At 42.6% G+C, this 1,153,433-nt stretch overlaps 2 protein-coding genes and 3 non-coding genes across 9 annotated transcripts; 3 read left to right on the top strand and 2 right to left on the bottom strand.

Annotated features, from left to right (window-relative positions):
- Nucleotides 1–182,745: 182,745 nt before the first annotated feature.
- On the top strand, nucleotides 182,746–182,817 carry Trnap-ugg (transfer RNA proline (anticodon UGG)). The gene has a single exon. It is a non-coding gene; the product is annotated as a tRNA-Pro (tRNA).
- A 197,703-nt stretch (nucleotides 182,818–380,520) lies between these two features.
- Trnae-uuc (transfer RNA glutamic acid (anticodon UUC)) lies at nucleotides 380,521–380,592 on the top strand. Its single transcript has one exon. It is a non-coding gene; the product is annotated as a tRNA-Glu (tRNA).
- Nucleotides 380,593–571,265: 190,673 nt separating this feature from the next.
- LOC126365766 (UDP-N-acetylglucosamine--peptide N-acetylglucosaminyltransferase 110 kDa subunit) lies at nucleotides 571,266–1,143,941 on the bottom strand. Of its 5 annotated transcripts, none has more exons than XM_050008284.1 (18): nucleotides 1,143,789–1,143,941; nucleotides 754,970–755,155; nucleotides 723,475–723,625; nucleotides 695,007–695,250; nucleotides 663,489–663,557; nucleotides 659,421–659,617; nucleotides 600,634–600,723; nucleotides 600,451–600,556; nucleotides 594,566–594,807; nucleotides 594,317–594,470; nucleotides 593,723–594,004; nucleotides 593,372–593,611; nucleotides 587,466–587,786; nucleotides 587,058–587,243; nucleotides 586,730–586,957; nucleotides 584,252–584,504; nucleotides 573,967–574,090; nucleotides 571,266–572,381 (listed from the first exon to the last, which is right to left on the bottom strand). In XM_050008284.1, exons 1-18 carry the CDS (start codon nucleotides 1,143,877–1,143,879, stop codon nucleotides 572,225–572,227), a joined length of 3,321 nt encoding a protein of 1,106 aa, XP_049864241.1. In that variant the 5' UTR covers nucleotides 1,143,880–1,143,941; the 3' UTR covers nucleotides 571,266–572,224. The 5 variants fall into 5 exon arrangements, with proteins under 5 accessions (XP_049864241.1, XP_049864250.1, XP_049864270.1 ...); XM_050008293.1 differs by lacking the exon at nucleotides 1,143,789–1,143,941 and adding an exon at nucleotides 844,309–844,597; XM_050008313.1 differs by lacking the exons at nucleotides 754,970–755,155; nucleotides 1,143,789–1,143,941 and adding exons at nucleotides 724,087–724,201; nucleotides 724,305–724,679.
- Nucleotides 799,520–799,594, bottom strand: Trnat-cgu (transfer RNA threonine (anticodon CGU)). Its single transcript has one exon. It is a non-coding gene; the product is annotated as a tRNA-Thr (tRNA).
- LOC126365778 (uncharacterized) lies at nucleotides 1,083,230–1,097,444 on the top strand. Its single transcript, XM_050008340.1, has 3 exons — nucleotides 1,083,230–1,083,312; nucleotides 1,091,822–1,091,983; nucleotides 1,095,312–1,097,444. Exons 1-3 carry the CDS (start codon nucleotides 1,083,247–1,083,249, stop codon nucleotides 1,095,618–1,095,620), a joined length of 537 nt encoding a protein of 178 aa, XP_049864297.1. The 5' UTR covers nucleotides 1,083,230–1,083,246; the 3' UTR covers nucleotides 1,095,621–1,097,444.
- Nucleotides 1,143,942–1,153,433: the final 9,492 nt, after the last annotated feature.

The raw sequence follows: 1,153,433 nt of genomic DNA, 5'->3' as shown, positions 1-1,153,433 counted from the left end.
TCCAACAATGAAGACAGTGAGAAACTGTGGCAAGAAAAGCATGCTCTAAAAATTATAGTGATTCAAGTGGGGGCATTTAGGCTGCTGCAGTTTTGAGGATGTTCTCCAGATCTAAGGACCAGTATGGTGTTCGATATTCTAAATACCTTGGTGATGGGGACTCATCTTCTTTCAAAGCTGTAACAGATAAAACTCCGTACAATACAACAGTAGAAAAGTTGGTATGTGCTGGCCACATCCAAAAGAGGCTTGGTGGTAGACTTCGTCGCTTGCTGAAAGAGAAGAAAGGTGACGTAATTAAGGATGGAAAACCACTAGGAAGAACAAGTAGACTTACTCGTAAAGAAACTGATTCTCATCAGTTATTTTGTGGGAGAGATATCAGGAAAAAAAACCACATAATTTAGAGGCAATGAGGCGTGCTATGTGGGCAGTCTTTTTCCACAAACTATCCATTGTTCAACAGAAATGAGACATATTCACATAAACACTCATTACCAGAACCCGTTAAGAATGCATTTAAGCCAACATTCAGGTTTCTTGCAAATCCTTATTTGAGGAAATGTCTCCACGAAAAGACACAACATGCAAACGAAAGCCTCAGTAACTTAATTTGTATTAGATGCCCAAAAAGGATATTCTGTGGAATTGAAGTACTCAAAATAGGTGTCTATGATGCAGTTTTATGTTAGAATAACAGAAGATCTAGGTGTGTTTACAATAAAAGCGTTTTACACCATCGACAAGAGCGAGATCAAGAAAGCTAACAGGTCAGTTTCTTACCTGCAAATAAAGGCCAGGCAGATTCGAACAGGAGAGAAGAGAAACTTGGAGGATGAGGAGTATAAGTATGGAGGATTTTAAAACTGAGGTAAGCTTATTACATGTAGAAGTATTAGAAGAAAATCTTTTAACCTCATTTTCTCTGCTTTACATTTTTTCGTTATTAGAAGCCTTTACTCAAAAAGTGTATGCAATTTAAAGGAGATCTTCGCAACGTGCTGCTGTCTCCCTTGAACTAAAAAATGCGGGATCCAGCATTTACATTGTAATTTTTAGATGGTTGTATGTAGAAAACAAAATTAATTTTGGATGTGCAAAATTAAAAATTCTGTTAGTGATACAATTTGTACAATAAATTAATAAAATAATGGTTCAAATGGCTCTGAGCACTATGGGACTTAACTTCTGAGGTCATCAGTCCCCTATAATTTAGAACTACCTAAACCTAACTAACCTAAGGACATCACACACATCCATGCCCGAGGCAGGATTGGAACCTGCGACCGTAGCGGTAGCGCGGTTCCAGACTGTAGCGCCTAGAACCGCTCGGCCACCCAGGCCGGCTTAAATTAATAATTGTAGCAAAGTGATGTTCTAACCTTTTCAGCTACAATAAAATATACAGATTAATTGCATGATTGGAATTTGAGTTATGGCTTTTTATAAAAAAGAGACAATAAAAAATTAAAAATCCAAATCTCTGGCAAAATATTAATCCTACATATTTTATTATATTTTTCCGTTAAAAACAGCTCATTTTTACAAATGCAAACTTTTAGATTTTTACATTAATAAATATGGCTGTAATGATTTTGTTAAATAAATGTTTACATTTTACGTTAGCGCTGTAAATCACTGCAAATCCGAAATGCTGATACATTAACAACCGGTGGAGCCGCCACAACGTTGGCGGGTATGCATTGTGTTGTATGAATTCCGGACGCCATTTTGTGGAAGTTCAATGCGTGTTGTACTTGGTCAATCAAATCAGACTTGTCGTCCGATAATGTCCCATATGTGCTCGCTTACAGACAGATACGATGGTCGAGCAGGCCAAGGCAACATGTCAAAACTCTCTACGGTACGTCAGATTACAACAGCGGTTCGTCGAGGAGCGTTATGCTGTTGGAAAACAGCTTCTGGAATACTGTTCATGAATGGCGGCTCAGCAGGTTGAATCACCACATTGACGTACAAATTTTGCGTGGGATGACTCAGAGAGTGGTCCTGCTGTCACACGAAATCGGACCCCAGAACATAACTCCAAGAGGTAGGTCCAGTGTCTGTAGCGCACAGACAGGTTGGTCTCCATCTAACGAGCACATAACCATCATTGCCACCGAGGCAGAACTAGCTTTCATCAGAAAACACTACACGCCTCCATCCTGGCCTCCAATGAGCTCTCGCTTGGCACCACTGAAGTCGCAAATGGCGGTGGCTTGCGCGCTACACAGGGTCTGGGTTGGAACTGACCTTACCTTCAAGTAACCTATGAAACTGTTCTTTGTGTCACTATGGTGCCAATACTGCTCAAATTGCTGTTCAGATGCAGTACGATGCGCCAGAGCCATACGCCGAACACGATTATCTTTCCTCTTGGTAGTGCCACGTGGCCGCCTGGAACTCCATATTCTTGCTACCGTACATTATCATGACCACCGCTATCAGCAATCACATACAGTGGCTAAGTTCTTGTCAAGATTTTTTGGAGTATCGCAGAAGCAACATCTAGCTTCTCGTAGCCCTATGGCACGAACTCGTTCAAACTCAGTTAGGTGTTGATAATGGCGTCTTTGTCGCCTTAAAGTCATTCTTGACTAACATCAATACACCACGTCCAATCTCATAGGTATCTTATGCTCGCGGCGTTACAGCGTGCATTTGACGCAGACTAGATTTGCATCCTTATAGCTGTGCCACTAACGCCACTCTTACGCGACTGGCGCCAAATTGGAATATACATCATATTTCAGATGTATAAACAGTCGTACCAACTTTTCCACATCAAATGAACTCGCAGTTGCGAATAAGGACTACTATCAGCTATAGAATGGAATGACGGCAGTGAAAATTGGTAGCCGACCGCGACTCGAATCGGGATAGCCAAATAGTAAAGCGACCGCTCGCGATAAGCGAGAAATCCGGGTGGTAGTCGTTATTTGCAATTGCGGCTTCATTTGATGTGTCTTGTAACGGCTGTGGTCGCATCGTAATAATAACAACATAGACACTGCAAATGACGTATGTACCAACTTTCGTTCATATCCAAGAACTCTTTCTTGATGCTACGATTTTTTTCTTTCATGTATGATATAATCAACGCATTGAGAGGTCTAATGTTTCGTCAGAAGTTTAAGACGGTAAGACTGGTATTACAGTTACAAATGATTTACACATAATTTCAAACCCTTACGAAATTTGTTTCTGCTAACGCCTCGCCACCCCCTGTACCCCATGTGACGCTGCATGCATAGGTCCGTTATATTCCACAATGAAGAGACAAAGAAACTGGCACACCTACCGTATTATATCGCGTAGGGCCCCCGCGAGCACACAGAAGTGGCGTAACACGATGTGGCGTGGACTCTACTAATGTCTGAAGTAGCGCTGGAGGGAACTGACACCATAAATACTGCACGGCTGTCCATAGTAGTACGGCAGGGTGGAGACCTCTTCTGAACAACACATTGCAAGGCATCCCAGATATGCTCACTAATGTTCATTTCTGGGGAGTTTGGTGGCCAGCGGAAGTGTTTAAACTCAGAAGAGTGTTCCTGGAGCCACTCTAGCGATTCTGAACTCTTGGGGTGTCGCCTTGTACTGCTGGAATTACGTAAGTCCGTCGAAATGCACAATGGACATGAATGGATGCAGGTGATCAGACAGTACTTGTGAGCTGTCAAAATCGCATCTAGACGCATCAGGGGTCCCATATAACTCCAACTGCGCACTCCCCACACCATTACAGAGCCTCCACGAGCTTGAACAGTCCCCTGCTGACATGCAGGGTCCATGGGTTCACGAGGTTGTCCCCATACCCGTGCACGTCCATCCGCTCGATGCAATTTGAGACGAGACTCTTCCGACCAGGCAACAAGTTTCCGGTCATCAGTGTCGGTGTTAACGGGCCCAGGTGAGGCGCGAAGCTTTGAGTCGTGCAGTCATCAAGGTTACACGAGTGGGTCTTCGCCTCCGTAGCACATATTGATAATGCTTCGTTGAATGGTTCGCACGCTAACGCTGGTAGATGGCCTACACGGGAATTAACAGACTATGAACGCGGAATGGTAGTTGCAGCCAGACGCAGGCGGCATTACATTCAGAAAATCGTTAGGGAATTGGATATTCTGAGATCCACAGTGTCAAGAGTGTCCCAAGAATATCTCTCCCCACCGACAACACAGTGGCCGACGACCTCACTTAAAGAACGAGAGCAGCGGCGATTCCGTATAGTTGTCAGTGCTAACACACGAGCAACATTGCGTGAAATAAAAGGAGAAATCAGTGTGGAACGTACGGCGATCGTATAATTTAGGATAGTGTGAAGAAATTTGGCAATGGGTTATGGCAGTAGACGACCGACACGGGTGCGTTTGCTCACAGCACGACCTCGCCTGCAGCGGCTCTCCTGGGCTCGTGATCGTATCGGTTGGACCTAGACGACTGGAAAAACGTGGCCTGGTCAGATGAGACTCGGTTTCAGTTGGTAAGAGCTGACAGTAAGGTTCGAGTGTGACGAAGACCCCAGGAAGCCATGGGCTTGACAACTCAAGTTGTCAACAAGGCACTGTGCAAGCTCGTCATCGCTCAATTATGGTGTGGCCTAGTCCAACTGAACCGATCGTTGACTGGAACCATTTACAGTTTTTCATGGACTTCATGTCCCCAAACAACAATGGAACTTTTATGGATGACAATGCACCATATCATAACATTCTGGACAATTCAAGCGAATGATTTGGCTAATCAGATGGCCTGACATGAACCCCATCTAACATTTGTGGGACGTAATCGGAAGGTCAGTTCGTGTATAAAATCCTGCACCGCTAACACTTGCGCAGTTGTGGACGGTTATAGAGATGTAAATGTAGAGACAGCATGGCTCAGTATTTCTGCAGGGGACTTCCAACGACTTGAGTCTATACCACATCGAGGTGCTGCACTCCGCCGTGCAAAAGGAGGTCTGACACGATATTAGGGGGTTTCCCACGTATTTTGTCACCTAAGTGTAGAATTCAAAGATTCTGGATGCAGCTGAAAAGAGAAATGGACATAGGTTCCTAATGATCCCATACAACACAAGGTCAAGCTTAACGATCGCAGAACGAAATTAACAATAGTTAAATTTTATTACTTTTAACGATTCAGTGACTGTCTCTATGTTTACACAATGCTTATGTTCATGGTGACAGAGTTATCTAGGTGGTCTCAAGACGCTACCAGCAATGGCAGTGTCCAAATGATAGTGCAGCGTTCTGGAATGTCTGACTTCTTGGTGAAGCTGGAGGCGCCAGCACTGGCAATGAAGTCAGTACTTCTACTTCCCAAGTCTCTTTCCGCAGTTCATTATTCTATGATCAAGTTATTACTACAAAGGCAGTTTAATATAATGAAGGCTTAAATTAACTGTCTTCGTGCAATCGCTATTTGAATGCGGGGATGTATCTTTCCTTCCTACTAACACATGATCACAGGGTTGGGGCTTCAGGAAAATACCGAGCTTTTACCTTCTCTTCCTCCAAACCATACGATTTCAGGGATGAGGTCACACGGCCTTGTAAGCAAACACTTGTTGCGAAAGTGATACGTCCGCAGGGAAAAGCGCGCTCGGTTGCTGCTTGAGAACAATGGTATCCATAGAGTGTAAACTCACCGCAGTCACCGGGCTTTGTTTGAAATTATTGCACAACTACGTGAAACTGTGAGCTACATTACCAGTAGCTACACACTGCATACAGTTACATCACTCGGGGACCAAATAGAGTAATGGCTCAGATTGTTCCTGTCACCTGCTACTGGTGGACGGTGCACTGACGACCACGTGTATACAGGTATACAGAACGAAGGCTATAATTGTCATCAGAATGGCTTTGAGCATTTTTTCCATTCGCAATCACATATTAAACGCACTGACGTGTACTTTGCTGAAATTGTTGTCTTGTGCTGTCTGTCGTACAAAATATTTTACAGACGGCGACAGCCACTAAATAAACTATAGACTACACGAAGAATATAATAATTCCAATTCCAAAGAAAGCAGGTGCTGACAGACGTGAAAATTACCAGACTATCAGTTTAATAAGCCACAGCTGCAAAATACTAACACGAATTCTTTACAGACGAATGGAAAAACTAGTAGAAGCCGACCTCGGGGAAGATCAGTTTGGATTCCGTAGAAATACTAGAACACGTGAGGCAATACTGACCTTACGACTTATCTTAGAAAAAAGATTAAGGAAAGGCAAACCTACGTTTCTAGCATTTGTAGACTTAGAGAAAGCTTTTGACAATGTTGACTGGAATACTCTCTTTCAGATTCTAAGGGTGGCAGGGGTAAAATACAGGGAGCGAAAGGCTATTTACAATTTGTACAGAAACCAGATGGCAGTTATAAGGGTCGAGGGACATGAGAGGGAAGCAGTGGTTGGGAAGGGAGTAAGACAGGGTTGTAGCCTGTCTTCGATGTTATTCAATCTGTATATTGAGCAAGCAGTAAAGGACACAAAAGAAAAATTCGGAGTAGGTATTAAAATCCATGGAGAAGAAATAAAAACTTTGAGGTTCGCCGATGACATTGCAATTCTGTCAGAGACAGCAAAGGACTTGGAAGAGCAGTTGAATGGAATAGACAGTGTCTTGAGGGGAGTATATAAAGAGGAACATCAACAAAAGCAAAACGAAGATAATGGAATGTAGTGGAATTAAGTCGGGTGATGCTGAGGGAATTAAATTAGGAAATGAGACACTTAAAGTAGTGAAGGAGTTTTGCTATTTGCGGAGCAAAATAACTGATGATGGTCGAAGTAGAGAGAATATTAAATGTAGACTGGTAATGGCAAGGGAAGCGTTTCTGAAGAAGAGAAATTTGTTAACATCGAGTGTAGATTTAAGTGTCAGGAAGTCTTTTCTGAAAGTATTGGTATGGAGTGTAGCCATGTATGGAAGTGAAACATGGACGATACATAGTTTGCACAAGAAGAGAATAGAAGCTTTCGAAATGTGGTGCTACAGAAGAATGCTGAAGATTAGATGGGTAGATCACATAACTAATGAGGAAGTACTGAATAGGAGTAAAACTGAAGTGATATCAGGTGTTCCCCAGGGAAGCGTCCTGGTACCTCTGCTGTTCCTGATCTATATAAATGACCTGGGTGACAATCTGAGCAGTTCTCTTAGGTTGTTCGCAGATGATGCTGTAATTTACCGTCTAGTAAGGTCATCCGAAGACCAGTATCAGTTGCAAAGCGATTTAGAAAAGATTGCTGTTTGGTGTGGCAGGTGGCAGTTGACGCTAAATAACGAAAAGTGTGAGGTGATCCACATGAGTTCCAAAAGAAATCCGTTGGAATTCGATTACTCGATAAATAGTACAATTCTCAAGGCTGTTAATTCATCTAAGTACCTGGGTGTTAAAATTACGAACAACTTCAGTTGGAAAGACCACATAGATAATATTGTGGGGAAGGCGAGCCAAAGGTTGCGTTTCATTGGCAGGACACTTAGAAGATGCAACAAGTCCACTAAAGAGACAGCTTACACTACACTCGTTCGTCCTCTGTTAGAATATTGCTGCGCGGTGTGGGATCCTTACCAGGTGGGATTGACGGAGGACATCGAAAGGGTGCAAAAAAGGGCAGCTCGTTTTGTATTATCACGTAATAGGGGAGAGAGTGTGGCAGACTCGATACGCGAATTGCGATGGAAGTCATTACAGCAAAGACGTTTTTCGTCGCGGCGAGATCTTTTTACGAAATTTCAGTCACCAACTTTCTCTTCCGAATGCGAAAATATTATGTTGAGCCCAACCTACATAGGTAGGAATGATCATCAAAATAAAATACGATAAATCAGAGCTCGAACAGAAAGGTTTAGGTGTTCGTTTTTCCCGCGCGCTGTTAGGGAGTGGAATGGTAGAGAGATACTATGATTGTAGTTCGATGAACCCTCTGCCAAGCACTTAAATGTGAATTGGAGAGTAGTCATGTAGATGTATATGTAGATTGGGGAGAAGAGAAGTTTGTGGCACAACTTGACCAGAAGAAGGGATGGGTTGGTAGGACATGTTCTGAGGCATCAAGGGATCACCAATTTAGTATTGGAGGGCAGCGTGGAGGGTAAAAATCGTAAAGGGACACCAAGAGATGAATACACTAAGCAGATACAGAAGGATGTAGGTTGCAGTAGGTACTGGGAGATGAAGAAGCTTGCACAGGATAGAGTAGCATGGAGAGCTGAATGAAACCTGTCTCAGGACTGAAGACCACAACAACAACAACAACGTCGGGTTGCGTTCCTCAAAAACCTGTAGCCGTCGTTGACATAGTGAATACGTTCATCAGAGAGCACCATAGATTTGCCCAAGTCTTTCATTCACTCACTCATCGTGTTCAGTAGATCTCCAGAAGGAGAAGAACCTTCTGGAATGTAGAACGAGCCAACGAATACATTAATAAAATACAAATAAATAATAGAAGCTATAGCGTCCCCAGTGCTATATTACGAAAAGACTTAAAAAACAGTATTTATAAAGAAGACACTTAAAAATTGAATAATATATTTTTATCATGCAGCCGTAAAATAATAATTTCTCTATGTAAGTTTCGATTGCAAAGAAATAATTTATGACAAAATGATCCAAACAGGTGACAAGATACGCTCTTTTGTCAATTTTTAGTCGTCTTCACTTCTTCTCTTGTCTTGATTGTGTATAGACGGACATCTTGCGAGTGCTGCCAAATGTAAGCATATTTGTGTGAGTTAAGCAAATTGTAATATATTCGTTTACTATTATTGCGCACTTTAATTTGTAAGAGGTGATCCCGATTTCATGTCCGCCTTCCTTGAATTAACCTGCATTCAAGTAATTTACAGTTCAACAGTCTTTGTGGCCGATGCATCCAACGACGCCATTACGTGGCGATATTAACTTATGAAAAATTAGCGGAAGCGAACTACTCGCCCGCTGTTAACATAATATTAATTTTTCTCCACAGCCGCACGAAGTTGCAGAAATACCTAGCTTTAAGATTCCTATTTTCAGTACCATAGCCGAGAGGCAGAGCCAGGACTCCGACTACGTGGCAATGGTTAACGGAGGTAAGAGAAAAAGTACTCTCGCGCGTGTGTGGGCCGCCATTGTATTTAATAACTAAAGATCTTTTGCTTTAAAGTGAGCTGACTAGCCGAGGAAATTAATATGAAAAGTTTATTACGTTGTTCAGCTTATATACTCATGTTTTAAGATTCAGCGAGTCTATCATTCATTAACGTAACAAATAATTTGAGATTAATATTGTTAAAAAGGAGAACTTCAGGAAAGCATTTAATCGTAAATAAAAATGAAATGAAATATCATTTTTATTAAGGCCCACCACGTAAGTCGGTAACAATCAAAAAATAATAATAACAATAATAATATATTAAATTACGACGGCCGACGGACGCGAGAAAGCTCAATCTGTATACTGAGTGAGCAGCATTCTGCTTGTTGCTATTCACGCTTCTTGTTGTTCTTGTTGTTGCTGTGATCTTCAGTCTGAATGCAGCTCTCCACGCTAGTCCAGTATGTTCGAGTCTCTACATCTCTGCACAACTACTGCAATATAAGTCCATTTCAGCCTAATTATTGCACTCAGGCCTTGGTCTCCCTCTACAATTTTTAGCGCCCCACACTTCCGTCCAGTTCAAACTGACTATTGTTTATGTCTCAGGACGTGGCCAATCAGCTGCTCACTTTTCTCAGTCAAGTAGTGTCATAAATTTCATTTTATTACGTTCAATTGCCTCATCATTAGTCACTGAATCTACCCACCAACGTTTAACATTCTGTTTTAGTAACACTTTTATAAAGCTTCTACTCTCTTCTTGTCTGAAGCGATTATCATCCACGTTTCACTCCCGTACAATGTTGCGCATCATACATATACCCTGAGAAACTTACTAACATTGAAATTTATATTCAATTCTAACATATTCTCGTTTATCAGAAAAGCTTTTCGTCCTATTAACAGCCTGCATTTTTATACCCTCTCCACTGCAGCCATCATCACTTAATTTGCCTTCTGCATTTCTATATCCTCTGTACTTCAGCTGTCGTCAGTGATTTTGCTGTCACGACTGCCTTCAGGGTCTCTTCAGGGTCTCATTTCCTAAACTACTTCTATTTTAATTCCACTAAGTCAGATTACATTGGTTTCCTTTTGTTGGCCTGCTTTTTATAGCTTCTTTTCCATTCTACTGAACTGTTGCCCTAACTCTTCTGCCGTCTGTGACAGAATTACAATGTCATCAGCAGAATTCAAAGTTTCTATTTCTTCTGTCTGTAGTTTAATTCCTTTCCAAATTTCTCCCCAGTTTCATTTACTGCCTGCTCAATTACAGGTTGAATAACACTGGGGATAGGCTACAATCCTGTCTTACTCCCTTCTCAATCATCTGTATTTTATCCCTACTAACCTCAGAATTTCAGATATTGTATTCCAGTCAATCTTGCAAAAAGCTTTCTCTGATTCTCAAAGACAGATAGGTATGTTTCCTTTTCTTCAGTCTATCTTCTTATATGAGTCATGAGGTTAGTATGGCCCTGCGTGATCCTAAATTTCTCCAGAAATGAAATAGATCTTCTCCGAGGTCGACTTCTACCACTTTTTCCATTCTTATTGATGGTTCGGTAATGTTCACACATGTCCGCACCTACCTTTTTTGGAACTGAAATCGTTACACTCAATGTTGTACTAGCTAAATTTCGCTACATAATTTAGAAATCAAACAGCTACTTGTAAATAAGCTATCGTTTCCTCATTTACATTAAGTAACTGTCGTTTATATCACATTGGTAGTTTAATATTTCCTTGATTATGTTAGTATTTTTCACAGAAAACAGTAACCCATATTTATAAATACGAAGTTCTGTTTACAGTACATTACTACTCTGCAGTCTTACGGTGGACAATCGGTGACAAATAAAGACAAATAACTACACGTTGGTCTACAAGCACTGATGTCACCAGATAGCTACCACAACAAGCTACCAGCAACATTCTGCCAAACTAATAATGACTATATCTTAACAAATTGGTATATGAGGTCTTACACACAACGAATAAGGCCTTGTTAAATGGAAATTACAAGGGAGTGTCCATATAGAGCATTAAAATGCAGCTACCACATCTCACATAGATATTATTAATGAAGGATCTCACCTAACTACAAAAGGAAATCAGAATCACTAGAACAATTTGATTTATGACCATAAGGCATAAAACAAATTATTCACCCACTGAATCAAACATGTAAACATACAATAAATAGACAAAAGGTTGTAATTATGAACTATATAAGCCTTTGTGCAGGTTGGTGGTGGCATGAAGCATGTTATGAAATTATATCCGGATACGACCAATGACTGCGTAAATTGTTAGTGATTTAAAGAAAGAGCCCTAGAAAAGCAAGTAAGAACACTAACAGGTCCGACAAAGCACATGATGAATGAGTTAGCTCGTTGTGAATGATAAAATTGCGCATTTATACCCTTATACAAATTCACTGCTTTTGACAATGCTGAATGCAAACTGTCTTTGAAATTTTGAAGATAGCAGGGATAAAATATAGGGAGTGAAAGGCTGTTTACAACTTGTACAGAAAGCATACGGCAGTCGAGGGGCATTGAAAGGAAGCAGTGATTGAGTGAGACACAGTTGCAGCTTATCCCTGAAGTTATTTCAGTCTGTGATTTCAGCAAGCATTAAAGGAAACCAAAGAAAAATTTTGAGAGAAAATTCAGGGAGAACAAATAAATACTTTGAGATCTGACTTAATTCTGTCAGAGACATCAAAGGAAATCTAAGAGCAGTTGAATGGAACGGACAGTGTCCCGAAAGGAGGATATACGCAACGTGAACATCGATAAAAGAAATACAAGGATAATGGAATGTACTCGAATTCAATCAGGTGATGCTGAGGGAATCGGATTAAGAAACGAGACATTTACAATAGTAGGTGATTTTTTCCATTTGGGCAGCAAAAATAACAGATGATAGCTGAAGTAGAGAGGACATAAAATGTACATTGACAATGGCCAGGAAAACCTTTCTGAAGGAGAAAAATTTGTCCAAATCGAATGTTGATTTAAGTGTTGGAAGTCTTTTTTGGAAGCATTTGTATGGAGTGCAGCCACCTATGGCAGTGAAACTTGGATGATAAATAATTTAGACAAGAAGAGAATAGAAGATTTTGGAATATGATGCTACAGAAGAATGCTGAAGATTAAATGGGTAAATCACACAACTAATGAAGGGATACTGAACAGAGTTGAGGAGGAAAGAACTCTGTGGACAACCTGACTGTAAGAAGGGATGAATTGGTAGTATTGAGGGAAGTGTGGGGAGTAAAAATCGTAGAGGGAGACCAAGAGATGAATTCCTCATGAATAAGCAGATTAAGAAGAATGTAGGTTTCAGTTGTTATTCGGAGATAAAAAGCCTTGAACAGGACAGAGGAGCATGGAGAGCTGCATCACATCAGTCTTCGAACTGAAGATCACAACAACAAGATAAACTAGTTAATTTCGCGTTCCTCTCGGTTTGGTTGTTGTATCGCCGGCTCATGTTTACCTCTCTTAAGGGTGCGAGTGTGGAACAAGGCTTCACGCTCTGAAACTTGGCCGGTTAGGGGCTTTTGCCCTTGCAGAAATCTCGCAGGCCAATTGCAGCAGACTATGCGAGTTTCGACCAAAATAATTTTATAAACAAGTTTAACAAACTCCTTCTCTCGTGGGTTTTGCCACGGTTAGAGAGTAATGGCATGCGCGGGAAGGAACACAGAAAATCTGTCCCACTTCATGACAAGTTCCCAACCCCAGCCAATCAAGATCCAGGCATGTAGACACGCACTGGGAACCATGCGTTCTACTAAAATAATTATTGTGGCCCAATCACACTCTCACTCGGATTCGAGCAGACATTCCTGAGTGGTGTGGTCCTGACAAACGGCCAATCCCACGGTCTCAAGCTCTAAGCTCTTCACTTGGCTTGCAGGATCCTTCTAGCATCTCATACAATGTAGTTTCTATGGAACACAACCCGCCCATCTACGCACATGTTGTGGGGAGACAGAACTCTACTACTTCCCCGTTCTATACCTGCTCGGAGGCAGCTGTCAGTGCCGAAACAGTTTATAACACTCCAGTTTTTCCAACTTAAATAAGGTACACATGCTATGCTGGGGTGTGATCGGTACGGCTGGCAACGAAGAACTCACATTTATTGTTTCAAGATGATCAGTTTCAATCGTCTCGTGGCGCCATCATCTGGTCTTATGGAACTTGTTACAAAATGCTCCATTACATGAAGTCAAAGCATAAAAGGCACTCCCCACCTATACTTATCTCGATAAAAAGCCAGTGGTTAAAACGCACACAGTTGATGAAATTCTGGTATCATCCACGAATAACAGCGGTGAGAGTCATGTTTGCCGCCAATACATTTAATCAGCCTCCTAGCGTAGAGTTTAATAAATTGAAGAGCTCACCCCACAGCACACACGCATACCTTGTGTACGATCAATAAACAACCACAACAAATCATACGTCAGACATAGGCTTCCAAGCAAGAATGTTCTTTGCTACTGAACACACCCAGTGGACGACTTGTATCAACCACAAAACAACCAGGGTGCAACCGTCAGCTACTAAAGCACTCAGTTAATGCTCCTATTGACATACAGAAGCCCTTTCTCCGCCTCCATTCGGTGGGGAAAAGACTCCAACCGCTCCACTAGACTGGTGTATCCACAGACTGACCACACCCAAAGCTGACCTTAGTCAGGCCGGCTGACCGAATAGCTGCGCACCAGCTTCTCGAGACACTCGCTTCTGGCTCTGCCTAGAACTCATTCGTTCGTGTCCGTGTAGCAGCTGTCTCGGCTCCTCCAGACGCTGCCCACGCGCCTGCCGGTGTGGCCGAGCGGTTCTAGGCGCTTCAGTCTGGAAACGGGCAACCGCTACGATCGCAGGTTCGAATTCTGCCTCGGGCATGGATGTGTGTGATGTCCTTATGTTAGTTAGGTTTAAGTAGTTCTAAGTTCTGGGGGACTGATGACCTCAGATGTTAAGTCCCATAGTGCTCAAAGCCATTTGAACTATAATACTGTGTAGGAAATCTTTTCTCATTCAAAACAGCTTCCAGTTGTCTCGGAATGGATAAATACGGGTCCTGTGTGGTTTTCAGGGGCGTCTTACGCCGTTCTTCCTGTAACACAGTGGCATGTTCAGGTAACGATGATGGAAGCGGATAGCAATCAGCACAATTCTCTCCAAAGTAGACTGGCAAAGGCTCAATAATATTGAGATTTAGCGTCTGTGGTGGCCAGTGGAGATACGACAATTCATCCTAGAGCTTACAAAACCAATACTGGCAGGTGCGTGTTGTGAGAATAGGGGCCCTGTCGTCTTGGAACATACCATCACCATTTAGGATCAAATATTGTGCCAATGGATGGAGCTGATCGCCCGAAATGATCACATAATCCTTGGCAGTAATGCAGCCTTGCAGATTGACTATAAAGCCCATGGATTACCACGCTATGGCTGCCCAATTCATCATCGAACTCTTGGGTCTACACTCGGCCAGAACTAGAAAGTATTGTGCAACAAGACTCAGCCGGGCAAATTACTTTCTTCCGTTACTTCATAGTCCAGATATTATGCCTTCGGTACCACATTTTCCTCTAAAGGACAATTGCATCACTGATGTATGGCTTTCGAATTCCAGCTCGCTCTGCAATACCCAGCTTCTGGGGCTTCCCTCTTGTCATTTTGGTGCTGACAGGGTTCGCGAGGGCGACATTCAATTCTGCAGTGACTTTTTCAGCTGTCGTCCTCTTATATTTCGTCACAGTCATTTGCAGTCATCGCCTACCACGATCACTCAAAGCACTTTCGTTCGCGATGTGACACAGCCGATGATTTTTTTTCCTCTTTCCCTGTACGTGTTATAAAACTTCGGTACGATACATCTTGAAACACCGAACACTTCAGCTCCCTTGGTTACATAAGCACACACCATATGAGCACCAACAATGCTGCCTATGTTCGGGTTCACTTGGCACCGACATAATGCTCTCACAACTATACGGAACACAGTCCTGAACACAACTGATACTTGCAACGTATTGAGAACATTAAAGACCGATGTGGCCGAGCGGTTCTAGGCGCTTCAGTCTGGAACCGCACGACCACTACGGTTGCAGGTTCGAATCCTGCCTCGGGCATGGATGTGTGTGATGTCCTTAGGTTAGTTAGGTTTAAGTACTTCTAAATTCTAGGGGACTGATGACTACAGATGTTAAGTCCATAGTGCTCAGAGCCATTTGAACCATTTTTTATTCAGGTCATTTCGCAAGTGCCGTTCTTGGTCAAATACAACAGCACAACCTAGAGACGTGGTGGTATTTATGTTCAGGCATGCACTTGTCACGGTGTATCGTATTTTCGTCCGACCCCAGTACCCCCCACAGGTTCTATATCGGCGACAACTGCTTGGCTTGGCGGAATGCTGCTGGTGTTCCCTAAAGAGGAGATTATATCTAACTGTCGTATCTACTAGTTTTAGTAATTGCTGTAGACTTAAATATCATGTCCAGTAAGCTAGCTGCAATGTAATTGATGACAACTTTGTTTGCTGATTCACAAGCTGAGTACCACGTATTATTTCAGTCTTATGCAGTCGATCTGCTCCTCCCTCCTCTCTCTGCCCACCTCTTCCACCCCCACACTCTGTCCATCCCCCCCCCCCCCCTGCTCCTCTCTCTGTGAATGTGCTTCTCCACACTCTCTCTGTCCATCTGTTCGTATCCCCCCCTCTTGACCATTCACTCCTTCTCCCTCTCCTCATTCCCTATCAATGTTTTCTCACCCATTTAACCCCCATCTCCCGCTCCCTCTCCCTTCTTCCACCTTTATCTATCCATTTCCCTATCCTCTCACCTCCCTTTCTCTGTGCATCTTCTCTCCTCCCTCAGTCCAGCTCCTCCTCCCAGATGTCTGGTTCGTGGGGCGCTCAACTGCGCGGTCATCAGTGCCAGTACAAAGTCCCAGTTTTTACACAGTCAATTTTTTTCCATAGTCCAATCGGCTCACTGTCAGGAATGATGATGATGATGATGATAATGAAATGATAAGGACCCTACAAACACTCAGTCCACAGACAGAGAAAATCCCCAACCCAGCTTTGAATCGAACCCAGGATCTTGTAATCCAGAGGCAGTCCTCCACCCTCCTCTCCCTGCCCATGTCCTCTTTTCTTTCTCTGTCCATCTCCCGCTGTTTCTCCTCTCTGTCCAACTCCTCCTCTTCTCTTTCTGTCCGTTTTCCTCACCCCCCTTTTTCTTTCTATGACCTCCTCCCCCTCTGTATCTCCACCACCTCCTTTCTGCTCTCTATCTGTCCATCTCCTATTCCCTCTTCTCTCTCCACATTATCACCTCCACTCCAATAGGAGGTTGCTCGTTCTTAGCCCCACTATATTTCTTTGCAGACAGTAAATTATACCTGTTCCATGCTTGGTTGAAATGGATCCAGCGGTTTAGGAGGAGCTTTGCTCATGTACGCACATGTCACATATATTTAACACATTTCAGCAATTTTTGTTCTCGTGTTTCACCCGTATCTCTAGCTTTCGCCCTGCAATTTCATTTTCAGGCATCTCACTGTTTATGACACCATACAATTAAAACGTCATGTACGATGCGTCAGATTTCACACATCTCAGTGTTTATGACGTCATATCTCCTGAACTATTTGTCGTAAAATGATATAATTTTGTAAATACATTCAGCGGAGTATGTGAATACTCTCAAATGTTTTGAGATTAGAGTTAGTAAAAAAGAAGTAATAAATTAAAACATCATTCATGATGCGGCAGTTTCCCACGCATCTCAGCGTTTGTGATGTTGTATCTGGTCAAACGTGTCTCGTATAGTGTTATAATTATGTAGAAATATCCAGTGGTATATGTGACTCTTGTCTGCGGAAAGTGTTGCGATTAGACGTAGTAACAAAGAAGTAAAAAATTAAAATGTCATGTATGACGCGGCAGTTTCTCACATATCTGAGTGTTTATAACGTTATACCTCCTGAATTATGTGCTGTAGAATGATGTATTTTTGCAGGTGGATTCAGTAATATATATGTGAATACTGCCTGCAAAAAGTGTTGGCAATAGAGTTAGTAGTAAGGAAACAATAAATTAAAATGTGACATCCAGTTCAAACACAAATATAAATCGTCATTGACATCTAGTATAAAGATATATAATCATGAATAATTTTCAGTCTCCAAGTCGGATACTTCCAGATCGTTAGCCTACGCTGACACTTCAGACCTCTACCCTACATCAATGCTAACTTCTCACATTTAACATCCATCACTGGTGGCTGTTCACTTCTGCCCAACAGTACTTTCATCACTGATGGCGACTAACTTCCAACTGCCCAACACTACTACTGGCGATTAACTTCCGAACAACGAGTCCAACCAGCCACAGAGTCTCTTACAAAGAAAGCGCAGTCAGAGATCCAATGCAAAGTGTTAACAGAGCAGTCAACACAGAAGCAGCCAACTTACACAGTTAGTTGGAAGTCACTAAGTGATCTCACTCTCAGATATTGGATGGCTACAGTTTGGCTATTCGCGCGTCATGAGCTACGCCTCTTTTTCGCACCCACCCCGCCCCACCCCTTTGAGAGGCAGATGTTTCTCACCCACACGCTAGTTCTTTCCAGACAGTACGTCACAGGTGTACCAAGTTTGGTTGAAACTGATTCACTGTTTTAGGAGGAGATGTGGAACATAAATACATAGAAACGTATATGCATACATTTTTATAACAGCTATACAGGGTGTCACAAAAAGGTATTGCCAAACTTTCAACAAACATTCCTCACACACAAAGAAAGAAAATATGTTATGTCGACATGTGTCCGGAAACGCTTACTTTCCATGTTAGAGCTCATTTAATCACTTCTCTTCAAATCACATTAATCATGGAATGGAAACACACAGCAACAGAACTTACCATGGAATCCCTGATGCGTTGATGCAGCCCTGGAGAATGGCATATTGTATCACAGCCGTCCGCAATAAGAGCACGAAGAGTCTCTACATTTGGTACCGGGGTCGTAGACGAGAGCTTTCAAATGCCTCCATAAATGAAAGTCAAGAGGGTTGAGGTTAGGAGAGCGTGGAGGCCATGGAATTGGTCCGCCTCTATCAATCCATCGGTCACCGAATCTGTTGTTGAGAAGCGTTCGAACACTTCGACTGAAATGTGCAGGAGCTCCATCGTGCATGAACCACATGTTGTGTCGTACTTGTAAAGGTACATGTTCTAGCAGCACAGGTAGAGTATCCCGTATAAAATCATGATAACGTGCTCCATTGAGCGTAGGTGGAAGAACATGGGGACCAATCAAGACATCACCAACATTGCCTGCCCAAACGTTCACAGAAAATCTGTGTTGATGACGTGATTGCACAACTGCGTTCGGATTCTCGTCAGCCCACACATGTTGATTGTGAAAATTTACAATTTGATCACGTTGGAATGAAGCCTCATCCGTAAAGAGAACATTTGCACTGAAATGAGGATTGACACATTGTTGGATGAACCATTCGCGAAAGTGTACCCGTGGAGGCCAATCAGCTGTTGATAGTGCCTGCACACGCTGTACATGGTACGGAAACAACTGGTTCTCCCGTAGCACTCTCCATACAGTGACGTGGTCAACGTTACCTTGTACAGCAGCAACTTCTCTGACGCTGACATTATGGTTATCGTCAACTGCACCAAGAATTGCCTCGTCCATTGCAGGTGTCCTCGTCGTTCTAGGTCTTCCCCAGTCGCGAGTCATAGGCTGGAATGTTCCGTGCTCCCTAAGACGCCGATCAATTGCTTCGAACGTCTTCCCGTCGGGACACCTTCGTTCTGGAAATCTGTCTCGATACAAACGTACCGCGCCACGGCTATTGCCCCGTTCTAATCCATACATCAAATGGGCATCTGCCAACTCCGCATTTGTAAACATTGCACTGACTGCAAAACCACGTTCGTGATGAACACTAACCTGTTGATGGTACGTACTGATGTGCTTGATGCTAGTACTGTAGAGCAATGAGTCGCATGTCAACACAAGCACCGAAGTCAACATTACCTTCCTTCAATTGGGCCAACTGGTAGTGAATCGAGGAAGTTCAGTATGTACTGACGAAACTAAAATGAGATCTAACATGGAAATTAAGCGCTTCCGGACACATGTCCACATAACATCTTTTCTTTATTTGTGTGTGAGGAATGTTTCCTTAAAGTTTGGCCGTACCTTTTTGTAACACCCTGTAGATTATAGAAAAAGATCCAACCCGGCGGATCGTTGTGTAGATAAATTTTAATGGTACCCAGAGTCAAATAAATCTTTGAATTGCAGGCTACAGTGGTTATTAGTTTTATTAATAGTGCTTCTAGAGAGTGAACGTAATGGAGAAATGAGTTTTCTAATTTCTGAAATGAGAGGGATAAAGTTAAACCCTATCCTTTTTTATAATTCCCTTACATAATAGCCACAACTAAAAATGTTGCCAAACCTTTACAGCTGTAGCTCGTGGCTCCATAATTCTCACGATACTAAAGCAGTTAATTATACTACCCCATATTGGAACATGATACTAATACATACGATTGTTTGGAATCACAACTCAAAACACCGAGTTTTGCTAAAGAAATAAGCTTACTTATTAACATTGTCCAGTTGACATAAAGTTAGTCACCAAACACAAAAATCGATGGCTCGTGTTTTGCACTGATAAACTGTTTCTTGCTAGCAAACCCTTCCAAAAGAATTCCCGCGAATGAGCTCGCAGCTGCCTGTCCTCATAAGAACAATTTCGTTTCGATGCTAGTGCAAGCTTCTTGATCTCCCAGTACCTACTGCAACCTACATCCTTCTGAATCTGCTTAGTGTATTCATCTCTTGGTCTCCCTCTACAATTATTCATTATTGTGGTTTGATTTTCCGCAAGATATATCTTCGATAAACCGAGCGAACGCCATACAGCAACAATAGCAGTGTGACCATTACAGACGTAAGCATACGACACGAAGGATACTGAAGTATGTAATCCACCATAGTCAACAGATTTTACCCTATAAAGAAAGAAAGGTTCGTACGTAAGAAAGAAGGTGACCTTTTCGTTTTTGCTGTGTTGGCACGTTGGCTACTATAGTGTGTTTAGCAAACGCCATTTTTTATTTGTGATTCTAGTATTATTCCTGTGGTGACACACTGATTGTTGCATATATAAAGTTTAGGAAATGGTACGTCAAACGAAAAAAGTCTACGATTTGTGACATTTTGCTCGCTTTTCATATTAAATGAAGGAGGGAGTTGGCGGTGGATGTAGCTCCAAACATTCGTGCCGTTTCAAATACGATCCTTTTTATGCGACTCATTCCCCATAATCCATGCGCAAGGTTCAGAAGTCAGGAAAAAATAAGGTTTGAAGTCCCATTGACAATGACGTCACTAGAGATGGACCAGGAGTGATGGGGACGGGAATTGGTCGTATCCTTGCGAAGGAACCATTCCTGTATTTGCCTTAAGCAGTTAGAGAAATTCCGATAAATCTAATGATGATGATGAGAAGGTCATTTGATCCAACTTTTCCTTGAACAAGGATGGAGAGGAATTGCATGTTGCTATTCAAAGCAACAAAAATCAGTTGATGGCCAGATACGTGTATCTGAGTGAACGTTATCACCCGCCCCAGCTATTACACCTATCGAATATATTTACTAATGATGGGGTACATTGCCTTTATTTCAACTGCATTAAAGAAAATTATTGGTTGAACATTAATTTGAATAAAATCTCAAGCAGATGCTTGCTTAAGTACACAACCATTATATTAGGCATCACGTGGCACAAGGAAGGTGTCGTGAACTACGAACACCTTCTACAGGTATGTCCACGGCAGTTAGCATTTGTTGTCAACTAGTGAGACACCTTGTGGCCGCAGTATTCGAGGAAAGACCTAGAATACTGCAGCAAGTGTTGTTACAACAGAGTAACATCCGCCTGTTCTCCGGCGATTTCACACAAGAAGCTCTGCAGCATCTCGTTTAGGAAGCCATCCCTCAACTGCTCTCATTATACTGATTCTGCACCGTCAGATTTTTATCTCTTACTCTTTTTTATCCAACAGCCTTCAAGAAAATGCGTTTCAAACTTGATTTGGCGACATCTTTAACCATAATGTGTGAAACCCAAAACTTATCTGAGCATTGTTAGGCTGTTTTAGATGAAGCGGGACAATATTTTGTTGATGATCAATTTCTCTCTCCTTTTTACCTATTTTCTTCAATAAACTAACGAAAAAATGGTATAAAGTACCAACACAAATGGATTTAACTTATGATGATAACATTTCAGTAAAAACTATTTTTATAAAATAAAGTATCCACTAGGCAAGAGTGCTCAAATGGTCCCGAATCAGTAAGGTGTTATGCACTTTTGGCTTCGAAATGGGATGTGTCACATGCAGTCCGCAGTCATATTCAAGAAGAAATATGGAACTATAATGAAAGCATGGAAATGCTACTCTGGGCGTAGACGCATAATGAAACCCAATTACCAAATTATTTAGTACCACAATTTCGTTAGTAAATTTGTGAGTTCATAAATGACTAAAACGTGTTTTGTCAGAAGCGTAAAAATGTAGGCAACAAATGAGGAAATCTGCAAGTTTTTCACGTTAGGATCTACAGGGTACTGAATCAAGCTAGCGAGAGATTATGAGGAAGAAGTTTTAAGATTTCCTTACTGGCTGTCGGTCTGGCACATTGTAGTTCAGTCAGTGAAAAGGTAAAAAAATATCCGTAGACTATTTCTGAAATGTAAAATTCACATCTAGGCTAGACTACAAATCCATTGACAGAATCCGACGCCTTTTCGTATAGAGTGCCATCATTTCACGCCTTCAGCAAAAACCATGCCTTTTGATATTGATGTCACACCTGGAAAAAGGATTTTGTTATTCTGTTACGCATGTTTAACGCTTTTGAGTCAGCTGTCACAACGGAAAAGCGGAACATGAGTACTCTCCTCTTATAATGTCACAACAAATTCCGCATCGGCATGGTATGATTGTTGTTGAAACTGACGTAGTATAATTACCTATGAACATTAATTTACTTGACGATGGATGCAAAAGCCTAGACACTTCACAATAGCTGTTTTAATTCTCAGATAACAAAGAGACTAGTCTTAGCATGTCCATGTGGGGAGTGGCCTCGACGATACTGTAAGCTTCCTTCTGCATTAACTTCACTACGTTACTGTGAACAAGCTTCAGTAAAACCGTGAATTTCTAAAAGCTGAGGTAAGGGCCTTACATTGAGCATTTTGATATGAAGAGCTTGTGTCTGCGAGGCTACCAAAAAGAGATATGGTCATAAAGCTTAAGGTGACGCTGATGTGTCTCCTGTCGTCCAAAAAGTAGCTCTTTCGTCGCTGTATGCTATAATAACACATCCGTATGTTGACAATGAGAAGTTCAACTGTCATGAAATACTGTAGAGTCAATTTTATTAAATATTTCTTGTAAGAACCGTCAATAACGAACTAAGCGCTGAGCGCATGGACAAAGATCACGATGTTAGCGCAACTGACAGAGAAACATTATCAACTACGACAAAGAAGCTATCTGTAATGTGGAGTATTCTGAGACGTTATTCAGACGAGGAGAAGAGGTGTAACGGAGGTTATAATTTTTGTCCTCGGGTGATGGCAAGATTAGGCGTTGAGGAGTAAGCGGAATTTTTCCTGATGTTGAAGAGTGATGTTTTTTAAAGACATACGTTTGCTTAAGCGCTAACGCGAAAAAAGTCAACTCAGTTGTAACTAAATATTATTAAAGGCTCCAAGAAGATTAAATAAATAAAAATTTGTGAGAAGATGAGCTATTTTTCATTCGCAACGAACTTCATTGAAATGTGTAATTGTTCACAAGTACGCGCATTGATGAATGAGTGCCGGTTCGAGCCAGCACACGGTCCAGTTCCATTGGAATTGGTCTCCTTTTGTCGGAACTGTTTTAATTTTATGAGTAACTTGTCCCCCATCTGACGCCAGCATTCAAGAATCATCGGAGTGTACCAATGCACGTTCCGCGTACTCACGTCTGTCTGTAGCAAACGAACGGAGTCTCGCACCATCAGCATCGTGAAGCAGAAGAGAGCTGCAACTTTCCTGCACAATTGCCTTTTACATTACGACGACTGTGAAAATTCAAGTAATGTAGAAATACTTTTAGAACTTGCTATTTGAACTCTGTCCTCCTAATGGATATTTTGGCATCGAAGAGGCTACACAGACTTTTTAGTATTAGATATTCCATACAACAGAAATATTTAAAACTATATTAATTTACGAGTAATAAGTAAATATACAACCATTAAAATGCGCCGCTGTACGTGCGTGTTAAAAATGTTCCATGCTTCTCTAGAAAATAATGCTAGGTGTGCCTCGACCATAGTATTCTGGATTTTCCCCATCCCACAGTTGATATTTTGCACCGTGGGGGGAATAGTGACAATGGTTCCTGCAACAATGGACATGCGTATTTACCGACTAGGTGATGTTAACGCGTGATGGAATTCGGAATAAGATGGGCAGTTCCTTAGCGATTCGGTGTTAACAGCTGCTCTTTAAGCACTTGCCACTCACTGCTGACAGAAGCGTTCATTACACGTACTGCAAGTGTGGTGTAGGCTTTGATATGTTCCAGCACTTCGTCTTCGACGGCTTGTGTTAGGGCTAGATGTGTGTTTTCGTGGTATCAACGAACCATTTTCCCGCTCGCAACAAATGGGGGAAGTAAACACCCGTTGTAGTGGATGATGCCCGGCACTCGATACTTTTCCACACATAAGACTGGCGCCTGTCAGCAATGTGACTCTGAACTGGTACTGGGTCATAGTACCCTGTCGGTGAAAAAGATGAACTGCATCGCCCCTTTTGTCACACTATCGTCGTGCAATGCTGTACGAACGGCTGCGACATTTGGACGATAATACATCTTGTGCCGCTTGCAAGACTTTGCCTGAAATTGCCTTTTCTGGCTCGGAGACAACATGTTCTCTGAATGACATTTTCACAGTGCAGCGAAGTGTGCGCTGATGTGAAACTTCCTGGCAGATTAAAACTGTGTGTCGGACCGAGACTCGAACTCGGGACCTATGCCTTTCACGGGCAAGTGCTGTACCATATGAGCAACCCATGTTCGACTCACGACCCGTCCTCACAGCTTTACTTCCGCCGGTATCTCGTCTCCTACCTTCCAAACTTCACAGAAGCTGTTATAACACTATCGTCCGCTACTGTTATACTATAACCTTAAAGCTGTCGGCAGTTCGTATAATGATATTATTTTTAATCAAGCAATTATAGTATAAAGAAGCAGAGCAGTGTTACCCTCTGAAAGGAATTTTGTTATATTGACCGTGTTGTACCTAACGGAGGTGGCTTATCGGAAGTCAGAGTCAAAATTACGTAAATATTTAAACAGTAACGAACAATATTTTACCTATCTACACCGTTCAAAGAATAAAGAAAACGATCGCTAGCCTAATTAGGCAAGAGAATGATTGACATTCTAGTTCAACAAAATAAGTATGAGTAACTTTAACGAACAAACACAACCTATACTTTGCCACACAAGAGCGCTATGAACTCTGGCACCTGCATATGTTCACGTTAAAGAAAGTGCTACCAGTTATAAGAGAAAAATGGCTATTTGCATAATGGTAAGAGAAAATGACATATACTTTTGCCTTCAAGGCTTGGTCAAACTGAATGGTCTCAATAATATTACTATCATCATTCACTGTAGGATCATAACACAGGCATAGGTTCAATATTACTTTTCAAACGTTTTCCTATCTGACAAAAAATTATAAATGTAGTTCACTGCAAAATTATGAACTGGTCATAGGTTAAGTCTCTCTCAGCTAAATACTTTTCTATATAGAATGAAAGTTAAATGTATTTCACTAACAAACAATTTCTCACTGAGTTTGGAATAAAAGAAGTTACTGTTTTCATAGATAGTGGTCTTTCTATTAATTGTTATTTATCGTGAGCTTAAAGGATAAACGGTGGATCCTGTTACATTATTAATATGCACTTTTAATACACAAGAGGAACCCAATATTGCACAGAATTTCACTTGAATAGCAAGAGTAATTAAAACTTTCTATAATTGAGTAACTTAGTGCATTTGAACTACTTTCGATGGAGGGAGGCCCTTAATCTTGACCACTGTAGAAGATCAAACTAAACACACTTTCAATACACTAAAGAAACAAACCATTAACAAACATGAACATGTAACTTTCAGCAGTAATAGTTCTAAACTTTTACCGCAGTAGAACACAACTTGATGTGGTTATAAGACAATAGCTCACCTTTGGGTGATTTTCAACAGACTGCACTGTGACCATTTAATTTGCAAAACTCTGTGAGCCACAGTTTTGAGAACATACACTTTAGAAGTCGGCAACAAATTATTAATAAGCAGTTTTAATAGAAAAAATATTTTCAGCAAGCATCATTTACTATATTACTCAGTTCAGCTAAAACACTGAGCTTTAACGTTCTTTCAATAAGGACACTCGGTAATCACTTTAGTATGGGAAGGGCCCTAAGTGGTTGTGTGACTAGGGATTAAAAAATCAAGGTAGGTATAAGAGTTAGAGTATAAGATACCTTATATTTGCACACACTAAAACATCCAATGAGCTGCTCCTTCACCACACATTTCTACTATTCCTTGGTTCCTTTTCAGTGAATGCGCAACGTGGTGGTGATTGCATGTTGGTAGGTGGATTCGCACGTAGAATTGCTGGACTCCGTCAATTCTTGGTGGCGATGATAGATATAAATTCTAGAATAGTTCCAGCTCTTTATCCATCTATCTGAGACATTGGAAAGCGGTACGGAAAGCTTCTCTCGGCACCAGCACAACATACATATTTTACATGAGTAGTTGATGGTTTGGTAGCTCGTCCCCGACTGACTCTTTGTTCCACCTTTCTATCCATGCCAACCACAATTTGGGCGCGGTGCATGCTTCCGTTCCCGAGGGGAACCACAACACCTTTTATATACAAAATAACTAAGAACCCTAAGTGATGGTCAGCAGTTTACATAACAGCAACCAAACACATTAAATAAAACAGAACATTTGCACATATTGACATTTCTAAAAAACATTATTTAAACAAAATTATTCAACCTCAAAGGTAACCAAAGAGATTATATGAAAAATATAAAACATCATTTGCTCATATTGTGCATATTACTTCATTATAGTATCCAATTAATCGTACAATAATTACTGAAGTTCAGCGATGGGATGTTGAACAAAATAGAAAGCTAAATGAACCAACAAAAGGTATTCAGTGTCTAAGCTATGGTGTTACACTCTCCTGCGAAACTTGCAGAACTAGCATTCCTGGAAGAAAGGATATTACGGAGCCATGGCTTAGCCACAGCCTGGGGTATGTTTCCAGAATGAAGTTTTCACTCGACAGCTGAGTGAACACTGATATGAAACTTCCTGGCTGCTACAAAGTTTAACATGTTCTCTACATGCAAATAGTCAGTGCAGCGGCCTCTCTTATCACTGTACATTTTCAAGCTTCTACTAGAAAAATCAGTACCAGCGCCTTGTTGAATCTCCTTCTTTGAGTTGTGATGTGATATGGTTCTTTAGTCACACGTAAGAGTTAGAAACCAAGTGATAAATATCTTTATGGAAAGAAGTATCAGAAAAGATTAAAACTGTGTGCCGAACCGAAACTCGAACTCGGAACATTCGCCTTTCACGGGAAAGTGCTCTACCAACTGAGCTACCCAAGCACGACTCACGCCCCGTCGTCACAGCTTTACTTCTGCCAGTACCACGTCTCCTGCCTTCCAAACTTTACAAAAGGTCTCCTACGAAACTTGCACAACTAGCACTCCTGAAAGAAAGGATATTGCGGAGACATGGCTTAGCCACAGCGTGGGGAATGTTTCTAGAATGAGATTTTCACTCTGGAGCGGGGTGTGCGCTGATATGAAACTTCCTGGCAGATTAAAACTGTGTGCCAGACCAAGACTCGAACTCGGGACCTTTGCCTTTGGCGGGAAAGTGCTCTACCAACTGGGCTGTGAGGAGAAGGCGTGAGTCGTGCTTGGGTAGCCCAGTTGGTAGCGCAATTGCCCGCGAAAGGCAAATGTCCCGAGTTCGAGTCTCGATCCGGCACACAGTTTTAATCTGCCAGGAAATTTCATATCAGAGCACACTCCGCTGCAGAGTGAAAATCTCATTCTGGAAGTATCAGAAAAGTCATGATACAATGAGTATATCACATGGGGTTTAGAATGATTTCCGTCACGTTAGTCTCGCTTCGAGAATGCTAGAGTGATTCACACCATTGTGATTACCGTCGGCTGACCTTACCGAAATGCGAATTGCCGTATTGCGTATGAAAATTTATTCCTAGCGCACTGGCTTCCGCGCACTCATCACTGAAGCGCTTGCGGACTCTGGGGATTCAGTGGAGGGAGCAGGCGCCAGGATGCAACAGTTGCGTGTTGGGACCGCGTCATCGCTTTGGAGAAAGCCGCGAGTAAGCACTTCTGCGAAGGAAACATTCGCCAGGTGTAGAACTGAAGATGTAACGTCATCGCCGGAAGTCTGGCCGGCACATTTGCTGCGCGCAGCACACGTCACTTCCGGCCGACGGCAGCGGCGCCAGATGAAACTCGCGATTCTCGCGCCAGCAACGTGCGTGGTGCGTGGGCAGATCCGCCCACGCCGCCACTACACTGTCTGGGCCTTCCCTACCCGGCGCTGGGCACTCTGCCAGCGCCACTAAAAGCGCGGGAATCCACCTCGTCAGGCGGCGCTGCAGCAAAATGCTGGATCTGGGACGACATTGGCGTGACTTCTAATCACAAACCAACGAAAGAAGGAGGGTTAACATTAACTTCTCGTTGATGACGAGGTTATTAGATACGACTCGACAAGTACGAGGAAGAAAAACTGGCCATTTTCGTTGGTTCTCTGCGTTGTTTCTGCTCGCGTAACAACTAATATATGAGATAAAATACGTTGCTATGAAAAGAGCCCTGAAATACCTTTTAGGGATGCTGTGCTGTGACTTTCTTTGGATCATAAATTTTCAACAAAACGAAATATATTATGTTCTTATTATTCTGGATCTGGAACATTGTTTCGTTACTGTAACTCGCTATAAAGTTCAACATATCATCCTTACTTTACAGTTATTGAAAAGGTTACTGAAAATTATTTCGTTATCAATACTGATGTTACAGTACGCAATGTTTGTTCAACATCAAAATTTTGCAGTGGATTTTTGTTAGCAGTAAAACACCAATAAGTACCACGACTAACACGCGAACATGAGACTATTATCAGAGAAAAAGATGTTTCTTCTATAATGTTTGCCAGACCGGAACTACGCACAGCAAGATTTCTTTTATGTTATGAAGGTAAATTATCTTTTTGCACTGTTAATAATGTATCATCCGCAGACCGCGTCCATCTGTAAAACACATAATAAAATCTGCTGCTCTGCCCTACAATTCCGAAAGCTGAAAGAAATAATTTTAGTTCGCCATTACCTGTTCGCTTCTTTGCGGTATGATTGGTTTCATTTAATGGAGCTTGAATGCGCCGCGGCAGCGGCTCGTTCGTTCATAGCGCAGCTCTGCACCACGAATAATATTTAAATATCTGAAAATGTCTTAAAATGATGGGATAAAATACTAGGCAAGCTTATTACAAATCATAATGCAAGTTTTCACTAAGTAACTATTCAAAACATTTAGACAGATTAAATTATTACACACCTTTACAAATCAGTACCTAATGGCGTCCATCTTCTCACTCTTGACAAAATAATACTACGCCAAGCATACAATATTACGTCACAGGCTCTTCCTACTCACGTAACTCCAAGAAGATGACAGAGAAATTAATGCTCGGTCACTACTATTTATACCAGTTGTGACATATTCTCATCTTTGATTGATATTTAATAAGTATCGTCTGTGGCGGTTTCAGTACTCGCCGACACAGATATTATCTTTAAAAAGATCATTACATAATTCTATACAAGAACAAACCATGACACATAATGATTTCTCTTTATTACATAAAGTTCACACAATCGTTGTCCACGCAATTACAATCATCCAGTTCAGTTCTTCTTTTCTCCTTTTTTACCACATATAATATATGTTTTGCTAGGAGACGTTACACCATGTTGCTTCTAAAGTGACGACCCCAGTATTCGCCACAATCGCATTGAAACTAAATGTAATGAATATATTGTGAAAACCGAAAATTTTTATGTGATCAGGACTCTGGTCCAGATTTGTTGCTTTTCGTGTGCCGTTACCGTAAGCATTGCGCTATGTCAGAAGTACTCCAGAATTGACTCAAGCTTTCGTTATCAGAAGCTTCCACCTACGATTTCTGAACACTGTCAGTAGTTCTTTTCACATAGAGTATGCGGGTATAATTCGAGTGTAATCATTTTCCTGTGTAGAATATTTTCATTTTGAATCATTGTTTAGCTATTAGCTGACTTCGCCCCGTTGAGCATTTTTAAGGCACCTGGGAAGAAAAACAATACCAAAAGTTACAGCAACTCAGGAAGAAACAGGAAATAAAATAAAAATACATGTATACAAAGAAAATTAAACATCTCTGTTACCTGCATCATGGTAAAAAGTTGCAGTTTGCAGAAAGTGTCTTACATTCCTTACATCTCTGGAGGAAGCAACGTCTGATGGCATCCTTAGAAACAATTTCTTATAACCGTAGCAGTTACAGCCACAACTGTCTTGGAGGTTCTAACAATACCACCACTTGCAAAGTAGGTTAGAAATCAGATTAATAATGTTGCTCACGCAGCATATGTTCGCTTTATTGGGCAACAACAAAGTTATTGACTGTGGATGGTATCATAAGAATGGGAATAATGCAGTCACTGTGAAAAAGTCATTAATTTTGGCACTTACCTTGAATGGATTCCCACGTTGATTTCGTCGAAGTTGTTATGGCTCATCTTGTTGATTCTAGGGTGATTCCACTTTGACTGCTAGTAGGTCCAGATCTGTATTTTAGCAATATCTGAAGACTTAACAAATGCATTTTTCAGGAAATTCTTAATTATCAAACAATCCCAGATCAGAACAATGGTATGGCAGAAATAATTTTTGACTTGGTGTTCACGATCCACATTTTTATTAAACTTCTTGTAAATTCACATATACTTCTTCTTAATTGTCACATCATCAAGAAAACAGTTTTTTTATCAATCGTCATATATTTAATTTCCACTTTAACCAAACACAAGACTTGAATGTTTTTTTTTACAAAGCGAAATAACAACTTAACTTCTGAAAAGTGAAACAAAGACTGCACTGTGCGCATTCGCGCCAAAACGGTTAAAGTCAAAGATTATGACAGTCGCACAGAAATGAATACACACAAGATCCATATCACTGTAATATATCGATACATCGGAGTACCTATACATTAATAAAACCAAATGTGAATATTGTCACAAAAATATGTCTGTTACACTACAGAAAAGTAGTACGATATTAGTGGTATTGAGAACTGGGGTTGGGGTGCCGTAATGGTCAAGTAAAGAAACAACCATTACCAGGTGAAGTCCGTTTATAAAAAGAGAAAAATGCCACACTTTCGCGGTTCTCGTCACTCTGCAACGTACGACGCATTAAAACGCGTTAGTGTAACATTCAAAATGAAACTACACATAGCGTGATAAACATCATAAAGAAAAAAATGTTATTTAATTGTACGAGAGTTTGTCTTAATGCTTTGACCCGTGAATATATCAAAAGATTTAAGAGCACTGTGATGAAACATGTGGATGGATGAGAACGAAATAATTAAAACACTCTGTTTCCTTTGTTCTAAAGTAATAGGAGGAAATATCCTTGACAATGAGAAGTGAGTGAATCGTAGAAGTGTGCGCAGATAGCCACTGGATAAGCTGACAGCTTGCGAAAACCGCGAGACCATGTTTCGCACAAATTTTCAGTCGTCATTGCATATTCATTACATTGCAACTCCAGACTTTTCTGAACGGTTTGCGCTGACCTTGTGTCAAGTCATTGCATCTTCGCTGATGCCATCCCTATCGATCCATTCACTCATTTCAGGAATTAAAATTCGTTTAAAAACTAAATATGGATGACTGGACGAGGGCTTTGACAGCGCTGAACCTGAAAGTGAGTCCACTGCCTAAACCACGGTGTTACCTCTGTCGGCCCAGCCACACAACAGACCTCCAATAAACAACGCCTGTTGATAGCTTTTATTAGACAAAACCTCATCATCTTTCGTCCCGTAAAAATCGAGTTAGACGGTCATCGTTCATATCTCTTCAACTAAAATGACTTAAGTTCTTAACATCATCGGAATTTTTTTTTCGCCTCACACCCGCTCTCAAACAGATCTGAAACTTATTTCCCAAGAGTAATAACTGCTACTCAACCGTGTTTTGGATTTTCACACATGTTGTGCAACGATTGCCTACTCGGGCTTACCTGGAGCACTAGCCCTGCCTACCACGCCATGAAGCCTCATAATACGTCGCGACTTCGTGTGTGCATCGGGAACGAAGTTATCGACTAATTACTATCAGTGTTAAAGAGACTCTCCTAGATTTTAGCTTATGGTATGATATAAATGAGAAGGGAAAAAGACACAAATCTTTCCACTATTATTTTACCAATAATAGGATACACATCAAATCTCATTCACAGTAACAGTTCCTTTACTTCAGTTCCCCCACGATCCTAACGAGGTTGGTATACTGACGCTATACCAATGATGTGCTGAATTTATATTCACGTGGGCAAAAGGGTGTACCTTTCTCACCTCCAGACTTCATTCTGCTTCTTGCGTATAATACCACGCATAAATAAATGCCAAAACAAATTCCTTAAAGATCAAACAGGTGCTCCCAACCTAATACCTGCGACTGCTCAAGGTTCTTGGCGTAGATATTTACTGAACCCAATAAAAAATCAATACAGTCAACATAAATGAAATGTTTACAAATCACGCAGCAGTAGATTCTGGTATATCACTGTTGTTTCACTTCGACATTGTCCCAGTTTTTCATTTGATGCACAAGTGTTATTCACTTCTGTGTTTGTGTAAGCAGAGAAGAGAAGGAGAAGGAAGAGGAAACGGTGGATTCATTCAAGAAAATTAGATGCAATGGATGAAAGTAGACAATAGAGAATGGTCACTCTATAGAAGCTAAATAACGAGCTAAGAAAGTTAACTAGTCAGATTAGAGAGGCACAGATACAATGTCACAGCATGCACATGAAGAACTACAACAATAAGATAAATCGGAGGTAACGTACAATACACTAAAGTAGCTAACACGCGAAGTTCCAATAAGAGCCAGCAAATATGGTACATCATCATCATCATCAGTTATCTGCTATATTAGCAGGTCCTTTACCTCTCCATTTTCTGCGATCCATTGCTTCCTTCTTAAGGCTGCTGTATGTTGTACCGTCCATCATGTCATCCAGTATCTGGAATCTCTTCCTTCCTCGCTTCATTTTCCCTTCGACATAACCTCCTAAAACTGTTTTTATCAGTCCGTGATTGTTCCTTAATATATGCCCAATCCAATTTCTTTTTCTTCTCTTTATTACATCTAGTAACTGTCTTTTTTCTCCCACTCTTCTCAGTACCTCTTCATTTTTTACTCTGTCCATCCTCCGCCATGTCCAGATCTCAAAAGCCTCCAGCCTGTCTCTGTCTTTTTTCCTCATAGCCCACGTTTCAGCGCCATATAAAAGAACACTCCATACAAGACATTTTATGAGTCTCTTTCTGAGTTCTCTGTCCCGACCGCTGCAGAAAATTCCTTTTCTTATAAAACGCATCTTAGGCCATTGCTACCCTTTTTTTAATTTCTGTGGTGCACTTCCAGTCGGTGTCTATCCTGCTTCCAAGATACTTAAAATTTTGCACCTCTTCTAGTATTTCTCCATTCAGCATAATTTTTATTTCCTTATTTCCTGCTAGTGCCAATACTTTTGCTTTATTTGTGTAGTGCGAATACTTGTGTTTTATTTGTGTTAGTTTTCATTCCATATTTTTTCTGTAAGTTGCAATGGTGTCCACCAAATTCTGTAATTCTTTTTCCCCTGTGGCTAAAAGGACCATGTCACCAGCAAACCTCAAACACCCTACTCTTCTTCCTCCAATTTCTACTCCTTTGTCATCTAATGAGCATTGGTCAATCATATTTTCCAAGTAGAGGTTGAAAAGAGTAGGTGATAGACAGCATCATTATCTTACTCCTTTTCCTAGCCTGATCCAGGTTTTACTTTCTCCTCTCACTTTAACTGAAACTTTTTGATTAAGATATAATGAGTTTATAAGTCTTCTGGTTTTCCAGTCCACTCTCTTTTCCCTCATTATAGTCGCCAGCTTGTCCCAAACCACATAGTCAAATGCCTTTTCTAGATCGATGAAGCTCATATATACGTTCTTCCTTTTTCAATAAACTTTCTCCCAAGATTCGTAGGAGCCCTACTGCATCTCTGGAGCCCGTATTCCGTCTAAAGCCAAACTGTTCCTCGCCAAGATTCTCTTCCATTACTTTTTCAAGTCTTTTATTAATTATTCTTAACATCACTTTGGCTGCATGTGAAATAAGGTTGATTGTCCTGAGCTCGCAGCATTTCTTGGTTCCTTGTTTTTCGGTAATGGAAGCAGTACTGTTGTCAGAAAGTCCTCAGGCCATTCACCACTGTCATATATTTTAATACATAACCTCAATATTTCTCTTATTCCATCTTGGTTCAAAAATTTTAGTATTTCTCCCGGTATTGTATCTGTATCTATCGCTTTGCCATTTTTCACTGCAGCTATGTCAGACTTTACTTCTTCCATTATGATGGTTGGTCCTTTCTCGTGCATAAAATGGAGACTACATTATGCAGGGAAGATAATCTGCAGTTGTGTTCCGTTGCCTTCCGCAGTTCTGGAGGTCGCCCCTAACATAGGATACAGACACCTTTTGCAGCCGCCCGCTCCGGGTCAGACGCTGCATGAGAAGCACAGGTTGGAAAATGAAAGACCCCTAGCCCTCGAAACCTAATAGCGTCAGGGTCAGAAGAACAAGAGCTGGCCGAGGGTGGCCGGGTAAAATATGACGCACTAAATGAAAATGGAAAGATGACAGGATGTGTTGAAGATAACAACCATGACGTGCACGGACATCCCTAGCACGCCTCTCGTTAAACCCAAATTCGCAATTTAACCACACACTACTAATGTAGTGCACATTGCCCATTATCCTCATTAATCGCGGCATTTCGCCGATTCCCATGAGACTTCGAGCCTAGTGTGTATATGCACTGAAGAGATCAGCCGGCCGGTGTGGCCGTGCGGTTCTAGGAGCTTCAGTCTGGAACCGCGCGACCGCTACAGTCGTAGGTTCGAATCCTGCCTCGGGCATGGATGTATGTGATGTCGTTAGGTTAGTTAGGTTTAAGTAGTTCTAAGTACTAGGGGACTGATGACCTCAGATGATTAGTCCCATAGTGCTCAGAGCCATTTGAACCAATTTAGTATTGTTTGCCAATTGATCATGGAATAATACTGGGTAGTTCTGAAATGTGGTTGTGCATAAAAACGCTAAAAGTGAACTGTACTGACAGAGTAATAAATGAGCATGTAGTAGTAAAACTAGTAAGAACTGTAGAAGTTGCAGTAGCACTAGTAATAGCTTTACTCATCCGTGGAACACTTTTGCAAGAATGAAGCCCATGTCTTGATATCACACTTTAAGAACCAAACAAATATATATACAGAAGTATTTACATATTTACAGATCTAGTTCGTCAGGAATGAGAGAGATATCCGACCATGGCATATACACTGAAGCGCCAAAAACGCTGATATAGTGAAGCGTATTCAAACACAGAGATAAGTAAACAGACAGAAAACGGTGATGGAGTCGGCGACGCCTAAATAATACAACAAGTGTCTGGCTGCGGAAGGAGGTTCGCGACGGCGAGAGGAAGCTGTCAGCAGAGTTGGAGGCAGCCATACACCACACAACGCGCGAAGGGAAGAAGACCCAAAATCACAAATCACACCGCTAGCATGCCTGCATGCTAGCAGCCAGGATTAACCAACGAACACGTCAGGACTGATCCCAAAGTCAGGAAACAGCTTAACCCTTCCGGCAAGGAATAGGAGGGAAGGCTATCACAAGCTACACCCCCCCCCCCCCCTCGGGCCAAGGACAAGGCCCATCACTAAAGCGTCAGCGTCACTGGCGCAGTTATTAGATCTTTTACTGTTGCTACAATGGCAGATTACCAAGATTTAAGTGAATTTGAACGTGGTGTTATAGTTGCCATCTAAACATTCATGGTGGTGTCTGATTGTTCTATATCGTGTCTCCCTACCACTTTCGCGCAACGACGCTCTGAGCGTGTTTTTTAGGGAATTAACTAGTTTGAACCTGGGACCTGTTGCTGGTAAGGAGACGCCAGACCACACATGACATGTAGAATTCAGAAGAGTTCAGTGAGACTAGCGATGATATAACCAAATACTTAATGATCTCAGCGTCAGCTGCACTGCACTCCCCGTAAGAGAATCTTAGTACTAACTAAATTTAGTGGGAGGGTTCAAGGCTTTCCTATTTTTAGTTAGCTGGTAAAATAACGTCGAAAAAGCAGTTAAGTTTACCATTGGAAATTTTATTCTACTCACAAGACATTGTTTATAAATTGCACTATTGATAAAAGGAGATCTTTTAATACAGGATGGTAAAAACCAACTGCGTCCAACAAAAATGTGAACGAATATTCCCTGAATGGGTTTCCAAGTTCTACAATAGATCGAAGGATGACCTATGCCATATCACATCTATAATCTAGGTTTAATTTAAGTTTCACAAAAGAGAAAACTATCAAAATGGTCTACAGTGACCCTCAATTATCTTTAATTACTTATCTAACTTGTCGTAAATTACAGTGGCTGATGTGGCTTCTCAATAACTATATAAAAGAAAAATCATCGCGTTTCAGATCTGTTCTTCAAGTGGCAAATGTGAACACCATGAGTTTTAATTAACGATCGACACTAGTATTACGCAAAAAGGGGGTGTAACAAATGAGACTTCTGCAGTTCTGAATGAAGCTTTATGCGCTCAAAAATGCGGCATCGCGTGCGTTCATTACCTTGTCGGTGTTTAGGCAGCGTCAGGGCGACAGCGGCCGGCCCAGCAGCCATCCAGCTCGCCGTCTCGGAACTAACTCTCCTAACTTCTCCTTACTACAAATTACCGAAGTAGATTTAAAAAAGCTATCTGGCAGTGTTTTCATCTGACCAATCAGGGTCTCAATGTTAACCTTAAGCTCCGCCTACAAAAATTCTGTCTATCCAATGAGAAACGTTATACTTTTCGTGGTGGGGCAATGTTTTTAAAGTTTGCAACGTAAGAGAGACGCTAAAAAGTCTCACGCTAAAACCTGCAGCTAGTGTGGTCCTTTTAGCGTTATCGTAAGATCTATACTGTTCTTCTGGAGGGTTCTATCTTTTAACATGGGCTGGGGGTGGTCCTTGACGTACCTGAGACGTGAAAAAGTCTCCCGCTAAAACTTACTGGTGGTAATGGCCCTTTTTGTGTTATCGTAAGATCTATACTGTTTTTCTGGAGGGCTCTAGCTTTTAACATGGGGTGGGGGTGGTCCTTGACGTAACAGGGACGCAAAAAAGTCTCACGCTAAAACGTGCGGGTGGTAGACTTAGAGGAAGGCTGGCGACGTGGGTGTCCAGTCCGACTCTTATCGTAGGGCCTTCTAGCTTAACACGGTTCTGCTCTCTCATGGTGTCAGTGCCCTCCAGCACTACTTCAGACATTAGCTGGGTCCATGCCAAGTCGTACTGCGGCATTTCCGCGTGCTCGCTTCGGCCCTACATGATATTATGCTCTACACGATATTGGCTATTCAGTGTATTAGGAGCTATCCTGGCATTTTCCTGAAGTAACTTAGGTAAACCACGGGAAACCTAGACTAGGGTGGAGCATGCAGATGGAAATCTAGGCTGTTTAAAACAGCGCAGTCTCATTCAGTTTACTACTAGTACACACTGCTATTTTGCAAAGAAGTTGTTTAACAAGACAACAAGCTCGTATTACACTGTTCATTTATTTCTCAGTACCAATGAACACTCACACTATACACACATCATTTGATATTGTATCACTACACGCACTACAAGCTAACGTCATTACTATGAGAACCACGTTTGGTTTCCATTTTGTATACTGAAAGTTGTCATTTGCTTGCCTAGTAGAGGAAAGGAAACTAGTGAAAACTATAAGAATGTGCAAAACATGCTTGATAGGTCATACAGTAGGCATATATTGCGAACGAGGTGCCTGCAGTGAATAGTCATCGAAGAAAATAGTGCAGAGAATAGAGGGAAAGGGAAGAAGAAGACGTGCAATACTGGATGAAATTAAAGATGGGCATAGTAACAACAGATTCTGGAGCATGCGCGGGTGGAGGAAACTGGACAGTGTCCTGTCGTAAGACACGTATGCTAAAGAAAGAAAAAGTCTAAACGAGTGATTTCTTTTACTATAAAGAAAACGCACCAACCAATCACAGTTTGTCTTTTCCGTTTAATTTGTCTGAATAGTGTCATTGTCGTTTTCGAACTATACGAGTTCACTTCACTTTACTTCTCGTCATCCTCAAGAAACATCACTGCTCAATTTCTTTACATGCCATTCTGCGATATAAACACACTCACAGCAATTCAATTCTAACCAACATAGAAACGTGTTTGACTCTTACGTGTTTTTTACTGAATTGCTGCAGACGAATGTTGGCACCGTTGTTGATTCCAACCCTTTGTAGGTTTTAAGAATTTATTCGTTCCTATTAAACGCGCATTCAAGGAACTGGGGAAGGAAGCACAGCACCGTTGCAATAGTCACCTGGAGAGGGCTCTAAACGGGGTGTGCTGGATACCGGCCCTAAAGCCTGAGTCACTGGGACCGTGAGGCACATTTCCTGCGAGGGAAAGCTGGACTCACGTCCACTCATATTTCCAGGAGCACGCCACACCATGCGGACGCTTTCCATCCAGTAATGAGACAAAGTCGAGATTACCAGAAACGGTGAGAAAAGCTAAGGAAGAAAGTATGTTGAAATCAGAAATAACAAAAGAAGAAATAATTTATGCAACGCGTTCAAAGTAAACTACTTTATTTCGGTTTATTGCTTGACATGAAAATTTTCTGAATTCGTATTTCAGCAAGTTACGTATTGAAAAACGTATAGTATACTACACATTAATGAGGATTAATGAAGAAATGTGTGTCGAAAGAAAGTGCTTCAATAATTGTTATTAACGTATTACATCCCTCTTTCGATACATAACTCGCTGAAAGAAGAATTTATAAAAATTGTATCGTAAATAGAATAAAATAACAATGGAGTCATAGAATAAATTGATTTTTTCAGCATTTCATACCTCTGACTACATGGACAGAGGGAGAAATAAAGAAAAGAGTATAATTTTACTTAAGTGCTTTTGGAAAACTAAAAAGCGTCTTCAAATGTAAACTTACAATGTGCTTGAAAACTGAAGTTTACTACAGACAGTGTTGATTACAAATTTTCACTTACAGACATGAGAAAAGTGCGCGTAATGCAAAAATCATTCAAAAACAGAGTGTTTCTCAGCGAGCAAGGCAAGACGTACAGTGACAGTTGCTGAAACAATTTAAAAAAAAGGTAAACGAACGGATGTATCAGGGAACAGACAGGAATGTGGAATGGAGACGTGGTTACAACTTTAATGAGACCGTTTCGAGGTGGGTGGGAAATGTAGCCAGACGATATGACTTTAAATGGACCAGATAGTTTCTTTGTTGGATTCCGTCTAAGAAACAAAGACAGCTAGCTGACGGAAGGCGTGTATATGGCATTAGAAGACATTGTGGAAAAGTCTACAGGTGGACTTTCTCCCGCAGTGGATATCAGATTTATAAGGGTGATGACGATGATGATGATCATGACAATTAACAAGGCAATGTGATACATGTACAGTATGAACATCATAGCTAATGATCTGAGCTGTTTATAAATAGAAGTCCATCTTATATTAAGAGTATTTTAATATCAATTAGTAATGATTTCCAATGATCCGCTGCTTATTACCACAAAAAAACGTATATTGTGAACAAACAACATTGCTAGCTGAACAAATGGCACCGAGAGTTTGTGCGATCATAAAAACAGCTGAAACATAGAAGCGTACTATTATTCTCGGGTACATGTCAATGAAGAGAATGTCTCCTGTTGGGAAATAGTCTGAAACGAGTTTCTTGATGCTGGAAAAGTACACTGTCTGTCGAAGATCATCTGCCTTCTGAACATGTTGCTCCAGATCTGGCGTAAGAAAACATTGATAATGTGAGAAAATGTTGCAGGCTTCTCGAATATGACACGTATGGAGATTCCAAATTGTATTACTACTGCGAATCAAACTGCTTTAACTGTCAGGTCTCGGTACGCGACGTGATCTGTTGAATGCCACACGAGAAGCCAGACGAATGGACTGGTTTCAGTTCGAGTTAGGATACACTGTCTGATAAAAAACGTCCGGACACCCCTAAGTAAAGCGGAATTAACCACTAGATGTCACTAGAGGCGGACCAGCCAATGTAAAAGAAGGTGACGAGCATTGCATTGCCAGTAGGGAAGCAGTAACAGCTAAATGGGTCACCCAGGTGACCTCAGCGACTTGAAGCGTCGACTAGTCATTGCATATCACAGAAACATAAGAATCGTGCAATAATTACTGCCAGACATTTTTTTCTCAGCCAGTTATGGTTGAAAAAGTGCGGAAATTGTTGCGGGGCATCGCGAGATACTCCAGCTTCAGCTCCTATAGTTTTACGAAGTTCCGATAGATGGCAGCGCTATAACTACTTTTAAAAATTGCGTCTGTAACGAAGGTGCGTTCCAAGCAGAGAGCTGTCATTGAGCTTCTGTTGGTGGAAAACCAGAACATCTCTGGTATTCATAGGCGCTTGCAGAATGTCTACGGAAACGTGGCAGCGAACAAAAGCACAGTGAGTCGTTGGGCTTGGCCTGTATCACCATCGCAGCAAGGTCATGCGAACTTGTCCGATCTCTCCCGTGACGGTCGACCGCACACAGTTGTCACATCTGCAGTATTGGAACGTGCGGACACTCTTATTCGAGGTGTTGCAGACGAACTTCTCCATGACAACGCAAGGTCACTCACGATTCTGTGCACCCAAGAGGAGATCACAAAACATATTGATCTGTTGTTCCACATCCACTCCACAGCCCAGATCTCGCTCCTTCCGGTTTCCATCTGTTTCGCCCAGTGGAGGATGTACTTCGCAGGAAACAGTACTTGGATGATTGGGATTTTATTGATACATCGAGACAAAACCTCCGACGTGGGCCATTATTGAGGTACCATGCGGGAATACAGGTAATCCCAGTAAGGTTGTGTTATACCGGCGTACCGAATGTAGATTTTGTTGCAAAAGAGTGGGGAACAACATTGAGTACTGGAACCCTGAAAAATAATTTGCTTTCAGAAAAAAATATGTAGCATTACTTATTGAACGCTCCTCGTAAATCCAACAGACACATTTATATCCTTCTAAAGCTGCTCAAGCCGACTGTTTGTGACGTGATTGGAAGTGGAAATGCGAAGGAACAACCACAGCTACACAAAGACCAGCCAAGTGCGACTGACTGGGACCGTGGAGCATTGCAGAGGGTTTCGTAAAACATCGCATGAAATCAGCCGAAGGAATCACTCGTGAGTTCCAAATTGCTGCCAGCAGTCAGGCTAACACAATGCTTGTGCGTTAGCAATTAAAAAGAATGGGCGCTTTCCCCAGTATTGCAGTTTGCTGTTGACGCAGTAGCCAGTAAAAAGCTAGATGGCTTCAAGATGTCAGAGATGGACTATCTCACGCCCCGGCACCCACCATCTGGCCGCCATCAAATGTACTGATATGGAGCTTCCTGCCCACACTGCACTCGCTCGTTCTCCTGCCACGTTTCACCAAGGGCTCTGACAACATCTCAGTCAAGTATTACACTGAGCTGTTACCATTCACTATTGTAACAGGGCCACTCCTTTTCCAACAGCAGACAGCTCTGACTCCATGAGTGTATAACGTCTCATTGAGAATCAAAGACCACCATGTGAGACTTACACAAATGACTATTTGCTTCCTTCAGTATCTGATCAAAAGTACCCAGACAGCTATTAGTGCACAGTAATAAGAGATGTGTCCGCCCTTCGGCTTTACGACGGCTTGAACTCTGCTGGACACACTGCCAACGAAGAGTCAGTGTCCATGGAGGAATGGCCATTCTTCCTCAAGAGCCGAAACCAGAGGAGGTGGTGATTCTGTACGTTCTAACTCATGCCAAAGGTTCTCTACTTGGTTCAGTTTGGCATCTGGGCAGACCAGTGCATTGCAGGAATGTTATTGTACACAAACCATCGGCTCACAGATGATGCTTTATCACAGGATGCGTTGTCCTGCTGATACAAACAATTACAGAAATGTTTCTCTACTGTACGCCGTACACACTTCCGTAAAATGTGTACACGTTCTCTCTCCATTCCACCCCCTAACACCCAGCTTTTCAAGTGAAAACTTTCAGCCTGTCGTACTTCTGTGATCTTTTGTTCCCATTCCACCTTTCTCCAAGAGGTTAAATTTAAAACAATAGAATGGAAGATAGACCGTACATTTATCCACAGTGCTCCTGTTTCCCCTACAAGTTTTATGTAGCATTACGGACATGTGACACTGTTCAGGGTGTCTCCAGACACGTCTTCGCGAAGTGGGACTGATCACTGAAGAGAATTTTACTCCAGTCAATGAGATTTCAGACCAATGACGTGTCTGGAGACGCCCTGGACAGTTGTGGGGATACCAACCTGAATGTCGGCCGCCATGCGGCTATACAACCAGGCGTTATGGTGTAGGGTGTCATTTCTTTTCATAGCCAGGCGTCTTTGTTTGTCATCCGCGGCACTTTTAAAGCTCAGCGGTAAGTCGACGACACTCTACGCCTCATTTTGTTGTCCTTCATGGGAAGTCATACTGGAGTTACATTTCAGCAAGATAATGAGCGCACACAGACGGCGAGAGTTTCTACTGTATATCACATCTACCGATTTCCTTCCCATCCGGATAATTCCTCAGTCGAAGGCCTTTTCTTTTGTCTTGGTGTGTAGTTGCGCGATGAAATTCGTAGTACATAAGTCACCACAGTCTGAGAAGAATAGCGATGTGCATTCATACAACAACAGAAGAAAGTAATGACGTTTATTGCCCATTATTAAAGCTGTCAGTAGCTCTAAGACGAGGTCAATATGCATCAACAAAAATGAATCATCACTTGTTAAATAACCTAAAGCATGTAACAGGTATAAAGCAAGTTTTAAATCTACACTTAAATCATTTACTGGACAACTTCTATTCCATAGATGAATTTCACCCTAAAGACTGAAAAATACTAATGTTAAATTTACGACAGTGTGCAACAGAAGAACTGAGAGTCAGTATGTAGCCATTAACTCAAGCAAATCGTGTATACAGATTACGTAAACTTACGCATTCCACAGCATTTAGATAAAAAAGATAGTTGAAATGATCTGTGGAACATGAAATTAACTACCATAGGACACAGTTAAATAGCTCGAACATGCAAGATTAACAAGACTTTTACCCGCTGCTGGCTTTGAGAAAGCGTGATGTGAAGACCAGTATCCCACTAAATAAACCCACCGGAACGGCAGTCGCCACCGGTCGAATGGACAGCAGCAGGCAGCGACGTACAGGAGGTACGCAGCACGTGTCCAACAAATCATCGACTTTATATACTAATAATCAGACACATGTACACGTACATTAGGTTTTCAAACTCTTAGCAGGTCACTTAGTCTGAGGACTAAATTAAAAATACGTCTGTCTTCAAGACTTTTAGGAGGTTTCTGGACGTTTTCATCGATTATGATGTAAACGCCGTAATATGAAACCCCATATGGCATCGTTGGCTAGGACACCACACCCGGATAAGTTCGACCGCCAAGTGCAAGTCTTGTTTCAGTCGACGCCACATTGGCCGACTTGCGCACCGGTGATGAAGATGAAACGATGATGAGGGAAACACAACGCCTAGCTCCCAAGTGGAGAAAATCTCCAACCCCGCCGGGAATCAAAACCGGGCCTACTTGCATGGGAGGCGAGCACGTTACCGCCCAGCTAAGCAGGCGGACGAAACGGAAGAAGATCTTCTACTGTGGAACACGTGATATTTACCAATGAACAGAGTTTCTTTTATGTCTTAACAATTTTCCCTACCTTGAAATTGGAAATATGTGTTCGTTGCCAACTGCTTCTATTTCAAAAGGTTTGTAGCTTGTAACTGGTTTTTGATAATACTTCTTAATTTGATTTCACTTTCTGATTACTGGTGTGTAGTAGGTGAAGCACACATGCCGCGCGGCGTAGCCGGGCGGACTAGGGCGTCTCGTCGCGCGTCGCGCGTCGCGCGGCTTCCCCCGTCAGAGGTTCGAGTCCTCCCTTGGGCATGAGAGTCTGTGTTGTTCTTAGCGTAAGTTAGTTTAAGTTAGATTAAGCAGTGGTTAAGCTTAGGGACCAATGACCTCCGCAGTTTGGTCCCATAAAGTCTTACCAGACATTTCCAAAACTGAAGCACACAGATTATTGAATAGAGTACTGAAAAGATTTTCTGGGCTGCAACACTTTTAAATGTAAATAGAATATTTACTATTAGGCTCATAAGCATGTTGCACCTGGGAGTAGTTTGTCACATTTCGAAAATTTTTATTTTAGCGGAGTATTTTTTGTAATTTCACAAAAATACTGTAGCACTTGTAAACTGAATGCTATCATATCAAAGTGGCATAGGTAAATATATACTGATGGAAAAAAAATTGCAGCATCAAGAATGATTTATGCGACGTAAACGAAAGTTGGTAGGCATGTTTCTATACCTGAAAAATGATGTCTGTCCAAACATCCCTCCAGTAGCATCAAAGTGGCGCTAGTGGCGCCAGTATAGCGGTGCGAATCAGTTTTGCTTTAAGTATACGCTGAAACGATTGTGGGCGTTAGTTGTTTTTCAGATTGGACATGGTGAGTCGATGGTAGTCAAGAATGGCTTTAAAGAGACAAAGACACCATTATCAATACCTCACTGAGTTTGAACGAGGTCGCGTAATAGGGCTACAAGAAGGTGAATGTTGCTTCGGTGATACTGCAAAAAGACTTCACAGGAATTAGGCACTGTACATCATTGCCAGGAGCGGTGGTCACGAGAACGCACAGTCGCAAGGACACTGGGCCCCGGGCGGTTACGTGGCACTACCGAGAGTGAACATCATCGTGTTCGATGTAATGGCTCTGGTGCATCGTACTGCAGCTGCGGCAGCAATATGAACGGCAGTCGGCACCACAGTACTTCAAGGCCAGCTCCGACCCAGATCCACGTAACGTCTATTCCACTCACTCCAAACCACCGCCATTTGCGATTTCCGTAGAGTCAAGAGAGAGCTCATTGGAGGGCAGGATGGAAGTCTGTTGTGTTTTATGACGAAAGCTGGTTCTGCCTCGGTGCCAGTGATGACCACGTGTTGGTTAGTAGGAGACCAGTTGAAGGTCTGCGACCAACCTGTCTGCTTGCTGGACACACTGGACATACACCTGGAGTTATTGTCTGGGGTGCGATTTACTATGACAGCAGGAGTACTTTCGTGGTTATCCCATGCACCCTGACTGCAACTCTATACGTCAGCCTGGTGATTCGGCCTATTATGCTGCCATTCATGAACAGCATTTCCAGGGGGTGTTTTCCAACAGGTTAACGCTAGATACTAAAATGCAGACTTTCACGGCCGGAAATATCATGTCCATTATAATTATCCGGGCTGTTATGCCGTGGTTGGTTGATGAATTCTGTGTCAATTCCAAACGTTTCGTCTCCAACTGCGGGGGACGTCTTCAAGGGGGTCCGTAGCTCGATGGAAGGTCCAACACACCCACTGGCTCGCACGTTCCTCCAATGTTAATCACTTAAATGTGTTGCCTAGACAAATGTATTCCCGGAATTTCATTACTCTACATTAATTATTTTTTGGTGTTACGATTTTTTTCCGCCATCTTTTTTTAACACATATTAAAGGTGTAAGTAGGGTGTTTAGGTTTTTATGTTGGTAACGCAACGTAGCGCTCTGTATGAAAATCACTGGCTGTGCTGTGTGCAGTCTGTGGCTGGTTTGCATTGTTGGAATGCTTGCTATTGTAGCGTTGCGCCGTTGGAGGTGAGCCGCCAGCAGTGATGGAAATGGGGAGAGAGATGGTAGCGGACGATCTGGACGTGTGTCCGTCAGAAAAAGGAAATTTGTAAGACTGGATGTCATGAACTGATATAAATATTATGACTTTTGAACACTGTTAAGGTAACTACATTGTTTGTTCTCTATCAAAATCTTACATTTGCTAACTAAGCCTATCAGTAGTTAGTGACTTCAGTAGTTAGAATCTTTTATTTAGCTGGCAGTATTGGTGCTCGCTATATTTCAGTAGTTCGAGTAATGAAGATTTTTGTGAGGTAAGTGATTCATGAAAGGTACAGGTTATTGTTAGTCAGGGCCATTCTTTTGTAGGGATTATTGAAAGTCAGATTGCGTTGCGCTAAAAAAATATTGTGTATTAGTTTACTGTTCATCAGAATAAGTAAAGAGAGAAATGACTAAGTACATGCAGTTTTGCTCAGCTGTTTGAAAATCAAATAGCGTAAAGGTTTTCCAGCACTGTCATTTATAAATCTTTCCAAGGGGATGTTTCACAGAGATTGCTAGAAGCAAAAGTCTATGAAGTGTTCTATGGCCCTGTAAAAAAAATGCTGTGCAGAATCCTAGAATCTACAAAAGCTTCAGCCGATGACAGATACTAAATGTGCAATAGAGATTTTTAGGATAGATAACAAACATGCGATGGACAGAAGTTTCGCAAGGAACAAAGATATACTCGTGTCAGATATGTAATTTATTGGCACTGAATGAACATAACGAAACACCAAAAATTTTTGCTTCCGAATTATCGAAACAGACGTTGTAGGACGGATAACAGAAGATAGGATATTGCAGGGCCTGTGTTGTTCAGAAGTAAGATGCAATGTTCCGTTCAGGAAAAGCGGTGAATACAGCCGTTACAAGAAAAGTATTCGCAGCTGCGAACATGGACGATCTTCAGCCATATAAGGGTGTTGTTGTTGTTGTTGTTGTGGTCTTCAGTCCTGAGACAGGTTTCATTCAGCTCTCCATGCTACTCTATCCCGTGCAAGCTTCTTCATCTCCCAGTACCTACTGCAGCCTACATCCTTCTGAATCTGCTTAGTGTATTCATCTCTTGGTCTCCCTCTACGATTTTTACCCTTCACGCTGCCCTCCAGTACTAAATTGGTGATCCCTTGATGCCTCAGAACATGTCCTACCAACCCATCCCTTCTTCTAGTCAAGTTGTGCCACAAACTCCTCTTCTCCCCAATTCCATCAGTACCTCCTCATTAGTTATGTGATCTACCCATCTAATCTTCAGCATTCTTCTGTAGCACCACATTTCGAAAGCTTCTATTCTCTTTTTGTCCAAAGTATTTATTGTCCATGTTTCACTTCCATACATGGTTACACTCCATACAAATACTTTCAGAAACGACTTCCTGACACTTAAATCAATACCTGATGTTAACAAATTTCTCTTCTTCAGAAACGCTTTCCTTGCCAATGCTAGTCTACATTTTATGTCCTCTCTACTTCGACCATCATCAGTTATTTTGCTCCCCAAATAGCAAAACTCCTCAACTACTTTAAGTGTCTCATTTCCTAATCGAATTCCCTCAGCATCACCAGAGTTAAATCGACTACATTCCATTATCCTCGTTTTGATTTTGTTGATGTTCATCTTATATCCTCCTTTCAAGACACTGTCCATTCCGTTCAACAGCCCTTCCAAGTCCTTTGCTGTCTCTGACAGAATTACAATGTCATCGGCGAACCGCAAATTTTTATTTCTTCTCCATGGATTTAAAATCCTACTCCGAACTTTTCTTTTGTTTCTTTTACTGCTTGCTCAATATACGCATTGAATACCATCGGAGAGAGGCTAGACCCCTGTCTCACTCCCTTCCCAACCACTGCTTCCCTTACATGTCCCTCGACTCTTGGAACTGCCATCTGGTTTCTGTGCAAATTGTAAATAGCCTTTCGCTCCGTGTATTTTACCCCTGCCACCTTCAGAATTTGAAAGAGAGTATTCCAGTCAACATTGTCGAAAGCTTTCTCTAAGTCTAAAAATGCTAGAAACGTAGGTTTGCCTTTCCTTAATCTTTCTTCTAAGATAAGCCGTAGGGTCAGTATTGCCTTACGTGTTCCAACATTTCTATGGAATCCAAACCGATCTTCCCCGAGGTCGGCTTCTACCAGTTTTTCCGTTCGCCTGTAAAGAATTCGCGTTAGTATTTTGCAGCTGTGACTTATTAAACTGATAGTTCGGTAACTTTCACATCTGTAAACACGTGCTTTCTTTGGGACTGGAATTATTATATTCTTGAATGGAATGATGACAATTAGGGTATGTGCCGGCCCGGGACGCGAAACCGTATTTCCCGCTTACCGCGAAATGACAGGCACAAATCGTCATTTTCGTCAGTCCATTACGCAACTGATGGTTGTCCTTATTCGCAATTACGAATATATTTAGTGGGTAGCAGACGAGTTTCTTTTTTTTAATTCACATCTTCCACTGGCACTGATTAATGACACCTATGCGTCCGTTAGTAAACATAGTTTACGAAATGTGCTATTAAAATGCAGTTTCGATGCGGAAGTCACGGCAGGCGCCTGAGAAAAATCTCGCTGCAGTAATTAATCATAATTCCGTACGCGGCGGGTGAGATGAGAATAGCAGCCGGTGTTTATTAATAAACCGGTGGGCATGGCAGTCGATCCGCACATTAAGATCGCGTAGATAGCGGGGCAAAAAAGAGAAAAACAGAACGCCTCGCCCGGAAAGTCGCCGAAACGAGGCCACACAGCGGAGAACGGCAGCACACGGCTGGCGCTCCGTACTGCACGGCGGCCAGAGGTGGCCGGTAATTAACGGCTCGGCGAAACACTGGCGTTTCCTGGAACGCGGCGAGCGGTCTTTTTGCGCCGCTGGCCGCTGAGCGGTCGATATGGTGTGCGGGGCGGCCGTGCGTCGCGGCCGCCATATACGGCGCGGGCGCTGCCGCGCGGCGTTCTGTACGTGTGCCAGGGGTCCCAGCGGACAGCGGCACGCCCTGCGTCTAACAGCAGCCACGGACACGTCTTCTACTGACCGACTTACTGCGCTCCTAGTCCAGTCGTTTGGTAGTTTTACGCGGAAAGTTAGACGGGAGTTTTGAATATTTTTTTTTTTACTTTTATAGATTTTCGTGTGCCCTTTTCGAATTTTTACTTTACCACCTCGTATCTTCACCGCTCGCGCATCTTTGCCGCTCGCGCCGCCATATTGGAAAAATGGCATCCCACAACCAGATTTTTGACAATATCTGCCTTACGACAAATTTTACGATGAAAATAGTTATTTAATAAATTAGACTAGAGAAAATTTTCTGCAATGTCGAAAACTTTTTTTTTTCTTTTTTGTAAGCTCAGTAGTTTTCGTGTACTGGCGCCGCAAAATCTATTCCAACACGCGTTTTGGCCACAAAACTCTTTTTCACATCACGAGTGAGGTAAAGCAAGTGGCGCCTTTTTTTCAATAAGCCTAATGGCATTTAATGTATTACGAAATGTTGAGTATTCTTCTTCGCTTCCTTTTTTTCTTTTTTTTTTGCTTCTTTTCTTTCGTTGTTTGTTTTCTTTTTTTTGTGGTATCATCAGGAGGCCTAATCGACTGTTACGACATTTGGCGCAATCGCCTTCGCTTCCGTTTTGGCCAAAAAATTCATTAGCGTGCCCCACTGAGAACATTTTCGGTCTTGTTATGCTTCCCTTTAGCAGACTCGTCATTGCTTTTGTTTCTGTTAAATATTCACCGTCCATTATAGCGTCCTGGATTCTGTCAGTCAAATATTTGCTGACCCAGTCTGCGAATAGGATGCTTTTTCAGAAATGTACGGAACCGGAATCTAACTGTTCGGTTTGGAAGATATCATGTGTGCAGCGTTTCATAAGAGCGGAACTTTCTGAATCCCTACTGATTTCGCGGCTGAATGTTTTTACCCTCCATGGAGAAGTATGGAATATCAGTGTTTAAGGTCCGGTCGACATCGCTGAATAACAAATGTGCAAAAACGTATTAATTTTCATTACCACAAAAAATACTTTTTCGCAACCGCAGAGGATAAATGTTCAGTATTGGTAAATCAAGTTCCTGTACGTTTTGTAGCTCCGTGTTTGTCCTATTCCATCCTGCACACATAATTACTGCTGCTTGTAGATGGCGCTAGATCGAAGATTGTGTCTTGACTGTATGGCCACAAGCGAAAGATGCTGTATATGAGCTACACAAGACAGATGGTTGGCTGCATGCTGTATTCGGTGGTGTGCTCGGCATCTCGATGTACAGTCGGTGTGAGAATTTGCGTGAGCCCTCGCCTCACAGTTATGCTGAACTGCAACGCTTCACTGACTGTTAACACAGCAAGGAGACGCGCTACCAACATATTGTCTACAAGTGTACAGTCGAAAACCTATCTGAACATAATCATAGAATTACAGCTTATGATGATAACGTTAAAAGAGTGTTTTAAATAAAACAAGATTCCCAAACTGTCACGAATTAGCAGGACAATACGCACTTTCGGCTTCAAAACGGTCTCTCTCTACGCTCAGTCCACAGTCAGTCACAATGTAGTAAAGTTACGTGGCTACCACAGAAATATGCAAACGTAGCAGTAGGGGTGGGCACACAACAAAATCCAGTTAACAGGTCACTCAACGCAACAATTACGTCGCTAAGCCCCTATACAACAATCCGTTTTTGTCCCAATGATGGCCAAGATACAGAATTCGAAAAATTAATGACGAAGTAAACTGCAGCTTCTGTTGGAACGAGCTTCGTGTAATCAAAATCATAAATTTGCTAGCCTGAGTCATCCCTTAAGTGAGAATAATTCAGAATATTTAATCTAAACGACAATAAAATATCGGATGAATTTACTAGGATAACTCTGAACCAAACTAGAAAGTAAATCGACGGTCACATAGCTGTCAAACGGTTTTACGATATTACTGCTCAGCTAACGTGAATCTTGAGCTAGCTGGAAGCAGGGAAGATTGCCTTTCGGAGACGCGGTGCCATCGCATTTACTGAGAGCAGCACAAGCCAATGAGTTTTATTAGCATTTCTGCAACTATGATTTAGGTTTAAGGTGCAATTACGAATAATGTACAGATCCAGCGAATGCAACTCAAACACTTTAAATAAAGAGCAACGAGAATTATTTCACGGTTCTCCTCTTTTGGAGGTGTCTTGGATATTTTTATTTTTCTGCCTTAAGCAAACATAAAAATAAAAAACACATTCACTAGAAGCGATTTGCAGGTGCTATTAACGTATGCCGGCCGAAGTGGCCGAGCGGTTCTAGGCGCTACAGTCTGGAACCGCGCGACTGCTACGGTCGCAGGCTCGAGTCCTACCTCGGGCATGGATGTGTGTGACGTCCTTAGGTTAGTTAGGTTTAAGTAGTTCGAAGTTCTAGGGGACTGCCGACCTCAGAAGTTAAGTCCCATAGTCATTTTTTATTAACGTATACCTGGAGACAGTTTTCCTTGTGAATTTTTGCTTTGGCCCCACCTCTAATGCATAATAAAACAAACGGAAAACCTATCTGGCACTGACTGTGGATGTTCGCGTTTTGTAATCAAATTTCATGTGCTGCGATTAACATATACTCGTAGTTTCAAATCACAAAAGTGAACCGCGCAAGGGAAATTTTTGCAGTGATCGAAAAACGGGATTCAAAAGCTGCGAAGATAATGAAACAAGTGAATCACTGCTGTGAAAGTTGGATTCCATATTCTGGTAACATGGAATGAGGAGCAGCCGTGATGATATTGTGAAACAAGGAACGAAAAATGCCGACAGTTATGTCTCAAACACATCATTCTTAAGCAAAACTGCCATTCATTCGAAAAGACAAAAGAAACGTCTGACAGTAACAATTAGAACGTAACAGCTGATGATGATTCCTCAATAACAACGAAATCGCCTGATGAATTACCTTTTCAATTTTCAGACAGATCAAGACAGAAAGTAACCAAAGTAACGAGAAGACGTTACCCTAGGTGAGTGAGAGACGGAAGTTCTATGCAGTACCTAACAGTTGCCAATTTTTCACTTATAGTTTATTTCTCAGTTGTTTCACACTAACGAACAACCCCCAGGCTATCCCATCATTCATATGTGAACTATCAAGAAGTAATTGTTAAAACAAGACAGCTATTTTACATACTACGGAACTTGTGGCCGGATCTGACTCAGTGGACAACGCTAATTGTAACTTCATTTCATCTTGGAAACTGTTGGAAAATTTTAATAACGCTTTCGAGAGACTCCTGCTCACATCAACGAGTCTCCTGAGGCAATTGCTCATCGGCTTTTGCTTACTTAACGGTTGAAGACCACATAAATAGCGTAAAACCAGAAGGACACATATGCATGGAGGCTAGACACCTCACTCTTTATATCACTAGGGAATAACCTATAAAAGTTAAGCATTGGTAAGGCAACGAAACTACATGAAATGATGTTGATGAAATAAATTAAACATTTCGAGATGAAACCTAAGTCATTCTTTCCGTAAGTGTTTCCTTTTTGAAATCACGCTTCACAGCTAAGAAACGGCAAATACTTGTAGCTGAAGATCTCTTCGAGCCGATTTCAATACTCCGGTAGCTCGAGGTCACAGTTTCCCACGCTATACAGTCGTTATACAAGTCCCGCTGCGATGCAATTCCCAACTAGCACCATACAGTTTCATCGAAAACCTCAGCAGAATTATAGTTTCAGGAAGGAAATCAGAAACAGATAATAAAAAAGTCCACGAATTGCAGGAAATGAAACGTGGCAGCTTCGATGGAATCAATAATGTTTAATCTTAATAAGCATAATTACGTCACAGCTGCCACACTGGATTACAGGGTGAGGTGAAGATCGGCATAAAGGGTCCATAGGGATTGAAACGTCCCCTTAGAAAAATTATACAATACTGTGCTTAAACTGACACACAATATTTTTAGCGCAACGCAATCTGAATCCCTGCAGAAAATGGCCCTGACTAACATTAACCTATACGTTTCACAAATCGCTTACCTCACAAAAATCTTCGTTACTCAAGCTACTGCAATACAGCGAGCGCCACTACTGCCATCTAAATAAAAGATTCAAACTATGGAAGGCATAGTTAGCGAATGAAAGATTTTAATAGAGAACAAACAATGTATTTACCTCAATAGTCATAATATATATAGCAGTTCATGACATCCAGTCTTACAAATTTCAAAACTCCGCCATCTCTCTCCCCACGTCCACCGCTGCTGGCGGCTCACCTCCAACTGCCCAACGCTACGCGCTGTTAGCATCCAGCTGCCGCTGTCCAACACTGCAATGGCGAGTATTACAACAATGCCAACCAGCCACAGACTGCACACGGCACAGCCAGTGGTTTTCATACAGAGCGCTACGTGACGGCGTCGCTACCAATAAAAAAACCTCAGCAGCCTACTTCCAGGACTAGCCGAGCTATGTTTCAGGTGCAGAAATACTGATAAAACTTCGTGTTCCATCTGCCGGAGTGGATTTACACCAGCAGTATCCTGAACGTATATGTTAAAAGGAGGAGCTGGAGTAACTCGCTCTTTGACACAATCGAGACACCGTTTGGTGAATGAAGGGCGAAAATAAATGGATAGTTGTTCAAGTGTGTTTGTATTCCTAAGGGACCAAACTGCTAAGCTCATCGGTCCCTAGACTAACTTAAGCTAAGAACAACGCACACACCCATGCCCGAGTGAGGACTGGAACCTCCGACGGGAGGGCCGTGCAATCAGTGACATGGCGCCTCTAACCGCTCTGCCACTCCGCGCGGCGACAGTTATTTTGTCTTAGGTGTAACACTCGATAGTTTCCAAGAAAGTGACAGTCAAAGTTTTGACGCTACTTCTTAACATTCATGGTGGTGTCTGTTTGTTCTATATCGTGTCTCCCTACCACTTTCGCGCAACGACACTCTGAGCGTGTTTTTTAGGGAATTGACTAGTTTGAACCTGGGACCTGTTGCTGGTAAAGAGACGCCGGACCACATATGGCATGTAGAATTCAGAAGAGTTTAGTGAGATTAGCGATGATATAACCAAATACTAAATGATCTCAGCGTCAGCTCCACTGTACTCCCTGTAAAAGAATCTTAATACTAACTAAATTTAGTGGAAGGGGTTCAAGGCTTTAATATTTTTAGTTAGCTGGTAACGTCGAAAAAGCAGTTAAGTTTACCATTGGAAATTTTATTCTACTCACAAACCATTGTTTATAAATTTGCACTATTGATAAAAGGAAGTGTTTTAATACAGGATGGTAAAAACCAACAGCGTCCAACCAAAATGTGAACGAATATTCCTTGAATGGGTTTCCAAGTTCTACAATCGATCGAAGATTGACCTATGCCATATCACATCTATAATCTAGGTTTAAATTAAGTTTTACAAAAGAGAAAACTATCAAAATGGTCTACAGTGAGCCTCAATTATCTTTAATAACTTATCTAACTTGTCGTAAATTACAGTGGCTGATGTGACTTCTCAGTAACTATATAAAAGAAAAATCATGGCGTTTCAGATCTGTTCTTCAAGTGGCAAATGTGAACACCATGAGTCTTAATTAACGATCGACACTAGTATTACGCAAAAAGGGGGTGTAACAAATGAGACTTCTGCAGTTCTGAATGCAGCTTTATGCGCTCAAAAATGTGGCATCGCGTGCGTTCATTACCTTGTCGGTGTTTAGACAGCGTCAGGGCAGCGGCGGGCAGCACAGCTCCGCTCACGTCGCCATCTCGTAAGCAACTCTCCTAACTTCTCCTTACTACCATTTACCGAAGTTGGTTTAAAAAAAAACTGTCTGGCTGTGTTTTCATCTGACCAATCAGGGTCTCAATGTTAACCTTAAGCTCCGCCTACAAAGATTCTGTCTATCCAATGAGAAACCTTATACTTTCCATGGTGGGGCAATGTTTTTAAAGTTTGCAACGTAACAGAGACGCTAAAAAGTCTCACGCTAAAACCTGCAGGTGGTGTGGTACTTTTAGAGTTATCATAAGATTTATACTGTTCTTCTGGAGGGCTGTATCTTTTAACATGGGCTGGGGGGTGGTCCTAGACGTACCTGAGACGCGAAAAAGTCTCACACAAAAACGTGCGGGTGGTGAGCCCTAGTGGTTAGCTGGCGACGTGGGTGTCCAGTCCGTCCCTTATCGTAGGGCCTTCTAGCTTAACACGGTTCTGCTCTCGGCTTCTGTTCTCGTTTCTCCCCTTCGAACTGCGTCGGTCTTACGGTGGGAAGGTACGACATGCATTTACGCATTCTTGTGTCAGTCTGTGGTATTCCATTTGCTCACCCGTTACTCGTATTACTTTGATTAATTTAATGTCACGATTTATTCGGAGCTATATGACATACTACTGGATTTGCTTATCATGTCAGGGTTTTCATGGAAGGTATTGGATTTGCCTGACACCTTACATACTGTATCATTTCGTACACATGGTGTTAAAGCAAGCGAGTTGGCAACATAGTGGCTAACAGCACAGGTTAGAATTTTTGTGCTCCTATTTTTGTGACATCAAGAAATACAATGAAATTATGTACAAAATAAATTTTAAAATTAGATTTTATCATCGTAAATGTTGTATAGCCTAAAGCATCTCACAGGAATTAAAAAATTAAAACACATAACTTCTGTTACATCAATTTTTCCTCTTTATTTTTTATTTTAACTTTTATACCATTGCACTCCCAAGGTTCACATCTATCATAAAAACATTCAAAGCATAAAAAAATCGAAGCATAATCAGCAGTGTGCAAAGGCACATTAACAGTCACATTCTTTAATGTGATTATGATTTGGAAAAAGCCGTTAACGTTCTAAATACCTCGTGATCTGCCGATAATTCCACGGCAAATATCAAAATATTTTCTCGACACCTGGAGTCTGCAGTTGTTTACGGATCCAGATGTATTATATTTTGGTAGTGTCATCGCTTCTACTTCTAGTCTGCTGCGCCATGAGAATTCTGCTTTGGCCAAAGGTAATACTTCAACTGTCAGTAAACGATACGTCATTGGATTGACAGAACAACACACACTTTGGCGGTCTTACTTTTAATGAACTGTCGATATTCCGATTTCATCGACAAACAGGCCTTTATATAAGAAGGGATAAGCTTTGCCCATCCCAAGAGTTCAGTGCACAGAAATGCATTTATGTAAGGTCACTAAACTTTCTCCAAAAATTGGTGATAGGTATCTTAAATGTGCTTTTCATGTTTTGTAGTTGTCGTGTACACTTTATAATGCCGTTTCATTGGCTGGTTTACATCTTCTTGGACTCGTGAACCAGATATATCACATCTTCTTGGACTCGTGAACCAGATATACCTGTACCACTGAATGATTGGAGACCAAAAAAACTGTTAATAACAGTTTCGGAAAGTGTACATTGATACTAGGCTGTAGATAAGTGCACAAGCTCACAAGTACAAGTCAGCTATCACGATGAAGGATCAACTGACAAGCAGAGGATCAATACGGGATAAATATAAATGATTTATTTGTGCTTAGTCGAACGTTTTATTGGGATCAGATATAGTGTACATGTGCTTACTGCAAAAGCACTGTGGCAGTGGACAATGGTTGCAACATCCTCTTTGCTATGCTATCAGAAAGCTATGAATTCACACTCTCAAACACCTGCTGCGATTCATTCAAAAGGAAGCACACAATTCGGTAAAGCTCGGCCAATCCCTAGGGGCTCCATATGTCGGTCTTCAGAAACTAAAATACTATCGAAATTGATCAGCACATCCTGCACCCCTTTTGACAACTATGATGTAACTAAGCTTTGCAGGGTAAGAATAAGTAATATTGATTCCCTGGAAATTGGCATGTTTCATTTCCTGCAGTTTGTGGATTTTTTATTATCTCTTTTTGAATTTCTTCCTGAAACTGTAAACTTGCTGAACGTTTCGGTGAAACTGTAGGATGTTAGTTGGGGACTGCATGGCAGCGGGAATGGCATGACGACAGTATCGTATGGCAAACATTGCCCGCTGTGACCTCGAGTTACCAAAATGTTTAAAACTATTCGAAGAGATCTTCAGCTACAAAGATTTAGCGATTGTTAACTGCGTAGATGCGGAAATACTTACGGAAGAAATGATTTAGATTTCATCTCGAAATGTTTAATTTATTTCATAAATCTCAGTTCGTCTAAATACGTCGCCTTAACAATGCTTGACGTTTTCAGGTTATTCCATACTGATAGAAAGAGTAAGGCGTCTAGTCTCCACGCATATGTGTTCTTCTGGTTTCATCCCCTTTATGTGATCCACAGCTTTTAGTTGAGCAAGAGCTGATCAGCAATTGTCTCACGAGACAAGTCGATGTGCGCAGCGAGTATCCTGAAAGCGTTATTATAATTTTGCAACAGTCCACAAGATGAAATGAAGTTACAATTAGCGTTGTCCACCGAGTCATATCCAGCCACCAGTGCAATAATATGTAAAATTTCAGCCTGTTTTAACAACTACAAGTCAATAATTCGCGTAGGAATGTTGTGATATCCTAGAGGGTTCGGTAGTGTGAAACAACAGAGAAATAAAAATGTACCAACTGTTAGATTCTTTGGTTCCTCTCTGTCTTAAACTGTCTGAAAACTGAAAAGCTCATTCTTCAGGCGATTTCGTTGATACGCTCAGACGTGTCGTTGGTTTTGTCAAAATCAATGACAGTTTTGCTTAAGAATGACATATCCCACACAACTACCGTCGGCAATATTTGTTCCCTTTTCACATTCTCACCACAACTGCTTCTCATTACATGTTACCCGAATATGGAACCCAACTTGCACTACAATGACTCACTAGTTTAATTATCCTCGAGGCTTTTTCGGTCATTGCGAAAAATCCCCCCTTGCACGGTTCACTTTTGTGATCTGAAACGCTTTGCAGAAACACTGAGCCATGCCGCAGAGGCAGCGAAGGTATTGCCAGTGCAGAATTATGTACACGAACTGACCTCTCGATTACGTCCCTTAAATTATCGATGGGATTCATGCCGGGCGATCTGGATGGCGAAACCATTCGCTCGAATTGTCTAAATTATTCTTCAAACCAATCGCGAACAATTCTGACGCAAACTCCGCTGCTCTCGATTGTTAAGTAATGACCGTAGACAACTGCGTTGTTCGCAGCGAGAGGTAATGCCTGCAATTTGCCATTCTCGGCACACGCTTCACACTGTGGATCTCGGAATAGTTTGTTCCCTGTCGATTTCCGAAATGGAATGTCCAATGCTGACAAACAAAAATTACGCGAAGCGAAATGTAGTGTGAGAAGGGCTATGCGAGTGGCGTTCAATGAATTCGAAAATAAAGTTCTATGTACTGGCTTGGCAGAAAATCCTAAGAAATTTTGGTCTTATGTCAAAGCGGTAGGTGGATCAAAACAAAATGTCCAGACACTCTGTGACCAAAATGGTATTGACACAGAGGATGACAGACTAAAGGCCGAAATACTAAATGTCTTTTTCCAAAGCTGTTTCACAGAGGAACACCACACTGTAGTTCCTTCTCTAGACTGCCGCACAGATGACAAAATGGTAGATATCTAAATAGACGACAGAGGGATAAAGAAACAATTAAAATCGCTCAAAAGAGGAAAGGTCGCTGGATCTGATGGGATATCAGTTCGAATTTACACAGAGTACGCGAAGGAACTTGCCCCCCTCCTTGCAGCGGTGTACCTTACGTTTCTAGAAGAACGTGGCGTTCAAAAGGATTGGAAAAGGGCACAGGTCATACCCGTTTTCAAGAAGGGACGTCGAACAGATGTGCAGAACTATAGATCTATGTCTCTAACGTCGATCAGTTATAGAATTTTGGTACACGTATTATGTTCGAGTATAATGAATATTCTAAAGATTAGAAATCTACTACGTAGGAATCAGCATGTGTTTCGAAAAAGACGATCGTGTGAAACCCAGCTCGCGCTAATAACCTTGTGGATAACATCGGAAGTTCACTGAGCTTTTTGCGGATGATGCTGTGGTATATCGAGAGGTTGTAACAATGGAAAATTGTACTGAAATGCAGGAGGATCTGCAGCGAATCGACGCATGGTGCACGGAATGGCAGTTGCATCTCAATGTAGACAAGTGTAATGTGCTGCGAATACGTAGTAAGAAAGATCCCTTATCATTTAGCTACAATATAGCAGGTCAGCAACTGGAAGCAGTTAATTCCATAAATTATCTGCGAGTACGCATTAGGAGTGATTTAAAATGGGATGATCATATAAAGTTGATCGTCGGTAGAGCAGGTGCCAGACTGAAATTCATTGGAAGAATCCTAAGGAAATGCAATCCGAAAACAAAAGAAGTAGGTTACAGTACACTTGTTCGCCCACTGCTTGAATACCGCTCACCAGTATGGGATCCGTACCTGATACGGTTGATAGAAGAGTTAGAGAAGATCCAACGGAGAGCAGCGCGCTTCGTTACAGGATCATTTAGTAATCGCGAAAGCGTTACGGAGATGATAGATAAACTCCAATGGAAGACTCTGCAAGAGAGACGCTCAGTAGCTCGGTACTGGCTTTTGTTGAAGTTTCGAGAACATGCCTTCACCTAGGACTCAAGCAGTATATTACTTCATCGCACGTATATCTCGCGAAAATCAGAGAGATTAGAGCCCACACAGAGGCATACCGACAATCTTTCTTTCCACAAACAATACGAGACTGGAATAGAAGGGTGAACCGATAGAGGTACTCAAGGTACCCTCCGCCACACAGCGTCCGGTGGCTTTCGGAGTATGGATGTAAATGTAGATGTAGATGCTTCTAGCTCCAGCTACCATTCCGCGTTCAAAGTACTGCTTGTCTGTTAGCTTTGACAACTCTACGTAAATGTCGCTGCTCTCGGTCGTTAAAAGAAATCCGTCGGCCACTGCGTTGTCCATGGTGGGAGGTAATGCCTGAAATTTAGTATTCTCGGCAGACTCTTGGCACTATGGATATCGGAATACTGAATTCCCTAACGAGCTCCGAAATGGAATGTGCCATGCGTCTAGCTCCAACTACCATTCCACTTTCAAAGTCTGTTAATCTCGTCGTGCGGCCATGATCAGGTCGTAAGCCGTTTCACACGAATAACCTGAGAGCAAATGACAGCTCCATCAAGGCACTGACCTTTTTATACATTGTGTAAGCGATAATACTACCGCCGTCTGTATAAGTGTATACCGCTGTCCCACTACTTTTGTCACCTCACTATGTCTGACCTCAATAAAACATTCGACTAAACACGAATCAATCATTTATATACACTCGCATTCATCCTCTACTTGTCAGTTGGATCCTTCATCGTGATAGCTGACTTGTACTTGTGAGCTGGTGCACTTACACTCCCGGAAATTGAAATAAGAACACCGTGAATTCACTGTCCCAGGAAGGGGAAACTTTATTGACGCATTCCTGAGGTCAGATACATCACATGATCACACTGACAGAACCACAGGCACATAGACACTGGCAACAGAGCATGCACAATGTCGGCACTAGTACAGTGTATATCCACCTTTCGCAGCAATGCAGGCTGCTATTCTCGCATGGAGACGATCGTAGAGATGCTGGATGTAGTCCTGTGGAACGGCTTGCCATGCCATTTCCACCTGGCGCCTCAGTTGGACCAGCGTTCGTGCTGGACGTGCAGACCGCGTGAGACGACGCTTCATCCAGTCCCAAACATGCTCAATGGGGGACAGATCCGGAGATCTTGCTGGCCAGGGTAGTTGACTTACACCTTCTAGAGCACGTTGGGTGGCACGGGATACATGCGGACGTGCAAGTTCCCTTGCCGGTCTAGGAATGGTAGAACGATGGGTTCGATGACGGTTTGGATGTACCGTGCACTATTCAGTGTTCCCTCGACGATCACCAGAGGTGTACGGCCAGTGTAGGAGATCGCTCCCCACACCATGATGCCGGGTGTTGGCCCTGTGTGCCTCGGTCGTATGCAGTCCTGATTGTGGCGCTCACCTGCACGGCGCCAAACACGCATACGACCATCATTGGCACCAAGGCAGAAGCGACTCTCATCGCTGAAGACGACACGTCTCCATTCGTCCCTCCATTCACGCCTGAGCGGAAGACGGCCTAACGGTGTGCGGGACCGTAGTCCAGCTTCATGGAGACGGTTGCGAATGGTCCTCGCCGATACCCCAGGAGCAACCGTGTCCCTAATTTGCTGGGAAGTGGCGGTGCGGTCCCCTACGGCACTGCGTAGGATCCTACGGTCTTGGCGTGCATCCGTACGTCGCTGCGGTCCGTTCCCAGGTCGACGGGCACATGCACCTTCAGCCGACCACTGGCGACAACATCGATGTACTGTGGAGACCTCACGCCCCACGTGTTGAGCAATTCGGCGGTACGTCCACCCGGCCTCCCGCATGCCCACTATACGCCCTCGCTCAAAGTCCGTCAACGGCACATACGGTTCACGTCCACGCTGTCGCGGCATGCTACCAGTGTTAAAGACTGCGATGGAGCTTCGTATGCCACGGCAAACTGGCTGACACTGACGGCGGCGGTGCACAAATGCTGCGGAGCTAGCGCCTTTCGACGGCCAACACCGCGGTTCCTGGTGTGTCCGCTGTGCCGTGCGTGTGATCATTGCTTGTACAGCCCTCTCGCAGTGTCCGGAGCGAGTATGGTGGGTCTGACACACCGGTGTCAATGTGGTTTTTTTTCTATTTCCAGGAGTGTATATACAGCCCAGTATCAATGTACACTTTTCGAAACTGTTACTAACAGTTTCTTTTCGTCTCGAAACATTCAGTGGTATATCTGGTTCACGAGTCCAAGAAGAAGTAAACCAGCCAATGGAATGGCATTATAAAGTGTACACGACAGCTACAAAACATGGAAAGCTCACTAATGATACCTAACATCAATTTTTGGACATAGTTTTGTGGCCTTACATAAATGCATTTCTGAGCCTTATGGACTCGTGGGATGGGCAAAGCTTATCCCTTCTTATATGAAATCGGAATATCGACATGTTCATTAAAATGAATTCCGCTAAAGTGTGTGTCGTTCTATCAACCCTGTGACGTATACATTTACTGACACTTCAAGTATTACCTTTGCCCACTGCAAAAGTGCGCTGTTCTCGTGGCGCAGCAAACTATAAAATCAGAAGTAGAAGCGATGAGACTACTAAAATATACATCTGGATCAGTAATCAGCTGCAGGCTCCAGGTGTCAAGAAAATACTTTGATATTTGCCATGGCATTATCGGTCAGATCGCGAGGTATTTAGAACGTTAACGGCTTTTTCCTAATCATAACAGCATTTAAGAATGTGACTGGTAATGTGCCTTATAACACTGCTGTTGATGCTTCGATTTTTTTATGCTGCAAAAGACCAATGATGTTGACGCCCCAAATATTGTCTACCATGCAACCAGAATGCTGGTAGCCAATAGCAACAGGAGGGCGGAACTGGAGGTATCCATTGGTGAGCACAGCAAGAGGATACGGAGCGTAGTTGAAATGCTTAGACGGCGAGTAACTCGCGACGATGCTGCTGTGCTGGTGGAATTCATATAAAGGAGAACAATGGCAACGATAAACGAATATTGCATTATATGTACGAGAACAGTTACCGAAACTGACTTTTCATCGGAATTTCGTAGATGGAGAAAGAAGTAGCATATGAAATAATAGCGTTTCTGCAAGATGAGTCAGTGAATGTGTTGTGTCACACCACTCGACTGTGCAGGCCATGTACATCAGGAATACAACGGTGACGACACGTCCGTAACAAGTGAAAGTGAAATTGAAACATATGTCGTGCCATGCAGTTCATCATCCTTGTCGGGGAGGGAGGTACAAGTCCCGTCTCCAGTGAAACGCAGTAAAGAACAGTCGTCCAAGGAGCGGTTACTGAATGTACTTACGTACATGGAAGGTCATCCGCATAAAAAAAGAAACTATTATGAACAAATTTCGAATCATTCAGCTGCAACACGAACCGTGTAGTGCATGAGAAAAACTATGGATATTCGAGGGAGAGAAAGGCGCATTTGTTAGAAACACTGGTATTTGCACATTTCAAGGATGCTCGATACAATTTACAGGATGTGTCTGACAGTGCCCTACTAGGTTCGGCACATCAAATTGCGCGCGACGTCGATTACAGTGGTTTCAAGGGAAACAGTGGATATTTGCATAACTTCAGACGGTGTTGCAGAACTGGAAGACGTAAGATAACGGAATTCGAAACAAAGCGTCAACTTGATGATGCACAGCAAACTGTGGAAACGGTCAGAAAATTTGTAGATGAGATAAACCTACCCCATCGTTCAGTAAGGAATTTGTTTTCAACTATGACTAATCGAGATTTGAAGAGGAAAAGAACACGAAACGAACCCTGGAAATTAGAGGTACCAGAGATTTGCATCATGATCAACTAACTTCGAAGCATTCGTATACAATCATGCCGATTGTTAATCTGGATGGTAAATTGTATGGAAAGTTATTCATTGCTCTGCGAGAAGCTGGAGGTGCTCTGATTCCTATGATTCTTTCTCGTGTGTGATCTTGCAAGGGCAGAAGGGAATATTTACGTCAGAGCAAGCGGGAGTGAGGAAATGGGTCTAAGAGAACTACAACTGTGATACGAGCACTGCTTTTGGCCAATAGCTAAACTTAGAACTACTTAAACCTAACTAACCCAAGGACATCACATACATCCATGTACGAGGCAGGATTCGAACCTGCAATGTCAGCAGCAGCGCTGTTCCGGACTGAAGCGCCTAGAACCGCTCAGCCACAGCGGCCGGCACATTTGCTTGATTCCTAGTCTGTATATAAGAGTCATACTCCTTTAGAGTAAACTATCCCGTCTGAAAAGTGTGTGACATCGCAATTCAAATCATCCGGAACTACTGGACAAATTCAGCCTCTGAATATTTTTTCCATGGGTATAAAATGTATAATCATAATATCTGCAGTTACTTGTTAAAGGACAGCCAGTTTCACTGTAAGGCCCTAGATATACTGTTTCGCATTCGGTTGCAAGCCATCACATTCCATCAGTTATCACCACCCAGGAACTCCAATATGTTGCTATACGCGTTCTTTAACAGTGAATACCTAGCTGAACATTGTGCACTGTTGTAACTGACAAGGTGTTCGCCTTCGATCCTGATGGTGCGAACCTTTAATAGTGATCACTGCGACGCGCCATTTTTCATTTGGTGTTCACGGTGCAAGTTAATGGTTAGTTTTGAACATTTCTTGAATCTCGACAGTGTCCACTTTGTGAAGTGTAACGCATGCATACCTAGACAGTAATTTTCTGTCGACCTCCTGATACATATGGTGAGTCATTAGGAGCTAATATTTTTCCTGTCATAGTGGCGGAGTGGCCGCGGAGTAGCCGCGCGGTTTAAGGCGCCATGTCACGGGTAGCGCGGCCCCTCCTGCCGGAGGTTCGAGTCCTCCGTCGGGCACGGGTGTGTTTGTGTTGTTCTTAGCATAAGTTAGTTTAAGTAATGTGTAAGTCTAGGAACCGGTGACCTTAGCAGTTTGGTCCCTTAGGAATTCACACACGTTTGAACATTTTTTGAACATAGTTGTGAACACAACACTTTCAAATGACTTACTAAACATTGAACTTGCAACCTAACACTCAAGGTGTTCCTTGTCCGTGTATTTTCAGTAGTGATTTCTAATAATTTGTGGCAAAGGTATGTGTCATTTTAGGATGGTTAAAATAACAAGTTTTGGCACAAAGCTGGGCTGTGTTGTGGAAATGCAATCCGCCGGTCGACACGAGGTCGTTAGAGACGGAATACGAGCTCGGATTGTTTTGAGGAAGAGGAATAAAATCGGTCGTGCCCTCCAAAGAAACCATCTCACTATTCGCCTGGATCGGTTTAAGAAAATCACGGAAAATCTTAATGTCGTTGGGCGGTTCGGATTTGAACCGTTGTCCTAGCGAACGTGAGACCACTGTACACCAGAGAACCCCCTCGCTCGCTTTTCCCTTCAGGAGCTTCACAATGTTCGATCTTAAGACAAGCTCATTTTGTGACTATTTTCTACAAACATTTCGTCTCAATATGATTACCGAGTTCAAAGACAGAGCGGCAGAATCAACCAAAAGCTGTTACTGAAATAACATTGTTACGAGGTTAATGGGACAGAAACTAGCAAATAAACTACGCGGTTGGTGCGTTAGCTGTCGTAATAAACATGGTGTCCTTTTCACTTAATGGGAAATAAGACACATATAAATTTCCGTGGGACAGCGCCAGTAAGGTAGCCGTGCAGCGGACGGAGCTCCTCGGCGTTTGGTTATGACGCAGGCGTGTCGCCTTAACGGGAGAGCCGCGGTGATTAGTGACTACCCCTAAGCACCCTCATTAGCTGCACCGGGTGCGAAATCGGGTTAACAGCGCCACATGTCTCCACCACTGGCCACTCAGCTCCGCTAAGGTAAACAGCCGGGTTCTACCGCACAGATGCCCTTTTTCGCCAGAACAACTACGGTGCATCTGTGACTCGTTGTGCTGCCCAGGACGCCATGATGCACTGGCTTTCCATAGATGAATCAATAATAATTGATAATAATAATAATAATAATAATAATAATGAATCAGTAATAATTGTTGAAATTGTGGTGATATTCAATCCAAAGGCCGATTTGATGCAATTCGAATACTGCATCGGGCGTGGATGTGGTAATGTCCTTAGGTTAGTTAGGTTTAAATAGTTCTAAGTCTAGGGGACTGATTACCTCAGATGTTAAGTACCATAGTGTTTAGAGCCATTTGAACCATTTTGTAATTTTATTACAGATCTGAAGATGGTAACTTAGTTTTACCGAAACCGGATATCTACAAAAAAGTTTTTTAGATCGATCTCGGCTAAAATGTTTTTTCTTCTCCTAACTAAGCATTTGCCTGTACACATCTCCGCAGCCGTCAGTCACCCGTGTCATTTGTGGCTTGTGGTGCACCAAAGCTGCCTCGGCACCGGTTCTAGATCGTTCCATTTTGCCATGTACGGTGTACTTACCCTAAGCAGCCCGCGGACAATGTACAAACTTCGCCGATTCAGAAATGTTTCTTACTTTGGCCCGAAAGCTAATGATCATGCTCTTTTGGACGTCAGATAAATCACTCTGTTTCCGCATTACGACAGCGACTACACTGTATCCCTGAGTCCCCCCGACATACCCTCCTCTGCCAGAGCTGCCACCAGCCGTCTGTAAGTGGTTATTCCACGTCGACGTCGAACATGTGCGGTGGCCACATTAATGAGAGTGGAGCGTGTATGTCTACATCTTCTACAATACGAGTCCCTCAGTATCGATGTCGTCTATTATTGGCGCGACGATTCCCTACTTGTGCGACTTCTTATGTCTGTAATAACACATTATAAACTGCCTTTAGTATTTATATTCCCCGGTCAACAATTTTGGAAGACGACTATTTTAGCCTGAACACCGTTCACGCAGCATATTCGTGCGCACTATGACAGTCAATTGTCTGTTTCAAAGCTCGGCAGTCACCTGTGTGTCTCTTAGCGCGGTGCACCTCTAGGTGGAAACTGTAAGGTACATCTTGACGAGGCTAGAGAGCTTTGAATGACTCCGGCCAACCAGAATGCTTGGCATCATGTTTTGGTCTGGCAAGCCTCGAAGCCACAGCGCCGACCGGGGTGTCCGAGCGGTTCTAGGCGCTACAGTCTGGAACTGCGCGATCGCTACGGTCGCAGGTTCGAATCCTGCCTCGGGCATGGATGTGTGTGATGTCCTTAGGTTAATTAGGTTTAAGTAGTTCTAAGTTCTAGGGGACTGGTGACCTCAGAAGTTAAGTTCCATAGTCCTCAGAGCCCATTGAACCATTTTTGAAGCCACAGCACAGACGGACTTCCTGTCCTGACCCTGCTGCTGTGCCTACTGCCCTTGCCGAAGATACTCGTATGAACGCTTTGCCTTGGGATCTAAAAATGGGCGCATTCAGCCGGTTTCGTTCTGAATGACGGTGCGATTGTTGCTGGCTTCGCAAATCTCCGCTGCATTTAGATGACTGCAAATCACGTGGCCTTTCTGATCATGGATACTGAAGGTAAATATTGCAAGGTGCCGGGGCTAGCAGTGTATTTAAGACTAAATTCTTCTAGAATCTTCATATGTAAATGATGCTCTAAGCCCCCCCCCCCCCCCCTTTACCAATTCCGACTTTTGCTGTTGCACATGGATTAAGAAGAAACGCAAACTGACTGTAATCCACCCTGCAAGTGGAGTAGAAAAGAGTTTGGTACCTGCAATAATTTAATTTGATAGAAATTAATCTGATAAAGGAAAGTTTCATTAACGTAGTGAGAAATGAAAGGGTTGCTCTACCGATCTACAGAATGAAAATTCTGTCCAAAATAACAATTTGATTTATTATGACTAAACTCAAAATAATAAACAAAACACATGAAACATTTACAGTACATCAAATTGGATACTCAAATAAATGCTGTGAAGGTGAAGTTGTCCATAAACTAGCTTGTAATATTTATAACTAAGTGGTATGTGGAGCCGGTTCCATGCAACTCAAATCTTAAGAGAAACATCCAGCCAACCCAACATTAATTGCTGCTACAGTAGTGAGAACTCAGACAATGATCACCCAAGACAGAACCACGTTAGAAAAGACGGGAACAGGCGCGCTCTGCTAAGCTCTGATTGTCACATAGCTAAATTCCCTAATCTGCCGGTGCTGCGGGCATACATTACCAAGCTGTCTTCTTAACTGCGAGGACACGATCTGGCGTACCGGAGACGATGGCTGGTTGCTTCGACGTCCTGTTGTGGTGATGATAATGTAGCGAGTATAGCCCGAAACAAATTATCCCGGACTGGTTGTTCCAGACTAAACACTTCCTAGTAATACAAATGCGCCTCTGAATGAGACGTAAAAGACTCGCCACACAATCTCTGACGGTACAGTGATTGATTTTAACAAGCGAAGTCACACAGTAACTCCGATACAGTCAACTTTAGCCAAAAGTGCTCAAGACGGACAACACAGACCGCTTGTACGCAAAACGCTCAATTGCCAACCGTACTCGAAAAGTTACGTTGAAGTCGAAACTTCAGCAACTTCGTCAAAAAGTTACAATTAAATGAAAGTTTATTAGACAGCCAACGAAAAGCAGGTTGTCCAGAGCAGCGAGAGCTGTCTTGTAAGCTACTCCGACCGAAAGGCGAGAGCCGACTCTATCAAGAGCATCCGTACAAGCTAAACACAGACCATTGCCGCCTCCACGACAGTGGCCGTGGTTAAACGTGCCAATCAGCAACTCGAAAACCGGCGGAAAAGTCCACTATATTGCCGAAGCACTACTATTCCACCAATGGAGATACTTGGCGCCAGTTTCTGCGCCGATTTTGCTACGTCACGGAGCTATCCCCTCAGCAAGCCAATCAGAGTTGTGATTTTGCAGAAAACGCGAGAATTTGCCTGCCAAGACTGCCTGGGAACACAGGTCATTCCCACCCCTCGCTGGTAGCCCGTCAGAAAGGGTTTTTACTAAGTTTCTGCGAAGTAACAGAATCTCTAACCCCAGCCGCTACTTGAGGCCCCTGTGGGCGTGTTGCCCCGCTCTTATGACAATGTTGGCGCCTGGACAGCATCCACTCGGCTCCCTCACACCCGTCGGCATAACCCTTTCAAGATCAGCAGAGCCTGGCTGTCACCATACCACCCGTGTGACGAGAGACATTGCGTGGTTAGTCCATGTGTGAAGGAATAGCAACTTTTCACTGCATGCAGTTAGAGAGGAAAACATTCGTATCTTCTGAGTTCTCAATACTAGTCTTGTAATGACAATACTCGGCTATACTTCCAAAATCAAACTACTCAGAGTAATATATAAATATGACAGGGGGCAAGTCACTGTGTGCATCGTAAAGGCATGCCACCTCTCAATATCAGTCTGGACATGTATGTGCAAAGTAAGTGGACTACGGATGGAAAAGATTTATTTGAAGCATTTTAAGCTATGTTTTGAAGGACGGACTTTGAGAAAACAAGTAAAGAAAAAAATATAAATAACACAGATGTGGATATGGAGAGGAGCCAGGGAAACATCCTGCACTCTAGCAAATCTAATGAACAAATACAAAAAATGTTTACATAAAAAGCACTGGTTAATATCAAATCTAAATAATTTGGACAACTAATTCGACATAACAGCTTCATAAAAAAACATCTTAAAGGAAAATGCACAGAAAACAACTAAGTTTCAGGTTCAGAATAATATTACAAACGCTTATCAGTGGAATGAGCTGCAGCATCAAATGGTGAAAATCGCGAAGGACAGAAAAAGATGGTTACGTCAACAAAGCATTTAGTATTCGATAGCGGTGATGAAATCCACTTTGTGGTCAGACAGAGCCTCAGCTGGAGCAGCGCTCCAGCCCTGTGCGCACTGTGTGTGGCAGTCCAGTGTCTGTCACCGCTTTGCAGGCCAGGTTTTTCTCGTACCATCCTAGGTTCACAATTTGTGGCCGCTGATGGGTTACGTAAGATCCATTTATGTAGAGCCCGTGTCTTTGACACGCGCCTCACCCTCGTAAACTGTAACTTTATGACCAATAGATCGCGTCAAAACAGACGTCTGAAAGCTGATACGGGGAAAGAAACAGCAAGTTTCGTAAGACAATCGCAGTCCCAATGCTTGTTTACGAAAGTGATGGTTCAAATGGTTCTAAGCACTATGGGACTTCACATCTGAGGTCATCAGTCCCCTAGACTTAGAACTACTTAAACCGAACGACATTGCACACATTCATGCCCGGGGCAGATTCGAACCTGCGACCCTAGCATCAGCGCGCTTACAGACGGAAGTGCCTAGAACCGTTGGGTCAAAACGACCGGCTTTCGGAAGTGAATCGTGGGTTATAAATGGCCTCCAAGAAAATAGTATGCACGCGAAGAGATGAGACTTCGAAGAGCAGTAAAGGTATGCGCAAGATCTGACAGATTTCAAAATTCGGAAGTTAAGGAAGAACTGAATACACAGGTTGTTTATAAATTAGTTACACAAAAGTAAACTTTGGCTGTGAAAAAGATAAATAACTTACAGAAAAGTTTGATACAGCAACGAATGCAGTATATCTTCAACGTTTATTTGCAAATGTTCAATGAGGCTATCCTTTGTAATACGACAACTGTTCCATCTGTAATCAGTATCCTGCCAAATCCTACGACGCAAGCCTTAATGTACAGTGGCAGCCGCTGCTGTTATCTTTTGTCGCGACTCCTCGACGTTTCCCGGAATCGGAGGAACAAACACTCTCTCTTTAACGCAACCCATTACACAGAAATTATATCAGGTGAGCGTGGTGGCCACAACATTGTCCAATTCCAGACTGCTTGTCCACCCTGAACCGACGTCCTAAGTGATACACAGCCAATTTCGGAGAAATAAATTTCACTCTGAGGTGATGCCTTCTGATATTTAGTCCTGAATTGTCTCTGAGCTGTAGCACCGAATCTGGATTCGTGAAACCATGCGCACGCTCTGCACCTTTATACCACCCGATGACGACTGTTGGTATAACTCATTTGCCACGCGGATTGGCCGTGCGGTCTTGGGCGCCATGTCACGGACTGCGCGGCCCCTCGTTCCGGACGGTCGAGTCCTCTCTGGGGCGTGGGTGTGTGTGTTGTTCTTATGTTAGTTGAAGTAGTGTGTAAGTCTAGGGACCGATCACCTCAGCAGTTTGGTCCCTTAGGAATTCACAAACACAATAACTCATTCACGCATGCCACATAGAGGGAACGTCGGTTGTGCTGAGAAATTAACGTTGCGCTATTTCCGATTTAATCAGTGTTGACGTTAGCCAATCAGATCGCTGCGCAACTTCAAGAACTTCCACGAGGTAAACTGCTGCAATACACAGATATATGTCGGTCCGTGATCACCACTTGTTCACATACTCATTACCAGTTGAAATTCGCCTCTTTCGGAAGTGATAAATTTAAGCTAGGTGAGAAAATACCAATAAATTCGAAAACGGCGCAACTTATCGAATGTTTTTCTTAACAATGATTGTTCATCACAATCCACCCCGAAACACCCTTACAAACCTTTCAGACTTTCTCCGACCCCCTTATATTTGATATCCTCAATAAAATATGAGGGCTCTTCGGAAAGTAGGGTCCAATCGGTCGCGAAATGAAAACCACAGTGAAAATCAAATTTTGTTTATTCGCAACTGTTAGCCACACCTTCCAGCTACCTCTCTAAATAGTCGCCGCCCCGACTTGGATATTTGTCGTGGAATGTACAAAGTTTCCCGTACCTCGTCACAGAAAGCAGCCGCCTTGCTTTCCGCGAATTCTCTACGCTGGTCTGCCTTTCGTTGTTTGTGCCAAAATGTTGTCACCGTAGCCAGCGGTTCATGTGAGCAGAGATGAACAACCGAGGGAGCCAATTAAGGACTGTATTGTTGGTGATAAAACACTTCCCATCGGAAACGCTGCAGGAGCGTCTACATTGCCCCTACAGAATGGGGCTGAAAATTGTCTTGAAGACAGAAACGCATGACATCTATGTTATGTGGGCTGCATAGCTTCAGGCGAAATGTCTCACCAGATCCATATACACTCCTGGAAATGGAAAAAAGAACACATTGACACCGGTGTGTCAGACCCACCATACTTGCTCCGGACACTGCGAGAGGGCTGTACAAGCAATGATCACACGCACGGCACAGCGGACACACCAGGAACCGCGGTGTTGGCCGTCGAATGGCGCTAGCTGCGCAGCATTTGTGCACCGCCGCCGTCAGTGTCAGCCAGTTTGCCGTGGCATACGGAGCTCCATCGCAGTCTTTAACACTGGTAGCATGCCGCGACAGCGTGGACGTGAACCGTATGTGCAGTTGACGGACTTTGAGCGAGGGCATATAGTGGGCATGCGGGAGGCCGGGTGGACATACCGCCGAATTGCTCAACACGTGGGGCGTGAGGTCTCCACAGTACATCGATGTTGTCGCCAGTGGTCGGCGGAAGGTGCACGTGCCCGTCGACCTGGGACCGGACCGCAGCGACGCACATATACACGCCAAGACCGTAGGATCCTACGCAGTGCCAGAGGGGACCGCACCGCCACTTCCCAGCAAATTAGGGACACTGTTGCTCCTGGGGTATCGGCGAGGACCATTCGCAAGCGTCTCCATGAAGCTGGGCTACGGTCCCGCACACCGTTAGGCCGTCTTCCGCTCACGCCCCAACATCGTGCAACCCGCCTCCAGTGGTGTCGCGACAGGCGTGAATGGAGGGACGAATGGAGACGTGTCGTCTTCAGCGATGAGAGTCGCTTCTGCCTTGGTGCCAATGATGGTCGTATGCGTGTTTGGCGCCATGCAGGTGAGCGCCACAATCAGGACTGCATACGACCGAGGCACACAGGGTCAACACCCGGCATCATGGTGTGGGGAGCGATCTCCTACACTGGCCGTACGCCTCTGGTGATCGTCGAGGGGACACTGAATAGTGCACGGTACATCCAAACCGTCGTCGAACCCATCGTTCTACCATTCCTAGACCGGCAAGGGAACTTGCTGTTCCAACAGGACAATGCACGTCCGCATGTATCCCGTGCCACCCAACGTGCTCTAGAAGGTGTAAGTCAACTACCCTGGCCAGCAAGATCTCCGGATCTGTCCCCCATTAAGCATGTTTGGGACTGGATGAAGCGTCGTCTCACGCGGTCTGCACGTCCAGCACGAACGCTGGTCCAAGTGAGGCGCCAGGTGGAAATGGCATGGCAAGCCGTTCCACAGGACTACATCCAGCATCTCTACGATCGTCTCCATGGGAGAATAGCAGCCTGCACTGCTGCGAAAGGGGGATATACACTGTACTAGTGCCGACATTGTGCATGCTCTGTTGCCTGTGTCTATGTGCCTGTGGTTCTGTCAGTGTGATCATGTGATGTATCTGACCCCAGGAATGTGTCAATAAAGTTTCCCCTTCCTGGGACAATGAATTCTCGGTGTTCTTATTTCAATTTCCAGGAGTGTACTTGGCGAGAGTCACTGTTGTTTAAGGGGTTTCTACGAGGTCACTTTGCACTCTGAACTGAGAAAAGCGACGTGAAGCAATCGACAGGCTCACAAAAGACACTGCCCAGCACATCTGTGCAATGTTCCTTTTGGATTTTCACAGCGGTTTCCATTTCTCGCCTAATCTGACCTTACTTTACGCATGCGCCTCATACAAGAAAGTGGGAGAAACTGGAACACACATCTCAAATGAATGAGTGTAGAAGGGTTGCGTATATAAATAAAAAGATTTAACTGAGGTACGAGAAGGAGTCCAGGAAGACCGAGAAGGCTACGAGTACCGTAACAGACAAAACAAAAACGGTCACCTCTTGCTGCGATAGCTGTTACGTGGTTCTGATCGTTTACACGTCACATCCGTGATGAATATCGATGTGGACGTATCCCACGTAGTGTTGCACCCGCACCAACTGCGACGTCTCGTTAACGTTTTCGTGGGCGTCACGTTAGCAACAAATGTGAAGGAGCAGGGAGCTCGGCTGGAAAGCAGCGGCCCTCACCCGCCGGCGCGGCGGTTCGTATGGGAGCGGCGGATGCAGGAAGAGCGTGCGTGATGCGCGGAGCGCGCTGCGTGGGCGGAAGTGGGCGTTCCAGGGCACGCACGCTGCGCCGGGACGCTGCAGCCTGCAGCAGCGCAGCACAGCTCGCTGGCTCCTCACAAAGCGTCTGCCACACTCAGCAGATCTTCAAAGCACGGTAGGACTGGCGACGTTACACACGACAAAAACGCCTCTTTTATTTGCTCACGTGGCATAAAAATCTACATCTGGCTCCTTACTATGCAAAGCACTCAATCGCATGGTGCAGAGTACTACCCTATGGATCACATAATATGGTTTCTTCTCTTTTCACATGCATAGGCGAAATACCCTCAGACTTCAAGAAAAATATAATAATTCCAATCCCAAAGAAAGCAGGCGTTCACAATCTGAAAATTACCGAACTATCAGTTTAATAAGTCAGAGCTGGGAAATATTAATGCGAATTCTTTACAGACGAATGGAAAAACTGGTAGAAGCCGACCTCGGGGAAGATCGGTTTGGATTCCGTAGAAATATTCGAACACGTGAGGCAATACTGACCTAACGACATATCTTAGAAGAAAGATTAAGGAAAGGCAAACCTACGTTTATAGCATTTGTAGACTTAGAAAAAGCTTTAGGCAATGTTGACTGGAATACCTCTTTCAAATTCTAAAGATCTCAGGGGTAAAATACCGGGAGCGAAAGGCTATTTACAATTTGTACAGAAACCACATGGCAGTTACAAGAGTCGAGGGACATGAAAGGGTAGCAATGGTTGGGAAGGGAGTGAGACAGGGTTGTAGCCTGTCCCCGATATTATTCAATCCGTATATTGAGCAAGCAGTAAAGGAAACAAAAGAAAAATTCGGAGTAGGTATTAAAATCCATGGAGAAGAAATACATTCGTCGTAAGCGGTCTGCAGTGTATAAAACGATCGAGAACATCGAGTTTGCTACTACATCTGGTGATAAGAAGAACCGCATACCAATTAAATCTGTTGCCGCTACTGCTCTTGTGGATGGACCTTGTGTATTTGTTGGATGTAGAGTTAATTTTAGCGTTGATATTAACGACACTTTCGGTCATGGTAATGGTTGGCTTACAGTAGCTATTGTACGAGGTGGGTCTGGTACTCCATCTGTACCAGGACTAGAACGTTTTGTCGACAGAGACATAATTGCCTATCGTACGTATCATATGGCTGAACTTGCTAATAAAGACTTTGGTAAATCCCCATATATGTCGCCCTCTGCACTTGTGTTGTATACTCGTGTTGTATACGCCGATGACATTATAATTCTGTCAGAGACAGCAAAGGACTTGGAAGGGCTGTTGAACGGAATGGACAGTGTCTTGAAAGGAGGATATAAGATGAATATCAACAAAAGCAAAACGAGGATCATGGAATGTAGTCGAATTAAGTCGGGTGATGATGAGGGAATTAGATTAGGAAATGAGACACTTAAAGTAGTAAAGGAGTTTTGCTATTTGGGGAGCAAAATTACTGATGATGGTCGAAGTAGAGAGGATATAGCATGTAGACGGTCAATGGCAAGGAAAGCGTTTCTGAATAAGAGAAATTTGTTAACATCGAGTAAACATTTAAGTGTCAGGAAGTCGTTTCTGAACGTATTTGTATGGAGTGTCGCCATATATGGAAGTGAAACTTGCACGATAAGTAGTTTAGACAAGAAGAGAGTAGAAGCTATCGAAATGTGGTGCTACAGAAGAATGCTGAAGATTAGACGGGTAGATCACGTAACTAATGAGGAGGTATTGAATAGAATTGGGGAGAAGAGGAGTTTGTGGTACAACTTGTTTAGAAGAAGGGATCGGTTGGCAGGACATGTTCTGAGGCATCAAGGGATCACTAATTTAGTATTGGAGGGCAGCGTGGAGGGTAAAAATCATAGAGGCAGACCAAGAAATGAACACACTAAGCAGACTCAGAAGGATGTAGTTTGCAGTAGGTACTGGAAGATGAAGAAGCTTGCACAGGATAGAGTAGCATGGAGAGATGCATCAAACCAGTCTCAGGACTGAAGACCACAACAACAACAACATGATACGCCAGAAGATTGATTGTTTACAGAACGCTATTCGGCGTGAATTATTCTTTCCTTCACGGTCCCTACGAAGCTGGTACACTCTGAGGTGACCAATGTCATGGGCTACCTCTTAATATTGTGTCGGACCTTCTTTTTCCCGGCCTAGTATAGCAGCTCGACGTAGAATGGACTAAGCAAGTCGTTGAGGTTCCCTGCAGAAATAGTGAGTCATACTGCCTCTATAGCCGTCCATAACTGTGAAAGTGTTGCCGGTGCATGATTTCGTGCACGAGCGAATCTCTCGATTATGCTCCACGAATGATCGATGGGATTCATGGTGGCGATCTGGGTGGCCAAATCACTCGCTCGAATTGTCCACAATGTTTTCGAAATCAGTCGCGAACAACTGTGGCTCGGTGACATGACATCGTTGTTTGGGAATTTGAAGCCCATGAATCTGACCAGACTAAAATTTTTCAGTCGTCTAGGTGCCAACAGATATAATCTGGAGCCCATGAGAGGCGCTGCACCCGATGTCGCGCTCTTAGCAGAGGCACTCGCGTCGGTCATTTGCTGCGAAAGCCCATTAACGCCAAATTCCGCCGAACTGTCGTAGCAGATACTTTCGTCGTACGTCCAGCATTGATTTCTGCGGTTATTTGACAGAGTGGTGCGTAAATACCGTTGCTCTCTGTCGTTAAGTGAAAGGTGTCGGCCACTGCGTTGTCCTTGGTGGGAGGTAATATCTGAAATTTAGTATTCTCTGCAGAATCTTGCCAGTATGGATTTCGGAATATTGAACGAGCTACGAAATGGAATGTCCCATGCGTCTAACTCCAACTACCATTCCGCTATCAAAGTTTCTTATTTCCCGTCGTACGTCCATAATGACGTCGGAAGCCCATTCACAAGAATCATCTGAGTATAAATGACAGCTAGGCCTATGCTTTGCCCTTTCATACTTGTTTATGCGGTACCACCGCCATTTGTATACCTGCATATCGCTAACCCATGACTTTTTGTCGCCTTATTGTATACGGTGTTCTATACGGTCCAGTCACATTAATGTGACTACCGGTTGTGTTCGACATCAATATGCAATAACCACTCATAGACGAAAAAATGGCTCTAAGTACTATGGAACTTGCCATCTGAGGTCATCAGTCCCCCTAGAATGTAGAACTACTTAAAGCTAACTAACCTAAGGTCATCACACACGTCCATGCCCGAGGCAGGATTCCAACCTGCGAGCATAGCAGCAGCGCGGTTCCGGACTGAAATGCCTAGAACCGCTCAGTTATAACGGCCGGCACACTCATAGACGACAGATGACAGCACTAGCAGTGGCGGATACATAAAGCGTTTCGGAGGGACTCGGAAAAACAAAGCATTCGTTGTAATGCAACGGAGCGGTTTCAAAAAAAAAAAAAAAAAAAAAAAAAAAAACTGTCAAATGGCTCTGAGTACTATGGGACTTAACATCTGAGGTTATCAGTTCCCTAGACCTTAGAACTACTTAAACCTAACTAACCTAAGGACGTCACACACATCCATGCCCGAGGCAGGATTCGAACCTGCGACCGTAGCAGCAGCGCGGCTCCAGACTGAAGCGCCTAGAACCGCTCATCCACAGCGGCCGGCACTGAGCGGTTTTCCTAACGTCCAAAATAGCATGATCATTGGCTTTCGGGCGGAGGATGGAAGCATTTCAGAAACGGCTAAGTCCGTAAACAGTTCGCGTGCCGCCGTGGATAAACTATACCGTGCATGACACTATCCAAAACAGGCTCCGAGGGAAATACAGCGCAGCACGGGCCGTCGATGACAGGGATGTACGACGGCTGTTGAGATGCGACAGGGCGAATATACGTGCAACTGTTAGGCAACTGGCGGCCCAAATAAATCAAGGGCTACCAACAGTGTCGCTCAATGACCGTTCACCGAACATTGCTTCGTATGGGACTACGCAGCACGCGCAGGGATCGTGCACTTATGCGTGAAGAAGGCTAGAATCTGCACGCCAGTGCCACAACTGAACGTCCACTGAGTGGCGACCGGTGGCCTTTTCAGATGTATCATGTTTTATGTTACATCGGTGCGAAAAGAAACACGGTGTAACAATCGTCGAAAGGTTCCATGACGGAGGAGGGAGCGTCTTTGTGGCATTCCTTGGATGATCTCGTCATTCTGGAAGGATCAATGGATCAACGCAAGTATCCACCTATCCTCGGGAACCACACTCACCCGTACATGCAGTTTGTTTCTCGATAATACTATGGCATCTACCAGCAGGACAATGCAAAATGTCACACAGCTCATAGTGTACGTGAATATCTTGGAGAGCACCAGGATGCGTTTACCGTATTCTCCTGGCCACCAAACTGCCACGGTTTAAACCCAATCGAGGACCTGTGGGCCGGCCTCTGTGATCGAGCGGTTCTAGGCGCTTCAGTCTGGAACCACGCGACCTCTGCGGTCGCAGGTTCGAATCCTGCCTTGGGCATGGATGTGTGTGATGTCCTTAGGTTAATTAGGTTTAAGTAGTTCTAAGTCTAGGGGACTGATGACCTCAGATGTTAAGTCCCATAGTGCTCAGAGCCATGTGAACCATCTGAGGATCTGTGGGACCATCTCGAGCGGGCTATTTGCGCAACCTAGCGCAGCTGGTTCCGGCACTGGACTCGGCGTGGCTCCACATACCTGTCGGTGTCTCCCAAAACTTCACAGGCTCTCTTCCTGAAAGCCTCGCATCCACCAAATGTGGCTATTCAGGCTTTTGAAACATTGTCAAATTAATATGACTGAACAATGTAGTATAATCGTAGACCCTTCATTTTATTCTTATTCTTAAAACTATTGAAGTAGGTTTTCGGGCGATAGTTGGCGTCTGTTATCAAGAGGGCGCCAATTCAGGCTTTTCTGTCACTCAAATAAACATGTGACCATTCTTTCAGACCTTCTTCGATAAGCACAGTATTCCATGTTACTCCTATTTGGTATGAGCCCCACATAGTTCAGCAGTGTTCTGGGATGGCTCCCAAGAGAGTTGTGAAAACAGGCTCCTTTCCAGACTGACTTACTTTTCCCGGCATCCCACCCACGAATCAAAGTCTGCCATCTGCGTTACCTACGACCGGGACTATGCTATTGTTTTTTCCACACCATACAACAACAAACTGTTGCACACAGGAATTCGTATGAGATGACTGATTAATACTGTGACTCACTGATATTTTAGTCATACACTATGTGAACAAAAGTATCTGTACACCCCTAAAAACGTATGTTTTTCATATTAGGTGCATTGTGCTGCCACCTTCTGCCAGGTACTCCATATCAGTGATCTCAGTAGTCATTAGACATCGTGAGAGATCAGAACAAGGCGCTCCGCCGAACTCACTGTCAGGTGATGGGGTGTCACTTGTGTCAATACGTCTGTATGCGATATTTCCACATTCCTAAACATCCCTAGGTCCACTGTTTCCGATGTGACAGTGAAGTGGAAACGTGAAGGGACACATACAGCACCAAAGCGCACAGGCCGACCTCGTCTGTTGGCTGACAGAGATCGCCAACAGTTGAATAGGATCTTAATGTGTAATAGGCAAACATCTATCCAGACCATCACACAGGAATCCCAAACATCATCTGGATCCACTGTAAGACTATGACAGTTAGGCGGGAGGTAAGAAAACTTGGATTTCATGGTTGACCGGTTGCTCGTAAGCCACACGTCACGCCAGTAAATGAAAACCACGCCTCGCTTGGTGTACGCAGCGTAAACATTGGACGATTGAACTGTGGGAAAACATTGTGTGGAGTGACGAATCACGGAAGACAATGTGGCGATCTGATGTCAGGGTGTGGGTATGGTGAATGCCCGGTGAACGTCATCTGCCAGCATGTGTAGTGCCAACAGTAAAATTCGGGGGCGGTGGTGTTACGGTGTGGTCGCGTTTTTCATGGAGGGCGCTTACACCCCTTATTGTTTTGCGTGGCGCTATCACAGCACTGGCCTATATTGATGTTTTAAGCACCTTCTTGCTTTCCACTGCTGAAGACCAATTCGGGGATGACGACTGCATCTTTCAACACGATCTAGCACCTGTTCATAATACACGGCCTGTGGCCGAGTGGTTACACGACAATAACATGCCTGTAGTGGACTGGCGTGCACAGAATCTTGACCTGAATCATACAGAACACCTCTGGGATGTTTTGCAACGCCGACAACGTGCCAGGCCTCACTGACCTACATCGATACCTCTCCTCAGTGCAGCACTCCGTGAAGAATGGGCTGCCATTCCCCAAGAAACCTTCCAGCACTTGATACAACTTATACCTTCGAGAGTGGACGCTGTCATCAAGGCTAACAGTGGGCCACCACCATACTGAATTCCAGAATTTATAGCCAGGTGTCCAGATACTTTTGATCACATAGTGTAGGATACTACTTTTCTGCTTTTAATGAAGTTCACGGTGTCTCAACTGTTATAGCGAATTGTCTATCTTCGCACTCCTTTGAAACCTTTTCAGGACATGACATGATATTTCTGCAGTTTTCTTAGGTAGTAGTTCATTACAGATAACTGCATTTTCTGCAAGAAATCCAGAGATTAAAAAGGTCAGAGAAATCGTCAAACAAACTTCAGCCAGAAGCCAGCACGCAATATGTTAACAAGCAACCATGGACACCTCAACAGTTATGTGCTATCGCTCTACAGCATCTGAAACAAAACCAGAAATGTGTAATGAATCGTTACTACATGAATGATGAACGATTCGCGCAACACATTAAAAGTAATGAAAAGATTACATCTTGTTATTATCTCATATCTAAAATTCCTGTCACTTTTTTTTTTAAACTACGCAATACTAAAAGCTGAAAATAATGACACCGGCGCTAGATAAAGTCACGTGAATAATTTTGGCATGAAATATTGCAACAACCAATCCGAAATTAGCATGAGTATTCTAAGGCGGCTTGGTCTCCTGATCTTCATATTCCGACCTCACCATCGTATTCTGCATATCAAGACGTTTCATTTGAGCCCAAACTCGATAGGGTAGAGTCAATTTTACATATTTCCATTTAATCGATATTCAGTCTAATAAATAAATCGCAAGTGCGCACTGAGATTAAAAAGTCGAGGGTGGTATACATGAACATTCAAGACACGATGGCCACAGGAGTTTTTGTTCAGCAGAGGCAACCAGCCCGCTGGAAAGTCCATAGGACGGTGAGTTAGCATGCAGCTGCGCCGGGCGGCCGACCACCCAGGGACCAAAACAGTTTTTTGCCAAAAAAAAATGGATAATGGCCTGCGTGTTTACCTTCAAAGCAAAACCCGCTGTATTGTTTGGGAGAGCCCCATCATACGCATTTTTGAGGGACCTAGTGCGCAGTTTCAGATTTCTCACAGGTGGACAGTAAACGCCTAATGCAGATGCTATATGTTTCCGGATTGGTCGGCTTAAACTGAGAGCCATTCTTCCACTTGTAAGAGTAACGCTGACTGGCGGACTATTTTTACGCAATGAGCAGGAGGGGCGAGGGAAAGATTGCGGATGATATACCCTATCGCTTTTTGCATGGAGAGGGATCTTTCCAGTGACACTCTTGAAGCAGGAACAAGTAGCGGGAGCGAGTGGGCTCGTGGGTGTACGCAGAGACCGAGGACCAAAGTTTCTATTTAATATTGCACTGAGAGAGCACCTCTGACGCTAGCGAATCAGAGTGATACTCTATATTGAGTCGCTCGTGATTAAGCGTTTGTTCACTGTGTTGGCTGCTACACGTAATGTGCGGTGTGAACACAGACAGAGTATTGGTGAGTGCCTGCAAGTGAACACTGAGTGACATCGTGGTGGACTGGTTATCTGACCGGTGTACCATGCCAATAGTTAGACTAGGGGCAGATAGGAGTCGTTGACTTCATCAAGGTGTAGTGAGAGTTCGATTGGCGGAGGTCAATTCAGATAGAAAGAGATAGTTTTGTTATTTTTCAGCGACGAACGACGCAGGCAGCAGTCGTCGCAGCTCACGGTATTGTGCACTACAGCATAGGCGAGCCCCATCTTTCCTCCATTAGAAATAACATACTTCATTCACGTCACTCCATTACATTTCTCATTCGACAGCCTCGGCCGTACGTAGAAAAATTCAGTCTGGTAATTATTCAAGTTGTGTAGGCGCGACTCTCAGCCATTCCGCTGAGTAAATAACATTCTTAAAGAAAAGGGATAAAAGAGCTTCCCCGGACATTGTATATAAATTTCATTAACAGGATTCCTAACCATAAGAGGTAACCTCTTATTCCAATAAGAACACAGAAATATGTCTATTAGTTTATAAATAAAAGTTTCACTTGATTTTCTCAGATTTTGCAATAAATAATATTTCCGTTCATTTATTGTTTTTCTTACACTAACTAGCAACACTCCAGTCCCCAAGTATCCCACTAGTTACGTAAGAAAATAGAATGATTTTGTGTCTTTTCCTTACAGCAGATGACTCCAGAAGATATTTATTGCTCAAAGTTTTTCAGGCATTTATTTTTGGTATGTTAGGAATATATGTCTGACTTTTGTAGTAGTGTGGGGTGTAAATTGCTTCTTGCAGGAGCCAAAGAGTACTTGTCAGATCAATCCGTTGAGCAAACTCAGCAACACAGCCCCCACATACTGACATGATTGGCTGAAATACGCAGAAGAGGTGAGAAACAATGCATGCCCAACGAAATCTATCAACTCTTCAATTCTGTTCGAAAGTTGACAAACTTCAGGTTTTTTTGGCCGAAAATACATTTTCTACTAGATAGTATAGTAGTTTATGAAGAAAACGCTGTAAAAAATTTGCGGCTGGTTAGAAATAGGGGTCCTTTCTGACAATTATTTTTGTAGCAGTTTTGGGATTAGTTAATTTTCTGCGTGATCATCGATAAAGCTTTAAATGCCCGATCAAACAGTATATCATTTTGTACAGGGCTGGGCGTATTTATGGTTTGGTACAGGCACTGTTTAGCACGTCCAAAGATTGTAATACTGTATTTAAAATGAAATGCACGTCTACGAAACACTGTTTCATGTTTAAACTCGTAAGCCCCTGGTGGTGAAACATTTTTGCAAACGCTTCTCATAAATACAGTGAAAATGTATTTTTATTATCATACGTATCACTTTAAACCGTCTCGGCACGTGCGATTTGCATAAAACCGGATATTACCTGCATTTGATGTGTACCTTTAGGCCACTATATCGTGACAACGGTAAAGCTTTCACAAAACAACAGGACAAGCATTAATTAGATGTATTTTTGTACCTTCTTACGTAACTTGAACCAATTCGCACAAGTTTAAAACACAGAAGTGGCGCGCGTAAAAATCTCACAAATACGTGTTTTTTTGCGTAAAATAAGAAAGAAGCTAGATTTGAGAAAGCAAGGTTCCAAATTTATCGTAAGAACGATCTTTTTGTTCATTTGATTCACTTCAAACCGTTTCCTAGCACTCAGTTCACGTAGGAACGAATTTTACATGCTACATATAAAAATGGTTCAAATGGCTCTGAGTACTATAGGACTTAACTGCTGTGGTCATCAGTCCCCTAGAATTTAGAACTACTAAAAGCTAACTAACTTAAGGACATCACACACATCCATGCCCGAGGTAGGATTCGAACCTACGACCGAAGCGGTCACGTGGTTCCAGACTGTAGCGCCTAGAACCGCTCGGCCACTCCGGCCGGCTGCTACATATAGCTCGACTTTAAACCACCTAATGTGTCAATGCATAAAGGTTGTTGGATTTACCTACCTCCGTGCAATGTATGAACCGATTCGTACAGATGGAAAGTATAGAGGCTGTGGGTTTTGGAAACCTCCCAGAAAAATGTGTATTCTGCACGTAAAATCCAAACAAAATAAGATAATTTCAAGAGGTTAAAACTTATCTTACACCAAGGTCTGACGCACCGATGGACCAAATTTGAACGGTCAGTTTTGCTCCAGTCCGAAGTTATTTAAGGCTGACTATTTTTGCACATAAAATCCAAACGGTAAACACGCAAAAAGCACCATTAACTCAGCATAAATTGCAGCCCAAAGAAGGTGTTCTGCGAAAGGAGTTGATCGATTCTCTCAATTCGCCTGGCACCAGCACCTGTTCATCGATCAAATCTTGCTTAATATACTGTAACGCAACTACTGTAAGAGAAATGTTCATGTGGCTATACAAATTGCCGCTGCACAGGTAACCCAAAACCTATTTACACCATGTTCCTAGATCAATATAAAAAGAGCATCGAGACACCCAATACGTCATTCTGCTGCGGCCTTTTCAGGCATACAGTATTTGCTACAGCGCTGCAGCGATTTGCAGGAACTCCCCGGGCTAAACGGATTCAGGATTCCAGTGCTACAGCGAACGACAGCTGCAGGGTGCAAGGGCAGAATCACAGAGGTAATGAAGTTGGTGCGGCGGATACATACACCAGTCTGCTAAATTTAAGGACGAAAGTAACTTACACGTGATACGTAGCTGCCAAGTAATATTTCTCCATGAAATTTGGACCATACATACACTACTGGCCATTAAAATTGCTATACCACGAAGATGACGTGCTACAGACGCGACATTTATCCGACAGGAAGAAGATGCTGTGATATGCGAATGATTAGCTTTTCAGAGCATTCACACAAGGTTGGCGCCGGTGGCGACACCTACAACGTGCGGAGTTGCCTGGTGAAATGTTGTTGTGATGCCTCGTGTAAGGAGGAGAAATGCCTACCATCACGTTTCCGACTTTGATAAAGGTCGGATTGTAGCCTATCATTATTGCGGTTTATCGTATCGCGACATTGCTGCTCGCGTTGGTCGAGATCGAATGACTGTTAGCAGAATATGGAATCGGTGGGTTGAGGAGGGTAATACCGAACGCCGTGCTGGATCCCAACGGCCTCGTATCACTGGCAGTCGAGATGACAGACATCTTATCCGCATGGCTGTAACGGATCGTGCAGCCACGTCTCGATACCTGAGTCAACAGATGGGGACGTTTGCAAGACAACAACCATATGCACGAACAGTAGGACGACGTTTGCAGCAGCATGGACTATCAGCTCGGAGACCACGGCTGCGGTTACCCGTGACCCTGCATCACAGGAACGCCTGTGATGGTGTACTCAACGACGAACCTGGGTGTACAAATGGTAAAAAGTCATTTTTTCGGATGAATCCAGGTTCTGTTTACAGCATCATGATGGTCGCATCCATGTTTGGCGACATCGCGGTGAACGTGCATTGGAAGCGTGTAATCGTCATCGCCATACTGGCATATCACCTGGCGTGATGGTATGGAGTGCCATTGGTTACACGTCTCGGTCACCTCTTGTTCGCATTGACGGCACTTTGAACAGTGGATGCTACATTTCAGATGTGTTACGACACGTGGCTCTATCCTTTATTCGATCCCTGCGAAACTCTACATTTCAGCACGATAATGCACGACCGCCTGTTGCAGGTCCTGTACGGGCCTTTCTGGATGCAGAAAATGTTCGACTGCTGCCCTGGCCAGCACATTCTCAGAAATTGAAAACGTCTGGTCAACGGTGGCGGAGCAACTGGCACGTCATAATACGTCAGTCACTACTCTTGATGAACTGTGGTATCGTGTTGAAGCTGCATGGGCAGCTGTACCTGTACACGCCATCCAAGCTCAGTTTGACTCAATGCCCAGGCGTATCAAGGCCGACATTATGGCCAGAGGTGGTTGTTCTGAGTACTGATTTCTCAGGATCAACCCACCGAAATTGCGTGAAACTGTAATCACATGTCAGTTCTAGTATAATATATTTGTCCAATGAATACTCGTTTATCATCTGCATTTCTTCTTAGTGTTGCAATTTTAATGGCCAGTAGTGTAGGAAGATTTGCTACACAGTGGGGCAGAAGGCGACTGAAAAAATATACGCAATGTGACGAACAGAATTGACATTTTTTCTTTCAGAGACAGTAATTACACTGAAGTCACCGCGATTTATGATGGTCCCCTAAGTTACAGAATGAGGGTCATGGTTCTTAATTGGGTGGCTTATCAACGCTGACGGCAGCGCACGCCCTGCAACGTGCTCCCTAGCTGGCTGCTGTGGCCGAGCTGCTCTAGGCGCTTCAGTCGAATGCTGCCTCGGGCATGTATGTGTATGACGTCGTTAGGTTAGTTAGGTTTAAGTATTTCTAAGTCTAGGGGACTGCTGACCTCAGATGTTAAGTCCCATAGTCCCTAGTGGCATTTGAACCATTTGAGGTCTTGTAATACGGCGTCCCATTCCTCCACCAGCGCGACTGCTGGATGTTCGTTGGTGCATGTGGACATGTTGCAATACCTCTCTCCAACGCGTACCGCCGCAGGTTCAAGATGGGAATCAAGTCAGGGGAACGGGGAATACAATGCATTTGCCGAAGACCATGAAGTCTGGACCGAATGCACTCCTAAAAAAGACGCAAATGGTGAAGTAGCACAATGTCATAATAACGTTGACCAGTGGGTGTACAGTGTTCAAAGATTTGGAGTCGAGCAATATTATGCCTCCGCACACCATAACACTTAGGTCACCAAGACGATAATGTTCGACAATGTTCCTGGTTGCGTTACGTGGTCACAGCTCTTGCCACATGAGGGTATGTCCATAATGTCTACCGAGACTGAATCTGGCCTCATCCGAGATCACACGACCTCACTCCGAGATGGGCGAGTCCCTGTGCACGATCGCAAAATGTGCCACCAATCTGCAGGGGGTAACGGAAACCGCCGTACTGGTCGTCAGGCAAAGAGACAACCCCCCATGCAGTCGCTGTGCCACTGTGAACGCGAGCCTGCGTGCTTTGGAGCTCTGTTAAGTGTGGTTGCAGTTGCACAGGCTGTTTGACGTTGGTGACTTGTTGCCTTGTGCACAACGTTGCGGTCATGTGCTGCTGCAGTGGAGACCGTGGCCGATCACTTCCTCGCCTCCTGGCTGCAGTGCCTGTGGTTTGGAGCACTCCCCATGCACTTGAATCAATGCTGTTGGTAATAACAAACTTCTGGGCTACAATCGTCACACTTCGCCTTTTTTCCAGTTTTCCGGTGCTTCCCCCACGAGGGAGGTCATCCAAGTGTTGTCTCAGTACCATGTTGTAATGAAGAACACCACCGTAGTGCACAGTAACTGCTCGTTGATTGACACACAGTCTTCACCCGTTCCTTCAGCTGCCTCGTGTTGCGGGTCCAGTTTGGCGCTATAGCCGCGCTGACTGTATGACGTCCACCTTTCTGTAAATGACTGGGAGATTTCTGGCAACATGCACCCGTACGTTAATTCGTTCCTGCCTAGTAGTTAGCAAGTTATGTTCCTTTATTTATCTCGTCCTTAAGTTTACAGGCAATGTGATATCTCCACCCGCCAGCTCGGCTCCAACCTGCCACCAGTGGTGGGGGCTGAACCTTCGACAATGCCAGCCACTCGTGCTGGTGAACCGTCAGAAAAATCGTCAAACGTCGGCAAAAGAACCCGAGACAAGCAAACAGGCAGTTTGTCACTATTAACACTGGCCATTAATACACGACACGAACAGGGGGGATTCAAGTACAATTCCCTGGAGTACGACTGAATTTGTAGAATGAAGGCTTTCACGACCGGGTGACATGGCTGTTGATATACTTTCCGGGATGTGAGGTCGTGGGCCAAGAACTTTTCTGCTCCTTACGTTTCGTCCAGGACTGCGCTGGACTTCCTCAGAGGCGCTGTCCTGGACGAAACGTAAGGAGCAGAAAAGTTCTTGGCCCACGACCTCACATCCCCCTCGGCAAGACTCATCGGAGCAGCGCCTCTGAGGAAGTCCAGCGTAGTCCTGGACGAAACGTAAGGAGCAGAAAAGTTCTTGGCCCACGACCTCACATCCCGGAAAGTATATCAACAGCCACGACTGAATTTACTCTTACATCCGTCTATTGTCCTGCGTTACGGTCGTGGTCTTTGCGGCAAGACAGCAGTTAATTTGAGTTGGTCCAAGAGAAGTTCACTAGTCTTCCATATTTTTGTTGTTAGATTGTCTTCGTCCAAGCACTGGTTGTCCTCATGATACCGTCTTCGCACCACCAACGTGCTGGAAGCAATTGGAAACCAACAATTTGTCAGGATTCCCAGGTTACTTAGGCTACTTTTTACAAAGAGTGTGTCGGATGGCCCTTAACGTTTCTCCTTCTGATTCATTATAAAACTCTTACTATACACAACGACAACAAGTTTGTACACATCATTTGATTCAAATAGAAAGGAAGCTGCCATCATTGGATAAGAACCAGGCGTGCGTGCGAGGCTCAGGGAACTTAAGGGAACACAGTCACTGCCAAAGCCTGTTGGGTAAAAGTAGAGAAGCAGTAGGATAGTACGACTCTAACAGCTCTATTACTTTCATCAAAGGACACGCTTAGGCATGATAAGAATAAGGTGGGAGAGATTATGTTGCCAACCGAGTCTTATAGTCACTTCGCCCTGAATACGTGAATAGTGCAGGACAGAAACTCCCTAGTAATGATTCGCTGTACCGTACACTGTACACTCGCTTCTGATCTGCACATGTAGCTACATTTTTAGGAATTTCGTCCAATGTTTCGTTATAATGAAGGTCTTCATCATTACGACAGGAAAAATTTGATAATTTTGCTTTAATTCGAGAACTACAGGAGTAATATGATGCCTGTTACAAAACACATTCGTTTTTTAAATTTTCCTCGTTTGATGATACTGATCTTCTGAAGATGAAGTTATGAGCCATGACACACTTCACTGCTCTCGTCAAACTATTAACATAGGCGCGTGTGGTTAAACATATCTACGGCGTAATGGCGTTCTGCTTTGTATTATTTACTGCCATTCCGCTACTTCGCAAATTACTTTCGTTGTCGGTGTTTTGTTTCAACCGTTCCTTTTATTCCCATACACGAAAGGCGTTTTCTCCTCGACGTAGGTGAGGCATTTTTCGAGTGACGCACTGAATGGTAATAAAAGCTCGTGTATAAAAAAAAAAGAACACGAGAACAGATTAGAAGTTCCATCTGGATAAATCACAAAGAAATGGAAATGCGTCACGCATCATCTGGTTGGGCTGTTCCGCATCTATTCCCCGAAAGTAAGCAGAAGGTATTTCCGGCAGTAGAAATAGCTGCTGCCATTTCCGTAAACCGGAGCTGTCGTCCGTGGGAGGCAGTGTGTGTCAGGCACGCACCGGGTGGGTCGCGTGGAGGCGTTAGTCGGCACAATACTATTGTACCTGGCGGCGAGGGCGCTTCGCTCTGCATATCACTAAGTGAGGGCGCAATCGGGGCTGGTAGTTCACAAAAATCTCGTTATACGCGATAGTTACCTTCCGCGGAATCGGAGCGCTTACCGAATTCCCGTAAATCGAGAGTAATTCTGTATGTAAAATATGGAGCTAAGTTCTCGTTTACTCACACAGTAAGTTTAAAATATTAAGGTTTCTTAGTATTTTTGACTAATATAACTACTATTACTTTAGTGAAACGCATTTGAATGCGAAATTTATAAGAACAAAAAATTTACACTGAAACGCAAAATAATTCACTGAAGTTATTATTCCATCTGCAACGAACTCCCAGACTGCTCTTGTCACAACCCTTTAGTGCCCGAGGACTCTGAGAGTGGTAGGTAATTAGGAGTTTTAATTTGGAGTCCGCTGCAGCATTTCCTCCGAACAGAAGGGTGCTTTGGTCCTTGTCAGCCTTAATCAAAGTGCTGTTTTTGCTTCAACTGAAATGAACATGCCACTAAGCAATCGCTTCCAAAATAAGCTCGTTTCACAACGGTTGAAAACTTGCTTCGCAGCTTAGCCTCTTTCTGTCACAGTTCCTTTATAGCTCCTTTTAAATTCCTCGGCTCCGACTTCGTCTGCCTTAGCTGCCTCTCCTGTCATTTTAATGTTGTGAAAGCTAAAATGATTCTAGGCGCTTCAGTTTGGAACCGCGCGACTGCTACGGTCGCTGGTTCGAATCCTGCCTGGGGCGTGGATGTGTGTGATGTCCTTAGGTTGGTTAGGTTTAAGTAGTTCTAAGTTCTAGGGGACTGATGACCTCAGATGTTAAGTCCCATAGTGCTCAGAGCCATTTGAACCATTTCAACCAAAATGATGTTTGAAGCCGGCCGAGAAAGGTGCTGGATCGTCCTTTTCTTTCGTTAAAACTGCAGACAATCTCTTGGAATTAGCCTGAATAGCAGCTCCAGAGAGAGGAGTTTGTTGTTGGTTATGGTGTTCAGTTCAGTGGCCTAGGGTTTCTTGCCATTGTTCGTATCGCTTCACTCTAGTCATATTTAACTTAGTTGAAGAGTGAACGGTTTTACGAAACGTCTACTTGTATATGCACAACTGACTTGTCGCGAACAGTTCTCACACTGGATTCACTAAGTCCCAAAGCGTGATGAATTTCAACAATACGCTCACCTTTCTCATAGAGATCGTAAGTTCTCTCTCTTCTAGTCAAGCTGAACCACAAATTCTTCATCTCCCCAATTCTAATCAGTACCTCCTCATTAGTTACGTGATTTGCCCATCCAGTCTTCAGCATTCTTTTGTAGCACCAGATTTCGAAACCTTCTATTCTCTTCTTGTCTAAACCATTTATCAGTTCTACTGACCTGAATTGACGATTCACGTATCTACAGACACGACAAAACATGGGCGTTGAGATGCACTAAGGTAGAATTGCTTCCGCGCGCTGTTGACTGATGATGGCAACGGTGGACTTAAAACTAAAATCGCGTATATGCGAAAACGCAGATAACGAATCCGCTTATAACTGCGTCCTCCTGTATATGCACAACTGACTTCAAAATGTTAATAGTGACGATGGTCGAAGCAGGGACGACACAAAATGTAGACTGCCTATGGCAAGAAAAGCGTTTCTGAAGAAGACAAATTTGTTAACATCGAGTACAGATTTAGGTGTCAGGGAGTCTTTCCTGCAAGTATTTGTATGGACAGTCAAAAGCGAGACAGTATGACACATAGCTGAAGCATCTACAGACACAAATCCAGTGCACTGCCCGCTATAGTGCTCGTCCCTTCTACCTTTAACTACCGGCAAGTTATCTCAGGGGACACGGATAACCGTGCCGGCATGACACAGGGTATACACTATGCATCACAATGGTCCTTGAAGTGTGACTGCACCAAAGTGCAGACAAGAGAACTCCACACAGCTCCGTCTCAACGTGGTGCTGCATGGTCAACAGTGCCAGTGACCTCAATTGCGTAGCACAGTTTTGCTGCGCGGTGGTGGACAAGAGCAATGGCTAAAAGGTCTGTGTGGAGCACTACGGCCTGCACAAAGTAATAAGATGACACGCCCTAGCAGTCATGAAAAAATCTAGCTTGTGCACTTATGTGAAACTTGCCCGTCATTTAAAACTACACTCCTGGAAATTGAAATAAGAACACCGTGAATTCATTGTCCCAGGAAGGGGAAACTTTATTGACACATTCCTGGGATCAGATACATCACATGATCACACTGACAGAACCACTGGCACATAGACACAGGCAACAGAGCATGTACAATGTCGGCACTAGTACAGTGTATATCCACCTTTCGCAGCAATGCAGGCTGCTATTCTCGCATGGAGACGATCGTAGAGATGCTGGATGTAGTCCTGTGGAACGGCTTGCCATGCCATTTCCACCTGGCGCCTCACTTGGACCAGCGTTCGTGCTGGACGTGCAGACCGCGTGAGACGACGCTTCATCCAGTCCCAAACATGCTCAATGGGGGATAGATCCGGAGATCTTGCTGGCCAGGGTAGTTGACTTACACCTTCTAGAGCACGTTGGGTGGCACGGGATACATGCGGATGTGCATTGTCCTGTTGGAACAGCAAGTTCCCTTGCCGGTCTAGGAATGGTAGAACGATGGGTTCGATGACGGCTTGGATGTACCATGCACTATTCAGTGTCACCTCGACGATCACCAGAGGTGTACGGCCAGTGTAGGAGATTGCTCCCCACACCATGATGCCGGGTGTTGGCCCTGTGTGCCTCGGTCGTATGCAGTCCTGATTGTGGCGCTCACCTGCACGGCGCCAAACACGCATACGACCATCATTGGCACCAAGGCAGAAGCGACTCTCATCGCTGAAGACGACACGTCTCCATTCGTCCCTCCATTCACACCTGTCGCAACACCACTGGAGGCGAGCTGCACGATGTTGGGGCGTGAGCGGAAGACGGCCTAACGGTGTGCGGGACCGTAGCCCAGCTTCATGGAGACGGTTGCGAATGGACCTCGCCGATACCCCAGGAGCAACAGTGTCCCTAATTTGCTGGGAAGTGGCGGTACGGTCCCCTACGGCACTGCGTAGGATCCTACGGTCTTGGCGTGCATCCGTGCGTCGCTGCGGTCCGGTCCCAGGTCGACGGGCACGTGCACCTTCCGCCTACCACTGGCGACAACATCGATGTACTGTGGAGACCTCACGCCCCACGTGTTGAGCAATTCGGCGGTACGTCCACCCGGCCTCCCGCATGCCCACTATACGCCCTCGCTCAAAGTCCGTCAACTGCACATACGGTTCACGTCCATGCTGTCGCGGCATGCTACCAGTGTTAAAGACTGCGATGGAGCTCCGTATGCCACGGCAAACTGGGTGACACTGACGGCGGCGGTGCACAAATGCTGCGGAGCTAGCGCCATTCGACGGCCAACACCGCGGTTCCTGGTGTGTCCGCCGTGCCGTGCGTGTGATCATTGCTTGTACAGCCCTCTCGCAGTTTCCGGAGCAAGTATGGTGGGTCTGACACACCGGTGTCAATGTGTTCTTTTTTCCATTTCCAGGAGTGTATAAGTCGGTCGAAACTCGAATCAGTAGCCTTGCAGTTCGAAGGCAATGCTGTTACCGACTGCACTATCTAGGCACAACTCTCGACCCGCCTTCACAGATCTATCTCCGCCAGTTCCTCTCTCCTACCATTCAAACTTTTCAGACAGTAGACGGCCATCGCGAGCCACATAGAGTGTGGATATCAAAATTAAAGCAAAGCTGCATACGCAGTAGTTAGTGAGCGCTACGTCTGTAGGTAAAGTGAGCCGAAATCGGTGTTGTTGTTGTTGTCTTCAGTCCAGAGACTGGTTTGATGCAATCTCCATGCTACTCTATCCTGTGCAAGCTTCTTTATCTCCTAGCACCTACTGCAACCTACATTCTTTTAACTCTGCTTAGTGATTTTCATCTTTTGGTCTCCCTCTACGATTTTTACCCTTCACGCTGCCCTCCAATACTAAATTGGTGATCCCTTGATGCCTCAGAACACGTCCTACCAACAGATTCCTTCTTGTTGTCAAGTTGTGCCACAAGCTCATCTTCTCCCCAATCCTATTCAATACTTCCTCATTAGTTATGTGATCTACCCATCTAATCTTCAGCATTCTTGTGTAGCACCACATTTAGCAAGCTTCTATTCTCTTCTTGTCCAAACTATTTATTGTCCATGTTTCACTTCCATACATGGCTACACTCCATACAAATACTTTCAGAAACGACTTCCTGACACTTAAATCTATTCTTGATATTAACAAATTTCTCTTCTTCAGAAACGCTTTCCTTGCCATTGCCAGTCTACATTTTATATCCTGTCTACTTGACCATTATCAGTTATTTTTCTCCCCAAATAGCAAAACTCCTTTACTACTTTAAGTATCTCATTTCCTAATCTAATTCCCTCATCATCACTCGACTTAATTCGTTTACATTCCATTACCCTCGTTTTGCTTTTGTTGATGTTCATCTGATATCCTCCTTTCAAGACACTATCCATTCCGTTCAACTGCTCTTCTAAGTCATTTGTCGTCTCTGACAGAATTACAGTGTCATCAGCGAACTTCAAAGTTTTTATTTCTTCTCCATGGATTTTAATACCTACTCCGAATTTTTCTTTTGTTTCCTTGACTGCTTGCTATACAGATTGAATAACATTAGGGAGCGGCTACAACCCTGTCTCACTCCCTTCCCAACCACTGCTTGCCTTTCATGCCCCTCGTCTCTTATAATTGCAATCTGGTTTCTGTACCAATTGTAAATAGCCTTACGCTCCCTGTATTTTACCCCTGCCACCTTCAGAATTTGAAAGAGAGTATTCCAGTCAACATTGTCAAAAGCTTTCTCTAAATCTACAAATGCTAGAAACGTAGGTTTGCCTTTCCTTAATGTAGCTTCTAAGTCATAGGGTCAGTATTGCCTCATGTGTTCCAATATTTCTGCGGAATCCAAACTGATCTTCCCCGAGATCGGCTTCTACCAGTTTTTCCATTCGTCTGTAAAGAATTCACCTTAGTATTTTGCATCTGTGACTCATTAAACTGATTGTTCAGTAATTTTCAATCTACAGCATTGTAATTATGTTATTCGCACATGTAGTGCTGCATGTGAGCATCCCAACCAAATAGATTCAATCCCTGAAAATTGAATTCTATAAATAAACAGCATATCCTTTGCCATGTAATTGAATTGACTGTCATGAGATTCTTCTCCAGCACAGACTGAGTCCTTTTCCCTCCCAGAATCCCCCCAAATCTACTAATTTGATGTCAAAGATATACTTTTATCAGCAAGAGGAGTTGCAGAGAGGTGGTTGAAGTAGACAGGGGATAGTGAGGGTTGGGGGTTTCTCAGGAGGAGGGAGTATCCCCAGTGGGCCATAAATCAACCCTCAGGGAGTCATAAACCACTTTGCTCTACAATAGGTTCAACTCATAAATCAGTCAAGTTTACCCCTGAATGTATGCAACCCAAACTAACAAAATGCAGCAGATCTTGCTTTGTCCCCCTACTGACATCTCCACAGCTGTCATTCACCCAAGTCATCTGTGGCTTGTGGTGGACCACAGTTTCCTCGTTACCAGTTTTGGATAGTGCTATTTGGCTACACACGAGATGCTTTAATCACAGCAGTGTGCAAATAGTTTACAGACTTAGCCATTTCGAAAATGCTTCCACCCTTGGTCCAAAAGCCAGTGACCATACCCTTTTGGACGTCAGATAGATTGTTCCATTTCTGCATTACTACAAAGAATACATTGTTTTTCTGCGTCTTCCCAAAATGCGTTATATACCCTCCACTGCTAGTATTGCCACCTGTTGCCTGTGAGTGAGTACTGCATGATGACGTTGAACATAGGCTGTGGTTACAGTGATGTGACTGGAACTTGTATAAGGGGCAATCAAATGAAAACTAGACAGATGGAAAAGACGTAGCTGAACTGTTTATTATCTCAAACATAATCGCCATAACTGGTAATACACGTATCCCACAGTAAGACCAGACGGTCAATGTCTTCATGTAAAAACGTTTGCAGTTGCTTACGGAATCATGATTATACCCAGGTGTGCTCCTCTTAGTCCGTAGCAAATAGATCCCACGAATGTCTTTTTTTTTTCAGGGATCCAAATATACAGAAATTGCCTAGGGAGAAATGGGGACTGTATGGAGAATGACTAAGGGCTTCCCAGTGAAACTTCTGGGTGGGCTCACGTGCTCCCGACATTTTTTGACTTCGCTACAGAAGTTTCATTGGGAACACCGCCACACCCTCTCCATATAGCCCCGATTTCTCCCCACGCAATTTCCACACTTCTGGAGACCTGAGCAAAGACAATGTGGCCACCGATTTGTTTCGGATGAAGAGGTGTATGCCTGGATACAATCACGGTTGCGTAGCCAACCGAATGATTCTTTCATCAAGGCACTGACCGTCTTTTCACACAACCATATAAATATATCAAAAGTTACAACGTTTATTTTTGAAATAATAGACGAGTTACTTACTTTTATTTCATATGTCTTGTTTTCATTTCACTGCTTTTCGACCTCGTAAAGCACGCACCCATTGTGTGGTACATTGACCAATTTTCGTTCTTAATTGCAGCTTGGCTTCATTATTTTTAATTTCATTGAACATGTTAGGCACTGTCTTCTGGTGTTAAGATTTTCCACAAGATATCTGTTACATACACGCCATTTTCTTCTTAATTTTTGATTCTTAGCGAGGAAATCTTAGTACTGTATGTATCTCAAATAAAAGTAAGCTTGAGTGTAAGCAGTAGGTGATGCGATTATGCGTGTTACCTCATGTTGTGTAATCAATTCTTGGTGAATCATGCTTAGTTTTTGTGTTATTTGTTTTGTCTGTGTTTTGTCGTCATGGTAGATAATAATGGTCATCTGTTTGGTTGGTGCATAAGTTCTTAGCGTTTTTGTTTTGTATGGTCGTCTTCCGGATGCCATGGGTTTACTTACCAATATTCGTTTTTTTTATTTGCACTTCATTGTTGTTATTTGTGTTTAGATACCGTCATTTTTTCATTTGGCGGAAGCGAATGGACCTGCGGAAACTAGAAAATGGGCTGCCGAGCGGAGAAATCGGAGCATTTCCGACACATTATTCTGTTTGAGTTCAGTAGACGGGGTGACGGCAACGGAAGCAACCAGAAACATTTGAGCCGTGTCTGTGCATAACGCCACTGGACATGGCACGGCAAGAAATGGTTTTCTCGTATTGAGGAGGACTGTTTTAACATTAGAGATTCTCTACATGACAAGCAGTAAAGGAAACAAAAGAAAAATCGGAGTAGGTATTAAAATCCATGGAGAAGAAATAAAAACCTTGAGGTTCGCTATTTTATTTTTAGTTTTATCTACCTGTTTTGATGTGCTGTGTCCAACCTTGAAATTTGAACATTTACAACTCTCGCAAAGATCGGCTGTGAATTGATCCTTGTTTAACGGATCTTGGCTGCACTCGTCAACATTTCTTTTGGGAACGGACGCTGATAAACTCGTTGTTGTGCGCCCTAATACACTGATGATGATCATCATCATCATCATTGAGGTTCGCCGATGACATTGTAATTCTATCAGAAACAGCAAAGGACTTGGAAGAGCAGTTGAACGGAATGGACAGTGTCTTGAAAGGAGGATATAAGATGAACATCAACAAAAGCAAAACGAGGGTAATGGAATGTAGTCGAATTAAGTTGGGAGATGCTGAGGGAATTAGATTTGCTAATTGGGGAGTAAAATAACTGATGGTGGTCGAAGTAGAGAGGATATAAAATGTAGACTGGCAATGACAAGGAAAGCGTTACTGAAGAAGAGAAATTTGTTAACATCGAGTATTGGTTTAAGTGTCAGGAAGTCGTTTCTGAAAGTATTTGTATGGAGTGTAGCCATGTATGGAAGTGAAAGATGGACGATAACTAGTTTGGACAATAAGAGAATAGAAGATTTCGAAATGTGGTGCTGCAGAAGAATGGTGAAGGATAGATGGATAGATCACATAACTAATGAGGAGGTTTGCGACATTTGCAAACAATGGGGAACGTCCAAAAATCGGGTGTATGGGCACGGTATGCTTTCAAAGCCAGAATCACAAAAATCAGCTTCATCAACTGGCTCGTGAACAGCGCTGACCATTCCTATCTTGCATCGTTACGTGTGACGAATTGAGTCTTTATACTAACGTAAGGAAAAGAAAAGAATGGTTGAACCCAAACAAAGCAGCCACTCTCCGTACAAAGACGTGCGCGCATCCACAAAAGGTGATTTTATGCAGCCGGTGGAACAACGTTAGTGTGGTGTAGTACGAATTGCTTCACTGATGTCTAGCCATCACTGCTGACATTTGTTGTCAACAACTAAGAAGTCTTGCAGACGCAGTACAGGAACAGCTACGGGAAGACTGGGTGAAGTGGTGCTAATCCACGATATCGCCTGCCCACATTCTGCTAGACTGACAAAAAATACTGTACAGAAGCTGGATTGGTAATCCGCACCCATCTTTTTCTCTGTGTCGTGTGTCCTCTGGTTTTCACCTTTCCCGCTCTCTACTGAATAACTTACAATGAACGTCCTTTCTGGATGAAAATGTGCTCCGAAGATGGCTCAATGAGTTCTTTGCATCAAAACCACATGATTTCTACAGTCGCGGAATAGAAAAGTTACCCCAGCGTTGGCAGACTGTTGTAAACAGTGAAGTATAATATGCTATTGTTGGCTAGTCTCTGTAAACTTATGGAAAAGCGCCACCAACGTATGTACCAACCTAATATTTATCTTCTTTAACATTTTTCCGAACTAGCCTGAAAATAAAGTCGTCTCTAACTCACTGATTGGTATGTCCACTGTTGTCCCTGAAAGTGAGATGCTCATTGCTATATAGTCTACTGAAAATACCGAGCGAGGTGGCGCAGTGGCTAGCACACTGGACTCGCATTCGAGAGGACGACGGTTCAATCCCGCGTCTGGCCATCCTGATTTAGGTTTCCCGTGATTTCCCTAAATCACTTCAGCCAAATGCCGGGATGGTTCCTTTGAAAGGGGACGGCCGATTTCCTTCCCCATCCTTCCCTAATCCGAGCTTGTGGTCCGTCTCTACTGACATCGTTGTCGACGGGACGTCAAACAGTAATCTCCTCCTCCTCCTCTACTTAAAATAACATTTACTACTGAGCATAAATAGTTGCACAGTAAAGTACATGTAAAACCATTCGTAATTTCGACCATTTTTTATGAAGGCAACTTTTAAAATGTTCAAATGTGTGTGATATCTTATGGGACTTAACTGCTAAGGTCATCAGTCCCTAAGCTCACACACTACTTAACCTAAATTATCCTAAGGACAAACATACACACTCATGCCTGAGGGAGGACTCGAACCTCCGCCGAGACCAGCCGCACAGTCCATGACTGCAGCACCCCCAGACCGCTCGGCTCCTCTTTAGGTTTGAATGAGTAGAACACATTTTCTTTTCCTGTCACGTACGTTACATCTGAGCCACTCCTTCCAGAAGCAGTATTACTCCAAAAGACGCTGAAAAGCTCTAACTTCTTCTCCCTTATGTCTTCTGCACTTTCAAAGCGTGAAGCCCAGAGCAGACTTCTGAGGGGAAGGGTCGCAGCGCGAGAGCGTCAGGCGAAGAAAGGGATCTAGGACCAGTCATCAGGCATACACGTCACAATTTATGAACCTCCACAAAATTAATCATCATAGATTACAAAAAAATGGTTTTTATATTTTGGACTTTCAGACGCTGATAGAAAACTTTTAATTACTTCCCGCGGAACAAGATGATGTAGTTTCCATGATTCAGGATTTCTTTTCGGCACCTAAGGAATTCAGATTAAAGGTCTCGATTATGAATCATTTCTCTCATGACAGATCAGTTTGCACTGCGAATGATTCCATTCGCATGAACTATAAGAAATATGAAATGCTAACAAATGATATTTTTCTACCTAACTGCAGTTAAGTATGTTTTGGAACATTCACTATTAGTAAGTTTGTTGCTTCAACTTTTTCATTGTTTTTCTCCTGTTTACTAGTCATCCTGTTCCTAATAAAATGTTACAAATATTAACTAAGGCAGTCGTCTCGATGTTCCAAGGCTGGCGGTGCCTTTATACCTGCTCACTGGTGGCAGAAAGCCAGCTACGCAGCCTCTGTTAGACAGAGAGCGGTGTGGGGGTCGTACTGAATTAATAAGGCTTGCGGGAAGACATTTCGAGTGAATGTACAACAAGCAGAACAAGCAGTAGGTTTCTGTCTACAGAGAGCCACATATTAATGAACAAGAAACATCTAATCATCACGAAAACAGCATTTCATTGAGATGATAACATTACTTATTCGTGGCTGCGACCGGCGTTTGTTATCAAATTGAGATAAGTAAGCCTGAAGCACACTACGCCGTCTATTTGTACCGTCCGAACAAATTAACTGCACGCACCTGACAAAAAGGCTACATCGTTATAATTTCCCGCGGGGATAAACGGATGGAAACCTACTACTCGCAGCAAGTGTGTCGAAAAAATTATTCTTTATTAAAAATGAGCATCTAGGCTGATTAAGAAGAAACACGATTCGATCCAAGGCTAATACCATGCAGAAATCATTTCTCTGATCAGGCTCACCAAATGTGTCACAAAGAGCCTATAGCCTATTGTGATACCTATGACAGGAGAAGTCAATTATTATCCTGAAAAACTTGTTTCTACAGTCCCATTTCTACATCAGTTGCACAAACAGATACGTTTCCTGGACGCTGATAACCAACAGGAATGAACGAGCACGACCAAAATGGATTCTCAGAAGTGTAGGATGGACTTAACTACAAAATGTGTTTCTACTATTCACTCCATCATTTTTTCAGCGAAAGGTCCCGCTTTCAGATCGAGTTTGTCAGAAGCTGCTTTTTGCCTCAGACTGTATACATGCTACCGTTAAATAGGACGGTGAAAGGCTATGAGGAATGTCAACGGAAAGTCATTAGAGTCCGAACTAAAGTTCTGAATGAGAGAAGGAACTATGCGAGATTACTTGTTATGTGATCTACGAAACTACCGAAAACCAATACGTGGATGCTTGAGCGGCATTTAAACCCTATTCATGCCGGAGAGTCAAATTTGTCAACCACACGTGTAATCTCACGTGGTAGGACATGACGATGTGGGAAGCAGTTTAATGTTATTCTCCAAGAGTGAAATACAGTCAAAAATTATGAGGACCAGACTGCTGACCAAGTTCATTGATAAGTCTACATAAATAGAGAAATTAGAAGAAGTCCTTTCCCCAGATGACAGTGATTCAGACCACATTGTTAATTCTGTTCCTTGTAGAATAGCGTACCATCAGCTTAACTTCAAGGGAAATCTGCATCCTTGTCAATCAGAACACGTAAATGTTGAAAATGGTGGAGTATTTTCGATCTGTTTTAGAACAAGAATGTTTTTGAAGATTCTGTTACCAATTGTCAGTGTCAGAATTGACTGTTGTATCACACGGCGAATCGAGCCGCAGCTACAGCCAAGTACCGAATCTGCGACATTAGCAACTGGCGACAGTCTTTGATCTGCCAACGCAGTATCGAGCAGCAGCGAGACGATTAAACGGAATTCTTCCATAGGACCCAGTGGTCATCCATTTTTACTTCTTATGAACAAGGTCATTATAGTGGCACACCAGACCAACCTTCCGATCAGCCGTCATCATCACTCGAACCACTACCCTATATATCACTCACACATTAATTTACGTTCCCGGTCTATCATTTGGAATGTCGGGCGATGGGTAAAAACTATTAATATTAATATGCCGTCTTACTCCCGCGAGCCAGGCAACTAATGTAGTGGTTCGCCAGAAAGCGAAGAAAAACATACTGACCTTAGTATCCAGTCTGCACGGCCACATTCCGGTCCAGCCCACTGAAAGAAAATTTTCTATCCTCCGATTTCTTTCCGGGATCAGGACGATGATTTTAAATAAAAGTATAAAGTTCCAGTCAACATTTATATTACGTAAAATTTCTCACATACAACACTTGGAAATTCAGTATTGTGAATTGAAGCAAGTCTTTGTATTCTAATACCATATTTAGCAGTTCAGAGGCGACCTCTACGGTACGTTTCTATCAGATTGTCTTTCTCCCTGACTAAAATTACTCAAATGAAAGTTCGCAATAAATGTTCAAAATTAATGCTCGCCATATTGGTGGGAATAAAGTCACCACTTGCCACGCGAAATTGTGATTCGCACGGACGGCACGCTAATAGTTACTTTGGCGAATTCTAAGCGATCCAGGACGGTGTACAGTCCTCGCGAGTTCACTATTCGTTTTTACCGCAGTATACGCGCTTTGACACAGTTCGGCTCTGACGTCATCCGAGGTAGAGCGCGATCCGATGTTTGACAGACGTGGATCTTACAGTGGCTGAGTGCGCGAAATGAACCTTACTATTGTACAAGCCTGAAAAAAGTAGTCTCTCAGTGATTGATATGTCCACTATTGTCCCTGAAAGTCAGCTGCTCATTACTAGATAGTCTACTGAAAGTAACATTTAGTACTCAACATAAATAATTGCACTGTAACGTACGTGTGAAACCATTCGTAATTTCGACCATTTCTATGAAGGCAAGTTTTAAAAAGAATATCTTCTCTTTAGGTTTGAGTTAGTGGAACACATTTTCATTTCGGGGTACGTACGTTACCTCTGGGCCACTCCTTCCAGAGGCAGTATTACTCCGACAGAGAGCAACATTGCCAAATAAAGGGTGAAACTGAAATGGTGCACAATGTTAATGAGAATAATTTCCGACAGGTATATGTGATGGTACATCACCAATAAGCCATTGCAATATGATGGAATGACTATGGGCCACTGCTACATTAATCGTGTTGGTGTAGGTGTTTCTCTTATTGAGAAACTATTTGTACATACTGATTAGTATGCCGTACCGGAAATCGAATAGAAGGACCCGTTTGCCTCCACACTAGTCAGGCAGACCGTCGCTCACACACCGACTAAAAATTGCCACCGACTTCTCTCCGTTTACAAGAACGTGCATATTTGGCCAAGTTTACAGGGCTTTCAGACCTAGTTACACTTCAGAAGCTGTAATTATTGCAAACTCCCCACCATGTCTATTCTGCTGGTACTGCTCTCACAGCAGTATACAGGAGCTCCTGTGGAAACGGCAAGGTGTGGAAAGAAACGGTGGCATTTTAAACAGTTGAAATAGTCCTCGAAAGTTGTTCATACACTAACAGGAAACGGTGCTGGCCACAAAAATCTGGAAATACGTCTTATAACTTCCATGTTGAAGAAAGACAATGGGGAATCTGATTACCAGAATTTACTGATGTCAAATTTAAATTTCTTCAACTTCAGTCCCCTAATAACGATGCAGGTATCTGTCTAAACCCGCTAAGACATCAACTACTAGACCAATGTGTAAACTTCCAAACTTGTCGGAACCCTAGGACATAGTTACCAACTATAATGACACTGATCTGGATCGACGAAAGTATTACCTATTACTAAAAGAGAAGCGTTAATAAGTGATAAAAAGCAGTGGATAGCAGAGTCTCAACCAAAAATAATTTCCCTCTTTATGCTAATATGAATATATGTTGGGTATGAAAACATGGCAACTGCACCAGATAGTAGTACCTTTTTGGCTGCCGTGCATGGATTATAGTAAGTTAAGATTACAGCAGCATTTTTTTGGTAAATTACATGCCATCATACAGCATAGACATATCCAGTAATGAGCAGACTTACATTTTTGAATCCATGTAGTAATGTATTTGCACAGTAATGTAAATTTTGAATATGTATTGTAGCATTAATGTTTTGTCATTATGTTAGCCATTATTCTACATTGTGTTACGGAACACCTAGTTTCGGTTCAAATGGCTCTGAGCACTATGGGACTTAACATCTGAGGTCATCAGAACCCTAGAACTTAGAAATACTTAAACCTAACTAACCTAAGGACATCACACACATCCATGCTCGAGGCAGGATTCGAACCTGCGACCGTAGCGGTCGCGCGGTTCCACACTGAAGCGCCTAGAACCGCTCGGCAACAACGGCCGGCACACCTAGTTTTAAAACCGATAAATGCACTTTATGTTATACTAGTAACTTTAATTTCAGTTAAGTGATTCAGAAAACATTTCTATGATTCGGTCTTTCAGTTAATCTGACTGGAAGTCGCCCCAAATAATCGGAATTAGTGAGGTCTCGCTGTAAGTACTCGCATTTACTTTTCTCCACGAAGTTGTGTCGCATGAGTTTGACTACAGGTGCATTACGCAGTTAAGCTTGAATCCCCATTGCAAATAGTCCGCCAAAGGGTAAAATTATTCCGTTTTCGTTCTCATACATAACAAGGCTCTTACTGTACGATATATTGTTGACAGTACCTGACACAGAATGAGATTTTCACTCTGCAGCGGAGTGTGCACTGATATGAAACTTCCTGGAATATTAAAACTGTGTGCCCGACCGGGACTCGAACTCGGGACCTTTGCCTTTCGCGGGCAAGTGCCCTACCATCTGAGCTACCCAAGCACGACTCACGGCCGGTACCCACAGCTTTACTTCTGCCAGCATCTCGTCTCCTTCCCTCCAAACTTTACAGAAGCTCTCCTGCGAAACTTGGAGAACTAGCACTCCTGAAAGAAAGGATACTGCGGAGACAAAGGTCCCGAGTTCTAGTCTTGGTCAGGCACACAGTTTTAATCTGCCAGGAAGTTTCATATCAGCGCACACTCCGCTGCAGAGTGAAAATTTCATTCTGTGAAACATCCCCCAGGCTGTGGCTAAGCCATGTCTCCGCAGTATCCTTTCTTTCAGGAGTGCTAGTTCTGCTAGTTTCGCAGGAGAGCTTCTGTAAAGTGTGGAAAGTAGGAGACGAGATACTGACAGAAATAAAGCTGTGGGTACCGGCCGTGAGTCGTGCTTCGGTAGCTCAGATGGTAGAGCACTTGCCCGCGAAAGGCAAAGGTCCCGAGTTCGAGTCTCGGTCAGGCACACAGTTTTAATCTGCCAGGAAGTTTCAGTACCTGACACATTCATCATATGTCGCTCTACATTCACGGGTTCGGAGCAGGAAAAAAAACAGTCTACACGCTTTCGCACTTGTCCTATTTTCTCTAGTCTCATCATTTGCTCGATATTTATGAAAAGAAAGTGATACTACGTTCATAGCTAAACAGCGTGGTTCGGCACTCGTTTTCGAACGTGAGTGACGCAGATATTGGTTGTTGGCTAGGAAAGGCAAGCGTTTTGCGTGTAATGGGTGAAAAGTCTTCGAAAAGATACGTAGACTCGAAACATTCATGTGTGGAGTATCTACGGATAAAATTCAAGAGTGTTGCTCTACCTTGAGCAAGGTATTGAGTGAAGTGCGGAAGACTTGTCAGGATTCAGTAGTGGTGTCGAAAGGTTTCTACTGAGGCAAAGAGAAGCTCTCCCCTGGAGTTTCCGTATAAAAGAACTCAGAGCCTTTCATAAACTATTGTAGTTATTCTTGCAGTGTCAGAATACAATAAGAATAATAATTCGAGTTTTCAGAGATATCCCCGACACGTTGATCAGAAACGACTGACTGTCCTCAAGCTGCCAAAAACGATGTCGGTGCCTACGACGCTAGTGGCATCCGTGGGACTATAAATAACTCGGTGGATTTCTCTGTAATCTCTCAGCCTGGATAGCCCGTATCATACACCACTAGGATTGTTGCCGCTGCCATAATTAGAGTTTTCGTTGCGCGTTCTGATCTCTGAACCTTCTTTGATGGAAGTCCTAATAGGTTGATACAAGGAACAATATTTTATTTCATCAAATATTGCTTTATATTTATTCGGGAGGATGATCTCAGTAGCAGCTAATTTGTCAAAAATACTATTTTTAATTTGCTGTTGCTGTTATGCTTAAATTTCAGAAACTGTACGGAATGACTGACCAACAAAGCTGCCTCTTCACCTTCCCCACACCTGAGGACAAACAAAGCATCTCTTTGTTTTCTCGGTCGGTCGAAAACTAGGTCTTTTGGTATGTTCTGGATGGAGGGCAAACAAGCGATCTACTGAGCAGGAAGTCAAGTACGAGGGGGCTTAACTACTGCAGTAGAATGGGGAGGATGACGGAATACAGTGATCCAATTATGCAGTGAGCAAGTGGGTGTCGAGTAGTGTGTTCTTCTTTTACACTAAGCTTGGTAATGCTCCTTTGGGCTCGTCTCTCGTTTAATACACTCCTGGAAATTGAAATAAGAACACCGTGAATTCATTGTCCCAGGAAGGGGAAACATTATTGACACATTCCTGGGGTCAGATACATCACATGATCACACTGACAGAACCACAGGCACATAGACACAGGCAACAGAGCATGCACAATGTCGGCACTAGTACAGTGTATATCCACCTTTCGCAGCAATGCAGGCTGCTATTCTCCCATGGAGACGATCGTAGAGATGCTGGATGTAGTCCTGTGGAACGGCTTGCCATGCCATTTCCACCTGGCGCCTCACTTGGACCAGCGTTCGTGCTGGACGTGCAGACCGCGTGAGACGACGCTTCATCCAGTCCCAAACATGCTCAATGGGGGACACATCCGGAGATCTTGCTGGTCAGGGTAGTTAACTTACACCTTCTAGAGCACGTTGGGTGGCACGGGATACATGCGGACGTGCATTGTCCTGTTGGAACAGCAAGTTCCCTTGCCGGTCTAGGAATGGTAGAACGATGGGTTCGATGACGGTTTGGATGTACCGTGCACTATTCAGTCTCCCCTCGACGATCACCAGAGGTGTACGGCCATTGTAGGAGATCGCTCCCAACACCATGATGCCGGGTATTGGCCCTGTGTGCCTCGGTCGTATGCAGTCCTGATTGTGGCGCTCACCTGCACGGCGCCAAACACGCATACGACCATCATTGGCACCAAGGCAGAAGCGACTCTCATCGCTGAAGACGACACGTCTCCATTCGTCCCTCCATTCACGCCTGTCGCGACACCACTGGAGGCGGGCTGCACGATGTTGGGGCGTGAGCGGAAGACGGCCTAACGGTGTGCGGAACCGTAGCCCAGCTTCATGGAGACGGTTGCGAATGGTCCTCGCCGATACCCCAGGAGCAACAGTATCCCTAATTTGCTGGGAAGTGGCGGTGCTGTCCCCTACGGCACTGCGTAGGATCCTACGGTCTTGGCGTGCATCCGTTCGTCGCTGCGGTCCGGTCCCAGGTCGACGGGCACGTGCACCTACCGCCGACCACTGGCGACAACATCGATGTACTGTGGAGACCTCACGCCCAACGTGTTGAGCAATTCGGCGGTACGTCCACCCGGCCTCCCGCATGCCCACTATACGCCCTCGCTCAAAGTCCGTCAACTGCACATACGGTTCACGTCCACGCTGTCGCGGCATGCTACCAGTGTTAAAGACTGCGATGGAGCTCCGTATGCCACGGCAAACTGGCTGACACTGACGGCGGCGGTGCACAAATGCTGCGCAGCTAGCGCCATTCGACGGCCAACACCGCGGTTCCTGGTGTGTCCGCTGTGCCGTGCGTGTGATCATTGCTTGTACAGCCCTCTCGCAGTGTCCGGAGCAAGTGTGGTGGGTCTGACACACCGGTGTGAATGTGTTCTTTTTTCCATTTCCAGGAGGATAATTACTCGCATGCAGTGCTGAGTAACGTTTGTGATTTGATGACGAGCGAGAAAACAGAGGGCGAAATCTGTTGGCTGCACATACGCTACTACTCCCGAGTAGCACGGAGCAGTCCACGTAGATACCTTAATGGCTCCACACACGACTTGTAATTAACCCTTTATTTGTCAGACACAAAAAAATTGCGTAGAGAAATTGCGTAGTTACTTGAAGTAGATGTATATGGTTCTGTTAAGAATTTCACATACATTGTTTCAAGATGCAGTACGTTATCTGTAAGTTTATTGCCCACTAAATACGCATGGTTTCTACAATAAGAGTACTTCAAAGCTGTACCTAAGACTGATAAAATGGCTGCATTTGGCACTATTGCCTGTGAAATGTCTTAAAAATAAGTCCTTTTTGCTACAAAGCACAGAAAAATTTCACTTTTTCTTCATTTTACTGTCTACTGTCCCTGAGGGCAAAGTGTTGATCTTCACATATTGCTCACTGCCGCAGGAGCTCCTGTGTACTTCTTCTAGTCTTGCTATCCATCCAATACTCAAAGCAAGGTTTCGTCTTCCCAGAAAAGGTAAGTGCATTTGCAATGTCCCAGGCACGAATTCGTTATCACATTTGTATAATAACTCACTTCAGGACTTCATCCTAGCGTTTATAAGCAGTTTCGTTGCACGATAAAAGCATCGTCACAAAATCGAATCAAATTCCTACACCGGTAACTGATACAAACATAACCTTGCAAGATGTCTGCTGAAGAAGGACGCTATTCAGAAACTTTTCACCAGTGTCAACAGAATATCGCTGCATAGAGAACTTAAAAATGTGATTCTTGAAGTTTTCCCGGCAAACTGAATGTTCGATGAGGTTTCGGGATTGCAGCCGGATCGCGTTGACTTCTTGCCATGATATTTCGGCTGGCAATCGTCCAGCCATCTTCAGGTGAGTGTCCATCACTGGCGACTGCAAGTTCCCGGCTCTGGCTTTATAGGAAACATTGGCGCGGAAACGCATGCGCATTGGCGAAGGTCACAGGAGCGCCCTCAAGCGAATCCGCGCCCTCTGGAAAAACGAGTACTGTTCTGTATGAGGCGCTCAGGCGCATGCGTAAAAGTGAAAACCAAATGTCCGTCCTCTGTCGGAATGCGCGCTCGCGTCGCTAAAAACAAAAAGTCAGATGTCACCAGACGTGTCATTATGAATAAACTGTCTTCTCTCAGAAGAAATTAGAGAGATCATCGTGTCCCAAGCCTTGTCCAGTTGAAAACCGCTGTCACGGTTTATAAAATTTTGTGCTATGCGTATTTCCGCAGATTCTTTAAACATTGAATCCCAAAAAGTTCTCGCTGGGGCCAAGATTTTCGTGGCCGAAAAATCCATAGCATGTCCTGTTGTAATACAATACTCAGCCATGGCCGACTTACTGGGCTGCGAAAGTCGAGTGTAGCGCTCATGTTCAACGCACATTTCATGTACTGTGCTTGTTGTCTGAACGATGTAAGGTTCGCCACACTAGCAAGGAATTTTGTAGGTCCTTGCCTTCGGCAGACCCAGATCGTCTTTTACAGAATCGAGAAGGACACTAATTTTCACCGGTGGCGTAAGGACGAAACTTGGAACATGTGGAATTTCGTAAATAAAATTAGGTACATTGTTTATTTTACATTTAATGATTTACACAGTCTGGGATGACATCATCGCAAGAAAAGGGGAAGCAGTAATTTTCTTGGCATCTTACATACGCTATAAACGCAGCCTTTTTGCAATTACATAATTGTTTGAAAGTTTCTATATAAAAACAAATCTGGTTTACATTCACAAAAGGTGCCTGCCTGATCCCACAGTTTGGCAGCGAACTACTCAAATCGTAGCATGTCGCTAAATATCGGCAGCGATAGCTGCTTATGTACAATGGATTGTATTTTACTCAAGTCTTCTCCAAGATCAAAATAAAACTAACTGAATGCATAGCCCTGATTACAAACCATTCTTGAAATGTTACCTGCAGAGCACTGGTAGACGCTGTGAATATAATCTTCTATTGTAAATTTATTTACAATCCAGAATTTTCCTTTGTCTTCCCCTGTCATGCCTTTGCGAAAAGAAAAAATTAATAATCACAACGTATTGAGCAGTATTTCGGTTTGTATGCAGTGTAAGTAGCGTAAAAACTGGAAATAGAAAAAGATCCACAATTAGACTAAATCCCACGACCCTTCGATTAGCGTTCTGTAATTTCTCCGCTGCGCCAACCATTAGCTGGGAATTCTACCAATATAAATAAATCATGTCTCACCCGATCAGCACCGAAAACGCTGAAGGCTTGGTCAACTGGAGTTCACACTTCTCTCATTTTCATTTCTGGCCAAGTCCGGCATACACCGTAAATTTGGACGAAATCGACGAAGACAGGCAGCTGTAGTCCCTTGTCAATCGTGCTGAAAACAGAGAAATGGTGCTTCAAAAGGAGATCAAAGGGATGTAGTGCGTTTCCTGGCAGCAGAAGGAGTGCGGGGAACGGAAGTTCATCAGAGAATGGCACAAGGCCCACTTTGGCATCACCTAGAATTGCTCGAGTTTTTCGATCACTTTCTCCATTTGTTTATTCAACGGACTGCTGCGAAGAAATGTGTTAGATGGTAACTGGCAATGATTTTTTACTAACGATTAAGGACGCCCAAGACTCTTTTTGAAAGCCACCCCAGACAATTAGCGAAACGAATAAAATCATTCACACTTAATCGTGGCGGCTTATTTCACACTAGTAATTGACAAATTATCAGAAAGTTATAAAGTATTGTTATAAAAAACTCAAGTACTTCTATGTATACCAGTTCTCTGTGGACAACACAACATGTGCGCCCAGTGTATTATGACCGCCAAATACGGTGTGTTTTGTTTTTCGTCCCCTTAGAAAAGTCTTCTGCGCTTTCTTATTTAGGCAATGAGAAATGAGAAAAAACTGCGTTTTCTCGTCAAGTAATGCAGTGTGTCTGTTTGTATGATCTCAAATTACTTTTGTCCATTAATGAGAGACAAAGAAAAACGTGTCTCACCATGATGCAAGCGCGTGACTGAGTCATTTTTCTTTTTTCACAAACCACTGCCCACAATACCGCATCTTCGGAATTCCACACACTGACAGAGATATTGGATTCACTGATTTAAGAGGTCACAAGCATCGTGGAACTTAATACCGAACTTAGCCAGGTGACAGAGAATGTAGGAGTCTTGTACAAAGACTTTGATGCAGAGGATAAGGTATTTGTTTTAGAAGGAGCAGGAAACGTCCTGGCTAACAACTTACAATATAGTATTAAACGTGACCTGGAGTAAATACGAGCAGCAACAGTGCACACTCATGCTGGGTTTCCAGAGATTTTGCAGCGCGATTACCAGCCCTGAGATAATGGTGCTGTTATCCGTGTTAACAAAGAGCTAAACAGATTGCTTTTTACTGAAACAAAGTCTCATATCTGTGCTGTGCCTGCTGCCGCAATTGGGAAATGGCTGTACGCAAATCATGGTCTGCACCTAAATAGGAAGACGAAGGAAAGATGATCTTAGCATCTTGTATGAAGTATAAGGGGGCCCACAAGTACGCAAGACAAAATTCCTATAGCTACTGGAGTCAAAGGGGCAAGTTTTTTTTAGCTTGGAGTGGGGTTAAGACAGACAGCGTTGAAAGAAATTAGAGCAGAACAGGGACATGATATGTTTAACAATTTCCAGAAACATAAAATTAATTCGTTTCATAGGAACATTAGAGGGTTGAAAAATAAGATAGATGATCTTATTGTATGCCTAAAAGATATGCAAAATTCTGAAGTGATAGATGTTCTGTGCCTTTCTATACACCACTAAACAAAGGGATCGAGAAGTTAAATGTCATGGACTGTAGACTATCATCATTTTCGTATAGAGCAAATATGAAAAAAGGAGGAGTTGCAACATATGTTAATGTTGGATACAAAGTCAAAAATGTTGAAACAAATAGATCAGAAACTAGAAGCATGTGCTTGTGATTTGTTACTGCTGCATACTTCTCTGATAATTGTACAATTTACAGGTCCCCTTTAGGAAACTTTCAGCTATTTATGAGCAATTTGTATACATAATTGGGCTGTAGCCAAACAGGAACTGTCAACAGCTCAGCTTGTGGAGATGACAATGTCTCTTTCTTAAAAGATACAGATAGGGAAAATGAGCTAGAATCATTATTTGGGTGTTCAATCTAATTTCAGTAATCGATTTCCCAACTCGTTTGCAGCAAAATAGTAGATCACTGATTGATAACATTTTTGTAGACAGTGCTGAGGCTGAAATAATTATTGTGTACTCTGTTGTTAATAGATTACCTGATAATTATGCACATTGCCTTTCGCGGGCAAGTGCTCTACCATTTTTTTTTTTTTTGTAATCTCATTTTGTTCGTTATTGTTCGTCTCAATTGTTCGTGGCGGACGTCACCTGACGCCCATTGAAGTTCGTTACTGATCCATTCACTCAGTTTTTTTTATTACAGAGGGCAGCTAACCCTTTCACCGAACACGCTGAGCTACCGTGCCGGCATACCATCTGAGCTACCCAAGCACGACTCACGCCCAGTCCTCACAGCTTTACTTCTGCCAGTACCTCGTCTCCGACCTTCCAGACTTTACAGAAGCTCTCCTGCGAACCTTGCAGAACTAGCACTCCTGAAAGAAAGGATCCTGCGGATACATGGCTAAGCCACAGCCTAGGGGATGTTTCCAGAATGAGATTTTCACTCTGCAGCGGAGTGTGCGCTGATTTGAAACTTCCTGGCAGATTTTTTAATGGAGATGGTGTTATCCTAACGCATTACGTTCCTCCACGGCAGACCGTCAGTGCACAGTATTATTGTTCGTTTTTGGAGCATCACCTGCGACAAGTTTTGCGAAAGAAGCGGCGACACTTTCTGGGCAACCCACCCACCATTTTGCACGACAATGCGCTGGAGCGTACAGCGGAAGCTGTGGCTGCTCTTTACGGTCGATGGGACTGGGAAGTACAATACCATCCACCATCCTCCCCGGACTTAAGTCCTTGTGACTTTGATTTGACTCCGAAGATGAAGAAACCACTTCGTGGTATTCGCTTCAGAACTGTTCCAGAGATTCGACGGGCAGTAGACTGCTCCATTCGCACCATCAACAGAGCAGGCTTCCATATCGCTGGCACGGGTTGTACACAACGCTAGTGACTTCTCTGAAGGACAGTAACAGGTGCAAACATGTAACTCTTTTGTATCGGTTGTGAATAAATAGTTGCCACTATTTAAGTTCCAACCCTCGTATATGAATAGGTCAGAAAAGACAGATGCAAATGAATCACCTACCGAAGTGCATTCAGGTGGTAGTCTGATGGGACGCATAACACTAGTTTAGTAATTAACTAGAGAAGCATTCGACGAACACTGCAACTGCTCATTTGTTCGCTACAGAATCCTGAATAATTTAATGAAGAAATACATAGCAGAATTACCTATAGATCCTCTACAATAGTGTATCTTACCCTTTTCAATTTTATTAATAATTTCCAGCATTGTGGAAAGTGAAATCCGAGGACTACATGAACAGTATATTTTTTGCGTACATAATATGTAAGAGATTCACCAAATCGTTAGAGGATTTCTTGTTCATCCTTAACAAATTCCAGTAGTCTGACTTTGCTGTAAGTTCTCTTAGCATGTGCTGAACGCACACCCATCAGCGCTTCCGTTTGTTTTTCTTTTTGCAGCACGTCGCGATTGCAGTCGCAACACGCAAGAGTCCCACGTCATCAAGCGCCGACATGTTTGTTATGAAGGCAGAGTCCCAACTGATGCCTCCCAGGGATGAATACTGCGCAGAAATATTGTGTCGTTCTTGGCCTCGCACCGGCGCACTTCCGCGCAATACATTGACGCAATATTATTCCCTGATAAATAATGACGACATGAGGCTCCGTAAGCCTCATTGCATTCTGAGCTGGCGCTTCAGTACAATGGTGACTGTTTAATCTCCCTCCCACTATATTTCACTGGCTTTTAACTGAAACAGTTCTCTCTGTGAGGATGAGAATTTTTAAGGGAAGGTTACCAGAGAGAACACAAAACGTACGAAATCTGATCATGTTGCCTAAAACGAAAACGTTTCTGTTTATACTATAGCCGACATTTTCGCCAAGAAAGAATTCAGCCCCGGTGGAGGTTCGAGTCCTCCTTCGGGCATCGGTGTGTCTGTTGTCCTTAGTGTAAGTTAGATTCAATAGTGTGTAAGCCTAGGGACCGATGACCTCAGCTGTTTGGGCCCGTAGAAACTTACAACAAATTTCCAAAATTTCCGAAGAACTCAACAACAGTGTCGATATAAAAATTTATATTTCGTTTATTTTTCAGTCTCAGTAGCACTATTTTTTACGTCGTGACTAGTTTCAAGCTTCCTGGATAATCGTCATCTCTATGCAGCTGCGTCAGCAGCCCGTCGTGTGTGTATAGCAACCACACATCAGAGTCAGTATTCCAATGCGTAGTTCCGATACAGGCACGATGGGTTGCCGACGCAACTACACAGATCTCAAGATGATCCAAGGAGCTCGAAATAGTATACAACTGCAACTGAAAAATAAATGATTCATAAAAAATTATAAATGTCTCTTCATTTTCATGTAAAGACATTAACAATTCATAACATTTACTTCGTTTGTTCAGTTCGTAAGCAATGCACTTCCTAACAATGGCTGGACACAGGACACAAAGGAATGCCAGTTGGCATTGATTTAAATCAGTGGGGAAAGCTGAAAATTTGTGCCGGACTGACACAACGGCCATCATAACTGCACAGACGCATCCCATCAGACTCAGATTTTCAACTTATACGCACACTCGCGGTCTAGGGGTAGTGTCTTAAATTTTGGTTAACAATCTACTTTGGCGGCCGAAGACTTCCGGCATAAGAAGTCACCCTCATTCTGCCAACGGCCTTCACAAAGAGGGTGGAGGAGTGGACAGAGAATCAGGGCACTCTCTTGCCCTTGGGGTGGGAAACTGTCCCTAAGGCGGAAGAATCAGGAGCGATCAATGGCATGAGGATGCAGTCGGCAATAGAAAACACTGCATTAACGACACATAACGTGTGTCCACAGGACATGTGGCCTGTAGTTGAAAATGTAATGATCTCTCCATTGGAAAAAGATTTCGGAATAGTCCACAGTCCGGATCTTCAGGAGGGGACTGCCAAGGGGGAGGTGACCATGAGAATGAATGAATAACCCAACGAGTCGGGTCGTGGAATGTCAGACGCTTGAACGTGATGTAAGTAGGCTGTTTAAGTTTTTTATTGGTAACGCCGCCGCCACGTAGCGCTCTGTATGAAAATCACTGGCTGTGCCGTGTGCAGTCTGTGGCTGGTTTGCATTGTTGTCTGCCATTGTAGTGTTGGGCAGCGGCAGCTGGATGCTAACAGCGCGTAGCGTTGCGCAGTTGGTGGTGAGCCGCCAGCAGTGGTGGACGTGGGGAGGGAGACGGCGGAGTTTTGTAATCTGTAAGACTGGATGTCATGAACTGCTATATATATTATGACTATTAAGGTAAATACATTGTTTGTTCTGTATTAAAATCTTTCATTTGCTAACTATGCCTATCAGTAGTTAGTGCCTTCAGTAGTTTGAATCTTTTATTTAGCTGGCAGTAGTGGCGTTCGCTGTATTGCAGTAGTTCGAGTAACGAAGATTTTTAGTGAGGTAAGTGATTTGTGAAAGGTGTAGGTTAATGTTAGTCAGGGCCATTCTTTTGTAGGGATTATTGAAACTCAGATTGCGTTGCGCTAAAAATATTGTGTGCCAGTTTAAGCACAGTCGTGTATAATTTTTCTAAGGGGACGTTACAGTGATAGGAAAGCTAGAAAATCTGAAATGGGAAGTACTGAGGCTGAGTCTAGTCGTAGTAGGGATCAATGAAATGAAATGAAAAGAGGACAAGGATTTCTTGTCAGATAAGTATAGAGTATATCAACAGTAGCAAAAAATGGTATAACTGTAGTAGGATTCGTTAGGAATAGGAAGGCAGGGCAGGCGTGAGTTACTGTGAACAGTTCGGTGATAGGGTTGTCCTCATCAGAATCGACGGAAGACCACCACCGGTAACGATGGTACAGGTATACATGCCGACATCGCAAGCTGCAACTGAAGAGGTAGAGAAAGTATATGAGGATACTGAAAGGGTAATACAGTACGTAATCTAATTGTCGTGGGGGACTGGAACGCAGCTGTAGGTGAAGGGTTAGAGGAAACGGTTGCAGGAGAATATGGCCTTGGCCAAGGAATGACGGAGGAGAAAGACCAGTTGAGTTCTGTAATAAATATCAGCTAGTAATAGCGAATACTTTGTTCAAGAATCACAAAAGGAGGAGCTTTTTCAGTCTTGATTGGCGGGAAGGTGTACCTCTGCACAGTCAACTTTCATGTGTCCTTATTACCACACTGGTAAATAAACGGCAGAACAAGATCTTTAGAGGGGCATACTCCTAAATAAATGGCAGAACAAGATCTTTAACGGGGAATGGTTTAGGTGGACTCGATACATTGTTTGCTTTAGGTATTATCTGCCTCAATACAGAATTCCAGTGCATGATATATAACATTAACTGGGTCCTCAAAGGAGAAAAAATATGTTTCCCTCAGCTTTAACAGTTCACTTATATCATCTGTGTTGGGATCTACACGAGGGAGGTCGGCATCCTTTTTAGTGGAATATCCTACAATATGTTATGTACAGCTGTCAGTTTGCTTTTCTTAGTAGAGTATTGCTGATTGATAAAGCATTCTACTGCAGCAGAGCAATGGAATCAGATGCATAACATAGTTTTCCATAGAGAGATACTCCGAAATACACCTGTCAGTCCTCTTTTTTTGTAGAATATCTCTGAGTGGTAGCGTCTACCACCGTTACCAAAAATGTTACATTAAAATAATACGGTTTTCTACTGCGTGTGCCCTTGCTGCAGATTTTGGAATGCAGTTTGCGTGTGAAGAATATCTAGTGGTACAGCATGCAACCAGATACGCAGCATAGATTTTCACATAGTTTACATACAAACAACTACAAACATTGCTCATAACCTTTCTTCGGTCACGATTGTCTGGACTTTCATGTGTTCTCATTACTGCAGAACAACATTAATATATATATTTTGCACCATGCTAATTGTTGAACAGTAAACTGTGGTACATGGACAACCTCTTACTGGCCGTTCGCCCGCTCGCCAAAGTCACTCATTTCAGAGCGATGTTCTCTGAGGTAGTTTGAACTACCACAGTGATATGATATGGCTGCTAATCGCCGTACCGCATCTCCGGTAGTCTCTGATGAACTGTCAATGTGTATTTCTGTGCAGAATATCCATTGTGTCTGAAGCATCATGTAAATTAATACCAAAAAAATGGCTAAAATTAAGATAAATTACTTAAAATTAGGTAAATGTCAAACAGTAGTGTTAATTGTTAATCTATGTCATGGCGATGAATGTAGACAAAATGTGTGCATTCATTACAGTCCAGCTAGATGGGGGATGGTAATCTATTTTTGGTATGAATTAACTTGAATCTATTACCATCAGCTGTGGTAATGTAATGGAGGTGACGTATTTTTTGCTTTATAACCTAGCACTGTACTAGCTAAGCTATAATTTTCGCACATCTTATAACTCTTATGGATGTGTTTTATTTGTTCACAGCAGCTTAAGGGGAAAGAGACCACAATGTGGTTATCAGCATCAAGGTTCGTTTTTCACTTGTCAACCATATTTTTTCGTGTTTTTTCAACATTTGCCATATTTTTGTATATTCTTACATATTTTAACGTATTCATTGTGTAACTGTACCCGAATGTTCGTGCTCTTATTGCTTACTGTACCAAGTTTCTTTGGCATCCAACAGTGGTTTGGATTCCCCTACCAGCCCAAAGATAATCTACAAAAGTGTCTGCAAGATCACTTGTTCCGCTTCTTTTTCCACATTTCATCAGAGAATAAAACTTCTATCTACACAGAATGCTAACTGCCAGAACCAACCCTTATATACGCTAAAACACATAGAGTATGATGGAGGTGGAGTAATGACTTTAATATCTTAAATACAGCTTTATGCCTACTAATTCTTAGAAAATATCACAACATAACCACCTGCCAGGGATGACTAACATTTGCGTTTTCTCGTATGTTTGTAACACAGAATATTAACCAACAACAGCTGGCAAAGCATTTTTCATAATCTAAAACTACAAGAGGTATGTAACAAGTGGATATGATGTTCGGAATACTCATCAACTGCAGCTATCATGCTTATGTGGATATATGTACGTAACAAAGGGAAATAATAATGTTCAAGACGTCGACATTTTCATATTGCAAGCATACACAGCTTTATTTCACTGTTCTTGTGTACGCATATGTCAGTTTCTTGCAGGGCCTCCCACTGTTCAGGATAGGTCCGGAATAGGGTTCGTAAGTGAATCCACCCACCTTATGTCAGTGGTAGGGCACTATTGTTTTACAAGTATTTTCCATAGATCATGCGGCAAAATTCCTTCCAGTGTGTCCTTTGCGCGCGCTGTCACACGAACCATATTTAATTTTGTATACTCCACGTGCTTTTTATTTTTATTTATCTGTCAGTGCCTTCGGTTCACATTTAAAAAATGAAGGCCATCTTCTGTCTTATATTAATGACAACATCCAATATTGCGCTCTGCGCCTAAAGAGAGGATTTCGACATTCTTCAGGAGCTTGAAATTTATATTTTTGTTTCTAGTAATCCTTCAAGAGTGGCTAATGAACGAAGTCGGTCAGGTCGCCAATAGTTTTTTATGTCTTTGATGGCCTGTTCCTCACACAGAAAATTTCTAGGTTGCACTACATATCATGTTTACTATTTTTCTTGCATAGGTTCATTCCTCAATATGTGGTGCTTCTGCCTCTTTCAGTCTTGCCCCTCTTTTACATTCGGTTTTCCATCTTTGTCGTCCCTCCTCTTGCTCTTTTTTCTAAAAAAAAAAAAATTTCACCCATCCCCATCCCCCTCCTCCTTATCTTTACTTCTAACTGAGATACCTAGCATTCATAAATAATATATGTATGACTATGTAAACATAATCTAGATTACCTTTTCTATCATCATTTTGTTAATGTCTACGCGGTTTTCATTGTTATAGACTCATCAGCACTTCGTCAACATTTTCCCTTCACTCAGATTTTGGCAAAAACAAAAAAAAAAATGCAAATGGTTTCTCTTTTTAAGTCTCGAAATGTAGTTACATATGTGTTGTTGTGGTCTTCAGTCCTGAGACTGGTTTGATGCAGTTCTCCATGCTACTCTATCCTGTGCAAGGTTCTTCATCTCCCAGTACCTACTGCAACCTACATCCTTCTGAATCTGCTTATTGTATTCATCTCTTGGTCTCCCTCTTCGATTTTTACCCTCCACGCTGCCCTCCAATACTAAATTGGTGATCCCTCGATGTCTCAGAACATGTCCTACCAACCGATCCCTTATTCTAGTCAAGTTGTGCCACAAGCTCATCTTCTCCCCAATTCTATTCAATACCTCCTCATAAGTTACGTGATCTACCCATCTAATCTTCAGCATTCTCTGTAGCACCACATTTCGAAAGCTTCTATTCTGTTCTTGTCTAAACTATTTATTGTCCACGTTTCACTTCCATACATGGCTACACGCCATAAAAATACTTTCATAAACGGCTTCCTGACACTTAAATTTATACTCGATGTAAACAAATTTCTCTTCTTCAGAAACGCTTTCCTTACCATTGCCAGTCTTCATTTTATATCCTCTCTAGTTCGACCATCATCAGTTACTTTGCTCCCAAAATAGCAAAACTCCTTTACTACTTTGAGTATCTCATTTTCTAACCTAATTCCCTCAGCGCCACCCGACTTAATTCGACTACATTCCATTATCCTCGTTTTGCTTTTGCGGATGTTCAGCTTATACCTTCCTTTCAAGACACTGTCCGTTCCGTTCAACTGCTCTTAAGTCCTTTGCTATCTCTGACACATTTAAAATGTCAACGGCAGACCACAAGGTTTTTATTTCTTCTCCCTGTATTTTAATTCCTACTCCGAATTTTTCTTTTGTTTCCTTTACTTCTTGCTCAATATACAGACTGAATAACATCGGGGATAGGCTACAACTCAGTCTCACTCTCTTCTCAAACACTACTACCCTTTCGTTCTCCTCAACTCTTATAACTGCCATCTGGTTTCTGTGCAAATTGTAAATAGCCTTCCGCTCCCCTGCCACCTTCAGAATCTGAAAGAGATTATTCCAATCAGCATTGTCAAAAGGTTTCTCTATGTCTACAAATGCTGAAAATGTAGGTCTGCCTTTCCTTAACCTATCTTCTACGAGAAGTCGTAAGGTCAGTACCGTCTCGCGTGTTCCACCATTGTCTGCGGAATCCAATCTCAATATTTCCATTCGTCTGTAAGGAATTCGTGTTAGTATTTTACAACCGTGACTTATTAAACTAGTAGTTCGATAATTTTTATACACCTGTCAGCAACTGCTTTCTTTGGAATTGGTATTATTATATTTTTCTGGAAGTCTGGAGGTATTTTTCCAGTGTCAAACATCTTGCTCAACAGTTGGAAGAGTTTTGTCATGGCTGGGTTTTCCAAGGCTATCAGTAGTTCTAACGGAATGTTGTCTACTCCCGCGGCCTTGTTTCGACTTAGGTCTTCCAGTGCTCTGACAAATTCTTCACTCAGTATGTCTCATCTCATCTTCATCTACGTCCTCTTCCATTTCCATAATATTGTTCTCAAGTACACCCTCTCGTATAGACCCTCTATATACTACTTCCACCTTTCTGGTTTCCCTTCTTTGCTTAAGACTGGTCTTTAGCTGAGCTCTTGATATTCATATAAGTGGTTCTCTTTACTCCAAAGCTCCCTTTAACTTTCCTGTAGGTGGCATCCATTTTACCCCTGGTGATATATGCTTCTAAGCCTTACATTTGTTCTCTAGCCATTCCTGCTTAGCCATTTTGCAGTTCCTATCGATCTCATTTAGTCGTTTGTATTCCCTTTCAGAAGCTTCATTTACTGCATTTTTATATTTCCTCCTTTCATCAATTAAATTCAATATCTCTTCTGCTACCCAAGAATTTCTACTAGCCCTCGTCTTTTTACCTACTTGATCGTCTGCTGCTCTCACTATTTCATCTCTTCTTCTTCTGTATTACTTTTCCCCGTTCATGTCAATCGTTCCCTAATGCTCCGTCTGAGACTCTCTACAACCTCTGGTTTCTTCAGTTTATACTGGTCCCATCTTCTCAAATTTCTACCTTTTTGCTGTTTCTTCAGTTTTATTCTACAGCTCATAACCAATAAAATGTAGTTGGAGTCTATATTTGTCCCTGGAAATGTTTTACAATTTAAAATGTGGCTCCGAAGTCTCTGTCTTACCATTATATAATCTGTTGAAACCTTCCGGTGTCTCTAGGCCTTTTCCATGTGTACAGCCTTCTTTTATGATTCTTAAACTAAGTGTTAGCTATTATTAAGTTATGCCATGTCTAAAATTGTACAATGTGGCTTCCTCTTTCATTTCTTACTCCATTCATATGAATCTTTTTCCTTGTCTTCCTTATCTTACTAACGATTTTCAGTCCCACATGGCTATTAAATTTTCGTCTCCCTTAACTTTTATCGCATCACGCATTTCTTCAGTCTCTTCATCACCTGCTAACCCATATAACCTTCTACTACTGTGGCAGGCGTAGGCTTCGTGTCTCTCTTGGCTACAATAATGCGTTCACTGTGATGTTCATAGTAGCTTATCCGAGTTCCTATTTTTTTTACTCATTGTTAAACCTACTCCTGCATTACCCACATTTGATTTTGTATTTATAGCCCTGTATTCACCTCACCAGAAGTTCAGTTCCTCCTCAAACCGAGCCGGCCGTTGTGGCCGAGCGGTTCTAAGTGCTATAATATGGAACCGCGCGACAGCTACGGTCGCAGGTTCGAATCCTGCCTCGAACATGTATGTGTGTGATGTTCTTAGGTTAGTTAAGTTTAAGTAGTTCTAAGTTCTAGGGGACTGGTGACCTCAGAAGTTAAGTCCCATAGTGCTCAGAGCCATTTTGAACCTCCTGTCACCGAACTTCACTAATTCCCTCTATATCTAACTTTAAACTACCCATTTCCCTTTTTAAATTTTCTCACCTACCTGAACGATTAACGGGTCTGACATTCCACACTCCGATCCGTAGCGTGCCAGTTTTATTTCCCTGATACCGATGCCCAGCTGAGTAGTCCCCGCCCAGAGATGGGGGACTATTTCACCTCCAAAATGTTTTAGTCAAGAGGACGCTATCACTGTTTAATCATACAGTAAACCTGCATGCCCTCGGAAAAATTACAGCTGTAGTTTCCCCTTGCTTTGAGCCGTTGAAAATAAAATCTGAAAACTGTGTCAATTGTACTTAGTGTGTTTCTTAATAAAAAGTTGATTTGATTTATGTTTTAGACAATGCCCAAACGTAAAAGAGGAGGTGACCTTGCCAGTTCTGAAGCAAAACGGTGATAAGAAACAGAAGAAACGAAAAAGGCGAAGAGCGCGAAGGACGTGTAAGTTCCCAACGAACCACCATGAGAAGGAGCACCATGAGAAGCAGAGAAACCGAAGAACAACGAAATGAACAGACTGGAGAATCAATAAAAGATTGTGAACTAAAGCCAGCCATGCAAGTATTAACCTACGAGAAGAGCGGACAACCTAACAGATGAAGCATTCCACAACGACCCGACGAAATAACATAACAAACGCAAACACGTCGTAACCGAAAAAATGGATAACATCTGCCAGTTTTACAACGCAAAAAAATCAGTAGAGGAACACCAGGATTCTGTTGCATGAATGGAAAAATGCGATCACCACCACTGGCAGCACCTCTTCAGGAATTTTTAGTTACATGGTCAGGGAAACTCAAGAACTGAAACACCTTCTGCAATATATAAAAGCGTACAATGCCTGCTTCCAAATGACTTCTTTCGGTGTCATGTCCATCAACACTAACAGGCATCAAATTCTAAACATTCATGGTGGTGTCTGTTTGTACTATATCGTGTCTCCCTACCACTTTCGCGCAACGACGCTCTGAGCGTGTTTTTTAGGGAATTAACTAGTTTGAACCTGGGTCCTGTTGCTAGTAACGAGACGCCAGACCTAACATGACATGTAGAATTCAGAAGAGTTCAGTGAGACTAGCGATGATATAACCAAATACTTAATGATCTCAGCGTCAGCTCCACTGCACTCCCTGTAAAAGAATCTTAATACTAACTAAATTTAGTGGAAAGGGTTCAAGGCTTTCCTATTTTTAGTTAGCTGGTAAAATAACGACGAAAAATCAGTTAAGTTTACCATTGGAAATTTTATTCTACTCACAAAACAATGATTATAAATTGCACTATTGATAAAAGGAAATGTTTTAATACAGGATGGTAAAAACCAACTGCGTTCAACAAAAATGTGAACGAATATTCCCTAAATGGGTTTCCAAGTTCTACAATCGATCGAAGGATGACCTATGCCATATCACATCTATAATCTAGGTTTAATTTAAGTTTCACAAAAGAGAAAACTATCAAAATGGAATACAGTGACCCTCAATAATCTTTAATAACGTATCTAACTTGTCGTAAATTACAGTGGCTGATGTGGCTTCTCAACAACTATATAAAAGAAAAATCATCGCGTGTCAGATCTATTCTTCAAGTGGCAAATGTGAACACCATGAGTTTTAATTAACGATCGACACTAGTATTACGCAAAAAGGGGGTATAACAGATGAGACTTCTGCAGTTCTGAGTGAAGCCTTATGCGCTCAAAAATGCGGCATCGCGTGCGTTCATTACCTTGTCGGTGTTTAAGCAGCGTCAGGGCGGCAGCGGCCGGCGCAGCAGCCATCGAGCTCGCCGTCTCGGAACCAACTCTACTCTAACTTCTCCTTACTACAATTTACCGAAGTTAGTTAAAAAAAACTATCTGGCTATGTTTTCATCTGACCAATCAGGGTCTCAATGTTAATCTTAAGCTCCGCCTACATAAATTCTGTCAATCCAATGAGAAACGTTATACTTCTCGCGGTGGGGCAATGTTTTTAAAGTTTGCAACGTAACAGAGACGCTAAAAAGTCTCACGCTAAAACCTGCAGCTGGTGTGGTCCTTTTAGCATTATCGTGAGATCTATACTGCTCTTCTGGAGGGCTCTATCTTTTAACATGGGCTGGGGGGTGGTCCTTGACATACCTGAGACGCAAAAAAGTCTCAAGCTAAAACTTGCGGGTGGTAGTGGCCCTTTTTGTGTTATCGTAAGATCTATACTGCTTTTCTGGAGGGCTCTAGCTTTTAACATGGTTCTGCTCTCGGCTTCTGTCCTCGTTTCTCCCCTCGGAACTGCGTCTGCCTCACGGTGGGAAGGTACGACATGCATTTAGGCATTCTTGTGTTAGTCTGTGGTATTCCATTTGCTCACTCGTTACTTATATTACTTTGGTTAATTTAATGTCACGATTTATTCGGAGCTATGTGACATACTACTAGATTTGCTTATCATGTCAGGGTTTTCATGTAAGGTGTTGGATTTGCCTGACACCTTACAAAATCTATTTTGTTTTTTCCCATCCAAGGACAAATCTATCACAATTTGGGATCCACTGAACGAAGACCATAAATTTCTGCAAGTATTTTTCATTGAAAATGAAAAAACGGAAATTTATCAATGCACAAATATCTGTGGACAGACAAGTAGTAATCCAAGACGTACAGATGATCTTACACAAATACTATCAATTGATTCACATAGTCAAAGTACCACTAGAACGAATGATTTCTGAGTACTATAAATTTATAATTCAGGCCGACGAAAGACCACCTGGAGAACACGAGCGTCGATTTCGTGCAGCTCCGGTAGACGATGTCGCTATCGTAACTGCGGATAATGAAAAAACAAGCCTTGATATAGCTGCACAAGGAGGAAGAGAAGGACTACAACGCACTGTCTTCTAATATCCATTATTATTTCTGCACAGATATGCCGGATATCATTGTAATGTGAAACAAACCCAAACTGAAATCGGATTAGAAACAATCAAAACAAGGCACTTGTAAGGGGTTCTATGCTTATCACTTTATGATCATAGACAATGAAAAATACAGTCACATCCTCAACACTCGCCGTTTATGCCAACAATTCCTGGCAGATATGTATGCATGCCTGAAGCGGAGCGGATGTCTTACGTAAGACTGAATCAGAAGAAACTACGGACGGAAGAACACATCCACCTTCGACACTCAGATATAAACGATGGAAACATTGGACAACAGTAATCTTATCCTCATCATACATGTGAAGTCCGAGACACATACACGAATACGCTCAACGTGCCGTTACCTGCATAAGAAAATATGGATGACCAGACCTCTACGTAACATTCACACGCCACTCTCGTGGCCAGAAATCAAAGAACCACTAAGATACGTTCAAGCTCGGATGCATAGACATGAAATAATAGCCCGAGTTTTCCGACAAAAGCAAATGAGGTTTATTGAAGCCATCACAAAACAACAAATCTTTGGAATCGTTAGAAGCTGGATGCACACAACTGAATGACAGAAATGAACACTGCCTCACTCACAGTCTCATATGTCTACACGACAGAATTCATCCCATGGATATCGACAAAATCATCCAAGCTAAGTTTCCTAATCCACAAGAAGATCTGGAACTATAAGACACAGTAGTGAAAAACATCGATTCACGGATCATGCAGGCCATTCATTAAATGCAAATTCGCCTTGTACGAGTGATGGAAAATGTACCAAAAAAGACCCAAAACCATACCTGGATGATACACAAACCGGAGTTGCTGACTATCCCATACAGAGAAGACGATCATCCAAAAACGGTGGCTTCACAGCAAAAATACGGATACGAGGCGGCGACGTACTGTAAACAGATAAATCAGTAGGTAGTAGGTAGTACACTACTTTCCAAAATGTTCCAAGCGCACATACACGTAGAACACAGCAATTCAGAGAAATCCATCAAATATATCTGTAAGTATGTAAACAAGGGCAGTGACATGGCAGTATTTCAAATAGCCAAAGACAGCGAGCAGCAAAACAGAAACTACGAGATCCTCATGTACCAAAAGGGAAGATACATTAACAGCAAAGAAACAGCGTGGCGGATTTTTGGTTTTCCCATACACGAACACAAACCAGCTGTGCAACATCTAGCAGTACATTTGAAGATTGTACAGATAGTTTAGTTCACAAAAGTCACCATCAGAAAAATTGAAAGCTAACCATCTCAAAATACAACACTAACAGCTGTTCATCAACTCTGCCAAATGGAGCCTTCCTTGAAAAATTACTATATGCCCACAGCACTACGTGGAACACAATAAGAAAAATATTTCAACGATGAAAATAAGGAATTCCAGTAGAATATCATCCATGAATCATGAAAACTGGCGACTGGGCTGAGTATTGGTCGCCTTAAGCGAAACGGCATTCCCCCGTTTTAGAAGAGCAATGCTGATTGGAAGATGATATTCCTGACGCCTTGAGCTGAAGGAGTATTGGAAGAGACCGAAAGATATACCCCTTCAAGTCTGTCGTTGAGAGGGGCCGTTCCGTTGTCGCTCTTGGAGCGAGATCACGTAACGAGAGCGTGTGCACTCGTACGTGTACTCAAAGAGCGAGGAACAAGTCTATCCTCAGTACTTCACTGGGAGAGCACCTCTGTCGAGAGCAAATCGGAGTGCGACTCTATATTGAGTCCTTGCGATTAAGCATTGTTCACTGTGTTGGCTGCCACACTTATTGTGCAGTGTGAACGGACAAGAGTTATAGTTATACGCCTGCGAGCGAATTTTTGAATGGCATTGCAGTGGACTGATTATCTGACCAGTGTACCACGCCAACAGTTAGACTAGGGGCGAATAGAAGTCCTTGACTTCATCAAGGCGTAGGGAGAGTTTGATTGGCGGCGCAGACAGCAGTCATCGCAGCTTACGGTATTGTGCGCTACAGCTCTTGCGGGCCCCGTATTTCCTCCACAACAGTAAACTTCACTGCATTCACACGCGACAGCCTCGACCGTACCTAGCAACATTCTAACGGATAATTATTCAAGTTGAGTAGGCGCGGCTCTCAGCCATTCTGCCAAGTCAATAACAATCTTAAACTTTGCATAGAAATTTCATTAGCGAATCCTATCCTTAAGAGGTAACTTCACATTCCGAAAAGAACCCGGAAATAACTAGTTCAGTTCATAACTAAAAGTTCCATTGTGATTTCTCAGAATTTTTGCAAAGTAAATAATAATTCTCGATAGTTCCATGTTTTTCTTACACTAACTAGCACAACCCCAGTACTCAAGTATCCCACTAGTTACGTAAGAAATTTTGTGAATTTTCTGTCATTTCCTTACAGCGGACGACTCCAGAAGATATTTATTGCTGAAAGTTTTTCAGGCATTTCTCTTTAGAACGTTAGGAGCGTCTGTCTGACTTCTGTAGTAGTGTGGGGGTGGAAATTGCGTCTTGCAGGAGCCACAGGGTAAAGGATACATATCAGATTAATCCGTTGCGCAGAATGACAGAATAAGAACCCACACGATCACACCAAATATTTGTATCTCCGGATCTTGCTACACAGCCGGCCGCAGTGGCCGAGCGGGTTCTAGGGGCTTCAGTCTGGAACCGCGCGACCGCTGCGGTCGCAGGTTCGAATCCTGCCTTAGGCATGGATGTGTGTGATGTCCTTAGGATAGTTAGGTTTAAGTACATCGAAGTTATAGGGGAATGATGACCTCCGATGTTAAGTCCCATAGTGCTCAGAGCCATTTGAACCATTTGAATTTTGTTGCTACACGAAATACGGGACCAACAAGTTTCACAGGTCTCAAGACCATTGACGTTTACCTGTGGCAGACGTACAGAAAAGCATGCCAACGCTAAGGACTACAGAAAAACGACAACCACTGGGAATTTGCACTTCAAGAAGCCTCACTCACGCCCTCAGCTGAACAAATGAAAGGCTTCTTCGCCAAAATTCTAACAACATGTAACCCATCGAATCCAAAACAGCTACGGGGCTTCTTCAAAGAAAGTACGAGTGCTGACATATTGCACCAAGTCCGACAAGCTCATCCTGAACTGATATTCGAATTTAACAGCGACATCTGCAATGAAACACTCATTCACCTACCAGATAAATGTTTAGCAATAAACAACCAGATCGTAGAACAACTTGGGATGCGAGTACCACGAAAAGACGCTATCAATGTGCTAAACTTTCAATTTACAAAGAAAAAAGGCACAACATCAACGAACTACTTAAGTACTTCTATACATTGCTCACAACCGACCACTCCTCAACGATAATGAAAGGGAATTTACAACATTATTGTGGACCGGATCGAGAACAACACAGGCGAAATTATATACTTGGACGCGCCAGGCGGCACAGGAAAAACGTTTCTAATAGATCTACTGTTGGCGGAAACACACCGCAGTTGCACTGGCATCATCCGACACTGCAACGACACTTATGGAAGGACGATCTGCCCATTCCGCCCTACAACTACCGTTGAATATAGCTGAAGAACAATTCCTGCAATGTAAAATCACAAGAGCGTCTGGAAGGGGTAACATCTAACGCAAGCTAAAATTATCTTCTGAGACGAATGCACAATTGTACATAAATATTCACTCAAAGCCATGAACAGAATTTCACCAGACATGGGAGTAAACTCTGAAGTGTTGGGAGGAGCTCTGCTCATACTCTCAGGAGATTTTCGACAAACACTTTCAGTTTCCCCAAGTCAGCACCAGCAGCCGAGATCAATGCATGCTAAAAAAAAAATCACAACTTAGACCACACTTACAAATACTACGACTAACAAAAAATATGAGAGTTAACTATCGAAAGACGAAACAACAGCTCATTTTTCTCAACAACTTTTACATGCAGGCGAAGACACACATCCTACTGACCAGACTACCGGCATCATTAAACTCAACAGTGATTTCTGCAACGTAGCCATTGCTGAAAACAAACTCATTGACCAAATTTATCCAAACATTCATCACAACAACACCAGTCACAACTGGCTATTTGAATGGACGATTTTTTCAGCTAAAGTAATATTGTCGACGATATCAACTTTAATATTCAAAATAAAGAGAATATACAAATAGATCGACACGATGGCAATCGTTGGCAAGTGTGAACTTCCCTACAGAATTTCTAAGCTCGTTGCAATTAACAGGAATGCCATTACACTAACTTCGACTTAAAACTGGATCTACGATCGTGCTACTCAGAAATCTCAACTCATCAAAACTATGTAATGAAACAAGGATGATCGTCAAATTGCTATCAAATAACATCGTCGAATCGGAACTTATGACTGGAAGGTACAAAGAACACACACTATTTATTCCCAAAATACCTCTGATCTGTCGGCCGCTGTGACCGAGCGGTTCTAGGCGCTTCAGTCCGGAACCGCACTGTTGCTATGGTCACAGGTTCGAATCCTGCCTCGAGCATGGATGTGTGTGTTGTCCTTAGGTTAGTTAGGTTTAAGTAGTTTTAAGTATAGGGGACTGATGATCTCAGATGTTAAGTGCCTTAGTGCTTAGAGCGATTTGAACCACTTTTTCTGAAACACTGATCTCTATTGAAACAGCCATTCCAGTTTAACAGACAGCAATTTCCAATCAATTTAACCTACAGTTTTACAATTAACAAAGCGCAGGGACAAACTTCACAATATAGCGGCATCAACATCAAAGACTCCTGCTTCTCTCGTAGCTTGCCCTCAAGTAGGAAATTCGAAAAATTCGTCATAAACACCCCGGATAATAAAATGAAAAATGTTGTTTATAAACAAGTATTGTAAATAGTTGGAATGTGTTTTGAGTAACGTTTGTTTACCTCTTGTAGTTTAAAGTTTATCCTTTTATTCCAATTGCTACACAATCTCATATCAGCTCCAGGAGTGTAGCTGAGTACCCAAACTAGTAATAAAATAAGAGAAATCAGAGCTCGCACAGAAAGATATAAGCGTACGTTCTTCCCGCGAGTTGTTCCGGAGTGGGACGGCAGAGAAGTCTCTTGGAGGTGGTTCAGGCACTTAATTATGAATTGCAGAGTAATCATGTAGAGAGTGTAACGTCCCACCTATTAGTGAGTAGTCCATTAACCATGGACCTTGCCGTTGGTGGGGAGGCTTGCGTGCCTCAGCGATACAGATAGCCGTACCGTAGGTGCAACCACAACGGAGGGTATCTGTTGAGAGGCCAGACAAACGTGTGGTTCCTGAAGAGGGACAGCAGCCTTTTCAGTAGTTGCAGGGGCAACAGTCTGGATGTTTGACTGATCTGGCCTTGTAACAATAATCAAAACGGCCTTGCTGTGCTGGTACTGCGAACGGCTGAAAGCAAGGGGAAACTACAGCCGTAATTTTTCCCGAGGGCATGCAGCTTTACTATATGATTAAATGATGGTGGCATCCTCTTGGGTAAAATATTCCGGAGGTAAAATAGTCCCCCATTCGGATCTCCGGGCGGGGACTACTCAGGAGGATGTCGTTATCAGGAGAAAGAAAACTGGCGTTCTACGGATCGGAGCGTGGAATGTCAGATCACTTAATCGGGCAGGTAGGTTAGAAAATTTAAAAAGGGAAATGGATAAATTAAGGTTAGATATCGTGGGAATCAGTGAAGTTCGGTGGCAGGAGGAACAAGACTTCTGGCCAGGTGACTAAAGGGTTATAAACACAAAATCAAATCGGGGTAATGCTGGAGTAGGTGTAATAATGAATAGAAAAATAGGAATGCGGGTAAGCTACTACAAACAGCATAGTGAACGCATTATTGTGGCCAAGATAGATACGAAGCCCACACCTACTACAGTAGTACAAGTTTATATGCCAACTAGCTCTGCAGATGACGAAGAAATTGAAGAAATGTGTGATGAAATAAAAGAAATTATTCAGATAGTAAAGGGTGATGATAATTTAATAGTCATGGGTGACTGGAATTCGATAGTAGGAAAAGGCAGAGAAGGAAACGTAGTAGGTGAATATGGATTGGGGAAAATAAATGAAAGAGGAAGCCGCCTAGTAGAATTTTGCACTGAACACAACTTAATCATAGCTAACACTTGCTTCAAGAACCATAAAAGAAGGCAGTAAACATGGATGAAGCCTGGAGATACTGACAGGTTTCAGATAGATTGTATAATGGTTAGACAGAGATTTAGGAACCAGGTTTTAAATTGTAAGACATTTCCAGGGGGACTCTGACCACAATCTATTGGTTATGATCTGTAGATTAAAACTCAAGAAACTGCAAAAAGGTGGGAATTTAAGGAGATGGGCAGCAGAGGATCTAGTAGGTAAAAAGACGAGGGCTAGTAGAAATTCTTGGGTAACAGAAGAAATATTGAATTTAATTGATGAAAGGAGAAAATATAAAAGTGCAGTAAATGAAGCAGGCAAAAAGGAATACAAACGTCTCAAAAACGAGATCGACAGGAAGTGCAAAATGGCTAAGCAGGGATGGCTACAGGACAAATGTAAGGATGTGGAGGCTTATCGCACTAGGGGTAAGATAGATACTGCCTACAGGAAATTAAAGAGACCTTTGGAGATAAGAGAACCACTTGTATGAACATCAAGAGCTCAGATGGAAACCCAGTTCTAAGTAAAGAAGGGAAAGCAGTAATGTGGAAGGAGTATATAGAGGGTCTATACAAGGGCAATGTACTTGAGGACAAATTATGGAAATGGAAGAGGACGTAGGTGAAGATGAAATGGGAGATATGATACTGCGTGAAGAGTTTGACAGAGCACTGAAAGACCTGAGTCGAAACAAGGCCCCGGGAGTAGACAACATTTCATTGGAACTACTGACAGCCTTGGGAGAGCCAATCCTGACAAAACTCTACCATCTGGTGAGCAAGATGTATGAGACAGACGAAATTCCCTGACTTCAAGAAGAATATAATAATTCCAATCCCAAAGAAAACAGGTGTTGACAGATGTGAGAATTACCGAACTATCAGTTTAATAAGTCACAGCTGCAAAATACCAACACAAATTCTTTACAGACGAATGGAAAAACTAGTAGAAGCCGACCTCGGGGAAGATCAGTTTGGATTCCGTAGAAATGTTGGAACACGTGAGACAATACTAACCCTACGACTTATCTTAGAAGCTAGATTAAGGAAGGGCAAACCTACGTTTCTAGCATTTGTAGACTTAGATAAAGCTTTTGAAAACGATGACTGGTATGCTCTCTTTCAAATTCTAAAGGTGGCAGGGGTAAAATACAGAGAGCGAAAGGCTATTTACAATTTGTACAGAAATCAGATGGCAGTTCCAAGAGTCGAGGGACATGAAAGGGAAGCAGTGGTTGGGAAGGGAGTGAGACAGGGTTCTAGCCTCTCTCCGATGGTATTCAATCTGTATATTGAGCAAGCAGTTTAGGAAACAAAAGAAAAATTCGGAGTAGGTATTAAAATCCATGGAGAAGAAATAAAAACTTTGAGGTTTGCCGATGACATCGTAATTCTGTCAGAGACAGCAAAGGGTTTGCAAGAGTAGTTGAACGGAATGGACAGTGTCTTGAAATGAGGGTATAAGATGAACATCAACAAAAGCAAAACGAGGATAATGGAATGTAGTCGAGGTAACTCAGGTGATGCTGAGGGAATTAGATTAGGAAATGAGACACTTAAAGTAGTAAAGGAGTTTTGCTATTTGGGAGGCAAAGTAACTGATGATGGTCGAAGTAGAGAGGATATAAAATGTAGACTGGCAATGGCAAGGAAAGCGTTTCTGAAGAAGAAAAATTTGTTAACATCGAGCATAGATTTAGTGTCAGGAAGTCGTTTCTGAAAGTATTTGTATGGAGTGTAACCATTTATGGAAGTGAAACATGGACGATAAATAGTTTGGACAAGAAGAGTATAGAAGCTTTCGAAATGTAGTGATACAGAAGAATGCTGAAGATTAGATGGGTGGATCACATAACTAATGAGGAAGTATTGAATAGGATTGGGGAGAAGAGAAGTTTGTGGCACAACTTGACCAGAAGAAGGGATCGGTTGGTAGGACATGTTCTGAGGCATCAAGGGATCACCAATTTTGCATTGGAGGGCAGCGTGGAGGGTAAAAATCGTAGAGGAAGACCAAGAGATGAATACACTAAGCAGATTCAGAAGGATTTAGGTTGCAGTAGGTACTGGGAGATGAAGAAGCTTGCACAGGATAGAGTAGCGTGGAGAGCTGCATCAAACCAGTCTCAGGACTGAAGACCACAACAACAACAACCTGTGACTATCTTGCCTTCGACGACTGCATACATGATCTAGAATATGCTTGTTCAATACATAGAGGTTACCATAACGGATTTCACTACAATGATGTAGGCCACAACTGAAGTAAAGTAAGTACGATGATTTATTCACTTCAAAATCTGTATTTTATGAACTCATGATCAATCTTCGGTGTAATAAGCCTCTTTGTTACTGCTACATCTAACCGATGGTAGCACATACTACACTGGCGATATTAAATATTTCAGATACAGTAATTTGATAGAAATGCATGTGTGAGGTCCATTGCATTGTTCAACACTAATACTCAACAAAATACAAGTATAAAGTCACATATCATTCTGCCTTTTGCGATGTTAAATCAAACTGTTTAACACTCCGAAATAATCCGTCAGTGCACTGTGCTAATATGCTGTTTCAGACAACTGTAAATCCAAACCCGAATCATGCACCAAGAACTCATCTCAGCTGTATGCACAGATCTGTCCTCCAGTGTGTCCAACACTCATCTGTCCTAACAATACTCGAAGACGAGTATTTACAGTCTTCCTACAATGTACTACTGGTTATAATAATGCATTATCAAACACTTTATAATATTCTGTACTTTGCTAGAACAAATTTAAGACATTTTCAAAACACATAAAATCACATTAATATTAAAATTGCAGAAATTTGCACTCTAACAATGCAAAACGGTCAGTTACCTATATTTTGTTAATTAGGCTCGAGATTTAATTCCTACAATCGTACAGATATATTATTCTTTTATCTATACATTTTCCATAAATTAATTTCCTAAATCTGATTTTGATTGTTTATGGCACAAAGAGTATTGTAACTACTATTGTTTGGTATTGCTATTATTCTTCTAAAAGCTTTTTACCTATTTTCAATAAGTAATTGAAGAATATTGATCTTGTAATACATAATGCAATGGGTGGTAACCAAAAGCCTGGAATGTTACAAGAGGACGTAGGTCCTGTGTGTTTCTTTGTCGGAAGTTTTTCTTAATACTTTTTTCACCACAGGAAAATGTCTGGAAGACTCCACAGGGTAGGTTCAGCGACTAAGCGCAAATAATTTTCTTTGTTCACTCACACGGGCTCATTTTGGGCGCAGTGGATGCGTGTTGTGTCTTACATTTTTCTGTTGAGTATAAGGCAGTGTAATAGATTTGTGTGCAGTGTGATGTCATGTTTGTACTGTACAGTGATGAGAGAACGGAGAAGGTAAGGCCCGGCACATAGCCTTCTTCACCCTAGGAGCGCCAAGAGAACCGTTCAGGTGAAGGTCCTCATCAGACGGACAGATCACCATCGACAATGTCTCATGCCCTCACAACGTTTCACACAATGAACTTGCTGCCGTTCCTGGAAAAGAACTTGAAGCCCAGACCTTCGCTTTTAGCTGGTTAAACTCTGCTACTCAGTGGAGTCTTCAGTGATCGAAATTTTCCAGAGGGGGCCCGAAAATACCTGCCATGTTACCAGTCTGTTATACTGGCTACGCTACTTTTTAGATGGATTTTGTGTTCCCTCTGTCGTGTGAATACTGTGTTTTCACTTCGAATAAACAACTCATAGGTATATAATATGTTATTTAAACTCAATGAGAAACGGAAGGGAAGGAGCTATTGATGTCAGCTTCATCGGGAATTTATATGGAATCAGGAGCGACGGCTGAAAATGTGTGCCGGACGGGATTCGAAGCTGCGATTGCCTGCTTTCTAGGCAGTTGCGTTGATCATTGCGCCATCCGGACACAGTGTTTATCGCACTTGCGTCTTTTGGCTGACCCTCATTCCCACCTAACGCCACCTATCTGCAGTCCCTCCATGCTCGCTATTTTCAGGTTCCCACAGAAGGTCGAACATAGTTGTGCATCCGCACTGAAGGTGGTGGATCCATTGTCCATCGAGGGAAATCAGATATACGCTGAAGCGCTAAGAAACTGGTATAGGCGGCGCACGAGCGATGGGACACAGCGTCTCCGAGGTAGCGACGAAGTGGGGATTTTCCCGTCCGACTATTTCACGAGTGCGCAGTGAATATCAGGAACCCGGTAAAACATCAAATCTCCGACATCGCTGCGGCCGGAAAAAGATCCTAAAACAACGGGACCAGCGACGACTGAAGAGAATCGTTCAACGTGACAAATGTGCAACCCTTTAGCAAATAGCTGCAGATTTCAATGCCAGGCCATCAACAGGTGTCAGCGCGCGAACCATTCAATGACATATCATCGATATGGGCTTTCGGAGCCAAAGGCCCACTCCTCTACCCTTGATGACTGCACAACACAAGGCTTTACGTCTCGCCTGGATCCGTCATCACCAACTTTGGACTGTTCATGACTGGGAACATGTTAACTGGTCGGACGAGTCTCGTTTCAAATTGTATCGAGCGGATAGACGTGTATGGGTATGGAGACAATCTCATGAATCCATAGAACCTGCTTGTCAGCAGTGCAGGCACTGTAATTAAGGGGCGTGTGCTGTTGGAGTGGTATTGGACCGCTGATACATGTAGGTACGACTCTGACAGGTGACATGTACGTAAGTACCCTGTCTGATCACCTGCATCTATTCATGTCAATTTTGCATTCCGAAGGATTTGGGCAATACTAGGATGACAATGAGACACCCCACACGTCCAGAATTTCTACAGAGAGGTTCCAGGAACTCTCTTCTGAGATTAAACACTTCCACTGACCACCAAACTCCCCAGAGATGAACATTGTTGAACATATCTGGCATGCCTTGCAACGTGCTGCTCAGGAGAGATCTCCTACCCCTAGTACTCTATCGAATTTATGGACAGCTCTGCTGGATTCGTGGTGCTAATTCTCTCCAGCACTATTTCAGACATTAGTCGATCCATGTTGGAGGGATCAGATAGTGGTACCAAAAGCACCGAAAGTACACACCATTAGATAGGTTGCGGAGTATGATGTAGGTGTAGATGTAGGTGTCACATCGTGTTGCGGTACTTCTGCATGCTCGCGGGGCCCTGCACGATATTAGACAGCTGTATTATTTTCTTTGGCTCTTTAGTCTATGAATGTGTAATATGTGTACTTTTCACATAAACAAGGAACGTTGTGCGCAAACAAATGGTTCTTGTGCCCTACCTCACTTCCACATCAATCAGAGCCAACCTTTTCCTCACAAATCCAAATTACAAGGTTTTTCTAAGCTGTTCGTACAGTGAGACTGAACGAGGGGGAGCAATTATTAAAGTACACGACCACATTCGGAGGGAATGAGGTTCAGAAGCCCTTCTGATCATTTCGTACAAGGTTTACTGCAGTGTGTGAATACAAACAACACGACTGCATCACGAAGCAACTTTAATTGTTATTCTGGTTTACTGTGCAAGTGTATGTGTTCGCAGGCCGCTACTGGTAGCGCCAGCATGAGCTATAAATAGGCTGCAACGATATCTTCAGCTCAAGCTGCGAGGAGCCTCCGGTAGGTGTGTGTGGGTGTGGGTGTGTGGTGGCACTTCATGTAATATTCGGCGTACTTGCACCTGACACACAAATAATATGTGTACCCACTATGAAACGTCCCCTTAGAAAAATTTTACACGACTGTGCTTAAACTGACACACAATAGTTTTTAGCGCAACGCAATCTGACTTTCAAAAATCCCTACGAAAGAATGGCCCTGGCTAACATTAACCTATACGTTTCACAAATCACTTACCTCACAAAAATCTTCGTTACTCAAGCTACTGCAATACAGCGAGCACCACTACTGCCAGCTAAATAAAATATTCAAACTACTGAAGGCACTAACTACTGACAGGCATAGTTAGCAAATGAAAGATTTTAATACAGAACAGACAATGTATTTACCTTAATAGTTATAATATATAAATCAGTTCGTGACACCAATTCTTACAAATTTCAAAACTCCGCCATCTCTCTCCCCACGTCCACCACTGCTGGCGGCTCACCTCCAACTGCGCAACGCTACGCGCTGTTAGCATCCAGCTGCCGCTGCCCAACACTACAATGGCAGACAACAATGCAAACCAGCCACAGACTGCACACAGCACAGCCAGTGATTTTCTTACAGAGCGCTACGTGGCGTTACCAATAAGAAAACGTAAACAGCCTACTTACACCACAAATAAGAAAGAGCGCAGCTATGTACTTGTTGAAGACGAATGACAACCTCCAATTTTACAATCTCACAGGAATGCAGGCCTCAGACTGAATAAGGGAAACAAACTTGATCTTCTTGTCAGGAATGCTAAGATGGCCCAGATAATGGAGCGTAAAACTACGACATCTTCCCAAACATCAAGCAAAGACTCAGATTTCAACACCTGGACCCCTGGAGATGGGTGAGCCACTTTCTGGCGGAATCTGTCTATTTGCCACCTACTTGCACATTATAAGAAGGAAACAAACAAACGAATGTGACCGCAGAGAAAAAGGCGCTCAGAGTACTCTATCCGCGAATGCGCTCTGTGCGCAGGCATGGCTAGTGGCAGCAACTGGGTCACGTCAGTGCGGAATACGAAATGTGAATTGGATCCTTGGGTCAACCTGGCAGATCCGCGACAACACTGCCGGCGCAGTGTCTAAAAGAGCGTGGGAACCACATCGTTACCGTGAACCAACACACTCCCCGTCTGCGACTGGAACAACTGCGACGCTGAAGTACAGGTATGGGCAACCAGGGAATCGGAGAGTCTGGGCTGAAGCGGGTCGGGATGCAGCAAAACTCAACACTGAGCATGGCAACGCGCCCTAGAACCAGACGATTTCCCTCTGCATCCAGAGAATAGGAGAAAAGTGTGCAGACAAACGCTACATTCTAAACTGAAATGGACGAAGTTACCAGATTTCTTCACGACGTCCTTGGTAACGCCCACGAAGCAAGCAGAGGACCTACAGACTGAGGTGCGGTGGACTGACTTACCAATTTTATTCCTTTTTTGCTCCTTGTTGTAGCCAATACGGTATCGTTTCAAATAGTGTCACGTCGGTTGAGCGAAAGAGCAGCAGTAATTCACTCTGGCTATTACTACACATCTAACAGATTGACTAATGGAGTATCACTCGCCACTCCTAACGGACAAACTGTACGTACTGCGCTAATGTAACACACAGCGTATCTTACTCCGATGAGGAATAACATGCTGTTTCACTACTATATGAGTGACTGATACAGACGACTGTAACCAAATCGGATAGTTGATTACAAATGTAGTCATTACCACTCACGTTTACACTGAAACTAGAAAAGACCAAACTTTTCCGGAGATGAGCTTCTATACAATATTATGTCTGTTCTCTGTCCACTTACAAGCCTTACGATTATGTTGTATTTATAACGAATTCTACATTACACGGCCTTGATTTCTGTATTCATTTCGCAATACATAGTTGAAAAGTTTGAAATTTTTTTTACTTGTTACTTAAGGTTTCAAACAACGTTTAAACTGAGTTTGTTCTTGTATGTTATTGCATAGTGGTTACTAACACCTAACACCGAAATTCAGTACCCTTTGGTCGCCGCATCTAGAAAGTTAAAATAACAAATACGAGGAAAGCCTGAAAAATAATGCTTCTAGAGCGTAACCCAATTGACATTGAGCAACGCGCCATGTGGCATATGGAAGGTAACTTCCCCCTCTATACATCTGCGCAATTTGAATACGTAGTGTTAATAAAGTGCATTTCGAATAGCCTAAGTATGGAGACGTGTTCTAGTGCTGCGTCACGCAAGTTAAACAGCGTGCAAGTATAGAATTTTTAACTGCTGAAAAAAATGGCTCCTAATGAGTTTCATCGTCGTTTATAGGCTGTTTATGGTGACTGTAAATAGACGGGTAGTAAAATTTCGTTTTTGCGAGCCTGTAAAAGCCATAACCGTTGATGAAAAACACAGCGGACGTCCGATCACTGCCACAGACGATAAACATCGCAAACTCGTCGACAATTTGATCCAAAATGATTAGCGATTCATTCAAAGCCAAATTGTAAAACATATTAGAATATCGAAAGAACGTGTCTGCTTCATTACTGAACAATTGGATTACCGTAAAATCTGTGCATGATGGTTACCACGCCGTCCCACTAACGAAAACAAACAGCGTCCATTGGAATGCTGCGAGCAATTCTTGCAGTGCTACCGTGACGAGGAAGACAACTTTCTTTTGATTATTGTGACGCGGGACGAGTCGTGAGCCATCATTATGACCCATAAGAGAAAGGGCGGAGCGCAGAACATCGACATCTCTCTTCTCTTCAGGCAAAGAAGTTCAGAACACTACCATCCGCAAAATAGTTCTTTTCGCTGACTTTTGGAATGCTCACCGAGCTTATGTGAGCGATTATCCGGTACGATGAACAATGGTAAATTCTTCTCAGTATGCACACAATCTGAAATATATCCGACGTCAAGTTTGTTGTGTTGGAGGAGGTCGGACAGCAATAATCATGCAACATGAGAGCGTTAGTCCACATACCTCGCAACAGAAGAAGTTCTGCGAAACCTCAAGTTTGAACTGTTTCGACACCCTCTGTAATAAAAAAACTGAGTAGAGAAATCAACCATCAAATTGCACGGATATCTTGTGACGTCCGCCCAGACCAAACGCAACTAACAATACCGAGGAAACAAAGCCCCGGCACGGTAGCTCAGTGTGTTCGGTCAGAGAGCTCGTTGGCCTCTGTAATAAAAAACTGAATGAAAGGATCAACAGCGAACTTGAACGGATATCATGTGACGTCCACAACGACCAAACACAACGATCAACAACGAACAAAAAGAAAAAAAAATAGGTCAGCATAACGGACTGCCATCTTAAGGAGACCGGTTTCGATTCCCGGCTGGGTCGGTGATTTTCTCCGCTCCGGGACCGGGTGTAGTGTTGTCTTCATCATCATTTCACATTTCATCCCCATCCGGCGCGCAGGTCGCCCAATGTGGCGTCGAATGTAGTAAGACCTGCACCAAGGCGGCCGGACCTGCCCTGTAAGGGACCTCCCGGCCAATGACGCCAAACGTTCATTTCATTTCACTTTAAGATTTTTATTTTTTCCTCTACTCAAGAGAGACCTTAAGTGTACTCATTACAGCTCGGCAGCTGTCAAGAGAAGTCGGAACAGCGTTTCACTGACAGCATGAAACTTGTAACCCGTTGGGAGAAATACTTTGGTCTTCAGAGTGACTGCGTTGAAAAATAAACAAGTGATTTTGAAACTTAAGAAATCTAAAGTACTTTTCGCTCTATCTACCTAATTGTTTTTGTTCGTGTTCTACAAGCATGTGTGCATTACTTTTCAGCCTACCCTATCTAACTGTATTCCAGAATTCGAAAGTAATACGTTTCAAAAGTCTCTCAACGATAATACCAGAACTGCTGAAGCATGCACATGCAGCATATGCCTGAGTCTGCTTGCCGAGAGCTCCAGAGTGGATACATGACAACATTTTTCAGTATCATTCCTCAAAAGTAGGAACCTTTAGAGATGTTGCGACGCAGAATCATAAAGCGTAGGAAATTAGAAACTTATTACAACCCGTTCACATTGCCGCAGGCAATATCAAGGTAAGCCAGAAACTGAAACTGAAGCACAAAGCAGTACGTTGCAGGCAGATGAGGCCAGTGAGAAAAACAGATTCAGCAGTAAGAAGTCTGCTACAGAAAATCAAGGAGAGGGCGACATGCTTATTTGTTAGCTCGTAAGACATGGTGCAAGAAGTTTTATATTTTACACAGGAACACAAAGTAAGGACCTGATACGGCAGTTAACAGCCTGTTAAGTGAATACAGCAGCATAAGGAGGATACATGCGGTCTTAACAAACCGAGGTTCACATCACAGGGTCAGTCTAGCTCCCTTTAAATACTACCGTTTCCATCTATCGTCAGTTGATCATTGGGCATTCACAGTAATAGCACTTGATTCTGTGATTATGATACTGCACTGAACCTATGTTCTAGATGCTCATTCTATGGTTCAAATGGCTCCAAACATTATGGGACTTAACATCTGAGGTCAACAGTCCCCTAGACTTAGAACTACTTAAACCTAACTAACCTAAGAACATCACACACATCCATGCCCGAGGCAGGATTCGAACCTCCGACCGTAGCAGCAGCGGGGTTCCAGACTGAAGCACCTAGAACCGCTCGACTACAGCGGCCGGCAGCACATTCTATGAATTAGCCGAAGATATAGTGGAGATGATGGTCTTCACCTTACGAACTTCACACTGCTCGCCGCCTAACATCTACTGATGGAGAAATTGACTGTCTTCCGAGAACACCACATCGCAGAGCGCTGCCAGTATGGAACTTCAACGTGGAAGCCAACAGTGGTGCTTCTTGGGGTCCACGTTCCTGGTCAATATCCAGGCATCCCCAGGTGCTGAAGCCTACCATGACGTTAGGGGAGGAGGTAATCAGCCGGCACCTGATTGAATGATGACGGCTCATCAAGAGTCATCGTAGAAATCAGAGTAAAACCGGGGACATTAAAAAAACCAGCACAAGGCCAAAATTTAGTGCCGGCCACGGCTTCAGTCTAAACAGGTGTCAGCTAGACTCCAACACACATCTGAATGAAGCATCAGCCGATGCTGCTACAGGGGAGCAACGAATTGTAAACACAGTGAGTAAATGAACGAACTTTAATAATGCTGTACTAACGCCGAAGACGCTTCACAGGATCCCAGCAGCCATCCTGATCTCAAACAGGCGTTTCTGCTCTCGGGCGCCTTGCAGAGGTAAAACGCAAATGTTGAAGCTCAAACTCTTGATGAACATGTATTGCACTGGCATGAATATCTTAGGCGCACTTACTTATATTATGGTTGTTGTTTTTCACTAAATTCAATGGAAAAGCACAAACGTTTTCTGTGACAGGCAGAACAGCCAGCAGAGTGGATTATACATCACAAAGTTCTAGTGGTGCCATGAAGGGAAGCACGGACTAAGGCAGCGATCTTGAGAGACATCCCATTCCTCCAGCGTTCTGGAGAGGCACAGCTGTGTTGCTTCTTGGGTCATGGTGTAGGGAGCGATGAGTTATTACTTCAGATCTTGGCTGGTAGTGATTGAAGGAATTCTAATGGCACAACAATACGTCACAGTCATCCTACATCCTCATGGGCTACCTTTCATGTGAGAGTATTCTGGTGCATATTTCAACAGGACAATGCTCGTCCACACTTGGCACATTTCTCTATGAACTATCTGTGTGGTGTTGAAGTACTCCAATGCTAAGCAAGATCCCCAGGTCTTACCCTAACAGAACATGGGACCAGCTCGAATGTTAACTTCGTCCTATTGCCAGGATCCCGGATATCAAGGATCTTTTACAATAGTTGGGGGCAGCTTGGCTCAAGAGAGATTGCAATGGCTTTATGACCCTCTTCTGACCTGAAATAATGCATGCATCCATGGCAGACGGGTGGCACTTCATGCTGATAAGCGGGCTCATACTGCCAGGTTCTTTGTCAGACTGACTCAATATTGTAATAATTGACAAAACATCACATACCCTCACAGCTTGCGAAGTTTCTCTTCGTACCCTCCTCCCTTTTTTTTTTTTTTTTTTTATCAGGCAGTGTATTTCCCGACCGTACCCGTGTGCTCGTTCTCTTCACTACAGTGTATGCCGAGGTTTCCGGTATCCAGGGACAGCGGTTTTTGTCCAGGCTGGAGATGATGGATCTGGGCCTACTACACTGTTCATAGGCGAGCGATTATCCCGTGACAGCCTCTGCTTTCTGGCATCTGTTGGAAATAAACTTCAGGAAGTTCCGGAAGGAAGTAACTGTTTGCTAGAGAGCACTGGAGCAGTATGTGGCCCATGGAAACGTCTGAACCCTGCTCCTGAGGCTCATTGCCTGAAAGGGATAAATGTTAAAAATGATTTAGGAGCTACTTTGAGTTCGTAGGATGGGGTATCAGCCAATAGACATCGAGGCTGTTAAAATCAAGCCCTGGGCTTTGAGAGGCAGAAGTGGCATTCAGAGTACGAGGCTGAGAGAGAATCAGCCTCAGTAATCAACAAAGTTGATTTAGCAGCACAGAAAGCTTTGAAAGAGCTCGCAAGTGAGTGCTGTGGTTTTCTGACAGTGCGCGTTTTGTCTAGGCAGAAGTCTTACATCACATCATGGAGCCAGTAGCTAGCTGGGAGGTGCTGTAGAGAAAAGTGACAAACTTGGTCATGTTCAATCGACGCAAATAAATTCAGTTTGTTTCTGTTTTGTGGGTCTTTCGAACGCCTGACTTCCAACGGCAGTTCTGTTTTGATATTGTGGAGATTACTGTCGAAAGTTAATAGGAGACAGCTGGGGGCAGTGTGTGAACTGTTAGCTGTTGCATTTTCCATTCTAGTGATGTTATCTCAGAATATTTATCCAAAAAGTAGCAACTGGTTGACAAACATTTGGAAACACCAAAAACACAAAGCATTACCATACCTAATAACGTGTAGGAAACCAGTTGGCATTCAGAACAGCTACCAGCCGTCTCGGAATGCATAAATGCAAAGGAATCTTGCATCACTCTTTCTACGAAATAGAGGTAAGTTCATGTAAGGCTGATGGAAGTGGATAGCCATCAAGCGGCCTTACCTGCAAAGCAGACCACAAAGGCTCAATAATACTAAGATCTGGTGACTATGGTGGTCAGGGGAGATGCCGCCATTCATCGACGTCCTCACAAGACCAGCCCTGGACGGCGGGAGCTGTGAGCACCGCGGTCCTGTCATCGCGGAACGCAGCGTCGCCATTGTGGAAGAGACACTGTGCCATGGGATGGATCTGATCAGCCAAAATGGTCACATACTGCTGGACAGTAATGCGACCAGACAGAGTAACCACGGGGATCACGGAAAACCACGATATTACAGCCCAAATCATCACCAGACTCCCACCGTGTTTCACTCTTGGGATGTAAACGTGGCCGGAAATTGGAAAGCGTGTCCAAATGAACTCATCCGATCAAATGATTTTCTTTCCGTGCTCCATAATCTATGTTTTATGGATCTGGCCTCACGTTTTCGCGTTAAGGGCAGTTGCATCACTAGATGGAATTCCAGCTAGCTCGGCAATTCCCTGCTTCTGGAGCTCCCTTCCTGTTGGTTTTGTTGTTGACAGGGTTCACAAGTGCGACATTGAGTTCTGCAATGACTTTTGCAGCTGGCGACCTCTTATTTTTCGTCTCTTCGATGATCGTCTGTAACGATCACTGAACACACTCTTTCGTCCGCGTTGTGACGTAGCGGATAATGTTTCTGCGCTTCCCTGTATACGGTATATCTCTACGACGTGGTGCCTCTTGAAACGAAATACCAAACACTTCGGCTACCTTGGTTATGGAAGCATCCGCCATACGAGTACCAACCATTTGCCCACGTTTGAATAACGCACCGGAAACTGCACAGAACACCATTCTGACCACGACTGACGCTTGCAACGTATTGAGAAGATTGCACGGGTGTCGTTCGTCGTCAACACAACACTGCAACTTGCAGGCTTGGCTACCATGTGCATTTTTGTTCAAGCATGCATTTTTAGCGGGCTTTCCACATTTTTGTCCAAACCCTGAACTTGAAAACATGTAACACTTTCATGGAAATCTACGCACTGTGTGTTTTTATACGTAAAATGCAGACTTAAATCGTACAAATTTCATAAATTGTAGCCCCATACGTAAAAAAATTTTCGTAATTTCTGGCACATGAGAATCCTTAATTCAGTAATCCTTACCTCACGATATTTTGACTGTGAAAGTGCGCTTCAGTCACTTTAATCGAAGCTGAAAAAGTGAAAATGTATCGAAGATTTTTGAAATATGTAGCTATTCGGAATTTTATTTGCGTATGACTACTATTTCACTAAGCATGCTTCATATTTAAGTAAAAAGCATATAAATTAGCGAAAACACGATGTCGTGGCTCAGTGCAAATTTACAGGGTGTTCTCAATGTTTCGGACACAGTTCTTTTTATGGTCGGTCAGTTACTTCATCTCTTAGTAAAAGTGTTTGGTAAAATGTTTGGACAACAAAACTGTATGCAAATTATAAAAGGATGCCTATTTTTACAGTGAAACCAAGAAAAAAGATTGCTGCATCTTCTGTGGGTTGCTACCTTCGCAAATATGCTTCCTGATATGCCTGTAGTCAAAATAAAATTTTCCCTTCCTTCAAAATTTTCTGCAGTATTAACTAGAGAAACATTTCATATGCCACTACGCCGTCTGCTGGATATGTCAATCCCCTCATTCCTTTACCATTATCAAATTGTCACCTTGCTTTGATATGTTGCGAGGTGCCGGGGCTAGCAGTGTATTTAACACTAAATTCTTCTAGAATCTTCATATGGAAATGATGCTCTAAGCCCCCCCCCCTTTTCTAACTCCGACTTTTGCTGTTGTACATGGATTAAGAAGAAACGAAAACTAACTGTAATCGACCCTGCAAGTGGAGTAGATAAAAGTCTGGCACCTGCAATAATTTAATTTGATAGAAATTAATTAGATAAAGGAAAGTTTCATTAACGTAGTGAGAAATGAAAGGGTTGCTCTACTGATTAACAGAATGAAAGTTCTGTCCAAAATAACAATTTGATTTTTTATGACTAAACTCAAAATAGTGAACAAAACACATGAAACATTTACAATACATCAAAATTGGATACTCAAATAAATGCTGTGAAGGTGACGTTGTCCATAAACTAGATTGTGACATGTATGACCAAGTGGTATGTGGAGCCAATTCCCTGCAACTCAAATCTTAAGAGAAACACCCAGCCAACCCAACATTAATTGCTGCTACAGTAGTGAGAACTCAGGCAATGAATATCCAAGACAGAACCACGTAAGAAAAGACGGGAACAGGCACGCTCTGCTGAGCTCTGATTATCACAGAGCAAATTCCCTAATCTGCCGGTGCTGCGGACATATATTACCAAGCTGTCTTCTTAACTGCAAGGACACGATCTGGCGTACCGGAAGCGATGGCTGGTTGCTTCGACGTCCTGTCGTGGTGATGATAATGTCGCGAGTATAGCCCAAAACAAATTGTCTTGGTCTGGTTGTTCCAGACTAAAGACTTCCTATCAATACAAATGCGCCTCTGAGGGAGACGAAGAGGCTAGCCACACAATCACTGACGGTACAGTGATTGATTTTAACAAGCGAAGCCACACAGTAACTCCGATACAGTCAACTTCAGCCAAAACTGCTCAAGACAGACAACATAGGTCGCCTGTACGCAGAACGCTGAATTGCCAACTGTACACGGAAAGTTACGTTGAAGTCGAAACTTCAGCAACTCTGTCAAACAGTTACAAATAAATAAAAGTATATTAGACAGCCGACTCCCCAAGAGCACCCGTACAAATAGAATACAGAACATTCCCGCCCCCACGACAGTGGCCGTGGCTAAACATTCCAATCAGCAACTCGAAAACCGGCAGAAAATTCCACTCTATTGCCGAAGCACTACCATTCCACCATTGGAGATTCTTGGCGCCAATTTCTGCGCCGACTTTGCTACGTCACGGAGCTATGCCCTGAGCAAGCCAATCACAGTTACGATTTTGCAGAAAACGCGGTAATTTTCCGCCATGACTGCCTGAGAACACAGGTCATTCCCACGCCTCGCTGGTAGCCCGCCAGAAAGTGTTTTCACTACGTTTCTGCGAAGTAACGGAATCTCTAGCCCAGCCGCTCCTTCAGGCCCCTGTGGCGTGTCGCTCTCACTCTTAAGACAATGTCGGCGTCTGGAAAGCATCCACTCGACTCCCTCACACCCGTCGGCTTAACCCTTTCAAGTTCAGCAGAACCCGCCTGTCACCGGACCACCCGGGTGATGAGAGACGCTGCGTGGGAAGTCCACGTGTGAAGGAATAGCAACGTTTCACCGCATGCAATTAGAGAGGAAACTCGAATTACTCAGAGTAAGATAGAAATATGAGAGGGGGCTCATGCCACCTCTCAATATCTGTAGCGAGGAATTCCTTTCAACATTCTGATTTTTTTTAATAACTTGGTATGAGCAGTAGCCTGTTATGTATTGCAAAAACGCCCAAGTATTTTCATCTGTTCCATCAATACTATATAGTTTTCTTCTACTGCATTTAAGAGTTCCGGTAGTGCTGTCACTTTTAAGCCCTGAATTACAGAAGGAGTAGCAAAAACATCAGTATTCTTAATAATAATATCACCAACTACTTTTGACTGCAGCGCAAAGGAAAACATAATCTGTGCCCTTAGTTTTTGTTCAGTTTCAAAAACCTGTCTTAGAGAAATGTGGCAACTACACCCACTTAGTTGACAGTATTTGCCGAACCTAAGTACTATAAAGTTTGTCTCTACTTTTCCAAAGAGCGTATATGATCTGTTTTTCTCAGCAACCAGTACCTTCTGAGGTCAATCAAAGCAGCAATAGTGTGATTCGCAGCTGAATAGGTTTCTCCAGTAAGTTTCCTTACATCACTCAGGTTATGACACGAACATTATCTTGACACGAGGCTCTGTATAAAACGTGTTGTATATCATGAGAATTTCGCCCCCCCCCCCCCCTCCCCCATCAACCATGGACTTTCTCGCTGGTGGAGAGACGTGCGTTCCTCAGCGATACAGATAGCAGTACCGTAGGTGCAACCACAACGGAGGGGTATCTGTTGAGAGACCAGACAAACGTGTGGTTCTTGAAGAGGGGCAGCAGCCATTTCAGTAGTTGCCGGGGCAACAGTCTAGACCAGGGCTTCCCAACGTGTGGTCCGCGGACCCCTTAGGGGTCAGCCGGCTCTTTCTTGGGGGTCCGCGGCCACCCTTCATCAAATCGTGTAAAATGATGAGTAAAATTATTGAATAAAAATATGAAAATCAAATTCATTACTATTTTATTTCGCGTGAAAAACATGTGTACTTTTATTTCAGGTCGTATTCCCATGCAGCCTTTGTGGTTCCTAAGTGAGAACGCATACACAGTTTAGTGCCGGAGAACGCGGCTTCTCTGATCGACTGCTTTGCAACAATACAGGGGTCGTTTGTTATCCTGCTCACGGCGGTAGATGTGCTGAAACCTTTTACGCATGCGCGGAGCGAGCTTTGTCGACCAATCACAGTGCTCGCTGGCACGTATGCGGCCCCAGGCATCATTAAATGTTAAACTTGCTTTGTCAGAGCACTACCTACTTCATCAGTTGATTTTTTACCTTCAAGTAGTTTTCATTCATCTCTAAACCAAAGACTATTGATAATTCGGGGGGGGGAGGGGAGGGGAGAGGGGAGGGGGTCAGGGGAGGGGGGGAGAGGAGAGGAGGGAGGGATGGAGGGGGGAGTCATTGGGAACATGGAACTTGCATTAAGAAGCTATCAATTCCCATGGGTTTCACTCTGAAATTTAAAGTTACTGCGCTCTTGACTGACTAGGGATCCACCACGGATTTTCAACTGAAGAAGGTGTCCATGAGCTGAAAAGGTTGGGAAGCCCTGGTCTACATGATTGACTCATCTGGCCTTGTAACACTAACCAAAACGGTCTTGCTGTGCCAGTACTGCGAACGGCTGAAAGCAATCGGAAACTACAGCCGTAATATTTCCCGAGGGCATGTAGCTTTACTGTATGGTTAAATGATGATGGCATCCTCTTGGGTAAAATATTCCGGAGGTAAAATAATCACTCATTCAGATCTCCGGGTGGGGACTACTCAGGAGGACGTTGTTATCAGGAGAAAGAAACCTGGTGTTTACGGATCGGAGTATGGAATGTCAGATCCCTTGAACGGGCAGGTAGGTTAGAAAATTTAAAAGGGAAATGAATAGGTTAAAGTTAGATATAGTGGGAATTAGTGAAGTTCGGTGGCAGAAGGAAGAAGACTTCTGGTCAGGTGAATACAGGGTTATAAATACAAAATCAAATTGGGGTAATGCAGGAGTAGGTTTAATAATGAATAGATAAAATAGGAATGCGCGTAAGCAACTACAAACAGCATAGTGAACGCATTATTATGGCCAAGACAGATATGAAGCCCACGCCTACCACAGTAGTACAAGTTGATATGCCAACTACCTCCACAGATGACGAAGAGATTGATGAAATGTATGATGAGATAAAAGAAATTATTCAGATAGTGAAGGGAGACGAAAATTAAATAGTCATAGGTGACTGGAACTCGATAGTAGGAAAAGAAAGAGAAGCAAACGTAGTAGGTGAATAAGGAATGGGAGTAAGGAATGAAAGAGGAAGCCGCGTGGTAGAATTTTGCACAAAGCATAACGAAATCATAGATAACACTTCGTTCAAGAATCATAAAAGAAGGTTATACACATGGAAGAATCCTGGAGATAGTAGAAGGTATCAGATAGATTATATAATGGTAAGACAGAGATTCAGGAACCGGGTTTAAAATTGTAAGACATTTCCAGGAGCAGATGTGGTCTATGACCACAATCTATTGGTTATGAACTGTAGATTAAAACTGAAGAAACTGCAAAAAGGTGGGAATTTGAGGAGATGGGACCTGGTTAAACTGAAAAAATCAGAGGTTGTAGAGAGCTTCAGGGAGAGCATTAAGGAACGGTTGACAATAATGGGGGAAAGAAATGCAGTAGAAGAAGAATTGGTAGCTTTCACAGATGAAATATTGAAGGTGGCAGAGGATCAAGTAGGCAAAAAGACGAGGGTTAAGAGAAATCATTTGGTAGCAGAAGAGATATTAAATTTAACTGATGAAAGGAGAAAATATAAAAATGCATTAAATCAAGCAGGGAAAAAGAAATACAAACGTCTCAAAAATGAGATCGACACGAAGTGCAAAATGGCTAAGCAGGGATGCCTAGAGTACTAATGTAAGGATGTAGAGGCGCATATCACTAGGAGTAAGATAGATACTGCCTACAGGAAAATTAAAGAGACCTTTGGAGAAAAGAGAACCGCTTGTATGAATATCAAGAGCTCAGATGGAACAACAGTTCTAAGCAAAGAAGGGAAAGCAGAAAGGTGGAAGGAGTATATAGAGGGTCTAAACAAGGGCGATGTTCTTGAGGTCAATATTATAGAAATGGGAGAGGAGGTAAATAAAGATGAAAAGGGAGATACGATACTGCGTGCAGAGTTTGACAGAGCACTGAAAGACCTAAGTCGAAACAAGATCCCCGGAGTATACAACATTCCATTAGAACTACTGACGGCCTAGGGAGAGCCAGTCCTGACAAAACTCTACCATCTGGTGAGCAAGATGTACGAGACAAGCGAAATACCCTCAGACTTCAAGAAGCATATAATAATTCCTATCCCAAAGAAAGCAGGTGTTGACAGATGCTAAATTACCGAACTATCAGTTTTCTTTACAGACAAATGGAAAATCTGGTAGAAGCCGACCTTGGGGAAGATCATTTTGGATTCCGCATAAATGTTGGAACACGTGAAGCAATACTGACCCTACGACTTATCTTAGCAAACAGATTAAAGAAAGGCAAACCTACGTTTCTAGCATTTGTAGACTTAGAGATTGCTTTTGACAATGTTGACTGGAATACTCTCTTTCAAATTCTGAAGGTGGCAGGGGTAAAATACAGGGAGCAAAAGGTTATTTACAATTTGTACAAAAACCAGAAGGCAGTTATAAGAGTCGAGGGGTATGAAAGGGAAGCAGTGGTTGGTAAGGGAGTGAGGCAGGGTTGTAGCCTACCCCCGATGTCATTCAATCTGTATATTGAGCAAGCAATTAAGGAAACAAAAGAAAAATTCGGAGTAGGTATTAAAATCCATGGAGAAGAAATAAAAACTTCGAGGTTCGCCGATGACATTGTAATTCTCTCAGAGACAGAAAAGAACTTGGAAGAGCAGTTGAATGGAATGGACAGTGTCTTGAAAGTAGGGTATAAGAAGAACATCAACAGAAGCAAAACGAGCATAATGGAATGTAGTCGAATTAAGTCGGGTGATGCTGAGGGAGTTATATTAGGAAATGAGACACTTAAAGTAGTAAATGAGTTTTGCTATTTGGGGAGCAAAATAACTTATGATGGTCGAAGTGGAGAGGATATAAAATGTAGACTGGCAATGGCAAGAAAAGCGTTTCTGAAAAAGAAAAATTTGTTAACATCGAGTATAGATTTAAATGTCAGGAAGTCATTTCTGAAAGTATTTGTATGGAGTGTAGCCATGTATGGAACTGAAACGTGGACGATAAATAGCTTAGACAAGAAGAGAAAAGAAGCTTTCGAAATGTGGTGCTACAGAAGAATGCTGAAGATTAGATGGGTAAATCACATAACTAACGAGGAGGTATTGAATAGAATTGCGGAGAAGAGGAGCTTGTGGCACAACTTGACTAGAAGAAGGGATCTGTTGGTAGGACATGTTCTGAGACATCGTGGGATCACAAATTTAGTATTGGAGGGCAGGGTAAAGGGTACAAATCATAGAGGGAGACAAAGAGATGAATACACTAAACAGATTCAGAAGGATGTAGTTTGCAGTAGGTACTGGGAGATGAAGAAGTTGCACAGGACAGAGTAGCGTAGAGAGCTGCATCAAACCAGTCTCTGGAGTGAAGACCACAGCAACAACAACATCATGAGAATTTATAGTTATAGGTTGCTGGCAAATTCATTTATTTATTCGTTCATCGAGGAGTCATTTCACAATAAGACTGATCATTATAGTAAAATGAAAATAAATAGCCTCAAAATACGTATATAGAGTATGAAAGTATGTATGTGAGGGTATGACATTCGATCGGTCGTGGCATTTCTGAAGGAACCATCCAGGCATTTGCGTGAAACGATTTAGGAAACCTAGATCAGGGTGTCTGGAACAAGCAGACTTCATTCTCCCGAGTATGAAGTCAGTGCCTTAACAACTGCACTGCCTGATTCCTTTGGCTCCTATTGTACAGTTCTCTTCGTACGCTTGTGCGATTCTTTGATGGATTCCTTCCGCTGTCAGGAAACGCACTTCATACTTTTGCTTTTCTTTTTAATCCCTCATTTCTCCACTTTCAACTCGACTGGGTGCACTGGATGATCGGCGCAAACACGTGCTCGCTCTGTCGTCACGTGAAAGCGAACAGACGTCCCTCTAGCGGAAAGTCTGGGGCTCGGTGGTCATGCAAGGACCACACCTTTTTCCGTAGGCAACCTCATTTCGATCCCTTCAGCGGTTTTCATTTTAAAGTCTGTGGCTCATTTCTTTTTGAATGGCCCTAATATTTTTAAAAAAATCACAATTTCATAAATTTGCAGGTTCACAGTTACATATGTAACAGAATGTATAAAAGAAAAATGCAGGTTTTAATTGAATGAGTACCTCTTACTTTTGTTTGAAGCTGCTTTCCTTATTCCACAATAAGTGATAGGGTGGCGAACGCTTGTTGGAAATCAGGACCTAGACGCACTGTGTGCGAGTTACAGCCTATGGAAATACCACACTACAAAGTGTCTGGGCAAATCCCCTTGTATAACGTGCACCTAATAACAGCAAATTAAGCCCAGAATTTATTAAAATTTAACTACGTTCTCGGGTTCGTAGGACGATAGTGGCTGTTGTTGTTCTATAGTCGTTATTGTCAAAAGTTGACAAAACCACCTAATAAAAGTCTTCCGTGGAATAAACGTTTGTCATTTTCACGGAAAGAAAAAGGCTTTCAGTGCCCTATTAAAAATATCCCAGACCAGTTCTGCGTTCACACAAGCAGGAACTCGTCCCATCAATTCACCTAAACACTTCTCTAACTAGTCCAGCCAAATGACGGAGGAAAGTTTTGTAGAAGTCTTTTCGATAAGCTTTCTATATGTTTTTGACGCTGCTAATCCGAATTTTCAAAGTCCCACCAAAGTTATGCCCAGAAATGGGTCAAAAAGAAAAAAAAATGAAGAAGTGGAAGTTTTTTGGGGGATTTTCTCTTATAACTAGGAAACAACGCAATTTTCGACGAAGCTGCCTAGCTATGAAATAAATAATAAAAAATAAGGATAAAGTTTCCCGCAAAACGGATCTCAGTGAATTTGTTCGTCAGACCAACCGTATGGCGTGTAACGCGTGTTGAAGTTAGCGCTGTGAGATGCGCCTTCTTAGAACCTTTCCCCACTCTTTCTGCAGCTTTTCATTGTTTGCTTTTTTTTTATTTTACTTCGATTAGACATAGAGATTACTCCTATTATGGGCCGTGGTTGACTTCTCGTCTGCCTCTACGTTAAACATCCGAAGACAAATAGACCGATGGACCCGTAAGTAAAGCACATTAATACGGTCACTATAAGCATATCACTACAAATACAAACTGTATCGTGAGATATACTGACGGAAAAAATTGCAACGCCAAGAAGGAGTTGAGTGACATAAACGAAAGCTGGTAGGTGTGTCCCTTCATATTTCGCTCCAGTCGCGTAAGAGTGGAGCCAGTAACGCCACAATGACGACGCAAATCACGTTTGCTTTAAATACATACTGTCAGTGTCATGAGCGTTAGTTACCTTTGAGACTGGACGTGGAGAGCTGATGTTAGTAAACATACCTTTAAGGCCAATAAGACGCCATCATCGACACCTCACTGTGTTTGAACGAGGTCGTTCAATAGTGCTAAGAGAATCTGGACGTTCCTTCTGTCATATTGCAGAAAGACTTGGCAGAAATTTGAGCGACGGTCGCGAGAATCTACGGTCGCAAGAAGACTGGGATCCGGACGGCCACGTGACTCTAGCCAGAGGGAAGACTTTCCTAATCGGCGTCAGACTCTGTTAAATACCGGTTACTTCAAGGACAGCTCCGAATCAGACGCCCTGTACGTGCATTCCACCGACCCCAAGCCACTGCCACTTACGACTTCAGTGGCGTCAAGCGAGAGCTCACTGCAGAACAGGGTGGAGGTCCGTTGTGTTTTCTGACGAAAGCTCCTTCTGCCTCTTCGGTACCAGTGATGGCCGTGTATTGGTTAGGAGTAGGACAGTTGAGGGTCTGCAACCAATGCCTGCCTGCTAAACACACCTGGAACTACGGTCTGGTGTACGATTTTGTATTACTGCAAGAGCACTCTCGGGGTTATCCCGTGAACTCTGAATGCAAATTTATACGTCAATCTGCTGATTCGACCTGTTGTGCTGCCATTCATGAACAGCATTCCGAGGGATGTTTTTCCAACAGGTTAACGCTCGCCCACATACCACTGATGTACCCTAACGTGCTGTAGAGAGTGTCAACATGTTACTTTGGTCTGTTCGACCACCAGATCTGTCTCCAGTCGAACACACATGTGACATCAACGGACAACTCCAGCGTCATCCACAAACAGCATTAAGCATCTCTCTACTGCCCGAGTAAGTGCAACAGGCATGGAAATCTACCTCACAAACGGACATCCGGCACCTGCACAACACAAGGAATGCACGTTTGCATGCTTTCATTCACTATTCCGGTAAAATGTAAATGTCGTGTAAATAGGGCCTCCCGTCGGGTAGAAACGTTCGCCGGGTGCCAGTCTTTCGATTTGACGCCACTTCCGCGACTTGCGCGTCGATGAGGATGAAATGATGATGATAAGGACAACACAACACCCAGTCCCTGAGCGGAGAAAATCTCCGACCAAGCCGGGAATCGAACCCGGGCCCTCATGATTGACATTCTGTAGCGCTGAACACTTTCTTTTTTTTGCATTTTGTTCGTTGTTGAGCGTTGTGTATGGTCGTTGCGGACGGCACATGATATCCGTTAAAGCTCGTTTGTTGATTCTTCCACTCAGTTTTTTGTTACAAGGGCCAAACAGCTACCTGATCGAACACTCTGAGCTATCGTGCCGGCTGACCACTCAGCTACCGGGGGCGGACAACATTCTGGTGATTACAGCCGTTATTAGTGGACCAACATCTCACATTTGCAGTGGCTGATCTTGCGCATACATTAACTTGAGATCCTGCAATGATAATCACTTTCATACGTTCTGTTGTGGTCTTCAGTCCTGAGACTAGTTTGATGCAGCTCTCCATGCTACTCTATCCTGTGCAAGCTTCTTCATCTCCCAGTACCTACTGCAGCCTACATACTTCTGAATCTGCATAGTCTAGTCATCTCTTGGTCTCCCTCTACGATTTTTACCCTCCACGCTGCCCTCCAATACTAAATTTGTGATCCCACGATGTCTCAGAACATGTCCTACCAACCGATCCCTTCTTGTAGTCAAGTTGTGGCACAAGCTCCTCTTGTCCCCAATTCTATTCAATACCTCCTCATTAGTTATGTGATCTACCCATCTAATCTTCAGTATTCTTCTGTAGCACCACATTTCGAAAGCTTCTTTTCTCTTCTAGTCTAAGCTATTAATCGTCCACGTTTCACTTCCATACATGGCTACACTCCATACAAATACTTTCAGAAATGACTTCCTAACACTTAAATCTATACTCGATGTTAACAAATTTCTCTTCTTCAGAAACGCTTTCCTTGCCATTGCCAGTCTACATTTTATGTCCTCTCTACTTCGACCATCATCAGTTATTTTTCTCCCCAAATAGCAAAACTCATTTACTACTTTAAGTGTCTCATTTCCTAATATAACTCCCTCAGCATCACCCGCCTTAATTCGAATACATTCCATTATGCTCGTTTTGCTTTTGTTGATGCTCTTCTTATACCCTCCTTCCAAGACACTGTCCATTCCATTCAACTGCTCTTCCAAGTCCTTTGCTGTCTCTGAGAGAATTACAATGTCATCGGCGAACCTCAAAGTTTTTATTTCTTCTCCATGGATTTTAATACCTACTCCGAATTTTTTTTTTGGTTTCATTTATTGCTTGCTCAATATACAGATTGAATGACATCGGGGGTAGGCTACAACCCTGCCTCACTCCCTTCCCAACCACTGCTTTTCTGTCATACCCCTCGACTCTTATAACTGCCTTCTGGTTTTTGTACAAATTGTAAATAACCTTTCGCTCCCTGTATTTCACCCCTGCCACCTTCAAAATTTGAAAGTGAGTGTTCCAATCAACATTTTCAAAAGCTTTCTCTAAGTCTACAAATGCTAGTAATGTAGGTTTGCCTTTCCTTAATCTATTTGCTAAGATAAGCGGTAGGGTCAGTATTGCCTCACGTGTTCCAACATTTATGTGAATCCAAACTGATCTTTCCCGAGGTCGGCTTCTACTAGTTTTTCCATTGGTCTGTAAAGAATTCGCGTTAGTATTTCGCAGCTGTGACTTATTAAACTGATAGATAATTTTCACTTCTGTCAACACCTGCTTTCTTTGGGATTGGGATTATTATATTCTTCTTGAAGTCTCAGGGTATTTCGCCTGTCTCATACATCTTGCTCACCAGATGTTAGAGTTTTGTCAGGACTGGCTCACCCAAGGCTGTCAGTAGTTCTAATGGAATGTTGTCTACTCCGGGGGCCTTGTTTAAAATGTGCTCCAGAAATTTCGTTATTCTAGATTATTTATTTGTTGGTGCAGCTATTTTTTTTCCATCAGTGTATATCAAAAGCTATCGATCACCTCCTTCACTAAAGTAGCATTGTCTACCCCACGTACTCTACAAGACGTGTGAACTGCTGGAGAAGATTCAGTGGGTACTTTCTCGGGCAGACGCATGAGGGTACTGCGACCTCCGCACTGGTTCTGCGGGATGTCTGGGCGTATCTGGTGCCGAGGGCGGTGCGGCGTGGTATGCGTATGAGGAGATCCACGCGCGGCGCTGACGGCCGGCCACCAGCAGCGGTCAGCAGAGGGCAGCACCAGGGAGGGCCATGCCCTGTGCGCGTGGCGCGCCGCCTCCGAGGTCAGCCCTCCTCACCTCACCTCAGCTCACTGACCACCTCACGCACCGCAGTCGACGGACAGTCCCATTCTCGCTGTCAACTCACCACGTCAAAGGATTGGCCAATTTATCCGTTAAAGACGGAAGGTCCGGTCTTTGACACCACTCCTAAGGCTTGCGTGCGAATGCAACGGTTTATTTATTCAAACGGTTTCGCCGTTGGTCACGCGAGATTCCGCCACCACCACAGGAAAATCTGAGGTAGTCTTCGAGTCGTAGTAACTCGTTCTTCGATCGCCGACTAGCGAGTCTCGGTAATTCTTGAGTAGACGTGTCCATTGAAAGAAGCTAACGTAAACAATTTTAATAGCTGCCGCCTTCCATTTTTCGGCTGTTTCCTTTTCGTGAATAATTTGACGTGTAAAAATGCATAGTCATTGTCGTTAGGAAGCTGATGTAGATTGGACGTAGTTGATCTAAAGCGGCTGACTCAGCCTTCTTGAGCAGTTTGCTATATCGAGATTTTGTAGGAACGTTCGAATCAGACGTCGTTACATATATGTGTCTAAACTAAATAAAACGCGGAAAGAATTGATGAGAAAAGCAGATACTTACCATGTTTGTATTGTGCACTAGTGAATACGGTGACACTTCGTAATTGCTATGTATGTATGGGAACTGGACAAACATCCTAAGCTCCTTCTCTCTCCTCCTCCGTCCCCCGTCTCCCCAAGTTTAAAATAAATGGGTAAATCAGTTGTGATCACAGGTATACGGAGTATCTGTGAGGATAGAACCTTCAACGACTGTATTTTACATAGCTTTAATTTTCGAACAGGGTGGATTACAAAGTTACCAACGATTCAGATTCCACAGTGGTATTCTAATCATAAGCCGATAAGCCATAAATATAGCTTTCCTATTTTCTGCATAACTGATAGCGAGGAAGAAAACAACACTTGTTGCGTATACAATTTTTGTTCGTACATACACATATAAGGAGACAGAATAGTATGTGAGAATCAGTTTGTCTCTTCCTAATGTAAATGAAACTGACTGCGAGAAAGAAATTGAAGCCGCACATTTTCACCACACTGCACATCTTTTTCTTCCTCACAGTCTGATTTAACAGAAAACCTATATGTTTTCGTTTAATATACATATATACACTCCTGGAAATGGAAAAAAGAACACATTGACACCGGTGTGTCAGACCTACCATACTTGCTCCGGACACTGCGAGAGGGCTGTACAAGCAATGATCACACGCACGGCACAGCGGACACACCAGGAACCGCGGTGTTGGCCGTCGAATGGCGCTAGCTGCGCAGCATTTGTGCACCGCCGCCGTCAGTGTCAGCCAGTTTGCCGTGGCATACGGAGCTCCATCGCAGTCTTTAACACTGGTAGCATGCCGCGACAGCGTGGACGTGAACCGTATGTGCAGTTGACGGACTTTGAGCGAGGGCGTATAGTGGGCATGCGGGAGGCCGCGTGGACGTACCGCCGAATTGCTCAACACGTGGGGCGTGAGGTCTCCACAGTACATCGATGTTGTCACCAGTGGTCGGTGGAAGGTGCACGTGCCCGTCGACCTGGGACCGGACCGCAGCGACGCACGGATGCACGCCAAGACCGTAGGATCCTACGCAGTGCCGTAGGGGACCGCATACCCACTTCCCAGCAAATTAGGGACACTGTTGCCTCTGGGGTATCGGCGAGGACCATTCGCAACCGTCTCCATGAAGCTGGGCTACGGTCCCGCACACCGTTAGGCCGTCTTCCGCTCACGCCCCAACATCGTGCAGCCCGCCTCCAGTGGTGTCGCGACAGGCGTGAATGGAGGGACGAATGGAGACGTGTCGTCTTCAGCGATGAGAGTCGCTTCTGCCTTGGTGACAATGATGGTCGTATGCGTGTTTGGCGCCGTGCAGGTGAGCGCCACAATCAACACTGCATACGACCGAGGCACACAGGGCCAACACCCGGCATCATGGTGTGGGGAGCGATCTCCTACACTGGTCGTACACCTCTGGTGATCGTCGACGGGACACTGAATAGTACACGGTACATCCAAACCGTCATCGAACCCATCGTTCTACCATTCCTAGACCGGCAAAGGAACTTGCTGTTCCAACAGGACAATGCACGTCCGCATGTATCCCGTGCCACCCAACGTGCTCTACAAGGTGTAAGTCAACTACCCTGGCCAGCAAGATCTCCGGATCTGTCCCCCATTGAGCATGTTTGGGACTGGACGAAGCGTCGTCTCACGCGGTCTGCACGTCCAGCACGAACGCTGGTCCAACTGAGACGCCAGGTGGAAATGGCATGGCAAGCCGTTCCACAGGACTACATCCAGCATCTCTACGATCGTCTCCATGGGAGAATAGCAGCCTTCATTGCTGCGAAAGGTGGATATACACTGTACTAGTGCCGACATTGTGCATGCTCTGTTGCCTGTGTCTATGTGCCTGTGGTTCTGTCAGTGTGATCATGTGATGTATCTGACCCCAGGAATGTGTCAATAAGGTTTCCCCTTCCTGGGGCAATGAATTCACGGTGTTCTTATTTCAATTTCCAGGAGTGTATATATTAAAAATATATCTCCTATGTCAGGCTGAACGTTCATTCGAGAATCATTTAAAAATTTGAAGTACGAGTGCATTGGTGACCTACTTTTGGAGACTTTTAGTAACATCATTCCCCTTTATACATCGCATGTATATTTGTGTATTATATGGATTAAAAAAATCGTGTAGCCTTTGTCCGAACGAATCATCATCAGAGAATCGTGTAAAAATCTGAAACAAAATGCTCAATAACTTTTCGAGATTTTCTGTAATAAGGTTAAACATCGACTTGTCTTTGTGTAGTTGTATATTTGTATACACCAGACACACTGAAAAATTTACAGCTTGTGTCTGTACGAAGATTTATTATACTACCGTGATAAAATTTGAAGTACATCGGTAAATACGTTTTCGAGATTTTTGGTAACAACGTGAACATCGACCTCCTTTGGTAGCACTAAAGATTTTTAATATATATTTATGTATCACATATATTTAAATATTTGTAGCTTATTTTCGTCCGAGTGTTCACTAGTGGTTCAAATGGCTCTCACAGCACTATGGGACTTAACATCCGTGGTCATCAGTCCCTTATAACTTAGAACTACTTAAACCTAACCAACCTAAGGACATCACACACATCCATGCCCGAGGCAGGATTCGAACCTGCGACCGCAGCGGCCGCGCGGCTCCGGACTGAGCGCCTAGAACCGCTAGACCACCGCGGCCGGCGTGTTCACTAGTGTATTGTGTAAAAATCTGAAGTAAATTGGTCGAGAGCTTTCCGAGATTTTTGTTAAAAACGTTGCACCCTTTATATTGTATATATGTACTTATACGAGGGTGGTTTCAAAAGTTTTCGAAAAGGAATAAAAGGAAGTACTCACATCACTGAAAGTTTTTTCATTTTTCAATGTAGTCTGCTTGTAGATTAATGAACTGGTCCAACGATGTTCCAGTGCCTTGATGCCATCTCGAAAATGAGTTTCCTCTCGGCCTGCAAAATGGTTGTCAAGTCTGGCTATTAATTCCTCGTTTGAAGTGAATCTTTGTCCACCTAGAAAAATTTTCAATTTTTTGGAAGAGACGGAGCCATATCAGGTGAATAAGACGGCTGTTGAAACTAATCATACCTTAGTTCGTGTAATTTTGCCATGGCGACGGGGCATGTATGCGGGCACGCATTCCCTTGATAGAAGATGACTTTCTTCCTTGCTAAACCTGGCATTTTCCCGCATATCTTTCGTTGTAATTTGTCCAGGAGGTCAGCAGAGTATTCTCCAGTAATTGTTTGCCCAGTCGGGAGATAATATACAAACAGAATTCCGTTCGCATCCCAGGTCACTGATGTCACGACCTTTCCCGCCGAAGAAACTGTCTTTGCTTTCTTTGGTGGCGGAGAATCAGCATGTTTCCACTGCTCTGACTGTTGTTTTGTCTCTGGGGTATAGTAGTGCACCAAGCTTTCATCTGTGGTCACAAACTGGCGCAAAAACGTGTTCGTTTCTTCTCAAACGGGCCAAACATTGTGCAGATATGTCAATTCTCATGCGTTTTTGATCCAGCGTCAAGTGTCGCGTCACCCATCTTGCAGATAAGTTTTTCATTTTCAATTCTTCAGTTAAAATGTGATATGCCCTTTCAGATGACATCTTGCAAACGTGAGCAATGTCACGCATTTCCAATCGGCGATCCTCTTTGACCATTTTCTGCACTTTTGCAATGATTTCTGGAGTAATGACACATATTCACCGACTACTGCGCGGATCATCTGTCCTCTTGGTAACAGTTGAATATGAAGGAGCAGATTCCCCGGCGTATTCTGGAAATCGGCATGAATGTCCTTTGCTTTCATACCTTCTTTTACGAACTGCTTAATCAGTGCTCGAATCTCGATTTTTTTCCATCTTTGCAAATCACTACACGAGAACAGCGGGCCCACGTCAAAGCCACAGCTCTCTTCCAAGAGCACTGACGTGGAACGTGTTTACAGGCAAAAGACAAGTGAATACCAGGTGAACAACTCGTTGCGCTAGCGCTGACCTCTCGTGGTGATTCCGAGAACTTTTCAAACCACCCTCGTACACCATACACGTTAAAAGATATCTAGCGTGTATTCTTCCGAACTTTAATTAGAGTATCGTGGAAAAATTCGAAGTAAATCCGTCAAATACTATCCGAGATTTTCAGTAACAACGTTAATCAACGACTTGTCTTCACGTACTAGTGCAGAGTGAATATTTAATACTCATGCTTTTTCTTCCATGTGGAGATTTAGTTATGGTTATATTATATGAAAATTGTTTGCCAAATTGAGGGTTGACAACTTCGCACGACACTCTTCGAAATCAATTTTCAACGAATATAAAATTGCGGCTGACAACGTTAAAAATTATTTTCTCTTTTAACCGACAATTCGACAAGTAGAATGTGTAGATGAGAGTACTGCACATCGCACGACACATCAGCAACCGCACGTAACGTAAAACGAAAATCTGAAAACCTAATACACGGTCTCTCAGGAGTCAGGATCAGGTATATCTTGTAGTTAAAGTGAAATGTAATAATTTTCTGTACAACTGTATCTTATTGAAACTGCAAATGTTGGTATTTTTCTTTGAACAAAATAATAATACGGGAAAAATTTGAAGAACTTCCCTCGGTGGAGCAGCAACCAAAGTCAGAAACAATATACCTGTATATCTTTCTTATTCCTTGCACTATCCTGCTTACAACCAATTTCTTTTGCAGTAACGTTCAAAATTCAGGTTTTAGTTGTAGCAAAAATATTCATTGTACATTAAATCAAACAATGGAAAATCCAGGATGGAATGTAATAATATTAGAGAAGGAAAGTTGCTACTCACCATATAGGGGAGATGCTGAGACGCGATAGGCACAACAAAAAGATACACACAATTATAGCTTTCGGCCATTAAGGCCTTCGTCAGCAATAGACAACATAAACACACGCACACACACACTCACGCAAACGCAACTTGCACACACGTCTGCAGTCTGAGACAACAAAACCAACTGAAGCCGAAAGCTATAATTGTGTGAATCTTTTTGTTCTGCCTATCGCGACTCAGCATCTCCGCTATACTGTGAGTCTAATATTGTTTCACTGTAGATTAATCATTGTTATAGTGATAGATTCTTGTGATCTTAAAGTGGATAAAACTGTGTGCAACGTAGCAAAAATGGAGATTCGCTCTTAGATTGTCTTATTATTATTATTATTAATTACTAAAGATTAGGCAGATTGGAACTCTATAGTTCCGTGTTAGAAGTTACGAAAGCGAAACTCTAAAACACAGAGGCGTTGACCTTTAAATGAACTGTCCGTCAAAGGGAACTAAATACAAAATGAAGAGAAGATGATGCACGAGAAGAGCTGTTTTGGGAGGAGGGGGCAAGGACTTAACGAATTACTTTGCAGCGCAGTTGGGTGGTATGAGAATGGAAGGTAGGGCAGTGCGAAAAATATGACCCAAGGGCGAAGTACATTTGTCATCACTGGGTCGAATCCTTGAGGACAGTTTCACTGTATCTTCAGAAGTAATACAGGAATACTCAACAGGGGATCCTTTGCGCGTCAGTTAAGCGTTTATCTTTGTCGTCTGAGAAACAGGTAAGTGCATGTTCGATGTAGTGTTGTGAATGCACCATTACGGATAATTATAGAAACTGTAGGAAGATAGAGTGAGAATCGCGGTGCTGGAATCTTGTCAGCTTGTGTCCTGCAGTACCAATCATCCCTAAGACACTCTAAAATTTAACAGTTTCCATCATGAAACGTCGAGCCTGTGATTTTAACGTGAACTATACGAAAAAACCGCACCAGTCACATTGCTGTTATTGTTTTTGTTTAGTGTTCCATAAATGATTTAAACAAGTCTGGCATGTTTCCAGATGGGTGAACTTAAACAATAATTGTATTTCCGTCCTTTGTATGTCATACGTCACTTTCAGTGTCTTTTTTCCTGACATTAAAAAGGAGAAAAATATAGTTCTGCTCTTTGGCAGCAAGTAGTAGGAATATGAACGATGGTGTGTAAACTTCGACTCATAACAGTAAAAAAGTGAAACTCAGATGCCATACGCTTAAGCACAAAAGCTGTCACCTGTGGATGGGAGAGCAGAACGTCTCAAGCTTGAATACTTAAGAGAGAGTCCAATAGACTTGAGCTTCTTTAGAAGGGGGTTCTGAAAAGTTATGCCTCCGAATATTTTATGTGAAAATTCTTAAAGCTTTTTAAATACGATAAATTTGAATAACATTCCACATCTCTGTTCTTCATGCCTACATATTAATTTCTCAACATAGTCACCCCAGCGACGAACATGTTTCTCCCAACGAGAGACCATTTTGCCAGCCGCTGTGGCCGAGCGGTTCTAGGCGCTTCAGTCCGGAACCGCGTTGCTGCTAGGGTCGTAGGTTCGAATACTGCCTCGGCCATGGATGTGTGTGATGTCTTTAGGTTAGTTAGGTTTAAGAAGTTCTATGTCTAGGGGACTGATGATCTCAGATGTTAAGTCCTATAGTGCTTAGAGCCATTTGAAAGACCATTTTGTTGATACCGTCGATGTAGAATGTTTCACTTTGTTGACAGAGACACATCAAAAATGGCTCGGAGCACTGTGGGACTTAACTGCTGTGGTCATCAGTCCCCTAGAACTTAGAACTACTTAAACCTAACTAACCTAGGGACATCACACACATCGATGCCCGTGGCAGGATTCAAACCTGCGACCGTAGCAGTCGCGCGGTTCCAGACTGAAGCACCTAGAACCGCTCGGCCACTCTAGCCGGCAGAGCCACATCCTCACTTCTTCTCGCAGCGCTTCATCACTACCAAATTGAAGCCTTCGAAGGTGTTCTGTAAGTTCTGGAAACAGATGCAAGTCGGATGGGACCAAGACGTTACTGTACGGAGGATGATCAGCGACGATGAACCCAAGGAGTCGGGTTGTTGTAGATGTCGCAGCGCCCCTGCGTGGTCTGGCATTGCCATGCTTAAGTAAAGGGTGCCCCATGTGGGGACGAATTCTTCGAATTCGAATCTCGATTAGAGCACACTGTCTCTCAAGTACCGACATAGTTACGTTACACACTACGATGTTACGCGCTACAATTCGGGGCTCTCTATCGGCAGAAGGCTGTAAATGCGTATACATAAAGAATAAAGATGTAGAACGCTTATTACGTTTGTTTTGTAGAAAGAACATTATTAATTATCACATAAAAAATTCGGAGACATTACTTTGCAACACATCATCGTAGCAGCATGACATAGAAAGACGAAACGACCTGTGATCAGCCAGTTCGAGAATAATCTCGTCATAACTTAACGATACGCAAAAGTTTGAATTGTCATGAAGAGGAAAGTATGTAAATCAAAATTATTCTGCGTGGAACACAATGACTAAGTTAACATAGCCTTGTGGTTCTCAATCTCTGTGGGGTTTAACGAAACTTTGTGAGGGGAAAAAACAACATACTTTCAATGAAGATTTAGTAAGCACTCTCATTTACTTCCTTAGAAAATAATCACTCTTACTGTGGTGTCACCGCCAGATACCACACTTGCTAGGTGGTAGCCTTTTAATCGGCCGCGGTACACTAGTATACGTCGCCACTATCAGTGATTGCAGACCGAGCGCCGCCACACAGCAGATGTAGAGAGACTTCCTAGCACTCGTTCCATTTGTACAGCCGACTTTGCTAGCGATTGTTCACTGACTTCTACGCTCTCATTTGCCGAGACGATAGTTAGCATAGCCTTCAGCTACGTTATTCGCTACGACCTAGCAACGCGCCAGTATCCGTACTATTGATATTGTGAATCATGTACCATAAAGAGCGACGTTCTCCATTAATGGATTAAAGTTAAGTATTCCACCAGCTACGTCCGTTTTTCTCAATTCTAATTCCCTTGTCATGTTCCAGACCTCACGCCAGCCTGCGTGAGCTGAGACGCGTGCATTTTGGCCTCCTTTACTACACGGTTGGCTCTCCTGCCAACCACAACATTGGCGACGAGAGTATAAGTGTTCTTATCTAAATTGCCCTGATTTACTTGTGTAATGGCTTCGCCACAATCTCCAGATGTACTGTCCGAATTTTATCGCTTATAGAATCAGCAGACGCAGGCCTTACTGGATGCCCTTGGACAGCTCGTCCAGGGTCAACGTGCGATGCAAAACGATGCGGCAGCAGACGCTTCACCGCTAACGCAGCCACAACACGCTGTTGCACCAACTTCTCGACCTTTTGATGCTGCACTGGAAAGCTGGACGGAGTGGTCACGCCAATTTGGATTCCATCTCGCCTCCTACAGAGTTCAAGGAAACGAGCGGCAGCCATTTTTGTTGTCTTCGTTCGGCGTACAAACGTACCGTGTGATAGTCAAATTATTTCCCCGACGCGACGTAGCAACTCTGTCCTACGAAGAAATTTTGTCTGCATTAGATGCATATTTCAAAGAATCAGTCAATGTAGTTGCCAAACGGTATACCTTCTTTCGTACAAAACGTACGGCAGGTCAGACTAATCGGGAGTGGGTTGCAACCTTGCAAGGCCTTACTAGGGATTGTGCTTTTGAGTGTCAATGTGGACCCCCTTATTCAGATATTATGGTACGTGATTCAATTGCACAGATCGTTTCTGATGTTCGTATAAGGGAACAGATTTTGAAACTAGTAAATACCTCCCTTCAACAAGTGATGGACATATTGGATCGACAGGACACACTTGACTTGGCTCAGGAATCATTTGAAACCTCGCCAGCAGTGTGTCAGGTTAACCGGCCCGCAGGGCGAGCTGCACGGAACAGTAAACAGTCCTCGCGCCTGGCCGCGCTGCCGCCGCTGCGAGGCTCTCAGCCACGTGTGCCGCGCCGGCAAGCAAATGCAGTGATCAAATCATGCCCGCGGTGTGCTACTACACATTCGCGTGAGAATTGCCCGTCACGCCAACCTATTTGCTTTTACTGTAGTAAAAAAGGACATGTTCAGAGTGTTTCCCAGAAAAAGCTCAGATTGGAAGCTCAAAACCGTTCCAGGCCCTTTGCTTCGCGCCATAATCGGAATCGAACCAATGATACTGAGGCTCGCAAAACTTCGCCCATGGAAATTCATGTAGTTCATTCCACTCCGCCCAGTGCCACTCTCTCTAACAGTGACTGAGTTCGTCCCAAAAATAGTGTGCGTCGACGTCACCGGAACTCCCGTCAAGTTGCAAGTGATTATGTACCAGTGTCAGTTCGCGTTGCAAGAGACAGTCGCTCTTGTCGTCAGCAGGACAATAAACTTTTTGTAGACTTGGACATTAACGGCAAAGTGATACCATTCCAGCTCGATACAGGAGCTGCAGTTTCACTGATCAATCAAGACACTTACAAACTGCTGGGCACACCTCCGCAAATGTTATGTTAAATAGCTATTCAGGTCAAGAGATCCCTGTGTTAGGACAGTGCAGCCTTCTTGCAACATACAAAGGACAAACAAAACTAGTGTCATTTTACGTCCTTCGTTCTTCTTCTGCAGTGAACTTGTTTGGTTTCGATTTATTTCAGTTGTTTAACTTGTCTATAGTAAATCAGGTCCTATCAGTGAACCAGACTATGCCTTCAGACAGTGTTTCTCGTCTATGTGAAGAATGTGCAGACATTTTTGCACCGGGCCTCGGTTGCGCTAAGAACTATAAAGCACATTTGGAACTGAAAGTAAACACGCAACAGAAAGTTTTCGGAGCGCGCAATGTTCCCCACGCATTGCGTGATAAGGTCGCAACAGCATTACACGATTTGGAATCACAAGGTGTAATTGAACGTGTGCAGGCTTCTCTCTGGGCGTCACCCTTAGTAATTTTGCCAAAACCTTCCGGAAAATTGAGACTTCGTGTGGACTTCAAGGCAACAGTGAATCCACAACTAGTGATTGCAACTTTTCCTTTACCCCGCCCGGAAGATCTTTTTGACAAACGGTGCCCGGGTAAATATTTTTCGAAGTTGGACTTAGCAGATGCGTACTTGCAAATACCGGTGGTCGAAGAATCCCAGCGCGTTTTGGTGGTTAACACGCATCTTGGGTTGTATCGATTCAAACGACTGCCATTCGGGTGTGCATCCGTCCCGGCATTGTTTCAGCAATATCTACAAACTGTTTGTGCGTCGGTCCATACTGCAGCAAATTACCTGGACGATATTGTGATCTCTGGAAAGACGGACGAAGAACATTTGGCCAATCCCAGAACATTATTTCACGTCTTGCGACAAAATGGTCTTCGCTTGCGGAAGGACAAATGTGTTTTTTGCTCGGGACTTGTCATACTTGGGACATGTACTTAATGCCCAAGGCAAACATCCCAGTCCAACGCACCTTCGTGCCATACAAGACTTGCCTTCGACGCGGAATTTGAAGCAACTACAGAGTGTGCTGGGAAAAATTACGTATTACAATCAATATGTGCCGCATGCCTCTTCCATTTCAGCTCCGCTTCATCGCTTACGCCATAAGGGTGTTCCGTTCGTCTGGACGACGGAATGCGAACGCGCCTTTCGCCAGTTGAAATCGTCGTTGCTTTCCAATACTTGCCTTACGCCGTTCGATCCCCAGAAGCCCCTCTTGTTGATGGTGGATGCATCGGATTTCGGGATCGGTGCTGTGCTTGCGCACAAAGATGGATCGCACGATCGCCCTATTGCCTTTGCGTCCAAATTACTCTTGTCTGCGCAAAGAAATTATTCACAGATCGAGAAAGAAGGAATTGGCTCTCGTATTTGGTGTTACGAAGTTTTATGATTTCTTGTATGGTCGTCACTTTACCATAATCAGACCACAAACCTTTGACATCGATTTTCATCCGACCAAGCCTGTACCTCCACGTACAGCGCAGAAATTCATTCGCTGGTCTATTTTCCTCTCGCAGTACCGCTACGATATCTTGTATCGGTCCACTGCTAAGCACGGAAACGCCGATGCGTTGTCCCGCTTGCCTGTTGCTGAGGATAGGGCATTCGATTCCTCCGAACTTGCTTGCACGTTAATTGATGCGGAAACCGATGACCTGGTCGAATCGTTTCCGATTGATTTTCGTCGTGTAGCTACAGCCACAGCTGCCGACCCTGTCCTTGCTCCCGTTCTGCGTTTTGTTGCTACGCAATGGCCCTCGTCAAAGTCACGGATCGGGGAGCCGTTGGTTCACCGATTTTTTGCTCACAAAGAGAGACTTTTTGAACGACGTGGTGGTTTTTCTGTTGCGTTCTGATAATGATCAGTCCAGGGTCGTGGTACCACGTTCGTTACAGTTATCTTACAGCTTCTCCACAAAGGACATTGGGGTATAGTGAGAACGAAACAACTTGAACGTCAGCACTGTACTTGGTTCGGAATCGATGCCGCGATTACGAATATGTGCTGTTTTTGCATGGTGTGTGCCGAAGAACAATCAGCACCACCGCGGAAATTCTTTCCATGGCCAAAAGCCACTTCCCCTTGGCAACGCTTACACACAGATTTTGCTGGTCCATTCTGGAATGCTCGATGGTTGGTTGTGGTAGATTCATTCAGTAATTTTCCTTTTGTTGTCCGGATGTCTTCCACGACGTCATCTGCCACCATCCAAGCGTTATCCGCTATCTTTTCATGAAGGTCTTCCACAGACTATTGTTTCCGACAATGGCCCACAATTCATGTTCACAGAATTTGTCACTCTGCAAAGCCAATGGTATTAAACATCTGACGTCCGCGCCGTTTTAGCCACAGTCAAACGGTGCCGCTGAACGATTGGTCAGGACTTTCAAGTCACAGATGTTGAACATGAAAGAGTCGCGTTCTCGGGAGGACGCGTTAATGCTCTTTTTGTCCTCGTATCGCTCTCAGCCCCGAGATGGTCGCTCGCCAGCTGAGTTGCTCCACGGTCGCCCTCATCGAACCTTGATGTCTTTGCTCCATCCGCCGCATCAGGTTCCTTTGCAGCGGCAGACACCTGCTTTTGCTCCCGGCGACATTGCCTACTATCGCCACTATCGAGGTTCACGGCGTTGGCTCGAAGGGCGCATTCTTCGCTGCCTCGACAGCGCTATGTTTCTAGTTTTGGGGGCCTCTGGTGAGGTACGTTGGCATCTCAATCAGCTGCGCCTCTGTCGTCGCACGGGATCTCCCGCTCGCCGTCTGCTTTCAGCGACCGTGCCGTCCGGTCAGCGCCCCGGGGACACATCTACTGGCTCGCCTCAGCCCCAGGTGTTACCGACGCTGCCTTCCATTTTGCCCCATGGCGACGCGCCGCCGCCGCCTGTGGTGGACGCGTCGCTGCAACCGCCGGGAGCCTCCCTGGGTCACGCGCCGCCGATCGCTTCGCGTGACCAGTTGTCCTCCGACATGGAACTCTTGCCCGCTCCGGACCATATGTCGTATTCGTCCGTCGGGTGCCCCGACCCGATGGAGGTCGACCCTTCGGCCCCTCCTGTCTCTCTACGGGCGCATACACTGCATGTTGGCGTGCACCCTGGAGCAGGTTTTCAGGCGTTTCCTGGCTCCCCGCGGTCCGAATGGCAGAGTGCGGGTAGCACAGCTTTTCTTGTTGTTAGGCTCCCCACCTCGTCGCATACGTCAACATGAGGTCCTCCCCACGGTGGGCGGAAGCCTTATGCCACAACCTTACGCCGATTTGCGGAGGAGGAATGTGGTGTCACCGCCAGACACCACACTTGCTAGGTGGTAGCCTTTTAATCGGCCGCGGTCCGGTAGTATACGTCGGACTCGCGTGTCGCCACTATCAGTGATTGCAGACCGAGCGCCGCCACACGGCAGGTCTAGAGAGACTTCCTAGCACTCGTTCCAGTTGTACAGCCGACTTTGCTAGCGATGGTTCACTGACTTCTACGCTCTCATTTGCCGAGACGATAGTTAGCATAGCCTTCAGCTACATTATTTGCTACGACCTAGCAACGCGCCAGTATCCGTACTATTGATATTGTGAATCATGTACCATAAAGAGTGACGTTCTCCATTAATGGATTAAAGTTAAGTATTCCACCAGCTACGTCCGTTTTTCTCAATTCTAATTCCCTTGTCATGTTCCAGACCTCACGCCAGCCTGCGTGAGCTGAGGCGCGTGCATTTCGGCCTCCTTTACTACACGGTTGGCTCTCCTGCCAACCACAACACTTACAGCACAGAGTAACATACAGTAAATCATCATCATTAGCTATTTGACAAGCTCTGTTGGACAAAAAGCCGCCTCCGGATATTTCCATGCGTTGTGACCTTCAGCAATAAAAATTCCTGTACCTCCTGCGTATTTCCTGATTTTATTTACCTACCTTCAGTTAGTCTTCTCACCCTTTTCTTGTTTCTTGGAATCCAGAAAATAATTTCCTTTGGTCACCTACCATCCAACTTCCTGGCTATTGTTCAGCCCACCTCTATTACTTCCTTCATTACTATCATAGTTAAAGTGTGTCCCATAAACAATTTGCGTTCCTCTCCCCAGTAATTTGCAACATGTATCTCTCCGTCGGTCAGTGAACCACATTCAAATTTTACATGCTCTTCGTGAGTAGAAACTTCACGAGTAAGATCTGGTCATGCGACCTATTTGTAGCCTTTCAGTTTCACACAAAATAAAAGCTTCACTTCACTTTGAAAACTTATGTAGTTTACTAAGAATATTATAGGCCATTTTATTTTTTTTATGTTCATCCAATAATGGTAGTTACCGCAGGTCATTGCTAATAAATTCTGTTAGTAATTCGTTTCCTGATTTGAAAAACTGCCAAAACTGGGTTTCAAGACCAGTTTCTGTGAATGAAGGAATTATTTTTATGCATTGAAATTAAAGTGGAAGTCTGTTTCCTTGGACCCCCCACCCCGGAAAAGCATCACACGATAAGTAAATTTCCATGAAACAGAACGAATTAATTTAGTGAAAAAGACCTCTTAAGAATATCGTTTCCATTCGCCACAACTCACTGGTAGATGATCGACTGTGATGGCAATGGGAACAAAAGTGAACATGGAACATGACTTTCGACGTGCATTCGAGGACATTAAACCAAAATACAAAAAAAGATTTTTAGAAATAACCAAGGCCTAAAACCTCATTGATTCATTATTTCTTCGTGTAGTGAACGAGTGAGTTTGTTGTTTCAACGTCAACTACTGTAAACGATTTATCACTTTAAATATAGTAATGTTAACTTTTTGCAAACTAATGTTTAGTTCTCTCAAACTTTGTTCAAGGTATTGGATGACATCGGATATCCTTCAGGGTTACTGTTATCAAAAACTCTGGGAACCACAGCCTTAGCCGAAAGTGAAACGATACCGTTCCTAGCCATCATTCTGCAACTGTACGCTGATTATTAATTTGAAAGGTTCCTCATTACACACTGCTCACAAGTATTGAATGTGTACAATGAAGTTGCGTCAGCGCACCTTAGAATGGAATTCTGAACAGGTAGGGAGTCACAGTACAGCACTCTGGGAACAAGTGTTCCACAGCCAACAGAACTGAGCTTCCTTGCTCCTGGACTCAAATACGGGGTGGGCTACACTACATTTTGCATGATATGGGAAGACTTTAGCAGAAGGACTCCTTTGTAAACTACGTTTTAGAATCAGTCACTAGCTCAGTGGAGCGCACTGCCGGTAACAGTTTCTTGGGGACTGTGTGAAGCATCACCTTTACGGCAAATTTGGGGACAAGATTGCTCCATTGGTATTTATTTGAATTTTCTTCATCTCTCACTGTAAATTGAGGCATATAAACCAAACCATGGTGCTTACCATCTTCTTTAATGTCAGTTTATACGTTATTTCCGTACAATACACAGTTGACTTGACATGAATATATTTTCAGTTGGACGAAATGTTTTAGTTTGTGAGGAACAGGTGCTGTAGTGACTACCATATCAGCTGGTGGTTGCTTAACAGGAGACGATGCCTCTGGATGCCAGTCTGTGGGATTACCTCTATAAATGTGCGTGTACTCCATTTGGAAGAGTCAGCTTTCCATAGTGCGCCAATGACAGTAAATTTTGACCTTGACTGTTGTAACTTACATTATCATCAATTTGGTAAACAATAAATTGAATGTAGAATACAAAGATGACATATTCATTCTAATCTCTCTCATATTTATAGTCATAAAAGTCATTAGATGTTAATTGTGAACTACCTCTTAGCTTCGGAAATTCCAGCTTCATGTATTTTACTCGATCCTTTGGGGGCGTCCAAGGAATAAAGTTAAAACACTAACGGGATACGACACAAGGTTAAAAAGTCCAATCTTACCCCATTATGCATAACAGATTAGACTAGCGACTGCTGAGATGTGGAGAAAATAGCCTAGTTATCTTCTGGCTTAGAAAGTGGAATAAATCAGTGTGGCAGGCAATTTAATGGGCGTGAAAGGTAATGTTAATATCGTCAGATCCCTTACTTGCCGTATAAGTAGCAGTCACGCTAAAGATAGAATGGAAATCATAGGAAGCTTCGTCGTATTATCAGAATGTTGTGTGCTTCCACACAGTGTTCTTGTTGCACAAATTTACCGAGATTTCAAGGTTCTACAGAGAGTTCATCTGAAAATGTCACCACGGATATCAGTTATTACAGTTAACAACAATTGAATGACAAGGACTGCCATTTGTTAAGTCAGACTGTAGAAATGAATAGACTGGCTACAGTGCAGCAAGTTACAGACAACTTTCTTGCTGCGAAAATCTCCAACAAAATATGAGAATCCTTAAGATTTAGGGCCATCTTCTATAATGAAGTAAATGAGCTACCACCCCATTTAAGTAAATTGCTAATCTAAGGTTAGAGAACAGAGAGGTGCACTTATCCTACCGGATGAGTGGTGTTAAATGTTGGGACTGTACGAGTGATGCATCAGAACTACGGGTACGGCTCAGGTCGATGGTGATATTCTCTTTAAAGTCTCATTAAATGGAGCGATAGGCGATCTAAATCGATTGATGCCCCGGAAATTAACGGGCACACGATAGCCGAAAGAGTCAGCAAAAGCTGCAGGTATCACGCTGCTAGTGAGTCTATACTAACGTGTGTGCCCTCGTGTACAGGGACTTACGTTCAGCCACAGCGATTGGTGGTGCTCAGACTGTCTTTTGTGTGTTACCTTCCTGAGCAGCGTGATTTAGGGGACACTCATATAGCAAGCGTGACCTCATACAGAAAAAAATATCTGGAGAAGAGCGCGGATGGGTAACCAGATGCCGAGGGTTGAACTCGAAATCCGGCCGAAAGAAACAGTTGGCCAGCAGCGTACCTCCACGATAGAAGCCAAAGACTAGGCACAACGTAGGTGCAATTGTAAGGACGAAGAAGGAGATTATCACGTAATGTAGGCACGATTACAATCAAGAAGAATGGGATTAGGACTTAACGTGCTGTCCTCGACCAGATCATTTGTAGTGGAGAACAGACTGGAATTGAGGAAGGATAGGGAACTGACTGTACCTTCTCGGCATTTAGACATCCGTAAAGCAAATTCTGAATAGATTTTAAAGGCTGTCCTCCAGGATAGACATTGAGGCGACTGTACACACAAGGTGTAAACAGCCAGTGCGTTGGTGGAGCCGTCACTCGTATTCAGGTGGCTCATGTGAAAAGGTTTCCGACGTCATTATGGCCGCAAAGTGGGAATTAACAAACTTTGAAAGCGGAATGGTAGTTGGAGCTAGACGCATGGAACATTCCACTTCGGAAACCGTTTGGGAATTTAATGTTCCGAGATCCACAGTGTCAACAGTATGCCAAGAATACCAAATTTCAGGCATTACCGTCACCACGGACATAGCAGTGACCGCGGACGTGGACGTGGCAGTGACCGCGGACGTGGACGTGGCAGTGACCGCGGACGTGGACGTGGCAGTGACCGCGGACGTGGACGTGGCAGTGGACCGCGGACGTGGACGTGGCAGTGGACTGCGGATGTGGACGTGGCAGTGACCGCGGACGTGGACGTGGCAGTGGACTGCGGACGTGGACGTGGCAGTGGACCGCAGACGTGGACGTGGCAGTGGACCGCGGACGTGGACGTGGCAGTGGACTGCGGACGTGGACATGGCAGTGGACTGCGGACGTGGACGTGGCAGTGACCGCGGACGTGGACGTGGCAGTGGACCGCGGACGTGGACGTGGCAGTGGACCGCGGACGTGGACGTGGCAGTGGACCGCGGACGTGGACGTGGCAGTGGACCGCGGACGTGGATATGGCAGTGGACCGCGGACGTGGGCGTGGCAGTGGACCGCGGACGTGGACGTGGCAGTGGACCGCGGACATGGACGTGGCAGTGGACTGCGGACGTGGACGTGGCAGTGGACCGCGGACGTGGACGTGGCAGTGGACCGCGGACGTGGACGTGGCAGTGACCGCGGACGTGGACGTGGCAGTGGACCGCGGACGTGGACGTGGCAGTGGACCGCTGACGTGGATGTGGCAGTGGACCGCGGACGTGGACGTGGCAGTGGACCGCGGACGTGGACGTGGCAGTGGACCGCGGACGTGGACGTGGCAGTGGACCGCGGACGTGGATGTGGCAGTGGACTGCGGACGTGGACGTGGCAGTGACCGCGGACGTGGACGTGGCAGTGGACTGCGGACGTGGACGTGGCAGTGGACCGCGGACGTGGACGTGGCAGTGGACCGCGGACGTGGACGTGGCAGTGGACTGCGGACGTGGACGTGGCAGTGGACTGCGGACGTGGACGTGGCAGTGGACCGCGGACGTGGACGTGGCAGTGACCGCGGACGTGGACGTGGCAGTGACCGCGGACGTGGACGTGGCAGTGGACCGCGGACGTGGACGTGGCAGTGGACCGCGGACGTGGACGTGGCAGTGGACTGCGGACGTGGATGTGGCAGTGGACCGCGGACGTGGACGAGGCAGTGGACCGCGGACGTGGACGTGGCAGTGGACTGCGGACGTGGACGTGGCAGTGACCGCGGACGTGGACGTGGCAGTGGACCGCGGACGTGGACGTGGCAGTGGACCGCGGACGTGGATGTGGCAGTGGACCGCGGACGTGGACGTGGCAGTGGACCGCAGACGTGGACGTGGCAGTGGACCGCGGACGTGGACGTGGCAGTGGACCGCGGACGTGGACGTGGCAGTGGACTGCGGACGTGGACGTGGCAGTGACCGCGGACGTGGACGTGGCAGTGGACCGCGGACGTGGACGTGGCAGTGGACCGCGGACGTGGATGTGGCAGTGGACCGCGGACGTGGACGTGGCAGTGGACCGCGGACGTGGACGTGGCAGTGGACCGCGGACGTGGACGTGGCAGTGGACCGCGGACGTGGCAGTGGACCGCGGACGTGGACGTGGCAGTGGACTGCGGACGTGGACGTGGCAGTGACCGCGGACGTGGACGTGGCAGTGACCGCGGACGTGGACGTGGCAGTGGACCGCGGACGTGGACGTGGCAGTGACCGCGGACGTGGACGTGGCAGTGGACCGCGGACGTGGACGTGGCAGTGGACCGCGGACGTGGATGTGGCAGTGGACCGCGGACGTGGACGTGGCAGTGGACCGCAGACGTGGACGTGGCAGTGGACCGCGGACGTGGATGTGGCAGTGGACCGCGGACGTGGACGTGGCAGTGGACTGCGGACGTGGACGTGGCAGTGACCGCGGACGTGGACGTGGCAGTGGACCGCGGACGTGGACGTGGCAGTGGACCGCGGACGTGGATGTGGCAGTGGACCGCGGACGTGGACGTGGCAGTGGACCGCGGACGTGGACGTGGCAGTGGACCGCGGACGTGGACGTGGCAGTGGACCGCGGACGTGGCAGTGGACCGCGGACGTGGACGTGGCAGTGGACTGCGGACGTGGACGTGGCAGTGACCGCGGACGTGGACGTGGCAGTGACCGCGGACGTGGACGTGGCAGTGGACCGCGGACGTGGACGTGGCAGTGGACCGCGGACGTGGACGTGGCAGTGGACCGCGGACGTTGATGTGGCAGTGGACCGCGAACGTGGACGTGGCAGTGGACCGCGGACGTGGACGTGGCAGTGGACTGCGGACGTGGACGTGGCAGTGGACTGCGGACGTGGACGTGGCAGTGGACCGCGGACGTGGACGTGGCAGTGGACCGCGGACGTGGACGTGGCAGTGGACTGCGGACATGGACGTGGCAGTGACCGCGGACATGGACGTGGCAGTGGACTGCGGACGTGGACGTGGCAGTGGACCGCGGACGTGGACGTGGCAGTGGACCGCGGACGTGGACGTGGCAGTGGACCGCGGACGTGGATGTGGCAGTGGACCGCGGACGTGGACGTGGCAGTGGACCGCGGACCTTCACATAAAGACCGAGAGCAGCAGCGTGTAAGAGAGTTGGCAGTGTTATGACACAAGATACATTGCTTGAAATAACTGCAGAAATCAATATGGGACGTACGACGAACTGCGTCCGAACAGGGCTTCAAGGCTCAACGGTACTGACCAACCGCCGTGTCATCCTCAGCCCATAGGCATCACTGGGTGATGATTTGAAGATGCTCTGCCGGTCGTTGTCAGTTCTTCACCGAAGCCGCTACTTCCAATTGGCCTCACAAAGGCTGAGTGCATCCTGCTTAACAGGGCTTGGCAGACCAGACGGTCACCCATCCAAATGCTAGCGAAGCCCGACAGCGCTTAACTTCGGTGATCTGACGGGGACCGGTGTTACCACTGCGGCAAAGCCTTTAGTTGTCCGTTAGGACAACGCAGCGAAATTTTGAGTTAATAGGCTATGACAGCAGACGACCGAGGCGAGTGCGTTTGCTAACAACACATCGTCTGCAGCACCTCTCATGGGCTCGTGACGACATCGGTATTACGTGACTTTTGTCACCTCCGTGTTTGTCCGCTGTCTTAGCACGGTGCCACCAACGTTGGTGGCTATAGTTGCAGTGGACCTGGGGATCTTCAGTAGAACTTCGAAGCAACAAATGGGAAATTTTCAGACATTTGATAAGTCTGCGGAGCGGGAATGGGAACGAGATGACGACGTGGACTCTGAGTGGATAGCGACACGAGAGATCTGGAACAGTCGGCCAAGCAGACTGGAAAGAGTTTAGTTATAGGTTTCGGAGGGCCCTCATAGGAACGTTGAAAAGGGTTTGATTGCACAATTTTCTAATGGGAAATAAGTCTCAGAAATAGAGAATCTGCTGTATTTGGTACCAATCTGGAAATTTTCGAGCACCAAAGGAAATGTGTTTTCAGTACAGTGGTAGCAAAGATAAATGTGGGGTTAGTTCTGAGAAACAGCGATACGAAACAGGAGTGCGGGTGGGGGGGGGGGGGAGGGGGAGAGGGGGGAGTGTCGTCATAAATGAACGTAGAAAGGAGATATTTTCATGCGTTATTTTTTGCAGTTAATTTATCCTTTTGTGTCTACATGTCTAGTTTATTGATAAACTGGTAGCTTCAAGTGCTTTAAGTAGCAGTCTTGGAATGGATCCTTAGCAATCTTCTAGTGAAGAAAACCAGAGGGCCACTCACATTAATCAGCGTGATATAGTACCATATGTCACTAATTAATTGAGTGGTAAGACTATTGTGTATATCATTCATTTTTACTTAGTGTTGCAACCTGTAATGTAGCGCACTGGGGCTTGCAATCATCACTGAAGCGTTGTCGCCCGATCTGGTCTTCTTTGCTCGGTTGATGATCAGTCGGTTGCAGTCAGTGTGTATCGATACAGTGCCCAATCGAAATCTAAAACACATCATGAAAATATCGTAATCCCTCTGCTAATATTATAATTTTTATTTATGTGTGCATTAAGCACTGTGAAGAATCGTGTGAAAGTACACTGACGGAACAAATCACAACACAAAAAAATTAATGTAGACTAATGAAATTTCGGGAATACATTTGTCTCGGCAATATATTTAATTAACATTGCATGACCAATGGGTAATGTAAGCAAGAGATAAGCCAAACTACCTGGCAGATTAAAACTGTGTGCCGGGCCGAGGAAGTTTCACATCAGAACACACTCCGCTGCAGGGTGAAAATCTCATACGAGATAAGCCATTGCAAATGTGAAATGGTGGTACAGTAATAACCGGTATAACCACAGGTATGTTAAATGCAAGCACATAATAGTGCTTGCATTGTGTTCTATAGGTGTCAGATGTCAGTTTCCAGGGATGGAGTTCTATACCTGATGCATATAGTCTGTCAGTACAGGGACGGTTAATGCTGTTTGCGGATGATGCTGGAGATGTCATCCGATGATGTCTCCCATGTACTCTTTTGGAGACAGATTTAGTGATCGAGGAGGACAAGGCATCATGTAGACACTCGGTAGAGCATGTTGGGTTACAACGGCGGTATGTGAGCGAACGTTAACCTGTTGGAAAACACGCCTTGTAAAGCTGTTGATAAATGGCAACTCAGCATGTCGTATCGCCAGATTAATGTAGAAATTTTCAGTCAAGGTGCATGGGATAATGAAGCGGACACCTACACAAGAATGTATGTAATATCATAGCACTCTGCAGCTGATCATTCCATTATTACATATATGACCAGTGGCAAATAAAGTTAATGTAAGACAGACTGAACTAGCATAGGTGTATACTAGGAGTCGAGTCACAACTCACATATCGATATGGTGCCGCAAAGCCAAAGACTTTCACAACATCGATTACTTTGAAACCATTGTGTTAGTACCACCTCAGCCCATAGAGGGCATACTGAGTATACATCGCCTGTACAGTTATTTTGAAGCTTTTAATTGATATTTTATACAATATTTAAGTAGTTCCATGGCTGTAAAAAGATATTTTATACATTACTATTTTTATGTTAGTATTGTACTTTTTTAACGTTTTGACGATTATATGAACCCGTTTTACACTGATTGGTTTACGTGAGGTAGAGAAGAGGTTGGCGGAGCATCTTCGTATTTAGGCGTATGCCCGTCACTTGCTGGCACCAGTTGACATCACAGCATCTGAGAAGAGTGCTCCACCTACCATCTTTGGAGGATGCCGTGGGTATAACAAGTCTTATTGTATTTTATCCTTATAAGCATTTTGTCATATTTTATTCTTAATCGTTTAAGATTTCTATTACTTTCTAAATTAAATTATAGGTCTGATGATGGTCATGTTATATGACCGAAACCGGTCACCTATGTTCCTGTAGCAGACTAAATTTTGAATTTTTTTTTAATTTCAGGTGTACAAACACGGCTACCAACTTTCTTTTATGTCGCATAACTCTTTCTGGGTATTTTTTTTCGTCAGTGTAGTTTATAGACCGATGTTGGATTTAGTAATAACTGAAAAGTGCTGTCGCCTGAAGTGATCATGTGAATGTATCATCAATCGTTATGAGCACGTAAGTAACGATATTATTGTAACACTTCAGTAATATTGCCTGACCGAATTGTACCTCTGTCATAGAAACTAGTTAAGTGACAGTACACCTGCATTATTATTTATAATCTATAATTCAGTACTGCGTCACAAAATTATTCAGAGCTGACATGTTCAAAAATAACCATTGACAACACTCGTCAAACACGTGTAATTAACTGTTTAATTGAAATATAATCATTTTTAGATGCGCTGCACAGTTGGTTAATTTCAATGGAATATTGTCAGAAGATGAAGAGTTGTAATAAATGTAAACTAAAAAAGTCACATAATTAAATTTTCCTTTACACAGACGTAAATGTTTAGTTTCCTTACACACTGGCATTCTTACGGCACAGTACAATAGCGCGCCGCTAAAGGTGCCAAAACAAAATGGCTCAGGCCCTTGGTAAATCGGAGTATCATGCGATAATTCGTTTTCTGAATTTGGAAGGGGACAAAGCTGCAGCAGTTCCTGCCGAATCCGTGGAAGTGCACAGCAACACCACACCATTATATCGCACAGTAGTTAGGAAGTGCAGGCCGTTCCAGGATGGTCAAACTACTGTGAATGGCGATGAATGAAGTGGCAGGCCATCTCGCTGTGTAGGCCCTGGTACTCGAAGACTGATTACAACAATTGTGGCAACAGTGGGAAACGTAAAATTCAGTGACAATCACTTTTCAACATGTTGCACGCTATTTTGAACATAATAAAGTTCGCCGCCTGGAGCGTTCTCACCGATATCAATACCTGTAGTTCACACATTTCCGTTATGCTCACGTAAAGTTCACTGCCTATACACTATGTTGTAAAATAGTAGCTGATCTGATACAATGACTGACGTCAAGACAGGTGTGCAAAACTTTCACAGGATGCGGCGCTGCCAAGTAACGTAGTTCGATGGAACTTGGGCCATGCATACTGGTACAGTATAGTAAAGTAAAGTAGAGAAGGTAACTGAAACAAATACGCAGTGAGACAAACAAAATGATCCTTTTCTTCAAAGACAGTAATTACACTGCAGTCACCGTGATTTATGTTGATCCCCTGGACATTTCAAAAGGCGGGGCCACCACGGACGGAAGTGCGTCCTGTGCTCCCTTGCTGGCCACAAAGTTTGTAACGAGTTCTCGTGGTAGGGCGTTGCTCTTCAGCAGTGCAGCTGTCAGATGCTGGATTCGCCAAATGTCTTCTCGTTCGAACCGCTCGTCTGAATGAGCTGTTCGATGCGACCGCGCACTCTCGTCCATAAAAGTGAACACCGAATGTACCCCTGAAAAGATGAACATGGGGAAGAAATAAGTGTCAGACTAACAATGCTTCGCCTACCCATATATGGTGAGAAGTGGGTACACGGAATGCATCCAGGAACGGTGTACATCATTACCTTTTTAATATTAAATGAAAAGCGCTAGTTTGCATTTGTTCTATAGAATATAGAATTACTTTTACTGTGTTAACCAATTTTCGGCTTACAAGGCCATCTTCAGACATTTACTGTTTATTGTCAGTAAAGAAGTTAAGTTTGTAAACGACGTTACACATCTGGACTGAAGCAGAAACGTACGGTAAATAACATCTTTAACAATGTCGTGGTAATGCAATCTAAAAAGCAAAAAGATGAACAATAAATAAATATAAATAGAGTAAACAGAAAAAACTTTAACACACAACTGGAGTACCAAGCCTACATTACGATTTATGTTAAGAAACAAAACCAATAAATGAAACAAAATTTGTATCTGACAAGGCTACTTCAGGAGGTATGAAACATAGAAAGTGATACACAAATCAATTACAAGAATGAACTACCAACGTAACTGCAAAATATGAGGAACTTCAGTAACCTCAACGATATAAATGAATAAATGCAGGAAAATGGAGGAGTGTGAGGGAACATAGCATTTACTGTATCTTTGAGAGCGCGGTGATACTGCATTTCAAAAATTAAAAAAAAGTTGAACAATATACAAATATAAACTGAGCAAATAGGAAAAGTGTTAATGTTTCTCCTATGTACATTTTTTCACAGTTACAGCATTTTAACTTATAAACACCTGAACGTGCAAATTGACAGGATTGTTCCATGTTATGTCAAACTTGTGATCGCAATGTATCCTGTGTTCTGAAGCCTATTTTTAGATGGCTTTTCTGGAGCGCAAGTCTGATGTTATCTGGACCTTCTAGCAGTCAGTGGGCCGGCCGGAGTGGCCGTGCGGTTCTAGGCGCTACAGTCTCGATCCGAGCGACCGCTACGGTCGCAGGTTCGAATCCTGTCTCGGGCACGGATGTGAGTTCCTTAGGTTAGTTATGTTTCAGTAGTTCTAAGTTCTAGGGGACTGATGACCTCAGAAGTTAAGTCGCATAGTGCTCAGAGCCATTTGAACCATTTTAAAAGAAAAAAGTCAAAGTGGAATCACCCTAGAATCAACAAGATGGGCCATAACAACTTCGACGAAATCTACGTGGGAATCCATTCAAGATAAGTGCCAAAATTAATGACCTTCTTTACTGTGACTTCATTATTTCCATTCTGACGATACCATCCACAGTCAATAACTTTGTTTTTGCCCGATAAAGCGAACATATGTTGCGTGAGCAACATGATTAATCTGATTTCTAACCTACTTTGCAAGTGGTGGTATTGTTAGAAGACCTACACGACCATGAATATCGCGGAATGGAAAACCGCTGTCTCCAGAGATCATGATCCTGCCGTTGTCAGTAACGCGTCTTCTTTACACAAGGCTTAACACGATCTTCTCATAAACAATATCCACATGCTATTTCTGTATGAGAAGCACCCTGCGTAATCTTTCCTTACATTCAGAATGTACGCGTGGTGTTCCATAAATAATGCAATGCATTTCTTTTCGCGGATAAATTTCGATTGAAAAATGTTGACTTTGTTGCGGGACATCGTGGAATATTTCAGCTTCAGGCTTTACAGTTTCACGAAGTTCCGTTAGGTGACGGCGGTGCTATACGTAACCTTCAAAATGACGTCTGTAACACAGGTGCGTTCCAAGCAGACAGCTATCATTGTGTTCCGTTTGGTGGAAAACCAGAGCATCGCAGATATTCACAGGCTCTTGCAGAATGTTTACGGAGTCCTGGCAGTGAACAAAACTGACAGGTCGTCATCATAGCAACAAGATCGCGAAAAAACTTCGCGGAAGCAGTACATGGATGATGGGGAGGCGAATCAAGGAAGATGTGGACTCCGGCGCCGACCTGTGGAGTGACACCACGTAAGCATACATTCACTCCCAGTAAAATGGTGTAAGGCCGTCGTATTCAATAGAGATAACGTTCAAAAATAGGGTTTTGTAGCCAAAAGAGTGGGGAATAATATAGTGTATTGGAATCCTGGAAATGTGCTTTAGGAAAAAGAGCGTTGCATCACTTATTGAACGTCCTCGTAGATGTCGCTATTCCTACCTACTACGGATGGTTGTTATGAAATGTTAATCATATGCATGTAGCAAGTTTCATACCTATTTGAAGTTCGTTGCTTTCCTATCACACCTTCTTGAGCTATACTGGAACGGTTTTTAAATGCAGTTGCGTGAGCAGGAGTAAATAATGTTTTCATTTACGTTTTCATTTACGTTTTCATTTATGTTTTCATTTATGTTAACACTAGTCACGCGTACATATCTGTAAACTGAGTCGTTCCACTCAATTTCGATAGAAAGAATCTTTCAAATGAGCTATGGAACATGTGACTAACGAATTAAACAACTAACTACACAATTAAACAAAAATGGCTCTGAGCACTATGGGACTTAACAGCTGTGGTCATCAGTCCCCTAGAACTTAGAACTACTTAAACCTAACTAACCTAAGGACATCACACACATCCATGCCCGAGGCAGGATTCGAACCTGCGACCGTAACAGTCACGCGGTTCCGGACTGAGCGCCTTACCGCGAGACCACCGCGGCCGGCCACAATTAAACGATCACTTTTTTGGGAACCCTGTAATTGTCACCCACTGGGGTACAGAAGCTTGAAATTTAGCTCAAAAGTACATACAACCTTCCTCTGTAACAGTGCAAAAGCGTGGGGCCCTGCGACGTCTCGGTCGGACTCTGCGACACTTCAGACAGGAAGGTATCAACGCACACGAAAGAACGACCACAGCTCAGGTCAAGTCAGCTATAAGGTGAATTAATGATCTCAGTAGGTGGCGGGGTGCACACGTGCTTCCTTGTGCGGCCTGTTGGTCTAGGGGTATGATGCCTGCTTTGGGTGCAGGAGGTTCCGGGTTCAAATCCCGGAGAGGCCGTACTTTTCACTTAGGCGACAACCAGGCACTACGATAAACTTGAGTCTCTGAAAGTAAGCCATGCAACAGGACCAACTGCATGTCGGGCCACCGGCCCATGAGACTGGCAAGTGCGTCTTGTGGAAAGCAATCTACGTGGCAGGATTAAGCCGTCTTCGGTTACTCATATCTATACGTAAAGACTGGCACGTACAACGATTCTATTAGTTTCCCAGGAACTAGTACATCGCATGTACGTTTGTTAAATGCATGCGCATGCAGCACCCAAAACGGAGAGATCACACACGTTGTCCCATGTGTGAATAAAGTGGCAAAGGATCCCCCTAAGACCCCCAGTTCGGCAATATCCTCAGTGCCAAGTGCCCGCCTTTGATGAGCACTTGAAAATTGTTCCTGTACACAAAGAAGCTGTGATGGAGTCGTAGGCGCTTACAGACAGGCAACCCATTGACACCCCTAAGAGTCGGTATGCCTGCTACCAGGCGCTAGAGCAGCGGCATAGCCTTCCTGTAGGCGCCTAAGACTCCGTCACGGATTGTCTCTGCACCTGCACATTTGCAAAGGCTCAACAAAAGTAGGTGCGTGGCACGGAAAGTGTTACCGAACTAGGCTAGCTTATAGGGGCCTTTGCCGTTTCATTCATGCTGCACCGACCTGTGATCACGTCATAGGACGGCACGAAAGAGGAGGGCTGAATAAGCGTAAGTACGGTTTGCTGCTTCGGCCGTCCATACGAAAATAGCGTGATTTCAACGCCAAACGTCGCGGTTATGCCCTCCATCGCAGAGGCGCCAAGAGAAGGGATGAAATGTGGGTACGAGGGCGTGCGATGACCTTCCAATTGAGTGACACAACCACGGTGGCGTTGGGCACAATTGTAGTGAAATTTGGTGCGAATGTGACTTCTCTAACCCACCTTACATTCAACATGAACGTCAGATATTTGACGTTTCTTTTTTTCGTGTGTTGACACCTTGCTGTTTGAAGAGCCGCCGAGCCAGAATGGACGTTGCAGGACGCCACGCTTTTGCACCATTACACGGTAAGGCTGTAGGCATCTCTGAGCCAAATTCTGCGTCACACTAGGAGACAATTACGGGATTTCGAAAAAGTGATTCTTTGTGTTGCACAGTGTACTTTCTCTTATGATGACGTCTCTCCGTTAAGGAACATCTACTAGATTCCGTTAGCCTCAAGTCTTTCGTTCAGTCTCATACTTTGCGATATCCCGCAAGAACATACGTTATTTGCTAATCGACGCTGCTTAACTGTATCTAAAGCTTCCCACAGGAGAAAAACATGACATTCTTGTGGGTTCCGATTTCTACAATCTCCAGAATCTGGTGACTGGGTTTCGTAGATTCGATGCTTGTGGAATCTGTGCTGACTGCAGTAGAGAATTTTTTCTCTACCCAAAGTGTCACCATACGCGAGCACCAAATTTATTCCATAATTCTGTAACTCTGCGGTAGGTCCGCAGTTCTGTGACCTGTCTGACTGGAACAATCACAGTCCACTCAAGCGAAGGCTCCATCATTGCCGGCTATTGCTAGAGGAGTGGAACTGTCTCCGAAGGCATTCTTTTCCCTTGTTAAAGATTACAACGCTATACTGGTGGTGCGGTCGGAAGAACGCTCACTAGAAGAAAAAAAGTATGGTCTCATGTGTAGTATTTTCATAACATTTCCGACGACGGTATCACTCAACAGATGAAGTATGCCGAGAGAATATTTCTCTCCAAACTGAATGGCTTATGGATGAAACTTTTACTTGCAGCTTACTGGGTGCGGAATTACAACTTCTTGGAGCATGAAAGTGTTCTGCAGACTGACTCGAGCCGAGTACTTTACCATTTGATGGCAACTCTCTAGAATCTGCGAAATGCGTCCCTCCTTGTTGACAGACTCAGTGCTCCGGTTTCAAATACCTGTGTATTACTTACCCAAACACGGGGATCACATGCAGTTTCATCAAATCGCTTTAGGCTAAAGCCATTTTTAAAAAATCAGCACATTCCTTATTCCTTCCTCCTTCAGATAAGTGCTCGTCTTTATTGACTTAAACGTCGACATGACGTTAGAACGTAACCTCCATACCTTCCCTCTACCAGTACATCACTATACCATGGTTCCAGCCGTTGGATATGAATGGGTAAGATCTCCATGGAATCCAGTTGTTGGCATTCGTCATTTCGTGCGAGCCAATCAGTCCTTCTGGAACGACCCGTGCGTACTCCTGTCATTCTGTCGTAATCAGTCTGTCTGGGCACCACTTGTTCTCGAAGTTATACAACTACAGTCAAAAATGTTCAAATGTGTGTGAAATCTTATGGGACTTAACTGCTAAGGTCATCAGTCTCTAAGATTACACACTACTTAACCTAAATTATCCTAAGCACAAGCGCACACACATGCCCGAGGGAGGATTCGAACCTCCGCCGGGGCCAGCCGCACAGTCCATGACTGCAGCGCCTTAGACGGCTTTTTTCTCTTTAATCTCATTTTGTTTGCTTTCGTTCGTTCCATCTGCTTGGGGCGGACGTCGTAAGACATCCGTTTTAAGTTCGTTGTTGACCGATTAACTCAGTTTTTTTTTATTACAGAGGGCTGCTAACCCTCTGACTGAACACGCTGAGCTACCGTGCCGGCTGACCTCTCGGCTAATCCCGCGCGGCAACTACAGACAACGGACTGTGCGATCTGTCGATGTGATGCTCCCGTGTCCTTCTTGCTAATGACTGGACCTTTCTCAACCTCCGAAATATTGTGATGAGCTACCTGTGAATGTCCTCAGGGGATGCTGTATTGCGATCTCATCGTGAAAAGTTCCCATACTGGCGGCCGCACACAGCTATAGCGCCAGCAATATAGGAAAGTGCGGACACTCTGATTCGAGATTGTCGACGTGTAACAAACAAACACCTCGCTACTCAAATTCTCCTTCGCCATAATAAACGCAAGGCGTGACACAAGTCTGCGCACCTGGGAGTCACTCACAAAACGTCATTGAGCTGTTCTTCCTGAAAGACTCTACAGCCCGGATCTCGCACCTTCCGACTTCCATCTGTGTGGCCCAATGAAGGATGCACTCCGCAGGAAGCAGTACGAACATGATGGGGAGGTTATTGATGCAGCGAGACGCTGGCTGGACCAGTACAGTGGTACCAAGCTGGCATACAGGCCAACCCAGTAAGGTGGCCTGAGGCCGTCTCACTGAACAATGTGCTGAAAAACAGGATTTTGTAGCCAAAAGAGTGGGCGATAATGTGTATTGGAATCTGAATAATAGCAACCTGCTTCCAGAAAAAAATATATTGCATTTACACACTGAAGGCCCCTCGTAATTGATTATGGAATGAGACAATTACTCCACATGGCAAATAGTCATTTAATGTTGTTTTCTGGATGTACAGTATCGAGACAGTTTAGTTAATAGTGACCTAAGTGCAACACAGTATCAAGCGATGGATCATTACAGGATCGTTAATATCACTCGAACAACTCTCGCGTGTGTGGACCTTGGCAATGGCGGGAGAGACAAAGGAAATGTAAAGGCATTCGACTCCAATAGCTGACACTCTAATCTCGTATAGTCAGATAATACCAGAAACAAATCTACAGATCTTCATATTATGACTAACAGACGGTTAATCGTACATTAAAAGGAAACGTTTGTAAGAGCTGCTCGTGTGGAATAAGAACCAAGCTTCGCGAAACTAATCTGCAATCCATTTATTAAGTAAAAATGATTTATTGGTATCACCCAAATGAAGAGTTCGCCTATTAGAGCGAGCAAAGCCTAATTAAGCCTGTCAGACAACCGGCAGAGCAAAGCTTACCACCAAGTAGTCGGGGTCGCCTCTGACGTCAGCGTGGCAGCCCATCTCGACCCGCCATATTCTAAGTCCAGTTATGGTCATGAGAAGGCGCCTCACACCAAAGTCTTTTGCCTGCGGTTCTCGAGCCCGATTTCGAACTCTTTCCTCTTCCGAAACTAAAATCCAAATACGTTTTTCCGTGTACTATTTAACTTCTACTTTGGCTCTGCCTAAGAAATGGATTTGTTCATTCGCTGGTCAATGGCGTAGAAAGAATTATTGCTGCACCAATTGAATAACTGAGAGTTTGCCGTTTATCTTCCCACCACGTCAATATTTAGTGTCCGTCCGATAGTGGAGACAAGCAGAAATCTTGACCTTACGTCCTAGAAAACTCAGATGGAAAATTACCAGGTAAGACCTGAGAGAGGAACACAATAATGAATCAAAGAGGTTGTTTATGACACACAAAGTCGGGAGCCAAGTTGGTGTAGGAATTCGATCTTGTCTTACAAAATCCCTGGTGTCGGAATTACACAGAGTGTCTCTCCTTCCATTATCTGAGTCGAGACCCATCTGCATCCAAATGTACAACTCGTGGCTGTTGTCACCGATGGCGTCCCATGGACCGCCCCAGAGAGCACTGCTCACAGAGCGTTCAGTAGGGTCGGAGACGTGATACCTTGGCTGACGCGTCATCAACCATTCGCAAGACCTCGTCCAGCCGCAGCCAGATTCAGAGCCGAGGCTAGGAGCCGATATTCATGGAGTTTACAAACTGAAAATCGAATTACGAAAATTAACAAGGACTGCTGATACTCCGTGTAGATAGGAACTCAATCTATATTTACGAAAGGCATTCAAGAAGTAATGAAACACTTTTTTTTTGGTTATTCAGGATTAAAGTACACCACAGTATTCTCCACTCTTATGGCTACAAAATCCCATTTCTCAACATTACCTCCGTTCAGTGCAACAGCCTAAGCTACGTTACTGGGAGAGCCTGTATGCTTGCGTGGTACCACTCTATTGGTAGACGTCGGAGCCGATGTCTTGCTGCATCAATAACCTCCCCATCACCCACGTACTGCACACTTCATTAGGCCAGACAGATGCAAGTCGGAAGGTGCGAGAACCCGGGTGCACAGTGTATGGGGAGTGGAGACCTGTGTGAGGCCTTGCCTTATAATGAAGAAGTAGTTCGTTTGAATTTTTGTAACGACGAACACGCTGGTTTCTTCAGTTTTCTGAGGGCAGCACTACTGACAAATGACGGAAGTTGTGAGGGTGGGTCTGAGCCCTGACTCAATAGTTCAGTTGGTAAGAACATTACCAATGGAAAGTAAGAATCTGTGTCCGAGTACGCGTCCGACACAGTCTTAACCTGCCGGGAGGTTTCATATTATTCACTGTCCGGGATAAGTAACTAGCTGGGCAACACGGTCTAACCAGCTTGCAAAGACGTAAGTGAAACACTGAGATTCTTCGGTCACTCGGTCCATCTTCTGTACGTTGCAGAGGCGACCGTGAGCTGGTAACGCGGTTTAGCGTGCCGGCCCGGCTTTGAAGTTGGAGCACGCCAGCTATCGCGGGAATGTAGATGTGCGCGCCGGGTACCGGCCTTGGTAGCGGCTGTTTGCGTCTCTAATCTACAGTCGCAGTCTACGAGAAGGCCGGCGGGCCTTGTCCTCAATAACTGCTGTAATCTTACTCGAGCATGTCAACACGACCATCAGCTTGCTGCCAGCAAACCACTGCGTAGAATTAAAGATTCTGCGTTTGTTACTGTTGGAATGAAAGCTATTCCTTACACCTGTTTGACAGTCCCGGGATTTCGACCATTCCTCATGCGGAGAGGGCGGGTGGGGTTTAAGGTTTCGTCGACAATGGAGTGATTACCTCAGTGACTTGGTTCGATAAGAATGGAGTAGAATTTCAGCTGTGATCCAATTGAAAGAAGCATTCTCAACTCGCCGCATGTGGTTTAAAAAAATTAAGGAAAACTCAACTAACGATAACGAGACGAAATTTTGAGTGCCGAATGCGAGCACCGTGGCCTTACCACAGCGTCTCATAATTCCTATAATTCCGTTTAACGAGCTAGACTATGAGAAATAGAACCAGAAGGTTGCTTAAACAAGAATGTTATCATCAACAACGTAAAAAATGCTTATCTGATTTTTCAGACAAATATTTGATAGAGAGATGGTCTGACGCTTATTTTTGGAACTAAATCAGATTACTACTAGAGTGATTCCATAAGTCATTGCAAATATAGTATATCCTGTGAACCTGTGCCATCACTGCATCCGTAGTAATACATTTGAAATCTCGCGGCAAACATTATCGAAATCAACCGACAGATACAGAGCTCATGCGAGGATAGTTCGGTACAACCGTCTGAAACTTTTAGTGAGAGGTTGGCCATACTACAAAATGGATCTTCCCCCAACCACCGGAGTCACCGTCCATGCGAATTCGATCGCATTCCACAACTGACGAAACCATTGAGTCGGACGCGCTTTGCAAAAGGAGCGAATGTCCTCACGGTATTTCGCCGACGAGTGGAACACATTCACGGCAATGTCAATGGCGATCAACGTCTTTTCCATCGCTGCAACGCTGCGGAATATGTTGAAGCACAGTAGCTGAATCTGATTCATTGTTGTTCCATAATTAGTGGTGCACAATAAATTGTGTTCCAATGCGTGTGTTTGGTTTCGACCTTTACGGGCCCAGAAGACGCATAAGCCTTTGTGTTGGGCAGTTACCAAGGGTACACGAGTGGGAACGTGGCTCCGACAGATCATATCGATGACGTTTCATTGAATGGTTCGCACGCTGAAATTTGTTGATGGCCCAGCAGTGTAATCTGTAGCCGCGCGGAGTGCCCGAGTGGTTTGAGGCGCCATGTCACGGATTGCGCGGCCCCTCCCGCCGGAGATTCAAGTCCTCCCTCGGGCATGGGTGTGTGGGGGTGGTTTTAGCATAAGTTAGTTTAAGTTAGTTTAAGTTTGTTTAAGTAGTGTGTAAGTATAGGGCCGCTAGGAATTCACACACATTTGAACATTTGAACATTTGAAATCTGTTAGCAATTTGTGGAAGGGTTACACTTCTATCACATTGAACGATTCTCTTCACTCGTCTTTGGTCCCGTTCATACAGGATGTTTTCCCGGCCGCAGTGATGTCGGAGATTTGATGTTTTACCGGATTACTGATGTTCACGGTACACTCGTGAAATGGTCGTACGGGAAAATCCCCACTTCATCGCTACCTCGGAGATGCTGTGTCCCATTGCTCGAGGGCCGAACACAACACCGTGTTCCAACGCACTTAAATTTTGATAACCTGCCATTGTAGCAGCAGTAACCGACCTAACAGCACAGCCAGATACAGGCGTTGCCGACCGCACGGCCGTATTCTGCCTGTTTACATGTCTCTGTACTTGAATACGCATGCCTATACCAGTTTCTTAAGCACTTCAGTGTAAAAGGAACGACTGTGGTGTGCCCAGTGCTGTAACCTGGCGTACGCCTCTAATAGTATCAAGACTGCAGCCGACTGGTCTCCAACAGCCAAGTCACGCGATGAACAACGTTGTCTCGTGTCCTCACTTCACGTAAATTAATCCAGATCATTGACGCGCACTTTGACGATTGGTGACGATGGATATGTCTTCAGTAAGCGCGATTCGAACTGGCTAGATTGCGACGTGCCGCTGTTGCAAAAGAACGTGTTGGCGACATCAGCAGTGTAGACTGATAATTTGCACTGACTGTGTTGGAGTTGGATGCTGTGAGCATCTACCACAGGGGGAGCCCTCATCTGCAGTCGCCAGTTCCTCTTCTTTTAATAGGCCTTGCACCGGCCTGTCTGCCCGAGCAAATTGAGTGTTTGTTGCACGGATCGTGGTGCGTACAGGAACAACTTGGGGAGCGCTATGTCTAGGACAACTTCCATTCTTATTCTTCTCCAAAGATAAAAACTTGGAGTAAATTTAAACTATAAGCTTTAGTTTGGCTCCAGCTGTAAGTTGCTGGTTCTTGTGGTTGCCGGTAGGGGTCTTCCTGGTGCAGATGGAGCAGTGGTGTCCAACCCGCGGCCCGCGGGTCGCATTCGGCCTAAAGTAAGTATTAGTGTAGCCCAAGTAGTGAGCATCTACCACGCGATCGGTAAAGAAAATCCTTAAAATTCCTTTTGCGTAAAGCTGTGATAAATCGAATATTTTCAGTTTGAGACTCCCGCCACACAACGATATTCTCTCATTGGTTCATAGTGTTTATTTATATTTTTTCTCTCTCTGCGTTCAGTGTTAACGTTAAGTATGTTATGTGCGGCCCAAAAATACTCGTCTTCGATATTGTAGTGCCTCTGTTATTCTGATTACGATGCAGCGTTCCTTAGGGCATCCATGGTTCAAATGGCTCTGAGCACTATGGGACTCAACTACTGTGGTTCTTAGTACCCTAGAACTTAGAACTACTTAAACCTAACTAACCTAAGGACATCACACACATCCATGCCCGAGGCAGGATTCGAACCTGCGAGCGTAGCAGTCGCACGGTTCCAGTCTGCGCGCCTAGAACCGCGAGACCACCGCGGCCGGCAGGGCATCCATGCATGCACTGTCAAGTACGACGTCTAACTTGTACGGGAATATACATAATGAACGTACGAGCACAGGCCGTACACGCATGGTTGATGTGATATGGAAGTCTGGGTTTGGCCGTGAGTAGTGTTCGGATAGCCAAATGGTAAGGCGACCGCTCGCAATAAACGGGAAATTAGGGTTCGAATCCCGGTCCAGCACAAATTTTCATTGTCGTCAATCCATTCTACAGCCGAGGGTTGTCCTTTTCTAAATTGCAAGTCATTTGATGTGTTGATGCTCGTCTTCTTCCAGTATGGCCCAGGTAAGCAAAAATGTTGGAAACCCCTGAAGTCGTTCAAGACCCAATGTCTGTCCAGTTGAAATGGCGAGAAAACAGCAACAAAAAATGTTTTGCGTTGTGCGTTTCAGCGGGTGGAATTCACTTACAGCCGTGCGACGTGATTTTTCACCGGCATCTCCTACAGCTGAAAACATTCGACGATGGCACCAGCAGTCTCAAGACACTGTGTGGCCGATATAGCTGAGCAGTGGTAATACAGTAACGACCAACGTAGAGGTGCTCGTTCATAATTCTGGTGAGTGTAAGAAGTTATATCACCATAATTTCATGGGCGAAAGAAGCAGGAACATTGGCACACCATCTGAGTGTTAAGAAGGGTTATGGATTACATTCCAAATGTCTTAGACACTTCTCTTTTAGGCAGATATGTCCGTGGCCTGGGTTCTCGATGGTCCAGAGGAGCAGGCTGCGCTGCAGCACTCTACTTTCGTTTCACTCAGTTTGCTTTCATTCTATATTCACCGACAACAGAACAAACGCAACATAACACTCTTCTCTCTTACCCTCAAAATACATTATTACCCATTAACTACTTCAGCATTAAGACAGATGGGGCTAATGATACCACAAGACTGTATTTTAAAAACTTTTGTCAGATGATTTGTCAAAAGTAGGTATTCTAAGATCAATTTGTAGCTTTGACTCTGAAAATTACCTTCATTTTACTGTCCCACGTCAGGATTTTACACAATGTAAGATCTCATATTTTAAGGATTTATGTGCTGTGTAACACAATTATTAAAATAAAATATCAATCCATATGTATTTAATTATCGTTTTAGGCATATACTAAAAATACCACAAGTAGTTTTTAGAAACGTTATGAATACTCTTTGCGTTTAACATTCCAACTTTGGTATTTGTATTTCTTTCATTGAAGCTGCATCTCTACTGACGCTCTTCAACATCCAACAGTTGTTCACTATCATATTCTCATTACAATCTCCTTGGTATTTATTCTCTACCACCTGAAAGTCCTGATGGAAGCGCTCCTTGCTCTTGACTATAATGTCCCAGATTTTCTGGGAAGTAATCAACATGTGGGTGTAGAAATTGGAACTTCACACTCGTGCTAAAACCCAGTTCCTCAAAATTTTCCAACATGATGACAATCTGGGTGCCTTTTTATTCCCTTGCAAGTTTTCAATCATTTACATGAAGGTAGTCCATGCATTTTTTTCTTCCAACAATTATTGTATTCTCAAATTTGTGATCATTCCTCAATTTGTGAATTTGAGGACCAACAAGAATTTCGTCTCAGCTTTTCTTGATTGACGAAGAGAAATTTCATAGAAAGGTACATAAAGCGGGATTTATCTCCCAGGAGAGACTTTAAAAACTGCTTCATCAGTCCCAGTTTGATTTGCAGTGGTGGAAACAGCTTTTTTTCAGTTCATGTAGAGTTTCATGTCCCCCAGCACCAAATGTCTTTGCCAAATATTTGTACCCTACGATTTTGCTTTGCTCAGTTACCCAACCTGCATAAAAAGCAGGGCGTTTTCGTCCAATCAATTTGCTTCTCTAATAAAATTCCCGTGATTAAAATGAAAAGAAAATTTATTCTACTTCGAAGAAACAGTAGCTGACAGAAAAAACTAAGAACAGTTTTAATATCAGCATAAAAGTTATTTGAGAACACATATTTATTTTCAAATGCAGACTAGTAAATCCTTATGCATCAAGACAGGTCAGCCAAGAAACTGGGTTGTGACTATGCTGCTTTCCATTCCAGGCACTTTTATCCTATCATCTAGAGGGTAATGCAGAGTTATGGCAAACATCCAACGACGTGTGTTTTGCAAACTTTAAAGACGATGATTTACACAGTTTATAGAGAGTGCTTAACAGTACCTTTGACTCCGAAGCAAATAATGGAAAAACTGTACGAATTTGTGTTTTAATGAAGTAACTGTGAGGTGGTCAAAGTGAAACTGACGTGGAAATTGCGCATCAAACGTCAATCTCAATATTTTGCAACTGCTATGAAAACATCTGATCAAGACTTTCTTGTGCATAACGATGCATGATCTGTTAGCCCAGGTGCCCAGTTTGGCTTAATCAGAGGTCATCCGAAACAATGAGAATCTGAGACTCCAAATAACTGATACTATTTCATTAAAAAAACTACCGAAGAAACTGAATACCCACGGGTTGGTATGGGAGCCCTAGCTCACGCAAAAGAAACGGTTTGTAAGGATACAATGCAGGTCCATTCTGACAAAGCGTAGACACGACGATCATTTTATTTCCAGTTTCTTAACTAATCGGCGTTGCGATTTTGTAAGATCTTTTTGTTACTCAGATTTTCTTATATCTGACCAAAATTTTATGGTGTTCGGATTTGTTTAGGATAATTTTCTAATTATATCTTTGGTGCATGTATTTCATTGTCACCAAACGCTGTAAACGTTTTTTTGGCGAATGCTATTTTAGCCACAATGAACATTATCAAACACGTGTGGCATTCATAGTATATAACGAAAACAAATGCTATAGTAATAGATTGTGTTCATTGATATACCTCTTTCCTACGGGTTTCTACGAGTAGTTGTGTAAATCTCGTTTATCTTTGGTACTAACAGCAAAGTACAAGTTCGTTTCCTGTAATACTTCATACTTCCTTCGGCAGTTGTGACGTTCCCTTCTTATTTTCGCGAACAGCTTTCCACAAATCTGTCTCTATCGTCTGTCTAAAACTCCTCGTTATCTTAACGAGTCTCTAAATGTCAATTAATTTCATAATCTCCTGCTCATCGTTGCTTGTTGGGTAGTAAATTGGCGTACGCAGATATTTATACTGGGGGAGGGAGCAAGACTCCAAAATTGACATTTTTTTTATCAGTAAATTGCCCGTTTCGAGACGTGTCACGCCACAAGACTACAGTTTAATAGATAATGCTAAAATAGACTGAACAAGAGGTTTAACGGAAGCACGGGAAATCACTTCTAGATGTATATGAGGATGCTATAATGAATATAAACTCTTTATTCCAGATACAGGTCAGGGGCACGTGCTACTTCTTGCCTCCCAACCCCCAATGCGGACGCCTACAGATCCTACGCAATGTCTAAATCTTCCCTCTTCTTCTTCCTTTCCTCCTTGCTTATAATCACACAATGGTTCAAATGGCTCTGAGCACTATGTGACTTAACTTCTGAGGTCATCAGCCGCCTAGAACTTAGAACTAATTAAACCCAACTAACCTAAGGACATCACACACATCCATGCCCAAGGCAGGATTCGAACCTGCGACCGTAGTGATCGCTCGGCTCCAGACTGTAGCACCTAGAACCGCACGGCCACTCCGGCCGGCAATCACACAATGGTGTTCCAGCTGCTTTATTTCTCTTTCGGTCTCTACCCCTGTTTCACGTACAAGATGCGATCTTTTTCAAACCTTTTACGGAGCATTACTCTTTGGGTGAGTGTTTTGTGTCAGATTACAAATCTAAAAATCTAGACTTCAATCATTAGTCGCTCCTAGGAATATTTTTCTCATTTACCAAATTTCTGGCCTTTGGCAATGATTTGTTACTGTGTACCGTGGTTCGTAGTGCATGTTAAACTGTAGTTCCCCTATAACTGGCTGGGTGAAACAGGCCGTAGGAAATCAGAGGACTAGCGCTTCCAACAGGACACCGACTAGTAAAGAATTAACTTTACCTTGGGAGTGATAATAAGGCTGCAGTGATTGGTGGACGGGCGTCCCTCGTTTTGCAGGTTTACTTCGCAACCAGGCCTTCCGAGTCTTCACGAATCCATCGCAGTCACAGCGGCCGCTGCTATCTCGCCAGCCGCGGCGGGCGAGCTGTGGAAATTTCCGGCCACCGCAGCGGCGAATGGGAAACGCCAGCCAGCGTTCGGCGTGGCCGCCATCTGCAGCGGCGACCTCGGCTCACCTCGCTTCAGCTCGGACGCTCGTTTCCCCGTGGGGCCGCCCCATTACGGCACTGCACACAGGAAGTACGAGCGTCATTCTGAACGTAAAGAACGTTTGTTATTTTTTATTGGAGGCTGGCTGTACCCGGCCCCACTTCGCTCTGGCTCTGTCTGCTTAAATGTAAAAGACAGATACGACAAAGTACACGTTTCTGATATACAGGGTGGTCCATTGATCGTGACCGGGCCAAATATCTCACGAAATAAGGGTCAAACGAAAAACTACAAGGAACGAAACTTGTCTAGGTTGAAGGGGGAAACCGATGGCGCTATGGTTGGCCCGCTAGATAGACATGCCATAGGTCAAACGGATATCAACTGCGTTTTTTTTAAATACGCCATTTTGTATTACATATTCGTGTAGTACGTAAAGAAATATGAATGTTTTAGTTGGACCACTTTTTTCGCTTTGTGATAGACGGCGCTGTAATAGTCACAAGCATATTTTATTTCGGTTGTTCCAATGTGATACATGTACCTTTGTGAACTTATCATCTCTGAGAACGCATGCTGTTACAGCATGTTTACATTAATGCAATAAATGTTCAAAATGATGTCCGTCAACTTGTAGGAATCAGCATGGGTTTCGAAAAAGACGGTCGTGTGAAACCCAGCTCGCGCTATTTGTCCACGAGACTCAGAGGGCCTTTGACACGGGTTCACAGGTAGATGCCGTGTTTCTTGACTTCCGCAAGGCGTTTGACACAGTTCCCCACAGTCGTTTAATGAACAAAGTAAGAGCATACGGACTATCAGATCAATTGTGTGATTGGATTGAGGAGTTCCTAGATAACAGAACGCAGCATGTCATTCTCAATGGAGAGAAGTCTTCCGAAGTAAGAGTGACTTCAGGTGTGCCGCAGGGGAGTGTCATAGGACCGTTGCTATTCACAATATACATAAATGACCTGGTGGATGACATCGGAAGTTCACTGAGGCTTTTTGCAGATGATGCTGTGGTGTATCGAGAGGTTGCAACAATGGAAAATTGTACTGAAATACAGGAGGATCTGCAGCGAATTGAAGCATGGTGCACGGAATGGCAATTGAATCTCAATGTAGACAAGTGTAATGTGATGCGAATACATAGAAAGATAGCTCCCTTATCATTTAGCTACAAAATAGCAGGTCAGGAACTGGAAACAGTTAATTCCATAAATTATCTGGGAGTACGCATTACGAGTGATTTAAAATGGAATGATCATATAAAGTTGATCGTCGGTAAAGCAGATGCCAGACTGAGATTCATTGGAAGAATCCTAAGTAAATGCAATCCGACAACAAAGGAAGTAGGTTACAGTACGCTTGTTCGCCCACTGCTTGAATACTGCTCAGCAGTGTGGGATCCGCACCAGATAGGGTTGATAGAAGAGATAGAGAAGATCCAACGGAGAGCAGCGTGCTTCGTTACAGGATCATTTAGTAATCGCGAAAGCGTTACGGAGATGATAGATAAACTCCAGTGGAAGACTCTGCAGGAGAGACGCTCAGTAGCTCGGTACGGGCTTTTGTTAAAGTTTCGAGAACATACCTTCACCGAAGAGTCAAGCAGTATATTGCTCCCTCCTACGTATATCTCGCGAAGAGACCATGAGGATAAAATAAGAGAGATCAGAGCACACACAGAAGCATACCCACAATCCTTCTTTCCACGTACAATACGAGACTGGAACAGAAGGGAGAACCGATAGAGGTACTCAGGGTACCCTCCGCCACACACCGTCAGGTGGCTTGCGGAGTATGGATGTAGATGTAGAATGCATTTGACAATACGTGTAACGACATTCCTCTCAACAGCGAGTAGTTCGCCTTCCGTAATGTTTGCACATGCATTGACAATGCGCTGACGCATCTTGTCAGGCGTTGTTGGTGGCTCACAATAGCAAATATCCTTCAACTTTCCCCATAAAAAGAAATGCGGGGACGTCAGATCCGGTGAACGTGCGGGTCATGGTATGGTGCTTCGACGACCAATCCACCTGTCATGAAATATGCTATTCAATACCGCTTCAACTGCACGCGAGCTATGTGCCGGACATCCACATGTTGGAAGTACATCGCCATTTTGTCATGCAGTGAAACATCTTGTAGTAACATCGGTAGAACATTACGTAGGAAATCAGCATACATTGCACCATTTAGATTCCCATCGATAAAATGGGGGCCAATCATCCTTCCTCCCACAATGCCGCACGATACATTAACCCGCCAAGGTCACTGATGTTCTACTTGTCGCAGCCATCGTGGATTTTCCGTTGCCCAATGGTGCATATTATGCTGGTTTACGTTATCGCTGTTGGTGAATGACGAGTCGTCGTTAAATAGAACGCGGCAAAAAGTCTGTCATCGTCCCGTAATTTCTCTTGTGCCCAGTGGCAGATCTGTACACAACGTTCAAAGTAGTCGCCAGGCAATTCCTGGTACATAGAAATATGGTACGGGTGCAATCCATGTTGATGTAGCATTCTAACACCGACGTGTTTGAGATTACCGATTCTCGCGCAATTTGTCTGCTATTGATGTGCGGATTAGCCGTGACAGCAGCTAAAACACCTACTTGAGTATCATCATTTGTTGTAGGTCGTAATTGATGTTTCACATGTGGCTGAACACTTCCTGTTTCCTTAAATAACGTAACTATCCGGCGAACGGTCCGGACACTTGGATGATGTCGACCAGGACACGGAGCAGCATACATAGCACGCGCCCATTGGGCATTTTGATCACAATAGCCATACATCAACACGATGTCGACCTTTTCCGCAATTGGTAAACGGTCCATTTTAACACGGGTAATGTATCACGAAGCAAATACCGTCCGCACTGGTGGAATGTTACGTGATAACATATACTTATACGTTTGTGACTATTACAGCGCCATCTATCAGAAAGCGAAGAAAGTAGTCCAACTAAAACATTCATATTTCTTTACCTAATACGCGAATATGTAATAAAAATGGGGATTCCTATTTTTTAAAATGCACTTGATATCCGTTTGACCTATGACAGCGCCATCTAGCGGGCCAACCGTAGCGCCATCTGGTTTTCCCCTTCAAGGTAGACGAGTTTCGTTCGTTCTTTGTAGTTTTTCTGAGATATTTGGCCCGGTCACTATCAATGGACCACCCTGTATATGGGAATTGGATATATGTCCTAATGTCCTCCTCACCCCCTGACTCTATCCATCCCCCCCCCCCCCCCCCCTCTTTGTCCATATCCTTCTCCTTCTGCCTCTCTTTGTCCATCACATCCTCCTGCTCTCTCCGTCCATCTTCACGTTTTTTATGTCCATTTCCTCACATCCCTATGTCCGTCTCTTCTTGCCCTCCTCTCTCTTGCCTTGAGCCTTGTTTATTGTTATTGCATGTTCAGAATCAACCAGTAAGCCATAAATGCAGCTTTCCTGTTCGATAACAACGTTTCGTTATTTTATATATTAAAATGTATATGTGTCTAAACGTTTATTTCAGTAGCGTGTAAAAACTGAAGCAAGTCGGAAACGTACATTTTGAGAGTTTTGGTAGCAATGTTTTCCTTTTATATATTACATATGTATCTTTATGTATTATGATAGATGTGATAGACAGACATTCAGCGATCACAATCCATGCAGACCACGCGCTGCTTCCACAAACTGCCTCCATTCTTTCCTGTTTTGTGCCCGGTTTCTCCAGGTGTTTTCACATCCCAGGGCTGCTAGGTCCTTCGCCAGGTCATCCATCCAGCGCTGCCTTGGTCGTCCAATGGAGCGTTTGGTGTTTGGTTTCTCCGCTAGTGCGATGTATTATACGTATTAAAAATATACGTATATTAAGGAATTAGGTACCTAAAAGAACGCTCATATTAGTATTCAACATTGTGTCAAAATTTCGAAGCACCTTCTCGAGATTCACGATTTTGAACAAACGAGCAATTACATTTTTGTCTATATAGATAATGAAAGAAAACTTCTTTCACAACGTATTTTGATATCTTAGACGTTCAAATTTAAATATTTTCTGTAGCGCTTCACAAGCTTTCCTACGGCTTCTGCTTATCCAGTAGTCTCCAAGTTGTTGAACCAGTTACCAGCGTCCTTTTTCAGTTCGTTCGTTGTTATATACGTAGTGCTTTCCTCTCGAAAAATCCTTCATTTAGGAAAAAAGGATTGTAACCACTCGGAGTCTGGGCAATAAAGACGATGCTCAAAAATTTCCCCTCATACTGGCTAAGCATATCTCTCGTCGGCGCAACAGAATTCGGATGAGGGTTACCATGAGAAGTATAATACCTCTGGGTACCAACCCACATCGTTTGTTTTGCACTGTGCAGCCTTGTCGGCGATGGATATGATAGTATGCCGCTGCATTTATGTTTCAGTACGTTGCACCTTCGACCCCAAAGCACTATGTTCATAACCTAATTTGTGACCAGAATTTTATATATACAGCTGCAGAATCCGCCGTTGCACAGGATGTTTTAGTATCTGCCACACAAAGTGATTGGCTCTTTGCCATGTTGATACTCATAGCAAATGGAGGCCGCATGGGAAATTGAAATTGCTTTAAATCGAAGGGCATATTTGAATCCCTGGGTGCCAACGGAATACGACGAATGAATACGTCTTCATCTACATGAAAAGGTAATTAATTGCGCCAACGGCGGTTACATTTTGCGATAAGTGTCTCATAGTGTTTTTGGAAAATTAGTCTTCTATTGTTTAGACTCAGTTTTCACTGTTTCATGTAGGGCTATGTTTGAGCACGACTTCAACTGTTCGAACAATTTACGTCAGAGTTCGGGAAACCTCGGGTTCTGTTAGACCTTTTGATCGGCTTGCGATCTAGTGACTTTTGCTGCTACTGTATCCACGACCTGTGATAGCGTTTGTTTGGCACTGTAGATTTTAATAACAAAAATAACTTTGACACACGGACTAAAATATCTTCTAGGGTATATGTCACATGTAACAACGGCAGCTAATCAATAAACAAGAGTTTTCAATCAAGTTGTCAAACTCTCGAGCTTTCGCTATCTAGTGACGTCAGAAGTTGTTATATCCAAGACGGGTATTGCCACTGTAATTTATTCTAGCATTAGGAATTACAGTCAGTTTACCACGAGTTATGTCGTTTATTAGACATCTAATTTTTCATTTATTTTCTTCATTATTTCATCTTAATGTAGAAATTTGAAATAAATCGGCCACGAGCTATGAAGTAAATCGTTCAAGTACTTTTCGAGATGTTTGGTAACAATATTTCTCCTTAGTGTCTTTATATATGTATATTAAATATTGTGTATATTAGAAAAATATGTAACCTATGTCCGCCCAAACGTTAATTAGGATATCGTGTAGAAATTTGAAGCAAATCGGCCAAGAACTTTTAGAGATTTTGGCAACAACCTGTCCCCATGTACGTTTAAAGTCAGATTACGAAATCTTATGTAGACAGTCATTTTCCTCTTATCTTGAAGGTATATATATTTGAGATGGTGGGAGGTTTTTGGGGATAGCGAATGATGCTATTCTACTGACTGGCGCTTTGTTTCTGGACTTTTATGCGAAACGTAGGTCTCGCCACCAGTGATAAACTGGCTCAAAAACTCCTCGCTAGCCTCGTCGTATCGACTGAGAAAAGCCAGTGCAGCGCCATTCCATGTTTTTTCTGTGTTCATTGGACGAGGAACACCTGCTACACACCTTTCTATAGCCCAAATTGAATTAGCAATTTAATAAAGAACTGATCGTGAAGTTTCAGAAAGGCACAAACTCAGTCTGTCCCCTATAGTGAAACATCTGCACTGTTTAAGTTATTTCTTAACGCTTGATTTGAGTTCATCAGTAGCAAATGGAGACTGGCCAGATCGTGCTGCATCAGGACCGCAGAATACCAATTAATATCAAGCAACGTTTCCAAACTGAATCTTCAACCAGCGAATAACAATAGACTTCAGTTACCCTTGCGTAAATTTCGATATGGGTGGACTTTTTGTATTCCAATCGTATAAATTAATAGTCTTAAGTCTAAGCACATAGTTACAAGAGCCATTAAACATTGTTACGTCTGAAATCATAAAGGAAAATAATCCACATGCAGCTTAAAATCTAGGTGTTAAACACACAATGACAGTCCAGGTGAGGCAGCTCAAATTTTGGAGCTTCATAGGAAATAAGCGGACAGGTGACAGTTCCTGTTTTGTATACCCCAATGTCTTATTACGTTTTTATTAAAATATTGTAACTTGTCTTCTAACATGAATCACATGACGACGAGCTATATTACTCGATGCATCGTAGCCGATCTGCAACCTAGGACTTGAGTTATATTTTGATTGTACCATACATAAGCATAAGGCTACTTATGATTGTAATTCATATCTAATGGTTCCAGTGTGTCACGTACGTTATTATTTTTATTACTTGTTGGGTTTCGTATTAGTGACCACATATAATGCTTGTTATACATGGCACTTTGACCTCCGGTTACAACAATATGTAACTTCAGCTGTTCGCTTCTTTTATAGAGAGTTGTAAATTTTGTAACCACACGACGTTCTACTTTTGGTAAGATCATAGCTATATACCACTTACCAGATATACCTTTCAATGTCTTCATTTTTGTCACGATTCGTTATATTTTTTAGCATGTATATGACAACAAGAGCAATTCAACTCAGAAGATTATAATGATGTGTAATCCGTGGTAGCTGATACACACTGAATTAAGTGGTTGTTTTTAGTGGTATGAATACTATAATGGAAATTTAAATATTAAATGAATTTTGCTATTGTTCACTTCTTTTATGCAAGTTTCTGTATTTAGATTCGAGGAAACTATTTGCTAATAAAGAAATTTTTGCTATCTTGACTAAAATTCTTATCCACACATTTCAACATAACAGATTGCCTGTCTCCCTATTTGAGAAGGTCATATAACAGTGTAAATAGAAAAAATATGGTATGTAGCATTTCATTCGCATCAGCACTGTGCCGGACTTTAACTCTGGCGATTTCCACCAGCCAGGTTTTGTGTTGTCATGTGTACTGTATAACAAGGTTCAAAAGGAAATAGAGAGGCGGATTAATCATGAACATTTAATAGGACAAAGAACGTATAGAGCACTGCAAGGCGAAAGAGTAACAGCACTAAGAAGCGCGAATGACTTTCTTGTGCGCTACTGGTGTCAATTAAGGCTTCGAAAAACTATTAAACATCAAGGACCTATTTTTAAATCGTATTCTGGGTTAAGAAAACGTCAGTATACTGAGAAACTGCAGAACGAGAAGAGAAACACAAAAATAATGTACTAGAAGTGAAAGGTGTACGTCAGCGACGAAAAGCAAATTCATACCATACAAATATTATCAAAGTGTATCGACAAAAATGAGCAATAATGAAGATCTACTTCGAAATAAAAATATCCGCAGCAAATGAAGAAAAAGTTTGCGTAAATATATTCTGGCAACAACCCTGGAGCCATTTGATGCAGGTTTCAAGAAAAGCATTAACAATTAAGTGTACTGATGACGCACGGAGTCTAGAGGCATCAGAAGAAATAGGAAACGAAAAAAGTCAATGGATTGCGAGAAAAACATATACGACTCCAACGATGGGAAATATGGAAAGTTATAACGGACTTGTTAATTTGCAGTTCGCAGCGTTATGGCAAAAAAATTATCAGGGCACACAGCAGACTACAATACGAACCACACATTGTTCATAACCTTGGCTGCAGCAGTACACAGAGTAGATGAGACTGACGAAGGGTACAGCTAAACGAACGAAAGAGGCGTCAGACTAGTCCAACGTTGTTGACCAAATGGAAGTTATACTAAGCAGATGAAAGTTACATCAGAATGCCACTGGTCCGCCAAATATACACGGTCCAGCCGCTTTAATGTGACCACCGCCTAAGTTCGACGTCAATGTGCAAAAAACACTCACAGATGGCCGATGGCAGCACTAGCAGTGGAGGGTACATATAGTTCGTCGGGGGGGGGGGGGGGGGGGGGGACGCGGAAAACAGTGGAAGAGAGCGTGCTTTAGGGCCGAGGGTGGAAGCATTTCCAAAACGACAAAGTTTGTGAACTGTTCTGTTCGCGTGCCGCCATGGTTAAAGTGCATTGCAAAATGGCGCTATCCAAAACTGGCGCTGAGGCAACTGCAGTGCCATAGATGACAAAGGTGAAAGACGGCTGCAGAAATCTGCATGGGCGAAGAGATGTAGAGCAACTGACGGCCCAGATGAACTACAGGGACACCAACAGAGTCTCCTCAACTATTGTTCATTGAATGTTGCTGGGGACTGGGCTCTGAGCACTATGAGACTTAACATCTGTGGTCATCAGTCCCCTAGAACTTAGAAATACGTAAACCTAACTAACCTAAGGACACCACACAACACCCAGTCATCACGAGGCAGAGAAAATCCCTGACCCCGCTGGGAATCGAACCCAAGAACCCGGGCGCGGGAAGCGAGAACGCTACCGCACGACCACGAGCTGCGGACATTGAATGTTGGTGCGTATGGACCTTCACAGCAGGCACCTGGTTCCTGTACCCATGCTCACTGCCGTTCATCAGCAACGAAGCCTGGATTTGTACTCTAGCTCCATAACTGGGCGCCCACTGAATGGCGACAAGTGATCTTTTCAGATGAATCACATTTTATACTCCAATGGACATAAAGTAGAAAGTCGACAACAATCATCAAAAGGTTCAAGCTAGGAGGAGGGAGCGTTATGGTCTTGGGACTGTTTCCGTGGCACTCACTTGGTGAGCTCGTCATTCTGGAAGGCTCACAAGTCGACACAAGTATGCTTCCGTCCTTGGGGGACCACGTCCATCCCTGTACGCTTTTTATTTTTCTTTGGCACGAACGCATCTACCAGCAGGACAATGCAACTTGTCACACAGCTCGCAGCGCACCTGCGTAACGAAGAGCACTAGCATGAGTTTTCCTTACTCCCATGGCTACCACATTCCCTGGATTGAAACCCAATCCAGATCTGTCGGACCACCTCCATCGGACTGTTCGCGCCATATAACCTCAACCGAGAAACCTAACGCAGCTGGCGATGGCACTGTAGTCAGTATGGGCCACATCCCTCTCGGTACCCTTCAGACCCTCAACCTCTCTCTTCCTGCACGTTCCACAGAGATCCAGACTGCAAAAGATGGTTGTTCAGGCTTCTGATACGTGGTCACATTAATATGTCTGTACAGTGTACATGTTCTGTGCCATAGAGCCTTAGACATCAGACGCCGACGGTATTACGCACAACTCTAAGTAGTTTGGTTTGTTGTGAGCTTTGCTCCTGTGGAACGAGCGCTGCACGAGATCCGACAAGGAAGGCCTCGGTGAGAGATCGCAAGTTCAGTCTTTAGTAAGGCTCATTTGAAAGCACTCATCATGTGCATCAGGAGGGCGAAAGGAAATTGGCGTCAGAGAGGTGTTTATGGGATGTATATACTCCATTGTCGGTCCCGATAGCTGAGTGGTCAGCGTGACTGATTGCCGTCCTACGGGCCCGGTTCGATTCCCGGCTGGGTAGGGAATTTTCTCCGTTCAGGGACTGGGTGTTGTGTTGTCTTCATCATCATTTCATCCCCATCCGGCGCGCAGGTCGCCCAATGTGGCGTCGAATGTAAAAAGACCTGCAGCAAGACGGCCGGACCTGCCCCGTACGGGGCCTCCCGGTTAATGACGCCAAACGCTCATTTCCATATATTTAATTTCACAAAATGGACATCGTCAACATACGAGAAACGTTCAAAAGAAACCATTAAGTTGAACAATTAAAAACGGCGTGCCACAGAGATCACAAAGGTGCGCACCATCAAGATCGAAGGTGAATTCCTTGGAGTTATAAACCGCGCAGGATGTTCAGCTAGGTATCCACTCTTAAAGAATGCTTATAGAATCATATTGGTGTAATGGGGTAATGAGAACTGATGGAATGTGATGGCTTGCAGTCGAATGCGAAACAGTCTGTCGTGGAGCTTATCAAGAAACTGGCTACCCTGTAAGGCACAGCTGCAGAATGTGCGACAATATATTTTATAAGCACAGAAAAAAAACTTCCAGAGGTTTAATTTGTCCGGTGGTTTCAGGCGGTATGAATTGAAATGTCACACACTTGGAGGGATAGCTTGCCCTAAAGCAGTATGATTTTTATAAGCAGATCAGGAATCAACAAAAAAATGTTATTTTGACCAGTTATTGGTCAAAAGCAGAGCACATATCCCATATCATAGTTGTAGTTCACTTATGCCTATTTCCCACTCTTGCCTGCTGTGACTCAAACATTCCCTACTGCCCTTACGAGAACACGCACACGAGCAAGAATCGTACAGGACGGAGCACACATAATCACAGCACAATAGATAACTTTCCAGCAAGTTTATCATCCAGGTTAAGTCAGTATAACTGAATAGGAATGCATAAGGCACTGATGTTAGTTGATCTTGATACAACTCTCTTGGTACCTATACTTTCCATGGTTTATTTCATACTCTTTTCCTCTTCAAATTCCGATTTGTCGGAACTGGGAACAAAATCCTTACTGAAAGATCGGATAAGTTTGTCGATCTCATCTACAAATTTTCGGGCCGATTTCGCAGTTTACTGTGCATCGTCAAGTTGAGACTTTGTTCGAAATTTCATTATTTTAGTCTTCCAATTCTGTAACACTGTTTGAATCTATGCAACCGTCCACTGCTTCTCTTGAAATCACTCTAAACTATGTCGCACGCAATCTGATGTGCTTATCGTACTAGGTCATTGTCAACCACATCCTGTAAATCGTATCGAGCATCCTTGAAAAGCTTCAACACCAGTTTCTGTAACAAGTGCGCCTTCTTCTCCCTTGAACATCCTGTAAATCGTATCGAGCATCCTTGAAAAGCTTCAACACCAGTTTCTGTAACAAGTGCGCCTTCTTCTCCCTTGAATATCCGTAGTGTGTGTGTGTGTGTGTGTGTGTGTGTGTGTGTGTGTGTGTGTGAGTGTGTGCGTGTGTGTGTTGTCCTTAGCGTAAGTTAGTTCAAGTTAGATTAAGGAGTGCATAAGCTTAGGGACCGATTACCTCAGCAGTTTGGTCCCATAAACCCTACCACAAATTTCCAATTGTTTATCGTTGCCATTGCTCTGTTTTGTATCAACACCATTACCTGTATTTGGAGTTCCTTGTCGACTGAGCAGTTCAGCTACGCCCCATAGCCTCATGCAGTGCTCACCATTGGATACCTCCAAGCCCGCCCCTGTTCCCATTAGCAGCCAATATTGGGGGAAGAAAACCAATGTGCACTCCGTGTGCATACCGGGGGAGTCATTCCAGACGTGGAAAGGGTACTACCGGATGCCATGAAGGGTACGGGGTGCACCCATCTGCAGGTGGTCGCTCATGTCGGCACCAATGATGCGTGTCGCTATGGATCGGAGGAAATCCTCTCTGGTTTCCGGCGGCTATCTGATTTGGTGAAGACTGCCAGTCTCGCTAGCGGAATGAAAGCAGAGCTCACCATCTACAGCATCGTCGACAGGACTGACTGCGGACCTTTGGTACAGAGCCGAGTGCAGGGTCTGAATCAGGGGCTGAGACGGTTCTGCGACCGTATGGGCTGCAGATTCCTCGACTTGCGCCGTAGGGTGGTGGGGTTTCGGGTTCCGCTGGATAGGTCAGGAGTCCACTACACGCCACAAGCGTGTACACGGGTAGCAGAGGCTGTGTGGCGTGGGCTGGGAGGTTTTTTAGGTTAGATGGCGTTGGGCAAGTACAGAAAGGGCAACAGCCTCAACGGGTGCGGGGCAAAGTCAGGACATGCGGGGACCAAGCAGCAATCGGTATTGTAATTGTAAACTGTCGAAGCTGCGTTGGTAAAGTACCGGAACTTCAAGCGCTGATAGAAACCAACGAAGCTAAAATCGTTATAGGTACAGAAAGCTGGCTGAAGCCAGAGATTAGGTGGAGATTTCAATTCACCAGATATAGACTGGGACACTCAGATGTTTAGGACGGGTGGTACGGACAGAGCATCAAGTCACATTATACTGAGTGCACTATCCGAAAATTACCTCGAGCAATGAAACAGACAACCGACTCGTGGAGATAACATCTTGGATCAACTTATAACAAACAGACCCGAGCCTTTCGACTGTGTATGTGCAGAACAGGGAATCAGTGATCATAAGGCCGTTGCAGCATCCCTGAATATGGAAGTTAATAGGAATATAAAAAAAAGGGAGGAAGGTTTATCTGTTTAGCAAGAGTAATAGAAGGCAGATTTCAGACTACCTAACAGATCAAAACGAAAATTTTTGTTCCGACACTGACAATGTTGAGTATTTATGGAAAAAGTTCAAGGCCATCGTAAAATGCGTTTTAGGCAGGTACGTGCCGAGTAAAACTGTGAGGGACGGGAAAAACCCACCGTGGTACAACAACAAAATTAGGAAACTACTGCGAAAGCAAAGAGAACTTCACTCCAAGTTTAAACGCAGCCAAAACCTCTCAGACAAACAGAAGCTAAACGGGGTCAAAGTTAGCGTAAGGAGGGCTATGCGTGAAGCGTTCAGTGGATTCGAAAGTAAAATTCTATGTACCGACTTGACAGAAAATCCTAGGAAGTTCTGGTCTTACGTTAAATCAGCAAGTGGCTCGAAATAGCATATCCAGACACTCCGGGATGATGATGGCATTGAAACAGAGGATGACACACGTAAAGCTGAAATACTAAACACCTTTTTCCAAAGCTGTTTCACAGAGGAAGACCGCACTGCAGTTCCTTCGATCTGTTGTAGAATTTTAGAACATGTTTTTTGCTCGAGTATCATGTCGTTTTTGGAAACCCAGAATCTACTCTGTAGGAATCAACATGGATTCCGGAAACAGCGATCGTGTGAGACCCAACTCGCTTTATTTGTTCATGAGGCCCAGAAAATATTAGATACAGGCTCCCAGGTAGATGCTTTTTTTTTTTGACTTCCAGAAGGCGTTCGATACAGTTCCGCACTGTCGCCTGATGAACAAAGTAAGAGCCTACGGAATATCAGACCAGCTATGTGGCTGGATTGAAGAGTTTTTAGCAAACAGCACACAGCAAGTTGTTATCAATGGAGAGACGTCTACAGACGTTGAAGTAGCCTCTGGCGTGCCACAGGGGAGTGTTATGGGACCATTGGTTTTTACAATATATATAAATGACCTAGTAGATGCTGTCGGAAGTTCCATGCGGCTTTTCGCGGATAATGCTGTAGTATACAGAGAAGTTGCAGCATTAGAAAATTGTAGCGAAATGCAGGAAGATCTGCAGCGGATAGACACTTGGTGCAGGGAGTGGCAACTGACCCTTAACATAGACAAATGTAGTGTATTGTGAATACATAGAAAGAAGCATCCTTTATTGTATGATTATATGACAGCGGAAAAAACACTGGTAGCAGTTACTTCTGTAAAATATCTGGAAGTATGCGTGCGGAACGATTTGAAGTGGAATGATCATATAAAATTAATTGTTGGTAAGGCGGGTACCAGGTTCAGATTCATTGGGAGAGTCCTTAGAAAATGAAGTCCATCAACAAAGGAGGTGGCTTACAAAACACTCGTTCGACCTATACTTGAGTATTGCTCATCAGTGTGGGATCCGTACCAGATCGGGTTGAAGGAGGAGATAGAGAAGATCCAAAGAAGAGCGGCGCGTTTCGTCACAGGGTTATTTGGTAACCATGATAGCGTTACGGAGATGTTTAAGAAACTCAAGTGGCAGACTCTGCAAGAGAGGCGCTCTGCATCGCGATGTAGCTTGCTCGCCAGGTTTCGAGAGGGTGCTTTTCTGGATGAGGTATCGAATATATTGCTTCCCCCTACTTATACCTCCCGAGGAGATCACGAATGTAAAATAAGAGAGATTAGAGCGCGCACGGAGGCTTTCAGACAGTCGTTCTTCCCGCGAACCATACGCGACTGGAACAGGAAAGGGAGGTAATGACAGTGGCACGTAAAGTGCCCTCCGCCACACACCGTGGGGTGGCTTGCGGAGTATAAATGTAGATGTAGATGTAGAAATGTAGAATGCAGTTCGTAAACAATCTAGCCACAGCAACTAATTGAAATGATCTCACCCAATTCCGTCATCAATGTAGAATGTCTAAATCATTTCAGATCCTCACCAGACAAAGCCAGTCTTCCTCCCGAACTCAGAAACAGAACTTAACTTGACGAGATGATACACCACATTAGCGATAGCTTTTTCAGACAAGGAAGAACTCACGGGTTCAAATCCACGAAGACTTATCATTCATTAATAGACAAACCGATGTGCGAAAAATGCAAAAGTGTCTATATGGGCATTCGAAGGCGTTGCTTAAACAGCTTATTTCGATCAATCAGACCTGAATAAAGCAGAGTTAGAGAAGTATTGGAAAGATAAGTGTCATGATCTGTTAAAAGCAAAACATAATGGGTGAAAATGAAATCGGCGAATGAACAGGAAACTTTCAAATGTAATGTATTTCTTTAAACGAAATTGTAGTTTAAACCTGAAAACAAAATGTAATACATTCTTATTAAGAAATCTTATAATACATATGTGTCTGTATGGTCAATATAGCCAAGGTCAAAACAAAATTGACCGATAACACAAGAAACCATTACTAGAGAGTCTAATAACGTGCGGCTGACAGATATCCACTAGTGTGAAAACTTTGTTGGCAACAAATCACGCGGTGAAATCCAAACATACAGGGGGCTTGAGTTGCCCCTACCGCTGTCGCTTTATGCAACCCGCAATGTTATAGCTGGCTTTCGTATATGATGCGCGAGATTTTCATATGACCTCACTCGCTAAGCGCAAACTATTAATGTTACAGAAATAAAAGAATAGGACCCTTTTGTACGAAATTTGACGTAGGTAAATTTTGTTTGAGTATAGGTTTCCGCTGCAGGCCCTAGTTTCCAAGTTCTTCAAGGAAAACTTACAAAAGTGACCCCACTCCCACACTCAGCCCCCAGCGGTCAGGATTTCTTGTATTTGTTCATGGCACTCCCTCCAAGCACTGTAAAAAAGATCGATTATTACGACACCAGCTGAGACCAGCATTTAAGAAATGTAAAACAGACATCATTGAAAATTTTGTGAATTTTAACAGCATAAAATAAACAATTACATCGTTGTATTCGTAAGGCCTTATGACTCTCCCTGTGAGGGTTAAGTTTGGATCGAAGTGTCAACGTAATTACTTTTAGCGCAACGTTTTTAAAATTCGTTTTTGTTCATTACCATAATAGGCACGTTTAAATTAATAATGTTAACGAAGAAGCCGACTATGCTGGTGGCGTAACAGCACAATCAATAGAGACACAAAGAAGTCGAATATCGGGAACAGTTCGCATAGTCGGAAATTTTTGCACAGTGGTTGGAGGGAGTGCCACGAACAACATACTAGGAATCCTGACTGGTGGAGGTTGCAGTGGAAGTGCGTTTGAATGTCACTTTTGTACGTTTTCCTTGAATAATTCGAAAACCGTGGCCTTCATCGAAAACGTATCCCAGTATAAAATTTAAGTACATTAATTTTCCTACGAAAAGGTCCTGCTCATTTCTTTCTGTGGCTCATAACGAGCAAGAGAATATGAAAATCTGTCATGTGGTTTATGAAGTCGAGCTATAACTATGCAGGCTGCATAAAACAATAGCAGTAGGGGCAGCTGAATGACCCTGTAAATCGAATTTCTCACATGCGTGTGTGTTTGTATTGTTCTGTGCATATGTATGTGTGTGTTTTACTAACTATTTTATGTCTTCATGCAACGGAAGCTGGCTGAGTGAATGGCGTCTGGAGGCCCAAACCAGGCAATAACGAATTCATCACCTTTTTCAGCTGCACAAGCTCATGTACGCGAGGATTTCATCCATATATACGTGCGTAGTTGCAGTTCTAGTTGGAAGTACATGCAGATTAGTGCATCCACCTGAAGGCGAACGACCTAGCATGCAGACGCTGTTTCCTCTAAAAGGAATTGCCATCACACATCTTTGATGGACGATAACGTCCCAGTGCTTCTCACCAAATAGCACTGCGGCTGCTGTTTCTCTGCAAGCTGGCGGGAACCTGTAATCTTACCCTCCAACACATCAGTAGTAAACTTTTCTTAGTGTCTTCATTAGTTCGAAAAGCTTCGAGAGGCGTAGGATGTACAAAAGAAAAACACTTTACTTATCTTCATTTTGTCTTGTTGTTGGCTCCAGTTTTTCGTCTACAGGTACATTCTTGCTGCTGAAATTTTTATTTAACGTCGTGGGTTCCTGATGATTGAATAACCGATGAAGATCTATCTGCTGCTATGATTTTCTTTTATTTTATCCCTTTCCTCTATGTCACATTGACTTCTCAGTTTCCGTTTTCATACAATTATCAGTTACATTGTTGTAGACAAAATTTAAAAAAAAAACACGTGCGTTTCCATCAGAGGCATGGCCACTACTACTACATTCTGCGATACTCATAATATTCCAAAGAGTTTACAAAGCAACAGAGTTTACATACTTTCTTCACAAAAGAAGAGTCTTTACTAAGCCACATCATCATTTAATAAATGAATCCAGAAATAAAATTAATAATTAGCGTTGATTGTGCAATTAATAACATGAATTTTAAGAATGCCTGGATTTCTAATTTCAATTATTTCTAAAACAAGAATGATTTTAACAGTTAGTAAATATCGATTATAACAAATTAACTTCTTTTTACACATTTTAGCCTGCAAGATAATACATCGTATACTAAATCAAATGAAATTCTTTCAGTGAAGCAGTCGAGAATGTTCACATTTACAAGAATGGACAGTATACATGGTATCGATTATTTCTGTATAAAAAAGGCTATTTTAGAAAAGGGTGTCCCATTACAAGCCGTACGACGCCGCAACAGGGCAGACCCGCTGCCTGCAGCGAGCGGTGCGCTACGGGCGTGGGCGAGCTTCATGCATGACGAGGAACGCGGTCGGACCTCTTTCAGTTCCTTTTCTTGCTGTGTAATCTCTGCGGCGCAGTGCACAGGTCGCAGCTTTCGCCACGCCGGTCGCTTCGGAGGTGGACTGCTGGACCCCACGGCTCACTGAACTCCGCGGGAATGGTCGCCAGGAAATCCCAGCAGATGGCTTCCTTCTGCTTCCAGAGTTTCACCGGAAACCCGGAACCTCACATAAACGGCTATCCTCGTTTCCGCCATTGCGATCCTTGCAATGGAATATTCCTTGATACATCGTTGATAAGCATAAAACAGATTTTTGGCTAGTCACAAAGTTCTTCAGCTCAACAATTAATTGTTGTCCATGTTACATGGCAGAACCGAATCGTTCATCAAAGAACGTTGTAACTAAAGAAACGACTGCTTTATGCTTACCTACTTGGGCTTTGTTTATGCAGGCAGTATACCGGCTCTTTCTCCTAAGAGTCTCCAGGGGAAGTTTCCCTGGTATCTCGTCAAATATTTCTTCTTCTTCTTGCGTTACGGCCTCTGTAGGACCACGGGTAGCCCCTTCGTGGACTGCATTTTCCTCTTCTTCTCCCAGCACCTCTTCATTCTTTCTATTCTTCTCTCCCGCTCTTCTTCCGTGATCTTCAGTATCCTTTTCTCCAGTCAGCTCCACTGGCGACTCTCTAATCTTTTCCTGTATCCTACTCTGTCGTTGACCTCCGGCATATTGGTTGGTGTATATTTGTTCCTCCAATTTTCCTTTCCTTCGACCTTGATCCCCAATTCCAACCAGTTCTTCCGAAATTCAATAACCCACTTGGTTCTTATCTTTCCCCTTGTCCTCCCTGCTGTTTCCCACACGTTGTGTAGCTGAGTCAGTCCAGACAAATACTGCTAGTTACGTCTTTCATTTGACGCGCATTGTTAACAGAAGGTGACTGTTTGTTTCCGCTTACAAACAAAATTATTATTACAGAGCAATTTTACCTGCCCACTCCATAGAGGGCTCCAAAATTAGTCGAGTCCGATATTCGTTTTATCAACATGTATTGGCAGGGACAGTAACACACGAAGACGAAGTACATAAAGAAATCCAGCAGTGACTCGGAAGCGCTGCACGCTTGGCTATAGCTGTCAGCGTCGGCCAGTACTCTGCTAGAGTACTGGTTACTCGCCGAGTTTTATTGTGCTCGTCAATACATATTGATAGAACAAATATCGCACTAGACTAATGTCGCTATCGAATTAGCAAATGAAATTCCGCTTTAAAACTGATTTTCTTTGGAACGGCAAATAAACCGACACTTTTCGTCAACACTTGGCGTGATGAGCACTAATTGCTTTGGTTGACTCCAGCTACACAATCTGAAAACGAAACTGCAAAAATCTGCTGAAATACCAGAGAAAATGTGCTTGGCGGCTCTTAGAAGAGACACTCTTTACGCGAGGTAAAACGCCATGCTGAATATGTTGTCCTTGCAAAAAACGCACTAATTTAATTTTCCTTGACTAGACTGTCGAACGCGAAGTTGGATCATCAGATGAAATTTATAGGTACTAATACTCAGTTGCTTTGAACAAGCCTCTGTGCTCTGTTGTAGTGGGCCAAGATTCATGAAATCCTCTGATTCCACCTTGCAGGGAAGGAATGTTTTGTCCTTGGCGTTGGCAGCAATCGAGCCCAATCATTTGGGTAATATACATGAAATTATTTTTTGTTCCTCTCTGTAAGCGCAAAATCTCTACAATATGATAAGAAACTATGCCCTATGTAGCACATCCGATAAAAGAGAGCGGAAGAGATAGATACTTCAATGTTTTTATCTTTTTTGAGAACTGAGGCTGAAGTAGCATTATTTTGAGTCTTGATTGTTTGAAAGTCGAGATGTGTCTCATTGACCACCCCAGGAATTAAATGTGAAAATTGTAACTGAACCTAGTAATAACGATTTATTACCATTTCTACTGCGAACAGTCTGTTATAATTAATTTTGTTACTTGCTTTGCTGGTTGTGAGGTTCCGTTGGCAAGCAGACAAGTTTGGTGACAGCGGACCATGTTTATATTAAATTCAACTCAATAAATAATTTTGCATTCCATTGAATAACATTGATCGGACTTCGCATAGTAAATTTAACTGCAAAAGTTCGAATTTCCTGTGGTATGCAGATCTCCACGTACCGGTGCGTAAATAGACACGTCACCAAACTGATCTCCTTCCAACTTCAATGACACTGAAATACAGAAACTTCTTGTATCATTAGTGACCGGCCGCTGTGACGGAGCGGTTCTAGGCACTTCAATCTGGAACTGCGCTGCTGCTACGGTCGCAGGTTCGAATCCCGCCTCGGGCATGGAAGTGTGTGATGTCCTTAGGTTCCTTAGGTTTGAGTAGTTCAAATTCTAGAGGACAGATGACTCAGATATTAAGTCCCATAGTGCTTAGAGCCAATTTTTATCATTAGTGATAAATGACTACAACAGTGTTCCTTAAATGAAACATTTACAAAAGTAAAGATTACCATTATTATTACCCAACTTCTTAAGCGCAATTACAAGGAGGCTTATATTCTAACCTACTGCCAGAGAGAAAGCAAACTAGAAATGACAAAGGATAGAAGGCGAATCATATTTACAAAAGAGTGTCGTAATTCGCCAGTTTAGACAGAGTTACAGCACTGTATTAGAACTCTGGAAATATTTAATACACGTAACCTGTGGCTACGTGTATCACTAGGATGTTTTTCTTTTCATTGTAAGGAGCACGTTGCAACGTTGTGTTCGTACAGTTCACCCCTTGATCGTAGCAATAAAGAATTTTGTGCTTCGACGATGGCACCAAAAATAACAGAAGCGGAAATAATTTAACATCAAATGAAGGACGTCAGGTAAAACGAAATTACAACTCTTTCGAACAACCCATGAGCCTAGTCAATCCCCACGACTAACTGCACAACAAGCATCGACCCTCAGTATTTCTATTGTTAGACATCGTAAAAGACTTGGATTTTAAATGTTATTTCACATTCCTGTTCAAATTCCACAAATTATCTGGATCCGCTAAACGTCTTTTTTGACATTGCACCAAACTATGAACAAAGCTCACACCAGCATTTTCTAATGTTTGGTTCTATCATCTCTTACAGTGACATGCTGTGGGGAATATTTCAGATTTTGAGAAGCGGGAAAGGGCGTCTGGTTCACATCTGGTCTCAGTAAGAAACTGTTGATCTTCTCGTCGTTTGCGAAGGTAGTCTCTTGCATGGACATTCTCGTTGAAGATTATCATGCAGGAATTGAATGTATGTCGGATAAAATATTGTAGCGGCATACTGACATTTAGTCTGATCACCTGTTCTGAGGTATGAGAAGATACAAAACGTAACGTAATCCTGGATTCGGTTTCTTAGTTGTACCACCCAGAAGCTGTTGACTCTGTGACAAACTTCAATAACCCGTAGAGTTTGAGGAAATATTTTTGAGCGAACAGCACCGATTACTGGCATGGTATCGACACAGCATCATCAAGTTATCTATCTCACACTCTAGATACCTCATTCGCTTGTCAGACCTAGCAAGAAACAAACAAAAGTCGCTGTCAACTTTGACAACCATGATCGAATTGTCTGAAACAGTTCTAACCCAACGTCTGCAACAGACGCGCTAAAACGCGAGAAGGCGTAGTGCCATTTCACGTGCTCAGCGCTAATAGAGCTGGAATAACGTACGTAACAGAATGCTAGACGATGAACGACTGCAGTGGAGCCTGAGACTCATCATAGGATGGATTGATGGAGATGGAGAAGAGCATCGGTACTGAGGACGCCAACCGACGTATGAGGTCAAACGAAGTAGCTGGAGTTGCTCTGACGTGTTAAATAAATAAAACGTCGTGTGGCTCACAGCCTCGTACACGCCTTTCTGTATGACGCCACTTCGCCGGCTTGTGAGTCAAATTAGCTGCTTATTTCATCAGGCAGCTTCTCATCTGACCTTACGATGGTGAGTAGACACTGTTTCAATCATTTCCACGAAAGAAAGCGGTAGTAATCATACCTTTCTTTTTAAACGTCCTCATTCTTTTACTTATACCTGTACTTCTTTGTCCAGTTTTGCCTTCCTCGGCTATGGCTATTTGACCATCACTCATGTACGGATCTTTTTATTGTTTTTTAATTATTTTTCCTCCCTTACAGAGGTATTTGGCTACGGTCCTTGAATGGTGTGGCTCGTTTACAGCCTCACTGACACTTCACATCAGGCAGTCTGTTCTCAGAACATACTGAATACATAAATCAAGAGTTAAATGAATAAAAAAAATTAGTTTTCTCTTCCTTCGTATATCAAACCTTTCCTTTCCTTAATGCACATCTGTTTTGGAATGAAATGAAACTTAAAACTTCCTATTTAAAAGTTACGGCCTCCTGCAATCTCAGCACGAGACATCAGTTTTAGGGTATTACCGTGAGAACTAAAAATACTGACAAGTGCCTCCACATTGAAGAAAGAAGAGAGTGCAGAAACCAATTTCAGAGTTCCAAACTGAATGAAAAGTTTCAGCTTTTGCCGAGTTTCTCATCTTTTCATGGCAGAGTCACGGTAAATCCATGGCGCTGACGAATGGCAAAACCTTGCATACGTGGAACAGGGGACCTGGCGCTCTGTGTGAGAGAAAGTTCTCAAGGCACGCTTGGCCCTTGTTATTCTCTCCGCCTGTTCCGCACCGCCCCTCCAACCGGCCGCCGAAGTCTTACATTCAACCCAAGCGGTAATGAGAACGAAGTCTTCGAGAAAGTCGCGACATTTCGAATTACATCGACTTAAAATGCGAGAACTTTGATTCTGACAATTGAAAGGCAGTCACTGACGAACGTCTTAAGCATAATGGACAACTTTCTCTCATTGCATGATCTTGCTCCTATTTCAGTGCAGTCGAACTGTATTTCCTATGTGGTCATATTTATTTGTGTTTTATATTTTAAATGAATGTAAGATTCTTCATCCTGACCATGCCAAAGTAAGTCAGTGCTTCATACCCTTTGGACTCATCTGCATAGGATATTCAGTATGAGAAAGATAAAAAATATGAGGAGGTGAAGGGAATCGCCGCTGATGAAAGATGTATTCTTTTCTAAGTATAATCAGATGAAAAGTTGGTCAGACGTTTGTTCCGTTTCTTTGAATCTGTTATGCTACAACGTTTTCGATGTGGGAATTTTGTTCAATAACAAGGTTTATCAGTTCCATAATGTCGTGTATATTTTATGCAGCTAAACGCGAAATTCCTTATGCCTCTATTCTGAAAGTAAAAAAGTACATTTTTCACAGAAAAGACGTTCATATGTTTCATATTTATATATTGCATAAGTTTGGCATGCATACACTTGGTTGCCACAGGAAAACACAAAATTGTAAACTTCTGGGGGAAAACAGATGAGAAAATGGAAAACGCGGAATGAAAAATATGAGGAGAGATTCTTAAGTGAAATTACGTGATGTAATGTTTAAGGCACTGAACGAATACTCGGGCGAAGCGGAATTCTAACGCCTGCCTCGTTGTCGAGATTTCTGTTTTCTGCAAATGGTTCAAATGGCTCTGAGCATTATGGGACTCAACTGCTGTGGTCATTAGTCCCCTATAACTTAGAATTACTTAAACCTAACTAACCTAAGGACACCACACACATCCATGACCGAGGCAGGATTTGAACCTGCGACCGAAGCAGTCGCACGGTTCCGGACTGCGCGCCTAGAACCTGTTTTCTGCAGTCTCGTAAAAATCACTGCATGCACATGAGGGGATAGTTTGTTCAAAACGGACACGACCAATTCCTCCTAGTAAAAGTCACTTTGTATGTTGAACCTAATGACTTCCGTGTAGACGTGTCGTTAAATGAGACGCTGCCATTTGGCCCTCAAAGAAGAAACGTATTACAAGAGTACCAACATCCAGCGGGAACTCTACTTGTTAAATACACTGGATCGCCAAAGAAACTGGTATAGGCATGCGTATTCAAGTACAGAGATACGTGAACAGGCAGAATACGGCCCCGCGGTCGGCAACGCCTGTGTAAGACAAGTGTCTGGCGCAGTTGTTAGATTGGTTTCTGCTGCTACAATGGCAGGTTATCAACATTTAAGTGAGTTTATACGTGGTGGTATAGTCGGCGCACGAGCGATGGGACACAGCATCTTCCAGATAGCGATGAGCTGGCCGGAGTGGCCGAGCGGTTCTAGGCACTACAGTCTGAAGCCGCGCGATCGCTACGGTCGCAGGTTCGAAACCCGCCTCGGGCAGGGATGTGTGTGATGTCGTTAGGTTAGTTAGGTTTAAGTAGTCATAAGTTCAAGGGAATTGATGACCTCAGATGTTGAGCCCCATAGTGCTCAGAGCCATTTGAAGCATTTTTTGTAAACGATTTTTTGGCGAAGGCAAAATGGTTCAAATGGCTCTGAGAACTATGGGACTCAACTGCTGAGGTCGTCAGTCGCCTAGAACTTAAAACTACTTAAATCTAACTAATCTAAGGACATCACACACATCCATGCCCGAGGCAGGATTCGAACCTGCGGTGGCGCGGTTTCAGACTGAAGCGCCTAGACCCGCTCGGCCACCCCGGCCGGCCGTTGCTTGGTGGGTACTAAATTGGCGTCCGCAGATATTTATACAGGGGGAGGGGGCAGCAGGTAAGTTCCATAGCGCTCAGAGCCATTTGACCCATTTGATAGCGATGAACTGGGGATTTTCCCGTACGAACATTTCACGAGTGTACCGCGAATATCAGGAATACAGCAAACATCAAATCTCTGACATCGCTGAGGCTGGATAAAGATTGCCCGCATCTCGTGGTCGTGCAGTAGCGTTCTCGCTTCCCACGCCCGGGTTCCCGGGTTCGATTCCCGGTGGGGTCAGGGATTTTCTCTGCCTCGTGATGGCTGGGTGTTGTGTGATGTCCTTAGATTAGTTAGGTTTAAGTAGTTCTAAGTTCTAGAGGACTGATGACCATAGATGTTAAGTCCCATAGTGCTCACAGCCATTTGAACCAGGATAAAGATTCAGCAAAAACGGTACCAACGACGACTAAAGAGAATCGTTTAACGTGACAGAAGTGCAGCCCTTCCGCAAACTGCTGCAGATTTCAATGCTGGGCCATCAACAAGTGTCAGCGTGCGAACCATTCAACGAAACATCATCGATATGGGATTTGTACCCTTAATAACTGCACGACACAAAGCTTTACGCCCTGACTGGGACCGTCAATACATTGGACTGTTGATGACTGGAAACATGTTGCCTGGTCGGACGAATCTCGTTTCAAATTGTATCGAGCGGATGGAAATGAACAGGTATGGAGACAACCTCATGAATATATGGACCCTGCATGTCAGCAGCGAATTGTTCAGGCTGGTGGAGTCATCTAGTACGACTCTGACAGGTGACACATACTTAAGCAGCCTGTCTGATCACCTGCATCCATTCATGTCTAGTGGGCTTTTCGACCGACTTTGGCAATTCCAGTAGGATAATGTGACACCCCACACGTCCAGAATTGCTACAGAGCGGCTCCAGAAAAAAATTCCTGTGTTTAAAAACTTCCGCTGACCGCCAAACTCCAAAGACATGAAAATTATTGATCATATCTGGGATGCCTTGCAACTTGCTGTTCAGAAGAGATCTCCACCGACTCGTACTCTAACGAATTTATGGACAGCCCTGCAGGATTCATGGTGTCAGGTCCTTTCAGCAGTACTTCATACATTGGTCGAGTCCATGCCACGTCGTGTTGCGTCACTTCTGCGTGTTCGCGGATGTCCTATTCGATACTAGGCAGGTTCACCAGTTTCTTTGGCTCTTCAGTACAGATCTTTTACAAGTCTTCAGTATTCAGCCTTTTCTCTATTAATCTATTAATTATCTGTTTGTGGCTATTTAATTTCTTCCTCAAATATTACGGTAAGGAATGGCGGTGTCAAACGAACGACGAAGGTAGATCAAAGATTAGGATAGTTAACACTAAGGAAACAGCATGATATGGGCTGATTGGAGGTATGGATGGCGATACAATGCCTCAGACAGTGTGAGTATGGTCACCTCCTGAAATGAGGAAAAGAAGCTGACACGGGAAGGACTTTAATGTAGGAACTACAGAGGCCATGCAAAAAAGCATGATATATCCAGTTCCACTGAGACTATAAAGGCTGTTTAAGTTTTTATGTTGGTAACACCACGTAGCGCTTTGTATGAAAATCACTGACTGTGTTGTGTGCAGTCTGTGGATGGTTGGCATTGTTAGAATATTCACTATTGTGGTGTTGGGCAGTTGGATGGGAACAGCGCGTAGAGGTGAGCCGCCAGCAGTGGTGGATGTGGGGACAGAGGTGACAGAGTTTTGAGCGGACGATCTGGACGCGTGTCCGTCAGAAAAAGGAAATTTGTTTAACTGGATTTGACAAAATTTAAGGTAAATATATTGTTTGTTCTCTATCAATATCTTTCATTTGCTAACTATGCCTATCAGTAGTCAGTGCCTTCAGCAGTTAGAATCTTTTATTTAACTGCCAGTATTGGCGCTCGCTCTATTGCAGTAGTTCGAGTAACGAAGTTTTTTGTGAGTGATTCATGAAAGTTATAGGTTATTGTTAGTCAGGGCCATTCTTTTGTAGGGATTATTGAAAGTCAGATTGCGTTCAGCTAAAAATATTGTGTGTCAGTTTAGTGATGATCAGAATAAGTAAAGAGAAAACTGTTTGAGTACGTGGAGTTTTACTCAGCTATTTCTGTATCAAATAACGTAAGAGTTTTTCTAGCACTCTCATTCATAATTTTCTAAGGGGACGTTTCAAGATGTCCAATAGAGACAATGTAACAAGTTTATTTCTTGAGCACAACTTTAAGAAAGTCTTCAGTGCATTATGGCAGTAAAGCTCCTTTAAGTCCGAAATTAAACGAAATTCTTCCACAAGTGAATAACAAACAATAGTTCTCCAAGGGCAACGAAATTAAAGTTCCTGAATCAAAAAGTAATTAAGTTCTTCGAGACGTGAAAATAGTCAATTGACAACTGAGAACAGAACACACTATAAAGGTGAGCAAACTCGAGAAGGATGAATGAAGTTAAAAGTACAACATAAAACAAGTTCCTTAATTCTTGGGTTGAAAATGAACGAAGTCTGCAGTTTAGCTTAACAGACGCATGCAAACGCTTTCAAAATACCTTACAGTTGTATTTTACAGAAGTTCCGATGATCAAACCGTACAGAAAATTACTAAATCCAACAAGGATCTAAGCACAAAATGAAGTCTTGGCGCAATCTCGGCGGTGAAATCGCAAGTTTAGCTAGCACGTCACTGATAACGCTTAGAGTTCAGACGGAAGAGGCGGCGTACTGTTCTGGAAGATAGTGGAGTCCACAGCGAGGCAACGCTTTAGTCTTCTTGTCGGTTGCTAACTGCGATGGACCTGGCGTGATAAGCCTAAATAACTGCCTCATCGTAGGATATAAGCGGGCCAGTTTTTGGCACATGATGGTGCAGATGCAGGAAGAGGTTCGGTGCATCAACGACGTCTTGCACACTGCCTTGTGGCCTGTCCACGCCACCTGCTGGTCTGAGAGAAGAGTCCTGGAACTCTCAAGAGACCACTTGAATGCGAGGTCGCTAGTGATGTTTACGGCATCGAAGTCCCACATATGGTCTACCATGGTCTACATCTACATTTATATTCCGCAAACCACCCAACGGTGTGTGGCGGAGGGCACTTTACGTGCCACTGTCATTACCTCCCTTTCCTGTTCCAGTCGCGTATGGCTCGCGGGAAGAACGATTGTCTGAAAGCCTCCGTGCGCGCTCTAATCTCTCTAATTTTACATTCGTGATCTCCTCGGGAGGTATAAGTAGGAGGAAGCAATACATTCGATACCTCATCCAGAAACGCACCCTCTCGAAACCTGGCGAGCAAGCTACACAGCGATGAAGAGCGCCTCTCTTGCAGAGTGTGCCACATCTCCGTAACGCTATCACGGTTACCAAATAACCCTGTGACGAAACGCGCCGCTCTTCTTTGGATCTTCTCTGTCTCCTCCGTCAACCCGATCTGGTACGGATCCCACACTAATGAGCAATACTCAAGTATAGGTCGAACGAGTGTTTTGTAAGCCACCTCCATTGTTGACGAAACTACATTTTCTAAGGACTCTCCCAATGAATCTCAACCTGGTACCCGCCTTACCAACAATTAATTTTATATGATCATTCCACTTCAAATCATTCCGCACGCATTCTCCCAGATATTTTACAGAAGTAACTACAACCAGTGTTTGTGTCGCTGTCTCTCCATTGATAACAACATGCTGTGTGCTGTTTACTAAAAACTATTCAATCCAGCCACACAGCTGGTCTGACATTCCGCAGGCTCTTACTTTGTTCATCAGGTGACAGTGCAGAACTGTATCGAACGCCTTCCGGAAGTCAAGAAAAATAGCATCTACCTGGGAGCCTGTATCTAATAATTTCTGGGTCTCATGAACAAATAAAGCGAGTTGGGTCTCACACGATCGCTGTTTCCGGAATCCCTGTTGATTCCTACAGAGGAGATTCTGGGTTTCCAAAAACGACATGATAATCGTGCAAAAAACATGTTCTAAAATTCTACAACAGATCGACGTCAGAGATATAGGTCTATAGTTTTGCGCATCTGCTCGACGACCCTTCTTCAAGACTGGGACTACCTGTGCTCTTTTCCTATCATTTGGAACCTTCCCTTCCTCTAGAGACTTGCGGTACACGGCTGTTAGAAGGGGGGCAAGTTCTTTCGCGTACTCTGTGTAGAATCGAATTGGTATCCCGTCAGGTCCAGTGGACTTTCCTCTGTTTAGTGATTCCAGTTGCTTTTCTATTCCTTTGACACTTATTTCGATGTCAGCCATTTTTTTCGTTTGTGCGAGGATTTAGAGAAGGAACTGCAGTGCGGTCTTCATCTGTGAAACAGCTTTGGAAAAAGGTGTTTAGTATTTCAGCATTACGCGTGTCATCCTCTGTTTCAATGCCATCATCATCCCGGAGCGTCTGGATATGCTGTTTCGAGCCACTTACTGATTTAACGTAAGACCAGAACTTCCTAGGATTTTCTGTCAAGTCGGTACAGAGAATTTTACTTTCGAATTCACTGAACGCTTCACGCATTGCCCTCCTTCCGCTAACTTTGACCTTGTTTAGCTTCTGTTTGTCTGAGAGGTTTTGGCTGCGTTTAAACTTGGAGTGAAGCTCTCTTTGCTTTCGCAGTAGTTTCCTAACTTTGTTGTTGTACCACGGTGGGTTTTTCCCGTCCCTCACAGTTTTACTCGGCACGTACCTGTCTAAAACGCATTTTACAGTGGCCTTGAACTTTTTCATAAATACTCACATTGTCAGTGCCGGAACAGAAATTTTCGTTTTGATCTGTTAGGTAGTCTGAAATTTGCCTTCTATTACTCTTGCTAAACAGATAAACATTCCTCCCTTTTTTTTATATTCCTATTAACTTCCATATTCAGGGATGCTGCAACGGCCTTATGATCACTGATTCCCTGTTCTGCACATACACAGTCGAAAAGATCGGGTCTGTTTGTTAGCAGTAGGTCCAAGATGTTATCTCCACGAGTCGGTTCTCTGTTTAATTGTTCGGGGTAATTTTCGGATAGTGCACTCAGTATAATGTCAGTCTATGCTCTGTCGCTACCACCTGTCCTAAACATCTGAGTGTCCCAGTCTATATCTGGTAAATTGAAATCTCCACCTAAGACTATAACATGCTGAGAAAATTTATGTGAAATGTATTCCAAATTTTCTCTCAGTTGTTCTGCCACTAATGCTGCTGAGTCGGGACGTCGGTAAAAGGAGCCAATTATTAATATAGCTCGGTTGTTGAGTGTAAGCTCCACCCATAATACACTCCTGGAAATTGAAATAAGAACACCGTGAATTCATTGTCCCAGGAAGGGGAAACTTTATTGACACATTCCTGGGGTCAGATACATCACATGATCACACTGACAGAACCACAGGCACACAGACACAGGCAACAGAGCATGCACAATGTCGGCACTAGTACAGTGTATATCCACCTTTCACAGCAATGCAGGCTGCTATTCTCCCATGGAGACGATCGTAGAGATGCTGGATGTAGTCCTGTGGAACGGCTTGCCATGCCATTTCCACCTGGCGCCTCAGTTGGACCAGCGTTCGTGCTGGACGTGCAGACCGCGTGAGACGACGCTTCATCCAGTCCCAAACATGTTCAATGGGGGACAGATCCGGAGATCTTGCTGGCCAGGGTAGTTGACTTACACCTTCTAGAGCACGTTGGGTGGCACGGGATACATGCGGACGTGCATTGTCCTGTTGGAACAGCAAGTTCCCTTGTCGGTCTAGGAATGGTAGAACGATGGGTTCGATGACGGTTTGCATGTACCGTGCACTATTCAGTGTCCCCTCGACGATCACCAGAGGTGTACGGCCAGTATAGGAGATCGCTCCCCACACCATGATGCCGGGTGTTGGCCCTGTGTGCCTCCGTAGTATGCAGTCCTGATTGTGGCGCTCACCTGCACGGCGCCAAACACGCATACGACCATCATTGGTACCAAGGCAGAAGCGACTCTCATCGCTGAAGACGACACGTCTCCATTCATCCCTCCATTCACGCCTGTCGCGACACCACTGGAGGCGGGCTGCACGATGTTAGGGCGTGAGAGGAAGACGGCCTAACGGTGTGCGGGACCGTAGCCCAGCTTCATGGAGACGGTTGCGAATGGTCCTCGCCGATACCCCAGGAGCAACAGTGTCCCTAATTTGCTGGGAAGTGGCGGTGCGGTCCCCTACGGCACTGCGTAGGATCCTACGGTCTTGGCGTGCATCCGTGCGTCGCTGCAGTCCGGTCCCAGGTCGACGGGCACGTGCACCTTCCGCCGACCACTGGCGACAACATCGATGTACTGTGGAGACCTCACGCCCCACGTGTTGAGCAATTCGGCGGTACGTCCACCCGGCCTCCCGCATGCCCACTATCCGCTCTCGCTCAAAATCCGTCAACTGCACATACGGTTCATGTCCACGATGTCGCGGCATGCTACCAGTGTTAAAGACTGCGATGGAGCTCCGTATGCCACGGCAAACTTCTGACACTGACGGCGTCGGTGCACAAATGCTGCGCAGCTAGCGCCATTCGACGGCCAACACCGCGGTTCCTGGTGTGTCCGCTGTGCCGTGTGTGTGATCATTGCTTGTACAGCCCTCTCTCAGTGTCCGGAGCAAGTATGGTGGGTCTGACACACCGGTGTCAATGTGTTCTTTTTTCCATTTCCAGGAGTGTATTTCACAGGAACTATTCACTTCTACTTCACTACAGGATGAACTACTACTAACAGCGACGAACACTCCACCACCAGTTGCATGCAATCTATCCTTTCTAAACACCGTATGTACCTTTGTAAAAATTTCGGCAGAATTTTTCTCTGGCTTCAGCCAGCTTTCTGTACCTATAACGATTTTATCTTCGGTGCTTTCTATCAGCGCTTGAAGTTCCGGTACTTTACCAACGCAGCTTCGACAGTTTACAATTACAATACCGATTGCTGCTTGGTCCCCCATGTCCTGACTTTGCCCCGTACCCGTTGAGGCTGTTGCCCTTTCTGTACTTACCCAAGGCCATCATCACTCGTTATTACAACGCTTTCAGTGTTGTGACAGTATTCTTCAGCATGATGAAATGGAACCTAATGGCTGTCTTAATTTTGGTTAAATTATAGTCATGAATGTTATTTTTTAATCTGTCATGTTGTAGATTCTCAGTTATCCTCTTCAACTGTATTATAAAAGAGTTGTTGTCTTATTTTAAAGTTGTGTACTGAGAACTTATAGTCTATCAATTGTTCGTTGAGAAATTCATGCCTGATAGTATTGATTTGGGGATACATGTGGGAACTTTCTTTGATAATTAGCCTCTAAAACAAGTCATTTATTTTTGCACGTGATACAGTGCCATGCTGCTACACAGCCATATTGCTTTCACTTGAGTCTAATCACAGTCCGTGCACATTCTGATGCATCAGAGACAACTCACCGAATTAAGTTAGAAATTTCAGAACATTAGGAATAAGTATTCTCTCTTAGCAGGAATTTACGTTTCTGATACAGAAAGGTAGGTCGATAACTACTGTTATACGATCACTCCTTTTTAAATTTGTTGCGGAGTGATTTGGAATTTTACCGACACTTTAGGGAGAAATCGTATTGATAATTTATGAGTGGATGGTTTCTCTCAAGCATGTAATCATTCATTCTAGGCGTGAAAGGTTTCATGTGCAATGCTGGACGCTATAAGCAAAAAGCACACACTTCATTGGTCAGTTTCTTAATGTAAAAGTCGCGTGACTAGGACCTCCCGTAGGGTAGACCTTTCGCCGGGTGCAAGTCTTTTGATGTGACGCCACTTCGGCGACTTGCGCGTCAATGGGGATGAAATGGTGATGATAAGGACAACACAACACCCAGTCCCTGGACGGAGAAAATCTCCGATCCAGCCGGGAATCGATCCCGGGCCCTTAGGATTGAGATTCTGTCGCGCTGACCACTCAGCTACCGGGGGCGGACAGTTTCTTAGTGAAATTCATCTGTGCATAACTTAAAGTGTGTATGTGACTATTCTGTTAAACATTATTAACCGGACGGTGCACTCAGCATTTTTTGTTTTGTCGTTTGAGTATTCCCCACACAACCATCTAATGAAGTAAATCATGTTCGTTCAATTGACATACAGCGAGATTCATGTACATCTACATCTACATCCATACTCCGCAAGCCACCTGACGGTGTATGGCGGAGGGTACCCTGAGTACCTCTATCGGTTCTCCCTTCTATTCCAGTCTCGTGTTGTACGTGGAAAGAAGGATTGTGGGTATGCTTCTGTGTGGGCTCTAATCTCTCTGATTTTATCCTCATGGTCTCTTCGCGAGATATACGTAGGAGGGAGCAATATACTGCTTGACTCTTCGGTGAAGGTATGTTCTCGAAACTTTAACAAAAGCCCGTACCGAGCTACTGAGCGTGTCTCCTGCAGAGTCTTCCACTGGAGGAACAGAAAGTTGGCTGAAACCAGACGTAAACAGTAATGAAATCCTAAACTCGGATTGGAATGTATACCGCAGAGATAGGCTGGACAGTGAAGGGGGAGGCGTGTTTATAGCGATAAGAAGTGCAATAGTATCGAAGGAAATTGACGGAGATTCGAATTGTGAAATGATTTGGGTGAAGGTCACGGTTAAAGCAGGCTCAGACATGGTAATTGGATGTCTCTATAGGCCCCCGGGCGCAGCAGCTGTTGTGGCTCAGCACCTGAAGAATAATTTGGAAAATATTTCGAGTAGATTTCCCCACCATGTTATAGTTCTGGGTGGAGATTTTAATTTGCCGGATATAGACTGGGAGACTCAAACGTTCATAACGGGTGGCAGGGACAAAGAATCCAGTGAAATATTTTCAAGTGCTTTATCTGAAAACTACCTTGAGCAGTTAAACAGAAAACCGACTCGTGGCGAAAACATATTAGACCTTCTGGTGACAAACAGACCCGAACTATTTGAATCAGTTAATGCAGAACAGGGAATCAGCGATCATAAAGCGGTTACTGCATCGATGACGGGGTTAGAGCACTTTCACAGAGAGACATTTGCATAGAGTGACACTTACACGGAGTCTGGGCCTCTAACCGGCTTTTCACAGGTACAGGCACACTAAGAAGTCTAGCAGGCGAGCACAGTTGCTCGCGCAAGCAGACTCGCTCACACCACAGCAGTGAGCAATCGTGTATGGCTTCAGGTTGGTTCATTAACGCGTTTCGTGAGAAATTTATTTTTAAGACTGTTGTTTTTATGAGAGCTGAAATGAAATTCAACATCGCTTTTAATGTTTTGATGACGCAGAGAATGGGAGGCAACCAAGTAAGAAACGTAGTATTTCTTTCGATTTTTGCACGATTATGATAACTGCCGTTTCACGACGAAATTTAAGTTGACAGATCCCTCTGCTTGTCACGAGAAAATTTATCTGAGCAAATGAGACAATCGGCATCTTCATTACTGGGTACACTGTTGTCCAGAACACTACTGAGGGCGGACGAATCATCTCTCACAACAAAAACATCTTTCTCAGAATCATATGATTCTTGTTTCCTAGGCTTTGGTGGCCTCTGCACTTTTTTCTCCGGTTTATTTATTGCTGTCTTCGATTATTCAAGAGATCTTTTCTTCTCCTGGTGCCTGATGTGTTCTTTATTTATGGAACGGGCGAGATTTGACAAGGTGTAAGTTCAGATGTGGCAAAGGAAGGTCCCATCTCTACTTCGACAGTAACCTTTCCATCTTTAGAAGTCACACCTCCTTCAGATTGTCATTGCCTGGATCCTCAATCATTCCGTCATTGCTGGCAATGAAATCAGCAACGGTGAAAATACGAGGGTTTAACTGGTATATTCCTGTCACCCTAATTCGATTTACTGCTGTCTCCCTCGTCTATCATTTGAAATAGGCCTTCTCAAACATTTACGATGTCCGCGTTTGTAAATGGATGTGTATTTTCCCTCATCCATACTGGAACTGGCTCAGGGTAATAGGCTTTCCAAGGACTCGTTGAAAGTTCTATCTAGCGGCTGTATTTTGTGGGAGGCATGAGGCTACAGGCACCAGATGGTCACATGGTTTTTGCGTGCGAGATTTATAACATTCATTTCTTGAGCAGCTATAACGCCCCTCCAGAATAAGAAGCACCGGTGAGTCTGCTGTTGGCTTCACCTTTCTCTGGAAATGTTGAAACCAGTCAGTGAGGAGCTGGCTTTGAAACCATAAAGAGGGATGGCACTTAGGAATGGACCCAGGTCCATTCCTGAATGCTGACGTCTTTACGAGTGAGTGTCATCATGGGCGGGACAAAATTTCATGTAACATTGATGCAGGTGATAACGGCCACAAGTGATCCACGCTCCGCAGAAGAGATGGCTGCTACTTTTCGCTTTCCCTTTCTCGCAATCACGAGGGGAACTTCGCTCTGCACAATGCTTAGACCAGATTCGACGACGTTATATCTTTTTCTCCATTTCCTGTGTCAGCTGAAATGAAAATATTGCCGTATTTTCTCTTGTGAAACCTAGAGACCTACTGAATGAGGTTGCTGTGGCTTTTCGAATCGAAATATCGTTTACATGCGAATATTTTAGGCTAAGTTTCAGTGTGACCGTTATTGATTCGAACGAAACAACGAGTTTACTGTTACCAGTCACCGTTTTTTATATCCACAACGCGATTCAAAGGTTAGAGGTTTAACCTTTGAAACGTGTTGTAGATATAAATTAACAGAAACATCCTTTTTATGCAGCTTCAATAAAATAGGTAACCACCCTCTTCCAGCCAGTGCATACAAAATGGCAACTTTAAATCCCATCTGCTGGAGATCCTTTCTCTGCATCATCACACTATAATCGATCAGCTGCTGTTCTTGTTCTGGAATCAGAACACTTTTTAGCCCAAGGTTGATCTCCATGGCTATATCAGCTTGCAAATCTGATTTTACAAGCCTAATTAGAGTGGCCCTGGGAACCTGCAACGTCTTTGCTGCCTTCAAGGTGCCCATCTATCTTTCTCTAACATTTTTAATTGCAATTGAATAGCACACTCATCCCATTTCACTCGAACTCGTGAAGTTATTTCCGAAGCAACATCTATAAATAAAGCAGGTTGCGATAGTATAGTACAGATATGTAATAATACGGCACAAATACGGAATATTAGTATTCCATATTAGTGACACAGCGCTCTTGAAATTCAAAAATGCAAATGAAATCGAAAATTAAATTTAAATACACAACAAACACGCCATTCTACAGCTTAGCTAAACGTCTGTATAGAAAATATATTAACAACAGTTTACGTATTGTAACAAGAATGACACTGAAAACAATCAACCCGCTGAATTCTTTACAGACGAATGGAAAAACTAGTAGAAGTTTGGATTCCGTAGAAATACTGGAACACGTGAGGCAATACTGACCTTACGACTTATATTAGAAGAAAGATTAAGGAAAGGCAAACCTTCGTTTCTAGCATTTGTAGACTTAGAGAAAGGTTTGACAATGTTGACTGGAATACTCTCTTTCAAATTCTAAAAGTGGCAGGGGTAAAATACAGAGAGCGAAAGGCTATTTGCAATTTGTACAGAAACCAGATGGCAGTTATAAGAGTCGAGGGACATGAAAGGGAAGCAGTGGTTGGGAAGGGAGTGAGACAGGGTTGCAGCCTCTCCCGGATGTTATTCAATCTGTATATTGAGCAAGCAGTAGAGGAAACAAAAGAAAAATTCGAAGTAGGTATTAAAATCCGTGGAGAAGAAATAAAAACTTTGAGGTTCGCCGATGACATTGTAATTCTGTCAGAGACAGCAAAGGACTTGGAAGAACAATTGAAAGGAATGGACAGTGTCTTGAAAGGAGGATATAAAATGAACATCAACAAAAGCAAAACGAGAATAATGGAATGTAGTCGAATTAAGTCGAGTGATGCTGAGGGGATTACGTTAGGAAATGAGACACTTAAAGTAGTAAAGGAGTTTTGCTATTTGGGGAGCAAAATAACTGATAATGGTCGAAGTAGAGAGGATATAAAATGTAGACTGGCAATGGCAAGCAAAGAATTTCTGAAGAAGAGAAATTTGTTAACATCAAGTATAGATTTAAGTGTCAGGAAGTCATTTCTGAAAGTATTTGTATGGAGTGTAGCCATGTATGGAAGTGAAACATGGACGATTAATAGTTTGGACAAGAAGAGAATACAAGCTTTCGAAATGTGGTGCTACAGAAGAATACTGAAGATAAGGTGGATAGATCACGTAACTAATGAGGAGGTATTGAATAGGATTGGGGAGAAGAAAAGTTTGTGGCACAACTTGACCAGAAGAAGGGATCGATTGGTAGGACATGTTCTGAGGCATCATGGGATCACCAATTTAGTATTGGAGGGCAGCGTGGAGGGTAAAAATCGTAGAGGGAGACCTAGAAATGAATACACTAAGCAGATTCAGAAGGATGTAGGTTGCAGTAGGTACTGGGAGATGAAGAAGCTTGCACAGGATAGAGTAGCATGGAGAGCTGCATCAAACCAGTCGCAGGACTGAAGACAACAACAACAACAACAACAACAACAACAACAACAACAGATTCACTCACTGTCAATTGCTGCAGAGTGCAATATGAAGGCATCCCGAAGCAGTCTACAGCTGCCGAATAAAGCTTTTAAGCAGCTCATCAGAGAACAGCACTTGCAAGGCGAGAAACCATAGCATTTCATATTAATACGCCTATTTCATATTTGTACCTCTTCCTCCACTTTAAAAATCAAGTAGAACAAAGAAAATCCTGTTAAATTTTGTCTACCTCTAAAACTGTTTTCCTCTATTCGCTTACACTGTCGTAAATACCTATTTACTGCAACTCTAATGATTGAATGGCTACCTCCCCTGCCGGCGAGAAGGGCAATAAGCTCGTCACCAGCGCCATGCTGGAGGTCTTTGGCAACGTAGTGAGTTGGGCAGAGGCTTTAATTGCTCGAGAGACATCTTGTGTGTGGAGTGAAAGTGAACTTCATCCTGCCCCAGCGGTCGCAGGCCTAATGAAAAGAGCAGAAAGCGCCTTGGCAGCGTTCCTAACCGTTCCACTTGTTGCTCGCGCCGGCCTTTAAGCGCTACATGGGCTGTAAACTTGAGCCTGGATTAGGATATCTCCTCTCGTGGCGCAGTAATTACAGCATCTGCAGCAGGAAACTATCCTGCCAGCGTGTAGCTTTATCTCTGGAAATTACTGGTCCGTTCCAGCAACCGCGAGGCAAAAGCACATCGCTATACGTTTTAACAAACGTCGTATTCACTTTCTTGCAGCACTGTCCTGTGTCAATTTGAGTGCAGGGAGGTGTTATCCAAAATTTTGTGTACTTCCGGTAGCAGACAAGTCGAAACGTTACTTGGCTATTTACGAGCAATGCGTGTGTTAGATGTGTTAGCAAAATATATAAAACAAATTTAAAGTCTAAAAGACAAAGTACACCAGACAGAGTCACCCATTTAAAATCCGAAAGACTTTCTCCGCTTCTTTTTCTATTTTTCGTACACTGGCTTCCATAAATTAAATAAGAGTAACATTTTATCGAAAAGTCTAAGTTTGTACCAAATACGATAAAAACTGAGCACGTTACATTGCATAAAAAACATCAGAAAACAATTTAAAACAGCGATACCCAACTTAATTTTCCTATTTTCGCAGCAAATTAATTGATGACCGAAATAGGGAAGATATAAAATGTTGAGTGGCAATTACAAGAAAAACATTTATGAAAAAGGAGAATTTGCTAACATGTAATACGGTTCAAAATGGCTCTGAGCACTATGGGAATTAACATCTCAGGTCATCAGTCCCCTACACGTAGAACTACTTAAACCTAAAGACGTCAAACACATCCATGCCCGAGGTAAGATTCGAACCTGCGACCGTAGAAGCAGCGCGGTAACGGACTGAAGCGACTAGAACTGCTCGGCCACACAGGCCGGCTAACATGTAATATGAATTTAAGTGTTGGAAAATCTTTTCTGAAGGTAACCTGGACTGTAACCTTGCGTGGAACTGAAACGTGAACGACAGGAAATTCAGATGAGAAGAGAATAAAAGCTTTCCAAATGTGGTGCAACAGAAAAATGCTGAAAGACTGGTAGATCGAATAGCAGGGAAGGTATCGGTTGATAGGACACATCCTGAGACATCAAGAAATACCCAGTTCCGTAATGTAAGGGAGTGTGGGCGGGGATAAAATTTGCAGAGCCGCTTCAAATGGGTGCAGATTGCAGTAATCACGTGGAGATGAAGAGGCTTGCACAGAGTAGACTAGCATGCAGAGCTGCGCCAAACCAGTCTTCGGACTGAAGACCACCACCACAACAACAAAAACAACAAACATCAGGCGCCTGTCTCAAAAAGAAATTAAAACAAAAGTAATTCGAATTAGAATTACGAAAGTGATCCAGTTGTCCTGCAGTTCTCAGTTATGTTATTCTCCAACCTCACCACTTTCTGGAAGATGTGAGTATTATGTTTTCAAAAATGGTTCAAATGGCTCTGAGCACTATGGGACTTAACATCTATGGTCATCAGCCCCCTAGAACTTAGAACTACTTAAACCTAACTAACCTAAGGACAACACACAACACCCAGCCATCACGAGGCAGAGAAAATCTATAACCCCGCCGGGAATCGAACACGGGCGCGGGAAGCGAGAACGCTACCGCACGACCACGAGATGCGGGCAGCTAGCAAATGCCCACTTCTTTATACGAAAGCACGGAGTTCAGTTTCTAGCTAACACGTGGCTCTTAAATTTATTCCAACACGTGTGTCGTAAGATCAGTGGAAAGAAAAACCCCTGCTACATCGACGGTTGACTCAGCGGCCAACGCTGCACAGCAGCTGCTGGAGAGTGCTCATCTACCTGAGTACTCTGTTCGCGGGCGACGATTAGCGAGTACCTCTCCCATGGGCGGCCGCAACTGTGTTCGGGAGGTGGGACAAACTGGACTTAGTAGCCCCTAAGGACAATTTATTTTGTTTACGAATATAGAAACGACCTATAACGGCCGGGTCCGAATTTATATGGCCTAAAAAACCAAGAAAATTATCACTAAAGTAACGTGAAAAATATCGATAAAATGACGCAAAAAGAGATAAAACATAGCACACAGATATGAAATGAACTACACTACTGGCCATTGAAATTGCTACACCATGAAGATGACGTGCTACAGATGCTAAATTCAACCGTCAGGAAGAAGATGCTGTGATATGCAAATGATTAGCTTTTCAGAGCAGTCACACAAGGTCGGTGTCGGTGGCGACACCTACAACGTGCTGACATGAGGAAAGTTTCCAACCGATTTCTCATACACAAACAGCAGTTGACCAGCGTTGCCTGGTGAAACGTTGTTGTGATGCCTCGTGTAAGGGGGAGAAATGCGTACCATCACGTTTCCGACTTTGATACAGGTTGGATTATAGCCTATCGCGATTGCGGTTTATCGTAACGCGACATTGCTGCTCGTGTTGGTCGAGATCCAATGACTGTTGGCAGAATATGGAATCGGTGGGTTCAGGAGGGTAATACGGAATGCTGTGCTGGATCCCAACGGCCTCGTATCACTGGCAGTCGAGATGACAGGCATCTTATCCGAATGGCTGTAACGGATCGTGCAGCCACGTCTCGATACCTGAGTCAACAGATGGGGACGTTTGCAAGACAACAACCATCTGCACGAACAGTTCGACGACGTTTGCAGCAGCATGGACTATCAGCTCGGAGACCATGGCTGCGATTACCCTTGACGCTGCATCGCAGACAGGAGCGCCTGCGATGGTGTATTCAACGACGAACCTGGGTGCACGAATGGCAAAACGTCAGTTTTTCGGATGAATCCAGGTTCTGTATACAACATCATGATGGTCGCATCCGTGTTTGGCGACATGGCGGTGAACGCACATTGGAAGCGTGTATTCGTCAGCGCCATACTGGCTTATCACCCGGCGTGATGAAATGGGGTGCCATTGGTTACACCTCTCGGTCAAACAGAGGAAGTTACATTTCAGATGTATTACGGCCCGTGGCTCCACCCTTCATTCGATCCCCGCAAAACCCTACATTTCAGCGGGATAACGCACGACCGTTTGTTGCAGGTGCTGTACCGGCCTTTCTGGATACAGAAAATGTTCGACTGCTTCCCTGGCCAACACATTCTCCAGATCTCTCAGCAAATTGAAAACGTCTGGTCAATGGTGGCAGAGCAACTGGCTCACCACAATACGCCAGTCACTACTCTTGATGAACTGTGGTATCGTGTTGAAGCTGCATGGGCAGCTGTACCAGTACACGCCGTCCAAGCTCTGTTTGACTCAATGCCCAGGCCTATCAAGGCGTAATTACGGCCAGAGGTGGTTGTACTGGGTACTGATTTCTCAGGATCTATGCACCCAAATTGCGTGAAAATGTAATCACATGTCATCTCTAGTATAATATATTTGTCCAATGAATACCTGTTTGTCATCTGCATTTCTTCTTGGTGTAGCAATTTTAATGGCCAGTAGTGTAGAATAATGAATGTTGGAACTGAAATTACAAAAATAATAATTTAAAATCTCAATTTTTTTATTTATAAATCTTCTTCCTTGAAGACGTGCGAAATTTGTTATAAAACCGTTGCAGTAACTGTTAAGGTATATGACAGAGAGCATGCACAGGTCCTTAAAAGCGAGGTAACGTCTGTTGTCAGATAACAAGTGCTTGGAGTTAGAAAACTCACCAATATCTGAAAAATTAATTAGCAGCCCGTACTTTGATATTTTCCCTTAGTTTTTAAAACGAGCATTATAAAATCGAGACATGAATATCGATATTACGCAGTTGTACATTACGTTTGGTAAAATGTCGATACAAATATTGACTTTTTTGTTTCGAGCCTCTTATTTGGTGCAAGTTAACGACACTAAGGGACGCAGCAATGACATCATGCAAATGATCATCAGTTTATATACTTTCAAGATTTACCAAGACATTCTTGAGCAACAGTGTTGCGTTTTTCCCAGAGATGAGCTATGTGCATTACTAGCTCCTCCCAACATCTAAAGATTAATTTCATAAATGGACGTTAAACAAAAACATTTTTTTAAATAAATTAAGTAAAATCTTAAAAATGACATCGTCCTTGAAAAGTAAGAACATTAGATTACATATATTAAGAAAAGTGTTTAGCCAGAATATTCGTGGGTTTAATGCTTGTGAACAATGCTTATCCCATAAGGAAAGGACGATTACATGCCAACAAATTACTGGCATTACTAATAATGAAATGAAACTGCCGATTGACTGAGAATGAGTGACGGAACTACCGCGTGTATACACGGCCCCATTGAGAGGATATAAATGGCGAGAGTCCCGTCAGGGACAGACCAAAGAAGGGAAGCGAAACCAAAATATCAATATTTGTATCAACATTGTACCAAACATAACATTCATTTGCGTTTTTTTTCTTTTTTTGGACTTGTATTTGAAACCAGGGAACGAGTCACCCTTCCGGACACCACATCACTAGGTGCACATATATTGATAAACATCAAATGGCTGTTGGTATAACAAAACTGTTGCATGACAAAACACGATCCACAAAAGCTTACAGTTTTCAAATTTAATAAATTGACGACTATCAGGCCCTAATTGAAACTAGCATATTCTGTTGCAGTTACTTTCATTTGCTGAAGATGAAGGGGTTGCAAGCCACTGTCTCACTTTAACAACACTGTCGGTCAGTTTAATATCCCTATTTCAGGTCATGATCCCCACGTTCCCTAGTATTATACGAGGGCTATGCCGAAAGATTTTAGCAGAATGAAAAAAATTATTTGGAAAAAACGTTTACAACTTTTTAAAATTCTCTCCATTAGCATATATACATTTTTCCATTCTCTCAAACCACTTAGAAAATGTGTCAGTCCAAGATTCTTTTGGGATGTCACTTAGTGCACTCTCGCACCCTACAATGGCCTCCTCATCTGATGAAATCACTGCCCTCGAATGTTTTCCTTAGTCTTAGGGAACAGAAAGAAGTCACAGGAGGCCGGGTCAGGTGAATAGGGGGGAAGGGTTAACACTCGCACTTTTTCCTTCTCCAGAAAGTCCATCGTTCTGGCAGCCCTGTGCGCAGATGCATTGTCGTGATGCAGCAGAAGGTGCCCACTCTTGTACTTTGGATGCTGTGACTTCCATGTGGCGCTGACTTTTGGATAACAATCGTTCACGCACCATTCAGCATTGACTGTACGACGTGTGTCCAAGGTCACAGAGGTGAGATGACCGATCTTTGTGAAAAAAGTTGCGACCATCTTTTTTCCAGAGCTCCGACTTCGTCGAACTTTTGTGGGTGGTTCCTCCCCTGGAAAGCATCACACAGAACACTGTCTCTTCGTTTCAGGGTCATAATGGTAGACCCACGTTTCATCGCCTGTGACGATATTGTAGGAGTCTTGGGACTTCCCTCCATTGAATTTTTCGAGCATGAAACGACATCAGTTCTCTCTCGCCTCCTTTTGGCTTTCTGTCAGGGAATGTGGCACCCAACGGGCACATCTCTTAGAAAGGCCTAAGTGACTATGAACGATGGTCTGTGCTGCTGTTGATCCAATATTTAGGGTCCCTTCAATGTCGTAAAATGTATGATGTGGATCTTCTTTGATCATTTTCCTCACAGCATCAATGTTTTCAGAAGTCACAGCTGTTGCTGGGCGACCGGGACGAGGTTCATCTTCAGTTGACTGCCGACCCCTCGAAAACTCGCGAAACCAGTTTCCAACTGTGGCCCTAGAAGAGGAAGCTTCGCCAAAAACACGAAGCAAAGAAGAATGGTGTTCTTTGGCACTTAAACCCTTTTTATAATCGTAAAAAATCATGGCGCGAAAGTCGCGGCGCGACAGCTCCATCCTGCACCGTCTCCGACTCAGCACTGCCTGTGCTTTCTTACCGCGCTGTGGGGGGATCACCGCTAGCCAGGGGCTGCGTGCGCACGTTCCAAGGTCGAAAAACATCTTTCTTTCGAATGAAAACAACCCCATTGTCCTCCACCTTATGGTTTACGGCCTGCTAAAAACTTTCAGCATAGCTCTCGTATTTTGAATGTGTGGTTTATGACTTTTTTCCATGAGGAAATTGTGGGCAGAACGTTCATATAATTGCATATGTAGCCTCTAGAGAACTTGTACCCGAAGGGCCGTGGTGGAGGTGACGGAGAACAGGGAGAAAGATGGATTTCAGACCATAAATGTTTTGTCCAGTTGCATGGCTACGCGAGTGATTTACGCTAGCAGCGCTCTGTGGATTTTACCTGCAGACGGAGTGCGAGCGGTGGCACTCCTCTGAGCAGCAGCGCTGGCTCGTAAAACGTGTTACCTGTCCCAGGCGACGGACCCTCATGAAGGTGGCCAGTTGGCAGAAGGTGGGTGGAGGAAGCCATTTAAGAGAGACTGCTGTAATCTGAGCTTTCGTGCAAACTGCGGGGCGGTCATAAAATTACAAGCATTCACGATGTGAACAGAGCGGCTGGTGCACATGTTTAGTGGAGGCAAGAATGTAACTCCCCTGATGCCAGGAAACTGCCAGGTTCTTTTAACGAGTGGCAAATACATATATTTTATGGATACGACTGTCTGGGAGGGTTAACAGCCTTCCTTCAGAACTTGGAAATGGTCAGTCTGGAAAGATTACATCTCTCCGTAAATGACGGACTGTGGTCCCATCTGAGTAGGCTGCCTGTCGTTTGACAATTTCAGCATGGACCGTTATACCTGTGAGTCAAACCGGTTCGGAGAGACCAGTGAAGGTGCACCGCACACTACAATCTGCCGGAATTTCAGGGCTCTGATAGTTCTGCTTTCTAATAATCAGAACTCCCGTCTGTGTAGTCTGCAAGTTTTGGTGGATGTGTCAAAACATTGCAGCTGCCGCAGTGCGCTGCACATCGCCAACAGCGTGTTGTTTTCTGCTGACGCCTAAATTGGGGTGAAAGAGTAAAGTATTGCTGCACCAGTATTGCTGGCCCAGTTCTAGTCGAATGGAATCATCTATGACCGAGTGCACCACAAAGTATGGTACACGGAGAACAGGGAGCTGTGAATATCATTGAACTGGGCCACACAGTGGTTCAAAAAATTGCTCTGAGCACTATGGGACTTAACTTCTGAGGTCATCAGTCCCCTAGAACTTAGAACCACTTAAACCTAACTAACCTAAGGACATCACACACATCCATGCCCGAGGTAGGATTCGAACCTGCGACAGTAGCGGTCGCGCCGTTCCAGACCGTAGCGCCTAGAACCGCTCGGCCACTCCAGCCGGCGGTTACACAGTGGGTTCATGTAAACAAAGTCAGATTGCTTTGTAAGAGCAATAAATTGAGGGGAGGATTTTGTATAGTTTCCACCCCCAATAAATGCTTTGCCAATCAAACACCATCCCTTTTGTGATTTAAGTTTGTCATTTTTTTGTGAAATTTATCAGCTCCATTGTAGTTATAAAAGGGTGAATAAAACTTGTCATTAATTCTGTAAACTTTCTCATTCATACTCCTCCAACCACTCACTGTTTTTATTTTATTGTGATGACACATGGATACACCAGCAATTCAAAATTTACTTGTATTAAATTGGTTAATTTGATGATGAGTTTGAGTTTATAACAGTCTCATGTATTTCACTCTTTCCTAACAAACAAGCCTTTAGTCCTGTCACAGGAAAGATACATATATAGCTAACGTGCAGTGAAACACGCTAATGTTAGCCTCTAAGAGGATTTCGAAGTTTGACCGCGCGTGTGTCTAACGGACAAGGGAATCGGACTATAATTTCGAATTTGGTGAAATTAACAGAAAAACCTAGCGGACTTTAACCTTGAGAGTTAATGAAAGTAGTAAAATCATATATGTATGAAAAAAATGAACGGTCGCCAGCCCAATTAGGCACATTAATTTGGAAATATGTATTTGAGAAAATTGAATATTGGTTATTGAAGTTTCCCTTTGAATAGCAAACAGCATACAAACTGACACAGTTCTCTCTGTACTGTGTGTAGCAGCAGTTACCAATAACACGCACACCAGTAAATTATGGGGAGTAGATTTGCACCCAGCTCATACTAATGGCAGCCACACTCAAGAGTATTACTTAATCAAATATTGAAATGTCACTGTGTGAAGTGCACAACTAAATTTGGACATGAGGCGCTACTATCCGGACTGACACGAAAAACACAAATAAAGATTAATAACATCATAAATACACTGTTTAAGCTTCTCGACATGTAGCAGTTTTCCTTAGTTATAGTTGAATTTTTTCTTAATAGATTAAGGACTTGATGGGGACCCATAAACTAGTATAGTTTCACTAGTTTAAACTCTTTGATTATTACAATAGTAAAGACTAACTCTAAAAGCTAATGATTCACTTCACTTGAAGTAGTTCGTAAATTATGTTGCAAGACACTAAAATACAACACTGCGCTTAATTAACTTAAAAAAGGTATCATTCATGATAGAAACCAAAACCACACTATTTTTGAAACTGAGCACGGCTTCACTTCTAACATTACTATCATACTTCTGTTTATTAACGAGTTGTGTGTATATGCTTTTAATCAGCTGTGAAGAGGGTATCCTAGACAATAATATTTACACAATCTTGCACTGTAGTCCTACAAAACTATACTTTGTAATAAACTAACGATACTTTAGCAAAAGCATATCCAACTTCACTTTTATGGTTTTAACTTTAACTTTAACTTTAACTAATAATCAGAACTACTCCTTTTACTTTAGACAAAAAATCACTTTTAAACAATTGAATGCAAGAATTGTTCATTTAAATCAGGATACTAGGTCTTAGTTTCACTTAGGTGAGGACTCTGCGTAGGTTCATGATCATCATTGAAAATATGGTTCCGGACACAAATTCAGGTTTTATATGATTTTTATTGAAACAACACACAAATTAACTAGTCCATGCCCATATACATTACTTAACTGAATGTATGAAGTTTGTGAAGCAGTGGTGAAGATTGGTGGCACGTGACATTGCGGCTAACGTTACTCACGGCTCTTGATGTGAGAACGTTCTGTAAAATCTCTTCTTGGCGTCGGATTTTCAACATATTAGATCCATTCCATTATGCTGTGAATACCAAAAATACCAAATAATAGCCAGATCCACATCCGAGGCAAATCCCTTATAATGCAGCTTCCAGTTGCCTTTCTTAGCACCGTCGAAGTGTACCATGTTAAGGCTAGCCACATACTGCGTGTCGTTCACACAGAACAGCCGAGCCGTTCGACCGCCAAACCCACCTTCTACATCGCGCCATGCCACTTCCATTGCGTAGGGACTTCCCTATAGCTTTTACATGTTACAAATACAATTGCCCTAAGCATGAATCAGCTTTTAACAAACATTTTCTTGTTATGAACATACTCAAATTATAATAATTTATCATTTCAACATATTTTTTTCCTTTCTTCATATATACATTACAAAACTATAATTTTCTTGCCATAGATCAAGGAGTTCAAACAACACAGAATACCCACTTCATAAATCGCAGATACACAGTTACATAATATAAACCTACTTCTAATCGATATAAGTGTCACAAGTTCTATAAGTGACCGCAGATATAGGCAACGAAAGTGGCATGAGTAAATTCACTTATTCTATACATAAATACTCATCATTTGAAGACTGTTGAGAAGATAATATCTTTCTTTCTTTTAAAGATAGTGACATTTAGCATAACTCAGGGCTGTATTTATCGTTAAAACAAGCGACCCCTTGCGGAGAGGTGTTTATTTATACTGTGTGGCTGCTGATTGGTTAGTACCTCTGGCAGAGATAGGCAACATTATTCTACAGGTCGTGCATGGGAGGAAAGAATATGTAGTTTTCACATAAATCGATTTGGAACTCGATGCTGAAGCTTGTGGCAGTGGTCCAAAACCCAAAATATGGGGACCCTCGCAAAGAGGTGTTCATTTATACTGTGTAGTCGCTGATTGATTAGTTATTGTGGTAGAGATAGGCTACATTATCCTACAGATCACGCGTGAAAGGGAAGACAAAGAAAGTTTCCACGAAAATCGATTTGAAACTCGATGTTGAAGCTTGCATTAGTGGTTCTAAACGCAAAATATGGGAAATTTTAGCCATACGAAACTTTTAATGACAGGAAAACAATTAATTGAGATTAGGGCTTACCACGGGACAAAATAACGTGAGAGTCGGGACAAATTACGTAAACGTCGGAAAAATGTAAAATCCGGTAATGTAAAAACAGGTTTCATTATAATTACATTGTTAGCTTAATTACGTGTTCAACAATGACGGGTTATTCAAAGTATCCTGTAAAGACTAGTAGGAGAAAATGATGAGCTGATAACAATATTGTTAAAATTGCTAAATCACATGTAATCCCTCACTGACTTGAAAACCAACGTACGCCCCTGTCCGATAACACTCCACGAAAAAACTGGGCTCATTTCCCGACACACGTAACCCCTGAATAAGAAGGAAAAAAAACTCAGAAAAATGTCTGTTACCTGCTGCTCAAGAGGAAAAGCGCGGTGTTGTTCTGCATCTAGAAGGTTGTTTTGTGATCTACCATACCCAGTAGTCATACTACCTCATACGTTAATGAATCATAGTAGATGATAAGTGTTAAATCTGAGTCCACAGTGTACTTAAATACTATCTCATTAGGTTAATCGGTTCAAAGAGATAAATATTCTTCTTTTTGTATATTTCGTTCCACTGCCTGCCCTCCCCCCATGAACCATGGACCTTGCCGTTGGTGGGGAGGCTTGCGTGCCTCAGCGATACAGATAGCCGTACCGTAGGTGCAACCACAACGGAGAGGTATCTGGTGAGAGGCCAGACAAACGTGTGATTCCTGAAGAGGGGCAGCAGCCTTTTCAGTAGTTGCAAGAGCAACAGTCTGGATGATTGACTGATCTGGCCTTGTAACAATAACCAAAACGGCCTTGCTGTGCTGGTACTGCGAACGGCTGAAAGCAACGGGAAACTACGGGCGTAATTTTTCCCGAGGGCATGCAGCTTTACTGTATGGTTAAATGATGATGGCGTCCTTTTGGGTAAAATAATACGGAGGTAAAATAGTCCCCCATTCGGATCTCCGGGCGGGGACTACTCAAGAGGATGTCGTTATCAGGAGGAAGAAAACTGGCGTTCTACGGATCGGAGCGTGGAATGTCAGATCACTTAATCTGGCAGGTAGGGTAGAAAATTTAAAAAGGAAAATCGATAGGTTAAAGTTAGATATAGTAGGAATTAGTGAAGTTCAGTAGCAGGAGGAACAAGACTTCTGGTCAGGTGACTACAGGGCTATAAACACAAAATCAAATAGGGGTAATGCAGGAATAGGTTTAATAATGAATAGGAAAATAGGAATGCGGGTAAGCTACTACAAACAGCATAATGAACGCATTATTGTGGCCAAGATAGATACGAAGCCCACACCTACTACAATAGTACAAATTTATATGACAACTAGCTCAGCAGATGACGAAGAAATTGAAGAAATGTATGATGAAATAAAAGAAATTATTCAGATTGTGAAGGCTGACGAAAATTTAATAGTCATGGGTGACTGGAATTCGGCAGTAGGAAAAGGGAGAGAAGGAAACGTAGTAGGGGATATGGATTGGGGCTAAGAAATGAAAGAGGAAGCCGCCTGGTAGAATTTTGCACAGAGCACAACTTAATCATAGCTAACACTTGGTATAAGAATCATGAAAGAAGGTGGTATACATGGAAGAACCCTGGAGATACTAAAAGGTATCAGATAGATTATTTAATGGTAAGACATTGGTTTAGGAACCAGGTTTTAAATTGTAAGACATTTCCAGGGGCACATGTGGACTCTGACCACAATCTATTGGTTATGACCTGTAGATTAAAACTGAAGAAACTGCAAAAAGGTGGGAACTTAAGGAGATGGGACCTGCATAAACTGAAAGAACCAGAGTTTGTCCAGAGTTTCAGGGACAGCATAAGGGAACAATTGACAGGAATGGGAGAAAGAAATACAGTAGATGAAGAATGGGTAGCTTTGAGGGGTGAAGTAGTGAAGGCAGCAGAGGATCAAGCAGGTAAAAAGACAAGGGCTAGTAAAAATCCTTGGGTAACAGAAGAAATATTGAATTTAATTGATGAAAGGAGAAAATATAAAAATGCAGTAAATGAAGCAGGCAGAAAGGAATACAAACGTCTCAAAAATTAGATCGACAGGAAGTGCAAAATGGCTAAACAGGGATGGCTAGAGAACAAATGTAAGGATGTAGAGGCTTATCTCACTAGGGGTAAGATAGATACAGCCTACAGGAAAATTCGAGAGACCTTTGGAGATAAGAGAACCACTTGTATGAACATCAAGAGCTCAGATGGAAACGCATTTCTAAGCAAAGAAGGGAAAACAAAAAGGTGGAAGGAGTATATAGAGGGTCTATACAAGGGCGATGTACTTGAGGACAATATTATGGAAGTGGAAGAGGAGGTAGATGAAGATGAAATGGGAGATACGATACTGCGTGAAGAGTTTGACAGAGCGTTTGACAGAGCACTGAAAGACCTGAGTCGAAACAAGGCCCCCGGAGTAGACAACATTCCATTGGAACTACTGACGGCCTTGGGAGAGCCAGTCCTGACAAAAAGCTACCATCTGGTGAGCAAGATGTATGAAACAGGCAAAATACCCTCAGACTTCAAGAAGAATATAATAATTCCAATCCCAAAGAAAGCAGGTGATGATAGATGTGAAAATTACCGAACAATCAGTTTAATAAGCCACAGCTGCAAAATACTTACACGAATTCCTTACAGACGAATGGAAAAACTCGTAGAAGCTGACCTCGGAGAAGATCAGTTTGGATTCCGTAGAAATACTGGAACACGTGAGGCAATACTGACCTTATGACTTATCTTAGAAGAAATATTAAGGAAATGTAAACCTACATTTCTAGCATTTGTAAACTTAGAGAAAGGTTTTGACAATGTTGACTGGAATTCGCTCTTTCAAATTCTGAAGGTGGCAGGGGTAAAATACAGGGAGAGAAAGGCTATTTACAATTTGTACAGAAACCAGATGGCAGTTATAAGAGTCGAGGGACGTGAAAGGGAAGCAGTTGTTGAGAGGGGAGTAAGAGAGGGTTGTAGCGTATCCCCGATGTTATTCAATCTGTATATTGAGCAAGCATTAAAGGAAACAAAAGAAAAATTCGGAGTAGGTATTAAAATCCATGGAGAAGAAATAAAAACTTGGAGTTTCGCCGATGACATTGTAATACAGTCAGAGACAGCAAAGGACTTGGAAGAACAGTTGAATGGAATGGATAGCGTCTTGAAAGGAGAATATAAGATGAACATCAACAAAAGCAAAACGAGGATAATGGAATGTAGGCGAATTAAGTCGGGCGATGCTGAGGGAATTAGATTAGGAAATGAGACACTTAAAGTAGTAAAGGAGTTTTGCTATTTGGGGAGTAAAATAACTGATGATGGTCGAAGTAGAGACGATATAAAATGTAGACTGGCAACGGCAAGGAAAGCGTTTCTGAAGAAGAGAAATTTGTTAATATCGAGTATAGATTTAAGTGTCACGAAGTCATTTCTGAACGTATTTGTATGTAGTGTAGCCATGTATGGAAGTGAAACATGGACGATAAATAGTTTGGACAAGAAGAGAATAAAAGCTTTCGAAATGTGGTGCTACAGAAGAATGCTGAAGATTAGATGGATAGATCACATAACTAATGGGGAGGTATTGAATAGAATTATTCACAGAGTATAACTTCATCACAGCTTACACTTGGTTCAAGAACCATTAAAAAGGTTGTATACATGGAAGAACCCTGGAGATACTAAAAGGTATCAGATACATTATATAATGGTAAGACAGAGATTTAGGAACCAGGTTTTAAATTGTAAGACCTTTCCAGGGGCAGATGTGGACTCTAACCACAATCTATTGGTTATGACCTGTAGATTAAAACTGAATAAACTGCAAAAAGGTGGGAAATTAAGGAGATGGGACCTGGATAAACTAACAGAACCAGAGGCTGTAGAGATATTCAGTCAGAGTATTAGGGAACGATTGACAAGAATGGGGCAAAGAAATAAAGTAGAGGAAGAATGGGTAGCTTTGAGAGATGAAATAGTGAAGGCAGCAGAGGATGAAGTAGGAAAAAAGACAAGAGGTGATGGAAATTCTTGGGTAACAGAAGATATAGTGAATTTAATTGATGAAAGGAGAAAATATAAAAATGCAGTAAATGAAGCTGGCAGGGATGGCTAGAGGACAAATGTAAGGATGTAGAGGAATATATCACTAGGGGTAGATAGATACTGCCTACAGGAAACTTAAAGAGACCTTTGGAGAAAAGAGACCCACTTGTATGAATATCAAAGAGCTCAGATGGAAACCCAGTTCTAAGCAAAGAAGGAAAAACAAAAAGGTGGGCTTCGTACCTATCTTGGCCACAATGGACTCGTATATAATCTATATTTGTAGCCTGTTTTTAAGTTGTCTACATTGCTCTATTCGTTTGAAGTTCTGATTTGTTATCTATTCTACTGGTGTCCATATGAATTATACGAGTTCATTTTCACTTTTGTTAGATTCCCCATATATGCTCAAACTGATAAGAAATACTTTAGGGGATAAAAAGGATTAACCTGATTGTGATGGCAGTACCCTATCATGGGGCTTTATTGAGGCACTGCACAGACTTCAAGAAAATGAGGGTATCCATCTAGCTAATAAGTTATGTACAAGTCACATCGACTGTTAAAAATAAAATTATGGTAGCACTTGCAACTTAGCTCTTTAGTGACTCACTAGCTGATATTTTAGAGGAAGCATCTTCCCTAGGCAGGGTGCTGTGCTACTGTAAAGTTCTTCTGAGCAATGAATCGGCTATTTGACATTATGAATTCAAGGAGCATGGCACAGTCTGGTTGGAAGAAACTAGTCAGTGTTTCTAATTATGGTGAGATTCACCATTTCCTCACAGAAGCAAGGAAATACGTACTCACACTAAAACTAAAAGGCAGCAACGAACTGGTCTTCAGCCGAACAGGAAAACTGCGTTCGTTGGCTTTTTAGCATGCATATCAAGTTTATCGCATCCATCTGAGCTGTTTGTACAGAGCTATGTGTGTACGTCTCTGCTTAATTGTTTGCCCTCTTTACCAATGTTCACAGGACCATTTAGAAATAATATTTGGAATGATAAGGTCTCGTAGAAGTTGGAACAACAACCCCACTGCAAAGGAATTTGTAGGGGCATATAAGAAGATACTGGTGAAACATGGAACGAGAGAAACTGGAAAAGGCAACATTGCCCCTGAGCTTGTACCAACTCTAACAGTACCGAGTACTTACACACCTATACAGTGTATAAATCTGACAGCAGCCAAGAAGTGTCTGCTTTCAGATGGGACTGACAGAGCTGCTAGCCATGGTCATGACTACATCCTGTCAAGTGATTGCCTATCAGATGCCTCGAGCTGCATTTCTGTGTATATAGTGAGGTTTGGTGTGAGGTATTTAGAGAGCAAAATTCATTGTCGAATTTGTGTCACTGTGTTGAGGCGTGAGGTAACCACCCAACTTTCTCTCTGATACACGGAAAGAGTCGTGCTGGTCTTATTACACCTGCAGATAATGTAGCAGAAGTCTGCATATCTGCAGAAAATGTGTTCTGTCACTAAAATAATGGTGCTAGTCATTTATGTCCTGAGAACTTCATTGACTTGATGATTAGTGCAGTTCTGAACAAGTTCATCAACAAACCCTTATTTCAGAATCTGAGTGCACACATGAGGGATCAGTTGCTCCTCAGCAATCACTTTGTTTTACTGCTAAAAGCAATTTCAGTACGGTATTTACATACCCGAGTAGTCCATGTAGCAAAAATGACTTTACCCACAAGAACCAAATTAGGTGTAAATACACTAAACTAATAATTTTCGAAGGTCAGTAAATGCAAGTACTGTTTTACTTTGAACCTCTGTAAATTTTGGATCTGTTTAAAATAAAATGGCGTGTGGTTTTACAACATAATGCCAGTGTGAGGCATTCCTCCATTACAAATATTTGTATTTACTTTAATGCAATGTAGTCTGTCTAGGTTCAGAAGTGTGGAAATCAAAAATATGCTTCAAGATATTTTGTCGTTCTAAGGCGCTTCCATTTTGTGAACCTCAGTGCTTCATAGGCATATGAACAAGGAAGGATCAGTATATTGAGACTTTTAAATACTGGTCTGCAGGAGTCTCTGATTTAGCCAGTTTTATTATTGTAACATAGTTGTAAATTGTTGTAGTTGCGCTGGAAAAGTCCCTGAGCTTCAAGCGCTAATAGAAAGCACAGAAGCTGATATCGTTATAGGTACAGAAAGCTGGCTAAAGCCTGAAATAAGTTCTGCAGAAATTTTTACGAAGTCTCAGACGGTGTTCAGGAAAGATAGATTAGGCAGAATTGGTGGTGGAGTGTTTGTGTCTGTCAGTAGTGGTTTATCTTGTAGTGAAGTCGAAGTAGATACTCTGTGCGAATTGGTGTGGGTGGAGGTTATACTTAACAGCCGAATTAAGTTAATAATTGGCTCCTTCTACCGACCCCCAGACTCCGATGATACAGTTGCGGAACAGTTCAGAGAAAGTTTGAGTCTCGTAACAAATAAATACCCCACTCATACGGTTATAGTTGGTGGGGACTTCAACCTACCCTCGGTATGTTGGCAAAAATACTTGTTCAGAACCGGTGTTAGGCAGAAAACGTCTTCCGAGATTGTCCTAAATGCATTCTCCGAAAATTATTTCGAGCAGTTAGTCCACGAACCCACGCGAATTGTAAATGGTTGCGAAAACACACTTGACCTCTTGGCCACAAACAATCCAGAGCTGATAGAGAGCATCATGACTGATACAGGGATTAGTGATCACAAGGTCATTGTAGCTAGGCTCAATACCATTTCTTCCAAATCCATCAGAAATAAACGCAAAATAATTTTATTTAAAAAAGCGGAGAAAGTGCCACTAGAAGCCTTCCTAAAAGACAATTTCCATTCCTTCCGAACTGACTATGCGAATGTAGACGAGATGTGGCTCAAATTCAAAGATATAGTAGCAACAGCAATTGAGAGATTCATACCTCATAAATTGGTAAGAGATGGAACGGATCCCCCGTGGTACACAAAAAAGGTCCGAACGCTGTTGCAGAGGCAACGGAAAAAGCATGCGAAGTTCAGAAGAACGCGAAATCCCGAAGATGGGCTAAAATTTACAGACGCGCGAAATTTGGCACGTACTTCGATGCGAGATGCCTTTAATAGGTTCCACAACGAAACATTGTCTCGAAATTTGGTAGAAAATCCGAAGAAATTCTGGTCGTATGTAAAGTACACAAGCGGCAAGACGCAGTCAATACCTTCGCTGCGCAGTGCCGATGGTACTGTTATCGACGACTGTGCCTCTAAAGCGGAGTTATTGAACGCAGTTTTCCGAAATTCCTTCACCAGGGAAGACGAATGGAATATGCCAGAATTTGAAACACGAACATCTGCTAGCATGAGTATCTTAGAAGTAGATACCTTAGGGGTTGCGAAGCAACTCAAATCGCTTGATACGGGCAAGTCTTCAGGTCCAGATTGTATACCGATTAGGTTCCTTTCAGATTACGCTGATACTATAGCTCCCTACTTAGCACTCATATACAACCGCTCGCTCACCGATAGATCTGTACCTACAGATTGGAAAATTGCGCAGGTCGCACCAGTGTTCAAGAAGGGTAGTAGGAGTAATCCATTTAACTACAGACCTATATCATTGACGTCGGTTTGCAGTAGGGTTTTGGAGCATATACTGTATTCAAACATTATGAATCACCTCGAAGGGAACGATCTATTGACACGTAATCAGCATGGCTTCAGAAAACATCGCTCTTGTGCAACGCAGCTAGCTCTTTATTCGCACGAAGTAATGGCCGCTATCGACAGGGGATCTCAAGTTGATTCCGTATTTCTAGATTTCTGGAAAGCTTTTGACACCGTTCCTCACAAGCGACTTCTAATCAAGCTGCGGAGCTATGGGGTATCGTCTCAGTTGTGCGACTGGATTCGTGATTTCCTGTCAGGAAGGTCGCAGTTCGTAGTAATAGACGGCAAATCATCGAGTAAAACTGAAGTGATATCAGGTGTTCCCCAGGGAAGCGTCCTGGGACCTCTACTGTTCCTGATCTATATAAATGACCTGGGTGACAACCTGAGCAGTTCTCTTAGACTGTTCGCAGATGATGCTGTAATTTACCGTCTAGTAAGGTCATCCGAAGACCAGTATCAGCTGCAAAGCGATTTAGAAAAGATTGCTGTATGGTGTGTCAGGTGGCAGTTGACGCTAAATAACGAAAAGTGTGAGATGATCCACATGAGTTCCAAAAGAAATCCGTTGGAATTCGATTACTCGATAAATAGTACAATTCTCAAGGCTGTCAATTCAACTAAGTACCTGGGTGTTAAAATTACGAACAACTTCAGTTGGAAGGACAACATAGATAATATTGTCGGGAAGGCGAGCCAAAGGTTGCGTTTCATTGGCAGGACACTTAGAAGATGCAACAAGTCCACTAAAGAGACAGCTTACACTAGACTCGTTCGTCCTCTGTTAGAATATTGCTGCGCGGTGTGGGATCCTTACCAGGTGGGATTGACGGAGGACATCGAAAGGGTGCAAAAAAGGGCAGCTCGTTTTGTATTATCGCGTTATAGGGGAGAGAGTGTGGCAGATATGATACGCGAGTTGGGATGGAAGTCATTACAGCATAGACGTTTTTCGTCGCGGCGAGACCTTTTTACGAAATTTCAGTCACCAACTTTCTCTTCCGAATGCGAAAATATTTTGTTGAGCCCAACCTACATAGGTAGGAATGATCATCAAAATAAAATAAGAGAAATCAGAGCTCGAACAGAAAGGTTTAGGTGTTCGTTTTTCCCGCTCGCTGTTCGGGAGTGGAATAGTAGAGAGATAGTATGATTGTGGTTCGATGAACCCTCTGCCAAGCACTTAAATGTGAATTGCAGAGTAGTCATGTAGATGTAGATTTCCTGTAGTCTAAATATTTTTCTCCTACTTATCTTTGTATTTTATTTGAGTTACCTATCGACAGTCATGGATGTAAGAATGAATTCACCTGTTTCGTACACCTTTTATACCATAATTATTTAGCTTCTGCAACAGAATCTCATTATCAATTACATCAAAGGCTTAACTAAGATCAAGCAATATGCCAGAAACATGTTTCTCACTATATACTGCAGTTTCTATGTCAACTAGAAAGGCCAAAATAGCAGTCTGGATTGACTTGCCAGTTCTGAATCCATGTAGTAAATTACTTTAATTTATTTATTTAGGGAAGCTGTTCGTCTCCTAAGAAACAGTTCCTCAACAGTTTTGCCATAGCCTGACAAAAGTGATTTAGGCCTATAGTTTACAGCCTTGCATTTGTCTCCTTTTTTTGTTCAGTAGTGGTGTGGTGGTAACTTTTGCATTTTCAGGTTTTTTTGTGAACGTATCACTTATGAACGATGAATTGTAAATGTCTGTTAATGGTTCTACAATAAATACTACACTTACAATAAAACAGTGTTGTTGCATGAAGGTTTGAATCCGATTGTTGTCCACCGCTATCTGGTTGTGTATTGTTATGTATGGTAATCAGGCACTGTGTTGTATTTGAAAAATAACTGTTAAATTTACTAGCCACTACCGTTGGTGTTAGTTATTTTACTACTATTTTCATGAAGTAGTTGTGGTCTATTGAAATTGTACTTGTTCTTTTTTATGATATTCCAGGTTGCTGAAGTCTTGTTCGTGGACTTTATTTGTTGAGATGTCCCGTTTTCATTGGTTTTTTATAGTACTTGTCTAAGAATTCCTTTACATATTCACTGTCTTTAAAATAGTTTTTATTTTGGTGACACAGTGATGTCTTCAGGCAGACTTGGCACCTATCTGGCACAACTGCTAATTTTAATTAATAAAAACAGCCTATTGCATACTTGCCCCTTCCCCTTTTTGTTTAAGTGAAAATCGTGATGTGAATTTATCACGAGACAGTCTTCCCATTTCAGATCTACCGATATTCCGTTTTCGTGTACGATTTTGAACATTTCATTGATTGTACTGAACACGATTAGCGATGCTGGTTTTCTTGCTCATACATTATATTTGAAATCTTTTAGGAAATGGGTGCAATATAACATTTATCTGAGGGTTAGAAAAGTTCGTAAGACATTATCAACTTTTTTAAAGAATGCTGTTGTGTGAGTCTTCAGTATCGTTTGACACAGCCATTAATACAACAGTGTCACTTACAATGAAGTCTTCAATTTATCATTTCCGATACAATACTTTGCGAAAAAGAGCGTAATAAAGGCTTAATAAAACTTTTAATTTAATAACCTGATTAGCATTTTTTTCTCCAGGATGTTTCTGTGGTGATTGTCATTCACTCTTTAAAACTTTTGGTTTCCGTACTATATTTCTTGACGTGTAACATTCTTCCAAAGTGCTTTATGTGCTTTATCTTTCAGAAGATTCCCGGTATCTCTAACCACGATTTTGTTTCCGATGGTTCGCATGTAAACACTGTCTTCAGTTACACTTAAGTATTGCACTGCTATTTCGCTAGCTGGCCTGACAACAGTTTCATTACCTGCAAGTAAGCTTACTTTTTCTGAAGCATATTTTCTATATGGTGTTGGCACTGGAGTCACACAAGTTCGTCTTCAGTTGCGATTATATTTGTTCAGCATTTACTGTGGCCTACAGCACATTTCACTGGTTACATATTACTTAGTTTTTGCTGTAAGTCACTCTCGCTAGCAATTCGTTTCTATCCCTTTGCAACACCTCAGTTATTTTGTCTTTCAGTGCGAAGTCTGTTAAGAGATTTTGTTCCCCTTGCGGCACCAGAACACAGTTATTAGTTTTAAAATGCTTAGTCATATCTTTAGCCTACAGTTATGTACTTCGACAACACACGAATAGCACATACTGCCTTTACCACCATTCTTTAGAGAAATTGGAAATTTTGGTGATTAATATGAACTGTAAATACATTAGGATTTTATTCTGCATCATTGTGGAATTTGCATATAGTAGAGGTCAGTTCTGGTGATGAATATGAACTGTAAATACATTAGGATTTTATTCTGCATCATTGTGGAATTTGCATATTGTAGAGGTCAGTTTGTCTCATAGTATTTATTTATTTCGTTATCTTCGTAGCTCTTATACTGTTTTCTTTACTTCCTGTGTAATGACTTGTATGTATAATTCTAACAGGTTCGCATTTATTTTGTGAGAACATCTTGCTATTACAATTCCGTGGTGAATTTGAAATAGCCTAAAAAGCTGATAGTTGGCCCTAATTTAAATGTTGTTTGAATATAGCTTGCAATTATGCTAAAAATTTTATCTCTGCAGCTGCAAAAATTTTGTCATGGAATGTAAAATACAGATATGGTGACAAAGTACTAGATATTTTTGTCTTTGTAAATAAAGTATTCATCTAAGGGCACACTTCAGCAATTATGTTTACGGTATTCATAGATGATGATATGAGTGCCTATGAATACTAAGCAAATATTTTGATATGTGCGTTCCTAACAATGCAAAACTAAAGTTGTGGTGTGTAAAGTGACCTATTTCAGTTAACTGCATTAGTACATCCAATTTAATCTGTATATATATAATAGGTGAACTACATGCAGTAGTGAGTGTAAAGTTCACTTAAAATTGTAACTGAAATTCTTATTCTGATTATGCAAAAACGGAAGAAAAATGGCGTATACATTAATAGCGTAAGGGTGGAAAAATCAGCAAAAGCAAAGAAAAGGATTCAATTGACACTGCCTTAAAATTTACTTTAGAGGGAAAGCTTCTTGGTATGGAAGCTAAACCAATAATTTTCATACAATTTCGCCTTTTTCCTCCCAGAAACACCAACTGAAGTGCCGAAATTCTTAATAATCTGACAGTGAAACGATTAAAAAGGTCTTGTTTTGTGCATGGTTCGAGCTACTACTGTGGGCATTGCTTTCTTACTTAAACCAGGAACAAAATTTGCCGTGATGCACCCCATGCTCGGCGAATGAGAACTGGCGTTAAATTTTTTTTTTTTTCAGCTGTCTGATGTGAGTATTCACACGCGAAAACACATACTCAGAACTGTTAATTCAAATGCTTTTTCTTCTGGAACGTGTATCAATAATTTTAATACAATACTGCCCTCTTCCTTGTAAAAACCGACACCCCAGTGGCGAAAATGTTAATATAAGTAGTATGTCTGGTTGTGAGTCGATTAGAAAAGTCTTGTTTTGTACGATCGTCCGTTTTGCCACGATGTACAGCAGGCTTGACGAGTGAGAGTTGGCGTTAAAAAAATTAATTTTCCACTATCTGATTATGAGTGCACATTCACGAAAGTATACTGTTTCAAAGCACATACACAGAACTGTCTGTCAGTTCAATGCATTTAACGATATGAGGGTAAATTTAACACATAGCTTAAATAGAGAAACAGACTTCTAAGACTCCCCAAGCTGGCGGACTGCTACGCTCACTGGCTTGAACTGACGTGTGTTGGGCATAGATAACGCCCCCTGTATTCTAACCTCCTTTCACAGAACTGCGGGTTTGATTGTGCCTCACCTGCTGACTGGTTAAGTTTCGTCACTGTAATTCCCACCGGAATGACTCAGCTAGCAGTCTGTGCGGTACTTTCTCTCAGCCGGAACCCGTTAAGAGACAGCTCAGGAGAGTTGCTGTTGTCATCAGAGTTGCGTCCTTCTTAAGACACCTTGACACGCTCAGTATTTACTGCGCAATAATATTGAGTCCATATACTGCGAATATACAACGTCAAGAAAGACACAACGTTATTGCGCAATTTTTATGCCTGTGACGCATCAGTTGGAACTCTGCCTTCGTTGCGAATGTTAGCGCTCGATAATGTAGAACTTGCATGTACTGCGATTGCAATCGCTAATTGCTGCGGAAAAAAAGCAGGAAGAACCGGCGGTAGATTAAAAGTAGTTTGGAAGGCGTTCTATACACGACCATACTAACATGCCAATAAAACTTGCAACAGAGCCAGATGACTATCAGAATTTTTAATAACGAACGAAGAATCTTTCAGCGAACTGGTGGAGCTCGTTACACCTTGTGTACACTTGTGTATACTCGTCGGATTTCACTGTCAACAATGCTGGAAGCGACCTGTAAACCTGAAAAGTAAGACTTTTTTAGAAGATCGTTAGGCAGTGCATTCATATATTTCTGCAATAAATATTTCAGGCTTCTGAAACTAACAAATAGGCAGTTGCATTGTTATTTTTCCGCACTTAAACATTGTTGGGGAATGTTTCTACAGCAATTACTGAATAAATTTTAAAAATATACTCGAACTACTCGCCTGTATACACTTCAACAGATGATTTCTTTTCATTTGTCTGTCTTTCCTTAGGCGTTCATATTCATAGGCGTCAGTGTATTCGTTGTTTACACGTCCACAAACCCGAAGACTCGACATGAACTGCTGTATATTGCGCAATATCGCCCTTAAACGATACAATATATTTCGCAATATCGCCCTTAAACGGTACAAAATATTGCGCAATATACTAAGCGAAAGTCAATATTTTTAAAGTTCTGCAGTCTCTTACAGTATATTGTGAAAACCGTCAACACGGCTCTAAGACAGCCAATATTATTTCGCAATACTGAGCATTCTACACACAAAAAAATTGAGCGCGTGAGGTCCCCGTTAGAAACTCCGTTCTCTTTGCTGCATTGATCCTACTTAAACATGTAAACACATGCACAGTTGATATTGGTTAATACCCTTCTTATCTTGAAACATTATCTTTGCCCACAATCCATACACTGCGAAATCTTCTAGAACGATGTAAACCACTTGCCATATGAAGCGAAATCCAAAAGTTAATACAATAACAAAAATTATTACATCTTACCTCAGCATTTCTGAAAGAGCACAAAAATCCATCTTGTTGTTGTTGTTGTTGTGGTCTTCAGTCCTAAGACTGGTTTGAAGCAGCTCTCCATGCTACTCTATCCTGTGCAAGCTTCTTCATCACCCAGTACCTACTGCAACCTACATCCTTCTTAATCTGCTTAGTGTATTCATCTCTTGGTCTCCCTCTACGATTTTTACCCTCCACGCTGCCCTCCAATACTAAATTGGTGATCCCTTGATGCCTCAAAACATGTACTACCCATCGACCCCTTCTTCTGGTCAAGTTGTGCCACAAACTTCTCTTCTCCCCAATCCTATTCAATACTTCCTCATTAGTTATGCGATCTACCCATCTAATCTTCAGCATTCTTCTGTAGCACCACATTTCGAAAGCTTCTATTCTCTTCTTGTCCAAACTATTTATCGTCCATGTTTCACTTCCATACATGGCTACACTCCATACAAATACTTTCAGAAATGACTTCCTGACACTAAAATCTATACTCGATCTTAACAAATTTCTTTTCTTCAGAAACGCTTTCCTTGCCATTGCCAGTCTACATTTTATATCGTCTCTACTTCGACCATCATCAGTTATTTTGCTCCCCAAATAGCAAAACTCATTTACTACTTTAAGTGTCTCATTTCCTAATCTAATTCCATTAGCAGCACCCGACTTAATTCGACTACATTCCAATATCCTCGTTTTGCTTTTGTTGATGTTCATCTTATATTCTCCTTTCAAGACACTATCCATTCCATTCAACTGCTCTTCCAAGTCCTTTGCTGTCTCTGACAGAATTACGATGTCATCGGTGAACCTCAAAGATTTTATTTCTTCTCCACGGATTTTAATACCTACCCCGAATTTTTCTTTTGTTTCCTTTACTGCTTGCATCGGGGATAGGATACAACCCTGTCTCACTCCCTTCCCAACCACTACTTCCCTTTCATGTCCCTCGACTCTTATAACTGCCATCTGGTTTCTGTACAAATTGTAAACAGCCTTTCCCTCCCTGTATTTTACCCCTGCCACCTTTAGAATTTGAAAGAGAGTATTCCAGTCAACATTGTCGAATGCTTTCTCTAAGTCTACGAATGCTAGAAACATAGGTTTGCCTTTCCTTAATCTTTCTTCCACGATAAGTCGTAAGGTCAGTATTGCCTCACGTGTTCCAACATTTCTATGGAATCCAAACTGATCTTCCCCGAGGTCGGCTTCTACTAGTTTTTCCATTCGTCTGTAAAGAGTTCGTGTTAGTATTTTGCACCTGTGGCTTATTAAACTGATTGTTCGGTAATTTTCACATCTGTCAACGCCTGCTTTCTTTGGGATTGGAATTATTTTATTCTTCTTGAAGTCTGCGGGTATTTTGCCTGTTTCATACATCTTGTTCACTAGATGGTAGAGTATTGTCAGGACTGGCTCTCCCAAGGCCGTCAGTAGTTCCAATGGTATGTTGTCTGCTCCTGGGGTTCTTGTTTCGGCTCAGGTCTTTCAGTGCTCTGTCAAACTATTCACGCAGTATCGTATCTCCCATTTCATCTTCATCCACATCCTCTTCCATTTCCGTAATATTGTCCTCAAGTACATCGCCCTTGTATAGACCCTCTATATACTCCTTCCACCTCTTTGCTTTCCCTTCTTTGCTTAGAAATGCGTTTCCATCTGAGCTCTTGATATTCATACAAGTGGTTCTCTTTTCTCCAAAGGTCTCTCTAATTTTCTTGTAGGCAGTATCTATCTTATCCCTAGTGAGATAAGCCTCTACATCCTTACATTTGTTCTCTAGCCATCCCTGCTAAGCCATTTTGCACTTTCTGTCTATCTCATTTTTGAGACGTCTGTATTCCTTTTCGCCTGCTTCATTTACTGCATTTTTATATTTTCTCCTTTCATCAAATAATTTAAATATTTCTTCTGTTACCCAAGGATTTCTACTAGCCCTCGTCTTTTTACCTACTTGATCCCCTGCTGCCTTCATTACTTCATCCCTCAAAGCTACCCATTCTTCTTCTACTGTATTTCTTTCCCCTATTCCTGTCAATTGTTCCCTTATGCTCTCCCTGAAACTGTACAACCTCTGGTTCTTTCAGTTTATCCAGCTCATATCTCCTTAAGTTCCCTCCTTTTTGCAGTTTCTTCTGTTTTAATCTACAGGTCATAACCAATAGATTGTGGTCAGAGTCCACATGTGCCCCTGGAAATGTCTTACAATTCATAACCTGGTTCCTAAATCTCTGTCTTACCATTTTATAATCTATCTGATACCTTTTAGTATCTCCAGGGTTCTTCCATGTATACAACCTTCCTTCATGATTCTTAAACCAAGTATTAGCTATGATTAAGTTCTGCTCTGTGCAATATTCTACCAGGCGGGTTCATCTTTCATTTCTTATTCCCAATTCATATTCACCTACTACGTTTCCTTCTCTCCCTTTTCCTACTGCCGAATTCCAGTCACCCATGACTATTAAATTTTCATCTCCCTTCACTACCAGAATAATTTCTTTTATCTCATCATACATTTCATGAATTTCTTCTTCATCTGCAGAGCTAGTTGGCATATAAACTTGTACTACTGTAGTAGGTGTGGGCTTCGTATCTATCTTGGCCACAATAATGCGTTCAATATGCTGTTTGTAGTAGCTTACCCGCATTCCTATTTTCCTGTTCATTATTAAACCTATTCCTGGATTACCCCTTTTTGGCTTTGTGTTTATAGCCCTGTAGTCACCTGACCAGAAGTCTTGTTCCTCCTGCCACCGAACTTCACTAATTCCCACTATATCTAACTTTAACCTATCGATTTCCCTTTTTAAATTTTCTAACTTACCTGCCCGATTAAGGGAACTGACATTCCACGCTCCGATCCGTAGAATGCCAGTTTTCTTTCTGTTGATAACGACACCCTCTTGAGTAGTCCCCGCTCGGAGTTCCGAATGGGGGACTATTTTACCCCCGGAATATTTTACCCAAGAGGACGCAATCATTTAATCATACAGTAAAGCTGCATGCCCTCGGGAAAAATTACGGCCTTAGTTTCCCCTTGCTTTCAGCCGTTCGCAGTACCAGCACAGCAAGGCCGTTTTGGTCATTTTACAAGGCCAGATCAGTCAATCATCCAGACTGTTGCCCTTGCAACTACTGAAAAGGCTGCTGCCCCTCTTCAGGAATCACACGTTTGTCTGGCCTCTCAACAGATACCCCTCCGTTGTGGTTGCACCTACGGTACGGCTATCTGTATCGCTGAGGCACGTAAGCCTCCCCACCAACGGCAAGGTCCATGGTTCATGGGAAAAAAAATCCATAGGTATCGAAAATTTATACACACGTACTGTGACGTGACCTTTTTGTCAAAACTATCACCTACCATTGTCAGAATCCATTAAATTAACCTTAGATTACTAAACCTTCGTAAAATTTACGATTGCAGAAGGGCATAAATCAGGGAATATTGTACTTAATTTGATATACAGGGTGATCCATTGATAGTGACAGGGCCAAATATCTCACGAAATAAGCATCAAACCAAAAAACTTCAACCTGGTATTATTAAAAGAAAGCCGTTTCTCATTGTGACGGAATCGTCTCGCCAAATTTCAATCACCAACTTTCTCCTGCGAATGCGAAAATATTTTGTTGACACCTACCTACATAGGGAGAAACGAACACCACGATAAGATAAGGGAATCAGAGCTCGTACAGAAAGATATAGGTGTTCATTCTTTCCGGGGGCTATACGAGATTGGAATAATAGAGAATTGTGAAGGTGGTTCGATGAACCCTGTGCCAGGCACTTAAACGTGATTTGCAGAGTATCCATGTAGATGTAGATGAAGAACGAAACTCGTCTAGAAGGTGGAAACCAGATGGCGCTATGGTTGGCCCGCTAGATGGCGCTGCCATAGCTCAAACAGATATCAACTGCGTTTTTTTAAATAGGAACCCTCATTTTTTTACATATTCGCGTAGTACATAAAGAAATATGAATGTTTTAGTTGGACCACTTTTTTCGCTTTGTGTCAGATGGCGCTGTAACAGTCACAAACGTATAAGTACGTGGTACCACGTAACATTCCGCCAGTGTGGACGGTATTTGCATCATGATACATTACCCGTGTTAAAATGGACGGTTTACCAAAGGTCGATATCGTGTTGATGTATGACTATTGTGATCAAAATTCCCAACGGGCGTGTGCTATGTATACTGCTCGGTATCCTGGACGACATCATCCAAGTTGGGGGTTGGGTTGTTTGGGGAAGACCAGACAGCTAGGTCATCGGTCTCATCGGATTAGGGAAGGTCGGGGAAGGAAGTCGGCCGTGCCCTTTCAAAGGAACCATCCCGGCATTTGCCTAGAGCGATTTAGGGAAATTACGGAAAACCTAAATCAGGATGGCCGGACGCGGAATTGAACCGTCGTCCTCCCGAATGCGAGTCCAGTGTGCTAGCCACTGCGCCATCTCGCTCGGTATCATCATCCAAGTTTCCAGACCGTTCACCGGATAGTTACGTTATTTAAGGAAACAGGAAGTGTTCAGCCACATCTGAAACATCAGCCACGACCTGCAACAAATGACGATGCCCAAGAAGGTGTCTTAGCTGCTGTCGCGGCTAATCTGCACATCAGTAGCAGAAAAATTGCGCGAGAATCGAGAATTTCAAAAACGTCGGTGTTGAGAATGCTACATCAATATCGATTGCACCCGTACCATATTTCTATGCACCAGGAATTGCATGGCGACGACTTAGAACTTCGTGTACAGTTCTGCCACTGGGCACAAGAGAAATTACGGGACGATGACAGATTTTCTTTTTTCTACGCGTTCTACACTCCTGGAAATGGAAAAAAGAACACATTGACACCGGTGTGTCAGACCCACCATACTTGCTCCGAACACTGCGAGAGGGCTGTACAAGCAATGATCACACGCACGGCACAGCGGACACACCAGGAACCGCGGTGTTGGCCGTCGAATGGCGCTAGCTGCGCAGCATTTGTGCACCGCCGCCGTCAGTGTCAGCCAGTTTGCCGTGGCATACGGAGCTCCATCGCAGTCTTTAACACTGGTAGCATGCCGCGACAGCGTGGACGTGAACCGTGTGTGCAGTTGACGGACTTTGAGCGAGGGCATGCGGGAGGCCGGGTGGACGTACCGCCGAATTGCTCAACACGTGGGGCGTGAGGTCTCCACAGTACATCGATGTCGTCGCCAGTGGTCGGCGGAAGGTGCACATGCCCGTCGACCTGGGACCGGACCGCAGCGACGTACGGATGCACGCCAAGACAGTAGGATCCTACGCAGTGCCGTAGGGGACCGCACCGCCACTTCCCAGCAAATTAGGGACACTGTTGCTCCTGGGGTATCGGCGAGGACCATTCGCAACCGTCGCCATGAAGCTGGGCTACGGTCCCGCACAACGTTAGGCCGTCTTCCGCTCACGCCCCAACATCGTGCAGCCCGCCTCCAGTGATGTCGCGACAGGCGTGAATGGAGGGACGAATGGAGACGTGTCGTCTTCAGCGATGAGAGTCGCTTCTGCCTTGCTGCCAATGATGGTCGTATGCGTGTTTGACGCCGTGCAGGTGAGCGCCACAATCAGGACTGCATACTACCGAGGCACACAGGGCCAACACACGGCATCATGGTGTGGGGGGCGATCTCCTACACTGGCCGTACACCTCTGGTGATCGTCATCGAACCCATCGTTCTACCATTCCTAGACCGGCAAGGGAACTTGCTGTTCCAACAGGACAATGCACATCCACATGTATCCTGTGCCACCCAACGTGCTCTAGAAGGTGTAAGTCAACTACCTTGGCCAACAAGATCTCCGGATCTGTCCCCCATTGAGCATGTTTGGGACTGGATGAAGCGTCGTCTCACGCGGTCTGCACATCCAGAACGAACGCTGGTCCAACTGAGGCGCCAGGTGGAAATGGCATGGCAAGCCGTTCCACAGGACTACGTCCAGCATCTCTACGATTGTCTCCATGGGAGAATAGCAGCCTGCATTGCTGCGAAAGGTGGATATACACTGTACTAGTGCCGACATTGTGCATGCTCTGTTGCCTGTGTCTATGTGCCTGTGGTTCTGTCAGTGTGATCATGTGATGTATCTGACCCCAGGAATGTGTGAACAAAGTTTCCCCTTCCTGGGACAATGAATTCACGGTGTTCTTATTTCAATTTCCAGGAGTGTATTTAGCGACGAGGCCTCATTCACCAAGAGAGGTAACTTAACCGGCATAATATGCACTATTGGGCAACGGAAGATCCACGATGGCTGCGACAAGTGGAACATCGGCGACCTTGGAGGGTTAATGTATGGTGCGGCATTATGGGAGGAACGATAATTGGCCCTCATTTTGTCGATGGGAATCTAAATGGCGCAATGTATTCTAATTTCCTACGTAATGTTCTACCGATGTTACTACAAGATGTTTCACTGCATGACAGAATGGCGATGTACTTCCAACATGATGGATGTCCGGCACATAGCACGCGTGTGGTTGAAGCGGTATTGAATAGCATATTTCATGACAGATTGATGGTCGTCGAAGTACCGGATCTAACGGGCCCGGATTTCTTTTTGTGGGGAAAGTTGAAGGATATTTGCTGTAGTGATCCACCGACAATGCCTGACAACATGCGTCAGCGCATTGTCAATGCGTGTGCGAACATTACGGAAGGCAAACTACTCGCTGTTGAGAGGAATGTCGTTAGACGTACTGCCAAATGCATTGAGGTTGACGGACATAATTTTGAGCATTTATTGCATTACTGTGGTATTTACAGGTAATCGCGCTGTAACAGCGTGCGTTCTCCGGTACATGTATCACATTGGAACAACCGAAATAAAATGTTCAAACGTACCTACGTTCTGTATTTTAATTTAAAAAAACCTACGTGTTACCGACATTTCGTCTAAAATTGTGAGCCATATGTTTGTGACTATTACAGCGCCATCTATCACAAAGAGAAAAAAGTGGTACAACTAAGACATTCATATTTTTACGTACTACACGAATATGTAATAAAAATGGGGGTTCCTATTTTTTTTAAACGCAGTTGATATCCGTTTGACCTATGGCCGCGCTATGTAGCGGGCCATCCATAGCGTCATCTGGTTTCCTTCTTCAAGCTAAACCACTTTCGCTCTTTGCAGTTTTTTCGTTTGACGCTTATTTCGTGGGATATTTGACCCGGTCACGATGAGTGGACCACCCTGTATAAGGTACCATTTGGTATTTAATAACTGTAATTAATTAATGCATAACCTATAAATTATAACTTCCTTTGAATTAATTCGGAATAGTACAGTTTACGATGGTTTAGCAGCAATGTAATACTTTCCCCACTTCAGTATTTTAGAGTTAGTAAACTCAACTAATCTAAATTACTTTCCACCTAGAAATTAGAGAACGCTTTAGTTAAAGTTGTGTCAGTGACTGCAATATCTAACTACCAAACTTGTAAATAATTTCTTATTCTGGACGATTGTTTAAATGCGTAGTTGGAAACCATATTAACGTCATATTGAGGAGGCCAACTGAACGGAGCACAGCGGGTCAGGGTCCTCTTCAGAGGTCTGAGACTGCCACTGCGGTAGGTAGAAGGAAAACCCAAGTGGAAGTTGGGACCAGTTTACAGCGTGTGGGCCAGATGCACCGTCCGTTTCTGCACCATAAATGACAGAATGCGATTGTGAATTTTTTTTAACATGGGGAGTCCGCCGTTGCCAACGAAACGCATCACGATCTGACAATAACAGAATAACAGGGGATGAAGACAGAGAGTGAAGTATCAGAACACCCTGCACCCTTCAGGAAGCCGGTATTCTGGGAACCGCTAAGCCCACGATGGTGCAAAGATAATATCTCTAAAGTGGAGTGAGTGAAGGAGCCATCCGACTACTTTAGTTTCTCATAACATATGCCACCCAGAAAGATCCAGATCCTAACTGACATAAAAAATTACAGTTAAAGTTACCAAATAGCCTTATATAGTATATCTTGCATAAATATTCCCCGAAATCTTGGAAGTGAGAACTTTTTGATGAGTATAACCAGATATTTGTAAGTGGTCTGTTGGGCAGTGTAGATAGAACCTGTCCTTACATCTTCTGCAGTTTTCCACGTACTGGACTAGCACATGCAAAATGCGATTCCATCTTATATTAACACTGTAATACTCTGGGAGAGGTTGGAACACCATCAAATAAACTGGAAAAATCATAATAAATTTTTAGGCCCTGTTCCTCCGCTTTCACTGATATACATATGTTACAATTGTAAGGTTTGGTGTTCAGAACAACAACTGTGTAAGCTGTAAATAACTTTGATTTAAAGTTGCAACCTTATCACAGAAATACACACATTTACAATGTGACAGTTGTCAAACGAACGCATCTCGTCCTCAGAAAGTGAAATAATCCTAAGCCCCAGAATGGTAAATTTGAATTAGAAGTTTCTTTACAAAGTTATTCTTACGACTATGTCATGATGTTGGCCAGTACTACGATAAATCATCCGATTCCGGTTCAGACTTTGGGATCACAATCAAGTCTACGGAAGATGGTTAGTTTTGTGACAAGTTGACCAAAAGAATACTCAAGGTCGTTCGAGTCTGCAGTGGACGCCAACTGGCGAACCAACAAGTTTACGCCTCTGCACGTGGTATTTACCTTAATTGCAATGAGCTGTCGTCTATATGGCTGTTCTCGTCCTCTGAAATTCCTATAAAAACTAATTAAGTCTTTGCTGATTTTTTCAGAATAAACACTTCCTATGTTTCTTGTTAGGCAATGAAACGTGTACTCATCCCTAGTCTTGGAATATGGCGATATTCATGCGCATGGCTGGAGCAGCAAGCATATTAAAAGTGCCCTCTCAGTCCTCGCAGGGACAATTAAGAAACTGGCTGGTTCCTTTCTCGATAGTGTGAGCTCAACGACGCTTCAGCTAATATCTAGCTGAATGTCAGCCGCAGTGATCGCAGTGTTAACTCAAATTTCTCCTCTGCGTCGTACACAGCATTATGCACCCCATTCTGCACTTGACGCCAGCTCAGAGAAGAGTCCACCAAAATTTGCTTTCGTCTTTCTCGTAGCCGAACTTTCTCCCCACTTGGGTTCTTTCGTTCTTCACTGAAATGCTTGGGTTAACAGGATAGAGGGGATTAGGTCGTGGAAAGTGGCCAAAATAAGTTGCTGTTAGTTGCACTCAACATACAAACTTTATTCACCAACACACAATATCACAACAAGGATGCAAAATACTCAAAACTATAATCGACCTCCTTTGATTAACTTTAGATCAGCTGAAGGCCACACTCAAAATCCAAAACGCAAGGCCTAAGCAAGAAGTTGAAATACAAAGTTCTTCTGGAGGTTTCACCCAAGAATATTTTCTAAATCTTCAATCTAAACAGGCTGAAGGCCTTAGCAATTTAATTTTAATGGAACTTGGCTGGAGGCAACATATTAAGCAATAAGAAGTGTTTCAATCAAAAGGCTGTATCTTAAAACATTTCAAAAAACATTCGGCTGAAGGCCCCTATAAAGAACAACAATCTCATGCCTTAAGGGCAAGACAAGAATATTAATTTAAGAGATATTGATACTCAGCTGAAGGCCACACATCAACCAAATAACTAAAAGCCAAACAGGGAAATTACTATGTAACACACAAGGAACGGCGCTCACAAGTTTGCAAGGGTTGGCATGGGATTGTAACACTAATGCCCATTTGGGTGAGACAGAGAGCCTGTCCAAGAACTTCTTAATCTGAAGGTAACCCAACCGACAGATAGCCGACCAACCAATCGACAAAAATCAGTTCCACTCCACGCAACCAGCAAAACGACCACGTGATTTCAGTACAACGACACACAGAATATTGGCGCCCACAACGACCAACAACGCTTCAGCTGTCGAACCACATGCCGTGCTAGACAGAAACAACACGACGAGGAAAATATACTGCCGAAAATTACGTCGACGACCAGGGCAGGTAACCGGAACGTCAATGGCCACAAGGCAGAAGGTACCGCTAGTCAACTTCAATAACAGGGACTAAATTAAGTTAAACTCCACAGGAAAGTGACTGTAATCTTGGCTGACTTGAATACACACATGTTGTTGCTCGCGAGAATGTCCCAAAAGCGACAACCAGGATCAAATGAAGAAATGTAAACAGTTGAGTCTCGACAGTAGGTTAACTAAGGACTCAAATTTCATGTCCAAGATCGATGGGCGACGAACTTCGTGGCACTTGCAAGCAGCACCTCACACTCCAACCGCGTGTCCACACTGCCAGCGGCCCCAGCCAGAGTCCACACGACTAAGACTTCCTTGCTGCTCCACGCCAACCGATCGACTGACCAGGCCCAGAAACGGTGAAAGGACCAAATATACATCGGCCGATGAGGTGACCAACTGAACGACCAATCAACGGTCGTCCTACTCCAATCCCCCTCCATCGGACAGTTCATGTGCGACGCCAGCGGTCGGCGAGCACTGGCTGTCTTGCCTCACCAGCGCTCCTTCCCCAACTTAACTGCTGCTGCATCCTGACTGCACTGCTGGTCTGTCTCCAACTGACTGGCAGACACACGACGACCCGGAAATACTATCGGTCGCTCCATAGGTGGTCCAACAGTCCACTTATTGATACGCACTGCTGCTGCCGCTCACGGGCAAGTAAGGCAGGAAGTTAGTAACACCAGTAAATGGAATAAGAAAACGAGGTGACAGTACCGTAATAGAAGATGACAAACAATAAATGGCATGAACACGGACCGTGCACGGCTCATCCACTTTTTTCGCCCAGTAGGGGCATTCCTCTTATTTTGTGGAAACTCTCTCTGCCAATCGCAAGAGCCCTACCATTGAACTGCATTGAAATCTCGACGCTTCAGTGTTTCCTAGTTCGTGTCCGCCAAGCGGACGTCTCGTGCCCGCTCACATTTGTACCATTCGCTGTTCACCTGATCAACTGCGTCGCTGGTTTCGTTCATATCCATTTGGAATACTGAAACGCAGTTTTCTAAAGCTCCTTTCTGTCCTACCTCTTTTGTCCCATTACTTGCTCTGCAGTATACATCACCAGTCCAGTCGCTGACTCCCGCTGCAGGACACCCCCATAGGAGCTTCTCGTGGTGTCTCCCGCGGTGTGGCCTCTGCATCTGCCCACGCTGGCTTCTGCACAAAACGTTTCCTCTCGCTGCTTGTTTCACTTTCTGCTCATTGGCACGCATTATATAGGAGCGGTGTGTTAATACCGTCGACTGAGTGTCGTTCCTTATGTATTACATAATTATAGGCAAATCTGCTCATTATCACTGAAGTAAGTTAGGTGTCATATTCATCTTTTCATTACGAAGTACGAAACTCTCATATAAGGTGCGAAATTGACCTTCATTTATTCTGCCATCTTACATATCCTTCTCCTTCTGTGTTCAATTTTGTGATGGGTCAATCAGTTGTTGAGAAATTGATTGGAGTCAGTGCAAAATTGTTTGCAGTTGCTGACTGTAGCAATTGACATATTTACTGACCAACTTTCTATTTTAATATTTTGTATACCTTAAACAGTGGTTTGATCTAGTCTCCTTATTATTCTATTATACATTGTACTTGATTTTATGTTTATGGACTTGAACTCTTAAGTAATGTTCCTTTTTCTTTCAAAACTTAACATTCTTTTTAATTTTCTGATTTTTGTACAGTTGTGTTTAATAAGCTAAGATCCTTTTCTTTCAGTATAGTTGTCTAAATTTTACTTTTAATCTGAATGCCTGCAATTTGAGCTTATCTATAAATTTGTATCATCCCTAAAAATTTTAACTTTGAGACTGACCTGTTTTTTGATTACTAGTTTAGGTTAAATGATGATGTATATGTATTGAAGTTGAGGAAACCTTCGTTTAACATTATCCTCTTCTTTTCCAATATCTCCAGCTTTCAATGCAATCATAATCTAAGAAAGTTTCATTTCTTATAATAAAGCTTCATGATTTATTTTAAAATCAACCAAATAATTCCCATGACTTTACAGGCATAATCCTAGTCATGAACATGTTTACATTCCCCAAAAATCTTACATCTTTCCAAAAGTTTTCAGGTTTGACTTTTACAAACATATTAAATTTCTAATCCTACTAATTACTTTACAAAATTTAAACAGACATCATGGAATACCTAAACCCATTCATATTTATCTATCCTGTATTTCTGAAAAACGTGTCACACATTAGAATCGTAACCTCTTCAAAAATGTTAACGTTAGGTTTTCTTAATTTAAACATGTCGAAAAATATGAACTACAAGGAAATATTATCGTTGTGTCAAATATTTTAAACGCATAACCAATAAGGATCTGTTGCTAACACATAAAAAATTTCAAATGCAAATATTTTTAAGCACAATCGCAAAAATTTTCTTATTTCCGTTTGTTCGGATACTAGTCTGTCACAGACAGTTCTTTCTCCTACATCTTTAACATGGTTCATGGAAATCGTCAGTTTGTTTTTCATGTGTTTCGACGTGCCTCAGTCGAACATGGGATGACGATCGGCCGTGGGTCTCGCCGCGTCTGCGCTGAGCATGGAATGACGGTCGGCAGAGAGAAAGGTTGCTGAAGATCTGAGTGTGTCGTGAATGTGTGGTTGACTTTGTTCCACTTCCCATGTGTCTATGACGACGATGTATTGGAGATCTATTCTTGGCAGCATAAACGTATCTTCTTCATTTGACGAATCATTATTTCGCTTCATCAATGGTCTATTCGTCTCCAGGTTTTCATATGAGTAGTTATCTCCCATCTCTCGGTATGATATCTGAAGGTGTTGCAATTTGCCATAAGGAATTTTGGATATTTGTACTACCAGAACAGTTAAATGCAATAATGGTCTTGTATGGGAAGGGATTCGTTAAGGTTTCTTGATCTCTTCTGGTCCAGGATCCTCTTTCTTCCAAATCTTCTGCGTTGCATCTTCTGTTCTTGGTGCATCTTGCTGTCTTCTCATTTGTGTCTTCGTTCTTCTCGGGACTGGGAATTGGGACTGAAGACCTGCTGAACCTCGTCATTGTTTAATCCGTTCTTATGGCGTCTTCTTTGAAACTGTTGTGTATTCTTTTATTGTATTCGATTCTTCATCTAGATAGATTGGACAGCCTTCCATCGTTTTCTTGCTTCGTCTCATGAGTATTCAGGGGTTGTTTCGCAGTTGTTGAATTCCGTATGGTCTGACAACAGTTTCAGCGATTTTGCACGTTGAGTTACAGAAATACGTCTCTTCTTCTTCTGAAACCTCCTCTTTGAAATATTTGTGAATGATTGTGCCGATAAACCCCTTACGTTATTTGATTTTCAAACAGCTGAGCAGCACTGAACGTACTCAGACATTTCTCTCTTTACTTATTCTGATCAACACTAAACTGACACACAATATTTTTAGCGCAACGCAATCTGACTATCAACAAACACTACAAAAGAATGGCCCTGATTAACAGTAACCTATAACTTTCATGAATCACTTACGTCACAAAAATCTTACTCGAACTACTGCAATACAGCGAGCGCCACTACTGCCATCTAAATAAGAGATTCTAACTACTGAAGGCACTAACTACTGATAGGCATACTTAGCAAATGAAAGATTAAAGATTTTGATAGGGAACAAACAATGCATTAACCTTAATAGCGTTCAAAAGTCATTTTATATATCAGTTCATGACATCCAGTCTTATAAATTTACTGTCTCTGATGGACACACGTCCAGATGGTCTGCCCTTAAAAATCTGCCATCTCTCTCCCCACATCCACCACACCTGGCGGCTCACCTCCAACTGCGCAACGCTACGCGCTGTTCACATCCAACTGCTCAACACTACAATGGCGAATATTTCAACAATGCCAACCAGCCACAGACTGCACACAGCACAGTCAGTGATTTTCATACAGAGCGCTACGTGGCGTTACCAACATAAAAACCTAAACAGCCTACTTACGCTTCCTGTGGTGAGTTTAAACACCTGCTCTTCCTCGCTGTAATATGTCCGCCTCCATTCCGGTTTGGTGGACATCCATCATCTCTCCATATGCTTCTTTGAACAGTTTGTGATAGAAGTGCCAAGTGTCTAACACTTTCGCAAAACCATTGTTATAACGCTTGTATGTGGCTTTAGTATGAATAAAGCTCACCTCAGGGTACATGTTGATTGTATCCAAGATATGTTGTTGTTCTCCAACCTTTTCCCCCAGAGGTGTTATCCTCTTGGACCGTTGCTTCCACCAAGGCCTCTTCTTTCATCATCTCGTGATGTGACATACCAGGCACTTACACTCAGTGTCCCTTCCTCTCATGTCAACCGCTCTCACCTCAGTCGATCTTGCTGTATTGATGGTGCACCTTGTCTGCTGACTTCCTATCTGGTATAATGTTTCTCCCTGATTTGTTTATCTTAGTCCTCTTACATGCTCACCTATTCTCTATTTCAAATGATATAATTATCTATTTTATTCTAACCCTTACTCCCTTATATCACGTTACAACTTCACAAACATAAAACTTTTCTTACTTAACTTTACACCAGTTATCATTTACTCTATAAAATATGGTTCTTATCACTGTTTTATTTATTCATCTTTCCCCCTCATTCTACTTGATTTCTTAATCTACAGGTCATGGTTTCCTCATCTTCATCACGATGAATAGTAAGAGTGAAATTGATGGTGATGACAGTTAGTAAGTTAGTGAATTCTTTCCTTTACCTCATTTTAGTTTTCTAACTACTCCCACGTCTTTTTTTCTGCAGTCTCTTCTTTTTGGAATTAGCTGTAACATAACTACAGAATACAATAAACCTCTTCTCTTTTCTTTTTCCTTTCCAAAAATTTTCTCTGTTGTCTTATTGTATTGTTTTAAAGCTTAAATTTTTTTCTCTCTTATACTTATACCTTTCTCCTTTTTCTCGATAGTAAACTTTTATGTTTCTTCCTGTCCTCATCATACTCTTCCTTTTTGAAATCTTTTCTGGGTTAATCTTACTTCCTACTGTTTACCTCCTTCTACAAAATAACGTGTTTCTTGCTTAGCTCAATAATTCAATTCTCTTTCCTAATTGTTATCTCCTAACGACTTCTTATATTTATTTCCATCATATCTTTATTTCAATATCACTTTGTGGTACCTTCCACACATCATATATGCTTCCCATATTCCCCCAGAATATTTCCTCAATTATTTGTTCACCGTCGTAGACGGAACAAATAGAAATGACTATCTGCTTCTTACCTAATTCTTTATTTCATTTCTACTTATTTACTTCCTCTCGTCCACAAAAATAAACTTCCTTCTCCTTTACACTACGTACTTAAGACAGAATCAACTACTGTTTCGTCAAACTATCCACATGCTGATTTCTGTCTTCCTCCTTGCTTTCTAATCCTTCCCCAGAACACATTTCGTTTGTAGAACACTTACTTTAGTTGTAACTATCCTGTCTTTTCTTCATTATGTAAGGTGTCAGGTAAATCCAACACCTTCCATGAAAACCCTGACGTAATAAGCAAATCTACTAGTATGTCACATAGCTCCCAATAAATCGTGACATTAAATTAACCAAAGTAATACAAGTAACGAGTGAGCAAATGGAATGCCACAGACTACACAAGAATGCCTAAATGCATGTCGTACCTTCCCACCGTGAGGCAGACGAAGTTCCGAGGGGAAAAACGAGGACAGAAGCCGAGAGCAGAACCGTGTGAAGCTAGAAGGCCCTACGATAAGGGACGGACTGGACACCCACGTCGCCAGCCTTCCTCTAAGTGTACCACCTGCACGTTTTAGCGTGAGACTTTTTCGCGTCCCTGTTACGTCAAGGACCATCCCCCCCAGCCCATGTTAAAAGGTAGAGCCCTCCAGAAAAACAGTATAGATCTTACGATAACACAAAACGGGCCACTACCACCCGCAAGTTTTAGCGTGAGATTTTTCGCGTCTCAGGTACGTCAAGGACCACCCCCCAGCCCATGTTAAAAGATAGAGCCCTCCAGAAGAACAGTATAGACCTTGTGATAACGCTAAGAGGACCACACTAGCTGCAGGTTTTATCGTGAGACTATTTAGCGTCTGTTATGTTGCAAACTTTAAAAACATTGCCCCACCACGAAAAGTATAACGTTTCTCATTGGATGGACAGAATCTTTGTAGGTGGATCTTAAGGTTAACATTGAGACCCCGATTGGTCAGATGAAAACACAGCCAGATAGCTTTTTTTAAACCAACTTCGGTAAATTGTAGTAAGGAGAAGTTAAGAGAGTTAGTTCCGAGACGGAGAGCTGGATGGCTGGTGCGCCGGCCGCTGTCGCCCTGACGCTGCCTAAACACCGACATGGTAATGAACGCACGCGATGCCGCATTTTTGAGCGCATAAGGCTTCACTCAGAACTGCAGAAGACTCATCTGTTACACCCCTTTTTTTGCGTAATACTAGTGTCGATTGTTAATTAAAACTCATGGTGTTCACATTTGCCACTTGAAGAACAGATCTGAAAAGCGATGATTTTTCTTTTATATAGTTATTGAGAAGCCACATCAGCCACTGTAATTTACGACAAGTTAGATAAGTAATTAAAGATAATTGAGGGTCACTGTAGATCATTTTGGTAGTTTTCTCTTTTGTGAAATTTAAATTAAACCTAGATGTTATATGGCATAGGTCATCCTTCGATCGATTGTAGAACTTGGAAACCCATTCAGGGAATATTCGTTCACATTTCTGTTGAACGCAGTTGGTTTTTACCGTCCTGTATTAAAACATTTCCTTTTATCAATAGTGCAATTTATAAATGATGTTTTGTGAGTAGAATAAAATTTCCAATGGTAAACTTAACTGCTTTTTCGACGTTATTTTACCAGCTAACTAAAAATAGGAAAGCGTTGAACCCTTTCCACTAAATTTAGTTAGTATTAAGATTCTTTTACAGGGAGTGCAATGGAGCTGACGCTGAGATCATTAAGTATTTGGTTATATCATCGCTAGTCTCACTGAACTCTTCTGTATTCTACATGTCATGTGTGGTCTGGCGTCTCCTTACCAGCAACAGGTCCCAGGTTAAAACTAGTTAATTCCCTAAAAAACACGCTCAGAGCGTCGTTGCGCGAAAGTGGTAGGGAGACACGATATAGAACAATCAGACACCACCATGAATGTTTAGAAAATGGCGACCCTGCCAGGATGGTAAAATACCACAATTGAAGGTCGACCACATGCCTAAGAAGGTCAGAAAAATATCTAGATTAAAAAATTTTGCAAAAAAAAATTTTTATTCTGAACGTATACATAGTCGAAAACAGTAGGTGCAGCGATAGATACTAAGGAAGTATTGAAGAAAGACATTCTAGCAGAGACAATAGCATAATTAAGTTATGAATTAATTAAGTTCTGAATTAAGTAATGAATTTTTAGAATTAAGTTTTCTCCTCAATGCAAGCGCACAGGTGCGGATACATCGTTGACAAGTTGGTTCTGACCCAACAAGTAAGTGAATGGATTGTCAGTCTTGGTAGTGTCAAATCGTGTGAACAAAAAGTTTATGAAACGCTTGAGATCGTATGAGCGCATGTTTACGCGAAGTAGGGCACTTGAATTGCTTTTAAAACAGAGAATAAGGGATTCGGAAAGATTAGCAATGGCAAATCGAGACCTTGACCGAATTGAGGTAGAGACCCAGCATGAAAATGGACAGCGAATAGAGGACAGTACAACAAACGATGCAGTATCGCGAGAAATAGGACACATAACGCACCACAAGAGGATAATGTACGCCAAGGCACAGAAAACCTAGGTCAGCATACAACAGAGGAGCAGCAAAGTAGAGAGACAGTCGATGACGATTTTAACTTGCGTCTTGAATACGTAGAACCCATAGTACAAGTAATCAGAGCTCCCTCACCACAGAGTACAAGGAATGTGAGCAGGAACGTGTCACAGCACAGTTCATTGGAGTCGGTTGCGAACCAACACTTGGGCGAAAACAATGAGCGTAGACGTCGGAACAAAACGCAATAGGACCCACCAATCTGGAAGAATTATTACAACAAATTACGGAAATCATGACAAAGCAAAATAAAGACATAGCGAACCAAATTCAAATTCAGAATGCAGAAACCACGAGACAAATGCGTGAGATTAAAGAACAAAACAAAATAATTCAGTTACACCTAAGTCATATTGAAGACGAGGCAAAATAATCTCGAGAAGTGATAGAAAACTTAATAACAGGTTACAATCAATTGAGAACAGATATTGACAAGGTGCAAGTGGACGTACAAACATTGCGTAATGACACTCAGCACAAGATCAAAACATTACGTAACAACATCCACGGAGAAGTCAAGAAACTAGAGAAACAGATAAACGTAATTACTAGACAAGCAGCAGGTACAGCGCGTGAAAGTGTTGAAAACAGAGTGTTACACAAACGTATCACAAAAGCAGCGCTGAAAAGATATGAAAACCGCATAGTCAAAATAGAAGCGCAATCGAAGCGACAATTTCAGAAATTGCGAACAGAGTTGTTGCAAACCATTGAAGAGTGTAGTGGACAAGATCGAACAAGCACAGAGTCTGCAACCACATCCGTATCTGTAACAGCACCGGAAAAACAGGCCATTAACGAAGATATTACGCATTTGCGATTCCAATCACAGGCGGAAAGTAACATACGTGACAATGGAAAGCCAGATCGCGAAGAGTACAGTGCAATGCATTCAGCTATACGTTTACAACCGATGGAAGAAAATTATTGCGTACCACTCCAACGATACTACGCAAGGGTAGGCGAGAGTTACAGTGGACAATATCCAATGGATCTACCACAACCGGAAAGAACGACGGGAGAAATGATCAGAAACAAAAGTGGTGAAGAATCGCGAATTTCATATGGAACTATGACGAAGTACGACAACGATCATTTCCTCACAGTCAGAAAATTTCAACATTTTCGAGAAGGAAACTCATTACATCCACGAACTTTTATTGATCAATTCCGAGTAGGATTACCAGAACACTGGACGCTAGCACAAATTAGACTTCATATGTGCACACATGTCAGGAACAGTCGCAGAAACCATGCAGAATGTTGCAGCGACATGCCGATCGTACGAAGATTTCAGAGAGAAGTTTCTCTCACGATACTGATCCAGCGAAGCACAGAACAGAGTGAAGTACGAATTATTACAGAACCCATATTTTGAAAATTCAGGAGAGAAGAGTCCCGTGAAATTTTTCGAAGTAATGGCAAACAAAAATCAATGTTTAGATGTACCATACAGTGACGGAGAGTTGATTAAATTATGCGCCATGAAGCTACCATTGAAATACCAGCAATCATTAGTAGGTCGCGGAGGCAATGACGTCGAAGCGTTTAAGGGTATTCTAAGGGAACTAGAGTTCATATTTTCGGAAGATGACGCAAGAAAAAGACGAAGCGCACGTGAAAACGAAAGCAAAAAGCAGTGGAATCCACAAGACACAGTACGAAGAAACAATAATTACGAACCACCTGATAACTTCGCACCAAGAAACGACAATAGATTTCAACAAAGAACCGGTTATGGATTTAGAAGAGAATATGGCAATAACTATAATTCACCCAGGAACGGCAACAACTATTACAGAGGGAATAACGACAACTGGAACGGGTACTGGAGAACCAATAGACCGACAAATTATCAACAAAGAAACCAGTATCAAAAAGCTGAACAAGAAAAGCGTATGCAGATAGAAGACGTGGAGGTAAGACCACCAAACCCCAATAAAAGTTCGAGTTGACAGCTAAGCGCCCATGCCAAAGAGAATGACGCACCGACCCAGGACAATTGCAGCACCTTGAACAGAGAAGTAAAAATCTTATCACGAGGAGAGAAGAAGGAAGAAACAAATCCGCAGGGACCAGATGAAAACGAAGACAAGAAAATAACAATATCGTGTTGGGACGAAATTAATTGGGAGAATATTGACGAGGAAGACGATTTACCAGAGGCATGCACAACGAATGTCGGAGGAAAGGTCGAAGTGATGAGTATTGCAGAGCTATTTGAGATGGAAACCAGGGAAAGCGAATTCAATGAGGATAATGCGCAGTCGACAGAAGTTGAAAATAAGTTACGAGTGGGCACACAACCCAACGTATATAATGAAGGAAGCTATGAAGCGATAATTAGAGCATTTAGATGCGATTATGTGGAAGTAGCGACGAAGAAGGAAAAGATAGACGAGGATGAGGAAAAAGTAGAGGATGTAGAAGAAAGCGTAAATGAAGGAAGAAATAGAGAAGAGGAAATAAAAGAGATAGAAGTAGCAGTCGAAGCTTATCCTACAGAAAGTTCGAATTCACAAGAGAAATTCCTAAAAAAAACTCATGTATGATTCAGTGGCAGATTCGTTAATGCAAGAAGAAGAAGAAGAACAGAACCAACCCTTTCAAATTCAACCAATTGTGAAGGCCATGGTAAAGAATATCCCAGTCAATGTTGTAATTGATAGCGGAAGTGAACTGACTGCGATCTCAGAAAATTTATTCATGCAGTGTAACGCCAATGAGGAATTGCCGGTTCTGATTAAAGTAAGAGGTCCTATTAGAAACAATGCTGCGGAAGTTACAAGACAAACAAGGTTAACTCTTTCGTGCCAAGGTGAAAAGTTCGAAGCCAACTTCGTGATTATACCTAAACTAACTGTAGATTTGATTATAGGTGCAGATTTTTTAAATGAGAGACGACTCATAATAGATTTGGGGAAAGGTAGCGTAACATTCGGGAATGTCACACTTCTCTTTGAGCAAATGCTAAAATTAGAAGAAATACCAGTTATAAACAAACAATTAAGAATGATGCGAGATAAAGAGGATGAAGAATTAGAATGGTATGCATAAAAGAAGGAATCGCCTCAACTCATGTTAGAAGTCCATAAAGATATCGACGAAAAACTGCAAGAAGTTCAAGGTATTTCAGAACACAGTAAAAGAGAATTAGAGGCAATTTTACGAGATAAAGTAGAGGTATTTTTACCTAAGACTGGCAGTATTAAACACTTTCAGCACAAGTTTGAAGATTAATTTTATTACTGGTAAATAATCAGCACAATATTTCAAGATTATGTTGCAGATAAGATCGTCAGGAGAAAGAAGAATGTAGAGAGAGGAAGGTGGGAAAAAGAAAGTAGTTTCAATAATAACACCAATAGTACCAGAGATTAAGGTGAAGGGATAAAGCGTAGATAATCTAACAGCATGAAATACTAAAATGCTATACATCACAACACTACACAAAAATTAAAAAAAACGAATTTGAGGATTCTTGAGTAGACGATAAGACTCCAAATATCATAAAATTGTAACATGGAAAGGGCGGCGAAATTTGTAAAGCTTTTTAAGAAGGCGTAAAACAAGTAGATACTAAACATATGTTACATGATTATAAGTAAAACTTTTTGTAAGAACCATTGTAAAAACTCCAACAAAGACCAGCTGCAATGATCCACAAGTTGTAACGCAAGCTGTATCAAGAAAGAAAAGGATGTAATTAGCAAGACACGATTCCTACATAGCAGGAGCGTTGAGAGAAGGGAAAGGACAGCGAAACCAACAGAAGGTCCTTGTAGCGAAAGTGGGCAATAAATGTGCCCGCCAGGTGGAACCCTGCTGGGATGGACAGTGACAGAGCCCTGCAGAGACGCGCTGAACGTCAGAAGGGGCTGGTTGCACGGACAGACAAGCACACACCGGATTTTCACCGCTCGTAAACCCCCGAGCGCCCCGACTCAGCGGAGCAAGCATAAAACGGCCCACGAGAAGACCGCTTGGGCAAGCCACCGCTGGCAAAAAATATGTGTAAAAGTCACACTACTGCTATTAAACAGCACGCTGATACACGAAACTGAAGAAAACTTCCACAAAGTAAAAATGACACGCCCAAACAATTTATCAAACTGTTACTAAGAGGAGAACTTCAAAGCGACTACTTATCAATAAATATTTCCAAAACCTGGCCAGAGAAGAACCAAGAAGCAAGTAAGAAGCAGAGAAAAAGCAGGAAGAACAGAAGTTGAAGATTCGCAAGATTGAGACCAAGAAAGAAGATGGGTGAAGAATAGACGACATACCTTCCCAAAATCCCTATCCTACTGTAAACTAGTTGTCTGCAAAGTATTACTACGAAAAACGACCGCTTTCAGCGACACGTAACGATGACTTTCACGTATACAAAGCCAGAATACCACGAGATTCTGCACTCACAGCTACATTCTATTATGGGACCTCCACAACAGCAACACACACTTGCAAAGCCAACAAGGAACGACGAACGAAGCTGAACATCAAATACTTGCCCACATCCATCTCGCTCAAGTATATCACCTACGTGCAAAAACATTTGCGAACCTCATGCTTAAACATTCATAGGATTCTGTGAATGTGTGAAATCAAATTATGTGATGTAGGAATTGTGCAAAAGAAACGTGTGAAAAACTAAATAAGTTAAGCACACCAGACAGCTAATAAGCTACAAAATTACAGTCATTGACTATGGACTTAAGTAAAAAAATAGACTATCGATAAAAACAAGTCATTAGTTCTGAAATGGACAGTATATAAAGAAACAATATGCCACTTATTTTCTCCTCATGAAAATAAAAGAATAACTATATTTCACTTATTTTCTCCTTATAAAAACAAAGAATAAAAAATTATCTTGTTGGATGTTTTCCCTTTCTTTAACATTTGTACCATTTAATGGGATAATACCTCAATACGTGTGTACGTATATTTCTTTGTCAAAGCAATTTTTTTACCATTTGTAAAATTTGCTAGGATAATATCTCAATACTTGTGTATGTATATTTCTTTGTCAAAGCAATTCTTGGAAATAATTCTTATTTGTTAGTGTAACAATGTGGAAATGAGTGTCTAGAAACAAAAACATTTTACTTGTACATGATATTTAGGAAATGTGTTAGGAATAGATTTTACTTAATTAATATATTTATATAAACAATATTTCTAAGAAAATCGATATGAAAGACTCCTCACATTCGAAAACAAACTTCTTAAAAAACAAACTTCACACTTAAAGAAAGAAAGAAAATAATTAAAAATTAATAATAGCATAAAAATATTCTTCTCTTGTCATTTTTAATTATAATGTGGAAGAATATAAAAATATAAATTAGTAATACAAACTAGCTTAGAACAGAATAACATGCTGAACCGTACTCAACAAAATGTAGATAAATTAGAAAATTTTTGACTGACTTAGACAACGATTCAGTCATTGCATAAATTCAGTGCAAAAATTAAGTTCAAAGGGTGGTGATATGTAAGGTCTCAGGTAAATCCAACACCTTCCATGAAAACCCTGACATAATAAGCAAATCTACTAGTATGTCACATAGCTCCCAATGAATGATGACATTAAATTAACCAAAGTAATACAAGTAATGAGTGAGCAAATGGAATGCCACAGACTAACACAAGAATGCCTAAATGCATGTCGTACCTTACCACCGTGAGGCAGCCGCAGTTCCTAGGGGAGAAACGAGGACAGAAGCCGAGAGCAGAACCATGTTAAGCTAGAAGGCCCTACGATAAGGGACGGAGTGGACACCCACGTCGCCAGCCTTCCTCTAAGTCTACCATCCACAAGTTTTAGCGTGAGACTTTTTCGCGTCCCTGTTACGTCAAGGACCACCCTCCCAGCCCATGTTAAAAGCTAGAGCCCTCCAGAAAAACAGTATAGATCTTACGATAACACAAAAAGGGCCACTACCACCCGCAAGTTTTAGCGTGAGACTTTTTCGCGTCTCAGGTACGTCAAGGACCACCCCCAGCCCAAAGATAGAGCCCTTTTTGCGTAATACTAGTGTCGATCGTTAATTAAAACTCATGGTGTTCACATTTGCCACTTGAAGAACAGATCTGAAACGCGATGATTTTTCTTTTATATAGTTATTGAGAAACCACATCAGCCACTGTAATTTACGACAAGTTAGATAAGTAATTAAAGATAATTGAGGGTCACTGTAGACCATTTTGATAGTTTTCTCTTTTGTGAAACTTAAATTTAACCTAGATTGTAGTTGTGATATGGCATAGGTCATCCTTCGATCGATTGTAGAACTTGGAAACCCATTCAGGGAATATTCGGCACATTTTCTGTTGAACGCAGTTGGTTTTTACCATCCTGTATTAAAACATTTCCTTTTATCAATAGTGCAATTTATAAACGATGTTTTGTGAGTAGAATAAAATTTCCAATGGTAAACTTAACTCCTTTTTCGACGTTATTTTACCAGCTAACTAAAAATAGGAAAGCCTTGAACCCTTTCCACTAAATTTAGTTGGTATTAAGATTCTTTTACAGGAAGTGCAATGGAGTTGACGCTGAGATCATTAAGTATTTGGTTATATCATCGCTAGTCTCACTGAACTCTTCTGAATTCTACATGTCATGTGTGGTCTGGCGTCTCCTTACCAGCAACAGGTCCCAGGTTCAAACTAGTTAATTCCCTAAAAAACACTATCAGAGCGTCGTTGCGCGAAAGTGGTAGGGAGACACGATATAGAACAATCAGACACCACCATGAATGTTTAGAACTATCCTGTCTTTTCTTCATAATATTCTTTTACCCTCCTACGCAATTTGTTTTATTTATCTAACTGAGATAAGTACAAGTTAAAAGTTTTATTTGTGTGCATTTTGTTATGTTTCTTTAATTTCTGGACATTTAATACAACTACATTCTCGTGTGGAGTTCCCTTTTTTTTCTTTTGTTTACCCTTTATACAATTTCAAATAACTCACATGGTGCAAACCCAATGATTTTCCTAGTTTTGGATTAATCAGCTCGATTGCATTATCATGGACTACTTTACTCACTTTCATGGGGCCTTTGCATATAGAAAAGAACTTGTGGCTTTGGTGTTATTTCCTGCTAGACATATGGCGGACTTTTTACTAGTACCTTTTGTCCTAGTGAAAATACTCGTTAGTTTGCCCTTCTGTCCTTTCGGTTCTTTCTCTTTAACGCCGCATTCTTCAAATTGCTCAGTGCTAATTTTATTATATGCTGATGTTGTACTCTGAGTACTGGTGGGAATACGCTTCTAACATGGGTATCACTATTGGTGTTATCAATGGTACCCTATCCTCTTGGCATACTATTTCTCTCTCTGTTTCGCATAAATGAGCTGCATCTTTTACAATTTGGTCACTATCAGTTTTTGTACTACTGTCTATATTCACCGTTAATAACTCCTGTCCCTCATCATCGGTCGATTCCCAGTCAATTGAATCCCAGCATGCTGGTCTTTGTATCCGATTACTCGCTAAACCTACTTCAGAAACTTGCTGATCAAAACTAAGTCTATTTAAATGTTTCATTATATAATTAACGTCATTTCGCTATTGAATCACTTGTGAATGGTCTTCGTACCGTTCATTTCGTCAATTCTCTCTTTTACCTGGGCTTGGTGGCCTCAACTCGATTTCCTGTACCGTTTCATTTCGCGTGTTTTGTCCAGCTAAAGCTTGATTTTCCCAACCTTTCTGCGAGCTGGCCATTCCATTTCCACATGAGTAACTTAGATTTTGTTGTTGAAAACCTCTAGACCTTCCTGCCTCGTTTGCACGGTGAGTATATCTCGGATCATAGTTACCGTAGTTTCTAGGACCTAATCCACTATTGTAGTTCGGCGGCCCACCAAAACCATAATTATTATTCGCCCTCAGTGAGTTTCCAAAACCATAGTTATTGTTGTTATCCCATGGGCGTTTCCAAATCGATTACCTCTTCCTACGTTATTATTGCCATTGTAACTATTATTAAAGCCTATTCGGTTGCTGTTATTCCCGCTACCATTGTTTTTCTCTCCCTATACGTTGTTTCTTCTCGTCATCTTCAATGAAGATAAATTCAATTCTCTTAACATCCTTTTAAATCCTTGTATATTATCTCCTGCTCTACCAACCAACAAATGCTGGTAACGTACCGGTAACTTCATTGTACATATGCGTATCAGTTCCCCATCACTGTATGGATTATTTAAACATTGATTCTTTTTTGTCATTTCTGCAAAAAATCTAACTGGTTTCTTTTCTCCTGAATGTTCGAATAACTCTTTCTGTAACAATTCATACTTTATTCTATTTTGGATTTCCGTGGACCAGTATCGCTCCAAGAATGCGAATTCAAATTGCTCATGCGACTGACAGTTTGCAGCCACTCTTTGCATGGTTTCCGCTATTGCGCCGCCCATATGCCCACAAATGAATTCAAGTTTATGTCTAAGTGGCCAATACTCTGGTAAACCGATAAGAAATTAATTTCTAAGCGTGCGTGGGTGTAAGCCGTTCCCGCATTCTTTGTAATGTTGGAATTTTCTGACTGTCAAAAAGTGATCATTGTTAAATTTTCTATTCCACCATACAGCGTTTGTGTTTCCTCAACATGATCCGTTCCCTTCAACTGTGTGATGTTTTCTTGTATTCGTTCTACCATATTTGGGTCCTGAGATAACAGATTTACGTCCCATCTAGCATCGTATCTACGCAGTGTTGTGCAGTTATCTAAACCGCGCCGTTCCTCGTGCATCGGACTTAAAGATTCGGTTAAATTTCCCGTTACTGGTTAGTGTTTCGTCTTCCTATTTGATTCATATTGACGTGCGGTCTATAACCTGTTGTACTATCACTTGGAAATTGAGAAATTGGTACATGTGTAGTCGTACTTGCTGTTCTAGCGTCACTCGCATACTTTCTGAGGGTCGGCTGCCGCTCTGTTGGAATGCGCGCGTTTACCGTTTCTCGCTCCATTGCCTCTTGTGACCGCACATTACCTGCTTCGTTCACCTGTGTTAACCGTTCTCTTCACATTTACTTGTTTTGTTTCGGTAATTATTGACGCAAACTCTCGTGGATATACGACTGGAATCGGATGCATTTTTTGTGTTTCCGCTACTGCTACGGAAGACTGCACAACTGACTTGTTTACTTCTGGGTTTCTGTCCATCAGTAAGACGGATGATACTACCGATACCGTTGCTTCACTACTGCTTTCAGTACGGCTCTCGATACACTGTTTCAGTTCTGTGCGAAGATGTTCACACTGTTTCTTCTCGAATATTTTTAATGCTGTCCGCGTGACACGTTTTCTGACGTTGAGCTCTTCCACGATTTGTGGCGCCTTACCAGACGCCTTACGTGCTAAATTATCAACTCTTTGATTAACATGAGGCACTGCATCCTGCACCTGGTCAACGTCACAACGCATATTTTTCTGATCAGCCATTAACAACTGGGTAAGCTCGTACGAGTCTTTCGCCTCTCTCCGGATTTTAGTAAACTTGTCATTAACTTCCGTTCGTAGTTTTGCTGATCCTCTCGGACTTTTCCGAATCGAGCACAGGTTTTAATTTTGAGACTATTTAAGCCAGCCTTTGTCTCTGTTTTCAGATCTGCTAACCCTGCATTTGTTTCAAGTTTTAAGTCTGCTAACCCTGCATTTGTCTGCAGTTGCTTCAATATTGCAAACACACTATCTGACTCTTCGCCATCGTCACCTGTCACTATTTGATGTAAATTTTGCCTTTCGCGTCGTTCACGCGACGTCTCACCGGCTCCCTTCATAGTATGGATGCACTTACACATATTCTTTCTGTTGGAAACTGTCCCATAAGGTTTAGAATCACAATATTTGGTTCAACGTACTGAAGTTTTTCGTCCTCTGATTCCACTTCCGACCCACTAGCTTGGTTATTTGTTTTTGTGAATTCTCAGACTGTTACCAATCGCGAAACTGCCGCCATTCCCTCTGCACTAACACTACGCTGTACATCAAACTCTGTCCTGTCAAGATCTTCAGTTTTGCCTATCTGCGATAATCTCCGTTCTTCCGCCTTCTCCGATCGTCTAACAAACCTCAGTCTTTCTCGAAATGCGCGAGCCTGAGCTCTCGTCAGCATCAAGTTATATGATCTTACACGTGTCCAAACAACCACAGAAAGTTTCTTAGACTATGGACACATCATAAGCAACGCCGCTCACTGTTAGTAGAATTTCATCCCACTCAACAACGCCGTGAAAAACTTCGCGCGGGCCAACAAGGTCGTGCACAAGCGACTTTTACACAAACATAAACATGGTATTATTTATTAATACAACTTTTCTAAACTTTGCATCACACATTTACTGTATTCTGACCACTATATATACACATACATTGGGTAACTTGGTCACAAAAACAACACAACAAAATTTTTATTTTCAATTCAAAAATTTTAATTTCCATTCATAATTTGACTAATTGCCATCCAGGCAGACCAATTGCCAGCCTGGCAGGCTCGCCATTCTGTAAGGTTTGGTGGTCAGAACAACAACTGTGTAAGCTGTAAATAACTTTGGTTTAATGTTGCAATTTTATCACGGAAATACACGCATTTACACTGTTACGACAGTTGTCAAACGAAGGCACCTCGTCCTCAGAAAGTGAAATAATCCTAAACCCCACAATGGTAAATTTTAAGAAGAAGTTTCTTTACAAAATTATTCTTACGACTATGTCATGATGTTGACCAATACTACGATAAACCATCCAATTCCAGTTCAAAGTTCGGTACTATTTAGGATCACATCAAATCTACGGAGGATGGTTAGTTTTGTGACAATTTGAGCAAAAGATTACCCAAAGTCGCTCGATTTTGCAATGGACGCAAGCTGGTGAACCAACACGTTTACGCCTCTGCACTTGCTATTTACCTTAGCTGCGATGAGATGTCGTCTACATGGCTGCTCTCATCCTCTGAAATTCCTATAAAAACTAATTGAGCCTTTGCTGATTTTTTCAGCACAAACTCTCCCTATGTTCCTCGTTATGCAAGAAAACATGTACTCATCCCTACTCTTCGAATATGGCGATATGCACGCGCATGGCAGGAGCAGCGTGCATATTAAAATGCCCTCTCAGTCCTCGCAAGTGCAATTAACAAAATGGCTGGTTCGTTTCTCCTCAGTTCGATGCACGGAGCTCAACGATGGTACAGCTACTATATAGCTGACTGTCAGCCACAGTGAACGCACTGTTCACTCAAATTTCTCCTCTGTGTCGTACAGAGCATTATGTCTCCTGTTCTACACTTGACGCCAGTTCAAAGAAGAGTCCACGAAAATTTCGCTCTCATCTTTCTCGTTGCCGAACATTCTCCCAACCTGTGTTCTTTCGTTCTCCACGTCACAGTTTTTTCGACCAATAGGAGCGTTCCTTTTATTCTGTGGAAACTCTCTCTGCCAATCGCAAGGGCCCTCCCATTGAACTGCATCTAAATCTCGACTCTTTACTCTTTCCTAGTTCGTTTCCGCCAATCAGACATCTCGTGCCCGCTCACGTGTGTACTATTCGCTGTTCACATGATCAATTGCATCACTAGTTTTGTTCGTATCCATTTGGAACTCCGAAACGCAGTTTTCTAAAGATTCTTTGTGTCCTACTTCTGGTGGCCCATTACTTGCTCTCAGGTATGCGTCACCTGTCCAGTCGCTGCCTCCCACCGCCGGACACACCCCCTCATTTTCATGGTGCCTCTCATGGTGCAGCCTCTGGATCTGCCCTCACCGGTTCCATACAAAATGTTTCCTCTCGCTGCTTGTTTCACCTTTTGCTCATTGACATTCATTATATAGGATCAGTGTGTTAATACTGTCGATTGAGTGTCATCCGTTTTGCATTACATTGTAAGGTGTCAGGCAAATCCAACACCTTCCATGAATACCCTGACATAATAAGCAAATCTAGTAGTATGTCACATAGCTCCGAACAAATCGTGACATTAAATTAACCAAAGTAATACGAGTAACGAGTGAGCAAATGGAATACCACAGACTAACACAAGAATGCCTAAATGCATGACGTACCTTCCCAGCATGAGGCAGACGCAGTTCCGAGGGGAGAAACGAGGACAGAAGCCGAGAGCAGAACCGTGTTAAGCTAGAAGGCCCTAAGATAACGGACGGACTGGTCACCTACGTCGCTAGCCTACCTCTAAGACTACCACCCGCACCTTTTAGCGTGAGACTTTTTCGCGTCTCAGGAACGTCAAGAACCACCCCCCAGCCCATGTTAAAAGCTAGAGCCCTCCAGAAAAACAGCTTAGATCCTACGATAACACAAAAGGTTTTAGCGTGAGCCTTTTCGCGTGTCTGTTACATTAGGATCACTCCCCAGCCCATGTTAAAAGATAGAGCCCTCCAGAAGAACAGTATAGATCTTACGATAACGCTAAAAGGACCACACCAGCTGCAGGTTTTTGCGTGAGACTTTTTAGCGTCTCTGTTACATTGCAGACTTTAAAAACATTGCCCCACCACGAAAAGTATAACGTTTCTCATTGGATAGACAGAATTTTTGTAGGCGGAGCTTAAGGTTAACATTGAGACCCTGATTGGTCAGATGAAAACACAGCCAGATAGCTTTTTAAATCTACTTCGGTAAATTGTAGTAAGGAGAAGTTAGAGGAGAGTTAGTTCCGAGACGGCGAGCTGGATGGCTGGTGCACCGGCCGCTGTCGCCCTGACGCTGCCTAAACACCGACAAGGTAATGAACGCACGCGATGCCGCATTTTTGAGCGCATAAGGCTTCACTCAGAACTGCAGAAGACTCATCTGTTACACCCCTTTTTTTGCGTAATACTAGTGTCGATCGTTAATTAAAACTCATGGTGTTCACATTTGCCACTTGAAGAACAGATCTGAAACGCGATGATTTTTCTTTTATATAGTTATTGAGAAGCCACATCAGCCACTGTAATTTACGACAAGTTAGATAAGTAATTAAAGATAATTGAGGGTCACTGTAGACCATTTTGATAGTTTTCTCTTTTGTGAAACTTAAATTAAACCTAGATTATAGATGTGATATGGCATAGGTCATCCTTCGATCGATTGTAGAACTTGGAAACCCATTCAGGGAATATTCGTTCACATTTTTGTTGAACGCAGTTGGTTTTTACCATCCTTTTATCAATAGTGCAATTTATAAACGATGTTTTGTGAGCAGAATAAAATTTCCAATGGTAAACTTAACTGCTTTTTCGACGTTATTTTACCAGCTAACTAAAAATAGGAAAGCCTTGAACCCTTTCCACTAAATTTAGTTAGTATTAAGATTCTTTTACAGGGAGTGCAATGGAGCTGACGCTGAGATCATTAAGTATTTGGTTATATCATCGCTAGTCTCACTGAACTCTTCTGAATTCTACATGTCATGTGTGGTCTGGCATCTCCTTACCAGCAACAGGTCCCAGGTTCAAACTAGTTAATTCCCTAAAAAACACGCTCAGACCGTCGTTGCGCGAAAGTGGTAGGGAGACACGATATAGAACAAACAGACACCACTATGAATGTTTAGAAAATGGCGACCCTGCCAGGATGGTAAAATTCCATGATTGAAGGTCGACCACATACCTAACTAGGTCAGAAAAATATCCTGCTAAAAAATTTTAGTAGTAAAAAAAATCCTAAAGTTATAAATAGTCGAAAACAGTAACTGCAGCAATAGAAAGTAGTAAAGTATTCAACAAATAGTGAAACATTGTAGCAGTTTCAATAGCATAATTAAATTATGAATTTTGAAAATTGTTAGAATTAAGTTTTCCCTCCAATGCAAGCGCACAGGTGGCGGATACATCGTTGACAAGTTGGTTCTGACCCAACAAGTAAGTGAATGGATTGTCAGTCTTGGTAGTGTCAAGTCGTGTGAACAAAAAGTTTATGAAACGCGTGAGATCGTATGAGCGCATGTTGACGCGAAGTAGTGCGCGTGAAGTGCCTTTAAAACAGAAAATAAGGGATTCAGAAAGATTAGCAATGGCAGATCGAGACCTTGACCGAATTGAGGTAGAGACCAAGCATGAAAATGGACAGAGAATAGAGGACAGTACAACAGACGATGCAGTATCGCGAGAAATAGGACACATAACGCACCACAACGAGGATAATGTACGCCAAGGCACAGAAAACCTAGGTCAGCATACGACAGAGGAGCAGGAAAGTAGAGATACAGTCGATGAGGATTTTAACTTGCGTCTTGAATACGTAGAACCCATAGTACAAGTAATCAGAGCTCCCTCATCACAGAGTACAAGGAATGTGAGCAGGAACGTGTCACAGCACAGTTCATTGGAGTCGGTTGCGAACCAACACTTGGGCGAAAACACAGAGCGTAGGACGTCGGAACAAAACGCAATAGGACCCACCAATGTGGCAGAATTATTACAACAAATTACGGAAATCATGACAAGGCAAAATAAAGACATAGCGAACCAAATTCAAATTCAGAATGCAGAAACCACGAGCCAAATGCGTGAGATTAAAGAACAAAACAAAAAAATTCAGTTACACCTTAGTCACATTGAAGACGAGGCAAAAGAAACTCGTGAAGTGATAGGAAACTTAATAACAGGTTACAACCAATTGAAAACAGACATTGACAAGGTACAAGTGGACGTACAAACATTGCGTAATGACATTCAGGACGAGATCAAAACATTACGTAACAACACCCAGGGAGAAGTCAAGAAACTAAAGAAACAGATAAACGAAATTACTAGACAAGCAGCAGGTACAGCGCGTGAAATTGTTGAAAACAGTGTGTTACACAAACGTATCACAAAAGCAGCGCTGAAAAGATATGATAACCGCATAGTCAAAATAAAAGCGCAAACGAAGCGACAATTTCAGAAATTGCGAACAGAGTTGTTGCAAACCATTGGAGAGCGTAGTGAACAGGATCGAACAAGCACAGAGTCTGCAATAACAGCACCGGAGAAACAAGAAATGAACAAAGATATTACGAATTTGCGATTCCAATCACAGGCGGAAAGTAACATACGTGGAATCAGACAGCCTGCACCGCGGGTACGCGAAGATTACAGTGGACAATATCCAGTGGATCTACCACAACAGGAAAGAACGACGAGAGAAATGATCAGAAACAAAAGTATATACTGACCACAAAGCATTAGAATTTCTGTTATCCGCCAAACTAACTCATGGGAGGTTAGCCAGATGGATGTTAATACTACAAGAATTTGACTTCACTATTACACACATACCAGGACCAGCGAATGTATTAGCAGATGCTTTATCACGATGTCCACAGGGTGCATCCAATAACATAGGTTTGGAAACAGCAGAAGACCAGTTTACAATGTACTATATGAAACAAGTACCTTTCGAAAACTACATTACGACACCATTGAAAAACATAGGCAAAGAACAGGACAAGGATCCCGAAATACTAGGAATCAAACACAAGTGGAGAAGTAAGGATTTTCCAGACATTCGACAGCACTATCTCCTAAAAAACAATGTTTTATTTTTTAGACGAAATGTTGCAACGAATGAATGGTTAATTTATATCCCAGATGAACTAATTAATAGGTACATATGGTATACACATTTAAGTAATGGCCACTTTGGACCAAAGAAATGCTTTTTAAAAATAAAACAAACAAGCCATTTTCCTAATATGGAAAGACGAATTAGAACAGTATTAGTCAAATACAAAAAAATGTATGAGGGCTAAACACGTCACTTTCCAAACAAAACCACCTGTTTCCAATAATCCCTAAAAGATTAAAACAAATAGCTGCAACAGATTTGATGGGACCCCTCACACGCACAAAAAATGGATATATTTTCATATTTATCATTTTGGAACTTACTTCTAAATATGTTACCTTGACACCATCAAAACGAGCAACAGGACTTGCTATAAGTAAAGCATTTAGACAAGCTTTTCTCAGACAAGTAGGTCGAGTGGAACGAATAATTTCTGATAATGGCCCACAATACAAATCAGTGCAATGGCAGAACACGTTAAAACAACACAAAATAAAACCCGTCTACATATCTAAGTACAAACCTAGTGTAAATCCAGCAGAACGATCTATGATAGGCACTTTATGTCGATTATATGCAGACAAAAGACACAACACTTGGGATATATACCTTAAAGATTTTCAAGAAGTAATAAATGAAATGCCACATAGCACTACACTACTACCTCCAGTTACTGTACTTAAAAATATTGAACCCCCAAACATATCCAGAGAAAATGTTAGATTTCCTATTGTACCACGCAGACAGCACCAACAAATCATAGCAACAGCACTCTCCAACATCAGAAAGGCAGCCATTAAAAGAAAAGAAAGAGGAGATAGAACAGCACTTAAAAGAACATTCTCAGTAGGCCAGAAAGTATTTGTAAAAACACACCATCTCTCCAGCAAACAGAAACACAAAATACATAAGTTTTACGCTGCATACAAAGGACATGTTATAATTAGCCGAATTGCTCATGATAATGCTGTGGAACTAATGAACCCAAAAACAGGCAAAAGCTTAGGACTTCACCATGTGAGCCATATCAAAAAGTTTGAAGATTAATTTTATTACTGGTAAATAATCAGCACAATATTTCAAGATTATGTTGCAGATAAGATGGTCAGGAGAAAGAAGAATGAAGAGAGAGGAAGGTGGGAAAAAGAAAGTAGTTTCAATAATACCACCAATAGTACCATAGCTTACGGTGAAGGGATAAAGTGTAGATAGTCTAACAGCATGAAATACTAAAATGCCATACACCACGACACTACACAAAAATAAAAAACGAATTTGAGGATTCTTGAGTAGACGTTAAGACTCAAAATATCTTAGAATTGTAACATGGAAAGGACGCCGAAATTTGTAAAGCTTTTTAAGAAGGCTCAAAACAATGTACCTACTAAACATATGTTAGATGATTATAAGTAAAACTTTTTGTAAGAACTGTTGTAAAAACTCCAACAAAGACCAGATGCAACGACCCACAAGTTGCAACGCGAGATGTATCAAGAAAGAAATGGACGTAATTAGCGAGACACGATTCCTACACACCAGGAGCGTCGAGAGATGGGAAGGGACAGCGAAACTAACAGAAAGCCCTTGTAGCGAAAGTGGGCAATAAATTTGCCGGCTAGGAGGAACCCTGCTGGGATGGAACACCGAGCTGCACAGTGACAGACCCCTGCAGAGACGCGACGAAACGCCGAACGTCAGTATGGACAGACAAGAAGACACCCCACTTTCGCCACTCGTAAACCCCCGAGGGCCCCCCACTCAGCGGAGCGAGCAAAAAACGGCCGGACGAGAAGACCGCTTGGGCAAGCCACCGCTGGCAAAAAATATGCGTAAAAGTCACACTACTGCTATTAAACAGCACGCTGATGCACGAAACTGAAGAAGAACTTCCACAAAGTAAAAATGACATGCCTAAACAATTAATCAAACTGTTACTAGGAGGAGAACTTCAAAGCGACTAGTTATCAATAAATATTTCCATATCCTGCCCAGAGAAGAAGCAAGAAGCAAATAAGAAGCAGAGAAAAAGCAGGAAGAACAGAAGTTGAAGACTCGCAAGATTGAGACCAAGAAAGAAGATGGGTGAAGAATAGACGACATACCTTCCCAAATCCCTATCCTATTGTAAACTAGTCGTCTGCAAAGTATTACAACGAAAAAGACCGCTTTCAGCGACACATAACGATGACTTTCACGCATACAAAGCCAGTAAACCACGAGATTCTGCACTCACAGCTCCATTCCATTATGGGACCTCCACAACAGCAACACACAATTGCAAAGACAACAAGGAACGACGAACGAAGCTGTACATTAAATACTTGCCCACATGCATCTCGCTGAAGTCCATCAGCTTCGTGCAAAAACATTCGCCAACCCCATGCTTATCATAGGATTGTGTGAACGTGTGAAATCAAATTATGTGATATAGGAATTGTGCAAAAGAAACTTGTGAAAAACTAAATAAGTTAAGCACACCAGACAGCTAATAAACTAAAAAAAATAACAGTGATTGACTATGGACATACGTAAAAAATGGACTATCGATAAAAATAAGTCATTAATTCTGAAATGGACAGTATACAAAGAAACTATATACCACTTATTTTCTCCTCGTGAAAATAAAAGAATAACTATATTTTACTTATTTTCTCCTTATAAAAACAGAGAATAAAAAATTATCTTGTTGGATGTTTTCCCTTTTTTTAACATTTGTACCATTTAGTAAGATAATATCTCAATACTAGTGTACGTATATTTATTTCTCAAAGCAATTCTTGAAAATAATTCTTGTTTGTTAGTGTAACAATGTTGAAATGCATGTCTAGAAACAAAAACATTTTACTTGTACATGATATTTAGAAAATGTGTTAGGAATAGATTTTACTTAATTACTACATTTATAAAAACAATATTTATAAGAAAATCGATGTGAAAGACTCCACACTTTCGATAACAAACTTCTTAAAAAAGAAACTTCACACTTAAATAAAGAAAGAAAATAATTAAAAATTAATAATAGTAAAAAAATATTCTTCTCTTGTTATTCTTAATTATAATGTTGAAGAATATAAAAATATAAATTAGTAATACAAACTAGCATAGAACAGAATAACGTGGCCGAACAGTAGGCAACAAAATTTAGACACTGGAATAACTTTTGACTGACTTAGACAACGATTCAGTCATTGCATAAATTCAGTGCAAAAATTAAGTTCAAAGGGTGGTGATATGTGAGCTGTCAGGCAAATCCAACACCTTCCATGAATACCCTGACATAATAAGCAAATCTAGTAGTATGTCACATAGCTCCCAATAAATCGTGACATTAAATTAACCAAAGTAATACAAGTAACGAGTGAGCAAATGGAATGCCACAGACTACACAAGAATGCCTGAATGCATGTCGTACCTTCCCACCATGATGCAGACGAAGTTCCGAGAGGAGAAACGAGGACAGAAGCCGAGAGCAGAACCGTGTTAAGCTAGAAGGCCCTACGATAAGGGACAGACTGGACACCCACGTGGCCAGCCTTCCTCTAAGTCTACCACCTGCGCGTTTTAGCGTGAGACTTTTTCGCGTCAGGTACGTCAAGGACCACCCCCCAGCCCATGTTAAAATATAGAGCCCTCCAGAAGAACATTATAGATCTTGCGATAACGCTAAAAGGACCACACTAGCTGCAGGTTTTAGCGTGTGACTTTTTAGCGTCTGTTACGTTGCAAACTTTAAAAACATTGCCCCACCACGAAAAGTATAACGTTTCTCATTGGATAGACAGAATTTTTGTAGGCGGAGCTTAAGGTTAACATTGAGACCCCGATTGGTCAGATGTAAACACAGCCAGATAGGTTTTTTTAAACCAACTTCGGTAAATTGTAGTAAGGAGAAGTTAGAGGAGAGTTAGTTCCGAGACGGCGAGCTGGATGGCTGGTGCGCCGGCCGCTGTCGCCCTGACGCTGCCTAAACACCGACAAGGTAATGAACGCACGCGATGCCGCATTTTTGAGCGGATAAGGCTTCACTCAGAACTGCAGAAGACTCATCTGTTACACCCCTTTTTTTGCGTAATACTAGTGTCGATCGTTAATTAAAACTCATGGTGTTCACATTTGCCACTTGAAGAACAGATCTGAAACACGATGATTTTTCTTTTATATAGTTATTGAGAAGCCACATCAGCCACTGTAATTTACGACAAATTAGATAAGTAATTATAGATAATTGAGGGTCACTGTAGACCATTTTGATAGTTTTCACTTTTGTGAAACTTAAATTAAACCTAGATTATAGATGTGATATGGCATAGGTCATCCTTCGATCGATTGTAGAACTTGGAAACCCATTCAGGGAATATTCGTTCACATTTTTGTTGAACGCAGTTGGTTTTTGCCATCCTTTTATCAATAGTGCAATTTATAAACGATGTTTTGTGAGTAGAATAAAATTTCCAATGGTAAACTTAACTGCTTTTTCGACGTTATTTTACCAGCTAACTAAAAATAGGAAAGCCTTGAACCATTTCCACTTAATTTAGTTAGTAAAGATTCTTTTACAGGGAGTGCAGTGGAGCTGACGCTGAGATCATTTAGTATTTGGTTATATCATCGCTAGTCTCACTGAACTCTTCTCAATTCTACATGTCATGTGTGGTCTGGCATCTCCTTACCATCAACAGGTCCCAGGTTCAAACTAGTTAATTCCCTAAAAAACACGCTCAGACCGTCGTTGCGGGAAAGTGGTAGGGAGACATGATATAGAACAAACAGACACCACCATGAATGTTTAGAACAAGCATTACATACTTATAGGCAAATCTGCTCTTTGCCGTCGAAGTAAGTTAGGTGTCATATTCACTTTCCTGTTACGATGTATAAGGTGCGAAATTGACCTTCATATAATCTGCCACCTTATACAGTTATGCAGAGCTACAAGTGTGATCATCAGAACACATGTAGCTTACATGACAAAAAATGCCTCCCCATTACTCACATATACAATATCACTGTGGCACTGTCTGACGCTCAAATTGTGGTATCAACCACGAATTTCTGCTCTAAGCCACGTGGAACTTAGCAACAGATCAACAGGATAGTTCTGAATCTGTTGACAGTAAGTTATACGCTGTTCTCCAACACAAAAAATAATCTAAACCCACAATCGCGACCAGAAGGCCGTCAATGATGATCTACTGGTAACACGAACATAAACAACAGCTGTGGCGGAGCGTTAGAAGTTCTTTTGGATACAGTGCAATGCTCTCCATGATATCTGGGCAGTGTCTGTTTAATACTGTTTTTATACATAACTTTTTAGAGTTTTCATCGGTTTCATGTATTCTGTGATTTAAAACCTACGTTCAGTGAATATCGGTGGTATATTTACAAGCTGGTGTTAAGATCTACCTGCCGTCTAATCATTACATTTTGCACTGAATTTATTACAGTGCTTTACATAATGTCCTGATAGTGTCAGCTGAATATGGTTGTTAGAAAATATCGTTTTTTTTTTTCATTCGCTACATATCATCTGCAATCTACATTCAACGAACATCTGTCGTGTTAGTCTACACATGCCTGACGCCTAAGTTAGCTGTTCTATTCGCCGTGAAATAAGATTTTACTAATTATCACTTTATTATAGTTAAAATGTGTTGTAGTGCTTTTTAGTTAACTGTAAGAGTGGCATCAAGTGTGACAAAATTGGATATTGTCGTAGGTTAATTGGTATGTGAGAATCAGGATTATGGGTTGGTGTTTGACAAAGGAGAACACATCGGGGAAGCCAAAAAGGTGCCATATGAGGCTCCTGCATGGAGTTGTAGATTACTTAGGCAAGACAAGAAAATCATCGAACAGGGAAGAAATATTTGTGACCCCTAGAGAGAATTAGAAATGGAATATTTTGAACTAGGTAGGTTGAAGGGGTAAACAGAGAGTGGGAACTGGGAGAAGGAGGCAAGTAACACAGGTGGGCAAATGGAAAAAACCTCAGAAAGCACATTTCAGAATCCAGTTATCAATGAGTTTGACTTGTTACCTAAAGTAGGAAAAGAGAGTCAATGAGTTTAAAAAGACTTGTACTGCATTCTTGGTTAAACTTATTGCCTGTGTATACAACATAAACAGTTTTTATCTGCTTACTACGTGTATTCTATTTACCCAGTTATAGCTGAGATGTTTAATGAAATCACCAATAGCATCTTCTTCATCATTCAACTTGGAGATTCGTTCGAGAGGTTAAGTAACAGGTCCAAGTGCTTCTCCGAGAGACTGAATTCTTGTGAGGTGCCCTAACATAAGGAATTAGAGTTTCTCTCTGATAGCCTCACACACTTCGATGACTTTGTTTTCTCGGCATGTTGTTATGCACAAAGCAGACTTTGAGACAGTGTTCAAGTTATACACACTCCCATTTGCTTTCTTCTGAATACTGTCAACTGATAAATCACAGATTAGCCTCAAAATGGCTTGATAATGAGTATCTGCTTCTCTGAGACCTTTAGTGACTTGTTTCAATTCTTGTAGTATGATGTTTGATACTATCGCTGGGAATCTGAATTTTCATTCATGTATTGTGGTGTTGATTCCTACATGTGCTTAATAAATCTTTTCTAGATTCATATTATGTTCTCTGAGGGGGATAATATTGTAAGCATTATCCTTACCAGCTGCTCTAAAATCCTAGATCGTGTTTGACCCTTATTTCCCATGAAGCAGAAGAATTTCTGTATTTCATTTTCCACTACAAAGTCATCATATGTAAACACAGTATTTGAGTTTACTCCTGCAGATGAGATGATACTGCTGCTTTCACTGCAAGTCTTGCATGTTATACGATCAGTGTCTGACAGTATCTCCTGCAATAGCTGAAATTTGGACTGAAATAACGATTTTTCAAAATAAATATACTTCTTTAACGTGAATCCCATCTGAACTCATTAGTAAGGACGTGAGGATATAAGTATTGCTAAAATACAGTTGACCTTCAATTATCGATCATGCAATGAAGCGCCAAAGAAACTAGTATAGGCATGCGAGTTCAAATATACAGATATGTGAACAGGTAGGATACGGCATTGCAGTCAGGAATTCCTACATAAGTCAGTGGAACACCCCAGACGTCCAGAAATGTTACAGAGTGGCTCCTGGAACACCGTTCCGAATTTAAACTCTTCCGCTGGCCACAAGACTCCCCTAACGTGAAGACATGAACATTATTGAGTACATCTGGGACACCTTGCAACGTGCTGTTCAGGACAGATCTCCACGCCCTCGTACTGTTACGGGTTTATGGACAGCCCTGCGGGATTCACGGTGTCAGTTCCCTACAGCACTACTTCAGCCGTTAGTCGAGTCCATGCCACGTCGTGTCGCGGCACTTACTGCATGCTCGGGATGGGCTAAACGATATTAAGCAGGTGTACCGGGTTCATTGGCTCTTCAGTGTATATAGTCGGACATGAGTAAACCATTCCTCTTATTTTATTTCCCGCTAGTATTATTAGAGGAATTTGTTACTAATAGTCTTTGTGAAGAGGATATTTCATCCAAATGCTTATGGTGATAACTACAAACTACATAAACCTACATGGAGTTTCAAAGTGAGATAAAAAGCATGTACATCTGCCACACAGTTCATTTGCTTCACAAACTCTTACATGTGGTTGGATATATGCACATTCTCAACTACAAATGCAGGCATATACCTACATCTAATATGCTGGAGTCCTACGTATTACTGCATATTGCTGTGCAACACCTGTCAAAATAATGAGCTACAGTGAGCTAGTTCAGTGAGATGTGGAGTTTGCCAGATAGTTATATTAAATTGGTCCATAAATTTTTGCAAATCCTGTAAACATATGGCTGCCAACTTAACCTGTGATTGAGTGCGTTTTGTATGGTATAAGTAATATACATTAAATACTTAAGCCTGCTCCTCACATAAATGGTCTCCAACTCATTACAAAGTTTAACTGTTTGTGGGAAATCGGTATGATCACTTATAACACGGAAGAAGTTTTATTATTTTGAGCAAAGATGCCCACGATTCCCGTTGAGGAATCTCATAACTGAGACCACCTTGTGAGACACAATACCATTTTATCGCCAAAACCCTTTAGATTTTCAGTTTACTTAGACTTGAATTTAAAGCGAATAAGGTAGTGATTACTGACATGTGCTCGTATTTTGTGAAGGTATCTTCATGGGTGGATACTCTATCATATCATTTGGAAATTTTAAAAAAAATTAGTTAAACCATCCATGTGTAAGTAGGCTGTTTAGGTTTTTTTATTGGTAACGCCACGTAGCACTCTGTATGAAAATCGCTGACTGTGCTGTGTGCAGTCTGAGGCTGGTCGGCATTGTTGCAATATTCGCCATTGTAGTGTTGGGCAGTTGGCTGTTGACAGCGCATATCGCTGTGGAGTTGGAGGTGAGCCGCCAGCAGTGGTGGATGTGGGGAGAGAGATGACGGAATTTTGAGAGCGGACGATCTGGACGTGTGTCCATCAGAAAGAGTAAATTGGTAATATTGGATATCATGGATTGATATATATATTATGACTTTTGACCACTATTAAGGTAAATACATTGTTTGTTCTCTATCAAAATCTTTCATTTGCTAACTATGCCTATCAGTAGTTAGTGCCTTCAGTAGTTTGAAACATTAATTTAGCTGGCAGTAGTGGCGCTCGCTGTATTGCAGTAGTTTGAGTAACGAAGATTTTTGTGAGGTAAGTGATTCATGAAAGGTATATGTTATTGTGAGTCAGGGCCATTCTTTTGTAAGGATTATTGAAAGTCAGATTGCGTTGCGCTAAAAGTACTGTGTGTCAGTTTAAGCACAGTCATGTATAATTCTTCTAAGGGGACGTTTCACATGCACAGACACATGTGCAGACATACACACATACGCACAATACACACATTGAAAATTCTTACATGATGATGGAGACTGACACTCCATCATTGTGGTGATAGTAACTCTTCAATTGATAATTTTTTGCTTAAATCATTCTTTATTGCCGGGTATACATATATTTTTCATGTTGCAGTTTGGGTAAATGCACAAGATAAGTGTGCAGTCATTGCAGCACTCTAATTGGGGTTCTGTTGTTTGAGTCTTTGAGTCTACAGTTTGAATATATTAATACTACAACTACTAATATTACTACTACTCTATCATCTGCACCAGAATGACCACACATCTTTATGAAATCTTATTGGAGTGTTAAAGTGGGTGATGATCTAACAGGAACGCAATTACTGTATGGTTATCAGGCTTCAAGTTTTTTTATTAGCTCATAATAGTTTTGAAGCAATATATTCTTTCATTACAACGTCTACAGGATTTGTCACTCCAGTATCTGAAAGAATGTAGCCTTTAAAGCATAGAGATACGTTTATTATTTGGAAAGTTAGGCGAATTGTCTTCAGTCGCCTCGTATCAAATTTATACGTTGTATGTGTGTGTGTGTGTGTGTGTGTGTGTGTGTGTGTGTGTGTGTGTGCGTGCGTGTGTGTGTGTGTGTGTATAGAAAAATCCTGGTGCTAGAAATAGCGTTACTTAGAAATACCACACACCGCTCTTCTGATAAGTGCTTTCCTGTGTTGTACTGTTAATAGCATGAACTGAAAACAGTAGAGAAAGTAGGTTCGGAAATAGCGTATCCTAAGCGCATTCTTGTGTCAGAGTGTTTACAAATGTCATGCAGTTTAAGCAACACCATCACGCGAGTTGTCACGTTCCAGGTGACCTAAGAGACGTCACAACTGAGCTAGCATCAGCTGGTGTGGCCTAGCACTTAACAGCAACAGTTTAATCCAGCATGATGTCACTTGCTGCAGACAGTGGCACGATGACACCACGTATGCAGTCCTTGTGGCTTCTGAAATCAGCTCAGTGCAGAGGAGGCCAACTTTCTAGCCTATCCTACCTAAGTAGTGATGGCAACTGTTTAAACAGCGTGGATGGACTGGCAACTGCTGAGGGAGAAATCTTCTTCTTCTATATATATAAAAGAAAGTCGTGTTAGTTGCACTATTTGTAACTCAAGAACGGCTGGACCGATTTGGCTGAAAATTGGTGGAGAGGTAGCCTTTGAACCAGGAGACGGACATAGTATACTTTTTATCCCGTTCGACAGCTATAAAACGTGGTATAACAAAAACGCATCTGGCATGGAATAACAAAACGCAAATGACAGCTAAACGTCTATGCTTAAGTATCAGTATACATAATTAATTAAAAATTTAACGTAATGTGAGGAAGCTTCACCTGACAACAAATACGAGAGTTGCAGTGCTTGATGATTCATCTGCTGAAGATTTCTCTGAGCAATTGCCGACTATCGGTAATGGTCGAGTACCTGTCGAAGAATCGAGCGGATTGATTTCATTTCCTCATAGTTTCTGTAACTTTGTCTCATCGAAAGGCGAACTTATCAACAAAGTATTCCCAAACATCATTGCTAACTACAAAAGTAATGAATGGTTGATTGAGCAAGCAATTTTAGAGGCTAAGAATTAAGATGTAGTTTGACCTAGACTACATAATTCAGAATGAGATCATTGGTAAAATGCATTCATTCAAATCTATTGCCTGTCTAACAAATGAAGATGAAGCCACCAACTATCCAGTTGAATTTTTAAACTCCTTGGATGCGCCTGGCTTACCACCGCACAACTTACGCCTAAAAGTTGGCTCCATAGTAATCATGCTTCAAGACATAAACCAACCAAAACTGTGCAGCGGTACGCGTTTGGTGGTAAGTAAATTGATGAACAATGTTATTTACTCAAAGGAAAATTCGGAGGTGAGGAAGTTCTCATTCAGAGAATCCCGATGATCCCAACCGATATGCCGTTTGAGTTTAAAAGACTTCAATTTCCGATCCGTCTTGCATTCGCCATGACCATTAACAAATCAGAAGGCCAATCCTTGAAAGTTTGTGGTTTAAATCTGGAATATCCATGTTTTTCACAAGGTCAGTTATATGTGACATGTTCATGGGTCGGAAGACGATCTGCGTTGTTTGCTCTTGCGTCTGATAATAAAACAAAAAAATGTCGTGTATCACAAGGTACTTAATTGAATAGTGGAAGCTATGCACCAAAAAAAACATAAAGAATAAAGAATCATTAAAATAGTTAATTTTTTATTTGTATTTCCTAATAAAAAATTTAACTTAAGATCAAAAATCTGATTATTTATTGGTTTAATGAGGAACAGAGTACGCCAGGTCAGCTAGTTGTTTAAACATTAAAAATGAGCATAGCACAAGTGGACTGCAGGAATTTTTAAACTGGGATTTTTTAATTTGCCCACCAGTTTGAATTTCCCGCCGCGTTAGATTAGGACAGTTAGCCTAGTTCCACGACTGTCTTTTTTTTAATGCCCCGCAATTTTAAAGATAGGGCAGTTGGACTATGTCTACTGTCTTGGATTGTAGGGTCACAGGGACGGCGAAGTAGTAGTGCTGAAATCAATGATACGTGACCTAATCAGGTGATATCAGAAATTTGACACAATACAGCCTGGGAGAACCATTTCCCTACTACTGACACACCTAGCCGCATTCTTTTAGGTTAACTGAACATTCGATAAGCGCGTAGAAGCTCACGTTTGACACAGGAAGCTTGGCTCTTTACTGTTCCCAGCTTTAATTTTCTCTCTCCCCCTTATGACCATTTTAGTATCTGCAGTGATTCGGTTTACCCACCCAACCCGAGCACTGGTATGGATGATAGATCACAGACACCGGGGTTTCATACTGTGACTGCACCTTGCTCCCAATGAGTAGCCGCCACAGCAGCAGGCATGCCACACGGGGCCATCCGCTGGCGTAAATGTGCCTGTAAATACTACAGTCCCATACTTCGGCAGTAGCGTAACTGCCTTTGCCTGTCTTAACCGTTTAGGTTCGGATTGCTCGTGGGACTGTTTGTACACACTTACGACGATTTCGCTACGCTCTGGACTTTGCTTTTGGGCACAGGTTCACTTCGTGCACTCCATCGTCACCGACATCAGGAACTGTCTACTCATTTCGCTTCTGTTTGCGCTACTCCCAGTGCGAGTGATCATAAATTATGTTCTACCTACACAGAATTGGACAGAAAGGTGCCGACGAGGACTTCCTCCGCCGACAACTACACTAATGTCCAAAATTAAAATAACAATCGGAAATTTTGGAAGGTTACTTTTATTTTGCCACAAAGCAGGTGATAGTAAAGTAGAAACGACGTAAAGAAAACAGACCGTAAACGACTACAAAGTGCATAACGGTAGATATAAATGTTCTTCGTTTTCTCCAACTGAACGGATTTGCACACACATTCCAACAACTGACTGCCGTCTTCGTTATGGGGTGTGATCACCTCTGGCAGCAATACAGGCCTGACAACGACGGAGCACGCTGCGAATGATGTCATCAATCTCATGTTGACGCAATAAGTCTTGGGGAGTGGTTGCTGGATGCTCACGTGACGATACTATCCCGTTGGATGAGTGAGTGCCCTGACGTCATCGCTGGCGTGTTGTGCGTCAACCGGAATGCCGTCTTCCGCGCAGAACACGATCGTACGGAGATCTGTTGACAGTTTATACCCTGAATAAGACACAGGAAGGGAGAATAGCGATTTGTTGCTTTAATTTTGGATACCAGTTTGTTTCAGTGAAGCAAAGGCGCTGGATTTCTAAAGCTGTGGCAGCAACAGTTGCAGCTGCAACAGCAATTAAAACAGCAGCAATAACAAGAAGAACAGTCGGATTTACAGAAGCAGCAATGGCAGCAGAAAAAACAGCAGTGGGAAATTTCAACAGCGACAGTAGAAACTGATGCTACAATTACTGTAAGACCAACAATAGTCTGCAGCTGCAGCTTCATTGCCTCCCCTTCTACCATTCGCTTGCTTCGACGAAGCAAACATTGGTTGGGAGGTCTATTTGAGTAGTTTTTTTTCTTCACGACAAGGCAAGCCAAATAACTGACCCAGGACGTCAGGGTGCACTCCAGTAATAAACTATTCGAAGTGGTGCAAAAGCTATGCCCGTTCTCGGCTCCCATTACTTTGAGTTTATAGTGATTGTGGTTTTCTGACCGGCTATTACGGTCACCAAGCCTACGTAGTTGCAACTGGGCTCAAATTAAACGTGTGTCAAGCAACGTAAGCGACATTATGCAGTACGGGCTGTTTACTTGCAAGGCTTGGCACCCAAGTGTGATTTTTTTCCCGTAAACAGTGTGGCGCATTGTACGTGGTATCATTAATCTATGTTGTTATTACATGTCTCACTTCTGAATAGATCAATTACTGTGAAGGCTTTAGAATCCTCTGATCCAAACCTGAATGATGTGATAAAGCTCATGAAGCAACAGCACCAGATCAATCTAAGTTTTATCATGCTTCTAATGTTCATTTCCTTTAGTACTAGTCGCTGTTTTTTTTATAATCAACTGATGACAACCAGTCAACGTCATCATACGATTTAACAAGCACCCCTTTGTCTGTTACCCCAGTGACATGGTATTTAGTAGTTAGTGCAGTAGCAGCAATCCACAGCGCTCATCGTTAGTAGACGTACATAATTAGAAATGTTATTGTTCGCCGGTGTTGTGTCTCAAAGCGAGCCGAAGCCCGTACAACGGTTTCCTCCCCATTATTGCTGGAGAGCGCCAGAAAAGTTAAGTTCGACCTATCAGATTATGTTCATATTGTACCAATGGCATCAACGGCGCCGCTCCATTTTCCCTGATGTCACACGCTCTGCATGCCACAAACTGGGCCATCTGGCAAGGGTTTGCCTCGGCTGGCAGGCTACAACAACAGACGTCTGTGTTCTACATCTACATGGATACTCTGCAAATCACATTTAAGTGCCTGGAAGAGGGTTCATCGAACCACCTTCACAATTCTCTAATTATACCAATCTCGTATAGCGAGCGGAAAGAATGAACACCTATATCATTCCGTACGAGCTCGATTTCCCTTTTTTTATCGTGGTGATCGTTCCTCCCTATGTAGGTCGGTGTCAGCAAAATATATTCTCATTCGAAGGAGAAAGTTGGTGATAGGAATTTCGAGAGAAGTTTCCGTAGCAACGAAAAACGCCGTTCTTTTAATGATGTCCAACCCAAATCCTGTATCATTTCTGTGACACTCTCTCCCATATTTCACGATAATACAAAACGTATTGCCTTTCTTTGAACTTTTTCGATGCACTCCATCAGTCCTATCTGGTAAGGATCCCACACCGCGCAGCAGTATTCTGAAAGGGGACGGGAAAACGTAGTGTAGGCATTCTCCCTAGTAGGTCTGTTACATTTACGAAGTGTTCTTCCAATAAAACGCAGCCTTTGGCTTGCTTTCCCCACAACATTTTCTATGTGTTCTGTCCAATTTAAATTCTTCGTAACTGTAATACCTAGGTATTTAGTTGAATTTACGGCTTTTAGGTTAGACTGATTTATCGTGTAACCGAAGTTTAACGAGTTTCTTTTAGCACACTTTCCATTATTTGTGGTCAACTGCCACTTTTCGCACCATGACGATATTTCTTCTAAATCGTTTTGCAGTTCCTTTTGATCTTCTGACGACTTTATTAGTCAATAAAAGACAGCGTCATCAGCAAACAACCGAAGACGGCTGCTCAGATTGTCTCCCAAATCGTTTATATAGATAAGGAACAGCAAAGGCCTATAACACTACCTTGGGGAACGCCTGAAATCACTTCTGTTTTACTAGATGCCTTTCCGTCAATTACTACGAACTGTGACCTCTCTGACAGGAAATAGCAAATCCATTCACATAACTGAGACGATATTCCATGAGCATGCACTTTCGCTAAGAGCCGCTTGTGTGGTACAGTGTCAAAAACCTTCCGGAAATCGAGGAATACGGAATCGATCTGAAATCCCTTGTGAATAGCGCTCAGCACTTCATGTGAATAAAGAGCTAGTTGTGTTTCATTACTCCGAGGATATTTACTTCTAATTTACACATGTCGACAGCTGTTCTCGATTCGAATTCTGGAATATTTACTTCGTCTTCTTTAGTGAAGGCATTTCGGAAGGCTGTGTTTAGTAACTCTGTTTTGGCAGCACTGTCTTCGGTAGTATCTCCATTGCTATCGTGCAGAGAAGGCATTGATTGTTTCTTGACGCTAACATACTTCACATACGACCATAATCTCTTTGGATTTTCTGCCAGGTTTAAAAACAAAGTTTCGTTGTGGAAACTGTTGTAGGCGTCTCGCATTGAACTCCGCCCTAAATTTCGAGCTTCTGTAAAGGATCGCTAATCTTGGGGATTTTGCGTCGGTTTAAATTTGGCATGTTTGTTTCATTGTTTCTGCGAGAGTGTTCTTACCCGTTTTGTGTAGCAAGGAGGATCAGCTCCGTCGTTTGTGAATTTATTTGGTATAAAACTCTGAATTGCTGCCGATACTACTTCTTCGAATTTAAACCACATCTGGTCTGCACTTATATTATTAATTAGGAATGAGTGGAGATTGTCTCCCAGGTGGCGTCAAGTGAATTTTTATCTGCTTTTTTGAATAGGTATTTTTCGCTTATTTTTCGAGGATTTGGGGATTACAATAATCAATCTCACTACGACAACCCTGTGTTCACTAATCCCTATATCGGTTTCGATGCTCGTTATTAACTCAGGATTATTTGTTGCTAAGAGGTCAAGTGTGTTTTCACAACCGTTTACTATTCGCGTGGGCTCATGAACGTTTAGCACAATTGCGGATGATATTTTATGCGTACCTCCGGAATTAAAAATGTATTTTCACCACATATCGAGGGTAAATTAAAGTCCCCACCAACTATTATCGTACGAGTCGGGTACGTGTTTGAAATCAAAATCAAGTTTTCTTTGAACCTTTCAGCAACTGTACCATCTGAACTGAGAGGTCGGTAAAAGGATCCAATAATTATTTTATTCCGGTTGCTAACAATGACCTCTGCCTATCCTAACTCACAGGAACTATCTACTTCAATCCCGCGACAAGTTAAACTACTTCTGACAGCAACAAACACGCCACCACCAACCGTGTTTAGCCTGTCTTTTCGGAACACCGTTAAGTTCTTCGCAAAAATTTCGGCTGAGCTTATATCAGGTTTTAGCCAGCTTTCAGTGCCTAAAACGATTTTAGCATCAGTGCTCTCTATTAGCGCTTGGAGCTCTGGCACTTTCCCAACACAGCTACGACAATTTATAACTGTTATACCAATGGTTCCTGTATCTACGTTCTTCCTGTATTCAACCTGCACCCTTTGTGACTGAAGCCCTTCTTGTGTTTTCCCGAGACCCCCTGACCGAAAAAAACCGCCCAGTCCACGCCACACAGCCCCTGCTACCCGTATAGCCGCCTCCTACGTATTTTGGACACCTGACGTATTCAGCGGAACCCGAAACCTATCTACTCTTTGGCGCAAGTCGAGGAATCTGCAGCCTCTGATTCAGACCCTCCACTCGGCTCTGCATCAGGGGTCCGCAATCGGTCCTGTCGACTATCCCGCAAATGGTCACCTCTGCTTTCATCTTGCAAGCAAGACTGGCAGCCTTTACCACTTCTGTTAGCCGCTCGAAACCAGAGAGAATCTCTTCTGATCCAGAGTGAGACACATCATTGGTACCGACGTGGGCAACCACCTGCAGTTCGCTGCACCCTGTGCTCCTCATGGTACCCGGGAGTATACCCTCCTTGTCAGCCACGTCCCTAAGGATCCCCATAACGCGATTGCCCGGATCTTGCAGGCTGAGTGGTTTCCTCTGAAACCGAACAGGTGACAGCTTGTGGCTCAGCGACAGTGTCAGCCACAGATAGCACCTGGAACCTGTTCGTCAGACAAACTGGGGAGGCCTTACGTGCGGCCGCGTGGGAAGTTTTTCGCCGCCTGCTTCGCCCCGGAGCGACCTCCCACTCGACTACAGGTGAGGATTCGGCCTCAGTGCGAGCAGTAACTGGGTTTGCCAGCGGTGAGGAGCGATCGGAGGATTCAGACGTGCTGGACGTCCTTTGGATCTCCACGGCCGGCCCACAACAGTGGCGCCCATCCACTGCAGACTCAAACTGTGTAACCGAAGCCATCATAGCCTGAAGCTGAGAGCGAAGTGTCGCCAACTCGGGTCGCATCCGCACACAACAATCGCAGTCCCTGTCCATAGTAAAGACCGTGGAAATCTAAACTGCCGGCCGTAGTGGTCTCGCGGTTCTAGGCGCGCAGTCCGGAACCGTGCGACTGCTACGGTCGCAGGTTCGAATCCTGCCTCGGGCATGGATGTGTGTGATGTCCTTAGGTTAGTTAGGTTTAAGTAGTTCTAAGTTCTAGGGGACTGATAACCACAGCAGTTGAGTCCCATAGTGCTCAGAGCCATTTGAACCATTTTGAACCAAATCTAAACTATGCAGATAAACGAACTATCGGCACGTGCTGCGCAACTCTACTGTAGACCATGGCGAAAACGGGCAAACTGTGTCTAGTAATATGCAGATATTCAAAAACCTAACTACCGATGCACTCAAGTGAAACTAAATAATTTGCCCCTGATTAGGAACTTTTAATATGTCACAAAATCGGTTCGCTTTCTGACGGAAACGAAAACGCGAGATCTGTGGCTTTTAGATATTAAATTTACACGAAGAAACTCGAGAAACTAAACTATTAAAGCACACATGATACAATAAAATTCCCTCCTGGTTAGGAACTCGTAAATTACACAAAAGCAGTTACTTACCTGTTGCTCCGTCTATCCGGGTCGGCTACTACCGCCTGCACGCTATCTTGCCGGTGACCAAGTAGCAGCAGTAAACAAGATACGGAATTTAAAGGAATACTGGCAGATCTCCAGCTCGACACTGGCATGACCGTGTCCCTGATTGCTCTGCTCACGTAGCGGAGCATCAGGCCTCCACAGCCATGGTACCCACAGTGGAGCTTGGTGATGTACAATGGCCAGTGAGTCCTGTTGTAGGGCCACATTTCAGTCCAAGCTAAGTACAACAATACAGCTGGACAACTAACAGTGCTAGCAGAAAACTCTTGGAAAGCTAACTTTTTTGGCTTAGATGCTCTTGCGCTTTTTCCTCTTCAGATTCAGTACCAACTGAAACCAGTTTCAACTGCGAGACCATTCACAGTATTTGATACAATATGTGCGCAGTATTAGGGGCTGTTTGAACCTATATTAGATTATACAAGAGTTTTCCAAGTCTACATCTTCTTAAAAGCAATCAACGGAGCCTAAGTTTTGTAAAGAACGTCCAGCATCTTTTGCTACGCACGACCAAGTTAAAGTGAAACTATATAGTTTGCAAAGTGTAAGAGTAGCATGCCCAGTATCGTCTAGCCAGCGGGCAACGTCCTTAGTCGTAGTTAAGAAGCTAAATGGGGTCCCTTAGAATTTGTGGTGATTTTAAGTCCACCATTAAGGTTCAAGCAAATGTCCGTCTATATACATTTCGTAGGATGAATGAGGTGGTAAAATTGGCTGGGGCCATTATATTTCAAAGATAGTTCTCGCTGACGTCTCCTTGCAGTTGTCTGTAGATGATATGGTGAAACAGTTTTGGTGACTAATATGCCATTCGGCGTATATCATTATAACAGGTTGCCATTTTTGGTCGCAAGTACACCCATGATAGTTCATAAATACCTCCAGCATGTCATCTAAGGTATCCCCAACTGTTCTAATTATTTAGACGTCTTGATAATTACAAGGACCACATGGAAGTGGCACCTCCGCGATCTACAGATGTTGTCTGAATGACTCCAAACCTGTGGTCGCAGCGATAAATCTAGTTTGAGCCAAGCAAAGAGAACATGTTGATATCGCCAGACCATTCCACAGACTAATGTGGTTGCTAGCTGCCGACTTTCTCTCTGATTTTCTCTGTAACAAATGATTACCACTGCCACAGCAGCTAACACCCATGCTCCCGCCATCATATTTGCAACAGAACATAGGGGAGACCTTCCACTCTGGTTACTGAGAATGGCCCTCAGTTCACAGCATTTTTGTAAATGTAACAGCACTGAGCATGTCACCACAGCCCCTTTCCTCTCCGCATCAAATTCGGAGGCCAAGTAGATGGTCAGGACCTCCAAAACACAGATGTACGACATAACAATGACAGTCGACTCTGGGGAAGCACCACCTCGCCACTTACCGGCCACCTCCGTAAATGGACATAGCCCAGTCGAATTTTTACACCAGGTGCAGACCACATACTCTTTTCGATCTGCTGTGTCCGATCTGTGGGCCCACCACCCATGCATCTAGCCATATAACCATGCACAGCCGGAATCCTAGGTCGACCCAAGTCGGTTTTGTTGGCAATAGGGGGTGGCAAACGTTTAAGGTTACAGTTTGCTTCAAGTATGTAGTCAGGCATCGAAATGAGCTCCAGGCACCAGGAGATGTACCGTCCCCTCCTTCCCTTCAGCCGCCCACGGGGCATGACCCACGCAAACATGCAAGGTGCAGGTCTGCTTGCCACCACTACAACCTCTTCCCTTGTGTTAGGCGTCAATAGGGGCTGGCGATGATCAGTGATGGGAGCTGACGGATATGGAACCCCCTAGGGCACTTCTGGCTTCCCCAACACTGGAAGTGCCCCCACCCCAGAATAGACGGAGATTGAGCGTTTTGGACTGAGTTCCTCATCACGACCATGGCTGGCACTCACTACCCTGAAGCCGCGACCAAGTTGAGCCTCAGAGCCCACTGATCCACTGGGACTCCCACGGGCGAAGTCTGCATCCGCCTTGGTCCACCTCTTTGAGGCACTATCGTGCAAGCCCCTGGTGGATATTTCGGCACCTCTCTCTCCACTTCATCCCTTCGTCGACAAAGTTGGCACAGGCTGACCATTTCTGGCCCTACGTGCCAATTAAAGGGGGAGAGGGGTTAAGTATCTGACGTAGTGCATGTTGATATCGCCGGACCATTCCACAGAACGAGTTTCGATATGGAGGATAGATCGGAGGTACTGAAGCTCCATACTCGTGCCCTCGCTTTCTCCCACAGGGGCACCGCCGCAGTCTCTGGCATCTCACTTCGGGCCGTCCACTGACGCGCGAGTACCTGTAAATACCTCGGTCTGTTGCTTTTCCGTCAGTTTTCGGCGTTCTATTAAGCGTAATCTTGCTTGCTTTACGTTTTCCAATTCAGATTGCTCACTGGTTTGTTTGTGCACTCTAGCAACGACTTCGGCACGCTCTAGACGTCGTTTTTGGCTATCCGTTCACTTCGTGAATTCTGTCGTCATCGACCTCAGGAACCGCCTTTTCCTCCCAACGATCTCTGCGTTACCGTCAATGCAATAACCATGAACACTATGTTTTACCTATGCAGAACAGGACAGGAAAGCCAAATCAAACATGTTAGTGAAAACATAACATTACATCTCTCAGATACTAATCGTAGTCGTCCATATGAAACACTAGCATTTTTCCGTTCCCGTCTGTTATTACGGCAATCTGAACTACAAAAAGCCATAAGGCTTCAATGGATACTTCGTTGCCAGCGATGCCAGTTGCATCTGAGTTTTGTGACAAGGGGATAAAATTATTTGAACATTATGTCGGGATGCAATGAAACATTTTCAGATAAGTTTGCCTATTCCGCGAGATGCTGCTCGAAGACACATTCTCGTAACTTCGTCGCCGTCTTGCGTTGCGGAGAAGTCTAATCGCGTTCTGTTATGCTCCATCAACAGGAAATGTATCTCGTAATAACAGACTTTGAGAAGGGACGAGTACCGAAGGTCTGACGCCGAGCAGTTAGTTACAGCCTGGTGAATGCGTCACGCGTGTTTCTTTGCTCATACTTACTTTTTTCCTCTGTCTGAACTTGTTTGACACAGTAATAACGATCTGCAAGACTTTATCCCGATATTTATATGTAAATTACGCAAAACCTGTTTCCACTATGTTGGTTAATCATGTACGTCAACAGTTCTAAGCACTATGTAGACGAAAGTCTTAAAGAGATAAAACGAGTGAATGCTACTTTACTGCACAAGCATAGTACACAAGACACTAATTAAAACACAAGAACGGTCACATATAGAACACATGCTTTCTAAGAAATTGGAGTCCATACATCTTTACAGCAGCAGTAGCCAGAATTTTCCTTAGAATGAAATGTCTCGCCCTAGCCCGGTGAACTGGATGGAATGAGCAAACAGCCTACCAAACCCTCTATCTATCAAAAGTGCACTGACAAGTTGTTCATACTGAATAATACCGAATAATGCTAGGCCGCTCAAGTAAAACAAAAAGGAACGCCACATCATCTGGTTGGGAAGAAATTACAATGGGAGTCCCATAGCGCTTTTGCTGTATGTTAATGTATTAATTTTTATTTGAATCAGGAGGCAGAATGAGTCCTATCTGCAGATGACACAAGCATTGTTGTGAAGCCGAGCAAAGAAGCGTCAACATAGAAAATAGTAAATGACTAGTTTTGCACAACTGAGCTAACTTAGACTTCGAAAACTCCTAGCTAATCCACTTTTGAACTGTCAAAGAGATCCTACCTCCTATTAACCTAGAATACCCACAAAAAATAATAAACTTGGTAGAAATTTCTTAGGTGTACATACTGATGAGACCTGTAAGCGGAAGAACCATATAGCAGACCTAAGAACTTTAGGTGAGCTAATATTGTCATAAGGATAATAGCCGATTTCGGGAAATGTAACATGTCTGCAAATTTTCATTCACACTTTGGAGTAACTCTTCACACGTGTGAAAAGTATTCATTGTACACAAGAAAGTAATTAGAATTACGTGTGGGGTTCATACATCTACATCTCGCAGGCATCTCTGTAAGCACATGGGAATATTAAACAAGTCACACAATACATTCATGCACTTCCGAACTTTTTTTTTATGAGCAGACCAGAGACTAACAGAGATATTCCCAAGAACAAGAGTAGAAGTTAAAATTACCAGCATTATCCTTTAATGGATCTAACTTTGACAATGAAAGGGTTGAAATATGTAGCTATAAAACTCTTTGACAATCTATCCACAGAAGTATCTATCCACAGTCTGGCAGATAGCATAGGGTCTGAATGTTTTCAAATATGTATTCAAGATGTTTCTTAACAACTCATTGCTATTCTTGAATAGAAATATTAGACATTTTCAAAGAAAACTGTAAATGAGCAACATGTAGCCATATGAATATTTTATTCATTTCAATATTTTTTTTTATAAGTGCATGTTGAAACGTCCCCTTTGGAAAATTATAAATTACTGTGCTGGTAAACTTCTGACGTTATTTGATTTTCAAACAGCTGAGCAAAACTGAACGAACTCAGACTTTTCTCTCTTTACTTATTCTGATCGTCACTAAACTAAAACACAAAATTTTAAGCGCAACGCAATCTGACTTTCAATAATCCCTACAAAATAATGGCCCTGTCTAACAGTAACCTATACCTTCATGAATCACTTACCTCACAAAAATCTTCGTTACTCGAACTACTGCAATACAGCGAGCGCCAATACTGCCAGCTAAATAGAAGATTCTAACTACTGATAGGCATAGTTAGCAAATGAAAGATTTTGATAGAGAACAAACAATGTATTTACCTTAACAGTGTTCAAAAGTCATCAGTTCATGACATCCAATCTTACAAATTTTGTTTTTCTGACGGAGACATGTCCAGATCGTCCGCTCTCAAAACTCTGCCACCTCTCTCCTACATCCACCACTGCTGGCGGCTCACCTCCAACTGCGCAACGTTACGCGCTGTTCACACCCAACACTACAATAGCAAATATTCCAACAATGCAAACCAGCCACAGACTGCACACAGCTCAGTCAGTGATTTTCAAGCACAGCGTTACGTGGCGTTACCAACATAAAAACCTAAACAGCCTACTTACAATGTATATTTTTATGTTTGTTGTGTTGAAACATTTAATATCATAACTTTTATCGTGAATATGATTTATGGGGACAAGTAACTAATTAGCTATTGTGGCGTGATCGGGCATAACGGTTACCAGAGCCACATGTCGAATACCTTGCAAAGCGGCGGCAGGTGACACCTGACGCGCCAGTTGGTTCCATCTGGCCAGCGCGCAAGATCGAAGACGGAGTGAGCCATAAATGCAGGTGCTTCGCTTACTGTGCGGCAGAGTTATTTAAGAAAAACTATGACAATGGTTAAGTCTAGTATTACAGAATAGGGAAACGTATGGTGGAACAAATCTTTTCAGCAAACTGGCTACAGACGATACAGGACGCACAGAAAATTTGTATCGAATGTCATTCGAGTGATTTCAGAATCTGTTTATTGTGATGCGAATTTTTCGAGGATACACGTAGCAGGAATGCTACATTTTGCGAACAGAGATTTCCAGTACCTCCGCACTTATTTGGCAAAAGGAGATTTATTTGAGAGCTTGACTTATTTCTATTCTAAACACCCAACAAAGTGTGTCAGTGATGGTCAGTTCTTGAACGGCTCTCACAGGTATACTCATATCCTTTGTAAAGGTATATTCTTTATCGTCTCATATACAACCATCCTTTAAAAGGAATTGTAATTACTTGTTTAGCTGTTGCCTGTAGAAGCTCACTTGTCTAAAGGATAAAAAAAAATTAAAGGGATAATTTTGTCTTCAGACAGACAGCGAGTTTTCACTTCAGGATAGTTATTTACAAATAGGTATTTATTAAGACTGAAAATAGGTTCCTAGGATTCAGTAAGTAGGTTTCTGTGATTTCTGCGTCCTCCTTCTGGCTGCCTACCGATTGAGATTTTGCGCCGCATCTGTTAAACTTCATGAAGAGACATGTATGTAATCCTGTCGTCTTATTTGTATGTGGCCGATGTTTGTTGCCCCACTTGATATAATTTCACTCACTATAACAATATATGACGCACAAGAGCTTTGTAAGCAATTCTCTCACAGAAAAAAAATTGCATTTTCCCAGTATCATACCAACACATCGAAAGCTGCTGTTTATCTTATTAATATCGCATAGGAATCACGAACGTAAGGTGACATATTAGAGCATAAGGGGTCAGACAATCGTTTTACCCTCACTTAAGACGCTATTGTCATGAAACAGAGAGTGGTTCATCTTAGTACGGCGTACCCTCCGCCATGCGCTGTACAGTGACACGAGGACTCTGTACATGGATTGTGTACGTGGAAGTAAACGCAACCAGCTATAAATGTTTAGTAAAAATATCACCATTTGATGATGAGCTTACTGAAGTATGTTAGAATCATGTCTTTGATGTGGTGACAAACATTTAAAAAACAGTGACTGTTTTTGATGCTTTATTCAGTTCAGTTATTCTGGTTTTTAAATGATTTTTTATCTCTCCTATTCCCGTTCTGTCTCTACCCAGCATTTCAAATTTATGATTATTGGTACCGGTATCTGTGTGTGTGTGTGTGTGTGTGTGTGAGAGAGAGAGAGAGAGAGAGAGAGAGAGAGAGAAATTAAATATTCAGCTGGTCTAACTCACCAGACATCAGAGGATATATGAATTTCATTACGTTTATAAACATGTTTTAGAGAATTCCGTCAGCCACGTGCTTAAATTATTTAATTCTCCAGCATTTTCGAAGTAAACTTTATCATCAGGCAACAAGTGGCAGTAGGAAAAAACTTAACATGAATTCGCACAGAAGTTTTGAAGTAGCAGGTTGTAGCAGGTTTCTGGCTTGGCATATGTTGTGACATGCCTGCAAAAAAACAGAGAAGAACGTTTACTGGTTCTTTGTTAAAAAAACAAGTAAGTAATCACTCAGTCTGTTTATCTTCTTGTGGTGCATCTACATTTTTACGATGCTGTGACAAGCTGCTTTGTCTTGTAATTTGTTATATCAAATATTTTATATTCTCTCGTGTCGTAATGCATTTCACGTACTAAATCAAAAATGCTTCGGCCAAATGTGCAGAAGATATTTCGAAGTTACAGGCAGCACAAGCATCGACATATCGATAGTGAAGTCAAAAAAATGGTTCAAATGGCTCTGAGCACTATGGGACTTAACATCTATGGTCATCAGTCCCCTAGAACTTAGAACTACTTAAACCTAACTAACCTAAGGACATCACACAACACCCAGCCATCACGAGGCAGAGAAAATCTCTGACCCCGCCGGGAATCGAACCCGGGAACCCGGGCGTGGGAAGCGAGAACGCTACCGCACGGATAGTGAAGCCGAACCATGTTTTGTTACGACTGCCATCTCGTTTCTACTTCACAGTGAAGTTTACTATAATAAACGCGTTGGAAGGTACAGAGGTAAAACATATAGGGACTTCCCGTAATATGTTCTCGATTTGCTGCCAGGCCACCTGGAGCGCTACAAGTTTATCAATCCGCTTTCTTATTGCTCGATTTTTAGTCTTCCATGTTTTCGTTTCGTAAGTTGGTTTCATCACACGGTGCTTCTGATGTATAGTTCGTATTCTGATTGTGTTCTGCTCGCATCCGTGATACTGGGTGGTATAAATTACTCCCATGGTACTTTTTTTTGTTTCGTATAAAACAGAAGCTGCTTTCGTTGCATTGTGTTTGTGCACTTCCGCGTATTTGTTACTGCTCACGAATCTGTGTGTGAACTGCTCGATTTAAATGCGTTGTAAGTTCAAATATTGTTTTTATTCCACTTTTATTTTTGTTTGCCTCCGTTTTCCATACGTTCTCCCATTTAATGGAGACATGTATTTTGGTAGATTTTGACAGCATTGATATTCAACTTTATTACAGCTTGTCACGGAATGAGTATGTAATTCTGGTTTGAATGGCGTTGTTCCTTGCCATTGAGTGTCATGCTTTTCATAGTGGCTTGGTGAGTATGAATGTAGATGAGTATACTTTGTAGTCTTGCTCACTAGCCCATTCTTCCTTGCAAATGCTAAAAATGCAACAGTAGTTACGTAAAGTTTCCACACTTTATTAGCAGGTACAACAAACAGTACATTGTAGCAGAAGTCAACGAAAATTTCGGTGGCCTCCATTAAATTCGAGAGTGCGAGAAACAGACGGCAACAAAAAATAACGTCGCATTTAAATCGAGCAGTTCACACACAGTTATGCAGCAGTAACAAATAGTCGTGAGAGCACTGGATACCATGTGACAAAACCAGTTTCTGTTGCATATGAAACAAAAACAAAAATAGAATCATTTGTACCATCTAACATTACGGATGAGAGCAAAAACTAAGCAGACTGTACAATGCGCTTTAAAGAATTCAATAGACACAAGGAGGTTGTAATCGGAAACATAACTTCCACTTGATAACAGCGTTTCTGAAGAAGAGAGATTTGTTAACACCGGGTATAGATTTAAGTGTCAGGAAGTCATTTCTGAAAGTATTTGTATGGAGTGTAGCCATGTATGAAAGTGAAACATGGACGATAAATAGTTTGGACAATAAGAGAATAGAAGCTTTCCGAAATGTGGTGCTACAGAAGAATGCTGAAGATTAGATGGGTAGATCACATAACTAATGAGGAAGTATTGAATAGGATTGGGGAGAAGAGATGTTTGTGGCACAACTTGACCAGAAGAAGGGATCGGTTGGTAGGACATGTTCTGAGGCATCAAGCGATCACCAATTTAGTATTGGAGAGCAGCGTGGAGGGTAAAAATCGTAGAGGGAGACCAAGAGATAACTACACTAAGCAGATTCAGAAGAATGTAGGTTGCAGTGGGTACTGGGAGATGAAGAGGCTTGCACAGGATAGAGTAGCTTGGAGAGCTGCATCAAACCAGTCTCAGGACTGAAGACCACAACAACAACAGCCACAGGCGGTCGAAACTGCAATACTGAATTTTACAAGAAAATGCACTCTTATGATCAGACTACCAGACCTACTCACAAAGTATACATGATAAATATTAATTGCCGGCCGCGGTGGTCTCGCGGTTCTAGGCGCGCAGTCCAGAACCGCGCGACTGCTACGGTCGCAGGTTCGAATCCTGCCTCGGGCATAGATGTGTGTGATGTCCTTAGGTTAGTTAGGTTTAACTAGTTCTAAGTTCTAGGGGACTGATGACCTAAGATGTTAAGCCCCCGCCGGCCGCGGTGGTCTCGCGGTTAAGGCGCTCAGTCCGGAACCGCGCGACTGCTACGGTCGCAGGTTCGAATCCTGCCTTGGGCATGGATGTGTGTGATGTCCTTAGGTTAGTTAGGTTTAAGTAGTTCTAAGTTCTAGGGGACTGATGACCAAAGATGTTAAGTCCCATAGTGCTCAGAGCCATTTTGTTAAGTCCCATAGTGCTCAGAGTCATTTGAACCATAAATATTAATCTCCTATAATCCGTTCATCATAAGAATAAACCAGATGTAAACAAACACTAACGCGATGATTGGTCAGAAGCAGAAGCACACGTACACTGGTGTTGTTACGATTTTGGAAGTAGGCCCTACTTATGTACTAGATATCTTATTACTAAGTTATGTTAAATGAAACTTTAAGATATTCCAATGTATTAACATCCATCAACGCTTTTGTTAATCACGCTTTAGCCACGTAGTTTTTATTTCAAAAATCGTGTACAGCCACAGCCTCTGCAGCATTGTACTTTGATTGTCGCGCTGTTAATGCGCAGTATGAAAATAGTTGAGACTGCTTTCTGTTCCGTAGTGAAACACGCGCGTGGAATGTGGTTAAAAAGTGCCGAGAATGTTTTTCATAAATTTACAAGGATAATCATTGTTTTGAAGTTTTTCCAGCGTTGTATATAATGTTATTGTTAACCGAAGTCACGTTGAACGTTTAGAGCAGTATGTTGCGCAATGGACTGAGAAACAGCGGTGGTGTCCCATGCGTTGGTTCGAATGTCCCCAGTATTTTCACAATTTTTTTCTCGTTCAATTTGAAATACCCGCAATTATAAAACTCATCAATATTTTTTATGAATAATGCACGTCTTCTTGTTGCTGATTACATGTTGAACGCGAAATTCTTGTTTCCATTTCAAATACAAATTCTTAATTATCGGTGTTTTATGAAAGACTGTTCAATCTTTAACTATACAGTGAAATCCTTCAATACTCTCTTACGTTACACACAGCTTATGAGGAAAATCAGCCTGTGGTTAAGTCAGGAATTTTCATCATTCTTGTTTTTAATTACAGTAGTACGCTAGCTATAACGATTGCTGCGGTTTTCGTCTAGTCGTCCAAGGAGCGTACTGTGGGAGATTTGCAGTGTAATATTTCATTGTGCTTAAATATTAAATGACATTCGAAGCTGTATTGCTCCTCTGCTCGTCTCGTTTTACGTGTGAACTGCAGCTGGCCACATCACTGCAAGCTAGCTGTACCGGCCAGTGCTGTCAAAGTTAAATGCACCGGTAAAGCTGTTGTCCCGTATTGTCGCGAAGTCGCTGTGCGCGTAATGCTAAGTCGACGTGGCGTAATGCACAGCACAAAACTTATCCTTATTATGGTACTTACAGTACTCGAGACAGCTTGGCTGCAGTCCCACGTGAAACGAAAATCCAATGAGGTTCCAGCAAACGCGTAAGAATACATAGTGCAATGTTTACATCAGGTTTATTCTTACATTGAACGGATTACAGTAGTCATATTTTGCAAAGCAAGAACATAGATTATCGCGCCATATTTTCCCGAATCGGAATTTCTCTGCTAGGCCTCTCTGAGTACTGTCGGTCTCTGTTTTCCGTATCGTGACTTAGGTCCTGCACTGCTGATATTTTGTTCTGTGTTGTAAGAGTTCTTAATAGGTTTGTAAAGAGAGGACAAAAGATCCAGATAGGCATAACAATGGAGCAAAGTGAATACGTCACGAGAAGACAGCCATTTTAGATGGAAAGAGTGAGTGGCTAGTTCGTGTTAGCAGCAGCAGGTCTGTAATGTGGGTCATACTTCTCTTTTTCCACGGCAGGCCACAACACATACCATGACAGAAACCAACTACTTCAGGATCTATTTGTATTCAAGTAAAATATTTTTGTATTGGCTCTGAGCACTATGGGACTTAACATCTTAGGTCATCAGTCCCCTAGAACTTAGAACTACTTAAACCTAACTAACCTAAGAACATCACACACATCCATGCCCCAGGCAGGATTCGAACCTGCGACCGTAGCAGTCCTGCGGTTCCGGACTGCAGCGCCTAGAACCGCAAGACCACCGCGGCCGGCTATTTTTGTATTGCTTTATTTTGCCCGATGGAGGAGTTACACCTCGAAACATGTTACAGTATTAAATAATTTAAGCAAGTTAACAAAGAATGGTGACAGATAGTGGTCTCTGAAAAGCTTGTTTATAAAATTTAACAAAGAGCCACGTTCGAATATCAGCCGGTACGGCTTTAAACAGAAATATGTGCCAGGAAAATTTACGCTGATAATCCAAGACATTACAGCCATCCGACTAACTGCGTGTTGGTGAACATTTTAAATATGAAACAGCTGCAGCTTGTGTGCGACAGTTGCTTTCCATAGGGGCTAACTCGCAGCGCTCAACCCGTAAAAATGTCCTCAGTCCAGTCTCAGACCTTGCTAGCTATCTTGTAAGAACTTAATTCGAGACATCGGTATGGCAAACTTTTCGAAAGGCTGCAACTTGTCACCTTTTGCCGAATATCATGTGCGAAGACCACGAGTTTGTTTCGCATGAGCAGTGCTTTCAGAGTATATGCTCATTCTCAAAGAGGAAGTCACACTTAACCAATGTGCATTGCAAAACTTAAATGAAACAAACATCAGTTCAGTTGAGAGAATAACAGTATTGGCATTTATCGTTGAAGACATTCTTTCGTGCGCTTTCGACGTCAGCTCCATTTTTACTTTTTTACTAAGTAACACAAAGCAACTTGCTCTTCTTTGTTTGTTTCTTCGATTTTTGCAGCCCCCATTCATTTTCTCCCCATGCGTCTCTTCTGTCCATGTTAGTCTTCATTTCTTCTTTTTTCTTGCTTGAAAGACTTGTAAATTACAGTCTCTTTCCATTATGTCAGATTCTTTGATATAATTTCTAATAACTGTTTCATTATTTCTTTAATTCATGCTATTGTTGACTTCTTTTTCCGGAAATGCGGGAGTATTTATTTTATTAGCCAGTTCTCATTTATTTGGTATAGGTGTCTAAAGAAGACTAATTTTCGCTTTCCCATTTCTTGTAATATGCCCTGTATGCTCTTGTTGATCTGCTCATTATTTCTCATTTTCCGGCTATCTGTAATTTGTATTGCAGCCTTTACTTTTCGAATACGACGTATTTTAAGTACCTCTATTTCGTCCAGTTCGTTGTTAAGCAGCGTATACATTTTAACACACCACGGCTTCGCCGAGGCCCATAAACTACTGCAGTGTCGATTGAGCCAAGGCCAAGCACATACACGGGTTCTGTGGAGCGCGCCACAGCACACGACACTACAGGTCTTTCATATGGGCTGCGGCTACCACTCCAACGCGATAAGAGCCATTGCTTTATACCAGTTTAATACTTCGAAGCTACGCATTTAAACATATGCTCTCGATAGTCCAAAGTGACGATAAGGACTTCAAGGACTTTCATTGACACACTGATTTTCCGCCTGGTTGCGGACGTATCCGAGCGTTCGTGATGTCGAGCAGGCAACTAGTGAGCTGCTCAGGTTCGTTGCGGGGCCCGTATTTCCCGTGGTTCACTGATGCGCAAAATGATGTGACAGGGGAGGAAATGGCGCTATAGAGCAAAAGAGTGTATTCACAATGCAGTAACACTTATCCAGTATGCCAACACTGCAGAATACACCAGCCAGTACTTACGAAAGCCAAAGTTGTGACACCGTACAGCTCAGCAGGGCTTCTGAAGGAGGTGAGCAGACAGGAAAACTGGCGCAAAAGAAGGTATCATTGGTCAATGGTGACTCACTGCCGCTCCGTCCTGTTACGATTTCCATGCTAGGAGTGCTGCATTTGGAGAAACGCTAGTCAGCCCGACTCACGTATAGATTACCCAAATCACACCCTAATTTTCAGCGTGCTGAAAATGAGTACACAGTATGCCCAGCAATGGAGTCAGCGTCAGCCGATAGAGCTCGCAGATCAAGATGAAACAGCCAGCATTTACTAGAGGCTCCCGCCTGAGCTACATCTGTGTGCAGCCACAGTAGCGTCTTTGCACCATTGGGCGAGCCTTTGGGTGACTTGGGTGACGACCACCTCCCTGGTGAACTTCAGGTTCGTGCCTAGGCCAGCTAGCTGCCAGCTACACCTTCGCTGTCTACCGGGCAGCGCGGGCCTACATATTTCGTAGTTCCTGTCCAATGTCCAGAGCGGGCGCAGATCATCGTCTTCAGTCGCGCCGGAAGCCGGCAGGAAGTTCCGCCGGATCCGGTATGTTGTGTGCTGCGGCTACGGGAGCGGCCAAGCAGCCAGCGGTGCCTTCCGTCGCCCATCACCGAAGACGTACTGCTTTAACTGAGCTCTCTACGGCTGCGGTGTCACCAGCACGTCCCGCCAGCAGCTTTCGCCACCTTCCTGGTGAGCAACCGCCGGCCACGACACGCTCCAGCGACCTCGGTCAACACCATCAAAGAGGCCACTGACTTCCACTCAGCTAAGAGTACGCCTCCGTAACCTTCATGAATAAAATACTTCCTTAATCAGGGATGTTTTACTGACGGTCCGCCGTTCCACTTCAGACGTCACCACTACAGCAGCCCAAGTCCCATCGCGGGAACTGTCCTTAATCCTGACTTACCAGCTGCCCAAATACCCGACACCGTAGGGGCCACATCTCACCTCTACATACCACTGCGATACTTTTGTATTTCTAGAGCTGCATTTCCCGTAGTAGATCTTTTTAGTTCAACCATATGCTCTTTACATTTTACTATCTCTTACAAATACTGTAATTTTTTTCTGGTCCGCTCTGCTGTATTCTTTCCAAGTTATTTTCGTTTTCCTACCTCGTTATATTTTACCTGTTTGTGCTTCTACGTATTCTGCATTTTTTCCATATTTGCCATGAATATTGAATTTTCAACTGAAATTCTGAGCGCAGTCCTGCTGGTTATTCGGCCCTCTGTAACACCTGCAGCAACGTAAGCAGCGCGCGGGGTTAAATGTGTCACTAGCGCCAGCGCGCGACGTCCACTGGGGCAGCGCGCCGCCTGCTCTCCCCCCCCCCTCCCCCGCCCCTATCTCCCTCCCCCACTCAACCCTTGCATTGATCACGGCCGGGGGAGGCGCGGCGGTCGATGTGCCAAGAGCTCGCTGCTCTGCGCCAGAATAGCGCCGCATGCTTTGTCTGCGGCTGTGGCTGTGGCGGCGGCACACGCCCTGGTATCGGGAAAGCGTGCACTTGCACGTTCGCCTGCCAACCAGCCCGCAAGGTCGTCTGCTCACACACCACGCGGAAAGCGAAAATCCGTCGCGCGTGCAGCGTTCGGAATACACGAAGCTGCGCACCGCACTTCACCCACGCCGCAAGAGTTCACCTAGCATAAGCACCCCTTTATCTGACTTATCGAATGTGATATGATTCATTTGATCCACTTCATTAGCAGCTTTTTCACGTTTGAGTCTTTTACTTTCAAAACAAGACACGCCACGATTTGTATATTACTCAGGAATAAGAAAAATCTGTATCCCAAATTGTGAAAAGACAGGGGTCTGAAAATGTGGAAAACATTCCTTTACGTAAAGCAGTATATATCTTTGGAAGTTATACATCCACAGGACCAACACAGCGTTTGCTGCCACAGACAATAATAGTGATTCATCTGGTTTTGAAAACTGATGGTAGTTTGATCACACTTAACAACAGAATGCAGAAAGTTGTGCTGAATAATTCAAACAATGATGGAAGGGTGGGAAATTCTAGAGGCTAGGGAGAAATCACAAAGGGAGCTCCACAGGGTTCAATTTTGGGTCTACTCCTACTCCTTATATATGTGAATGATCTTTCGCTTAGCATTCAACAGTCAGAATTGGTATTTTTCTCACACGATAGTAGAGTTATAATAAATGCCATTAGAAAACAGCCGAAGAGATTGTCAATGATGTTTTCCAAGGAATTATTAAATGGTTATCTGAAAACAGACGCCGATCGGTGTGGCCGAATAGTTCTAGGCGCTTCAGTCTGGAACTGCGCGACGCTACGGTCGCAGGTTCGAAGCCTGCCTTGGGCATGGATGTGTGTGATGTCCTTAGGTTAGTTAGGTTTAAGTAGTTCCAAGTTCTAGGGTACTGATGACCTCTGCTGTTAAGTCACATAGTGCTCACAGACATTTGAAACATTTTTTTTTTTAACAGATTCTCCCTAAATTTTGAGATAACCCACTACATTCAGTTCTGTACAAGAAATACTGTCATACCAACAAATTCGTCTAGATCGCGAACAGAATGCACCAAATTTTTGGGTGTGCGTACTGATGAAAAATTGAACTGGAAGAAGCATTTTACTGAGTTTCGGGAACAGTTAAGTTCGGCTACTTTTGCTGTTCGTGTAATTGCCGGTCTCGGAAACAAACGAATCATCCTCCTGGCATGTATTGCATATTGCGTATTTCCACTCAATAATCTCTCATGGAATAATTTTCTGTAGTTACTCGTCACATAGGAAGAAAACATTCATTGCACAAAAGCCGCAGTCATTCAAGAAGTTAGTCATTTTAACAGCACTTGCACAATACATATATTTTCTAATGGTATTCGTGATGAATAACTCCTCAGAGTTTGAGAAGAACAGTGATGTCTATCTGTATAACACTAGAGGAAAAAAATGAATTCCATTGCTCCTAGTTAATGCTGCTAGTGGTTCAGAAAGGAGTTCAATATGCAGCAACTAAAAATTCTTGAACATTTGCTGAATAGCATAAATGTCTGACAGGAAGCAAAGCAAGTTTTAAATCTAACTTAAAATCATCTCTTCTGGACTGCTTCTTCTGTTTCATATACGAATTTATATTTAAAAAGTGGTAGCCTGTAAAAAGAAAAGGTTTTTACGTTAGTCGTATGAGTAGGACTACAAAACAACGTGTTCATTAATGTTAGCGATAATCGTGTATACATAGCCTGTGTATAAAACGATTAGCACTAACATTAATGAACAAATTTCAATGGAAGACTCGTTCAAATGATATATGAAATGTGTAACTGACTGACTGCCTGATTTTGGAAACGATAAACATATGTAACAGAAAAATAAGTTTATTTCTGCAGCAAAAATCTTCGCCCCTGTTTAGGACGTGGTTCTTCTGGTTTCCTCTGAACAAACATCTTTTACAAGAATTCATTTTAAAGTGTCATTCTGCAAGAAACAGAAGGACATGATTATGATAGATTCTCTGCGCTCACAGCAAGAGCTCTGCACAGATGCGGATTTTCGCCAATAGCCGCACAAATGCAAGCCTGCTCCGATGATGATATCAGCGATAATAATTATATTGTGATTAAAATTTAAAGGATAGTGTAAATCTTACAATTCTCGTGTAATTTTGCATAATGATTACGATTGTGGGTCATCTTAATTTCACTGCTTGTTGACTGAACCATTACACTGCTGGCGTGCAGTCGCAAAAACTCCTTTCCTTCAAATCATATTCGCGCCGTATGCCCTTCGGCCAACCTTCCGAGTAAACTGACAATCATAAGGTGGAGCATTTGCATCCGTTATTTTAAACGAACGACTGTAGTGTTTAAAATAACCTTTGTCAAGAGCTACAGCTTCAGTTTATCAGTTCAGTCGGAAAATGGCCAAAAGGTGTAGGGCCCTAATATCATTCCAAGAAATAGCGTTTCTCCAGTTGCATGGCCGAAATGTAATGCATCATGGGTACTAAGGAAGATCGGGAATAGAATACAACGATGTGAGACAGGATAAATCGCTACTCGCCACACAGAGGAAGCGTTAAATGGCAGTCAGGCACATTCGAAGAATGCTTGGTATTTATTATCGAACAGTGACCATGTGTGTGTGAGTTACGCACGCGTCTGTTTAATCTAGTACATCTGACGAAGGACTTAGTACGATACTTGATAATAGCGGCTCAAAGCACCATGTATTTATTGTTGAAACCATTACTGTGACCCATTTGGAACATAATGCCTCTTCATTAGTTTGAATGCGCAGGAACACAAAGGCGGTACATGCGTTGTTGACATCTGCAAAGGCTAAATATAGCGGCACGGCGATCTGTCTAGGTTTCTACACTACTGCCCATTAAAACTGCTACACCAAGAAGAAATGCAGATGATAAGCAGGTATTCTTTGGACAAATATATTATACTAGAACTGACATGTGATTACATTTTCAGGCACTTTGAGTGCATAGATCTTGAGAAATCAGTACCCAGAATAACCACTTCTGGCCGTAATAACGGCCTTGGTACGCCTGGGCATTGAGTCAAACAGAGCTTGGACGGCGTGTACAGGTACAGCTGCCCATGCAGCTTCAACACGATACCACAGTTCATCAAGAGTAGTCCCTGGCGTATTGGGACGAGCCAGTTGCTCGGCCACCATTGACCAGAAGTTTTCAGTTGGTGAGAGATCTGGGGAATGTGCTGGCCAGGAGAGCAGTAAAACATTTTCTGTATCCAAAAAGGCCCGCAACATGCGGTCGTGCATTATCCTGCTGAAATGTAGGGTTTCGCAGGGATCGAATCAAGGATAGAGCCACGGGTCATAACACATCTGAAATGTAACGTCCACTGTTCAAAGTACCGTCAGTGCGAACAAGAGGTGACCGAGATGTGTAACCAATGGCACCCCATACCATCACGCATGGTGATACGCCAGTATGGTTATGTCGAATACACGCTTCACCGCGATGTCGCCGAACACGGATGCGACCATCATGATGCTGTAAACAGTACCTGGATTCATGAGAAAAAAATGACGTTTTGCTATTCGTGCACCCAGGTTCGTCGTTGAGTACACCATCGGAGGCGCTCCTGTCTGTGATGCAGCGTCAAGGGTAACCGCAAGGTTGGTCTCCTAGCTGATAGTCCGTGCTGCTGCAAACGTCGTCGAACTGTTCGTGCAGATGATTGTCTTGCAAACGTCCCCATCTGTTGACTCAGGGATAGAGACGTGGTTGCACGATCCGTTACAGCCACGCAGATAACGTACCTGTCATCTCGACTGCTAGTGATACGAGGCTGTTGGGATCCAGCACGGCGTTCCGCGTTACCCTCCTGAACCCACCGATTCCATATTCTGCTAACAGTCCTTGGATCTCGACCAGCGCGAGCTGCAATGTCGCGATACGATAAACCGCAATCGCGATAGGCTACAATCCTACCTTTATCAAAGTCGGAAACGCGATGGTACGAATTTCTCTTCCTTACACGAGGCATCACAACGTTTCACCAGGCAACGCCGGTCAACTACTGTTTGTGTAAGAGAAATCGGTTGGAAACTTTCCTCGTGTCAGCACGTTGTAGGTGTCGCCACCGGCGCCAACCTTGTGTGAATGCTCTGAAAAGCTAATCATTTGCATATCACAGCATCTTCTTCCTGTCGGTTAAATTTCGCGTCTGCAGCACGTCATCTTCGTGGTGTAGCAATTATAATGGCCAGTAGTGTACCTCCTCCTTCCGTCATACCAGGAGTTGCCTTATATCTTAAGTCATTCCTGTTTCTTTTACATTAACAGAGATGGCATATATGTACAGAAAACTATCACAAAGCTTTCTGAAAACTGTTCTAGGACATCCAGTGATTTCAACCTTCGCTTAATGGTCCGACTCCTGTTTACGTACCACTTGCAACATACATTGGTTGGACAAAAATATGGAAACAACGCGAGAAATACATGCTTGACCATACGAGTAAATGCTGATGCTATCCAAGCTTGCGGGTTGTGCTGCTGTATTTGACCACCAACAACACCTGTGCATCGCACTCGGTACGTTTCAAGTGTCAATCGTAGTAAAAGCAGTGTTCTGTACAGCTGTGAATGCATTACGTCGGAGCTGAGTGACTTCAAACGTGGGTAAATTGTTGGTGCTCGTATGGTGGCTGCTTCCGTAACCAAGTTAGCCGAAGTGATTGGTGTTTCAAGAGGAACAGTATCACAGATGTATACGGCATACAGGGAAAGCGGAAAAATATCATCGCCTAAGTGACAACGCGGATGAGTGTGTCGAGTGGTCGAGATAGGCGCTCATTGAGGAAGATTGTGACAAAAAATAAAGAGAACGACAACTGATTAAGTCACTGCAGAACTCAACGTCGCACTCGGAAACCGTGTCAGCACCACAACAGCCTGTACAGAGTTCCACCAGCGGTGAATTGAAGGACGAGCAGGAACACCAAAATACCTCATCAGTGATGCAAACGATGTAACAGGAAAACATGGTGCCGAAGCCATAAAACCTGGACTGCGGGGCAATGAAAGAAAGACATTTGGTCGTATGAGTCTTGTTTCAGACTATTCTCAACTTCTGGCCGAGTTCTCACCGCAAGATCGAAAAATGGCGTGGATTCGGTGATGATTCTGGCAGCCATATCGTGGAATTCCATGGGCCTCATAGTTGCTCTGCGAGATTGCATTACTGACAAGGACAAGGATTATGTGACCATTTTGGGTAATCAGGTCCATTCCAAGCTACACTGTGTGTTCCCCAGTGGTGATGTGTCCCATACGACAGGCGCTCCACCCACACAGCTCGCAGTGTCCAGGAGTTGTTTTTGCGAGCACGAAGATGATTGGCGCATCTCCGTGGCCACCTCAGTAACGCTATTTCAGTATCATTGAGACTTCGGACAGAAGAGTGCGTGATCACTATTTAACTACATCTTCAGTTCCCGAACTTGCAATTATTTTTAGGAACAATGGTGTAAAATTCCCTTGAGCACCATAAACGACCTGTATTTATCCGTTCCGAGGCGACTGAGAGCTGTTTTGTATGCCAACGGGTTTCCTACAATGTATTAGGCATGGTAATGTTTTGCGTTTTCAGTGTTTCATATTTTTGTCCCCACGCACCCCCCCCCCCCCCCCCCACCCCCACCCCGTAAGTAATTTTAGTATAAAATTAGTGATAGCATAACCGTTTCCCTAAAAAATATTACAAACTCAATGCAGCACGTATTATATAGAGATGTGTAGTACATTCATGTGGTTTAGCATTATGGTGGATTGGTGAACATTTTGTAAACGAGCTATACGGCCAAGCTTCAGCTGTGTGCAAGATGTGACAAAAAACTTGTAACGCGACCTCATCTGACTTTCCACTGTTGAGAAAATATTATGTAGCAAATTTTAAGAAAATATTAGTGGCCACTTGTATAAAATTGTAGCCCGCATCTCGTGCTCGCTTCCCACGCCCGGGTTCCCGGGTTCGATTCCCAGCGGGGTCAGGGATTTTCTCTGCCTCGTGATGGCTGGGTGTTGTGTGATGTCCTTAGGTTAGTTAGGTTTAAGTAGTTCTAAGTTCTAGGGGACTGATGACCATCGATGTGCTCAGAGCCATTTGAACCAATTTTTTTTTTTTTTTTTTTTTTTTTTTGAAAATTTTACCGTCTGCTGAAATACACTGAAGACCAAAATTAAAGCAACGAAAGGAAATTTTGCAAGGTTGCGTTTATTTTGCCACAAAACAGTATAAAGCAGAAATAATGTAATGAATACAGAATGCAAACAACTGCACTTACGAAGGTAGTAATCGTAGCTGCGAACAACATCCAGACGATAGCTAAAATACTCAACACATTGTATCAGTCCCCTAGAACTTAGAACTACTACACCTAACTAACCTAACGACACCACACACATCCAGGCCTGAGTGGCCGTTCGGTTCTAGGCGCTACAGTCTGGAACCGGGCGACAGCTAAGGTCGCAGGTTCGAGTCTTGCCTCGGGCATGGATGTGTGTGATGTCCTTAGGTTAGTTAGGTTCAATTAGTTCTAAGTTCTAGGCGACTGATGACCTCAGAAGTTAAGTCGCATAGTGCTCAGGGCCATTTGAACCATTTTGAACACCCATGCCTGAGGCAGGATTCGAACCTGCGACCGTAGCGGTCGCGCGGTTCCAGACTGAAGCTCCTAGAGCCGCTCGGCATGTTATACTATGCCAGTCCCCTTTCGTTCGGGCTTGTGTCACAGTTCTTTCAAGACTACGCTACTGATTATACAATAGTCTTGAACGAACTGTGACAGAAGCTCTGACAACAGGAGACTGATATACTAGAACATGCATTGGTACTATGAAATGGTGTATTAATAATGGCTAGGCACAAGCCGAAATCTAGATTTGTCGAATAAAATCTGAAAGAAAAGGGCGACTGATTGTTGTGCTCTACCATTTGTAAGTCGTATCACAATCGCTGAGTGCACCCACATTCCTAATATGTTAACCTGACACTTAAAATGGTTTACAATATTTTCAGGTCCGCAGATGCAAAGTAACTAAAGTGTTGCTTTGTGATAAGTTTGTGAATCTTGTGATGTGCCACAGCTTGATTGTTTGCATTTTTCAATTAGCAACTGAGGCTAAAATTTATTTAGATAGTGGCGTAAGACATATTTCTGAGAATAATTGATGTACAGAAAGTTTTAAAGTTTTGTAATTAAGTTTTGCAATTAGTCTTCAGACTGAAGACCACAACATGAACATGACATATGGACTCCCATCGAGACTATTAGGTACAACATTCTTCTGTGTCTGAGAGTGGTTGGTTAATCGATATCTCCCAGAGAAGAACCGAATCATGTTTCTTAGAAAACTATTTTTAGCACTTTTTTTAAAGAAGATAATGTATTTATATTTTTCTAGCATCTGAATGTGTTATGGTGCATATATGACTCTTTATTTAATCATTTCTCCTGATTGCGGAAGCAGTGTGGGTGCTAATGACCCAGATTTGCTCCCTGAACTCGGAGCCATCCTGTAATTTACACAATACGTGAACGCTGCACGGAAAGAACAGCTATTAAGCAAGAGCGTCACCAGTGATCCATAGGGTGCGCTCACACCCCATCGGTTAGAATTTTTTGTATGTTGTTCATGGCACTTGGTCCTACGACTGTACAAAAATTTGTGACTGCACGAATTTTTCCCCTAATTTTCCTTCGATGGTCGACTCGTGTTTCTCAACCTTTTTTTCCTTTGGGAAACACCAACGTACGTTTTAAACTTTCACGATATCCCTACATGTGTTTTTTTTCTAGATCGAAAAAATCAAACACATGAAGTACATACAATAATTTTTTTATTATTATGCTTATAATCACTTTTAATGATGAGCCGTTCCTTGCAATTTTGGCTAATCGAAGAAACGATTTGGCAATAAAATTTTCGTGTTCTAGAGATGTTATCTGCGGAAGATTAGAAGATACCAAAAATCTCGCGACACGATAGCGGATATACCAATGCGTCGCAAAAGGCGGCTGTAATGTGAGGCGTACATTGCGGCGCAGCGTGTACTACGCCAAACCGAGTGTTTCTAGGATCTGGCGGTAGATAGCAGCATGGTACGGCGCTCTAGCAGGAGCGCTGATGTTGGTCTTCTACTTGCTAATACTAATGGTTGCAGCCACTGTTGAGGTCCACCTTCTATTGTGTTTACTTTGTTCCGATGCTTGTAAGTTGCTGTTTTGGCTTACTTTCGGAGACGCATTGTACGGAAACAGGTAGGAAATAAAAACGTTTCATATGCCAGCAAATATATAGCTAAGGTAACGCATTAAAATTTTGTAATAAATGTTTCCGTTGTCTTGAGACGTTCCCACATTTTCATGTATAACCCCGGCCTGGTAGTGCAGCCGATACGTGGCTCTAATGGTCTGAACTATAAAAATACGTTAATATTATTTCATTTCCGGACGATGATCAGATTTTATAAGTCAGAAGAGAAGTAGGTGGGGTACGGTCTCAAAAGACAATAACTTTATGCCTTTCATGGCGTTTTAGAGCACAAAATTTTAGTTAGGGCCGGCCGCGGTGGTCTCGCGGTTCTAGGCGCGCAGTCCGGAACCGTGCGACTACTACGGTCGCAGGTTCGAATCCTGCCTCGGGCATGGATGTGTGCGATGTCCTTAGGTTAGTTAGGTTTAAGTAGTTCTAAGTTCTAGGGGACTAATGACCACAGCAGTTGAGTCCCATAGTGCTCAGAGCCTTTTTTAGTTAGGATTTCTGCAGAACAGTATAACGTGCTTAGGGTTACTTTACGGAGGGAATTCATGCTCAAGTGTACATCAGACATACTTCAAATAAACTTCTTGACAAAGACATGAAAACGGAGTGGATTTGTGAAAGAGCTGATGCCGTATCAAAGAAATACTTACGTTCTTCTATGACCTTGCGGAAAGCACCAAGTTCGAATTAGGGTAAGATGATACCTCAACTAATTTTACTAACCATTTCTGAAAAGCGACCTGGAGTTAAGGTAACGAAAACTCCAATGTACCAGTCTAATGCGTCCTATACACTTCAGTAGGCCCTCAGGATGCTGTTTCGTAATAATGATACTGAATATACCATTGTCATGCGACAGTACCTGTCACTATCTGTCTTCGTAATCCAGATGTCAGTGTGTCTGGGATACGGTAAATCCCTGTTCTGCCCCTGCAATAGCGTGTGTGTGTGTGTGTGTGTGTGTGTGTGTGTGTGTGTGTGTGTGTGTTTAACGAGCCCGTAGTTACAAAAACTAGAACAATATCCTAGTATGTTAGCAAAAGTTCAGATAGTCCTGTAAAAAAGTTAGTCTCACAAATACAAACTTGGGTTTTATCGTAACAGCATAGCTAAACTATTATTAAACGGTAAAGATAAAACGAAACTTTCGGCACAGAGTGGCGAGTACAGGAGTAAAATCAGTTGTAAGCATTGTGGAAAGTATATGTTGGTCAGTCAGGCAGAGCTTTCGGTAGTTGGACTACCAGAACATGAGAGAAACTTGAGACATGGAAAGACAGATTCAATTTTTGTAGAACACCGTTTAACAGAAAATCACCCACATAGCGTATTTTGTCACGTATTACATACTGTTATGCAGAACTGTACCGAGGTGACGGTGCTCCCCTGGAAGAACTGCCGAAGCTGCCCCCACCCCTCCGCCCCCAGAACGTTTCTGCAGTTTTTTTCCTATAGCGATTTATTACATTTTCATAATTTTGTAACCAAGTTTAACATACTGACTGCCACGCGAGTTCAATATAGCTCACGAGAAGTAAATACAACTCACGGACATTTTTCCATTTAAAGCTCCGTGGTGCAATTGTAACTCACAGGAGCGTGCTGTGACTCGGTGTTATAGTAGGTTATGGCCCCAGTAACAAATCATGTTCGTGGCCTACGGTTTTCAAGAGCTCAAGAGTAGTTATTGACATTTCAATGCGTGAGTTATATATAACTCACATGGCTCAGTCGTATTGGACTTTTCTTTTTTTTATTACTTACATATTACTTACACAGCAGATTGCAAGTCACAGTTTTATTTACATTCTTCGACTCTTAATTGCAACAACAATGAAACTGAAAAATCTGGGTCATTGTTTCTGTAACTCCTTAATGCACTGTGCTTTATGAAAAAACACACTACGCAAAAATGAGTCACAAGTCTTACATTTCCATGCAGTTTTTTTGCATTTCTTGACAGCTTGCTCTCGTCCAAATTCATTCTTCATTTTTTTGTAGCACACTGTGCACCTACGTCTGTCTGCTCCCATGTACAAATTAGTTCGTTGAGTCACATATTCTAAAATTTCATCAGTTACAAAATATTTGAAGAAATCATATGGTGTCTTTCTTTTGAGAGTTAGTCCAACAGAGCATTTACGCCAGAACTAGAATGAATAAATGTAAAGTTTTTCATATTTTTATACGTAACTGGCCCCCAGACAATCTCATTAGAATTTGTTCTAAGTGTGTCACCTTCATATTCAGAACTTTCTGATATTACACTTAATTTCAGTTGAACCTGAATCAATTGCAGTAGTTATGGCACTAACACGGTTAGAGGTCCTGCATTTTACAGCTGTGAAGTCTGGTTCTTTGACTGAATGTGGACAAAAAACTTCTTCCTACCTTCACTGATGTGACTTCATCATCAGAACTTCCGTTTCGCTTCTGGTCTCCTTTGCTAAAAATTCGTCTGAGCTATCACCAAATAAAGACATAGAATCTTCATCACTTCATGTCCATAACTTCATCTAAAAGCTGCTGTACATGCCTTTGTTCATCTTCATAACTTCTACGAGCCATTTTCTTCTACCACATCATCACTATGTTACGGAGCAAACAACGCTGAATACACTATAGCAACAATGCAGGTAAGCAATAATGGAACTATACACAAATAATTCTGTAGAATAAAAAACTGACAGTAGTACAAACCTAAAATTATTAGTGACTTAGAAAATGACACACCTTTACTCTGGGGCCATGTGAATCATATGTAGCGCACACAAAAAAGTTTAAAAAAGGTCCAAAAATGCCATATTCTCACTTTATTTGCACTTAACAAGTTTACGTGGAGCAAACTAAAGGTGGATATTGGAAAAAAGTAAATGGCCCAAAGGGGTCGGTTACCCAATTATACCGTGGCAGTCAATGTGTTAATCAGATGAATCATTACTGAAAAAATATTACTTAAATGAACAACACTGCCTGAAAAAAAGGGAAGATATCGTTTGGATGTCAGTAAAAATTCGTACATCTACACGCCATCGGCGGCTATGTAAATGATTAGAGTTGTAGTTCCCTGTGACAGGTAGAACCTCCACTGAAGAGCATTAGTATTGTTTGTGTTTAGTTCAAAATGGTTCAGGATTCGAACCTGCGACCGTAGCGGTCGCTCGGCTCCAGACTGTAGCGCCTAGAACCGCATGGCCACTCCGGCCCGCGTTTGTGTTTAGTGATGTTATCAGACCTGAAAGGCTACGCAGGGGGTCTCACCTAAGAGTCGTCAGACGCTTTTTCTTTTTTTTATGGTACATATCAGCAATTTCGCTTTTGCAATGTGTAGCTGGAGTCAATCCAAACAAACTCATCATGTCTTCCATGTGACGCCCGTTGTCCACAGAAAGCGTCTGTTTCTCTTTACAAACAAAATGATTTTTTAATGCAGAATTTTACGTGCCTATTCGAGAAAGCGGTCCCAGATCGGTATAGAGCGATATTTATTGTATAGGTACGCATTGACACGGAGAGTAAAACACGATGAATAATCAGCACTGTAGCAGCGATTGAGCATAATTTCTGCTTAGCAGTAGCAGTCAGCGCGGGCCAGGGAATGGACACCTTGAACTCCGCATTAAAAATCTTTTTGTTTGTAACGGGAAACACACCGACGCTTTCGATTGACACTGAGCGGCACATGAAAAACGTGATAAGTAATGTTTCTTTGGGCTGTCTCCTGTTGCATATTGCTAAAGAGGAACTGCAGGTATCTCTCGGAACACCAGAGAAAAAGCGGCTGACGAATCTTTGGAGAGAGACGCGGTATAAGGGGAGCGAACAGCGTCAGTGTGAAGAACACGGAACTGCTATTTGCCCGGCTGGACGAATCGTGCAATATCCAGCTTTGCACGGCATTCGGATGCGACAGGGGGATGATGTTGGACAGCTGGGAAGACGTACTTGTCGTCAAGGTTTCGGTCTACCACGACTGACCACCACATGAGTTTCAAAAATGGTTCAAATGGCTCTGAGCACTATGGGACTTAACTGCTGAGGTCATCAGTCCACTAGAACATAGAACTGCTTAAACCTAACTAACCTAAGGACATCACACACATACATGCCCGAGGCAGGATTCGAACCTGTGACCGTAGCGGTCGCGCGGCTCCAGACTGTAGCGCCTAGAACCGCTCGGCCACTCCGGCCGGCCGGCATGGATGTGTGTGATGTCGTTAGGTTAATTAGGTGTAGTAGTTCTAAGTTCTAGGGGACTGATACAATGTGTTGGGTATTTTAGCTATCGTCTAGATGCTGTTCGCAGCTACGATTACTACCTTTGTAAGTGCAGTTGTTTGCATTCTGTATTCATTACATTATTTCTGCTTTATACTGTTTATACTGTTTTGTGGAAAACTAACGCAACCTTGCAAAATTTCTTTTTGTTGCTTTAATTTTGGTCTTCAGTGTATATTAGTAGACGTATTATGCACGGAGCACATCGTACCCGTTCACATTTGCCACCCAGAACTGCAACATTGTGTGATGCAACATTCGTCGGAGACTAGAAGCAGACGGACTAGGGAATTACCATCGCATGCGTGGCGATTAGAGTGGAGACGTGAGCTCGAAGTGTGGACTGTTAATGAATGGCGTCGTACTGTGTTCAGCGATGAATTGCAGTTCTGGACTATCCCGGATGTTTTGGCGAGACTTAGTTGTGTAACTCCTGGCGTCAGGGTGTGGGCAGCAATCGTCTGTGACTTCAGGTCACGGTTAGTAGTGACAGAGGGAACTCTGACAGCACAACGGGCGTCACGGACAATCTGCGTCGTCATGCGTTGCCTCTCCTGCGGCAGCATACGGCGCCACTTTTCAACAAAACAATGCTCGTCCACGTAAGGTACGTGTGTTTATGAACAGCCTGCGTGAGGTTGAAGTAGCCCATCCCCGTGCCAGTATCAAAGATAACAAGAATATGTTAAAAGTTGTAGGCCAACTTGCCTCAGGCGATGATACAATGGTTTTATGACTCCGTTCCCAACCGAATCAGTACACGTTCCCAGGTAAGAGAAGTGCATACCGATAATGGCTCATACTGTCATTATTTGTAAATTTGACCCGTGTTTGTAGTCACTATCATCATATACCCTCTCAAACTGCTAAGTTTTATTTCGTTTCCTCCTCTCATTCAGTGTGCTTCACTTTCTTTTGCCAGGCAGTGTACATTGATGAAAAATGTTGTATAAAATAAATAAAATGTATCACTGTAGCAAGTGAATCACAAATTTCCAGCGGCGTGGTCTTAGGCGCCTCGCCACGAGTCCTCCCTCGGGCGCGTGTGTGTGTGTGTGTGTGTGTGTGTGTGTGTGTGTGTGTGTGTGTGTGTGTTGCCCTTAGTGTAAGTTAGTTTAAGTTAGATCAAGTAGTGTATAAGCCTAGGGATCTCAGCAGTTTGGTCCCATGGGAACTTACCACCAATTTCCAAATAACTTGTGAATGCAGCTGGGTGACGTCGACGACCGCCGACATTTCGACAGGTGCACACCCTGTCACCTTAAAGGCAAAACTGGAGAAGTGCTTTGCATGTGAATTTAAGATCTCGGTTTGTAAAGCAGTACAGATCATTACAAAAAGATCACACACACACACACACACACACACACACACACACACACACACACACACACACATACAGTTATCGATAGTATACATTACAGAACAACAGCTGATGTAGCATGAATTTTGTCACTCTGTTTTCTGACGAGAGGGAGGGAGGGAGAGAGAGAGAGAGACAGAGAGAGAGAGAGAGAGAGAGAGTGTGTTCCGGAATTGCTCTGCAAAGCAAGGTTTTAAATTCGCTAGCACAGCGCTTAGTTGCCGAAGTTCTGCTCTGAAAATGACACGGGTGCACAGCCGTTAAAATATTGGCGTTTGTCGACGACGTAACCCGGTGACACTGAACAATTATACCCCGGGAAAAACTCTCGTCTCGCACATTGCAAAACTGTAATAACTTTCTAAAAGAAGTGAAAGTAAAAGAACATCTAGGTCTTATTGTTTATAGCAAATACTGTACACTGGATTTTCGATGCTTTAGTGTATGTCAGTGTCATTTGTGCTAGAATAACAGTAATATACCAAACACATAAGTAAAGGGTCCTTTACATGCTCAGATATTTGCACTGACTTATCTGTGCAGACAGTGTTTGCACAGCAAATCGATGCGCGTGAATGACTCACCGACTGAAATATTTGTCGGTGTTGCCATCTGTGTTGGGCGCTTAAATTGACCCAGACGAGATGTGCAGACAGTGCTTTGGTTCTTCATATGTGGTGGCTGATACAGCTCAACGATGAAGGTGATATCACAGCTGAAAATTTCGGATCAACAAAGCTTACGCCAATTGTCAACTACTTCAATTTTGTCATGTTTTCGCAAGCACCTATCGCTTTTCTCATTACATTGTCATTTCTCTTCACATACAGTGTCACATACTGCAACAGCACAAGCATGTCTCTTCGTCCTAGGTAATTGAACCAGCATTCGCTTTCATTTGTCTCCTTCAAAGGATTAACATACGAAGGCGTAACACGGTTTAGAATTCACTCTTTTGTCCATCTCCTTTTTATAACTTTCAAAATAATGATACTAGACAACAGAATTATCTTAAAAGTTCTAACTTGTGTGTCTTCGCTTGATCGAGGTTTCACAAAATAATTTTGAAGTTTTACTACGTCTCGTTGCACTAAATTTATTAATGTGTTTCTTTGATTTGACTTGATCGACTGTGTCAGAACGCCAACCAAGACTGATACTAATAAAACAGTTACATACCGAACACTCTGCTTTTCACGGCATTGCGTTCTGCAACTCAGTGGCAATACCACGACTAATACGAGAAGCAACATGTTCTGACATAATATCAACTGATGGACTTTTCTGACAATGGCAGTGGTAATGGCGCGACAATCGGACAGTTTTCGTCACTCAAGTTGCAACGCCTGGAACCGTTACGAAATACAACTACTCTCCAGCCACAGTGACGCTGAAAATAAATTGTTTCAGTGTATCAATACTGATACGTTACTACTCTAGGACTATGGAGTTTAGAGAAATACTGCTGAAATGTATTGGTTTATCGTGTCGGATTCCCTTTCATGGCGCAAAATTATTAAAAATTACAGATTTTCATAAAATATATTTAAAAACTGAATTCCGGTACTTTTGAGCGTACACAATCAAATTTTTGGGCCACAATTTGTTATGATGAAAAACCGGAGGAGGGAGGTGAAGATAAGTGTCTAACATTCAGTCGACAACGAGATCATTAGAGGCGGAACACAAGCTCGCATTACGGAAGGATGGGGAAGGAAATCGGCCGTGCCGTTTCAAAGGAACCATCCCGCTATGTGCCTGGAGCGATTCAGAGAAATCACGGAAAACCTAAATAAGGATGGCCGGACACTGATTCGACTAGTCTTCATCCTCAATGCGAGCCCCGCAAGAGGCACAAGACTTCTAGTGAGGTGAATACAGCGTTATGAATAAAAAGTCAAATAGGGATATTGCAGGAGCGCGCGTAAGCTACTAGGAACTGCATAATCAACGTATTACTGAATCCAAGGCAGACACGAAGCCCACACCTCAGATGACGAAGGGATTGAAGAAATCTAGAAGAGATAAAAGAAATTATTCAGATAGTGAAGGGGGACGAAAATTAAGTCATGGGGGGACTGAAATTTGATAGTAGGAAAAGGAAGAGAAGGAAAAGTAGTAGATGAATATGGAATGTGGGTAAGGAATGAAACAGGAAGCCGCCTGGTAGAATTCTGTACAGAGCATAACTTAATCATAGCTAACACTTGGTTCAAGAATCATGAAAGAAGGTTGTATATATGGAAGAAGCCTGGAGATACTGGAAGATCTCAGATTATATAATGGTAAGACAGAAATTTTGGAACCAGGTTTTAAATTGTAAGACATTTCCGGGAGCAGATGTGGACTCTGACCACAATCTATTGGTTATGAACTGAAGATCAAAACTAAAGACACGGCAAAAAGGCGGCAATTTAGAGAGACAGGACCTGGATAAACTGAAAGAACCAGAGGTTGCAGAGAGTTCGAGGGAGCATTATGGAACGATTGACAAGAACGGGGGAAATAAATACTGTAGAAGAAGAATAAGTAGCATTGAGAACTGAAATAGTGAAGGCGGAAGAGGATGGAGTAGGTAAAAAAGACGAGAGCTAGTAGAAATCCATGGATAGCACAAGAGATATTGAATTTAATTGATGAAAGGAGAAAATATAAAATGCAGTAAATGAAACAGGCGAAAAGGAATACAAACGTCTCAAAAATGAGATCGACAGTAAGTGCAAAATGGCTTAGCAGGGATGGCTAGAGGGCAAGTGTAAGGATGTAGAGGCATATATTGCTAGGGGTAAGATAGATACTGCCTACTGGAAAATTAAAGAGACCTTTGGAGAAAAGAGAACAACTTGTATTAATATCAAGAGCTCAAATAAAAAACCGTTCTAAGCAAAGAAGGGAAGGCAGAAAGATGGAAGGAGTGTCTAGAAGGTCTTTACAAGGGGAATGTACATGAGGACAATATTATGGAGATGAAAGAGGACGTAGATGAAGATGAAATAGGAGATACGATACTGCGTGAAGAGTTTGACACAACACTGAAAGACCATAGTCGGAACAAGGCCCTCAAAGTAGACAACATTCCATTAACTACTGATAGCTTTGGGAGAGACGGCCATGACAAAACTCTAGCATCTGGTGAGCAAGATGTATGAGACAGACGAAATACCCTCAGACTTCAAGAAGAATATAATAATTCAAATCCCAAAGAAAGCAGGTGTTGAAGGTGTGAAAATTACGGAACTATCAGTATAATAAGTCACATCTGCAAAATACTAACTCGAATTCTTTACAGACAAATGGAAAAACTGGTAAAGCCGACCTCGTGGAAGATCAGTTTGGATTCCGTACAACTGTTGGAATACGTGAGACAACTCTGACCATACGACTTCTGTTAGAAGATATGGTTCAAATGGCTCTGAGCACTATGGGACTTAACATCTATGGTCATCAGTCCCCTAGAACTTAGAACTACTTAAACCTAACTAAGCTAAGGACAACACACACAGCCATGCCCGAGGCAGGATTCGAACCTGCGACCGTAGCTGTCACGCGGTTCCGGACTGAGCGCCTTAACCGCGAGACCACCGCGGCCGGCTGTGTTAGAAGATAGATTAAGGAAAGTCAAACCTACGTTTATAGCATTTGTAGACTTGGAGAAAGCTTTCGACAATGTTGACTGGAACACTCTCAAATTCTGAAGGTGGTAGGGGTAAAATACAGAAAACGAAACGCTATTTTCAATTTGTACAGAAACCAGATGACAGTAGTAAGAGTCGAGGGGCATGAAAGAGAAGCAGTGGTTGGGAAAGGAGTGAGGATTGTAGCCAATCCCCGATGTTATTCAATCTGTATGTTGAGTAAGTAGTAATGGAAACAAAAGAAAAATTTGGAATAGGAATTAAAATCCATGGAGAAGAAATAAAAGTTTGAGGTTTGCAGATGACATTGTAATTGTCAGAGACAGCAAAGGATCTGGAAGAGCAGATGAACGGAATGAACAGTGTACTGAAAGGAGGATAAAGATGAACATCAACAAAAGCAAAACGAGGACAATGGAATGTAGTCGAATTAAATCAGATGATGCTGAGGGAATCAGGTTAGGAAATGAGACACTTAAAGAAGTAAATGCGTTTAGCTACTGGGGGAGAAAAATAACTGATGATGGTCGAAGTAGAGAGAATATAAAATGTAGACTGGCAATGGCAAAGAAAGCATTTCTGAAGAAGAGAAATTTGTTAACAGTGAGTATAGATTTAAGTGTCAGGAAATCTTTTCTGAAAGTATTTGTGTGGAGTGTTGCCACGTATGGAAGTGAAACATGGACGATAAATAGTTTGGACAAGAAGAGAATAGAAGCTTTCGAAATGTGGTCCTACAGAAGAACACTGAAGATTAGATGGATAGCTCACGTAACGGATGAGGAGGTAGTGAATAGAAGTGGGGAGAAGAGGAATTTGTGGCACAACTTGATTAGAAGAAAGGATCGGTTGGTAGGACATGTCCTGAGGCATCAAGGAATCACTAATTTAGTCCTGGAGGGCAGCGTGGACGGTGAAAATCGTTGAGGGAGACCAAGAGATGAATACACTAAGGAGATTCAAGAGGATGTAGGTTGCAGTAAGTACTGCATGAAAGGTAGATGAACAATCTTGCAGAGGATAGAATACCATGGAGAGCTGCATCAAACCGGTCTCTGAACTGAAGACTACAAGAACAACAACAACAGTATCCCGATACATGAAGTTGAAAACCTACTTAAAATATATCCTTTCTTTGACAATGAATAACTGAAACAAGACCTTAAGTTTATTTATAGTAGTGAAGATAAATGTCTAAGCCTCAGGACGTCCTTAATTCCATTATGAACAATGGATTAAAAACGTTTTCTCTGATTGTGTGAAATTACTGTCGGGTCTTGCAATTCCAGCAACCATCTCGCCTTACGAAGGAAGCATGAGTTCGTTCAGAACGCGTTAAAACCTACTCTCTGAACACAATGACAAATGACAGACTGCAAGACTTGGCGATTCTGATCTGAACAGATACACAAAAGATGGACAAGACCCATCTTGGAACAAAGGCAGTACTGTTTCTGTCCCCGACCTGCTTGCTTACTGCTACGCTTTCTACGGCCATCCCCAGACTCACAAGAATATTGGGAACCAGACACATGTTTATCAGTAGAACTACAATTAAGTATTAGGATTGCTGCCTTAGTCTGGCACCGAGCAATGTACTGGATATGTCTCCTCTTTATGACCGTGATTCTGGAACGAATCTCAGTATCTATAGCGCACATAATGGAGTGCATCGCATGAATCTTGGTTCACTCAGAGGAATGTGTCGAAACAGAATGGTCACGTCTCATCACGGATGAGATGGATGACATCTGATGACAGAGAGGTTTGCTCTTAACGATCACAAGTAGACAGTGCTCTAAGTCAAATACAGAACATGTGGATGTATGCGAGTCGAACACAGGCTATGTCACGTGATTGATACATCCTGACAAAACAGTGTAAAAAACAGTCATATCACCTGCTCCAACATCTCCCTCCATCCCTAGAATGCATCATCAGTCTGCCATTAAATCGGATCGCGTTACAGCTCCATCTCAATCGATCACCCTGTGCATTCTCTGTTATCCTTTAATGCAGATGCATGTAAGTTTAGAGGCAGATGAGTCAACTCGCGTGTATCACTAGTACCTCAATAGACATACAGTAGAATGCTGCCTCGATGGAAAAAAACGAGTTTGCTTGGTTTCCTTCGCTCCCATGTTGACGTTTCCTCTTTTTTTTTTTTTTTTTTTTTTTTTTTTTTAAGCCAGCAGCTGCATCCATCAGCTTGCTGGAAAACACAGGATGTTTTCGGAAAGGGACCTCTACTTGTTTCGCAGCATTCTTTTTTTTCCGCCGTAGCTCTGTACTAGGAAAAACATCGAGATATATTTCGAAGGTTGTAGCTGGCACTGGACGTGTTAGGGTAACCATCTGTCTCAGAATGAACAAAGCTATGTCGCCAGACCAGAAAAATAGTGAATTTGCGCTAGGTGTTGGCAGCATTTACAAGCAGTTTTAGAACACATGATCGCATAGGTAGAAGTGGCATAAAAATTCGTTAGAATTGCGAAAAATGATGGAAAATACGTATAAATTTAAGAAGTAATCGTGTGTGTTCTGGTTGGTAGAGAACAATTCTTGTACATGGGAACAAGCATGCGACAGCGATAGGAATCAGAGAAAACGTCGACATGGAAGCGAAGAGGGCCAGGGAAATCGTCACTCCCTTTTTTTCCGTCGAGGCAACATTCTACTTTGTCTATTCAGGTAACAGTGAGTTAACTACTGTATTTGACGCTTTTCATGAAAACAGAGAACCATCTGTCTCTAAACAGATGTATCTGTATTAAAGGATAAGGGAGTTGACGGGGTGATCGACTGCGATGGAGCTGTAACGAGGTACGATTTAATGGCAGACTGATGATGCATTCTAGAGAGAGAGGGAGTTGTTGGCAGAGGTCATTTGACCTTTTTTACGCTGTTCTGCCAGGATTCATCAGTCGCATGACATAGACTGCGTTCGACTCTTACACAACGACGTGTTCTGTATTTGGCTTGGAGCACTGTCTGCTTGCTATCGTTAACAGTAAACCTCTCCGTCATCAGAGGACATCCGTGTGATGAAACATGACCATCCTGTTTCGACAAATTGGTCTAAACGAATGAAGATTTATGCAATGTACTCCATTCCATTGTCGCATCTTGGGCATAAAATCAATGCTTCAGTTTCACAACTAATATGATTCTAAGTTAGCGATAGGTGTTCGTAAGACACTGCAATCCCCATGTACACATCTGCCTGACGGATGTCGTGTTTACAGAGTTAGTGGCGGCATGACGTCTAATTTCACATGTCGGACATTGCTTCTGTGTGTTCATCTGTTTCGTTGTATGAGGTATTCTCCCTTACTAACGATCATTTTATATAGGACTGATGCGAGCGTAGCATAGTTTCTGAACCGTGATCGGATGTGAACAGTGGACGCTACACACGTGTGGAAAGCTACATTGTCCACGTATTACACGAAATCAATACTTTAAGGAAGTAGTTTTTTCATTCTACAGTTTCTTAACATAGTTTATCGTAGAGAAACCTGCTGGAAGGATGTATGTCATCCGCTGGTAATATATTTCTCTCATTGGAATGTTAACAGCGCTGCATTCCACACGACTAATAGGTCAGAAACTGAAGCGATCTAACATTATAGTCTGTTTTAAGTGCAGAACCGTGTAGCCTTAGGAGTGCGTGTGTTTATGTTCCCTCTTACCGATACCTTCCTGGTACTGATCCCAGACACTAGAACAATACTTTAAAATTGATAGCATAGTTTATTTACGTAAAATGCTTCGAATTCCATTCATCTCGAGCTCTATCATGCATAAAAATCAGCTTTCTTATTCTTCTTAACCGTCTGCTATTATATCACAGCACTTTCAAATCTGTTACTATACATCGACAAGGAGGTTAACCTCCTCAACATGGGTGCATCTGGAGAAATCTTGTGCACTTGGATGGGCGAGAATTGGCAAGTTCCGGTCATTCACGAGACGTGGAATGTAACGGTCTACTGCCTGTCGGCTGCAGATTAAATCTGTAACGATGCTACAGGGCGGGTTGGTTAAGGACAGTGCGAGGGTGTCTTTCAGTCTCTAATTATATCCTGAGACTGCGAGAACGCTCCGTGACTCCGATCCGCAAACAGACAGATCGTATATTAAGCACTAGGTGTATGTAGACCGCTGTCTGGTATATTCTGTTGACGTATATGTTCGAGAATTGACAATGAACGGATGTACTGCACAGTCATTTACCTACATTCGCAATGATAATCGCGAAGTAGAGAAGGGACGTTTTAGCTATGATACTGAAATTGGGAAACATGCTGTCGCATAATGAGATTGTCACTCTGCAGCCGAGTGTGCGCTGATATGAAACTTCCTGGCATATTAAAACTGTGTGCCGGACTGAGACTCGAACTCGGGACCTTTGCCTTTCGCGGGCAAGTGCTCTACCAAGTGAGCAACCCAAGCACGACTCACGCCCCGTCCTCACAGCTTTACTTCTGCCAGTACCTCGTCTCCTACCTTCCAAACTTTACAGAAGCTCTCCTGCGAACATTGCAGAACTAGCACTCCTAAAAGAAAGTATATTGCGGAGACATGGCTTAGCCACAGCCTGGTTGATGTTTCCAGAATGAGATTTTCACTCTGCAGTGGAGAGCACTTGCCCGCGAAAGGCAAAGGTCCCGAGTTCGAGTCTCGGTCCGGCACGCAGTTTTAATTTGCCAGGAAATTTCATATCATGCTGTCGCATCATTGGTCGTTTTTGAAATTGTTAGCTCTATCAACCGTGACGCTTATTATTACTATACATCGACGGTGTCCTTTCCATCCCATCCGTAGCTGGCTGCTGGTGGCCGAGCGGTTCTAGACGCTTTAGTCTGGAAACGCGCGACCGCTACGGTCGCAGGTTCGAATCCTGCCTCGGACATGGCTGTGTGTGATGTCCTTAGGTTAGTTAGGTTTAAGTTGTTCTAAGTTCTAGGGCACTGATGACCTTAGAAGTTAAGTCCCATAGTGCTCAGAGCTATTTGAACCATTTTTGAACCATCCCATCCGTCCACTGGAAAGCTATTGGTTACCACATAAGGATAGACTGACATCGTTTGTTTGACATGGAGAAAGAGTTTTGGTGGAGGGGCAACACCTTCTGGGGATGGGTAACACCAAAACAGTGATCGCGTACGTGACTGCAGTATGATGAATCAATGGAACGCAGAGCCATCAGCTATTCTGTCACTGTGACAGATGAGTTTAAATGAAGAGGTCGCGAAACATCTTCGGACAGCAGTTTGGAAATGCTCCACAACTCCGCCAAACTTTTCCAGTTTCCTTATTTTGTAACTGTCTTTCATTTCAAATTATCCAGTGTGTGTGGTGTTTACACTTGCAGCAGTAACAACATGACTTATACCGTGCGACGTCTAATTTTATGTAAGAAGCAATGGACCAGAACGCAAGTTAATGCCAGTTTAGAACCTGACACAGACCAAGAAATCATCGTGGAAAGCGTGTTACAGCAGAAAAAAACAATGTTTCAAACAATGACACAGGGTCACAGGTATACAGTCTAGTTTGTGAGATACGGTCATCCTTCTACAGTACAGGCGATTCACCTTCACACTGGTCCATGCATTGGATCAATAGCTGTATATTAAATAGGATCGTCACATGTGCTCGATGTCCGCACAGAGACGGTATTTATTTTCGATGTATGGGAGAAGAAAGATCCGGTAAAAATCTTATCGTGTTCTCTATCAGATGAAGTTAGTGGAGCTTTTATAGTTCGTAATTTTTCTCTGTTGGATGGTACAAAATAACGGAGGTAGCATATTGGGGAGATAGACGTGAATGGGTCCTGAGGGACGTGGACCTACTTCGGACAGCAGTACTTATATGTAGTTTGGGGACGCATCTCAATGCAGTAGCAAAATCCTCGTCCTTCTACCAGTTCCCGTACTGTCTACAAGACTACTTTGTGTTACAGGAGCGGGCTCCGTTTGGCGCTGACCTTACACATCATGCAAAGTTGGCAGAGCTACGACAATATGTTCCCGTTTCCACCGAATGGTCAAAACACAGTCCTGTTGCACTAACTCAGTGTAGCCTGTTTCTACACGGGTTGCAGAAGATGGTAGTTAAAGCTTTCTCCAGCTTCTACTCAGTCCCGACTTGCATTGGAATGATCACATGTGAAAAGCTACAGGAGTAGTAGCGCAGAGTCTGAGGGGCAGTTGCAAGATTCATAGGGACTAACTAAAACGACGTTGGAATTTTACTAAAGCAGATAGGTTCAAGAAAGGTGACTGGTCTCGGGATGTGAGACTGCCAGAAATATGAATCATTAGTGGCTGTAATCCTTACGGGTCTTCTCAATAGGATCCAACGCAGGTATGTGGTTGAATGGAGAGACTTGATTTCAAATCCCAGACAGTATTTCTAGTGGATAGCTTAACACTAGAGATCTGAAAGGCTATTGTACATTTCTTATGACCTCAGTCAACACACCATCTACTGTTTGTGATCCTTCTCAATGAACCATCGCCTATAACCCAGTCTATATAGCACTGAACCTCTGCCGTGGCATCGAGGCACAATGTGTTACTAATACTGGACAAATAGCTAGTGGCGGCGGCATGAGGGAGTTGCAAAAATAATATCGATTTCATACCACGCTCCTTAGCCGAATCACTTTCTAAATTCGGTAATTTTATTATGAGGCTGCACCGTCGGCGACGTATAACCGCACTGTTGCTCTGATACTATACACTTTGGCGATCACCATCTGTATTCAGTGTCGCGGTACTTGTCTGGAAACACCACTTCATTCAGAGGTAATGCCATACCTCGATTTATAAAGACATTATAGCTTTTAACATATATACTTGTATGTACCTGACCGCTTGTGACAGTAACACACAGTAGTTGTTGCGATCGGTTTTTTTTTAAAAATCTGTTGGGTTTTTAAGACGATACGCCCCTCTAAGACACATTGGTACCACTCGCAAGGAAAACTGAAGAGACATGTCCACCCATCGTTAATTATCGGTCAGTAGTATTTCGTATCGCCTACAATCAGTTACTGACGAAGTATTGTACTTAGTAGTAGGGGATGCGTGATAGGTTCGCCTTGAGGATCAAACTTATAAAGTATGTGTTTGTGTTCCGACATGTGCAAAGGAAATTACTATATCCAGTTGTAAGGAAGGTATGAATTTGACGTGGAATACTATGATAGCAAAGGGAAGAGTATGTCAAGTCATAAGAATGGTACAGATATTTCTATTTCCAGAGCCACAGCCGTCAGCATGGTGTATTTCCGATACTTCGCTCATTGTCGAATGTCGTTCAACTGAGTCTGTAATCGTAACATTTAATTGTAAGTATAGCGATAAGATATATATGTTCCCGATTTCCTACGACGATTCTGTCTAGGGGTGCGTGTGGCGGGAATGATTCACGTTTGCTGTTAACAGCAGGAGCTGTCCGAATGGAAAGAAAGGTCTGTTGGGATGCAGGAATGTAGCCGACATCGATTGTGGGGTGTGTTGAGTGCATCTAGCAGGTGAAAACGGATGGAGGGCACGTCTGCTGGTTCTCTAGACATGAGAAACACCTTAGTTGACTTCGTAAATTATATGGATGATTTGAAATCTGTTATATCACAGGTATCGGTATTCGCGAGTGGAAATATCAGTCTCCTCTATTTTTTTCTAGTTTTCACTTAAATGTCTTCGCACACGGTATGAGTTTCTAGTTAATGTTTTACAGCACGCTCCATCTCCCTGAAGTTGCAAGTATTTTGAGGAAGAATTTCCAGTCTATATCTTCGGAATCATGTTGTGCAAGCTTAGGTAGGATACTGCTATATGCTCGATAACGAGAATTGTCGCGTAAATGGTATAATATTCGGGCGAACCATGTGAAACTACATGTGTACTTGTAATCTCAGAGTCTTGTGGTGTGTGTAGAAAGCAAGCATGCAAATAGATTGGGGCCAGAAGCAGTGACGTCTTTGTGCCGAGGGGAACCAACCCAGTCTTCGCGGTATACGCGAGTGTGTTTGGTGGTCGCTACCGTGTGTCCTATCATGAGGGAGGTATAGATTCAGCACATCGATAGCCATAAGGGGAATGAAAGATTTTTTTTATGTGGAAAATTATGTGCGCTCTACATATTGAGTTTCATTCCAGAACAATGGTCTTAAAGAGTAGATCTATCCAGTACATTGTTCGGTGTCAGACTAAGGCAGCAATCCTAATAAATTAATTGTAGTTACACTGACAGGTTTCAGATAGATCATGTAATGGTAAGGCAGAGATTTTGGAACCAGGTTTTAAATTGTAAGACATTTCCAGGGGAAGATGTGGATTCTGACCACAATCTGTTGGTTATGAACTGTAGATTAAAACTGAAGAAACTGCAAAAAGGTGGGAATTTAAGGAGATGGGACCTGCATAAACTGAAAGAACCAGAGTTTGTCCAGAGTTTCAGGGACAGCATAAGGGAACAATTGACAGGAATGGGAGAAAGAAATACAGTAGATGAAGAATGGGTAGCTTTGAGGGGTGAAGTAGTGAAGGCAGCAGAGGATCAAGTAGTTAAAAAGACGAGGGCTAGTAGAAATCCTTGGGTGACAGAAGAAATACTGAATTTAATTGATGAAAAGAGAAAATATAAAACTGCAGTAAATGAAGCGGCAAAAAGGAATACAAACGTCTCAAAAATGAGATCGACAGGAAGTGCAAAATGGCTAAGCAGGGATGGCTAGAGGAGAAATGTAAGGATGTAGAGGCTTATCTCACTAGGGGTAAGATAGATAACGCCTACAGGAAAATTAAAGAGATCTTTGGAGAAAAGAGAACCACTTGTATGAATATCATGAGCTCAGATGGAAACCCAGTTCTAAGCAAAGAAGGGAAAGCAGAAAGGTGGAAGGAGTATATAGAGGGTCTATACAAGGGTGATGTACTTGAGGAGGATGTAGATGAAGATGAAATGGGAGATACGATACTGCGTGAAGAGTTTGACAGAGCACTGAAAGACCTGAGTTGAAACAAGGTCCCGGAGTAGACAACATTCCATTAGAACTACTGACGGCGTTGGGAGAGCCAGTCCTGAGAAAACTCTACCATCTGGTGACCAAGATGTATGAGACAGGCGAAATACCCTCAGACTTCAAGCAGAATATAATAATACAAATCCCAAAGAAAGCAGGTGTTGACAGATGTGAAAATTACCGAACAATCAGTTTAATAAGCCACAGCTGCAAAATACTAACACAAGTTCTTTACATACGAATGGGAAAACTGGTAGAAGCCGACCTCGGAGAGGATCAGTTTGGATTCCGTAGAAATATTGGAACACGTGAGGCAATACTGACCCTACGACTTATCTTAGAAGCTAGATTAAGGAAAGGAAAACCTACTTTTCCAGCATTTGTAGACTTAGAGAAAGCTTTTGACAATGTTGACTGGAACTCGCTCTTTCAAATTCTGAAAGTGGCAGGGGTAAAATACAGAGAGCGAAAGGCTATTTACAATTTGTACAGAAACCAGATGGCAGTTCAAAGAGTCGAGGGACATGGAAGGGAAGCAGTGGTTGGGAAGGGAGTGAGACAGGGTTGTAGTCTCTCCCCGATGTTATTCAATCTGTATATTGAGCAAGCAGTGAAGGAAGCAAAAGAAAAATTCGGAGTAGGTATTAAAATCCATGGAGAAGAAATAAAAACTTTGAGGTTCGCCTATGACATTGTAATTCTGTCAGAGACAGCAAAGGACTTGGAAGAGCAGTTGAATGGAGTGTATAGTGTCTTGAAAGGAGGGTATAAGATGAACATCAACAAAAGCAAAACGAGGACAATGGAATGTAGTCGAATTAAGTCGGGTGATGTGAGGGAATTAGATTAGGAAATGAGACACTTAAAGTAGTAAAGGAGTTTTGCTATTATGGAACAAAGTAACTGATGATGGTCGAAGTAGAAAGGATATAAAATGTAGACTGGCAATGGCAAGGAAAGCGTTTCTGAAGAAGAGAAATTTGTTAACATCGAGTATAGATTTACGTGTCAGGAAGCCATTTCTGAAACATGGACGATAAATAGTTTGGACAAGAAGAGAATATAAGCTTTCGAAATGTGGTACTACAAAAGAATGCTGAAGATTAGATGGGTAGATCACATAACTAATGAGGAAGTATTGAATAGGATTGGGGAGAAGAGAAGCTTGTGTCACAACTTGACAAGAAGAAGGGATCGGTTGGTAGGACGTGTTTTGGGGCATCAAGGGATCACCAATTTAATATTGGAGGGCAGCGTGAGGATAAAAATCGTAGAGGGAGACCAAGAAATGAATACACTAAGCAGATTCAGAAGGATGTAGGTTGCAGTAGGTACTGGGATATGAAGAAGCTTGCACAGGATAGAGTAGCATGGAGAGCTGCATCAAAGCAGTCTCAGGACTGAAGACCACAACAACAGCAGTTACACTAATAATGTATGTCTGGTTCCCAGTGTTCTTGTAAGTCTGGAGATGGCCATAGAAAGCATAACAGTAAACAAACAGGTTGTTCCAAGATGGATCTTGCCCATCCTTTGTACATCAGTTCGGAGAGACCGAGAAAGCTCATGGCTTATGACAGTTTGGGTTGTGGCTCTTCCTGGGTGGATGAATAGTGAACTAATACCCAGTTTGTGTTGATTCGCCCTCAGGACCACGTGCGTCGCATGTATACTCTGCGGAAATTTGAGAAGACTCAATACAACGAGTGATTGCGTTGGGATTAGTGATAGCGTTCTCCTGGGATGTGGGGTCGTCCACAGTTGGCTGGCTTCTTTCTCTGGTTGACACGCTCTTGTGCAGTTGCAGTCATGGGCCGCATTTACAGTGGTAGTTTCCTCCATCGGCGCTGCACAGTGCACGGTGAATATGTGTGATGTATTTGACAATCTGTTAATCAGTTTTACACGGTTTAACTGTCAGTGCTATATGGCAATCTGTACAAAATAATTTTGCCGCCGTGGACAGTGCTCCCACACAGGCAGCAGCAACAGTTGGCTCTTAGTGAATTTACCCGCCAATCAGAATGCTCTATTCATTCGCAAGAGATGCTTTGTGTTGGGACCTAGGAGCTTCTACATAATGGTGAGATTTTGTTTTTGTAATGTGTGTTGAAAGCAAGACATCACAATTTCCAGGAATGGTAGCACGTGATGGACGGGGTGCCTCGTTAGGACCATCAGGGAGAGTGCAATCGGTGTTATTCTGGGCTATTTTCTTGCGCCACACGAACATTTCACAGCGATGTGTCAGCCACGCTGGGTGGGATGGGGGGTGGGGGTTAAACATATGCATGGCCAGATGCAGCTCGCACCTCTCATTAGGATCGCTAGGAACAGTGCACCCTGTGCTATTCTGGGAAGCATTGGAATGGGTTTCTGTAGCGCGACCTGTGACATCAGTATCCATAGGTAGAGAGGTATCACGCGAGCAATGGTAAACACGTGCACCGGCCCAGAGGCGTGTTGCATATGGGAGCGACGTGAACGCGCCGCCCAGCATGCGCATCCATGGCTCTTATTTACATAGATATGTGACGTCAGTGTAACACTCGAAGAACTCTAACTGTACTCCCGGAAGTAGACGCGACTTTCACCTGCTGGCTGCGAAGCGCCTGTGCAGTGTTTGTGGCGTCAGCGGCGTCGACATGTGTGCGTGCTGGAACAGTTCGCTGATATGTCGCAGTTGATTGGCTTGTTGGTTTAAAAGGGGGAAAGGGACCAAACTGCAAGGTTATCGGTCCATTGTTCTCAGTAGAACAATTACCCAAGGGAAAGAAGAAAACAAAGAAGTCTGTGATTGTATGTGGTACAATATGAAAGATGATATTGGATTTAATTCTAGCCATTAAAGAGAACAATTTTGAAGAATTATATAGTTCTACAGGCTGTAAATTAGGAAAGTTACAGAACTATAGAGGGTGAAGTGAAATTCGTATTCTCGGGCTTCACAGCGCAACTCCTCACATGCCAGTATTAAAAAACAGGAGAAATGAAGAACCACAAGAACGACAGGAAGACAACAAAAACTACAGTGGGCAAAGCAGGACAAGAAACCCACACAGAGCGCAAGGAACAGGGAGAAGAGATTAGAAACAAGAAAGCAGATTACTATGGCTGGCTGTCCATGACAATAAAAAAGGAGTAGCCAGACCCTCTGGAACACATTAGAACCTCCACCCCTAAAAGCCCTAGGGTGGAGGACAGAGGGAAAAACGACATACGCTAAAACTCAGATCAAATTATAAAATCAACCCTCACGAATAAAACGTAAAACTGAAGCTGCTGTTGAGGGATTGTCGCCCAACACCGAAGTTAGGGTCCTGGGAAAGTTAAAAGTCCACCGCACAGCGGCTAAAAGTGGGCAGTCCAGCAAGAGGTAGACGACTGTCACTTGGGAGCCAGAGCGACTCTGAGGTGGGTCCTCGTGACGGAGGAGGTAACCATGTGTGAGCCATGCATGGCCAATGTGGAGGCAACAAAGAACAACTGATTCCCTGCGAGAAGCCTGCAGGGAAAACTTCCACACATTCGCAGTCTCCTTAATGACACACAGTTTGTTGTGCATACTGTTATGCCACTCCCAAAGCTGGAGAATCCTGCGACGAAAGACAGAGTGCAGGTTAGTTTCAGAGATGACCATCACCAGGAGCGGTTTCTGCGTAGCCTGTTTGGCCACCCTCTGAGCAAGCTCGTTGCCCAGGATTCCAATGTGTCCTGAGGTCCACACAAACACCACTCAACGACTGGACCATTCCAACCAAAGATGTACTCTTGGATGTTCGCTACCGAAGGATGGCGAGGGTAGCACTGGTCGATAGCTTGTAATCTGCTCAGGCAGTCGGAACAGAGCAGAAACGACTCACCAGAACAGGAACGGATGTACTGAAGTGCACAAGATATGGCCACAAGCTCTGCAGTGAACACACTGCAGCAAGCAGGCAAGGAATGCTGTTCTATATGGCCTCTTTAGATATAGGCGAAGCCAACATTACCATCGAGCTGTTGGTGTAAACCACTTCAGAGCCCTGGAACATGACAAGAATCGAGAGGAAGTGTCAGCAGAGAACGACAGAGTCCTTAGGGCATGCAAAAGCTCCAGATCAAGCTGCGGCCGAGGTGTACACCATGGAGGTGTATCTCGAGTATAGGTGGTAAAGGGAAGGACTCCAGTTCAGAGAGAAGGAATTGCACACGAACTATCGTAAGCCCTGACCATGGCGCCACAGGTGGGAAAAGGAGAACTATGAATGTGTGCAACATAACTGGAAAGCAGTTGTGCACATCAGATGTGCAATGGAGGAACTCCGGCCTCCACCAGGACACTAGTCACTTGACTCGTCCTAAAAGCTCCCGTCACTAGGCGAACGCCACAGTGTGCACTGGGTCGAGTACACTCAATTCTGAGGGCGCCGCCGAACTGTAAACCAGACTCCCATAGAGAAGGCAGGATTGAACAAGGGCTGTGTAGAGCTGCAGCAGCGTAGAGCGATCTGCACCCCAACTGGTGTTGGGCAGACAGTGGAGAGCATTGAGGAACTGCCAGCACTCCTGCTTAAGCTGACAAAGGTGAGGTAGCTGAGCCAATCGGGTGTCGAAAACCAGTCCTAAGAATCGATATTTCTCCACTACAGTGAGTGGATCGTCATTAAGATAAAGTAAAGGTTCCAGATGAACAGTAAGATGTTGACAGAAGTGCATGACACGGCTTCGAGGCTCAAAACTGTCGTCCTTTTACTCATCAGAATCCGACTTTGGACTAAGATTCATGAGTTCAGCCATACCTTCACAAGAAAAGACTGCGCAAGGGATCAACAAGGAAACACTGCGTGACAATGGATAAACTGCCTCTCAACATGCGCACACATCGTGTCGCGAAGTATTTCTTCATTCGTCAGCTGCGTCCCAATATGTGGCTGGCCTTAAGGCGTGTGTGTCACAAGCTGCAGCTACCGAGCACCGCGTGTGTGACGACAGGAGACGCGTCCGTTGGCGTGTGCGAACCGGTTGCGCAAAAAATGCACCGCGGCTTGTGTGGAAACGGCGCCGCAGCCTCGACTCGACTCGCGTCTAATAAGCGGCAGCTGCCCCGGAATGGCCAGCCTCGGCACGGAACAGCCGCCGCACACGTGTTCCCAACGTGCCGGCGCTGCAGCTCACACTCTGGGAAGCGTTCCTTCCCACAGCGCAGTAGCTGTCCCCATTGTGAAGAGCTGCTTCTTCAGCTTTCTTTCACGAACCACCTGCACTGGAAACTGCTTACATATCGGGAGTCCCTGAGAGATACCATTAGTACAGATCAAAAGGCGTTATGCGCTCCGTGTGTGAAGTTCGTGGGCATTTACAATCAGGTCGATAATAAACTTGGGTGCCACCACCTGGTACATTCCAGATGGTACCCTGGTCCTTGATGAACACTCGACATCGAGGACGACTTACTGATTCTATTACTTAAGAAGTCTTTGAGCCACGTCTGCCTGCTTAGCTGGGTGATAACTTGCTCGCCTCCGATGCAGCGGGCCCGGGTTCGACTCCCGGCCGCGTTGGAGATTTTCTCCGCTCGGAAACTGGGTATTGTGTTGTCCTCATCATCATTTCATCCTCATCACCGGCGCGCAAGTCGCACGATGTGGCGTCGACTGAAATAAGACTTGCACTTGGCGACCGAACTTCCCCTCCTAAGGGCCTCCCGGTTAAGGATGCCATTGACAGTTTTGACTGCAATACTCTCTTTCAAATTCTGAAGGTGTCAGGGGTAAAATACAGGGAGCTAAAAGCTATTTACAGTTTGTACAGAAACCAGATGGCAGTAATGAGAGTCAAGGGACATCAAAGGGAAACAGTGGTTGGGAAGGGCGTGAGACAGGGTTGTAGCCTCTAACCGATGTTGTTCAATCTGTATATTGAGCAAGCACTAAAGGAAACAAAAGAAAAATTCGGAGTAGGTATTAAAATCCATGGAGAAGAAATAAAAATGTTGAGGTTCGCCGATGACATTGTAATTCTGTCAGAGACAGCAAAGGACTTGGAAGAGCAGCTGAACGGAATGGACAGTGTCTTGAAAGGAGCATATAAGATGAACATCAACAAAACCAAAACGAGGATAATGGTATGTAGTCGAATTAAGTCGGGCGATGGTGAGGGAATTAGATTAGGGAATGAGACACTTAAAGTAGTAAAGGAGTTTTGCTATTTGGGGAGCAAAATAACTGATGATGGTCGAAGTAGAGAGGATATAAAATGTAGACTGGCAATGGTAAGGAAAGCGTTTCTGAAGAAGAGAAATTTGTTAACATCGAGTATAGATTTAATTGTCAGGAAGTCGTTTCTGAAAGTATTTGTATGGAGTGTAGGCACGTATAGAAGTGAAACATCGACGATAAATAGTTTGGACAAGAAGAGAATAGAAGCTTTCGAAATGTGGTCCTACAGAAGAATACTGAAGATTAGATGGTCAGATCACATAACTAATGAGGAAGTATTGGGTTGGGGAGAAGAGGAGCTTGTGGCACAACTTGACTAGAAGAAGGGATCGGTTGGTAGGACATGTTCTGAGGCATCAAGGGATCACCAGTTTAGTATTGGAGGGCAGCGTGGAGGGTAAAAAAACGTAGAGGGAGATCAAGAGATGACTACACTAAGCAGATTCAGAAGGATGTAGGTTGCAGTAGGTACTGGGAGATGAAGAAGCTTGCACAGGATAGAGTAGCATGGAGAGCTGCATCAAAGCAGTCTCAGGACTGAAGACCACAACAACAACATCATTTCACTTCATTTTCTTTGAGCCACGAACATATTTGTGAGCCTGTTCCAAATGCTTCGTTAACAGTCTTCAGTGGGGCACCGTGTCGAGTGGTCGCAGTATCTCATGTGAGAAAAGAACAAGTTAAGTCTCGCAAGAATGATGCTTTCTAAATCCGTGCTGGTCCGTGGACATAAGCTTCTCAGTCTCAATGGAATTTATTATACTCGAACTCAGAATTCCGCAGCAATATGAAGTTTGGGATATTGGTCTGTAATTTCATGCATACGACAGGAACGATCATTTGAAACAAGACATGTTAACAGAGGCCCTAAAATGCAAACCTTAAGAGCTATGAGCACTTCTGAAGCTCCGATACTGTTAAACAAATCTCTTCTACTTCAAGCTCTTAGGTTTCTATTAGAGGACCAAAACAACAAAAGTAGTCCAGTAATCATGGGCTCTAAAGTGCATACCTTAAGAGGTATGAGCACTTGTTCATCCGAACTACTGTAGGACGCATCTGTTTTGGTCAACAAGTGGTCACAACTTTTAAGATATGGATTTCAGAACCCATGTATACTACACAATTTATTCGTTTTTGTCTACGTTACTTCCTCCCAAATACGGAAAACAAAGAGCTTGCAGCAGAAGAGATTTGTTTCACGGCTGAAGATGTGCTCAGGCCTTTTAAGGTATGCAGACGTTTGGGTTTTCTGATAAAACCCTATACTAAACCTCTGAGAGACATAGAGGGTCTATACATGCTGCCCCACGGAATGATAAGTATTCAAAGGGATGGCAGGAATTATCATTCAAAGTAAAAAATTCTAGTGAATAAGAACTCTTATCTGCCGGGGACGTTTCCTTAGATCTTACACTGATACTTCTGCGTTTTCCACGCAATCGTTTTCTGTAGTGGATGGAGAGTCGCCTGATAAAAAAAAGAAAATTGTGTGCACTCCACACACAGCTACTTGGATACGTGCCTCTGATGAGTAGTGCACACCCGACTTTTTTGGGAGCCCTTCAAGTCTCGACCATATGACGCAACTCTAGGAAGTCACAGCTTAGCTTGTTACAGGACCATCGAAGTTTTTGGTTCAATCCTTGCAGTAGCCTCAGAACCAGGGAGAAATGATCTGTTCTGGGGCAGTGCTGCAGATTGTGAGCTTCTTTACAACTCAGTGAGCAAGGCTGGTATTCACAACCGTCTCTGCTACTCGCTGGAATGATCCAAGTATTATGACATCGGAGCCCAGACAATGGGCATCGTTTGTTCCAACGTACTGCACAATCTGTTGTTGGTTGCACCCTGTTCCCTCACTGGCTACAGGAATAGCCTCTCCAACATGCTAAATGAGACCCCCAGGCATACACACTGATCCTACATGGTGTACCCTTCCCACCTCTTGCTGCCATTTCCCTAAGGGATGCCATTATTCACAACACGTTTGAACTGCCAACAATTAATAGACCCTACCCATTTTTGTTTGCCTCTTGTTGATACAGGACAAAGCAGGTTTCCCCAAAACAGATAAGTGAATCTCACTGGCTCAGCTTCAGTGAAAGACACCACCTCGAACTTGTTTGTTGGAGATATCGGTATAACACTCTAAGTCCTCTGTGGTCTGTGTATACCCTGCACCAGGCGCATAGACCCAGCATTGACTTGCCGCTCACAGTCAAGATTACAGCTAACGATGGGGCTTAAATTTCCTGCCGGGGAAAGGAGGGGACAGTTCTTGAGGTATCTTTGGTGTATCTGGTACACAATTCCTGGTAGCCATCCGAACCCACTCATTCGCAGCAGCTTCCATTTGTTTGATAGTACTGAGGATGATTTCTAGCTGCTTACAAGTAGCGGCTAACTCATTCCCTAGCTAAGAACTAACCATAGCGGGGCTGCATTATACTTGGTGCAATATTTTACAGAACAGTAAAGAATTAATGCATGCAGCGCTGATTTTCTGGAAAATAGTTAAGTGGAGCTCTGAGTGACATGTTGCCAGTATCTAACGCTTGCAAACTATTGTTGTAAAAAAATGTTAACATACTTATATGGCATACCTTGAAGTAGGCAAATAATTCAGATTTGCTATCAACATATAGTGAAGATGTTGTGTCGCATACAGGCACAATGAAAAGATTCCAGAATGAGATTTTCATTCTGCGGCGGAGTGTGTGCTGATAGGAAACTTCCTGGAAGATTAAAACTGTGTACCGCACTGAGACTCGAACTCGGGACCTTTGCCTTTCGAGGGCAGGTGCTCTACCATCTGAGCTACCCAAGCACGACTCACGCACCGTCCTCACAGCTTCACTTCTGCCAGTGCCCCGTCTCCTACCTTCCAGACTTCTCAGAATCTCTCCTGCGAAACTTGCAGAACAAGCACTTGCCCGCGAAATCGAAGGTTCCAAGTTCGAGTCTCGGTACGGCACACAGTTTTAATCTGCCAGGAAGTTTCATATCAGCGCACACTCCGCTGCAGAGTGAAAAATCTCATTCTGGAAATATCCCCCAGGTTGTGGTTAAGCCATGTCTCGGCAATATCTTTTCTTTCAGGAGTGCTAGTTCTGCAAGTTTCGCAGGAGAACTTCTGTGAAGTCTGGAAGGTAGGAGACGAGGAACTGGCAGAATTGAAGCTGTGAGGACGGGGCGTGAGTCGTGCCAGGGTAGCTCAGATGGTAGAGAACTCGCCCGAGTTCGAGTCTCGGTCCGGCACACAGTTTTAATGTGCCGGGAAGTTACAATAAAAAGACTGCTAAAAAGTAAGCTTTCGGCCAAAAGACCTTCTGAATTAAGCAAAACATAAACACAAAAACACACACACACACACACACACACACACACACACACACACACACACAAAACTCATGGCAGCACTCTTCAGGTGCAGTGGGACTCTTAATCGGATTAAAATAAGTTTCATTTGTGAAAACCCGCTGTCACATTCACTGGCGGGTACTTGTGTGCAGTGAATTGTATTTATCAGTAGCAGTATAGAAGCTTGTTATTTCTTTTCGTCTAGGAACTCCTGAAACTCTGTGATCACTTTTCTTTCAGAAAATCTGAATCTTTGATTTTTTTATTTCTTTCTCACCCAAACTTACTGCTGGACTGTCAGGCCAGTCCGAAGGATGCAGTACTTTAGTGATTGGAGAAATATCTTCGTGACCTAAACTTCTATCTTCCATTCCCTTCAACAGCCTTTCATAAAATGACGTTGAGTCAATGGAACTAGGCCTAGCTGTACATCTTTCATTTGATCTCTGAAGATAAATGCCCTTGAAATGTAATTGTTCCTTTGCTTTGAGTGCATCATTATAATATGAATCTCTGTTTACCTTTTTCTCTGACTTAAGTTCTTACTTTTTTGGTAGCAGTATGAATAGTGACACCATAAACTAACAGTTCTAAGCCAAGGTCAACACTTCTGTAGCACATCGCACATTAAACCCTGATCCAAATTATAGTCATTATTGATGATTGTCATACATTTTCCTATACATGTTGTCTACCGTTAAACCGCTCTTGCCGCTAGTAAAATGTGAGACAGGCGCCTCATAACTTCTCCAGGCTGCTGAAACACTTCTGAAGCTAGAGGCAAGCCACCGAGTATCCAAACTCCGACAATTTTAAGAATTTGAGATTCAAATTTTCTCGATGGCTCTTAGTTCTGTTGCATTTTTGGGCATCTAATAGTGGAGACCGTACCAGTTTATCCAGGAAAGATTAAAAATGATTGATTTCTTAAGGAAAACCTTTTCATGTGAGATCACCAACCGATAGCGCTAGTTACTGGCTAGTTAATGGCTTAAAAATTTTTAGAAAGCTAGTTTCAGCAACTGCACCCTTCTTTTTCATCAACATTACTGTAGCGCCACGAGTGGCAACAGAAATTAGATTTTCACTCAGGAACTCTGCTTGACAACTTCGCGTCTTTAAATTATTCATTAAGCACCCGTGGTCTAGGAGTAGCTGGCATAGTAGCTCAGCGTGTTCGGTCAGAGAGCTCGTTGGCTTCTGTAATAAAAAAAACTGAGTGAAAAGATCAACAACGAACATGAACGGATGTCATGTGACATCCGCAACGACCAAACACAACGATCAACAACGAACAAAATGCAAAAGAAAAAAAAGGCGTAGCGTCTTTGATTAGTAATCAAAACGTCATCGGTCCCGGGTTCCAAACACGCCATTACTTAAATTTTGATAAATAATCAGCATTGCCGGCCGAAGACTTCCGGAATAAGAAGTTACGGTTATTCTACTAACGGCCTTGTGGAAGAGAGCGGAGGAGCGGACCTAGGTTCTGCTCACTCTGTTGTCCTTGGGGTGGGAAACTGCCCTTAAGGCGGAAGAATCGGCAATGATCGACGGCATGAGGATGCGGAAGGCAGTGGAAGCCACTGCATTAAAGACACACGAAGTGTATCCACAAGACAGGTAGCCTGTAATTGAAAACGTGTCATGATGATCTCTCCATTTGCAAAAAGATTCCATAATAGTTCTCCATGCGGATCTCCGGAAAAGACTGCCAAGGGGCAGGTGACGATGAGAAAAGGGTCGAATAACCAACGAAAGGATAACGTTCTAAGTTTTGGGACGTCAAATGTCAGAAGCTTGAACGTGTTAGGGGAGCTAGAAAATCTGAAAAGGGAAATGCAAAGGCTCAGTCTAGATGTATTATAGGGGTAATCATCATCATCATTTAAGACTGATTATACCTTTCAGCGTTCAGTCTGGAGCATAGCCCCCCTGATAAAATTCCTCCACGATCCCCTATTCAGTGCTAACATTGGTGCCTCTTCTGATGTTAAACCTATTACTTCAAAATCATTCTTAACCGAATCCAGGTACCTTCTCCTTGGTCTGCCCCGACTCCTCCTACCCTCTACTGCTGAATCCATGAGTCTCTTCGGTAACCTTGCTTCTCCCATGCGTGTAACATGACCCCACCATCTAAGCCTGTTCATCCTGACTGCTACATCTATAGAGTTCATTCCCAGTTTTTCTTTGATTTCCTCATTGTGGACACCCTCCCTCCATTGTTCCCATCTACTAGTACCTGCAATCATCCTAGCTACTTTCATATCCGTAACCTCAACCTTGTTGATAAGGTAACCTGAATCCACCCAGCTTTCGCTCCCATACAACAAAGTTGGTCGAAAGACTAAACGGTGCACAGATAACTTAGTCTTGGTTCTGATTTCCTTCTTGCAGGAGAGAGTAGATCGTCGCTCAGCGCTCACTGCATTAGATTTACTACACCTCGCTTCCAATTATTTCACTATGTTGCCATCCTGTGAGAATATGCATCCTAAGTACTTGAAACCGTCCACCTGTTCTAACTTTGTTCCTCCTATTTGGCACTCAATCCGTTTATATTTCCTTCCCACTGACTTACTTTCGTTTTGGAGTTGCTAATCTTCATACCATAGTCCTTACATTTCTGATCTAGCTCTGAAATATTACTTTGCAAACTTTCAATCGAATCTGCCATGACAACTAAGTCATCCACATATGCAAGACTGCTTATTTTGTGTTCACATATGTTAATCTCACCCAGCCAGTCTATTGTTTTCAACATACGATCCATAAATAATATGAACAACAGTGGAGACAGGTTGCAGCCTTGTCTTACCCCTGAAACTACTCTGAACCATGAACTCAATTTACCGTCAACTCTAACTGCTGCCTGACTATCTATGTAAAGACCTTTAATTGCTTGCAAAAGTTTGCCTCCTATTCCATAATCTCGTAGAACAGACAATAACTTCCTCCTACGGACCCGATCATATGCCTTTTCTAGATCTATAAAGCATAGATACAATTCCCTGTTCCACTCATAACACTTCTCCATTATTTGCCGTAAGCTAAAGGTCTGGTCCTGACAACCCACACTGATTTTCATCCAATTGGTCCCCAACTAATACTCGCACTTTCCTTTCAACAATACCTGAGAAGATTTTATCCACAACGCTGATTAAAGAGATACCTCTGTAGCTGTTACAATCTTTTCTGTTTCCATGTTTAAAGATTGGTGTGATTACTGCTCTTGTCCAGTCTGATGGAACCTGTCCTGACTTCCAGGCCATTTCAGTTATCCTGTGTAGCCATTTAAGACCTGACATTCCACTGTGTTTGATGAGTTCCGACTTAATTTCATACACCCTAGCTGCTTTATTGCACTGCAATCTATTGACCATTTTCTCCACTTCCTCAAATGTGATCATATTTCCATCATCATTCCTATCCATTTCTACCTCGAAGTCTGAAACATTACTGATCGTATTTTCACCTACATTGAGCAACTCTTCAAAATATTCCCTCCATCTGCCCAAGGTATCCACAGGATTCACCAGCAGTTTTCCTGACCTGTCCAAAATACTTGTCATTTCCTTCTTACCTCCCTTTCGAAGACTGCTAATTACACTCCAGAATGGTTTTCCAGCAACTTGACGCAAAGTCCCCAACCTGTTTCCAAAGTCTTCCGAAGGTTTCTTCTTGGATGCTGCTATTATATGTTTGGCTTTGTTTCTCTCTTCAACATAACTTTCTCTGTCTACTTGAGTTTTAGTATGTAGCCATTTTTGATACGCCTTCTTTTTCCTGTTACAGGCTGTTTTGACTGTGTCATTTCACCAAGCTGTTTGCTTCATCCTACTTTTACACACGACTGTTCCAAGACATTCTTTAGCCACTTCTAGTACTGTGTCCCTGTACCTTGTCCATTCCTTTTCCAATGACTGTAATTGACTACATTCAACTAACTGGTTATGTAATTGTGCCTGATTTCCTTATACTGAAGTTTCTCCACTCTTATCCTCCTACATAGGGACCTGACCTCCTGCACTTTCGGCCTCACAATCCCAATTTCACTGCAGATTAAATAATGATCAGTGTCATCAAAGAATCCTCTGAATACACGTGTGTCCATCAGAGCCTTCCTGAATTCCTGATCTGTTATTATGTAGTCAATGACAGATCTGGTTCCCCTGCCTTCCCAAGTATACCGGTGAATGTTCTTATGTTTAAAAAAGGAGTTTGTGGTTACTAAGCCCATACTGGCACAGAAATCCAAGAGTTGTTTCCCGTTCCTGTTGGCCTCCATATCCTCTCCAAATATACCCATAACCTTTTCATACCCTTCTGTTCGATTTCCAATCCTGACATTAAAATCACCCATGAGCAGAAAACTATCTTTGTCCTTTACTCTAACAACTACATCACTGAGTGCCTCATAAAAACTATCCATCTTATCTTGATCTGTCCCTTCACAATGCGAATATACCGACACAATCCTAATTTTCTTGCTAGACACTGTCAAATCTATCCACATCAGTCGTTCGTTTACATACCTTATTGCAACTACGCTGGGTTCCATTTCTTTCCTGATGTAAAGCCCTACACCCCATTGTGCTATTCCTGCTTTGACTCCTGACAGGTAGACCTTGTTTTCTCCCACTTCCTCTTCTTTCTCACCCCTTACCCGAATGTTACTAACAGCTAAAACGTCCAGCCCCATCTTTCTTACAGCCTCTGCCAGCTCTACCTTCTTCGCAAAGTAGCCCCCATTGATATTAACAGCTCCCCATCTCATTACCATTTGTTTGCCAAGTCGTGTCTTAGGAGTCCCTGGTTTGTCAGTTAGGGGTGGGACTCCGTCACCTCCAAAGGTCCGAAGCATTTCGCTCTGATTGTTGCCAGCATCATATTTAAAGTACCAGGGAAGCACGTTGCTAGCCTTACTTGCCCCGAGTCCCATTGGGTTTTACTCCTAATAGTTGAAGGACTAACCGGTGGATTTGGTAGTCTTTGCCGTATGAGCACAAAGGTGACCACGACTCAGAATATGTCCGAGATGCCCAGCCTTATTCCAAAGTAACTGGTATACCGACTGTCGGGACTACTTACTTGGCCACTCATACGTTGCCCGTGGTCCATGAACTAGGACATGACTACAGGAACCCACACCATGACCCACCCCACACCATGAACTATAGGGGTCAGTGAAGTGAAATGGAAAGAAGACAAGGACTTCTGGTCAGATGAGTATAGGGTAATAACAGCAGCAGAAAATGGAGAACAGGAATAAGACTAGTTATGAATAGGAAGGTAGGGCAGAGAGTGTGTTACTGTGAACAGTTCAGTAATAGGGTTGTTCTCGCCAAAATCGATAGCAAACCAACACCGACAACTATAGTTCAGGTATACATGCCAATGTCGTAAGCCACAGATGAAGAGACAGTGAAAGTATAGAGGATATTGAATTGGCAATACAGTACGTAAAGGGAGATGAAAATCTAATAGTCATGGGGCACTGGAATGTAGTTGTAGGGGAAGGAGTAGAAGAAAGACTTACAGGAGAATACGGTCCCGCGCTAAGGAATGAGAGGAGAGAGACTAATTGAGTTCTGCAATAAATGTCAGCTAGTAATAGCGAATATTATATTCAAGAATCTCAAGAGGAGGAAGTACACCTGGAAAAGGCTTGGTGATACGGGGAGATTTCAGTTAGATTATACCATATACAGAGATTCCGAAATCAGGTACTGCATTGTAAGGCGTACCCAGCGGCAGATGTAGACTCTGATCACAATATAGTAGTGTTGAAGAGTAGGCTGAAGTTTAAGAGATTAGTCAGGAAGAATCAGTAACCAAAGAAGTGGATTACGGAAGTACTAAGGAAAGAAGAGATACGCTTGTACTTGTTTAAGGCTATAGATACAGCAATAAGGACAGTTGAAGAGGAATGAACATCTCTAAAAGGGCAATCACAGAAGTTGGAAAGAACAACTTAAGTACACAGAAGGTAACTGCGAAGGGACCATGGGTAACAGAAGAAATAATTCAGTTGATCATGGAAAGAAGGAAGTACAAAAATGTTCAGGGAAATTCAGGAATACAGATATACAATTTACTGAGGAATGAAGTAAATAGAAAGTGCAGGGAAGCTAAAACGAAATGGCTGCATGATAAATGTAAAGAAATCGAAAATGAAATGATTGTCAGAAGGATTGACTCAGAATATAGGAAAGTAAAAAAACCTTCGGTGAATTAAAAGCAATGGTGGTAACATTAAAAGTGCAACGAGAATTCCACTGTTACATCCAGAGGAGAGAGCGGGTAGGTGGAAAGAGTACATTGGAGGCCCGTATGAGAAGGAAGATTTATCTGATTTGATAGAAGAAGAAACAGGAAAGGCTTTAGAAGAGATAGGGTATCCAGTAATAGACTCAGAATTTAAGAGAGCTTTGGAGAACTTAAGATCGAATAAGGCAGAAGGGATCGATAACATGCCATCAGAATTTCTATAATCGTTGGGGGAAGTGACAACAGAACGACTATTCACGTTGGTGTATAGCATGCTTGACTCTGGCGACAGACCATCCGAGTTTCAGAAAAAAAATCATCCAAACAATTCCGAAGATTACAACAGCTGACAAGTGTGAGAATTGTCGCACAATCAGACTAACACTCATGCATCCAAGATGCTTACAACAATAATAAACAGAAGAATGGAAAAGAAAATTGAAGTGTTAGATGACGATCGGTTTGGCTTTAGGAAAGGGAAAGGCACCAGTGAGGCAATTCTGACGTTGCGGTTGATGATGGAAGCAAGGCTAATGAAAAATCAGTACATGTTTATAGGATTTGTTGACCTGGAGAAAGCGTTTGACAATGTCAAGTGGTGCAAGATGTTAGAAATTCTAAGGAAAATAGGGTTAATATGTACACGAGCCAAGAGGGAATACTAAGAGTGGCCGAGCCGTTCTAGGCGCTACAGTCTGGAACCGCGCGACCGTTACGGTCGCAGGTTCGAATCCTGCCTCGGGCATGGATGTGTGTGATGTCCTTAGGTTAGTTAGGTTTAAGTATTTCTGAGTTCTAGGGGACTGATGACCTTAGAAGTTAAGTCCCATAGTGCTCAGAGCCGGTTGAGTGAAAGTGAAGAACTACTACAGGCCTGCTGCATGGTCTGAACAGTCTAATAAGTACAGAATATGGATTGAGAGTAAACTGAAGAAAGTCAAAAGTAATGAGAAGTAGGAGAAAAGAGAACAGCGAGAATCTTAACATCAGGATTTGTGGTGACGAAGCAGATGGAGTTAAGGAATTCTGCTACTAGGCAGCAATATAACCAATGACGGACGGAACAAGGCGGACATCAGAAACAGAATGGCACTGGCAAAAAGAGCATTCCTGGCCAAGAGAAGCCTCCTAGTATCAAACATAGGCCTTAATTTGAGGAAGAAATTTCTGACAATATACGATTGGAGCGCAGCATTGTATGGCAGTGAAACATGGACGGGAAAACCGGAACAGAAGAGAACCAAAGCATTTGAGATGTGGTGCTACAGACGAATGTTGAAAATTGGTGGACTGATAAGTGAGGAATGAGGAGGTTGCAAACAGAATCGGAGAGGAAAGAAGTGTGTAGAAAACACTGACAATGAGAAGTGACAAGATGAATGGACATCGTTTAAGACATCAGGGAATGAGTTCCATGGTACTAGAGGGAGCTGTTGAGTACAAAAACTGTAGAGGAAGACTGAGATAGGAATATATCCAGTAAACAACTGAGGAAGTAGGTTGCAAGTACCACTTTGAGATGAAGAAGCTGGCATAGGAGGAGAAATCGTGGCGGGTCGCATCAAACCAATCAGAAGACTGATGACGGAAAAAAAAAAAGTAACAACTACACTTTCGGCTGTTGTGCATTCTGTTTCAATCAAACCTAGCAAAACATTGGTTAGTTCTGTCATATGACGTAGCATTATTCAAATATAAATAATCAAAGCAATTGGCTGAATTTTGAACTGTCATCAAGCATCAAGGAAATTTTGCTATGTGATTCCATTATATTGTTGATGATAATAGCTTAAAATTTTGCGGCAATATGACTTAACATGCAGGTACAAGCGAACGGGAAATGAAGAATACGACCCATGTGCACCATGTTTACTTTCTAAATATCAAATTTCGACACGGCTATTTAACTGTTCACTCCTTTTGGCAACTTTGTAGACACTTCTGAAAACATTTGCTATTACTGCCTCGTCATTCTCCAGTGCTTTAATATAGACAGAGGCGAAAGATTTTTCGCTTACTGCATAGAATATTTTCAAGCCAGTTATGTTGGTTAAACTTCTTTTGTGTTCAAAGATTTTCTTTTGGAGAGATGTCATCTGCTCTGTTTCGCTTTCTCCAAAGCAGGACGCTGAAATTATTGACCAATGTTGCGAAATATTCTTTCCTTGTTTTCTTCTTCTTGCCCCCAGTGAAAAATCTTTCTTACAACTTTTGCATTCCAATTTCTTTGACTGCGTGACCATGAAAGCAGTGCCTTCTCGAAATGCATTTAAAAAATTGACCACGTAAGAGTATTATTTATTTCGGTGTATTTTAACATTCACATTTTGGACGATATCAATAATGTTGTACATGTCGACATTGTATTGTATGGAACTGGTGAACTAGAAACGACGGAGAGGCTTCGTCCCCGCCGTAGCCCTCAGTGGTTCACAACCTCACAACAGGCTACAGCAGTCCATTCACCCCACCACCGCCCCACACCGTACCCAGGGTTATTGTACGTTTCGGCACCCAGTGGACCCCCTCTCCCCCTCCACAGGAACGTCTCACACCAGATGAGAGTAACCCCAATGTTTGCGTGGTAGAGTAATTATGGTGTGCGCGTAAGTGGAGGAAGTGTTTGAGCAGCAATCGTTGACATAGTGTAACTGAAACATACACCAACATATCATTTGCAAATGCCTCAGATACAGACGAACATCGTTACCTGCCTTCAGTAACAACGTAATTATGAGTGCATGGTGGGTTTTTTTTCGGATATGTCCGACAGAACAGACGCACCGTGCGGAATTCGCAACTGTGATATACGTATTATGTAAATTGAAGGTGGAAGGGGGAGAAAGTTAAGGGAAGGTACTATTGATCTCAGCTGCATCGCGACTTCATGTGGAATCAGTAGCGACGAGGTAAAAGTGTGTTTCGCCAGGATTTGAACCCAGGCAGTCCTGCTTACTGGGCAGATGCGTTAACCACTGCGCCATCCAGACACGATGGTTATCGTAGTTTCGCGGACCATCTCGGTGCACCTCCCACCTAGCGCCACCTATCCGCATTTCCCGTCCTTGTTCTCCATGCTCGCTAATTTCAGAATCACACTGGAGGTCGAACGTAAACGTGCATCCGCACTAAAGGTGGAGGATTCATTGCCCTTCGAGGAGAACCAGTTATATGAATGTGTGGTGTTTGTTCTGTTGGACATTGGTGATGAAACTGCCTTTTAATATATATAAAATGTTGCCCTTTCTCCCCTCAGAGGTTTCAAAAAGTTAAAGGGGGCGCATCTGCGAGTGCATAGGCCAGAATTTGATTTCTGGAGTGGACTTATAATAGAACACAAAACGGCCATATACAGTATGTGTACTTACATATAAAATTTTGAGTTACTGTGCATCATTTGACTAGTAAATTATAACATTTATCATGAATCAGATATCAATCAGTAAAATTCTTTTGTCGATAGTATCTCCGTGGAGACGTGGTTCGGTATGACGGAAAATGTTCTTTAGAGATGGCAGTGAACATTCGCACATACATGTTGGCAATCTATCTCCTTTCAACAAATGGTACATTTTCAAATAGTAACGAGCTAATGAGTCGGGGTAGCAGCGCCCAATGACCGCCATGAAAAGTGGAGAAGTACGTGGGAAATAATTTCCATTTTGCTCAGTGCTGACAACACATTCTCTGTTTCCACTTTGTAGGCCTATAGATCGTCTGCTATGGTTGAAATAAGGAAGTATGTTTTATGCCTCCTCGACAGCTATGGTATTGCTCCGATTTTTAAATACTGGAGTTCAAGGTAGCGGCGCGGCGGTTCCATGGTACCATCTCGGCGTTGGCCTAGAGTGAACTGCGAAGCACAGAAAACTCAAATCTGAATGGCGGCTCTGAGGTGTCCCGAATATGAGTCTAGTGCATTACGCACTACGCCTTCCCGCTCACTCACTGCCCTGGTGGAAGCGGCGGACGAAAATCATTAGGTATCGTGAAAGCGCGGAATAGGAACGTTTATGTTCAAATGTGTTGCTTATGAATAGAAATGTCCGCCCTCAGTGGCTGAGTGGTCAGCGCGACAGAATGCCAATCCTAAGGGCGCGGTTTCGATTCCCGGCGGGGTTGGAGATTTTCTCCGCTCAGGGACTAGTTGTTGTGTTGTCCTAATCATCATCATTTCATCCCCATCGACGCGCAAGTTGCCGAAGTGGTGTCAAATCGAAAGACTTGCACCCGGCGATAGGTTACCCGACGGGAGGCCCTAGTCACACGACATTCACATTTTTATAGCAATGAATATGAAATTAAATTAAATGTATTGTCTAAAAATGTCTGATCACAAAAGCTGACTATGGCCATCTACTGCAGAAAGCTTAAGGACATAGGCCTACTGATTTCAACTGTAGCTTGTGAAAGTTTGTCAGTTTCGCCCCTTTCTCTGAGCGATACTTGTGAAGTGGTTGTCGTGCCGTTGATGTTCTGCTTGAGGTTCCGGTCAACCTTAGCAATCAGTGAACAAATGTAAATGTTAGAGCACGATTCATTTAACTTCATCCTCATTACTTCAAATAAGCACCACAATTGAATGTGAACGTATCTGTAATAAGCCTTCACGAAGTATTGTTACTTCCACGCGTTCCTCGCTGCTGTACAAAAGAAAGCGCTGGTTCGTCACGTTTCGATAAACATGTTTCGTCACCATGAAACTTGCATTATCTGACAGCTGGTAAATTTGACGAAAACATTTCTGGGAGAAAAGTTGTAGAGCATTTATATATATTTTTAAAAAGTCGAGAAAGCTTCGAAGAACCAGATGTTTATCAGATTTGTGGAAATCGCGTGTTTAACGATAATCAATTTCTTACTTTCTATTCTATGGTCTTTTCCGGTATTTCCTCTTGTTTATTTATGAGTACAATCGCTGTATTTTTCTCTTCCGTTGTCGGAAACGAGTGCTTTCTGCTTGACCACTGCTGAATTTGGCTGTGGAGGGAGCATCAATTGTCAACTGACCGTTGTTTGGTTATGTTCGTCAGTGGAAGTCAGCGCGCTGCCTGAATGTTTCACTTGTGGCGAAAGTGTTATGCACGGAGTAGATCTGACAGAGTGAAGGGAAACGCCAGACAATTATTGAGGGATTAAGACGAGAAAGAATGATAAAGAGGTTATTTTGGTGAACTGCACCAGTGTTGTTCAAGAAAAGTTCAGGAGATCCCATTAGACGGATCACTATGTTAGAACGGACACAGTAGAAAATAGACCTAAGTCCTACATGTATCGATCATCAGTTCAAAAATTTCTCTTAAACGAAACCGCTTATTTTGTGGAAAAGACGCGTCACAGGATTACATGTAGACCGAAGCGAAGAAACCGATTTTGTTTTATGTCAGTCGTGACATTACATAGACATTTTCAAAATCTGTTTTGGAAATTATGGCAAAATGGATTAAGACTGGGATACTAAATTAAAATTTCGAGTAGGTCAAACCGAAGATGTTCGCGTTGCTGAAGGTAGATACCATCGCAACTTAGAGAAATGGTTTTTCAAATTTGATGTTGCGATTCACAGCAGCGTTGAACGACCAAATGGTGATGAGTAGACCGCGGATTTTAGGTAAAAACCTATTTTGTTCCTGAGTGCCTCTTTGCATAAAAATTTGTACTTATGCGTTTCATGATTATTTACACTTAATAGCGTTAATTCTATAGGACCTAAAAAAGCCTATTTCGACGTTAGTGCCTATTTTTGCTTTCATATCCTAAAAAGTGCCTATTTCATAATATAAGATAGTGGCTCCAAGTTTTTCCACACTATACGACAGATGGGAAAAAATATTTTCTGCCCAGCGTGCAGCAAGGTGGCTAGCTGATATGCGCTCACGCTTCGTATTTGCCTAACACTTCGGTCTTTTTTATTTTTTTATATCGCTATCCCTGTTAATACCAAATACTCTTTATAGGTGTTTTATTATTCATATGTAAAAAATAGATCACAGAGCTTTAGGTTAAACCCTATTTTTTTTCCTAAGCACCAATTTGCATATAAGTTGGTACTTCTGCGTTTCATGACTAACTAAACTGAATACCATTAGTTCTATAGGACCTAAAACAGTGTATTTCGACGTTGACGCCTAATTTTGCCTATTTCGGCATCAAAATCCTAAAAAATACCCTGAAGGAGTTGTGTGCAGCTGCCGGCATACTTAGTGGAAAATCCAGCATTCCTGAGTGCAGCATTCCTGTCCAACATGTGCTGAAAATGAAGTACGGCCCTGTCACATCTGTTAATGTAGAACGTTCTTTTTCAGCGTATAAATTGATTCTGACTGACAAGCGCCACAGTTTTTCACTAGAAAACCTAGAAAAGATGTTGGTTATGTTCTAACAGTTCTATGGTCAGAATATGTGAAACTACGAATGTATTAATTAAACCATTGCCACATTTACGGAGATCTTTGTCTTGCAGGAACTCAAAAATATTTGCAGTTATGTTCAACATTAAGTTGTAGATTGCTGTGCTCTGTAACTGTGTAAATATTCATTCTCCTTGTTTTAATGATTAATAAGATGTTCATACTGTCAACACTGTGTATTGTAATTTACTTTTATTTTCTCTGCATCATTTTTATTAGAACCTATCTTAGGTTTTATATAGCCTAAATGAACTACTGAAGGAGCCTATTTTAGGTGCCTAAAACACACTTTTTTACGACCTAAAAATCTGTGGTCTAGTGATGAGGTATCTGCCTGTGAGAATTTCACTAGCGAGCATTTGGAAGCATATGAACGACAGTTCGTACTCTAAGACACTCTGAAGAATTATAAAGGGTACTTCGGAAAGTCCGGGACGAAACAAAAATGGCTGTTCTAACAGTTCTATGAGGATTTGTTATTCGTTGGAAAAATAAATCAGTACAAGAAAACAACGGTAAGCTTTCGAATTAGAAATTACTCAGTCTTGTCTGACTATGGTAAGAGGCCAGAAGCAAAGATCAAAAAGAGGAACCCGTGTCATTTGATGAAACTGCTACTGTAATTCGAGAGGACATTAGAACATGGTTATGACGAGGAAACATAACTCCCTTCAGCCATGTTCTTGGATAAAGTTACAGATGACATTCAGAGTCACTGAAATTACTTCTTAGAATGATCATTTTTCCGAAAAAGAAAGGAGTCAGCTCAAATCTAAAGACGACAATCAACTGCCGTTCACATTCTGTTACTTCACCTCCTTCGTTATTAGTACACACGTAATACAGAGCAAATCCTCGGCGAATGGACTGGCTTCCCCACTCCTCTGGCTTAAATCTCATAGAGCGCGTGTGGCATTCGTCGGGGAGACGTATTAAAGCAAGTTCACGTGCACCGACGACCGTTCATCTGTTTTCAAACGCAATGGTGGGAACATGGAATACCTTAAGACAACTACTGTTTACCAACTTGGTGGTCAGCATGGACGCACGTGGCAGATGCCATGTGCTAATCACTCACCCTGTTGAGAACCATATCCCGCCTTTTTTAACGCCCATAGGACCAACACGAATCGCGGTGACTTCACTGTAATTATTTGTCTTTGAATGAAAGTGTCGTTTATGTTCGTCTCATTGCGTATGTCTTTGTTCAAATGTGTGTGAAATCTTATGGGACTTAACTGCGAAGGTCATCAGTCCCTAAGCTTACACACTACTTAACCTAAATTATCCTAAGCACAAACACACACACACACACACACACGCCCATGCCCGAGGGAGGACTCGAACCTCCGCCGGGACCTGCCGCACAGTCCATGACTGCAGCGCCCTAAACCCCTCGGCTAACCCCTCGCGGCGCATATGTCTTTCAGTTACCGTCTGTACTGTACTATACTGTAGCAGATCTTCCTACTGTACTGTTTCACCTAGGTGGACATGAATGTGAAATGTGTAGATTACATGTTTTTACGATAAGTATTGTATAACTAACTTGCGATTTTTACCAAGGAACAATATACACTCTTGGAAATGGAAAAAAGAACACATTGACACCGGTGTGTCAGACCCACCATACTTGCTCCGGACACTGCGAGAGGGCTGTACAAGCAATGATCACACGCACGGCACAGCGGACACACCAGGGACCGCGGTGTTGGCCGTCGAATGGCGCTAGCTGCGCAGCATTTGTGCACCGCCGCCGTCAGTGTCAGCCAGTTTGCCGTGGCATACGGAGCTCCATCGCAGTCTTTGACACTGGTAGCATGCCGCTACAGCGTGGACGTGAACCGTATGTGCAGTTGACGGACTTTGAGCGAGGGCGTATAGTGGGCATGCGGGAGGCCGGTGGGCGTACCGCCGAATTGCTCAACACGTGGGGCGTGAGGTCTCCACAGTACATCGATGTTGTCGCCAGTGGTCGGAGGAAGGTGCACATGCCCGTCGACCTGGGACCGGACCGCAGCGACGCACGGATGCACGCCAAGACCGTAGGATCCTACGCAGTGCCGTAGGGGACCGCACCGCCACTTCCCAGCAAATTAGGAACACTGTCGCTCCTTGGGTATCGGCGAGGACCATTCGCAACCGTCTCCATGAAGCTGGGCTACGGTCCCGCACACCGTTAGGCCGTCTTCCGCTCACGCCCCAACATCGTGCAGCCCGCCTCCAGTGGTGTCGCGACAGGCGTGAATGGAGGGACGAATGGAGACATGTCGTCTTCAGCGATGAGAGTCGCTTCTGCCTTGGTGCCAATGATGGTCGTATGCGTGTTTGGCGTCGTGCAGGTGAGCGCCACAATCAGGACTGCATACGACCGAGGCACACAGGGCCAACACCCGGCATCATGGTGTGGGGAGCGATCTCCTACACTGGCCGCACACCTCTGGTGATCGTCGAGAGTACACTGAATAGTGCACGGTACATCCAAACCGTCATCGAACCCATCGTTCTACCATTCCTAGACCGGTAAGGGAAATTGCTGTTCCAACAGGACAATGCACGTCCGCATGTATCCCGTGCCACCCAACGTGCTCTAGAAGGTGAAAGTCAACTACCCTAGCCAGCAAGATCTCCGGATCTGTCCCCCATCGAGCATGTTTGGGACTGGATGAAGCGTCGCCTCACGCGGTCTGCATGTCCAGCACGAACGCTGGTCCAACTGAGGCGCCAGGTGGAAATGGCATGGCAAGCCGTTCCACAGGACTACATCCAGCATCTCTACGATCGTCTCCATGGGAGAATAGCAGCCTGCATTGCTGTGAAAGGTGGATATACACTGTACTAGTGCCGACATTGTGCATGCTCTGTTGCCTGTGTCTATGTGCCTGTGGTTCTGTCAGTGTGATCATGTGGGGTATCTGACCCCAGGAACGTGTCAATGAAGTTTCCCCTTCCTGGGACAATGAATTCACGGTGTTCTTATTTCAGTTTCCAGGAGTGTATTATGCTACAATGTGTGCCTCTTCCATGGAATTGAGATTCTGTGTTTGAACTCTGACCTCTTTTGTCATTACTATCCTACTTCTTGGCTTATGATCTGGGCACGAACCGTAAGGGCCATTTAACGAACGTTCATCGTGCTGTATCAGCCAATGTAAGTTATTAACAAAACTGAAAATAGTTGTCTGTGACTTAAAAATTGTGTCCGTTTGAAATAATTTGTAATCATAAACCTTGCTTGTTTAGAGTAGACATGGGGCTTAACAGAAATTCTTCATTGTAAGGCGTCATCCTAAAAAATAATTAAGAACTTTCTTTTAGCTCATCGTCGAGACGTGCCGCCGGTTAGAAAACTAAACCTTTCTTTCAGATTCTACTAGCCTGGCGGTCGCTGTAAATAATTTAATAAGATTCACTTTCAGATTTTCTCAAAGTTGCGAGATAACATCCCAGGCAGGAAGCCCTGGTCACAGGGTTCTAGTTCTCGTATAAGATTTCATTTGCAAAAGCTGCGATTGTTATATTGGGCTCAAAGTGTTTCAAATGGCTGAGGTCATCAGTCCCCTAGAACTTAGAACTACTTAAACCTAACAAACCTAAGGACATAACACACATCCATGCCCGAGGCAGGATTCGAACTTGCGACCATAGCTGTCGCGTGGTTCCAGACTGTAGCGCCTACAACCGCTCGACCACCCCGGCCGGCGTCTTATATTGGGAATCAAGACGAAATTACGATTTTGAGTTACGGAATTTATTGTTCTAAAGTGAACGGACTGGTGAAATATTCTCTGGTGCAATAAGCACTCGACTTTCAACTTGACGTCGACTACACATATATTGAGGAATATCTGTGGTGTTTTAACAGTTAAACAAATGAGTATTTACAATTCCGTAACTCCCTGAGAACTGAGCTAGTTTACTGAGTGCTTATACGCGCCGCACTAAATTAAACAAAATATTACACTGATAATAATATTCCTACATTATTTACTTCTCTTCTATGCTGAGTTATTGTATTAAAGTGTGTTTCTTTTTTTTATAAAAGTCACGGCTCATATTCATTCTATTACATTACAATGATAGTAAAGAAAAAGAGTCACAAGTATTTTTATTTTATTACCTTACACTACATATGGTCCAAGTTTCAGGGAGTAACTTTGCAATGACTCATAATGCGAAACTTACTTCAGTCCTTAAGTTTTGCACACCCGAGTGTTATCTTGATTGATGTGATTTCTATGAAGTTGACAAATTGTGATATTTACTTACTAACTACGGTTTTCGCCACTTTCGCAGACTTCTTGGAAGCCCATCTTTGATGCTCTACAACTTTTGTCTTACATGATTTGGCGTCAAACTGGTCGACTCTCAGATATTGCACTTATCATTTAAATGCAGGAAAATAAATGTGGAAGAAACAGAGATCATATTATTATATTGTGCATACTAGCCTTTCTTCTCTCCTACATAATATTGCTCAAACAGTTACAAAATACTAACCACGCTAATCACAACAACACTTTCCGGAGTTTCCACAAACCCCAATGACGACGGCAGTTCTAAGCTGTTGCCGTTTGATCGAATGTCTTCTCACTGCGCATAGCCTCAGCAGTTTGACACTTTTAGGGTAGCCCTCGGGCAGGAGAGTACTGCCTAGACATTCCAGGACCACAGACTAACCACACCACAGTGACGCTTAGTCCACACTTTCGTGCCAAAAGTGTCGTCAGCCCTCATCGCTGCCGGATTCCACTCAAGCTGTACGCCACGCTGGCAACAGCCGCGGTTTGAAAATGTCTTAATTTTGTAATAAATATTACGTTGCAATCGATTTTAAGATCATTTCTCCCTTTTTTAGCTTTGTGAAAACTCAGCACTGACTTTATGCCTGGTGCATCACTTAACAGAAAAGTAAGCAAATAACTTTATTCAAACTTTATGATTCTCTCTTAGTTGATGAGTTGACATCCTATTAATATTATCAGTTATCTCATCGAATTTAAGCATTTTATGGAAAAAATGAGAGCTATTACAACAGAATACTTCATAAAGTTTTAAGGCCACTCTCAAGCGTTTATGAGGTTACGTTTACTATTCGACAGTAGAGTTAATTTACGATAAATATAGACTGTATGCTTCAGTTCGCCGATGACATTGTAATTCTGCCAGAGACTGCAAATGACCTGGAAGAACAGCCGAACGGAATGGACAGTGTCTTGAAAGGAGGATAGAAGATGAACATCAATAAAAGCAAAACGAGGATAATAGAATGTAGTTGAATTAAATCGGATGAAGCTGCAGGAATTAGATTAGGAAATGAGACGCTTGAAGTAGTAAGTGAGTTTTGCTGTTTGGGGTGCAAAATAACTGATGATGGTCGAAGCAGAGAGGATATAAAATGTAGACTGGCAATGGCAAGGGCAGCGTTTCTGAAGAAGAGAAATTTGTTAACGTCGAGTATTGATTTAAGTGTCAGAAAGTAGTTTCTGAAAGTATTTGTATGGAGTGTAGCCATGTATGGAAGTGAAACATGGACGATAAATAGTTTAGACAAGAAGAGAATACAAGCTTTTGATATGTGGTGCTACAGAAGAATACTGAAGATTGGATGGGTGTATCACGTATCTAATGAGGAGGTGTTGAATAGAATTGAAGAGAAATTTGTGGCACAACTTGACTAGCAGAAGGGATCGGTTGGTAGGGTATATTCTGAGGCATCAAGGGACGACCGATTTAGTATTGGAGGGCAGCGTGGAGGGTAAAAATTGTAGAGGGAAACCAAGAGATGAATACCCTAGCAGATTCAGAAGGATGTAGGTTGCAGTAGGTACTGGGAGATGAAGAAGCTTGCACAAGATAGAGTAGAATGGAAAGCTGCATCAAACCAGTCTCAGAACTGAAGACAACAACAACAACAACATCAACAACTCCTATTAAAGGAGAGAGTTAATGTCACACAATGTTATTTACTCACAGTAACTCTGAACCACAAATAGAAATTTATTACGAAATATTTTATACAAAACTCTCGTATGTAACGAAAATATTTGCAAGAGTCGTAAACCTTTAAAAATATACTTTTTTCATTTAAATATATAACGAAATTTTGGAATTGTTAATGTTAACGAGAACGCTGTGCCTAGGGTTGCTAAAAAGCAAAGTTGAGCATACAGCTAATGTATATAACACTACGTAATATAACACGTTTCTGAAAAGCGGATGTTGTGTTTGCAAGTAACCCTTAACTATATCGTTCAAATGGCTCTGAGCACTATGGGACTTGACTTCTAAGGTCATCAGTCCCTCAGAACGTAGAATACTTAAACCTAACTAATCTAAGAACATCACACACATCCATGCCTGAAGCAGGATTCGAACCTGCGATCGTAGCGGTCGCGCGGTTGCGGACTGTAGTTCCTAGAACCGCTCGGCCACCCCGGCCGGCCCTTAACTATAGTCATGGGTCCAATGGGCCCAGGCTGAATTTTCAAAGACCGGTGTACGCCAAGGTGGGCAACAGTACCCTCCTCCCCCTTTCCCGGTACGCCTGAGAGCACATCATTGTGAGAAGACGAGTTCGCTTGCTACTGCTAAGGCTGCCGCGCGGGTCCATTGGACGCACGGCTATAGATATATAACCCTTTTTTCATCTATTTATAATTGTTTATTGTTTCGGTTTATTGCGGTGGGTAATTCCGAAACGTGTATGTGCTAATGAGGAAGACATAATAGAGCAATGGCTAAATGAGGAATTAGAAATGAATGATGAAGAAATTAATGAAAACTCCTTATCTGCTTGTTATGCTGAAACATGTTCAGACAATGTGTTGCCAGGTACTGACGAGGAAGTCGTTATAGATGGTGAACATGTCAAAAGCTCTGAAATATCTGACTGCAAAGTTCTGATGACAATGACAAGTGAACAACCACATTCTAGTGGGAATTTTTAAGGGACCAAACGGTGCAGGTGGCTAAAGCATCACCAGCACGAATTACTCGTGTTATAAGCCATAATATTTTCAGATTTCCACCTATTACATCTCGATCAAGATGTTGTTGATTTACTCTTTGACAGTGATTTTTTTTTTTTTTTAGATACGAATCTCCTGGTCGTATAGAACTGAGGGAATACTCTTAAAAAGAACTGGACCGTTTCTTAGGCCTGTTGATGTATTCTGCTGTGTTCAGATCGGAACATGAAGCTGTTGTGTCGCTCTTTGAGACAGGCGGAGCAAGAAAAGACGTTTTCCGGCGAAGTACGTTCTTTGCGATTTTATGTACTTCTGATGTGCTTCCGCTTCGACAATCCTGAATACAGAGAAGCCCGCAAAAGGCGGACTCAAAATGTATCACTACAGGAATAATAAATTCATTCAGTAAGAATTCTCAAGCGAATTACTCAGTTGGTGCCAATGGAACACTTGAGATGCTGGTAGGTTTCCGTGGGCGTTGGCGCTTCAAAAATAAACCCCCATTCAGGAATTTGAAACAAGGTATTCACAACACATCAGACCTCTAAAAAGTAAAAACTCTCACAGCACATTTCCTGACCACCTAATAACCCACAACCATCACACAACTACAATAGAAACAGATATAAAAATATTAAAATCCAGCCACAGCTTATACCATAAACTAACCTTAGAAGACAATATACAGAAGGCAATAGCAAAGAACGAGAGAGAGAGAGAGAGAGAGAGAGAGAGCAAAATTAAAATTCGGCGCCAAACAAGTGAACGCTGACTAAGATGGGGGAAGATGATAACGACCTATACACTGTGTTTTGATCAAGTGAAAAGTGTTCATTAAAAACTTAATTCTGCCAGATGCATGTAGCATTTGTGCGTGGTTTTCAGTAACTCATGACAACGCAAGAGAAAAAGGTTCTGCCACAGCAGAAGGTAACTATGTGCAAATACATGTGCAAAACATAGAGACACAACAAGATTACGTGTTAAGTGATGTGATAACATGCATTCACATTAACATCGTTTAATTGCAGATGACAAGTTGCCATAATCTACAAATAATCCTGCATAACTGAACGATAAATGAAATGATCGTACGGAATGATATTAAATTAACGACAAAAACAAACAAAAACTGTCTTTAGACCTAACTTTCGTGTCATGTTCACAGCTGACAGTTTAATGTGTAGAAAACCCGATGATGATGGCACAGAGGTGCTGAAAAATACATGGGGGGGGGGGGGGGGGAAGACATAAAAACTGTTTTCATAGCAGGCGGAACTTGCATCTAATAATTTGAACTGCAAACGCTGCAAATGTAAGAGCAGCAAGTCCAAATGATTAAATGAAATATTTTTACCAAATCATTAAAACACGAAAACCCGTATGACGAGATAAACGCTGGTAAAGAAACAGGGTGATACCTAAAACCATTCGAGGAAGTTGCCTGAGAAATTTCAGGCTTTTTTTAGCTGCATATTTCCCTGAGACATGAATATTGTTCTAGTACAATACTGCTGGTCTGTTCTGTTCTTGAAGAATACATTAGAATTTACTTCGGATTTTCGGGACGTACCACACGTCTCATTATGTTAGTGTCTGTCATTTCCCGTTTACTGCTCCTTTAGTATCATAGTTTGTCCGCTTATCAGTTGCATCAACAGAAGTGTTCCTTCAACCACACTCGAGCCGTGTTGGTGTGTGTCGACGAAAATGGGTAAAATTTCTGTACTTTGTAATGTGACCTGTTGTTCTATCTGTTAAGAACACTGTCTAAAGTGAGCAGCAGTCTACCAAAATCACACATGAGCTGTAATTCACAAGTTACATACGAGAATATAGAACTGGTTGTGTGCCGTCAGCTGTGCTCTATTTTGGCAGCAAGTTGACATGTTGATAATAAACAATAAATTTTCTGCGTTTTTCACTTCTCTCCCACCTCTTTGTTACCAATACGGACGTGTGTCACACACATCACATTTCGCCTCACTTTTGCATAAGGGATACAAAAATTTCAACTCAATCGGCACACAGTTCACAGCCAGCTGCTGTTTCCCTCCAGAAATCTGAGTTACTTACAGAGGATAATAGGCAATAAAAGAAACACGAGAACAAAATTCTTTTCTTACTGTCCTAACCATAGTCTGTCTCCAACAATTCAACAAGGAACCGGATCTTTGATGTTAATAATGTACCTTGGGAAACGTTTCTTTCACGCTTCGAGGTCTCCTAGCTACAGCACCATTGTGCTGGAAGCGTTGTGTTCAAATAATCAGAAGCGTTTGTTCGCAACAAGTTAAATAATGCTAATAAAGCATCAACAAAAGATTTCATATGTTTAATTCCTGTAGAGTGAAATATCGAACTTCTCACGAAATTTGAAAATGCGAGCCAGTAGCAAACAAAATACACGATGGTAAAACCCTTACACACACACACACACACACACACACACACACACACACAAAATGTGCTCATACAGAGGTGTTGCCATAACATGGAATGTCTTCGGAATGTCTTGTGACGCAAGCGGCATTGTTCGACATCAGACTCAAACAGTTACAGCAAGAAAAATAAATAACACTTCATTCTCGTACTATCAGTGGAAGATACGTTGAAATATTTGTATATATACGTTGTTGAGGGACAGAGTAAATGTGTCCCATGTGGTCTAGTGGCTAGGATAGCTGGCTTTCACCCAGCAGGCCCGGGTTCGATTCCCGGCATGGGAAAAAATTTTAATTTCTTCCAATAATCTAGAAACAGCGATGCCTCAGAGATAGATGAATTATTTACTGAATAACACCTCCGTGCTTACACATACAAAGTGTTCGTTGACAATTTGTTTGTCGTGTGCTACGACGCGAACTAACGAAGATGAAATACACACAATACAGGGTACGTGGATAAAAGAAACGCTATCCCCCACGCATCTGCAAGTTCTTTATCCTCATCTGCAGATGTTAAGGTTATGTAAACCACTGTAACGTTTACCATCGTCGGAGTTCGAGCTGCGACGGTGGGCTTGCGGCTGGCCTGTATTTTTGTCTCATGCAGTCTCGCCTCTACACAACATTGACTGCGAATGTAGATTCCGATCATGACAACGTTTAATAAAATAGTCTGACGATACGTTGAGCAGGTGTCGTAATGACTGAAAGAGATTTTTCGAAATTTTCCCTCGTCGGGATGTCAAATGAAGTCGTATTCAGAGTTGTCATGTTTCACGTGTTAAATATTAGTTATATAGGCCACTTACCAAATGTACGTTAATTCACCATACCGTAAAATCCTGTTCTTGTGCTACACTTCTCAAGATAAGTGGTGTACCCTGTACATGAATATATTCATTAGTAAAACTGACAGATTTCCAAAAGCTATACTTCATATTATTTCAATGTGATACACCTCAGAAATCAGTCCCTTAATGTAGATGAAATTTAATAGAATTGTTTTCGTATCGCTTTGTGACAGTTTTCTGGAATTGCGTTAAGTGACCTCAGTTTATGCAGAACGAACGAATCAGGCTTAAGTCAGCTGCTGGTGTGGTGGGACCAGGATGCAGGTGTTGTTGTTGTTGTGGTCTTCAGTCCTGAGACTGGTTTGATGCAGCTCTCCATGCTACTCTATCCGATGCAGGTGTAACTGAGCGAAATAGCAGGAAGAAGATTACGTCGCAACATTCTCCCTTGCTGATGTCAATAAGGCGTCTAACCTCTCCAGGACGAGACCATAAAAGTAACGACTAAATTTTCTTCCGAGTTTGCTCGGTTGTTGCGACAAAGCGTCATAAGAAGCGGCGCAAGACAACCGACGACGTAGAACAGCCCGAGGCGACACCGCTGGATGACGAGGTGCCTCAACCGCTCCACCGCGCCGACACAGGCGACGCTACCGTCTCACACGGTTCGACGTCTTCTCCCACTACCGCTGGGTCTGGACCACATGGGGATGCGGGAGATCACCGCAGCTCCGACACCGGGGATGCACCCTTGCCTCCGTCTGCCTCTCGAGATCCAGTGGTGTCAACGTCCCTGGGCGACTGGGCGCAGGAGATGGAGTTGCAGGATGCGTTTCAGAACCAAGACGATGCACCGATGCCGATGGCAGCGTCTACGCGGCCGGCGACAGACGCCTAGGACGGCATGAGCACCTCTCGTCGCTGCCTAGCACTTCGCAAGACCGGCGCTCCACGTCACGACTACTGCCCCCCTGTCATACCATGGTCACCTCCCGAGACTTGATGGACCAGGCATACCGCCTCGCCACGATCAACGTCAATGGCATTACATCTGATGTCAAGACCCGTATGCTGAAGGATACGTTACGCGCTGCGGATCTGGACGTTGTTTTCCTTCAAGAAGTCCGATCAGGACTCTGTCTCGATGCCTACGGATATGACGCCTACACTATGCCTGCAGATGTGGGCGGCGGAGGTACGGCGATTCTACTGCGGGAAGGGATAATGGCCACTGATGTCTCCTATTTACCGTCGGCCCGGGGGGTCGCACTCACGATTGGTACAGTACGTCTGGTGAACTTATATGCTCCTTCAGGCACCGGCAAAAGGAGAGAACGGCGCACCTTTTTTGCCGAAGATATAGCCCCGCTCTTCCAGGGCAATACCGACCACTTGGTAGTAGGCGGCGATTTTAATTGTGTGCTCCGCCCATCCGACCAGGAGCCACACTATACCACCTGCCCGGCACTCCAGGCACTTGTACAGGACTTGGCCTTGTTGGACACCTGGATCATCCAACACGGCGACCGTCGAGCACACACCTACTTTACTAGTCACTCCGCGAGCCGTTTGGATCGAGTCTACGTCACCCGCGGCCTACGATCGGCCGTTGTCGACGCTGAGATGTGGCCGGCAGCGTTCACGGATCACCTCGCATATGTGTGTACTCTCACCCTTCCCCGCCAGCGCGTCCACCGAAGTAGGGGTCCGTGGCGCCTCAATGTGGCCCTTCTTGATGAGATAAATTGCAGACGCGCAGTCGAGTCCACATGGAGCAATTGCCACCGGCGTTTACCCGCCTACCGTTCTGTACTTCAATGGTGGTTACGGTGTGCAAAACCCGCACTGTGCCGAACATTAGTCAGCTATGGACGCGACCGAGCGCGCTGGTATACTGCGACTACTGATTTTTACTATACTGCGCTCCGCGAACTGGCTGTACAACCGCCGTCGCCAGAGCGACAATCAGCAGTACAACGCGTCAAGGCACAATTGCTTCGTATCAACGCCGTACGTCTTGCGGGTGTGCGGGTGCGAGCGAGGACGACTGATGATGTTCGTGGGGAACGACCTTCCCTCCACCATATCATTCAAGAACGCCGAAGACGCAAGAGGCAGCTCATTACCGAGGTTGAGACGGAGGACGGGCGACGCGTTGACGCACAAATGGATATCGTCCGAGCGTTCACACAGTCATATAAACTTCTTTACGAGAGGGAGTCCCACATGAATGTAGGGGTCAGGGAAGTCCTATCTGACCTACCAGTCTCTCGGAACCTACAAGATGATGCTACGCTCTTGTCGGCGGTGACTTTGGAAGAACTGCGAGAGGCTCTGTTGCGTGGCTCTCCCAACAAAACGCCTGGCCCTGACGGCCTCCCTCTTGAATTTTACAAGCGGTTCTTTGATCTCATGGGCCCAATGTGGGTCAGGATGTACAGTGAACTCCTGGACGCCGATTTTCAGGTACCATCTGACTTTACTGAGGGTCTCTTGATCCCTGTGCCCAAACCCGGCGGAGGCCGTCGCCCTCTTGATTTTCGCCCGTTGACAATGCTAAACACTGACTATAAGCTGTTGACACGCATGCTCCGTGAGAGGCTCAAACCTACGGTAATGGCGGCCATTCACTCTGATCAAACCTGCCTCGGGGGCGACACTAATGTGTTTACGACTTTAAGCACCTATAGAGACGTGGTGGCGCTCATGCAAACTTGCCGCCTCCAAGGCGCTCTTGTTGCGCTGGACTTCGACCATGCTTTCGACCGCGTTAACCATGGTTTCCTGCGTGCTGTTATGGAACACATCGGTGTCCCGCGTCTGACGACGTCTGTTGTGCTTCGATTGATCCATGGGGCTGTCACGAGGATTATGATCAACGGCTGTCGGTCGGCCCCCGTCCGTGTCAACAGGTCCGTCCGGCAGGGTTGTCCTCTTTCTGCCATGCTCTTCGCCGTTGCCCTCGAACCAGCTCTTCACGGACTACGGCGACGCTTAGAAGGACTTACCCTCCGTTCTGTAACCTTTCGATGTGGTGCATACGCCGACGATGTGATGTTCTTAGCACGGTCTGGTGACGAAATACACACGGCGTTTTCCTGGCTCCACCAGTATGGGGCGGTGGCAGGCAGTGTGCTCAACCTTCGGAAATCACGCTACATGGAGGTAGGACGAGGAATGCCTGCAGGTCTGGCCGTACCTATGACAAAGGTCCCGATGCTCAAGTGTTTAGGGATATCACTCCACCGACAAATACAACGCACGGTGGCCTTTACGTATCGTATGGTCTTACGACGACTCCGTTTAGAGGCTCGTCTCAATAAATTCAGATCATTGAACATTTTGCAACGCGCCCAATACGTTAATGTGTACATGGCTTCTCACCTTAACCATTACGCCCATGTACTGCCGATAACGGACACGATGGCTTCCAGGATACAGGCAGTGTTTGGACACGTGGTGAACGATGGTGCTGTTTTCAAGATCCGTTTTGTTACGCTTACTTTACCCTTCGACAAAGGCGGTGTTGGACTCACTCACGTCAAGCACAGAGCGCTGGCACTGTATCTCCGTTCCATGAGGCGACTCTGGCTTTCACCAACAGCCAGTCTCCCCAGCCTACTGATTGAAGAAGTGGCCCCACGTACGCTGTACCCACCGGTACCAGTTGGACATTTATCGCCCTCGCTGTCACACATTAGAACGTTTTTCGTAGAGCATAGCTATGTGTTGCGGGTTATATCGGAGACACGGAATGCGACAGCGAAGACTTATTATAGTGCTCTCCAGCACTGGACTCCGGATAACGACATTGTACGGCGCCACCCTACGGTCGACTGGCCACGAGTATGGCGAGCTATCCACGCGCCGTTCCTGTCTACTTTCGTGCGGTCGACGTGGTATGTGGTCGTTAACGAGAAACTTCCAACCCGACAACGGCTGCATGCCATTCACCTAATTGACGACCCTGTGTGCCCCCGTTGCACGACGTTAGACACGGACGAACATAGACTGAACTGTGGCCCCGCGCGTGAGTGCTGGAAACTGATCCGCCAGATCCTGGCTTTCCTGCTCCGCCGCCCCTACGTTTCGATTTTACCCCAAGAACTCTTTCATCCCGACGCTGTCTATTTCCCTATGACCCGGATGAATGCGGTTAATTGGGTACGAGGAATGGCGATACACTACATATACCGCGATGGAGACAAAGACGTCCTCGATTTATGGTACTATATGATCGACGAGTTTCTGGTCTTAACGAACAGACAGGATTACCGGAACCTTTTTGCGAACTATTTGGGTTCGTCATTCATGGACCCACCACCCAGCTGGGGTGGTGGGTCCATGAATGACGAACTGATTCACGAATGTTGAATTGAAAACGTATGATTGTGTGTAACTTAATGTTCGCTTCGTTGTAGACCACACATTACGTTGTACGAAAGGTACATGGAGGTTAATTTTTTTTTTTTTTAATCTTGAAAAAAGACACTGGTATTCTGGCTGATGAGCCAGGAGAACTGACGTACAGCGCTGTCGCATGTCGATGGTGGACAGCGGCAGCTGCAGAACAGTTGGCTTCTGCTCTGCTCGTTGCAAACAGTCGTAGCTGAGCGTTCAACAAGGATAAGTCATCGTTTTCTTTATTCGTGCGTTCTTTACGAACAATAGCGTCAAAGAAGCCATCAGATTAATCTAACAAATCGAAATAGAGGATCATCGGTTCTTTTCAGCTCCTGTTCGCATCATTACGGCGCAACAAGGACAATATTTCTAAGTTTCTATTGGATGTCTCTTGCTAGTTTCGAAAAAAACCAGTGTCAATTAAAGAATTGCGTACAACAGCAGAATTCCAAAACGAAAAGTATTCAGCATGTATGGCGATTACAGTTAGATAAGCAATAATATCGAACAAGCTGTTACACTGATGAATTCTTCTTCATCAGTGGAATATGCCGAGAAAGACTGCAGTCGCAAGCTGTTACACTATTTCGTTCGAAAACTCCTATGGTCTGTAAAAACTGCTGTCAGAACTAATGTAAATTCGTAAGGGGCCGGAACGTAATTCGTGCCCGTCCAGCACGCCGGTGCTGGCCCGTCACACATCGGGGTAGCGAAGCGGTTGGCACACTGGCTAGCATTCGGATGGACGGCGGTTCAAACGTGCGTCCACACGCCACGATTTAGATTTTCCGTGATTTCCCTAAATCGCTTAAGGCAAATGCCTGGATGGTTCCTTCGAAAGCGCACGGCCGCATTCCTTCTCCATCCTGCCCTAATCCGAGCTTGTGCCCCGTCTCTATGGCCCCGTTGTAGATGGGTCGTTAAACCCTAATCTCCTCCTCCTCTTTATCTACAATATGTCGCCGTGTCTCAACACTGCAGAGGCCGGCAGCCAGGGATTTAATTTTTTAAAATTTGCACTTTTAAGCGTTCCATATATAATACTGGATGTCCCTCATAAAAGTTGCCAGACGCATTTCCTCTGGTGTTTAGATAGATATCTGCAATTCAGTTTTTGCGCTGTGTAGATGAGGTCGGCCCAGATAAATACTGCTAATCACACGCTTTTTGTAACTCACGCAGTCAGTGGAAAGCGTCGGTTTGTTTCCCGTTACAAACAATATGATTCTTAAAGCGGAATTTTTCGTGTCCATTCGATGGAGCGGTCCCAGATTAGTGTACAGCCACATTTGTTTTATCGACATGGATTGACAGGGACAGTAAAACACAAACAACAAACGGTACCCCAGCAGTGCAGCACTGCCTCGAGCTGTCTGCTAACCGCCATGCAGCAGCACTACTCAGTCGCTGTTAGAGGAGTGTCCTCCTTCATCCATTTAGATAAAACAAGTATCGCATTGGACTAATTTGGGCTTGCTATATGGAATGGGCACGAAAAACATTCATGTATGTAACAGGAAACAAATGATCTTTGAAACATCACATGAAAATGTAAAGAATAGTACGTAAAGAATAGTATCGATCTACTAAATCCTACTACATAACTTGTTAAACAATTACCTTCATATTAACCTTAAACCACACTCACGCATCATTCATACTGCTAAAACACATTATAACATTTTACATACACAAAAAGACATAACACTTTATGAAAATACTAGAACAGTTTATGAAAAATATTTGATTACTTTAGTGCACTCTAGTGGGCACAATCGAAACTAAAATCACAGTCCCCCTATCCAACATTGTCCTCTATCGGCTGATATATAAACTACGTGCGCGTCCAGTCTCGTTTCACCATTTGTCACTATCCAGCTATGAGACACATCTCCCATTTAACCGTCTCCAAGGCAGGATCGTTATACGGCGCTACGCCTCAACTGGCTGCTAACAGAGCTGATTGAGAAGAAAGAAAAACCTCCCTCTAATGTTTTAATACCCTTGACAGCAATGAACATAGCCATTCATAAATCGATCGTGCACTTCTTTTTAAAAGTTGGCATTTAAATAAAATCGATCAGTTACTTAGCAATTTGTGGAAAGGAAGGCTGTAGGTCTAAACTGCCTATTTTTGTGCCCCCAAAAGCGAATAAAATAAAATAAGATACATAATGTACTCACAGACTCCTATTTCCAAGGGAAGTTTGTTTTCGGCTCCTACTTCGATACGTAATCAAATAACTAAATGCAGTGTTGTAGTTGTTTCATATTCGGCTGCTGCTCTGTCACAGCAGGGAAATGCTCGATGGACGCCTAGCAAAACATGAGCGTCTCTCCTGGAACATGTATAGCCATCAAACATGTCAAGTGACTCTAAGCGTATCTTAGTGTAAGTAATGACTGTTCGTTAGTTTTCCGTTGTGGCTAATGTGTCATAGAAAATTTGGCGTATATGGTCTGTGGGAGGGTATTTGTAAGACGCAGACAGTGAGACACGGACTGACAATGAAAGTCGGCGCAGATGATCCCCGCACTTCATGAAGACCTCCATTTCATGGCAGATCAAAAGAAATTACAATGTGCTCTTGTCAGGTGCATGCGTTATATTTTATTAAAATACACTCCTGGAAATGGAAAAAAGAACACATTGACACCGGTGTGTCAGACCCACCATACTTGCTCCGGACACTGCGAGAGGGCTGTACAAGCAATGATCACACGCACGGCACAGCGGACACACCATGAACCGCGGTGTTGGCCGTCGAATGGCGCTAGCTGCGCAGCATTTGTGCACCGCCGCCGTCAGTGTTAGCCAGTTTGCCGTGGCATACGGAGCTCCATCGCAGTCTTTGACACTGGTAGCATGCCGCGACAGCGTGGACGTAAACCGTATGTGCAGTTGACGGACTTTGAGCGAGGGCATATAGTGGGCATGCGGGAGGCCGGGTGGACGTACCGCCGAATTGCTCAACACGTGGGGCGTGAGGTCTTCACAGTACATCGATGTTGTCGCCAGTGGTCGGCGGAAAGTGCACGTGCCCGTCGACCTGGGACCGGACCGCAGCGACGCACGGATGTACGCCAAGACCGTAGGATCCTACGCAGTGCCGTAGGGGACCGCACCGCCACTTCCCAGCAAATTAGGGACACTGTTGCTCCTGGGGTATCGGCGAGGACCATTCGCAACCATCTCCATGAAGCTGGGCTACGGTCCCGCACACCGTTAGGCCGTCTTCCGCTCACGCCCCAACATCGTGCAGCCCACCTCCAGTGGTGTCGCGACAGGCGTGAATGGAGGGACGAATGGAGACGTGTCGTCTTCAGCGATGAGAGTCGCTTCTGCCTTGGTGCCAATGATGGTACACTGGCCGTACACCTCTGGTGATCGTCGAGGGGACACTGAATAGTGCACGGTACATCCGAACCGTCATTGAACCCATCGTTCTACCATTCCTAGACCGGCAAGGGAACTTGCTGTTCCAACAGGACAATGCACGACCGCATGTATCCCGTGCCACCCAACGTGCTCTACAAGGTGTAAGTCAACTACCCTGGCCAACAAGATCTCCGGATCTGTCCCCCATTGAGCATGTTTGGGACTGGATGAAGCGTCGTCTCACGCGGTCTGCACGTCCAGCACAAACGCTGGTCCAACTGAGACGCCAGGTGGAAATGGCATGGCAAGCCGTTCCACAGGACTACATCCAGCATCTCTACGATCGTCTCCATGGGAGAATAGCAGCCTGCATTGCTGCGAAAGGATGATATACACTGTACTAGTGCCGACATTGTGCATGCTATGTTGCCTGTGTCTATGTGCCTGTGGTTCTGTCAGTGTGATCATGTGATGTATCTGACCCCAGGAATGTGTCAATAAAGTTTCCCCTTCCTGGGACAATGAATTCACGGTGTTGTTATTTCAATTTCCAGGAGTGTATCTTCATAATTTCAGTTAAATAGCTCACATTTTAGAAAAAGTGGGCAAAAATTGAGCGTGATAATAGTGGTGAAGTACTCTTCTGTCGATAAACTCTGGAAATCCTCATCATAGTTTAAAATTTGAACGTTGTTTGTTAAATTGCACTTTCGTTTTGACTCATAACGTTTTCACTTCCCAAAGTCGCTAAATAATCTTAGGGGTATTCTCTAGTGATATCCAGTGGTTAGCTTCGATTATTCGTGCAAACTGAGTTCTCTCTCTGCGGCACCACTGAAGCTTGTATACACTTCGTTGTGCGGCTCGTCCCTTTAGCCAATGAGAAAACGCTCGCGGATGTCGGAGCCAGGAGCCCGTGTTGGTTAAACGGGCTCTTGTGTGTTCCGCAGTCGGCGCGAGTCGGGTCAGAGTCCTAAACTGTTAGAAATCTTAGGTGAGATCTTTTCAATTAGTTTGCTGTGGTGATTAATAGCCAACGTGTAGAACATTTCAGTCGTGTGACGTAAATTTTCGTCATCATTGCACATACAGAATTTGCAGTGAGTTGTATCCTAAACCGATGGATCAGACTAAGTGTGTCCCACAACGTTCTATCTTCCCTACCCACTCATAGTCCTGCCCTATTCCCTGACCCAACCCAGCGTGTGATGCGATCCGTGCTGTGGGGTGCGTGGCAAATGATGTGATGTGTCGCAAACGGAGCCTCAGGGATACAGGGCGACCTCCCTCAGCAATTAGTCTTACACCATGTGGGGTATTCGTGGTGTGGACCTTCTAGAACCCCAAATCTCGTGGGACCAATATGGACACTACTGTAGAAAATAAAGAAAAAGGAACTGTGGGGCAAATTGAGACCTCAGATACTCAAACATAGGGGACAGAAATGATGGAAGGCATTTCCACTACTGAATCAGGGTCTAGACCTGATGCAGAAGTGGGAACTGTAACCGAGAAGTTAGACCAGATTAAGATCAAAGACTTGTCTGGGGCCCAGAGGAGGAAACAACTCAGGGAACAGAGGAAAAAGGAAGGGAAAGAATGGCTTCCTAGAAACAAGGGGGGGGGGGGGGGAAGTAAAGGGACTAGGACCCAAGACCCCCCAGGAAAAAAACTGTCTCAGGTTGAAGGAGACACGCAGACCCCCACAACGTGAGAGACAGGTAGTAAGCGGATAAGGGAGGAATCAAAGACTCCCTCCTCCCTGGATAAGCGAGTCCAGAAGAAACCTAGGCAAGAAATAGGGAAACAGACCTATAGTACTGCAGTCTCGGTTTTTAAGATGGCAGCTACCCAGGAAGGTTATCTACTGGTGGCCATCACCTCACAGCAGGAGGAACTAGTACAGATGGCCCTCTTAGAAAAGATTGGGGGAGACGCTGGCCCAGGTCCCAACTTCAGGAGGGTCTATCTAGATCGTGGTGCACTCATTTTTGTGAGGGGTGCACACAGTAGAATGGCTCAAGGACAAGGTGCCCATGATATCCCCGAGAGAAGATGTGAAGCTGCTGGTCAAGACGGCGGCGGAGCTTCTTAAGACCGCAAAGATACCACTATGGGTACCCCTAAGATTCTTAAGGAAGTCTCTCCCAAGACTCTGTTTGGGAAAATAGGGGCCCAGAATCCAGAAGTCCCGACAGAAGAGTGAAGAGTGATTAACCAGAAGGTTGCTCCGGAAGGACGAACCCTGGTGGTGGAGGTTGGTGAGAAGTCCCTGGAGGCGATGCGGGAGCAGGACCTGAAACTGTTTTTAGGGTTCTCGCAGGTCACTGTCAGTGTTCTCAAATTCCTCAAAGATGGCAGTAAGACGGAGCCTGGAGGTGCTGCAGATTAATCTGCAGCACAGTAAAGGGGCCTCTGCTGCCCTGAGCCACTGCCTGGGGAGACAGGAGGTGCACGTGGCCCTGATACAAGCACCTTATTTATACAAAGGGGGTGTATCAGGGCCTCGGAGGCAATGGAGGTAAGGTGATCTATGCTAGGAATCTAAGAAACTCCAGAACATGCATCTATGTTAGAAATGGCATTTCTTTCATGCCAATGATGGATTTCTGCTCTAGCGACTTAGTGACCATCAAAATGCAGCAATGTGAGGAAGGTGTCACGAGGGAAATTATTTTGGACTCAGTATAACTTCCTTATAAAGACAGCTCTCCCCCTCCCTTGGAGGGTAGACACTGGTAGAGACTTGCCATCGGCAAGGTGATCAACTGCTGGTTGGATGCAACGCCAATGCCCACAACCTAGTGTGAGGCAGCAAGGACACCAACAGTAGACGTGAGTACCGTCTTGAATTTCTCTTAGCTAACCACTTAGAGGTCCTGAATAGGGGCAATGAACCTACATTCAGGAATAGCAGAAGGGAAGAAGTAACTGACACAACATTTGGTTCCATGACGATGGGTAGCTACGTCAAACAATGGCATGTGGTGTTGGAGCCATCCTCATCGGACCACATGTACATTAAATTCAAGGTTGAAATGGGAATCAGACAGACCATGACTTACAGGAATCCTAGGAAAACAGACTGGGAGACACATAGGAGATACCTTGACTTAGGCTTATCGGAAATTAAAACCTCCTTAAGGAAGCCAATAGAATTTGAGGAAGTAGCAGAGGCTGTTACCTCTGCCATAGTGTCCTCATATCAGGACGACTGCACAATCACCAAGAAGTGCACAAGTAGGAGTGTTCCTTGGTGGAATAACGAACTGGAAACGCAAAGAAAACAGGTATGGAGACTGTCCTTTGCGTCTCGCAATATTAAACAATGGGCTAAATATCGTGAGGCTCTTGACAGTTACAATCTTGCCATAATACAAGCAAAGGAGGCATTCTGTGAAGAAGTGGAGAGCATGGATGCACAAGCCAGACTTCACAAGATTCTCACTAGAGTACCAACAAATCCAGGAGTTACATTGAGCAAGGAGGATGGGAAATATACAAAGACAGCACATGCGACGCTGGAATTGCTCCTCAAAACTCACTTTCCTCAATATGCTCTGCCGGACAACACAGACCAGTATGTGACTCAAGAGAGAGACAACGATTCTCAGGCACTCGAAGAGACGACTGGGAATCGGCCAAGGAGTGTGTGAACTTCAACAAAATCCAGCAGGCGGTAAGGACATTCCAACTGTTGAAGTCACCTGGCCCACATGAAATTTTTCCAGCTCTCCTGCAACAGAGAGGAGTAAAGCTTATGAGAGTCCTATGCAGGCTGTTCAGTGTTAGCTTAGTAGGAATCATTGCCAATGCTTGGAGGACAGCTAAGGTTGTCTTTATCCCAAAGCCAGGGAGAATTGATCATACCAAGGCCAAGGATGTGAGACCAATCAGTCTGTCCTCCTTCGTTCTCAAAACATTCGAAAAACTGGTTAATGTATATGTCGGGGAGAGGAGGCTAAGTAGAGTCCCTCTACACCTGAACCAACATGCACACCAACCAGGTAAATCATGTGAGACAGCTTTCCACCAACTCGTTGGGAAGGTGGAAAAAGCACTTTGGGAAGGTGGAAAAAGCACTTCACTTCCAATAAATAGCCCTCTGCATCTTCCTGGGTATCGAGGGGGCCTTCAGTAACACGACCTTCGATTCCATGGTAAGGGCAGAAGAGGTGCATGACCTGGGGACCACTATATGTAGGTGGACCAGGGCCATGCTTAGTGGATGAAAGGTAGAGGCTACCATGATGAATGAAAATATGGTAATTAAGACCACTAGAGGCTGCCGACAAGGATGAGTTATGTCTCCTCTACCGTGGAATCTAGTGGTGAACGAACTAATTGAAGAACTACATTCCAGACAATGCTTTTGCCAAGGATATGCAGATGACCTTGTCATAGTAATACTTGGAAAATTCACTGACAGTCAGGAATATAGCACGAGGAGGGTTGGATATTGTGCAAAAACGGTGCATTAAATAGGATCTGAGAGTTAATCCTAAGAAGACTGTTGTGGTGCCATTTACGAAGAGACATATTCAGCATGCAAGTTGGAATCTAAAGCTCTTCGATGAAACTCTACCTGTGAAGTGGACAGTGAAATATCTAGGGGTAACCTTGGATGCGAAGCTAACTTGGACCCCTCATATTAAGAGTATCTGCTCCAAGGCAAAAATCACTTTAGTGAGTACTAGGAGCGCTTGTGGCAAAAACTGGGGCCTAAGACCCAGGGGTATCCACTGGATACACACCACAGTGGTTAGACCTAGGATTTCCTATGGGGCTGTAGTGTGGTGGAAGAAGGTAGAACAGCGGGTTGCTGCTAAAGAGCTTACTAAGGTGCAGAGATTGGCCTGCGTAGCCATAACGGGCGGAGTTAGCAGCACACAACCGCTGGAAAGGAAGCTGTGCTGGACATGCCTCCACTTCACCTTTGGGTTAAGATGGAGGCAGCAGCTGGGGCACACAGACTTAAAACTGGCCAGAACTGGGTCTCATTCGGACATCCAGGATCACGCGCTAACATAGTGAGTGAGGTAAATATTGGTATGGCTGGAGAAATGCCTGCCGACTATATAACAACTCCCAACTGCTTTGACAAGCCTTACAACATAATAATAGGAAGTAGGGAGCAATGGGAGAAAACAGTTCGACATCGTACGGAGGACATCGTTTGGTTCACCGATGGATCAAAAACAGACCAAAGCGTTGGGGCAGGGTTGAACAGGGTTCAGCCAAGACTGGAGAGCATCATCTCTCTAGGAAAAGTGACCTCAGTATTCCAAGCTGAAATTACTGCAATCAGGGCATGTGTGGAGGAGAATGTGCGTAGGTGCTACAACGACCGTAGCATCTACATCTATTCAGACAGCCAGGCAGCCCTGAAATCATTGGCAGCTCCTGCAACACGATCTAAGATTGTTGCAGATTGCCACAGGACTCTGGTGGAGCTAGGGGGAAGCAATAGGGTGAACCTAGTGTGGGTCCCTGCCCACTCAGGGATCTGTGGCAATGCACAAGCCGATACATAGGCTAGGATGGGGGCAACAACTCCATTTATTGGACCGGAACATGTCATGACAATCACCAAGGCTATGATCAAATTAGAACTACGGAACTGGCTTAGGAAACAGCACGTAGGATATTGGACCAAGGTCCATAAACAAAAACATGGTAAGGTAATGATGCCCAAGCCATGTTTTAAAAGAAACTCTGTAATCCTGGGATTGAACAGGAAAGAGATCAAACTCATGACTGGACTGATGACCGGCCATGGGAACTTCAAAAAACACCTACACACAATGGGTATAACGGAAGAGGACTCTAAAACTAGGATCTGTGATGAGTGAGAAGAAACTGCATCACACAAAATCTTCGAATGCATGGCATTGGAGAGTAAAAGATACAGAATCTTCGGGACAGCTAGACCTGAAGAAATTGTGTTCAAGAAAAAACTGGTAGAGGGACTCCTTGCACTATTTAAGGGCACTGGTTGGCTTTACTAGATATACAAGGAGCGATACCGCACAATAAACCTAGTTTCGGTTCCGGCAGTGACGGGTCAGACCTAATCTGTTTTAGCTCTCCTGTTAAAATCAATCAGTCAATCAATTGTCTCTAATCTACTCTCTCGAGAATGTAGATACACTAGAAAGCTACGATCTGAATCAATCGTTACGTTGAGTGAGCCCGAATGCTGTCTTTTTAGTCCTTAATCACACACTATGGCACTTCACCTATCCCCAGTCACGTAAAGTTGGAACGAGTCTGCACAGAAACGTAAAATCAGTCTGTGGAAACTGAACTAAAGCGGTCTTGATTCACAGCATATTTCCCAAATTTCATAAGTTACAAGAAATTGGTTACAAGTAATTAAAGGAAGTCTGCTCTGTGTAATAGTTTAATTTGGATGATATGTTCCAAAAGCATTCTCCTATTTGCAGAAAGTCTTATTCTTCTCTTACTTAATGCTCCACAGTTTTGTAACAGTATCTCTTTTCGTAATGGGTGATGCATACAACACACACAGAAAACAGTAATTGTTACATAAATCCACGGATAACATTGGATTCTATACAAACATTCGAACTGTGTGTTGTTCTTATAATGTTCTACGACGGAAAGAAGCAGCGGACGGATTCTGTTCCTGCATTTAAGGAGCTTGGGGTGTAGCGAAGCATTCGACATGGAAACGCTCGTGGCAACAATGGATCTCAACACTTTGGAATTACTTTTACGTCACCTCATGTCAAAAAGAAGTGGTATTCTGATAGTTCTAAGCTCTTCAGGAGCAGCGAAACTATCGCAGAGAAATTTTATTTTATTAAGTTAATGCGTTTGTATACAGGGTAGTCAGAAACCAGAAACAGTGTGAAAATTTTTGTAAGAGCGTTGCGCGGTAGATTGTGCTGCTAAATGATTGTTAGGAAAAAATGGATATGTTGTGGCATTTCACAGTTAGCTAAAAAGGCCCTCGCGCGCTTAGGTTCAAGCATCCCGCCAGAGACGTTACTGCCAAATATGTGTTTCATTGGTTTCCGAACAAGAGAGCGATATAAAAATTGGGCCTGGGACGGTTGTTAAGAATCGAACCCGAGCCAAAGGCTGAATAGTCTCGTGTGCTTTCATCTACGGTATGAGACCAACTGACACTAAATGACGGACCGCTTGAATTCGCGCTCATAACGGCCTGATCGGCTAACTTAAATACAAATTTACTGAGAAACGGAGCAACGCATCGATTTTTTTAACAATTATTTCTCATCACTACCTAACCTGCAACATCCTTAGAAGATTTTCAGACTGTTTCTGACCATCCTGTGTATGTACAGATTCTAATTTTATTCCTGATGTAAGAGGCCTATTCGGAAAGTAAGGTCAGATCGGTCGCAAAATGGAAACTACTACTTCTTTACACAGTCGCCACTCCGATTTAGACATTTGTCATGGGGTTGTACCAACTTTCAGTCCCGCCCGTGCCTCCTGCCAGTTTTCTACGCTGGTCTACAGCTCCTTGTCTGTGCCAGAACATTGTCTTCATAGCCAGAGTTTCATATGAGCAGAGATGAAACTCAGGAAGAGTCAATTACTGGCTTCATCGTGCGTGTACAAACGTAGTGTGCCAGTGTTGTGTGACAAACTGAAAGGCAGAAACATATCCATATCAAGTGTTGGAGACGTGCAGAATGTGTGGAAGAAGGAAAAAAAGTGTGTACGAAGTTCATCCCACATACCACGACTCTAGAACAAAAACTATGCATGGGACCTGTTGCGTTATGATTAAAATAAAAACCGTGGACAATTTTTTTCTGTAATAATGCGTCATGGGCGATGAGATTTCTCATCAGTAGAAACCTGCGCCAAAACGACAAACTGCAGAAATTCACATCAAGGGTCAACACTTTGACGACATAATCGAAATTCAGTGTGGTGACACGCACGATTTGAGCAAGATACAAAAGGTCTTTGTCATAGTTCCACATGATTGTATGAACGTTCTGTGCATAGTACTCAAGTGGAGGGGGGAGGGGGGAGGTTACGCAGAACACTTAAAGGGTTAAAACTTTCCCCTATTTTATATTAGTTCAGTCTCAGAACTTTTTGTTCTGAGGAGGGAGTACACACGCGGCCATTTCTACCCTTAGGTAAGACTAAGTGGCAACCTAGGGCGGTAAAATTTTAGGGGCGGCATAGGGCGGAAAAATTAATTTCAGATCAAACAGCGAAAAACATTAAGCAAATGAAACAAAATGAAAGAGGAAAAATTAAAACACCGAGCTGTTTTCACAAGTATATGCAACATTTATTATTATCCTTCACTTACTTTGACAAGACTGTATGCTGAAAAAGATGAGATTTATTCCTCGTTCTAAAAATACAGAGTTTAATCAAAAAGAATCATCCGATCTGGCACTTCCATATTTCTGAAACTAATAAACATAAATGAAGAATTTTATTTCTTGATGAATGGGAAACCGCCTTTTTTTTTACACCTGTTCATAGGTGTTCAATATGGCCCTCTTCAGGTGCACGGCATATGTCAATGTAGCATTTAAAATTTTTCCCACAGTGCAGCGAGCATGTCTTAGAGTTACAGCTTCTGCAGCTGCTGTTACGGGGTGTCTCAGTTAATTCATTATTCTTGGCACCGCAAACATACAAACTCTTTTATAAACTCCCACAAGAATTAATCAAATACAGCCAGATTCGATGACGTGAGAGACCAATAATGTAAAGGTGACTCATTTGGTCCAGTGCGACCGATCCATCGTCCAATAATCCTTTGATTTAAAAATTCCCGCTCTTCCAGACGCCAGTGTGGTAGTGGCCCACGCTGTTGATAAATGAAGTCGTTTGATTCAGTCTCCAACTGCGGGAAAATAAAGCTTTCAAGCATATCGAGATGCTTGCTTCCTGTAACAGCGTCTTCGGGAAAGAAAACTGAGGCCGGCCGGGGTGGCCGAGCGGTTCTAGGCGCTACAGTCCGGAACCGCACGACTGCTATGATATCAGGTTCGAATCTTGCCTCGGGTATGGATGCGTGTGATGTCCTTAGGTTAGTTAGGTTTAAGTTGTTCTAAGTTCTAGGGGACTGATGACCTCAGAATTTAAGTCCCATAGTGCTCAGAGCCTACAGAAAACTGAACCATACATCTTTTTCTGTAAAACTACACAAAACACACAGTTTTGGAGAGTCCGTCTCATGTTGTACTCCATATTCTCACATCATGACGCTTTTCCTTCCATTTAAATGGAAAGCTGCCTCGTCACTAAACACTAAGCGTGGAAGAAAAGTGTCATCCTCCAACTTGCAAGAACGAAATTACAGAACCCCACACGTTATTGTTTGTCACCTCCACGAAGCGCTTGCAGTAGCTGCGTTTTATATGGCTCCATGCATAAATGTCGAAGCAGCACACGCCAGACGGACATCAGGGCATGTTCAGCGGCCGAACTGCACAGCAAACAGGTTTCTGCGGACTCCTTGTGAAACTATGGCGGATCCGTTCGGCGTCTGTGTCCAGACACTGTGAGACGGCCCAGCGATTTGCGTTTGCAAAAAGAACCTGTTTCTCGGAGTTGTTTATGCCATCGTCTAATGCTCTGTGCTGCAGGAGGATCCACACCATACCTAGTACGAAAGTCACGCTGAATAGTTATTACTGACCCTCACTGCGCAAAACTTAGAAAAAAACCGCTCTCTGTTGTCGCGACACCATTTTTACTGGAACTGAAGTGGGCGCACACTGCTTCTACCTATCGGGAACCACATACAACTCGAGTGTTTGCTCCTTCCAACAATACGTTGTTCACGCACATATATCAAATAACATAATAGTTATGATTTTTTTAAAAAAATCGGATTCTTTTTGATACACCCTGTACTTCATTTAAAACAGAAACTAAATAACACAACGATAATCCTAATGACCTAGTCTGATTCTTCGACATGTCATTCGTCAGTATGGCATAATTTCTGAATAGAAGGAAACATTCATTCGCATTACAAAATAGTTCCATACCTTTATTAGTCTATTTTCTCAGAATAAAATAGGTAAGTAATGCCAAACTTGGTTGCACTGGTGTATTCAGTTGAGTTCCAGATGAAAAGTTCAGCACATTCTTTGTGTTTGTTATTTTGGGGAATTTCGGAAATGGGGACAAAAAATAAGAAATTAAGGACATTTGTTGTCTCCAATCAGTTTTAAAGGAATTGAGGACAAAACTTGAAAACTGAGGACTGTCCCCAGAAAACGAGGAAAAATGGCTCTGAGCACTATGGGACTCAACTGCTGTGGTCATCAGTCCCCTAGAACTTACAACTACTTAACCCTAACTAACCTTAGGACATCACACACATCCATGCCCGAGGCAGGATTCGAACCTGCGACCGTAGCAGTCGCACGGTTCCGGACTGCGCGCCTAGAACCGCGAGACCACCGCGGCCGGCGAAAACGAGGACATCTGGCCACCTTAGTTTAATGTTTAAAAGTAAAATAGGCGATTTACGTTTTTGTGCCATTGGATATTCGTCATTGTGGAAGGGGGAGGAGGGAGGGGGTGTCGGGGAGACCGATGGCAGAGGGGGCTTCATTTTTTGTTTATCTCCTAAGTCGGCAAAACACCTAGCAACGGCACTTAGTAAACAGGAGTACATTATCTTTCATTTGTTGTAGATCGTTGTCTACTTGTAAAAATCAAAGCCAAAAATATTTAAAAATGGTGTCTGTGGGTGTATTTCAGATTGGTACTTGCAAGAAAATAAATCGCGTTAGCAAAGAGGAAAAAGGACCTCCAAGGAAATGAATAATGGAGGAGCGTGACGAGGATGTAGTCATTAGACATGCAGGGGGGCTTAGGTACTTGAGAACAACGTGAGACCGCTGCATGAACAAGAACACTTGGTTAGGGCAAGCACAGACTGAGACGTTACGCAGAAGCATTTGTCACTGCTGGATGTTGCGCGAGGATGATCATTTCGTAGCTGAAGCTCCTCTGGCGTTGCCGAGTGTAGCCTTCAGCACATACGGCGCGCCGCCGCAGAAGGCTTGCGCGCGTACCGCGTTCTCCAGAAAAATGCGCACGTGTGCACTGGCTCAAGGCCTCGCGGGAAGCTGTAATACCTGCTGCGAACCGCTTCCTGGTTCACACAGCAGCCACGTGAGCCTGTAGCCGCGCCGCACCCAACGTGTCAGGCATCGAGATCAAGAAGGTCCTGTGGCCGTTGAGGGCTGAATGTTACAGCAAGAGGCAGAAAGCTTAAAGGTTTAAGTCCCGTCGTCATTGTGACTGTTGGAGATTGAGCACAATCAGAGGAGGAGCAGGAGGAGGAGGAGAAAGGAGAAGAAGAAGAGGATAGCAGAGAGGGTCGACCACAGCCCCGTCGAAGTAACCATCCTGATAATCTAAAGATGGAACCATTTTAACCACCGTAGGCTGTTAGTTTTATCCTTTAATGCACCGTGCATATAAATTACATTAATGGCTAGTTTTGGCCTGAGGCCACTATCAAATGTCTGCAAATAATAGCAAAAGTACAGTAAATAGGTAACACATATCAGTGAAAATGGTTCAAACGGCTCTGAGCACTATGGGACTTAAGATCTGAGATTATCAGTCCCGTAGAACTTAGAACTACTTAAACCTAACTAACCTAAGGACATCACACACATCCATGTCCGAGGCAGGATTCGAACCTACGACGGTAGCAGTCGTGCGGTTCCGGACTGAAGCGCCTAGAACCACTCGGCCACCGTGGCTGGTTCATATCAGTGAATTTATTTATTTATTTACACTTCATGTTCCGTAGGACCAAATTGAGGAGCAAATCTCCAAGGTCAAGGAACGTGTCCGTACATGAAGTTACAACATAAAAGTAACAGCAGATAAAAATAAAATGTTTATAAACCGAAAAAAGTCAAGCCATAAGTTTAAGTAAATGCAATCAGCAATACAACAAGAATCAACTTAATTTTTCAAGGAATTCCTCGTTTCCACATTACATTTATTCTTTAAATTACTTGCATGATAATGGTGATGTGTGTCACATTTAAAAATGTTTTTTCTTATTATCTGGGGACAGACACTCTCCAACACATACACATTTCGAATGTTAGATATGGTGTTTCACACACCAATCAATTTTCGAGAACAGCTTTCACGACTCCTCATGTAGGCAAAAATCTGACACATAGCTTGAAAGGTATGTGCTAAGGTCTGATCAGGGTAGATCCAGAAACTAAAGTCGGTAGTTGCCAACCGCAAGGTGGAATGAGTATAATATCTTTGGGTAGGTGGATCTTTGATGGTTAAGAGAGCGGGGCGCGTGCAGTAAAAAACTCGGGAGTCGCAGGTAGGTGCCCGGAGGAAGCAGACGTGTGTTGACAGCTCTAAGGTAGGACTCGCACTGCGTAGTTACACTGACCAAACTTTAGGACATAAATGAGAGAAGATATATAATGATTTCAAAATGGTTTTTATTGGATAATGTTCTCAGTTAAGATGTGTATGTCGAAGCTTTGACGCAGTAAGCGTTTTGTAAAATATTTGTAAGAGTGATTCGTGCTACAAAAATGTTGGAAATGGCAGTTTTTGTGTATGATTTAAAAATTTAACAATAGATATTGAGATCAACATTGTGTTCAAATCTAACAGCCTGAATCATAATCCACATCCTGTACTTGTATTGAATATGAAAATGAGTAGTAAAGGAAAGTTACCCACCAATGAAAGAACGTAAAGAAAATGGAGGAGTGCAAGAAACAAGTTCAGAGACGCAGTCAGATAAAGGTTGGTTGAGTAATTAATTTGGAACAATTTTATCATTGATACTTTCACTAATTAAAAGGAAACAATTTTGGTTTGATACTTTCACTTTTAAAGATAAATTTAACTATGATACTTTCAAGCTTACTACCCTTTGCACCTTGATTTAGCGATGTACCATGTTCTTTCAGGCACTCGTACATACAAACAACTGTTACAAAACTCGGGAAACGTGCATCAGCCAAAGAGCTTGCTGAGACATATCGTTTATCATAGACAAAGTTATCGCCAGTCTTGCGTGCATGTCGTTAATTCAACGTCTTACATGATGGACTTTGACAATACTTGTACATTGAAGCGCCAAAGAAACTGGTATAGGCATCCGTATTTAATTACAAAGTTATGTAAACAGGCAGAATACGACCCTGCGGTCGGCAACCCCTTCTTAAGACAACAAGTGTTCGGCGCAGTTGTTAGATCGGTTACTGCTGCTACAATGGCAGGTTATCAACATTTAAGTGATTTCGAACGTGGTGTTATAGTCGGCGCAAGAGCGATGGGTCACAGCATCTCCGAGACAGCGATGAAGTGGGGATTTTCCCTTACGATCATTTCACGAGTGTACCGTAAATATCAGGAACCCGAAAAACATCAAATGTCCGACAGCGCTGCGACCGGAAAAAGATCCAGCAAGAACGGGACCAACGACGGCTAAAGAGAATCTTTCAACGTGACAGAAATGCAAGACTTCCGCAAATTGCTACAGATTTCAATACTGGGCCATCAACAAGTGTCAGCGTGCGATCCAGCCAACGAAACAACATCGATATAGGCATGCGGACCCGAAGGCCCACTCGTGTAACCTTGATGACTGCATGAAACAAAGCTTTACGCCTCGCCTGGTCCCGTCAACACCAAAATTGGACTGTTGATGACTGGAAACATGTTTCCTGGTCCGACAAGTCTCGTTTCAAATTGCATCGAACGAATGGACGTGTACTGGTATGAGGACAACTTCATGAATCTATGGACCCAACATGCCAGCATGGTACTGTTCAAGCTGGTGGGGGCCCTGTAATGGTGTGGGGCGTGTGCAGTTGGAGTGATATGGGAACCCTGATACATCTACATACGACATGTACCTAAGCATCCTGTCTGATCACCCGTATCCATCCATATCCATTGCGCATTCCGGCGGATTTTGGCAGTCCCAGCAGGACATTGCGATATCCCACACGTCCAGAATTGCTACAGAGTGGCTCCACGAACACTCTGCTGAGTTTAAACACTTCCGCTGGCCACCGAACTCCTCAGGATTAACATTATTGAGGATATCTGAGATGCCTTGCAACGTGCTGTTTCGAAGAAATCTCCGCCGCTTCGTACACTTATGGATTTATGACAGTTGCAAGATTCATGGTGTCAGTTCCCTCCAGCACTACTTTAGACATTAGTCGAATCGATGCCACGTCTTGTTGCGGCATTTCTGCGTTCTAGCAGGGGCCCTGCACGATATTAGGGCGGTGTACTTGTTTCTCTGGGTGTTCGGTGTAATAGGCATAATCAAACTTCTTTTGCTAGTGCAATGATACTTATTACACCTTTCTAAAAGCGGCCTCAGTTTGATAAGCCATTGCTGAAAATATCTTCTGTGCTTGTTGTCATTACAGAAATTATAAAGTGGTGCAACATTACATTCCGTCACAATCACAGTAAAACAGTCCCCTAAACTTGACCAGTCCAAAGTGCCATTGATCTGTGAACTTCTGAAATCATTTTCAATACTGTTCAAATAGTTTACAATACTCTTAAATACTAAAATGATTTACATTGGTTACTGCTGTAAGAAAATAGGCGTCTTTCTGGCAGTATTTTTCACTGAAGTGGTAGTAAGATTACAAATACACTTCTGTGCACACATACGAGACTGATATGCAACAACCAACCAGATATAATAGAGATAAGATTAGTCCCTCTTGTTACCTAGTTCACATAGCTCGTAAAATACGATTACAACTGTCTAAAAATCTTGTATTACGCAAGTATGTCTGCTCATTTAACATTTGCATGGACTGTTTTCTAAAGTACCGATAAGTTTCAATCTCTTCCAGGATATCCGTGGCTTTTCCCTTATATGCTCTGCGTAAAATTTTAAATGTTTTATGTATATCTGATACAGAGTGGCTGCTTTATCTCGTGCATATTAAACGTAGAGACATTGTTTTTACTCTGCCTGACGTGTACTAAAATTTCTCCCCGTTTGGCCAATTTAAAATTTATCGCAATCTCCGCAATTTGTTTTTAAAATTCTGTATGTATTGAAGGCGGCTCTTTCTGTGTTGTGACGTATAATATCAGTCAACGTGTTGTTGCCACGGAAACTACATGAATGTTATTCTTGCGAGAAATGGTTGAAATGGCTCTGAGCACTATGGGACTTCATATCTGAGGTCATCAGTCCCCTAGAACTTAGAACTACTTAAACCTAACTAACCTAAGGACATCACACACATCCATACCCGAGGCAGGATTTGAACCTGCGACCGTAGCGGTCGCGCGGTTCCAGACTGAAGCGCCTAGAACCGCTCGGCCACTTCGGCCGGCTTTGCGAGAAATAAGTGCCACTTAATCTGAGCCCGTTCCGATGTGTGGTATGACAGTTTATTTTTGATTTTCTTCTTCTACTTCTCTAACTAGCGTGATTTCGCCATTTTTTATAAACTGTTTCGCTTTCAGCTTCTTCTAGTACATTTCTTCAAGTAAGCTGATGAGTATGTACAAGACCATATCTGTAATGCTCGACGAGTGTGTGTTTGTGTGTGTGTGTGTGTGTGTGTGTGTGTGTGTGTGTGTGAGAGAGAGAGAGAGAGAGAGAGTCCATACAACAGGAAACAAATATTTTTAAATGTGACACACCGGTCACTAGTACCATGTAAATAATTTAAACATTTATAATGCGCAAGCGTAATGTTATCCACTAATGTCTTACTACTTACTGTACTTTCGGTTTTATTTGCAGACTTTTGACAATGGCCTAAGGCCAAAACTGGGCAGTAATGCGATTTCATAATATCTTCCACGTGAACAAAGATAGGAATCTGCGATGAAATTTAGCTTATGCATCGGAACTAAAATCTTTACCTTTGCGCCATTTGGAAGGTGCCGGTTCATGTGGTAGTCGGTAGAGCGTCTGGTGCAGGCTACGTCGCTGGCGCTCATGTCCATTATCCTGTTTGTGTTTCTGGACATTTTGGACATCTCGCTTTTTTCAAAGGTGCGAGGAAACGGCCGAAAATTTTGTTTTTCGACAGGATGGAGTACCACTACATTCGCACCTGTATACAAAAGCATTTATAACAAAGAGCTGCCTCTGAATTGGTGCACTGTAATGTGCGTACGGACTCCATTGCGCCCTTGGTCCACCAAGGTAAGGTAATCTGATCTCACGTTATGTGATTTATTTTGGGAGGGGGGCATATGAAAGATACGCCTATGTTCCTCCTCTTCGACAACTTTGAGTGAACTGTGTCACAGGATAGCGACAGCGGCGAACACAATAACTGCAGACCGACTCCCAAAGCAGGGGACGAATGTGGCAGGCTGGCTGGGTTCAGAGGCCATTCTCGGTTCCTACATGTGGCTGGCTGCTTCGATGAAGACTGGCATGCAGGATGGGCGCAGACCGTAGCGTCGTTCGGAGAACCAGAGTTGTAAAACTACTGTAGGCTAGCGTAGATTACGATAAATAAGCGTAGACTACGGTGCTTTTTCTACCAGCTTTCATCAGTTAAGGTCGTATCCGCAGTAACTGTACATTATGTCGCATGTGTGCCGTGCGCCCTTGTTTAATTTCGCGTAATTCCCGCAGATTTGGAATCCCTCCGGCCGCAAGAGCGCATGGAGCATTGCGGTCGCAGCGCATGGGGAGTTACAGTCGCCGGTAGAGGCCAGGTCGGAGGAGAAGGTAGTTACGGGCTGCGGAGACCTGAAAAGGACTGTCTGACACGTACGTCGAGGAGCGCAAGTTATGCGGCGTGTTGTGGCCAAGCGCCTGCCGTGGTCCGTTGGCAAGAGTGGTGCCTTTGCTGACTGCGGGTTTGGCGGGGCCGAGTGTTGGTCGCAGCCGTGAACATTGCTCGTAAAAAGCTGCTTCGGCAGGACTCACAGTATTCGGCGTGTCCTCTGCTACTGAAGTTGCAAGCAGTATGGGTCCATTGTGGTGCCGGGATTGAGTCCGGTGTGACCTTTGCAAGTACTGTGCGCGATGCCGTCTGCTGGATGATGCCCGTTGGTTTCCGACTACGAGCTATCTTCGTTACGTCCTTCGCTCAGCGCTCTCTAAGCAAGCGTTTGTCAGTGCGCGGTGGATTTTACGAGAAATCACGGTGAGCATCCGTTTAAGTGTGAACGTCACTTGGTGTCGACTGGCGATTTCCACTCCGTATCCTGGTTGCCCGTTATTATGTGTATGAATGTTATTTATGAAGGTTTTGCCTGGTACTATTTGAGTTCAGTTCTTGCAATGTGTGTGGGCTTGAGGCTGTCACTATTCCAAACTGATTTTAGAATGTAAGAGTATAGAATACAGATGTAATTCTTCTGATTTACGAATTGTACTTTATAGTCCCTCCCCCCATGAACCATGGACCTTGCCGTTGGTGGGGAGGCTTGCGTACCTCAGCGATACAGATAGCCGTACCGTAGGTGCAACCACAACGGAGGAGTATCTGTTGAGAGGCCAGACAAACGTGTGGTTCCTGAAGAGGGCAGCAGCCTTTTCAGTAGTTGCAAGGGCAACAGTCTGGATGATTGACTGATCTGGCCACTACGGCCGTAATTTTTGCCGAGGGCATGCAGCTTTACTGTATGATTAAATGATTGCGTCCTCTTGGGTAAAATATTCCGGGGGTAAAATAGTCCCCCATTCGGATCTCCGGGCGGGGATTACTCAAAAGGATGTCGTTATCAGGAGAAAGAAAGCTGGCGTTCTACGGATCGGAGCGTGGAATGTCAGATCACTGAATCCGGCAGGTAGGTTAGAAAATTTAAAAAGGGAAATGGATAGGTTAAAGTTAGATATAGTGGGAATTAGTGAAGTTCTGTGGCAGGAGGAACTAGACTTCTGGTCAGGAGACTACAGGGTTATAAACATAAAATCAAATAGGGGTAATGCAGAAGTAGGTTTAATAATGAATAGGAAAATAGGAATGCGGGTAAGCTACTACAAACAGCATAGTGAACGCATTATTGTGGCCAAGATAGATACGAAGCCCACACCTACTACAGTAGTACAAGTTTATATGCCAACTAGCTCTGCAGATGAAGAAGAAATTGAAGAAATGAAATAAGAGATTATTCAGATAGTGAAGGGTGACGAAAATTTAATAGTCATGGATGACTGGAATTCGGTAGTAGGAAAAGGGAGAGAAGGAAACCTAGTAGGTGAATGTGGATTTGGCCTAAGAAATGAAAGAGGAAGCTGCCTGGTAGAATTTTGCAGGGAGCACAACTTAGTCATAGCTAACACTTGGTTTAAGAATCATGAAAGAAGGTTGTATACGTGGAAGAACCCTGGAGATACTAAAGGGTATCAGATAGATTATATAATGGTAAGACAGAGATTTAGGAACCAGGTTTAAGTTGTAAGACATTTTCAGGGGCAGATGTGGACTCTGACCACAATCTATTGGTTATGAACTGTAGATTAAAACTGAAGAAACTGCAAAAAGGTGGGAATTTAAGAAGATGGGACCTGGATAAACTGAAAGAACCAGAGGTTGTACAGAGTTTCAGGGAGAGCATAAGAGAACAATTGACAGGAATGGGGGCAACAAACACAGTAGAAGAAGAATGGGTAGCTCTGAGGGATGAAATAGTGAAGGCAGCAGACCATCAAGTAGATAAAAAGATAAGGTCTAGTAGAAATCCTTGGGTAACAGAAGAAATATTGAATTTAATTGATGAAAGGAGAAAATATAAAAATGCAGTAAATGAAGGAGGAAAAAATGAATATAAACGTCTCAAAAATGAGATCGACAGGAAGTGCAAAATGGCTAAGCAGGGATGGCTACAGGACAAATGTAAGGATGTAGAGGCTTATCTCACGAGGGGTAAGATAGATACTGCCTACAGGAAAATTAAAGTGACCTTTGGAGATAAGAGAACCACTTGTATGAACCTCAAGAGCTCAGATGGAAACGCAAATCTAATCTAAGAAGGGAAAGCAGATACGTGGAAGGAGTACGTAGAGGGCCTATACAAGGGCGATGTACTTGAGGGCAATATTATGGAAATGGAAGAGGATGTAGATGAAGATGAAATAGGAGGGAGATACGATACTGCGTGAAGAGTTTGACAGAGCACTGACAGACCTGAGTCGAAACAAGGCCCCCGGAGTAGACAACATTCTATTGGAACTACTGACGGCCTTGGGAGAACCAATCTTGACAAAACTCAACCATCTGGTGAGCAAGATGTATGAAACAGGCAAAATACCTTCAGACATCAAGAAGAATATAATAATTCCAATCCCAAAGAAGGCAGGTGTTGACAGATGTGAAAATTACCGAACAATCAGTTTAATAAGCCACAGCTGCGAAATGCTAACGCGAATTCTTTACAGACGAATGGAAAAACTAGTAGTAGCCGACCTCGGGGAAGATCAGTTTGGATTCCGTAGAAATACTGGAACGTCTAGAAGAAAGATTAAGGAAAGGCAAACCTACGTTTTTAGCATTTGTAGACTTAGAGAAAGCTTTTGACAATGTTGACTGGAATACTCTCTTTCCAATTCTAATGGTGACGGGGGTAAAATACAGGGAGCGAAGGGCTATTTACAATTTGTACAGAAATCAGATGGCAGTTATAAGAGTCGATTGGCATGAAAGGGAAGCAGTGGTTGGGAAGGGAGCGAGACAGGGTTGTAGCCTCTCCCCAATGTTATTCAATCTGTATATTGAGCAAGCAGTAAAGGAAACAAAAGAAAAATTCGGAGTAGGTATTAAAATCCGTGGAGAAGAAATAAAAACTTTGAGGTTCGCCGGTGACATTGTAATTCTGTCAGAGACATCAAAGGACTTGGAAGAGCAGTTGAACGGAATGGACAGTGTCTTGAAAGGAGGATATAAGATGAACATCAACAAAAGCAAAACGAGGATAATGGAATGTAGTCGGATTAAGTCTGGTGTGGTGATGCTGAGGGAATTAGATTAGGAAATGAGACACTGAAAGTAGTAAAGGAGTTTTGCTATTCGGGGAGCAAAATAACTGATGATGGTCGAAGTAGAGAGGATTTAAAATGTTGACTGGCAATGGTAAGGAAAGCGTTTCTGAAGAAGAGTAATTTGTTAACATCGAGTATAGATTTAAGTGTCAGAAAGACGTTTTTGAAAGTATTTGTATGGAGTATAGCCATGTATGGAAGTGAAACATGGACGATAAATAGTTTAGACAAGAAGAGAATAGAAGCTTTCGAAATGTGGTGCTACAAAAGAATGCTGAAGATTAGATGGGTAGATCACATAACTAACGAGAAAGTATTGAATGGGATTGGGGAGAAGAGAAGTTTGTGGCACAACTTGACCAGAAGAAGGGATCGGTTGGTAGGACATGTTCTGAGGCATCAAGGGATCACCAATTTAGTATTGGAGGGCAGCGTGGAGGGTAAAAATCGTAGAAGAAGACCAAGAGATGAATACACTAAGCAGATTCAGAAGGATGTAGGTTGCAGTAGGTACTGGGAGATGAAGAAGCTTGCACAGGATAGAGTAGCATGGAGAGCTGCATGAAACCAGTCTCAGGACTGAAGACAACAACAACTTTATAGTCAGTGAATATGATTGAATCTTGCTATCTTGTTTCTGGGGCATGTCTGTAGTTACCTGTTGGCTTTGTCACGAACTCGAGCTGTTACTAAATCGTTTGCATCTACAAGGAAAAAAAACTAAAGAAGAATTTCTGCATTTGTAACATGTTAATTTTTACTGAATGATTGACGAGTTGTATCTGTGTTACGGAATAGGTGACTGTAACTCTTGTTAACTGTGATCTTATTAAATATGCCCGAGTACCATGAATGACTCCCTCAGGGGGCTCAGCATTCGTTTGCTGGGTACGGTCTTGGCGAACCCGGGGTCCTCGAGCTGTGGACTGGTGTGCGCCGCCAGTCTGCTGATACCGTAAGCTCTGGGCATGCTTCAGCGACCACCGTTTGGCGCAACGGTGGAACGTTGTGTGTCTTAGGGACCGGGGATCTTGGCTTGGTTGCCTGGATCGCGAGGACGGTACATACCTCTATAAAAAAACCCTTCAATCTTAAGGTGTGCTGCGCGCCGATAAGATGCATGGCTGTTGAGGTGGAACAGTCGCAAGCGGGCAACCTCTGGGGCACCTGCCGCACCCCAGTTGTATAAGGCTTACTCAGGCACGCGGGGCTCTGTCTGAGCGGACTTTTAGTTCCCTAGCTGCTCGTGGGACCGCAATGGACCCTTCGACCTCCACATTTCCCCCTACCAGTGGCTTGGGTGGGTCACTGGTAGGAAAACACACCCCATCGAAAAAGCGCCTAAGCGCTGCGAGTCCTCCAGCGCCTGGTGTTGCTAGAGATTTAACAGACTGTAGTAACGGAGCACATGCTGATTATCAGAATGTGTTTTTGATTATTAAAAGGAAGGAGGGTAGTTTTGAGAGGGTTTCTCCCTTTTACATCCACAAGGGTCTTGAGGGAATTGCAGGAACACTGAAATCTGTGAAGCGACTGCGCAATGGGACTCCGTTAGTTCAGACTTCCAGTTCCCGTCAAGTCGCTTCCCTTCGGAAAGCACCCTGTCTCGGAGAGTACGCTATCGAGACCGAGCTCCACTCCACTTTGAACTATAGTAAGGGTGTTGTGTCATGTAGGGACGTGGTGGATATCCCCAAGGACGAGTTGAAATCTGAGTGGGCTGACGAAGGTATTATCGACGTGCAGCATATTATGAACGAGTCGATGGGGACCTAGTCAAATCCGACTCGTTCATTCTCACGTTCAATTGCCCGAGACTCCCAGAGCATGTTAAATCGGGTTTCTTACGTTTGCCAGTACGGCCATATTTCCCCAACCCAATGCGCTGTTTTAAATGTCAGCGCTTTGGGCATACTATGTTGGGGTGCAATGGGATAGCCACTTGTGGTAAATGTGTTCAGCCTGCCCATGACGGATCCGATTGTTCATCGCCTGTGAAGTGCTTGAATTGCTCTGGGAGTCACCCTGTATGGAGCCGGATCTATCTCGAAGAACGGAAGGTACAGGAGATTAAAACATCTAAGCGCATCCCCTATGGTGAGGCCAAGAAGCTCTTTAAGGCCATGCAACCTCCTGTGTTTTCAACATCTTTCGCGTCCGCTCTCAAAAAACCGGTACAAATGGCCACTGTTGCTACGCAAACGGAGGTTGCTAGTGTTAGCACTTATACCTGTGTTTGCCAGTGCACTTGTGCTGCTGCGGTTGTTTTGCAACCTGCGGCTCTCCCCGCTACGTCGGACAAGGCCGTGGTTGCTGACATTGGGGTACTTCCTGCCTTTCCCCCTATGGCGCCTTCTGCCAAGGTGAATAAAGCTCCAACTGTTGACAAGGCTCTGCATTTCTAAGCCCCCCAAGACAAAGCCGCAGAAGGTGAAGGTTTTGCCACCTGCGAAGACTAGTCAGCCTCGGTCCGATGACGAGGCCATCGTACTGTTTGACATCTCCCATTGGTTGTCAACAGAGCTTATGGACATTGATGTCGACCGGGGGCGATCTTCTCGCCCCAGGAATAAGTCTCCGGCCAGTACGGGCTCTCCTCCAAAGCACAGAGGCAGGGTGAAAGTTCAGCCACCCTGATCACTGGCTCCCATATTACAGTGGAACCTGAATGGGTTCAGGACGCATGTGGCCGAATTACAACTCCTTATACGAGAGTGCCCCCTGTGCTTATGACTCCAAGAGACACATTTTCGGGCCACTGATGCTCCTTCTTTACGGGGCTATACCGTATATCGGAAAGATGATCTGACGGGGGAAAGGGCAAAGGGTGGTGTTGCGGTTTTTTTCCGTGACATGCACCCCTCATCTGAGCTCCCTCTCGCCACCGACTTGCAAGCAGATGCAGTTGACATTCTTGTGGGTCGGAGGCTCACAGACTGTTCAGTTTATTTACCGCCTCAGGATGCAATAGACTCTGTGGCTCTCACAGTCCTTATTAGCCAACTCCCCCGCCCATTTCTTCTTCTCGGGGACTTCAATGCTCATAATGTCTTATGGGGCTCTCCGACTGCTTGCCTCAGGGGTCGCATTCTGGAAAGCCTCATGATGTCTGAAGAACCGTGCATCCTCAACTCTGGTGCTCCCACTCATTTCTTTACTGCTTCCGGGTCGTCGTCGGCTATTGACCTTTCCTTTTGCTCCCCAGCACTCGCGGATTCTGCTCTGTGGGAGGCTGCTGCTGACCTCCATTCTAGTGACCACTTCCCCCTTTGGATTCGCCTCCTGGATGAGGCTGTGGCATTACCAGTGCCGCCCCGGTGGCACCTCTGCAGAGCTGACTGGACACTTTTCAGCCAACTGGCTGTTTTGGAACAGCGTGCCAGCGTCCACGAATGGGTAGACCATGTTACAGCCGTGATCTCCCATGCTGCTGAATCGCCAATCCCACGGTCATCCGGTCATCCCAAGAGGCGTTCTGTCCCTTGGTGGACCACTGAGTGCCGCTCAGCCATCCGAGCCGGCCATGGAGCTCTGCGCCGCTTCAAGTGCCGTCCCTCAGCTGACAATCTTGCGGCCTTTCGGGTGGCAAGGGCCAAAGCGCGGCGAGTGATTAAAGAGAGCAAACGACGGTCATGGCAATCGTTCTTGAACTCCATCTCTCGCTCCACTAGTTCTACGAAAGTATGGGAAGCCATCAGGAGGATTTCCGGGAAACTCAGCCAACTACCTGTCACGGCATTGCTGCATCAGGAATGTCTCCTCACGGCGCCGAGAGACATTGCCCAGACATTGGCCATGCATTTTGCGGACTCTACCGCCACTATTAACTGTGATCCAGTTTCTGCCGCTACCGCACTGCCATCGAGAGGGGTCACTTGGACTTCCGGTCTCTAAATTCTGAACCCTACAACAGCCCCTTCACAATGTGGGAACTGGATTCTGCGCTGTCTGTGGCTCATGATACTGCGCCTGGTCATGATCAAATACAGTACAGCATGCTGCGGCACTTGTTGCTGCCATCCAAGGAAGTTCTCCTGAACTGTTTTGATATGATATGGTTATCCGGCACGTACCCTGACTCGTGGAGGGAGGCGAATTTGATTCCCCTCCTCAAACCAGGGAAGGACCGAACGCATCCCAGTAGTTATCGCAGTATTGCTTTGACGAGCTGTGTTGGGAAGACGTTGGAACGCATGGTCAACCGCCGCCTGGTTTGGCTGCTCGAGACCAGACAGCTCCTTAGCCCCTCTCAGTGTGGCTTTCGGCGATGTCGTTCCACTATAGACAACTTGACCCTGCTTGAGGCCGCCATCCAGCAGGCCTTCCTACGTAACCAGCATTGTCTAGGGGTCTTCTTTGACATTAATAAGGCGTATGACACTACTTGGCGCCGCCTTATCCTCAATCAACTCCATGAGTGGGGCTTTCGTGGACGTCTCCCCATCTTCATTCGGTCCTTTCTTTCTCACCGCCTCTTCCGGTATCGGGTTGGTAATGTGCTATCTGATTTGTACGTGCAGGAGAATGATGTTCCTCGGGGCAGCGTTTTAAGTATCACCCTCTTTGCCGTCGCTATTAACAGTATCACGTCCACTGTCCGGAGTCCTGCCCAATGCTCCTTGTTAGTGGACGATTTTGCTGTTTTCTGTTCTTCCTCCAGTCTTGTCACTGCTAGTCGGCAGCTGCAGCTTACGATAAAGCGCTTAGAGGCATGAACTGCAAAGACGGGTTTTACCTTTTCTGCAGACAAATCTGTGTGTGTTCATTTTAATCGTTCTCGGCGTCTTTCTACCTCCCCTGTATTGCGTCTGAGGGACACCGTTCTTCCTTTTAGAGACACTGTGAGGTTCCTGGGCCTCACTTTTGATTCCAAGTTGTCATGGTTGCCTCACCTTAAAGACCTCAAGGTGCGGGCCCGGAAGGCATTGAATATTTTGAAGTGTCTGAGCCATCGGTCCTGGGGAGCAGATCGGGCGCGTCTGCTGCAGTTTTATAGGGCTTTCGTCCGATCGCGTCTTGACTATGCTTGCACCGTGTATGGGTCAGCAAGGCCTTCGTATCTGAAGATTCTTGATACAGTACACCATGAGGGTATCAGGCTCGCCACTGGTGCCTTCCGTACCAGTCCCATCCCCAGCCTGTGTGCTGAGGCAGGGGAACCGGCGCTCCCCATCCGGCGGAAACTCCTCATGGTGCGACGGGTGTGTCATTTCCTTGCCTGTCCTACCTCCCCTGCGTACCCTACCGTTGCCCGACCGCCTATGGAAAATCTCTTTTTCCAGCCGTCCCAGGGCAACGAGACCATTTGGGATTCGTGCCAAGCATTTGCTTGCGTCCCTTGGTGTGGAGCGTGTGGCCCCCCCAACGACAAGGTTTTACTCGCCTGCCTCCCTGGTTGCTCCAGAGGCTCAGCATCCTTCTAGACTTGTCGGAGAACCCGAGGAACTGCACTCCAGTTTTTGTTTTTACCTCCTTATTTTACGATATTTTAAACCAGCATCCGGACCATGTACCTGTATTCACAGATGGCTCTAAACAGGGGGACTCTGTTGGTTGTGCTGTTGTTTTTCCTGATCGAGTCGTCAAGTTACGGCTTCCTGCGGCGTTTACCATCCCTGATGCCGAATTGTTTGCAATCTTGCGCGCATTCGAGGAGATGAGATGTGTTCCCAGTCTTAAGTTCCTCATCTGTTCTGACTCCCTGAGTGCCCTTCAGACCATGCAACACTTGTACCCAGCGGATACGGTCGTCCAGAACATCCATGATGCCCTACTCCACCTTCAACGGCAGGGGAAGGAGGTTTCTTTCTGCTGGGTGCCGGGGCACGTGGGTATTAGGGGAAACGAACTGGCGGATGTGGCTGCCAAAGATGCATGTTCCCTCCCTCACGTTGTTGAATGTGCCGTCCCCCTCCATGCTGTAACCTCCCTATTGCGTTTTCGTGTCATGCATCAATGGGAAGAGGAGTGGCTGGCAGTTGCTGACAATAAGCTGCGTCTGGTAAAGGCCACTACGCGACCATGGCGTACGTCCTACCAGTCATACAGGCGGGAAGAGGTTCTCCTCACTCGCCTCCGCATCGGGCACAGTCCCTTAACGCATGGTTTTTTACTCCGGCGGGAGGACCCCCCAATCTGCAGTGCTTGTGGCGTCCAGATTACTGTCCGCCACATTTTACTTGACTGTCTTTTATTCTCTGACCAGAGGGCGGTGGTTTCTTTGCCACCGGATTTGCCCTCTATTTTGCAAGACGACGCAGCGACTGTGGTTAAGGTCTTACGGTTTTGTATCCTGTCCTATCTGTTGCCTCGGATTTTAGGGAGAGGGTTTTAATGTGCTGTTAGGCGACTGGCTCACCCAGGTTTTAGGTAAGAGGTCCGCCAGTCACGATTACCTCCTTGTTTCCCTTCGGTTTCTGTTCTCTTTTCCTTGTGTTTCCTTTCCTTTTTTAGTGTGTTCCTTCTCCTCTTGTTTTGTCTCCGTATGTGGGGATTTGGAACTGCGTCAGGTCTGCGTCTTTTAGCCATTCTCCTTGATCGCTGTTCGTCTTAGTCCCTTCACTGCATGTGTTCCTGTTTTTATGTGCTTGGGCGCTGATGACCACGCTGTTTAGCGCCCTTAAACCTCAAACACACACACACACACACACACACACCATGAATGACATTTTTAATGAAGGTTTCTAGTACTGTGGTAGCGGCAACTGTCATCTTATTATAGTAGAGGAGGAGGAATTATTGCTAGTGGCGCTGCCTCTGCCACTGCCTCTATCATAAATTTGAACCACTTTTGTCAGTCATTTTGGCTACTTCGAAGGCAATGGGGTTTTGATAATTACTGGCAATAGCCGGTGATAGATATTTGTGACTCAATCTTTTGATCAAATATTTTACTGTTTCTAATGTAAATGTATTTTTTTACTTCATTTAATATTCTTTACAAAAAAATGGTTCATATGGCTATGAGCACTATGGGACTTAACATCTGTGGTCATCAGGCCCTTAGAACTTAGGACTACTTAAACCTAACTAACCTAAGGAAATCACACACATCCATGCCCGAGGCAGGATTCGAACCTACGACCGTAGCAGTCACCTGGTTCCGGACTGAGCGCCTAGACCCGCTCGGTCACCGCGGCCGGCTCTTTACAAAAGGAACTGATTTTATAATGTTGCCCTTTCGATGTGTTTACCATCACTTGGTTACTGAAATTTAGTCTTTGATGTTTGCTTTTAAAAATATATATTCAATAGTGTTTTTAGAAACGTTAATAAATTCATTGTGGCTCAGTACCTTTCCTACGGTCGCAGGTTCGAATTCTACCTCGGGCATGGATGTGTGTGATGTCCTCAATGCATCGTCGAACTTACATAAAACATATTCCTCTTATTCATAAACAGCTTTCGAATTTATCAATAATAACGGGAAACTCTTGCTAGTGATCGTGATGAAGAACGCTCTGTCGAGTACGGAATAACGACCATAACTATGTCTAATTTTTATGTTCATTCTTGTAAACTGAACTTGTATTAAAAATAAGTGCTTGGTTACACCAAGGTCAGAAGTTACGCAATCAACTAACTTTTATTACTTATAAAATGCAATCTACATTTGTGAGGATATAAAATATACAGTGGACTAACGCTGATATGTGGCTATAATTTTGTGCAAAACAAACAACCAAACAAAAATTAAATAAAACAAGGAAGTTGTTGGCGCCCTGAGTCTCTTACACATTCATTTCTTTCTTTCCGTGCCAGTTGAACCAGTACATCCTGTAATCCTGCCATTTACTATATCATTTGTATAGTGTACCAAAATAGTATCAGTCTGGGATCTGTACCAGATAGGACTTACAGAGAAAGTAGAGAAGATCCAAAGAAGAGCAATGCGTTGTGCCACAATTACATTTAGTAAGCGCGAAACAGGGATGTTCACCAGACTTCAGCGGCAGACGCTGACAGAGAGGCGTTGTGTATAATTGTGTGGTTTACTGTTAAAATTCCGAGAGCGTGCATTCCTAGACGAATCTGCCGGTATTCGCTTCCTGTTACGTATATTCAGCGAAAAGAGATTCATTCGATCTCCCACAGAGATTTACCAACAGTCGTTCTTTACGCGGAGCGGTACAGGAATCCGTCCCAAGTCCGGTGGCTTGAGGAGTATAGATTTAGATGTAGATGCAGGGAAGTTTGACAATCAGCTGGATGTTTATCGTGTGTCCGGGAGGGCACATTAGGTATTTATGGAAGATAAATGAAAACTTTTATGCAAGGGGCATTCAGTAAGTAATGCTACACATTTTTTTTCTGAAAGAAAGTTGGTTTTATCCAGCTCTCCCATACATCATGTTATTCCCCGCTCTTTCGGCTACGAAAGCCTATTTTTCAACATAATCTCCGTTCAGTGCGACTACCTTACGCCACCTTACTGATTGGGCCAGTTTGCCCCCATTGTACTGCTGTAAGAGTCGACGTGCCAGTGTCTTGCTGCAGCAGTAACATCCGCATCATCCACAAAAAGTCTTCACGATGAACGTCGGAGCGCGCAACCAGTTCCGCACAGATGGTCCTTAGTTGCTCTTCATGGTCTTCTTTTAGGCGGCGAGGAACCCAGCGGGCTCACACCTTTGAATACTCCAACTGGTGGACTAGTGTGGCAACAGCACCAACAGAGACGCCCGGTTCTGCAGCAAGGTGTTTGATTGTAATCTGCCAATCATGTCGAATGAGAGAGTCCGCACGTTCCAATATTGTAGTAGTCAAAGCTTCGTACGGCCGGCCGGGACGCGGAAGATCGTACAGGTTTGCGCGACCGTATCGCGATGATGATAGATGCCTCGCCCAACGACTCGTCCTGCTTTTGTTCACTACCCGGTCTGCTTAGACATGTACAGGCGCCTATGAATATTTGCGATGCTCTGGTTTTCCGCCAAAAGCAGATGAACGACAGGTCTCTGCTTGGAACGCACCTCCGATACAGAAGCAATTTTGAGGTACATACAGCGCCACCACGTATTCGAACTTGATGAAACTGCAGGGGGCTGAAGTGGGAATAGTCCACCACGTCTCAGAACAAATTCCGCATGTTTCAACCAAAATTAACCGAGGAAAAATTTGTTGCGTTACTTATTCAGTGCATCTCGTACAAAATGTAAAAAAAGGTACCCCATTGTTGTACGAGCATACAAGTAAGCTACATACCCTTGTAAAATTGGGTGGTTCTGTTGAAATTGTAGTCCTAATCGTAAGTCAAAAATTTATCCTAAATTTCTACTTTCATTAATATAGAATTTAGCCTTGTGAGATCGGATGTATCTTTTTGAAACAACCTGTAGTGTAGCGTTCGTTGGAAGGTGTGTCTAATACTCTTCAGGCATTCTTAATTTCTTTGTTTAATTTAGCGCTCCTCTTAGTATTCAGAGGCTTATTTTCTGTTTTGCGTCGCTAATATTAACTTCGTTAACGTAACAGCCATATCTGTATCGTTGAAAGTAATCTGTTGCATACAATTAATTTCTACCGGGACCACTCTTTTTTCTATTAATTGGCTTTCGCGCCATACCCATTCAGCCATCTCAATGGCAGTCAGTTACGACGGTACGGAAGTAAGGAGAACACAACACCCGGTCCTCGAGCCGAGAAAATCTCCGACGTGGCCGGGAATCGAATCCGGGCCCCTTTGCTTAGCAATCCGCAACGCTGCCGCACAGCTTTTGAGGCAAAGGTAATGACTTCGTGATAGAGCTTCTCCCATACACCTGTAATAAAACAAATACTTGAACAGTACTTGCTTCACACTTTGTATTTGTCGCCAATACAGCTTTTTGAAATTCATCCTACTTACCTGGCTGTCTGCCTTATGTCCCTGCTGACCAAGGGCGCCCTTAGTCAGGAGCAAGGTGGTGGTGGTTAGCTCTCGGGGAAAGAAAATGATGTTAGCGTAACAAAATTGTTCAAAGGTCGGTATCAGGCAACACTCGCAACTGGAACTTTTTTATGGCCTATGGCCACTTACAAGCCGCCATTCGTCTTCCAGAGCAATAAAAGTACTCAATACCCACAGGTCTAGTGCCGCCCCTCCCCTCCCCCCCCCCCCCCCCCCGGTCCCACCCTGCACCCTGACCATTGTGTATGGGCACTCCTGCTGCTGTGCTGGCCATTAAAACTGCGTATTCGTGAAGGCGGCATGCAGCAGATGTAAAATTGGCGCGATGTGCACTGCATGCTTAGATATGCAAATGACTAACGTTTCAGTGCAACGCCACAAGGTAGTTAGGAGTGACATCGTCTACATTCGGTATGTAAGAGAAAATTATACTCTGAGTCTCTCATTCATAAATCACATCTGGAAGATTGCTGCCGCTGAGAAGATGGCATTAGGTTTCGCATGAGTCGGAGAAACGTTTGCCATCACTTGTCGCGTAAACAACGGAGACAGCCTTGTGGTCCATCTAGATTGCGGTTTATAGTTCTGCTATACTGTTGCTGATATCGGTCGGGATCTGACGACTGTCACGCGAATATCGAATCGATGGGTTCAGGAGGACTATACTCCACGCCATCCGGAATCTTAAAGGCCCACGCGACTAGCGCCAAAGAGAACGCGAGTACGCGCGTGCTCTCTCTCTCTCTCTCTCTCTCTCTCTCTCTCTTGACTTCCATGCAGTATCGTTCATCCCCGTCACGAAATTTGTGACACAGCAAGACAAGCTCAATTTGTCATAGATTTTAGACTCGTTATCTGGAAACTCTAAACACGTTGTACATATTTTGGACAAAATAATTTTGGGTACTGGTCCGTTCCAATACACAAAATTACATCCTCCAAAATGAAACCGGCTGAGTTAGCCTACGATCTTACAACGTTGTATATGACTTACATAACCATGATAACATGCAATGTTTTATACTAGGTGTTCAGACTTGTAGAGGGGAGTGATTAGATAATATTTTGAAATTGAACTCACCTCCGCATACGTTCCTTGCTACAACCATTTGAAAACAAGTTGGTAACGCGACTACTTTCACCTGTAATTGAGTAGGCGTGATCTAGTACATCACTTGCTTTACTGTTCCACTCATGAATACTCAAAGAAATTGTTCGTATACTCGGTGACGGGCTCTTTTCAACGTGATGCAGTACGGTCTGCGGTGTGTTGCGTCTCCTTTGGAGCATCACAATCACGCCTGTGTCGGTGAAGGTACCCTTTCTCGAAGACGTTGCGTAATTGTGGCGTGAAAGATATACAGTGGAGTCGCACGTTGTGGCTAACGATCTTGATAAAGGCGACGAGCAGCTCGCCATTAAAAGGATGATGTCGGTGTATTCTGTAAGCGTGCACCCAACCATGTCGCTCTAAAACTCAGACACGTGAATTAGGCTCGAAACAGCTCAGAGCGGTAGGAGACGTCAAATGACAACAGGCGACCACGACTACCATGTTGCATATCTATCTAATAAACACGTTTTCAAACGGCTATAGCCCGGAAACAGTGCGTTTTCGGAGGTGGGCTCCTGTTCAATCTGTTATGTACTTACTTCCCTCTACCAGATCTAGAAGTTTGTAATTGGAATTTCTGAACGCCATGTATTTTATAGCAATAAATTATATCACGAGTAACTATCGATAATATATAGTGTGGAGATAAAATACTGAGAATATAGTAAAACAACATAAAACAAAGGAGTGTAATTCAAATTGAAAGTGAATAACTTTCATCACTTCAAATGTTATTGGCTGCCTCGTAAAGGCTCGAGGTTTGCCTACTAACTGCGACTATACCTACATCTAAACCTGTTATTGCTACACATCCTACATTGCCCCCCATTGCTGTTGCCTGCCTCGGGAATCTTCGGGTCTACTCATACCTTTGTGGGGGCCAAGGTATTTTAAAATATATTTTTATTTTTATAGTTTCTTGTCTCTTTCTCTATTACGGATTAGCCATGCCCCCACCAATACAACGCTGCCCTCTAACGTACCGCCGTATCCAATGGACGTATCCGCAAACTCACCAGTAAACACTCGCCACGGACAATGCGACGTCATCAGGAGCACCAAGGACTGCCAGGACGGTGACAACTTAGCTGGCCAGCCGCAGTGAGGGGCGACGGATACTTTTGACGGATTCTGCAGAAGCCGCAGGCCCCACCTGTGCGTTTTAGTGAAGTCACCACTTGTAGCTTGTCACCTGCAGTCCTCGTAACTGGCGACTCCACCACCTCAGCTGGGAACACACGTGCGGACTTCGGTGTCGGGCCACGTTCAAAAAGTCAGTTACTTTTCCTGTGGTTTTCAGATGACAGGAAGTTTTAGTTGCTGCAAGTATAGTGAAAGCGTGGACCACCTCGACAAACTTATAGGGTACCTTGTTTGTGGAAATCGCCACATAACCAATATAGGACCAAGAATGTGATTGAAACATTTCTGGTGGGTTACCAACTGTGGACCAAAGTGTAATAAAATCTGAGGTACAAAATTTGAAATCAAGTTTCAAAAAAGAAATTCTTCATTTTTGTATCCACATTCTCTGCTGTTGATTTATAATAATTATTGAGGACATTTTAAATACGTCTTTGCAGCTACAAAAAATGTGTGTTTTTGTTACCAAGCATGTTTCATTTTATTAGATAAAATAGCACTGGTCTGTAATAAAACATACACCCTAAAACGAAGGAAAAAAAGACACACCACGAAAGAATTATCTCAATGGGACTGAAATTGGTATATGTGATGTTCACGTAGGACAAACAAATAAGTGTCAGAAAAAAATGGATATATATTCAAGACAAAGAGCTTTACAAACTTAACAAGTCAGTAAACGTTGGTTCACCTTTGGCCCTTAAGCAAGCAGTTATTGGCCATCTCATTGATTGTCAGTTACTGGACGTTCTCCTGGGCGACATCGTGCCAAATTCTGTCCAACTGACGCCTTAGACAGTCAAAATCTCGATACGATTGGAGAGCCCTGCTCATAATACTCCAAACGTTCTCAATTGGGAGAGATCCGGCGACTTTTCTGGCCAAGGTATGCTTTAGAAACCATGCAGGCAAGCAATATAATGTCTCGAAGTGTGTGGGCAGGCATCGACTTGCTGAAATGTGAGACCAGGATCGCTTGCCATAAAGATCAACAAAATGGTGTGTAGACTATCGTCGACGTACTGTTGTGCTGTAAGGGTGCCGCGGATGACAACCATAAGGCTCCTTCTGTGAAAAAAGTGGCGCCCTAGACCATCACTCCTGGTTGTCGAACAGTTTGGCGGGCGACAATCTGGGATGCCAGCTTGACTGTCACCCTTCATGTGGTCTGATGACCAGGAGCGGTGGTACGGATACCAGTTCAGTTTATGGCGAGACGCCTTTGGTTGTCATCTGCGGCGCTCTTGCAGCGCAGTGGTACGTCGACGATATTCTATTACCCGTCTTGTTGTCCTTCATGGCAGCCCATCCTGGGCTTACATTTCAGCAAAATTATACCTGCCTGCACTACTGCTTGTCTCCGTGCTTGCCGAACACTACCTTGACCAGCAAGATAGTCAGACCTATCCCCAGTTGAGAACGTTTGGGGCATTATGTGCAGGGTCCTTCAACCATCTTGGGATACTGGCGCCAATTCTACAGAATTTCGCATAATACTTATCAGAAGGACGTACAACAACTCTATTAATCAGTGCCATGGCGAACAACTGCTTGCTTGAGGGCAAGAGGTGAACCAGCGCATTATTGACTTGCTCAATTTGAGATGCTTTTTCTTTTGAATAAATAATTCTTCTGCAACAAAATCGGCGGCCGTTGTGGTCCGACTTAATTCCACTACATTCCATGATCCTCGTTTTGCTTTTGTTGATGTTCATCTTATATCCTCCTTTCAAGACACTGTCCATTCCGTTCAACTGCTCTTCCAAGTCCTTTGCTGTCTCTGATAGAATTACAATGTCATCGGCGAACCTCAAAGTTTTTATTTCTTCTCCAAGGATTTTAATACCTATTCAGAACTTTTCTTTTGTTTCCTTTATTGCTTGCTCAATATACAGATTGAATAGCATCGGGGAGAGGCTACAACCCTGTCTCATTCCCTTCCCAACCACTGCTTCCCTTTCATGTCCATCGACTCTTATAACTGCCTTCTGGTTTCTGTACATATTATAAACAGCCTTTCTCTCCCTGTATTTTACCCCTGCCACCTTCAGAATTTGAAAGAGAGTAGTCCAATCAAAATTGTCAAAAGTTTTCTCTAAATCTACAAATGCTAAAAACGTGGGTTTTCCATTCCTTAATCTATTTTCTAAGATAAGTAGTAGGTTCAGTATTGCCTCACTTGTTCCAGTATTTCTACGGAATCCAAACACATCTTCCCCGAGGTCGGCTTCTACAAGTTTTCCCATTCTTCTATAAAGAATTCGTGTTACTATTTTGTAGCTGTGCCTTATTAAACTGATAGTTCGGTAATTTTCACATCTGTCAACACCTGCTTTCTTTGGGATTGGAATTATTATATTCTTCTTGAAGTCTGAGGGTATTTCACCTGTCTCATACATCTTGCTCACCAGGTGGTAGAGTTTTGTCATGACTGGCTCTCCCAAGGCCATCAGTAGTTCTAATGGAATGTTGTCTACTCCCGGGGCCTTGTTTCGACTCAGGTCTTTCAGCGCTCTGTCGCAGTATCGTATCTCCCATTTCATCTTCTTCTACATCCTCTTCCATTTCCATAAAGTTGCCGACCAAAGTGGCCGAGCGGTTGTAGGCGCTACAGTCTGGAGCCGCGCGACCGCTACGGTCGCAGATTCCAATCCCGCCTCTGGCATGGATGTGTGTGATGTCCTTAGGTTAGTTAGGTTTAAGTAGTTCTAAGTTCTAGGGGACTGATGACCTCAAATGTTAAGTCCCATAGTGCTCAGAGCCATTTGAACCATTTTTGAACCATAAAATTGTCCTCAAGAACATCGCCCTTGTATAGACCCTCTGTATACTCCTTCCACCTTTCTGCTTTCCCTTCTTTGCTTAGAACTGGGTTTCCTTCTGAGCTCTTGATGTTCATGTAAGTGGTTCTCTTTTCTCCAAAGGTCACTTCAATTTTCCTGTAGGCAATATCTATCTTACCCCTAGTGTGTTATGCCTCTACATCCTTACATTTGTCCTATAGCCATCCCTGCTTAGCCATTTTGCGCTTCCTGTCGATCTCATTTTTCAGACGTTTGTATTCCTTTTTTCCTGCCTCATTTACTGCATTTTTGTATTTTCTCCTTTTATCAATTAAATTCAATATCTCTTCTGTTACCCAAGGATTTCTACTAGCTTTCGTCTTTTTACCTACCTGATCCTCTGCTGCCTTCACTATTTCACCTCTCAAAGCTACCCATTCTTCTTCTACTATATTTCTTTCCCCCATTCTTGTCAATCGTTCCCTAATGCTCTCCCTGAAACTTTTTACAACCTCTGGTTCTGTCAGTTGAACCAGGTCCCATCTCCTTAAATTCCCACCTTTTTGCAGTTTCTTTAGTTTCAATCTACAGTTCATAACCAATAGATTGTGGCTAGAGTCCACATCTGCCCCTCGAAATGTCTTACAGTTTAAAAACTGGTTCCTAGCAACCGGAATACAAGCATGCAATGCAACAATACGAGTTTTGAGTCACATAATTCCAGTAAAGTTCACTTTGTGACATCTAGGAAGCCGTAGCTATACCTAATAATAGACTCTGTTCCTTATCTCCGTTGCCGTAAAGCAGTTTACAGCACCCTCATAACGCTGGTCTTTCTTCGCACGGACTTAAAATTAATACTTGTTCGTGTGTCTGCCGGCAACTGCAGCACCAGCTGTCGCAACTGCCATCTCGGGTTTGAAGAATATTGAAGTTTAAACGTCATAAACGACTGGTGCAATCAAATTTTGAAGAACTACTGACTCGCTCGCATTCTCCATACTACTTTTCCCGAAAAGCGGGTTAGTCGTCAGTATTAGGGCATTGCAGCTGGGAGTTTGATACAACTTTCAGTTTATACATAGTGTGAGTATTTGTAGATTTTTATTGGAAACATCAATCTGCAAAGCTGTTGTTCAGTGTTAACACTCAGCCGTTTGATAATCCACCTCTTTACATCTTCGCACATATTCGACTTCTTTTTCAGTTGGAACTAATGAAGCAACCAGCTAAAACCCGGAAGCATACGAGAACATCCAACCTCGTACCCACCAGTTTCCTTCATAGGCTGATAGGAACAAAACTTTGCACAGTTGTAATTGTTTTCTAGTCGGTACGACGGATCACAGACCTGCTGCGGCGTCTACGCTGCTGTAGGCGCCTAGCCCATGAAAGTCTGAAAATTACGTCAGAAGCTAGCGCTAGACCTTGGAAAAGAGCATATCACCGTCTGGGAATGACTTCATAGCTGGTAAAAGGTGGAGGTCTCGGAACACTTCCTCGGAGGAGTGGGAGGCTGAGGAATGATTTCATAACCGGAGGGCCTTGGTAAACGCAGGATAATAGCGTGGTGCCACGTGGATAGCTGCTCTGATGGAAATAGCTAAATTTTGTTGTAATGCTGCACCTCTTGTTGTTTGTTACTTTCCACAGGTTCTGTACCAGTGGAAGCAAGATATGTTTGGACAGTCGTGGCACCCCTCTTCGAAAAGATGTATATCGTCAGTCATACACGCAGCTTTTCTAGGTATGTGACTGCCACCTACCCGACCTTCTGACTGAGGAACTTGTAGTCGTTGTAGCTAATCTGTGAGGTGCAACTGGTACTTTCTAACGAGAGGTATTCAATAAGTAATACAACACTTTTTTTCTAAAAGCACGTTGGTCTTATTCAGGATTTTAATACAAAATATTATTCCCCACTCTTTTGGCTACGAAACCCTATTTTTCAACACAATCTCCGTTGAATGTGACGCCATCTGACTGGGAGGCCGCTGTGCCCGCATAGTATCACTCTACTGGTTGACGTCGCAGCTTCCTAAAACTTCCTTGTCATCCACGTACTGCTTCTCGCGGAGTGCATCCTTCATTGCGCTAAACGGACGTCCTCGGCCTGGAATCTCATTGATTGGTGTAGAATTGTCTTCAGTGAGGAGTCCCGTTTCGGACTGTGCCCCGATGACCAACGAAGACTTGTCTGGAGACGCCCCAGACAGCGGTGGGATACTAACCTGACTATCGCCCGACATACGGCCCGAAGTGATACTGTTAGGTGCCTTTTTTTTTTTTTTTACATATACCAGGACGGCTTCGGCTGTCGTCCACGGCACTTCTACACCACAGCGGTACGGCGACGATATTCTAGGCCCCGTTTTGTTGCCTTTCATGGTAAGCGATCTTGGGCTTACATTTAGCAATATAATGCCCACCAACAATTGGAGAGAGTTTCTACTGCTTATCTTCGTGCTTGACAAACACTACCTTGTCGCCGGCCGCGGTGGCCGAGCGGTTCTAGCCGCTTCAGTCCGGAACCGCGCGACTGCTACGGTCGCAGGTTCGAATCCTGCCTCGGGCATGGATTTGTGTGATGTCTTTAGGTTAGTTAGGTTTAAGTAGTTCTAAGTTCTAGGGGACTGATGACCTCAGATGTTTAGTCCCATAGTGTTCAGAGCCATTTTTGAACTACCTTATCCAGCAAGATCACCGGATCTATCCTCAATTCACAATCTGGATCATCATGGGCAGGGCCCTCCCAGCAACTCGCATTTTGACGATTTAATGAGCCAATTGGATAGAATTTGGCACGATATCCCTCAAGAGGGCATCCGACAACTGTCTCTCAATGTCAAGCCGAGTAACTGCTTGCATAACGCCCCTAGGTGTTGATTTGTTCAATTTTTGAAGCTCTGTTTCTTGCATAACTTATCCCATTTTTCTGAAATATAATCATTTGTTTGTCTATACATGTACATCACATATGCCGATTTCGTCCCATTTGGATAATTCCTTCGTGGTGAGTCTTCTTCTGTTTCTTCTTCTCCTCCTCCTCCTCTCTCTCTCTCTCTCTCTCTCTCTCTCTCTGTCTCTCTCTCTATCTCTATATCTATCTATCTATCTATCTATCTATCTATCTCTTGATGGTGCCGAGCAGTATGAGTAATTAGTAGACCCACACCACATATTTCCATTGATTGTTAGTGGGAATTTTGAGCCTCGTGCAACTCTGTAGATCGGTCGATTTCATCTAGTTTACAAGACTTCAGACAATGGATGTTTTAATTGTGCAGTCCATTTGCAATCTTTTCTTTCACAGTATTATGTTGCACATAAGATATGCATCTTATGTGCAACAGTCGATCTCATTTCGACGTTCTTCTAGTTACGGATAATGCCACTCTGTATCTACAGGTTAGTTTCTTGCACTGTTGGTTTAGCTCGCCCAGATTTCCCATAAACTCAGTTGGCTCTGACATTTGGTATAGTAACTCAAGATATTACAGTATGTTTGTGAATGTTGTGATGTAACGACGAATAGGCTCTACAAGAAGGTAGATCAACAAAACCATAACACTATAAGGTTTAATGGCTCTGAGCACTTAGGGAGTCAACTTCCGAGGTCATCAGTCCCCGAGAACCTAACTAACCTTAGGACATCACACACATCTATGCCCGAGGCAGGATTCGAAACTGCGACCGTAGCGGTGGCGTGGTTCCAGACTGTTAACACTATAAGGATCACAGAGTACTGGCAGCTCAGATCCCTTCTGAAGATGTTCCAGTACAAATGAGAAACAAAACTCAGCATCAGTGAGTTACAGGTAAGTTACAACACAAAAGCAGCTGAGTGTTCGTACGAGTATAATTTTGCAGTCCTTGTGGTATACACTGTCCGTCCAAAAAGACCCGAGACTAATTTTGTTCCTGGAGTATAGGAAACGTCAGCGTGCTAACTACTGTGGCAGCTTGAACCAACAACTGTAAACAATGGATGTGCATTCGGCCAGTCAGTTGTGGGCAGACAGTGTTAAATTGTGGACACACGGCTATAGTGTGTCAACGTTGTTTTATCAGGAATCGCAACTCTTTAAAGTGTTTGACTATCTCAAAAATCTTTTGAAGAAGAGGAAAGTGTGTGCAAAGTTTATCGCACACACGTTGACACCCGAACAAAACCAACGGCATGTGGACGCGAACATAAGAAAGATCGTGATAAGTGACGACACTTGATGTTATTAATAAGAACGTATAACAGAAGGACAAAGTGCTAGATAGCTTTATGATGGTTCGCCAAGACCGAAGAAGGTGCGAATGTGATGCACAAGTTGAACAAGACTCCAAAGGAGGACTTCTCGGATGGTTTCGTGTGGTTGAATGAGCGTTATGTGCTTCCTACTGGAACGTGGGAGGGGGGACGGGGGTAGAGGGAAGGGGGTGACTAAACGGGGTGAACTTTAACAAAACCGACGAACTGCAGGAAATGGAGAAAAGAAGTTCCTATGAACATGTGTCCGGGAAGGCATCGTTGCCACGGTAGACGGCACTGATGAACAGAACAACGAGCCGTGTGTTCATTGTGTGTTGCAGGATATGTGACTGACGCAGACGATGATTGTGTACGGCCAAGCAGATGGCTTCACTCAAGTGGCTCTGAACACTATGGGACTCAACTTCTGAGGTCATCAGTCCCCTAGAGCTTAGAACCTCTTATACCTGACTAACCTAAGGACATCACACACATCCACGCCAGAGGCAGGATTCGAACCAAGCGGATGGAAACGGTCTAGAGGAAGCATGGCTACACCAGACCCCAACCACATCACGCAACGTTCCAAGCCCTTTTTGAGCGTTTGCGTCATCACGGTTCCTTTCAGACAGACGAACGTGAAGGAAGGCGTCAGACTATGCGTACAGCAGATTCGGAGGACCGGGCTCAATAAGATACTGCGACAGATCCTAATACAAGCTCCAGACAAGTGGCCCGCCAACGTGGTGTATGCCAAAGTGCGATTATACGTATCGTGCATGACAGCCGCAGCTATCCCTGTCACCTGCAACCGCATCGAAGTCACTCTGAACATCTGTTGTGACGTGGGTGCGATGCAGCTTTGTACTTTGTTCCGGGACGATTTGCTGTCGTTGCGCGCACACTATTTCATAGGACTTGTTTCCCTCTATTTCCAGTCAGGAATCCGTCGGTTTTATTAATGTTCACCCTGTATAGAACACCCGAAGAGTTAAAACTATAACCTTAACTTTTCTCTATTTCATTGATCCAGTCTCGTAACATTTTGGGCTGGCGGGGCATGAGTAGTACCAGCCTTTCTCATGAACTACGGGTCTGAGGAAACTAAGCCGTATGGCTCCATCAGCGATATTCCCATCGCCGGTTTGGGTCATCTTTCCGGTGGTGTGCGCAGAGCGCGCTGTGGCGCCACATACCGGGCCGATCGGAGCGCGAGGGGTAAGCTCTAGCAAGTAGCGAGGATTTTGCTTTGGGACGCCTAGCAGTAACGTCGTTCGGGAAGTCTGGCGGACAGTATCTTCGCTCTGTGAGGCAGCAGGAAGAGCACATCTAAAAGGGGCTGTTTAGCCGGGTGACGGCGCCGTAGCAAATATCGCCGGCGTGGAAGCAGTCACGTTACTGGGAAGCCGTTGGTGTATTTCGCTTGCTGTACGTCTCCTATCACCGGGATCTGCGGCGGCTGGAGGAACTGGATATACCGTTAGCCTGCACGCCAGTTCCTAGCATTTTGATTTCGTTTTATCGGGACTTCTGCTGCTTGTCTTGGTAGCGGCTGCGGGGTCTTGGGTTGTGTCCTTGTGTCCTGCTTTTGCTGTTATTTTCCGCCCCATTGCCCGCGTGGGCCGTCTGGCAGTGTATCTAGTTCGCTCGCGGCTTAATGTATAATTGGCCTTACGCAATTAGATAATAGATTCGTACTGATTTGCTGATGATCTTTAATAGGGTGATTAATTCTACAGATAATGTGCTGTAATGAGTTATTGTGTTTTTAGTTACTTAAGGCAGATGCCAGTCTGTTATATATGTCCACTAGTTCTCGGATTGTTCGTGCCTATTCGTGACCGTTGCTGCTCGCATTTGGGGATCCATGCCGAGCCTGTATTGGAAACAGCTGAGTGAGCAAGCGTCCGCTTCTGGGCGCAGTTTGTTGAATCGCACGAAGTTGCTTAATTTTGTATTTTATGTCCTACATTTTACGGTGCCTGCCATTAAAGTAACGTGGTTGTGTGCCATTGTATCTGATTTGTTGTTGCCGGTACTCTTAATTACTTTGGTAATACCAATCATCTCAGTCCGCAGCTCGTTGTCGTGCGGTAGCGTTCTCGCTTCCCGCGTCTGGGTTCCCGGGTTCGATTCCCGGCGGGGTCAGGGATTTTCTCTGCCTCGTGATGACTGGGTGTTGTGTGATGTCCTTAGGTTAGTTAGGTTTAAGTAGTTCTAAGTTCTAGAGGACTGACGACCATAAGTGTTAAGTCCCATAGTGCTCAGAGCCATTTGAACCAATCATTGCAGTAGCGAAAGACTACATTTTCTCCTTAACTTTTAGTAAATCGTTCTTCAGGTTGATCATAGTTTTTGAGTAAATAATTTTTAAATCATTTCACTAAATTCGTAATAGGCAATAAGTGCCATGGTTTTAGAATGTTTAAATTTTGAAGTAATTTGCTCTCATCTAAATGGTAATTATAAACATGTGTGGTAATTTTAAAAGTGTGTTGACGGTTTTGTTATGTGTCTTGTTTAAATGTGCCAAACAAATGTTCAGTGCAAGTGTCGATGGTGATTGCCCGATGTGTCACTTGGTCCAGTCCTACCACCCCACAGCCTATTGTGCTGAGCTTGTGTCGTTGTGTAAAAGGTTGAATTCCATGCTGGGATGACACATCAGAAACTTTGAACAAATAAATATCGCGAAGCAGCTGCTTCACAATCGGTAGAAATTGTCTTATGTGTTGGGGAAACATGCTGGAAGTGCGTACTATATAGAAAGTGGCGCAGTGTGAGAGTGTGGGAAGAGTAAGCGTTGCGATGCACAGTTGGCAAGTCCAGTGCACGTTGGCACTGGCGCCAGTGACGGTAGCGCCGCGGCAAAAGCGGCAGGTGGCAGGCCTCCTGGTAACGGAGCCGCGCCCGGAAGTCCGCGTTCGAGCCCCGGCAGGCACGTGCCGGCGCGCCAAGGCCGCGGAAACGACCCGCGCGCCACGCTCTGGCAGCTCAAGGCGACGCGCTAGCAGGTGACGTCACTCCTCTTCCAGAGCTGCGGGAGGCGACAGGTGCGCTACCAAACAGTGCGCCGTAAATCACGCCTGACATTTACAACGTGCGGATAATCTGGGTTTCGTTATTTACGACTGAGTGGACAATATGATGTACGGCGTCGTTACTTAGATATCTAATATGGTACGATGTACTTGGCGCTCCCAACTAAGTAGTTGGCGTGTTTCCCCAGCTGGCTACACATCGGTTTGGGAAATGGTAATATATCAAGACATGGATTGCTACTAAGAATATTTTGTAGAGCGGAGAGATGATTTGAATTTGTCCTGTCGTCGTAGATGTCATAAGACAACGAGAATAAGCTGCGACTGGAAATGGATATCGGTCGTATCGGTTTTCAGAGGAACTTACACCGTATTCGCCTATAGCGATTCAGCGAAACCGACCGAAGTGGCCGAGCGGTTCTTGGAGCTACAGTCTGGAACCGCGCGACCGCTACGGATGCAGCTTCGAACCCTGCCTCGGGCGTGGATGTGTGTGATGTCCTTAGGTTAGTTAGGTTCAAGTAGTTCTAAATTCAGGGGACTGATGACCACAGCAGTTAAGTCTCACAGTGCTCAGAGCCATTTGAACCATTTGATTTAGCGAATATCTGGAAAATATAAATGTTTGTGGCCGGAGAGGGATTCCCTAACTTGAGTTGCAGTATCTTTAAGACTGCGTCAGCGCGCACGGTGTTCCAAGATTTGCAGGTAATGGATAACGTAACACCAGGACAAAACTGAGAGTTAGACAAGAGGGCTTTTAATATTTGTACCGACGACATGCAGATATAATGGAAAAGGAAATTAATTTCTTATGCTTCTGACGTCAAAAGCAAATCAATGACATTAAGTCTTTGCTGGTGATCAAATTGTGTTTCCTAATTGTGAGAACTCACTTTAAACAGCTACTCATATTTTATCCACAAACGCTAAGTTACTTGATCTGTCAGTAAAAATGGAAATGAGCGTATGGCATTGTTGGCCAAGAGGACCCATGCAGGGGAGTTCGGCCTCCGTATTGCAAGTCCTTATTAGTTCATGCCACTTCGCCGACTTGCAGGTCAATGATGATGGACACACAACGCCCGTGGATCTAACCCGGGCCCCCTGCGTGAGAAGCGGAAATGCTACCGCTACGCTTACGGAGGCAGACTGATCTATCACTGTTTTCACAGAAAACAAATGTTTGGCTTTCAGAAGCCAGTTTCCAATTCGCAACAAAATAATAATAATAATAATAAAGAATCAGAAAATAGAAAGAGCAAGTTCGTTCTACTTCTCAGGCAATACTAGCTCACTCATGACGAAGTCGATGTACAAAAGAAAGTAGAAAGATTTAATTACATTAACGAAACAGTCTATAAAATCCCTAAGAACTAAAGTAAGAAAGGAAACTTACTTAACCAGAATGAGATTTTCTCTCTGCAGCGGAGTGTGCGCTGATATGAAACTTCCTGGCAGATTAAAACTGTGTGCCGGACCGAGACTCGAACTCGGTTCGTTTTGTAGAGCTTAAGTAAGTTTCGAAACTTCCTGGCAGGTTAAAACTGTGTGCCGGACCGAGACTCGAACTCGGTCCGGCACACAGTTTTAATCTGCCAGGAAGTTTCATATTAGCGCACACTCCGCTGCAGAGTGAAAATCTCATTCTGCAAACATCCCGTAGGCTGTGACTAAACCATGTCTCTGTAATATCCTTTCTTTCAGGAGTGCTAGTTCTACATGATTGGCAGGACAGCTTCTGTAAAGTTTGGAAGATAGGAGCCGAGGTACTGGCAAAAGTAAAGCTGTGAGGACGGGACGTGAGTCGTGCTTGGGTAGCTCAATTGGTAGCAAAGGTCCCGAGTCCGAGTCTCGGTCCGGCACACAGTTTTAATCTGCCAGGAAGTTTCGAAACTTACTTAAGTTCTACAAAACGAACTGAGTACCAACCGTGGCATGCGGAAGTGAGTCACGGACTGCCGCAAATAGAAACGAACAAGAAACGAAAGCATCGGAGGTGTCACTCCTAAGAAGAGCTGCTGGGTGCACACGATCCGACAGAAGGAGGAATGCTAAAATCAAAATTAATGATGAATTGTTCCCCAGTGGGCAGAAGATCTGTACGAAGACCGAGGTAAAGGTGAAGAGATCAGCAAGTTCAACCGAGAGGCAAATGCCTACCAGTAGTCCCATATTCTACGACAATATCTGGCTCCAGCTTATATTGCCGTCAAAACGTGGCTGCAGTACACGGTAATTTTGCGGTGTGGTCGGCCAATACTGCTGACATTGCTGGCTGTTGCAGGTAGTTGTCGGTGTATTGCCCAGAGCTTGCCGGTGTTGACCAACGAGGGTAGAGGATGTTTCGTGTTGCAGGGCATTGCTTATGAATGCTTCCCGCTCGCTCTCACAGTTGAGGAGCGCCGGAACAAAACTCGATATATCCACTTTTGCTGTATTCGCGTGTTTGAGCTGTAGGAAGGAGATACGGGAGTAATAATACATGCTGTCACAAAATAATTTTCAGCACAACGCCACATCAAGTGTTTTATGGTGTGTTTCTTCTTTTTATAGCTTGTAGAGCCATTTAGAGATCACTATTTGTTACTTCTGTATTAACAACAGCAAATGCGGATTTACCGGTTTTTGTTCCGGCGCTCCTCAGTTGTTCTCTGCTTCTTTCACCGACAACTCTGTAGTCACGTGTCTGAGTAAAAGTAATCTCGCTTTTGTTCGAAAGTTGCGCGCGTGCATACAGCCACGTGTTTTGGTAGTTATTTGTTGTGCACGGAAATAGAGAAGTTGACAAAATAGAGAACAATGAATTTCATGAATACGATTGATACACAATCAACGTTATGGGACGTCGAACGGGAGAGGGGGGGGGGGGAGGTGGGAAGCCGGGCGGGAATTAATCTGTACCAAGATCACAAACTGAAAAAGGACAGTTGGCAAGCTGTGGCCTATCAGCTGGTGAACAAAAATAAAATATAAATAGGAAATGTATTCTCATCTCAAGCTTACCTTAATGAAATCCTTCAGTCACTCTACCAAAGCAGTCGAAATTTGGAAATTTGTGGTAAGGTCTTACGGGATCAAACTGCTGAGGTCATCGATCCCTAAGCGTACACACTACTTAATCTAACTTAAGCTAACCTACGCAAAGGACGACGCACACACCCATGCCCGAGGGAGGACTCGAACCTCCGGCGGGGGCAGCCGCGCGGGCCGTGACAAGGAGTGCACACGTCTGGTAGCGAGAGGCTTATTGGTTAACAGTGCACATTAAAGAGGTTCATTAACATTCTTTCTAAAGGCCGAAGGTTGGTCGCCAGCCGCGTTGTAACCGGTACACTCATATTTTTTAGTAGTTCTCGCGCCGATTACTTGTACGACATATTCGAAATCGTGTTTCGACATTCTAGTAAAATTCTGAAAAAGTAGGTAACCAGCACAAGTTCACGAGTGAAGTGATCTCCATCTACACTCCGCAAGCCATCTTGGGATGTGTGGCGGAGCGTACTTTGTGTACCATTGTGAGCTTCCCCCTTTTCGGTTCCAATCGCGAACTGATCGCGGGAAGAACGATTGCCTGTAAGCCTCTGTGTGTGCACGAATCTCTCTAATTTATTTTGATGGCAATATCACGAGATATGCGTAGGAGGACGCAATATGTTTGTTGACTCTCTTAGGAACGTACGCTTTCGGAACTTTAACTCTAAATTACACCGTGATGCAGAACGCCTCCCTTACAGCGTCTGCCACACTCCTAGCTTTTTACGGATGTGGCTGCATCCAGAGATTGTTCTACACTCTTGTAATCATGAAATACAGGCTCTTTCTGTCTGTGCATTCGCAATACGTTACATTTGTTTCTTTGGAGGGTCAGTTTCCACTTCCTGCATCAAGCGACGATCCTTCGCAGGTCTTTCTAAAAGTAACGCATCCACAAAGCCCGATTACTTTTGTTCTTGCAGACCTTATTCCTAGTTTGGTGTAAAAACAAGTGCTGCACTCATTTCTACAAGCTCGCGTTCGTCAATTTCGTGACAAGAGTGGCCCCATGTAAACGCTGCTGGTCATTCTCAGTATTACTGATAACAAATTTTTGTACTGCATTTCGTTTACAGATAGTCGGATTCAGCTTGATAATTGGCATCAGACACATTGTGAGGACAGGGCGTGAGTCGTGCTTGGGCAACTCACTTGGTAGAGCACTTGCCCGCGAAATGCAAAGATCCCGAGTTCGAGTCTCTGTCCGGCACACAGTTTTAATCTGCCAGGAAATGAGAAATCAGCGAACACACCGGTGCAAAGTGAAAATTTGATTCTGGGAACATTAAAAGTAACTTACACATCAGATTTTCACTCTGCAGCGGAGTGTGCGCTGATATCAAACTTCCTGACAGATTAAAACTCTGTGCCGGACCGAGACTCGAGCTCGGGACCTTTGCCTTTCGCGGGCAAGTGCTCTACCGACTGAGCTACCCAAGCAGGACTCACGCCCCCTCCTCACAGCTTTACTTCTGCCAGTACATCTACATCTACATGACTACTCTGCAATTCACATTTAAGTGCTTGGCAGAGGGTTCATCGAACCACAATCATACTATCTCTCTACTATTCCACTCCCGAACAGCGAGAGGGAAAAACGAACACCTAAACCTTTCTGTTCGAGCTCTGATTTCTCGTATTTTATTTTGATGATCATTCCTACCCATGCAGGTTGGGCTCAACAAAATATTTTCGCATTCGGAAGAGAAAGTTGGTGACTGAAATTTCGTAAAAAGGTCTCGCCGCGACGAAAAACGTCTATGCTGTAATGACTTCCATCCCAACTCGTATATCATATCTGCCACACTCTCTCCCCTATAACGCGATAATACAAAACGAGCTGCCCTTCTTTGCACCCTCTCGATGTCCTCTGTCAATTCCACCTGGTAAGGATCCCACACCGCGCAGCAATATTCTAACAGAGGACGAACGAGTGTAGTGTAAGCTGTCTCTTTAGTGGACTTGTTGCATCTTCTAAGTGTCCTGCCAATGAAACGCAACCTTTGGCTCGCCTTCCCGACAATATTATCTATGTGGTCCTTCCAGCTGAAGTTGTTTGTAATTTTAACACCCAGGTACTTAGTTGAATTGACAGCCTTGAGAATTGTACTATTTATCGAGTAATCGAATTCCAACGGATTTCTTTTGGAACTCATGTGGATCATCTCACACTTTTCGTTATTTAGCGTCAACTGCCACCTGACACACCATACAGCAATCTTTTCTAAATCGCTTTGCAGCTGATACTGGTCTTCGGATGACCTTACTAGCTCGTCTCCTACCTTCTACACTTTACACATGTTAGTGTTCGATTTCAATAGTAGGTTAACAAAGGCGATTCTTGGTGTCAGAACATGTAATCGGAATTTAAAGCATATGTTTTCAGATTGATAGAGAGACGTTTTGCCACACACAGTTTCCGCATAACACGCTCCTCACTCTACGACGACTCAACTCTGTCTCCCTCTCTCCCTCTCTCCCTCTCTCGCACTGTCTCATAAACTCGGTCGCCCGAGCTCTAATCATTGATACAACCTGTGATAGCCAAAGAATACGTATCAGTCATGTGTTCAGGCATAGAAAGATAATTGTAATGGCAAACACACCAAACAAAGTGATACTTCTCCTGACATGTACACCTTACAAGCGTTCACAATGATACCAACATTAAAAACTTAATTTCGAAGAGAAGTGTTATTGTATGCGTGGTGCCTCCGTTCTCTGACACGTAATTCTGGCCTGCGGTGATCTTAAGAGCTGAACTCCCTCCATTCCACAGGCGACGTCCAACGTCCCTCCTTCATCAGTAAGCCAGACCACCGCTACGTAAGGCATACATGTGTGAAAGCGGCCGGCCGGGGTGGACGAGCGGTTCTAAGCGCTTCAGTCTGGAACTGTGCGACCGCTAGGGTCGCAAGTTCGAATCCTGCCTCGGGCATGGATGTGTGTGATGTCCTTAGGTTAGTTAGGTTTAACTAGTTCTAAGTTCTAGGGGACTGATGAGCTCAGATGTTAAGTCCCATAGTGCTCAGAGCCATTTGAGCCATTCTAAAAGCGATAGCGCCTCAGATACGTGTGGGACAGGTTCGGAGGAGTGGCCAGGGAAAGGTATTCGTATTTTTTTTCCTTGGGCGCAGCATGTGCCCGTCCTGGAAGCACGTAGCCCTCACTTGTTGCACGTGGCGGGCAGCCTGTCGGGCTGAATCGGCGCTGGCACTCTTCCAGGCGAAACAGAACCCTGGCTGGCAAATGCTCAGGTAGCGACGGGCCTTTCTTGTTAGCGGAGCAGATATAAAAAGAATTCCTCCGCGCACTATTCAACGGCCAATTCTCCGGGTCACCAGGCAGCGGCAAGCATTTTAGCAGAGATTCGATTGGAGCTAAACACTCCACAGCTACCTCTGTACTCCGCAAGCCACCTTTTAATGTGTGGTGGAAGGTGCTTGGTGAACAACTGTCATTTTTCCCGCTTTCCATTTCCATTCACGAATCGTGCGCGGGAATAGCAATTGTTGATAAGCTTCCGTCTGACACCGCATGTCTTTCTGTTCCAACTTCATGGCCTTGTTGCTAGATACACATAGGAGGAAGCTCTGCACTGATTGACTCTTCTCGGAATAATGCACACCTACAATAGCACTCCGCAAGCCACGATACGGTGTGCGGCAGGGATTACTTTTAGTGCCACTACCTTTTTTCCTTTTCCTGCTCGATTCACGAATGCCGCATGGGAAGAATGAGTGTCGGCAAAGTTCAGTGGGACGTTGTAGTTTCGATTTTCTTGGCGTTATCAGATCCCGAGACGTATGTAAGAAGTAATGTTGCCCAACTCTCCCCGGAATACACGCTATTGGAATTTGAGTAGTAAACCCCTCTATCATGCACAACGCATCTGTTGTAGCGTCTTCCACTGGAGTTTGTTGAGCATCTCCGTAGTGCTCTCCCGCCGAGTAAATGTTGCTGAGACGATCTGCGCCGCTCTTCGTTAGATCTTCTATTGTTCCTACTTGGTAAGGGTCCCAAGTTGATGAACAACACTCAAGAATTGATCGAACGAGTACTTTATAAGTGAATTACTTGTCCGTAAGATTCTTCCAATAAATCTCAACCTGGTAACTTCTTTTCCTACTGTTTGTTTTACGTGGTCCTTCCAACTTGCTCATTCCAAATGATTGCGCCCATATGTTTTACAACAGCGACTGATCGCAATGATCTATCGCTGACAGTATAGATCAGTGGTCGTCAAACTGCGGCTCACGGGCCCATTATAATACAACGGATCCAAAAACTTGAATTTCATAAGAGTGTAGACAATGTTTAAGGTGCTTAATTTTAGTTGTCGTTGATGAACTCGGTCTTGAGCTAAGTAAAATTGGCCTCTTAGCTAGGGGGCAGAGGGGTAATTAGCGCGGTCGTTGCAGGGTGAGAGAATGTGAGGAGAGGGGGGAATGTTTTCTTACTTGTCTTACACTGTTGACAACCGATGGGCGTGTATGCCTCGTGCCAAACACCTGCTGTGTTACTATTTTCAAATGGAAATAACTTGGGTTTGTGAATGGGTGCTATACACTGAAGCGCCAAAGAAACTGGTACAGACATGCGTATTCAAATACAGATACGTAAACAGGGAGAAGAAAGCGGTCGTCTGGGGCAGTAGTAAGATCATGTACTACTGCTACGATGGCAGGTTATCAAGATTTAAGCGAGTTTGAACGTGGTGTTGTAGCCGGCGCACGAGCGTGGGACGCAGTGACTCCGAGGTAGCGATGAAGGGGGGATTTTCCCGCATGACCGTTTCACGACCCCCCCATGAACCATGGACCTTGCCGTTGGTGGGGAGGCTTGCATGCCTCAGCGATACAGATAGCCGTACCTTAGGTACAACCACAATGGAAGGGTATCTGTTGAGAGGCCAGACCAACGTGTGGTTCCTGAAGAGTGGCAACAGCCTTTTCAGATGTTGCAAGGGCAACAGTCTGGATGATTGACTGATCTGGCCTTGTACCAATAACCAAAACTTCCTTGCTATGCTGGTACTGCAAACGGCTGAAAGCAAGGGGAAACTACAGCCGTAATTTTTCCCGAGGACATGCAGCTTTACTGTATGATTAAATGATGATGGCGTCCTCTAGGGTAAAATATTTCTGAGGTAAAATAGTCCCCCATTCGGATCTCCGGGCGGGGACTACTCAGGAGGATGTCGTTATCAGGAGAAAGAAAACTGGCGTTCTACGGATCGGAGCGTGGAATGTCAGATCCCTTAATCGGGCAGGTAGGTTAGAAAATTTAAAAAGGGAAATGGATAGGTTAAAGTTAGATATAGTGGGAATTAGTGAAGTTCGGTGGCAGGAGGAACAAGACTTTTGGTCAGGTGAATACAGGGTTATAAATGCAAAATCAAATATGGGTAATGCAGGAGTAGGTTTAATAATGAATAGGAAAATAGGAGTGCGGGTAAGCTACTACAAACAGCATAGTGAACGCATTATTGTAGCCAAGATAGATACGAAGCCCACACCTACTACAGTAGTACAAGTTTATATGCCAACTAGCTCAGCAGATGATGAAGAAATTCATGAAATGTATGATGAGATAAAAGAAATTATTCAGATAGTGAAGGGAGACGAAAATTTAATAGTCATGGGTGACTGGAATTCGGCAGTAGGAAAAGGGAGAGAAGGAAACATAATAGGTGATTATGGATTGGGGCTAAGAAATGAAAGAGGAAGCCGCCTGGTAGAATTTTGCACAGAGCATAACTTAATCATAGCTAACACTTGGTTCAAGAATCATAATAGAAGGTTGTATACATGGAAGAATCGTGGAGATACTAAAAGGTATCAGATAGATTATATAATGGTAAGACAGAGATTTAGGAATCAGGTTTTAAACTGTTGGACATTTCCAGGGGCAGATGTGGACTCTGACCACAATCTATTGGTTATGACCTGTAGGTTAAAACTGAAGAAACTGCAAAAAGGTGGGAATTTAAGGAGATGGGACCTGGATAAACTGAAAGAACAAGAGGTTGTACAGAGTTTCAGGGAGAGCATAAGGGAACAATTGTCAGGAATGGGGGAAATAAATACAGTAGAAGAAGAATGGGTAGCTTTGAGGGATGAAGTAGTGAAGGCAGCAGAGGATCAAGTAGGTAAAAAGACGAGGGCTAGTAGAAATCCTTGGGTAACAGAAGAAATATTGAATTTAATTGATGAGAGAAGAAAATATAAAAATGCAGTAAATGAAGCAGGCAAAAAGGAATACAAACGTCTCAAAAATGAGATCGACAGGAAGTGCAAAATGGCTAAGCAGGGATGGCTACAGGACAAATGTAAGGATGTAGAGGCTTATCTCACAAGGGGTAAGATAGATACTGCCTACAGGAAAATTAAAGTGACCTTTGGAGAAAAGAGAACCACTTGTATGAATATCATGAGCTCAGATGGAAACCCAGTTCTAAGCAAAGAAGGGAAAGCAGAAAGGTGGAAGGAGTATACAGAGGGCCTATACAAGGGCGATGTACTTGAGGGCAATATTATGGAAATGGAAGAGGATGTAGATGAAGATGAAATGGGACATACGATACTGCGTGAAGAGTTTGACAGAGCACTGAAAGACCTGAGTGGAAATAAGGCCCCCGGAGTAGACAACATTCCATTGGAACTACTGACGGCCTTGGGAGAGCCAGTCCTGACAAAACTTTACCATCTGGTGAGCAAGATGTATGAGACAGGCGAAATACCCTCAGACTTCAAGAAGAATATAATAATTCCAATCCCAAAGGAGGCAGGTGTTGACAGATGTGAAAATTACCGAACAATCAGTTTAATAAGCCACAGCTGCGAAATACTAACACGAATTCTTTACAGGCGAATGGAAAAACTAGTAGTAGCCGACCTCGGGGAAGATCGGTTTGGATTCCGTAGAAATACTGGAAATGAAAGGCAAACCTACGTTTCTAGCATTTCTAGACTTAGAGAAAGCTTTTGACAATGTTGACTGGAATACTCTTTCAGATTCTGAAGATGGCAGGGGTAAAATACAGGGAGCGAAGGGCTATTTACAATTTGTACAGAAACCAGATGGCAGTTAAAAGAATCGAGGGGCATGAAAGGGCAGCAGTGGTTGGGAAGTGAGTGAGACAGGGTTGTAGCCTCTCCCCGATGTTATTCAATCTGTATATTGAGCAAGGAGTGAAGGAAGGAAAAGAAAAATTCGGAGTAGGTATTAAAATCCACGGAGAAGAAATAAAAACTTTGAGGTTCGCCTATGACATTGTAATTCTGTCAGAGACAGCAAAGGACTTGGAAGAGCAGTTGAATGGAGTGGATAGTGTCTTGAAAGGAGGGTATAAGATGAACATCAGCAAAAGCAAAACGAGGACAATGGAATGTAGTCGAATTAAGCCGGGTGATGGTGAGGGAATTAGATTAGGAAATGAGACACTTAAAGTAGTAAAGGAGTTTTGCTATTATGGAACAAAGTAACTGATGATGGTCGAAGTACAGAGGATATGAAATGTAGACTGGCAATGGCAAGGAAAGCGTAGCCATGTATGGAAGTGAAACATGGACGATAAAAAGTTTAGACAAGAAGAGAATAGAAGCTTTCGAAATGTGGTGCTACAGAAGAATGCTGAAGATTAAATGGGTAGATCACATAACTAATGAGGAAGTATTGAATAGGATTGGGGAGAAGTGAAGTTTGTGGAACAACTTGACTAGAAGATGGGATGGGTTGGTAGGACATGTTCTGAGGCATCAAGGGATTACCAGTTTAGTATTGGAGGGCAGCATGGAGGGTATAAATCGTAGAGGGAGACCAAGAGATGAATACACTAAGCAGATTCAGAAGGATGTAGGTTGCAGTAGGTACTGGGAGATGAAGAAGCTTGCACAGGATAGAGTAGCATGGAGAGCTGCATCAAACCAGTCTCGGGACTGAAGACCACAACAACACCATTTCACGAGTCTATCGTTAATATAAGGAATCCAGTAAAACATCAAATCTCCAACATCGCTGCGGCCGGAAAAAGATTCTGCAATGACGGAACCGACCAAAACTGAAAACAACCATTCAACATGACTGAACTGCAAACCTTCCGCATATTGCTTCAGACTTCAATGCTGGGCCATCGACAAGTGTCAGCGTGCGAAACATTCAACGGAACATCATCGATATGGGCCTTTGGAGCCGAAGGCCCACTCGTGTACCCATGGTGACTGCACGACACAAAACTTTACGGCACGCCTGGGCCCTTCAACACTGACAATGGACTTTTGATGACTGGAAACATATTGCCTGGTTGCACGAGTCTCGTTTCAAATTGTATCACGTGGATGGACGTGTACGGTGTGGAGACAACTTCAAGAATCCATGAACTTTGCATGTCAGCAGGGGACTGATCAAGCTGCTGGAGGCTCTGTGATGGTGTGGGGGCGTGTGCAGTTGTTGTGATATGGGGCCCCTGATACGTCTAGATACGACTCTGACAGGTGAACGCACGTAACCATCCTGTCTGATCATGTCCATTGTGCATTCCAACCGACTTGGGCAGTTTCCCACACGTCCATAATTCCTACATAGTGGCTCCAGGTACACTCTTCGTAGTTTAAATACTTCCACCGGCCCCCAAACTCGCCAGACATGAACGTTATAGAGCGTATCCGGGATGCCTTGTAACGTGCTCTTCAGAAGATATCTTCACTCCCTCCTACTCTTACGGATTTATGGATGGCCCTGCAGGATTCACGGTGTCAATTCCCTCCAGCACTCCTTCAGATTTAGCCGAATCCATGTCAAGTCGTGTTGCGGAACTTCTGTCTGTTGGCGGCGGCCCTACACGATACTACGCTGATGTATAAGTTTCTTTGGCTCTTCATTATACAAACGGCCATCTTCAAATATGGGTTGTATTTCTAGCAGGGGATAAGGACTAAAATTTACGCTTTTGCAATACATTGTAGTGAGTAGAAGAAAAATGGCATTTAAAACGTTTGGTAAACATCTGTGATCGTGTCTCATATTGCATAATGCATTTAAATGAAGCTATAATAAATACTGTAATTTATCAGTTACACTTCCGTTTTCACAGCCTACACAACAAGAGGTCGTCAGGCAATTACAGTGCCATTACTTTCGGATCTCTGAGGGTGGTAGCAATCTCAAGCGGAGGAGTCGACACGAAGTGTTCCGAATGTTGCCTAATTTTAACGATCAGTAGTTAGCGCCCGGCAGCCAACTCGCTGTGCCCTTATTATAGTTAGTCTATTGGGAACTCACAACATACTAATTTATGTCGGTTAACAACTACTAACAATATCGATACTTACACGGCGCGGGGTGGTGCCCCACAATGTTGGTATTGGCCCTTGAGCAGAAATATTTGACGACCGCTGGCATAGTTGAACAGAATTGGATCTCCTTCCCTGTTTGTGCGCATTACGTTACGTTTATTTCCGTTCACGGTCAACTCCCAGTCGCTGCACCGATGGTTGATAGCCTGGATATTTTCTTGCGTTTCAATACGGTGTTCAGGCGTTGCAAACTTTCTTACAGACATCAACGTCCGTCAATAACCTCACAGAGCGTCCAACATGAACAGTCACGGTCGTGTCACAGTTCTTTGGGGCTCTACCATCTGTCGATTTCGTTCCGATAACAACGGCATCTCTCCATGTATGTCCTCAATGTACTCACTAATTTGGTTCGATACTCGATAAGCTCGTTTTTTGTTCAGTAAACGACATTGTGGAACAGTATCAAATTCTGCCAGAAGTCTAAGAACACGGCATCAACCTTGGTGCCTTTGTTTACGTCACTCTATCTCATGGAGCGTAATATCTCTGCTTGCGAAATCCAAGTTGATTTTTACAGACGAGATTTTCCTTCTCCAAAAACGTCATAATGCCCAATCTTAAAACATGTTCCATAATTCTACAATACATTCACGTCAGCGTTATAGGCCTATAATTATGGGCGTCTGCCCAAGGAACCATCTTGAAAACGGGAAGCACTAGCGCTTTCTTCCAGTCGCTAGCTACGCTTCATTGTCACTGCAATCTACGATAAAAACTGCTAATATAAGGGTAGCAAGCTGTTTCGCATAATCTCTGTAGAACCTCAAAGATATCTGATCAAGTACATTAAATTAATGTCTCTGAAACCATTTGAATTATATATGTGTGTGAGTATATTATACGCCATAATTCAAATGGTTTCAGAGACAAAATACATTTGATGTACAGTCTTAGACATAAAAACTGACCCACGGCCAACCGCCACAGAGACTTAAGTCCGAGTCGTTTACTAAAGGTGGCCAATAAAACCGACCGCCCCTGACAATTCTAAGTCCGGCCATCCGCACAATCTTGTAACACTGTAAGATGTGGAAGTGTCAGGAGGACGTGTTGTCTTCTTCCGAGCGGTTGTCCTACAGTGTGAGCTCGTGCTCTAGTGCTAATGGTCGTGCATTCTAAAATTATAGACGCGTGTTCGCTTCCGACTAATATATATATATATATATATATATATATATATATATATATATATATTCCTGGAAATTGAAATAAGAACACCGTGAATCCATTGTCCCAGGAAGGGGAAACTTTATTGACACATTCCTGGGGTCAGATACATCACATGATCACACTGACAGAACCACAGGCACATAGACACAGGCAACAGAGCATGCACAATGTCGGCACTAGTACAGTGTATATCCACCTTTCGCAGCAATGCAGGCTGCTGTTCTCCCATGGAGACGATCGTAAAGATGCTGGATGTAGTCCTGTGGAACGGCTTGCCATGCCATTTCCACCTGGCGCCTCAGTTGGACCAGCGTTCGTGCTGGACGTGCAGACCACGTGAGACGACGCTTCATCCAGTCTCAAACATGCTCAATGGGGGGCAGATCCGGAGATCTTGCTGGCCAGGGTAGTTGACTTACACCTTCTAGAGCACGTTGGGTGGCACGGGATACATGCGGACGTGTATTGTTCTGGTGGAAGAGCAAGTTCCCTCGCCGGTATAGGAATGGTAGAACGATGGGTTCGATGACAGTTTGGATGTACCGTGCACTATTCAGTGTCCCCTCGACGATCACCAGAGGTGTACGGTCAGTGTAGGAGATCGCTCCCCACACCATGATGCCGGGTGTTGGCCCTGTGTGCCTCGGTCGTATGCAGTCCTGATTGTGGCGCTCACCTGCACGGCGCCAAACACGCATACGACCATCATTGGCACCAAGGCAGAAGCGACTCTCATCGCTGAAGACGACACGTCTCCATTCGTCCCTCCATTCACGCCTGTCGCGACACCACTGGAGGCGGGCTGCACGATGTTGGGGCGTGAGCGGAAGACGGCCTAACGGTGTGCGGGACCGTAGCCCAGCTTCATGGAGACGGTTGCGAATGGTCCTTGCCGATACCCCAGGAGCAACAGTGTCCCTAATTTGCTGGGAAGTGGCGGTGCGGTCCCCTACGGCGCTGTGTAGGCTCCTACGGTCTTGGCGTGCATCCGTGCGTCACTGCGGTCCGGTCCCAGGTCGACGGGCACGTGCACCTTCCGCCGGCCACTGGCGACAACATCGATGTACTGTGGAGACCTCACGCCCCACGTGTTGAGCAATTCGGCGGTACGTCCACCCGGCCTTCCGCATGCCCACTATACGCCCTCGCTCAAATTCCGTCAACTGCACATACGGTTCACGTCCACGGTGTCGCGGCATGCTATCAGTATTAAAGACTGCGATGGAGCTCCGTATGCCACGGCAAACTGGCTGACACTGACGGCGGCGGTGCACAAATGCTGCGCAGCTAGCGCCATTCGACGGCCAACACCGTGGTTCCTGGTGTGTCCGCTGTGCCGTGCGTGTGATCATTGCTTGTAGAGCCCTCTCGCAGTGTTCGTAGCATGTAAGGTGGGTCTGACGCACCGGTGTCAATGTGTTCTTTTTTCCATTTCCAGGAATATATATATATATATATATATATATATATATATATATATATATATATATATATATATTAGTCGGAGGTCTTTTTTGTTTCAAATTTGCCATGCAAAGAAGATACTGATTCTTGTGAGGACTGAAAAAAGATGCAATACCTTCGTGCGGGCGATGAACTTCAACGACTGGAATTTTGTCGCCTTCATAGGGTTCAGTAATCACTCATTACGACATTACCGAATGTATCAACTAAAGCATACTGGACAAAAAATTGGCCGCCCACTGGAGACATCACGATGATTCCGTGTAATACTGCCTCTGGCACCGATAATGGCCTCAGTTTGGCGAGGAAGGGTGTCCACGAGTTCCTACACGTAAACCCACTCACTGACTATTAGATCCCTGCCAAATTGAGGGGAACTTTGTCGCTACGTTTCCCCCAATTTTTCAAATAATCCCATATTCGATGTAATCAGGATTAGACGATTGAGTCGACCAGTGGAGATGCGTGGAGTGTCTCAATGTCCAGCCAACTAATAGTGCCGACAGCTTACTCATGAAGAGTATGTCGAAGAAACGGCCGCACTGGGTCACCGAGAAAGTTGAAACTGACATCTTGGTTTATATTCACCGTAACGTGAATAGGTGGATCCAAAACATCCACGCACTGCAGATTAAACGCCTCAATGGGCCTTGCACCAACCGGAAAGAGGCAAAACGGTGATTCGTTAGATCACACTAGATGCTTCGAGTCAGGTACCGTTCACTTTCGTCGTCGTTTGGCGCGCCGAAAATGTTAGCCTTATATACCGATATATCCGACTCCACATATCTACTGCATGCAGTTCCCTCCCAATGTTCAGTTAGAAACTGGTTTAGTTGGACCTTCATTCAATGACGGCAGCAATGTCCCGTCGGATTTGAAACCAGTTATCGTTTACAAGGCGTTACACACGTCTCCAGTCCCTGTTGATTCACAACCTCTGTTCTTACACGGCTGCGAGTGCTATTCCATCCTCGCAGACACTTTGAGTAGTCCGTTTTCATACTCCACATACATCTACATCTACATCCGTACTCCGCAAGCCACCTGACGGTGTGTGGCGGAGGGTACCCTGAGTACCTCTATCGGTTCTCCCTTCTATTCCAGTCTCGTATTGTTCGTGGAAAGAAGGATTGTCGGTATGCTTCTGTGTGGGCTCTAATCTCTCTGATTTTATCCTCATGGTCTCTTCGCGAGATATACGTAGGAGGGAGCAATATACTGCTTGACTCTTCGGTGAAGGTATGTTCTCGAAACTTTAACAAAAGCCCGTACCGAGCTACTGAGCGTCTCTCCTGCAGAGTCTTCCACTGGAGTTTATCTATCATCTCCGTAACGCTTTCGCAATTACTAAATGATCCTGTAACGAAGCGCGCTGCTCTCCGTTGGATCTTCTCTATCTCTTCTATCAACCCTACCTGGTGCGGATCCCACACTGCTGAGCAGTATTCAAGCATTGGGCGAACAAGCGTACTGTAACCTACTTCCTTTGTTGTCGGATTGCATTTCCTTAGGATTCTTCCAATGAATCTCAGTCTGGCATCTGCTTTACTGACGATCAACTTTATATGATCATTCCATTTTAAATCACTCCTAATGCGTACTCCCAGATAATTTATGGAATTAACTGCTTCCAGTTGCTGATCTGCTATTTTGTAGCTAAATGATAAGGGACCTATCTTTCTATGTATTCGCATCACATTACACTTCGCTACATTGAGATTCAATTGCCATTCCGTGCACCATGCGTCAATTCGCTGAAGATCCTCCTGCATTTCAGTACAATTTTCCATTCTTGCAACCTCTCGATACACCACAGCATCATCTGCAAAAAGCCTCAGTGAACTTCCGATGTCATCCACCAGGTCATTTATGTATATTGTGAATAGCGACGGTCCTATGACACTCCCCTGCGGCACACCTGAAATCACTCTTACTTCGGAAGACTTCTCTCCATTGAGAATGACATGCTGCGTTCTGTTATCTAGGAATTCTTCAATCCAATCACACAATTGGTCTGATAGTCCGTATGCTCTTACTTTGTTCATTAAACGACTGTGGGGAACTGTGTCAAACGCCTTGCGGAAGTCAAGAAACACGGCATCTACCTGTGAACCCGTGTCTAAGGCCCTCTGAGTCTCGTGGACGAATAGCGCGAGCTGGGTTTCACACGATCGTCTTTTTCGAAACCCATGCTGATTCCTACAGAGTAGATTTCTAGTCTCCAGAAAAGACATTATACTCGAACATAATACGTGTTGCAAAATTCTACAGCTTAACTTGGTCTGTAGTGCTGCTAGGTCCAAACATGGTACAGCAGGTGGACAAAAATACGAAAAACACAAGACATTAGCGCCTAATGCAGTGAAGGAAAACCGTAGGCATTCAAAACAGCTTCCATTCGTCTCAGAATGGAAAAATACAGGTCCGTTATGTTTTTACAAGCGAATCTTACACCATTCTTCCTGTAAAACAATAATAATTCGAAGTAACGATGGAGATGGATAGCAGTCACTTATCCTTCTCTCCAAAGTAGACCGCAGAGTTATAATATTGACGTCTGGTGTCTGTGATGACCAGGGGACAAGCGGCAGGTCACCCTCGTGCTTAAAAAAACTAGTCCTTGGCGATACGGGATGTGTGAACAGAGGCCTTCTCATCTTGGAATACAGCACTACCATTGGGGAACAAACATTGCATCATTGGATGGATCACGAGCCAAAATGCTCACAGGATCCTTGGCAGAAGTGCGACCTTGCAGAGTAACTATGTGGCCCATGAAATACCACCATATGGCTGCCCAGATGACCACCGAACCCTCTCCGTGTTTCATTCTCGGGACTCTTGGGGTTATCCTTCGGACGTTAACTCGTCTGGTACTTGCAAACAGTATGAAACAACACTCATCCGCAATTACTTTCTTCCATTGTTCCATAGTTCAGGTTTTATAGCTTCGGCACCACGCTTTCTGTTCTGATCATTTGCCTCACTGATTTGCTGTTTCGGAATTCCAGGTCTCCCTGCAGTTTCTGCTTCTGCAGCACCCTTCATATTATTTTGTTGCTGCCACGGTTCACGAGTGCGACATTCAGTTCTGCAGTGACTTTTTCAGCTGTCGTCCTCTTATTTTTCGTCAGAGTTCTCTGCAATAACCGTCAATAACGATCTATCAACACACATTTTCGTCATCGTTGAGACTAAGCGAATGATGTTTTACCATTTTCCCTGTAAGAGGAAAGCGCCGGTCCTTATGGATACGTGATAATTGGAGTCAACAAAGAGAAAATACATCAGACTGTTTCTTCTGAATGTAGGGGTTTTCCATGATGAAAATACGGGCGGAAAACCCTTGAATTGTGGCTCGTGGAGTATTCTAGCCACTTGTAGTACCCAAATATTCCATCTGCTGTGGTAACAGGGCGGATTTTCTCTCCAGCATTATTTTTATCCTTAGTTCAGTTGCCCTTGAGTGCCGCAGCAGGGTAAGCACTGATGAAGGCTAGAAAAAGCGAATAACCTGGCCATGAAATAAGAATCCCGACTGATCGCTACGATCGCCAGTTCACAAGATGGAGATGGTTGCTGAGTAGATGGGCCGTGTCTCCTAGGAACACGGTGTTCTGTTGCTTGGTAGGTGACTGTTTTCGACCCCGTTTTCCATCACCAGTTTTTTACTCTAAGCCGAAGAGCGGTGGAGGTTTTAGAGGGTTCCAGAAGTAAACTAAACTGCGGATGGAAACCTCCACTGGCACAACATAGAATAGCATTTGTAAGAGACAAAGCCTTTCTACGCAGCAGGTGCCTTCGTAATCTCCATTGGCAACCGTGGCAATTAGTCGCTTAACAAATCCAGTAAGTATAGGTTTTGTTTCCCTGACCGTGTTACCTTCTGTTGTACTTGACGAAGATAACACCGATAACATTTTTTCACATTCAGCTGTAATTTTGCTTACTTCTAAGTGACGAATGCGGAAGCAGACAGACACTTCAGAAGTCGTGCTCGTGCTAGATGCAAAATCACACCTGGCCAGGCTATAAAGATGATAAAAAATTAAGAAGAGAAAATGCAGTTTTTAATTTTGTTTCGTCAAAACTGTGAAACTTTTACCAACGTTGAAATTTCCTTAGATGATGATGTAAGTGGAGAATAAACCGAGGATGTGGAGGTAGATAGATCCTCGGTGGATCGCTGTACTTCCTCTCTTGCAAGTTCAAAATGAAGGCGTGGTGTCCAGAGAAACAGGAGCCGAGGATCTTCGATCTCTCGTGAAAGCGCTGACTTTATCCTCGAAATTGCATTGAATGATTTTGTAAGAGGCAGCAGTGAGCCCCGGCAGCCGCGAGAAGTGCCAGAGACGAAAAGAAAATTAACGACATTTTTCGAAGATGTAGCAGACACAGCGATGTCGTTTTCCGATCTCGACACTGTGGAAATAAAAACATATTCAGAACAATGGTTCAAATGGCTCTGAGCGCTATGGAACTTAACTTCTGAGGTCATCAGTCCCCTAGCACTTAGGACTAGTTAAACCTAACTAACCTAAGGACATCACAGACATCCATTCCCTAGGCAAGATTCGAACCTGCGACCGCAGCGGTCGCGCGGTTCCAAACTGAAGCGCCTAGAACAGCTCGGCCACCCTCGGCCGGTCAGATATACAGCATTGTTAGTTCAGAAGAGATTGAAATAATTGAAGAACCGAGAGAAAGAAAATGAAAATAGCCACAAAGTTTTATTTCCCTTGAAGTCACGAATTTCACAGGATCGTGATCAAATATCGCGTGGAATTCTCCTTATTCTTCTCTAGCTCTGAACGAAGGGCGTATCCAGTAACAACGTTTCTTTTTCCTGTTCTTGTTTTCTCCTCAGTAGAGCTAAGGAAGCCCTGAGAGCTATAACAACATCGTCTATTCGCTCCATTGGTGACTAAACTCTGCTTGCACGCGGAATGTTGTGTGGGAATGCACGCGATGCGACACGGCAGGTGCACACTCCGTGAACAGTCGGAACGCGGTGCCCTACATGGAAACCGCCTCAAACTGCGCCATATGCGAGGTTGCCCCACTGAAGTACCGTAAAGCCTAGTTCACACGGCGACATTGGGTTGCGCCACTCATTGCGCGGAATGAGTCGCTTACGAGTGGTTACATATTTGACTAGACACGGCGACACCAGTATACACTTCAGTTTCGTCGTTATGTGGATCCCTGAGTAGTGTCTGAAATGAAAGTTTTGGCAGCTGCACGTCGCACCAGTTGTGATGGAGTTAGAGCTTGTTGCGTGGAATCACTGCACGAGGGAAACCAAAAAATAAAAAAAAAACAAGAAACGTGTTTCGATTCGTGACTGGATGAAGAAACGTCAATTCGGTTGCTCAGCATCCCTGCTGAAATTCATAACGGAAGACAAAAAATGGCTCTGAGCACTATGCGACTTAACATCTGACGTCATCAGTCCCCTAGAACTTCGAACTACTTAAACCTAACTAACCTAAGGACATCACACACATCGATGCCCGAGGCAGGATTCGAACCTGCGACCGCAGCGGTCGCGCGGTTCCAGACTGAAGCACCTAGAACTGCTCGGTCACACCGGCTGGCTATAGCGAAAGACCCAAGAAGTTTTTTTAATTATCTTAGAATGTCACCACAACTATTCACGTTTCTTCTAAATAGAGTTAATTATGCGATGAGGAGTAAAGGCGCTTTAACGCATGAAGCGTTGTCGCCAGAACTGAAATTACATATCACATTGCGTGCATTACAATCGAGAACACTCAGCATGCTACAAGATGCGGTTGTAGTTGGTGACGACGATTTTTCATTGACACCAATAATTATTAACATTAACAGCAATAATTATTCGAAGCAGGCAGCACTAAGAAACTACTCTCTTGAAGGTAGATCTGAACAGTGATAATATTTCAGAATTCTAACATATGTGAATGGAGAGCACTGCTGCGACTTTTTAAATAGATTAATATTGAATAAATAATGCAGCTTCTTGAATTTGTATAGCCTTCCCTCCTGTCAACAATATTCCTTAACGAAGAGTTGGCTAACTCGAACGATGGGATTTTAGTCTTGTAGACGCGAGCATTGCCACAGCTAGAATTAAATTAGCTTGTATTTTTCTTAATTCAGTTATATACATGCTCCTGACTCAATACATTTCGTCCTGCAGCTCAGATATTGTCAAACCATCTATATTTTGATCGCACATGACGGGCTCACCGGTAGCAATATGTTGCTTTTTTTTCTTTTTTTGTAAACAGCATCACTGAAATCCCACAAACACCTATGCAAAGCATAGATACCCATAAAGCGAACATTATTCTCCGTTCCCCACTTTATATTTTAGTTTGTCTACTCTCTACGAACACACCTAACCTCAAAACTCGTGCGACTAATGTCGCCAAAGTTGGAACACACCGAAACTGTTTAGTTTCACCAACGAGTTGCGCAAACGCGCGGCGCGCATGCGCAGTGGCCGGTAGCGCAGTTGCCTGCAACCTAGTGTCGTTCCTGTAAACTAGGCTTAACAATCGTAGGCGACTGCACTCGTCAGGATGCGCTGGAGGAAGATCCCAGCGAGTTAAGGCAAACTTGGAGGGATACATAGTGTAATGCAGGGCTTCCCAACCTTTTCAGCTGGCGGACCCCTTCTTCAGTCGAAAATCCATGGCGGACCCCTAGTGGGAAGATGTGGTTCATCTGTAAAGGAGACTGCTTATAAAACACTAATATGACCTATTCTTGAGTACTGCTCGAGCGTTTGGGATCCCTATCAGGTCGGATTGAGGGAGAACATAGAAGCAATTCAGAGGCGGACTGCTAGATTTGTTACTGGTAGGTTTGATAATCACGCGAGTGTTAGCGGAAATGCTTCAGGAACTCGGGTGGGAGTCTCTAGAGGAAAGGAGCCGTTCTTTTCGTGACTCGCTATTGAAGAAATTTAGAGAACCAGCATTTGAGGCTGACTGCAGTACAATTTTACTGCCACCAACTTACATTTCGCGGAAAGACCACAAAGACAAGAGAGATTAGGGCTCGTACAGAGGCATATAGGCAGTCATTTTTCCCTCGTTCTGTTTGGGAGTGGAACAGGGAGAGAAGATGCTAGTTGTGGTTCGAGGTGCCCTCTGCCACACACCGTGTGGTGGGTTACGGAGTATACAGGGTGTTACAAAAAGGTACGGCCAAACTTTCAGGAAACATTCCTCACACACAAATAAAGAAAAGATGTTATGTGGGCATCTGTACCGAAACGCTTAATTTCCTTGTTAGAGCTCATTTTAGTTTCGTCATTCCAACGTGATCAAATTGTAAATTTTCACAATCAACATGTGTGAGCTGCGGAGATTCCGCACGCAATTGTGCAATCACATCATCAACACAGATTTTCTGTGAACGTTTGGGCAGGCATTGTTGGCGATGTCTTGATTGGGCCCCATGTTCTTCCACCTACACTCAATGGAGCACGTTATCATGATTTCATACGGGATACTTTACCTCTGCTGCTAGAACATGTGCCTTTACAAGTACGACACAACATGTGGTTCATGCACGATGGAGCTGCTGCACATTCAGTCGAAGTGTTCGTACGCTTCTCAACAACATATTCGGTAACCGATGGATTGGTAGAGGCGGACCAATTCCATGGCCTCCACGCTCTCCTGACCTCAACCCTCTTGACTTTCATTTATGGGTGCATTTGAAAGCTCTTGTCTACGCAACCCCGGTACCAAATGCAGAGACTCTTCGTGCTCGTATTGTGGACGGCTGTGATACAATACGCCATTCTCCAGGGCTGCATCAGTGCATCAGGGATTCCATGTGACGGAGGGTGGATGCATGTATCCTCGCTAACGGAGGACATTTTGAACATTTCCGGTAACAAAGTGTTTGAAGTCACGCTGGTACGTTGTGTTGCTGTGCGTTTCCATTCCTTGATTAATGTGATATGAAGAGAAGTAATAAAATGAGCTCTAACATGGAAAGTAAGCGTTTCTGGACACATGTCCACATAACATATTTTCTTTCTTTGTGTGTGAGGAAGGTTTCCTGAAAGTTTGGCCGTACCTTTTTGTAACACCCTGTATATGTAGATGTAGATGTAGTCAGTAAAGAGCACAGTAACTTTAAATTTCAGAGCGAAACCCATGGGAACTGAAAGCTTCTTAATGCAAGTGCCATGTTCCCAGTGACCCCTCCCCCAGAAGTATCAATAGTGTTTGGTTTAGAGATGAATGAAAACAACTTGAAATTAACGACCCAATATGAATTCCCACTGTATCCAGACACTTACTAGTGGATTTACTCCCTTTGTTCAACACCCTATAGCCTGATTAAAATTACTTGGTAATTGACTGTTTGCTGTTGACAAGCTGCCGCTTATGGTCTGTTCACTTCCACTATTTGGCTACTGTTGTGTAAGGAGCATGCACATTTCGTAACAGTCATGTGTGGGGGTGGGGGGGAGGGGGGGTTCGTGAAGTCCGAAGAAAAATGTTGAAATGTATGTAAAGTCTTCCTTTGGTCGTCTTCCTTCCTCATTCATTTCAACTGGAAACTTCCCTTGTGAAGGCGATGGAGAAACTGCACCCTTCTTCAATGATCCTGCCTTCAGCCACCGATCCATGTTAGAAGTAATAAACTGGTCAAAAATCGACTTACGAAATACACTCCTGGAAATGGAAAAAAGAACACATTGACACCGGTGTGTCAGACCCACCATACTTGCTCCGGACACTGCGAGAGGGCTGTACAAGCAATGATCACACGCACGTCACAGCGGACACACCAGCAACCGCGGTGTTGGCCGTCAAATGGCGCTAGCTGCGCAGCATTTGTGCACCACCGCCGTCAGTGTCAGCCAGTTTGCCGTGGCATACGGAGCTCCATCGCAGTCTTTAACACTGGTAGCATGCCGCGATAGCGTGGACGTGAACCGTATGTGCAGTTGACGGACTTTGAGCGAGGCGTATAGTGGGCATGCGGGAAGCCCGGTGGACGTATCGCCGAATTGCTCAACACGTGGGGCGTGAGGTCTCCACAGTACATCGATGTTGTCGCCAGTGGTCGGCGGAAGGTGCACGTGCCCGTCGACCTGGGACCGGATCGCAGCGACGCACGGATGCACGCCAAGACCGTAGGATCCTACGAAGTGCCGTAGGGGACCGCACCGCCACTTCCCAGTAAATTAGGGACACTGTTGCTCCTGGGGTATCGGCGAGGACCATGCGCAACCGTCTCCATGAAGCTGGGCTACGGTCCCGCACACCGTTAGGCCGTCTTCCGCTCACGCCCCAACATCGTGCAGCCCGCCTCCAGTGGTGTCGCGACAGGCGTGAATGGAGGGACGAATGGAGACGTGTCGTCTTCAGCGATGAGAGTCACTTCTGCCTTGGTGCCAATGATAGTCGTATGCGTCTTTGGCGCCGTGCAGGTGAGCGCCACAATCAGGACTGCATACGACCGAGGCACACAGGGCCAACACCCGGCATCATGGTGTGCGGAGCGATCTCCTACACTGGCCGTACACCTCTGGTGATCGTCGAGGGGACACTGAATAGTGCATAGTACATCCAAACCGTCATCGAACCCATCGTTCTACCATTCCTAGACCGGCTAGGGAACTTGCTATTCCAACAGGACAATGCACGTCCGCATGTATCCCGTGCCACCCAACGTGCTCTAGAAGGTGTAAGTCAACTACCCTGGCCAGCAAGATCTCCAGATCTGTCCCCCATTGAGCATGTTTGGGACTGGATGAAGCGTCGTCTCACGCGGTCTGCACGTCCAGCACGAACGCTGGTCCAACTGAGGCGCCAGGTGGAAATGGCATGGCAAGCCGTTCCACAGGACTACATCCAGCATCTCTACGATCGTCTCCATGGGAGAATAGCAGCCTGCATTGCTGCGAAAGGTGAATATACACTGTACTAGTGCCGACATTGTGCATGCTCTGTTGCCTGTGTCTATGTGCCTGTGGTTCTGTCAGTGTGATCATGTGATGTATCTGACCCCCGGAATGTGTCAATAAAGTTTCCCCTTCCTGGGACAATGAATTCACGGTGTTCTTATTTCAATTTCCAGGAGTGTAGGTAGTGCACTGACAAAGCAAGTTTAACATTTAATGATGTCTGAGGGCGCATACGTGCCAACGAGCGCTGTGATTGGTCGACAAAGCTCGCTCCGCGCATGAGTAAAAGGTTTCATAGCATCTAGCGCCGTGAGCCGGCGCACAAATGACCCCCGTATTGTTACGAAACAGTCGATCAGAGAAGCCGCATTCTCCGGCACTAAACTGTGCATCCGTTCTCGCTAAGGAACCGCAAAGGCTGCTAGGGGATACGACCTGAAGTAAAAGTACACATGTTTTCCACACGAAAAAAAAGTGACGAATTTGATTTTCACATTTTTATTCAGTAATTTTAGTCATTATTTTACACGATTTGGTGAAAGGTGGCCGCGTAGCCTGTAGTAAGAGCCGGCGGACCCCTAAAGTGTCCGCGAACCTCAGGTTGGGAAGCCCTGCTGTAATGTGTTCTCTCACGTTAAAGTTACGGCGAAGAGGATGTAGTCACGCCAGTGCCTGACCGCTTTCCTTTCGTTACAGCGCATCCGAGGCTGCGCGCGCAGCCGCCGCGACAGCAGGTGTGCCAGCGAGACGTGCGACTGGCGAGGCGCCGCTGCCGACGGCCCAGTTCCCACGGGCCGCTGCCAGCCGCCTGCGCCTGCGGCAGCCGCGCCTGCCAAGCCGCCAGCCGCCGCCTCTGCCAAAACACAGCGCACAGCTTTCACGTCGCCTCCTCTGACTTTGTAACTCCACGGCGCTCCACTTCCCACCGGCTGGCTCCTATACAAAAAACCACTGTTTACGACATTCGTACCTCACCGAACTAAGCTTACTTGCAAAATACCTCTGACTTTCCTGTCTTGCACCAGGGCTTACAGTGATCTCTCGTTTTTTTTTTCCATACCAGTTCTGCTGTTTTTTTTTTTTTCCTGGAGTATTTCTATTTTTGACGTAGGATACTTTCTTCCTGGCTTTGGTGAGTAGGTTGTTCAATAGTATAAAAGAAAAAGGTTAATGTATCGCAGGAACAGTCGGGTTTTACTGCTGGGAAAAGCTGTGTTAACATCTTTTGTGTCCGCCAGACGCTTCAAAAATAACAAAAATAAAGATCTCCATTTGATTATTTATTTCAAGTTTCTGCTACCACTCACTTTTTATTTTATGCTTAATCTAACATAATGCAACGCGCTTCGAACATGTTTTGTTCATCGTCAAGCGTTTGTACATACATACTTACATCGAGAAATGTTACTTAAAAATAAACAGTATTAAACTAGATTAATCTAGAACACTTTGTTTTTTACTGTAGCTGCTGGTGTGGCGTTTGGGGGGAAGGAGGGGGGCAGTGTATGCCTAGAAATCGAAGTCAGTGATGTCTTCTGCTGGTTTTCTTCTTTGTTGTTGACTATGTGTATCACAGCAGTTACATCTTCTTGCTGCTTCACTTGTATCAGTGAATGGCGGAGCTGTTGATTGACATTACACTATTACACACACACACACACACACACACACATATATATATATATATATATATATATATATATATATATATATATATTCACTGAATGCCACTGCGCAAATTGCTTCGATTTTATACACACAACACAAGATGGCGGACTCATTTAGAAAAGGCCTATACCAAGGAAGTTAGCATCGACAGCATTGGAAAAGACTGGAGTGCACTGTGCATTAATAGAGTAGGTGAAAAGGATGTACCACCAATGCGAGGCAGTTGTGAAGGTTGTTTGCAAGATATCGCAAAGTTTTCAAACATTAAAGGATAAAAAATGGTTCAAATGGCTCTGAGCACTATGGAACTTAACTTCTAAGGTCATCAGTCCCCTAGAACTTAGAACTACTTAAACCTAACTAACCTAAGGACATCACACACATCCGTGCCCGAGACAGGACTCGATCCTGCGACCGTAGCGGTCGCGCGGTTCCAGACTGTAGCGCCTTTAACCGCTTGGCAACCCCGGCCAGCTACGGATGGGATGGAAAGGACACCGTCGATGTATAGTAATAATAAGCAATGGGGACTAACGGTGGATGTAGTTGAAACAGGATCTCTTGTTGATGGAAGTGGGTATGGTGCTTACACTTCGATGCGTCAAACAGCTTGTAGCACACGAGGAAAACATAGCACTTGGTCAGAGGAACTTTCATTCATCAGCGCCATCTCTCGAGGCACGATGCATTTCCGGACACACGTTCATAGGATCGTTTTTCTTCCATTTTAAAAAAAATGGTTCAAATGGCTCTGAGCACTATGGGACTTAACATCTGTGGTCATCAGTCCCCTATAACTTAGAACTACTTAAACCTAAATAACGTAAGGACATCACACACATCCATGCCCGAGGCAGGATTCGAACCTGCGACTATAGCAGTCACGCGGTTCCAGACCATAGCGCCTAGAGCCGCTCGGCCACTCCGGCCGGCTCTCCCATTTCCCTGTAGATAGTTGGTTTCGTTAATATTCACCCTGTGTATAATTGTCTGACCGCCATGGATACAATTTTTTTTTAGGGTGCCAACCAATCCGCTGCAGTATTGAACACACAACCTGCATAAATTCCCTTACCCTATATGAGTTTACAGCTATTGTATTGTGACTTCAAGTTATGTAAGACCAGAGTTTCTCGGCGCGTTTACAGTGTTTAAATAACTTAGGGGAATGCGGCCGGATGACGTTGCCGACAACCATGGATATTTCGACATGCGCACACTCTGCTATTTTCAAGGCAAAACTGCCTTGAAAATGGCGGGGTGTGCTCATGTCGAAATATCCGCGTTTGTGAACGATATCAGCCGGTTGCATTCTTCTAAGCTTGTAAGTAGGCTGTTTAGGTTTTTTTATTTGTAACACCACCTCTGTATGAAAATCACTGGCTGTGCTGTGTGCAGTCTGTGGCTAGTTGGCATTGTTGTAATACTCGCCATTGTAGCGTTGGGCAGCTGGCTGTTAGCGGCGCGTAGCGTTGCGCAGTCGGAGGTGAGCCGCCAGCAGTGGTGGATGTGGGGAGAGAGATGGCGGAGTTTTGAAATTTGTAAGAATGGATGTCATGAACTGCAGTATATATTATGACTATTAAGGTAAATACATTGTTTGTTCTCCATCAAAATCTTTCATTTGCTAACTATGCCTGTCAGTAGTTAGTGCCTTCAGTAGCTTGAATCTTTTACGTATTTAGTTGGCAGCAGTGGCGCTCGATGTATTGCAGTAGTTCGAGTAACGAAGATTTTTGGTGCGGTAAGTGATTTGTGAAAGGTATAGGTTAATGTTAGTCAGGGCCATTCTCTTGTAGGGATTACTGAAATTCACATTGCGTTGTGCTAAAAAAATATTATGTGTCAGTTTAAGCACAGTTACGTATAATTTTTCTAAGGGGACGTTTCAAGCTATTTGAATTAAAAGTTACCTCCTGCATGGTACACCAACAAATGAGACAGAATGACACATAGACTGTACGATCCGCAGATCTGAAGAGTACTAAGAGAGTTTTTATTATTCTGCGTCCAGCCACCCAAAGTTTAATCTTCCGCGGATGAGGAAGAAAGCGGCTGCAACTCACTTAGTTAGCTCCACAGTAATTAATCTTGCATTTATCATCTGGTAGGTCGTAGGAGGACTGCAACAGACAGACAAGAGAGCCAGACTGAACTATCAGCGTCAGATCTTGCTAGTGTTTCAGGCAACCCTTTTATCTTCAAATGGAGGAAAGGAAGGAAGAAAGAAAGAAAGAGTGAGTAGGGTTTAACGTCCCGTCGACAGCGTAGTCATTAGAGACGGAGTGCAAGCTCGAATTGCTCGAAAGGTGGGGAAGGGAACCGGCCATGCCCATTCAAAGTAATCACCTGGCATTTGCCTGAAACGGTTTAAGGGAATTACAGAAAACCAAAATCTTGATAGGATGGCCAGCGCGGACTTGAAATGCGAGTTCAGTGTGCTGACCATTGCGCTACCTCGCTTGTTACCTACAACACACGTTATCGACAACTACAGGAGATGGGCAAAATAATGCGAACACCTGTACTTGGGAATGGTTTATTAATAAGGGGTTGGACTCCATTTTCCCGTAATGCGGCTCCCATTCTTCTTGTAATACTGGCATATAATGATTGCGTAGTCTCCAGTGGAATGTTATGCCACTTTCTCTTCGATCAGAACCTCTTCTAACTCCTGTAGTGACGAGGGGGACGGAAATCTCCGGAGTCTGCACTCCAATGACGCCCACAAGAGTTCGATAATGTTCAAGACCGGGCCAACGGAAACGTTGACTAGTCGGACCATTTGACGTGTTTGCACATATCAGCCTTCCAGGATGTATGCTCCTGACACCTTGTTTTACGCTTCTTTGCGCTGGTTGCCGTCACAAATGGTTTCGGTTTCGGTATAACAACTCGTCCATGAATATTCGCTTTATGGATTTCTCGGTGGACAGTTTCGCCAGATACGGGGTCTCGAAGATGGCTGCCGAGCTCTGCAGTCACTTTAGCCGCCGTAGTTTTGTGTTGTTTTGACCCAACTCGCGTCACCATACGACGAGCTCTGTCATTCAGTTTTGATTTACGCCCACTATTACGTCTGCACGATGGTGTCTTTCCATGTTTTGTATAAGCTGTAATGACAGTTGAAACAGTTTCTCTTGAAACATTCAATAAGTTGGCTGTCTTGGTTACCGATTGTGGGCCCCCACAATATGCCCTCTTTGGAACTCTTGTTAGGCCTTCCATTGCACGTCGACCTCGGCCTCTGAAAGCATATACCAAGTGTGCACTACTCGTAAACAATCTGCTGTGACACCTAGTCCGTACTGAACACGCACAGTTCAGCGCGACAAGTGCCTCACGTGCGTTGTCGACCATCATATACAACCATCCCATTACTACCACTGTCCACTTTATTTTGCCTATCCCCTGTACAAGATGGACTGACTTCTCGCCAATCCGCACGATGCCCTCCACACTATCGTACCAGATTACATTGAAATGTGGTTAAAAGGAAGGATAGAGAACAAAGTTTCGTTAACGAAGAGGTCGCTAGAGGCGCACTAAAAGATCAGTTGAATAATATCTTCGGACACGAGGTAAAATTTAAGCTGTACATATAAATAGTAGCGAACGTTGCAATGCTTCACAGTTGCTGAATCTATATGCCAATTGTATAAATGACCTAAACTCCTTCTCCCTTCTCTTTGCCCATCTCTTCCTCTACCCCCTCTTTTTGTTCTTGTCCTCCTCCTCCTTTCCCCTTTCACTGTCGATCTCCTCACCCTCTCCCCAATCTCACTCCATCTACTCCTCACTTTTCTTTGTCCCTCTCCTCCCTTTCCTTCTCTTTCTCCATTTTCCCTTCTCTCCTCTCTGTCCAACTCCTTTTCTTCTCTCTCTCTCTCTGAGCTTGATCCTTGTCTGTTGTCACTGGAGTGAAACCTAGGCTGGAAAAAAAATGATTCAAATGGCTCTGAGCGCTATGCGACTTAACTTCTGAGGTCATCAGTCGCTTAGAACTTAGAACCAATTAAACCTAACTAACCTAAGGACATCACACACATCCATGCCCGAGGCAGGATTCGAAACTGCGACCGTAGCGGTCACTCGGTTCCAGACTGTAGCGCCTAGAACCTCACGGCCACTCCAGACGGCAGATTGGGAAATGAAGTCACTTAAAATGAATGGTAAATCGGTTGGAATCGTTAACATATGGGGTACAAGAGATACCGCTCCAGCTACTGGCTCTGTGAGAACAGCAGCTTCAATGGCAGTATTTCGCATATTTTAATCTGTGAACAGGTAGGACTGCAAAGTTTCGGATGTTTAAGGTTTATTGCAGTGTCCTAATAAATCGACAAGCCATCACATTTTTTCTCTTAAAACTTTCGACGAAGAGAACAAAACAAATCACTTTTGTGTATACATTTTTACTTTAAAATTATATACCAGTAGAAAGAGAGAGAATATGTATGAAAGAAACAATTTGTCTGATGATTTAAATGCTCTGATGGCCAAGCTAGAATTGACAGTGAGAAAGGGAACGAAACCGCATACTTCCACAGCACAGAATTTTCTTTCTCGCAATCGGTTTTAGGAGAAAATATGAACATTGTTGTTTAAAAAAAATTATAGTTCCTGTCTCTCTGAACTTGGCAGAGTATCCTGTAACAGTCTAAGCAATACGGTCAAGAATTTTTTGAGCTTCTCAATCAATGGTTACTTGAGTATTGCTTAATAATTTGGAGCAAATTGGTGAAAAACTTTTAAGAGTTTTTGCTAAAAGCATTTCCCCTTTATGTATTAGATATATACACTGAAGCGCCAAAGAAACAGATATAGCCATGCATATTCAAGTACAGAGATATGTAAACAGGCAGAATACGGCGCTGCCTAGATAAGACAACAAGTGTCTGGCGCAGTTGTTAGATCGGTTAGAGTTGCCACAAGGATAGGTTATCGAGATTTGAGTTTGAAAATGGTGTTATAGACGGCGCAAGGGGGGATAGGACACAGCATCTCGGAGGTAGCGACGAAGTGGGGATTTTCCCGCATGACCATTTCACAAGTGTAATGTGAATATCAGGAATCCGGTAAAACATCAAATCTCCGTCATCGCGGCGGCCGGAAAAAAATCCTGAAAGAACGGGGCCAACGACGACTGAAGAAAATCATTCAACGTGGCAGAGGTGCAACGCTTCCGCAAATTTTTGCAGATTTCAGTGCTGCGCCATCAACAAGTGTCAGCGTGGGAACCATTCAACGCCGGCCTTAGTGGCCGTGTGGTTCTAGGCGCTGCAGTCTGGAACCGCGAGACCGCTACGGTCGCAGGTTCGAATCCTGCCTCGGGCATGGATGTGTGTGATGTCCTTAGGTTAGTTAGGTTTAACTAGTTCTAAGTTCTAGGGGACTGATGACCTCAGATGTTAAGTCCCATAGTGCTCAGAGCCATTTGAACCATTTTTGAACCATTCAACGAAACATCCTCGATATGGGCTCTCGGAGCCGAAGGGCCACTCGTGTACCCTTGATGACTACACGACAAAAAGCTTTACGCCTCACCTGCGCGCGTCAACACGGATGTTAGACTGTTGATGATTGAAAACATGTTGCTTGGTCGTACGAGTTCTCGTTTCAAACTGTATCGAGTGATTGGAGACAACCTCATGACTCTATGGACCGTGCATGTCAGCAGGGGATTGTTCAAGCTGGTAGAGTTTCTGTTTCTGTAATAGTGTGGGGCGTGTGCAATTGGACTACTATGGTACCCCTGATACATCTGATACAGGTGACACAAAGGTAGGCGTCCTGTCTGATAACCTGTATCTGTTCATGTCTATTGTGCATTCCGTCGGGCTTGAACCCTTCCAGCAGGACAATGCGACGTCCCACACGTCCAGAATTGCAGCAGAGTGACTCCAAGAACACTGTTCTGACTTTAAACATTTCCGCTGGCCACCAACCTCCCCAGACATGAACGTTATTGAGCACATCTGGGATGCCTTGCACGGTGCTGTTCAGAAGAGTTGTCCACCGCCTCGAACTCTTACGGATTTATGGACCGCTCTGCAGGATTAATTATATCAATTCCGTCCAGTAGTACTCCAGACTTAGTCGAGTCCATGCCATTTTGTGTTGCGGCGTTTCTGCGTGCTCCCGGGGGCCTACACGATATCAGGCAGGTGTGCCAGTACCGGTATCTTTGTCTCTTCAGTTTATTTGTTTACCATATACGTTTAATAAATCTGTAGCTTATGTCCATCCAAATGTTTCTTAGACTATTGTATAAAAATAGGAAAAAAATCGATAAGAACTTTGAGAAACATGTACTAAAAACGTTTCCCCACAACGTACTTATACAAACTGCATATATATTTACCATAAATATTTAAAAAAAATATGTAGCTTATGTCGATCTGAACGTTCATCGGAGTACCGTGGAAAATATGAAGTCGGTCAAGAACTCCTCGATATTTTTGGTAACAACGCTAAATAACGACCTTTTTTATATTTTTTGCAGGGTGAACATTAACAAAACTGAAAAACTGTAGGGGCAAATTCCGGACTGCAAATGGAGGAAAGAAGGTCCTATAAACACTGTCGGGAAATGCATCGTTGCCACGGTGGATGGCGCTGACGAATGAAAGTTCTCTGACCACGTGCTGTGTGTTCCCGTGCGTTGCAGGCTGCGTGATTGACCCAGCGTACTGTAAGAAGCAGAACGGTCCGGTATCCATGCCGGGAACAAGCTGAGAAGTGGTTTGTGTACTGTCAAGCAGGCGGAAACGGTCGCCAAGCAGCGCCGCTATACCAAAACAAGTACCCTCGCAGTCAGCATCCACATCACACAACATTTCAAGCCCTTTTTGGGGTTCGTGTGATCATCGGTCCTTACAGAGAGACGGCGGACTGCGGGTACACCAGATTTGGAAGAACGGGTTCTACAGGATATTGAGATGAACCCTAGCAAATGCTCCCGGCAAGTGGCCCACCAGCATGGCGTAAGACAAAGTACGATTATGTGTATCTTGCATGACAACCGCTACTATTGCTATCACCTCCGAATTTGTGACGAAAGAATTCATGGCTTTCGCACAACTATAATGCACTTGCCGTTAATTCGTTCGTTGGTCGTATATTTGTTTGCCAAAAAAAATAAGTAAATAACTAAATTATTGTAATGATGCCCCAGCCTCAATATTTATGAGACATTGTCCATTGTGACTTTTTCCTGTTCCCCAAAGCAATATCATCTCTCATGTAACAACTATGATTCTTCACTCGCAAACGTCTAGAGCGCCTTGCTCCGAGACTGAAGTCGGGAGATCATACATAGCATTACCTTCCACAGCATGTTTTCTGAGGCTAATCTACGGCTCATGGCAGACGTGGTGTGTCCAGAAGGTAACCTAGGAAAAGCGACAAACAATCCCACGCGTTTGCCTATGCTTTGTGGGCTCCACATCTCGCCATAATGCTAACCCTAAGTAGATAGATAATGTGGCATCAAATGGACTGCAGTGCGTTCTTTTACCATGGCAGCAACAAGTTAAAACTTGCCGATTTACAGTACTGTTTCACTGGAATCTGTATCGCAGCCTTCTCTTTAACACTGACCAATGCTCTGCTCGTGCAGGCAGCAGAGATACTTTCTCATATTCGGCTCCATTTCATAACAGAGAAATATGTGCTGTGTTGAATCCACTCTCTGGGACCTTGTATTGTTCAGAAATTAACTAATTTACAGGAGCTAGTTAGGTAAACTAGTAACCCCTCGTCCCGATTCTTTAAATGCTTTGATATTTCCTTTAAAAAGCACTGGCGATTTCCTTCCCCATCCCTGAAACAATTCGAGCTTGTGTTCCCTCCCTGACGTCGACAGAACTATAAACCCTATCACTCTTCCTCTTTTTGTTTCTTTAAAGAATAAGACATCGAGCAATAAAAAAGCTCCGTTTAAAGAACGCTTTCTCATTCATGTCAATGTTCGTGACGTTATATCTTCTGAATAAGAGTCATTCAGTTGCGTGATTTTCCAGATACATTTATTGGTGTATGTGGACATTGTCTGCAAAATGTGTTATGAATAGAGCTGATAGTGAAGAAGTAATAAATAGAAAGAATCATCATGCATATTAGTGAAGTTATACTGCATGAACAGCGAAAATGAGTTAAGCGTAAAACTTTTTTCCTTCCATTATTTTATGAACAGGTATCAGCAAGAAAAAGTTTGGTGAAGGTTTAAAATTATGTGTGAAGTCTATTGAAAGTCGCTGTGTGCTCGTCTTCCCAAATACTGGATGAATACAGTCAGAGTAATTTGCTCCCTAAGAGTTACACTGCTTCGAGAAATATACACTTTTTGCACTTTTAACACTTGACTTATTGTGTTGAATCTTTAATTTTTGAGTTTGTGTCAATGACCTCTTGCATACACCTGTCCTGGTATACAGGATGAGTGACTCTTGGAGCGAGATAAAGTTAGCTAAAATTTTTAGGCCATGGAGAAAAATTCTATAGGAAAGTAGGCCCCCACAGAAACTGAAGATTTTGGCAGTGAGGATAATCACCCACCATGTAATTTAATCACAAGGTTGTCAGCCCATGAAGCAGAAAATGTGGAAATAATTGAGTGGTTGAAAAATGGTTCAAATTCTTTTGAGCACTACGGGACTTAACATCTGAGGTTATCAGTCCCCTAGAACTTAGAACTACATAAACCTAAGTAACGTCACACACATCCATGCCCGAGGCAGGATTCTAACCTGTGATTGTAGCGGTCGCAGACTGAAGTGCCTAGAACCGCTCGGCCACACAGATCGGCAATCGAGTGGTAAATAAATGTAAATGTCGTGTGACTAAGGCCTCCCGTCTGGTAGACCTTGCAAGTCTTTCGATCTGACGCCACTTCGGCGACTTGGCCGTCACTGGGGATGAAATGATGATGATGATTAGGACAACACAACATCCCTTAGGATTGACATTCTGTCGCGCTGACCACTCAGCTACCGGGGGCGGACATTGAATGGTACAATGTACCATGTTGGAAGTTACAGAGTCTTCTATAATAATTTTGGGATTTTGTTCTTGTGAGGATCCACAGCCGCTATATATTTTAAGAATGACAATATGGTCCAGGCAGTCTGTAATCCATTTGTTATCTGTGCTATTAGCTAATTTCGCCCGTCGGTCATATACAACCACTTATCACAGACCTTAAGCCTCGCATCTCATTTGACTAAACAGCCAGTACATGTGTACAGGATCACATCGTTTTTATGTACGTCTGTACGACAAATACAATCCAGTAGTGCCCCAGATTACATCCATGAGTAATACATATGCATGTAACTTTGCTACAAATGGACACGAAAACATGTACCATTCCATTCATACTGATTCTTTGGTCAAATATTATGTGAAGCTTGAGACTTGTGATATACACGTTTTGTATATTTAACACTTGATTTACTGTGCTGAACCTTTAACGTAGGATTATATCTGTTAATGGGTAGAATATTACAGTATTTTCATTTTTAGATTCGGTCATTCCGGTTGACAGCGTTTCTGCAGCATATACAGCAACGTAGCGCGGCTCCGATACTGGTATATAAGCACCGACATATGGCGTTCGTGTCTTTCCGACGTGCGTGCGGAGACGTTATTACCAAATGCGTCCATACAGGACCAGCGTCCTGTTATTCTCTGCGTGGCTACCGAAGGACAAACACCGGTGGTCTTCTATCGGAGAAAGAAGAATGTGTATGGGGTCTGTCAATGACCGGGAAACCGATGCTAAAGTGTGCTGCTGCTGCTTCATGATACCGCTCGCTCCCATACACCAAACGTAGGGACGCAGAAGGTATGCCAAGCCAAGTGGAAGACGCTGGAGCACCAGTCCTACAGTCCTGATCTCTGCACATGTAATTATAACGCCTCCAGCCCATTAAAAAGGTCTTGAAGGGTCGAAGATTCATGTCGGACGAGGATGTGCAGCAGGCAGTTTCGGACTACTTCACGCAGCAGGGCACGGTGTTACGTAACGGGTGACTTCAACTTGGTGCTTCGGTGGAATGGTTGTCTCAATGTTCTCGGCGATTTTGCCCGATTAGCATACCGATTCTGAACCGTACGGCCCTTGGACGCAATCTTTTCGATCACCCTTTATATATACGAGTTACTGAAAATCCAATTTTTATTGCCTTGGGGGAGAGGGGGGGTGGAGGAGAGATAGGCAACCTGCGACAGAAATAGAAACTCTTCCTTGCTGTCCATTTCGTCGGACTAAGCAGCACTTTTAAACACCTTTTACACTCTGTAGAACTCCTGTCTGCTTCCTGAACGTCAAACGCTACACACTATCATCATATTCATGGCAACCAAGCAGACGCAGAGGCCAAATGCGATAAAAAATATTCACAGGCCGGTCGAATTAAACCATGCGTCGCTAGAGCACTCTTTTCTACCGATCACCACGCATAATGGTAGCACTTGCTCTCAAAGAACGCGTCGATCTCTACCGTACGTCTGGCCGTTTGGGCTAACCAAGAACTAGAGTGTAGATTCAAGACTGTAACTGACTCAAGTACCTCAGCAATACGGAGCTACAATTACTTCCATCTTATGAACATAATGCAGAAGATAGCCGACACAGGGCAGAATGGAACTAGGATAAACCTCCTCTGAACGACATCGCACCAACCCACACAACAAAACGAGTGCGTGAACGTCCTCGCAAGGGACGTAACAAGCAACAGGCACTTCCTTACCCCTCGTTATAATTTATCCGATCGTATTCCTGGACTTAAAGAGAAGAGAGGTAACAAGTGGAAAAAGAAGGAGAGCAAACACTACGGCACAGAGGCCGCCAGTAACATAGTGTGCAATCGGTTCCGCCCAGGAGATCGGTGGAACTGGCAGCTTGTAGAAAAACATAATTTAATAGAGATGAGTAGGAAAAATAGTCCTGAAATTTTCCAGTACAATATTAGTGGTGTGCTGCTTGGCATAGTCAGGTCGATTAAATACCTGGGCGTAATGCCACACAGCGATATGAAATGGAACGAGCGTTCAAGGGCGGCAGCAGGGAAGGTGAATGATCGGCTTCGGTTTATTGGGAGAATTTTAGGAAAGTGTAGCTTATCCATAAAGGACACTGCGTATAGAACACAAGTGCGACCCATTCGTGCATGCTACTCGAGTGTTTGGGATCTACACCAGGTCGGATTAAAAGAAGACGTCGAAGAAATTCAGAGGCGCGCTGCTAGATTTGTTATAAATCGGTCTGATCAACGATCGACTGTTACGGAAATGCTTAGTGAAATCAAACTGGATGAAAGGCGACGCTCTTTTCGAGAAACGTTATTGACAAACTTTAGTGAACAGGCGTTTACATGGCGATTCTGATGCCGCCAACGTGCATTTCGCATAAGGACCGCGAAGACGAGGGAAATTAGGACTAGTGCGGGGGCGTATACAGAGTAGATTGTTCCCAGAATGAGGGACGAGGTACTGGCGGAAGTAAAGCTATGAGAAGGGGGCGTGAGTCGTGCTTGGGTAGCTCAGTTGGTAGAGCACTTGCCCGCTAAAGGCAAAGGTCCCGAGCGCGAGTAGAACAGGAAAGGAAATTACTTGTAGCGGTACGTGGTACCCTCCGCCTTACACCATACGACCGCTTGCGGAGTATATTGATGTAGATTCGTCATAGACTTCATAAGAGATTGTATGTATAATGGTACATTTCGACAGAGCTTTTTAGCCGACCTATGAACTTTGAAGTGACAGTGTTATCTATACAATACCATTTAAAGACAAGCTATAAGGTGTCAGGCAACTCCAACACCTTCCATGAAAACCCTGATATGATAAGCAAATCCAGTAGTATGTCACATAGCTCCGAATAAATAGTGACCTTAAATTAACCAAAGTAGTACGAGTAACGAGTGAGCAAATGGAATACTACAGACTAATACAAGAATGCCTAAATGCATGTCTTACCTTCCCAGCGTGAGACAGACGCAGTTCCGAGGGGAGAAACAAGAACAGAAGCCGAGAGCACAACCGTGTTAAGCTAGAAGGCCCTACGATAAGGGACGGACTGGACACCCACGTCGCCAGCTAACCACTAAGGCCACACCACCCGCACGTTTTAGCGTGAGACTATTTCGCGTCTCTGTTACGTTGCAAACATTAAAAACATTGCCCCACCACGAAAAGTATAACGTTTCTCATTGGATAAACAGAATTTTTGTAGGCGGAGCTTAAGGTTAACATTGAGACCCTGATTGGTCAGATGAAAACACAGCCAGATAGATTTTTAAACCAACTCCCCTAAATTGTAGTAAGGAAAAGTTAGAGGTGAGTTGCTTCCGAGATGCCGAGGTGAGCTGAGCTGTTCTGTCCGCTGCAGCCCTGACGCTGCCTAAACACCGACAAGGTAATGAACGCACACGATGCCACATTTTTGAGCGCATAAGGCTTCACTCAGAAGTGCAGAAGTCTCATCTGTTACACCCCCTTTTTGCGTAATACTAGTGTCGAACGACAATTAAACCTCGTGGTGTTCACATTTGCCACTTGAAGTAAAAACCTGAAACGTGATGATTTTTCTGTTGCATAGTTATTGAGAAGCCACACCAGCCACTGTAATTTACGACAAGTTAGATAAGTAATTAAAGATAATTGAGGGTAACTGTAGACCATTTTGATAGTTTGCTCTTTTGTGAAACTTAATTTAAACCTAGATTATAGATGTGATATGACATAGGTCATCCTTCGATCCATTGTAGAACTTGGAAAACCACTCAGGGAATATTCGTTCTCATTTTTGTTGAACGCTGTTGGTTTTACCATCCTGTATTGAAACATTTCCTTTTATCAATAGTGCAATTTATAAAAGATGTTTTGTGAGTAGAATAAAATTTCCAATGGTAAACGTAACTGCTTTTACGACGTTATGGAAAGCCTTGAACCCCTTCCACTAAATTTAGTTAGTATTAAAATTCTTGTACAGGGAGTACAGTGGAGCTGACGCTGAGATCATTAAGTATTTGGTTATATTATCGCTAGTCTCACTGAACGCTTCTGAATTCTACATGTCATGTGTGGTCTGGCGTCTCCTTACCAGCAACAGATCCCAGGTTCAAACTACTTAATTCCCTAAAAAACACGCTCAGAGCGTCGTTGCGCGAATGTGGTAGGGACACACGACATAGAACAGACAGACACCACCATGAATGTTTAGAAAGCTGTGGTTTAAAGTTGTTACCAAAAATTAAAAGAGCATATAGAGGGTCTATACAAGGGCGATGTACTTGAGGACAATATTATGGAAATGGAAGAGGATGTAGATTAAGATGAAATGGGAGATACGATACTGCGTAAAGAGTTTGACTAAGCACTTAAAGACCTGAGTTGAAACAAGGCCCCAGAGTAGACAACATTCCATTAGAACTACTGACGGCGTTGGGAGAGCCAGTACTGACAAAACTCTAACATCTGGTGAGCAAGATGTATGAAACAGTCGAAATACCCTCAGACTTCAAGAAGAATATAATAATTCCAATCCCAAAGAAAACAGGTGTTGACAGATGTGAAAATTACCGAACTATCAGTTTAATAAGTCACAGCTGCAAAATACTAATGCTAATTCTTTACAGACGAATGGAAAAACTAGTAGAAGCCGACCTTGGGGAAGATCAGTTTGGATTCTGTGAGGCAATACTGACTCTACGACTTATCTTAGAAGCTAGATTAAGGACGAGCAAACCAACGTTTCTAGCATTTGTAGACTTAGAGAAAGCTCTTGACAATGTTGACTGGAATACTATCTTTCAAATTCTAAAGGTGGCAGGGGTAAAATACAGGGAGCGAAGGGGTGTTTGTAATTAGTACAGAGGCCAGATGGCAGTTATAAGAGTCGAAGGACATGAAAGGGAAGCAGTGGTTGGGAAGGAAGTTAGACAGGGTTGTAGCCTCTCCCCGATGTTATTCAATCTGTATATTGAGCAAGCAGTGAAGCAAACAGCAGGAAAATTCGGAGTAGTCATTAAAATCCATGGAGAAGAAATAAAAACTTTGCGGTTCGCCGATGACATTGTAATTCTGTTAGAGATGGCAAAGGACTTGGAAGAGCAGTTGAACGGAATGGATAGTGTCTTGGACGGGGATGTAAGATGAACATCAACAAAAGCAAAACTAGAATGATGGAGTGTGGTCAAATTAAGTCAGGTGATGCCGAGGGAATTAGATTAGGAAGTGAGACACTTAAAGTAGTAAAGGAGTTTTGCTATTTGGGGAGCAAAATAACTGATGATGGTCGAAGTAGAGAGGATATAAAATGTAGACTGGCAATGGCAAGGAAAGCGTTTCTGAAGAAGAGAAATTTGTTAACATCGAGTATAGATTTAATTGTCAGGAAGTCGTTTCTGAAAGTATTTGTATGGAGTGTAGGCACGTATAGAAGTGAAACGTGGACGATATATAGTTTGAACAAGAAGAGAATAGAAGCTTTTGAAATGTGGTGCTACAGAAGAATTCTGAAGATTAGATGGGTAGATCACATAACTAATGAGGAAGTATTGAATAGGATTGGGGAGAAGAGAAGTTTGTGGCACAACTTGACTAGAAGAAGGGATCGGTTGGTAGCACATGTGTTGAGGTATCAAGGGATCACCAATTTAGTATTGGAGGGCAGCGTGGAGGGTAAAAATCGTAGAGGGAGACCAAGAGACGAATACACTAAGCAGATTCAGAAGGATGTAGGTTGCGGTACGTACTGGGAGATGAAGAAGCTTGCACGGGATAGAGTAGAATGGAGAGTTGCATCAAACCAGTGTCTAGACTGAAGAGCACAACAACAACCAAAAATGACTAAAACTTCCGGACAGATTTACTTCAGATTTTTACACAATATTCTAATAAGCATTCGGACGGACATACGCTACACGTTCTTAAATATATGGGGTATATAAGTACATGCACAATATCTAAATGCGAAAAGCTTCTAAAAAAGTCTCGAAATTTTTTAGACGAATTTGTTTCCAAACTTTACAGATTACTCTACTAAAAGTACACACAGATATACAAATGTTACTTTTACTAAGATACATATGATGTGAAAATATATATACTGCATAAAAGAGAAACTTCTTCAAAATTCTCCAAAAGTTCTTGACCGATTTACTGCAAACCTTTACCTTACGCCCTAATAAATATGCCGACAGATTTAGGCTACACGTATTTTAATATGTACGGTATATGAGTCAATAATGCTATATAAGGGCCGGCCGGTGTGGCCGAGCGGTTCTAGGCGCTTCAGTCTGGAACCGCGCGACCTATACGGTCGCAGGTTCGAATTCTGCCTCGGGCATGGATGTTTGTGATGTGCTCAGGTTAGTTAGGTTTAAGTAGTTCTAAGTGCTGATGACCTTAGGAGTTAATTCCCATAGTGCTCAGAGCCATTTTTTTTTTTTAACCGTTGCTGTTGCCAAAAATCTCGTAAGGTTCTTGATCGATTTACTTCAAATCTTGCTAGGCGCCAAATTACTGACGTAGCAGAGAAACGGTGAGTTCATGCTTCAGATGGCCTGACTTCCACATACTCAGGCCGCAGTTCTGTCATGAGTTTCAGTGAAAACACCAATAAGGTAGAATAATTAGCATGGGCCAGGCCCATATAAACGTTGATCGTTTTCAGGAGAGGTAGGTGTAGTCTGCCAGCAACCTGCAACGAGGAGGAACGTACTTCCGTCCACAGTCTACTGATCTAGGAGTCTACAAGCTTCAGTGTTGCTTCAAGACCCACCCTGGGGACTGTGGGGGAATTAAGCGTGTTCCCAGTAGGCACTAGGTGGGCTCCAGCATGAGCTTGGACGTGCAGTCACTCTCCCACCTTCACAAGGGCGAACAGTCTCTCTGCTGGTCCAGTGATCAATGCCCGCTGCTGCTGGCTGACTCTCCTGTCAGGAGCCTGCAGAGTGAATCAGCACGACACGTCGCACTCCGTGCAGTGCTGTCCAGCTGACGTACTTTGGCCGACGCGCCACACCAGTGGCCTTCGCCGTTGCTGCCACAACAACGTGATGACAGTGGCTCACTCCTGGCTGGCAGGTCTTTGCTGTTACTGCCCTGCTGCCTCAGGCGTCTGTGTTCTGGTGAACTATAAATGTTCGGTAGTCCGCAACAGTGTTTATGGCCTCTAGGCCGGGGATGCGCAGTAGGCAGCTGCGCAACCAGCCAATCAGCGCTCAGTCTGTTACCGCGTTCCGTTCTTGTAAACTTCCGTCATATTCGAGCCTTCTGTTGTGGTCTACTTGCAGGAAACTACGACTAACTGATTTCTGTCGTATTTTTTGTGTTCTGTGATATTTCTCTTTATGGCTGAAACAAAGATTCACAAAAAGGTAAGATACCCTACTTTTCAAGTGCACTCGTTTTTCAAACGTGAGGCAAATGCAGGCGAGGCAGTCTGCGACGTTGCCAAGGCGCAGGAACGTTACGTAGTTGCTGCCTATACACTTTCAGCCGAGCTGACAACGCATTATTCCGTGTGAGCTGCGCGGCCAGAGGTTATTAACGCTATTGGTGACTATAGTGCCCATCCCACACCAGAGAGGTATCTGCTCCCCAAGCCTGTTCTCATCCACGCACGGGGTTAGTGTTCCATCAGTATCTTGACCTCGACTTGCCCCTAACCGCCACCCAACGTAACTTCTGATTCTCTGGTCTTTAAATAATCACTATTTTATTCTTACTGTAATTAATTTTCAACCTTGTTCATTTAAGTTCTTCCTTTCACTGTGTAAGAGGCCCATGAGTAAGGAATTTCTTGCTAGCGCATTCGAGCAGATGTAATTTCGATGGACTGTTCACGCGCTGCCTGCGATATGTAAGCTACAATAGAATCGCAAACTAGAGAGCAGTGCCGGCTGCAGAGAGCAGTGCCGGCTGCAGTAGGAGCTGTGTCTGTGGTAGCTGACAGTCCGCCGGTTGGGGAGGTCATGCCTGAGCGGTGTAGTATAAGGTAAAAGCAGCCGCGCGCTTATCTAATTTGTTACAACTAAATTTTTACTATTGTCATATCAAGTCTCATGTAAATGTTTTAAAAAAATCTTTTAATAATAATCGGTCTTATAAAATTAACTTTTGACAATCATTCATCTGAATTTAAGGAATTTACTAGTTTCTCCAATCCATGGTCATCCCGATAATTGTAAAGAAAAATCAGTTGTTTCTTTTTATACATGACAAATCTAGCGGCCAGCATTGCACTGGGCTGTGCCAGAAAACTTTCTTATAGGAGCAGATATATATGCCTTATCCGGCGACTTAATTAAGGTAAGAATTTTCAATTTATTCAGAATGATCTTTCAGGGCCATGACGCAGCACTGCTGACGTCCAAATTTACCAGTTTAGATTCACACTCAGTTAATTATTGAAAGGTTATATATCTGAGTCACATTTTTCATTGGGACGTTATTATTGCGAGGTTACAGAATTATGAACTGTTGGGATATAACACTAAATGTGTATGTTATAAGTATAATTATATATATTTTTCTGTTGATGTTACAATCGTTTCATTTAACTAGAATACTGGCAAACAGTTCTATATCATTGGAAAAACGCTTGTGTCTCAGGAATTTCCTTGGAAAACGTATCCATTTTTCTTATTATTCAGTTTAGAGGCGTGGAGTATACTTGCCTGACTCTTCTTCCATTTCTGAATTTCTGTTATCTGATGAAATCTAATGGAAGCTGCAGCGCTATTGTATATAGTAACATAATTTGAACTAATTCATTTTTTTCTCGGGGATTTTTGTTTAAATCAAGTGAAAAGCTTTCTTCATCCAATGAACCCATGTCAAAGCTGTAACTCACAAACAATGCTTCATTCTGTAATGTCGTCGACGACTTGTAAGTGACCCATTGTGCCTACTACTTCTAAATTGGTCTTGTACACTCATTTGACAAAAAGCCATAATCCGTAGGCAGCGTCATCCACTGCAGTAGTAGCCCTTGGGCGGCCTTAGCGAGGCATGTCATCGACAGTTCCTGTCTCTCCGTATCTCCTCCATGTCTCTCTGTGTCTCCTCCATGTCCGAACATCATCACATTGGTTCACTCAGAGACGCCTGGACACTTCCCTTGTTGAGAGCCCTTCTTGCCACAAAGTAACAATGCAGCCGCGATCGAACCGCGGTATTGACCGACTAGGCATGGTTGAATTGCAGACAACACGAGTCATGTACCTCCTTCCTGGTGGAATGACTGGAACTGATCGGCTGTTGGACCCCCTACATCTAATAGGCGTTGGTCATGCATGGTTGTTTACATCTTTGGGCAGGTTTAGTGAAATCTCTGAACAGTCAAAGGGACTGTCTCTGTGATATAATATCCACAGTCAACGTCTATCTTCAGGTGTTCTGGAAACTGGAGTGATGCAAAACATTTGTTTTTGTGTGTGTGTATATAGTCTTAACCATTGATACCCATACCTTCATCGATTCGACTACCACACGTCGGTTTGTCCAGGAAAATGGTTGAAAGCTACACAGCGGTAGAACTACTTATCGTTTATCGCAGGAAAGCCAAAGTAAAATACATTTCAGGGTTTATACAGTCTTTCCATTGGAGTAAATCACAAAAACTCACACCACATAGATTCACGAAACTATAGAATAAGTATCCAAAAGAAGACTGTATCAACACTTATACGATAATTTCAGTCATCACATGTCAGGAGTACTGAATATAAACAATGGATATAAAAACAAGAGAAGAAGAATGTCATCTGAGAAAAATAACTCAAAACATTTTAGAATGTCGCAAATAAATGCAGTGGAAGCAGTTAGTCTGTGACTACTGTGGACTATGTTCATTGCTGGTGTTGTGCTAGTGATTTCACGAAGACTTTTCTTTTTCCAATCCATTCCTGTCTTAGACATTAGATCGTTTTTAGATGCCACCAAGATGTACTGGAAGTTGTCTGCAGAGGACGACATTATGGCTAATGGATGGGAAGCTGCTGATGAACCCATCTCCTCATTACTTGTGTTCTGCACATTTTTCAGGCCAAAAGTATTAGGGCGAATAGCTGACTGTTTTACCTTCTTCTTGTTTTTAACGACAGACGCTTCCTTCTCAATTTGGACCACCACTGTGTTGAGCGTTTCTTCATCCAAATCTGATGCACAGTCGATGATCATAAAACAATGTCTTCTCCTTCAAAGGCGAGGCCTTCAACAGAGTCATCATACGATGATATGTCAAGATATGATTCCATTGCATCAATAACACTCCGTTTCGGATAATTCTTCAGAACATAAAAAGAAAATAGAAGTTATGGAATAGGTACAACAACTCACTTGAAGCAAAGAATGCTTTTCATCAAACGTCCAAACAGGTACTTGTAGCAAACTGGTCGCTCATTACTAAACCTTCGTCGCATTGACTAGTCCATTTAGTTCGTAAATACCACAATTAGTCGTTTCGAGAATCTACATTTACGTGCACACCTACACCTCCGTCGATTCGACGCTGTAACTGTAAATATGGTTTACCTGGTCGAAGAGCGGTGTTGGTCACTTCCGTCGGAGGAATCACAGAGCCAAACAGTGGTCTACCTAGACACCGCTACGAGGACGGCACACCCTTCCCGCCCGCAACAAGGGGGAGGGTTATTGAAGGGCAATGTGTTCGTCGAATCGACTACCATTTAGTGATCTGGGGTTAACATGCTTGAAAAGGACTTAAGTGACCGAAAAAACAGTTGCCAGGTGCCAGCAGGACTTGCGCATTGAGGGTTCTTAAGAAGCTTAATTACATACACAGAAAGTCTATCCATTCCTGGAAGCGACGATATTGGCGATTTTTACCTTCCATTGACACTGAAAGATGCGGGTCCCAGGGATTCCGAGACCATCGAGAATGTTTTGCTTTCAAGTTTGAAGTCTGATAACAAGTGATAAAAGAAATATTTTTTTCGTTTGATGTAATTGCAAATGAACAATTTCGGACTTTTCCCTTTACTTTTATTTTGAAGCCTTCTTTTTGTCAAAACTCATGATTCTAGGTCATCGGGAAGTACACTATAGGTTTTGATGAGTGAGTTTTCGAGAATCAAAATATGTGACATAAATGGCCATATCTTTTGACTGAATTGACTTCGTATCGTGAAATTTTTACATCATTATGGGACAATCGAACTTGATATGTGACATAAATTTGAACATGACACGTCAACTCGTCTTTAACTGTCAGACACACAGACAGAGGGACGGACAACAAAACGATCGTATTTAGGTTCCATTTTCACAGACTGAGGCACAGAACCCTAAAAGATTATGTAAAACTCGAAAGATTGCAAATTCAGTAACATTCCCAAAAACATTTTTACTCTTTCAAGACGAAAATTACAAGCTGGGCATTTTCGATGGCTTGTGACTGAGGAGAGAAGTATCAGAAAAAATGTGAAGCAACAATTTTGTGTTAATCTTATATTATGCATACTTACTAGTTATTTTTTGTGTCAAAGTACATAAATGTGTTGAAATATATACATAAACTGTCAAACTTTACTGACCTATAGAATTCGTTTTATACAAGCAGCACATCCCTTAGAAGCACAGAAAAGACTGGAACCAGTGAAAAAATGCTCCTATTGGAGCACAAAAAAGCCAAATATATTCATCTTTAAGAGACTCTGACAGAAAAAGGGACAACCAGCTGTCTCAGTCCTCATTCTGCCACCATCAGCAAAAAATGTAGCATGTGAACATATTCACGCTTTTCTGTACAAAAAAGAGAGTAGCAGAGAGACAGCGATGGTGGAAGAGAGAGGAGCAATGATGGTGGGAGAGAAGTGGCAGAGAAAAAGAAAGAGCGATGGATGAAAATAGTAGCAGAGGGAGCCAAAGTGAGAGGAGATGGTAATGGTCACAAGAGACAGTGACAGTGACAGAGTGATGGATGGAAACAGTTGCAGTGGGAACAAAAGAGAGAGGCGACAGTGGAAATGAGAGTAGAGCAAACATAGGCTGAGGGTCTGAAGTCCCCCATATTAGCCAACATGAAATCGTACATATGGGGGAGGGAGCATTTTTGATCAAAATTTTAAACACGTGGTTATACGCGAAAAGATAAGTTGGATCCCTCAGCTTTTTTTGAGCCTTTGAGGTATAGATGAGAGAATGGCAGTGGGAAAGAAAGACAAAAGGAGACAATGTAAGTGAGAGAGAAGAGTGGCAGTGGGATATAATGTAAATACAGGAGACAGTGTAACTGAGATAAGGGTGACACTGGCAGTGGAAGTGAAAGGCAGATGAACCATTGTAAGTGAGAGAGGAAAGAGCATCAATTAGAGACAAGGAAACAAGCGTGGATGGTGACAGTGAAAGGGGGAGGCCTACATCTATACCAGTCGCCAGTTTGTGTGAGGGGTGGTGGGAGCCGACTTTTGTCAATTTTACCCCATCGTCCTATACCAACATGTTAAAAATTTTGCTCAGTTTCCCCCATCCCTTCTACACATGTCTTAAAGTCTTCAGGTCTAAGGGGATTATGAAGGCTTGACAACAAAGGAAAAAGGTTTTATATTGTTCTTTGTTAAAATAGCGTGAATGTGTTCACATACCAAAGTTTTTGGTGGGAAAGCTGGAATGAGGACTCGGGCAGCTAGTTGATCACTTTTCTGTCGGTCTATTAAAGATGAACATATTCGCCAATAGGAACTTCTTTCTGCTGGTTCTTGTATAAACAAACTTAGCTGAGTCCCTAATGTGAACAAAATGACCGTTTGTGTTCTTATCGTTTATTCAAGTCAGGGATATGTATCTACTTTCAAGTTTCCACCTCCTCCCTCCCGTTTCCCCCTTCCCACTCCCCTACATCGATCGAGTGACGTCAAAATGGCTGGAAATACGAAGACTGTATCGTCCCATAGGTTGAGGAACAGTAGCGTACTCCACCTATAATTTATCACACAGTTAGCTTACTACTATAATTTATGCTACCAGGATCTTGGTTACTATAAATTATGTTATTCTGATATTAATTATTCGAATTTGCGACCTGAAAAATGTTAGACACTTTAATAGTGCTGTGTAGGTGTGAAAAATAATCCTGTCAGCTGAATAACTATATTTTAATGATGTCATGGAGGTTCAGTGGCATTTTCTGCAACATATGACCATCTTCCATGTACGTTTATAGTACTGCCGCTATTTATTACAAGTTTTGCTGATTTTCTTCCCATGTTCCAAATACCCACCTTCAAAACTCAGCATCCAAAGACACACATTAATATAAGACTTTGTGTTTAACAGTTGCTACAATGCAGCATTTAAACAAGTTATACTGACATCCCATGTTTATTACATTTAATGTTGTTAATCAAAAAATGCATCCATTGCTTAACACACAAGGCATCACTAAATTAGGCTAACATCCCACATTTAAACAATTTCACCCACTGTCTGAGAGGTATATATTTTATTTAAAACAAAGAAAATATGAAGATTCCCATTGTGTCCTCACCTCTGTTAGTGCTGTTGCTGCTGCCTCCATTTCGTTTGAGTGTTCACAACAACTGTGGTTTAGCACCTGAAATGTTACCATGCACCAGTCCATTTCTTTGCAACTGATACTATGAATGCATGTGGATCGACACCTATATATACAGTCAACTCCCATCTCATAGCTCTAAGAAAAGTGGACCTCTGTTTTGAGTCATTATGTAAGCCACAGGCCATGGCAGGAACCAGCCAGTGACACCAGACTAACAACTTTTATAATTCGTCTCTTGGTTATTGGGGATATTGTCATAAATGAGACATTAAACATTTCATTTCTCTGACCATATTTTCTCCATAACAAGACCTCCACAGCAACCAGTTTTACATTAGCTATATTACATACAAAAAGCGAAGTGAGTGGCTTGTTTACATTTGGATGAGCAAACAGGCACACATAAGGGCCGAGTTCAAGTGATGTCATTGTTTACCTATGGAGAACAATGGACCCTACATTTCAGTGCTGGTACATCCCCACTACTATATATATGAATTTCTTGCCATTCTATACTTGCTGTTTATCCCTGTCATGAGAGTCCTAGTTTACTTTACTGCTGACTGCACCTATAGATTCACAGCCCCGTAACTTGAAATGAGTGTTGCAGTTTTGCCATTTATCATTACATCAAAAAAAAATTCTGGTAAATTGTGCATTATTAGTCATGTCCCAAATGCCATAAGACAACTGCATGATGCCATGGTTCAGGTGGTTTTTTTCTCAGTGTGTCTGTTAACTGGCTTAAATTCTCCAGGTAGTTGCAGTTATCAACAGACATAGCCTATGTGATTTATTTGTTCCATCTTTTCTGGAGTTTTCCTGTCTCTGATAATTCATAAAAAGCGTTACACTTTATCCAGTCAGTAGTGATCTTGGAAATGTCTCTATCAGATCCAAACAGAGCACTCACTTTTTGATGCTTCCCCAAAAGTCTGCCTAAACCTTTGGTTTGTTCCTGGAAATATGTTTCGAGGTTTCAAACAAATTGTTATTTATATGCGTATAGCAACATAGTTCTTTGCCTTCTCTGAGGATAAGTTGCTCCCAACTGTCTTCACATGATTCTGGACACAAGTGTTTCACATAGTATTGAAAGCATTCAGCAAAATCATACTCTCAGGTCATGAAGAGCTGCAGTTGCTTGTATACTGGGCTATTAAAAAAAAAAAGGAACACATTTCAGGCATTTACAGCTTCTAAACTACAAAAGGTAGAAACACAATTCCAACATTCCTCGAAAGAGAAAAGTTCAAACTTTTATACATTCTATGTAAGCATCATGTGTTACACGACAAATATCAAAAAGGTGGCTCATTTCCTGTCACACATGAAGCAGCTGATCTCTTGTCTTCGAAGTCACAGCTTCAACAATGCGATGTTGCATACTTTCAATAATGTCAGGCATAGGGGGGATAAATACGCGGCATTTTACGTAACTCCACAGATAAAGGTGAAAAGGTGTGAAGTCTGGAGACCTGGGAGTCCACTGGCGGTGACATTCATTTTCTGTTCCTCCTCCTTCCAATCCATCATCCTGAGAATGGTGTCGTTCAGATAACGTCGGACGTGCGTTTTGATATTTGTCGTGTAACACGTGGTGTTCACATTGAATACATGAAAATTTGAACTTTTTTCTTTCCAGGAACGTTAGAATTGTGTTTCTATCTTTTGCAGTTTGGAAATAATAAATGTTTGAAAGTAGTTACTTGTTTTTGAGTAGCCCTGCACTTAATAACATCATCTGTAGTATCTCTTACATCCAATGTTCACAAAATATGTGATAGGTATCATTATATTTTTCTTTGCTTCAATTTTTTCCTTCTGTTACCTATTTCATTCCCCAACCGATTAGCCTCGGATGACAAAGAAAAAAAAACCTCTTTTTCTTATAGGGGTCTTTCGTACTGTTCGTTCAAGGATATTCATATAGGCATTGTCTGTTGTCTACATCATTTGGAACATCTTTCTACAGTTAAAATGATCTAGTAACATAAGTTATTTCTTTCTTACATTAATCCTAGTTACCACATTCCACCGCCCAACAGAGTCCAAAATTTCTTTTCCACTCATAGGTCAGTATCGTACACCAGAAACTGGACTAATGATTCACTGTCACCGCCCATTCCTCTTGATGTCTTCCTTTGATTAACTCAGTATGAGTAATTTTGCTTCCCGAATGGGATAAGTAATTTGCTTCTGCTGTTTCTTCTCGAATTTTAATGTATATTGGAGTGTTACTGCCGTACTCCTGCTACGCTTTATTATTTCTATTTTTTTATCTTATTGCTGAATGGTAAGCAGTTAGTCCATTCATTTTAATATTTTTTTCTGCAGTTTAAGAACTTTCTTCTGGTTGTAATTTATTCTGTTTCTAATGGACTTTTATGACAGTTTCCTTATAGCCTCCACTCACGCATTTTCAGTTCATACAGTAGTCCTTACATTGTCCTGAACTGAATATTTTATGGAAAGTTTATATCAATGTCACTGTATTTTGTAATGTTGGGTGTGAGTCAGTGTAAACACATGAGTTGTTCTGTCACTCAGACTATTTTCCAGTACTGTGATACCACCTTCCACGCTAAATCTCTTACTCGCTGAGTTTCACAAACAGGACTGAGAAGAGAGTTCCACATCGGCTGTTCATGGATACATTAATGCACTAGCTGACTGAGTCAGAGCAAGAATTAAAAGAAAACATGAATCAATATGTTAGTACCAGAATTTGTATTGGTTATTTCTCCAGAGAAATTGTACACCGTGACATGGTGGTAGTGATTACCAATCTCCCATTCAAGATTTGATGATTTTTTTTAATACTTTTTCTGCCTTGTGCCCTTTCTAACGCCTACAGTTTCTCTGGGGATAAATATCACAACTCCGAAAACTTTTTCCATCACTATCGAAACAATCTCATGACACTCTTTTTTTATGTTCATCCAGCGTTACGAAAACAAAGCACGAAGTCTCCACAGCTGTCACTGGCTTGAATAGAGGCAGACGGCTGCCTGCAGACAAGGCAGACCTCGGACCTCACACGAGCGTACTTCCGCTTGGCCGTCGGCGCAAGCGCAGTCGCGGTGGCAGCGCTTCTGTTTTATGGCATGCGGCGCGCGCAGCCGGCTATTTTACGCGTTGCTACGGCAACCACGTGTTATTTTGGGCCGTATTGATCGCAGCCAGGGGCCGCGCCAGGCCGACAACTGCCGAGCGAGCGCGCGAAATCCACGCAGCCGGCGAGGCGCGCCCGGTATCGATTTCGGGAGGCGAGCAGCCCTCGTGCCGAAGCAGAGATCGCACCTCACGTTCACGCTAATATCAACCGCGGGAAGGGCGTGCGGGCACGACTGTCGGCGAGAAACGTTGCGGGCGCAGAGTTCTTTCCGAGTTCTTCCGCTTCGCTACTTCACCTCTGGTCACTGTTCGACTCATTTTTTGTTTTGTTGTCGGACTTGTAAGAGGAATAATCAGTTGTAGGAGGAACAGCAAGAAAGACGGCCAGCTCACGTAGCATTTCCAACGTATAAGCTCTAATTATTCAATATCCGAGCAAAGTAAAACGCTGAAACAACCGTACTTAGCATAACGGTGTAGAATAATTTCATATCAATAATCCAAATGATTCTAGCTATGTCACATATACGCTGAAGCGCCAAAGAACCTGGTATGAGCATGCGTTTTCAAATACAGAGATATGTAAACAGGCAGAATACAACGCTGCTGTCGGCAACACCTATATAAGACAAAAAGCGTCTGACGCGGTTGTTAGATCGGTTAGTGCTGATACAGCGGCAGGTTATCAAGATTTAAGTGAGTTTGAATGTGGTGTTATAGTTGTCGCAAGATCGATAGGACACAGCACCTCTGAGATAATCATGAAGTAGGGATTTTCCCATATGACCATTTCACAAATGTACTGTACGTCATCGATATGGGCTTCTGGAGCTGAAGACCCACTCATGTGCCCTTGATGATTGACTGACAAAAAACTTTACGCCTCACCTGGGCCCGTCAACACCGACATTTGACTGTTGTGACAGGAAACATGTTGCTTGGTTGGACGAGTCTCATTTCAAATTGTATCAAGCAGATGGACTTGGACAGTTATGGAGAAAACCTCATCAATCCTTGGACCCTACATGTTAGCAGTGGACTGTTCAAGCTGGTGGAGGCTCTGGAATCGTGCCACGCATGTGTAGTTGGAGTGATATGGGATCCCTCATATAGATATGACTCTGGCAGATGACACATATGTAAGCATCCTGTCTGATCACCTGCATCCATTCATATCCATTGTGCATTCCAACAGACTTGGACAATTCCAACAGGACAATTCGACACCCCACAAATCCAGAATTGCTACTGAATGACTCCAGGAACACTCTCCTGTGTTTAAACACTTCCAATGGCCACCAATCTCCCAAGGCATGAACACTGTTGAGCATATCTGGGATGCCTTGTAATGTACTGTTCAGTTGAGAGCTCCAACGCCTCGTACTCATAAGGATTTTTGGCTGCCCTGAAGGATTCATGGTGTCAGTTCCCTCCAGCACACTTCAGACATTAGTTGACCCCAAGCCATGTCGTGTTGTGGCACTTCTGCACACTTGTGGGGCCCCTACACAATATTAGGCAGGTGTACCAGTTTCTTTTGCTCTTCAGTGTGGGAAGACAAGTTAAATTTAATTTATTTTTTAAATTTTCAATGCTCAGATCAATATATGCCAAAGTCCTAATTTGCCAAATATTGTGAGTGGTGAAGATATGTATCATCATCTTTCAGTTTGGTTAATGAATCATTTCTGAAAGTTTTGTGAGGTTCAGTTTGATAGAATTTGCCCCAAACGCCCAATGCAATTTTGCAGAATGATGACGTGACAATCTACACAAAGGGTGATGCACAACAGTGAGCAACTGCAAAGATAATAGTGAATATCTATGAAGGAACCAATGGTAAATTCCAATTGAAAGCTTCATCATATCCTTCCCTGTACACCAAAAGAAGTGGTTAGACTATGTTGTAGTGAATTTGCACTCACTTCTTGTCAAATAAGTAATTTTTGTGCCTGGAAAGTAAATTTTTCTAATTGTAGAGTTACAGTGTATCAAGATACCTCATAAGAGTGTTTCCAAGCTAATTCTTTCCCCAAGAGTGAAATATAAATTTTCTTCTTAGTCAGTTCCACATTTGTTGACTGTAGAATTGTTATTTGTATTTAGGCTAGAAGAACTAATAGGATTATACCAGAAAAGGGTACAGTAGTACCCCAGAAAAAGGAGGAAATGATAATGAGAAGTATGGTCAACCACAACACGACATAAAAAGTAAAATGTTCCATCTCAAGGCATGAATGATCAAAAACATAACAAAAATTAAAATATTAACAATTAAATGCTGGTTACACCAAGTATATAAAGCAGGTATCAGTTATAAGAGTTGAGGGGCAATGTCATTGGAATTCTGTCGGAGACAGCAAAGGACTTTTCAAGAGTGGTGGAAGTGGAAGATGTCTTGAAAAGACGATATAAAATGAACACCAATAAAAGCGAAACAAAGATAATACAATGTAGTCAGATTAAATCACCTGATGCTGAGGGAATCAGAGTAGGTAACAAGACACTTAAAGTAGTAGATGAGTTTTGTTAGGGTATTAGGAAGTCTTTACTGTAAGTATTTGTATGTACAGAACCAAAACGTGGATTATATATAGTTTAGGTGAGAAGGCAATAGAAGCTTTTGAAATGTGGTGCTACAAAGAAAGCTGAAGAGCAGGTGGGTAAATCATATAACTGATCAGAAGGTACCAAATAGAACTGGGGAAAGAAGAAATCTGAGGCACAACCTGATTAGAAGAAGGGGTCACTTCGTAGGATGCATCCTGAGACATCGAGGGATCACTAGTTTATTAGTGGAGGAAAGTATGGAGAGTAAAAATTCTAGAGAGAGAGCAAGAATGAATACAACAAGGAGATTCAGGAGGATGTAGGTTTCAGCAGTTACTCAGAGATGAAGAGGCTTGAACAAGATGGAGCAGTATGGTAAGCTGCAGCAGACTGGGCTTTGGATTGAAGACAAGAATAACGATTAAACAATTAATCATAGAGAGATAATGATCTTATAAAATACACTTACAAAACAAAAGTTAAAGAATAAAGTAAAACACTTCTCACAGGAATGAGATAATTATAAATATGGAAAAATTAAATATTTAAATGCAACAAAATACTGAGTTTCGAAACTCAGCTTAAGCACAGATGATCAACTGTCCATAAAACAGAAATAGACTGTTATAAACATCATATATTAAAAAATAGAACACTAACAACCATTGATCAAATCATCACATTGGTTTAGACACGGTTCTATTTGACCTGGTGTAGCTTCATCTTGTTTCTAGCTGTGAACAATTGCACCCAGCTACCTATAAGAGAAACTTCAGGTTAATGCATCGTCAGAACAGTAGTGCACATCATAGCTCCACATGTTTAACATACACAGACCAGCATAACACGTGAAAGTCTTGTTAGGTAACAGGAAAAATTTAGTATCTGACAAAGATGTAACTTAAACTGAGGAGTTAGTAGCTTAAAAGTCACACAGTGAATAATACTTCCTTATTCTGTGTCTTTTAAACTGTATCAAAACAATAAAAGGAAGAAACTGATATTGCACTCTCTTATATGGAGGATATGAAACTGTAGAAAATAGCCTTTGAACAGTGAAGTAAGAAATATCTGTAATTCTTAAGCATCAGTGTAAGGAAGCACATACTCTAGTGCTTTTGAAATTATGGTGTCAACAAGATTGTGAGACAGTCTAATACATTTTTATTCTGTTAACACAGATATGAAACGTAGCCTTATGTGAGAATATTATCTGAATACGGTAATTACTACATCTCCACCTGACATCCTTTGATAATTAAGTTCTAGCAGACAGTGAAAACAGTTTCAACAACGAATGTAAATGACTTTTGCTTCACAACTTCTATGACATAGGTGAATCTTTGAACAGATAATATGTATGTGGTTGGCTTGCACTTATTATTTTTATTGTATATTAAGATCAAAGTAAAATCACAATTATAATAGTGTTAGCATGTAGTCTTATTTTCACTAAGAAAATATATGATTTTTGTAAACCATTTCATTTGTTGTTCCACTGACAGCAATGTGTTATGGATTTGAGCCACAGAAGACATCAACAAACAAACTAAAGAACTGAATGGAAGAAAGTGTTGTTAATAAATTATTAAAAATATGGGTATTACCCAAAATTTGTGTAATCAAAAGAAAATCAAGAACTGGATTCATTGCAAATGACATCAATTTACCAGTCAGTTTAGTGTTTAGTGGAAAGAAACCAATTGCCACAACACTTAAAAAACAGAAAACTCTGTAAATACAGAAACAAATGCTATCACTAAAAACAAACTAAATAATATTTTTGTTGCTGTTCTTGTTGTTTTGATCTTCAATCCAAAGACTGGTCTGATGCAGGTCTCCACGCTACTTCATCCTGTGTAGGCCTCTTCATCCCTGAATAGCTACTGCAACCCACATCCAAGTGAACATACTTACTGTACTGTTATCTTGATCTCCACACTTCCCTTTGATGTTAAATTGAGAATTCTTTGATATCTTGGAATCCTATCAACCAACTCCTTCTTTTAGACAGCTTACATCACAAATTTGTATTATCCTCACTTCTGTTTAGTATATCCTTATTACTTATACTATCCATGTATTTAATCATCAGCATTCTTCTGTAGCATGACATTCAAAAGCTTCTCTTTTCTTCTTCTCTGAACTACTTATCATCACTTTACACTTCTCTACAAGGCTACAATCCATACAGATGCCTTCTGAAAAACAATTCCTAACACTTGTAGTATCTTTTAGTTTCATACACTCCTGGAAATTGAAATAATAACACCGTGAATTCATTGTCCCAGGAAGGGGAAACTTTATTGACACATTCCTGGGGTCAGATACATCACATGATCACACTGACAGAACCACAGGCACATAGACACAGGCAACAGAGCATGCACAATGTCGGCACTAGTACAGTGTACATCCACCTGTTGCAGCAATGCAGGCTGCTATTCTCCCATGAAGACGATCGTAGAGATGCTGGATGTAGTCCTATGGAACGGCTTGCCATGCCATTTCCACCTGGCGCCTCAGCTGGACCAGCGTTCGTGCTGGACGTGCAGACCGCGTGAGACGACGCTTCATCCAGTCCCAAACATGCTCAATGGGGGACAGATCCGGAGATCTTGCTGGCCAGGGTAGTTGACTTACACCTTCTAAAGCACGTTGGGTGGCACAGGATACATGCGGACGTGCATTGTCCTGTTGGAACAGCAAGTTCCCTTGCCGGTCTAGGAATGGTAGAACGATGGGTTCGATGACGGTTTGGATGTACCGTGCACTATTCAGTGTCCCCTCGACGATCACCAGCGGTGTACGGCCAGTGTAGGAGATCGCTTCTCACACCATGATGCCGGGTGTTGGCCCTGTGTGCCTCGGTCATATGCAGTCCTGATTGTGACGCTCACCTGCACGGCGCCAAACACGCATACGACCATCATTGGAACCAAGGCAGAAGCGACTCTCATCGCTGAAGACGACACGTCTCCATTCGTCCCTCCATTCACGCCTGTCGCGACACCACTGGAGGCGGGCTGCACGATGTTGGGGCATGAGCGGAAGACCGCCTAACGGTGTGCGGCACCATAGCCCAGCTTCATGGCGACGGTTGCGAATGGTCCTCGCCGATACCACAGGAGCAACAGTGTCCCTAATTTGCTGGGAAGTGGCGGTGCGGTCCCCTATGGCACTGCGTAGGATCCTACAGTCTTGGCGTGCATCCGTGCGTCGCTGCGGTCCGGTCCCAGGTCGACGGGCACGTGCACCTTCCGCCGACCACTGGCGGCAACATCGACGTACTGTGGAGACCTCACGCACCACGTGTTGAGCAATTCGGCGGTACGTCCACCCGGCCTCCCGCATGCCCACTATACGCCCTCGCGAAAGCCCGTCAACTGCACATACGGTTCACGTCCACGCTGTCGCGGCATGCTACCAGTGTTAAAGACTGCGATGGAGCTCCGTATGCCACGGCAAACTGGCTGACACTGACGGCGGCGGTGCACAAATGCTGCGCAGCTAGCGCCATTCGACGGCCAACAACGCGGTTGCTGGTGTGTCCGCTGTGCCGTGCGTGTGATCATTGCTTGTACAGCCCTCTCACAGTGTCCGGAGCAAGTATGGTGGGTCTGACACACCGGTGTCAATGTGTTCTTTTTTCCATTTCCAGGAGTGTATGTACACTAAATTCTTAGCGATGGCATTCTTTTTTGAGGAACAAATGCACAAAATATGAACACAGTTTTCAAACTCCAGAAAAGAGCCGTAAGAATAATAACCAAAAATACTAGTCAAGCTCACTGAAAAGATCTGTTCAGAACACTAGGGATATTAACTGCTCCATGTGAATACATTTACCAGTCAGTTGTATACATCAAAAGTAACATTGGTAATTACTATACAAACAGCTCTGCCCATGGCCATGCAACAAGAGATACTCAACTTACATCTACCAAGGAAAAATAAACATAAAACTCAAACCAGCATTTTGTACCAAGGAATAAAACTGTGCAATAGATCACCAAAAGGAATTAAAGAAATTGCAAAAATACACATATTTAAAAAGGCAGTTAAAAAGTACCTGTTACACAATACATTTTATTCATTGAAGGATTACTTAGCTCAAACAGAGTAGGGGTTTGATAAAAAATGTTATACAAATAAATAATAATAATAATAATGATTATAAAATATCCAAAATTCCACATAACACCTTCACTTTATGTTTTTTTCCTTCCTAGAGATACTTACTCCCAAGCTATGCATGGCATGGTACTAACACCTCTTCCTATTTTTGAGCTCAACATCTCACTCATTATGGAGGGATACTGACTCAGTTTTTCAGGATAGCTAATGAGAAGTTGCAGTACAGAAAATGGCCCAGAAATCACCAGTGTGTGTGTATGTGTATGTGTGTGTGATAGTGAGAAATGAGTAAACAGTGTAGCATTAAATTATTTAATAATTATTTGTAAATTTTATTAATAATTATTTGTAAAAACGTATTGTATACCAGGAGTAAATCTAATAATTGTCTCTAACTAGAAGTCTGTAAATATATGTGTATACGAATTATTTTATTTTAAATTAATCTAAATTTGTAAATACTTTGACATGTCCTATATCCTTGTAAAAAGAGATCTACAAATGAATAAAGCTACTACTATTACTACTACTACTACTACTACTACTACTTCAATTAATATTCGACATTAACAAATTTCTCTCTTCAGAAACGCTTTTCTTGCCATTGTCAGCCTGTATTTTATATCACCCCTACTTTGGCCATCATCAGTTATTTTACTGCCAAGTAGCAAAACTCACCTACTACTTTTAGTGGCTGATTTCTTACTCTAATTCTCTCAGCATCACCTTATTTAATTTGACTACATTTCATTATCCATGTTTTGCTTTAGTTAATTCACATCTTATGTGCCCCTTTCAGGACACTGCCATTCTGGGCCACTGCACTTCTGTGTCGTTCATTGTCTCTGACTAAATTATATAGTGTGATTGGCAAAATTCAAAGCTTTTATTTATTCTTCTTGAACTTTAATTCCTTCTCAAAAATTTTCTTAGACTTCTTTCACTGCCTGTTAAGTGCATACACTGAGAAACACTGGAGCTAGTCTGCAACCTTGTCAAACTACCTTCTCAACCACTGCTTCTCTTTCATGTCCTTTGACTTTTATAAGTGCCTCCTAGTTTCTGTGCAAGTTGTAAATAAACTTTCATGCCCTGTATTTTATCCTTGGGTCCTTCATAATTTCAAAGTGTGCATTTCTATACACATTGCCAAAGTCTATTAAAGCTATAAACATATGTTTGCCTTCCTTTCTCCTCACATAAGGTCAGTATTACCTTGTATGTCCCGCCATTTCTCTGGAACACGAACTAATCTTTTCTGAGGTCGGCTTCTATCAGTTTTTTCATTCTTCTGTAAAAAATTCTTGTCAGTATTTTGCAACTGTGACTTATTAAACTTATAGTGCGGTAGTATGCACACCTGCCGCCACTTTATTTTTTTGGAATTGGATTTATTACATTCTTAAAGTAATATTATCTTATTGCATTACAAGTAGGAAAAGTAGACACAGTTGCTGATGGTAGAAAAATGCCACGTTAATATAACACCATTGTAATGAAAAACTATTCTAATGGAGGTAATTGAGGTGGTATCTCTTGTTGATGACAGTTGTGGTGTTATAACAAATGTGTAGAATAATAAGCACTAATAAATGAAATGAAACTGAAAGGAAGAATCTAGACAGTTTACATTATAATGGAATTATCTTTCGTGGCATATTAATGAAAGATATAAGTTTTGACTTTGAACTGTGCCCTTATGCTGTAAGAGTTTACGTTAAACTCGACCTATTTACAACAGATGTGTTCTTGTGAACAGCTGAACGGAAAAATCAGTGGAGGTTCTCCTGAATTCAGAGTGTGGGTTTGCCATTTCGAGTTATTCGGATTTTGAAACCAAAGTACATCAGAAGATGTACGTCTTGTTTTTAATATTGTACTATATTGTAGCTGTGGTTTGCAGCATTCCAAAACGAGAAACTAAATTGTTCACACCAGGTACTGTCCAATATATAAATCCATACACATTATAAAAGTGGATGTATATCTATGTATATTCTGCATCTCCTTCTAGACCACTGGATCTATTTCAACCAAACTTGGTAAACATATAACATACTGTCTGGAAAGAACCACTGTAGGAGTAATAAACACCTACCACTCAAAGGTGTGGTGGTGGTAGTTAAAAAAGGTGCATAGCTCATGACACACATATAGCTAGACTGCATTCATTCAGTATTTGAGAATAAAGCACTTAATAACTTGCAACCAGCTTTAAATAGAATATCAAACATTCATGACTTTTTCTCATTGATATGCCACTCCCCAAAAATGATGTGAGGAAAAAAGTTTACAACCAACTACATTTTCCCTTTCTTGAGGGTATTTTTGTTCTGTCGTTGCAACTACAAAATTGCGTGATTTTTTCACCAGACATGTTCCACTTTATTGAGGTAAAGCATCATCAGTTGTCTGAAATTAAGTTATTTACATTTTGATTTGCTTTTAGAGCGAAAAACTTCATTAAGAATAGGTTGATATGACTTACAGTGATCTATCAGCTGATTTCTCGCTTACATCGGGAAATGCCGTCTGCTAGTACATTGTTGTCTTTCTGTGTCAGAGAACGAGCTAATTTTTGGATGTTCTGTAGCACAATGCATGCCTTTTCTTTTTTTTAATTTAGATTATTGTATGTGTGTAATTCAATTTAATTATGTTTCTATGTGTTGTCTTTGACCTACAATATCCTTCTTTTTTAAAAAAATATATTATTGTGTGTGAGTAATTCTGTTTAACTACATTTCTGTGTATTGATGTATTGTGTAAGAGTGGAGATGGTTTAATGATGGAGGGATTTTTCTTTTTTTTGTAGTTGCAATGAGAGAAAAAAATAACATCAAGAATTATAAAGCAACGATGGAAAATATGGTCACACAAATGAAGAATGTATTGTCGTCTTGTCAAGCATTTCTAGTTAGCTTCTATTACCAGTTTAAGAAAATTCATTTTAATTTGTATGAAGCAGTTTAAACTATCAGATTCAATAACCATTGTAAACATAATGATCTTATGCCACAATACATAAATGTAAATATCAAAAAAAGTTTGAAAGCGACAAAACTTTCCAGGCAGGCCACTTAAAATTCCTGCCTTTAACACGAAATTAAATCACTATATACCAAGAAACAGACATTAAACGAAGACATACGAATTTTACCTTAAGCTAGCACAAAAATTAAATAAACCAGTTATTTTTACTTCCATTGTGGAAAAAGTCAAAGGCTGCACATGCGGAGCTATGAAGAAAATGCGACTAAATCACAATAAGAAAAGGTCTAAAACACAATATTGGCTCCACAGCAAATGAGCAGCAGATGCAGGATCTCATTAGAGAATCTGAATATATTCTCACTATACAAGAAAGAAATAAAAACAGTAGTGTAAACACAGGGCTAAGTAGGGAGTTAATAAAAGAAAAAAATTGAAAGCATAGCAAAACAGATTAAAAAAGAAAACAATAAATCCAAAAATAATCATTGCGAACCACAGCTTAAAAATCCAAAGAAAAAACTGCAAGCAGAAAATGTTATAACAAAATCGGACAAAGCTGATAGTGTTGTTGTAATGAAAACAAAAGAATACATAGAAAAAACAGAAGAATTCATCAGCAAAACAACATAAAAATGTTAATATCTAACTCAACTAACAGGTTTCAAATACGTTTTAAAAACAACTCAAAAACATAGAGTATACATTTACAGACAGAGAGAAACAGAGGCTTGTACCTCAAGCCCCTCAAGACCCCAACATAAGATGTCAACAAAGCACTATGAAGAAAATTATCCAGTCCATCTCATAGTAAATTTCAGAACAGCTCCTACATACCTTTAAACAAAAAGTCTTGTAATTATGGCTGCCTTGGAGCTTTTAGCTGCCAGCACTAGTTGTAAAGATGTTTTCTGCTCTGAAGGCCAATCCTGCAAGGTAAAGTACTAGAGTGAGTGGTTTGCCAGCCTGGCCAAACAGGGACATGGGGTGACAGCCAGTGTGCCACAAAGCTTCATTGTGCTATAAGTGAAAAGAATGCTTTTTAGCAGACATAAAAATCTGAAAGATAGGTGAGAGCACAAACATATGAATGGGAGGAACTGCTAAGTCCAGACAAGGCTCGCTGTAATGTTTATTCAAATTTTAGTATGGGGCTCTATGGTTGACCCTTAGTAATTATTTTGGTAGTGGGAGAGAGTTCCTGTGCGAGTATAGGTGTATGTCTTCACATTGGCCATAACTTGAAATCCTAGTGGGGGAGATTTTCTGCCTTTTTCCCCTTTTTGGCTAACCACAACAAAGTCTGTAAGAGTAGAAAATTGTTAAGCTTGATCTTGATTGTTAAATGATTACTGGTTGGAACTCTTGAAGTCTCGTACAACTGCTGGCAAGATTCTGAAGCTGATAGAATCAGCTAAGTTTCAAGAGGGGATAAAAGAGCACATCTCCAAAGAGCACCATAAAGAACACTTGCTTCAGAACACTGCAGAGAGCTGCAGAGTGAGATACTCTGACTTAGAGAAGAATACAGAGGCCATGCTAAACTCATCAGTTGCCACTGCAGCCATCCTGTGTACTTGTACATCTTTTGAGTGGTAAGCGGGGCCCGTCTTTGCATCCACATGAGACAAGAACAAAGACATTAATTTGCATAGGGTTTCGTTTTACTGAACTAATTTGCTTAGGTGAAAGTACTGGTGTTTGTTCATTCTTTTCTGGGACCTTTCTTTGACTTATTGACTTTTTCCACTATCATTGGCCTTGTTCATGAATCAGTTTTATAGCTTTCCTTTCGTGTATTCACCCACTTGTGCTAAGGTTGTAGTTTGTATTTGCAGTTCCTTGTCTACTTATTAATTATTTATGTTATTAATTCAGTGGGTAAGACATCTTGATATCTTTTGATAATAAACCACTTTGTGATAGTTGGCATTAATTTCCTTTCATAGTTTGATGAGTCCCATTGTCAATATGTCCATGTGAGAAGCAGTATCTATACTTTAATGCTTGACTGGGCCACACCTAGTAATTTGCATTTAATAAGCTATTATTCATTGCATGATCCTGTTTTCTTTTAATTCACATTATCTTATGGAGAGCTTCGCATCTCTGTAGGTTACTGGGCAGCATCTCAGGGATATGCTAAATAGCTCCCATAAATAATGAAAGACTATTGTGGATATTATTCTAATGTAAGAGTATGTGAATTGTTTATCTCCTTTACATATCAATCTGCTTTAAGATATGAACATCAGTTAACTGAGTATATAGAATGAAGAAGATTAGTCATGATGAAGTGTTTTGTCTAAAGCTATGATGGAGCATTTCCCATGAGTGGTGTGCAAAAATCAAGCCATAATTTTAATGTATTCCTTAAAGTCACTGCAGAGACTACAACACTAATCAAGACACAACTTGTTTCTCGAAATGGTACAAAACATCTACAAAATTTCTTATAACAGTTGTATCCTTTTCAATGGAACCGTTCAGCATTTGCCTCAAGTGATTTTGGAGAAATCTCAGCCTCAATAGATGCAGTTGTCCTGTGAGTACTTCCAAGATAGCGATATAAAAACCAAATCCAATGCGTTGGGCTCGTAGGTAAAAAAGCATCTATACTATTAAACAGAGATTCAAGTTACACATTTGACTTGTTGAACTCTTTTACTACTACTACAAGTTAATCTGCCAATATTCTTTTGTACATTGTCTAACTTTGTTTTTAATTGATATTTTTTATTCTGTAATTATGTAATTGTGCATGCAGTGATGCCCTCTAGCAAATGCACTCCTGCTTTTTATTCTAAATAGCAGCATAACGAAACACACAGTAGTTTTAATGACGCAGTAATTGATTGTACAACATATGATGTGTTACACTACATAACGATACTTTAGGTATGTTTTTTGCTACTTTGCCATTTAGGAAATATTCATTGATAACGTTATTTTCTTGGGACGAGTTGCACCAGCTGTCTGTTTCAGTGGATGAAGGATCAGCAGAATTTATCTGGGTAATGTAGCTTTGAATTTAGTGGCATTGTTGTGGATATTTTGGCATGGTGTATAGTGTTTGAGTAATAGTTGCTGCATTAAAATGAGAAAGTAGTTTGTGATGTTAATTTGAGGTCTCTACTATGTCTTATTATGTCAGCCCAATATTATTTTGCAAACTAGTAGTAGACATGCAAGCCACCTGCTCTCTTCATTTTATTATGGAAACATTTTATTGACATCTATGCTTTTCCTTCACTAGCATCACATCAGCTGTTGTCTTTAGAAATGGTTTTTGTAAATACATGACAGTAGCTTTTGATTTCATTTATCATTGCTATGATCATTTTGACAAATGAGTCTGCTGTATGCTATTAGGTATTTGGTAACAATGTTTATATCCAATAAAACCTACAAAAAATATAATTGTTATATAAATTCTCCATTATTAGCTTCAAAAAATTAGATGCAAAGGAGACAGAGGAGGACTGGACACTGGAGTGACAAATCTAAAAGGACCATAGCACCTCTTTATTTTACTAGTCGAGAAGAACTCAGGAGTGTGATATATAGCCAGACTGTAAGAACATAAATGTTGCATGGGCGTTATTTACGCCAAGGGAATTCACATATTGAGGATGGGTGTCCCCATTATTTGAGCTAATGGACTGTGGGAGTTCCCAGTAACCACCTGTCAAACAACTCACCTCTGTCTGTGAGGAGACCTTCAACGGTTTTGTATATTGTCTCCAGTTCATAACTTTTTACAAACGATTATGCTGTGTCTCAATTAGTCAAGTCCTCCCTATCTCCCAATTTGAAGGCATAAACTGTGAGTAGCATTTTTGGTGTTCCCTAAGTAAATTTCAACTGCCGATTCCCATACACTATTCAATTCAAATTCAGCTTATGAAATAATTCACTTATTCTCCCTCAAAAATATTCAACAAGTATTAGTCAGTTTGCTGTTTGGCATTTTCCATGTATACTTTTTGAATGTGAGAACTCCAGAATGAGATTTTCACTCTGCAGCGGAGTGTGCGCTGATATGAAACTTCCTGGCAGATTAAAACTGTGTGCCCGACCGAGACTCGAACTAGGTCCCGAGTTCGAGTCTCGGTCGGGCACACAGTTTTAATCTGCCAGGAAGTTTCAATGTGAGAACTGTTGTTATGATACAGAAACATTACCGATATTCACAGTTTAAGGTATTCATAATGTTATCAGGATTATTATTTGATGTTACATTCAAACCTTGTTCAGAAGGTAGGTGCAATTGTCATATTTGTGCATGTTATGTTAGGTTGTAAATATGATTGACTTGGATCATTGTACTTTCAATACTTCTGTATCATCTCTTTCTCTTGTTATTTTAAGATGTAAATTAATAACATGTAAAACTCACCTTTGAACATAAAAGATACACACAGCTATCAGTATATTAGCACATCTGAAGGTCTTGCAATAATGAAACATTAACAATTCAAGCCTTTTACATAGTAGTACGGCCTAACTTGATGTAAAGTAAGTAATGGAGTATTGCTATGAGATCATCTTGTTCATTTCTCATTTAAGAAGAATTTTTAGTTATGTTATTGAATTATTTTTGTCTCTGTTGGATATGTCTTAGGATGTGATATGATTATTCGCGATGTCCTCTGTGGACTCCTTCAGAACACATTCCAAATCTGCTCAATTTATTAAGGAGGGAGTAATGAAAGTTGCCTGTTCGTTTGCCACTTAAATTGCTTCCCATTATATCTAGTTTTAAGCAGGTCACGTAAACTATTTTTGGTCTGTTTCATTGGAGTCCGCAATACCTAAACAGTTTTGATATGAGCACTGCAGCAACCTTATTGCATCGTTACTTTAGCGATTTTATGTCTTTGGTGAGTCAGTTTGTTTTCCAACCAATATAATTCATTCATGAGGCTCAGCTCATTTGAAAGAAATTCTGTCATTCTGACCCAACCCTGATTCCAGTCTGTGTTGTGTTCTGAAAATGATGATTTGGTCTGTTATGATGTTGCAAAGAAGACTGCCTTTGTCTGATCAATGATGTTGTGTAGATATGACAATGGACAAAGCATTGGATAATTCTATTTCAGTTTATCAGCTGTGGCGAAATTGATTGAGATGAGATTAGATTGGCATTCCTTAGCTGTGATTACTTCATCAGCAGTCATAGGGCCACATTCTTCCATTTAGTATTATAAATGCTCACAGGTTGAATATATTTAGCTGAATGGAATCTGATTATAGCATCATAAATTATGGATTCTCTTCATGGTTTAGTGAATTCAAAATTTTTTGTGTAAAAAAATTATTTAGATTACATAATTTTTTATGTACCAGATCTATATTTACACAAATGAGGAAACAGCCTCATTGCATAGCTGGATGCTCTAAGTAGAAAGCTGACACATGTTCAGTGTAGTCCATTCTCTTTACAAACTAATACACTCATTGATCATTGTATAAGTATTAGATATGCAGGCCCAATTTCTTTTGTTGCAATGGATTTATGGAAGTGCATGTATTGTGTGGCCATTTTCTACTTGAGTCAAGAGTCAGATCGTATTTACAAATTGTTTCCCTGGGACTTTAAAATTATGAATGTTACCTATCTAAAAAGTACCAGGGCTTCACCATCACTACTTATGGAGCTAGCCTATGGCTTTTTTACCCATAACTAAATGTACCTTTGAGTCCCTTTTGGGTGCCCCACAAATTTTAATCCTTACTTTAACATCCACATTGTTACCAAGGGTTTCAACATAGATGTTAGTAGTGGGACAATAGGGATATGAAGACATTTGTTAGTGTCAGTTGCATACACTCAGGGGCAAGTATACATTCAGAGGCAAACTTGATTGATTTGTGACCCACTCCCCATACCCTTAGCCTGTTGTTCGGTTAAGTGGTTTATGACCCCCTGGGATTGACTTGTGTCCCCTTGGGGACAATCTGCCCATCTAAATTTCAGATTTCACGTCAGTTGCATGATATGTCCTTAAACAGTTTGTGGTAGGGCCTGGATAGACGCATGCTTGCAATACAACTATCAGAAACAATAAATTCATCAACTGGGAATTTTTTTATTGCGATTGGGTTTTTAAAGCACTATAGATTCCCTAAATTGTATCTCTCTGCTACATTCAGAAGAAAGAGAAAGGGTCTGAAGCATATAGAATAGAGATTACAACAAAAAATACCACTGTAAGATAGAGTCCACTTTAGTTTATTCAGAAGCACTAAACATGACACACTTAAATAACAATCCACTCAGTAGTAGTAGTCATAGTAGTAATAGTAGTAGTAATTACCATGACTAGATGTTAGAGATTGCTATCAACTGGTATTTTACATCACGGTTGCATGTTAAAGCTCTATAATATTCCTAAATTGGTTCTCTCCACTCTATTTGCAAGGAGGATGAGAAAGGGCTTACTGCGTGGTAGGACAGAGACAACATCAAATACCACTTCCTGTCATGGTTAGATGTCGGAATTCTGTGAAACACTCGCACATTTCGAGCACTAATGTCTTAATGTCCACGCTCAGCACGCCAATCACCTCATACACAACTAGTGTGAACGCTCAGAGGCCGAGGAAAACTGCCACCTTGACTGCAGCCGCAGTGATGTATGTGGGTGTGTACCACACCGCACCACTCCCAGCCATAGAGGTGGACGGTATGTGGGGATGATTGGAGTGGTAGGAGTTCAGATGTCATCAATATGTACAGCGCCAGCAGTTAGCAGTGATAGATATTTAATCACTCAATTTTCCAAGCAGAATACAGGCAACACATGCGATCACAGAGACAACCGAACACTTACTGAGTAGTAGTTCACTGATCAGCTATCCAGAGGGTTCCACCAGCGGGACTTGCCCCTGAAGCTGTGGGCAAGAACCGATTAGCTGAAACTTTTCTTTCTACCCACCATTCGCAAGAGCCTTTAGCCAGAAATGCCCATTCGTTCGGGCCACAAGCTACCTACAGCATACGCCCCACATGCCAAACGGTGTCGTTCTAAGAGACCAGGCACATAATTATCATTGTAATTACAATGGAAAATGGAAATGATCGTATAGCGTCAGTGGCTGCGAATTCCCAGGCGGAAAGTTCCGCTGCCAAGTGCAAGTCTTATTGAGTGGGACGCCACATTGGGTGACTTGCACATCGGCAATGGATGTGAAATGATGCTGAGGACAGCACAACACCCAGTCCCTGAGGGAAGAAAATCTCCCACCCCAGTCGGGAATCGAACCCGGGCCCCCTGGTGTGGCAGTCCAACGCGCTGACCATTCAGGTAATGAGGCGGACGTTGTAATTAAATATTACGGTGCAGCCCGTATCTGATGGCATTCGACAATGAGCGAAGTATCGGAAATATCGCCACCTTATGGTTGTGGCTCTGGAAATATCAATATCTACATCCCTCTTATTACTGGACATAATTTGCCACATAAAATCCTTCATCCCCCTTATAGTTGTTGGTGAACTAAAATTGCAGTCTCCCATCTCAAATACATAGCTCCCTTGCAACCGGACAGAGTCATTTTCCTTGCACACGACAGAACAATTACTACAGTAACTTAACACAGCAACACAAAATTTATAAGCCTTCCGATCACACAAACCTATCACCTACTAAGTATAATACTTCGCCAATAACAGAATGCTAGTGGTAACAAACAGTATTGAGTGAAAATCCGCGATGGATGGACGTGCCTCTTTTGTTTTTCTTGCAAATGGTACCAGTGTCTCTTAGGAGGAGAGATGTAATCGTCTTATAAGCGGCCAGATGTTAAAAATACGATCGCAACGACCGTGCTACTGTCACCCTGCATAAAATGCGTTTTGGTTCTACAGGTACACACAAGTATCGCTAACGATATCCGTGTTAAAAACTAAGCATGCTTTGTAAATCGAGGTATGGTATTGCTTCAGAATGAAGAGGTCTTCCACAAAAATACCACGATATTGAATCCAGGCAGTGATCGCAAGGTGTGTAATGTTGTTGTTGTTGTGGTCTTCACACCTGAGACTGGTTTGATGCAGCTCTCCATGCTACTCTTTATGTGCAAGCTTCTTCATCTCCCAGTAACTAATGCAACCTACATCCTTCTGAATCTGCTTAGCGTAGTCATCTCTTGGTCTCCCTCTACGATTTTTACCCTCCATGCTGCATTCCAATACGAAATTGGTGATCCCTTGATGCCTCAGAACATGTCCTACCAACCGATCCCTTCTTCTGGTCAAGTTGTGCCACAAACTCCTCTTCCCCCCAATCCTATTCAATACCTCCTACGTGATCTACTCACCTAATCTTCAACATTCTTCTGTAGCACCGCATTTCGAAAGCTTCTATTCTCTTCTTGTCTAAACTATTTATCGCCCTTGTTTCACTTCCATACATGGCTACACTCCATACAAATACTATCAAAAATTACTTCCTGACACTTAAATCTATACTCGATGTTAACAAACTTCTCTTCTTCAGAAACGCTTTCCTTGCCATTGCCAATCTACATTTCATATCCTCTCTACTTCGACCATCATCAGTTATTTTGCTCTCCAAATAGCAAAACTCCTTTACTACGTTAAGTGTCTCATTTGCTAATCTAATTCCCTCAGCATCACCCAACTTAATTCGTCTACATTCCATTATCCTCGTTTTGCTTTTGTTGATGTTCATCTTATATCCTCCTTTCAAGACACTATCCACTCCATTCAACTGCTCTTCCAAGTCCTTTGCTGTCTCTGATAGAATTACAATGTCATCCGCGAACCTCAAAGTTTTTATTTTTCTCCATGGATTTTAATACCTACTCCGAATTTTTCTTTTGCTTCCTTCACTCCTTGCTCAATATACAGATTGAATAACATCGGGGAGAGGCTACAACCCTGTCTCACTCCCTTCCCAACCACTGCTTCCCTTTCATGCCCCTCGATTCTTACAACTGCCATCTGGTTTCTGTACAAATTGTAAACAGCCCTTCGCTCCCTGTATTTTACCCCTGCCACCTTCAGAATCTGAAAGAGGGTATTCCAGTCAACATTGTCAAAAGGTTTCTCTAAGTCTAGAAATGCTAGAAACGTAGGTTTGCCTTTCATTTCCAGTATTTCTACGGAATCCAAACTGATCTTCCCCGAGGTCGGCTTCTACTAGTTTTTCCATTCGCCTGTAAAGAATTCGTGTTAGTATTTTGCAGATGTGCCTTATTAAACTGATAGTTCGGTAATTTTCACATCTGTCAACACCTGCCTCCTTTGGGATTGGAATTATTATATTCTTCTTGAAGTCTGATGGTATTTCGCCTGTCTCATACATCTTGCTCACCAGACTGTAGAGTTTTGTCAGGACTGGCTCTCCCAAGGCCGTCAGTAGTTCAAATGGAATGTTGTCTACTCCGGGGGCCTTGTTTCGACTCAGGTCTTTCAGTGCTCTGTCAAACTCTTCACGCAGTATCGTATCTCCCATTTCATCTTTATCTGCATCCTCTTCCATTTCCATAACATTGTCCTCAAGTACATCGCCCTTGTATAGGCCCTCTATATACACCTTCCACCTTTCTGCTTTCCCTTCTTTGCTTAGAACTGGGTTTCCAACTGAGCTCTTGATGTTCATACAAGTGGTTCTCTTATCTCCAAAGGTTTCTTTAATTTTCCTGTAGGCAGTGTCTTACCCCTTGTGAGATAAGCCTCTACATCCTTACATTTGTTCTCTAGCCATCCCTGCTTAGCCATTTTGCACTTCCTGTCGATCTCATTTTTGAGACGTCTGTATTCCCTTTTGCCTGCTTCATTTACTGCATTTTTATATTTTCTCCTTTCATCAATTAAATTCAATATTTCTTCTGTTACTCAAGGATTTCTACTAGCCCTCGTCTTTTTACCTACTTGATCCTCTGCTGCCTTCATTACTTCATCCCTCAAAGCTACCCATTCTTCTTCTACTGTATTTCTTTCCCCCATTCCTGTCAGTTGCTCCCTTATGCTCTCCCTGAAACTCTGTCCAACCTCTGGTTCTTTTAGTTTATCCAGGTCCCATCTCCTTAAATTCCCACCTTTTTGCAGTTTCTTCAGTTTTAATCTACAGGTCATAACCAATAGATTGTGGTCAGAGTCCACATCTGCCCCTGGAAATGTCTTACAGTTTAAAACCTGGTTCCTAAATCTCTGTCTTACCATTACATAATCTATCTGAAATCTGTCAGTATCTCCAGGCTTCTTCCATGTATACAGCCTTCTTTTATGATTCTTGAACCAAGTGTTAGCTATGATTAAGTTATGCTCTGTGCAAAATTCTACCAGGCGGCTTCCTCTTTCATTTCTTTGCCCCAGTCCATATTCATCTAAGGTGTGTAATAACAGACCGAAACTGTCAGTCATGTCGCCAGCGGTGTAAGCTCGTAATAAAATCACCCGACTCACCGAATTTAGAAAGTGAGGTATTGCAACTCCCTCTTTTTGCTGCTAGATATTTCCCATGCTAACAAGCAGTACTTGTAATGCGTTCTGTCTCGATACCATGTAGACAGTGTAACAGAGGTTCTGCCATATATCGATGGGGTAGTAGGCGAGGAAGGATGATGGTTGATTGAGAATGACCGCATGGGGCAGATGGTGTGCTATGTGAGGAATCACTTAAAAATGCAAAGCTAGATTGAGGTCGCATGGAATTTACAAAATCCTATGACAAGTACACTGGCTTTTCGGATCTATAGTGTTACGAGAGGGATTCGTGTAACGTTGTTCTAAATACCTCATGGGAAAATTACCTTGAGCAGTTAGAGAACTGACTTGTGAAAGTAACACCTGAGGTTTGTTGGTTGCAAAGAGATTAGAATTTTTAGATTTAGTTAACGCAGAGAAGGGAATCGGCTACTGTATAGCCACTCACTGCATGCATTAAAAAGAATGCTAAGAAAGCTAGTCAAAATTTTCTGCTTACCTTAACAATCAACACCACACATACGTCTCTAGGGCTTAAAATGTGGAGTGTCAGCAGGAAAAATTAGAAAGCACTGTACAATATGCCTTTGGTACATGTGTACAGAACAACTTCGTGAGACTGGAAAGATCCACCGTATTAGAAAATAGTACAAAGAGATTTTCATCACAATTTTAAACTAAATCAAAACCTTGTCGACTAATGAAGGCTGAACGGAAAAAAATTAACCTAAGAAGAATGATGCTGGAACTTTTCAGAGAAATCTAAATTAAAAATTCTGTCCTCTAATATGAGGGAAAACCCTAAGGAATTCAGGAATTACGTTTAGTATACAAATGGAGCAAAGTTATCTATCCAGGTACGCTGTGATCCCACTTCCACAAAAATGGAGGATGAATACAGTAAGGCCGAAGTATTTATTTATTTAACCTGATCTGATTGGGGCCACCATGTCCCATCTGACATCGAACCAGGGTTTCACTTAGACAGTATCTTTTTTACATCACAGTTTCCTAAGAAATAACGATTTTAGTATGACAAATAGTATTAAAATGATTTGAGTGTCTGAAATGCCAATGTTAAGAAAGTGATTAGCACAATGGACTTGCATTCTGGAGGACAATGGTACAAACTCGCGTCTGGCCATTCTGGTTTAGGTTTCCTGTGATTTCTCTAAATTGGTTCAGGTAAATCGCGGGATGGTTCCATTGAAAGAGTGCGGCTAATTTCCTTCTCTCATCCAATGGGACCGGTGACGTTACTGTTTGGTCTTTCCCCCGCATCAACCAACCAACCAATGTTAGTAAATAATACTGATTATGAACTAATACTGCATTCTTTCTTCCAAAATTGTTTCAATGAGGAATATCCTGACGCTGGCCACTGAGGCCGAGCGGTTCTAGACGCTTCAGTCTGGAACCTCGCTGCTGCTACAGTCGCTCGTTCGAATCCTGCCTCGGGCGTGGATGTGTGTGATGTCCTTAGGTTAGTTAGGTTTAAGAAGTTCTAAGTCTAGGGGACTGATGACGTCAGATGTTAAGTCCCATAGTGCTTAGAGCCATTTGAACCATTTTAGGAAGATCCTGCTGCAGTTCAAATTCAGATGTTCAAATGTGTGTGAAATCTTATCGGATTTAACTGATAAGGTCATCAGTCCCTAAGCTTACACACTCCTTAACCTAAATTATCCTAAGGACAAATACACACACCCATGCTCGAGGGAGGACTCGAACCTCTGCCGGGACCAGCCACACAGTCTATGACTGCAGTGCTGCAGTTCCTCCTTACACGTGGTAATAGCTAATTCTAGAGTGAATGATGGCGAAATACAAATCGCCTAAAATCGCTCAACATAGTACGGGCATCTATATCTGATTATGACTGAACTATTCTACGTAGACTACCTGAAATGAAGTGCTCCCATTGCAGTGGCAGATAATGGTAGGCAAAATACAGAAATCAGTCCAGTTGTGAATAATGGTCAGTGGACAGATGCACAAAATTATAGGCCCACATTGCTGATGTTGCTATTCCTAGAACTATGGAACACTTTCTACACTCACTCACACTCCCTTCCAGAGTCAATATGGATTCTGGAAATTCCATCTCATGAAAGTCATTTATCCCATTTTGATGCCATTTTCCTTGGCTTCTAAACTGCGTTCCTCTCTGTTGCCTTGTGAACAAAATGACGCTTGAGGAGCATCAGACCAGGTACACGATTGTCTTAAAACTTTCTAGGAAATGGAACTCTCCATGTCGTTCTTAATGGGGAGAAATCGTTGGGCGTGAAAGTAGGTTCAGGCCTCCCTCAGGGTGGTGTTACAGGTCCGTTTTTATTCTCATTGTGCACCGACAGGAATGGAAGGTGTTACACCCTAAAAACCTTGATGGGACGGTACCAAATTCTCATTTCGGAATTCCTTTTCCATGGCAGTGGGATATGTTGATTAAAATTTCAAGCTTATGAGAAATTACATTATTCTGCTCTTTCTTGAATCTTTGTCCCACATCAGCGCAGAGTCAACATAGTTTGTAACGGATCTGGCATGGTTAATTTAAGGGATGGCCGGATACCCATTCTGTCACCATCCCATTGTCCACCCCCGGTAGCTGAATGGTCAGCGCGACAGACTGTCAATCCAAAGGGCCCGGCTTCGATTCCCATCTGGCTCGGAGATTTTCTCTGCTCAGGGACTGGGTGTTGTGTTGTCCTAATCATCATCATTTCATCCCCATCGACGCGCAAATCGACGAAGTGGCGTCAAATCGAAAGACTTGCGCCAGGCGAGCGGTCTACCCGACGGGAGGCCCTCGTCACATGACATTTCATTACCATCCCATTCCCCCACCCGAGGGAGGTGATATGTGTACCCCAACTGTCTATGTGTAATGTTCTTCGTGTGTAAATGAGCCAAAGTTTTGTAAAAGACTGAATCGTGTAACTGAGGCGACACTTGTGTACCAGCCCTGCGTCACGTAGTGGGATGTGGGAACCTCATGAAAGCCACATTCAGGCAGGCTGTCACCCCGACCCTCGACGTCAATCCGCCCAGGCTTACCTCCCCATCCTGGAAGTGGCACTTAATATGCACGGCTGTCCAGGCGGGAGGGTCTTACACGCGAATAATTAGTATGAGCATGGGAGCATCATACTGGCAGTCTGCACAGACAACTGGACGCAGTGCAATGGCTGCGGAACGCGCAGTGAAGAGATGGACCCAGGACGGCACTGTGTCCAGAAGATTAGGTACGTGTTCTACCAGAAGGCCTATGCCAGGGGCAGATGTAAGACCGTTCAACTGGCTCTAACAGTTAGGTGGATGACTGCAGACAATGTACATGTAGGAGAAAGTGCGTCACTACCAAACCTCCACAACAAATTATTGGAAGTTGGGTTGAGATCTTAAGTTGCCATGCGTGCTTGCCACTGACACCTTGCCACAGACAACTCCGATTTACATGGTATATAGTTACAGTCAACTGGGACACTCAGAGCCATTCTGTGACATTCAGCGATGAGTCTCCCTTCTGTTTCTCAGATCAATGACAGCCTGTCTGTAGATGACCTGGTGAAAGGTCACAGGAGGCAGCAACTCTCGAGACACCCAAACAGCATAATCCAGCAGTATGATGCAAGACCCCACTAACGCCATGGATTGTTGACTGGCCTTCCCCGTACCCATACTTGTCACTTATAGGGCATGTCTGATATCCATAGGAAGACTTTCATAGCACCCTCTTGCCCGCAGTCTTCCCTAAATGACACAGCATCTGTTTCAGGTATGGTGAGTATTCCTCAAGGTGACACACGGATACTGTTTGCTTCTATGTAACTGCAAAAAACTGTGTATTCGTATCTGTGGGTGTCACACCTCATACTGATGTTAATGACGAACATCTGTTCTGAAAGGAATGAAACCTTTATCATTTAGCATCCGTTATGCGATGGACCTCTCCACAAAGTTTGATAAATACGGAGCTGCTGCTTTATGGTGTAACAGTTTCCATTTGCATCAGTCTATCTAAACGATCGAGAGGGTAACGGATGAAACTCTAAGATTTCTTTCCTAATGATGCTGCTGTGTAGAGAAGTTGCCGGCCGCGGTGGTCTCGCGGTTCTAGGCTCGCAGTCCGGAACCGTGAGACTGCTACGGTCGCAGGTTCGAATCCTGCCTCGGGCATGGATGTGCACCGCCGGAAATGTTTAGCGAAACGCAGGAGGGGCTATCGGCGCCTGAAATAATGATTAACAGTCAGCCCTCAGTATAAGAAAATGTAACTTAGTACGTATAATTAGACTGAAAGATCCACGACTGTTTGATTACACGATTGGTGGTCAATAACGGAAGCAATCATGCTGTGAGCTATCGAGGAGTATGCGATGGAGCGATTTAAACGACCGCTCCAGATACTATAAAGATATTAGCGATAAATTTTAGACACATTCATAAAAAAGTGTCTGTTTTTGAAGCATTGTCGGAACGTTCTGGTGTCCACGTAATACTCGATACCAAGAGTTAGCCGAAACCAGAATCTGGTTATAAAGTGATTTTTGGCGTAAATCTAAGTGCTTTGCAAAAAGTGCATCCTCCAAGTGATGGGCCATGGGAGATAATGGATTTGTAGTAGTATACAAGAATCTTAAGTCAACTGAAGTAGAAACAGAATGCTAACCAGTGGTTTGGACAAGAATTGCGGTCACGATTGGAAGAAAGTAACATAATTCTGTCGGACTCCAGATGTATCCGCAGAAGTAACTGGTAAATGCAGACTGAACTTTTGTTCCGTATACTTAAGTTCGCAATTTACGTCAGTATAGTTGGAAGGGACTTTAATCTCCCACAACTGATGAGGCAATTCTCAGATTTACAAATGGCAGATGAGAAAACTTCCTTTCAAATAGTTGGAAAAGGTTTTTTTCTAAAAATTGCTTATAATAAGTGTTCCGGCAGCCTACCCGTGATGGAAGTAAACTAATTGTAGGCAACAAACTGATCCGATATGAAGCTTCCTCGCAGATTAAAACCGCGTTCCGTTTCGTGTCCCGATCTGGCACACAGTTTTAATCCACTAGGAAGTTTCAGAAGCAATGCACCCTCCGTTGCCGAATGAAAGATCCATTCTAGAGATAGGACGTTATTGGGGGCATTCTCGTTGAGACTGGGGTCAGTGATCACGAAGCAATTCTACCAACCAAGGGCTATAAAAGTAAGCAGTAAAGTCTACATGTTGAATAAAATAGAAGAGGTTATCTCATTTTTCAGCAATGAAATAGATTTATTTGATTCAGTACGTAAACACGTACAAGTTCACACGAAAAATTGACCAATCTCTAGCATAATACGTGCCTAACAGAGTAATGAAACATGTTAGCGCTATCCCTTTCTATACAGAAAATATAGCTTTTCAAGAAACAGCACTTGCTGCACAATACTTATAAGTGCAATATAAACCATACATCAGCAGACAGTATGGCATTAATTGAAACGTGCACGGATAGCAGTAGAGCAATGCTTAAAGCTATTGATAACAACCGTAGCAAAATATCGTAGCAGTATCTGTCCCAAAATCGCAGACTGAACTTTTGTTCCTCTGTCCACAAAACTTTCAAGTCCTGGAACATTTGGTACTCCTGTACCTCATCGAACAATGGCTACAGTAAACCATCCGTTCCCATGACCAAATGAATCATTTATATCTAAACTAAAATTAAGTCTGCAACTGCAGAAAACAGCAGGACCATCCAGCAAGGCTTGAGCAGCGACAGACTTAACTGGAATACGATTCTTCTTGTCCCCAGCTGTTGTAGCAAATTCGATGTTCTCGATGGTCTTGTAGACTGTCTGTTTCGAACGGCAGTGACGATGAAAAGCAACTCAGATCGCTAAAATTTATTAAAGCTTCAGGATCCTGAAATTATCGTTCAGGGGATACACAGCTCGGCCTCTTGTCACAAAATATCTTCAATGCCACGGAGCTTTTCAAGAAACAGCACTTGCTGCACAATATTTGTAAGTGCAATATAAACCATACATCAGCAGACAGTATGGCGCTAATTGAAACGTGCACGGATAGCAGTAGAGCAATGTTTAAAGCTATTGATAACAACCGTAGCAAAATATCGTAGCAGTATCTGTCCCAAAATCGCAGGAAATTTTTGACATGTTAAGATTATCGGTGGCACTGTAAGTACCCAGACACTTGTGGACAAGATAGAAATCGAAACAGAAAATAGTAAAACAATACTAAATGTTGCACCCAGTCTGCAAACGTTCCTTTACAAAGGAAAAATCAGTTAATGTTGCCATCATCCAGTAGCCCTACAATTACAGAGATGAGCGACATAGTAATCAGAATTAATGATGATGAAAAGCAACTCAGATCGCTAAAATTTATTAAAGCTTCAGGATCCTGAAATTATCGTTCAGGGGATACACAGCTCGGCCTCTTGACACAAAATATCTTCAATGCCACGGAGACAGGAAACGAAATTGCTTCGGTATTTCTAGACTTTCGAAAAGCAAGCTTATGTGGCGTATCCAACCATGTCTGCGTTTGAATCGAAAATGTTCTGATAGGCGGGTCGCAACACGTTATCCGGAATGGAGAGACATGTACTGACACTGGAGTAACATCTCATTCGCCCCAGGGAGTCTAAAAGGGCCCTAGGTGTTCATGTTATACACTATCTGATCAAAAGTATCAGGACACATGTTAGTGAACACTAATATGGTGTATGTTCACTTTCGCCTTTATGACAGCTTGAAATCTTTTGAGGACATTTTGAATTTGGATGTTTCCCCACAATAGGCGAAACCAGAGAAGATAGTATTGTTGGACGCTGGGGTCTGGAGCGAGGTCGACGCTGTGACTCAGAGATATGCCATAGCGTTCAGATTGGGACTCTGGGAAGGTCAGCCCATTTTAGAAACCTTGTTCTCTACAAACCACTGCCATGCAGATGTTGCTTTATGACAGAGTGCATCGTCGTACTAATAGAAACAGTGACAATCTCTGAACTGTTCCTCTACTGTACACACTGCACAATTCTGTATAATATATGGCTAACTTTTCACATTCAGATTTTAATAGTAAGGGGACCACACCCTAACCACCGAAAACATCCTATACCACCACCTCAGTAGTTATCAAGGGCAGGTTCGAGGGGGAGATAATGATCTTACTCAGAGGTCACTTCTGGCGTCAGATTACACTTCGAGTCCACGGTTACACATCTGGGTGACTTATATTCAAGGTCACTCACCACTTCTCTCTCCCCAGCCAACTGATCAAGGTCAGTGCTTCTGTGTCCATCACATGGGTAAGGTTAGTCTGGTGTATATTTCAGATGTGGGCAGGAGTGGTGCAATGCTACGAAACCAGTATAATCCATCCCTAAACATGCCTCATACTGGGCAGACAGCGAAAACTTTAGTGAAAAATACAATCCTACAAGCACGCTGATTTCAAATGGCTCTGAGCACTATGGGACCTAATATCTGAGGTCATCAGTCCTCTACACCGTAGAACTACTTAAATCTAACCAACCTAAGGACATCACACACATCCATGCCCGAGGCAGGATTCGAACCTGCAACCGAAGCGGTTGCAGGTTCTAGACTGAAGCGCCTAGAACCGCTCGGTCACACCGGCCGGCTAGTACGCTGACGGCGAGCGAGATCTACCAGTGCTACCAGGCAGGATAAAAAAAAGTAATACCAGATCACCTCTTGCAAAATCAGTGTGCGACATCACTGTGACACTCGTAAACAGATATGGAAATAATCCAAAGTATCTATACACGCCCCTTCCACTCAAAAGAGACAGTTTTTGTCAAGTGGTGTACACTAAATATCTAATGGATAGTATTACTCCCAATCTCAGGCTTTTTACAGATGGTGCAGTTATTATCTACGACGAAATTCTATGTGATAGAAATCGCAGTAATATCCAGTTAGACGTCGACGTAATATCAGACTGGTGCAAATAGTGGCGAATAGTTCTTAATGTAGAGAAATGCCAGTTTGTGAGCTTTATGAAACGCAAAATCGTGATATCGTCTGATTATAGGATGAATGAGTCACAACTAGAGCCAGTCACATCATTGAATTATCTGCCAGTAGCAGTGTATAGATGTATGAAGTGGAATGACAACATTTTTAGGTTAATTAATTGGCGGGACTACATACTGGAAAATAACAAGACACTTGTACATCTCGTATTTGAACACTGCCATAGTCTATGGGACTAATATCAGTTCATAATATCAGAGGACACTGCACGTATACAGGGAAGGGTGGTCTTCATGGTCACAGGATGGTCTGAATGGCAAGAGAGTGGAACAGCATTATTAAAAAGCCTTAACTAGCAGACGGTTGAAGAAAAGTGTCGTTTATCTGGCAAGAACCCGTACGAAAAACTTAAGGATAACCCCCTTTTACGGCAGAAACGACCAATATTCTTCAGGCCAGTTTATGCGCCAGTCAGAGATCGTGCAGATAAAATTAGTCTCGCACGGAGCCATACAAGTAGAGGGTGTTTATAAATTAGTTATACAAAAGTAACCTTTAATTTTAAAAGAAGTAAATAACTTACATAAATGTTTGATACAGCACTGTATGCAATATAGCTTCAAGATTTATTTACAGATGTTCAATGTGGCTACCTTTTGTAACACGACAAATGTCGCAACTGTAATCAATACAGAGAAGGCCGGCCGACCCTGACCTGGCGTAGGCCAATTTCGGTGAAACGATTGTACCAGTTAATAACAGTTTCTCTCTGAGTTGATGGCTCACGGTATTTAGTCCTGAATTGTCTCTGAACTATAGTAGCAGATGTGGATTCATGAAACAATAACATCACTGCGCTGTTATATGTCTCCATGACGACTGTTGGGGTACTCATTCGCGCACGCCAGCAAGCGGGAACGTCGGGAACTAAAAGTGTTAGGCGGGAATAAAACTTGAAGACATTATGCATTCAGCGCTGAATCGAACATTTCTGTAACTTTTTACCCTTCTCTCAATTAAAGGTTACCTCTGTATAACTAATTTATAAACACCTTGTCCTTTCCCCAGGCTCCATCCATGAATAGAATGGTACAATAAAAAGAACACTCTACCACGCACTTCACAGAGTTATCGCAGAGAGCAGAGATGAAAATGCAGAGATTAGATGTAGACAACGTGTTGAGGTACTGTATGTGCTGTAGTTCTATGGATGTCAACACTAGAACTGAACACCAACAAACTGCATTTAAACGCTTGACCTATGACACACTTGTCAGTTACGTATCTTTTTGAGGTCTCTGGGTGGAAGCAGCGGCATTTTCTTTCTTCTCGTAGCAATACTAAGAAGCTTTAAACCAAGCTGTCCGAGGCACCGTATCTCTCCGGGAGATACCATGAGATAGTGAGTAGCAGAGAAAAAGCAGTGCCTTCGAAGTACAGCTCTATTTATATACCACTGAATTCACTCTCAACAGTGAAATTTAGTGGCGCAAAATTACGAATCGATATGAAGTACAACAGACACGTAAAAACTCAGTCGTAGGGAGAGTTAGATTTAGCGAGATAATTCTAGAAAATGTGATACGTAGCAAAGGAAATCGCGCTCAAGACACTGTCATTTTAGAGACTCTTAAGAATTGATCGGGTGTTTTGGATCTGCAGCTGGTAGTATAAATAGGAGGAGTTCGGAGAAATTTAGAGACAGCCAATACGAGAGGCTTGTGGAAATTACTTGGAAATATTTGGAAGTCTTTCACCAAAGGCTAGTCGAGTTTAGAGAAGCAGTACACTAGACCAAGTGTAGTTATCCTTCATTTTTTAGCAAACGCCCACTTTTGTAGCTCTGTTAGCAGTAAAATTTTCTGACCGTCCACTACTTCCACACTAATGGTGATTTAGAAAGTAGGGATGTAACTTTATTTTATCAGATTTATAAAACAGAGTTACAGCAGGTTAAAGCATATTATAATAATTACTTACGAAACACTTTGTCAGAATTTTATGAAAACCAGACAAAAATGTTTTTAAAATCCTTATCGCCTTCCAAGCACCATGAAAGATGGAATGTCCACTAATGGATAGTAGTGAGTATGTTAACTGTCCCTTCTTTACACAAACGGTAAAGCATTTATATTGCCTACAACGCATATATCGCGCAAAAACAGTAAGAATGCGGTAGCAGTAACTTGGGAGACACGCAGCCATAAAAGTAAGTGTAATCGGGTTATTGAGACTATATGCTCCCAGAGGTCGTGTCGTGGTGTCTAATTGTATCATTTTGACGGTGACCTGCGGCGAAACCCGATAGTGCAGCATTATCCTGTCTATGCGACTGGAACTAACATTCCTTCGCAAACCCTGGAGTTTACTCACAAATACGTTAGGCATAGGAAAATAATTAATTTGTCACAAATGATTGCCAATCGAGCAGTGGTAACACAACATAGCCGCGCGGGATTAGCCGAGCGGTCTCAGGCGCTGCAGTCATGAATTGTGCGGCTGGTCCCGACGGAGGTTCGAGTCCTCCCTCGGGCATGGGTGTGTCTGTTTGTCCTTTAGGTTAAGCAGTGTGTAAGCTTAGGGACTGATGACCTTAGCAGTTAAGTCCCATAAGATTTCACACACATTTTTTAACACAACATAATATAGATGATAACAGATCATAAAACCACATGTTAATAGGCAACAGATACTAGTACATTTCTTTCAGTTTATGGAAGAGAAAAATGAAGACTAGTACAATTAAAATAATAGTTCTGAACATAGGCATCCGCTATGGTGCGTGGTTTTAAGAGAGGGTATATTTCCCTCCAGCCTTCCCGCACCCTCCCCCCCTCCACCCCCACCCCACCTTTGGAATCTGGAGTATAGGGCTTTTACTCATTACAGAATACTCATACACTTTTAGAAGTAAGTGGATAACCATCAAGTCTATAGGATTTATTAAGTTCTTTCATGTCACCAATAAAATTTATTTCTCGTGGCGTGACACTTCTAGGAATTCAGCACTCATTTGTCTCCCCACCCCGTGGATGCATTTCTGCGGTGGCTTATGATTCTAAAGTTAAATTATTACATTTCCTGATTACACGATAGCTCAAGTAACATTCAAACAATGCGTAGATATGGCACTATTTTCTGATAGACAACCCAGGAGACAGTATAGGAACTCACCGTGGAATACACGTTCAGTTAAACATGCATGTTATAATTTATTAAAAATTCAGCGATTTCAGTGATTATTTTTTTGTCGTATGGCACATGGCAGCAGCTGCAGCAGTACATATACGAATATGAATACAATAATATACAAGAATACAAATGATGTAAAGGTCCGAGTTTCCAGTCGGACGGCAGTGTTAAGCACCGTGACCTCTAGATTCACACAAGAATTAAAATGTTCAGTACATATAAAAGAACATAAGGGACCTAGTAAATGTAACATAACAAACGTGCAGAATCTAATAATTTTTTCATAATGCGGGGCGACAGTCATAATATATTTCTTTAAAGTCGTACCGCCATTAGACTGTTGTTTATTTACAGCGTAACTTAAAAGAAAGGTGCAGAATTTAGGCGTTAAGCTGTATAGCATGCATGACTACTTGTTGATTACACAGATCTCGTATCCACTTCATAACAAGAGGTGTGGCTTCTTTCCAGTACTCAGCTGATCGACCACATCTTCTTATGGGGCACATTTCTATGATATGGTCCACAGTCTGTTGAGGTGCTCCACGATCACAGCTTGGGTTGTCCACTAGTACCTATTTACAAAGCATGGCAATGTTCTTCCATCTCTCACGGTCTTTATCACCACCAGCAAAAACAAAATTGTCAGTGACGGTTTTGAAAGTAGTTATTTTTACTGCTGATACTACATTATAGAATTCTCGCATATTTCTAGATATGTTTATCTGTAGTTGTGCTAAATCTGGGATCTTACACGGTCTACTCCAAAGTTTGGTTGTCAGGCTGATGGCAGGAATTCGTGCTGCTTCCTTGTTGCGGCTGTGATTTCGGAGCTGTGCTGTGGTCGAGACGGATGTGGAGATTTTCCGAACATTGCCAAAATAGAGGTCTCAGTCTGTTATTCTCTGTCCCTTCGGAAAGAAAACGTACGTTTAAAAGGTATCAAAGCAATATCCTTCCAAACAATACTGAGCCGAAACTATTAATGATTTCGCTCGAAGTACATTTTGTATTTCCTTTCAGATTTGGTTCTGACGTACGACACGCCCTAAACTCACGGAATCGGTTGTATCACAAAAAACAATTTTATGATCTGGCCTCTTTTTTGGATAAATTTCAACGGACGGCCCTGATTCAGAGCTTAAATTTTGATACAGACGTTGTCTAAGAATACCGTACTGTGTATGTTGCAGACTTGTAGGTGGAAGTGGAAACGAAGTTCTAACGGTCCAGTGACATCCAATGCTTTTATTACCCCTAAAATATTAATTAAATTAATATTAAATTATTACGAGAGAGCCTCATAAAAAAGCTCGACTGCTGAGTCATATAAAAGGGGTAAGAAGCAGGCAAATTCCACTTTGCTCGTGTTACCGATTGGCGAAGAATGTCTGGGCCGTCACTCAGTATCGCCTACGGAAAAAAACTGATGTGGAGGTAACGGAAGCCATAAAGAGTGGGCAAGGAATACCACGAGGCAACTTCCACGATAGTTTTTAACGTTTAAAAAGTGATAATTACCTTTGTATTGTAATAAAGTCAGTCATTTCTTTGTATTCGAAATGGACTGAGGAATTTTGGTGGTATTAGGTTAGAACTATTGATTTCATTACTTTATAATCAGAAGTTTAGAGGAAACAAGCGCATACTAAACGTTTACTTTTCTACAGTTTTTTTTCTTTTTTTCTTGTATTTCATGAACCGACAGATGAAACGGCAGATGTGTGTCAGCTAAAGTTATGTTTTCTTATAATAACAAAGTTTTAAAATTGAAAGATATAATTGACTCTTGCAAACTATGACAGCTGTTTATTCTTTGGAATTTCAACTTGTAATTCAATTATTGCCGGTCACCTGATCCTGGAGATATTCCTATAGAATTATTGAAAGATGAAAGACACTGTCTGAAGAAAATAATAAAGATCCTTGTGAACAAATCTTGCCAACGGATTGCAATTTCATCGGAGTGGAGAAGATCGTAAATGGCTTTGGTTTTGAAGAAGGAGCATAGAAGACACTCACTGCTACAAAGATATTAGTGTGAACTGCACCACAGCCGTTTTCGCCTACAGCCGTCTGCGCTTGGTACTTGAAAGCTGCCAAAAGCCCTGCTTGGTGTAGGGATTTCCTCAGTTTGACTCGTGACTTTGTGTCTTAGTAGTAAAGAATAAATGTGTTGAAAGTTCATGCATCATGCAGCAAATTTTCAAACATCTCAGTGTTAAATGATATATTTGTGTAGGTGCATTCAGCAGCATATGTGGACACAGCGTGCTAAATTTATTTCCAATACATTTAGAAGCACAGAAGTAATACATTTAAACGTCGATCGTGATGCGGAAGTTTTAACACATCTCATTTTTATAATGTCGTATCTCCTGAACTATGCTAGGTAGATGGTTCTTACCACCACGGCGATTATTGCCTGACAGTAAAGGATTTATGTACTAAGTTTGGTTGAAATCGCTCCAGTGATATAGGAGGATATATGGGAAACACACAAACACACACACACACACACACACACACATACATACACACACACACACACACACACACACACACACACACACACGCACACACAACTATGTGTAAGTGATATGTACAGAAATAATAAAGTACGGATTAGAAGAGGTTCAAAATTATCAGATTCTATTAATGTCTGAATTGTCTGAATGGTAAGGTGAGATAAGGTTACAGACCGTCAGCCACCTTGCACAATTTATAAGTCAATTTATACGTAGCTCTCCGAAATTGGAAGACCAGTCTTGGAATAATGCGGACATTTGTTAACGATGCACTTGTGTTTTCATTATGCTTTGCTGGCGATAAAACTGTTGTAGCACAGAATGAATGAGATCTTGCGTTCATGATACGACATTTATATCAGGAGTATGACAAGTAGGGACTACAGGTAAGTCTAACGAAACCGAATATCTGGTAGTGAATAGTGAAGTTAGATCTGAAATACACATCAATAACGGAGCAGCTCTGATACAAGTAGAAAAATTTTAATATCTAGGGACATATGTCAACAAAAATGAATTTGGTATTACAGAAGTGAAATACAGAATACAACAAAGAAGAAAACTTATACGGTGTATGAATTCTTTTTCGTACGACAAACACCTCTAACAACAATAAGAAAACAGTAGGTATGCTAATGGCTAAATCTGTCCTCTGCTATGGTTCAGAATAATCGATTGTATACGCTGATCTCAAAAGAAGACTAATAGCTGGGGAAATGGATTATTCACGAAGGAACATCAGAATAGCAGTCTGCTTGCTTAGCTGGGTGGTAACGTGCTCTTCTCCCATGCGATCGGGCCCGGATTCGATTCCCGGCTGGGTTGGAGACTTTTTCCGCTCAGGAACTGGGTGTTGTTTTGTCCTCATCATCATTTCATCCTCATCGCCAAGGTGCGAAAGTCGCCCAATGTGGCGTCGAATGAAATAAGACTTGCACTTAGCGGCCGACCTTCCCCGAATAGGGGCCTATAGGCCAACGATACCATACGCTCATTTCATTTCCATCAGCATAGCAGGAATAAAATAAATAAATAAATAAATAAAAAACAACTAAGTAATGTAGAAAGAGCTGAAGCTAACAGTGATATATAAAATTGACAGAAAATCATTAAAGTGGTACGGCCGTTTGTTGACAATGCCGTATCTTCAGTGGCCAAAGAAAATTTTTGAGTAGAAACCATCTGGCAGACATAATCGCGGCGTACCACGACGTTCTTGGAAAGATCATGTAATGGATCATCGCGGTGTGCGCAAGGAGGATGCCCTGAATAGAGAGGCCTAGCAGAAGGTAAAAGGAATGCAGCAAAATGTTTCTATTAATTCATCTTTGCTGTAATTAATTATATCATAATAATAATAAGAGCAGAAATGTTGGGGAGCAGCGATGTAATATTAATATAGTGCAGTCAGATGCTTACTTAAGGTCTCTGTAACGTATTTTATACTGTTAAAAATAGTTTGTCCAGTGGAGTTTCTAGTACAGTGACCAACATTTACTTGATAGTAATTTTAAGGTAATGACCAACATATGACAGTGATTCCGAGAGAGGTTAATGGGAGATTTAGTCGCAGTAAATATACATATCTCATATATTCTTAACAAAACAATGTATTTCTTGTGGTATATAATACACAAATATAATGACAATAAAATGCAACAAATCTGTACAGTTAGGGCTATTTTATTACTACCCTATAAAGTACTTATCTACAAAAACTGCGTAACTTTGCAATTTTTTGTCTTCCTGTGCAAATTTTAAAACTCTTTGCCATTATAATCGAAGTTCTAAGCTGATGCTGTTTTTGTCGTCAGTCCACTTATTGTTCATAAGAGAAAAAATTCTTACTGTGTATTTGATTCTTGAATACTTAATACAAATCCTGTAATTTTACTAAGGTTTGGCAAATCAATTTGTGTTTTAAACCTTTAAATATTTTAACCAAACTTTCTTCTGTTGTTCATGTTTCCACCATACTCACATCACTCATAACCATAGCTGCTGATGGGTATGAGGCGAACGCATTCGTGAGTTCCCAGTTCTGACTGAGAAATAAACATTACCTCTCTCACGACCCCTCTAGATGCGTAGGATACATCATCCTTTCTCTGCTCCTTGCATTCCTGTGAACCAAAGTAACTCTATCTGCAGAAGCTCGAACAGAAAAAAGGATTACTTGTCGAGAGACAATAGCATCGATTATTATACAAAAACTTTGCGAGGTCTGTCGGTCAGGGAATCTGAACTGTCGATAGTGCGCTACTTTGTGGGACAAATTTTTGTAACAGTGATCGCTGATGAAATATGTGGGAGAAACGGGTTGCCAGTGAGGGAGCTGGTGGATTAAAAAAAAAACTTCTTTAATACGAGAGATCCCGGGAAATACGGAAGAGTTGCTCACCTTAGTTTTTAGTCACCCTTAACTAAAATGCGGCTGTTTACCCAAGTGTAATCAGTTAATCACATTGACAGATCTAAACATTATTACGCACATTAGTGTTTGACATCACTGCTATCTGTTTCTTTGAGGTACATCTACATCTACATCTACATGATTACTCTGCAATTCACATTTAAGTACTTGGCAGAGGGTTCATCGAACCACAATCATACCATCTCTCTACCATTCCACTCCCGAACAACGCGCGGGAAAAACGAGCACATAAACCTTTCTGTTCGAGCTCTGATTTCTCTTATTTTATTGTGATTATCATTCCTACGTATGTAGAATGGGCTCAACAAAATATTTTCGCATTCGGAAGAGAAAGTTGGTGACTGAAATTTCGTAAATAGATCTCGCCGCGGCGAAAAACGTCTATGCTTTAATGACTTCCATCCCAACTCGCGTATCATATCTGCCACACTCTCTCCCCTATTACGTGATAATACAAAACGAGCTGCCCTTTTTTGCACCCTTTCGGTGCCCTCCGTCAATCCCACCTGGTAAGGATCCCACACCGCGCAACAATATTCTAACAGAGGACGAACGAGTGTAGTGTAAGCTCTTTAGTGGACTTGCATCTTCTAAGTGTCCTGCCAATGAAACGCAACCTTAGGCTCGCCTTCCCCACAGTATTATCTATGTGGTCTTTGCAACTGAAGTTGTGCGTAATTTTAACACCCAGGTACTTAGTTGAAGTAACAGCCTTGAGAATTGTACTATTTATCGAGTAATCTAATTCCAACGGATTTCTTTTGGAACTCATTTATATCACCTCACACTTTTCGTTATTTAACGTCAACTGTCACCTGCCACACCATACAGCAATCTTTTCTAAATCGCTTTGCAACTGATACTGGTCTTCGGATGACCTTACTAGACGGTAAATTACAGGTACACGTAGGAAAACACCACAGAGTCATAAGAAACACGATTTGTAATCAACGCAGTAAGAAATAAACGCCTACTGACGATGCCATAAACGGTGCAAAAAAAAATGCTTTCGCAAAACTTCGTTCCTTTTGTCAAACGTTAATCTGTGTCAGTTTTCAAATTTATTGGGCAGCTGTTGATAATGGTGGGTATTTTGTGAAAGCAAGGGCTGCGGCGCAAGGCAGCTGCGCACGCGCAGAGAGCGGGTGGGCCGCGTTTGGCGGGAAAGCAGCGGCGCGGTCGTCGACCCCGGTGCGCACCACGTGGCCGCCACACCGAGCCACGGCACGCCACGCGCCGCGGCCAGCAGAGTTCCTTGACTCCCTCCGCCTTTGTGGTCCGCAGGCCCGAGCCCTGTAAACAACGCCGCCGGGCCGGACACACGCTGCACCAGCTCCCACGTCCGGCGACCACCTCAGACTTCTCCGCAATGCGAAATACCTCTTGACTCGGGCAGCATTTCTGACACTCATACGGCGTAGGCTTTCACAGCTGGTATTGAGTTTTTCATGAAAGTTTTTTTATGGATATTAGGCCGTGGTCACAGACGTGTTTCTCTAATGTCCCCTCTTCCAGTGGTAGTCACATGAGCAAAGGCAATAACAAACCAGAAAGCAGTTACAATTTCAAACGAGCTCATCAAGCCCAAATGTTTATACGTATCTAGGCAACGGTCGGTTAGTGACTCATCAGACCGCTGCCTAAAGCCCGGACCACACGCAACGATCATCGGCGCAGATGTCTCTACAAGCAAAAGATCGCTCCAAATATGGTGTGTTCACACGACACAAACCCCAATCTACTACTTGCCCGCCATCTGTCGGTGTAGAAAAGAATATCAGTGACAAGCGACTACGCTCCCCGTAAACGTCAAAAATTTTATTCAGTTATTTTGAAATACAGAAATGAAGGAAGTTCTGCTGTGGTCTGTGTTCGCAACTTGCGTTGCAAAAACCTTCAGACCAACCGCAGGAAACAGAGAAAGCGGTCAAAATGGTGTAGACAGTGGCTGCTAAATCGAAAGCAGTTTTCTCACGTAAATTTACTGCGAGATTTGCAGGGCGAAGCTTAAGAAAGCCAAGCAGATCAAAATACTATAACGTTGGCTGGTATACTTGATCTTCTCCTACAGATCTTCTAGATTTCTGAACTTTGGATAACTCTTTTCGGTAACCAGTTTGCAACGATTTTTTTTATATTTTTATTACTGTTTCTCTGTTTGCCGAGGCGTCAACTGCCCGCAATTTTTCAATTAGAGCAGTGTATGGTGCTGTCTTTTTGTCGCGGTCACTAAATTTTTTACTTTTAATCTTCCACAATCATGGGTGGTTTCTATATATTTCAATGAATTCACCAACAAACTCTCGAGAACACTGACGAGTATCAGCCATTTTAATGCCCTGTGCGCACAAATAAAAACACTAGACTGAGCAAACAGCTGTTTCGCGCCAGATTTGCGCCGACCTCCTGTCCACACGCTCCAACTTGTCTGCGCACATGTGGTTTGAACCCACAGATTTGAGAGGTTTCGCTCAAACCTCCAACTTCCAGGTTTGCACACACCTCAGGTTGGTGCAAATCTTCTGTCCACACGCAACGATCTGTCTGCGCAGATGTGATGTGCGCAGACATTTGCGCAGACAGATCGTTGTGTGTGGACGGGCCTTAAGAGACCATTGGGTCGCACCGACACGTGTTGTGGAGCTTTGTTTAATACTATAACCCAAGGCCTGCCTGTTTCATTCCTTTTTCTTTTCTGATAAAGTTGTTATTCGTTTTTTTTTAATTTTTATTCCCTCTTTTTTTAGAGTTCCGCTCCTCAGTCTGTAAAAACGGAACCCTTATAGAGTCTCTTTCTTGTCCGTCTGTCTATCCCATTGTTCAGAACCTTTCTCTCAGGATCTAATAGATGTATCCAGTTTAAATTTGTGTCATATATTAAGATCTGTGGTCCCCTGGCGGTGTAAAAATATTAAACTTGTAAGCCAATTAAGTCAAAAGATACGACCATTTATGTAACATTTAGACACTCGAAAACATTCTTCAAAACCTGTAGGGTTTAGTAATAGTATCGGCAGCAATTGAGAGATTTATACCAAATAAATTAACAAACGACGGAGCTGATCCTCCTTGGTATACAAAACGGGATAGAACACCGTTGCAGAAACAACGAAACAAACATGCCAAATTTAAACAGACGCAAAATCCCCAAGATTGGCGAACTTTTACAGAAGCTCGAAATTTAGCGCGAACTTCAATGCGAGATGCTTATAACAGTTCCACATCGAAACTTCGTCTCGAAACCTGGAAGAACATCCAAAGCTATTCTGGTCGTATGTGAAGTATGTTAGCGGCAAGAAACAATCAATGCCTTCTCTGCGCGATAGCAATGGAGATGCTATCGAAGACAGTGCTGCCAAAGCAGAATTACTGAGCACGGCCTTCCGAAGCGCCTTCACAAAAGAAGACGAAGTAAATATTCCAGAATTCGAATCGAGAACAGCTGCCAACATGAGTAACGTAGAATTAAATATCCTCTGAGTAGTGAAGCAACTTAAATTACTTAATAAAAGCAGGTTTTCTGGTCCACACTGTATACCAATTAGATTCCTTTCGGAGTATGCTAATGCATTAGCTCCATACTTAACATTCATATACAACCGTTCGCTCGACGAAATATCCGTACCCAAAGACTAGAAAGTTGCACAGGTCACACCTATATTCAAGAAAGGTAATAGGAGTAATCCACTAAATTACAGGCCCATATAGTTAACGTCGATATGCAGCAGGATTTTGGAACACATATTGTGCTCGGACATAATGAATTACCTCGAAGAAAACAGTCTATTGACACACAGTCAACATGGGTTTAGAAAACTTCGTTCCTGTGAAACACAACTAGCTCTTTATTCACATGAAGTGCTGAGTGCTATTGATAAGGGATTTCAGATCGATTCCGTATTTCTGGATTTCCGGAAGGCTTTTGACACTGTACCACACAAGTGGCTCGTAGTGAAATTGCGTCCTTATGGAATATCGTCTCAGTTATGTGCCTCGATCTGTGATTTCCTGTCAGAGAGGTCGCAATTCGTTCTAATTGACGGAAAGTTATCGAGTAAAACAGAAGTGATTTCTGACGTTCCCCAAAGTAGTGTTATAGGCCCTGTGCTGTTCCTTATCTATATAAACAATTTGGGAGACAATTTGAGCAGCCGCCTTCGGTTGTTTGCAGATGACGCTGTCGTTTATCGACTAATAAAGTCATCAGAAGATGAAAACAAACTGCAAAACGATTTAGAAGTAATATCAGAATGGTGCGAAAAGTGCCAGTTGACCTTAAATAACGAAAAGTGTGAGGTCATCCACATGAGTGCTAAAAGGAACGCGTTAAACTTCGGTTACACTATAAATCAGTCTAATCTAAAAGCCGTAAATTCAACTAAATACCTAGGTATTACGATTACGAACAATTTAAATTGGAGGGAACACATAGGAAATGTTTTGGGGAAGGCCAACCAAAGACTGCGTTTTATTGGCAGGACACTTAGAAAATGTGACAGACCTACTAAGGAGACTGCCTACACTACGCTTGTCCGTCCTCTTTTAGAATACTGCTGCACGGTGTGGGATCCTTACCAGATAGGACTGACGGAGTACATCGAAAAAGTTCAAAGAAAGGCAGCACGTTTTGTATTATCGGGAAATATAGGACACAGTGTCACAGAAATGATACAGGATTTGGGCTGGAAGTCATTAAAAGAAAGGCGTTTTTAGTTGCGACGGAACCTTCTCACGAAATTCCAATCACCAACATTCTTCTTCGAATGCGAAAATATTTTGTTGACACCGACCTACATAGGGAGGAACGATCACCACGATAAAAAAAGGGAAATCAGAGCTCGTTCGGAAAGATATAGGTGCTCATTCTTTCCGCGTGCTATACGAGATTGGAATAATTCGAGAATTGTGAAGGTGGTCCTATGAACCCTCTACCAGGCACTTAAATGTGATTTGCTGAGTATCGATATAGATGTAGATGTAGGACAGTTCCCATTGACCTAGAATCATGAAATTTGACAAGAAGCAAGGTTTCACAGTACAAGCAAAAGAAAAAACCCGAAAATTCTTCATTTTTAATTATAGATAGTCTTCGGAAATTACCGTTACAGACTTCTAGAATATTTAGAGGGGAGTAAGTACGTAATATTCTGAACAGGAAACCATCTCCGTAATCCCACCGGTTCCGTTCTACGACGGTTTCAATTCACATGGGTAGCGCAACCACGTCTGCCGAGGGAAAGAGAGAAGTCTGAACTGCGTGTCGTAGGATAACGTGTACCAAGTCACACGGTCACCTGATGTCACTTAACGCCTGTCTTGCCAAGTCTAATTTACGGGATTCCTGTTAAGACGGAGGAAGACCTGCTGGCACGAGTTCTGGCTGCTGCACTAGAAATTGAAGACGCACCAGTTGGGTTGGGGAGTGTGTTCCAGAACGTGCTGCTTAGGTACAATCTCTGTAACAATGTTCGCGGTCACCACATCGAGCCGCTGTTTTAGTGCAACAGTACTCTTTTGTACGATATACGGGGTTCTCATTTCTTTTGGAATAATGTAAATACATAATGTTTAAGCGTTAATACAGACAAATGTGTTTAAGTGATAAATGTATGTCTTTTTATGTTTCCTTTCGAACTCTCACCTAATAACCATACTGTGTCACACTTAATTCTGTTCTTCAACCGGAAGTGTATAAATTAAGCATCTGAACTGAAAAAGTCGCAGAGCGGAAAAGGTAAGTACGAGACATGCGTTCCTATTTAAAATATGATGTACTCACTCCTCTCTGCAAGTCCTAGAAGTTCGTAACGGGAATTTCCGAGCACCCTGTATACCACGAAAAACTACTTTTTTTTGTCACTTCATGTTAGTCTGTCCTTGTGTTAAGATCCTTTTCTCTAGAATAATTAGGTGTATCAACTTTAAACTTATGTCACATACTGAGGTCTATAGTCCCTTAGCAGCGTAAAAAATTTTAAGCTTCTAAGTCAATGCAATCAAAAGATACGACCGTTTTTGTCACAAGCTTTTTTATGTCACATGCTTTGATACTCGTCCGCAGCTCGTGGCCTTGCGGTAGCGTTCTTACTTCCCACGCCCGGGGTCCCGGGTTCGATTCCCGGCAGGGTCAGGGATTTTCTGTGGCTCGTGATGACTGGGTGTTGCGTGTTCATCATCATTGACTCGCAAGTCGCCGAAGTGGCGTTAACTAAAAAGGACTTGCAATACGGCGGCCAAACTTCCCCGCATGCGGCCTCCCAGCCAACAATGCCATTCGATCATTTCATTTCACTTTGATACTCGAAAACTCACCTGTTGGGTGCTTCCCGTTGACCTACAGTTATGAAATTTGGCAAGAAGTAATGTTTCACAATACAAGTAAAGAAAAAAACACAAAATTCTTAATTCGTTATTAAAAAACACGACGAAACATTTGTTGTCATTTTTTATCCACCTGTCAGTTTGTCTGTCCGTCTGTTAAGACAATTTTCTCTGGAACAATTTGGCATATCAGGTTCAAATGCATGTCACATACTAAGGTCGATGGTCCCTTGGTGATGTAAAATTTTTAAGCTTCTAAGTCAATACAGTCAAAAGTTAAGGCCATTTATGGCATAGATTTGGATACCGAACCCGAAAACTGACTCGTTAAAACGTATAGGATACTTCCCGTTGACTTAGAATCATGAAATTTGGCAAGAATCAGAGTTTAACAGTACAAGTAAAGGGAAAAAACCCGAACTCATTGATTTGTAATTATATCAAAGAAAAAATATTTCTTTCGTTATTTGTTGTCTGACTTCAAATCCCTGGGACCGATATCTTCCCAGTATCAATGTCGATAAGAGGCAAAAATCGTCAGTATCCTCGATCCTGGAATGGATAAACTGTCTATACAAGTAATTAAGTTCCTACAGAAGCCCCAGTGCGTGAGTCGTAATGTACTCGCACCTGGACAATTCTTTGTTGTTACTACGTAGACTAGACCGCACGTGCAAGGGATTTTATATACTCCAGCAGTGGCAAGCGGCGGTCTTAGGCGCTTTGCAGCGTAAAAATATTCGCTTACCTTTCTTTTCGGTGTAAACACTGTGTTAATATTGTTTCTTTTGGGCGCTCTGCTCATGCACCGATCGATTTTACGTGATCGATTTTACAACTGGAAGGAAATCTTTCCCTTTAGTTGCTTCTTTTTAATTAGAAGTTCCAGATCTTTTAGGATGTAGTGCCTTATTTATCTCTTTCTCAGTGTAGACGTTTCTTCTGAAGGCAGTTCCCAAATGATCGCGCTCGTCCTGCAGGTACTATGGCTCACAGATTCCTTAAGCCCGGTGCATCAATGGATTCGTCTTTTCTATTTGGGATGATGATCGGAATTCCTGTGAAGACATCTGTCCGTGTGAATGGTTTTCTGTGGACTTGATGCCCTAAAGTTCCGTCAGGGTTTCTAAGCATCTGTACATCGAAAAATAAAATGTGATATTTTTTCTCTTTTTCCATAGGGAACTTTAAAAAAAGATTAATATCATTCAGAAAATTTACAATTTCTGAGAGTTCTTTTTCTCCAGGATGGTATACAACGAAAGTGCCATCAACGAAAGGAAACCAACAAGTGAGTTTCTTCTTCGGTGTCTGCAGGGCTGCTTCTTCAAATTTTTTTCATGTAAAAATTCCCCACAGCTGCACTGAGAGGGTTCTCCATAGCCACACCATCAATTTGTTCGTACAACTTGTCTCTGACCAGTCCTGACCTTACGTTCAACGAATAACGCTGCTGATGTCGTGATACGTGTATTGCATTCGGATTGACATCGGCCCAATTGTGACAGTTATGGTAGTTAAAAATACTGTCACAGGTACATCCAGCATCATCTATGAGCAAAATACTGCTTACAAACAGGGACTTTCCGCCTTCTAATAATGAAAACACAAAGCAGGAGCAGGGCCACTATGACACTCGGTACGGTGGCGCTCTGAAGTCCTTTGCTACTGTCATCTGTAACGCGTGACATGCTGCATCAGCTACTCGGCTAAGATGCCTCCCTAATGCTCAGCGAAGAATTGATCCCCCGACTGCATTAGGCCCGGCTCCTAAATCTGCTTCAGAAAGATTACATATATCGTTCGGGCAAAAATTCTAACGTTGCGTTCGGCCAGTACAGCTGTGGCTGTGTGATATTCAATTGTGTCACCCCTGAAATTGATTCTGGTAGATGAAGAGTTGATCCAGTTATGTTGCACACCATCCCATAATTGTGTGACCCCTGAAATGGATGCCGGTAGATGAAAAGTTGATCCTATTATGTTGAACGCCACCCCATTAACCAGAACTCCACTTCCTCCGAGTCCTATGCGTCTAGCTTCCACGAATCTGCCCGCTCGTAGCAGCTTACTATTACCACCAGACTTTCGCAGCTGGAGTAAACGCAATGCAGCCCGACTCGTGTAGCCTTAGTTTGGGTTTCACTATATTTATCGGCAGTCCATATCCTTCTGCATGATTAGAAACAACTGCATCGCACAGGCATTCGGATCGATGTGTATTACCCTGGATGGACACACAGTTATCCTTCTTCTATGGCAATTTTGAAATTCTTTCTTTGAAATTTCAGCGTACTTGCCTCTCTCTGCCGAGATTAGCAACATCCCATCAATCCTCACTTCCATGAGCTTCCTCAAAGGCCCCCACTGTAGTGGTTACGTGTGAATGGTGTAGCACTGGAATTTCGCATGTTTTCCCATTATTGGAAATCAAACCAGTTGTGCTTAGTCAGTCTTTACTTCCACTGATACCACTAGATAGTAAAACTGTAGATTTTGCTTGCTAGGTTCCATTTCCTAATTTAACGCGTAGTTCTTCCTGCACTTCACGTAATCCCAGCAAGTACCGACCAGCTGGTAACAAATTACTACTAAGCTGTCCAAGTAAGACGCACTGTTTCCTGCAGGCTCTTCACTACTCCCTGCACATCCCGCACACTGTCGGCTACTCCTTGGAAAAGTCTCGTCATCTCAATCCTGGTATCCAGCACTTCCAAGGTGTCCGCCCCGACGAGGATGACAAGATGCACCACCGCCAAGATTCTCATTTTCGGTAACCTGAGAACAGAGATCACCATCACACTTCCTTCATTTTCAAAGAATGCTGCCTCTAGCAGGCTCTGTAATACACATAAAATCAAACAACATAACTAAACCGCAACAAAATGAAACAGTCATTCGCAACTAACTAATAGAAAAAAAGACACATGCTTCCTGCTACTCCTGAGACTGCAATGCATAAGGCACCTTATGCTCTGGGCCAATCATATCTTTCTGTTTGTCCGTTCGTTCTATTTTTGTCTTCTCCCCCTTTTCCCCTTGGGAAATAGCTGGAGTTGCTTATGAACAACCCTTAAACAGCTTCAGATGCCCAATGTGCGCAGTTGTAATTCTGGTGCGCGACTGAGGTTTAACGTTGACAGGAGAGGAGGTTTCTACTACCTGATATTGCTCTTGATACCTGGTAATGAATTTCTTGGTCTTACCTATCGGCGTATATGGCTCGGCAGCATCATCCATTGCCTCACTCTGTACACTCCCCACTCGTCTCACTGCCTCCCCCCTGCTTTTCCAATGCTCTTGTATTTGCCTTTTGCACTCATTTCCATCCCTCTTACATTCTCGCGAACCCGCACGCTGATTCCCCATTTCTCCCCTTTCCTACCTTTATCAGGTCAAATGGAGACAGCATTTACCGTCCGTGTACTATCTCATTTGGAGACAGCCCAGTATTTGTGTGGACTTTTGAGTTGTAAGTTGCTGGCCACGGTGGTCTCGCGGTTCTAGGCGTGCAGTCCGGAACCGTGCGACTGCTACGGTCGCAGGTTCGAATCCTGCCTCGGGCATGGATGTGTGTGATGTCCTTAGGTTAGTTAGGTTTAAGTAGTTCTAAATTCTAGGGGACTGATGACCACAGCAGTTGAGTCCCATAGTGCTCAGAGCCATTTGAACCATTTTTTGAGTTGTAAGTTCAGACGACATCCTCCACATATTCATCCCAGTTCTGATTATGTGAGTTTACATAACAACCCAGCCTCTTACTAGTCGTTCTGTTCACATGATCTGTCCTGTCATTTGCCGGCCGGTGTGGCCGTGCGGTTCTAAGCGCTACAGTCTGGAACCGCGTGACCGCTACGGTCGCAGGTTCTAATCCTGCCGTGGACATGGATGTGTGTGATGTCCTTAGGTTAGTTAGGTTTAATTAGTTCTAAGTTCTAGGGGACTAATGACCTTAGACGTTAAGTCCCACAGCGCTCAGAGCCATTTTTTTGTCCTGTCATTTGCCTGTGGAAGCGGTGTGCTCGTCCTCAACTTCCTTATGTTCAGCAACCGACGAAGTTGCTTCAATATATCTGACATAAAATTGGTGCCCTGGTCGGTAAATATCATTTGGGGTACACCAAACGTCAGAATCCAGTTGTTCACTAACACCTTCGCAACCGTCGTATCCTGTTGATTTGGCTTGGCTACCATTTCTACATACCTCGAAAAATGGTCTATTAGCATCAGAACTAATCTGTCCTCTGCCGGTGCTCGACTGAATGTTCCCATTATGTCAGTCCTCAACACAGAAAATGGGTTTGACACTTCTAGGAACCTCTGCTATTCTGTTTGTTTCTGACTCAAATCGGCCCTGTGCGCACACTACATAAACTCCTCACTTACTGGTCAACATCATTCTTCCTTCCCTTTCACCACCGCCACTCTGCTATTCGAAAAGCTACATCCACCATGTCCGGACAATACATGCTCATGCGCTTCCCTCAACACTTCCCCTTCAACTCTGATGGCACCACTACCTGTGGTCCTAACCTCGTTTTCTACACAGAAGACCGTTATACGTGCTAAGCTGCGGCTGTGTCCAGTACTGCTAGCAATGTCACTGTCTGCATTTTCTGTCATACCGTAAGACTGTGACTCAGGACTTTCACCATTGTCACTTCTCTATTTAATGTGTCTCCTATATCGAACTTTTCCGCTGGCTTGTGTACGGGTTCATAGACGAACTCACTAAGCCTTAAAGCCCATCTCGCTAGTCTATTAGATGGATCTTTTAGTCCCAGTAACCACTTCAGACTGGTATGGTCTGTTATCACTCGGAATATATTCCTGTATAAATTGCACTTAAAATTCGTTACCCAAAAACCACACTAAGCATTTCCCTCCCTGACGTCGATTAATTCTTTTCTGCTGCATTCAATTATCTTGACACATGAGCCACAGGATACTCCTTCCCACCAATTTCCTCGCTAACATTCTTGCTTAGATGTGTCGCATGCTAGAATAAACTCCTTCTCAAAATCTGGGAAGACATGAGCTGGACTCAATGTCAAGACTTCCTTTAATTTGGCAAATGCTTCCTGACACTTCCCCGTCCACTCCAAGTTCACACGTTTTCGTAACAACCGTATCAACGGTCGTACTATGTCAGCAAGTCCCTTCACAAATTTTCTACAGCAATTCGTGATCCGGAGAAAGGACTGAACTTCTTTACTTGTTTTTGGTCCTGGGAAACCCCGCACTGCCTGTAGCAACCTCGGACCCGTACGCACGCCATCCTTTCTAATAATACGGCCCAAATATCTCAACTCCTCCAATGCAAAATGACACATATCCAGGTACAACATCAAACATTTCGCTCGCAGTCTCTTAAACACTTCCCTTAGACGCTGAATGTGCTGTTCCGTGCTACTCCAAAATATAGTACTGTGGTGTCTTCTGGCCGGCTCATCTGACCGAGCGGTTCTAGGCGCTTCAGTCTGGAACTGCGTGACCGCTACGGTCGCAGATCCGAATCCTGCCTCGGGCATGGATGTGTGTGATGTCCTTAGGTTAGTTAGGTTTAAGTAGTTCTAAGTTCTAGGGGACTGATGACCATAGATATTAAGTCCCATAGTGCTCAGAGCAATTTGAACCACTTGACTGATGACCTCAGATGTTAAGTCCCATAGCGCTCAGAGCCATTTGAATCATTTTTTTTAAATTGTCATCTAGGTATACGAGACAGTGTCATGGTTACAGATTCTTCAACACATTGTCCAACAATCTTTGAAACGTTGTGGGAGCATTCTTTATAGCGAATGGGCTTTTGGAGCCTAAGGCCCACTCATGTACCCTTGATGACTGCACGACACAAAGCTTTACGATTCAACAGGGCCTGTAAACACCGACATTGGACTGTTGATGACTGGAAGCGTATTACCAGGTCGGACGAGTCTCGTTTCATATTATATCCAGCGGATACAGGGGACTGTTCAACCTGGTGGAGGCTCTGTAATGATGTGGGGCGTGTGCAGTTGGAGTAATATGGGACCCCTGATGTGTCTACATACGATTCTGATAGGTGACACATACGTAAACATCCTGTCTGATCACCTGCATCCATGCATGCCCGTTGTGCACTCCGACGGACTTGGACAATTCCAGCAGGACAATGCGACACCCAACCTGTGCATAATTGCTGCAGAGTGGCTCCAGGAACACTCTTCTGAGTTTCAACACATACGCTGTCCACCAAACTCCCCACAAATGCACACTATTGAGCATATCTGGGATGCCTTGCAATGTGCTGTTCAGAAGAGATCACCAACTCCTCGTACTCTTATGGATTTATGGACAGCCCTGCAGGATTCATGGTGTCAGTCCCCTCCAGCACTACTTCAGACATTGGCCGAGTCCATGCCACGTCGTGTTGCAGCACTTTACGTGCTCACAGGGGCCCTATACAATATTAGGTAGGTGTACCATTTTGTTTGGCTCTTCGTTGTATATTATATTATACCATCAGCTAGCTGCCGGTTAATAAAATCCTCCACTATCGGTAGCATATTACTTGGCATTTGGTAGAGATTATATTAAATCAGTGTTTCGTTCCCCTTTGGAACTATTGGAACTGCTGGCAACTGTCCTTGCAGAAAAACAAATTTTCATAACAATTCTTCCATTATATTAAATCAGTGTTTCGTTCCCCTTTGGAACTATTGGAACTGCTGGCAACTGTCCTTGCAGAAAAACAAATTTTCATAACAATTCTTCCATCTGCTCCTTCTGTACCCGTTTCAAATGTTCAATTTTCTTACATAATGCAGTCCTATTTTTGGCTCGTGGTTATTCACTATGGACACACCTCGTGCAACATTTAAATTGGCCACCAACGTCCCTTTTCTCAAACCTAATTCCATGGAGCCACAGTTATCCTTGTTCACAAGCACCATTCGTCCTTTCCCCTGCTGTGTGTGTGTATAATATTACATTTCACAAAACAACCTAAGGGATCCAAGATGTCACTTTCTTCTAATGGTTCGACAACACACGCCATACCCACAGGTAGACTTGACTGCACACTCACCCAAAGTGATTTTCCTGTGCCACTAGACACACAATCATGCGAATTGAGCCTTATTGCTAATTTATAATTTCAATTGGCTTATTTTGTTGAATGCCCCTCATGACACTTCTGCAATGACAACAGTTTTCCCTAGCTGAAATAAGATTCCACTATGCTTTAGAGTTTGCTGTCCAACGTCTACCCTTAGGATTAAGTCATAGCCTTCACTCACAAGTAGTACAACCTCCATGCACTGATCAAACTGAAGCTTCCCTGTATGAAAACCCATGTGCACTGACTCAACTGTGTGACCTCCCCATGACCTACTCCACGCAGCCTATAACATCATGGGTTCAACTTTCTTTGACCAACTGGGCTCTTACTAGCCACGGGCACATGTGCCCCTGTGAGTAGTGGGAGAAGTGCGGCGTCAGTGATTTTGTTACTGCAGGTTGCCTACATCAGGGCACGTATGCATTCATGGGAAAACTTATTGTTGTCCTTTGATTGATAGGTTCTTAGCCTATCGTTCTGCTAAGAGGATTATGACTGCCTGTGGATAATCCCTCCTTTTGATTGACAGGTCCTTAACCTATTGCTCCCCCACCCCTCCCCCTCCTCCTCCCAACCCCTCAGGAAACCTCCAACCGCGTCCCCCTTTCCCCTCGCTGATACAGGTACACTTCCAGGCCTGAGTTATTCGAACAGCCTCTTTTCGTTATATCAATTTGACTGACTACTTAATTAAACAGATCAATTAATTATCCTCCCCTGGTTGTGGTTCTATGCTGGAGAGGGAGGATCTAACAACATGAAATTCAATTGCGTAGCAGAGAGTATATTGTTTACTTATAAAAATTCAGATTAAAACTGTGTGCCGGACCGAGACTCGAACTCGGGACCTTTGTCTTTCACAGGCAAGTGCTCTACCAACTGAGCTACCCAAGCACGACTCACGCCCCCTCCTCACAGCTTTGCTTCTGCCAGTACATCGTCTCCTACCTTCGAAACTTAACAGAAGATCTCCTGCGAACCATGCAGAACTAGCACTCCTGAAAGAAAGGATAGCTTGGCCACAGCCTGGGGGAAGTTTCCAGAATGATATTTTCACTCTGCAGCGGAGTGTGCGCTGATATGAAACATCCTGGCAGATTGAAACTGTGTGCCGGACCGAGACTCGAACTCGCAGTTTTAATCTGCCAGGAAATTTCATATCAGCGCACACACCGCTGCAGAGTGAAAATATCACTCAATAAAAATTCAGTTTACAGGGGTTGGATCTCTCGTGCTCATCGTTCTCTGCTGTTTGGGAAGACGCAGGTCTTGTAAAATACATCCAAAAGAAGTAATTAATTCGATCACTTTTTTTATCCCGATTCCACAAGGAATACCGTCATGAAACACCCATTGCACATAATTATACTGTTAAAAATCTTTTGATCACGAAGTACGCACTGTCAGCCGTCCACTGGCCAATACAGAACGCCAGCTCCTGCGCCACCCGCACAGACTACCCGGAGTAGTGTTGCACCAGGGGTCCCCGCGAAGCGACGCATCCGTCAGTAGCCATGCCAAGCACTGCCGTCAAACAGGAGACGGCTCGGGCCCCGTGACTGACAGACTAGATGTCACACTAATCCCCGTACAAAAGTACCCAAGAAATTCCTGTCGAAGCCCCTGCTCTCGCGCTCTCTCTCTCTCTCTCTCTTTCTCCTCCTGCAGCATACCACTGGCGGGCCCACACGCGCAGTCGGTCGTGGTCGGACTGAACCCCAAACAAAGCAGCGTTTACCCAGTAAAGCCCTGTGGAATACCGATGCACGCGAGAACTCCTTCCAAGACAAATGCCTGTCTGAGAAACGACTCCGCTATGGACTCTGAAACTGCCCTAGCCCTCCTGGCACACTTTCTTGTGTTGCATTTCACGTACTGCTTTGGGAGTTCTTACATCTGGTGTTGTGCAATATTGTCACATGCGTAACTTGAAGATATCACAGGAACTAAATGTACCATTGCACAAAGAGAGAGCTTTGCAGATGACGTGAGAATATTTACACAATAACACGTTCTATTCCGAGCAATACCACCTCTGCCACACTTGAGCACAGACTAAAAAAAAAAAAACTGCGGCACACTTGTGAAACCATCCTAGAGGCACTTCGCGCTCTTTTGCTGGGAATCCCCTCGCCTTTGAGCACGTGCTGCTTCAGGAGTTACTAAATCCTATTAAATATGTCTCTAAATGTACTTTCAAAGAGATCGCTACACAGTAATTTGCTTCAGTTTCGCGATGTATACCGCCACACTCGAACATATGAAACGTCCCCTTAGCAAAATTTATGAATGACTGTGCTGATAAATCTCTTACATTATTTGATTTCCAAACAGCTGAACAGAACTGAACGTACTCCGACATTTCGCTCTTTACCCATTCTGATCAACACTAAACTAACACATTTTTTTGCGCAACGCAATTGACTTTCAAAAATCCCTACAAAAGAATTGCCGTTACCAACAATAACCTATACCTTTCATGAATCACTTACCTCACAAAAATCTTCGTTACTCGGAACTACTGCAATACAGCGAGCGCTAAATAAAAGATTCTAACTACTGAAGGCACTAACAACTGATAGGCATAGTCAGCAAATGAAAGATTTTGATACAGAAAAAACAATGTATTTACCTTAATAATGTTCCAAAGTCATCATATACAGGGTGTTTCAAAAATGACCGGTATATTTGAAACGGCAATAAAAACTAAACGAGCAGCGATAGAAATACACCGTTTGTTGCAATATGCTAGGGACAGCAGTACATTTTCAGGCGGACAAACTTTCGAAATTACAGTAGTTACAATTTTCAACAACGGATGGCGCTGCAAGTGATGTGAAAGATATAGAAGACAACGCAGTCTGTGGGTGCGCCATTCTGTACGTCGTCTTTCTGCTGTACGCGTGTGCTGTTCACAACGTACAAGTGTGCTGTGGACAACATGGTTTATTCCTTAGAACAGAGGATTTTTCTGGTTTTGAAATTCCACCGCATAGAACACAGTGTTGTCGCAACAAGACGAAGTTTTCAACGGAGGTTCAATGTAACCAAAGGACCGAAAAGCGATACAATAAAGGATCTGTTTGAAAAATTTCAACGGACTGGGAAGGTGATGGATGAACGTGCTGGAAAGATAGGGCGACGCGTACGGCAACCACAAAGGGCAACGTGCAGCTAGTGCAGCAGGTGATCCAACAGCGGCCTCGGGTTTCCGTTCGCCGTGTTGCAGTTGCGATCCAAATGACGCCAACGTCCACGTATCGTCTCATGCGCCAGAGTTTACACCTCTTCTTCTTCTTTTGTGTTCAACCCTGAGGTTGGTTTGCAACAGAGCGCCATTCCTCTCTTCTGTCTGCTTTCCTCTTCATTTCCACATATGTGTTACATCCAACGTCATTCATGATCTGTTGCATGTATGATATCCTTGGTCGCCCCCGCCGATTCCTTCCCTCAATAACTCCTTCTGCTATTGTTCCAATGATATTGTTGTGTCGTAGGATGTGCCCTACAAGTTTGTCTCTTCTTGTTTGGATGTGCCTCCACAGAGATCTGGTTTCCTGTACTCTTCTAAGCACCTCTTCATTTGTTGCTTTGTCTGTCCAGCTGATCTTCATCATCCTTCTATAGCACCACATCTCCAGGGCCTCTAGCCGTCTTCTCTCTGCTCTTCCAACTGTCCAAGTTTCACATCCATATAGGGCCACACTCCAAACGAAACCTTTCATGATGCGTTTCCTTATTTTCAGACTGATGTTGTTGCTGGTGAGTAAGTTCCTTCTCCGATTAAATGCAATTTTGGCCTTTTGTATTCTGGTCGCAATTTCTTTCCGGCTTCTACCATCCCTTGTGATTTTGCTTCCCAGGTAAGTAAATTCCTGTATCACTTCCAGCTCCTCTCTTCCAATTCTAATTCTCGGAGGTTCATATTCTGCTCCTGTACTGCATACCATCACTTTAGTCTTTTTCTTGTTTATTCTCATTCCATACTGATTGTATAGAATTTTTTCAGTTGTTCTGAGGACTTCCTCTAGATCTTCTTCTGTCTCCGTGACTATAGCAATATCATCTGCATAACGTACCATGTCTATCTTCTGCCCATTAATTTTGATCCCCACCTCAGTAGTTTCTCGAACTTGGTCTATAGCTTCCTGGATGTAAGCATTGAATATAAGAGGAGAGAGAGCACATCCTTGTCTTACCCCTTTTCTAATATTTGCTTGTTGTTCCTGGTGACAGTTCCTAATCACTGCCACCTCATTCTTATAGAAACTGAGTATCACGCGGATGTCTTTGTACTTTATTCCAATTTTCCTCAGCTCTCTGAACATCTCTTGCCAGATAACGTTATCAAATGCCTTTTCCATGTCTATAAAGGCAATATAAGTTGGTTTATTTTTCTGTAATTGCTTTTCGATAATGAGTCTTAGTGCCAGAATCGCCTCTCTTGTTCCCAATCCCCTTCTGAAACCAAACTGATCTTCACTCAGCATATCCTCCACCTTCTCTTCAATTCTCTTCAGAACTATTTTTATGAGAATTTTTGGTGCATGTGATATTAGGCTAAGAGTTCGGTGCTGTTCACATTTTGTAGCTGCTGCCTTCTTTGGTATAGGAACAATGATACATTTCTGGAAGTCTGTCGGTATCTCTCCTGTGTTATAGATGGACCTAATAAGTTTAAGCAGCATCATTTTCATGCCGTCACCAGCATTCTTTATTAGTTCTGCAGGGATGTCATCAATACCCGTTGCTTTGTTGTCCTGTAGTTCTTTTAGAGCTCTGTCAAATTCTTCTTGCAGAATGTCATCTCCCTTGTCATCTTCGTCTACTTCCTCTTCTCTTCCTATTACTTCCTCCGAAAGAGGTGTTCCAGCATACAACTCCTCTATGTATTCTTTCCATCTCTTCAGCATGTCTTCACCAAACAGCATTTTCCCCTCTTTATTTTCTATTGTGCCTGAGAGTACTGTTTTACGTTTGTTAAAAAAAAATTGATTTGCTGTTCTGTAGGCTAAATCAGTTCTTCCGTTTTGTATATTTTCTTTTACTTTCCTGCACATTTCTCCAAGAAAATTTTCTTTTGCTTTCCTAGCTTCTCTATTAACTAAATTCCTTAGTCTTCTGTATTCAGCTTTTCCTTGTTCCTCAGTTGCATTTTTGTATAATCTTCTGTTTTCTATAAGCTCAATAATATCTGCTGTAATCCATTTCCTCTTGTTTTTGGGTTCAGTTCTTCCAACTATCTTTTCTGCTGCTTTGTATATACCAGATTTAATCTGATTCCAGTCTTCATTTACTCCACCATGTTGAAAATTTTTAATTAGGTTGTCTGTTTCATGAGCATAGTGCTTTGCCAGTCCCTCAGTTTTCAGTTTTTCTAGTTCCCATTTAAGTTTTACTGGCTTCTTCTTCAAACGTTTGAATCTCAGTGAACTTTTCATCATGACCAGGTTATGATCACTGCCTATGTCTGCAGATGGATAGCTCCTGCAATCTTTTATCTGGTTCCTAAAACGTGCTTTCACTAGAATGTAGTCAATCTGTTGTCTCCTCAGGTCTCCAGGGGCCTTCCATGTATATCTTCTTCGTTTGTGGTGTTGGAAAAGTGTGTTTGCAACAACTAATTGGTGCTTTGAGCAGAACTCGATCAGTCGATCACCTCTTTCATTTCTTCTTCCAAGTCCATATTTGCCAACAATTCCTTCCTACGGGTCTTCACCCACAATCGCGTTCCAGTCTCCCATGGCAATCAGGTTTTCATCTCCCTTAACATTTCTCATCGCATCACTTATTTCTTCGTATATTTCGTCAATGACTGCATCTTCTTCTTTGGATGTTGGCATGTATATTTGTATTATCACAGTGTCCTTTGGTTTAGTTTCAAGTTTGACTAGTATTATTCGAGAGCTATATTGCACATATCCCTTGACACGTGAGCCATAGTTTTTCCTCTCATTATTCCAACTCCTCCCATTCCTGGTCTATCTTGGTCAGTTCCGGTGTGAATGACTCTGTATTCTCCAGACCAGAAATCACCTGGTTGGGGCCATCTCATCTCCGATATGCCCAGGATATCGATTTCCAGTCGCTCCATTTCAAGTTTTACATTTTCTAGCTTGCTACACTGAAGCAGTGTTCTCACATTCCAAGTGGCTATGTTAAAATTGGGATTCATTTCCTTCACGTTGTCTATATCTTTTGCAGTCCCCACCCGGAGATCCGATTGGGGGACTATTTTATCTCCGGAAAATTTTACAGAAGATACTGACATGGTTTACTGCTGATGCTTGGGATAACCGTAGTTCTTTAATGTGGTGGTTTCCCGTTGCCTTCCACATCCTATGCCGTTGACCATCAGCTGGTTCTTCCGCCTTTGGAAATGATTTCTCATTTCCAGGGCAAGAGGGTGCCCTGTTCAGCAGATGCTGGGGTGATGACTTATCCCGGTCATCCTTCGGTCCCTGTCTACGTTAGCCATCATATGAAGTGATGTTGCCCACTCTCTACCGCTTGGAGGTGTAGATCAGGAGTTTCCCTTCATCGGGTCTAGGACCTTAATGGCATTTCCTAGTCCCCTCCAGTACTTTAGAGAGAGTTTACACCTCTATCCATACAAAATTCAAACGCGGCAACCCCTCAGCGCCGCTACCATTGCTGCAGGAGAGACATTCGCTAACGATATAGTGCACAGGATTGATGACGGCGATATGCATGTGGGCACCATTTGGTTTACTGACGAAGCTTATTTTTACCTGGACGGCTTTGTCAATAAACAGAACTGGCGCATATGGGGAACCGAAAAGCCCCATGTTGCAGTCCCATCGTCCCTGCATCCTCAAAAAGTACTGGTCTGGGCCGCCATTTCTTCCAAAGGAATCATTGACCCATTTTTCAGATCCGAAATGATTACTACATCACGCTATCTGGACATTCTTCGTGAATTTGTGGCGGTACAAACTGCCTTAGACGACACTGCGAACACCTCGTGGTTTATGCAAGATGGTGCCCGGCCACATCGCACGGCCGACGTCTTTAATTTCCTGAATGAATATTTCGATGATCGTGTGATTGCTTTGGGCTATCCGAAACATACAGGAGGCGGCGTGGATTGGCCTCCCTATTCGCCAGACATGAATTCCTGTGACTTCTTTCTGTGGGGACACTTGAAAGACCAGGTGTACCGCCAGAATCCAGAAACAATTGAACAGCTGAAGCAGTACATCTCATTTGCATGTGAAGCCATTCCGCCAGACACATTGTCAAAGATTTAGGGTAATTTCATTCAGAGACTACGCCATATTGTTGCTACGCATGGTGGATATGTGGAAAATATCGTACTATAGAGTTTCCCAAACCGCAGCGCCATCTGTTGTTGACAATTGTAACTACTGTAATTTCGAAAGTTTGTCTGCCTGAATATATATATATATATATATATATATATATATATATATATATATATATATATATTCAATATTAAAAATTTACTCTTTCTGATGGACACACGTCCAGATAGTCCGCTCTCAAAATTCTGCCAATACTCTCCCCACATCCTCCCCTACTGGCAGCACACCTTCAACTGCGAAACGCTACGCGCTGTTAACAGCCAACTGCCCAACACTACAATGGCGAATATTCCAACAATGCCAACCAGCCACAGACTGCACACAGCACAGCCAGTGATTTTCATATGGAGCGCTACATGGCGTTACCAACATCTACAACTACATCTGCATCTACATGACTACCCTGCAATTCACATTTAAGTGCTTGGCAGAGGGTTCATCGAACCACACTCACACTATCTCTCTAGGTCAGGTGACTACAGGCTTATAAACACAAAATCAAATAGGGGCAATGCAGGAGTAGGTTTAATAATGAATAGGAAAATAGGAATGTGGGTAAGCTACTACAAACAGCATAGTGAACGCATTATTGTGGCCAAGATCGATACGAAACCCACACATACTACAGTAGTACAAGTTTATATGCCAACTACCTCTGCAGATGACGAAGAAATTGAAGAAATGTATGATGAAATAAAAGAAATTATTCTGGTAGTGAAGGGAGATGAAAATTTAATAGTCATGGGTGACTGGAATTCGAGTGTAGGAAAAGGGAGAGAAGGAAATCTAGTAGGTGGATATGGATTGGAGCTAAGAAATCAAAGAGGAAGCCACCTGGTAGAATTTTGCACAGAGCACAACTTAATCATACCTAACACTTGTTTTAAGAATCATGAAAGAAGGTTGTATACGTGGAAGAACCCAGGAGATACTAAAAGGTATCATATAGATTATAAAATGGTAAGACAGAGATTTAGGAACCAGGTTTTAAATTGTAAGACATTTCCAGGGGCAGATGTGGACTCTGACCACAATCTATTGGTTATGAACTGTAAATTAAAACTGAAGAAACTGCAAAAAAGTGGGAATTTAAGGAGATGGTACCTGGATAAACTAAAAGAACCAGAGGTTGGACAGAGTTTCAGGGAGAGCATAAGGGAACAATTGACAGGAATGGGGGAAAGAAATACAGTAGAAGAAGAATGGGTAGCTTTGAGGGATGGAGTAGTGAAGGCAGCAGAGGATCAAGTAGGTAAAAAGACGAGGGCTAGTAGAAATCCTTGGGTAACAGAAGAAATATTGAATTTAATTGATGAGAGAAGAAAATATAAAAATGCAGTAAATGAAGCAGGCAAAAAGGAATACAAACGTCTCAAAAATGAGATCGACAGGAAGTGCAAAATGGCTAAGCAGGGATGGCTAGAGAACAAATGTAAGGATGTAGAGGCTTATCTCACTAGGGGTAAGATAGATACTGCCTACAGGAAAATTAGAGAGACCTTTGGAGAAAAGAGAACCACTTGTATGAATATCAAGAGCTCAGATGGAAACCCAGTTCTAAGCAAAGAAGGGAAAGCAGAAAGGTGGAAGGAGCATATAGAGGGTCTATACAAGGGCGATGTACTTGAGGACAATATTATGGAAATGGAAGAGGATGTAGATGAAGATGAAATGGGACATACGATACTGTGTGAAGAGTTTGACAGAGCACTGAAAGACCTGAGTCGAAACTAGGCCCCCGGAGTAGACAACATTCCATTGGAACTACTGACGGCCTTGGGAGAGCCAGTCCTGACAAAACTCTACCATCTGGTGAGCAAGATGTATGAAACAGGCGAAATTTCCTCAGACTTCAAGAAGAATATAATAATTCCAATCCCAAAGGAGGCAGGTGTTGACAGATGTGAAAATTAACGAACAATCAGTTTAATAAGCCACAGCTGCTAAAGACTAACACGAATTCTTTACAGACGAATGGAAAAACTAGTAGAAGCCGACCTCGGGGAAGATTAGTTTGGATTCCGTAGAAATACTGGAAAGGAAAGGCAAACCTACGTTTCTAGCATTTCTAGAATTAGAGAAAGGTTTTGACAATGTTGACTGGAATACTCTCTTTCAGATTCTGAAGGTGGCAGGGGTAAAATACAGGGAGCTCAAGGCTATTTACAATTTTTACAGAAACCAGATGGCAATTATAAGAGTCGAGGGACATGAAAGGGAAGCAGTGGTTGGGAAGGGAGTGAGACAGGGTTGTAGCCTCTCCCCGCTGTTATTCAATCTGTATATTGAGCAAGCAGTAAAAGAAACAAAAGAAAAATTCGGTGTAGGTATTAAAATCCATGAAGAAGAAATAAAAACTTTGAGGTTCGCCGATGACATTGTAATTCTGTCAGAGACAGCAAGGGACTTGGAAGAGCAGTTGAATGGAATGGACAGTGTCTTGAGAGGAGTATATAAGATGAACATCAACAAAAGCAAAACGAGGATAATGGAATGTAGTCGAATTAAGTCGGGCGATGCTGAGGGAACTAGATTAGGAAACGAGACACTTAAAGTAGTAAAGGAGTTTTGCTATTTGGGGAGCAAAATAACTGATGATGGTCAAAGTAGAGAGGATATAAAATGTAGACTGGCAATGGCAAGGAAAGCGTTTCTCAAGAAGAGAAATTTGTTAACATGGAGTATAGATTTAAGTGTCAGGAGGTCCTTTCTGAAAGTATTTGTATGGAGTGTAGCCATGTATGGAAGTGAAACATGGACGATAAATAGTTTGGACAAGAAGAGAATAGAAGCTTTCGAAATGTGGTGCTACAGAAGTATGCTGAAGATTAGATGGGTAGATCACATAACTAATAAGGAAATATTGAATAGGATTGGGGAGAAGAGAAGTTTGTGGCACAACTTGACCAGAAGACGGGATGGGTTGGTAGGACATGTTCTGAGGCATCAAGGCATCACCAATTTAGTATTGGAGGGCAGCGTGGAGGGTAAAAATCGTAGAGGGAGACCAAGAGTTGAATACACTAAGCAGATTCAGAAGGATGTAGGTTGCAGTAGGTACTGGGAGTGAAGAAGCTTGCACAGGATAGAGTAGCATGGAGAGCTGCATCAAACCAGTCTCAGGACTGAAGACAACAACAACAACACCGTCACACTTGAACACGGACTCCAAAAAACAGATCGTAGAATACTTTTGAAACCCCTCAGTCTTCCTCCACTACTCTGAAACATTTGCATGCATAAACAAATAAGGTAATGTGTTTCACGCCTCAATACATTTGCAAATGTTGCTTTAAACAATTTGTTTCAAATACACTCGCACACAAAATGCTGCAATATCTTCCTAAGTGCACATGGAACGGAAATACATTACGGCAAAATACACTCGAAAAGAATACATCGCTAAGATAAATAACCACAAATTCATGCATCGAAACTCTGAAGATGATCCTGCGCCAGGTAACAAAAACAAAAACAGAAAAAAAGAAATGCTCAGATGTGTGTGTGTCTTAACTGCTAAGGTCATCAGTCCCTAAACGTACACACTACTTAACATAAATGATCCTAAGGACAACAACACACACCCATGCACGAGGGAGGACTCGAACCTCCGCCGGAATCAGCCGCTCAGTTCATGACTGCAGCGTCCGAGACCGCTCGGCTAATCAAATGGTTCACATGGCTCTGAGCACTATGGGACTTAACATCTATGGTCATCAGTCCCCTAGAACTTAGAACTACTTAAACTAACTAACCTAAGGACAGCACACAACACCCAGTCATCACGAGGCAGAGAAAATCCCTGACCCCGCCTGGAATCGAACCCGGGAACCCGGGCGCGGGAAGCTAGAACACTACTGCACGACCACGAGCTGCGGACACTCGGCTAATCCCGCGCGGCTGGCAAAAATTTGAGATGCAGAATACTTGAATATCGATTCACTTTTAAGGCCTGGAGAAGAAAAGCAAGCCATATGAGCAGGGAAGGCATATTGTTGTCAGCACTCTCCATTTCTCAAAATTTGCCAGTGAACATAAGAAGCATGTAAACATGCTGTTCTTCTCTTAAGGTGATAATTATCACTATGTTGGATTAAAGTCATGTGCCAACTCCTATTCTCTCAGTTGAGTAAACCTGAACATAAAAAGCATATTTGTTTGAGGTGCCTTAATTATTTCTCCTCAGACATGTTATTAGCAGCGCATGTAGTAGACTGTGCTTCCAGGGACACAGTACATGTGATTAAGCCTTCTGAGGAAAACACATTCATAAAGATCAAGAATGCTCACCACCAGGAGCGATGCCCGATTGTGGTGTATGCCGACTTTGAATGCCTCCTCGCTCTTGTGTCCTGCTGTGAAGGTGATCCCGCGACCTCACGTATCACCTTTACAGAAAAATACGTACCATATACGGTAACGTACCAAATTGTATCATCCTATTATTCGAGTCCTAACTGCTACAAATCTTATGTCGGGGGTTATCCTGCAGTTTGGCTGCTCACTGAGCTCGAAAAACTTTCATGGGAGTTTGATAAGCTTTACAGTGATAACGTTCCCATGACCAAATCGAAGGAGAAGGAAGGTCTGTACAATAACGGGGTTGAATGTCTATTTGTGGGCTGCCATTAGATAGAAAAGCGGAAACTCCTCTTAGGGACCACTGTCATCTTATGGGGAGTTCCATGGTGCAGCTCACAATACATGCTATGTGAAGTACCAGCTACTAAGGCACATACAGTTTTCTTCCATAATTTAAACGGGTATGACATTCACTTTCTAGTTGAGAATTTGGCTGATTTTGGCATGGAGAGAGATCACGTCAGTCTCCTACCTGAGAGCGCCGAGAAATATGTTTCATTCTCCAAATGAATGACGCCAAGAATTACTCTCTGCTACCTTGATACGCTACGTTTTATAAAGGCACCACTACAGAAACTCGTTGAAAGTCTACCTCAGGAGGATACACATATCGCTCGAACTGCATTTCCCAAAGAGGAAAAGTTTTAACTTGTGTCTAGGAAAGAGGTTTTCGCATACGAGTACGTGGATAGTATGGTGAAACTCAACAAAACCAGGCTACCCAGCATAACTGCATTCTCCAGCAACCTTACAAGCGATGCCATAACGGATGCAGAGTATGAGCATGCCATGCATGTCTCACGGGAATTCAACATGTCCACTTTCAGAGAGTATGCACAGCTTTGCATGGACACAGACGTGTGAATGCTTGTGAACGTTTTCGAGAAATTCCGGAGTCTATGTATGACCGCATGTTCTGTGGATCCCGCCTTTTATTACGTGGCACCTGGGTTGTCTTGGAACACAGTGCTCAAGAAAATGTAGTGCAGCATCGAATTATTGACTGATGCTGACATGCTTCTTTCCTTTGAGGATCCATGGGAGACTTTGCAAATGTGTCCATAGTCAAGCGAACGCAAATAATGCACAGACGAGTGACAGGTTCTAAACATCCCTTGATTTGAGTTACATAATGAACCTGGACGTCATTAACTTATATGGGTACGCCGGTTGGAGAGTTTCGATGGGCACCTGAAGACGAATGCAAGAGATTTGGTGGAAAACTCATAGGGGGTATCGCAGCTGATTCTGATCTAAGGTATATATATATATATATATATATATATATATATATATATATATATATATAGAGAGAGAGAGAGAGAGAGAGAGAGAGACTGCAGAGTAGTAGTGCAACTCTTTTATCATAGTGTAAGTAATTTTGTGTGTGTGTGTGTGTGTGTGTGTGTGTGTGTGTGTGTGTCTATGTCATGTAAATGTTTATATGCACTATGTACACCTGTATATACATACACAAACCATGTGTGGAAAAAAAGGTAAAAAGAAAAAGGAAAAATGTTGATACATGCACAACATGTGTGTGAAAAAAGCTGAAAAGGTATAAACTAAAAAATATTAGAGAAACATAAACAGAAAAAGGCATTTGTCTATTTATTTATTCATATGTAATATATGTGCAGTCTGTAAATATATATGTACACACCATGTTAGTCTTGTAAATAGAATAGTTTTAAGGTTTTTCACCTGCTGCTAGCCATCCAATTCAGATTAGTTTTTAAGTATATATATATATTTATATAGCTCACAGTCCATCAGAATTGTTATTGTTGTAAAAACCTTTGAACTGGGGCTTTTGAAATTTGATTCTAAGTGTGCATAGTCCATCAGAATTATTGTAAAAGCTATCCCCTACTTCAAAGGCTGTGCAGGTCACAAATGACATTAGTTTTTCTGAAGATGAGTTCTATTGTGGAAGTACAGTTAAAGATAGAAGAAAACAAAATATATAGAATGTTTGCAAGGAATTACGCCTATCGTTCAGCATGAATTGGTTTATGGGAGCAGGAGTCACGTGACTTCATCCACATAGGCACATAGTCCAGTTGGTTGCAACACTAGAAGCTCTTAAGTACACAGTAGGGGAAAATGGAAACAACATAACGCACAATCTAGCTCATTTTCTGCCTTGACACTACTAAAGACTGACACTAAACAATGAAAAACTCATCTTTATGTATATGGTATTTTAAAAGCAGTACAACGAATAACAGACAAGGGAACAGAGTGGTTATAACACCGAAGGTAAAGTCTGTTGTGCAAGCCTGGGACTGGATTATTGGCCTGACTGCAAGTAGAGTGCAGCCTTTCTTAACTGCCGCAGTAGGTGGGGTAGAGTGGTGGGCCCATCGCCCAGCTACCTTTTACCCTCAGGAAAGATCCCCAGCACGCATTTAATAGCAGGGAGAATGGTCCTGTGACCACCCCAGAAGGACTGGAATACAGAGAAATCTCCTTACCTGTTCAGGATTGAACCCAAGATATCATGGGCCAGAGTCTAGCATTTTACTCGCTCGGCTACCACGGCCAAGAGTAGTAACAACTTACCTAAAATCACAAAGTAATATTCCAGGTAAAGAAGACTGGAGCAGTTAACCAAACGAGCAGTTTTCTTTGTACTACTATATAGCAATGGCATGTCCATGTAAGAAAAGATAATATGGTCACTCAGCTGAAATAATCTAAATATGATATCTACAAAAGAAATCATACACTTCTGAAAACTTCTCGGCAGATTAAAACTGTGTGCCAGACTTGGACTCGAGCCTACCTCTACCTTTCGCGGACAAGTGCTCTGCCAACTTTTTTGTTGTTGATCTCATTTTGTTCTATATTGTTCGTTGAATTTGTTCAGGTCAGATGCCCGATGGCACCCATTTAGGTTCTTTGTTGATCCGTTCACTCAGTTTCTTTTTTTTCTTCTTCTTTTTTTTTTGTTACAGAGAATAGCTAAACCTCTGACCGAACACTCTGAGCTACCATGCCACCAAAAGGTCTCCCAGCTGAGCTATTCAAGAACAGTTCTGTGAGTGTGGGCCGTGAATAATGCTTCAATAACTCAGATAGTAGAGCACTTGCTCACGAAAGATAGAGGTCCCAGGTTCGAGTCCCAGTCTAGCACACATTTTTCTATGTCAGGAAGTTTCAAATCAGCACACACTCTACTGCAGAGTGAAAGTTCATTCCGCACACAGATCTGCTCATCTAAATATATCTCCTCAGAAATGATCACCATAACTTAGCCAGAAAATTCTCAGTAATGATTACATAATTGAAGTACAATCATGGATGCTACAAAACACACCTCTCCTATACAGGTGTGCCAGATACAGCAAATTGCTCTTGGAATCACAAAAAAAATGTGGAAAAATACTGTTTGGCTGCAAATAGAGCAAAGCACACGGAGATAATTACTATACTTGGGGGCCAACGTTGTATGCTATAAAGCTAAATGACGTTACTAGCTGCAAATAACTTCAGTATGTATCAAGAAATACTAAAGAACCTGTACAATACTGATTTCAGCATACACAGATTGAAAAAAAAGCACCTAGAACTTCACAGGCTGACAGTGTAAATGGTGTTGCTCCAGAAATTACAAAATCAAGTCAAATTTACAAAGACCTTGACATATGAACCCACTTTTCAGCACGACGTCATCCCCTCTAAGCTGGTATCATCCACTGATATGGTTGGGGAGAGTGTTATAAAGCCGAGGTTTCTTTCCTGAGGCAAACTGGCTCACAGCTGTTGTTACTGGTTCTTGATATCCCAGATACTGGCAATTATACAGAGTTGACATCTGAGTTGGACCCACAGATCTACCGTGGACACACCTAGGGATCCTGCTGGTCATGGGAGTTCATCAACATCACGCAGACAGTTAACAGAGTCACATCCCATGTGTGTACGAGCTTTACCTGTTGAAAAATGCTATGACATTAGTGTCAGGTGAGAAATAACACATGAGGATGCAGGGTGTCTGTTCTGTACCATTACACTGTCAGAGTTCCCTCAACCAGCACCAACCATGACCTGAACTTTTACCCAATGGTATCGCACACCATGGCACCAGGAATGACACTGCTATGCCCCTCCAAAATAATGACAGAATAGGACCTCTCCCCAGGTCGCTGCTATTACGAAGGGTATTCGCGGATAGTACAGAGCCCTGATTTATCGCTGAACACAATGTGACATCATTTATCAGCAGTCTGTGCTTTCCAGTCACAGGATCACCTAATATGCTACCGTTATGTGCTGTGGTGTTAAAGGCAGCCTACATATGGCACGGTAATTTCCTAGTCCAGCTGCTGCTGGTCTCAGACCAATGGTGTGGGATGACACAGAAAGTTGCAGGAAGTGCATTACTTGTTCTAGGATGACAGACGCGGAGACACAGACATGACGGAGCTATTATGTACTTGGTGTGCAACATGGTTAAACTCGTGGTGGTTAGACATGTATGATCAAACCTTGACAATAAAAATAGTTGCTCTCACACTCCCATGCAGTCCACGTCATGCTGCAGTCACATCTGAATGCCCCACAAATCTAGATATTGCACGTTACAAACAGCCGACCACATAGATACTTACAATGAGACCTCTTTCAAACTGTCATATACCGATAATGCCGTCTAACTTGAGTACACAGCACATCCATGTCCTTCACAATGACCACGCAGCATTTAAAATTATTTTCATCCCTTATATACCCTACTGGACCTGGTAAGTAAACTAAACACAAGCAACGCTAATATACTCTTGTGGCCACTCTACCTGTCACTGAGACTTACAGCTCTAATCATTTACATACCTGGTGTGTACATGTACGAAATTACATTGACAGCTGACTGTGACTTCTGGGTGCTTCATTCTTTCATCAGGTGGTGTAAGGACATCATTTATAAATTTCAGTTTTCTTTATGTAATTTCACTAGCAAGGAAAGAGAGGGAAAGAGAGAGAGAGGGGGGGGGGGGGGGGGGGGAGAGTCTGCTATATTTTGACTATACAGTCAAGGAGCCAACACCAAACAAATTTAAAAAATGTGTGGGAAACAATGCGTGGTGTGAGAAGGATATCAGAAAGAGGTGATCTGACCTGAGAAAATCATGGCAGAGTAATCTACCGCAATGATGAAGGCTCGAAGGTGCGGGGTATATGCTAATTGAAGGGACGAACGAAGAGTCTCCAAATGCCTGCTAGATTTGTTAGTGGATAAGCAACAGTAAGGAATCTGCAGATCTGCAGAAGAATAAAGCTCCACCCCCCCCCCCCCCCCCGTCCCTCCTCTCTCTCTGAGCCATGTAAACAAAGAGCTGTGAAGATTTTTTTTTTTTTTTTTTTTTTTTTACTGAAACAGTGTCTCATATCTGTGCTGTACCCAATGCTGCAGTTGGGAGATGGGAATACACCGATCATGGCCTGCATCTGGATAGGATGTGGATGGAGAGATTGCCTGAGCGTCTAGCAGAAAGTTTAAGATGGCCACTCGCACACAAGGCAAAATCCCTATTATTAACTGAGCTAGAGGGGCACATTTTATAGGTTAGTATCAGGTTAGAGACAGACAGTATAGAGAGAAATTAGAACACACAGGACCACAATACCCAGACAAAAAAAGAAAATTGTGCACCACAAAGGTAGATATGGTGTACATGTTCAGAAAAAAAAAAAACAATTTCAGTAAAGGTGGACGATTTATCCTACAGAAAGAGTTTCACAAATTGAGCACGTCAATAACATGCTGGATCACCTCTGGTCCTTATGCAAGCAGTTATTCAGTTTGCCATTGATTGATGGATTTGTTGGATAGCCTCCTGAGGGATATCGTGCCACATTCTGTCCAATTGGCGTGTTAGATCGTCAGAATCTAGTTGGAGGTTGAAGGCCCTGCCTATGACACTCCGAAGGTTCTCAGCTGGGGAGAGATCTCGCGATCTTGCTGAGCAGGGTAGGGTTTGACAAGCACAAAGACAAGCTCATCCTGTGCAGAGATGTGCATTATCTTGCTGAAATGAATGCCCAGGATGGTTTTCCGTGTAGGGCAACAAAACGGAGCATAGAATCTCGTTGACATACCGCTGTTCTGTAACCCTACTCAGACGATAACCAAAGCGGTTCTGGTTGTCGGACCGTATGGTAGGTGACAGTCAGGTTGGTTTCCTGCCGCTGTCAGGGGAATCTCAGAACATGTCCTTGCCCTGGAATCTCGTTGACTGGAGTAGAATTCTCTTCAGTGAATGAGCCCACCTCGAACTGGAGTCCCAATGACAAGCGAAGGTATGTTTGGAGGCGTCCTGGACAGAAGTGGGATATTGACTTGAATGTCACCCGCCATATGGTCCAACAAACAGGAATGATAATCTGGGCTGCCATTTATTTTCATAGCAGGACCCCTTTGGTTGCCATTTGTGGCACCGTTATAGCACTGTGTAATGTCGACGACATTATATGAATCGTTTTGTTGTCCTCAATGGCTAGCTATCCTGGGCATACATTTCAGCAAAATAATGCCTGCCTGTACACAGTGAGAGCTTGTCTTCGTGCTTGCCAAACCTTAACTTCGCCGGCAAGGACACTGGATCTGTCCTCAGTTGAGATCGTTTGAAGCATTATGAGCATGGTTCTCTAAATATCTTGAGATTTTGACAATTTAATGCACCAATTGGACATAATTTGGCACGATATCCGTCAGGAGGACATTTAACAACTCTATCAATCATCGCCAAGACAAATAACTGCTTGCATCAGGACCAGAAGCGGACCAATGTGTTATTGACTTGATCAATCTGTGAAACTGTTCCTCTTGAATAAATCACCCAACCTTTTCTGAAATTGTAATCGCTTGTTTTTGTTTGTCTATATATGTGAGTCACATCTACCGATTTCTGTCCCATTTGGGTAATTCCTTCATGCTACGCCATTTTTTTTGTAGAATTTATGTGTAACAGTTTCCAAAAAGGTAAAATTAATTTAAACAAAAACGTCCAGTTCCAATCGGCAGATCGCTTTTCTTCATTTTCAGATAATCTGTTTCAGTCCATTTGCCTGTCTTCAGATTAGTTACACAAAAATTAATCTACAGTTGACTCATGGCTTATATTTAGAGCGTTTCAGAGTTACAATGCAGAAGTGGTGTAACACACCATTTGTTAACACATGAAGTGACTTGTCGATACAGAACTGCAAGTTCACTGTCTTATATTCTCGGCTGCTAAGATTATAAATTACAATTCTTAAGGAAACTAACTTGAGCAACACTGAAAAATGCCCTCCATCTCTAGAAAATGGCTTAACATACAAAGGACGTTCTTAAGTGTGAGACATGAAAAATGATGATGAATTTAAATTAAAGATGTATAAGAAATTTAAAACAATTAAAAAAAAATTAAGAACTGGGTATTCTCGTTTTTTCTAGATGATAGTCATAGAGGAAGCTTCCCCTGCGCCAGGCGACACACAGTGCCACCCTGAAATTTCCTCCGTTGTGTTCAACTCACACCATCAGTATGCTGAGGACCTCCAGAGCTGGTGTTTGTCTCATCAATAACAACGGCTAAAACGTGCCTTTAAAAATTTCATAATAATTCCTATGCATATAATCCCATTGCTCATTAAGCAGTATTTCTAAAATGGGATAGGACGCTCTATCAATACCAGCTGTCGCAGCCCTCAGTGCGCTAGTAGCACTATAGGACGTGGCACAAGCAACATCAGCGTAGAGCTGCATACAGCCTGAGAAGGGGAGCTTCCTCTACACTCATCAAATAGAGAAAAGAAAAGATACAATAAATAATTTAAATGTTTTAAAAATCGTTTTAAGTTCTTTTGAAGTTTTATTATGATATTAAATTTAAATTCATCATTATTGTTTATATGTTATACTTCGGAACATTTCTTGTATGTTAATTCATTTATTACAATCTGAGGGCACTTTTCAGTCCTAGAAGCATCGCACCAATTAGGTTTCCTAAAAGTTGTAACAAAATGTCTTAGAAGCCTACTATATATTTAGGTATGACAATGAACCCACAGTTCTCCATCAATAAGTTACTCCATTTCTGTAACAAGTGGTTGGGTGTAGTATCTTGCAGAGGGGGGTTCTGGGATGCTTGTACCATGGAGATGTGTTTCGGTAGTACCAGGTTTATGAGGGCCAGGGACTGGTAGAATCTGAAAGAGCGGGTGGGGGTGGGGGGTGGGGGGGAGGGGGAGGGCAGGTCCATGGTTCAGGTGGCATTTGAGAAATGTGATGTGCGTCTAGGCTTCAGCTGGCGAACGGGATACGTTTATGAACTGCTGCAGAAAGATGGAGGAGACATACATTGTGGCAGGGATGGTGTGAAGGAAACGGGAATGACGTATAAATTGGATAAACAGGTGTAGACGGTTGTGAGACTAGCTGTACAAGAGGAAAGACGCGTAAAAATACGTAAAGTCACGCACACATACGCAAAAATGGCACAGATACGTAAAAATACGCAAAAAAGCATGAAACGACATAAAAAGGTGCACGAATACCTCAAAACGCACAGAAACGCGGGAGAAATGGAACGATAGATGTTCTGTGGCCCTCTGAACACGTTGTGTCCATAAGGATTGAGACGTTAAATATAAAACACTATAGATTAGCATCATTGACCTGTAGAATGAACACAGAAAAGGAGAAGCTGTGAAATATGTAATAGTTGGACATAAAGTCAACAGTATTGATACAAACAGTTGTTATGTACATCAGAAACTAGAAGCATGTGCTTTTGAATGGCTACTTCAGAGTATGTCTCTCATTATTGTAACAGTCTATAGATCCCAACAAGGAAACTGTCAGCAGTTTATGAGAAATGAACATGCATTATTGAGTCACCTGTCAGTCAAGAAAGGTAGTAGTTTGTGGAGATTTCAGTGTAGATTTCTTCAAGATTCAAACCAGATAAATGAACTGGAATCACTACTTGGCTGTTTCTATCTGATTTCAGTCGTACGTTTTCCAACTCAGATGTAGCAAGATAGCTGGACATGGTTGATAACATTTTTATAGACAGTGCTCAGGCCAAAACACTTCATACGTACCTAATTATTAATGGACTGCCTGATCACAATACACAATTAATGGAAATAAACAATGTAGCATTTTACAGCCCTGAAGTATGTTCGTACAAAGCAGTCAGGCTTATAAATGAGAAAATTTTTATGAACAAGTTAAAAGAGGTAGTACGGAATGAGATATGTACAGAATGTGAAAATCAACATAATCCATAGTAAATTTGTGTTACTATGTGAAAGTAGCTCTCCTAAACGTTTATCTAAAGAGTCCATTAAAAACCCGAGTAAGCCATGGATAGTAAGCCACTGTCTCATGTAATAAATGCTTCATTTTCGGATGCAGTATTCCCAAGAAAACTTAAAATAGCGAAAGTCATATCCATAAATAAAAAGGGATCTAAATAAGATCCTTGTAACGACCGTCCAGTTGCAGTGCTGCCTGTATTCAGCATTATATTTGAATATGCATTGGCTGCCAGACTAAAATCATTTATTAGAAAAAGTAATGTTCTTCCTTCTTCTCAGTATGCGTCCCAGGAATATTAAACCACTACTGTTGTAGTATATGAATTTCTTGATACTACTCTACATCTTGTTGACAAGAGTAGTTGTCTTTCTTGACATTGAATGCATCTATCATGCTCTTTTCTATGCAATGGATTTTTTTGGGGGTCATAGTACTGAATCAAGGGAATTATTTCTATTGCAAAAAAGCAACCAGAATAATCCTCTACAAAAAGCAAAGAGAAACATGTAAATTGCTCTTTAAGAAATCAAACATACTGCCTCTCCCTAGCCAATGTATATTTGAATTTCTCTGTTTTATTAAACATAACGCCAGTATATTACACAGGAATCTGGACCATCACCATCATAACACTAGGTCAAAAAATTGTTAAGACTATTTCCCCATTCTACTAAACTGTATAGCAATAGTGTTTAATGTATAGTAATCAAACTGTACAACCATCCTCTGAAAGAAGTAGAAGGTATTCAAGAATCAACGAAATTAAAAAAACCTTAAGAGCACTCCTAACAAAGCATTCCTTTTACATCATTCAATACTTTCTTGAATGTTATGAACCAAAAATTAAATTACAAATTTTTATTATGTTTCAAAATCAAACTGTTTCATCAGAAATAACCGAATGTCCATAAATAAACTTTCGCCGTTTGATTACGATCAGCATTATTGTTTGAACTTATTCTTACTCTGGAATTATTATGAATATATATGTAATATATCTTCAGTGAGATGTACATTAGGAGAAACATTTCTATGTCTATATATATCCTCACATCATTGTTTGACTTGTCCCATGTCATGTTGTACACTTATGTACATTGAATGACTGAATAGATCAATAAATATACAAATTCATTGTAAGAGGAAAATGGAAAGTTATATAGAGACCAGAATAAGCCAAGATCCAGCATTATTTGCATTCTATAAAAAGTGTTGTGATATTTTAAGAAAAGTCATTAAAATATCTAGAAAAATGCACCTCCTAACACAAATTAATAATGCAGATAATAAGATTAAAACTAAATGGGATATTGTGAAGAGGGAAATGGAACAACCACTCAGTGTACAAGACACCATTACAATTAAACTAAATGACACTGTTGTGAGAGATAATTCAAAAGCTTCAAGTATTTTTAACAGTCACTTTCAAAATGTAGCACCACATATTGGATTAAATGGCTTATTTGAATAAACAAGAGACTATCAGAAATGCCACACGATAAAATGTTAAGCAACTAGAAACAGCACCAACATCCTTCACTGAAACTGATAGAATTATAAAAGTTCGAAAAAAGGAACTTCATAGGGTGTTGTTGGATTTTCAAAAGGAATTCTGAATAGATTTTTTCGCTTAATAATTAATGTCCTTAGTGCTATAAGTAACATATCACTAGCAAACGTAATTTTTCCAGACATTAAAATAAGCAACTATTAAACATATTTATATGAAAGGTGACAAGGACTTTCATTATCACCCAATTTTGTTGTTGTTGTGGTGGTCTTCTCTATGACAAATTCCTCTTCTTCAAATGCTTTTCTTGCCATTGTCAGTCTACATTTTATAATCTCTACTTTGGCCGTCATCGGTTATTTTATTATCCAAAAAGCAAAACTGACCTACTACGTTTACTGTCTCACTTCCTAATCTAATTTCCTTAGTGTCATCTGATTTAATTCAACTACATTCTATTATCCTTGTTTTTCTTTTCTTGATGTTCATCTTATTTACTCCTTTCAAGATACTGTCCATTCCATTCAATTGCTCTTCCTAGCAAAGGCTCTGCCAAATTACAATGTTGTTGGCAACACCTCAGTGTTTTTGCTTATCTCCATGAACTTTAATTCCTACTCCAAATGTTTCTTTGGTTGTCTTTATTGGTTGCTCAATACAGATTTAATATCTGGGCTAGTCTACAACCCTGTCTCATTCTCTTTTCAACCACTGCTTCCCTTTCATGCCCCTCAACTCATTTCATTACAAATCATAAATACCTTTTTGCTCTCTGTATTTTAGCCTTGCTGCTTTCTGATTTTCAAAGAGAGTATGCCAGCTTTTTCTAAGGCTACAACCTATCACAGGTAAAGTATTACCTCACTTGTTCCTGCTACTGAACTTCCCTGAGGTCAGCTTCTACCAGCTTTTCTGTTGTTCTGTAATGAATTTGTGTTTGTATTTTGCAACCATGACTTATTAAATTGATAGTTCAGTGATATTCACACCTGTCAGTGCCTGCATTCTTTTTAACTGTAATTTTTGCATTCTTCTAGAAGGCTGACAGTATTTCTCCTGCCTCATGCATCTTTCACACAAGATAAATAATTTTGTCATGGCTGGCTCTCCCAAGGTTATCAGTAGTCCTGACAGAATGTTATCTACTCCAGAGGCCTTTGTTTTGACTTAGGTCTTTCAATGCAATTTCCTTACTGACACCTTTTACCAAAATATTCAAAAAAGCAATGTACTCAAGAGCAGAATGAAATGTTCACTCTGATGTGGAGTGGGTGCAGATGAAAACTATGTGCTGGACAAAGTCTCAAACTCAGGACCTTTGCCTTTCACAGACAAGTACTCTACCAACTGAGCTACAAAAGCACGACTCATGGCCAATCTTCATTTTTATTTTATTTTTATTTATTTATTTGGTCCTGTTGATTACATATTATACAGCTAGTGTACAAGTAATATAGGACAAGTCAATTGACGCAATCACAGTAGTACATTAACATTTATATATTACATTGCACAGAGAATGGTTTATTTTACAAGAACAATTACTTGCATGCAGTATTAAAGCCTGCATTATGCCCAAAACAGTTTAAGGGATTGTTTGAAATAGTAGAATAAGTGACAGTGCATATTTTTATGCTACTGATATGTATAAGGAAGTAAATTTTCTTCATGGTCATGGTTTGAATGAATAAAAGTTTTAACTGCATTCCTTAAGAAGAGGCTTAAGTGAATGCTCAAGAGAGTGGGATACATGGGAGTTCACATTTTCTCATAACGAAACAGATAAATTTACATTTCATCACCACAATTTCAGTTAAACTACAAGTAACAGCGTCACACTTTATCTGTAAGGGAGTGCTTTTCTTAGGCAGTTGCTCCCACTCTTATACATCATAACTCTAAGTATTCATGCATTTTATAAAAAGTTTGTTCGATGAGAAATAATTTTAGTTTCCCGTTGAAAGCCTGTACATTATTTATTTCCTTTTTCATATTGATGGGGAGCTTATTGAAGACCTTTATACCTGACTCAGTAACTCCCCTATGTACTTTAGTGAGAGGTGCAGAACCTTGCTGAAAATTTTTCATTGTCTTCCGTCATGGTTGTGGATGTCACAATTTTTCTGAAACCGTTCCCTGTTGTTGACTATAAATAACATCAGTGAGTATATATACTGACCTGTGATGGTACGTATGCTGAGAGATTTGAAGAGACCTCTGCAAGGTGTCCCATTAGGGACCCCACATATTAACCTCACTGCTCGTTTTTGTATTCTGAAGACTTTTTCAACACACACAGAATTTTCCCAGAAGATTATGCCATTGGAGAGAACAGAATGGAAATATGCAAAGTATGACAACAACATTCTTTCTCTGTCAACTAACTGATGGAGAGCTCCTATTGCAAAGCACGATGAGCTAAGTTTCTTGACCAGCTGATCAATCTGTTCTTTCCATCTTAGGTGACTGTCTATCTGGATAACTAGGATGTGTGGTTTCATTAATTTCATGATTGTTGACAAGTATTTCAGGATCTTTAATTTTTTATTTTTTGCCAGAAACTGTATCATATTGGTTTTTGAAATATTTAAGGTTAGGCTATTCGCAGTGAACCATTTGTGTACTTGAGTAGAGACTGTCATGGCTGTATCCTGCTTTTTGATTTGGGTTCTTTTACGAGGATACTTGTATCGTCGGGAAACATTACTATTTTTGCTCTGTTGTTAATTGTGATTGGTAGATCATTAATGTAGATCAGGAAAATTAATGGCCCAAGAATTGAGCCCTGTGGGACTGCATACTTTATATTTCCCCAGTCTGATGTTAATGCTGGTTCTGTCCCCCTTAAGACAACCCTTTGCATCCTGTTCTGTTAGTATGATTCTAACCAAGTCAAAGATTTGACATTAATGCCATAATGTGGATTTTTTTTAAAGAGTGTGTTGTGATCTACACAATCAAATGCCTTGGCATGGTCACAGAATATCCCCACTGGATACCTTTTGTAATTTAGTTCACCCAAAATTTCATGTGTTAGGTTAAATATAGCTCTGTCTGTGGAGGAGCCCTTGCAAAATCCGAACTGTGTAGGAGCCAGTAAGTCATTTTATGTAGTGTGACTATAAATCCTACCATACACTATTCTCTCAAATACCTTTGAGAATACTGGCAGCAGGGAGATTGGCCGATAGTTGGATATTTCATCCCTTGCTCCACTTTTGTTGATTGGCATCACTACTGCATGTTTTAATCTATCTAGGAACACACCAGTTCCCATAGATTGGTTACACAAATAGCACAATATATAACTGATTAAGTCTGTGCAAGATTTTAGAATCCTACTTGATATGCCATCGTATCCACAGGTATCTGAGTTTTTGAGTAATTTTATGGTTTTCTCAATTTCTTTAGTGGTTGTACTTCTGAAATGAAGTGCTACTTTAGATGTTATTTGCATGTGGTTAAGTAGTTCAATAGCTTCTGTGGGAGACTGTTTATTATGGTTCACTGTTTTTTCAGCTACAGAGGGGAAAAAATTGTTGAAATCTGAAGCTGCAGCTTTGTGTTTATTATTGTCAGGTTTCATGTTCCTATTTGTCTCACTTTTTATGATGTGCCATATGGTTTTTATTTTATTGTTTGAGTTGCTAATTTTTTTGTGCATAGTACAACTGTTTGGACTTCTTGATTACACGTGTTAGAATTTTACAGTATTCCTTGTAATGTAATTTTACTGCTGGGTCTGTACTAGTTCTCTGTTGTACATATAGATTTCTCTTTTTGTTACATGATATTTTTATGCCTTTAGTTAGCCACTCTTTCCTTTTACTACAGGTTGGTTTGCTTTTAATCTGTCTTTGGGGGAAAGAAGCTTCAAATTGTTTAAGGAATAAGTTCAGGAATGAGTTGAACTTCTCATTCACTGTGTCGGCCTGGTATACTTCCTCCCATTGTTCATGGCATAAACTATTTCTGAACAAGCCAGTAGATTCAGCATTTATTGATCTAACATGTTTAAATTGGTTACAATGGCCATGTGTTGTTTTTCTGTTGGCATGTTTTAGGGTTGTCATTTGACCGTCATGATCAGATAGGCCATTTGTTACTGCCCGTGTCATCACTTCATTGTAATTTGTGGGATCTAGGAACAGATTAACCATCAGGGTCTTGCTGTGCACATATACTCTTGTTGGGAATGATATCATGTGGAGCAGATTGAAGGTTAACAGTAGTGATTCTAATAGTTTCTGGTTGTTATTTTTTGTGAGTAAATTTATGTTAAAGTCACCACATACAATGACATTACTATTGTTTCTATAAAGTTTAGTAAGAACTGTTTCTAGCTGAAAGAGAAATTTTTGAATGTCTCCTGTAGGTGACCTGTAAACTGTTACTATGATCAGGAACTGTGTTTCAAGCTCTAATTTGGCTGCACAACATTCAATACAATATTTAGATACATCTATAACTTGTGACCTAATAGTATTGTGTATGTAAATTGCCACACCGCCTTGTCTTAAATTGCTCCAACAATAGGAAGAATCAATTTTATAACTATTTAAATGTAGCTGATTGATTTCTGTGGCTTCCAAGTGATGTTCAGTTAGGCAGAGCACATCAAGAATAATTCCATCTGTGACAGCTGTTTCTTGCAGTGAAAGCATCAGCTCTTCCTTTTTATTCAAAAGACTTCTTATATTCTGATGAAATATTTTTAAACAATATAGCTTTTCAATTGTATTTTTAACTGGTTCCTTACTGTTAATTTTCACACAAGTTAAATCATCAAAAGGTACAACATTTACACTGTGCTCTCTATTGTTCTTTAGCCTAAAAAAAGATCTTATCTGAGTGTTGACTATTACTGGAATGTGTTGCTGTGGAAAAAAATCACTATTTTTCTTCTCTGTGGTTGGCGATGAAACAAATTTTGTCATTACTGTTGAATTTGTAGTAAAACTGTTGCCTGTGCTTATTTCAATTAGTTTTTGTGCTAGGAACTTTTTCCCAAGATTGTTCAAATGAAGCCCATGTGAGGTATGGAATCTTCATCCAACACCACTTACATCTGAACATTTACATTTTTAAACTGTTTACAAACATTTGAGAGATGTTCATTTGCAAGTTTGATCTCTTTGTTCACACAAGATGACTGATGTAAGTCATACCTCTGTGTAATGTTAACATATATTACATTTGTGTGTCCTAGATAACACAAGCAATTCTGTAGTTCTTGGCAGGCTACTGATGTTTCATTGCGGTACACGCCACTATAGTCGCCGAGTAGTACAATGAAATCCTTGGATAACAACTTACCGATTTCTTCTGGATCTATATATGTACATACTTGAGAGAGAGATGCTCCAGGCTTGACAAATCCTGTTGCCTTCAAAGTTTCAGCAGTATCATTTATACGAGAAGCAATCTCTCAACCGCGACTATCGACAAGAATCACAAGTTTCCTCGGAATGCCATAATGCGATTTATGTTGACAGATGGTTTTCGGGAGAGGAACAGCAGAATCACACAGAACTTGAAGATCTCCTTGTTGAAGTTCAGATGCGCTAGTGCTTCCAGGAAGAGTTACTGCAGCATTCGATGATTGAGAATGTTCAAAGCTTCTCATGTCCTTTCAATGAGCTGTCCACCTTCGCACATCGAAAGTGGAATTTTGTTTCACATTTTACACATACTATACCACTTTTAGCAGTTTTCCTGCATTTAGGGGGAGGTGTCAAGTTCGAGTCTGCATCAGGCACATTTTTAATCTGCTGGACGTTTCATATCAGAGCACACTGTGCTGCAGAATGAAAATTTCATTCTCGAAACACGCCCAGGCTGTTGTGGCTAAGCCATGTCTCTGCAATATGTGTTTTCCAGGAGTGGTAGTCTTGCAAAGTTTGCAGAAGAGCTTCTGTGAAGTTGGGAAGGTAGGAAATGAAGTGCTGGCAGAAGCAAAGCTGTGGGGATGGGTCACGAGTCATGCTTGGGTAGTTCAGTCTGTAGAGCACCATGCCTGAGAAAGGCAAAGGTCCTGAATTCGAATCTTAGTGCAACACACAGTTTTACTCTGCCAGGAAATTTCACACTCAAGATCAGTCTCATATTGAAGCAGAAAAAAAAAAAAAAAAATACTTAGCACATCACATTTAACATTCTGAAAGGGCTGATGGAAAGAAAAGTTTAGTTACTGGGAAAAAGCATCAAGGGGGTCCCACAAGATTCCATTTTGGTTCCACTCTTATTCCTTATCTACGTGAATGACCTTCCACTATCATACAGAAACAGTTCTTATTGCAGACGATAATAGTGTTATAACAAACCTCTTCAAAAGGGATTGTTAATGACTTTTTCATAGAATTATTAAGTGATTCTAAAAAACTGAGCCCCCCTTAATTTTGAGAAAACACATTCTATTCAGCTTATGCCACAAACAGTCACACCGAAATCTGATATATCACATGAACAGAAGTCGGTAAACAGCCTAGAATACTCCAATTTATTAGGTGTACATAATGATGAAAACCTCAAGTGGACGAAGCATACTACTGAGCTGCTCAAACAATGAAGTTCAGCTTCTTTTGCTCTTTGTATAATTGCTAGTCTTGGAAACAATCACATCAAACTTATGGCACATTATGCATATTTCCACTCAATGATGTTTTATGGAATAATTTGCTGGGGTAACTCATCATTTAGAAAGAAAGTACTGATTGCACGTAAGTGAACTGTGAGAATAACTTATGTGTGGTGTTCCTCCACGATTGTCAGGAAGGCACCTCTGCTAGGAGTTACGCATTCTAACTGCACCATCACAATAAATATATTTACTAATGAAGTTAATCATACATTATCCATCACATTAAGACAAGAATAGCAAAGTAACTGCCTACAATGCCTAGAAAAAATGGAAGTTTATCACCCATTATTAAAGCTGTCAGTGGCTCACAATAGAGTTCAATATGTAGCAACAAAAATTTGGTCATTTGCTCAATACCATGAAATGCATGGCAGATAACAAAACAAGTTTTAAACGTAAACTAAAATCGTTTATCTTGGACAACACTTTCTATTCCATAGAAGGACTTTTTAAAAAAACTTATAGCCTGAAATGAATAATTAAATAAAAAAACACCAGTGTATAAGTGTAGTTGCACGATTAGGACTAAAAATTAATATGTTCATTAATGCTAACGCCTGCCATATACACTTATCCTATAAATGTGCCTGTTCCACATGATTTTGATACAAGCTATGTAACATATAACTAACTAACAAGTTAGAAGTGACTGGTAAAGATGTTGAGGGCTTTTATATTAAGAGCAGGTCGATTTACTATGAATACCTCGGCTGTACAGAAGGGAATGTTTAATGTGCAATATGCTTCAGCTTTTGAAATGGAGGTATAGTTGGTCTTATGTGGACTGAAGTTGGAATGCGAGACTGAGTGAAACAGAGGTCAATGTCCATGAAAGTAACTAACTGTCACTAACAGCACAGTACATATAGGTTAGTATAAAAAAGCAATGAGCCATACACACATATGAATTTTGTGTGCGCGCGCGCGCCCGCGTGCGCCCTAGTATATACCTATCCTTTTTTTCCCCCCTAAGGTAAGTCTTTCCGCTCCCGGGATTAGAATGACTCCTTACCCTCTCCCTTAAAACCCACATCCTTTCATCTTTCCTTTTCCTTCCCTCTTTCCTGACGAAGCAACCGCAGGTTGCGAAAGCTCATAATTTTGGGGGGTGGGGGTGTTCAGTATGCTCTAAAGAACTAATCCACATAGGCTGCTTGTGCCATTTATAGTATAATTTGACTTTTCTTGACATGTGAATGAAAGAAAAGATCTTTTGTGTTCTTGGGCCCACAAAAATTCTTTGTCTTCTCCTCATATTTATTATTAAAAACTTTTTTTGGGACTTACTGAATCACTAACAACATTTTTGAGGTATCTCCTACTATTGCCATTTTTATTGCTGGTGCAGCCAGTGTGTTCAGTCTCTTCTTTAGTCATGATTGCATAAAAAAGGATTCCATTATTTTCATAACAAAGAGGACCCTTACAACAGCTGTCTTTCAATATATAAAAATTGCTGTCACTATGAACCTTGGAGCGGAGTCCATGATCAAACAGGAAGCAGTTTAATACAGTGTTAATGAGACTTATACTTGACTCGTATAGAGAAAAAGTAGGATTAAAATCCTCATCCATCATCATTTCTTGCAAATTTGAGAAAGATTCCTTAAACAAGAATGCAAATGATTATTAATGTGTACCACGTGTATCCAACCAAGTTACACTTTGATTAAAAGCAGTTGCTAGTTGACACCTGTCATGTACCACTACAGTATTGCTACCACAGCTGTCACCTTCCCTTAGGTTGAAGTTCAGTCAAACAGGAATCGGCTACTCACGCACGATGTACAAATTGTTGCCTGTTGTAATTTGTGGCAGATCAAATTGTTCCAAATATTATAGTGATCTGTTTGCAATAGTGGACAATTCTTGAGTGACATCGAGACTATTTCTAGGATATTAGGTGTCAGTTAACAAGTAATTTTTATCGAACTATAGTGCTCCTCCATCTCTAATTACCTCATACTGATGACATGTTGAACTTCCCTCTCCCCTATCACTATTATACTCATACCATTAGTATATCTCATAGTTTTTTGTAATTTCTTGTTATGAATGACTTTGTTATGTTAGAAACCATATACACAATGGAACAGGCCAAGTGCCAAAGTCCAGTGGCATGCCATATTTGAATGTCCCCCTTTCTGAATTTATTGTTACTTGTGTAAAGCAAGTATGTTAATAGAAATGTTTGTTTTCTGTTATGGAGGTAATACAGTAATGAAAGAAGTAAAAAAAATGGTTCCATGATAAAAAAATGCTTGACATGATCTCAGAAAATATTAATGTAACAACTCTGTCAAAACTTCATTTGTGAGATCAAATCTGGCCTTCTCTCTCTCTCTCTCTCTCTCTCTCTCTCTCTCTCTCTCTCTCTCTCTCTCTCTCTCTCTATTTGGAAAACCAAACTGAGGGGTTATTATCAAACTATTTGGAAAACTGTTTATGTATTCTATTATAGGCTACTTAAAAAAACCACCTTAACTTGAATGTCATGAATAGACACTTCTACTGTATGAGTCAGTTGCTGAGGACACCAGATGAAAGGAGAAAGACAATAGAAAATGGTATAGAGAGGTTCTGTTAAGTCAGAACAGTATACCATTTCCCAAACCAGAACATCTATTGTTTTTTGCCAATTCAATTACTTTTTTTAAAAACCGAACGACCCAAGTTCAAAACTTGCTCCTGCCATTTATTTTTACTTTTTTTCTTCACAGCATTATGAACTGTGCATCTGGCCTTTGAAATGATTGTTCTCTTACCGTATTCTTGACAGTTGTCATACTACACATGTTACACAATGTGAGTCATGCGGTAACAATATGTTACCGTCGCAAGTAAATATGATGAACAATGAGAGTAAATCAGATACCAAATCGACGTCTAGCACAAATGAAAACAAATAAATAGGTTTGAAAAATGTTACAACAAAGGAATTCAAGAGTAAACTTCCAGAATGGAACATAACTTCAAAAACATATGTTTTGACAGAGCACAGAGAACTGTGAGAGAGAACTGTTGCGTTCACTTGTTGCAGCTTATGTGACAAACTTAAGTTTTCATGATTTACTTGGGAGTGATCACATTCACATTCATACAAACACTTCGGCCAAGGAGGAATATCTCACTCCCTCACCAGGCATGCACTGTATACGATTCCTATCATATGACACACATACTGTTACTAATACCATGTATGACACATGAGACGTGTTTTTTGGTGGAGGATTTGGCAGACTTGACACCATGTCATAAAACATTTGTGGTTCCCATTCAAAAGCCATTCTTACTGGCTGCTAATAAAGTAGTGGTGCAGAATGAGCTGTCATTGTATGTCCCTACCTTACATATTGTTGCAAACAAATGTTACACTACAACACAGACAAATTTGAACACAGTGAAGAAGAAAAAAAGGGGGGGGGGGGGGAATTTGCATGAGAGAATGTGCAAAACCGAGCGAAGTAGCACACAGTGGCTAGCACACTGGACCCACATTCGAGAAGACGACGGTTCAATCCCGCTGCCGGTCACCCTGATTTAGGTTTTCCATGATTTCCCTAAATTGCTCCAGGTAAATGCTGGGATGGTTCCTTTGAAAGGGCCGGCTGACAACCTTCCCTGTCCTTCCTTAATCCGATGAGACTGATAACCTTGCTGTCTGGTCTCCTATCCCAAACAACCCAACCCCTACATGCAAAATGGATGAAACACTAATAAAACTATCATTTGTTAAAGAATTAGTGTCATTTTTCTACTGTTTCAAGAAAAAAAATTACATGGTGTGGTTAACTGGGATATCAAGCTACTAGTTTAGTGCCCCCCCCCCCCCCCCCATGAACCATGGACCTTGCCGTTGGTGGGGAGGCTTGCGTGTCTCAGCGATACAGATGGCCGTACCGTAGGTGCAACCACAACGGAGGGGTATCTGTTGAGAGGCCAGACAAACGTGTGGTTCCTGAAGAGGGGCAGCAGCCTTTTCAGTAGTTGCAGGGGCAACAGTCTGGATGATTGACTGATCTGGCCTTGCAACATTAACCAAAACGGCGTTGCTGTGCTGGTACTGCGAACGGCTGAAAGCAAGGGGAAACTACAGCCGTAATTTTTCCCGAGGACATGCAGCTTTACTGTATGATTAAATGATGATGGCATCCTCTTGGGTAAAATATTCCGGAGGTAAAATAGTCCCCCATTCGGATCTCCGGGCGGGGACTACTCAGGAGGATGTCGTTATCAGGAGAAAGAAAACTGGCGTTCTACGGATCGGAGCGTGGAATGTCAGATCCCTTAATCGGGCAGGTAGGTTAGAAAATTTAAAAAGGGAAATGGATAGGTTAAAGTTAGATATAGTGGGAATTAGTGAAGTTCGGTGGCAGGAGGAACAAGACTTCTGGTCAGGTGATTACAGGGTTATAAACACAAAATCAAATAGGGGTAATGCAGGAGTAGGTTTAATAATGAATAGGAAAATAGGAATGCGGGTAAGCTACTACAAACAGCATAGTGAACGCATTATTGTGGCCAAGATAGATACGAAGCCCACACCTACTACAGTAGTACAAGTTTATATGCCAACTAGCTCTGCAGATGACGAAGAAATTGAAGAAATGTACGATGAAATAAAAGAAATTATTCAGATAGTGAAGGGAGACGAAAATTTAATAGTAATGGGTGACTGGAATTCGAGTGTAGGAAAAGGGAGAGAAGGAAACATAGTAGGTGAATATGGATTGGGGCTAAGAAATGAAAGAGGAAGCCGCCTAGTAGAATTTTGTACAGAGCACAACTTAGTCATAGGTAACACTTGGTTTAAGAATCATGAAAGAAGGTTGTATACGTGGAAGAACCCTGGAGATACTAAAAGGTATCAGATAGATTATATAATGGTAAGACAGAGATTTAGGAACCAGGTTTTAATTTGTCAGACATTTCCAGGGGCAGATGTGGACTCTGACCACAATCTATTGGTTATGACCTGTAGATTAAAACTGAAGAAACTGCAAAAAGGTGGGAATTTAAGGAGATGGGACCTGGATAAACTGAAAGAACCAGAGGTTGTACAGAGTTTCAGGGAGAGCATAAGGGAACAATTGACAGGAATAGGGGAAAGAAATACAGTAGAAGAAGAATGGGTAGCTCTGAGGGATGAAGTAGTGATGGCAGCAGAGGATAAAGTAGGTAAAAAGACAAGGGCTGCTAGAAATCCTTGGGTAACAGAAGAAATATTGAATTTAATTGATGAAAGGAGAAAATATAAAAATGCAGTAAATTAAGCAGGCAAAAAGGAATACAAACGTCTCAAAAATGAGATCGAGAGGAAGTGCAAAACGGCTAAACAGGGATGGCTAGAGGATAAATGTAAGGATGTAGAGGCTTATCTCACTAGGGGTAAGATAGATACTGCCTACAGGAAAATTAAAGAGACCTTTGGAGAGAAGAGAACCACGTGTATGAATATCAAGAGCTCAGATGGCAACCCAGTTCTAAGCAAAGAAGGGAAGGCAGAAAGGTGGAAGGAGTATATAGAAGGTTTATACAAGGGTGATGTACTTGAGGACAATATTATGGAAATGGAAGAGGATGTAGATGAAGACGAAATGGGTGATACGATATTGCGTGAAGAGTTTGACAGAGCACTGAAAGACCTGAGTCGGAACAAGGCTCCCGGAGTAGACAACATTCCATTAGAACTACTGACGGCCTTGGGAGAGCCAGTCATGACAAAACTCTACCAGCTGGTGAGCAAGATGTATGATACAGGCCAAATACCCTCAGACTTCAAGAAGAATATAATAATTCCAATCCCAAAGAAAGCAGGTGCTGACAGATGTGAAAATTACCGAACTATCAGTTTAATAAGTCACAGCTGCAAAATACTAACGCGAATTCTTTACAGACGAATGGAAAAACTGGTAGATGCGGACCTCGGGGAGGATCAGTTTGGATTCCGTCGAAATGTTGGAACACGTGAGGCAATACTGACCCTACGACTTATCTTAGAAGAAAGATTAAGAAAAGGCAAACCTACGTTTCTAGCATTTGTAGACTTAGAGAAAGCTTTTGACAATGTTGACTGGAATACTCTTTTTCAAATTCTAAAGGTGGCAGGGGTAAAATACAGGGAGCGAAAGGCTATTTACAATTTGTACAGAAACCAGATGGCAGTCATAAGAGTCGAGGGGCATGAAAGGGAAGCAGTGGTTGGGAAAGGAGTGAGACAGGGTTGTAGCCTCTCACCGATGTTATTCAATCTGTATATTGAGCAAGCAGTAAAGGAAACAAAAGAAAAATTTGGAGTAGGTATTAAAATTCATGGAGAAGAAATAAAATCTTTGAGGTTCGCCGATGACATTGTAATTCTGTCAGAGACGGCAAAGGACTTGGAAGAGCAGTTGAACGGAATGGACAGTGTCTTGAAAGGAGGATATAAGATGAACATCAACAAAAGCAAAACGAGGATAATGGAATGTAGTCCAATTAAATCGGGTGATGCTGAGGGAATTAGATTAGGAAATGAGACACTTAAAGTAGTAAAGGAGTTTTGCTATTTAGGAAGTAAAATAACTGATGATGGTCGAAGTAGAGAGGATATAAAATGTAGACTGGCAATGGCAAGGAAAGCGTTTCTGAAGAAGAGAAATTTGTTAACATCGAATATAGATTTAAGTGTCAGGAAGTCATTTCTGAAAATATTTGTTTGGAGTGTAGCCATGTATGGAAGTGAAACATGGACGATAACTAGTTTGGACAAGAAGAGAATAGAAGCTTTCGAAATGTGGTGCTACAGAAGAATACTGAAGATAAGGTGGATAGATCACGTAAGTAATGAGGAGGTATTGAATAGGATTGGGGAGAAGAGAAGTTTGTGGCACAACTTGACTAGAAGAAGGGATCGGTTGGTAGGACATGTTTTGAGGCATCAAGGGATCACAAATTTAGCATTGGAGGGCAGTGTGGAGGGTAAAAATCGTAGAGGGAGACCGAGAGATGAGTACACTAAGCAGATTCAGAAGGATGTAGGTTGTAGTAGGTACTGGGAGATGAAGAAGCTTGCACAGGATAGAGTAGCATGGAGAGCTGCATCAAACCAGTCTCAGGACTGAAGACCACAACAACAACAGTTTAGTGCCCATTGGGCCTCAAAATTTCTTTGTAACAGAGAAAGATCTATGAAAGTGCTTCATATTCCCTGTTCCTCCTACGAGATACATGTAGATAACTGTTTTTCAACTGTTCATTGTAAGTTGTGAAACGTCTACCCCGTAAGTAAACACTGGAACAACAGCCTTCTGCGAGGTACACATGCACTTCAGTTCACAATGCAAAAAGTGGTATTTTTTTATTCAGTATTTTATTTCAGGCAGGTGTATTGCTGAGATTCTTTGGAAAGATGCACAGCAATGAAATTGTTACACTGAAACACTAAGAAGAGAAATTTAAAAACAAATGGTATTTTAAGCTTTGGTATCTTTCTCCTGTACAACAGTGATCGTCAAAGCACTGTCCTGGAAATTCTTAACCCTCTGTAACTTTCAAATGAGAGTTTTTTGAGAATCGTCCTAACAGCTTTGATCTGTCTCCCAAGAATTACACCAGTTCACCAAGCTGGAAAGAAAGAATTTTACCATTGACTGTTAAGGTCATTGGTGGCGGAGTTCTATCATGAAACTTTGCAAGTGCTGTCTACTTTTTGATGTCATGTACTATGTTGGGAAGCAGCTCAAATGTTTTAAATTTAATTTGTATACAGCAGAAAATTGTTGCATTTGCCTACATTTTCTTCACAACCAAATGTAAGTTACTTTTTGGAGTATAGTAGTACAATGTGAAAATTTTTTCCAAGGGAGTATTACTTACGTACAACTAAGCTGCTGAAGTGATGGGACATTTTGAAAGATCTTATGAAGCTATAAAACCAAGACATTACAAATTTTAAGGAATATTTTATGTGAAAAGTATGCGAATTTTCACTTGCCAGGAACATGTTTAATTTTTAACTATAGATGAGTAAAGTATCTCCGTTGCCTTTCACACTGAAAAGAAAATGTCCTAGATGCCAGTTCTTGCATTAACTGTTAAATAAACAAGAGTCAGTTAAAGTGGTCCAACATACTTTAGCTGTATTTTATCCATTATAAATGTTACTCAAAGTCTGGGACTGTAAAAAAATGATTTTTTTGTTACATTTTCTGCTGCCAGACAATTTTTCTTTGTTTTGTGCACCATGCATTCAGGAAAAATTAGCTTCTGGAAAATGCTCTTGATAACAGAATTAGTTCATGAAACCTGTACGGCACAAATTTAAGAAAAATTTTGACTGGCAGCAGAAAATATTTTGTAATGGACAAGACCAACTTAATTCACGTGGCTGTTTTTGTGACTTTGCGCCTTTCATAGAAAAATTTGTTTTATCAGTTTAAAGAGAGGAATTTCTGAACGAAGTTAAGCACCCTGGTCAACATCACACTTCTGACTGAAGAAGAGAGAGCAGTTGTCAAGTTTCTCAGCAGAACCCATGAAGGTCTATTCACTGCAAAAGCGGAGAACTTGCATTCCCCAAAGAGATGTCTGGTACAAATCATAGGTTTGTAGATATTCTGTAAAATATCCATAATTTATATCATGTTTTCATCATTCAAAAATAAGATAATATCCAGTGATAGTTTTTTGACACATCTTGCATAATCTTTAAGGGTTGTTCTCTAAGGAATTTCAGTAAAGAGATGAAATTAAGCCCAAGATATTCAATTTTTTTGTCACACTTTTAGACTGTGTGCAAATGCATGTGTTTCATAAGTAAAATTTAATGCATCCATGGCTCATCCCTGTGAGTTCTATGCTTTTCACAAAACTGCAACAAGAACTCTTTTGCCCTCTAGGTAAATTTGTAATGAAATTCCTGCAGCTTGTTTACTTCATTAATGCAAGTTCTCACAAATCCTCAAAATGCAAAAAAGGAAGGCTCCTTGGTTTTGCTCATACACCTAAAAATAGTAGCAATTAATTTTATTCTGGAAACAGCACAACAAAATCAAGATACACAAAGTAATAAATAATTAGATGAGATATACAAAAGCATTTATTACATTTTTATTTATTTAACTGGGGTAAATTCAACGTATTCTACAGTGTGCAAAGAAGAGCCAAAGAAAGGAAGAAAGAAAACAATCATACAAGGAGAGGCCTAATTTTATTTTTAGGAAAATAGCTCATGGTTTCATAAATCTCTGAGAGCAGCAAAAACAGCAGATACACCAAACAGACACTGCTGTCTTTGTAGAGATAGATCTTGAATAATGCACAGAAAATTGTCCTTCACAGGTACTTTAGTTCTATAAAATTAAACATCACTTCTTAAAAATGAACTTCATATGGCTCCTCCTTGTGTCTTCTGCGTCATTTTACTCCACAACGGGCATAGGAAATATCACATAACATATATAACATATCACAATCACTGAAAACGGAACATACAGACACTTAAAAATATTGTGCATGCTATCTCTGAAGACACGTGGTGTCAACAGTTTCAGTCACACAGCACAGTCCAAATACTTTTTAATGTTCGACACAACGGAAATACATCTTAAAGCAACACAACTGATCTCTGCAAGCAACAACTGGATGCAGCCGATAATACTTCTGGGAACGCAGAAGTTCATTTTCAACCCGGAAAAATACCTAGAGGCAACCACCACTCACAGTAAACAATCATGCATCTGATGCCCAACTTTGCATAATTAACACAGATGGTAATGTTCATCTGGCACAGTTATCAAAGAGAGGCTACGGTATGGTGGTGCCTTATGTGAAATCAGGGCCAAGAACTAATGCAGTCACAGCTTCATGACATAAATAGATCAGGATACTACCGCCTATCGTATGGCGGCTAATGTACTGATTGGTACAGGCTAAAGAAAGGGAAGAATCTCAGTACAAATAGTGCACCTATTTGACGTCAGTTATGTGGTCAGGCTTATCACCTCGCTGATAACGCTCCCACATCTTCTGGAACAGTTTTTCCATACCCTGAGCATACTGTAAGCAGTCAAACAATGGACTCTCAGTTCGTGCTCGCCATACTTTAGCACGAGTGGCTTTCAAGCTGGAAAAAAAGGAAACAAATAATGTAACTTCTCATGGAAAATGGAAATAGCATACAATATACTATATATAAAAAAGTGAAAAAGGGGGGGGGGGGGGGGTGCAAAGAGAGCAACACACAGAAAAAGATTAAATTATCCAACATTTCTTTACTATCCGTCCTTATCCTCCAGCTACTTTTTAAGTAAATTGAAAGGTTGTTTCGCAAGTTGGCATATACACTATGTGATCAGAAGTATCTGAACACCCCCAGAAACAGAAATTTTCCATATTAGGTGCATTGTGCTGCCACTTACTGCCAGGAACTCCGTATCAGTAACCTCAGTAATCATTTGACATTGTGAAAGCAGAATGGGGTGCTCCGTAGAACTCAAGGACTTCGCACATGGTCAGGTGACTGGGTGTTATTTGTGTCATACGCCTCTATGCAAAATTTCCACACTCCTGAACACCCCTAGGTCCACTGTTTCCGATGTGCTCGTGAAGTGGAAACGTGAAGGGACACATACAGCACAGAAGTGTACAGGCCAACATCGTCTATTTACTGACAGAGACCACTAACAGTTGAAGAGGTTCGTAATTTATTACTAGGCAGACCTCCATCCAAACCATCACACAGGAATTCCAAATTGTATCAGGATCCACTACAAGTACTACGACAGTTAGGCAGGAGGTGAGGAAACTTTGATTTCATGGTCGAGCGGCACCTCATTAGCCACACATCACACCGGTAAATGCCCAACGACGCCCTGCTTTGTGTGATGAGCGGAACGCTGAACGACTGAACAGTGTAAAAACGTTGTATGGAGTGACGGATCCTGGTAAACAATGTAGCAATTCGACGGCAGGGTGTTGGTATGGCAGTGGTGCTATGGTGTGGTCGTGTTTTTCATAGAGAGGGCTTGCACCCCTTGTTGTTTTGCAAGGCACTATCACAGCACAGGCCTAAATTGATGTTTTAAGCACCTTCTTGTTTCCCACTGTTGAAGAGCTATTTGGAGATGGCAATTTCATCTTTCAACACGATCGAACACCACCTTCATAATGCACGGCCTTTGGCGGAGTCGTTACACAGCAGTAACACCCCTGTAATGTACTGGCTTGCACAGAGTCCTGACCTGAATCCTACAGAACACATTTGGGATGTTTTGGAGCACTGACTTCATGCCAGGCCTCACTGACCAATGTAGATACGTCTCCTCAGTGCAGCAATCTGTGAAGAATAGGATGCGATTCTCCAAGAAACTTTCCAGCATCTGATTGAATGTATGGCTATAAAAGTGGAAGCTGTCATCAAGGCTAAGGGCGGGCTAACACTATATTGAATTCCAGCATTACCTATGGAGGGCACCACGAACTTTCATTTTCAGCCAGGTGTCTGGATGCTTTTGATCACATAGGGTATGTAACAATTTTGTCTGTTATAGTGTTATCCTAATTGAATCAACATGAATTCTCTCTTAAAAGACCTATAACACACACACACACACACACACACACACACACACACACACACACACACACACACACCTGCCATAGACATGTTATCACCCCAAACCTCATCTCAAGAATATTAATTTACTTACTATTCTCTATCTGTACCAAGACGAACAGCTATGTCCTGGTATTCTTGGCGTGTGCTTGCCACAAGCTCTGGACATCCTAATGTAGCCAACTGAGATGCAGCTACTCTTGAAGCCAGCGTTTCACCTGCGTACACACACACACATCTTAATATGCATCCAAAAAGTGGGGTGGGAGTAAAAAAAAATAAAAAATATGCAGTAACAACAACAAATGGAAGCTTCAGTTTTTGCCATTTCTGCCATTCTATTTTACTCTAAAGAAACGGCCTAGACCAAGGCAACAAATTGCTTACTGGACAGTGACTTGTTCTTGCATATAACTGCTGGTGGCTTAGGTTTTAGGGGCATTTGTGTTTTGTAACTATTACATCTCTGACTGGATTGAGGACACACCATGTTATCTTGGATGGAGAATCAATGGGAGAACTAAGCGACTTGAGCTTTGCCCCAGTGTGTTAGGACTCTTACTACTCATGTTGCATATGAATGACCTGGCAGACAAAAGAATTGTTGCAGATGATGCAGTTATCAGTCCATGCACAAAACTGCCCAGTACCAATACAATCCAAAAAGCTGCATGTGAAAATGCAGTTTTGCAGGGGTCGTATCTCACATTCTACTGACCACAGAGATAAAGGTCACACGTCTTGGCTGGCTCTTGGCCTAGTGAGCCATCGCACACTTATCTAAAAAAGCCATCCTACAGTCAAAATCTGAACATTAAGCACTTCCCCCTTCCATGGCAAATGAGCAAATCGGCCGGTTCTGTTGCTTTAATTGTGGTTTAGGGCGGACTTCAGGTGTCTTATAAAAGCGCCATTTGCTCATGGTAGGTTCTGGAGAAAACCCCAAAAACACATGCTTTTCGCATACAAGAACTACGAACTGTGGGTATGGCCACTTCTGTAATTTCTATTCACAGCAAATCGTCGAAGTTTTTACCACATGTTCTTAAGATAACGAGCTTGATGAAAGTAGTCGGCATACTTCTACGCGTAATATCAGGTATGAGGCATCAAAGTAGTGACATGTGGCGAGGTTTCTAACATCATCGCGAAGGTTCTGAGGTCACTAAATTATGTTTTAGCCAGCTTTTTTTTTTCACTGACAAAACTATGCATAATGGGCACTTCCTGGCTACACAAATACACCCAATGTGGTACTGTAGTGACAAAAAACTGTTTAAAGAGTCTTAACTGAAAAGAACTTTAAATGCTTGTTAAAAATTAAGTAAAACTGGAAAGACTGCAAATTCAGTAAACTATTTCTACTATTTTTACTCTTTTAAGATACAAATCAATTGCCGCCAGGCCATTTCAATGCACTGTGATCGATGAGCAAAGTATCTGGAAAAATTTTACAGCAAACGTTTTCCTGCGAGCCTATATTATGCATATTTATTTGCTGTTTGTATGTGTTAAAGTATATAAACAATCTCTGAAAACTTTACTGACCTACAGAATTCGATTGAGGTTGGAACGTAGGTATACAGGCTGGCACACTTTGGACTGAAATGTTGAGCTCGAGGATGTAAGGGGAAAAATTAGTTGCCTGTCGTGCTCTGCAATGTTTTTGTCTAAGATTTGACCTTGTTGCTACTACATGAAGATTATTTCAACATGAAATTGACATCAAATATTTCTACAACAGACTGTGTCCAGAACAATTATTGTCAATTGCTCTGTGAACAAGAAGCTGATATGGATCATCGAGGGACTGAACGATTTGGGGCAGTTCCAACCATTGTTTACAGATACTTAGTGAGTATGTTGAAATGTAGTATTTATGTCACTGTGAAGTATAGTGCTGTGTTCAATAAAAGTTATTTGGACTGCCATACTATATAAATAACTTTCTGAAGTTCCCTCATATGTGCATTATAAAATCAGCAGTAACCACCAGATGGAACAACAGTAAGTAGCTTAATATCCTTATTACCAACTTTTCTTTTTTAAAGGTACTATGTTCATTACTTCAATGGGTGTAGTTGTTTTGTTAAAGTGACTGCTACAAAGTGCCAAAAGCAGAAGCAAGCATCAATAACTTTTCAGACCACCACTGAAAGTACTATGAATACCAATGGATGTGGTACAGTGACAAAGGTTGTGTAGCCCTGAAGACATGTTGTGCCCATTTTGAGGTAGGGCACAGTATAAGATTTGAACCCAAATAACTATGTACTAGTTCATATACCCTTCAACTCACTCTGTGGCTTGAACCACGATGTACCATGTTCAGTGCTGCATTCTGGAGTTATTTGACACACACTATCAGTTAAATATCTATGCTATTTCCAGGGATAGCTTTATGCACATACAGATGAACGACCTTATACACCACACAGTAACAGATTTACAATTATTATTATTATTATTATTATTATTATTATTATTTCTTTCTTATCTCAGACGTTATGTCTGGTCTAAAGTACAAAGTGCGGACCTTGATCAAGCGTGACTTCCTTTTAACTGTACAGTATGCGTTATATTGCATTTAGGAACTTCCGGGTAATTGAACATGTATCAATAATTACATATTGTGTGGTAGGACTCCTGTAGTCGATAGTATAATTGGTATAATGTCAACTTTATCCTGATGCCACATATCCTTGATTTCCTCAGCCAGTTGGATGTATTTCATTTTTTTTCTCCTGTTTTCTTTTGGATATTTGTTGTATTGGGTATGGATATTTCGATTAGTTGTGTTAATTTCTTCTTTTTATTGGTGAGTATGATGTCAAGTTTGTTATGTGGTGGTGTTTTATCTGTTATAATGGTTCTGTTCCAGTATAATTTGTATTCATCATTCTCCAGTACATTTTGTGGTGCATACTTGTATGTGGAATGTGTTGTTTTATAAGTTTATGTTGTAAGGTAAGCTGTTGATGTATTATTTTTGAGACATTGTCATGTCTTCTGGGGTATTCTGTATTTGCTAGTGTTGTACATCCGCTTGTGATTTGATCTACTGTTTCTATTTGTTGTTTGCAAAGTCTGCATTTATCTGTTGTTGTACTGGGATCATTAATAATATGCTTGCTGTATTATCTGGTGTTTATTGTTTGATCCTGTATTGCAATCATGAATCCTTCCATCTCACTGTATATATTGCCTTTTCTAAGCCATGTGTTGGATGCGTCTTGATTGATGTGTGGCTGTGTTAGATGATACGGGTGCTTGCCACGTAGTGTTTTCTTTTTCCAATTTAATTTCTTTGTATCTGTTTATGTTATGTGATCTGGAGGGTTGAGGGTTGTAGAAGTGGTTATGAAATTGCAATGGTGTAGCTGATGTATTTATATGAGTAATTGCTTTGTGTATTTTGCTAGTTTCTGCTCGTTCTAGAAAGAATTTTCTTGAATTGTCTACCTGTCCATAATGTAGGTTTTTTATGTCGATAAATCCCCTTCCTTCTTCCTTTCTGCTTAATGTGAATCTTTCTGGTGCTGAATGTATGTGATGTATTCTATATTTGTGGCATTGTGATCGTGTAAGTGTATTGAGTGCTTCTAGGTCTGTGTTACTCCATTTCACTACTCCAAATGAGTAGGTCAATATTGGTATAGCATAAGTATTTATAGCTTTTGTTTTGTTTCTTGCTGTGAATTCTGTTTTCAGTATTTTTGTTAGTCTTTGTCTATATTTTTCTTTCAGTTCTTTAATATTTGTATTATCTATTCCTATTTTTTGTCTGTATCCTAGATATTTATAGGTATCTGTTTTTCCATCGCTTTTATGCAGTCGCTGTGGTTATCCAATATGTAATCATCTTGTTTAGTGTGTTTTCCCTTGACTATGCTATTTTTCTTAAATTTGTCTGTTCCAAAAGCCATATTTATATCATTGCTGAATACTTCTGTTATCTTTAGTCATTGGTTGAGTAGAAGTTTTGTTACTGCCAGTATTTTTCGATCATCCATGTATAGCAAATGTGTGATTTTGTGTTGTTCCAGGGCCATTCCATGACAAGTGGTCTAATATCTAGAAATGTTTCCATGATAAGCCCCATTATGGATTTTGATGAAATTTTGTATGAACATTCACACATGTTCTCAATGAACACTGGTAAAGCTTCAGTTTCAGAAATTCATTACTTGCAGAGATATGGTCACTTGTTTGAAACTATAGCACAGCTTCCAATAATGCATCCTTGAACTTTCAGCAACTTTGAGATATCTCTGGAAGTATTTGCATGAAAGAAACAAAACTTGGCCGTCTTATTCAACTTTTAGAGCTCTTTAAAGCAAATAATTAAGAAAAGGATTTCTGAGCAATTTTCTTATAGATAATTTGAAGCAAAGTTGGGCAAAAAAATAGCTGTTAAAAAAGGCAAACTTTAGTTTTTTATATCTCCAAAAGTAATTGTGGGATGTACATGAAAATTTGTACACAATAACTCACCAACACAAGGTCTTAGAATATAAAATTTCACTCTCCTATTGCTTTCCATTATTTCACAAATCTAGGGTGCAGTTGATTTTTCAAAAAGTGCTAAAAATGGGTATTTTTAGTCAAATTTTTCAAAAAATTGTTTTCTCCAAACTCTTCTGAACTATGGTCATTAGAAAGAGCATATTCTAAACTATCTAGAAAAGTGGATTTGGTTTTGTAATGCAAGCATATAAGGCCCTAAAAGTAGAATCCTCAAAGAGGCGCACTGGAAGTCTGAACACATTTTTCTGGCACTCAAATTATACCTGAAACCTTTTATTATGCCTAATAAATGTTTATTTGTGCCTTCAATAATTGAAATAAAAAGATCTGGTAAATAGGCAATGAGACTCAGAAAAACTTGGAAACTATGAGAAGTAGCCCTTCTGCTTTTATCGTTAAGTGTTCATCTGCATAAAACTCTTCTCATTTGTAAAAAATGAAAAGAGAGATAATAAAGAATTCAATGAATAATAGCTTCATATTTTCTGTGCTTCTCAAAGTTGTAAATATTTAAATGTGGAAAATGAAGACCTAATTTTTGGATTCAGTTGTATAAAACATTTTTCCAAAAAAGAATCAGTTTGCTTGAATCATGCATCAAGTGACTTAAATTTTCCAACCAATATTACAGAGATTTTAATACCTAGGTGTTGTAACCTGTGTATTTTTGTCTTAAAGTTATTAGGGAAACATGTGAAATTGGTTGGTTAAACATCTACGAGTTTTAATTTTGTATCTGATCACACTTAAATACGTAACCACTAGTTTCACAGAGAAAATTCTTAAGATTCACTGTTTATGGAAAATATAATGGCAACAATTACTTTAACAATCAGATGGTTTCATTATTATGAGCCTTGTTTGAACAATCAGTATTTCAGTGGTGTGTTTGCAGCATAGAGAGTGGGTTCTCTTGACTGAGTGTGGCTTGTTAAGTGATTCGTAAGACCATCAAAGTTTGTAATTAATTTATAAAAAATGTTTTGACTGTGTCTTATCATAGCATATATCTCTTATTAGATTTTTCATTAATATTATACATTGTGTATAATTTCATTCGGTAGCGATTTGTCTTAAATTTAAGCTGATTATAATTTGCACTTAGAGGCCAAATACATTATTTAGTTACTGATTAGAGATGGATGCAGAAGGGAACAGCATACCTTCCTGCTCAATTGGGCAAGGAGATACTGGAACAAAGTGTCATGTCACTTTCTTTGCCAAAAAAGCTGCTTTAACATGGTTTGCAGATTTTAGTGATGAGGAAAAAGAGTTGTTGGTCCGACGTTCTGAAGCAAAGCCGGGCAATACCTCTCAAGTTTGCCTACACCATGAAGCCCTGTTATTGACACAATATGAGAGGTTCAATCCCTTTGGGAAGGCGAACCATAATGTTAAGGCAGGAATTCGCACTCTTGATACTGAAACAGCTAATAAGGCTTCTGATATGTTTAAGAAGCAGCTTGTTAATAACAAAGCCAGGTCAGAAAATTTGTCCGGCTTGCAGGACTACCTTAAATAAACACTTGGATGAAGCTTTATCAGCCTCATCATCACATTCTGATGAGCACTTTACACCAAAAGAAGAATTAAATAGTAGCTTCTTGTCCATCGGTATTTCACCCCTGAGGATATCAGTAAGCTACAGAGATAAGCCCCAATATGTGAAGAAGAAAATTCAAAAGGCCCAAAATGTGATTAAAAACAGAATTGTAAATGCAATGGGAGTAAACCGACAAATTGAAGATGCTAGTGAAATTAAGGAATGTGGAAACTGTGCTGACTATGCACATTTGCTGACTGAACTGAAAGCCAAGATACAGAATGTAATTCATAAAGAACAGATGCAAATTTTAACCTTGGCACCTGTAAGTTGGACAGTCAGACAAACAGCAGCTCAGTTCGGTGTGTCCGAAAGAATGGTGAAGAATGCTCGGAAGCTTAAGGCAGAGAAGGGCATTCTGACACTTCCCGAAAATAGGCAAATCAGGAAATTACCAGCGGAAGTTGCTAGTAGCGGGCAAATTTTTTTTTTTAAGATGGTGAGTATAGTAGGGTAAGCCCTGGAAAAAAAAGATAGTATTTCAGTTAGACTTTTAGATAGAAAGACATACATGCAGAAAAGATTGTTATTTTGCAATTTACGGGAAATGTAGGTTATCTATAAGAATATACATGGTACAGAAATAGGGTTCTCAAAGTTTTGTGAACTTAGACCCAAATGGTGTTTAACAGTAGGATCAGCTGGAATGCATTCAGTTTGCATCTGTGCATTTCAACAAAATGTTAAGCTTATGCTTAGCGGAGCTGGTATGCGTGAAAATTATAAGGAGAGTCTCAGCAAGGCAGTTTGAACTCTAAATAGTGCATGCTGTGAAAGGTGTCCTGGGCCCGAAGCTATAGCATTTGAAATTGCCAGCTATTTCTTAGATCATGAGCCAAAGCAAGTTAAGCAATGGATACATACCGATCGGGTCACACTGGACACTAAGCAAATGGTAGTGGATGAATTTACTGAAGATGTAAAAAATAAAATATGGAGTCTGCCATGCCATCATTACATTGCCAAGCATCAAAGCTTGCATCTTGAACGCCTTAAATGTCATCTGAAAGACGAAGAGCTTGTTGTCTTATTGGATTTTGCAGAAAATTATTCTTATCATCCAGGATGCTGTGCAAGGCTTCCACTGGGACAACTCAAGCAACAATTCATCCATTTTTTATCTACTTTCGTCAAAGTGAGAAAGTAGAATCTAAGTTTTTGCATTACCAGTGATTGTTTGCGGCATGACACTATTACAGTACACGTTTTTATCAAGGAGCTCATCAAATACATAAAACTGCTGTTTGCACAGATATCCCACATTCATTATTTCAGTGATGGCTCCAGTGCTCAATATAAAAATTTCAAGAATTTCCTAAATTTGTGCTATCATAAGAGTGATTTTGGAATGACAGCCAAATGGAATTTTTTTGCTACTAGTCACAGGAAATCCACCTTGTGATGAGATTGGAGGCACAACAAAGCGGTTAGCAGCAAGAGCAGACTTGCAACGGCCACTTAATGGACAAATTCTTACTCCCCTAGATCTGTTTCACTTCTGCTCCGAAAACATTAATGGAATTAAATTTGCTTTCGTCAGTAAAGATGAAATTGAAAAAAATATTGTGTCACAAGAAGAGAGGTTTAAACATGGACAAACTGTAGCAGGAACTAGAGAAAATCATCACTTTTTACCTATTGATGAAACAACAATTCAGGTCATCAGAGTTTCAAATGATTGTTCATCTTTTCTAGCTCACAGTAATGAAGGAGGCATATTAATGTCTGCTCTCCAACCAGGACAATATGTTGCATGCATCTGTGAAAACGTGTGGTGTATTAGGAATATCTGTGAGACCTCCACAGAGCAAAGGTATGCATTAATAAACTTTATGCACCCACATGGTCCAGCAAATTCATTTTATTGGCCACCAAGAAGTGACAAGTGCTGGGTTCCGGAACACCACATTATTGCAGTTATTCCAGCTTCATCAGTAAATTCGTCTGGCCGGCAATACACCATTCCTCTTGATATTCATCAGAAAATTAATGTGGCATATCAAAACTTGAAATAGGTTAGAGGAAACAATCTAAGGAACCCAAGAGTGCATATAATTTTACACAGGTCACAAATAATTTTACTATCAGGCTTGGGAACCTGTGTAAAGATACCATTATCAGGCTTGGGATGCTGTGGTGAAGAAACCCACCCGAGGCGGCTGCTGTTAAGCTATCGGGCATGGCCCCTATGGCAGTGAGAATGCTGGTTTTCTCAGGTGAAATGAAACTAGCAGTGATTAAGCCACCATGGACCATAGCAACTCATTTATATACACTTCTTTTCCACCAGTAATCTGGTGTTGTTCATGAAACAGGCAACAAATAATTAGATGATTATGCAAATAAATTTCTTAATAATAATTTTGCGTGTGTGAGAGACAGAGACAGAGAGAGAGAGAGAGAGAGAGAGAGAGAGAGAGAGAGAGAGAGAGAGAGAGAGAGAGAGAGAGAGACGAGGGGGGGGGGGAGGTGTCAATTAAGAAATAACATTGTTTCCATTTTTATTCTTTTGCTATTCGGACTTAAGCAAGGTCCTATTCATCAGAACTTCTTATTTCACTTATCCCAGACATTAATAAACGTGTATAAGCCAAAATAACAGATTTTGGGAATAATTCCAGTGCCAGAAAAATGTGTTCAAACTTCCAGTGCACCTCTTTGATGATTCTACTTTTAGGGCCTTATATGCTTGCATTGCAAAACCAAATCCACTTTTCTAGATAGTTTAGAATAAGCTCTTTCTAATGACCATAGTTTAGAAGAGTTTGTAGAAAACAATTTTTTGAAAAATTTGACTAAAAATACCCATTTTTATCAATTTTTGAAAAATCGTCAACTGCACCCTAGATTTGTGAAATAATGGAAAGCAATAGGAGAGTGAAATTTTATATTCTAAGACCTTGTGTTGGTGAGTTATTGTGTGCAAATTTTCATGTACATCCCACAATTACTTTTGGAGATTTCGCATTTTTTTAAACAGCTATTTTTTTGCCCAACTTTGCTTCAAATTATCTATATGAAAATTGCTCAGAAATCCTTTTCTTAATAATTTACTTTAAAGAGCTCTAAAAGTTGTATAAGATGGCTAAGTTTTGTTTCTTTCATGCAAATACTTACAGAGAGATCTCATCTCAAAGTTGCTGAAAATTCAAGGACGCACTACAGAAAGCTGTGCCATGGTCTTGAACAAGTGACTGTATCTCCGAAAGTATTGAATTTCTGAAACTGAAACTTTACCAGTGTTCATTGAGAACATGTGTTAATGTTCATACAAAATTTCATCAAAATCAATGAGGGTCATGTGGGAGCCTCTAGACCACTTGGCATGGAATGACCCTCCAGTAATATTATATCCATACTTTGTATTATTTAGCATGTTGGATAGTGGGTTCAGAGCAAGGCAGAACCAGAAAGGACTTTATGAGTCTCCTTGGTATATTCCACACTTAATCTGTATTGGCTGTGATGCGATATTATTTGAATTTGTTTGGATATTAAGTGTGGTTTTCCAATTTTTCATTACTATGTTTAGGAACTGTATCAATTTAGGATCAACTTTGTATATTTCCAATACTTGTAGTAACCATGAGTGGGGGTACACTATCAAAAGCTTTTTGGTAATCAATGTATGCGTAGTGTAGCGACCTTTGTTTAGTTTTAGCTTGATGTGTCACCTCTGCATCTATTATCAGTTGCTCTTTACATCCTCATGCTCCTTTGCAACAGCCTTTTTGTTCTTCATTTATAATTTTGTTCTGTGTTGTATGTGTCAATTTCTGTGTAATGACTAAAGTTAATATTTTGTATATTGTTGGTAGGCATGTTATGGGGTGATATTTCGCTTTGTCTGCTAGGTCTTTAGGTTTCAGAAAAGTTATTCCTTATGTATTATTATTATTATTATTATTATTATTAATATACTGTCAATTGACTAAGAAACTGCATTTCTATTTTCTAATGGAGTAGTTTATCCAATGCCAGCTAATTACACTATTCTCATTTACGTAAAGTTCTAACCAAATTACATTAAATGTAAATACAATGGCTTTATGTAGCTCTACTCACAGTTCGTCTCTCAAGCCTCTAATAGTTTATAATATCAAGAAATTATAGCACTACATTACACAACTAATTCATTGGTTTTATGAAAATTGTTTCACCTGCATATTCCTTCATAGGAACATGCACATTGAAGAACAGCAACATTATTACACATTGATTGCAATCATTTCTTAAAACTAAGAATTACCTGGCAATGTAACAACAGGAGTACCAGTCCAAAGGACGTCCATACTTGTCGTGTGGCCATTACAAAGAGGAGTATCAAGACAGACATCAGCTAGCTGGCCACGTCTCACATGCTCTTCCTTTGCTGCTACATTACTGAACAGAATACGGCCTGGTGGCAAACCCAATTGTTGGGCTGCAGCCTGCAAATTTGGCTCCCCCACAGCAGGAAATCGCAATAGCCATAAAACTGAGTTTGGCACATGTTTCAAAATCTGTAAAACAGTATGTCTCAATTAGAGAGTTAACAATTGCAATTAGCAATACTATTGAAAATAAATGAATACTTATAGAAAGATTGTAGCTCTTACCTTCCTCATTGAAAAACAATGCCCTGCAGTGAAATTCTACTAATTTTATTCATAAAAGTAACTGTGATGCAATGACACCAAGTGCTGTATCTCACATATGAAACACTTACTTTCTCTGGCACTTTTAAATCTATTTGTATAGGAATGTTCTCACAAATACTTTGCGCAAAGATTTTAAGGACCCACTGAAGGCAACCATTAGCCAATTTTTCCTTATTTCCTCATTCTGTTGATTATTTCCCAAATCCAACTAAATGAAAGGCCATGACCAAAAAAACATTCCTTCTCGCTTTTTTTATGAACCTCAATTTTGTCCCACACTCATATAGCCACAGAATTAGCCCCTCCGACTAATCAGTAACAGTCCATGTTGCTTACATACATCACTAACCCTTAGTTATCAGATGATGTAGCCACTTTTTGAAGCTCTACAGCTCCATCTCGCAACTATCCTGAAATTTAAGTGCTACTTCTATGATTTGTGATTATGTGCGAAGATCAGAAGAAAAATGAGTGAGTATGGAGCAAAACAAGAAAGAACAGACTGAGGGGAAAAAGGCAGTTGTTGAGGTCAGGAAACAAGGATGTGACAGAAGTGGCTTAGAGTCAAGAATTACGCCAGAAGGAAATTGTAGAAATTTCAGAAATTATTGTGAATTCTTTTTCGAAAGTGTAAAAGAACTGGTTTTACAACAGTAACAATTACATCACAGACAACACAAATGGTGATAATATGCTGCTAATAAGCATTACAACCTCAATAAAATTGAGGCCTTTTGAATTATGGAAATTTATTAATGTTTAAGGGAAGCTTAAGTCTATTATTAATTAAAAGAAGTTCAAATCAACTGTGTGTCACTCATTTATCCCTCCACTAGTCTACTTCATCTGCCTTCTGTAAGCTCCATGGCTAATTAGCATCTTAAGCTCACACGGATGTCACCATAAGGTAACGTAGAAGTAACATATGATTTAGTCTACAGTCACTTTTTTTATTTTGAAAATTATGACATTAATGCTTAATGAAGAGTACGAAGGCATTCAAAGTATTAAAGTATAGTGCAGGGAGCTTACGGGTTTTCAACTGCGTTGATTAGAAACAAATGAAAAGTAATAGCAGAACTGTTAACAAAAAGCCTGCAGAAGGAGAAATTCTCCAAACTGAAGTAAGGCTTACACTTTTCAACTGTAGAAGAGAAGAAAAGATCCATAGTTTGTCCGTTTATCAACATGATCTTTTTAATCCACTAGATCCTCATTAAACTTGTCTCTTAACTGAATAAATTTTTTTTAAGCAATAGAGCAATGTGTATAAACTGCACAGTTTGCAATTCATGCTCGCTGAAAAGCTACAGGTTCAGTTTCAACAAAATCTTTACTTAAGGCTCTTGAAAAACAAGGCATTGATTCAATCAATATTAATATACTGATAGACCAAATACAGTGAATCCCTTCTTTTAAACTAAAATATGAACAATTCCAAATTAGTTTTTACGCACATATGTAAGCTTTAAATTTCATGAACTCATTGGTAGTTAATATTTTTTGCTGAAAGAAACCATAATTATGGTTTGCTACAAATTTGTATCTGTTATTCTTTCTAGTTCATACATACCTTCAAAATGTTTGATATGTAGATCAAAAATTTATCAGAAGACCAGAACTGATTACAAGACCAAGATGTATGTTGGGGGGGAGGGGGGGGGGGGGGGGGGGAACCACACACACACACACACACACACACACACACACACACTATATGGATGCATGTAACCGAAAACTGATAGTATGTCAAATAGCTATTATTCAACTTTTATCAAAAACATTTTTTACTTGTACAAAAATTTATTTCCTTAGTAATGAGGCAAATACTGTTGACAAGAGTGCAATAACATAGTGACTGTATATACCTGTACAAGGATAACGTTACAGAACCAGCCATGACCTTGTTGAAGAGAACATCCACATTAACAAATTATTTAACTGACAGGGAATTAAGGCCAGACTAGGTGCTGAATGTGGTTGTTCTTCAATACCTAGTTTTAATTTTACCATTCCAATTTATCTCCGAGTTTTCAGTTTTCAGTTTTCAAGAGGAAACAAGCACTGTAAATGGTAGTAATACTTACATAGACCCACATTTGGAGAGTGAGAGGGTCAATTTTGTATAATTGGTTAAAATTACAATAAACAACTGCTTCATCTGGCAAGCCATACTGTTGTCGAGTTGTTATCACAATACTCTGAGGAACTTCTTCTCCTGTTGCAGCTTTATTATTAGTCTGATTTGTGGCCAACCCATTCTGAACAACAACACCATTGACAGATGTTTGGATCTGCCCTGATGCAATCATTGTCTGAAATTAGTTTTAAATGTTAGTCCAGTTCAACATTGAACTTTTTCTTATCTGTACATAAATTTAATTTTCATCTCTGTTCATGTTAATTCCAACAAACCTCAATTGGTGTGGTAGTTGGTAGCTCAGCTACCTTTAAAGAAATTTCAACAGGCCGCGAACTATGTTTGCTATCTGAAGAAACCACCTCACGTATTTCTTTCACAGAAGTGTTTTCCATAATAGGTGACAGATCTGTAGCATTGATAACTGCTACGTTATCCGGCACTTCCTTCTTCCCAGTTGACTGAAAAAGTATGTTATTTTTTATAGAATAAAATAATCACTTCAGGAAGTACTGCTGTAGCTACTGTGTTCTAAGAAGACACTAATGTACAGTATACACACTCACTCAGGTTATTCAATTATTTTATAAAAATCGGAACACTATCTGCAGTAGCAGATTACATATACTATTCTTTTTACATTATCACAATGAATTACAAAAACTTGTTTAAATAACACTCACCCTGTCTGTAAGGATAACTCTCTCTTTGAGATGTGGAAACATTTGCTTGTGATCACCAATGAAATATGTGTGTGGCATGTATGCTAATTTCTCACTGTACTGGCTAGCCAATTCAAGAGGTGATGTAACTACATCTGTTATGAGGTAATCCATAAATGATGCTCCACTTGTTCCTGGATACCCCAGCCACATTACCTGCACTGGCGCTGGTCGGAGTGCAAATATTTCATTACGAGCACCTTTGGTATAACCATTCATGTTCACTAAAATGTGTATTCCATCAGAATTTATTCTGTCAGCTGCTTTCCCATTGCAAGGAACCTATTTAAAAAAAGAAAGGAGGCAAACAGATATTACAACAAAATCACAAACTGAAAACAAGAGTGTTTCAAATTCTAAAAAATGGTTTTCCAACATACCATGCCTATGAGCAACACCTACGCATTTGGAAATTATGAAATGCGGTAAGTGTACTACATTGCCATATTTTCCAATGCAGTCTGGTTTCTAGCAAAACTTGATAGTAACAACTAATTAGATGTAGATTGTGTGTCAATATTGCTGTAATGTCTTTGAGCCAGCAAAGGAATTCTTTGGAAAATAGTGGCACCTGATAGCTCAGGTGTCCACTACGAACAGGATGCCATTTAGTTCTGTTATTTCTGTGAGGGAAATATTGATTACATCAGGAGCTTTCAGAAGACAACTGAAATGGACCAGTGGATAGAAATTGATTTGCACATTTTATTAATTAAAAATGAAGGACTTATGATTCCTTTGCATATTAATGAACTTTTACTATGCAAAAGGCCACCATTTCAAATGCATTTGTAGTGGTCATTGGCGGCATAATTTCAGTTTTTGTATACCGATTTATCTTCGTTGCTACTGTTGGGAAGCGAAGTCTTGCATTTTTTAAGAAGAAATTTTAGACAGTCATTTCCGTAATTTCTCTGGCACCCTTCCAAGTTAATTCCATGATGAGATTCCCTTTCTATCACAATCTTCCTTGCTACCCACAGCCTCCACAGTTCTTCCTCTCAGATTCTCTCATTTTCTTTTTATTAGTTTCCTCTTTTCTTCTTCGAAACTTCAACACCTCTCCCTCTTCGCGCACGCGCACACGCACACACAGTGAAGTAGCATTACAAATGCTACAGGTCAAATGTTTGATCAATACTGTGGAATTGTAGTACACCTGCTACATCCAACCAACAATAGAGTAATCATGTTTGTGGCACAGTGTTTACTTACCAATTAGTGTAAGAGGATAAAACTATTTTGGTAATGAAAGCATACGAGACATAACTGACTCATATTTAAAAAGGAATCAGTATTACAACTAGAGTTTATTTTGACATTAAAACTAATCAGCTGTCCACATCAATCATACAAATATTCAGGATGCTTGTTATTCTTTGTTGTAGGACTATATTTGTGTACCTCATTTCTAAATGAACATTATACAAAAGCTTTGGAAAGATGCTGGCATGTTACACACTTGTGTGAATGCCCGAAGAAAACTTGTGACTCAATAACAATAATAATAATAATAATAATAATAACATGAAACTGATAAACAAGATAATTACAGGGACTCCGGACTGTGCTCTCTATTCTGCTTCAAAACTCATGACAAAGTTACCACTATTCTTAGAAAAAAATTTGAACCCCCTCAGAAATTAAAAAATAAATAAATGGTTGCTTTTCTGAGAACACCACTGTAAGACTATCTTGTTTACAACAACGAAATAAAAGAAACAAATGGCTGGACTTCTAAATCTTCATGTGGCAGTAACAGATTGGGGAACTGGAATGGCAACTGTGTATTACTGACACTTCAGTTATTCATGTAAAACTACAAATTAAGTGTCAACAAAATGATTTAGCATTTTCATCTAAGCGGACTTGATAGTTAATCCCGTGTAGATCATAATTCAGTATGTTTAAAATACCAAACTTTGAACTAGATGGAATATGTTATTTCCATCGAAACTCAAATATGACTTGGTCAGGATGCAGTTCGCTAATGGACTGCATGCAGTGTTGGTTATTATTAAAATATCTGATGAATACCGGTAACTATTTACTACAGTAACTGTGTGCTCAGTGACTGCTACATACTGCAGTTTTTTTTTCTGCTGCCACTAAACCACTTAATACTAGCAACAGAAAGCTGGTTGAAATCAGAATTGATTAGCAGCAAATTTTAAATCTCAATTGGAATAACATACATCATGGATAGGCTAGGTGGCACTGGTGGTGGAATATTTGTTGCTGTATGATTAGTGGAAAATAAACCAGTTTTTTTTTTCATTCAAAATTGCCAAAAAAAAGGGGTCAAATGTAATCTGATGTTTTTACAACACCGAGGCAATGAAGAATGCTGTGAGGATATCAAATCACATTTCCCGGTCATGCTATGGTAATGGGGGAGATACCAACTTGTCAGATGAAGAATGTGGGAGAAATGCTACGAACAGGTGCCACAGATAGGAACTGTGCAAGATTTTTCTGAAACTTACCTTGACCTTGTGAAGGTAAAGTCTTACATTATCTTGTCAAACATTATAGCATTAATGACTGGAAGCATTTAGAGGAATGTTGAGAAAACAATTGTGATGGGAAGAGTGCACATTATTTGAGGAGGCAGCATTAATTTCTGAGGTCGAAAATGTGGAGTAGCAATGGATAAAATTCCTGAGTACTGTACACATACATCTGTGCAAAACAAGATGGTGAGGGATCAGAAAATCTGCCACAGTTCAACAAGTCACTAAGAAAGCAAAAATAGATTCTGCACACTATTACTCAAAGTGAAAGTCTTGTATACACACAAAAGCTGTACATGACAAAATAAACTTTAGGAGAGCAAGCATCAAATAAATGTTTTCTACCAAGTACACAATATATCTTCAGTTATTTTTTTTTTTTTTTTTTTTTTTTTAATATGTAAATGGATCAGACATCTTTGCAGCTACTTGATTCTCAAATGGAAAATCAACTTAACCAGCTCAACATAGGAGAGGCAAATACATAATGAAAGCAGTAGCAATTTAACGTAGGGTCTGGAGCAACAACATCTTCGAAGTAATTGGAAACAGGCATACATCATTCCCATTTTTTGGAGGGGTCGTTTGACAGAGTCATGTGCAACTATAGTCCTGGAAAAGCAGCACATTTTTTCCATGTGTGTGTGCGTGTTTAATATGTGTTAGAGCATCACAGATGTTTAACTAGTGGCAGACACTAAAAGAGAATCATTATGTAGCATGTAGATGTTTGCTGTGAGATTTCTGAGTATGGGCATTCCAAGAGGAGGAAAGCACGTTACTTCTTCCCATAGACATTCAACAAAATGGCCATCACAGAAAAAAGATAACAGAAATCTGAGCTTGTCAGAAGTGTTACCAACATCCATGCTTTGCATCCATCACCCATGAATGGAACAGCCTAAGAGAGATATGAAAGTGATATCCAATAACATCCTCCATCAAATGTTCTAAGGTAGATAGTACAGTATATATTTAGCAGAAGAGGCAGGAACACACTTTATAACCTTCTGAGCTCACAGAGTTATCAAGAGCAATAAATCTGAATGTAGATGGTGTTAAGACGCAATGGCAACAGTTGCTACAACTGCCTGGCAGTAATAAAAGAAAATAATCAAAGTTCAACTGCATATAATGAAAGAATGTCTAAAGTATTCACCAGCAATTTTGGAGTTCCTTATTTCACGAGCTAAACATAAAACTCCAGCATTTAACCTTGAGAGTTCACACAATATTTTATGTTATAATTTACTACTATAAAGATCTGCTTCTACGAGGGCAGATCACATGTTACTCAGACTTTTTGTCTTCAATTATTATTTGTTGATATGACACAAAAAAGTATGCATAATTTTTGGACATAATCTGATTTAGAAATGCACCTCACCTAGTGTTGTGAGGATGGGGGGAGGGAGGGAGATTGAATCAAGCAACATCATCTGCCTATTACGTACGAAATCTTCCACTGCTGAGTCACCCTCATATTGTTAGAGTCTCATTGAGTCCTCCAAAGACACAGAAAACTTAAGAGTCTTAAGACAAAGGTCTAAACTGTAAGGTGCTTTGACATAAGGGAGAATGACTTACTGTTTCATTGCATTGTTTGCTGCAATATGAGAGTAACTTCACTCAAAAGGCAACAGCAATCTGCTGCACTGGTGGTGTGTTGCACATTCCAAAAGCCAATATGTAGAAAACCATACTTGTTAAAAAAAAAAAAAACACTGGCACAAAAACCTTGCCACCTGACAATCGAGTCTTTGCTTTCACTTTGCTTGTCACACCAATCCTTTGTCACTCTTTAAAAACTTGTTTGGACTCAACCGTGTAGTGGGGTACCCACATTTTATCACGGGTCACAATGAGGCTGGAACAAGTATGTCTTTAGCTGCGAACATTTGAGGCTTTCACTAATTTCATATGTCTCAGTTTCTGTTCTTTAGTTGTTTGTCGCAAAACCTGTCAGGTGCTAAATTTGTGGTGACCTATTTCCGTTGAGATGGTGGTTTGACAGCATTCATAACTCAGTCCAATCTCAATATAAAATTTGCATTCTGTAAAATGTATGTCACCTTCACTGTAATCACTAATGGCATTAAGTTCTCGACTACAAAAGCTCATGTGCAGATGACAATCATGGCCCTCATTTTCAACTTATTTGTGGTCTTGCCAAGCAAACACACGAGGGCTTGAAAGAGCCAACAACGAACTCTGCTTTCATTCTCTTTAAAATTTCTGTCAACTGAATGCCCTCAAGAGTATAAAATTTGGCGATGATCTGTTATGCAATCATACCAAGAAGTAAGTAAGGAACATTTCGAGTTTTTAATGTCCCATCAACAATGTGGTCATTGCAAATGGAGCACAAGCTCTGATTATGGAAGGATAGGGAAGGAAGGAAGGAAGGAAGGAAGGAAGGAAGGAAGGAAGGAAGGAAACGATTTAGGAGAATCTGGATGGGCAGACCTGTTCAGCGCTGTGCTCTGTTAACTCAATGTCTAGTTTACACTTACTCCACTTTATATGTATAGGGAGTTTATACTAATATTGAATTTACTTTTGCAGTGCATGAAGTACTCCGAACATTGCAGTACAAAATGTCTTCGAAAACCTTTGTAATTTTTCTTCACATACACAATTGATGCGCCTTTACACTGCTTACCACTCCAAGATCATACACTGTTGCGAGCTACTGCATTTCTCTTAAAACATTATACTAAGCAAATACAGCTGCTTTACGATGACTGGCATCCTGTAACTATTAGACAGTTAAAGAAAAACTTTCACTTTATTTCTCACCAAACATAACTGAAAACATTCAATAATATGTAGAGCTTACAGCACACTCAAGATTCTTCACAATGTTGCAATAATTCGACAACACTGCTGTGGCACCAGCAGGAGTATTATAAACACATTTTAATTATTTTGGCAAAACAGAAGGAAGATTAGGGTTTTTACACCCTGCTAATGATATGATTAACAGAGTGATCGAAAGACTGGGTAATTTCTTGTAATTAATAAGGAATGGTTTTAAACCTCCAATAGTCAATTATCAATTAACAGAGTCTGGTAATTATGAAAGAAAGAACTATCTTGCATTCTTTAATTCTAGTACATTTCTTGAGTAACAATCAACTGAGCTGCAGACTTTCTAGGCAAAGGAACTTTCATTCTTACTCCACTACCATGAAAATTTGAAACCCACTGGACATAAAAAAAAAAATTGTTTGTGTACCTTTCAACTTCAACAGTTGGGTTTTTGAACTGTCATACCTCTTAATTCTTTTTATAAATGTGCCAAAGAAACAATACTCCATTTCTTAACAGTAAAAGCATTTTAAAGTAAATTACCTGTGACAAGTCAACAAAATGTTCAGCTTCTCTTGCTATTTTTGCTCTGAAAGTTGTCCCATCATCAGGACTCAAAGCATAGCAGTAGACTTCTACTTTAGATTTGTTATGTAATCCAGGAATAGACTGCATGAGATGTGAGGTTGGATGGTTACCAAAATCAGAAGAAACATAACCAATGCGCAACCTAGCGTTTAACTCTTTAGGGTACTTGTAAGGTGGTTTGTGTAAGACGTGAATCTGTAACAAAAAGTGGACAACAGGGGAAAAGTTAATGCAATTACTATTTGTAGTTAGGTACTACAAATTTTCTGGCTAAATATTTGGCACTATATAATTGTTGCAGCTTACCTTTTCAAGACAGAGATTGGCATGCCTGGCTGCTATAGCCTTACGGAATTCATGAGATAATGGATACAACATTGAATGATGAGGATGAACTGACGGTAAACGATTTTTATCAAGTTGTTCTGCCACAATGCTCACAAGTTTTTTCATGCGAGCCTCATAGTCTGTCCAATCACATACTATTTGCAAACAATGTGCAAGATTACAATATGCATCTGGGAAATCAGGCTTCAGTTTCAGAGCAGTCCGATATGACTGAATTGCTTCTGGTATGTTTCCTGAATCCTATGTGGGAGCAAAAAGAGACAACATTCACATTAGAGTTTGTAAGATCTTAGTACATAACGACAATATTTAGCATTTCCCATTTACCAAGAATTTCTGGGAGTGAAGGAGGTTTTATTTCATAATGATTATCAATATAAATGTAGCAAACTGGCAACACACACACACACACACACACACACACACACACACACACACACACACACACACACCAGTGAAACTGTAGAGAATTTTATTCACTAATGTTCTCTCTCAATTACAAATAACTGCAATGATAGATTTATAGAACGTGTGAACTATTATTGGTATTACCTTATGAATTGATGCCAGATTACTATGCGCATCAGCAAATGCTGGATTAATTTGTATGGCTCTTGTGTAACACTGTAGAGCACCTTGTATATCCTGCATTTCTTTCAATGTGTTGCCCATGTTACTATAGGCATCAGCAAAAGTTGGCTGGATCCTGTGTAAGCAGTTAATATTAACAACACATTTGAAGTAATCTGAAAGTGTTAATCTCAGATAATATTTAAGGACTTTTATAATTATTATAATTACCTGATAGCTTCCTTATAATGCATAAGTGCTTCATTGAGTTTCCCTTGCTGTTGCAAAACAGACGCCAAATTTGAATGAGCAGCTGCAAACTCAGGAAACACCTCGAGGGCTTTCAAGTATAGTCTAGTAGCTTCTTCAATGTAGCCCTGCTCACGCTTGATGTTCGCCAAGTTGTTGAGTGAGTCGGCATGTGTGGGGCATAGCCGCAATGCTGTGTTGTAACAATCCTCTGCTTCCACAACCTATAAATTGAATAGGATAGATTTGTATTGTCTTGGTAAAGGAATCACAAACCAATGTTCTGCAGATTATTGCCATGTATCGAGTATAGGTGACAAGTCATTCACAAGCATTTTACTCATATTTTCAAGTGCCACTGAGTTAGTACTATAATTAAGTTTATCAGAACAATGATGGTCTGCATATCCCTACACCCAAGCAGGTTTTATTTAATAACCAATCGCTACAAAAATGACAACTTCTGTAACTTCACCTATGTTTTTTGGTACTTGTTATACTTTTTACTAGACACTTAAGCAACCAAAACGTTTTCATTCATCACTTTAGGAAAGCACTTTTTATTTCATTGAAGCAATACTGAAAACTGATAGACCTCCTTGTCAGAAAAAGTCGTTTGCTTCCCGAGTGCTCCTTCGAGTAGGGAAAAAGATGAAAGTCGCTTTGAGTGAGGTCTAGACTGTAGAGAGGATGTGCAACAATGTCTCAGCAGAACTGCTTGAACAGCACACCGATCTTCTAAGCTGCAAGAGTTCGCATATTATCATGACAGAAGCAGACACCCTTTTTAAGAATTCCTGGCGTTTTCCTCCTGACTGCTTCATGCAATCGTGCCAATGTCTTGCATTATCAGCCAGCAGTCACTGTCTTCCCTCTTTGCAAAAAGCCCATGAGTATGGCACACATTCTGCCCCAAAACAATGTGACTGTCACCTTCTCACAGATGGCATCTCCTTAAATTTCTGTCTTTTTGGAGAGGTGTGTTTCCACTTCACTGAAGTCCACTTACTGCTAGGGGTGCAGTCATGGATCCATGTTTTATCACCCATGACAATGTGGTGAAGAAAACTGTTCTCTTCTGTGGAGAACCATTGCAAAAGTTTTAGGCTTGCCCCCACGTGCTTGTCCTAGTGCTCGTTGGTTAGATTTTGCGGAACACATCATGAAAAAATTTTTCTGTACTGCAAAATATTGTGAACAATAAGACAAATGCTTCCAAATGACATTCCAAAGTCTACTGTCATCTGCTGTAATGTGATCCTCCTATTGTCCTGACTCACCTCCTACACGCGAGTTGTGTTTAAATCTTTTTGATGCCGCACTGGGTCACTCACAGCAATGATCATCAGCAAGTTTTCTAGATGAGCTGTATACTTTTGATACCACTCTGCAACACGCCAACAAGACATTAAAGTCTCGCTGTAAACCTTTACGAACTGCGGTGAATTTCAGATGTGGTTGCAATTTTTTTGGTCCACAGAAATTTAATAACTAAAAACATAGATGATGTGACTTACCAAACAAAAGCGCTGGCACGTAGATAGACACACAAACATACACACAAAATTCGAGCTTTTGTAACCGGCGGTTGCTTCGCCATGAAAGAGGGAAGGAGAGGGAAAGATGAAAGGATGTGGGTATGAAGGAAGAGGGTAAGGAGTCATTCCAATCCCGGGAGCGGAAGGACTTACCTTAGAGGGAAAAAGGGATAGGTATACACTCACAAGCGCACACACGCATATCCAACCGCACATACACAGACACAAGCAGATATTTGTATGGTTTGGAAGTGGGTTACGTATTATTGAGTACATATAGGCGGGATAAAATTGTGTAGTAGATTACGGTAAAAAGGAGAAGGTGAATACAAAGTGAAACTACTGGCAAAAACAAAAAGGTAAAATAAGACAGAAAACATTTCGAAATGCAACAGTGACAACAACAAACTTAATTGTTGGGTTCAAATTAATGATATGAATATAATAGAGGGAAACATTCCACGTGGGAAAAATACATCTAAAAACAAAGATGATGTGACTTACCAAATGAAAGTGCTGGCAGGAAGAAGCTCGAATTTTGTGTGTGTTTATGTTTGTTTGTGTGTCTATCGACCTGCCAGCACTTTTGTTTGGTAAGTCACATCTTTGTTTTTAGATGTATTTTTCCCACGTGGAATGTTTCCCTCTATTATATTCATATCAGGAATTTAATAACTGGTTGAAATGCTTCACAAGACCAGTTACCCAAACAAATCACCGTTTGTTTTCACCTATAACCAGTGCTGTAGGTGATGAGTGGCTGAAACTGCGCAATTGGCAACTGCATGCTTCTGAATAACTGCACACTAATTTCTCTGACAGAGACTAAACTCCAGGAATATCATCTGAGTAACCTTAGTTCCTGGTGACACCTCACCTCATACATAGCTACTGAACATTCCAGGCTGTGTATCTGCCTGTCAGGATTGTGGCTTGCAATCAGTTTTCGAAATAAGTCTCTTATGCCACGCTAATAACATTGCTTTGCAGTCTTCCAAGGAAGTATATGTAATAGTTCTTCACTTTATTTTATTTCATATTTTCTCAAGCATGTTTCTATGCATGTTTGCTGTCACGTCTGCATTTCTTTTTAAATCAATTTATCTACACAGCGCTTGTCTACAACTTGTGTAAATATGCAAAAACCTATTTTGTTGTTAAATCTGCTACAGTTCACAGCAGAAATGCCTGTTATAAACAACTGTCTCAACATTTCAGTGCCTCAATGACAACTGCCAAGAAGTTTTCAACACAAGTAAACAATCTGTACCACCAACGGCCAAAACATCGACACCCATGTCTCATGTAATCGATTTTTTATGGATTGCATTTTCTTTAAAATCTGACGCATGTTCTTGGAGGTGGAGTGCTTTTGCTGATGGCAACATCAAGGCTGGTGTGATGTGATGCAACACCTTTCTCTACAGGTAAATTACAATATTTTGCACCTAACATGCACAACTTAATTTTTGCACATATTTATAAAACATATAAATCTAAATACAACAGCGTAAGTGACCGGAACTATTCTTATAAATGTTTTCAATCAATACATGCTATGTGATCAAAAGTATCCGAGCACCTCGCTGAAAATGACTTGCATGTTCGTGACACCCTCCATTGGTAAAGCTGAAGCTTCCACTCTAACAGGCATACGTTCAGTTAGGTGCTGGAAGGTTTCTTGGGGAATGGCAGTCCATTATTCATGGAGTGCTGCACTGAGGAGAGGTATTGATGTTGGTTGGTGAGGCCCGGCACGAAGTCACTGCTCTAAAACATCCCAAAGGTGTTCTATAGGAGCCAGTTCAGGAAACTGTGCAAGTCAGTCCATTACAGGGATGTTGTTATTGTGTAACACCTCCACCACAGGCCATACATTATGAACAGGTGCTCGATGATGCTATCGCCATCCCTGAATTGCTCTTCAACAGTGGAAAGCAGGAAGGTGCTTAAAACATCAATGTAGGCCTGTGCTGTGATAGTGTCAAGCAAAACAACAAGGGATGCAAGCCCCTCCCCCCCCCCCCCTTCCCATGAAAAACACGACTACACCATACCACCACCACCTCCAAATTCTGCTGTTGGCACTACACCACTGGCAGACAATGTTCACTGGGCATTCGCCATACCCATACCCTGCCATCGAATCGCCACACTGTGTACTGTGAAACGTCACTCCACACAATGTTTTTCCACTGTTCGGTTGTCCAGTGTTTACTGCTCCTTACAACAAGCGAGGCGTTGTTTGGCATTTACCAGCGTGATGTGTGGCTTATGAGCAGCCGTTCGACCATGAAATCAACGTTTCCTCAGCTCCCGCCTAACTGTCATAGCACTTGCAATGCATCCTGATGCCGTTTGGAATTCCTGTGTGATGGTCTGGATGGATGTCTGCCTATTACACATTATGCTCCTCCTCAACCGTCCGCAGTCAACAGACAAGGTCAGCCTGTACAGTTTTGTGCTGTACAAGTCCTTTCACGTTTCCACTTCACTACCACATCAGAAACAGTACCACATCAGAAACAGTGGGCCTATCGATATTCAAGTGTGGAAATTTTGCATACAGACATATGACAAGTGACACCCAATCACCTGAAAACGTTCGAAGTCCGTGAGTTCCGCAGAGTGCCCCATTCTGCTCTCTCACGATATCTAATGACACCTGGCAGTAGGTGGTAGCACAATACACCTAATATGAAAAATGTATGTTTTTGGGTATGATACTTTTGATCACATAGTGTACAGCCATGGTTCTTTAGATAATCTACACATGATGTTTTTGCAATTTGTGACAATGAAGGCTGCAAGACTTAAAAAATATGTCACTTTTTTGGTGACAAGGTGCTTTGCATATGAAAGTTTTTTCTTCAAACTATTTCTCTGGCTATAAGCAACTTATTGCTTGTAAATTTCTCCTATTCTCAGAGTCCTGCTTGTCATAGGTAACTGCACTTTTAACTCATGGTTTTCAGAAGAACCGTCACCACTTGACAGCACATTATCAAAACCTTCACTTTGTAGATTATTTCATTCACAATACAAAAGGTTTTTCAAAATTTCACTACCTACAAACCGAGCATAGACTGACAAATACTTCACGCACTGAGATAGTTTAAATATTTCGTATCAATGGCCAAATTATATGGGAGTTACTAAACCCGAATAGAATTAGTTTGAAATAAAGAAACTGAGTCGTTCTATGAAAGGTAAAGACCTGCAATGGGACAGTGTGTGGGAACTAGAAGGGAGGGGTCGGATGGTCAATGTGATGAAAATAACTGACTATGAACTATAATAAAACAAAACCAAATTAAATACTAGATTAAATTACAAATGAATAATGGATAGGAAATGCAGAAGTTGTAGACGCTTTAATGATTTAGAGAAAATTAATCCTTAAACGAAGATACCAACACTCATTACTTTGTGAAATCAAAGGAAACACCTATTAATTTCACTACGGATGAAAACAGAACACAAATGTAATATTTATTTGAGGCAGAGGTCACTGGAAACAGAGCGCTAGCTCATATGTAGGAAGATGTGGGAGGGGGCAGCCAGAACGGCAGTAAATTTATCAAACATACCGAAAGACCAACTTTTGTTGCAAGAAAACTACGAAATACCGAACTGTGGATGGGAGGGTGGAGATTTTAATCAAAAGCTAGTTCTTTAGCCAATATGTCACTTCACTTGGATCTTGTCTATAACTAAATAACGTTGCTATATTATGCAACACTTTACCACAATCTAATCACTACTGTAGACCTTTCTAAACTTCTGAGAGAACTACATTGAAGCAATGTGCTACATGACTGAAAACTGAAGCCTTTCACAGTTACAGCCACAATAAGAAGAGATGGTAGATTAAAAAAAAAATCCTTATTGTGCTGCAGAGCAACTTTAACACAACAGTTAAGACCATCTTGACTTGAATATTTATTAATAATATCTCATTTTATCAAATGTTAATTAGTATGTGAACTAACAGCATGCCACTTCATAATTTATCAGTCAATGGATTAATACAAATTATTCCAGTGAGACAGCAAACAGGAAAAGCTAATTATATACACATCAGGCTTAGTATGCCGCCAATATTACATTATTAATAATAATCAAAAGGGAAGAGAGAGAGAGAGAGAGAGAGAGAGAGAGAGAGAGAGAGAGAGAGAGAGAGAGAGAGAGAGATTGATGATCATGTATGTTCTCACTTTTTATCACTTCAGTGTCACCTGTCTCACCGGCAAGTCAATACTAATAGCGCGAAATGAGACTGAAGTTAAAACTTCGGTTATGGAAAAAAAGGTTTAAACTAAAGCATACCTGTCCTTTTTCCTTGAGAGCATTTGCCAAGTTACAGTAGGCATCAGGGAAATTAGGTTGTAGCTCAATTGCACGGCGGTATGTGTCAATGGCGAGATCGATAAGCCTACAAACACAAAACAAAGCCTTACCATATATTCAAATCTTTTCATAAAATATTACGTAAATTAATGTACTACTCACCCTTGCTCATAATAAACACAAGCCAAATTCCCGTGCACAACAGCATTGTTAGGGCTGAGATTAAGAGCACGGAGATAGGCTGCTACCGCTCTGTTGACAGAAAAAATGGCATTCATTCCCCAGAACATAGTAAGTGTATAGAATCTATGTCTAAACAGTTTCTTATGATGAACTGAAGCATTTTAAAAATCAAACTGTTACTGTAACTGAGACCTGTATGTGCCCCTTCTGCTTGGTTATCCATATACCTATCTGCATTAAACAAATCAGAACAAGGGATTGAAGGCTATCAACAAATTCAACTACATCAAACTCTGCTGTTAAGAAACATACAAATTTCCAGATAACTCTTTACCCATCATGACATACCCATCACAATGCCTTCATCACGAAGACATATATGGAGCTGTCCAACTTTCTTGTTTGTAATCATTGTAAAAAAATGCTCATGGATACTGGAGGCTATTGGCAATGTCTGTATATCTACAAGTCATCCTACAAGTCACTGATGTTTACCTGCTTTGTTACACTACACTACAAGAAACTACTTACAATTTCTTTTGTTTAATATATTGGCCTTTAACACAGTGACAGGTGCTGCTTTTACTGTAGTATCAACATGCAAATGAAACAATGAGTTCTTTACCCAGATAATGTTATAGACTGCAATTTTATTATAGATTTTATCCTTAATCCAGAACTAGCTATCACTTATAAAGATTTCTTGATGTTGAATAGGACTTCTCTGAAGTTTTTTTTTCATTTTTACCCTCTGTGGCTTTGGTCTTAATTTATAGTATCAACATGACAAAGTTGCAGGCACTTCCATTAAATGGCAGTAACACAAATCCACCTGATCTAAGAACACCACTACAGACTGTAGTAAATATTTTTCCATGAAAACATTCGCCTACAATACGCACAGACCAACCCAACAGAAATACAGCAGGCAGCATCTATTCTGATGAGGTAAAAAATGGTTCAAAAGGTTACCATACAGAAGCATAAGAACAAGTGTCACGACAGTGTACTGCATTCTATAGTTGTATACCAATGGTCTTAATTAGCGGCATACTGCTAGGTGACAAAAGCGGCATATAATCTGAATGACATGGAAAGTACTAGCAAGTAGCACACTATGTATCACGTCTCCAACATTTTTTGTTCCTACCTGACACACAACTCGTCAAAGGCATATCAAAAGAAAGAGGTGAAAAAACTTAAAGCAAGAAACTGAAAGCATGCATTGCATTCAAGCAAACTTCAGTGCATTATTGGTCTTGCATAGCAGATTAGGAAAGCCGTAACTAGTGAAATGTGTAAGAATTTCTCTGAATTAATAACTTGTCAGTTACAGCAATTAGTCACAAAGAACTGATTAAAAGCAATTTCCTGAATAGCTAAACATGCTGACAAGTTTGCTATTACAGTCCATGCATATTAACCATTCATTTAGCTACGGAAGTAACTCGAGCACGTTTTAATAATGCGGACCTCTTAAGGCAGCACTTGAGCCACGCAAAACAGCAGGTACCACCATGCTGCCTTGATGGCTGTTCCCAGTCGCCACTTGTTGAACCAGACACTGGTCGGTTGTCCTTGGGTGGCAAGATGGTGATGATCGTATATACAATGATGCACTGATAGTCCATGGTGTGACCAGCATGACTTGTGCATAAAGACTTTTCCGCAATTTCCTTTTGAATTCACAAGCACCTTTTCAAATATATTAAATGTTAAACTTTATATTATCTTGTAAACACAGTTTCTTCTTCACAGATGTTTCACTCCTCAGTTTCCAACATGATTCCACAACTACAATTACCTTTCTAAGGATTAAATCCACATAAATTTTATTGAGCAGCAAAACTGACAGACTGGAAACACTGTTGTTCATTTTTTTTTTTTACTGTGAAATACTTGTCACTTCACCGAACTGTCCCAACACATTTTAAAAATTAATTTAATTGTGTGGCTTTGCTCCACAGTTATAAGCTGGGGAAACATGCCTGTTATGCCCACAATTTATATTTAAAAGTTGCAGAACCGCATTTTGGCAGGCTTCACCATTAAAAAGACCAACATTCTTTTCTTGGATAAGAATGGCACTTTAATAGAAGGTGGTGTATAGAATGTACAGAGAAGTATTGTTTGTAGCAAATCATTCACATGCTGTCTGCAGCAATCCTCTTCTAAGATGTGGCCTACTGAAATAAGCCAACTTATACGTGCAGTTTGTTGCTGTTCATACTCTGCCTCCTACGCCACGAAAAACCACTATCAGCAACAGCTACAAAAATTTCAAAAGAAATATAAACTGGTTTACAACTACATTATAAGAGTACTAGTCTGTCCTGAAGAATACTCAAAGTTCACTAGTTTTCACTAACTACTTAGTATCTCAAGAAACTACAGACAAAGAAAATTTACCCTGTTGTTCAACAACAACAACAACGCTGCCGCCTTCACTTGAAATGAAACTGTAGTTAATGACCCATGGGCACGTGCTGGCAGGTGGGCAGGTGCCCGCACGCACGTACACAAAATATCTTTCATTGGTAATCATATGCCTTGGATGTTATCAGACAAACATTTTGAAAGATATTTTACTATACCATCGATTTTAATCACTATAGTCAGGCTTTTGCAATGAAGCCTAGTATAAACAAACTTATGGAAGGCAGCATGGCTAGTTTCTTATTTACCACGACTAAAATACACTGCAAGAAAGAACCACTGCTACAAATACGTCACTTCCCACAATCAGTAATGCATTAACAACAGCAACCCATCACTAATTTATCATAAATGGTTCCTGTTATTACTGCACTTCCTACCTAAACAGGGGATTCAGCTGGGTCTCTGGACAGTTTTATGGACACTACTCATAATAGGCACAATGATTACTGCTATTTAAGTAACACTAACTATGCTCTTTCTTGTTTTGGTAAGATTTTTAAAGCATTGGGAGAACATTATATTTACTACTGTTATATGGTAATATTCTGTATATCTCAATCCACTATACCATTCATTTCTCATGTCAGAGACTGTCAGTTACATTCTGGATATGAAGTATCTACGTACACTGACCAGTTAAGTGCTTTACACACAAAATTGTGTTGATATACATGCACATTGAGGATCTAAATATCAATTGTCCCCACATACCTTGACACTGTTTCTCAAAATTTTGCTAATTTATTGAGATTAAAGAGCCCTGATTGTATTTAGCTTGTTTCTAAAATTAACTATCACAATTTATATCTTAAGAAAACTTCCAAATTAAATTTATAACAACTTCTAAAGACACAGTGCATGGAACAGGCGACTACAGAATACTCTCCAGACAGAAGAAGAAACTAATTTGTCAGCTAGATTCCACATAGAAACCAACTCATCAATTATGAAAATCCATCTCCCCACCTTTTGGTAAAATCTGCATTTTAACATAGTAGTAAAAATATGAAGGTACTGAATCAAAAGTGTGTTCTGATACACTACAACGATAACTATGAACAACTGTGCATAATTAAGTCCACTGTCCTGTGGACTATGTGTACGTAATAGTAACTGTGGTAGGTTGGCTAGTAACTTTCATCTTAATCTGGATACCTGAAGTTCAGAAATCTTATTATGGAACGAGACTGAGGTCAAGAAAATGCACTTTTAGAACAGGCTGAACCCCTAATGCAGAAGCATTTGCATCTTCAACTAACATACAAGTTCAATTGTCCAAATTACTAGACTATTTACACACACAAATATAGGATTTTTCAGAAATGATTGTGACAGTTAACATTTTTTATGAATAGTCACACACAAAAGTAAAAGAATTAATTGCTTGTGAACTGTTTGTAAAAAAAATAATGTGGCTTATTAGTTCTATAAACACAAATTTTAAGCATCACAACATTTTACCTCCAAGAAAGTTTAAGTGGCAAAGATGAATCATTAGAATGTGAGCCAAATATTCAGCACAATACCAAAAATGACCAGATAATAGGAATTTCTCCATCTGTTGAAGTTAATGCAGACCATTAACTAAGTTGTATGTGATTAAGAAAGGACTTTTAAATCTCTTAATTACAATAGACTACCACCTGACAAGCTGAATGTGGGATGAGAGAACTTGAACCTACAAGAAAGGAAGAAAATTAAGTCAACAGTTGGAGACATGCTATCGACCCATTTGATTTCTAATGCTGGTAAAGCCAACTCAATTTCAGGCTCTAGAGAAAACAATTATTAAGTTTGTACAATAGTAAAAGACACATAAACCTTATGACCCATGCATGAAGAAATTGCTGTAACCATATCTGCATTCCAGTAAAATGTATGTTGTTATTGTCAAGTTCACAATTGTTTTCATTTGTCATAAAAAACAAAAACCTATGTTTACTCATGCCTTATCAAGGATTCATTAGTAAGCTCATGTCAGGCATATCTCAATGAATCACACTGAGATACTTATCAAGTATTTAAAAAAGAAATGTCACTAGACCTAACAAATGCTGTCATGTATATTACAACTGTAGTATCTTACATTCCAACTGTATCCTTTATAGCACAGAATGTCTGCAGCTACATGAACTAAAGGCTAGGGCCTATACTGAGAAAGGTTATGAAGCATCTCACTGCCAAGTGCATAGGTCAGGTGAATTTCTTTTCAAATTAAGGAAGAGGAATTATCCTTGGTAACTCCCTTCATCACACGTGGAAACAATGTAGGATTATGAACAGAAAACAACCTGTGCTTCTCAGGCTCCTCAGATGCTCCATGAGCACAGTACTTCACTAAGCCTGATGTGAATTCATACCAGGTGCACACACTAAGCACAGACTGGGGAATAAATGACCCAGGATGTTACCCAACTGCTAAATGATGCTGTTTTCAGTCATTTCATGTAAACTGACAATTCAGTAAACCTGATCAACATAGAAAGTTGTAGCCTCCAACCATAAGCAAAATAAAAACAAACAACATTAATGTCAAACTGGGTTACTGTAGAACAGTTCGCCTGTCTGATACGATGCATGTAACAGGTGTCAATAATACGTGACAAATGCAGTAATGGATAAACCCATCTTAGACGACTTATTACGGTTTAAATATACGTTTAAATAGTTTATTTACTGTCTGACATGATCAAATATTATAACCGTTTACCAAGAAGACGTGTTGTTTGCGGGAGTAAGATTTAACACTCAGCTTCTTTTGTGTCTTTACTCATACACGAAACGCACCGTATGTTTATCAAATGCTTCGAATCTAGCGCCACTACTAAACAGAAACCTGGAATCAGGCACACCGTGATTATGCAATCTCACTGAAGTTAACAGGTGAACCAAAAACTGCAAGAGAGAGAACTGTGCACGAAGCGTACAAGAACGACGCGTCCTGCGCCAGTGCTCGGCGGCAACTGAGTGATTGGGCGAGTGGGAGCGGCAGCAGCGCCCGTGACGTCTCCACCAACCCACGTGGGCCACGCCCCCATAGGTCATATCCTGCACGGCGTGGGTCATACCGTGGCCGGTACATGACCCCGTCCGGAAACGAAATTACGACTGCGCCTGCGTATGTATCTAACCTTCTGCAACGTTCAATTAAGCGGCCAGCACTATCATAAGCTGCTCGAGCTGAATAATTATCACATAACTTGCTTGAAGAAATGGGTTATGAACTGTAATCAGTTACGTACATCTTTCGCGAACATCTTACCACCCAATGTGCCAACGAAACAATCCTGACGAGGAGTAAGTTTTGTATTAAAGTTGTATGAACGGAGTTTATGTTGTTAGGAATTTTTTCTCAATTCCACACTGATAATACATGACAACAAGCAGAAAGGCCAAGATCTTCGGCAGCAACGTAAAATTCACCAAGAAAGGAAACCGAAACGGGCTGACCTACAAAAACAGACGTGGTCATTTCCTTGTGATTGCATGGGCTCCTCGGCCAAAAAGTTGCGCGAGCACATTCAGGTGCTATAAATAATTTTCTAATGAAACAGAGCTCGTGCTTTGGTATAAAAGCTATACCACTTACGAAATCGTGAATCCCATACATGGAAAGATTTACCAAATAGTTATACCACGCCTACAGCTATGCAGGTGTACATGAGGTCCGGGGAACACTTATTTATTGCACAAGAAGCAAACACCGTACAGTTAGCATACATGTGTCATTTTGAAGAGAAACCCTGAAAGTCTTCTCCCCCCCCCCCCCGCCATATATCACGCCACAGCGTAGTTTCGTAAATTGCCGATAGTCAGTGCTAGTCGCAAACATGGAGCTGCCGCAATGATGGATTGGCCGTGCTACAGAAGGGGATATGTGTTTCATGAAATGGCCTCCCCGATCACCAAATCTCAATAAGTGTGACTTTTTCTGTGGAGGGGCATATTAAAGATGTGGTGTATGTACCGCCTCTACCACGTGATTCAGCAGAGCTCCGGGTGAAAATACGGGAAGCGACTGCCACAGTCGACGATGCCATGCTGGAACGGGTATGGCAAGAATTCGATTACAGTATTGACGTCTGCCGGATCACTCATGGTTCACATGTCGAATGTTTGAAAAACTTTCAGAGTTTCTCTTCAAAATGCAATATGTATGACATCTATACAATGTTAAGTTCTTGTGCAATAAATAATTGAAAGTGTTCCCGAATTTTATGTACACCCTGTATTTGTGACGAAGCGCGACTTTATTGAACCCACTGGCGAATCGCAAGAAATACAGGAAAAGGGGAGATTACAGTATAACGTAAGAGCTTTCGCTCTTTATTTCTGTTCCGTATAGAATCACTTCATAACGCCATCTTATCTTCTTGATATCACTCTGAAACATCTTTAACATGCCATTTTTTTTGCAGAAGTGGCAGAAAGGGTAAGTACATGAAGACAACATACAAAATCGGAAATAGGAATGCAAATTGACAAAATGTCATCATACAAACACAGAGCAACATTAATGCGCTTTTCTGCAAGGTCCCATGAAATAGTTTCTGTTAAACCGACCGCAATACAGAACTAAGATTTCACATTCAACAACAGACTGAAGATCTGGTCGCGAGTAATGGGCGCAGCTTGCAAATGTCGTGACCGATGCCCTAACGATCGATCTGTTGTAATCGGCCACCGTCGGAAAATGCGTCACAGTCTGACAGGGTGGTTATGGAATGCTGCAGGCACAGCTGTTACTCGTCGTTGCTCAATTTAAAACATTTCAGCTGCTCTCTTAAGGCCGAGACGCGGCCGATTTTGCGAATGGTCCCTTTGGTTGAGGTCAGCTATGAAATACCTAATTTAGTAACTGCTTCTTTACACGTCTGTGAAGTTCCGAGTCCAGACCTTTATTCCCTCCCAAACTTACTTTTCAAATATGAATTTACTTCCATCACCAACATTCCCTATTGTGGAGGAAGGTATCAATTACATTCCAAAATTATATAACCATGATTAATATGAATTACACAAATATATGGAATGTGAAGATACAGTTAATAAAAACAAATTTCCCGTCCTAAAACAGTGAAGACAATGAAGCATTCTCCGGTAACGTAACGATTCTGGTGAAAAACTGTAAATCCATAGCTTCTACCACTCTGTTACATAAAGAGCCCATCACAGCGTCACGGCACGAACTTGCGAGACGACGATGGCGTTTGGCGTTAAGATTTTATGTACATTTGCAGTAGGTGTATAATTCTTACTGTGAACTTCGAGCTTTCTACAAATGGGGCAAAGGACACACAAAATTTAACAGCTTTACTGTTCAAATTGGACATACGTATATTAGTTTTGAAAGTAGTTTACAGAAATAGTGTCCTGTAACTCGTGTTCAATCCGTAAGGTGCGATCTTACGAGCAAGTCCAGTGTATCAGTGGGCATCTGGCACACGAACAAAATTTGCTAGCCGCAGCTGCTCCCGGTGGCGTAACCTTTGGCATGCATCACTATCATACGCCACCGATGGCGTACTCATAGCAACTCAGCCAAAATATTAGCATTCCAACGATAAGTGAGGAGAGAATAATGAATAACAATAATAATAATACCACACACCTCTGCACACGGAGCAAGTGTGTTAAAAACTTACTTCGTATAAAACATCCTCTCCTGTCAAAATACTTTTACTAATCGTTCAAGGTTTACTCTTGTTAATGTACATTACGATTTTATGAGTTTCCCAAAAATTAATTCGCGGCAAATATCTTGAAAAAGCACAGCAGTCTAAAAGATGCTAACGCGTCAAAGTTAGCAGATTTCATATAATTTTTATAAGTGAGAAATATAAAAACAAGCAAATCAAGTAAAAGGGCACAGAATACAAAAAAAAAAAAAAAAAAAAATTCGGGAATCCGGGCGAAGTCCAACGGCTGGAACTGGCAAGTCCACAGGGCTGTCTCTAACTGGGACGAAATTAGATGCGCCACATCGTACATCAAAGTGCCCGCGAAGTCTGTAGTTGCAGGAAACGAAACACCTGCTCCTGCTACCGCTGCCAACAAACTGGGGCCACGTTTCCACTTTTTTGTTTATGCAGTTAACTACATCCGTTGATTGGAAACGCTGATGCACCGCAAGGACCAAATATGTATAAATAACACTTCGCCTTGGAAAATCCGTGCCCCAGTAATTAACGTATTTTGAGTCAGTCCCAAGTCACACCGGGGAACCACAGATGGAACATTTAAACATAAAGCCAACGCTCTCTAAAGAGATAACAGGGAATTTAGTATCCCAATAGCGATCACCCGAAAGGTTGGTTAACCGAAGGCGTTCCAGTTGGCAAATTCAAATTGGCGCACGCGCACCACCTAGAAGTTCCATTAGTTCTGAGCTGGCCGTAAAAATGTAGATTTAGTCTAGTTTGAAATTCTGGGCGATAACACTTCCTTTCAAGCATAAAGAAAAGTTTTCTTCCATCAAACAAGGTGATGTAAAATTTCACTCGTCGAAATTTGAGATAATTGAGGATGAAAGAGAAAATGATTATACCAGAACTTTTTAGCTGGTGTGTCAATATTTTATACAGTACTGGAACTTTGTTTTTAAAAAATTAAAAAGCATCCCTGCAAACTGAAGTGTATTTGGTGAACAACAACAACTTAGGAGGCGTAATTTTCTGGCTTTTATGTTCATCCATTCTAATGTCCCATAACGTCGGCAATGATTTGTACGTTTCGGTGCATGAATGGAATCTCTTCCTGTTTTGGACTCATTTAAAGCGTCGACACTGTGCATTAACGAAGCATGCAAGCAACTGACAAGTATATTGCCAATACTGCCCACAAACAGCACAACACTGCTCGGAAGCGCCAAACGTATGAAACGTGTCCCCCCCCCCCCCCCCCAAATGCTACTGCGCAACCTCTCAAGCCAATCTACACATGTCCTACCGAAACATGGGCAGTAACATTTACCTCCCTGTAAACTTCCGCTTGTGATGGACTGTGCCCTTTCTCCACTAGAAGGGCACACATTCAGAATTACATGAAATAATTTGCCAGAGTCATCGAATATCGTGACCCAACGAAGTCTAGCAACAACGACGAGCTGAAAGTGGATCAACCCTTGAGGCGACTATAATAAAATGATTATAAAAAGCTGAGAATAATATCTTTAAAACGTTTGAGAGGACCAGCAAAATAGTAAAAATGAGTCTACGACTAAAAAACCAAATTTTGGTCTTTTCGTACACTATTGTACCTTACTACCCATTTTGAATTTTTCAGTCTTGGCTACTTGGTCAGTTCTAATAATATACGAACAGTTTTGTATTTCGTGTTTCTTATTTCTATGAACGCCAGTAAAATGTGTTTCCGTAAATGATAGCAATCCGATTTTATTTTTAAACATCGATGTTCTAATCTAATAGCTCCCTGATAAAAATGGTAAAGTAACAGGCGATTACAAGTCAGTGAGGTCAGGGCTAGACGTACCATCAACGTCGAGGTCACTACAGCCAGAGCAATAGATGAGTTACTAGTGAAAACCATGAACTACATTTAGTTAGTATAACAGGCTGGAGACTGATTCATTCTCCCCCCGCAAGCAAGACCAATTTTTTGGCCATTGTAACTATTAGCTCCTGTACATTGTACTAATGGCTGTGAATACTGTCCCTCTCCACCGACAAGTCAAGTAATGCACTATATGTGAACTCGTTGAATTCTAGTCCAGTTCTACTAAACTAGATGGTATCTCCGTTTTAGTTGTCAGACATTTTACGAGGGTAATCCCAAAAGCAAGTCTCCAATTTTGTTATAAGTACACAGACCTGGTTATTTGTACAGTAGTTTACATCAGTTTACAGCTTGAACATTATCTATTTTTCGACATAATCACCATTTCTGTCGATGCATTTTTGTAGACGCTGTGCAAGTTTTTGTATGCCCTTGTCATATCAGCTCGCCGGCATGCTGTTCAGAAAGTTATGAACCTCTACTTTCACCTCGTCGTCGGGGCTGAATCGCTTTCCGGCCAAATGATCTTTTAACCTAGGGAACAGGTGATAGCAACTGAGCGCTAAGTCAGGACTGAAGGGTGAGTGGGTGATTATGTTCCACTGAAACTGTTGCAGGAGAGCAACGGTTTGTCGAGCGATGTGTGGGCGAGCATTGGCATGGAGAATGTGTGCGCCTTTGCTCATCATTCCTCTTCTCCGGTTCTGAATTGCCCGTTCGAGTGTTTTCAGTCTCTCAGTACCTGTCAGCGTTAATTTTGGCCCAGCGATTCAGCTCCGACGACGAGGTGAAAGAAGAGGTTCATAACTTTCTAAACAGCATGGCGGCCAGCTGGTATGAGATGAACATACAAAAATTGCCACCGCGTCTACAAAAATGCATTGGAAGAAATGGTGATTATGTCGAAAAATAGCTATATGTTCAAGCTGTAAAGTGATGTAAACCATTGTAGAAATAAACAGGTCAATATACTTTAAAAAATAAAAAACCTTACTTTTGGGATTACCCTTTTAATTAAAGTTTGCAGCCATGAAAACATAATTATTCCTTGAACAACAAGAGCACTAATCAATTCGCACTTCACGTATTTTGTTGAATACAGGTCTGAGAATTGAATAGTGAGACGCTACAGCGCTGAATCACATTCTGCAAAATTTCAAGTTGTGCCTTTATTGTTGAAACGAATTTACACCTAACAATTCGTTAGAAAGGCTACAAAAGGTAACTTAACAAAGGAAAAAAAGTTGTACTCTTGACGGAGGAAAGAAGGGAAAACTAAAATCTACAATAACGATCAGCGGTAAGTACGAAACGACAGTTTTGATAAAGAAAATGCTCTCCTGGAATAGAATGTCCTATGATTTCGTACCAGTAACTCAACCGACCTACTGCGACCCAATACGCTGTCAGAATTACGTTAAGAGGCGGGACGGTGGCGATCAATATCTGCAATACGGCGTGACGCTTCTCTGCTTGAGGAAACTACTTCCTGTCACAACGATTCATCAAAGGGCTTCAGTGAATCAAAATGAATTTAATAATCTACATATATAAAGAAAGAACCCGGGGAAAGCGGAAAATAAAAATGAAGAATAATTCACGGTGAACGACTAAAGCGTCAGCGAAGTTTATATTAAATGTTTTTAAATACAGACGTAAAGGGAAACTAAAATACTGCTGGACGCTATGGTTTGCTAACGTACACTATTTAGCTTAGTTCCCAGTTGCAGCTTAGTGTCTTAATACCCCAAAATGAAGCAACATTTATCGATTACTCGCACAAGTTACACAGGCATGGGCTCAAAGTGCATACTGCTGTAAGTTATGAGCACTTTTTCTTTTTTGCTACTGTGTAATATATCTTCTACTGAAGAGGTGCTCATGGTTTTTTTAAGGCGTACATCTTAGGGCCTATGTTTACTGATTTTTGTGTTTCGAATGATCGTCCTCCTGGAACACCCTTTATTTCTTCAAGTCTCAACCTACTTGTTCGGCGACTTCCTGTTAACACCCGGACTACAATGTCTCCACAGAACTGAGCAATGAATGCACGTAACAATGCGAAAGACTATGGGGTAGTGGTGTGGTAACCAGCTGTCTTCACACCGAGCATTATCTCAGCTTACCAGCCAAGAACTAAACGCTTGTTCTAAAACTGGCTCTTGTTATGGCTAAGACAGAACATTGTATTTTGGGAATGCTTTAGCACTGCATCAACGCAACGGACGAAGTTTAGCCATTGTAGAAGTTGCGTGTTTTCTCTGCTCGCACCTAGTTGGTCTTTTAGGAGTACACAAGCAATCTAAAGGCAGCGTTGAAGTAGGAGATACCTCAGCTGCCTTACAGGTCTCAAGGGCAAACTGTTTTTACTTTCCAGCTTGAACTCTTTAGAAGCTGACACTAACTGCGAACAACGGTTTAAATCTCTCACGTATCAGAAAGCAACGGGAACAAGACTCTCGATCAACTGCCGCTACACAAGCAATTAACGTACAAGAAAACAGTATCCGGTAAGATACTGTTTAAATATGTTTATTATCGGAAGAATACCCGAAACTGTTCGTTGTCAAACGAAAAATACTTCTGGCAAAGCAATCTTTAAATGTTGTGATACGATGATGTAACGTTTGTTTATACCATATTTTATTTATCAAGAGATAAAATAACCATGATACTACGTGGGAGGCCACGAAACGGAATGGCGGTTAAGGAAGCAATTTGACCATCTTACGTAAGCGAATCCTCTCCAGTAACTGTACTTTTTTTCTACTTCACACAGAGAAGAATTATAACCCGTCAACACAAACTAATGCGAAATACACCCGCAATCTTCTAGTGTTTTGAGACAACTCCCCTGTGCACCAAATTTACTCAGAGCGTTAGAGAAGGAATTTAAATTCGAAGGTTTGGTGCATTACTATTTTTGTATACTACTATTATATTTAATGAACTGAAACTGACTGGAAATAAAAACACGGCTAATCCTCTGGTGCGCCACGTTAACTGCATGTGGACAGCTGCCACTGTTTTTGTGATGTTTGTAATCAGTCCGCGGTCTGCAAACAGGCAGTCCACTGTATTGTACATGACCGACCGGTGTTGCTTCCTTGGTAGTTCCTAAAGAACCCCTAAGAAGGTTTAGCGAACATAGAGGTAGTTAAGATGGCCATTATGAATGGTAAACGAGCGGCTGGGTCCACTATTACTCCTGGTTGTTTTATGAGCGCTCATCAAGATTGATAAATTATTTTACAGTTGTTGTCTGGTGGCAAAGTTATAAAGTTTTTATGCACACGACATAATAGTTTTCGAACGCATTAGACATCCGTCCACTGAAGTAGACATCGCGCATTAAACGTTTTACTTGCGAAGACGCAACTGACGACGTCATTAACTGCAGGGTGATCAAAATGTCAGTATAAATTTGAAAACTGAATAAATCACGGAATAATGTAGATAGAGAGGTACTAATTGACACACATGCTTGGAATGACATGGGGTTTTATTAGAAGAAAAAAATACTTAAGTTCAAAAAATGTCCTACAGATAGCGCTTCAACTGTTCAAAATAGCAATAATTAGCATTACAAAGTAACAAAGCAAAGATGATGATCTTTGCAGGAAATGCTCAATATGTCCATCATTCCTCAACAATAGCTGTAGTCGAGGAATAATGTTGTGAACAGCACTGTAAAGCATGTCCGGAGTTATGGTGAGGCACTGACATCGAATGTTGTCTTTCAGCATCCCTACAGATGTCGGTCGATCACGATACACTTTCGACTTCAGGTAACCCCAAAGCTAATAATCGCACGGACTGAGGTCTGGGGACATGGGAGGCCAAGCATGACTAAAGTGGCGGCTGAGCACACGATCACCACCAAATGACGCGATTAAGAGATTTTTCACACGTTTAGCAATATGGGGTGGAGCGCCATCCTGAAAAAACATCGTATGTTCAACTGGTGTTGATCAGTCAGGCTGGGGATGATGCGATTCTGTAACATATCTGCGTACCTCTCACCCGTCACGGTAGCAGTTACAAAACCAAAAGCACGCATTTCCTCGAAGAAAAGGCCCGATAACGGTAGATGTAGTTCTAATAAAACCCCATGTCATTCCAAGCATGTGTGTCAATTTTTACTTCTCAATCAACATTATTCCGTGGTTTATTAAGTTTTCAAATTTATACTGACTTTTTGATAACCCGGTATTGTTAGGGAGACCTCTCATATACGTTTCTGTCAATTACAGAAGGTAGTGATACTACCATCACTACCTGGTTTGACAATTCGTGCATTCAAGTCGCTTCAGCTTGTGTAGCTCTCCAACCGTATGCGAAGTGGACATCAATGGGTGGCATCATATGCACGCACACATCGTAACAGGAGATAGTAGTTGTGCGTTTTCTTTTATTTCACTGATGTGACTGTGGTACACTGTTGGCTTCGGCATTGGCAGACTGGCGATGAAGTTCAACTTCTTGAATGCGAAGCACAAGTAGCAAGAAGTCTCCAACATAGGGAAGATTGGAAAGGCCCAACAAAAAAAAGAATCAGCTACACTACCAACAAAGAAAATGAGGCCAGTTTCCAGAGCGGTCGAAGAAGTCCGATTTCATGAGGGAAATCATTGGCAAACATAGTGGACATCAACAACAGGCAACTGAATTTTTACCGAGGTGGTCTGATGCAGCACCGTGTCAACTATTTCCATTTCATTTCTAAAATATTGGCATGTTCCTATGCCAATGGGGTACAACCGGGTTATAGTCAGCCCGAAAACATTTCCAGCTTCAGCAACAAGTTTGCGCCTTCTGTGTATCCAAATCCGGTCATGTCAAGCACCTTTTTACTAGTTTTGTGGTTATCTGGACGTCTTTGAGATTACTGTGGGCTGCTTTTTGCCGCGTTTTCAGAGTTTCTAGTGTATTGCACAGCTTCAATAAAATATGTGCCTCAAAAAGCGCCGCCAAAGGGGAGAAGTGGGTCGGAGGGGAACAGGTACAAGGGAAAAACTGTTCCTCCTAAAGGAGCCCTAATGAGGAGGTCTAAAACACTAATGTTAACCTTATAGGCTTTCTTTTTGAAGCTAATGAGATGAGGCCTAAGATTGTTCTAAGGGTTCATTTCTTCAGACACCCTATAAAAAAGCAATTTTTACACTATTTTTGAAAAACTGATTAAGTAATCAACGTAAATGTTTTTGCAAATTATTTACTGATTCTTGGACAAAATTTCCTGATTCAATCAGCATTAAAACCTTTCATCTGAGGAGTTAAAAGTTGCTCTGTGAAAATGAGGTGCGTCCACGACGGAATTCCTGCATTCTGCAACTCCCATCTGTAATAAATTTCTTAAGCTATGGGATATTGCAGACCGAGTAATGGTATACTTTTTTGAAATCTGAAAAATAATAAAATTGAGGTTTGAAAAAGATCTTTTTTCGTGTTTTAGGTCACATTCTTGCAATAATTAATGAATAAATTAGAACAAAAAAATAGCCTATTGCTCCTTGTAGACATGTGCAAGTAATTGACACAAATTTCAGAAACTTTCGTTTCTGAAATTTGGCTGACTCACTACTCGCGCAAATCAGAATTTTATTCATTAGTTATTGCGAAAATCTTGACTAAAAACACGATAAAACTACAATTCTGTTTCAAACGTCCGCCTTTTATTATTTTTTACAAAGTCCAAAAAACTCCGTGCAGAAGGAAGTCGTTGGCTGACAACTACTTTGTTGTCACTTCCTGGTGGCAATGACGTAAAAGTGAAATTACACCGCAGATGGTGTAGCTCTAATAACTGATCATACTGAAATTTTACCCAAAGAGGAAAGCTACTGTGCCATGACGAAGAGTGGAAAATCAGCGAGACCACAGGCTCAACGTCTAACAGTAAGACTTCGGTAACCGAGACAAGCCACGTGTAATATGTGCGATTTGTTACACAGGAAAGTACAAAATGAGCAGAGGAACAAAGACTGACACCGAAACTCACTCTAAATTCACCACTGGAATGAATTGCGAGCCAGAGAAATAATGAAACAACATGAAGAACCAGTAGCTTCTATAAGAGAGACCTGTACGTTTTCAGTCCACTTGCCGCCAGTGTCCTCTTTATGAACACTAAACCGCCATATTTATTACTAACTACAATTGTCTTGTTTTGCTCTTTGTTTGCTCATGGCTGACAGCAATCGGCGATATATCTTTGTTTAGCATGAGGATTTGGGTGGCCAGTTGCATATTCACAGGCATTAAAAATAATCTAACACGGGGAAAAAAAATAGTAGTATAGAGCGACAACTCCGGTGGCCAAGAAAAAAATACGATGATACTGGTTCCTAGCACTTACGTTGACGAGGTTCAACGCAAGTATGTTGTCCCAGTCTACTGCTACCTATGCTGTGATCGCTTTTAGTCTCTCAGAAAAAAGAAAATGAGTTAAGAGTTGTGAGGTTTCCTCGGAAATTGTCAGAGTAATATGTAAGAAAAAGGGAGGTAACGAATGACAATACTGCCACAGCTGGGGATGAAATCAAGACAAACTGAAACATACCGAATAAAAGAATTTCGTGCATAAAGGAAGAACTTGACACTGAACTAAATACTAGCCATGGTTTGAAGAATTTTTACTTCTTAAAAGTTAATAGGCTTTTACTATTTATATATAGTCCAAATAGAAGTACTGTACCCTACATTTTTCTTCAAATTAATTATTTCGTTAATACGTTTTCAAGAATACTCAATTTTTCTTAGAGTGTACTATAGCTAGACCCACGTACCAGTTTTTTTGCTTTTTAAATCAAATTTATTAAAGACAGTTTCTCCTTTCTTTACCAAAATGTTATCCTCAACTTACTGTTTGCTTACTCTGCACTCATATTTTGTATTTCATTTTTTATAATTTAGGGCACTTCGTCCAGTTTTAAGGGCCCAGAAATTTGCACATACCTCTTTTCATCAAATGTTCACAAAAAAACTTTTAATTGCTTGGATAGTATTCTATAGATAACATTAAGCTTTCAAGAGCTTTTGTATGTAGACTTTACGCGTTTCTGGAAGGAAAAACTGATGAAGCTAATGATTTTTCTGTTTTCTCACAACTTTGATTTTGGCACTTTCATTTTTGTTTTCAGTCTACAGCTGATAATACTTCTACATTTTTTTTACTACTTTCTCACTAGTTACTTTGTTTCCTTATTATCTCGGTACTGTCTTTTTCCCCCATTTGGTAAGACTAAGAACTGGACCTGCATTAGTTTTATTACACCAGATTTATCATTTTACATTACCGGGATTCCTTTTTTGCTTATAAGTGCAATATACAGACCTGATTTTAAGCAATTAAACACTGTAATTGATGTGCACCTTCCACAGATCGCAAAATGAAGTTCTCTTTTAATTCAATAGAGGCCGGCATGGAGGATGATACAACAGTGTTTATCAATTCGTGGGCAGATTATTTTAAACTACCTTTTGGACGTTATGGTTACTTATTTTGTGTCTGTACTACGGCGATCATTTTTGCTCAACAGCATGAACAGCTAGCCGCGACTGTCGAACTTTATCCTTATTCACAAAGCAGAGTTTCGCGCTAGCATCCCACGACATAAATTAAAGTTATCAGATCGCAGCCAATTGCGAATAAATAGTACCACAAACTGAACGAGTTAATCGGGAACGTGTCGTGGAGGGGGGTGTCATAATCGCCTGGCAAAAAGTTTCTAACTTATGCCTCTTCATCTCGATGATAAAAGGCATTAAATAACGCTTTGAATTCTCATTTACTGTAACAGCTGGCTGAAATATCTCTGCGAACACAGCGACGGGCCCCACAACACAAAGCAAGTAAATACACAATTATAGTCCGTGAAGTACTGAAACTTAGGACGTGACAAATGTGCGTTCTTTAGGGACTTCAAAGTGCGTGTAACTGATGCAGCAATAGAGCCCAATTCTGCGTTGTGTGTAAGAAGTAGGTCTTCCACCTTTCCGGAAACTTTACTTCTGCGCTATGAATGATTGCACGTTTGCACAATCTCTCATTTGTGCGCTATGAATGTTTCTACGCTTGCACAATGTGTCACTTTTGCACAGCGTCGTGTGCTGCGATCACCAGGTGAGATAACGTCGCGGCGCATCGTCTAACGACGGAAAATAATTTGCGAATTCTGGCAACTGCGTCTGACAGAAACTGAGGTACCGGTCGTGTGTGTAAAAACGTTGATGAAGGTAATTACCTACTTATCTTGTGTTTCATTGTTGTTACTTTCTGCTAATAATGCACACTGTTGCAGGAACTGCCGCAACTGCTAACGTAATGGGTGGGTATAATTATACTTTCACTATTTGAGCCAGTGTAACCGAGAAACTATTAACAGCATGGGCACCCAAATTTATAGGAATGACGTTCAGACTGTGCGTTATAAGTACTGTTACGTGTCATGATTCGGAGTTAGGCGTCGATATTGGTAGGGTGGTGCTGGGTTGAATCGCAAACAGTGTGCATTATAGTTGCAGACAGTCAACATGGTCGTTGACAAGATGACAAAGCTTTACTTGTAAAGCTGTTTTATCAGAACAACAACAACAACCGTGCTGCTTTTTTCTCATGTATCGACGCATTAAAGAAATACGAAGTGCTCGTCATCTGCACCGGGGTTGAAGATCATGATTCGGAAGTTAGAATCAACTGGCGATTTGGAAATTGCTCCTGGGAGAGGCCGACGGCCAAATGCGCCGTTATTGAATTAGTTACTGTTGCTATGGCTGAGAACGCGATCTTCAAGCGGTGCGCGAGCTGTGTCACGACAGCCAACATCCCACCCGAAATATTTCGGGCAGCAGTAAAGCAATCTCTAGTGCGGCTCCAGGCTGTCGTGGATGCACACTGAGCACCGTTTGTAACCTGGACATGAACGCAGTACGCAATTAACAAATGCTACCCTCTCATGTGGAAAATAAAATGTTTTTATTTTAATTGTTTCTTCGTCATTTCTCTCCCGCAAAATCGTTACAAATGCTTCCTCGCAGTTTCTCTGTCCTACAATCACGCGTTTTCCATGGGGACACTCACGTAGCGAAAGTATAATTATAACGAAGTAGTAGTACCACTAACTAACCACATTTATCTACTGCCAAGGCTGATCCAATATGTGATTAGTGCAAAAGACGTCTGAACCCATACATAACGCATAATTTTATGAAAAATTAGCGTATGTCCTACAGAACCACTTCAATTTGCCAAATAATAAGGTGGACGGATTTTACAATACAAGACTAACATTACTGCGTTGCAGTTAGTGAGAAACTGAACATACATTCGTAAGTTTGTGAGCCGTAACTAAATCTGTTAGCTTCGCTAATATACTTCTCTTGCAGTGCACAATGAACAGTGGACTTGGATTGTTAATGCCTTAATGTTGACATAGGTGGTTAGAGACGAAGCGCAAAGTAACTAAACAAAGAATGGAAGGGAATCAGACGTGTCCCTTCTAAACATATCAGCCACGCATTTCGTCTAGAGATTCAGGCGAATCACGGAAAATCCGATCCGGCATTGTTGGTCGAGAATTTGATCTCCGATCCTCCTGAACGAGTTTCCTGTGCCGTAGTCACTGCACTAGCTCGGTCTGTGTAACTATGGCCGCGGTGAATGTGTCAAATACTTTGAATAGGAACGTTGAACCCCACACAGAAACGTGTCTACTGTGCGAATGCGTTTTTTTTTTGTCAATCGACATAGTAACGTTACTGCTCTGCAGAGGAAACTATCTGGTACAAATTATTGTTATTACGTCTGACCTTAGCTACAGCCGCGGAATATAAACAATGCTCAATATTGTATATTAGGGGCAGTTTTTGAAACTTCGCTGTGTTAATTCCCATTGCCGTGTTGACCTCAGTTACCATCCAGGGTATGAATTACATACTTTCCTTCAAAAAACTTATATGTCAAAAATTTATCCGCTGAAATGGGTAACACGTGCCATGAAACGGACATTTTGCCCTCTCAAGCTCAGCTGATTCCATCCTATCTATACTTGAATGTTCATACTTCCTCTGTAGGCTCCACGTCAGCTATTGACAACGCTAGTTACCAAAGGGCAAAATTAAGGCAAACCACCTCGCTGGCATATCAGTATTTTCTCTGTGCGATCACAGCATATTCATTCTCGCATTATAGCTTTCTGTATAGTTTTCATAATCATTTATATATCTCGTTTCACAATCTGCATAGTAACTCTTCATAATACACGGTCTCCAAGTTTTAAAACTGCCACTATTAACTCTTATTTTCGAAAGATGATTATGCATTAGTGTGGACTTACCAGGAATAATTCCAGTGATACTAAGAATAGCAATAGGACACCTTCAGGAGGTACCAACTGTTCTTGACCAATGTCAGACATGACTTATCAATAGTAAATTTTTTGCCCATCTTCGATGCCATTGATACGGACGTTCATACTACTGCGTTAAGGGTTGTGTGTCCTACTTGTGTGCCAAACTGATTCAATGACGACCTCCCATTGCACAACCAGTGAAACTTCTTAAGAGTTTAAAACAATTATCCTCGCCCCTATCCCCAAATGTTTTTAGCTACCGCCCAGCGATAATAGCGGTAATGTGGACTCCGAGAACAAGTATTTCAAGTAAATCTTCAAATCCTCAATCATAGGCCTAGTTAGTACTACTGGGATTACATGTAACATTATCCAACACACAAAGTTTGTGAAGATGGGGATGTGTTTTATGGGTCTCAAACTGAACCAAATTTTGATATCGAAATTTCCTTTGAATACAGCGCTGTTAGCAGTCACCTGGTCGTCATAGCCACGCGAACAAATGAGGTATTTTTTCTAATTTCAGACAATAATTGAGTTCCTCTTTTTTATTTTATTCTGGAATGTTTTGTAATCCGTAACGATTAAATTATCAATATAAACTTGCTGTGATCACTTTTTACTGAAGCGGCTTTGTAAGACGACGATCTCTCTCACGTTCTCGAACGTCCAATGGTTTTACGGGGCGTTGTGGTGCAGAAAGGGCTGGAAATTTGCTAGCTACTCTGAAGGTGGCGCCTTGAGCACTTCCAGTTTTAGACAGACATGTTGCGGTGTTGTTTTATTATAGTATAGTTTGTTTAATTTAATCTAAAAACTTACACTGAAAAAATTAGAGGGATAGTTATGCCCATCAATTTTACTCTAGCAAAAGTCTAAAGTTTTAACAAAGTTTGATTGCCTGATCCACCTAAAGCATCTCTGTAATACTGACCATTTTGTCATAAATCACGCCATGAAACGTATGCCTACGAGTGAATGCACCTTCGGGTGATTATTATTCCTCTTATTTCTCTATTTTGCCATTTCTATCACAGTTTGTTACCACCTTTTGCAACAGATACTGGGATGTCAACTAGCTTTCAGAACTGTAATTTACCTCTCGAACTACTGAATTTGGTTATGTGTATGTTAGTTCTAGTAACTCTTTAAGAATGTGCGGTTTATATACAATCTCTCGGAGACGGATCGTGCGAACATCTTAATTCTGCTTTAACTTTTAATTTATTAGTGTTAGTTCAATGTGATACGTACAGGTGTGAAATGAAGACGCTGGTTCTCAATATATAGGACGTTTTTGGAAATAAAATTAACCTACTGATGATTGTACAACAGCGGTGAAATACGCTTCCATTGAAGTGGAAAGCAACGCAACTACATGTACCTCAAACTAGCGTTCCTGAGTACTTTACTTTTGTAAGAGATACGAATAATAAAGAGATTGGAAGTATTACTTCGCTTTATCTCCACTGCACTTCCGCAAACTGAATATCCACAGTTAACTATTAATTTCGTGGTACCAGTGTGGGGTGTGGAAGCTCGTTCAGTGAGCAAGGACGCGAGGCGGCCGGTAGAGCAGGCGGCTTGTATGGCGGGTCACGCATGCGCATTACGCTCACAAGCGGCGCGCAGAATGAATCAATACCGCACCGACGCCAGCCCGCGGCACAGCGGCGCCCTCTCCAGCAAACAACCGTCCTTCACAGGCCCACGTGGTTCAGGTTGAGTGGTACAGACACGAACTCACAGGGCACAGTGTATTCCTTGAGTCATAACATTTTGAACACAACGCTGATTGTCTCGTGTCTGAACATGTTTTCATCTTATAGCCGGTCATTAGACTTTTGTACCAGATGGTTCAGCGATTGCCATTGGCCGCTGAACTAATTTATAATCTTCATATTTAGATCAGTTTAGGGTCGCTGTGCTCTATTCCATTGTTTATTGGACTAATAATTCATGTTCAGAATGTGTTTCATCTAGTAGTGGTCTTCAACTGAGAGTTTGGCTGAAGTTCGCATCAACCTTGGGAAACGATTACAACTAGGATTGACAACCCAACCACAGTTACAACTACCTTAAATCTTTATATAATTGCAGATATCGTATGAATATTGCGTTTCATATATCATTTCTTCGACTCTAATGTACAAAACCATTAAAAGATTATTTGTACACCATGAGTTCCATGTTCCCGTGACAGTAGTGTCCAATACGACCAAGGAGTGTGGCTGTTTAATAGTTAGAACATGTACACACCGCAACCTGTCTACCACAGGGATCCACATCAATTTTACGATAAAAATTACATGCTTGACACACACGTCATTTGATACAGACGTACATAATATATGCCACTGATGGAATACAAGTCCGAATACCGTTATGGCAATTAAACATTTTTACTTGAAACTAGAGGAGTACAGCAAGATGACCTAACGAATTATTCCAAGCTAGGCGCGACACATGTACAAGTTTTTCGAACTTCAGATTATACATTCAATGATACATAAATCTCGAAGGTTTAAGTAGTATAGCATCGCTCAAAATTATGCAAAGTTTAATCTTAGCATTCGAAATACATTCTGAACATGAATTATTAGTCCAATAAACAATGGAATAGAGCACGGCGACCCTAAACTGATCTAAATATGAAGATTATAAATTAGTTCAGTGGCCAATGGCAATCGCTGAACCATCTGGTACAAAAGTCTAATGACCGGCTATAAGATGAAAAGATGTTCAGACACGAGACAATCAGCGTTGTGTTCAATACAATCTGTACGCCTAATGCCAGAGAAAGTGTGTTTGGTAAATTCCGTGTTACTGTGTAATACTAATACAATAAAGCACCAAGGCTGCAGATATAGTATATTACGTAATAGCGTAATCCATGAACCTTTACGATATGCGATGTGAATAGTGACGTAACAGTCCCCGAGGACTAGAACGTTGGTAAGAATATCATACAATGGCACCGCCTATTGGCTTACATTTCACGAAGATTGCCTGACTGAAGTAAATGCAGCGGGTCGATCTATTTCGATGTGGAACGACGAGCTACTGCGTCACAACCGAAGTGAGATACGCACGCAATGCAGCTGTTGCTTAAAAATGCAGCCACGCAATGTGTCTTTTACTGCAGTGCAGATTTCTTTAACAAGCAACGTAAATGCAAACAAGTTCACGCCTATAGGCGTTGGAGAAATTTTCAAGTTTGTGTGTGTGTGTGTGGTGTGGTGTGGTGTGGTGTGGTGTGGTGGGGGGGGGGGGGGGGGGTGGTAGGAAACGAAACTGTTTGACAATGGGCACTGAGTGAATGATATTTTCGCTTGAGTTTGATCTTTTGTTTCATGTAAGAAGAATTTTCTGAAATTAAGTAGGTTTCTAATGGGCATTGGTATCTGTAGCATGCAGAACACAACCTTTCTTTTGACTCTGGAACAATGTCTAGCTTTCGGTGAAGTAGATAACAAATATGATTGGTTAGCGTCTATTATGAATATCGGCTACCCAAACAGCGCATGATTAGAGTGACACTAAAAAACGTAAAACATGAAACGCGGAAGTGAATGAATTGGTAAGTAAATCGGGGACTATTTTTCAGAGACTTCTGCAGACAAGAGCGCCACTTACGAAATTCACCTGCCACTCTTTCAAGCAATATTCGTATATGGCTATGGTAATGGAAATTTGGAAGAGGAGCAGTGAAGAGCGTGATAGATCTTTTCGGGCGATAAATGATTTTGTAACATTTTCCATGTGCCCCTTCCTCCGTAATCTCTCCATCTAGCCAAGAAAGTAATTAATGACAGAAGGCAGAATGTTTGATTAAGGATACACAGGCAAGATATTTTAATCCTGATTGAGCGGAGGAATCTTCTATAATTTTTTAATTTTAGCTCACCACTGGAACAACGAGGTTATTGAGACTATTTAAATACCTCTTACAGATCCGTCGTCTTATCCATGAATAGTAATGACTAAACGTAATGGTTTCGGAGACACCAAACAAAGCCGAAACTAGTACAGTATACGTTTACGTGTCTGGCATTGAAGGAGATAAGGCGTGGTAACAAGTGAAAAGGGAAGTGATTGTATACTAACGTGCTCCACCACGAAAGTTGAATCCTAATACATCGACCGGTCAAATAAGTGCACTGTGGCTATGTAAAGTATTATGTAGAGTTTCAAATAACCTTTAACATTCAAGCGCACACGCACATTATGAATTACAAAATCGTATTTTATAGGAAGATGCTATAGTTCTTATGAAATTACCATTAAAGATTGCCCACTATAGCCTATTACGACTACCTTACTCGTATCTCCGAAGTGCTACAGATGCGAATAGTACTTCACGTGAGGCACTTTCATAAAAGCAGCAGTAAAATCTCACCTTACCCCCAGTGGCGGGGGCGGTGGTCTCCACACATGCCTCATCACGAAACAAAGAAGAACTGAAAGCTAAAGCTATGGCAGCTCATCTTTGTCTTGGCCGGCGCTGTGCCACTTACGCCCAGTGGGCTACATGCCCACATGAAGTGGATCTGCATTCGGGCGCACTCAACTCGGGTCTGTTTACTGTCAGTCGCAGCAGACCGAAGTCGTCATTCGTAAACAGCAAATATGCTGCCCAGTTATTTCCAAACATTTTGCCGCTGTTTTTACTGTATGAACTTCAACAAGATCTGCCTACGACCCAGACCATAGCATTCCATCAAGAAGAATCAGATTATATCCGTAAGAGTGATATGGTGACGCAATTGCTGTCACTTTCGAAACCAAAGTTTTATGGTTTGAGTCTCGGTTGATCTGGATATTTATCTGGTTCTTAATGTCATTTTACTTTTTGCAGTGTTTTCTGAACGTAGGGTAATTATATGAAAGTGAAACAATCCCGTTACACAGGTCCACCTTCACCTGTGTAATCGCACCCAATTTGGTTACATCAACAATTTCTGATGTTTGAGGAAACCAAGACATACCATCCACAATAGCACCATGTCTAATAGTGCATGAAAGTCATGACGAAACAATTCGCTGATGAACGCATATTGCGAATAATAGCTCTAGATGAAATATGTGGCCCGAAATGCGGGCCTATACAACCAACGTAGGCCTAGTTAACTTTGCAGTCATTACCATGAAATGTCATTTTACAGCTCCGTCCGGCTGATTAGCTGGTAACATACTTTAAGGGCATATGACAACAGCTTCACCACGTCAGAATGTACAATCAGTTCCACAAGAAAGTGTACAAGATTGTTTTTAAAACAATGTCCGCAGCGAATTCTCTGATAATGGTCTCGAATCTGTACTCACACTTTTGCACAATGTATACACTGAAGCGCCAAAGAAATTGGTATAGGAGTGCTATTCAAATACAGAGACACGAAAACAGGCGGGATACGGCGCTGCGCTCGGCACTAGTGAGACTAGTGTCTCGCACATTTGTTAGATCGGCTACTGTTGCAACAATGGCAGGTTATCGAACTTTAAGTGAGTTCGAATGTGGTGTTACAGCCGGCGCACGGGCGAGTGTAAGTGAATATCAGGAATCCGGTAACACATCAAATCTCCTACAGCGCTGCGGCCGGAAAAAGATCCTGCAAGAACGGGACCAACGACGACTGAAGAGAATCGATCAACGTTCCGCAAACTGCTGCAGATTACAATGCTGGGCCATCAAAAATTGTCAAGTGTGCAAAATATTCAACGAAACAATCGATATGGGCTTTCGGAGCCGAAGGCCCTCTCGTGTACCCTTGATGACTGCACGACACAAAGCTTTACGCCTCGCCGGGGCCCCTCAACACCGAGACTGGAATGTTGATGAGTGAAAACATGTTGCCTGGTCGGACGAATCTCGTTTCAAATTTTATCGAGCGGTTGGACGTGTACAGGTATGGAGACAACCTCTTGAATCCATGGACCCTGCATGTCAGCAGGTGGAGGCTCTGTAATGGTTTGGGGAGTGTGCAGTTGGAGTGATATCGGATTCCTGATACGTGTAGATACGGCTCTGACAGGTGACACGTACGTAAGCATCCTGTCTGATCACCTACATCCATTAATGCCCATTGTGCATTCCGACCGACTTTGGCAATTACAGCATGTCAATGCGACACCCTACATCCAGTATTGCTACAGAGTGGCTCCAGAAACACTGTCCTGAGTTTAAACGCTTCCACTGGCCACCAAACTCCCCAGGCGGGCACGTTATTGAGCATATCTGGGATGCCTTGCAACGTTGTTCAGAAGAGATCTCCATCCTCTCGTATACGTACGGATTTATGGGCAGCCCTGCAGGGTTCATGGTGTCAACTCCCTCCACTACAACTTCAGACAGTCGAGTCCATTCCATGTCGTGTTGCGACATTTATGTGTGCTCGCGCGGGCCCTACACGATATTGGGCAGATGTACCAGTTTCTTTGGATCTTCAGTGTAGATAAACAGTGTGTGTTGAATGTTTTGTTGGTTGCAGTTTAAAATGAGTGCAAAATATCTGAAGCGTTACGAGACAGTGCAAAAATGTGCAGTATTTATCAAAAATGCCTTCTGAGGTCCGTTAAAAAGCTACATGGTTCGAAAGAGGCAAACTGGGTGCTTCAGAGAATAACGATCCGTAGCATCGCAGCCATCTCTGTACAGCGTGGAAACAAGACAACGGGGAATCCAGGATGGATTGACCTAAAAGGTCTCCAGATACAAATCGGATAGGAATGTATGGTCGTATATTAACATGAAGCGTAAACGAAAGCCAATATACAGGATGGTCCATCGATCGTGACCGGGCCAAATATCTCACGAACTAAGCGTCAAACGAAAAAACTGCGAAGAGCGAAACTCATCTAGCTTGAAGGGGGAAACAAGATGGCGCAATGGTTGGCCCGCCAGATGGCGCTGCCATAGGTCAAACGGATATCAACTGCGTTTTTTAAAAATAGGAACCCCCATTTTTTATTACATATGACGTAAAGCAATAAGAATGTTTTAGTTGGACCATATTTTTCGCTTTGTGATAGATGGCGCAGGTTTTTTAAATTCCAATACAGAACGTAGGTACGTTTGAACATTTTATTTCGGTTGTTCCAAGGTACCTTTGTGAACTTATTTCTGAGAACGCATGTTACAGCGTGATTACCTGTAAATACCACATTAATGCAATAAATGCTCAAAATTATGTCCGGAACCTCAATGCCTTTGGCAATACGAGTAACGATATTCCTCTCAACAGCGAGTAGTTCGCCTTCCGTAATGTTCGCACTTGCAGTGGCAATGCGCTGACGCATGTTGTCAGGCGTTGTCGGTGGATCACGATAACAAATATCCTTCAACTTTCCCCACAGAAAAAAATCCGGGGCCGTCAGGTCTGGTCAACGTGCGGGTCGTGGTATGGTGCTTCGATGAGCAAATCCACCTGTCATGACATACGCTGTTCAATACCGCTTCAACCGCACGCGAGCTATGTACCGGACATACATAATTTTGGAAGTACATATCCATTCTCTCATGCAGTGAAACATCTTGTAGTAACATCGGTAGAACATTAGTAGGAAATAAGCATACATTGCACCATTTAGACTAAAATCGATAAAATGGGGGCCAATTATCCTTCCTCCCATAATGCCGCACCATACATTAAACCGCCAAGGTAGCTGATGTTCCACTTGTCGCAGCCATCGTGGATTTTCCTTTGCCCAATACTGCATATTATGCCGGTTTACGTTACCGCTGTTGGTGAATGACGCTTCGTCGCTAAATAGAACGCGGCGTCGCTAAATAGAACGCGTGCAAAAAATCTATCATCGTCCCGTAATTTCTCTTGTGCCCAGTGGCACTACTGTACACGAGGTTCAAAGTCGTCGCTATGCAATTCATGGTGCATTGCAATATGCTACTGGTGCAATCGATGTTGATGTACCATTCTAAACACCGACGTTTTGAGATTCCCGATTCTCGCGCAATTTGTCTGTTACTGATGTGCGGATTAGCCGCGACAGCAGCTAAAACACCTACTTGGGCATCATCATTTGTTGCAGGTCGTGGATGACTTTCACATGTGGCTGAACACTTCCTGTTTCCTTAAATAACGTAACTATCCCGCGAACGGTTCGGACACTTGGATGATGTCCAGGCTACCGAGCAGCATACATAGCACACGCCCGTTGGGCATTTTGGTCATAATAGCCATGCATCAACACGATATCGAACTTTTCCGTAATTGGTAAACGGTCCATTTTAACAGGGGCAATGTATCACGAAGTAAATACCGTCCGCACTGGCGGACTGTTACGTGATACCACGTACTTATACGTTTGTGACTATTACAGCGCCATCTACCACAAAGCGAAAAAAGCGGTCCAACTAAAACATTCATATTTCTTCACGTACTATACGAATATGTAATAAAAAATGGAAGGCCCTATTAAAAAAACAGTTGATATCCGTTTGACCTATGACAGCGCCACCTAGCGGGCCAACCATAGCGCCATCTGGTTTCCCCTTCAAGCTAGACGAATTTCGTTCTTTGTAGTTTTTGGCCTCGTCATATCAATGGACCACCCTGTATATACTTTGAAGCAGCTCCCATGTAAGATCAGGACGATATGTAAATCTTTACCGATGTAATATCCCGAAAATCTCGTAAAAATCATTGTAAAAAGATACTAAGCTATAATCGATAATGGAGATTGAATTAACTATTAGGTTATTGTGCAATTAGTACGTAAAATCGTGTCGATTGACTATTGCAATAACAACCTCTTAACACTAATTTGTACGTGCAGGTTCCCTACATTCCATAGAGTAAACTATGGGAAACAGTACCAAATACACAGGAATTCCATTCCCCATCCCCAAAAGCTTCGGAAATGAGATCGCTGCACAGTGTTAAAGACTCCCGCCCCCTCCCTCAAAATGTGTCTGACGACACTGGGCGAAACCATATCACGATATTGTAGTTCCGAATAATAAGGAATGATTTCGTTACCGCATAATCGCATTTGTCGACTCAAACATACTGAATTTTGATCATTTTGGTTTACATGTGCGCCGAGACAGCGTTCGATACTCTAACCGGGTTAGGGCGAGCGTGCAGCAGACCGAGCACTACAATGTGCGTTGGTCCTTTTAGTCTCCAATATATTACAGTATAATTATTTCAGAATAGTAATGCATTTCCGCGTTTGCAGAAGTTTCAGCCGTAACTGGCAACAACTGGCGCATATGTATCCATATTTTTTTCGTTGCAAATACTGTCTGAAAAAGTGCGCCTGCCTTTGCTGTGTCGTATTTCCTCACTGCTCTATAGTCAGCCTGTATCAAGCTGTACCGCTACCATAAAATCAAATTAAGTGTTTTGAGTATTCACATACAAATTGCGTTATCATTCTATGGAGATCATTTGCATGTTATTCTTGCCATCAGGCTTCAATAAATACACTCAACTACAGGACACGAAAATGGCACAGCTGACCTTGATTCTTCTGTGACATTCCTGAGAGCGCTACGCCTGGAACACGACCAACTGACGTCATCCGTCACATGGGTGCACGGTCGCCATCTATTTCGAAATCTCCTTTTCGTGGCAGAACAACACTAAGGTCTGATAAAATCTAAATAAAGACCATTACAGATTTAAATTTCCTCGACCTTTATTACGTTATATATTTCTATTAAAACTCAAGTGCCTAAAATATAGAACTCATCATAATTTTCTGAAAGCGAATTTTTATTACGACTATGCATTATTTACAACTGACTTTGAAATAATTTTTTTTAAAGGATGCCATTGTATGCAGTAGAAGGGTTATAAGATATGAAATCGACATTGCTTAAATTGTTTCCGAAGGTTCTACGTAACATGTCCCGTTTCGAAAGTTGTAATTTTTAAAAACTAACACGGTAATCAATAATCTCTTTCGAAATGGAAAGTATCAAAATATTTATGATTTTAGTAGGTACAAGATATAGCAGCTAATTGGATCAACCAATCTGCGTATGAAACAGCGTGCTTAATCAACTGCTTTTTGAGATCAAATTGGTCACTGAACTATTTGACAGATGGGTTGTCTTTTGACATGTCCCATACTTGGGAATTTAAATGAAACGATGCTGACTACAACAGAGGGCGTTCTTTGTACTAGAGGTACTCCCGTCACGAACAAAACCGGAATATGCTGACAAGGGTCACCAACTTACCAATTCGATCGGAATGCTATCTCAAGTCACCTTTACTGCCTTTCGGTGCTATACTTAAATACACTGCACGTCTCTGTGCACAAGAAACGCAATATCGTAACAAATGCCGTGGATTTTCGTACGTGGCTTTAAGGGATACTTTTATGCTCATAATTTAAAATAAGTCTACTAATACAGGGACACCAAGACGCCGACGTGCCGTCCAATTCTACGACTTGCACCAGGCCATTGAGCAATATATTATTACTACTACTATTATTATAATAGACATTCTCGGGATATCTAATATTTTACGTTAGCACAAACGTTTGTCGTACCTGACACCTGCATTATTTTCAAAACATAATGGGAGTCCAGCTTATTACACACATATACCCCGAATCGTGTTGTCCTTGGTATCTTATCGATATGCCGAGTCATATTTCCCCATGTCCAAGCGGCGGCATGGGACTTTGTATCTTCCAACAGGCAATTTTACCATTCTTTTGTTTATTTGAAGTATGTAGGGCGGTTCAATACAATTCCTGACAAACAGATATTGAATGTTGGAATTCGGTTTTGATTCTGTTTTAGCCACATTTACACACTTTCCCGGAAAGCGCCAACACTACCGAACAACATTCATCGGTCGATGATGCAGCTAACATTTCCTTTGCTTCATCGCTTTTTGTAATGCGATTTTTCTTACTGCCCAAGCCCTATAACGCCATTGTTAGTGAATGTACGAATTAGTGGACGAATGATAGCCTAGATATTACACACAGCTTTTGAATTTGGTACTTGGCAGGAAGATCTTAACACTACGTGCTAAGTATTCAACTGGAGGTATGTGTGTTCTTGTGCAATGACTGGCCAAACGTTCTTCTAGACGACAAGCAGCTGAGGCTGTTGCGGCACGCGCGGACGATGAATCGAGGGCTAAGGCAACGCCAGTCCAGTTAGAGGCGGCTACACGCCCGGAGCTCTATTTCCAACGGTCGCTACGGTCTGTCCCTTTATTTAGCGCTATAAGCGTCCGCTGGCTGCCGCAACGTATGCTTGCCAGCGGGGTTCCCGCCACACCGGTGAAAACCGCTCCCTCCATATCATAAATCAGCACAAGAAGCAATTTTAAACAGTACGAGCCCTTTATTAGCTCTATGGCGGAATTTAGAAAATAGCTTGGGGGGCGGGGGGGGGGGGGGGGGGGGGGGTGTGAGTACAGAAGAGCCGTGCGCGAAAGAGGGCTAAATGATTGATGTGCACTTCGTAAGGAAAATGTTAATTGATTTTTATGGTGTACAAACCAAATAAAATAGCGTAAGAATCATTTGTGCCTCTTAGTTCCCAGTTTAGTTCAACTGTAAGATGTAAAACATATGGAATGTGGTAGGAAGAGCCAATCAAACACGTATTTTTCTCAAAATTTTGAAGTATAAAATAACTGACTTGACTACAAAATTTTCCAAAGGAGTGCATTAAGTATACAACCCCGGCACCCCACCCCACGGCTCCCCCTTGGTACTACTACAGTTAATAGCTTTTACTTGCAAGACAGGTACATAGGGAACACAGCTGATCCGGTTAACAAGATAACTTGCTTTTCAACACCAATGTATAACTCGGATGCAATCTGTGTAACAGCAGTTATAGACTTGATCTCACAAAATCTTTTGCGTTCACAGTTTCGGTACTTCAAAAACCTGACATTAAAATACTTAAGTCATAGAAACTTAAGTTAAAGAAGTGAAATTTGGACACGAAACTCATTTATTTGCAAATGAAACACACCACCACCACCACCAAACTCAATATGCAAATTGGAAGCCCAGAGAGCTGCATATTTAAGACACTGTCAGACAGTTTACTGTAAAACTTCACATGAAAAAAGAACACTCTACGGTCCACTGTCACAAACATTTGATGTTTATTTCCTTCACGAGACTGCATGCAATGTCAGTTATCAAACCCAAGAAAGTAAAGAGAGACAAGGAAATCTTTGTATTTCAGATACCGACAAAATTAATTTTGCGTGCGTACACTTGGACTGATGGCTCTGTGGGTTACTGCCCCAGTACAAATATGACATAAGTAAATTCCTAAATGGTTTTAGACCTTCTTTTAAATTAAAAGAGACTATCTTTCTTCAAGCAAAGGAAATTGAATTGTGCATTAAGTCTGTTTCAATTTTACCATGTATGCCATGCTCCAAAATAATATTAAGCAGATATATTTGAAACAAAAAAATTCCTAAGATCAATGTTATGACTACGAAAATCCAAGTTTTGAAACTGAAACAAAGTCTGAAACAACTATTACAGAAACTATGGTTTTCAATTATGAGTCTTGCAACAAACTGGCCATAGTTCTGCATTAAGGTGACTTGTCCAAATACTCCATCACTAGGGCAGATTATCCATTTGTATAATGATATTGTTAGACAAGAAAATTTTGCAAGAACAGTAAAGAAAGAAATAATTCAAAACTGGCCGCTTTTAGTGAAATGTCACAACATTTGCAACACTCTCCTATAAAAACATAACTCTGAGAACATCAGTTCACTAATACTTGCAATTAATATTTGTTGAAAGCTTTTCAGTTTTGTAAACATGTGAATCAGCAAGTGCCGTCCCTTTGCTTCTATCAACAAATCACAGCACAGGACATGTGACATCATGGAAACATCAGTCGTCGTCATATTGACAGATGGAAGAATTTAAAACATGTTACAGCAGTAGATGACAGCTAGGAATAGCTGGTTTCACCAACTCACAACAAAATTGGAAAATAACACCAAAATCAGCTGTAAAATAAAGATTTTTTTTCAAATATCATCCCTTATATTTGACATATTGCTTATAGTAGATTCATACACCTTCAAATTCTGAAAATTAGTAAGACAGTCTCGATTTTAGATTCCTTCTTATAGTTCCACATGTGAGACTGCTGTATCCCAATGAATGGGCCGACACGACATCTTTTCACGATTCGTAACGTAACTCTAGTTACAAGACTCATCTGATATCTTTTTCTCCACACAGGGTTATTAACAAGAGAGAGTATGATAAAACAGCCTGCAGTGACCAAAACCATGACAAGAATGCCATACACAAAACACGGACTACTTTATTAGGCTTGGTACTGTTACGATCATTGTTAAGATTATGAGCAGAAAGTAATACCTGGTTTGAAAGGAGGTCCTTTTAGTACCAATTCAGATTACATGTCACCTCAACTAGATGGCTCATTTCCATATGCTAAAAACATCATCAGAATGTGTAACAACAAATTCCAGCTGACACTGTTCCTTACACAAAGTCTTTTTGAAGCATACAATGCACTGTGTATTGTCATCAATCACAGCTAGCGAGAAATGATGAATATTTGCTGCCTTGCATTGGAGCCTGTCAATCATTTCACAAGCTACACAAATCAACTTTCTGTGCAAGTTTGCGCACATGTGCCTTGTATGAAATTAGACAAACTGGAATTAAGGTCAAACAGTTAACAGGTTAAGAATACACCATGCTTGATTGAAGGGAACAATTTTGTTATGCAGTAATATCTGAGCTTCATGAGATGCAGAATTAACTGGTTTGGCTAACCAGCAACCAGACAACATAATATTATGATTCTCCCCCCCCCCCAAAAAAAATTATTTGAAAGGTAAAAGGACTGGAACATATGCTACAGCTTACCAAGCAGCATTACTTCTCTACTTTCTTCAAAAGACACTGTAGTTACATGCCCACCAAGGAAGATGTACATTTCCCCTCTTCAATACATTTGATCTAGTTTTGTAATGGGAATATCCACAGACATGTCTGTCACTTTATTAAAGATAAACTTTATATGTAATAATGCTCTATACTGGCTGGCCAAAACAAATCCTAACAAGCTACTGCTTACATAACCCCAAGTAATGATTCCTCTCTCCATGGTTGTACGTGGTATCCACCAATAATAAATTTTTCGAATATGAATAACCCATAAATTATCCAACACCATGAGTACATTGAAAGTTTTGGTAACTGTATCACGTGCCTTAAAATAACTTGGTGGCCAAATTACATTTTTTTCTAAATCAGTCTTCAAACAATGTTCCCAAAATACCAAACGTAGCAACACAGAAAGGATGCTTCCTAAAACTGGCTTTAAAACTAGGAAGAAGAAACAAAAAACACCAGAAGGAATTTCAACTGTGAAGGTGTCAGTAATTTCCATGGGATAGCTCATAGTACGCTCTCCTGGGGTAGTATCCCCAGGTCTTGTTTAATCTTTTCCCAAGTAACATTCAGAACATATCTAATATACCAGTAAGCAGCCAATACTTTATTTTCAAGTTCAAAAAGACCACAACTGTGATAGCGATCCATTACAGTTACCAGTCAAACTTACTGACACCAGATGTGCAATTACTGTTGTGCACAACACTTTATGACATTTATCATTGTTGGCTAACTGAAGTGAGTTTCTATGAAAAGCAGTAAATAGACGACCATTTGAAACCAATGATAAATTTGTAATTATCTTAAAAAGATTGTACTTACAAAGCAAAACAATTCAGGAAAATTGAATGTTCTCTAAAACAAAATTCATATAAACACAGGAAGAGACTGTTTTAAACACTGAAGAAATTTGCATCTGTGGTCAACTGACCTCCACTAGGCTTTCTAGTATTAATCCCTCATTTTCACAGGATTGCCATGTTAACTATTTGATTTGGCAATGTTAGCGGCAGAGAGTAGTTTGATGCCCTTCCTGTCACCACCTCCCTTCAGCACACATTTTGTAAAGCTATGGTGTTTTGGCCTTACCCATATGAAAGTGTGCAAATGATGTCTAAATATTTGTGAACCATGTAGCTGTTGTTTGACACAGGTATCAGCCTAGTATTCACCTAGTTAAATGTGCAAAATTGTCTTATCACCACATCCAGGCTGGTCAACACACTTGGTCAATCAGCAGGTTGACTCGATCCATAACCAACGTTCCTTCCCGAATACCTGAAGTAGTGTGGTTAACATGCATGGATATCCAAGCCCATCTCACTTGGGAAAACTTCATATCTTTAATGCCGAGCAACTTACCCACTGATTTACGATTTTATTCTTCACTTCACAGTAACAGTGCATTTAACTCACTCCTTGTGACCATCAGTACTATTTGGCTAACTGAGGTCTCAAAAAATTTTTAATTCAAGATATCTATGATTTATGAAGTCTATGAGTGACAATACACACCCTACAGATAAAATTATGCAGAGTCAAAGTGATAGCCCAAAAAGTGAGCAAATGTTAAAAATTACATGCAATATCGCACTGTGAAGTTTATAATGCAAGGGTGCATATGAAATCAGTGTGGGATAACTTTCAAACATCCACAACTTAAAAGTTCAAAACAGTACTGTTATTGTTAAAGTCACATCAATGATTTAAGAAGAATTTTTTTCCATAAGTAATGGTAGAACTGACCTTTTACGGAATTGATAATACAATAAAGACTATAAATAATCAGTAGAAAATGAAGATTTTACTCTGCCGGACTGGCTTTAGGAGCACCTACTATCTTTAACAACCTATGTGCAGTGTGCGATCAAAAGTATCCAGACTACCCCCCAAAAACACTCATTTTCCATATTAGGTGCATTGTCTGTCATCTTCTGCCAGGTATTCCATATCAGCGATCTCAGTAGTCATTAGACATCGTGAGAGACAGAATGGGGTGCTCTGCGGACCTCATGGACTTCAAACGTGCTCAGGTGATTGGGTATCACTTGGGGGCACACGTCTGTACGCAAGATTTCCACACTCCTAATCGTCCCTAGGTCCACTGTTTCCGATGTGATGGTGAAGTGGAAACGTGAAGGGACACGTACAGCACAAAAACCGTACAGGCCGACCTCGTCTGTTGACTGACCGAGACTGCCAAGAGTTGAAGAGGGTTGTAATGTGTAATAGGCAGGCATCTATCCACACCATCGCACAGGAACTCCTAACTGCATCAAGATCCACTGCAAGTACTTTTACAGTTAGGCGGGTGATGAGAAAACTGATTTCATGGTTGAACCACTGCTCAAAAGCCACACATCACACCGGTAAATGCCAAATGAAGCCTTGCTTGGTCTAAGAAAAGTAAACATTGGACGACTGAACAGTGGAAAAACTGTTCTGTGGCAGAGTGGTTACCTAACAACATCCCTGTAATTGACTGACTTGCACAGATTCCTGACCTGGATCCTATAGAAAACCTTTGTGATGTTTTGGAGCATTGACTTCGTACCGGGACTTGCCGACCAACATCAATACCTCTCCTCAGTGCAGCACTCCGTGCAGAATGGATTGCCATTCTCCAAGAAACCTTCCAGCACCTGATTGAACATATGCCTGCAAGAGTGGAAGCTGTCATCAAGGCTAAGAGTGGGAAACCGCCATATTGAATTCCAGCATTACCGATGGAGGGTGCCACAAACTTTTAAGTCAAATTCAGCCAGGTGTCCGGATACTTTTGATGACATAGTGTAAGTTTATTTCACATTGAAAATTGCTGCAATGTTTTGGAGTGGCATGTTTGCACAGTATTATGGTGAATCAGATAAGGAAATTAATATATTATTATTGTACTATACTGAAATATTAAACTGGTTAGTACTTGCAGACATACAGGTACAGCACAGACACATATTTTAAGATGGAATCTTTATTTCACAATTAGAAATGCACTTTAACCACTGTGTATTTTCACACACACACACACACACACACACACACACACACACACACACACACACACTTGTGAAGTAAAGCACAAAGAAAGTATTTGAACTTTGACAGGTTTGTTTGTTCAATGCATTTGGAATCGCATACATTTTGGAGAGATATGGTTTTGAACAAGTAAAATCCGTACTTGTGAGATAAAACTGACATAAAATCAATTCCTGCAATTTTGATGTAACACCATACATATTGCTTCATTTGTGAGGGAAGAGTGACAGTTGCAGTACAGACAAAGCAATCCACAATGTTGGAAAATAAAAAAATGCAGTTTTGTTGGACAAGGAAAAACATTTATTATTAAGCACAAAAATTGTTCAAATGGCTCTGAGCACTATGGGACATAACATCTGAGGTCATCAGTCCCCTAGAACTTAGAACTACTTAAACCTCACTAACCTAAGGACATCACACACATCCATGCCCAAGGCAGGATTCGAACCTGCAACCATAGTGGTCGCACGGTTCCAGACTGAAGCACCTAGAACCGCATTATTAAGCACAGGGTGTACTTTTATGCAGTCAGGTTTGGCAGTCTATGTACATCCACACTGCCTAAACAAGTCATTCCACCATAAATATCACACCCAGCAAACTCACAACAGTGAACCGTATAAAAATGAACCCTCTAGACAAAAAAATATCTGTGCACACAACTGCTACTCAAAGATCCCCAAGACCTCAGTTATAAATTTTAACTACAGAAGTCTCATCATCAAGTAACTTTGAGGATACCAAACACACTGATGATAACCCACTACTATACTCTCACAATGCTCCCCCTCCCCCCCCCCCCCAAACTGAAGAAAAATATCCCCCTTTATTTACTATTCTTTTTCAACTCGTGCCCAATTGTTGCACTTATATAGGATGGCCAGAAATACACTGAGAAGCTTGTAAGGATGTTGCAAGTGAGGCTGTGCTGTGAAATAATTGTTTAAAAATAAAATAAAATAAATAATATTGATATGTTGCGCTGTTTCCGAGTTATATGGCATTGAAGTTAGCCAATCAGGTCATCGCAAGTGCAAATTTAAGCAGTCTGCCAGAAGCAGTGTTGCCAAATGTTTTCTTTATTTATTTTCCTCAACCCAAACAAGAGAGCAACACAAAAAATTAATGAATTTACAGAAGCAAGGATCAAGCTCGAGCCAACGGCTCAGGACTCTTGCGCCGCCACCTACACTATAAGCACGATTGAGCAGACTTATCTGCCAGTCATATGATGATCTTCCGAAATCTTACAGACATAATCATTGTCTGAACTGTTCATTTAGCTGCAAATGTACATGGAATGACGTGCTATGGGATAACAATGGAGGTGTGTGTGACATACACTGCCACAGAAGAGAATGTATGGGAACCATGCTGCAACATCACTGTTCCTTTGACGAATACACTAATATACAGCACTGTGGGTCAAAATGCCCTGGAGGCTTGCACAATTTACAACACTGTATTTCCAATCCGGGTTATTCCATGTGCGAATACATTTGTAGTTGTTGGTAAGACAACTAGGGGAGATCAAAAGTTTTGTTGGGAGCAAAGTGAAAACTGGACGACAAAGCTACATGCAAGTCATTTAGTTTGGAGAAAAAGTTCTTGATATGGTTGTTGCAAATGCTACTACTGGCTCAAGGGCCATTGGGAATTCATCAGGAGTAAGTAAAGTTAATCTGATACTAATCATTAATGAAAACCCAACATGGTAAAATGTATGCGTTTGTCATTAAAGCTTTCGCATGCCGTAGTACTGGATTTCCTACACTGAGACAACCTATTTCGAGATAACATACAGAAATTGCAGAATTTGGTGGATGAGGACTACCCCTCAGAATCAGTATTCATGTAGTACTTATATCAGTTGAAATTGCAGATTGCGAAACGGGGGTGTTGTGGACAAGCGAGCCATGTTTCACCAGAGAAGAGCCATTACACTCCTGAAACAACCACTTTTGGAATGACGAAAATATGCATGGCACCTACGTATGGACTTATCACGTAAGTTTGGCATGATCATCTGGACAGATATTGCAGGTGACTGTTGGGTCATCCTACTTCCTCCCTGTTTAAACGGATGGATGTATTCAGCATTCCATGTAAACGTCCTTCCATTGCATTTGGAAGACATTCCTCTGGCAGACTGTAAGGTAATGTGGTACCAACGTGACAGAGCAACATCCCACTTTGCTACTGCAGTATGGAAGCATTTAGATGTGTTGTACCTGTAAGGATGGATTGGCCGAGGTGGTCCAATTCCCTGGCAAGTTCGTTCCCCATATCTTACTTACCACTTTAGATTTTTTAAGTTGGGGCATGTGAAGCACATTGTCTGTCTGATCCCAGTACACGCCATTAAAGAGCTTCTTCAGAGGACAATTTTAGTCTTCAAAGAAATCAGGAAAACCTTTCGAAAGACTTGTGGACTATGATACAGGTTGGAGGAGAAACAATGAGCAGCTGCTGTGAATAATTAGTTACTTTTTGTTCTGGGTTATTTTGTTATTCATATATTAATTTTAGAAAACATTTTATTTGTTGCTTCGTTGTTGTCATCGTCATCATCCCTGTTTTTTCAACACTTCTGGATGCTGACTAGCAAACAGTAGTTCTTACAGGTGGGGTCCCTAGTGCCTTAAAACACAGTATTGCATAGATTGGAGGTGTATCGTAGTGGTAATATATTGGGTGATTTGACATTTTTTACTTTTAAATCTTTATCAATAGTACTTTTTATCATTATGTTTATTCAATTATTTTGTTTAAATGCAAGTTTTATTTCTATTCCTTTGTCCCATCATTGTTATCATCATATGAACTTTCTCATTTTCTCTCACCATTCCTTCTATTAGTCCTTTTTATTTGCTACCTTTGTTCAAGTGACTATTTTTTCTATTGTGCAATGAAGATTTGTGTTTTCAATGTCTGTATGAGGATTGCCGTCCACAACATCCACTTCTTGTAATGAAACACACTTCTGATGCCACTACACCATAAATATAAATAGACTATTTCGTATCTTTTTTTTAACTGGTTTTTAACCAATTTCAAATATTTCAATATTATGGCAGATGAATAAAAATAATCCACATCAGTTGCACAAAGATTCTAATGGGTAAAACGATACGAAGAAAAAATGAAGCGAAAACAAACATTACAATGATGATTAACTTGATATTACAAAGAAGAATAAATAAAAACATTATATTTAATGCAATTAATTCCATAGAAATAATGTTCTACATCTACATATATACACTCTACTAGTCACCAAGCAGTGTGTGGCGCAGGGCACAATTCGCACCAAAGTTGTATTTCCCCGCTGTTCCACTCGCACATTCCGCGAGGGAAAAACGACTGCCTGAACGCTTCAGTACGAGCTCAAATTGCCCGTATCTTTGAATGGTGGTCATTGCGCAATTTGAAAGTTGATGGTAATAATATATGCTCTACATCCTCGATGAAGATCTGACTTCAGAATTTAGTGAGCAGCCCCTTCCGTTTAGTGTGCCGCCTAGCTGCAAGTGTGTCCCACTTCAAACTTTCTATTAGATTTGTAACAGTCTCGCGATGGCTAAATGTACCAGTCACAAATCTGGCCGCTCTTCTTTGGGCCTTCTCAATCTCTTGAATCAGACCCAGATGTTAAGGGTCCCATACAGACGAACAATGCTCTAAGACTGGACGAACTAACCCATTGAAAGCTATTTCCTTTGTTGAAGAACTCCATCACTTCAGGATTCTACCAATAAACCGCAATTTAGAGTTTGCCTTGTCCATTATTTGTGTAATCTGATCATTCCATTCGAGATCATTTCGAATAGTCACACCCAGATACTTGAGGTTTACTAATATTGAGAAATAGCTGCCAATCATTACGCCACACAATTTTCTGCAAATTCTCATTGATTTGTTCACAAATGTCGTGTGATACTACTTTCCTGCAGATTACAGCATCATCCACAAACAGTCTAATGCTACTGTCAATACCATCAACCAGATCGTCTATATAAAACTTAAAAAGCAGCGGACCTACTACGCTCCCCTAGAGCACACCTGAAGTGACGCTTGTTTCTGTTGAAGTCGCCCCATTCAGGATGACATACTGCTCTGTCTGTTAGAAAACTTTCTATCCAACTGCTTATGTCATACGGCAGACCGTAAGCATGCACTTTTTGGAGCAACTGACAGTGCGAAACAGAGTCGAACGCTTTTGAAAGTCAAGAAATATGTCCTCAACCTGGGACCCAGTATTTAGAGCCAGTTGTGTATCATGCACAAAGAGGGCCAGCTGTGTACTGCGTGACCGCTGTTGCCTAAAACTGTGCTGGTTTCAGCAGATCAGAGTCTAGGAATGTCATTATGCCTGAACACAAAATATGTTCCATGATTCTACAACAAATCTATGTCAGTGAAACTGGCCGGTAGTTTTCTGCATCCGATTTTCTACCCTTTTGTTGATTGGTATGACCTGGGCCTTCTTCCAGCCCCATGGAACTTTCCCCTGTTCCAATAATCTCTGACAGATGATTGATAAGAATGGTGCTATATTTGTGGCATAGTCAACATAAAATCTTACAGGGTACCGTTTGGGCCAGATGCCTTCCTGGCGTCTCAGGATCTTGACTGTTTTACAATTCCAGATAAAGTAAACATGAAGTCAGTCATCCTTGCGTTTGTTCAATAACTGAAAGGGGGAATGGTGCTGCAGTCCTCTACCAGAAACGAGTTTTTGATAGCTTGGTTTAGAATTTTGGCCTTCTGTTTATCATCATCAGTTACATTACCTGTGTGGTCAGCAAGGGAAGGTATTGAATTATTTGTAGCGTTCACAGATTTTACGTATGACCAAAATTTTTCGGGGTTAGTTTTAGAATCTGGAGATAAAATATTGCTTTCAAATTCGTTGAAAGAATCTCTCATTGTCCTGCTGTCAGTTGCTTTTATTTCGCATAATTTTTGTTTGTTAACGGGGCAGTGACCACGTTTAAAACAAATGTGCAAAATTCTCTGCTTTCTCAGCAACTTCCTAATATGTTTGCTGTACCAAGGTGGATCCATTCCCTCTCCTATATTTTTGCTAGGCACATACTACTTCTCTAGCACATGGTGGAAAATACCTTTAACCAAAGATGCTCAATATCTTTGTGTAATGCAGTGAATGCTTCGAGCTGACTATGTTGATATTCATTGATGACACTTTTACTTGCTTTTCCAAACAAGGAAACTATTTTTTTTTTTTTTAACTTCCATTGACATAGAAGCCACAACAACATTATGGTCGCTAATACCTTCTTCTAGATTAACATCCTCAAAAAAGATCAGATCTGTTGGTCGCCAAGATATGTAATATGTTCCCATCTTGAGTTGGTTTTCTAACCAATTGCTCAAGGTTGTATGTTGAGAGTGCCCCTAGAATAACTTCACATGAATCTTTGCTTCTGCCCCCTCTGATAAACGTGTAATTTGCCCAGTCAATGGATGCCAGATTAAAGTTTCCACCTATAACTAATGGATAATTTGCATACTTATTTCCTATGTACTCAAGACGTTCCCTGAACCATTCTGCGACGTTTATTGTGGATGCTGGTGGTCTATAAAAACATCCTAAAAGAATAATTAATCCTAGTCTGATTGACAGCTTTATCCAGACTATTTCCCAGTCTGACCCAGTATCGATCTCAACTGCATTTGAACAGCTTTTGACTGCAACGAACACACCACCTCCCATAGTATCAGTCCTATCCTTCCACTGCCCAATCAGAGTTAAAAATTTCACTGCTTTTTATGTCCAGTTTCAACCAGCTTTCGGTACCCAATACAATATTGGCATTGCTACTGTTTATTTCGGAGAGTAACTCTAAGATCTTGCTACGAGCAATTCGAATATTTACTAACATGAGATTAAGAAAATTTAAATCCTTTGGAATGACCTGTTTAGGCGAGTTAACAATTTTTACAGTTGGCACACCAACATCAGAGACATGAAATGGTAATTTTTCAGACCAACGGTTTGTTTCCTGTGGGGAGGAAGCTAATCTAAAAAATCTGTATGTGTACTGTGCTACCCGTGTAGCTGCTTCCTATGTGTAGTGCACCCGATCTATCGAGAGGCGTATTCAACCTTCCACCCCATAGCGTAGGTAGAGGAATCTACAACCATTTTCATCACAGAGTTGACGTAGCCTCTGGTTTAGCTCCAATCGACTCCAAACCAGAGGACCTCGGTCCACCGTGGGTACAATGCTGCAGATCGTCAGCTTGGCTTCCACTCCTCGAGAGATGGAGGCTGTCCATAGAAATTTAGCCAGCCATCGCAAGGACCAAAGGATTTCCTCGGAACCCCAAAGACAGGCATCGTTGGTGCCGACATGTGCAACAATCTTCAGCTGGCTGCACCCCTCACACTCGATAGCTGCCAGAAGAGCCTCTTCCATATCAGGGACAAGGGCCCCCCCGGCAAGCACACCGAGTGAACGTCAGACTTCTTCCCCACCCTAAGGGGCTCCATGACCCGCCTTACATTGGAGCTACAAAATAACTAACAAACCCCTATCCCCACGTGCCTGCCCGGACCTTGCTGAAGGAGCGGCCACTATTCTAGCAGAAGGTGCATTCCGATTCGACTCAGCCTCCCCCAGCATCAGATAACACAATGAATCTATTAGCAAAGTGCATGGGATTTGGCAGGAGGCTGCGTCCCCCATGCAGCCTTCGCCTTGAGGCTCGAAACCACTACACAGTCTACCACCCACACTGAGGTGAGGGTGGGCTGGCTCGCTGAGTCGCACCTAAGGTCGGCTCAGTGACAGAGCTGGCGTTATGCTCACTAACTGTCTGGACAGATGGCTTTCATCTGTTTACTGATTTAATATAAGACCACAACTTCTGAGGATTTTCTGTCATGTCAGTAGACAGAATTTTATATCAAATTCATTGAACATTTAACGTTTACCTTGCCTCACACAAATTTACGCTTCATTTAACTTCTGTTTGTCTGCGAGGCTTGTCTACTCTCGTAGCAGTTTCCTAATATGTCTGTACAACCATGATAGGTCTTTTTTTATCCCTCAGAGCTTTGCTCGGCACATAACAGCCTAAAGTATTTTACTAATCTCCAACTTCATCCATTAATACTGAAGTTTGTTAGTGCTGAATATGAAATTTCTGTGTCGCCCACTCAGGTAACATGAAATATGTTTCTTGTCATTCTTGGTAAGCAGAAATATCATCCAGCCTTTCTTTTTATTGCCATTTACAGCCTTATCCTGTGATGCTGGAACAACATTAAGATACCTGATTCCCTGTTCTACAATGTGTCGAAAAGTTTGGGTCCGTTCGTCACCAGCAGGTCTAAGGTATCGCCACAAGTATGTAATATGGTTATTTGCTGAAGATAATTTTTTGATAAAACACTTAGAACAGTTTCACATGATTCTGTACCCACTACTTGTCTTCTTCACTTAAGTCACCCTGACTGTAGCTGATAAGTTAAAATCTCAACCTGGAACTTTAACATGACCACGAAATTTATTCAAAATGTTCATGTCTCCCCTGAACTGTTCTGGCACTGCTGCTGCTTCTGCTAGAGGGTCTACAAAAGCATCTCATGAGCAAGTTTGATTCAACTTTAACACTTGTCTTCAACCCATCTGTGTTAGTCTCCCCAGATTTCATCATATTTAAGGCTCCACAACATGCCTTTACTACAGCATTCAACCTATCTTTGAAATATACAATCCAAATGAAATTTAAAATTTCACTGCTACTGATGTTAGGTTGCAGCCAGCTTTTAGAGTCTAGAGCTATGTGGACACCCTTACTGTTTGTACGTGAGGTTAGTTCCAGCACCTTTCCATACACACTCCTGCAGTTAACTAATAATATATTAACTGTTTTTCTAACATGACAAACGCTACTTTATCTAGACTCAAAAGACATCTTATCGAGCTTGTGGAGGAATTTATTTATCCTGACACACACACACACACACACACACACACACACACACACACACACACACACACACACACACACACCCCTTATCTTCTTCCTGACCTATTAAGGGGAACCTGTACCTGACCTATTAAGGGGAACCTGTAATTCTCTACTTGGTAACAGAGGTCAAGAAATTTGCATCCAATACTGTCTCACCCCCCCCCCCCACGAACCATGGACCTCACTGTTGGAAAGGTAGCTTGCATGCCTCAGCAAGACAGGTAGCTGTACCAAATGTGCATCCACAACAGGGAGGGTATCTGTAAAGAAACCAGACAAATCTCACTCCTGAACTGTGTGGAAGTTACCTGGCGGCAGATTATGCAAGACAAATTTTGAAACCATATTTTGAATTTTAAGACCTTTCTAGGGGCTGAACTGCACTCTGACCACAATTTACTGGTTATCAACTGTGGAGTAAAACTGAAGAAATTGCGAAAGACAGAAAGAAAAGAAGAAGAAAAATAAAGAAGATAATGTCACCACCACCGCCGCCAAAAACAACAACATTCACAGAACTATCTTAGCCCCTGGTTTAGAAATTTCACCTGCTCCAAACCAGATGACAATCAGTTCTGAGAATGATGCTACAAAACTATAGTTCTGCGTTTATACTGCAGGTGGGGCTAGCTGTCTTTCATCTTGTCAGCCAGACACCTGTAGGAACCAAAAATAGGCAGCCAAACCTAGACGCAGGCATCATTCAAGCCTGCATAACCTCAATTTGCAGCCTCCACATTTCTGATGAGAGCCCCTTGCAGGCAAACTGAGTGGAAAGTGGGTTTCTTTCCCAACCTGCTCAATATTTTACTGAGGGCACTATCACCTGCCTAATATTGGAGCTCTCAATGACAACCAATCACACACACTGTGCTGTCCGGGCCACTGTCCCAACAAGCAAGGTGTTCTGTGCTGTCTCAGGCAGACTTTCAGCAGCACACAACACCTCAGTCCCAGTTTTAAGAAATAGGGAACACTGTGTGGCCAGTACCCTTTGACCCCAAGATTCGTGCCTATCACCTTCAGGTGTCAACTGGCCAGGGCGTGGGAATCAGAAGATGCAGTAGAAGCAGGTATGTCCAGCGATGCTACTGACTCCATATGTGCCAAAGCATTTATCTCAGATGCCCCAACATCACCTGACTCCACAGCAGCAGCCTGAAGCATGTGAACTGTGGCCAACACAGCTTCCAGCTGTTTACAGTGTCAAATTCCCCCTGCATCCATACACAAAACAAACACGCACGCACGCACACACAGTCCCCAACCCACTTTGATCAACTGAAGCATATGCTTGTCTCTTAACTGAAAGAATTATGCTTGTCTCATGATGTTTACTTTGTACTGTGGTGAGCTTACAATTTTTTAAAGCGGTAAACAGTGTTTACTTCAAACTTTCATGAACTACATTTGACAGTTTCAGTTGCAAGAGCTACATTTGCACATTGAGTACTTTATGATTACAGTCACATTCTTGTAAAACAGTAACTGTGCTATAGTAGACCACTCACTGAATTCTTGAATTTTTAGCTGAGGTTCAAATTTATGATGCACTTCTAACAATCATATGCAATCCAAATAACAACATCCAACTGTGAGAAACAAATATAAATCTCTTGTGTTAATAGTAAATCTGTAAGACTTACCTTCCCTGCTATTTCTGGAACAGAATAAACTTTCAAAAAATTTTTGTTTTATGACCCACAAAAATTACAAGTCTCAATTACAGTACAATTTGTGTATAAAAGTTTATACAATGTAAGGATTTCTTCATCTATAATATCACTAATGGCCACTGTAGTAAATTGTGCCATACCTGAGCATTATAGAATACCTAAATATCAAAACAATCTTAATATTTAATTAAGAGAATCACTACTTTAAACAGGTATTCTTACATTAATTTATTACTTTAGCCACTCTTCACAGAGAAAATTTCTTTTGGTCTGTATCAAGGCTGAATTTTATTTGTAGACGGAATAGTATGTATAAGAAGCACATTCTGGTTTAGTATAAATTATACTACAACAATTGTAACAAATCAAAACATTCAGAAACTACAATGTAGCTGTAGATTATGTGTACAGTAAGTACTAACTAAGAAATCTTGCTGGTGGTGGTGGTGGTGTTGTCATTCTTAATGTTCACTGAGCTCTAGTGTAATTTGTGCTGTGGAAGTGATTTGGGTAGTTTTGTCATATTACTATGATATGGACCAATGAACAGTAAGGCAGTACTTTCAACAAATTCTCAAAATAGACACCACCAGCCTATTTAAAATTCTTATGACCACCGTTTTTAGTACTTTAATTACCTCTAGCTATCCCCCATGTCAGAGATTTTAGTCAGACTTTCCAACCAACTGTTCATAAAAAATAACTTTAAAATGCAGTCTGCTAAGGCAATTGAGAGCCAAGATACATTGAGAGTTAGTAGATAAGTCCAAGATATTTCAGAAACAAGGCATTCGAACTGCTGCCTCATTGTGCCTGTGCACCAAATGGTGTGTAATGTGGAGATCCACATTGTACTGGAGTTAAAATGTTTGCCCTCTGAAGGCCAGTATTGCAGGCTTGAATTCAGTGATTGCCTGTTGGAACAATATAATAACCAACAAGATTTTTTTTCTCACAAGTAGTCTTTGGCCCAATTAGTCCTCATTTACCATAGACAATACTTTGAACATGTGAAAGACCCATTACTGTGCATCAGATAACACTCAATTTCAAACCCAATGATCCACTTACATTTGGGCTGCAATTTTGACTGGAAAAATACAAAGTCCACATTTGCTTACAGAGAGAGTGAATTCCACACTGTTCTATTTTTTCTCAGATCCTGTTCAGTCAGAATCCACATCAACCCACGTGAATTCAAATGGATGGAGCAATGATTCACTATGAACTTGCTGTACAGAGTAACTTAACTGAATGGTGCCCATGTCGGGCATGGTGTGTGGCAATCCCCTATAGTGGCCAGGAAGGTCTCCTGATTTTAATCCCAAAAATTTCTTTTGAAGTAGCTTGTATGGGAACACTCAATGTTTCAGTTGTCATCAGTCCTTCATACAGCCATCATTACCAATGACTTATTTCCTGCCAGAATAGCTTTCATTCTCTTCTAAGTTTACCTTAGATCCCAAAGGAGAAGTTTCCTCTCAACAGATAACTATGAAACTGCAGAATATTGGTATACATATGATCAGCATTCTGAAGCATTTATTGCCACCAACAAAAGCTTTTTTGAACTATGATGTTAACTGTACAATAAATTAATGCAAATACTATCAGTGTTTCTCACTGTAATGAACTGTGGTTATAATCACAATAAACTTTGTATTTACATGTCTCAAGTAAGAGTAAAGGACAGTAAGGTAAAAATCTTACTGGAACTGGGGAGGTTCAAACTCTGAACAATACTACTAATGGTTATTGACTACAGGAAGCAATTGATGGAATTTATGAGGTGTGTAATACGATCTAACTCCAATAATAATAAAAGAGAGAGAGAGAGAGAGAGAGAGAGAGAGAGAGAGAGAGAGAATAACTGTTCCGAATTCCATTACTTGTCAGCAACATTGGGAATGTTTTATGTAGCATGACATTTGTTGAGATCTAGATTATTGTCTTGTTAGAATGGTTACTTGCAGTGCTTTATTCAAAGCTCTTATGCACACTGTTTTGTACATGTTAAACAACGGAAAGTTCAGGTTGGAATGTCAACAGAGTTACAATTAAAGGATATGTTCCTTCTCACCAAAAAGATGACTGCAGTCTTAAGAATTAAACTGAAAGAGAAATCAAAGGAGAAATTCTGGAATTAACTTTTCATAAAAAAAAAAAAAAAATTGTTTCCAGTTGTTACACTGAACCTTTTAGTCACAGCCTTCTTTGGAAAAGAGAAACATGTACCCATAGCAACAAGCAAGTGCACCTCACACACACAACTGCTATTTCCAGCCAGACTGCAAGAGAAACTTGTTGAACAGGACCTACAATCCGAAGTGAGGCAGGTGAAGGGAGAGTGGGAGGGATAGCAGGGTACGGGTGGCGAAGACTAAATGGTGCTACCTGGGCAGAGCATGTAGGGGCTGTTAGGAAGAATAACTCGTATCTGTGCATTTCAGAAAAGCCTCTAACTGTGGTAACCTACTTCCCCCCACACCCTCCACCCAACTGTTTCTGTCCCATCCTAACAATTTGCCTTTTCTAACTAATTGTGCACTGCTCTCTGCCAGTGTCCAGTGTATCCACTAGTTTTTTCCTCTTCTTTGCTCCTCCCAGTCTTCCCACCTCTCCCCCCCCCCCCCCCTCCAAAGCCTCCTAGTAATGCACCTGTCAGTCCTGTCCTGGCACTTTGAGACCTTGCATGTTCCACCTGGCTGTGACAATTCCTCTTCCCTCACCTGCATCCTGTTATTCCTACCCCTTCCCCACACCACTCCGGATTGTTGCTCCCACTCAATGCGTTTCTGTTGTCTGGTCTGAGGAAGCGGTCATGTGAACGTTTTTCTCAAGAAGGCTTTGGCCAAAGCCTTATTTGTAATAATCCTTACACTGTGCCTGTCTGCAATTCAATGTGTTGTCTTTATGGTGAGTAGCGACCTATCTTTTTCGTAATACTGTTGTCTCGTAAATGTTATGTCTTTGGTTATAAGCAATAGCCATTATCAGAATTCTGAAAGACTATACAAGACGTGTTTTAGTACCATTTTGCCACACCATGGCCACAGCACTGCGGTCGACGTTCTGCACATGCTCACTGGGTACCTACATCTGATGTGTACGCACTGACAATTACAGTCTGATTCTTCCGCGCTAACGTTGTGTACTGAGTGTTTAAGCTGCCTCCGATAATCGTGAGTCCTGCCGACTGAAGTATGGGCTGTTATAAGATTTCTTAGTGGTAAAGGCCAAAAAGTAATCGATATTCATCATGAGATCTGTGTAGTTTACGGAGAAAACATTATGAGTGATGGAATGGTAAGAAAGTGGGTGAGAGCATTTAAAGATGGCCGCACAAATGTGCATGATGAACAATGGAGTGGGCGTCCTTCGGTCATTAATGAAAGTTTGGTGCAGGAATTGGGCAGTAAGGTGGAAGGAAACACGACGCTTTACAATTTCCTTCTTGCGAGATGACTTTCCTAATGTTTCTCATGGTGTTTTGTATGGCATTGTTACTGAGCACTTGAATTACTGAAAATTGTGCGCACATTAGCAACCGAAAATGTTGATGGATGTGCACAAAACCAAACTGACTTTCCTTAAGCGGTACCGCAATGACGGTGATGATTTCTTAAGCCAAATTGTTACGGGCCGAGTGATGAAACGTGGGTGGCCAATGTCACACCAGAATCAAAGCAACAGTCCAAGGAATGGTGGCATTCAGATTCACCCAGGAAAGCGAAGTTTAAGCAATCAAGTTCTGCCCGGAAAATCATGTGCACAGTTTTTGGGACAGAAAAGGAGTATTGCTCATGGAATTTCTGCCTCGAAATGAGACAATCAATGCAGCAGCTTGCTCCAAGACATTCCACAATCTGCGCCGTTCAATGCAGAATGAAAGATGTGGCAAGTTGAGCAAGGGCCTCATTTTGCTGCAAGACAATGCCTGACCGCTTGTGCCGAATCAGACCAAAGATCTCATAACATCCTTTCGATGGGAGACTATCTTTACCTCAGTGACTACCATCTGTTCCTGCACTTTAAGGAACACCTGAGCGGTCAGCATCTTCTAGACAATGACGAAGTCAAAACAGTGGTGATGCAGTGATTAACAAAACAGGCAGCAGACTTCTAAGAGGAGGGTATTCGAAAACTGGTACAACGTTATGACAAGTGCCTCAATATTGAAGGAAATTATATAGAAAATTAGATTAAGGTACAGGCTTTCATGTAAAAATAAAATTGAGATATCTTAGCACGACTTTTTTTAATTTCAAAACGGTACTTACTTAAAAAACATGCATTGTAGAAAATTGATGTCTGCCAGCATTATCAGCTTTTTCTGCATAACTGTAACTAAAACTAGTAATGAAGATGCTGCATGAACAATCAATTGTATAGTAGGACCTCTGAGCACACAAGGCTCGAATAAAGAAATCAATGACAATTTTATGGAAATATAAATAATGTTTATAGCAAAGTCGAGAAAGAAAATGAAATAAACAGAGAGATCAAAGGAAAAGTTCTGTGAAGTAACTCTTTGTAAACACTTGTTTCCAATTGTGTAATAACACTGTAACTATATATGTTTGAGCACTGCCTTCCACACTTGTTACTGTCTCCAGTAATACTTTGCAGCGCATGTGACTATGTGGTTATGCTGTCTTGTCTATCAATGTTTTTGCCTACTGTTACAAGTGGCCTTCATCAGTGTGGTGAAGTCACTCTTGTACCATAATCATATTCACATATTATGAAGTCCAATTTCATCCTGATCATAATGTCTTGTCTGTCAAGAACGATACTGAATTCTATCAATACATTAGCTGGCCAGACAAGGTGATCTGGGCTGACATCCATTATCAGTAGTACTTTATATTTTAATTCCTTTGGTTAGTACAGTGAACAAAATAAAGCCATAAGGGTGACATAGTATTTAACTCTCATGGTTTCATGTGATGCCAAGAGAAAACAATGCCTAACATAATCTGCACTGCTACATTTATTGCCACAGTTTATGGGAGAGCCTCTGAATTCTGCCAGTCTGTACACCAACTATTCTGACAGACAACACAATAGAAACCTTTAACACGTTGCCATCCGCTGACACCAGTGGTGTCATGCATGAAATAGCGGTCAATAGCCGGCGAAACCACCATGTTGTCGCGTGCATAATATCACTCACCGACTGGCAACACCACAGTGGTGTCTTGAGCATAGTATTATGCAGTGGCCAGTTACAGCACTTTAGTATCTTTTTCATTCTGTTGGTGTTTTGTTTAGGTGACAGTAAGTTACACATGACAACAAGTCTTTTGTTCTTATAAGTACTCGTGCACTTTCATCACGGCAGACGAAAGAGATGATACGATTATTTATGATGAATGCGCAGACGTCTTGTCTGACATTTCGGACAACTTGGCCAATTGGGAAGAAGACATTGGATATCAAAAACCTGAAAGTGAAGCAGAATCGTCCGAGGTTAGAGAAATACATCCAAGAAGAATTCGGCAAACTCTACAGTTGCCAACTGATTCGGATGAATCAGACGAAGAAGGCAGACTGATTTACTGAGGACCAATAACAAAATTTGGAGTATCTCCGGGTCCACACATTTCCCAATGATATACAGAGCATCATGGATATCTTAGAATTATATAATGGGAACTATCTATTTGAATATATTAGCAGCGAAATCATGAAAACCAGTCAAAATTGCAAAAGAAGGAAACTGGATAAAAAAATGCCAAATTTGATGACATTACAGTATCCAAACTTAGAAAATGGTTTGGGCTTGCTATCCTCATGGGAATTGTGAAAAAAAGCAAGGATCGATGATTACTGGTCAACGAATCCATTGATACACACACTGATATTTCGCAAAACGATGTCCCACAACTGATTCACACAAGTGTTATCATTTTTACATTTTTCCAACAATACCAACAAACCAGATAATGCCAACCAGCTTTTTAACGTGCAATTTGTAATTGATTATTTTTCCAAAAAGTTTAAAGAAACATTTAATCTAAGCCAAAACATCAATTGATGAAGGAATGATACTGTGGCATGGAAAGTTAAATTTTAAAGTTTACAATTCAAAAATTACGGAATATGGCATACTCATTCGGATTCTGAGAGATTCGAGTATGGGATACATTTTATGATTCAAGACATATAGCAGTGCTGGACAACCTTAAGTAAAAACATTGATGGAACTTCTTATGGAAGTGGCCACCTCTACATGGATAATTATTATAACAGTGTAGAACTTGCAGAGAAGTTACTTGAAAAGAAAATTCGAGTTTGTGGAACAATATGGCAAAATAGAGGATTTCTGGAAAAATTGAAGCGAACAAAAGTCAATGTGTTTGAAGCTTGTCATCAATGAAAAGGTGACAAGCGGCCGGCAACAAGCCAAATAATCTGAATTATTGCTGCCGGCACCAAGCGAATAAATTTGTACAAGACATGCGGACGGCAAAGTGTGAATTGCCTTGATTCATGTTGTTACCATATTTACCCGAGTATAAGATGACCCTGATTATACGCGACCCCCCCCTTTTTTCAAGACGCTCCTTAAGAAAAAATTATTCTTAACATATTCCAGCTAATCAAAATTTTACTGACAAAGTATCTGTCTGCAAACTTAACAATGCATATAATCTAAATGTATGTCATTTTTGTTTGTCTACATGGTTTACATTAATTTGCACACCACTCTTTTCTACCGTTTTCGCTTGCTAACTCCGTAGTCTGTGGTATTACTATTTTGATCATAATAATAATAATAATAATAAATAACACAGCTGTGAGATTTGTAATTTTGTTGCCAGAAGTATTAGGTTGTTTCATCCGAGTAAACTGCAATTTCTGAGCTTGTGGTTACCATGGGGCCAGAGAACAAAGCTGTTTTTATCCGAATAAGTATCCAATTTCACTTCTATACTGACATGAGAATGTCACTATGTCTCTTGCTTCCAAACACACTTTCTGCCTGCCACTCTCTCACTAGCTATGTATAACGAGCAAGTGACACAGACCCAATCGTTCCAATTATACCTCACAATGAGCATTGACAACATTGTAGTCCGAAACATGGAAGTAGGTCACTGACCCCCATCTTGACTTTAGCATCTCCTGTAAACATGTATGTTACTGTTGAGTACTGGCCCGATTTTGAAGTCAGCTTGATTCAGAGTGCAAATGGATTCAGGCCTACTTCAGTTTAAACATGGTAGATGTTCATAAAAAGCCAAAGCATGCAATATACTTTCGCACTGTTGGCTGTACTACGAAATTTCTGCCTGCTGAACACTCCCCTCCACGCACTTATAGTTCTCAGCCAAGCTGGGTCACTGTCCCATCAAACTTTCTGTAGTGCTGTGCCTGAGCAACACAAACACTGATGGCAATATCTTATAGGGTGCAGTTTGTATATACAAACAGCAACTAATACATAAATAGAAGATTACTATTTGGTCCAATTATCACACTTTCACTTGTCTCGCAATCTAGTGACATTTTTTCGTACTACCCCAGCAATGGATACTTACACTGTTATCTATTCTCGTGACAATTAGTCAGTTTAATACAGTTTATTTCGTTAGTTAGACATTTAATTCTGGATTAATTGCCTTCCCGGTTCATATGAATGTCATCTTGTTCTAAAGCTGATTACAAGCTTGTAATAATTATATTTAACATGTAAGCCAATCTAATTTCTAATAACCAAATAAAATATTGACTTGGGTTCTGACTCAAGTAATGGTTTTTGAAGGATAAGATTCTTGCATTTGAATGCTACCTTTACTTAAAAAGCAATATAAATAAATGTAGATGGTCTTCATACATGTATGAGAACATTTATTTGAATCCTCTTCAAATACAACAAATGTGTGTATCTGACAGAATTTAATGTTCACTTCGTAAAGTTGTCAACTTTTAAGCGGAGCATTCTATTTTTGTAGTTGCTAGTTCATTATTTTGCATATATCCCTGGCACTAACGCACTCTCCATGCTCCAACAAGATCAATACTGTATCGAGCACTTCGGCATATTGGAAAATCTCAAGCCCATTCGAATACAAGTATTGTTTAATATGCCAAACCCTTTGGGACTGTTCCAAATAAATTTGTATGAAACCTCAATAACCAAAGCTTCATCTGTAAATGTAAAACAATCCCTATATTTATCTACTGAACTGTGTAAAAATGTTGGCCTCAACAACAATAGTTTTCTCTATGGGTATAGGATGATCCCACATTTTTCGAATGACGAATTTGGAAAAAACCTCATCTTATTATCGGGTAAGCATGGTACTATGAATAAAAAAAACAAAAATATGTTATTTTAAAAAACTGGTTATTTTTAGCAGTTTTGAGAAGTCAGGTTGAACAGGCATAGAAAATAACCGGTATAACCAGTTGCTTCAGCGATAAGTGCCATTCCTACAACATTGTAGCATGAAAAACCTGAAATACACAATATAGATTCCCACGGTTGGCAAAATGTCATAATTTGCTGCCGGTTCATGACTCCCCTTCCCACACTCACCAGTCCCTCTTCCAACCCTCCTGTACTGCTGTGTTTGACCAACTGTGAAACACGGACTATCTTATAGAGTGCAAGTCATATGGAATAACTAACACACAAACAGAAGCTTGTAATCACAATTCAGTCCAATTCTCTAACTTGGGCTCATCGCACCATTAACTCACGTATGTTGATACTATCTCCACGACAGGTCTTGCCGCTGTCATTTATTTTCCCAAAAGAAATTTGTCAGTTTAATATGATTTTTTTGCTTGTTAGACAATTTTTGATAAATTTCTTTTCTTGTTTCATCTGAATTTCAGGATCATCATTACAGTCTCTCATAATCAAATAAAATACTGATCTGGGTTCCAAATCAAGTAGTGTTTTTTGAAGGACAACATTTCCACTTTTGAATGTTACCTTTAGTTAAGCAAGCGGCATTTTGTACACAGTATGAACTTTTACTGCGAACCTGTTAAAATACACCCAGTGTTTGTTAGATGACAGAATTTGGTGTTATTTCCTTGTGTGTGTGTCACAAAATTGTCATATTTCAAGCACAGCAATTGATACTGTAGTGGCTAGTTCATACTTTTTCACATATCCCTTGCCCTAGTGCCCCGCGAGTCAAATGTCACGCGACTGAGCACCTTTATACTGTATCGAGCGCTTCGGGTCATCAGGAAATTTTGTGTCTTTTCAAAGGCAATTACCATTTGTTCAGCACTGCCCTCATGAATTCTACAAAATAAACCTGCACATGACCTCATAAGCCAAAGCTACTTAAGATGACCCATACACACACACACACACACACACACTATCAATCGATACAAAAATGTTAGCCTCAACAGAAATCAAACAATGGAATGTAACAATATTATGAATGGATCTGGCTTTAGCTGCCGGAGACTGTGTGTGTGTGTGTGTGTGTGTGTGTGTGTGTGTGTGTGTGTGTGTGTGTGTGTGTGTGTGTGTGTGTTGGATGTGGCAAGCACACGTCATCTGTCCATTTATTTTTGATGAAGGCGAAGGCCTTGTTGGCCAAAAGCTTGTTTTGTGACAGTCTCTGTTGTGCCTATCTGCGACTCAGCATCTCTTTCATAATATTGTTAACCTCAACACAAAGTTTAATCTGCAAATGTAAGAAAACACTGAATGTTTCAAATGATGAATTGGGAAAAAAATCTCTTCTTATAATCGGGTAACTGTAGTAGGCTGCTTCACTATTTCAATTTGCATTCTATTTTATCCTGAAGATCGCTGTGTATCACATATGCAAGCTAACTTGAGCCATTTGCTTTTCTTTTCCTTATGAACTCACTAAGAGCAGGATGAAACTGCATTATATAACATATGAATGTTGCACTGGTCAAGCAGTAAATATGGCAACAAGATGGAGTTCAATTTCAAAAAGAGTTCATTGGTCTGAACGAGACAACATCGTCACACGCCTCAAAAAGCTTAAGTACATTACGGCAACTGTCAACTACAAGTTTTACTGTGAGGAAACTAAGTCTGCAGTACTAGGGAATAAGTTCAGAGCTGCAAGGAACTGTTATTGGTATTTCAAATGTGTGCTTACGTTATGATATGTTAAAGCTAAACTTCTCTGTAGAGTAGCTTATGGAAATAAATATCATAAGACTGCATTTATTTAACTTGACACAGATATACGAGGTCTATTCAAAAAATTCCAAAACATTCATAATTTTGTGCCAACTGCGTGTTGGAGTGAAATGCAGTTAGCATCCCTGCACGTAGCCATGTTTTAACATGTAACTGCCAGAAGTTTAATTGTTGCATGTCTGTTAGTTATTTTTCAGTGCCATATTGAGTAGAACGTTGTGTCACACAGTTTGCAAATTTTGAGATGGCAAAGTTGTAGGGACAACACATATGCATTAAATTTTCCGTGAAACTCACACCAAATTATGCATGACGTCTACAGTGATGAGCACTTAAGGCATATTTTGTGTTATGAATGGTTCACACACTTAAAAAATGGCTGGTTGGAAAATGATGATCCTCACTGAGGATGTCTTTTAATGCCTACTAACGGCACTAATGTCGGCATGGTCAGTGAAACTATGTGTGCCAATCTAAGATCGACTGTCTGAGAGATTGCAAAATAATGTAATATTTCAGTTGGATAATGTCGTCAAATGCTGACACAGCATCTTGGAATGCATTGTGTTGCCACCAAGTTCGTCGTGCGGCTCATGAGTCAAGACCAGAAAGAAACTTTGAAGACCCTTTGAATCGCGCAAATGAGAATCTAAACTGGTGATGTGACATGGGTCTACGGTTATGAGGCTGAGATGTTTAAAGGACGAAGATCTGCAACAACAGACGAGATAGAACAAAATTTATAGACAGCACTTTGTGCAATTCAGCAAGAGGCGTATGAAGGCTGCTTCTGGAAGTGGAAACAGCACTGGGAACAGTATGTGAACGGTAGATGACAGTATTCTGAAGGATTCTCTCTCCCCGTCCGAATACACCTTTGAAGACCCAACGGTACTAACCGGTCGCCGTGTCATCCTCAACCCACAGGTGTCATTGCCACTGGATGCGGATATAGAGGGCATGGGGTCAGCCCAGCGCTCTACTGACCGTATGTTGGTTTACAAGACCGGAGCCGCTACTTCTCTATCAAGTAGCTCTTCAGTTTGCCTCACAAGGGTTCAGTGCACCCCGATTCTGAAGGATACCATAAACAGTAAATAGAAGGCAATTTTACAAAAATTTTGTGTACAAAGTTCTTGAATTGATTTCATAGCTCACCACATTCATAAGTAAAGTAGCCACGGCTCTAATAACTTTCATTAATAATACCTAGTTAAACACTTGGGGATTTTCTCCTTGTTAGAAGCAACGGTAGTACAATGCTTTTTTTAAAAAGAATCATGACGTGATTAATGTAATTTTTGTAAACTTCATTGGAACTTTCCTCTCACTTCAAGAATTTGCAAATAATGATATTAACTCACCTGGATCTTGCATTTTGTATTGTTTGTCAGCAACTTTGTATCAACTCTAAATTCATTACTTGTCTCTCTAAGCTTTATTGTAAATCACAAAATGAACTAACAAATGTACCAGTAAGCGAAGGAGAGTTAGACCAGATTACTTATGTCTACCTTTGAAATAAAATCAATATTCAAAAATTAAAAATGCTGTTAACATCAGAAAAAGGAGTTAAAAATGTTAATTCTCATCAAAAGCTTCCCATACCACATCCACACAAACAACTATTTCATGTCCTACAAAATCACACAAAATTTACTAACTTACCTGTCAAATATTCTTGCTTCCTTCAGCACATTTCCAAGATTTATGTAAGCATCCAGAAAATTAGGGTCAAGTGCCACAGCTTTCTCAAAATGGTGTATAGCCAGCCATATCTCTCCTTGAGCATTGAATACACATCCAAGGTTGCTCCATGCCACAGCAAAGTCTGGTCGAGTCTCTATTGCTTTTAGGTAGCAAGCCTGTAATTGGGTAAGGGTACGAGGGAAGATGGGTGGGGGCAGGAAAAAAAGCTAATCAGCAAGAAGGTGCTTCGCAGGCAGTTGCAAAAAACGCTGATGCTCGCGCTAGCAAAGCCTTGCTCCCAAGCATTGCGGACCGCTCCCTTCAAGAGTAAATAATGATACTCATCAAGAAAGGGAGTAATGGTCATCCTATGACAGCATCATCAAGTGCTACAGCAAAATTAATAAGACAAGTCAAAGTGACAAAAGGCAGTAACACTTGGTTCCACTGTAAAGCACAGTATCAGGTAATCCACAGGCGATCAAGTTAACAATGTGAATAACCTGATACTGCTGGACGCAGCACGCTGCAGCTATAGCCTAACATGCCCTGGGTGAGAGTACTACAATACTGCCTCTAATAACATTGAATGTAACCACAAAAATACGAAATTACTTTCAACCAGGACATGTTACATTAGTGACAGGGGATAGGTAATGGAAATTGCAGCAATGGATGTAAGGAATAAACAAAACGCCTAACGCGCGCGGGAGACAAGGCTTGAAACACAAAAGTGTTATTTGCTCCGTAACCTAAAACACACAAGATATGAGCAGCAGAAAATTTTTGTTTTAAATTGAAAAGCCAGTCTCCTCCTAGGAGGTTATGCAAATGGATAAGTTACATAAATAAGCCAGACTTAAAAACGATGTCAGATGCAATTCCTTTTTTAAATTTATTTTTAAAAGGAACAAACCAATAAATAAAGTTCATTTTTGGAAGAAACAAAATTGTACCTTTTCCTGAACTGAAGGAGTGATGATAACATTGTCATAATAAACTCAAAATTTAGAGCTGTCTCCAAAACATCATTCACTATTTAATGGTTTGGTTTCTATCATGAATCAGCTACATACTGCAATTAAACAAAAGCACATTCAGCCAATTTCATAAAGACTCGAGAATTAAAAAAAAATCAAATGTATCACTCCTGAAAACGGGTAAAAAACACAAAAGAATCTTTTTCATTCTGAGGGGGAATGTGCAGAATAATTAAGGATAACAGCACGCAACTAATTAATTTCCTGCAGCATCGCGGGGAGGTAGGAGACTGGCCCAGTGGTCTACTTTACCTGAGGGGCACCAGCCACTAGGACTACATTTATCACTGAGTTGGCACACCAACAAGCCCGCCCACCATCGAGCGCGCAGTCGACGAGATGAACGCCTCCATCTAACAGAGCCATTCCCAGTCGGGGGAAGAAAGAACAAGAAGCATGTCATTAATCAGCGCACAAAGGCACACGTGACAAGCCTGGGCGGCACCAACAACTAAACTGGAGTTCCTATCATTTATTAATCAATAAACAGAGAACTGACAGGAAAATTAAGAAATTAAGTAAGTATGCATTAAGTTCTGTTATGTATTGTTTCCCTCATATTTCACCTACCACACAAATGGATTAATGAACTTTGAGCAATGGTATACTTTTCCTTGTTTGATGCACAGAGCATAAAGAAGCTCTATATATATTTAAAAACTTTTAAGACGTAACAATGATTTCAGTCTTTGCTGTAGAGCAATTCAAGCCTCCCATTTGTTAATGCCTGTAGAAAGGCATTACAGTTCTATCACTTTATTACTCCTTATTCAATAAAATCTTTCTTGGTGACACTGAGTGATGTAGTACTGCCTCCACCCCCTCCCTACAAAAATAGAAGCTTGCTGTCTGTTCATAATTAAAGACTACAACACTTGCAATAATAGTGTATTAGAGTTCAAATAGTACCTCAGAGCAAGCCAAAAATGGAAGAGCCACACAATTTGCTCTCCAATAAGGCTTTGGTGCATTTCTTAAAATGTTCTGTGTTAAAGCATGTCTACTCTGTAAAATATGTAAGCTTATAATGTGATAAACACTAAGCCTTTGAGCTGAAATTTAATCAGCAGTACTACAATGTATTTTAACTGATAACAGTAAACTATTTATGAATTTCAATGACTTTGCAGAGCTTGGTAAAATATGCCGAAAACAAACAACAGACTAATGCTTGGTTCTACTTTTACTTACAGAACTTCCATTTTATGTAACAAGAATCTCCAAAATTACTTTGCCAGTCACTTTGATGAAAAAATTTATTCCTTCACCAGTAAAATCTGCACGAAGATTAACAAATCATTAATGCAATAAGTCAAATTACACATGTTTCTAATACAACTTTCACCAGAAAATTAAAAAAAAAAAAGAAGTTACAACAAGGTTTGAGCATGACCTATTCCCACATTTCCTACAAAGACTAATTTCCATTTACATGTTGGAATTTATTCACTACTGAATTACGTGTGTGTGTGTGTGTGTGTGTGTGTGTGTGTGTGTGTGTGTGTGTGTGTGTGTGTGTGTGTGTATAAAGTCAGAAATGAAAAAGCAAACTAATGTAATAGCTTCAATGTAACCAATGATGCCAATTCACAGCAAATCTTAATAGTATTCTATGAAAGCTTCACTACTCAAACAGGTATGTACTTTAATAAACTCCATCCAACCAAACAAGGAAAGCTGTATCAGAAACAGATGATTTTAAATGAATTGGAAACCCCCCGTCTCCAGCACTTTGGTTCCACTCAGCTTTTATGAGTCAATGTGTTTGAATCTTTCAAAGGCTAATTGCAGTACATTAAAAATTTTTAAACCACTATCGCCTGAAATTGGCTGTAAACCATATGATAAGTTAAGACATTATGCACACATGCTTAATCTGATACATTGCGCAACTCAAGAAAATTGCCTGAAAATATGAAACTTATCAAATGGTTTTGCCAACTTGCAAGTAAATATAAATTTTTCATCTGGGTCCAGGTAAGATCATACATACAAATGAAATTTTCAACAACTTTTTCCTGTTTGATATCGCCAAGGACTGGAAAACGGAAGGTCACAGCTGCGCGAGTTACCCGTCGAGAATTGCCAAGTATAAAACAGTAACTGTAAACAAAGTAACACTTTTTGACGTAACTCATGTCGTCTCCCTCACGAGTAACTCTTAAATGGAAGCAAAATAATTCAAGAAATATCAGCATCTGTTACAAACCACATTGCTGTTATTTCTTGAAAACTGTGGCGCTGCATTTTGTGAGTCTCCATAGTTGGTACTGGCAAATGCGCTGTCCAATACCACTTATGTTACCAGCCTTTACTTTAGCATGCTAATGAGAAATTAGCATGGTAAAGTCACTGGGCATTAAGCTGCAAGTGGAAGCAGGAGGAAGGAAGGAATGCAGATGTAATGTCAAATTCATCATTAGTGCTCCAACAACAAGAAAACACCACCTGGACTCATAGCTGGTGAATGTGACAATACAATCAATAGGAAAAAGCTGTTTTACTCCTATGTGCCCAAAAATCTGGCAACGTGAGGCACTCCATTTTCTTTTTTTGGAACAAAAGTTACTGCAACCTCCTTTTCTTCTAACGTTGTGTGTGATGACACAGTGGATAATCTTTTACCATAAAACTCAGACAAAAAGAAAAATCTTAACCATGAATATTTACGATTCAATACACTTGGATGCATATCTACTCCTTCACCAGGCAAGCCAACAAATTTTGTGAATTACTTTTAGCAGCCTTTGAAAATTCATACCATTGTGTTAATGACTATTGGTAAAGATAGTTGAATAGGATTTTGGAAAGGAGAGAGCTCACTCAGCTTGCTAAATTTTACACAAAGATGGTTTTCCAGCAAGAATTGTAACATTCAATGTTTAAAAGAATACTTAAATACAGAGGAAGTACTGTCCCCAGTCATTTCCTCTATAATTGCTAAGCTGAGTAAACTTCATGTGATAAGGAAAGGAATGGAAAGGTCAGGTGTAAGACAAAACCTTACCTTAGCTTCATCAAGTCTTCCAAGTGCTTTAAGCAGATTTCCCAGATCACTTCTCACACAATATAAATCCTGCAACAGCAAATAAATACAACCATGTAATAAACTGTCCCAGTCCAATGCTTATTATCGTAAACAGATCACCACATATTACATTTAATGATAAACTTTACTACTATTATGTACCTGACTATCCCTCTAACAATTTTTTTTACACTAAACAGAACTGAACTACATTTTTACAACACAGCACAGGCTATACAGGGAGGACCAGAAACTTAACTGCTTTAAACAATACTTTTCAGATTATGATTTTTTGTGCAATATACACATTCCTGGAGAGTAATGAGCTATCACCTACATTACTAATACATTTTATGTGGAGAACAACCACATTGCCACATAACCCTTATACGAGATTGGCTGATCTCTGTCTACTGTTGTATGCCTGAATTCTTAGCATCAGAAGTTGAACACGCACACGCACACACAGGCGGGCAGAGAGAGAGAGTGAGTTTTCCAAAACCACCTGAACTAGGAACTTCTAGGTTGTTTTATAAGAATCATTTAGTCCATAAGGTGCTGGGCAGGGGGCTTGGGAGTGGAGGAGTACATGGTTCATGGAAGGAACACCCAACATAGCTGGTGATCTTTATGTGAATAGGATGGACAGAAGCTCTGAATTTAGCATATGTAATTTTTCCTGCTAAATCCTTCGAATTATACACTGTAACCTTGAGGCTGAGTGAATTTTTATAGCTGTTTGTACCAGCTTAACTTACTGACTAGTACAAAATATCACAAAATGAGAAGCGCAAACGGCAGTAGTGATTAGGGACCTATACCCTAACAACCACTAATCTTGCACTTGTTAAATTATCAGCTGTACACACAGATGATACTAAGCCCAGTGGAGAAGAAACTATTGACGATACTTGATAATGACCACAACGGGTAGAAATATAGTATGTAAATATCAATGTCCTTATGTGTCTGTAACATTGTGTTGCTTAACGAAGTCAGACAATGTTGGAAGTGCTAGTCATGGATTCATGCCAGAAGCAAATGTCCGATGCACTTAACTGGAAAATAAATTCTTTGATGCATGTCAATGAAATTTATGCTTCTTTTTACATCAAATTTTATTGTAAAATGTGTGTTACTGTCGGGGCTATTAACCAAGTTGCAAACTTGATTACTCTCTTCCACTGTGCCATTAAATTAGCACTTCCTATGTAGAGAACAAACTGTGTACAACATAAGAAAGTTCAAAATATGCATGCAAACACACATGAAAACTGTTTAAAATATGCATGGAAAGTGTTGAGACATACAAGATCATATAATAAAAAAACATAGTAGTTATTGCATGCAATATATCTCCACGATGAACCTGTACATACCGACTGCGGGGAAAAGTGCCAGCCACGTGAAAAATCTAAATATTTAGTATGTTGATCTCATGATCTGTATACTTTCTGGTGGCGGTTAGGCAGGGTTCTTTTTGAGATTACTTTTTTAAACAAATTCCAAAAAGAAGACTCGCACCTTGTTTCAAGTACTGTTTTTTCTTCGCTATCATTGTCGGTAGCAAGCAAATGCGATGCAAGTTAGCTGCCACACAACAATCTATATGCACAGTTCCAACTTTGAGATATATCACATGCAGAGTAGCACGCTCAAGAACTCCATAGTATGTTATTCCAATAACAACATACAAGCAGGATTTTTTTTTTAATATCGCTGAAATTTAATTAATATTATCAAACTAAACTATCACTTACAAATTATTTTACATTTTGCTATTATTGTACACACAAATGATCAAATACTTTTGTTAATGTTCAGCTGTAGGATTGTGTCTTCGAGCACTCTAACCATTTTTTTATAAGCAGGAAAGAACCGCTCTATATCAACTGAAGTAACTGGGCAGTATTTGAATGTTTGTTCTATGTTGCCACTAATTTTTGACAAAAGTTCACCCATCCCATTAATAAAACTATCAATTTGGGACAAGGAATCACAACTTGGGCTACTGTTCGAAATGTTTTTTTGAACTTTTCTTTAGCTTTTCTTGGGAATATCTGACAGTGAGGAGTTCTGCCACAGCTCTGCGCTATCGAAGTCACTTACTATACCTTCAACTGCCTTGACATTTTCACTGTATAACACAGCTTCAACAGACATACTCTAATGTGTTACCACTGTTTCAGGAGGTAACAGCACATTTTTTAGTTTTTCTTGATGGGTTTTGATGTGAGCATGTGCCTTAAACACTTTCTTTGTGGATGAAATCAATTTACTTACATTCCAAAACATGGATCGTACTATTTCAGCAAGGTGATGTACTTTGTGAGCAAAGCACTTCACCTGAATCGAATTGGGATAAAATACTTTTAGGTCTTTTCCTGCTTTGATCATAAAAGGAGCAACATCTGAGAGAAACACTAACACTCATCTGCAGAAGATTCCGGAATTTCTTTTTTATACCCTCATTCACAAATCTAGTGATCATAGAATGGTTCAAATGGCTCTGAGCACTATGGGACTTAACTGCTGAGGTCATCAGTCCTCCAGAACTTAGAACTACTTAAACCTAACCAACCTAAGGACATCACACACATCCATGCCCGAGCAGGATTCAAACCTGCGACCGTAGCGGTCGCATGATGCCAGACTGTAGCACCTAGAACCGCTCGGCTACCCCGGCCGGAAATCATAGAATAATTCGTCTTTTAAAGTTCTTTGCATGTCACTAAACAGGAAGAAGGCAACTCTCATTTTAGCACACCACCAATTAAATTTGTAATTTTACAGCCATAAGTATCGGTAGTTTTTTCAACTAAAATTCAGTTAATGTTGTCCTCGAGTTCACTCCGTATTTCTACCAGAACACATAGGTGAACTGCCAGTATTAATTTTTATGCAATGTAGATTCATCTGGCATATTTTGATTTAAGCAGTATTTGTGCAGGAAACCTTTGAGGATAGTGTTTATAAGTTTGTGAAGAGAGATATTATTAGCAAGAATGCTTCATACAGAGCCATATCAAAAGTGGTTTTTTTTTTTTTTTTTTTTAAATCTTTGGAGGTTAAATCCCTGCTACTGACGAAAGTATTCCAGGATGGCCAGTTATCCATGAAACACCATTTCTTCTTGCAGGCAGTATGGTGCACAACACGTTACACATTACATATAAACACGCCAAACTTTGAACAAATAAAAAGAAAAGTAAATAAACTATGGACTTGTGAATAAAAACTTCAGTAATTTAATTAAATTGTTGCTAAAGCTTGTGGTATGAAGGGGTAGTGGATAAACCAGGGGTGTGGGCAACAGGCACATTGACTCCGCATGCCTCTTCTTGTTCGTAATCAGTTTGTTAGCCAGTAGCCTCTCAGTTAGCAATCGCATGCAGCTGTATGTCACAGTCATATTGTGAAGCATCCAAATGAGATCGAGATTGACCATACCAATATACATTTATAAAATACAGTGGAACTTCACCTTTACCCTTTTCACAGGACTAAACAAAAAAAATTAAATGCAGGAAATTTAAAATGTGGGAACAACGTTTTAAGCTGTGAAAGTTATATACAGGACACCTCTTATACTTTCGTACTTTATGTAGGTCATACGTACATAATATGGATGAAAATACTTGTCAGGGTTTTGTTTATTATCTACTAAAAAACACTGATATAACTGGAACTGATAATTGTCTGAGAAGTAAAAACTTCTTACTTAATTACATAAGTCATAATGTTTTTCGAAAGCCTCCAGCTGTAATTTGTTTGTTAAATAATGGAACACTGTGCTAGTTACGCATTTTTTCATGCTTAGCATGACACGTTGAGAATTTTTTTCTCGTTGTCAAGTGGACGTATTTGTGTAAGTATTTTGTGCAGTATTTTCATATGTGTTGTTCCGAGTCCCTTGCACTGTAGTCATCTTTTTGAGTTATCAGGTACTGTGCCTCCTGAGTTATGAAGAAAACCACACAAGCAAATTGTCACTCAAATTGTTTGCTCGTATAATGTTACAAAAAATACATACGTAAATAATGCACTTTACAACGAGGATAGATTCTCAGACACATTTTGCTCAGCATGAAACACATAACTGGCACTTTTTTTAAACTAATAACATTTGAGCAACACATCTACATCTACATCCATAATCCGCAAGCCACCTGACGGTGTGTGGCGGAGGGTACCCTGAGTACCTCTATCGGTTCTCCCTTCTATTCCAGTCTCGTATTGTTCGTGGAAAGAAGGATTGTCGGTATGCTTCTGTGTGGGCTCTTATCTCTCCGATTTTATCCTCATGGTCTCTTCGCGGGATATACGTAGGGGCAGCAATATACTGTTTGACTCTTCGGTGAAGGTATGTTCTCGAAACGTCAACAAAAGCCCGTACCGAGCTACTGAGCGTCTCTCCTGCAGAGTCTTCCACTGGAGTTTATCTATCATCTCCGTAACGCTTTCGCGATTACTAAATGATCCTGTAACGAAGCGTGCTGCTCTCCGTTGAATTCTCTCTATCTCTTCTATCAACCCTATCTGGTAAGGATCCCACACTATTGAGCAATATTCAAGCAGTGGGCGAACACGTGTACTGTAACCTACTTCCTTTGTTTTCGGATTGCATTTCCTCAGGATTCTTCCAATGAATCTCAGTCTGCTTTATCGACGATCAACTTTATATGATCATTCCATTTTAAATCACTCCTAATGTGTACTCCCAGATAATTTATGGAATTAACTGCTTCCAGTTGCTCACCTGCTATATTGTAGCTAAACGATAAGCCAACTCACTCTCTATGTATTCGCAACACATTACACTTATCTACATCAAGATTCAATTGCCATTCCCTGCACCATGCGTCAATTCTTTGCAGATCCTCCTGCATTTCAGTACAATTTTCAATTGTTACAACCTCTCGATACATCACAGCATCATCTGCAAAAAGCCTCAGCGAACTTCCGACGTTGTCCAGAAAGTAATTTATGTATTTTGTGAATAGCAATAGTCCTATGACACTCCCCTGCGGCACACGTGAAATCACTTACTTCAGAAGACTTCTCTCCATTGTGAATGACATGCTGCGTTCTGTTATCTAGGAACTCTCGAATCCAGTCACACAAGTGGTCTGATAGTCCATATGCTCTTACTTTGTTCATTAAATGACTGTGGGGAACTGTATCGAACACCTTGTGGAAGTCAAGAAACACGGCATCTACATGTGAACCGTGTCTATGGCTCTTAGTCTCGTGGACGAATAGCGCGAGCTGGGTTTCACACGACCGTCTTTTTCAAAACCCATGCTGATTCCTACAGAGTAGATTTCTAGTCTCCAAAAAAGTCATTATACTCTAACATAATACGTGTTCCAAGATTCTACAACTGATCGAAGTTAGAGATATAGGTCTATAGTTCTGCACATCTGTTCTACATCCCTTCTTGAAAACGGGAATGACCTATCGCTACAAGTGGCCAAACAACGAAACATACTAAGTGTGGTTCGACAAAGATGTCAACAATCACAAAACTGAGCACACCCAGTTTGAAAATGGTTGTGACTGGTCATGATACCTTTACTCACACAAACCTAGTTAACTCCCATCTGATACTATGCCAAACAGAGTTCAGAAGCAGCAGGAATTATGGCACAAATTGTTCTAAGTTCACATGTTTATTGTTTCAAATCCACCGAGTATAGGGACCTGGTATCAAGAAACTTAACCATGTATTGGTTGTAAACAATACTACACAACCAACACATGCCTGTGTCATTTGGTATCAGTTTTTTCTCCATGAACATTTTTCATAAATTGTGAACTGAGTGAGAATTATGAATATGATGACACAACATCGGGTGTGAATTAACATTGTGGACATAGGAAACTAGACAGGAGTGATAAATATCATAAACAGTGGAAAAACATTAATTCCAGGGACACACAAGTGGGGTTATACCATACTGTAAACACAGCACAATTATGCATCATCACTAGTTTTTAGTTAAAATGTGCAATGACCAGTGAAAAGGAGCCAAATATCCAAATACATATGCAACTTTAAAACACACATAATCCAGTCTCCAGTCATAACTGTTTGTGCAGTAAATAATTATATTTGAGAGTAGCTTATTAATACTTTCAGAACAACAAAAACAATTTTTGACAAAGTAAATTAATTGGTTAGATAACAAAGTCTACTCACCCAGTGGCACCAGAAAACACACACAAAAAACAGTTTTACTTAAGCAAGCTTTTGGAGCCTGTGGCTCCTCCACCAGGCAGAGGGGTTGGAGGGAAGTAAGAGGGGTGAAGGAAAAGAACTGAATAGATGTAGGAAAATGGGTAGATTTTGGGAAAGTCACCCACAACTTTGGGTCAGGGGAAACTTATTGCACGGGATGAGAAGGAAAGACTGGTTGTTGAGAACTGCATCGGATGATGTTTGAAACCCTGAGTGCTTACAGGTGCAAGAGAGCATTATATGCAAGACAGAGGTTACTGCTTGATCATCATAAAGGAGTTAAGAGTGAAAAGCTAAATGCATTTTATGTAACAGAGGTAGGAGAAGGGGGGGGGGGGGGGGGAATAGACAGGTAAGACAATGAAAGACGGATAAAATTAAAACAGAGTGAAGAGAAGAGTAGTTACTGCAAAGACATGCTGAGACTGCAGAAATTAATGTAAATTAAGGCAAGATGGGTGGCAAGAACCCAGGACACGTTGTAGTGCTGTTTCCCACCAACAGAGTTCTGAGAAACTGGCATTGGGAGGAGGGGGGGTGGGGGGGAGGGGGGTCGAGGAGCCAGATGGTGCGTGTGGTGAAACAGGTGCTGAGGTCATGATTGTCATGTCATTAAGCATGCTCTGCAACAGGATACTGTGTGTTGCCAGTATACACCCACAGCTGGTATATGACATCGGCTGTTTGACATGTGGCTCACCCTTTGATGGTATATGTTTTGCCACTTGCAGGGCTGCTACCTGGTGGTAGGAGAGTGCACAGTCAGAAACTGATGAGCCTCTCACATAAGTAGATGTAGACAGGGCTCAACAAGCTTTCAGCAGCAAATTGATTAAGAATGTAGGGAAGTCTGCAAAGAGAAAGAAAGTCTTGTTGCTAGGTAGTTCGCATGCTAGGGGTGTGGGCCAACTTCTGCAGGATGAATTAGGGTTGGATTACCAGGTCACAAGTTTTTTCAAACCTAGTGCTGAACTTGGGCAGGTTACAGAGGATTTAGGTTCACTATGTAAAGGTTTTACTAAGGAAGACACCGTGGTTATTGTGGGTGGGCCGGGCAACAGTATTGACAGAGATCCGGGGTACAGCATAAAGTGTGACCTGGCAAAGATTGCATCGGCATCGAATGATACCAGTGTTGGGTTTTTGTCGGTTCTGGAGCGCCACGACCGACCTCATTTGACCTCTTCTGTCAGGAGAGTTAATTTGGAGTTGGAACGGCTACTTGGATCTGGTGCAGGGTCACACATTGGTGTGGTTCCTGTTGATTCACTCTGTAGGTGGGACTGTACTAGACATGGCCTACACCTCAACAGGAAAGGGAAGGGTAAACTGGCTGGGCTGATAGCAGGAAATTTAAAGGGGGGAGGAACTACATCTCATGGTGGAAACTCTTTTTTAGTGTAAGATCAGTGTCCGGTGGGAAACTCAGCCAGGCAAGTACTAAAGATGTTAAAAAAGTTCAAGATACTCACAAAAGTAAAGTGAAAAATAATGTTAGTATATTTCATCAAAATATTGGGGGATTGAAGAATAAAATTGATGAGCTTCTGCTTTGTTTAGAAGATATAGAAACCAAGAATGTAATAGATATACTATGCCTGTCTGAGCATCACATTGTCACTGATATGCAAAAGGTTAGCATCAATGGGTACAAATTAGCTGCACATGTAAGTAGAGATAATATGATGAGAGGAGGAGTTGCCATATATGTCAAAAGCTTCCACAGTGCAAAAAATTTAGGAACTAAAAAATTTTGTGTTGAGCAACATATGGAAGCATGTGCCACTGAACTTAAACTAAATGATGCCACTTTCATAATTGTAACAGTGTATAGGTCCCCCTCAGGGAATTTCCAGCTATTTCTAGAAAACTTGAATGCTTTGTTGTGCTATCTGTCAGACAGGGGGAAGCAAATTATCATTTGTGGGGATTTCAATGTTGATTCCCTATGTAATAGGAAGAATGACCTTTTAGTATTACTCAGTTCTTTCAATTTGAGCTCCGTCATTGATTTTCCTACTCGGATAACAAATAACAGCAGTACATTGATAGATAACTTTTTCATAGACCAAGATAAGTTTAAAGAAATAAATGCTTATCCTGTTGAGAATGGTCTTTCAGATCATAGTGCACAGCTTGTTACAGTACATGACATAGCTCCATGCAGTATAATAAATCAGACTTTCAAAGCAGTGCGTTCAATTAACAATATAAATATTGCAAACTTTAGGGAAAGCCTACAGCAGCTAGACTGGGATGAAGTGTATAAGGAACCCGATGCAAACTTGAAATGTAACTTATTTCACAATACATTTTTAAGGGTATTTGAAAATTGTTTTCCCAAGAGAATAGTTAAACCTAATTCCAAGAAAACATATAAAAAACCTTGGCTAACTAAAGGAATAAGAATATCTTGCAACCGTAAAAGAGAACTGTATCTAACAGCAAGAGGGAGTACTGACCCCGAAATTGTTCAATATTATAAAAACTATTGTGTGGTACTAAGAAAAGTCCAGAAGCATGTGTATCATGTCTGAGATCAGTAACTCTGATAATAAAATTAAAGCAATTTGGAATATTATTGAAAGGGAAACAGGGCAACCAAGAGCACAGGAAGACTTTAGTGCAATAAAACTGAATGACAAGTGCACTAACAAACAATCAGAAATTGAAAATATTTTGAATAATCGTTTTTTAAATGTTGTGGAGAAAATAGGATCTAGATCTTCACTAGAAGAGGCAAGGCTATTAATAGAAGAGGCCATACCTGCGCAGTTTGAAACAACTGTAATTCCACCAACCTCTCCCTCTGAAATCAGTAAAATAATAAACTCACTGAAAAGTAAAAGCTCTTACAGAATTGATGGCATTTCCAGCAAAGTACTTAAAGCTTGTTCCCCACAGATAAGTAGGATTCTCAGCCACGTATGTAATAGCTCTTTGGAGCAGGGTGTTTTCCCTGATAGAGTGAAATATGCCATTGTAAAACCACTGCATAAAAAGGGGGATACGTCGGATGTCAACAACTACCGCCCAATCTCTCTTCTGACAGCTCTATCAAAAATTTTTGAGAAAGTAATGTATTCAAGAGTAGCCTCCCATATTTGTAAAAATAAAGTACTAACAAAATGTCAGTTTGGTTTTCAGAAAGGCTTTTCAACAGAAAATGCTATATATGCTTTCACTGATCAAATATTAAATGCTCTGAATAACCGGACATCACCCATTGGTATTTTTTGTGATCTCTCAAAGGCCTTTGATTGTGTAAATCATGGAATTCTTTTAGATAAGCTAAATCATTATGGTTTGAGTGGGGCAGTACACAAATGGTTTAATTCATACTTAACTGGAAGAATGCAGAAAGTTGAAATAAGTGGTTCGTGTAATGTTAAAACAACAGCTGATTCCTCAAACTGGGGTGCTATCAAGCACGGGGTCCCACAGGGTTCGGTCTTAGGTCCTTTACTGTTCTTGATATACATTAATGCTTACCATTCCACATTGATGAAGATGCAAAGTTAGTTCTTTTTGCTGATGATACAAGTATAGTAATAACATCCAAAAACCAAGAGCTAAGTGACGTAATTGTAAATGATGTTTTTCACAAAATTATTAAGTGGTTCTCAGCAAACAGACTCTCTTTAAATTTTGATAAAACACAGTATATACAGTTCCGTACAGTAAATGGCACAACTCCAGTAATAAATATAGAATTTGAACAGAAGTCTGTAACTAAGATAGAATTTTCAAAATTTTTAGGTGTGTCCATTGATGAGAGGTTAAACTGGAAGCAACACATTGATGGTCTGCTGAAACGTCTGAGTTCAGCTACGTAAGCTATTAGGGTTATTGCAAATTTTGGTGATAAGAATCTCAGTAAATTAGCTTACTAGGCCTACTTTCATTCACTGCTTTCGTATGGCATCATATTCTGGGGTAATTCATCGTTGAGTAGAAAAGTATTCATTGCACAAAAACGTGTAATCAGAATAATTGCTGGAGCCCACCCACGGTCATCCTGCTGACATCTATTTAAGGATCTAGGGATCCTCACAGTATATATATTCCCTTATGAAATTTGTTGATAATAATCCAACCCAATTCAAAAGTAATAGCAGTGTGCATACCTATAACACCAGGAGAAAGGATGATCTTCACTATGCAGGGTTAAATCTGACTTTGGCACAGAAAGGGGTAAATTATGCTGCCACAAAAGTCTTTGGGCACCTACCAAACAGCATCAAAAGCCTGACAGATAGCCAACTAACATTTAAAAATAAATTAAAAGAATTTCTAGATGACAACTCCTTCTACTCATTGGCTGAATTTCTAGATATAAACTAAGTAAAAAAAATAAAAAAACTTAATCATTAGTGTCATGCAATATTTTGTGTAATGTAATTTCTTGTACAGACATCTTTTATTAACCTGACACGTTCCACATCATTACGAAGTGTCGTATTCATGATCTATGGAACAAGTATTAATCTAATCTAATCTAAGTCTTGCAGTGGGGACAGGCACAGGGTTAGTAGCCAAGGAGTGGGGAGATGGATGCAAAAGGAGCATAGGGTCTGACGAGAACAGTGTGAAGATTGGGAGGGTGACAAACTGCTATTCTAGGTGTGTTGGGCAATATCTCAGACAGAATAGATCTCATTTCAGTGATTTTAGGAAGTCATGGCTCTGTTGAAATAGCTGATTAATACATTCCAGACCAGGATAATACTGAGTCGCTAGTGGTGTGCTCGGAAGCTGTTTTGTAGAGTGATCAACAGTACCAGGATTGGATATGATGGCCCAGGAAATCTGCTTTTGTACTAGGCCGGTGGGGTAATTCCCTACAGTGAAGGCTGAGATGAGAATAGTGAAGAGTCTGCATCTGAACTAATATGTTTGCCTTGGATGCCAAGGCTGTATGGGAGGGAACGTTTGACATGGAAAGGATGTCAACTGTCAAAATTGTAAGTACTGTTGTTTGATGGCAGGTTAAATGTGGACGGAAGTGTGTAGCTGGCCTTTAGTGAAGAGGAGATCAACATCAAGGTAAGTGGCACTGGACCGGGAACAGGACCATGTGAAATTTAATTGGGAGAAGGTATTCAGAGATTCCAGGAATTTCAACAGGTCAGCCTCACCATGAGCCCATATGGTAAAGATGTAATCAATCTATCTAAACCAAATCAGGGGCTGAAAACTTATGGATCCCAGGGAAACCCCTGCAAGCAACCCATGAAAAGGTTTGCATAGGAAGGAGCCATCCTGGTTCCATGGCCATACCCATGATCTGCTTGTATGTCTGTCTCTCAAAGGTGAAGTAGTTGTAAGGAAGTGTTGAGAAATGATATCATAGGTTTGGAATCAGATGGGAACTGACTAAGGAATTTCAGACGATCTAGGAAATGGTTGGTATCTTTGATATAGGAGGTGAATCTTTGTACTGTGAGCTACAAGTGCTGATCTACTAAGGCAGATATACGTTTGATAGGTTCTTTGAAGCCATCAACTATAGACAGCCAGGATTATTGGGTTTGGTATGAATTGAGGTGTTAGTTCTTGTAAGGGGCCTGAGGTTTTAAGCATGGACTGTAGGTCAGTTTGAATGACAGGGATGGGATCCTGATGGCAGACGCATGTAGAGGTGTCAGACAACTGTCATAGAACTTCACTAACATACTCCTTTCAGTCAAGTACTGCAGTGGTAGATCCTTTGTCTGCTGGGAGGTTAACCATGGAGTTATCAGCTTTTATGGAACGTAGAGCCTAGAGTTGTGGAGAAGACAGGTTAGGGTCATGTTGTAGGGACCTGAGGAAGGGCTGTGAAGCAATAGTGGAAGGCTGCAAAGTTTAAAATTTTGTCTCCTTTCACAACTTTCCCAAACTATTTTTTCCCTTTCTACTTTTACCATAATTTTTTCATATCGTTAGGTTGCTCACTCATTACCTCTTATTAACAATTTTGTACAGATTTTTTCTGGGTTAAGCAAATTTTTTCCTTGCTTTTCTTCCATTTTTCTATCTTTAACACGCTCTGCTTATCTATTTGTTTATTTCTTTGCCAATCCTATGATTTCTAACTCTTCAACTATCCTCTCTTGCTATGATGAATCCCATCTCATATTTCACCCACTCTCGAAAACACACTTTTGCACTATCAAAAGTACGGTCTCTCATTCTGTTTCTTGAAACTTGCTTAGCCTTGGAGTTACTCCAAAGGCCTAACATTGAAAGGCCCCATTTCTTGATGTAATACTACTCTACACCAGGCTCTCTCACAGTTTCAAATACAGCAATCTCTTGCTCCTACTAGGCTAATCTGTGACCTATATTCCTCACCAGTCAATTTACACTTCACTAGACTTCACTTCTGCAAAATCCTGCAGTTATCTGTCCCTCATGTTTCCTTGGATGGCATCATCCACCAAGCCAAATTCAAACTTTGACAACACACCAGACTTCATCTCAAAAAGCTTTCCCAACTTCTACTAAACTACATGAACAGTAGTGATTCCCTTCCTGTCCCTCTGTAGCTCCCTAAACAGTCACACCATAAACCACCACTCCTCTCTCCTACAAACCAAGCTTGGCCAACCTCCTGAACATCGCGCAGCTCTCACCACTGCCCCCCAGACCAAGAATAACCCATAATCACAGTCATAACAGTACGGTGTCCTCAACCTCTTATCCAAAGCACTCTCCCCTCCTGAAATAACTGTATTATCTAAGGGTCTCTCTTTCAGCCCTGCACCTGCATTTGACATGTTGCTTTGATGAAAGACCTATTCTCCCTCACATGTAATATCAATTGGAAATGCCAGAGGTTGAACATACCACTTCAGTTGTAAAGTCCTTTTATCATCACACAACTGGTTTCGGGCTCTTATAAGCCACCACAGTGGACGTGTACTAGGCGCAGTGTGCTGCCTATGAGTGCAGAACAAGGAGTAATACATACCCAACGCGGCGCATGGGGGCCACAGTGCCAGGTTCAGACACCTAAAGATGGGCTTATAAGAGCCCAAAACCGGTCATGTGATAATAAAATAACTTTACAACTGAAGCGGTTTCTTCAACCTCTGCTATACTGCTCATCTGCAGATGTTCCTCCAACAGGACTGTTTGTAGTCAATTGGAAATATCACTTTGGAACCCAATCACAAAATCTTTCTAACAGCAAACCTGACATTGAACCCTGCCTTGAACAGCTCAAACCATGATCCCACTTGATCCACCACCAGTACCTCAAAGTATCCCTTATAAGCCTTCCAAGAATTCCTCACATCCCACATTGTCTCACAGCCCTTCCTCAGGTCCCTACAATAGACCCTAACTGTCCTCTGCACAACTCCAGGCTCTACGTCTCCTAGAAGCTGTTGGCTCTGTCATTATCCTTACAGCAGACAAAGAATCTATCACTGTAGTATTCACCAAAAGGATTATGTTAGTGAAGGTCTATGACAGCTGTCTGACACCTCTACCTACAGTGTCTGCCATCAATACAGCCCCTATGATTCAAACTTACCTGCAGTCCCTGCTTAAAACCTCAGGCCCCTCACAAGAACCAACACCTCAATCCATAGAACTTCTCACACCACCCAAACCACACACCCCCACCTTTTACCCTCTTCCTAAGATCTACAAAACCAATAATCCTAGCTCTCCTATAGTTGCTGGCTGCAAAGCACCAATCAAACATATATCTGCCTTAGTCGAGCAGCATCTACAACTCTTAGTACTAGAGACCCTCCTCTTATATAAAAGATACAAATCGTCTCCTAAATGTCTGAAGTCTGTGCACATCCCACTCCCATCACACACCTTACTTGTAGCCGCTGATGCCACCACACTACATTCATAGTCGGTCTGTCTGCTGAACATTCCTCAGTCAGTGCCCATCTAATTCCAAACCTATGATGTCATTCCTACTTAATCAACTTCATACTTATTTACAATTACTTCACATTTGAGCAGCAGACATACAAACGTATCAGGAGTACGGCCATGGAAACCTTCCTATGCCAACCTTTTCATGGGTCACTTGCAGGGGACTTCCCTGGAATCAGTAAAAGTCTTCAGCTCTTGGTTTGGTTTAGATACATTGAAGACATCTTTACCATATGGACTCATGGTGAGGCTGACCTGTTGAAATTACTGGAATCTCTGAATGCTTTATCCCAATTAAAATTCACATGGTCTTATTCCAAATCCCATACCACTTTTCTTTGTATTGATCTCGCCCTCACCAAAGACCAGTTGCACACTTCCGTCCACATGAAACCTATCAACAAACAACAGTACTTACATTTTGAAAGTTACATTCCTTTTCATGTCAAACGTTCCCTCCCATACAGTCTTGGCATCTGAGGCACACACATTTGTTCAGACGCAGACTCTTTAGAGCAATTCATCATCACCATTCTCAAATCGGCCTTCACTGTGCGGAATTAACCCACCAGCCTAGTTCAAAAGCAGATTTCTTAGCCCAACACATCCAATCCTGGTACTGCTGATCCCTTCAGGGAACAACTTCAGAGCATACCACTGGTGACTCAGTACTATCTTGGCCTGGAATGTATTAATGAGCTACTTCGAAAGTGCCATAACTTCCTAAAATCATGCCCTGAATTGGGATCCATTCTGTTTGAGATTTTGCCAATACACCTAGAATAGCTTTTCGTTGGTGTACCAATCTCTGGAATATTTTTATCAGACCCTATGCTCCTTTTGCACCAATCTCCCTACTCTAAGGTTCCTACCTCTGTGACCATCCCCACTGCAGGACTTGCACTATGCACCCCCTACCACCACTTATAGCAGTTCTGCAACTGGTAAAACATATTATCAAAGGGTGAACGACAAGTGAAACAACCTATGTCATATACCAGCAGTTAACTCGTGCATGATGTTTACGCAGTAATCCCTGTCTTACATATTACGCTGTCTTCCACCTTCAAGATCTCAGGTTTTCAAATCTCATCCAATGCAGCCCCCAACAGTCTTTCCTTCTCATCCTGTGCAGTAAGTCTCCCCTGACCTGCAGTTCTGGGTGACTCTTGAAATCAACCCCTTTTCTTAGATCTCGCCAGTCCTTTTCCTTCACCCCTTACTTCCCCCTCTACGACTTCTACCCTTCAATACTAAATTGGTGATCCCTTGATGCCTCAGGACATGTCCTACCAACCGACATCGAAATAAGTGTCCAAGGAATAGAAAAGCAACTGGAATCACTCAACAGAGGAAAGTCCACTGGACCTGAAGGGATACCAATTCGATTCTACACAGAGTACGCGAAAGAACTTGCCCCCCTTCTAACAGCCGTGTACCGCAAGTCTCTAGAGGAACGGAAGGTTCCAAATGATTGGAAAAGAGCACAGGTAGTCCCAGTCTTCAAGAAAGGTCGTCGAGCAGATGCGCAAAACTATAGACCTATATCTCTGACGTCGATCTGTTGTAGAATTTTAGAACATGTTTTTTGCTCGAGTATCATGTCGTTTTTGGAAACCCAGAATCTACTCTGTAGGAATCAACATGGATTCCGGAAACAGCGATCGTGTGAGACCCAACAAGCTTTATTTGTTCATGAGACCCAGAAATTATTAGATACAGGCTCCCAGGTAGATGCTATTTTTCTTGACTTCCGGAAGGCGTTCGATACAGTTCTGCACTGTCACCTGATAAAGTAAGAGCCTACAGTTATCAGGCCAGCTGTGTGGCTGGATTGAAGAGTTTTTAGCAAACAGAACACAGCATGTTGTTATCAATGGAGAGACGTCTACAGACAAAGTAACCTCTGGTGTGCCACAGGGGAGTGTTATGGGAGCATTGCTTTTCACAATATATATAAATGACCTAGTAGATAGTGTCAGAAGTTCCATGCGGCTTTTCGCAGATGATGCTGTAGTATACAGAGAAGTTGCAGCATTAGAAAATTGTAGCGAAATGCAGGAAGATCTGCAGCGGATAGGCACTTGGTGCAGGGAGTGGCAACTGACCCTTAACATAGTCAAATGTAATGTACTGCAAATACATAGAAAGAAGGATCCTTTATTGTATGATTATATGATAGCGGAACAAACACTGGTAGCAGTTACTTCTGTAAAATATCTGGGAGTATGCGTGCGGAGCGATTTGAAGTGGAATGATCATATAAAATTAATTGTTGGTTAGGCGGGTACCAGGGTGAGATTGATTGGCAGAGTCCTTAGAAAATGAAGTCCATCAACAAAGGAGGTGGCTTACAAAACACTCGTTCGACCTATACTTGAGTATTGCTCATCAATGTGGGATCCGAACCAGATTGGGTTGACGGAGGAGATAGAGAGGATCCAAAGAAGAGTGGCGCGTTTTGTCACAGGGTTATTTGGTAACTGTGATAGTGTTACGGAGATGTTTAGCAAACTGTGTGTGTGTGTGTGTGTGTGTGTGTGTGTGTGTGTGTGTGTGTGTGTGTGTGTGTGTGCGCGCGCGCGCTTGCTTTCACTGCTAGGTGAGTAGATTCTTCATAATTACTTTTAAAATATTGTAATTCTAAGTTGTTCACGACTTTTGAAGTAATGTAATTCTAAGTTGTTCACGAAAATTTCTAGAAGGAACACAAGTGGATTACCCAATACTGGACCATTCTACTGCCTGAATAATTAGCTGTCAAGTATAAATAATATTAGTAATAATCCCTTTAATTTTGGGTATGCATCCATGCAAATACCCTTTTTCAACTGATATTTCAGCCGTATATCATCTAGACATCTTCAGAGTGAGTCACAAGACTAATGGCTAGGTGCTGAGAGTGACCTTGTGTGCTCCACCGCAGTGGTTCTGCACATGTGGATGACACATGCTGCTTGGTGGCAGAGAGGTACACTTTTACACACACACGCGCCAACTGAAGTGAAAGTGTTCAGACGACTGATTTTTTTTATCGATGTATTTTCAGTGGTGATAACACCTTCATGACTACTCTGCAATTTAATTACATCGAGAGCCAGATTCCAAGGCCTATCTAAATTAAAACCATTATCTATATTTATATGAAGTTATCGGTTAATGTGATTTGAAAGGCTTCATTGAAAATATAATTCCAAAAGAAAGAAGTAGATGTAAAAACTTCCCGTTCACTGTAGTTCATCAAATATTCCATGTCTATACAATCCTCAGTCACAGTTGGCTGACTGTTGCTGTAAGCTTTTTTATTTTTCCATTTACCTCTCGTGAGCAAAGCATTTTGTCTCACCTATATAGGATTTATCACAATTTCTGCAATGCCTCTGATACACACCCATCTTACAAAGCGTTGTTGTTGTTGTTGTTGTTCTTGTTGTGGACTTCAGTCCTGAGACTGGTTTGATGCAGCTCACCATTCTACTCTATCCTGTGCAAGCTGCTTCATCCCCCAGTACCTACTGCAACCTACATCCTTCTGAATCTGCTTAGTGTATTCATTTCTTTGTCTCCCTTTACGACTTCTACCTTCCACGCTGCCCTCCAATACTAAATTGGTGATCCCTTGATGCCTCAGAACATGTCCTACCAACCGATCCCTTCTTCTAGTCAATTTGTGCCACAAAGTTCTCTTCTCCCCAATCCTATTCAATACTTCCTTATTAGTTATGTGATCTACCCATCTAATCTTCAGCATTCTTCTGTAGCACCACATTTCAAAAGCTTCTATTCTCTTCTTGTCCAAACTATTTATCGTCCACGTTTCACTTCCATACACGGCTACACTCCATACAAATACTTTCAGAAACAACTTCCTAACACTTAAATCTATACTCGATGTTAACAAATTTCTCTTCTTAAGGAACACTTTCCTTGCCATTGCCAGTCTACATTTTATATCCTCTCTACTGCGACAACCATCAGTTATTTTGCTCCCCAAATAGCAAAACTCCTTTACTACTTATGTGTCTCATTTCCTAATCTAATACCCTAACATCACCTGACTTAATTCGACTACATTCCATTATCCTCGTTTTGCTTTTGTTGATGTTCATCTTATATCCTCCCTTCAAGACACCATCCATTCTGTTCAGCTGCTCTTCCAGGTCCTTTGCTATCTCTGACACAATTACAATGTCATCGGCTAACCTCACAGTTTTTATTTCTTCTCCATGGATTTTAATACCTACTCCGAATTTTTCTTTTGTTTCCTTCACTGCTTGCTCAATATACAGATTGAATAACATCGGGGAGAGGCTACAACCCTGCCTCACTCCCTTCCACACCGGTGCTTCGCTTTCACGTCCCTCGACTCTTGTAACTGCCATTTGATTTGTAAACAGCCCTTCACTCCCTATATTTTACCCCTGCCACTTTCAGAATTTGAAAGAGAGTATTCCAGTCAACATTGTCAAAAGCTTTCTCTAAGTCTACAAATGCTAGAAATGTAGGTTTGCCTTTCCTTACTCTAGCTTCTAAGATAAGCCGCAGGGTCAGTATTGCCTCACGTGTTACAATATTTCTACAGAAGCCAAACTGATCTTCCCCAACGTCGGCTTCTACTAGTTTTTCCATTCACCTGTAAAGAATTCGCGTTAGTATGCAGCCATGACTTATTAAACTGATAGTTCGATAATTTTCACATCTGTCAACAACTGCTTTCTTCAGGATTGGGATTATTGTATTCTTCTTGAAGTCTGAGGGTATTTCGCCTGTCTCATACATCTTGCTCACCAGATGGTAGAGTTTTGTCAGGACTGGCTCTCTCAAGGCTGTCAGTAGTTCTAACGGAATGTTGTCTACTCCCGGGACCTTGTTTCAACTCAGGTCTTTCAGTGCTCTGTCGAACTCTTCACGCAGTATCATATCTCCCATTTCATCTTCATCCTCTTCCGTTTCCATAATATTGTCCTCAAGTACATCACCCTTGTATAGACCCTCTATATACTCCTTCCACCTTTCTGCTTTCCCTTCTTTGCTTAGAACTGGGTTTCCATCTAAGCTCTTGATATTCATACAAGTGGTTCTCTTTTCTCCAAAGAGCTCTTTAATTTTCCTGCAATATCTATCTTACCCCTAGTGAGATAAACCTCTACATCCTTACATTTGTCCTCTAGCCATCCCTGCTTAGCAATTTTGCACTACCTGTCTATCTCATTTTTGAGACATTTGTATTTCTTTTCCCTGCTTCATTAACTGCATTTTTATATTTTCTCCCTTCATCACTTAAATTCAGTATTTCTTCTGTTACCCAAGGATTTCTACTAGCCCTCGTGTTTTTACCTACTTGATCCTCTGCTGCCTTCACTACTTCATCCCTCAAAGCTACGAATTCTTCTTCTACTGTATTTCTTTCCCCCATTCCTGTCAATTGTTCCCTTATGCTCTCCCTGAAACTCTGTACAACCTCTTGTTCTTTCAGTTTATCTAGGTCCCATCTCCTTAAATTCCCACCTTTTTGCAGTTTCTTCAGTTTTGATCTACAGTTCATAACCAATAGACTGTGGTCAGAGTCCACATCTGCCCCTGGAAATGTCTAACAATTTAAAATCTGGTTCCTAAATCTCTGTCTTACCATTATATAATCTGATACCTTTTAGTATCTCCAGGGTTCTTCCATGTATACAACCTTCTTTCAGGATTCTTAAATCATCCTTCACAGAACCGAGTAAGACTGTAATTGTTTACGTGGCCAGAAAATCATCTTAACAGGATGATTCTCAAGAACATGGCGTATCAGCAAGGAAAGAGCATCCTCATAATGCAAAAATGCTCTTTATCTGAATGTATTACTTTCTTCTTCCAGATCATGTACTTGCATACTAGGATTCACACTGAATCCTCTTTGAATTTGCTGCTGGGAATACCCATTCACTTTAAAAGCACTCTGAAGGTGTTTGAGATCATCTTGGAAATTGTCATTATAGGATACACCGTTTGCCCTTTGCACTCAGGATTTGTGAAGCGGTGATGGCAGTTACTGGCATGTAAATATAGATTCATACCTTCGAAGGATTCTTTGTCTCTTATTGGCCAACATTTAGACAAAGACATCACATCCCTATTTGAGCACGTATTCCTGTAATTTTATTTTCTAGTTAATGAGAATTTTGTGAGTATACTGATGGTGTCGCTATGGGAAGTGCCCTCTCCCCCTGGTATCTAAATTATTTGTGGAAGACTTGAGAGGGCAAGGCACTGGATTGGACACGTTTTGAAACAACAATCTTCTGGAGGTGCATGGACAACATATTTGTAGTATGGCTTCACAAGGAGCATGAATGACATGAATTTCTTGATCATCCGAATTTTAACAATCTAGTATTAAACTTACAATGGAAATACAAAAAGATGGCTGCACCTCTTTTTGGATGTTTCCATTCGTAGTGAAGTTGAAGGCGCATTGGGACATCGTGTATATCATAAACCAACATGTATGAATCTACATTTACATCAAAGTAGTTGGCATCACCCTCCAAAAACACAAGGTGCCCTTAGTGAACAGGGCACACTGTATATCCAAGAGAATGACAATTTGTATGGGGAGCTCATCATACACCGTAAGACCATTTTTATAGTGAATGGATATTCCCAGCAACACATCGGGAGATGATTCAATGTGAATCCTACGAAATAAGTATGTGATCTGGAAGACAAAACTAATATCTCCAGATCAAGAGCATTCTTATCTTATGTGAGCACTCTTTCCTCTAAGACAAGCCGTATTCTCAAAACCACAGTGTCAAGACAATCTTCTGGTCACCGGTGAAAATTACAGTATTACTCAGTTCTATGAAAGATGATTTATTGCTTCGTAACACAGTCGTTTATCACACACATTGCAGAAATTGTGATAAATCAGATACAGGTTAGTCAACATGCACCGTTCATGAGAAGTGCATGGAACACTGAAGATATACATGCTTACTACAGCCAGACTAGTCAGCTGTGGCAGAGCATTGTATAGATATGGGACATTTGATGAACTACAGTGACAGGGAAAATTTTAACCTCCACCTCTTCCTTTTGGGATCCTATTTTCATGAAAGCAATAGAAATTAGATTAACTGATAACTTAATAAACAGAGATGATGATTTTAATTTGGATAAGGCATGGACTCCAGATCTTGGTGTAATTAAATTACAGGAAAGTCGACCAGGTGTTGCCACCACTGATTATACATTGATAAGTGAATCAATATCTGAATGATTTCAGCACAGGTGGTGCGAATGTTAAGAGAAGCTCTTTGCCGCCAAATAGCATCTGTGACCCACATATGCATTACCACTGCGGTGGGGCATGTAAGGCTGTGCTTGGCACCTTGTCAGTCTTGCAATTCGCTCCGAGGATGGACGGATGACATGCGCCCGAAATATTAGTTTAAAAGTAGTATCTACATGGCTGCATGCCCAAAATTTCATGAACTATTCATTACATCCTAAGAAATTAAAAATGAGTATTCATAATAGTAAAGGATCAGTTGGAGGATATCTCAAAGATGATGATCGAAACTTCTTTTTTCCTGGATGAAAGAATGTGGGGCCTTAAAAATGGTTAAGCTCATCAACCTTTATACATACATACGATGGAATCTATCATACAAACTCATTTGGTTTCTTTGGATTTGATTGTAATTCCATTTTATATGTGTGCATTAAGGTGGCCCATAGCTATAGCTAACGTTCTGAAAGGTAAAATGTTGCTTTCCATCCTTAATCCTACCAGAGTAAAAAAAATAATTCGCAAAAAATTCTGCCCAACTGGACCACAGCTATGTGACACCAAAACACATTGAAGTAGGAAAATAGTAAATGCATCAATTATTTCTCTTCAAAACTAATACTCTTTTTTCCTATCTCTGCCATTTATTTTTTATTCTCATACAAATTTACAGAAACATTAAAGACACAGCACCACCTTTTAAACATTCTCCACCCAAATTTTCCAAATAATATTTCCCAATATTACTCGACAAATATACATGACTTGAGCAAAGACGCACTGATCGTTATTTCAAAACTGATCGTTATTTCACCCTAAGAATGGGTTTGGCCTTAGGTATTTGTTACCCTCGCCAGCAATGATATGTTTAATAAACTGTTTCTAATTCTAATCCTTTTTGAGAACTTTATTGTAAACTTTGAGGAAGAATGAATGCTCTTTCTGCAAAGAAATATTATCCAATATATTTTTAATTTCGCTTTTGTGAGCAGGAGCATTCATTTGTACTGAAAGGGCTTCTTCGAGAATCTTCTGAAGAAAGTACAGGCAGTAAGAGTAACAAAAGACGGAAATGTGATGTGTGGAGGAAGAAAAATCTCTTTAATGCATATTGTATCGTTTCAGGTGATTTATCTTCTTCAACCTCTTGTTCAGCTTCGTCTGCTTAGAGCATACCTTGCACCTTATTTGCCTTAATCACTGCTGGAATATCAGAGTGTATACATGGACAAAAAATTTCCCACATAAAAATATATTTGTTCCAACTGTAAAAACATCAATCCTTTGAATGGTAGAGGTTTTATACACCAGCGAGAACTTCCCAGCACGTTTTGTAAAGATCTTTGATGTGCAGCAACATGTACACTGCATATTTTCATATTACGATGCACTCCATACTTTCATATTACAAAAGTATAAATCTGAATTCTACCAAACACAGCACATTAGTTTCCAAAGCACTGAAAGAGACTGCAATGCACTGTTGTATGCCAGTCATAGCTCATGTCATGTGAAGTCATCAGCCAATGACAGCAGATATTCAGAGCATGGGACACATGATGTAGTCAGCCAATAGCAACATCACTCTTCAGCAGCATAAATGCACTAACAGGGAAAGTAAATGGTTTAAATTGACATAAACAGTGTAGCTACAAGAATAGCTAAGCCTTCATATATATTATTTGTCTTTTTAATGTGTGTTACAGTTTAAGATAATCCACAAAAACATACCAGTAAAATTTTCAACAATGAAAATGTCTGGTCTTTTGGGCTCGAAATTATTCAAAGTGGCTGGTCCTGAAAGTGTTACTTTTTAAATGAGAGTCGAACGCCCTGTAATTTAAGAAATTCATTGCACATTCTCACACGTAACAGTTTATCTTGTGAAACAGAAAATTTCCTTTGAAAATAACGCTTTTTGAAGAACCATTTGCAAATATTTTCCCGCGAACTCTGGGTGTAGACATGTGTTCGTTTCAGCAAATGCCAGATAGCACCAGAAAACAAGTGAACAAGTGTTACTGCACGTGGGCAGCTACGATGATGTAGGAAGCCTATGTTCATACACATACTTACATGACGTTATACGAGAACTAGGATATCAAAGGATACTACAAGAACATAGGAATGCATAATTCGGCTTAAAGAACAAATTCGTACGTCCCAACCTGATATTAAGCTTCTCAGTGCACTTTTCAGGATATAACTTTTCTTGGGGTACCAGTACTGTAGTTCCCTTATGTTTGATTATTTATTATGGCATAATGCCCTAAGTTCTAGAAGATGAAAATGTGCATCTAAATTCAGTGAACAGTTTAAACTGGCCACTATTGTGGGGTGAAAACATTTCATTTCTTATAAACTGACAGCATCTGCAGAAAAAGATGAATAAAAGCCACATTACTTTAGCAAACCGACAAAAATAACTTCACTTGTGCAAGGCGATTAATGCTTGACTGCCAAAAATGTGAAAATAACACAGAAAATTTAAGCTAACAAGAGCCTCCCATAATAATGTGAATATATTTTAATTCACTTGATAGCTCCAAGCTACAGAAATCCCTTTTGCTTTCATTTGACATGTGAACTTTAAGCAAAGAAGAAACAGAACATGGGTCACTATTCCCCTCCCCACTAAAACCCAGAATGCTCTGCAGATGCGTGAATCTGGCAAATTGGCCACGCCAGAAATTTTTTTCTGTGTAGCATGACTGCTTCTTGTTACTGATGCAGTTACATTTCCAGTAGCCAGAAGTAGGAGAAGTTACTGCTCCTACACAACTGAACTGCATATGCCCATCAGCCTGCTGGCAACTGCTCAGAATGAACTTTATGTAAACAGTTGTGATGTAATGGTTATCAATGGCAGTTTGCTTTTGTGAAGTATTCCTTAGACTTCGTACTAAAGTCTCTGACACATTTTGCTGATCTTACCAGTCAACATTACAAAAAAATTAACTAAAGACTAAAACAATGATGAATTCCCAGAATTCTAAAGATTCCTGGGTTTTCTCCTGTATTTTCCTGGACAAAAAAATTCCCGAGTTTATCCCAGATTTCCCAGTTGCCCACAGCATGTATACTCTGATTATCATCAAATAAGGAGAGAATCCGATTGAATAACTACACACAAAATGCAGTTCGAAAAATCTCTTCATAGTAACCTAAGTGATAGGCATAGCAGTATTATGATAATCAGAGGACCCACAAATATGAAAGCACAATATGGTGCTTTAATTGTTTCTGATGAGAAGTCAGGATTGTATGTACATTCGAACAAGAAATATACATATATTGTTAAAGAGCCATTCTCAAGTTAACTGAATTTTATATCAATTATTGATCTTGAGATATGTACGTATTCAATGTGAAAACGCTTTGCCACCCACCTACACTGACTTAAGTTCCCGGTATAAGTAACCTGCCAGTAACCAGAGAAAGTACTCTTGTTTTGGTGTTGGTTCAGAGTGGAAAGGCTGTATTGAAGAAATCCAAGGACACCTATTTTACTTGACAATCCTACAGCCATCCAAATATTTTTCAAAATATATTAACTGAATTGTGAATTCTTTTAGCATCAGCTGTATGGACAGTATAGCTACTGAATACAGCTGATGCTGAAAGAATTAACAATTCAATGAATGTATTTCGAAAAATCCATGAACTTTGAAGTGGATGAATTTTTTTTCACTTCACGTCTGTACAGGAACCATTTCCTCAGTTGTGTTGCTGTCTGTGGTATTAGAATGAAGCTTTTGAATTTAGTCAAGTTACACTCCCCATTTCCCTACTATATGTGAAATGGCCTTTTGCTTGCACTCTGTCTTAAGATATCCCAATTCTAGGGACTCCCAGCAATGGCTCTTTGCCATGAAAAGTTACTTCCTGTATCTATTAAACCTTTGAACGCCAGTGAATGCCGAGAGCAGCTTTCCATTGTACGGAAACAGAATTTCAGTAAACTTTTCAATCTCCCTTGTGATTCAATTTTTTTATCTACATCACCAAAGGCCACTTAGCCTTACTGTCATGAAAATTTTTAGCCTCTTTTTCCCCTGTTCCAAAGGACCAGAACAAGCTTGTCAATGAAACATTCACCATTTGCACAAAGAACACAACAGAGTTTGAGTAATTTTTCAAAGGCACGATTGTTTCTTCCAACAAGAACTGTAATCTTTTCCCCAAAAAACAAGTGCTTTTTGAGTGACCAATACTGCACTTCTATTTGTGTAAGCTATATGACTAAGTGTAAAAGAAAATCCTTAAAACTTAAGACGGCAGTTTGGCCCTAATGATATAAATGCAAATGCTGTCAACAAGATGTAAAAATGAATTCTTGATGTTTGTGATAAACTACCAGAATAAGCTAGATCTAGGGCGAGCCCATCACTGAAGTCCTGTGCAACAGGAACACACATGGTTTGAAACAACTATTTAAAATCAATCAATGAAAGACAACATGACTTGTTTATGAAGTAAATAAACCAAGTATGTAACACTACAGAAATATATCTAAAATCAAAGATGATGTGACTTACCCAATGAAAGCGCTGGCTGGTCCACACACACACACACACACACACACACACACACACACACACCACACACACACACACACACACACAAGCAGACCATGGGGCTGAGGGTGAGGCCTTGGATAGGACAGAGGTTTCAGATTGGGAGAAAGGTTTGGAGGAAAGGTTAACTACTGAATTAGGATGTTGTGGTTCCAGCTTGTGTTGATTGGAATTTTGAGGTTTTGGAGGGAGTGGAGCTGGAAGTGGGAGATTAAGTAGATGGGAGAGACTGGGTTTGTGTGCAATGAGAGGAGGTTGATGTTTGCTGGAAATGTTGTGAAGGGTGAATGAGTTGCCTTTCCAGAGGTGGGAAACCAGGAGATTGGATTGTTTGAGGTGGAGGTTGGCATGCTGTTCTAATTTGCGGTTGGCCAGTAGGAGGATGCTCTGAACAGCCGGTATGGATGTGGGAGAAGAAAGATTGAGGACTTTTATTAAGGATAGGAGTTGACGGGTGTGTTCATTGGCTGAGTTTATGTGTAGGTGAAGTATTAGATGGGTGAGGGCAATGGATTGTTCAGTTTGGAACTGGTATAGGGACTGATGGAAAGAAGGATTGCAGCCAGAGATGGGAACTTTAAGTGTGAGGCCTTTGGGGGTAATGCCAAATGTCAGACAAGCCTGAGAAAATAAAATATGGGAGCGTAATCTGGCTAGGACGAAGGCATGTTTGCAGAGGGAATGTAAATAAAACTTAATGGGGTCGTTGTGGGGGTGACATGGTATTACAATGTGGAAAGTGGAACATGAGGCAGAAATGAAAATGAAAATAAAAATATATGGGGAGAGATAACGGTGATCTAGAAAGCAACTGGGGATATGATGTGAAAAAAGGCGAAAAAGTGTTGGTTAAAGCTGGGCTATGTTGATCCTGTGGTGAACTTGTTAGACAATGATGTGCACATAGGTTAGGTGGTTGTGTTGCCACCAAAACACGTTAAAGGGTGGAGGAATTCGGGAAAATTTCAAAAAACTGCGTGTAAATGTATTAAAAGTAGCAGTTTTGTGGTGGCAGATTATGAAAATGGGGCTAACAATTGTCTGGCGAAGAAATAATGACGTTAAAACCTGTGGGAAGCAGCTAAAAACGATCAGTGATGTGGGAAATGGAAATAAAGCGAAAGTTATTAGAACTAGCCGAAATGGTTGTTTAATAAGTGAAAGGAACTGTTTGTGAACTAGAAACTGTGGATTTTATAGCAGCGGTAGTGTTGAAAGCGGAAGGAGAAAAAAAAAAAAAAAAAAATAAATAAATAAATAAATTTTTTTGTTATGGTTTGGAATTGGGTTATGTATTATTGAGTATATATAGGCAGGATAAAATTGTATAGTAGATTACGGTAAAAAGGAGGTGAATACAAAGTGAAACTACTGGTACAAACAGAAAGAGAAAATAAGACTACAAAAGATTTCAAAATGCAACAGTGACAATAACAAACGTAATTGTTGGGTCCAAATTAATGATATGAATATAATAGATGGAAACATTCCACGTGGGAAAAGTATATCTAAAAACAAAGATGATGTGACTTACCCAACGAAAGCGCTGGCAGGTCGATAGACACACAAACACCCACACAAAATTCAAGCTTTCGCAACCAACGGTTGCTTCGTCAGGAAAGAGGGAAGGAGAAAGATGAAGGGATGTGGGTTTTAAGCGAGAGGGTAAGGAGTCATTCCAATCCCGGGAGCGGAAAGACTTACCTTAGGGGGAAAAAAGGACAGGTATACAGTCTCTCTCGCGCACACACTCATATCCATCCGCACATACACAGACACGAGCAGGTGTGTGTGTGTGTGTGTGTGTGTGTGTGTGTGTGTGTGTGTGTGTGTGCGCGCGCGCGTGTGTGCGTGCGCGTGTGCGCTCGCGCTGGTTTCAACAAAGCCCTTGTTGGCTGAAAGCTTATTTGTGACAGTCTTTTTGTTGTGCCTATCTGTGACTCAGCATCTCTGCTATAAAGTAAGTAGCAACTTTCCTTGAAATTACTTTATTCACTGAAGTATAGTGCTGGCAATCTGTAGCTATTTTACACTGACAGCTTACTAATTATTTACTCTCAGTTCCTCTGGGCATAAGTAGACAGTTTCCAGCAAAGTGTGAAATTTGGGGATCAAAAACAACTCTAGAGGATATGTTCTCTGATGATTGTATTTTTGTTCATTTAACATCAACATGGTTTTCCATTGGGTTGTTATGAGAGGTATGCTGCGCTTCCGAGATCACATTCACTATAAATATTATCAACTGTGTGCATCTGTGCAAATCACAACACACTCAATGCTAGTATCCAAATACATGAAAAGAATTTCTAAAAAAAAGAAAGAATGGGGGTTAATCTTTCAGATTCAAGAGCAGCACGTTCCATATTGTAAAACTTCTGCAGTCTGAACATTATTAATTAGAAATCTGCTGTAATCTGGCTAAGTTTCCATTCATCTTCAAGGTCAGTGAGTAAACAGGTAACAATTTGCACACTGAAAAGCGAATCTTCGACCTTCTGTCATTCACAAAATACATTTACTTTATTTCAGATGACACAGTAAAATTAAAACATGAAGACTATGAGAAAACTTGCTAACAATAAGTTTTGTTAATTCAACAAAATTTGTGAAAGTTCTAACACAACTGTTTCTGGCTGCTTTAAACATTTTTGTATTTATACAGTACGAACACAGGCTTGCTTATTAAATTATCAATGTGACCAGAAACAGTACAAAAAACTGCCTTTTTGTGCAGCCAAAGAGAAAAAGGTGACAGGATCAAGGTGGTGGGGAGTGCTGAGAAGCAAACGACAGAGTGAGTGGTTTTTTATACTATAGTATGATCAAAATGTTTTACATCTGAAAATAACCTCTGTAAATAGGACATGCATTGTATTTACTTTATCAGACACCGCATGATAGCATCTCAGGTATTACAGCCAACAAATGAAGGCATTAATGTTAACAGATACAGACGACATGAAATCTGTATTATTATGCAGTTCACTGCCTGGTAACTGCGTTATAATCCCAACAGCAAAAGATTTTCATTGGTGTACAGTATTTTGTCAGTGATTTGTGTGCAAGTGTTTTAGATGAATTTTGTGGGAAAACCATTAATGTCACAGTGTTGACCTCTTTAACAATAACAAGATTAACCATTCGTTTCCAGGAATGCCTATTAGCTGTAGACAAGAAGAGAACCGGGAGCCTAACCATTCTAACAGGCATTGAACAGTTTAAGGTGGCCGATGTGGTGATGCTTTTCTCTTAAAAACGTTTAAGGAGATTATGCAAACTCTGAAGGCAATACAGAAAACATTATGAGTAAAACATTTCAGAAACTTGCCAAACAAGAAGAGTTTGAGTTTAAATGCAGAAGGATAATTTACAAAACTGCCTGCAAGCTGCAGTACATCATTATTCTGTGGCTTTAAAGCAGCCAGCTTTCTTTAGCAGATCATTCAATGCACTATTGTCAGTGCATAGCTTTTTGTTTGCTCGTCAGGTGCAACAGCTCAATATGGTATGGTTCACTTTGTCACTCCATCCATGCAATCAGTTTCTTTATATTGTGCAATATTTCCATGTGTACTGATATCAACATCTATACTTTCTTCTTAAGTTGGATCATCCTCATCCTTGACATCTCCACTACTCTCGTTTCAAACAGCATCGTAATGTCTTTGTCATGTAAGATCTCAGAAATCACTTCTTCATTGTCGACAACCACCCAATGGTTCAAAGTCTAATTTCGATACTGCACTGTAGAACATCACATGCAGACTGGATATCACTGCTGTTGAAATCCATGTCACTACAGTGTGTATTTGTTGCATTTTCTTCAATGGAACACTTTGTTCAGCAACTGAATAGTGGCTGGAGCTGTGTGTGGCCACAGCGGGCCTACTGAATATGTAACACACTTGAGAACGTCCCCATTTCCTCCTCTGATTACTGTTGAAGTGAGCAGTTCATGGCAGTGATGGGCCTTAAATGCTCATATGATGCCCTGATCTAGCAGCTAATTAATGCCATCACGTTTCTTTGGCAAAAATTGTGTTTTTCTTTTCCATCTTCTGACTGCAATGCCTCAGAAGAGAGATGAGCCAGACAGTGATCAAGGATTAGTAGAGTTGTTTCTCTCAGCTTCAGAAACTGCCATTGCTTCCTCACTGATGGAACAAACTCTCCTTGAAACCAAATGGTGAAAATGTCCCATCATCCAAACATTGCTTGACTGCCTGTAAGTGAAATGTGATGACATGTTCACACGCAGGAAACATCTTGCATTTTTTTCTTTACCTATTCAAAGAGCTTTCAGCTTATGTCCGCCAGATTTATTCATGGCAAAGAGGAGGGTTATTCTACGTTTGTTCATTTTCAAACCCGTTGGACTTCCTGCTTCCTCCCCCTCCACCTGAGAACTCCATTTGGAAGCAACTGGTGATAAGTGGCACATCATCACAATTATTCACCTGACAGTCATTTAAATTTTCGTCTACCAAGTGTAAAATTTCACGAAAATGAAGCAGATTCCACGAAAATGAAGCAGATTCACTGATGCAAGACATTGCTTCTATGTCAATGGTTGTTTGGCGTATTCAATTTCCATAATGAAAACCAAATGTCGAAAGCTATAAAATCTTTGTTTGCCATGTAAATCAAAGTGAAAATTTTCAGCTATTGCATTATTAACTGGCCTGGAAAGAGACACCTTCACTTCTCTTTATTAAAAATCATCTATAAAGGCATTCATCAAGTTCACTGTCTTTTCCTACTTTAGTCCTTTCTCTGTTTATTCTGACATCATTCGTAATTATGCTCACAAAACTAAGTTTATTCTCATCTTCATCCTTCCCCAGATTGTTCCTTCAGGCACACCACACTAGGCTGATAAACTTTTTTTAATTTCACCACTTTTCACACTACCAATAATTTTTAGTTATCACTCACAGATTATGCTTTCCATTTCTGTGAGTGTGTAACAAGCACTCGGAAAGCTAGAAAATGAATGAATAATTTATAATCCACATGATGGTTCTTCTGCTCATTTTAATTAATGCCAAGCAACACAAACCAAACAGATTAATTACATCCATCTGGTTTGGTTACTGTCTAGAGAGTTTGGAGGTTGTAGCAGTGGATTATACTGCAGGAAGGTTACATGCAGACCAATAAGATTTCTTTTAAGTTTATAAAATACATGGTGAGTGCAAAACTCATTCATAAATGATTTTGTTGGTGGGTGGGGTGGGGTGGGGCTTACTTTATACCAAATTACATCCTAATCAGCAGTATGCCGATCTTCTACTGTACTTGTAATTTGTTGTCTCTACCACACCCTCATGTGAAGTCTGCTTTTGTAAACGTATTCTTTCCTCTAAGCTGTTCTGCAACTGTTTCTTGCTGCACTGTCTCATCAGCACCCTTCACTAGTTTTCTATTTTCACATTCCATAGTATTCATGACAGGTAAACATATCAAATATCCATGAAATGTCTGACAGTAAAAAGATGTTTAATGGCATTACTTACTGGATTGTACTGGAGGGCAGTAACATATGCTTGTACTGCCTGTTCCATGTCACCTGCAGCCACAAGAGCAGCTGCCAAATTAATGTAACCATCAATAAAATCTGGTTTAAGACGAACAGCATGTCTGTAATTCTCCAGAGCTTCTTGCAACTGACCACGCTCTTTGTACACATTGCCAAGATTGCTGTATGCCTCGGCCAATAATGGATTCTGTTTAATAGCCAAAGTACTGAAGTGGGCTGATCTGTGAAAACGTGAAGACAGATTATTGTGGGAATTGTATCACAGTAATGTCAATTAAAAATGTTACATGAATTTTCACGAAGAAGCTACATGTTATGATACAAAATATTATATCATATCATACGATCTTCTTCCAATTTATTAAAACTAAACAAGTGATAGACATTTGTAAAAACATTCCACTAGTAGTAAAATCTGAAGATCTTTTTCTGACACCCATCATATCATATGTTGTTACACATTAACAAAATTCAGCACAGGATATACTCTCAGTTAACAAGACTACCATGTTTGGTAGAATAAATGTAATAACCCAATAATATTATGTAAATAGGAGAGGGAGAAAGGAAAGGAAAGGGGCTATTGATATCAGCTGCATAGAGACTTGATGCAGAACCTGTGGTGATGAATGAAAAAATGTGTGCTGGACCGGCATTCAAACCTGTTATCTCCTGCTTACTACACAGTTGTGCTAACCACTGCCCACCCTGAGTACACTGTTTATCACAACTGGGTGGACTATCTTGGTCTTGCCTCCCAGGCAACCCACATTCCCACTCAGTGCCACCTTCCACATTCCCCCTCCACATCCTAGACACTCACTTATTTCCAGATACCCGCAGGAGGTCGGACATAAATGTGCATTTGTGCTGAAGGTGGTGGATTCCTTGGTCATCGAGGCAATCAAGTATATGAATGCATGCTATCTGTTCTTTCAAACATGTCCGATAGAACAGACACCATGCATTCATAAATCCAATAATAGCCATTTCTGGAAGAAACTTTAATTTATATAAAATCCTGCATCTTCATGCAACAACAAATCTACTCTTGGACAATCTGCAGTAATTAAGGTAACAGCTAGCTGGCTGCTGCTTTGCATAACAAGCAAACCTGTTTACAGTAGTTATCTGTAACTTTCACATTCAAAGTTGCACCTATATTTCATATTTCCATGTTGTTTGGTCTCTCTTTTTTTCTTTCCTTTACCCACAATATCTGTAGCATGAAGTGTGTGCTTGGTGCAGTGTAATCCAGCACCTCAACAGGGCAATTAAAATGAGCAGATTTATTGCTTAAAAAATGGCCATTGGAAATTAGTGTTGCTATAGAGCAACATTATCTACTCAATTGCTGAACCAAGAAGAAATGTGTATTTGTAATGCACTTGGACTACCTTAATTTTCATGACAACATTATCCTCTTTGTCTTTAGCACAAGTAACAATCAACACTGAATGGAATAAATGAATAGAGCATGTTTGGAAGTAGGTCTGAAATCAGCTCAACTAATATTCAAGGAGTACACCAAAAGGAAAAGGAAAAAATGAAGCTACTGAATGAGATTAGTGTTTCTGATTCGGGAAGTTGAAACAACAATTCTTTTTTCTTGGTGTGTGAGGTGTTGGGGTGGTACAGGAGGGGAGTGCAGCAGGAGAGACAGGAGAGCCTTTGGTGGATTAACCACTGTTACAAAATGAAGTTTCCGAAGCACCTGAAGTTTACAGTCTGTGTGTGTTACTAGTATATACTTATGGCAATGGAACACAAACGTTTAATCTAAAAACCATTTGAAAATTGTGGGTTACTTAGTGAGCAATGGAAAGGTAAGGTGCTGGAAATTCTGCGTGAGGTACAGAAACAAATACTGTAGATCAAATTGGCATCAAAGACAAAACTTTGAATGTAATGAGATGGAGGTGAAGGGGAAAGTAGACAAGGAGTGGATGGTGATGAAGCAAGGAATTACTTCAACAGTATCATTGCTCATGCACACTGCTGAGAGTTTTGTGATGGATAGCTTTTATACAAACTATGTGTCCTCTTTTGTTGCTATATGCTTCTCAAAATGAAACAAAAATGTGACTTATGACTCCAAACACACGCACACACGCATGCAACCTCTACCTGGTGAATTACACCAACTAAATTATCTCCACTACAGAAAATAACTGCATGTAGTTAAATGTTTTGCATCCTCTGTTTTACAAAAATTACATTTCACAAAACAGGTATGTCATATACAATTATTATGTACTACTATTATGTGAATGCTGTAGTGTAATACTGCGGCACCTGTAATTCTAATTTGTAAGTGTACAATCAACATTCTCAATTTTTGTTCTGCAGTGTTACACCAAAAATTTCACCGATTATTAATTACCCACACAGATGCCATAATCTGATGCCATATCACCTTGTACATCAACATTTCTTTTCAGCTAACAACTTCAAGAGCAAGTCACAAAATACAGTTTTAGTTCAGGCAATAATTTTCGTCAAATTTCTTGTATCTAATTTTAAAACTTTATAGGCAAAACAGATTTCAGACACACAGAGCTGCAGTGCCCTGAACTGAAACAAAATAAATAAATAAAAAATAAATAAAAACAAAGTACCAATGACAACCAATGTCAATGCAAAAACTGTGATCTCTTAAAGTCCTTGCAAATAAGAAGCATAGAATCAAGAGTTGTGTTAATTATCAGAGGAAATAGATGAGACGAACCTTTTTACAACATGCAAAATATTGTATATAGTACTTTAATAGAAACAAAACACTAATTTCAGTAATGGTTACATCTTCCACCAAGGAATTCTTATACACAGTCATTTCATTTCATGTTTTCTGTACAACCCACCTCACCTCACTGTTTGTTGCTCTTTATCTCTCTTCTTTTTCTACATAATACCACATCTGACAATCCTAAACTAAGGTAGAAAATGGAGAATGCCCCAAGTAACACTGAGTAGTTTAGCCCAATATATATGATCAAAATTACTTCTGAGGTTTTTCTCCGTATGAATGACAAAAAACACAGACTAAAATAAGAAATCTCTGAGCAGCTGGGTGGGGCACAGTGGATGTACAGGCAGTCTGTAAATTATCTTTACAAATTAAGATTTTAATAACAAACTATATGAGATGTTAACAAATGTTTTTCAACATATGATTAGATAATTTCAACCTGGGGCAAAACAACTCTAAGCTTATTCTTTCTTTCTTTTTTATGTTTCCAGGTGATGCAATTCTTATGCAAAATATGAGTTTTAAAACATGATAAAATGAAGATGCCAAAGAAGAAAGCTCAGTATGTGGCCTGGTTCATGAAGACAACAATCGATAGCCACGAGCAATGAAACTTTCTAACATGGTATGAAAGGCAACCACTGTCCTGGCCAACTATTCGGGCTTGGCACACAACATTTATGAAACAGGTCGTGTTCTCCATAAAAAGAAGGTGGGTTGCCAAGATGTTCAAGATACCAACATAAAGTGTATACGAGAAGAATCAAACTATTAAAGTTACAAAATTGACTATGGCGTCACTTTACATCTCTGGAGCTGTACTTTACGTTGGTAAGGAACACAACATTGTTGTGAAAACAATCTTGCAAAAACCCAAAAGGTTTGGTTTTTACAAGTTTCAGAAACACCTCTTATCTACTGTCAGAAAATGTGTTTCACACATACGAGGGTTGGAACTTAAATAGTGGCAACTGTTTATTCTTAATCAATACAAAAGAGTTACATGTTTGCACCTGCTACTGTCCTTCAAAGTTGTCACTAGCATTGTGTAGAACCTGTTCCCAGTGATGTGGAAGACATGGTATACCGTTAGTAGAGCCTGTTATGTTGATGGTGTGAATGGACCAGTCTAAAGTTATGGTGCTACTCGTGTACGACTGTGAAGATGTTATCCTAATGCATTACATTCCTCCACGGCAGACTGTCAATGCACAACATTACTGTTTGTTTTTGGAGTATCACCTGTGACCAGCTTTGAGAAAGGAGCGGCGACACTTTCTGCACAACTTAACCATAATTTTGCATGACAATGCACTGGCACATACAGCGCAAGCTGTGGCTGCTCTGTTCGGTCGATGGGACTGGAAACTACTCTACCATCCATCATACTTCCCGGACTTAAGTCATAGTGACTGATTTGATTCTGAAGATGACGGAAACAGTTCGTGGCATTCGCTTCAGAACTGTTCCAGAGATTCAACAGGCAGTAACCGCTCTGTTCGCACCATCAACAGAACAGGCTCTGCTAATGGTATATTACACCTTTCACATCGCTGGCAACGGGTTCTACACAACGATGGTCACTACTTTGAAGGGCAGTAACAGGTGCAAACACGTAACTCTTATCAGTTGTGAATACGTAGTTGCCACTATTTAATTTCCAACCCTCGTATCTATGTTTGCCTCGGATAGAATTTTAAATTAGTGAAAGAATAGGCTGAAAGGAGTAACAGAGTTTCAAAAACAGCATCACACTGATAAGGATTGTTCAGAATAGTTCATATTGCAAGCAATGATTGACTACTAAAAATTATGAAATTTTTTTTGTAACTTTTTTCTGCAGTCTTAGGATTGTTTTCCTCACTGTAGTATTAACAGATATTATTACATTTATCATATATGAGTGGGGGGGGGGGGGGGGGCGCTCAATTTTTCAAGCGCGAGTCTATTGTTTAGGTGAATGGTGACAGTCAGCCCTGAAGCTATTTTGGAACACAAATTTCCTGTCTTATTCACTAGGGACTGGACACTAGCTTCGATGTCACGAACAGCCTTAACATATGACCAAAATTTCTTTGGGTTCTGTGAAAGATCACTCGGCAATATTCTGCTACAGTGGCTTCAGAAGATATTGTGCACTGTTCTCTTGACAGCCGAACATGTTTCTTTCAACATCTCCCTATCTATAGCCTTACACTTTGTTTTACACTTGTTATGCAGTAATCTCTGTTTCTTTAAAAGTTTCTTTACAGGGACTGTAGACCATGGAGATTCCCTACCATTACGAATTGTTCTACTGGGTATGCAGGTATGCACCTATCCAGTGCATGGTCAACTATTTATTCTTAAATTTGAGCCAGAGTTTGTCTACATGCTTCTGCCTTGTTTTGTTGCCATTAGATCCAATATATTTTCATCATGAGTGGGATTCCTAACACACTGTTGTAGGTAGTTTTCAGACAAACCATTTAGTTAAACCCGCCACAAACAAAACTAATTTTGCCAAGCAATTGTTGCATGATTAACATCTTCACTGATGATTACAGTACAACTGGGGAACTTACATATAAGCAAATGAGCAACAGAAGGATCCAATTATTTTGGTTCGGTTTTTTTTTTTCTTTAGGGCGCAAAAACAACTGGGGTCATATGTGCCAAAGCAAAACTACAGAACATGAGGACAGAGGAGTTAAAACATGACTGTCAGTCCCAATTGACATAATAGAAGAAAGCTAAAAACAGGCACATGGAAAAAGGGCTAAAAAAACACCTTTGGCGGATAAAAAGTAAGACTCGGTCGACAGCCCGCGCATCATTTGCTAAAACGGCAGATAACTCTGATGGCAAAACCAAATGGGAACTTAAAAGGCTAAAAAATGGACATTCCATCAGGAAGTGGCAGACAGTTAAAACTTGAGTGCAATGTGTACGAAGTGGTGGGGTAGTGCCAATTAGCAAATGACGACTGCTGAAAAGGCAGTGCCCAATACGGAGCCGAGCTAAAATAACCCCCTCCCAACGGGAGGGCCGAGAGGAGGTCGTGCAAGCCACTGGGGGAGGCTGAGTAAGCCTGAGCTTATGCCTGTGAAAGGAGGACCATTGGTGATGCCAAAGGGACACCACCACCTGGCAAAAAGCAACACAGAGATTATCGGAGGGAATATAGGTACTTGCAGGGTGAGGTAGGACTGCACCATTGGCGACAGCCTTGTTTCCTGGCAGACCGACATGACCAGGAACCCACAGAAACATCACACTGGCTCCACCAAGAGTGAGCAGTTGACTGTTTTCCTGGACCTGCTGCACTAAGGGATGGATGGTGTAAAGTGGACAGACTTTGAAAGGCACTGAGTCAGTCTGAGCCGAGGACACAATTGAAAACGCTGTGTCGCCCGGTGTACTCCATGGCCTGATACAAGGCGAGCTCAGCTCTAAATACTGAGAAGTGTGCCGGAAGCTGATATTGAAATACCCAAGTGCCAATGATGAAGAAACACCCAACCTTGCGGTCAGTCCAAGAGCCATCAGAGTATACAAAGGTACTATCACGAAGTTCCATGTGAAGGTTGTGAAACTGAAGACGATAGACTGAGGCTGGAGTAGTATCCTTATGAAGCGAATGAACACCAAAATTAACATAGGCCGCTTCATAAAGCCAAGGTGGTGAAAGCTTCACACCCACCGGGAAAGGTGCAGGTAATTTGAAGTTAAGCTGCCGTATCAAGTACCAAAAGCAGCCTCCAGGAGGTAACAGAAGGACAAGCCCCATATTGATGATCAAAGTAATCATAAAAGAAGGACGCATAGAATGGGTGGCCATGCATGGCAGACAAACTGCATGCATACCCGCCAAGGAGAAAGTCATCGCAGTAGAACAGGGGTAGTTCAGCAACTTCAGTATACAGACTCTCAACCGGGCTGGTGTAAAAGGAGCCTGTGGCCAAACAGATACCACAATGGCAAATAGTGTTGAGACAGCGTAAGAGGGTGGGTGTGCAGATGCATAAACAAAGCACCCATAGTAGAGTTTCAAATGAACAAGTGACTGGTACAAACTAAGGACAGTGGTGTGATCAGCGCCCCAGGAAGTACCATTGAGGACACATGGGACATTGAGGTACCGTGTACAACGGGCTGCCACGAAAGATTCATGGGAGGACCAAGAGTGTTTCCTATCGAGCATGAGCCCCAGGAATTTCAAAGTTTCAATGGAAGGGCAACAGGTCAAAGATGTAAAGATGGTGGGAGAAACCACCTGCATCACCAGAAATTCATACAGACTGTTTTGTCAGTGGAAAAGTGAAAGTCATTGTTGATGCTTCAGAGTAAAGACAATCAAGACAACATTGGAGACGCCACTCAGTGAAACAGGTCCGTGGAGAACTGCAATAGATGGCAAAATCATCAACAAAAAGGAAGCCTGTGATGCCTGGTGGATGACAGGCCATGATAGGGTTAAAGGTTATAGCAAAGAGGACAACACTCAGGACGGACCCCTAAGGCACATTTTTTTCCTGGATAAAGGCATCCAACAAGGCAGAACTCATACGCACCTTGAAAACTCAATCTTGTATAAATGCCTGAAGGAAACAGGGTAGGTGGCCACGGATGCCCCCACGTGTAAAGAGTACGGAGGTTACCAGTTCTCCAGCAGGTGTCGTAGGCCTTCTCCAACTGGAAAAACACAGCTACAGTCTGGGACTTCCAAAGAAAACCATCATGAAACAACTGCAGAACACCGTGCTCAAAATCAACACTGTGCATTCGTCAGTAAATTGAGAGACTTGCGCCACCATACCAGCTGGGCATGAATCATATGTTCTATCACCTTGCAAATGCAGCTGGTAGGATAGATGGGGCAATAGCTAGAAGGTAGGTTTTTGTCCTTACCAGGATTAGGTATGCATATGATGGTGGCTTCATGCCCGCATCTGGCAAGTGTGCCTCTGCTCAGATGCAGTTGTACATGTTAAGCAGAAAGTGCTTGCCGGCAATAGAAAGGTGCTGCAACATCTGAATGTGGATGGCGTCCAGACCTGGGGTGGGGAAGCGGGATGAACTGAGAGCATGATAAAGCTCCATCATTGTAAAGACGGCATTATAGCACTCACGATTCAGAGAAGACAAGGGTATCGCCCGAGCCACCTTTGCTCGCTTCCAACGGCAGGAGGGTGATAGTGGGAAAGAGCTCAAAACTTCCGCAAACTGGTGGCCCAAGGTGTTTGAGATATCAACAGGGTCCACGATAACATCTGCTACTGTGAAGCCAGAAATGAGGGAATGGATCTTGGTCCCAGAGAGCTGTCAGAGGTTGGCCCACACGACAGAGGAAGGGGTGGTACTGTTAAAAGAAGTACTGAATAAATCCAACTAGCTCGTTTGCTATTCTGAAGAACACGACAACACTTTGCATGCATCTGTTAATAATGAATGCAGTTTGCCATTGTAGGACGACAGTTAAAAAGGTGATGAGCATGTCTCCGGGCACGAATTGCATCGCGGCATGCCTCAGTCTACCAAGGGACTGGCACACTACGTGGTAAAGAGGAAGTGCAGGGAATGGAACATTCTACAGCAGTAAGGATAACGGTGATTAGTCCACCTGGTCATCACAACTGGGGAATCCAGCTCTTTGAAGGCCGCCAGTCAGCCTTAGTAAGCTGCCATTTGGGCCTGCATGCAGATGGGGTAGGAGTCAGCAAACGGAGAGCACATGGGAAATGGTCGCTCACGTAGCTGTAAGAAAGAACGGACCATTCATGATGCTGGGCAAGCTCGCAGTGCAAAAGGATAGGTCCAAATAGGAATAGGTGTGCAAGGAGTCGGTAAGGAAAGTGGTGCCCCAGTGTTAAGGCAGAGGAGATTAAGCTGGTTAAGGTCAGCCAAGAGGGAACCTCTCTGACAGATGATAGACATTAAAGTCACTGAGTAGTAAAAATGAGGAAGGTAGCTGCCCAATAAGATGAAGGAAGTCTGTCCTGGTGATCTCCAATGATGGAGGTACATAAATAGTACAGAGGGAAAAAGTCAGGTGGGGAAGGAAAAGGCGAACTTCAACAGCTTGAAGATGAGTAGTCAGTGAGAAGGGCTGACTATGAATGTTATCCCATATGAGCAGCATGATACCACCATGAGTTGGAATGCCGACCACACGGGGAACGTCAAAATGGATCGGTAAGTAATGTGAAAGCTCAAAGTGGTCATAAGAGCGCAATTTTGTTTTCTGAAGGCAGAGTACAAGGGGATGCTGTGATGCCAAAAGCAGCTGTAAATCATCATCGTGGGACCGAAGGCTGCGGACGTTCCATTGGAGGACAGTCACGAGGAGGAAGAGATGTAGATGTGCCAACTCAGCCGCCGCCAAGTAATAGCGGGTATAGAGTCACTACTACAGATGCAGGAGGATCCTGCACCATAGGTTCCACAGAAGCATCAGCTGGCTTGTGCAGTCGGTCTGTGGAGTCAAATGCTGAAAAACAGTTGGTTGTGCACAACGGCGAGACAGAGGCTGGCTGGGCTAAGGTACCACACAGTGACACTAAGAGGATCTTCAAGTTGGCGAAGGAGTAGACCGTTTGCCTTTGGTAGACTTCGTCAAGCCTTTCTGATTAAAGGAAAAACTGGTGGTGTTTAGCTGGAAGGACAGAGGAGATCTTCACAGGAGTACTCCTCCTGTCCTTTCCTGCCTACTGGTTGTGTAACTGGTGGTTTTGCCCGTTGAGGTAAGAGTTTGACGGACTGTTGCACAGTGGTACGCAGGGATGGCAATGCTACCTTGACACTGCGTGATTTCACAACCTCAAAGCTAAATTTGAGGTTGCATCCAACAGTTTTATGCCCACTGCTGATACTGAGCCTTGCCCAAACAATCTCAAATGAAGGTTTAATTTCTATCTCAGGGGATCTGAGGTCTTTTTCTTTCTTTCTTTCTTTTCTATTGCAACAAATGTATCACCTGGATTTCCCACTCGCCTATCCTTGTGATACACAAATTTTCCCCAAAAATCTCACTGCTATCAATTTCAGGTTTCAACCACCAACCAACTGCTTAGAACATCATGCAGCAGCATTTAATGACTCCACTCAACACACAGATTTCTGTGTAACAAGAAAAACTGTGTACTTAAAAAACAAAGGACATCCTACTTTTCTGTTGGCACTGCTGCACAGCATAAAAAGTGAACAAATTGTCTCAACAATGGCCATCACAAGACTGATTACAATATTGAGGCAGAATGGGGCATGGTACGCGAGTTCGTGGTGGACTGTCAAGAGACTGTAACTGAATAAAGTTTATGAAGACCATTTGACAATCAAAGCCTGATACGAAACTTCCTGGCAGATTAAAACTGTGTGCCCGACCGAAACTCGAACTCGGGACCTTTGCCTTTCGCGGGCAAGTACCGGACCTGAGTCGTGCTTCGGTAGCTCAGTCGGTAGAGCACTTGCCCGCGAAAGGCAAAGGTCCCGAGTTCGAGTCTCGCTCGGGCACACAGTTTTAATCTGCCAGGAAGTGTCATATCAGCGCACACTCCGCTGCAGAGTGAAAATCTCATTCTGGAAGGCCTGATACCTTAGCAACTGGAAGACTTCCCTCAATACTAACAGAGCTAAATAACACATTCCATCAATTCAGTAACTCAAACATCACCCAAAGAGCTCACAACCACATATTCTCGATCCAAGAGTTAAAAGTAAATCGAATATGTAGACCACTTCTATATAGCACACTTCCCCAGAAGTTTCAGTGTCATTGAAGCAGATTCATATAATCTTAATCAAATAAAGCCGGTTAAAGTTGGTACCAAGTTTCATGCAGACTTGAAAAGGATGATCAATCTATGAAATCTGTTTTGTTCTTCCTCCACAGCAACCTACATTTTAATTTTTTGAACTCTTATCCAAACAATACCAAAGCCGAGTAACTGAATACAATACTCATCTATAGAGCTGCAGCAACACTGAGGCACTGCCATAAATGTATGTTGGCTAGACTGTAACCAAGTTATTACAGTTTGGGAACAGTAATTAAAAAGAAAAAGTCAATTCAAACACAAAATAAAGAACCGATTCATTTTAAAAATGGTAATAAGACAAATGTACGAACAGAGCTAGCTGGAATCTATCCATCTGCTCTTACTGCACTCCTGGTAATGAATGTAACTTTTCTCTTTATTTCTATTTAAATCTATAGTCATACACACCTTGTATATGAATTATAAGCCTAAACCTGTCGAGATGTTACTTTGACCTTATTTCATGTGTATTCAATATATTCAGACAATTTTTAATATGGTAATTACCATTATGCATTTAGTTTTGCTGGAATCTATATTAAAAATAATGAGTAACTAAAAATTGTACTACAGTAAATAGTAATAAGGAATTGTGACTGAGATAATCAGTCGTTTTGGAATTATTAACACGGATCATTAGAAAACTTTGCCTCCAGACTTTTTCTAAAATTAATTCACTTGAGAGAGAATTGCAATCAAAGATCGAATACACCCAAATTTACTTTTGCTTTGTACCATTAGTCTTGTTAGATTTTTTAGTTGATTCTATACTTCTGTTGCCCTGAAGTTTCTGGACTAAATGACACCCATCTTTAAATAGGGCCTAAGTCAGACAATGAGAATTTGCATAAATTATATTAATTTTCAGAATTGCAACTGTAGGAAAAACAGTTCCAACTTTCATGTGCAACTAGTTTATTATTCTCACAATTACAAAATATAATTCTCAACAATACAACGAAACAAATGAATGGAACCGCCACACACTCAGATATGACGTAACGTTTTGCTATTTAAGCCTATCTTTCCCTTGCTCTTGTGTTTGCAAACACTTAACCTATAGCCACTAGCACCGTAATTTACATAATTTTTGTTTAGATCGTAAGCTGCACTCACAGTATTTCTATTACTTTACCCTTCAGCATTATCTTACTGCAGTCTGCAAAATTTTCATTGCTGAAACTTTTGTTTTTCCGTTCAACAATGACTTCAATGTTCTTTTGTAAAGCCTCTTTTTCCCTTAAACTTTTTTGCACTTCCAGCACCATGAAGTAAAAGTTTTGTGCCTAAAATATCTTCCATTTTGTCAATTACATACTGAAATGGTGAGACAATCAGTCACCATCAAAATCAGCAAAGCTGGCAATTTATTTCATTATGAGAAAATATACTTTAAGAGACTCTTGCCGTTTCTTCTTTCATGAAAGTGGAAGGAAGGGTACCAAGGTGGAAGGGTACACGGGCATACACCACAATGGGCGACCAACTCTGCATGACATTCATTTCTGTGAAGTTTTGAAAAAAATGGCATGTCAAAACTAATAATGGTGACCATATAACCGTTAATGGAAGGTGAAGATAGCACTGGGAGTGAAACTAAAATCAAGACCAAAATCATGAACACATCCAAGCAGGGTCTGAATCAAAAGAACCATGTGAGAAAGTCGGAGGAGGTAACAGAGAGTCTAAGTGTAGATTGCAGCACAGAAAGAGAAATCAATGCTGCAGAGGCTAGGGGTCTGTGGTAGCCAAGCACGTACTCACCAAAGGGTGGTTAGCCACCTGAGGGGCGCCTACTGCTTGCCAATAGCTTACAAATTATGGGCAATGTTGACCATTTCCCTAATAGTGCCAAAAATTGAAAGAGTCTTCTGTAAACACTTTTAAACCATTTTCAGTAGAAAGACCATGTTCTAAGCCACACACACACACACACACACACACACACACACACACACACACAAAATTATTTGCAATGCAAGCATATAAGGCCCTACAAATTAATGACACTGTGGAAGTGCATTGAAAATGGACCTATCTTCCACTGGAATTTAAATAAACCTGTTATCTTTTAGTATGTTCTACAATTATTTAGTACGCTCTTGATGACTAGGAAGTGATACTAAAATTGTTGCATTTACATATAATATATCACAGCTGTGAATTCCACGTGGTGTCTGTTTTTCCAGACATGTCCACAAGAACACACACCACACATTCATATAAATAACAGCTGCATCACACACTGTTTTAAATAGTCTGCAGGGTTTACACCACCATCACAGTGTGTGAATTTTGGTGAAGTTCACAGCAGCCCTCCTGAGATTTTTGGATTAATGCTGTAGAGAATTATTATTAAATATTTCTATTGTGTAATGCTATTGATGTGCTAGTTTAATTCTAGTTTAATCTGTAGCATACTTTTTGTTAGCATAGTTTGCAGTTAATGTGGAACATCAGCATACACATGAAACCTTGTATCCATGTGTTGGTATGATCCATGCTGGCTTTAACACTGCTGCTTCCTTCTAAAGTGAGAAAACCAGCACCCCCCCCATCACCGAAGGGGCTATGGGCGATAGTTGTGGAACAGCATTCGTGGGTGAGTTTCGTTACCCCATGTTCCCAAACCTGGTAATAGTGTGTGTACACAGAATCCAAGCTAATGATATATTTCTGTGAACTGCTAGTTGTCATGTTCTTCACAACACCCACCTGCATTTTTAGTGGTATTTTGTGAATGACTGAGTGAGTCTCCCATCTTGCACTGATGGTGACTGGAAAATTGATATCAGGGTTGCCACAACTTTCCCCAGGCGGAATTCCCTGATTTCCATTTAAGTTTTAGCATTTTTACCTGATAAATTTTGAGATCTCAAGGGTAAGTTACGACAATCCACCTTTACAGCTACAGTACAAGAAACAATAGTGTAAACAAGTAAATATCTGAAAAATTTCCAAGTAGACTGTGTTTCCTAATATGAGAAAAATTCCTAAGTATTAACATCATCTGTAATGAACGGTTTTTAGATGGAGAAAGCAAGCCAAATGGTATATATGTTTCATAAAGACCACTGATATTTTATATCAATAAAATGAAACATTTGGTGACAAAAATACGCCTGTTTTGGAGCCACAAGACAGATTTACAACACCTTCAATGATTTCAGAAATAACCTGCAAAGAAAATAGGCCTCCTGAAAGAAGTGTATAAGACAAGGAAGAATTGTGTAAACCAACACTGTAGGTGATTGCCAATTCAAGGTTGGTTCTACTATATTCATCATTGTCAGTTATTACCCACTATGTTATATCTATGATTTTACACATATTGTGTGATTTTTCTTTCAAAAAATGTGAGAATACTGATCACAAGCTGCCAGCAAGTGACAATTTTCTTCTTCTTACCACCCACACATTCTAATATATGAACTACTTTTGAAGTGCCAAAATGTATTAGAACATATGACATTTCTATAAAACACTACACTGTGCAATGTAGTTGTGGTGAGACAGTCACAATTCCTGAAATGCATCAGAAATAGCCTCTGGCCTGCTCAGCAGCACCACAGTCCTGGGTCCACAGATAAACCTTGAAAATCCGCAGCATTACATGCACACACAAACAGACCTGGCCAGCAGGCAGATTGGTGAGACTACATCCGACGGGCAGGGCCAGCACATTAGTGGGAACCAAAGAGCTTCAGACTGGCTGGCCTGATACATAAGAGATATCCTTAGAAACAGTCTGCAGTTTTGGCTTGTTATGGAAATGCACTCATGTGGCCAGCTATTCACAAGTCACAGACAGCATGTTGATAAAATGAGGCCACTGCGACCAACCCATGCAACAGGCAACTTTTACAAATACCCTGACAATCAATAATGAGGACAGGTAACAACTTGTTGTAAAGACAATTGCTGAGTCACAGACAAGCACATAGGAAATACAATCACACTCTCACAACTTAAATTTTCACCCATAGCCTTTGTTAGAAAACAAGAGCAAACACACATTCACACGATCACTCAAGACAATTCATGCACACATGGCTGCCATCTCCAGCCACTGCATCTACAGTGTCTCAGAATCAGACTCAAACAAACCACTCATGTGTGTGTGCCTCTCATTGGCAGGTTGCTAGACTAGCAGTAAGAAGTGGTGGCAGCACTGACTGCAAGCTGATGGGAGAGTGAGGAAGGGGAGAAGCAGTAGTAGTGAGGGAATAGGGAAGCGGCACACGGGCTCAGCTCACCCAGCCAGCGATGATGTGTAACACCTCAGTAAACAAAACATTTCACCTACAGTGACAAAAACAAACTTTTTGGTTATCACTGTTAGCATTCAACCGCGGTTCTTATACATATATTTTAACAACGCGTTTCAAGAGACAATGCTCTCATCATCAGGTTGTAAAGTCTATGTCATAAAATTAAAAGGACTAAAAAGACAAAATACCATCACAAATAGTTGGGAAGTCCATAGAGTAAAACAGAATTAAAAGTATATTGGACTGTGGGTCCTCGTCTTACATTAAAGTTGTTGACACAAGTCGATGGCCATCGGCAAAAAATAGGAATAGATAATACAAATATTAAAGAAGAACTGAAAGAAAAATATAGACAAAGACTAACAAAAATACTGAAAACAGAATTCACAGTAAGAAACAAAACAAAAGCTATAAATACTTATGCTATACCAATATTTATCTACTCATTTGGAGCAATGAAATGGAGTAACACAGACCTAGAAGCACCCAATGCACTTACACAATCACAATGCCACAAATACAGAATACATCACATGCATTCAGCAACAGAAAGAGTCACATTAAGCACAACGGAAGGAGGAAGGGGAGTTACCGACAAAAAAAATCTACATTATGGACAGGTAGACAATTTAAGAAAATTCTTTATAGAACGAGCAGAAACTAGCAAAATACACAAAGCAATCACTTACAGAAATACATCGGCTACACCATTGCCATTTCATAACCGCTTCTACAACCCTTTAGATCACATAATATTAACACATACGAAGAAAGTAAATTGGAAAAAGAGAACATTACATGGCAAGTACCCGTATCATCTAACACAGCCACACATCGATCAAGACGCATCCAACACACGGCTAAGAAAAGGAAATATATGAAGTGAGATGGAAGGATTCATGATTGCAATACAGGATGTAACAATAAACACCAGATATTACAGCAAGCATATTATTAAAGATCCCAATACCACAAAAGATGAGTGCAGACTTTGCAAACAACAAATAGAAACAGTAGATCACAAGTGGATGTACAATACTAGCGAATACAGAATACACCAGAAGACATGACAATTTAGCAAAAATAATACATCAACAACTTGCCATACAACATAAACTAATAGAACAACACGTTCCCACATACAAGTATGCACCACAAAATGTACTGGAGAATGAAGAATACAAATTATACTGGAACAGAACCATAACAACAGATGAAACAACACCACATAACAAACCTGACATCATATTCACCAATAAAAAGATGAAATTAACACAACTAATCAAAATATCCATACCCAATACAACAAATATACAGAAAAAAAAAACAGAAAAAAAAGAAATACATCGAACTGACTGAGGAAGTCAAGGACATGTGGCATTAGGATAAAGTTGACAATATACCAATTATACTACCAACTACAAGAGTCCTACCACCAGTTCATCAACGCAACAGTTACATCCAAACGTATATATACAACTACAGAAATCTGTAATCATTGATACATGTTCAATTACCCGAAAGTTCCTAAATGCAATTTAACATATACCGTACAGTTAAAAGGAAGTCAAGCTTGATCAAGGTCGACGTCACTTTCCATTTTTAACCAGACATAACGTATGAGAAAGGAAAGAAATAATAATAATAACAACAACAACAATTTCAAACTTATGTGACCAATGCTGGAGTTTTATGTGACCAATGCTTTGTTTCGCAATGGCCTTCCTGCAGTGGTAACACCACTGAAGTAAAGTACTGTCGATGGGCTAGCATTAGGATGGGTGCCAAATAGTTGTGAGTGAAAGAGATGAGCTACTTGATTGAGAAGCAGTGGCCCCAGCCTTGTAAACTGACGTATGGCCAGAAGAGCGGTGTGTCCTCTGTATGCGCATGCAGTTACACCTGTGGGCTGAGGATTACAAGCGGCTGGTCAGTACAGTTGGGCCTTCATGGCCTATCAGGCAGAGTTTCTGGTTATAACGCTAGAGTTTCCCTCGATTGCAGTTTCTGTAAATTTTATAGGTCACAGCTAGAAGAGGTTTGTTTTAGGATCTTATGTTTGTTTCCTTCAAGCAACTTAATTTTTTTTGCCAGTTCATCACTCTGCTGTAGAATCGTGAAGAAAACTTTACTGCCAGCCAGATGTCACTCATGGGATTGTTTGGAAAGAAATTTTTATACAAGAGAGCCCAAAAAATTAACAAGTTTCAAATGTGATTACCTCAAATTATAAGGAACACAAAAAAGAGAAAATTATTTTTTATTGGATTCCTTAAGCCATTTCATTTTTATTATTTTTTTACAAAAACAATTTTTACAGCTGAATGGTGTAAGGTATCTAAAAAACAAAAAACTGCTTACAAGCAGTTTTTTCGACTTTAGTTCATTTACCAGTAACCAAAACTTTGGGTATCTTCTACAGGTAGTACTAAAGAAATGTACAACATAATAAAAGATATCAGATTGAGTACCAGCAGAATACGGGCTCATTTTCTGTGCACCTCCAACTTTTTCTTTTTCTAAAGCCTTATATCCTCACATTGCAACAACAAATATATATTTTTAGATGGTTTAGAACATGATCTTTCTAATGAAAAGTGAATAAAAGTGTTTGAAGAAGACTGTTTTTGAAGAAACTGGCTGAAAACAGCCATTTCTGGTACTTTTAGAAAAACCGTAAACTCCACTCTCAGATTGGAAACTACTGGAAAGCAGTAGGAGAGTGCAAAGTTTCAAGTGTACCCAACAATCACCATTGGAGACAGAAAAAGCAAAACTTCACATTTGTGTTGAGCATTAAATTTGTTGGTCGGTTTATTATTATTCATATGCAAACAGCTTCAGAAAAATTTATTTTTTTGCTTACGTGAGCACAAAACAGTTATACAAGATGGCCTAGTTTGTATCTGTTTTTTGTAGGGAAGTGTGTTTGGACCTTTGCTGTTCATGATGTATATTAATGACCTTGCAGACCTCAGTCATTTTGCAGACGATTCAGTTATCTGTAATAAAGTACGGTCTAAAAGTAGCGGCATAAATATTCAATCTAATATTGTTAAGATTTTTAAGTGGTGCAAGGATTGGCAACTTGCTTTAAATGTTCGAAAATGTAAAACACTGCAGTTCACAGAACAAAGAAACATGGTATCACATGACTGTATCATCAATGAGTCACTGTTTGAATAGGCCAACTCATATAAATAGCTGGGTACAACACTTTGTAGTGATATAAAATTGAATTATTACAGTCTCAGTCATGAGCAAAGCAGGCGGTAGACTTCAGTTTATTGGTGTAATACTGGGAAAGTACAACCAATCTACAAAGGAGACTGCTTACAAGGCATTTGTGTGACCAGTTGCAGAACACTGCTCAAGTGTGCAGGACCCATACCAAATAGCAGTAAAGAAGGATACTGAATGTACACAGAGATGGTCACGTTTGTTTGATCCACTTGAGACTGTCACAGAAATACTGAAGGGTCTGTACTGGTAGATTCTTTAAGATAAACTTGAGCTATCCTGAAAAAGTCTTAAAGTTCCAAGAATCAGCTTTAAATGACAACTCTAGGAATATACTAAAACCCCTCCTATCTACCACTCACATAGGTACCATGAGGACAAGATTAGAAAATTTACAGGACGCACAAAGGCATTCAAACACTCATTATCCCCACACTCCATATGTGAATGTAACGGAAGAAACCTTAATAACTGGTAAAATGGAATGCAGCCTCTGCCATGCACTTCACAGTGGTTTGCAAAGTTTATATGTAGAATGAACGTGAAAGGCAGTCAAATCTATCAAAAGCTTGTTATTTGTGGATTTACCGTATGATAACTTTCCAGCAATACAATAATCTCCCACCGATAGAGAGCATACTAGAAATTGGAGAAAGGCAACCTTTCAAGCACACAAAGGAATGTAAGATCATGAGACGGATGGTGATGACATTGATATGTATATTTCAGATGCACAAGTAAGATACTGTCCACCTGCACGAAGATATCACTAGACAAACAGAACAACAGCCCATACTAAGTAACAATCCCACTTTTGTTTGCTGTTGATTCACACTTGATAACAAGGAGAAAGGTTCCCCATAATCAAGTCTGAGTTTCTGGGAATATCTTTTTGTACATGATCAAACTTTATATACGAGGTAGCCAAATGAAACCTAGTCAGATGGAAAAAAAGTAAGTAAACGTTATTAATACAAAAGTAATCACCGTAACTTATCCCATATGCTGCTAAGTCTGTTTCAGCTATGTGGAGAAATTTAGCTGGTAAGCTCTTACACCTCTACCCATGCAATTTCCATAATTTTGGAGTTCCCAAGAAAGACATTCAAGAACGTTTATTTGCTTTGGAAGACGCAACACATAGTTGGGAGCAATTATGGCTCCATAGGCAATCACAAACCTTTTTCGATGAAGGCACTGCCCATCTTGCTGCACAGTGAGATAAATTTACTGACAATTACAGACATTAATTTGGAAATAATTAACAGTTTACTAACTTTTTTCCACCTGTCTCATCTGACTGCCCTTATACTTCACTATACAACAATCTGGTTCAAATTTAATTTTGTAAACCCATTTACTGCTAACATTCTGATGACACAGAGGTAAATCCAGTATGGCCCATGTAGCATTTATTGCCAATGAGGTAATTTCATCTTTCATTGTCTATCAGCACCATCACCTTCTTGAAAGATTATGGTTCATTAACAACTGCTGCATAAGTCCCATAATTTTGGATGTGAACCAAAGGGTGACGATCTGTAGATCAACTCATTACTGATTAAAGAGGCCTCTGAAAACAGGGAAACTGGTTCCTGATTAGTGACTGGGTACACTCCCTCACATCTTCAAACCTCAATTTATCAAAAATAGTGCAGTTAGGACAGCACTATTTGGCCATTTCACTATTAAAATATCTTTACTATTAAGACATTATGTACCAACTATCACTAGATTCTGAAATGGTGACCTTAGGAAGCACCAAAATATCTGAGTGTACCGTAGTGCATTTAACTTAAGTGATGCAATACTTTCAGCATGGACAGCTAATTTATCTCTTACCTGGACAGAAACTTTTAACTTCCTTTGTAGTTTAAATGTTGAAAACCATTTCCTGTGAAGTCAGGTCACACACACACACACACACACACACACACACACACACACACCCTGGTAGTTAGTTTGGCTTTATCTTGACGATCTGAACAGTGCTGGCTTCCATTCAGCAATACAATGACCTTTCTTATGACAATAATAGCACCCCCAACATGCTCCTTGTTCAAAGAATTTTTAGCTTCAATTGCTTTATGAACACTGATTTCTTCTTTTTTGTGAATAACCTTAACAGCAGCAAATGCAGTTGCCATTTCTTCTGTCTACAACAAACATTGCTCTTCTCTCAGTAATGTAGCTGTTAATTATTGGAAGTCTGCCTGCTTTCATCCCAAGAGTCCAAAACAGTAACAAAAGAACCACAGTTAGCTGAAAGTCCACCAAAAACTTTGGCAATCCTATCTAAGTCTCCCACTGGTTCACCAACTTCTGCAAGAGAATGTCCCAATGTTTCAGCTTTACTAGTGTTTTGCACAATATTAATACATTGCAGGACTTTAACGAACTGTTGTTTCAAAGTAATTTCATCTATTGCTGATCATTGTTCATGAATTATCCTCAGATGATTCCAAATATCATTTTCCATAACAAAAAATATAACAGTTTGCCGCTGGTCAAATTCCATGCCAGATAAAATAAAAAGCATTGCTTTGACATTAAGCTCATCCCCAAAGTTCCGTGCAATTTGCCTTATTTTACATCCATCAACAACATAAAGCAATTTCTCAGCACGAAAGATAACTTCCATTTGATATTTCCAGAATTGGAAACTAGCTCTGCCAAATTATTGAATACTGAGAAACTGTGTTCCATCCATCTTATATCTTTCCATTTTCCAATGTTATTTGACTCATTTCAGAGACTTGACTGATGCAGAAAGAAGTTACTCCAGTTAATCATGTTTTACTGGGTTCATAACCAACATGAAAATATACGCAAACGGAAGCCACACTGTGAGAGGCACCAAAAGACACACTATTAAAGTTGTCCACCTGCACACAGACATTGCATACACAAGCCATACTATGTAAAAACATGTAAAAAAATTGCAATATGCGACTGGTTATGGTAGAGGCATGAAGCAGCCGTGCCAACATTTCATTAACTGTTACGGCTCTTCTTTTACTGTATGGATTATAGCTAACTGTATCCTAAAAAGATACTGGAAGAATCTACCTTTACCACCACCACCACCACCACCACCACCACCACCACCACCACCAACACACTTATAAAAAAATTGAGTGGTGTCATGATAAATTAGACTTCAAGCAATTGCCTTGTGCAGCCTTTTTCCTTCCTCATTGCCACATGAAGACATTTGAAACTACTCACATGTAGTTTTATTTCAATTGGCTTTTCTTACTTAGGACCATCATCATACACATAATTGATGATTAATGGCATCTTAATTAAATTCTTGTGTATTTCACTCTAACTCTAAACAGGATTATTCCGAAAGCTAACGAGTTTTCTTTCCTTTTGCCTGTGCCTATCAACTCTACCCTTCTACATTTCAACAACTGGTCTCCTTTATTCAAAAAGTACTTATATTCTAAAAGAACTTTCCTACAACATTCATTCAGTTCTTAGTAAGCCCAATACAGTAGAAGCTCAACATATGTTGATATGGGTATAATGTGGTATGAAATAAGATCCCCCAAAATAGAATACCATTTATGAATGATTTTTGCATTTTCAATACATTTTATACAATTGAAAAATAGTATTACAGTCTGCATCTAGCTGTTCTGCAGTATAATTTACTGCTGCATAACCTCCAAGCTCTCTAGACAATAACCAAAACCAGAAAGATGTAATTAAACTTTGTTTGGTTCGCCTTAACAGATCAGGATTGTTGCTGGACAGAATGTTTGAATACACACCTCACGGTTAACACTGTTATACAGTCAACAATGTTACAATGCAACAATGTTTGGCATTAATCGAAATAAGCAGAACCATCAGGTGGATTATAAATTATTCATTCATTTTCTAGCTTTCCGAGTGCTTGTTACACACTCACAGAAATGGAAAGCATAATCTGTGAGTGATAACTAAAAATTATTGGTAGTGTGAAAAGTGGTGAAATTAAAAAAAGTTTATCAGCCTAGTGTGGTGTGCCTGAAGGAACAATCTGGGGAAGGATGAAGATGAGAATAAACTTAGTTTTGTGAGCATAATTGCGAATGATGTCAGAATAAACAGAGAAAGGACTAAAGTAGGAAAAGACAGTGAACTTGATGAATGCCTTTATAGATGATTTTTAATAAAGAGAAGTGAAGGTGTCTCTTTCCAGGCCAGTTAATAATGCAATAGCTGAAAATTTTCACTTTGATTTACATGGCAAACAAAGATTTTATAGCTTTCGACATTTGGTTTTCATTATGGAAATTGAATACGCCAAACAACCATTGACATAGAAGCAATGTCTTGCATCAGTGAATCTGCTTCATTTTCGTGGAATCTGCTTCATTTTCGTGAAATTTTACACTTGGTAGACGAAAATTTAAATGACTGTCAGGTGAATAATTGTGATGATGTGCCACTTATCACCAGTTGCTTCCAAATGGAGTTCTCAGGTGGAGGGGGAGGAAGCAGGAAGTCCAACGGGTTTGAAAATGAACAAACGTAGAATAACCCTCCTCTTTGCCATGAATAAATCTGGCGGACATAAGCTGAAAGCTCTTTGAATAGGTAAAGAAAAAAATGCAAGATGTTTCCTGCGTGTGAACATGTCATCACATTTCACTTACAGGCAGTCAAGCAATGTTTGGATGATGGGACATTTTCACCATTTGGTTTCAAGGAGAGTTTGTTCCATCAGTGAGGAAGCAATGGCAGTTTCTGAAGCTGAGAGAAACAACTCTACTAATCCTTGATCACTGTCTGGCTCATCTCTCTTCTGAGGCATTGCAGTCAGAAGATGGAAAAGAAAAACACAATTTTTGCCAAAGAAACGTGATGGCATTAATTAGCTGCTAGATCAGGGCATCATATGAGCATTTAAGGCCCATCACTGCCATGAACTGCTCACTTCAACAGTAATCAGAGGAGGAAATGGGGACGTTCTCAAGTGTGTTACATATTCAGTAGGCCCGCTGTGGCCACACACAGCTCCAGCCACTATTCAGTTGCTGAACAAAGTGTTCCATTGAAGAAAATGCAACAAATACACACTGTAGTGACATGGATTTCAACAGCAGTGATATCCAGTCTGCATGTGATGTTCTACAGTGCAGTATCGAAATTAGACTTTGAACCATTGGGTGGTTGTCGACAATGAAGAAGTGATTTCTGAGATCTTACATGACAAAGACATTACGATGCTGTTTGAAACGAGAGTAGTGGAGATGTCAAGGATGAGGATGATCCAACTTAAGAAGAAAGTATAGATGTTGATATCAGTACACATGGAAATATTGCACAACATAAAGAAACTGATTGCATGGATGGAATGAAAAAGTGAACCAAACCAAATTGAATTGGTGTGCTTGAGCTTAAAACAGCATGCACTGAAGACACTGCAGGAATTGACCAACCACAGAAGACAAACTTCTTTAATGCAGTACTTGTGTGCCGGGAGGGGGGGGGGGGGGGTGGTAAAATCTGGGCACTCAATGGCGATGTTATCAGCAACCTTACACTTTTTAAAAACAACAAATGTGGCTGAACTGCAAAACTCTTCCACGCTCATGCACTCTAAAGCAATGGAGGAAGAGTGAAAGAAGCTATATATACAATTAAAACTAAAGTAAAATGACAATGGAGAAATAGAAAGGCAGAAGCAAATTGACTGGCTGGCCACTTACAAAAGAACTTGGGTGAGCCAGTCACCCTGTTAAAATACTAAAACAGTATCCCTAAAATCTTGGAAAAACTGTACAATTCACAAAACTTTAATACTTTAAGCACATTCCTTCTAACATTACACAGGGCAGATCCATTTGCAAATCAGTGGCCTGCTGGTTGCAAAATAAAACAGTCCAATATAATGTGGTGCACAGTGAGCTGCACGCCACTAGTACCACACACTGACGGGTCTTCTCGCCGGAGTAATGAAGCAGTAAGATAATGACACGCTGTAGCTTGAAGCCATGCTGTAAATTTTAATACTATATCTGATAGTTTACTGTAATACACAAACTCCTGTAATTGTCTGTTATGCATTTGAGCGAAATTTGTGTAGCTGCACCCTATGTGGCAAGTTTCTGAATTTTTTTAAATTTATTTATTTATTTATTTTTTACTTCTGATGTTGTTCAGATGGAAGCACAGTATAGTACCATCTATATAATATTGGATTGTGTGTGCTTCGTAGCTTTCCATGTTTAGTTTATCACTGCATAGCTCACACTCCATATACCCCAAGTAAACTGTGACACGAGAGTAAAGCATGTCCAAACACAACCACATTATAAATGGCTTCTACTGTACTTCAGCTGTTTTTGAAGGAATATATTGACTTTCCAGTTTATCACTAACATCTTTGTTAGTGTTTTATTACTCAATAGCCCTTTCTTTATCCTACATGAAATTAAAAAAGAATTAGACTTAAAGGCTGTTTTACAAAGTAATGCATTTGGATTTTAGTAGTATGAAGGATAAAGACAAAATTATCACATCAAATTACAGCTTAAATGTAGAGCTTTACCATGACGTCCGTTTCAATTTTCTAGAAAAATAGTTTTGAAGTTATGGATATTTTTGTTGCAAGACGCTCTCAGGTCGAGCCACTTTCAGATCTCGAAATGTGGAAAAAAGTGGTGAAGGCAGAGTGCAAGTATAACATTTACTATGTTTTGTTTGCTGAATAGGTACTTACAATAAAAAAAATAACAAATCTGAATTATTCAACACTGTGGGGTCCAAAACTATTTGAGAAACTGATCCTAATGGCCAACTGAAAAATTTAACGCTCTTAGTGTCATATGGCAATTTCACATCTGTTCATTGTCATTTTCTGGACCTTACTGACTTTCATAGACAGTGAAGTGTCAGTGGTCACACATGTCACTGTCTACAAGGTGTGTGCGAACCAAGCAATTGTATTTAGAATTATTAGAACCTGCAGGTAGACAGGAAACTAAACTTTGGAACAAGTAAGGTAGCATGAATAGGATAATTGCAATTAACAACAAGTCTGCTGTGTATATAGAACGCACGTTTGATGAAAATATTACAAATGCAAACAAATAACACCCGTGAAAGAGCTGCCATTACCAAAAGCTTGTAATCCACGAAAATGAAGAGGGGTTGCTATGTTTTGAGAATTAAAACTCTGGAGGCACACACTAACATGCAATGTAGGCTAGTTTAAGCTTGCTTTCCTACGTTATCAGTACAATTTGTTTACATGTGAATCATGCCAGAGGAAGTGTAAGAGTCCAACTCTTTTTGCAACTGAAGGGGCTCTATGTTATACTGTCAATGTTGTTTTGAATGAGTGAACCACACTCAAGGAAACCATGCTAGTGCAACTGGCTGACCCAGAATGACAATTTCAACAACAAACAGTCAAAAATGTTTAATTCTAAAATTCCAGCATCAATATAATAAGGCAAAACTGGGCAAGAAAAGAGGAATATGTTTGCCATAGGAGGTGCCATTCTAATATTTGGCAGGAACTATTTCGAAGAACTACAGGAAATTTAACCAGGATAGCATAATTATGTCAGACTTCCAATTCTTCATATACAATTAGAGAGAAAGGAGAAACCCATTCGTGTGATCAGAATACTGGGGCAGGTACTAAATACATTTGTTGGTTGTTTCAAAAAATGTGAGACCTCAGTAGTATGAAATAAACACACTGCCTGAACATCACCCTACAAGTTAATGCTACACAATATAATACTGTACTACAGTAGACAGGTCACTACCACTAGGTAAACAGGAAATTTTCTCTAAACATTTAACATATTATACTGTGGAACAAGTAGAATGGATTATTGATTGACAATTCTAACAAATTGCTTACAAAAATCTCACAGAAAAAGTGTTCTACAGATGTTATTAGCATTTAGTATCAGTCGCATAAGTTCACTACTCAAGTAGACAAAGACAGTATTACACTGAAAAATTGTGCATGCATAAGAGGAAAAGTTGATTGAACTCATGTCTATAATTTGGTAAGTGAATTGCCAAGTCATGGTGCACAGTTAGTTACTCTACAATTAGCTGTATATGCAGTCCAGAAAAATTGAGAGAGATTAATTATCTAACATAGAAACATTCCACACAAACCTTTAAAAATATTGACTGGAGTGAGGTCTACACACACACACACACACACACACACACACACACACACACACACACACACACACACACACACACACACACACAGTATCATATTGGTATGGCATGATCTTCCAACTGAAAAATGGGAAATCTACAAAACAACAATGATACCATGATACAAAAGTGCTCTACTAAAAAAAAAACTTGTCACTTCATGTTAAGTGGTGGTGACAAAAATTTTCAAAGGCTGGTGAGAAAACTGGGCAAAAATAGTTCAAAAGAGAGAAAAATGGTGGGCTGAAGAAGCAATACTGTGAAAATTTCTCAAATACCATAAGGAAAATCACCATGAAGCTCAAAAGTAAAAGTCTGTATTTATTGTGTTAATAGTATGTAATGTGGCTTAGTTACAAATGTAAAATATAATTAATGTGAGGTGTTCCCCAGATGGATTCAAATTGTCATTGTTAGACTTCTCAAAGAAATGTTACTATGTATCAATAATTAACTGCCAGCCTCACTTCTTACTTTGCTTTCCAAAATGTTCGAGAAGACCATGTATTTTCATATTGTGAATTCACAACAATGTGGTACTTTTAATCACACTGGAGTTCAAAATGGATACCCTATTGAGGGAGCTCTTTTACATTCACCAAGTACATTTTTTTTAAACAAATTGCAACACATGCCATGGAATGTTTCACAATATTCTTAATAAAAAAAAACTTTTATGAAATGTATGGTTCAATGTATGCCTGGCTTAGTTCTTAGGCAGGACACAGTACACTAAAACAGTCAAGTAACATATTTAGACAATGCATCGTTGAATCATGGGTCCGTTAGTGTTCTTGCTATATAATAATGGTTACAATTTTGCTAATTTCCAAGAACGATTGCCCATCGAAGTTGCGGTGTCCAAACGATACATATGGAACATGCAATTGTAAATCAATCATGCGACTGTAGTGGCCGGTGTTATGGCCAATTATTTGTTATCGTTTTTATCTGTTTTCCGTCGTTGCCTTAGTTGCTCTAAGTTACATACCTCCGCGAATAAATGACAAGAAGGGAATTGTACCCATAGCGTACACATCACATGGACTTTCACATGAGGACAACGAGTAAGGTAACTCATCTCCATTGTCATTACAAGTATTTTCTTAACGGTCTTCTTTCGTCATTGCTGTAGTGACCATCATAAACATACTCATAACGCCCACCACCAGAGTTGTGTGATCAATTTAGGCTCACATGTTCGGTATTTATCGTTTGAACATTGCGACTTCGATAGGCAAGCATTCTTGGAAATTACCAAAATCTTATTTAAATCTGGAGGCAGAATCAAGACTTTTCTGCATTATACTGTCTGACCAGGCAAAATAGTGTTTTTGTTTAAGTTATTAGGTCATCTCTCATAAAATGGACTATTTAAAGGGAAGGGGATGAACCTCTACCACAATATAGCCCAGCATTTGCCAAAGAGAACTAAGCAACCACTCACAAAACTCATCAAGATGGCAGAAAAAATCTTTACAGCCCTATCTTCCAAAATGAAACTACAGCTCAAAAGACTGACATCACAAAAAAACTGTTTATTTGTTTTGAGGCAAGTAGAAATTTATCACTGTTAAGACACTAATACAGAACTGTCATTCTATTTTTTAAGCAACAAAACAAAGGACTGGGATTTACAGTTAACACTTCTGAAATAAGGCATTTTCTCTGGCCATTTCATTATGAACCATCGACAGGACTTTTCTAACATCTTCTATCTGAACACAATGATATTTCAATTAAGTGTCCAAATACCAATATGAATCTAGGTAGGCCTAGTGGGTAGCAATGGAGGAAAATGCTATTACGTGATAAAAACATTGCTCACACCTGGTAAAACTGTTTTAGTTGACTGCACTACCAGATGCCTTGCTTACAGCCACATCTCCAGGCACAACAAAAATTATTAGATTAATCATCAAAGGTGAAAAATATTCTTAGAGTGGGCTAACCTGTGATGGATTAATGTCACGATTTTTGTTGCACCTGAAGCTGCGGCTGTAAGCCATTAACTTGATAGTGTGGTCCAACCAAATGTTATGAGCTGTCAGCCATGTTTTCATTCACCAGGACTTTCAGCAGCTGCTGATACCTTGCATATGCACTTGATTGTGAAATGGTATTACATTGTTACACGAGTGAAAAATGTAAATATAATTATACTGTAACGCTATGCGGTAACAAAATGATATTGCTCACTTATCAAGCCTGCGGCACTGGAAATGTATAGATGACAGGAGCAGTAATACTCCAGTGTTGTTTGTCTCCTGTCTCCATAATTGCATACAGTGTCTTTCAGCATTTTCATAGTCGCCTGCTTGGTACTCCCGATGCGCCAATTCCAGCAAGCCTTGAAAATTAGAGGGCAAAATCGTAAGGTACCAACGTCCAGTGCAACTTCATCAATGTCTGATTATTCAAAGAAATGAGATAACATAATTTCATATTTAATCAAACTTTGAAGTAAAGAAAAATAAAATTTAACAAACACGACCGAGTTTTAGTAAAACATGAGTGCGAGATATAACTAACCATCGACACAATTAGGACTACTTAACTACAAAAACTAAAAAACAGAATCTCGCAATGGTACTATTTTCATCACAGAAAAACACCAAAGCAAATACATAAACGTGGATGTCACTCAATGCAATGAAACTACTATGTCCGACATTATAATTCTGTAATTTGGCATTTATCAAAACTACTGAAAATGTCCACAATAACCTAAAACAATATATCCAACAAAAAGGCGTACCATTCGTTTCAAGTACTAATCTTCCTCCACTCAAGAACATTAACAATACTTACTGACAGTCGAGAGCTGCTGTATATCATTCATTTTGAGAATGACATTGGCCCCGGTAATTTGCTGATGCTGGGCTTGCTGCTGCACTTGCTGTGCCTGCATCGAAGCCGCCCACGACTCCAGTTTGAACAGGTATAAATTAATATCTATACACTAATCAGCTGAACCTACAGCAATTACATGTAATTTTTAACAATCCAACCCATTCCACGTTGCCTACCAGCAATCAAGATGGATGCACTTTTTTGGATGATTGGTGACTAAAATAGACAGATGGCGTGCTATAGCGTTCGAGTACATCCTTGATTCCGATTGGCTAAGGAAACAAATGCAGCAGCCGGAGCTGCAAATACGATAAAATGATATACAAAGCTATAGGTTTTTAATGTAAACTCAGATAAATGCAAACAAAGTGGACTTTGGATCCACCACTTCCAATCGATGCCTCAAATATGTTAATACAGAGAAAAATTCTTCAGCAAGTCTAGTTTATTATGAATGCCGAGTAACTTCACGAAGTACAAAATCCGTCGGATAGATAGCGCGCAGGGTACATCACAGAAGCGTGTTCTAATCCGCGTAGTATGAAAATATGCGTTTCACTGACCAATGCAATGATATTTTAATGTCTCCCGCCATAGTGTATACTTAGTAATTCATTTGAAGTGTCATCATGTAATATTTTGGCAAAGAAAGATAATTTTAATAAAAATCCAGTCTATTGGCTCTAAAGGGAATTTTAAAATGAGATTTAAGATCTTTCTTCTACGAACAGCGATGTACAGCGTTTATGAACACACTATGAAGGTTTCGTAAATCGTGTATATTTGTTACGACACGAGGTGAATATCAAAGTTGCATATTAATATTTCTTAATGGAATAAAGATCTGAAATGTGAGCACAAATACTAGGCCTCCTTTTTATCATTCGAAACATCGAGACGAAATTATCTGCTACAGCTCTGACTTCACGCGAATCATCTTGTTACAACTAAAACGTGCAAATTTTAACTACACAGAGTCTGGGTTTAGCGGTGATTAATGAAATAAAAGTTGAATTCATATTCGTTTAACGAGCCTGAAGTAGGCGCTAAAGCTTACCACTCCGCATCAACCAAACAAAAATTATTTCGTGTTCCGATCGCCGTATTACTATGACCGTCGGAACGCAACTTTCGTTCTTTATACGTGATTTCCAAAAAGTCAAGCAAAGAGGCAGCCTTGTTGACAGCTGTTTTAGACCTTTCAGAAATTTTTAAAATCAGTATCGCAACGAAATCTCCTAAAGAAAACGTACTTAGTGATACCGTTATCGGATGATCTTAGCGACGGATCTGAGCACTTGCCCACATGCAGACAGCGTGTCATAGATGACAGTAAGTTCGGATGCAGCCTATGGAAGATGATACTACCTTTATAGTGTGTGCTTTAAGTTAATGATGTCGTGGACTGTGTTGGCTGCAGTAACAGGTTTCTCGTAAAACACGCAACTATCTACAAGATGTTCAACACGAAAGATTTTGGAAACATCCTATCAGCTCTTGACAAAACGTCATTCTAGTGTAATGACTGGCAATTAGCCTTATTGCTTACAATATTAAGATTCTTTTTGACTTGGTCATCGTCATACAGCCATTCATCACATCTGAATAGCATCATTATAATGACTGTTCTGCTGTGAATTAGTTAATTGTCATTAACAAAAGAATGAAGGTATGAACAAATGATTGAAACTTGTGGCACTAATAGAAAACTACACACAAATAGGCATATCATATTTTTTTGGGTTCAGCCCAGGACATTCACCGTTTTCTTTTACTTTTTGGCGTCCAACACAATATATTTTTAAAAGTCTTAACAGTTTACTGAAGTATTTAGCTTTATTTATTAAGTTGCAATTTTTCACTAGACATGACTTTCTTTCAGAAATAGTTTGTTTGCTTTCATTATGTCATTAAATACACAAGGCGGAAGTTCTGAATCAGTACCGATATTTCAAAAATTCGTATTCCTATTGCAGGTTAACATGAAAAAAAAAAAAAACATTTTCTTTTAACCATCGCTAAACGACGAGGTAAAAAACGAATAGAGATAAAATGATCAAAAACGTGTAGATGAGTTGTTCTATACACGAAAGCAACATATACACATTAACTCTACTGCACTGCCAAATGACTAGGTGAAAAGTTGTGGCGGAACCGACAACCACACTTCCCCATATACGTCACCCTGGGCATTCGTGCAACCCCAGACAAAATTATAATGCCATGAGTGTGTGGCTATTCACGAACGTATGATAACCTTACGCTCAAAGTAACTGTATCGTTAATAAAATAAAGTCACACAACATCATGCAAAATATCATATTAATATATTTAACTCGCGCATACTATTGTGACTGAATATCACGTTTAAGAATAGACCATCCTTTTGGGTTGACAAGACTACAGTAAAGGGAACATCTACCTTGACCGAAAACTCGGATAAAAGAATATTCAACTTGAACAAGACAACTTCTCAGCCAAGATCACATTTGTAAAACCTTTATTTACGAATATCGGTTTCGGCAAAGAGAGTCGCCATCATTTGATCTCGATAAAGCTTAATGCAAGTGTCAGGTTAAGCTTTAGTGAGATCAGATGATGGTAATCCTGTTTACGGAAACCGGTCATTGTAAATAAAGGTTTTACAAATGCGATCTTGGCTGATAAGTTGTCTTTCTTGAAACTGAATATTTATAGATTTCCCCTTTCACTTAGTATGAGCAAGTCAACTAAAACGTCATTGTTGTGTTCCGAATCTGGCGCACGCGAACAATTAGATGGTTGCTTAAATCACATAATGTGGATTACCTCAATCGTATTCGGAGTTCATGTACTGGAATTTGTAGTGATTTAAGCGCATGTGACGAAACGTTTGCCTCTATTCGAAATAGTAAACCATGAAAATGATACTACTTTGTGAAGCAGTCAGCAGAATATGGGCTACAGTTGCGCACTTCACAGAACATGAAAATTCAACAGACTTTGGCTACACGACTGACGGTTTATAGTTCTCATGGAAATAAGAATGCGTGAGGATCTGAAGTAGAACTAACACATGGGCACATTATAAAGCAAATGGCAGGTTTTAATTGATTGGCGTCATACTAGATAGTGTCGGAAGTACCATGCGCCTTTTCGCGGATGTTTTAGTATACAGAGAAGTTGCAGCATTAGAAAATTGTAGCGAAATGTAGGAAGATCTGCAGCGGATAGGCACTTGGTGTAGGGAGTGGCAACTGACCCTTAACATAGACAAATGTAACGTATTGCGAATACATAGAAAGAAGCATCCTTTATTGTATGATTATATGATAGCGGAACAAACACTGGTAGCAGTTACTTCTGTAAAATATCTGGAAGTATGCGTGCGGAACGATTTGCAGTGGAATGATCATATAAAATTAATTGTTCATAAGGCTGGTACCAGGTTGAGATTCAATGGGAGAGTCCTTAGAAAATGTAGTCCATCAACAAAGGAGGTGGCTCACAAAACACTCGTTCGACCTATACTTGTGTATTGCTCTTCAGTGTGGGATCCGTACCAGGTCGGGTTGACAGAGGAGATAGAGAAGATCCAAAGAAGAGCGGCGCGTTTCGTCACAGGGTTATTTGGTAAGCGTGATAGCGTTACGGAGATGTTAAGCAAACTCAAGTGGCAGACCCTGCAAGAGAGGCGCTCTGCATCGCGGTGTAGCTTGCTGTTCAGATTTCGAGAGGGTGCGTTTCTGGATGAGGTATCGAATATATTGCTTCTCCCTACTTATGCCTCCCGAGGAGATCACGAATGTAAAATTAGAGAGATTCGAGCGCGCACGGAGGCTTTCCGGCAGTCGTTCTTCCAGCGAACCATACGCGACTGGAACTGGAAAGGGAGGTAATGTCAGTGGCACGTAAAGTGCCTTCCGCCACACACCGTTGGGTGGCTTGCGGAGTATAAATGTAGATGTAGATACTGGGAGACGACGGTTTATCTTCGAGAGAAATTATTTAGATTATTTGTCCGGCATTTATGAATACAGTACTGAGTACGCGTTTACATGTAGAATGTATAGGACTTTAATTTCTAGAATCTATGTCAGATTGGACCAACTGAACCATTTGAAGTGTATATATGAGCAGGGGCGGGAATACGATTTTTTGTAGGGGGGAAGGTGCGCTAGATCTGGGGGTATGGAGTATTCTTAATACACTATATGATAGGCGTTCTCAAACTCTTTCCATTGCGCCCCCACTCCAGTTCTGAAACGTGTATTATTCCCCCTCCCCCTATTTTCTGTTCTTCCTCAACACTTCTCATACTTGGCATAAAAGTGACCCACAATATCTATTTTTTGTGTCCAATTATTGCAACTATCAATACAACAAAAACAACAATAATAGTAGAGTGTCCGTCGAGCATATCAGAGTTCAACATTCTTTTAAAAATTTTCATACCCGTGTATTATTCAAAGGGAGTGAACGCTAACAATCACAGCTAGTTTATGAAGAACTACGGCTTCATGTCAAATTGCTGGAACTGAGCAAATGCATATATTTCATTACTTTGTTTTACAAATTAGTTATTTAAGGTATAGCTGTTTCTGTCTATGTTGCTTTTAATTCATTTAGAATGTTTTCATATTTGATAGATCACGGTGTACAGATGAAGATAGAACAACTGTCAACATTTAATTGCCAATTTAGGAACTATCGTATTCAATCTCATCATCCAAAAATAAAATAAACGAGAGTAAAGAGGCATATGGTTCAAAATTCAGAAAATTTCTGACATTTGCACACACAGTGTGATGTGTGTGCTTGAATCTGCGAAGGAAGCAAGATCCGGTCTTGGTTGGATCTTTAAACGGCAAATCACAGATCTTCTTCTAGGAGCAGCCGAGACTGATGTTTCGTCTTCATTAATGTCATTAGGGACAACGTTGGCTCACACAAGCAAATTAATGCGAATTGTAATAACACGTTCACTGCCCTTGTTGCTAAATTGGGATATTCATTCCGAGTTTTCACTCAAAAATTTTCAAGAGACTTCGATTTAAATTCATTTCGAAGTGTTCTGTCACTTGAGGGTTCAAGTAGCTTCTCCTATTCTACTGTTGGCGAGTGGTCTGTTAATGGTAGTATTGAACAGACTGTGGAGCCGTGCATACTCAGCCGAAGGTTCTGGAAAGTAATCCTCGAATTGTCGACTAAGCGCTTCGAAATGTTCTACGCCAATTCTGCTAATTTTACCTTCATTCTCCTCTATATCGCAGTTCATCTTCTCCATCTGGGTTTTCCAAAGCCAAATTTTCTCTTAAAGTAAACAATTTCTCGCGTAGGAAGATGATATTACTCTTTAGGCCTTGAGATGATACGTTAAGTGGAGTTAGAATGGAATTTTTTTTCACATTTTCGAATTTTAACCTCATTATAAAATTTGCAAATTTCCGAATAAAATGATACATGGGAAGTATTTTATTTTTTTTTCTAAATATCATCTACACCGGTTGAAAATGTTAAAGTTTTTACGTGCATACTTTAAGATCTAATAAAATCGTTAATTTTGTATATAGAAATAGAAGGCTGTGGGTTGTTGTGTTATAAATTTTAATTAAGTGAATGTATCGGTAGCAGTCAGAAACAGTATCGTATCGTTTCATGGTATAAACTCGCGTTGTATGTCGAAGTGCTAACGTTTTTCCAAGGAAAAGTGATGAATAGATTGGTAAATCTCTCAAAAAGTAAAGTATGACGCCAAAACGAAGTGTCTGAGAAACGTGGGTTTCATGGTAACAGATTTTCGAATAAAGGGAAACTCTGTGTTCATTACGTGACGTGTGAAATTGCAGACAATAAAATCTAGGCAAACTCGTCAGTATGTAGAGAAACGCCCATTAGTGCTTCGAAGATTAAAATAAAACGTTGTGATACACAGTTTTCTCGAAACGAAAGTGATGTAAATGGTAGATTAGTTTATATTCTGATAGATTTACACATCCTAACAAGGGTGTTAGATGAATGCGTCTGTTGTAAAATATGTGGAGGGCCAGTTAGTTTACGTGAAGACAGTGAGGTATGAAATGGACTAGCGAGGAAACTTATTATTAATTCTGATAGATTTACACATCCTAACAAGGGTGTTAGATGAATGCGTCTGTTGTAAAATATGTGGAGGGCCAGTTAGTTTACGTGAAGACAGTGAGGTATGAAATGGACTAGCGAGGAAACTTATAATTAATCGTGCCAGTTGTAAACATATTCATTTTGGTATTCTGATGAGTGTAAAGATAATTATTTTGAAGTGAATGTTAGGTTGTTTTATGGACTGAGAGCTACTGGCAAAGGATACACTGCAGCAGAAACAATGTGTCCCGTGATGAATATGCCATGCCCACCTTGTAAAATCGACAAGTATGCAGGATTTATTGGAGCTGCTGTGGAATCTGTTGCATGTAAGTCAATGAAGGGTCCTGCAAACGAAGCTGTTGAAATAAATGATGGTATGACTGACACACCAGTAGCTTTTGATGGCACTTGGCAGAAGTGTGGCTACACTTCTAAGAAATCTGTTGCTTCGACGACCAGTGTGGATACTGGGAAGGTAATAGATTTTCAGATTTTAACCAAACATTGTTATAAGTGTAAATTAGGGACTACAGAAGGGCATATCTGTGACAGAAATTATGAAGGAACAAGTGTTGGTATGGAGGCCTCTGCAGCTATTGAAATTTTTAATCGATCTGTGAACAAAAGGGGAGTGCGTTACACTAAGTTCTTAGGTCATGGAGACCCAAACAGTAGCCGTTCAGTCTTATGGTGAGAAGATTATCACTAAACTGGAATGTGTTGGTCATGTCCAGAAGAGGATGGGCACCAGGTTAAAAGAAGATGAAACAAAGTTTGAGAGACAAGAAACTTTCTGATGGTAAAACCATAAGAGGCAGGCTGACAGACAAAATCATTGATGAACTACAGCAGTATCATGAGATGGTCATTAGAAATAATACTGAGAATTTGTTGAAAATGAAGCAGGTAGTATAGGCTACCTTCTTCCACAGACTGTCAACTGATGAGAAACCAGTATACCACCTTTGCCCTCCTGGACCTGATTCATGGTGCAATTACCGCAATGCCCAGTACTCAAACAGTTCATACAGCCAACAACATTCCATCCCAGCAGCAGTCATGGCTATCATAAAACCTATTAACGGAGACCTGTCAAATCCTGAATTACTGAAGAAGTGTGTGCATGGCCAAACTCAAAATCCCAATGAGTCGTTCAGTTATCTTACATGGACTCGCTTACCAAAAAATGTTTTTGTTGGAATGAAGACACTGAAGTGGGGGGGGGGGGGGGGGTCAGTGATGGATGCTGTTATTGCTTTTAATTATGACAACATTGGTAGTAGCGTGAAAGTGCTACAGCACATGGGAATTAATCCTGGAGCAAACTACAAGGGATAACTTGAACAGATGGACAAGGTTTGCATTGATAAAGCAGCGTATGCAGCACAGTTGGCCACTAAGAAGTCCAGAAAGAAGAAAATAAGAAAAAACTTGGGACAAGATCAAGAGGATGATACACAGAAGGGTGCAGGGTGCTTCTAAGTGACTAAAAATTAAAAAAAAAACATATGTTAAGTGAGTTACAGTCTTTTGAAACATTAGAATCCGTTCCTGAAAATTTATATTTTCTGTTGCATTTTTCCCTAAATCTCTGAAACCACTTCGAGTAGAGTATTCAAATTTTCAAGGAGTAATAACATACATATCCTGGATCTACTGAACTAAAAGAAGAGTATAATGTTATGTATGATTAAAATTATGTAGGATAACGTACAAAAAAGTACACAAAATTTTAACCGTGTAGTTAAAAAATTGTATTTGCGAAAGCAGAGGCTGAAATGCAATTATTGTAGTTCAGTAGACGGTTTAATGCCCTGTAAAAGTTTCATGTCAATGACTAAAGTGGGTCCAGAAATAAAGGGAAGGGAAGTCACTAAGTTTAACGTTGCCGGGATAGGGCGTTCTAACTCTTCTTAAAGATCTTTCTGCTTCTCAACAACTTCGGCCACGTAGCATCATACCAGAAGCCGCTTTTCATCCAGAAATAGAGCCGCGAGTAGGATTGCTGTTCAGTAGGAAAAGACAAAGTTTGTCCTTCAGCCCCACATTGCAAGGAAGCACTTTACCACGAGACAACCAACGTGTACCTCGGCGTGCAATAGAAGCGAGTCATGTGTAGCGCCCACCTGCTTACGAAGTACTGAAAACTGCATGTTATTTGAAGCTCGTGCTTTCATAAAATTTACGACAATGACTGCATTGTTCAGCACTTAGACTTCCGGTTGTACTGTGTGTCATGCAGTGTGTGGATTTTACAGAAGCAGAAACAGCACATACTCTTGCCATAAATGAATTTTAATTCCAATAAATGCAGCCGGCCCGTCAGTACATATACCAAAACAGTTTGTCTCTGACAGAATGTTGTCAACAAAAACTGAATTCGCAAGAAATAAAGTATTTTCGCCAGTTCTCCCTTCCAGATCTTTACAAAATAGAATAGCCTCGTGCATTTCATTCTCACGAAAATAGCGTGCGAAAACAAGAAGCTGGGGAAGATTTCCGATATCAGCATTTTCATCAAGCAGCAGGGCGAATTTTGGGCTGTCATGAAGACGTAGTACCAATCGACATTTCATGTCCGTGGCTACTGCATCAATACAACGAGCTACGGTATTATCTGAGAGTGGTATCGACATCACACTCTCACCAAACTTTTCTCCACGCATTATTTCGCACATTTTGACTGCTGCGGGAAAATGTAATTTCCACCAGCAACGTGTGGTTTGCATTTTGCAGTTAGGAAGAATACCTCTAGGAATGTGCGTAGGGCTTCCTGAGGGACTGATACCTGTTTTTTTTAATTTTTTTATTTTTTTAAAGGAATCTGACATTTCCTTTTAGTTGTTGCTCATGATGGCTAAAAAAATCGATGAGTCTATATGGTCTGAGTGTTTTGTCTGTAGGTGTAATTTTGTAGGCTTCAAACTATTATTGGCTAAAATACCCAAACAAAGGAAACATTGTGGTCGTACCTCATTTGTTCAAAAGCATGGTGGTAAAGCCTAATATCAGATAATCAACTTGATATTTACGCACTTCGGTTTTGAGTTTGGAACTAACACAGCTGATTGGAACAGACGAAGATGCGAAAGAGTAATGTTCTTTGCTAAAATTCGAATGTCTTTGCTTATCAGAACTGCATACTTTTGAAAGAGAAGAGACATTCGGTGAATCACTTCATGGGATCTCTTGTCACCACTGCAAACCAGTCACTTATCCATAGGAATCACGGAACCTGTATCACTTTATTTTAAATCCGGTGGACTGCTTCTACTGAACACTCTCGAGAATTCAACTTCTAGCTAACTTACTGTCTTGGAACTGACTCCGGCAGCGTGGCTGAAATCGAGCGGACGGTAACAATGGCTGTGATTAAAGTCCTGTTCTTGGAGTTAGCATTGCGGAGAAGTGACACCACAATTGTTCATAAAATGGTTCAAATGGCTCTTAGCACTATGGGACTGAACTTCTGAGGCTATCAGTCCCTTAGAACTTAAAACTACTTTAATCTAACTAACATAAGGACATCACACACTTCCATGCCCGAGGCAGGATTCGAACCTGCGACCGTAGCGGTCGCGCGGATACAGACTGTAGAGCCTAGAACCGCTAGACCACTTGGGCCGGCGACATCGTATTGTCAAACGGCTCATTGTCACTAGTGATTTTCAAATGGTTGGTAAATGGCTATCCCTGGGGTGACCAGTGATAGGGGCCGTATATTCTATTATTCGCGACTCTTCTGAGCACTCCTGCTGATAGGATATACTAGTCAATTCCTATAAAATAAGACAGCTACTTAACGAAGGAGGAGCTTCCTAAAATGATTCAAATCTGACACCCATCCTCCGGCCGCTACTACTCTATGACCCCCCTCCCCCCTTACCCACTGCCATAACGGCTGTTCTGTTGTTGTTGTTGTTGTTGTGGTCTTCAGTCCTATCCTGTGCAAGCTCCTTCATCTCCCAGTACTTACTGCAACCTACATCCTTCTGAATCTGCTTAGTGTATTCATCTCTTGGTCTCCCTCTACGATTTTTACCCTCCACTCTGCCCTCAAATGCTAAATTTGTGATCCCTTGATGCCTCAGGACATGTCCTATCAACCGATCCCTTCTTCTAGTCAATTTGTGCCACAAACTTCTCTTCTCCCCAATCCTGTTCAATACCTCCTCATTAGTTACGTGATCTACCCACCTAATCGTCAACATTCTTCTGTAGCACCACATTTCAAAAGCTTCTATTCTCTTCTTGTCCAAACTATTTATTGTTCATGTTTCACTTCCATACATGGCTACACTCCATACAAATACTTTCAGAAACGACTTCCTGACACTTAAGTCTATACTCGATGTTAACAAATTTCTCTTCTTCAGAATCGCTTTCCTTGCCATTGCCAGTCTACATTTTATATCCTCTCTACTTCGACCATCATCAGATATTTTGCTCCCCATATAGCAAAACTCCTTTACTACGTTAAGTGTCTCATTTCCTAATCTAATCCCCTCAGCATCACCCGACTTAATTCGACTACATTCCATTATCCTCGTTTTGCTTTTGTTGATGTTCATCTTATATCCTCCTTTCAAGACACTGTCCATTCCGTTCAACTGCTCTTCCAAGTCCTTTGCTGTCTCTGACAGAATTACAATGTCATGGGCGAACTTCAAAGTTTTTATTTCTTCTCCCTGGATTTTAATACCTACTCCACATTTTTCTTTTGTTTCTTTTACTGCTTGCTCAATATACAGATTGAATAACATCGGGGAGAGGCTACAACCCTGTCTCACTCCCTTCCCAACCACTGCTTCCCTTTCACGCCCCTCGACTCTTATAACTGCCATCTGGTTTCTGAACAAATTGTAAATAGCCTTTCGCTCCCTGTATTTTAACCCTGCCACCTTTATTGGCAAGCACGAAGAAAAGCAGCAGAAACTCTTGCAGTGCGCGGGCGAGCATTATCTTGCTGAAATATAAGCCCAAGATGGCTTACCATGAAGGGCAACAAAACGGGGCGTAGTGCTGCAGTAATGCCGCGAATGACAACCAAATGAGATAAAATGACAACCCCTGTTATGAGTGGTCACAGTCAATAGTAAGAGAAATGTTGCAAAACGTGAACTAGCGTAGATTTCAAGAAGGACCTCTATCACCTCAAGAAAATCCGTCTTGAAAATTTTCAAGAACCATGTTTTCACACTAACATGTACAAACATTATTCCTCGCTCTCTACAAATCGAACTTTAAGAGATTACGAAGAAAAAAACTATAAAAGCCAACAGTTTTACATCTATATCCATACTCTGCAAGCCACCTGACGGTGTGTGGCGGAGCGTACCTTGAGTACCTCTATCGGTTCTCCCTTCTATTCTAGTCTCGTACTGTTCGTGGAAAGAAAGATTGTCGGTATGCCTCTGTGTAGGCTCTAATCTCTCTGATTTTATCCTCATGGTCTCTTCGCGAGATATACGTAGGAGGGAGCAATATACTGCTTGACTCCTCGGTGAAGGTATGTTCTCGAAACTTCAGCAAAAGCCCGTACCGAGCTACTGAGCGTCTCCCCTGCAGAGTCTTCCACTGGAGTTTATCTATCATCTCCGTAACGCTTTCGCGATTACCAAATGATCCTGTAACGAAGCGCACTGCTCTCCATTGGATCTTCTCTATCTCTTCTTTCAACTCTATCTGGTACGGATCCCACACTGGTGAGCAATATTCAAGCAGTGGGCGAACAAGTGTGCTGTAACCTACTTCCTTTGTTTTCGGACGGCATTTCCTTACGATTCTTCCAATGAATCTCAGTCTGGCATCTGCTTTACTGACGATCAACTTTACATGATTATTCCATTTTAAATCACTCCTAATACCTACTCCCAGATAATTTATGGAATTAACTGCTTCCAGTTACTGACCTGCTATATTGTAGCTAAATGATAAAGGATCTTTCTTTCTATGTACTCGCAGCACCTTACACTTGTCCACATTGAGATTAAATTGCCATTCCCTGCACCATGGGTCAATTCGTTGCAGATCCTCCTGCATTTCGGTACAATTTTCCATTGTTACAACCTTTCGATATGCCACAGCATCATCCTCAAAAAGCCTCAGTGAACTTCCAATGTTATCCACAAGGTCATTTATATATATTGTGAATAGCTACGGTTCTACGACACTCTCCTGCGGCACACCTGAAGTCACTCTTACTTCGGAAGACTTCTCTCCATTGAGAATGACATGGTGCGTTCTGTTATCTAGGAACTCTTCAAACCAGTCACACAATTGGTCTGATTTTCCATATGCTCTTACTTTGTTTATTAAACGACTGTGGGGAACCGTATCGAACGCCTTGCGGAAGTCAAGAAACACGGCATCCACCTAGGAACACGTGTCTATGACCCTCTGAGTCTCGTGGACGAATAGCGCGAGCTGGGTTTCACACGATCGTCTTTTTCGAAACCCATGCTGAGTCCTACAGAGTAGATTTCTAGTCTCCAGAAAAGTCATTATACTCGTACATAATACGTGTTCCAAAATTCTACAACTGATCGACGTTAGAGATCTAGGTCTATAGTTGTGCATATCTTTCGACGTCCCTTCTTGAAAACGGGGATGACCTGTGCCCTTTTCCAATCCTTTGGAACGCTACGCTCTTCTAGAGACCTACGGTACACCGCTGCAAGAAGGGGGGCAAGTTCCTTCGCGTAATCTGTGTAAAATCGAACTGGTATCCCATCAGGTCCAGCGGCCTTTCCTCTTTTGAGCGATTTTAATTGCTTTTCTATCCCTCTGTCATCTATATCGGTATCTACCATTTTGTCATCTGTGCGACAATCTAGAGAAGGAACTACAGTGCAGTCTTCCTCTGTGAAACAGCTTTGGAAAAAAAAAGTTTAGTATTTCGGCCTTTAGTCTGTCATCCTCTGTTTCAGTAACATTTTGGTCACAGAGTGTCTGGACATTTTGTTTTGCTCCACCTACCGCTTTAACATAAGACCAAAATTTCTTAGGATTTTCTGCCAAATCAGTACATAGAACACCTCACACTACATTTCGCTTCGCGTAATTTTTGTTCGTCTGCAAGGCTTTGGCTATGTTTATGTTTGCTGTGAAGTTCCCTTTGGTTCCGCAGCAGTTTTCTAACTCGGTTGTTGTACCACGGTGGCTCTTTTCCATCTCTTACGATCTTGTTTGACACATAACTCATCTAATGCATATTGTACGATGGTTTTGAACTTCGTCCACTGATCCTCAACACTATCTGTACTTGAGACAAAACTTTTGTGTTGAGCCGTCAGGAACTCTGAAATCTGCTTTTTGTCACTTTTACTAAACAGAAAAATCTTCTTACCTTTTTTAATATTTCTATTTACGGCTGAAATCATCGATGCAGTAACCGCTTTATGCTCGCTGATTCCCTGTTCTGCGTTAACTGTTTCAAATAGTTCGGTCTGTTTTTTCACCAAAAGGTCTAATATGTTATCGCCACTAGTAGGTTCTCTGTTTAACTGCTCAAGCTAGTTTTCAGATAATGCACTTAAAAAAATTGCACTGGATTTTTTCTCCATGCCACCCGTTATCAACGCTTGAGTCTCCCAGTCTATATCCGGCAAATTAAAATCTCCATCCAGAACCATAACATGGCCGGAAAAACTACTCGAAATATTTTCCAAATTTTCCTTCAGGTGATCTGCCACAGCAGCTGCTGAGCCAGGGGGCCTATAGAGACATTCAATTACCATGTTTGAGCCTGCTTTAACTATGACCTTCACCCAAATTATTTCACATTTCGGATCTCCGTCAATTTCCTTCGATACTATTGCACCTTTTATCGCTATAAACACGCCTCCTCCTTCACTGTCCAGCCCGTCTCTGCGGTATATATTCCAGTCTGAGTTTAGAATTTCATCACTATTTACATCTGGTTTCAGCCAACTTTCTGTTCCTAGTACTACACTCCTGGAAATGGAAAGAAGAACACATTGACACCGGTGTGTCAGACCCACCATACTTGCTCCGGACACTGCGAGAGGGCTGTACAAGCAATGATCACACGCACGGCACAGCGCACACACCAGGAACCGCGGTGTTGGCCGTCGAATGGCGCTAGCTGCGCAGCATTTGTGCACCGCCGCCGTGAGTGTCAGCCAGTTTGCCGTGGCATATGGAGCTCCATCGCAGTCTTTAACACTGGTAGCATGCCGCGACAGCGTGGACGTGAACCGTATGTGCAGTTGACGGACTTTGAGCGAGGGCGTATAGTGGGCATGCGGGAGGCCGGGTGGACGTACCGCCGAATTGCTCAACACGTAGGGCGTGAGGGCTCCACAGTACATCGATGTTGTCGCCAGTGGTCGGCGGAATGTGCACGTGCCCGTCGACCTGGGACCGGACTGCAGCGACGCACGGGTGCACGCCAAGACCGTAGGATCCTACGCAGTGCCGTAGGGGACCGCACCGCCACTTCCCAGCAAATTAGGGACACTGTTGCTCCTGGGGTATCGGCGAGGACCATTCGCAACCGTCTCCATGAAGCTGGGCTACGGTCCCGCACACCGTTAGGCCGTCTTCCGCTCACGCCCCAACATCGTGCAGCCCGCCTCCAGTGGTGTCGCGACAGGCGTGAAAGGAGGGACGAATGGAGACGTGTCGTCTTCAGCGATGAGAGTCGCTTCTGCCTTGGTGCCAATGATGGTCGTATGCGTGTTTGGCGCCGTGCAGGTGAGCGCCACAATCAGGAGTGCATACGACCGAGGCACACAGGGCCAACACCCGGCATCATGGTGTGGGGAGCGATCACCTACACTGGCCGTACACCTCTGGTGATCGTCGAGGGGACACTGAATAGTGCACGGTACATCCAAACCGTCATCGAACCCATGGTTCTACCATTCCTAGACCGGCAAGGGAACTTGCTGTTCCAACAGGACAATGCACGTCCGCATGTATCCCGTGCCACCCAACGTGCTCTAGAAGGTGTAAGTCAACTATCCTGGCCAGCAAGATCTCCGGATCTGTCCCCCATTGAGCATGTTTGGGACTGGATAAAGCGTCGTCTCACGCGGTCTGCACGTCCAGCACGAACGCTGGTCCAACTGAGGCGCCAGGTGGAAATGGCATGGCAAGCCGTTCCACAGGACTACATCCAGCATCTCTACGATCGTCTCCATGCGAGAATAGCAGCCTGCATTGCTGCGAAAGGTGGATATACACTGTACTAGTGCCGACATTGTGCATGCTCTGTTGCCTGTGTCTATGTGCCTGTGGTTCTGTCAGTGTGATCATGTGATGTATCTGACCCCAGGAATGTGTCAATAAAGTTTCCCCTTCCTGGGACAATGAATTCACGGAGTTCTTATTTCAATTTCCAGGAGTGTATATGGGCGTTGTGACCGTTTATTAATGAGAGCCGTTCTGGGACCTCTCTATAGATGCTCCTGCAGTTTACTATTACCACATTAATTCATACTGAGGTTTATGATGCTGTCATTCTGCGCATACTCCACCATGAACGTTTACAGATCAGGCCTATGAACATAAATGACGAACTACAATCTAGGGTAATCGAGTCCTTAAAGTTTTGTTGAAAATTTCAGTTGAGATTCACACTTGCCATCTGTAAAACTGAGGTCAAATTTTAAACCAGTCTTGATCTTGAAACTTCGATGGCGAGAAAATCTCCATAAATCCCTCGAATAATGGCATATTTCAAATGTACGTAGTGCTTCTGCTTGGAAATCAAAGTACAAATGAATTCTTGCAAGATCTTGCTTGTACATGACTCGCAACTTGATAAAATGATATAAATGTTTTATACTTTCTAAGAGAAATGTACGGCATTTGTTTTAGACAGGAACACATTAGAAGACTAGTCTTTCCGATTTATGGTGTCTTATGAGAAAACCTGTCCTAAGCAAAGAAGGCAAAGCTGAAAGATAGAAGGCGTATACAGACGGTCTATACAAGGGAAATGGGCCTGAAAGCATTGTTATAGAAATGGAAGAGGACGTAAATGAAGATGAGATGGGAGATACGATACTGCGGGAATAATTTGTCAGAACACTGAAAGACCTAAGTCGAAACAAGGCCCCTGGTGCAGACAACACTCCGTCAGAACTACTGACAGCCTTGGGAGGGCCAACCTTGGTGTAAACTATTCCATCTGATGTGCCAGATGTATGAGACAGGCTAAATACCCTCAGATTTCAAGAAGAATATAATAACTCCGATTTCAAAGAAAGCAGGTGCTCACATGCGTGAATATTACCTAACTATCACTTTAGTAAGTCGTGGTTACGAAATACATACACTAATTCCTCACAGAAGAATGGAAAAACTGGTACAAGCCGACCTCGGGGAAGATCAGTTTGGATTCTGGAGAAATGTAGGAACATGCGAGACAATATTGACACCAAGTTTTGTCTTAGAAGAGATTTTAGGGGAAGGCATACATACGTTTATAGCATTTGTAGACTTAAAGGAAGCTTTTGACAATGTTGACTAAAATATTGTCTTTGAAATTCTGAAGGGGTAAAATACAGGAAGCAAAAGGCTATTTACTAGTTGTATAGAAATCAGATGGCAGTTATAAGAGTAGAAGGGCATGAAAGGGAAGCAATGGTTGAGAAGGGAGTGAGACAGGGTTGTAGCCTATCTGAAATATTATACAGTCTGTACACTGAGCTGGCAGTAAAGGAAACCAAAAAAAATTTGAAGTAGGAATTACAGCTCAGGGAGAAGAAATAAAAACATTTAGGTTTGCTGATGATAGAAATTCTGTCAGAGACAGTCAAGCAGTTGAACAGATCGGACAGTGTCTTGAAAGGAAGATATAAAACGAGCTACAACAAAAGCAAAACAGACATAATTGTATGTAGTCGAATTAACTCAGGTGGTGGTGAGGAAACTAGATTAGGCAACGAGACACTTAAAACAGTAGATGAGTTTTACTATTTGGGCAGCTAAACAACTGATGTTGGCCTAAGTAGAGAGGAAATAACATGTAGACTGACACTGGAAAGAAAAGCGTTTCTGAAGAAGAGGAATTTGTTAACATCAAATGCACAATAACGGAAATAGGTGCAACAGCAAAAAATAATTGATGTATAGTAATGAAATTTCGGGAATACATTTGTCTAGGTAACATTTTTAACTGATCAATATTGCAAAATCACAGTTTAATGTGAGTGCAAGATAAACCACTGCAACTGTGAAATTCTGAAACATTAATAACCGGTGTAACCCCCAGAACGTTGAACGCAAGCATGCAAACGTGTGTTCATTGTGTTATACAGATACTGGATGTCCGTTTGTGGGACGGAGTTCAATGACTGTTGCACTTGGTCGGTCAGTACAGGGACATTTAATGCTGGTTATGGATGACGCTGTAACTGTTGCCAATTAAGGCCCATATTTGATCGATTGGCAACAGATCTGGTGATCGAGCAGGCCAAGGCATCATGTCGGTACTCTGTAAAGCATGTTCGGTTATACCGACGATATGTGGGCGAGTGGTATCCTCTTGTAAGACACCACCAGGAACGATGCTCATGAACGGCTGCACAACAGGTAGAATCACCAGACTGATGTACAAATTGTAGTCAGGGTGCGTGGGATAACCACAAGGGTACTCCTGCTATCACATGAGTTCGCATCCCAGACCATAACTCCAGTTGTATGTCTAGTGTGTCTATAAAGCAGATAGGCTGCTTGCAGGCCCTCGGCTGACCTCCTTCCAGTCAACACACAGTCATAACTGGCGTCGAAGCAGAACCAGCTTTCACCAGGAAACACTACAGACTTAGCTTTTTCATCAACCAGTCTGAAATTATGTCATATGATTACATCCAGGGTAACATACGAGTTATAAAATATAGGTAGAAAATATTCAGTAACATTTATTATTTTCCAAAAATGTTAATGCCGACAGAAAAATTAATAGACTCTATTGTAAAAATTCAGAACGACTGAGAAAATCCTGTTGGATGTCAACAAAAATTATCAATTTAAGCAGGGAAAGAGCCTTTAAGGGGGTTAGGACGTGAAAAGGGCCGACTTGGAGCAGGAGAGGCACCACAGGACATTTTAATTTACGCTGTCTATACTTTTACAAATAAATTCATAAAACTTTGTTAGCATGACCAGGAAGGATTCAGGATTCACACTCATAGCAGAGGAAGTTCAAAAACATAACAAAACAATTTTTTTACATGTGAAATTTCACCATTTTTTCACTTGGTATTGGCTGCATTTGTTGCTGTAGGTACACTTTTCTTCGTAAGTAAGAGAGATTCTTCGGTGAATTTTGCACAGCATACAAACCATACTTACAGGTGTATGAAACTCTAGATTTTCTCAAATCTGTTAAAAACTGTAGTAAAAATTGAGATAATTTACTATAAAATTCGAGTTTTCTCTAAACACGAAGTTTAAAACGTAACAGCCCATTTATTTTTCCATAGATTAAATAAATTCTAGAGTGTCATACACCTGTAAGTATGGTTTGTAAGCTGCGCAAAATTCATCGAAGATTCTCTCTTACTTATGAAGAAAAGTGTACCTATAGCAACAAATGCAGCCAACAGTAAGTGAAAAAACTCATGAAATTTCACATTTAAAAAATATTATTTTTTCGTGTTTTTGAACTTCCACTGCTATGAGTGTGAATCCTGAATCCTTTCTGGTCATGCTGACACAGTTTTATGAATTTATTCGTAAAAGTATAGACAATGCAAATTAAAATGTCCTGTGGTGCCTCTCCTTCTCGAAGTCTGCCCGTTTGACGTCCTACCAACCTTAAGACCACTTATTGAACTCTGATGGCATCTGTAACCCTTTATTTGCTTGCGAAACTTTACATTTCACCACGTTGGCAGGTTTATTACAATACTTCCATGCTTTCTATTTTTAATGTTGACCTGCGCAACAGAGGTTGAATAAATGTCATTTTGAAACATACATGGCTTGGGTTGGTTGGAAAAATCGCAACTCATGGTGAGAAATTTCCAAATACCACTCTCAGATCGGCCGGTAGAAGCGACTTTTTGCAAACTAGGACTGAGTCAGGGCAGTCCTCATCTCTCCTACTGAACTGCAGAATTCGTTGCTCTATGACTGCGTCAGGCGATGAACTGTTTCCACAGGGATTGAGCACGACCCGATCCTTGGAGAGGACACCTTGTCGACCTTAAAATGTCACACTTCTTTCCCCTCTCTTCTATCGCAGGAAATGGTATTATTATTTTTTCGACTGGCGTATTGCGCTTCCAAGATTAAGTATAAAAGTGCAGAACTAGAGTGTAGCATGACCGTATTCTTCAGAGAGCACTACACAGTAACTCTGTTGTATAATACAGAATGAGTAGTCACCACGCCATCACGAATCTTCTTCGTTCACAAAACACAGTAAACTACTATTGTGTTCAGCAAAGGGATGGACATCCATATGGAAAGGCGGTCCGATACGGTATTAGGAGGCATCCCATGGCTTCTGTCACCTCCATGTATACGTTGTGGGTCTACAGGTAGTTCACCATACGATCAGTAGATGTCAGGAACTTGCATACATGACACAATCTGAAAATCGACGCCCTTATGGTTCTCAGGGATTCACTTATTTTATTACGCTTATCGACAAGGTATTTGTCCATAGATACGATGATTAATATCGTTAAGTAGGTACCTAACTTTTTTGGGATGCACAGATGTGTTCGTCAATCGTAGCTATAAAAATCCATTTAAACTAATAGAAATTACCTGACTTACCTTAAACTCAATGAAATATTTTTGTGACATGAAAAATTATTTGAAAACGAAACATCCAGATAGATCCGAGCAGTTAATGAATGTCTACATCATCTTTACCCATCCCCGGTACAAGTTCGTCTTCCACATCGCGAGAGAAGCAATTGACTACATCAAAATCATTTGACAGGAAGTTGCTTTAGGATGTAAAAGAAACAAAGTTGTTATATAATATGAGAAATGATTTCATTAGACAACGAGCCATTATTAGGCGCAGAAAGGATTGGGTTTACAAGACCCCCTAGAACAAGCTTTACTCTGCTGTAAAATCCCAATTTGTATACACATTTCCAAGGGAATTGTTCCTGACTTCTACGACAGAATTTATGAAAAGTCAAAAAGCAACGTTTCAGTCTCTCTCACGGTTTCGGTAACTTCTTTTTATATGGCATAGTTTGCATAAGAATGCCAACGTCCTTAGTTTCACAATTAATTGGTTGAAGCTTGTTCTAGGTTCTCACACTGGACAAAATACGAGGTAGAGCGGACAAGTCCTTGGTTTTTTCTAGTTGATGGATGTAGACTAATTCTGGTGTTTTGGCATTAAGCCTTCTTATTAGATGATGCTGCATTTAGTCATAAATGTGGAACAGATGACAAATATAGACATCACTATTAACTACAGTAGGGTAGGCAAGTGTTTGAATTTAAAGTAGGTGAAAACAGTGTTACAATTCTGATTAACAAGATTTTATCAAGCAAAGAATCCAACTATGCCATGAATCTGCTGACACTAAAGGTAGTGTGGTCAGCTTGAGTTATATAGGCAGAAGACAGTTTGCACAATTAAGTTATGTAAGAGGTGCTGAATAATATAAATGAAGGTAAAATAAAAGGTTTCTGTGTGATGACTGATGAGATTTGTAGGGATACTTTTTATGTGGATCTTGCAGATGTAAAACTTGTGTACTGCCACAAATAATAGGTAATGTTAATAGTTGTGTGGAGAGTAGTATTGTATCACGTAAATAAGCCTGACTATATTGATGACTACAATGTGTTTATTTGCAAGTGCTTATTTAAGTTGCACTATATTTCTTTATATTGGTCAGGATATAAACTTGATAAATTAAATGTGTCGCCGTTTGCATGATTCTGGAGACCAAATCCTAAAAAAAGGCATTGATTTCAGCATTCGGTTTTATGAATTTAGTTTCTGTGGTTTATTTGTATATTTTTGTTACAACTGTTCATTTGAACTTGGCAGCTTATCTTCAGTGATATGTTAGAGTGCATGTGAATGATAAATCTGATGAGTGGCTGAGTGCCACGCTGGATGCTAATTTGGGCTCATTTGTGTGCCCACAAAATAGAAGCTGTCCTAAACCAGAGCACTATGGGTCACAGACAAGCCTTGGTACTGTGTAGCAAGACAACAGATAGCTGTGACACGACATCGAAGAACAGAAGAAAATGTTAAGTGAGTGTGGAGAAAATGTTTCTATGAAAATTTAAAGAGAAGTTGTTTTATATGAATCTCTGTTGCTATGATTACTTTATGGTTTGAATTTGTGCCTCTTTAAAGAACGTTTTTAATTGCTATACTTCTTGTAAAATTTATTTGTTTGAGGTTGGAAAATTTATTCATGTTATAAATGTTTTGAAGACTAAACAGAAGTTATTGAGACATAAAAGCAAATGAACAGGAAAATATGATTTATTTGATAGTCTATAAATTCACATATACTTTTCATTAAAATTCGCTGTAGGTGTCATTTTCATTGACAAGGTTCTTCAAATGTTAGCTTTGTTGGGCAACATACTTAAAGGCACAAATTAAAACTATTTGAAGGAAAATAATGCTAAACAGGTATTTCGACACTTTTCATGGCTATTTTGTAAATAGTTATAAAATGAATATTTACTATTAGTTTTACTTCAAGAGTTAAGTATTTAAGTATCTTCAGCATATTATTGTTATTGTTATTCTTATTATGTTTAGTATTGTGAGTTTCAGTTTGTTCCCTCAGAATATTATTGAAAATTTCATTTGGTCTTTTGGTGTTAAATATTACTTATTTTACAGGCAGTAGCCACCTTTTTTTAAAATTTGCTATTCACATCAAAATTTTTGGGGTATTATGAGAATAATAGTCACATCCTCCACTTACCTATAACAAACAGTTACATATGTGATTATAAATATATTTTACATTGTATTCATGTAGTGATTGTACCATCTGCAGCTGGTGGATGTGATATCAGGCAAGGCGTGAGGGTAGGGGTTCTGAGAGCACAAAGCAGGCATTGTGTCGTTGGTGGCCATGAAGGTAGCATGTTTGCATAGCGCTACATTAGTCAATGTGTTAAATGAATGTGCCCTGCACAAGTCGAACTTTTACTCAATCTATCATGACTAGCATTCATACACTCCTGGAAATGGAATAAAGAACACATTGACACCGGTGTCTCAGACCCACCATACTTGCTCCGGACACTGCGAGAGGGCTGTACAAGCAATGATCACACGCACGGCACAGCGGACACACCACGAACCGCGGTGTTGGCCGTCCAATGGCGCTAGCTGCGCAGCATTTGTGCACCGCCGGCGTCAGTGTCAGCCAGTTTGCCGTGGCATATGGAGCTCCATCGCAGTCTTTAACACTGGTAGCATGCCGCGACAGCGTGGACGTGAACCGTATGTGCAGTTGACGGATTTTGAGCGAGGGCGTATAGTGGGCATGCGGGAGGCCGGGTGGACGTACCGCCGAATTGCTCAACACGTAGGGCGTGAGGTCTCCACAGTACATCGATGTTGTCGCCAGTGGTCGGCGGAAGGTGCACGTGCCCGTCGACCTGGGACCGGACCGCAGCGACGCACGGACGCACGCCAAGACCGTAGGATCCTACGCAGTGCCGTAGGGGACCGCACCACCACTTCCCAGCAAATTAGGGACACTGTTGCTCCTGGGGTATCGGCGAGGACCATTCGCAACCGTCTCCATGAAGCTGGGCTACGGTCCCGCACACCATTAGGCCGTCTTCCGCTCACGCCCCAACATCGTGCAGCCCGCCTCCAGTGGTGTCGCGACAGGCGTGGATGGAGGGACGAATGGAGACGTGTCGTCTTCAGCGATGAGAGTCGCTTCTGCTTTGGTGCCAATGATGGTCGTATGCGTGTTTGGCGCCGTACAGGTGAGCGCCACAATCAGGACTGCATACGACCGAGGCACACAGGGCCAACACCCGGCATCATGGTGTGGGGAGCGATCTCCTACACTGGCCGTACACCTCTGGTGATCGTCGAGGGGACACTGAATAGTGCACGGTACATCCAAACCGTCATCGAACCCATCGTTCTACCATTCCTAGACCGGCAAGGGAACTTGCTGTTCCAACAGGACAATGCACGTCCGCATGTATCCCGTGCCACCCAACGTGCTCTAGAAGGTGTAAGTCTACTACCCTGGCCAGCAAGATCTCCGGATCTGTCCCCCATTGAGCATGTTTGGGACTGGATGAAGCGTCGTCTCACGCGGTCTGCACGTCCAGCACGAACGCTGGTCCAACTGAGGCGCCAGGTGGAAATGGCATGGCAAGCCGTTCCACAGGACTACATCCAGCATCTCTACGATCATCTCCATGCGAGAATAGCAGCCTGCATTGCTGCGAAAGGTGGATATACACTGTTCTAGTGCCGACATTGTGCATGCTCTGTTGCCTGTGTCTATGTGCCTGTGGTTCTGTCAGTGTGATCATGTGATGTATCTGACCCCAGGAATGTGTCAATAAAGTTTCCCCTTCGTGGGACAATGAATTCACGGTGTTCTTATTTCAATTTCCAGGAGTGTATATTTAACAATTATTACTTTAAAAACCATACTGGGGAAGAATAATTATGGGTAGCCTCCATATGCATTGGAAGTTTCTAATGTTCCTTCATTGTCTTTTCACAATGTATATGTAGGATAAAGCAATGTGTTGCTCGACTCTTCTACGAACATATGTACTTGGAATTAAACAGTAAACCACACTGTGACACACAATGTTTCGTTGTAGTGTCTATCACTGAAGTTGTATGAGCGTCTCCATGATGCTTTCGCACTTACTAAATGAAACTGTGACGAAATGTGCTGCTGTTCTTTGAGTTTATCTCCTCTGTCAATCCTGGCTGGCAAGGGTCTTATACCGAGGAAGGTATCGGTTGAATGACTGATTTGTAAGCTACCTCATTGGTGGGTGGACTGTTTGTCCTGAAGAATCATCTTATGCCTCTTATTCTAGCATCTGTCTTTTGTACAATTACTTTTTTGCAACCATTCCCCTTTAAATCTATCAGTATGCATACTCCCAGATACTGAGTTCATGTACTGCTTCCAGTAACTGTTTGGCAATCGCATAATCAAAGAATAATGGGTTTTTCCACCCATTTATGCACAGTATATTATTTTTGCTTATGTTGAGGCTCAGATGCTAATCCGTGCACCAAGAACGATCCTCTAGATTTTCCTGCTGTGCAGTTTTCTATCGTTTCGACTTTTCTATGTACAACAGCATCATCGACAAACAGCCTTGTACAGCTTTTCTGTATTCAACAACGCAACCACAAACAGCCTCATGGAGTTTTCGAAGTTATGCACTAGGTCATGTATAGGACTGTGAGCAGTAATGGTCCTCTAACACTCCCTTGGGGTACACCCGAAGTTACTTTTATGTCTGAATATTTCTTTCTGTTAAGATTGACATGTTGTGTTTTATTTGCTGGGACTCTTCAACCCAATAAAAAAGTTAGTCTGATGTTCTACACTCTCGTATTTTCTTCATTAGGTGACAGTGAGAAACTGTATCGAACACCTTCCCGAAGTCAAGATGCATGGCACCAACCAAGGACCTAAAGAGTGAGCGAGGTTTCATAAAATTGTTGTTTGTGAAATCCATGTGGATCCTAAAAGTCTCTAAAAAGTCATAATACGCTATCTCTTCGTTACACGAAACCACCACTGTGAGCTCCTATTTTCACATCTAAACTGCTGTTATCATAGTTCAGTCATTGCTACAGCAGTTAGTGAAGTGTATGCCAGCATGATCTCACTCATCACATAATATACTTGTTTCCATCTTAGAGGTAGGAACCATTTATTTCCATTGCCACACCTGACAAACTATTTTGATAATTGTGTGTGCAAGATGGATCAGTATGCTGGACTGGGAATTGAATCTGGATCACTGCATGTTGCTGGCAATAAGACAACAATTGTGTATACCGACATATTTCAGATATCTACTCAGAGTCTGGTGTAGAGTTCTCCTCTTTCCTTCCATACTCTGCAGAGCCTCTCCCACAACAGTGTGGGGTTCCTAGCAACAGAAGGAAGTTTAGAGAAGGATGGAGCCCTGGCGGGAGGTATCCAGGATGTAAGCAGCTGGTGGTTACAGCTGCACATCTCACCCTAGACGACTGTCAGGCTACTAGTTTCGTACAGCAGACTTGCGGCCCTACTGGTTGGACAAATGTCCAAAAATGAATCTGCAGAAACGATCCTAGAGGGACGTGGGCTGTGAGAGCCCAACTGTGAGTCTGGTTTCAATCGTTCAGCTAACCACCTGGAGAGAACTCCTTCAAAGTCAGCACCTGGGCTGAAATGTAGCAACCTTTAATTGATTTTGTTAATTTGACAAACTACAGAAAAATTAGAAATGTCTAAGGAAAGTACTGGGTAGCTAAAAGAACTCGTGTGTCATAAACTACAGCGTGAAAAACAGGAAGCTTGTGATGACTACTGTAGGTACTGTTCTTTTTGCTGTATTCAGAAAACATACTTTCACAAAATACTTTCATAAAAGAGTCAGCAACAAAATTTACCCTCTGTGACAATAACAAAAACAGACAGACCATTGCGTTTCACAATAAATCTTACAAATACCGCGCGTTTACTCGAATGCATGTTTTACAATTGCCTCACTTGACTACCAACCTCTCTGGACTCAATTACTAGTGTGAGCCGTGACGTATATTTTACATACGATAAAAATATGGTAAACCAGCTCTTCCATACCTACCCAATTAAAAGAATTTCCTGCATTTAATTATTGACACTTGCAGGCCAGGGAAGTAGATGCTAGTGCCCCCTCTACATGTCAAGGTATATGTGACAAAGGTAATCGACCTCTTGAGGTCAAACACGCTACTCGAGTAGTGTTTCGTAATGCTGCAAGTCTGGATTCATTTGAGCTATTATTAATGAGTGATGCACTTTTCACAAATTTTAGTGTGCATTAAAAAATGCGGAACAGTGGTCTTCACTTATGGGGCTGAGCACTATTCCGCTGGAATACAGACTAGGGGAATAACCGTGGTGTGCACAATGTCCGACTTCACAGAAATAATACTCAAGGCTTCTCTGATAGCTCAAAAATTTACCCAAAGAGTTCGGGGTAGCTTAGATTACTATTTCTGGGGAAGTATGCCGTTATTCATACTGGCATTAAGCTGGGTTTCCACAAACAACTAAACTGACACCACAGTTTGTGCCATGGCAGCAGATACAGCAATGGTATCATGTGCTGCTGCTATCACAAACTTCTGTCACAATTCTGGTTGCATGGTTTTCAATATGGCGCCAACTTCAGATGTGGCAGGATACTGTCATAACACTGTGTATGCTGAAGTTGATGAACGAATTAAATAAATAAGCATCATAATCAAGAAAAGTAATCAGCTGGAAAACATGGTAATTGACATAGTATTTTATTACACTAGCCGGCCGAAGTGGCCGAGCGGTTCTAGGCGCTACAGTCTGGAACCGCGCGACCGCTACGGTCGCAGGTTCGAATCCTGCCTCGGGCATGGATGTGTGGGATGTCCTTAGGTTAGTTAGGTTTAAGTAGTTCTAAGTTCTAGGGGACTGATGACCTCAGAAAGTCCCATACTGTTCAGAGCCATTTGAACCATTTATTACACTAAGAATGGTGAAATCAGCATAACGATTGGCGTATATATAGAGGAGATATTTGAGTTTTAATTCAGAGAGGCTATCAGAATTTACTTAGAGGCGGGTGAAGAGAGAGTAGGCTGGACAACATATTCTGTTGCAGACACTGTCAGCGGCCGCCAGTTATTACGTCAGCACGGTTGGCAAAGCCAGTAGGGTCTGGAAAGTGTAGAAGCACATGCAGAGAAAAACCTGAAGTAAAAGTGAAGACATAGTTTACAGGGGTAGAGGTCCCTTCACGTTGGTTCCAGCACGAGTCCATCAGCAGACTCTGCCCAAAGGAGACATAGTTCACTTTACATTTTATTGTGGCAGGCAGTAGAGAATTCCCAGTACTAATTAAAGTTTGGAGTTTGTCTCCACGTCAGCAGATCGTAGAGAATGATACAGTTAGAAGCAAAATTAATATTTGGTAAACTGGAATGTCTGACGTCACCGCCGCCAGCAAGAATCGGAGAGTGCAGCGGTGCACCACTGTCAGAGAGATGCGGCTCAGCGGCTGAACCAGATGGGTACGTGAGAAGTGTCGCTCCATCTTGATTGTACACTAAGCTCTGATAATGCGCATACTGTCTTGTGACGTTGTCTAAGTAAACTCGCAGCGGCAGTGAACTCCGTGACTGCGTTTTTAGTATATTTCTACTGGTGAAAAACTTCCAAAGTCATCGATGCGGGAAGTCAAAGAGCAAAGCTCATGGCGTGTATAATGCAGCATTCCTGAGTGTGGAGGTGAAATAAATCACGACGGCAACCTAGATCAGCTTTGTTGTGGCGTTTATAAAACATAAATTCTCACGCGATTGTAGTTTTGTGTGCGGCCTTTGTATCACTGGTACTAGCAGACTTGTGTTTGAGCCAGCTCTGTAAATTCTGATAAGCGCCATCATTGATTTCGTTTCGATATAATTACGAACGTGTAGTCCCTTATTTTGTATCACTGGTATTAGCAAACTTGTGTTTGAACCAGCTCTGTAAATTCTGATAAGCGCCATCTTTGATTCGTTTCGATGTAATTACGAATGTGTAACCCGTCATTTTGAAGATAACGGATTTCTGCAATAGAGTTCACTTCTATTTGAAATAGTTTCTCTTCGTGGTTATTTCCAAATTTCCCAAGTGTGGTTATGTTGAAAACTAAATTAGGCAGAATTCGCATTTTTGGAGAGCAGCGTTCTGATAACTACACTATAACTACACAGGAGGCAAGCTCAGCTAAATCTGAGAAGTGGATGAAGTGCAGTTGGCCTCCAATGACGCATTACTGGCAATTGAGGAAGTACGAACATTATGCCGTGCCCTACTGTAAACTCCCGTCTACTGTTACAGAGCGTTATGTCTGATAGGATATTCACAATTGGGGTTTGTTATTCCATATTCCCTCAGAGTCGGTCGATGTATTTTTGTTCTGTTTTGCGCCAACACAACTGTTAAATTCATAGTGGAAATTAATCTGATGATTAAATAATTTTGGAAATATTACAAACTGAGATTGTTCCAGCAAACACTGGTGTTGCCATTCAGGTTACGGTATTAGGATTCAGCCAAGAATCCCATAAGAATATAAGAATACGAGAAAGCATACAGGTTGGATTTGTAAGTAGGTCTTGTGCAAAAATAACATAGGGGCATCAATACCACTTAGAAACGAAACTGCACTCGTAAATTAAAACCCATTCTTAAACGACTTTTGGGTAACAAAAATGAATTTCGACAACTTGTTAAGCTGTGTACTGAGCTCTATTAAAACATCTGACACATTAGAGAAGCAGTACTTCTCGGATATATAGTCGTGTAACTAGGGCCTCCCGTCGGGTAGACCGTTTGCCAGGTGCAAGTCTTTCGATTTGACGTCACTTCGGCGACTTACGCGTCGATGGGGATGAAATGCCGATGATTAGGACAACACAACACCCAGAGCGGAGCCGGCCGCGGTGGTCTCGCGGTTCTAGGCGCTCAGCCCGGAACCGCGTGGCTGCTACGGTCGCAGGTTCGAATACTGCCTCGGGCATGGATGTATGTGATGTCCTTAGGTTGGTTAGGTTTAACTAGTTCTACGTTCTAGGGGACTGATGACCATAGACGTTAACTCCCATAGTGCTCCGAGCCATTTGAACAATTTGAACCCTGAGCGGAGAAAATGTCCGACCCAGCTGGGAATCAAACCCGGGCCTTTAGGGTTGACATTCTGTCACGCTGACCACTTTTTTTATCTCATTTTGTTCCTTATTGTTCGTTGAATTTGTTCGAGGCGCACTTCCGATGACACCCATTTAGGTTCTTCGTTGATACATTCACTCAGTTTTTTTGTTGTCTGTCCGAACACCCTGAGCTACAGTGCGGGCACCACTCAGCTTCCGGGGGCGGTTACTTGCTCGAGTGCAACTGCAAGTGAGTTTCACATCTGGCTGTTAAGCGTCATCCCATCAATATTTACACCAACGTCCTGAAAACTGCAATTTGAATGCCCTTTCGTGATGCGTTGCATGTCATTTGAAAGCAAATGTTTTCACTCTTGCATCTCACATCAATTAAATACATGCGAGAAAATATTTAAGTTGTTCTATACGGAATTTTCGAGTTACGCGTAATGAGAGTTTACTAAAAGGCAATGTAATGCAGCTTATTTCCTTTATTAAAAGCTACACTCAATCTGAAATTATTCTGCACCAGAGACTTTGTTAACACTGGACAAGAGTTTAACAGTATTGTAGTTGCCAGTATTAGAATCCAAATATATTCCCAGTACTGCATTGGTTTTCAGCACTGGTGGAATTAAGTGAGCTTCTGTGAAAGTACAAATCACCTTTCACTAATTACTCAATAATACTTGCTTGTATTGTATTGCATGTTAACCGGGGGCCTAGAAACGAAGGAGAGGCTCCGTTCCCGCCTCAGCCGCAGTGGTCCACAACAACACGACGACTAGCGCAGTCCACTGTACCTCCGCCGCCCCACAACGAACCACTCTTTCAGGGTTATTCTGTGGTTCTGCCCCCGGTGGACGCCCCAGGGAACGTCTCACACCACACGAGAGTAACCCATAGGTTTGCGTGGTAGAGTAATGGTGGTGTACGCGTACGTGGAGAACTTGTTTGCAAAGCAATCGCTGACATAGGGTTGCTGAGGCGGCATAAGGGGAACCAGCCCGCATTCGCCTCGGCAGATGGAGAACCTCCTAAAAACCATCCGGAGACTAGCCGCCTCACCGGACCTCGACACAAGTCCGCCGGGCGGATTCGTGCCGGGGACCAGGCGCTCCTTCCCAATCCGGAAGGCCGTGCGGTAGACCGTACTGCTAACTAGGTGGGCATAATACTTGCTTACACAAGAATCATATAGTAGAAACATCATACACTTTTACCATGTAAATTATTCATTATGTGCTAATAAAGGCTTTATATGCCATTGTAGCACAGCAAACTATACTGAAAATGACACATTTTGGAGAGATCTTTAATATGGTGTATCACTGAAACGGCATATTTCCGAAATACGCAGCTATAAATATGGAAAAATGCCAAATACCCATGTCAGCTTTCGAAGTACTGAAATCGATATGGTGACTGTTAGATTTGCTTCTTACGTTAATCAGTGGTCGGAGGCGAAAGTGGCACCACAAAGTCAAAAAATTTAGCTTTTGAAGCATGGCTAAAAGCGGCATCACTTGAGCGGCGCCAGAGGAATTTGAATGCTCCCAAGTGCAACTTCAGTGACGCCACTCGACTATTGACCAAGTAATTTCACTTCTATGTTTCAAAATCGATCTTTGAGCTGTCTGCTTCTAGGATGCTTAGGTTGTCGGATTAATTGTTTACACATGTTCTGGTCGCATTATTGCTCGGCTCTCTGGGCGTTTCACAGTGTATTCTTTGCTTCGTATCCCGAGTGCAGTGAAAATAGCTTATGCGCCGAAGATCCATTAGAGCAACAGCGCCCCCTTTTTCGCTCCTCTCCTAGTGGTTGAAAACACAGTCTGAATGAATCCCCGCAGTGTGCTTACTCACCTTGACTTCGCAAGCAGGCGTTGAGTCGGTGCCTGGGTGCTTGGTGACCCTCAGATCCCCGTTGCCGGCTATTTCTCTCGTGACAGCGATAGGAAACGTGCGCACGGCGATGAGCGTCACCGAGATGGCGGACGCCGGCGCTTCCTCGCGGGCGCAAATGGCGGACGACGATGAGCTGCACCATCACTACGAGGAATTGACACGGTTTGTCGATAAGGAACCAACAACTTGCAAAGAGCGCGCCCGCTGCAGTATTGAAAGAACTCTTCGTAAGTGAAGCTTACTGTGTTGAGAAGCGAAAACGAGAAACTGAGCAATTCCACGAAAGTCTGAGGACTCCCCACCAAATGATAGAAACAGTCCTCACTTTGGGAGTAGTTCTTTTACTATGAGAGAACGATGAAAAGTTCGAAGAATGACAAAGAGACAGGGTTTATTCAACATAGTTTCGTTTTTGTTATGTTGGAACATGAGGCGTAATAAAGAAAGCCAAGCAGCAACAGGATCTGTGAGGCAGATTTGTTTACCTCGGCCTTTGGAATAGTCGTTGTGTGTGTGCTTCATCCAAATTCAAATTCTTGTTGGGTCATTTATTACCAACATAAATTCATTAAAAATGATAAAGCATTTGAGCAAAGGCAGAATGAATTCAGTGTGGTCCTACTTTTTTTGAAAATAATTCACTTTAAAACGGTCAGAAATTAAAACCACAAATGAAAACGAGGAAAATTGCACAATACGGTGTTGGAAAATCAACGATAAAAGATGTATGAAATAGCTAATGCAGTTCAGAAGAAAGAGAAGGATTTAGTTAGTAGTGGGACAAACTTTGTTTCAGCGCAGGTTGCCTACATCAGTGGCAGGTATGCACTCAGGGGCAAACCTATTGTTCTCCTTTGATAGACAGGTACATAACCCATTATTCTCCTTTGATTGACAGGTACTTAACCTATTGTTCTGCTACAACGATCCTTCCTTTTGATTGAAAGGTCCTTAACCTATTGCTCCCGCAACCCCCTCCCCCCAACCCTTCAGGAAACCTCCAACCCATCCCCTCCTCCTCGCTGCTACAGGTACACTTTCAGTTGTGAGTCACTGGGTAGCCACTCACACTTTTATCAATTTGATTGACTACTTAACTAAATTGATCAATTAATTAAGCTATCCCCCTCTGGTAAACCTCCTCCCCCCTCCCTCCATCCTGGAAATTGGCGGGAAAAAGACTCAGTTCATCGATCATTTGGAGGGAAATCGATTGTAGTGTATTGAGTATTGTTTAAACAATTTAGACAATGTGTAGAATATTGTTTAGTTATTTATGGCAGTGTATGGAATATAGTTTATTTATTTAGTTAAAGAATTTGTCAGGAAATCGATTGGTGTTTATGGAATATTGTTTAAACAATTTAGACAATGTGTGGAATATTGTTTATTTAAACAATTTAGGAGATTCTAGGCAATGTATGGAGTATACTTTATTTATTTATTTAAAGAATTTTTCAGGAAATCGATCACCACCCTTGCCACCCTATCCCTGCCCCCCCTCATTCCTTCACCTCCCCCCTTGTCTACCTGGAAACTGACAGATCTGCAAAGCAGAAGAAGGATCACATAAAGCGGAAATTCAAGCGTAAATTGCCTTTTACACTCCTGGAAATTGAAATAAGAACACAGTGAATTCATTGTCCCAGGAAGGGGAAACTCTATTGACACATTCCTGGGGTCAGATACATCACATGATCACACTGACAGAACCACAGGCACATAGACACAGGCAACAGAACATGCACAATGTCGGCACTAGTACAGTGTATATCCACCTTTCACAGCAATGTAGGCTGCTATTCTCCCATGGAGACGATCGTAGAGATGCTGGATGTAGTCCTGTGGAACGGCTTGCCATGCCATTTCCACCTGGCGCCTCTGTTGGACCAGCGTTCGTGCTGGACGTGCAGACCGCGTGAGACGACGCTTCATCCAGTTCCAAACATGCTCAATGGGGGACAGATCCGGAGATCTTGCTGGCCAGGGTAGTTGACTTACACCTTCTAGAGCACGTTGGGTGGCACGGGATACATGCGGACGTGCATTGTCCTGTTGGAACAGCAAGTTCCCTTGCCAGTCTAGGAATGGTAGAACGATGGGTTCGATGACGGTTTGGATGTACCGTGCACTATTCAGTGTCCTCTCGACGATCACCAGAGGTGTACGGCCAGTGTAGGAGATCGCTCCCCACACCATGATGCCGGGTGTTGGCCCTGTGTGCCTCGGTCATATGCAGTCCTGATTGTGGCGCTCACCTGCACGTCGCCAAACACGCATGTGACCATCATTGGCACCAAGGCAGAAGCGACTCTCATCGCTGAAGACGGCACGTCTCCATTCGTCCCTCCATTCACGCCTGTCGCGACACCACTGGAGGTGGGCTGCACGATGTTGGGGCGTGAGCGGAAGACGGCCTAACGGTGTGCGGGACCGTAGCCCAGCTTCATGGAGATGGTTGTGAATGGTCCTCGCCGATACCCCAGGAGCAACAGTGTCCGTAATTTGCTGGGAAGTGGCGGTGCGGTCCCCTACGGCACTGCGTAGGATCCTACGGTCTTGGCGTGCATCCGTGCGTCGCTGCGGTCCGGTCCCAGGTCGACGGGCACGTGCACCTTCCGCCGACCACTGGCGACAACATCGATGTACTGTGGAGACCTCACGCCCCACGTGTTGAGCAATTCGGCCGTACGTCCACCCGGCCTCCCGCATGCCCACTATACGCCCTCGCTCAAAGTCCGTCAACTGCACATACGGTTCACGCCCACGCTGTCGCGGCATGCTACCAGTGTTAAAGACTGCGATGGAGCTCCGTATGCCACGGCAAACTGGCTGATACTGACGGTGGCGGTGCACAAATGCTGCGCATCTAGCGCCATTCGACGGACAACACCGCGGTTTCTGGTGTGTCCGCTGTGCCGTGCGTGTGATCATTGCTTGTACAGCCCTCTCGCAGTGTCCGGAGCAAGTATGGTGGGTCTGACACACCGGTTACAATGTGTTCTTTTTTCCATTTCCAGGAGTGTATTTAAAAAATCAGTTTGTGGGGCTTGGATTTCTCTTGCTCATCATTCTCTGCTGTTTGGAAAGATGCAGGTCTTGGGAGAAGTAATTAAATTGATCGCTTTTCTTATTTTATTCCGATTGCACAAGGAATACCATCATGAAACACACATCACATGTAATTAAACCGTTAAGTATCTTTCTATCTTGAAGTATTCACCAACCGCCGTCCTCTGTGCACTGCACCGCACAGTACGTTACTGCACACTCTCCCAGGAGGTGGGAAGCACCAGAGGCCCCCGTGCAGTGACGATGCGGTCGTCAGCTGCCGAAACACACGCAGGTGTCTGTTTGGGTCCTGCAAGAATAAGGTGGCGGTTTCCCTTTCGTACATGACACCTGAGAGATAACCTTCGAAATACATGTTCACCTAGGCACCATTGCTGGCACAGTGACACAGAGCTGTGCGTTCAGTGCTGAGACAGATGCTTGCAAAGCGGATCACCCTCAGTGAGATGTTTTCATAGCGGCTCACCCTCACAGGCGCAGCTAAGAGGTTCTCAATGCTATAGTGACGTCAAATGTCTATGTAAATAAGAGCCAAGTCTACCTCTCGGAAATAGTAAAGCGATGCAGATTTAGTTAACGGTCGCTTTTGTAGGAACTTTCGTGATGTCTCAGCTTGTCTGTATGGAAATTCTGATGCTAACAGGACCTGTTAACGAAAATAGCCCAGAATAGCACTGACTGCATTCTTCCTCGCGATCCTAACTTGGCAGCCCGTCCATTACTTATCTTTCCCTTCCTGGAATTTGTAAAGTGCTGCAGAAATAGTTAAAGGTTCCTTTTCTAGGAGCTTCTGTGAAGTCTCAGCTTGCCTGCATAGAAATTCTTGTCCTAACGGGACCTGTTTACAAAAATATCCCGAATAATGGTTAATGTTCTTCCTGATGATCCTAACGCGACAGCTTATCACTTATTCAATTTACCCATCAAACTGCTAATGCTGCCAGTGTGGGAGCACTGTCTTCCTTTTTTTTTTTTTTTTTGCAGAAGAGACTTTCAGAGGCATAAAACTATTTTGTACAGATCGCCATATTGCACTGTCAGTTAAACCCTGCAAGAGTGGCAAGAGTGGTCTACAAATCATCAAATGCATCGCACGTACTCAATGTGCAGCAGTTCAGCGTCGGCTGAGGAAATTGCCACTGTAAACACATCCCATGACCACAGCTGCAGAAGTGCGTGTCAGCCAGACAGAGGCCAGCTGGCCGTAAAAGACCCCTTACCCTAAGAGAATCTGAGTGGAAGAAGTTCGAACGCTGTCAATACTGAATCTTCTCAAATTTCTGCAGAGTATAAACATGACACAAGCAGTCGCAAATGCATCTCAATGCAAACTGGGTATTAGTTCACTATTTACCAGTCCTTATCATAATATTTAATTGTAAGTACAGTGATAAAATATATAGGTGGCCGGTTTCCTAGGATTCTGTCTGCGCCGGTGGCCTATGGCGGGTGTGATTCACGTTTCTGGCTAACTGTAGCAGCTGTCCGAATGGAGAGGCCTGTTGGGATGCAGGAATGTAGCTCACTTAACCGTGTCGTCGTCTAGACGGGTGAACAGTGAACTAATACTTACAAGGGAACCTCCCCATCGCAGCCCCCTCAGATTTAATTGTAAGTTGGCACAGTGGATAGGCCTTGAAAAACTGAACACAGATCAATCGAGAAAACAGGAAGAAGTTGTGTGGAACTATGAAAAAAATAAGCAAAATATACAAACTGAGTAGTCCATGCGCAAGATAGGCAACATCAAGGATATTTTAAGCTCAGGAGCGCCGTGGTCCTGTGGTTAGCGTGAGCAGCTGCGGAACGAGAGGTCATTGGTTCAAGTCTTCCCTCGAGTTTGCCGGCACGGTAGCTCAGCGTGCTCGGTCAGAGAGTTAGCTGTTTTCTGTAATAAAACAACTGAGTGAACGGGCCAACAAATAACCTGAACGCGTGTCATCGGACGTCCGCCCCGAACAAATACAACGAACAATATAGAACAAAATGAGACCTAAAAAAAAGTGAAAAGTTTACCTTTTTATTTTCGCAAAGTTATGATCTGTCCGTTCGTTCATTGACGTCTCTGTTCACTGTAATAAGTTTAGTGTCTGTGTTTTGCGACCGCACCGCAAAACCGTGCGATTAGTAGACGAAAGGACGTGCCTCTCCAATGGGACCGAAAACATTTGATCGCTAGGTCATAGGAAAACACGTCTGACATATTCTATACGACACTGGTGAGGGCATGTGCGTCACATGACAGGAATATGTTGTCGCCCCACCTAACTTGTACACTTGGCGAATGGGTAAAAAGATTCTTCTACCTTGCCCGATTTAGGTTTTCTTGTGGATGTGATAATCACTCCCAAAAAAGTGATGAAAACGTAAGTGTTTGTCACATAAACTGCAACAAATAAATGCAACAGTTTCACAGTCGCACAGTTTTCCCTGTGCTCTGTCAAAACATATGTTTTGTTTCGATGTTTGTTTAGGTGTAGCGTCCCCATACTACGGTGCAGTTACCTCGCATCGGACGGATGGACGGACGAACAGATCATAATTGTCTGAAAATAAATAATCAAACTTTTCACTCGAGGGAAGACTTGAACCAATGACATCTCGTTCCGCAGCTGCTCGCGCTAAGCACGGGACCACGAGGCACCTGAGCTCAGATTATCCTTGATGTTGCCTATCTTGCGCATGGACTACTCAGTTTGTAGATTTTGCTTATTTTTTTATAGCTTTCGTGATCACGTTCAAATTTGAGAAGATTCAATATGGCGTGTGTCTGCACAGGACCATTATTCTCTCCAGTGTAAATTGTCCGGTTGATTGCTTCTACACGTTTGGCGCCTTTATTTACTTTAGGGGACATCGACTGTGGTGTGTGCATCTAGCAGGTGGAAGACGGGTGCTGGTGCTCTTGACACGAGGAGCACCTTAGCTGAATTTGTAAATTATAAAAATTATTTGGAATCTTTTACATCACCGACATTGGTATTCGTGAGTGGAAATATCAGTTTCTCCTATTTCTTTCTAGTTTTGACGTAAAGATCTTCGCAGACGGCATAAGTTTATCCATCCTTTGCACACCGGTTCAGAGAGTTTGAGAAAGCTTTCGACTTATGATGCTTTGGGTTGCGGCTCACCCAGGACGGGTAAATAGTAAACTAATACCCAGATTGCATTGAGATGCCTATGAAACTGCTTGTGTCACGTGTATACTCTGTGGAAATTTGAGAAGATTCAATAAGACAAGTGCTTGCACTAGGAGTACTGACAGCGTTCGAACTTCTTCCGCCGGCCGTGGTGGCCGAGCGATTCTAGGCGCTACCGTCTGGAACCGCGCGACCGCTACGGTCGCAGATTCGAATCCTGCCTCGGGCATGGATGTGTGTGATGTCCTTAGGTTAGTTAGGTTTAAGAAGTTCTAAGTTCTAGGGGACTGATGACCACAGATGTTAAGCCCCATAGTGCTCAGAGCCATGTGAACCATTCTGAACTTCATCCTCTCAGGCTCTCCTAGGGTAAGGGGTCATCCACAGCCAGGTGGCCTCTCTATGACTGACACGCACTTCTGCAGCTGTGGTCAAGGCATGTGGTTACGGTGGCAATTTCCTCTGTCGGCGCTGAACTGCGGCATGGGTGAGTACCTGAGATGTATTTGATGATCTGTAGACCACTTTTGCAGGGTTTAACTGTCAGTGCAACATGTCGATCTGTACAAAATAGTTTTTTTGCCGTTGAAAGTCTTGTCTGTTGAAATAAAAGGAGGACAGTGCTCCCACACTGGCAGCAGCAGCAGTTTGATGGGTAAATTCAGTAAGTGATGGGCTGTAGCGTAAGGATCGTCTGGAAGAACATTCGCCGATATTCGGGATTTTTCGTAAACAGGACCTGCTAGGACAAAAATTTCTATTCAGGTAAGCTGAGACTTCACGGAAGCTCCTACAAAAGCGACTGTTAACTATTTCTGCAGCACTTTGCTATTTACGACAGGCAGACTTGGCTCTTACTTACGTAGAAATTTGACATAAGTATAACAATGAGAACCTTTTAGCTGCGCCTGTGAGTGTGAGCCGCTATGCAAACATGTCTCTCAGCACTGGACCCATAGCTCTGCATCACCGCACCAACAATGGTGCCTAGGTGAACACATATTTCGACAGGTATTTCTCAGGTGCCATGTATGAAAGGGATGCTGGCGTCTCATCCTTGCGGGACCCAAACTGACACCTGGGCGTGGTTCGGCAGCTGACGGCCGTGTCATCAGTTTGCAGGGGCCGCCGGTGCATCCCGACTCCTGGGATCATGTGTGGCAGCGTCCTGTGCGTTTCAGTGGTGAGGGAACGGCGTGCTTCGTGATCGAAAGATTTTTAACTGTGTAATTACTTGCGATGAGTGTTTCATGATAGTATTCCTTGTGCAATCGGAATTAAAAAAGAAATGCAATCGATGTAACTACATCTCACAAGACCTGCATCTTTCCAAACAGCAGAGAATGATGAACAAGAGAAATCCAAGCCCCATAAACTGAATTTTTTAAAAATATACCCTTTAATTTCTTCTTTGTGAGATCCTTCCTCTCCACGGCAGAGCCGCCAATTTCCAGGTAGGGGTGGGGAGGGGGAGAGGGGAGGAGGCGAGGTGGGCAGGGATGGGGTGGCAGGGGTGGTGATCGATTTCCGGAAAAATTCTTTAAATAAATAAAGAAGTAAACTATATTCCATACACTGCCTTGAATCCCCTAAATTGTTGAAATAAATAATATTCCAGACATTGTCTGAATTGTTTAAATAATATTCCAAACACTACAATCGAATTCCCTCCAAATGACCGACTGGCTGAATCTTTTTCCCATCAATTTCCAGGAGGAAGTGTGGGAGGGATGGGGTTTACCATAGGGGGGAAAGCTTAATTAACTGTTCACTTTATTTAAGTACTCAATCAAATTGATAAGAGTGAGAAAGACTATCCAATAGCTCAGACCTGAAAGTGTACCTGTAGCAGTGAGGAGGAGGGGATGGGTTGCAGGTTTCCTGAGGGGTTGGGGGAGGGGGGGAGGAGGCAGGGAGCAATAGGTTAAGAACCTGTCAGTCAAAAGGTAGGATTCTTTTAGCAGAACAATAGGTTAAGTACCTGTCAATCAAAGGAGAACAGTAGGTTTGCGCCTGAATGCATGACTGTCCGTGATGTTGGCAACCTGCACTAACAAAATATGCTGAAACAAAGTTTGTCCCATTACTACAGTTTATGTGGTGAATTATGTATGAGAATTATATGTTGAAAATTAGTACCATATTTGCTAAATGCTAATGAACTGTAATGTAACAGCTGGCCGGGGTGGCCGAGCGGTTCTAGGCCTAGAACCGCGCGACCGCTACGGTCACAGGTTCGAATGCTGCCTCGGTCATGGATGTGTGTGATGTCCTTAGGTTAGTTAAGTGTAGGTAGTTCTAAGTTCTAGGGGACTGATGACCGTAGAAGTTAAGTACCATAGTGCTCAGAGCCATTTTTTTGTAATGTAACAACATTTTTATTGGCAGTGGTATAAAAAAGAAATCAACCAATATTGTACATCGATTTGTTACTTTGGATGAGACATGGAACTATTATTTCATATCATAAATGAAACAGTGAACAAGGCAATGGGCAGAAACAGATTAACTGCTACAGCAAAACAGAGTAAAATGGTCACAATATATTGTTAGGATGCCAAAGCTAAGAATACTAAAAGAAGAATTTGGCAACAAATGAAAATGAAAACGAGATCCTGGAAGACCACAGAAAAGACGGATAGACTGTGAAAAGAAGAGGTGAGAAACCTAATCCTTGAATTGAAGAGTAAGAAGATGATTTTCTGGAATGCAAAAGGGACTCTTATCATTAATTACCTTGGAAAAGATAAAGCAACAACTGTCGAGTGTTATACGAATCTTCTAGATGAAGTTGATGGAGAAGTATGACGGAAGCAGACAGAAAACCAAGATTTAAAAATATGTCTTTCATTAAGATAGCTAAGTTATTTGCTAATGTTCTTCATTAAGAGGCAAGCAGAGTTTTGAAGTGCAAGGTTTTGGAACACTCATTCACTGCTTTCCATCTACTCGAATTCTAAAGAAATTAGTCGCCAGAAAATGTTTTGAGTCCAGTGAAGACAGGCGCTTTCTAGACCTCCCAGAACTGGGACTTTGGTATGGAATCTACCCTCCAACAAAACTTTGGACGAAGTGAATTTACCTAAAATGAATCCATACTGAATAAGAAACATTTAGTAATCTAAAAAACAATCTTTCATGGTCAGAACCTGAACGTTTTGTCATCTTTCCATAAATTTTGAGAACTGGATACATCAAAGTAACTGGGGACACTTTTACTATTTGTGCACGCCCACAGCACAAAAGTGTTTTAGTTAACTGAGGAAGATCAGGAAATGGCCTCAGGTCATGGGATACTCATAGTTATTTGTGCTCAGACACTTCACTACTCAAAGCTTATCTGAGTAAATAAAAATATATACCTTAGAAACCCAATTGCTTCAATTATTTTTGTCTAATGACAATAAATTACAGTATTTCAGGATTTCAGGTAGGCAAGTGGAGATGAAACATGGATTAAAGAACATAAAATATAATATAGTAGGAATTTTAGAAATGCGAAGACCAAATGAATTAAAATAAGTTTTATTTTAAATAAAAATTAAAAATAATATAACGGGGACTGAAGCTATCTCAGATGGAATAACTAGACTGGTTTCAAGAATAAACAGGGGACACTCCACAGAAGTCAATTATCAATGCAACAAATTGCCCATATTCTGACAGGAAGACAAAAGACAATTAATCATCATTCAGAAAACTTAGGGTATAGTAACAGAAATACTTAGTCACACATCAACAGAGTATAACAAAAACAACAACTTGTCAGCAGTCAACACATTGTGTCACAAGAAATTAAATGGAAAATAAGTTAGGTAAGAACCGACTGAAACAGAATATCAGACTGACTATAATTTATGAAACTACAAAAATACTGTGCTGAACACTAAGGGTCTAAACCACATTGGAGTATCAAGAGGATATAGGCAGGTAAGATGCACAGGTAAAAATAGATACAAATCTATGTACCAACAAACAAGCAGGTAGAGAAAAGGAAATTTAATTTATAATTTATTTAAGCAAAGTGTTGTATGACATCTACATCTACATCTACATCCATACTCCGCAAGCCACCTGACGGTGTGTGGCGGAGGGTACCCTGAGTACCTCTATCGGTTCTCCCTTCTATTCCAGTCTCGTATTGTACGTGGAAAGAAGGATTGTCGGTATGCTTCTGTGTGGGCTCTAATCTCTCTGATTTTATCCTCATGGTCTCTTCGCGAGATATACGTAGGAGGGAGCAATATACTGCTTGACTCTTCGGTGAAGGTATGTTCTCGAAACTTTAACAAAAGCCCGTACCGAGCTACTGAGCGTCTCTCCTGCAGAGTCTTCCACTGGAGTTTATCTATCATCTCCGTAACGCTTTCGCAATTACTAAATGATCCTGTAACGAAGCGCGCTGCTCTCCGTTGGATCTTCTCTATCTCTTCTATCAACCCTACCTGGTGCGGATCCCACACTGCTGAGCATTGGACGAACAAGCGTACTGTAACCTACTTCCTTTGTTGTCGGATTGCATTTCCTTAAGATTATTCCAATGAATCTCAGTCTGGCATCTGCTTTACCGACGATCAACTTTATATGATCATTCCATTTTAAATCACTCCTAATGAGTACTCCCAGATAATTTATGGAATTAACTACTTCCAGTTGCTGACCTGCTATTTTGTAGCTAAATGATAAGGGACCTATCTTTCTATGTATTCGCATCACATTACACTTGTCTACATTGAGATTCAATTGCCATTCCCTGCACCATGCGTCAATTCGCTGCAGATCCTCCTGCATTTCAGTACAATTTTCCATTGTTGCAACCTCTCGATACACCACAGCATCATCTGCAAAAAGCCTCAGTGAACTTCCGATGTCATCCACCAGGTCATTTATGTATATTGTGAATAGCAACGGTCCTATGACACTCCCCTGCGGCACACCTGAAATCACTCTTACTTCGGAAGACTTCTCTCCATTGAGAATGACATGCTGAGTTCTGTTATCTAGGAACTCCTCAATCCAATCACACAATTGATCTGATAGTCCGTATGCTCTTACTTTGTTCATTAAACGACTGTGGGGAACTGTGTCAAACGCCTTGCGGAAGTCAAGAAACACGGCATCTACCTGTGAACCCGTGTCTAAGGCCCTCTGAGTCTCGTGGACGAATAGCGAGAGCTGGGTTTCACACGACCGTCTTTTTCGAAACCCATGCTGATTCCTACAGAGTAGATTTCTAGCCTCCAGAAAAGACATTATACTCGAACATAATACGTGTTCCAAAATTCTACAACTGATCGACGTTAGAGATATAGGTCTATAGTTCTGCACATCTGTTTGACGTCCCTTCTTGAAAACGGGGATGACCTGTGCCCTTTTCCAATCCTTTGGAACGCTTCGCTCTTCTAGAGACCTACGGTACACCGCTGCAAGAAGGGGGGCAAGTTCCTTCGCGTACTCTGTGTAAAATCGAACTGGTATTCCATCAGGACCAGCGGCCTTTCCTCTTTTGAGCGATTTTAATTGTTTCTCTATCCCTCTGTCGTCTATTTCGATATCTACCATTTTGTTAACTGTGCGACAATCTAGAGAAGGAACTACAGTGCAGTCTTCCTCTGTGAAACAGCTTTGGAAGAAGACATTTAGTAATTCGGCCTTTAGTCTGTCATCCTCTGTTTCAGTACCATTTTGGTCACAGAGTGTCTGGACATTTTGTTTTGATCCGCCTACCGCTTTGACATAGGACCAAAATTTCTTAGGATTTTCTGCCAAGTCAGTACATAGAACTTTACTTTCGAATTCATTGAAAGCCTCTCGCATAGCCCTCCTCACACTGCATTTCGCTTCGCGTAATTTTTGTTTGTCTGCAAGGCTTTGGCTATGTTTATGTTTGCTGTGAAGTTCCCTTTGCTTCCGCAGCAGTTTTCTAACTCGGTTGTTGTACCACGGTGGCTCTTTCCCATCTCTTACGATCCTGCTTGGCACATACTCATCTAACGCATATTGTACCATGGTTTTGAACTTTGTCCACTGATCCTCAATACTGTCTGTACTTGAGACAAAACTTTTGTGTTGAGCCACCAAGTACTCTGAAATCTGCTTTTTGTCACTTTTGCTAAACAGAAAAATCTTCCTACCTTTTTTAATATTTCTATTTACGGCTGAAATCATTGATGCAGTAACCGCTTTATGATCGCTGATTCCCTGTTCTGCATTAAAGTAAGCAACATGTTCAGGATATTAAGTTCATGCCTACATAGTTTGATAGTGGAAATTATTTGAAATAGTTATTAAGTAAACAAGAAAAATATGATGACCATGAAGAAGGCAAACAAAAGGAAAATCCCCAATGAAACAAGACAATTATCAAGGAGAATGTGAGAGTCTGAAGCAAAAAACAATAAAATATATTATCATTTGCTGAAGTAAAGAAAAATCTATTGGAGGATTGGATGTGGAAGAAGAAATCAAACTTTTGTAAGTGAAGCAAATGAAAACAATAACTCTAAGAAGAAAACTGGGAAGATATCTGTGTTAGAAGACAGTTCTCGAAAACTTGTTCATTGCTGTAATTGTTCTGTTTCACAACAGATATTATATAAAAAGAACTAGAGGCATCTCAATCTTCTCTCTATACATACAATATTCTTGCGAAAGTGATTACCAGTTTTGCAGGAAAAACACTGAATTTTCATCAAACATATTACAAGTTGGCTTTAAAAGTGGATGTAGCACAATGGATCATTTGCAGGTTATGAATGGTACTATAGAGTAGAGCAATGAGTATGAACTACCACTTTCCCTGAGTTCAGCTTCTGATAAGGTTTTTGAGGCAAATCAACAAAATCTATACTTACAGCCCTTTAGGAAGAATGTAGGAAAGGAAAAATCACTGCTTAATGTAGAGAAGACACGTTAAGTTGCAGACAGGCACAATTAAAACATACATACATAAAGCTTTGGGCCACTGTGTTTCTCTTTCGCTGATGATGGCTGTGACCAAAAGCTTTGGTTCACTGGTTGATTTTGGGGAGGGGACCAAACAGTGAGATCATCGGTCCCACCAGTTGAGGGAAGGATGGAGAAGGAAATCGGCCACGGTCTTTCAAAGGAATCAACCCAGCATTTGGCTGAACTGATTTAGGGAAATCTCGGAAAACCTAAATCAGGATGGCGAGACCGTCGTCCTCCCGAAAGCGACTGAAAGCTTTGTGCAAGTGTATTTTAATTGTGACTGTCTGCAACTTAACGCGTCTTTTCCTACATTGTTGATATTCCTACCGGAAGTTTCCATTGTTTGATAGTACAGTCGTAGCATGTAAAAAAGCCATTGGAGAGGATGTAGAAGGGGAACCGATTTTGAAAGAAAGCAGCTGGCTGCACACATATAAAATTTGTGTGAATACTATTATTTTCCAATACGTTAGTTTCAGTATTGTGTTTCTTACTGTATTTCAAGAACTGCATATTGATGAAGAAATGTATTATGAACATTTGCATAGAATGAACTCTGTGAAGTAGTATGAATAAGTAAACTAAATATCATATGGAAGAACTTTATTTCATCAGAAACCAAAAACATCTAAGAATTATTTTAAGCGAAATTATGAAAAGGCATGTAGTGAAAAGGAGAGACAAACGATTTTATTAAGAGGTAACGGCATTAGTAAGCAAGTGTGTGTGTGTGTGTCTAGTTTTGTTTGAAAGTAATATCTCAGTACTGCATGTCCAGAAAGTCATGTTTCATAGGGAGATGTGGTAGTAGGATGTGACTATTGTCATGTTGAGAGAGTAAGAGGTACTGTATTGTACTGTACGTTAACCAGGGGCCTAGAAATGATGGAGAGGCTCTGTCCCTACCGCAGCCACAGTGGTCCACAACCCCACGACGACTACCGCAGTCCATTTCACCCCTCCACCGCCCCACTTCGAACCCAAGGTTATTGTGTAGTTCGGCCCCCAGTGCCCCCCCCCCCCCCCCCTCCCCTCGAGAACGTCTCACACCAGATGAGTGTAACCCCTATGTTTGCGTGGTATAGTAATGGTGGTGTATGCGTAGGTGGAGAACTTGTTTGCACAGCAATGCTGACATAGTGTAGCTGAGGCGGAATAAGGGGAACCAGCCTGCATTTACTGTGACAGATGGAAATCCGCCTAAATTCAATCCACAGACTGGCCGGCTCACTGGACCTTGACACAAGTCTGCCGGGCAGATTCAAGCTGGGGACAAGGCGGGGCGCTTGGTGCGTTAGACCATACGGTTAACCGGGCAGGGTGAGAGTGAGAGGTAACTGCCATTCAATGAGAGGATCGGAACTATTTATTTATATGCAAGTGACGTAGAATCGATTCTTATAGTAAAGAGATAAAAAGAAAGGGCTAATTTATTAATTTTTAGTGGAGCATTGAGGATGCAGTTTACGGGGTAAAGTTGTAGATAAATAACGAAGAGACTGTTTAGTTTTTGTTTTGTGGGCTAAAAAAATGAAAGGTTTGAAGGGAAATACTCAACACCATTCAGTTAGGAGAAATGTGATGTTAACACTATGCTATGTATGAATAGGAGTATGAATCTGATTGTGATGCAACACATCTCTCAAATATACGTGACTTTCGCGTGGCAGTTATTGCCTGTAGATGTGAATATAATTACCTGGAGAAGTGTTTATCATTAACTGTAAAAATTCGTACCTTTCCCATGACATGTAGACTGACACTGGGCATATGACACGGATTTCAGCAGATGCTTAATTGAGAGGATTAACATACTTTATGCGAAAATAATAATTATGCTATTGGATAGAGTAATAACGGTAAAAAATATTAAATAACAATGTTAAATGTAGAAACTGATACGTCTGTTCCTTAATCAGTAATTAAATTTGGAATTTTGCATGGAAAGAAAATATTGAGTATGTAAAAAAGAGGAATTTTGTTTTTTCATTATTAATGATACTGAGGGATTAAAAAAATATATAACAGATAATGTGAATTTTTAACTCCATGTGTGCCGAAGAAAATTTATGCATGCACGAGGCAAGTGTGATGTAACATTTTTACATGTGAGCTTATTTTTCTCTCTGAAGAGAACTAACGGTTCTTAATCGTTCTTTATTGAGTATTTTTCCGTAGGAGAGGCAGTCACCTCATGGTAGTTTCAATATAAATATTTTATTTTATAAACTAAATAAAAATTAAGCGAGCACAAGTTAATTATTGTTTTTTTAATTATGATGCATCGGCGGCATTATAATGGTGTTTTATGATTTAGAGGTATAAATAAGAGAGAGAGAGAGAGAGAGAGAGAGATAGTGAGACAGAGAGCGAAAGAGAGACTTTAATTATGATGCATCGATGGCATTATAATAATTTTCTATGATTTGGAGGTATAAATACGATACACAATTTTTGCGGTTGTAAAGATGAGACGGAGATCAAAAAGAAAGTTGTTCGAGACAGTAAAGAAGTTGCTGGTAATTTTTTCTAAACTGCATTACGGTGCAGATTATTGAAAGGAGTGTTTTTTATGATCCAGTGAAGTGAGTGTAGGACTGCTGTAAAAGTGGATGTAGTTATTTTCGAATCGGAACACCTCAATGAACATAAGAGGAAGGGGGGGGGGGGGGCGAGGCAACAACGATTTTCTTTTGTAAATAGCAGCACAGTTTGTCATAAATCACGTAAGTAACGAAAAAACAACTTCACATGATTTAACTGGAAATACACTCTAATGGAAAAAATGATGCACCGCGAACGAATAAACCGAATGGGACGGAAATCAGTACATGTGCTATATATGTACAAACAAAAAAAGATTACAATTTCAAAAATATTGGAAAATTTATTGAAGAGAAAGAGTTTCGCAAATTGAGAAAGTCAATAATGCATTGGTCCACCTCTGACACTTGTGCAAGCATTTATTCGGCTGGGAATTGATGGATTGAGTTGTCGGATGTCCTCCTGAGGGATATCGTACGCTAGACAGATCGTCAAAATTCCGACATGGATGGAGGGCCCTGCCCATAATGCACCAAATGTTCGCAACTAGGAGATATCCGGCGAACTTGCTGGCCAAGACAGAGTTTGGCAAGCACAAAGACAAGCAGTAGAAACTCTCGCCGTGTGCGGGTGGGCGTTATCTTGCTGAAATGTAAACCCTGCTGAAACTCTCCAAAAAAAAAAAAAAAAAAAAAAATGGCAGTGTCAATTACTGTTTTAATACCGAGTGAAAGCTGTTTAGGTAATACATGGAAAACCTAACTCAGATTGACCGAAAGGGGATTTGAATCCCAGTCAGTCCCGAGTTTCAGTATCATAACAACCGCAGCACAACAGAGATTACATTTCTGTGCTTCTATACATCATGGTGGCAGAGGAAACTGTAACGATTTCGCCCTACAAGAGGAGAAGACTCGGTACACAGGGCTACTCTATCAGGCAGATACATTGAACAATTCAAAGAGTTTTAAACTCTGTCTTTCCTCGTGCTTCCAACAGAGCATTTTTGATATCAAACTGATACGCAATTTAATTAAATTGTAACAGGTAATTGGTTTATAACCTTAACCTATTCTTCTGCTAAGTGCTTTATGACCCCTTCAGGGTTGACTTACGAGCCCCTGTGGACAATCCATACCATACGCACTACATTTGACGTCTCATGAAGGAACAAAATGAGCTGAGTTCCTCGTAATCAAAACCCTTCCATATTTTGCTTTCTCGAAGAGTATAACCTGTGATCCAAACTTGTACTGACTGACGGTAGTGATATTGACTGTTATTCTGATTCCAATATTGCGACTGCATTCTGCAAAGACTATTCCATACCAATGTTACATCTACCGTCCAATTTCACATGATCTCTCTAGATGCTTGCGTGCTGAGGAGTTTAGCGCTCCTTATTGGTGTACAGCAAATACGAGGGTTGGAACTTTAATAGTGGCAACTATTAACAGCTCGTACAGAATAGATACGCGTCTCAAAGTTTTACTGACCTTCAAAGTGGTCACCAGCATTGTGTATAATCCGTTGCCAGCGATGTGGAAGTCATAGGATATTCTTAGCAGTGCCAGCTGTGTTGACAGTTGGAGCGGTGCGGTCTATTGAACGACGAATTTGTTGCAGTTCTGAAGCGAATGCCGTGAAGTATTTCCTTCAGTTTAGAAATCGAGTTGAACTCACGAGGGCTTAAGTCAGGAGAGTGCAGTAAATGGTATAGCACTTAGCAGCCCCATCAGACAAACAAATCAGTAACAGCTTGCACTGTACGTGCTTGAGCATCGTCCTGCAAAATGATGGTCAGGTCTTGCAGAAAGTGTCAGCACGTCTGTCTCTGAGCTGGTCGTAGGTTGTGTTCCAAAAATGAACAGAATATTTCCGTAAACATGAAATGAACCAAAAGTCGTGCTGCAATCCGTTTGAGAAGCAGAGTCGCATTCTCAAAGGTAGTTTGTTAAATGTCTAATAAAGTGACCAAAGTTAATGTAAAGCAAGGTCAAAAAATTTGAATCAAGTGCAAAGCAAAACAGATGTCTATGGCTCAGTTCACATCAACTTCATCTTATGATGATTTTTATCCAAACGATTCAGATAGTTTAGCTGAAAGCTTGACTGTTTTAGGCATTTCTCCATTGAAAATTCAGATAATACGCCGCAGAGACAAAACTGGCTACTTGAAATAAATGTGCAAAATATAACAGCAGAAAAAATAATGTTTGCCTCTGGAATGACTGAAAACATTGCACAATCTAGTTACTGTGCTGAATAAAGTTTGTGTAATCATTATCCTGACCTTATTAAAGAAATGGAAGCAAAAATTAAAATATGCGATAGATCAACAAAAGTTCAATAACTGACTATGGCCCCAAAAACTTGGTCAATAAAGGAAATGCAAGTTTGGCATTTCTGAATGCAGGGTCCAAACAGCCCAGGAAGTTATAACAGAAAAAGGCACTGGTGCATTACCTGATGCAAATATTGGCAAACCATTGGCAAAGGAAGTCACTGATAGATTCAACAATTTCTATGAAGACGGCAAATACAGCAGGACGTGTCGTGGCAAAAAAGATTGTGTTTCGGTTTGGCTTGGTGGTAGTAAACTACGAAAACAGAAACAGTTGCTTCTTTGAAATCCTTAAAAGATTTATGTGGCATATCGCAATAAATATGGAGCTGAAATTAGTTTCTCCAAATTCTGCGATTTCAGGTCAAAGCGGTGTGTAACTGTTGGTGCTTCAGGCACGCATTCCGTCTGTGTGTGCACCATACATCAGAATGTTAAGCTTCTGCTGCAAAATGCTAATATTAATAATGACTACAAAATGCTAATAGAAAAGGCAGTGAGTGATCGATCTGAGTGCCAAGGACTCTACGTTGCATCGTCGTCAAAGTTGCCTTGGTGAAGAAGCAGTTAAACTTTAATTATGAGAAATATTCGAGGACTGGGGTGCAGAAGAATTAATTGAATTCAAGCAGTGGGTTCACAATGACCGCGAAACACTAGAAACAAATGTCTTAACAGCGGAGAACTTTACTGAAAAACTCTCAAGGACGATTTGGAAAGTAACAGGCCATCATTTTATTGCAAAACATCAAAATGAATACTTGAATTTATTGAAGACTGACATAAAAAAAACAGAATCGATAGTTTTGATTGATTTTGCAGAAAACTACCCATTTGTAGACAACGATACTACCCAAGACTTTCATTGGGATAATTCACAGGCCACAGCACATTCATTTGTTGCTTGTTATGTCGCTAACATGGGCATCGTGCAAGTTGTTAACTGCTGCATGACTTCCGATGCATTACAACACAATACAGTGCCTGTACACGTGTTTATCTAAAAGTTTATCGAATTTTTGGTAACTCGAACAAATGTTACCAAAATATACCCCTTCAGTGATGGCTCAGCAGCACAACATAAAAACTACAAGAACTTTACGAATTTATGTAACCATAAAGGCGATTTCAATATTGAGGCCGAATTTAACTTGTTTGGTACAAGCCATGGAAAATCTCCCTGTGATGGAGTTGGTGGCACAACTAAAAGGTTGGCAGGACAGGCAAGCCTTCAAAGACCTTCATGTATACAAATATTGATACCAAGCGATTTCGAATTTTGTGACCAAAATAAATGGAATTAAATATATTTTTTTCTCAAAAGCCGAACTTGAAGCAAACAGAAAGTTTCAATAAGAAAGAAGGCGAGAAAGCAGCTCAATAGCTGGTACTAGATAGCATCACCAACTTGTACCAGTTGAAAAAAAAGCCGTACTGAAGGAAGAGGCTAGTAAATGTAACATAATTTTAAGAAAGATTACTATCAATTAAAGTCAGCCTATGGACGTCGGCTTGGGAGCCACATAAGATACCAAGTTTACGCCTGAGAACCTAGAATAAGATGCTCAATCATTGACTTGGGAACAACACAGACACCCATTTAAGACTTTGGAACCTCGAGAAAGAATCGAAATTACAGGCTTGGTAAACTGGACTTATAAATCCATCCATGGCTGGTATTGCATGGCTATCGGATGTGAACCCTACAGCAATGGGGTTGGCAATTCAACTTCATGAACTGATAGCGACGATGTCGCCATGGACCAACGCAATAGAATACAGATAATTTATCAATAAAAAAGGATTAAGAGAAGACTGAACCAAAAAAGAATACCCTATTTTTTAGCCTTTTTACAAAAATCGTCAACTTTACACTAAATTTGTGAAGTAACAGAAAGAGCTAGCAACATCAAGTTAAAATTTTAAAAGAACAACTTGTAGATATAGTATGCATCAAATTTGAAATCTATTATTTAATTATTTAAGAAACTATGTAAATTTGAACTTTTTTTAGAGAGCCAGCTTTTTGGGCCGACTTTGACGCAGTTTATCTACTTATGGCACTAACGGAAATAATAATAATTATAACTTTTAAATAGATTTCAAAAGTTGTACAGGCTAGCTAAGTTTCAAGTTTTAAAAAAAACACCAAGAGAGATATTAAGTCTCAAAGTTGTTGAAATTTCAGTGTCACAATTTAATTAATTTGCATGTCAATTTGATATGAAAAGTGCACCAGAAACCCCATCACCCCACTACTCACACTTGGGAATTTAGGAAAGCTTACAGCTGCCAATAATTTTGCATGCACACCAAATGAGCCCTTTGGTTCATCACTGCACTCGTACTCGGTAGCAGCATGGTTAAATCCTCGTAGTGCCAAGCAGATCAGGTATTCCTACATCACTTCAGTCCAGTACTAGAATGGTCCCTTCGGAAAGGCCAAGACTGCGCTTAATATCTGATCTTGACATCGACGGGACGTAAATCTCAATCATCTTCGTTCCTCTTTATTCTCAAGTATCGAGAGCACCTTCGCAAGAAAAAGGCATTCCTTTCCTATAAAGCTGATAGACATCATTACCCTGCATCAGATGCATGTTTCGAGAACTGACGTTAGGGTCGTCCTTATTGTATTGATGGCCAAACAACACAGACCAGTCAGCGGCTTATATCTTCAAGTCTGCAATACAGTGATATTAAAACTAACAGTAAAGTGTGTTGTAACATGGCTTTTTTTTATTTAGTCATGAGTCAAACAATATCACGTACCGAGTTTCACTATTTGTGACGATATTTTACTGTTGATTAGTTACGGCATTTATCGCAGGGATTTCAAGTTGAGAACATTAACGTCAAGTTTCTTATCAGAAGTACTTCATATCACAGATTACAAACAAGGAAATTTTATCCACTTAAATGTATGTGGAAAATTCGTAACGAACAGATTTGCGGTAGATTGATAAGAGGTAAGAGTCGTCCTTTGCCAAGTGTTCTTCCCCAACAAAAACATGCAATGTATTTAAAACGGAGTGTTTACATATATTAATATTCTTGTGAATTGTATCACATGTACCCTTTTTGGTATCATGTATTAGTTTTAAAATTGACATCGATAGTTGGCGCCAATGACACGGGTTAAAAATGGTATACCAAATGTTAGATCGCCTCCAAATTCTAATACCGTCATGAACAGGTCTACTGCTTGCCGGTCTGTAGCTCAGCGTATGCTGTCAGGGGGAACTGGCCACACTCTGAAAAAAATAACAGGGTGAAGTTCTCATCCATGGAATGTGAAAGACGTTATGTGGCATGCGTACAGAACCGCGGACGAAACATAACGAAGAAACAGATTTAAAGAAAGAAGACAAAAAGGTGGTTAGCGTCGATGTCTCTAGATCGCGGGTACCTACGTTCGATTACCAGCCGGGTCGGATATGTTCTTCGCTCAGAGACTGGCTGTTTGGGTTGTCCTAATAATCATTTCATCTAATTTTCATCACAAAGATGCGCACGTCGCCGAAGTGGCGTCAAATAGCACGAACTGAAACAGGCGGCAAACAACCCCAGAGGGGTTTCCCCGACCACACGGTCATTTTGTTCTGATACCATCAAAATCTGTTACAACAGGACTAAAATAATGTGTGATGAAATGTCGAAAAGGAAACGTTGAGTTTATTACTTAGGGCAGACAAAAGCAATTGCCAGAAGGAAAGGAAAATAAATAAACAGAAGATCAAAAACGTCTGGAGCGATTTAGGCAAATTAGTTGCACAGAAACCTTTTTCCCATTTGCCCTAATAAATTTTAGAAGATATTTCTCGAAACAAGCGCTAAAAGCACCAAGTCTGTCTAACACCAAAAGTCACAATCACAATCTAGAGCAGAGTTCTCAAACTTTTTCCGTCCGGCTATATTCTGAGACATAAATAGTTTTAAGCCTCCTCTTCTATTTTGGTTTTCTTCCTCTGCACTTTTCACATGTGGCACAAAAACGGGCCACGATATCTATTTACCTCTGTCTAATTATTGCAACTGCCAGTTACAAGAACAGCAGCAACAACAACCACAACAGAAATAATAATAACAATAATAATAATTAGAGAGTGTCATTTGAACAAATCAGAGCTAAACTTTTTTTTTAAAATTATTATACATTTGCATTATTCAAAGTTGGTGCAAGACGAGAAATGTAACTAGTTTATGAATAACCACGGCTGTGAGTTCAGTTATTGGAAATGAGCAAGTATCTGTACTTCAGTACATTTTTTTTTTACAAATTAGTCCAAAAATTCGTTAGTAGTTAAAATTTGTTTCCATCTATAATACTATTAATTCGTTCAGAAAATTTTAGTCCTTGAAAGATCACAACTTACAAATAAATTTGAATCTTATTCCTTAGTAGAATTGCATACTTTCGAAGGAGAAGAGACACTCGGTGTATCACTTCCATGGGACTTCCTGTTACCACTGCGTATCAGCCACTTATCCATGGGAAGGGCGGAAGTTGTATCACTTTATTTTAAATTCGGTTAACCACTTCCACTAAACAAGAGCTAAAATTCAACTATGTAACTACCTTTGAGGTAACTCCGAAATGGCTCTAAGCACTATGGAACTTAACATCTCTGGTCATCAGTCCCCTGGACCTAGAACTACTTAAACCTAACTAACCGAAAGACATCACACACATCCATGCCCGAGGCAGGATTCGAACCTGCGACCGTAACTCCCAAAGCCTAGCTGAAAATTTGATGTACGGTTGAAATGGCACTGAATAACAATCTATTCTTGTAGTCAGTTTTGCAAGGAAGTGGCAGTGTGTAACGGTTTACTGTCATTAGTGGTTGTTAAAGACTTGGTAGGTAGCTAACCTATCGATGACAACGGCTGTGTGTTAAAACATGAGTCGTTCCTGCTGATTGCATCTACTGGTCAGTTCTTGTGAAATAAGATAACAAATTAACGACTGGCCAGCTTTTTAACCTGGTTCATGAAAATGGGAACCTGACGCTAGCAATATTTGTTCGCCGGTAGTCTTTTTCGTGCATAATATGAAATATTAATATGGCACTCCCTCTATTGCTCCCTGAACCCCCCAGGGGGGGACACGATCCTCACTTTGAGGACATATGATTTCTAGAGCACACGAAAACTACCAGCATTGCAAAAGCAGCGCACCGCTCGTAACCCATTGCTGCAGAGCAAGCAGAGCTACAGCAAGGAGCGCAAACGAAGCAGAATGACCGCACTCAGAATGTCGTTCTGTAAACTCTTTAACACGGAGTAATAACATACAACATTCCACGTCCAGTACTCTAAGGCGTTATAGTGCTGACGAGAAATGCAGAGGCAGGAAAAAAGCGCCCGTACCTAAGAGACCACTGTGCGGACAGGACCACGGAGACCTCTGATAAATGAGGGCAAATGGCCGCCCAACCTAGTACTACGGTGTGATGTCTGCCTTTAAACACCCCTGTGTCGGACATCTCTTCCTCAGTGTCTGGTCATTTTTTGGAGATTTGTGGTAAGGCCTTACGGGACCAAACTGCTGATGCCATCGGTCCTTAAGCTTACGCACTACTTAATCTAACTTCAACTAACTTACACTAAGGACAACACACACACCCATTCCCGAGGGAAGACTCGAACCTCCGACGGGGGGAGCCGCGCGGACTGTGACATGGTCTCTGGTCATTACGTCTGCATTACCAGTCCCGACGGAATAACAGGTTCGCTCGTTACTGGATAACTCTGCTGGTTTTCAACGATATGCTGCTTGCTACCTGTTTGAGGAGTTGAACTACGAGACTGTAGCCTGCCGGCTGTGGGTGTACTTCAGCGCTCTACGCTGCCACTAACGACGTGGCACAGCCGTGACTGATATATGCGGACCTACTGGGAATTCCTCTGGAGAAGGGCCAAACCGACTAACTGCAAGCTGCCATCTTCCACTTGCAGCGTGGTCGCTCGAGTTTCCGCCTCTCGGACTTCCTGACTGTATGCTGTGTGTGCTGAGGGAGTCCTGGGCTTCCGCGTTCACGACAACCTCCGTACGGAAGACGCAGTAGATACAGGACTCTTAGAGAGTAGTGAGGCCTTGGTGTCCACAGTGACGCGCTCGCGAGCCGCCTCGCTGGCTCCTGCTACCGGCTTGCTGTCAGGCAGTGTGCGTGACCTACCGCAAACCACCCAAGCTGCCGGAGTCCCGTGTCCAGCACTCCTCGCCGACGCCAGAGAGAGCAGCCCGGCCCATTTCCTGAGTAGCGTAGAAGACACTGTAGCAGTCACGTTAATAAAAGGTTATTACGAATCTACTATTCCACTGATGCCTTCGGGCGTAATACTGGATCACTCACCAGCCCTCGTATATCGGGCTGCAACACTTGTAACGTCACCACCTCATACGTCCAACCTCAACGTCCACTGGCCCCTTTACCCAAGTGGTGACTAATACAAATTAAACGAGAGTCTTAAAATTAAGCTTCCTAACATGGAAAGCTTGCAAATGATTTGTATTTCCACATTGACTTATACCAGTGAGATACAGATAAGTCTGAAAAACCTTTCAGAAGCTGAGCGTTGCTCAGCAGGCAGTGGCGAATAGACTGGAAACGTAATTAAAATAGTAGGTGCTTATTCGTTGCGCCGATTTTCGCTGATTACCTGTGTATAGCAGTTCGATTTGTTCTGTGGCCGAGAGGTTCTAGGCACTTCTGTCCGGAACCGCGCTGCTGCTGCGGTCGCAGGTTCGAATCCTGCCTCATGCATGGATGTGTGTGATGTCCTTAGGCTAGTTAGGTTTAAGTAGTTCTAAGTCTAGGGGACTGATGACCTCAGATGTTAAGTCCCATGGTGCTTAAAGCCATTTGAACCATTTTTTGTTCTACATTTTTCCTCTGATGTCTGTGGGTGGCACTGACTATTATTAGGCACATCTGAATACCTGTCCCTTGAAATATCATCTCAGGCTTTGAGCAGGAGGAGCCATATTGCTTAAGCGTCAAATACGATCGCACTGCAAAGTTCTAACAGAATGGTACTTTTGAAACTATCGAAAACAAAACTGATTTTGCCACAGCTCGTCAATATGGAAGCTACCACTCTGGTTCCGTATTCTATAGTGACCTCGACCCACGAACAGATTTACTCATGGACCAGGTAGGTCCGAGCTAGGAGTGTCGAGTGGAGATGGGCCACCTGAGACTTTGATCAACGCTTGTATTTCCAGTAGCATTGGCCACGCACACAGGAAAACAAAATTGCTTGTAATTTGACAAAAATAGAAGGCAGTCTGGCAGCCAGCAGTAGTGGTTGGCTCATCGTTGAGTTCAGTTGGACGGCGATTGTTAATGTCACCGTTTTTTTTTTAATCTTTTACACTGCCAGAAGGGGAAATGTGAGCAAATGGAGAACTCTGCTCTTCTGCGCCTTGGCCTATGCCGTTCTGGTTTGACTCCATTTACTTAGAGATTTGCAAGAACAGAGAATTATGGCTCTCGCGTGGCCGTGGGAGAGGGGTGGGGGTGGGGAGGAGGGGATGGAAGTCCCGCCGTTAGCCTTAAGGCCACGTAAACTTCCATTAGAACATAAAAAAGGATTAATTTGGTTCTGAGCACTATTGGACCTAACATCTACATCTACATCTACATGACTACTCTGCAATTCACATTTAAGTGCTTGGCAGAGGGTTCATCGAACCACAATCATACTATCTCTCTACTATTCCACTCCCGAACAGCGAGCGGGAAAAACGAACACCTAAACCTTTCTGTTCGAGCTCTGATTTCTCTTATTTTATTTTGATGATCATTCCTACCTATGTAGGTTGGGCGCAACAAAATATTTTCGGATTCAGAAGAGAAAGTTGGTGACTGAAATTTCGTAAAAAGGTCTCGCCGCGACGAAAAACGTCTATGCTGTAATGACTTCCATCCCAACTCGTGTATCATATCTGCCATACTCTCTCCCCTATAACGTGATAATACAAAACGAGTTGCCCTTTTTTGCACCCTTTCGATGTCCTCCGTCAATCCCACCTGGTAAGGATCCCACACCGCGCAGCAATATTCTAACAGAGGACGAACGAGTGTAGTGTAAGCTGTCTCTTTAGTGGACTTGTTGCATCTTCTAAGTGTCCTGCCAATGAAACGTAACCTTTGGCTCGCCTTCCCGACAATATTATCTATGTGGTCCTTCCAACTGAAGTTGTTCGTAATTTTAACACCCAGGTACTTAGTTGAATTGACAGCCTTGAGAATTGTACTATTTATCGAGTAATCGAATTCCAACGGATTTCTTTTGGAACTCATGTGGATCATCTCACACTTTTCGTTATTTAGCGTCAATTGCCACCTGACACACCATACAGCAATCTTTTATAAATCGCTTTGCAACTGATACTGGTCTTCGGATGACCTTACTAGACGGTAAATTACAGCATCATCTGCGAACAGTCTAAGAGAACTGCTCAGATTGTCACCCAGGTCATTTATATAGATCAGGAACAGTAGAGGTCCCAGGACGCTTCCCTGGGGAACACCTGATATCACCTGATATCACATCTGAGGTCATCAGTCCCTTTCTCTGCCTCGTGATGACTGGATGTTGTGTGATGTCCTTAGGTTAGTTAGGTTTAAGTAGTTCTAAGTTCTAGGGGACTGATGACCGTATATGTTAAGTCCCATAGTGCTCAGAGCCATTTGAATCATCATCAGTCCCCTAGAACTTAGAACTACTTAAACCTAACTACCCTAAGGACATCACACACATCCACGCCCGAGGCAGGATTCGAACCTGCGACCGTAGCGGTCGCGTGGTTCCATATTGAAGGGCCTAGAACAGCTCGGCCACATCGGACGCCACATTAGAAACCTGGTGCGCTTTAGCCTTTTTGTGCCTTTTCCATTTCAGCGTGGATTGCCCCATTTATCTTATACAAGAGCTTGGCTTCGAGCGTCATCGCCATATCGACGAGCGCTTCGATCATAACATCCATCTTGTGTTGTGTTCTTGTGCCCCCTTCTGCCACATTGGTAGGCAGTGCTGTATATTTGTGTTTCGCTGGATTCGCGTACAAGTTTACATTGCTGTGGTTGTCAGTTATCATCATTGCGTGTGTTAGCTACTACTCGACTGATTTCATTGAAGTTATGGTTGTCCATGCAAGAAAATGAACTAGACGTATAGTATGGGTGGCTCAGAAGGAACTTGTCAATGGCGATTTCTAATTGTTCAGTGGTAAGGTTATTTTCTATTTTGGAAAGAATTAAAAATTATTTCCGGACTATTGCTTTGCTAGAAAGACTTATCACATTATATTGCAAATTCGAAGTGTAATTACAAATAGGATTAATTATGATGACATAATTGATGACTTTACTGGAAAGAAGCGTCGAGGAAAATATTTCTGAGTGTAATAATAACGTTCTGAACCTAATGATTATCTTCATTATTTCACATTGAAATACATAAATTTCTTTCCTTTCTGTAAAGAAATCTCTCCCGTTAAGACTTTTGTTGTTGCTATTTTCGGGCGAAAATGTGTATTGCGTTTCCCATCCAAAACGCGACACCACTTAACTCGAATTTGTTCCTTCCCTTTCTTCGGTGACATTTTCTGCTACATGAAATTACACAGCGTCTTCCGAGTCCACTCATTTCCGAAAGACCTGTAGGTCAATATTTACGATTCACAATCTATGAGTCACGAGTGTGTATCAACAGCACTGTGCCTGAGTTTCTGCAGGTAAGAGTGAGGTTGCAGGGAGCGCGACTCTGAAGCCAGTGTATTGCGAAACCTGGCGCTATCGCTATCGCAACCGGACGTAGTAAAGATAACTGCGAAGGAGGTGTGTTTTTCCGCGCGCAGAAGATAAGCGGTCGTAACGGTGCAAGAGAAGCACTTATGCTTAGGCAGAGACAAAGTCGTTCGACGGCCTCCCGAACACAGCATTTTCTTCTCAAGATCTGCACCACGTTTCCCGAACATTAGCGTAAATACTTCGCAACTTATTCAGTGGAAAAGACCGTGCGGAAAGTTGTAACCTACTTTGCTTCGGTGATTCTACCATGAGTATAATTCCTCCGTGTACGTGACAATGAATTCCTGTAGCTCCGTGACAGAAAAATCATATTTTTAGCACAGAAATATTTTCGAGAGGGTTACATAATGATGTCCCTTGTTATAGCGATGTTCACGACATTACTCTTAGAAGAAAGGATTATGCCCAATTTTCGTTACCGGTTTTCTTCTAAGACATCCGTTAGAAGCTCCACATTTTATACACGTTTCCTCATATCCAGGATTATTACAACAAACCGAGTGAGGTCGCGCAGTGATTAGCACACTGGACTCGCATTCGGGAGGACGACGGTTCAATCCCGCGTCCGGCCATCCTGATTTAGGTTTTCCGTGATTTCCCTAAATCGCTCCAGGCAAATGCCGGGACGGTTCCTTTAAAAAGGTACGGCTGACTTCCTCCCCCATCCTTCCCTAAACCGATGAGACCGATGACCTCGCATTTTGGTCCTTTCCCCCGAAACAACCCAACCAACCCAACTCTTATAACAAATTGGTGCGTAAACTTAAGGACGGAAGTAGCTTCCGCATGATGCGTCACTACCAAGTAGTACAGTGCGATTTAACTTGGGACAAACATAGAAAGAACGGCTACAGTCTAGTACAGAAGGTAACTGAAAGGAATACATAATGAGACAAACAGAAATGGCACTTGTTTTCACGACAAAAGTTACACTGAATCGATTCGCCGAATATCCGCTCGTTTTAAGATTTGCTCCACGTGCACAGTTCGATGCAGTCGTGCATTGCCACACATAAAAATGAAATCAGGGCCGAATACACCCGTGAAAACACGCACCTAGGAAAGAAGTCCCACAGGACTTGAAACGCCAGCTCGTGCAAGCACTCGTTCTACCGAACCTCCACTATTGTGATGTGATTCAACAAGGCATGAGTAGTGAAAACAAAAGACGGCTAGAGCTAACCATGAATGCCTGTGTGCGTTACACCTGCAACATTCGCCGATATGATCATGTTAGTGCTTCATACTCCGAGCTAGGGTGGCTGCGGCCGGACAAACTGCGTGACTACCACACTCTATGTCTACTTCACCGACTCCTCATCGCGCAAGCACCCCAGTACCTAGCCTCAGAGATTAAAAACCTGTCATGCCATCATAATCGAGACACGAGGTCACTCTTATCTGGTATCCTAACTGTGCCCACTCACAAAACAAAAACTTTTGCAAACTCCTTCTCAGTTGCCGCTGTCCGCCTCTGGAACAAACTGCCCCTTACCTTGAGGAAAATTCAATCTCCTGTTGCTTTTAAGAAGAAGTTGAAGCATTTCCTACTATCATCCGCATAAAATTCTCCACAAAATTAATGTGCAAGGCCAATCCTCTCATCTGTCAAATAGCAAAGCTAGCGTCTCCTATCTTGCTCCTGAGATGCCTTCCTCTTCATCTATCTCTATTAGCCACGCAGTCTCCTTTTCCTTTATATTTTCCTTAATTATGTTTCATCATGTCTCTCTATTCTTCTCCTCCCTTCACCATGAGTCTCCCTCATACTCCCTGCTGGCAGCACTCCTATCTATAATCTTTCTCTTCAATAATGTATTTTTCGAGGTGTACCTTTCTAATTGTTTATCTCACTTTTTGTATTTGATGTAGTTTAACATGCCTACTAAAACATATGACTGTAAAATAAATAGAATGCCTGGTTAGATGTAAGAGAGGGCCTGATGGCCCTAATCTTGCCAGGTTAAATAAATAAATAAATAAATACAGTGTCACGATAACGGGGACCGGTGTCTGTACTGTGCTCACGGAATTAGAGGTCAGTACGCCCATGAAACATTATACCTTCCCACACCGTAACACCTGGACCACCACTACGGTCATGTTCGACAGTGTTCCCGGATGCATTACGTGTTCCCACCTCACGCCATATGAGGATACGTAATGAACACAGAACATTGTCGAACGTGATCGTTCTGGCGGTGCAGCTGTTATGTGGGGAGGCGTAATGTTGGATGGACGTACTACCGTCCAGATCTTCGAACATGGTACAATGAGCGTTCGGCATTATTCTGACACTGTACTCTTTCCCCAAGTGCGCCTTTTCATGGGTACATTTGGCCCCGACTTCATTTTTGTGGATGACAGTACGCGACCGCATCGAACTGCGCAAGTGCAGGAACTCTTGGATTGAGAGGATTTTTAGCGGATGTATTGGCCTGCCTGTTCCCATGACTTGAATCCCACCGAGCACGTGTGAGATGCTTTGAGGAGACATATTTCTGCACTTCCACGCTCACCAACGATCATCCAGCACTTGTCAGCCGCACTGATGGAGGAATGGAGCGCCCTACACAACAACGTGTTGCCAACTAAGTGGCCAGCATGGGAGCACGTTGCAGAGCATTCAGTTTTGCCGTCCATGGTGCTCACATACCGTATTAAGAACCGTATGTAGTTACTGTCTTAGAATAAAGTGTCATTTCTGTCCACCTCACTGCGTATTTCTGTCAATTACTCCTGTAATATACAGTAGCTGTATTTCTATTTCCTGCATACGGTCCAAGCTTCACAGAGCTATGTTACTTGGCAGTGACACATACAAAAGTTACTTTCGTCCTTACGTTTTGCGCACCGATATATGTTGTTGTCGTGGTCTTCAGTCCACAGACTGGTGTGACGTCATAAGCGAGTGACTGTGTGAGATCGCTGTCTAAGTTTTTGTATATTTTTAGGTTTCAGATACATATTTTAACGGTTTTTGTGATAATATTTACTATATAAGTGACTTATTAGTGGTTTCTTCATTAACCTCTGCTTTTCTTGTGTTGTGACCTAATATTTGTGAGTGTTTAGTATCGAGCAACGTAACCTCTTACCTGTGTTTACATTCCGCGCTGACCAGTTGCAGCTGTAGCGGCGCATCGAAAGCTAAGTACTAATTAATTGTTTGTGTATAGTGGTTTATTTAGGAACTTTAGTAGTCTTCAACCGGTGTTTTTTGTGTTTTCTGGTGAAATAATTTCAGAAGAAACTTTTGGGAACTGTTTTCAGCTTCGTTACTGTGTCATTAGACGTTTGATTCTCTTTCTGTATTAGTCTTTTGTTATAGTCACATTTGTTGTTTATTAATACTGTTAATAATAGTAGTTATTTCCCTTGTAGAGTAAGTTTGTGATTATTGTAGTAGCGGAACTTAGAAAAAGTAAAATTTTACCATGAGTGAGAAGTGTGGGCTTTGCCGTAGGTTCGTGAGTAGTGGATTGCGGTGTGAGACTTGTTCCAAGTATTTTCACTGGGGGTAATGCAGTGGGGAAGCCAGTGGGCATTCTGGTGAGATCCTCTCCTGGAACTGCAGGTTATGAAGCAAGAGTAAGTTGATAGAGGAGCAGGAGCGTAAGATCTGTGCCCTTCAGGTGCAGCTGAAAAACGCACAGAAGGAGCTAGATAGGATGAGGAGGGAGAAGGGGGTTGGGGAATGGGATCTGGCTGTTGGCAAGAGATATGATAGGAGAAGAAGATTTTCAGATAGTTTTACTATTGGCGTTTACAATAGATATGACCAACTGTCAGAGTCTAGTGGGGAGGAATCTCTAGTAGCTGTAGATGTAGGAAGTATGCAGCAGACCTCAGTAGTTACGGTGGCTAGAACAGTTGCAAAGTCGAAAAGGAAGAAGAAGGTTCTGCTGTTAGGTAGTTCTCATGGCAGAGGTGTAGGCCAGCAGTTGCAGGAAGTGCTGGGGAGTGAGTACCAGGTCACCAGCATTGTGAAGCCTAATGCAGGATTGGCTCAGGTGATTGTTAACATAGGGGGGTTATGTAGGGATTTTACTAAAGAGGATCAGGTAGTAATTGTGGGTGGGGCTGGTAATAGTATTGATAGGGATGGGGAGTTTGACATAGGTGGTGACCTGGAAAAGATAGCCACTCAGACTGGCAACGCGAATGTGCATTTCGTGGAACTGTTTCAGCGTCACGATCGGCCTCATCTTAATACAGCCGTCAGGCGTCATAACATGAGACTTGGAGGTGAGCTGTTGACAGAAAGCATGGGTCACATTTCAGTGGTGTCGGTGGAGTCTATCAGCAGAACGGGTTTCACTAGACATGGCCTGCACCTCAACAGGTATGGAAAGGGGAGGTTGGCAAAGCTTATAGGTGACAGCATAGATGGTGGTGGTGGGATCACTCATGGGAAAATTCCTGTACTAGTAGGTGTTAGAGCTGCACATATTTTAGATTGAAGTCAGCTGATAGGTATTCCTGCTCAAGGGAAGTCTCTCTAACAAAGGAACCACTTTCGACAAAGCTTAGGTATCCGAGTAATGAGGGAATTAGTATATTTCATCAAAATATACAAGGTATTAGAAATAAAGTTAATGAACTGCTTATAGATGTTGACTCTGAAATTATTGGTATGTCTGGGTATATCTGAACATTTATTAAATAAGGAGATAATTCAGAGGCTTCCTTTACCAGGAAACAGGTTGGCTGGCAGCTTTTCGTGGAGCTCTTTGCGGTGTGGGGGAGTAGCCAAGTATGTGAAAAACGACATCCCATTTGAGTCAATTGATGTTTCAAAGTACTGCACTGAAAAAGTGTTTGAATGTTGTACAGGTGTGGTTAAATTGAATGGAGATAAACTTCTAACTGTTGTTATTTATAGATCCTCAGACTCCGATTTCACAACATTTTTGCTAAAGCTAGAGGAGGTTCTTGGTTCACTTTATAGGAAATACGAAAAGTTAGTTATATGTGGTGACTTCAATATTAATTGTATAAGTGATTGTGCAAGGAAGAGGATGCTGGTACACCTCCTCAATTCATATAATCTTATGCAAACCGTTTTCTTTCCACGAGAGTGCAAGGGAACAGTAGAACAACCACAGACAATATTTTTGTTCATTCCTCATTACTAGAAGGGCATTTTGTTAGCAAAAAGGTGAATGGCCTTTCAGATCATGATGCACCAATTTTAACTCTAAAAGATTTTTGTGCTCCAACACATGTTAAATATAGTCATCAGCTGTTTAGGATAGCTGATCCAGTTGCTGCGGAGACCTTTGTAAACCTTATCAAGGAACAAGAGTGGCAAGGTGTTTATAGCGCTGATACAGCAGACGATAAATATAATGCTTTTCTCAAGACTTTTCTCCTGCTCTTTGTAAGTTGCTTTCCGTTAGATCGTTCAAAACAGGGTACTAGCACAAACAGGCAGCCTGGGTGGCTAACTAGAGGGATAAGAATATCTTGTAGAACAAAGTGGCAATTCTATCAAAACGTTAGAAACAGTCAAAATCTAAATGCAGCAGCCCATTACAAACAGTATTGTAAGGTCCTTAAAAATGTTATTAGAAAGGAAAAAAGTATGTGATATGCAGATAGAATAGCTAAGTCCCAGGATAAAATTAAAACCATATGGTCAGTCGTAAAGGAAGTGGCTGGTCTGCAGAGACAGGTCGAGGATATAGAATCAGTGCGTAGTGGGAATGTTCGTGTTACTGATAAGTCGCATATATGTACAGTATTTAATAATCACTTTCTGAATATAGCAGGTGAACTAAATAGAAACCTAGTCCCAACAGGGAATCATATACCGCTCTTAGAAAAAAGTGTTCCGAGACTGTTACCTGAAATGCTCCTCCATGATACCGACAAGAGGGAGATTGAGTTAATAATTGAATTACTAAAGACCAAGAACTCTCATGGATATGACGGGGTATCTACCAGAAAACTGAAGTATTGTTCTATGTATGTTAGCCCAGTACTTATCCATATCTGTAACTTTTCCTTTAGGAGTGGTCGGTTTCCTGACCGATTAAAGTACTCGGTAGTGAAACCACTTTATAAAAAGGGAGACATTGATAATGTTGACAATTTTAGAACTATTTCTATGCCAAGTTATCGAGAAGGTTGTACATACAAGGCTACTGGAGCATTTAAATTCATATAATTTGCTGTCAAATGTTCAGTTTGGTTTTAGAAATGGTTTAACAACTGAATTGCTATATTCTCTTTTCTCTGTGAAGTTTTGGACGGATTCAATAAAAGGTTGCGAACGCTAGGTGTTTTCTTCGATTTAACGAGGGCTTTTGACTGTATTGACCACAAAATATTACTGCAGAAGTTGGACCATAATGGAGTAAGGGGAGTAGCTTACAATTGTTTCGCCTCTTACTTTAAGAACAGGAAGCAGAAGGTAATTCTCCTCAATATTGAGAGTGGTAGTTATGTTCAGTCCTAATTGGACACTGTTAAGTGGGGTGTTCCCCAAGGGTCGGTGCTTGGGCCACTGCTGTTTCTCATTTATATAAATGATATACCTTCTAGTATTACAGGTAATTCAAAAATATTTCTGTTTGCTGATGACACCAGCTTGGCAGTGAAGGATCTTGTGTGTAATACTGAAACAGTATCAAATAATGTAGTTCATGAAATAAGTACGTGGCTTGTGGAAAATAATTTGTTGCTAAATCACTAAGACTCAGTTTTTACAGTTTCTAACTCACAATTCAACAAGAACCGATATTTTGATCAGGCACAATGGGCATATTATAAGCGAGGCGGAACAGTTCAAGTTACTAGGCGTTCGGATAGATAGTTAGCTATTGTGGAAAGTCCATGTCCAGGATCTTGTTCAGAAACTAAATGCTGCTTTATTTATCATTAGAACAGTATCTGAAATAAGTGACACTTCAACACGAAAAGTAGTCTACTTCGCATATTTTCATACGCTTATGTCGTATGGTATTATTTTTTGGGGTAATTCTTCTGATTCAAAAACGGCATTTTTGGCTCAAAAACGGGCTGTTCGAGCTATATGTGGTGTGAGTTCGAGAACTTCTTGTCGACCCCTATTCAGTAGTCTGGGAATTCTGACATTGCCCTCACAGTATATATTCTCTTTAATGTCGTTTGTTGTTAGCAATATTAGCCTATTCCCAAGAGTTAGCACCTTTCACTCAGTTAATACTAGGCAGAAATCCAATCTGCATGTGGAATGCACTTCCTTGACTCTCGTGCAGAAAGGGGTGCAAAATTCTGCTGCATCCATTTGAATAAGCTACCACACGAACTCAAAAATCTTAGCAGTAGTCCAAACTCTTTTAAGGCTAAACTGAAGAGTTTCCTCATGGCTCACGCCTTCTATTCTGTCGAGGAGCTCCTTGAAGAGCTAAAAAATTAAGCAAATTCCAGTGTTACATTGTTGATTTTCTTTATTTAAACTTACGACCACTTCACCTGAATATGTTTTTTTTTTATATTTCATTTTATCTGTTTCTAATATCGTGTTATAATTTCATGTATTGACTCATTCCATGACCATGGAGGCTTCTCCTTAATTTGGTCCCACGGAACAATAAATAAATAAATAAATAAAATAAAATCTATGCTACCCTATCATGTGCCTCTTCGTCTCCGGAAAACTACTGCAACCTACATTCTTCTGAATCTGCTTATTGTATTAATCTCTTGGTCTCCCTCTACGATTTTTACCCTCCACGCTTCCCTGGAGTGCTAAATTGGTGATCCCTTGAATGTGTCCTACCAACCGATCCCTTTTTCTAGTCAAGTTGATCCACAAATTCTTCTTCTCCCCAATGCTATTCAGTACCTCCTCATTAGTTACGTGATCTACCCATCTAATCTTCAGCATTCTTTTGTAGCACTACATTTCGAAGACTTCTATTCTCTTCTTGTCTAAACTGTTTATTGTCCATGCTTCACTTCCATACATGCCTGCACCCCATACAAATACTTTCAGAAAAGACTTCCTGACACTTAAATCTATACTCAATGTTAACAAATTCCTCTTCTTCAGAAACGCTTTCCTTGCCATAGCCAGTCTACTTTTTATATCTTCTCTACTTCTACCATCATCAGTTATTATACTCCCCAAGTAGCAAAACTCATTTACTACTTTAAGTGTATCATTTCCTAATCTAATACCCTCACCATCACCTGATTTAATTCGACTACATTCCATTATTCTCATTTTGCTTTTGTTGGTGTTCATCTTATATTCTCCTTTCAAGACACTGTCCATTCCGTTCAACTGCTCTTCCAGGTCCTATCACCGAACGAATTTGGACAATGGCTAGCGCACTGGACTCGCATTTGGGAGGACGATGGTTCAAATCCCCGTCCGACCATCCCGGTCGTAACTTACAAGATTTGCACGATAATTAAGTATTACTGTTAAAAACTGTGAATATGTCTTGAGGCAGCGTAATTCGCGGCGCGCAAATTACGCAAATTATATTTCTCCAGTATTTGAGAAGGAAAACACTTAGGGACTTGCTACAAACTTCACGCATTATTTCAAACCTTTTGTAAGCTTTTGTCACTTGTACGCGTATGTCAGATATTTGACAGATTAAATCTTTTGTAAAGTAGGCTAATGTTATACATGGGAGCTCGATTCATTAAAGATTCGGTAGTGGGGCCTTTACTGGTGAAACACTAAGGAACGAATTGGTGAATATTCGAAGTGTAGGTTAAGATCAAATGAAAATGGTGGTGATGTGATTTATTAATTGTCGATACATTAATGCCCTCGTAATAGCTGTCAGGTGACCAGAAAGCACTAGCAAAATTACTCGTATTTAAAACTGTTGCCGACGTGAAGCGATGTACAGCGTTTTCAGATTCTGATGCATCTGCGAATGAGTGTATTAATCGTATCGTTGTGACGCGAAACTGTTTCTTGATTTAGTCAATAATTAACCTACGTTTGTTTCTTATTTGGGCCATATGTGGTTGTAGTATGCCTGTGGTAGGCAGCCTATTTACATTGAAGTATTAGAATTTTCTCGGTATCCTTATGCAATTAAAATGCCTGCGGGAATTCATGTCTTCTTCATTGCTGTTGTTCGAAGTTTTCGGTGAGCATTAGACACTGTATTGTTTCCATTAGTGAATATAGTGTCGGGGCAAAAAAAGGTAGGCACTCTTGCAAATGCCATCCTCTAGCGCAAGACTATGAAACTTCATTTTTTTATGCCGAGAAACTGTGCTCACACGCTGCGTGAGTAACAAAACACTCTTGACAGGATGTGTCGTATTCTCTACTGTTCAAGGAGGCGAAACAGAGTGACACACAACAGAAAGGATGGCGTCTGCTGGTAGCGAACATTATCACAGGGAATATGGCGTCAGCCAGTGAGGTAAGACGTCTGTTCTGGAAGCCTCGTGACGTAGGACTATAAACAGAGTAAAGGACGGAGAGCGGATGGATAGTTGGGGGGAGGGGCAGGAAAGGTAAAAACTGCGTTTCGAACCACTCAAATGTTCACCTAGTTTAAGCACTCAATTGGACGCCAATGTGAAGTGACACTGGGACTTTTACGGGGAGAGCCGCAGAGACTGTTACGACGAATCTTTAGGGTACAAACTTCCAGTAACATACGTTGGCTCGCAGTACTTCAGAGGCTGCCGCTGCATTTACATTAACTTAACGTCTCTTTCACAAATCGAGTTGGGACAAAGGACAACGCTGCCGAACTACGTTAAGGGTACTTCTGACTTTCGGGTATAAAAGTACCAACTGTTATTGTCCTATGACTAAAATTCCCATGAGAGAGTAATAATTTGCATTTTCTCTCAAGCAGGAAGAGCAACTGCGTCAAACGATAGAGAAATATAACTATGCATCAGACACTGTAGATCAGCACCTCTCAACGTATGGGTCGCACCCTTCCTAGAGGGGCTGGTAACTCTGAATGGGGGGGTGAGAGCTTATTGAAAAGAAAAACATATGAGTTGAAAAAAGTGATTAATTTACTGAAAGCAAAGCAAAGCAAAATATGTTCTGATATAATAAACAATTAAAATTCACTTTTAAATGAATCAATTGTAAATAGAACTACACTCCTGGAAACTGAAATAAGAACACCGTGAATTCATTGTCCCAGGAAGGGGAAACTTTATTGACACATTCCTGGGGTCAGATACATCACATGATCACACTGACAGAACCACAGGCACATAGACACAGGCAACAGAGCATGCACAATGTCGGCACTAGTACAGTGTATATCCACCTTTCGCAGCAATTCAGGCTGCTATTCTCCCATGGAGACGATCGTAGAGATGCTGGATGTAGTCCTGTGGAACGGCTTGCCATGCTATTTCCACCTGGCGCCTCAGTTGGACCAGCGTTCGTGTTGGACGTGCAGACCGCGTGAGACGACGCTTCATCCAGTCCTAAACATGCTCAATGGGGACAGATCCAGAGATCTTGCTGGCCAGGGTAGTTGACTTACACCTTCTAGAGCACGTTGGGTGGCACGGGATACATACGGACGTGCATTGTCCTGTTGGAACAGCAAGTTCCCTTGCCGGTCTAGGAATGGTAGAACGATGGGTTCGATGACGGTTTGGATGTACCGTGCACTATTCAGTGTCCCCTCGACGATCACCAGAGGTGTACGGCCAGTGTAGGAGATCGCTCCCCACACGATTATGCCGGGTGTTGGCCCTGTGTGCCTCGGTCGTATGCAGTCCTGATTGTGGCGCTCACCTGCACGGCGCCAAACACGCATACGACCATCATTGGCACCAAGGCAGAAGCGACTCTCATCGCTGAAGACGACACGTCTCCATTCGTCCCTCCATTCACGCCTGTGGCGACACCACTGGAGGCGGGCTGCACGATGTTGGGGCGTGAGCGGAAGACGGCCTAACGGTGTGCGGGACCGTAGCCCAGCTTCATGGAGACGGTTGCGAATGGTCCTCGCCGATACCCCAGGAGCAACAGTGTCCCTAATTTGCTGGGAAGTGGCGGTGCGGTCCCCTACGGCACTGCGTAGGATCCTACGGTCTTGGCGTGCATCCGTGCGTCGCTGCGGTCCGGTCCCAGGTCGACGGGCACGTGCACCTTCCTCCGACCACTGGCGACAACATCGATGTACTGTGGAGACCTCACGCCCCACGTGTTGAGCAATTCGGCGGTACGTCCACCCGGCCTCCCGCATACCCACTATACGCCCCCGCTCAAAGTCCGTCAACTGCACATACGGTTCACGTCCACGCTGTCGCGGCATGCTACCAGTGTTAAAGACTGCGATGGAGCTCCGTATGCCACGGAAAACTGGCTGACACTGACGGCGGCGGTGCACAAATGCTGCGCAGCTAGCGCCATTCGACGGCCAACATCGCGGTTCTTGGTGTGTCCGCTGTGCCGTGCGTGTGATCATTGCTTGTACAGCCCTCTCGCAGTGTCCGGAGCAAGTATGGTGGGTCTGACACACCGGTGTCAATGTGTTCTTTTTTCCATTTCCAGGAGTGTATGTCAGTACTGCCCAACGCATTTACACTGAAGATCCAAAGAAACTGGCCGGCCACGGTGGCCGAGCGATTCTAGGTGCTTCAGTCCGGAACCGCGCGACTGCTACGGTCGCAGGTTCGAATCCTGCCACGGGCATAGATGTGTGTGATGTCCTTAGGTTAGTTAGGTTTAAGTAGTTCTAAGTTCTAGGGGACTGGTGACCTCAGATGTTAAGTCCCATAGTGCTGAGAGCCATTTGAACCATTTTGAACCAAAGAAATTAGTACTCCTGCCTAATATCGTGTAGGGCCACCGCGAGCAGGCAGAAGTGCCGCAACATACGTATCATGAACTCGACTATGTCTGAAGTAGTACTGGGGGGAGCTGACACCATGAATCCTGTAGGGCTGTCCGTAAATCCGTAAGAGTGCGAGGGGTGGAGATGTCTTCTAAACAGCACGTTACCAAATATCCCAGATATGCTCAATAATGTTCATGTCTGGAGAGTCTGGTGGGCAGCGGAACATGGAAGAGTGTTCCTGGAGCCACCTTTTAGCAATTCTGGACGTGTGGGGTGTCCTGCTGGAATTGTTCAAGTCCGTCGGAACGGACTATGGACATAAATGGATGCTTACGTACGTGTCACGTGCCAGAGTCGTATCTACACGTGTCAGGGGTCACATACCACTCCAACTGCACACGTCCACATCATTACAGAGCCTCCAAGAGCTTCAACAATTCCTCCCCCCCCCCCCCCCCCAGATGACATACAGGGTTCAATGATTCATGAGGTTGTCTCCATACCCGTACACGTCCACCCGCAGCAATTTGCGGAAGGGTTGCACTTCTGTCACGTTGAACGATTCTCTTCAGCCGTCGATGGACTCGTTCTTGCAGGATCATATCCCTGCCGCAGCGGTGTCGGAGATATGATATCTTTCCCGTTTCCTGATATTCACAGTACACTTCTGAAATGATCGTACGAGAAAATCCCCACTTAATCGTACCTCGGAGATACTGTGTTCCATCCCTCATACCTCGACTATAACACCACGTTCAACTCAAATCTTGATAATCTGCCGTTGTAGCAGCAGTAACCGATGTAACAACTGCGCCAGACGCTTATTGTCTTATAAAAACGTTGCCGACCGCAGCACCGTATTCTGCCTGTTTACATATCTCTGTATTTGAATACGCATGACTATACTAGTTTCTTTGGCGCTTCAGTGTAATTTAAGTCAACTCCTGGCTAGAGAAGGGTAGTTATGACTTGCATTCATTGAAGCTTTCACATTGCGTCCGAAGAAGTACATATTGATGTGCACTGTAATATTGCAAAAGCACGCAGAATGTAAATACAGCTGTATATTTCGTCGATAATCCACAGCCCCTACACGGACGAAAAAACCTTGACATTCGATAGACTGTGGAAACGCTTTTTTTTTTTTTTTTTTTTTTTTTTTTTTTTTTTTTTTTTTTTTTTTTGTCTCAATGAGTTTCGTGGGAACTGGTTCGGCAGGAAACCAACATATGCACGAGATTTGTCGTTCTAAAAAAACGGAAGGGACACAGAGACGTTAGTATCGCGTTGAAGTTTTGTGTTATACACACAAGGTGTAAGCAGTTGTAAAATAAGTGCCATAGGTTGTTGAGTTGTTTGGGGGAAGAGGTCATCGGTCTCATTGGATTAGGGAAGGACGGGGGAGGAAGTCGTCCGTGCCCTTTCAGAGGAACCATCCCGGCATTTGCCTGGAACGATTGAGGGAAATCACGGAAAACCTAAATCAGGATGGCCGGACGCGGGATTGAACCATCGTCCTCCCGAATGCGAGTCCAGTGTGCTAACCACTGCGCCACCTCGCTCGGTTGCCATAGGTGGATATGATTTTGTCTATAAAGTACATTCACGAACTGATGTTACTTGTGTGTGTCATTTTCGAATTGCAACTGATCGGTTCGAGGCAGTTGAATCGTCAGCACTCGAACACAAATAAGAGGACATTCAATCATCTCAAGTCGTTGCAGCCCGCTACTGCCGTGCTACTTTCAATAATGCTCCCCGCACTCCCCTGAGGCAATCCGTCAACTTTTCGCGCGCTACCTGTAAAACATAGAGCAATAAAGACCATCGCTTGTGGTTTTGTCAATGTAGTGGATCTGTCTTGCGAAATAGCAATAAACTTGCAGTCAGTTCATAAGACTTGTAACTTTGTAGCTTTAGCGCCAAAATACATTATATATATGCATGTGTATATAGAAATCAGGGGGTGGGGAGGGGAACGCAATGAAAATTATGATTGCAAATTAGGTCGCAAATGCTAAAAGGCTGAGACACGCTGCTGTAGATGCACGACAGTTTTGCGTTGTAGTTAATCCTTAACTGCACTCGCTATTTAGACGGACGTCAGTAACTTCGTGGCATAGCTTTCGACTTCAAAACAGAAAACATCTGAAACTTATGTTTTTTATCTAAACAATTGTTATGAATCAATAAGAGGAGGGCTTCTATTTATGAAAAATAAAAAAATGTTCAAATGTGTGTGAATTTCTATGGGGATCAAACTGCTGTCATCGGTCTCTAGACTTACACACTACTTTAACTACCTTATGCTAAGATTAAGCCACACATACAGCCATGCCCGAGGTAGGAACCGAATCTCCGGCGGGAGGGGCCGCGCAGTCAGTGACATGGCGGCTCTAACCGCACAGCCACTCCGCGCGGCTATGAAAAATCATTCTTGACCAAAAAAGGAAACATGATCTTACCGACAATTAAGGCCTTTACATTAACATTGGCCTCTTAAACAGAGTTTTTGGGATTAGCTTAAAAATAAACAAAGTAAATCGACTTCGACAATGTTGAAAAACATGTTTAGAGATTAAATAATGATCAATTAAGGAACTTCAAGGGAAAAAATAAGCAATGAATATCAATAAAACAAGTCACAATAAGGTACATGAACGAATCAACTAAACACTTATTTTCGTTCATCACAGCCAAGACAAATCTTTTGGCAATGGAAAGCATTTTGCACAAGTGTTTTTGATAATTATAACAGGTTTTTGTAGTTTTTTTACCTTTAAGTCGTGGACATTTGTGGCATTGTGATACATTTGTGTTTTTTGCCTGACTCGGTCCCGCTTGGTCTTCCACTGCATATTCATCGTCCCAACTATCATTTCCAAAATTTTTGTAAAGAACTTTGTCCACTGCAAGCTGCACGTCCCTAGAAATGTTCCAGGAGTTCTTTTATCTCTCTTTGATATTTGCTTTGATCAAGGCCATGCCAGGTTGTTTTATAAAATATCGATGCCCCAACCCGTTACTCTAATTTATAACAGATTTTTCGCTATAAATAGCCATATTGTTTCCTTTTTCTCTTCACGAACGTTCTCTTCTTCTGCCTCTTCATCTTCCCCTATATCACGGTCAGTTTCATTATCACGTAATTCTATTTCATTGTCATTAAACACGGCTATACTTCGAAAAAGAAAAAAAAAATCTGATGCTTCCAGTGAGTCAACAGTCTTCTCTAACTAAAAATAACCCGAAAATTTGATCATCGTTCACACGTTGCTCCATCCTGTCTAACAATAAAACAGTTTTTGATGACAAACAATAAAAGTAGCCCTTATAGCTTCGTGGGGTAAATTTCGACCCGCAGTTGGTATGTACCTACGGAAATGATGGTTGCTGGTTAGCACGCGCTTGCACAAGGCAAAAGCACAGACGGTAGTAAAGCTACATGGTAGGAGAGTGGTAACGTTGCAACTGGAACAGAACTGTAGCAAAAGAGTAACGCACGGTGTAATAAATTAGCCCACAAATGCAGCCAACGATTAAAGGGGCTCGATCTCGAGTCATTAACGATTTATACTTTATGTAACATGAAAACTTGATCATGTCTGAGGAAAAGCAAACTAAATTTATGTGATTGTAGACAGAGGGGGGACGTGGCCGGCTCCTATAGCGTTAAGCGCAGCGCGCTAGCTTGCGAGACAGGGAAGTAGGGGTGGGAAAAACCGACTTGTTCAAACCGATAACGGTATTTTAGTTCTAAATAACCATTATTCCTCGGTATTTGTCTGCTCTCGATTACAATAGATTTTTTTTCTAATAACTGAATAAAAAAGCCAAAATATCAAGCAACCATAGCAAGAGTACTGAAATTTTTCTTTTTTTAGTAAACCTTTTTTTTAAAGAGTAATTTTTGTTCATAAAATCTGCATTGCTTTGAAATATTGCATTATTATTGAAAACGGGTAAAGCAATCAGTGCGGTTTTAATAACAATGCCAACAGAGTGGAGCAACAAACACATGGCACAGCATTGGTGAGACAATCAATAATGTACGTGTTACCATGTGGTGTGGTGCTGTTTTAATAACAATGCCAACAGAGTGGAGCAACAAACACATGGCACAGCATTGGTGAGACAATCAATAATGTACCTGTTACCATGTGGTGTGCTGCTGTTTTTAATAACAATGCCAACAGAGTGGAGCAACAAACACATGGCACAGCATTGGTGAGACAACCAATAATGTACCTGTTACCATGTGGTGTGGTGCTGTTTTAATAACAATGCCAACAGAGTGGAGCAACAAACACATGGCACAGCATTGGTGAGACAACCAATAATGTACCTGTTACCATGTGGTGTGGTGCTGTTTTAATGACAATGCCAACAGAGTGGAGCAACAAACACATGGCACAGCATTGGTGAGACAATCAATAATGTACCTGTTACCATGTGGTGTGGTGCTGTTTTAATAACAATGCCAACAGAGTGGAGCAACAAACACATGGCACAGCATTGGCGAGACAATCAATAATGTACCTGTTACCATGTGGTGTGGGCTATTAGATGGTATGCATGTACACGCACTGTGCGGCACTTGCCCCATCTGGTTGGTACATATGGTAGTTTCTCAGAGGTCTTCATCGGCTATCACTTGTATAGCAGAATGACACCATCCCTTAGCCTGCAAGTATTTTACGAAGTGCGGTATCAGTGAACTAAAATGCTCCATTTGCTTTAAAAGATTGCAAATAGGAGCCACAACAAACCTGTGACATAGTATAAGGAGAAAACTTAAACTTAACAATTCATTCATAAGAAACTTCCTGTAAGATTAATACTGTGTGCCGGACCGAGACTCGAACTCGGGACCTTTGCCTTACGCGGGCAAGTGCTCTACCAACTGAGCTACCCAAGCACGACTCACGCCCCGTCCTCACAGCTTTACTTCCGCCAGTACCTCGTTTCCTACCTTCCAAACTTTACAGAAGCTCTCCTGCGAAACATGCAGTACTAGCAATCCTGAAAGAAAGGATATTGCGGAGACATGGCTTAGCCACAGCCTAGGGGATGTTTCCAGGATGAGATTTTCACTCTGCAGCGGAGTGTGCACTGATATGAAACTTCCTGACAGATTAAAACTGTGTGCCGCACCGAGACTCGAACTCGGGACCTTTGCCTTTCTCGGGCAAGTGCTCTACCGACAGAGCTACCCAAGCACGACTCACGCCCCGTCCTCACAGCTCAGTTGGTAGAACACTTGCCCGCGAAAGGCAAAGGTCCCGAGTTCGAGTCTCCGTCCGGCACACAGTTTTAATCTGCTAGGAAGTTTCATATCAGTGCACACTCCGGTGCAGAGTGAAAATTTCATTCTGGTAATTCATTCATAGTTTACAGCGAAAACAGAAAGCGCCTGATCTGCTGCCTGTGTGTACATAACATGCCTTTGTCTGCTTGCAGCCCTTGAAAACAGACAAATTGAAAACGAAAAATAGAGTTCTTCAACCTCAGTTCTCACTCTTTGCCTTTGACTATACGTGATGATCAAATACATCTACATCTACATTTATACTCCGCAAGCCACCCAACGGTGTGTGGAGGAGGGCACTTTACGTGCCACTGTCATTACCTCCCTTTTCTGTTCCAGTCGCGTATGATTCGCGGGAAGAACGACTGCCGGAAAGCCTCCGTGCGCGCTCGACTCTCTAATTTTACATTCGTGATCTCCTCGGGAGGTATAAGTAGGGGGAAGCAATATATTCGATACCTCATCCAGAAACGCACCCTCTCGAAACCTGGCGAGCGAGCTACACCGCGATGCAGAGCGCCTCTCTTGCAGAGTTTGCCACTTGAGTTTGCTAAGCATCTCCGTAATGCTATCACGGTTACCAAATAGCCCTGTGACGAAACGCGCCGCTCTTCTTTGGATCTTCTCTATCTCCTCCGTCAACCCGATCTGGTACGGATCCCACACTGTTGAGCAATACTCAAGTATAGGTCGAACGAATGTTTTGTAAGCCGCCTCCTTTGTTGATGGACTACATTTTCTAAGGACTCTCCCAATGAATCTCAACCAGGTACCCGCCTTACCAACAATTAATTTTATATGATCATTCCACTTCAAATCGTTCTGCACGCATACTCCCATATATTTTACAGAAGTAACTGCTACCAGTGTTTGTTCCGCTATCATATAATCATACAATAAAGGATCCTTCTTTCTATGTATTCGCAATACATTACATTTGTCTATGTTGAGGGTCAGTTGCCACTCCCTGCACCAAGTGCCTATCCGCTGCAGATCTTCCTGCATTTCGCTACAATTTTCTAATGCTGCAACTTCTCTGTATACTACAGCATCACCCGCGAAAAGCCGCATGGAACTTCCGACACTATCTACTAGGTCATTTATATATTGTGAAAAGCAATGGTCCCATAACACTCCCCTGTGGCACACCAGAGGTTACTTTAACGTCTGTAGACGTCTCTCCATTGATAACAACATGCTCTGTGCTGTTTGCTAAAAACTCTTTAATCCAGCCACATAGCTGGTCTGATATTCCGTAGGCTCTTACTTTGTTCATCAGGCGACAGTGCGGAACTGTATCGAACGCCTTCCGGAAGTCAAGAAAAATAGCATCTACCTGGGAGCCTGTATCTAAAATTTTCTGGGTCTCATGAACAAATAAAGCGAGTTGGGTCTCACACGATTGCTGTTCCCGGTATCCATGTTGATTCCTACAGAGTAGATTCTGGGTTTCCAAAAACGACATGATACTCGAGCAAAAAACATGTTCTAAAATTCTACAACAGATCGACGTCAGAGATATAGGTCTATAGTTTTGCGCATCTGCTCGACGACCCTTCTTGAAGACTGGGACTACCTGTGCTCTTTTCCAATCATTTGGAACCCTCCGGTCCTCTAGAGACTTGCGGTAGACGGCTGTCAGAAGGGGGGCAAGTTCTTTCGCGTACTCTGTGTAGAAACGAATTGGTATCCCGTCAGGTTCTGTGGACTTTCCTCTGTTGAGTGATTCCAGTTGCTTTTCTATTCCTTGGACACTTATTTCGATGTCAGCCATTTTTTCGTTTGTGCGAGGATTTAGAGAAGGAACTGCAGTGCGGTCTTCCTCTGTGAAACAGCTTTGGAAAAAGGTGTTTAGTATTTCAGCTTTACGCGTGTCATCCTTTGTTTCAATGCCATCATCATCCCGGAATGTCTGGATATGCTGTTTCGAGCCACTTACTGATTTAACGTAAGACCAGAACTTCCTAGGATTTTCTGTCAAGTCGGTACATAGAATTTTACTTTCGAAATCACTGAACGCATCAAGCGTAGCCCTCCTTACGCTAACTATGACATCGTTTAGGTTCTGTTTGTCTGAGAGGTTTTGGCTGCGTTTAAACTCGGAGTGAAGCTCTCTTTGCTTTCGCAGTAGTTTTCTAACTTTGTTGTTGAACCACGGTGGGTTTTTCCCGTCCCTCACAGTTTTACTCGGCACGTACCTGTCTAAAACGCATTTTACAATTGCCTTAAACTTTTTCCATAAACACTCAACATTGTCAGTGTCGGAACAGATATTTTCGTTTTGATCTGTTAGGTAGTCTGAAATCTGCCTTCTATTACTCTTGCTAAACAGATAAACCTTCCTCCCTTTTTTTATATTCCTAAACTCCCATATTCAGGGATGCTGCAACGACCTTATGATCACTGATTCCCTATTCTGCACTTATAGAGTCGAAAAGTTCGGGTCTGTTTGTTATCACTAGGTCCAAGATGTGGTATGATCCCCGATTACAACATGGTTTTTGAGCAGAGTTTCAAAAAATTAGAATCAATAGGAGAATACTGGTGACCTTTTTAGTTGTCAACCACTTATCACTTTTCCAGAAAAGTAGCGAACGATGGATGGACTAAGTTTTCTTTCACATGCCTATTTAAATTAATATTTTGATTCAATGTATCTTAAAGTGGAGGAAGTCAAGACTTTTGAATCTTTGTTCAATTTCAATGTTTAATAGAGGAAATAATAGAAATAAAAGAACGAAAATCGGTTGTTCCAGAAACCGGTTATTTTGAGCAGTTTTAATACGCTAAAAAAAAACAATATAACTGAAAACCGGTTGTTTCATTAGTTGTTGCATTACTTACTGAACTCCCCCAGAGATCTCTACACAAAAATTATGATAATTATATTTTCACATTTTGTCGTGTCTTTTAAATCACTCTAACTCTCCTTTTGTATTCATTACAACCACTGCCCTGTAAATTGAAAGCCGATCTACGAGAAGCAGTAATTATTTACTTGTACACCAGCATTAACAGCCAAAGTACACATCACATCCGATGTGATACAAAACGCCACGCAGTTTTCCTGGAGCAGTCTAGAAGGTGCAAAATCATTATTATTGGTCGAATTTTCCTTCATTGCTAGTAAAAAGAAAAAAAAGTGCCTAGGAGGCAGAAGAAGTTTGTCCCGCTCAGCTCATCGAATGCCATAGGAGAAGTAGTGGTGCTTGGCGTACAAGAATTGCCTTCCTCAAGCAGTGCCGGCACTTCGCGTGTGTTCTGCGGTTTGTGACAAGCACGTGCCAACATGCAGGTGTCGCGCCCTTCACTATTCACTGTAATCAACCTTCCCAGATAAGTCACAGGTAGCGCCTAAGATAACCTCCCCATCGCTTCATCGCTCCCTTTGAAACGAGAAATGTGACGGCACAATTCGACGTTCGCTACGTATTTTTTCTACTACAGTGCTACGTGGAGTATTGTTACTGTCAAATTTGTAAGCACACTTCTGACTTGCACACATAAGGACGCCTTACCAACCACATCAATCAGTAGTTTTAACGACAATTGATGAAAGCTTCCGAAGAAGAGGTTGCAACTGGTTGGCTGATTCTTTAACCTCATCAGATTTACACAGTTGCTGTTACGCAGCCATGTTTAAGATTTTGGAGCCGTCGAAGAACGATAACCGTAACTAAACTGACGAAGTCTGGAAACTGAGAAGAATTTATTGCCGCCTAGCTGCAAAACAGTTGGAGTACATTTTTGAACGCCCCGTAGCGTGCAGGCCGAGTTTTGTGAGTCAGCGGCCTCGGAGAATTTTCCAACGCGTCACTTGACCGTGCGGGTCTATATCTTTCTTAACAAAAGGTCCGGGAATATTCCACCGTCTCGGCTGCGTTGTCGTCTTTTTCTAAGCTACAATAGGTAGATATATTAAAAGGAGCTGCAGCCGAGCGATCGTGTACGGCGTGGAAGCTTTGTCCCCACGCGGCGAAACTTGCGTCATTCCACGAAGTATCAATACAGTTGTTGCCTCTCATAAGTGAGCAGGTGAATCGTGTTCGACAAAATGGACGATTAAAATTCAGTGTGAAAGTAAATCAATTAGATTTGTTGATGACGTTGCTGTCATCTGCTGAATTTCAGCTGACACCACGTAGGGGCTTAGTCGTGTGTGTGTGTGTGTGTGTGTGTGTGTGTGTGTGTGTGTGTGTGTGTGTGTATGTATGTATGTTTGTATTTTACTCCAGTAGCTTGTCAACAGCTAACTCCAAAAGCTAGCAAGTTTTCTTTCTTTTATGTGTGCTTAGCGGCATCTTAATGCTTCTGCTTCCGGTGAGTGGTCTCCTATGATCCAAAAGTATTTACATTCTACAAAGTTTAATATATATTGCAGATACATAAACAGGATTCCAAATCATTATACTTCTTGGTCTATTTCTCTCTTTATGCCTGAATATGGTGGATGGCGGTGCGAGGGGCTGTATGCGTCTGCATCTATGATCTATCAACCTAATTTCAGTGTATAGAGTTCATATTCTTTAGTACGCCCACTGTAATAGAATGTTGATCCGAGATGAGGCGAAGGGTAAAAAGATGTATCAGTAAGAGCAAATAGGTGAACACGCATGAAGCAACAGCGTTTGTGTCTAGAGGAAACTCGTTTTCGATGCTAATATAAGATGTCAGTTTCTCCGGTGTAAAATGCTTGTGAGTGTTACTCCTCACAGAGTTTTGGCAGCATTTATTAGGCTAAGTATTACCGCATCTGTAGACAGCAGAAGAGGAGTGAGAAATGCTTTTCCCCAAATCCAACTGAAGTCTGTGTTTTTGTAGCGATCTAATATACAGAACCTGCTCTTCCTATAATATTTATTTTTGACGTTCCTCTTATGTATTTCAAAATAAAATGATTCTGCGCCTTGTTTCTTCGATTTTGGCACAAACTATTGATACATGTCGACTACCGGTTCCTGATGATTCACGATAGCATCGCTTGTGGCCCGCCTGATGACATAACGAAGTCATCCGTTTTATCCTCGTCAGTGCATTCGGGGAATCCGTTAATGTTTCCAGCGATAGTCAACAAAAGAGGAACGGTTTTATTTTTTCACGATTGGTTCTTCAACTATACAGTATTCTACAATCCTGCTATGCTTCGCCCGCATCTCGTGGTCGTGCGGTAGCGTTCTCGCTTCCCGGGTTCGATTCCCGGCGGGATCAGGGATTTTCTCTGCCTCGTGATGGCTGGGTGTTTTGTGATGTCCTTAGGTTAGTTAGGTTTAAGTAGTTCTAAGTTCTAGGGTACTGATGACCAAAGATGTTAAGTCCCATAGTGCTCAGAGCCATTTGAAAATTTTTTTTTTTGCTAGGGTTCACTACAGTGAAGAAATAAATTTCTGTGTTATCGTTTAGTTTGGCAGATTACTGTGATTTGTGGGAATGACTGTAGTTCAGAGGGCTTCTTAATGGAATGGTTCCAGTATTTACATTCTGTGAAGAGCGGGGATTGTTCAGCTTCAAGGGACTACCTCTATAATGAGTGAAGCACTACACCATCTCATTAGGAGTAGTTTATTTTTCCTGTGAATAGACATATGCTCACTCATGTTAATGGAAGTGGATTTCGTTCTTTTGTGTCTTATCCTTTTTTGTTATTTGCTTTTCATTTCACGGCACTTTGTGAAGGTTACATGAGGACTTAGATCGTTTTTCTCAATGAGTGTTCTTGCATAAAAGAGGTCAAATATCTCAAGTTTTAAAAAAAATGATTTAAGTTTTATTATACCTGGAAAAGAAAAAGCCTACAGTCTGTATAAATAAGACGCTAAATAGACGAAATAAGTTTCATAAAAAACTTTTCTTTAAAGAGGAAAATTCAGTTCTAGCGAAGTGATAAAGAAAAGTTGTTTTGACGTTATCTGGATCTTAGGAAGACAACGAAACGCAATGAGTAAAGTAAAAACGCGCTATTTGTTGTCTTATTATTATTTTTTGATGTGTTTGTATCTGTCTCGTGGAAGTAAGTTTTGATATTTTTGGACGATACTTGTCCTATTGTTTCACTTTTCAGCAGTGTGGAAAATTTACCATAAAACCTATAGTCAAGGCCATACGTTATGAGTTGTGTTTTGGCCACACACACCTTCCAAGACTGTAATTCAGAGAAATGTTTCACTTCAAAAGCATACATCCGAAAATTAGTTCATGTGTCCCTGATTCGATTTAAGAGCTGCTCGTATAACAGCAACAGTAAAAAAATAACTACAGGAGGAGGTGTAGTACTTAGAACAGGCCCAGGCACACAGAAAAACTCCACTTGGATCGGATCATGATGGGGAAGAGATTTCGAAATCAGACATAGGATTGTAAGATGTAGCCAGCAGCAGGCACATATTCGGATCACAATTTAGTAATGAAGAAAAGCAGACTGAGGTTTAAGAGAATCGTCCGGGAGAGCTGATGTGGAAAGAAGAGGAGTACAGAAGTTCTGAGGAATGATGAGGTGTGTTTGGCGTTATCTAATGCTGTAGATACTACGGTAATGAATACCACAGTAGACATTGCACTTGAAGATGAATGTACTTCTCTAAAAAGGGCAATCACAGAACACGTTCAAATGGTTAAAATGGCTCTGAGCACTATGGGACTCAACATCTGTGATCATAAGTCCCCTATAACTTAGAACTAAGTAAACCTAACTAACCTAAGGACATCACACACATCCATGCCCGAGGCAGGATTCGAACCTGCGACCGCAGCAGTCGCGCGGTTCCTGACTGAGCGCCTAGAACCGCTAGACCACCGCGGCCGGCACAGAACACGTACAGAAAAACATAGGCACAAGGCAGGTATTGCGAAGAAACCTTGGATAACAAGATATGCTTCAATTTATCGATGAAAGAAGGAAGTACAAAAATGTTCAAGGAAAGATGTGTCTTTCAGGAATGAAATACGTAGAAAGTGCAGGAAAGCCACGGTGAAGTAGCTGCAGGAAAAATGTGAAGAAATCGAAAAGAAATGGTCGTCGAAAGAACTGATTATCGTAAAGAAAAGTCAAGACGATCATCGATGAAATTAAAGGAAGAGCATCAACGTTATAAGTACAATGGTAATCCCAGTGATGAACGCAGAGGAGAGAGCGGATAGCTGGAAAGAGTACAATGAAGGCCTCTACGAGGGGGCGGCTGGTAACAGAAGAAGAAACTGGAGTCGATGGTGGTGGTGGTTAGTGTTTAACGTCCCGTCGACAACGAGGTCATCAGAGACGGAGCGCAAGCTCGGGATAGGGAAGGATTGGGAAGGAAATCGGCCGTGCCCCTTCAAAGGAACCATCCCGGCATTTGCCTGAAACTATTTAGGGAAATCACGGAAAACCTGAATCAGGATGGCCGGAGACGGGATTGAACCGTCGTCCTCCCGAATGCGAGTCCAGTGTGCTAACCACTGCGCCACCTCGCTCGGTACTGGAGTCGATATGAAAGACATAAGTTATCTAGAGTCAGAGACTGAGTTTAATAAAGCAATGTGTGACTTGGGACAACATAATGCAGAAGGGATAGGTAACATTTCTTAGGAATTTATGAAATCATTGGGGGATCGGCAACCAAGCCGCTGCTTAAGGTGGTTTGTGGAATCTATGAGTGCTGAGGCACACCATCAGGCTTCCGGGAAAATATCGTCCACACAATGCGGAAGGTATCACGGACAGATAAGTGCGAGAACTATCTCACAATTAGCTTAACAGATTATGCATCCAAGTTGCTGATAGAAACAAAATACAGAACAATAGGAAAGAAACAATATGTTAAGTGAGATCCATTTGGCTTTCGGGAAGTAAATGCATCGTTGAGATTGATAACACAAGCACGACTTAACGAAAAATCAAGACACATTCACTGGATCTGTCGATCTAGAAAAGCGTTCTCCGTTTACAATGGTGCAAAACTTTTGAAACTCTGAATAATATAGGAATAAGCTGTAGGAAAAGATGGATAATATACTGAATGTCTAAGAAACAACAGGGTACAATGAGACTGGACGACCAAGAAAGAAGTGATCGGATTAAAATGGGTTTAAGACAGGGATGCAGAATTTTGCCGCTGCCTTTCAATTTATACACCGAAGAACCAATGAAGTACATAAAAGAAAGGTTTAAGAGTAGGATTAAAATTCTGGGTGAAAGGATTCCAGCGGTAAGATTCGCTGATGTCATTGCTTGCAGTGAAAGTAAAAAAGAATTACAGGATTTGTTGAATAGAATGAAGTCTATGGAAGACTGCGGAATATGGATTGAGAGTAAACCGAAGAAAGACGAAAGTAATGAGGAGCGTCAGGTATGAGGCTAAAGATAAAGTTAACGCCAAAATTGATTACCACGAAGTAGGCGAAGTGATGCTGTTGATTTCAGTCGTTTCCATCCACGTACGGGGAACTCAGCATTTCTGTTACGTTTTTCTTAGCAGAACGTCGTTCTCTTCCAGTCTTGCCTTCTCAACTGCCAGTGGTTTGCAGACTCTACTTGGGCATTCACGATCCACGTTGGGTTTGTTGTTGACAACAAGCAGCATCAGCCTATGAATGGGCGCTTTTTCCTGCCTCGAAGGTATTCGGCAGCTGATCAGGCGGCAAGATCCTCTGCGTGTAAATGTAATTTTGCAGAATTTTTCACAATTTTTGAGACTCTTGATTTTCAGGCTATTTTATCTTCCGAAAGTTAGCTGAGAATTTTGCAAATTTGCTTACGTAAAATGTAAATGGTTTTAATAAAATGTTCTTTGGGAGGGGGACGGGGGATGAGACGCATGACCCGCCATCCGTTGGATCTGCACCTGGGTATGATAACCACATCAGCATCACATAATGGTCTTCTGGGCTACGGTCACGAGGCAATACCGCCCTGGCAGACGATTTCTTGCTCTTCAGATGGGTACCTACGTATGCGACACCCGATCTCTCGACCGTGACAAACACGCAGGAATGCGTACCACGATGCTGGCGCGCAAACTGCGGTGTGGGGCGGCGCATGCCTAAGGTGCTTTGCGGGATGTCACGGTAACCGCCACACAGGCGAGCGTTCCGCTACCTATCGATCGTTCAACAGCGTGATCAATACCTAACTGGAAATTTTCGGTAGCGTGTCACGTAACTGAATGTTGCTGCTTTTCTGACGGCCTGCTAAGCACAGAGTCCTTAGTGTTAATATACTCCTCATGAAGTCAGAGCACACAAGTGATGCGTTTGGTTATTACACTGCTGGCAATTAAAACTGCAACACTGTGAGGCGGCATGTGACAAACTTCGGTTTGGCATGAAATGGACTACATGCTCGGATATGCAAATCATTAGCATTTCGGTGAAACCGCATAGTTTGCCTGAGAGTAATGATATCTACAGCGTTTGTATAACGAAAGATTGCACCGTGGGTTTCTCATTCAGAAGTCGCATTCGAACGTACACTGATGAGCCAAAACATTACGACCACTTGCTTAATTTCTTATTTGTCCGTCTTCGGAACGAAACACATCATTGGTTCCGTGTATCAAAAATCCGACAGTTTGTTGGTGGGTTTGTGGAGGTATGTGGCACTAGATGCTCGCGCACAGGTCATTTAATTCGCATAAAGAACAGGACGCTGATTTGTGTACGCGGTGATAGCTCCCGATAGCGACCAAGATGGGTTCCATGGGACAACTTGAGTTCACTGTAACGCACCTCAAACCAGTGTGACACGGTTCTGGCTCCGAGACACGGACAATTATACTGCTGAAAGATGACATCGCCGTCGGGGAAGACATCAAGCGTGAAGGGTTGCAGGTGGTTCGCAGCTGTCAGCGTGTCTTGCAGGTACCGTGCAAGCACAGGAGAAAGTCTGGCATAGCATAATGCTGCTACCACCAGCTTGCCCCCGTGCCGCGCAGCACGTTTCGAGTCACCGTTCTCGATGACGGCCTTTGTGGAGATGACCATTTATCTAGTGTAGCAAAAATGTGATTCACTCGAAGAGCCGAGACGTTTCCATTGGTCGGCAGTCGACTCACGATGGACCCGTGTCCATTGCAATTGTAACTGACGATGTCTATGGGTCAACTTGCGAACAAATGGGGGTGGTCTGCTGCGGAGGTACATGTTCAACACTTATGCATACTCTTTCGGCAGAGATGCTACGGATCACCATCTGTCCTACTTTGCAGAGCAGACAAGCATCCGTACTCCACGTTCTGTGCCGGCCGGAGTGGCCGAGCAGTTCTAGGGGCTTCAGTCTGGAGCCGTGCGACCGCTACAGTCGCAGGTTCGAATCCTGCCTCGGGCATGGATGTGTGTGATGTCCTTAGGTTAGTTAGGTTTAAGTAGTTCTAAGTTCTAGGGGACTGATGACCTCAGATATTAAGTCCCATAATGCTCAGAGCCACTTGAACCATTTTTCCATGTTCTGTCCAACCATTTGTTTCACTGTTCTTCTACCTCTTTCCGTACAGGCTCACGACAGTAGCACGTCAACATTCGACCAGCTTCGCCGTTTTGAGATACTCGTTCACAGGCTCTGCGTAATAATAATCTGCCCTCTGTCAGTGTCACTTATCTCAATAGATTTCTCCTTTTGCAGCGCATATCTTCGCTAGTGTGATTCCCCATCCATGTCTGCTCCGCTTACATACTTTTGCTATGGGATCACGTGCCGGCAACAAAGCCACCAAGCGACATCCAACGTCGTGAGGGGCAGTGGTCATAATGTTTTGGCTCATCAGTGTAGTTTGTTTCTGGGAAAATAATGTTATGCCTCGTGTTACAGGTGAAATTTCTATCTGCTCTTGTCAAAATATGACAGCAACAGAATTGTAGCCTACAGAGGCTTCGGTTTACCGTCCGGTGACATTACAGCTCGCACTGGTCAGGAACTGTCATACCAATACGGAATCACTGCATTCAGGGGGGGGGGGGGGGGGGGGGCATACTCAAACGCCATGCAGAATGTCCATCGCCCACGCGACTAGCGCCCGAGTTGACGAACATACTCTTTGCTCGGTCTTGCCAAGACACTTATTAGTCGACCACTATATTATTGCACTTGAGAGTGAGGGCGCTTCGGTCGGCTTATCGTAGATTTTTATCGTGATAATTCACGCGAACCATTGTACTTCTTTACTGAGATGTCACCAGGTGTTTCTGAGAGCAGTTACGGGAGGCCAAGTGCAATAATATCGTGGTCGGATAATATCTTAAGTGAGAAAATGGGCTCGTTTACACGTATCCACCCCGACAGTGGCACGACGTCTGTCAGCACGGTGACCGCTGTTGCCGCTTCCCTCGACACGGCGGCAGACAGAGGCGCGCTCCGTCAGCTGTGCTCCCAACAACAAGGAACACAGGCCTGATGCCACATCAGTCAAGTCCCGGTTCTTCGCACATCATATAGACGTATCTGTGTGTGGAGGCTCCCAGGAGAACCAACAGTGCCGGATTCCATTCGTCGTCCTCATACACACCCATCACTTGACATAGTAGTATGTTGTGCCATCAGTTACTCAGCACGATCAGTTCTGGTTTGCGTAGTTGGTAATTTGGACAGCAACCGATACTTTACTGACGTGTTAAAGACGGTGTTTGTGACGTTTTTTCGAGGTCTCCGTGGGGCTATATTTCAACAAAACAACGCAAGACCACATGTTGCCGTGCTGTCTTGACCTACCTAGATACAGAGGCCCTTCCACTGACCCTTGCCAGCGCGTTCTCCATATCTCTCACCCATTGAAAATATCTGCTGAACTCTGGCATAAAATTGGATCCATGGAATGACTCATCTGTATCTCTCATCTAAGCTGCTCGACTCCGCGCCCAACTGGTTTAGAGACATTATTGCTACCTGAGGTGGCAGTGTGTACTAAATTTCACGTCCTGTATAGCCCCAAACCACCTACAAATTAATAATGTATTTCTTTTATTCATGTTAGGGATAGAAAACTATAAGTCAGAGTCGCACGTGAAATCCTCTTTATATGTATGGGTTACTAGTTTCGGCAACAATCAAACCATCGTCAAATCATAAAACATTCTTGATTAGTGTTGGTGCCACTACGGCTTCACATAATGGCGGCGAAAACTCTGTGCTTGGCAAGAAATCGTATAAAATGTATGTGTGACGTCAGAAACTAAAGAAATAAGCCTGTTATACCGACAAAAAAAGGAAAAACATGAAAACGCAAAAAAGAAAATCACGACAAGCTATAGATTGCGTGGTAGACCTAAAGCTACGAGCATAAATATCCAATAGGTCCTTGTCAGAAGGAAAATAAACAAACCCACGGAAATGGCACAAAAATGCTGAGATATATCTGGGTGAAAACAACATTACAAAGGCGTCTTGCATAAAGCGGAATTCCTCTCCACCACAAATCGTATAAAATGTATGTGTGACGCCAAAAACTAAAGAAACAAGCGTGTTATACTTACAAAAAAAGGAAAAACATGAAAACGTAAAAAAATCATGACAAGCTGTAGATTGCGTAGTAGACCTAAAACTACGAGCATATTTATCCAATAGCTCCATGCCAGAAGGAAAATAAACAAACCCACGGAAATGGTACAAAAAGTGCTGAGACATATCTGGGTGAAAACAACATTACAAAGGCGTCTTGCGTAAAGCGGAATTCCTCTCCGCCACAAAGCCCTGTGTAGATTTTGGCAGGAAATTAGAAGAAGTGATTACAGTGTCGAATTTAGTTAAATATATGGCCAAGCTCTCTCTACATTTTTTGTTGCGCAATGAAAACACTTCCTGCTCCTGGATATGTTAATCAAAATGAAGTCAGATCGCGTTAATATTCTTTCTTTGGTTCAAATTTTGTCTAAAAAAGGGCATTTTCACTGAAGTCATGTCAGTTATGTACTCAGTTAACTTAAAAAAAAAAAAGGATTAGGAGTTTTTTGGAGTTTAAAATGTATGCGAAGTACGGACTGGAAAGATGCGCGCAACCCTCTTGGTATCAAAAAACGTAAGGTATTCTTTAAGATATCCTAGAGTTCTCGATAAAAGCGTTCCAAAAACACGTTCAATAAATTTATTACTTTTTTTCGTATTAGCCAATACACGGAGATCAGTGTCACCGATCCTGAACACAGCACTTCCTTTTTGCATGGCAGAACTTCAAAACACAGTGAGATTCAAAATAATGGATGAAACTAATCACTAAATCGCTCGTGGGTGATGTGGTCAAGGAAAGCGGTAGATTTCAAGCAATATCGCTGGCGTGTGCGGAGGCCCTAACAAATTGTCTCGATAAAGCAGAAGGATGTTTCAATAATAAAACAATATCATTACGTACTTATACATATTATGTTCTTCACTCTGACGTCAATAGAGCAACTTTATTTGACATCGTTGTTTTCTGTGTGACAATATGCCTTGGACATAGAGGCGAACGAATCCAAAAGATAGTGAAGTTGTGACGTTCCTTCTCTTGTTTTCGCTACGTCTGTGAGAACTTCCGCTGCCCTCGTTCCCGTATTCCATGTGACCTGAGACGCACTCCACTTCGTTACCCAAAGTAGGATCGTTAAAGGAACCGTTAATTAAATTTTTATCGATGGTTCTGGAAGTGGCTAAAGGTACGCTTTAGTTCGCCAGACACGTATATTTCGTCACAAGTACTACACCACCGACTTTAGCCCGACGTTATAGCCGAGTCCATTCTCTCAATCAAAAGCCTTCTTCATCTATTAACCCTGCAACTTAACACATGGCTGCCGCCGAAAGACATGCTTAAGTCAGTACGTAAGTACTAATCCTAGAAAATCAGAGCTGCCAAAAAAAGTCTACCACCTCTTCGCCATACCCTTCATAATGCCTACCTGTGCTCTAGATTCCTCCCGCCGGAGGCTCGAATCCTCCCTCGGGCATGGATGTGTGTGATGTCCTTAGGTTAGTTAGGTTTAAGTAGTTCTAAGTCTTGGGGACTGATGACCTCAGAAGTTAAGTCCCATAGTGCTTAGAGCCATTTGAACCATTTGAACTTAATTGTCCAAGTTGTCCGTAACAGTAGAGAAAAACTTCATATTTTTAAAACAGTTTCCACAAAGAAAATACACATTGAGAAGTAAACAATCTGTAACAGATAATTTCGTAGTCAACAAGGAATGGCCTTTCATAGCGATAAATTGTGCTGTTCTGATTTACGTTTGGCGAGTACTTTCACATGCATTGAGTCTATAATACTGCCTTGTCATTGTGACCTCAGTGACAATTTCCACTGCTCATTCATGAGGTGCATCTAGACTGCGTGTGGACAGGCACGCTCCATTTCACCGGCTTACCGCTAGCTGACGAGATGAATTCAGTTGGGTTCGTAGAGTTCCGCCATTCAGAGACCTTATCTTGACGCAAGAACTTTTCGTAACGTTAGGATGAAAATAACGGTAACTAGTGGTCATGCCAGGAAGCGACACCAAGAAGGAAAATACTGGCAGCAGAAGAGGGGAAGAAACCAATAAGAATGCTTACACTGGAGCGGAAGGCAGCATGTTTGTTACCACACCACTTGTTGCCTGAAACATTTCTTCTAAAATGAACGTCCTCCAGACTAGATTTCGAGCAGCTAGAAACAAACCCTTGTGGAATCTAGAGCACGAAAATGTTCAAATGTGTGTGAATACCTAAGGGACCAAACTTCTGAGGTCATCGGTCCCTAGACTTACACACTACTTAAACTAACTTATGCTAAGAACAACACACACACCCATGCCCGAAGGAGGACTCGAACCTCCGGCGGGAGGAATCTGAGCACAGGAAGGCATTATGAAGGGTATGGCGAAGAGATGGTAGACTTTTTTTGGCAGCTCTGATTTTCTAGGATTAGTACTTACGTACTGACTTAAGCATGTCGTTGTCTTTCGGCGGCAGCCATGTGTTAGGTTGCAGGGTTAATAGATGAAGAAGGCTTTTGATTGAGAGAATGGACTCGGCTATAACTCAGGGCTAAAGTCGGTGGTGTAGCCCTTGTGGCGAAATATACTTGTCTGGCGAATTAAAGCGTACCTTTAACCACTTCCAGAACCATCGATAAAAATTTAAAAGGATTCGAACCTACGACCGTAGCAGCAGCGCGGTTCCGGACTGAAGCGCCTAGAACCGCTCGGCCACAGCGGCCGGCGACAAATAAGTCACATAAATAATCTTCGGGAACGATTTGTTCAGTATAACGGAAGGCATGGAAGAGGCGAAAAAAAATTATTTTGATAAGCATTAACCAAATATTGCTAAGTATTGTCAAACGTCTCTATAACTTTCCATAAAATTTCGGGCGTGCAGCTGCATAAATTCAGCTTCTTCTTCTAATATTTCGGCAGAATCTAGCCCAGTCATCTGCAGAGTGAGCTCCAGCACTTCCTTCGTCATTTTAACTCGAGGAGTGCTGGAGCGTTAGTCACCTCGGCTTACTCTGAAGATGGCTGGGCGGTATTCAGTTGAAATATTGATAGAAGAAGCTGAATTTATGCGGCTGCACGCCCGAAATGTTATAGAAAAGTCTTCACGCCGCGAAAACATGAAGATTCACGTCTCTATAATTATTTGCTTAACTCTCGCACTACGAAGGGTGGCTGGGGACACTGTATGCCCACCTTTTGAAAATATTGTCATCTAGATATAAACTTTATACTTCAAAATTTTGAAAAAAAATTGTCTTTAATGAAGTCTTCTACCATATTCCATAAACGTAACTTCTGCAGTTAAACTTAACCAAAACTTTAACTCTTGGTAATTGTCATTTTTCAAAAAAATATGACAGTCAATAGTTTTATATTATGGGCCCTACTTTCACATTAGTACCCTTTAAAAAGTATGTCAGTATGTCAACAACAATTAACGACGTCTGTATTTAAAAAAAATTGTGTTGATCAGAAAGTAAGTCCCGTATTTTCAAATTGGTTTTTGTGGTGTTCATAAAGTAGATTCCCTCCATGGTACCAACGGCCTTTCATATTGAAAGGCCTTTCATATTGAAAGGCCGTTGGTAGTGCTAAGAGTGCGCTAAAAGATATTTTCAGTATCTGGACCTTACTTAGACACCAGTACCTCTTTAAAAAGTATCTTGTTAATATAAGCCCATACCAATTAACGAGTTTTTTGGGTATTAATAAAGTACTCCCTCCCCCGCAGGTAATACATACTCGTTATTGAAAATGCGTTGGTATTGCTATTGTTAATTGTGAAAACAGGGGGTGGGGAAGGAAGAGGCAGGAAATTTATGGGTCGCACCTGTTGGCAGATGGCCACGCTACGCCACTGAACCTCTATTTGCTTTTCGCAATATAGCAAGGAGATATTAGTTTATCTGTGGTGTGTTATATTTTTATTTCAAACGACAGGGTTAACCAAGCGTTATTATTATGCGAAGGAAACAGAATAGCTACCATAATATTTTGCTTAAACAGCCCGAGAAGTGAATGCAATGAAGAACAATTGTGGCACGTGTACAGTGACTGTTGGTTCACCTTTCCCACTTCACAGCGAGCTACCGTCCTACACCGGTTATAACTGTTTAAATTGTCTAACGGCCGGTAATTATAGTCCATCTGCTCGAGAATGGTAGCGGGATGAATTACAAGAGACCCGAAATTATCGTTCGGTAATGAGCCATGTTTCTGCTCTAGAAATAGTAGCTTTGCGTCAATAACACGAGTAAGAAGGAATGACACGGTTCTTCTGGCACACAACATGCTTTCCATCTACGGGATCCTATACCGTGGATCAGGTAGGAAAAGAAGTCGCCGTCATTTGCAAATTTCTCTTTCGGAATGTAGCTGTCGACTCTGTTATTTATTAATGACTACTTGAGACTCGGTGCAACCGGAGTTTAGAACAACAGCCGGAAAACAGTGAAGCCTTATGTGACGTGATAAACCCACAAATATGTCAGAGGCTCTTGGTGAGGAAGTAGTCTGGAAAGTGATTCTAACCCGACGTTGCTTCACTGATATTACTGTACAAATTTTCATAATGTCACAGCTGCTCTTATCAAAGGCCTTGATTAGTAATTAATTTCACATCAGCTTTCATCCGGCAACGGCCTTGCCGCAGTGGATACACCGGTTCCCGTGAGATCACCGACGTTAAACGCGGTCGGGTGTGGTCGCCACTTGTATGGGTGACCATCCGGGCCGCCATGTGCTGTTGCCATTTTTCGGGGTGCACTCAGCCTCGTGATGCCAATTGAGGAGCTACTTGACTGAATAGTAGCGGCTTCCGTTAAGAATACCATCATGCGACCGGGAGAGCGGTATGCTGACCCCACGCCCCTCCTATCCACATTCTCCACTGAGGATGACAAGGCGGTCGGATGGTCCCGGTAGGCCACTCGTGGCCTGAAGAGGGAGTGCTTTTTTCAGCTTTCTTCGAAGAGATGTAAATTTTCACCATTGCTGTCTGTTTAACTGCTGCAGGAGAGTGACTAGCGCTTGAAATTACGGGATAGTTCTTTCGTTGAAAATCCGCAAAATTAATCAGAAAATAATTTAAAAAACAGTACGAAGATTCATAATGACTGCAGAGAATTACTTACTGAATTGTGCGTCACTGCTATATTCTGATTCATAGTTCATAATATACAGATATTTACATTCGCGGTAATACCAGAATGTGATCACCGTAGTTGACTGATTCTCTGCAACAGCATACGAAGTTACGCACGTTCATTACCTTGTATATCAACAAAACAGTGAGTTGAGAAAAAAAAAGCGGGCTGTGTTTACACATTTTTTACAAGAAGCTAGAAAATAGAAGCAGTTAACACAAAAGTTGAGACGTTGTGAGTGGCTCAGGTCAACTGACTGTTCTACGCATCGTCAACTTCAGCTGATGATGCTGTCTGAAGATGACCGAAACCGGTCATTTTAATACATTAACCGTCGCGACCAAGATTGCTTTTTACTGATTATATATAGAAGCTCATTATATTGACACAACAGTAGCTTATCACGAATCTACGAGGACTTGCTAAAAAGTAATGCCACCAAACATTTTATGACAAAACTCTTAATGCTATTTAAATAAAACAGACGTTATTAGCATTCTACATCTTTAATTCTACATGTCTACATATATGCAGTCCTCTGCAGCTAAAGGATTCAGAACTGTAGCGTTTATCATGGGGGTGTGTGACGTAACTATGTCGGTGCGTGAGGAACAGAGTGCTGTAATCGAGTTTCGAATTCGAAGAGCTCTGTCTCCTTCAGCACGATAATGCCAGACCACACAAGAACGCTGCGACATCTGCAACAAACCGACTCCTTGGGTTCCCTGTCATCGGTCGTCCTCCACACTGTTTCGACTTGACCCAATCCGATTTTCATCTGTTTCAGAAACTTAAAGAACACCTTTGTTAGGACTTCACTTTGATAGTGATGAAGCGGTGCCAACAGAAGTGTGGTTGTCGTTCCCTTAACAAGGTCAAACATTCTACAGTGACGGTATCAACAAACTAGTCTCTCGTCGGGAGAAAAATGATTGTCGCCAGGGTGACTATGTTGAGAAACAAATACGTAGACATGAAGAATAAACATGTAGAATGTTAATCATGTTTGTTTGATTTAAAAAACTTAAAGAGTTTTCATATTAATAATTCGCAGGCATTACTTCTCAGTACGCCCTCTTACAAGCTTGATTTGTGTGGGAACAGATCTGGTAATATGGGGTGTTCAAAAAGTCTCTCCGCAGTGCCGTATGATTGTTAGCGGCGCGTGCCGTATGATTGTTCGCCTGCCTGGGTTATTTCCCTTAAAGTGGACTCTCCCAACATTCCACTGTTTCGTTTACCTCAGCCAGCATCAGCAGTATCGTTGGTGTGTGTCGTTACGTGTTGACGTGAACGTTTAAGTTTAGTTCCTTTGTTCGTGTGTTTCGTTTTTGTTACTGATAAAATGCTAACCATTGAAGAAAGTGTGTTTCTAGTCGAACAAGTGTTCAAAGCTGGCGGTAAATGCACAGCTTCAGTTCGTTAAACATTTAATTCAATTTTCCTGGAGACAACACTCCAACATCGCGATACTGTGCAAGATTTGATTAACAAATTTCTAAGTACGGGTTCAGTGACAGATGTACCGAGAAGTGGTCGTCCTAGCGTTTTGTCTGAGGACAAACTGCTCGATATTTCCGATAAAATGTCCATGAGTCCGAACAAGTGAGTAAGAAAACTCGCACAGGAAATCGATGTTAGTGTCGGAACGCCCCACACAGCTGTAAAGAAAAAATTAGAACTTTTCCCATACAAAGTGACAGTCGTGCAAGAACTGAAAAATACTGGTCATGGCAAGAGTTTGCGCTATTGCCAATGGTTAAAAAATTTCGTTCAACAAAATGGAAGGGATATTCTAAATGAAACGTTTTTCACTGATGAGGCGTGGTTTCATTTATCCGGGTACATGAACTAGCATAATTCTCGTATGTGGAGTACTGCAAATCCATTGTGTATTCGTGAGGAACCACTTCATTCTGTGAAAATAGAAGTTGGGATTGCAATTTCTAGACATCAGATTGTGGGTCGCATATTTTTTAACGAAACAATAAACGCACAACGATACTGCAGTGATATTCTGTACATATTCATAGGAGAAATGTGTTAATTGAAATACTGAACAGTTATTTTCAACAAGATGATGAAACCGCACATACAGCTCGCGTTTCAGTGTCACTGCTTGCTGATGTTTTTGGTGATAGCATAATTTTTACAGGGATGTTGGCCTCCACGATTGCCTGACCCTACACCATCTGACTTTTTCTTCTGGGGTGTAGCGAAAGCAACTGTCTATAAAAACCATCCAAAATCGATTGATGAATTGAAAACTGCAATATCCACTTTCACTGCTTCTGTTACAGAAGAAATGTTATAACTTGTGTTTGGAAACATGATTAGATGAATTGAGTTGTTTATTCAACAATAGGGGGGAAACTTTCAACAATTAATGTGAAAATTTGTACGTAAAAATGAATATGCAATAAATTAATAACTTGTATTTCACTGAGTTTCATTTCGGTATATTCTCTGCGGCATACGGGACGCGCGGCTGACAATCATACGGCACTGCGGAGAGACTGTTTGAACACCCCGTATGTGAGGGACTCTGATATTTATTTTGATGCACTGACGAAATTGGTCTTCAGCATAATTTGAAATTATAGAAAAGACAATTTATTTGGAAGAATGTGTGACTGTGGCGTACAGTTTGGTTGCGCCATGCCAGAAACTCCACAGGCGATCACTACAAAAGAAACTCCAACAGCTGTAGGCGGCCAGTTACCAGTTAATGACAGAATATGGACAGAGTGATAGTAGCCACCGGTATTGAATGATTTGGTAGCTACAGATGGCACTGTACATGCAAGGTCACTGTGGACTTGGGTACCTACTGATGGATGCTAGAGTACCTCAGAAAATATATATCCACCAGCAGATCAAAAGTACTCGGATACACTTATAAAATGAGAGATTGACCAGTAGATGGCGTGAGAGGCGGACTCGTCAGTATAAATGGAGGCGGAGAGTTTTGGTTTGTCAATGGAGAAGCGGTAGTAGCGAAATGAGTCGGTAAAAGAGCTCAGTGACTTTGAACATGTACTGATCATTGACTGTCACCTGAGTAATAAATCAATCAGGGATACTTCGCCCCTTCTAAAGCTGCCTACGTGGACTGTTGGTCATGTGTACCACAAGACTAGGCCAGGCCTCATGTGCTGATGGCCGGGGACCGTTGAGCGTTGCGGGAGGTGGTTGTAAAAAAGCACTTAAACTCAACGGAAGGAATCACTCGCGAGTTCCAAAGTGCTACCAGCACTCCAGCTAGAGCGATAGTTGTGCGTAGGCAGTTAAAAAAATGGGGTACAATGTTCGAGCAGAACACATTTCCTTAGTCAGTGCGCTTGAAGTGATGTATAGAGCGATGCTATTGGACGAGTGATGTGGTGTGATGACTCACGCTATCCCTTGTGGGAACTCGATAGAAGGATTAGGGGTTGGTGAATGTCTGGGGACAATTACCTGCCATCAGATGCAATGCTGACAGTGAAACTAAATGATGAGACACAATAATGAATTAACAACTGAATCAATAATTTATACAATGAAATACATTAAAACTACCAATTAAAGTAATTAAAGATAATTAAGATGATTTTACGGTATGGAGAGTTTTTCGTGGTTAGTGTGTGGTCCCCTAACAAAGCTTAAGAAAACGCCAAATGTAGGTATCTATGAACACATTTTATAGCAATGTGTACCGCGTGAAACAGAAGAGCAGTTTGGAGATGATGTTTGTCTCAGTATGACAGTGCGTCTTCTCATAAAGTAGCACCTATGCGACAATGGTCTGTAAACAATAACATTCTTGAAATGGACTGGCCTGCCCACAGTCCCAACGTGAACCATTTTGGATAAGGTACAACGTCGACTTCGCTCCAGAGCCAGCTTGGAAACCTGCCATCTCTGGTTTTGGTTCTTGAGGAAGAATGGGCTGCCATTCCTCCACAGTCATTCAGACGTCTCACTGAAAGTGTCCCCAGGAAAGTTCGAGCCGTCATAAGGGCGAAGTGAGGACGCACCGCATATTAATGTCCACCAACAGGTGTCCGGAAACCTTTGATCAGCTACTGTATGTAGACCTCACGATGAACTTCAGATCAACAAATGAGCCCTCTCTCAGCCTAATTTGTAAAGTGACTGTGGATATGTACTGATTTGGTGGGTTGTCGAAATCCTCCATCATCCTTCAAGTGTGAGTGGAAGCGTAGCTTTCAGACGAGGCAGATCTTTGTGTGAGGCGAACCATTTGTATGTATAGGTACAGACCTGCAGGTGTTTCCATTTTTAACTGTGACGCTACAGGTCTACTGAGGCGATATACATGATATCCTTGAACGGCTCCGTACCTTTGCGACAGGTGATGATATCATCTCACTAGGAAACAACATCGTGCCACACAGGGCTCGTTTTGTGGATAAGTGTTTTCAACATGATAAAATTCGTAGCATTGAGCATCAAGCTGGATCGCCTGACGTAAATTTCGTAGAGCGTGGTTATGGTGCTCGCGTATGGTGTTTTACTGCTCGCATTCTTCTTCCTAGGCAAATACTAAGTTGAGTGGAAGAGTGTACGATGGAGATCTTTCTCTTTCACTGAAGCCCATATGAACAAATACACTCTAGTATTGTGGTTACTTCTTCAAACGGCTATACACAGGTCGAGTCAAAGATGACTTTACAACTTTGGAATGATACACAAATATATTGAGGTAACTTTACAGAATCGGTAGACGTGTCATTTTGCAGTAAAAAACTTCAAGTCTGCATCACACAGTGCATCAGTACACCATTCCGCCACCAAGTGCGCCAATATAGTGCACAATTAAAATGGCTACTTTCACTGGTGCAGAGCGTGCTCGCTATGTGTTTTGGTTTCATGAAGCGAACACTGCAACAACTATTCGATGTAATATGCTAAAGAACTTCCAAGGAGACCTACAATTTACTTTTGGCACAAGAACTTTCTTGAGATGGGTTATTCACTGTGATATGATAAATCACAAGATTGCCCACGTGTTGATGATTACATCGAAGAGGTTAGGGAGAGCTTTCTCTGCAGTCCACAAAAATCAACTCGCAGTGCGTCTCGCGAGACTGGCACTCCACTAAAGACCGTTTGGCGCACACTGCATAGATGTTTACACTCAAAACCGTAGAGATTCACACTGGCACAGCACATTAGTGATGCAGATAAGGTTGCTCATGGGGATTTTCTGTGCGGAAATGTTGCAACGAGGCATTCCTGAGCACAACAATCTTTAGCCATGGGACATCATTTCATATCAGTGGCATGGCGAACATCCACAACAGCAGTATATGGGGCAGGAAAGACGAGAAACAGCCCTGGAACATGTTCGTGTCAGCCTCAAAGTTCATTTATTTTGTGCCTGTAGCAAATTGAATGCATATGGTTCTTCTTTATGGGGAAAACTGGCACTGGTATTGTGTATGGTTCAAATGGCTCTGAGCACTATGGGACTTAACTGCTGAGGTCATCAGTCCCCTAGAACTTAGAACTACTTAGACCTAACCAAACTAAGGACAGCACACACACCCATGCCCGAGGCTGGATTCGAACCTGTGACCGTAGCGTCGAGCGGTTCCAGACTGTAGCGCCTAGAACCACACTTGCCGGCAGGTATTGTGTACCTGGATATGCTTTGTATCTGGATATGCTTTGTATCTGGATATGCTTTGTATCTGGATATGCTTGAAAACTTTTTACTTCCACAGATCGACGAAGATGATCGACATTACCAGAAGGACAGTGCACCACCTCACTTCTTCATGGAAGGGCCAATCGCATGGCCACTTCGCTCCCCCGGCTTGCCAAACTGGTTCGAAAATGGTTCAAGTGGCTCTGGGCATTATGGGACTTAACATCTGAGGTCATCAGTCCCCTAAAACTTAGAACTACTTAAACCTAACTAACCTAAGGACAGTACACACACCCAGGCCCGAGGAAGGGTTCAAACCTGCGATCGTAGCTGTCGCGCGTTTGCAGACTGAAGCGCCTAGAAACGCTCGGCCACACCGGCGGGCTTGGCAAACTGGATTTATTTCTCTGGGGTGTCATTGATAACCGTGCATGTTCTCCCCTATCAAACAGTTTAGTCGACCTGTTTAAAATCGAATCTATGGTGCTTTTGCATAAGGTACGAGTATAGGAAGAAACTGATTACCTATGTGATGTTTGCCACATCACAAATGAGAGTCTTATCGAACCAAAATGACACTGGGACTCCTATGTGAAACCTGATGCCGTTTGCTACAAAATGACACATCTACTGATTCTGTAAGTTATCTCAATAAATTTCTGTACCATTCAAAATTGTAAAGTCGTTTTTGACTCACCCTGTACATTTTTTGCATTTCAAGAATTCGAACAAAAATTTTTTCTTATTATTTAGGTGTTTGAGTTATCGTCATGTTTGTGATGTTTGTCCTTCATTTGCTGAAACTAGTGATTCTTGGGACGATACAAGCGCACGAAATTGGGTACTTCCGTTTGTATATCGTGTAAGGAGACGTTCCAGGGAGAACAGCAGCTCCGTTAGTACCGTGTGCACGTTGTACCTTCGGCGAGTGAAGGCCATCGCGGCATGTTGGACACGGCAGAGAAATGGTACGCAGCAACGACTCAATCAGTGAGAAATGATGTCGCTTCATCACATCAGAGAAGATCACAAATGCCTCGATACTGGTCACCACTCTGCAGGCTAGGTTAATGGAAAAGTTTGAAATTGAGCTCCCTTTTTATTGAAATCATGCATGTTCATTAGTAAGTCGTTTAATCATGATAGCAATAACATAATTTAATTTTAGAAAAAGTTATTTTGAATCATATGTGTCTAATGAAATCTTAGAAATTTATTGAAGTGCATTCGCAATTGCAACAACCATCAGCTGTATAATGGAATGACGACAGTTAAAATTTGTGCCATACCGCGACTCGAACCCGAATAGCCTGCTTATCGCGAGCGGCCACCTTACCGTTGCACAGTCCGAACATGGCTCACGACCCTACCCAAACTCCCATAGTTAATCTACCATGTATCTACGACCTTCAGCCCTTCATTCATTATGTACGTTCCTATATGGCATGCATGTCCGAAGGGACTTCGAATCACGCTTCTGAACTACACAGGCGCTGCAATATGGCATCAGAAATTTTCTCACGAGAGGAGGTGCCCCATAATGAAGTGCTTAGAACAGAGAGATGGCACATTTGTTTGGCATGGTGCGTGGACACACCATGAATTGTGTTTTATTCTGTTAGTTAGCGAAAAGGAAAATGATACGCTTCTTAAAGCATGAATGTTAAACTAACGGGAACGGGCTGTGTTCCACCATGAACGCTATGAGCAAACGCTGTCAAACCGATACCTCAGTATTTCCATACCTGTGGGCTACGGTGGTTAAAATTTCAGCCTTATATGGGATTTTCAATGTTTTCAGGGTGGTGTAAACACCTGATGGCTGTTTGGTATGTCTAACGTTACTGCAACTTTTTAGGCGGAAACCGTAAAAAGACATGTCGAGAGGACATGCACGTGCATCTTATCGCCATCTTTCGGACTTTAAGAAAGATTGAATCATAGGGCGATGGACGTGGTTGTAGCATATCGACAGACCACACAGATATTTGGCTGTAGTGGAGTGGCTGTGGTAACGACAAGGACTCCGGGCAACCGTGTGGCAGCAGCAGTATGAACGGGTCTTCCAGAAAGGACTGCACGGCGCGAAGGTCATGGCATTGTACGACTGGCTCTGACGAACTGACTGGCGACAAAGCTGAAATCCGGGCACAGGTTACAGGTGACATGTCACCACGAACCATCAGGGACATATTGCTCAAAAATGGTTCAAATGGCTCTAGGCACTATGGGACTGAACATCTGAGGTCATCAGTCCCCTAGACTTAGAACTACTTAAACCTAACTAATCTAAGGCCATCACAAACATCCATGCCCGAGGCAGGATTCGAACCTGCGACCGTAGCAGCAGCGCAGTTCCAGACTGAAGGACATATTGCTGGAAGTTGGTTTGAGATCTCGAGTTGCTATGCGTCGTTTCTCAATGACCCAGTTGTACTGACAACGGAGACTAACATGATGTAGAGTCATATTCAGTGGCATACTCTGGTGCTGAGCGATGAGTCTTACTTCTGTTTCTGGTGGTCAGATCGATACGAACGTGTTCGTAGAGGATCTGCTGGAACGTCACATGAAGCAGCGAGTCAGGGAACCATACCTCTCCAACTCGTCAAATTATTGTTTGGGGAGCTATTGGATACAACAACGTGCCTGATTTGGTAACTGTTGAAGTGAAACTGAATATTCGCCAGCATCTGGCAATAATTGTAAACGTTGTTGTCATACTGTTGATGAACGGAATACCATATGGCATTTTCCAGCAGGATAACGCAATATACTACACAGCAGTTCACACCAAAAACACCGTCGCGAAGTTACGGTTTCTTAACTGATCGGCCTGATTCCTAAATGACATTGCTTTCATCTCACAACGAACAGAACAGTGTATTCGTGTCCACGGGGGTCTCTCCTTGTACTGATGTTGATGATGAATAACAGTTTCGAATGGAATGAAAGTTTAGTCATCTGATACTCATTATATGATGTAAATTTTTACAAAATTTGTTAAATATCGTATCGCTACATAATGGTATAATGATTTCCATTTCGGCCTCGGTATTTAGAACAAGCTACGAGGATTGTTCGGAAAGTAAGGTTCCATTTCTTATAAAACAGAAGCCATCACAGTTTTTTTTTTCAAAAAACTGTTTTTATTTAATTCCTTGAATGTTTCTCTATTTTTCTACATAGTTTCCATATTTGTTTAAACATTTTTCATAAGGTTCTGAAGGTCATAGACGTTCTACAACTCACAGAAGTCGGCCGCCTGTGAGAATAACCAGCCTTTAACTGCTTCTTTGACCTTGTAATCTGAAGCGAAGTGCTCGCCGCCCAGGAACTCGTTTAGGTAGTGGAACAAGCGAAAATCGCTCGGTGCCAGGTCTGAACTGTACGATAAATGGACAATCTGTTCCCATCAAAAAGATCTGAGCAGATTTTGGGTGTGAGTGGCAGAATATGATGTGGCATCGCCTTCCAGCAACGAAACTCCAGACATCAGAAGGCCACGTCGCCAGTTCTGTACTGCATGTAGTAGTTTAGTCAGGGTAGCACAGCAAGCGCCTGCGGTTTCTGTTGTCCCTTGCTGCATAAAAACGGCTAACAAAACTCCACGACTATCCCAAAACACAGATGCCATAACCCTGCTTGTTAAGATTGTCTGTTTGGCCTTGACTTTGACTGGTGATGTGTGATGCCATTCCACTGACTTTATTGGGGTCATATGAGAAACCCACGTCTCATCCCCTGTGACAATGTTCTCTAAAAATCGATAGTCTTCCTTATGAAATCGAACTGAAAAATAGGAACAAAAGCCATTTTTTCCATTATGTGTTTCTCAGTAAGCAGACTGGAAACAATACGATTGCACAATTTATGAAATTTCCGCTTTTCAGAGACAGTTTTGCGCAAAGTTGCTCTACTTGCATTCGGAAGTTGCAGTGCTAAAGATGGAATTGTCAATCGCCGGTCTTTACGAATCTTTTCGTCCACGACTTTGACCAAATCTTCTGAGATCACTGATGGTCGGTCTCACTGCGGTTCATCAGGGACATTTTCCTGTCCTTCCTTGAAAACTCTCACCCACTTACATACTTTGCGGTCACTCACCTCACCTATCTCTCTATGAATTTCCTCAGGTGCAACGTCCCTTGCTGTCAAAAACAGAATCACTGACCGTATTTCACAGTCGGCGGGATGATCAATCAATTGTTTTAAACATTTTGAACGGACACTGTAAACAACACACTGTGACAGTACCAATGCAAATGACATCGTTTAACGTGAAGGTATCCCGGCACTCGTTGTGTTTGGATGTTTCGATATTCGCGCTACATTCGATTAGTTGCTGTGTTTCGGACCTTCTTTTCCGAATAACACTTGTACCTAAGTGAAACTTGCTTATAGAAAGACCGAGGACCTAAATACATAAAGGGACGAAATTTCAAGAGAATAGCAACAAGAGATTACGAAGAACGTCGCAGACATGGTGTCTTCAGCACAAATAAAGGCCGGCATGGTGAAATCAGGGTACGTAGCACGGTAGAGGGCGTAAAGAATACCGCAAAACGTCAGCAGCATAGTCTCTCCTACCACATCGTCGATTACGTATGTGACAATCACTGCTTAACAAGCTGGAAACCGACTCGTCATGAAGGACGGCCTATTGGCAATTGTTACGCCACTGTCTGCCTCTAATTAACCTGCTGCTTTCGAAACCCGTCAGTTGTTTGCAGTCACTCGTCGTCTACCGCATGGCGTGATATAACGAGCAGCGGCCGTGCTCCAGCAGCTGGTTACACCTGGCATAGGACAACTGGCGAAGTTACATGGCAGGTGCTACAGTCTGGTATCCTGAGTATCGGCACCTATATACGCTCGCAATCTCGGTTTTACAAGCGTCTACGTTCTTCACACGTGGTAATGACTTCTGCGTGCGGTGATGATATTGTAGTGGCTAGACACGTTCGTCTGCATAGTTATGCGCTGTTCACTCCAGTGCAGGAACCTCTGTATGCCGACGCGAACGTGATTCTCTGTGCTTTCAATTTAATGTTGAGTGCTGTATGTGACTCTTCCAATTTGTACTTAACGGTGGCTATTATAAGTGAAGAGTAAGTTGGGAGAAGAAGAACTTCAGAGTGTCGAAAAACCGTGCCCATCCTGCTCTTTCCTGGCACTATTCCGTGTGTTCAAGGCGTAGGCACGTTATTTTTGTTGATTTAACAGTGTCAGTAGTAGAGGGTTGTAATATCTCTTTATACTCGATGAATTATTCAGATACAATTCTACCCTTGAATGACGTTTACTAATTTTCTATCTTCATACTTGCAGAATCCATGCGAAAAGTAGTTTCATACCAAAGCTATGCCATGAGCGCATAATTATTCTATGTAGTGCTCTCTCTGGTGGTTGTTAGAAAAAAGCTTCCGAGATTGTTATATATATATATATATATATATATATATATATATATATATATATATATATATATATATATATATATATTGCTCCTTCATACAAAAGGCGTGTAATAATTTACATTATTTGACATCTGAGAATTAATGATATTCATCGATATATTGCGTAGTTGTTAATCAGAAGGGAACTTCCGAAAGACTGCATACGAACCCGCATTTAATAATCCAAGGGCTCCATCACTTCTCCGGAAGGTTAAACTTTATCAAAGCCAAATATCCGCTTGATCTAAGGTTTCCCCACTGATTATGCAACGCTCCCAAAAATACGAGGCATTTTATTTGTACAGATTAGCAGACTGTCGCAAAGGACGAGCCTGCAGAGCAGAAGAATCATCGCCTGATTTCATTCTAACAAGTAAAATTTCTGAATCATTTTGAGTGACTGAGTTATGACTGTGTTTCCTATTATGAATGACTGAGTGCTCGAACCAGTTGAGAACTACATAATTACATAGATAAGAGGAAAAATTACAGGGTGGCCGAATGCCCTTCCTGTCGCCACCTCTACACCCTCGGGCCGGAATTTGTGTGTCTACTGTTATCCCATATGAAAGTGTACGAGCGTTTCTAAGTGTCTGCGAATCGTTTACCTGGGACAAGACGTTGGCACTAGACCGATATTCAAGCAGTCGTCTAAAAACCACATCCCAGTTGGCCAGCGCACGGGCTCTAGTCCTTAACCTGCCGGGAGGATTGGATCAGGAGCCGGCGCGCGTCCCCGAATCTCAGAAGCGGCGAGATATCGCTATGGTTATGCGGGCGAGTCGAGAGCGTGTATATATAATTAATACAGGACTGATATGGTACGCTACAGCTACATAGTACATAATACGCATTCGGAACCATGCAACAGGATGCTTATCGATACGCATGCAACAGCAAGAGTACCTAATACTATATGTCCCAAAACGCCGCGCATAAAAACGAGACTTTCCTGGGGCTCATATCTCGGGTTCTATTAGTGATAGGAAGGTGGTATCAAGGGTTCTGGATAGCCCTTTGGATAAGAAACACTTGTATACCCAACGGAAGGACGGCCTTAATGTCGCTGTTTTAGAGTACAGAGTCAAGGCGTGAATATTACATACTTCTTCCAGTTGATGTCAATGTAACGCATAATTTGATTCTTTTGGTACTTGATGTGGTTTGCGCTGACTTTTAGGGCGTTTATGGACGCACCATTAGTTCCTTAGAAAACCTGAAAAAAGCGCTTTTTACAATTTTTTCGTATCAAAACCGAGCCGTGGATTCCAAGATGACTATGCACAGAGAATGGCTGAATTTTTCACAATATATTCCAAATATCCAGATCTCAACAAAAAAACCTTGAAAATTTTCTTGATATCTTTATCTGTTTCCGAGATGCAGAGTTTCAAATTTACTCTGATTCTTCGTGTAAAATAAGCACGTAAAATTCAGTATGAAGAGAAATATAGATGATATATAATGCAGCTAATTTCTCAAATTTAAAGGGCATATTCTCCATGCATTTGTCTAGAAATGCCGTCTTCACGATTTCAAAAATCTTCTTCCGTTAGTGAGAAACGTTCCAAAAACTTGGCTTTTTAGTATCAAAACCGAGCCTTTGATTCCGAGACGGCTACGCGCAGTAAATGATTGAAATTTTTATGATGTATTCTGAAGATCTCGACCTTTAAAAATCTTGAAAAATTTTGTTGATATCTTTATCCGTTTCCGAGATACAGAGGTTAAAATTTACCCTAATTCTATACGTAAAATACGTATGCAAAATCCTGGGTGAGGCTAAAATGAAGTTTATAAAGGAGGGCAGCACGGAGAAACATGCTGTAAAGTGTCTCCGTTATCGTCATAAGGGTTTTTGTCTAAGTACTGAAGCATGCAAAAATTTGTTGCACGTAAAATCCGATCCGAGGTACAAAATTAGTTTCACATTATTTCAATTTCATGTAAGTAAACTATCAAAATTTTACTGATCATTTCTTTTAACATGAGTGACTTTCCATGCTGTGGCTGGAAAAAGAAGAGAACCAGCGGAAAAATTCTCCTATCGGAGCATACAAAATGCTGATATGTTCCTGTTTATTCAAAAGACTCTGACTGAAAAGCGAGGTACCAGTTGCCGCATTTGCCTTCCTCGGCACCTTCAAAAAACTTCCCCAGAATTTTGGCATGCGAACATATTCGCCAGTTTGATACTGAGAGAAAAGGAGATAGTGGCATTGGGGAAGAGACGGAAAAGTAATAAACACTGGAAGACAGCGGTTGTGGTACAGAAAGAATGAAGGTGGCAGTTACAGTTTGAGAGTAAGAGAGGGACATAGTGGCAGCGCAACGTGGTTCACAGTGACAGAATAGTGTTTAGGAAAAGATTGAAGGAGACAGTGCCAGTGGGTGAGGAATAAAGAGAAGGTGTATATAGTTGAGAGCCAGTGATAATGTGAGAGTATATGACAATGACAATGAGGAAGAGAGAGATAGCGACAGGGAGAAGAGACAGTAGCAGTGGGAGGGAATAAATGAGATAGCAGCACTAAGAGAGAGCATGGGGAGGACAGTAACAATAAGAGGAGACAGTAATAGTAGGACAGATCGAAGGAGACTGTCGCAGTGACGCAGGAGATGATAAGTTACAGAAACACAAACAAACAATGACAACGAGTTGGACTGGGTGAAATGACTGAGAATGGGCAAGTGACAGGGTGAGTAGTAACGAGAGATTTACAGCGACGGATTAATCGGTGTGAACGAGTTACAGTTAGGGGAGATTGTGGGACTTAGAGTTGAGGTGCATGAGAATATGTTCGCTGCTAAAATTTTTGGGAACATTTACAAAAAACTGGAACGTGAAAGGTGGTGCCTCACTTTTCACTTAGAATCTTTTAAAAAACTGGAATACATTCATAATTTTTGTACTAAAAGTGGCTCAAATGGCTCTAAGCACTACGGGACTTAACATCTGAGGTCATCAGTCCACTAGACTTAGAACTACGTAAACCTAAGTAACCGAAGGACATCACACACATCCATGCCCAAGGCAGGACTCGAACCTGCGACCGTAGCAGCAGCGTGGTTCCGGACTGAAGCGCCTAGAACAGCTCGGCCACAGCGGCCGGCTTTTGTACTCCGATAGGAGCATTCTTTCGGTAGTCATCTTCTACCGCAAAATTTAAGATTGTGTGCAGTGTTCAATCACAGCTCCACGATGTTTACATTGATATTTCAGCCAGTGTTCATATTTTGAAACTGATTGTATCTGCACGTCTCCACTTCCTCTGTTGTTGTGCCATTACTACTTCAGCAAGCACAAGCTCACGCACTCTTCACCCTTAATGACTTGGGGGTTGTGTTATACTTTCTGAAGCTTGTTTTTATGAGCTACTCACGATTTCAAAATAATAGCATAATTTGAAAAATATTACATCCGCAGCAAAACTAGCTTCCATTATGCTCAGCTTAATCTCGCTCATGTACTGAAGTGAGAATTGTATGAAGCCATAAAACTGTTTGACTGTGTTCATTGTAAGCTAGGAATTATTAAGCAACGAAAACAGTCGTAAAAACAAAATTATTATTTTTTGGCAACTGCTTCATATCCGTGAATGAGTTTCTGAATTGATGGCATCTGGACAGTCTAATATATATTTGAACTGTGATCTTCGGTCCAAAGACTGGTTTGATGCAGCTTTCCACGGTACTGTATCCTGTGCAAGACTCTTCATCTTCGAATAGCTACTGTAACTTATATCCTTCTGAATCTGCTTACTGTATTCATCTCTTGGCCTCCCTCTACAATTCCCCCCCCCCCCCCCCATACCTCCCTCCAGTAGTAAACTGGTGATTCCTTGATGCCTCAGAGTGTGTTCTGTCAACTGATCCTTTCTTCTAGTCAGGTTGTGCCACAGATTTCTTGTCTTCTAGGTTGTGTTCAGTACCTCCTCATTAATTACCTGATCTACCCAACTAATCTTCAGCAATGTTCGGTAACGTCACATTTCAAGAGCTTCTATTCTCTTCTTGTCTAAACTGTTCATCGTCCTTGTTTCGCTTCCATACATGTTTAGAGCCCAGACAACACTTTAAGGAAAGGCTTCCTAACATTTAAATCTATATCCGATGTCAAGAAATTTGTTTTATTCAGAAACGCTTTTCTTGCCACTGCCACTGCACATTTCACATCTTGTCTTCTTCGTCCATCATCAATTATTTTGCCGCCCAAAAGCAAAACTCATTTATTAGTTTAAGTGTCTCATTTCCTAATGCAATTCCCTTAGCACCATTTAATTTAATTCTACTACATACTATTACCCTTGGTTTGCTTTTGTTGATGTTCATATTATACCCTTTCAAGATACTGTCCAGGCCGTTCAGCTACTCTTCCAAGTCCTTTGCTGTACCTGACAGGATCACAATGTCATCGGTAGACCTCAAAGTTTTTATTTCTTCCTCCTGGAATTTAATTCCTACTTCAAATCTTCTGTTGTTTTCTTTACTATTTGTCCACTGAGAATATTGAGTGGCATTGGGAATAGGCTACAAACCTGTCTTACTCCCTTCTCAACCACTGCTTCCTTTCATGCTCTTATTCTCTTACAACTGCCGTCCGATTTCTGTACAAGTTGTAAATAGCCTTTCGCTTCCTGTATTTTACTGCCGCTACCTTCAGAATTTCAAAGAGAGTATTCCAGTCAACATTGTCAAAAACTTTCTCTAAATCTACAAATGCTATAAACGTAGTCTGTCTTTCATTAACCTTTCGTCTAAGAGAAGTCGCAGTGTCAGTAATACCTCGCGTGTTCCTACATTTCTCCAGAATCGAAGCTGGTTTCCCCCGATGTCTGCTTCTACCAATTTTTTTGTTCTTCTGTAAGGAAATCTTTTTTTTTTTCAACCATGACTCATTAAACTGATAGTCCGGTAATATTCAAACATGTCAGCACCTGATTTCTTTGGCATTGAAATTATTGGTTGGTTTATTGGTTAAACTTGGGCAGGTGGCCAAACAGCAAGGTCATCGATCCTATCGGATTACGGAAGGATGGGGAAGGAAGTCGGCCACGCCCTTTTAAAAGAACCATCCCGGCATATGCCTAAATCAGGATGGCCGAATACGGGAAATTGAAATTATTATATTCTTCTCGAGGTCTGAGGGTATTTCGCCTGTCTCATACACTTTGAATTCCAGATAGAAGAGTTTTGTCATGGCTGGTTCTCCCAAGGCTATCATTATTTCGGACGGAACGTCGTCTACTCCTCGGGCCTCTATCGACTTACATCTTTCAACGCTCTGTCAGATCTTTCTCGCACTGTCGTATCTCCCATCTCATCTTTATCCACGTCCTCTTTGATTTCTATAATAGTGACTTTATGTACATTTCCATTGTATAAACACTCCATATAATCCTTCCACCCTTGAGGTTTCTCTTCTTCGCTGACTGGTTCTCCTCTGAGCTCTTGATATTCATTCAGCTTTCCGCCTTTCTCCAAAAGTCTGTTTAGTTTTCTAGTACACAATCTCTACCTTTCCCCTAGTGATATGTGCTTCTAAATCCTTACAATTGTTCTCAAGCCATTCCTGCTTAGCCATTTTGCACTTCGTATCAATCTCATTTTTTAACGTGTATTTACTTTCGTCTGCTTCATTTATTGTTTTTTTATATTTATTCCTTTCATGAATTAAATTCAGTATCTCCTCAGCTATCCAAACATTTCTACCAGGCCGGCCACGGTGGTCTCGCGGTTCTAGGCGCGCTGTCCGGAACCGTGCGACTGCTACGGTCGCAGGTTCGAATCCTGCCTCGGGCATGGATCTGTGTGATGTCCTTAGGTTAGTTAGGTTTAAGTAGTTCTAAGTTCTAGGGGACTGATGACCACAGCAGTTGATTCCCATAGCGCTCAGAGCCATTTGAACCATTTGAACCATTTCTACCAGGCCTTGTTATTTTACCTATTTGATCCTCTGCTGCCTGCACTATTTCATCTCTCAAATCTACCTATTCGTCTTCTGCTGTATTCCTTTCCCCTGTTGTAGTTAGTCGTTGTCTAATGCTCCATCTGAAACGCTCAGCAACCTCTGCTTCTTCCATCTTATTCAGGTTACCTCTATTTAATGTCCTACTTTTTTGCAATTTCTTCAGTTTTAATCTGCGGTTCATAGCCAACACAGTGTAGCCAGAGTGCATACCTGCTGCTGGAAATGTCTTACAATTTAAAATCTGGTTCCGAAATTACAAATTTTAAATGTTGATTAAGATTAATGTGAAAGGCAGGCGGCGGGTAGCCATATTTTTCCTGAGGGATTTCAAGTGTATTGATACAACCATCATAGGGAGATATGGCAGATATGCCCCACAGAATATGCAGATAAAAAACACTGAAGTCACAGTGCCGGCTAGCGCTTATGTAATCACTGACTGCAACAGTGTCTTCCATCCTTGTCTCTAGCCGACTAACTCATGTCATTGAATCCACTATACCTTTATCTCTTTGCACCTTTCATTGTATTTTTTGCAAGCATGTGCGATGATTTAAGGCGACCAGTGAGGTGAGAAGGATGCTATAATTCGTTGTACGCCGACAGTAGCTTCTAGTCTCACACACAACGTTGATGAATATGAAACACATTTTAATGTGAATTTAGGGGGTACATGTGTGCGATTGAGGAAGTTGCAAACAAGTAACAACCAACTGTTGGTAATAGTGTTATCATTGAAACGGGAGGGAAGAATGTGTGATAAACAAAATTGCTTTGTTCATACATTTCATATCAGTCGCTTGCCTGTCGAGCAATCCGTTACGGAAATAATACAGAGCCTATATTACCTACGAAAGTAAGGTGAAAAGTTCCCGCCTGGTAGAAAGATGGAGTCGATATCAATGCAAGACTTTTTATTTCATATTGCCAGGTGTTGCACAATAACTTTCGTTCTAGTGTCATGACTTCCATGCGGAATTATTTTTATGGCTTTTTAAATTAGTCACCTGCCGGAGTGGCCGAGCGGTTCTAGGCGCTATAGTCTGGAACCACGCGTCCGCTACGGTCGCAGGTTCGAATCCTGCCTCGGGCATGGATGTGTGTGATGTCCTTAGGTTAGTTAGGTTTAAGTAGATCTTAGTTATAGGGGACTGGTGACGTCAGAAGTTAAGTCCCATAGTGCTCAGAGCCATTTGTTTCATTTTTCAAAATTAGTCGTGGAGTGTGTAATAACTTCAAACGTATAAACAGATCGTAAAAAAACCTTAATCTTTGGATGTTTATCGTCGACTGACGATGGTCTCAGAAACGAAAAAGCATTCGAAGCAGTAGATGGAGTTGACCGTGAGCCAAAAAATGCGCAGCTGATTTTATATGGCGAAGAGCTATGGCAAGTGTTGTAGAACTGATTCGTCTCATTGATTACTCGGCAAAGAGTGAAACTGTCAAAAGCTAAGATTCTGCGTAAACTTGAAAAAAAAAAAAAAAGAAGTGTTGAGAGAGGTCTGGATCTCATCGTCGAAGAGAAAGAGCTGTGTTTCGAAAGATCTTTTTTTTTTTTTTACGGAACCCGTGTCGACTTTTATGGAGAAGATTTCATTGTCCAGAACCGTCGTAATGAGTGAGCATAAAACGTTTCATAACTGCACTTCAGGGACGGAATCTGTTCACCAGAAAAAAGTGGAATGGTGTGTATCGTCCTAAGCTTAAACTACATCGAAAATTTAGTGCGTTTATTTTGTAGCTACGTCTAAATATTTTCTTGTTGGCGTAGTCAAACCACTAACAAATAAGTGGCTACAATCCGCACGCGCTACGCATCTTGGCACTTTTCTAGGAATAGAGGAACCGACTGAAGGCGGTTGACTTCGCGCCCGCACGATTTGTTTCTGCCCGTTGCTAACATAAGCTAACATAGTAAGGAAACAATATAAAGTTCCGTAGCCATTGTATCATTCTAGTAGGCATTGTGAGTGCGAAGTCGCTCCCTGTGTGCTGCTTGCCCTGCGACGGGCGGACAGGGAATTTTCCCCTCACACCTCTCCACACCCAGTAGCAATCAATGTGCGAGGCGGCAGTCGCGAGCTTATACGCTCCCAGCAAGTGTCAAGTTAGGTTGTGCGTGCAATATACAGCATCAAGGCGAGAGCAGCTCCTGTGTGCAGTAAATACGAGCGACGCTGGATACGTGGGGCCTACCCCACGGGCGGCGGACAACCCCCTCCCCGCTAGTCGAATCAATAACGCGGCGCGGTGCCCAGTAGGACAGGGGGAGGGGGAGAGAACACAGGCTTCCCTAGCTACGCACGTACCGCGGCTCCCGTGTCTGTTAACTGCGACCAGTGAAATTTGCGCACAGTCAACGCCCAGAATAGGTCGAGGAAAGGTCCAAAATCCCCGGTCCCAATTTCACAATCTCCCCGGTAGCTAGAGGAGCCGTGGTGTTTTACTTTATAATAACGGCTAATGAAGAGCACTAGAGGTGTTCGAAAAGAATTACAATGTCAAAATTTTTACAATGGAAAGCAGCTCTAATAAAAACTTTTATCCATTATGAGTAAGTGATATCTGGCTTCCCCCAAGGAAAGCTATTGCTAATCTGCTGCTGTTAATCTGTATAAACGATTTAGGAGACAATCTGAGCGGCCTTCTTCTGCATCTACATCTACATAGATAATCTGCAAATCACATTTAAGTGTCTGGCAGAGGGTTCATCGAACCACCTTCACAATTCTCTATTATTCCAACGTTGTAAAGCGCGCGGAAAGAATGAACACCTATATCTTTCTGTGCGAGCTCTGATTTCCCTTATTTTATCGTGGTGGTCGTACCTCCCTGTTCGGAGGAGAAAGTTGGTGATGGGAATTTCGTGGGAAGATTACGTCGCAACGAAAAACGCCTTTCTTTTAATGATGTCCAGCCCAAATCCTGTATCATATCTGTGACACTCTCTTCCATATTTCGCGATAATACAAAACGTGGTGCCTTTCTTTGAACTTTTCAATGTACTCCGTCAGTCCTATCTGGTAAGGATCCCACACTGCGCAGCAGTATTCTAAAAGAGGACGGACAAGTGTAGTGTAGGCAGTATCCTTAGTAGGTCTGTTACATTTTCTAAGTGTCCTGCCAATAAAACGCAGTCTTTGGTTAGCCTTCTCCCACAACATTTTCTATGTGTTCTTTCCAATTTAAGTTGTTCGTGCTTGTAATACCTAGGTATTTAGTTGAATTTACGGCTTTTAGATTAGACAGCTTTATCGTGTAACCGAAGTTAAACGAGTTCCTTTTACCACTCATGTGGATGACCTCACACGTTTCGTTATTTAGGGTCAACTGCCACTTTTCGCACCATTCAGGTATCTTTTCTACATCGTTTTGCAGTTTGTTTTGATCTTCTGATAACTTTATTCGTCGATAAACAACAGCGTCATCTGCAAACAACCGAAGAATGCTGCTCAGATTGTCTCCCAGGTCGTTTATTTAGATAAGGAACAGGAAAGGGCCTATAACACTACCTTGGGGAACACCAGAAATCACTTCAGTTTTATTTGATGATTTTCCGTCAGTTACTACGAGCTGTGACCTCTCTAACAGTAAATCTTACATTGTTTGTAGATAATGCTGTCGTTTTCCGTCTGGCAGAACTCATCAGAAGGTCAATTGCTGTGCGCTACGGTCGCAGGTTCGAATCCTGCCTCGGGCATGGATGTGTGTGATGTCCTTAGGTTAGTTAGGTTTAAGTAGTTCTAAGTACAAGGGGCTGATGACCTCAGCTGTTAAGCTCCATAGTGCTCAGAGCCATTTTAACATTCTGCGTCCTTTAAACAATCCACATGCGACATGAGTCCAAAAAAGAATCTGTTAATTTCGGTTACACGATAAACCACATATATCTAAAGGCTACAAATCCAACTACATACCGAGAGATTACAATTACGAGCAACTTAAAATTGGAACAATCACATAGAAAATGTTGGGTGCAAAGCGAACCAAAGACTATCTTATATTGGCAGAACACTTAGAAGATGCTACAAATCTACTTAAGAGACTGCCTGCACTACGTTTGCAAAATCTTTTCTGGAGTATTGCTGCGCGATATTAGATCCTTACAAGATACGATTGACGGAGGACATCGAAATAGTTTAAACAAGGGCAGCTCGTTTCGTATTATCGCAAAATAGGGGAAAGAGTGCCACGGATTAATCCGCGAGTTGGGATGGCAGTCATTAAAACAACGGCGTTTTTGTTGCGGCGAGAATTATTCACGAACTTACAATCACTAACTTTCTCCGCCGAAAGCGAAAATATTTGATTGACCTCCACCAACATGGAAGAAATTATAGTTGTAATGAAATGAGAGAAATCGGAGTTCGCACGGAAAGATTTAACCGTTCGCTTTTCCCGCGCGCCGTTGGGGAATGGAACGGTAGACAAATAATCTGAAAGTGGGTGGATACACACTCTGTCAAGCACTGAAGTTTGGATTGTAGACAAGTCATGTAGATGTTGATTGTAAACAGCCGCTGCGATGAATAAAGCTTTTCATAAATAACTGCAATCAGATGCCTTTTGGAAAGCTGTAATTTTTATTTTACAAAATTGCTGAGGCTCCGTTTTCAAGTCGCCTAGCGACTCATCATCATATTGTGCACCGTGATTATTTATAGCGTTATGGGGGCGCTGTGTAGAAATATTTGAACTCTTGTCTGCCAGTTATATTGGCAAATATTGATTGTTTTTCCATGTTTCGTAAATTACGAACGCTACATGAACTTTGCCACAGGTAACAGCCCCCACGTGCTTCACGAGATAGAAACATATCAAAGAGTTGAAACTGGTAATCGTAAAACAGAAATAATTTACTTGCTTGCTTGACGCAATCACACAATTTTTGACTGAAGATTGAGTATGTGTGTCTCACAGCAGATAGGACTAATAGGGATTTAAAAGATGTACAAATAAGAGCAGCACAAACTGTCACAGATGCATTTACCCCACAGGAGGTAGTCGCTCAGATGGCGAACAACCTGCACTCTCTGTGTACCGCTCTCGTGGTGACGACGACAGCTTTAGACTCGTTACAGCGAACGGAGGCATTTAAGCGCCATTGTTCCTGTGCTACACACGTGATTGGGACAAGAAGAAATCTCAAACGTTATAGTGGTTTCAGAAGTATGTCTGACAAACACAGCTGTAAGTAGCAGCGAGAGTCATCCTGCAGGTCCACGTCAGGAAAATCAAGACTTTTCGAACATCTGCGATTGTTTGGAAGCGGCCTGTTACTTAGTTGGTATACGACAGAGGGCACGGAATTCTGTTTTGCGCAAATTCCGACCTCCACATCCCTTCTTCTACCACACAATGATGCGTCAAGCTACATCAGTAAATAATAAGAGATTTACAGAATTGTAATTGTGCTTGTTTAAAACTCGAACTGGAATTCACATAATTCTGAGCTTCTCAGTGGAAAAAACTCTTCCGCCTCAAGTATAAAAGCAGACATTAAAAATAAATGTGTCAAAAGAAATCTCGTACTCATTCATTAATATCTTACTGTATAATATTCTAGAGTTCATCCCCAAAGAGAAAAACATGATTTTTTTAAGGCTGAAAAAAAAAATCAAATTAAATTTTGTTCATCTAATATTTGTACAAACTTGTATTTGGTTTATTACGCCATCAACACGTAACAGCTGAGTAGCGTCCACAAGAAGACGCTACGGTGCAAGAAAGGAAACCTTGATAACTACAGATACTGCCAACGCACAAAATGTTTGTTCGTGGCGTTAGAAAGAAAGTGCTAAGTTGTGTGCTCATCAGTGGCATCATTTGCATGCGCTGTAGTGGGACGTGAAATTGAAGCGTCACCCATCCACCAGTGTCGGTCCAGTTTGCAGGTGAATGTAAGTTTAATTTAGTGTTTTGTTTAGGTATTTTGTAATATTTATAATTGTTGTGAATTATCTAAAGTTTTGTATTTATTTTTATGTTTCATGTACGGAGAGGGCGGCGCAACGAACGGAGACAGCATCTTCGCTGCCGGACCAGAGAGAAAATTGCTGGCCACTATACGTCGCGGGTCGACAGCCAAAGAGCAACAGAAGATCCTGAAACCGAGTTGTAGTGTCGTGCTTCTAAAAAACCCGAAAAAATAAGAATTTGTAATGTTTCTACAACAATGACGTCATAGAAAGTTTAATCATGTTGTAAATGATCAGTCCTATCTTGTCAAGACTCAGGTTCACGTCTATATGTAGTATATAGGAAGATAATAAACTAGTGTATACAACAAAAGTTTAAATACGTGTTCCGAGAATTTATTTATGAAGAATTATTGATTTATTTGACAAGATTATTAATTTTGACAACGTTCATCGTGAGTTTGAGTCTTAAAAGTTTATTCAATGTGGTTTTAATATTTATTAAAGCAGATTCTTGCGTTAATATAATGTCTGAGAAAAAACAAATGACATCTAAATTGAAAAAAAGTTTGCGCAAACCAATTGGACTGAGTGACGTAATTCTGCGCATACGACCCAAATGATGATGTTTTAATTACAGTTTCGTTCAAGAACCATTCAGCGACCACTTATAAAACGAGTTTAAATAATTCTGAAGTGTTTTGTAACTGACGTTGGTGACGAAGTCTGCACATGGTCACTCTCGCGGTTCTAGGCGCGCAGTCCGGAACCGTGCGACTGCTACGGTCGCAGGTTCGAATCCTGCCTCGGGCATGGATGTGTGTGATGTCCTTAGGTTAGTTAGGTTTAAGTAGTTCTAAGTTCTAGGGGACTAATGACCACAGCAGTTGAGTCCCATAGTGCTCAGAGCCATTTTTTTTGCACATGGTCATATGTCACAAGAAAATCATTTATAAAAAACTTACGTCTTTACACTACAGCGCTTACCAGAAATTGCCTGATGATTGCCTAATATGCCGATAAACGGACTGTAGTAAACAAATATTAGTGGAACGAAACGCAATTTTCTATCTTCCTTAAATAAGAAATTTCTCAACCAAGAAGTAACAGAAGAAGCCATTAAGGGTGAAAAATAACTCATTGATAACAAAGTTGCAGCATAGATATGTTCATAGTGTCTACCCATAGAGCACTTAAAGATAGTTTTTTAGCCAATGAGCTTGCTGGCAAAAGTCTCGCCGTACATTTATTCTCTTCTTGAGTTCAGTTTTAATAATGAGTCACGGCTGAATAACAAACAGCGGATGGCATGAAGCTAAAAACAGAAACATAACGTTCCTACGTTACCCATTGCCCAGTCCTAGCGTATAGTAAAAAAAGGAGTGGTGTGCGCTGACTTAAAATGACCGTTGATCCATTGACTTGAAGAGTTAAACTAATTACATATACCTGACGTTTCCGTTTCTTGACATATGACAATATCTGGAACTGCCCGTTTCTTCTGTAAGGTTTAACATGGAACGAAATTCGTTTGCCACAATCTTATGGTAATAGCTTCATGGACAGTTACGTAAAGTGACTGGCACAGAGCGGAAGAACCGCTTCAAACGTGTTTGTCATATTGACATTGGCACATGTTGTTACGGCTTGCACCGTAACGAAATGGTGTTCCTTGGTACAAAAAGCAGAACGTTTCTAGCGGCAATAAATAAAAATATTAATCAGACAGTTACGTTTGCACGGTTTTCTTAATCACGCCGTTTTAAACATGGTTATAGACACGAACACAGCATCACTGGTCTCAGTCCGTGGTACACATACATCTGATTCCTTACTCTCTGGTTAAATATTGCTGGATGCTACATTTATTTCGCTGTATATGGTAAATCTCAAGTTATAAGGGGCAAGAAACTTGAACGACCTTTCGGAATATCGTCGTCCTAAAATTAAAACTAAATTCTTTTGCGTTGGAAGCCATCTTCAAGTGCGCGTTCATAATATTTGCAGAAGTCATAATTTTTCTTAAATGTTCTCCTTCCAGAAGACAATTTAAAAGACAACCGGAGCAGCATCACGACGAAGACTAGGAACAAACGACGTATTCCTGCTGACAGACCAATCATTTTCCATCATAACAGGGAAAAATTCCGCTGCCGCAACAGCCGTATACGTGATTTAACAGAGAGGCTCACTGAGATGAAAAACAAGGGAAACGTTCGTTTAGGAAAACAGCTTGAGTCCGGGAAAGTCGACGGACAACAGGGAAGTGGATAATAACCCATAAAAAGTTCATTTACAAACAATCCCAAGAATATGTAGTGTCATATGAATCTTGTCCACAAATAGGTACATCCAACCCCGTAATCGAGCGACTTCTGTATCGACAAAAGTAACATTCAAGAGACTTCAGCATACGCAGTAGTGCCTAAAATGAAACGTAATAATGATTAATCGCTAGACATAACAAAATTCTATATTAATTGCTATTGTCATTCCAAACTCTCATTTCGATCTAGCTAACATGGAGGCAGGTTAATACATATTTCGTCTGAAACCTGCCAATACTTTATAAAATGACTTTTTTTATAATATGAATATTTATATATGTGTTTGGAAAGAGAGAGATTGATTTTTGATTGAGATTTTTACTTTAAGTCGTAACTGTTACATGGATTTTGGTTATTGCCTCCGTGAATGGTCAGCTTTTGCACCAGTTGGTGACGTATTGCTATTTGGAGGAAGTTATTGTTCTTTAAGGTTTAAAATACGACTCTGTTAATTACTTGGCCGTATTGCGGATAGCTTTGAGCCCAAGTTTTCGTAGCTTTTCATACCTAGGGGGCCACTGTTGTAAGTAAATAAGATCAAACAGCAATCTGTTTTTCGTGAGAAAAGGAGATTGCTTAGCACACAAACTTCCTTCCAACTACACGTCCTGCTACATCAAAATTGGTCAGTGGAGTTCAGCACCATACTATTGTACAACAACATAATTCAATTACTGTAATTAAGAGATTATGAGAGGTTGTTACTTACTGAATGAAAATTATAGAGAATGCATTTCTTTTCATGTATTTTAGTGAACTTTGTATACTTACAATTCTGTCGATTGATAGACGGCAACGACAATGAAGTTTACCTCCTTTTCCAAAAACAAGATATTTCTATTCTTCACTTCCAGAAAATTTGTATACATAAATGTTTGGCAACTCTTACACATACTTTACCCGGTTCTATCACTAAAATATCAATTTTCATTAAATGTAACAATACGTTCTGAGCGACGGCCTAGCAACACGTCCCCCTTCCACAAGATACAGATTAACAGTCCTCTTTTTTTAATAAATCCATTGTTTTTTTTTTTTTTTTTTTTTTTGAGCCCATACTCAAAGATGCACATCTACTATCGTTGCGGGAATTGCGCGCTAAAGAGTTTCTTGCTGTCAATCTGCGCTTCACTTCACTTCACTTCAAGTGCTTTTTGAATCACATTTACATTTACGGTATTTACATACATTACTGAGCTTCTCAGAATAAAATGAGGCACAAATTAGTTAAAGAAAAAAAACAGTGAGGCACACATAACATTACAACTTCAAGGCTACGAGAAAATCAAACATTCTTGTGGTACAGTAAATTACGAACACAACTTCTTGCGAAACTTCGTGGTTAGGCTGAAAAACCGGTGTCTATGCATCAACATCTGTACGCTATTAATATAGAATAAGAGATGGCAGGTTTCGTAGTTGTCATATAACGCACTGACCTGGAAACAGAACTTCGGATGAGCCCATTTAGCACGATCGACGGCGCACAAAACTAACCGTAATACAGCTCATCGAGATTACGTTTCTCTCACTTCGTGTGGGGTTCTTTCGGAGAGATCTGGCGCTAAGCCAACTGCGGAGCGTAACACTAGACGCGGAGATAGAACATGGGTCAGCTTGCTCTGCTGTCCTCTATTTGCTCTTGGAATTATCACGGAGAAGATCATGGGTTCGTTTGAGAGATGAATGCGGTAGTAGGCACGTCGTAAGTAGGTCGCTGTCTTTCAAGCTTTCCTGGCATGCGATACGATACGATATTGCAGTGCGTGCGTTGTTAGCAAGAGTGATGCAATGTTCCTTCGGACATGAAACACACTGGCACTGCAGTATAGTATTTCTCAGCCGATACCGGGCACCGATTATCAACTAAAACTTCCTCCCCTGTTCAGGACTTACGTAATGTGTGTACCAGTGCAGGCTGTGATGCAGGATCGACATATGGAAGCACGGGCTGGCCGGGAGTTGCGCAAGGATAGGTACAGCGGATTTTTTTAAATTCTTTTATTGGCCCATTCAGCTATCTTAGTAGTGGAATGTCTGTTATGAGGATGTCAACGTAAGGACAACAAAACATATAGTTCCCGAGCGGAGAAAATCTCCGATCTTGGCAGGCATCGAACCCGGGCCCATTCGCTTAGCAGTCCGCCGCTCTGACCGCGCATCTACCGAGGCTGATAGTGCAAGTGGTTAAGCCGATCCCTCGCGTAAAGCTGGAAATCCATGTTCGAGTCCCGGTCCGGCATAAATTTTCACTGTCGTTATTCTCTTACAGAGCAGCTGCGAATACATTTCATGTACCGGGTGATCAAAATATCAGTATAAATTTGAAAACTTCATAAACCACGGAATAATGTAGACAGAGAGGTAAACATTGATACACAGCTTGGAATGACATGGAGTTTTATTAGGACCAAAAAAAAAACATATTGCTAGACGCGTGAAAGATCTCTTGCGCGCTTCGTTTGGTGATGATCGTGTGCTCAGCCGCCACTTTCGTCATGCTTGGCCTCCAAGGTCCCCAGACCTCAGTCCGTGCCTTTTTTTGGCTTTGGGGTTACCTGAAGTCGCAAGTGTATCGTGATCGACCGACATCTCTAGGGATGCTGAAGGACAACGCCCGACGCCAATGCCTCACCATAACTCCGGACATGCTTTACAGTGCTGTTCACAACATTATTCCTCGACTACAGCTACTGTTGAGGAATGATGGTGGACATATTGGACATTTCCTGTAAAGAACATCATCTTTGTTTTGTCTTACTTTTTTATGCTAATTATTGCTATTCTGATCAGATGAAGCGCCATCTGGCGGACATTTTTTGAACTTTTGTGTTTTTTTGTTCTAATAAATCCCCATGTCATTCCAAGCATGTGTGTCAATTTGTACCTCTCTATCTACATTATTCCGTTATTTATTGAGTTTTCAAATTTATACTGACTTTTTGATCACCCAGTATTTCCTGGCGTGGTTCCTAATAAACACATTTCCGCCTACCAACCGAGTTCAACGTTTCATTTGGGGCAACCAATATTTCGATATGTGTCCTAGTCGCCTTAGATGATATCAGAACTAACAGATACATTTTAACCGGTATGGTAGCGAGAATATTTGTCCACTAATTTCTGTAAGACTTCTCATACAAGTACTAGTGCCGATTTTTCAAAAATGATTTTTGCAATATTATAAACATAATCAAGGACTGTTGCCGCCAACATAGTGGCTCATTTCGTACTGCACCGAACTATTCATAAGTGCGAAAATAAATCATTTCTTTACGTGGTTCATTGACAGCCGCTACCAGAATGATGAATTTTTTTTCCCGGGGGCAACTCTAAGTGGTAGTTTCTTTACTTGTTTCAATTGTACTCCATCTGCATAGTCGAAATTTTAAAAAAAAGTTTTGGAAATAAAATACTAGTATTAACTAGTAGCTGACGCAGGGATTGGGAAGTTTTTCTCAGATGCCAAAAGCAGAAAGGCACATTCGGACAAATGAGTGCCTAGCTTCCGTATTTTGAATCATGGTCGACAACTGCTGATTCAATCCCTGTCGTTACTGCATTGGTACTCTCCACTTTTTGGAGTTTATCGTTGTTGTTGTTGTTGTGAGTTTAAGTCCGAGGTCTGGATTGATGCAGCTCTCCGTACTAGTCTGTCCCACGTAAGCCTCTTCATCTCTGCGTAGCTGCCACAGTCTACCTTTGTCTGAACGTAACTTGCTGTATGCAAGTCTTCGTCTTTCTCTTCAATATTATCCCCCTCCCCCAGTTCCTTCCATTACCGGGTCGACAATCAATCGATGACTGTGGATTTTTTTAAAATTGTTCTTTGATAATTAGCTAGTAATTAGAACAAGGTGGGCGATACGAACTTGAAAATACGGTAGGAAAAAAAAGAGTGAATGAACATGAAAATCCCATCGCGAAATAGTCACTTAAGAAGAACGTGTGAAAAGCTATTAATCAAGTAGCATTTGACGATCGTATCACAAAACTCTCTATTGCATGTAAGCATTTACATTACCGCAACACTTCTCCTGTCGTGCATCATTTCTAACGAATACTTTGCTAAAAGGTAGTAAAACAACTCCCGCCCTTTACGACAGGTAAATCTATGAATGGGGACAAAATGTGTAAAAGTGAACAACTCTACAAAAATCGTAATATTTAATACATTTGTTACTCTTAAGAGAGATGGGGATCGATAGGTGTTATTGGCCAGCCTATGGGCATGACAATACGAAACAAAGTTTGTTTACTTTACCCATTTTCACTCAATAGTCACTGTAACTCAGAAGTCCGTTAGGGATAGAATATTATTTTTCTACTTCTTTATAACTTCTAATCCGAAAGTAATTACTATTCAAAGTAACTTTGATGGCAAGGCACTTTGACCAAGGCAAAATCGTCGTCATCATCAGTCCGAAGACTGGATTGATGCAGCTCTTCGAGAAAGTTTATCTTGTGCAAATATTTTCGTATTTACATAATTATTGCAAGCTAACTGTATTTGAGCCTTGATTTGTTTCTTCGTCTTCATCCGTTACACTTCCGCCCAGTTCCAAATTAGCTGCTCCTTATTACCTCAGGATGTCTCCTATCGAGATGTCACTCCTTTTAATCGACTTCCGCCACAAAGCTATCTTCTCTAAATTCAGTTCAGTACCTGTTCGTTGGCTATGCGATCTACCCACACAAACTTCAGCATTCTTCTGTAGCGCTACATTTCGAAACCTTCTATTCTGTCTTTGTCTGCAGCGTTTATCTTCCACATTTCCCTTGTCTTCAAGGATATGCTAAAAAGAAATAAGTTTCAGTAAAGATCTAACACTTAAATTTATATTCGATGTTAATAAATTTCTCTTTAAATTAACTGACTGTTCCGTTGGTTCTTGGTAGAATATTTTATACATTATGAGTGAAAAAAATGTGACACTGGTGCAGTATTTATTATTTTACAAACCGGTTTCCGGCTCTTACGTCATTGGCAGGAACAAACATAAATATGTGTGGCTGCGAAATTATTGTGGGAACAAAGATTTTAACGTAGTGGATCAAAGTATTTCCGTTGGTCCCCAGAGATGACAACTGTTAATGTTTGATCATCTTTGGAAATCAAATGAGATACTCTATAGGTGTAACAGTTTGAAATATTTGTTTCCACAAAAGTTTCGCAGCCACACACTTTTATCTTCGTACTTGAGGATGGCGTAACAGTCGAAATACTTTTCGTAAAGTAAAAAATATTGTAGAATATTTCACTAGTGTCGTATGTTTGGTCAATTATAGTAGATTTCTCTTTTTTTGGAAAAGCATGTTTTGCTGTTTGCTGTCTGCATTGTATTTTCCTCTCTACTTCGTACATCGTCATTTATTTTGCTGCCCAAATAAAGGAACTGTTCGAATCCTGCCTTGGGCATGGATGTGCGTGATGTCCTTGGGTTAGTTAGGTTTAAGTAGTTCTGAATTCTAGGGGACTTAGGACCTCCGAAGTTAAGTCCCATAGTGCTCAGAGCCATTTGAACCATTTTCAAAGGAAATGTTGTACTTTCAGTGTCTCATTTTCTGATCTAATTTCCTCACCAAAACATGATGTAATTTTGACTACACTCCTTTGTCTTTGTTTACTTTTATTGAGGTTAATCTCAAAAGCCCTTTTCAATGCACTATTAATTCCTCTCAACTGATGGTCTAAGTCATTTGCCGTCTCTAACAGAATTACAGTGCTATCGGCAAACCTTCGAAGTTTTTGTTTCTTCTTCCTTCTGTTTGCCTTTCCCAAATGTCTCCTTGGTTTCTTTTATGTCTTCTAAATCTACATCTTCATCTGTACCCGAGACACTACTGTGAAGTGCAAGGTATAGGGTACTTCCCACTGTAAGATGTATCAAGAGTTTTCTGCCGTTCCACACATTTAGCAATATTCTAGGATAGGTCGCTAACACTAGTCTTTTCTGAGAGATCTTCTTTGTTAGCTGACTGCACTTTCCCAGTACATACCAGTAAACCCAAATCTGCCGCCTACCTTACCTACAACTTAGCCTATGCGATCATTTCCTTTTATATCCCTATGATATCTTCCTCCTAGGTATTTCTACAATTAAGGCGCATTAGTATTGCACACATAAGATACACTTATGAACACTGAAAGCAAATTGAATATCTACGCCACATTGAAATCTGAGAATTCGTGCACCTACCTTCAAACCGTGCTTCTCCTAAGCACTGCACAGTAATATGCCAGGAACATATATATATAGTCAGATACAAGAGGCAAACGAAACAAACTCACAGGATTTACAAACATTTCTCCAGAGATAAAGAGGAAATATGATCGTCATTGTGAGAATAAAATATTATAATAGAATATGATACCGTAGTGACATTCTTCATTTTGTGAAGCACGTAGTCTTACCTTTCCATTACGAATTCTCTTGTTGGTTGGTTGGACTAAAGGTCTAACGTCACGTCGACAACGAGGTCACTAGAGACGGAGCTCAAGCTGGGATTAGGGAAGGACTTTTCAAAGGAACCAGCCCGGCATATGCCATCAGCAATTTAGGGAAATCACGGAAAATCTAAATTAGGATGGTAGGACGCGGGTTTCAACGGTTGCCCTCCAGGATGCGAGCCCAGTGCGCTAACCACTGCGCCACCTCGCTCGGTAGTCCTCAATAGACAAAGCATGGAATGGAAGCTCACCAGCTCACCTGTCCAAAAGAAATTCAGAATGCAAGCACAGCAGAAGAAGTTATGTTGGTCGTCTTATGGAATTCCCAAAGTGTCCCCTTCGTTATTACAAATAAGCTGAGCGTATAATAAACTGCACTTATCTCGCAGACATGTTGACAAAGTAAAGCTAGCTATAACAGAAAAACGTCGCAGATCTCAGAGAAAAGTCTTGATATTTCTACACGAAAATGCTCGTTCTCCCACCGCCCAGCTGACCCAAAAACCATTGAAAAAATGGTTTGGAAGATGCTACCTCATCCTCCCTACAGTCTAACTGTGGCTCCTCCGGATTTTCATTTGTTTGGACCACTCATTGAGGCATTACGCGGATAAAAGCTCAGCGACAACGGATTTGTAGGGAAGTGGTTCAAACAATAGGAATTAAAAAAATACTAGTTCGTCGTTGGGATAAGCTTATCGGCATTGGTGGGAATTATGCTGAGAAATAGAAAAGTCTCATCTTGTAAAAATATACAGTTTTTCCACGTCAGTTTGTTTTTTAATTATTGACTGTTCCTCGTAGATTATGGTAGGGTTAAGCACATGTGCTGTTATGATAGTAGTGTTAATCTCGAATCCTCTTCGTTAACCAGCGCAAGGAAAACAATATAAATAGGAATGGTAGATATTTGGTAGATGATGAACTACTTACAGTGAAGTGAATGTCTGAAAAAACCGCACAAACACTTCGTCATTCGTGCAAACAAGTATGTCATTATCACAAGTCGGTGTGCTCATTGCCGGGTGTAGTGACCCCATGAACCAAGCGTCTCGATCCAGGCGGCTGACAGCTTCTCTTCGAGCCTATCAAGAGGTGGATCGGATATTTTCTTCATTTGATCTATTCACTTGCTCGTTGCTCTTCCCCTTGATCTCGTGGCTTCTTTCTTTCGTTCCATTATTATTTTCTTCAGATTTTCTCCATCCCTTGTTACAATATGGCCAGACAACTGGAGAATATTTTGGTTGAAACACGAAGAAAAGCGCCTTCAGATCTTGAGTTGCTCAGTAATTGGCACATTTGTTTTTATTTCGGTCCATTTTATGCGCAGTTTCTGGCTTTAAGTGTACATGTTTAGCAATCACAACAAGCCAGATGTTGTACTCAGCCACATCTTGGTGAGCTTCTTCTTAGCCACTCGTCTCAACATGATCTGTCTTCTTATCTTCACAACTTCCTGTGTTGCAAAAAGTTGGCCCAAGATACATGAAACAGTGCACGACTTACGGTTGCTTTAATCGACCTGCGAGTTGGACCTGTGCTTCTCGATCAGTTACACGTGTTGGACTCGCTAAGATTGATGTCTAATCCATATGATACACTAATGATCTTTACTTTTGTTAGTAACTCAGCATGTTCATTTTCGCCGATGGCTAAAAGCGCTACTCCTCTAGTTTGGACTCTTGTTCAAAATACTGAACCTAAGTTTCATCACACGCTGAAATCTTGTATAGAAAGTGGTCACCTTCCCTTTCATAGCGTTGTTTCAAGTCTGTACACACTCTGAATATTGTTTCCTTGTGTTACAGTGCTAACTCTTAAGGGGTCCACCTTGGACAACACTTACCGCACTTGTTTTTGCTATATGTTCAACTGCAACATGTCGGTCTTCACGAATTATGTCGTCAACGCGGGTTTCAAGTGAAGGAGTTGAAACTTCAACTCTCTGGCGAGGACTTTGCTCGTCAGTTACTGAGTTTCGACCGTCGTCACTCATGAAAACTTCCGCGTTTCATAAAACTTTCACTATATTGCAAAATGATTCGAGAAAAGATTTTAGCTGGTTTTTCACTTCAGAAAACAAAAAAAACAAAAAAAGCAAAAAACGGATCACTGAACGTTGTTAAGCTACTGTAAAATTTGAGAAACGGATACGCCATCGCCAAATACAATATTGATATTATAAACAAAACAGTTGTCCATAATGGATGAAGCTGAACTTCGTGACTGTTCCTTTACAGGATGTAGGATAAAAACCGCTACCAGTCACTAAAGAAGGTGATTCTATTTAATGCACGACCGGTTTCGCGCTTGTGCTCATCTTGAGATGGTATTGCATTCATTTACATGTTCAGTGCTCAATTCTGGAGACCGCTGTTTAAATAAAAGAACAAATAATATGATTCTGACGAAACTGATTCAACTAAAACAAAGTTGTAAAGTATTATAGTAGCGTACTTATATACAGCTTGAGTATCCACGTCGTTTCCACATTCCATTCATCACTTTTTTACAAAAATATTTCGATTTTTTTACACATTAACTATGTAACATACATCATGGTAAATATTGATACTTCCATATTATGCCTTTAATACAGAAGACGTCAATAGTATCAGAAGCACATATACTCACAATATCTGACGTATTTACATAGGAAAACATACATCATGGTCCAAGACATCTAAGAAGTCAAAATTGTAACACAAACAGAAGCACAACAGATATTACAGTTTATGAAACTGGAACTGCTACATGATTCTGGAACACAATGTAATAACATAGAGAATTGTTGCTTGCAAATTACATAACGTTTTAATCACTATTTTTACTAGTTGTATGGAGGCAATTAGAACATTATATAATTTGCAAGTAACCATTTTAGATATTATAAATAACAGTGTGATTCCGAAATCATGTAACAACTTCGTTTTTATAACCTGTAATAACTGTTATGTTTCTGTAAGTGTAACCTCTTCGAAATTCTTAGATCTAACGTCTTCGAGCATAACCTGCGCTTCTTATTTAAACACTTTAGATGTTATGAGTGCATATTTTTTCTGAATTTATTAACATTTGCTGTACCGAAGGCATAACAACATGGAAGTATCGACATTTACCATGATGAATAATACAAAGTTAACGTTCGAAAAATCGAGTTTTTTTTGTGAAAAATGTGATGAATGTAATGTAGAAACGACATGGATCCGCCATCTGTGTATAAGTCTTACAATGCTTTACAATACATGTCGTTAGCAACTTCCAGTTGTTTCAGTTTGATCTATTTACACACAATTACATTATTAGTTTTTCATTTAGTTAGTGATCTTCAATATTGAGCAACGAAACATGTATAATACTACCTCAAGATGGGCAGAAGCCCGAAACCGGCCATGCATTAAATAGAATCACAATCTACTGTGATTGGCAGAGGTTATTATTCTACACCCTAAACAGTTCTCATCCGTCAGCTATTCTCGGCTCTTCCCAGAAATGTCAAGACAAAGTCATGAAAGTAAAAATCTTCTCCTACAAACTGTTCATTTCTACATCAGTTTCTATCTCTAATTGTTGACTGCCCCACGTAGCCAGTAGCCAAAAAGGGAATGTGCTGCGGTGGCTTCTGCAGCGCAGGATGCACTGAGAGAGGGCTGCTGAGGCCAGGGAACTGAATCGTAGGGGACGGGTTTAGGGAGGGGTTGCGGGGCAAGGGGTGAGCTCCCCAGCAGAACCAGGTGGAGCCGTGCGCGAGGGGAGACGTTAGATTCACTTCGGTGACACTTCTCCGTGACGTCACTATTACGTGTACCGGGACCGACGAGATACACGTGACCTGCAAGGTAGTGTAACGCGCTGTGACGTACGCACCACCGCCTGTTTCTCTTGTGGGCCTAGTACCTATGCATCCTCACTATCGACCGTCGAGCACGTCTGTCGACTTTCTGGTCGTAACCAGTTTTGGGAAGCGGAAGAAGTTATATCTTATAGGTTTTGAACTACTATGACTACAGGCTGCTGCAAATATTCAGGATCTCTCGAACTTGCGTCGCTATTGGTACGATATGTTATAACTAAATATAATTTAAGAAAGTAATGGAAGTTGAAGTCTTCGCAGTGTTTAAACTTGAAACCGAGTTGCAAGTCGTAAGACGAAAGAAATAATGCTGGTGCATCTGTTCTGCCGTGCTACATCTAAATTTGCTCATTTTTTCCTTCGCTTTTTTAAAAGATTCTGGCACTTATTGATTTAAGGGAAGTATGTGCTATAATATTTGATGTTATTAAGTATACTGACGGAAAACAATCGCAACATCAAAAATTAATGAACATAATGAAATTTCTGGAATACACTCCTGGAAATTGAAATAAGAACACCGTGAATTCATTGTCCCAGGAAGGGGAAACTTTATTCACACATTCCTGGGGTCAGATAAATCACATGATCACACTGACAGAACCACAGGCACATAGACACAGGCAACACAGCATGCACAATGTCGGCACTAGTACAGTGTATATCCACCTTTCGCAGCAATGCAGGCTGCTATTCTCCCATGGAGACGATCGTAGAGATGCTGAATGTAGTCCTGTGGAACGGCTTGCCATGCCATTTCCACCTGGCGCCTCAGTTGGACCAGCGTTCGTGCTGGACCTGCAGACCGCGTGAGACGACGCTTCATCCAGTCCCAAACATGCTCAATGGGGGACAGATCCGGAGATCTTGCTGGCCAGGGTAGTTGACTTACACCTTCTAGAGCACGTTGGGTGGGACGGGATACATGCGGACGTGCATTGTCCTGTTGGAACAGCAAGTTCCCTTGCCGGTCTAGGAATGGTAGAACGATGGGTTCGATGACGGTTTGGATGTGCCGTGCACTCTTCAGTGTCCCCTCGATGATCACCAGAGGTGTACGGCCTGTGTATTAGATCGCTCCCCACACCATGATGCCGGGTGTTGGCCCTGTGTGCCTCGGTCGTATGCAGTCCTGATTGTGGCGCTCACCTGCACGGCGCCAAACACGCTTACGACCATCATTGGCACCAAGGCAGAAGCGACTCTCATCGCTGAAGACGACACGTCTCCATTCGTCCCTCCATTCACGCCTGTCGCGACACCACTGGAGGCGGGCTGCACGATGTTGGGGCGTGAGCGGAAGACGGCCTAACGGTGTGCGGGACCGTAGCCCAGCTTAATGGAGACGATTGCGAATGGTCCTCGCCGATACCCCAGGAGCAACAGTGTCCCTAATTTGCTGGGAAGTGGCGGTGCGGTCCCCTACGGCACTGCGTAGGATCCTACGGTCTTGGCGTGCATCCGTGCGTCGCTGCGGTCCGGTCCCAGGTCGACGGGCACGTGCACCTTCCGCCGACCACTGGCGACAACATCGATGTACTGTGGAGACCTCACGCCCCACGTGTTGAGCAATTCGGCGGTACGTCCACCCGGCCCCCCGCATGCCCACTATACGCCCTCGCTCAAAGTCCGTCAACTGCACATACGGTTCACGTCCACGCTGTCGCGGCATGCTACCAATGTTAAAGACTGCGATGGAGCTCCGTATGCCACGGCAAACTGGCTGATACTGACGGCGGCGGTGCACAAATGCTGCGCAGCTAGCGCCATTCGACGGCCAACATCGCGGTTCCTGGTGTGTCCGCTGTGCCGTGCGTGTGATCATTGCTTGTACAGCCCTCTCGCAGTGTCCGGAGCAAGTATGGAGGGTCTGACACACCGGTGTCAATGTGTTCTTTTTTCCATTTCCAGGAGTGCACATTCGTATGTGTAACATATTTAAGCGATTAAGTTCAAAGTCACAGGTTAATGTAAGCGAGAGATAAGCCATTGCCAATTCTAAATGTACAGATGCCGGATGTCAGTTTGTAGGATGCATTTCCATGCCTGTTGCACTTGGCCCATCAATACAGGGACGGTTAATGCTGTTTGTGGATGATGCTGGTGTTGTCCGATAATGTCCCATATGTGTTCAATTGGTGACAGATCTGGCTATCGAGTAGACCAAGCGACATGTCGTCACACTGTAGAGCAGGTTGGGTTACAACAGCCGTATCCTGTTGGTAAACACCTCTAGAGTGTTGTTCATGAATGGCAGAAAACAGATCGAATCACCAGACCGAAGTACAAATTTGTAGTCAAGGTGCGTAGGATATCAACGAGTCGCAATCCGGACCATAACTCCAGGTGTAGGTCCGGTGTGTCTAGCACGCAGACAGGTTGGATGCAGGCTCTCGAATGGCCTCCTTCTAACCAATACACGGTCATTACTGGCACCGTGCGAGAACCACTTTTTACCAGGAAACACGACAGATCTCATCCCTGCCTACCAATGAGCTATCGCTTGACACCAGTGATGTCGCAAATGGTAGTTATTTGGGGTCAGTGGAATGCAAGCTACAGGGCGTCTGGCTCGGAGCTGTCCTTGAAATAACCGATTTGTTGGGTTGGGTTGGGCTGTTTGGGGAGGAGACCAGACAGCGAGATCATCGGTCTCATTGGATCAGGGAAGGACGGGGAAGGAAGTCGGCCGTGCCCTTTCAAAGGAACCATCCCGGTATTTGCCTGGAGCTATTTAGGGAAATCACAGAAAACCTAAATCAGGATGGCCGGGAGTGGGATTGAACCGTCGTCCTCCCGAATGCGAATCCAGTGTCAACCTACTGCGCCACTTCGCTTGGTGACCGATTTGTAACAGTTAGTTGTGTCACTGTTGTGCCAAATGCTGCTCAGGTAGCTGCTGAAGACGGAGTGCGATGCACCAGAGCTATACGCCTCACAAAATATTTTTTTTTTGTCGAAGTACCACGCGGTCGGCCGGAGCCCGATCTTCTTGCAACCGTACGTTCTTGTGACCTCCGCCGCCAGCAATCATGTACAGCAGCTACATTCCTGACAAGTCTTCTGCGATATGGCGAAAGGAATATCCAGCTTCTCTTAGCCCTTTTACACGACCTCGTTCACAAAAAAAAATGGCTCAAATGGCTCTGAGCACTATGGGACTCAACTGCTGTGGTCATTAGTCCCCTAGAACTTAGAACTACTTAAACCTAACTAACCTAAGGACATCACACACATCCATGCCCGAGGCAGGATTCGAATCTGCGACCGTAGCAGTCGCACGGTTCCGGACTGTGCGCCTAGAACCGCGAGACCACCGCGGCCGGCCCTCGTTCACACTCAGTGAAATGTGTATAATGGCGTCTTTGTCTCCTTAAGAGTATCCTTGACAAACTTCAATTCACCACATCCACTTTCAGAGGTACCTGATGCTCATGACCGTTACAGCGTGTGCCGGCCGGTGTGGCCGAGCGGTTTTAGGCGCTGCAGTCTGGAACCGTGCGACCGCTACGGTCGCAGGTTCGAATCCTGTCTCGGGCACGGATGTGTGTGATGTCCTTAGGTTAGTTAGGTTTAAGTAGTTCTAAGTTCTAGGGGACTGATGACCTCAAATGTTAAGTCTCATAGTGCTCAGAGCTATTTGAACCATTTGAACGATACAGCGTGTGTTTAAAGCAAACTTGATTTGCATTCTCATAGTGGCGGGAAATTTAAATAGACCTCATCTTTCTGATGCAGAAACACGCCTACCAACTATCGTTTATGTCGCAAAACTCCTTCATGGTGTAGCGATTTTTTCCCGTCAGTATATAAGAACACTATCTTCCAGGAGTGAGTTGAAATTGTCAGTAATTTACAAAATAAACATAAAACACACAAATGCCATTAAATGTTCTAAGTTCGTAGATCATCTCGTAAAACAAAGTAAGTACCATTCAAAATTTTTAAAAAAAGGGCATTTGAAAGATTGACACACTTGAGAAGGAATCAAAACGTAACTTAGTCTCAATCTTCTATAAAGTGTAAAGCAAAATTTACTAGCTATTTATTTTAGGAGACCTTCTCTGCAAACCAAAACATTTTATACATACGCAGACGTAAAGGATTCTGGAACAGTAAAGCACCAGCAGTTGGTTTTTCTCGTTATCTTCAGGTTACTTTCAAAGGTGTACTTTTACCATTGGTGAAGCTTATTGTTAAGTACTTTTCATAAGACATCGTTATGATAGAACCCAGTACCTTGTCCTCGATGGTGAGTGTTCATCGGAGGTGAGGGTATCATCTGGAGTGCCCCAGGGAAGTGTGGTAGGTCCACTGTTGTTTTCTGTCTACATAAATGATCTTTTGGATGGGGTGGATAGCAATGTGCGGCTGTTTGCTGATGATGCTGTGGTGTACGGGAAGGTGTCGTCGAGTGACTGTGGGAGAATACAACATGACTTGGACAGGATTTGCGATTGGTGTAAAGAATGGCAGCTAACTCTAAATATATATAAATGTAAATTAATGCAGATGAATAGGAAAAAGAATCCTGTAATGTTTGAATTCTCCATTAGTAGTGTAGCGCTTGACACAGTCACGTCGATTAAATATTTGGGCGTAACATTGCAGACGATATGAAGTGGGACAAGCATGTAATGGCAGTTGTGGGGAAGGCGGATAGTCGTCTTCGGTTCATTGGTAGAATTTTGGGAAGATGTGGTTCATCTGCAAAGGAGACCGCTTATAAAACACTAATACGACCTATTCTTGTGTACTGTTCGAGCGTTTGGGATCCCTATCAGGTTGGATTGAGGGGGGACATAGAAGTAATTCAGTGGCGGGCTGCTAGATTTGTTACTAGTAGGTTTGATCATCACGCGAGTGTTACGGAAATGCTTCAGGAACTCGGGAGGGAGTCTCTAGAGGAAAGGAGGCGTTCTTTTCGTGAATCGCTACTAAGGAAAATTAGAGAACTAGCATCTGAGGCTGACTGCAGTACAATTTTACTGCCGCCAACTTACATTTCGCGAAAAGACCACAAAGATAAGAGAGAGATTAGGGCTCGTAAAGAGGCATATACGCAGTCATTTTTCCCTCGTTCTGTTTGGGAGTGGAACAGCGAGAGAAGATGCTAGTTGTGGTACGAGGTACCCTCCGCCACGGACCGTATGGTGGATTGCGGAGTATGTATGTAGATGTAGATGTAGATGTTACGTACGCAGGTTCTTACGTTCAAAGAAAGAAAAGGCAAAAATAGTTTCCAAAATTGCAATGAATGTACCAGTTGATGATATGAGTTGCTACTACAATTCGTGAGCAAGAATGGCTACTAATCAGAATGATCCTCAGTATTTACAAACTTTTTCTCGCTGCAGAAGAGTTGTGTGGTAACACTACATTTATTATTCTGGTGTGCAGAGCACACAAAATTTTGTATATATAACTAGATAAATTTACGTTACATATATGGTCCTCAAATGAGTGAACAGATCAGACAGGTCAAATCGAATAAGCTATAAAGATGCCACTTATCCGCTCGTACACGGCCAACAGATCCGTTTCAATCTTTTAGTACTGATGAAGTACACACAGTGATTGGGTATTTGCAGACTATTTATGTGAGGCAATTTGTAACTCACACACTGCTTTGACGCTTGGAAATAATTGGGTATTGGAAACAGCAACCAATCACATTATTTTACATCGATAAACTGCTAATACTAAAACGTTCCCTAGGCAGTGTTATGTATCAACACAATGATGATGCCAACTCGCAAGTGAAATGGCGAGACTGTAGGCTCTCTGCGGAAATACCTCTCCGCAAACACAAGACCGACGACCGTTCCACGGAAGGCTCACCGCACCGAGAACTCGTTACGGCCAAGTAAGTCGATAGACGTCGCCGACGGTCGAAAGTGCGTATGTAACGTCATAGTGACGTCACGGAGAACTGTTACCGACCTTTTTTTATTTTTTATTTTTTTGTATGTATGTTTTTATTTATTCATTTTTTTGTATTATGGCAGTCGTTGCACCAGAATTCTAGGAGTCGCTTGCGCCGTCTGATTGGCGGAACATCCAAACGTGTCTTCTCGAAATTTTAGTGGGGATTCCGTGTGTAGTACGTTCAGAATATCATATCGGCAAAAAAGCATCAGCATCTCATGGCTTGGACGTTCCAGCTGGAAGGCGGGTCATGAAAGGCGCTCCGTAGAAAATTGGAAAAGAACTGCTTGTATCTGGGGTTGCGAACAAGTGCACAATGTCGATCGTTAAGGTACGTCCAATAACCTAGTTCTGATTTCTCATCGGGCCCAAAAAGGTAGCGGACTGTATGACCGCGTATCCAATTCACGGCATTAGTTTTTGTTGTGGGGTAATGAATCACATCCGGGAATAGAAGCGTCAGGAAAATAATCTGAGCAGGCGGCTGTCGGGTGAGGAAAGCCAGGATACGCTGCGCGAGCCTCCAGACGTCAGCAGACGGACCACATGAGAACCGATGAGCGTCCGTGTCCTCTACACCACAGTGAACACAGAGTGGTGTGTCAGCAAGGCGGATGCGGTGCAAACGAGACTGGTTGACCTGTTTGCCATTGACGGTGATATACCAGGTGGACTGAACGCTGGTGTCGAGGTAACCAGCATGCACTGCTTTCCACACACGGCGCCATATGATCTGGGGAAACTTGTGTTCAATGGGGTTGGGGGTTTGACACATTTGTAAGGTGTCGTATACAGTCTTTGTCTGGAGTATACGGAGAAGGGGTAAGGAGTGCAGAATGTAACTGATTTCAAAGAAGAAGTACCGAAAGTGATAAAAGGGGGGTGGAATGTCGGATAACATGACCGGGGCTGACATGGAGACTGGTGCGTATTCACGCAAAAGCAGTCCGGTCAGGCTCGTCGGGCAGCGACGCCAGACTTTCAGTTGGGAGCTAACAAAAAGTGCGGTAACTCTGTCTGGCACATGGAATAAGCCCACTCCACCACGCTCCCGCGGGAGGGCAAGGGAGGAATATTGAACTTTAAATAACATCCCGGCACAGACAAAGGATCCCATCGCCATCAACATACGACGTGCGAGGGTAATCGGAACCGGGAACACTTGTGCCACATGGGGGATGCGTGAGGCGTGATAAACATTCACGTATTGCGCGCGCTGTATAATGTCGAGGGATCGAAGCCGGTGGTCCACAAGGCCAGCCCTGATCGTTTGTAGGAGACGTCGACCGTTGGTTGCCGCTGAGCGACGGAGGTCATTCATAAAATCAATGCCCAAACAGCGGACGCTGGTGGCCACACTTAGAGGAGCGACAGATCTTTCTGGTAGACCCTCACCAATGAGCAGAACCTTCGATTTGGAAATGTTAAGAGAACTGCCCGATGCCTCCCCATAAGTCGTCACCCAAGTCAGAGCAGCGCGAACATCATCTTCATTGCGGAGGTAGAGGACTAGATCGTCAGCATAGGCTGTACAACAGAAGCGGTGCCCATGCAATGTCAGGCCCACCAGGCGTTGGCGAAGCCCCTGTAGGAGGGGCTCTAATGCCAAAGCATACAGTATCGTGGAAAGTGGGCATCCCTGTCGGACAGAGCGCTCGATCGCTAGAGGCGCGGTGAGGCGACCATTACAGAGTATTCTTGAAGTTGCGCCGCTCAAGAGCCGCATTACCACGGTGATTGTACGAACCGGAAAACCCATGTGTTGGAGGACCGATTTCAGAAAAGTATGGTCGACACGGTCGAAAGCTTGACGGAAGTCAAGCGATGCCAATGCGCCAGGTAAATGTCGCGAGCGCGCGAGCGCAATCATGTCCCTATAACGGCAAAGGGCCGTATGGATGTTGTTGTCACCGCCCAACGAAGTCTGATCAAGGGAGGTGACGGATCTTGCTGCCTTCTTGAGGCGTGAGGCCAACAAACGGGTGAAAATTTTCATGTCACTGTTGAGTAGAGTGATGGGCCGGTAATCACAGATCCGTGATCGCCCATGTGGCTTAGGGACCAGGATGATGACCCCATCAAGGAAGGTGGCTGGGATCATCGTTGTGGGTGACATCAATTCACGACAGATGGACGTCCAAGCAGGTAACAAAAGGTAGCTAAAATACTTGTAAAAGTCGAGGGGGAGGCCGTCAGGTCCAGGGGACTTGTTGGCAGCCCCCACCTTGATTGCATCTAGGACTTCATCAGAGGTCACTTGTTCCTGAAGTTCTTGAGCCACATCCTCTGGCATGGTGTTGACAGTCATTGCTGCCACCTCCTCAATTAAGGTCGGGGGATGAGGGACGGCAGCGAACAGTTGACGGAAATGAGAATAGAAAGCGTGACCAATGTCGCATTGCGTAGTGTGTCGTCGTCCTTCCGCATCTGTGAGATCGTGGATGAGGGTTCGACGACGACGTCGGCGTTCCCTGAGAAGGTGGTACATCGATGGCGTTTCATGAGGCATATGGTCACGGGTGCAGGATCTGACAAGAGTCCCTTCTAAGCGCCGTCGCGTGAGGGAAGTGATCTGCGCTTTAGCACGATGCACCATCATCTGACGATCAGGAGAGAAGGCCATCGAAGTGCAGTCACGAAGGACTGCATAATAAAAGTCCATGGTGCTCGCTTGCCAGGCTTTGAAGTCTTTGCCATATCCTATCAGCGCCCTGCGCAGAGCTGGTTTCGCGCATGATACCCACCACGATAAGGTGGATGCGTAGGCGGGGCGACGACGATGACAGAGGGCCCACGCATCCTCAACGATTCGTCGGCAGTCAGGGACAGTCAGGTGGGAAACGTTGAATTTCCACAAGCCGCGGCTGTGCCACACTTGTTGGCGGGCGAGGACGACATCGCAGATGTAGGCGTCATGGTCAGAGAAAGCCAGAGGCCATACTTCGGCATGTCGAGTGTCGGCAGCAAGGGAACGTGTGAGGTATATACGATCGAGACGACTAGATGAATGCGCCGTATAATATGTGAAACCTGCACGGGTGCCATGCACCTTTGTCCATGTGTCAACAAACTGGAGTCTGTCGATGATGACGGAGAGGGCCGCACAAGGGGAATGATGCGGTAATTGATCTTCAGGCCTTTGCGTGGAGTTGAAATCGCCACCGAGGACCATATCATCTAGGGGACCCTCAAACAGCGGCGTTACCTCGTCAGCAAAGAAAGTGTGTCGATCACGACGTCGACTGGAGCCGGACGGCGCATATACATTGAGGATACGGACGCCGAACAGCGTGAGAGCCATACCCCTAGCATTAGCAAGGTACACTACATCTTCAGCAGGGAGTCCAGAACGGAGGAGGATGGCAACTCCACTACCGTTGTCAGAAGCATGGGAGATGTGTGCAACGTAGCCAGTGGGGGCATGGAAATCGGCGACAAACACTTCTTGGAGGAGGGCAATGTCGACATCAGCAGCATAAATGGTCTCACGGAACATTGCCAGTTTATGGGGGGCCCGAATGGTGGCCAGATTCATCGTCGCTATGCGGTAATGTTGGGGGCGTGCTCCCACCATTGGCACAGATGTTCCGGCAGAGGTGTCTGGCTGGCGTGTAACATCTGACGTAGTCACCGTTGTCGTAATCACTGGCTGGAAGGTGGGTCAGGCACCTCCATGGGGCACTGCCTGATGGGAGGACCACCATCTCGAACTGCTCCTTCGTCGATATCATCAGCCCAGGAGACTGGAACAGACGGTGAGCGACTGTCACACTCCTCGAGGGCGAGTTGTAGCGACGCTGCTGTAGTGGGGTCCAGGGAGGCACCCTCCTTGGAATCCGTCATATTCGTGTGAGATCGTTCTTCAGATGGGACATCAGGAGCAGCCTCTCCTGTCGTCAGAACGCTCGAAGGGAGATCACTGTCGTGTATCAGCTCCACTGCCTGTGATGCCACATGAAGAAGTGTGTCGTCAGATGGCGTTTGACTCCTCTTCTTCCGTTTTCTGGGCGACCGTTGCTTTCGGAGGTGCTGTTCTGAATCAGAATGTGGATGTTCGATGTCCGAGGTCGCGCCAGTCTGAAGAAAGGCAGAGGTAGGCACCGCATTCGCGTCGATGTCCATCGAGCTCTGGAGAGTTGGTGGTGTCGTAGCCGTCAGAGGAGATGGTGCCGGTGAGGCCATGGCAGCACCGTCATTTCCAGTGGGGAGTGCCGGGTGGAGAAGAGGTGCTTCCTGAAGTGACGCATCGGGGCTGCGTACGGCTGTGGCGTAGCTATCTGGTAAAGAAGCGGCCGTCACTTTGGGAGCTGAGTCACTGGTCGGGACCTGGAGCAAACGTCGGCGGAGACATTCTGACCGAACATGGCCCTCCTGTCCGCAACCGGCACACGTCCGCGGCTGGCCATCATACATAACGATGGCTCGCACGCCACCTATCAGCAGATAGGATGGTACATGTTTGGAGAGTTCGATTTTGATTTGGCGGACACCATTCAACACGTTGTATGTCGTGAATGTCTGCCATTTCTCCGCGATGTGCCCCACAACATTGCCATAGGGTCGGAAAGCTTCGACGACCACATCTTGCGGCACTTCGAAAGGGAGCTCAAAAACCCGGACTGTTCGAAGTCCGAAACCAGCGTGATCGACCGTCACCTCGCCAATATGCCCGTCAGAATGTTTGAACTTGAGTCCGCGTGCGTGTTGTCGAACTACGTTAGCACACGCTTCCTCCGACGTCATCTTAATATAGACGATGCTGCTAGTGATAGAGAAATGAATACCTATCACTTCCTGAGGGTCCAGACGTAGCTCTTCGCGAATGAATTGCTCAATTTCAAAAGCGCGTGGTCTAGCATGTTCGGCTTGGAATGTTACTTTAACTGTCGCTCGGCGGTAACAGTGCGCCATGAGGTGCAATAGAAATGGACGCTACACAACACGAAATACCGCGACGCGGAAGTAAACAAACTACGGTGCGCTGTCCGGCGCGCGGAGCCGGTCCGCACGCGACCACGGCCGAAAGCCGACCGACTTGAAACTAGCGTCTCCTGAGCCGAGAGACTTGGGGGGGGGGGGGGGGGGGGGCAGAGTAGATAACAGCACAAGTAGGCTCGTCACCATTTCTGAGATACTGTAGAGTGCTGCAGCGCCAGTGGTCTCTACCTAAATTGGTCGCAGAATTGCAGGGGAGGCGTGAGGGCCAAGGATACTCGTATTTCGTTTTTTCGTTTTTTGTCTGTAATGTGGCGGCAACAAAGTTTCACCAAAACGCTTAAGGAAATACTTTCTGATTTGGCGTCACATGAGTCAATTAAACGGATATTCCACATTTCTGGACAAAAACAAACCCGAACAGTTTCGAAACAGGTGTGAAAAATTGCCGCAGTTCTGTTGTTTTGTTGAAAAACTCTAGTCTCATTCGGACACTGTCAGGCTAGTCATAAAATATATTCTGCTTTATATCACTTATGCTTTACTCATACATTCTGTTATGGCGCAGGGGAGTTCCATGAGACGCGGTAGAAATTCATAAATTACGTACTATTTTATCCAAACATGAACTACGCGTAATTCGTAAAATCAAATGTCGCAAACAATGCAAATGCCTCTCAAACATAGGTGACACATTTCGCTCAAGCACGCCACCACTGATGACAAAAACTGCGAATGAACTAAGGAGATATTCATTAAATATAAACAGATATTAAAATGTGCAACGGCATCTACTTCGCTCTCTAACAGCGGAACACATTTTTGTGTACTTGCTGGCTGAAGTGACGCATTCCCTGTCAGCATTTATTTTGCAACTCAAGTGGCAATCCAAATGAGACAATTTATTTATCTCAACAGGAGGTTACATTTCAAGTTTTCAGGAAGACTATCGCCACTTATAAATACGACACATAATACATTTTCACAACCAAAAAGCGTGTATAAGGGGATAGGCATCGAATTTTAGGAATAACGTTACAAGCACTCATCAGTTTCGTGAAGGTTATACGTAATAAATATACTAACAACATGGTATTATTTCCAGCACTAAATTTTCAGTTACCATTTACAGGATGAAACCGGCAAAACAGACTGTAAAATTCACAGCTTATATGAATGGACTTGTTGCTATGTGCGCGTCTTCTAATGAATTATTGCAGTCTTGTATTGATTTTCAGTTCTTAATCAGAAATAAGCACATAATCACTAATTATACAGGGAGGTCCACTGATCGTGACCGGGCAAAATAACTCACGAAATAAGCGTCAAAAGAAAAACTACAAAGAACGAAACTTGTCTAGCTTGAAGGGAGAAAGTAGATGTCGCTATGGTTGGCCCGCTAGATGGCGCTGGCATAGGTCAAACGGATATCAACTGCGTTTTTTTTTTTTGAATAGGAAACCCCATTTTTTATTACATATTCGTGTAGTACGTAAAGAAATATGAATATTTTAGTTGGACCACTTTTTTCGCTTTGTGGTAGATGGCGCTGTAATAGTCACAAACATATGGCTCACAATTTTAGACGAAGTTGGTAACAGGTAGGTTTTTTAAATTAAAATACAGAACGTAGCTACGTTTGAACATTTTATTTCGGTTTTTCCAATGTGATACATGTACCTTTGTGAACTTATCATTTCTGAGAACACGTGCTGTTACAACGTGATTGCCTGTAAATACCACATTAATGCAATAAATCCTTAAAATGATGTCCGTTAACCTCAATGCATTTGGCAATACGTGTAACGACATTCCTCTCAACAGCGAGTAGTTCGCCTTCCGTAATGTCCACACATGCATTGACAATGCGCTGACGCATGTTGTCAGGCGTTGTCGGTGAATCACGATAGCAAATATCCTTCAACTTTCCCCACAGAAAGAAATCCGGGGACGTCAGATCTGGTGAATGTGCGGGCCATGGTGTGGTGCTTCGACGACCAATCCACCTGTCATGAAATATGCTATTCAATACCGCTTCAACCGCACGAGAGCTATGTGCCGGATCGTTACGTAGGAAATAAGCATACATTGCACCATTTAGATTGCCATCCTTCCTCCCATAATGCCACACCATACATTAACCAGCCAAGGTCGCTGATGTTCCACTTGTAGCAACCATCGTGGATTTTCCGTTGCCCAATAGTGCATATTATGCCGGTTTACGTTACCGCTGTTGGTGAATGACGCTTCGTCGCTAAATTGAACGCGTGCAAAAAATCTGTCATCGTCCCGTAATTTCTCTTGTGCCCAGTGGCAAAACTGTACACGACGTTCAAAGTCGTCGCCATGCAATTCGTGGTGCATAGAAATATGGTACGGGTGTAATCGACGTTAATGTAGCATTCTCAACACCGACGTTTTTGAGATTCCCGATTCTCGCGCAATTTGTTTGCTACTGATGTGCGGATTACCCGCGACAGCATCTAAAACACCTACATGGGAATCATCATTTGTTGCAAGTCTCGGTTGACGTTTCACATGTGGCTGAACGCTTCCTGTTTCCTTAAATAACATAACTATCCGGCGAACGGTCCGGACACTTGAATGATGTCGTCCGGGATACCGAGCAGCATACATAGCACACGCCCGTTGGGCATTTTGATTACAATAGCCATACATCAACACGATATCGACCTTTTCCGCAATTGGTAAACGGTCCGTTTTAACACGGATAATGTATCATGAAGCAAATACCGTCCGCACTGGCGGAATGTTATGTGATACCACATACTTATACGTTTGTGACTATTACAGCGCCATCTATCACAAAGCGAAAAAAGTGGTTCAAGTAAAACATTCATATTTTTGCGTGCTACACGAATATGTAATAAAAATGGGGGTTCCCATTTTTTTTAAAAAGCAGTTTATATCCGTTTGACCTATGGCAGCGCCATCTAGCGGGCCAACCATAGCGCCGTCTGGTTCCCCCCTTCAAATTAGACGAGTTTCGTTCTTTGTAATTTTTTCGTTTGATGCTTATTTCTTGAGATATTTGACACAGTCACTATCAATGGACCACCCTCTAAATAGAAACTTTTTGCTTAAACAGCGGATCATTCAGACAACAGGAAAGTGCAGGCACGCTACCGTTCTATCCTTACACAACAGAGCTTCACATCCCGGCAGCGGCAACAAACATGCACGTGGCTAAATAAAGGGTTACGTAGTGCAGTCGAATGTAGTTACACGTTGTTGGCAGATTTAGAATGGAGAACGAGTCGCTTAAATTCCAGTACTGGATACTGAAATAAGTGACGACGCCAGAAGTGACCAACATAAAAAATCTGGAGTACCAACAGCAACAAAAGTTTTTCTGAAAAAGAGGAATATGTTAACAATTAACGTAAGTTTAAGCGTTACGAAAACTTTTCTGAAAGTATTTGCTTGGAGTATTCCCTGACTTATTGCGTACAAGAAGCTTTTGAAATGTGATGATACAGAAAACTGATTATAAGGTTACGTGAAGTAACTAATGAAGAGGTGATGAGTCAGATGCGGAAACTACTTTCATGCAAGTAATGTCGACAAATTCACGAGAATCCAAGGGCCGTTTGAAATCGAAGTTTCATTCGAATTTATTAGGGGCGATCAAAAAGTTTCGGCTTGAGAGCATCGCTGCAGGGCATATGCAACGTAGAGTGACTCCGATGCGGGTATATAAGCAGCAACATGTGGGCAAGAGATTAGTGCAGCGGCCGCGCGGGATTAGCCGAGCGGCCTTGGCGCTGCAGTCATGGACTCTGCGGCTGGTCCCGGCGGTGGCTAAATGGCTCTGAGCACTATGGGACTTAACAACTGTGGTCATCAGTCCCCTAGAACTAGAACTACTTAAACCTAACTAACCTAAGGACATCACACACATCCATGCCCGAGGCAGGATTCGAACCTGCGACCGTAGCAGTCGCGCGGTTCCGGACTGTGCGCTTAGAACCGCTCGGCCACCGCGGCCGACTCCCGGCGGTGGTTCGAGTCCTCCCTCGAGCATGGGTGTATATGTTTGTTCTTAGGATAATTTAGGTTAAGTAGTGTGTAAGCTTAGGGACTCATGACCTTAGCAGTTAAGTCCCGTAAGATTTCACACACATTTGAACATTTGATTTGTGCAGCGTTCGTGTCTTCCTGACGTGCATGCAGTAAATGCGGAAACGTGAACTATGGTGCGATTATTAGCAAATACATCCCAACATGACCAGTATGCTGTTATTCTTTCCTCAAGTTGCCGAAGAACACACGCCGGAAGATATACAACGGAGAATGCAGAATGTGTATGGGTCAGCGTGTCTGCCAAAAACCGGCTGTGGAATCGTGCGCTAAATTCCGTGCTGGTAGACGAACGTCCCCAATAACGCGGATGTCGTAACGCAGAAGTTACGCCAACTCAAATGGGTGACACTCGAGCACCTGCCCAATGATCCTGATCTCTCCTCATGCGAATATCTCCCCTTCCGTCGCTTAGGAAAGGCCTCGAAGGGTCGAGGACCTGCAGCAGGCGGTTGCGGACTTCTTCACGGAGCAGGACACAGTGTCTTCAACCTGGAGTGTCGGCGGGATGATTGCCCCAATGCTCACGGCGATTTTGTCCTATTGGAACACTGATTCTGGACTGGACTCTGAACGTAAACTTTTTCAACTCCTCATATGTTTCTTCAGAAAAACATGTTTTTATTGAGCTGCCTTTCGACAACGTGCTTGCACAAATCGCGAAGTTCTTCTACGAATCTTTTCAGTGTTTTCGTCCGTTTGAAAAAGTAAAAAGGCATGTTTATAATATTTAGGTATTTAGAGCGCCAAACGGACTCGGGACCGAGTAGAACGGAAGCTACTTCTTACACGCATTCACGACTGCTACCAAGAAATGTTCCAGTGATTCACAACGTGGGATTTCTCTTCCCTGTTAAATGAATGGCATTCCATCGTACACCGTCTATATCTACTACTGTGATTCATGTCTGAAGTTGTACGCACACAAATCAAGTCTACTTACACGCACTACGTTGGATTCGCTCATGTTTTGAGCCAGTTAATATTGGCAGCATTAACATATATATTTAAGTTCTCCTCAAGTTCGCTTCAATTGTGTGAGGGTTACCACAACGCCGGCCGGTGTGGCCGAGTGGTTCTAGGCGAGTCAGTCTGGACCCGCGCGACCGCTACGGTCGCAGGTTCGAATCCTGCCTCGGGCATGGATGTGTGTGATGTCCTTAGGTTAGTTAGGTTTAAGTAGTTCTAGTTCTAGGGGACTGATGACCACAGTTGTTAAGTCCCATAGTGCTCAGAGCTATTTGAACCATTTGAACGTTACAGCGTGTGTTTAAAGCAAACTTGATTTGCATTCTCATAGTGGCGGGAAATTTAAATAGACATCATCTTCCTGATGCATAAACACGCCTGCCAACTTTCGTTGGCGAATCTTCGACTTCGGTTAATTGAGAGAATTCTAAGGACGTGTAGTTCATTCACAAAGAAGACGGCGTATAGAAAGCTAGTTCCAGCCATTCTTGCGTACTGTTCGAGTGTTTGGGATCCCCACCAGGTCAGATTAAAGGAAGACAACGAAGTAATTCAAAGGCGGCTGCTGGATTTGTTACCGGGAGGTTCGATCAGCACGAAGTACTACTGGAAGATAATCTGAGCAGCCGTCTTCGGTTGTTTGCGGATGACGCCGTCGTTTATCGACTAATAAGGTCATCAGAATATCATAACAAACTGCAAAACGATTTAGAGAAGATATCTGAATGACACGAAAGTGGCAGTACACCCTAAACAATGAAAACTGTGAGGTCATCCACATGAGTGCTAAAAGAAACTCGTTAAACTTCGGTCACACTATAAATCAGTCTAATCTAAAAGCCGTAAATTCAGCTAAATACCTAATAACTAGAATTACGAACAACTTGAGTTGGAAGGAACACACAGAAAAGGTTGTGGGGAAGGCTAACCAAAGACTGCGTTTTATTGGCAGGACACTTAGAAAATGTAGCGGACCTACTAAGGAGACTGCCTACACTACACTTGTCGGTCCTCTTTTAGGTTGCTTCTGCGCGGTGTGGCCTCCTTGCTAGATAGGACTGACGGATTACATCGAAAGAGTTCAAAGAAGGGCAGCACGTTTTGTATTATTGCGAAATATGGGAGAGAGTGTCACAGAAATGACACAGGATTTGAACTGGACATCATTAAAAGAAGCGTTTTTCGTTGCGACGGAATCTTCTCACGAATTTCCAGTCACCAACTTTCTCCTCCGAATGCGAAAATATTTTGTTGACACCTACCTATATATGGAGGAACGATCACCACGATAAAATACGGGAAAACAGAGCTCCTTCGATATAGGTGTGCATTCTTTTCGCGCCCTATACGAGGTTGGAATAACAGAGAATTGTGAAGGTGATTCTATAAACCCTCTGCCAGGCACTTAAATGTGATTTTCAGAGTACCCGTGTCGATGTAGATTTAGATGTAGATCAGATGCTTCATGAACTCAAATGGAAGTCACTGGAGGGAAGCCGATGCTCTTTCCGCAAGGTATTATTGTGCAGATTTAGAGAACCAGTTTTTGAGGCCGACTGCAGAACGATTCTAGTGCCACCAACGCACATTTCGCGTAAGGACCACGAAGAGAAGATTCGAGAAATAAGGGTTCGTGCGCAGGCTTGTAGACATTCGTTTTACCCTCACTCTGTTTGCGAGTGCAACAGGAAAGAAGAAGACTGGTAGTGGTAAGCTACGCTCTGTTATGCATCGTACGGTGGTCTGCGGAATATGAATGTAAATGTAGATGTAGATGTAGTCTTAGCGTCCGAAAGTGAGACAAATATAGACTTTGGTGCCACTTGAACACCTCGCGAAGCTTCGTGTTAGCGATGCTACGCATCGTATGAACCGACCCGCTTTTGTGAACTAACTGCTATTTTCGTGTCGTAGTACGCGGAAATATTGGTATATCTGTGACTGTGATCTGCACTCTTACGTTTCACTGCCTCGTTAGTCTTCTTTTATGGAATTTCCGTTACAGACGATGGAAAACTATGATACAAGGAAAATTTGCCAATTAGCAGAGAGGATGACCTTGTAAGAGACTTCAAAAAACGACAATTTTGCATAATAACGTAGGCTAATCTGCAGATTCTCGTCAACAAACTCTTAACAATAAGAGGCACCAGCGAGCAACGTGATTCGGATAAGGAGACAGTAGCATCGGTAATGAACTGATATTTATGAAAGGCATCAAGTTGTTCCTTACTTGCTGATCCAGACTAACTCTTACTCTTTTTAAGAGAATGTCCATTCTTTATTAACTATAACAAAGACTAAACAACCGTTTACTGTGTAACACAAGCAAACGACATGAAATAACTGGTGTTTAAGAACTTCGTACAAATAAAGATCCGTTTCAAACAAGTTGTCTGAAAGTAATTGGTTCAATGAGAACGTTGAACAACTAGAGTATTAAGTTCATTCGCTCAGCTTGAAATTAATTCAGCTACACACGACAGCCGCAGAAAGTGCAGAGGTGCTCTAATAGCGGCAGGCGCCGAAAGCAGAGTTGTAAAGCAGTTTGACTCACATACAGGATGTCCCATGAGGAGCGGTCAGTATTCATTCGAAGCAAAACATTCTAGTAAACGTCAGCTCTAAAATGCATACCGGTACCTTACGAGATATGAGTAATTCTTCAGTATAAGAAAACGTTTCACAGTAGCGAAGATGAACAAGTGCTCATAGCTCCTAAGATATTCACTTTTAGCCGGCCTCTGTGGCCGTGCGGTTCTAGGCGCTTCAGTCTGGAACCGCGTGACCACTACGGTCGCAGGTTCGAATCCTTCCTCGGGCATGGATGTGTGTGCTGTCCTGAGGTTAGTTAGGTTTAAGTAGTTCTAAGTTCTATGGGACTGATGACCTCAGATGTTAAGTCCCATAGTGCTCAGAGCCATCTGATAACCACACCGGTGTCCACCATATACGTTACCTTACTTATTCGTCGCTACTGCACCCGCGCAGATTACCAAGTGCGGTATCGCGCCTCTTCTGGGACCCAGGGAGCAAAGCCAGCCCGGGATCGAAATTGTCTTGCGGATTAGCGACGAGGGTTGGGAGCCCGCCAGCCTGGATGAGGTTTCAGGCGGTTTCCCGTATTCAAATGGGTAAACACGTCCCGCCTTAGATGCAAGTTACTCAGATATTTGGAATACGTCCTCACGCCTGAACATGAGTCGCAGCCAGATGAGGTACAGAGATTCCATTTCGGGGACCGACGGGAAGAGCATCCGTCCCCACTGCCAAAACCCATATTTCAGTGCCGACCCCGTAGAGAAATGGGAAAAGGCAAACAACAAGATTGGTCGCTTTGGCCTAGATCACCACGTGATTGCACCGCATTTAGCATCTTTGGTATCTCCGTTGACGTTACCTTCCCATTCCATTCGAAGTTTTTCTCGTCTTCTGTCGCCGTCTAATATTCCTCCGAATGTCTCTTCAGGTCTTCTGGCATGCTCACTACAAGTCCTGCCCAATAGCTCCTCCGTCTTTTATTTAAAATGCTGCGATATCAGTACTGACGCGCCATTTCTTTTCTTTTAATGTGTTTGGATGTACCACAAAGGGCGAAAAAGTTTTCTTACATGAATTTGTACAAAAACTGCAAATTTGCGCTCACTGAAATGTTTTACGGGTATTTAAAGTTAGTCGTTCATTTGAATGTCAGAGCATTAACTACTAGAGTTGCTGTTTCGTTGTGCATCTTACTGATGACGAAATACTCTGTTCACCCCAAACTAATTCGCAGTCTCGCTTTTACTGTCATGTTTCTCTGTTTGCTAGCCATGCCATGATTCGCGGATTACGGCAATATTATCTGTGTATATAGAGGTACTACTCCTAACCTTATTCCTGTTGGTCAGAATTTCATTGTTATTATTATTATTATTATTATTATTATTATTATTACTATTATTATTAGTCGAGTCAGAAACAAATTCAGTACATGGTTATTACCATTAAAAGCAAATTAAAGAAAGAATTATCTAGGTGCACTGCTGACGACCAAAATCTTGCAACTTCAGTTGTGCTCGGAGTCGCAAGCAAGTCTCGTTCTGTGCAGGATGCAGAGCGTAGTTGACAACCCAGCACGTGTTATGTGGTTTGTGTTTCTCCTTAATCACAGTTGGTGGTATCCTCAGGGAAAGTACAATTTCTGGAAATTATTCCTGGACTTTCCATGTCCAGAACAAAGACGGCTGCCGGCCATGGTGGCCGAGCGGTTTTAGGCGCTTCAGTCCGGAACCGCGCGACTGCTACGGTCGCAGGTTCAAATCCTGCCTCGGGCATGGATGTGTGTGATGTCCATAGGTTAGTTAGGTTTAATAAGTTTTAAGTTCTAGGCGACTGATGACCTCAGAAGTTAAGTCGCATAGTGCTCAGAGCCATTTGAACAGTATAGTAAAGGAAGGAATAAAAGTCACAATTGCAGGAAAAATACGGGCCCGGAAACAAACGTGTGAAGGACACCATAAATTTCAGATAGTAATATCAAATACACATTTCAGCCATCGCAGCAGGTAGAGGTATACTTGGAAAAGGCTGAGAGACACAAGAAGATACCAGCAGGGGTATATCATGGTCAGAAATTCCGAAATCAGATACCAGATTGTAAGACATGAATGGAAAAGATACTCGCTCGTGAAACCTGATTCACCAGCAAACATTTCGACTCCTAAAAAATCCAGGACGTCTGGATACTGACAAAGTAATGATAGTTGTAAATGTTTTGACACAGTTGTAAGGTGGCGCCTTACATGAGAGATTTCGTACATCGTAACAGGAAGGTGAACATGTCACCTGACATACTTTGTCGATAGCGAGCAGATTTGACTATTAAAATGTACAGTGTGCAATGCAAAGGGATGAAACTCAGATGACGGTATTAACACACCGAACCTAAATCCTGCAAGTCAGTGAGCAAGAGGTGAAAAAAGCTGCTGGAGGAAACGTTTTAGTTTGGGGGCTGACGCGAGCTGCATCGTCAGGGACCGAGTACAATGGACCCGTGGCGACGGACAACGAAAGTGCTAGGCGGCGCATGGAGGAGAACAGGTAGCAGGCCAGCACTGCTTGCTATGGAAAGAGTCTTTAGAAAACTGCAGTGGGGAGTTCCAGATGGATACAAACAGACCAGTGACACAACTGATCACGTGAAAGGCCCATGGTACACTCGTGGTATACGCATGTAGCTTTTGGAGCGGACACGAAATGTCTGGTTGGCTGAGATGAACTGGGAAGGAGTAAAGTGGCGAAATTTCGATTCCGTTTGATGGTAGGCTGTTTGCGATTGGCAGAGATAGTTTCCACAAGATGAAATGAACGCTCCTACTGGTTGGAAAAAGGCAAGATGTGGAGCATAAAGGATCCAGGTTGGGGACAGTTTTGCTACGAGTGACACAAGACCGAAATTTTCGGCGACGCTCCTCTGAACCTGCATCAAGTGCAGAGCAGGGCACATCACGCTCTGTATGACGCAAAGGAGGAAATTTGTGTGGACACTGCATTCACTTCGACTGCCGTTCAGCTAGATATTAGCTGTAGAGTCGTTGAGCTCCAACAGTGGAGAAACGAAACAGCCACGTAGTTAATTGTTCTTGATACAACTGAGAGGGCATTATAATATGCACGCTGCTCCAACTATGCACGTGCATATCACCATATTTCAAGACTAGGGATGAGTGCATGTTTTCTCGCCTAATGAGAAACATAGGACAGTTTCTACTGATAAAATCAGCAGAGGTTTTGGTTAGCTGTTGTAGGACTTTCAGAGGATGAGAGCAGCCATGCAGACGACAGCTCATCAGAGCTAAGATAAATACCTCTAGCACATGCATAAACTTGTTGGTTCACCAGCTTGAGTCCGCGTCCACTGTGAACTCGAGCAACCTTGAGTAATCTTTTGCTCAGCTTCTCACAAAAACTAACCATCTTCCGTAGACTTGGTTGCCATCCTAAATAGTATACAGTTTAGAACCGCAATCGCATGATTTGTCGTAATATTGACCAAATTCACGATCTAGTAGTAAGAATAATTTTGTGGAGAATCTTCTGATCAAAATTTGATATTGTTGTGTTCAATGTCATTTCGATTAAACAGGACGTAATTCGTTATCCTGACGACTGTCCTAACATTGTCATGTTTGCAAGGTATGTAAACTCGTGTACGTCTTTGAGAACAATCTTGAATTAAAAAGAATTTGTGTACAGCTAAACACTGTTGTGCTCTGTCATAGAATAAGGGTCCACTCCTAACTCCAGTCGATTATTCTATTGACGCTAAGGCACTCACAGGGTGTTTTTGCTGATGTCTGATGACAGAGAAAAGGAGTGGAGTGTCACATAGTCTCAAACTCTAGCATCGCCTAAATACATTACAGGCAGAAAATTTGCAAATCCTTATTGCCTAGTTATCACCTACATTCATATGCTCAACATTCACTGCGTAACAAATACACTATGTGATCAAAAGTATCCAGACACCTGGCTGAGCCGGCCGGAGTGGCTGAGCGATTCTAGGCGCTACAGTCTGGAACCGCGCGATCGCTACGGTCCCAGGTTCGAATCCTGCATCGGGCATGGATATGTGTGATGTCCTTAGGCTCGTTAGGTTTAAGTAGTTCTAAGTTCTAGGGAGCTGATGACCTTAGAAGTTAAGTCACATAGTGCTCAGAGCCATTTGAACCAACACCTGGCTGAAAATGACTTACAAGTTAGTGGCGCCCTTCATCGGTGATGCTGGAATTTAATATTGTTTTGGCCCACCCTTAGTCTTGATGACAGCTTCAACTCTCACAGGCATACGTTCAATCATGTGCTGGAAGGTTTATTGAGGAATGACAGCCCATTCTTCAGGGAGTGCTGCGCTGAGGACAGGTATCGATGTCGGTCGGTGAGCCCTAGCACGAAGTGGGCGTTCCAAAACAACCCAAAGGTTTTCTATAGGATTCAGGTCAGGACTTTGTGCAGGCCAGTCCATTGCAGGGATGTTATTGTCATGTAACCACTATGCCACAGACCGTGCATTATGAACAGGTGTTCGATCATGTTGAAAGATGCAATCGCCATCCCCAAATTGCTCTTAAACAGTGGGAAGCGAAAAGGTTCTTAAAACATCAATGTAGGCGTGTGCTGTGATAGTGCCACGCAAAACGACAAGGGTTGCAAGCCCCCTCCATGAAAAACACAACCACACCATAACACCACCACCTCCGAATTTTACTGTTGGCACTACACACACTGGCAGTGACGTTCACCGGGCATGCGCCATATCCGCACGCTGCCATCGGATTACCACATTGTGTACCGTGATTCGTCACTCCACCCAACGTTTTTCCACTGTTCCGGTACATCCGCCTCGGTGGCTGCGGGCTGAGCGCGGCAGACTGCAAGGGGCCTGGATTCGGGGATTTTCTCCCCTCGAGGATTGAGTATTGTGTTCTCCTTACATTCGTATCGTCATTACTGAGATGACACCAAGCGAGGCGTCGTTTGCCATTTACCAGCATGATGTGTAGCTTATGAGCAGCCGCTCGACCATGAAATCCAAGTTTTGTCACCTCCCGCCTAACTGTCGTAGTACTTGCAGTGGATCTTGATGCATTTTGGAGTTCCTGTGTGACGGTCTGGATTGATGTCTGCTTATTACACATTATGACCCTCTTCAACTGTCGGCGGTCTCTGTCAGTCAACAGACAAGCTCGGCCTGTACGCTTTTGTGCTGTACGTGTCCCTTCACTTTTCCACTTCACTATGAAATTGGAAAAAGTGTGTCAAGGGATGTTTAGGAGTGTGGAAATCTCGCGTACAGACGTAAGACAGAAGTGACACCCAATCACCTGAGCACTTTCAAAGACCATGAGTTCCGCGAAGCGCCCCATTCTGCTCTCTCACGTTGTCTAATGACTACTTCGGTCGCTGATATGGCGTACTAGACAGTAGGTGGCAGCACGATGCTCCTAATATGAAATACGTCTGTTTTTGGGGGTGTCCAGATACTTTTGATCACATTGTGTAGCACACCCGGTCCCCTTTAAATGGACGCTATATTATCCAGAATTAAAAATGTAAGAGATCCGCGTTATTCTTGTTTCAATGGTCCGATGTTTATTGTTTGACAGAGTTCCTGCAGTCAACACTTCTGAGTATTTCTCTGTTAGGAAACTCTTTGAGGAATAATATTGAACCACTGCCGGTGCGAGCAACAGCGGTACTTCCGCAAGCTTCGCAGTAAAGCAGATGCTTATCAGCAATTCCTGGGAGCTCGTAATCGCACTCCATGCTGCGCTATTGTTTTCGCTTTGTGCACTCAGCGCCACTAGCGGCACGATACCGTACGGCGTACATCGACGCAGCTACAGAGCTGTGTTTACGACCTTCGCGCTGCTCTCCAGCGTGAAGTCACTCTGCCAATTCCGGTACGCCCGCCTCGGTGGCTGCGGGCTCAGCGTGGCAAACTGCAAGGGGCCTGGATTCGATTCCCAGCCGGGTCGGGGATTTTCTCCCCTCGGGGACTGAGTATTGTGTTCTCCTTACATTCGTATCGTCATTACTGAGATGAAAATCGCCTCAAAGACACTGCCGTATCCTCTATTGTGATGGCTGCACGAGCAAGAACCGAAAGCCTGTAAGTTGGAGGGAATAAAATGATTCATTTGGACGGAACCTTAATTACCCTCCACCAAATACGGCAGTGTATGGTGTTTTGATTGAAAAATGTTCATAGAATCACCTCTACTAGTAAACTAAATTGTGAAACCCGATTTCATCAAATCTCCTACAACACATCTTTTTGTAATGTCGTTATTCCTAGAACACCAGAGTGCTCAACGCCACTAATACCACAAAACGTAATTTTAAAAACTCTGAAATTTAGTCATCTAGTTCGCTCTTACTCTAATGAACTTCGTGAATGAAGTTATTTCGGTAATGCAATCGCAGCTATAGTGAAGAACGATTGTACTACACGCAGAGAGATTTTAACAATACTTTCTCTATTTCTTTTCGTGTAGTATGTCTGTTGAAGCTTTTGTTCTCCGGCCGCCTTGACCGAGAGGTTCTAGGTGCTTCAGTCCAGAACCGCGCTGCGGCAGCGGTCGCAGGTACGAATCCTGCCTGGGGCATGGATGTGTGCGATGTCCTTAGATTAGTTAGGTCTCAGTAGTTCTAAGTCTAGGGGACTGATGATCTCAGATATTAAGTCGCATAGTGCTTAGAACCATTTGAACCAAGCTTTTGTTATCGCTTGCTGATACGAACAGCGTGAAGCTTATGAGCCTTAGCACAGGCTGTTATGAACGCAGAAACGCATCTCTTCATCATCCACTAAAAACAACGCCGTGTTGACGTGGCTATGCTGCTCTGTGTTTCGCAATTTTTACCAAATGGTACAAATGGCTCTCCGCACTATGGGACTTAACATCTGAGGTCGTCAGTCCCCTAGGTTTAGAACTACTTAAATCTAACTAACCTAAGGACATCACACACATCCATGACCGAGGTAGGATTCGAACCTGCGACCATAGCAGCAGCGCGGTTCCGGACTGAAGCGCCTAGAACCGCTCGACAGCAGCGGCCGGCTAGTTTTTACCACTTGATTGTTGATGCTTTAGTTCATTCTATTGACAACACCGTAATGTGGAAGTTCTGGGCGTGCCTCTTGAATATTTTCGCAGATATTTTTTCAATGATTTTTGTACAAATCTGTTGTGTCAAATTAGTTGCCTAATCAATTTATTGTTTCTCTGTACAGTTTCAACCTATATCCTCTTCCCTTTAATTTATTTTAATATTTGTCCATGGGATAATCTTTCACTCTAGTATGTTTTATGGCTCTTCTCCATAACCACATCGCTTCTAATACTTTAGCTGTCGTAGTGTCCGCTCCCAGTAGCCGAGTGATCAGCGCGACAGAAAGTCAATTCTAAGGGCCGGGGTTCGATTCCCGGCTTGGTCGGAGATTTTCTCCTCTCGGGGACTGGGTGTTGTGTTGTCCGCATCATCATTTCATCCCCATCGACGCGAAAATCTCCGAAGAGGCGTGAGATCGAAAGACTTGCACCCTGCGAACGGTCTACCCGACGGGAGGCCCTACTCACACAACACATACATTTACATCTGCCATAGTTCATCCTTTACAATAACAGCTTACAATGCTTGATGTAAAAGTGTAGATGAATTTCTTTCTTGTTTCTACTCGCTATATTAGTGTAGTTGTTTGTTCATAACGTACTATTATTTACAATGTGTTGTTACGTCGTTACAATTCTTCAAATATGCGACTTCTCAAGTAATGCCTTCGCTTCCATTAGTAATATACACGTATTTCCTGTCTGAGCGTTTGCCCTTATTTGTCTCTTCGATTTATCAAACAGCACTATTTAACCTAGTTTGAGTTTATTTTCAGTTTGTGGTTGTCCAGTAAACCAGACAGTGTTTTTAACATACAGTTCATGTCTTTTTCAGAAACTAAGACTCCTATATGACCAGAAAATCGATTACAATATATATATCCTGCTCAAAAATATCCGGACACCTATTGGAGGACATTAACACATGATGTGTCAACCCTTCACCTCTATGGGGGCTTGAACTCTGCTGTGGTCACTTTCAGTGACGTGTCTGAATGTCTGTTGATGAATATAAGCCCATCCTTCCTCAAGAGCCGAAACCAGAGAAGATTGTTTTGGGCGCTGGGGTTTGGAGCGAAGTCAACATTCTAAGAGATCGAACAGTAGGGGTGAAAGACTACACTCATGCCTTACATACTTTTTAATCCGGGCACTTCATTCTTGGTCTTCCAGTCTTATTGTTCCCTCTTGGTTATTCTGCATATTGTATTCTATATTACCCGTCTTACCCTATAGGTTACCCTATATTTCTCAGAATTTCGGACATCTTGCACCATTTTAATCTAAGATTTATGATAATGCAGGAACTAAGATACAATCCAATAAGTAAGTGAATGTAAAGTATCGCACATAAATAAGTGAAGAGTCCATTACTTTTCGATTACTCTATTGGCGGTAAACCACTGGGAAACGTAAAAACCATACAACAGTTAGAAGTACCAATCCGGAGCGACTCAAAGCGGAATGATCAGTAGAGAAAGCAGGTGTCAGACTGAGATTCTTTGAAAGAATATTAAGGAATTGTAGAATTTTGCAACACGTATTATGTTCAAGTATAATGTCTTTTCTGGAGACTAGAAATCTACTCTGTAGGAATCAGCATGGATTTCGAAAAAGACGCTCGTGTGAAACCCAGCTCGCGCTATTCGTCCACGAGACTCAGAGGGCCTTAGACACGGGTTCACAGGTAGATGCCGTGTTTCTTGACTTCCGCAAGGCGTTTGACACAGTTCCCCACAGTCGTTTAATGAACAAAGTAAGAGCATACGGACTATCAGATCAATTGTGGGATTGGATTGAGGAGTTCCTAGATAACAGAACGCAGCATGTCATTCTCAATGGAGAGAAGTCTTCCGAAGTAAGAGTGATTTCAGGTGTGCCGCAGGGGAGTGTCATAGGACCGTTGCTATTCACAATATACATAAATGACCTGGTGGATGACATCGGAAGTTCACTGAGGCTTTTTGCAGATGATGCTGTGGTGTATCGAGAGGTTGCAACAATGGAAAATTGTACTGAAATGCAGGAGGATCTGCAGCGAATTGACGCATGGTGCACGGAATGGCAATTGAATCTCAATGTAGACAAGTGTAATGTGATGCGAATACATAGAAAGATAGGTTCCTTATCATTTAGCTACAAAATAGCAGGTCAGCAACTGGAAGCAGTTAATTCCATAAATTATCTGGGAGTACGCATTAGGAGTGATTTAAAATGGAATGATCATATAAAGTTGATCGTGGGTAAAGCAGATGCCAGACTGAGATTCATTGGAAGAATCCTAAGGAAATGCAATCCGACAACAAAGGAAGTAGGTTACAGTACGTTTGTTCGCCCAATGCTTGAATACTGCTCAGCAGTGTGGGATCCGCACCAGGTAGGGTTGATAGAAGAGATAGAGAAGATTCAACGGAGAGCAGGGCGCTTCGTTACAGGATCATTTAGTAATTGCAAAAGCGTTACGGAGATGATAGATAAACTCCAGTGGAAGACTCTGCAGGAGAGACGCTCAGTAGCTCGGTACGGGCTTTTGTTAAAGTTTCGAGAACATACCTTCACCGAAGAGTCAAGCAGTATATTGCTCCCTCCTACGTATATCTCGCGAAGAGACCATGAGGATAAAATCAGAGAGATTAGAGCCCACACAGAAGCATACCGACAATCCTTCTTTCCACGTACAATTCGAGACTGGAATAGAAGGGAGAACCGATAGAGGTACTCAGGGTACCCTCCGCCACACACCGTCAAGTGGCTTGCGGAGTATGGATGTAGATGTAGATGTAGATGTAGAATTATAATTCATTTGTGGAGGATGCGACTTACAGAACAGTTGTAAAACCGATTCTCTTATATTCCTCATCGGCTGGTACCCTTCCAAAATTGGTTAACAGAAGAAGTAGAGAATGATGACAACAATATTTGTGTTGATAGTATGTTTTTATCTTCACATTACAATGTCCTTCAGACATATTGTAATGTGAAGATACACACTATCCATAAACACAGACACTGTAACCACCACTAATGTATCCATTCGGTATGAAATGGCGATAAAATATTTGTCTCTCCCTCTGCGGGAATCGTGAAATGTGGAGTGTAAAGGCTATAGAGTCCGTAGCACAGCACAGCACTCCGTCTTCAGGCCACAAGTGGCCCATCAGGACCATCCGACCGCCTTGTCATCCTCAGATGAGAGAAGATTCAACGAATAGCTGCACGTTTCGTCACGGGACCGTTCCGTAAGTAAGCGCTAGGTTCTAACGGAAATTCTCGGGCGGCTGCAGCAACCAGACGCTACAAGAGGGAGGTTGTGACTCACAGAGTTTGCTACTGAATCTTCGAGAATGCACGCTCCAAGAAGAGTCGGGCAAGGCATTACTTCCTCGCACATATGTCACGTGAAACGACCACGGCGAGAAAATGAGAGGAATCAGATCTCACGCGGAAGTTTATCGTCAGTCGCTATTCGCGAGCACGATTTGTGAGCGTAACACGGAAGGGGGAAACGACAGCTGTACGGGGAGTACTCTCCGCTTGCGGAGAAGAGATGGAGATAGGCATTCTATGGGTAGGCAACTGTTACAAACCACAATATACGGTCCTGAGAATTCACTGTTTTCGTATTAACAAGTTATGAGTATTAAGAAGTTATGGCTGTGATTTCAGTCACAGATAATTTTTGCGTAATCTGATTTACGCCATTCATACTACCATCGAAGTCACATGTTATTTCGGCTGTTGTCAAGAGCAGTAGAAGCTCACAAGTTACAACTAAAAGTAGCATTATAACATTCAACGCCGTGGGTTATCTATTGACAGACGTTCGTATTTCGGTCTAAGAACATTATGTCTCCTGCTGTCGATGCATAACAGTTCTGGTGATATTTGGAATTGTCTCTATATCGAATAAAAAAAAATGTATGAGAGATCAGGCATCTGTGAAGTGTGAACATAATAAAGTAGTTAGAATGCGTATTCTAAATACTAACTCGTACTGCAGTCTGTTGCAATTCATTTTGTGATTCTCAACAGCACACTTCAAATATTTTCACCTTTGTTTTAATACTGCAAAATATAAAGCCAAAGGAAGAAGAGATTTAAACCGTATTTACTACAGATTGTTTTCTTGGGATTCAATTTTCTCTGTGGATAAGCGTATCCATTTCTCAGGTAACTTTTGTATGTCATGTAATAAATGAGGAAGAACAATTCAAATGGTTCAAATGGTTCTGAGCACTATGCGACTTAACATCTGAGGTCATGAGACCCCAAGAATTAGAACTACTTAGACCTAACTAACCTAAGGACATCATACACACCCATGCCAGAGGCAGGATTCGAACCTGCGACCGGAGCAGGCTGAAACGTCTAAAACCGCTCGGTCACAGCGGCCGGCGAAAAATATTTGCTGCAAATATTAACGATATCATCTCACGTAACATTTTGTCAGCTGGGTTGGGGAAGAATCTAACCTAAGGTAAGTAACAACTAATCGCCTTTACAGGCGAAAATATATCACTTCCGTTGCGTTGACGCTGTGCACCTGGCCAGATATAGAAGTTAGCAGAGCTACTGGCCAGCGCCTGTTACTTGTTACTAATCACAGTGTAGTAGCTACGGCGATAAATAATAGAAGGAATATTTCCACTTTGGTATAGTGTGGAGTGATACAGATCGTGAACTGGTAAAACGTCATTTAAAACTGTTACTAATCACAACTAAAAATACCAGTTTCCGAAAACTAACATTATGAGCAATCACTGATATCGGAAAATAACAAGGCCATCCCTGGAAGATTCTCGTCGCCAGCTGTTGGTGATAATGGAGAAGCAGGGCAAGCGCGCACTGCGTACAACGTGCGGACGACGGCCGTTTAGCCGCTGGGCGGAGCGCCGGTTGTCCGACAACCGTCAACAGCTTTGCGTTGCCCTGTCCAGCTGGAATCTAATCGGGACACTCGGAGATAGGTGGTGGTGGTGGTTGTTAGTGTTTAACGTCCCGTCGACAACGAGGTCATTAGAGACGGAGCGCAAGCTCGGGTGAGGGAAGGATTTGGAAGGAAATCGGCCGTACCCTTTCAAAGGAACCATCCCGGCATTTGCCTTAAACGATTTAGGGAAATCACGGAAAACCTAAATCAGGATGGCCGGAGACGGGATTGAACCGTCGTCCTCCCGAATACTCGGAGATAGGGGTGTAGAAATGTAGTAAAAGAATGTTTAATGTAATTTCTTTTTATTTAGGGCACAATTACATGAGACTTGTTGCGGCAGTAGTTGGTACACCATAGTTTTTTATCTTTTGGAAGATTTCACCTTTTCCAGCAAGTCTTTTTTCTCTTTTTACGTTTTAATAAAACTCCACACAAATCAGCTTGTAGTTAAACTGGCACTGTAATATTGATTGCACAGTCCCTGTCAGCTTTTTTTTTTTTTGGTCAGTGCATGGGGCGGACACCAGCGAAAATACTCTTCCCTCAGTAGCGTTCTGCGCGGAAATAGAAAACAAATACTCGCATAATTTTAGGAGATGGCATTTGCGTTCAGTATTTTCGGCTTCCTTAAGAAAGTGAATCCACCTTTCTCCCACGGAGCGTTTAGACTTCCATTGTGCCGAGTCACGCTTAGTTTCTAAAATGCTCTTCACACACATAATATGTTCCTGAAAACAATTGTGGCCTGAAATCATCATACCATTTCTAGTCAGCTCTATAATACTGTTTTCAATCATCAATCAGCCTGGGGTTTCAGATAGCGTCACCCAATCAAATACTTAATATTTATTAAAGAACTAGCCCATTTCTCTAGTAATCGAATATAATGATATAGGAAGCCACTGTATCTTCCTCGAATTTCGAAATGAAATTATTCCTTGGTTAGGGTGCTCATTTTTTTAATTTTCTCAAATTCATCTTCGTTTGCATCCCAATAGACTAGGCAGTCTTGCTTTCATTCAGACATCTTTGGGTGTCGATTAATACATTCCTTATTTCAATTATCGAGACATTATTCTTTTTTACGCTTTTTATTTTATTTCTTTTTCAAACAGAGCCAAGCTTCACTGCACAAACATCAAGTAAATTTACTTATGGGATTACTGAAAAAGTCTGAAATTATTTTAGGTGGCTTGTCTTTGGCGTCAAAAAACTGTTTTAATGGAATCCAAAGCCTAAGAATGATACCTGCTGCGGCCATTGACGACAGCCATCTTGTTTTTGAATGTGATAGAAGAATCTGTTGACTGACATCAACGCATAAGCAGAACTCTTTGAGCTTCTCTGTCCTTACCTTGTGTATTGAAAAAATTATTAAATATTTTAAAGACGATTATTTCAATGCCGACAGTTAAGATTCCAGCAGCGCTTGATCCAGTATGGCGGTGAATATGGGCAGGGCATCCAATTCCTGCTACATTTTTCCTACTTCTTCTTCAGTTTGATGAAACTCATTCCTCTGGCCGCGTCGATGAAGCTCTCCGAAGATGGTACTGGTACTGTCTCCACATAAAGCGATTAATTTATCTAATGGAATCTGCAATTGTCTTAAAGTGTCTAGACAAAACTTTGATATCTGAAATAAGAACTATATTAATCGACACTTAAAAATATCAGAATGAAAGGCAGACAGCCTGTTTTATTGGCATGCAAGCCAAGATAAATTTCAATCAATACGTAATAAAAATGAAACTTCTTGCAATTGTTTCTTGCATTCGGACACGGAGGGTGGTGTGAATATATTTTTAACAATCGCTGTAGCTTTGTTCTTGGCTGCTTTCCGGCGACTTTAGAGACAGAATATATTGCTGCATCCAGTTTTACGGTACAATCAAGAGAGCAGAACAAGCGCCACACTGGTTATGTGTCAGCAGTGAACTTGGCTGGTACATCTGCCACCACCACAGCTCATGTTCATAATGGAGGATTCACTGCTACTTCGCTAGGTATTGCATGTCGGAGAGCCGGGACTGAAGGAAATATGCTGTTTGACGGTAGGTTTCCGATGTTCGCCAACTGTTTAAACTAGAGTGCTTCAAACTATTTGATAAAATAGTAAGTGGAATGGAAAACAGATCTCACATCTAACATACCTTTTCACCTCAGTTTATTTTACTGCCGGAGATACCTTCAAGGAGAGCTCTGTATCTTACTTCGCAAAATATACAACAGATTTTGGCGATAAATGTAGCAGAAATATCAACACAGCTGAGATAATTAAAGAGACAGCTGCTTTCGATTCTAGTAGAATGAGCTCGCGAAGCGCAGATACAGCTTCCCATTTGAACTTTTTTTTTCGAAGTATGGGTTGTGATATTACTATCCAAACACTGGTATACCATTGAGGATAATAAAATTCCAGGGCTGCAGTGTATTATCAACGCAGTTTCAGCAAATTAACTACTTGAGGTCTAGTATATGTGAAGCAGATTGTCAAATTCACCTATCTTGACTACAGCATTTGACACAGCTGTTATATCCGATTTCAGTTCCATAATCAAAGAGTTTACTTTGGTCAACCAAAGAAGTGTAAAGTAAAGTTATATTAAAAACTCAGTTCTTGGAAAGGAATCTTTTGTCAGCACTTAATTATAGCCATTTTTCCTTTTACGCTGAAGAGCCAAGGAAACTGGTACATCTGCCTAATATCGTGCAGGGCACCCGCGAGCACTCAGAAGTGCCGCGATACGACGTGGCATGGACTCAACTAACGTCTGAAGTAATTCTGGAGGGAACGGACACCATGAATCCTGCAGGGCTGTCCATAAATCCGTACGAGTACGAGGAGTTAGAGATCTGTCCTGAACAGCACGTTGCAAGGCATCCCGGATAGGTTCAATAATGTTCATCTCTGGGGAGTTTGGTGGCCAGCGGAAGTATTTAAACTCAGCAGAATGTTCCTGGAGTCACTCTGTAGGAATTCTGGATGTGTGGGGTGTCGAACTGTGCTGGAATTGCCCAAGTCAGTCTGAATGCACAATGGACATGAATGGATGCAGGTGACCAGACAGGATGCTTACGAACGTGTCACCAATCAGAGTCGTATCCAGACGTATCAGGAGTCCCATATCACTCCAACTGCACACGCCCCACAGCATTACAGATCCTCCACCAGTTTGAGCAGTACCCTGCTGAGTATGCAGGATCCATGAATTCATGAGGTTGCCTCCATACCCGTGCACGTCCATCCACTCGATACAATTTGAAACGAGACTCGTCCGGCCAGGCAACATGTTTCCAGGCATCGAAAGGCCAGTGCAGGTGTTGACGGACCCAGGCGAGGCTAGAGCTTTGTGTCGTGCAGTCATTAAGGGTGCACGAGCGGGGCTTCGGCTTCGGAGGCCATATAGAAGGTGTTTCGTCGAATGGTTTGCACGTTGTCACTTGTTGATGGCCCAGCACTGAAATCTGCAGCAATTTGCGGAAGGCCTGCACTTCTATCACGTTGAGCGATTCTCTTCAGTCGTCGTTGGTCCCGTTCTTGCAGGATGTTTTTCTGGCAGCAGCGATGTCGGGGCTTTAATGTTTTAGTGGATTCCCGACATTCACGGTACAGTCGTGAAATGGTCTTATGGGAAAATCCCCACCTCACCGCCAGATCGGGGGTGCTGTGTCCCATCGCTCTTGCACCGACTATAATACTCCGTTCAAACTCACTTAAAACTTGATAATCTGTCACTGTAGCAGCAGTAACCTATCCCTACGCCATACACTTGTTGTCTTGTATAGGCGTTGCCTACCCTAGCGCCGTATCCTGCCTGCTTACATATCTTTGTTTCTTTGGCGCTTCAGTTTACTTTCAGTTGATAAACTGTGCACCTTAATAATTAGTGAGCGACAAATAAAATTTGTTATTTATTATACAACATACTAAAATACGGTAGCTGCCATAAGCAATAAGACATAGATTTTGTTTTACTTTCAGTTGTTTTTAGAAAGCTTATACGCTTTGTTATTTATTCACTGTGATACATAAGTATAATGAACAAGCAGTAAAGGAAACAAAAGAAAAATTTGGAGTAGGTATTAAAATCCATGGAGAAGAAATAAAAACTTTGAGGTTCGCCGATTACACTGTAATTCTCTCAGAGACAGCAAAGGACTTGGAAGAGCAGGTTGAATGGAATGGACAGTGTCTTGAAAGGAGGATATAAGATGAAAATCAACAAAAGCAAAACGAGGATAACGGAATGTAGTCGAATTAAGTCGGGTGATGTTGAGGGTATTAGATTAGGAAATGAGACACTTAAAGTAGTAAAGGAGTTTTGCTATTTGGGGAGCAAAATAACTGATGATGGTCGAAGAAGAGAGGATATAAAATGTACACTGGCAATGGGAAGGAAAGCGTTTCTGAAAAAGAGAAATTTGTTAACATCGAGTATAGATTTAAGTGTCAGGAAGTCATTTCTGAAAGTATTTGTATTGAGTGTAGCCATGTATGGAAGTGAAACATGGACGATAAATAGTTTGGACAAGAATAGAATAGAAGCTTTCGAAATGTGGTGCTAGAGAAGAATGCTGAAGATTAGGTGGGTAGATCGCATAACTAATGAGGAAGTATTGAATAGGATTGGGGAGAAGAGAAGTTTGTGGCACAACTTGACCAGAAGAAGGGATCGGTTGGTAGGACATGTTCTGAGGCATCAAAGGATCACCAATTTAGTATTGGAGGGCAGCGTGGAGGGTAAAAATTGTAGAGGGAGACCAAGAGATGAATACACTAAGCAGATTCAGAAGGATGTAGGTTGCAGTAGGTACTGGGAGATGAAGAAGCTTGCACAGGATAGAGTATCATGGAAAGCTGCATCAAACCAGTCTCAGGACTGAAGACAACAACAACAACAACAACAACAACAATGATAGATAATTGGTTTGTGTAGTATTTTTCACTTATATAGCTCATTTAAGTCATATTTTTAATAATGCTTCAGTTTTATTAGGCCAATCTTATAAATTACACCCCGGTCGGTGTGGCCGAGCGGTTCTAGGCGCTTCAGTCTGGAACCGCGCGACCCCAACGGTCGCAAGTTCGAATCCTGCCTCGGGCATGGATGTGTGTGATGTCCTTAGGTTAGTTAGGTTTAAGTAGTTCTAAGTTCTAGGGGACTGATGACCTCAGATGTTAAGTCCCATAGTGCTCAGAGCCATTTGAACTATTTGAACCTCAACTGATGTCGCAACTTCGTGGGGACTTCAAAATGAACGTTACACGTTATCGTGGCACTTTTTTGAATGCTGCACTGACCTTCAAAGTGGCAGATGCTTCACACCATTGTTCAACAGTCATCACGTCGCTGTAAACAAATATCGGCTCGTTCTACGGATCGTTGAATTCCTCGACGTTAGAAACCGCTGCTTGGTCACAGAGTCATTCGAGAAACGCTGTGTGAACTTTGGGAAACCCCTTTGCCCCCAGCTTGTCGAAAAAGATGCAAATCGTATGCTGCAAGGCGCTGATGTACGGCGGATACTTCGAAGCCTCCCAAACCTCCAATCAGAAGTGTTGAAACAAAGCTTGTGTCTTGAGCGCATTGTAGGGTGTTGCATTGTCGTGCATGAGAAGATTGCGTTTGCTTAATTTTCCATGCCTCTTGTTCGTTTTCGTGTTGCGCAGCGATATCAGTGGTGCACAGAACTAATCGACGTTAATGGATGTGCCCTTTGCCATAAATTCTTTGTGCACAACTCCTTTATAGTCGTAGAAAACGGTAGCCACTACCCTCCTTGCCTTTATCGCAACTTTGCATTTCTTCCGCAGAGGCGAGTAGGTGTGTCTCCAGTCTATAGACGCTCCATATGATGAAATTACGGACTCGTACCTCATCATCCGTGCAGCTTACGAAATCCTTGCCCTCCACAGAGTAACGCTCAAGGAAGTACAAAGACGTCATAACGATGCGCCATTGTCTGGAACTGACAGTGATTGCGGAACCCAGCGTGAGCAGAACTTCCGATACTGCAGACGATCTCGGACAATGGAATGAAACCTACGTATTGAAATGCACATCTCCTGAGCAGTGTCCACGATTGCTGCGAATCAGTTCCTCGATTGCCTGGACATAGTCGCCTGTGGTCGATGTCGGTGGCCTTACTTTCCGATCAGCATCATCAACTTCTGTGGCAATGTTCCACTTCGGATAGACGCGACGCTGCATTTGGTCACATACCGACAGAATTTTACGGCGAATCTGTATCCAATTAGATGTTTTGCCCACAAGAATCGTTATGTCCCTTGTACTTCAACTCTGGAGTACGTTTCGAGTTACGGCGCCATTCACTCGCATACTATGACGTACCTATTTACCCGCACCGCACAAAACCTTGTCTACAGGAAGAACCCGGGACACGTACGCTTTTCTAGGATGCGTCACACTTATTGCGCAATACTCTTGGCGTGGGACGGCATCTGTAGCTTTCTTTCTTTAAGTCCTTACGTCATGATGACACAATTGATGTTTGTTTGTGTAGCCGGTGAATATTATTCCTACAAATATTAAAAAGTATTGATTTCTTGAATTTGTCAGTGTTGCCTGTAAGGCGCTGAAGTCTGCAACTGCTGTACGAAATTTATTAAGTAGCACTTTCGCAGTTTCAGTCACATTTAATTTCCAATATTTGTCGACACGATTTATTTTGGCACCATGGTGTCATCATCATGTGGCTAGTTGCTACTTACACTTCATTCATTAATTTGAAGCTCCAATGTACTGCGTTTGCTGTAATCGCCGAAGTGCCTTTTCCTTCGGACATGCATGCACGTCTGAAGGAACTTTGCATTGAATTTCTGAACAACACAGACACTGCAATATCATACTTATTATCGTATTTATCCACTGATTGTGGGGAAGCGACTTTAAATTAAAATCTCTATCCTGTGCGGGAATATACGTAATGAATGTACGAGTTCAGATTGTAATACATGGTGGACGATATATGGAAATTTGGGCCTGGCTATGAGTCGTTCTCGTGTAGCCTAATGGTGAGGCGACCGCTCACAATAACTAATTTTCGATGTTATTTGACACTCAGAAAGCAGACACCGTAGAAAGAATAAAGCAATAAGGTGCTATTTTCTACCTTTTAAATAATGTTCGATGTGACTGTAAGTACATGTTTTTCGAGCAAATAAATGTAGATGTTTTGAAATTTTTGGACGAGACTTTCCCATTCTCTCAGCCCTCGAGATGGCGGAGAATTTTCCTACAACATTTGTCAAAAACATCCACAGTTAATTTTGTTCCTAAGTTCTGATTCTATGACTCGATTTGTTAATGAAAAGGCTAATCCCACGTAAGCTCACTTTCGCCGTTCGGGCGCCAAACTGCAGAGTAGGCGGGCGGCTCTCCAGTATTGGCACTGCTGTTCAAACGGAAACGACCGCTCGTGGCAGACAAGACTCAGTACAGGAACAAATCGCCAGGGGCGCTGCTTACCGTGACAAGTCGATTGGGACAAGATATCTGCTTGTGTAAAATGGGCTTTAAAGCGGTCATCACAGGGAACGATGTAGCTTATGTTAGCATGGACGCAGACGGGATATCCAGCACCACGGGAGACAACGCAGTCGGGACACGGGACGAGATGGTTAACTTGATTTTGCTCTCTCAGCATTCTCCAGCAGCAGTTGTCTGATTTATTTGGCCCGCAAACAGTAGTTTGTTCACGAAAAAGGAAGATCCCTAGATTAGCTCTATTCAAACGCTTGCGTCCTCCCTTGTGCATGAGGTAGTCATCTTGTGGTGTCTGTGGTATACATAAATGACGTCACTCATCGATTGGAATAAACTCATTTCTGAAGATAGTGCACTCAATTTCTATTAATTTCATAAGAACGGCCCACAGCCTTTTAGAAAACGCGAAGGTGGGGAAAAAAGTGCGGATGCAATAAAATGTGAATCCTTTCTCTCTGTTTCATAAAGTGGTGCGTCTACGAACTATGCTATGCAGAAGCTCTGCATTTTTTTTTAATGCTACAATGTTCTAAAGGCTTTAATCGCTGTCATTTAATTACAAAAAATTCTTACAAGAACGGCACTTTTTTGATGAACCGTCAGTGTACTATTATAAATTCTCATTTAATTACAAAAAATTCTTACAAGAACGGCACTTTTTGGTGAACCGTCAGTGTACCACTACCCTAAAACAGCGTACTTTCAAAACGCGCTAGTTATGGACACGAAGATAACTACATACGAGAATTCTTTAATCACCAGTATAACGTTTCAAAATGGTTCAAATGGCTCTGGGCACTATGGGACTTTACTTCTGAGGTCATCAGTCGCCTAGAACTTAGAACTTCTCAAACCTAACCAACCTAAGGACACCACGCACATCCATGCCCGAGGCAGGATTCGAACCTGCGACCCTAGCGGTCGCGCGGTTTCAGACTGTAGCGCCTAGAACCTCTTGGCCACCCTGGCCGGCTATAACGTTTCCCGCCATTGTATTGAAACAAATATTATCAATAATACGCGTTTTCGAGAGATCCTCAGTGTGTTGGTGCCTGGAAACAGCATATATTCGTAGGGTGTAAGTTGTAATATCAAACCCCAATATGTGTTTCAGCTAAACATGACAAATATAACAAGGGGTCTCGCAAAAAATGGTTCAAATAGCCCTGAGCACTATGCGACTTAACTTCTGAGATCATCAGTCGCCTAGAACTTAGAACTAATTAAACCTAACTAACCTAAGGACGTCACACACATCCATACCCGTGGCAGGATTCGAATCTGCGACCGTAGCGGGCGCTCGGCTCCAGACTGTAGCGCCTAGAAATTTTGTATTTCGCTTGACGAATTGGCTCCTCAATGTGAAATAGCAGCAGGTGACGTCACAAAACTCGTAACGCGCCTCGTCAACGTTAGCTAACTCGTCCGGTGCGACGGCGGCTTATTAACAGGTGTGACGTGATGTGCTTGACTGATGTACAATTGTATGTTCATTTCCTGTTATTGCACGTTAACTCCTGTCATTCTAATGTTGTTCCTGAACACTAACGACCAATGTTGCCTATGGAGCCTATCAGATACTGCTTCTATGTAATGATTTACCCGATTTGTCTTTGCGCTGTATATGAAATTGTGACCATGTTTCTGGAGTTGTTCCTTGCCAGTTTACTTTATTTCTGTGATTTGTCAAATTCTTTCTATGTTTGTAAGTTTGTCTAACTTAGCTAACCATGTATTTAAAAAAATAAGTTTTCCGGTGCCTGATGATGTATACAGGCGGTTTATGTATGTGTGTTTTAATATATCTATTTTAATCATAAGCGTTATATAATAAAAAGTTAATTTGTCGTACCAACCCATGAATTTCTTCCTGCCGCCTTTACCTAGTGCTCCGTTATTGGCTGCCCTCCCATACAACATGAGATTTAATTCTTTTTTCGAGCCGGCCACTGTGACCGACCAGTTCTATGCGTTTCAGTCCGGAATCGCGCTGCTGCTACAGTCGCTGGTTCGAATCCTGCCTCGGGCATGGATGTGTATCATGTCCTTAGGTTAGCTAGGTTTAAGTAGTTGTAAGTGTAGGGGACTGATAACCTCTGTTGTTAAGTCCCATAGTGCTTAGAGCCATTTGAAGCATTTCTTTTTTCGATACACATTGATTGTTTTATGGTTTTTGGTATAATGTACATTTGCTTTGTTCTTGTACCGACCTCTGGGTCGTATCTTCATTATTTTCATAGGATTACAATAATTTTGTTTAGTCTTAAGTATTAATAATCACCAGTATTGCCACCTGGTGGCCTGGTTTCGCCTCACATGAATCCCTGCAGGTAATGCCAGTGACACTATGGACGAGAGCATCCTGCAGACAGGCAAAGGAGTCTAAAAGTGCATTTCACATTGGATCCACCCTTTACCACTAGCTGTGCACTAGGTCAAGATTGCGTGGACTAAAAATTTTCAGTCGACATGGACCCTAAGGATGAAAGGATCAAGAGAGTCTTCCTGAACGGTGCCACTGTCGTCATGATTCAGTTTTGCATTGTCTTCTGAATAAGATAGCTTGTTTTCACATTGTACTATGATATATTTCCTGTTTCTTTTTAGTAGTCAGTATCTACTATTAAGCAATTTGTATTATCTGTAGTTCCTTTTTTCAGATGAATCTGATGATGATGTGTAGATCGAAACATGTAATTACAGGAAGTAGTCACCACACAACCTGTGACCTCCATGTATTTTTATAGCGTCCATTAAAGCACTGATACAGCCTTCAAATCGTGGCTCATTAGTCTGGAACGATGAGTTTGCGTGGGTAACCTACAGTTCACAAAACTCTATACAAACGTGACGTCATTTTGACGTCAGACGTTGTATCGAAGTTGAAAAGATATGTCTATCGACTTTCCTAATTGTTCGGTTCAAAACAGGGTACGATCGAGACAATAAGATTCAGCTCAGGTAGAGAGAACTGGCGGTTACGCATTTTGTTTACTGCCGGGTACGCCAACCATGAAGTTACATCGTTTATAAATGTGTACATTCTGCATTCATGTGAACTGCGCTGTGTATAAGGGAGGAATTAAAGTGACAGAAATAATTCGAACCCGCACGGGATCAGCCGAGCGGTCTTAGGCGCTGCAGTCATGGACTGTGCGGCTGGTCCCGTTGGAGGTTCGAGTCCTCCCTCGGGCATGGGTGTGTGTGTTTGTCCTTAGGATAATTTAGGTTAAGTAGTGTGTAAGCTTAGGGACTGATGACCTTAGCAGTTAAGTCCCATAAGATTTCGTACACATTTGAACATTTTGAACAAGAATTCGAAACTAACTGAAAAAGTTGTACTATTTTTCCTGATACGCATGAATGAGACGACTTACTGATTTACAAGCAAAAGGATGGGCAGCCATTTCAGAAGACTAATTAAAGCAGCATCTCCTCTAACTTACGTCGAATGAATAAATACTGTTTCAAAACACTGAGTATCTCTTAAAAACGCGTCAGTACAGCCAACATTACACTTGTCCGTCCTCTGCTGGAATATTGCTGTGCGGTATGGGATCCTTACCAGGTAGGATTGACGGAGGACATCGAAAAAGTGCAAAAAAGGGCAGCTCGTTTCGTGTTATCGCGCAATAGGGGTGAGTGTGTCACTGATATGATACGCGAGTTGGGGTGACAGCCTCTGAAACAGATGCGGTTTTCTTTGCGGCGAGATCTATCTACGAAATTTCAGTCACCAACTTTCTCTTCCGAATGTGAAAATATTTTGTTGACACCCACCTACGGGGCGAGAAATGATCACCATACTAAAATAAATCAGAGCTCGAACGGAAAGATTTAGGCGTTTCTTTTTCCCACGCACCATTCGAGAGTGGAATGGTAGAGAAGTGGTATGAAAATGGTTCGATGAACCCTCTGCGCGGCACTTAAGTGTGAATTGGAGAGTAACCATGTAGATGTAGATGTAGACTGGTATAATTTGTTGTAACAAAATTACGAAAAATTTCGCATTGTAGGTTAAAGATTACTTCAATTGAAGATATTTTTGTTTGCCAAAGAATTGTCCTCAAAGATCATACTTCATAGATGATTGTGACTTGCCTTGTAATTCTTTTGCAAATATGTCAGTCATTTCAATGCTACTTACTCTGTGTGGCGTTTTACCAGATGATCAACGTGTTCTGAATATTTATTGTCATTCGCGTGTTTCATGCCTAATTTGCAAAAAAATAAAAAAATAAAAAGGTAATGACAATTCATACCTGAACACCTGAGAGAGTCAGAGAGAGAGAGCCCACTCTACACAACACCGAATATTACAGAATGAACGTACTTCTACTGGCTTAAATACTAAGTGCCATAACCTTTTACAAATGCGAGAGGGGGAAAAAGAAAAAAAAATCGGGTGTAAAATCGCGCGAACCATCCTCACAGCTACCTACAGTTCGTAACTCGACGCTCATAACCACTACAACACAATCAACTAGCGAAATTCTGGCCTTTGTACTATAACCCATACCTCATGAGGGCTAAAATAGCCGATACCTCATTATGTAACGTTTAACAAATCGCACCATGAATGACACGTTTTTATAAAATTTCAACGCGCCATTACCTTGAAAGGGCATACTTTCATAAAACGCAAGTTCGATACAAAATTGCGGAATCGAATACGGTATTTGCAAAGTATCCAGAATCAAATGTTAACGAAAGTCGACAGCTGTTTTCGATAGTGGCGTGTGACGTAAAAATGACGTCATGTTTGCACTATGTGCTGTGAACTGTAGGTTAGCCAGCTTGCATGATACGTCCTTCGGCTGCAGACGCACCGCCGTCTCCTCGAGACCAGCGCCTTCGTGGCGCTACCTCTGCAGAGCGCGCTGCACGAGCCGAGCTTTGCTGCGAATCTTATGCGGGAATGCGACTCGGCCGGTCGTCTCCGCTTTCCGGCGAACAAAGCGCGGCCCGGACAGCTGCCCCTGGCCGCCTCCTGTTACTGGCCCAGCAGCGGTACAGTCGCCCCCAGCTCTGCTGCACCGCCTGGCCACCGCCTGCTTACCGGCTGCCGAGCCTCTGTCGTTATCGCTGCGACCCTGTCGCTTTACACTTGAGCCTTCCATGTGCGGTTTCCTCCGCACCGTGCCATTTAGCTAGCGCTGCATAATAAACCGAGGTGACAAAAATCATGGCATACCGGTATTCATATACTCAACTGTTGCTAGTATCGCATACACGAGAAATAAAGGGGCATTGGTGAAGCTGTCATTTCATTTATACTCAGGTGATTCACGTGAAAAAGTCTCCATCGTGGTTACGGCCGCAAGACGGGACTTAATAGACTTCGAGCGTGGAATGGTAGTTGGAGCATGGGACATTCCATTTCGGAAATCGTTAGGGAATTCGATATTCCGAGATCCACAGTGACAAGAGTGTGTCGAGTATACCACATTTCAGGCGCTACTTTTCACCACGGATAACGCAGTGGTCGAAGGCCTTCACTTAACGACCGAGATCAGCGTCACTTGCGTAGAGTTGTCAGTGCTAACAGACAAGCAGCACTGCGTGAAGTTCAAATGGTTCAAATGGCTCTGAGCACTATGGGACTCAACATCTGTGGTCATAAGTCCCCTAGAACTTAGAACTACTTAAACCTAACTAACCTAAGGACATCACACACATCCATTCCCGAGGCAGGATTCGAACCTGCGACCGCAGCAGTCGCGCGGTTCCTGACTGAGCGCCTAGAACCGCTAGACCACCGCGGCTGACACTGCGTGAAGTAACCGCAGTACGTACGACGAACGTATCCGTTAGGACAGTGCAGCGAAATCTGGCGTTAATTGGCTGTGACACCAGACAGCTGACTAGAGAGCCTTTACTAACAGCAAGACATTGCCTTTAGTGCCTCTTCTTGGCTCGTGACCATATCGGTTGGACGCCAGACGACTGGAAAACCGTGGGCTCGTCAGATGAGTCCCGACTGCAGTTGATACGAGCTGATGGTAAAGTTCGAGTGTGGCGCAGACCCCATGGACCCAATCACTTTTGAATACGTCGTAGGAGTAGACAGTGATACTAATAGTTACTATTAAAGTCAGTCTTGATCACAAATTTATTTATTCTGGTAACCGGTTTCGACCACTCCTGTGGTCGTCTTCAGACCTACAAGTCAAGTACGAAGTCTGATCAAGCTTCTAAGTGGTTCTCCAACAGGCCCAGAGAGGGCAACCAATGTACTGTCGAAACGATTTTTATTTATCTTGTATATTTAATATTTTAACATATTTTATCTACCTTGAACCAGCTAAGTTCCATGTATTTTTATTTTTCATTCTTGTCATTGTTCTTTTAATTACGAAATTTTACGTTGTAATTTGACTTTTGACCCATTGTTTAGCGATGACATCTTTCCGTCAAAAGTGCGCGGAGCCTCTAATATATAAGTAAGACGTGCACTGCTCTATCTAGCAGTGATTTCCCACCAGAAGGAGATTCCTACTCATACAGCATTTTGGTAATTCAACGTTTTATAGCTTTGTAGTTTTATATAATTTTCTTCAGTGTATGTAGCCCTCTGATCAGACTTTGTATTTGACTTCTAGGTCTGAAGATGAGCACAGGCGTGATCGAAACCGGTTACCAGAATAAATAAATTTGTAACCAAGACCGATTTTAATAGTAACTATTAATATCCATGGTCCCAAGTTCTCAACAAAGGGCTGTATAAGCTTGTGGTGTTTCCATAATGGTGTGAGTTGTGTTTATATGCAGTTGATTGAATTCTCTGATCCAGCTGAACCGATCATTGACTGGAAATGGTTATGTTCGGTTACCTGGACACCATGTGCTGCCATTCACGGACTTAATGCTCCCAAAAAGCAATGGAATTTTTGTGGATGACAATGTATCATGTCACTGGACCAAAGTTGTCCGCGATTGGTTTGAAGAACATTCTGGACAATTTGAGCGAATGATTTGGCAACTAAGATAGCCCAACATTAATCCAACCGAACATTTATAAGACATAATCGGGAGGTCACTTCGTGCACAAATCCTGCACCGGCAACACTTTCGCAATTATGGACGGCTATAGAGGCAGCATGGCTCAGTCTTTCTGCAGGAGACTTGCAACGAGTTGCTGAGTTCATACCACGTGGCGTTGCTATACTACGCCGGACAAAATGAGGTCCGACACGACATTACTAGTTATCTCGTAACTTCTGACACCTCAGTGTCATATACCAAATGGAACATGTAAGTATTCGGCAGTGAAAAGGTTCACTAGCAAATGCCACAGCATAACTTTAATGTGCATGTCACATTTGCACTTAATTCGTAATGTGTGCTGGTATTTGTGTAGAGCTCCTTCTTCACATGGAGAAAATAGACTGAACTTTTTTCCATCGCTTGTACTTGACTTAAAATTCATACTTTTAATTATTTTCTTTTTCGTGTGCACTGTACCCACTCTAAGATGACCCTTCACTGTGTATTTCGCATCAGGGAGCACGGGGTTCCTGCGATGTATCAAAGCAATTTTCAGAGGACAGCAGCCAAGTCAAATAGCAATTTTGGCGCCAGCCTCGATAAATGTCGCCATGCGAACCCTTTCTTAATGGTTGTTTAACGACAGCCAATAGGATGGTTCCAGACGTGAAATACGTGGAATGTATCGAAGATATACAGTATGAGTGGTCTTGTCACAGACAGGGGCAAGAGGGTACAGATTAAAAAAGAGATTGGTTTGTATGGGGAGGGCGGGGATGGGGTGTAGGGAGAAGGGAGGGGAATTAAGTACTCCAATACAGAGGTGTCCCACTCTTATAAAGAAACCATATTTTCCACAATCGATAGAACTCAGAGGGTCAAATACTTATTTGCATGTTCTCAGTTACACGTATTAAAGCAGTGATAGTTCAAAATAAAGTTTTTTCACTTACGTCACCGCCACGTCATGTTGTGATGACCAGCATTGCGGCTACCGTAATATGTTGGCGAACGGTTGGTCTCAATAGCAACATTAACGCGTGGTCACACACTCGGCAAAGATTGATTGAAAGTGGTAACGATCATCGGAGCCTGCGTTCGAGGGTCTAGGGCCTATAGAGGCTTTAAATGAAGCGATTTATTCTTCTACATCTACGTTTCAATAATTTCTCTGCAAATCACACCTAAGCGCCTTTCAGAGGCTACACAGAACCACTTACAGACTACTTTTCTGGCGTTCCGTTCTCGGATAGCATGGCATTCGAGGGAGAAAGGATCCCATACCGCGCTGCTATACCCTAGAGTCTAGAAGAAAACGGAGAAGCGTAAAGTAGGCGCTCTCTTTAGTAGAATTTTTGGACCTTCAAAGTTTTCTGCAAATAAAACGATATCCCTGTTGCACAACAATTTCTATGTTCTGGTTCGAATGTAAATTGTTCGTAATTGCTATCTCTTGCCATTTAATTGACTCGATAACGTTTAGATGTGTATGATTAATCGTGTAAACAAAATTCAAAAAACTTTTTTATATGTATTCATCTAGAGAACTTCACACATTTGTGGGCATTACCCACAGCATGCACAAATCTTGTCTAAATAATTTTGTAATTCGTTTTGGTCTTGCGACGACTTTACTAGACGTTAACGACGTTGCCATTTACAAACAATTTAAGAGTGCTGCTCAGTCTTCTAAATCATTTATATTCAAAACAGAAAAGGGCCTATGACGCTTCCTCGGGAGATCTCTTAATACTTCGGTTTCGCTAAATGAGTTCCCGGCAGTTACTAAGAATTGTGACCTTTCTGCAGGATATCAAAAATCCAGTCGCACAGCTGAGTCGACTCACCATAGCCACACAACTTGATTAGAGCCTGTCTGTAAGCACGATGTCAAAACTATTCTTGAAATCTAGAAATATGGAGTCAATCTGTTTCATAACAACGACATTTTATGAATCCCTCCTGTAATGTTCCAATATATCGTTTCCTTCGAGGTACTTCATAATGTTGGAACAAGTGATTTGTTCGAAAACCATACAACAAATCGATGTCAGTGTATTGGTGTGACTAAACGGCATTTGATGTCTCGTTAAAAGATAAGTACAGATACATAGCTGATGCCAAAGTTTGCGCTGAAACTTTTCAAGAAAGAACCTTTAAATGCACGAGAGAGTGAGCTCACAGCCCGACGACGCAGCGTAACCTTTCCTCCTTCTAGACTGTATAAGCATTGCGTACCCTGTTGGGCTGCTCCAGCAGACTTCGTCTTCACGTCCACCACATATTTAAGCTATTTTTACGAACGTTTCTCTGCACAAGCTGAAAAGTACTTTATGGTTGATTCAAGTATACCTTAGCTGCTTTAATACCACGATTAAAACCACTTGTATGAATACCAAGAGCTCAGATGGAAACCCTGCTATAAGCAAAGAAGGGAAAGCAGCAAGGTGGAAGGAGTATATAGAGTGTCTATACAAGGGCGATGTACTTGAGGACAATATTATGGAAATGGAAGAGTATGTAGATGAAGATGAAATGGGAAATATGATACTGCGTGAAGAGTTTGACAGAGCACTGAAAGACCTGAGTCGAAATAAGGCCCCGGGAGTAGACAACATTCCATTAGAACTACTGACAGCCTTGGGAGAGCCAGTCCTGACAAAACTCTACCATCTGGTGAGGAAGATGTACGAGACAGGCGAAATACCCTCAGACTTCAAGAAGAATATAATAATTCCAATCAGAAAGAAAGCAGGTGTTGACAGATGTGAAAATTAGCGAACTATCAGTTTAATAAGTCACGGCTACAAAATAATAACACGAATTCTTTACAGACGAATGGAAAAACTGGTAGAAGCCGACCTCTGGGAAGATCAGTTTGGATTCCGTAGAAATGTTGGAACACGTGAGGCAATACTGACCCTACGACTTATCTTAGAAGCTAGATTAAGGAAGGGCAAACCTACGTTTCTAGCATTTGAAGATTTAGAGAAAGCTTTTGACGATGTTGACTGGAATACTCTCTTTCAAATTCTGAAGGTGGCAGGAGTAAAATAGAGGGAGGTAAAGCCTATTTACAATTTGTACAGAAACCAGATGGCAGTTATAATAGTCGAGGGACATGAAAGTGAAGCAGTGGTTGGGAAGGTAGTGAGACTGGGTTGTAGCCTCGCCCCGATGTTATTCAATCTGTATGTTGAGCAAGAATTAAAAGAAACAAAAGAAAAATTTAGAGTAGGTATTAAAATCCATGGTGAAGAAATAAGAACTATGCGGTTCGTCGATTACATTGTAATTCTGTCGGAGACAGAAAAGGACCTGGAAGAGCAGTTGAACGGAATGGACAGTGTCTCGAAAGGAGGATATAAGATGAACATCAACAAAAGCAAAACGAGGATAATGGAATGTAGTCGAATTAAGTCGGATGATGCTGAGGGAATTAGATTAGGAAATGAGTCACTTAAAATAGCAAAGCAGGTTTGCTATTTGGGGAGCAAAATAACTGATGATGGTCGAAGTAGAGAGGATATAAAATGTAAACTGGCAATGGCAAGGAAATCGTTTATGAAGAAGAGAAATTTGTTAACATCGAGTATAGATTTAAGTGTCAGGAAGTCGTTTCTGAAAGTATTTGTATGGAGTGTAGCCTTGTATGGAAGTGAAACATGGGCGATAAATAATTTTGACAAGAAGAGAATAGAAGCTTTCGAAGTGCGGTGCTACATAAGAATGCTGAAGATTAGATGAGTAGATCACGTAACTAATGAGGAGGTATTGAACAGAACTGGGGAGAATACTTGTTTGTGGCGCAACTTGACGAGAAGAAGGGCCCGTTTGGTAGGACATGTCCTGAGTCATCAAGGGATCACAAATTTAGTATTGGAAAGCAGCGTGGAGGGTAAAAATCGTAGAGGGAACAAAGAGATGAATACACTAATCAGAGTCAGAAGTTGCAGAAAGTACAGGGAGATGAAGAAGCTTGCACAGGATAGAGTAGCATGGAGAGCTGCATCAGACCAGTCACAGTACTGAAGATCACAACAACAACAACAAATAAATTTTAAAATTAGTTACGACCCTCTTTAATGTTGTCTCAGTTGCTAGTAACAGAATACTGAACATTTTGAAATTACGTCGCTGTAGAACTGAATATAAACAGTATTTATTTTGCCATACGAGAGTCTCCCAACGTGTCGTGAAGCATCTCCAGTGGGCCGAAGTATATACACTTGTACAAATAACAAGGCCAATATTTGCAGATGAGAATTACTATTTGTATGTTTCATATCAGATTACGCCGAAACGCCTATGGCAAAACGTAGATTTCGTTTACACCGTTGTTCAGGCGTAAGCGCAGAAACAGCAGTTGAGGAAAAGGTACGAGCACTAACCGTACAGAGAAATATTCACCGTTTTACGTGTTGACACACTTCTTCGATGCCTTTAACTGTCTGGAAAATGATGAAGGTGCCATGTTACGCCACCATGCGATTATAAGTCTCTGCTTCCGGTGCAAAACACACGGTACGGTATTCGGCAAACAGTACGAGCCACCCTCGAGTCATTTCTTGGGTTCTGTGTCCTTACTGTCAAGCACATAAATGGTATACGATTCTGTAACGTAACTGGTACCATGGTGTCTGTCAGACTCCGTAACTTACTAGTTGTTTGCTGACCTCAACTAATTACTTCATGTATTTTCAAACATATGAAAGTGAAATAAAAGAAAAATATTAAAAATCAGAAAGAAAATACGGAAAATACACAGCAAATGATGTTTCGAAAAGGTGGACTTTTCTTACGTTTCTTAAAAATCTAGAAATAAAACTTTTAATTAATAATCCTATGCTATGCTAGTCTTTCTTAAAAAGCTAAGAATCACAATCAGAAAAAATTGCTGGAAAATTTCAAGAATGAATCGATATTTTTTGTTAACTTTAAAGATTTTTAGAGCCACAGTGCATGTCTGTGTACGTGCTGGCTCCTGGTGTCTGTTATACATACTTCTTCTAACCCATACTTCTCCGGTTTCCTTGACAGATACACCAGAAGCCTACATCGACCGCAGAAAGACACAAGCATTTTATCAGTACACAAAGCGCAACCTGGAGAGTAGCTCTGCTGACAGTTTGCAACAAATCCGTTAAAAAGGATTGAAACTGAGGTAACCGCATCTTTCCTTTCTGCCCTGTCATCTGGGTTCTCAAGTGGAGCTGTCACTGTGAACAAAAACTCTTTTTATACTGCTGGGTAAAGTAACACGTCTTGTTCTACTCGTTGAGGAAATATGTATGAATTCACTGTTAGATTTGGAGATTGCTGTAATAGGAGTAAGTTTATAACAGTTTTCATCACAGAACATGAATATCGTATACAATAGATAACTTGTTGTAAGAGTACTTTTATTTTACCGACGTTATTCTTTTGCCACTGTAGAATATCATCTAAAATATCACGAGTAAAAAGTAGACCCCACACTTGTTCAACATCTGGATTCCTACCCAAGGTATTAGCCGTAAGTCGCAGACCAGGAACGTGCAGTACTGCACTACGCTGTATCGTTACAATATTATGTGGTGGTTGCGCTTTTTTCCATTTGAAGTAGTTTCTCCTCCCATAAAAGTAGGGCGGTACGTCCTTCGTTTCGTATCATCACCATCATCCACTCCCCTGAATTCGTATCATCACTTTCTGTCTCGTAACCTGCATCTGTATCACTATCGTCCAAATGCACTGCGAACTTTGCTTCATTATGATCTTCACTATGCAGGGTTAAATCTGACTTTGGCACAGAAAGGGGTAAATTATGCTGCCACAAAAGTCTTTGGGCACCTACCAAACAGCATCAAAAGCCTGACAGATAGCCAACTAACATTTAAAAATAAATTAAAAGAATTTCTAGATGACAACTCCTTCTACTCATTGGCTGAATTTTTAGATATAAACTAAGTATAAAAAAATCCCTTAATCATTAGTGTCATGCAATATTTTGTGTAATGTAATTTCTTGTACTGACATCTTTTATTAACCTGACACGTTCCACATCATTACGAAGTGTCGTATTCATGATCTATGGAACAAGTATTAATCTAATCTAATCTAATCTAATCATTTACTCTCAGAACTCGTTGAGAATAACCGCTCTGTTCAGGCTCGTTTGAATAGTGAGATGGACCTGGTAGAGGCCCCATATTGTGTAAATTAATTACGAGGCACTACCAGTAATAACAATAATATATCACACCAAAATTATCTGAAAGAACACGAACTGATGGCCGGCCGTTGTGACCGAGCGGTTCTAGGCGCTTCAGTCTGGAACCGCACGACCGCTACAGTCGCAGGTTCGAATTCTGCCTCGAGCATGGATGTGTGTGATGTCCTTAGGTTAGTCAGGTTTAAGTAGTTCTAAGTTCTAGGGGACTGATGACCTCAGATGCTAAGTCCCATAATACTCAGAGCCATTTTTTTGAACGAAATGATGATAAACAAGCCCGTCGAATAATAATTACGCAATTCGTATCATACTTCTGCGAGACGTCACGGCGACTTTAACGTGGTTTTATTCACCGCCAAATTGTGTGAACGGTATCCCAACTTCACAGCAAGAAGCCAGCGCTCAAACTGAAAGGTACCCTGAGGGAAAAGGCGAAACAACGCCGGTATGGGAGGGGATATCCAACAGAAAGTTCGACAGCTATCTCCTGGAATAATCCGCAGCTACTACGGCATATGGTTTGTAATTCCATACTTTACTCCTTAAATCACTGACACTTTGGTTGTGTGGAAAATGACTGTCCATTCTCTTGCTTCTGTACCCTATTCAATTTTACGATCCTCTTAGCATCTGCAAAAGAGCGAAGCGACTGTTTTTTTTTCGTATCTTCTGTGAAGACCCTCTTTGTTAGCATAACAGCAGTTCCTCAAATGATTGTGGTAGTTTCCATACGTTTTGCTCAGTTTCGTCGGTCCTAGAGAGTCCTAGAGAGTTTATTCCTTTCATGAATTAAATTCAGTATCTCCTCAGCTATCCAAACATTTCTACCAGGCCGGCCACGGTGGTCTCGCGGTTCTAGGCGCGCTGTCCGGAACCGTGCGACTGCTACGGTCGCAGGTTCGAATCCTGCCTCGGGCATGGATGTGTGTGATGTCCTTAGGTTAGTTAGCTTTAAGTAGTTCTAAGTTCTAGGGGACTGATGACCACAGATGTTAAGTCCCATAGTGCTCAGAGCCATTTGAACCATGATGGTGATACAAACTTTCAGGGATGTTGTAGAAGGGTAAAGGCATCAACTTGAGGTAAGGGACGCTGGTCCGGAAACGAGCGAGTCGGAAGTTTTTAGCGAAAATCGTCCTGATGTCTCTGGCAGTGGGTTAATGTAACGGTACAGTTGTCGCTATGATCTTAGGGTATGCAACTTTCAAGGGTTGTAGTATGGCCCAAGCAAAGGAAAAAAGTCCAATAAAAGTCAGATGTAAAACGCATACCTTAAGAGCTATGAGCACTTGTTCATCTTCGCTGTTGTGAAACACATCTCTTCTGCTCAACAAGTGTCCACAGTTGCTCAAGTATGCGTTTAACAGCCCATGTTTACTATACATTTTTTTCTTGTTTTGGTCCATGCTAGCACTTCTGAAAGTTGTCTTACACTACAGCCTTATCAATAACAGTACAGGTAAAAGTATTGCACTGTCAGAGGTATCAGAACGATTTTCTCTTATAACTTTCAACTTGTGGTTTCCGGACCAGCGTCTCTTGCCTCAAATTGATGTATTTTCCCTCCTCCATCGTATCCGAAAGTTTGTAACACCATCACAGAATCATTCTGTATGTGAACAGTGTAAAGTTGGGTCGTAGTTTGCTTCCTGTGCTAAAATATTTAATAAAACACAAGAGTGTTTCCACTAATTGGAAAGCGAATATGTGCACAACTTCAGTAGCACAGACGTATTAAGGTTTAGGATTGATTACTGTTTTACTCTTTTTAAATCTCTCGTACCGCGTAGACAAAAACCTCTACGCTTTGCAGAGTTGTCCTTTGAGTTTCGTTATTCTGTTTAGCCATGTCGATTTAAAACGTCGCATTCTGATAAGCAATGGTCTAGAACGCAGCCCACTTGTAACAAGTTTCTTCGTCAATATGGTAACCTCAGAGGTTCACAAAAAGACCAGAATGGCTTATGCTCACATAAGTTTCCCGAACGTTTGTGTATTTTCACTAATGTCGCTAAACGCCGGTGGTTACAGCCTACGACGTAGGATTACAGTACTTGTGAAAGTGGTAACCTAACCCATCTAGCTGTTAATAATGGCTCAGATGGCTCTGAGCACTATGGGACTTAACATCTGAGGTGATCAGTCCCCTATAACGTAGAACTACTTAAAGCTTACTAACCTAAGGACATCACACACATCCAAGCCCGAGGCAGGATTCGAACCTGCGACCGTAGCGGTTGCGCGGTTCCAGACTGAAGCGCCTAGAACCACTCGGCCACTGCAGCCGGCGCTTTTAATAATACTAAGACTTGTAAATGTACTACATATTATTGCACAGTTTGAAAAATACATAAACAAAATAACAAAATATGAACATATTTACTGATACAGTTTTCTTGAATTAAAATGTTATGAATTAAATCAAATTTTTAAGAAATTTAAAAACAGTTCTGCGTAATTTGTTACTGACAGAAAAAAGTTAGCTTATAAAACATAAATCTTTGACAATTGTTTATAGAAAATGTTTTTTTTCTGCTTGATCCATTATCTCCTATTTGATGTCGTTTGCTGTACCAAAGTGCGATAGTAAGATTGTTAAATTATTTTACAACTTAAAGAGTTTCTTAACTCCAGTTTCTTTACTCCACACGACATAAAGAGGAGTGCCGCCCTTCATAAAGATTATCTGAAATCTAATACCTATCGTAGCTACAGTGACAGGGAAGCAAACAGTTGCAGTGTTCTGACAGTCGAGGCGTACGAAGCAGTGTCAACATTTGTTAAGAAGCATCACGTAGTAAACACGTCCAGTGTAAGGTTGTAACGGTCAACGCGAACTACGTGGAAAAAACAGTAAGTTTCATATGTGCGAGGACGCAGAGGGGGAAAAACTATATACAGAACAAGTCTTACGTGTTGATTTAGGTTGTCCTAGCAATGAAAAATTAAAAACTAAGATCTATTTTTCATATGGACTGTCTTTGCTTAAGTAACTAAAACATTCACCATTTCCAAAGTTTTGAATATGACACTGCTTTACTAGGCAACGTCCTAACCGGGGCGGTAGGGCGATATGCTGTGATATTTAAACAAATTCAGCACACTTGTTGTAAACGAAGCCAAGAGTTAAAGGAGAACCTAAACTGCGGAGAGAGTGAAATAACGAATGAGATTGCGTTGTGAAAATCTGTTATGTCATCTGTCATTGCGCTTACAGGACCTGCTTTCTTTTATTGAATCTTAAGGTGTTATCCTAGTGAGTACCGGGCGGAACAATCGAAATAACTTATGGAGACACTGAACTGGTAGAACGGCAAAAGTTAACGGCATATAGGTGTATTAAGGTAGGTGTGCTCGCCGCACTGTGATCTGTAGAGTTTTTCTGCTAATAGTTACTTCCTTGTGTAAATGTTCAGAATTCCAATGGCTATTTCCGTTGGGTACACAGGGCATGTAAAACAACTTTGTAGTCCTCCGTAACGCGCAAAAAAATACCCAGACACGCAAAAAAATTAAACGTTGTTGCTGTAGACAGTGTGTTATTTGATTACCTTTACCAGGAACACAACTACATTGTGTCCACAGACTTGTATATGTATATTAAAATAAAAACAATGTTGCAGAGCGGAAATCGGAAAGCTACTCACTAAACGACTTAATTAGTGCGATAAAAGATTCAAAACCCACGTACGAGGTCAAACTTGCTCGGCGTCCCGGTCTCACCGCATCGTTTAGACGTAACAAAATTTCAGTATCACTTATCAGAATTGAAGTTTCGATACGGCAAGTCACTCAGAAACATGCCGTGATATAAAGCATGAAATCGAAACGAAACATGCAGTTCCTGAAAATACATCTCCTGAAAATCGTGTCTGTACCTCCATATCCCTATACGGCAGCAATGATATTGTTCGTAATAGAACGCATCGAAATAAGAGGAGCAGCTTTTTTTTTTAGCGTCTCCGGTACATCAGAGTACCTCATTCAGAAGGCACATTCAGGACGTCAGCTTTATGTGTAAGTCAATGTTTTTGGTTTGAGTGTTCGTAGTTTTCCTAAGGACTGTCCTCTTCCCTTGCACAGCTGATTCATGTCAGACATTCCTCCTGCTGAATCACACAGTAGTACCGGTGTCAGCAGTGTTCGCGCACCGGAGTATTTCGTGCGACGTGATTTCCCAACGCTTGTCTTGCGCAAGACGTAACGTGGCGAGACCAAAAGGCGTTTTCTCGACGAGATTCACTGCCATGTACTGACTCCCAGAGCACCGTCATCGCAAATGGACACGTTGCCTGTAGTACGGAAGTAGATCTGTCGATTTACTACTTTTTGCTTACTTGGTTAGTACTATCTCAGCTATATAGGGTGAACCCGAACTGCACAGACCGAACTTCACTCGTCTCCTATGCGATGTAGGACATTCTTACTGTAGCCGTTTTGTGAAAAATAGCCTGTGGAGTGCCTCAGGAGGTCCATTCTGGATAAGTATGTAAATAGAATCAACAGTCTGTACACAGTGACAAGAATTATCTCTGATGAATGTATCACGCTAGAGTTCTGACGTATATCCTGTTTGTCTCTGAATCGAAACATTGATACGCAAAGGATTGCGACACTGGCGCATATCGTATAGAACGTGCAAACCTTTAACGGTATCACTATGAAATAAAATCGCTATTCCACAAAACATCTTCTTTATTTAGGACACTAATAACAGGTTTTGTGGGCGGTATATGAAACAAACATTGCTACCTGAAAATGTAAATACGTACCAGAAAGTAGTTATGGACCAAATTACTAAGATATTCGGAACAGACATCATTCGAGGACGTACCTTGAAATTTCCTAACTAACTAAATGTGGACATTAGACTCTTGTCCTTCTCGATCAAAACTCTTAAGAGTGGTTTACGCGGGACCTTTCTGCGTTCAATTATGAGCACGAGCTAGGGGTTAGGCGATTTCCGCACTGCGAAGGAGGCATGCGTCTCGCTCTTTTTGCTGAAAATGCATGGCACGTGTGAAAGAGCTTAGTTTCCCGCCATTGTTGGAAATTTCGTACGGTATTTGATCAACAGGAGCCACGAAGTGTACGCAGATTTCGAGGTTTCTTCGCACGCAGTATCTGACGACAGTAGAGGAAGAACGCTGGAGATCATAGAAGACGGCTAGTTTAACCTGGAACTCGGGTTCATAATATTTTTCATAAAAAAATAATAGAATAGAAGATTGACCAGTCCACAGATTAAGAAATTTAGTGTAATAAAATGAGAAAAATAACAGAAATTTAAATTTTAAATAAAATCTTCTACGAGGTTGGATGAGATATTGCACAATTCTGTCACACGGCCAAATGGAGACCCACAATGAGGCGCCTTCCATAGTCTGACAGGCTCCCACGACGCTGTGTCATATGAGTATGCGGTATCTCCGTGTCTTCCACAGTAATCGCTTAGCATCTGACGCTGCTCACGCCCCCTATACGTCCTATGAGACCTGATGACAACACTAAACACGCACAATACTAATCGTCTCTAGTGGCCGTTCTACCTCTCACAGAGATAGCAGCCCTAATACTTCACACACACTCCGATGTGTACATGTACCAAGTTAAGTTGACATTCAACCACGTCAGGCAGTGTATTCAAACGCACATCCGAAAAGAGTTTCGTGAAATAATGTAATAAGATGCAACTGAAATCACAGTTACTAAGAGCCTCCCTCAAGTTTTTCTAGTATCTCCAGACACGGAGGTAGTACCTCAAATTCGCGAACGAATCACTGGTTTCCTAACACGCTCTTTTGTTCTCTAACGTCTGCACTTGCCCTTGAGAAAAGAGTCATCGTCTGAAGCAGCTTTACTAATTGAGCCACGTAGACGCGCTCCACAGCCTGCCTCACTGTCGTAGTCTGTCATTATCTATCTTCAATGCCATCAGGTCTCTACAGAATCTCTCCTGCATACCTTGGTGGATATAATGAACTACATTATGTACAGTCTTCCTTTTCGACTGAATGAAACGATTGTAAAGCCAAAGAGTCGTTCTTCCACAAAGGAAATGTTCTGTTTTTTGATATGGTGTTCGATTTTAGGTAAATTCGTGACATTAAAATGGTGTGCCAGACCGTAACTTTAATTTGTACACTTGCCTAACGGAGAAGATGCGCTGTGCGGGATTAGCCGAGCGGTCTTAGGCGCTGCAGTCATGGATTGTGCGGCTTTTCCCGGCGGAGGTTCGAGTCCTCACTCGAGCATGGGTATGTGTGTTTGTCCTTAGGATAATTTAGGTTAAGTAGTGTGTAAGCTTAGGGACTGATGACCTTAGCAGTTAAGTCCCATAAGATTTCACACACATTTGGGGAGGACACTCTTCCCCAGTGAATTATGCTGGTATCCCACAAGCCTTCTTTTCTATCCTACTCTGGCCAGACGGAACACACTATATGATGACTCACGCTGGCGGTTATGCGGAGACTGGTGGAAAAAAGCAGATATTTCCCGAGTTCGATGACGGCGGAGTTCAAGAATTGAACGGCCAGCCAGAGAGAAACCAAAATCGTCGCAAGTGTGCGCAGAACACTGCAGGATGCTGCCCTAAACAAAAAAGGAAACACCGGCAAGGTCAATCGCTCTATTGTCAGCAGTGCTTATCCGAGGCTCCAGAGAGTAGCGAGGATCTGTAGAACAAGTGAGAGGCCGCGGTGTTGGCCGTTACTCTCGCGTCAGAGGACGGGCGGCAGTAACCTTCGTGGGAAAAAGATGCGACCGTACTACGAAGCCCGAACCTCTCTGACTTTTCCTCCAAATCGACACTCACGCTCCGTGGGGAGTCCGAATCAGTCTCTTGGTTATTAAAATTTCTGCCGGCCAATACCGTTCTCTTCCCTAAGAAGATTTACTATGAAAACGGCAGCCTTTTTATTTTGGAAACAACTTTTAGGTGTTGCTCAGCCATGCTCTGTCAAACACTTTTCATCGAGAATCTCCATCCAGTGTGCACATACAATTTCTGAGGACTTTCGAACGCAAAATAAAAGTAATGAAGATACGAAGCTAACCTGAATAGACAGCCAGCAACTTTATTGCTGCGGATGGGGAAAATCTGGATTGGAGACCTAGTGCGGGACACAGATTTGGTGGGAAGCTTCCAATAAGTAATACAACACATTTTTTTCTGAAAGCGGATTGGTTTTACTCAAGATTCCAATGTTTTTGTTGTTGTGGTCTTCAGTTCTGAGACTGGTTTGATGCAGCTCTCCAATGTACTCTATCCTGTGCAAGATTCTTCGTCTCCAAGTACCTACAGCAACCTACATCCTTCTGAATCTGTTTAGTGTATTCATCTCTTGGTCTCCCTCTGCGAGTTTTACTGTCGGCGCTGCCCTCCAATACTAAATTGGTGATCCCTTGATGCCTCAGAATATGCCCTTCCAACCGATCCCTTCTTCTAGTCCAGTTGTGCCACAAATATCTCTTCTCTCCAATTCTATTCAATACCTGCTCATTAGTTATGTGCTCTACCCATCTAATCTTCAGCATTCTTCTGTAGCACCACGTTTAGAAGGCTTATATTCTCTTCTTGTCCAAACTATTTATTGTCCACGTTTCACTTCCAAACATGGCTACACTCCAAACAAATACTCTCAGAAACTACTTCCTGACACTTAAGTCTATACTCGATGTTAACAAGATTTTTCAGAAACGCTTTTCTTGCCATTGCCAGTCTACATTTTACACCCACTCTCATTCGACGATCATCAGTTATTTTTCTCCCCAAATACCATAACTCATTTAATACTTTAAGCGTCACATTTCCTAATCTAATTCCCGCAGCATCACCCGATTTAATTCGACTACACTCCACTATCCTCGTTTGATTTTGTTGATGTTCATCTTATATCCTCCTTTCAAGACCAAGTCCATTGCGTTCAGCTGCTCTTCCAGGTCCTTTGCTATCTCTGACAGAATTACAATGTCATCGGCGAACCTCAAAGTTTTTATTTCTTCCCCATGGATTTTAATACCTACTCCGAATTTTTCTTTTGTTTCCTTTACTGCTTGCTCAATATACAGATTGAATAACATTGGGGAGAGGCTACAACCCTGTCTCACTCCCTTCCCAACCACTGCTTCCCTTTCATACCCCTCGACTCTTATAACTGCCATCTGGTTTCTGTACAAATCGTAAATAGCCTTTCGCTCCCTGTATTTTACCTCTGCCACCTTTAGAATTTGAATGAAATTATTCCAATCAACATTGTCAAAAGCTTTCTCTAAGTCTACAAACGCTATAAACGTAGGTTTGCGTTTTCTTAATCTCGCTTCTAAGATAAGTCGTAGGGTCTGTATTGCCTCACGTGTTCCAATATTTCTACCAAATGCAAACTGATCTTCCCCGAGGTCGGCTTCTACCAGTTTTTCCATTCGTCTGTAAAGAATTCGCGTTAGTATTTTGCAGCCGTGACTCATTAAATTGATAGTTCGGAAGTTTTCACATCTGTCAACACCTGCTTTCTTTGGGATTGGAATTATTATATTCTTCTTGAAGTCTGAGGGTATTTCGCCTGTCTCATACATTTTGCTCACCAGATGGTAGAGTTTTGTCAGGACTGGCTCTCCCAAGGCTGTCAGTAGTTCTAGTGGAATGTTGTCTACTCCCGGGGCCTTATTTCGACTCAGGTCTTTCAGTGCTCTGTCAAACTCTTCACGCAGTATCATATTTCCCATTTCATCTTCATCTACATCCTCTTCCTTTTCCATAATATTGTTCTCAAGTATATCGCCCTTGCATAGACCCTCTATTCATCTACATCCTCTTCCCTTTCCATAATATTGTTCTCAAGTACATCGCCCTTGCATAGACCCTCTATATACTCCTTCCACCTTTCTGCTTTCTCTTCTTTGCCTAAAACTAGGTTTCCATCTGAGCTCTTGATATTCATCCTAGTGCTTCTCTTTTCTCCAAAATATACCATTCTATTGCCCACGCTTTTGGCTGCAAAATCATACTTTTAAACACAATCTCCGTTCAATGCGACAGCCTTACGCAACCTTACCTGGAGGGTCTGTGTGTCTGGATGGTGTGATTATTCTGGTCAAAATCTCGTTGCTTCAGTAACATCCTCTTCATCCACGTGCTGCTGTCCAAGGAGTGGATCCTTCACTGGGCCAAACAGATGGAAGTCGAAAGGACATCTAGCCTGTATGGTGGATGAGGGAGAACAGTCCAATGAAATTTTGTGAGCGCCTCTCGGGTGCATCCGGTGGTGCAGCGAGATGCTTGATTGTAACCTTTCGATCATCTCGAATGCGACTGTACGCACGTTCCAACATTTCGGGAGTAACGGCAATGTGCGGCCGGCCGACACGTGGGTGATCCGACAGATTTGCACGACCTTGTTGTTATGGTGACAAACGTCAGGCCCAACGAGTCACCGTGCTTTTGTTCACTGCCAGGTTTCTGTAGACATTCTAAAAGCGCCCAAGAATATCTGTGATGCTCTGGTTTTCCACCAAAATAAACTCAATGACAACTCTCTGCTTGGAGCGCACCTCCATTTAACACGCCATTTTGAAAGCTGCGTATAGTTCCGCCACCTATCGGAACATCATGAAACTATAGACCGTGTCCCACAACAAATCTTGAATTTTTTCAACCGAAACTGGCTGAGCAAAAAATAGGTTGTATTACTTATTGAACACCCCTCGTATTTACTAGGAAGTCTCGGCCCAGCTTCCATTTAAAATAAATATAATGTCTCACGTCAGATTGGCCAGTAGGTTACTCTCTAGCGAGAAGTTAATGTATTTCTTGCATGTTTCGTAAATGCAGGGGTCAGTGCTACATCAGATCTTTTCATAACGTGGCTGTGTAGCCTTCTCTCACTGGACGGCCCTCGTGATTGTCTCTTTCGGGATCAGGCTCCAGGACAGTTTACTAAACGTGTATTTCTATTACCCTCGGTTCTAGGCGCTACAGACTGGAACCGCGCGACTGCTACGGTCGCAGGTTTGAATCCTGCCTCGGGCGTGGATGTGTGTTATGTCCTTAGGTTAGTTAGGTTTTATTAATTCTAACTTATAGGGAACTGATGACCTCAGAAGTTAATTCCTATATAGCTCAAAGCCATTTGAACCATTTTTTATTTTCCTCGTGTGTAATAAACTGCACTACTATCGAATTATTGCAGTCATTCATTATTATCACTAGTGTATTTTCGGGTTCCGCCACAGTTACAAAGTTCTAAAAATATATGCGCTTAAGTAGCAGACCTTGGGGAGGTTCAAGCGTTGTTTTTGAAATTCAAAATAACCTTCAAAGATTGATGTAATCAGACAAACCAAAACAGATTAAAAGTTCCACGATGAACAATATTACGGTATAGATTTCACAGTAGAGTGATTGTTTTTACACTGCCTGCGTAGCAGAAAAGAATAGTATCAGTTTTGTTTGGATCATATTGAAATAGGGACACGAATTTGAAGTGATCACATACAATGTGCCGCAAGTTTCTGTTTCAGGTCCTTTGTTGTTTATGATTTACGTGAATGACCTTCGACCTGCATCGTCAGAAGATGTAAAGTTTGTCCATTTTGCAGATGTAGGATTAATAAGTAGTGCATGGTTTTTTAACTTGAAAGGCAGGAGAGAAAATATGTGAAAATATCGACAGATAGATATTGATAGATGGTTCAAGAGGAATGTCTTACCATTTTATTGCAGAACTGTGCCAAATATAACATCAGAGTATTCAAACAATGAACTGCAATAACTAGAGAATCCTCATATTCGATTAAAGAAACGCCTTAGTTCAGTTACATTCGCAATACTTGTGCTATCGACTATAAGCGATTTAAAGAGGATGGAACTATTTTATCGTGTGTATTTCTGTTCGCTAAGGAGCTACGGAATCATTTTCCTTGGGAAACTCAAGAATCAGGAATGGCGCTATTAGAAAACAGATGCTAGTTGCAGGTATTATATTTGGTGTTACTTCTAGAATATCCTGCAGAGATCCATTGGAAAAAAGGAGTTTCAGATAATTACATATTTTTATTAATATCCTTTGTCTCCATCAATCCAAAAGACAGAGTTTCCTGCTGGTCAACTTCATCCAATCCGTTGAAGACTAGCTTCACAGAAAATTAATATTTTAGGCCATTTTGTAATCAATACCAGCTGTACAACATAATAATATTTCATAGTTTAATTCTACTGTATTCAAATTAAATTTTGCACGTTTTTTTTTTCTTTTAACTTCCCAGGGACTCCTCTCTTTGGGTCTGTGGAATTCAATAAGTGTAATGTGACGCTATTAACTTTTATGTCACAATTGAAAACTAGACTGTCTGGCAATACCACCAGTTGCAAAGTAGGTTAGAAATCAGATTAATAATATTGCTTACGCAGCATATGTTCGCTTTATCGGGCAACGACAATGTTGTTGACTGTGGATGGTGTCGTCAGAATGAAAACAATGAAGTCACTGTATAAAAGTCATTAATTTTGGCACTTATCTTGAATGGATTCCCACGTAGATTTCATCGAAGTTGATTCTAGGGTGATTCCACTTTGACTGCTAGAAGGTCCAGATCTGTATTTTAGCAATTTTTGAAGACCTAACAAATGCGTTTTTCAGGAAATTCTTAATGATCAAACAAACCCAGATCAGAACAACGGTATGGTAGAAATAATTTTTAATTAGGTATTCACGATCCACATTTTTATTAAACTTCTTGTAAATTCACATATACTTCTTCTTGAATGAAATTTTCACTCTACAGCGGAGTGTGCGATGATATGTAACTTCCTGGCAGATTAAATCTGTGTGCCGGACCGAGACTCGAACTCGGGACCTTTGCCTTTCGCGGGCAAGTGCTCTACCGACTGAGCTACCCAAGCACGACTCACGTCCCCGTCCTCACAGCTTCAATTCCGCCAGTACCGCCAGTACGTCGTCTCCTACCTTCCAAACTTTACAGAAGCTCTCCTGCGAACCTTGCAGAACTAGCCCTCCTGGAAGAAAGGATATTGCGGATACATGGCTTAGCCGCAGCCTGGGGTATGTTTCTAGAATTCTTAATTGTCATATCATCAAGAAAATAGTTTTGTATCAGTATACATATATTTAATTTCCACTTTAACCAAACACATGACTTGACTGTTCTTTTACAAAGCAAAATAACAACTTAACTTCTGCAAAGTGAGACAAAGACTACTCTGTGCGCATTCGCGCCAAAACGGTTACACGCTAAGTCAAATATTGTTACAGTCTCACAGAAATGAATACACACAAGAACCATATCACCGTAATACACTCCTGGAAATGGAAAAAAGAACACATTGACACCGGTGTGTCAGACCCACCGTACTTGCTCCGGACACTGCGAGAGGGCTGTACAAGCAATGATCACACGCACGGCACAGCGGACACACCAGGAACCGCGGTGTTGGCCGTCGAATGGCGCTAGCTGCGCAGCATATAACACTGGTAGCATGCCGCGACAGCGTGGACGTGAACCGTATGTGCAGTTGACGGACTTTGAGCGGGGGCGTATAGTGGGCATGCGGGAGGCCGGGTGGAAGTACCGCCGAATTGCTCAACACGTGGGGCGTGATGTCTCCACAGTACATCGATGTCGTCGCCAGTGGTCGGCGGAAGGTGCACATGCCCGTCGACCTGGGACCGGACCGCAGCGACGCACGGATGCACGCCAAGACCGTAGGATCCTACGCAGTGCCGTAGGGGACCGCACCGCCACTTCCCAGCAAATTAGGGACACTGTTGCTCCTGGGGTATCGACGAGGACCATTCGCAACCGTCTCCATAAAGCTGGGCTACGGTCCCGCACACCGTTAGGCCGTCTTCCGCTCACGCCCCAACATCGTGCAGCCCGACTCCAGTGGTGTCGCGACAGGCGTGAATGGAGGGACGAATGGAGACGCGTCGTCTTCAGCGATGAGAGTCGCTTCTGCCTTGGTGCCAATGATGGTCGTATGCGTGTTTGGCGCCGTGCAGGTGAGCGCCACAATCAGGACTGCATACGACCGAGGCACACAGGGCCAACACCCGGCATCATGGTGTGGGGAGCGATCTCCTACACTGGCCCACCTCTGGTGATCGTCGAGGGGACACTGAATAGTGCACGGTACATCCAAACCGTCATCGAACCCATCGTTCTACCATTCCTAGACCGGCAAGGTAACTTGCTGTTCCAACAGGACAATGCACGTCCGCATGTATCCCACGCCACCCAACGTGCTCTAGAAGGTGGAAGTCAACTACCCTGGCCAGCAAGATCTCCGGATCTGTCCCCCATTGAGCATGTTTGAGACTGGATGAAGCGTCGTCTCACGCGGTCTGCACATCCAGCACGAACGCTGGTCCAACTGAGGCGCCAGGTGGAAATGGCATGGCAAGCCGTTCCACAGGACTACATTCAGCATCTCTACGATCGTCTCCATGGGAGAATAGCAGCCTGCATTGCTGCGGAAGGTGAATATACACTGTACTAGTGCCTACATTGTGCATGCTCTGTTGCCTGTGTCTCTGTGCTTTTGGTTCTGTCAGTGTGATCATGTGATGTATCTGACCCCAGGAATGTGTCAATAAAGTTTCCCCTTCCTGGGACAATGAATTCACGGTGTTCTTATTTCAATTTCCAGGAGTGTATATCGATACATCGTATCGAGAGCAGGAGTTGGAGTGCCGTAATGGTCACGTAAATGAACAACCATTACAACTGGCAACTGGCAGAGTTTTTTTTTCTGCTAGCCTTTAGGAACAGTGTGGTAGCGATCAGCAGCTGAAATTAACAGCAAGGTTTGGAGCTCGGAAGTAACACAATCTTGAAACGGGCGCTAATGATATCGCACTTTAAGCGCCGAGTGTTTTTTAACCCAGCCACTCAGAGCTGGGAAGTGGGCCGAGCCGCCTCGCAGTCACGGCACGCGTCTGAGGTGGCGTGTCCGGTCGCAGTCGGCGGCCCGCAGTCAGCTGTTTAGGTCGAGCCGCTGCTGTCAGCGGGAGCGAGGAGAACCAGCAACTGCGTTCAGCGACGCGCGCGCGGGACTGATTGCCGGCACGGCGCATGAGAAAAAAAAAGCAGTTTTCCAATGTCGGACGCATTCATTAGACGAAAAGAAAACTGTCTATATGTTTCCCAGTCTGCAGCCAAATTAGTATCGTAATTTTGTCAGTACTTCGACAGCTTTCCAAGCCACCTTCTGAGGTGTGCCGGCGCAGGTCTTGGTGAAGTTGAGACAGAAATCAATGGAGAAGTGCACCCGACAGTCCTGAAAAAGACTGCTAGGGAAGCTGCCGAAACATCGTCAAAAAAGTAACAACACAGCTGTAGGCTTGATAATAAGGACATTGTGTGCTAATAACTCCATAACATTTAATTGGATGGACGTTGAATTTTAAAATATCGTAACATCAGAGAGTATGTTTATGAAGAGTCATCCTCACCATTTTTATGTATTACAATTATCGCAGCTGCCAACTTCAAATACTGCAACAAAAAACATGTTTATTGTAGTGGCCATTTTCGCAGCACCTGTTTACAGGGTGTTACAAAAAGGTACGGCCAAACTTTCAGGAAACATTCCTCACACACAAATAAAGAAAAGATGTTGTATGGACATGTGTCCGGAAACGCTTAATTTCCATGTTAGAGCTCATTTTAGTTTCGTCAGTATGTACTATACTTCCTCGATTCACCGCCAGTTGGCCCAATTGAAGGAAGGTAATGTTGACTTCGGTGCTTGTGTTGACATGCAACTCATTGCTCTACAGTACTAGCATCAAGCACATCAGTACATAGCATCAACAGGTTAGCGTTCATCACAAACGTGGTTTTGCAGTCAGTGCAATGTTTACAAATGCAGAGTTGGCAGATGCCCATTTGATGTATGGATTAGCACGGGGCAATAGCCGTGGCACAGTACGTTTGTATCGAGACAGATTTGTAGAACGAAGGTATCCCGACAGGAAGACGTTCGAAGCAACTGATTGGCGTCTTAGGGAGCACGGAGCATTCCAGCCTATGACTCGCGACTGGGGAAGACCTAGAACGACGAGGACACCTGCACTGGACGAGGCAATTCTTTGTGCAGTGGACGATAACCCTAATGTCAGCGTCAGAGAAGTTGCTGCTGTACAAGGTAACGTTGACCACGTCACTATATGAAGAGTGCTACGGGAGAACCAGTTGTTTCCGTACCACGTACAGCGTGTGGATGCACTATCAGCATCTGATTGGCCTCCAGCGGTACACTTCTGCTAATGGTTAATCCAATAATGTGTCGATCCTCATTTCAGTGCAAATGTTCTCTTTACGGATGAGGCTTCATTCCAACGTGATCAAATAGTAAAATTTTCACAATGTGTGGGTTGACGAGAATCCGCACACAATTGTGCAGTCTCGTCATCAAGACAGATTTTCTGTGAACGTTTGGGCAGGCATTGTTGGTGATCTCTTGATTGGGCCCCATGTTCTTCCACCTACGCTCAATGGAGCACGTTATCATGATTTCACACGGGATACTCTACCTGTGCCGTTAGAACATGTGCCTTTACAAGTACGACACAACGTGTGGTTCATGCACGATGGAGCTCCAGCACATTTCAGTCGAAGTGTTCGTACGCTTCTCAACAACAGATTCGGTGACCGATGGATTGGTAGAGGCGGACCAATTCCATGGCCTCCACGCTCTCCTGACCTCAACACTCTTGACTTTCATTTATGGGGGCATTTGAAAGCTCTTGTGCTTGTATTGTGGACGGCTGTGATACAATACGCCATTCTCCAGGGCTGCATCAGCGCATCAGGGATTCCATGCGACGGAGGGTGGATGCATGTATCCTCGCTAACGGAGAACATTTTGAACATTTCCTGTAAGAAAGTGATTGAAGTCACGCTGGTACGTTCTGTTGCTGTGTGTTTCCACTCCATGATTAATGTGATTCGAAGAGAAGTAATAAAATGAGCTCTAACATGGAAAGTAAGCGTTTGCGGACACATGTCCACATAACATATTTTCTTTCTTTGTGTGTGAGGAATGTTTCCTGAAAGTTTGGCCGTACCTTTTTGTAACACCCTGTATATATCGCAGTTGTTTGAAAGAAAATGCCTTTTTTGCATGCTGCACATCGAAATTTTTATTTTTATTTACTCACCCAGACGCGTTTCGCCTTTTCTTACAAGGCATCTTCAGTGAGTGTCCTGAAATATTACATGATTTTTCCATTTTTACACTTAGGTTGAATGCAGTTGAATATAGAAATGATGAATGCAGGAAACTGAGAATGTTCGTAACACTTAGAACAACAAGTGAAACTCTGTATTAAAAAGATGGCAGTCACAGTGATGCGTAAAGTAAACAGTGAACTGAAAGTGAACTGTAAGATGACCATCTGGTTGCCAGATGAGAAAAGCAGTTTGCTTAGATACAATGAATTAGAAGTTACCTGTAAGTACCTTTCTATTTCATAAAAAAACGTTAAGGAATTGTTTTTAAATCTATAACCTAGATGTGAAACCGTAACCTATGTGTAAAAATGGACAGATCATGTAATATATCAGGACACCCACTGAAGATGCCTTGTAAAAAAGGCGAAACGCGTCTGGGTGCATAAATAAAAATAAAAATTTCGATGTGCAGCATGCAAAAAAGGTAATTTCTTTGAAACAACTGCAACAAAAAAGTGTATATACGTAGGACGTAAGTTGCATAAGGAATTATTAGTTTTTTCATTAATGGGAAGACAGTTTCACAGTCGCAGACGATGAAAATCATAGCACCAGGCATTTATTTACTACGTTAGTACCATTAAAATAACTGATATTAATTTCTGGTAATTGTTGGGGTTAACCCTTTGAATAGGTCACTACGTCCCCACCCCCGCCCCCTCCACACACACACATTTATCAAAGCAAAAAATTTCCGAACTGTGGAAGCGGAGACAATTATTTCATAGACAAGCTATAGAGAACCTGCATAGATCCCAAGTATTCCACTACTATATTGACTATGTGCAGAAACGTGTAGTGGAAAGGAAAAACAAAGTTACTTTTATATTCCTATGTGGAGTACTTCTAGCAGTGATTGTCATACGATTCTCCCAACATATGGAAAAATGGAGTGTGGTGCAATGAATTAGTATCGGCATAACTGTTGCTTTCTACTTACAAGGGGAAGCCGCCAATTGTGAAATTCAGATTCGGTTCATACTGCGCATAATAAAAGCTCATGGCCAGAGGTGTAATGTGGCAAAGTACCAAGATGCACTTCGCAGCCGTTGTCGAGAAAATCGACAGTTAAACGAAACCGCTGCGGTGAAATACTCTCTGCGATTAATGACTTTCAACAGCGTCGTGGCGCAGCGGTAAGCGCTCGGGTTCGTAATCCGAAGGTCGCCGGATCGAATCTCCATGCAATTTTTTTATTATTAGTTTTTTGTAGAATTCCAAAAAAAATACTAAAAAAAGGTTGCATGGCGTGAGATTCGATTCGGCGACCTTCGGATTATGAACCCGAGCACTTACCGCTGCGCCACGACGCTGTAGAAAATCATTAATCGTAGAGAACATTTCATCACAACGGTTTCTTGTAAGTGTCGATTTTCTCGACAACGGCTGAGAAGTGCATCTTGGTGCATTGGCACATTACACCTCTGGCCATGAGCTTTTATTATGCGCAGTATGAATCGAATCTGAATTTCATAATTGGCGGCCTCTCCTTGTTAGTACAGTTAACTAATCAAGGATTATCAACAAGAATTTGAAGTGCTGCGGTCCATATCACTTCGTACTAAACGGGGACATCGAGAGCACACAAAGACGTAGGGCGCCATCGTTCACAGGCCTGCTTGGCTGCCGAAGGAAGTTCACAGGAATACTGGAAAACAAAAAGTGGCCTAGTAAGACCTGCCTGGAAAATTTCGAGAAGTGGCTCTGAAGGCGGAAACGTAAATAACATTCATCCACTAGGTTCTGGAAAAGTGTTAAGAGAAAATTAGACTAATAAAAGGTGGCAGACATTTTTCCTATCCATCATGGAAATGGAAGAATCTTTTGTATACGGTGCAATAAAAAGTTCCTCTCTGTCACTTTCTTTGCAGTGTACAGACGTAGAATGAAATGAGAATTTTTCAGAAATCGCTGCCGCTTTAAACGTTTCTATGCAAGTGCGTCTTTTCGGTATGCTGACTAGGTATAGGAGTGACTTCGAAAGTGCATGTAACGGGTTATTCTGCTTTTTTGACAGTTTAGGTGTTACATGCCTGCGGTTCCCTCTTTAACGACCTTGTATCTCTGAGACCCCGAGTATGCAAGTGGTCATACAGAGTGTCTCAGGAGGAATTCTCAATATTCAAGGATATAGCAGGAATGATCATTCGAAGCAAAAATGGCTAATAAACATTGGCTCCAAAGGGGAATATGGTTCAAATGGCTCTGAGCACTATGGGACTTAACACCTGTGGTCATCAGTCCCCTAGAACTTAGAACTACTTAAACCTAACTAACCTAAGGACACCACGCACATCCATGCCCGATATCTTAGGAGCTATGAGCACTTGTTCATCTTCGCTACTGTGAAACGTTTCCTTGTACTGAAGAATTACTCATATCTCGTAAGGTACCGGTATGCATTTTAGAGCTGACGTTTACTAAAATGTTTTGCTTCGAATGAATACTGACCGCTCCTCATGGGACATCCTGTATGTGAGTCAAACTGCTTTACAAACTCTGCTTTCGGCGCCTGCCGCTATTAGAGCACCTCTGCACTTCCTGCGGCTGTCGTGTGTAGCTGAATTAATTTCAAGCTGAGCGAATGAACTTAATACTCTAGTTGTTCAACGTTCTCATTGAACCAATTACTTTCAGACAACTTGTTTGAAACGGATCTTTATTTCTACGAAGTTCTTAAACACCAGTTATTTCATGTCGTTTGCTTGTGTTACACAGTAAACGGTTGTTTAGTCTTTATTATTGTTAATAAAGAATGGACATTCTCTTAAAAAGAGTAAGAACCAATGGTTAGCCTGGATCAGCAAGTAAGGAACAACTTGATGCCTTTCATAAATATCAGCTCATTACCGATGCTACTGCCTCCTTATCAGAATCACGTTGCTCGCTGGTGCCTCTTATTGTTAAGAGTTTGTTGACGAGAATCTGCAGATTAGCCTACTTTATTATGCAAAAGTGTCGTTTTTTGAAGTCCACTTACAAGGTCATCCTCTCTGCTAATTGGCAAATTTTCCTTGTATCATAGTTTTCCATCGTCTGTAACGGAAATTCCATAAAAGAAGACTAACGAGGCAGTGAAACGTAAAAGTGCAGATCACAGTCACAGATATACCAATATTACCGCGTACTACGGCACGAAAATAGCAGTTAGTTCACAAAAGCGGGTCGGTTCATACGATGCGTAGCATCGCTAACACGAAGCTTCGCGAGGTGTTCAAGTGGCACCAAAGTCTATATTTGTCTCACTTTCGGACGCTAAGACTACATCTACATCTACATTTACATTCCGCAGACCACCGTACGATGCATAACAGAGGGTAGCTTACCACTACCAGTCTTCTTCTTTCCTGTTGCACTCGCAAACAGAGTGAGGGTAAAACGAATGTCTACAAGCCTGCGCACGAACCCTTATTTCTCGAATCTTCTCTTCGTGGTCCTTACGCGAAATGTGCGTTGGTGGCACTAGAATCGTTCTGCAGTCGGCCTCAAAAACCGGTTCTCTAAATCTGCACAATAATACCTTGCGGAAAGAGCATCGGTTTCCCTCCAGTGATTTCCATTTGAGTTCATGAAGCATCTGATCTACATCTAAATCTACATCGACACGGATACTCTGAAAATCACATTTAAGTGCCTGGCAGAGGGTTTATAGAATCACCTTCACAATTTTCTGTTATTCCAACCTCGTATAGGGCGCGAAAAGAATGAACACCTATATCGTAGGACCTCTGTTTTCCCGTATTTTATCGTGGTGATTGTTCCTCCATATGTATGTCGGTGTCAACAAAATATTTTCGCATTCGGAGGAGAAAGTTGGTGACTGGAAATTCGTGAGAAGATTCCGTCGTAACGAAAAACGCCTTTCTTTTAATGATGTCCAGCTCAAATCCTGTATCATTTCTGTGACACTCTCTCCCATATTTCGCGATAATACAAAACGTGCTCCCCTTCTTTGAACTCTTTCGATGTAATCCGTCAGTCCTATCTAGTAAGGAGGCCACACAGCGCAGAAGCAACCTAAAAGAGGACCGACAAGTGTAGTGTAGGCAGTCTCCTTAGTAGGTCTGCTACGTTTTATAAGTGTCCTGCCAATAAAACGCAGTCTTTGGTTAGCCTTCCCCACAATCTTTTCTGTGTGTTCCTTCCAATTCAAGTTGTTCGTAATTCTAGTTATTAGGTATTTAGCTGAATTTACGGCTTTTAGATTAGACTGATTTATAGTGTGACCGAAGTTTAACGAGTTTCTTTTAGCATTCATGTGGATCACTTCACAGTTTTCATTGTTTAGGGTGTACTGCCACTTTCGTGTCATTCAGATATCTTCTCTAAATCGTTTTGCAGTTTGTTATGATCTTCTGATGACCTTATTGGTCGATAAACGACGGCGTCATCCGCAAACAACCGAAGACGGCTGCTCAGATTATCTTCCAGTAGTACTTCGTGCTGATCGAACCTCCCGGTAACAAATCCAGCAGCCGCCTTTGAATTACTTCGTTGTCTTCCTTTAATCTGACCTGGTGGGGATGCCAAACACTCGAACAGTACGCAAGAATGGCGGGAACTAGCGTTCTATACGCCGTCTTCTTTGTGAATGAACTACACGTCCTTAAAATTCTCTCAATTAACCGAAGTCGAAGATTCGCCTTCCCTATTACCAACCTGACGTGTTCATTCCATTTCATGTCGCTCTGCAACGTTACGCCTAGGTATTTGCCGGAAGTGACTATGTTAAGGCGCTCCTTACTGATGCTATATTCGAACGTTACAGTATTTGTTTTCCTACAACGCATTAACGTGCATTTTTCTACATTTATGGGAAGCTGGTATTCATCAAAACGCACAGTATTTTTGTCTGTCTTGTATACTCCTATCGTCATTCAACGACGACACCTTCCTGTCCACCACAGCGTCATCAGCGAACAACCGTAAACTGTTGCTCACCCTTTCCGTCAGATCGTTTATAAAGGAAGAGAATAAGAAAGGCCCGATCTCACTTCCCTGCGACACTCCTGACAATATCCTTGTCTCTGATCAACAGTCGCCGTCGAGGACCACGTACTGGAGTCTTTTACCTACGAAGTGTTCCAGCCACTCAACTATCTGAGAGTTTAAACTGTACACTCGGACTTTCGTCAACAGTCCGCAGTGGGGTGCCGTGTCAAATGCTTTCCAGCTAAGCCTTTTTTCTCAGATATTTCCTACTCTGGACTCAGGTTCAAAATGCCCTTCCCTCAGTACGGCCTTGACCATAGCTGCTCTCGTTATGAGCTATTTGCTTGGCGTAGTGTACGCGTCGTCAAGATGAAATGTCAAGGAAGGTGCCGCAGGACCATCCTCGGAGAGGGAGCAAGTATACGAGTACAGTGCGACACAGTTACTGAACCAAAACCAACTGACGTTACCGTTTCTTACGTTGAAGTTATCCCCTCTACAAAAACTTTCTGAAAAGTGACACAGCGTAAAGGTTAATGCAAACTACCAAGAAGATTGAAATCCGGACTACCTGGTGCGTTCATCGTCGTCCATATGGTGTTCGTGAGAATCTGGTCAAATTCACTGCAGACAACCACGTCCATGGCGCACACAGCTTGGCGCCTACGAGGCGGCGCAGCGTTGTCCTACGGACGGAATACGGTGTTCGCTTTAGAAACTGGGTGATCGCGGAACGCGTCGATACTGTGATGTATCGTGTAAGGTGACTGACGAAGCAGGCGACTGCACGGCAGGGCAGGACAAAGCTGCAGAGTGGTACGCAGGCAGGCAGCAGCTGGAGGCGCCCTCTGCAGGGCCGTCCCGTGACGCGGCTGTGGAAAATCCCCAAAAGGGTGGCGCACGGCGTATGCGGCGCGGTGCCCCGCTAGCTGGCTCTTTCCGCTGCCGCTGCCGGCTGCAGCCTCCCCTGTGTAACAACCGTGAGCCGAGCCCCACGGTCGCACCACCGCTGCGCGTGCTTGCAGCTACACGGACGGAAAAAAAAATCGCAACACCAAGAATGAGTGCGCAATTTAAGCGAAAGTTGGTAGGTATGTTTCTTCATCTGAAAGATGATGTCTGATCAAATTACTCGCCATTCGCATAAGAGACAATACAAATCACGCTTGCTTTAAATACACCCTGTAACAGTCGTGAGCGTTAGTTAACTCTGACACTGTGCGTCGTGAATTGATGTTAGTCAAGAATACCTTTAAGGCGACAAAGACACCATTATCAACAACTCACTGAGATTGAACCAGGTGGTGCAATAGGGCTACGAGAAGCTGGATGTTCCTTCTGCGATACTGCAGAAAGACTTGGCAGGAATGTAAGCACTCGCAAAAAACCGGGCTCCGGACAACCACGTGGCATTACCGACCGGGAGGACCACGGCGTTTGGCTTCTGGTTCTGGCGCATCGTACTGCACCTGCAGCAGCAATTTGAGCAGCGATTGGCACTACAGCGACACAACGAACTGTTACAAATCGTTTACTTCAAGGACAACAACGAGGGAGACGCCCTTTACCCTGCATCCCACGTACCCCAAACAAACGCCATTTGCTACTTCAGTAATCTGAAGCAAGAGCTCATTGCAGAGTATGGTGGAAGTCTGTTGTGAATGGTGGGCTCCATGTGGTTCCCAAGTTGTGCAGCGACCGTGAACCATAAAATTACTAAGTAAGCAGCAACCAGTCGCAAAATCATGTTTTATTTATTCAATTTTGAAAATCGATTTCAACTGATTAACAGCCATCATCGGTGCTTTCAACGAATATGCGTCCTGAGTAGTAATACCGTCTTAAGCAGAGGTCAAACATAAAGGAACGCAGGAGCAATTGTCGCCTGGGGCGGACGGGTAAGTCAACAGTAGCAGATCATGCTCTAGGATCAGAGAACCACCAAATTCGTTTCTCTGGCACTCTGATTGTAGCAAGTTTTATGTTTGACGTCTGCTTAAGACACTATTACTACTCAGGGCACATATTCGTTGGATGCACCGATGATGGCTGTTAATCAGTTGAAATCGATTTGCAAAAGTGAATAAATAAGACATGATTTTGCGACTGGTTGCTGCTTACTTGGTAATTTTATGGAGGTCTGTTGTGTTTTCTGATGAAAGCTGGCTCTGCTTCAGTGCCAGTGAAGGCTGTGTGTCGGTTAGAAGGAGGCTTGAGGGCTTGCAACCAACTCATCTGCTTGTTAGACACGCTGCACCAGCAACTGGAGTTATGGTCTGGGGTGCGATTCCGTTTGACAGCAGCCGTGGTTATCCCACGCACCCTGACTGTAAACTTGTACGTCAGTCTGGTGATTCGCACTGTTGTGCTGTCAATCATGAACAGAATTCCAGAGGGTGTTTTCTAACAGGATAACGCTCGCCCTTATCCAGCTGTTGTAACGCCACATGTTGTTACAGAGTATCGACATGTTGCCTAAGCCTGAACGACCACCATATCTGTCGCCAATCGAGCACATATTTGACATCATCAGACAACCTCAGCGTCACCCACAAGCAGCATTAAACAGTCCTTTTACTGACCGAACAAATGCCACTGACATGGAACTCTATCCCACAAACTGACACCTGGCCCGTGTACAACACAATGCATGCATGTTTGCATGCTGGCATTCAATATTCTGGCGACTACACCGGTTATTAACGTACGAGCATTTCACTTTTGCAATGGCTCATCTCACGCTTACATTAACCTGAGATCTTACCATGTTAATACTTAAATATGTTACCTAGACAAGTTTAATTACTCTACATTAATTATTTTTTGGTGCTGCGATTTTTTTTCCGTCAGTGTACTTGTCTCGACCCTCAGCCTACGCGTCTTTTCGAACAAATTCAGGCAGACACTTGCTGCAAATTATAGATTGTTGATTTCTAGTCTGGACAACAGACAACCGCAGTCCTAAAATTTGTGCCTGGTTGAGATGGGATATACGATCCGGCGAGAAGAATTTCACAGCTCTGTGAAATCGCGAAATGCAGACTTTCACGGACTGGGGATTGCGTTGTTGCGGATGTTTGTTTCGTGGGCATAAGGCCGTGGTCCAAGGCATCATTCTCTCCGTAATGCTTGGATGGAAAAAAAACTGAAGAAGCAACCCTTCAGGCGGCGACGAAGAAACCCTCACGTTACCGGCCGCGGTGGTCTCGCGGGTCTAGGCGCGCAGTTCGGAACCGTGGGACTACTACGGTCGCAGGTTCGAATCCTGCCTCGGGCATGGATGTGTGTGATGTCCTTAGGTTAGTTAGGTTTAAAGAGTTCTAGGTTCTAGGGGACTAATGACCACAGCAGTTGAGTCCCATAGTACTCAGAGCCAAACCCTCACGTTGCTTTCGGTACGTGGATAATATTTCGTTTTATGGCATCGTGGAGGAAAAGAACTCTCAGAATTTCTTAATTTTCTGACTGATGTAACTATGGCACAAAGTTCACTGTAGAAAAAGAGAAGGTCAAATTTCATTTTTGTATGTACAGGTAGTTAGGAAAGCTGATGGAACATTAAGACACGAAAGCTATATAAAGCTCACTCGCACGGACAAATACCTTCCAGAAATTCCAGGCACCATCCCAAGCAGAAAACAGGAGTTATCAAAACATCTGCTGGACCTGCATGTGAACTGCAGTACTTAGGGATCAAGCTCGATCATTTAAGAACTACCTTCACAAAAGAATAATGGGCACCTCACGCTAAAAGTCTACAGCTTCTTCTGAAAAAGATACAACTAAACGGAAAGTTTTCCTTGATTTTGTAAGAACTGTTACAGATAGCATCAGCAGAGTACTCAGAAAACACGGTATCGATACCATGTTTCTACACAAAAGAGACGCGGGAGAATATTTGACAACTGCAAAGGAGTTTCGCCGGCCGCTTGCCACAGTTGGAGTATAAAGCATCCCTTGCACTCACGGCCATGTGCACGTAGAACTACAAAAAGAAGCATTGACACCCGCCTGAAGGAACGCAAGAGCAATTGTCGCCTGGGGCGGACGGGTAAATCAGCACTAGGATCAGAGAACCACCAAATTCGTTTCTCTGACACTCTGATTTTAGCAAAATCTAACCATTACTACGATGGGATAAATAGAGAGGCATAGAAATACCAAAGCACAGAAGCAACTTTACAAGAAAAGAAAAAGGTTTGAAATTAGACAAGTTGTGAGCATTAGTGCCAACTCTTGCAAACCAGAAGCTCATCGGCATACGTTGGCGTGACGCCGCGGTGGAAGGCAGTGGTCTAATGACGAACCTACCTTAGCGTGGATACGTACACGGCACAGTCAAATTAATGTGACCAAAGTCTATGTCCGACGTCAACGTACAATAACCACTCACAGATGGCACGTGGCAGCACTAGCAGTGGAGAGTACATAAAGCGTTTCGGGGAGGGGGGGAAGGGGGGGGGGGGACGCGGCAAACAGTGCTGTAGTTGTCGTAATATGGTAACGGTGTGATTTATCTGACGTCCAAAAGGGCATGATCATTACCTTCCAGGCCAAGGTAGGAGCATTTCCGAAACGGCTAAGTTCGTAATCCGTTCGTATGTCACCATAGTTAAACTACTCCGTGCATTGCAAAATGGTGCTGTCCAAAACCGGAGCCGAGGCAATTCAGGTGCACCACAGGCCACATATGTGAACGACTGCCGCGAGATGTGAACGAGCCAATAGACGTGCAACCCTTGAGCAGCCTACCGCCCAGATGAACCAAGAAGCTACCAACAGTATCTCCTCTACTAATGTTCAGCGATCGTGTCTGCGGACGGGCTTCCGCAGGAGATGCCTGGTTCATGCGCCCATGCTGACTGCTGTTCATCGGCGACAAAGGCACTGGCCGTCCACTGTGTGGTAACACGACGCCTTTTCAAATGAATCACGTTTTATGCTCCATCGGACAGAAGGCCGTTGGCATGTGCAGCGTGAAACATTGAAAGCAAACGTCCTGAAACAATCGTCGGAAGGGTTCATGGCGGAGGAGGGACCGTTATGGTCTGGGGAATGTTTTCGTGGCATTCCTTGGGTGATCTCCTCATTCTGGAAGACACAATGGATCAACACAAGTCTTCATCTATCCTTGGGGCCATGTGCATCCTAACATGTAGGTTCTTTTCTTTTCTCTCTCTCTTGGGTACGATGGCATTTACCAGCAGGACAATGCAACGTGTCACACAGCTCGCTGTGTAATTGAGCTGTCCGAAGAGCACGTTTTACCGCACTCCCCTTTCTACCAGACTCACCGGACTTAAACCTAGTCGAGAATCTGAGAGACCACTTCGATCGGGTTGTTCGCGCCACAACTCCTCAGCCGGCCGCTGTGTATGAGCGGTTCCAGGCGCTTCCGTCCGGAACCACGCGGCTACTACGGTCGCAGGTTCGAATCCTGCCTCGGGCATGGATGTGTGTGATGTCCTTAGGTTAGTTAGGTTTAAGTAGTTCTAAGGTCCAGGAGACTGATGACATCAGATGTTAAGTTCCGTAGTGCTCAGAGCCATATGAACCATGACTTCTCATCCGAGAAACCTAGCGCAGCTGGTCACGGCACTTGAGTTAGCATCGCTCCACATCCCTGTCGGCACCTTCCAGAACCACATTGACTCTCTTCCTCCAAGTCTCTCGGTAGTCCGCGCTGCGAAAGATGGTCACTCAGGATTTTGACAGTTGGTCACGTTAATGTGACAGGGCAATGTATAAAGTTCACAGTAGAAAAAGAAAAATAAGTTCAAATTTAGTTTTTGGATGTACAGTTACTTAGGACGTCTGACGCAGATTAAGGGCACGAAGTCTACAGAAAGCCCTTTCACGCGGATAGATACCTTCACAGAAATTCCAATCAACATCTCAATCAAGAAAGAGGAGTTATAAAAACAATGCTGGACCGGGCGAAAAGAATCTGTGCGCCGCGCCGGATTAACCGAGCGGCCTAAGGCACTGCAGTCATGGACTGTGCGGCTGGTCCCGGCGGAGGTTCGAGTCCTCCCTCGGGCATGGATGTGTGTGTTTGTCCTTCGGATAATTTAGGTTAAGTAGTGTGTGAGCTTAGGGACTGATGACCTTAGCAGTTAAGTCCCATAATATTTCACACACATTTAAAAGAATCTGTGAACCATAGTACATGGGGACGAGCTCGATCATTTAAGAACTACCTTCACAACAAACGGCCACTCTGACAATCAGATAAGTGCACGACAACACCCTAAAAGATCTACAGCTTCCAGTAAAAATAAATAAATAAACAACAGTTAAAGGGAATGTTTTCTTCCTTTTCCAAAACTGTCACAGATGGCATCAGCAGAGTACTCAGCAAACGTGGTACTGGTACAATGTTTCAGCTAACAAGAAAGGTGGGTGAATATTTTAACAGTGCAAAGGACCTACGCCCGCCGTTTGGCACAACAGGAGTATATCAAACCCCTTGTAGTTGCGGTCAACCATACGTAGGAATTACAAAAGGGACCATTAACATCCACCTCAAGGAATACAGAAGCAATTGTTGCCTGCGCAAGACGGATAAATCAGCAGTATCAGATCATGCACTGACACCAGAGAACCACGAAATTCGTACCTGTGACACTGTGGTCTTGGCAAAATCTAAACATTACTACGCTAGGATGTACAGAGAGGCCACAGAAATTCGAAAGCGTTAATAGGAAAGAAGAAGGACTGAAATTAACGTTTTGCGTCTTAGTGTTAAATAAAACAAGCAGCGCCAAATCTCCCCTACTACAAACTCCATAACACACGCCGGCGAGACTTCGTGATCTTTGGCAGTGGCTTGATGACGTCACGAACCAACAGCTGCGTAGATAAATACGGACTGTTCGGCTTGCTGAATTTCTTAGACGTTACCTCTGATGTTTCCAGCATTGGGAGACGAATCATTAGGCAGAGATTTATGCCTTGGACCACCGTCTGAAGCCCACAACGCAAAGTCAGCAATAGAACTCTGAAATACCTAAATCGAAGCAGGGCGCTTAGAGTAAATAATTCCGTTCCCCTCAGAATTATTCCGATCCTTGGGAGAACAAACCGTGACAAAACTATTTCAGCTGGTACGCAAGATAATACACGAGACAGGCGAAATAAACTCAGACGTTAAAACCAATTTCAGAAGAAAGCAACAGCTCACAGGAGCGAAGATTACGCAACAATCACGTTACTAGGTCTTGGTTCCAAAATATTGACTCTCAGTGTTTACAGAAGACTGGAGAGACGAAGCTAAGTTTGGGTTCCGAAGAATAGGAATAGGCGAAGCAATATCGATCTTATGACCTATCTTATGAGATAGACCCAACAAAGCCAAATCTACATTTATAACGCCTGTAGGCCTTTTACGCTGTTGAGTGGAACATCCTCTTTGAAATTCTGAATGTAGCAGGCGTGAGATACAGGGAGCAAAAGGTTAACTGGACCTGAAAAGCAGACTGCGGTGAGCTGAAGGATGTGAAAGGGAAACAGTAGTTGAGAACGGAGTGAGAAAATGTATTAAATCTTTATATTCAGTAAACAACAAAAATATAAAAAAGAGAAATTTGGAAAGGGAATTAAAGTTTCGGGAGAGGAACTGAAAACTTTTGAGGTGTGCCGATGAGATTGTAATCCGAGACAGCAAAGGACTTAGGTCAGTTCAACGAATGGCTTGTCTTGAAAGTGGTTGTAGGATGAGTAACAATCACAGAAAAAAGTGCAAAGGAAAATAGCTGACTCAGAGCAGGCGAAAATGGGAGAAAGACGTTAGGAAATGACACATTAAAAGCAACAGATGATTTTCGCTATTTGGGTCACTAAATAACTCACTATGGCCGGGACAGAGAAGATATCAAATGCAGACAGACACTAACAAGAAAAATATTTCGAAAACAATGTAATCTCTTATCATCAGGTATAAATTTAAGTGTTAGGAATATTTTCTGGCTGTTCTTGTGTGGGCTATTGCTTACGGGACTGAAATGTGGACGAGAAACAGTTCAAGCGAGAACAGAATAGCTTTTGAAATATGATACTAAGAAGAATGATGAAGAATAGACGAATAGAATGGTAAGTGATGAAGTATTGTGTCAAGTAAGAGTAAAACGAAATTTAAGCATAACTTGACTGAAAGAAATGATCAGTTGATATAACACATTCCGTAAAATCAAGGATTATTGAATTTGATAATGAAGGGAAGTGTAGTGGTTAAGAATTTTTGAGGGAGGTGAACGCTTGACTATAGCAGGCAGGTTCAATTGAACATAAGTTGCGGAATTTGTCCAAGGATGATGGCCGGGACAGAGAAGATATCAAATGCAGACAGACACTAACAAGAAAAATATTTCGAAAACAATGTAATCTCTTATCATCAGGTATAAATTTAAGTGTTAGGAATATTTTCTGGCTGTTCTTGTGTGGGCTATTGCTTACGGGACTGAAATGTGGACGAGAAACAGTTCAAGCGAGAACAGAATAGTTTTTGAAATATGATACTAAGAAGAATGATGAAGAATAGATGAATAGAATGGTAAGTGATGAAGTATTGTGTCAAGTAAGAGTAAAACGAAATTTAAGCATAACTTGACTGAAAGAAATGATCAGTTGATATAACACATTCCGTAAAATCAAGGATTATTGAATTTGATAATGAAGGGAAGTGTAGTGGTTAAGAATTTTTGAGGGAGGTGAACGCTTGACTATAGCAGGCAGGTTCAATTGAACATAAGTTGCGGAATTTGTCCAAGGATGATGCGATTTGCGTTGGATAGACTAGCGTGCTGAACTTCATCAAACCAGTCTTCAGGATGAAGAGTTCAGCTCCCTCCCCCGTCGGAGGTTCGAGTCCTCCCTCGAGCATGGGTGTGTGCGTCGTCCTTTGCGTAGGTTAGCTTAAGTTAGATTAAGTAGTGTGTAAGCCTAGGGACCGATGACCTCAGCAGTTTGGTCCCATAGTAACTTAACACAAAATTCCAAATTTTTCAGGCTGAAGACCACAACACCACATGTTAGTAGTTGCAGTGATATTTTTTCTCATCCTATAAGGGGCGAAGAAAAGAAAAATTCGGAGTAGGTATTCAAATCCATTGTAATTCTGTCAGAGACAGGAAAGAACTTGGAAGAGCAGTAGAACGGAATGGGTAGTGTTTTGAAAGGAGGATATAAGATGAACATCAACAAAAGCCAAACAAGGATAACGGAATGTAGTCGAAATAAGTCGGGTGATGCTGAGGGAATTAGATTAGGAAATGAGACACTTAAAGTAGTAAAGGAGTTTTGCTATTTGGGGAGCAAAATAACTGATGATGGTCGAAGTAGAGAGGATATAAAATGTAGACTGGCAATGGCAAGGAAAGCGTTCCTGAAGAAGAGAAATTTGTTAACATCGAATATAGACTTAAGTGTCAGGAAGTCGTTTCTGAAAGTATTTGTATGGAGTGTAGCCATGTATGGAAGTGAAACATGCACGATAAATAGTTTGGACAAGAAGAGAATAGAAGCTTTCGAAATGTGGTGCTACAGAAAAATGCTGAAGTTAGATGAGTAGATCACATAACTAATGAGGAGGTACTGAACAGAATTGGGGAGGAGTTTGTGGCACAACTTGACATGAAGACGGGCCCGGTTGGTAGGACATGTTTTGAGGCATCAAGGGATCACAAATTTAGTACTGGAGGGCAGCGTGGAGGGTAAAAATCGTAGAGGGAGACCAAGAGATGAATACATTAAGCTGATTCAGAAGGATGTAGGTTGCAGTAGTTACTGGGACAAGAAGAAGCTCGCACAGGATAGAGTAACATGGAGAAGTGCATTAAATTAGTCTCAGGACTGAAGACCACAACAACAACAACAACAGCAAGGGGCGATCAAAAAGTTTCCGCTCGAAGGCTTCACAGTCCAGAACACATATGCCAATAATGCAAATTCACCGCGAGCATTTAGACAATGATCCCTACCGACGCACCAAGTCGAAGATACCCATAGGCCGGTGTGGCCGTGCGATTCTAGGCGCTTCAGTCTGGAACCGCGTGACCGCTACGGTCGCAGGTTCGAATCCTGCCTCGGGCATGGATGTGTGTGATGTCCTTAGGTTCGTTAGGTTTAAGTAGTTCTAAGCTCTAGGGGACAGATGACCACAGATGTTATATTATAATAGCGTGAGGAGGGAGCAGGGATATACGCCGGGGGGAGGGGGGGGCTGCTGGAGTCTCCCACTTGAGTTGGCGTAACTACTCCGTTATGACATTTGCCGTATGGGGACGTGCGTTGTCATGAAGCACGAGCGCCCCTTGTCGCTGTTTACATTCCACAACTGTGGTTTGTAAAACAAGCATGCTGCCCCATACGCATTCTTCATTTTCGGATGGATGACCACCGGTGTCTGTCCCTCAGCAGCATTTGGACGCAGTAATAACGTTGCCATAGTTCACGTTTCCGCGTTTCGGTGCTTATACACCCGCATCGGAGTCGTGGTATGTTGCGTATTCTCTGCGGTAACTCCCTCAGACGCAAACTTTTATGATCACCCCTTATACAGGGTGGTCCACTGATCGTGACCGGGCCAAATATCTCACGAAATAAGCATGAAACGAAAAAACTACAAAGAACGAAATTCATCTAGCTTGAAGGGGGAAACCAGATGGCGCTATAGTTGGCCCGCTTGATGGCGCTGCCATAGAACAAACGGATATCAACTGCGTTTTTTAAAATAGGAACCCCCATTTTTACTACATATTCATACTGTACGTAAACAAGTATGAATGTTTTAGTTGGACCACATTTTTCACTTTGTGATAGATGGCGCTGTAAAAGTCACAAACGTATAACTACGTGGTATCACGTAACATTCCGCCAGTGCGGACGGTATTTGCTTCGTGATACATTACCCGTGTTAAAATGGACCGTTTACCAATTGCGGAAAAGGTCGATATCGTGTTGATGTATGGCTATTGTGATCAAAATGCCCAACGGGCGTGTGCTATGGATGCTGCTCGGTATCCTGGACGACATCACTCAAGTGTCTGGACCGTTCGCCGGATAGTTACGTTATTTAAGGAAACAGAAAGCGTTCAGCCACACGTGAAAAGTCAACCACGACCCGTAACAAATGATGATGCCCATGTAGGTGTTTTAGCTGCTGTCGCGGCTAATGCGCACATCAGTAGCAGACAAACTGTGCGAGAACCGCGAATCTCAAAAACGTCGGTGTTCAAAATGCTACATCAACATCGATTGCCCCCGTATCATATTTCTATACACCAAGAATTGCATGGCGACGACTTTGAACGTCGTGTACAGTTTTGCCACTGTGCACAAGAGAAATTACGGGACGATGACAGATGTTTTGCACGCTTTCTATTTAGCGACGAAGAATCATTCACCAACAGCGGTAACGTAAACCGGCATAATATGCACAATTGGGCAACGGAAAATCGACGATGGCTGCGACAAGTTGAACATCAGCGACCTCGGCGGGTTAATGTATGTTGCGACATTATGGGAGGAAGGATAATTGGCCCCAATTTTATCGATGGCAATCTAAATGGTGCAATGTATGCTGATTTCCTACGCAATGTTCTACCGATGTTAATACAAGATGTTTCACTGCATGACAGAATGGCGATGTACTTCCAACATGATGAATGTCTGGCACATAGCCCGCGTGCGGTTCAATCGGTATTGAATAGCACATTTCATGGCAGGTGGATTGGTCGTTGAAGCACCATACTATGACCCGCAAGTTCACCGGATCTGACGTCCTCGGATTTCTTTCTCTAGGGAAAGCTGAAGGATACTTGCCACCGTCATCCACCAACAACGCCTGACAACATGCGTCAGCGCATTGTCAATGCATGTGCGAACATTACGGAAGGCGAACTACTCGCTGTTGAGAGGAATGTCGTCACACGTTTTGCAAATGCTTTGAGGTTGATGGACATCATTTTGAGCATTTATTGCATTAATGTGGTATTTACAGGTAATCACGCTATAACAGCATGCGTTCTCAGAGATGATAAGTTCACAAAGGTACATGTATCACATTGGAACAACCGAAATAAAATGTTCTGACGTACCTACGTCCTGTATTTGAATTTTAAAAATCCTACCTGTTACCAACTGTTCCTCTATTTTTGTGAGCCATATGTTTGTGACTATTACAGCGCCATCTATCACAAAGCGAAAAAAGTGGTCCAACTAAAACATTCATATTTCTTTACGTACTACACGAATATGTAATAAAAAATGGGGGTTCCTATTTTAAAAAAACGCAGTTGATATCCGTTTGACTTATGGCAGCGCCATCTAACGGACCATCCATAGCGCTATCTGGTTTCCCCCTTCAAGCTAGAAAGTTTTGTTCTTTGTAGTTTTTTCGTTTGAACCTTATTTCGTGACATATTTGGCCCGGTCACGATCAATGGACCACCCTGTATATTCGTAAGTGGACTACAATATCTTAGTCATCTTGGATGAAACGGTTCTGTATACAGGTTTTCATGAGTTCGCATCACCGTACAGGATGAGTGTCTCTGTGCTTCCTGAGACAAGGCCACCTCCGTCTCATTACCATATTCTCGCCAACAGAGCGTGCGCTCCGTCGTTAACGCACCTAAACCGAAGGTAGTCACAGCAGTTGTCCGTTCGGTTAGCCGTACTCAGCACGTGGGAAGGACAGCTCAAGCTCGTGGCTTCCACTTTCGGCGTGGGTGCGTTAGAGACATATTAATCAGTATTTGCGCTCCTCCTATTGTAGTAGCGGAACCTTTTGTGAATACCGGACAAAGGGGCGCAGAGGTTAATTCACTACAGTGGTATTCACATCCTTGTCCGACCACACTGAATTAGCGTTTCCATGGTGTTCGTAAATCATCTGGAGTGGATGCCACGATAAATCTTTAATCAAAGTTCACGACCGCTTTCTTCCGTAGCCTGTTCTTATCCGAGATTGATGATCTAGACGCCGACGGCACAATTAACTCGAATTTTCTTTCCTCACTGACAACTTCAGGAAAAAATGTCTACTGTAGGACAGGGAACAACGATTTTTATGGAAGCTATCTTTCTCTCTGCAGCGAAGTGTGCGCTGGATCGAAATATCTTGACAGCTTAAAACGATGAACCAGACTCGAACCCAGGCCGCTTGAACAGTTACTACAGCGTTACACGCGTGAAAGGAATGTTCTCGTTCAAGCACCTTTTCAGTTCACACTTTCAATCTGTTAGGAATCTCAGCGATCATTAGCATCAACACTGTTGTTACATGCGAATGCAGTATTTGTCTGTGAGTTATGTCTTGTGGAAAAACGTCAAGTATATGTAGAAGGTTTTCACTTATTAGAAAGAATTAAAATATCCATTGGGCGAAAGAGATCCATCGCAAAAGTAAAATTGTAGTCCTTTAGAATGAAGTTCTGAAGTTCTTAGTTATATCATTAAAAATGTGTTGACTGGAGAGGGCTTATTGTTGTAAAAGGCTTCAAACTGATAGTTTCAGTCACGTCTGAGTAGGAAACTAACAAACAACGAAGCCCTCTAATGCTCTATTTTTGTTTTTGTTCGAGTGTCATTCTTTTTGACGTTGTTACAATTTTCTTTGTATTTCCTCATTTTGCATACCTTCTCCTGTTGTCACATCCTCATACGCGGGTCATTTTGAGTACTGGTACATTGCATGCCATGTGTAGACTGGCTCCTCTGGATGTTCGGCTACTTCGAGACCAAAAGCAGCCACTCCTGGATGTAATGTTCCCAAACAACGATGAAGTTTTTATTGGCGACAATCTGAGAAGTGTTCGAAAGAGATCGGATTTTCAACCTCTAACATTTCCTGTGGGCCACTGTAGTACAGTTACAGATAGACCAAGCTAAGTGAGGACCTGACAAGAGTCCAGGGTGCTTAAGAGAGTAGTAGAGCAGGAAACGTAGCAAAAAACACCACCACTTCTACATTCTGTATGAATCCGAAAAAGCACTACAAAAGGAAACCATAACCTCCTTGCGCTTGCTGCAGCTCTTGTACATTCAAAATGCGCCATTGTCGTCCCAGGCACAGCCCGCTCTGCCATGATGTAAGTTCAAACGCGTCCCTCCCTGTGACACAACAAGCAGGGCAACGTTGTGTAACAGGGGCGTGTCTCCAGAGCTGGGTCAAATACGCAGTCCAGATTAACGACGGTTGGTCTAGCAATCTTCCATGATCGTCTAGACAGAACTGTATTGTTCCTCATTTCAACCACCGGTACTCACTACGTAAACAAGAAAATATGAAAACGTGCAGAACCGATATTAAACTATCCACATCTCGTACAGTGTGTCATGTACTCAAAATGATCCGCGTATGAGGATGTGACAATAGGAGAGGGTATCCGAAATGAGCAATTGCAAAGAAAATGGTAACAACGTCAAAGAGAATGACAGTCGAACAAAAAACCAATTAGAGCGACCGAGGGCTTGGTTGGTTGTCACTTTACTACTCACACTCTCTAAAATACACTCCTGGAAATTGAAATAAGAACACTATGAATTCATTGTCCCAGGAAGGGGAAACTTTATTGACACATTCCTGGGGTCAGATACATCACATGATCACACTGACAGAACCACAGGCACATAGACACAGGCAACAGAGCATGCACAATGTCGGCACTAGTACAGTGTATATCCACCTTCCGCAGCATTGCAGGCTGCTATTCTCCCATGGATACGATCGTACAGATGCTGGATGTAGTCCTGTGGAACGGCTTGCCATGCCATTTCCACCTGGCGCCTCAGTTGGACCAGCGTTCGTGCTGGACGTGCAGACCGCGTGAGACGACGCTTCATCCAGTCCCAAACATGCTCAATGGGGGACAGATCCGGAAATCTTGCTGGCCAGGGTAGTTGACTTCCACCTTCTAGAGCACGTTGGGTGGCACGGGATACATGCGGACGTGCATTGTCCTGTTGGAACAGCAAGTTCCCTTGCCGGTCTAGGAATGGTAGAACGATGGGTTCGATGACGGTTTGAATGTACCGTGCACTATTCAGTGTCCCCTCGACGATCACCAGAGGTGTACGGCCAGTGTAGGAGATCGCTCCCCACACCATGATGCCGGGTGTTGGCCCTGTGTGCCTCGGTCGTATGCAATCCTGATTGTGGCGCTCACCTGCACAGCGCCAAACACGCATACGACCATCATTGGCACCAAGGCAGAAGCGATTCTCATCGCTGAAGACGACACGTCTCCTTTCGTCCCTCCATTCACGCCTGTCGCGACACCACTGGAGGCTGCACGATGTTGGGGCGTGAGCGGAAGACGGCCTAACGGTGTGCGGGACCGTAGCCCAGCTTCATGGAGACGGTTGCGAATGGTCCTCGCCGATACCCCAGGAGCAACAGTGTCCCTAATTTGCTGGGAAGTGGCGGTGCGGTCCCCTACGGCACTGCGTAGGATCCTACGGTCTTGGCGTGCATCCGTGCGTCGCTGCGGTCCGGACCCAGGTCGACGGGCACGTGCACCTTCCGCCGACCACTGGCGACAACATCGATGTACTGTGGAGACCTCACGCCCCACGTGTTGAGCAATTCGGCGGTACGTCCACCCGGCCTCCCGCATGCCCACTATACGCCCTCGCTCAAAGTCCGTCAACTGCACATACGGTTCACGTCCACGCTGTCGCGGCATGCTACCAGTGTTAAAGACTGCGATGGAGCTCCGTATGCCACGGCAAACTGGCTGACACTGACGGCGGCGGTGCACAAATGCTGCGCAGCTAGCGCCATTCGACGGTCAACGCCGCGGTTCCTGATGTGTCCGCTCAGCCGTGCGTGTGATCATTGCTTGTACAGCCCTCTCGCAGTGTCCGGAGCAAGTATGGTGGGTCTGACACACCGGTGTCAATGTGTTCTTTTTTCCATTTCCAGGAGTGTAGAAACAAATCTAACACTAAATCAGTATTTCTCATTGTATGTTCCACTGACACATAGTATTAGAGTATACGAACTCTAAACTGTCTTCAGATTTTCACTCTAAGAATTTTATTTCGTGTCTAAACTAATCAGGAGTAGCTATAATTAATTTTGGCTGAGTTTTCCCAAATGCAGTCTCCACTCTCGACACATTCTAGCTATATACTTAGTTTTGTTTCTTTCACGCATAATAACAAAGAATATTTAGAATCAACAGCGGTTTCACTCTTACAGTGGCCATCTTCAGATTTAAAATGAGCGTCATCGACATGCTTTATCATATCAAATCACAGACACAATTTAGAGAATTATATACGAAAACCAAGTGGTGCCTCTCTTATTGGGATAGAACCCAGCATGTCCTAATAAGTAACATTAAAAAATTGCAATGGAACAGGTTTTTAGAACTTTCCTATAGATTCTTTTCCACTAGACTTGCGTTACATTGCGGTGACAAAAGTCACGGTATAGCTGTATGCACATATACAGATGGCGGTAGTATCGCGTTCACAAGGTATAAAACGGCGGGGCACTGGCAGAGCTATTGTATTCAGGTGATTCATTCAAAAAGGTTTCCGATGCTATTACGGCCGCAAGACTGGAATTAACAGGCTTGGAAGGCGGAACGGTAGTTGGACCTACGCGAATGGGACATTCCATTTCGGAAATCGGTAGGGAATTCAACATTCTTAGCTCCACATTTCACGCGTTACCTCCCACCATGGACAATGCAGTGGCCAAGGGCCTTCACATAACGACCGAGAGCAGCGGCATTTGCGTAGCGTTGTCACCGTTAACAGACAAGCAACACTGCGTGAAATAAGCGCAGAATCGATGTGCGATGTACGACAAACGTGTCCATTACGACATTGCGGCGAAATTTGGCGTTAAAGGGCTATTGCAGCAGACGACCGACGCGAGTGTCTTTGCTAACAGCACAACATCACCTGCAGCGCCTCTCCTGGGTTCACGACCATGTCGGGTTGACTCTAGACGACTGTAAAACCGTGGCCTGGAGGGATGAGGCCAGATTTCAGTTCTTAAGAGCTGATGGTACGGTTCGAGACTAACACATGGAATAAACTGGATCCTCTGGATGGTCGGCTGCTTAGGGGTCGATTGCAGCCATTCATGGACGTCATGTTCTCAAACAACGATGGATGGCAGTGCGCCACGTCATTGGGCCACTATTGTTCCCGACTAGTTAGTAGAGTGTTCTGGACAATTCGAGCGAATAATTTGGCCATACATGTCACCCGGCATGAAACACATCAAAGGTTCATAGGACATAATCATGAAGTCAGTTCGTGCACAAAATCCTCCTCGGACAACACGTTTGCAGTTATGGACGGCTGTATAGGCAGCGTGGCTTAATATTTCTGCAGCGGACTTCCAACGACTTGTTGACTCCATGCTACCCCGAGTTACTACACTACGCTGAGCAAAAGGAGATCTGACACGATGGGAAGAGATATGGCATGACTTTTGTCACCTCAGTAACACAGTGGACGAACTCGGCGTAGCATGGACTCAGCCAAATCGTTGGAATATATATAAGTAATGCAAGCACTAAAACAGAGCTGTTTTTTATCTGTCTTCTGTTCCAGTTAGCTAAGCTGCAGATCTCAAAAATACAACAATTATTTCTCAGTTCTTCGAAGAACTTCGTTTATTGCACGAGGGGCCTTCAAAATAAGTAAGTTACACGTTATTATAGCTGGGCAAGTAACTTTTACTGAATGCTACACTATACGTCAAAGTGAAACAGATACATGGCGCTACACGGGCGTGCAAAACTTTGAGCGGAGCTTTCTTTCTCATGGTGTGTCACTACCAAGTAACATAGCTCGATGAAGCTTGGGCCATACATAGAAAGAGCTGCACAGCACAGTACAAACGGTAACTGAAAAGCCGGCCGCCGTGGCCGAGCGGCTCTAGGCGCTTTAGTCCGGAACTGCGCTGCTGCTCCGGTCATAGGTTCGAATCCTGCTTCGGTCATGGATGTGTGTAATGCCCTTAGGTTAGTTCGGTTTAAGTAGTTCTAAGTCTAGGGGACTGGTGGCCTCAGATAAGCATAATCCTCACAAAGACTTAAAGTCACTTTGGTCCAGAATGGTGACCATTATTCAGGAACACATATTTGCGTAATTGGACAGCAGCCATAAAAAGTTTAACTATTAATAAAATTCGGTTTAAGAGGATCCAAACGGATTTATTGGTGGCCAACTCCTTCTCTTTCTAGTCTTAGCAGACCAACTGATGAGTGTATGTTAGTAATACACTGAAACGCCAAAGAAACTGTTATAGGCATGCGTATTCAAATACAGATATATGTAAACAGGCAGAATACGGTGCTGCGGTAGGCAACGCCTATACAGGGTGTTACAAGAAGGTACGGGAAAACTTTCAGGAAACATTCCTCACACACAAAGAAAGAAAATATGTTATGTGGACATGTGTCCGGAAACGCTTACTTTCCATGTTAGATCTCTTATTACTTCTCTTCAAATCACATTAATCATGGAATGGAAACACACAGCGTGTTGCAGGAAATGTTCAAAACGTCCTCCGTTAGCGAGGATACATGCATCCACTCTCCGTCGCATGGAATCCCAGATGCCCTGGAGAATGGCGTATTGTATCACAGCCGTCCACAATACGAGCAAGAAGAGTCTCTAAATTTGGTACCGGGGTTGCGTAGACAAGAGCTTTCAAATGCCCCCTTAAATGAAAGTCAAGAGGGTTGAGGTCAGGAGAGCGTGGAGGCCATGGTGTTGGTCCGCCTCTACCAATCCATCGGTCACCGAACCTGTTGTTGAGAAGCGTACGAACACTTCGACTGAAATGTGCTGGAGCTCCATCGTGCATGAACCACATGTTGTGTCGTACTTGTAAAGGCACATGTTCTAGCAGCACAGGTAGAGTATCCCGTATGAAATCTTGATAATGTGTTCCATTGAGCGAAGGTGGAAGAACATGGGGCCCAATCAAGTCATCACCAACAATTCCTGCCCAAACGTTCACAGAAAATCTGTGTTGATGACGTGATTCCACAATTGCGTGCGGATTCTCGTCAGCCCACACATGTTGATTGTGAAAATTTACAATATGATCACGTTGGAATGAAGCCTTATCCGTAAAGAGAACATTTGCACTGAAATGAGGATTGACACATTGTTGGATGAACCATTCGAGGAAGTGCACCCGTGGAGGCCAATCAGCTACTGATAGTGCCTGCACACGCTGATCATGGTATGGAAACAACTGGTTCTCCCGTAGCACTCTCCATACAGTGACGTGGTCAACGTTACCTTGTACAGCAGCAACTTCTCTGACGCTGACATTAGGGTTATCGTCAACTGCACGAAGAATTGCCTCGTCCATTGCAGGTGTCCTCGTCGTTCTAGGTCCTCCCCAGTCGCGAGTCATAGGCTGGAATGTTCCGTGCTCCCTAAGACGCCGATCAATTGTTTCGAACGTCTTCCTGTCGGGACACCTTCGTTCTAGAAATCTGTCTCGATATAAACGTACTGCGCCACGGCTATTGCCCCGCGCTAATCCATACATCAAATGGGCATCTGCCAACTCCGCATTTGTAAACATTGCCCTGACTGCAAAACCACATTCGGGATGAACACTAACCTGCTGATGCTACGTACTGATGTGCTTGATGCTAGTACTGTAGAGCAATGAATTGCATGTCAACACAAGCACGGAAGTCAACATTACCTTCCTTCAATTGGGCCAACTGGCGGGGAATCGAGGAAGTACAGTACATACTGACGAAACTAAAATGAGCTCTAACATGGAAATTAAGCGTTTCCGGTTACATGTCCACGTAACATCTTTTGTTTATTAGTGTGTGAGGGATGTTTCCTGAAAGTTTGGCCGTACCTTTTAGTAACACCCTGTATAACGCAACAAGTGTCTGGCAAACTTGTTAGCTCGCTTACTGCTGCTACAATGGCAGATTATTAAGATTTAAGTGAGTTTGAACGTTGTAATATAGTCGGTGCACGAACGATGGGACAAATTATCTTTGACTTAGCTATGCACTGGGGATTTTTCGGTTCGATCATTTTACGAGTGTACCGTGAATGTTAGGAATCCGGCACAACATCATACCGACATCGCCGTGACTGGAAGAAGATCCTCCAAGAATGGAACCGACGACGACTGAAGAGAATCGTTCGACGTGACAGAACTACAAATGGCTGTACATTTCAATGCTGTGCCATCAACAACTCTCAGAAACATCATCGATATGGGATCGTGTACCCTTGATGACTGCACCATGCAAAGCTTTAAGCCTCACCTGGGCCCGTCAACACCGACATTGGACTGTTGATGACTGGAAACATGATGCCTGGTAGGGCGAGTGTAGTTTCAAATTGTATCGAGCGGATGGACGTGTACGGGTATGGAGATAAGCTCATGAATCCATGGACCCTGTACATCAACAGGATGGAGGCTTTGTAATGCTGTGTGCCGTGTGCAGCTGGAGTGATATGGGACTCATGATACCTCAGGATACAACTCTGACAGGTGACACGTTCGTAAGTATCCTGTCTGATCACCTGGATCCATTGCGCATTCCGACCGACTTGCGCATTTCCAGCACCACAATGCGACATCCCACACGCCCATAATTGGTACAGAGTGGCTCCAGCCTCCCCCCATGAACCATGGACCTTGCCGTTGGTGGGGAGGCTTGCGTGCCTCAGCGATACAGATGGCCGTACCGTAGGTGCAACCACAACGGAGGGGTATCTGTTGAGAGGCCAGACAAACATGTGGTTCCTGAAGAGGGGCAGCAGCCTTTTCAGTAGATGCAGGGGCAACAATCTGGATGATTGACTGATCTGGCCTTGCAACATTAACCAAAACGGCCTTATTTTGCTGGTACTGCGAACGGCTGAAAGCAAGGGGAAACTACAGCCGTAATTTTTCCCGAGGGTATGCAGATTTACTGTATGATTAAATGATGATGGCGTCCTCTTGGGTAAAATATTCCGGAGGTAAAATAGTCCCCCATTCGGATCTCCGGGCGGAGACTACTCAGGAGGACGTCGTTATCAGGAGAAAGAAAACTGGCGTTCTACGGATCGGAGCGTGGAATGTCAGATCCCTTAATCGGGCAGGTAGGTTAGAAAATTTAAAAAGGGAAATGGATAGGTTAAAGTTAGATATAGTGGGAATTAGTGAACTTCGGTGGCAGGAGGAACAAGACTTTGGGTCAGGTGAATACAGGGTTATAAATACAAAGTCAAGTAGGGGTAATGCAAGAGTAGGTTTAATAATGAATAAAAAAATAGGAGTGCGGGTAATCTACTACAAACAGCATAGTGAACGCATTATTGTGGTCAAGATAGACACAAAGCCCATGCCTACTACAGTAGTACAAGTTTATATGCCAACTAGCTCTGCAGATGATGAAGAAATTGATGAAATGTATGATGAGATAAACGAAATTATTCAGGTAGTGAAGGGAGACGAAAATTTAATAGTCATGGGTGACTGTAATTCGTCAGTAGGAAAAGGGAGAGAAGGAAACATAGTAGGTGAATATGGATTGGGGCTAAGAAATGAAAGAGGAAGCCGTCTGGTAGAATTTTGCACAGAGCATAACGTAATTATAGCTAACACTTGGTTCAAGAATCATAAATGAAGGTTGTGTGCATGGAAGAATCCTGGAGATACAAAAAGATTATATAATGGTAAGGCAGAGATTTAGGAATCAGGTTTTAAATTGTAGGACATTTCCAGGGGCAGATGTGGACTCTGACCACAATCTATTGGTTATGAACTGTAGATTAAAACTGAAGAAAATGCAAATAGGTGGCAATTTAAGGAGATGGGATCTGGATAAACTGACTAAACTAGAGGTTGTACAGAGTTTCAGGGAGAGCATAAGGCAACATCTGACAAGAATGGGGGAAAGAAATACAGTAGAAAAAGAATGGGTAGCTCTGAGGGATGAAGTAGTGAAGGCAACAGAGGATAAAGAAGGTAAAAAGACGAGGGCTGCTAGAAATCATTGGGTAACAGAAGAAATATTGAATTTAATTGATGAAAGGAGAAAATATAAAAATGCAGTAAATGAAGCAGCCAAAAAGGAATACAAACGTCTCAAAAATGAGATCGACAGGAACTGCAAAATGGCTAAGCAGGGATGGCTAGAGGATAATGTAAGGATATAGAAGCTTATCTCACTAGGGGTAAGATAGGTACTGCCTACAGGAAAATTAAAGAGACCTTTGGAGAGAAGAGAACCACTTGTATGAATATCAAGAGCTCAGATGGCAACCCAGTTCTAAGCAAAGAAGGGAAAGCAGAATGGTGGAAGGAGTATATAGAGGGTTTATACAAGGGCGATGTACTTGAGGACAATATTATTAAAAGGGAACAGGATGTAGATGAAGATGAAATGGGAGATATGACACTGCGTGAAGAGCTTGACAGAGCACTGAAAGACTTGAGTCGAAACAAGGCCCCCGGAGTAGACAACATTCCATTGGAACTACTGACGGCCTTGGGAGAGCCAGTCACGACAAAACTCTACCAGCTGGTGAGCAAGATGTATGAGACAGGCGAAATACCCTCAGACTTCAAGAAGAATATAATAATTCCAATCCCAAAGAAAGCAGGTGCTGACAGATGTGAAAATTACCGAACTATCAGTTTAATAAGGCACATCTGCAAAATACTAACGCGAATTCTTTACAGATGAATGGAAAAACTGGTAGATGCGGACCTCTTGGAGGATCAGTTTGGATTCCGTAGAAATGTTGGAACACGTGAGGCAATACTGACCTTACGACTTATCTTAGAAGAAAGATTAAGAAAAGGGAAATCTACGTATCTAGCATTTGTAGACTTGGAGAAAGCTTTTGACAATGTTGACTGGAATACTCTCTTTCAAATTCTGAAGGTGGCAAGGGTAAAGTACAGGGAGCGAAAGGCTATTTGCAATTTGTACAGAAACCAGATGGCAGTCATAAGAGTCGAGGGGCATGAAAGGGAAGCAGAGGTTGGGAAAGGAGTGAGACAGGGTTGTAGCCTCTCCCCGATGTTATTCAATCTGTATATTGAGCAAGCAGTGAAGGAAACAAAAGAAAAATTCGGAGTAGGTATTAAAATTCATGGAGAAGAAGTAAAAACTTTGAGGTTCGCCGATGACATAGTAATTCTGTCAGAGACAGCAAAGGACCTGGAAGAGCAGTTGAACGGAATGGACAGTGTCTTGAAAGGAGGATATAAGATGAACATCAACAAAAGCAAAACGAGGATAATGGAATATAGTCAAATTAAATCGGGTGATGCTGAGGGAATTAGATTAGGAAATGAGACACTTAAAGTAGTAAAGGAGTTTTGCTATTCAGGAAGTAAAATAACTGATGATGGTCGAAGTGGAGAGGATATAAAATGTAAACTGGCAATGGCAAGGAAAGCGTTTCTGAAGAAGAGAAATTTGTTAACATCGTGTATAGATTTATGTATCAGGAAGTTGTTTCTGAAAGTATTTGTATGGAAGTGAAACATGGACGATAAATAGTTTGGACAAGAAGAGAATAGAAGCTTTCGAAATGTGGTGTTACAGAAGAATGCTGAAGATAAGGTGGATAGATCACGTAACTAATGAGGAGGTATTGAATAGGATTGGGGAGAAGAGAAGTTTGTGGCACAACTTGACTAGATGAAGGGATCTGTTTTTAGGACATATGTTGAGGCATCAAGGGATCACAAATTTAGCATTGGAGGGCAGCGTGGAGGGTAAAAATCGTAGAGGGAGATCAAGAGATGAATACACTAAGCAGATTCAGAAGGATGTTGGTTGCAGTAGGTACTGGGAGATGAAGAAGCTTGCACAGGACAGAGTAGCATGGAGAGCTGCATCAAACCAGTCCCAGGACTGAAGACCGCAACAACAACAACAACAGTGGCTCCAGGAACACTCTTCTGAGTTTAAACACTTCCGCTGGCCGCCAAACTCCCCAGACATAAACGTTATTGAGCATATGTGGGATGCCTTGCAACAGCCTGTTCAGAAGAGATCTCCACCCTCTCGTACTCCTACGGATTTGTGGACAGCCCTGCTGGATTCATGGTGTCAGTTCCCTCCAGCACAGCTTGAGACAATAGTCGAGTCCACGTCGTGTCTTGTTGCGGAACTTCTGCGTGCTTGCGGGGGCTCTACACGACATTAGGCAGGTCCTAAGCTTCTTCCGCGCCTCACTGTAATATCAACTAATGCTACTATTCGTATAATCTGATTACTACACAAATTCTGTACAGTAATACGATCGTTGCAGATAAGTGTTGCATTTTTTCTATTTGTTGATGGACGGCTACATTAACCTAAGGTTTACAATATGCATCTCAGTATACTGAACATTTCTGAATTTTGTGACAAGCTGTTTATTACCTTTGAAATAAATATATATGTTTAAATATTTTGAGTTATTCCATATCCGTGAGGACCACTTCCTCTGTGTTGTGTGGTAGATATATTATTTTTTATTTGTAAATATATATTCTGACTTTTTGTTTTTCTGACATGTTCCACATCCTGGAGGAGATCCTCACTATGGATCTTTTGGATCAAAAAGTACATCTTATCTCATCTGGAGTTCCCGATAACCATTTACGGCCTTGTTCAAATTGTTGGCAAAATTTCACTACGGCTGGATGCAACGTTCCATTTGACCCATATACCCGTAATATTTTAGGATTAATTTGTGTGCAATTTCGACTTTTACGCGCAAGACTCACACTTTTCCAAGTACTTCACCTTTTTGTAGCACGTTTCCAGCTACCTCGCTCTTTCAGTCACACACTCTGACGCAGAACTGTGTCTGCAGTAAACCTGGAACAGGTATTCCCTTCTGAAACTGCGCCACTATTACTGCACAGTGGTCTTAGCGTTGTATCGTAGACTCGCTGCGGTTTAATAGGCAAACAAAATGGTTGGAAAAGGTCAAAATATTTTCTTTGTCTGATTTCTGAAGTTTCGTTGACAAAGCCTCAGTTGATTTTAAATAGTTCAAACGCAGTTTACATTACAGCAAATTTCAACTGTTGAAACCTCTTACTTTGACCAATGAGAAGAAATTTCTAGAAAGTGTAAAAGGGCCGCGCGGGGTAGCCTCGCGGTCTGGGGCGTCTTGTCACGGTACGCGTGGCTCCCCCCGTCGGAGGTTCGAGTCCTCCCTCGGGCATCGACATGGGTGTGTGTGTGTGTTGTCCATAGCGTAAGTTAGTTTAGGTTAGATTAAGTAATGTGTAAGCTTAGGGACCGATGATCTAAGCGGTTTGGTCCCATAAGATATTACCACAAATTTACAACAAAAAAAAGTGTAAAACGAGAAGTCTCCAAAATATACCAGAGTAATGTGACACACTTGTATGAAAATGTTCTTCAGATAACTCTCCAAATAACTGTGTTGACTGGAGAAGGATTAGCTAGCAAAGATCCAGCATAACAACAATTTTCAGGCACCTAAAAGCAATAAAACTGAAGCAGACTTCTGCTCCCTTAGATTTCGGTTATTTTATTTGTTTCCTTGTAGCAACTTTCACATCGGCGACAATGGTTGTGTGAAATCTGTAGATGCTATATGAACATCCCCATGGTAAACGATTGCAGTTGATGTGGCATTGTGTAGAAAAGTTTCTGTAATAAATACTGGTGTTGCGTCTCGTCGCTTTGTAAAAGTAAGCACTAGATCACTTTTTATAGCAGTGAATAAAATAGCAACAGATAGATAGAAAAGTTTAACACGAGAGTGCAAATAATTTGTGCATTCCAGCAGTCGTGGGTTGTTGGCCTAACAGTAGTAAATATCATATCTCACAAACTGTGCCGAGCCAAGTCCATTGAACATGCTACTGAGACATTTACAAAGAGTCATCAGTCGAGCCAAAATGAAACATTTTTTGACAAATTCACTAGAACAGGTCCGACACATTGCAGATTCTGTGTTCAAAGATAATTGAAAAGTATAGGAAGTACGAACAGCATTTTGTTTGTGATGCAGCCTCCGATATTCAGTTCAACCGGTGGAGGCAGTCCGATACAACCTTGGAAAATTTATTTGTTATTTATAAATAGTTCTCGTAGAAAATCCCACCCCTCCACCCACGAAGGCAAAAGCATCCTACCCAACGTATACTGAACTCCAACGGAACTTAACTACCGGTAGGGTCAAGGTCAAATATCTGGAGCCTCTGGCGTTACGGTTGAGACAAAAAAAGCTGGGCGGGCCAGGAGGCGTTGAGGTGGCAGCAACACCCAGCCCAACCACCCTAGCACCCCTCACTGCGAGGCAGCCGTTCACAATAAGGAAACTGAGAAACACAAAGAATTTCAATGACGCGTCGCCGTTACAGCCCAGTTGCAAACATAAGCCTGCGCCTGCGCGACAGCTTTGAAAAGGAAGCAGAGGCGGTGGCATACAGTGCGTAAGAGGAAGTAAGTGAAGGGGCAGAGACAGTAGTGGAATCGAGTACTGTGAATCGTAGCAGTATCAAGAGGGAACGAGGAAGAGAAATGCAATAAACAAATAAAAAAGAGGCAAAAGTGAAATTTCCACAATCGCAAGAAAAGATGTTAGACACAAAATAAACAGATGAGAAGAACGAACAACTAACTAAGAAGCCGCGTTTCGCGGTAGCCAATGTGCCTATTCCTGGCAAATCGGTGTGTAAAATAAATGGGAGATCTAATAATAAAATTAGTTGACTACTTTTATAGCATTTTTATTATACCAGTGCACATGCATTTACAGTTCACTCCAACTCGGCATCGCCCCCTCCATTTTCTTTTTTTTTCTGTACACTATCTGAGAGATGAAATAGTAAAGGCAGAAGAGGATCAAGTAGGTAAAAAGACGAGGACGGGTAGAAATCCATGGGTAACGGAAGAGAGATTGAATTTAATTGATGAAAGGAGAAAATATACAAATGCAGTAAAAGAAACAGGCGTAAAGGAACACGAACGTCTCAAAAAGAAGATCGGCAGAAAGTGCTAAATGGCTAAGCAGGGATGGCTAGAGGACATATGTGAGGATATAGAAGCATGAACCACTAGGGGTAAGACAGATAGTGCCTATAGGAAAATCAAGGAGACCTTTGGATAAAAGAGAACCACCTGTATGAATATCAAGCGCTCAGATGGAAAACCAGTACTAAGCAAAGAAAGGAAAGTAGAACGATGGAAGGAGTATGTAGAGGGTCTACACAAGGGCGATGTACTTTAGAGCAACATTGTGGAAATGGAAGAGGACGTAGATAAAGATGAAATGGGAGATATGATACTGCGTGAAGAATCTAATAGAGCAGTGAAAGACCTAAGTCGAAGCAAGGCCCCGGGAGTAGACAACATTCCATTAGAACTACTGAGAGCGATGACAAAACTCTTCCATCTGGTGAGCAAGGCGAGACAGGCGATATACCTTCACACATCAAGAAGACTATAATAATTCCAATGCCAAAGAAAGCAGGTGCTGACAGGTGTGAAAATTACCGAACTATCAGTTTAAGAAATCACAGTTGCAAAATACTAACACGAATTCTTTAGAGACGAATGGAAAAATTGGTAGAAGCCGACCTCAGGGAAGATCAGTTTGGATTCCGTAGAAATGTTGGAACTCGCGAGGCAATACTGACCCTACGACTTATCTTCGAATATAGGAGCTCACGTTTCTAGCATTTGTAGACTAAGAGAGAAAGCTTTTGACAGTGTTAACTGGAATACTGTCTTTTAAATTCTGAAAGTGGTAGAGGTAAAATACAGGGAGCGAAAGGCTATTTACAATCTGTACAGAAATCAGATGGCAGTTGCAAGAGTCGACGGGCACGAAAGAGAGGCAATGCTTGAGAAGGGAGGATTGTAACCTATCTTCGATGTTATTGATTCTGCAAAATGGTTCAAATGGCTCTGAGCACTATGGGACTTAACATATGTGGTCATCAGTCCCCTAGAACTTAGAACTACTGAAACCTAACTAACCTAAGGACATCACACACATCCATGCCCGAGGCAGGATTCGAACCTACGACCGTAGCGGTCATGCGGTTCCGGACTGAAGCGCCTAGAACCGCACGGCCATACCGGCCGACCCTGAATCTGCATATTGAGCAAGCAATAAAGGATAAAGGAAATAAAAGAAAAATTTGGAGTAGGAACTTAAATACATGGAGAAGAAATAGAAACTATGAGCTTTGCCAACAACGTTGTAATTGTCAGAAACAGCAAAGAACCTGGGACAGCAGCTGACCGGAAAGGACAGTATCTTGAAAGGAGGATATAAGATGAACATGAACAAAAGCAATATGAGGATAATGGAATGTAGTCGAATTAAATCTGGTGATGCTGAGGGAACTAGATTAGGAAATGAGACACTTAAATTATTAATGAGTTTTGCTATTTGGGAAGCAAAGTAATTGATGATGGACGAAGTATACAAGATGTGAAATGTAGACTGACAACGGCAAGAAAAGTGTTTCTGAAGAAGAGAAATTTCGTGACATCGGATATAGATTTAAGTGTCAGGAAATCTTTTCTGAAAGTATTTGTATGGAGTGAAGCATGGACGAGAACTAGTTTAGAAAAGAAGTGAATAAAAGATTTAGAAATGTTGTGTTACAGAAGAATGCTGAAGATTAGATGGGTAGATCAGGTAACTAATGAGGAGGTACCGAATAGAATTGGGGAGAAGAGGAATTTGTGGCACAACTTTACTAGAAGAAGGGATCGGTTGGTAGGACACGTTCTGTGGTGTCAAGGGATAACCGATTCAGTATTGTAGGGAAGCATGGATAGTAAAAATCGTAGAGGGAGACCAAGAGATGAATATACTGAGCAGATTCAGAAGGATGTAGGATGTAATAGTTATTTGGAGATGAAGAGCCTTGCACAGGATAGAGTAGCATGGAGATCGGCATCAAACCAGTGTCTGGACTGAAGACCACAACATACACATACAATGGCCCATTCAAAATGGTTCAAATGGCTCTGAACACTATGGGACTCAACATCTGTGGTCATAAGTCCCCTAGAACTTAGAAGTACTTAAACCTAACTAACCTAAGGACATCACAAACATCGATGCCCGAGGCAGGATTCGAGCCTGCGACCGCAGCAGTCGCGCGGTTCTGGACTGAGCGCCTAGAACCGCTAGACCACCGCGGCCGGCAACGGCACATTCACTATCGCTCATACTACCCAGTCCGGTTATGCCAATGAGTTCACGATTAATATATTCTGTTAATTTGTCATATTAATAAACAGTTACCCCTTATTGTATAATAAAGTTTTGCGTAATGTATTCCAGCGCAGTGTACTTGCAGAAAGCAATCGAAGCTCTTTAAGACTGCTCACAGATGATGCAGTCGTCTATAATAAAATAGTAATGACAGAAGACACTATCGATTTTCAGAAAGACAGCAAAGAATTGATGAATGGCGCAGGCTCTTGCGGATGATTCTGAACGTAAATAAATGTAACATATTGGGCATACGTAGGAAAAGAAAGCCACTACTTTACAACTTACAAACTCGATGAAAAATTGCTGGAAATAACATACAGCGTAAACTATCTAGGAGTAACTATCCAGTGCGGTCTTAAGTGGAACGACCACATAAAACAAATTGTAGGGAAAGAAGAAGCCACATAGATTCACTGGAAGGATCTTAAGAAAATGTAACTCATCCATGAAGGAAGTGCCTTAAAGACGCTTGTTCGATCGATTCATCAATATGAGATTCTTACCAGGTACGACTAATAGAAGAGGTAAAGAAAATCCAAAGAAGATGGCATGTTTCGTCACGGGAGCGGCGCGAGTACGTTATGGTGAGGTTTACTATTGAAATTTCGAGGAAACTCACCGCAAGAGTCGAACAACATATTACTTCCTGACACATACATCTCGTGAAGTGACCACTACGAGAAAATTTCAGAAATTAGGACGAATACAGACGGTTACCGATAACCATTCTTCCCAACCGCCATTCGCGAGTGGAACTGGGTTTGAGGGCTCATTTGGTGGTACAAAAAGTACCCTCCACCACACAGTACTAGGGAGCTTCCGGGGCCTCTACAGACGCATAGATTTATTTCTGTCGAAAGAACGTAATTGTTAAATACGGTTCAATAGTGTTCTTTTCTAACTTATAATACTGTTGTTCAGGTTTAATTTCAACCACTGACGAGATCAGACGGCACTATAACTTTTTCTGTAGAAGAATAGAAGTTAAAAAATTGTTTAAAAATTAAATTGTCTTGTACAACATTTGAGTTATTTGTCATATTTGTTTTAAAGAAATAGCCATGCAGTTTGCCATGCTATTCGAAACTTAGAGCGTCGTCTTTGAAAACTGTGCGTGATGAATATGTGGGAGTTAGAGTGGCTACAAAATCATATACCAAAGCAGTCACCAAAATTCGCTGATATACAATAATAAAAATCTACATATATTCTTACGTAATCCTGTACAATTCCATCATAATTTCGGAAATTTGCAACTCCCGTATTCCGAGGTGGCAACATCTATGTTTACAGAGCAACATACATAACTTGCCGGTTTGACGAATGCATAGACAGCCTATCGCATTCCCAGTGCCCCGCTAAACCATACTGCATTAATCCTGGATAAAAAATCATAAGCCTTCTGGGACAGCTGTTGAAACGTTACGGTTAATATCAACGAATTGTTGAATCTCTACGCGATCTAATCATCAAGAAGAACCCACACAGCTGTACATTAACGGTTGTCCACATCCTCAAAGATTGTACAGCTACCCAAAACCTGCAACGGCAAATGGACCTAGGACACCAGCTATCAGTGATTCTGGTGGGTGAGGAAATAGCTATAAGCTGTGTGTTAGGCTTCTTATGTTGCAAGATTCAAAGACAACGTAGTTATTGGTCACATTAGGGGGCACAGGTAGGTTGAAATCTTGCCGCCAATTTAGGCACGAGGTGCCATTCAGTCCGTTCTTTGCACCTGAACCCGTCATGGACGACAAAAATCTCTATTTCTGTCACTACATGCACCATATATCATACGGTTTTACAAGTATATAAAAGAATCTGCAATCAAATGGAAATATCCGGATTTGAGAACCAGTCGACAGCACCCGGGCCGGCCGCTGTGGCCGAGCGGTTCTAGGCGCTTCAGTCTGGAACCGCGCGACCGCTACTGTCGCAGGTGAGAATCCTGCCTCGGGCATGGATGTGCGTGATGTCCTTAAGTTAGTTAGGTGTAAGTAGTTCTAAGTTCTAGGGGACTGATGACCTCAGAAGTTGAGTCCCATAGGGCTCGGAGCCATTTGAACTATTTTGGACAGCACCCAGAGTCTCTTGGTGTATTGTTCTCAGCACCGTCAATGCTCGAAACGGACATTCCTTAACAATGATTGCTTCTCCGCTCTGCAGTCACTGTCAGCAGATGAGCGGAAACCCCATTTCTTCAAAGTGTAATCGCATCTTCCTTGACCATTGAATGAGGTTCGCTTCGACTGGGTTTCATGCAGTGGTTGAAGTCCTTCAACCTTCCTTGTTGGATGTTGAACAAGGTGAGTATTTTTGGGTGGATGGTCGTTCTAGCGTTGTCGCTACTTGTAAGTTACTCCGAAAGAAGGAACACTCTTTGAATCAGCCCAAGGTGGTTTGCCTGATTTTGGATCTTCTAGGGCACTGCAGAAAAGAGAGTTCTTACACGAAGCGATCTTCTCGAGCAACTTCACAATAGCTGCCTTCCTTCTTAGATCTTGGGGAGCAGCACTAGCTATCACAAATAATCTTTGAATTGGAGTCGATCTATCGCTACCGGTGATAACACACATGGCTTTATAAACCTGCCCATCTATCTCTGTTGTGTGAGCGCTGTTTATCTACACAGGAGCGCAATATCCACCAGCGACTGCAGCAGAGTGTTAGAGAACTGGCGTCCGTACCCCAACTGTTTCTGGCAATCTTACAAAGCAGACTGACTCTAAGTTTCTTAGACAGTCAGAGGCACTGTTGTTTGAATGCCAAGCACCGATGCAAAGTGGTTCCTAGATATAATGGACTGTAGTTGTGGGGAACCTCGATTACGTCAAAAGTCACATGTAGCGTCCTTTGGGTCCCTTTGTTGTTTAGATGGAATGCAGTGGCCTCAGTTTTACTTGGGTTGCACTTAAGTCTCCATTTATGTAAACAATCATTCAGTTTCGTCCGTTCACTGAACGTCGGATACCAACTACTTATACTACGTTGCCATTTTAACTGTTTGCACAATTATATTGTTTTTATTTTGAGAGCTGAGTTTTAGGAGGCCAAAGAACCATTCATGTACCTATTACAAAACGTATATTAGTTTTTTGGTTTTTTTAAAAAGGTGGTAGAGGCTTGTACCCACATTTTCTGGTGCTATGAGAGGATTGATATTCCAACAACCACTGCCGGTATCAGCAGAACTGACAGCATGTGTGCGCATCCGTGGAAGGGAAAAGAAAGGAAACTCCGCCATCAGGCCCCGAAGATCACGCGGTAGTCGACCGACCGCCGCATTATCCTCAGCTATTCATCACTGGATGCAGTATGGACATGGGGTCAGCGGAGCACACTCCCGACCATTGTCCGACGTTGGAGCTGCTAGGTAGAGATAACTCCTCAATTGACGTCACGAGGCTGTGTGTACTCCAGTCCAGTCCTCCCACCAAGGAAAACACCCCGTCAGTACCGGGAACTGAACACACAATCCCCGTTCCTGATCTATATAAATGACCTGGGTGACAATCTGAGCAGTTCTCTTAGATTGTTCGCAGATGATGCTGTAATTTACCGTCTAGTAAGGTCATCCGAAGACCAGTATCAGTTGCAAAGCGATTTAGAAAAGATTGCTGTATGGTGTGGCAGGTGGCAGTTGTCGCTAAATAACGAAAAATGTGAGGTGATCCACATGAGTTCCAAAAGAAATCCGTTGGAATTCGATTACTCGATAAATAGTACTATTCTCAAGGCTATCAATTCAACTAAGTACCTGGGTGTTAAAATTACGATCAACTTCAGTTGGAAAGACCACATAGACAATATTGTGGGGAAGGCGAGCCAAAGGTTGCGTTTCATTGGCAGGACACTTAGAAGATGCAACAAGTCCACTAAAGAGACAGCTTACACTACACTCGTTCGTCCTCTGTTAGAATATTGCTGCGCGGTGTGGGATCCTTACCAGGTGGGATTGACGGAGGACATCGAAAGGGTGCAAAAAATGGCAGCTCGTTTTGTATTATCACGTAATAGGGGAGAGCGTGTGGCAGATATGATACGCGAATTGGGATGGAAGTCATTACAGCAAAGACGTTTTTCGTCGCGGCGAGGTCTATTTACGAAATTTCAGTCAGCAACTTTCTCTTCCGAATGCGAAAACATTTTGTTGAGCCCAATCCACATAGGTAGGAATGATCATCAAAATAAAATACGAGAAATCAGAGTTCGAACAGAAAGGTTTAGGTGTTCGTTTTTCCCGCGCGCTGTTAGGGAGTGGAATGGTAGAGAGATAGTATGATTGTGGTTCGATGAACCCTCTGCCAAGCACTTAAATGTGAGTTGCAGAGTAGTCATGTAGATGTAGATGTAGATGAGGGTCTGTCGCACTGACCACTTGGCTATGGAGTCGGACATCCGGGGAAAACACCAAGAAAAACGAGTGGTTCAAGAGGTAAAAATGGCCTATATCCTCCACTATGGAGTACAGTTGGGCGCCCTCTAGATTTGGTGAAGAAACTACCAGCCGATCGGAAGACCAATCACAGAACAGAGTTCAGAATACAGTAGGAGAGAGAGAGCGAGACAGAGGAAGGAGCACCTGGTGCTAGGCCGGTAGCCGAGACCAGGAAGAGCGGTGCCTTTCGACCGTTGCTCTGGATGCGTTTCTGCAGATTCCACTCATCTCACTGACTGGTCAGACACAACTCAGCGGAAGCTGAAAATTAGCAGATTACCAGAACACCCCGCTTTTGTGCTGAGGTGTTGCCGCGATCCGGCATGTAGACGGTGAGAGTTAGCATAGAAGTACTAGCTGCGACAATTTACAGTCATCGTCATCATCAATAAACTAATTATCAATGAATGGCTTCAGCTGAATGTGGCATACCTGAAGAAGCTTGTCGACTCTCTTCCTCGACGAATTAATTACAGACATCATCAGGTTTAGAGCCAATGTCACATGGTTTTAGCGTGACGTCTGCTGCAGTGTGACTAATGTTGTGCCCAGTGTGCTTATATAAGAAATATAGGCTCGATAACCATTCCAAATATATAATGATGTTCTCGGATCGTAACACTACTATCTGTAGAATCGAATCGATACTCTGGATGGAAGGGTGACTGGGATTAGTGTTCGTAGATGCCGATGACACTGGAGACAGGGTTCGCTGCAGTCGTCCGAAGTTAATAGTCTTACATTAAAAAAACACGCACCACGAAAGCGTTATGCTAATCGCTGACAAAATTGATATTCATACATGTGTCGACGGAAAACGCAAAACTGTAAACTTTGGTGGCCTACAGAAGAACGTGTGACGCTGTAGCCCAATTCAACCACGGAGCTGACAAGGATTTAAACAGGGGACAGATCGATACCAGGGTATAAATCCTTTGCGAATTTCATTCTGTGTTTTCAGTTGGACTCTAACTGCGCCTCACAGACACGTGCGTGGACAATATACGCATAAGCAAATGTCAATATTTGAGAGAGGACGTGTAGTTGGACTAATCGGCGATCGTCAGGGAGGCACTCAGAGCCCCGGATCCATCATTATCAGCGATCCGACGTGCAACTGGTGCTTCAGTTATCACACGGATCATTAAGAAGCGGCTCACAGAAATCGGGTACATTCGGCCTGGAACGTCATTGAATGGTGTAGAACTGTCTTCAGTGATGAGTTCCACTTTGAGCTGAACCCAGATGACCAGCGAAGATGTGTTAGCAAACTCCCCAGACACATGTGGGGTAGCAACCTGACTGTCACCCGCCATATAGTCCGACGACCAGGAGTGATGACCTGGGGTGCCATTTCATTTCATTTTCAGCACCCCTTTCGTTGTCATTCACGCCACCCTTACAGCAAAGCGCTACGTCGACGATATTTTACGTTCCGTTTTGTTGCCCTTCATGGCGAGCCGTCCTAGGTTTACATTGCAGCAAGATAACGCCCACCCCAACACGACGGGAGTTTCTACTGCTTGTCTTCGTACTTTACCAAACCCTGCCTTGGCCAGAAAGGTTACCGGATCTCTTCCCAAATGAGAACGTTTGGAGAATTATGGGCAGGGACCTCCAACCAACATGGGCTTTTGACGATATAACTCACCAATTGGACAGAATTTGGCACAATGTCCCTCAGGAGGATATCCAACAATTCTGTCAATCAGTGCCAAGCTGAATAACCGATTGCGTAAGGGGCAATGGTTGACCAATGCGTTACTGAATTGCCCAGTTTGTGAAGCTCTTTCTCCTAAATAAATCATTGAAATTTTTCTGAAATTGAAATCATCTGTTTGTCTTATATGTTACCGTTCCATGCAGATGGCTCCTTCGTGGTGCATCATCTTTTTTGTCTTAGTGTTTTATAAAGCCATACTGATGAACGCAACAGTGAATTCCGACTGTAGGTGTCACTACACATCAAGCTGGCTGAATAATTTTGGGACCTGTATACAATGCAATATTTTGAGACAATGAATGACACCGTCACCAGTCACACCAGTATACTCAACTGTGCACGAGACGTGATAATGAGTGAGTCATTCGAAGCTTGCCCCTATGATTAAAGGTACATTTGGAGCGACTGGTGGCTGATAGAGACGAGAAATGGAGCGAGTACGAGTCTAATATTCAGGGTTGCATACTTCAGAAAACGAGGCGCCTCTTTTAGGTCAGTGTTATAGTGGCTCCCATACTTTCCGTTACAGTTCCGCCAATATGACGTCGGCTCGTCCCCGCTTTCTTAAGCGTGCAGAAGTCGTGACTTAGTAGGGAAGCTGAATGCACGATCTGCTGTTGTAAACTAGCATCGACAGGGCGAAATAACCGATTGTCGGGCCAAGTCAGCCTCGAACGCAGCTACGTTTTGTGGGACTGTGGAGGGTAAAAGAGGAAAATTAAGGGACTCTGTGTATGTACAAGGTGATTCAGCTGTCGCTACCCAATGCCGTTTCATGTAGCCAGCAGTGGTCCATGTGGCCTCCACAAACCACGTGCGAGACTTTCATGTTCTCTCACTCGCTACGCTAAAACTATTAGTCCCACTCTAACATTCATGGTGGTGTCTGTTCGTTCTACACCCCTGGAAATTGAAATAAGAACACCGTGAATTCATTGTCCCCGAAAGGGGAAACTTTATTGACACATTCCTGGGGTCAGATACATCACATGATCACACTGACAGAACCACAGGCACATAGACACAGGCAACAGAGCATGCACAATGTCGGCACTAGTACAGTGTATATCCACCTTTCGCAGCAATGCAGGCTGCTATTCTCCCATGGAGACGATCGTAGAGATGCTGGATGTAGTCCTGTGGAACGGCTTGCCATGCCATTTCCACCTGGCGCCTCAGTTGGACCAGCGTTCGTGCTGGACGTGCAGACCGCGTGAGACGACGCTTCATCCAGTCCCAAACATGCTCAATGGGGGACAAACCCGGAGATCTTGCTGGCCAGGGTAGTTGACTTACACCTTCTAGAGCACGTTGGGTGGCACGGGATACAAGCGGACGTGCATTGTCCTGTTGGAACAGCAAGTTCCCTTGCCGGTCTAGGAATGGTAGATGGGTTCGATGACGGTTTGGATGTACCGTGCACTATTCAGTGTCCCCTCGACGATCACCAGAGGTGTACGGCCAGTGTAGGAGATCGCTACCCCACACCATGATGCCGGGTGTTGGCCCTGTGTGCCTCGGTCGTATGCAGTCCTGATTGTGGCGCTCACCTGCACGGCGCCAAACACGCATACGACCATCATTGGCACCAAGGCAGAAGCGACTCTCATCGCTGAAGACGACACGTCTCCATTCGTCCCTCCATTCACGCCTGTCGCGACACCACAGGAGGCGGGCTGCACGATGTTGGGGCGTGAGCGGAAGACGGCCTAACGGTGTGCGGGACCGTAGCCCAGCTTCATGGAGACGGTTTCGAGTGGTCCTCGCCGATACCCCAGGAGCAACAGTGTCCCTAATTTGCTGGGAAGTGGCGGTGCGATCCCCTACGGCACTGCGTAGGATCCTACGGTCTTGGCGTGCATCCGTGCGTCGCTGCGGTCCGGTCCCAGGTCGATGGGCACGTGCACCTTCCGCCGACCACTGGCGACAACATCGATGTACTGTGGAGACCTCACGCCCCACGTGTTGAGCAATTCGGCGGTATGTCCACCCGGCCTCCCGCATGCCCACTATACGCCCTCGCTCAAAGTCCGTCAACTGCACATACGGTTCACGTCCACGCTGTCGCGGCATGCTACCAGTGTTAAAGACTGCGATGGAGCTCCGTATGCCACGGCAAACTGGCTGACACTGACGGCGGCGGTGCACAAATGCTGCGCAGCAAGCGCCATTCGACGGCCAACACCGCGGTTCCTGGTGTGTCCACTGTGCCGTGCGTGTGATCATTGCTTGTACAGCCCTCTCGCAGTGTCTGGAGCAAGTATGGTGGGTCTGACACACCGGTGTCAATGTGTTCTTTTTTCCATTTCCAGGAGTGTATATCGTGTCTCTCTACCACTTTCGCGCAACGACGCTCTGAGCGTGTTTTTTAGGGAATTTACGAGTTTGAACCTGGGACCTGTTGCTGGTAAGGAGACGCCAGACCACACATGACATGTAGAATTCAGAAGAGTTTAGTGAGACTAGCGATGATATAACCAAATACTTAATGATCTCAGCGTCAGCTCCACTGCACTCCCTGTAAAAGAATCTTAATACTAACTAAATTTAATGGAAGGGGTTCAAGGCTTTCCTATTTTTAGTTAGCTGGTAAAATAACGTCGAAAAAGCAGTTAAGTCTACCAATGGAAATTTTATTCTACTCACAAAACATGGTTTATAAATTGCACTATTGATAAAAGGAAGTGTTTTAATACAGGATGGTAAAAACCAACTGCGTTCAACAAAAATGTGAACGTATATTCCCTGAATGGGTTTCCAAGTTCTACAATGGATCGAAGGATGACCTGTGCCATATCACATCTATAATCTAGGTTTAAATTAAGTTTCACAAAAGAGCAAACTATCAAAATGGTCTACAGTGACCCTCAATTATCCTTAATTATTTATATAACTTGTCGTAAATTACAGTGGCTGATGCGGCTTCTCAATAACTATATAACAGAAAAATCATCGCGTTTCAGATTTTTACTTCAAGTGGCAAATGTGAACACCATGGGCTTTAATTGACGATCGACACTAGTATTACGCAAAAAGGAGGTGTAACAGATGAGACTTCTGCAGTTCTGAGTGAAGCTTTATGCGCTGTTATGCGGCATCGCGTGCGTTCATTACCTTGTCGGTGTTCGTCAGGGGGCGGCGGACAGCACAGCTCCGCTCACCTCGCCGTCTCGGAAGCAACTTCTTCTACTAACTTCTACCATTTACCGAAGTTGGTTTAAAAAAAAACTATCTGGCTGTGTTTTCATCTGACCAATCAGGGTCTCAATGTTAACCTTAAGCTCCGCCTACAAAAATTCTGTCTATACAATGAGAAACGTTATACTTTTCGTGGTGGGGCAATGTTTTTAAAGTTTGCAACGTAACAGAGACGCGAAAAAGTCTTACGCTAAAACTTGCAGCTGGTGTGGCCCTTTTTTGTGTTATCGTAAGATTTATACTGTTTTTCTGGAGTGCTCTAGCTTTTAACACGGGTTGGGGGGTGATCCTTGACGTAACAGAGACGCGAAAAAGTCTCACGCTAAAACTTGGGGGTGGTGTGGCCCTAGTGGTTAGCTGGCGACGTGGGTGTCCAGTCCGTCCCTTATCGTAGGGCCTTCTAGCTTAACACGGTTCTGCTCTCGGCTTCTGTTCTCGTTTCTCCCCTCGGAACTGCGTCTGTCTCACAGTGGGAAGGTATGACATGCATTTAGGCATTCTTGTGTTAGTTTATGGTATTCCATTTGCTCACTCGTTACTCGTATTACTTTGGTTAATTTACTGTCATGATTTATTCGGAGCTATGTGACATACTACTGGATTTGCTTATCATGTCAGGGTTTTCATGGAAGGTGTTGGATTTGCCTGACACTTTACACTACAGAAAAAAGAACAGAACATTTTTGCAGGAAATTTAATGTAATTTAATTGGTTCTGCTGAACGTTTTCACTACAGGCCAGAGTCTTCGAGCCACTCAAGAAAAATGTACAAAAGTGGCCTTCAAATGCCATCTCCACTCCCACACTCTTTCGGTAAGGAAGAGTTGATCGCGGCACTCCTTCCTGCCACTGTAAAAAATTTTGCGACTGCACGAATTATTTCTCACATTCGACCTTTTTTGGTCTTCATTTTACTGGCCTTATTACGCCACTGGCTTACCCCAGTACTTACAGGTGACAGAACTGATGTTTGAGTAAACTTTACCGGTACCTAAAATGTTGTGAATTTTAAAAGCAGAAAATAAACAATTACATTAAATTCACCAAGCCTTCTGACTACGAAAGTACTGTCCTTGTAATTTTCAACGTAATTGGTTTTAGCGAACATTTACAAAAGTTATTTTCCTTTCACTACCCACATGGGCACATTTAAATAATACTGTTAATAAAATAACCGACTATTTTGATGGCGTGATAGCCCAACAACAGGTACCATAAAAGGTCGAATATAGCGAAAAGTTCCTGTAGACGAGAATTTTTGTACAGTGACAAGAGGTACTGCCAAAACAACACATTAGAAATCCTGACTCATGAGGGAGAAGTGTGGAAGTAGAGGTGTGTTTGAAGGTCACTTTTGTGTGTTTTTCTTGAATAACTCGAAAACCGTGACTTCCGGCGAAAAAGTATCCCAGTGCAAAATTTAACTGCATTAAATTTCCTACGGTGAGGTCCTGTTCATTTCTGTACGACTAGTAGTTTGCTCATAGCGAGTGAGGAATATGAAAATCAGGCATTTGATTTACGAATGTCGGACATAATACTGCGAGTTACGTAAAACGAGATTGGTAGAAGCAGTAGAATCACCATACACAAATATGGAGGGTGGTCAGAAACCGTACGAAAATGTTATAAGGGTATTGTAGCCTAGATTGCGCTGAGCACTAACTGTAAAGAAGAAATTCGATACTTTGCGCCGTTTCTACGTCTACATCTACATATATACTCCGCTAGCCACCAAGCAGTGTGTGGCGCAGGGCACAATCCGCGCCAAAGTCATATTTCCCGACCCCCACCCCTCTGCTCCACTCGCTGATCGCGCGAGAGAAAAACTACTGTCTGAACGCCTCAGTACGAGCTCTAATTTTCCTTATCTTTGAATGGTGATCATTGCGCGATTTCAAAGTAAGTGGTAATAAAATATGCTCTACATCCTCGGTGAAGAACGGATTTCGGAATTTAGTGAGCAACCCCTTCCGTTTAGCGCACCGTCTATCTGCAAGTATGTCCCACTTCAAACTTTCCATCAGATTTGTAACCCTCTCGTGATGGCTTTGTACCAGCCCGAGACAATTAGCATTGAAGTTAGCCAATTAGCATTGAAGTTAGCCAATCAGGCCGTTTCGTGCGGAAATACAAAAAATGTTTCAAATGGCTCTGAGCACTATGGGACTTAACATCTGTGGTCATCAGTCCCCTAGAACTTAGAACTACTTAAACCTAAGTAACCTAAGGACGTCACACACATCCATGCCCAAGGCAGGATTCGAACCTGCGACCGTAGCAGTCGCACGGTTCCGGACTGAGCGCCTTTTTTTTAAATCTCATTTTGTTCGCTTTCGTTCGTTGTATCTGCTCGGGGCGGACGTCGTAAGACATCCGTTTAAGTTCGTTGTTGATCTATTTTTTATTACAGAGGGCAGTTAAGCCTCTGACCGAACACGCTGTGCTACCGTGCCGGCGCGCCTAGAACCGCTAGACCACCGCGGCCGGCGCGGAAATACAAGCCAACCCCCAGAGACGCTGTCGCCCGCGCATGATTAAATAGAACAATGTTCAGTGCCGATGATCATTGTAGTGGGCACATAATAATAACCATGTCGAACGGCTGTGCCTATGTAGCAGGCAATCCTCGATCATATTTGCAAACTCGTCTATTCACTTTTCTACGCTAATGTAGTCCACTTGTTCCCATCTACAGACTCAGCTGGCGCGTTTTTGGCGAAATGTGCAGCTGCGGAGGTCAGCTGGCGCGTTTTTGGCGAAATGGGCAGCTGCGGAGGGCATGCTTACGGAGATGACGCCGCGGGACTCGCTGGCGAGTTTAAAGCGAGTAAGCGGAGCTCATTTCTGATCTCTAGTGGCTGGTGACAACATAGTTCACTGCTACATAACCCCGCGCTAAATACCGCCACCAGACAGCTGTGACGTAGCTGTCGTAGGCCACTACCACAGACACAGAGCAAAAGCTTGTCGCCTGTCGCCAGTAGCCTATTAGTAGCCGCGTCTGTTAATCCCACGCGCTGCTTGCAGACAACGCGTAGGTACGTACGGCACGCGGGCGAGAATGCAGTGAGACATCGGTGGAGGCGCAAGGTCGTTTGCTGAGGCGGGGAGTGAGTCACTACGTCTATTGGCTAGATGCCGGCACTGGCCGCTGCACTCCTGCTGTAGCCGCCAATAACAATTACCGGTACCAACAATGCTCGTTAAAATCCTTTTGGGTACACCGCAGCATCATCTTATAAAAGAGTTAGAGGTGAAGATTATACGTCATCAAGCCAAAATTTGTTTTGCACACCCCAGTACTTTACAACGCATGGTCCAGTTCGAAGTGGTGTGTCTTTGCCTTCCTGCGACCTTTGAATTAACTTACTTACACACTTATTGGGGGAACTATAGTTTAATATGCACGCCGAAGTTCATCGCAACTTAGTGCACTACAAGCCATTAAAATTGCTACACCAAGAAGAAATGCAGATGATAAAGAAATGCAGATGATAAGTGGGTATTCATTGGACAAATATATTATACTAGAACTAACATGTGATTACATTTTCACTCAATTTGGGTGCATAGCTCCTGAGAAATCTGTACCCAAAACCACCACCTTTGGTCGTAATAACGGCCTTGATACGCCTGGACATTGAGTCAAACTTCAGCTCGATACCACAGTTCTTCAAGAGTAGTGACTGGCGTTTGGTGAGGAGCCAGTTGCTCGGCCACCATTGACCAGACTTTTCAATTTGGGAGATATCTGAAGAATGTGCTGGCCAAGGCAGCAGTCGAACATTTTATGTATCCAGAAAGGCCCGTACAGACCTGCAACATGCGGTCATGCATTATTCTGCTGAAATGTAGGGTATCGCAGGGATCGAATGAAGGTTAGAGCCACGGGCAATTCAACACACGGTCATCTCGTCTGCTAGTGATACGAGGCCGTTGGAATCCAGCACGGAGTTCCTTATTACCCTCCTGAACCCACCGATTTCATATTCTGCTAACAGTCATTGGATCTCGACCAACGCGAGCTGCAATGATGCGATACGATAAACCGCAATCACGATAGGCTACAATCCAACCTTTATCAAAGTCCGAAACGTGATGGTATGCATTTCTTCTCGTTACACGAGACATCACAACAACGTTTCACCAGGCAACTTCTGTTTGTGTACGAGAAATCGGTTGGAAACTTTCCTCATGTCAGCACGTTTAGAATGCTCTGAAAAGCTAATCATTTGCATATCACAGCATCTTCTTCCTGTCGGTTACATTTCGCGTCTGTAGCACGTCATCTTCTTAGTGCAGCAATTTCAACGGCCAGTAGTGTATTTCTAACATTGGCAGATACTGCCAGATATGAAAGGAATGATAAGTTACAGACAAAAAACTTAGTACAGACCAGCGATCGAGTCCGAGATCTTGAGATCCATAGTATGGCTCTAAAGTATCACGCCAAACACTTGAAATGTTCAAATGTGATAATAAGGCATTACTCTACAGCCATTTTGCATGTGGGATGTGATATATCAATGTATGTATTTTGGTGTGTAGAATCGGAATCCACCTTTCCAAATGTATTAGCACGTAAGATTTTTTTTAGTTTTTAATGGTTTTTCTACTGTCAGCTCTTTAGTCATTTGAAAGAAAATTTTCTTAAATTGAGTAAAGCAAACGTGAACGTTTTTTTCCGACCACAAATGAGAATACTGATGAAAGATCCAGCCTTTGATACCAAACTCACAAATATCGAATCACACGCTGGTCCTCGTTGAAAGCAATTGCGATGGGCTTTTTGGGTAACAGAAGAGTTGAACACGATGTTTCTCTTATCTGTGGTCTGTTAGACAGTCCGAAAAATTTTGATAGTCTAAGCTATGATCAGATTCTATGATTTCACCTATCGTTATCAAGGCCGCTGGATGCCAAAGATGATTAAAGCTGGAGTGCTTATTCCTTCGGACATGCATGCAAGTCCAAAGTATCATTGCATCGTACTCCTTAATAACACAGCCATTGCTGTTTCGTAAAAAGTAAAATACTCGTAGATAAGTGATTTACTAAGCACTCTTTCGTCGGACTTCCTTTACAGAGATAATATCTAGTAGTTGTTATATAACTTCGGTCAGCACACTTTACTACTGCCTCACACCTTATTTGAGGCACCATGGCTGTTATATTCGATACGTGACATGAAGTGCCAGTCTCCATAAAATACTATTATAAACACAGGCCACATCATAACCTGTATGATTCACCCCATAGGTCAGATTTATGAATTTCTGCTCCGAATTTTAACATGTCTCTTAGTGGGACAGTGAATGGTAGTGAATCGAAGGTACTAAATTTTATAAAAAAGAAGAAGTAATGACGGTAAGTAACGTAAACTGTGCAACTTTTACCCATAACGGATGTGGAACACTGCGACTGTGATGAATAAAGGTTCCAAAAATAAATGCAAACAGACGCGTTTGTAATGCTTCAGTTTTTATTTACCATGAATGATTTCGAATCATCTAGTGACCCATCATCACTTTAAATGTATGTGTGTAGCATTGTGGGGGCCGTGTAGATTTATCCACGCATTTATTCCTGGTGCACGCGTGGAAACTAAATTTTTTCCAGAGTAATATGTACACCAGAAATACATCCGTCGATTCTAATAACACGTCACGACCGCCACAATGCTCCAAATATTCATTAAAAATGTGTACCATCTGGTGATGACACACTACGCGGTTCTAAACCAGTCATGGAAAATAGAAATTGAAGCATTACAAAATGTGACTGGTTGCAGTTATTTCTGGAAACCAATAAACAGGGTGGTCAGAAGCAACTCGAAAACCTTGTAAGGATGTTGCAGGGGAAGCTATACTGGGGAAGAAATAACGTTGCGCCGTTTTTGAATTATTTGGTATTGAAGTTAATAAGTAAGGTCGTCGCAGACTCGAGGAGCTTGCCAGAGACAGTGTTACCAAATGCGTTCTTCGTTTGGTTTCCTCAAGCCGAAACAAAACGTTGCTTTTACTCACCTAACTTAAATTTATCACTTCCGAAAAAAGCACATTTTAACAGGTAATGAGCTTTTGATAAGTGTCAAACCAAGGAGCCACGGTTGCCTATGCATTACCGCATCTAAGCGCGTGCAAGTGCTCGAATTTGCGCGCGCTACAATCTGATTGGCTAAGTCGAAGCTAAATAACTCGTAAACGGCGCAATGTCTCGAATTTTTTTCTTATCAATTATTTCTCAGCACAGCCTCCCAACAACACCCTTAAAAGCTCTTCAGACTGCTTCTGACCAACCTGTAGATGGTGGTTTTGCGAGATTCAAAATGCGCATTGAGTCTACTAAAGGCAGAGTCGTCTCAAAACATGTTTATTAGCGCCACATTTTTTTTCCGAACGGGCGATTTTCTTTAAGCACTCTAATCCAGTCCATATAGTGTAGCTGCTATACTGAAACGCGTGGCGGTCTGACAGTTGGTTGTCCAGTTGGTTGTCCCACAAAAGGCGGCCTAGAATAGCCGCTATATCGCTCAAACGTCCTTTTCTCTCTTTGCCCCCCCCCCCCCCTTCCACCCCACAGACGCTAATATGTACATTGCGTGGATGTGGGTACACGGAGGTTGGCGGTTTGTCAACCGGTGGGGGCAGCGTTTCATCAGAGATGGCTGTAGCAGGACAGCTGCAGGAAGTAAGGCTTCTGACACTTCCCTAACAGGCGTTCATGTCGGTCGCGTTTTTCCCAGTCAGGCACGCGTCATTCGCCTACTGCTCGCGGCCTCTGTCCTGTTGCACGTCCAAAGAAATGGAGAACAAATATTTCAGCTGGCAGAATCTCTTTGACGTATGATACGACTTCCTAGGCGTTGCCGAGGTATATCCTAGAGACGATAGGAAATAAGCAGGAAATTCCGTCTTGTTACGACACTACACTGAGGGAAGCTATTGTGCTGTAGTGGTTGCTTTCCATGAAGCGAAGGAGCATTGCAACAGAAGCACAGTTTGTTCCTGTACCATTCGCTCTAGGGAGCAATGGCAGGTTTACCAGTAACCCCATTCCAGTATTCCAGAACCGAGCCAGTAGCAATGTGAACGATGCTAGCAAGGTGCATCGCGTAATGTGGTTGCGGAGTACCGTGCTCGTACCCTATGGTAGACATGGAGCAACGATTACCACAACTCATCAGTAAGGACGACACTATTCTAACGCTCAGTGTCCAGCTGCAGAATTTCACCACACTTGCTAATCTCTGTGCCGCGTGCTGATGAACACACTTGAGACAGTGATATCCGTATCCCAGACAAAAGAAATAGTTTCCCGTGGTACAGTTGTTCACCGCTACTGATTTGGCAGGTGGTGTACTGCACTTTGAGCCATCTACCCGCTGTTACAATCGCCATAGTCGACGGGGACACCTTTCGTCAAGGTATTTTGTCCACAGCAGTTGAATCCGGCTAAGGCGATTGTCCCGGTTTTGAGCGGTAGGCATGCCACTGACACGATGTGGTATGAAAAGCCACGTGTCTACACGGAACGAAATGAACTGACGACGCGCTTCTTCCCCAATCTCCGCTCAGTTTTCATGCCGACCGCCAGAACAAGATCCGACAAAATCTTGGTCAGCCGAGGACAGCCTCTGAACCCAGGTGGAAGGCGCCATTCGTGCCGACATGAACTACGATTTGCAGCCGGGTGCACCCACTGCGCTCAACTGAAGCCGGTACAGTCTCCTACACATTACGGAAGTGATCATCCCGCAAGCAGAGTTTCCTGCGGAGATGACATCGGAGGGTAGTAATGAACAGCAACAATACTAAAGCAGCACACAATGTTGAGCTTACTTCTCCGACCTTTTTTTTTTTTTTTTTTTTTTTAGGAGTCATCAGTCTGACAGGTTTCGTGTGGCCCACCTCGAATTCCTCTCTTGTGCCGACCTCTTCATGACAGAGTAGCACTTACAATCTGCGTCCTCAATTATTTGCGTGCAGCTACCTCGTGAGTGTAAAAATTCGAAACCCAAACACATCTGGAAATCATTTATATGTTAACGTTTCCGATATCGTTCAACTGTTAACTTGCAACCTAAAAATTAAGGAAAAGCTCTAGATCAGTTTTAAGAGGATGCAAAGTGGCGCAGATGAAAAAGCCACCTTTGCTTGCAAATGTATTTGAGAATAATAAATATCTGAACTACGACATTTGAATCGAAATTCAGCTCGACACATCCACGGAATCCAATACCACATCAAGTTCGGCAAGAAGTAAATGTTTCGCCAAATGCCGTTGATAGCTATCATATATACTACGGTTTTTCACTTGTATCTTTGTACGTTCTGTGTTGGTGCTCCACGACAGGTAGAGTTGCTAACCAACGAAAATAAGTGTCTGGATATGAAGAGAAATCCATCGCGCTCTCAAAATACAGTAACATGATTCTGGATCATTGTTTGGTGAAGTGTACTGCTGGAAGATGTAGTTTCTATATCTACATCTACAATCCGCGTGCCACCTTACGGTGTGTGGCGGAGGGCACATTGTAAACCATTGAATACTGGCAGAAACGAAGCTGTGAGGACGGGCCCTGAGTCGTGCTTGGGTAGCATGTTATTAGAGCACTTGCCCACGAAAGGCAAAGGTCCCGAGTGCGAGTCTCGGTCCGGCACACAGTTTTAATCTGTCAGGAAGTTTCATATCGGCGCAACACTCCACTGCAGAGTGAAAATCTCCTTCTGGAAACATTCCCTAGGCTGTGGCTAAGCCATGTTTCCGCAATATCGTTTCTTCCAGGAGTTCTAGTTCTGCAAGGTTCGCAGAAGAGCTTCTGTGAAGTTTGGAAGGTAGGAGACGAGGTATTGGCAGAACTGAAGCTGTGAGGACGGGGCGTGGATGGTGCTTGGGAAGCTCAGGTGGTAGAGCACCTGCCGCGAAAGGCAAAGGTCCCGAGTTCGAGTCTCGGTCCGGCACACAGTTTTAATCTGTCAGGAAGTTTCATACCAGCGCACACTCCGCTGCAGAGTGAAAATCTGATTCTGGACATTGTACACCAGTTCACTTCCCCCTTTGACTGTCACAGTTCGGGAAGAATCATTACTGGTAAGCCTCTGTGTGTGCTCGAATCTCACTTATTTTATCTTCAGGTTTTTTTCGCGAGATATACATAGGAGGATACAATATATCGTGTGATTCTTCTAGGAACGTACGCTCTTGGAACAGTAGACCACACCGTGATGCAGAACGCCTCTCTTGCAGGGTCTTGAGTTCACTGAGCACATCCGAACGCCTTTGCGTTCTCTAAATGAACCTGTAACAAAACGTGCTGTTCTTCTTAGGGTCTTCTCTATTTCCTCCACCCATCCTCGATCTGATCCCAGTCGGAAAAGCTGTATTTTAGCATGGGTGGAACGAGTGTCCTCTGTTGATGGACTACGTTTCCTGAGGTTCCAATGAACCAGCCTGGCATTTGCGTGACCCCCGATTAATTTTATGTGGCCGTTCCACTTCGAAGCTCCGTAAGCATACACCTAGATGTTTTACGGATATAACTGTTTCGAGTGATTGTTATGCAATCATACGATAAATGGTCTTTGTGTCCACGTATTAGTAATAGGCTACATTTGTTTATGTTGAGGGTTAATTACACTCCCTACACCAAGCGTCGAACTTCTGCAGGTCTAGCTGCATTTCACTACAAGTTTCTGGTGTTGCGATTTATCTGTGTACAATACCGTCGTCTGCGAAAACCCTCATTGAACTTCGGTCGTTATCCACTACGTCATTTATGTTTATTGTACAAAGCAATAGGCCTATAACACTTCCTTGGTGCACGCCCGAAGTTACTTTTGCGTATGAAGATTTTTCACTGTTCAGAATGACGTGCTAGAAACTTTTAAATCTAGTCGCACAGTTGGCCTGATATTCCGTGCACTTGTATCTTCTTCATAAGGTGGCAGTGCGGAACTGTATCTAATGCCTTCCGGAAGTCAAGGAACTGGGCATCTACCCGGTCACGTGTATCTACAGCTTTCTGGGTCTCGTAGACCAAAAGAGCAAGCCGGTTTTCATACAATCGTTGTTTTCGGAACCCATGTTTGTTCTTGCAGAGGAGCTTTTCGGTCTCCAAAAGTGTTGTAATAAGCGAGCATAAAACACGCTCCAAAATTCTAACGACCCTTCTTGAAAACTGGACTGACCTGAGCTTTTTTCCAATCATTAGGAACCCTTCGCTTCTCCAGAGACCTACGGTACACTGCTGCTAGAAGAGGTGCAAGTACTTTCACTGAGTCTGTGTGGAATCTAAATGGTGCCCAGTTAGGTCAAGTGGACTTTCCTCTGTTGAGCGATTTCAATTGCTTTTCTGTACCTTAGTCACTTACTTCCACGTCTATAATTTTATGTTCGTGCGTCGAGATAAAGAAGAAACTACTGTGCGATCTTCCTCTGTCACACAGTTTCGGAAAAAGACGTTTAGTATTTCGGCCTTTTCTGTGTCATCCGTTGTTTCAGTAGCATTATGGTCATAGAGTGTCTGGACAGATAACTTCGACCCGTTTACTGAGTTAATGTAAGGTCGAAACTTCTTAGGATTTTCTGTCAATTCGGTAGATAGGATTTTACTTTAGAATTCGTTGAACACTTCACACATGTTCCTCTTTACGTTGATTCTTACTTCGTTCTGTTTTTGTTTGTCTGTGAGGCTTTGGCTACGTCTAAATTCACAGCGAAGCTCTCTTTGCTTTCGTTACAGCTTTTCAACACGGTTGTCGATCCACGGAGGGTCTTTTCCATTCCTCACAATTTTACTGGGCGCATATCTGTCTAGAGCATGTTGTACAGTGCTACTGAACTTTCCTTTCTGATAATCGACATTGAAAGTGCTAGAGAGGAAATTTTCATGTTGAGGTGTTAGGTAATCTGAAATCTGTTTCTTGTCACTCTTACTGAACTGTAAGATATTCCTACTTTTCTTTGCATTCATATTTACAGCCATACTCAGTGATGCTGAACAGCCTTTTGATCACTGATTCCCTAATCTGCAATAACTGAGTCCAACAAGTTCTGGTCTCTATGTTACCAGCAGGTCTACACGATTCGGTTCTATGATTAACTGCCGAAGGTAATTTTCGGTTAAGGTACATAGAACAATTTCACATGACTCCATGTTCATATTACTTATCCTAATCACTTGATTCTCTGTAGCTGGCAAGTTGAAATCTCCACCTAAACCTCTAGTACGACCAGCAAATTTGCGCGAAATGTTCTCCCTCAAATGTTCCCTCAGTACTGATGCTGAGGTACGAAGTCTATAAAATCATCCGATGACTATTGTTTGATCCACCTTTAACATTAACCTTCGCCAAAATTATTTCCAACCTCAATTCGTGGTAATCTCACTAGATGTTATCGTTTTTATTATTGCTATAAACAAGAATCCACCGCCAGCGTTCAACATACGTTTACAATATACACTCCTGGAAATGGAAAAAAGAACACATTGACACCGGTGTGTCAGACACACCATACTTGCTCCGGACACTGCGAGAGGGCTGTACAAGCAATGATCACACGCACGGCACAGCGGACACACCAGGAACCGCGGTGTTGGCCGTCGAATGGCGCTAGCTGCGCAGCATTTGTGCACCGCCGCCGTCAGTGTCAGCCAGTTTGCCGTGGCATACGGAGCTCCATCGCAGTCTTTAACACTGGTAGCATGCCGCGACAGCGTGGACGTGAACCGTATGTGCAGTTGACGGACTTTGAGCGAGGGCGTATAGTGGGCATGCGGGAGGCCGGGTGGACGTACCGCCGAATTGCTCAACACGTGGGGCGTGAGGTCTTCACAGTACATCGATGTTGTCGCCAGTGGTCGGCGGAAGGTGCACGTGCCCGTCGACCTGGGACCGGACCGCAGCGACGCACGGATGCACGCCAAGACCGTAGGATCCTACACAGTGCCGTAGGGGACCGCACCGCCACTTCCCAGCAAATTAGGGACACTGTTGCTCCTGGGGTATCGGCGAGGACCATTCGCAACCGTCTCCATGAAGCTGGGCTACGGTCCCGCACACTGTTAGGCCGTCTTCCGCTCACGCCCCAACATCGTGCAGCCCGCCTCCAGTGGTGTAGCGACAGGCGTGAATGGAGGGACGAATGGAGACGTGTCGTCTTCAGCGAAGAGAGTCGTTTCTGCCTTGGTGCCAATGATGGTCGTATGCGTGTTTGGCGCCGTGCAGGTGAGCGCCACAATTAGGACTGCATACGACCGAGGCACACAGGGCCAACACCCGGCATCATGGTGTGGGGAGCGATCTCCTACACTGGCCGTACACCTCTGGTGTTCGTCGAGGGGACACTGAATAGTGCACGGTACATCCAAACTGTCATCGAACCCATCGTTCTACCATTCCTAGACCGGCAAGGGAACTTGCTGTTCCAACAGGACAATGCACGTCCGCATGTATCCCGTGCCACCCAACGTGCTCTAGAAGGTGTAAGTCAACTACCCTGGCCAGCAGGATCTCCGGATATGTCCCCCATTGAGCATGTTTGGGACTGGATGAAGCGTCGTCTCATGCGATCTGCACGTCCAGCACGAACGCTGGTCCAACTGAGGCGCCAGGTGGTAATGGCATGGCAAGCCGTTCCAGAGGACTACATCCAGCATCTCTACGATCGTCTCCATGGGAGAATAGCAGTTTGCATTGCTGCGAAAGGTGGATATACACTGTACTAGTGCCGACATTGTGCATGCTCTGTTGCCTGTGTCTATGTGCCTGTGGTTCTGTCAGTGTGATCATGTGATGTATCTGACCCCAGGAATGTGTCAATAAAGTTTCCCCTTCCTGGGACAATGAATTCACGGTGTTCTTATTTCAATTTCCAGGAGTGTACTTTCCAGTCCGTGTTTTGAATATCTTGCCACTGACTTCTGGAATCAGCCAGTTTTCTGTCCTTAGTACTGTGTGGGCATTGTTACCATTTATAGACAAGACTAGTTCCGGGACCTTACCATAGATGCTCCTGCAGTTAACTAATACTGTGTTAACATTTTCTTTCTCCTAATTGCTAAGACGGCTGCTACCGTGTCCGGAATCAGAACACGTCTTATCGGGCCTGTGAAGGGATTTCTCTATCTTAAACTCCATACGTACTGCTCTGACATAGTAGTAGCTTCCTGCGTGTTGTACACGCCTTACCTATCAACGAGAGTCCTACAGTTCTATACTCGATGGCGGAGGTCGAGAAATCCGTATCCAAGATAGTTAAAGATAGTCTGAGCCCACGAATTAGCGGTTCTAGGCGCTTCAGTCTGGAACCACGCGAACGCTACGGTCGCAGGTTCGAATCCTGCCTCGGGCATGGATGTGTGTGATGTCCTTAGTTAGGTTTAAGTAGTTCTAAGTTCTAGGCGACTGATGACCTCAGATATTAAGTCTCATAGTGCTCAGAGCCATTTGAATTTGAACCCCCGATTTAAGACTTCCACTCGGTTCCAAACAGGAGGACCACGATATCTTCTGGGAGCGATGGTGCATAGAGATAGATATGTTTCCACCACGTGAGCGAGGCTAGCTGTTTTCACCAAGTCGTCCAGCCGCCTTTAGGAACTGAGGACGGCATCTGAACTCATGTGGAAGGCGTCATTCGTCCCGACATGAGCCACGATTTGCAACTGGGTGCACCCAGTGCTCTCAATTGATGCCGCTCCGGTATAGTCTCCTCCAAATCACGAACGAGATCATCCCGCAAGCAGAGGTTCCTGAGAAAACGACGACGGAGCCGAAGGAATGAACAGCAACAATACTGAAGTAGCGCACAATGTTGAATTTACTTCTCCGACTTTTTTTCTTTTTCTTCTTTTTTTTTAAAGAGCCATTTGTCTGACTGGTTTGATGTGGCCCTCCACGAATTCCTCTCCTGTGTCGACTTGTTCATCTCAGAGTAGCACTTACAATCTACGTCCTCAATTACTTGCTGCATGTATTCTAATCTATGTCTTCCTCTACAGTTTTTGCCCTCTACAGCTCCCTCCAGTATCATGGTTTCCTGATGTCTTAACAGGTGTCCTATTACCCCGTCCTTTCTCCTTGTCAATGTTTTCCACGTACTCCTTTCCTCTCCGATTCTGCGCAGAACCACCTTATTCCTTACGCTATGAGTCCACCTAATTTTCAACATACGTCTTTAGCACCATATATCAAATGCTTCGATTGCCTTCTGTTCCGGTTTTCCCACAGTCCAAGTTTCACCACTGTCTAATGCTGTGCAGCAAATGTACATTCTCAGAAATTTCTTCCTCAAATTAGACCTATGTTAGATACTAGTAGACTTCTCTTGGCTACGAAAGCCCTTTTTATCAATGCTAGTCTGCTTTTGATGTCCTCATTGCTCCATCCCTCATTGGTTATTTTGCTTCCTAGGTGGTAGAATTCCTTAACTTCATCTACTTCGTGACCATCACTCCTGATGATAAGTTTCTCGTTGTTCTCATTTCTGCTACTTCGCATTACCTTCATCTTTTTCGGGTTACTCCCAATCTATATTCTGTACTCCTTAGACTGTCCATTCCATTCACCTCACCATGTAATTCGTCCTCACTCTCACTCAGGATTGCGATGTCATCAGTGAATCGTATCCTTTCACTATGAATTTTAATTCCATTCCTGAACCTTTATTTTATTTCCATCATTGTTTCTTCGATTTACAGGTTGAACAGTAGCGGTGAAAGACTACATCATTTCCTTGCACCCTTTTTAATTCCAGCACATCGTTCTTTGTAGTCCACTCTTATTATTCCCTCTTCGCTCTTGTACATATTGTATATTACCCGTCTCTCCCCATAGCTTACCGCAATTCATCTCAGACTTTCGAACATCTTGCACCATTTTACATTGTCGAACGCTTTTTCTAGGTCGACAGGTCCTATGAATGTGTCTTGATTATTCTTTAGTCTTGCATCCATTATCAACCGTAACGCCAGAATTGCCTTTCTGGTGCTAAGTTTGGCTGCACTTCATGACGCTATTAATCTTACAATTTCTGCGATTTGGTTCCCGGCTGCGTTTCACACTTCAATCTATCGTTTGTCAAAGTAAGTTACAAGGGACGTTTAACAAGTAATATAACACCTTTTTTCTGAAAGCAGGTTGATTTTATTCAGGACTGCCCATTCTTTTTTCCACATATATTTTTCAACATAATGTTCGTTCAATGCGACGGCCTTACGCCACGCTACTGGAGGCCCAGTAAGCACGTATGGTATTGCTCTACCAGTCGGCGTCGGAGCCAACGTCTTGCTGCATCAATAACCTCCCCGTCATCCACGTATTGCTCTCCGCGGAGTGCATCCTTCTTTGGGAAGTCGGAAGGTACAAGAACCGCGCTGTAGGATGGATGAGGAAGAACAGGCCAATGAAGTTTTACGAGCTCCTGCGGGTGCACAGACTTGTTTGTCACGATCAGACTCATATCGTGCAGTCAGTTCCGCACAGACGGTCCTTCGCTTTTGGAAATAGGATATTTGTGGTAAGGTCTTAAGGGACCAAACTGCTGAGGTCATCGGTCCCTACCTTCGTTTTTCTTTATAGTGTTCTGTTAGGGGCTGAGGAATCCAGCGGGCACACACCTTCGAGTGCCTCAACTGGTGGACGTGTCAGCACTACCAACAGAGACTTCCAGCTGTGCAGCGCGGTGTTTGATTGTGATCCATTGATCACCTCGAATGAGCGTGTCCGAGCGTTCCTACATTGCAGTAGTCACAGATGTGTGCGGTTGGCCAGCACACGGGAGATCGAACAGGTTTGTGCGACCTTGTTGTGATGATGACAGACGTTGCACCCAACGACGCACTGTGATTTTGTTCACTGCCAGCTTTCGTTAGACATTCTGCATGCGCCTACGAATATCTGCGATCGTCTGGTTTTTCTCCAAAAGAAACTCAATGACAGCTCTCCGTTACAGATGCCATTTTGAAGGCTACACGTGCCGCCATCTATCGGAACGTCATGAAACTATAGAGGCCGAGCAGGACTATACCACGATGTCCCATAACAAAGTCAGCATGTTTTCAAACGAAATTTGCTGAGAAGAAATGTGTTGCGTTACTTGTCGAATCCCCCTCGTAAATCAGCACTTCACCTATTATCTATATGCGGAGTTGATTGTATGATTTCTATCTGTTTCCAGTGCATGTCGTGTTTGCTTTCTGTGCGACATCAACCGTGTAAGAAGCTAGACATTCTGTATCCCCACGGGATGGTCAAAATTTTCTGTATGTTGCCTGTAATATCCTTACCGCTATATTATGTTGCAGTTATTATTAAGATTGTTGCCACAATTCGAACGTTTTAACAGGGAAGTTTAGAAATGTCACCTTACTGCATTAAATAACGCAAGCGTTAAATAACAAGAACAATGCTAGACACTTATCTTTCCATTCAGGATATTTTCACGCAATGCCCCCTAATGTGCAATACTGGGTTGGCTTACCGCGTTGATAATAGTCCTATTTCTTTTCTTCCCTCTTTCCCAACTACACACATCAAAAAAGTTTTGCATCACTTCGGTTCCCAGAGTTCCGGAACCTGTGCAGAAAATTGGAACAGAGATCAACATAAAGATCATTTCCGACTTTTTTATTGCTCGTGAAAACCACACATTGCATGTTGTACCACCATACAGCGATACCTTCAGAGGTGGTGGTCCAGATTGCTGTACATGCTGGTACCTCTGATACCCAGTAGCACGTCCTCTTGCATTGATGCATGCCTTTATTCGTCGTGGCATACTATCCACAAGTTCATAAAGGCATAGATCCCTCAGAGTGGTCGGTGGGTCACTTCGTCTATAAACAGTCCTTTTCAATCTATTCCAGGAATGATTCATGTCTGGAGAACATGCTGGCCACTCTAGTCGACCGATGTCGTTATCCTGAAGGAAGTCATTCACAAGATGTGCACCACTGGGACGCGAATTGTCGTCCACGAAGACGAATGCCTCGCCAATTCGCTGCCGATATGGTTGCACTATCGATCTGCGGATGGCATTCCACATATCGTAAAGCCGTTACGGCGCCTTCAATGACCACCAGCGGTGTACGTAGGCCCCACATAACGCCACCCCAAAACAGCAGGAAACCTTTACCACGCTGCACTCGCTGGACAGTGTGTGTAAGGCGTTCAGCCTGACCGGGTTGCCTCCAAACACGTCTCCGACGATTGTCTGATTGAAGGCATATGCGACACTCATCGGTGAAGAGCACGTGATGCCAATCCTGAGCGGTTCATTCGGCGTGCTGCTGGGCCCATCTGTACCGCGCTGCATGGTGTCGTGGTTGCGAAGATAGACCTCGCCATGGAGGTCGGGAATGAAGTTGTACATCATGCAGCCTATTGCGCACAGATTGAGTCGAAACACGACGTCCTGTGCCTGCACGAAAAGCACTATTCAACATGGTGGTGTTACTGTCATGGTTCCTCAGAGCCATAATCCGTAGGTAGCGGTCAGCCACTTAGGCGGCGTGAGCGAAGCATGTCATCGACAGAGCCTGTGTCTCTGTATCTCCTCCATGTCCGAACAACACCGCTTTGGTTCACTCCGAGACGCCTGGACACTTCCCTTGTTGAGAGCCCTTCCTGGTACAAAGTAACAATGCGGACGCGACCGAACCAGGGTATTGGCCGTGTAGACAGGGTTGAACTGCAGACAACACGAGCCGTGTATCTCCTTCCTTGTGGAACGACTTGAACTGATAGGCTGTCGGACCCCCTCCGTCTAATAGGCGCTGCTCATGCTTGGTTGTATACATCTTTGGGCGGATTTAGTGACATCTCTGAACAGTCGAAGGGACTGTGACTGTGATACTGTGATACTTCAGGAGTTCTGGGAATCGAGGCGCTGAAAAACTTATTTTGATGTCTACATCTACATCTACATTTATACTCCGCAAGCCACCCAACGGTGCGTGGCGGAGGGCACTTTACGTGCCACTGTCATTACCTCCCTTTCCTGTTCCCCTTTCTTCGCGGGAAGAACGACTGTCTGAAAGCCTCCGTGCGCACTCTAATCTCTCTGATTTTACATTCGTGATCTCCTCGGGATGTATAAGTAGGGGGAAGCAATATATTCGATACCTCATCCAGAAACGCACCCTCTCGAAACCTGACGAGCAAGCTGCACCGCGATGCAGAGCGCCTCTCTTGCAGAATCTGCCACTTGAGTTTGTTAAACATCTCCGTAACGCTATCACGGTTACCAAATAACCCTGTGACGTAGCTTAGGACATTCTGTTGCGTAAAAAACACACGCTGCACACATGAGCAGCGCAAACGACTAAAACGAATCAAATGTGCTACGCTGCCAGCTGTAAGCATTGTTTTGCAACTGATTGTGTCTTTTGGTACCTCAGGTAGCAGAGCGACATGACAACCGTGAACAGAATAGAAGACGTGACAAGGCTCATTCTTTGATTGGTTGTTGCAATGTTAGCCGTCCTGTAGACAACTAAGTGGAGTACGCTTGGTTGTTCTGTTAAAGGTGCATAATGTGGGCCGTGATGGACACGGCACTGTTCCGTCTGTGTCGTTGAACAAGTCTGGATTTCGAGGCGGCCGTGTCGAACGCCTGCTGAGCTATAGAGGGCGTGCGACGATTGTTGCTGAAGAGAGCAATGGCCCTACGAGTACCTGGGGTCAGACGCTTGCAACTCTTGCTCTGTGTCACTAGTCAGGATGCAGTTGTCAGCTACTCATAATGAACTTGAAGAAGAGTTTTCTGTAATCAGGTACTGGAGGCAACATCTGAGCTTGTATCATGGCAAACTAACTGTTTGTGTATCCCTCCTTTTGGTATTGGTGCCATCGGTGCTTTAGTGTGGCTTTTACATTTTTGGCTTTGCGTCTAATCTGTTAAATTCTGATAACTGGTGAGAACACTGCCTGTAATTGTTAAGTTTTTTAAACCAGGGGACCCGTGCGAAACTTTCGCTCTTCTGTAGTTTTAAATAATGACAGTATTTGGAACAAGTGTAGTCCCTGGGGTAAGCGTAGTTGTGAGAATTATGACAAAGCATCTCCAAAAATGAACCGAACGACTTGAAATGTACATCCTTGCACATATTTTTGTAAGCACATAATTTCGAAGAAATTTCTTTACGGAGAATTATAGTACCTCAGCCTTAACGATATTTGACGTAAGAATGAAATCTTTCTGTGATTTTCGTAGGTCATCATCTTTAAAGCATACAAAAATGCTAATTGGCTACAGATAATTGTTCGTGAATAAAGACAGGCTCTGATAAATGCAATCCGCTTTTTGAAGCGTTTGTCCCTGCGGCTTGTGTATTGTGATAGCAAATGTAATACAGGCAATTATCTTCTTGTCAATTGAAAAGGCATGCTTTTTGTCGGATGGCATTAAATTTATCTGCAGTATCGCAGTGTCAATTATCGGAGCATTAATTGCAAATTCATTGAGTTTTGTTAAAACCATGCGTGCCCCATTGACTAAGCCCAATTCAGCTTTCACGTTTCTTATCAACGTAACAATAGTGCTTTTCTTTAGTGTGAGTTTGTGGTGGTGAGAAGGTAGTCCCTTATTCATGATTAATAAGTTAACTTCGTAAGATACAGGTATGAATCTTTTGCCTATAATAGTTAAAAATCTCTTTTATGTTAAAATTTTTCACAAATAGTAAGTTTTATCTCAAAATGGGTATGTAGTGTCAGAAGCTGGTTACAAAACCTTTCTTACGATGCCTCATTCATGGCTGTACGATTAGTATATGTTTAGAAAAACGGACGTTGACTTGAGAAATAATGTCTATGATATTGGCAAGCGCACCTAACAACCTTGGTTGTGCATCTTTTTTGTTAAATTTTACTTATTGGAGGCAATGCGTGTGTTAGTTGCATGAATATTGTCACTGAGTTGTTTGTTGCACTAAATTTTCTAAAGAATACCCACTTTATCGACCAGCCCTTTTAGTCTCCTATCGCTCCGTTACGTAATGTACCTGTTCTAGTCACAAAATCCATTTGCTTGACGTCTGTGACATACTGGTATAGCGGACTTAATTACAGCAAGCACAGAGTGATGTTTCAGTATTTGGCCAACATAATATGTCTTACAGGGTTCACCTTCTTTATGTTGAGGTGTGCTGTGTTAAATCTCGCTTCGCTAACGAGTTTGGATATTTCCAATCTCATCTCAGTGAATTGTGAATTGGGATGGTGATTCCCAATTGGAAGGAGATTTCAGGCTCTGGCATTTGTCTTATGTCCAAGGAAATTCTCCCGATAACCTTGGTTGGAATGGGATCCACCCAAAAGGAAATGATGTGTTTCTGTATACGGTGGTGCCAGTCTTTCCCAGTCAAAAATTTGAAAGCATAGTGTATTTGCATGCAATTGTTTGTGATTACGTCAATGTGAAAAGTAAACGACATATTGCACTTGCACTGTAGTGTAACTGCTGTTTTTTCTGTGGGTGCGTTTTTTCTTACATATAATATGGTCCTTCAAACAATACTGGTTCAAATTTTTTGCATCTGTTAGAAATTGAGTTATAGGAAAATGTCCTTCTAGGTGATTGAAATTTGAGATTTCTTCCGCACGTGTGCGAAGTGTCGAACAATTACGGCAGATGGTAGAACTGTAGTGCACCATAAGAGTGACGTCTACGCAAGACACTCGTTACAAACAAGGTCCGAAAACTGAATACTTGGTTGCTGAAAAATAAACTGTGGTGAACGTCCACAAACGTTTCTGGGCAGTGTATGGTAATGATGCAGCTGATAGTGCATTTTGGCGATAGGTAAGAAGAGTTAAAGCTTCAGGGAGTGTAGAATTTGAGCTCCATGATCGGCCACGTTCGAGTGATACCACAGCCACTGTTCCCGACATGGCGAATCATTCATTATTCGTGCAGAACGACCCATCATCTTCAGATTCTTCTTCATCTCATGCCGTTACGAACATGAGTGGGTCTTAGCCTCCTTAACAACATTTATCTTCATTGCTCTCCCCAGAGCAATTTTTCGCCATACTCTTTCTTCCACAACGTCTGTCCATCCATTTCGCGGTCTTCCTCTCCGTCTTCTCCGCGTTTTTCCAGTTGGCCTCGGGTCAAAATCCTTCTCAGACGTTCTTCCAGGATCGATTCTAAGGACATGTCTAGGCCAGGCTACTCTCCCCATTTTTATAAATCTTGAAACGTCCCCTTAGAAAAATTATGAATGAAAGTGCTGGAAAAAGTCTTACGTTATTTGATACACAAACTGCTGAGTGAAACTCAACGTACTCAGACAGTTTTCTCTTTACTTATTCTGATCATCACTAAACTGACACACAATATTTTTAGCGCAACGCAATCTGACTTTCAATAATCCCTGCAAAAAAATGGCCCTGACTGACAATAATCTATACCTTTCATGAATCACTACCCTCACAAAAATCTTCGTTATTCGAACTACTGCAATACAGCGAGCGCCAATACTGCCAGCTGAATAAAAGATTCTAACTACTGAAGGCACTAACTACTGATAGTCATAGTTAGCAAATGAAAGATTTCGATAGAGAACAAACGATGTATTTACCTTAACAATGTCCAAATGGCATCCATCTTTACAAATTTCCTTTTTCTGACGGACACACGTCCAGATCGTCTGATTATAGTAACGTCTCAAAAGTCTAGCATATCTCTCTCTACATCCACCACTACTTGCAGCTTACCTCCAACAGCCCAACGCTACACGCTGTTGACACCCAACTGCCCAACACTACACAAGTTAATATTCCAAAGGTGAGTCCAACCAGCCACAGACTGCACACAGCGCAGTCAGCGATTTTCATACAGAGCACTGCATGGCATTACCAACATAAAACTGACAATCTTGCATGTCAGCTCCTTGTATGAGGCGATCAACGTCATCAGGAAGCATTGTTCTCCTGAACTGCCCAGTAGATCTCGCGCAGAATCTTGCATTCCAATATCCTGAGCTGCTAATCATCATTGATCGTTTATGTCCATGTTTCGTATCCTTAGGTTGCAAATAGCCTGATCATGACCCTACATATCTGCAATTTCAGCTGTCTATTTAATAACCTTCAGGCCAATAATTTGTTAAACATGTGGAACCGCTTAGGATAGGCAGTTTTATTTCAGTTGACAAGGACTTCGCACATGTTCAAAATTAAGGCCAGGTGCTGACAGTTTGAGCAGTGATCATTGGGAGTGCATGTCCATTAACTAATCCTCCTCGATATCCGAAGCTGAGCTCAACACAGATTAAACGAACACTCACGAATTACCACAGTGTTCAAAGAAATCAAATTCATCTGAACTGTTGGAGCAATCCGAGGCCAATGGAGAGGCCTCTTTGCCACGTGTCGTTACATGTAACGAAACGAGCACATGGCAAGAGCTTCTACCAACAGGGAACACACGTTCTTACACAACGTTCGTGTAAGACTAGATAACGTGATGGAGGCTACGTAGAAAAATGTTACTTGTAAATGTTGATTGACTCTTGCCACCAAATTCTAACTCTAAAAAATAAATATGTTATAAGAAAAAATGAGATATTATTATACTACTGGCCATTAAAATTGCTACTCCACGAAGACAGGAAAAATATGCTGTGATATGCAAATGATTAGCTTTTCACAGCATTCACACTAGGTTGGCACCGGTGGCGACACCTACAGCATGCTGACATTAGGAAAGTTTCTAACCGATTTCTCATACACAAACAGCAGTTGACCGGCGTTGCCTCGTGAAACGTTGTTGTGATGCCTGGTGTAAGGAGAAGAAATGCGTACCATCACGTTTCCGACTTTGGCAAAGGTCGGATTGTAGCCTATCGCGATTGCGGTTTATCGTATCGCGACATTGCTGCTCACGTTGGTCGAGATCCAATGACTGTTAGCAGAATATGGAATCGGTGACTTCAGGAGGGAACGCCGTGCTGGATCCTAACGGCCTCGTATCACAAGCAGTCGAGATGACAGGCATCTTATCCATACGGCTGTAATGGATCGTGCAGCCACGTCTCGATTCCTGAGTCAACAGATGGGGACGTTTGCAAGACAACAACCATCTGCACGAACAGTTCGACAACGTTTGCAACAGCATGGACTATCAGCTCGGAGATCATGGCTGCGGTTACCCTTGACGCTGCATCACAGACAGGAGTGCCTGCGATGGGGTACTATACGACGAACCTGGGCGCACGAATGGCAAAACGTCATTTTTTCGGATGAATCCAGAGTTCTGTTTACAGCATCATGAAGGTCGCGACATCGCGGCGAACGCACACTGGAAGCGTGTATTCGTCATCGCCATACTGGCGTATCACCCGGAGTGATGGTATGGGGTGCCATTGGTTACACGTCTGGGTCACCTCTTGTTCGCATTGACGGCACTTTGAACAGTGGATGTCACACTTCAGATGTGTTACGACCCGTGGCTCTACCCTTCATTCGGTCCCTGTGATACCCTACATTTCAGCAGGATAATGCACGACCGCATGTTGCAGGTCTTGTAGGGGCCTTTCTGGATACAGAAAATGTTCCACTGCTGCCTTGGCCAGCACATTCTCCAGATCTCTCACCAATTGAAAACGTCTGGTCAATGGTGACCGAGCAACTGGCTCGTCACAATACGCCAGTCACTACTCTTGACGAACTGTGGTATCGAGTTGATGCTGCAAGGGCACCTGTACCTGTACACGCCATCCAAGTTCTGTTTGACTCAATGCCCAGTCGTACCAAGGCCGGTATTACAGCCAGAGGTGGTTGTTCTGGGTACTGATTTCTCATGATCTATGTACCCAAATTGCGTGAAAATGTAATCACATGTCAGTTCTAGTATGATATATTTGTCCAATGAATACCCGTTTATCATGTGTATTTCTTCTTGGTGTAGCAATTTTAATGGCCAGTAGTGTAATTGAAAGATCCTCGTAATATGGGCAAAGCCCAAGACAGAGCCCTCGGAGACACATGTCCGACACTGCTGAGGCCTCTTCGGGTCACGGCCACTGGGTCGAGGAGGAGGCCGCGTGTCCAGTGAGGCAAGCCGGTGCGTCGCAGCAGCAATGAGGCCGTCGCCACGCGATCACCTTGGGACTACCAGTGTCCTGGTGCATCGGGATATGATCCATGGCCGTTTAGCTGTAGGCCGCGGCGATTATGAACATCTTTTACTTTTCGGTTACTCATTCTGCGACGCAGAATCTGATTCTGAAGTCTAACTTCAACATGCGATATTTAAAATTTTTTTAAATCATCAAACGCTGAAGTAACTCATTATAAGGTCGTTTTTTTTCACACAAGCAGTTTGGTCTCAATTTCGAGTAACTTTCAAGGGACCAAAGTATTTGTGTCAAACACTGTACGGTCACACAATGAAACACGCAAGTCTAGGGTTATTAAACTGAAATAAAAGTTATCTATTTACATGAGCGTAGTGTTTTCGCCATAAACACGTTACTTTCTCGAAAATGGCTCATTAACTGAGATTAAGTAGGTTATATGAACTAAATTGGCAATCTGGGCTCAGTTGTCAGCTAAAATAATAATTGACCGACCGTACTACTCTCGGCATAACACGCAATTTCAATGAAAGCGACTCGTAAGCGAGTTGAAATCTTTTTGCGTCAGTGAAACATCGACTGAATATTAGCACCACATAAAGTGCTCGATGAAGGAAACTGTATGATTTGATCGTTTTAGGAATAGTCAACCTCGTTAGTCCTAATTATTAAGCTCTAAACTGACTTAGAATTTTATCGTTGATGTCCTTCACCCCATTATGGTGCATAGCAAATCATTATACAACCGCAGTTAATTATGCTGCCTGCATGGATTTAAATATGATTGTTGTCAGCCTGCAGCATATGAACGTCGAATAATATAGCGAAGCTCCATTTACCAATTTTGTGACGTGCAAAACCTTTATAATTTATCAGTTCCACATATTGGCTCTACCTTCCTTACAGATTGTATCCGACAGACTCGTAATCAGTTGCTTCTGTCTTAGGTGGAATATCTGGCGCGCAACTATAGGGTGATTCCATGATGATGTTAGAAATTTTGAGAGATGACGGAGAAGGGTAAATGTATCAATTTGAGGAAAACGACCTTGGTCGAGAAACAACTGGGTCGAAAGGTTGTAAGCGAAAACAGTTCTGATACCTCCGACTGTAGAATACGTGTACCGTTGCTCTTGTTGCTACGATCATAGGGTAGGCAACTCTCAGTGTTGGTAACTGGACCAAAACAAGAAAAAAAAACATGGGTTCTAAAATGTATACCTTGGCAGCTATGAGCACTTGCTCACCTTCGACAATGTGAAACACGTCTCTTCTACTGCGAGATCTTTGGTTTCCATGTTTGTGGAGGAGGTAGTGTGGATAAAAATGAGAAAAGAATGTCCAGTAAAAATGGCCTCTAAAACGTATGCGTTAAGACCTGTGAGCACTTGCTCATTTTCTATGTAGTGAAACATTTCTTCTACTGAACGAGTAAGACACTTGACGTCAATTCTCGCTAGAGGGCAGACTTCTGCTTGTCTGTGGGAGAGAACGCGAAGACTTCATTTCTCGAAGGGGAACATTTGACTAGGGGGTTCAACTGATGTGTCGCAGTCCGTGGCAGGGCATGGCGGCTATTGCGCTTCACGCATCAAAACGCTAAAGATGGTGAGACACTGCAGTGTTAACGAGCAGCATGCGAGAATGCACGTGCGTTTATTGGGACGCCGTTGGGACTTGCCACGTTCCAGAAGCGTGTGCAGGCTCATCGAGATCGAATCCAAAATATCAGTAACGTCTGTAATTCTTTCTTTCATTTGGTGCGGGCGTAGGCAATCACCGCAGATTTAACCGTCGATAAATCATGTGTAGATTCCAGCTTTGTCTCATTCATTTGAATTACCCAGTCTTTGCCGAAGTATTTACGTGATACACTTGTAGTGACCCACGTTGACAACTAATAGTTCTCACATTCTCTGCATTGCTTGGGATCGAATAGATCCAATAATAATTTGTTGTTCATGTATGTGAGCAGAGAATATTGTAACAAACAGGCATAAATGTAGACCACTGTTTCCTTCCGCAGTTAGACCGATACCCTGATTGTTGTTTTGTGTGAGTTACAGCAGCCACGGCTCATGACTGCTACACGTACCACTGTCCTATTAATTATCCGTTGCACGATACTTGGTTTTCATTACATGCTAATGAGTCCCATGGGCAGCGATCTGATTAATGGGGAAGTCAACCGATGCGGATCATTCTGACATCCACAGTGGTGTGTCGAAGTCTCTACTCACAATAATCAGTTGCCAAGGGAAGGAGGCATTCAGTCAGTAGGCCTTTCAAGGAAGGCAAGTGAGCTTGCCCACATATGGCGAAATAACCGAGAGTAGTCGGAAATTACCAAAATTGTTATGATACGCTTAGTACAAACTGATTTGCTTATTAGGGATACGAGAAGGTGCGCAAGGAGGGTAAGAAGAGGGTCAGTCATCTGTAAAAAAAATTCTTATAAATTCTGTTTCGTCATACGAATGGGAAAAGCCGCCCGGCTAAAACCGATACTGGTATTTTCGTTCTGAATAACAGGTGTTTTTCGACATTTGTTTGGTCTCGGTTGTAACAAGTCTTTTTTTCTGTTTTTTTTCCTAATAACCGAGTAAAAAACTGGAAATACAACTAGCCATAGCACCAGTGCTACAATTTTTCGTTTTTAAATAAACATTTTTTAAAGAAAGGAGTAATTTTTATTCGTACAATTTGCACTGACTTGAAAGAATGCGTTGTTGTAGAAAATAGGAGAAGCGAATAATGCTATTTTAATAACAACGCCGACAGAAACGAGCAACAAACAGGCGGTATAACAAATGGTGCAGCTTTCCTGAGACAATAATGTTCCCCGTGCTGTGTGTCGTGCAGTGCAGAAAACTTTCCTCCACCTGGTCGCTGCGGTAGTTTCTCGCTGTCGTCGTCGACCATCCGTTGCATTACAGAATAGCAGCAACCCTTGTCAGCAAATATTTTAATAAAGCGACGCAGCAATGACGTACAATGCTATATTTCCTTTAGAACATTAAAGATTTGTTTGCCAATTCTATGGAATAGTAAAATAAAAAGATAATTATAGTAACAGTAATAAATTAAAAAGTTTGCAACACTTCGTCGACAGTATGCAATAAAAACAGAAACTAGATAATCTGCTGCCTGTGTCTACATAATATGTCTTTAATTGATTGTAACTCTTGAAAATAGACAAAGTAACGCGAAAAACAATGTTTTTCAACCTCTGTTCTCACACTTTTTTACTGACTATTCGTAATGCCCAAAAAGTGGTATGTTCCCAGACTACACTATGATTTTAGAGCAGAGTTTTAAAAAATCAGTATCAATAGGAGATTAATGGTGATTTTTATTGTATTCAACCGCTCATCACTCTTCGAGAGAAGCAACGAACGGCGAACGGACTAAGTTTTATTTTATGTACCGATTTAATTTAATATCTTGAATGTATGTACCTGGAAACTGAGGGTGTCATTTTTTTAAAAATCTTTGTTCGATTTATGTGGTTATTACAAGAAATAATAGGAATAAAAAAACGAAAATCGGTTGGTTTAGGAAACCGATATTTTGAGCACTTTTAATAGTCAGGTTATACTGGAGTGAAAAAACCGATATAACAACAGAAAACCGACTGTTTCAACAATAACCACCACCCCTACTTCAATATTCCAGTAACCAGAGAAGTAGGAATGGAACTAACTCTTACGAAACTGATCTGAAAGTGGGTTATGACCATTTAGACCACTTATTCTTTCACTTATAGAGTTCAGAACTTTAGACAGACAGAGAGTCTGTAGCAGCGAGTATTGTCTTCCCTCCAGACTCACAGTAACTACCGAATATCGACGGAGGTACAGGAAGGAGCGGGTTCACTAGCAAATGGCGTGCCCAGTTGTACCCAGGAAATGGTTTGATTTTGCAGACTTTTTCATGAGGTGGGAAGCTCCGTAGAGACAGTTCGTCGAAAAGAGGGACAGGTTACGAAACGACCTGGCGGCGTAACGTCACGTCAAGCGTCGCGACCTCTGCGGCGGCGAGGCTGCGGGTCGCGCTCGGCTAGGCTGTGGCCACGGGCTGCGCGCATTTGCGGCTGGCTGGGTCCGGCCGATCACGTCACGGCCGTGACGCAACCGTGTGTGCGACAAGTGATCCGGGAGCCACTTCACACCGTGAGCTGCGGCTACAGCCTCGACTTCCGGAGTCCTCTCGCGGGTAAACGGTGACGACACGTCGCGCCACATCTTGCGTAAATGCCATACTCAGATTAAAGGGGTTTCTATAGTACACAGTACTGGGGTAACGCCATCAATCAACAAAACCAAGTACTGACAAGGGGATCTCAAATCGTCTCACAAGGGCGGCCCCTAACGTTCGGGTGATGGATTTAGTTCAAACTTCGTACACTTGGGACAACATAGTGAGTAAGTGGTAAGGCGTACTACTTAGGCGATTTCGAGAAAATTACAATAGAAATTATTCGCGTCAGTGGCATACCGGTGCGTTGCGACCCTGAACACCAGGTGACGGCAGTCGTGTGGTCAGCGTTCAAAAGTTCCGTAATCGGTGGATCGCTGGATCGAGTCTTGCTCGTCTTTTTTTTCTTTTTTCTTTAATTTATATTTTTCAACACTAATCATACTATTTCCTACATATTATATTTCAAAGGTAATATGATGAAAGGACCCGCGTATTTCTATCAACTTTTATTGAATACCCAGTATTATTTTGCTGTTTACTAACTTTCATTATTGCAACGAAAATAATGCGACTTTTATTTCTAAATGCAAGCTTAAAACTTTATCAAGCGCCTGCAAATTGTTCATATTTGATTGATAATGAAAGACAAATTGCTTTTTGTGAAGATGCTATTAAAATACACTCATACTCATAAATTAAGGATAATGCTGATACGTGGTGAAACAACGCTCTAGTGGGAGGTTTGCGGTTTTAAATCACCTCGGGGTATGACCATGTGGTGCATTTGACCTGCGGTCGTCTCACGGTGGCGCTCACAGCAGTCCACGTACGTAGAGGTGTGTTGGTGTTGGTGCATGTCAGAGTACGGTGCAGCGAGTAAGTATGCACACGTTTTCAGACGTGCTAATGGTGACTGTGTGTTGAAAATGGCTCAAAGAACACGTATTGATGACGTTATGAGGGGTAGAATACTAGGGCGAATGGAGGCTGGCCAGACAAAGCAGGTAGTAGCACGGGCCCTGCGTGTGCCACAAGATTATGGCAACGATTCCAGCAGACAGGTAACGTGTCCAGGCGCTACAGTGCGGGACGTCCACAGTGTACAACACCACAAGAAGACCGATGCCTCACCATCAGTGCCCGCGGAAGGCCACTGAGTACTGCAGATAGCCTTGCTCGGGATCTTACTGCAGCCACTGGAACAGTTGTCTCCCGACACACGGTCTACAGACGACTGAACAGACATGGTTTATTCGCCCGGAGACCTGCAAGGTGCGTTCCACTGCACCCTGGTCACAGGAGAGCACGTAAAGCCTGGTGTCAAGAACACTGTACATGGTCATTGGAACAGTGGTCCCAGGTTATGTTCACAGACGAGTCCAGGTATAGTCTGAACAGTGATTCTCGCCGGTTTTCATCTGGCGTGAACAAGGAACCAGATGCCAACCCCTTAATGTCCTTGAAAGGTACCTGTATGGAGGTCGTGGTTTGATGGTGTGGGGTGGGATTAGGATTGGTGCACGTACACCCCTGCATGTCTTTGACAGAGGAAATGTAACACGTCAGGTGTACCAGGACGTCATTTTGCACCAGCATGCCCACCTTTTCAGCCGGCCGTTGTGGCCGAGTGGTTCTAGGCGCTTCAGTCCGGAACCGCGAGACTGCTACGGTCGCAGGTTGGAATACTGCCTCAGGCATGGATGTGTGTGATGTCCTTAGGTTTGTTACGTTTCAGTAGTTCTAAGTTCTAGGAGACTGATGACCTCAGATGTAAGTCCCGTAGTGTTCAGAGCCATTTGAATCCACCTTTTCAGGGGTGCATTGGGTCCTACCTTCCTCCTGATGGAATGATAACGCACGGCCGCACCGAGCTACCATCGTGGAGGAGTACCTTGAAACAGAAGATATCAGGCGAATGGAGAGGCCTGCCTGTTCTCCAGACCTAAACTCCATCGAGAGCACGTCTGGGATGCTCTAGGTCGACGTATCGCTGCACGTCTTCGAACCCCTAGGACACTTAAGGAGCCCCGACAGGGACTGGTGCAAAAATGGGAGGCTATACCCCAGCAGCTGCTCGACCACCTGATTCAGAGGATGCCAATCTATTGTGCGGTCTGTGTACGGCTGCATGGTGGTCATATCCCACATTGATGTCGGGGTACATGCGCAGGAAACAGTGGCGTTTTGTAGCACATGTGTTTCGGGAAAGTTTTCTCAACTTATCACCAATACCGTGGACTTACAGATCTGTGTCGTGTGTGTTCCCAATGTGTCTATGCTGTTAGCACCAGTTTTGTGTACTGCCACGTTGTGTGGCACCACATTCTGCAATTATCCTTAATTTATGAGCTTGAATGTACATTAAATCGTGCCTCGCCAATTTTTGGCACCGATGTTTACGAATATTTTGCGTTACTCATGGTTCACAACCAAATTGCCGGAAGAATGAGAAAGTTTTCAAAATGTCAACGAGTTGTCTACTTCCCTAGAAACTCTGAAGATTCTTTGTGCACGCGGGAAAATTGCATTCATTCTACGCAGTAGGTGTTTTAATTTTTGGTTTCGTTGTCTCTACGAAATAGGTCATCCAGCAACTTGTAATGTCAAAAGCACATCCAACTTTTAATGTTACTCTACCTTTATATTCTGGCACATTGTGACTCATTGTATTACTGAATAAAGTTATTTGTACCTTTGTTTACTAACGTTTTACTTGGGCTTTCCAAGCCTATCCCTCATCCCTGAAATCTGTGTCTACATATCGAAGCGTCCAGGTGCAAAGCAGTTCTCGGTACATTACCCGACTGCAGGTATAATGGATTTCGGTAATCACGATAGGCATACATTTTCAGGAAAACTTCGCATGTTTGGTCCTTTATTTGACGATAATTATTAATTGTAATATCTGTTGTGATAGTAAAGGTTAGCAAACAGCCAAATAACACTGGAAATTCAATAAAAGTTCATGCAAATAAAAGTGTCTTTTCATCATATTACGTTTCAAATATAAAATGTTTGAAATAATACGAATAATGTTGGGAAAAATAAACAAACATGAGTAGGACTCGATCCAGCGAGCCACCGTATACAGAGCTTGAACTCAAACCATATTGTCACTGCAATCTCGTGCTAGGCTTGCTACGCACCGATACATCACGCGCGTAAAACTTCTCTTGCGATTTTCTCGAAAGTGCCTCAGTAGTACGCCTTAGTACTTGCACATTATGTTGTCCTAAAAGTGTAGAAAGTCTGAAGTTAATCCGTGACCCGCACTTCTTGGCTTCCTTTCGTCAAATACGGTGGAGTTGGGGTTGGAAGTTTGCGTATGAGAACTTTTCTTGATAGTAACGTAAGTACGCCACACTCTCAGCCCCATCCCGCACTTGATTTCTAGTATACAAATGCAGTGTTATGTGAGGTTTTGAAAAGTAAGTTACACATTATTCTATCAGGCCCAATAACTTTTATTAAGTGCTGCGTTATACTTAAAGTGGCGCGGATACATACGGTATTTTTTAGCATAGACACTAGGTCTTTGTAAACATCGGTTGAGAAGTTATACCGGTCGTTCAGTTCCTCGACGATAGAAATTAGTTACTATGTCACAGGGCCATTCGAAAAACGCTAGGTGAAAGTGTTCGTCATTTTAAAATCTCTTTCCCCCTGATTTTCTTTCAGCTTGCCCAAAAGATGGAAATTGCACGGTATGAGATCTGGACTTACCGATCACCATAATACACGTCTGTGCGGCCTTGGTCAAGTAACTGGTGCCATTTCGCTACTGGATGCGATATTGAATATGTTACGTATAAGGCAAAAATCTCACAGTGAATCTGTGTGCAGTTTCGACATTTTGCCTGCAGGGAATCGTCCTTTTCAGCGTACTTCCAGGCACGAGGCCTGGACAAACTACATGGAGCACATTAAACTGCTTGAAGAATACTAGTCTCAGAAACGTCTACAAAATTACTCGGCAAGACAAACACAGGCACCAACTGAAACGTCAATACATTTCAATTCTTAATCCTTTCTTGTTCTTTTCTTACAGTATTCAAAATGGTTCAAATGACTCTCAGCACTATGGGACTTAACGTCTCAGGTATCAGTCCCCTAGAACTTAGAACTACTTAAGCCTAACTAACCTAAGGACATCAGACACAGCCATGGTCGAGGCTGGATTCGAACCCGCGACCGTAGCGGTCACGCGGTTCCAGACTGAAGCGCCTAGAACCGCTCGGCAACAGTATGTTTCAGTATGTTTCTTATTCCTATCTTGAGACCACTTTTCCTCCTGCCTTGGAAACCTTCCTGTCTTAAAACATTTTTCCCACAAAAATCTCTCTTTTCAGATACTTCTTCTTCTCTTTTGTTAATTCTTTCCAGGTCTTTCCTAACCTGTTCAATCAAGGTGACTTCATTCTTTAAGTCTGTCGGAATAATAATATTTTCCTCTTTCTTACTGTTTCTGTTACGCTTTCTATATTGTAGTAATTTTTATCGTTACTTCTTAGTTTCGAAAATTCTGCATTCTTATAAAGCCTTAATATTTCCCATGTAGAAATGGTTCAAATGGCTCTGAGTGCTATGCGACTTAACTTCTGAGGTCATCAGTCGCCTACAACTTAGAACTAATTAAACCTATCTAAACTAAGGACATCACACACATCCATGCCCGAGGCAGGATTCGAACCTGCGACCGTAGCGGTCGCTCGGTTCCAGACTGTAGCGCCTAGAACCGCACAGCCACTTCGGCCGGCTCCCATGTACACTGAAGCGCCAAAGAAACTGATATAGGCGTGCATATTCAAATACAGAGATATCTAAATGAGCAGACGGCAACAACAAGTGTCTGGCGCAGTTGTTCGTTCCGTTACTGCTGCTACAATGTTATCAATATTTAAGTGAGACTGAACGTGCTGGCCGGCTGGAGTGGCCGAGCGGTTCTAGACGCTACAGTCTGGAACCGCGAGACCGCTACGGTTGCAGGTTCGAATCCTGCCTCGGGTATGGATGTGTATGATGTCCTTAGGTTAGTTAGGTTTAACTAGTTCTAAGTTCTATGGGAATGATGACCGCAGAAGTTAAGTACCATAGTGCTCAGAGCCATTTTTGAACGTGCTGTTATAGTCGTCCCACGAGCGATGGGACACAGCATTTCCCAGGTAGCGATGAAGAGGAAATTTTCCCACACGACCATTTCACGAGTGTACCGTGAATATCAGGAATCCGGTAAAACAGCAAATCTCAGACATCGCTGCGGCCGGAAAAGGATCCTGCAAGAACGGGACCAACGACAACTGAAGATAATCGTTCAACGTGATAGAAATACAACCCTTTCGCAAAAAATGCTGCAGATTTCAGTGTCTGCATGCGAAACATTCAACGAAACATCATCGATATCAGCTTTCGGAGCCGAAGGCCCACTCGGGTACCCTCGATGACTGCACGACACAAATCTTTACGCCTCACCTGGCCCGACATTGGACTGTTGATGACTGGAAACATGTTGTCGGTCGGACGAGACTCGTTTCAAATTGCATCGAGTGGATGGACGTGTACGGGTATGGAGACAACCTCATGAATCCATGTACCCTGCATGTCAGCAGGGGACTGTTCAGTCTGGTGGGGACTATGTAATGGTGTGGGGCGTTTATGTGGGACAGTGATTCGTCTAGATACGACTCTGAAACGTGGCATGTACGTCTGATCACCTGCATCCATTCATGTCCATTGTGCATTACGGTGTTCAAATGGTTCTAAGCACTATGGGACTTAACATCTGAGGTCATCAGTCCCCTAGATTTGGAACTACTTAAACCTATCTAACCTAAGGACAGCACACATATCCATGCCCGAATAGGACTCGAACCTGCGAATGTAGCAGCAGTGCGGTTCCGGACTGAAGCTCCTACAACCGCTCGGCCATTGCGGCCGGCCATTGCGATGTAATTGAGCAATTCCAGCAAGACGATGCGACACCCCACACGTCCAGAATTGCTACAGAATGGCTCCAGGAACACTCTCCTGAGTTTAAACACTTCCGCTGGGCTCCAAAATCCACAGACATAAACATTATTGGACACATCTGGGAAGCCTTGCAACGCGCAGTTCAGAAGAGATCTTCGCCCATCGTACGCTTACGGATTTATGGACAGCCCTGCAGGATTCATGGCGCCAATTCCCTCCAGCACTACTTCAGGTATTAGACGAGTCCGTACCACGTCGTAATGCTGCACTTCTGCGCCTCGCGGAGGCCCTACACGATGTTAGACAGTTGTACCAGTTTCTTAGGCTCTTGTGTGTACATCATTGCCGGCCAGAGTAGCCGAGCGGTTCTAGGCGCTACAGTCGGGAACCGCGAGACCGCTACGGACGCAGGTTCGAATCCTGCCTCGGGCATGGATGTGTGTGATGTCCTTGGGTTAGTTAGATTTATGTAGTTCTAAGTTCTAGGGGACTGATGACCTCAGAAGTTAAGTCCCATAGTGCTCAGAGCCATTTGAACCATTTGTACATCATTACTCTCGTTTTCCTTAGCGTTCTGCTGTTTGAGACTGTGCACTTAAGACAAGAAGAAAAAAACGTAGAATTTTTATATACAATAGTTACAGTGGAAAATGGGTATCTAAACAATTCGATTACAAAGATCTGAGGTTCTTTCTTTTCTTTTCTTGAATTTCCCCCTCTGACCCGATATTTTTAACAGATATACAGTAATGGGTACATGTGCCGATATTTTTATTGCTGAATTATGGCAGTATACGGAACAACATTTGATCAGTATTTATTTAATTTGCAGTCTAAAAATTATAGCCATTATGGTAGTAGGTTTTTAGGTTGGTTAGTACCTGCAAACACATGCGACAAGAGTAAGCCATTATAGCGTATTTTCCCCTGTGCAGCACGTCAGGTGTCGAAGTCTGGACCCATGGACGCAAGACGTTTCGTTTGCACGCTGGCGTAGCTCACTTAGTGCAGCAGTTACGACCGTGCAGAAAACATTAGGTACTAAATTATGTGCCTTTTGTGCAAGAAGTCTGTTACACGTAGAGAGCAACCAACACATGATGTGTTACGTATTACTGTACCACATATAAAAATATCAGCACTTATACCCATTACACCCTGTATAGATAAACATATGTAGACATACTTTAACGAAGTTCCTAAGATCTATGGCTATTTTATTACGGAAAACAAATGTAGGGTACGAAACTGTTGCATGGAGTGGTCTTCGCCAACTCACTGCTCAGTTCACGTTCCCAATAAATTTCGATCCTATTTTCTCCACTACGGTCCCGAAAGTAATGTCAGTTTCTTACCGATAAAAGACATAAAATCATAACAGCGATCCGCGATTATAGAGGCACTAATTAATACAGTGTTCCGTCTTGAAAGTGTATTTTCAATAGACAGTATAACGTTAATGTGTTTAAGCTTAAGCCACATCAGAAATCACATTAAATGATCATCGAGACACAGTATCTTGACGTGTCCTACGTCAAAAAACTAATCATAATTTAACGATCAATACAGGGGGAAACACTTCACATAGATGGAAAAAATCTTTTTATTGGTATGAGAAATGATGGTGTGATTTAGTTCTTTCCCCAGTTCAAGTGTACAACTTGCATCGGAGATGATGGAAAGAAAGGCCAACAGAACGAACGTTGAGGTCGGAAGCAGGTCGGGTCCGCGTCAGCAAAGGTTATCGCATTTCGTGGAGGTGCCGCGCGGACAAACAGAAAGAGTGCCGCCGTCAGTGTGAAGCATTCCGCCGTCCCTCGTTTCCAAGAAACAACGCGCCACTGGTGCTAACAAGCAGGGGCGAGACACGCAAAAAAAAAAAAAAAAAAAAGTCTTGTGACTAAGGAGACCCGTCGAGTAGACCGTTCGCCGGGTGCAATTCTTTCGAAAACTGTGCCTATCTGAAAGGTGCCTTCATCTTCCGCGGTTACCGGATCCGGAAGACGAAGCAGTAAATCATGTACCAGTTGACAATGAAACTGCCACCACTCACATTCATATTAATTTGTTGCCAAAATTTGCTTCTATGTTAACCATGATTAACAATTCATACTGTATCGCATTAAGCGTGTCACCATAGAGACGCTGCTCCGCTTCCTGCAGTGTATTCATGGTCTTTTCTTTTCCTTATTTTACTAACGGTTGAGCAGTATCAGCGGTTTATTGCAGTGTGTGTTACACAAACTTAAGTTCTTCTATTCAGACTACCTTTCTGCTATAGATAGACGAAGTTTACTTCAAGTAAGGAAATGTCAGTGATAATTATGGAATGCTCAGGCACATTTTCTCTAGTGTTTCGGCAGACATACGCAGTTTCGTTTCTGCATAGTGTAGCTCTAATCAGGCAAAAGAAATAGTGCTCATACGTCTATCGTACGACATCCACGTCGACGGAATGAGTCGGTTTGTTTCACATTTGAAACAAACTGACTTTAAATCGAAATTTTACGTGCTCATTCGATAGAGCTCTGTCAGATTAGACAAGTGCGATATTCGTCTTACCGATTTATATTATGAGGAACAGTGGAAAACGGGGAATAACAGGTACTCCAGCAGCGACCGAGCAGCGCACTTTTGCACGGCTGTAGCAGTAAGTGCGGGCCAGTGGGGTGCTGTCGCTGTTGGACTTCTGGTTATTCCTCGTGTTTTAACAATCCCTGTCAGTGCAGTCGGTAAAAATAATATCAAAATATACTAATTTGGGACCAATCTGTCGAAAGAGCACGTAAAATTCCAATCATTTTGATTGTAATGGGAAACAAACCGATGCTTTCCACCGACGATGGACACCGTTTGAAAGGCGTGATGAGCAGCATTTGTTTGGGCTGACTCCAGCTAAATGTTGCAAAAACAAAGTTGCAAATATTTGCGAATAGACCAGAGAAAATGCTACTGCCGACGACTCTTGGGACAGATACCCTGTATAATGTAAAGTCAAGTGTTTGTTGTAGAGTGAATTTCGAGTCATTTGATATTACATACATTAATGACTCTAGGAGAAGCTAAATTAAAACTCGTTTACTTTCATTGTACCCCGAGTGGGAGAAACTATTCTCAAGAAGTGAGAAAATACATACCCTCATACTGCAGTATTAGTTAGTTTTAATTCTATCTGTTATCTGGAATCTGAAATTGTTTTTAGTAAAGCTCAGTGGCACCTGAAGAAGCAGTTGTTAGACGAAAAGACGGACATTCAACCAAACAGTGGCAACCACTGACCGTTTGAGGTAGGGATATTTTCTATTTTTTCGTGTTAAACTTACCAGTTTAGGAGTAGTGAGAAATAGTACTACAGTCTCAAGTGCGCCGTCCTCAGCACAGTGTAGGTGCTTTTTTCTTTCGTTTTCTGAATAGGTTGTGAGTATTGCCAACCTTGTGAATGCAGTTTTTCCAATTTTGTTGGATTTTTCAATTTAATGTCTGCATGCAGTCAGTTAACTGTGTAATTTAATTCAGAGACGAAGGCCACAACACGCCATCATTTTACTGGGAAAGACGTCATTCATTCGGGAACTTCCAGTTCTAGTAATCAAATAAAACAAAATGTGAATCTGTGGTTTTGAGATCCCAGTAAACAAACATTCCTATGAATTTAGCAGCTTTACTGTACTTCAGTTTTCTGATATGCAGTCTCTAAACATTTCAGAACTCTAAAGCACACCTGTGTCAAGAGTGCGGCTCTCTTGTGCTGTGAATTGCCGCGCGGAGTGGCAGCGCGGTTAGTGGCGGCATGCCACGGATTGCGCGACCCCTCTCGCCGGAGGTCCGAGTCGTCCCTCGGGCACGGGTGTGTGTGTTGTTCTCAGCATTAGTTAGTTTAAGTAGTGTGTAACTCTAGGAACCGATGACCTAAGCAGTTTGGTCCATTAGGAATTCACACACAGTTGAACATTTGTGCTGTGAATCGGTCTTGCCTGACAATAATACTCACTTGGGCCATCATGGCGACTCAGAGCGGTGCCAGTGCTGGTTCGTATTTCTTGCGCTGCAGTCTATATCGACATCTGCATACGTTACATATGTATCTGTAATCCACAAGCCAACCTCGTGTGTACGGCGGAGGATATTTCCTGTACAACTATCACTGCCGACCCATTTGCGAGTCGTACGTCGGAAGAACGACTTTCGACAAGGTTACACGGAATCCATTGCGTGTGCTAGTTTTCCTTTTACGTGGAAAGTTTATTTTCTTATAAAGGTTTGCGACCAAAGATTCGGTGTTTACATTGTGTTATCTGTACAATAAAAGAAGCTTCAGACTTCAAATTTTTAGAGGGCAGCAAGGAGAAGCCTCGCTTTTCGCACATGTCTTTCTGCTTTCAGCCTTAAGTCCGGAACCACACCGCTGTCACGGTCGCAGGTTCGAATCCTGCCTCGTGCATGGATGTGTGTGATGTCCTTAGGTTAGTTAGGTTTAAGTAATTCTACGTCTATGGGACTGATGACCTCAGATAGTGCTTAGAGCCATTTGAACCATCAGATTTCAGCTTTCGACATGTAAGCATCGTGGGCTGTAGGGGTACTGATCTGACGATACACTAACAATGTAGGAAACGACAGATTTCTACTTACCGTAAAGAAGACACGTCAACTTGCAGACAGGCACAATTAAAAGACACTTAGTCTGTCTGCAACTCGACGTGTCTTCTTTACGGTAAGTAGCAGTCAGTCTTTTCCTACGCTGTTGATATTCCTACCTGGAGTTTTTATTGTTTGACAATATACTACCTTATTTTGATTTACATACGTGCTGTTTTATTATCAGTTAACCAGTCCACATGCTTATTTCAGTATTCATTGTATTATTAGTTCCGTTTTTCAGCATTTCTAGCAGAGAAGATCCAACACTACGATGTGGCACGATTCTCCATTGGTGTAATTTCATTACCAACTTCTAACGTTCATTCTCACTTGTTATACGAGCGGAACAAGCAGTCATTCAGAAAGGGAGTCTGAGTTCTTTTCAGATCAATAGAGAGACCACGTATTATGACTTTTATTTTTCAGTATTTCTCGTAGGGAAGATGCAACACTTCGATGTGGCACAGATCCGCCATTGGCACAATTTCATTACTAACTTGCAACGTCCATTCTCAATTATTATATCTGCGGAACCAGCAGTGATTCAGAAAAGAAGACTGGATTTTTTTTTTCAAGCCAGTCATACAGCATAGTGTGACCACCAAAATGCGCTAAGAAAATTATATTTGCTAAAATTCAATCGGTCTACATGCTCTGTTGTGCCGCTCCCACACCAATCCGGGATCAAAGCTTTCATTCTGGTAACATAATTTTAAAATACACTCCTGGAAATGGAAAAAAGAACACATTGACATCGGTGTGTCAGACCCACCATACTTGCTCCGGACACTGCGAGAGGGCTGTACAAGCAATGATCACACGCACGGCACAGCGGACACACCAGGAACCGCGGTGTTAGCCGTCGAATGGCGCTAGTTGCGCAGCATTTGTGCACCGCCGCCGTCAGTGTCAGCCAGTTTGCCGTGGCATACGGAGCTCCATCGCAGTCTTTAACACTGGTAGCATGCCGCGACAGCGTGGTCGTGAACCGTATGTGCAGTTGACGGACTTTGAGCGAGAGCGTATAGTGGGCATGCGGGAGGCCGGGTGGACGTATCGCCGAATTGCTCAACACGTGGGGCGTGAGGTCTCCACAGTACATCGATGTTGTCGCCAGTGGTCAGCGGAAGGCGCACGTGCCGTCGACCTGGGACCCGACCGCAGCGACGCACGGATGCACGCCAAGACCGTAGGATCCTACGCAGTGCCGTAGGGGACCGCACCGCCACTTCCCAGCAAATTAGGGACACTGTTGCTCCAGGGGTATCGGCGAGGACTATTCGCAACCGTCTACATGAAGCTGGGCTACGGTCCCGCACACCATTAGGCCGTCTTCCGCTCACGCCCCAACATCGTGCAGCCCGCCTCCAGTGGTGTCGCGACAGGCGTGAATGGAGGGACGAATGGAGACGCGTCGTCTTCAGCGATGAGAGTCGCTTCTGCCTTGGTGCCAATGATGGTCGTATGCGTGTTTGGCGCCGTGCAGGTGAGCGCCACAATCAGGACTGCATACGACCGAGGCACACAGGGCCAACACCCGGCATCATGGTGTGGGGAGCGATCTCCTACACTGGCCGTACACCTCTGGTGATCGTCGAGGGGACACTGAATAGTGCACGGTACATCCAAACCGTCATCGAGCCCATCGTTCTACCATTCCTAGATCGGCAAGGGAACTTGCTGTTCCAAACGGACAATGCACGTCCGCATGTATCCCGTGCCACCCAACGTGCTCTAGAAGGTGTAAGTCAACTACCCTGGCCAGCAAGATCTCCGGATCTGTCCCCCATTGAGCATGTTTGGGACTGGATGAAGCGTCGTCTCACGCGGTCTGCCCGTCCAGCACGAACGCTGGTCCAACTGAGGCGCCAGGTGGAAATGGCATGGCAAGTCGTTCCACAGGACTACATCCAGCATCTCTACGATCGTCTCCATGAGAGAATAGCAGCCTGCATTGCTGCGAAAGGTGGATATACACTGTACTAGTGCCGACATTGTGCATGCTCTGTTGCCTGTGTCTATGTGCCTGTGGTTCTGTCAGTGTGATCATGTGATGTATCTGACCCCAGGAATGTGTCAATAAAGTTTCCCCTTCCTGGGACAATGAATTCACGGTGTTCTTATTTCAATTTCCAGGAGTGTATTTTAGTTGGCGAAAAGTGGAATCCAACTCACACTGGCGACTGTGAGAGGACAATTATTATATAACACCAGTCTGGGATCGCAGTCTTCATTCTGGTAAAACATTTTTAAATATTTGAATTGGCAGTTGCGCCAAATGGTATATATGTACTGTGAATGAGTTCTTAGATAACAGAGGGATGCTGCTGCACACTGAAATTCGATTTAAGAAAAGTAACATTGCTTTGACCGAGCAGTGCTCTAATACACGTGGTCCTACAGGAAGTTTTATAGCTTTCATTAAGAAGAAAATTTGTAAGATGGCGAGAACCATGCCACTTACATGAAGTCATTGAAGATCACCTAACTCACGTTGAGCGAACAGTAGGGCTGAACAAAAAATGACTGACAAGGCACAATGTATCTTGTAGAGGGTATAGTATGGACGTATTGAAATAATTATTGTCGGGTGATGGTTTTAAAGTAATTCACACGACATAAAAACTTTGTAGAAACGCGTCGATTTACTGGAGGCTACAGGGAAGTACTCAGAACTGACCATGGTCGCCGAGGGAGAGGCTAAGGGAATCGACAATGGGCAGCTTAGGGCGGCTCAGGCTCTGAGAAAGCGATAACGGGGCGCGGCCTCCAGCCGCCTTAAGATGAGTGACAGTGAGTGGGTGGTTGACCCCGACCCAATGCTGGTGTACCAGGAAACAGACGGAGAACTTTTACGCCTGTTGATAAATGTCCGTCGTCCCGTTTCCTGTGAAACATGGAGAAAGCCGCGCAAAACTACGGTGGAGTGGTCAATAGAGGTCAAAGTATGCGTGTTCGTGACTATAGCAACTTCACGGTCCGCAGAGTCTGAAGTAAATCAGGTGAAGAGCGACAGAATGAATTACGCCGGCGTCCGATGGGAACGTAGGACCGAGGAATTTGAAGTACTCTCCTGGGAGTCAGAATTCCGGAAAAAATGGTGTTTGTGCAGGCGCTAACCTTGATGGGTGGCCTGGGAGGAGCTAAATAACTGAAGTTGAGAGGAAGGGAAATTTTGCAGGAATTTGTTCACTTCCCAGAGCAGGCATTGGTCGGTGCTGGGAAGCGACACATAATTAACGCGACTTGCGCTGCAATTGGCGTAAGTGATTTTGCTGGAGGGGAAACTGAGGCGAAGAGCGGACTGGCAGAAGTCTCCGTAGAGGTTTTCCATTCCCAGCTTGCCTAGAGTGCGGACGTGGCGTTCTTGAGTCAGCTTGCCTGAGAAAGAGTGAGATCTATGCAGTTTACGACTTAGCAAAGGGAACGATTGAGCTTAGAGATAGGAAGTTTTGGTTCAGCTATGTACTGACCAAGATAGCTAGGAGTGAATAGATGAGCGCAGCCTTGCAGCACATCGAGGTCGGCCGACGTCCACACAACGACGACGCTCCGCCATGCTGTATTCGGTGATATTGCGCCCGCTCCGGCCACTGATTAATTTGTTGGGTCAAATGGCAAATGGCCCTGAGCACTATGGGACTTAACATTTATGGCCATCAGTCCCCTAGAACTTAGAACTACTTAAACCTAACTAACCTAAGGACATCACACAACACCCAGTCATCACGAGGCAGAGAAAATCCCTAACCCCGCCGGGAATCGATCCCGGGAACCCGGGCGTGAGAAGCGAGAACGGTACCGCACGACCACGAGCTTCGGACATGTTGGATCACGTCGGCAATGTTTCCACGAGGGTTTCATAGGCCGTGTATTGTAGAATTCTTCTCGCACTTCGCATTACGCCTGGGTCAGTCTATAGGAATTACTTTTGACTTACCGTGCTTTACTCCACGCAAACGCAATTTATTACCACTGCCCGATAGGAGAGTCTTGTAATGTGATGATTGAAGGTCGGGAGTTAAAATAAATTTGTGCTAATCGACTGCATCTGTTTTCAATCAAGTAGTTGAAATCCCAAGTAACTTTCTTAATTAATTTTAGGTTCAACATTTACATCTGGTGTTCAATAGCTGAATATAACATCAATGTGCACCCCTTTTTAATTAAAAGTGATCAATTCTGAATAAATTAATGTCAACACTGCCACCGCAGTTCAATCAGGAGTCACAGGGCCTTATTACATTTTTTGCGTTATCCTATATTGCGGCAGTTTTGCACTCTCTGTTGATCTGTTAGTCAATTAGTTGGGGTGAACACACGCCAAAACCAGTTAAGTGATGGGTGGGGTGTTACAAATTACTCCACAGACAAAAAGAAATGTGAAAGACATAATAGACGAATCTGGGTCTAGTGAGACTGTAGACCTTTACAGGTAACTATTATAGAACATATTGAAAATGATTCAAGATGTTTTGCGTAGTGTTTCAGAGATAATCATTTCCATTCACGGCAGAACACAGTAACAGAGGGACACTATGTATTGCTCGAGGAACTTGGTGGTTCCTTCTCCCTTCCTTTCATATCCGTTGCCACTCATAGAAATGCGAACACTTATGACTGTTGACCACATATAGCACATAAATACAAGAAATACTATGTTTAAGACAGAAGCGGAAACATACCTTAGTATTCCAATATATCCCACGAACAATCATGAAAGTAGTTCACAGTGTTTGGGTTCGTTTTAATGACCACTAGCTGACACATCCGGCACTGCCCAGCTATTCATTTTGCCAATTTTCCATTAGAAACGTACAGGTTCTGTACGGTGGGCGCAGCTGCTTCGCTTGTCTACAATACGATTTTGTAAAGGTCTCTACGGCAACGCCTCTTCATAGCTCTATAGACGACGATTGTTTTCGCCTACGGCCATTTGCGCTTCGCAGTTGAAAGCTGCCAATAGCGCTACCAGGTGTCAGGGATTTCCTTCAACTGACTCGATTGTAGGGGTGTCTTACTAGTACAGAATAAATCTATTAAAACTTCATGCCTGATATATTTTTTCACGCATTTCAGTGTTTATGACGTCATATGTCTTTAATTGTGTATAGTATAATGATGTATGTGTACATGTGTACATTTATTCAGTGGAATGTGTGGATACTGTTTGCGAAATATTATTTATACAGGAGTAATAAATTTAAACGTCATGCATGATGTGGCTCACGCATCTCAGCGTTTATGACGTAATATCTCTTTATCTATGTATCACAGATTGATTGACATTCAACGGCATATGTGGGTCCTGTGTGAAAAATGTGTTGGGAATACACCTAGTAGCAAAGTAACGAATTTAAACACAGTGTACAATGCGGCAGTTTTTCATGCATTTCAGTGTTTATTACGTCATATCTACTGAATTATGAGTTGTACCACGATATAATTTTGTAGGTACATTTTGCGGCATATGTAGGTATTGTGTGCAAAATTTATTGCGAATGGCCTCAGTGGCACAGAAGCAATAAATGTAAACGCGATGCATAACGTGGCAGTTTTTGACGTATCTCATTGTTTATGATGTCATATCTTCTGAACTATGGCAGGCAGGTGATTCTTACCCCCACAGGAGTTGTGGCCTGACAGTAAAGAATATGTGTACCAAGTCTGGCTGAAATCGGTGCAGTGCTTTAGGAGGAGATGTGGAACGTACACGCACACATATGTACACATATACATTTTATAATATGTATGGATACAGCAGCAGCAGATTATGTAATACATAATGTCCTTTTGCAAACTACTTTCATCCGTGTCTTCTGGAGCAAAAAGTCAACTACCAGGAGAAGTAAGTCGCTGATTTAAACAGATAGCGACTAGAAATAACTCCATTCTGAGCTGAGGGATTGGAATATCCTAGGGCCACGTGTGCACAGGTGCTAGTTCGGCAACTGGCTCAAAGCATCCCGAGTATTCCATAGCGCCAACGATGTCCGCCGGCACGACGAGATCGTTCCCCCGCCCTGTCGCTTTAAACGGTCGAAATCTGATATCTACAATCACTTAACGGCCAATGCGCTACTTCACATCTCGTTTTCGTGTTGAGGTCAGGGTAAAACAAAGTCTTAGAGATAGATGAACAAGAAGGAGAAGATAACAGATAAAGAAAGAGAGAGATCGATGGAAAGGGGAATTAAATGGAAATGAGGAGGCTTGTGAGGAAACGAAGCACACTGGCAGGGAGGGGTGGGGGAGAGGGGTCAAAAAACAGTTTCGGAATGCTCCCTACTACATACATGGTGGACTAGCCTCTATCGTTTTTTCCAGGAAGATAGGCGACCTACATGTGTTTCCTGCTAAGGAACAAGAGTTATCACCAGGAACTAGAACAGAAAACTCTTGCAGCAATGCACGTGTTGTCACTGCACCGGATGTAGCAGCTTCCCTCCATCTCTGAACCACGCGAGGCTACTTTCTTTAAGTGCGGAGAGAAGTGTCTGGACGTTCACGTGTGATATTTGACTACTGCAGATGAAGAGACGGTTTAATGATGAAGTCTTCTCTAGTTATTATCGGAGTCAAGGCATCGTTCTGCGGCAACGTTTCGACAAGTTCCCTACTCGTCACCTATAGGCGAAGACTCCTCCCGACGATGACGAGTACGAAACTTGTCGAAACGTTGTCGCAGAACGACTCCTTGACTCTGCTAATAAACCGAGAAGACCTCATCACCGAAATTTCCCGAGAAAGCCTGCATCGCCACAAAGAAAGTTTTTTTTTAGAGTGGCTACAGATATCGCTCGGTATGAATAAATTATTAATATGCCGATGGTTGGTTGGTTTGGGGGAAGGGGGGGGGCAAACAGTGAGGTCATCGATCCCATCGGATTAGGGAAGGACGGGGAAAGAAATGGGCCGAACCCTATCAAAGGAGCCATCCCGGAACTTGCCTGGAGTGATTTAGGGAAATCTAAATCAGGATGGTCGGACGCGGGTTTCAGCAATCGTCCTTCCGAATGCGAGTCATATGATAACCACTGCGCCACCTCATTCGGTAATATGCCGTTGTTATTTCACCATATGTCAGGAACAATGACTGATATAGGGTGATGTGGTCCGATAGCGCTGTCGTGCGACCTTTTGTGCGGCACCACTTTCCTGCGTTCTCTGTCAGCTGGAGCAGTAACTTGATGCAGATAGAGGGGGTGGACAAAAATATGAAATCACCAATATCACAACACATTACGATGGCTAATACTGTCTAGAAAAACCGTTGTGATTAAAAGCACCTACCGTTCGTCTCGGAAAGCATTAATACAAATCCTGTATGGTTTTCAAGGGCATCTTATACCATTATTCCTGCAAAACAGTTGAAAGTTCAGCGAATGACGATGGAGGTTGATATCGATCACCTACCCTTCTCTTCAATGTTGACCCAAAGACTCGATAATATTTATATCTTATGACTACTGCGGCTGGGTAGATGCGGCATTTCGTCGTGCCCAAAAAACCAATCCTGGACGATGCGAGGTGTGTGAGCAGGTGACCTGTCATCTTCGAACACAGCCTCACCATTAGGGAACGAACACTGTACCATAGAGTAGACCTGGCCAGCCAAAATGTCTCACAATCTTTGGCAGTAATGCGAACTTACTGGGGGTTCGTGGAGCAGCAAATCATCATCGAACCATTTGCATATTTCGCTCCTGAGACGGAAACTCGGCCAGGAGTTGTAAACAGTGTGAAACAAGAATCATCCGACGAAATGGCTTTCTTCAATTGCTCCACAGTCCAAGTATTTACGGGTATTTGCACCACTAACGAATGTTTTTGGAATTCTAGCTCGTTCTGCAATTCGCTGCTTAAGGAGCTCCCTTCGTGTTGTGTTTGTGCTGACATGGTTCGCGAGTGCCTTTCCTACATGCGGTATTAACTCCGATACGGTGTCTTTTGAAACGCCAAACAATTAGGCTACCTTGAGTCCGGAAGCACCAACCATATGAGCACAGATAATTTGTCCCCGTTCGAATGCACTTAGTTCCGACGTAATGCACTCACAGATATACAGGGCATTGTTCTGACCACTACTGACACTCGCAACGTATTGATGACATTGCACCGGATGTTGTTCATTGTCAAATACAACAGGGTAACCTGCAGGCTCGGCTAACACCTGCGTTTGTTTTCAAACGTGCGTTTCAAACAGTGTTTCCATATTTTTGTCCAACCCCTGAACATCTACATCTACATGAATACTCTGCAAATCACATTTAAGTGCCTGGCAGAGGGTTCATCGAAACACCTTCACAATTCTCTGTTATTCCAATCTCGTATAGCGAGTGGAAAGAACGAACACCTATGTCTTTCCGTACGAGCTCTGATTTCCCTTATTTTATCGTGGTGATTGTTTCTCCCTATGTAGGTGGGTGTCAACAAAATATATTCGCATTCGGAGGAGAAAGTTGACGATTGGAATTTCGCGAGAAGATTCCGTCGCAACGAAAAACGGCTTTTTTTTTAGTGATTTCTAGCCCAAATCCTGTATCATTTCAGTGACACTCGCTACCATATTTCGCGATAATACAAAACGTACTGCCTTTCCTTGAACTTTTTCAATGTATTCCGTCAGTCCTATCTCGTAAAGATCCCACTCCGTGCAGCAGTATTCTAAAAGATGACGGACAAGCGTAGTGTTGGCAGTCTCCTTAGTAGACCTGTTACATTTTCTAATTGTCCTGCCAATAAAACGCAGTCTTTGATAGGCCTTCCCCACAACATTTTCTGTGTGTTCCTTCCAATTTAAGTTGTTCGTAATTGTAATACCTAGGTATTTAGTTGAATTTACGGCTTTTAGATTATACTGATTTATCGTGTAACCGAAGTTTAACGAGTTCCTTTTAGCACTCATGTGGATGACCTCACAGTTTTCGTTATTTAGGGTAAACTGCGACTTTTCGCACCATTCAGATATCTTTTCTAAATCGTTTTGCAGTTTGTTTTGATCTTCTGATGACTTTATTGGTCGATAAACGAGTGCGTCATGTGCAAACAACCTAAGACGGCTGCTCAGATTGTCTCCCAAATCGTTTATATAGATAAGGAACAGCAAAGGGCCTATAACAACACTACCTTGGGGAACGGCGGAAATCACTTCTGTTTTACTCGATGACTTTCCGTCAGTTACTAAGAACTGTGACCTCTCTGACAGGAAATCGCAAATACAGTCACATAACTGAGACGATATTCCATAAGCACGCAATTTCACTACGAGCCGCTTTTGTGGTACAGTGTCAAAAGCCTTCCGGAGATCCAGAAATACGGAATCGATCTGAAATCCCTTGTCAATAGCACTCAACACTTCATGCGATTAAAGAGCTAGTTGTGTTTCACAGGAATGATGTTTCCTGAACCCATGTTGACTGTGGGTCAATAGACCGTTTTCTTCGAGGTAATTCATAATGTTCGAACACAATATATGTTCTAAAATCCTGCTGCATATCGACGTTAACGATATGGGCCTGTAATTTAGTGGATTACTCCTACTACCTTTCTTGAATGTTGGTATGACCTGTGCAACTTTCCAGTCTCTGGATACGGATCTTACGTCGAGCGAACGGTTGTATATGATCGTTAAGTATGGAGCTAATGCATCAGCATACTCCGAAAGGAACCAGTCTGGACCAAAAGACTTGTACATCGCTGCAATGCGCAGACGGATGCCACCATTTTGTTACTCGTTCGAAGTTGTGACACAAGTATGATACATAATATGTCCCACTTATTTGAATTGTTTAGAAATGCATTTTGTTATTTAATCACATGTGCCATAAACACAACTCGTATTCCAGATTTATGAGCATCAGTGTTTAGACAGAAAGTTCTCACTGAAATATATATTAACAAGGGTAATGCACAGACGTCATACATCAAGTAATTGCTGCTTAGTAGGTCAGGTAGCAAGTGAATGTCGCCTTTAAATCATGGAGGTGGATGAAGTTTCGTAAGCAATTTTTACTTTGTTTGCTACTCTTCCCACTGGCTGTATGAAACCGGAGAAAGAGATAACTACGGTTACCAGCTATCTCCACTGATTTAACCATTAACACGTGTTCTAAATACCCACATTACCGCATGCCATGTGTTGCTCCTATTCGTGAAGTGTCGTTGAGAAATAAAGTAGATAATTCCACGTCATAGCTTTTACTGCGAGAAGAATTTGATAGATCATTGAAAGAATTACGTCGAGGAAAGATCCAACGTGCAGGCGACATTCCCTCAGAACTACTGACATCCTTGGGAGAGCTTTCCGCGACAAAACTAGTGCAACTGCTGTGCAAGATGTATGAGAAGGGAGAACAATCGTTAGACTTCAAGAAGAACGTAATAATTCCAGTCTCTAATCAAGCAGGTGCCGACGGATGTAATTATTACCGAACTATCAATTTAAAAAGCCCTGCTTGGAAAATACTAACACGAATTATTTACAGAAGAAAGGAAAAACTGGTAGAAGCCGATCTCGAGAGAAATCAGTTTGGATTCCGAGAAAATATAGGAACACGAGAGGCAATACTGACTCTACGAGTTGTCTTAGAAGATAGTTTAAGGAAAGGCGGACATCCGTTTTTAGCTGTTGTGGATTTGGTGAAAGCTTTTGGCAATGTCGACTGGAATGCACTCTCCGGAATTCGGGAGGTAGCAGGCGTGAAATATAGGGAAAGATTATATGTAACTTTTATAGAAACCACACGGAATTTACAAGGCGTGATCACAATGTCAAAGTTCGAAGTCCTTACACTCCAGAATAAGTGTGCCAGCCAGGCAAAATCACCTTGAGCATTGAGGCAGCCATCCCACCGACGCCGTGGGTTGAAGATACCCGTTTGGTAAAACGCTGTGTCCTTCTGCGTGAAGAATTTCGTAACTGCCTGCTCACATCCGCGACCGACAGGAGTAGTCGACTCTTTAAGGCCTTTCTTTAAGGGACCGAAGGCGTGATAATCGCATTGGGATAGATCAGGATTTCAGGGCGGTGTGTTCGAGTGTCCCCCACTTGCGTCGGCCTACCTTCTGTGTTACATCTGGAAATGCGGACGTGTGTTATCATGAAGCAGTAGCACTCCTTGGCGCACCATTCTCCAACGGTGGTTTTCGATAGACATGCTGCCCCATACACATTCTTCATTCTCCGATGAAACGGTGCTTGTCCTTCGACAACCAAGGAAAGAATAACAGCACTTTGGTTGTCCTTGGGCGCATTTAGTAATCGCACCACGTGGGAAAGACGCAAATGCCACACTGATACCTTTCCTACATGTCGGTACTTATACACACGCATCGGAGTCGCGCTACTTTTCATATATGCTGCATCAACGCTCTCGGAAACTTTTGGATCGTCCCTTTACAAAAGTCGAGGGGCATGAAAAGGAAACAGTGGTTGAGAAGGGAGGGAGAAAACGTTGAAGCATATCTCCGACGTTACTCAATCTGTACGTTGAGCATGGAAACTAAAGAAAAATTTGGAGGAGTAATTGAAGTTCAGAGAGAAGGAATAAAAACAGTGAGGTTTGCCTTTGACCTTGTAATTCTGGCAGAGACAACAAAGAACTTGGGAGAGCAGATGAATCGAATGGACAGTGTCCTGAAAGAAGATATAAGATGAACATCAACAAAAGCAGAATAAGATTACTGGAAAGTAATGAAATTATGAGTTAGATTGGAAACGAGTAACTAAAAGTAACTGATGAGTTTTGTTTTTGGTAGGTAAGTTGTGTTTTTGGACAGTAAAATAACTGATGAGGCCGAAGAACAGAAGGTATAAAATGTAGACTGGCAATGTCAAGAAAAGCGTTTCTGAAAAACAGACTTTTGTTAGTATCGAGAATAGATTTAAGTGTTAGGCAGTCTTTTCTGGATATATTTGTCTGGAGTGTAGCCTTGTATGGAAGTGAAACGTGGACGATAAATAGTTCAGACAAGAAGAGACTAGAAACTTTTGAAATGTGGTGCTACGGAAAAACGCTCAAGATCAGATGTGTACGGTATAAATGTAACTAATGAGAAGTTGGTGAAAAGATTTGGGAGAAAACAAATTTGTGGCATAAGCTGACTAAAAGAAATGGTCGGTTGGTAGGACACATACTGATACATCATGGGATTACCAATTTTGTATTGGAGGGATATGTGGAGGGTAAAAACCCTAGAGGTAGTCCAGTAGATGAATACAGTAAGCGAGTTCAAAAGGATGAAGGTTGTAGAAGTTATTTGGATATGAAAAGGCATGCACAGGATAGAGCAGTGTGGAGAGCTACAGCAAACCGATCTTCAGACTGAAGACAACAGCATCACAGCTTTTAGTGTTTCAGATCCCTCTCACTGGAGTGATGGAATGCAGAAGTAGTAGGAAGTCCAGGAGCAAGACTAGTGCAAGCAAGAATGCAAAGAAACGAAAATGACAGCGAGGTTTGTGTTACGTCTCGTCGGCCTCCGGTCCACTGGAGGCGGAGTAAGCAGTTCAGGTGGACAACGATGAGAGAGTAACGTTCCCACATTACCATCCCGGCATTCGTCTGACGTGATTCGGGGAAACCACGGAAGGTCTAAATCAAGATGACTAGGTGGAAATTTAGACAACGCTTCCCTCCAACACGGCTGCATTTCTTAATCACGTAGCATACTGTCGACATATGGCTTATTAAATAAGGAGCGCTAGTTCACCTGGGCGACGATGAAAAGAATCGGAAATGGTGTTGTAAAAGGAACAGAACACTTCTGAATCGACGTATGTTAGGATAACCTGAATCAGGCTGGGTGAAAGGGAATCTGAAGTCTGTTTCTCCCACTGCGACCCCAATACTGCGGCTCCTCTTCTGATCACCTGACAGGGGGGCACAGCTTCCAATTTCGGTCGAAATATGACCTACGTCAAACGCATTCATTTCGATAATATTCCGGAAGTGCACAATATAACCGAGGTCTGACTATCTCAGAGGCCACGCATGTACTCTCACTTTCTCGGAGTGATCACCAATCATTAGTTTTTATTGACAAATCATCCTGCACATTTGTGAGAGAAAGAATGGGAGATAGAATGAATTCAGTAACTTACTGCCAGCGTCAAAGTGCGCCTGCAGATACTGATTACGGCCAGGAAATTGCAAAATTATGTTTTTTTATGGCAAGTGCTAAACCGCTACATACATAGGCCTTTAAAATGTTTCCCGCAGACCTTGTGAGCGTGAACAGAATAACGTAATTGCCAACTGGAAACAGGATACGACCATTGCACAGTAAGAGATGTAGGTAAAGTAATGTGCTGTGCACCATTAGAAATCGAAACGTAGATCCTGCAATGTGGACAATGATAAATTGAAATAACGAAAATACACCAGGACACAGAACAAGACGGTAAAATATATCAAGGATACAATGTTACGTTTGGAGGAGATAAAAGAAGCATTACAGCATATCAAGAATAGAAAAATAGCAGGGCACAGTAATATTAATGGGCGATTTGTTAAACGTGGAGATTTAATATTAGAATTGAGCTGTAACATTTATTAAATGACTTTTGTAAGTGGAAGATGACAGCCGACTCTTGGAGAGTGGCGGAAGTGATGTCACTCAACAAAAAAGGAACCAGAAATGCATGTGAAAACCACAGAGGAATAAGTCTGTTGACTGCTGGCTATAAATTATATCCACGAATAATTAACGACAGACTGAAAAGAGTAGCTGACGCCTTCTTAGGAGGAACAACTTCGGTTTTAGAAAAGGACGATCATGCAGTTACAATATAACAATAGTGCAGCAGATAACTGGAAGGAAACAGCTTTTTTCTGGTGACTCATACTAAACATTTAAATGAAGAGAAAGCCTTCAACAGAGTGAAGATATATATGCTGTGGAATATAATGGAAAGACGAGGTTATCCTAAACATTTAACACAAGTGATAGAAATTTCGAATTTAAATAACGAATTTTTTGCTAATACAAGCAAAGGGAGAACAGACCCACCAGCAATTAACAGAGGATTTCGACAGCGGTGCAATCCCTCACCAACTTTATTTAATACATATATTGACGGCACCGTTAGACAGTCAAAACGAGAAGTTAACCCAGAAAGAAAATTAATTCCCAGAAACACACGTTTAAATACTACACTCTTTGCTGTTGATCAAATAATTTTACGAAAGACGGAGAATGGTTTACAATTTGCTCTACATCGCTTGGACTCAATAGGTAAGCTCTATAGCCGGCCGCTGTGGCTGAGCGGTTCTAGGGGCTTCAGTCCGGAACTGCGCTGCTGCTGCGGTCGCACGTCCGAATCCTTTCTCGGCCATGGATGTGCGAGATGTCCTTAGCTTAGTTATGTTTTAGTAGTCCTAAGTCTTGGGGACTGAAGACCTCAGATGTTGAGTCCTATAGTGTTTGGAGCCGTTTGAACCATTTTTGATAAGCTCAATAACTTGAAAATTTCAGAAAATAAAACCAAAGGAAAATAATAAGTACACTCTAAAATAATGCTAAATGAAAAATCAGTTGACCAGGTACTACACTTTCGGCTATTAGCATGTGATGTAAGTTATGAATATGATAACACTTTACTTAAGAATCATGATAGAAGGTTATAGACGTGGGAGAGACCTGGAGACATTGGAAAGTTTCAGATAGATTATATAATGATAAGATAGCGATTTAGGAACCAAGTTTTAAATGGTAAGAGATTTCCAGGTGCAGATATGGACTCTGACCACAATCTGTTGGTTATGAACTGTAGATTAAAACTGAAGAAACTGCAAAAAGGCAGGAATTTAAGGAGATGGGACCTGGATAAACTGACAGAACCAGAGGCTGTAGAGAGTTTCAGAGAGAGGTACTGAAGGTACCCTCCGCCACACACCGTCAGGTGGCTTGTGGAGTATAGATGTAGATGTAGATGTAGAGAGCATTAGAGAACGATTGATAAGAACGGGGGAAAGAAATACAGTAGCAGAAGAATTGGTAGCTTCGAGAGATGAAATAGTGAAGGCAGCAGAGGATCAAGTAGATATAAGACGAGGGCTCATAGAAATCCTTGAGTAACAGAAGATATGTTGAATTTAATTGATGACAGGGGGAAATATAAAAATGCACTAAATGAAGCAGGCGAAAAGGAATATAAAAGTCTCAAAAATGAGATAGACAGGAAGTGCAAAATTTCTGAGCAGGTATGGGTAGAGGACAAATGTAAAGGTGTAGAGGCGTATTTCATTAGGGGTAAGATAGATACTGCCTACAGGAAAATTAAAGAAACCTTTGGAGAAAAGAGAACCGCTTGTATGAATATCAAGAGCTCAGATGGAAAACCAGTTCTAAGCAAAGAAGGGAAGTCAGAAAGGCGGAACGAGTATACAGAGGGCCTATACAAGGGCGAGGTACGTGACGGCAATATTATGGAGATGAAAGAGGACGTAGATGAAGATGAAATGGGAGATATGATACTGCGTGAAGAGTTTGGCAGAGCACTGACAGACCTAAGTCGAAACAAGGCCCCAGGTGTAGACAACATTCCATTAGAACTACCGATAGCCTCCATCTGGTGAGCAAGATGTATGAGGCAGGCGAAACAACCTCAGACTTCAAGAAGAATATAATAATTCTAGTCCCAAAGAAAGCAGGTGCTGATAGGTGTGAAAATTTACCGAACTGTCAGTTTAATAATTCACGGCTTCAAATTACTAACACGAAATGGTGAAACAAGTGAGGCAATACTGACCCTACGACATATCTTAGAAGATAGATTAACGGAAGGCAATCTTACATTTCCAGCATTTTTAGACTTAGAGAAAGCTTTTGACAAAGTTAACTGTAATACTCTCTTTCAAATTCTGAAGGTTGCAGATTTTTAGACTTCCTGAATACTTATGACAATGTTGACTGAAATACTCTCTTTTAAAGTCTGTGAAAGGCTATTTACAATTTGTACAGAAACCAGATGGCAGTTATAGGGGCAACAAAAGCAAAACGAGGATAATGGAATGTAGTCGAATTAAATCAGGTGATGCTGAGGAAAAGATCAGGAAATGAGACACTTAAAATGGCTCTGAGCACTATGCGACTTAACTTATGAGGTCATCAGTCGCTTAGAACTTAGAACTAATTAAACCTAACTAACCTAAGGACATCACACACATCCATGCCCGAGGCAGGATTGGAACCTGCGACCGTAGCGGTCGCTCGGTTCCACACTGTAGCGCATAGAACCGCACGGCCACTCCGACCGACTGAGACACTTAAAGTAGTAGTTGAGTTTTGCTATTTGGGAAGCAAAATAACTGATAATGGTCGAAGTAGAGAGGGTATAAAATTTAGACTGGCTATGGAAAGGAAAGAGATTCTGAAGAAGAGATGTTTATTAACATCGAGTATAGATTTAAGTGTCAGGAAGTCTTTTCTGAAAGTATTTGTGTGCAGTTTATGGAAGTGAAACATGGACGATAAATAATTTAGACAAGGAGAGTATAGAAGCTTTCGAAATGTGGTGCTACAGAAAAATGCTGAGAGTATAGAAGCTTTCGAAATGTGGTACTACAGAAGAATGCTGAAGATTAGATGAGTAGATCACTTAACTAATGAGGAGAGAATTGGGGAGAAGAGAAGTTTGTGGCACAACTTGACAAGAGGACGGGACCGGTTGGTAGGACATGTTCTGAGGCCTCAAGGGATCACCAATTTTGTATTTAAGGGCAGAGTGGAGGGTAAAAATCGTAGAGGGAGACCAAGAGATGAATACACTAAACAGATTCAGAAGAATGTAGGTTGTAGTAGGTACCTGAAGATAAAAAAGCTTGCACAGGATAGAGTAGCATGGAGAGCTGCATCAAACCAGTCTCTGGACTGAAGACTACATCAACAACACAAAAATGGCATCTCCAATAAGTCAAATAAATTTCAAATGATATGTGGCACTGAACAGAGAACATTAATCGATAAAACCAGGAAAGACACAAAACCCAATTTCTACAAAGTAATGGCAACATCTATGCTATCATAAAACTAAGAAAGACCATAGAATGATGTAGTCAGATGAAATGAATTTTTTTAAAAAGAACGTAAAAGTGTTAACTTTGACTTTGAGAGAGCAAATAAAGACTTCTGAAGTAAAATATAGTGTATGGATGCATGGTGAATGCAACACATGGAATCTGCAGCTGTGACACACCGTACATAAAGTCAAAGTGGGTGGGCGAGGGGGGGGGGGGGAGAAGGCGAAGGGAAGGGATTACTGATGTCAGCTGCATCGGGATATTGCGTGGATTCAGACCCTGGGTCTCCCGTTTATTAGGGAGGCGCGTTAACCAATGCGCCATACGGGACTATGTAGGCACGCCTCACATGCGACCCACAGTTCCACTGAGCGCCATCTGTGCGCAATTTTTGTCCATTGCCTTCCTGCTCGCCACTCTGAGGTTCCTGTAGGAGTTCGGATACGCCTGTGCATCCACACTGAAGAAGGTGACTCCATTGGTCATCAAGGTGAATCAGTTGTATGACTGCGCAGTGTCTGTTCTTCCTTCTTCAGTGCAGATGCACAAGTACATCCGACCTGCAGGGATCTCAGAGTGGCGAGCATGGAGGAAATGGATTGGACTCCGGACAGTTGGTGCTCCGTGGGAATGTGTGTCGGTCGGGAGGCGTGCCGAGGTAGTCTGCGCAGATGCGATACCGCTGTCACAGATGACGCCATGGTTAACGCACCTGCCTAGTAAGCAGCAGATCCCGGGTTCAAATCCCAGTCTGGCACACCTTTTCATTCGTCGCCGCTGATTCCGCTGAATGTCCCGATTCAGGTGATATTAGTCATCCTTTCCCCTTCCTTTCCCTTCTCCACCCTCCGCCTTTAGTATAAATGTAAATATATCGCGCACGAATGAAAAATAGAAAACAGGACAAAAAATGGAAGGAGCACATACTTGCTTAGTCACAAAAGTTCCAGGTCAGGTTTTTTTTTAATTTCTGGGTATGCAATACTAAAAACGAACAAATGTTTTTATGTTACTTGGTATGTGTGTGTTCTTGAAATGACTTTGGCCATATTTCCGCGGAAACCTACTACTTGCCAGGGCAGTGCTTAGCAATACACTGATAGGGTTCTTAGCGCATTAGTTACGGTGACACAATAGATGCTGATTATGGGCAAACAGTGAACATTAAGTTCTGGATTAAGCTTGGGAAAATCCCTAGCGAAACGTGGAGAATGAGTAGGCAAGCAAATCAGTCTCGAGGCACTTTCAAGTAGTCGTGTTTTCGAGTGGCACAAAAGGTTTCGTGAAGGCTGAATTCAGTGCAAGACCATCGTCCGTCTACGGCTCATGCCCATGCAAACGTGGAGCCTGTAGGGCAGTTATTGCAAGAAGACCGTTATGTGACTGTGTGTGCGATTACAGAAGAACTGAAGTTGAATCGTGATGTGTCTCATAAGATTTTACGCGAAGATATAGGGAAACGGAAAGTTAATGCAAACTCGTTCCTTACACATTAACAGACGAACAGAAAGAGGAGAGATGAAGAATTTCTGCTGAATTGCAGCATAGAGCCAGGGATGATCACACATTTCTGTCAAAGATTATTGCTCGAAATGAAAGTTGGTGCTACCAGTGTGACCCTCACAAGAAGCATGAAAGTGCTGTATGGCGAATTTCTGGATCACTAGCCTCTAAAAAAATCAAATGACAATCTTCGAGAACAAAGACAATGTTGCAAGCTTAAGGATTAGGTCACCATGAGCCGCTTCCTCCAGGTCAAACTTTAACCAAACTCTTTATACCGAAGTCTTCAAACGTTCGCGACAATCTGTTCGACGTGTCGCGCTGTTTCTGGAATCCTCAGGAGCGGTTCTTGCTGCATGTCAATGCAAGACCCCATACTGATTTATCTGTTTCCGAGTATCTGACCAGATATTCTGTTATTGCCATTCACAACCATCATATTCGTCCAGACTCTCGCCTTCCGATCTTTTCTTCTTTCCGCGATTGAAAAGACTACTGAAACGAAAGCTTCATCAAAATATCGCAGACGTAAAACGTGGATGCGATAAATGAGCTTACAAACATCGCAGCTGACAATTTCTTTGCTTGCTTCCAAGCCCTCCAGAAACGCACAGGTAGGCTAAGGGAGTACTTCGATAGGAACTAGGATCACTACTTGGCAAGTGCAGTTTTCTATTTTTGAAAGAAGCAGTCTTGAAACTTTTCTGGCAAAGGGAGTAGAAAGAGTGGGGACAGAAAGAATAGCCACACGTGCAATACACTATAGACCTGTAGGAAAGAAAGGTAGGGGAAGACCAAGGAAAAGGTGGCTTTTCCGAAGGCGGTACAGGCTACAAGTCTGCTCCTTGAAGTACAGAAGAAGAAGACGAAGAATATCCTTTTACTGAAAAGGAATGTGCTATGTTTCATACGTGATGCAGTAAAACTAGCACTCGAAGACATCGGTCTCACAATACCCCAGCTGCAACTATGCTAAAATAGACGTACAAGGTCCGCATCTCGTGGTCGTGCTGTAGCGTTCTCGCTTCCTGCGCCCGGGTTCGATTCCCGGCGGGGTCAGGGATTTTCTCTGCCTCGTGATGACCGGGTGTTGTGTGATGTCCTTAGGCTAGTTAGGTTTAAGGAGTTCTAAGTTATAGGGGACTGATGACCATAAATGTTAAGTCCCATAGTGCTCAGAGCCATTTTTGAACCAGACGTACAAGTCTTAGAAGTGTAACCCGTAATGTTTCAGCACGGTGCCCCTATTAAAGACGCAACTTTCAGTTTACTGGTCGACTAATTTCGCCAATCGATTCTGAAACGGGATTTATGAAATGCCAGGTAACTGCAGCTGTGTTCCTCGGAGTAATGTTGTGTGTAATATAAACGGGAGATGTTTAATTCTGTGAACTGTTCTAATAACTACCCCGAGTTGCAAAATATCTTCATTTAGAAGATATATGGAACAAGTATTCAATCAAGTATTTATTGTTGACGCTGCTGTTTTGTAATTCGAGTGTTTCTGAAGTTATATATAAAAAATAAAACCTTTGTATATGCTGACAGTATGTTCTCAGCCATCGAATACAAACAAGTACCTCCGAAATCGAGACTGTCATATTGTGGAGACTTCCAGCGCGTGAGTTAGCCACGAATACTGGCAAACACCGCCAGAAGTAGAATTTTGATATTTCCCCTTGAACAGGAAAGTGCATGCCGTGCCGAAGGGGAGTTTGACAAGAGAGAACTACTGGATTACCCCTAACCAGTTTACGCCAAGTGCCTTGATCGAAATGCAGTCACTCGATTCTGCGACGTACTGACAAAGATCGCGCTCCTGTCTTGCCCCCCTCCATTTTCACTGTTCTGCAGTATATCTGATCTAATCAGGTTACAGAATACAGCATTTCACTGGCCCAAAAGTGAATAAAATAAAATGCAATGAACTAGTCCCCAGTTGGCAGAAAAAACGTAGATGGCTACTTAGTCGCCATCTGTAAAAAGATAATAATCGGAAACGTCAATACGGAACTGAAACATCCACTTGTAACTCAGAGATACGCGACTCAGTTTGCAGGTAGGAGAGTTACATTGAAAGGATTGTCTGGTCTGTCGAAGTTCACTGAATTATGTGATGGAGTAGCGTCGTCTGGTCCTGACTCCAGCTGCGGTTGGCCGCTGGAAGAACAGACACTTCAAATAAAAATGGCGTCTAATGTAGAAGTCATTGACCTGTTGAGAAAGTAACCCAAAAAAAGAGCGTTCACTTCTACGAAATGAATCCCAGCACCAATGTCTGCTGTCGAGTCTTCCTTCCAAACACAGTGCCTGCACTAATTCTATGAGAAGATCAAAGCCAACACCGTTCTCCACATAAGCCATCCTTTAATGATGTAGATGTTCATGCGATGTTAAACTGTGACTTTTTCTTGTATCAAATTTTCGTTTCTGGTAGTAAGAATAACATTTACTCGTGAAAGAAATAGAGATGGAAACCTTAGTTACTGAGGGGGGGGGGGGGTCTTCTCTCCGTGGTTCAAAATGGTTCAAATGGCTCTGAACACTATGGGACTTAACATCTATGGTCATCAGTCCCCTAGAACTTAGAACTACTTAAACCTAACCAACCTAAGGACATCACACAACACCCAGTCATCACGGGGCAGAGAAAATCCCTGACCCCACCGGGAGTCGAATTCGGGAACCCGGGCGTGGGAAGCGAGAACGCTACCGCAAGACCACGAGATGCGGGCTCTTCTCTCCGTGTTTCGACCTCTTTTTGCCTATGTTCCAAGAGTGATGCAATATTATCATCTACGAAGTTTCACGTTATTTGAGACAGTTAACCAGTACTCAAATCGATTTTTACATTTATGACGTATATATGCAGGCTGTAACAACGAACGAAACATCAAACCCAGCGCTCCTGCTCACTAGGCAGATGAGGTAACCACTACTCTACATGGCATAGTGGCTTTACATAACCGCACGGAATTCTATGTTCTTTAATAACACTATATTCGCCATCGACTCTACTATTTAATACAATTTCGACGATGCAATTTTGAACATATGTGATTTTCAAGTGCTTAAAGGTGATGAAAACAAAGCAGTTCTGGACGTTAATAAAATGATTAAAAAGGACAAGAGCTTCTCCGGTTCATGTCAGCATTCGACACATACGTCATCGGTATGTAACGAATGGAATTAAAACTTTGAAACTAGGTTCGTGGTTACTGCACATGTCAGTAACGTACATTGTGGGTATAATAAATAGTGAAGTTGATAGCAAGTATGTCATTAAAAAGTTCAAAAAATCTGTAATCTCACAATATATACAAATGTAATTGGAAGGAGAAACAGCCTTGGTCGTAGTTTTTTGTTTTATTATCCGCAAAATCGATTTTCGGTCGCTTAGTGACCATCCTCAGTGCTGTAAGATACAATTAAAATTGTTAGGCACTGGTATTGACAAGCTTAGAGCGATCACATAAACTCATGAGTTTCTCCTTCCTATTACATCCATTATATGGTCGTGGTGCACAGAACACTCCATGGAGTCGCCAATCAATAACATACAAATGTGTTTACATTTTTGTGATGCCGGATGAACACTTTGAAACTAGCAGCGCTCTTGCCAGCTTGTTGTACACAAAAGAAAAAGTTTTCAGCTGCAGTCGTAGGAAGTTTTTGTGAGTCTTGACTTTAGGAAAAAGTTTTGTATTTATTTAGATTTCGTAAGGCTTGTCGACGGGGTCGTATTCCTACCCACTCCGTCGCCTCTGTCCATAGCTGCCGTCAGTGGAATATCGCTCGACCGAAATACGCAAGACAGATACCGGGGACCAGCCGTGAACTTTAGAAGGGCACCGGAATATCGGCTTGGCAACAAAAACCAAACAGCACACTGATTACAGATAAGTGAGGCAATCTGTCCAGATAACAGGAAACGGAGGATACATCCGCATGTCAGAATGTGAAGCTTTTAATTCAGTAGTAGCTCTACAGTGATAACTTCTTGAATTGGACTTCGTCCGTGAAGCGAAAGAAGTACTGTTTTAAATAAACGAAATATTGAAATCAACAACATGGCCGCCATGAGGCCAATGGCCATATTGGCCTGTATCCGGAATAAAGCGAGTTTGTCGGCCGGGGTGGCCGAGCTGTTCTAGGCGCTACGGTCTGGAAGCGCGTGACCGCTACGGTCGCAGGTTCGAATCCTGCCTCGAGAATGGGTGTGTGTGATGTCCTTAGGTTAGTTAGGTTTAGGTATTTGTAACTTCTAGGGGACTGATGACCTCAGATGTTAAGTCCCATAGTGCTCAGAGCCATTTGAACCATTTGAAAGCGAGTTTGCTAGTAGGAAGTGATACTGCCGTGACGTATTCAGTACAGGGTCTCCAGGCTACAGATATACACAAACAATTACTTACAACGAAAGAACTGGACATTTTATATTGTTGGGTAAATACGCAATCGATAGAGACATTTTCCAAGATGAGATCCTCACCATTTCATGAGCAGTACTAAGTCGTATGGCGCATGCGCACAAATGTTTACCGTGCAGCAGGTAGACATACTCCGGGCAGCCAACACGTGGACGCCTCAGGGAAAGGTGCAGTGTGTGCTAGGGTTAGCAGAGTTCAAATCTGTAATACGTGTTCAGCAGCCTGCAAGAAAATAATGGAATTTGGTTTCTCACACACGTAATTCTATTTATCAGCGGGACAGAACTCTTCGAGAAACGAGAAGTTTGATATCAAATGCTGGAAAACGTCCTAAAACACATTCGCTACAAGTCCACGGAAATCCGTTAGACAAGCTAGTAGGGAACTCGCCGTCCCCCGTCCGACGGTGCATCGTCGAAAATGAGGAAGTGAGACTCCAGCAGAAGTGATTGAGTAGCAAAGGGACACACCAAAAGTTAATGTGTGTTTGGGATTACATCACCGAGCTGTGACTCCATTTCTTTGTGGAGTCTATAGTCACAGGGTATATCTATCTCGACATTTTGGTGAACCATGCCGTTCCACAGATACCTTCAGACGTAATTTTTTTCCAGGAGCATGTAGCCCCACCCCACCATCGTGGAGACATTACCACATTTCTCGTCTAGATGATTCCTGTGCGTTGTATCGGTAGGGAGATTGGGAGAGCCTCATTACCTGGCACCCTCGGTCTCCCGATCTGATTCCGTTACATTTTAGTGCATGGGGTTTATTAAGAACATTGTTTACAGATCAGAGGTTCGAGATCTGGTAGATTTGAGACAACAGATCTACCTCGCAGTAGACGCCACAACACATGTCTTGCTTATGAACATGTGGCGAGAAATGGAGTACCTTTTCCATATCTGCCGAGTTACAAGCGGTATCCACATTGAAAACTACAAATGTTCATAAAAATGTTTGACCTCGTTCGTACAATGTTGGGCAAATAAAGATATAAACCTTAATAGGTACTGAAATTTAAACAAGTGATTTTGTGTACCATATAGCCTGGACATCCTGTATAATCAAAGACCTATTCTGATTCGTGTTCACAATGAATAGTTTTTTTTTGTGCTACCGATCTGATAGCATAAAAGAGAAGGAATAAATTAAAAAAAAAATGTATACTTGTTTAAAATGATTACACCTCCAACGCCGCACTCACATTCGGGCGGACGACAGTTCATATCTGCGTCCGACCATCCGGATTTAGTTCCGCCTTCTGGACCTAGGCGGGCCAATAGGGTCCAACCGACCGCCGTGTCATCCTCACCAAAAGCGCCGCCGGATGCGGCATGTAGGGGCATGTGTTCCGCACACCGGTCTCCCGGCCGTCGTCGGATTCCTTGATCTTGAAACCGCTACTAATCGACGAAGTACCTCATTACTTGGCCACTCAAGCCTCAGTGCACCCCGTACCCCAACTATCACCAAGGAAAATAACCTAGTAGTACTGCGAATCGAACCCAGGTCCTCTGCATAGCAGTCAGCTACGCTGACCACTCAGACACCGAGGCGAACATCCTGATTTAGATACTCCGTGATCTGCACCAGGCAACATGCCGAGGTGGTTCCTTTGAAAGGGCGCGGCTGATTTCCTTCCCCATCCTTGTAACAATCCGAGCTTCTGCTCCGTCTTTAATGACCTCGATGTCAACGAGTCGTTAAACCCTTGTCTTACCACCTTCCAACGTCACACACTAACAAGAGGTAACTACTTCGATTGAAAAAAAAATGGTTCAAAAGGCTCTGAGCACTATGGGACTTAACATCTGAGGTCATCAGTCCCCTAGAACTTAGAACTACTTAAACCTAACTAACCTAAGGACATCACACACATCCATGCCCGAGGCAGGGTTCGAACCTGCGACCGTAGTGGTCGCGCGGTTCCAGACTGTAGCGTATAGACTTCGATAAACAGGCAAGTTACAGAAAAGCCTGCGGATACCTATTTTAGTAGAAAGCTCGAGGGAATACTCTTTGTTATAACTGCATAAGAATATTGTACCACCACAGTCACGAAATAAGTTATTGTTCCAGCCAAATCTGGTGACTTTTTTTCACTTATGTGAGAAAATGACAACCTATGCTGCTGTCTGGAAAGAAAGTCGCAGTTGGCCCCACGTAAGTGCAACGTGGTGCTCCGACTCGAAATTAATGACATGCCCTTGCAAGCTTCATACAACATCGCTTTTAGAGCTACTGTGCCAAAGAAACTCCGTGTAAAGCTCGAAAGAATCTATTCCAACTACACTAAACCCAAAATCCTATATTCACTTGTCGGCTTCAGCAAACATTATCATTAACAGCTGTGAATGAAATCTTCAAAATAACTGGCTGCAATCTGGAGAATAAATATAGCTGTTTCCAATAATCCGCACTATACTGCAAAATGGGTCAAATGGCTCTAAGCACAATGGGACTTAACATCTGAGGTCATCAGTCCCTTAGACTTAGAACTACTTAAACCTAACTAACCTAAGGACTTCACACACTTCCATGCCCGAGGCAGGATTCGAACCTGCGGCCGTAGCAGCAGCGCGGTTCCGCACTGAAGCGCCTAGAACCGCTGGGCCACAGCGGCCGGCCACTATATTGCAGAACAGAAAAAAATTACAAGGCACATCTCCCTTTTCATCCACAGGAATTACGCAGACGACATTTGATGACAGATAACATAAATTCTGCTTTCATTTTAGCTCTAGCAAACCTGAAAAAAAGGGTTCTATAGCTAGCTGCTCGTAGCCTCTATATGCATCTAAATCATAGATAATTTTTTAGAATATAGAAAAGATACTTTTTTATAATGCCGCCAAGGGCTTATAATGAAACTATCGCTGAAGCCCTTCTCCAAATCTTAAGTTTTCATCGCTCGTGGTCTTATGGCACTCCCAACATTGTCTTGGATGGTCTCTCTCTCAACACCATGGAACAACATAATTAAATAACTTTCACTCCTCCAGTTCCTACCTAACTTACAAAATAAAATATCTAATCCTAAATTATAATTATTTGTGCTGAATAAATACCAGCATAAGTTATACAGAAATAGTTTCAGATTTCGACTGAACTCGCGCAAATCCTCATCAGGAAAAAAGCCCATATGTAACACGGTTCCGTTATGAGCAGACCCCTTTCCGCCTCTCCCAGGTTCTATAAAGCCCTTCAAATCCTCGAACGCCATGGACTCCGCCTTTCCTCTTGCATCTGCCTTCCGTTCCCCACACACATCCTCTACGACCTCATCCCCTTCCTCGACCTTTTCCGTTTCCTTGAACACGTCCGCACCCCATATATTGTCCTCTGCCTTGATCCCCTTCAGCCCCTGGTGTCTCCCTTCCCCTCCTCCCTCCAGCACGTTGCCGCGCCTTTACCGTTGTGTCCCACCCTCTCTCCATCTTCACACCCTCCACCTCCTTTTCCAATGTAACTTCCAGCATCTATCTCTCCTGGATGATGAGCTTCGCCCTGAAGTCTACCCCTCTTACCAACTCTAACTCCTCCTACCTCCTGCCTCCTCCTCAGGGCTCCCTCTCCTCCTCATTACTTCTCCTGAGTGGCTTTCCCTTCCTACACCCCTTTTCTCTCCTGTGCTCCCCTTCAGTGTCCTTGCACTCCCTCCTGCCTTGTCTTCCTTCTTCATGTCCTGCCACACCTGTATCCTGCCTCTTGGTGCATACCCTGACACTTCTACTCTTTTCATCCCACCCCCTCCCCTGTTGCACCTTGCTCTCGCCTCCTTTTCCATCCTCTCAGGCCTCTCCCCCAGCAGGTCCCTCCTGGCAATTTTATTCTTCGTCGTGTGTGCTTCATCTCTCCAAATGGGTTTAAAGTTTCTTGTTCTAGAGTGTTTTAAATATTGTGGCCGATTTTTAACCTGTGTGTGTGACTTCAGTGTATTTTTTGTGCTCTACAAATTGCCAACTGTGTTTTTTCACTTTATGTTGACTTTTTTAATTGTCCCTCTATGAATGTCTCCATGTCAGCGTATTTTTACCTCCGTTAACTCCCATTACTGTGTTTTTATGTCCCCCTTCTTATCACCTTTAGGTGTATCATCTTCTTCTTGTATTAGCTGTCACATCACTCTGCTGAAGAGCGGCTCATTGTGCCGCTGACAGCCCTCCCCTGCCTGAGTGGGGCAGGGGAATGAAATCACAATAAAGAAAAAAAATGTAAGCAGTCCCCCCCCCCCCCCACTTCTGCGTCTCTGTGCTCCCTCCTTAGTTGCCTTCCCTCTTCATCTCCCACCCCGCCCACCTCCTGCCACTTTGTGCTCCCCCTGCCCCTTTTTTTCTTTTTCTCCCACCCCTCCAACCCTCCTCCCCACTGTACCTTCCTCCCCTCTTTTCCCCTATTCTCAGGTCTCTATCCCTCAGCACATCCCTACCAGCGGTTTTTATTCTTCATGTGTGCTCCATCGCTTCCAGAGGTTTTTTAAGTCTCTCGCTCTGTATGTTTTTATACCATGGCCGACATTTTTACTTGTGTTTGTGACTCCAGCGTATTTTAAGTGCCCCAAAATCGCCAACTGTGTTATTTTCACTTTATGTCGAATTTTTTAACTGTCCCCCCATGAACGTCCCTGTGTTAGTGATATTTTAATTTCCATTGCCTCCATTTACTGTGTTTTTATATCACCATTTTTTGCCTTTTTATGTACAAATTTTTCTCTCTTTCTCTCTATCTCTCTCTCTCTTTTTTTTATGCCACACGTCCGAATAGTGGGGGATTGTGCCACTTCCAGCACTTCCCTGCCCATGTGGGGCAGGGGAATGAAATAAGCAGTCGAAGCTGTTATTTGGTTTGTCACCTCAAATGTTCTGTTGTGATGCAACAGGAAAGCAGAGTCCCTAATGAAATAATCGCAACAGCCAAGCTTAAACTCTATAATCCACATAATGCCTTCCAGGGTCACAAAAAAATTAAAATTTTATGTGTCCATATTTCTAGCGTGCTTGCATGGTGCTACCAAATCCTTAAAATGATGCTGCCAATACATAACAGCACTTCTTTTCACTGTTCCAAATTTACTCTTTCTTTTTTTCTTCATGACACTCGTTTTTGAGCTTAATTACTCATTGGATGGCGTGCTATTTTGGAGATTCATGCATGTCTAATGATGATCTGGAGTCTCCAAAACATACAATAAGGGTTTACGAATTAAGTGAGAGTTCCAAATTTGACAGTGGCCGTATCTAGCCAGGACAATGTTTTATGATTAACACTCCACAGCAAGGACAATAAAAGAATATTTTAAGCTTCCAAAGATAATAGTTTGACAATAGTGTGATATACATTAGGAGTCAGATACTTTGCGAAGGGTCATTGTTCAAGAGCGGCTGGCGGGCTGGCAGGAAGTTTTTAATATGGTCCGATGCGACACGTCGAGTGCAGCGACGACACAAGGAGTCTTTTAACACACAGTGTGTGCAAGCTGTACAGGACGGTTATATGAGAGGCAGTCAAATGAAATCGAACACCTGCCACAACGGACCACGGTATGATGGTTCTATTCAAAAGTAATGACAACATGTATTCAGAAATTTATCCCGCTGCAGAACGACATGATCAGTTCCTATCTCATGCAACGCAGTCAGACTGAGGGAGGTGGAACAATCATTAGAACACTGGACTGGCATTTGGGAGGAAGACGGTTCAAAACCCGCGTTTGGCCATTCTGATTTAAGTTTCTGCGTGATTTCTATAAATCATTCCAGGCAAATGTGGGGATGGTTCCTTTGGAAGGGTACGGCCGACTTCCTTCGCCGCTCTTCCCTAATCCGATGGGACGGATGACCTATTGATATCTCATAGAACGTGATCGACTGTCGACTGATCCACAACTCTTGCACTTCCTTGTCCAACTGAAGCCGACGTCCATGCAGGCATTCCTCCAGGACGCCAAAGATGTGAAAATAAATTGGTAAAAGATCCTTGGTGTGCAGAGGATGTTGCAGCGTTTCCCAATCAAACCGCTGAAAAGTAGCCTTCGTCCATTTTGCAGTGTGGGGGCGTTCGTTATCGAACAACAGGATGATTCCATCTGACAGCATTCCCCGGGGTTTTGACATTATGACAAGTCGCTGTTCCTGCAAAGTGTCTTAATGGCGCTGCTCATTGGTTTTGGTTAAAATCTAAACGAACTCGACGAGCAGAGTGCGCCTGCAACCGAAGAGGACGGTCATCATGATCTCATGTGATGACTCTATTTTGAGCTCTAGGGCGAAAGACAAAGCCAACAGTGGAAACATTCCATTTCCCCGCCAAAGAAATCCAAAGCTGCTTACACAAATTCCGATAAGTACATAAAGACGTTATTCTTCAACTGGAGGGACCCTCTTCTCGTTGGGATCCTCGAGCGTGGAACCACAATCAATGTGCAGTGCCATGAAGACACTTTCCAGAAACTGCGACGCGTCATAATGTCAAACCGCCCAGGAATGCTGTCAGACGATATTATCGTGTCGCAGCATAACTCTTCCCCCCAGTTTTTCCAATCGGAAGAAGGTACACTTCAGCCATTAGGTTGGGAAACACTGCAACATCCTCCATGCATCCCGGGTCTTTCATTGTGTGATTTTCACATTTTTTGTGTCCTGAAAAAAGGCATTAGTGAACGTCGGCTTCAGTGAGAAGGGGAAGTGCAAGAGTGGGTGCGGTTGAGGATCCATCAGCAGCCGTTGGCGTCCTACGAAACAGGAATTGATCGTCTCGTCTCCTAGTGCGATAAATGTCTTAACGTGTTTGGTGATTGCTTTTGAACGCAACCATCGCATAGTCCCATAGCGATAGGTGTCCGTTTTCCATTTGATTGTCCCTTATGAGTAAGCTTCAGCTACTTGAGCCAGTGTAGGCGGAAAACCATTTACCATATATACGTAGCGAAATTCATAGAAATGATGTTCAGTCAGGTACCTGTGCTGTGACGGTGACGTAGGTTTGAAACACAAGCACCAGTAAGCATCACAGTTACAGACAGTCAACATGTGTGTGTAAAAGTTGAGTAGACCTTTATTCATAAAGCTGGTTTTTCTTTTTTTTTTCAGAACAACCCAAGCGGTTCTAGGCGCTACAGTCTGGAACCGAGCGACCGCTATGGTCGCAGGTTCGAATCCTGCCTCGGGCATGGATGTGTGTGATGTCCTTAGGTTAGTTAGGTTTAAGTAGTTCTAAGTTCTAGGGGACTGATGACCTCAGAAGTTAAGTCCATAGTGCTCAGAGCCATTTTTCTCTCTGCGGGTATCGACGCAATTAAGGAATACAGAGAGGTCCTCGCAATGGGGTTGAAGAACATGACTCGGATGTTCGAATTAAATGGCTATTTGGGAATTGCTCCCAGGACAGGAAACGGCCTATTGCACTTAATTTTTTCAAGAAGTTAATGTTGCCTTGACTAAGAATGCCGGACGCATTGTGCGATCTTCGAACAGTGCACGAGCTGTGTCATGACAGCTGAACATTCCATGGTTCACCATGCACAAGGGCTCTAAAGTGCACATACTATGAGAGCTATGAGCACTTATTCATCTTCACTACTGCAAAACACATCTCTCTATTCTACACATAGTTCTTAAGGTATGCATTTTAGAGCCCATTTTTATTGAACTTTGTTTTTGTTTTGGTCCAATAACTCCTCTGACAGTTGCCTACCCTACAAACTTAGGAACAATAGTATCACTACGAATATGCGACTTTCATAGGTATCATAGGTATCAGAACGATTTTCGCTTACGACTTCGAATCTGTCGTTTCCGGACCATGATCTCTGAAAGTTTTGTAACATAATCGCAGTATCACCTAGTACATGCAGTCTGTCAAAGTTTTTTTTTTTTATATCGGCAGTGTCGTCTTTAAAAGCTTCGTGTAGTACGGTAGTTGCACTGGAATGTAATTTACAAAAAAAATCAACACATTTCACAGATATAGTATAATTTTTAATAAAAGTCTACATATATTATATCGTACTTCGGTAGATGATCCATCACAATTTCGCTAACTGCCAATATAACTTACTAGATATATGCATTTCTGTGTCGTTGACATAAAAATGAAAATCTTCGCATAACAACAGAAGACCTGATGAACATAATACGTTAGCTAGTACGACAGTAGACGGAATTTGTTATCAGTATGCATGCGACAGGGCATAAAAAACGACGCGCATAAAAACAGGATTTTCTGGTGCCCATACCTCGGGTTCTATCCGCGATAAAAAGGTATGGTAGGATTTTTGGATAGCCTTCAGGCTAGGGGCCATTAGTTTACCCAATTGAAGTATCTTCTTAGTGTCACTATCCTACAGTTCAGGACAGAAGTATGAATATAACATACTTCCTCCTGCTTAGGCAAATGGAGCAAATCAGTTGGTTCTTTTTGCATTTGATGTAGTTTACGGTGTATTTTATGGGATGTATGGAGACACCGTTAGTTCATGGGTGCTTTCTCGGAAAACCGCACATAAAGTGCTTTTTTTAACTATATTTTCAGTGTCACCAGCAGACCAAAACCCAACCAAGGATTCCAGGACGGTTATTTACAGCAAACGGATGAAATTTTCACGGCATATTTCTAAGATCCCATTCTCGGACATCCTCAAAAATTTTCTTGATATCTTCATTCGTTTCCAAGATACAGTGATTAAAAGTTACTCTACTTCTACACGTAAACTCCAATACGGGGCGAAATCCAAATAATAAATAACCGCAACAAATCGCTCAAATAAGTAATAAGTACTGGAAGATAGTAGACAGTGGTTTTGTTGTAGAAAGAGCGAAGGAGACAACGGCGGTGTGAGAGAAGGAGAGGGACATAGTGTTAGTGGCAGTGGAACAGTTGGCAGAGGCAGAATAGTGCCAGGAAAAGAGCGAAGGAGAAAGTGCCGTTGAGACGAATAAAGTGAAAGCGGAAGTGGGTGAGAGCCAGTGATAATGAAAGACAGAATATATGACAAAGAAGGCGAGAAAGAGAGAGATAGTGACAGTGAGAAGAGAGCAGCAATGGAAAGGAGGGAATGAGGTATTAACAATATGAGAGAGCAAGCCGGAGACAGTGCGAGCTCGTGGGAGTAAGAGGTGAGCTGCATATTTCTTTTTTTTTTAAAAAAAAAGTTCGAATTTTTGGGATAATTTTGAAGGTGCTGAGGGAAGTAGAAGGAGTCAGCTGGTAGCCCACTTTTAAATAAACAGGAACATATTTGCATTGTTTGGTGCTCCGTTAGGAGTATTTTTCCTCTGCTTAAGAAATTACAGGCTTTGGTTTTCGGTAGCCATCTTCACATAATGAGGAGGAGGCAATGGTTCAATCCCAAGCACTTCCAGAAAACCGCAGTAGGAAGATGAAGATTTCTCAGAGTCTTTGGGATTGCAGTTTTACTTCTTTCTTGTAATGGGAAGGTGGCAGATAAATTCTTGTTGAAACTGTCTTTAAAAAGTCCGCAAAATTTTTCTACCGCCTTCATCGAATATATCTCGTGATCATCACAGGAACAGGAAAACAGTGATTTGGACGGGCAAGGAGGCACACAAAAAATGTTCAAATGTGTGTTAAATCTTATGGGACTTAACTGCTAAGGTCATCAGTCCCTAAGCTTACACACTACTTAATCTCAATTATCCTAAGGACAGACACACACACCCATGCTCGAGGGAGGACTCGAACCTCCGCTGGGAGTCACACACTCAGGTGACAAAGGTCACGGGATACCCCCTAATATCGTGTCGGACCTCCTCTTGCCAGGCGTAGTGCAGCAGCCCCACTTGGCATGGACCCAACAAACCGTTTGAAGTCCACTGCTGAAGTGCTGAGCCATGCTGCCTCTACAGCCGTCCACCATAGCAAAATGTTGCCGGCGCAGGATTTTGTGCACGAACTGACCCTTCCATTATGTCCTGCATATGTTCGACGGGGTTCCTGTCGGGAGATATGGGTGGCCAAATCATTCGCTCGAACTGTGCAGAATGTTCTTCAGACAAGTTGTTCTTCAAATCAGTTGTGACCGGGTGATGTGGCGCACTGTCGTTTATGGAAATTCCGTCGTTGTTTGGGAAAATCAAGTCCATGAATGGCTGCAAATGGTCTCCAAGTAGCCAAATATGACCATTTCCAGTCAATGCTCGGTTCAGCTGGACCAGAGGACCCTGTCCATTGCTTGTAAACACAGCTCGCACTTTTATAGAGCCACCACTAGGTTGCACAGTGCCTTGTTGACAACTTGGGTCTATGGTTTCGTGGGGGGTCTATGGCACACTCGATCCCTAAAACACCTCTTACCAGCTGAAATCGGGACGCATCCGACTAGGCCACGGTTTTCCAGTCGTCTAGGACCCAATCGTTATGGTCACAAGCTCAGGAGAGGCGCTGCAGACTATGTTGTGCTGTTTGCAGAGGCGCCCACATAGTCGACTACCGCCATAGCCCATTAACGCCAAATTTTGCCACATTGTCCTAAGGTATGCGTTCTCCGTACGTCCCATACTTGTTACTGAGTTTATTTCAAGCTGTGTTGCTTGTCTGTCAGCACTGAGAACTACACAAACGCCGCTGCTCTCGGTAGTTAACTGAAGGCCGTCGGCCACTACGTTGTCCGTGATGAGAGTTAATGACTGAAATTTTACATTTTCGGGACACTCCTGAGACTAAGGAACTCGGAATACTGAATTCCCTACCGTTCACCGCAATGGACCGTCTCGTGCGTTTAGTTCCAACTGCTGTTCCGTGTTCAGCGTCTGTTAATTCTCGTCGCGCGGCCATAATCACGTCGGAAATCTTTTCAGGTTAACCACCTGAGTACGAATGCGGCGGAGGTTCGAGTCCTCCCTCGGGCATGGGTGTGTGTGTTTGTCCTTAGGATAATTTAGGTTAAGTAGTGTGTAAGCTTAGGGACTGATGACCTTAGCAGTTAAGTCCCATAAGATTTAACACACATTTGAACATTTTTTGAGTGCGAATGACAGCCCCGCCAATACACTGCCCTTTTAGACCTTGCGTACGCGATACTGACGCCATCTGTGTAGGTGCATATCGCTTCGTCACCTCAGTGTATAGTTAATAATTTTCTCGTTGTCACAATGCAATAGGGGAGAGAGTTGACTTGCTACGGTATAACGAGCTATCTGCCGTGAGCAGCAGAGCGAACTTGCGGAGTACGCTGGTAGCTACTGGTCGACGCGGTCCGCAGAGTGGGGTCTAGGACGTCCGGTGCCGCTTTTCCCGGCGTGCGCTGTGCTCACCCAGTTCCAGAAGGTCGCCTGCCGGCTGCGCGCCTGTCGCACACCGTGGCTCGCAGCTTCCCACGAGCGGCTGTGAGTGACGCGTTCCGCCACTCGTTCTGGCGCGTCGCGCATCAGGAAGAGCTCTGTGCTGTGCCGTGCTGCACGTACTTCCCCTTTACACATGTTCCGGCTGTCCACATCCTCAAGTTGTCCTCATTTTAATTCGTACGAATTGCTTCTGGCACAGTCTCTTCTGCCTCACGACAGGACGATAGCACACGTTGCATCTTCACATGCTGTAATGCAAACCCGGTTACTTCCAAGACGTCATAGGCTGTGCGTTTCTCTCAATTACGTGCTGTAGACATGTGGGCACTCTTCAGTACAAGGTTATTATATACACTACTGGCCATTAAAATTGCTACACCACGAAGATGACGTGGTACAGACGCGAAATTTAACCGACAGGAAGAAGATGCTGCGATATGCAAATTATTAACTTTTCAGAGCATTCACACAAGGTTGGCGCAGGTGGCGACACCTACAACGTGCTGACACGAGGAAAGTTTCCAACCAATTTCTCATACACAAACAGCAGTTGGCCGGCTTTGTTGTGATGCGTACCATCACATTTCCGACTTTGATAAAGGTCGGACTGTAGCCTATCGCGATTGCGGTTTATCGTATCGCGACATTGCTGCTCGCGTTTGGTTCAAATGGCTCTGAGCACTATGGGACTTAACATCTTAGGTCATCAGTCCCCTACAACTTAGAACTACTTAAACCTAACTAACCTAAGGACATCACACTACACCCAGCCATCACGAGGCAGAGAAAATCCCTGACCTCGCCGTGAATCGAACCCGGGAACCCGGGCGTGGGAAGCGAGAACGCTACCGCACGACAACGAGATGCTGGCAAGCTCGCGTTTGTGAGGTCCAATGACTGTTAGCAGAATATGGAATCGGTGGGTTCAGGAGGGTAATACGGAACGCCGTGCTGGATCCCAGCGGCCTCGTATCACTAGCAGTCGAGATGACAGGCATCTTATCCGCACGGCTGTAACGGATCGTGCAGCCACGTCTCGATCCCTGAGTCAACAGATGGGGACATTTGCAAGACAACAACCAGCTGCACGAACAGTTCGACGACGTTTGCAGCAGCATGGACTATCATCTCGGAGACCATGGTTGCGTTTACCCTTAATGCTGCATCACAGACAGGAGCGCATGCGCTGGTGTACTCAACGACGAACCTGGGTGCACGAATGAAAAAAGTCATTTTTCAGGATGAATCCAGGTTGTGTTTACAGCATCATTATGGTCGCATCCGTGTTTGGTGACATCGCGGTGAACGCACATTGGAAGCGTGTATTAGTCATCGCCATACTGGCTATCACCCGGAGTGACGGTATGTGGTGCCATTGGTTACACGTCTCGGTCACCACTCGTTCGCATTGACGGCACTTTGAACAGTGGACGTTACATTTCAGACGTGTTACGACCCGTGGCTCTACCCTTCATTCGATTCCTGCGAAACCCTACATCTCAGCAGGATATTGCACGACCGCATCTTGCATGTCCTCTACGGGCCTTTCTGGATACAGAAAATGTTCGACTGCTGCCTTGGCCAGCACATTTTCCAGATCTCTCACCAATTGAAAACGTCTCGTCAATGGCGGCCGAGCAACTGGTTCGCACAATACGCCAGTCACTACTCTTGATGAACTGTGGTATCGTGTTGAAGCTGCATGGGCAGCTGTACCTGTACACGCCGTCCAAGCTCTGTTTGACTCAATGCTCAGGCGTATCAAGGCCGTTGTTACGGCCAGAGGGGGTTGTTCTGGGTACTGATTTCTCATGATCTTTTCACCCCAATTGCGTGAAAATGTAATCACATGACAGTACTAGTATAATATATTTCTTCAATGAATACCCGTTTATCATCTGCATTTCCTTTTGATGTTGCATGAACCATGGACCTTGCCGTTGGTGGGGAGGCTTGCGTGCCTCAGCGATACAGATAGCCGCACCGTAGGTACAACCACAACGGAGGGGTATCTGTTGAGAGGCCAGACAAACGTGTGGTTCCTGAAGAGGGGCAGCAGCCTTTTCAGTAGTTGCAAGGGCAACAGTCTGGATGATTGACTGATCTGGCCTTGTAACAATAACCAAAACGGCCTTGCTGTGCTGGTACTGCGAACGGCTGAAAGCAAGGGGAAACTACGGCCGTAATTTTTCCCGAGGGCATGCAGCTTTACTGTATGATTAAATGATGATGGCGTCCTCTTGGGTAAAATATTCCGGAGGTAAAATAGTCCCCCATTCGGATCTCCGGGCGGGGACTACTCAAGAGGATGTCGTTATCAGGAGAAAGAAAACTGGCGTTCTACCTATCGGAGCGTGGAATGTCAGATCCCTTAATCGGCCAGATAGGTCAGAAAATTTAAAAAGGGAAATGGATAGGTTAAAGTTAGATATAGTGGGAATTAGTGAAGTTCGGTGGCAGGAGGAACAAGACTTCTGGTCAGGTGACTACAGGGTTATAAACACAAAATCAAATAGGGATAATGCAGGAGTAGGTTTAATAATGAATAGGAAAATAGGAATGCGGTAAGCTACTATAAACAGCATAGTGAACGCATTATTGTGGCCAAGATAGATACGAAGCCCACACCTACTACGGTAGTACAAGTTTATATGCCAACTAGCTCTGCAGATGACGAATAAATTGAGGAAATGTATGATGCAATAAAAGAAATTATTCAGACAGTGAAAATTTAATAGTCATGGGTGACTGGAATTCGAGTGTAGGAAAAGGGAGAGAAGGAACCGTAGTAGGTGAATATGGATTGGGGCTAAGAAATGAAGGAGGAAGCCGCCTGGTAGAATTTTGCACAGAGCACAACTTAATCATAGCTAACTACTTGGTTTAAGAATCATGAAAGAAGGTTGTATACATGGAAGAATCCTGGAGATACTAAAAGGTATCAGACAGATTATATAATGGTAAGACAGAGATTTAGGAACCAGGTTTTTAATTGTAGGACATTTCCAGGGGCAGATGTGGACTCTGACCACAATCTATTGGTTATGAACTGTAGATTAAAACTGAAGAAACTGCAAAAAGGTGGGAATTTAAGGAGATGGGACCTGGATAAACTGAAAGAACCAGTGGTTGTACAGAGTTTCAGGGAGAGCATAAGGGAACAATTGACAAGAATGGGGGAAATAAATACAGTAGAAGAAGAATGGGTAGCTCTGAGGGATGAAGTAGTGAAGGCAGCAGAGGATCAAGTAGGTAAAAAGACGAGGGCTGGTAGAAATCCTTGGGTAATAGAAGAAATATTGAATTTAATTGATGAAAGGAGAAAATATAAAAATGTAGTAAATGAAGCAGGCAAAAAAGAATACAAACGTCTCAAAAATGAGATCGGCAGGAAGTGCAAAATGGCTAAACAGGTAAGACTAGAGGACAAATGTAAGCATGTAGAGGCTTATCTCACTAGGGGTAAGACAGATACTGCCTACAGGAAAATTAAAGAGACCTTTGCAGAAAAGAGAGCCACTTGTATGAACATCAAGAGCTCAGATGGAAAACCAGTTCTAAGCAAAGAAGGGAAAGCAGAAAGGTGGAAGAGTATATAGAGGGTCTATACAAGAGCGATGTACTTGAGGACAATATTATGGAAATGGAAGAGGATGTAGATGAAGATGAAATGGGAGATACGATACTGCGTGAAGAGTTTGACAGAGCACTGAAAAGCCTGAGTCGAAACAAGGCTCCTGGAGTAGACAGCATTCCATTGGAACTACTGGCGGCCTTGGGAGAGCCAGTCCTGACAAAACTCTACCATCTGATGAGCAAGATGTGTGAAACAGGCGAAATACCCTCAGACTTCAAGAAGAATATAATAATTCCAATCCCAAACAAAGCAGGTGTTGACAGAAGTGAAAATTACCGAATAATCATTTTAATAAGCCGCAGCTGCAAAATACTAACACGAATTCTTTACAGACGAATGGAAAAACTAGTAGAAGCCGACCTCGGGGAAGATCAGTTTGGATTCCGTAGAAACACTGGAACACGTCAGGCAATACTAACCTTACGACTTATCTTAGAAGAAAAATTAAGGAAAGGCAAACCTACGTTTCTAGCTATTGTAGACTTAGAGAAAGCTTTTGACAATGTTGACTGGAATACTCTCTTTCAAATTCTAAAGGTGGCTTGGGTAAAATACAGGGAGCGAAAGGCTATATACAATTTGTACAAAAACCAGATGGCAGTCATAAGAGTCGAGGGACATGAAAGGGAAGCAGTGGTTGGGAAGGGAGTAAGACAGGGTTGTAGCCTCTCCCCGATGTTATTCAATCTGTATATTGGGCAAGTAGTAAAGGAAACAAAAGAAAAATTCGGAGTAGGTATTAAAATCCATGGAGAAGAAATAAAAACTTTGAGGTTCGCTGATGACATTGTAATTCTGTCAGTGACAGCAAAGGACTTGGAAGAGCAGTTGAATGGAATGGACAGCGTCTTGAAAGGAGGATATAAGATGAACATCAACAAAACCAAAACAAGGATAATGGAATGTAGTCGAATTGAGTCGGGTGATGCTGAGGGAATTAGTTTAAGAAATGAGACACTTAAAGTAGTAAATGAGTTTTGCTATTTGGGGATCAAAATAACTGATGATGGTCGAAGTAGAGAGGATATAAAATGTAGAATGTCAATGGCAAGGAAAGTGTTTCTGAAGAAGAGACATTTGTTAACATCGAGTATAGATTTAAGTGTCAGGAAGTCGTTTGTATGGAGGGTAGCCATGCATGGAAGTGAAACATGGACGATAAATAGTTTGGCCAAGAAGAGAATAGAAGCTTTCGAAAGGTAGTGCTACAGAAGAATGCTGAAGGTTAGATAGGTAGATCACATAACTAATGAGGAAGTATTGAATAGGATTGGGGAGAAGAGAAATTTGTGGCACAACTTGACCAGAATAAGAAACGGTTGGTAGGACATGTTTTGAGGCATCAAGGGATCACCAATTTAGTATTGGAGGGCACCGTGGAGGGTAAAAATTGTAGAGGGAGACCAAGAGATGAATACACTAAGCAGATTCAGAAGGATGTAGGTTGCAGTAGGTACAGGGAGATGAAGAAGCTTGCACAGGATAGAGTAGCATGGAGAGCTGCATCAAACCAGTCTCAGGACGGAAGACCACAACAACAACAATTTTAATGGTCAGTGGTGTAGGACTGAAGCTACTTCATAAATTCACTGCAGCTACATTAATTGACATATTGTCGCAAACCTGAATGCCCATACAGAAAAGATTTAAAAACTTTTGTATTGTTGCAACTGCACTTCAGATTTCTATCTCGAGAGCGCAGCAGTGAACCGTTAGGCAAGATGGCGAAAGGTGCCAAGAAAGCGTATATTGTGTTTGAAACACATTCACCACAGTCCACCGTAACAGTGTTACTACACTTCAGAACGAGGTCCAACAAAGATTCACCAATCGCGAACTCCATGTGGCGATGGTATGCGCAGTTTAACGCTTCGTGATGCCTTTGCAAGAAGAAATCAACCAGTCAGCCTGAAGTGACACAGGACACGTATGTCTGGGCATTCTGGAAAATTGGCTGTTTCACAACTGAAGACCGGCGCAGTGGTCTTTTTTACTAACCAGGTGGTGCTACACCACATTTCCATCATGATGTTCGCGTATTCTTCAACAGGAAACTGAGAAACCAATGGATCGTCCATGGTGAGGTTGATGAACAGCAATTCGTGTCATGTTTCCACTCTCTCACGACCAAACACCATGCGATATTTTTCTGAGCGGTTATCTGAAAGATTCAGTGCCTACATTTTCTCTACCAATAAAGCAACCAGATCAGGCAACTTGCATGAACAGTCTATTCGAACAGCTTAATTATCGACATGTATCTGCTGAATCAGTAGGGGGGGGGCGAATATGGAGCACTTGTTATTTGCCAGAAAAACCTTTTGAGTTTTTTGAGGTGTGTGTAAAGCCCTGTAACAACTCTCAAATACTTTGAACAGCCAAAGAAACTTCTACAACTGCCTACTATTATTTAGGGCCCTCGCGAGCACGCACAAGGGCGGCAACACGACATGGTATGGACTTGACTAATGTCTGCTAGAGGGAATTGACACCATAAATCCTGCAGGGTTTCAATAGATCCATAAGAGTAAGAGAGGGTGGAGATCTCTTCTGAACTGCACGTTGCAAGTCATCCCAGATATGCTCAGTAATGTTCATGTCTGGATAATTTGGTGGCCAGCGGAAGTGTTTAAACCCAAAGAATGCTCCTGGAGCCACTCTGTAGCAATTCTGGACGTGTGAGGTGTCGCATTCTTGTGCTGGAATTGCCCAAGCCTGTCGGAATGCACAATGGTAACGAATGGATGCAGGTGATCAGACAGTATGCTTACATACGTGTCACCTGTCAGAGTCGTATCTAGACGTATCAGAGGTGCCACATCACTACAACTGCACACAACCCACAGCATTACAGGACCTCCACCAGCTAGAACAGTCCCCTGCTGACATGCAGGGTCCGTGGATTCATGAGCTTGTCTCCATACCCGTACACGTCCGTCCACTCAACACAATTTGAAACGAGACTCGTCCGACCAGGCAACATATTTCCAGTCATCAACAATCCACTATGGGTGTTGGCGGTCCCAGGCGAGGCGAAAAAGCTTTCTGTCCTGCAGCCGTCAAGGGTACACGAGTGGGCCTTCGGCTCCGAAAGCCCATATCGACGAAGTTTCGTTGAAAGCTTCGCACGCTTGCACTTGTTGATGGCCCAGCACTGAAATCTGCAGCTGTTTGCGGAAGGGTGGCACTTCTGTCACATTGAACGAGTCTCTTCAGTCGTCATTGGTCCCATTCTTGCAGGATCATTTTCCGGCCGCAGCGCTGTCGGAGAAAACGGGAAAATCTCCACTTTATCGCTACCTCGGAGATGGTGTGTCCCATCGCTCATGCGCCGACCATAACACCACGTTCAAATTCACTTAAATCTTCATAATGTGCCATTGTAGCAGCAGTAACCGATCTAGCAATTGCGCCAGACACTTGTTTATATACGCGTTGCCAGCCGCAGCGTCGTGTTTGCCTGTTTGCATATTCTGTATTTGAATATGCATGTGTATACCAGTTTCTTTGGGCTTCAGTGTAATATAGCTACAGCAAATTCAGTGAAATCGCTTCACTAATTTATAATGACCTGAGTAGGAGACAACAAGGGCAGACCCCCACCTTGCTTTGTTGACCAATTTATTCAAGATGGCGGACATAGATGTGACAATGGCTCACTGACGTCATGGAGGGAAGTTCAAATTTTTGCAGGAAAATACCTACATTAAGCTAACTCCACCCGCTCCTATCCCTGGAAATGATGAGAAATTCAAATTTATTGGTGGGAATATCAAATTGTGCATGCTCACCTTGAGGTCCAGAGACCAACTGATTTATTTCACAACACCAACAACAGAGGGTGCTGTTGGACCTCCCCCATTCCCATCCCCTTCCCCATCTGGAAACTGGTGGAAAATTCGCCCAGTCTGTGTCGAGCTGTCAATTTTCCATAGATACGTTGCCCCTGCCTTTATCGAACCAGTCTGTAAAGGCTCCTACGCCACACACAAAGGATGTACAGTGACTCTCTGACATCATGGAACTTCCTGTGAATGTAACATTCTGATTGGTTCTTACTGAAATTATCTGCCAAATTGTCACAAACATATATTGAAGATGTCACAAAACTCTACAAATGCTGCTGCTTCAGCAGATGTGCCACATGAAATATTAATTAAACAATTCGCTTCACAAGTGGAATATATCACAAAACTACTCGAAACACACTTACATACAAAAAGCACTGTCAGAACTATAGCTGGAGCTGCGACCATTTCCAGACTCTGGAATTACTTGAATATCTACTTTCTAAGCTCTGTCAGCGAGAAATGATTTGTCAATCGCGAATTAATTTACCAATCCCGTAACTGATATCATCTGCAATATTACACGGCAAAACGACGATATCTGGAAGTCGAAATAAATATCTCTGTAACACTAAATAGGACGCTCACCACTCTTCAGTTTTAGCTGCTTGTTTGAAGGCAATGCCAGAGAGAGAAAAAATTCTGAATTCTACAGCTGCTGTGGTGCTCATCACTTTTCTGGCACGCTGAGTGGGATAAGTTTATGTTTGATGCTCGAGCCGGCCGGAGTGGCCGAGCGGTTCTAGGCGCTACAGTCTGGAACAGCGTGACCGCTACGGTCGCAGGTTCCAATCCTGCCTCGGGCACGGAGGTGTGTGATGTCCTTAGGTTAGTTAGGTTTAAGTAGTTCTAAGTTCTAGGGGACTGATGACCTCAGTAGTTAAGTCCCATAGTGCGCAGAGCCATTTGAACCATTTGATGCTGGAGTCAGGAATGTTAAGGCTATCATTTTGTACTTTCCTCACTTTAAGATGCACACTAGTGTCTAAGTGAAGAAAGGAAAACAAGAACAATTAGATATTAAAAAGTTCATGACGTATTTCGAATCCCACAACAGATGCTGTTGCTATGGTCCTCAGTCCTGAGACTGGTTTGATGCTACTCTATCCTATGCAAGCTTCTTCATCTCCCAGTACTTACTGCAACCTACATCCTGCTGAATCTGCTTAGTGTATTCATCTCTTGGTCTCCCTCTACGATTTTTACCCTCCACGCTGCCCTCCAATGCTAAATTGGTGATCCCTTGATGCCTCAAAACATGTCCTACCAACCGGTCCCTTCTTTTTGTCAAGTTGTGCCACAGACTCCTCTTCTCCCCAATTCTATTCAATACCTCCTCATTAGTTATGTGATCTACCCATCTAATCTTCAGCACAGATAGTGAAAAAAAAAAACAATCAGAATTCGAAGCACTGTCCTATAGACGAGAAAAATGCCTGGAATAAAAACTGCTGGTCTTGAGATGATCTAAAGCTACAACGGCGGGTGGAGGACAGCATTCAACCTGACCGAATCCAAGGAGAATTGTCTACTTGGACTGGTCTCTGAGTACTCGAACAAAGAAGACATCACATGACTCTCAGACGCCAAGGAATTTTCCATAGATAACTTGCCTCTGTCTTTCTCGAACCAGTCTGTAGAGGATCGTATGCCACACACAAAGGATGTCTAGTGACTCTCTGACATCGTGGAACTTCCTGTGAATGAAGTATTCTGATTGGTTCTTACTGAATTTAGCTGCTAAATTGCTGCTGCCGGTGTGGGAACATTGTCCACCACTTTCTGCAGTGGACAAATTACGAGAATTTAAGCGGCAAACTATTTTGTTCAGATCGAAAACCATATAGTAGTCATATTGCACTGGCAGTTAAACCCTCCAAAAGTGGCCCACAGACCATGCTATACAGAAACTACAGCCAAAAACATTTCCTCTGCGACTGTCGAGGAAAGCTTGAATTTTTTGGCGTGAAACCGATATCCAACCAGGTTATATCACCACATACGATTATATCGCCATACCATACAGACGTAGTAAACACAATTCTCATCCTGCACCATTCAAAATCATCACTTCTGCACCCTGCTTATAGGTATTGACCATAAGGCACTCATATATGAACCACGAAGACAGACAGCTCCCAAAAATCATAAGCACATGCACCTATGTAGTCAAAGCAGTAGATATTTCCGCCGGCCGGAGTGGCGCTACAGTCTGGAACCGCGCGACAGCTACGGTCGCAGGTTCGAATCCTGCCTCCGGCATGAGTGTGTGTGATGTCCCTAGGTTAGTTAGGTTTAGGTAGTTCTACGTTCTAGGGGACTTATGACCTCAGAAGTTAAGTACCATAGTGCTCAGAGCCAGTAGATATTTCCCGCAAAGTCGTTCGGTCGTCCAACCTGGCCAACGTTCACGAGGCAACTGCACCCGCACACGCTTTGCTGACGCGCGATCAAAGTGCCCTCTGCAGACAACGGTCTGTCTCCAAAGTGGTTGCCCTGGCACAAAGGCGTCCGCCAACGGTACTGTTTCCGATGTGGCCTGCTTGCTGCCATGGTTTCTGCCAATGAACTGCGATCAACTCCAGATTCTGGGATTACAGGAACTTTTACTTTCTGAGCACTGTCGCTGTGAAATGATTCATCAGTCGTGCATTAATTTACAGATCTCTAAGCCGCCATCAGCTGCAATGTCAGATGTTACACGCCAAAAAAGCGACGTATCTATGACACTTTTTACGCTGAAATTATCGAGTAGCATATGAAAATTTCCGGATTTTCGGGTATTCTGCACAAGATTTGCCAGAATATCAAACCATTACGAAATATCTAGATAACATAGCTGCATCGGTATAGGATGCTATCTAGTATACTTGGTGTATAAGTGCGAGAATTAACAATGAATGGATGAAGTACTGCACAGTCATCTACCTACATTCGAAAACTAGTATATGGTACTCGGAAAGTAGTGGAGCGTGAATTAGCGATGATATAGAAATTGGGAAGCATGCAGGCATGTCATTGGTTGATACTGAAATTAATGATAATCTGGTAAAACTGCTGAAATTCATCATTTATGGTGCTTATTGCAGTACATCATCCCATATCGATGGTGTTTTCCCATACCGTCCTTCTACTGGTTTGCTCTTGATTACCACATAATGATTGACTGACACCACTTGTTTGAGATGGAGGGTGTCTTGATGGGAGCAACACATCCCACGGATAGCCAGCACCAAAACAGAGATTGCATATATGACTGCAATATGAGGAATCAATTGAAACGGAACAATGCTACTTCAACATTGTGGAAGATGAGATTAAATGTAGAGGTGATTACCTTTGGACAGTTGTTTGAAATGCTCCACAACGCTGCAACCTCTACCAGTCACCGTATGTTGCAAAGTCTTCCACATATTTATCAATAAGAAACACCGCCTCTGTCTTTTATTTCAATCATCCCGTGTCTTGTGAGAGCAGCAGCAGCATACTTTATGCCATACAATGTCCAACTTTTAGTCAGAGCCGATGGATGAAATGTGTTAATGTCAGTTCGACACCTGAGACAGACCTCAAAGTCAGAAAAACAAACTGTATGGTTTTGTACACAGCTGTAGTCATACACTGCTTCAATGTGTTACAACAGAAAAAAAAACATGTATCGAACGACACAAGAACCCTTTCCTTGTGACTGACAGTATGGGCGACAGAAAGTTACACTGGTCTGTGCACGTGACTTCGTTCAGTCGTCATCTGCTCCATTGGGCCACCACATATAGTCAATGTCAACATGCAGACATTATTTGCTTTCTTATGTATCAGAAGGGAGAGATGCCGTAAAATCTTATTGAGTTCTCTGCCAGGTGACGTTAGCGAAGTTTTTATAATTCGCAGGTTTACTCCGTTGGATGGTACAAAATAACAAGGATAGACAGGATGTTTGGTTAATGGACATGAATGCACCCTGAGGGATGCAGATATCTTTCAGTCTGCAGTACCTGTACTTAGCTTGGAAACACACCGCAGTGCAGAAGCAGACTCCTCACCCTTCTACCAGTCCCCGTGTAATGTGGAGTTTCCTCATTTTCCCAATAAGAAACACCACTGTAACTGCTCGTACTGTCTTTTCTACGACCTCGTGTTGCAAGGGAAAACTTCGTTTGGCGCTGGCCTTACACACTGTGCACAGCTGGCGGAGCCACTACATGTTCTCATTTTCACCGAGTGGTCAAAACACCGTCCTGTCACATTAATTCAGCTCACCCCGTTTCTGCACAGATGCAGGAGGTGGTAGATATAGCGCTCTCCGACTTCTGCTAATTTCTGACTTAAATTTGAATGATGGCATGGACAAAGCCGCAGGAATTGTGGGGCGAAGACTGAGCAACAGTTACAAGATGGAGAGAGACTGTCTAAAAACACAATGGAGTTTTACTGTATGGGGACTTTAGCAGATAGGTTCCAAACAGATCATTCGCTTCGAGATATGAGATCAACATGAATATAATTCAGCGGTGGCTGTAATAATTGAAAGATATCTCTGTAGGACCAAAAACAAGTGTCTGGTAGAACGGACGAACTTGATTCCAAATCGTAGACAGCATTTCTACCAGAAAGCGTATCAATATAGATCTGTAAAGGAAGTGTATTGGTCTATAGGATTTTGTACATTTCTTATGACTAAAATCTAGCGTTGCATTTTTTAAGTGATTCGTCACATAGCTCACCATCTACTATATGTGATCATTCTCAATCAAACACCATCCTCCTTTCCCCTCTAACCCAGTGGATATGACGCACAATCTCTGTGACACTGCCTACATGAGTTAGAGAGCTTGTTAGCATGAGAAATATCTAGCGGCGACATGAGGCATTTGCAAATGTCAGCTTAATACCACATTCCTTAGCCGAATCACTTTCTAAATTAGGTGAGAACGGCGATTTTCTTCCGAGCTTGGACTGCCCGTGACTTGCACCGGCGCCTTCAGTCTGTTAATACACACCCCAATGACCAATGTCTATATTCAGTGCTGTGGTATTTGTGTAGAAGACCACTTTATTCGGAATCAATGCCATATCTCGATTTATAAAGCTTGTATAGTTTTTAAAATGGATATCGTTAGCGATACCTGTGTGTGTCTGTGGGGGGTGACAGTAACATAGTCGTTACGATCGTGTTTTTAGTAGCTGTTCTCTTATAAAACGATTATGCTTCAATTTTTAAAAAACAAGAAAAACAAATGAGCCATATCCATCCATTGGGGATTTTCACTCAATATTGTTTGGTGTCACCAGCATCCAGCTATTTGCGAAGTATCATACTGAATTCGTAATATTCAATTGTAATTACACTAATAAATAAGAGCCTGGTTTCCTAGGACGATTCTGCCCGACGTGCGGGTGCATAGCAGAGGTAGTCGGTGGCTGTAAGTAATTGACATTTCTCGTTTAAGGTATGAGCTACCGGTGAGCCACCAACTGGACAGGCTGGCGTACAAATGTGTAGCTAACCCAACCGTATCGCCCCCTAGCCAGGTGAATAGCGAACTAATACTCAGTGTGTGTTGGGCAGCCTTCGTGATCGTGTGTGTTGTGAGCATTCTCAATGGAAATTTGAGAAGTTTCCTGACTGGGGAGTGTTAATTATGGACAATTATTCCCTCCCATGTATTTTGACAGCCTGACTGTTTAGCCATTCTACACATTCCCCGCCTCTATTTGATTGCGAGAGTATCAATTGTGATGCATGTTGTGTGCATCTAGATGGTGAAAAAGAGGTGGAAGAGACGTTTGCTGATTCTGTACACACATACAGGTATTAAAATCTTGGTTGACTTCGTAAAGTGCAAGGATGATCTGGAGTCTGTTATATCATGGCTATTGATATTCGTTGAAAGACTATGAGAAGAAATGCCAGTTTCCTCTATTTTCAAGTTTTCATGTGAAGATATTCACAGAGGAGCTAAGTTTATACACTCCTGGAAATGGAAAAAAGAACACATTGACACCGGTGTGTCAGACCCACCATACTTGCTCCGGACACTGCGACAGGGCTGTACAAGCAATGATCACACGCACGGCACAGCGGACACACCAGGAACCGCGGTGTTTTTGCCGTCGAATGGCGCTAGCTGCGCAGCATTTGTGCACCGCCGCCGTGAGTGTCAGCCAGTTTGCCGTGGCATACGGAGCTCCATCGCAGTCTTTAACACTGGTAGCATGCCGCGACAGCGTGGACGTGAACCGCATGTGCAGTTGATGGACTTTGAGCGAGGGCGTATAGTGGGCATGCGGGAGGACGGGTGGACGTACCGCCGAATTGCTCAACACGTGGGGCGTGAGGTCTCCACAGTACATCGATGTTGTCGCCAGTGGTCGGCGGAAGGTGCACGTGCCCGTCGACCTGGGACCGGACCGCAGCGACGCACGGATGCACGCCAAGACCGTAAGATCCTACGCAGTGCCGCAGGGGACCGCACCGCCACTTCCCAGCAAATTAGGGACACTGTTGCTCCTGGGGTATCGGCGAGGACCATTCGCAACCGTCTCCATGAAGCTGGGCTACGGTCCCGCACACCGTTAGGCCGTCTTCCGCTCACGCCCCAACATCGTGCAGCCCGCCTCCAGTGGTGTCGCGACAGACGTGAATGGAGGCACGAATGGTGACGTGTTGTCTTCAGCGATGAGAGTCGCTTCTGCCTTGGTGCCAATGATGGTCGTATGCGTGTTTGGCGCCGTGCAGGTGAGCGCCACAATCAGGACTGCATACGACCGAGGCACACAGGGCCAACATCCGGCATCATGGTGTGGGGAGCGATCTCCTACACTGGCCGTACACCTCTGGTGATCGTCGACGGGACACTGAATAGTGCACGGTACGTCCAAACCGTCATCGAACCCATCGTTCTACCATTCATAGACCGGCAAGGGAACTTGCTGTTCCAACAGGACAATGCACGGCCGCATGTATCCCGTGCCACCCAACGTGCTCTAGAAGGTGTAAGTCAACTACCCTGGCCAGCAAGATCTCCGGATCTGTCCCCCATTGAGCATGTTTGGGACTGGATGAAGCGTCGTCTGACGCGGTCTGCACGTCCAGCACGAATGCTGGTCCAACTGAGGCGCCAGGTGGAAATGGCATGGCAAGCCGTTCCACAGGACTACATCCAGCATCTCTACATCGTCTCCATGGGAGAATAGCAGCCTGCATTGCTGCGAAAGGTGGATATGCACTGTACTAGTGCCGACATTGTGCATGCTCTGTTGCCTGTGTCTATGTGCCTGTGGTTCTGTCAGTGTGATCATGTGATGTATCTGACCCTATGAATGTGTCAATAAAGTTTCCCCTTCCTGGGACAATGAATTCACGGTGTTCTTATTTCAATTTCCAGGAGTGTAGTTCAAATGGTTCAAATGGCTCTAAGCACTGACGTCATCAGTCCCCTAGCTCTGAGCAGTGAGGTCATCTGTCCCCTAGAACTTAGAACTACTTAAACCTAACTAACCTAAGGACATCACACACATCCATGCCCGAGGCGGGATTCGAACCTGCGACCGTAGCGGTCGTGCGGTTCCAGACTGAAGCACCTAGAACTGCTCGGCCATCTCGGCCAGCAAGTTTGTAGTTATTCTGTAGTTTGCAGCACGTCTCACATAATGACGTCGCTATAGTTTCAGGAGTTTCAGGTTTATAGAGATGTAATTTACACTCTTTATCCTCGGAATTATACTGTGAAAGAGATCGATAGCATACTGCTTTGCAGTTGATATCGAGAATTATCGCGTAAATGATGTGACATTGTGGCCAACCATGTGAAAACATGTGATATTCCAATAATTTTCAATGTTACTCGATGACTCAGCATACAAGTGTTATAAATACGTCTTTTTTTGGCATGTAAAATCGGATATTGCAGCTGTATCGGCTTCGAGATCTGTAAAATAATGAAGTTTAACAAGCGTGGCCCAAAGAAGGCCTATTCGAAACAAGAAGAAGAAGAAGTTTTTCTCATCGTCAGTGCTCGTAAAGTAAATGTTCTTTCAGTTCTAGACTCTCGAGATGATTGCAACTCGTTGCAGAAACCACGGCAGCAAGGAGGCCCGATCGGAAACCGTACCGTCAACGGACGCCTTTGTACTTAGGAACCATCCCAGCCCTTGTACACCGGTCTGGAGACTGACCGCCCCGCGCATCAGGCCGGTGTGTGTGGGGGCAATGACCGTTGACTGCGGCGGATGACCGACCGACCTCGCGGGAAATATCTAGTGCTACGACTATATACGGTGCATGTACTAATGATTTCTGGGAGCTGTTTGTCTTCGCGGTATATGTACGAGTATGAAGTGGTCGATAGCTACACTGAAGCGCCAAAGAATATGGTATAGGCATGAGTATTCAAATACGTAAACACGCAAAATACGGCGTTGCGGTCGCCAACGTCTGTATAAGACAACAAGTATCTGGCGCAATTGTTAGATCGGTTATTGCTTCTACAATGGCAGGTTATCAAGATTTAAGTGAGTTTGAACGTGGTGTTACAGTCGGCGCACGAGCGATGGGACACATCATCTCCGAAGTTGCAATGAACTGGGGATTTTATCGTGCGACCATTTCACGAGTGTACTGTGAATGTCAGGAATCCGATGAAACATCAAATCTTCGACATCGTTACGGCCGGGAAAAGATCCTGCAAGAACGGGATCAACAAAGACTGAAGAGAATCGTTCAACGTGACAGAAGTACAACTATTCCGCAAATTCTTGGGCCATCAACAAGTGTCAGCATGCAAACCATTCAACGAAACATCATCGATATCGGCTTTCGGAGACGAAGGCCCACTCGTGTACCCTTGATGACAGCACGGCACAAAGCATTACACCTTTCCTGGGCTCGTCAACACCGACATTGCATTGTTGATGATTGGAAACATGTTTCCTGGTCTGACAAGTCTCGTTTCAAATTGTATCGAGCAGAGGGACGTGTATGTGTATGAAGACAACCTTATGAATTCACGGACCTTGTGTGTCAGCAGGGGCTTGTTCAAGCAAATGGAGGGTCTGTACTGGTGTGGGGCGTGTGCAATTGGAGTGACCCCTGATACGTCTAGATATGACTCTGACAGGTTATCATATGTAAGCATACTGTCTGATCATCTACATCCATTCATATCCATTGTGAATTCCAAAGGACTTGGGAAATTCCAGTAGGACAATACGACACCTCCCCCCCCCCCCCCTCCCACGTCCAGAATTGCTACGGAGTGGCTCCAGGAACGTTCTTCTGAGTTTAAACACTCCCGCTGGCCACCAAATTATCCAGACAAGATGCCTTGCGACGATTTGTTCAGAAGAGACCTCCACTCCCTTTTACTCTTACGGATTTATGGACAGACCTGCAGGATTCAAGGTATCACTTCCCTCCAGCACTACTTTAAACATTAGTCAAGTCCATGGCACGTTGTGTTGTGGCACTTCTGTGTGCTCGCGGGGGCCCTACACGATATTAGGTAGGTGTATCAGTTGCTTTGGCTCTTCAGTGCATATGCAGGTTGCAGAAGTGATGATTTTGTATGGTGCAGGATACGAATTATGTTTACTACGTCTCTACGGTATGATAGTACATTCGTTAGCGATGATATAGCCCGGTTGGTGATCGATATCACGCCGAAAAATTCTGGCTTTCTTCGACAGTAGTAGAGCAGTGTAATTGAGGAAGTGTCTTTGGCTGTATTTTCCGTATTGCACTATATGCAGACCATTTTTGCAGGGTTTAGCTGTCAGTGCAATATGACTACTATTTTTTTTCGATCTGAACAAAATAGTTTGCTATTGAAATTCTCGTAATTTGTCCATCCGCAGAAAGCGGTGGACAGTGCTCCCACGCCGGGAACAACAATTTTGGCAGGTAAATTCAGTAAACACCAATCAGAATACTCCATTCACATGGAGGTTCCATGAAATCAGAGGATGCTGTCCCCCACCTGCCATGTGGCTTTAGAGCATCTCTAAACCAGCAGTTGTACGACATCGAAAATTCCAGGCATTTTTCTAGTTTGTAGGACAGTGCTTCGAATACAGATTGTGGTTTTTCCCCACGGTCTGTTGTGGGATTCGAAAAACATCATGAATTTTTAGATATGTAATTGTTCTCGTTTTCCTGTCTTCGCTTAGACACTAGCGTCTGTGAAAAGTGAGGAAGGGTGCGAGTACTTCCAGCGCGACAGAAAGTGCTTAGAGCATCCCCGCGGCTGCTGCATTTCGGGCACTGGACAGTGCTGCAAGACCAGCGCAGGGCTCCTTCCAGCGGGCGTGACCCTGGTAGACGACGAGACGTGACCATCAGATATATTTAGCACGAGCTGTGACAGTGTAGATGTGGTTCCTATTGCTATCGGAATAAAAAAAAGGGTATTAGAAATGTTTAACGTCGTCTAAACTGTCTAAATACCAGCGTCAATTTCGAGGTGGACTGCGTTTTCAGAAATAAATAAAAAATATTCTTAAACAAATTGTTTAAACAGTGCCGTATACACGCTATATTAGCTCCCAGTCCAGCAGCTTGACACAGACTTGGCAAATTTCCCACTAGTTTCCAGATAGAGGAGCGGATGGGAGCGGGAAGAGAGCGGAAAGGGCCAACAGCGCCCTCAGGTGTTGGTGTTGTGAACTAGGTCAGTTGATCTCCATACCTCAAGGTGAGCGCATAAAATTTGAAATTCCCTCTAATAACTTTGAATTTCCGGCCATTTTTTTAATTTGCCGCCATTTCCATGGGTGGGGGTGCTTGGAATTAGTTTAGTGGCGGTAGCTCAATTGGGCTACTTTTTCCGCTAAAATCTGAATTTTACAGCTTGACATCAGTGCGACATTACCAGATCTATGTCCTCCATCTTGCATCCGCCATCTTGAGTAAATTTGGCAACAATTGGCGATAGCCACCATCTTTTTTACTTTTTATTTGGTGATTATTTGGAACTCATTTTGAGACAGGATGTGAATTAATTTACATTCCTCTAGTCGGCATACTACCGTTTGTTTCTGAGTTGGTAGTGAGATAGCCCACCCACAAAGAGCGCTCACTAACGAACCGTTTCCTTTGCTGTACCGACACTGCGCGGGACTTCTTTATTGTTGCTCGACAATGTGCGCCGCGGCGTGGCTTGCAGCCCAGCAGTCACTTCCTAAACGTAACAGCAAATATAGGATTAAATGATTCATTTGAAGAAGCAAGACAATGCAAACATCAAAAAAAGTTTTGCATCACCCCGTTTCCCAGAACTCCTGAAGGCAGAAGCTGACTGTGGATATTGTGTAACAGACACAGTCCCTTTGACTGTTCAAGAGATGTCACTAAACTCGCCCAAAGATGTAAACAACAATGCATGAGTAGCGCCTATTAGACGGAGTGAGTCCGACAGCCAATCATTTTCAGTCATTCCACCACGAAGGAAGTACACGGCTCGTGGTGTCTGTAGTTCAAGAATGCCTAAACGGTCAATACCGCGGTTCAATCGCGTCCGCATTGTTGCATTGTGCCAGGAAGTTTCCATGCATCTCGGAATGAATCAAAGCGATGTTGTTCGGACATGGAGGACATACCGAGAGACAGGAACTGTCGATAACATGCCTCGTTCAGGCCGCCCAAGGGCTACTACAGCAGTGGATGACCCCTACCTACGGATTATGGTTCAGAGGAATAGTGCTTTTCGTGCAGGCACAGGACGTCGTGTTACGACACAATCTGTGCGCAATAGGCTGCATGATGCACAACTTCACTCCCGACGTCTATGGCAAGGTTCATCTTTGCAAACCACGACACCATGCAGCGCGGTATAGATGGGCCCAACAACATGCCGAATGGACCGCTCAGGGCTGGCATCATGTTCTCGTCGCATATGCCTTCAACGAGACAATCGTCTGAGACGTGTTTGGAGGCAACAAGATCAGGCTGAACGCCTTAGTCACACTGTCCAGGGAGCGCAGCAAGGTGGAAGTTCCCTGCTGTTTTGGGGTGACATTATGTGGGGCCAACGTGCACCGCTGGTGGTTACGGATGGCGTGATAATAGCTATACCATATGTGAATGCCATCCTCCTACCTATAGTGCAAGCATATTGGCGAGGCATTCGTCTTCATGAACGACAATTCGCGCCCCCATTGTGCATATCTTGTGAATGACTTTCTTCAGGATAACGACATCGCTCGACTAGAGTGGCCAGCCTGTTCTCCAGACATGAACCCTATCGAACATGCCTGGGATAGACTGAGAAGGGCTGATTATGGACGACGTGACCCACCAACTACTCTGAGGGACCTACGCCGAATCGCCGTTGAGGAGTGGGAAAATCTGGATCAACAGTGCCTTCATGAAGTTTTGGACAGTATACCACGACAAATACAGGCATGCATCAATGCGAGAGTACATGCTGCTGGGTATTAGAGGTACCGGTGTGTACAAAAATCTGGACCATCTCCACTGAAGGTGTCGGTGTATGGTGGTACAACATGCAGTGTGTGGTTTTCATGAGCAATAAAAAGGGCGGACATGATGTTTATGTTGATCTCTATTCCATTTTTCTGTTCAGGTTCCGGAACTCTCGGAACTGAGGTGATGCAAACCCAATTTTGAGCAACTAGAAGTAACACCAACAACCTTCACAAGAATTGATACAAATTTTAAAAAATTCGATTTTCCTGATTTATCCTTATTTTGTAGCGCAAATCTTCCTGAGTAGTTTGATGTATAAAATATTTATATTTTAGAGATTATAAGGCACGTTATTTGGTCTTAAGTGTACCAAGATGCAACGTCACACCCCTTTGCACAGCATTCTTCAACTGTCATACGTGAGTGTATTTCGCTCTGTAGAATTCTTATGTTTATATTTGCGCCAGAGATTGTCATATGTGAAACAAAGGACTATTGGTATCGATACCTTATCTGCTGCTATCGAAGTACATTGTTTTGATCGCTGTTTTGAAAGGCTTGGAGTGTGGTGTTGTGAATTTCCAAACAACTTTCATCTGGCAGTGTTATTTTGTGTTCGTTTGTGGCACATTATCACACAAGATGACTAGAATTCGTTGCTTCAACTGTAAACAACGTCACAAGGGCAACAGATACACAGTAAAGGTTGCTACAACAAATATTACACCAGTGGCTCAAGGCTGCAACCTCTCAGAGCCATAAAAAAAACCACCACTGGGTGTTTCAAGAAGAAAAATTATTTTTGGTGCTTATGAAAATAGAGGCTGTGAACTTGAAGGTTAGTGTAATATTATTAACATACTGTCACATTTAGTTTTGGACAATGTTACGTGCAAGCATTGCTTTGGTGTGCAGTGTGTTTCTGTGGTGGAAGATGAGAGTGCCAGGCAAGGCCTTGCTACGAACGTATCTGTGATATGCAGCAAATGCAACGTTGGTGCGTCTTTCATGACATCTAAAATAGTAAACAAAGATTATGATGTGAATTTGAAGGTAGCACATGACATGCGCTGTATTGGTAGGGGACAGAAAAGGCAGCGAGAACGCTTTGTGCAGAGATGATTCCATCTCTTCCAGTGAAATTTGAAAGATATTATGGATTACTGCTTGGAGCTGTACAAGAAGCTAGAAAGCTGAGACAAGATTTTTCAGGAAAAAAAGGAAGGGAATAAAAGGGAGAGGGCGACTGAAAGATGCAGAAATTGATAAGTTACAGACATTTTACGGCTTACCACTAAGAAGGAACACAGGGAACTTGAAAAATATGAAGCAAGCAGTTTGGGCTTTATACATCCACAAAATGTCCACATATAGCAACCCTATCCACAACTTGTGCTCAAAAGGAGGTGAATCATGGTGTGGCTACTATAGGTCAATTGCTGGTGGTGAAGAATATCAGAGCAGGAATACTCTACCAACTGTTGTTAATGGAAGCCATCAAACCTACATTCAGGGAGCTTGCAAGTGAAAACTTATTGAACAAATGTCTTCATGGTGGTACACAAAATCCAAATGATAGTTTTAACCAATATGAATGGGAAAGATTACCAAACACGATTTTTGTGGGAAGAAATGCAATTGCTATTGGTGTTTATGATAAAGTTCCATGTTTTAATGATGGTGTGTGCAGCAGAAAATATGTTTTAGAGAATATGGGAATTAAGCCCGGAGTGAAACTGCATCAAAGCTTTGTATGCAATAGGCAGCGTGTAGTGAAAGCAGATAAATTATTTTGGAGGTGATAAAATCAAGAAGAGTATATCATAGGAATATGAAAAGGAAGAAAACTGATTTAGAAAATGAAAAAGAATCTGCTTATGGCGCTTCACAGGTCTGAAAGAATGCCAAATACAAGCAGAAACTTTAAGCGATTTAGAAAAGATTGCTGTATGGTGTGTCAGGTGGCAGTTGACGCTAAATAACGAAAAGTGTGAGATGATCCACATGAGTTCCAAAAGAAATCCGTTGGAATTCGATTACTCGATAAATAGTACAATTCTCAAGGCTGTCAATTCAACTAAGTACCTGGGTGTTAAAATTACGAACAACTTCAGTTGGAAGGACCACATAGATAATATTGTCGGGAAGGCGAGCCAAAGGTTGCGTTTCATTGGCAGGACACTTAGAAGATGCAACAAGTCCACTAAAGAGACAGCTTACACTACACTCGTTCGTCCTCTGTTAGAATATTGCTGCGCAGTGTGGGATCCTTACCAGGTGGGATTGACGGAGGACATCGAAAGGGTGCAAAAAAGGGCAGCTCGTTTTGTATTATCGCGTTATAGGGGAGAGAGTGTGGCAGATATGATACACGAGTTGGGATGGAAGTCATTACAGCATAGACGTTTTTCGTCGCGGCGAGACCTTTTTACGAAATTTCAGTCACCAACTTTCTCTTCCGAATGCGAAAATATTTTGTTGAGCCCAACCTACATAGGTAGGAATGATCATCAAAATAAAATAAGAGAAATCAGAGCTCGAACAGAAAGGTTTAGGTGTTCGTTTTTCCCGCTCGCTGTTCGGGAGTGGAATAGTAGAGAGATAGTATGATTGTGGTTCGATGAACCCTCTGCCAAGCACTTAAATGTGAATTGCAGAGTAGTCATGTAGATGTAACGATCATTTTCTGCAAACCACAAATTTCTGTTCGTAGGTACATGTAACATGCAAAATAAATATCGTATTACTTTGAAACTTGGCATGCTTATTAGGCCCAAACTCCTTAATGCAAAACTCTAGAATTTTCCAAATCTATTAAAAACGGTGGTAAAAATTGAGATAATTAACTATGAAATTCGAGTTTTTTTCTAAAGATGAAGTTTAAAAAGGAACAGGTCATTCGTTTTTTCATTACTTAAATAAATTCTAGAGTCTCATACAACTGTAAGTATGGTTTGTATGCAGTGCAAAATTCATTGAAGAATCTCTCTTACTCATGAAGAAAAGTGTACCTATAGCAACAAATGCAGCCAATAGTAAGAGAAAAATTATGAAATTTCACATGTAAAAAAAAATTTATTTTGTTAGGTTTTTGAACTTCCACTGCTAAAAGTGTGAATTCTGAATCCTTCCTGGTCGTGCTGACAAAGTTTTATGAGTTTATTTGTAACAGTATAGACAGTGGAAATTAAAATGCCCTGTGATGCCTCTCCTGCTCCAAGTCGGCCCATCTGACGTGATACCCCCCCCCCCTTATACAAATATCGTCTAATTTCCTTACTGACAACTTTTTCCAAAATATTCCAAAAAGTAATGTAATAAAGAGCAATCGCGCACTTAAATGAAAACAATTTACTTCGCACATCACAATCTGGATTCCAGAAAGGTTGCTCGACTGAGAATGCTTTTTACTCATTTACTCATCAAATAGTACAAGCAGCAAATAAAATAATCGCCTGTTGGCATTTTTTATGATCTTAACAAGGCCTTAGATCGTAATACCCTCCCAGAAAAACTCATGTTTTATAGAACAGACTGCTTCAAACACAGGTAGTTTGAATCATACTTGACAAAGAGAATGCAGAAGGCTGTTAAATAATTCAGACACTGTCGGAAAGATAGAAAACTTTAGTGACTGGAGTAAAATCACAAAGGGAATCCCACAGGGTCAGTTTTGGGTCCACTCCTATTCCTTATACAGGGAGGTCCATTGATAGTGACTGGGCCAAATATATCACGAAATAAACATCAAATGAAAAAACTACAAAGGACGAAACTCGTGTAGCCTGAAGGGGGAAACCAGACGGCGCTATGGTTGGCCCGCTAGATGGCGCTGCCACAGGTCAGACGGATATCAACTGGTTTTTTTTTAATATTAACCCCCATTTTTATTACATATTCGTGTAGTACGTAAAGAAATATGAAAGTTTTAGTTGGACCACTTTTTTCGATTTGTGGTAGATGGCGCTGTAATTGTCACAAACGTACAAGTACGTGGTATCACGTTACATTCTGCCAGTGCGGACGGTACTTGCTTTGTGATACATTACCCGTGTTAAAATGGACCGTTTACCAATTGCGGAAAAGGTTGATATCGTGTTGGTGTATGGCTATTGTGATCAAAATGCCCAACGGGCATGTGCTATGTATGCTACTCGATATCCTGGACATCATCCAAGTGTCTGGACCGTTCGCGGGATAGTCACGTTATTTAAGGAAACAGGAAGTGTTCGGCCACATGTGAAACGTCAACCACGACCTGCAACAAATGATGATGCCCAAGTAGGTGTTTTAGCTGCTGTCGCGGCTTATCCGCTCATCAGTAGCAGACAAATTTCGCGAGAATCGGGAATCTCAAAAACGTCGGTGTTCAGAATGCTACATCAACATGGATTGCACCCGTACCATATTTCTGCGCACAAGGAATTGCATGGCGACGACTTTGAACGTCGTGTACAGTTCTTCCACTGGGCACAAGAGAAATTACGGGACGATGACAGATCTTTTGTACTCGTTCTATTTAGCGACGAAGCCTTATTGACCAACAGCGGTAACGTAAACCGGCATAATATGCACTATTGGGCAACGGAAAATCCACGATGGCTGCGACAAGTGGAACATCAGCGACCTTGGCGGGTTAATGTATGTGCGGCATTGTAGGAGGAAGGATAATTGGCCCCCATTTTATCGATGGCAATTTAAATGGTGCATTGTAACTGATTTCCTACGTAATGTTCTACCGATGTTACTACAAGATGCTTCACTGCATGACAGAATGGCGATGTACTTCCAACATGATGGATGTCCGGCACACAGCTCGAGTGCGGTTGAGGTGGATCTGAATAGCATATTTCATGGCAGGTGGACTGGTTGTCGAAGCAGCATACCATGGCCCGCGCGTTCACCGGATCTGACGTTCCCCGATTTCTTTCTGTGGGGAAAGTTGAAGGCTATTTGCTACCGTGATCCACCGACAACGCCTGACAACATGCGTCAGCGCATTGTCATACACGTGCGAACATTACGGAAGGCGAACTACTTGCTGTTGAGAGGAATGTCGTTACACGTATTGCCAAATGCATTGAGGTTGACGGACATCATTTTGAGCATTTATTGCATTAATTTGGTATTTACAGGTAATCACGCCCTAACAGCATGCGTTTTCAGAAATGTTAAGTTCACAAAGGTACATTATCACATTGTAACAACTGAAATACAATGTTCAAACGTACCTACATTCTGTATTTTAATTTAAAAGAAACCTACCTTTTACCAACCGTTCGTCTAAAATTGTGAGCCATATGTTTGTGACTTTTACAGCGCCATCTATCAGAAAGCGAAAAAAGTGGTCCAACTAAAACATTCATATTTCTTTACGTACTACACGAATGTGTAATAAAAAATGTAGGTTCCCACTAAAAAAAACCGCACTTGATATCCGTATGACCTATGGCAGCGCCATGTAGCGGGCTAACCATAGAGCCATCTGGTTTCCCCATTCAACCTAGACAAGTTTCGTTCTTTGTAGTTTTTTCGTTTGATGTTTATTTCGTGAGATATTTGGCCCGGTCACGATCAATGGACCACCCCGTATATGTGTTTGGCCTTCCACTTAATGTGCAGCAAGCAAAACTGGTAACTATGCAGATGATGGTAGTGTTCTAATAAATCCCATTAGACAGAAAGCTACAGAAGAATTAATAAATAATATTTTCTAAAGAATTTTTCTGGGCAACAAATAGTAACGTAAAAAATACAGCACATGTGCAGGCATAGAATGCTTCAAATGTTTGACTGTACATATTGGTGAAAACTTGAACCAGATGAAGCATATTACCGAACTTTTGCAACAATTAAGTTCGGCTACTTTCGCTCTTCGTGTAACTGCTAGTCTTGGAAACAAACGTATCAACCTCCTGACATATTTTGCATATTGCCACGAGTAAGTAATCACTCAGGGGAAAGTACTGTTTGCACAAAAGCGAGCTATGAGAATAATATGTGGTCTTCACCTACGAATGTCATGTAGGCAGCTGTTCAAGGAAGCAGACATTTTAACTGCGCCGTCACAAGACACATGATAATTTGAGCAGATTGATGTACATACCTACAACACTAGAAGGAAAAATGATCTTTATTACCCGTTGCTAAACCTATCAGTCGCTAAAAGAGAAGTTTAACATGCAGCAATAAACATTTGTGATCGTTTGCCCAGTACCATAAAATGTCAGACACGTAGCGAAGGAAGTTTTAAATCTAATTAGAAACCATTTCTCCTGAGCAACTCCTTCTACTCCATTGACGAATTTCTACTTAAAAACTGGTAGCCAGGAAAAAACACTTATTTTGGAGGTCAGTTGCTTGAGTAAGAATAAAATGATGTGTTCATTAATGTTAACGCTATTAATATATACATATCCTGTAAACTGACTCGTTCGACATCATTTCGATAAAAGAATCAGTCAAAGCACCTACGGAACATGCAACTAACTAACTAACTCCAAACAGGACGCGCAGCGCTTCGCCAAACGTCTTTTTTTATGGTTTTTCGCGGCGTCCGTGGTGTGTATGCGTCTTGACGTATTGCAGCGTGCTAATGTTCTCACTCGCGAGGCCCGACGCATTACGATTCGGTGGTTGGCGCTGCTGCTGGAAACCAGCGAGGGAACCGTGAATGCAGTTATCAGCAGTTTTGTATACTCTTAACACACCGAAAGAGGGTTGGGGAGTGTCACCCCGTCTTCCCTGCAAACCTGACCTAGCTCCCACGGACTTCGACTTGTTTGGGCCATTGAAATATAGCAGTCATGGAAGCTATTTTGAGGACGACGAGGAGGTGGTCCGCTCAGCGACGAAGAGGTGGTCCACTCTGTGAAGACATGGATTCGTGAACAGTACAATGCCTCGCACCGACTGGACATAAACGCCCTTGTGTATCACTGAAGGAAAATCATAGAAGTTCAAGGAGACTGCCTGGGAAAAATACTGGGTACGAATGAAATATCATTTTTCACTTGTGTAATTTTGATTTTGTGGAATACATACACTGACAGAAAAAAATCGCAACAATTAATGAAAGAACTTTCGGGAACAGATTTGTCTAGGTAACATTTAAGTGATTAACATTGCAAGAGCAGAGGTTAATGTAAGCGCGAGATAAGCCATTGGAAACGTGAAATGCTGGTACCGGTGTAACCGTCCGAATGTTGATTGCAAGCATGCAAATGTGCATCCATAGTTTTGTACAGGTGCCGGATTTTAGTTTGTGGAAGGGAGTTCCACACCTGTTGCACTCGGTCGGTCAATACAGGGACGGTTAATGCTGGTTGTGGATGACGCTGGAGTTGTCGTTCGATGATGTTGCATATATATTCGTTGGGAGACAGATCTGGTGATCGAAAGTGCAAAGCAACATGTCGACACTATTTAGAGCATGTTGGATTACAACAGAGGAATGTGGGCGAGTGTTGTGGTGCGGAAAACACCTCCTGGAATGCTGTTCGTGAATGCAGCACAACATGTCGAGTCACGAGAGTGCCAAACAGATTTGCAGTCATGGTGCGTGGGATAACCATGAGAGTGCTCCTTCTGTCATACGAAATCGCACTCCAGAACGTAACTCAAGGTGCAGATCCAGTGAGTCCAGCACGCAGGCAAGTTGGTGCAAGCTCCCAAGTAGCCTCCTTATAACCAACATTACTGGCACCGAGGCAGAACCGGCTTTCATCAGAAAACACAACAGACCTCCCCCCTGTCCTCCAATGAGCTCTCGGTTCGCACCACTGAAGTCGTGGTTTGGGGTCAGTGGAATGCACGTTACAGGGCGTCTGGCTCGGAGCCGTCCTTGGTCCGTTGTGTCATAGTTGAGTCAACTGCTGCTGAAAGTTCTGCTTCATATGCAGCGTGATGCGCCAAAGCTATACGCCAAACACGACGTTCCCTGAAGGTATTGCCATGTGGTCACCTGGAGCCCGTTCTTCTTGCGACAGTACATTCCGGTCACTACCGCTGCCAGCAAACGTATACCGTGGCTAGATTTCTGGTGCGTCTTCCTGCAGTATCGCAGAAGTAATCAGGCTCTGCTTCTCAGTCCCAAAGGTAAGTAACGCTCACGACCTTTACAAACCTTTAGAAACAGTCCTGATTTGCATCCTCTTAGCGGCGCTACTGGGGCTACTTTTATGAGATTTTCCGAGAAATTTGAATAGTCATCATTTTTCAGATATGGGAACACGCCTACCAACTTTGGTTTATGGGGCACAACTCGTTCTTGGTATTCGGTCAGTGTAACTGTTGAAGGGGCAATACTTTCCAGGTGACCTTCATAATTCCAGAGATGTTCATGTTCTGGAAAGAGTACGCATTATGGAGATACCATACTTTCTTTACATAAGTGAACTAATAGGCACCAGTGGGTACACTTTATCGGGGTACTGTGTACGCCTGTGCTGGCTCCAGCGGAAAACCGCAGATTGGGATTACTACATCTCGTGTCGCTGTCGGCTGAGCTGTGGCCACCTGTTGATAACGAGGCATTCTTGCTGCGCAAGCGCTGACTACTGCGTAGTTCCTGGTGTAATACCGATTCCGATTACACATGACTGCACAACTCTCTTTTCCAGGCTGAAGTCCGGTTCGCTCCAATTGTTGGCGTGGCAGAAGCAAAACGAACAACAGCGGATGCAGCAATGGGGTGATTAGCCAATAAAAAAAAAGTTTTAACAACTACTATTGGTTAGATCAACACAGTAAAATGTGTCTTGGAACGATGGTTCATAATGTTCAATGTGTGTGAATTCCTAAGGGACCAAACTGCTGAGGTCATCGGTCCCTAGCCTTACAGCCGGCCGCTGTGACCAAGCGGTTCTAGGCGCTTCAGTCCAGAACCGCGCTGCTGCTACGGTCGCAGGTCGAATCCTGTCTGGGTCACGGATGTGTGTGATGTCCTCAGGTTAGTTAGGTTTCAGTTCAAAAATGGCTCTGAGCACTATGGTACTTAACTTCTGACGTCATCAGTCCCCTAGAACTTAGAACTACGTAAACCTAACTAACCTAAGGACATCACACACATCCATGCCTGAGGCAGGATTCGAACCTGCGACCGCTGCGGTCGCGCGGTTCCAGACTGAAGCGCCTAGAACCGCTCGGCCACCCCGGCCGGCAGATTTAAGTAGTTCTAAGTCAAGGGGACTGATGACCTCAGATGTTAAGTCCCATACTGCTTAGAGCCATTTGAACCTAAACTCACACACTTCTTAAACTAACACTAGGAACAACACACACACATCCATGCACGAGGGAGGACTCGAGCCTCCGGCTGGAGGGGCCGCGCAATTCGCGACATAGCGCCTCAAACACGCAGAAAAATTATTTGAAGAGGCTAACTATTTTACTTCATTTGTGAGTCACCGTTACGGTAATGGTGGTGTTGTTTACAGTTTCAAAAATTTCCATCCTCGGGTTCCGTGCGAGAAAATACGACACTTTAAAGTGCAAGCTGGCTATTGATTTCGGCGGTGGGAATGGGTTCAGAGGGGCTTTTAGGTGGACCACAAATAAAAATAATTGACGTATACAAACATATCGAACGGCAGACACATTTTATTTATCACGAAAACATACCTTACACAGTTTCGAGGTACAACGGAGAAGACGAACACCGTCTGGATCACTTTTTATGTTTATCCAGGTTACCGGCATCGACTCTTGCCGGATATCATCCTGATATCCAAACTAATCTTACCACAGCGAGTGGACTTGTCAAGAGTCGAAACCCGTTATCCGGATAAACAAAAAAAGTGAGGTAGACGGTGGGTGTCTTGTTCGTTATATTAAAAGTAGTCACGGTGATCTCAGACTTTGTCTTCCCCACCATATCGCAGTGCCATACACTTACATTTCAAGCGAAATACAAACAAAAGACGTGCAGCAAACCAATCAGTTATGAGACACTGAAGAGATTGAATGTAAAATTTGTGTCACTTCTGACAGAACAGAACCAGCAGCTCTCACATTTTTGCTCTATAGAAAAATGCGCGCTGTAGAGGAAATCTACGCCAATGTGATGGCGCAACAACCGGGAAGAAACCATAAACGCTGCCGGTGGGGCGTGTTCTGCGACTGTCACTGTTGCGGTAACGCTGATCCTGCCTGGCTTGTGCCTTTCCTGGTCGCCGCTATGCACACCAACAGCAACCTTCGTCCGTGCACCCAAAAGCGGACACAAGTAACTTACGTTTAGTAAGTTTAGTTTCCATAACGTCCCAAATTTCGGTACGTTCAGACCTTTTTTGCAGTGCTTTGGAAACAGTTTTAGTCTTAGTGTCGTCTTGTCCAACTAAGCTAAGTTCGAAGGAGAAAGACGGTAGGAAGACCACAGTACAGACTCTCCTCGACGTCATCATAAATGGAGTACAAACTCCGATTTACGATGACGTGAAAAGACATACCTTGCGGTAAACTCAAAGCAACCATTTTATCATGTGCCTGTAGTTCTTTGGAGAAAACAAGCAAAACCTGAGTCTAAATGGCCGCGAGGGGATATCAACCGCGTTCCTTCCGAAAACGAGATCGGTTCGATACCAAAGCCACATCGAAGGCATAAACGTTAGAAATTACAATGTTGCCATAGAAAAACTCAGAATCGTTCTCTACGACACGTAGTACTCAATGCTTTGCAATGCCGTAAAGATCAACATCCGTATACACCGCAGTTCTTATGGATGGGCCTTTCGTTTGTACAGTTGTGCTACAGTGGCTGGCACACTAGAGGCTCATTCAGGTGGAGCAAGACTCATACCCACGAGCGGTCAAACGGGTTTAGGTTTGCTTTGGTTTCACTAATTCACATTAGGCAAATAGTAAGAGAGTTGTTCTGGAAATGACGAGACGCACGTTGTTCTGTCGGAGCTCGTGATTAGTGTCTGACGACTCATGACTAACGCGATGTTTAGCCTTAACGTAGCCTTCCACATTTCTTATCACCTCGGAAGGGGAGCAATTATGTAACTCCTGGGATAGCAAAAATACCTGACATTCCTGTCCGCCCCTTGTCAGTGATAAATATCTTCGTGTGACATGCCTTATCTACACTGATGATGATGAAGTCCCATACTCAGCACAGCGTGGGGGAACGATGCGGGAGCCCGCACCGCCGTGCTAGGCAAAGTCCCAATGGAGGTGGTTTGCCGTTGCCTCCCCCCTCCGTAACAGAGATGAATGATGAGGATGAAGACGACACAACAACATCCACTCATCTCGAGGCAGGTGAAAATCCCTAACCCCGCCGGGGATCGAACCCGGGACCCAGTGCTCGGGAAGCGAGAGCGCTACCGCGAGACCACGAGCTACTGACGTTATCTATACTGATGACGAAAAAGAAATCGCGCCAAGAAGAGGTTATGCGACATAAACGAAAGTTGGAAGGCGTGTTTCTACACCTGAAAATGTCGTGAGAGTTAGTTATCTTTGAGATTCTTCGTGGTAAGCTGATGTTCGTCAAGAATGTCTTTAAGGAGACAAAGATGCCATGATCACCACGCCATTGAGTTCGAACGACGTTGCGTAATTGAGCTACGAGAAGCTGGATGTCCCTTCTGCGACATTGTATCAAGATTGGGTAGGAAAGCAGCCACTGTACATGATGGCTGATAGCGGTGGTGACTGGTATGTACGGTCACAAGGAAATCAGACTTCGGACGGCCAAGCGGCACTATCTATAGGGAAGACCGTCTTCGGCGTATGGCTCTGCCACATTGTACGGCGTCTGCAGCAGCACAGGGCACGGTGGAAGCCTGTTGTGTTTTCTGATGAAAGCTGGTTCTGCGTCGGTGCCAGTGATGGCTGTGTGTTGGTTAGAAGGAGCCAGTTGAGGGCCTGCAAGTTTCCTGTCTGCGAGCTAGACACACAGGACCCACACCTGAAGTTATGGTCTGGAGTGCAATTTTATAAAACAGCACGAGCATTGTCGTGTTTATCCCACACACCTCGAATGAAAATCTGTACCTCATTCTGGTGACTCGATCTGTTGTGCTGCTGTTCATGAACATCTTTCCTGGTGGTGTTTTCCAACAAGATAACGCTCGCCCAGACACCGCTGTTGTAACCCAGCATACTCTAAAGAATGTCGACATGTTGCTTTGGCATGATCAATCACCAGATCTGTCTCCAACTGAGTATATATGTGACGTCATCGGACAACTCCAGTGTCATCCACAACGAACAATAACCGTGGCTGTATTGACTGACGAAGTGCATCAGGTTTGAAACTCCATCCCACAAACAGACATCCAGCCCGCGTAAAACACAATCGATGCACGTTTACATGCTTGCATTCAACATTCCGGTTACACCGGCTAGAGGTGTACCAGCATTTCACATTCACGGTTACATTAACCAGTGATCTTGCAACTTTAATCACTTAAATATGTCACCTCGACAAATGTTTTTCCGAAATTTCATTACTCTATATTCATAATTTTTCTGTATTTGCGATTTTTTTTCGTCGATGAATTCTAGGAATTTCCACTAAAGTGTCTTACGCTTTCTTTATGACAAAATGGCACTAAGCACTATGGGACTTAACATCCGAGGTCATCAGTCCCCTAGACTTAGGACTACTTAAACCTAACTAACCTAAGGACATCATACACATCCACGCCCGAGGCAGGATTCGAACCTGCGACCGTAGCAGCAGCGCGGTTCCGGACTGAAGCGCCTAAAACCGCTCGGCCGCAGCGGATGGCTCTTTATGACAGATATCGTTTTGAGTTTTCACGGTGCATTGCACAGAACGATACATTCTCCCAGCGTTTCTATTGGTTCGAAAACTCATATGAAAAATCACCGAGACATCCCTAGCAGACTGCGCAGAAGTCCAAGTCCTGTTTACGCTGTGCTATGGCTTTAGAGCCGAGGGTGAACCAAGAGAGAACGTCTTGAGTTATTTATTCAAAAATCGGGTACTCCAGTTTCTCTGTGTGTATAGACATGTGCAGATTACAATCTGCTAAAAAGTCCATACGCAATTAAGCGAAGATAATGATAATACTAGTGGGAAATTGGTGTTTAAACTTGCTTGGTGCCTAGCACTAAATGCCGAGGACAGCGATCACACTGTAAACATAAATGATTTCGATCCTTTTCTGGTGTTGAAAGCACAAAAAAGCAATTGGGGAAGTTTACAACACCTGTCTTACAAGGTGACTGGGAAGTTGCCAAGATGGAAGTGGATCATTATGATAGACATTAGGAGCTACCTACCGCAAGTCCAGTACATAAACCACATAATTTTTCTGGTGGGTGGGGAGGATAAAGGGAGGGTGGAGGTGGGATGTTGGAAATTACAGGCTACACAAGAGGCAAGCAATATGTAACGTAACACTTTTTCGATTGAAAATGTGCGGAATTTGTTGTGGGACATCGTGGGATATTCCAGCTTCAGCCCCTATAGTTTCATGAAGTACCGATAGGTGGCGGCGCTAAAACGAAGGCTTCAAAATAGCGTCTGTAACAGAGGTGCGTTCCAAGCAGAGAGCTGTCACAGATTTTATTTTGGCGGAAAATCAGAGCATCGCCGATATTCACAGGTGCTTGCAGAGAGCTGGCAGTGGAGACCTGGCAGCGAACAAAAGCACGGCGAATCGTTGCGCGAGGCGTCTGTCATCATCGCAACAAGGCAGCGCAAACCTGTCCCATCTCCTTCGTGTCGGGACACATCTGTGACTCCTGCAGTGCAGGAACGTGCGGACAGTATCATTCTAGAAGATCGGTGGATCACAATGAAACACCTCGCTGCACAAGTGGACGTCACTGTCGGTGGTGTTGAAACAGTTGTGGTACTCAAACGTCTGTGCCCGCTGAGTTCCTCGCTGCCTAACGGAAGACCGTAAACAACGGCGAAGGACCATCCGTGCGGAACTGCCTACACGTTACGAGTCTGATCGTGACATCCAAGTCTGCGCACCCGAGAGGACCTCACAGGACCTCACTGGACTGTTCTTCTTCATACACCCTACAGCGCGGACCTCGCATCTTCCGACTTGCATCTGTTTAGCCCAGTGAAGGACGCGCTACACGTAAAGCAATACGTGAATGATGGGGATGTTATTGACGCACCAAGACATTGCCTCCGATGTCGATCAGTGGAGTGGTACCTTGCAGACATATATTGAAAAATAGGGTTTTGTAGCCAAGAGAGTGAGGAATAATGTGGTGTTTTGGAATCCTGAATAAAACGAACCTTCTTCCAGAAAAAAAGTGTTGCTTTACTTATTGAACGCCCCTCGTAGAACTGGCGGCCTGCATGCTGTTCTACTACTTCTTACTCTTTTTTACACGTGCCTTTTCTTTTAGGTTAGGAACTTGTGATCGGATGCATGGAAGTCGGGTCAATTGCAGCACGGTTCGCGTAGTCACTAAGTAGAATCCCTTAGCATGTTGGTATCCACAGAAAATTCGCTATTTGGTTTTACGTGATATCGGTACCTCCCTCTGTCTGCATTTTCATGTTGCTCTACTCCAATCTTTTTCATGCTGATGTAAAATACTACAAAAACATTGAAGTACAGAAAGTGATAGAAGATATTGTGTCTGAAATTACGAGGGCGATTCCAAACGTAAGGTCTCCTATTTTTTAATGTGTACAGTACAATGTTTGTGTTGCAGTTGGTCACACTGTTATGAAGAGTGCTTCGCGCGCTGTGTGTAAACATGCGCACGCCGCTCTGGGGCGCTCAGTCTTGGCCTGGCAGCCGTTGAGAATGGGGCTTCAGTTGGATGTTACCGCCAAGTGCGAATTGCTCGCATTTATTCGGTTTTTGGACGCAAAGGGCACTGCGTCGATTGAGATCCATCGCCAATTGACGGAAGTGTATGGTGAGTCGTGCATGGATGTCAAAAATGTTCGTAAGTGGTGTAGAGAGTTTGCAGCTGGTCGGACCGAAATTAACGACGAACAAAGGAGCGGGAGACCGTCAGTTTCTGAAGAGACAGTGTTGAAGGTTGAGCAAAGCATGCGTGAAGATTGGCGGATCACCCTGGATGATGTCTGCGCGTTGTTCCTGAGGTTTCCCGAAGCACCGCTCACAGAATTTTAACGGAAACATTGAACTACCGGAAGGTGTGCGCAAGATGGGTGCCACGCATGCTGACTGAGGACCACATGCGGCAACGAATTGATGCTTCCCGTTCATTTCTTCACCGCCTTGCAGCCGAACAGGACAACGCTGACAGGTACTGTGAGAGTCTGAAAAAACTCAAAGGGACAATTCAGAACCGGAGAAGAGGAATGTTGAGCAAGGGCGTACACATTCTCCATGGCAACGGTCGCTCACACATCGCTCGGCAAACCGTTGCTCTCCTGCAACAGTTTCAGTGGAACATAATCACCCAGCCACCCTCTAGTCCTGACTTGACGCCCAGTGACTATCACCTGTTCATAGGTTAAAAGAACATTTGGCCGGAAAGCGATTCAGCTCCGACGACGAGGTGAAAGAAGAGGTTCATAAGTTTCTGAACAGCATGGCGGCGAGCTGGTATCGCATGGGCATGCAGAAACTGCCACAGCTTCTACAAAAATGCATCGACAGAAATCGTTATTATGTCGAAAAATAGGTAAATGCTCAATCTGTAAACTGATGTAAATCGTTGTAGAAATAAACAGGTGTATGTACTTATAAAAAAATTGGAGACTTAACTTTTGGGATGACCCTAGTATTACCTCTCCCTTGTCCGCCCCGGTAGCTGAGTGGTCAGCGCGACAGACTCTCAATCCAAAGGGCCCGGGTTCGATTCCCGGCTGGGTCGGAGATTTTCTCCACTCAGGGACTGGGTATTGTGTTGTCCTAATCATCATCATCATTTCATCCCCATCGACGCGCAAGTCGCCGAAGCGGCGTCAAACCGAAAGACTTGCACCAGGCGAACGGTCTACCCGACGGGAGGCCCTCGACACACGACATTTCATTTCACCTCTACCTTACCTGAACACGAGAGTGAAACTATTACCTGCACATAGCTTACTGTCATTTCGGAATACCACGGCACCAGCTGAGGTGAACGGTGTCACCTGAATAATAAATTACTGCACAAGAAGTTGATTTCACAAGGAAAGGCCTGCTAGTATCGAATATACTTCGAATGGGGCAGCAGCGGAAAAGACAGCGGAGGTCAGTGAGTAAGCCATGTGCTACAATAATTTCCGCCGAATTTTCAGCCATCCTTTTACGCGTTAAAAGAATTATCGCCTCAGGATGCGGCCGACTTACTCCATATAAATGCAGCTGTTTGCCGATCAATACTTGTACTGATGACTAACTTTGCCGTTCGAAAGCAGTAACTAATATGCACGAGTAAGGAAGCAGATTGTGTCCGAACTTGATCCACATATGTCCTATCGAGGACAGATCCAGGGGTCATGACGGACAAGGGAGTACCTCAAAATCACGCAGACATTTCATAGAGACACATGTCATTTGTGGGCGAGCTTTGTCCTACTGAAAAATGACACCACGGTATTGTCACAAATATTCGTGATGAATAGTAACCACTGTGAATGGTTGCTGTTGTTACTCATAAACCACTGCATGTAAGGGTGCGTCAAAAGTGGCGATTGTATATCCTTGGAATGATTCACAGACTATAGCTTTGGTGGTAGAATTGCAGCATAAGACTGCAAGAGGATGAAGGCAAGCAGAAAACCATGTTTTGATAAGTTATTGCAGTGCCTGACAAAAGAAAGTGAAGTGCCCATATGAAAAGGAGGGAACTAAGGTGCTGTCCATAAATTACGTCATGATTTTTGGAACATGCCCTTCTCTCCTCTTTGTCTTAGGTGGTCACATTTGTGTGACCTCCCTCCCCTGGTGTGTGACGTAAAATATTTTGCAGTTTTGGATTTAGAAATGTTAAATTAAAACAGTACTACCAAAATTACCGGCAGAAGTGGCCGTGCGGTTCTAGGCGCTGCAGTCTGGAACCGCGAGACCGCTAAGGTCGCAGGTTCGAATCCTGCCTCGGGCATGGATATGTGTGATGTCCTTAGGTTAGTTAGGTTTAACTAGTTCTAAGTTCTAGGGGACTAATGACCTCAGAAGTTGAGTCCCATAGTGCTCAGGGCCAACCAAAATTATTTACATATTTCTATGTAAGTATGTTATTTATAATTGGCATAGCAGTCATTTCGTTCTCGATTTGGATAATGTTAGGAATATTCGAAGTGTCTACATCATCTTCATTCAGCCATATAGCATCGTCATGTTTAACAAACAGAGAACTTTCCTGCCACGTGCAGTTGCAATTTTTTGAGGATAAATCTCCGTGAAGGGCAAACCTTCTTGTTGGTTCTTATGTGATTGCATGTGTTGGTTAGTGGCTTTGTATGACGAAAAATATAAGCGACAGGTGCCATACGACTGTTTAAATGAGTATGCCTCGATAAAGGGGCAATAGCCATCGTATGGACCTTGCTTCAAATGATAAGACGCTCTAAGATCCAAAGAAACCTGCAGTAACAGCGGAACAAATTTACCTTCGGAGGCATGATTTCCTACATGTACATTCCCGTCTGAAAACTGTTTAATCAGAACAGGAGATAGTAGAAACCTCTCTCGTAGTAATGGCCACAGGCTAGATCGTCTCACAACGCAACATGCGATACCCTCGCATTTTACAATTTGTAAAAAATAATATTGTCATGCACGTACGTGATTTGCGTACCAAGTAGCACTTTTTTCAATGTCCTAGCCTGTGCGATATCCAGTCTGGTATCCGTTGGAACAAAGTATTCGGCAACCACAGAAAAATTGTCCATGACCAGTTGGCTCCAAATATTAGCCAGTTCCGTTTTTCTGGCTCCAAGTCAGTAGTTCGATTACTGGAATTAGGATATGAACTGAAACTGCAATGATTTAACACAACACCAGTAAGTTCGCGACTAAGAGACGCCATTCGTCACTCCACTCTGTTAAATGAACTTCTTCGTTGACCATTTGTGTCAATGGAAACAGGATCCAATTCAAAATCCTTGAAACGCTGTACAGCTGAAACTATAATTCACTCGTATCGATGATTTTTGTGGGGGCCACCATCGTAACTGAAAATAAACACGGGTTTTACAAAACTTTTACGAGATCTCATTAACTTTCCGAAAAATGATAACTTAAAAAGTCTGTGTATGTCAGTGGCAAGAGTTTGTGCGTCAGAGGAAGAATGGTTTACACCACTAATCGCTACAAACTTAGGCTCTGAGTGAGTTGTAGCTTCAGGTTTCCCTTCACGATCTCTGTTTATTACAATACGCACATAAACAGAGGGAATAAGCTTAAGTTTTTCAGCGGCGACATAATTATGATTTTAGATTGCAGTCGAAGTGCATTAATATTGGTGCTTCTGCATTTTCTGCAGTGATACCTAATAGCACATAAGCTTTGTTATCCATAGATAAAAATAATGCTTGACCAGGACCCGAAATTAAAGCTAAAGGTTCCAGGTTTTGTTATAGTAGGTGTACATAATTTGCCATCTTTATGGTTTACATGAAACACAGAGCCTGGCTTGCACAGTTTAACAGTAACAGTTACCTTGTGTTTTTTTCCCTAGTCTGTATAGACTCGTCTGGGAAGGAGTCATAAATATAAACCAGAACGACTGATAGTATAGTCTTATTTACATGATTCGGCTCGTAAGTCGTCCAATGTTTTGCATCCCCTTGTAATTTGAGTGCAACGTCGATCATCATCTGCACCATCAAAAACTGCAATCTCCTTTGTGACTTCAAGTAAACCGGATTGATTTTCTTCTACTCCGCCGCCCGGTGTGGCCGAGCGGTTCTAGGAGCTACAGTTTGGAACCGCGCGACCGCTACGGTCGCAGGTTCGAATCCTGCCTCGGGCATGGATGTGTGTGATGTCCTTAGGTTCGTTAGGTTTCAGTAGTTCTAAGTTCTAGGGGACTGATGACCTCAGAAGTTAAGTCCCATAGTGCTCAGAGCTATTTGACCCATTTTTTTCCTTCTACTCCAGTTCGACCAACGGTGTTTCGAATTTTTAGAGCTGCTGTTACGTAGGAATTACTTTCACAAATTTCTAGAACGTTTTGTTTTCCTATTGTTCGGCTGCGCTGATACTTCTCTTTAGTAATTGGCTAAATGGCTCTGAGCACTATGGGACTTAACAGCTATGGTCATCAGTCCCCTAGAACTTAGAACTACTTAAACCTAACTAACCTAAGGACATCGCAGAACACCCAGTCATCACGACGCAGAGAAAATCCGTGACCCCGCCGGGAATCGAACCCGGGAACCCGGGCGCGGGAAGCGAGAACGCTACCGCGCGACCACGAGTCTTCAGTAATTCCTGTTGTATGTCTTTCCTTAATGTTGTTATTCTTACTGTTGCTTCATCTGTCGGCATGCCAGAGTCGCTTGCTAACTTCAAGCTTCTCAGCTCAGGTTCTAGTTCTACAATTTTATTCCTAGAAGTGTTCTGCCTAGGCGTTGGTTTAGGAACTATTTGAGGTAGCTTGCTTCTACCTGGTTGCATACTAATATCTTTAATAACTTGGTGGTATGTCCTGTTTGGTTTCTTCCTGTAATTAAAATTAAGCATGTAAAACGTTATATACGGGTATTTTACATAATATGTATGCTAAATCGCCCTGAGGAATCCAACTACACTATGGTGAGAACCGGACTGAAATCGACCCTGTACTTTCCGAGATCAATAGACAAACAGAAAGATGCGGTTGCCGCTTTTGCTTTACAATAAGTAGTGAATAACAACGAAATGTAACTGACTGGATTGTTCTGTCTTTCAGTTTGCTGCAGAACGCTAAATTTATTTTTAGCGGGGGAACGAAATGTTAAGATAATATAAAACTCAGACTTACTTTTACGCCCATGGGCACTAATTGTTTTGCTGGTTTTAACGAAGAAGGACCTTTCGAAAAAAATCGATAAATGCGCTTTCTTTTATGTCAGCTTTATTTGCAATTCTTTGAGTTTTCACCTTCAATATTATTACTATTTTTCAAACTTCGCCATATGGTATTAACTTCGGCTTGTATATTTTGTTCACTTTTATCAGCATCAGCTGCACTGTAGAGTTCACATAGTTTGCGGTAAAGAATACGTAAACACTTTTTTAAATATGTTAGGTAGTAAATTGAAAAATACAAAATAGTAGAACTAAGAAAAAAAAGTCCATCACTCGGTCAACGTCAAATTTCGACAGAATAATATAAACAGTTCAACGTAGACAAAATTAGAGCGGTGGCAAGTTTTGCCAAAGCTTCACAGGCGGTATTGGCCTTTAGGCGTATGTCAAAAGTGGTCAACGCGCGGCCCCGTAGGACACAGGTACAGCAAGCGTGAACAACAATCACATCGCGCGGCCTCCACGTGCCAAAAAGTGATGAAAACAAGTTTAAACCTCGTTGGAATTGGTAATGTTTTCAAGTTTTTCATTAGAGATGAAGTTTAGAGTCGTAATAAAAAACAAAACTTTTTACATGTAACATAACCAAACTTATGACCTGTGCCCCCTCTCCCCCTCCTCTTTGTCACGCTTTGTTGACCTCCTTCCTCCCCGTTAACGTGTGACGTAATTTATGGCCGATCCCTAAACGAAACGTCGCAGGTTTAGAGCGAATGTGAAGTTATTTCAGTGGTTACGAAGGACTAGACAGTTTGAGCACACTTATCAATATGACATTGCACCCACGCTCCCCCTCACTGACCTAGATGGACGACGAATTCAGTTAGTAGGGCGTCACCCACAACTTGTAACACCATAGCTTAGACACTACATACCTTTTGTTGATTCACTTTGCTTTCTGTTTTGTTCAACATTGCATTGTTGAGCTTCTGTAAATGTTTGATTTAATCGATAACACAAAATTGTATACTCATTTCTTTGTAAAATCTTTGATGTCATGGTTTGATTCTATGCAATGTAGTGTATCTGTCATTTAAATTCTTTGTCTCATTTGGAGGGAACAAAACTTGCTGTATATAATTGTAATTTCAGTATGAATAATTTTTTGTAGGAATGTCAATATATGCGAATGTTCTGTTTTATTTAATATGTTTGGTTGCTGTTACAGGGTGTTTCAAAAATGACCGGTATATTTGAAACGGCAATACAAACTAAACGAGCAGCGATAGAAATACACCGTTTGTTGCAATATGCTTGGGACAACAGTACATTTTCAGGCAGACAAACTTTCGAAATTACAGTAGTTACAATTGTCAACAACAGATGGCGCTGCGGTCTGGGAAACTCTATAGTACGATATTTTCCACATATCCACCACACGTAGCAATAATATGGCGTAGTCTCTGAATGAAATTACCCGAAACCTTTGACAGCGTGTCTGGCGGAATGGCTTCACATGCAGATGAGATGTACTGCTTCAGCTGTTCAATTGTTTCTGGATTCTGGCGGTACACCTGGTCTCTCAAGTGTCCCCACAGAAAGAAGTCACAGGGGTTCATGTCTGGCGAATAGGGAGGCCAATCCACGCCGCCTCCTGTATGTTTCGGATAGCCCAAAGCAATCACACGATCATCGAAATATTCATTCAGGAAATTAAAGACGTCGGCCGTGCCATGTGGCCGGGCAACATCTTGCATAAATCACGAGGTGTTCGCAGTGTCGTCTAAGGCAGTTTGAACCGCCACAAATTCACGAAGAATGTCCAGATAGCGTGATGCAGTAATCGTTTCGGATCTGAAAAATGGGCCAATGATTCCTTTGGAAGAAATGGCGGCCCCGACCAGTACTTTTTGAGGATGCAGGGACGATAGGACTGCAACATAGGGCTTTTCGGTTCCCCATATGCGCCAGTTCTGTTTATTGACGAAGCCGTCCAGGTAAAAATAAGCTTCGTCAGTAAACCAAATGCTGCCCACATGCATATCGCCGTCATGAATCCTGTGCACTATATCGTTAGCGAATGTCTCTCGTGCAGGAATGGTAGCGGCGCTGAGGGGTTGCCGCATTTGAATTTTGTATGGATAGAGGTGTAAACTCTGGCGCATGAGACGATACGTGGACGTTGGCGTCGTTTGGACCGCAGCTGCAACACGGCGAACGGAAACCCGCGGCCGCTGTTGGATCACCTGCTGCACTAGCTGCGCGTTGCCCTCTGTGGTTGCCATTCGCGGTCGCCCTACCTTTCCAGCACGTTCATCCGTCACGTTCCCAGTCCGTTGAAATTTTTCAAACAGATCCTTTATTGTATCGCTTTTCGGTCCTTTGGTTACATTAAACCTCCGTTGAAAACTTCGTCTTGTTGCAACAACACTGTGTTCTAGGCGGTGGAATTCCAACACCAGAAAAATCCTCTGTTCTAAGGAATAAACCATGTTGTCACATCACACTTGCACGTTGTGAACAGCACACGCTTACCGCAGAAAGACGACGTACATAATGGCGCACCCACAGACTGCGTTGTCTTCTATATCTTTCACATCACTTGCAGCGCCATCTGTTGTTGAAAATTGTAACTACTGTAATTTCGAAAGTTTGTCCGCCTGAAAATGTACTGTTGTCCCAAGCATATTGCAACAAACGGTGTATTTCTATCGCTGCTCGTTTAGTTTTTATTGCCGTTTCAAATATACCGGTCAATTTTGAAACACCCTGTATGTAAACTGCTGACCGTCACATAGAGTTCGGAGTTATTTTGTATGTAAAAGGTGGTGTGGTTCCCCTCGGGAGCGGAACTGTGTAGCGTGCTCAAAATGTGGTGGGCATGGATAGAAAGGTGGAACCAAGAGTCACTCGGGGACGAGCTACCAAACTATCAACTGCTGATGTAAAAGTTGTGTATTGAGCTGTTTTCGAGAGAGGCTTTTCCTGACGCTTTCCAATGCCTCGGATGGATGGATAAAGAGCTGGAACTATTCTGGAATTGGCATCTATCATCGCCACCAAGAAATTACTGAGCTCAGCAATTCTACCTGCAAATCCAACTACCAACATGCAATCGCCACCACATAGCGCAATCACTGCAATGGAACAGAAGAACTATAGTAATGTACAGTAAAGGATCAGCTCATAGGATGTTATAGTGTACCCAAATATAAGTTAAAATTTGACTGAACTCTTGTACCTACCGCCATTTATCCTCAGTCACATATCCACTTAGGGTCCCTCTCACGCTAAAGTGTTTACCGAGTGTCCTTTATTGAAGGCATATTAAAATTAATATGGCAATAGAGTGTGCTAAAATTAATATTGTTTGTTGAATGGATATTACAAATATCTCAATTTTGTGTTTCACTGCAGCAAAAGTTCAGAACTGCAACGTTGAGAGTTATATGTTCATGCTTGCTAAGTACTTGTTTCTCTAGTGTATTGAAAGTGTTTTTAGTTCGCTATGCTACAGTGGTCAAGATCAAGGCCCCCCCTCCATTGAAAGTAGTTCAATTGCACAAAGTTACTTAATTATAGAAAGTTTTAATTACTCTTGCTATTCAAGTCAAATTCTGTACAATATTGTGTTCCTCTTGTGTATTAAAAGTGCATGTTAATGGTGTAACAGGATCCACTGTTTGTCTATTTTGCTCATGCTAGATAACGATTAATAGAACGACCACTATCTATGAAAACAGTAACTTTTTTATTCAAAAGACAGTGAGAAGTAATCTGTTAGTGTATTCCATTTAATTTTCATTCTAAGTAGAAAGGTGTTTAGTAGTGAGAGACTTAATCTAAGCACAATAACTAATTTTTAGGTGAACCATATCCATATTTCATGTCAGATAGGAATATATTTGAAAAGTAATATTGAATCTATGTCCAATTTACGATTCTACAAGAAATATTAATAGTAACATTATTGAGACCATTCAGTTTAACTATGTCCTCAAGGAAATAGTTTGTTTCGTTATCTGTTATATCTATACAAATAGTTTGTTCAGCTCTGTCAACGCCAACTTTAACGTGAACGTATGCAGGTTCCAAAGTTCATTGCACTCTCGTGTGACAAAGTATAGACTGTGATTGCCTATTGAAGTTACTTATTTTCAGTTTCTTGAAAAAGAATGTTACTCATTCTTATTCCTAATTAGGCTGGCGTCAGTTGTTAATATCATTTGGTCACTGTGGATAGGTAAATTATTGAAACTTCCTGGCAGATTAAATCTGTGTGCCCGACCGAGACTCGAACTCGGGACCTTTGCCTTTCGCGGGCAAGTGCCCTACCATCTGAGCTACCGAAGCACGCCTCACAGCTTTACTTCTGCCAGTACCTCGTCTCCTACCTTCCAAACTTTACAGAAGCTCTCCTGCGAACCTTGTAGAACTAGCACTCCTGAAAGAAAGGCTATTGCGGAGACATGGCTTAGCCACAGCCTGGGGGATGTTTCTAGAGAGTTCGAGTCTCGGTCGGGCACGCAGTTTTAATCTGCCAGGAAGTTTCATATCAGCGCAGTGGAGTGAAAATCTCATTCAGGTAAATTATTGTTTGTTACTGTTTATTTTTACGTAATTCTAACTTTCACTTCCGATAAGCCTCCTCCGTCAAGTATATCACGGTCAACAGAATTCCTCTCAGAGGGTAACACTGCTCTGCTTCCATATACTGCAATTGCTTTCATAAAAATGATTTCATTTATACGAACTACCTCCAGCTTTGAGGTTATGGTATAACAGTGGCAGGCAGTAGTGTTACAAACTGTTCTAAATGTTGCTGCGCGAGGTAGCCGCGCCGTCTGAGGCGCCTTGCCACGGTTCTCGCGGTTGACCCCATCGGAGGTTCGAGTCCCTCCCTCGGGCATGGGTGTGTGTGTTGTCCTTAGCGTAAATTAGTATAAGTTAGATTAAGTAGTGTGTAAGCCTAAAGAGCGATGACCTCAGCAGTTTGGTCCCATAGGAACTTAACACCAATTGTCCTAAATGTTCTTTGATATCCTGAATACTGGTAATGGAACATAAATGATGGCCGAGTTTGGCCCACATATGTTCTATCGTGGATAGATTCAGAGGTCTTGCTGCCTAGAGGAGTACCTCAAAATCAGGCAGACGTTTCATAGGGGCACTTGAGATTTGTGGGTGACATCGTCCCGTAGGAAAACGGGACCGCGAGGTAATACATGGCAGCGTAAGATATCCGTGATATACCTTTTTCCCGTCAGAGATTCCTTAGTCACTACCCGCCGTCGCATGAAGTCTCATGCCCGATATCTCTCCACCCCATGACACTTCGGGTAACACCGTTGTACCTCTCCAAAACTTTGGATGAATGCGGCCTCTCCCCATGTCGTCGTCATACTCGCTGACTTCGGTCATCCGGGCATTGCATAACCACGATTCATCGCTGAACACTATGCAACGCTGTTCACCAGCAGACTATGCTTCCCCGTCAAGGCAGCACTCCAACGCAGCCGTTTGTGGTGCTACGTCGACGGTAGCCTATGCAAGAAACGTTAATTCCTTAGGCGGCAACATTAATGATTTACATTCCCGTCTACATATACAAAGCTACACTGACACCAGTCCGTCTTTAAGGTGCTTCAATTTTTTTTTCACGCAGTGTATATGCCGTACGTTCTCCTTGTGGGCTAAACTGAACTCAACGGTGCAGGTGTCTGCTATCGCCTTGGTTCCCAGTTAATATCATCGATGGCTCGGAAAAGTGAATCGGTGAAAAGCGTTTTCGTATATCTTGTGTTGTGAGAGAAAACATTGCAATTCACGTCCTAAGCCCTGAAGATAAGGCTGTAACAGATAGAGACGCTACGACCGGGGTTCACTGTTCCCATACTTTTCGCTTTAACGGAAGTAAGATACACACGGTTCTATGACGGTGGACAACACGCCCGTATGCTCAGCATTGCGAGAGGCCGACAAACGCCGTGACGTCAACGAGACGACGCCCGCGGCCTACGCGGAAGTCTGCCAGCGGAGCGGCAGGCGTCGCCTGGAAGCTTAAAGCGGTGTGGCGCCCGGCCTGCAGGAGCAGTCTGCTGCGCGCCGGCCATGGGGAACGCCATGACGCCCAGGGAGGTGCACAACATGCGAGTGCTCATGATCTGCACAGAAATGGTGAGCCCGCCGTCTCGCGCCGCTGTGTAACGATGCTGCCAACGACTACTGTCACATTGTGTGTTTACGTTGCAAAATTACCTACTCATCGCAGTCACTGTCGCGTACCGATGAACGAGAGAGTGTAATTATCTGATTCTACACGCACGGCACCTGATAATGAACGTTGTTGATGTTGTGGTCTTCAGTCCTGAGACTGGTTTGATGCAGCTCTCCATGCTACTCTATCCTGTGCAAGCTTCTTCCTCTCCCAGTACCTACTGCAGCCTACATCCTTCTGAATCTACTTAGTGTATTCATCTCTTGGTCTCCCTCTACGATTTTCACCCTCCACGCTGCCCTCCAGTACTAAATTGGTGATCCCTTGATGCCTCAGAACATGTCCTACCAACCGATCCCTTCTTCTAGTCAAGTTGTGCCACAAACTCCTCTTCTCCCCAATTCTATTCAATACCTCCTCATTAGTTACGTGATCTAGCCATATAATCTTCAGCATTATTCTGTAGCACCACGTTTCGAAAGCTTCTATTCTCTTCTTATCTAAACTATTTATCGTTCACGTTTCACTTCCATACACGGCTACACTTCATACAAATACTTTCAGAAACAACTTCCTGACACTTACATTTATACTCGATGTTAACAAATTTCTCTTCTTCAGAAACGCTTTCCTTGCCATTGCCAGTCTACTTTTTATATCATATCTACTTCGACCATCATCAGATATTTTGCTCCCCAAATAGCAAAACTCCTTTACTACTTTAAGTATCTCATTTCCTAATCTAATTCCCTCAGCATCACCCAACTTAATACGACTACATTCCATTATCCTCGTTTTGCTTTTGTTGATGTTCATCTTATAATCTCTTTTCAAGACACTGTCCATTCTGTTCAACTGCTCTTCCAAGTCCTTTGCTGTCTCTGACAGAATTACAATGTCATCGGCAAACCTCGAAGTTTTTATTTCTTCTCCATGGATTTTAATACCTACTCCGAACTTTTCTTTTGTTTCCTTTACTGCTTCCACAATACACAGATTGAATAGCATCGGGGAGAGGCTACAACCCTGTCTCACTCCCTTCCCAACCACTGCTTCCCTTTCATTGCTCTCGACTCTTATAACTGCCATCTGCTTTCTGTACAAATTGTAAATAGCCTTTCGCTCCCTGTATTTTACCCCTACCACCATCAGAAGTTGAAAGAGAGTATTCCAGTCAACATTGTCAAAAGCTTTCTCCAAGTCTACAAATGCTAGAAACGTAGGTTTACCTTTCGTTAACCGTTCTTCTAAGATAAGTCGTAGGGTCAGTATTTCCTCACGTGTTCCAACGTTTCTACGGAATCCAAACTGATCTTGCCCGAGGTCGGCTTCTATCAGTTTTTCCATTCGTCTGTAAAGAATTCGCGTTAGTATTTTGCAGCTGTGACTTATTAAACTGATAGTTCGGTAATTTTCACTAACGTAACAGTTACAAATGCACAGCACTACAACTGGAAGAATGACAGAGAGCGTAAAAGAAAGTTCAATTTTTTTTCGTAGTTTCATATGATTTATATAGTGTTACACGGACAATATCTAAGCGATAACCCATTTCACGCCAGACATTCCGAAACGTATGCCCAGTTACCAAAGCGATTGCATTTTCAGTTATGAATTTGTTTTCGGCTTGGGAAGCACGCACATAAGGTCTTCCACAAAAGTCCCTAAAAATAAACCTATAGGTGTTACCTTCGGAGACATGTGGCCATTAGCGGGACACAGCGTAGTGGTGTTTAATATGACCGAGGCAACACCCTCGGTATCTAGGTGTGAGACTGTTCCATCTTGCTGAAAGATATAATCTGTCGAATCCCACTCAAGCTGTAGTATCAGCCATTACCCAAGCATGGCCAAGGAAGTGTTTGTTGAATTACTTAGCTCAATGAAGAAAAATGGATTGTACAGATTTTGTGTTGCCATCCGACTTGTGCTTGGGCGACGATCAAAATTTTGAACTTCTTTTTCATTCTCTGTGATAATTTTCCGTGTATCGCATCCGGCGAGCTGTTCATAATCACTATATTCATTTTAAATTGCCCTGTATCTTTGGTGCATTAAATATGAATGGCTTGTTTTTCGTGTCGTCGAATCCCTGATGACACTGATTCCGACCAGTCATGTCACATCGCTGAAGCATACGGGGGCGAAGCACTAGCTCCGCCGGAGAAGAAAGGGGACGGAAAGGGCTGTGGCATCTTTGAAGGAAGCATTTCAGCCCCATGCTAGCGGTACTGGCCTAGTTGAAAACGCACCTGCCATGCATATGCCGAATATCCTCAACAGGATTCTATTCCACTGGGAGTAGATAATCCTGCTGAATGTCATCCTTTAAATGCATTCTGTAAGAAGAAGCATCGGCATTCATGAAAAGAAACGGACCACCAATGATGTCTGCATATACCAGTATCAACGGGATGTAGAAAGGTGTCACTACGATAAAGAACGGTTTATTCGGAGTAAGAAGCGGAGTTCAGCCGACTGATTGGCTGTTAGGGGACTCTTTTCCTCATTTACGCATTTACATCAGTGTGACTTTTATCGCACTTCTCGCACAGAAGGACCTCTTTCCAAGTGTATCTTTTTTTCGTCTGTTTACGTGTGCATCGGAAATTGCAAAATTTTATTCTTTTCGCATGTTTAATACAATTTTCTCCTGTTTTTTGTGAAAAATTCGTTCCGTGGCGATTTCAAAGCGGTCCTAATATTTTGTCTTTCAAAATTTAGTCATTTGGTGTTCATTGCTTCCAGTATAGGATAATTATTCCTTCCACAACTGGGACTTCCCCTCGTTTAATCTTTGCAAATTAGTTATTGTTCTGTCTGCTGTTCATCTCAACTTTTATGGTTCTTTGATTTGCTAGCAATCGAGATTCTTTGTTAAATTACCTGCCCAAGTCACTTAATAGTTACTTGAGATCTTACTTGCCTTCACTAAGAATCGTTATATCACCTGAGAATCTATGTCCAGATATGCACCTTTTATTTTTGTTCCATATTTTTCTTTAGTTACCAATAAAATGCTGTAGTATTTGTTTGTATTTCATATGATCTTTAAGCGGTTACATCGTCTGTAAAAGTAAGTCGCATTTTCATTTGTTTACTTATACATTAGTTTAGTTCTTCCCTCTGTCTTATCTGATCTCGCTTTCATACATCAGTAACACAAGTAAGTATGGAACTCATGAATCTTCATAGCTATTTTCCAAACTTCATTTAAGGTTCACTAAAATTCATGTGCATGTGTGAGTGCGTGTGTGTGGAACATGTTATGGTTTGTAGGTGCTTTTCGTCAGGATAACGAAGTATGTACTTCGTAAATGGCCATGGCCGTGGAAGTATGACTGTCATACAGTTATTTCTCTCCTTGTTTGCTTTACGGTCGTTAACTGGCTTCAGGATCATATGTGCTTGTTATTTTTATTTCTTTTGTCGAATGGTCTTTTTCTGTTAGCATCATTGACAAACTTCACCTGCTGCCATATCTTTATTATGCAGTGCGGAATAGCGAATGTACTGTCAGCCGTGTTTAACGCAAGCCCCTACCACGCCTTAGCGGAGAAGTGAGACAGTTGTTTCCGAATTGGAGACGCCATTTGCAGGCACAAATATGAATATTGGTTTAGCGATTTGATAGGAAACTGAAGTACGAAAGAAAAGGGTATTTACTTCACAATTCCTACTGAGAAAACAAGCCTGTCTTTAATGACTGTAATTTCTTAGTTTACTGTATAAGATATACATTAAAAGTCGGGAGGTTACAGATATCTATTTAAGAATTTAGAGTTAGTTTCTTACATGTACACGCAGAAATGCAGCAAGTTATCAATTCAAGACAGTTGCATAAAAATTATGAAGTAGCAGATGGTGACATTGTTTTATCATTTACTAAAGTTTTCGATTTGTGTTCTTGTTTAATATTTGCTGGTAAATCCTCACTATCTGTCTTCTGCGCTTATTTTTCAATCTTGAATTTATTTTTGCATGGCACAGTTTTATCTACTTCCTTTCCACAACTTTATCGTATTTTTGTTCAATCTGCTTGGACTTAGATAACTGTGATCTTCAATATTGTTTGAATTAGCCACTTCGTCTTCACACTTATTTACACATCTACATCTACATGACTACTCTGCAATTCACATTTAAGTGCTTGGCAGAGGGTTTATCGAACCACAATCATACTATCTCTCTACTATTCCACTCCCGAACAGCGAGCGGGAAAAACGAACACCTAAACCTTTCTGTTCGAGCTCTGATTTCTCTTATTTTATTTTGATGATCATTCCTACCAATGTAGGGTGAGCTCAACAAAATATTTTCGCATTCGGAAGAGAAAGTTGGTGACTGAAATTTCGTAAAAAGGTCTCGCCGCGACGAAAAACGTCTATGCTGTAATGACTTCCATCCCAACTCGTGTATCATATCTGCCACACTCTCTCCCCTATAACGTGATAATACAAAACGAGCTGCCCTTTTTTGCGCCCTTTCGGTGTCCTCCGTCAATCCCACCTCGTAAGGATCCCACACCGCGCAGCAATATTCTAACAGAGGACGAACGAGTGTAGTGTAAGCTGTCTCCTTAGTGGTCTTGTTGCATCTTCTAAGTGTCCTGCCAATGAAACGCAACCTTTGGCTCGCCTTCCCGACAATATTATCTATGTGGTCCTTCCAACTGAAGTTGTTCGTAATTTTAACACCCAGGTACTTAGCTGAATTGACAGCCTTGAGAATTGTACTATTTATTGAGTAATCGAATTCCAACGGATTTCTTTTGGAACTCATGTGGATCATCTCACACTTTTCGTTATTTAGCGTCAACTGCCACCTGACACACCATACAGCAATCTTTTCTAAATCGCTTTGCAACTGATACTGGTCTTCGGATGATCTTACTAGACGGTAAATTACAGCATCATCTGCGAACAATCTAAGAGAACTGCTCAGATTGTCACCCAGGTCATTTATATAGACCAGGAACAGCAGAGGTCCCAGGACGCTTCCCTGGGGAACACCTGATATCACTTCAGTTTTACTCGATGATTTGCCGTCTATTACTACGAACTGCGACCTTCCTGACAGGAAATCACGAATCCAGTCGCACAACTGAGACGATACCCCATAGCGATGCAAAGTCCTTCTGAACATTATTTGCATGCCTTAAGTCACTGTGTATGCAATGTTTTATCATACAAGGCGTATAAGTCCAGATATTTTTATTTGTGAGTGAGGACAGTGTACATAACTTTACTGCAGTATTTACTTTGTTTGTAAGTTAGTACTTATAGTTATTCAGAGTAGTATGTTTCAGATTGGTTAGTATCTCCAAGAGCAAACCATTAATGCTTACACTGAGATGAAAATCATGGGACACCTCGTAATATTGTGTCGGACCTCCTTTATGTTGATGTAATGCAGAAATTTGACGCGGCATGGACTCAGCAAGTCGTTGCAAGTCCCTTGCAGAAATATTGAGCCATACTGCCTCTAATGTCGTCCATAATTGCGAAAGTGTTACCGGTGCAGGATTTTCTACACGAGCCAATGATTTTGCCACCCCGATCACCGAACATGAATGCCATCGAACATTTATAGGACGTGCCGGCCGGAGTGGCAGAGCGGTTCCAGGCGCTACGGTCTGGAACCGCGCGACCGCTACGGTCGCAGGTTCGAATCCTGCCTTGGGCATGGATGTGTGTGATGTCCTTAGGTTGGTTAGGTTTAAGTAGTTCTGAGTTCTAGGGGACTGATCACAACAGCAGTTAAGTCCCATAGTGCTCGGAGCCATTTTTTGACAACTGAGGTCCAAGACTTTGTGGGACCGGCATCACACTCGAATCCTACCGCGAGCTGTTACCAACTGTAATCGCGACTCATCTGACCAGACCACGGTTTTCCAGTAGTCTACAGTCCAGCCGATAGGGTCACGAGCCCAGGAGAGGCGCTGCAGGTGCTGTCGTGGCGTTAGCAAAAGTACTCGCGTCGCTCATCTGCTGCCGTACCCCATTAACGCCAAATTTCGCCGCGCTGTCCTACCGGATACGTCCATCGTACGTCCCACGTTGATTTATGCGGTTGTTTGACGTAGAATTGCTTGTCTGCTCTCGGTCGTAAACTGAATTAGTTTTTCTTCGTTAGTGTACACTCCTGGAAATTGAAATAAGAACACCGTGAATTCATTGTCCCAGGAAGGGGAAACTTTATTGACACATTCCTGGGGTCAGATACATCACATGATCACACTGACAGAACCACAGGCACATAGACACAGGCAACAGAGCATGCACAATGTCGGCACTAGTACAGTGTATATCCACCTTTCGCAGCAATGCACGCTGCTATTCTCCCATGGAAACGATCGTAGAGATGCTGGATGTAGTCCTGTGGAACGGCTTGCCATGCCATTTCCACCTGGCGCCTCAGTTGGACCAGCGTTCGTGCTGGACGTGCAGACCGCGTGAGACGACGCTTCATCCAGTCCCAAACATGCTCAATGGGGGACAGATCCGGAGATCTTGCTAGCCAGGGTAGTTGACTTACACCTTCTAGAGCACGTTGGGTGGCACGGGATACATGCGGACGTGCATTGTCCTGTTGGAACAGCAAGTTCCCTTGCCGATCTAGGAATGGTAGAATGATGGGTTCGATGACGGTTTGGATGTACCGTGCACTATTCAGTGTCCCCTCGACGATCACCAGAGGTGTACGGCCAGTGTAGGAGATCGCTCCCCACACCATGATGCCGGGTGTTGGCCCTGTGTGCCTCGGTCGTATGCAGTCCTGATTGTGGCGCTCACCTGCACGGCGCCAAACACGCATACGGCCATCATTGGCACCAAGGCAGAAGCGACTCTCATCGCTGAAGAAGACACGTATCCATTCGTCCCTCCATTCACGCCTGTCGCGACACCACTGGAGGCGGGCTGCACGATGTTGGGGCGTGAGCGGAATACGGCCTAACGGTGTGCGGGACCGTAGCCCAGCTTCATGGAGACGGTTGCGAATGGTCCTCGCCGATACCCCAGGAGCAACAGTGTCCCTAATTTGCTGGGAAGTGGCGGTGCGGTCCCCTACGGCACTGCGTAGGATCCTACGGTCTTGGCGTGCATCCGTGCGTCGCTGCGGTCCGGTCCCAGGTCGACGGGCACGTGCACTTTCCGCCGACCACTGGCGACAACATCGCTGTACTGTGGAGACCTCACGCCCCATGTGTTGAGCAATTCGGCGGTACGTCCACCCGGCCTCCCGCATGCCCACTATACGCCCTCGCTCAAAGTCCGTCAACTGCACATACGGTTCACGTCCACGCTGTCGCGGCATTCTACTAGTGTTAAAGACTGCGATGGAGCTCCGTATGCCACGGGAAACTGGCTGACACTGACGGCGGCGGTGCACAAATGCTGCGCAGCTAGCGCCATTGGACGGCCAACACCGCGGTTCCTGGTGTGTCCGCTGTGCCGTGCGTGTGATCATTGCTTGTACAGCCCTCTCGCAGTGTCCGGAGCAAGTATGGTGGGTCTGACACACCGGCGTCAATGTGTTCTTTTTTCCATTTCCAGGAGTGTATTATGAGTAGTATTTTAGTAGGTTGGATAGTACCTCCAACCACTTCTGCAAGCCATTAATGCTTATTTCCGCATAGGCAGTACGTTAAGCGTTAACCCAAGAGGGTAGCCGAGAGGATAACGCGCTGCTTCCTGGACTCGGGTAGGCCCGCCGGCCCCGGATCGAATCCGCCCGGCGGATTAACGACGAGGGCCGGTGTGCCGGCCAGCCTGGATGTGGTGTTTAGGCGGTTTTCCACTTCCCGCTAGGTGAATACCGGGCTGGTCCCCACGTTTCGCCTCAGTTACACGCGTCACAGACATTTGAAACACGTCCGCACTATTTCACGATTTACACTCGTCGCAGACTGTTGGGGTACACTGATTCCGTCCTGGGGGGTCCGGGGTGGCGGCAGGAAGGGCATCCGGCCATCCCTAACACTAACATTGCCGAATCCGTTGTAACCACGCCGACTCTGCGATCGCTGCGGGAGTATGGCGTAAGCGAAAGAAAGAAAGGAGGTCAGGTGTTAAAGTGTGGACGCTTGTGCGCAAAACAGTTTGTCTATACTGCAGGCACAGTCCACTTAGTGGTGCAGTGAAGACCATGCAAAAAACATCAGATTGTAAATTGTGTGAAGTTTTTGTAGGAAGATTGTTTGACGCTGAGAAAAAGAAAAAAAACAACTAAGACACAGAAGTGATTACACATTAAAGTACCAATGGCTGAAATATCTGTACTTACAGTCCTAACACCCTGTTATTTGTAATCGTTCACTAAGTGCAACCGCAGAGTTATCCTGCAAATGGTAGCTTTAGTGTGGGAGCTGCGCTACACTAGTGTCAGCGAGTGGCCTAGTCGTTTTTAGCGTGTGTGCAGTTTAGCTAGAGGCGGTGAGAAACAACGGTGTGTGTGTGTGCTGCGCAGATGATATGCTGCATATGCGGCGTCCTGCTGACGCCGCTCCACGGCGAGTGCTGGCAGCGGTCCTCGACGGCGCTCCAGATGGCCGCCTCCGGGGGCTACGGTCTCATCGCAGTGGGCCGCCTGTTCGCTCTGCTCGGCGGGGACCTGCTGCCACTGGCAATCGTAAGTATCAGCCTACCGCGCTGCCGGCACGCAGCAAACTATCTTTTGCTACGAGATGTTTGCGTGGCATATTATGCTAAACTGCACTTTGGCGACAGTATTGGCGTTCTCTTACGGGTCCATTCCCCGTCAGTCTATAAATAAGCGATATTTAAGATTTCTTTTGTAAAAACTAAAGAAGCAATCTACGGGGTGATCAAAAAGTCAGTATAAATTTGAAAACTTCATAAACCACAGAATAATGTACATAGAGAGATAAAAATTGACACACATGCTTGGAATGGCATAGGGTTTTATTAGAACAAAAAAAGGTTCACAAAATGTCCGACAGATGGTGTTGGGCAGCGAAACGTCAGTAACTGCTATCGTGACGGGTGAGAGGTACGCCGATATGTTACAGAATCGCATCATCCCCAGCCTGGCTGATAAAAATCTGCTGGAACGTACGATGTTTATGCAGGATGGCGCTCCATCCCATATTGCTAGACGCGCGAAAGATCTCTTGCCCGCGTCGTTTGGTGATGGTCGTGTGCTCGCCGCCACTTTCGTCATTCTTGGCCTCCCAGGTCCCCAGACTTCAGTCCGTGCGACTATTGGCTTTGGGGTTACCAGAAGTCGCAAGTGTATCGTGATCGACCAACATCTCTAGGGATGCTAAAAGACAACGTCCGACGCCAATGCCTCACCATAACTCCGGACATGCTTTACAGTGCTGTTCACAACATTATTCCTCGACTACAGCTATTGTTGAGGAATTACGGTGGACATATTCAGCATTTCCTGTAAAGAACATCATGTTTGCTTCGTCTTATTTCTCTATTCTAATTATTGCTATTCTGATCAGATGAAGCGCCATCTGTCGGACATTTTTGAACTTTTGTATTTTTTTTGTTCTAATAAAACCCCATGTCATTCCAACCATGTGTGTCAGTTTTCAAATTTATACTGACTTTGATCACGCAGTATGTAAATCTTTTTGCACATTATTTATTGATTCTGGGACGCTGTACGATTTCTTCTGAAGTAAGAACTTCAGTTATCATTAAGAACCCCATCCGAGGAATTAAAGTAGGAGGAGGAGGAGATTAGTGTTTAATATCTCATCGGGAACGAGGTCATTAGCGGCGGAGTACAAACTCGGATTAGGGAAGGACGAGGATGTAAATCGGCCGTTCTCTTTCAAAGGACCCATTCCGGCGTTTGCCTGAAGCGATTTAGGTAAATCACGAAAAATCTGAATGAGAAGGGCAGGACCCAGGTTTGAGCCGTCGTCCTCCCGAATGCGAGTCCAGTGTGATAACCATTGCGCCATCTCCCTCGATCCTCGGTTTACGTAAATTGCAACAAAACCTGACGCTGGTGTGTCGCTGAGGACACTTGTACTACGTGTAGACGAACCTGGCCATGATACCATTTGTTTAGCATGAAGATGAAAAATATAATTTAAAAACAAATTTCATTTACAAGACGGTCACTGTGCAAGGAAAGAAGAAATGAAGGTAAAGGTTCGTTGACCGTCGACGACGAGGTTGTTAAAAGTAGAAGCTCAGATGGAAGTGGAATGGAGAACGAAAATGGCGGTGCGTTTTCAAAGTAAGCAACCCAGCACTCAGCTGAAGCGATGCAGGGAAACCACGTAAAATCTAAATCTGGTTGGCCAGACGGGAGATTTGAACCTATGTCGTCCCAAATACGAGTCCAGCGTCTCAATGCGCCAGTACCGTCACGCGTCCCCCCTCCCCCCCCCCCCCCCCCCACTCCCCTTCAAAGTCCGCCTTCATGCGGGGCATTGCATTCAATGAGCGACGCGCTGATGTGGTCTCCGCCACACTCCGGAACGCTCGGGAACGATCGATCTTGTTCACACAGTAACTTACTTATCTGTACCGTGACGTTACGTATACGAACACAACATGCTCTAGTGGAAAATGGCGGCTACAGCCAAAGCGCGCAAACTACACACGAGCTCTCGAAAGGGACTAGCGTAAACTAGCTTTTCGCTTCAATAAACACACGGCATAGAGCTTCCAACCAACAATATTTCCTATGGTAATTTGAACTTTTGAAGTTTTGCAAACATTATTCTTATTTAAACGCATTTAGCAGTACATATATTTCTCTCTGTGTCCAAGCAGGCAAGGTTCTCTCTGTACTGAAACGAGATGCGGCCTGCATGTGAAGTAGGTGGTGTTCTTCCATTTCACTGGTTCATGTTCTAATGCTCGTTCACATCACTTGATTGGTTCGATAATTACTATGCATGTCCAGAATGACTTCGCAATGCGTATTTTCCACATTGTGAGATCAGAAACATGTTCCGTTGCGCGTTGACTTTGGAAATCGCAGCCCGTGAGAGGGCAGCTAGAGATTGTACGCCCAGTCTGTGCTATTTATCACCACTCTTTTCCTTGCAGGTGTTCAACACCTATATTGAAGACAGCTGCCGCTCTTTGTGTCCACCTCTTCCTTCTTCGGTCTGTCCTTCTCATCCTCACGCCTTTATCTATCTTTGCCTCCCTTTGTCTCTCCATCTCCTCCTCCCCTCTCGTTGTCCATTTCTTCCCCCTCCCTCTGACCATATACTTCTCCCTCCTCTCTCTTTCTGTCTCCACCTACACTTCGTTTCCCACTTGCTCACCATCCCTTTACAACAGCCACCTGCCTAATGCACCTCCATATGCACCCTTCCCTCTGTCCAGTTCCTCCTCCACTTCACTCTATCCATCAAAAACTCTATCTTTCTCAACCTGTCCCCAGCCATGCTAATTGACATATGAAGTCCTTGCAATACAGTTCAATAAAGCAAGCCGATAATACTGGCGCAACACGCCTGTCATACAGGTCAGGCTGCACATCAAGGGGTGGAAAATAATTTATGTGTCCCTGATGTACAGGCTGGCATGCAATGCAGATCGATAAAGCGTGCCGATACTACTACAACATAACACACCTGTCGTGCAAGGCAGCTTATATGTTGGAACCCAGAACAACTGTTTCTCGCCTCTGACTTGGAGACTGTCATGCAAAGCAGGTCCATTTGGCACGCTGATACTGTTCCCACACAATACGAATGCTGTGCAAGGCAACCTATACGCCAGGGGCTGGAAAAACACGTTTCCGCGCGTGTCTCCGCTCCTATTAGAGCTAGGAGGCTATAAATCTCACAGTACTTATATACGAGAGGCCTGCTCTTTCTATGCCAGTTTTGACTGAAATCGATTCAGGGGTTTGTGAGGTGATCCTGGACATGGACCTAAATACACATACACTCTATTGAAACGGTTGTGTGTCTGCCTGCTAAGAGTGAAATGTGTTGACGTGTTTGCAGGAGCGGCTGTACGTCTGGGCAGCGGCGGTGCTGTTCGCGGCGTGCGGCGGTGTGTCACTGGCGTCGGCGGCCACTGGGGACAGTGCGTGGGGCCCCGCCGGTGTGTGGGAGACTCGCGAGGTGACCCGCGCTGCACTCTCACTCCTCGTCACCGTAGTGCTGGTCGGCGACGCCAGCACGTGCCACTGGCCCGCGGGCATCACACTCGACGCCCCACCTCGCATCAGCAGCGCGCATCCTCCCGCTGCCGACGACTCGCCACCGCCCTACTCTGTTGTCATCGCGCACGAGGCTGGCCTGCTGCCCTGATACTGAAAAACCTGCTCAGGTTCAGCTGCTGGGACAAGCTGCGAAGTGAGGTCTTCCCGTCTGCTCGTGTCCACTTGTGTCGCCACCACAACTATACTGACGCATGATCCTGTGACCCTGAGGATCAGCAAACTGGAACTTCATAGCAGATCAGGGCAATATCCGCGAATACTGCTGACTCTCCACAATGCAGTGATGTTTGGAAAACTAAAAGTGCAACTTCCTCTCTCGCGTCGCGACCACAAGAATCCACGAATGTGCCACTGAACCAAAGTCCCAGATGCGCTGTTGCGTCCTCATCCAACACCAGTGAAGGTGTGGAGATGTCTGATCTACTACCGGGTGATGATATCGGTACGGGCAGTGTAGGGCATGCTACAGGCAGCTGCAGACGCCGACTCTATTGCTCAAACCCTCTGGCGTCAAGCGGCCTATCATGTCTACTTCAATGTACACAACTCCAAAGCTGTTCAGGGTACATCGTACTATAGCCCAGTGTTAACGACCTCATTGTGTTGTGGATTTTGTGTTGGATTCCTCTTTGGACAGCTTGTACTCTGCTGTTGACCGACTTTGTTATGATTATGGAACAAGGACTCGCAACTACTCCTGTGAAGTACAAACTGTGAATGTGACATTTGCGTTCTCCAGCACTTAGGTGCTGTCGACATGAACCCGAGCACCGCTCTCGTTTGGCGCTTGTGGTGGAAAGTGTTTGTTTCTATTGTGCGGGATACAAAACACCCAAGAGAGTCTCATGACTCCCTTTTTGGGAGCACAGAACTATTAAATCGTATGTCACTGCATGTAAAATTGGTGGTTATAATGATGAACTATTGTGTACTGTATCCAGTGCTTCTCAAAGCTCCCCCCCCCCCCCTCTCTCTCTCTCTCTCTCTCTCTCCGTCTGTTGGATACAGTAAATAGAACATAACATGTTGCCCATTCAGTATTTTGGTACTATATTTAGTGGAAGGAAGGGATGGACTGCTCAACGAAATACGATGAGTCTGTATGAGCAAGTGCATTGGTCTAGCAAGCTATCAAAATCTGTGAAATGTATAAGGGGACCAGCTAATCATGGTTACCAGAATGTGATTTGAACGGATAGTTCTGTTACTCGTAGCTACACAACTCATTAAAAGTGAAACGTTAAAAATGTAGAGCGAATTCTAGTCATAATATTTAATGTATGCTGAACAAGAATTTTCATTCTCTTCCGTGGAGTATGGACTGCGTCAGACGTATATTGTGACCTGTCAGCTCTTTCTTTTGTGTAGGTGAAAAACAAGAATGCATGTCTCTAAGTCTATACTGACAAATAGTTTTATTACAGGGATTTTCATAGAATAAACTCAAGTAAATACACTACAGAGATGGAAGAAACCGTTCTTTACCACTGGCAACACTGGCTCATCGCCAACGTGATGAGATGTAGGAAACTTAAAGTTACCAGAAAACTCCACCTTCTCCATTCATGTAATCACATACTTGATGTGAAGAATACAGCGGGTTCATGTTCCTTTTCAGGCCATCTTTATAAGCAAATCAAGTGCATCGCTACTTAAAACTACAGATTGGCCAACTCTGTGTATATAAATTTTTATGTGTGTATGTATGTGCTTGTGTACCTGCATGTGTGTGTGTGTGTGTGTGTGTGTGTGTGTGTGTGTGTGTAACACTGTTTTCGAAATCGTAAACAGAATACTCAGATGGAGTTATTGAGTGATCTCAGTGCTTGCAAATACTGTGATATAATTTATTTATGTTTTTTACTCACATTTTATTTGTAATTTATAAGCAAAATAAATAATTTCAAAAATGCTTTTCTTATTTACTGAAACCATTTGTTTCCACGACAAATGATGCGTATAGTTATGTGCTAATATTGCCTCCCTGGTATTCACTACCTGTAAAACACTTTAAAACAAATTTCTCAGATAGCATTTAGTTATTGGAGTATCCGGTTTTATCATAAATGAAAGATCTCTGGGCAGAATACGACCGAGTACAGGAAAGCGCTAATTGGTGAGTTTTTCGTGTCGTCGGTGTTTCTATGAGATGACGGTGTCATTTGACTCTTCTATCTGGTGTCAATCTTATCATCTGTATGCATCCATATCATCCAACGTTCTTAATAATTTGCTTTACGTATTAAGATCCCTCTCTTCGCTTTAATTATCTCTTCTACTGCTACCTTCACTGCCAAGTTTACTGTTCTGACAGCTTTAGCATCGATCTTTTCCTTCCTCTCTGAAAATTCGTCTGGACGAAGCCTAGTGAAGCACTTTGCGGTACAGTGGTTACGACAGTTTCGTGAAAAGTGGAGAATGTTGAAATTCAGAAAGTTGAATCGTGAAATTATCCATATTACACAATGGGACGCAAAACCTTCACAAATAAGGCAATAAAGAGCACAGGGGTCAAAAATCTGACACTTCATAGTGGCGGTCCACAGAAATGGACTACTTGCGTTTGGAGCATTGACTCTGAATCGACAAATTAAAGCCAGCGACTGGAGAAAGCATTTCCAGAGAAACTATAGGAAACCGTGGAGCTGGCGTGAAAATCCGACTGAATTCTGTTAACGAATGATACATAAAGATGAAACTATAAACAACCTTACTGCTATTAGTGGACGCATTGTCTGAATAAAGAACAGGTAGCCGATTAAAAACATTTGGAATTTCGCAAAGCTGGCCAGGGTGGCCTAGCGGTTCTAGGCGCTACAGTCTGGAACCGCGCGAGCGCTACAGCCGCAGGTTCGAATCCTGCCTCGGGCATGGATGTGTGTGATGTCCTTAGGTTAGTTAGGTTTAAGTAGTTCTAAGTTCTAGGGGACTGATGACCTTAGACGTTAACTACCATAGTGCTCAGAGCCATTTGAACCAATTTCCCAAAACTGAAAACGTCACATGAATGTGAGAAAGACTTAGGTTAGTAAATCATCGAACAATGTCAGTAATAGGCATACATTTGGACAAATGATAAGTAATTCCGAACATTTCAGTGTTTCGTAACAGGAACTTAACCTTGAAAACGTTACGTGAATTTTGTCAACGCAAAAGACAAAAACATTATTTTTTGTTGTTATTTCATCCTCTCAAGGGAGACGTTGAGGCAACAGGCTCTAAGAGCTCTTCAATCGCACACTTCGTTAAAATGCAATCTGGTTTTAAAAAAAAAATAACAATGAAAACCGTACAGATAATATTACCAGAAACAGGCGATTCAGATTTCGTAGGTGATCTTTGTTGCATCTATGGGAAGCTGCTGCTTCTATATATGAAAGCTGGTGGTTCGATGATCCACTTGACGATCCGGGTGAGTGTAGTAATCAAAAGTAGGGAAAATATATCTGGGACACGATAGAACAGCTGGCCTAGCGAGTTGAAGAAAGGAATTTGTCAGATTAATTCAGAGGATTTGTGGTAGGGATTTGGTGTAGCAGGGCACAGGACACTCCGCATGGTAGAACCTATCATGGGATCACAAAACGGAATCTAGGTGGGAGAAAGCGACATCGAGAGTGGCTCTGGAATTATGTGACGATGACATGTAGCTGAAATACGGAACTGGTAGCGAGTGTAATCTCACGAAGTATGATCGACAGTTCTGGACAACAGTTGTAACAAAACGGATGATATATTCTGCAGGAAGAGATGAAAATGAGTAATCATGCAAAAGGTTCAAGAAATACTAGCAGGACACGAAAGCTAGAAGACGAACAAGATGTAGACATTAAGTGTGATAGGTTATTAGTAAGTAGCCCATGGAGACTTTTAATAAGTTTCAGAAAAACGGTTAATAAAATTCAAAGTGCACCTCAGTGGAGACAAGTAAGGCTTGTATTACACTATCAAATTTCTCTGTCAAAGATTTGATCAAAGATGTGATCAAATATTCCGTCAAATATATTTGACAAAGATTTTTGACGTAGAAGGGGTATTACACTGTCATCATATTTATCGTCAAAGTTCAAGAGGGCTGACAACAAGAACTTGTTATTAACCGCAGCAGTTGCATGTAGCACAACTGCACTGTGTGCATATGCGGAAGAGAAGCGGGGGAAATAAAAAGGAAACGTAGCTGGGTGGAGCCGTGGGTTTTACGACAACACGATAAAAGCATTCAACAAAACTTGTTACGTGTGCTAGTGGAGGACGTCAAGTCGTACATCAATTACTTAAGAATGGGTAAGCATACATTTCTGTATGTGCTCAATGAAGTGTATCCTCATATTACAAAGCACAATATTCACTTAAGAACTGCTACATCTGCAGAAGGCAGGCTCACTGTTACACTCCGATTCCTTGCTACAGGAGAGGGTTAGGTTAGGTTACGTTAGGTTAGGTCAGGTCTCCAATCTTCGTAATCTATTTTTGTATTCAGCGTGCCTCACGTTGTAAAGCGCCTCATCAGCTTCATACATCTCTATTTATTTTGTAGTTGTCGGCACACACCAATTGTATTTACTAGCAATGTTTATAAAAACACTACAGACGACAGAATTCAGCGATGCTAGCGCTCCATGTGGTAACATGTCACATTGCAGTGAACAGAAGACAAGCGGCTTCTTTGATGAAATCTACAGCGAGGCCCTAGATTTGATCAAATATTGGACGACAATTGACAAAGTTCCCTATTACACCATCAAATATCTTTGACAAAGATATTTGACAAAGAAATTTGATAGTGTAATACCGGCCTAAACATTTCGCAAGTACTTCCTCCTACGCGGCAGCGCAATCCACTAGGGCAAGCGCTTCGTCTTGCAGTTGGTGCAAGACCCTCCGCCGGTTACCCTGTAGTGCAGACGTGGACAACGCTGAAAACTGCAGATCAGCTGTCGTCACACAGCAGTCTGCTACAGCGGTGGCAGCTGGCGTCCGCCACCGTGCACTCCGTAGGCGGATGTTCTGCAGACGCCAGTAACACCGAACACTCTAAGACAGTAAACAGATACTTACGGGGGAAGGTTCTGATGTGATTTTGCTGTCATTCGAAGAATATACCAAAGAAATGCATACCAAAAGAGTGATAAACGTGACTAGAAAGAAAACACATTAGTAAAACGTGTTAAGCTGTACAACTAGCAACGTTACCAAAACATTAGAAAGACTCTCGAGGTCTGTTCAGTCTGGTTCACTTCTACAGTAATTTACAGAGCAGTCTAGCCAGCTCACAGAGCAGCTGATTTTAGTGTCCTGATCGAGGCGCTGCACAGTTTAGAGACGAAGCTAATGCACCGTGATGCTCCACTGTGCGGATCGGTTCACGCGCGTAGCGGAAAGGCCATGCCGCGATGCGCAGCGGAGAATTCGCCGGCTACGTGCTGTGGAGAACACACCGCTAGCCGTGTTCATGGCGCAGCTCCGTCGGCATCAAGTACTGACGTCACCTGAGCAACGGGGAATGTAACAAGTCATACTGCATCTATCAAGAGGATATCTTGGTTAAAATTAAAAGACAGTCTTATGCCGCAGAATGTTCTTTATTGGATGTAAAATGACGTGTTTCACCCGAGTGGAGCATCATCAGGGTACCGGGAAGTACAATAAAAAGTGGACATAATAAACAACGGGACGTGGTCCTATCCTGAGATACTACACTCAACAGTGAAAACCGAAATCGTACATATGACGATGAATGAGAGGAATTTTTTTCCTTTATTGAATTTCGATTCCCCCCCAAGGCGGGGGATGGGGGGGGGGGGGGGGGAGAGCTGACAGCAGCTTAATACGCCGCTCTACAGCCGATAGAAGAGTTAAAAAACATAATGGGAAGATAACAAGCAATATAAAAAGGGCGACAAAAGGGTGAGCTTGTTAAAAACAGTTAACTGGCGGAAAGTTGCGGAAGTTAAAATAGGAAAACCACGGGGTTGAGGCTACTAATGAAGACACACAGTAAGGACACATGCACAATTAAAAACACGGCGACAGTATCGTTTCCGTTCGCAACACTTTAAAAAATGGAGGCACACAACACTGGACACTCGATCCCTGCATCGGAGATTAGAGACGAAGATAACACACCACCGACGAAGGCAGATTTGGAAAGGGGGGGGGGAGAACCAGAACGGCTCTGAGCACTATGGGACTTAACTTCTGAGGTCATCAGTCCCCTATAACTTAGAAATACTTAAACATAACTAACCTAAGGACATCACACATATCCATGCCCGAGGCAGGATTCGAACCTGCGACCGTAGCGGTCACACGGGTCCAGACTGTAGCGCCTAGAACCGCTCGGCCACCTCGGCCGGCATTTGCAGGAAGTTTCAATTTTGTGCTTTAACAAGAAGAAATCTGTAGCTGAGGCTCATAAAATGCTGGGTAAGACCTATGGTGAGATGCTGTTAATGCAAGAATGTGCAGAAAATGGTTTCAACGCTTTAAGAGCGGTGACTTTCACGTCGAAGACCGGCATGATTGTGGAACAGAGAAGAATTTCGACGCTACCGAAACCGACGGGAACAATCGTAGGAGACCGTTATGGAAAGCAACTGATGTGTCTGAGCCGAACACTGAATGACAATCGGTCACAATAAAGCGATAGGTATGAAAAGGCGATTTTGCAGCGTAACAATGCTCGACCCCATATAGCAAAACCCCTCAAAACATGCTTGGAAACGTTGAAATGGAAAGTCACACACTATCAGCTGTATTTTCCAGACATTGCTTCCCTTGGCTACCACCTTCCTCGATCAACGGCACACGGCCTGGTTGACCAGCACTTCCGCCCATGCTAACAACTGCAAAACTGGATCGATTCATGGATCTCCTTGAAAGATGCCCAGTTCTTCCACCGCAGGATTCATTTGCTGCCCGAAACATGGGAGAAAATAGTGGCCAATGATGCCCAATATTTTGAATCCTAAATTTTTTGTGTGAGATTCGCAATAAAGCTTCGAACTTCGAGGAAAAACGGTAGAAATAAAGTTGTACACCTAATAGTATTTAACACTGAAATAAGATCCCAACTTTTTTCTGAAGGTTGGAGTTCGTGTATCAGTTAATTATATCCCTTCACTTCCCGCTAAAGAACTGATGCTCTAGATGCGACATCGGATGAAAACACGAAATTTCCAACGAACTCTGTTTCGTTAACTATTTTATCCGCCGAGGTCACATTGCCTAACACTTTCACACTGTACATTGTATTAATAATGACGCGTTTTAGAGATACCTGAAGCGATGCGCATCGGTTACATTGCATATAATGGTAGTAAACAAATATAAGAATGAAAACTGTCAAAAATGGCATTTTAGGTTTGCAAACACTTAAGTAATACGGCGCCTACTCGGTTGTCTTCTACCGAGCAATCATTGCACAGGATAAGTTCAAATGGCTCTGAGCACTATGGGACTTAACTGCTGTGGTCATCAGTCCCCTAGAACTTAGAACTACTTAAACCTAACTAACCTAAGGACATCACACACATCCATGCCCGGGGCAGGATTCGAACCAGCGACCGTAGAAGTCGCGCGGTTCCGGACTTCGCGCCTAGAACCACTAGACCACCGCGGCCGGCGCACAGGATAAGTGTCATCAGTAATCATAACGTAATTGATAGGTACTTTTTAATTTTCAACGAAAAGCTGATAAACATTGAAGTAAGACTTAAAAAAGAGTAGTGAAAAAATTACAAACAAAACTGGCAAAAAATTGTGCAAAAATTTACAAAAAATAACACGTAGAGTGGCAAAAAACAACACCACATTTCCAAAAATAACAACACTATAAGCAAAAAAAACGAAGTTAGCCATAAAAAAGCTATTTCTTCCTGTCCCTACGCGCAAGTGTTTCAGTCATAAACGCATCATCGATCGATAATACATACACAAGTGGCATTCGGTAAATGACAAATATTGCCAGAGGTTAATACAGTTTTTAAGAAATGAACAGAAAAGTATTGGGATTTTTAAATTCAAAAAAAGTGTATTGTAAGGACAGTTACATTTTGTCATTTATAAGAGGCATTTCAGTCGAGTCAGTGATTCGTGATGTGGCGAAGGACAGTACGCAGTTACATTTAGTGTTCCTTTCGATCAGATAATAAGCATATGTAAAGTTGAGTAACTGGTTACTAAAATATGCAATTTTTGTTGCTGCCATCATTTTCATTAAGACAAAATAACGTCATATCGTTGTGCTAAAACAACATAGCATTCCTGGCGACAACCATTTCAATTTATGTTTTTACTTCTCGATGCTGCGGTCCTTCAAGAGTATTTTTGGGCTTCATAAAAGTAGTAGTAAGTAAATGTTTATACATGAGCAACATTTGAATGGTTACTACCTTCATTTAAGTAATACTCGGAAGTACCAAAGAAACTGGTATAGGTATGCGTACTCAAATGCAGAGATATGTAAACAGGCAGAGTACGGCACTGCGGTCGGCAACGCCCATAAAAGACGAGTGTGTGGTGCAGTTGCCAGATTAGTTTCTGCAGCTGTAGTGGCAGGTTATCAAGATTTAAGTGATTTTGAACGTGCTGCTATAGCCGGCGCACGAGGATGAGACACAGAATCTCCGAGGTTCCCATGGGATCATTTCACCGATGTACCGTGAATTTGAGGAATCCGAAAAAAGATCAAATCTCCGACATCGCTGCGGCCGCAGAAAGATCCTGCAAGAACGGGACCAACGACGACTGAAGAGAATCGTCCACTGTGACAGAAGTGTAGCCCTTCGGCAAATTGCTGAAAATTTCAGTGCTGGGCCGTCAACAAGAGTCGGCGTGCTAACCATTCAGGGGAACATCAGCGATATGAGCTTTCGGAACTGAAGGCCCACTCGTTTGGCCTTGATAACTGCACAACACAAAGCTTTACGCTTCGCCAGGGCCCGTCAACACCAACATTTGACTGTTGATGATTGGAAACATGTTGCCTGGTCGGACGAGTCTCGTTTCAGGTTTGGAGACAACCTCATGAATCCATGGACCCTGCATGTCAGCAAGGGACTGTTCAAGCTGGTGGAGGCTCTGTATTGGTATGGAATTGGAGTGATATGGGACCCATGATACGTCTAGATATGACTCTGACAGGTGACACATACGTAAGCATCCTGCCTGAGCACCTATATCCATTCATGTCCATTGTGCATTCCGACGGACTTGGGCAATTTTAGCACGACAATGCAACACCCCACACATCTAGAATTGCAACAGAGTGGCTCCAGGATCACTTAAGCTGGCCACCAAACTCTCCAGAAATGAACATTATTGAGCATATCTGTGACGCCTTGCAACGTGCAGTTCAGAAGAGATCTCCACGCCCTCGTACTCTTACGGATTTATGGACAGCATTGCAGGTTTCATGGTGTCAGTTCACTCCAGCGCTACTTCGTACATTAGTCCATGCCGCGTCGTGTTGCGGCACTTCTGCGCGCTCACGGGGGTTCTGCATTAGGCAAGTGTACCAATTTCTTTGGATCTTCAGTGTATAACTAATCAATGCGAAGTATTAAGAAGCAACTAAGACTAAAGCGTTATTTCTTACGAACGATATTGGGCACACGCGCTGGAGACTGATACTGTGGACACAAATAGTTGAAGCGAATTCGCTAGTTTCCAAGGACAGGGGTAGAGGCCCATAAAACAAGCGGCTGCGACGTTACGTCAATATTAGATCCACTTTACGTGTCTCGCCAAAGGCCTCGCCCTGAACTGGCCTGCCGGCGTGAGATAAGGAGCAGCCAACGGCCAGCAAACAAGGCCCGCCTCAGCAGCTGCTGTCCGCGGGCTGTCGCGTCTGCCGCCATTGTCCGTCGACACTTGACTTCTACTTGCAGTGGCGCGGGCCGACTTCCCGGCAGCGGCGCGCAAGGGGACAGAGAGAGGGCGCCCAAAAGCAATGCAGGCGTCCATGCCGCAGTCGTTCAGGCGTCTAAACTTGTCGTTGCGAAAGAAAAGAAACAGTAGCGGGTCCCGCTAATGTCTCTTCATTATTGTACATAAAACTTACCAAAATGGGATTGAGCGCATAAAAACCAAAGCATTATTCTCAGTTAAAGACTTTGTGAATGCCTTTTAGCCGGCTAGAAACTGGAGCTTGCAAACAGTTTTTGAGGTTAAACACTATAGCTGGCCTTGTGACCGAGCGGTTCTAGGCGCTTCAGTCCGGAACCACACTGCTGCTACGGTCGCAGGTTCGAATCCTGCATCGGGAATGGATATTTGTGGTGTCCTTAGGTTAGCTAGGTTTAAGTAGTTGTAAGTCTAGGGGACTGGTGACCTCAGGTGTTAAGTCCCATAGTGCTCAGAGCCATTTGAACCATTTTTGTTATGCACGATACATTCATTTACAAATATTTACATGTACTGTTGGCATGTTCGTAGTCAAGGCATACCTTTCGAACATAAGAATGGCGGACTACTAATTCTTTCATTATTATCAAACGTTCTGATCACAGCACTTTTACGAAATAGTTATAATAAACCCGTTGTCTCATTCAACACTACCCTTAGATAAATGGACACTATTCAACAGTTTTATTTAAAGAACGGCATCATTTACGCCGATCTGTTATTTTAAATGAGTACTTTGTTAAGTCATAATCCAGAGGAAATAAAGACATTAGCTGCTATTGAGCGCCGGCCACTGTGGCCGAGCGGTTCTAGGCGTTTCAGTTCGGAACCGCGCTGCTGCTAGGGTCGCAGGTTGGAATCCTGCCTCGAGCATGGTAGTTCTATGTCTAGGGTACTGATGACCTAAGATGTTAAGTCCCATAGTGCTTAGAGCCATTTGAACCTTTTTTTTTCTATTGAGCATTGAAAACGGTGATGGAAAAAATATCGTAACAACAAGAAGGAGTTGTGCGACGTAAACGAAATTTTTTCGCCAATGTCAGGATGCAATCAGGTTTATTTTAAACACAAATCGTAAAAATCGTGTGCGTTAGTTACCTTTGAAAATGGACTTGGTGAGTCGATGTCAATCAAGAATAACTTTAATGCGACAACACCTCACCGAGTTTGAACGGGGTCGAGTAATAGGGCCACGAGAAACTGGATATTCCTTCTGCGACATTACAGAGAGACTTGGTACGAGTGTAGCCACTGTACGTGACTGCTGGCAGCGGTCACATGGAACTACCATAAGGGAAGACTATTGTGTTCGGCCTATGGCTCTGGTGGATTGTACGCCATCTGCAACAGCAATTGGGGCAGCAGATGGCGCCACAGTGACACATCGAACTGTTACAAATCGGTACTTCAAGGGGATGCCCTGCAGCGAGCATTCCGCCGATCCCAAACCACCGCGATCTGCAACTTCGGTTTTATCAAGCGAGAGATTATTAGAGGGTAGGGTGGAGGTCTGTTGTGTTTCCTGATCGAAGCCGGTTCTGCCTCAGTGCCAGTGATGACCGTGTCTTGGTTAAAGAACGCCAGTTGAGGGCCTGCAAGCAACCTGTCTGCGTGCTGGACACCCCGGGCCTACACCTACAGTTACGACAAGGGCTGCATACTTGTATGACAGCAAGAGCACTCTCGTGGTTATTCCACGCAGCTGGAGTGCAAATTTGCACGTCAAACTGGCGATCCGATCCCTGTGCTGCCATTTATGAACAGCATTCCACTGGGGGTTTTGCAGCAGTATAACGCCCTCCCACATATCTCTGTTGTAACCCGACATTCTCTACATTGTGTCGACATGTTGGCTTGGGCTGCTTAATCATCAGATCCGTCCCCAATTGAGCACATACGGGACATCATCGGGCGAAAACTCCAGCGTCACCAGATTTAACAGGCCCTGTATTGGCAGAGCAAGTGAAACAGGGATGGAACTCCATCCACAAACTGACGTCCGGCACCTATACAACACAATGAATGCACGTGTGCCTGTTTGCATACAACATTCTGGTGGTTGTTATTAATGAACCATCATTTCACTTTTGCAATTGCTTATATTGCTCTTACATTACCCTGTGATCTTGCAATACTAATCACTAAAATATGGTACCTATACAAATGTATTCCCGAAATTTCATTACTTTACATTAATTATTTCTTGGTGTTGAGACCCGCCAGGTTAGCCGAGAGCACTAATGCGCTGCTTCCTGGACTCGGCCAGGTGCGCCAGTCCCGGATCGAATCCTCCAGGCGGATTAACGACGAGGGCCGGTGTGCCAGCCAACCTGGATGTGGTTTTTAGGCGGTTTTCCACATCCAACTAGGTGAATACTGGGCTGGTCTCCACGTCTCGCCTCAGTTACATGCCACGCAGACATTTGAAACTCAGTCGCACTATTTCATGGTTTACACTAGATGCAGACATTGGGACACACTAATTCCATCCCGGTGGGCATGGTGTGGCGGCAGAAAGGGCATCCGGCCACCCCTTAACATTAACTATGCCACATCCTGCCACACCCTGTGCAAAGAAGTGGGACAAAGGCAAAGGCAAAAGCATTTCTTGGTGTTGAGATTTTTCCATCAGTGTACATCAAGGGAGAAAACGGAAATTTGTGCCGGAACGTGACTCGACCATGGATTTTTCCGCGAACGATCGCCATGACCGACTCAAGTTTCTAACTTATTCACACACTACTGACACAGCACCCCTGCCCGTCTCCATCGCTGCTCGCAGCGTTTTGCTGATTCTTGTAAGAGTTCGAACGTGTTGTGCATCGGCAGTGAAGGGATGCCGTATTGGCTACATACATGCGGTGTCTGTCCTTTCAGATATGTCCGATCCCTTCAGTGCAGATGCACAACACGCTGAAACTCTTGCGGGCATCAGTGAACCGCTGCAAGTAGCAGTGGTAATGGGCAGGGGCAGTAAATCGATAGTGTATAGATAAGGTGGAAATTTGAGTTGATCAGGGACAGTGGCCAATGGCCGAGGCGGTCAAGGTGCCCATTCGCGAGGGAAGGAAAGTCCGGTTTCGAGTCCCTGTGCGGTAAAAAATTTTCACCTCTCCCCAGTGATGTATTTCAATGCCCAATAGCATCTAGTGTTTTTATTTCCTTTGGATTATGAGCATATATTTCTGAAGGATCAAAAGTGGTGCCTGTTCTTTTGAACATGCGCAACAGAAAAGACACCGCTAAGGTCCTTTACTAAGCACTATCAGCTAGTTTCGAGTGTGTGGTTACCTCAAGTGCACAGTGAATGTGGGTACATCATCCTTGTCTGTATTAGAAAACAGAAATCACGTGCCATGCACAGTGACGTATGGCATGCTCGTCAGTGGACACGACCTCGCAAAACATATCCACAAACCACGCGCACACGGTTGTCTGTAGTGCCCCCATGTGTGTACAAAGAGACGCCACTATATATTTACATCAAACAATACATTTAAAAGAATGGTGTTCTGACGTTAGAAATTACACTCATGTTCAGAAAAAAACAGAACAACTTAAACGACTAGAGATAGGACGCTCTTATTCATAGGACATAAGTATGTTCTTTAGAAATTGAGCATTTGAACCATGTCGGCCCGCGGGTTCAAGATCAACATCGATATCGCGGTGCAACCGGTAAAACGTGCTTGCGGCTCTCGTTATCGCTATTAACCGAAGGTAAAGGATCCGTGTGCTTTGAGAAGACGTGCAGGATGCCTCGCAGACGTAAGTGCGAGCCGTACCGTGAAATCCGTGAGTTCGAGAGAGGGCGCATTATTGGCTTGAGAGAATATGAAGTGTCCACCCGGGAAACTGCTGCTCGCGTGGGACGAAGGATTTCGGCAGTGCAACGGATGTGTGGAAGGCCACAGAACACGACGTGTCAGGTCGCACTACCCAGACCACCCACCAAGAGGACAGACAACTCATCCGAATGCCACAGCAGGACAGATCTATGTCCTCCTCGGCTCTGGCGCTGAACAGTGTAACACATCGTGTACTATCAGAGGCCACAGTCCGTCGCCGTTTGTTACGGCATGGGTTATGTGCGCGTCGTCCACTTCTCCGCCTACCTTTGACGAATGTGCAGAATCATGCTAGACCGAAATGGTGTATGGAACGACGTCACTGAGGACAGGAATGGTATCACATAGCGTTTTTGGACCAATTCAGGTAATGATGATAACCGCAGAAACACCGGTTTCAGGCCAATTAACACCGGAAACGACGGTTAGAATAGTAACGGTAGGCCAGAATCTAGTGACAATAGTAGTAACTACCAAGCTGCCAATAACAACAACGGAAACTACCAGAACGTAGCGACAACAACTGTAGTAGCTGGAGACGAAATAACACGGTGTTGATAACAACCGTAACAAAAATATGACTGCAAACGGGTCGTGGGAGAATCCCGGAACCAAAGCGCCTCCACCACACAAACCACAAAACATGCACATAATCAGATGACGGCGAAACCGGTGCCGGACAGTGGTCAACAGCTATACGGCAGTCGGCTCAAGTATGTGCATCACCGAATCAATCGGAATCACACAGTGTACGCATGGGGGACGCGACGGAAGGCTGAGCAAAAGTTCACATTGGCAGGTATCAAACTGTGGGCGACCCCTGTAGGCCTTCATCAGTCGGTCGCGGCACAGAATGAAGGTACAAGTTAACGGCACAGTTCGCTTGCAGACGCGGAAGTGTTAAGACGTGCTACGCGGTCGCCCTTCCGTGCGACGCTTGTGTTTACCCACTAGTGCACGCGCGTAACAGCTTTCGTTTGGTACGGTTTTCTGTTAGGCGCATTAACACCTGACATTACTATCGGTGACGGCAAGCCCCGCCATGTATGGTGGGGTGTATGGAGAAGGGGGTGATGACTTCGACGCCCCTATGAGACAACATCAACAACAGCCACCTGCCCGGTGGCTACATCCAGATGCAGCTCCTCCAGGAACTACATTGGACAACACGACGGCTGTGATCAGTCACTCGTTAGCAGTTGTTCGGGGAGAATCTGTTATCGGAACAGGATTCCTCCAGCTTCTCCGCTACGAGAAACAAGCGACAAAGTGAGGTCAGACTGGAATTTCTTTTTAATTCAGTATTTACTTTGTTTGTAAGTTAGTACTTATAGTTATTCAGAGTAGTATGTTTCAGATTGGTTAGTATCTCCAAGCGCAAACCATTAATGCTTACACTGAGATGAAAATCATGGGACACCTCGTAATATTGTGTCGGACCTCCTTTATGTTGATGTAATGCAGAAATTTGACGTGGCATGGACTCAGCAAGTCGTTGCAAGTCCCCTGCGGAAATATTGAGCCATGCTGCCTCTATTGTCGTCCACAATTGCGAAAGTTTTACCGGTGCAGGATTTTCTACACGAAGTTACCTTTTTTTTTTTCTTTTTTTCCACAGTCAGTGTAGGTTTCTTGCGACTGGCGGTTAAATTTGGCTAGCAAAATAAGTTGGCTAATTAATAGTCATTTTCTTTTACTTGAATGCAAATTGAATGATTGAAGCCGGCATCTCGTGTTCGTGCGGTAGCATTCTCGCTTCCCACGCCCTGGTTCCCGGGTTCGATTCCCGGCGGGGTCAGGGATTTTCTCTGCCTCGTGATGGCTGGGTGTTGTGTGATGTCCTTAGGTTAGTTAGGTTTAAGTAGTTCTAAGTTCTAGGGGAATGATGACCATAGATGTTAAGTCCCGTAGTGCTCAGAGCCATTTGAATGATTGAAAAACATACACTCTTGGTGTATCATTGTTAACAATACCGGATGAACATACGATAAATTTTCCGTCATTCTCATGGCGGATGTTACATCATTTCATGACGCAACAAAACTCACACTCTACTAGCAAAGCAATGTTACTCCCTTCTTATTTGCAGTGCTGTTGGATTCTTTCACTGTGTGTACTGTGTGTGGAGTGTGGTTTAATGATTAATGCACAGAGCACAGGGCCAGAGGTATGTAGTATCTATATATTTTTCTACTTCTACAGTTGCGGTGCGTGCTTACGTAATTACAATTAAACTAAATGATTATACTTTTTTTTTTGGTCATCAGTCTACTGACTGGTTTGATGCGGCCCGCCACGAATTCCTTTCCTGTGCTAACCTCTTCATCTCAGAGAAGTACTTGCAACCTACGTCCTCAATTATTTGCTTGAGATATTCCAATCTATGTTTTCCTCTACAGTTTTTGCCCTCTACAGCTCCCTCTAGTACCATGGAAGTCATTCCCTCATGTCTTAGCAGATGTCCTATCATCCTGTCCCTTCTCCTTATCAGTGTTTTCCATATAATCCTTTCCTCTCCGATTCTGCGTAGAACCTCCTCATTCCTTATCTTATCAGTCCACCTAATTTTCAACATTCGTCTATAGCACCACATCTCAAATGCTTCGATTCTCTTCTGTTCCGGTTTTCCCACAGTCCATGTTTCACTACCATACAATGCTGTACTCCAGAGTACATCCTCAGAAATTTCTTCCTCAGATTAAGGCCGGTATTTGATATTAGTAGACTTCTCTGGGCCAGAAATGCCTTTTTTGCCATAGCGAGTCTGCTTTTGATGTCTTCCTTGCTCCGTCCGTCATTGGTTATTTTACTGCCTAGGTAGCAGAATTCCTTAACTTCATTCACTTCGTGAGTATCAATCCTGATGTTAAGTTTCTCGCTGTTCTCATTTCTACTACTTCTCATTACCTTCGTCTTTCTCCGATTTACTCTCAAACCATACCGTGTACTCATTAGACTGTTCATTCCGTTCAGCATATCATTTAATTCTTCTTCACTTTCACTCAGGATAGCAATGTCATCAGCGAATCGTATCATTGATATCCTTTCACCTTGTATTTTAATTCCACTCCTGAACCTTTCTTTTATTTCCATCATTGCTTCCACGATGTACAGATTGAAGAGTAGGGGCGAAAGGCTACAGCCTTGTCCTACACCCTTCTTAATACGAGCACTTCGTTCTTGATCGTCCACTCTTATTATTCCCTCTTGGTTGTTGTACATATTGTATATGACCCGTCTCTCCCTATAGCTTACCCCTACTTTTTTCAGTATCTCGAACAGCTTGCACCATTTTATATTGTCGAACGCTTTTTCCAGGTCGACAAAGCCTATGAATGTATCTTGATTTTTCTTTAGCCTAGATTCCCTTATTAGCCGTAACGTCAGAATTGCCTCTCTCGTGCCTTTACTTTTCCTAAAGCCAAACTGATCGTCACCTAGCGCATTCTCAATTTTCTTTTCCATTCTTCTGTATATTAGTCTTGTAAGCAGCTTCGATGCATGAGCTGTTAAGCTGATTATGCGATAATTCTCGCACTTGTCAGCTCTTGCCGTCTTCGGAATTGTGTGGATGATGCTTTTCCGAAAGTCAGATGGTATGTCGCCAGACTCATATATCCTACACACCAACGTGAATAGTCGTTTTGTTGCCACTTCCCCTAATGATTTTAGAAATTCTGATGGAATTTTATCTATCCCTTCTGCCTTATTTGACCGTAAGTCCTCCAAAGCTCTTTTAAATTCCGATTCTAATACTGGATCCCCTATCTCTTCTAAATCGACTCATGTTTCTTCTTCTATCACATCAGACAAATCTTCACACTCATACAGGCTTTCAATGTATTCTTTCCACCTATCTGCTCTCTCCTCTGCATTTAACAGTGGAATTCCCGTTCCACACTTAATGTTACCACCGTTGCTTTTATTGTCACCAAAGGTTGTTCTGACTTTCCTGTATGCTGAGTCTGTCCTTCCGACAATCATATCTTTTTCGATGTCTTCACATTTTTCCTGCAGTCATTTCGTCTTAGCTTCCCTGCACTTCCTATTTATTTCATTCCTCAGCGACTTGTATTTCTGTATTCCTGATTTTCCCGGAACATGTTGGTACTTCCTCCTTTCATCAATCAACTGAAGTATTTCTTCTGTTACCCATGGTTTCTTCGCAGCTACCTTATTTGTACCTATGTTTTCCTTCCCAACTTCTGTGATGGCCCTTTTTAGAGATGTCCATTCCTCTTCAACTGTACTGCCTACTGCGCTATTCCTTATTGCTCTATCTATAGAGTTAGAGAACTTCAAACGTATCTCGTCATTCCTTAGAACTTCCGTATCCCACTTCTTTGCGTATTGATCCTTCCTGACTAATGTCTTGAACTTCAGCCTACTCTTCATCACTACTATATTGTGATCTGAGTCTGTATCTGCTCCTGGGTACGCCTTACAATCCAGTATCTGGTTTCGGAATCTCTGTCTGACCATGATGTAATCTAATTGAAATCTTCCCGTATCTCCCGGCCTTTTCCAAGTATACCTCCTCCTCTTGTGATTCTTGAACAGGGTATTCTATATTACTAGCTGAAACTTGTTACAGAACTCAATTAGTCTTTCTCCTCTTTCATTCTTTGTCCCAAGCCCATACTCTCCTGTAACCTTTTCTTCTACTCCTTCCCCTACAACTGCATTCCAGTCGCCCATGACTATTAGATTTTCGTCCCCCTTTACATACTGCATTACCCTTCCAATATCCTCATACACTTTCTCTATCTGTTCATCTTCAGCTTGCGACGGCGGCATGTATACCTGAACTATCGTTGTCGGTGTTGGTCTGCTGTCGATTCTGATTATAACAACCCGGTCACTGAACTGTTCACAGTAACACACCCTCTGCCCTACCTTGCTATTCATAACGAATCCTACACCTGTTATACCATTTTCTGCTGCTGTTGATATTACCCGATACTCATCTGACCAGAAATCCTTGTCTTCCTTCCACTTCACTTCACTGACCCCTACTATATCTAGATTGAGCCTCTGCATTTCCCTTTTCAGATTTTCTAGCTTCCCTACCACGTTCAAGCTTCTGACATTCCACGCCCCGACTCGTAGAACGTTATCCTTTCGTTGATTATTCAATCTTTTTCTCATGGTAACCTCCCCCTTGGCAGTCCCCTCCCGGAGATCCGAATGGGGGACTATTCCGGAATCTTTTGCCAACGGATAGATCATCATGACACTTCTTCAACTACGGACCACATGTCTTGTGGATACACGTTACGTGTCTTTAATGCAGTGGTTTCCATTGCCTTCTGCATCCTCATGTCGTTGATCATTGCTGATTTTCCGCCTTTAGGGGCAATTTCCCACCCCTAGGACAAGAGAGTGCCCTGAACCTCTATCTGCTCCTCCGCCCTCTTTGACAAGGCCGTTTGCAGAATGAGGTTGGATTTAAGAAATTCCAAAACCTTCAAGGCAGACGCTAATCAACTCTTACCTGTAACTGATGTTTCAAATGTAGCTGACCCCCTTGTAGCAACTGCTTCTGGGCTCACTCCTAACTAACATGCTGCAACTAACACCCCTCCTGTGGGACCTGCACCTACTCCGAGGTCTCTCAACTTTTACAAACGTACAGATAGGGGACCATTCGTAGTTTACATGGAATGTTTGGACAAAAACTTAGGCCGCTTGCACCGTATGGCACTAAGGAAATTATAGCATATTTCCTTGCCAGAAGTGAAGAATTCTATACTTAACATCTCTTTAGCAGGAAAAACAAAAGTTAAGGTGGAACTGAAAACCCCAGATAAGGCTAATTTCCTAGTTACCAGTGAGGTATTAAAGTCAAAAAATATAGAAGCTTACATTCCTTCCTTTGTTGTCCATAAGCTGGGAGTAATCAGGAAAGTAGACACCAACCGTGAAGAAGCGGAGATTTTGGAAGTCGTACAATCTCCCTTCGGAGGTTTACGAAGAGATGTGGTAAAGACCAAATCGTTAAATTGCAGACCTGTTTGTTAACCTTCGACTCTCAAACCAAACAAGATGTCCCGTAGACCTTTATGTACCAACTGTTAGGCAGTGCTTTAATTGTCTTCGTTACGGGCACATCAGCAAACAATGTCGATCTCAGATGAGATGCATTAAATGTAGTGGTCCACATAATGCTGAATCCTGTGTCTCACCTATCACTATTTGCGCTCATTGCGGGGGACCACACGCATCCACGGACCGTTCCTGCCCGGAATACCATATACGGCGACGAGCTCAAGAATTAGCTACGTTCAACAGCATTGAGTTCAGGGATGCGCTGTCTATTGCTCGTATGCCAACCTATGCATCCGCCACCGGGGTTCAACAACATCACTTGCTGGCTCCGATCATTCCTGCTCCAACAAATTTGAGCTCTCCGGACTTTCAAAACCCACAACTCTTCCCGCCGCAAGCATGTAGAGTCAACAACGCGGAAGTGGGGACGCAACTCAGTGTGCAACAGTGCCCCAGCAGACACACATCGCTTACCGGCCTCCCCGGCGGCAGGCGCAAGTAAACAACCAAATTAACGTTCGTGAGTGGTCTCAGTACCGCAGCCTGTTATATCCCATGCAACATTCATTCACTCCTATCAGCCAAAATCCATACCAGCATGCTGCTCACAGATTAGCAACCCCACAAGCGCCGAATCGACGACAGCCTCAAGGTCATGCTGAACTTACAGATAAGATAATAAATGTGATTGGTATTGTCATGGAAAACATGAGACAAAATAGTGCTATGAACAATTCCGATATCCGGCACCTCGTTATTGGCATATTTCAATCTCTCTCTCCCTAAATTATGGCGGCTTTAAAAGTATTGCAGTGGAATGCGAGATCGGCTAATACTAATAGAGAAAGCTTGCAACGGAAACTGTTCGTAAGTCAGCCTGATATCGTTCTGTTATGTGAAACTTGGTTCAAATTCGAACGAACTGTTCGCTCAAAATTATTCTATACTAAGCGAAGACCGTCTCGATGGGTGGGGCGACGTAGCTACACTCCTGGAAATGGAAAAAAGAACACATTGACACCGGTGTGTCAGACCCACCATACTTGCTCCGGACACTGCGAGAGGGCTGTACAAGCAATGATCACACGCACGGCACAGCGGACACACCAGGTACCGCAGTGTTGGCCGTCGAATGGCGCTAGCTGCGCAGCATTTGTGCACCGCCGCCGTCAGTGTCAGCCAGTTTGCCGTGGCATACGGAGCTCCATCGCAGTCTTTAACACTGGTAGCATGCCGCGACAGCGTGGACGTGAACCGTATGTCCAGTTGCCGGACTTTGAGCGAGGGCGTATAGTGGGCATGCGGGAGGCCGGGTGGACGTACAGCCGAATTGCTCAACACATGGGGCGTGAGGTCTCCACAGTACATCGATGTTGTCGCCAGTGGTCGGCGGAAGGTGCACGTGCCCGTCGACCTGGGACCGGACCGCAGCAACGCACGGATGCACGCCAAGACCGTAGAATCCTACGCAGTGCCGTAGGGGACCGCACCGCCACTTCCCAGCAAATTAGGGACACTGTTGCTCCTGGGGTATCGGCGAGGACCATTCGCAACCGTCTCCATGAAGCTGGGCTACGGTCCCGCACACCGTTAGGCCGTCTTCCGCTCACGCCCCAACATCGTGCAGCCCGCCTCCAGTGGTTTCGCGACAGGCGTGAATGGAGGGACGAATGGAGACGTGTCGTCTTCAACGATGAGAGTCGCTTCTGCCTTGGTGCCAATGATGGTCGTATGCGTGTTTGGCGCCGTGCAGGTGAGCGCCACAGTCAGGACTGCATACGACCGAGGCACACAGGGCCAACACCCGGCATCATGGTGTGGGGAGCGATCTCCTACACTGGCCGTACACCTCTGGTGATCGTCGAGGGGACACTGAATAGTGCAAGGTACATCCAAACCGTCATCGAACCCATCGTTCTACCATTCCTAGACCGGCAAGGGAACTTGCTGTTCCAACAGGACAATGCACGTCCGCATGTATCCCGTGCCACCCAACGTGCTCTAGAAGGTGTAAGTCAACTACCCTGGCCAGCAAGATCTCCGGATCTGTCCCCCATTGAGCATGTTTGGGACTGGATGAAGCATCGTCTGACGCGGTCTGCACGTTCAGCACGAACGCTGGTCCAACTGAGGCGCCAGGTGGAAATGGCATGGCAAGCCGTTCCACAGGACTACATCCAGCATCTCTACGATCGTCTCCATGGGAGAATAGCAGCCTGCATTGCTGCGAAAGGTGGATATACACTGTACTAGTGCCGACATTGTGCATGCTCTGTTGCCTGTGTCTATGTGCCTGTGGTTCTGTCAGTGTGATCATGTGATATATCTGACCCCAGGAATGTGTCTATTAAGTTTCCCCTTCCTGGGACAATGAATTCACGGTGTTCTTATTTCTATTTCCAGGAGTGTATACTGGTAAAAACTTCGCTGCCGCATCGAACACACCCGTTACACGTACCTGTCACCAACCTTGAATTAGTTGCTGTGGAGATACGAATTGCCCACAAAACCTTTACAGTTGTCTCGATGTATAACGCTCCCCACCAAAGTATCGTGGAAGATCACTGGAGACAATTAATAAGTCAGCTTCGTCCTCCCTTTATCGTAACCACCATGTAGCGCGGGGAGGAGACGTGACAGACAGGAACGGCAGGACCTTGATAAGCGTTATCGAAGATAATAACATAGTGATACTCAACGATGACTCTCCTTCTATGATAACTTCACCTCTCCGTAGACCCTCCGCAGTTGATGTAACTCTTTGCACCCCCTGCTTTACTGAAATATCTAATTGGTGCGTTAAAAAGGATTCAATGGGATCCTATCATCTCCCAATAGAGTTTCACATTAACATCAACGTCGATACTACGCACATCTGTTACTCTAATAGTACGTGGAAAATCAAGGAAGCCAGTTGGGCCTCTTATAAGGAAACGGTTCGGCGGGCACTCGCAAATACGAGACGTGACTTGGGACGAAGATGCATACCCAGTTTTACTCAGTGCTATGAATGTTGCAGCTGGCATCATCATCCTTAACAAAAAAGAGTTTACAGTAATGAAGCACCGTTCTCCTCCTTGGTGGAATTCTGAATGCTCTCGGGAAGTTGCGAAGCGACGACTGGCCTATCGTCAGAATCCTTCATTGGACAACTTCTTGGCTGTGCAAAAAGTGAATGCGCGAGTTAACAGATTCCTGAAGAAAACCAAGAAGGACAGTTGGAAACAATTTTGCCTGTCCCTAAACAATGAAACCAGTATGGCAAGCATCTGGCATAAAATAAAAGCTTTTAGAACAAGAAGACTGTCTTCCTTCCCTCCTGCTACCACGGCCTGGTTAAAGGAATTCATAGATACAATCGCTTCTCCCACGGTGCCATTTTTAAACCATCGGTCCCCTGCTGAAGAAGGCCCCTATTATGTTCTCCTTCGTCCTTTCTCTAAAGAAGAACTCAACGAAGCTATTGAAGTATCGAGCGACAGTTGCCCTGGCATTGATCATATACACTTGCACACCTGCCTATAGAAGCGAAAGACTTTCTCTTGAACATTTTTATCAGCGCTGGATGAAGAAAGACCTCATATCAACATGGAAGACGCAAGTAATAATTCCAATTCTCAAAAGTGGTTAACATCAAAATGTCGGTATTAGTTATAGACCTATTGCCTTGTCGTCGTGTGTTGCAAAAACACTGGAACCAATGGTAAAAAGGAGACTAGAATGGTGGCTTGAAAAAAGTAATTTGTTGCCTCGGAGTCAATACGGCTTCAGAAAAGTCGAAGGGACCATGGATAACCTGTTTTTGCTTAATATGGATATCATGTCAGCCTTTCAAACGAAAGAGACGGTAGTGGCAGCTTTTCTTGACGTTAAGGGTGCATATGATAACGTACAAATACCGATACTCTTGGACAAGCTGGCAGGATTCGGAATTCCTTCACGGATGATCTACGGTATCAGTACCCTGATTACTCAAAGAACGATCTACGTCCGTTTCAAAGGTACCATAATCGGACCTTTTTATGTCTCCCAGGGCTTGCCGCAAGGTGCAATTTTAAGACCTCTCCTGTATACTCTATATACGTACGACCTAGAATGCATACTTACTCCCCCCACAAAAATCCTACAGTATGCTGATGATATATGTGTTTATTCTACTGCTGCTTCATATCTTCAGGCCAAAACGGCATTAATCACAACCATCGCACACATCGCTGAGTGGCTCTCTATCAATGGGCTGGAGATCTCGGCTGAGAAACCAGCAGTCGTTCCCTTCTCCAAGTCGACGACAGCTCGCACTGAAGATCACATTACCTGTGGCAAGTACACCTTCCAAATAAAATCTCACGTTCAGTTTCTGGGGATGATTTTTGACTCTCGGTTAAGCTGGGCGTCCCACATCCGATCCACCTTTACCAAGTGTGAAGAAGGTTTAAATGTAATCAGATCACTCACTCGTATCTGGTGGGGAGCGCACCAGAGTGTTTTACTCACCATGTACAGAGAGATAATTCGATCTCGATTAGACTATGGCCGTCAATTCTACCACACTGCGTCAAAGATTGATCTCTCCAAATTAGATACTCTTCAGTATAGAGCCATTCGTACCTGTCTTGGAGCCATGCAATCGACGCCCACCAACGCCCTTTTAATAGAAGCAGGGGAGATGCCCTTGAGCATTAGGCGCCAAATGTTATCGGACAAATTCTACATTCAAGGCATGGCCATTATGACAGTTCCATCTATCAAAGTAGAGACTGCATTTATCGACTGTGGATTGCATCCCACAGAAGAAAGTGCCAGCTTTGAGACTTGGTCACCTATCATACATTCTATACGGCGTTCAGCGCATTATCTGTTTTTGAATATGATCTTCAAACGCCCTGCTCCCAGATACCAGTCCATTATTTAAGTACGACCTGGCTGGACAGTACTAATGTCAACGTTGGCTTCAGTCTTCTCGTTCAAGCACAATGGCCGGGTTTTCTCTGTGTATATACCGATGGCTCCAAAATTCCGCAAGAAAAGTGTACAGGATGCGCTTTTTTCTGCCCTCAGATCCGCAAAACCTTCAAACTGCCTACGAGCACTTCTATTTTTACGGCGGAGACAGTGGCAGTTTTGGAAGCACTTAAGTTTGTATCTAGCACTTCCTTCCCCAAGATAGTGATAGTATCAGACTCGCAAAGCGTTCTTAAAAACATTCAGTACAGTCGGTGGAACAAAACAACCAACAGTTATATGTTGGATGTGGTATCTGAATATATTCGCAGCACACGCACGGGCCGGACGATCCATTTGTTGTGGGTACCTTCCCACTCTGGTATCCTCTATAATGATGAAGTTGATGCATTTGCCAAGCAAGCGGCAACATTAGGCACCCTCCTGGATCTGCACCTTCCTTATACAGACTACTTACGTGAAGTCAAGAATCACGCAAGACAACAATGGCGGAAAATATGGAATGTTTCTCAACAGACAAAAGGCGATTATTACGCAGTGCTACAACCTCGGATTCCTTCACAGCCGTGGTTCATGAGGACACATCTGGACCGATCCACGATTTCTACCATCATAAGACTCCGCTTCAATCATGCCTCTTTCCCACAACATCTACATCGGATCAACGTTTACAGTCCACCAGCATGTGAGTGTGATCCTTAGTCGGAAGCTGATGTCAACCACATCTTATTTGTGTGCCCCAAATTTGACCGTGAACGGTTGGTCTTTCTGAAGACATTGCTGAGTATGGGCTACCATCTTCCTCAACCAGCTTCTTCTCTTTTGAGTACCAAAGACGTTCGTCTATATAAAGTGATAGTTAACTTCGTCAAGAGTACTGGTTACAATCTGTAGGTTTTAATGGTGTACATATATTATAAATATGTCTTGCTGATGAAGATATTTCAAAATTGGTGTGAATTGTAAGCTAAGACACTTTTAATTATTTTCCAATTCAATTCAATTAAATTTTGAAAACATTATGTACAAAACTGTAACTGTTAAGCTTTTTATTCTTGTAAATATGCATTTCTGTATTTGTTTATTCAATTATGTGTACAATGTCACTATGTGTTGCCAATGGCTAAATTGAGTACACACTCGAGGCCAAATAAAATTTAAAAAAAAGTTAGCGACACTTAGCCACGTTGCGATGCAATGTCTAACCTGAGGCAGGAGTTGTCTCAGGAAACCAGTAATTGTTCGAAAGACCAAGTGGAAGTGGTACAAGCCGCTGTTAACGGTCCCATCGACAGTGTTGATGTACAGTTAGTTGTAGACACTGGAGCGTCTATTTCCGTTATGGATTACAGCTTCTTCGAACGTATCAATCAAGTCAAGTGTTTGCCTCCATTCCCCGTACAAAATGGTAAGGCTGTGAGGGCTACCCGCTCTAAAAGCCAAGTGATTAAACACCTGGTCAAGGCAGACGTCATTGCCGGAAAAGGAGCCATTTGTTGCACTTTTCTATTAGTAAATAATAAGCCTGTTCCTGTGATCCTGCGATGGGACGCGGGGCCGGCCTGGGTGACCGAGCGGTTCTAGGCGCCTCTGTCTGGAACCGCGCGACTGCTACGGTCGCAGGTTCGAGTCCTGCCTCGGGCATGGATGTGTGTGCTGTCCTTAGGTTAGTTAGGTTTTAGTAGTTCTAAGTTCTAGGCGACTGATGACCTCCGACGTCAAGTCCGATAGTGCTCAGAGCCATTTGAACCATTTTTTTTTTCTCACGCGGACTTCTTTGCGTAATAGACCATTTAGAAAAGATTGTACTGGATCTTGTAAAAGCAACTGAAATCCGTGGTAAGTACTGCCATGCTGTCAAGGTCAAATGCGTACGACCGAATGTTTTGTTTTTACACAACAACCGATGAGAGGAAGGTTATTCTGATGTAAACGTTTGCCCAGTCACTTTGCAGGAACACTTGGAATTGATTGACAAAGTGTTGGCTAAGTCTGCACAGGTGTAACCGCCACCTTAAAGAAATCTAAATTCGGATGGCATCAAATAAAATTCCTAGGCCGTATAATTTCGTCCCAAGGTATAGTATCTGAACCGGGAAAAATGGACGCAGTAAAACAGTTCCCATACCCAAGAAACAAGAGGCACTCAAAACTTTTATGGGACTTGCTTCCTTCTTTAGGCGCTTCGTCCTCGCGCATTTATTCAGTAGCGAGGCACTACTGAATCTTCTAAAGACAAATGGACGTTGGTGTTGGACTAATGCGTGTAAAGATGACTTTGATAAAATCAAACAGTCATTTGTAAATTCTGACGTCTTACAACACCTCGAAATAGATAAAAAAATTTGTCTTGCAACGGATGTCTCATCTTAAGGTTTAGGCGCTTGCCCTTTACAGACTGACGAATCTTCGGGCAACACGGAAGAGCGAATTACCGGGTTTGCAAGCAGAGCACTGTCAGGATGTGAGAGGGCCTACACAGTGACACGGTTGGAAGAATTGTTGGTTGTGTGAGTCTTCAAAAAGTGCCATTGTGAAGGCCTATTGTGACCATCAGGCTTTAAGTTTCTTACTATGCCGTTTATTGCACGCATGACTGCAATATTGGACGTTGGAGCTACAGGATTATGAATTCGAAATTTGCCATGTCTCGCCTTCCGCAGGATCTGCCGTGTTCGCAGATACGGTCGAGCGATCGACAGAATTCCCAGTACTGTTGATAAAAGATGCGTTCACAGACACCGGTTCTTAAAAATGTGTAGGAACATAGCGCAACGGCAGGTCGCAGATCAGCTATCAGAGACTATCAATGCAGATACCATGAGCGCATTTAACCTACAATATAAATTGGACGTAAACACAAACAACTGGTGCGTTTGTATATCACCAGGCAATTTAGACGATTTTATCTGGTATACACACCACTCCTGGAAGCATTTCGGTATTAACAAATGTGCAAGCAAAATGGCCAGCTTTTGTTATAATCCTAACTTAAAGAGTCGTGTACAGCAGTTAATCAGATTCTGTGTCATTTGCCAGGAAACCAGGCCCAACAATGTATGCTCTAAAAGTGAATTGCATCCTACTCAACCTATAAAATCCATACAGTTAACTGCCCTTGATGCTACAGGCCCCCTACGGACGGCTAGAGGAGGGATGAAGTAGCCTGTGGCATTGTAGGATATTTTTAGTAAACGTATTAAGTTATATCTTGTCAAATCCACAAATGCAACTACCATCCTGAGCAAGATCATCTCTGATTAATTTCTGTCCGTCGGTCAATCCGAATCAATAATATCCGATAATGCACTCTACTTCACCAGCAAGAAATGGAAGGTTACTGTGCAGTTTCATGACATCAAACACATATTAATTCCACTCTTCAAATTAAAAAGTAATCACGTTGAAAGAATCTTTGAGGAATTTTATCGTTTCATCATAACCTATGCTACTTTTAAGAAAACTAAGTGGATAGATTATGTCGGCTCTTTTGAATCCATCTACACTCCTGGAAATTGAAATAAGAACACCGTGAATTCATTGTCCCAGGAAGGGGAAACTTTATTGACACATTCCTGGGGTCAGATACATCACATGATCACACTGACAGAACCACAGGCACATAGACACAGGCAACAGAGCATGCACAATGTCGGCACTAGTACAGTATATATCCACCTTTCACAGCAATGCAGGCTGCTATTCTCCCATGGAGACGACCGTAGAGATGCTGGATGTAGTCCTGTGGAACGGCTTGCCATGCCATTTCCACCTGGCGCCTCAGTTGGACCAGCGTTCGTGCTGGACGTGCAGACCGCGTGAGATGACGCTTCATCCAGTCCCAAACATGCTCAATGGGGGACAGATCCGGAGATCTTGCTGACCAGGGTAGTTGACTTACACCTTCTAGAGCACGTTGGGTGGCACGGGATACATGCGGACGTGCATTGTCCTGTTGCAACAGCAAGTTCCCTTGCCGGTCTAGGAATGGTAGAACGATGGGTTCGATGACGGTTTGGATGTACCGTGCACTATTCAGTGTCCCCTCGACGATCACCAGAGGTGTACGGCCAGTGTAGGAGATCGCTCCCCACACCATGATGCCGGGTGTTGGCCCTGTGTGCCTCGGTCGTATGCAGTCCTGATTGTGGCGCTCACCTGCATGGCGCCAAACACGCATACGAACATCATTGGCACCAAGGCAGACGCGACTCTCATCGCCGAAAACGACACGTCTCCATTCACGCCTGTCGCGACACCACTGGAGGCGGGCTGCACGATGTTGGGGCGTTAGCGGAAGACGGCCTAACGGTGTGCGGGACCGTAGCCCAGCTTCATGGAGACGGTTGCGAATGGTCGTCGCCGATACCCCAGGAGCAACAGTGTCCCTAATTTGCTGGGAAGTGGCGGTGCGGTCCCCTACGGCACTGCGTAGGATCCTACGGTCTTGGCGTGCATCCGTGCGTCGCTGCGGTCCGGTGCCAGGACGACGGGCACGTGCACCTTCCGCCGACCACTGGCGACAACATCGATGTACTGTGGAGACCTCACGCCCCACGTGCTGAGCAATTCGGCGGTACGTCCACCCGGCCTCCCGCATGCCCACTATACGCCCTCGCTCAAAGTCCGTCAACTGCACATACGGTTCAGGTCATGCTACCAGTGTTAAAGACTGCGATGGAGCTCCGTATGCCACGGCAAACTGGCTGACACTGACGGCGGCGGTGCACAAATGCTGCGCAGCTAGCGCCATTCGACGGCCAACACCGCGGTTCCTGGTGTGTCCGCTGTGCCGTGCGTGTGATCATTGCTTGTACAGCCCTCTCGCAGTGTCCGGAGCAAGTATGGTGGGTCTGACACACCGGTGTCAATGTGTTCTATTTTCCATTTCCAGGAGTGTATAATCATTTCCCCCACACTTCGACAGGATTCTCTACTGACTTTCGTAGATAATGAGGCAAATGAATGGCTAGATGATTTATCTCGGATACCGGGAGGCTCTGCAACACAGGACGCTGAAGTAGAACAAGCTCTTAGCACCCTTGCAAATTAGCCAGTATAAAAAAAATGGTTCAAATGGCTCTGAGCACCATGGGACTTAACATCTGTGGTCATCAGTCACCTAGAACTTAGAACTACTTAAACCTAACTAACCTAAGGACAGCACACACATCCATGCCCGAGGCAGGATTCGAACCTGCGACCGTAGCGGTCACGTGGTTCCAGACTGTAGCGCCTAGAACCGCACGGCCACACAGGCTGGCAAGCCAGTATAAGAAACAGCAAGTAAGAAAAAAATATTCTAAACCTCAGTCCTACCAGATAGGAGATTTAGTCTTATTGAAATCGCATCTTAAAGCTTCACTTCTCAAAAAGTAGAACAAAAACTGGCACTTCTGTGTACAGAGCTATCGCCACATGACGGATGTTATGCCCTAGCAAACCCAGACAAATTGAAAGTAAAAGGACCCTCACGCTGATATAAAGCGATTTGTAGTTTAATAATCAACATTTCACTGTGATCCATGTAAATAGTAATTAGTAGTTATCCTCATGTTGTTAGTAAGTAATTTTTGTGTAGGTGCAAGCTCAAGTGCAAATAAACACTCTTCAAGTGTGCAAACCTTAGTGTAGTAGAAATATTCGAGTCAGTCAGACTCTTTAAAGAACCTTCATTAAATGAATATTTTTGCCTGTGATGAAACCATAGTCACTGACGTCATTAATTTAACATTCTACATGTTTTTGCATGTAATTGTGTCATTCTTCTATTATTTGTGTATAAATGTGATGACATGAATGTATTATGTAAGACACCCAGTAAATGAATATCGACGAAAATATACTGAAGTCATACTATGACTATGAATATGTGTACCACGTAGGCTAGGCGCAAGTACTGTAGACTTGTGGGTACCGAACGGTGTTTACCGCTTGATAGAGACACAATTCGGGACGATTTTTGACCGTTTGTTGATTTGAGTCGTGTTTAGACTCGTTTAAGATCGAGTGTTTTTTAATTTTTTCTCGCTTGTAAGCTTCCTGTCAGGAAACACACATAGATACGGGTGCTCTTTTTATTACGTCAAAGGCAGAGGCCGAAGGTATGGATCGGTACGAGTGAAAGCATAATCGGTGCTTGTAGCCTAGTGTGATCAAGTGGTCTTACTTTCCACAGAGGACACTTTTCTTTGAGGCAAATTAGACTTGTAATTGACAGTAACGTAAGAATATCTCAACTGTAAATTTTGACAAGATGTATTCCAGTCGAAAGTAAATGTGACTGATGAAATTGGACAAGGCTCCAAATCGAAACTAAATGTGACTTACGAAATTGGACAAAGACTGTACTAATGTGTGATAATGCCACGTTAAAGTACGTGAAAAAGGATAGTGCTTACTTGATTTATGCTAAATATGAATTGTATATGAATGATGATTACAGTTGAAATCTGTAAGTGGACCGATAAAACATTTCGTATGAATGAGATCAATGATGAAAAAAGACGCTCTGTAAGTGCCTTTCAAACTCTTCACATGAATGAAGGACATTCAGTCATTAACTAACTTTAGAACTATGTAGAATAACAACCAAAACTGATGTAGGACTGAAGTTGCGCCCGAAAGCGTGTCCAAACCTTATGGGACGGATTGTATCAGTGCAGTGGCCAACAACTACTGTTTTGAAATCGTTGCGTCGCAGCCGCGCGCAGCAAAACATAACGGAACGTTGACGTAATGAAATGTAATCATGTGCATCGCTTATAGGCACGATAAACAGTGAACTGTGGTGCAGTGTACATTATCAGTTACAGTGCTTCTGCCGGAATCAAGCTGGACTACCTAGTGATAACACAGACACACACAAACATTACAATACTAAAAACTACGAGCGAGTGAAGTGCGAATCTATCCCTTACTGGCTAGAGAAGTATTAGCTGTGTGAAATGACTACACTTGTTCGTTTTTTCGTGCAATGTGATGTCCCGTAGCCGGGTCACATCTGCAACCGCAGACGGCGCGTTCCAGATGGGCGTGCGGCGTGAGCTGTCTGCCATCGATATCTCGTAATAACGTAAAGCAATAACGAAGAATGTAAATTCGACGAAAGCATTACTGATATGTCACACAAGCTTGACATTTATTTTCAATTAAACTTCGAGTTTATCCACAATATTGTAAACGTACTGATATTTATCTACAAGTCCGGTTTGACAGCTGAGTGCTCAGTGTAGCAGAATGCAATGCAAAGGCCCGGATTCGATTCCCGGATGGGTCGAAGGTTTTCTCTGCTCGGGGACTAGGTGTAGTGTTGTCTTCACCATCATATCATCCTCATAGACATGCAAGTCGCCGAAGTGGCGTAACCTAGAAAGCCTTGCACCAAGCGAACGGTGGGCCTAACGAGAGGCCCTAGCCACACGACATTTCATTTTTTTACAACAATTATATTGTTTTCAAATGTATGACAACTTTTACGCAAAATATTGGACTGAATTGATGACCTCCAATAAATTTTTTAAACTTCGTCAAGGAAGTGATGTTTTTCAATTAATGTTACAAACAGTCCCATGTATAGAGCCTATTGACGTTTGTGAAGAAAAAAATACTGCAACATATAAATTTAGTTTTCTCAGCACACATCAGGTGACATGGTGTTTAGGTTTCAGGGTGGTTTTAATTCCGGATTTTCAGCAGTCCCGTAGCCCAAATGGAAGAGCAAAGACAAATATAGTCCCGGGAAGTCTAGGAAGTATTTTCCGGACTACATCAGCCTTGACAACACGTCATAGTAACTGACAAACATCACTAGTAAAGACAGCAATAATAGAAATATTTTCTGCAATGACCAAAAAGCTGTTTTACACTAAATGAGATATAAAATTTGTGTAAGCTTGCAATCTCTTAAAACCTCAAGCTGATGCAGCTATATGCAATATACGAGATGAACTTGCATCTGTTTGACGTACGTGGCCTGTTAAGCCATAAAATTTCAAGTAAATGTCTTAAACGGTTCTCGGGGCTATGTGCCGTCTTCTGGCGTATTTTTCCCTGTGAACATGCTTAAATAAAGGACTTAATATTTTTTTCTGCAATAAGTGAAAAACATTGACATTTTTTCATGTGAAGTGCGTAGAGTGAAAAGGGCAAAGACAGTAAGCACGATTTATGATCTGTGTAGACAATGATTAAAGAAGACTACATATACTCAGCTAATTTTCAATTGTCTGATAAAAGAGATGACACTGTACGTTTTAGATTAGTAGCGCTGACCTAGCAAGACGCACTCTTCTTTCCTTCCATATTAAGAGGTATGTAATAAGCCTGATAATTGTTAATATAGATCAACCAATTTCAGAGCACAAAATGTTCTTTTTTACCACTGGAACCATTTTTTATTGATAGAAGAATTGTGTCCTTTCCTGCGGTATTAGAAGTTTTATCAGTTACGATCTCGGTCTAAGGCGCTGCTGTCATGGACTGTGCGACTGATCCCGGCGGAGGTTCGAGTCCTCCCTCGGGCATGGGTGTGTGTGTGTTTGTCCTTAGGATAATTTAGGTTAAGTAGTGTGTAAGCTTAGGGACTGATGACCTTAGCAGTTAAGTCACATAAGATTTCACACACATTTGATTTTTGAGTTATGATCTCATCCTGTTGTTGTCCGCCACTACGGTCGGTACAACTAGTTCCGGTAATTATGGTTCTTCTAGCCCAGGTATTATTGACATAACTAATTTATATTATACATTTCTGAAAATATTAAAGCATATCAGTCATTAATTTCTTTTTCTGATGCAAATTTTGCCGTACTGGGCCACTAACGTCGAGTACGTTATTTTTCACGTAGGCACCATCACAGAGAAAGCTGTAACTAAATATCCTCGATGCAATCAAAATTAACAAACCAGTGTGCTGCTAATAGTAATACTTACATACGAACCCTAAAGTTTCAACCCCTGAGACGAAAGAGATCATGTATCATGTTCATATGTTGTTCTTGTTTTGGCGTGCAATAATGTATCTGCACGATAACGCAACTTCAATAAAAGGAATAATTATAATCAATTATTTAGCACACCGAAGTGTTGGGTGTAAGAAATCTGCGTTAACATATCACGTACCTTCTTGGCGTCCGCCCGATCGCCACACTTGTCACCAATCGGAAAGGTGTGGGGGAGCAGCGCTATGACCCAATGCCAACCACCACAGATGAACTTTGGAACCAGGTGAATGCAGCATGAATCGCTATATCACAGGATGCCATTCGCGCCTCATACGCGTCAATGCCATCACGCATGGAACAAGTTATCATGGTTCATTACGGACCCTATACCTACCAGGCAATAGGACACGTTCTGAACCGAGGTGGCTAAAATACCAGTCGTTTCTGCAGAACACACTAATGCACATGTCCTGTGCATAAGAACGTCCTATCTCTTATCGTTTAAGGTGTTATGTTTTCTTCTGAACATGAGTGTATTTTGATCGCTGTGGCACTTTAACGAGAAGCCGTGCACTGAAATGAAAGAGATCCTTAGTATTAGTCACCGTTTCTACAAAAAGGGAAGTGGTGTCTGTATCTGGACGCAAAGCGAGGAAGTGTGAAAGGAGGTCGATTTAAAAGCAGCGGTGAAGGAGTCCGTTAATTGTAACGGAACTGTAACCACAATAACTAGGCAAAAGAAAATATCGCGTGTTCAACAATATTATTTCGCGATTATTTCGTGATATCAAACATCACATGTCTGTAAAGAGAAAATCGCAGTCTAACGAAATTATACGAGGGGCGTTAAATAAGTAATACAACCCTTTTTTCTGACAGCAGGTTGATTTTATTCAGGGTCCCAGTACACCGTATCATTCCCCACTATTTTAGTAACGGAACCTTATTTTTCAACATAATGTCTGTTCAATCCGACACTGCCTTACGCTACCTAACTGGGAGGGCCTGTATGCCCACAGAGTACAACTCGGAGCCAACGACTTGCTGCAGTAATAACATTCCAATCATCCACGTACTACTTCCCGCGGAGTGCATTCTTCATTGGGCCAATCTGATGGAAGGCAGAAGGTGCGATATCCGGGCTGTAGGGTGGATGAGAAGAACTGTCTGTAGAAGCTTTTTGGACGAGCGTGTCAGCACTACTATCAGAGACATCCAGTGGAGCATAGATGTGTCTGAGTGTGAACCGTTGATCCTCTCGAAAGAGAGTGTCCGCACGTTGCAGCATTGCAGGAGCCGCGGTTGTCTCCGGCCAGCCGGCACACTGGAGATCGGGCAGGTTCGCGCGACCTTGTTGCGATGATGGCAGGCGTCTACCCAACAGTTCACTGTGTTTTTGTTCAATGCCAGTTCTCCGTAGGTATTCTGCAACGGCCTATGAATATCTGCGATGCTCTGGTTTTCCGCCAAAAGAAATTAAAAGACAGCTGTCTGCTTGGAACGCACCCTTGTTACAGACGCTATTTTGAAAGGTACGTAGAACGCCGCTACCTATCAGAATTTCATGCAACTGTAGGGCTGAAGCGGGAATATTGCACAGTCTCCCACAACAAATTCCGTATTTTTTCAACCGGAACTGGCACAGAAAAAAGAATTGTTGCAGTACTTTTGAACATCCCTCATATAACGCCCCTCATATGTAACGATATAGTTATTATAAGCCACGACTTGATACCCAGAAATCAATAAAATTTGTCTTTGGAACGTCTGTATTTTCGCAGCGCTCCGTCAGCAGTTGAGGTTCCCTGATTCATATCAGGCAAATTATGGAATGGTACTTCTACAAATGCCACGGCCGACTGCCTTTCTCATTTTTTCTGACCCTGTTTCCGAATTAGAAACTCAGTCTTACATCTTGTTTTAATTTCACAAGAATTATATTTCTCCAGACAGTGAAGTCAATGTTGTTAATGGAAACATGAAGTTAATGTACGAACGTCTGTGCATTATGTATGTACCTGATATTCATTTTCTTTTATTTCTTTTTTTGGATACACTGAACCCTAAATTCCATGGGACAGCAGCACAAATACGGTACAACAGTGACAATCACAGGGTAAAACGTTTTTAAACAGGTAGAGCTTTATTACTTACCAAGACGATTTTATGTGCGTCTTTTTGAAGTGTCTTATAACTTCATCTTGACTGAATGATGGAATTTAAGGCCATTTGAGAGATGAAGGTTTCCTTTCTCTTCATTATTTGGCATTTTTTGGCCTGTGTTCTCCGTAGAGTCAAAACTGAATCGATAATACCTCGCTGACGTCATCTTCTACTGTGGCTAACAATGTGGCTGGTGACATGTGATTACAAATCCCAACCAACGATATCTCAGAGAAAACAGCGCTACAGCAAATGAAATAAGAAGTGAATGAGGGCGTACAGCGGAAGGCCGGCGACTTTTAACGTTGCTGGAATATTGGCATTACGCTTGAAGAAGATTTCATTTATCAGCGAATCTATGTTAGAAATAGCGTGTTACAATAAACCTGTGCAACACTGCGCGTCATTAATGGAAATGACTCGCCATGCCATTAATTGCGTAGATGTCCGAAGATAGTGAGGCTAAAGCACATGTTGTTGTTGCTGTTAAGGCCTACAGTCCGAGGACTGGTTTGATACAGCTCTCTGCGCTATTCTTTCCTGTGCAGATCTTCTCATCTCTGAGTACCTACCGCAATCTACATCCACTTGAATTTGCTTAGTGTATTCAAGCCGTCCCCCTCCGCATCTTCCGTACACTTCGGTTCGGTCATGACAGATAATTAAGTGCTAACACCACAGATTGTGTCAATAGTATTCAATTAGAAATCAAGTGAGAAGTGTCATTTGATCCTCATGCCCATAAAGCACATGTTGTTGTTGCTGTTAAGGCCTACAGTCCGAGGACTGGTTTGATACAGCTCTCTGTGCTATTCTTTCCTGTGCAGATCTTCTCATCTCTGAGTATCTACCGCAATCTACATCCACTTGAATTTGCTTAGTGTATTCAAGCCGTCCCCCTCCGCATCTTCCGTACACTTCGGTTCGGTCATGACAGATAATTAAGTGCTAACACCACAGATTGTGTCAATAGTATTCAATTAGAAATCAAGTGAGAAGTGTCATTTGATCCTCATGCCCATAAAGCACATGTTGTTGTTGCTGTTAAGGCCTACAGTCCGAGGACTGGTTTGATACAGCTCTCTGTGCTATTCTTTCCTGTGCAGATCTTCTCATCTCTGAGTATCTACCGCAATCTACATCCACTTGAATTTGCTTAGTGTATTCAAGCCGTCCCCCTCCGCATCTTCCGTACACTTCGGTTCGGTCATGACAGATAATTAAGTGCTAACACCACAGATTGTGTCAATAGTATTCAATTAGAAATCAAGTGAGAAGTGTCATTTGATCCTCATGCCCATAAAGCACATGTTGTTGTTGCTGTTAAGGCCTACAGTCCGAGGACTGGTTTGATACAGCTCTCTGTGCTATTCTTTCCTGTGCAGATCTTCTCATCTCTGAGTATCTACCGCAATCTACATCCACTTGAATTTGCTTAGTGTATTCAAGCCGTCCCCCTCCGCATCTTCCGTACACTTCGGTTCGGTCATGACAGATAATTAAGTGCTAACACCACAGATTGTGTCAATAGTATTCAATTAGAAATCAAGTGAGAAGTGTCATTTGATCCTCATGCCCATAAAGCACATGTTGTTGTTGCTGTTAAGGCCTACAGTCCGAGGACTGGTTTGATACAGCTCTCTGTGCTATTCTTTCCTGTGCAGATCTTCTCATCTCTGAGTATCTACCGCAATCTACATCCACTTGAATTTGCTTAGTGTATTCAAGCCGTCCCCCTCCGCATTTTACCCCCCCCCCCACCCCCCCACCCCTTCTTCCTAACATCACCAAACTGACAAATCCTTGATCCGTCATTACATGTACTATCAACTGATCTCTTCATTTAGTCAAGTTGTTCCACATATTTCTATTTTCCCGAATTCTATTCAGTACCTCCTTCGATTCCATATTTGACAAATACTTTCAGAAAAGACTTCCTATTACTTAAATTGAAATTAGACATTAACAAACTCCACTTTTTCATAATTGCTTTTCTTGTCATTGCCAGTCTGTATTTTATATCCTTTCTACCTCGGCTATCATTAGTTAGTTTACGCCTCAAATAGAGAGCCTCATCTACTACTTTTAGTTTCTCATTTCCTAATCGCGTCTCGGACATTTATTTTCATATGAGTGGGCGCACTACTATCTTTAGGGTTCAAATGGCTCTGAGCACTATGAGACTTAACATCTATGGTCATCAGTCCCATAGAACTCAGAACTACTTAAACCTAACTAATCTAAGGACAACACACAACACCTAGCCATCACGAGGCAGAGAAAATCCCTGACCCCGCCGTGAATCGAATCCGGGAGCCCGGGCGCGGGAAGCGAGAACGCTACCGCACGACCACGAGATGCGGGCTATCTTTAGGGATGAATGCGCTTGTTGGGAACAATGCTTGTGTGCTATCTGACCACGATAAGTTTGACGATTCGCGCGGTATCTGCTGGAAACGGCCTTCCCCCCACACTAAAGCTGTCGAGGAATGGAGCGTGTGCTGCCTGCAAACAGCAAATTGCTTAACTGGATATACAGCACCACTTCAGACTGCGCGTAGTTTAAAATTGAGAGCGCTCGGAGACAAATGAATATCTATCAACTAGTGCCGATTTTCCCAGCTTGTGCCAGCACAAGCGCAATCGTCAAGTTATAGTGGCCAGATAACAGATGAACGAAACTGGACATTTTAAACTGATCCACAGATCTTAGTGATTATCTATGCTTTCAGTATAACTCACTGGGAAACACTCAGTCCATTATAGAACCTTCAAAACGCATCAGAGTTGAGGAAAACGATAGTCTACCTCGTTCGCTTACCTTCATGTTCTGCATACGTGGACATTTAGTATCGTAGATGAATGCGTAACCCTAAATTCTTAGAATCAACATTGCGTCCATTTGTAGGCTGTTCACGTTTTCTGGTCCTTCCTCTTCCGGAGCGCCTGCATTGTACATACCTCGTTTACAAGAGGTTTGGCGATATATATGACAGTGGCTTCGCTAGACGCATTCCAGAGATACATGTCTTCTTTTTTTCAGTGTAAAAGGTTCCGTGTTTGCAAAGTTGCGTTATTATTGAACGATTTACATGCAACATGCTAGCAAAATTATTTTTTTAAATTATTCAATACCCAAAAGCGGAATAACTGCTGTGTTGAGTGAAGTCTTCGCGATGAGAATATATGAACAATTCAATAATGCTGAGAGGGAGCTGGACGGAGATTTAGTTGGCGAGCAGCAGCTTTGAAATACATGTAGCAAGTACAGTGTATACACGTCAGTTAAATGTTGTCTGACGGCGCAGAAGCGCATAAATCAACCTAAGTCGTCTAAAGATAAGAGTCAATCTATGATTGCTATAGTGCAATGATTTAAACAGTTTTGTTTATAACGTGCAGCATCTGTAACATGCTATGTGTGATCACCTCAAATACACATTGCTACACAATGGTGTCTTAAATTACATACCGTGCAAGAAGATAAAGTTCGCTCTGTAATTTGTCTAAAGGAAAGAGGCAAATAAACTGCTACATCACATGGGAATGCAAACACGACGTGATCCAGCTGGTAGGTAAAAAGCCACCAAGTGACCAGCATCAGGAAACATGCATATCTCATAAACGTTTACTTTGTGAAAATTTCTCGTCAAATTTAGTAACTGTAAACAGTGGTCATTCAGTAGAATGCTGATTACATTAAAGTGGTTGCTTACCACTTCGAATTACTTTTTCGTTACCGACTCATAATTTGAAAAACCTTGCTGTTGTTAAACAACTTCAAGAAACAATAATTTCTCAGACAAAACTATGGTATTTGCTAAAGGGAGAAATGCAAATTAAGAATTATCTAATTACACTGCAGTGCACAATTTTATCACTTAAATAACTTGAGAATTATGCACATGCTGTCTTTTGTTTTAGCTCCTGTAATTGTTTCTTCTGATTTCCTGATAGTGCACCTTTTCGTTAGTATCATTTATGTGAGGTTACAAAAATTTCTAAGGTTGAAACATTTCTTAAATTTGAAGTGAACGCACTTTGAGGTCGAGATTGAGGGCGCAGCAACTGACAAACCAAAACGTTTGTTACGACTCGGTATTGGCCCCCAAGTAAATGGCCTAATATTCCACCTTGATGGCTGCCGCGAGCTCGTTTTTCCGTGTTGTTTACTTCCTGTACAGTTTGTTCTGAATGCGCTACAACAGTGATTTGTGGCAGTTGAACGTACTTGTGGATCATACTGTGTAACACATATGACCTTCGCCGTACGAGTTCTCGGTTAGTTTATTTCATCCTTACATTCGTTGTCTTTATTTTGCGAAATGTGTCATCCATAGACATTGTCATTCTGATATAAGTTATTCCGAGTAGTTCATAAAGAGAATAATACAAATTTACTGTATATTATTGGGATATTCTTTAAAAATCACCGTCATTCCATATTTCTGTAGTTAGCAAATTTCTTCGTGAGAAAGTCTGTAACGTTAGGCGGTTCTGGGATAATGATATAACGAGATCTTCTCATAACAACAGATTTTTATACTGAATGCCCCAGTATAGCGCATTCTTCTACGAGGACTATCTAAAAGTAACAGTCGCTTTAAAAATTTTAATATATGTATTTTATCGGTGTACTCTTTAGTTACTTTCCTGAATATAACCGTCATTCAAACTGAGATACTTATCATACCCTGGCAACAGCGTCTCTATGGACGTCTGCTGTTTGCGATTACAACCAGTGGTTTATACCGGCGTGCAGTTCCGCGACCGTATCAAAGCTTTGTGTAGCGAGCCGTGTCTTCATTGCTGGGAGGCTGTAGTCGCTCGAAGCCAAATCCGGGCTGTACCGTGGATGATCAAACACCTCTCATCCAAAACCCCGCAGGACCTCTCGGGTACGATTGGCTGTGTGGACGTGCGTTGTAACGAAAACACAAAACTTTTGCGCAAATTTTTCCCAGACTTTTGTTTTATATAGTTCACCTTAGTTTTTCAGTGTTTGACAGCACTTCTCTTAGTTAATTGTTGTGACACGTTGAAGGGAATCAACGGGAATCACTACCTTCGAGTCCAAAACACACTAACCATAATCCTTCTTGCGTTTGCAAACACTTCTTTGGTTTCTGGGGAAAATCCGTGAGTCCCCATTCTGACGGCTGCTTTTATGTTTCACAACTGATAGGCTTCACCTAAGTCTCGTCCCCAGTTATAACAGGATCGATAATTTTGTTACCATTTCTCTCTTAATGTTCGAGGAAGGTCAGTGCTGCAGCCAGTCGCTGTGTTTTGAGGCCTACGTTAGAATTTTGGGAGCCCACCTAGCACAAAATTTGTGGTAACCAAGCTTCTCCGCCACGGTTTCATGCATCAAACTCCGTGAAATTTTAGAAAAATGTTGCGAAAGTTCCGTAATCACGAAACGACGATTTTCACAAGTTTTGTCGTTGATCTTTATCACCAGTTCGTCCCTCACAAGGCTAGACCTACCATTGCGGTCCCCGCCCTGAAAATTGGCACAGTCATTTCTAAAATAAATGTGCCATTGCTAAACTCAGCGTTCACCCATTATTTTTTATTGCAGAGCACATTTTAAAACGCCACAGAAAGCAAAGTAATAGCCCACACGGTACCAGCGCTGGAAGCGTCCTGAATGTAGGAATGTTATAGCACCAACATGGCGGCTGCAGCCACACCCATCGCCACGATAGACCAAAATGACTGTTACTTTCGGGATAGCCATAGTACATTGTTACAGCATGCTTTTCTCACCAGTGACTCTTCTGGCAGCAGCCTTCTTATTAAATCTGAAAATTTTCAGTGTACAGGTAAAATCGGCACAAATCACATACTACATCTACATCTGCATTTATACTCCAGAAGCCACCCAACGTTGGGTGGCGGAGGGTACTTTACGTGCCACTGTCATTACCTCCCTTTCCTGTTCCACTCGCGTATGGTTCGCGGGAAGAGCGACTGTCTGAAAGCCTCCGTGCGCGCTCGAATCTCTCTAATTTTACATTCGTGATCTCCTCGGAAGGTACAAGTAGGGGGAACCAATATATTCGATACCTCATCCAGAAACGCACCATCTCGAAACCTGGCGAGCAAGCTACACCGCGATGCAGAACGCCTCTCTTGCAGAGTCGGCCACTTGAGTTTGCTAAACATCTCCGTAACGCTATCACGCTTACCAAATAACCCTGTGACGAAACGCGCCGCTCTTCTCTGCATCTTATCTATCTCCTATGGCTTTATTGGCTTGTTTGGTTCGTTACTGTCCTTGGGGCAACAAGTTAAAGATTTATAGCACTGTTCGGCACTATTGTGAACAAAAATTTGTGGGAGCTGGATTTTGCAAACAAGAAGGCGGAAATGAAGCGAAAAACATTCTTTGAGCTATTGACTCGAGCATAGTAATTACACGTTCCAGAAGGCATTTGCAGAAGTGGCGGCTACTCACACACAGGAGTCTGCTTCAAGACGTATTGGCAGGCCTTCTTGCCTGTAAGCATCGGCGATGCTGTTTATTGAGGAAGGCGTTAGCAGTTCTGTTAATGGATACTTGCTTATGGTGAGTTGATTCTACAGCTACTGTTTGCTGAGGGGCTGTAAAGGAACTGAAAATATTGTGATTTGATCGCAGAGGTGCTGAAAAATTGCTCCAGTGACACACCAGAGAAATATCTGGTAAACTTTTTATCTTTGAGGGACATAGGAACAATTTCGCCCTTCGTTTTTTATTTCTTGTATGAACGACTACTTTTTGTTCTGATGGGCTGGTGGGATGTCGTACTGTCTAATTACTAGTGTGTGTGTGTGTGTGTGTGTGTGTGTGGTAAATGAATGAGTTAAAAGACGCAAGATGTGTTTTATATTATTTTCATCGCACAGCAAGCCTTATTCCCATGCCTATGGAGTATTTATGTTAAGCAGAGAAGGCGAGTTTTAGATGGAACCGAAGATCTTCAAAACGGCGCTGCTCAACAATAGAGGTACGTGATTGTGCTCTCTACTTTCCTTTCGTGGCCGCTAAAATTACTTCCGATTCGTTTTGCCGAGACATTCAGAACCTGCAATCTTCTTTTTCTTATAAAAATACTAGTCCGATGCAAAAGAAATACTCTTAGATTTAAATAATTGCCATTCTTTTACCCAGGCCACGGGGAATGATAGAACGTACGTGCCTCTACTCTGAATGTACGTTCGCAATCTCCGAGTGTGTTACGACGAAATTATTTCACAATGAAAATTTCTCATCAGACCGCAACCACTCGCACGCGAATGTACGTACCCTCTGAATGTATCTAGTCAGTCACGCGCGTTGTTCAAAAGCTTTACTTTTAATATTCAGTGGATTACATTTCCGAAATTAATTTTTGTTTATGCTGCAAATCGTACTTCACGCGAAGTATTTATTACGTAAGTTTCAGGCTCAATTTAATAAAAAAAAAGATTCCGAATAATAGAAATAAAGAATAACAATCAAACAAATCAAACCTAAATAAACAGAAAGAGGGAACGTTACAGGGCTAAGGTTTACGCTAGACTGGATCAACATTTGCAGCTTTCACACAATTCGTTGGTTCACTTGGTACAACCGTTTTAATGTTGCACGATTTCTGCCAGTTAGTAAAATCTGTTGCCGATGTACCTGAAATATGATCCACTGGGAACAGTTATTGGAACTTATTAGGTAGGGACGCTTGCATATTCCTCGCTACATGTTGAGTAGTACCACATTGACGCCTATAGTGAGCAATGGATCCTTCGCATCGTTGTTGTTGCACGTCCACTAAGGTCGTTAGAATTTATCCATCGCATTATTTTTTTGTGGAAATGGTTAAAGACCGAAGCGCACAAGCAAAAGTACAAGAAACGTGGGAATCAAAACTTCCTGACAGATTAAAACGCTGTGCGAGACGCGGACTCATTCTGACGCTTTTAAACATTGGTATTTCAAAAACTATTAAGGCTAGAGCATTAGTTTATAGCATCACCTTTTAACGTTCGTCTCCTTCTACAGCATCCTGCATCACAGTGTTGTCTGCGATCAAAGGGTCTGTGAGATGAATACTTACTTATAGTAACGGCCCTATCCCTGACGTGGCACATTTGTGTTAACTTTGGCTTCTGGCGAAAGAGCTGCTACACAAAATCCTTTCGCATGTATCTCCCGTTGACAAAATTAATATTTTTCGATGGGATACTGCTCGAGGGATGATTTGCTAAGGAAATAAAGGTACTTCGAAAATTACAGAACACCATTTAAATTAAGGCAATCCAAATATGGTGCTTCCTCCAAATTATAACACATACAGGGTATAACAGAAAATACCTTTCTGACAGACTTTCAGAAACATTCCTCATACGTAGAAGAATAAAATGTGTTATGTAGACATGGGTCCAGAAAGACTTCACTCCTGTGTTGCAACTCAATTTCTAGTTCCCTTTGTAACGACATTAATCACGCAAAACACAACTGGTTTGAATCATATTTAAACAACAGAATGCAGAAAGCTATGCTGAATATTCAAATGATGTTGGAAGAAGAAAATAAATTAAGTGATAGGGGAGAAATCACGAAGGGTGTCCCGTATGGCTCATTTTTGGGACCACTACTATTTCTTACAATGGGCTGTCGAGAATTCTCACGAAATGGTGTAATCATGGCACCAACAATGATTTTCTGTTAACATTTGGGCCAGCATTGTTGATGGCTGTTTGTTAGAGCCTCACGTTCTTCCACCCAGCCTCAACGGAGAAACTTACCATGCTTTCTTAGAGAGTACTCTTAACCGTTCTGCTAGAGGATGTGCCCTTCCGAATGCGACAAGACACGTGGTTCTAAATAATAGATTCCGTGACAGATAGGTAGAGGTGGACCAATCCCTTGGCCTCCACGCTCTCCGCACGTAAATCCACTAGACTTTCACTTGTGGGGGCCTTTGAAAGCTCTTCGTGTCCTTACCGCGGAAGGCTGTCAAAAATATGCAATTCTCCAGGGATTCTTCACTGCATCTACGACGACAGTTTCCTGCACGTATCCTTGCTAACGGAGGACATTTTCAACGTTTCATTTAGGAAAATGTTTCGTACTGTGCTGATACATTATTTTCCTGTGTGTTTCCCATGATTAATGTGTTGATGAGTTATAGAAACTCATCGCTAACATGGAAATAAAGTTTTTTACCGGACCGATGAACAAATTTTCGTCCTCTATGTCTGAGAAATGTTACGTGAAAGATTATCCGTACCTTTCTGTTATAATCTGTATTTCTGTCGTTACGCTGAAGTAAGTGAAACTAAAGAAGGTGAGTCATCTCTGAAAGTAATAATTAATTTTCGTCAGTTGTTGGAGAACATAGGAACATTAGGCATAAACTGTCCTTTGAGATCACAACTGTTGACGAACTGATCTCAGGACTGAACACTGAAGATGAGTACAAACATATCTAACTCTTGGTCTGGTGGGGATATCGACGTATAATTCCTAATCTATGTGTCCTGTCTCCAGACTGTGCATTATACAGTCAATGTAGAATTTGTGTAAAAACTACAACTGATATACATCTAATCTTCTTCGAGAAATTACGACTTTGTTTCTCACCTTGACTGAGAGAGTCACTATTACAGATGTTAGTCTGAAATCGGCTCTATACATGACATTTTTATTTCCTTCGTTCTGCAATAATGAAACTGTGTTTGGAACTATTTTGGCTATAGACAAGTGTCAAACAGGGGCTACACGGGCACGTTCTTCTGGTTTGCGTTGTTCAATTTCAATCGGATGTCTGCTCTAGACCATGATATTGAGGGAGCCCCCGTTCTTTAGATCTGTCGCTGACTTACGTATAGTGTCGGACCCCAAGCAGGTGACACGAAGTTGTTGTGCAACACATCTTTGCTGTACATTTCCACCCCTGTCCCTCAAGTGGAGAACCTCCCAGGCAGTTGAGCAAATACATTCATCTGGCCGGGGTACAGAGTCTCCTGTGAGTAGTCGTGATAACAACTGCTAACATCGTACAGACAAATAATTAGCTGATGAAGCTTCTTACTATATTTCAGAAGCTAGGGCCATCCAGTTTCACAATACAGTGGCAAGGCTTCCCACATCAACACACAACCGCTCCCATTTTTCATTGTAGCCTATCACCACAGAAAGTGCTTGTTTAAGATTGGTGTGAGATTTTTGACACTCGGAGAGTAAATACTGGCATAATGATAACTGGATTTTTATATTAGTTACACTTTACTTTCAATGTCCTTCTTCAAGCACAATGATTTTCTATTTTCCTGATATTATTGTTTCCATAAAGAAAATAACTTTTATTCCCAACAGGTTTAATTCACAAGCATAAGTGTCGTTTATTTCAGTGCATGTAAGAACAAATCATGTGCGTGACAACGAATAAAGCATCCAAAACAATTGCAAGGTGTAAATTACATACTCTGTTTGTTAAGACGAGATCTGTTTTTATGTACCTCGAAGTATGCGCGTATTCAGTTGTAACAGGAACGATGAAATTGCAACTAAATAATATAGTCATGTATAAAGGGAAATTTTAATACCAAGGAGCAACTTATTTCGATTAATTAAGGACGGTCACTTCATTTACAGGCACCTCGCCTTTTTATTGTCTTATGTTTTAGATATTAACACGTATGTCCAAACAGTGGAAGTAGAAGCCCAGAAGGCTACACTTAAACGCCAGTAGAAGTTTTATCTGTTTTAAACCTTGACATGTCGGAATAAACTGAAGTTGACAATAATGATGTTTGCTGTTTTTAAATACAGCGTGGAAGTTGCTGAGGCCATTTGCACCCTACAAGTGTCTTTTCAGAAGTCCTTGACAACAGTCATCAGAAACATATTTACAATCTTGTAGAGATTATCTAAAAACATACTTTTTTTATATAGTACCATTATTTTACATAGTACCATTCGTCTGTTTGTGATTTTTGTTTTATGAACTGCCAGAATGACAGAAAGACTTGACGTTCGGGACTATCATAACAACAGATTTTTTTGTCTTATTCTGCTTTGTGATTCATGAATTGCCAAAATAACAGAACGACCTGATCAAACATGCTCGGGCATTTTATATATAAATCAATAATTTAAAGCAGAAGCTAAAGCTTAAATTAATTGTAAAGTAAGGTACAGATACCACTGACGTTTTAAATAACGCTGAAAAATTCAGCGGAGTGTGTTTAACTTATCCATAAACTGTTTTTCTTTCAAAAGGTTACGAGGTAAATACAACGACTTAATTCCTTTGAGTGATAACAGACAAAAAAGGCAATTTCATTGCTGACGATTTCTGTTAATGTAGGGTCCTATACGCTGAGGAAAGGAAGAAACACTTTGATCTGACTGTGATTTAAATACAGTTTAGTTTCTAAAATGCAGTTAGGTATCAAGGAATGATATCACTGATCACCCTGCACATCACCACGGGAAGAAGATACAAGATGCAGAAAAGTTGTTTCGCGGCATAAGGTAACCGCAAAACCATTTTCGGAAGTGTCAGTGAGACAAAATGCGTGTGAACAGAGATTTAGCAAACGATACAGAATTAATGAGCACGAAATTTGATGTGTGCAGACTTTAGATGATATCCTCTTTTATAGTTTTGGGGGAAAAATGGATTCTACATCTAGGTCTAGATGTACAGACTGCCTTGCAGAAAATGACGAAATGAACTGCCGTCAAAGAACACGAAACATTTCCTGATAAACTTAGGAAAAGGGTACCACATGTCACAAAAATAAGAGATTTTGTATAGCCCAATCAAGCAGTGCTTTGCGTCTACAAGTAACTACAGTTAAAGGTGGATACGTTAAGTATCAATTACAGATTTTATCGCATCAACAAAGCAATTTACCGTCAACAAATAAATATATCATGAGCCAAATAATGTTATATATTCTAGAGGAACTGTCTTTGAGAGAACCGGTTTGGAGCAACGAATGTGAGGAAGGACATTATTATATTTGTATTATGTTTTGAGACCAAAGACGCTGATGTGATTATTACAATAGATTGCCATCTTCAGAAATACTACATCCTCGTGTCTGAACGGTGATTGTCAAAACAGGTAAAACACGAACCAAGAGAAAAACGGCAAGTAAATCGCCATTCCATAAGAGACTGGAATCGACAGTACAGCTCTTCTTTGCCTTATAAGAGCACACAAGACCACGAAACAATACAGCTGGGAACAATTCACCGAAATATTAACGAGATATACGATGGTTAACATTTTGATTCCAGCATATAGTTGCCTTTCTTATAGTGTCAAATAGTTGGCACTAAAATCAAAAACAGATATTATGGAGGTGACTGCGACGGAGCAGAAGAACTGTACTGGTGCTTACCGTGCCTGAGGCCGCTCGCTGACATGAGCCCTCCGTGGGACAGATGGGAGACGACGATGTTGGTGACATTCTGTGCTGGCGGCATAGCCATCACTGCACAGTCTGGAGACAGCAGCTGGACTGCCAGTGTCTGAAGCCAGCCGCCCTCTTGGAGTTCGGCCCCCACGTCACCTGTGCCACTGGCTACTGTCGCATATTGTTCGGTCGCTACGTTCGACCGAGCCACCGCAGAGTGCTGCCCTCTTTGGAGTTACCCGTGTCACGGAGACGGTGGCCAGCAGGTAACCTCGGACCAAGGGCGCGTAACGGTAGCCCCGCACCCCCGAGAGAACAACAGTGAGCGCTGTCGCGGTCGGTCGCATTGTCGAAAGCTCATGGTCCACCCGACGACTTCATGACTTCGTAACTTGAAAGACGAAAAAAGTTTTCTAATGCGACATTATAGTTCGTTGCTGTATCACCAAGACCCCTTTATTTCCATTTAGGAGAGGCGTTCAGTAAGTAATATACTACTGGCCATTAAAATTGCTACATCACGAAGATGACGTGCTACATACACGAAATTTAACCGACAGGAAGAAGATGCTGTGATATGCAAATTATTAGCTTTTCAGAGCATTCACACAAGGTTGGCACTGGTGGCAACACATACAACGTGCTGACATGAAGGAAGTTTCCAACCGATTTCTCATACACAAACAGCAGTTGACCGGCGTTGCCTGATGAAACGTTGTTGTGATGCCTCGTGTAAGGAGGAGAAATGCGTACCTCAAGTTTCCGACTTTGATAAAGACCGGATTGTAGCCTATCGCGATTGCGGCTTATCGTATCGCCATATTGCCGCTAGCGTTAGTCGAGATCCAATGACTGTTAGCAGAATATGGAATCGGAGGGTTCAGTTGGGTAATATGGAACGCCGTGCTGGATCCCAACGGCCTTGTATCACTAGCAGTCGAGATGACAGGCATCTTATCCGCATGGCTGTAACTGATCGTGCAGCCACGTCTCGATCCCTGAGTCAACAGATGGGGACGTTTGCAACACAACAACCATCTGCACGAACAGTTGGAAGACGTTTGCAGCAGCATGGCTGCGGTTACCCTTGACGCTGCATCACAGACAGGAGCGCCTGCCATGGTGTACTCAACGACGGACTTGGGTCCACGAATGGCAAAACGTCATTTTTTCTGATGAATCCAGGTTCTGTTTACAGCATCATGATAGTCGCATCGGTGTTTGGCGACATAGCGGTGAAAGCACATGGGAATCGTGTATTCGTCATCGCCATACTGGCGTATCACCCGGCGTGATGGTATGGGGAGCCATTGGTTACACGTCTCGGTCACCTCTTGTTCGCATTGACGGAACTTTGAACAGTGGAAGTTACATTTCAGATGTGTGACGACCCATGGCTCTACCCTTCATTCGATGCCTGTGAAATCCTACATTTCAGCAGGATAATGCATGTTGCAGGTCCTGTACGGGCCTTTCTGGATACAGAAAATGTTCGACTGCCGCCCTGGCCAGCACGTTCTCCAGATCTCTCACCAACTGAAAACGTCTGGTAACTACTCTTGATGAACTGTGGTATCGTGTTGAAGCTGCATGGGCAGCTGGACCTGTACACTCCATCCAAACTCTGTTTGACTCAATCCTCAGGCGTATCAAGGCCGTTATTACGGTCAGAGGTGGTTCTTCTGGGTGCTAATTTCTCAGGATCTATGCACCCAAATTGCGTGAAAATGTAATCACTTGTCAGTCCTAGTATTATATATTTGTCCAGTGAATACCCGTTTATCATCTGCATTTCTTTTTGGTGTAGCAATTTTAATAGCCAGTAGGCTACAATACATTTTTTTTCTGAAAGCAGGTTGGTTTTATTCAGGATTCCAATACAAGATATTATTCCTCAGTCATTTGGTTACAAAACAGTAGTTTTCATTATAATCTCCGTTCAGTGCCTTCCTACTGGGAGGGCCTGTATGCCCACGTGGCACCACTCTATTGGTCACATGGCAGCCAACATCTTGCAACATCAATAAACTCCCCTCCATTCACGTACTGCTTCCCGCGGAGTGCATCCTTCATTGGGCCAAACAGATGGAAGTCGGAAGGTGCGAGATCCCGATTGTAGGGCGGATGAGGGCGAGCATCCAATGAAGTTTTGTGGACACTACCAACAGAGACGTCCATTTGAGCAGTGAGGCGATTGATTCTGATCCGTCGATCAGTTCGAATGGAAGCGTGCGCGCGTTCCAGCATTGCACAGTTGTGTGCAGCCGGACAGCATGCGGGAGATCGGACAAGTTTTCGCGATCTTGTTGCGACGATGACAGACGCCTAGCCAATGACTCACCGTGCTTTTGTTCACTGTCAGGTGTCCGGAGACATTCTGCAAACGTACATGAAATCTGCGATGCTCTGGTTTTCTACCAAAGAAATTCAGTAACAGCTCTCTTTTTGGAACACACCTCCCGCTGTAGACGCCATTTTGAAAGCCACGTATAGCGCCGCCACCTACCATAACTTCGAGAAACTATAGCGGTTGAAGCGGGAATATTGCACGTTCTCCCAAAACAAATTCCGCGTTCTTTCAACCTAAACTGACAGAGAACAAAATGTGTTGCATTACTTATCGGACGTTCCTCGTAAATCGACGCACACGCTTCGTAGTCCTCTGAAAAGTGCATGACAGAGGGTACTTAGCACATGCAGGGAGTCTTCCCCTTCAATGCAAATACGGGGGACACAAATCAGTAAATCGCACTACTACATATATTGACAACGATGTAAATATCGGTACTGTCCTATAGTATACCATATCTAAAGTTGCTGTGCCATTAGGCGCTGTCAAATGTAAGTACCCGGCAGCAAACGTGCTTTGTCGAATGTAAAATACTTCCTTGAACATCTCATGTTGGGGCCTAATACTTTCACAAGCTCAGTTATAACTTTAAGCCAGCTTCCTTAATCTGCCGAAAATAGTGCTATCCCATAGATAATGGGCAAAACCGTTCTTTTCAAGGGTGGGATCAGAATCGCTAACTCACTGGAATGAATTATCTCTTTTTCATGACCCATTACTCACTACTTATTTAATAAAATAAATGGAAGAATGGGCCTTCCTTTTTTAAGTCACAGCCACTGCACCTGTCGTTCTACCTTCTTTAACCTTTTTTGTATGAACATAGGAAGAGGATTAACGATTTTACCTTGTATTTTTAGGATTTCGAAAAAGTCCTTCATTTATTTTTCAGCAAAAATTAAAACCACAAAAAGTCTGACTGATTTTATAGGGCTTGAGAATGTACAAAATTAAACTCATTCTTGTTACCATTTTATAATTTCACTGAAAAACATGGAATACAAAAACTGAAATTTCAATTTCTCAAAATTATTTGTAGCTGTAATTTGCAATCAATGCCAATTTATGTCTAGTTCGACGCTCGGTGCAGGTCGTCGTGGCTTCTTTGTAGATGACTGACAATATCACTGAAACTAAACGATTCCCACCCTTTTTGGAGCTAAATTGTTCGTGATTGATCTTTTTCTTAGTTTCCTTATAATTACTTGAGGCAAATGGACTCTTTCTGAAAAATGTAACTGTTCTTTCAATCTCGTCGACAGTTTTCTGTATTGACTTCTCTGTTGCGTGTTGCACAATGAAATGTAAAGAATGAGCAAAACATGGGACTTCTGGAATATTCAAAAGCATGGCCGTTGATTTCATGTCTGAAATATTAACCATTATTATGGCAGTGATTTGAAACTTGAAATTATATTTGGTGATAACAGCCTTTAACAATTTGTCAATAAATTTAGCCATGGGTGTATAGAAAGTAATGTTATTTATGGTTATCGGCCTGTAGTTCGCTATCAAAGCAAATCTACTAATGTTATTAATGACAACCAATGGCTTTATTACCATGAAAAGTAATATAGTCCTGTAATAACATTACATTGATATAACATCAAATTTTTGGAGTATATGAATGTCAACAATCAGCGAAAACGGTTGTGTATACTCTTAATCTCTTATTATGTTTTCCTGTATATGTTGGATTACACTATGTAGAGGTTTGTGAATGACACAAATGCAGAAATTGCAATAGTGAAATTTAAAACAGTAAGAGATAAAAAGAAATCTGATGTCATTAAAAAAATCTAGTAAAGCTAGTAACCCAAATTACAAGGAATTAATAATTTACTTAATCTGATTGGCTTTATAACATTGACATGTTTACTTATCAGTTGTTCCAAACAAAAATCAGTTAGGAATGAGCATGTAATGAAAGGAAATAAATCAGGATGTGGATGAAAACCAAATGACAGTGTGAGACTCGAAACAGATTGAGAATCACTTTGATTTCCTCGGCTCAGAAGTTCATCTGAAGTGGAAGCAGACATTGATGAGGATAATTCACAAGAAACAATTTCTCAAATTTCTGCAGAAGAATAATCAACTGGCTGTGATCTCGATAGGCTCCCTGACCTTGTATTCCTGACGTCTGATGTCTCTTCAGTTTGATGAGATGCTAGGAGAACAGGAAGGTATTGCTGGTTAGTAGTGGCACTTCACTTTTTTTTATACAGTTTGGTAAAATGTCAGCATATAACACTTGAAGCTCTTGTAGCTGAAGGCGACATGGTTGACTTAATGTCCTCCAGCTGAGAAAAATATGTTAGGTGGAAAAATTAAAATACACTATTAATGTGCACGCGCTAAACGGTAAAAATTTAAAGTGGAAGAAATGTACCCACAGTGGCGCTATGGTTGGCCCGCTAGACGGCGCTGCCGTAGGTCAAATGGATATCAAATGCGTTTTTTAAAATGGGAACCCCCATTTTTTTATTACATATTCATGTAGTGCGTAAAGAAATATGAGTGTTTTAGTTGGACCACTTTTTTCGGTTCGTGATAGATGGCGCTGAATAGTCACAAACGTGGTATCACGTAACATTCCGCCAGTGCAGACGGTATTTGCTTCGTGATACATTACCCGTGTTAAAATGGACCGTTTACCAACTGCGGAAAAAGGTCGATATCGGTTGATGTATGGCCGTTGTGATCAAAATGCCCAACGGGCGTGTGCTATGTATGCTGCTCGGTATCCTCGACGACATCACCCAAGTGTCTGTACCGTTCGCCGGATAGTTGCGTTATTTAAGGAAACAGGAAGTGTTCAGCCATATGTGAAACGTCAACCACGACCTGCAACAAATGATGATGCCCATGTAGGTGTTTTAGCTGCTGTCGCGGCTAATCCGCACATCAGTAGCAGACAAACTGTGCGAGAATCGGGAATCTCAAAAACGTCGGTGTTGAAAATGCTACATCAACAACGATTGCACCCGCACCATATTTCTATGCACCAGGAATTGAATGGCGACGACTTTAAACGTCGTGTTCAGTTCTGCCACTGGACACAAGAGAAATTACGGGACGATGACAGATTTTTTTGCACGCGTTCTATTTAGCGACGAAACGTCATTCACCAACAGCGGTAACGTAAGCTGGCATAAGATGCACTATTGGGCAACGGAAAATCCACGATGACTGCGACAAGTGGAACATCAGCTACCCAGGAGGGTTAATGTATGGTGCGGCATTATGGGAGGAAGGATATTTGGCCCCCATTTTATCGATGGCAATCTAAATGGTGCAATGTATCCTGATTTCCTACGTAATGTTCTACCGATGTTACTACAAGATGTTTCACTGCATGAGAGAATGGATATGTACTTCCAAAATGATGTATGTCCGGCACATAGCTTGCGATATATATATATATATATATATATATATATATATATATATATATATATATATATTAAAAATTTAATTATGTAACACACATACTGTTGCTCATTGTAACAACAATGAGCAACAACAACTACAGCAAGCCCAATTCGAATAAAGGGTGGTGAGTGAAATATTAAATTTGAACTGTGAGCTGAATTAGAGAATGAGCCAAGAGCACTGTGAGATGAAAGAGAGTGTGAGTCAAGCGGGGTGATTCCTGAGACACCTTGCGATTGACGCTGTGTGAAGCCTGGAGTCGAATGGGAGCAGTGACTGGGTGCCAGAAGCCAAATTAGTGAGTGATGCAAGAATGCAGTGACTTCTGAGTCACCTGCAATATGCTCCGCGTTGAGTAGTGAGCAGTAGGGGCTGAATGCTACTGCTCCACAGAGCAGGCTGTGAGCACTATGGGACTTAACATCTATGGTCATCAGTCCCCTAGAACTTAGAACTACTTAAACCTAACTAACCTAAGGACATCACACAACACCCAGCCATCACGAGGCAGAGAAAATCCCTGACCCCGCCGGGAATCGAACCCGGGAACCCGGGCGTGGGAAGTGAGAACGCTACCGCACGACCACGAAATGCGGGCATCCACAGAGCAACGTCTGTTGCGGTGAATCATTGAATAGGTCAACACAGCATAAAAGTGTTTTCTGCATTAATGCTGTGTTCTATGGAACTGACCTTTCTTTGTTTTCTGTTCGTATCGCAACTGAAACTTCCGGGCTGAGAGGCTGTGGACGCTGTGGACGATGTATAAAATTTCCACCTAACGTCTCGCCTCCATCTGCCGGAGTCATCATCTAAGGTCGTCCGGCTACTGCCACTGAGGCTCCAGGCACTCTCGCATTTATAGAGCGCATAGAGGGCACCACCATTCGTCATGTGATGCCGACGGTATGCCTATCTTTGGAAGGCGCCATCATTCTCGATTAAGAGTAATCGACTGTCATTCTGCTGGCGCAACGTCGACATCCATATTTTGTCCAACTTTAAAAATACCTTTTTTCTATTAAAGTTGTTATGGTGTTTGTGAATCTCTTTTGCTTCTCTATACATTGTTGTTGTTGTTGTGGTCTTCAGTCCTGAGACTGGTTTTATGCAGCTCTCCATGCTACTCTATGCTGTGCAACCTTCTTCATCTCCCAGTACCTAATGTAGCCTACATCCTTCTGAATCTGCTTTTGTATTCATCTCTTGGTCTCCCTCTACGATTTTTACCCTCCACGCTGTCCTCCAGTACTAAATTGGTGTTCCCTTGATGCCTCAGAACATGTCCTACCAACAATCCCTTCTTCTGGTCAAGTTGTGGCACAAACTTCTCTTCTCCCCAATCCTATTCAATACTTCCTCATTAGTTATATGATCTACCCATCTAATCTTCAGCATTCTTCTGTAGCACCACATTTCGAAATCTTCTATTCTCTTCTTGTCCAAACTATTAATCGTCCATGTTTCACTTCCACACATGGCTCCACTCCATACAATTACTTTCAGAAACGGCTTCCTGACACTGAAATCAAAACTCGATGTTAACAAATTTCTCTTCGTCAGAAACGCTTTCCTTGCCATTGTCAGTCTACATTTTACATCCACTCTACTTCGACCATCATCAGTTATTTTGCTCCCCAAATAGCAAAACTCCTTTACTACTTTAAGTGTCTCATTTCCTAATCCAATTCCCTCAACATCATCCGACTTAATTCGACTACATTCCATTTCCTCGTTTTGCTTTTGTTGATGTTGATGTTATACCCTCCTTTCAAAACACTGTCCATTCCGTTAAACTGCTCTTGCAAGTCCTTTGCTGTCTCTGACAAAATTACAATGTCATCGGCGAACCTCAAAGTTTTTATTTCTTTTCCATGGATTTTAATGCCTACTCCAAACTTTTCTTTTGTTTCCTTTACTGCTTGCTCAATATAAAGATTGAATAGCATCGGGGAGAGGCAGCAACCCTGTCTCACTCCCTTCCCAACCACTGCTTCCCTTTCATGACCCTCGACTCTTATAACTGCCATCTGGTTTCTGTACAAATTGTAAATAGCCTTTCGCTCCCTGTATTTTACCTTCGCCACCTTCAGAATTTGAAAGAGAGTATTCCAGTCAACATTGTCAAAAGCTTTCTCTAAGTCTACAAATGCTAGAAACGTAGGTTTACCTTTCGTTAATCTTTCTTCTAAGATACGTCGTAGGGTCAGTATTGCCTCAACATTTCTAACGGAATCCAAACTGATCTTCCCCGAGGTTTGCTTCTACCAGTTTTTCCATTCGTCTGTAAAGAATTCGCGTTGGTACTTTGCAGCTGTGACTTATTAAAACGATAGTTCGGTAATTTTCACATCTGTCGACACCTGCTTTCTTTGGGATTGGAATTATTATATTCTTCTTGAAGTCTGAGGGAATTTTGCCTGACTCATACATATTGCTCACCATGTGGTAGAGTTTTGTCAGGACTGGTTCTCCCAAGGTTGTCAGTAGTTCTAATAGAATGTTGTCTACTTCCGGGGGCTTGTTTCGACTAAGGTATTTCAGTGGTCTGTCAAACTCTTCACGCAGTATCATATCTCCCATTTCATTTTCATCTACACCCTCTTCCATTTCCATAATGTTGTCCTCAAGAATATCGCCCCTGTATAGACCCTTTATATACTCCTTCCACCTTTCTGCTTTCCCTTCTTTGCTTGGATCTGGGTTTCCATCTGGGCTCTTTATATTCATGCAAGTGGTTCTCTTTTCTCCAAAGGTCTCTTTAATTTTCCTCTAGGCAGTATCTATAGCTGAAATGGTTCAGATGGCTCTGAGCAATATGGGACTTAACTTCTGAGGTCATCAGTCCCCTAGAACTTAAAACTACTTAAATCTAACTAACCTAAGGACATCATACACATCTGTGCCCGTGGCAGGAGTCGAACCTGCGACCGTAGCGATCGCGCTGTTCCAGCCTGAAGCGCCTAGAACCGCTCGGCCACCTCGGCCGGCGGCAGATGGCTCTGAGCACTATGGGACTTAACTTCTGAGGTCATCAGTCCCCTAGAACTTAGAACTACTTAAACCTAACTAACCTAAGGACATCATACACATCCATGCCCGTGGCAGGATTCGAACCTGCGACCGTAGCGGTCGCGCGGTTCCAGCCTGAAGCGCCTAGAAGCGCTCGGCCACTCCGGCCAGCGGCAGTATGTATCTTACCCCGCATGAGATAAGCCTCTACATCCTTACATTTGTCCTCTAGCCATGCCTGCTAAGCCATTTTGCACTTCCTGTCGATCTCATTTTTGCGACGTTCGTATTCCTTTTCGCCTGCTTCATTTTCTGCATTTTATAATTTTCTCCTTTTATCAATTAAATTCAGTATCTCTTCTGTTACCCAAGGATTTCTACTAGCCCTCGTCTTTTTGCTTACCTGATCTTCTGCTGCCTTCACTATTTCATCCCTCAAAGCTACCCAATCTTCTTCTACTGTATTTCTTTCCCCCATTCCTGTCAATTGTTCCCTTATGCTATCCTTGAAACTCTGTGCAACATCTGGCTCTTTCAGTTTATCCAGTTCCCATCTCCTTAAATCTCTATACAAGCGTGCATGATAATGGAATATTCGTGTTAGAACGCTTGTCTCATTAAATTTAATTTCGTGGTTCCCATCTCGAAGAACATGCTCAGCTAAGGCCCATGTTTCGATGTGTCCTAAGCGACAGTTTCTTTTATGTTTGTCTAAGTGGGTGTTTACACTTCTTTTCGTTGTTCCATTGTATACTTGTCCACAACTGCATGGAATTTTGAACACGCTAGGTGTTGCTAGGGGGTGTTGGGCGTCATTTGCAGTTCTTAAATAT

The sequence above is a fragment of the Schistocerca gregaria genome, chromosome 1, assembly GCF_023897955.1.
Source record: "Schistocerca gregaria isolate iqSchGreg1 chromosome 1, iqSchGreg1.2, whole genome shotgun sequence".
NCBI classification, from domain to species: Eukaryota; Metazoa; Arthropoda; class Insecta; order Orthoptera; family Acrididae; genus Schistocerca; species Schistocerca gregaria.
This window is presented reverse-complemented; position numbering and strand designations above follow the sequence as displayed.

Bases quoted from the DNA above. Each gene is read 5' to 3' on its own strand.
- LOC126365778 (XM_050008340.1), top strand. From the start codon at position 1,083,247: ATGGGGAACGCCATGACGCCCAGGGAGGTGCACAACATGCGAGTGCTC. The intron at 1,083,313-1,091,821 runs GTGAGCCCGCCG...TGTGCTGCGCAG, and splicing joins TCATGATCTGCACAGAAATG to ATGATATGCTGCATATGCGG. The intron at 1,091,984-1,095,311 runs GTAAGTATCAGC...ACGTGTTTGCAG, and splicing joins ACCTGCTGCCACTGGCAATC to GAGCGGCTGTACGTCTGGGC.
- LOC126365766 (XM_050008284.1), bottom strand. From the start codon at position 1,143,879: ATGGCTATGCCGCCAGCACAGAATGTCACCAACATCGTCGTCTCCCAT. The intron at 723,626-754,969 runs GTGAGTAAGCAC...CTAATTTTCAAG, and splicing joins CGCCTGCTTGCGAAGTCAAG to GCTTGCTGGAATTGGCGCAT. The intron at 663,558-695,006 runs GTAAGTAATGCC...TTGCTGTTGCAG, and splicing joins CTGCCCTCCAGTACAATCCA to GATTTATATTGTGTGAGAAG.